General features: G+C 47.3%; 1 protein-coding gene across 2 annotated transcripts; it reads left to right on the top strand.

The window, feature by feature from the left end:
* The first annotated feature begins 447,496 nt into the window (after positions 1–447,496).
* Positions 447,497–1,005,000, top strand: LLGL1 (LLGL scribble cell polarity complex component 1). Of its 2 annotated transcripts, none has more exons than XM_069645702.1 (22): positions 447,497–447,753; positions 563,582–563,679; positions 726,301–726,382; positions 733,990–734,105; positions 807,800–807,958; positions 819,636–819,798; positions 820,749–820,884; positions 822,382–822,436; positions 824,699–824,853; positions 824,984–825,201; positions 837,896–837,963; positions 890,481–890,634; positions 903,966–904,070; positions 913,020–913,312; positions 914,912–915,065; positions 916,082–916,235; positions 922,759–923,042; positions 943,810–944,074; positions 950,785–950,908; positions 961,366–961,457; positions 970,334–970,457; positions 1,003,110–1,005,000. In XM_069645702.1, exons 1-22 carry the CDS (start codon positions 447,670–447,672, stop codon positions 1,003,117–1,003,119), a joined length of 3,093 nt encoding a protein of 1,030 aa, XP_069501803.1. In that variant the 5' UTR covers positions 447,497–447,669; the 3' UTR covers positions 1,003,120–1,005,000. The 2 variants fall into 2 exon arrangements, with proteins under 2 accessions (XP_069501803.1, XP_069501802.1); XM_069645701.1 differs by having other exon boundaries at positions 733,990–734,120.
* The last annotated feature ends 148,433 nt before the right edge of the window (positions 1,005,001–1,153,433 follow it).

Here is a 1,153,433-nt window from a genome sequence, read left to right as displayed (position 1 = left end):
GGTGAGCGTTACGCTGCTGGATGCAGAATAACACAAAGCATGTGCTGCTCTTTGGACGTGGTTTAAATAGCCACCAAAGTAGTCCTAAGTAAGTATTCCTCCCCAGCCCCGCCCGAGTACAAAATAGTCCCTAGGTAAAATAGTCCCTTCCAAGCCTCATTTGGCTTGGAGCTCTTGCAGCATGGTCTGCATCAGGTAAGTTCTACTCTATGAGCCTGGCGCCTTTGGCGCCAGGACTGACTCTCCATATGAGCCTGGCGCCATAGGCGCCAGGACCGCACCCAAACAGCCCCTAGCAGGGGTTTTTGGGCTTGCCCAAAATAACTTGATGCCTGCTTCCGGGGTTGCTGGACCTGGTCTGGATCCCCGGGGGTAGGCATCATGACACTTGGTCCCTTTGCGGGACCCGGAAAGGATGTCTGGTTTTACCAGATGTTTGTTCCGGGTCCCGCTAGGGGACCTCGTAATCAGGCATTCCGTAATGAACGGTGCCGGTCCCGTACCAGCACCATTCATTATGGGACCGCCAGGGTCGTAATGAGGCACTATGTATTAGAAGATGACTGATGATAGAAAAGGTTATGTAGTTTATGGTTGGGACTCTGGGGTGCCTAGACCTGTTGTTAGGTGGTTCCTTGGTCTGCAAAGGGCGTACACCAACGCAGGACGAAGTGTGTGTTTGCATTAGGGCTGGCACACTGGTGAGGTGTATGGGGTGCTGTAGGGGTATGATGTGAGCACGGAGGGGCGTGAACATACCATATAGGTAGAGCTAAGTGTACACTTAACAGCTAAGCAGTTAAGTAGAAAGCAAATGGGCAACAGTGAGAATACATGCGGCAGTTAGCTGTCCAAAACCCCAACTCAAGTGTATTTTGTAAGTATCACCCTTCCCCCAGAACCAAAAAGCTGCATACACCGTTCTGTTACCTTGCACTGCTGTCCAACCCTATACAAATCATATAAATACCCTAGTAACTCTTAAATTGTCAAGATCCTCTGTTTATCTTGTCCTTGGAAATATCTGTATTAGTCTCCAGGTGTAGCGTAATTCTTTCCAAACATTTCAGTCCTTTGTATAAATCCTTAGTACTATTTTGAATAAATAAATTAATTTCCCATAGGGATGAACGCAGCGTGAATAGGTTAACCTTGCAAATTAACCTCCTTGTGTACTGTGTCTTTCTTTAATAATCTAGCCATTAAAATATAGTTGTGCTAAAACAAATAATTCTGTTAACAAAACCGAGTTTGCCCGTGAAAGTGTTTCCCTTTTTAAATCCGATTTTCCTTTCCTATAAAGAATCCCATACGGTCACCATAAAGACTCACCCTTTCACTTCACGTTATGTGCCTTTGTTCCTCATCAGTAAAACCGATTTCCGATTTCGACTGTTTAGCTCATTTCTTAAGCTGTTTGCTTGTTTAAACCAGTGAAAACTAAGAAATTGCAATTCTGCCACGTGCGATTTTTGCTGCACCGCTTTCCTTCCCAAAGACAATTTTCTCACCTGTATTGCATGTTGTTTAGTACCTTGCCTTGTAGCTTGTAAGTTTTATTGCTTCTTTAGTACAGCCACACAAATTCCTGTTTTATCAATTCAACCGCACATGTAAAATAACTATCCAGTGAATTCTGAGTGCCATTTTGCTCATTTTCAAGGGTTTTCAATCTGATTTTGGCCTCCCATTCAGGGGTGGTAGGTCCGATTTCCAATCTGATTTTTGCCTATTATACCTGACTACTTGCTACTCCTCTCCGTTAACAGGGGTTTGGGGGAGTGTTGCAGGGGGAATGCATAACAGTTGTGCCATTTAAAAGTATTACCAAAAAGTAATCTTGCTTTCATTCATTTTTGCATTGATGTGTCTGATGTCACAAAGTTAAATTAGGTGTATCCTATCATTTTTCTGTGTAATTATCACCACACTGCTGATTGCTGCCCTATATTGAATCTGTTTGATTTTCATTTCAATTTTTTAAATAAAAACAATTTCATTATTACACACCGGCTTGGTTCATGGTCCATTGCGACACAGGGTGTACGTCAAGTGGGGTGTGAGATGGGTTGGCTGCCTTCTCAAAGCAGAATCTGAAATTAATAAACTTGAAAGTGTTTTATTTGTGCACCACATCCCTAGCCAGTGAAAAGCGTCCTTGTCTGGAGTGTGCCGTATCTTTAAAACTGTGACACAGTGGGGACTCGTATGGGATTGAGATAAGTGTGTTCACCCGTAACAGCTTAACACAGCAGGCTAACCTTAAAAAGGTAGTGATACTTTTTGTGGTTAGAAAGCTGTGTTACACTGTCAAAGCGCCATCCCAAAACTTAGACCCTAAGTATCAGGCCTGTGTGTAAAAATAAAGTAAAATTAACCCCGAACTAGACAAAAAGCAACAGAATACAGATTTGTCATTATATAAATAATTTAATAAAGGAAGACCACTCTTCATAATGACCACAGTGGAGATAAACATCGCTAGGCAGCACCTTCTGCACAAACTATTCGTAAGAGGAGAGTAGGCAGAGCAGGAACAGGAAGCCTGGCTGTCCAACATGATGCAACAGGTCATCATCCATGAACATAGATGTGTGGCAGGACGGTGGCCTGTTACATCAATCCTTGAGTGAGTTGTATATGACACTGAGTATTAAAGAGGAGCAGATTAAAATGGTCCGACTCACTGCCTACATGTATCTACATGGGGGTTATGGAGGAAAAATATGCAGACTGAATTAAAACTCGTAGAAGAGAAATTGCAAAAGGGCCAATATTCTGAGGTTGAATTTGAAAACGACATCAAACAATTAAAAGAGGACTTGGCTATACAACAACAAAATAATTCAGAGCAAGAGGCCCAATTAGATGCATTAAAAGGGGAGTGTCAGGAAAGGGTTGACAGAAACTGACTCAACAACTAAAATATAACAGGGCCTGCTCAGAACAAATAACCATGTTACAAAATCAGATCAAAAAGTTGGAAGAGGAGAATAATAAATTAATTATTAAAGAACTCCACTTCCAAACAGAACTTGACCAAGAACGCCAGACATTAAGTACTATCAAACAACAGCGGGGTGACCTGCCAGAACAGAGGGGTGCCCTGTATCAAGAAAAAGACACCCTATGTCAGGAAGTGTGCAACTTAAAAACAGACCTACAGAAAAGAGAGTTAGACCTCCAGGAACTGAACGAACTAAAAGGAGAATATGAAAAATTATTGGGGCACACAAGACGAGTAGAAGGTGCTCTAGAAGAGAACACCCAAGCTAAAAATGCGCAAAATCAGGAGATGCATCTCCTGCAAAAAAAATGGTCTCGGTGTTCCCAGGTCATAAAGGCAGCACAAAAAGACAATGAGGTCCTCTGTGATGAGAACAGTGCACTCCACCGACAAGCAGGTGGCAGCTCAAGAGCAGGTAATAGAGGTAAGTCAAGCCCTGATAGCAGAGCAAAGGGCTCAGGCCTTCGCCTACTGTCAGGAAATAGGGGCTGAGAGGGAGAAAGTGGAGCTGTTACAAAAAGAGTATGTTAGGCTGAATCCATACTTGAGGGACCCAGAATGAGTAGAGAGGGACAGGGCCACACCTGATCACAGTGTGATGCCCTCTGTACCAAGGGCCTCAAAACCATTTACCAATTTGTATACACCAGGTACTGCTAACTTCATGTCCACCGGTTCACAAGAACCGGGGATCATGAGGCAGCCAGACTCTAGTAGGTCCAGTAGGATTGAACAGGCAGGCCACCGCCCATCAGAAATTGATGGTCGGGTGTCCCTGTACAGATTCCACAATGTTATGGCCGATATATCAGGAAGACTCCTATGAGGAGAAACTCAGGGAGCTAGACCTACAGAAGCATAATCTACAAAAAGACCATTTGGTTCGCTTTGCAGAACAAAAAGGATGTGAATTGAGGCCTCAAAAGAGCATTCTGAAGTCCTCCACCCAATCAGGGCGGGGTGGGGATCCCCCACTAACCCTGGAAGCAGGGAGGAGTTAGAAGACCACTCTCCTGTGCGAAGGAGGGAGTCCAAGGGGAGTGACCCAGAGAGCCCAAGTAACAACAGGGGAGAAGAAACTAGACCCCACCATTCTGAGAGCTACTTACAAGCTCAAAGAATCAGGGAGAACCTAGAAGATAAAGAGGGGACCTCAAATAGTAGCAGCTCTGGGTCTGAGGGAAAATGGACTCAGGTGAAGCGGCAAAAGAAGGCCAATAAACAAAAGAGACCTCTAGTGAAAGACCCCATTAAGCAGATTAAGGCTGTTAGAAATGTCATGACCTTATATCACAAAAATGCCAAATATTCTGTCTGGGGGCATCTGGAGCTATATGAACAGATGATGAACTTTACATAAGAAATAGCCAGAATTGCATAGACTATGCCAAATGGACGTTCTCACCAGAGTACTCCAGCTTCTTTGCTGGGCTGGAAGACCAGAACTGTTTCAAGGTGGTCCACCTATAAGGCGGCCATCTTGGAGCACTTTTTCACACACAGAAACCCTCAGGAGGCCCGCAAGGTGGCCTACAATCTGCAATGTGGAAAGGATCAGGCCCCAAGAGAATTCGTGCAGGAGATAAAATGCGCCTTTGCGCAAACTACCAGGTGGGTGTGCACGAATAGAAGGTGGGTGCAAAGCCCTAGAGGAAGCTTCCTTCCTCGCCCGTGAAAAGCCCCTGGACACCCCAGAACCGGAACTAAAATCTCTTGCCCCCGAACATCTGCAACTCAGGGAACAGAGGGTGGGTTGGATAAACAAAGAAATCAAAAAGACCCATTTTGTGGAGGAAGTCAGTGTCCTCCAGTTTGAAGGGGAAGAATCCTTGGAGGTTTCTAGGAAGAAAATCTTCTCCTTCAAGGACGGGGGAATTCCTCCCAAAGAAAAATGGATCCCAAGAGACCAGAACTCAGACTGGGTAGGTGTGGGGACTGAGTCAGAATCACCCATCCATGAACCCCAGAATTGTCATCCAGAGAACAAAATATTAATGGGGGATCCTCCCCACAAACTGGTTCTAGTGACTGCCACCAGATAAAGGGGGGCAGCACAGAGCTAAGGGAAAAAGGGGATTTCAAAATCCCACCTATTTCAGGATGCCACATTTTTGTTACAGATTCCCAGACTCCGGCACAGAAAACTGCCCGAAACCCCACTGTGTCGGAGTCCAAAATAAAGAAATGAACTGCCCAGCTTGCCCAAAATGCCCATTACCTTTGCCCATTGGTGGAGAGAGAAGGTAGATTCTACGCCCCGTCCGAGTGCAAGGGCGGCAATGTGCATTTTTAGCACTGGTGGACACTGGATCCCAAGCCACTCTTCTGTCCAAAAGGGCCTTTGAGCAGCTAAATTCAGGAAGGGGGGAGAGACACAAGCTCCCTCTCACCCCTCTTCCTGGACAACTCCAGAATTTTGACGGGAATGACATTCGAGGGGACTGTGGATCTGGAAATTAAAATTGGGTGACATAAGGTGAAACACCAGGTCATAGTCGTGACTCCAGAGGGGACCCCATATCTATTAGAGGATGACATCCTGCGCATGTTGTCTCCCCTGATAGACTGTGTAAATAAGGTCCTCTGGACTCAGAATAACCGGCCAATAAAATTAAAACAAAGTGTCAACCATGTTAGTTTAAATGGCACATGCCACATGGTTGAACACAAATCTGATCAAATTGAGTTTCATTTCCAAAATAATAAAATACCTGACATTACAGTAATCGATGTAGGACCACAAACTGGTGATGGGAACTCCTCTGCATTCTTGAAAATTAACCTTCCTTCCAGTTTCAAGTGGCGTTCCACACTAGAAGGAAATACCTTGAAATTTTGTACCAATTCCAATCTGAAAATACAAGTCCTGTAGTAAAAAATAAGGAAAAACCAGCTCAAAGCTTTGCTGACATTCAGAAAATCAGAGAACAGATGTTCCTCCCCATTCAGTTAAATGAGGGGAGGGAGCCTGTTCTCGGTAGAGCGTGCCTGAACAACGGAAAAAGCTTAATCAGCGAAGCACTGTTCAGGAAACTCCCAAAAGATCCAACCATTCCCACATTTAAATTGATTGATAAGTGGGAAATGGGCCTGAAAACTCCCAATTCCAAACATCTCCTGCCTAGCAGGTGTATGCTCAAAACGTCCGTAGGTGACAAAAGCGTAGAGCATAATTGTTGGGTTTTGCGAGATGTCCCTGCTGCATTCTATTTAGGCAGTGACATTCTCAATTGGTTTGCAATTAATTTGAACCTTATAAATTACAAGGCCTGGTCCTGACTGATGATTCTGAAAAAGCATTTCAGTCAGCCCAATTGCTACCGTATGCGGTTGAAGTTCAAATTGGAGAGGAGGTCATCATCCCAGGACGGACCTGATAATTCCCACTTGACTTAAAAATTAAAAGAGGACAGAAACTTTAAAATTCAGACGCATGTGTACACCTCAATGCCCATCTTCAACAGCAGGGGTTGAGGTTAAACCCAACACCTTTAGTTAATATAGAATGCAACACCATTCCAATAGTGGTGGATAACAGTGACCCTAGGAGTATCACTCTGAGCGCAGGGGCCATTATTGGACTGGCGATTGATGACCAGCATTTTTCCATGGACTAGGGATTGAACTTATAGGACCAATCCCCAATGACTGCTATGACAATGACATACCGCCAGAAAGGATCTTCATCCAGCAAGAGGAGAATTTTCTGGTGTACTCTTCCTGCCCTTACGGGGGGGGAGAGGTGACCTGTGACATCAGGAAGGATGAGATGATCTTCCAGGTTCACAATGACTGCCTATCCTACCTGAAACCCTCTGTCCAGGTCAACACCCTCACCAGATACCTCTCCACACAGCTGGAGGAGGCTGCTGAGATCGCGAAACCCAAAGTCTTTCCAGGCTTCAGGCTGATGCCTGTGAGACTGAGGAACAAAAACAAAAGTTGAAACAGGTGTTCTTAGATTTTCAAGATATCTTTGCTGTGGACCCAGGGATGACTCCTGTATTCGTGAAGCAATATCGCTTGCCCCTCGCGTCTATGGAGTCCCTGATAGAAATGATCAAAAATCTAGAGTCCTGTGGGATAATTCATCCAGTCCACAGCACCTTTAGTAATCCGGAGCTGGGGATTTTAAAACCAAATGGCCAATGGAGACTTTGCGCAGACCTTAGGGAGCTGAACAAACGGGTCCACATGTCCCGATAGCCTCTTCCCTACATTGACACTGGCCCAGATCCAGGGGTCAAAGGTCTACACCGCCATTGACCTGACCAATGGATACTGGACCGTGCCCGTCAGTAGGGAGGACCAGTACAAGCTGCTCTTTAACTTCGGGGGGCAGCAGCACACATGGACCCAGACTCCCTTTGGATTCATAAACTCCAGCAACGAAATCAACATCTTCCTACACAAGGCCATGCCCGACTTGTGTGAAAGGGGTGAAATGGGTAACCTGGCCTATGTGGATGATGCCTTGATTAAAAGCTCAACTGTGGAGGAACACATAGCGGAAATCCGCTATGTTCGAGGGACCAGACAAAACTGTAAATTACCTGGCTGATCAGCTGGCTAAAAACTGAGCCATCCAGGGGGATCTCCTTGAGATCGAGTCCCTGTTGGGGGAAATCCAGGTCACTGCTGTCACCAGGTCCCAGACAAATGCTCACAATGAACTCTCAACTTCCCACTGGAGTAAGGAGACCCCAGATGCTGATTTAATCACGGCACAGAAAGGGGATCCGATTTAGGGAAATTGTACCAATACATTGAGGAGACTGTGAACTTTCCTCTGATGGACACCAATTATATTGGGAAAGAGGACCTCAGGGTGTTGATGAAGTGTCTCAAAATGTTCCGAATCCAAGACGGTTTGTTGGGAAGGAGATCCATCTCTGGATGTGACCAGTGGGTGGGTCCTACCTCATTCCGAAGCCTTATGATATGATATGATGCTAAGTCATGCCCATGATATGGCCACAGCTGGTCATCAGGGTTTCATACTACTCTAGAAATCTTGCGGGAGGTTGCATACTGGCCACACATGGGGCAGGACCTCGACCAATGTTTGAAGGGGTGTCTTGCGTATGCACAATTTCAGCCAGGTTCACTCACACACCGAGCTCCCCTCCAGAAGAGGGGGATGACACTGCTTTGGTCAGATTTACAAGTAGATTTCATGGGGCCCGATGAGTTGAGAGGTACAATAAAACCATTGTGAGCATTCTAAAAAGGTTTGTGGAAGATTCTGGGCAAAGTTGGGACATCCGATTACCACTTGTCCTGATGGCCATCAGATCTACACCATCTTCTGCAACCAAAAGGTCTCCATTTGAGCTAATGACTGGATGCAAAAATGGTGATACCTGAGCATCTGCTCTATAGAACACAAGAGCAGACACTGATAAACGCCTCCACAACACATGAATATGTTGGGAATCAAAGAAAACACCTACAGCATGCTTTTGCATATGCTCAGCGGAATCTGGAGGAATCAGCAGAGGGGATGAAAACTCACTTTGACTTAAAAACAACCAAAAAGGACTACCAAGTACGAGATAGGGTCTACTTGTACAATTTTCAGAAAAACCAGACCAAGGTGCGGAAATGTCTCCCTTCTTGCACGGTCCCTTTGAAATTGTAGACAAAATTTCACCTGTCGCCTACAGAATACGCATCCCCAAAGGAGAGCTGTCAGAAGAGAAATGGGTTCACATTAATCAGTAAAAAAAGTTGTCACCCCAGACACACTTTGCAGCTGATTAAAGAGCCCAAGGAAAATCAAATAGAGGAGACATCTGGAGAATCAGAAAAAAGAAGAAGCAAAAGCAGAAGGGAATGGGTAGGCCCATAGGTATATCTACCTAACAGGGAGTACTTTTCTTCATTGTTATTACGAACATGTATAACGAAACCATGGTGTAAATGTTCAATCATGTCTTTTCCTTGTTGAGTAACTTGTTTTCTGATATTGTTCAAAGACCCCTGATAATTGTAAATGTATGCTTAGTTCCACTGATGTCAACCTTTCGGGAAGACTGTCAGTGACAGATTCTAAAGCCTGTTTTTATCTATCTCCTATTAGATTACTAATTCCATTCCCCTCTAGACTGATGAGGACCTCCCGAGGGACCTGGAAAGGGAAGGAAGGAAAGGGGGTGTCGCTCCACACTCTCCCACGAAAGATGGAAGGAAGATCTTGGCATACCACTCCCTGATGAAAGAAGAACTCCACCAGATAAACCCCACTTTGCCCTACTTTTCCTCAACAAGATGTCCCAGGAAAGCAGGGGAAGGGGGGTTCTGTGGGGTACATTTACCAGCCCAGCAGAAATCCCCTGCATCACAAAACTGCATTTTAGCAGTTACAAAAATAATGGCTGCACTGTATCTGCTGAGCACTGATTCCCTTGCATCACAAAACTGCATTTTAGCAGTTACAGAGATAATGGCTGTGTTCTGTCTGCTGGGCACATATTCCCTTGCATCACAAAACTGCATTTTAGCAGTTACATAAATAATGGCTGCACTGTGTCTGCTGAGCACATATGGGCCGAGATGGAACACAGACACCCCGAAGATGGCTGCATTTATTTTCTTCAAATTAACCCAAAAAGAGGAATTCCAAAGCAGAGTGGTTTAGCGCTGCTGTGCTGTGAGCTCCAAAACGTAAAACTGCACAACAAAATTTTCTGTATTTAAAATGACCTTGCACTGGTGCTATTTTCCTCTCTAAACATCACCCAGCTTGGTTGTATTAAAACACAGCCATTTCGATCTATATTCAGGTTGAACACCATCATATGAGGGACATCCATCCCTGAACGGCGTTATTGTGTCAAATAAAGTCTGTGAAAACCAGGCAGTTCATTTCAGTCCGCATGGCTAAACATTCACTTTGGAAACAAATTAACTCACGCAAAACACTTCAAATAAGCTCTTTCTCTCCTTTGCCTGGTGTCAGTTTCAAAGAACCAATTTCTTAAACATATCCTCGTGTAGAGAAATTGACCAGAGCTATGAAAGCCTTCTGAATGAAAATGCGAGGAAGACCGCATTTGCTAAATGAACATGAAAAATAAAATGAACCCGTGTTATTCTGCTTTGCAAAGCAGTGAAAATGACAGCATGAAAGCTGAATGTGAATAATACTGTAAAATGTTCAGAAACACAACTGTATATTTTGGGAAGAAAAGCTGCAAAAATATAGGTATATTTAACTCTGTATATTTTATTTTTCCTCACAAAAAGAACTTCAACAGCCTGGCTGAAACTCAGGCATTCCTGCTAGACCAGTTTGTCTTAAAGGCAAAATGTTGCACCTCTGTGTGATTTAATACTACCAGGGCAGGGACCCTGTTCTTTGGGCTGGCAAGTGTGATAATTACAGGGTGCCTCAGACTGCATGCAGAGATGCTCCCATGAACAAAGGGGGACTCCAACCCATGTGTTACCCTCAGAAGTGTGAAATCCCCTGCATTCAAACTGAAAGACTTAAAAGGAGCAGTCATGACAACCGATGGGCAAGCTGACCAGGGAAAGACATTTGGCTGGGGGGTTGGAAATACCGCCCACATTTGGGAACAAAGCCAGCCCATTTGAATTAAGACTTTTTACATTAAGACATTTATTTCAGTAATCTGAATAAGCAGTAATGTGAAATTATGATGGTTTTTAATGTAATTCTGTATGAGCAAGATGAGACGATTAAAGGTGCATTTCTGGGGAAAGCGTCCATGACACAGATGTAAAATTAGATGGAAATATGTCCAACAATGTTAGGCTTATGTGTAGCCATTTATAGAATTTTAGGTGAAATGTTTTTCATAGAAATTGCAAAAGAGTGCCTGAAGGGCAAAGCAACATTGCACAGACTTGGGGTTTGAAATGGCATATTCCTTGCAAAATATGGCATTTGCCTATTTGATTTTCATGAGTATAATAATTGTAAATATAAGCATTTTGTTTGATAACTGATTTTGGCAAAAGTAACTGTGGGGGAAACAAAACACATCATAAACCACCCACACTAGAACTGATGCCACTTCCCTAGAACCAATCCGCTTGCAGGGAGACGATAACATCCACAACCTGACCTATCCCATCTTAGAGGTATATCAAGGTTATTTCCACCCACATAGTAAAAATCCTCTTATGTCATACTGCTTATAAAAGGAGGAAGCATAGAGAGAGTGAGGACATTCCAAAAATCCAACATTTAAAATCCAGAGATCCAGACATTCAACATTCACCCTGCAAGAATCCAGACTCCAGAGCCAGGCCAGAGGTAGCTGATCCAGATCCAGGCAGAACCTCCTTTCCAGGCAGAACCACTATTTCGGGCACAAGACAGTAAATGAGGTGTCGGAAGTAGTGTCGCAACTGACACCGGAAGATCCAAAGTTGATGATGTTTGGGGTGTGGGGAGGCAGCTCGAGCTACGAAAAATGGTTTACTTGAAATGCAATGATTGCGGCTAGAAGGATCATCGCCATGCATTGGGGAGCTAGAGCAAATCCCAGGTTTTCAAAATGGGTAGCAGGCATGGATCATTTTATGGCAACGGAAGAGAGGGTATTCAAAGCCAGGGGCTGCCCTGCCAAATTCGGGAAGACTTGGAACAAGTGGGGACATACATGCTGATTGCTACTGTGGCACTAGTATTGTACCCATGTAGCGCTGTATAATTATGTGAGGGGGAGGGAACAAGTGATGGGGCTTAATGTGCGGATGGAAAATGAAGCCTAGTATAGGGTTGGAGGACGGAATTGTAATTACCGTCTTGGTTCGGTATGTTGTTATAAAATCAATAAAAAGAATTTAAAAAAAAGAGAATAGGTGATGTCAGGGTACTTTCCTTCCTAGGACTGTGTCTCGCTCAGAGGAAGTCTGCTCTTCTTGGACTGCAGAGATGAGCAGCCTCAGTTATTCTCCTGGCTGACCTGTTGCTGCATAAGCATCTTTTCCGGGGAGGGGGTAGGGAGGTGGGGACTCGATTAGTCTCCTGTGTGAAGTGCGCACACCATCTTCAGGAAGGGCAGAGCACCCTCGTTGCTTCCAAATAGGAAGAAAGAAACAAAGTACACAATATAAAGGTTTAGGCTCTGTTTGACTGTTGCGGGCTTGGAAGATACCAGTGCAGGACACCGCGAGGGGGCGGTCAAGAGGGCCACCTGAGTAAATTCTTCCAAAATGCGGCATTCATTTAATACAAATATCATTCACCCATGCCTAGTGGAATATGTCACCCAGAGAAGGTTTCCGCAACCATGTGCAAAATTCCCAGCGCTTGTGCAGTTTAGCGTGACTTGCACAGGGGCAGTCCCAAACCACCTAGTGCAACCCCTTCAATGCGCAACACCCAGTGGAGTTTACTGCATCCGGCCACTGACCCTTAACCTCAGCCCGCTGGGTCCTACCTGCGTCACATCGTAAATCGCGACAGGCCTGGACGCTTTAGTACACCTTAGCACAGACTCCCACGGAAAGATGGGATTTCCATCAGTGTTCGTTGATGTCACATAGTTTGCCATAAAACGGGACAGTATCTGAGCTTGAATCTGTGCCACCGAAAATGTAAGAATATACCCAGATCAGGGTCTGAGCCGACTGGGCCTAGGGACCCAGTGACGTCGAAGCTTGTCTGAGGTTGCTTGTGGTTTTGTTCAGAAAGAATGTGATTGCCCTCTTTGGGGTAGAACCCAACCTGATTACTATATGGCCTGTCCCCTTCTGTAATGCCGCGGCAAACTGAAAAGCGATCATGTTTAGGGTTGCAAAGAGCAATGCAGGTTTTTGTGATTAATTCAAAACCTTCCAGCCGTCACACTCAGTTATGCTCACATCTTGTTTTGAGAAAAGGTCGGAAACAAACAAAATGCTGCAAATTAGGCCATTGTCAACAAGGTAGCTCGCTGGACCTGCCTGATCTCCTGGATTAAAAAAAACCCAGTATGATTCATAGTTAAAAACTGCAAAGCTAAACATAAAAAAATAAAAAATGTTACTATAATCTGTAACAGGTGCCTTGTTACCTTGAAACATGAAATGTATGCTTAACAAACTTTTTTTTAAAAAGCTGCGTTCAAGGAAGAGTGGATGAAGGTTTTTTTTGCATAATGTGAAAATCAAAATTACTTATGTAAAAACGGTGAACCAAGGAAACATCCCACTTGTACAATATTCAGTCACAATAATGTTAATCATGGTTGATACAAGCTACCAGGTTCATTGTACATTGAAACAAAGGGACAGAAACACATGGAAAAAGGAAACAGCTACATGTTAAATATGATATTGCATGATTGGGGGTCCCGTGGCCCAAATGAGGCCTGGCTATACAGTGCTTATGCTTGTCCCTTAAGAGACACAGGGTGTATAAACAAGATGTTTCATTTAGCGTGTGTATTGTGCGTGGTGTTTCTGTTTATGGACTTGCTTGCACTGATCCAGCCAGCCCACTATGAGGCTGGGTGGAATGGTGAAGAGAAGGAACAGTACGGAACAGAATTTCCCTGCCCAAGAGTGGGTTGGGCAGGGGAGAAGGAAAACAATGTTGAAAGAAAAAACTGTTAAGAAAAGGGGACAAGAGGGAGAAGCATAAACAGAGTTCCTTGGGAGTATGGGGTAAAGCCTCAAGTGCCCACCCCCACACAGGACCTACATAAATGTTTTGGCCAGCCTGCGTATGGTTGTCCACCTCGACCTGGAGTCTGTACCATGGGCCGGGGCTGCGGGCCCAAAGCAGTCCAGGCAGCCATGGGGCCGTGGCAGCTGTCGGCCCGACCATGGGCAGACGGGATGGGCCCAATCATCATTAACCCACCCCCTCTTCAACCCCCAACATCCAGGCACCAGTGTCGCCGAAGAGATAGAATATGTGCCTAGGCCACACACAGTGAGATTGGCCCTTAATGTTATCAGGGGGCAGACTCCCCTTTCCACCAACAAGCTTGCACTTTGAAAGTTCGTCCATCTGAGTCGATTCATTTAGTAACACCAGTCATTACACTGCTTAGGAGTGGAAGCACTCTAGAATAGACGATTTGCGTGTCTCGTAAGGAAGGGATGGCATCTAGCAGTCTGGGCGTCCCCTTTTTGGGAAGTGATCAAGCTTGCTCTGCATATGGTTCCCCCTCTGCAATGGCACAGCAGGATGAAAAACGGGAGTTGGAGGGTGTTCTGTCTCAACAAGTGTGCCCGGATCTGGGACAAGGCACACGTTCCATTCATAGGCCTGCACATGCCTCAAGCATACAGCACGCACAATAAGGGACAGCGACCAACTCGTATTGCTTCCAGCCTCGGACTGACGTAGTGCCGGGCTAACTTTATTCCCCCCCCTGTCACGTGACTCAGGTCTCCCCTCGTCCACGTGACTGGGCCCATTATGGATACACCACAGAGTGTGTCTCAGGCACATCATTTAGGTGTTGCCAGAGGTCGCAACTGCGACCTCTGAGGTCTCCCTTGCAACCTCTAAAAAAAAAATTCTAAAAAGGTTTTTTTTTTGTAATGCAGGCTCTTGGGCTGTGGCCAGCACCATGTGGCTCTTTACTTCTGGAGTGGCTGGCTTTCTTGTTCAGGCCACTTAAAAAAGAAGAGAAATAAGAACAGGAGTGCCACAAGTCTAACACTTTCAGCACTGACCCTAAATAAGAAAGAATAGGAATACCAAATAAAGTGTCTTTCTGGAATTCTATACAATAATTGCTAAACTCATTAAAGGTTTATTTCAGGCTCACTTCAGGTGGTGAGTCACTGATTTAGTCTGTTCTTAAACGCCTCAACTTAGCCTTTCATCCTTCTGAGGTCGATAAATGAGTACCAACACAGGTTGGGTGATATTAGGTGTATATTTTCTATATTAAGTGCTTAAGTGTAAGTGCTATATAATAACACATCATTATCATTTGGTAATGAGACCCTTCTGCTCCGCAGACACAGGTTTTAGACTGTTGGCAACATGTTTTAGTGTCTTGGGGATTCACCAACTCCATCAGCTCCAGTCCAGTAACCACTGGCTTGCTTCCTGCCCTCTGTTGATACCAGTCTTTTTCTCCCTCTTGTTTTAGTGAGTTTTCTTTAGTGTCATTGGTGGACTTGCCACTTTCAGCAGATATGACACTGCTGTGTCTACCAGCTAACTCCACCATTCTCTGATAAGTCATGGGCGGTTAGGTTTGGGCTGTATGCATGGGCCTTTAATCACCTTAACCCAGACAGGCACACCACTTAAGAGGTAAGTACACAGTTGTACATAAAGCACGTTCATTGTACAATTTTCCGGTGAGCAGTTAGATGGTGTTGCAGGACCAAACTGACCCAAGTCTCAACAAACCACATCAGTTCACATCTTTTATACAGTTTTTCAACAGTTAAAACACTTTATTGAAGTCCACCCCCAAAAACGATTGGACAAAACCCTCTTCAAAGAAATCCCCTCTTTTCCCAATTCCTCAATTTTCCCTGTCCACTTTTATCCTAATAATTATCTTTGGATTATAGTCATAACCCACCTCTTCTTATGATTCGCCCGTAGTAGGTCATGGCGTCAACACATGGTTAAACATTGGTATTGAAAACATAATTCATTACTAGCAATAACTGGCCTAAGCTGTTTAGACCCTAACTCTTGATTTGCACATGGCTCGCATGGACATTCCCTGTGATTTGAGGAGGCTGGGTGAAATATTTTTCTTTGTTCGTGATGCTATCTCATTTCACAGGTCATCGTTCCATTGAATCTCTCCAATCTACAAAAACTCCCACTTCATCGCACAATTGAAACTCCTAAGTAGCTTTAGGTACTAGCTTACCTCAAGTTTTACTACTGACCGAAATAAATACCAAAACTCCTTGTGTCATGCTCTCAGGCAGTGGGAGATTACATCTAATTTCTACGAGACTTATCAGACCATAAAGACTCAGCCCTGTTGCTATAGCTGCTGACTGCAGAGGTTGTGAAGTTACGCTTTCACCTGTCCTGTGCCGTCTGAAAACCTGACAAAGTCAGTTTACAAGAGAGGCCCAATTACTGTGTTTTGAATCATTGTGAAAAGGCCACTATATTGGGATTCATGAATTCCCCATGTATGTATGTTAGTGTGCATGTATGTTTTTACATTTGGTGGATTTAATACTATCTTTCTGCATGCGTGCAAGCTAATATGTGTCAATTCTTAGATCAACAGGAACACTAAAGTAACATATCCCATCCATAATTAACTACACTTTGATACCTATGAAATTGCAACATGGCGCCCAGCTAGCCGCTACCCCTAGTCATCAATATGGTGCCTGCAACATGAACCCTTCATAATGGTGGGGGCCCTTCATGATCACCCAAAAGGGTCCACCAGATCCTGCCCTAAATGAACTAAACCTTCAGCAGTTACAGGTCAGCTACCACAGCCATTCTCCACTGCAGGCTCCACTGACTGCACCAATAACCTCTTGCCCCAACACCCTTCCTTTTTGTCCATCTTGACTTGGCAGCCTTGTGGTTCTTAGGGTAGTTCTGTCCCACACTGGGTTCTTGCCTCTGTCACGAGTGCGACGCGGAATTGGTCTGTGTGGCGCCGTTGGCGGTATGTACAAGGGGTACGAAGTTATCCTTCCAAAATGGCGCCCAGTCCTTCGTGCGCGGGTCCAGTCTTTCGATCAGATCAGGAGGGTGTGACTCCTCCCCGTCAACACGGAAGAGTATTTCCCACATCAACACCGATGGACCAGCGCGTTGCTACGACTATCGTGAGCCACGCTCCGTGAGTAATTTAGGATTCATTTGGATATCCCAGACCGCTCTACGTAACCTCTTCTTTTCCTACTTTGCTTGCTTAATCCCTTTTTTTTCTTGTTCCGCTAGTTGCCTCCTCGCGGACCAATTCACAGGCCAGCCATTCCCGACACCCAACTCTTACTTAGTCATTTCGGCACTTGCCTCCCAGTAAGTAAGCTCATCGATTCTCACAACTCTCCCCTTCTCAGTTGAACCCGCAGTTAACCTTTTTTCTCTCCCACTCGGTATTAGCAAAGGCAGACCCATTCCACCTCTTGAACTACAGTACCCAGACTCCTCCTCTTCCATGGAAGTCACGACTTCTCACAGAAGGAATTATATGCTAGGGTAGGTACGCTACTTATCTCCCGCTCTCTTAGATCAGTCAAATAGTACTCGTTACTTATCTTTACCTTGTATATCTTCAGAACGAATTCCAGTAAACCCTTCTCAGACTGCCGAACGCCAGCCACCTTGTTACCAACACCTGAAACCTTTTAGAATTCCTCCCAAGGTACGAAATTCCTTTCCTCCCCGCTTTTTGAGTATCTTTTACCATAAAAGACAGAACACTTACCTTTCTGGTTTGTATCAACAGTCAGCGGCAAAAAACACGGACACCGACATCCTCGACTCCTTCGTACCTCCGGGGATTGTCTCCCGACGCTCACGAGCCGCGACAGTCCTCGTCGGGAACTCTCAACGATCCCCAGCAACAAGGGTTTTTCCCGACCAAGGGTTTCCCTGACGCCTCCACTCCACGCCTGTTTCCTTAGGCTGGGAGAGGGGGACTCAGGTATTTCCCTAATATCCACTTTGAGTTTGAAGACAAGGTAAGAGAGTTTGCTGTTATTCTGATTGTCTACCTTTACCGAGATTACCTTTGCCTTAAAGTTAGAAAACCAACTTCTTTGATCGTTTGTTTGGAGCTAGAAAGATAACAGCCTCCTCCTGTTCCGCTATTCCCTCATTCCACTTCTCTGCCCAACCTTCATTGCTGCAATATCCTGTGTCCTACCTTGATCTTATGCCTCACCCGGCTTCTCTTGGTGTTCTCTGGCCTCCCTTGCTCCTTCTGTCTGCTTCCAAGCTCCCACACAACTGCCAGCATCGGGTCCGACTTATAGCCAGGCTTGAGGTAAATTACTCTCATTGTGTGGTTGTGTATGTGCATCTGTGGGAAACTATACTTTGGGCTTCATGAATGGATAGTCCTTATCAGCCCTTCCCCCCCAACCCCAGTGTTACTAGTTTTGTGTTAAAGGCCACTGATCATCCCATGACTCCACAGGCAGAGCACATAAAGATCCAGGCTGCAATCCTGGAATCACTTGGCACTGTCATGGCTGTCACCTATTTCTGAAATGGTTATCCTGTGGCCCTGTGTGTTTCTAGCAGTGCTGGTTGCAGATTTGAAGTGTTTCAGGGTGTGCGGCTCACAAGCATGCACTGGGTGAGTTCCAGCTGATTAGGTTTGTGGGCTATGCTTGCAAGTTGATGGCTCATACACCCTTGAAACTGACATCAGTGGGTCACTTCTGAGGCTTTCACACATTCGGAGGCCAGGAAGAGGAAAGAGGCCCTAGGGGATACGCCAGGTCGACATAACAAAGTGGTCTTTCCTAGATGCTGGGCTTTCTTGTGTCCCTCTTCTGTCCCCAAAACATGAACCCTGTTTTCCAAAATGGATCTCCCTTACTTTGCCCCTGTCCTGATCCAATCTAGGTCTTTTTAGCATAACAGTTGGCTCTACCAGCGTGGCTTCCTGTCCCATCAAAATTCCTGAGCCATAGGCACATCTTTTCCCAGGTGTCTTCATTTCCATATTCTTAGCTCCAAGATGTTGTGGGATCCTCTTTTGAGCAATCTAAACTGCCTTCTTGCCTTTGGGGTTGTACCTGACTTACAGAGATGGGAAGTTTTGGGATGAGCATTCCCAAGATGATGGGCTTGGGCAGTCCCGTATTATCGCTGCTCCCACGGAGACCTATTGATGCACCACCCCAAAGTCTAACTGGTCTTTTGTGTACACTTCACTGTTTCTGTTGATGCATGTACTTTGGACCAGTCTATCCCCTTGGACCTGTTCTGGGGAGACCAGGTCCGATATGAAGGCTGTATGTTTGCTACTAGAATCTAGGAGTGTCTGGACTGTTTTTATTTTATTTCCTAAGTTATGGAGATGTGGTATTCCCTGCCCCCTTGCCCTTGTGATAGCATATTTTCCCATGGATCAAGGTTCTCCTCCCCTTCTTATGGGGAATCAGAAACCCCCACTTGCTACTTTCCTGGATGAGAACCTGGGCATATTTAGCACATGTCCATCGGCTCCTTGAGTTTGGCTTCCTGACAGAAACAAGTTATATGCCCTGTTGTACTACAGGCACAACAGCAGGGTCTCGCCCATTCACTATATCCAGAGAGTACTGGTCACAGCCATTTTTTTCTGTGCCTCTGGCTGGAGTCATTCCCTTCTGTATTGCTAGAAGTCCTTGTTATTGTGTCTTGTGAATGGGTTTTAGGTAGGGCCCTGCAGTGTTCGTAGCTAGGCTTTTCCTTTGGGGTGGATGTGCACTGTTCAACAGTCTGCAGAGGATGTTGCCCACATACCCGGTTTGATTATATGTTCTGCTGATACGCACTGGTATCTTTATTGCATCTTGAAGGGGGAGGGAGGTTGATAAAGTTGCATAACAGCCTTTTGCAAGTAGGGTGCTAGAGAGTATAGGAACGGCTCTAGAATAAAAGTTGTCTTCATTCGTTCAAGCATCAGGCTTTCAATACATTTATCTTGCAGGGAGGTTTCAGAAGGTCTTAATCTGAGGTCTTCCATTTCTATCAGTCGTATTTAGGGAGCTATCCTAAGCTTTCTAAGATCATGGCTATTAGTTTGCTGTATGTGGTTGTTCCCTCAGTATCTCGCTTTGGAACTCTGCCTGCATTTTGCATAACAGTGAGGGAGCAATATACTTTCCAAAGGTTTGCTATTCCATCCTGCAGTTTCTGTCACTCTCTAAAAATTCAGTGGGTCCTGTTCATATTTATGGATCACTAGGGGGATGCTTTTGGGTCTTCTTTCTGAAAGATGTATTCTGGAAGACCTTAGGCTAGGAAGAGTCTTGAGCCTATGCCGCTGGTGGTTTTTCTTCACAGGTGGTATAAGGTGTGAGGAACCTGAGGGCGTCCTCACTTCTTTTCCCCCTGGATCCTCCTCTCAGGGGGCCAGGGAAAGACCATCACATTTGGATCCTGAACCTGGGAGTGAATATGCAGGGGAGGATCACCTGGGTGGATGGAACTTGGGGAGTTGGGAGAGTATGTCCTTTGGTGAGACAGGGTATACCCCATTCCCTTTTCATAATGCACCCTCTATCCCTCAAGCCTTTGTAGGCTATCAGCCTTTTCCCTTTTCTTCCCTCCAAACTTTCCCCCAGAAACACCGCCTCATCATTGGGATGAGGAAGAGACCAACTACAAAGACACATCCTCATTTGGCTGAGACAAACCCATATCAGCCTTATTTTTTTAATACAGACACATAGGCCTCATTACAAGTCAGGTTGCCGCCGTACTTGTACATTTTACCGGCGCCTGTCTTGCCGGAAACACCAGGGCATTACAACCCAGCGGTGTGGGAAGTCAGGCGCGGGTAAAATGTTGTTCCCCATTCCGATAGAGTCCAATAGGACTCTATAGGAGTGGGGAACACGGAAGCACCAGCACCATTAATAACGGTGCTGGTGCTTCCGTGAAAGTCTGCCTACTGTGGCCGCTGTGCCGGGCAGGGTGAGATCTGCTGGGACTTGTACTTTGCCGGTCCGGAAACAATTGTGTCGGTAAGCTTATCGGCACCGTTGTTTCCGGACCGGCAAAGTTGTAAAGAGGCCTATAGCCTCCTATTGTTAATACAGACACACATCAGTCAGGTACTAAGACGAGGAGGAGACAACACAGAGTTATACATAGTTCCTTTATTAACTCAGACATTCACAAACATCACTCTGGTACTGAGACGAAGAAGAGGGCTATGTAGGTATACAGGTGGAACAACCAGGCAGGTACACCTAATGGGTTTCGCCATTGTCATGCTGTTGGATTTAAGGACCCACACCTGAGGTTACTTAACACTCCTATCGGATATAAAAGACCTCACGGCATAGAGAAAAGAAATGGCTGGAGAGAAGGGAGCTGGAGACACAGGAGCATGAAGCCATGTCATGCAGGAGAGATGCAGAGGTCAAGGCAGGCCGAGAGAGGGTCTGGAAGTCCTGCTACTCTCATTATCGGGTACACGCAGCAGGAACTGTGGTATGCCCAAGAACCCCCGCTGCCACAGGAAACCAGGAGAGCGAGCAGTGCTCTCTGTGGCTTCTGCTAAAGGAAGAAGATGCTCGTGGAAGCCAGAAGGCAGAACAGGGAGCGTTAAAGAGTCCCGTCGCGAAGGACAATAAACAGAAGGGAGCTGCCATGTGTAACCGGTGAGTGGAAACCAGGGAAACACTCATACTGGGCTGCTCTGGGAACAAGTAACAGAGTTCCTTTTTGAATGCCGAACTTTGTATCGAGAAAGAAAGACTTTTGCAAACGAAAATAAGATATTGAAAAGCATTGCCCACAGTCAAGGGAAATCTGTAAAGCTGTAGAGTAACAGCAAGAGCCTGTGAATATCGATCTCAATGAAAGGTTGTGGTGTTGAAAATAATGCTAACATTGGAAACTGTGTGAAACAAGCATTGGCAAGAGCCATTGGAAACTGTGTGAAATAAGTACTTTTGAATACTGAATGAACTGAAAGTCATTATAAGCACTTTTGAATGCTGCACAGAGTAAAATCAAGTTTTGAGCACTTGTGAGTGGAGTGGCGATAAGGTGGTGCATGGAGCAGATACCACAGAATGTATTGTCTGAGACACAAGTATTGTCAACGTTAAGAGAATACCAAGTAGGGTATGAGATGAGAAACCAAGTTTTGGCCAAAGCTAAACGAGTTCAAGTGACTGCAGTTTAAGAGAAAACCTGCATTGGCAAGAGCCAGAAGAATATAGAAAAGTATAACAAACCGCATGGTGGCCAACCAAGCCAAGTCACAGTGTCAGAAGAGTGTGACACTGGTGAATAAACCAAGCCTTACTGTCAAAGGAAAGCGGTGGCTAATTGTTGATGATAAGCAGTCAAGAAGGGGTATCGGTTGCGTGACCTGTAATGGGTGGACCATGTGGTCTGACACTGCACCTAGCTGAGTGCCCCCTTGTATTGAAAAGAAATTAAAGTATCCATAAAGAAGCTTATGTTTTGGAACAACCTCTTATGTGATTTTGAAGACAAGTAACAGAACTGCCTATGTGAACTAGTGAAAAGTACTGATGTCAAAAGAGTTGGCAAGTCTCCCAAGGAATTGTGTTGGTTTGAAAAGCTGGAAGATTTGGTGTTTCTGAAAAGCTGGAAGATTTGGTGTTTCTGAAAAGTTAGATTTGTTGTTTTTTTTTCTTTTTTAAAGCTGAAAGATATGAACTCTTGGGGAAGGGATCCCTGATACCTTGTGAACTGTTTTGAACTTGGGGAAGGGAATTTGATTTTAAGCCAAGAGCCAGAAGAAGCTTTTATCTTTATTTTGAACACTATTTATTTTGATGCTGACATCCCTACACATTGTATACAGTTAGTTGTGAGGGTAAGTATAGGTTTTGGATATGGACAGACATTGGTTTTGGACTTCCTGATACAGACTATCCTTAGTTATCTTTAGGTAGGGGAATCCCACCTTAGCATAGGGCAAGTTAGGCCTTACTCCATCCTGCCTTTTAAGTTAATACAACTTTTGATAACCAATCTTGAGCCTCTTGTCTGTGCCTACTTCATGATGCCGCCACAAACGGGAGACTTTTATCCCAGTGGGTGCGGTAAAACTGGTCTTCTAACTGTTGGGACGGTGGATAGGCTGTCCAGGGTTTTGCATAAGCTTGCGGTTCCTGCATGCTTGAGTTTGGTACTGCCTATAGAAATCGAAATCTCTGTGATCTTATCCACTGGGCCAGAGTTTATGCCTTTCTTTTTGCGGGTAAGCGCTTGCATTGCAAGATATGGTATCCCATTTCTAGCACCATGTGTTACAGTGAAGGGGATCAACAGAGGACTCAAGATGCAGCAATAAAAAAGAAGATTTTGTTGTGGTATATACTAGGTATGTTCATAATACTCTAGATCAGTCTTTTATGGGTATGATACCTGAGGCAGTGTTCAAATAAACATCTGTGAAGACAAATGATCCAAACAAAGTTTCTTTCAGTCCATGACAGGATGGCTTCTCCTGAGTTCATGAATGGCGTTATCACCGTTCTTTGGGTCTTACTCCCTAGACCCAGAGACAAATGAAAAAAGCAAATGATCTCTTCTGGTTCTTGCTGTCTCCGACCCTACGATTTGTCATCTCACATGCTTATCAACTCCCTCTGCCTGGGCTCTTAGGCTTCTCAGTGAACGGTGGTCCTCCTCGACTATATCTGATTCTCTGCTGTTGACAGTCTATTTCTTCATTGGCTCGAATTTCACTCCATTGCCATTATAGCCCCACCCCCTGCCTAAGGCAATCTCTGATAGCCTCATTTGAGCGTGTCACAGGTGTGGGACACCTCTGGTCTTGGGTTCCCCAGGAAGGCTTTGGGTCAACAGCCACTGGCTGTGGACGAAAGGGGCAGGGTTTCTTTAGTGTTCTTGGTGGACTTGCACATTCCACCATTTCCAGGCATGCAACCACCAGTTAGCGTGCTGCTTTCGATTGAGTTCAGTTTCTTTCTCTCCTCTGTTTTAGCAACTATTTTAGTGTCGTTGGTCAACTTGCCAGTTTCATCAGATTCAATCCTTCCATGGCTACTGGCTAGCCCCATTCTTTTCTGCTTGGTTAGCAATGTTCCCATTTGGTCCCCACCAGCTCCTGTTTTAATTCAATCAAGCTTCCAGCAGTTGCTGCCCATCTTAGTTGATCCATCTCCACCCTAATCCCCCCTGGCGATACCGACCACCTCCTGTTTCCCTCTTCCTCTTGGTCGATAGTGGGTTTGCCACCCATGAGGTTCTCTGTTTTTTTTTGTCTACCACTGCGCTCCTTCCTCCTCCTTGTGTTGTTTCTTTTTTCTCTCCTGCGGTACCTCTTATACTTCGGTCCATTTCTTTCTTGCAACCTTCTTTGTCTGTCCTGGATCAGCAACCTTTCCCTGCCTCCAATGTTCTTCTCTTTCTTCTCTCCACCTCTTTCCCCCAACTTGCTCCATCCCTCCTAAATCAGCACCCTTTCCCAGCACACATCTCGCTCTTCCCTCCATTCCACCTCTTTCATCAAATGTACTGTGTCCCTCTTTTTTCTCCCTGCCTCTCTCGGAGAGAAAAACAAACCAAAAGAGAAAGGATCAGGCTTTGGTGAAAATCAATACACTGGTACCTTCGCCCAGCAGGGTGAATCCTGACCACAACAAGTAAGGTAAAAGAAAATGTAAAGAAAAGGCTGCTGAATCCTGCTGGGACTTCCTGATATCTAGTCTTTCTTGACACAGGTTTTCTGAGGTGGCGGCCATCTTTAACGGACCAGTGGGGGGAATAGGGGAAGCACTTTTTAAAATTATTCCAGCATACATTCATGCCTCATAGAGTAGTAACTGTGATGTGGAAGAAAGAATAAGTAATGTATTTGTATGTTACGTTATCATGATGTTCTGATGTCATGTGATCATGTCATGATACGTCATGTCCTGTTGTGCCATGTCAGTCTGGTAGCAGTGAGAATGAGGACAGGCGCAGTTAGGTAGCAACTTTATAGCCGTCAGATAGGCAGAGGAACAGAATTCGGGTAGTCATTACATAGCAGTCAAGTGGCAGTTGGCCAGTAGTCAGATAACAGTCCAATAGCAGTCATATAACAATGAGGTAGCAGCCTAAGTAGCAGTAAGGCTATAGCCATGGCACAGTCCCAGGCCATAACCACTAAAAACGGTTACCTTTTGTCTGACCCTAACGAGACGTCTGCATGGAAGTCTAGAAAAGCTTCTGCACAGCTTCTAGTATGAAACTCCTTTTTCTTCTGATGTCTTTCTGGATGAGTGAAAGAGAATAAGCCACTGCCGGACCCTCCAAAGTACAGGTACCACGTCTTTCAAAACTAGCCCTTCCTCGAGTCCCAATAGTGCCCGCCTTGCCCACCGTTCGAAGTACCTTGGGGTATGGGAATTTCAGAGGGCTGCCTGATTCATGGACCAAGCTGCCTCTCTCCCTTGCATGCTAACCTTCTTGGATAGACTCCAAGAAGGTTAGCATGCAGTGGGGCATACTGGGACTAGACCAAATGGCTTCTTAGCATTGATAAACTCTAATCATGAGTTGGGGCTTAGCCCTTAAATGTGGCGGTAACGCTATAAGCACCGCATTTAAAGTTTGGGCCAATCATGAGTCGGGCAGTAAGTGGAGGTAAAGTTTTGCTGCTTACTGCCTGATTTTGGTACTATTACTGCTGGCGCAGTTACCGCCGGTGGTAATAGCGCCCCCAAAACCCACTGAGTACAATGGACCCAATGGGGAATGGAAACTTACTGATGTACCTCAGGATCCTGCGCTAATAGCGCCAGACTGTGTTGCGGTAACGCTATCTGTGCTGGCAGTATCCCGGCAGTCTTACCGCCGTGATACCGCCAGACTCCTGATGAGGCCGAAGGTGTTCTCATTGTTGCACCTTGAGGACATAAAGTATGTAGCTGTTGGAGACTCATGTTTTCTGTCTGAAGAGCTCTTACTTCCTGTGGTTTAGGTTTGAATGGAATGGAAGATCAGTGTGGCACCTAGCAGGATTGGCCCAGCCAATCATCCTCTCAAACTCGGTAAGTTAAGGGCCATTGCATTTGGTGCAAATATCACTGGTTAATATGGTGCGTATAAGTGGGAAGAACCCTCCACGAAGCACTAAAAGAAAATACAGTATTCCAAGAGGCAAATAGAATCCTTCATATTTCCCAAAAACCCACATGCCAGTAATTCGATGGAAGAGAACTTATATGTTACTGGCCAAATGGAGTTTCCGACCGAGGTTTCATGGTTTTCACTTCAGGTTTTGCAGCAGTAAAGAGTGAGTGGGTGCGAAAACTTTGGAGTGATCCTGACTCTTTGCAATTTCTCTGAGACACACTCTGTGGTGTATCCATATTGGGACCAGTTACGTGGACGAGGGGAGACCCGAGTCACGTGACGGGGCGGGGAATGACAGTGTCGACGACGAAATCCCAAAATGGAGGAGGCACCCCGATAACCCGGGCGGTGTCCTCCTCCTATCCTCCCCCTCCCCCGGGATGAGGGGGAGGTGCCCGCAGGAAGTGCGGCAAGACGAAAGCCCGCGAAAGGAAACAGCGCGGCAAATCGAAGGAAAAGCCCGCGAAGGGCAACAATGGCGGGGGAGGGGCTACCCTCCTTTATAACAAGCGGGCGTCCCACTGCAGGCAGTATCGAGCCTTGGCATTGGGACGCCCACCTACCAGCAGAGGACTTCGTTTCCAGCAGAGGACTTCGTTTCCAGCAGAGGACTTCGTTTTCGCTCGTAGGAGAAGGATGCCGTTCGAGTTCGTTCGGGGTTTCCAGTGGAAGACGGTTTCGGTGAAGGGGTTCCAGTGAGGAAGGAGCAGGGCTACGGTGGAAAAGGAGCGTCGCACACAAGCGAAGGTACGTGCAGGGGAGGGGCTGGGAACAGGAATGGTTCCTTAATGGGGCGAGCCCAGATGGTCCTGGGTTACACCCACCCTCCCTATGCGACCTCGCCTGGGGGTTTGGTACACTCTCGGGCTGCTGTGCAGCGGAGAGGTCAATGCTGGTGTGGGCGGCTTCGCGGCAGAGGCATTAGAAGGCGGGAGCCTAGTAGGGAATATTATGCGGTGGGGGATAGCTCAGTGGCAACTTGTGCTCTCGTTGGAAGCAAGACTTCACGAAGCAACACAAGTTCGATTCAGGGGTCGGCCCTTAGAAACCTCGGCGTATTCAAACACGTTATAAATATGCAACTAAGACAACAATACAAAACCAATTCTTGAACAGCACCTCGATCCCCCCGGGCTGTGTGAACGGTTTAAAATACAAAATAGTTTTGACATGGATTTCTTCGTCTGGTCAGTTAGCACCGCGAGTCGGGCGCTTGGGTTGACATCTGTGCAGAGCCTGCCGATGCAGGTCGAATCCCAGGAGGGCCTTATACCCTTTCGAGCTCGATAAATGAGCACCACACATCGTGTGATGATAGCGCTCAGGGTTTGTAGGTGATATAAATGCACAATTATTAGTAAATAGTCAACCGCCGCGAAGGATACCTCTGTGTACATGAGCCTTCTCAAGGAAATACCTCTGGCAAGGTGTATTTTACAGCCAGCCGGTCAAGTGGCGCAGCGAGGAGAGCGCTCGCTTGACATCCGGGCAGATCCTGCTAACGCAGGTTCGAATCCCGCGGGCGCCGTGTTTGATAAAGGAGCACTTCATAAAGGGGTAATAATAAACAGCGCTCGCACAGCACAGCCACTGGTGGCTCAACCGCTAAGGGCATTGTCGTGGATTGCTGGGGACCTGAGTCCTAATCCCAGGTCTGAAACCTCCGGGGCATTTAAAAAGATAGATTTTTTAGATACCGGAGCGTTAACAGCACGATTTAAGTACCGAATTATGTGCATGATGGTAAGGGAGTACAGGGGCTTCTCATTTTTGCACCGTTTCTGGGTCGGCCGTCGTGGCCTTTCAAGGTTGCGGTGTATATCGGCTCTTATTATGAGCACATGGAGTGGTTGTGTCTTGGTGATCGGAAATGGGTGTGCGTATATCCGGTTCAGGGGGCACTAGGGGGATTCTTTGCTAAAGGGACTTGTAGGTGAGGGCAGACGCTGTGAACAGGGTAGCAGAATCAAATGATGAGAGGTTTGATTAGGCACGTGTTTTGGAGTAAACGTTCTTTACGTAAGGGTGGGTGTGATCATGTTGTTCGCAGTTAAAAAAAATTGCGCGCACTTCCTGGGAGATGATAAAACCGGTATTAGTGAAGGATAGTAGTTCGTATCCTGGGGGAAATAAGCGTTTTTCCCTAGCCTGGTGCCAGGTCGGGGCAGTCACACGTGCGCAGGAATACGCCTTGTGGGTCGGTGGGTGTGGAGGTGCCTAGGACCTCAACATGGGAAGAGGGAATGGAGCGGCACCTGTAGAAACCGAGGCTGCATAGAGAGTGAAACGACGTGTTTTGCTAAGGTGAGGCGAACAGGCCATTTCACGGAATGGTCTTCACAGGGTGGGGGTGAATTAGTTGCGCGGTCGCACATTACTCCGGTGAGTTTCGGGAGTTCATGGGGAAGGTATTGGAAATAGGGCCAGAAGTGGTAAAGTGGCTTAGTATGTGGCCACTCGGTATCGGTTTAAATGCGACGAGGGGTTCATCATTACATGCAATGGCGGGCAACCATGCCTGAGAGGCCATGGCAATGAAGGGTTGGTTGAGATGGGGGGTTAGCCAAGGGGGCTGCAATTCCGTACCACTGGCGTATGGTGCGGCGAACTAAGGAAAGGCGAGTAGCACAGCTCAGGTTAGGACTCTTGAGTTGCGCCGGCGGTTGCGGGCTAAGGGTGACATTACGACATCAGGGGCTAAAACAAGCAGTCGGGGGCTCCGGGGATCCGGTTTTGAGGTGCAGTCAGCTCAGCTCTGGTTCACCATTGTTGGGGTTGGAGGCGACGGGAGGTTTGTAATAGGTCGCGGTAGGCTAGGCAGCCAGGCCGAAGGGAAAGCGGGTATGACTTGGGGTATGAGATACAAGTCACAGGTTCAAAGCCCAATAGGGCTTGCTCAGCCTCCACTCTTCCAAGGACAGTTGACAATTACCAATAGCGGTTGGGTTGATAGTAAGTGAAGAGGGGGGCGGTATAGAGCGTTGGATTAAAAGCACTAGATAAACAACGCGTCAACAGCATTATAGAAGTTTGCCCGGTTCCGAGTCGCCAGTCAACGGTAGCAGTCTGCATGCAGAGAAAGGCTAAAGTAGGGACAGCACAGCAGCGCGGACATTAGCATAGCTCGCGGCCGCGTTCCAGACCTGCTGTCGGCGCCATTATAAGGTGCCCACGGTAGCGAATGTCTAGCCGTCCTTCTGGTTGGAATGCGAAGGAAAGGGGCTCAAGGCTAAGAAAGGGGAGTTGGTTTACGCTAGGAGGAGGCAGATTGTGCATCTAGGAATCCATCTAGGAATCCTCCTTACACGGCGATAATGTGAGGTATCACTACTGGGTCACAGCGGGCAGGCTATACGACAGGAGTGACAAGGAATAAGGGGTGGCCTCAGGCGATTCTCCGATCAAGCAACTACTTGGCTGGTGGTAACATAGGTTTTGGAATGGGCAGGAAAGGGCATGGATCGTTCAACAAGCGGCAGATGGTAAAGTAACGTGGAGCAGGTTCCCGACTCCTTGGGTCCGGGTCGGACATGGAACCGCGGGATGGTGACTATGGGTTAAAGAAGGTTAGCAGCGTGGTAGGCCTCAAACCGCGGGGGCGTGGGGGTAACTCAAGCACCTACGCGGTAACAGGCGATAATTTATTCCACAGAGGGACGCCTTACCAGGTGGAGAAGTATTCTGGTACGGCGTGACAGGGAGAGTGCCGGTAAGGGGCGGAGGATGCCAGCAACATGGGGGTCCCACAAGTTGGGGGAACTACCGTCATAGGGTACGGGGGAGCAGTGCAGGGTTTTGGCAGGCGCCCGTAAAGGTTTAATTCATGTGTACAGCCAGGTTCAAGGGGTGTTAGGGCCACGTTTAGTTGGGCCGGCGGGACATCCCGCCAGCAGCGAACTGATTGTGTGTGGCCATGAGAAAGGCAGAACGCGGCAGCCACTGGTCACCTTGCTTAGTCCACCGGCGGAGAGATTACTAGATGGCGTCAGATGTAACCACAGCGCTTTCCAGTGGAATTGCTCATTAAAGGGTCAATGATTTCAAGGGGGCCAGGGGCTGCCGAGGCTGAGCGTTCCATAGGGATCAGAGTTGGTGCTGTGCAGGGCAGCTACTACGAACTGCACAGGTGGGCTGAAGTGCCGCTGTTGCTAGAAGCAACTCCGGTCGGAGGCTGGCAATTTTATTGCATGGGCAGGTGAAGCTCGCTTTAACTGGGGCAGGTCAAAGGGAGACTGGTGGGCTGAGCTAGCACGAACTTCCCTCCCTCTCGCTCGGACGGGGCCACATAACCCAAGAGGCGTCTGGTAGGCGGGGTAACTCTTTAGGACACCCCTGGGTGTCAGGGTGGTGGCATACAACACGTATCGAGGGTAAACCAATACCTCGGGGGGTGAAGGTTCTGGGGTCGGTTTGGGTACCCACAATCTGGGGTAAACCGGGACTGCTGGGGCCTGGAAAGGGTGAGCTTGGCTGGAGGGGCCCAGTGGGGTACACAGCTGTTCAATTTTCGGCCAGGTCACGTCCTAATAATTAAGGTGGGGGTGCTCATCAACAAACAATGCGAGTTGGCACCCTCGGTAATTAACAGGTCAAGGTCTCATAGTGTTTAGGACGCTGGAAAGGGGCATTCTAACTCGTATTGCACTTCTCGGGCCAGCACCTCTGGGGAGCCTAACGGCAGGGGCGGCTGGTGGGAACAACAAGGGACCAGCTTCGCCCAACAATGAAACGGCGCTCTCCCCGCCTACGGACACCTGCAAGGGCAGGGTAGGCTCAAGCACAAAAGAGTGGGAGAGTTGGGCCTACCAAGGACTTGGTGCAAAAGAGTAAAGGGAAACAAGTAACTCCTGCAAGGGCAGGCAGGGGTGTCCCGGAGCGGGCCCGCCCTGGGTAAGGCGGAGGTTAAGGCGGATCAGGAGGGGAACGGTCTTTTGCACGCCGCTGACCGGCGCCTCTGGGGAGCCTAACGGCAGGGGCAGCTGGTGGTAGCAACAAGGGACCAGCTTCGCCCAAAAATGAAACGGCGCTCTCCCCGCCTACGGACACCTGCAAGGGCAGGGGGGCTCAAGCACAAAAGATGGGGAGAGTTGGGCCTACTACGGACTTGGTGCAAAGGAGTAAGGGGAAACAAGTAACTCCTGCAGGGCAGGCAGGGGTGTCCCGGAACAGGCCCGCCCTGGGTAAGGCGGAGCGGGATGGAAAGGGGACAGAGGAAACAGGGTGCTCTTTGCAGGAGATACCTGCACAGTTGGGTGACTGAGGGAGCGCATGGTCTGAGGTGATGCACAGGGCAGAATGGAAGTGATTCCCAGGGCAGACTTGAAGGGCACGGGGTGCCAGGGATCCAAGGGGCACAACTGCAGGGGCAGGGGTGCAGATGGCTAAGGAAATGGCAAAGCCGGACAGATGGGGCATACACGGGGGAGGTAACGACCGGAGAAGCCTGGGAAGGGGGGCTCTGGGGCAGGGGATGATGGTTTCCCTACAGCAATTGGCCAGTCGAGTGGGTGAAACGGAAATCATTGGGTCGGAGATAAGCCCGAGGCCAGAATGGTCAATGGCAAATTCTGCAGGGGCGGTGGCCGGATCAGGCCCGGCTTGATTAAGTTAAAGTACCCGGGTTTTCAGAAGGAGGGGGTACATTTTTCACCAGGGTACAATTGTCATCACTGGGGTTGGAGCTAGGTTACGGGATCCTTTGTGCGAAAACCCTAGAAAAGGAGGAAGGCTGCAAGGGGGAGCCACGGTGGGCGGAAGCCCACCCGCGGCGTGGCGGTGTTTGGGCAACCAAACACAAGAGACAGACTCCGGAGGAGCCAGGAGAAAGCCGGAAGGGTCTTCGCCCTTCTCGGACCAGCGCCCCTTGGGAGCCTGAACGGCAGGGGCGTCTGGGGGGAACAACAAGGGCTCAGCTTCCCCCAAGGAAACGGCACTCTCCCCGCCCAAGAATACCTGCATGGGCAGGTGAAGCTCAGGCGCAAAGGGTTGGGAGAGTTGGGCCTATAATGGACTTTGGGAAAGAAAGGGGGAAGCAGGTCATTGGACACGGAGCAGTCGCTGCATCTTCTGAGTTATTTCCACTAATGTGTACAGTGTGGTTTTATGTTATTGTGGAAAATAAATCTGCGGCCTTTTATGCCAAAAGACAAAGCAAGACTCATTCTACACATTTCTGGGGGGGGTAAAGAAGAATGTGTTATTGCTATGTAATGGGTCCAAAATGGACGGATGCACGGGTTATAAAGTTAGCCCGGGACTACGTGAGTCCGAGGCTGGAAGCCATACGAGTTGGTCCCTGTTCCTTCTTGGGGCCTGTGCAGGCCTATGAATGGATATGTGCCTTGTCACAGATCCAGGCACACTTGTTGAGACAGAACACCCTCCAACCCCCGTTTTTCATCCTGCTGTGCCATTGCAGAGGGGGGCAGGGGGGCATATGCAGAGCGGGATTGGTCACTTCGCAAAAAGGGGCTGCCCAGACTGCTAGATGCCATCCCTTCATTAAGAGACAAGCATATCGTCAAGCTCTTTTATGTAGTGCGTCATTCTAGAGTGCTTCCACTCCTAAGCAGTGTCATGACTGGTGTTACTAAACGAATCGACTCGAATGGGCGAACTTTCAAAGTACAAGCTTGCACCGTGTCGCAGGCCAAAAACCTGAATAAATAAATAAAAAAACGACAGCGAACATATGCCTGAGCGGGTGACAGCTGAGCTGCAAGAAAGAGAATACGCCAGAAATAAAGAATAAACCACTCTGGGAATGCAGAGGAACGTGTATTTAGGTTAAAAATCAATAGCAGAGCTTGGGAAGTAGCCTGGGGGGTATAAAATGTCAAAACAGAGAGCGGGAGGATACCTCAGGCTGGCGCCTTGCCACATTCTCTGGCGCAGCGGGATATTCCTCACCCGGGCAGCGCGCCAAATTCTCTGACAGAGGCAACTGTAATTCCTCTGGGCACCAAGCCAGGTGTCGGAGCATTCAGAGAGGCTCAGGCGCTGCATCACAGGCCGCAAGGCGGGCACCGTGCCGCACCGTGCTCTGGCAGAATGGTGCAGCGCAAAGCAACCTACAACTCCCACCACACACACACACACACACACGCTGTGGGAGAATTACACAAGAGTGTCTGTCAACTGCAGGGATATTTCCTAGGCAGGGCTACCGAGTGACATCTGGTAGCGTTGTCTAATGCCACTCAGAACCCAGAAGTAGAATACACCCGGTGGTTGAAAGTTACCCGTCTATAATTGTACACTGTGTATGCCCCCTTTCATCGCTTTTACACCCCATACATCCGGGCACACTATACAACTTAACAAATGCATACCAGGTTCCCACTCACCTCGCCCTACAACAACCCCAAAACAAGAAATGGGAAAGCATGTAGTTTGGGCTTTTGCAATTGCTCATTACATTTTACATTTAAAGGCATCTATGTTAAAACACCCTTTCAACCACAGCTGCCCAGGGACGTGAACACCGTCCAAGAGATCGGTGTAACCCGTAGCAATCTGTTCCCGGCAAACAATAGGACAGTCCCACTCCGAAATAGAAGACGGACATGCATGATTTATGAGATGCGGTCTAGGAGGGCATTGTCAGCGTTCGATATGGTAATGTGAGAAATGCGATGTCGGACAATAATTCGGCCACAGCCTTCTGTGGGTTCTCAGGGTGCCAGTGTATCATTGCTAGCATCGGCGTCAACCCGCCAGGAAGAGGGAACGACATTCTCTGGAGACCCTGCACCCTGCTACTTGCCAGACACTTGCAACATGGACATGGGTTATCCCTTTGGGCTCTTAGTAGCCCCAAGAAAACTCACACACAAGTTCATTACCTCGTGTGAAGCGAGGGGTGGCGGCACACCTGCAGATGCTAAGGTTTTCCGTATGCAGGCCAGGGTGCAGTCACATTGCAAGGTGTTAAAAAAAAAACTAAAGTCGTAGTGGAAAAACACAGCCTAGCACCATAAAGGTTAGGCGAACATGATGCTATAGCCTGAGGGAACGATACGACGTGGTGGGACAACCAGGGGGGCACTACCAGGAAGGAACGCAAGCACAGCTAAAAGCTGGGGAAACCTATTGCTGGCCTTAATAATATGCTAGGGACATGAGGCTGGAAGGAAACGAGGTGCAGCAACCAGCAGGGCACCAACAGGGAAATGTGCTATGACAGAGAAAAGCTTGTCCGCATGCATCCCAGGAGGATTCAGATAGGGGTAAAGAGAGAACACATGGGCCGAGAGATTAACCTACGAGCAGAAACTAAATGCCATACAAGGAAGGAGCAAGGAAGTCAGCGTAAAGGCACATAAGGGAAGTCCGGAGGTGGCAGGAACAAAAGACAAATACTAACTCAACTTGGGAAAAACTAGGAATAAAATCACATCAAGAATAGAGCTCACAGAGAAAGATTGGCAAGCACCGTTTTCAGGGCGCAGAGTCGTAATCAATGTCCAAAATGGCTGCCCTATTTTCAAAAAACTACACAGGAAGTGGTCAAACTCTTTCAGGGGAACGGCCATTTTGAACTAATAACCTTGCCTATTAAATAGAATGGTCAGCGCAACCTTCTCTTACTCCCACTGCCCATTTATTACAAATTCTCCAATCTCCTCCTAATTCCATTCTTTGTGCTTCCAATCCTGACGTGTGTACTGCGTAATAACTATTGCGGAAATTGTGCCATACCAAGATTTGGCATTAGTTTACCAGCCATGCCGATGCAAACAGGGCATCAACCTTCATGTCACAATGGTAGCTAGAACTGATACAACCAAGATCCAATAGCATGAAGACCATAAGCCTCTTTCTGGCTGAGAAATGGTTCACCAGCATTCATGCCTTGCCATTTACCACACAGGTAAATGAAGTCCTTGCCTGCAAGTTTCATGATCAGTACCGGAGTTTAAGATTCATGCACATCTCAAATCCTCCAACCAAGCAGAACCCCCATTTGTGAAATGTAGATCCATAAGCAGGCTCAGGGGATGGTTGTTTCAGCATAACAGGGCCAAGTCCATGCAGCTCACATCATGCGTTTTCCTTCAGCGTCCAGCCCGTTACCTCCTTACAAAGAATCCATGCTGCTGCCTTTAATAATTTCTTTGACTTCCCTTGCACTATTTCCACCCAGCACAGCACCGCATTCACCAGTGAGAAAAAGGGAAAGAGCTGTGTGACAGGGCATCTGTGTGGGATGCACACAGCGGCTGACACAGAAGTAGCCTTTTAGTAACAGGAGAGAATGTATTCCGAGACAAGCATCAACAAATGAAAAGCAAGTCATGTCCACCATGGTTTTTGCCTTCCGGATGCAGGTTTGTAGAGTTCCCAAACCGTCATTGATTAAGTATGTGGGGAAAGGGCCTTCCTGGCTAGTACACTCTGGGCTTGGATCAGATGGCAGGTCTCCTCGGCAGGTCACCGTAATAGCTGAACTTCACCCTGTTTGAGGCCCGGGACATTGTGGCTGGTTGACCATTTCTCTTCTCTAGTGTCTTGATGCCTGAAACACCCAGTCTCTCAACGTGCCTCGCAAAAGTCCCTAGCCCCCGGCGAGATTGCACCATGTCGTACCTCCTCCCACTTCTTCTGATGTCTGTCGGACGGGACCACTGGAAACTCATTGCCGGTCAAGAGGCACAGCGAGTAGAGCGCTCGCTTTGACACCCGTGCAGAGCCTGCTAGCACTGGTTCGAATCCCGGCAGAGCCAAAATCAACCTTTCATCCTTCCGAGGTCGATAAATGAGCACCACACACCGTGGGTAATAAGCAGCGCTCAGATACCTGAGGGTTTGTAGCCCTATATAAATGCTAAATTATTATTATTATTACCTCTTTCGAGCTGCGGCACCTTGGTTTCCGAATCCTTTCTCCGGTTTACTGCTGGTATCTCCCCCTCGTTCCTCTTCCACTCTGCTACAGATTCAAATGGCCTCCACCTCCTTCCCCTCCTGCGGGGGTGGGCTTCCTGTCGATACCTCTTGCCCAACCTCTCCACCACTGTTTCTCTTTCTCTTATGTTCCACCTCCTGCACTCTCAAATAACTCTTCCCCTCCTCCTTATCACAGCTTCCTCTCTCTCCAGCCTCTTCCATTCTCCAACAAATCTTCTCCTTCTTATGGCATCTGTCTATTAATCCAACCTCTTCAAAACTCTCCCTCTAATCTCCAGCTCTCCCCAACTGCTCTCCTCTCAGGATTCCCCTCTCGTGCCAATCACACAACTGCTTCATCTACCGCTCACTCGAACAACCCCCACTGCCAAACCGATCTGGCTGCTTTTCTATAACAGGGTCTCTCTCTGCTATTGAGAACAACTGTGCACGGAGGGTTTTGCTGGTAAGTGATTGGGCCATGGGTTGGTGGTCTTGTGATTTGGATGGGGGCTGACCTGAGGTTACATGAAGGCCTGCTGTCACTTTGGATTTCACAAGTGCTGCGACGTATCCCTCTTTCCCCCTCGGGACCCTGGAGTTATTGCGTGTGTGAGTTTGGGCCCCTCTGCTTTTCATGCTTGGGAATCTAAATCTGGAAAATATGGAGCTGGAACATCTCTTATTAATCAGGGAAAGCTCTCTGGGAGGTTTACACTTCATTCATCGTGGGGAACTTCCAGGTTTGTATCCCCCTGTGGTGCTAGAAGAATAGGATTTGTTTGTTTCCTGTCTTTTGCGAATAAGCTTATCTTTATTGGGAGCGACTTCCTAACAGCGGGGCTTCCCCTGGATGCACGCGTGAGAGACGCAATGCGAAATGGTCGCTCCAGCATCAGGTCCACAAGAAAACATGTATTTCCTCACGTCATGGACTTTTAAATGTTACAACATTGTTCCCTTAGAGGGAGAGGCATCTTTTCCTGCAACCCAGAGGGAGAAAGAGGGACATGTGCTGGCTTAAAAGAAGGAAAGATAGATGAGGTAATACAGACATGGGAACAATAAAGAGAGACCGAGGAACTGAGTAGGAAAACTTAGAAGGACTAGGAAGAAGTGGAAGTACTCAGACAAAGGACTAGGAGAGAGGACTAGAACTCAGTCTATGGACTAGCACTCAGACTAAGGATTCATAGTAGGACTAAGGGCAACTTATTAGGGCTTCAAAAAAGCACTAGGACGAAGTAGAAGGACCCAAATGAAGGATTGAGACTAGGTTGAAGGGCACTGATAAATTAGAAGGACTGGAATGAAGAAAAGGGAGAAGGGCTGGTATAAAAGAGAAGAACTATGGCAAAGAGATGAACAAGGAAGTATGACTGGGATGGCGGAGAAGAAGGGCAGTGGAGAAGGGCAAGGCCTTGGACAAATGAGAAGAAGGAGTGAGACAAAGGATAAGGTCATGGTCTGGGACAAAGGAGAAAGACTGTGAGGACGGAAAAGGGATGTAGAAGATGGAAAATTACTGAGTATAAAGAGTGTGGTGAAGAAGAAGGAGTGGAACAGAAGAGAACGAGAAGAAGTGGGAGAAGGAGAAGGAGTGGGACAAAGTAGATGGAGAATCAGTGGGACGAAGGAGAATGAGTTGGATAAAGGAGAAGGACTAGGGCAAAGAAGAGACGCAAAGGAGAAGGAAGAGAGGAAGGAAGGAGATGGACAGGGATGATAAAGAAGGAGGACAGGAATGAGGTAAAAGGAGGACAGTGATGAGGGAGAAGAAGAAAAGGGACAAAGGAGGCATGGGACAAAGGAGAATGACTAGGATGAAGGAAAGTTAGAAGGAGTGGGATGAGGGTGAAAGACTGTGATTGAGGAAAAAGATTGGGACATAGGAGAAGGACTTGGAAGTAGAAGGTCTGGGATGAAAGAGAAGGAGTGGGATGAAGAAGGACAGGACAAAAGGACTGAATAAGGACTGGGACTGAGAAGGAGATTCAGGTGAGGGATAACTGAAGCAAAATATAAGTATTGGGATAAAGGTTAAGGACTGGAATGAAGGAAAATAAGGATGGGAAGAAGGAAAAGGATAAGGATGGGTATGAGGGAAAGGAGAACTATAGGAATGCAAGTGGAAGACAAAAAGAAGGAGAACGACTTGGACAAAGCAGGAGGACTGGAACGAAGCAGAATGAGGTCTGGGACGAAGTAAAAGGAGGACTGGAACAAAGGAGAATGGGAAGAAAGACAGGAATGAAGGAGAAGGACTGAGAGAGAGAAGTTGGGTTAGGTCAAAGGAGAAGGACAAGGACACAGAAGCACTGGAAGTAGGACTGGGACAAAGGAGTAGGGGCAGGACTGGGAGGAAGGAGTAGGAGAAGCACCGAGAGGAAAGAGTAGGAGAAGGACTGGTACAAAGGAGGACAAGGAGGAGTGAGGTGAAAGGGAAATATTGGGTCAAAGGAGAAGAAGGGTTGGGATGAAGAAGAAGGACTGCGGCAAAGAAGAAGTGCTTGGGCAAAGAAAAATAAGGTATTGGACAAAGGAGAGGATGAAGGTGTTCTGGGGTGATGGGGAAGGAAGACAGGATGAAGCAGAAGGACTGGGATGAAGGAGGAGGACTGGGATTAAGGAGTAGGACTGAGACAAAGAGAAATAAGTGCTGGGACAAAGAAAAATAAGGTGGTGGGCAAAGAAGAGGATGACAGTGATCTGTGGTGATGGGTAAGGAAGACGGGATGAAGGAGAAGAATTGATTGGGATGAAGGAGAAGGATATGATATGATGTGGCATTTATAACGTACTTATACACAAGTGTTTCTAGGCGCGACAAGACAAAGAGGGGAAAACAAGGGAGGACAAAATAACAATCTTCCTAGGCCTTGTGTCAATCAGATCGTGCAAGTGCAGAGAAGAGGGAAGGGGAGAGGTGCCAGGGGGAGGGGATGGGGGAAGTGCAGTTAACTCACAAGTGTAGCCAGCGGGTGGCTCTTAAGTGCAGAGAGAAGGGACTGTAGGGTTGCTGATACAGACCCTTAAGTGCTGGGGAGCCCGGAGGCACTGCAAGGGCAGTCGACATGCAGGAGCCTGGGCCCGAGTTCAGAGGGTGACCAGGTGACCAGTGCGCGGATCAGTCAGGTGCATCAGCAGGGGAAAGGAAGAGAGAAAGCACAAGCGCAAAGAAGGTCTTGAGTTGCTTCCGAAACTGGAGGTGGTTCTGCTCAAGTTTGAGAGAGGCTGTTTCAGAGGGAGGCCCCAGCTGAGGAGATAGATCTGCCCCAACTCTCTACTTGGAGAAACGTCTGACCCTCAGAGAGTTGGAGGTGGATGAGCGGAGAGCTCGAAAAGGAAGATGTTTTGGAAGAAAAAGTTGGAGGTAGAGCGGTTCCAGGCCCCAGAAAGCCTTGTGGACAGTGCAGAGGGTCTTGAAGTTGATCCTTGCAGCCATAGGGAGCCAGTGAAGAGATTTCAGAGCTGGAGAGGTACGATCCCTGGTCTTGAACTATCAGCTGCACCACCTCAGAGGTATTCTTCCTTTTCTTACTTTCCCCCAGAAGCTCATTGTCTCCAGAGCTCTGGTTCTCTATAGGCTGGACTTTGCAACAGCCTCTTTCTAAATCTTCCTGTATCTACTCTTTGACCTTTACAACTTATCCAGAACAGGACTGCGAGAATTGTCAGAGGAGGAGGAGGAGGAGGAAGATGATGAGGAGGAGGAGGAGGAGGAGGAGGAGGAGGAGGAGGAAGATGAGGAGAAGGAGGAGGAGGAGGAGGAGGAGGAGCAGCTCTGGAGACAATGAGCTTCTGGGGGAAAGTAAGAAAAGGAAGAATACCTCTGAGGAGGTGCAGCTGATAGTTTGACTTCTTAGAAATGTCAGAGATATGAGGAGAGAAGGAGAGGGTGGAGTGGAAGATGACACCAAGGTTCTTAGCCTCACAGGAAGGAGCAGGAAGAGGGCCCAGAGTGGGCAGCCAGAGAGAGTGAGAGAGGAAAGGGGGAAGCGGGTGTCCCAATGAGGAGAATCTCAGTCTTACTGGCATTAAGGCAGAGATCATTGGTGGCACACCATTCCTGAATTGCAGCCAGACAGTCTGGTATGAGAGAAGAAGCAGAGGTGGCTGACGGGGGCTTGAAAGAGAGCTGAGTGTCATCCGCATAACATTGAGAATTGGAGCAGAAAGTAGCGATGCAGTGGGCAAGAGGTGCAAAGTAGTGGTTGAAGAGCCAGTGAGAGTAGACCCCTGGGGAACACCACAAGTAGAGAGAGGGATAGAACAGAGGAAAGACCCTTGTTGGACCTGGGAGGGTCGGTCGGTGAGAAAGGAGGTCAACCAGGCTAGGGCCTGATCTGTAATACCAAGGTTGTCCCAGAGACGATTGAGCAGGATGGCATGGTTGACCGTGTCAAAAGCAGAGGATAGATCATGGAGAATGAGGACAGGAGGGAGATTAGAGTCAGGATTGGAGAAAAAGTCTTCACAGGTGTTCAGGAGAGCAGTTTCCATGCTTCTGGCAGCTCGGAAGCCAGACTGGTGGTCATGGAGGCAACCAACAGATTCAGTATGTAGATTAAACTAGGATGGAGATCGGCCGATAGTTAGACAGAGAGGAAGGATCGGCCAAGGGCTTCTTTAGAAGGGGGTGCACAAGAGAGTGCTTAAGGGGGAGGGGAAAGTTCCAGTGACAAAGGAGTGATTGCAGAAATCAGCCATGGCTGGAGCAAGGGTGTCGATGTGGTCCTTGATAGTTCTGGATGCACAGCGGAGAACCTGCTTTGATGAGACTTTCATAGATTGGAATTGTCTAGAAACATTGTTAGGGGTGAACAGGGGAAAGGAGGAGAAAGGAGGAGGAGAGACGGCCTCAGATGGGCCAGGAGTGGTAGCGGAGGAGGAAGAGGAGGTAGAGGAAGAGAGGGTGGACAGGATGTCCTGGGTTTTAGTAGTGAAATGGGATGAAGGAGAATAATTGGGATGAGAGAGAAGCACTAGGAGGAAGGAAAAGTAGTGAGACAAAGAGGGAGAAGGACTGAGAAGAAGGGGAGAAGGACTGGGATGAAGCAGGAGGAGGGCTGTGATGAAGGAGAAGGACTGAAGCAGTGGAGAAGGACTGGTGCAATTGAAAAGAACTTGAACAAATGAAAAGGACTGGGGCCATTTAGAAGGATTGGAGCAAATGAGAAGGGTGGGAAAGGGACTATCAGTACTGGATGAAGGAGAAGGAGAATTACTGGTATGAATGCAAAGGATTAAGATGAAGGGGTAGAAGGACTGGGTTGAAGGGGGAGAAGGAAAGATTGGGATGAAGGAAAAGGACTGGGATGAAGGAGAAGGGCCGGGATGAAGGGAAAGGATGGGGACAAAGGAGAAGGAGGGGGACAAAGGAAAATGACTGAGGCAAAGGATGAGGACTGGGAAAAAGGAGTAGGAGTAAGACTGGTCTGAATCTGAACGAGAAAGACTGGTATGAAGGAGAAGGACTGTGATGAAGGAGAAGGAGTGGGACAAGGGAGAAAGAGAGTAATTGGGTTAAAGGGGATGGAGAAGAGCTGGGATGAAGGAGAGGAAGTGGAACAAAGGATAAGGGGTGGGACTGGGATGAAGAATGACTTGAACAAAGTAGAGTGTCTGGGATGGTGCAGAAAGAGAAGACTGGAATGAAGCAGAAAGTGAAGGATTGAGATGAAGAAGAAAGACTATTAGGAAGTACAAGGAAAAGTACTGTGAAGAAGCAGAAGAGGAAGGGCTTGGACGAAGCGCAGAGTCTAGGTCGAAGGGGAAGGACTGGGGTGAACTGGGATGGGATAGGCCCCACCTTGCCTGCCATTTGGAATCATTATATGCAGATTTACCTCATGAATATTAATGAGGGGTATCCTGAAAATCCAATATGCTTCCGGCCCTCGAGGCCTGGAGTTGGACACCCCTGGAAGGCTTCTTCATAGCATGATGACGTGTTGCATGAGAACCTTGCAACACTGGAACATTAAAGCAAGCTGCGTTGGATGGCGCATCGGGAATGCAGTTGTCCCCCATAACGGGGAATCATAACATACATTTACATACATAGTGCAGCATGGTGCATGCAGCACTTTGGCATTACTGTGATTGCAATACTGCTGCACAGCACGGGGTGTTGGTCGCCACTGCAGAATCATACAATGCCTTTGCGGTCTGTGTGGTGCTGCTGGAGGGGTCTGTGTTATCTGTGGGAGGGTTAGAGGGGTTTAGGAAATATATGTTACCAGAGAGGTGTTGGCGACTGTGGTGACAGAGGTTGTGGTGGCCGAGGTTGAAATATGAGCAAAGTGAGGAAGATGGGCTGCTTGCATTACAGCTAGTTGGTATTAGGGGCAGAGTAGCCATGCTGGATGTCCCATGGACAATTAGAGTGCTAGAGGTTCCGGGAGCAGTGAGGAGGGGGATTGGTGGTTGTACCTTGGTATGGCTGTGGAACAGTGGATGTGGTTGTGGACTTGGTGCAGTGGATGTGCTGGAAGGGTTGTGGTGCAAGGTGGGTTAGGGTTGGGAGCGGTGACTTGCAAGGCTGGCATAAAAGGGGTGCAAGCGATGTGCACATTGAGTTCACCCACACGGAAACGGTTAGATTTTAGCTTTCTACATGAAAAAGATTTTTCAGCTTTTTCTTGCAAAACCAAGTGGGTGACCGGACCTCAGCCGCCCCCCTACACCCTCCGCCCACCCCATGCCCAGCGTGCTGTGTTCCTGCTGCGGTTTCCTGTTTTTAGAAACCCTTTCTGACCTTAACTTCATGGCCTCTGGGTGGTCTTTCAGAGCATACATTCTTGGGTAGGTCCTTCCCATCACCCCACATTTTCCCCCAAACCACCCTCTTATGCCCACATCCTCCAAAACCTTTCCCCCACAACCCCTTAAGTATTTTTTGTTTCGTTAATGCTATTTGTGAGAAAATCAGGGAATGTATCCCTTCTCCCCAGGGTGAAGCCACCCACTTTGACACTAAGGAGGTGAGCCCACTAAGCTTAACACCCCCTAGGCGACAGGGTTAGCAGGATCCCACTGGGTAAGACCCCCCTTAGACGTCAGGCAATCCCTAAATTGGGATATATGTTATCCTCCCTTGTATCGGGAATCTAATAGATATGTTTGCTATATGGGAATTAACTTGTAAAATGACTTCCTACACCAATGGCTGGTATGGTTTCTGCCCCTTTTCAGGCACCTTCCTTAACTTGAAACGGAGAATGGGTTATAAGCCCACCCCCTTGTTGTGTGAAGGATAAAGACCCAATCAACATTGGACCTGGAGAGGAGAAACAGCCTGCGGATATGCAAAGGAGGAGAAACCTCCTCCTGAGAGGCGGGGCAGAGCGCAGCAAGCACGCGCCTGGTGTGACGGATTGACCTGTGGCCAATCCCTCAGAATGCTAAGCAATCCTACTGGGGCCTGGACAGGAGAGGCCCAGCCCACAAGAGTCTCCCGCAGTGGAGAATACCTGAGCAGCGAAGAAGCGGCGCAGCACAGAACTGACACCAAAGCCCCGCAGGAAGACAGGTGGAAGGGAGCACAAGCTCCATCAGACGTGGAACTCCTGGAGGAAGGCGGAAGGAAGAAACCACGTCAACCTGCATGAACGTCTGCCCGGAGGAGCACCACACAAAGGCAGAAGGTACACAGTCACGCCAGAGAGCTGGGAGGAAGGTGAAAAGGCCAAGCCATGCCCCATGGTGGGGTGAGAGCAACAAGACCCCAAGGCAGGGTAATAGCAACCAGACCCAAGGTGGGGTGAGAGCAACCAGGCCCCAAGGCGGGGTGGGAGAAGCCAGACCCCAAGATGAGGTAGCAAAAAACCAGACCACAAAATGGGGAGAGAGCAACCAGAACCCAAGGTGGGGTTACAGGAATCAGACCCCAAGGAGAGGAGAGGGAAATCCAACCCCCAGGCAGGGTGAAAGAAACTAGCCCCCAAGGTGGGCTGAGAGAAACCAAACCCAAAGGCGGGGTGTGAGAATCGACACCCCAGGGAGGGGTAAAGACCAGGTGGTAGCTGATTGGAGAAAACACCATGAAACTCCCAAGTTGGAAGTCCAAGGAGAATACCTGGTGTGGATTTAAGAACCAGGGGGTTCCCAACTTTAGAAGATGACCCGAGACTTAGACAAAGTGTCTGACAATTCAGGGAGATAGAGGCTAACCAGAAACGGGTACACATCTCTAGGATGGGAATGTGGAAGAGATATTTTGGTGCCTTTACTTTAACTGTCTATAACCAAACAGGTACGTGTGGCCCTGTTTACAACCTCAGATATCAGGGCTAATTGTCATAATGCTTACACAGAAATATAGCTGAGGTTGACACAAGTTGAATAAATAACACAACTCATAATAAACAAAAACATTGTTTTTAAATCCAAAAAGCCCGAATGATTAGGCCGTTCCCCCACATCACAACTTTCATACATGTGTACAACAGTACCTTATTTCATCACAAAGAGAACAGCATACAAAACAACTGACAAATATATATAATTGTGAGTTCACAAAGTGAAAACAAAAAGGAAAATGGATAAGTTTTTTATTCACACATTGTTTGCGGACTCACAATGTTATATATTTGTCAGTTCTTTAAATGCCCAGTACTGTGAGCCTGGCACAATAAGAACCAGATTCGTATTGGTCACTGTATTGTGGTGTTTTATTTATTCAACTTGTGTCAACCTCGGCTTTACTTGAACTGCGCCATGGAGCACAAAACCCCTTTCTGATAAAGGAACATCATGGTGGGGTCAGAAACCAGCCACCATTTTATTATTTGGACAAAGTTCCTCATTCTACCTTTGATAAAGTTAGATTATTTTTCGTTTACAGTGGGAGGGACAGAAATCAGGCTAGTACAGGTTTCTGGACGGCGGATTTTGATTATTTTGTAAGACATTCGGACAAGCACGTTTTAGACTCCTTTCTTTTCTTTGAGAATATGGGTGAGAAACATTGGGATAGCTTAGGTTTTTGGTCTTTAAGTAAAGTACTACTTTTCCAAAGTGCCACCTTGTTCATCTCCTGATTTTGACACACTGCATATTGAATAGCATTTGTATGGCTACCTGGTCCTTTAAAATGCAATGTGTTAACATACTACTGGGGGATATTGGCAGAATGCTGTTCTTGCTTTCCTGGGTGTGTCTGCCCTAAAAATAGGACTCTGTTAATGTGAGCATTGCTAGTATGAGAATAATTGGTAACCCAGCCTTGGAATCTGCACTGTCCTCTGAATTGATGATAGGCAGCTAGATATTTAAACACAATGGATGAGTCATTTCACCCAGACAGTGATTTGACTTCTAAAGAATTGATGATCTTTCTATCGTGGCAACAATTGGCATGCGATCATTTGCAAGAGGAAGGCATGGGCTTGCGTGTGCCACTGACTTACTGTACATACTCTGTTCATGATCCTCCCTTCAAAGGTTGTCATCAGGGCTGTCCAATCCCAGGATCCTCTGAAACGTCTCTAGCAGGGATATCCGCGAGGCCAGAGTGGTGTATTGTCACTTGGTAAAGCAGAGGACTGCATGGTCAATGCTGCAGCACCTTCCCAAACACCTCACCTTCAGCTCTTCAGCCTCTCGCTTGGGCTGCAACGCGATTAGCCCAGTCCAAGATGGCCACAAATTGCTGTCCTCACATTTCAAGCAAAGGCCCACACTGCAGCCAGTTCATTTGTTCTATGACTCCAGGTTCTCACTCCAGGTTCTCACTGTCATGATGCAGGCACCCCTGGGCTGCCAGGTCACACAGCACGTCAACACTCTGGCATTTATGGACCGGAAAGGGGGCAACTGGAGTTGAACACCGCTGGATTCCACAGACATGAACCCACAGTTGAAGAGAACTCCTTGTTAGCATGAATATTTTCTGAAAGGAAATACCAACCTCTCTACCACAGCATCTTGCCTGCCAACCGTCTTAAGTCATTGTTAAACCACATCGTCACCACATTTGTATGCCTCGCTCCCCGATATGTAACAGTGTCTGAGATGATGCATGGCACCGAAAGCCCCCACACTCGTTGGATTGGTTGATGCACTCCAAGAACAGTTGCTGATGCCATTTTGCTTTGAACTTCTTTGGACAGAAAGGGTAGAGCTGGGAACCACGATTTCTTCCCCTAAGTTGGACTCCAAACTTGTAACCGTGTACACGAATGGTATGTCCTCCTAATCCTCCCACCCTCACCACCAAGATTAGCAGATCTCAGGCCACAGAGGAGGTTGACCAAACCGCAGGGAAGCTGTGTCCTCTTTGCAGCCCAACTAGCTCTGCTCCTGACAATGGAACCTTTGGCTTTGCATTAAACAATTGAACTTCATAATAATGTGTGTCGTTTCTTTTCCAGCAGGTTGTCAACTTCAATTCAAAAACAAGGCAAGTGTGGTGAACATGTCAAGCATTGGATGTCCACTGGCAGTGACTTTGTAATTTCATGTGTGGAGAGATATTTTCAGTGTCATTTCTGCACCTGAATCGCATACCATTTTGAAAAGAGTGCATATCTCAAACAAGCCTCACGCCTACGATTCAGTGATAGTGCTTGGGTGGGGTGGCATTTTGAAGGGGGCCCGCGACCAACAGCTATTTTTCCAGGAAACATCAACACCGCATTATTGAATCCATGGCACTGATTAAAGAAAATATTTAGGACACGTGTTGGTACCATACATGAAGAATGCATAGCCCCAGGACACCCAGAAATGTGGAAACGTTCTGCAGAATGGCCCAATATATGCAAACACTCTGGCACTCATTGACTGGAAAGGGGTCAATGGGAGCTGAACCCCCCTGGACTCCACAGACATGAACCCACAGTTCAGTAGAACTCCTTATTATTATTAATATTTACCGGAAGGAAAAGCCAACAAAAGAGATTTACTGTCAAACAATGACTCCCATGTAGAAAGTTTTGTCAATGTAATTTACACATTCCGGGATGGCAGCAAAAGTAATGCATTTCCTGGGTTGTCCCAATCTTTCACTGAATAATACTCATACTAACTGATCAGACTACTGTCCGGTTTTATCTGTACCTGTGATGTTGGGTTTGGAAACACAATGACGAGACATCACCAGAAATTAGATAAGGTGTGTGTGAAAAAAAATCTATTTTACTTAAAACACATTTACAGAAGTGAGCTACAGTAGGATGGTTACAATTCTAGAGACCCACAGTGGAATAGCCTGGAGGTCAAACAAGTCACAAGAAACACAGATTATCCAACATCACAAGGAGCGCCCTGGGGGCTGGTCAGATGGCAAGCTGATGGTGGAGGGGGGCACTGACCACCACAAAAGAAAGGGAAGGCATCTGAGAGGCACGGCGAGCACAAAGACAACACATTAAAGTCACAAACTGGAGTAAAGTGGGGGCAAGACCTCAGAGGGCAAAGAGAGAGCATTAAGGGAAAACGTGAGGAGGAATTAGGCTAATTCTCGATTTGATTTGACCAAGAATCTCTGTACAGTAGGTCTCATTTGTCCTCCTTTGCTTTCAATGATGTTACATCCCTGCTTCGTTTGCTATTTCCCCGCTCCCTTCCTTTGCCTCTCCACCTCTCTACTGTAGATCTTCTTCATGCTGCGCTCTTACCCTCACGCTCACTGTCCTTCCCGCTCTCCATCACTCCATGTGCCTAGTCCTCTTTCCAACTCTCCCTAGACACCCCTTATATCCACTCTCTCACTTGCTCATTCACTCTCTATGCAATTATGCACAGCTTCCCCCCCCCCACTGCCTGTCAGTCCCTCATCTCGCTCTTGACCCACCCTCTAAATCAGGGATTTGCAACCTGTGGCTCGCAAGATGTTTTGTACTGGCTCCAATGATCTTTCTCATTGACTATGGTCCTGCGGGCTGATGATAGTTGTAGTCCAAAACATCTGAAGAGCTGAAGGTTGCTGACCCATACTCTAAATGCATTTCGCACCCCCATTGTGAAATGCACTGTGAGGGTCCCTCTAGCCCTCTTTCTCTCATTGCACTGTACTTTGTACAGTACTATCATTGGTGTATCTCCCCTCTCCCCATATGTCTTTCTCCCTCTTCATCTTTCTCTCTGCTGTTTTTTACTGTATTCCCCTACCCCTTCTCTGCCTTTCTCTGTTCTTTCTCAAAAGAATTTGGAGGAGGACAAACACTCAGAGACGCTGAGCCTTAAAAGGGTCTGACACAGCCACCTCTGGGATTGGGCAGCTTTGCCGACAAGGAGCCTATGCTGATAGCTGGCAGGCGAAAGCCGGCCACCACACCAAGGCCCGTCAGCAAGGCTCCTGTCTGGACCTGGCAGGCTTGGAGGGCCCCCTCCTCCTTCCTCCCTTCACCCCTGCAGCACAACATGGAACAGTCTTCTGGACTCATGAAGCCAAACTCTGACCTCATGATCTTGGGCCTCTGGAACTGTTGCACCCCTGCAGAACACTTGTGAGTCATGGATGATCACCTAAATCGATTTAGGTGACTTTACATCTTTGCAGCCATTTTAGTTTATGTGCCTTAGGGTGGGTGAGACCTTCCCTCGATGCTCACTGCTTATTTTCGCTTACTTGCAGAGTACTTACTGTGTGGATGCATGCTTGATGTTGCCCCTTGCCCCATGAGGTGAGGCTTTGCCAGTCTGTGTAATCGTAACTATCTGACATATTTGCTGCCTTATGTAGCCCCCTGTAACATGAGGTGAGGCTTTGCCGGTCTGTATAATCATACCTATTTGACTGATACGCTGCCTGAGGTAGCCCCCTGTAACATGAGGCGAGGCTTTGCAGTCTGTGTAATCGTACCTATCTGACACATTCACTGCCTAATGTAGCCCCCTGTAAAATGAGGTGGGGCTTTGCCCGTCTGTGTAATCGTACCTATATGACACATATGCTGCCTGATGTAGCCCCCTGTAACATGAGGTGAGGCTTTGCCCGCCTGTATAATTGTACCTATCTGACACATTTGCTGCCTGATGAAGCCCCTTGTAACATGAGGAGAGGCTTAGCCAGTCTGTGTAATCGAACCTATCTGACACTTATGCTGCCTGATGTAGCCCCTTGTAACATGAGGAGAGGCTTTGCCAGTCTGTGTAATCGTACCTATCTGACACATTTGCTGCCTGATGAAGCCCCTTGTAACATGAGGCGAGGCTTTGCCAGTCTGTGTAATCGGACCTATCTGACCCTTATGCTGCCTGATGTAGCCCCCTGTAACATGAGGAGAGGCTTTGCCAGTCTGTGTAATCGTACCTGTCTGACACTTATGCTGCCTGATGTAGCCCCCTGTAACATGAGGCGAGGCTTTGCCAGTCTGTGTAATCGGACCTATCTGACACTTATGCTGCCTGATGTAGCCCCCTGTAACATGAGGCGAGGCTTTGCCAGTCTGTGTAATCGGACCTATCTGACACTTATGCTGCCTGATGTAGCCCCTTGTAACATGAGGAGAGGCTTTGCCAGTCTGTGTAATCGTACCTATCTGACACATTTGCTGCCTGATGAAGCCCCTTGTAACATGAGGCGAGGCTTTGCCAGTCTGTGTAATCGGACCTATCTGACCCTTATGCTGCCTGATGTAGCCCCCTGTAACATGAGGAGAGGCTTTGCCAGTCTGTGTAATCGTACCTGTCTGACACTTATGCTGCCTGATGTAGCCCCCTGTAACATGAGGCGAGGCTTTGCCAGTCTGTGTAATTAGACCTATCTGACCCTTATGCTGCCTGATGTAGCCCCCTGTAACATGAGGTGAGGCTTTGCCAGTCTGTGAAATCATGCCTATTTGACTGATATGCTGCCTGATGTAGTCCCCTGTAACATGAGGCGAGGCTTTGCCAGTCTGTGTAATCGGACCTATCTGACACTTATGCTGCCTGATGTAGCCCCCTGTAACATGAGGCGAGGCTTTGCCAGTCTGTGTAATCGTGTCTATTTGACTGACATGCTGCCTGATGTAGTCCCCTGTAACATGAGGCGAGGCTTTGCCAGTCTGCGTAATCAGACCTATCTGACACTTATGCTGCCTGATGTAGCCCCCTGTAACATGAGGCAATGCTTTGCCAGTCTGTGTAATGGGACCTATCTGACACTTATGCTGCCTGATGTAGCCCCCTGTAACATGAGGTGAGGCTTTGCCAGTCTGTGAAATCATGCCTATTTGACTGATATGCTGCCTGATGTAGTCCCCTGTAACATGAGGCGAGGCTTTGCCAGTCTGTGTAATCGGACCTATCTGACACTTATGCTGCCTGATGTAGCCCCCTGTAACATGAGGCGAGGCTTTGCCAGTCTGTGTAATCGTGTCTATTTGACTGACATGCTGCCTGATGTAGTCCCCTGTAACATGAGGCGAGGCTTTGCCAGTCTGTGTAATCGTGTCTATTTGACTGATATGCTGCCTGATGTAGTCCCCTGTAACATGAGGCGAGGCTTTGCCAGTCTGTGTAATCAGACCTATCTGACCCTTATGCTGCCTGATGTAGCCCCCTGTAACATGAGGTGAGGCTTTGCCAGTCTGTGAAATCATGCCTATTTGACTGATATGCTGCCTGATGTAGTCCCCTGTAACATGAGGCGAGGCTTTGCCAGTCTGTGTAATCGGACCTATCTGACACTTATGCTGCCTGATGTAGCCCCCTGTAACATGAGGCGAGGCTTTGCCAGTCTGTGTAATCGTGTCTATTTGACTGACATGCTGCCTGATGTAGTCCCCTGTAACATGAGGCGAGGCTTTGCCAGTCTGCGTAATCAGACCTATCTGACACTTATGCTGCCTGATGTAGCCCCCTGTAACATGAGGCAATGCTTTGCCAGTCTGTGTAATGGGACCTATCTGACACTTATGCTGCCTGATGTAGCCCCCTGTAACATGAGGTGAGGCTTTGCCAGTCTGTGAAATCATGCCTATTTGACTGATATGCTGCCTGATGTAGTCCCCTGTAACATGAGGCGAGGCTTTGCCAGTCTGTGTAATCGGACCTATCTGACACTTATGCTGCCTGATGTAGCCCCCTGTAACATGAGGCGAGGCTTTGCCAGTCTGTGTAATCGTGTCTATTTGACTGACATGCTGCCTGATGTAGTCCCCTGTAACATGAGGCGAGGCTTTGCCAGTCTGTGTAATCGTGTCTATTTGACTGATATGCTGCCTGATGTAGTCCCCTGTAACATGAGGCGAGGCTTTGCCAGTCTGCGTAATCAGACCTATCTGACACTTATGCTGCCTGATGTAGCCCCCTGTAACATGAGGCAATGCTTTGCCAGTCTGTGTAATGGGACCTATCTGACGCTTATGCTGCCTGATGTAGCCCCCTGTAACATGCGGCGAGGCTTTGCCAATCTGTGTAATCGTGTCTATTAGACTGATATGCTGCCTGATGTAGTCCCCTGTAACATGAGGTGAGGCTTTGCTAGTGTGTATACACACACCATTTTATGTTTGTAACCATATGTTTATTCTTGCAATTCACCACTGTACCATGCACTTTCTGTAACCAGCACCCAGATGCCTCAGGGCTTTGTGCGCTGAAATAAATGCAAAAGTAAAATAAATAATAAATACAGGTGCCAAGGTAGGGGTTAGTAAGTTGTGTGCCCAGGGCGGGTTACCATGCATAACTTGCTGGGGTCCTGTAAAGAGCACTCTGAAGCAACTCACTGGCATGAGCGGTGTTATAAATTAAGCCCTCAGATGTGAGACCGGAAGGGGTCTCTGCACTTCTCTGTGAAGTCGTCTGTTTTACTGCATCTGCTACCTTGATTTGGTTTACTTCTGAAATTGCTTTCTCCTCACAAACCTCAAATACCAAAATTATACACACATTTTTAACTTGTGTTAACCTTTCAAGAAAATGTCCCTCACGGCAAGTTTAAAAAAGGCTTTCCTGAGATGGTTTCTGGGTCTCTCGAGCAGTTTTTTTTTTGTTTTGTTTGGGCTATGAGGTGTTGCTTGCGACACCTATGACCCACACCGATTGCATTAGAGTACAGATAGGGAGGAATGGCATATGAGGAGGGACACACAGCCTGTAGGTGTTGTTTGGTTGTGTTGTGTTATTGTTATTTATACTGCACACTGCTGCCATTTTCATAGTACCCACCCATTGACTGCCAACGTCAAGGCGAATCCCTATGGACAGTCCCACCCACTTCCTGCCCCCTCTCCGCTCAAAATAGCTCCTCATGGGAACTCTTTGAACTCGCTTTAATCAAGCCTTAACATGAAATGTTGCACTTTAAGTGCCTGCCAGTGTTTTTTTCAAAGCAGTCTTCTGAGTTAATGATTTAATTGGAACTATAAACCCGCTACCAGTGTAATAAAAATGTCTTACCAGGTCTGCCTTAAGCCGCTCATTTTATTAGCACTATGCGTGTTCTTCACTGAAGTTCTGTTAAAAACAAGCATTGGCAAAGCCAACTATTTTGGCTTGTATAAAATAGCAGGCATTCGCCAGGCACTGTTATTAGATGTCCAGGTACTCACACCATTTTGCACCTGCTACCATCAATGGTCATTTAATACCAGTACAGCAGTGCCTGGCAAGTGCCTTTCACATGTTTACACACCAGCCCAAACTGTTGGCATTGCCAAGGCTTGTTTCTTTTATTTCTGGGTTTTTCTTTTTTGTTGGCTCTGGGGCCATGCAGGGAGATCACGGACCTCTGGAAAAGGATGATCACAGGACCTCACCCCTTTGCGTGCCTCTGCAGTGTTCGAAAGGGGTGTGGCTATATCACCCTTCTATGCGCCATGGTGACGTCACACAGACACCATCAGCTGACCCAAGATGCCGAGCGATATAAACACCTTCAATGGGCTTAATGAAGCCAGTCCCACCGATACCTTAATTCATAAGGGACACTGAGACACTGGACATTGGTTGGCCGCGGGGGTCCATGAGCAGGGTGTGGGGGAGGGTATCACCCGCAGTTGCACCCCTCACCTTGCAGAGCCTGCCGAGACCAATCATGCCCATAGCTTGCAAAGCTGGTCTCAGGTAGATTGCAACAATGGATTGTCAAGACATGCCCACAGTACACGTGGAGAGATGTAGACAAACATGCAGCTGGTTGCACACACCCATGCAGGGCAAGTGACCTTAGGCCATGCACGATGCTAGCCCAGGACCTCCTTGGATCAGGGAACCCCAAACTGTTGAACACATGATCTCCATCGAACCCTAACACATGTAAGCCCCGAGTGCAGCGCAAAGTTCTTAGTTGCTTTTAATGATACCCCTATGTTATGTTGATGTTTCTCTCTCACCTCCTCTACCCCCAACTCGTAGCGCGCTGAAGCTGCTCACGTGCGTTTTAGCGCTAGCGCATTATACCGACCCCGTCAGACAGGCGGAGCTAGTTAGGGGCTGTTCAGTTAGCAGAGCTTTGTTTAGAATAGGATAAAAGTGAAATTAGAAGTCCTACAATGTCAAGTAAACCTAGGACTAGCTGGTGGTGTGTTTTGTAGGTTTCTCGTAAAGTGCGTACAGTAGCATTCGGGATGATTCCAGGCCCTTTAGGGGGGAAGGGGAGAAAGAAAAGGAAGTGTTTAGGTAGGCATTAGAAGACAGTGAAGGAGTGGAGTTTACCAGTCAGTTAGAGCAGGAAAGGGGCTGTGGCAGAGTGATCCCAGGTCTGCAGTTCCCTTTTCTACACATTCTTCTGGTGTGACTAGAGCTTCGACAGTGAGTGGGAGAGCAGGGGTCAGTGTAGGATACACACTCCTTCGATTCTTTAGGGAGACTAGTCTTCTGCAAGAGTAGGACCTTGACACCCATCCCCGGCGTGACCATTTAGACGCTGAACTACAGGCCGTGCCTCAGTGCCTTGAGAACAAGCGAAAATAGGGGGGGGGTGCATTCAGGGGGGGCTGCGTTGGTAGCCAGGCAAGGGAGAGGGTTAGTCCTGATGTGCCACCCCCATCCATCCCCCAGACTTCAAATACCACAATGCAGTGGGGCAAAGCTGAACCAACCCTTGGGCTGGAAATGGTTGTGATTGTAACAGGGTGTTTCAACCCATGGATAGGCGGGGGCACAGGGGTATGGTACAGACCTGAGATTGGCTGAGGAATGTTCCATTGGGTTTAGGGCATTACCCACCGGGACCCAACCACTGTTGGTTTATTACAGGAGTGGTGCGGAAGCTAGACGTGGTGGAATGGACGGGCTCTACCCGAGGCTCTACGGGCGAGGTTTTTGAACGAAGTGCCGCACCTAGTGGACTGGGGTGGAATTACGGAAGGTCTTCACGGTGGGGATACGGTTTGGATGCATAAATACTGGCCTGAGCGGCCATTGGGAAGTAGAGAAGGTCACAGTGGTAGGCACATTCGGCAGGGGTTGCGTGGGAGTACAGGCCGGATGGCAAGGGCTGGAAAGAGGATGATGCTGGGGAGTTAAGGCATTCAGTATGGGATGGCACGCGCATACCATGGGCGTCCTTAGTCAGAGAAGTAATTGGGCAGCTGGTCAGTGCCCTGAGTCAATATTAAGTTTCAATATGGGGACATACGCTATATATGGTTAAGGCAAGGTAGCGACCAGCAGTTACATTGGTGCGGGGTGGTCTTGTGAGGGGGTTCCTTAAAATGATTGTGCAAGTTGCTCGGGATTGGCTGGTCAATGATGGCAGGGCTTGCGACGCCCGGGGTGATACGCTTTCTGCATTACAATTGTGAGCTGTAGCCACGCCCCCGGGAGATCTGTGAAAAGTCGCGCTACTGTGGCTATGCACTGTGATTGGGCAAACACCATGATTGGTGTGCTGTCGAGAAATGAAAACGCGAATCACTGAAGATTGTCCCATGACACCACATAAACATTCGCATTCTGTCACACTCGCTGTCATTCACAATCTCACTCCCTTTCACTGGTGCATATACACACATACCATTAAACTCAGAAACAATGTCTCACTGTCACACTCACTGAAGATACTGTGACACGAAAACACAGCCACAAGCACACACATTGTTACACTGGCACACACTCTCTTGCTCCCTCTTTCTCTGACACACAGATGTACACACAGACACTGTCTCTAACAACACTAATTCAAAATCACGCTCACGCTCCCACGTCTTTTCAGTATCGTACTCACACTATCAGACTCATACTGACACACACTCATACTGCCAGTCACACAAACAGACTGACACACACACACACACTGACACACAAACGGCCAGTCACAGAAACGCGGACACACACTGTCACACCCACACACACACACTGTCAGTTAAACACACACTCCCTGCCACGCCCACAGACACACTGTCAATTGCACACACTGACACACACAGTCATGCACTAATCGACACCCTCACTGTAACATACACACACACTGACACACACACACGTAATCAGTCAGACACAGTCGCTGTAACACACACACTGGCCCACACACACTGTCAGTCAAACACACACTGACACACCCACACAGAGCATTGAACATTTTCGCGCCATTGAGCCGTAGCGATAGAAAGATGTATTGTCGCTGATCGTTGCAATTGTGATCGTCAATTAGAAATAATGAACATATGAGCTCTGAAACAATTGAAGCTTAACATCCACTTAAAGAGTGTGTCAGAAAAGGCCCTGAATCATTACAGTGTCCTGGCAAGCAATCAACGATGGTAATTGGTTTACCCTTAAGGCGATAGAGTGCCCAGCAAGGAACTCGGCTTCAGCCCGAATGACTCGGCATGGTACATGGTCCTGAAGAAGAGAAGACCTAGTCCTATAGCTAAAATGGCACCATCTCGAAAGTATTCCGCAGCGCTGAAGTAGATGGGATAAGTTTACGTCGTTACGAGTTGACATTTGTAACTTTCCCTGTCTTTGTTTTATTGATTCTCTTTAGTATTGCAAATGTCAAGCTTGTTTGCAATTATATGTGTTATTGATTACTTTTAAAAGTGGTGTTGGATTCTTTGATTTATTTGAGCTCTCCCTGTTAAGGGCAGTTAGTTGTGTATGTCTTTTGATGTATTCCGTTTTGGTTCCGAAATCATGTTATGGCATTTCCCATAGAGTCTGTACATTTATGAACATATCCGTTTCGTTTATTTTTTTTAGAATTATGCAGAGAAAATCTCATGAAGAGTGCTTTTTGGACAAAGTTTGGCATAACGTCGGGCGGTCATTCGTTGCGTTTTTGAGTGCTTATAAGTGCTCATGTATTCCATTGGGCACAGTTCTTTTCTTTTAACACATAAGCAGACACTGTTGACCACACTGTCCCACAGCCTGGCGCATTCACGGACACATTCACTGTCAGTCAAACACACACTAACACACTCAATGAGACACACACACACACACACACACTCACATAAACACACTGACACACTCGTTGTGCTCCCACACACTGACACGCATACTTTCAGTCATACGCACACTCACTGCCCACCACACAGAGACAATTACATTGGCACACTCATTGTCACACAGACTGGCAGCCACACACTCACAGTGTCTCACAAACGGACACACATTCACTGTAAGACTTACTGTCAGTCACACACCACACTGTCAGTCACACACTGTCACACACACTGACACACACTGTGGCGGGTCAGAAGAAGGACGCAGACTCTTTGAAGACATTTGCCCTTGTCTTTATTAAAGAAATAAGACTAAGGCCTATCTTCCACTTTCGCTGTGTGGTCTTCCCAACCTACTTCTCTAACTAGGGTGCTTATCAGTCCCCTCTGAATGTCCCAAAGGAATAAGTCCATCATTCAAAAACGAATACTATCTGACCCTATCCCTTATAGAAACAAAAACAAGGGCAGGAGAATGGCTTCCTTCTCCTTCTGGGTGCTTGCTGTACTGGACTTCCTATTTGTAAAGAACTTGTTAATATTCGATTTTTCAATGGTCTTTGGGGACTCTTCTTATCAGTTTGTGTAACTCTTTCCTCAGGTTGGTATATTTACTTGCTAGAGCTCTGATCTTATCTAAGATTGATTACTGAAGCACTCTATAGCTAGGCACCAATGAACAAAACTTCAAGTGCTGCAAAATAACGCGCTCAGTTCAGCCTTAAATATCCCCAGATCTAGCCATGTCTCAGCAATCAGGCGTGACACACACTGGCTCCCAGTGCGAGACAGAATTTCTCTGCGAACACTAGTGATCACCCATAAAGGCCTTTCCAACACGGTCCCAAAATACCTTTCAGATAAATTCACCAGGAGCTACTCATCCAGATCCACCAGAGCCAACTACTTACCCCGCCTCAACATCCCAACTTACAAATTACAAAAAGTAGGCGGATCCAGCTTCCCCGTTCTAGCGGCTAAGCTATGGAACACCCTGTCAAACACTCTTAGAGTAGAACCCTGCTTCTGGTGTTTCAGAAACAGTGTAAAATCCTGGCTTTTCGCTCAGCAAAACTAACCTTCTCACCAGTCCACCTTAATCACATAATATCTATCTTGTAACTTTCTCCAGACTTGCTATGTAACCCACGTCAAATACTATGTACTTTTGTATCTGCCACTGATTGTAATATAATTCTGTAACCATGTATTCAAGCATAAAGTGCCTAGATACCTCAGGGTTAAGTGCGCTCTACAAATAAAAAACTAAACTAAACAAAGGATTTGATTTCCCCTCTTCCCAGGGTAGAGATATACCCACTTTATTATTCACTCTTTTAGTTATATCTATTAATCGCTGTCTCTCATTGCAAGTATTCAGATTCGTTAATCTTGGTTCTAATCTCTTCTCGCTTTCATTGAGATCATTCTTGATGGATAGTTCACTTTCATTCACTTCTCTTCTAGGGAACGTTATTATTTTCTTTCTCACGTTATCGCAGTTCAGATTTATCAAGTTTACTTTCACGCTCTTCTTATTCATACTAAGACGAGTTTTCTGGTTCATATAATTATCGTCAGTTGGCTTACTGTGCCTACCATGTTCCCCGTTACCTTATTTATTATCAGCGAATATATCTGTGGTTCTCACGGGCCTTACCTCTGTTCCGTTCCTCCACTGCACTGCCAAGCCGTTCTACTCAGCATCCTTCTTAGGCAGTTTTTGCTCTTCCTCTCAGCTTCTCCGTATTTTAAAGGGGAGCCGTGCCGCTTCCCTACGGTGGTATCAGCACTGTTATGAGGGCAGGGTTCCCACCATAACTGTCTCAGGGTCATGCCACCACCAATTCTCAAACCCCACTTGGCTCAGCTTCTCTCAGGCTCTTCGCTACGCTGGCGTCTCAGCGTTCTGTGTGTTGTTTCCCAGCAACTTCGGATTTCGCTGGCTCTGCATCCTGCTGCGGCTCCACCACCTCCTAGGTTCACACTAGGTTCACATTTTCAGGGGACCTCCCCTACTTCAACAGTCATTCCTCTCTTTCCTCTTGTCCCTCTTCTCGTTCTCTATCTGATGAGCTCGCGTCTTTTAATCCACTCGTCACAGTGAATTGGTTAATTTTGTTTAAAGAGAGAGTTTCTCTTTCTTCTGGATAATCGCATCTGTTAGCTTCTTCTTCAGCTCAGTCTTGGTACTTAACATTATTTGATAGGTTTGACAGTCCCATATATGCCATCATGTTTCTTGTTTCACCGAGTCCCTCACATGAATGGGAGTCCTTGTCCTCTAAGGGGGAGGCTCTCCTAGTGAGGTCCCACTTGCCTTGGCCCCTAAGGAGCATATTGCAGAGCAGGCCCACCTCCTTAGCCTTACAGGGAGTGGGGCTCCACCTTGGGGAGAAGAGACAAATTCCTTCGATTCATCACATACCCTTTGCCTTATGTTTGTGGCTTCCCCTTCTTTTTTTGGATCATAGCCTTTGTTATGAAATCAGGGGTTTGCTTCCTCCAGATATGGTGATTACGTTTCTTGCCAATTTCAGATGGAAGGATTTAAAAGTTTGTTGGAGGGTTCCCAAAATTGTAAAGGTGAATATAGTGATTTTGTGCCTTGAAACCTAGCAGGTCTTAACAGTTCTCCGAAGGTCAGAAAATCGTGCCTATGATTGCCTCTTCTGGTAAGCCAGGCAATACTGCCATCTTCATGATTATGGTTTGGTCCCTAACTCTCAATTAGAGAGGTACTTTAGGGTAAGTCTCTACATCACCATGAACACAAGTTATTCTTACTGCTTGTTCTCCTTGTATATCTGCGGGATACATGAGATCGGCTCTGACGGCAGTAAGTCTGCTTCTTGAATCTGTCAGTGCATTCACCCACATGCTGTTGATTTGTACCTTCTCATGAGTCTGAAAAGGTTCGGACCTGTAGTAATAAATGTCAGCTTTTTTCGGGTCGATCTCTGTTTCTCCATTCTCTTCCTCCCATGGTTCTGAAGTTAACGATCCTATCTCCATGGATTATTCAGCTGTATTTTTAGGACAGAGCCTGGTGATATGTCCCTTTTCCCCGCAGGAAAAGCATATAGGGGAGCTGGGTAAGGGGTTGTCACTCGCCCTACTTCCTGTTTAGGGGTTAGTCTGGATTTAGTTAATGGTACTAGAGGATTTATTTAAGTGCTCTCTTCTTTACTCAGGTATTCCCGTGAAGGAATTTTATCGGGTTTCGGCCATCTCCCTAGTGACCCAGATTTGGGGTTGAATGCCCCGTCTCTTTTTATTTCTATGGGTTTCCCTGAGTGTTTCAAATACTTGGCTGCTTCTGATTATGTTTGGGCTAGCTTAATAGCCATTTTTTTAGTAAGGGTTGATGTTGCAATATCCCTTGTTGAAAAGAAGGAGGGAGGGCACTAATGAATTGCTCTAATGCTAAGGCCTCAAGGACCTCTGCTAGAATTTTCTTCCCTAAGCATTGAGCAAGCATGTTCTGTACTCGGCCCGCTAATTCGGGTGGACTTTCATTTGGTAATAATTGGATGTCTCTGAATTTTAAGCAATGAAAACTATCTGTCTTTCCCACACGTTCTAATAAAGCCTGTTTTATGCCAGAAAAAGGGGTAGTCCTTAAAGGATTGGCATTTTGATAGGAGGCCTGTAGCTCACCCTTTAATAACAGGGCCAGATAACAAGTTTTCAACCTTTCTTCCCAATTAAATTGGGTAGCAAGTCGTTCAAAATTGATGAAAATGCACACAAGTCCTGTCCTTCCTGATATGGTTGTAATATACCATGGAGAACTATACGTGGTGGAGGGTTGGTTCCTACTTGCTCTAAGCTTTCCTGGAGTTGGTGATCCACTTGGATCTGATGTGTTGCACATTTTTTATTTTTTAAATTTATTTATTTATTTGTATTGCACCGGTAGCTCGCAAGCTTCGGGGCGCAGAGACGAGAACACAATGGACAGGCGGAGAGCAGAAACATATAACACAGGACATTAAAATATTAAAGGCATGAGAAGGGTTGGATTATATGTTTTACTTAAAGATGTGTGTTTTCAGTAGTTTACGAAAACGTTGGTAGTTTGATTCCATCCTTAGCTGAACTGGGAGGTTGTTCCATAAGCCTGCCACTGAAACGGGGAAGGATTTGCCTGCACCGTTTTTGCGTCTGAAAGGGGCCACAGCAATCAATCCCTGATCCGCCGATCTAAGCTTTCTGATAGGCGTGTATGGGATGAGTTTGGATTTAAGGTATGCAGGGGATTTACCAAAAATGCATCTGTGTGTCAGTGTGAGAGATTTAAATTGGACCCTTTCCTCAATTTTTAGCCAGTGCAGTTCTTTCGTAGCTTCGCTGATGTGCTGGTTTCTGGTTTTCTGTTTGATGATTCTTACTGCATTGTTTTGTAGAACTTGGTAGCTATGACAGCATTTTTTGTTAGATCCTAGAATGAGCGCATTGCCGTAGTGAAGGCGGGATAAGATGGTAGCTCTTGTGACCATAGCACTATTTTCTTCGGATAAATAGGGTCTTATGGCTTTTAGTAAGAGAAGATGGTATGAGCAGGTTTTTTAGACGTATTGGGTTTGGGCTTCTGATCCTAGGGATGCTTCTAACATCATCCCAAGGGTTTTGACCTTGTTTAGAACTTGGATTTGAGTATCCTTTATTGGGAAGGCGCTGTATGCGGGATGGAGCTTTGATCTGGTTATATTGGTGCCAAAGACCATAAGCTCTGTTTTGTTGCCGTTTAGGCACATCCAATTCTTGTCCATCCATTGCTCTACTGCTTTGTAAACCAGGGATAGTTTCTCGTTGTTTTTTTGATGGTCTCCACTTAATTCAATTACCAGCTGAGTGTCATCAGCATAGTTGGTAAAGAATGTGTCGATGTTATCAAGGACTGTACAGAGAAACCTTAGGTATAGGTTGAAGAGGAGCGGGGACATACTAGCGCCCTGTGGAACTTCACAGGTGATTTCTTTTTCTAGTGAGAATAGGTTTCCCCAATGCACTCTAGGGGTTCTATTTTGGAGGAAGGACGCGATGCAGCCTATCGCTTCGTCAGAGCAGTTGCTGTTTTCTTTAGTGCCTTAAGTAGATTATGTTCTAATAGGTCGAAAGCAGCGCTCAGGTCTAAAAGAATGAGGAGACCAGCTTTCCCCTGATCTATGATGTTGAGCATCTTGGTCTGTAGATCCAGCATAGCCGTTTCTGTGCTATGGGCCGGACTAAAACCTGACTGTTGGTGGTGAAGGGATTCAGAGCTTTCTACATGGTCTTGGAGTTGCATAGTGGCAATCTTATCCATGCTTTTAAGCATAAAGTTGCAGTTGGTAATGGGTCTGAGATTGTTTGGGTCCCTCTGGTCGAGGTTGTTTTTTTTACCAGTGGCGTGACGGTTACCCTTTTTATACTTTTGGGCACAATTTGATCTCGGAAGGAGGTGTTAATCATTTTTGTTAGGGCTGGTGCAAAAATATCTGGGTGGTCTAGAATGATGTTAGCCGGGAGTATGTTTTCGGTGCAGGTGGTAGGTTTCATGGATGCCAGAGCTTTTATCATATCACTAGTAGTGATGGGCGTGAACCTAAACTGGGTCTTCGGATGGGTGGGTTCCTCGGGTGTAGGTCGGGGTGGTGACTTGGGATTTAGCTATGATGTCCCTGGCCTTGGCGATTTTGTTGAAAAAAGCTCTCTGAGTTGCATCGCACTCTTCAGTGTGTACCAGTGTGTATCAGTACCAGTGTGTATCCTCCTGCTAAGTGCTGCAGGAGGAATTCTAGGGCACTCATACTGATATTGTGTTCAGCTGAGGAGACAGAAGTCTCAGAGTATTCACTTCCAGCTCCTTCCCAGTCATTCGAATCTCCACTGTTCTCAGGGATATTTATGATTGCGCCTTCTCGTCGGAATTGTCCAGTAGCTTAGAGGTTAAGGCACTGGGGTTTATAACTTCCACTAAGGGAACGAGGATTTATTTTCTTAAGGCAGGCTTTATGCATAACAGACCAATTAGTTGAAGGTTGTCTATGGGTATGGCCATATACTCTCAGAGGGATAAGGGCGGTCTCCATTTCGGGACTTGACATCCTACTGCTGACACCATGTGTGGAAGGTCAGAAGAAGGACGCAGACACTTAGAGGACATTTTACCTTGACTTTATTCAAGAAATAATAATAAGGCCTATCTTTCCCTATCGCTGTGCAGTGTTCCCTACCTACTTTACTAACTAAGGTGCTCGTCAGTCATCTCTGAACGTCCAAAAAAATGTCCACCATCCAAAAATGAATACTATCTGACGCTATCACTTATAGAAACAAAAATAAGGGCATGAGAATGACTCCTGTCTCCTGCTGGGTGCTTTCTGCACTTGTCTTCTTATTTTCAGAGAACTTATTAACATACCATTTTTCAATAGTCTTTGGTGACTCTTCTTATCAGTTCATGTAACTCTTTCCTCAGGTTGGTATATTTACTTTCCACTTTAGCAGTACCTCTCCTTGACAGATTGATGTGTTATAAATTCTACCTTGGCCTTCAGCTCCTCATACTCTTTCTTTCTTATTTCCCAGTCTTCTACTTTTGATTTCCCCTCTGCCCAGCGTAGCGATATACCCGCTTTATTATTCACTCTCTTGGGTTATCTCTATTGTTCGCTTTCCCTCATTGCAAGTTTTCAGATTTGTTAATGTTTGTTCTAATCTCTTATCGCTTTCTTTTAGATCTTTCTTGATCAATATTTCACTTTCATTCACCTCTCTTCTAGGGAACATTATTATTCTCTTTCTAAAGTTATCACAGTTCAGTTTGATCCATTTTAGTTTAATGTTTTTCTTATTCGTACTGAGATGAGTTTTCTGGTTCACATAATGATCATCGGTTGGCTTCCTGTACCTCCCATGTCCCCAGTTACCTTCCTTATTATCAGTCAACGTCTCTGGGGCTCTCATGGGCCTTACCTCTGTTCCGTTCCTTCACCGCACTGTCAAGCCATTCTCCTTAGCATCCTTGTTAGGCGGTCTTCGGTCTTCCTCCCAGCTTCTCTGTATTTCAAAGGGGAGCGGTGCCTCATGCTGTGGCTTCCCTATGGTAGTATTGGCACTGTTATGAGGACAGGCTGCACACCACGACTCTCTCAGGTCATGCCACCACCAACTCTCAAGCCACACTTGGCTCAGCTTTTCTCAGACTCTCGACAATGCTGGCCTCTCAACGTTCCGCGTGCTGCTTCCTAGCAACTTTGGATTCCGTCAGCTCTGCGTCCTGCTGTGGCTCTGCCTCCTCCCAGGTTCACATTATCAGGGGATCTCCCCTTCTTCGGCAGACATTCCTCTGTTTCCTCTCGTCCCTCGTCCCGTTTTCTAGCCGACGAGTGCTCATCTTTTAATTCACTCATCACAATGAATTGGTTAATTTTGTTTAAAGAGACCATTTCTCTTTCTTCTGGATAATAGCATCTGTTAGCTTCATCTGCCCAGTTTTGGTACTTAACATTATTTGATAGGTGTGATAGTCCTATATATGCCATCATGTTTCATGTCCCAGGGAGTTCCTCACAGGAATGGGAGTCGTTTGTCTAAGGGGGAGTCTCTCCCAGTGAGGTCCCACTTGCCTCTACACCTAAGGAGGGTGTTGTTGATCGGGTTCACCTCCCTAGCCTCACATGAGGGGCTGACCATTGGGGAGAAAAGGCAAATTCCCTCAATTCGTCACAACACACACTGACACACTCTCCATGTCTCACACACACTGACAACCACCCTGTCAGTCACACATACTGGCACACTCATTGTCACACACACTCACTGTCACATATACAGTCACTGTCACACACACTGACATACACACAAACACACGGTCACACAAAAACACTGACGCATTCACTGACACACTCACTGACACAGACCGTCAGGCAAACACATATTCACTGCCCCTAAACACACAGAGACACATACACTGGCACACTCATTGTCACACACACTGTCAGTGACACACTCACTGTCTCACACACACTCACACATGCATTGTCACACACTGACACACACACACCACACTGTCAGTCATACACACTGAAACACACTGTTGGTCCCCCCCCTCACACACACACTGTCATGCACATACCTACACTATCACTCTGTGACAGGGTCAAGTCCTTGACCTTGCCAGCCGGGGTAAAGAATCCCTTGACATGGGTGGTCGAGGTACAGACAGAAAAGGTTGCAACCCTTTTATCACAGACACATTTGACATATATAAAGATCTGTGGACATCCTTATGTTCCCAAAATGCACTTTGATTTTATGCAAAGCAGACTGGAACCCACACTGGTTCTATTTGTCCCTTCCGGTTTTTTCACATGGGTATTTCAAAAGAGTACAAAAGGCATATATCAGACTTCCCATCTTGAAATGTTAACCGTCTATCAGAAAATAAAGTGTATGGTCAGTCTAGGTTTTGATAATGCACTTTGCTTGTAAAGACAATTGCATTGCTTTTATTATGACTATAGTATATATTGGAAGTGATCATTAGAAATAAACTTTTCTTTTTTTTTATTATTATTTAAAGTGCATTAGCCACAAATTTGACTTTTAACACATTTCACAAACAAAATATTACATATACACTAAAAACAAAACCTTTACAGTTTATAGGAACACATATTTCATAATAAAACAATGATAAAATAAATCAAGGAAAAAAGAGAAACAAAATGACAAAACAGTCTAGCAAACTAAAAAAAAAAAAAAAAAAAAAAAGGAAATCAAGTTATTACTAGCTTCCATTTCTTTAAAACTCTGCCCACTTCAATCGATAGAGCCATCTCGTTGCCCGATGTTAGCCTCGCCCAGAAATCATCAGAATTTAAATGAGACTCGTTATGGACAAATCTGCCGAAAGAGCTGGCCCTGTCACTCCAAGTCCCCGGGCACTTAGAAAATAAATGTTTAGTGGTCTGAACTTCCATAGTTACACATCTATCGCAAATTGGATCAGTATCCCCTTTTTTATCCCTTATTGCAAGTAGTTCCAGTGTTGGGAGAATGTTTAAACGAAATCTCAAAAAAGCAGATCTAAACAAAAAGCTAGGGGACTTCTTGAGATAAGCCGGAAGAAATGATAAGCGCTTATCTAAGAGTGTGAGGGAAGCTGATCTTTTAGTTCCCCGCATCACCTCAATCGTATGGATCCAATCAGCCAATTTCAATTTTTTCTTCACTCTTAGAGGGTTCTGTAAGAGGGACTCAGCATCAGAACCACAACAGGACAATAATTCCAAGCAAGTTGATTCTAACCTACACAGAAAAACATTATTGCCATGTACCCGCTCTACATCAGAATCTTCAAAAAGTGAATTCTTAGGGGGATCAAGAATTGACCTATAAAGGGTAAGCCATTTCCAGGTTAGCCATGATCTGAGTGAAGACAGACCCAACTCATAACGTAAGGAGACGATCGGAACACAATCGGGGAGTCCCAAAGTACGTTTCCAAATCTTCGATTCAATAACATCCCAGTCTATGTCAAAAGCTAGAGAATTGTAGTCCATACCATATAAAATAATGGGAACTACCTTCCCGATATAAAATCTTATGAGGGGAATAATGGTAAATCTGCCGAACTTAGAATGGATTTTTCTCATCTGGGCTCCCAACTTGATTAATTTTAAATCCATAGAGGCCATCAAATTAAGCCTAGAGGGGAAAGATCTTAATTCCGCTCCCAAATAGGTCAATTCAGAGACAACCTCTACCTGGGAGTGGTCTAACTTGCAACTCAAATTCCTCACTATTTTGTTGGGCCTCCTGAAAACAAGAATCTTAGATTTTGAGGGATTTATTCTTAATTTATTAATCCTGGCATAGGATTCTAAAGCACTTAGCAGGCGCTGCAGCCCCACTTGTGAGTAGTCCAACACTACTATATCATCGGCATAGCCTAGCCAATTGATTTTGGCATTACCGATGGAGGGAGATATCAACCCAATGTTCTGTAGCCAATCACCTAAGTCTGCCATAAAAAGGATGAAAAGCAAGGGAGCCAATAAACAACCTTGGCGAACCCCTCTCGTTATCCTGATTTGATCAGAAAGAAAACCTGACCTACCCAGTCTAACCCGCATGTAATTGTTAGAATGCAACTCTATCAGGATAGAGAGTAAGCCCGGTGGTATATCCCAGGCCACTAATTTACCCCATAATAGATTTCTATCAACCATATCAAAGGCCTGTGATAGGTCAATCCAGGCTCCAAAGAGAGGCAGTTATCAACGTTGGCACAATTTAAAATTAACTTTTTGAATAGCTCATTTTCCTAAACACACACTCCCACAAGATATCTACTTTTTTTCTCTGGTTGTGTAACTGTCAACAATGGCTGGCAAGGCTCAAGCACACACATACCCAACTACACAATGCAACTATCAGCCACGTAGAAAGAGACATAGGGTGAGAAAGAGCAACAAGGAGACAGAGGGAGACAGCGTTTGAGAGGGGAAGAGAGCAGTAGAGCCACATATGCGACACTGGATACACCTTGCGGCTATTTCTTCACATGCGCACTGCATCCTCCATCACCACGTTCAGAAAGAGCCTCAAAACGTCCTTGTTTTCCCACACATAACCCTGCCCTGCTCCACTGCTATCACTTGTCTATCCTAATCTTCCTATCCCTTCCTGAAAACATGTTGTAACTTCTTTTTTCAACTTCCACCTTTTCAAACTTTGAACCATGTAAGGCGCTCCGACATCCTCGGGGTAGGATCTGCGCAAAACAGAAATTTGGATAAAAATAACAATGTATAATTAAAATATCTGGCTGCTGGTGTTGCATTAATTCCTTCTGCAAGAACAAGCCTAGGCTGGCCCAACACATATCACCTGTTACCTTTTCACACCACTTGATGGTGTAGAGGTCAATTGCCTAACCTTGCCCTCATCTCTGATCGTTTTACATTTACAAAGGAATGCCCCACGACCCAAACTATGGCAGTTTTTCACATTTATTCTAGAAAAACAGTCAATTATACATAATACTGCAGAAAGTTGCAATGCAAAACACATGCTCCATAGAAAAGGGACCTGACTCTCAAAAAGTAGTGCCAATGAAAGGAGCGCAGAGCATGCGCTAGTTTTATTTGCGCTACTTTCAGAAATATGCAGTTCATCTTATTCTTAAAGGTGTCCTGCGCCAGTCTTGCACATCAGCACTCCCCTCATGTAGCACTTTAATGTTTCCCAGATAGTGGAAACCGAGACGTCATCAGTTCTGCTATGTTCAATGAATTCCTCCATTTCCCTCACAGTGTCGTCTTTCATGCTTTCATTTTGCAGAAGGGATATATTAATTCTCCACAAGAAGGATCTGATCAGTGTGGGTCGTAGTGAAAGGCCGACAGAGATCGGTGCATGATCAGTGACTGCAATGGGACCTATTTCTGAGTCATAACAGCTTGATGTTACGCATCCAGAAGTTAAGAAGTAGTCTATCCTCGAATAAACATCATGGCATACCGAGTGGAAGCTGTAATCTCTGTCTGACTGGTGCTCCAAACCCCATAGGTCAGCCACTTGGAATTCCTCAATCGGACTGTCTAGTGACTGCTTGCTCCTTGATGGCAACCGGGATTAGATCCATCAGAGTGATCCAGCATAGGGTCCATAACTAGGTTCAAGTCCCCACCGAAGATGATAGAATCCACATTATAGTTCTGAATATGTTACAGAAAGGAGAAGGAAAAGCAAATGAAGAAACTGTTAGAAGAGGGGAAAATTCTTGAACTATGTTGTGTGAACACACAGGACCCAGCGATTCAAGCACAACTCAGGATAAAACAATATGAATTGAATGAGATCATAACCGGCAAGGTGGAGTATGCAATGTTCAGATGTAGGATTACACATTCCGAAACAAGGAAAAAGAGCGGGAACTTTTTTTGCCCATATGTTGAAGGTGTCAGAGAGTGAGCGGATCATTATGCCGATTAAGGATAACTCTGACAATATGTTGATGACTCCCAGAGGCATTATTGATGTGTTTTGGAACTTTTATGAACAGTTATACTGCTCTGAGATTACATGCAGGCCTGATGACATAGCAACAACTCCAGCTCAGATTGAGATTCCAAGATTAACAGAGGAACTTGCGCATACTTTGGAAGATCCAATGTCGACGGTGGATATCCGCTTGGCAATCTCCACTATGAATGGAAACAAAACACCAGGGAAAGATGGTCTACACTCTGAGTTCTACCAGATCTTACCTGACAGCGCCATTGCACTTCTTTGTGATGCATGCATCGAAGCTTTTGAAAAATGAATTTAGCATAATACTATGAGGCATGCATTCATCACTGTTATACTGAAGAAAGACGATTCCCTGTCACGTTGTGCAAACTACAGACCTATTAGCCTTATTAACACGCATTGCAAGCTAAGGTACTGGCAAGGAGATTAGAAAAGGTAATAACTCTGCTGATCCATGAAAATCAAGTCAGCTTTGTCCCCGGTAGATTTCTGGAAGATAATATGAGAAAACTACTGTTAACCATAGAACGAGGAAGTAAGCATGCAGGCCTGGTGGCAGCTGTCTCCCTCGAAGCAGAAAAAGCCTTTGACAGGATTGAATGGTTATATCTCTTTGAAACACTAAGGATGATGGGGTTTGGATCCAACTTCATACGTTGAGTTGAGCTGCTTTATAGGAATCCTACTGTTAGCTTCTTGACCAATGGGCTAGTCCAGTTACAATAAGGGACCAGGCAGGGATGTCCGCTCTCTCCTTTGCTGTTCATTATTGTTATGGAGCCATTCTATTACGAACAAATGAAGGCATTTGTGGAATTGGACCTGGAGGTCCTTTAGGCAAGATCTGGCTATATACAGATGATCTTTTGGTGGTTGTGGAGGAACCTGATTCAAGCATTGCCTCCCTCATGCTGGTAATCAATGCCTTCTCCAGGATCTCTGGATACAAGGTTAACCGGAGTAAATCTGAGATCCTACCTGTCTCTGCTTCTTGCATGAAGCTCATGTTCGATCACTTGAGTTTTACATGTTGCTCTATCAAAATGAGGTACTTGGCAATCTGGATTAGCCCGGAGGTGGATGAACTAATCCAGCTACATTTTTTGGACCTTTTACCCTAAATGAAATCAGACATGGAGCATGTGTTCCTTTTGAAACTTTCATTATGGGTAAAGTTAATTGTATCAAGATGAAAGTGGTGTCCTTTCTATGCTGCCCCTCAGAACGCCGAAAAACATCTTTGACGAGATAAATGCTCTTATGCAATAATTTCTGTGGGATGGCAAACCTCCTATACTTGCGCTCTGGAAACTACAACTTCCATCGAATTTAGGTGGCATGAATCTACCAAACCTTCGAAACTATCATCTGGCTTTTTCTGTGAGACATCAATGTAGGATGATAAGGCCTGATATTGACTCTTGGGTGAATATTGAATCGAGCCACAGCACACAGCTGGAGCGCAATGCGTTACTATCTACGGTCTCCAAGAATTTACGAATGAAGAACCCTCTTACAGAATTTTTGTGTCACTGTTGGCACAAAATGTCACGACTGTTATGTTCAGACCCGTTTGTGTTACGTGACGCACCTATATGGCTGAATGCTGCATTTTTGATACAGGGGAAAACTGTTTTCTGGCCGTCTTGGTTCTTGGGAGGTGTCCGCTATGTTAAGGTTCTGCTTGATGAAAATAAATGGATACCTTTTGCCCAATTGTGTGTGGAGTGCGATTTGTAAGAGTCTGCACCTACACAGAGTATAGACAATTGAGAGGAGTTATTGCTGAGTGGCTCAATTGCACATCTCTACCGTTGGTCACAATTGGAACTGTGCGTGAGCGCTGGCCATCCGGCCGCAACGTCGTACAAGGTTTTGGCTTCTGTTGGTGAGGGTGACGCAGAATGTGTGCCTATATGGACAAGGGAGCTGGGAGAAGACAAGGACCCCGGCTTCTGAAAGAGGTACTGCAATAACATTTACTTGTCAAGTATAGACTGGGGTGTAAAGGCCTCGCAGATTAAGCCGCTCGTCAGAACGTATTGGACTCCAGAACAGATGTTCCGGAGACACTTGCCTGACAATGGCCTGTGCTGGAAGTACAGGCAGGAGAAAGGAACGCTGAGCCATTTAATCTGGTTTTGCTGCAAAACTAAGGAGATCTGGAAGGGGGTGTCAGAGAGACTGAGCCAGGTACTTCGACTTGCTATACCCATGAAGGCTTCCCTGCTTGTTCTTGGGGACATTCGTCTAGTAGTTGATTGGAGCTGGCTACTCTGTGGTCTCCTGCTGGCAAAGTAAATGATCCTGTGCACCATTACACTTTTCGTTTTCCCTGATGCACCTACCTGATCCCTATAGACGATGGGCTTTCACTGAATTTCTACCTGCCATACATTATACATGATGTGGGTTTTTTAGAGTTTTTTTTTCCTTTTCTTTTTTTCATTCTCTGGTGCTTGGATTTTAATACTCATCACCTGACTAATGTTTAGGGTTATGTTTCTGATGTGCTGCGCCTAAGTATTTTCACCCTCTGTTATACGGCTCTGCATATGTTTTGACTGTTGTATTTTACGTTCTGTTTACATTCATATAATAAAAAATTAAACACACCCCAAAAAAAGGGATTTGTGCATTTCAGGAATGTCTGGTCATTGACACAAATATGCACTGGCCAACCCCCTTATACGCGTTTAATGTATGGCTGGCTACCAGCAACTGCGAGTTGTGGGAAGCACATATCACAGAGCCTGATCGTCAAAGGGTTTGTTTCTGTAAAACGCTGGATAACAAAGCATTTCCATCCCTTTTTGGAGGGTGGAAAGGCAAGAGTGGCAGCCGCGGTTTAGACTGTGGCTGTCACACTTACAGAATACTTCATTATGTGGTCAGAATGAACCCTTTTCATGATTTGTACCTCTCCCTGTGCCTTTTCCCAACAGGCGCAGGGGGGTGACCAACATTTCTGCACTTAACCCTGAAGATGGGATGCGCTTTTAAAGGCACAGAAAGGCCTGCTGATTTGCGCAAATGCAGAATGGGTTGAAAATGGCGCCTGGGTGAGTGCACTCATTCAGATGCACTTTGTAATGGGCCAGCTCCCTTTTTGGCACAGGTTATGAAATGTGCTAGTGCATCTCATCACTTGCACCAAAAACAGTTTTGAGACTCTGGTCCCAATGTCTAAAATGTGGCATAATGTCCAAATCTTATCTTAATGCTGTTTAACTCGGTGGGGCGCCCCTCAATAGCAACTTTTGCCCTCTGTGTGCGTTGTCTGAGTCCATGGGTGCCCCAGCTGTTAGAGCCTAATGCAGATCCTGGTTTTGCTGGACTCCCAGCATCCTATTCCCTTAATGCAATCAGGACCTTCGACCTCCCGAAATGCCGCTGCCTATGTTCCTATATGGAAGCAATAGGTGGTGAGGATAAGCCATCTCTTGCCAGAACTATTTCCAGGATTGCTTTGAACTGGAGTATAGTGAGTAGTGACGAGTCTGGTGGGGACCAGAATGTAACTTTTGTAGCCCTTGTGTAGGGCTAGTCCTTGCCCAGGCTCCCTAGTCTTAAATCTCTCCCCTTTCCTGTCTGATGGGCCTAAGAGAACTTTGTGGTTAATCAGGCCTGGTCACCTGACCCGGAGCGCTTTGTGGCTGCTGTCCGTCTTGCTGCTCGCTACCACTTCATTTATTCTCAGTGCGCCAAAAATGGATAATAATAATCATTTAGCATTTATATAGCACTACGAACGCTCAGGCATCTGAGCGCTGCTTATTACCCACGGTGTGTGGTGTTCATTTATCGACCTCGGAAGGATGAAAGGCTGAGTTTGGCTCTGCCGGGATTCGAACCTGCGTCAGCACCAGAGACATCATGAGGGCTGGTTAGATTGTGCTCTGGCAAATGGATCCTAAAAAGTTCAATTATTTGTTTTAGGTGTGGCAAAATCCATGGGGGACCTTTTACCAATCCACTTTGGCTCTGATCGGCCCATTCTTTCATGATGGCCTTAGTGATGAAGCCTTTTGTTGGTTCCTCCCCACCCTCCAATTTGGCATTATGCCAATGGCCGCTAGGTGGGCTGCTATGCATGCTTTGGCCTTGCTGTTTTTGTCCACCCACATCAGGAAGAAATGATGCACCCTATCTGCCAATGCTGTAGCTCCTTCTGACACTACCTAGTAAAATGGCTGCTCACTGGCACTTGCGAATGCAAGCTTTCCTTGTGCCTGGAAGCAAAGGCCTCTCTGATAATTCCTCAGCCTTCAGCCTATGCCACTAGGTCCCACAGCACTGGGTGAAGGAGGGTCATCTCTTCGGCTGCCCCGCGAAGTGCTTTCCTGAATTCTGCCCACTGTAAATGGGAAAAAGCTTCAGTGGCCACGTTTGGATTCCTTCAAAAATATGCCTATCCCTAAACCCCATGTGGTGGGGGAGACCGGCATTGATATTGTGCATTAATAGACCAAGGTCCAAGGGACAGCTGGAAGAGTGACAGTTCAAGTCTAGAACTGCTGACAAATGGTCCGCTGAGAACATTACCCTTCTTCTCGTGGGGTGATAGTAGTAAGGAACCTCCTATTGGAAATGCCTTTTACACCGTGAAATTCGGTAGCCACACTGGGTGGCATCACCCATGGGGCAAGGGCTGGGCTTCAATCAGCACCCAGCCGAATATTCAATCTCTCCCTTCCAAATGCACCAGTGTGTGGCTCCAATTCTTATCTGGTGGCCCATGGCTAGTGGCAAACTCTGCACCGGGACAATTCCAGCCACATCCTCCAATCATCCTTCACACCTACGCTCAGCCTATAACAAATCAAATCTCTTGGTGAATAAGTGCCCTGCATGGATTCTCCTGGAGGCAAAATGTAGCCTGCCCAGTAGTTACTTGACACTTCAGAGATTCAATGTGGGCTTGCATAGCTCTGTATGTCCTCTAGGAACCCATCACTTGTATCTCGAGGTAAATGAGAGACTCCCACTCTTGTGTCCTGCTTACACCCTAAATAGGGCAGTGAGATAGAGGGCCCTGAGTCTCGTCCTCTGCAATGGAACTCCAATTCCCTAGATAACCTCTCAGATGACCCAATGCCCTTCCTGCACCCATATGTACCTCAGGCCTGATGAACAAGAAATGATCCTGGTAATAGATTGATTCTGCAAGCGACACCGTCTGGTGCCACCCCCGTACTGGAAATGTACTGATCCTTTCAAAGAAAGAACATGGCACCAAAGGTGTAGAACCTCATGCAAAGTGCTCCTCTGCTGCTGTTGCAGCTATCCTGGCTCTTCTGACACTTGGTGGCTTGATGGGCTGCTCCACAACAGGAACAAACAGGCTTGAACATGCATGCCTTTCTCCATGTGCATCTGCCAGCATTAAAGTTGTGGCATGGGCGAATGAGCGATTTTCATCCAGGTGGGGGTGGATGTGACCGTGGGTTCCACTGGTTTCTCTTTGCCCGCGTTCGGTCTGCCTTTCCTGAAACACGCGGCTTAGGAAGCGCTACTCCTACTCGGGTGTCCTCCGTTAAATCTCTTGGTTTTACTCTGGATTCCAATCTGAACTTTAAATCACACATTCTCCCATTTCCCTTTCCTATTCTATTATTTGTCTCTCTTTCGGGTGATGAAACCTTGTGTTGCTCTTTCAGAAATCCAGGCTTTAGTTGTTTCTCATCTGGACTGCTGAAATACTGTCTTCATTGATCTCCCTGCTACTTCTGGAGCCGCTCTGAAGATAGTACGCATTCTGCAGCTTGTCTGGTCGCCATTATTTGGAAGTTGTTCCAGCAAATGACTCCTGTTCTTCTTCCTCTTCATTGGCTCCACTGTCACTCTTCAAGGTCAGTTTCATTAAGGACCAGGAGGCGATTCCAGGTCAACCGCGGTGACGTTCTTGAGAAGTTCGATGTTTCCGGGAGCTTAAGGTGTACAAAGAGTGCCAGTATTTTAAGTCTCGATGTTTGCCAGTTTAAGCACTCCCACATCTCTTGTTCAAGCTTTTTCAAGAGCTGTACCCTAGCCAGGGGTGGACTGGGAACCAAAAGAGGCCCGGGAAATAATTTTCAAAGTGGCCCCATATGACACATTTTCAGCAAGCCCAGCCCTTTTCCTATGGGAACATTGGGAAATACCACACAAAGGAGGCCCAGGGTGCAGAGGCCTGCCGGGAAATCCCCAGAGTTCCCTATAGGCCAGTCCACCCCTGCCCCTAGCCTGCAATGCACTTCCCCCTTCTATATATCTCCTTCCGACTCTCTTGGAACTTGGAAGTGTCCTTAAAACACATGTATTCCAGCTTGCATATCCTTAACAATATAAAGGGTTCTTCTTTAACTACTTTGTTCTGTTACTTAACTGTCAGGCAAAATATCCCTAAAGGTACTCCCCATGCACCTAGGACGAGCAATCTCGTCTTTTACTTTTAACATTTTCTGTAAATATTGCTTGTATGATATTTCGATTTGATGTTCTGTCTGTCGGCTGGACAGCACATCGCTGTCTTCAGGCCCTGGCTGTGGCTGCACTTTACAAACATGGTAAATAAATACATTAAAGTAAAATAGGTGGGGTTCCAACCCTCCCCCGGCTCCCTCTCTCCTTGCAGTGCCAGTCTGAAGGCTCGTAAGGCGAAGCCCCCATGCCCATGGCCGGGAGGCAGGATTGAACACTACACCTAAATGACTTCTCGATATATAGAAGAGGGAGCCTCTCTCTGTCCTGTTCGCCCACTAGGGTCGCCTCAGCAGGCCCCGCATGGCACCTGGGCTATGTCCACATCGCCAACTCCTTTGAGGGGGCCCAAGGATCCCCGCCCTGGTGTGCCTGGTGGGCCGGACGAGTTGAATGGCCAAACTACAAATACATTTAAAATGTTCTGCGGCCATGGACAAAATTACAGCAATAATTAAGAATACTATACCTAAATTCATCGCAACTTGGCCCCCCTTCTTCGACTATGTGGATGCCAACGATCACCCTGACATGCACTATCGCCCTCAACTCTGCAAACATTTCACAGTGTATTAACCTATTGATGGATAGTTATGTCTTTCTACCACAACTCTGCTGATTAATTAATTTCCCCCTTCTTCTTTTCTTTAACTCTTTCTCTCTTTTCCCCTTCTTTCCTTCTTCATTTTGTCTTAGACAGTATTTCAGAATATTCTGAAATAACCCTACATTCTCCATTTGTGGGAAATACATGCTACGGAGTTTGATTTGAGCCCAGCTAACCTTTCTATTTGGCTCCAATTAATAAATGCCTAGATGAACGAAATTATTGATTTATTCTAAAAACTACACATGCCGATTTAAATTGTTGGTGTTATTAGTTGGGGCCGGCAAACATTTTATTTATTTATTTCATTTGTTGACAGCACCCAAACCCGTAAGTATAACGGTGCTGGTAGCTTAGGAACATGGGAAGAAGATGGTACATACAGGAAGTAAATGTTACAGAGAGACAGGTGGGGACCATGTGTTGCTCCAAAACAAGTTAGTCACATTTGTCAAACAGCCATTTTTAGCAGTTTTCTGAAGATTAGGTAGGAACATTGTATGTGCATTGTCTTCACTCTTGTTGGATACTTTACTGTTAAATAAAAAAAAGGAGAACACCTTGTTGTGGAATGGGGGCATTGTTACCAAGAAATTCCGCAGTGCGTAGCAGAGGCAGCCACCAGCTTTGGTGTTACAAACATAGGCATTGAAGGAATTGTTGCAGGGTAATAGGCCGATAACAACAGTGTGTCTTTCACCATGATGGCCGTAAGCATGAGGCAAACTGCGGCCATCCCCATTCTGAGACTATGATGGATGGTAATCCGAAAAGACGGAAAACATGGCGAAAGCATAAATCCGCCAGGACCGGTGCAGATGGGAGTTTGTGCATGGTATAAAAAGAGCCATTTTGGAGAAATAATCCCCAATTGACAAAATGGTGTCTCTGTTTCCTACTTTGAGGAAATTGATAATGAAATCCATTTAATTGATACCATGTACCATTGCTTATGAGGGATGGGCATGGGCTGCAAAAGTCCCATTGGTTTCCCTTTGTGGTTTTCCCCTTGAGTGCAAACTATCAGTGGCGTATCTAGACTCTTGATTGGGGTGGCCCAAGTGGGGCACTGACTTATGCAGAGGTGGCATGAAGTACAAGCACACACACATTATGATCATAGTTTAAGATAATGGGGTGGCACCTGGGTTGTTCAATCGGATTCCAGATATAGCACTTGCCGCCCTAGGTGAATCCCTGGACACGCCACTGACACTGCACAGGCCATGACATAGTCGATTTTGTCACTTTTCATTTCCGGCCATCTGCGCCATCGTTTGAGTATAGCCACAGTTCTTCTTTGGCCATCATGATCCACGATTTTAGTGCTATTACATTGCTTGAAAACATGTTCTTCAGAGATTCACTGAAGAGCGAGTGGTTGCAGAGTAGGCTGTCTTGCTGTTGGATACGCTGCTCCAGGCTACTCAGAGCGTGAACATTGGACATTTGGTTCCTTTGTTTCTTTGGTTGCCTATCAACTTCCTTGTGGATTTTTTTCTGTATTGGATCACGCCCACACTCCCTGCAGCCCTCCCAGCTCCACAGTAAAACCACCGCTCCCGCGCGTCCAGTGCGCGTGTTCGAGCGAGTGGTTGCTGAGTGGGCTGTCTTGCTGTTGGATATGCTGCTCCAGGCTACTCAGAGCGTGAACCTTGGACATTTGGGTATAAACCTTGTGCACTTTGCTTTAGGACCATCTTTGCATATGGACTCTGATTTTGCCTAAGAGTGTTTGCTTACATACAGCAAACTAAATATTTTCTTTCTTTTCTATTTTTTTTTAGTTCCTTTGTTTCTTTGGTTGCCTATCTACTTCCTTGTGGATGTGCCGTATTGGATCAGGCCCACACTCCCAGCAGCCCTCTCAGCTCCACAGTAAAACCACTGCTCCCGTGCGTTCAGCGCACGTGTTCGAGCGAGTGGTTGCTGAGTGGGCTGTCTTGCTGTCTAGCGTTTGAGAGGACAGCGGCAGTGGCCCAAAGCATTTATTATATTTGAAGGAACTTTCATCCTTTTTTAACGGCTATACGCCATTTATATACAAAGTATTATCTTTTTTCTTTACCACCATGGTTCTAAAACGGTATACCCTAAAATCAGGCATGCTGGTCATCACTCCAGTGCAATCGTTCTCTATAGACTCACTGAAAATGGTGGCAACAAAAGCATCCAGTCGGGTGAGTCACAAGTGCCCTAACCTGCAGCGCTCATTGTCACTTACATCAGACATTCGCTCGTATTATACTCACAAGCCTAGTTCTAGTACCAGCGAACACACTATTATGCAATCTGTTTTACATCTCCAACCACAATCCGGCTAATGCAACCAAATCATTCGAGGTGTTGCCTCAATCAGTCCAATTCAAGGATAGTACATCAGCTGCACCGAATGTAGCCACAGGAAACGGCATTGTGCCAGATGATTTTGTTCACATAGTCATTCCACAACCAACTGGGGAAATTACTGACATAACCTTAGAATCAGTTTGTACTCTGGATATATTGCCGCAACCAACACAGTTCAAAACTAGTGCGTTACCTGCCCAGAGTGCACCTGAAGAGCACAGTGATATAACACATGTATCTGATTTTGTCCACACAGCCATTCCCCGACCCACTGCTGAAGTCACTGACATAACCTTAGAGTTAGCTTGTGCCTCAGATGACTTAACACCCTGTTCGCTTCCCCTCTTACCTACTGGTATAAGTCCGCAATCGGTCCTAGAGCCGATTCGCTGCTCGGTGGCCGCCCAACGAAAGTTACGTGCAGCAGATGAACTGCTCACTATTGCGGGCGAAGTTGATGTAGAGGCGATGGACTTTATGAATGCATCAAACATGTCCACCTCCCCTTCCCCTGATGTTCTCTACATATGCTCCAATACTGCTGACCTGATCCAATTACATGTAGACAATACTCAGAATATCAACTCTGGTGAATGTAATCTCTCATCAGATCTTGGCCCTGCTCTCCAAGAAGGACAAACAATCCTTAACCAATCACCAGAAACCCAAGAGGGACTCCATCCACACTTTGTGGATGAATCACCCTCGTTCATTGCTCCCACTCCACGTCGCACAAGGTTCGAAGAACCTGTCCAGAATTCGGAATTCTTTATTAATAACAATCATTCTAAGCAATTCGCATTTCCCGAAGCTCCTGCTCTTAACAACACCTTGGGTGCAATGAACACTGCCATACTAACCATAGCAACGTTATATGAAGTTCTTGATGCCAAAATGACTCGTCAAACAACACTGCTTGAGCAATATTTTAAAAGATCAGTCCCATCAGAGCCAGCTAGGAACTCCAACTGTAATCAATTGTCACTTAAATCAAGCTTGCCTGATAAGGGTCACACTACACAAGAGATTACCATCGATACACCACATTTACAGGACTCGATTGTCCGAAGTGGTACACAACTCATAGAACAGATGTCCAGTGAGCCGCAAACGAGCATTGCAAATGCCCGTCCAACAACTAGTTCTTTCCAGTCCTCACTGTTTGAAAATAACAGATTACAACCGAGCGCTGACAGTCCCTGGCATGCACCGGCATGCACCGGATAAACATCCAAGCGGTGCAATCTATCATAACGAGTAATACCTTATCCCTTACTGGCCCAGGTGAGAAGTCTTCTTGTCCTCAAAAGACTGTTACTGGAGATTCCACCCCTTTGATAATGCTGAACACTCTTAAATCACTCGCACCCCTCTCTAATAAATCTGAGTCCACTAGAATACCTGCACAGTCTTCTGACATAGATCAAATTAAAACCACGACGGCGCACCCAATCAAAGCTAAAAGTCCGCAAATTTATCAAAGTGGTCTCCAGACGGGCGCTTCCATAAGTTGTTGTGGCTGCTGAGACCACCTCTTCTGCCATCAACTCTGTTGCTCAGACGTTTATACCTTATAAACCCCTTGATGATCTGGTGGCACTCACAGTGAGGGCAACTTCACCAAGTGTCGCGATTAAAATCTCAATTCCTTCAGTACATATACCTGATCCCAAGGGCACTCTTAAGGCTGCCAAATCAGCAGATGGAGCTTCAATAATCGCCTCTACTTTTGGCACAGGTCAAACACCACTTATTCACCCGACTATTGCTGACATGAGAGAAGAGATTAAAGCCTCTATTGAAGCTTACATGACACATGCTCCTTCTATTAAGCAGACAGTACAAATCGCTCAAATGCCACCGGCCCTATTCTTTTCTGGTTTTAAACCACAAATTGTTAATCAAAGCACTTCACGAATCCCAGAACATGACCAACCTTCTCTGCAACCCACATATTTGGGGAATTCACACATAGACCTTACATCTCAAAAAGAGTTACATGTGTCCAACTGTAGTAAATCATCATCATTATCGAAAGAGGCTAACTCAGAACTCACATTTACTCCCTTACCTTCGGGAGCGAGCTCGGTTCATATAACTCCTTCAGCACAAGATCTGAGAGATATTATAAAAACTTCGATCGATTCATACTTTGTAGATTATCACGACCGCAATCAGTGTATGAATAACAACCAGCACAAAACTTTCCCAGATGTGAGTGCATTGTTAAAGGGACCGTCCAAGTGCATTGTTAAAGGGACCGTCCAAGTCAGCTAATTTAATTATTCAGCAAGACTAAGCCCATACTGGTCAGAATCTTTCTTACAGGATACAAAAAAATCAAGACCAATGACTGCTTCACCCTAACCATTCTAATAGTGCCAAAACAATCAATGGATAAAAGCCACACTGTTTAGTGCTAAGATGTTGTGAGGATCCTTACTCAAAGTATGCACTCAACAGAGCGAGTATCTTGAATATTTGTAGTGACATCCCCAGTCTAGCAGCACGGTCTACAACCAACGTCAGCTTGGTAGAATTTACCAACATAAATGAATTATCTGAGGCGAGGATCTATGTACAATCTAACCTAGTGGCGGACATTCTATGGCAGGCAAGATCAGGCCTATTTGATCTGGGTTTTGTGCTATCACAAGAGCCGAATTTCACAGCCAACTCTCTTGAAAAACCACAAGTCAGAACATATAAGCCTAACCAGAATGGGAGACCATTGCCATCCACAAATCAGTCATCTCATATTGAGATGGCACAAGCATACAAGCCTATATCATAATATAATGTATGCAGTGGTACATGTAGTCTTTTTTCTTGGAATGCCAGGGGTTATAAACATTTAATCAATTTGGGGAACAATGATTTGGCACACTTTGACCTCGTGGCACTCCAGGAAACATGGCTCACAGCAACTCCAATATGGGCGTCTCACTCCATTATTGTGACACCAGGCGTCCAGAATGCCAGGGGCCGCCCTAGCGGTGGGCTCTTGCTAGGCATTAATAAAGCCTCTGGATTCTCGGGCAAGCTTCTTCCCTCGCCCTCCTCATACTTTCAAGCTGTGAAGCTGACTAGAAATGTTCTAACCATTGCTGTCATTAATATTTATTGGAGCAGGAGGAACATATCACCAGACACTTTTTTGCTCAATTGCTTTGGCTCCTGGATTCCTTGTTACAGGATCAGAGCATACTTTATACGTTTGTGCTAGGTGACTTAAATCTGCACTTATTTCCGACCAGCTCAACACATTTATCTGCTGATGAAACAACCTGGTCCAATATTATGCAAGACAGAGGGCCTCATTACGAGGCTGGCTGTAAGGGGTTAATGGCACCTGTAAGGATGCTGGTGCCGTTAACCCCCTACCGCCGCATTCCAAGGTCTCTTAGCGGGTCCCACTAACGCCGGCTGGTTTTACCAGCCGCCCTTAGCGGGAGCCGCTAAGGGAACAGTGAGCTAATAACGGGCCCGCTATTTGCGGGCCCGTTATTAGCTCCTTCCCCATTCCCATTGAGCTCTATGGAGGCTCAAATGGGAATGGGGAATGGTTTTCAGAATGGGGATTTACCGGGTCCTCCAAGGTTGGAATGACCCGGTAAATCCCCATTCTGACTACCCGGACCCGGACACGACTTTGGAGGCAGCCATGGTGCTAAGTCCAAAGTCGGAATGACCCACAAAGGCTCCATATTGGACTTCCACCGGACCTGCATTTCAGACTCAGAGGGCATTCACTTTTCTTCAATACTACACTTCGCTATGTACTTCAAAAATTGATCAAACGAGAATCCAACTCTGCGTATACAACTCTGCATATATAGGGCCACCCTAATATGGCTCACTGAGGAACAGAGGGCTCAGTTGAACACTCCTCTTGCAGTGGAGGACATCAGAGCTGCGATTGCGGAGCTGCAAGCCAGGAAGGTTCGGGACACGGACAGACTTGCTGCTGAGTTTTATAAGGAGTATGCAGACAGTTTAGTGATTGAACTTCTGACACTGATTAATACAGCCCTGATGAAGGGTGAACCCCCCCCCCATCAACAAATAAAGCTAGAATAGTGGTACTCCCCAAGTCTCATAAAGACCCGCTAGTCCATAGATTCTACAGATCCCTATTCCTGTTGAATCTCGACAATAAAATATTAGCTAAAGTGTTGGCCCGTAGAATACTTCAACTCCGGATATGGTAATTGATGACCAACAGGCTTTGTACCTGGCCGATCTACGTCACACAACTTGAGGAAGTTGTTCAGCATTATGGCACTGATATCCCGGCCTTGGCAAACTTCTTGGACGCCGAGAAGGCATTTGACTCGTTGGAATGGCTATTTATGTTGGAAGTACTCACCAGAATGGGAGTGAGATCATATTACATCTCTTTATTATCCTTAGTATACACTAATACCACCACCCAAATCTACACAAATGGGGATCCATCAGAGTGCTTATGCTCTCCAAAGGTATACACCTGGTCCTTTTCAACCCCATCTATTGAACCACTAGCTGCGATTCTCAGGGAACACCATACAGACAGGTCTCTTAGGCTTTTTATCCAATCTATGGTGTTTTCGCCATATGGAGACGACCTGTTCATTTGTCTTAGGCACCCAGAGCGCAACCTAATGTCGAATTTGGGCGACACTCAGGGTTACAAATTAATTAGAGCAAGTCGGAACTGTTTCCAGTGACAGAGACAGAGGTGTTTGGCCATGCTGTGAACATTTCAAATGGTCCCAGCTCAACATCAAATACATAAATATAGCGTGCTTCAGCGTCTCTCTTGTACTCTTGGAATTATGGGCCTCTCCTACATGAAGTGCAACTTAAAGCCAAGCAAGGGGCCAGCATGCCTATTTCCTTTATGGCCAAGATATATCCCCGATCAATATGGTAATACTTCCCAAATACCTATATATGTTTGCTAATATCCCTATCCAACTAATTGCCTTCTTTTTTGGTAATATCAAATCAATACTCACTGACCCGATTTTAGAGAAGGAAACCACTTTGCATCAAATGGGAAACACTGATATTGCCATACATGCAAAGAGGGCTGAATGTGACTAATGATGGAGTATATGTCCTAGTCTGCGTGCTTCACCATTCAATCTACAGGTAACCCCCCGAACGCCGCAGGCACATCAAATTAGAGAAAATGCTTGCGCAACCAACTGCAACTGAGGAATACCTATTACAACTAGCTCACCCCACTGTATGTCAATTGACCCAGTACAAAATACAAGTTGGGCATCGCTGAAGCTACACCAAAAATGCACATTGTCCTCTCCCTATACCCCGTTGGCATTACTAGACAACAGTGAGGGTATCCCATTCACAACTGAAAGAGGTACCATGCGTGCATTGCATAGAGGATGGTTCACAAGGTTTGAGGATCTCTTCTGCAACATTCAATTGATAACCTTCCAAAACAATGAGGTGGGTGAGCCCCATAACCGGAGACACCTGGCGCAGTACATAAACAATGAACGCAAAATGGCTGTCTCACAGGAATCAGTTAAGTCATTTCAAAAAAGCATAATAGTTCACTATTATGACAATAGTTCACAAATAAAGTCACTAAATTAAATGACGGGCTAGAGCAACCCTAGAACACACTTTTGTTACAATAGCATACATCAATGTATTCTTCACCGAGATTTGTGTACAAAGTACAGCAGTTATAAAAGCATCCTTAAACATATATACGTAGACAGATTCCATGAACAAACGCCTCCCTCTCTGCCCAATACTCTTCTGTGTACTTGCATTAAAACTGAGAACAGATACTCCTGCATACCTGACGTGCCAAGAAAAAGGCCCTTTTCCCAGTATTTAATGACTTCCAGTACTGCATCAAGAGCTATCTGCTCCATCTACAAGCTCGCTACAACTCCCCTGTTGGCAGCGACATAGCCAAGAAGGAATTGGAGCTGGCACTAGGTATTCTGATAGAGGATGAGAAATGGGACACTATATTCTGGCACTCGAGATGTATATATCTCCTTCAATTACAACCATGAACACTACAATGTCGCTTTTTGCATCAAACATGCTACACACCCCATTGAAAGTCAGGAGGTTTGATACTACTGCATCTGGTGCACTGGTGCATGGCCCAAATGTAAACAACCGGAGGCTGACTTTATACACGTGACTTGGTCCTGCCCTATAATAGCCGAGTTCTGGCATGACGTCACTAACACTTTAGTGGACATCACCAAAACTGAAACCGTAGTGATATGCATTCTGGGTCTGCCCCCGCCCTCTCCGAAATGATTGGCCAAATTCCTAGTATTAGCAATACTGTTGGCTCAAATAAATGTATTGCTGTGAAATGGATGGACAAAACCACCCCATCAGTAAACCAATGGATATACGTGCTAATTAGAGCCAACTGTGTGGAGATATACTGCAAACTGGCACATCCATCCTCCAGAGACATATGATGCTACTTGAGACGATACTTAGTAGAAAGAGTAGCACAACACTCTGATTCTATATCATAGCTGCAACTGTCAATAACTGTTACTAATGGAAAGCTACGTTGTGCTGTTCCAAAGCGAATTGGTGCATATGATATTATGTAATTTTTAAAATTATCTTGGCTATTTACACTGTTTTGAAATCTTGTGAGGCACATATGCAGCATAGGTTCGATGTGAATGAAGCGGGCACTGCTTATCAGGCAATATGTTTAATATATTTCTTGTACTGGCTATCTGAATAAAGAAAGCTAACAAACAAAAGTGACAGAGACTATGAGCTTTGCTGAAGGGTCTGATATGTCCCAAATAAAACACGACCACCCCTCGAACACCAAGATTGATCCAGCTCACCTCCTCCTGAGATGCAGGTTTGGGAAAGAAGGCAGGGAGAACCACCTGTTGTGACATGTGGAATTTGGAAACAACTTTGGTGAGTATAGAAAGGTTACAGCTAAAAGTTAAGGCATCCTCCTGAATGATTAAACATGGAGATACAAAAGTTAAGGCATATGTTTCCCTCAATCACATGGCCAAAGAGATTGCCACAAAAAAGCTGTTTTGATGGGCATAATCTTTAGGGAAACCTCCACCAATGGTTCAAAGGGAGCTGATGTAAGGGCCTTCAGAACAAGAGGAAGATCCCACTGGGTTAACCCAGAACCAGCTACAGATCTGGCTATAGAGAAACCTTTCAGCAACCTGGATGCAGAAGAACAATCTGCTGGTCCTAACCCTGTGTATCCCCCAAATGCTCTAATAGCTGCACACTGGGCCCTTAATGTAGAAAACAGCTAACCCCAGATCAAAACCTTCTCTCAGGAACTGGAGAATACTCAGAGCCTGATGGCAGGAAACGATTAACATTTCTTATGAACCAGGCCTAAAACACTCCCCAGTGCCTAGAACATAACTTCATGATTGTCTCGGGAGGATAGCACAGCGGCAGCGTGCGACACAGAGCAACAACAGGTTCGATCCCCGGGTCCGCGCTTAGAAACCTCTGAGTGTTTAAGCGCGTTATAAATACGTAACTAAGACAAAAAAAAAAAGCACAATTACGCAACTAAGAAAAATAAAACAATTCCTGTAACAGCGCCTCGATGCCTGCGGGCTGTGTGAGCGCTTTATAAATGTAAAATAAAATAAAAATAAAATGATAGATGGTCTCGTGTCCCTCTGAATAGATTCCGCTAATCGTTGGGATAGGCCAATTCTCTGACGACTGTCCTGTTCAATTTACAAACTCTCCAGAACTGCTCCAAACCCTGAGCTTGAGGTACCTGGACAATATGTCTTAGAAGGAGAAACACCATAGAGACCGCCAATTCCAGGAGATGAGGAAACCAACTCCTGCGTGGTCAAAATGACAACTACCTTTGTCTCCCTGATTTTCATCAACATCCTTGGGACTAGAGGAGAGGAGGAAATGTGTATAGGAGGCCCTTCGCCAACAAATAGCCATTACATCGCTTGTCCATTCTTTCCTATATGGGAACTGGGAACAGAAATTGTGGGTCTTCTTGTTCAGGGGGACGGTAAACAGATCCTGCCAAGGGGTCCCACAATTTTTGCAAATGGAGAACAATATCTTTTACCAGAGTTTCCACTCGGGGCGGGATGGCCCGGCTCACTCTGTTCGCCATTATGTTGTCTAGGTCCCTGATATGACCGGCCCTGAGGAACGGGAAGTTCCTCTCTGCCCAGAAGCCCGGTTGTTTTGCCAATAGGCCCAGAGATTGGGAACCCTTCTGTCTGAGGATATAGGCAACTGCTGTGGTGTTGTCCGATTGTATAAGCACAGTCTTCCCCATAAGGCTGAGGCGAACGCCCGTAGAGCGTGAAAGACTGTCGCTAGCTCTCTCCAGCTGCAAGACCTGGATGATTCCTTGACTGACTACTGCTCTTGAAGAGGATATAGCCAAGCCAGGAATCTGGGTGCTGCGACCCCATCAGGTTCTCTCCATTCGCCTCATTGATTCCGGTTAAAAGCGGGAGCTTAGACTTCAGCGCCTTATTAAACTGAGGAGGAGTCCTAGAAGTAGTTTTCGCACGAGGGCATCTGAATGCACAAACCCCATAAAATGTGCCACCTGGATCAAAACAGAAGCTACAGAGTCCCTGTTCAGGTATTTTTCCCTCTGATCGCTGTGGCGGATCAGAAGAAGGAAGCGGATCTGGTAAAGGCATTTTCACTGTGAGATTTATTTAAAGTAAAACAAGGCCTATCTTTCCCTGTGACTATGGGGTGTTCCCTACCTATTTTACTAACTGAAGTCCTTGTCAGTCATTGTAAATGTCCAAAACAAGCCCGTCCACTGTCCAAATCTAAGCCTATCTAACCCTAACACTAATATAACTAAGACCAGGAGAATGAGTCCCTACTCCTGGTTACTGTGTTCTTCACAGGGATTCCGTTTTGATTCTTCTGTTCCACTCAGTAGACCAAATGCAAATAGTCTTTTGTGTCTTTTTAGTTGAGTTCTGTAGATCTCTTAGGGGACTATTAGCTTCCTTTTTCTCTTTCTCTCTAATTATCTTAATTCAATTCCAGTGGGTTCTCTCTTTCTTGTAGGGTTCCGGGTCCCCTTGTATATTGTTCTCCTCTCGTATTCTATGATTACTCGATTTCCAATTATAATTAACCCTATTCCAGAGTGCTGTTTTGTGTATCAGGTTAATTTTCTTGCCATCAAAGGACTGTATTCCCCAAGTGTCTTTTCCTTTTATATTCTCCTTTTTACCTTTGGATATGGGCTGTCTTTTCCCTTTTCCCAACTTTTCTTCCCTCCCACTTTGTAGTATTTGTGTTTCTTTCTATTTCATTAACACAGTTCTGGTTTCTTACTTCATTTCCAATTCCCTTCACACCAATACTGGGATGAGTTTCTTTTGTTTTACATTCAGTCGCTCTTGCCCTTCCGGTATTCCAGTTCCCTGTATTATCTTCTGTGTTCAGTGGCAACAGTGCTGGTACTTGGTGGGGATTGGATTCTCTTTTGTCTGCTTCTAGCTCTGCAGCTTACTTTCCTCAGCATCTCTTTCTTCTGTGACTCGCTCTCATCTTTTAAACGTCATTGGTGCTGTGACTCCGCTCCAGAGTGATTTCCTCCCACTGGTGGTTTCGTCGTTGTTGCATGGGCGGACTGCCCACCATGACTGCTTTGTGGACACGCCACCACCAGACTCTCTCTTCCACTGGACTTGGATTTCATTCGCTCTAAAATGCCGGTTTCCCAGTGTTTCTCACTCCACATTGGAGCTGCTCTGGCTTACGCGGGCTCTGTGTTCTACGATAGCACCACCTTCTTCTGCTCTCTTGTTTACTGGGGGCTTCACCTGGTTCTCTCGGCATTAGGCTCTCTCGGCTTTCTGCCCTCTCTCTGTTCCGCGCCCTCTCTCTTTGGTTCGCTCAAATATCATCCCTTATCAGCCTCCTTGGCAGAGTCCATTGGAGGGTCTGACTTAAAGGGATATCCTCAGTTTCTTGTTGCTAATGATTTGGGTTCACTCTATCTCACTCTGGTATATTATGCAAGTCCATATAAGCCATCATGTGGAGGGCCTCATGGAGTTCCTCACATGAACTGAAGTCCTTGTCCCAGAAGGGCGAGTCTCTCCCAAATGGTCCCACTTGCCTCAACCCCTGGGGGGGGGGTGTTGTGGAGCAGCCACACCTATCTAGCCTCACTGGGGGCTCCCCCTTGGAGGAAAGTGACAATTTCCCTCGATTCATCACATCACCTTCCCTGGAACCAAGGACGACATGGAAGAAAAAGAGGAGGAAAACTCTGGAGTGGTAGGAAAGGCGCTGTGATTCTTCTTTCCTCTACCACTCTCCTCTTGGGTGGCTTTCTTAAAAATGTGTAGTAATCTTTTCTCAGAGAACCCAGCCCTCTTCTTTCTTGGTCTTTCTGGAGATGTGGAAATGGAAGACCTGGATCCCAATTGCCTCTGTTTCTCTTTGTGTTTCTCCATGGATATCTACTCTGGAGTAATAACAAAAACGTCAAAGATTCAACCCATTTAAATATACCCCGCGGGGCATGCCAACACCCTGGCTGTAAGCAGCCTGGTAATCATGGCAACCAGTCAGCATAAGAAACTAAGAAATATGGCCGTTGTCATGGCAATGTCAAAAAGAATATCCATTTCAAGCTGAGCCCAAGGCCCTCCCCCAGCTCCTTACCCTAACAGTGGTTCAACAGTGGCCCAATCACCTCCAGAGAGGTCCACCACCTTTGCAGAGCTCCACTGAGCTGCCATTCCAGGATGCGTGTGACCAGACGTCTACATCCTGCGTCAGGGGGCCTCGTACAGAGCTTGGCAGGGGTTCAGCACCCAGAATCCCCTCAACCAAGTTCCCCTCGCTTTTCAGGGGTCCCAGGAGCATTGATCCAGAGAGGATCCACGGAGCACCAGCTCATCAGGCCGTGGCCAGATAAACTGACACTGCCTCCTTGCCATAAGAGGAAGAAGTGGATCCCGTCAGAAGGTAAGCCCCCGACCGTGGCAGGACATTTTTTAAATGGGGCGTGTCATCCTAAGGGGAAGTTACATCTCCAAGAAAGAGGCAGGACACCTCATACTGGGACGAGGAAGAAGGGCGTGGAGGTAATGCTGCCTTACACCCTCGGAGTATCCTGATTCTTGCTCTGCAGCCTCCTGTGTTATCCCTCGACGCACGAGGTTGAGGAGGGAAGACAACCTCTGGGGGATCCTCCATTCCCTGCCTCCAGGGTTCAGATCACAGAGCTGGCACTCGCCCTGGTCTCAAAACTTCACAGGTTTTCCTCAACCTGATACCTAAATGTGTCTTTGTCACAGGTGATTCTATTCTGCAATTAATTGGCCTGAAGGCGTTCATCTCGCCTCACCAGAGTGCTCCTTGTTGGGCCTCCCAGCACATGACAGAGAAAAGATGGATTATAAAATCTCAAGTGACTATTTTAGATTCCACTGGTTTCTCGCCCTACTAGTCTTTCCCCACTCTCTTCTAACCATGTCATGGCACCATCAGCTCCTTCTCTGGTCCTACTGCTCCGCATGATTCTCCCAGTGGGCTGGCAACAGGTCCAAGCACTTCTTGTCCTTTCATGGCGGCGCTGCTGTTCCTCGCTACAGGTTAGACCAGCATGGAGAAGTAGCTTTAAAGTCCTACTGGCAAGTGTCTTCCGCGTTTGTTGGTTTTTCCCTTGTCTATGTAAATCTCCACATCTGTCTATCTATTGTATCACTGCACTTCATTTGCTGGTCCAATACAAGATGTGGCTCTCTCAGCGGGGCCTGTCACCGTTGGTGCCAGGATCAGATGCTTATGAGCACTTCTGATGCATAGAGATTAGGATGGCTCAGCCTGAGATGTGGACATTCACTGCCACAAAGAACCTTTGGTGCTGGAGTCGACGCCATCACTTTACCTCGACCATAGAGATAGACTATGGAACACAGCAGCACTTTGGTATCATATGGAAAAATAGGTTAAAGAAATGGCTGCGTCTGCATACAGCTATTTTACTGCAACAAGATGCAGAAAATATGTTAACAATAATTGGAAAGAGGAAGACAGGAGAAGTGTAGCAATTATTAAATAATCAAGTCACCCCCCAAATTGCATTATAATGTAATGTGGTGTTGGAGGAAACATGGGTACAACATTTTGCAGGACTCTTTTGGGACCCAAATAAGCCCATAAAAGGGGCAGGTGTGCTAACTACTAGCCAATGGGTGCTTGATTGTGAATGGGATGACATAATTAGGTTAATCAAGAAGGCTATTAGCTCTTGAGCCCCTAGACCAGACGAGTTGACTAATGCGATGCTCAAGAAGAAACCAGAACTGTGGGCAGACTTTGTGATGTTATAACTGAGGGAGGTGATTAGAACAAGAGAGGGCCCCAATTCCTGGAAATCGTCAATTATAGACCCTATCTTTAAAAAAAGCAATAGGGCGGATCCAGGTATTTCCCGCCCTGGATGTTTTGGGGAAGCTATTTGCGTCACTTCTTTTAGAACATCTGGAAACGTGGGTGAGGGGCTCAAAGCATTATGACATTTTCCAGGCAAGATTTGCTAAAAGGGTGGGGACAGGATGAAATATTTTCTTACTTAACATCTTGAAAAGTAGAGCCCTGAGATATAGCTCGTCTTGTTATCTTAGATTCATCGACTTGGCAAAGGCCTTTGACAGCGCGCATAGGGCTCTCTTATGGGAAACATTGCTGGCCTGGGGCTGCCCTGTTGGCTTATTGCAAGCTATTCAGGCTCTGTACTCTACAACGTTGTAAGGAGTGAGATGAAATCTAGTGGGGGCACTCTCTAGAGCAATGCAGACACATAAAGGCTTGAATCAAGGCTGTCCTCTAGACCCCGCTTTTTTCAACCTATTCATTTTGGACCTGGGAGTTGCATTGAAAGGAGCTCGATCTTTCCCTCCAAAGATCAATGGGAACGAGGTAGGTTGGATTTCATACGCAGACGACCTTGTTCTCATTGATAAAATTCCTATTGGCCTTCAACGAAAAATGAGTCCGCTCCAGAAATACGTTGAATGAAATGGGTTGATTATAAATGTAGCAACATACAGAATAAATACTCTACAATCATTAAAAGAGAGTGAATTATAAGTGGTACCTGAATCAGGAAGAAAGGGGAATGGATATCATTTACATTCTTGGGATCCTGTTTAAACTCTAATGTAAATGATAGATCTAGGGACTATGAATTAAGAGTCAAGGCCAAAAATGTCGGTGCTCAGAGGGCAACTTTACAAAGTAAATAAGGCAGCTTTTCTCTTGTACCTGTATTAACTTTTTATAAACTGAAGGTAGCCCCACAATTGATTTACCGAGCTGAAGCCTCCTTATGCCTTCCTTATGGCATATGGTCCAAACTACAGGGCATATTTTGGAGAAGAGTTTTGGGGCTTCCGAAAGAGGTCCCTATTTAGGTTATGAGAAATGTGTTATGCCTCCTATTACTATATGTTATGGTTGTTTGGAAGTCCCTGACTTTATTTTCGCAAAAGTGTAGCAAATGATACCCCGGCAGTGTATAGCATATTTAAAGGTCGGCCTGACCGGGGTGATGAGTGTATCTTGGAACAGTGAAAGCAGGTTTGCAAGTGTATATTGAGGGAGTTAAGATACATCGGAGAGGTGGAAATGGTGCCATGGCTGTAATGTGGAAGTTGTGGCGAAGGGACTGGATTCAAACACAAGATGAAAGGAAAAGATATACATTATTTTACCATCTCAACACTGAAGTGAAGACCTATAACATGGTCCCCAAATATGTAGTAACATTTCAGAGTAAATACTTCCGCAGGCAGCTAAAGCTACTCCTGTGATTCAACCCGTTTCCAACAAGAGGAGCGCCAGCCAACTGAATAAAAGGTGTGAAAGACACTTCTTGTCGATGGTGTTAGAAAAATGGGGTGACGGAAACGTTAAAAACATATTTAGCTTTTTTTGCAAAGAATTGATTGATCTGAGAACTCGGCACTTAGGGGAAATAATATCAAAGGCGACTAGTTTAACTGTGGAGGAATGGTGATCTTTATTTTTAATGGGTGAAAACTTGAGTTTGCTTTTTGGTGGAATAAGATTATTAGAAGCAATTTTAAAAAAAGGCATAGCCAACCAGGAATTCCTGAATGAAAGGAGAGTGACTATTGAGTCATGTTTTATCCTACTTGGCAGGTTGTGTGTGTAAAAAAGTGCACATGAAGTGATTAAGGTGGATAGTGTTGGGGTAGGTTTGTATTAGAGGCATGGTGTTTGTGTCATCTTAAATTAATGCATTATGCTGTGTGGCGTTTTTAACAAATATTGCATTGTATTGTACTTATGAATTGTAATATGCGTTTGTTATTATTATGTTATGTGTTTTTAAAGAAATGAAAGGTTTGTAATAAGCCAAACATCTTAATAAAAAATGAACACTATCTCAGTCATGTGCGCTACTGGCTGTACTACAATATCGGTTCAGTGGAGCGCGCAGCATCTCCCTTTCTGTTCCCGCCACTGGGCAGCAGCTGGCTCAGGCCTCCGCATCCCAGCTGCTCGAGCCTCCTCTGACGCATGGACTCACTGAATCGCCCCGCGCGCGCAGCACACCTGCCGGGGCTTTGGCGAGGGCACCAGGCGCGCGGGAGATGCTTTTGTGATATGGGCTATCGTCTCGGTGCCCCTCGGAGCCAAGAGCAGGTGCCCCGCCTGGATTTCATAGATTGTTTTAAGCTGCTCAGGCGGAACCGGCAGTGGTGAGGTAATGATGGCGCAGTTTGTTATGTTTTCGGCCAAGCGGGGAGTTGAGCGTAACACTGTAAGCCGTGAATACGTCGACTTCTTTGAAAGGGGTAAGAGCAAAATAAAATACAAAACATGCATTGTTGGCACCACTGGAGCATTCTAAAATACACAAGCCGTCAAAAAGCACAACATGGAAAGATGTTCAAATGTTTAAAATGTATAATGCTGAATGGTAAGTTAACACTGAATTAAATTACCTAACTTCACAGAAGGTAAGCACACAGAGTTGGTAGGCAACGTTTGCCACTGCTCTGTAGCAGCAGCCCAGGGCCGGGCAGTACATATGTATTCTTGCAGAGCACGATGAATAACTGGACAGCATGGAGACTGATGCCCTCCTCAGTCTGCTATGCAGATGCTGTGTGATGGTGGTATGCTCTGCCACTTGCCTTCACTGGTGGTTCACCTAAGGGCTGTCCAGGGCAGAGTCATGTAGCTGTCAGGCCACTGGATTGGTCTGAGCCCATCACTCAAAGTAATCAGTTACCCGCCCACCGCACAGACAGACTAACTAATGTGGTGCATGCTTTGTCCTGGGCTGGTCTCAAGCAGCCTGCCTTAGAGTCACATAAATTACCTGCCCCTGTAAAAAGCAGTAGGATCTGTCACACAAATCTGTAGGTGGTAGGGCTGCTTAAATAAAAGTAGCCTACTGCCTAAATCACTAGGGTTGGCAAGTATGGTTTAAGTTGGAGTGATGAGTTTGTCTCGGGGCTCTGCATCACCAGACAAGGGGGGTGAATGTTGGGGGGCAGTGGGGGAGAAGGGGGCGTTTGACCCAAGTAATGTCATTGGAATTGACATGTGACATCCCAGGTTGCTGTCCATGATGCACTGCCTAGGCCTGTTTTTTCTTTTTTTTTAAATGACAATCTGCTTGTCACCGAAACATAAAAGTGATGGGTTGAACGTTTTAAATAAACCATAATCACCTGCTTTGCTCTGGGCAACCTTACATACTGCACATTGGTGGCAGGACCAAGACTGATTTGCAACTGGCTGATCCCCTTCTGTAATCGACCAGAGAAATATGCACCAGTGCCCACCAAATGATATGAAACTCAGCGGTATCCTCTTGATAATAAGAAGATACTTGGCGCAGGGGGGGGGGGGTTAATACCAGTCCTGACACGTAGAATGGATATCATAAAAGCAAAAGAGAAATGGTTTCCAAAATGAATTGGAAACCCCCGTCCCCTGCACACCTCAAAGCTGAAAAAACAGTCACCATTCACAGAAACAACTCAAGTGTACAGCCTGGATCTTTGTCAACAATGCATAGACAGAATCTGGGTGTGAAGACTGTGGCCACCCGTTATAACATTATTGCAACTACCTGCAATTAAGGCATGGGAAGGTACCCGTTCTGCTTTTGCTCAGAAGCCTCTGTTTCAGTGGAGTATGTTCTGCCTTAACCAGTTCATCCCTTAAATTATGTCCCCTTTTAAACATCATCAGGGGTGGTTTAGGGAACAATCAACGAAGCAGTGGGTCATGGCGAAGTACGTCTACCAGTTCTTGATAATCCTAGAAATGTGCGTGCTCTGCTTTGAATATTTAGAAATATGGAGTGCTGAGGGAGTTTGCCTCTGTTAGTAAAATATCAAAATGTGTGTTCTCTTGTAAAGATATGTTTGTGGTTTGAGTCTACGGACTACCACCGAAGGCGCTGTTTGAAACATTCATTGCATTGAATGCTACATGTTTCTACTTAGTTCTAATATTCTCCTCTTTTTCATCAATGAAGTTTAATATCTCTGTGATTAACTTTGTAGATAACCCCTGAAGAAGGGCGTTCCCTTCCAAAACAGGGTGGGTTTAAATTTGAATTACTTATGAACTAATAACATTGTTGACAAAGAACCAGGCTGTACACTTGAGTTGTTTCTGTGAATGATAACTGTTTTTTTCAGTTTTGAGGTGTGCAGGGAGGGGGCTTCCAACTCCTTTTGCAAACCATTTCTCTCCCACCCCCTCCGTAATTGGGCAGGAAGGCTAAACGATGACGACATGGAAGGCCATGCAGAGCAATACTAGTGGTGAGTGTTATGTCAAAGCCTTGCATCCATTACTTTTGTAGTGCAAAGAATCTTCCCAAATGGAAGTTCATGCGATACAATACCCAGGTACATTACATTGCATTACGTTTCGTTTTACTCCACTCTTCCCTACAATATTACATTTCTCATATATCAATCTTTATTTTACACCTACCATCAAGAGGGTAAACCTGTAGAATAGATAATTTGACTGTAGTTTGTTAGGCACCTCAGTGGTTAGTGCAACTGCTACATCAATCTGCGTACAATATATGTGTCACAAGTTTGTATCCTGGATGTGCCGGAAAATTATTCAATCCTTCCCAGGCTGATGAAATGAGAACCATTGGCATAGGTGCCAACATGATCCATTCCATTCTGCAAGTGTTTACCCAGTGCTAGTTTTTTTTCTTTCCATTCTGGGACTTGTAGTTCCACTTTTCTATAAAACACGGACTACAAGTCCCAGAATGCAAAGTAAAAAACAGGACTGGATAAGCACCTGCAGATTGGTATGGGTCATGTTGGCAACTATGCATTGGGACGGGAAGGGGTAGAAGAGCAGACAGCAAAGCTGCTAGTGCGCATACGCTTTCCCCAGTCCGCCATCAGGAGAAAAGTGTGAGCAGCAGGCAGCACCCACATGTCTTGGATGGTGTAAGAGAGTGGACAAAAGGAAAACAATTTATGGAAGTTAGCAAGCCTTAGGATTAGGCAGGAAGCCCCATGCCTAAAATTAGTTTCCCCCCCCCCACTACCCACCCACAAACTCTGTAGCAGATGGCTGCACTATGGCCAATGACACTAGGCTGGTGGGGGGTGAAGTCAGGCACTGTTTGCGGACACCACACCATTGGTGTCTGCTGTGGGGTTGACTGATGCAGCACAGAGAAAAAGACTACAGGGCCCATCTCTCTGTGCGTGAATCTGGTGGCCACTGCACACTGAATGCAGCAGTCAAAGGATGTGGAAATAAAAACCACATCAAACCATCCGCAGGTGCTATTCAGCGTTGTCTCCATCGTTAGGGATTGGCTTCTCTGCTTTTCGCATCTCTTATGTTGTGAGATTCCTGACTGTTCTTCGGACCTGTTATTGGGTTACTTATGGGCTTGGGCCATTGTACTGGAACTTTTTTGGACTTGATTGTGTTGAAGGATTGAATTACCCCTTGGATCCAGGGCCAGCCTTAGAAGCTGCAGCGCCCTGGGCAGCAACAAAAAAAAATTGTTACCCCTCACCCCGTGCTCCCCATGCAAGGCAGGAGACGGTGGAGGAGGAGAGGGACCACATTTTTCAATAGGCACGGCAGGCGCCCTATTGAAATGAAATGCGCACCAAGCCTTTCGGCGCCTGCCGTGCCTTCCCCCACCACAACATCTCGGGGGAGCCCTTGAAAGCCTCCCCTGAGCAGGCGTAGTGGGGGGGCTAATGGCAGGGAGCCCCGGGTGGTCGCCCAGGTGGCCCTGCCCTAAGGCCGGCCCTGCTTGGATCTTGGTATTATTGGACACTGTTTCTACCCAGCTTGGAACTGTGATTTGGATCCCTTGATTTGCTATCTGCACCCGCTCCTGTTTTGTGAACAGATTTGTGACTGAGCCTAGCTCTTTTCCCTCCCTTTTGGAGGCCCCCTTCAGAATCATTCGTGGTCAGGTCCTTGCATTTTCTCTATTTACATATCACACACTTTTGCTGTTCATTTTTGGCTCTCTCACCCTTGGGGCGGGATTCCTGCTTCTTTCAAGTTCTTCTTTCATATTCTTTAAACTAAGATCTCAAGTAAAGTGGGAGGGGGGAGGCTAAGAGGGCATAAAGAAGAACTGTTGTTTTTAATGTGCTGATATATTACTGACCTATTGTATTTTCTTTACGGCCCCCATAGAGCGCAAGATGTCATATCGCCCCTCCGTCCACCCCCCAACCTTTTGTTCCATCAGCTGGCCGTATATACATTTTGACATTGAGATGAAGCATATCAGTTCACTTGGGAATTCGGTATCAGGTCTTGGCAGACTTTGAAACCATTATTAAATTCTTACTTTAACTGATCATGGAATGACCCAATCATGGCCCTAATTCAAGTTATAGCTGATCTGCGTGAAGACATGACTGCTGCAAATGAAGCTAAACACCAGCGCTAGATGCGATTCAGGAGTGGGCACCACCTGTTACCAGAGATGCTGACTTCGGCATCGCTGGTCAGTCTAGCCTCCGACATTGAGGCAGGGTTCCAAGCCGGAGGACTAGTGGCACAGGTATACATGCCAACTTTGTTTCAATAGCATCCCCCCAAACTTTTTATGGGGGACCGTCAGAAATACTGCACGTTTGTAAACCAGTGCAAATTCATTTTCCTGTGTAGGCCTACGGCTTCCCCTGATTCAATTGCTAAGGCTGATTTATGTTGTGCAATTCGAGCGGTATGGCTGCAGCATGGGCAAGTATGCTCTTAAAGGCCAATAGTCTTGACTGTACAACTTTGACTTACGACTGTCTGAAATAAACAAGGTGTTTAATACACGATTTAAAACCCATGATTGAGACTTATAACTCTTAGATCTCACCCAAGGGAAGACCAGGGTTCTGTAATATATAACGCGATACAATTAACTAGCGACAAAAACGGCATGGCCAGAAACAAAAGAAGGCTGCTGTGTTTAATCCAGGTTTTAGTGATGGCATGAAAGATTCCCTTGAAGTGGTACCAGCTATCCCCACCACATACCCAGACCTAATGGATCTGGTCCTTCAGGTGGATGCCCATACGGCGGAAAGGAAAGGAGAAACTCTGCAGTTTTCGCAGTCAGTCGGAGAGGGTTGGGTAGCCCTGAGAGAAGCAAAGAGGTGTACAATGAATGTCTTTCTGTATTGTAGATAGCCTGGTCACTTCATCAAGGAATGTCCATAAAGGCCTAAGAAACCGGTGGGTTTTGGAAAGGCTCATCCATAGAACAGAGTGCTTGGATGAGCCTGGTTCACATAAGGCCCTTACAGAGCAGGCATCCGATACCTCACCACACCTTTCTATCAAGGCTCAATTTTTCACACCTGGTCAAGATGCAAGTCCAGTCGCTGTTAAGGTAGACTGTGAAGCAACAGGGAATTACATAGATATTATCTTAGCAAAAACCTTGGGGTTGCCCTTAAGAAGCAAGAGTGGACCAGAACCAGTATGGGCAGTCGATGGAACAGCTCTTATTAGGGCAGATATGCCAACAAAGGTTCGAATTACACCTCCACATTTTTCCTTAGTGTCATGAACAGATAGTCTTCGATCTGATTGTAGTTCTTCAGTTTGGCATTATTCTGGGTATCCCATGGCCCAGGACTTTAAGTGGGCTTTAAGTCTCCAAAAAGTGGGACTGAGCCGGGGCCCTGCCGGGGCCCCCGTCCCCCACACGCAACATTGGCGGGATGCATTATGAAGTCAGGCGATCTGACAGAAGTGGCAGCCAGCCACAGCAATCCTGTAAATCATAGTAACTGCCTCTGGTGACCTCTCGCGCGAGGGGTCACCAGAGGCAGTTACTGTCCCTTTGTTTCCCCAGGTCGCCGAGGCGTCTTTAACCCTCGGCGGACCTGGGGATTCCTTGATATTTTTCGAGGTTTATGAAAGATGGCTTGAAAAGTACACAATTCAAGCCATCTTTTATAAAGCTTTGCCGACGGACAATTTTGTCCGTAGTCAAAGCTTTATAAAAGATGGCTTGAATTGTGTACTTTCAAAGCCATCTTTTATAAAACCGAAATGTTTTTTAAAAAAAATGGCCTGAAAAGTAGGCATTTGCGATTTGCGTACGTTTTAGGCCACGCCCCCCACAAGCCACGCCCCCAAATGAGGGCCCCCCTCGATTTCTTACCCCACTTAAAGCCCTGCCATGGCCACAGTTACATAATCCCCAAATTGATTGGGCTCAAAGACCATAGACTTCTGCTCTCCATTTTGTCTTAATCAGTGTTGCAAGACCTCAAATACGACAAAGTCCCCTTGCCAGGTATTGGTATCTGTTGGTCACTTGATAGGGGCAATTAGTCTTGATGTTCCAGAAAAATACCAGGAATACGAAAAACATCAAGCTAAACATTTGCCACCTTATCGTCCCTATGATTTCTCAATACATTTCATTCCTGATGCTGCAATACTTTGTGGGGAGTGCACTTCCTAACCCAAAAGGAGGGGTTCTTTTTGAGGAAGTATATTGATACTGCCCTCAAGAAAAAGTTGATTCAACCTTCTCAGTCCCCTGTGGCCAGTCTTCCTTTTTTGTTCTTAAGAACGAAGGGGATTTATGGTCTTGTATTGATTACAGGTGAATTAACCAGATTATCATAAACACAGGGATCCAATTCTGTTGCTTGCTGTGCTCCTCAACTAATTGAACAAAGCAGTTATATTCACTAATTTAGACCCCTGAGGAGCACACAATTTGGTCCAAATATGCCAGGGGAATGAACGGAAGATAGCCTTGTGCATCAAAAACCGCCTTTTTGAATACTTGGTAATGCCATTCAGGCTCTGTAACACCCCAGCCATCTTTCGGAGATTCATGATTGAGGAGTTCCATGATATTCTTGATTCATACTTGAAAGTATATTTTAATGATATATTTCTATATTCCCCATCACACTAAAGTTAGGTTCAACTGATAACTGAGGTCCTACAAAGGTTGCATTAGCATTTGTTATTTGCAAAATCATAGAAGTGCCTTTTCTCATTTTTTTTTGTTATTCTTTATTTTAGATTGGACATACAAAACATAAAACAAAACATTCCGGCAGTTTCCAAGCCTCCACCATGTTATATGCAACATTTTTTAACTTGCATCTCAAACTACTTCCCCCTCACTGTTTCACCCTCCCATCTCCCCTGCGGCAGATGGTAAGACAATAAAACCATGGGCACATCCAATTCTCGAGTTCTCCGAGGCATTCATATATAACGAGGCTATCATTTCACACCACTCCAAGCGTAGGGTCCGAAGACGTGGCCCTGGTGCAAACCTGCTCCTGGTCCCACTACACCCTTGGACTATTGTCCGGGACAATAGCTCCATCAGGAGGAACCTGCAAGCTATACTTTTGGAGAAAGGGTGCCCACTCCATCTGCCTGGACAGGTCGAGATCCTGGAGAGCCCTGGTGATATTTTCCATCTTGTATATTTCCCTGGCTTTGAGGGCCCACATTCTTTCACTAGGTAACTCTGGGCATTTCCATGCTATCCCAATACGGTCTCCAGTTAAATTGTCAAACATATTTTCTAAATGCCATTTTGTCGAAAAAGAAATGGCAAATTTTTTTTAATATATGTTTTATTTTTGTTTCGTTAGTAAAAAAAAAAGTGTCAATAAAAAAAAAACAGGGGTTGGTGGGGAACCCACCCATTTCAAAAATAAAATTAAAAAAAAACATTTGAAAAAAAAAAATTGTCAGCAATTTTGTGTCGTCAAAATGCCATTTCGAAAACATGGCGTTCGAAAAAGTCACTATGAACCCCCAATACATAGTCTCGCTGCTAGAAGCAGAAAGTGCAGCATGTGTGGGATGCGTTTCCACTCATCTTGATCTACCTCGATCCCAAATAGCATCAGCAGTGGGTGCATGGTCAACTCTATACCCTCTAACTCCTTACCCCTGCCCAACACTTCCTTCCATAAACTCTGTATCTTTGGGCATATCCACCACATGTGCCAGTAGTTGGCTCTCTGGCTGCACCCCCTTCAACATGATGGGTCAACCCCTACGAACATCTTAGATAGGCGGTCTGGGTCATATTGCCATTTATAAAGAAGTTTTGGGCCATGTAATTTGTACTTTCAAACTATAGATGTCCTGTATGCATTCTTACAGAGACATTTCCACTGCTGGTCATTCAACTCTCTCTCAAGATCCCTTACCCATTTCTTCCTAAACCCATCCATCCCTCCACCCCTTGCCTCCAGTAACGACATGTATATATTAGAAATCAGCCCCTTTGATGATATAACATTATTCAATATGACTTCCATTCCTGCCAGTACACGTTGTATCCCCTCTTTCCATCTGTCTGACAGTAAGACCACTTTTAATTATAGATAATGAAAGACCGAAAGTTTCTCTATGTGCTGCCCATCTTCGAGCTCTTTCAATGCAATAAAGGTGTCCCTTTTAACCAACTGTCCAACCCTTTCCAGCCCAGCCACAAACCACAGTTGAAAGCGAAGCGGTCCTTGAATGTCGTCCCTAAACGGAGGGGCCCGTATATGACTTAGTGGTGATAGCCATGTGTCAACCCTCTTCATTTCACTTTTCATCCACCATAATTGCCATATTGGCCCAAGTAGCACTTTCCGGGGCACTGCCGGCTTTGGGGCCCAAAGCCACTCCCCACCATTACGGGACATAGAAGGTAATTTTTCATTGCCACCCATTGTTTGTCTTTGTCCCCTCATAAGTGTGGTATTAATGCCCTGAATTGAGTGACCCGATAGTAGCTGTACACATCAGGGAGCTCCACTACCCCTCCATCGCTAGGCTGTATCAGGGTTGTGTATCCATCCCTCTGTCTCTGTCCTATCCATAGGAACTGGTCAATTCTTCATTTGAGCTACACAAAATACTCTCTAGGCATCTTAATAGGGAGCATTTGGTTTAGGTATAGAACCTTAGGAAGCAGTGTCCTCTTAATCATGTTTAGGTGCCCATCCAGGACAGGGCTAGCAGGGACCACCTCTCCAAGTCCGAGAAGAGGTTATTTAAAAATTGTGGTGAAAAATGTGCCCCGTAAAGGTCCTTAGAGTCTTTTGTGACCACAACCCCCGAGTACTTTATTGCCTTGCTTTGAATGGGGATTCCCAACCTTTGTAGGCCCTCCTCTACCTGTATATCATCCCAACAGTATGGAAAAAGCACTGATTTATCGATATTCCCTTGGAAACCCGGCACACACCCAAAGTCCCATATCATCTGTAGGGGATCAGGGTAGATGGGTTAGTCTGGTGAAGGTGCACTTCGTCTGCATACTTACCCAATTTGTATTCTACCTCTCCTATGTGAATTCCTTCTTTTTGCCCTCTCCCCAATCAATAAACAGGGCAAAAAGTAGAAGCAATGGTGGGCAGCCTTGTCTGGTTCCACTCTGTATGCCGAAATCCTATGATGACCTACCATTCACTACTATACAAGCTGTTAGGTTTGAGTATATTGCCTGTACTCCCCTCAAGATTCTCTCCCGAACCCCTGCTTCCCAAGAAATGCGAATAAGAACCCCCACTCTACCTGATCAAATGCCTTCTCGGCATCTAGGCTTATTAGCACACGTTCCCCTCTGTTCATATGGGAGTCTTCCATCACATTTAGTGTTTTGCCCATCATACCCCACCTCTTGTTTGCCCATTATAAAACCAACTTGATCCAGGTCGATCAAACGGGGCAATATTACCTCCAGCCATGTGGCCAGTGCTCTTGTATACATTTATTAAGCTAGGTTCAGTAGGGAGAGTGAGCAATATGGCTTCCACCTGTCTGGGACTCTACCTTTCTTTGGGGTCACCGAGATAAAGGCTTTACTGAAGGAGGGCGTGGCAACCCCTGTCTCTAGTATCGTGTTGTACGCTGTCCAGTCATTTGGTCGAAAAAAAAAGCTCGAATTTATTTATTTATTTATTTATATATTTTTTCGTTTTGGTTGGTAAAAAAAAAAAAAGAGACCCCCCATGAAAAAATAAAAAATAAAATTAAAATAAATTTGACCATTTTTTCGACCATTTGGTTTTCGACCAAATGACTGGCAACCGTGTTGTACAGGTTGGCGAGTTGGGGGAGGAGAACCTGAGCAAATAGCTTATACAATTCTACTGTGTAACCATCTTCCCCTGGCACTTTCCCACTTCCTCAGCAGGAAATGGTGCCTCTATGGAGGAGATTTCATCTTCCCTCATTGTCACAACCTCTATTCGCCCTAAGTTATCAGCAAACTCTTCTTGTCCCATACTCCTCTCACTTGTGTCAAGTGCCTGATAGTACGGTGCAAAGCACTCTGCAATACCCTCAGTTGTAGATCTTAGCTGTCCCACATAATCCCTAACCCCTTCAACCTATCTTTCCATCCTTTGTGCCTCAGTCTCACTACCAGCAGGGCATCCGTCTTGTCCCCCTTCTCATAATCTTTCTGCTTGATGAATTTCAACTTCGTGATGGTGTCCCCCACTCCTACTGCTTTCAGCCCCACCCTCTTCTGCTGCAGGACCACTAGTTCAGCTTCCCTGTACACTCCTTTGCTATGCATCCCTTCTTCCAGCTCCCCAATTCCGTTACAGAGCTTATCTTCTACCTACCTGCGTTCTCGTTTTCTCCTCGCCCCTTCATTTATATATAGACCCCTCCAGGTGGCCTTTCCTGCTTCCCACAGTATATTGACATTGACCTCTCCGGTATCATTCAGCTGAAAATATTCCTCCATTTCTTTACCCTGTTGTGTGGCAAAGTGTGAGTCCCTCCACAGGGAGCTGTTACATCTCCACCTTCAGTTCCCCTTGTTCATTCCTGCAATATCCAGTGCCATGATTACCATATCATGGTCTGACCATCTCACAGATCGAATCTCGCAGTACCACACTCGAGCTAATGCTGCGTAACTTTAAACTCATAACTAAAACAAATGAAAGTCCTTCCCTCAGTAGATAGGCCCTTGATCCAACAGAGGGCCACTTGAGGGCAACACCAGCCCGCCGGACTTCACAGTATATGCGCTGCTACCTGCTGGCCCAGTAAAACGGGAAACGTTCGACCTCCAGAGATCCACTTGGCACTATTCGTGGTTGCTTGATTGGAGTAGGGCCACTCAAGAATGTCCGGCCTCTCTTGCCCGTCTTACATCTCAGGAGTCTGTCTTGGGGGCCCATTGAGCTCCATTCTTCCTGATTGGGCTGACTACTGGCTACTACCATGTCTGGTTCTTCTGACAAATGGTGTAGGGGTCACTCCGCTTCCGCCGCATTGGCCACCCTGTATTTTTCTCAACCCATTTCGAATAGCAATGCAAATGGGTAGGCCCATCTATATCGGACCCCCTTTCCTGTCAGCCATTGCATTAAGGGGCAACAGTCTCTTCTTTGCGCCAGCATGAGGTCTGATAAATCTTGGAAAAGGTTGACCTTGGAAGCCATATTGTCAAGCTCCTGAACCGCCCTTGCTCTCGTCAGCACTTATACTTTCTCTTTGTAGTGGAGGAATTTCACTATGATGGAGTGAGGTTCCCCTCCAAATGCCTTACCACCTCTGAGGGCCCTTTGGATCTGCTCTGGTTTCCCTCCTTTGGGTTGGAAAAGAAGATCTACAATGTCCTGCACCTTCAGCTCTACCTGGGAGGGTGTCTCTCCATCCTTCTCCTCGAGCCCAATTGCTCAAATGGTATTCCTCTGTTCTCGATCCTCCAGGTCATCTAGCTTTAGGACAACCTTTTCTTCTGTCAAATCCAGGTCTGTCTTTTGGGAGTCCAATCTCATTTCTATGAACTCTACATTCAACTGATTATTCTCCAGTCCTTCAACCTTCCCTTCAATCTTCTCAAATTTGCCATGTTGGTCGGAGATCGATGCCTGGACATCTCTGCAAAAGGCCTTTATCTCAGCCATGATCCCTGCAATGTCATCTTTGGTGGCGCCCCCCACCATAGCTGGTGTGTGTGGCGCTCTTCCTGCTCCCTCCGCCATCACATCACTTCTGTACCTTTGGAGATATGCAATCGCCACTTTCCTTCTTCCTAGGCGATCTGTCTGCAGCATCTCTCTTCTCTATTGGTTCTGCCCTTACTACCTCTCCAGATGTTTAGCTGCCAATTGTCCAGGCCTCCCGCCATCCAGCCAATGGGGTTGCGGTGTCCGCTGTGCCTCCCTTCTCTCTCACTGCCCAATAAGTGTGGCACCTTCCACTTCCTTCTGGGTCTGCACTCGGGTATTGCCCACCCGCTGTGCAGGAAATGACTTTCCGTGCCTATGCTTTCCTAGGCCTCAGCCAACTCTTTCCTTCTCACTTCATGGGGTAGGGCCGCTGGGCTCTCTTACCTCCATCTCCGCGTAGAGCCCCTGGTCTCTGGTACTCTTCCCCGGAAGTATGGCGGCTGTTGCTGGGATCTGTGGCCCTGGGCTGCTACCCTGCTGTGCCTGGTAGGTCAGCTCATCTGCAACTGTTTCAATTGTCTTCCTCTTTCGGGGTACCTCTGGGCCCAGCACCACCAGTCGCCCTCCTCAGTGGCCGCCGCTGTCCCTCCCAATTCTCAGAAGGCCAGTACTGCAGCTACTGGCATGGCTGGGGCTTCCTGTCAAGCTGGAGCGTCGCTCTGTGTCTTCACATGGCCTCAGCCACAGGCACGGATGGGGCTCTCCTTCAAGCTTTGGCCAGAGTGTCGCTCCATGGCATCACACCGCCTTATGGGCGTCACTTCCCTTTCCCTCCAGCTCCCTGCCTTCTGTCAACCGCCTTTGCCTGCGGGCCACGGCGGGCTGCAGCCACGATGTGTCCCCTTCTCACCCCCCCACCCAGATCCCCTGGCTTTGTGCTCCTTCCTCCTTGTTGGAAATGGCCATCCAATAACAGTTTGACGGGCAGCGCAGTGGGCCACTCCCCTGCCCTTCGATGTTAGACTGGCACTTTGCTTCGCTGAGCCGCAGCACCTATCAGTGTGGAAAATGGTGCCAGAGGCACCTCAGTCGCCACTCTTTACTCCACCTGCTCACCCGTTCCCTCACTCTGGTTCTGCATGTTCATGCAATGTATTGTGCTCAATATCATCTCAATATATCCAGCGGACATCAAAGTCGATGTTCTGGTGTCCATTGCCGTCTGCACTCCCCTGGTGATCTCAGAAGTGCCTTTTCAGCATACAAAAGGTAGAATTCCTCGGCTTTGTGTTATCTGCTGATGAAGTGTCCATGAGTTCAGCTAAGGTCCAGGCAGTCCTAGACTGGCCAGTTCCTGCATCTGTTAAGGCCCTACAGACCTTTTTAGGATTCACTAACTTTTATAGGCATTTCATCCAGGGCTTTTCTGCCATGGTAGCACCTTTGACACGGTTAATCAGTACCTCAGTAGTTTACCAATGGATGATGGAAGCCCAAGAAGCCCTTGACCACTGAAAAATGCCTTCACAAATGCTGCTGTTCTACAACATCCTAATCCAGACCTGCCTTTCTTCATCGAGGTTGATACTTCCTCATTTGCAATTGGCACAGTACTGTAACAGAAGTGACCAACTTCTGGGAGACTCCACCCAGTTGCTTTTCATTCCCACACATTCACCTACATGGATTTGAATTATACAGTGACAGAAAAAGAGATGCTAGCTATTAAAAGTGCGTTTCTGGTTTGGTGACCCCTCCTCCTGGGGGGTAACGTGATCGTATTTACATACCATCAAGATATGCAGAATCTAGTAACCTTGAAAGTGTACAAATAGTCGCCAAGTACACTGGCATCTATTCTTTGCTGGCATTGTGTTTCAGGGGGAGAGACGTTACCTCGTTATCCAGACACCATTATCCATCACAAGCATTTTAAATGTCTCAATATACCTCCCCTGCTCTTTTGGAGACCATTAAGGATTGGGTGGCTACTCATACAGAAGAGTTGGCAGAATGGAACATAAAGTTCTTTGATGGGTTACCATACATCAAAGGATGATTGATTCTCCCTGAATCTGCTGTATAGGAACATGTTTTCTTTTTTTTTCTTTTCTTACATTTTATTTTATTATAAGTTGTTTTAATCAAGAAAACTTGATTTTTTAAACTAATAAAATGTATACAAACAGAATATAATAAAAATGTACATGGTTAATAACATTTGCTGAAAATAAAATATAAAAGTTAGAGAAAAAAGTTGCTAATTACATAATGCAAGAAATAGTCTAAAATCAATAAGTAAATAATATACAAAAGGAATTCAATGAATAAAAGGAGAAAAAAAAACATTAGCAAAGTACAAATGATATTACTACAGTACAGCATCTAGCTTGAGATATGCTCAATCTATTATAAATGACATTTGATTGGTGGGTTGTTCAACAAATCTAAACTATAAAGAAAATTAAAGGATAGTTCCGGGACTTTTTTTTTTATTGTCCCTACGGTTCGGCCATGTGTTTTTAAGCATAAATCGGTAGATCGTAGAAAACTTTCCTATGGACCTTACCCGACTTTTCGTCCATTAACGCACTCGAAATCAGCTGCCATTTTCTGATAATCCTATCATTTCCCCCCATCGCCCTGGCTCACCTGCTTTTGCGGCACTAAATCAAATCCCCCGCCCCTGAGCCTGACATCAGCAGACGCGTACCGTCCATTTCCCAACGCCAAAGCACGTTTCGTGTCAACAATCGCTGCGCCTCAGCTAATGAAGTGTCGCCATGGAAATGGCAGGACGCCTCTTTCCTCAATAAGTATAAACACACCGTTTCACAACAGACAGCAGCAGATTTTCGATTCCATTATTCTCTCTGTGTTACTTTGAGTATTCTGTGACTCGTTTCTGTGCTCTGGTCAGCTACCTTCGCCGCTTCTAGGCCTTGTGAACACCTGCACCATCTCTGTAAATTATTTTACTTTCTTTACCACACAATGGCTACAATAATGCCGTATATGTACGAGCCCGAGTACACCGAGGAAGAACTACTGGAAAGGCAAGCACGCGAAAACGATGGGGATTCGGACCGCAGTTGGGAGGACCAGTCAACGGATGAAGAGCCTGGACCATGTCGCATGGACGGCGTCTCCACCTGGTGCACGTGCAATCGGTGCGAGCTAATGCCAACTGATGAGGAGAACTGCTGCTGCCGTGAAATTCCAGGTGCTTGGCCTACATTTCGGAAGGCGAGCCAAGTCCGCAATGCATCACCGAGCTGCCAGAGTTCAGGGAAGCCTGCCTCTCACGGACCGTGTTGAGGATGATGATGGTGCTTATGCACGAACTTCGCGGCACTGTTCGTCCACGTAATCCGAGTAACGAGTAAGTATACTCTGGTTGTGATGTCAGTGATGCCACTACTATTTCATGGTCGTCTCCCACATATAAAATTACATCGACATATCATTCGAACGCATGTAAATTGGTTCCATATTGTGCATTTTCTAGATAGAATTTTTTTCAAAGCAGAATGACATTTTTTACCTGAATCGACAGTGATAAGAAAGTTTTGTCATTTTAATACAGTTTGCATCTTTCATTTTCACAGGTGGTACAGGCTGGTGGCCTATCGTTGCTTCACTTGGTGGCTTCACGGGAGGCTCGGACACCGCGTTCGGAGAGTAATACCTGCCTGTGCGGTACTTGCCATTACACAACATTTCCCCAGCGACAGTGGACAATACCGCGGATTTTCCCTGGATGTGCTGCAACCGGAACTTTACAATGTGTAATGTTTATTATTTATGTTCAATTGAAATTAAGATCTAAAATAAAACCCAACATATATTTTAACAATGGTTGTTTTGATTTTTTAAATGAATCTAGTGTGTCTCCATTGAATAGTCTTCCTGTGCCTTGTCTTGTCACACCACATGTCTCCGGCCAGCATCCTCCCTCACGCTGGCCGCCCACCTTCAATCCACATAACCGTTGAACCCATATGCCGCAGACATACATATGTTATTTTGCGGGTTGGCATCAAGCCTCCCGGCCTTTCCTCCTCCCCCAAAAATACTTACCACACCACTTTGTTCAAGCGTTGGCAATAAAAGGCCGTTGGATTTTATTGATACAAAACATGGTTATAGATAAATAATCAATATGGTTGATCATAATAAATCATCCTTTTGGGCACCGGGTACAGAGATGACCCCCTCTGGCCCGTGCCGCCTTGCCACCACAGGCCAGCCTGCTGCTGACTAACTGCCTAGGCATCCAGGGTCTCCAGGGTGAACTGCACCCATATATTCTCCAGGGAGGGTGAGGTATTTATAAACTCACCCCCCTGCCTTCCATGTACTAGATCCTGCAGCCTGCCTCTTACATGCAGTTAGATGGCCTCTCCTTGGTGAGGCCCTGCGGCAAACAAGTCTTGTCTGCACGACCACCGCCCCAATCCACCCCCCGCCCTATCAAAGGCAGTTCACACCGGGGTACTTGTGCTGGCAAGTGGAGCTGTCGGGGAGCGATAAAGGCCAAGAGGTGCCAAAGACCATGTACACTTCAAAGTGCTCTATAGAGCATGGGTTGTTGTTCCCATGTCTACCTCCGGACCCCGTGTCTCCTGCCAAGCATCCCCCCTCACGCTGGACGCCCCCCTGCAATCCACATAAGTGTGTCTCCATTCACGAGTCTTCCTGTGTCTTGTCTGCACAACCACCGCCCCAATCCACCCCCGCCCTATCAAAGGCAGTTCGCACCGGGGTACTTGTGCTGGCAAGTGGAGCTGTCGGGGAGCGATAAAGGCCAAGAGGTGCCAAAGACCATGTACACTTCAAAGTGCTCTATAGAGCATGGGTTGTTGTTCCCATGTCTACCTCCAGACCCCGTGTCTCCTGCCAAGCATCCCCCCTCACGCTGGACGCCCCCCTGCAATCCACATAAGTGTGTCCCCATTCACGAGTCTTCCTGTGTCTTGTCTGCACGACCACCGCCCCAATCCACCCCCCGCCCTATCAAAGGCAGTTCACACCGGGGTACTTGTGCTGGCAAGTGGAGCTGTCGGGGAGCGATAAAGGCCAAGAGGTGCCAAAGACCATGTACACTTCAAAGTGCTCTATAGAGCATGGGTTGTTGTTCCCATGTCTACCTCCAGACCCCGTGTCTCCTGCCAAGCATCCCCCCTCACGCTGGACGCCCCCCTGCAATCCACATAAGTGTGTCTCCATTCACGAGTCTTCCTGTGTCTTGTCTGCACAACCACCGCCCCAATCCACCCCCGCCCTATCAAAGGCAGTTCGCACCGGGGTACTTGTGCTGGCAAGTGGAGCTGTCGGGGAGCGATAAAGGCCAAGAGGTGCCAAAGACCATGTACACTTCAAAGTGCTCTATAGAGCATGGGTTGTTGTTCCCATGTCTACCTCCAGACTCCGTGTCTCCTGCCAAGCATCCCCCCTCACGCTGGACGCCCCCCTGCAAACCGCAAAATGCCACGACATATACACGTCATTCACAAACACACCCCTGTTTCGAATTCTTTATAACCCACTTCATATTTTTAATGAGAACTTCTTTGCGCTTTGCTAGTCAACCCGTGAAGGTGCTGGTTATCTGCTCTTCGTCTCTGTGAACTTCCGTGACCACTTCGAGGAAACGCGTCAGTTTGCAACCTGTGAACTGCTCCCTGTTCTACGACAAGAAACTACTCTGATCCCTGCATCTAACTGTTTGTTCGTCAAGGTAAGGCCATGTACCATAATCATTTTGCGTCCAATTTCTTTTCGTTCAAGACAGTACATGCAAGGAACTAGTCACATGTTCTGAGTTAAGTGAAATTATTTTTCTATTTTTTTAAAGTTATTCAAATACTTATCCGCATGTGAATAACGTGTATAGTTCCAAGAACCAAAACTAACCTTGCATTGAACCTTTTATGTGTCATTTAATTTTTTAACACATTGGTATTCATAGAGAATTGTTGATCTTTACTTTTCAGAACTTTCCACAATGCCTGCCTGTTCCATTGGCGGTTGCCCTTCGAAGACTCATAGTAAATCTGAAGGTACTATAATGCATGTTTTCCCTAAGACAATAGATCAGATAAGAGAATGGGTCCGATATTGTGGATATCCACCGTCTGAGCTTGAAAGTAGAGTCCTAGAAGTCTTTGCGGACAAGAGGGGTGATCGATACCGCATCTGCAGCAGGCACTTTACCTCTGACATGTACTCCACATCATTGCTAATAAAGAAGAACACACCGTGAGCGAAGCGAAAATTGCTCTCAACCGCTATTCCCACTCTATTCGTCCACATCCCTCCACTGGTGAGTCAAGTTTACGTATTTATCTCTCGGCCTTGCGGTAGTGTGTAGCATTAGCTAACAATAATTTCCCCATTTATGTATCCACTCAATATGAAGGCGGAAGATTCTCCATCCGTGTCGTTATTGCAGTCATCAGCCACTTCAAGCGCCTATCGGGTAATCTTACTTAGCTATTCTGCCACTGACTTGTTTTAGGCATGTAAATCAATAGTTTTAATTTATCGTGTGATTATTTTACCTAATGGTACACCCTTGTACTCGTCCTCTAGTCTTTGTTTTCAGTTATAATTATTGTTATCCAAAATAATGCAAGTACTGTCTTTCAGGGAGATGCTGAGGAGTCCAACGTATTGACGACAACCGTTGATGTCACTCAGATGCTCGAGGTACGTTTCCGGACAGTTCCATCGATGGAGATCATCAGATCTTGCATTCTTGTAGCGTGATTGTTACACACAATGTTTCTTTCGTTTTTAGCCATTAATATGTCCTTCTGTCGTCGCCCTCCTATGTGTCTTCTTTTTTCAATATTGTGTTCATTACTAATGAAAGTCCTATGTTTCAGGGAGTCGATGGAGCATTAGTCCAAGAAGAAGGGGGAGCATGCAGTTACGGGTCGGCGCAACAGCTTGCAGAAGTGTGCACCGCAGTTACATCGTCCCTTGATGTTCTTATGCATTTCGAGGTATGGATACTGACAGTTCGATCAAGCGAAATCATATGACGTGATTACATCCGCTATACTTCCTTCTTTATTAACGCAAGTACTATGTTTCAGGGAGATGACGGAGCTTCTTCTACAAGAACATCACCCCTAGTAGTTGATGCAGATCTCTGGGTGGTGACACTTCCAACGATCGAGCAAATCGAATCATATTTAGATATCCATTATTTATTTTAGACAACTGATCATTTGTGCAGGTCTATTTAGATGAGCCGTTGACGCCTGCACAAAGTGTATGTTCTTTTTAACAAAATAGAAAACCATACTAATGCAATTATTGTGTTTCAGGGAGTTACTGAAGCATCATCTTCAATAATATCATCAATGGAAGTCTATGAGGAGCCCGAGGTATGGATCTTGACAGTTCCATCTAATTAGATCAACAATGCGTGAATAATTGTCGTTTGAATGTTCTACACAAAGCGTTCATTCGTGTTTTGCTATTGAGATGTACGTGGGTATTGGTCCCCAAGTACATTTTGTGTTTTCAATATTATTATACATACTAATGAAAGTTCTATGTTTCAGGGAGTCTATGGAGCGTCAGTGCGTGATGGATGTGCTTATCATGAAAATATAGTCGTTGCAGCGCAAGAGGAAGTGCACACACGAGTCGGAGCAACAGCGTCCCGATGTTGAAGTTCGAGGCAAGAAAGTTTCAAAGAAAAGAAAGCAAAAGAAGGTTAGTGTCCTGGTCACTATATTATGTTGTTTTTCACTGTTAATAGTTCAATACTGTATGTTGTGTTTAAACTGAACATCCCTTTTCCAATCTGTCCTCTAGTTGCGAGTGGGTGTACGAACTAGATCTACACAGACAGTGAAGCGAACGAGAGATGTTGCTTGTCAAACCTTTTGGCAGGGACTTGAGACTGGAGATGCATCGTGCCAATGGGAAGAATATGAAGTGATTGACAACGGAGCTATACCACATCCAGCCATTGATAGTGAATGTCCTCCTGGTAGTTCGGATGCAGTCGGAGATCAATTCACAGAATCCACACCCGCAAAAACTAAGACCGCGAGAAAGTTCAAGAAATTGTTTTATTCACCCATCTCCGGAGAAGGAACAGATGTTGCAATGGAAGAGAATGAAGTGGACGACAATGAAACACCATCAATATCACTGAACATAGCGGAAGACGATATCAGAGATTCTACCTTTCATGTGAGTGACATGTCCTCAACGTTACAGGCCGAACCAGCTGGGATGCAGAGTGACAGTATAAGGAAAGAGGCCAAATTCATTGTATTCGATAGTTGTTTGATTTATATTATTATTCGGATGAAATGTGGGCATTCGGTTGGTGGGGAAGTATGTGGGGAGCCATTGATTAATGTGACTCGTGCAATTCGAGGCACTAACCTTAAAATACATGCCACCTGTACAAAATATCATCCTTTCTCATGGTCTGCACAACCCATGCTGGGGCAACTGCCAGCAGGCAATCTACTTTGTGCAGCGGCTGCACTTTTTAGTGGTTCAAGTTTTAAAAAGTTAGAGTCTTTCTTTCAGTTTGTGGGAATCCATTTCATTGCGAAAACTCAGTTCTACAAATACCAAACCGATTATCTATTTCCAGCCATTAGCGAAGCTTGGAGAATGGAAAAAATGTCTATTGATAGTACATTCGCGGGCAAACGGTTCAGGCTAGCCGGTGATGGACAGTGCGACAGCCCAGGATTTTCAGCCAAGTACTGCACCTACCACTTTCAGGACATGGAAAGTAAGAAAATTATGAGTTCGGTGGTCATGCAGGTGTCACAAAGTACATCCTCAGTGGCCATGGAGAAAGTTGGCTTTGTAGCATCATTGCAAGAACTACAATCGCGGGGAATGGTGATCGACCTGATAGCCACGGACAGACACGTTTCAATTGCCAAGACAATGAGAGAAGAGTACAAAAATATAAATCACCAATTTGACCTTTAGCATCTTGCAAAAACAATCAATAAAAAAATGTCGGCTACAGGTAAAAAAAAAGATATGCAAGGTATTTCACAGTGGTCCAAGTCAATCAGCAACCATCTTTGGTGGAGCTCAAAAACATGTGGAGGGTCGTTGGAAATTCTACTGGAAAAATGGCGGTCAGTAATGCTACACTGTAGCAACGTTCACCGCTGGACCACAAACCAACATTTCCACAATTGTGAACATGGCCATTTGTCCACAGAGGAGGCACGGAAGAAGAAGTGGTTGATTCCTTCATCACCCACTCACAAAGCCATTGAAAAGATTGTATTTGATAAAACTATAACAAGAGATTTGAGGGGACTCACGGAATTCTGCCACACAGGAGATTTGGAGGTGTTCCACAATATGTTCCTAAAGTACAGGCCAAAACGATTGCATTTTGGCATGGAGGGCATGATAAATCGGACTCTTCTAGCGGTCTTGGCACATAACCATAATGTTGGCCGTCAACAAAGTAGGACGACCGGAACTTTAGGGACGCTTCGCTACAATAAGGCCTTCACTAAAAGAAGTAAACAATGGGTTATCAAACCAGTGTTTGAGGATATGCAATATGACTTTATTGAGAGACTTATTGTTGATGTCCTAGATAGGCACATACATGGAGTTGTGAACGAACCTGTGCAGGGGACAACTGCATTGCCACCCAACATTGCCTCTGTTCCATGTCCACCTAAAGAAGAGCTCATTGAGAAATACACATCACGGTTTAAATGATTGTAATTTGATTGTCTGTTCTCTCGAGTCTCCTCATGTCGCAGGCACATTGAATATGTGTAGCTATGTATTGTGTAAATAAAAGTGATTGCTCTGTGAGTCCTGTGAGATGGCCTTACACTGAATGTAGCTAACTAGGAATGTGTGCTCGTTCAAAGTGAAGGTCAGCTGCTTTGATTTTTTTCTCGGGTGCCGGAATGGCCCACGACTCAGTATAAGGTTCTATTGTTATTTGACCTTGACAGGCCGGGACCATCCCGAAAGACTTCTTTTTGGGGGTGTGGGGCAATAACGTAAGAAACGATAATGAATATAATTTCAGAAACGAAAGCCATTTAATGTTCGTTCATTAGAAGAAATAACGTCGGCATAGAAGGAGTGGTATTTCGGGGCTGCCCTACGCACAGACACAATGGAAAATGCAAATATAATGTAAGTAACTCTTTAGATGAGTTTATACCGCAATTTAATTACTATACAGTAGCTTTAAAGACGGGTTATGTTGTACTTGTTCGTTCTATGTGGCATATTGTTTTGTACCGCACACTATCTTGAGGAGAACCATCTCCTTTTACGGAAGCACCTCAAAACCTTCCTCTTTGCTTCTGCTTTCTCTCTCCCTCTCCCCTGCTACAACTGGTCCACTGTCTGCGACCTCAGTCCTGGGCCCTTCCACTCTCCACCTGCACTGCCTCCCTGTCAACCCCTACACTGGGGGACTGTCTCAGTATCCTACATCCCCCCCTTGACGTATAATACCCAGTTGCACTGTCCTAGCTATGAAATAATTTCCCGACCTAATATATAAAATGAATAATTTTAATAAAGATCTGATGGTGAGACTAATTTCATTTTTTATGTTTTTAAAACAGGTACATCCTTCATTATTGTATGTGTCACGAGTACCAGACACCGACGGATGGCTTTTATAACCGCCAGTTGCTTCTCCGCGTGAACAACGTTACCACGCTGACCATTTTATGGGACGATCGCCAAGTACAAGTATGCCCTTACGCGGTACTAACGGCTAGATGCAACATACAGACCGTTGTGGTGGCCTAGTGCCTCGTTGTTGGAACAGCCATGCGATTATCAGTGCGACCGAAGAGCTTATTTTATTGTAAACCAACACCCTGTGTACTGCACACGAACATCGCTTGCCTCAAGACAAACTATTTTGGATCGAGAGCAAAGAAAAATGCAAATCGCAGAATATTCTCTAAACGTTTGATGTCCAATAAATGTACTTTGCCAAATGGACAATCTTGCCGTTTGCTTTTAAACCACAGTTTCATATTCCGAATTGTGGCGCTGTATTGTGAGATGATCTAAGACCCTGTGTACAGCAAAGGAACATCGCGTGCCTCAAAACGAACTTTTTGGAACGTGAGCAAATAAAAATGCAAATCGCTGAATATTCTCTAAACATTTGATGTCAAATAAATGTACTTTACCAAATTTACAATCTTGCGGTTTGATTTAAAAGTACAGTTTCATATTCCGAATTGTGGCGCGCTGTGTTGTGAGCTAATCTGTGTGGGTTTCCGGGTTCTGTGTGGAGTCGCGTAGAAGACGCCTGGGCGCTTTTGCCTACGCAGCACAGTCACGTCACGGATAGAGGCGGGGAATATGAATGTTTTGATAAAGTCTGTTTCAGGGGCGGGGGATTTGATTTAGTGCCGCAAAAGCAGGTGAGCCAGGGCGATGGGGGGAAATGATAGGATTATCAGAAAATGGCGGCTGATTTCGAGTGCTTTAATGGACGAAAAGTCGGGTAAGGTCCATAGGAAAGTTTTCTACGATCTACCGATTTATGCTTAAAAACACATGGCCGAACCGTAGGGACAATAAAAAAAAGTCCCGGAACTATCCTTTAAGACTGAATTCATAAGCAGTGAGGTTATAAGTGAACATGGGTGTGCTGTGGTGCGGTGGTTGTGTGCACAACCTAGTGTCTTAGGTCCATGGCTGCAGACCATGCACCTAAGAGCAAACTTATAAGTAGTGAAATTACAAGCACCATGGTTTTGACATGCTGCGATGGTTGTGGGTAGGACCTATAGTCTTGGTTGCTTGGCCGTAGGGTGTAGGTGGTAGGTTATGCATCCAAGATGCTAGGCCCAGCCTACAGCCACTGCACCATATTACTGCCATAGATTAGACGTGTAGATTCGAATATGTATGACATGACTGTAATTATACTTACTGTTTACTTTGTTCAGAATCCATATATTTCTTACTTGACTTTAGTACTTGGCGGAAATATCCTTTTTTAATTTCTGTGATAAAAGAAAAGAGCATGTTAGTGTTTGGGCCTCATTACGAGTTTGGAGGCAGCCATGGAGCAATTAGCTCCATGGCTGCCTCCAAACCGGGCTCCTTTTCCGGGTTCCTGCAATGGGGACTTACCGGGTCATTCCGACATACGAGGACCCGGTAATTCCTCATTGCAGGAACCATTCCCCATTCCATTTGAGCCCCCATAGGTCTCAATGGGAATGGGGATGGAGGTAACAACGGGCACATTATGAGTGTCCCGTTGTTACCTCCCTCTTCCCCTCGCGGGACCCGGAAAGGACACCTGGTTTTACCAGGCTTCCGATCCGGGTCCCGCGATAGGAAGCTCGTAATCAGCCCTGACGGAATGAAGGGGGCCGGACGCGTACAGGCCCCCTTCATTCCGTCAGCGCCTGCCTCGTAATGAGGCCCTTTGTATTTTATGAAGACTTATTACATTGTATAATAGACAGTTTAGCTTTTTTTACCCTCATATTTAGCTTACAAACCAGTGTACTGTGCATTTTGCTCAGTTTCTGTGTTTGTTTTTCTAATCCTTTGGTCTGGGGGAAAAAAAACCCTTGTCGGATTAAAAAAATCTTTATTTGCTATGCTACAAACTATTTCTTTGTTTTCTTTGAGTGTTTCCTTGTTCTTTTTGATTAATGTTATGTCTGTTGCCTTGTTGCATATTTTTAACAACAGTTAGATACCTGATGGCGTATTCTAACTGTGCATTTGTTGTTACGGATCTGTGGTATTCATTTATCTGTGTGGTTGTTATACACCCTTGGGCAGTTAGATACCTGTTGGTGTATTCTAACAGTTTATAGTCTTTTACTTGATTTTTTGGTAATGTTGAAGTACACATTAGTTATTAAATTTTGGCTTTAAGAAGATTAAGTACGCATTTGTAAGATTAGATGGCAATCTCTGCTTTAGAGTAATGGTGCTATCATTACATTCAAACCATCCACATTTCTTTTTAATGTATGCAGTGTAGTGACCTGCATTGGTTGTAGCTCCTGCGTGGTAGATTATACCTATTGTTGTAAAGGTTTTCTTTCCAAGTGACACTTGACCGTGTGTGAATCCAGTCAGCTTGGAGTTGTTTTTGGTACCATCTGCATTATAACGTAGAAGCATACGTATTATGTATTTACTATGTGTTTGTATCAGTAAGGTGGAGCAATTGTCTGAATTGCACATAGACCATAATCTGCCATGGTTTGCATTCTGTACAAGTTGCTGAAATGGAATGGATTCACAATTAGGTATGGATACATGCACAAATCGCTCATTTGGGATTTGTTCCTGTATCACATTGTTACAAAGAGTGCATGTATGTTTCCACATGTATGAAATCTGGAAGATTTCATTTATAGGTATGTTTTTGTTTTCCAGTACTTGTAGTAAGTACATTAGACATTCTTGTGGATCTTCTTGTGAGTTTATAGTGAATCTCACCATTCCAGCATAGTAGTCCAATTCTTGTCTTATTCCGTGAACACTGTACGTGTTGTCAGGATTGTTTGTTGCGTTTCTATGAAGGACTAACATTTGCAAACACAATTGCTCTGTACTGTGTAAGTAAATATTGTTAACAATTGGTGGCAATTGAAATAGAATATTCATTGCTACATTTGCAAAGCAACTTACACCAGTTTCATTTGAAAATTTGAATGGACCAGCTAGTTCTGTCTCTGAGTGCTTTTTTCAGAGTTTTTGTTCCTTCTTTGAAGAAGTACCTGATTTACTTTCCCTAATAGGTTCTTCTTTGCTTGTGGTAATTGATGAAGTTTTAGCTTCTTTTGTTTTCTTTGAAGGATTTGCTGTCAGATTCTGTTGCATTTCTGTCTGAATTAGTTTTCTTTTACCACGTTTTACTTTTTCCGGAACAGGATATTGTTTCAGATGGGGGGTGTACAGTGAACGCAGTCTATTGTACTCTAAAATGCAAGGAATATCACCCTTCAGTTTACTTGCATCAAAGTTGATTAGAAATAGACCGTCAAGTGTACGTAAGCGTGATAGTGCTATGTAGCTCATGCCTTCTTTAAAGACTGTTTCCTATATCTATCAATGCTTTGTCTAGGGTAAGACCTTGACATTTATGAATGGGAACTGCATATGCAAGAGTTAGGGAAAATTGTTCTCTACGTACATACATGTCTTTGAAGAGAAGGAATCGAGCAGTTGAGCGCCCTATACGTTTAACTTCTGAAAGTTTGTCAAAGCGAATATTGACAAACTGAATGTTGTTGTCACGTGGGTATGTTTGAAAGCCAACAACTGTACCCAGTGCCCCATTAACTAGGCCTTGCTCCATGTCAAGGTTACGTTTAAGCATTACTGTGCAATTTAAGGATAATTTTAATATTTTTTCCAACCCAGCTGTGTTGGAGATTGAATTTTCTAAGGTATTTAGTCTTGTTGAGGCTTGCTCACACATGGGTAGTGATACCATACCATGTACGTCTAGTTTGTCTGTGGTGAAAATTTCCATTATTGGTTGCATTTCTTTTTTTAACATTGTTTCATTGAATTTGAAACAGCTTGCAAGAGTTGGCATTAAGGCCATACAATTGACATTTTTGTCCGCTAATTGTTCCATAACATCAGTAGCACATGCATTATCGCCATAAAATGCATGAATGTGCCAGTTTTTCAATATTACTTGTGCTTCTTGAGATAGTAGACCAACTCTAATACTTTTAAAAATGTTAGCATAAGTGAGATCTGCAGATTGCCGCATGTTTTCTGTTAATTCTCTGTATTGGAAATGTTGCCAAAGGTTGACATTTCCTATGCTGCCAACAGTTTTACGGCAGAGCTTGAGTCCTATGGTTTTAAAAATAGGTTCACCTTTCACTGGTGTCAATTGTAGAAGATCTCCGAAAACGATAATGTGTTTCCCTGCAAAGAGTTCTTCATAGTTTGTTTTAAGTGCTTCTTGCAATCTGAGGTGAATCAAAGCCAACATTAGGTTGGAGACCATGCTCACTTCATCTATTAGTTGCATTTTCATTTGTTTTAATACTCTGCATAGTTCCATTCCAGCTTCTGCAGAAAGTTTGTAATAGTCTAATTTGTTTGGTGTTCTACTGGAAGGAGTAGTAATTGGTGTAAAGTGACACCGCCTATGTTGTAGGCAGCTAAACCTGTGGGGGCAGTTACAACAGCTGACAGTTTGTTGTTTGTCAATTGCTGAAGGAACTTGCTGATGATTTTAATTAAGAATGTTTTTCCTGACCCAGCTTCACCACTGACGTACAGCAGTATAGGTTTGCAATGTTGGCAGGTACATTCTTTATTTTCGTGTTATACACCATGTGCAATTTGTTTTGTTACTTCTTTGTAAAGCATGCGCTGATCTTTGTTAAGTTTTTCTTGTAGTACAGTTAAGTCGTCTATATCTTCTTCATAGTGACACATGGTGTTTTCCACTTCTGTCATAGCTAATTCTGCCTCATTTGCTATTAGTGGCTGTCCTAGTGGTTCTTGGCTTCCTGGTATAGAAGGTTGACTACTGTCGGAAGTGTCCTTATTTAGTTGGGCCTGAAGTTCTTCTTCGTGTTGCTGTTCATTGTGCAACATTATTTTGTACCGCGTAAAGTTCACATCGGTGATTGCGCTTTCATTTGCTTTGAAAGCATTTTCATAGCAGTCATAGTTATCTAGTATCTCTTCCGCTTTTCTCCATGGTTTAAAAAGTTGAAGCAGAGACATGTAATATAGTTCTTTCTGTTGAGGAGTTTTTAATAACAATTTGACATGATTAATTAAGTTTTGTTTGGTAAGTTTCACTAAGCTGCCTTCACAATCTGTCACTCTATATCCACCTTTGCTTTCATCGGGTTTTATATTGTTTTTGTATGCAAAGTTTTGAGCTATGTGATTTAGACACATGCTTTCCAAAGTGCTACTCCTGTTTGGATAGTATGTGTCCAGTAAATTGTTTTTTAAAATGTCTTGGCTGTTAGGATCATTTCTGGCAATTGTTTCTATGTCTTCATATGATTTCAGAACTCTTTTTCTAGATTTAGCAGGATCAAGACTTAGCCATACTATGTTGCCTGATTTTCCATACAAAGCAGTACCGGTTAAACGATATGCCGCTTCATAGGCACCACATTCTCTATGAGAGAGCATTTTTATGCCTAGGATGTACAATTTATGAGATAGTGTTTTCTCTGATGATAGGTCATTCCAGAGGTCTTGAAGCTCTGTTTTTTCTGCTTTTGTTAAGTAGGTTGTAACATATCGTGCAACTGCAGTGGAATTGTCTGCAATGTACTGCACATCTATGTTTGCATTCCATAAGAGGGCAATGATTGTATTGTAATCATTGATATATTTTGATTCTTCTGTTCTTTTAATGAAATACGTGTTCTTCAGTGATTTACCTTTAACACTATGTCGAACTGAAGACATGAAGTTGCTCACTTCACCTGTTTCTGTAACTGGTCTAGGGAAACCAAAGCGGCATTTGGAGTAGTATTTCCCTTTGCTTTTGTATTTGCGATGACAATATTTGCCACATATGTGTCTTTGAAATTGTAAAATCTGTCCATGAAGGTCACTATGTGTCCGTTGTGAAGAGATTTCACAAGTGACATATTTTTGGATGAACTGCAAAACAGTGGCATCACTGTCGTGGCCAAATTTAGGTGCACCTTTGCTCCATAAAAACATGTGAATATGTGGTGCTCCTCTCGCTAGGTATTCTTTTCTCCAAAAGAAGTGTTGCACTTCTCCGAGGGGAGGAACAGTTTTATTACAAATGAAGTGTAGCATAGCAATGAAACCATGATGGAAATATCTTGACAGATTAACTGAATCTATAGAGCAAAGTTCTCCAGGTGTTAATAGATCTATATTGGTTTTGTTGTTGTTTGATATGCGTAGGAACTCATGTAAATCTTCCCATGCATATTCTGCACAACTTAGTGTAACAAACCAAGTTGGTGGTCCCAGGTTTCTGATCATACAACGTACATCTCCGTGGCATCAGAACCAGTATTCTTTTGTACCATGCATGTTTGCACACAAATTTGTTAAACTTGATTGTAAAACCTCATCTTTTTCTTGTACTTTTTGTATTAATTGCATAGCTGACATATTTCGAAAGTGGGTTTCAGATTTCAAAATGTGTGCAACTACGTAACATAGGGTTGCTAGTTCACTTTCAAAGAGTAGGTGGAATATGTATTCCACATTTTGTCTAAATCTGGGATCTTGCGAACACATTCGTAATGAGCGGTATTCTGATGCCGTAATCTGAGTGGGTCTATCATCATATCTTCCGCCTTTGCCAGTAGGAAATAGCAGTGGAAAAGCACGTGCTTCTATGCTTTTTTCCCATATGCTCATTGGTGACCCTTTGGTTTGTCGCATTTGGTAAGTTTCTAGTGCATCATCTATGTTTTCATTGGAATGCAATGGATGAATTATGTAATGGTCCAAAAGAGTGGATACACCAGCAGGATCCAGAAGTTCAAATTGACCAGTTTCTGATGACTCTTGAATTATTTCAGTTGTTTCCCTTAAGCTTTCTTCAATATTTATTTCTTTGTAGTATTCGTTATTGTCTTTTAGATATTGCAAGGCTTGTCTAACTTTATGTAAGTTTTGTCTTTTGTTGGTACACCATTTACCAAGACAATTAAAGAATGCTCTATTGGACGTTGCACTCCTAGAGTGTGTACATTTTCTGTTAGATCTAATGGCAAATAGACTACTTTGCCACAAATGCCTTTCACCAATTCAGAGGGAGGTAATTTTGCTGTTTTTTTGTTGAAGGCGTATACTTGCTTGAAATCGGTGAACTGTTTGAATTATGATGCTCTCATACAAATTGAGGTGTTACAGGGGTTTTGGTAGTAAGAACAATTCCAAATTATTTGTGATAGCACATGAAGGAGTTTGGTTGTTGTCCAGTTTTGTAATGCAGTAACTGCAACATATTAGGGATTCACTTATTTGGTATTTGTTTTCTGCTAAAAGGTAGAGAGCTAATTCAAACCATTTGGAATCTTCATTGTCTTCTATTTTGTATGTTATGTCTATATTTTTTGTGTTCCTTTTGTAAAACGTTCTGCGGCAACACACACACACACATGGTTTGGTCTTCAGCTGATACACTTTTAAATTTTAGTATTTCTTTTTTGTATGTATGTAATAGAAGGTTGCTATGTGCAGAATTGTTGCTAGTCTGTTCAAAAACTATTGCATTTTGGAAATGGCTTTCACTTCCAAAATGTTTTCTCAGGATACGGTAGATTTCTTCTTGTAGGTATTTAGGTGTACCATGCAGAAGAGTGTTATTTAAATTGGCTAATTCTAAAGCTGGACTTTTAGCATAGTATATTTTATACACTAGATTTCTTACATTTGAATGATGTATTGATATCCTTTTGATATCATGGAAGGTGCTTTTGCAAATAGGTCCTGAAATGCAGGCTAATGAATGTCCTTGTAGTCCTGTGTATTTACACACTGGACAGATATCCATATTTTGCAGTACTTTCATTTTAATTTTGTCTTTAGCTTTCACATATTGATGGAGAAACTGATGTAAAGATTTGAAAGATTTGTTAGGAATGTCACACATTGACGTGCACGGCCATTTGTATACTGGTGTTATAGAGTGCGTCACGAGGACGTTGCGTACCTGTTCGTCTGGTTGAAGATCTTGATGATGATGCCAGGCTGTCAGGAGTCCTGCGTGGATGTGGTTGATGACGCGAGAAGCCAGCCCAGCTCCCGCCCGAATGGAACCGGGTTGGAGATGGACCGGCTCCCAACGCCACGAGTCTGCTCACCCCTGATTAACGTGGCGTCAGGACAGTGCAAGCACTGACAGGGGGAGCCTTTCCAGATGACGATACTGAGTCCCCAAGGAAGACTGGATCCGGAAGATGGAAGTCCCAAGGGAGAGGACACAGTGGAGATTGGTAGGAGGCAGGATCCGGGAGGGAAGGTAGAAGAATGGCTCACAAGGTAGAGGGAGGCTGGAAGTGCAGGCAGACAAGGTACAAGGGCAAGGACCAACTGATAACCACAGGGGAACCACCCAACTCAGAAGAGGGGAAGGGAACCACCCTACCACAGGACAAGGGAAGGAAGGACAAGGCAAGGCAACTGCAGATGTACACGAGGGTACCAGGAACAAGGAGGACAGGAGTCAGGTAACAGGTAAGGAAGGCACAAGGAACCGGCGAGGAAACACGATCCTAATCAAACCGCGTTGAGACGCAGTTTGAATGAACGACCGGGCTCCTTAAATAGGACTGCCAACCCCTAGGAGGCTTGGAACGCAAGCCGAGCCGACTCCCAAGCGTTGGTTGGCTCGGAGAGAGGCGTGGACCGCAAGGTCCTCCAAAGCGAGTACTCCGTACAGCGCGCATGCGCGAAGAGCGCGGAATGGCCGCCCGCGCATGCGCTGACCAACCTGCCCAGGAAACCCGGAAGCGCGCGATGACCAGAACAACCCAGGAACCCCTAAGCGAAAGCGCGGGTACAGCCTCCAGGACGGGGCGCGCCGCTTCAAGTAAGTGGACCCCAATGCGGGCGGCGTGACACCTGGACAGTCTGGTTCAGTCGAATCGAGAGGTAATTCTGAGTTTTCAGGGCATACTTTTGTAAGCAGTGTTTCTTGTTCCATGGTGGTATTATTGATTTTTTCATACCCTCGTACACTGCTATGGATGGCAATTGTGTTTGTTTGATTTTGTTTGTATACTTCTTCATTAAAATATGTTTCTGTGGTTGTTGTGTGACTCCATTCACCTCTACAAATATGTAAGAAGTTATTTTTATTGAGATTCCGTTTATTGATAAGTTTCTTTTGTAGTTTAGTACTTAGTTTTGTTAGCGGTTTCATCCTATTTAACACTAATATAAACAACTTCCTTTTGAGAAGGATTGCGCTGTCCACTAGAGCTTGTAGGATTAATTTTCTACGGTAGGTTTTAAGGGTTGAGGATGATTTCAGTCCTCTTCTTATTAGATTCTGAAGGACTGTGGTGAAACATTTTTGCTAAAATACTTTTTTTACTATGGGTTCTTGTTACTATATCAGGATTAATAGGAGCATTGTTAGCTGTACTGGCAGCCGATTTTTTGTGAAGCGTTTTGTGTTTCTTGACACATTTTGATGGAGGGGGTAACGTTTTGGTAGTTAAAGCTTTTATTGTTTCGCTAAACGACTGTATTAGCTGTTTTGTTCCAACATTCTCTGGACACTTTTATTTTCATTTTCTCTATTTCTGCGTTCCTTTCTACAGACTTGCTTTTTGGTAGGCATTCTTTGGGGTCTGTTGAAAAAAGAAGGCATGGTCTGGTCTGTTGTACAATGTATGTGTGCTGTGTGCATGCGTGCATGAGTTTGATGGGGAAGCCCTTTGTGGTGGTGTGTGAATGTGCATTGGGCTGTTACAATGATTTGGGAAGGCTATTGTTCTGTTTGTATACTACTACAATGTGCTTCATATGAGAGTACAAAGTGAGCTAGTGGTGAGGAGAAGCATTAATAGTAAACGTAACAGTATAAAATTGAAACAGCTATTTGTTTTCTAGTTCTAACATTCTAAGGCTTCTGTATGTTATTTGAGTTCCAAAAACACAGGGATTTGTGAGCCATTCTGCCTGTTATTCTTTGTTTAATAAATGGGGATTTGTGGGTAGAATGGTTCAGAAATCAATGTTTGTTTTGGTGCGCTAATTAAATAAATAACCCACACAGTCTCTTTGAGGAACAGTAAGAATATAAAGGTAGTACTGTACTTACTTTTTTCTGCGAAATGACCAGGTTTCTTCGGATATGTCGTTTGCAGTGCAATTACTGTTTATTTTCAGGAGAGTAGTCTTCACTGCGATTGCAAAAAGAAGTAGTTAGTAACTTTGTGTGTTTAAAGCAGTGATGTTACTGTACACGTTAATTTTGCATCTTTTGTCAGAGTATTTTCCTTTGATATCTCAACACAGTGCATTTGTGCATTTCACTTCACTATGTGCTGCCTTTGTATGTTTTTTGCAGTATGTTAGTTGAACGTGATTCGCAAATGAGTACAATATTTAGTTTATGAAAATGCCTTGTTTTTTTAAGCTGTGTTGTCCATAGCAGAGAGGTTTGTAAGTGATAGGTCATTATAGTACATGGGAAAAATTTTACTACTTTCATATTATAAGTACGAATCTGAAAAATTGTGAGACCCTCAGAGGGAGATGTCACCACAACAATCGGGAGCGTTTATTTTTCTCATACAATCGCATTGGAAGTAGCATTAATATAGGTGGTACACATAAAAAATTGTGACATTTTCTAATGGAAAATCGAGTTTCACTCTAAATAGGGAGGGTTGTTACTTATGTATAGGTTATGCGGGAGAAAGTAAGAAGTAGTGCAGTTTGTCAATGAAAAATCGGAAGTCTTGCACTTAAAGGGGGAGTGTTGGTATGTATTGGCCATGCAGATTTAGTGGCATTAGTTTGTTTAAATGAAAACACATGTTCTCTGATTAAAATATGCATACCTGTACTTTAGACTCATGCATGTGTGCATGCATGGAGCTGTACGTAGACATCTGCGACACTTGCACAGTAAATTTTTGAAGTAGGTGCTTTGCAATGATATGCGACTTGCATTCAAAGTGATCAATAGTACATTTGAAGTGCGAACTTTTGATGACCTGCTTAGATGTAGAGATGTTGAATGTGATTGGTGGATGGTTGTGTGACTGCTTAGCTGTGTCCAATAAGGGAATGGATTCGCGAGTGATGTGGAAAAGGTAGAAGAACTGGCTAAGAGTTATGTGCCGCACGTAGACAACACTTGTTTCCAGCATGGAAAGGGGACTGTAGGCATTAGCCAATCAGATGTTCACATTGCTCTTTTGTGTTGAAAGACGGTGCGTATACTGAAGATGGCAGAGGTGGAGAGATTGAGGGTTTTGGTGCTTGAGATATTTTTGTCCATGGTTTACAGCATTATTCCAGAAGTAGGCATGTGGCACACAATTTCGATGTGAGAAGAGTGGAGGTGGTGTGGGGCGCTGAGACTGATCGCAATGTTGCAGAAATTCTCCATGTTTTCAGAGACATGCGTAGGATGACCACTCCCCATGTGGTACTTTTGCAGAATGGTGCTTGCCATTTGGGCTATGTGAGTTCACATACTTTGTTGGAAGATATGGAACAGTTGATTCAAGCAGTCATGAACATCTTTCCAACTGCAAAAGTAATTTTTTCTGGGTTACTCCCTAGAAGAAAATGGGACAACAGTTCTGTTTTCTGTCCTGATCAAAGTATTGGGAGGTGCAACATCAATCGCGGCATGCGTGCTTTCATGTTACGAGCTGCTATGTTTTTCTGCAGCCACGTGAACATTGTTCCCAGTAATGCGGCTTATTTTGAAGGAGATGGTGCTGCGTTATCTTCTTTGGGAAACGCCATGTTCTTTTGGAATGTAAGGCTTGCTTTGGAGAAGGTTCTGTAATGATTGGAGGAGTAAAGTAAGAAGAAAAAATATTTTAAAAAAACAAAATAACAGGTGTCTGTAAGGCATCTGCCCCAAAAAAAAAGGCTCTTTTCAGAACCCACCTTAAAGAGGAAAAGGGGAATAATATTTAAATGTACAGTCGTCACGCTCTGATCATCTACGTGTCCGCAGACATGGCAGTAGTTTGCAGGCAGCGCATATTACCAACGGGGATTCTGGGGTGGAGACGCATGCAAATGAGAATGTGCGAAGGTAGGGATTGGTCAGTAAAGTGGGTGTGTTCTGAACAGAGAAATTTAGTGAGAACGTCTTTTCCCTGACAGGAGACCAGAGAGCCATGGCTCTGTGTGCTCGAAAACAGAGTATCTGGATTGTGGGAGACTCATGGATACATTGGTTGAAGGTGCATGCAGAAAGTTGCGGTCTATCTGCAGGTTTTGGATTGCCTCATGTGGAAGTGCACTGGCACGGCGTGCGTGGAATGAGGTGGCTGGACTTGGTACCTCTCTGTGCTACTTTACAGACAGAGCTTCATTCAGATATAATTATCATTCATTGCGGAGGAAACAGTTTAGGCCATGTCTCTGGAATATATTTGCAATTTGCAATGAGGAAGGACTTGCGAAGGTCATGGACATGTTTCCAAATTGCCAAATAGTTTTTTCCCGTTTTGCACAAAGACAAATATGGCTGCGTTCTTCTGAATTTGGTCCACAAATAGAGAAAGCGAGGCGCAATGTTAATAAGGCTGTTTGTGCTTTTCTACGAGATGTTGGCATGTCCTCATTCCACAATGAAAACATTTTCAGGGTAATTCATAGAATTTCGCAGAAAAGTGTCGCAAGCGGCTGGCGCAGAGTGTCCGCGTGCGATTGTCTGCGCCAGGCGCGTGCGCTAAAACCGATTTCCGCGCACAGCGTATTCATGGATTTTAGGCTCCCAAACCAGCCGTGGCGCAGAGTATCGCAGCGACCCTGCAGCAGCGCCAGTAAAGCCCCCAAGAACGCCCTCGCGCAAGGAAAAGCCATCAAAATCGCTAAATCATCGCAAAGGGCTGCGCTAACCCTGGACCAGTTTACAGGGCTGCCAAACAAGGAACGCAAAGCGGGTAACGTTTATATCAGGGGTACGCGGGAAGTTTTACACGCGATTAGCCAGGGTACGTGTATTACAGGGGTACGCGGGAAGTTTTACACGCGATTGGCCAGGGTACGTGTATTACAGGGGTACGTGTGAAGTTTTACACGCGATTAGCCAGGGTACGTGTATTACAGGGGTACGCGGGAATTATCACACGCGATTTGGCTGGGTACGTGTATTACAGGGGTACATGGGAAGTTTTACACGCAATTTGGCTGGGTACGTGTATTACAGGGGTGCGCAGGAATTCTCACACGCGATTTGGCTAGGTACGTGTATTACAGGGGTGCGTGGGAATTATCACACTCGATTTGGCTGGGTACGTGTATTACAGAGGTGCGCAGGAAGTTACACACGCGATTAGGCTGGGTGGGTCCTCACAGGTGTTCCCTGTACACCCTCCACGGCCCCTGCAGGCAGCCCACAAAACAGGGGACTACCCTGCACACCTGCCCATGTCCCCCAGCACCCCCACCCACCAGCACTGTGGGCCACCCTCCACCAGGCCCCCACTCATGTCCCCTTGCACCCCGACCTCCCAGCAGTCATGGGGCAGCCTCCACCAGGCCCCCACTCATGTCCCCTTGCACCCCCACCCCCCAGCAGTCATGGGGCACCCTCCACCAGGCCCCCACTCATGTCCCCTATCACCCCCACCCCCCAGCATCCAGGGGCACCCTCCACCAGGCACCCACTCATGTCCCCCTGCACCCCCACCCCCCAGCAGTGCAGGGGCAGCACCACCAGGGCCCCACTCATGTCTCCCATCACCCCCACCCCCCAGCAGTGCAGGGGCACCCTCCACCAGGCCCCCACTCATGTCCCCCTGCACCCCCACCCCCCAGCAGTGCAGGGGCACCCTCCACCAGGCCCCCACTCATGTCTCCCACCACCCCACCCTCCAGCCACCAGGGGCAGCCTACACCAGGCCCCCATTCATGTCTCCCACCCCCCCCCCCCACCCCCTAGCATCCAGGGGCAGCCTCCACCAGGCCCTCACTCATGTCTCCCACCACCCCCACCCCCCAGCATCCAGGGGCACCCTCCACCAGGCACCCACTCATGTCCCCCTGCACCCCCACCCCCCAGCAGTGCAGGGGCAGCACCACCAGGGCCCCACTCATGTCCAACTCATGTCTCCCACCACCCCAACCCCCCAGCAGTGCAGGGCACCCTCCACCAGGCCCCCACTCATGTCTCCCACCACCCCCACCCCCCAGCATCCAGGGGCACCCTCCACCAGGGCCCCACTCATGTCTCCCACCACCCCCACCCCCCAGCCACCAGGGGCAGCCTCCACCAGGCCCCCACTCATGTCTCCCACCCACCCCCACCCCCCAGCAGTGTGGGGCAGCCTCCACCAGGCTCCAACCCATGTCTACCACCATCCCCACCCCCAGCCACCATGGGCAGCCCCCACCAGGCCCCCACTCATGTCCAACTCATGTCTTCCACCACCCCCACCACCCAGCAGTGCAGGGGCACCCTTCACCAGGCCCCCACTCATGTCTCCCACCACCCCCACCCCCCAGCATCCAGGGGCACCCTCCACCAGGCCCCCACTCATGTCTCCCACCACCCCCACCCCCCAGCAGTGCAGGGGCAGCCTCCACCAGGCCCCCACTCATGTCTCCCACCACCCCCACCCCCCAGCAGTGCAGGGGCACCCTCCACCAGGCCCCCACCCATGTCTCCCACCACCCCCACCCCCCACCCACCATGGGCAGCCTCCGCCAGGCCCCCACTCATGTCTCCCACCACCCCCACCCCCCAGCATCCAGGGGCACCCTCCACCAGGCACCCACTCATGTCCCCCTGCATCCCCACCCCCCAGCAGTGCAGGGGCACCCTCCACCAGGCCCCCACTCATGTCCCCCTGCACCCTCACCCCCCAGCAGTGCAGGGGCACCCTCCACCAGGCCCCCACTCATGTCTCTCACCACCCCCACCCCCAGCCACCAGGGGCAGCCTCCACCAGGCTCACACTCATGTCTCCCACCACCCCCACCCCCCAGCCCCCACTCCTGTCTCCTACCACCCCCACCCCCCAGCATCCAGGGGCACCCTCCACCAGGCCCCCACTCATGTCTCCCACCCACCCCCACCCCCCCAGCAGTGTGGGGCAGCCTCCACCAGGCTCCCACCCATGTCTACCACCATCCCCACCCCCCAGCCACCAGGGGCAGCCTCCACCAGGCCCCCACTCATGTCTCCCACCACCCCCACCCCCCAGCAGTGCAGGGGCACCCTCCACCAGGCCCCCACTCATGTCTCCCACCACCCCGACCCCCCAGCCACCAGGGGCAGCCTCCACCAGGCCCCCATCATGTCTCCCACCACCCCCACCCCCCAGCATCCAGGGGCACCCTCCACCAGGCACCCACTCATGTCCCCCTGCACCCCCACCCCCCAGCAGTGCAGGGGCAGCACCACCAGGGCCCCACTCATGTCCAACTCATGACTCCCACCACCCCCACCCCCCAGCAGTGCAGGGGCACCCTCCACCAGGCCCCCACCCATGTCTACCACCATCCCCACCCCCCACCCACCATGGGCAGCCCCCACCAGGCCCCCACTCATGTTTCCCACCACCCCACCCCCCAGCATCCATGGGCAGCCTCCACCAGGCCCCCACTCATGTCTCCCACCCACCCCCACCCCCCAGCAGTGTGGGGCAGCCTCCACCAGGCTCCAACCCATGTCTACCACCATCCCCACCCCCCAGCCACCATGGGCAGCCCCCACCAGGCCCCCACTCATGTCCAACTCATGTCTTCCACCACCCCCACCACCCAGCAGTGCAGGGGCACCCTCCACCAGGCCCCCACTCATGTCTCCCACCACCCCCACCCCCCAGCATCCAGGGGCACCCTCCACCAGGCCCCCACTCATGTCTCCCACCACCCCCACCCCCCAGCAGTGCAGGGGCAGCCTCCACCAGGCCCCCACTCATGTCTCCCACCACCCCCACCCCCCAGCAGTGCAGGGGCACCCTCCACCAGGCCCCCACCCATGTCTCCCACCACCCCCACCCCCCAGCATCCAGGGGCACCCTCCACCAGGCACCCACTCATGTCCCCCTGCATCCCCACCCCCCAGCAGTGCAGGGGCACCCTCCACCAGGCCCCCACTCATGTCCCCCTGCACCCTCACCCCCCAGCAGTGCAGGGGCACCCTCCACCAGGCCCCCACTCATGTCTCTCACCACCCCCACCCCCAGCCACCAGGGGCAGCCTCCACCAGGCTCACACTCATGTCTCCCACCACCCCCACCCCCCAGCCCCCACTCCTGTCTCCTACCACTCCCACCCCCCAGCATCCAGGGGCACCCTCCACCAGGCCCCCACTCATGTCTCCCACCCACCCCCACCCCCCCAGCAGTGTGGGGCAGCCTCCACCAGGCTCCCACCCATGTCTACCACCATCCCCACCCCCCAGCCACCAGGGGCAGCCTCCACCAGGCCCCCACTCATGTCTCCCACCACCCCCACCCCCCAGCAGTGCAGGGGCACCCTCCACCAGGCCCCCACTCATGTCTCCCACCACCCCGACCCCCCAGCCACCAGGGGCAGCCTCCACCAGGCCCCCATCATGTCTCCCACCACCCCCACCCCCCAGCATCCAGGGGCACCCTCCACCAGGCACCCACTCATGTCCCCCTGCACCCCCACCCCCCAGCAGTGCAGGGGCAGCACCACCAGGGCCCCACTCATGTCCAACTCATGACTCCCACCACCCCCACCCCCCAGCAGTGCAGGGGCACCCTCCACCAGGCCCCCACCCATGTCTACCACCATCCCCACCCCCCACCCACCATGGGCAGCCCCCACCAGGCCCCCACTCATGTTTCCCACCACCCCACCCCCCAGCATCCATGGGCAGCCTCCACCAGGCCCCCACTCATGTCTCCCACCACCCCAACCCCCCAGCAGTGTGGGGCACCCTCCACCAGGCCCCCACTCATGTCCAACTCATGTCTCCCACCACCCCCATCCCCCAGCCACCAGGGGCAGCCTCCACCAGGCCCCCACCCATGTCTCCCACCACCCCCACCCCCCACCCACCATGGGAAACATCCACCAGGCCCCCACTCATGTCTCCCACCACCCCCACCCCCCCAGCAGTGTGGGGCACCCTCCACCAGGCCCCCACTCATGTCTCCCACCACCCCCACCCCCCCAGGGGCACCCTCCACCAGGCACCCACTCATGTCCCCCTGCACCCCCACCCCCCAGCAGTGCAGGGGCACCCTCCACCAGGCACCCACTCATGTCCCCTATCACCCCCACCCCCCAGCAGTGCAGGGGCAGCCTCCACCAGGCCCCCACTCATGTCTCCCACCCACCCCACCCCCCCAGCAGTGTGGGGCAGCCTCCACCAGGTTCCCACCCATGTCTACCACCATCCCCACCCCCCAGCCACCATGGGCAGCCCCCACCAGGCCCCCACTCATGTCTCCCACCACCCCCACCCCCCAGCATCCAGGGGCAGCCTCCACCAGGCCCCCACTCATGTCCAACTCATGTCTCCCACCACCCCCACCCCCCAGCCACCAGGGGCAGCCTCCACCAGGCCCCCATCATGTCTCCCACCTCCCCCACCCCCCAGCATCCAGGGGCACCCTCCACCAGGCACCCACTCATGTCCCCCTGCACCCCCACCCCCCCAGCAGTGCAGGGGCAGCACCACCAGGGCCCCACTCATGTCCAACTCATGTCTCCCACCACCCCCACCCCCCAGCCACCAGGGGCAGCCCCCACCAGGCCCCCACTCATGTCTCCCACCACCCCCACCCCCCAGCATCCAGGGGCAGCCTCCACCAGGCCCCCACTCATGTCTCCCACCACCCCCACCTCCCAGCAGTGCAGGGGCACCCTCCACCAGGCCCGCATTCATGTCTCCCACCACCCCCACACCCCAGCCACCAGGGGCAGCCTCCACCAGGCCCCCATCATGTCTCCCACCACCCCCACCCCCCAGCATCCAGGGGCACCCTCCACCAGGCACCCACTCATGTCCCCCTGCACCCCCAGCCCCCAGCAGTGCAGGGGCAGCACCACCAGGGCCCCACTCATGTCCAACTCATGTCTCCCACCACCCCCACCCCCCAGCAGTGCAGGGGCACCCTCCACCAGGCCCCCACTCATGTCTCCCACCACCCCCACCCCCCAGCATCCAGGGGCACCCTCCACCAGGGCCCCACTCATGTCTCCCACCACCCCCACCCCCCAGCAGTGTGGGGCACCCTCCACCAGGCCCCCACTCATGTCTCCCACCACCCCCACCCCCCCAGCATCCAGGGGCACCCTCCACCAGGCACCCACTCATGTCCCCCTGCACCCCCACCCCCCAGCAGTGCAGGGGCACCCTCCACCAGGCACCCACTCATGTCCCCTATCACCCCCACCCCCCAGCAGTGCAGGGGCAGCCTCCACCAGGCCCCCACTCATGTCTCCCACCCACCCCACCCCCCCAGCAGTGTGGGGCAGCCTCCACCAGGTTCCCACCCATGTCTACCACCATCCCCACCCCCCAGCCACCATGGGCAGCCCCCACCAGGCCCCCACTCATGTCTCCCACCACCCCCACCCCCCAGCATCCAGGGGCAGCCTCCACCAGGCCCCCACTCATGTCTCCCACCACCCCCACCCCCCAGCCACCAGGGGCAGCCTCCACCAGGCCCCCATCATGTCTCCCACCACCCCCACCCCCCAGCATCCAGGGGCACCCTCCACCAGGCACCCACTCATGTCCCCCTGCACCCCCACCCCCCCAGCAGTGCAGGGGCAGCACCACCAGGGCCCCACTCATGTCCAACTCATGTCTCCCACCACCCCCACCCCCCAGCCACCAGGGGCAGCCCCCACCAGGCCCCCACTCATGTCTCCCACCACCCCCACCCCCCAGCCACCAGGGGCAGCCTCCACCAGGCCCCCACTCATGTCTCCCACCCACCCCACCCCCCCAGCAGTGTGGGGCAGCCTCCACCAGGTTCCCACCCATGTCTACCACCATCCCCACCCCCCAGCCACCATGGGCAGCCCCCACCAGGCCCCCACTCATGTCTCCCACCACCCCCACCCCCCAGCATCCAGGGGCAGCCTCCACCAGGCCCCCACTCATGTCTCCCACCACCCCCACCCCCCAGCAGTGTGGGGCACCCTCCACTAGGCCCCCACTCATGTCCAACTCATGTCTCCCACCACCCCCACCCCCCAGCCACCAGGGGCAGCCCCCACCAGGCCCCCGCTCATGTCTCCCACCACCCCCACCCCCCAGCATCCAGGGGCAGCCTCCACCAGGCCCCCACTCATGTCTCCCACCACCCCCACCCCCCAGCAGTGCAGGGGCACCCTCCACCAGGCCCCCACTCATGTCTCCCACCACCCCCACCCCCCAGCCACCAGGGGCAGCCTCCACCAGGCCCCCATCATGTCTCCCACCACCCCCACCCCCCAGCATCCAGGGGCACCCTCCACCAGGCACCCACTCATGTCCCCCTGCACCCCCACCCCCCAGCAGTGCAGGGGCAGCACCACCAGGGCCCCACTCATGTCCAACTCATGTCTCCCACCACCCCCACCCCCCAGCAGTGCAGGGGCACCCTCCACCAGGCCCCCACTCATGTCTCCCACCACCCCCACCCCCCAGCATCCAGGGGCACCCTCCACCAGGGCCCCACTCATGTCTCCCACCACCCCCACCCCCCAGCCACCAGGGGCAGCCTCCACCAGCCCCCCACTCATGTCTCCCACCCACCCCCAACCCCCCAGCAGTTTGGGGCAGCCTCCACCAGTCTCCCACCCATGTCTACCACCATCCCCACCCCTCACCCACCATGGGCAGCCCCCACCAGGCCCCCACTCCTGTCTCCCACCACCCCCACCCCCCAGCATCCAGGGGCAGCCTCCACCAGGCCCCCACTCATGTCTCCCACCACCCCAACCCCCCAGCAGTGTGGGGCACCCTCCACCAGGCCCCCACTCATGTCCAACTCATGTCTCCCACTACCCCCATCCCCCAGCCACCAGGGGCAGCCTCCACCAGGCCCCCACCCATGTCTCCCACCACCCCCACCCCCCACCCACCATGGGAAACATCCACCAGGCCCCCACTCATGTCTCCCACCACCCCCACCCCCCAGCAGTGTGGGGCACCCTCCACCAGGCCCCCACTCATGTCTCCCACCACCCCCACCCCCCCAGCATCCAGGGGCACCCTCCACCAGGCACCCACTCATGTCCCCCTGCACCCCCACCCCCCAGCAGTGCATGGGCACCCTCCACCAGGCACCCACTCATGTCCCCTATCACCCCACCCCCCAGCAGTGCAGGGGCAGCCTCCACCAGGCCCCCACTCATGTCTCCCACCACTCCCACCCCCCAGCCACCAGGGGCAGCCTCCACCAGGCCCCCACTCATGTCTCCCACCCACCCCACCCCCCAGCAGTGTGGGGCAGCCTCCACCAGGTTCCCACCCATGTCTACCACCATCCCCACCCCCAGCCACCATGGGCAGCCCCCACCAGGCCCCCACTCACGTCTCCCACCACCCCCCAGCATCCAGGGACAGCCTCCACCAGGCCCCCACTCATGTCTCCCACCACCCCCACCCCCCAGCAGTGTGGGGCACCCTCCACCAGGCCCCCACTCATGTCCAACTCATGTCTCCCACCACCCCCACCCCCCAGCCACCAGGGGCAGCCCCCACCAGGCCCCCACTCATGTCTCCCACCACCCCCACCCCCCAGCATCCAGGGGCAGCCTCCACCAGGCCCCCACTCATGTCTCCAACCCACCCCACCCCCCCAGCAGTGTGGGGCAGCCTCCACCAGGCCCCCACCCATGTCTCCCACCACCCCCACCCACCATGGGCAGCCTCCACCAGGCCCCCACTCATGTCTCCCACCACCCCCCCCCCCAGCAGTGTGGGGCACCCTCCACCAGGCCCCCACTCATGTCTCCCACCACCCCCACCCCCCCAGCATCCAGGGGCACCCTCCACCAGGCACCCACTCATGTCCCCCTGCACCCCCACCCCCCAGCAGTGCATGGGGCACCCTCCACCAGGCACCCACTCATGTCCCCTATCACCCCCACCCCCCAGCAGTGCAGGGGCAGCCTCCACCAGGCCCCCACTCATGTCTCCCACCACCCCCACCCCCCAGCATCCAGGGGCAGCCTCCACCAAGCCCCCACTCATGTCCCCCTGCCCACAGGCCCTGACAATCCTCAAGCATGTGCCTCATGGCCAGCCACCACAGCCCAAAGACACAACCAAGTATTACATGTGCCCATGATACTACTCCAATGGAAACAATGTAAATCAACACATGTGTCTCACACACACACAATGGTTGCAAGTGAACCTGAAAACCCATATCATGACATGCATGAAAACAATGAGATGAAACCACACATTGAAGAATGAAAAAGTCCAAATAATGTATTAAAAACAACAGCAATGGCAATCAAAATTAACCAAAATACACAAGTAAAAAAATAACAAAATTAAGCTGGCTGTCCCTTTTCAAATTAAAATCAATAAATAATAATCCAAAAAATATCTTCCAAAGTTCAAGTCCATGAAAAGGAAATGAAGGGAAAAAAGAAATAGAAAACCATTGCTCCATGGGAAAAAATATTCATAGTAAAAAAAATATCCAAATCCAAAGTCCAACTATGTACAAAGTATTCAGGGTCCATCATCCCAAGAGAAGAAATGAAACCTACCAAAAAACCTATCTAAAATGGAACTATATACAAAAGGTGGAGCAGTGTCCGTCGACTCCAAATAAAAATAAACTACTAAGGAAACCTATCACTAAATAACTATATACAATGGCGGCGGGCCAGTCCAGCGGCTCACTTAGTGGTGTTCCGGGCCAGGGCATCATCGAACTCCTCGTCTATGTCCCGGAGGCGGTCCTGTTCCATGGCCCCGAGGGTCCGCAGGGACGCCGACATGTTCACCTCCAACTCCCTGCGGATTGCCTCGAGGCACTCGGCCCGCCTCAGGGCCCTCCGCATGGAGTTCTCCGCCCTGACCATCGTGAGCCGCGCCTCTTCCGCCTGCCGCCGCTCCGCATCTATGGCGTGGCCCAACCGCTGCCACACGGAAGACACTTCCCGTCCAGGGTCCTCCTGCCCTCTGGCCGATGCCTGCCCCTCCGATGTTGAAGGCCCCAAGCTATCGTGCCTCCCACCTCCAGCCTCCTGCTGCTGCAGCTGCTGCTGTCCCTGTGCCCTGTCCCATGGTGCCTGCACATCCTCCTCCAGCTGGGGTGCAGTCGTTGATGTGGCCACCCCTGCTGGACGTCCGACTCCCGACTGTGGCAGGGATCTGTTGTCCACCAGCCTGGCCGCACGGTCGGAGGCAGCTCCACAGGGCACCCAGGTGACACATGGGTGGGAAGATGGCATGGAGGACGACTGGGGCATAGGGGGTTCTGTGGAGAAGGGGGTCGGAACAAGGTCCAGGAAACAGAGGAATCCAGCCCTGGTGAGCTGTCCCAGTGGGTCAATGCGGTCAACGAGCCATGCGAGAAGACGTGCAGACTCATCATGAAAAGACTGCAGGTCAGCTCGCATGGCCCGTTGACGCAACGCCACCCCACCCTGGACAGGCTCAACCTGGTGCAGGATAGCCACATCCGCAGGGAGAGGAAGGCCAGGTGTTGTAAGCCAATCCTCTCCCTGAGAACGGGTCTGGAGGTAGGCTTCCCCGCTGGTGCAAGATGATGCAGTGACAGGAGCAGGGACAGGATTGCACACAGGCACCTCCGCGGCGGCCTGTGCTGCCTCCTGTCCCTGATCCTGCACTGCACCACTAGCACCAGTGGAATCCCCACCTCCAGACCCCGCCACTGTCGCTTGAACGGCCTCCTCCTCCACCAAACCCCCCACCAACCTGGATGACCCCGTGCCATCTTCCTCCGTTGGGCCGTGTGGGGTCCCAGCTGCCCCTTCTGCTGCCGAGGAGTCCAACTCCAACCTCCGCCTCTTGGACCTCCCCTCGGCAGCTGTGGCCTGGGACGCGGCACCGGACTACTCACTCCCCGACGAGATCACAACCTGGGAGGGGATCCGGGCCTTGCGTCTCCGGCTGGTGGTGCGACCCCTGCCGCTGTGCTCCACAGCACCTTCTCCGCCCTCTTCATCAGTTGACGCTGCAGACAGGGAGAAAGAAAACACAGGCATCAGGGCACTGTAAAATGGACTCATACACACATGACAGTTATACATGAGTGGCATTGGTAAACCTCAGACATGGCATCACAATCCCCAACACACATGTCATTTCAACTTGCACACATGAGCCATACCACAGCCATATTGCAACAGCCAGCACCATCCATTCACATACAACAGCATGAGCAGCCAAAGGTCGTCCACACATCACATGCAACATAGGGAGTACACTACACCTGCACACACAACACCAAACTTGCATGCATGTGTACACCTCCGCCAACTGTCGCAGTGTTTTGATCGACATCCATGTCACACCTGACAATCATTCCTCCACATCCTGTGCCATGCAAGCCCACACACACAAGCACCATCCATGTGTCACACACGAGACCCCTTGCATGTGTCACCCTCACGGCCCTGTACACCCCCCCTACTTGGCCACATAAAAATACATGTTCAACCTGCACACTCCTGGCACACCACCACACGCACAGCTTACAATCAGTATGCATGTACACTTACCGCTCGACTCCAGACGGGTCTGCTTCTCAAGGACCTGGATGTGGAGCGCTGGGGATATGCGTTCCAGGACCCTCATCTGATCTTCCGACAAGTGGCCCTGGCGCCCCTTAGCATCCGCTGCCTTCAGGAGGCGTCTGGCCTTGTTGAGGGTCCTGGACCTGAAGTCCTCCCAGTGCTTCCTGAAACGTTCGTAGTCGCGGACTGCCACCTCCTCCGCGTTGATGGCAGTCACAATGTCCATCCAGATCCGAGTCCGTCCTTCCTTGTGGGCGCGCAACCTTCCGAAGAGGGCATCATACTGCCCCAGGACATGCTCCACCAGGACACCAACTTCGGTGGCAGTGAAGCGGGTGCCCCTCTGCCTCCTTGGCCGGGGGTTGCCACTGGTGCCAGATGTTGCAGTGCCCGACATGCCAACCCCAGAGGCAGGAGTGGGTGGGCAACTGGGTCCTGGGGCTGGGCTGTGGGGTGATGGAAAAGCAGTTGGGAGTCTTCGGTTCCAGCAGGGGTGGTCACAGCAACAGCACCCCTGGCTGATGTGCAGGCAGCAAATGGCAGGGCACGTGGGCAGCAGGCAGTCAGGCAGCAGCAGAAGGCAGGTGGGAGCGTGCTCAGGGCTCTGGGGGGCAGTAATTTGGCCTTCTGGGCAGGAGCGTGGTCTTCCGTGTGTGAACGCGTGGCCAGCTTGATACGGAGTGATTTTGCACGTGAAAATCCAACACGTCTGCGTGTAATTCGAGGAAAGGCCCTTAGCGCGTAAACGCGTCACCAGCGTATGCGCGTCTATGAAGTCACGTGCACGTTGAATAGGGCACACGTTGGAAATGTTGCGTGTTAAAAAAATGAAAGACACGTCCGAGTGTCAAAGCGTGTAATTGGTGGAAATGGCCCTACACGCAGAAGTGACAAAGCGTGCAATTGGTGGAAATGGCTTTAGCGCGTACACGCGGCAGTGACAAAGCGTGTAATTGGTGGAAATGGCCCTACACGCAGAAGTGACAAAGCGTGTAATTGGTGGAAATGGCCCTACACGCAGAAGTGACAAAGCGTGTAATTGGTGGAAATGGCCTTAGCGCATACACGCGGCAGTGACAAAGCGTGTAATTGGTGGAAATGGCCCTACACGCAGAAGTGACAAAGCGTGTAATTGGTGGAATGGCCCTACACGCAGAAGTGACAAAGCGTGTAATTGGTGGAAATGGCCTTAGCGCGTACACGCGGCAGTGACAAAGCGTGTAATTGGTGGAAATGGCCCTACACGCGGAAGTGAGAAAGCGTGTAATTGGTGGAAATGGCCCTAGCGCGTACACGCCGCGTAAGTGACGCTGGACGTGTGGGCCTGCATAAAAGGTACGTAGAACACCATTTCCTTGTACGTGCTTTTCGTGGAGAGCGAGTGGGTGCATTCTGTACTTCTTGTCGTTTCACACGCGATTTACTTCACGGCGTTTCAAGTTCGTACTCCCTGTTACCTCTGACAGCTTTTTCTCTTTTTTCTCTTTTTCTGGTTTTCCTGGGCCTGTTCCCTCAAACAGTGTTCCCTTCTACTGTTGTCCTGTCTCCTCAGACAGCGTACAAATCTTCTTTTGGCGGGGGTGTTGCCAACCAAACGCGCTTCTTTTTCACGTTCTTTTTCCTGGCAGACGGTGAGTCACGCACGTATCTAACATCTGTGCTTGCCCCGTGTGTAGCCTACCCCTTCAGAGGTCATTCTAGGCTGCGTGTGACACGCATACGTTCATTCTTGTGTTACTGGGTGCCACAGCGTAGTGCAGGTTTTTTTTTCCGCACACGTGGTCTAGGAGGGGTTGCGTGCACGTCATCTCCCTTTTTTGGGCTTCCTGTGCGTTGCATGACCCGTCATCTTTCCCCAGGGGTCACATTCAGCCTTGCTAGAGCACTAGGGTACAATTACCATCTGGTACCCAACCCCTTTGACCCCCAATTGCCCAGGACAATAGTTTACAGCCACTCCCATACGCACATTAACATCAGTGCCATGGTTGGGAGGCGAGGAATCCGTAAGGGTGGCAAAGGTGGACGAGCCACAAGTGGTGGCCGTGGTGGATCCGGTAGGGGACGTGGCCGTTACTTGCAGGGTGACCCTGTCCCCCCATGTGTGGAGGACCAGTCAAGGGCACCCATAATCCCCCCCCCCCCCTGGTTGAGGCCGATGTGGCTGACACAATCCATGCTCAGCCCTTGTTGGACCAGCCCATTGTGGCACCAGACCTGGCTGACTCCATGGCTGACTTCCAGGTGAGCAGGCCTATGACACGTGCGCCGGTGCACGTTGATGTCATCAGGCCACGTGGATCAGGGGCAGCAAGGTCATCTGCTGCCCCAAGTAGGCAGGGTGGAGAGGCTGCAGGGGCAGCTGCGGCTCCATCCACCCCAGCTCTCACACACCCAGCCAGGACAGTGTCGGTCCTAGTCCAACCTGCTGACATTCCCCCTGACACCATTACACTTGAGCCAATGCCTGCACCAACTCCCATGCTGAGTGTGCAATCCCACACTCCTGATACAGAGTCCACCAGGGCTCCTGCCCCTAGTGTCCAGAGCGGCGTAGGACACTCAGGATCACCACCACCTTCCAAGCGGAAGAGGAAGAGTGCTCGTCCGGCACAGACTGATGCCCCAGACACGGCTACACAGTCCGGCCCGTCGAGGAAGCCCAGCTTCACGGATGCCGAACTGAATGCACTCGTCGAGCATGTATCCGCACATGATAACGAGATGGTCATTGTTGCAGGATCCAAGACCACACCTGCACAACGCCAGGCACACTGGCAGACCGTTGTGGACATCGTAAGTGCCCTTGGAATCGTGAGGCGCACAGCCAATGATTGCTATAAGCGCTGGAATGACCTAAAGCGCCGGGCAAAGAATAAGCTGGCCTCAAGTCATGCCGCAACTCTAGTGACTGGAGGTGGGTCTCCAGTAGAAGACATGGAACTCACTCCACATGAGTCAGTCGCTGGGACCTACGTCACAGAGGAACAGATCCAAGGCGTGGGAGATCTGCCTGATTATGAGGCATTGTCCAGTGAGTGCACATGCATGTGTGTGTCATCCATGTGCATGGTGTGTGTGTGAGGGCTTCTGTTTGTGTGCCAGGTGAGGGTGTGTACGCCTGAGTCGTTTGGGTCACCCATGTGCTTCATGTAATACATTCTGTGCAGCAGCATTTGGCCATAGCAGTATCCCTTCTGCCAACAGTAGACATATAGCCCAACAGCACGCCAGTTGCCCTTGAAGTGTCACCTTGCACCAACATTGTTGCTTATTTTTCACTGTTCATTCAGGCAGATTGTTTGCATTCCACCACTTTTACTAGGCATTTCTCAGTCCTCTAGTCACATGTCTGACATGGCTATGGTAAAGTGGAGTGACTTTGTTACCTGGATATCATTTGTTTAGACATGTCCCTGTGCAATCGGACCATTTTGGACTGGCAGCTCCAGGTGAAAAATCAGACCTGTTTGAATTAGAAAAGCGATTACATGAGGGAACCGAACTGAATGAATAAGTGCTGCCCTCCTCTCCATCTTCACTCAATAGCAATGGTACATGGCATCTGTGTGATGGCATGTGTATTTCACCTGGCAATCACAGGCCAATGTGTGATGCCACTCCTAGGCAGCACGCAGCAAATGTGTTCATCTTCCATCTTGGTGTCATCAATGTGTGCCATTTGCCTCCCCTTCATACGCAATGAGGGTGCATGCATGGGAGGGTTTTAGTCATGTGGGACATGTGTCAATCAAGTACTGGTTCTGTTGCTTCTCAGCCCTCATTGTGTGCCATGGTGCTAATGCCTGTTTCCATTTGTTTGCTTTTATGTCTTTGCAGGGGAAGACGCACCTGATACTGCTGGGGTTGTGGAGATGGTGCAGACCCAGGAGGGGTCCGAGGGCCGACCGACCACCAGTGAGGGACGTGGTGTGGTGGTGGGTGAGAACCCACAACTGCTGCAGGTCGTGCTCTCAAGGGGTGTCTCTGGCTGCACCTCCCCCGAGCTGTACTCAGGTGTTGATTCGGATGATGAGACCTACGTGCCGTCGCAGGTGAGTGTTCCTGGGAGGGATTCTGTTCTGTCCCACCCACCTGCACCAGGGTCAGAACCCTCAATGGGGATGTCAGTGTTGGCAGCTACGCCTTTGGTGGTTACGGATGCAGGGTCACACTCCGTGACATCTGATCCTGTTCCTGGGCCAGCAGATCAGAGGGGGAATGCAGTCCTGCAGCCTCAGGCAGTGCCGGCACAGCAAGGCACAGCAAGGCGCAGTTCGCCTTGCCCCAGACAGGTGTGGTGCCCGCCGACGTGGTGGCCGTACGCCACCTGGCAATACCGCATGGGAGCAATCCATTTACGGTATGGCAACCCAACAGGCAGCATCATCAGAGATGATGGCTCAGGCCATGGATAGGGTGGCCACTTCCATTGTCCCCCCCGAAAGGCTGATGGAGCTACTACAGCAGGCAACCGACTCCATCTGCCAGTCACACAGGGAGGACATGTTGGCGTCCAACAGGGACAGGCGGGCAGCACTGGCGACTCTGCAGGAAGCCATCTCCATAGAGTCCCAGGGCCACCGGGAAGCCCTGAGGCTGGAACTCCTTCACCTCAGGACGACTCTTGTTGAGCTTGAGGCTTCAACAAACCGAAGGACAGAACAGCAGCTGGAGCGTCTCACCCGTACGCTCTCAGCTGAGATGCAGGCAACTAGGGCGGAGGTCCGGGCATCCCGTGAGTTGTTGCATGGGGACCTCCGCACACTCATCCTCCAGAACGAGACCTACCACACCCGCATGCTTGCAGCCATGGAGGAACAGACTAGGGCCTTGCGTGGGCTGCCTCCCATAGTGCAACCACCTCCGGATGCAGCTGCACAGGGTGATAATAGCGACAGCAGTCATACTCCCACAATAGGGTAGCCGTGTGGGCCATGAGCCCATGGAGGTGTTTTTTTTTTCGCAAGATCCACACATGTGGGTTTTGGTGTGCACCCTGTCCTCGGACCTCCTGGGTGGCCTCCCCAAACCCCCCGGGCCCATTAATGGCCATTTTTGATTTTTGTTTTCTTTTTTTTTTTCTTTTTATTTGGGACAATGTGTTGCCTTGTGTGGCTCCCGTGGGCATACGCTGCATTGTGGCTGGGCACATGCAGGCTTGTCATGTATTTGGTTCAGGTGCTTGGGTTTATGTCACACACACCCCTCCTGCTTCCCATTTCCATGGGCTTGCAAAGGGTGTGCCCAAGTGACATTGACGTACATGGTGACATTGGACTCCCACTACATGTGTGGGCAGGCTAGTCAATACTGTGTATACATTCCTAGTGCATATTGCTGTTGTGTTGTACACTGCATGTTGCATTGATGTGTAACTCATCATCCGTGTCTACCTCCTAATTTGCAGGTCCTTTCCTCATGTCTACACAAGGCCCTCTACGTTGGAGATGGGGTCCATGTTGGCAGCAGTGCACCTACTACTCTACATGGCGGCAACACCATACAGTTGGAAGTGGTGGGAGTGCAGGCATTTCCAGGTGGTGAGACTACTAATTCCTTACATTCGTAATTTCATGTTAATGGTAGTTTTGAGGGTCAGTAGATGATAAGTGGTTTTGCGAAATACCTGCTCAAGTGTGTTGTTGGTCCTGCATTACTGTGAGCATTTCAGGTGTCGCGAGTTTCAATTAGGGACACTGTACATTGTGACACTTGTGTCATGTTGTGGGGATTACTTTGTTTACCTGCACATAGCATGACATGGCACGGTGTGTCGTGTGGCGGTGCTGGGGATGGGTTGGGTGACATGGCACTGTCCTCATGTTGCATTTTGCAAGTGGGTGTTCATTTTAGCTGCATGAATGTGTTTTTTCACGAAACTGCATTGGTGGTGTCTGTGTAGGTAGGGATGCACACATTGTAACACTTCCAGGTGAACAATCTCTGGCTGATATGGTTTTGACGGTTGATTCTCCAGACATTCAGGATCAGTGTCAGGTTGAGTCATCATTGATTGTCAGATGGTATGTGCCAGGGCAGTGTGCACTCCACAGGGGTGTGATTTCTATGTGAAGTAATTAGCCACCAGCTGTATACGGGCTGCCTCCCCCCGTGCCCTTTCCCCTCCCATGCGCAGCGGGCGTGCATGTGGTTGGGGATGTGGGGACACCACCATGTCCACAGGCAGGCCCCGGCGTGTTGCAACATTGTGCAGGACACATGCTGCCACTATGATCCTGCACACTACTGGGGGAGCGTATAACAGCTGCCCACCAGAACGGTCAAGGGAGCGAAAGCGTGACTTAAGCACTCCGAATGTGCGCTCCACTATGCCCCGGGTTGCAATGTGGGCTGTGTTATATCTTACCTCGGGTGGCGTGGTGGGGTTCCGAATTGGCGTCATCATGTGGGGGCTGAGAGGGTAGGCACTGTCCCCTGTGGAGGTGGTGATTGGTATCATTGGTGGGGTTGTGACCTTGCTCAGTATCTGACATGCATGCATGTGCAGTGGCATTCATACTCACCAAGCAGCCATGTATCGCCATGCCGCCCAGCTTCTAGGCCCCGGCTTAGGGTGGACATTCGGTAAATGAAGCTGTCGTGGGTGGACCAGGGATAGTTGGCATATACTGAGGTGATGATTCCCTTGGCATTACATACTACCTGCACGTTGATGGAATGCCAGTGCTTGCGGTTCCTATAGATGTGCTCAGATGCCCTGGGGGGACGTAGAGCCACATGGGTGCAGTCGATGGCACCTAGCACTTTGGGGAATCGTGCCACACCGTAAAAATCCAGGGCGGCAGCATGCCTTTCTGCATGTGTTCTGGGCAGGTATATGTGCCTGCGAACTGATGGGCGTGCAGTGATGATGTTCAAGACCTGGTGTAGGCAGCGTGACTGCGTGGCCTGTGACACCCCACCCACTATGGCACTTGTCCGCTGAAATGATCCAGTGGCTAAGAAGTGCAGTACATTGAGGACCTTCTCCAGGGGGCTGAGTGCTTGGGAGCACAGGGTGGGTGATGTGAGGTCATCCTCCCACTCACTCACCAGGTCCAGTATTATGTGTGGTGGAAACCTGTACCTCCCATACACCTGGTCATCAGGCATCCCGAAAAGGCTGGTTCTGGGTGTGAATATTCTGGCCCTGACTATCCTCCTCCTCCTCCTTTGGTAGCCCACGGCCACTGCTGCTAGGAACGGTATATTCATCCTGGCGTCTGAGCTTTTTTTTTTTTTGCGCGCAAATTTATGCATCGCGGGTCGACGTATGCCTGCTTCCTACTGGCGTACGTGTTTCTTTGCGCGTGTTGTAGGCGAGCGTGTGAAACTTCCCGCGCACCCTGGAATACACGTGCGCTGATGTACTCGCGTGTGAAACTTCCCGCGCACCCCTGAAATCCAGTACCCAGGCCAATAGCGTGTGGAAATTCCCGCGCACCCCGGAATACAGGTGCGCTGATGTACTCGCGTGTGTAAGTGCCCGCGCACCCCTGAAATGCACGTACATAGGCCAATCGCGTGTATGCGCACTTTTGTCCAATTACACGCGATGACACTCTGACGTGCAGTCTTTCCACGTATGCTCCGTCATCACGTGCTATGAGGGAAACACCCGTGCAGGTCACGTCACAGACGCGCTTACGCGCTGAGGGCCTTTGGTCCAATAGAATCCCGTATGCATGCTGACGCGCTTACGCGCTAAGGGCCTTTCCTCGAATTTCACGCTGACGTGCAGGATTTTCACATGCCAAATCACTCCGTATCAAGCTGGCCACGCAAAAACACACGGAAGACCACGCTCCTGCCCAGAAGGCCGAATTACTGCCCCCCAGTGCCCCGAGCAGCCTCCCACGTGCCATCTGCTGCTGCTGCCTGCCTGCATGCTGCCACCGTGCCCTGCCATTTGGTGCCTGCACATCAGCCATCTGCAGGGGTGCAGTTGCTGTGTCCACCCCTGCTGGAACTGAAGACTCCCGACTGGGATAACATCGCTCCACAGCCCAGCCCCAGGACCCAGTTGCCCACCCACTCCTGCCTCTGGGGTTGCCATGTCGGGCACTTCCACATCTGGCACCAGTGGCAACCCCAGGCCAGAGGGGCAGAGGGGCACCAGCTTCACTGCCACCGAAGTTGGTGTCCTGGTGGAGCATGTCCTGGGGCAGTATGATGCCCTCTTTGGATAGTCCCGCGCCAGCAAGGAAGGACGGGAGAGGATCTGGGCCGACTGTGTGGTTGCCATCAACGCGGAGGGGGTGGCAACCCATGACGTCCAGAAGATCAAGAAGCGCTGGGAGGACTTGAGGTCCAGGACCCTCGTGAAGGCCCGGCGCCTCGTGGAGTGGGGCCGGGGCCGCATGAGTTCCATCCAGATGAGGGTCCTGGAACGCGTACGCCCAGCGCTCGACGCCCAGATCCTTGAGAGGGAGACCCGTCTGGAGTTGAGCGGTAAGTGGCCAAGCATTGCTGTGTGAGACAGGGCATGTTGCGGTGTGCTGGTTGTCTGATACTTGCCTGTATGTGTGACATAGGCCATGTATGCATGTATGTGTGCAGGGACATCATGGTAATGCATGTGCGACCAGTGATGTGTGAACCACATGGTTGTTGCATGTGTTTAAATGCGACATGGGGAGCCCGATGCAGATTTTACACATGAGGGCATGCCAGTCTCTGTTCCTGGACATGGGTGGGGTGAGGGATGGGTGCTGATGCCAGGTACATATATGGTAGCCATGTCTGTGTGCCTGACCTGCGTGTCTGTGACTTGTGAATGCCATGGATGCATGACACTGTGTGTGACAATGCACAGATTCACTGATGCAGCCTAGTTATCCTTGTATCCGCTGTGTTTGGGGTGTATGAGGCCAGATGGATGTGACTGAGGTGTACTGTGTGCATGTGATAGGCATGACCCATGATGCATGTGAGTTCCATATCATTGTATGTTTCAAGAGTCCATTGGACATGTATGGAAATGTCTATGGCATGCACCATGCCTGTTACTGTGTGTGTTTTGCCTGGACTGACCCATGTGTTGTGGAGGGACATGATGGAAGTGTACTTTGACAGTGGTACTCATCTGCTATTGCTTCCTGTCTAGGGGACCATTGAACAGTACCCTGATGCTTGTGTTCTTTGTCTCCCTCTATGCAGCGGCTAGTGAAGAAGAGGGCGGAGATGGCGCTGTGGAGCAAGGTGACGGGGATGCCCCCACGGTTGCAGCGGAAGGGGTGGGTGAGCCCCCACAGGGGCCTGCTACGGCAGAAGACGGTGAGGAGCCATCCAGGTTGGTGGTTTCCACAGAGGAGGAGGAGGCCGCCACTGAGGCACAACTGGGGCTTGATGGGGGCATCCCTGATGGTGCAAGTGGTGCAGTCCAGGGGCAGGGGCAGGAGGCAGCACAGGTCACCGTGGAGGGGCCTGTGCATGTCGCTGTCCCTGACCCTGTGAGTGCACCACCATGCACCAGCAGGGATGCCCCGTCCCAGGCCCGTCCGCAGGTAGAGGGGATGTCCATGTCACCTGACTCCCCTCCACCTGCGGACGAGGGGACCTGTGGCCGTATGGAGAAGGTTCTGATTGGGGTCGCGATGCGCGCGGGTGCAATTCGTGATGACGTGCGTGCTTCCCGGGAGGAGCACGCATGTCATCACGAAGAGCACCGTGCCGACGTGGCCCAATTGGGATCTTCCATGTTCGGGGGTTTCCTGCATGTGTCGGCCAATCTGGCGGCCCTCTCCTCCTCTGTGGAGGCTATACGCCGGTCGTTCTCCTTGCTGTCTTCCGGCCCAGATGCCACCAGGGCCCCCTGTGGACCTGCCCTGACCAATCCAGCCAGCTCGGTGGGGATTCCATCCCTGCCACAGTCGGGAGTCAGAGGTCCAGCAGGGGTGGACACCACAGCAACTGTCCCCCAGCAGATGGAGGATGTGCCGGCATCATCAGGCAGGGCACGTGCACGACGGCGTCGGTGGATTCCATCAGCCTGGATGCCGTCGTGCTGGCAGAGGCAGTTGCGTCGGAGGCAGCAGCAGAGTCAACGTGGGAGGCATCATGGCTCGGGGCCATCAACATCGGAGGGGCAGGCATCGGCCGGAGGGCAGGAGGACCCAGGACAGGAAGTGTCTTCCGTGTGGCTGCAGTTGGGCCAGCAGATAGGTGCGGAGCGGCGGCGGGCGGAAGAGGCGCGGCTCACGATGGTCAGGGCGGAGAACTCCATGCGGAGGGCCCTGAGGCGGGCCGAGTGCCTCGAGGCAATCCGCAGGGGGTTGGAGGAGCAGATGGCGTCGTCCCTGCGGACCCTCGGGGCCATGGAACAGGACCACCTCCGGGACATAGACGAGGAGTTTGATGATGCCCTGGCCCGGAACACCACGGAGTGAGCCGCTGGACTTGCCCGCCGCCTTTGTATGTAGTTCTTTAGTTTTAGGTTTCCTTTGTTTCTTCTTATGATTTGGAGTCGACGGACACTGATCCACGTTTTGTATATAGTTGCATTTTAGTTAGGGTTTTTTGTAGGTTTCCTTTGTTCAGTTGGGCTCATGGACCCTTGGATGTTTTGTACATAGTTCTTCATTGGATTGTTTGATTATTTGTTTTTTTTTATTTATTCACCATGGAGCAATGGTCTTTGCATTTATTTTTCTCTCTCTGATTGATTTTATTTTTAATGTGACTTTGGACAACATTTTTTTGGATTTGGATTTGTATTTTTTATTTTTTTGGACGGACATGCAGCTTATCTTTTTTTCATTGCCATTGTAGTTTGTTTCATTTCATTTGCATTCAATTTTTTTTAATACAAATTTTTGTTTTCATACTTCAGTGTGTGGTATCATCTCATTGGTTTCATGCATGTCATGTTGGGTGTTTTCCCATTCAATTGCAACCATTGTGTGTGACGGACATGGGTTCATTTGCTTTATGAACAATGGGGGTGTAACATGTAATTTCCATTTCCATGTGGGTGAATGGGTTACTTGGTAGGGCCTTTTGGCTGTGGAGGCTGACCATAACGCACATGATTGGGGATTGTGAGGACCTGGGTGCAGGGGGACATGAGTGGGGGCCTGGTGGAGGGTGCCCCTGCACTGCTTGGGGGTGGGGGTGGTGGGAGACATGAGTTGGACATGAGTGGGGGCCTGGTGGGGGCTGCCCATGGTGGCTGGGGGGTGGGGATGGTGGTAGACATGGGTGGGAGCCTGGTGGAGACTGACCCACACTGCTGGGGGGGTGGGAGTGGGTGGGAGACATGAGTGGGGCCCTGGTGGAGGGTGCCCCTGGATGCTGGGGGTGGGGGTGGTGGGTGACATGAGTGGGGCCCTGGTGGAGGGTGCCCCTGGATGCTGGGGGGTGGGGGTGGTGGGAGACATGAGTGGGGGCCTGGTGGAGGGTGCCCCTGCACTGCTGGGGGTGGGGTGGTGGGAGACATGAGTTGGACATGAGTGGGGCCCTGGTGGTGCTGCCCCTGCACTGCTGGGGGGTGGGGGTGCAGGGGGACATGAGTGGGTGCCTGGTGGAGGGTGCCCCTGGATGCTGGGGGGTGGGGATGGTGGTAGACATGGGTGGGAGCCTGGTGGAGGCTGCCCCACACTGCTGGGGGGGTGGGGGTGGGTGGGAGACATGAGAGAGGGCCTGGTGGAGGCTGCCCCTGGTGGCTGGGGGGTGGGGGTGGTGGGAGACATGAGTGGGGCCCTGGTGGAGGGTGCCCCTGGATGCTGGGGGGTGGGGGTGGTGGGAGACATGAGTGGGGGCCTGGTGGAGGGTGCCCCTGCACTGCTGGGGGGTGGGGGTGGTGGGAGACATGAGTTGGACATGAGTGGGGCCCTGGTGGTGCTGCCCCTGCACTGCTGGGGGGTGGGGGTGCAGGGGGACATGAGTGGGTGCCTGGTGGAGGGTGCCCCTGGATGCTGGGGGGTGGGGGTGGTGGGAGACATGAGTGGGGGCCTGGCGGAGGCTGCCCATGGTGGGTGGGGGGTGGGGGTGGTGGGAGACATGAGTGGGGGCCTGGTGGAGGGTGCCCCTGGATGCTGGGGGGTGGGGGTGGTGGGAGACATGTGTTGGACATGAGTGGGGGCCTGGTGGAGGGTGCCCCTGGATGCTGGGGGGTGGGGGTGGTGGGAGACATGAGTTGGACATGAGTGGGGGCCTGGTGGAGGGTGCCCCTGGATGCTGGGGGGTGGGGGTGCAGGGGGCCATGAGTGGGGGCCTGGTGGAGGCTGCCCATGGTGGGTGGGGGGTGGGGGTGGTGGGAGACATGGGTGGGGGCCTGGTGGAGGCTGCCCCTGGTGGCTGGGGGGTGGGGGTGGTGGGAGACATGAGTTGGACATGAGTGGGGGCCTGGTGGAGGGTGCCCCACACTGCTGGGGGGTTGGAGGTGGTGGGAGACATGAGTGGGGGCCTGGTGGAGGCTGCCCCTGGATGCTGGGGGGTGGGGGTGGTGGGAGACATGAGTGGGGGCCTGGCGGAGGCTGCCCATGGTGGGTGGGGGGTGGGGGTGGTGGGGGACATGGGTGGGGGCCCGGTGGAGGGTTCCCCTGCACTGCTGGGGGGGTGGGGGTGGTGGGAGACATGAGTGGGGGCCTGGTGGAGGCTGCCCCTACACTGCTGGGGGGTGGGGGTGGTGGAAGACATGAGTTGGATATGAGTGGGGGCCTGGTGGGGGCTGCCCATGGTGGCTGGGGGATGGGGATGGTGGTAGACATGGGTGGGAGCCTGGTGGAGGCTGCCCCACACTGCTGGGGGGTGGGGTGGGTGGGAGACATGAGTGGGGGCCTGGTGGAGGGTGCCCCACACTGCTGGGGGGTGGGGGCGGTGGGAGACATGAGTGGGGACCTGGTGGAGGGTGCCCCACACTGCTGGGGGAGTGGGGGTGGTGGGAGACATGAGTGGGGGCCTGGTGGAGGGTGCCCCTGCACTGCTGGGGGGTGGGGGTGCAGGGGGACATGAGTGGGGGCCTGGTGGAGGGTCCCCATGCACTGCTGGGGGGTGGGGGTGGTGGGAGACATGAGTTGGACATGAGTGGGGGCCTGGTGGAGGGTGCCCCTGGATGTTGGGGGATGGGGGTGCAGGGGGCCATGAGTGGGGGCCTGGTTGAGGGTGCCCCTGGATGCTGGGGGGTGGGGGTGCTGGGTGACATGAGCAGGTGTGCAGGGTAGTCCCCTGTGGTGTTGGCTGCCTGCAGGGGCCGTGGAGGGTGTACAGGGAATACCTGGGAGCACACAGCCAAATCGCGTGTAGAATTTCCCGCGTACCCCTGTCATACACGTACCCAGCCCAATCGCGTGTGGAAATTCACGCGCATGTACCCGGCCAAATCGCGTGTGGGACTTCCCACGCACCCCTGAGATCCACGTACCCAGCCAAGACGCGTGTGGAAATTCCCGCGCACGTACCCGTCCAAATCACGTGTGGTACTTCCCGCGCACCCCTGAAATCCACGTACCCTGCCAAATCGCGTGTGAGACTTCCCGCGCACCCCTGAAATCCACGTACCCTGCCAAATTGCGTGTGAGACTTCCCGCGCACCCCTGAGATCCACGTACCCAGACAAATTGCGTGTGGAAATTCCTGCGCACGTACCCGGCCAAATCGCGTGTGGAACTTCCCGCGCACCCCTGAAATCCACGTACCCTGCCAAATCGCGTGTGAGACTTCCCGCGCACCCCTGAGATCCACGTACCCAGACAAATCGCGTGTGGAAATTCCCGTGCACGTACCCGGCTAAATCGCGTGTGGAACTTCCCGCGCACCCCTGATATCCACATACCCTGCCAAATCGCGTGTGAGACTTCCCACGCACCCCTGAGATCCACGTATCCAGACAAATCGCGTGTGGAAATTCCCGCGCACGTACCCGGCCAAATCGCGTGTGGAACTTCCCGCGCACCCCTGAAATCCACGTACCCTGCCAAATCGCGTGTGAGACTTCCCGCGCACCCCGGAATACACGCACACGTTATTTTTCAGTCAGCGGGTGTCCGTGTTTGTGGGTACCCCTTTGCACGTCATTTGTCCTGGAGGGCCACAGTATAGGACATTCATCATGGCTGTATATAGGTGCTATTTGTTGGCGCACCTTTTGGCGCACATTTATTACAGGCGCAGAGACGCTACCGCCTGCTTTCTTGTGGCGGTCGTGTTTGTGCCTGTGCGCTGGTTTGACCGTGCGCTTTTTTGCCCTATTCGATTCCATGAATACGGGTTGTGGGCAAGCGTGTTGGCGTTCCGTGCACTTGCACCCTGTACTTCCCCCGTGACGCCCACATTTTTGCAAGTTGTTCCCCATTCCGAGTGTTACGCCTCGTGTTCCGCCTACTTTTGTTGTGTGCGCTGCGCTATGTGCGATTTTCGCTGTGGCCTGTGCGATTTTCGCTGTGACCTGGCGCACGCCATTAGATGGCCTGTGCGCCAACGTGCGCCGCGCACTTTTTTAGCGCACATCCGATGGTTTTCTCGCGCACGGCCTTCCATGAATCGATGTGCGCTGCTTTTCGTGCGATTTTCGCACTTGCACTGCGATTTTCGCTATTCCACTGCGAATCGCACGTTTTTGGCCACTTGCGCCGCGCTAATTATTCCATGAATCGGCCTGTTTGTTTCTCAGCACTTTCATTTTTCGCAGAGATGGAGTCCATCTCACATATGCTGGCAATCAGATTTTTCTTTGCAATGTACAAAATGCATTGCAACCTTTTTTGGATTCATAGTCACCTATTTGGCAATCCGTTTTTTCCAATCTACAGTTTTTGAAACACACAAAACACCACCGAAAGGCTCTTTTCAGAGCCACCACTTACTCCCAGCGAAAAGTGCATTGGTTTTTCTCCGCATGCAGCCTCCATTTTTGTGCGTCCTATGTCTGTCCGCTGACTTTTTGAAAAATGTGCGGGGGCCTACAAGAGTCACTTGAAAGTTCTGTTGTTAAACTGAGAAAGGTGGCTCTGAAAAGAGCCTTTTTTGTAATTTTTGTTGTTTTCCAGTTTATTGCTTTTGAGCACACGACACACTAGGAGAGGAGGCAAAGGAGGGTAAGGAAGGGACACCAACCACGGGGATAAGAAAGGGCCGGTGGAGAGAGAAAGATGTAGGGTGGCCTTCACTTAGGTAAGGGACAGTTCTTCTGGTGCTCTGTGACCGTTGCCTTAAAAGCACTTTGAAGACTCTCACCCCTGCAGAGTACTGCATCGCAGTAAATACACAATATTGTGACCGTCAAAAGGTAAGGGTCAACAGCATCGCAAATGGCTTGTGAGGCAGCTGGAGGGATGCGCTCCCCCACAGGAGTGTCTCTTGTGGTGAGAGGATCAGAGACGGAGGATGCTGTGGAGGAACTCTATCTACTACGTTCTTCACATGGCACCACCTTGTGAATGTCCGCACTGTGGAAGGAAGTTAGGTGTCGCTTCATGGTTGTCGTACCAAGATGTACGCACCAGGACTCCCGCGACTCAGCACCAACTTGCACTGGTTACACCTGACCTGGTTTGCACATGCTTTTGGTACTTTCCCATAAACGGTAAACAACCGCCACCCCCAAGACTCCCAGCGAGTGCTTGTAGTGTGGAGTTCCTCCACCACATTCTCTTCTTCCTCTTCTTCCTCACTCTGTACATCCTCACCTGTATTTCCCTCTGCAGGCCCTTGGGGAGGTGGTGGCGGTGGAGGGTTTGGGGGTGGTGCTGAGGCTAATGGAAGCAACAGTCGCCATGGATGCCATAAGGATTAGTCGACTAATGTTCGCTACAGCAGTAAAGGCAGCACAACTCAATCTGCTATAGCCAGAAACACAATGAAGATGAGCTTGGGGGTGTGGCCATTTATAGGGGTGGAGGGGTGCGGCTCGTGACCATATTGATCACTCAAAAGCATTGCAAAAATTCTAAACCATACGTTCAAAGGTAGGGCCATTGTATGGGACATGTGAAATGGTGATTTTATACTGTAAAATAATTTCCCATGTTTGTATAAGTTATTTTGAAATGTTGCGGAAGCAGACAAACTGTGCAAATTAGTCCACACGCTCAGCGTGGGTACGGTCACATGATGAAGTACTGAACACATCCGTGAGGGAAATGGGTGCCCGCTGGACAGCTAATGCAGAGTAACGAACGTGCGCATGTGCGCAGGTGTTCTACGGACAGTGTTCGGGTCCTGAAACTAATTATAAGTGCGACACAAGTGACACAGACAGTTACGGACAGGCACGATGTTCGCAGTACTTATGGGTGTAGTGCTCATGTGCATACATGATCTGCTGACTGTATGTTGATAACCTTACTGATTGTCTTCACACACAGAAAGCATTGGTATCTTTCAAGTGCGTATTCTCCCTATGTCTATGTTTCATATGCTAAGAGTGAACCCCAAATGAATTACTGTGAGAACATATTTGAAGTGTAAGTCTACAAATATAGTACTTTTAGATTTTTTTGTTCCTACGTATTACTGGCTAAGATATATCACTAAAGGAAAAAAGAGGGAACCAGACATGTGATGTCATCAGTGATATCATCAATGACATTTGTGATGTCATCTTTGATGTCCTGGGTGTTAGTCTTAGCAATGCACGTAGGTGACATGAGTTATGGTTGCTTAGCTTACCATAACTAGCGAATGTCAAGGGATTTTTGGTTTTATTTTGAACCATAACATCCCTTTAAAAAAGTTTTTTTGCTGAACATATATGGGATACATTACTCACCGTAATCGTTTTTCTGATGCTTGTATCTGCTTAGAGTCACATGCTGTGCATAGGCCGACATCTAGTGGAAGCTGCGGAGTATTACAGTTTGTTTTTCGAAACTCGAAAAAGGGCGTTGACACAGGGCGTGCCAGTAATACTATCCCTAGTGTGACATCCACTGTAACCATGATCCCTCACGCGTGTAGGACCCTCAGATTGTATATTTTTTCTGACAACAATCTAAGTAGTATCTATAACATCATAGAACAATGGATGGATTCCAACTGGATGTGTTTGAACGCCAGCAAAACTGAGCTGATGATCTTCGGATCCACCCAAGCCAGAAAATCACTGCCCCACGACTATGCAAATTTCAAGATCAAGGATGCTAACATCAAAGTACTTGAGAAAGTAAAAACTTTGGGTATGATGATGGAAGCGTCTTTAGGAGCAGAGGCCCAGACTCAATACATTAAAAAAACCTGCAATTACTACTTGAGACTCCTCAGAACTATTAGACCGTATCTCACAGAGAACAACTGTGCCACAGTAGCCAGAGCAACCATCCTTTTCCGTTTGGATTATGGGAACGCACTTATGCTAGGAGCCAACAAAAAAAACATCCAAGCGTTCCAGATTATCCAAAATAACGCAGTTAGGATAATCAAATGCAAATCTAAATCAGACCACATCAGTGCATCTAGGAAGGAACTACATTGGCTAAAAGTGGAGAGCAGAACCCACTTCAAGGCTCTCACAATAGCCCACAGATGCATCCACGGGAAGGCACCAGGCTATCTAAAATGGAAAATACGTTCTTATGTTCCAAGCCGCGCCTTGAGATCCTCAGATCAAAATAGGATCGCAGTGATGCCACACAAACTTAGATCTGGACTGGGAAAATCCTTCCCAGTCATTACAGCAGGCATCTGGAATATTCTGCCAGCCCACATAAGGAAAGAATCTAACTACTTACGTTTTCGTAAATTAGTGAAAACATATCTTTTCAACTGACCATGTTCATGACCCACTAAATCATTGATTCCAGGAACTGTCCCGTCCATTTCTGTTGTCTTTGTGTCCACGTTTCTGCGCCCTGAAACACGCGAGTTAACGGCGCAATACAAATAAGTAAATAAATGAGGTAGCATGAGGAGTAGCGGGAGTACAGGTTATCCAAGCAGATAGATAGATAGATAAGACTACAAGCATCCATGTGCCTTCTCTCAGAGGGAAGGAAGGGCCGGCGCATGTGAATCTAAGCAGATACAAGCATCAGAAATACGATCACGGTGAGTAATGTATCCCTTCTGAGGCTTGTGGAATCTGCTTAGATCACATGCTGTGCATAAATTAGCGAGCAGTGTTAGAGGAAGGACGTGGGATGTGAGAAGGGTCATGAGCAAACAGGTGTCTTAGAACCGCTTGTCCCACTTGAGTACCTGTCTTGGAATGAGTGTCAATGCAGTAGTGCTGAGTAAAAGTGTGAATGGAGCTCCATGTAGCTGTTTTGCAAATGGTATCAAGGGGTACATTTGCAATGAAAGCCAGAGTGGCCCCAATGCCTCTTGTAGAGTGGGTTCTTGGCGTAAAAGGCAGAGTCTTTTCAGAAAGGGAGTAACATAGCTGGATACAATTGACTATCCACTTGGAGATGGCACCTTTAGAGACGCGATCTCCCTCTCTGCCTGTAGCTACGGAGACAAACATTTGGTCTGTTTTTCTTAGTGGCCTGGTCTTGTCTACATAGTAGAGGACCGCTCTTCGCACATCTAGAGTGTGTAGTTTCACCTCAGCAGAGCTCTTGGGTTCTTGGAAGAAGGCCAGAAGCTCAATGGACTGGTTAACGTGGAATTTAGAAATGAACTTAGGTGAGACCCTAGGGTGTGTTCGTAGAACCAGTTTATCCTTAGGGACAGTAAAGAAAGGATCCTGCACTGACAGAGCCTGAATTTCACTGACCCTTCTTATGGATGTAATGGCTACTAAGAAGGCAGTTTTATAGGTCAGGTGTTTGAGACTGGCTTTATGCATGGGTTCAAAGGGTGGACCCAGGAGTTTAGCAAGCACCACATTAAGGTCCCATCCAGGTGGTAGGTTTGAAATTGGAGGGTGGAGTCTCTTTACCCCTTCCATGAAGGCTTTCACCACTGGTACTTTCCACCACGAAACTTTGTTATGGGAGGTGGTGTAGGCTGACAGCGCCACCAGGTGTACCTTGAGTTAATTAAATACCAACCCTGCATCCTGCAGGTGGAGCATGTAGGTGACAATATTGGAAGGAGTGCAATCAACCGGGTTGATTTGCTTATTCTGGAACCAGATAACGAATCTCTTCCATTTATCAAAATAACTGTGCCTCGTGTTTGGTTTCCTAGATTCCTTTAGGATGTCCATGCACCTCTGTGGTAAGTTGAGATGTCCAAACTCTATGACTTCAGGAGCCATGCTTCCAAGTTCATTGAGCCGGGTTTGAGGATGCACTGTTTGACCTTGGTGCTGGGATAGTAGGTTGTGCCAGCACGGGAGTCTGATGGGTTTGCACGCTGCTAGTCTGTGCAGGTGTGGGAACCACGGTTATCTCGCCCACATGGGAGCAACTAGGATGAGCATCATCGATTCCCTCTGCATCTTGTTGACCACTTACCTCATGAGAGGAGTTGGTGGAAAGCGTAGGCAAACATCCCTGACCAGTTCATCCACACTCCCCTTGGAGTCTGGCTGGGGGAACCTGGAGGCGAATCCTGGGCATTGTCTGTTTTTGCTTGTGGCGAATAGGTCTATAGTGGGGAAACCCCACTGTGAGAAGAGATCTTCTATGATTTCTTTGTGCAGACACCATTCGTGTTCTTCTGGGAGGGGATCTCTGCTCAAAGCGTCTGCTAGTGAATTGAGATCCCCTGGAACATGTTGAGATGACAGGTAAATGTTCCGTCTGAGTGACCATGTGCACATTTTCTGGGCAAGCCTGGACAGATTTGGCGAACGAGTCAATCCCTGTTTGTTTATGTAAAACATTGCTGTTGTACTGTCTGTTAAGATCTGTACCGACAGGTTCAACAGGTGGGGTTTGAACGCTCGAAGCGCTCTGAAGACAACCAGAAGCTCTAGCAGATTGATATGATTCTTGGCCACTGTGTGAGACCAGAGACCCTGAGCTGTGTGATGAAGGAGGTGTGCTCCCCATCCCGACAGAGACGCGTCTGTAGTGACTACAGCTTGTATCTCCGGATCGTAAAAGGGTTTCCCCTTTGACAGGTTCTCTCTTGTCCACCAGTGAAGACTTTGTAAAAGTGTTGGCGAAACGACCACTAGATTGTCCCACTGACCACTTGCCTGAGACCACTGTTTCGCCAACCACTCTTGCATGGGTCGCATGCGCAGGCGCGAGTGGGGGACCAGTTAAATACATGATGCCATCATGCCTAGCAAACGCATCGCTTTGCGCACCCTGATCTGGCGGCCGGACTGATATTGAGGAATTTGCAGTAGTATATTTCCGAATTCTTTCCTCTGATGGAAAGGCCAACCCCTCTTGAGTGTTTAGGACAGCTCCTAGGAACTGTTTGGAGGTGCTTGGCACCAGGCTTGATTTTTTCTCGTTGATAGAGCAACCCAATTCGAAGAGGAGGTCGATAGTTCTTTGGATGTTGGATCTGCAAATTACTTGGGTTTCTCCCGTGATGAGCCAGTTGTCCAGGTAAGGGTACACTGGGATTGCCTCCTTGCGTAGGCGTGCCACCACCACCGCCAGTACCTTGGTGAATACCCTCGGAGCCGAGGCTATACCGAAGGGCAGCACCTTAAACTGGTAGTGCTGACTGTCCACCTTGAAGCGCAAGAATCTTCTGTGCGCTGGGAACATGGAAATATGAAAATAGGCATCTTTCATGTCCAATGTTGCCAAGTAATCACCTCTTTTTAGGAGTGGGATTACCTCTTGTAGAGTAGTCATGCGAAATTTCTGGGGCTTGACATACTTGTTTGCAGGGCGTAAGTCTAATACTGGGCGCATTGTCAAATCTTTTTTGGCACAAGGAAGTAAGTTGAATAGATACCCTTGTTTACCTGGTTGCCTGGGATGAGTTCTATCGCGTCCTTTGTGAGAAGATTGACGATTTCCTCGAGGAGGATCTCTTGGTGGTGCAGGGAATGTATTTTCTGTCGTGGAGGGTGGTTGTGGGCGCACTCTAGCAGTTCGATACAGTATCCTGCGGACACTGTGGACAGCATCCATCTGTCCGATGTGATCCCTTCCCATGCCTGGGTGAAGTTGGAAATGCGCCCCCCTACTGGGGATGTGTGGGAAGGGACCCTGAGCGGAACATCACTGCTTTGCCTCTACCCTTACCACGGCCCCTCTTGGTACCTCTGCCGTAACTCTGGGTAGTCTGCTGGTTGCCACCCCATGATGTACCATGTCCCTGTGTATAATTGGAGCCCCGTTGTGAATTTTGGCCGCGTGAGCGACGAAAATTACCAATACCTCTTTGATTAATGGGCTTATTCGTCAATTGTCCCAGGGACTTCAGAGTATCATACTCGTCTTTGGCAGTTTTTTGCGCATCCTCTACCACTTTGCCAAACAAGACATTCGGTTCGATCCGCATGTCAATAAGGATCGCCTGTGTTTCGGGTTTAAACCCTGATTGTCTTAGCCAGGCGTGCCTCTTAATGACAGTGCTCTCTGCTATGAGCCGGCCTGCATTAACTGCGGCGTCAAAGGTTGTCTTGAGGATGCAACCTAACACGGCTCTCCCTCCGACGCAATCTGGGCCAACTGACCCTTCAGTGGTTCCGGTGCGGAGTCAATGAGAGCAGCTACCTGCTCCCAGAGGTGGCAATTATAGCTTGCCAGCAGAGTGGTGGTGTTGGCGATTCTCACTTGGTAAGCGGAAGTGGAGGCTACCTTCCTTCCTAACCCATAAATTCTCTTGCTCTCCTTGTCTGTGTTACGCCTCGGCAGGCCCGCAGGAAGGTTGTTGCCCTCCGTAAGGGTATGCGTCATTGCGCAAACCCATTCTATACCCACTGGCAACTTCCCTGGAGAATAGTGGCTTCGGCTCACTCCGCTGCAATTTTGGACCACAATTCCCAGCTTTCCGCCTCCCTCTGTCAGCTCAGAGGCGATGACGCGTGAGCCTCGGTTTGGTCCGGTTCCGCCTTGTCCTTCCCGATTTAAACCTCGGAACTGGACGAAACGCTGCTTCTGATTAAAAGTTGCATCCCGGTATTTAGAAGTTCCGTCTTCAACCCTAAGCTACTTGCTTGTGTACCAGACCTGTTTCTTCATTCACGGACTGCTTTTGCCTGCCGCTTTTGGAAATCTACTTGCTCGTGTACCAGACCTGTTTCTTCATTCACGGACTGCTTTTGCCTGCCGCTTTTGGAAATCTACTTGCTCGTGTACCAGACCTGTTTCTTCATTCACGGACTGCTTTTGCCTGCCGCTTTTGGAAATCTACTTGCTCGTGTACCAGACCTGTTTTCTTCATTCACGGACTGCTTCGCCTGCCGCTTTGGAACCTTATGATCACGGCATCGGTAAGACTCTTCTTTTCACCACTTGCTAACAAGCACATCTCCTGTACTCATTGTACCTTTCCGCTAACCTATATCACCTGCAACACTCCAACTCAATTGTGTCCTTTGCTGTTGCTGTTACCATCCTCTTGCCACAATCAGACTTCCATTGGACTTTCTTCAGTAGTGCACAGGGACGCTTTGCGGATAGTGCACCTACCCGACTCTAGTGCGGCCCTCGTTCCGCCCGGGTTCACTTTCCCTAACTAACCTACCTATTTGTTATTTTGCACTTCCGTTGTCATGAACTCTTTGGACATTACAGATTCAACAGCACATTAGTGGTAAGGGTTTTCTTTTGTGTGGCTATTCATTTTCCTTCGTTAATTGACAACTATAGTGAGGACAGGTTACATTCTCCTCTTTTACTTATAGGTGGTTTCCAGTTGCCTTGAATCAAGGGCAGGGCATAGTTCAGGTACTACTAGAAGGACGTATCGAGGGAAAGGGATCTTTCTGTATTTCCAATTGCTATCCTCTTGTTTTTCCTTTACAGCTGGGTTCGTGGTGGCGTGTTCTCCCCGCCCTTTTGAACGATCAGTCTCTCTGCCTGGTTCTACCCAGCAGAGAGTCATATCGTTAAAAAGGTCTTGTGCCCTCACAGAGAGGAGGCTAGGCTGGAGGCTCCGACCTAGCTCTTCAATCAATAGTTCAGTCCTGTGCCTTCCAGCCACCGATTTGGTATACTCCCCGTCCGGTGAGTAACAGTCTGGGGGAGCCTCAGATGATGATAGCGGTGTGCCCGCTCTCTTTCTGGTGTTAGTAATTACTAAGGAGTTGGGCTTCAGTTGACCCCTTATGTAAAGAGGGTCTGGCTGGGCAGCCCTGAACATCTCAATTCTGGGGTTTACAGCCCTGGTGAGATTAGGATTAAGAAGGGAAGGATCAATTCTACGTTGGATAGATTTGAGAATAGGAATGGCCTGAGCAATGGGTTTCTTGTCTCCCACTAGCTCTTCTGCGCAGTCCCTCTCCTCTGGTGCCCCTTGAGTGTCAATGCGGAAGTGCACTGCCGCTTTAGCCAAGACCTCATTTAGCAGGGGCTGGTTATCTACTGGAGAGTCGGTAACATGAGGTTCTTTGTGAACAGGAGAGTCTATATTGTAGACCTCTGCGATGTCTTCCTCCTCCCCATCCTGGCCCTCGTCATCTCCATAATAATCTACCCCTGTTTGGTCATCCAACAATTGGAAGTCTGGATCCTCAGTACATTGTTGTGGATCCTCACTATACTGTTGATAAGGTTGTATATAGTAAGGGTCTGAAATCAAGCCCTGAGTTGGAGTCTGAAACCGGGGTTTTTTACTAGGGGGCTAAGGGTCCCTGGATCCTGAAGGAGTAGCGCTGTCTGGAGTGTAAGAGAGGAAATGTTCTGGGTTTTTAGAGTAGAAATTAGCCAGGGAAGACCTTCTACTCATTACCCTGTCTATATCTTCACTGCCCCATTCTCTCCTATTTCCCTAACGTGAGGAGTGGGAGGAACAGGTTTGGTTTTAGGGGCAGAGACAGGGGTCTTGGAACTTCCTTTATCTGTAGGCGTAAGTGTCTGTTGTGCAGAAGTAGAGTGTACTGACTTTTTCTGCTGTTTACCCCCTTCCCCTTGAGTAGAACAGTGTTTTCCTGAAGTTTTCACTTTTTCTAAGCTTTTCGATGCCTGGCGTCGAGAATTGGGTATACTCTCTCTCTCTTTCGAATGTGCACGTTGGGACTCAGAAGCTCACAGCGAACGGGCTGCCGGAGCCGACTTCTGATGTGTGGCCTGGGGGTGGAGGTCGGAGTCGTCATCTGACGAACGTACCTCCATGACTTGGGGAAGCAAGGCACTCTTGGCAACTGTGGAAGGTTGCCTCGTGTCGTGCAGCGATCTTGACCTGGAACGCACAGAGGACACCGACTCCGTGGACCGCTCTCTCCGTGCCTCTTTTTTCCGAGAACTCAACACGCGTGTCGAGTCGCGGTTGGACTTAAAGTGTTTGTGTGTAGTAGTAGTGTGGGTAGCACTCGTATCGCCGGGTGTGTTCCCCATGACTGCCCTGCCGGACAATCCTCTGGGGTCGGGGACTAGCGCTTGGGCGTCTTTCGATACGTCTGTGCCCTCGCCATCCGAATGTACAGCGTCGCTGCCATCACTGAAGGCACCCACCGCTTCCATGGCTTCGAGTTGCCTGGCGTGGTGGGCCCAACGTTTAGTGGAGCGGTCCTTTAGTTTTTTCTCCTTAAACAAGCTACACGCTCTGCAATTAGCCTTGGGGTGATCCCTCGGCAAGCAGAGGTTACAGGTGGCGTGTTTGTCAACCCAAGGGTACTTGTGGTTGCACTTGGGGGAACATTTAAATGGAGTACTCTCCATATGCACGTAGTGGAAGCGGGCTTGTGTGTGTAGGAAAATAATAAGAGTGAAAACTATGTTACCACCCCCCACTCTCCCTACTTGCAGGGTTGGGGCCAGAGACCTTCCAAGGCCTGGGCCGAGGCCAGAGGCCTTCCAAGGCCCAACGTCCGTTGTGTAGCTCTCGACGTTTGTTTGTTCTTCGGACCGGCGTCGATCTTCAATGTCTCGACGTGGGAGTGAAAGAACGGGGAAATTACTATTGATTTTTTGCAAAATGGATGAAAGCCAGGGAACTCCGCGCAATGCTTCCGACAAGTATTGCGGAAAAAAACAATCTGAGGGTCCTACACGCGTGAGGGATCATGGGTACAGTGGACGTCACACTAGGGATAGTATTACTGGCACGCCCTGTGTCGACGCCCATTTTCGAGTTTCGAAAAACAAACTGGAATACTCCGCAGCTTCCACTAGATGTCGGCCCATGCACAGCATGTGATCTAAGCAGATTCCACAAGCCTCAGAAATATATATATATGGCAGTGAACAAATACAAAGGGGCTACACATGTGATATCATCAATGACATTTGTGATGCCATCTTTCATGTCCTGGGTGTTAGTGTTAGCAGTGCACAGTGGGGCGGGCAGGTATGGTCGCTTAGCCTACCATAACTGACGAATTTCAGGGGGTTTTCGGTTTTACTTTGAACCATAATGTCACGTTTGTAAAGTTTTTTAGTGAATTGCACAGGTTTTTAGTAGGGCAACTTAACCATAACGTCCCCTTAACAAAGTTTTTTTTTAGTGAATACATATATATATATATATTTATATATATATATATATATATATATATATATATATATATATATATATATATATATATATATATATATATATATATATATATATATATATATATAGGGTTTGGGTGGGTTACCCCGCATATATGTAACAATTGACCTTCAAAATTCGCATTGTTATTCGGACAATTGTGACTCGAACAATTCATATACAACCATGAAAATAGGTCTGATTAGGCCAGTGTTGATAGGTGAACAGGTGTGGGCTTCCTAATCGGCCATGCCCCATAAGGTACTGCAGTACAGCTTATTGGGACCACTAAGGAGACTATGGTGGACCAAATCCGAGATGAAGGGAATAACCACATGGCCATACCACTTAAGCCACATTTGGGCCCCTCCCATCAGAGATGACATTCAGGAGCCGATACGATTGCAAAAGTGGTTTAAAGCTGGGTTGGCAAGGGTTGGGCAGGCAGTTAAAGGAGGGACCTTCATAAAGCTTGCAGACCTGCGGGAGGTACTGCACCTGGAGACGCTTTCTGACTTACCTGCTGCAGCTAAACAGAGTTTTACTATCAGAGAAATGGAAAGGGGGAGTGCATAGAGACCTGACAACAGAGATGCCTGACAAAGATGGAATCTATCCTTAGTAGTGGCGTGTCCTCTAGGGGACTAATCACAAGCATGTACAGGTACCTGCAGACGGCGATGGAAAGGCCTCACAAGGAAATGGGAGAGGAACTTGGAGAGAGAGATAGATGATCAGCAGTGGGAGCGCATATACAGGAATGCACACAGTACGTCCATAGCCTGTCAGTATAAGTCAAATGGCCTCAAACTCTTATACAGATGGCAATATTCTTTGCACCGCCTGTCTAAGATGTTTGAGGGGGTGGACCCGTTGTGCTGGAGGGGATGCAGCCACAGAGCAGACTATCGGCACATGCCCTAGAGTACAGAGGTATTGGAAAGAGGTGTTAGGATGCGTTAGGGACCTGGACGGAATTGATAGGGTTGGTAGCCCCTTACTGGTGCTGTTTGGTGTAGAAGAGGGAGAGGAAGGGAGGGCGCGTGCTTCACTTTCTACTCTTAGCAGCAAGGGTGTGTATGGTAATAAAGTGGAAAGGCTTGGAACTGCAGAGCGAAAATATGTGGGCCCTTAAGGCACAGCAGATGTATGAGATGGAGAACATCACGGGGGACATTCACAACCTGCAGCCATCAAGGGAAATGGAATGGGCGCTGTTCCTGAGGAAGTGTGGTTCTCAGCCGTAACTGGCCTGTGCGTAAGAGGATGTGTCAGAGTGGGTAGACCCGAAGCCGGGCAGAGCACCGAGCCATTGGGAGGTGAGGCACACAGGTCCAGGGGACTTCAACACTGATGTTGTTACCCCTCTGAGTTGATTTCCCAAAGACACCCGAGAATGTATATTTGTTATGGCTACTGCTGCTGTTCAACCCGTCGGGGATGGGAGGGGTAGGGAAGGGGAGGGATTGAGTTCATTAGAAGGGAGTGGGTGTTAAAAATTAAAACATATGCGCATGATGAGTGTATCCTGCAGGAGTGCTTAAAAGTTAGAATATAATTTGTAACTGTGCAGACCAAAAATAAAGAATAAAAAAAGAAACGTGTCTAGGGAGTGACAGACCAGCGAATCTTCAACAAGCTAAAACAGATACTGTGCCAGGAACCCGTACTAAAAATGCCCAATTTCAACAGGGAATTTACACTCAAAACCAACACTTCTAAAGTGAGCCTGGAGGAAGTCCTTTCTAAGGAGCATGATTGATTTGAACACCCTGTCCTATACACCAGTAGGAGGTTGTTCCCTACAGAACAGACCCATGCCACTACCGAACTGGAAGCCCTAGCAATCAAGTGGGCCACAGTCAGTCTACGTTATTATTTAACAGGGAGGAAGTTTCAACTGATAACCTACCACGAACCTCTAGCCTGGATGAGTTTGAAAAAGGAATCCAATGCCCGGGATTTGACATGGTTTTTGGAACTCCAACCTTTTTGATTTTTTGTTGAAAATTGCAAAGGAAAAGAACAACAACATGTGGATTTTCTTCTTTGTTTCCCTCTTGTAGCTAAAGGGGGCATCTCTCGCTTTACGGGAGGGGTATGTGACGAATCTAAAGGTTTCGTCCCGCGTTCTTTGGGGGATCCACCCCCTTTAAGGCAAGGGAGTTGAGCCTGCTAAGCAAAACCCTCCCTAGGGGTGTGGGAAAGCGGGACCTCACTGCGTGTGAGTGACTACTCACCAGGGTACACGGACTCCCTTTCTGGTAAGGAACTGCCTACAACTGAGGCATTGTCTGCATCTACTGAAATACCAGCATTTGTACAGTTGGCTCAAGGCAATCCTGGTCTCTCAATGGACTTGACATTTAAACACACCCTTTTTGTATCTGGTTAGAAGAATAAAAGGACTTTCCCCCTTGAGCGGAGGGGGAGACGCGATACCCAGAGGTGAGCCTCCGACATACCGATGTCATTTGGAAGCAGAGCCGTTCTGCCGAGCGGAGCCGGCTGTGGCACAGAGAAGGAACTGGAAAGAGGTCTGGAGAGAGACCCAGAGAGAAACCGGGAGAGAAGTGTGATAGAACAAGAAGCAAGGCTGATGAGGCACAGGGCTGTGCGGAATCATGAGGCAGAGCAGAGCCAGCCCAGATGGAAGGCGTGACCACAAGGAGAATATGGTCGGCCTGGAGCCCAGGAAACAATACCAAAACCGGTGAGGAACAAGTCCTCTGCTCACACTACGAGAAACCAAAGAGAGCACAATATAGCGGTGAGCGAAGAAAACTACTACTTGCATTCAGGAGAGGACACCCAGGAGCTGGGAAGAATGCCAGCGGCACTGGGACAAGGCCACCACACTACAGAGAAGGTACGCAAGATGCTCACATCAGAGGGATAACAGAGACCAGACCATGAGAACGGGAGACGAAACAAAGGGGCTACATTACTATGAGGGACAACCAGGTCGAGAGAGGGAGACGGACATATATAACAGAGAGGTTACGTGAGCACTATAAAGCCTAGCCTTCAAATCAGCCAAACGGCTCAAAGTCGCACACAAAAACCAAAAGAAAGATATAGTAGGGGGGATATACATACCCCTACGGCATATGTGAGAAACTGGGAACAAGAGAACCAAAGGAGCCAGGGGGCCCTATAAAACAAGTAAGGAATCATGCCAAGGGGAAACCAGAAACCAAACAAGAGTGGAATCTTTTGGGGAAAGACCCACGTAGTCGGTGGATGAGGATTAATGACATATCCCTTCATCTACGATCACTGAGAGAATTTACTTTTTTGGGAACTTGAGAGTTTATTTCATATATATATATCGGCAGGAAACCTTTTCTTTATTTGAAACTTTGACAAGATGGGCTCAAACTGATGAAGTCAGGAGACCTGTGAATGATTGTGTAACTTGAAAGTATGGGAGATTCCTGAAAATACTTGGAGACAGCATAGTAAAGAAGATTGAGGGCAACAAATATTGCCTGCTTTCCCTTTTTAGTAGTTTTCTCTAAGTGTTAGGGACATTTTAGAAGTTAGAATTAGGTACCCACTTGGCAATATGACGGTGTATGAAGAAGAGACTAGTAATGTGTATATCCAACACTGCCTCACAATATTTCATAACAAGGTATATCCTACGTTTCATATGAAGGGAGTAGGTGTTACACACCCTCATGTGTAACTTTACATCTGTGCACATTGTGGTGACCGACCCCGGGATTCAGCACTTCTCCTTGCACTTTAGCTGGAGAAACTGTAAAGAAGATTGAAACGATGGGTGAAACCAATGTGAGACATCACCTCTACATTCACTCTAAGGCCTCAATTTGAGGTGCTTAAATATGTGTTCAGAGCCCATCAAATAACCACTTACCCAGTGCTCTATTAACGAATTTCATTCCCCCTGCTTGGTTCCTGAGTTATCGATACATCTACGTTCACACTTTTTTAACTAGTGGTTTGGGAATGCTGAAAATGAGGTCCAACGACATGGGTTTTTATAAATACAAACGCGTGGACATCTTCCCAGTCCTTAGGATGGCACCTCTTTGTGTCCATTCGTTTTTTACCATTCAATGAGCTACTTAAAGGTTCACCTTATGGTCTGCAGTCTGGGAATGCCTTTCTTTCTTTCTACGTTTTAAATATGCACATATGGGGGGGAGGAGAGGAGAAAAATATGCTTTGACCTCAAGCACTCTGTATCTCTTAAGGTCCTTATCCTTATGCAGTCCCCTATTTGTTACCATGTGCCTGTTCCATAAAAAGAAGCCAGCACCTAATGCATTTCGGCTGGCAGGCCTGTGTTTCGGCGGCTCAGTTTGCAATACGTTAACGCTGCGCCCTTTCTTTATAATACAGTGCTTCAGTTCTGGAAGGATCTTCTGCATGATGTCATCATCCTATGTTTGCTGTCATGGGAAATGTAGTGTATAGATGTAGGAATAGCAACACTGCCACCTTGTTCTTTTGATGTGCAGCTGATACTCTATTCACTACATATTTAAAATCTTGCTCTTGGAATGGCCTACGGTTCTCTTGAGCGACCACCTCTGATTGCACAACTGTTCAAACTATGTTGTATGCTTACATTTATTTTTTGGCGCAGGTGCAACAAGAACCGCGCCTCCAAGTTCCCTGGGGATGTAGTAGTTACTCAAGCATGTGATGATAGGCAAGCAGCAGTCCAACCGTAAGTGCAGGCTACTGTTTTGAAAGCTTAGACTTCGGCTGCCAGTACCCAGGCCCGAGCTGATACAAAAGAGGTCCAATATTGATGTGGAGGTGGTCTAGGTTGGGGCAGATGCTGAGGCATCCTGGGTGTAGCACCACACTTATGCAGAAGGCCAGTGCTTGGCAACTGGGAAAGAAGCCAAGGCAGCCCTAAAGCAGGCCTCCAAAACTATTGAGCTTTGTCCATACATCACGCAGCACTGTTGGTGGTGATTTGTGCAGGGTTTCCTGGCCAAACTACTCCCTCAGCCCCCAGTTAATGGAGGCTAGCCTCAAGAACCCGCAGTGACATGCTGCCTTGACTGGACTGCGGCTGCGCCAAGAGCAGTTGCTGTATGCAATGCAGACATTTTGCTGCTGCATTAGCAGCCTACCATCTTCTGCTGTTGTTCATGTATTTTATTTATTGATAGCACCCATACCCGGAGGTATCACATCGCTAGAAAGGTTACAATACAGGCATCAGTATTACTGTTTTTATTACAGACATTAAGATTCTGGTCGTTGCAGCACATGTGTCAGAGTTACAATTCTTGGATAACAGAGTTACAGTTTTGACAGGCAAAGCATTTCTGGTGAAGTCGTCGAGTAGTTTCAAGGATATTTATTAAACAGAACCGTGTTAACTTTTTTGCGAAATACAGGGTACGAGGCTTCATCTGGGATACAGGATGGTAGGGAGTTCCAGAGGGCGGGGGAGCAATGACGGTGAAGCAGGATCCACCAGCTCTTTTTTCTGTTGAATCTGGGGGCGATTATTGAGGAGGAGGAGGAAGAGCGCAAGCTGCGTATGTTAGGATTTGTTTATGATGCTATTATGGGAGAAGTAAGAGGGGGCATTGTTGTGATGAAAGCGTTGAGTGATGGACAGGATTTTGAACTCAATGCGTGCCTTGATAGGTAGCCAGTGTGCTTCTCAACTCACTAGCGAGATGTGATCTGATCATTTCAGGCCCAAGAATGCCGTGAAGGAGAGTTATTTTGGATCAGTTATAGTTTGTTAAGCTTCTTTTGGGAAGTTCCTGCAAGGATGGCATTGCAGTAATCCATTTTACTTCCAATGATGGCCCTGGCTAGGGTAAGGCAGTTGCTGGTGGTAATTAATTTTCTGGAAAGGTTGATAAGCGTGGTTGAGCAAGCAGCGGACGAAGGGATCGCCTTGACATTTTTCTGCATGTTTAGCTCAGAAGCAAGATAAACTCCCAGTGTTTTGATGTGGGTTGTGTGAGAAATCAGAGGGTGTCTCACCCGCTAGTCCCCAGGGACCTCTCTCTCTCTCAGGTGGACAGGGCACAGCCATTGCCTTTGGATCCAGACCCTGGGGGTAGACCAGTGCGGGAGGATCACCTTCACCTGGGTGAGGGGTCTTTGGGAAGTGGGGGTGGAACAGCCGATGTTGAGACATGGTATTCCCCCTTTTTTGTTCATCTACCCCATCCTATTTTTAAGGATTTTCCAAAGTCCCAACTCCCCCCACTGCTTTTTACACAAACACTGGGCCGAGGAAGCGGGTGACTGAGAGAAACCAGATTAACTTAATCAGGTTAGGCAAAGTTAGGCACTTTACACTAAGTGCATACACCTGATACCAGTTAGCTCTCCCCACACAGATAAAAGGCAACACCTAAAGACACACTCTGAGCAAGGTGGAACACAAGTACAAGCAGAACCTTGGGGACCAAGGCACACCTACTGGAGCAGAGCAACAGAGCAAGGGACGAGAGCACCGGGCCGAAAACCCCAAGGCTTCCCTACTGGAGGTTGTTGCCTCCGACAGACCGTAAAAGACACGTGGAGAAGGCCAGATCCCTCAAGCGTAGATTGCATTGTGGTTCAAGGACGCCAGCGACCCTGCCGTGTGAACGGCGGAGTTGGAGAGGTGAGACCAAGCCTGTGGTACTAACCTTGACTCATAAATTGGAAATCGCAAAACAAGAAGGAAGTGCACACAGTCGGTGAGTTGGCAAGCGACCTGAGAGACCGGTGTGTGTTAAAGTGAATGAAGTAGCAACATTATATCACAAGTGAAGGCTACACGCATGTGGATGAAACACGAAGAAAGGCAGACCTGTGAATGAACTTTAAAGTAAAATGCTGCTGTGAGGTCAGCGATATTAAGTAACAGATTGGTCCAGTGAAAGGAAGTAGCCCATTCAAATGCCTCTGTGAAAGGTACACTGGTTGAAGCTAAAAGGCAAACAAACAGCAAAGGTGAAATAAAGAAGATTAATTCCTAGAGAAGGGAAGAGTGAAAGTAAAACAGTGAACATTGAGCCGAAGTGGTCCTGCGGTGGTCTGTAAAGAAGCCCATGCACATTCGAAAGACTTCGACATCCGAAAGTGGTCCGAGCCCGACTGAGGGAGACCCAAAGTATAATAAGCTTGGGGAAGGGAGCCCCCTTGCAACTTTGTGTTGAACTTTATTGTGAGAGATCTGAGCCTGGCAGAGGGGTACCAATGAGAACTATGTTCTGAAAGGTCTGATCCCGGCAGAGGGGGATGTTTGTGAACGTTTTGGTTGAAACATTATTTTGGAATTAAGAGAAAGAGACTTTAACGTGGAAGGCCAGGCGGGCATTGATCCATGGTTTTGAACTGTGTATTGTGTTAGAAACCGAGCCAGAGTGTGTCATCCTGCCTACAAGGATCGCCTTACTCCGTGAGGCCTAACGTAGGGAGGAGAGCTGGTTCAGTCATATTATCATGTGAACACTGATTTTTCCTTTTGCTTAACATTTCTCCTTTTTACAATTTTTGTACAAAAGATAGGGCAGGCATTAGGTTATGGCAAGCATAGGCCATTTTGATTTGACGGACTCCACTAGTTGTTTATCGTCTGATGGTCGAGACTACTCCCATCTTAGTTATAGGGCAAAATAGGAGCTTCTCCAAGCCCAACATTTTCAATAAAGGTTTTACAAATTGTATCCATTGTGTCAGTGTCAATACTTGTGATGCCATGACTTCCCTATAGTTGATACAGGGTTGATGTTCCCATCAATGCAAAAGAGGCGAAGGCAGGGTCGAGGTATTTGAGGCAGTACAGAGAACCGACAATGACGAGATCCGTTTTATCATCATTCAGCAGAGATGGTGAGTGGCCATCCAGGCCTGGATGCTGCTGTAGATGTTATGTTATGTTATTTTGCATTTATATAGCGCCTTATATACCATTGGTATGGTCTGAAGGCGCTGTGATTAATATTGGCCGAGTCGAGATCGTGGGGTTGCCAGTGAGTTTGCAGAGGACCTGCGTAGTGTCAGCAAAGTTTGTATATGTGATGTTTAGGCTATCTAGTTGGTCAAGGAGAGGCTTTGCGTACATATTGTACAGTGTAGGTGAGAGGCAAGATCCTAGTGGGACACCATAGGGGACGGGGATGGGGTCAGCTGCTTTGGCCCCAGCCAAGACCTTGGAGGATCGTCCAGTCAGGAAGGACTTGATCCACTTAGCCGCTTCAGAGGAGAGGTTGAAGGTGGCCATAAGGGGGTGGAATAGGATCAGGTGGTCGACGAGGTCAGAGCTGTCGAGAGGTCGAATAAAAGGAGGATGGTGAGATCCCCTGCGTCAGGGATGTGATCGAGCTGAATCTTAAGGTCGAGGATGACTGATTCTGTGCTATGTCTGGGTCTGAACCCTGATTGGCGAGTGCCACTTCGTATTCCACCCACATCTTTCTCTACCCCCACTCCCTTCTGCTAGACACACATAAGCGACACACAAAGAGTTCTCTCACAGTAGGAGTGGCCAGCACAGAACTCCTACCAAGGGTAAGAGGACCAGGAAGGAGAACTGTTTTGGTTTACTATCTCCCTCCAATTCTCATCAGAGTACAGTTTTTGGGTTGGAGCCCCATTTTAAACATTTGGATTTGTTTAACCCCCCAAGCCCCATTTTAAACACTTGGATTTGTTTAACCCGCCCCCCATTTTAAACATTTGGATTTGTTTAACCAGAGAAGAAAGGAAAGGCGGTTGAGTAGTGATGGTCATGCATACATAGGGTCTTTTGTACTTTCCTGCACCACAGGTGTACCAAAATGCACATGTGTGGTTAGTAGCAGGTCATTGGATATAGTTCTTTGTATGCTATGCGCTTGCCTTCAGTGACTTTGCTGTGAAGGCTGTGCTATACCACCTCTTTGTCTCCACTCACCAAGATGAGGGAAGATACAGCATGCATTCAGGTTCCTCAGGTGAGGAATCAATTGTTATGATTTCATATTGACATACATTGATTTACAGGTCTTGTGATGCACAAGTACCTAGCAGTGATGTCTGGTATTATAGAAGTCACTCAATGATATGTGGAAGGCAGATGTTCCTCAGCCACATAGTACAGGGGTTGATGCTGGAATGCATGCACCTACATGGGTGAGGAGCAAGCCTGCGTCCAAAACCATGTGAAGGGTGATAATGTGATGCTTGTGTCAGTTCCAGAAGACCTGATTTGTGGCCTTGAATTGTAAGGGCCACATGCGTGCAGTCTGGAACCCTAGTCGCATTAGGAACGCCGACAATGGCATCACATGTGGCTTTCATAGCATGTATTGCCGCTGGTGACCTTGGAAAATATATGTGCTGCTGCATGTTCTGAAACATGGCTGCCAGTACCTGCATTAGGATTTTGGAGCTGCATGGCTGGGCAACGTCATGTGTGGAATGGGCCACATACACAGAAATGCAACACAGTGAGCATATTCAGCCAGGGAGCTATTGCTTGTCCAATACCTTGTTGGTGTTCTAGGTCATTCCGGAATCACCCCATGATTTTGTGGAAATTTTAGGCATGCCACAATGGAACGCCGTGAGGATTTGCTGATCATTCATATCTAGGGGCGACAACATTGGCCTGTGAACCCTTTGCACTACCTCCTCTGCCATTGCTGCTTGCCTGCGCAGGTGGCGCGTAGGGTGGCTGCTGGGAAGGCTTGTAGGTGGCTGCTGGGCAGGCTTGTAGGTGGCTGCTGGGCAGGCTTGTGGGTGGCTGCCTGCTACCATCAAACAGGGAAGCTGCAATACGTTATGGGATCTGCCTGAGTGCAGGTCAGTGGGCAGGTGATGTCTCCATTGTGCTGCGCTGCAGTGAATGGGTCAAGGGGCTTCTTTCAGGTGGCGTTCTCACCTGTTGTTGAACTGTTATCATGCTGCCATCTAAGGTCTATGGCAGACTTTGGGTGGGGGCTCGTTTCATTCCGTGGTTTCAATTGTTGTACTCCTACCAGGCTCTCCACCTCTGATTTGCGCCTGATTGGAGAAGGTGCTAAAGAGAACTTTTCAGTCCGTGTGGTGGCTTCCACATGGATCGTGATTCTGAGACACTTGTATGTGCTATGTGTGATGCGTGATCCTGGCTTTCTTTACCACACTTACCTGATGACCGGCTGCTGCCACCAGGCCATACTTTCGGGGACCACACACCCAGTCCACCACTCTAGCAGAAATAAGCAGGTATGTTAAGGTGACCTGCAAGAGTGGGTGTGGTGCACGGGAGATGAATACATCCCCGAGCCCCTGAGCTGACCTAACAGGGGTAAGAGGTTCAACCCCTGAACACAGCACCACCAGGCCTCATTCCACCTGTTGCACCCATGCCGCGTTCTCCTCAGGCCGACATACAAGGCCCTGTACTGCAGAATATCCTTGTTGTGTGACTAACGGGCCTCGTTACGAGTTTGTTGGTAATTCGGCCGTAAATCGGCCAAATGACTGCCAAACTCGATTACCGTTGCTCAAGCAGGATTATCAGTGTTGGTCGGTTGGTGTGTTGCCCATTTTTGGAGTCCATAGGACTTCAGGGTGATTTCAGCAGGTGGTAATTCCACTGCTGTAATTTTGCTGATTTTTGGCGGCAAGGAGAAAATTTATTTTCAACTTTTTGCTGGAGGTAAATGTTCCTCCCTGCTGCCAAACTAATCATATGGCAGTGCGGTAATGCGGCAGCAATGTGGCGGTAATGCAGCCGTAACTGAACTACTGCCGCATTATCGCCGTTTTACCCACACTGCCGTACTTGTAATGAGACCCACCTACTGAACCAGGTGCTATACTTACCATTTCTGTTGCGCACACAATATAAGCTAAACGCATGTTTTCCTTAACTCCTTTTTATTGTTCTTACCCTCATAAACCAATAGACCATGGCACCATCTAATAAGAGTATGTGACTGCAGCTGACGACGGAAAGAAAAAACAAAGAAAAATGGAGGAGGCAGCACGGTAACCGCTGCAGGGTCCTCCTCTAACATTTCACCTCCCCCTGAGTAAGGGGTGGAACGGCGCCAAAAGCACCCCTAAGCCCGTGAAGGGCAAACAAAGGAAAGGGGCGGGGTAAGCCCCTTTATAACGAGCATGCTCCTACAGCAGGAAGCATCCAGCACCCGCAGTAGGACCCTGCCTACCCGCCATGGAAGAAGGATTTCGTTTTCGACCCACCCACCCCACGAAAGGAAACGGAAGGAAGGTGACACCTGGACGTCGCTGTCGCAGGACGGTCAGGCTGGTGTAAGGCGGTGTTTGGGCGACCAAGCACAAAAGACAGACTCCGGATGAGCCAGAAGGAAGCCGGAAGGGTCTTCGCTCTTCTCGGACCAGCGCCTCTTCGGGGCCTAACGGCGGGGGGGTCTGGTGTTAACAACAAAGGCTCAGCTTCCCCCAAAAAAGAAACGGCGCTCTCCCCACCCACGGACACCTGCATGGGCAGGATAGGCTCAGGCACAACGGGTTGGGAGAGTTGGGCCTACGATGGACACTATACAAAGGTATAGGGGGAAGCAGGTGAGATTCTCGGACCAGCGCCTCTTGGGGGCCTAACGGCGGGGGCGTCTGGTGGTAACAACAAAGGCTCAGCTTCCCCCGAAAAAGAAACAGCGCTCTTCCCACCCACGGACACCTGCATGGGCAGGATAGGATAAGGCACAAAGGGTTGGGAGAGTTGGGCCTACCATGGACACTATACAAAGGTCTAGGGGGAAGCAGGTGAGGTCCGACACGGAGCAAGCGCCACACTTACAGACTGGATTTCACGAATTTTGTACAGTGATTCTTTTGTTGTGGAAATAAAACTGCGGCCAAGTTTGCCATTTGAAACCACTGTCTCATGCCAATTCATTTTCTTCTAAGAAAACAAGGTGCAGCGAAGGAATGAGCCAATGATGGCTAATTGGCTATGGGTGCAAATGGACAAATGCAGGGGTCATGCGGTTTCCCAATTTATCACACCCTAGCGCCATGAAGTTATCTCATGAAGGACACGTGGAACAGATGCGAGGGACCCTGCAACCCAGAGCACAACATCACTTTGTGCAACTATAAACACAATATATCACAAGTACAGGCCCGATAACCCCCTTTAGTCAGGTTGCATTAGGTCGCTTCTGGTGAATTTTCGACTGACTAAATGAATAGTTTGTTCCTTAGATGTGCATTCAGTCGTGGTTTGCAATTGAAATGGGGCCCGGCATCCTAGGGACTCCCTGTCACTCAAAGAAAGCTTAATAGCTTTTATTTGGTGGTCATTTCAGTTTTCAGCTCCCTGCTGGCTATATTACTTTGTTCTGCTTTGCAGAAGCAAATAAACCTGTCTGCAGCCAATGCCCCTGCCCTCTACCCGTCATTGCTTTATTTAGGATTTTGCCACAGAATGAAACGCGAGGCTGATGGTATGCATATATTCCCTAAGTATGCATCAGTGTTGACAAAGCAAAGCTTGTGTCACTTTAAATGAGTATTTGTGGGGCAAAGACAGACCTCCCCAAAAGGCGTTCAATAATCACAGACATGTTTTGCCATGCTTGCAGGTCTTTGGTGTGGGGTAGCGAATATGGTCGGAGATGAATGAAGTTCAAAGTGCGGCTCATGTCATGCATCTGGATAAAAACAGGGACATCACAGACTCGAATTTGCTTTAGGAAACATATCCTCCATTGTACTATATGCACCTCATATCGGTCTCCACAACCAAAGTTCTTTACCTATGATGCACTGAATTCTTTCATCCCATTACTTATATTAATCGTGTGATGAGATATGTGTTCCTGGGATAAAAAACGGCACCAACTGAAATTAATAGTGCCCTGTTAAAAAGGTCAGTATCTATCGTGACATTGTCAAGAAAGTGTGAGAGCCCCTCTCAGAAAAGAATGGGAGGTATACAGAGAAGACCAGAGACAGTCCTAAACTTGGTGGCACTAGAAGAGGGCGGGCCCAAAGTCCTGTTCCCCTCCTGTGTCAGCATGTCTTATTGAAAACCACTGTTATCTCCCACCTTGTCCTCTTTCTCGGATGCTTGCCAGTGACTCACTCTTAATTGCAGAGCTCCAGCACGAGAAGTAAAGCCATAAGCATCAGAGGGACCAGCGATGCCAGCTAACCGCTTTGGGGATCACCTGCAAAGAGAGAGAGCTCTGCATAAAGGAGAGAAAGAGTACCGCTGCCAGCAGAGCACACCAGTGATGCTGGCACTGCTCGACAGCTAGAACGAGAAGTTGCGTCCATACGCAGCCGCACAGAGAATGTCACAGAGCTGCGAAGCGGCGGCATTGAAGGCTGCACACCTGCATAGAAGGCTTCTAAACCCCAGGGACCAAAAGGAGAGACGTGCACACCCTCCCCAGATGAACTTAGCAGGAGACCCCATAAACCCGTGTCCCGGAACACAAACATAAACAATGGTGTGAGGACCTGTCAAGCGAGATCTCAGCAGCCCGAGATCTTGCGAGATCACGCGCGCAAAGCGTGCAACGACCCGGAAGCAAGGCAGATGCGGAGCGATAGACCAGGAGGACAGTCGTGTCCCAGAGCTACTCCTTAAGAGCAGCCTGCAAACATAAGTAGGTTCCTCCACTTGCAGAGAGTAGTACCATGGCTGCGAGTAACCCTCGTGAGTGCTCTAGCAAGTGAGAGGTTGTAAGCATGAGGTACTGGGTTACCAGTGCAGTGAAGCCAACTGCATTGATCCACTGAGACTGAACTGTGAGTACCAGCTTTACCCCTCTCTTATGTAAGGTCTCCCAATAAATGCCTTAACCTCAATTCAGTGTCCTGTACTCATTGGCGCCACCACATAATTGGTTACAAGGACCCGAAAAAACCTGCGCTGTAAACATGTAAGGTGACACGCCAACTCCTGCTTTCCTCCAGTCCCCCGGCAGGCCTGCCATTCCCTGGCAACAATGGGAGCCACTATTTTCTACGTACTTGGAAGCATTGAGAGGCACAGGTTATTCACCAGCGAGAAAAAAGGCCATGCTACTGAATGCTATGGGGGTTGAAGGGCAATGCATATTCGCGGGCCTGAAGGCTGAACCCCCTACAGGCGATGGCGACGATGTCTACAATTCGTTGCATTATAAAGAGATTCTCCAACAAGGAAAACGTAGTCCTACACAGACTCAAGTTCTGCACAAGAAAACAAGAAGGTACAGAGCCGGTTGACAATTACATCACCCACATGAGAGAGCTGGCGGCCCTGTTCGGATTTGGGGAAAATGTGGAGCAGGTCATATGTGACACATTGGTGGTTTACACCAATTCCTGTAAAGTCCACATTAATTTCATCCAGGAGAAAGAGCTGGAGCTGCAGAAAGCTATTCAAATAGTGAGAGCCGAGAAAGAAACATTGGGATAGGCGCTGAGAAGTTGTCAGATCCTCGCCTGCACCCGAAATGGTGGCTGCTCAATGGAAAGGGCAAAGGGACAGCCAGTCATGAGAAGCTACCAAAGAGAGGGGACCCAGGGGGAGAGACCACCAAAAATGTTACAGATGTGCCAGCACCAAGCATCTGGCAAACAATATAGACTGTCCCACAAGAGACTGTCCCACAAGGAACAAAGAATGCTCCAGGTGCAGGTGATTCGGTCACATTGCCGTGGCCTGCACGTGGCGGGAAAAGAAAGTTACCCGCATCGAAGGAGACAGAGGAACAAGCAATGAGGATTAACCAGATGATAGGCCAATGGTGATCATAGTAAACTCGTCTCCTGCCAGAAGAGAGAAGCCCTATTGCATACTGAAGGTGGACGGAAAAGAAACATGAGTCATGGCTGACTCGGGGTCAGACCTGACGATCCTCCCCATCCAGACATACAAAAACATGGTTCAGCGAGACCTGGTTGAAATTAGAAGCAACAGGCAAAACCCCACACTCTACGGGGGAGCCACTGTGGACCTCCTGGACTACATCAAAGCTAAACTAGAGTTTAAGGACAGATGCACCACAACGAAAGTCTACTTCTTGACTGAAGGTCCTGCAGTGCTGGGATGGGATGACCTGCACAAACGGAGCATCCAGTTAGACTTCCCCTTGCTGTTCTCCGAAACACATCATGCTAGATGCTAACCTACCTAACACCCTGCCTCCTTTGACGTCTGTAATACATCTGAACTGGAACTCTCCTGGCCAACAGGGGTGTTGCTAGGTCTGAAAAAGACCCGGGGCTAAGCTAATGTCGGAACTGTCAGGACTGGGGGCTAGTTAGCCTTTTGGTTGTAGCTCCTGAAATTATATCCGGGGCTACAACCAAAATACCAGGGGCTATAGCCCCCTTAGCCCCCCCCCTCCCAGCAACGCCTCTGCTGGCCAATATCTACATCCTAGCCATGGGTCCCCTGAGACAGCCACCTCTGTATCACTCCCATGTGATACACTTAGCAGAAACTTTAAACTCTGTGCCAGACTAACTAAACTGCATGAACCTCTCCGCAGGTCTCTTCCCCCTACCAACATCAAAACCAACTTCCAGCAGGTCTGTAAACCTCGTTATACTAGGCTCCCTCTTCAACCCAATTCCAATATTTGCCCAATTCAGAATAACAAGCCTAAAACACCTAATACATCTACTACTCTATCCCCCCAAGCCACAGAGGTTACTAAGACCCCAACTATCGTTGGTGCACTCCTTAACGTGAGATCGCTTGCCGCCCATGCTCTAGACATTGCCGACCTAATCTGAAAGGCAACCTCGACTTTCTCGCAATCACAGAGACTTGGCTACACAATGCAGCAGGACCTTCGCTCATGCTAGCCATCCTGGATGGCTACACGATAATCAGACACGACCGAGAAGGTGCAAGAGGTGGCGGCATCGCCATAATCTCTAAAACAAGCCTCTCACTCAGACTAGTACCCACCCAATCGATTCAATCCTGCAAGACCCTATCAGCCAAACTCCAAATAAATAATAATCAAGCACTCACCCTTCACCTTTTATATAGACCCCCAGACCACTTAGGCACCTTTCAAGAGGATCTCCATAACCTACTCACTAATAACCTCAAACCTTGTTCTCAACTAATCCTCCTTGGGGACTTTAACTTAGGTTTCCATGACACCACGGATACTAATGCTACAGTGGTAGCCAATACTATTAACACACTAGGCCTAACTCAAAGAGTTGACAAGCCTACGCACCTGAAGGGAAGAACGTTAGATTGGATAGCTGACTGTAACTGTTCAGCCACTATTTCGTCCATAATGCCCTTAACTTGGACAGACCATTCTTTGGTGTCCTTTAACCTAGCTACTTCCAGACCTAACCCCACGGCCCTTCCACTAGCGCCACCTTGCTTAACCAGAAATAAAAAATGTATTACTGCAGAGAAAGTGATCCCAGCTATATTACCGACCATCAACCCATTATCAGCAAATCTAAACCCCAGCAACCTAGTGCAAGAATTTAATAATATCATGCTCTCTACTCTAGATAAACTGGCACCTCTCAAACTTAGATCAAGCAAACCGAAAGCTCATCTAAACAAATGGTTTACTCCACAGCTAAGAGACCTACGCATTCTGAAAAGAAAGAGTGAAACCACCTGGAGGCTCTGCCCCTCAGTCGATAACAAAGCTAAATTAACTTCTCTCTCCTCACTTTACAAAAAAGAAGTTTGCCAGGCAAAACATAACTCGTATGATGACCGTATAGCCAAATCCAATTCCAGTATGAAAGAGCTTTTTTGTTACACATGGCCGTAGATGTCACTATGGTCCTGTACCCGATTGTGCGGTACACGTGCCCGCTTGAGTGGTATCCTTTGGAGAAGCAGTTCCAAGATGGACGCCCATAGCGTCGCTTCTGCTATTGACGCTCCGTGAGTTCGTTATTGCATCCCTTGCCTACTTTGCTGAATATCTCATGCTAATCTTTTCTTACTCTTCTGATTCTGTATCTCTCAGTCATTTTCTACAGTTGCTCTACTCAGCCCCCGTTCCCTGTGAGTGCAGACCAGCCCAGCTAATCCAACATTACCCAGCCGATTCGAGAGAAGTCTCTCCGGCTTTCATTTCCTCCCAGAAACCCGCGAGGGTAAGCCCTGTTCCCTTTGACCTCCCCTTTCTTTGTTCCGATAAAAACACTTACCTGTCTGTTCTTATAGAGTTCCTGTTGCTTACCTGCAAACATTTTGAGTACCCATCTCGTCAAGTCTAAGCCTTTCTAGACTCTATTAACGGTGAGAGGATCCTCCTTCTGCCCTTTACTAAACATCCAACTCTCATTTCCATTCTGATCCTTTTCTTGTTTTCCTCTCGTGCATCCAGAAGAAGCCTCCCAGGGGCATCAGTTTTCTACCACACATCAGGAACATCTTCACTTCCACACCCGCCTGATCCTCGAGACTCCAGATTCGACCAGGGTTTTATTCCCATTAGAGGGTTTCCCTGGCGGTCCTGTCCTCTCCCCTGGTAATTCTATTTCTAGGTCGGGGGGGGGCAGGATTGCCTCAGGGGAACCTTCACAGCCGCATTTGCCTCTTTCATATTGGATTATTCGACTTGCCAAGGTGAGCGAGTTGAAGCCTTTGGTAACAACTGCTTTAATCATATCGCAGTTATATAGAATTAACAGTAAGCGACGCCATATGTTGACAGTCGGTATCCTCATGGAACAACAAATGCAGCAGTTAATGGCGGCCATGCAAGCCATGTCGTTAGAGGTGCAATCTTCGAAACAGGATAATGCTCAACTGCGACAGCAAGTCACCAGAGCTTTTTCAGACACTCCCCCATCCTACTTACACACAGTCATGTATGATGGTGATCCTTATAAACTAAAAGAATTCCTCGACAGTTGTACAGTACAGTTTACCTTTAAATCACGCTTCTTTCCTACAGACAAAGACAAAGTGGGGTATGTGATTTCTCATCTTTCGGGCCCTGCTTTAGCTTGGGCCACTCCTTTAGTCACCTCTTACAATGTGATTCTTGACTCTTACCCAGCCTTCTCTAACAGCCTTAAGTCTATGTTTGGCAGGAAGGGAATTACAGTTGCTACACAAGAAAGGCTCCTTGATCTGAAGCAGGGGAATAAGGATTTACTAGGGTACATCACCCAATTTAAACAATTGTCCTCGGAATTGGGTTGGCCGGACGACGGACTTCTTACCCTTTTTCGTAGAGGCTTAACAGAAGAACTTAAAGATGAGCTCTCTAAAGTGCCCCGCCCAGCCAACTTGGCTGATATGATCGCTCTAACTATGCAGGTAGATTATAGGATGCATGAACGTTCTTACGAAAGAAGAAAGGGCAAAGGACTACGATCACATAGTGATTATTCCTCTACAGGGAATAAAACTCTCCCTCAAAATGAAGAACCTATGCAGATAGGGAACATAAGAGGACCGTTATCGACGACTGAGAGAGAAAGGAGAAAGACACTCGGATTATGTATGTACTGTGGGTCCTCCTCCCAAATGTTAAAGGATTGTCATTTGGTGCCCCCATGTTGCAGTCCTAACACCAAGTCGGGAAACTCCAAGACCCTACCGTTAGGGGAAGAACGGTAGGGAAACAGAATCCTCCTTCCCCATGTCAAACCAATATGACTTTAGACAAAGCCACAAATAATCAGACAATGGTGGTAGTATCCTTGTCGATGATATTATCAGAACATATACTACCCGGTATTCCCGCTTTGATTGACTGCGGTGCAGCAGGTATTTTTTTGGATTACGATTGGGCAAAGAGACACGGTATTCCTCACATAAATAAGGCCTTTGTTACTCCCATCCAAGGAGTAGACGGGAGCCCTTTAAGCTCTGGTCCTATTAAAGAACAGACTAATCCTGTTACCTGCATGATAGCCAACCATAAGGAAACCCTAGTTTTCGACCTGATCAAAGCTGCCCATTTTCCTATCATTTTAGGGCTTCCGTGGTTGAGACTCCACAATCCTTTCATTAACTGGTCAGCGGGTACTCTTTTTCTAGGGTCAGAATATTGCGTAAACCATTGCCTTTCCCAGGAGTCGGTAGGTTTACACATCCCCTCTGTAGATGTTCCTAATCCTTCTGTAGCAACCATTAATCTGCTAGAAACTGTCCCTAAATGTCATTGGAAATTCCGATCTATCTATGAAAATCCCGAGTTCCCTACGTTACCTCCACATCGGAGAGATGATTGCCATATTGATCTGCTTCCTGAACAGCCCATTCCTGTTGGTAGGATGTATGTACTCTCCCAACGTGAGAAGAATGTTTTGAAAGAGTACCTTCAAACCAATTTACGTAATGGCCTCATTACCGAATCAGTGTCACCGGCGGGAGCTTCTCTGTTTTTCATCCCAATGCTCAATTCATCACTGTCATAACGGACTTTCTTCAAAAGGTGCAAACTGCGACAGCGCAAAATCGATCATTGTGTGAGAGTATCGCTTCCTCCGGTCATCTTACTGAAGAAACGGGTTATTTCTTTCATGGAATGCAGGTTCTGATTCCCACTCCTTCATTACAGCTGGAAGTGCTACAAATGTGTCTTGATTCACGGGATGCGTGTCATCGAGGGTTTCTTTCCATGTTGGAGCTTATACAACGACATTTCTGGTGGCCAAATCTAAGATCTGATGTCCGTGATTATGTTGCAGCTTGCAGTATCTGTGCTCATGCAAAGACTCCACAAACCCCACCTTTGGGATTACCTTGAAGGATGCCTATCACAGACCGACCTTGGCAAATTATATCCACTTATTTTGTGTCTGATCTACCTCTATCTGAGAACAAGACTACCATTATGGTGACAATAGATTATTTCACTAAATTGGCTAATTTCACCCCTTTAGAGAAATTACCTGGAGCAACATTAACGGCTAAAATCTTCCTCTCTGAAATTTTCTCTCGTCACGGTCTACCAGATACTTCAGATCGAGGTCCTCAATATACCTCCCTCTTCTGGCAAAAAACATGTCAAGTCTTAGGGGTCAAACGAGCCCTCTCCTCAGGATACCATCCCCAAACCAATGGGCAAACGGAACGTTTGAACCAGACTCTAGAAGGATATCTATGATGCTTTGTATCAGCAGCTCAGGATAATTGGGTGGAGTTGCTTCCATTCGCTGAATTTGCCTACAATAATTCTTACCATTCTGCTCTCCAGACCAGTCCCTTTCATTGTTCTTATGGCTACCATCCCTCCTTTGTTCCTACTGTTTCGACACCTACTTCCAGCTGCCCGAGAGTAGATAGCCTTATTGCCGACATTCAGGAGGGTCAGAAACTGGCTAAACAATCTCTTCTGGTGGCTCAAGACCGTGCTAAACAATCCGCCGATCTTCATCGTCGATTAGCCCCACCGCTTACCATCGGTGACTCTGTTTGGTTGGCATCGCGCTTCCTTCCTCGCTGCCTCGTCCCGTCGAAACTCTCTCCAAAATACTTTGGACCGTTTAAGGTGTCGTCCATGGTGGGTGCAGCGGTGGTCAAACTGGCTTTGCCTGCCTCCTGGTCTCGGATACATCCTGTGTTTCATCTGTCTCAGATTAAATTGGTTGTGCGAGATCGATTTCACCGGAGCGGAGGTTCCCCTCCACCTCCTGTCCTTACGAACTGTGGTCCAGAATTTGAGGTGGCCGATATATGTGACTCTCGTTATCGACGAGGCCGATTGCAGTTTTTGATTGACTTGAAGGGCTATTCCCCAGCGGAAAGGACATGGGAACTAGCCTCTGGGGTTCATGCACCTAGGCTGGTGCGCCGTTTTTTGCCTTCACCCGGGTAAGGCGGGGTACCCCCCCGCAGAAGGGGGCATACTGTTACACATGGCCGTAGATGGTCACTATGGTCCCGTACCCGATTGTGCGGTAAACGTACCGGCTTTAGTTGTATCCTTTGGAGAAGCAGTTCCAAGATGGACGCCCATAGAGACCTTCGAGCTGACAGCAGCCGTTCAGTCTTCCCACGTCCCTGCGAGACACCGCAGACCGCTCACGTGACCCTATTTCCGGACTCGAAGCCTGCGGATCTTTGCGTCGCTTCTGCTATTGACGCTCCGTGAGTTCGTTATTGCATCCCTTGCCTACTTTGCTGAATATTTCATGCTAATCTTTTCTTACTCTTCTGATTCTGTATCTCTCAGTCATTTTCTACAGTTGCTCTACTCAGCCCCCGTTCCCTGTGAGTGCAGACCAGCCCAGCTAATCCAACATTACCCAGCCGATTCGAGAGAAGTCTCTCCGGCTTTCATTTCCTCCCAGAAACCCGCGAGGTTAAGCCCTGTTCCCTTTGAGCTCCCCTTTCTTTGTTCTGATAAAAGCACTTACCTGTCTGTTCATATAGAGATCCTGTTGCTTACCTGCAAACCTTTCGAGTACCCATCTCGTCAAGTCTAAGCCTTTCTAGACTCTATTAACGGTGAGAGGATCCTCCTTCCGCCCTTTACTAAACATCCAACTCGCATTTCCATTCTGATCCTCTTCTTGTTTTCCTTTCGTGCATCCAGAAGAAGCCTCCCAGGGGGCATCAGTTTTCTACCACACATCAGGAACATCTTCACTTCCACACCGGCCTGATCCTCGAGACTCCAGATTCGAACAGGGTTTTATTCCCATTAGAGGGTTTCCCTGGCGGTCCTGTCCTCTCCCCTGGTAATTCTATTTCTAGGTCAGAGGGGCCAGGATTGCCTCAGGGGAACCTTATCAGCCGCATTTGCCTCTTCCATATTGGATTCTTCAGCTTGTCAAGGTGAGCGAGTTGAAACCTTTGGTAACAACTGCTTTAATCATTTTTTCCTTTCCATTCTAAAGGAACTTGAGTCTCCTATCGCCACACCGGACGCCTGTACCAAGGACAAACCTTGGTGCACAGATATCCAGCAAGCCCTAACAAATAAAATTATCACACTCCAAAATAAAATCCAGCAAAAAAAGAAGTACTTAAAATTCAGGATTTGCCTAAAATGCCCCATACCAATAATTTATTGGCGCACAGTAATACCTTCCACTTCTCCAAAATGACCACCTTGGAAGTAGAAAAAATTGTCCTGTCGCTTAAACCATCTATTTGTAAAGGTGACATCTGCCCAGCACAATTAATAAAAGACGCTACCAGAGAATTATCTCCCTTTACCACTAAATTGGTTAACGCATCCTTTGCCTCAGACACCATCCCCGCCAACCTTAAACAGTCCTGGATACTCCCCCTCCTTAAAAAGCAGACATTAGACCCCCTCTTCCCCACTAATTACCGCCCTATCACTACGGTACCGTTTCTTCTCAAGATTCTGGACAAAGCTGCATAGAACCAAATTCAAAAGCATCTAGAACTACACAACCTCCTAGGAGAGAGACAATCGGGCTTCCGTCCCCTACATGGAACAGAAACTGCCCTTATTGACTTGAAATCCCAAATTGACGAGCTGAGAGACAAAGGGAGAACAGTACTTTTGCTACTCCTGGACCTCTCAGCTGCCTTTGATTTGGTGGATCATAAAGTCCTCTGTAGTCACCTGGATTCCGCCACCCATTTCTCCCCGGAAGCCATTAGATGGATCGAGTCATTACTGAGTGAAAGAACGATGAGAGTCTTCTCCCCCTCAGCAGCGGCAGATCCCACCCCCATCTCATGCAGTGTCCCCCAGGGCTCTTGTGTCTCCCCAACTCTATACAATATCTTCACCAAGCCCTTGTTTGATGATTTGGACCATCTCGGTATCACCTACACTAATTATGCAGATGATACACAGATCCTCCTCCCGCTTTCTGGGGATCATGCGAAAGACACGGAATTGGTGAACCAGGTATATCTTATCATCCAGGCATGAATGGCCACTCATGGCCCTGTCTGAACGATGATAAAACAGAGTTGATTATCCTGGGCACCCAAGCCAATATAAAAAAACTAGGCCAGGAATTCTCCTCATTCAACATAGATGGGAATATCATCCAAGTGTCCAAGGATGTAAAAACCCTGGGATTCTATCTTGATTCTACCCTATCACTTGATAAACAGCTAAAATCCCTTGCCTCCTCCACGGCTTACAAGTGCAAACTGATAAGAGCCGGTAAACCATTCCTCTCCAATAAGAGCTGCTTAATCCTGGCTAGAGCCTTAATACTCTCCAGAATTGATTACTGCAACGCTCCATATTCCGGAGCTAATAAAACAATAACTTAAGGACTACAAATACTACAAAATAATGCCCTGAGAGCAGCACTAGGCATAAACAAAAGATCCCATATCTCCTCCGCCAGACGCCATCACAATTGGTTGACAACGGAGAACAAAATAAAACTCAAGATGTTATCCCTGACCCACAAAGCCCTTAATAACTCTGCCCCTAGATACCTGATTGACAAATTCCACAGGAGAACATCTCTCAGACCGACCAGAGCTGTCAATTCTAATTGTTTGACAATACCGAACTTTAGACTCACTACGATTGGAGGAAATAGCTTCCCGGTAAAGGCTGCAAAAACCTGGAACTCACTACCACAAGACTTGAGAGTGGACTTGCCCTACCTTCGTTTCAGAAAAAATGTCATTCAACTCCTCACCTCGACTGACCTCAGTTGACTTGTGTCACCTACCTCCTACTGGAATCACTTGCACTAATGACTCTATACATATGCAACTCTGATTGACCTTACCTGAACTTTGTATATTTGTAATTATTTGTGTTCCAGAGACCTTATTGTATTCTCTACTGTACGTTATGCTATGATGTAACCTGTAAGTTTTGCATTTCCTTGCCACTGCGCCCTGCTACCCTTGGGTCTGGCGTGCATAAAAAGTGAATAAAACAAACAAACAAACAAACAAACAAAAAACCAAACATGGGCAGATTAAAAATGACGTTCACAAAATTCACCAAAAACCGAATGCTGTGCCAGTAAAACACAAGGTCAGGCCTGTTCCAGCGACGGCAAGGTCAGCTCTGGAATCCCAGCTTCGCAAGATGATCAATGAGGGCACAATTGGGACCGTTGAGTCCTCTGAATGCCTAAACCCGGTTGTCCGTATAAAAAAGAAGTCCTCAAATGACTTGAGAGTGTGCAGAGACCTACGCAGCCTAAACTTGGAGGTGGTTACAGACAGTTTTCCCTTGCCCAGCATTAAAGGAATGGTGCGGCCATCTTGTGATAATCTTATCAGTTGCTGCATCGCCCAGGGTGGACTGCCTTTGCGGCACTAAATCATATTTCCTGCCCCTGAGCCTGACATCACCAAATCATTGATATTCTCCACCTTTCTCCCTGACATTTCTGGGCAGCGTAGCCAAATGCGCCCTGTCGTCACCTACGCGACTTGACGCAGAACCCGGAAAACACATCGTCTCACAACACAGCGTGTCACAATTCGGAATATGAAACTGTACTTTAAAAGGAAACAGCAAGACTGTACAATTGGTAAAGTACATTTATTTCACAATAAATGCTTTGAGAACATTCGACGATTGACATATTCAATCAAAATGGAACTTTTTTTCTTTGCTCTCGATCCGCAAATGTTTATCGTGAGTCACGCGCTGTTCCTTTTGGGTACACAGGATGTTTGTTTTGGGTAAAAGAAGCACTTTGGTCGGACTGTGAATTCCAAGGCTTGTGCATCAACTTGGCACTAGACCATCGTAAAGGTTGTTATGTTGCTTCTAATCGTTGGTACAGCGTAAGGGCATATCGGCCCTTGTCGATCGTCCCAAAAAAGAGTCAAATAAATCCAGTGATTGACATGTAGCTGCAGCTGGCGGTTGAAGAAACCATCGGTTGGGGTCTGGAATAGATGACAATCGCAGAATGGCAGGATGTACCTGTTTGCAAAACATAAAAATAGAAATGTGTCTCAGTAGCCAATCTTTATTACTATTAATCATGTTACTTATTAGCACAGACGTGACACAATGTGAACAGAGAGAACACAACGTGGAAAGTACTCCACTATTTGTCTCTGAGGATAGTGCAATGGAGTATGTTGAGCTCTAAACGTAATGCGGAAGCTGAGGCAACAATTTGAGGTGCACAATGTAATGATTTATTAGCGTTGAACCAGCGGGAAACGAGAGGTGGTCTACATGCGTGTTGATACTGGACTGCCCATGTCCCCGGTAGAAAGACCAGCACACAAAGGTTGTACTTGCGTTTCATTGCAATATGCCACACAGAACGAACGAGTACAATGTAACCCAGCAATAACGGTCAGCTATTGATATTTGGACTAGTTCTGGTATAAAATCGTCTAAAGTGAACCCTACATTATATTCGGCATTTCCATTCTCTTGGCGTAATGTAGACCGTAACGCAGACTCCGTTCGTGTCAACGATTTTTCATAAAGTGAACTTACATGTACCTAAGTCCAGTTTTGGAATGGACAACCTTATCATATCTTACGTTATTACACCCCTCCTTCAATTCAAACCCTTTCGGAATGGTCCCTGTCTCTCAAGGTAAAAAAACAATAGAACCTTATACTGTGTGTGCGACACGTGGGCTTCCTCAGCTCACAAGCAAAAATTCAAAGCTGGTGACCTTCACTCACAATGAACATACATTCTTAGTTTGCAACATCTCGTGTCAACGCATCCATGAGAACTGGAATTGTGAAGCAAGGGCACAGGAGGAAAAATGTGGGGGCTGTCACTGCTCGCTGTTCGTGGCGCTGCTAAGGGGTAGGGGAACGCGCCCTACTCCAAAATTGTAGTCGAGAGAACACAAAAACGGAGTCAAAGTGTGTCTAGCAATAGCCCCACCTCTGCTTATGTCACGGCCTCCCACCCCATGGCATGTTTTCACAGTCAGTACTTCTTGCGTGCCTAGTATTTTATGTAGCCTAGGTCTCATCCCTTTTGTGTGACGAGCAGTTATTCAGCGGCTTGAGTAACTGTATGGTAAGGCAACTGCCGAAACCCAAAGATTCTTACACACTGTTATCCATCTGGCCCTACCACGAAGGTCCCACAGTAGCTCGACGAAACTGTGAAATGTGAAAGCACAGTGTTACATTGTATGGCAATCGTAGAAATTGTACTATTTGAAAAAAATGACAAAGAGAATAGATTTCAAAAGAGAAATTGCATACTTTATTTGAACACTTCATAAAAACATGTTTGGCAAAAATAAAAACAGATGGTAATCATTTGTACCAGGATTTGAACTGTTCAACGAGCTCTGCTTTGGATGGACATAGCATGTTGGCAATGCTTTGTGGCAATGTATGTGTGCTCTGAACAAAATTGTGTGCAATTCCATGAGTATGCATCTCCAAGACATTAATAATTAGATATTTAACAAAATCAAATTCCATTTCCTCATATACTGGCTTGACCACCCATTTATTGCTTCTTTTCGTAAAGGCCATAGTGTAGCGAAGCATCCCTAAGTTTCCTGCAGTTCTAGATTGTTCACGGCCTACATTCTCGTTATGCACTAATTACCGCTAGTAATGTCCTATCATCTCTCTGATGCTGAAATGCAATCTCTTTGGCCTGTACTTTAGGCACATATTGTGGAACACCTCCAAATCTCCTGTGTGACAGAATTCTGTGAGTCCCTTCAGATCTCTTGACAGAGTTTTATCAAACACAATCTTCTCAAGGGCTTTGTGTGGAGGTGAAGATGGAATCAACCACTTCTTCTTCCGTGCCTGCTCCGTGGACAAAAGGCCATGTTCACATTGGTGGAAATGTTGGTTTTCTGTCCAGTGGTGAAAGTTGGAACAGTGGTGCATTAGTGACCGCCATTTTTCCAGTAGAATTTCCACAGACCCATCACATGTTTTTGGAGCTCCACCAAAGCTGGTTGCTGAAAGATTGGGACCACTGTGAAATACTTTCCAAACCTTTTTTTTCCCTGCAGCCGAGATTTTTTTATTGATTGATTTGGCAACATGCCATACATGAAACTGATGTTTAATATTTTGAAACTGCTCTCTCATTGTCTTGGCTATTGAAACGTGTCTGTCCGTGGCTATGAGGTCAATTTGCATTCCGCTCGATTGTAGATCTTCCAGTGATTTTACAAAACCAAGTTTCTCCATGGCCACTGAGGATTTACATTGGGACACCTGCACGACCACCGAACACACAATTGTTTTACTTTCCATGTATGTGCAGTACTTAGCAGAAAATCTGGGGCTGTCACACTGTCCATCGCAGGCTATGTCAGAGAATGTACTTTGAATAGACAATTGTTCAATTTTCCAAGTTTCACTAATGGCAGGGAATAGATAATCACGTTGATATTTGTAGTACTGCGTTTTAGAAATGAAATGGAGTCCCACAAACTGACAGAAACGGGATAACTTCCTGAAACTAGAGCCACTGAAAAGTAAAGCTGCTGCACACAGTAGATTGCCAGCTGGCAGTTTCCCCAGCATCGGTTGAGCGGACCATGAAAATGTTTTATGTAACATTTCACAGGTGGCATGTATTTTGAGGTTACTCCCTTGTGTTAGACGAGTCACATTCACCAATGGCTTCCCACATACTTCCCCTCTCACTGAATTCACACATTTCAGCATCTTTATAATCTCCATCAAGCAGCTCTTGAATACTATGTATTCGGCCTCCTTTATTAGACTGTCATCTTGCATTAATGTTGTTTCAGACTGAACTGTTGTGGACATATCAGCCAAACTGGACATACTATAGTTGAGATCTTTGTCTAGTTCGTCGGTCAATTGTGTTGATGGTTCAGTCTCTGGCCCTCACTATAACTCTGGCGGTAGCTGTGCCCTTATTAAGGGCACGGCTGCCGCTGGAGTTGTTTTCTTTCCGGCACCCGTGAATGGGCAGTAACCGGGTCATGCCGAGTTTGGCGGACCCGGTAATTGCCCATTCGCGGGTGCCGTTATGGCCGTGTAATTACTACATGTAATTGTAGTGGATGCTTCAGCATCTCCCTGAAACACAGTACTTGCATTAATAAGGATGCAAATATTGGAAATCGAACACACACATTGGGACGTGGACAAAGGTACATATCAATAGCAAACAATGAATGAAACATTGTGTAAAGGAATGACACGATACCTAAATATGATCACATTATGTCAAATTCCATGCATAAAACAAGTCTGGAACCGAATAGCTAAGTAAGATTACCTGATATGCACTCGAAGTGGTTGATGACTCCAGGCAAGACATGGATGTTTAATCTTGTTTCTTCATATTCGTTGCATAGTCATGGAGTTGTAAAGGGAAAGTATTATTTGATTTAGAAATGCTAATATTAAAAATTGGCATGTAAGGAGATTGAATACAAGAACATTATGCTTATTTAAGTGCATAATATAGCATAGTTATCTGTGCCCATAAATCAATTTTCTATGAGGGTTCTAAACCAAGGACTGATGTTTAGCAAAATGGTCATTATTTAAAAAGCTATACAATCATATAAATATTGAAAGTATTATAAGTGACATTTACACCTAAAATACCAATCAATCCATTTGGTTACCTGCTCACTACCCCAAGGCCTAAAGCTAAATCCAGAACCGTCACTCACCCGTGGCGGCATGTGAATGAATAGAGTCGGAATAGCGTTTGGGAGCAATTATCGAGTCGTTCTCAGTTGATACTTCTTTGTGTACAAGGATGTGTCGTACATATTCGGGGTAAAGTGCAGGCTGCAGATGCGATATCGATCACCCCTCCTGTCCTCCAAGACTTTTTTGACTCTACTTTCAAGCTCTGCCGGCACATATCCGCAATATCTGACCCATTCTCTAATTCGATCTACTGTGTTTGGGAATACATGCATTGTAGTGCCTTCAGATTTGTCATGGGTCTTAGAAGGGCAACCGAAAATCGAACATGCAGGCATTGTTGTAAATTCTGCAAAAAAAACACATTATTCGAAAATTACTTTGCATAAAAACATGAGAAAGAAGGAATTATACCATACATTCTTCAATGCAAGCTTTATTTTGGTCACCACAGCAAAACCAGTGCAGTGTGGGCGGCTGTATTATACGATAACTTTCATAAACAGTTCTTTGATGTGACGAAAAACATTTCTTGTTACTCGTACCTTGAATGTGCTATCATGCATCAAAACGAAATATGCTTATATTATAGACACGGTCCACCAAGGCTGCAATTCGATGCCAATTGACACTGATGAAAATTGATATGTCGATAACATAACAAATGAAACTCAAGTCAATGGCAATGAGACAAATGAACATAACACTACTGAGTACGTTAGTTCGAAATAGATGGAAATTTACAGATGAAGGAGATATGATTAGGATACATGCCCTTACATTGACCAACAAACAGTTAGATTCAGCAAGCAGAGTAGTTAGTGGCAGGAGAACAGGGAGATGTTCACAGGTAGTACAGTGACGAGCTGACTCGCGGCGGTCACAGAAGTTCACAGATAGCACGACGACGAGCAGATTAGCATTGGTCACCGGAGTTCTCAGGTAGCACGTTCATGAGTTGACTTGCAGTGCTCAAAGATGTTCTCATGATAAATATCAAGTGGTTTATAAAGAATTACAAAAAGGGGTGTGTATGTGAATGAATGAAGTGTGTATGTTGTGGTATTATGTGGATTGCATGGGAGCGGCCTGCTTCAAGAGGAGCCTGCCTGGCGACACGGGGTCTGAGGAGGGCATGTGAACAATGACCCCTGGGCGTAATATACCTTTGAAGTGTACATGGGGTTTGGCACCTTGACCATTTGCGCCCCTGACAGCACCCCTTTGCAGCGAACATCCACTGGTGCCAACTGCCTTTGATAATGGAGGGGGGATGGATGGGCCTGGGGCGTGCAGACAAGACACCGGAACACTGCTGAATGGAGACACACTTATGTGGATTGCAGGGGCGCGGCCTACTTCAAGGGGAGCCTGCCTGGAGACATGGGGTCTGAGGAGGACATGTGAACAATGACCCCTGCGTGTAAGATACCTTTGAAGTGTACATGGTGTTTGGCACCTTGGTCGTTCGCGCCCCTGACAACACCCCTTGGCAGCACACATCCACTGGTGCCAACTGCCTTTGATAATGGAGGGGGGGTGGATGGGCCTGGGGCGTGCAGACAAGGCACCGGAACACTGCTGAATGGAGACACACTTTATTCACTGAAAAATTGAAACAACCATTGATAAAAAATATATTGTGTTTTATTTTGTTTCTTATTTTGATGGCACAAAACTACTACACATTGTAAAGGTCCGGTTGCAGCACAGTGAGGAAAGATCCGCTGTACTGACCGCTGTCACTGAGGAAAGTTTCTCTAATGGCACCAACGACACAGGCGGGTATTACTTGTTGAACGCGTGAAGCCACCATGTAAAAGAACGTAGGCCACCAGCCTGTACCACCTGTGAAAGAGAAAGATACAAACTGTTTTTAAATGACCAAGATAAGTGTATTAAACCTTAGTTGTCAATGACAATTCTTGTATCCAATGGCATTTTTGCCAGGACAAATGCTACCTAGACACTGCACAATATTGAACAACTTTTATACGACTATTACTAGAGAATTGCAAGACTAAATTGGTATGACAATGATATATTGAAGTTATGACAATATAGGAGACAACCATGAAATAGTAGTGGCCTAACTGACATCACAACCAGAGTATAACCAGAGTATACTTACTCGTTACTTGGATTACGAGGGTGAACTGTTGCGCGAAGTTCGTGCATAAGCACCATCAAAATCCTCAACACGGACCGTGTGAGGCAGGCTGCCCTGAAGTCTGGCAGCTCGGTAACGCATTGCGGCCGTGGCTCGCCTTGCGATATGTAGGACAAGCATCCATAGTTTTCTCGGCAGCAGCAGTTCTCCACCTCGGTTGGCATTAGCACGCACCGATTGCAGGTACACCAGGTGGAGACGCCGTCCATGTGACTAGGCTCAGGCTCTTGATCTGTTGAATCGTCCTCCCAACTGTCTTCCGAAGCCCCATCATTTCCGCATCTTTCTCTTTCCAGTAATTCCGCATCGGGATACTCGGGCTCGTACTGGTAGGTCATTATTGTTGCCATTGTGTGGTAAACAAACAAAAATAATTTATAGCGATGGTATTGGGATATGTTCGCACGGGCTACAAGCAACGAAGGTAGCTGACCAGAGCACAGAAACGAGTCACAGAATACTTAAAAAATACAGTCAGAGGAATGGAATAGAAAATCTGATGTTGTGTGTTGTGAAACGGTCTGTTTATACTTATTGAGGAAAGAGGCGTCCTGCCATTTCCATGGTGACACGTTATTCGCAGAGAATGTTGCCATGAATGTGCCAACAGCGACAAATGGCTAAAAGGCAGTCAAGTACTCATGATACCCACAGAAATTCCAGCTGGCGTTTGGCACAAAATAGGGCTGGGATTCATAAGCCCGTTGGAAGGCATGCCGAGCGACAACAAGTATGGGGTAGTCATGGTGGACTATCTATCCAAGTGGGTGGAAGTAGAATTTGTGCCGGACATCACCACAGTCACAGTCATTGAAGTACTCAACACCATCTTCCAAAGAGAAGGACTGCCAAAGGAGATTGTGACGGACAATCGAGTTCAATTGGTTTTAAGAGACATGGAAGGTTTTCTCAAGAATCACAACATCCAGCAATTGAGAGCATGCCGGTATCACCCACAAACCAAAGGGCTGGTAGAAAGGGCAAACCGATTTGTCAAAGGAGCTCTATGACTGGCATGAGCAGTGGGCATGAATCCCTATAGGACAGTCAAAGAGGCCGTGGTCAGGGGTCGAAGTGTACGAAAAGAAGTAGTGGAATTATGTTCCCTGCTGGCCTGCACCCACTCCCAGCAAACCCAATCACCACGCCCCCTCCCACACACAATGCACACCCCCAAACACTTGCACCTGCTGTTTAAGGGAACGTTCAGTGCAGTGCACTGAAAGTGCAAGTTTCAACTTCTTCCTACACATTTATTTTAAAACGAAACCATTCCGGAACGGTTTCTTTTTAAAATAAAAGTATAGGAGCTATAAAAGGTAATTTAAAAAAGTAGAGGAACACCGCTCCCGACCGCTCCCGCTCACTTCGACCACTGGCCGTGGCGGTACACCGTTTGACACCCAATGCCATTAAGGGCGTGTCACTGTTTCAGATGCTAAGAGGGAGAAGGGCTGCATCCGGACTGGTACCCCAGTGGCTACACAATGTCAGAAAAGACGACAACATTGACATGACTGAAATCCTGTTTAAACTACAGAAGAGCATAGAGATCATGAAATCTCAGAGTGAGAAACGCAGAGCAGCACATCGCACGGAGGTGAATGAAGGGGACGTGTTGAAGATACGCCTGCCCCACAAAGACACCCTAACGGGCTCCAAGTACACCTAGAAGCAACCCCAGCGGAACAAACCCCAAGCGACACAACTCGCATGAACACCTTTCACCCAAGGCAGCCATTGACCAGAATCGACCCCAAGTAGAAAGAAGAAAGCTAAGCAAATTCACAGACTTTGTCATGGACTAGGATGAAGTTTTTCCAATGAAAGGAGGTGTGTGAGGACCTGTCAAGCCAGATCTCAGCAGCCCGAGATCTTGAGAGATCATGCACGCGATGTGCGCACTGAGCCGGAAGCAAGACAGACGCAGAGCAAGAGACCAGGAGGACGGTGGTGTCCCAGCGCTGCTCCTATTAAGCAGGGAGCCAGCTCCTGCAAACGTAAGCAGGTTCCTCCACTTGCAGAGCATAATTCCATGGCTGAGAGTAAGCCTTGTGGGAGCTCAAGCAAGTGTGAGGTTGTAAATATCAGGTACTGTGTTACCAGTGCAGTGAAGCCAACTGCACTGATCCACTGAGACTGAACTGTAAGTACCAGCTCCGCCCCTCAGTCATGTAAGGTGTCCCAATAAACACCTTAACCTCAATCCAGTGGCTGTGCTCAATGGGGCCACCACAAATGCCCTTCCTGACCCGCCATCAACGTTATATGGGTTGGGCGTAGCCCAGTGACTAGGAGGAGTGCAACATCAGAAAGCCAGGAGATCGGTGGGAGGAGTCAAGAAGAGGGGTGAAATAGAGAGTAGCAGGACAGAAGTGAGAGTGGGCATGTTAGAATTGATCTGAATCCAAACGGGCAATGGGAAGGCACTGTCCCAAAGTCCCATTAGAACAGTAATCTTTGGAAAGAGTAGGGACACTTAGGTAGCCCCCGCGGGAGCTTAGAAAGCCAGCCTTAGACCATCAATGTAGCACAGGATAGCGGTTTAGACTCCATTCAATAGAATTAACCAGGGATGACGAACGCCTGGGTTAGGAAGGAGGGTCATATCAGGGGAGTGAGAGGGGGTGGGGGTGGTGAGAGAGGGTGAGAGCGAAAGAGAGAGAGAGAGACCTAGGCCACACACAAAAAGAATTGAAAATCCTTGGACCAGCTCTACAACTCTGAGTACTTCTTGTGTCATCACTGCCCCCCTAAAAAACATATTTAAAATCAATGCATTTTTGTTGTTAACATAAGCAGCGTATGCAAGGGGTCCCTGAAACATCATGTTTAATGTTATGCAGGCCCTGTGAGCACTGCACTTAGCAAGGGGCAGAGAGACATGCAGTTTTTGTTCTGCTTTGTCTGTCCTCACAACGAGGATGATATTACTAACTGCAATGGAGCAGGCGGAATACCCTAATCAGGGTGAGTAGGCATCCATTCCATGTCATAAAATGCAGCTCATTTCAGATGGGAGGTGGAATCCCAAACGCGCATGAATGTTATCCTATGGCGCAATGTTTATTGTGTGTTCAGCTGTAAGCTTCTGAGGCATGGACCAGCTCTTTGCCACCGCCAACAATGCCAAGGCTGGCCTGGTGCGCCTGTTTACAGTGACTGAGAGAGCGAGATCACTGTTTACACTGGCACAAACACCACCAACAAACCCAGCTGCCAATACGTTTTCACGGAGACTCCTGACGCTGTGAAATAATGCCTGACTCGACAAAGCAGCTGGCATGCGACCACACAGGTGTGTTCAGAGGCTGGGCAGGGTGGGGCAGGGAGGCTCTGCCCTCCACAGACAACAGTAGCAGACGTCGCAGCCTCCCTCCCTTGCGCTTTTCCACCACAAGCTGCCGTGCAGATCAAGCCTTGGCCTGGCTATCATAAAGTATATTTATCCGACCAGCCACTGTGCATCCGAACATTCTTAGTGCTGAAATCTGCGTATAATCGAATGAAGAGTAAAAGTGGTTCGCGGTAATAACCCGGGTGATAGAGATTTTGCAATCTGGGGAAATGTGTAGGATATCCAAGGATATGTGTAGGATATCCAGGTTTTTAGGTGCATCAAACATGACTTTAATGTTGTGTAATGTTGTGTTGTCTTATGTCCTGGTAGGATATGCTACTAACTCTATGGGCCTCATTACGAGTTTGGAGGCAGCCATGGAGCTGTCAGCTCCATGGCTGCCTCCAAACCGGGCTCCATTACCGGGTTTCTGCAATGGCTACTTACCGGGTCATTCCGACATAGGAGGACCCGGTAAGTCCTCCTTGCAGGAACCATTCCCCATTCCCATTTGAGCCCCCATAGGGCTCAATGGGAATGGGGAGGGAGGTAACAACAGGCACATCTCAAGTGTCCCGTTGTTACCTCCCTCTTCCCTTCGCGGGACCCGGAAAAGACATCTGGTTTTACCAGAAGTCTGATCCGGGTCCCGCAAAGGGAACCTCGTAATACGCGCTCCCGTAATGAAAGGGGCCGGTCCCGTGCCAGCCCCCTTCATTACGGGAGCGCAAGCCTCGTAATGAGGCCCTATGTCGCTGATGGGCACAATGTAAAAGCTTATTATTGTTGCATAGGGGCCTGCTATGGACATCCAGCAGGCCCGCAGGATGCTATGTGTAGTCAGCACCTGAGAGGCCCAGTGCCTCTGGGGGTTGGGGCCTGCTATGGGCATCAGCAGGCCCCAGAGTGCTATGGGGCATCAGCACCATCGAGGGCCTTGAGTGGGCGCAGGCCAAGCCATACCCATGACCATGCAGACCTCTGCCACCACACTGGCACGCGGGTCCCACTGCATTATGGCCAGCAGGCCCGTGCTCACACAGTGTGTGCCTGCCTGCAGTCCTAAATGAATGAGAGACAGACTCAGTCGTTCCTCTTCAGGAGTCTGCAGCCGTTCTAATGCACACGCCTGCAGGGGCTCCTTTTATTAGCTTAGGGCAAAACACATGGGAGGGATATATCCCCTTAAAGGGGTAAGACACTTGGGCCAGTCACACACCACACTCTTCCTTTTTCATAACAAACAAACAAATGTTACTAAGACACAAATGACTCCCTCCCCCAATTACAGAACAACATTACTTGGGCTACTTCAGAATCGTAGGATCGACAACAAAAAGGATATGCCACTGCTACACACATCCTTATAGACATAGAACACATATCTACACACTCAAAAACATAACCCGCAGCTGACAGTTGCGGTTGGCGAACCGCCGGTGGAATGTTGGCAGTTCGACCACATGTAACAAACACTTTATTAACCTGGGATCAGTGGAACTTCCGCCACTGCATGACGCTATTTCTAGCTGCAGGCACCATTTAGAACATGCCTGCAAACCTATGGAGCCCAGCTGCACATCCATTAAACTGGGACCATTTTAAACGCATACTTTACATGTAGGCCCCCAGCATCTCAACACATGTCCACTGAGTCTTCTCCGGGCATTTGCAGGACTGCAGGAGACCAGTTCACTTTGTTCCAGCCTCCGTTCAGGACAGTCATTTCCACAGGTACAGGTCCGTTGATGTTACATTTCAAAGAGGCCGGTAAAGCCGCCCCTAAGGGCACCAGGGGCCCCATCAGCATAGTCCATTACTGTTGGCGCAGGCAACGAGACGCGGATAACAGGGAGCGCAAGCTGTGCCATGCTCAGTCAGTCCCCTGATGTTAGGCCGTCAGCGAGACGCAGTTAGCACAGTGTCGACAGGGCAGGAGTGGCAGCATGCAACTCACTCCCCTCTTCCTTGGCTACACTCCCCCAGGCAGGAATGTCTTGTCCGTGCCGTGGGACAGGCGGGCGCACAAGCACTTGTACTGAGCTGCAACCCTCTCTTGCTCCTAGCACTTCTTCTGGGTGGTGGGCTTAAGGTCTGCAAGACGTTGGTTGGCTGGACACAGATAACAGGGTGTCTGGGCAACTTCTTCTCCTGCCCCAGGCAGGAGTCACCGCTGCTGATGACATTCTGGCCTGACCTTCTTCCCAACAGTACAATTGGACAGGTGGTGTCCCAGTTTGGGGCTGGCAGGAATCGCACCCAGAGCCACATTGGCCTGGTCCATGGATGCGGGGCCCAGCAGGGCACACACCAGTGGCAGGGCTAAGAGGCCACTTGCATAGTTCTTTCTCCCAGGCAGGTGTGTGGGCCAGAAACTGCCATTTGCAGAGGGCGCCCACCAATGGTACGGTGACACTGGGGCAGGGTGTCGCTCATGGCAGGGTGTTAGGACCACTTCTTTATTCAGCTCCCCCCAGGCAGGAGTAGTTGGCCTTGCACTGCCAGCAGTAGAGAGTGCACATCAGTGGCAGGGCGATGAGGCCACTTGCTCGGCAGGCAGGGCGACGCTGGTGGCAGGCTGTCAGGTCCTCGCCACTTCCTTCATTTCGGTGCCACCGACTTTCATATTTACATAGCACACTATGCAGGTGTGAGGCACACTAGGCTGTGTGAGAGATCTGAGCATTGGGTCAGCCATGAGCGCTCTCGAGGCGGCACATCTTCATGCAGACTTGCACTTACTTGTTGCCGTACTGAGTGTAGGAGGAACGCCCATGGTCTTGTGCAGTGTCATTGTTTCTTTTCTGCAGTCCTCAGCCTGCGACCACACAGCCTTCATCACAGTAGGCATCTTTAATTATTGTCCCCGCTCCACTCCTGGTGTTTTGATTTTGCCGAGTCACCGCCCATGGGCCCCAGATCGTACTGGCCCATTCTGCATTTCTGTTCCATGCTCCGACAATGTGGAGCTGCTGTGCACTTCACCGCAATGGCCCGGGATCCTGCATGAGCTTCTACCTTCATCTTTGCATTTATCTCATGCTCCGACGTGGAGCTGATGGGCACTACACAGCCGATATCCCGGGCTCTGGAGAGGGGTCATGGGCTGCCCTTGTGTTTCATAGCGCGACATGGAGGCCCTACCCTTTTTCACCGCCGGAGGCCCGGGATCTTCGTAGGGGTCACATGCTTTCTTTGTGTTTCACAGCGCCGACATGGAGACGCTACCCCTTTTCCACCGTAGGGCGGCCCTAGATATCCCTGTGCTGTGGGCCGCTGCATGCTTGGTGATACTGCGCCGAAAAAGTCAGTTGCACCCTTCACATGTGAGTGTGTTGTAATGATACCCTGAAGCTTTATCCCCGCAGACCACACATAGCTCCTCCTGCCCCATCATCCGAACTGAGGAATGGCTCAGTCTAGGCCTTCTCATTCCAGGGCAGGCCTCTTCATCATTGTGCATCACCATGCTAGTTGCTTTACTTAACTCACACGTGCTCATGAACAGCCAGTCACTGTACTGTGAAGATTTATACTATGATTGGCAGGGTCCAGAGGGCAGTACAGGGGAGTGTTGCACATTAGAATCCTGGCAGTATAACGGTGATGCTTGGAAGTCAGAGTCCTGCAGCTGGTAGTTGATATGGTCTGCCAAGACATTACAGCAGAGGTTCTGAAAGACAGTATGCATCAGGTAAGGATAAGTAGTTAGCCATGGTTCTGCTCAGATTCCATTGCTGAAATGTCTTTAGTTTGTGACAGGTTAAGTTGAGAGATAATCTGCAAGGACGACATAGTCTGTTAAAGTTAGGCAAGCAGGGATGGAGGGAACGAGGATTGTCTGTTCTACGCCAATTTATTTTAGACTGGCCAAGTTCTAGAGCAAGGCGGGGGTCTCTACGGCACCAGTGTGCCTTCAGTGCTGCACTTCTCCTTTTTTGCCTCCGCGCACCTTCGACCTAAGCTCCAACATGGAGCTGCAGATTTCTCCGCCGGCGGACTGGTTTTAGAGCAGCTGGGGGCTACGGCATAGCAGAGTGCTTCTGTACACTGATTTCACCACACGGACCGGGACGGCAGCGGGGCAGGCACTCACCTCCTCCCCGGGGGGCAGCACAATGCTCTCCCCAGGCGGGGTGTCCTTTTGTTCCCGCAGCCACTCCATTTCACCTTGGAGCTGCGGTCACTTTCTTTCTGCCTGCGGCTGCGGCGTCTTCACTCCTTTTCTTCCTTCATGGCAGCGGATGTCACAGGGGGCTGCAGGCCGACCCTCCCCTGGCTGTATGAGCACCCTCTTCAGAGTGCTACGGCCGGGGAGGATCCCCCAGTAGGGCTCTGGTCTCTCTTATGTTCTTGCGGCTGCAGCCGCTTCATTCTTTTGCTGCAGGAGGGCGGACCAGGCCCTCCAACTTCACCTCTGTCCTGCCAGCAGGCCTCTGCTTCTCGCTAGGGGGGGAATGAACACTCCCCTCCATCTCATTTTGCGGCGGATGCTGCATGCCAGTGCCAGGGATGTCATTTGGGGGTCGCCAGAGGTCGCAAGAGCGACCGCTGGCGATTGGCCAGCGACCCCTGTCAATCTCTTGTGACCTCTGGCCATTGACCAATCAGAGGATGAGGGGGCGTGGCCACATCGTGCTGCGACGCTTGTGTTGGCCTCCATTTTGATTATTGCACGTGCGGCGAGCAGCGGAAAACGTGTGTGGTCGGTGGTTCTCTTCTCTGAGGCTGCTGTGTCCAGGCAGGCATTGATCCATCCACGATCATCCACCCCACTGGAGGCCAGGCCAGTGACTTTGAGGTAAGTCAGTCGAGTCGACCGCCATGCCACCGGTCGCCACCGACGGCCGCAGCACCAAATTAATTTTACTCACGTGTAAATATGTGCTGGCGGCAGCTTGCAATGTTGTTAAGCCTCCGCGGCTTAACAACATTGCAAGCCGGCGCCGCCGGCACATATTTGCACGTTAGTAAAATGAATTTGGTGCTGCTGCTGCCTGCTGCCGTCGGCACCGAATTAATTTTACTAACGTGCAAATATGTGCCGGCGGCAGCTTGCAATGTTGTTAAGCTGCCGCCAGGCCGGCGCATACTTGCACGTTAGTAAAATGAATTTGGTGCCGACGGCAGCAGCAGCACCAAATTCATTTTACTACATTACAAATATGTGCTGGCAGCAGCTTAACAACATTGCAAACCGTCGCCGGCACATATTTGCACGTTAGTAAAATGAATTTGGCGCTGCTGCTGCCGTCGGCACCGAATTCATTTTACTAACATGCAAATATGTGCCGGCCGGCAGCGGCTTGCAATGTTGTTAAGCTGCCCGCCGCCGGCACATATTTGCAATGTAGTAAAATGAATTTGGTGCCGACGGCAGCAGCAGCACAAAATTCATTTTTACTAAAGAGACCCTCCAAAAGTGCCTCAGAAAACTGTCACCCCAGCACCTATACAAGCACCCAGAGCCCCATGTTCACAGCATCATGCTGGTCTAGGAGACTTGCAGCCCAAAAACAGTGTATCCATTCATAAAATGGAAATAAATTGTACAACAAATAGGACATCTTTTCTTGGTAAGAACATGTTTTTCTGTTATATACGGCTTGCCTTTATTTAAATACTTTGTCGTTGTTTCGCTTTGCCGTATGCCTTAAAGCATGTTTTCAAAGTGTGCTCTGTTTGCAGCATACATTTCTACTCCACTACTATGCACCCAAGTTTGGTAACCTGCTTTGGGATCTTATTACCCCCATTAGCAAACAGGTTTTCTGTATCAGAATACACTGGGCCTAAAAGCAATGGCCTATAGTCAATGTCAACAAAATATCTGATATCTGATACCAGCTATCTGTCGACCCTTTGCAGGGTGGCTATTTCTAAAACAGACCGGCATCTTGTTTTGCAGCATTCATCCGGCCATTTCCGATGAGCTAATCCCTCGGAGTACACACACCTGTTTGGTGTTTACTAGAGGAAAATAACTTGGCTCCAAGGCGAGTACTCCCATGATGCCGAATGGTCTTTTGTCCCCAGACATAATTGTTGGGTTGGAATGCACTGAGGTGGAAGGGGCGTTACTTTATTGGGTGTCCCTCTGATGTCTCCCATGTACTCCCCCCCAATGTCTCTCCCTCTCAAGCCTAGACATCCCTAAACCCCTCTCCTCACACTACACCCATCTCCTCAACTCTCACTACAACCATCTCCTCAATTCACCACTCTTCTCTAGCCATGCCTTACGACACTCTCTCTGGCTATCTCCTACAACTGTCTTCACCCCATTCTGCTTCTCCCCACCCTCACCAATACTGTCTTGCACTCTCTCCACCTGTTATCACCATACACACGCTCTCTCTCACTTTGACGCGCTCTCTAATCCCCCTTACACCTCTTGCTCTCTATCTTTCTCACTCACCTTTTACACAGCCCCCCTCCTCACACTAGACTACACAACACATACACAGCTAGTACCACTCTGAGATACCTCACCTGCACTCTGCTCCAATTCTGCCAACAACACTCCACCAGTCCGTTCCTCTGTCTGTCCTCCTCCTGGTTTCTTCATCCACCGTCTCACCTCCTGACCTCAACCCTGCAACCCTCACTCTGCATTTCTTTCAGTCTCCTTTTATACTGTGGTCCTGCTGGTTCTGGTTCTCTCTTTCCCTCCATTTGGCTACAATGCTCACCTGTCTCTAGGGACCAATCTGTACTTGTCTTTTCCCCAGGGGCTGGGTTACATAGGTGAGTAGCTTTAAAAACTCTTCTAAGTCACTACACCTTTTCCAGCAGGGCTCTGATTGAATTCTCTGATGGCAAGGTAGCAGCCAGACTGTAGAAAACTCTGAAGCCATCTCCTGCGTCATGTAATCCAAAAAGGTGGTGTGTGGTGAAGCATTTTGACTATGCCTGATTAAACTTCGGTGAAGTAATTGCCACAGGATTGTCACCATACTTCTTGCAGCGATCAGTCAAGACCATTGCAGCTGCCTCTGGTCCCAAGAGGGGCCTTTACCCCCTAGGCTGGATTGATCACCAATGTCCACCATGACCTGGTCCATTCAGCATTCCCTGGCTTTTTGGTTATTGAGGTATTCAGACCCATGTCCAACTCAGCCCAGGCAACCTTACTGGTACCCACCCCAACTGCCCATCTGATCCCTGGTCTCATCTCCTTTACTTCACAGGTGGCATGTGAGGATCACTTCTTTGAGTGGTTTCAAAACCTCAAGGCACCAGCAAATACTTCATACTTTAAAGAGCTGATTTAGGATTTGCTTCTGCAGCCTTTCGTGCCTCCTTTACAACCACCTCTTATACAACAAGTGCCCTAAGGTACAGTGGACAAATTGGTCGAGGCAGGACCTCACACATGTTGTTAAGCCTGAGAAACAAAACAGAGAATTTCCAAAGAATTCTTCCCATGCCTTATAATGTCAAAAATGTGTTCCTGGGATACACAAATCCACCAATGAATGCCTCCTGTGCAGCAAAAAAGCAAATATACCGTTTCTATTGTCATTTTGCATCTGAAAACCTTCAAATACAGCACATCAATACATGTTTGTGATTGATATATGCAGGTGGGATTTCCCAGCAGAAGGCAAGCGGCCCCAGAGATCTTTTTGAAATGGGCCCGCTTGCATCCTCCCCCGGCCCTCGTTACTAAGTCTGAGTCACTGTGCTGGTGGCGGCTTGCATGCATACCTTCTGCCCATTTGAAGATGTGAGGAATAATAACACACACGCACCCCCCCCCCTCCGCATACCCTGTGCACTTCAGATCAGCAGTCACAAGATGCAAGTGTGTGCAGTAGATCTCGTGGGCAAACAGAGTCCCTCCTGCATTTTCAGGAACATCGGCTTGGAGGACAGTGTCTTCAGTATGCCTTAACGCTTTCGGTGCCAGGGTGTTTGAACACTGCAGAGAGAGGCTTGTTTTTTTTAATGATGTTGAGCTCCATTGCATTTCATTGTACGCACTCGATTTATTTTTGTTGCATGTATACCCTATTTTATTGGCGATGATGTGATTGTAGGAAGTTATATAAAAAATGCCATACAACATATAAAGGGACACAAGAAGATTCGCCTTTATCCCACAGTGCTCACTCTGTTAGTTTCTCACACAGAAAACCCGTATATCCCTTAAGGCCAACCCTGATCATGTTGTTATAAATCACTAAAGTCTGTTGATCGCAAAATGTACTTTTTCATAGTGGCGTTGTCTGCACCTGCATAGGTGCTAAAGTGATATCTGCAAATACCAGAACATTATGCCAACGTTTTAACTATAAATTGACCTTGCAAGAGGTCTTCTAGGTAGGCAGAAACATTACCAGCGCCTGATCAGCTGGGCACGAAACATTATGCAAAGTCAGATCTTTTAACATAATGATTTCAAAAAAACCTTGTGTTTCCGTTTTGCTGGTGCCCTCTCAAAAGCAAGTAAATTAGTAGTATGCACACATGTATTCCTTTGGATGCCCTTAATTATTATGTGATTATGAGTTTTCAATAGGTTTTGGTCCAACTCAGGTGTTCTAACAAAAAGTGCACGTGTGTTCCAGTCTGCCTTGCATGTTGAATGTGAGCGACTTGGTCTTGTATATGCGGACTATGGTAATTTTTCCTCAAGTCATTATTTCGCGGGTATTTTTTTCAAGTTGGCCGCACCAATGCATGCCAACAAGCCCCATTGCTTTGGTGAGATGATAATCCAGTCCTGGTTTTAACTTCGCATTCTAGGACATCTAGTCCTGTATTTATAATGGGGAAATCCAATACTACAAGTCCCACAATCCGGGCCCAGAATGCATTGTTAAAACCAAAACGTGTCTAGCAAATCCTAAACGGAGTGTGGCATATTTGAATTTATGCCACTGTGAACGCATCCACAAGCTCTTGCCCGTTCCCTGCCCCCCATCCTTCTACATCTGGCCCGTTTACCTGTATTTTCCTTGTTTTTCTTTACACATCTCAGCGTCGATGTTCTGCGCAGGTCAGGGACGTGGCCATTCTCCCCCTGCAGTGGAGCCCTTACAGGTTGCCATTGCATGCCCCCACGGATGCCCTGTTACTGGGATACCCCTTCTATTTTTTTTAATTACCAGGGAGGAGAGGGGGCACTTCGGTGGTCTCCTTATACATTTTTAGTTGGACCTATTAAGTGGTACTTAAGTCTCACCTAATAGCCAAAAGGATTACATTGGAGTACGACTAGGAGGGAGATGAATTATGAGGAGGGCCACACCGCTTGTGAGTTTTGCTTGGTTATTTACCCATCCGATAAATGCCCCATGCCATGCTAATCCCCATGTCTATTCCCACCTACTACCTGCCAGAGGCATTACTAGGGGGGGGGCTGAGTGGTGCTCTAGCCCCGTCTCTTTTGGTTGTAGCCCCAGATAGAAGCTCAGGGGTAACAACCAAAAAGGCTAGCTAGCCCCCAGTCCCGACAGTCCCAAAATTAGCATAGCCCTGGATCTTTTCCAGACCTAGCAACACCTCTGCTACCTGTCCCTTTCTGCCCAAAACATATCCTCAAGGATCTCTTTGAGCTAGCTCTATCAAGAAGTAACATCAGACTTTGGCCTACCAGTGTCATTTCTAGGTAATATGGTGAGTCAATGGCTAAATTGAAGGTGTAAATGCTAATGGTATATATAATACAAATGTCTTAACCAAGTGTGAATTCACCCACTTGATTTAAATCTGTTCCTTGCACTGAAGTCCTGCTAAAAACAAGCATTCACAAAGCCAACCGTTTTCACTTGTGCAAAGGTATTAGATTGGCATTTGCCAGGAACTGCTTTCATACACAAAGGTAATCAAACTATTTTCCAGCTGTTGCCATTTTACCGCCAGGTACTACAGTTTGGCAGTGCCTGACAAATCTCTACTCTATGCCTACACAAAACTGTTGAATTTGCCAAAGCATATTTTTCCTCGCTCCTTCACCTTTTTCCATTCCTTACCCTGCCTGCCAACACATTAGCCCGCTTGCTCCCACGGCCAGTGCAGAAAAATGACACGTTTAAACTTGGACTAAAAGGTAAATCACCTACCAGCCCACTGTACAGACAGACTAATGTGTTGCATGCTATGTCCTGCAGCTGGCCTTAGAGTCGCATAAATGACCTGCCACTGTAAAAAGCAGTAGGATCTGTCACTGAAATCTGTAGGCGGTAGGGCTGCTTAAAAAGCAGTAGACTACTGCCTAAATCTGTAGGGTTGGCAAGTATGTTAGTATAATGAATTCAATGCTGGCACGGCAGCGGCTTTACATTAGGGAAAGTAAGCAAGCCGCTGATGCCGGCAGCACCAAATTCGTTTTTACTAACGTTACATTTTGTCTTTTATAGATCATGTGGGGGAGGGATTGAAGGAATTTTGACTTCCTGCTGTAAGATAAGTCATCGCCGGTTCCATGTGCCCCCGACCCCAGCCAGTGCGTCCATGGGCCCCTTCTCACTTTGTCCATGTGCCCATTGCCCCTCGCCACTGTGTTCATGTGCCCTCCTGAGCCCAGTTTACAGAAACAGTTTATGCAAAGAAAACTGCTTAAATTAACCACAGGCAGATGAAATCCAAGTCATTTGTGGCCTGCAGCCTATACATTTTGCAATGCATTTAACTAGGATTTTACATTGTGACACGACATTATGTAAACTGCTCCTTGCCTGAGCCACACACTCAGGCTGGGCCTGCTGCGGCCTACAGAGCTAGTTCCTAGAGATCCTAGGGCAATGGTGCATAACATGTGTCCCTCTGAGTCACAGAAAGATGAATTGTTGCCAGGCCTGAAGTCAGTCTCTAGGTCTGTCATGTGCAAAGCCTCTGTGGTCCAGTTTGTCTTTGCATGATGCGTGCACCCCAGAACTCTAAAACTCTATTGAAAATTAATATGGTCTGGTGTTGCGCAAATTAATCTTTCTGATATTTTGTTATTATTTTCAGACCTGCATCTTTGTGTGGGAGTTCCTTCCTTTCTGTGTTCTCAACGCCAGCAAACAGTACCACCATTGAGCAGCTGACATCCAGCCTTATCTGTGACCGCTGTGAGAGGTAAATGAACGTGAAGGAACATATTGAAAATGTAAAGCATATGTTAACGATCTGATCTGTTAGTCCATATCTATTGATGCATTGCAGCCTTGTCCTAGTTGTTTCAACACTAAAGATGGCTGTTTCTCTTCCATTTAATAGGAGAACACCACACAGTTAACTCCAAACTGTATGACACTGAACGCATGCTTCACTTCAGTTTTTTGGGACCCACGGGTTTCCTTTTTTCTTAGGGGCAGAGTTTGAACAGGTTGCAACTGTTAATCTCTCAAATGTAAAGTATCACCCTGACAGATAGGACTGACCTAAAAGTAAGCTACGAAAATAAATACTTGAAATCACTGCTTACGTATGTACTCAGTGCTGCAGATAAGATTTTGAAGTGGGAATATTGTATTCCCTATTTTGCAAACTTGGAAGTAAAATGATTTGTAGGGAGTAAAAATGTAAATCTAGTTCCCCACGGCAGTATTTTGTAAGCAAGTAAAAATGCTTAAACTGAAAAACGGAAAGGTTTTTCTAATAATTATGATGTACCTAGTTACTCATACACATTAAAAGATCATGTGCATGTCTACTAAAGAATCTTGATTTGCCAGATGCGAGTCACCTAATTCAAGTGACAAGAACTGCCCTCGTCAACCTTCGACAAGAATGCCATTGGGTAAAATTGTCAATGATGCAACGGAATTGGCAGAAAAATGTGGTATTGAAACAGTTGAAGACTACGACCGCAGAGCTTTACCAGTAAGGCAGCACCAACTGAGCAGCAAACTCAAAGAATACCTTGTTGGTACTACTGTAGGGAAGAGGCCTGGACATTATGAGCACTCTGAGGATCGAATGCCACAGACTGAACGCATAAAGCAAAAGGTGTTTTTCTCCACCTTGGATAGGTTTGTAAGAGGGTTGGATGCTCGTTTTATAGAATACATGGGGCTTATCATGGCTGCCGGCATGTTCAATTCAAGGGCTAAGAATGTCTTGGAGGACTCATCTGCAGATTTTCTTGCTCGGCACTACCTAGGGCCCCAAGTCGATTATGCTGCATTGCATTCAGGCCTTGACACTGTAAGGAGCTATTTATCTGACAACACAATAGCAGGTATTCACTCTGTCAGGTACTCAATAAATATTCAACAGGCTTTTCTGATGTCCTAAACCTGTTGGATCTGGTTCTTGCATTGCCGATTACAACTGCAACAAATGAGTGGTTCTTCTCCTGTTTGAAAAGAGTTAAAAACTGTTTGCGAAATAGATGTGGAGACAACAGATTTAGTGATTTGTTAGTAATGGCATGTCAACCTATGGAGGTTGATGGGATAAATTTGAGTGATGCCATTGACCGATTTGCTGACATGCGACACAGGAGGTATCCTCTGAAAAGATGAACCATTATATTCTTTGACACTGTTAGATTATAGCTAAATTTTCCAGTTAGGTCTTTCTTTTCAAGTCGCGCAGACCTAATCAGCACCAACACCATCTGCTACTCTCCTACACTACCAGCCTCTTCTCCTCATGAAGTCAGCCCTGATACATCGCTCATGCACTACAACCAGTTTGTCTTATCTTCAAAACACTGCATGGTATGCTGTTGAGTTTTGTAAACATCCTATTTTTTACCAGTGAGCTAAGCAACAATGGACCATTACGTCAGAAACATCATGTGTATCTTTAAAATGGCAGCATCTGCCACACTGCCGGCATCCTACAGATTTTCAGTCTAAGCAACAAGACATTCAATTAGCATTTTCCTTTGAAGCCAGACAGGCACTACTAGTAGCACAGCCACAAGCATCTGTCAACCGCCAGTCTTTTAGAATCTGAGTAGCCTCCATTAGCATCTTCTTGACAAGTCAGCCAGAAGCTGCAGCACAGCTGGAGTTTTGTGTCATGAAAACATTTGCTATCCGATTCCCGCCTGGCTCTTCTTCATTTCCAGTCAATGAAGCTATGATGAGCCATCTAAGCAGCAACTTCCTTTAAGCCAGTCACAAGCTGCCCCACACCTACAGTTCTGTCTTCACAATACCAGCACCGTATCCTTGATTTGTAGTCAACCAAGCAATGATGAGACACACCCAGTCAGTGTCCTCTGTTAAAACCAGCCCGGCACCATCGGCATCACAGCCAGTATTCTGCGACCTCAAAACAGCACCTGCCATACTTGCAGCCTCTTCTCTGCCAAACACCTGCAGCTCCACTACCAGAGTTCTGTGTCTTCTTGATCTGTTGCCATTGAACACTCACAGACCTCTCCTCTGGTTTCCGGTCACCTAAGCAACAACCTGCCTTCGAGTCAGAATCTTCACCTCACATGCCATTGAAACAGCAACACCGGCACGTCTGTCAAGCCACTGTTCTGCTCAATCTGGTAAGAAACTACATTTTAAGTCTTATGATCAGAGTGAAGGAAGAGCAACTGTTGGGCATTATCCCAAAATCTATATAATAGTACTAATTGTTGGAATGTGTACCATTGTGGAGAGGTGCGGGGTGTGGAGGACAATGAAAATGTAGGAACAGAAACCTAGGCATATAAAGAGTGTTGGTGAGTGTGGGAGTAATGCAAAATGCAGCCAGGATTTGTTTGCCCATAAAATATGGGGACAGGACTGATGAGGCTTTTGGTACTGAAGTTTGTATCACTCAGTAATGCACTGTATGCCTTGAACACATTTTGAACTAATCTTTTGGCAGCCAAAATAACACAAGAAGAATTATTAAAAACTGAGGATGCCATACATGTTTTCTGGTGAAAAATTCTCCCTCTCCCCTTATAGCCTGGCTTTCCCCTATCCCCGTGCCCACCTATCCGTCCCTGTCCCCCCAGAACGTGATTTCGCTCTGTAGTCCTGTTGAAATAACAGGGCAGAGCCACATAAAGAGGGGATTGGGGTTCATATACTTCACGTGGTAACATGGACCTTGACACTGCTACATATGATGATCCATTCTTGTATGAAATGTCACAATACACTGATATCGTAACCATTTTTTTCTTAGTGCACTGAGGGATAATGCTTTATGAGGCCACTTCCTGTGATGTCATGGTGGGGGTGTGGTCAAATGACATCACTTCTGGTGGGGGTGTGGTCAAATGACATCACTTCCTGTGGGGGTGTGGTCAAATGGCATCACTTCCTGTGGGGGTGTGGTCAAATGGCATATTTTCCTGTGATGTCACTCTTGCGGGTGTGGCACTGTGATGTCACTTCCGTTACCCCTGGCATTTTGGTGAAATGACGTCCCTGGCCAGTGCGCGGAGAGTCGTACAGGCAATGCCGCTTCTGGTGGGGTGTGGTGGGCGCTCCACTGCTTTTACTCCGCACCGGAGCACATATTGATCACTACCCAGTGGCCCAGGCACCCCTGTGGACACGCGGACAGCTGTGCTCCTTCCTTTCTCTTGGTGGGGACTGGTGTTACACCCACCCCGAAGTGGCTTTCTCCCAGTGGCTGAAGCAATCCGATGCTGCTTAAGTGCAATTCCACAGGGCTGCCCCTCTCTCTCGCGGCAAAGGATGCCACCTGCTGCATTCCCTCCGCAGCAGGGGACAGCACCTTCCCTCCTTCTTTCATCATCAACACCCAAAAGAAGAGAGAAAAAAAACTTGCGAACCAGCGGGACAGGGAGCCCCTCATTTTCCATCCTCGTTGCCATTGTTGCATAGGGGCCTGCTATGGACATCCAGCAGGCCCACAGGATGCTATGTGTCATCAGCACCTGAGAGGAGCAGTGCCTCTGGGGCTTGGGGCCTGCTATAGGCATCCAGCAGGCTCCAGGGTGCTATGGGGCATCAGCACCATAGAGGGTCTTGAGTGGGGCCAGGGCGAGCCATACCCATGACCATGCAGACCTCTGCCACCATACTGTCACGAGTTTCCCACAGCATCATGGCCTTCAGGCCGAACTTAATGAGAGACGACTCAGTCGTTCCTCTTCGGGAGTCTGCAGCCGTTCTGAGGCACGTGCCTGCAGGGGTTCCTTTCATTAGCTTGGGTGAAGACACAGTCATGGCCCACATTAAGCTGAAAGCTGGAGCCAACCTGTGGAACGTAGCGGAAAAAAGATTGAGTGAAGAGAGCTAGCTAAATAAACAGCAGACCACACCCTAATAACACACCGGGTATCAAGATTCGTCCGGACTCATTATGGAATTAATTTTGGAGCTGTATTATAACAGATTGGGGAAAGAAACAAATCCCTCAGTTATAATCGGAAAATAGAAGATCCTAGTTAATAGGAAGACAACTTCCTGTGTTGAAAAAATTGAAGTTCAAATCTGACTCTTTTATCAAAGGCTACAGTAATTGTGAGACGACAGTCTGAAAACCAAATCAATTATTGTCCTGAAGATGGCCAAAAACATCACACAATGATGCCAGAGATGGCATCTAATATATTCTTTTGAACAAGGCCTAAACATATGAACATATGTAGACACATCTGGAAAGTTTACAGTGTAATAAATGCGTAAACTGCAAACATCTGTTGATTTAGAACAGTTTGTCTGTCACATACTAACCTCACAGAGAGCACTAGATGCTCACAGTAAATAAAATTGAAATGCCTAACTGACGTAGGCTTTCTTTTGTTGTTCTTAAAGTTTTTAGATTTATGATTGAATAAAATTTGTATTATTTAACTTTGATATAACCATGTCTATAATGTCTATTTCGTGATTTATATGTAATAGATAGAAATACCGCACCTGTATCTCTGTAGCAAGCAGATTGAGAAAGGGGTAGTAGAACTGATCTCTTCTAGTATACACTATATCGTCCCTACATCAGATCAACCCCCCCGTAAACAAAAAAGAGGGGCTAACGCATATATTGCTACCATATTAAAAGGGCAATACACATGGGGGGGACACATCCCCTTAAAGGGGCAAGACACTTGGGAGGGTCACACACCACAATTATCATAACACAACTTGTATGATGTGCGGTACCTTGCTCTGAAGGGGCCTCTTGGAAATATCTTGTTTTTTACATAATGCTTAATAATGGGGGTCTGTTTTGCAGTACTCCCAATGTTGGCACCTAATGACCGATTATGTGCGGTAATCCTCATTACTTCTAGTCCACCCGCCTCGTCTCAGTCCTTACTAAATGAAGGATCCCTGCCTTCTGCCCAGACAGAAAGCAATGGGGTTGCCAAATATTTCCAGAATGTTCACCTTCTCCCTAAGGGAAGTAAAGAGAGGGCCATAAGGAGGATGAGGAGATGGGTGGGCTAGGAATAATGAGCATTACCAAGCATAATCGTCCATTACTTTGAACCTTCCTTCCAGCCTCGTCTATTTGCAATCGTTACTGAAATGCCTGGGTAGAATGTCATAGTGATCGACAAAAAATAGCCCTACTGCTGAGGAGCTGTTGTTGAAATCTACTCACCCATCAGCTGTTTCACCATATCAATTGCCCACTGGAGCAATTGATGCTCTGAACTAGTCACTCTATGATCCTGCATAGCAGACATTCTGAGATCAAACCTGAAGTCAGTGTTTACCCCTGACAGTTGACAAGGACTTAACACATGCATATGCATTTGAAGGGTAGACATGCATCACCAAGCAACTTATTTGGAGCAACCCATCCATTGTGATTTTGAACAATTAATATTAAGAATATAAGAACGCAGTGTGAACAAATAATAACAATGGATATGATACATTACCCACTCCTAGACGACCCACACGTTTCTGTATAAAGCCATTTAGCATAAGAAGGGAGAAAAGTCACTATGGTGGACAGGAAGAATTTGAACATGTGCTAGACATTAAAATCACACGTTATGCAATTTCTAAAGATGATGAAGATAAACTTGAATTGGGTAGACTGAAGGAATTGTTAAATTATAAAATTGACCAACAAACAGAAAAATGTTTATTTCATACCAGGCAAGCGTTTTGGCAGAAATAGGAGGTCTAGAAAACTCAACTGCTATTCAAATAAGTCAGTAATTAGGAATATTGTTAATGCAGAAGGTTTGTCCGTTTTGACAATTGAAAAATCTGTGGATGCTTTAAATCATACTATGAATTTCTTTACTCTGAAACCATATTTCCGACACATGATGATTTGGACATGTTCTCTGAGAAGATTGAGCTGCCAGCATTGTCAGAGACTCATTGTTTACAGTTGGAAGAAAACATTTTAGAGACTGAAATTAGTGCGGCCATTGCTCAATTAAAGGTAGACAAATCACCTGGACTTGACAGTTTGCCTGTAGATTTTTATATGTCATTTTTGGCCAACCTGCTCCAATTTTGTGTAAAGACTATATTTTTTGCTGGCAATGGGTGAATTGAGTATAAGTATGACAGAAGCTTTAAAATAACACTAATTCCTAAACCAGATAAAGATCATACTAAATGCGAGAAGTATCGCCCAATTTTGCTGCTGAATGTTGATATGAAAATTATATGCAAAAAGGTTGAGGGGCTGTATCGGAGAGTTGATTCACACTTCTCAGTCCAGGTTTATTAGTCAACGATATGGATATGAAAATATTAGGTCCTTTATTAATATTATCGGGAATAAATACGGCATAAATTCAAAAGTGGCGTTCATTTTGTGGACGGAGAGAAAGTATTTGATAGGGGTAACTTGCTTTTTCTGAAGTTTACATTAAAGAAGATGGGTTTTGGTGATAATTCTGTGAATATGGTTGATTGCCTGCATAATTGAGCTTCAGCCAGGATCTGGGCTAATGGTATAATTTCAGAGGCATTTACGTCATATAGAGACAGGGTTACCTTTTGTCACTGCTTCTTTTCAATATTGCTCTTGAACCACTGATAATACTCATTCGTCAGGATGTGGAACTTCGTGGATTGAAAATATGACCGGTCAAAATGAGGGTGTTAGCATATGCAGAGGATTCGGTGGTTGCGCTTTCCCAACCTCAGGTGTCGTGTCTGCTTCTAAGGAATATTTTTAATGAAATTGAGATGCTGTCTGGCCACAAGATTAATTGGTCAAAATTTGATATTTTTACGTTAACGGTCAACAGTTCAATGATTAATTTTGAGGGATGGAATTGTAAATGGTCAGATGAGAGAGTTACTTACTTTGGGATAACTTTGATAAGAGATTTGAAAAAGATTGTTGAGGTTAATGTTGAGACGGTGATTAAAGTTATTAGAAAAGATATGGTTAAGTGGAAAATTATTTCTTTGGACATATCGGGAAAGATTAGCGCATTGATGATGACATTATTACCAAAAGTTCGCTAAGTTATTCAACCATTACCCATACCTTTTTCAAAACAACTGTTGAACAGGATAGCTAAAATCTTTAAATAATTTTTATGGGAAGATAAGAAAACTAAACAAATTCCTCAATATGTCTTGACCCGTGATGTCAAAAGTGGGAGTTTTGGATATCCGGATCTTGGTAATTATTATGGGGGGTTTGCAATAAAGAAAGCTTCTTCATATTTTGATCAGTCTGGTGTGAATAGACCGATTTGGATGGCTATCTAGGCATGGGCAATATCTCCCTTCTGACCTGCAAGTGTTTATACCATGCTTAAAATGCCAAGAGTTATTCCTTTCTGGCCTAGTATTAAGATGACCAATGATGCACTGCTATAGTGGTTGGCTGAGAATGAGCAGATTGTCTGGTTACATATGGAGGCGTCTTTGTGGAATAATCCAGCTCTTCAATTAAATAATACATTGTTGTAATGGAAGAGTTGGATATTGAAGAGTATAATGAACATAGGTGATGTTCTTGAAATGGATCAGATCGTTAACTTTGAGAGATTGCAGACACAATATGGACTAGTGAATAGAGAAAGATGGACATTCAATTAATTGAAATCCTTATTGAGTCAAAGGATAGATATGTCTAATACTCCTTGGCTGATAGACCAGGTCTTTTTCAGATTTATGACTGCCCGCCCAGGATGGTATCGTCTTTTCTTAAACTCATGCCAGTTTCGTCAGAGGTAGTTGAAGGTTGGGAGTGTTTAAGGTCAAAATGGTCCGTTGAAAGGAATTGTGAATTGTCGAAATGTGACTTGGAAATTATATCTAAAGAAGAAACTCTGATGAAATTGGATCTCAAACTGAGGTTGATAAGACAAAAAATGATGTGTAGGTTACACTGGACTCCGGAGAGAAAGGAATTGCTAGGTCTCCAGGATGAAGATCACTGTTGGGGTTGTGGGGAAGGGGGAGGAAACCTTCTACACATGTTATGGGGATGTTCAAGATTTATGTTGTTTTGGAGAGAAGTCCTTGATCGGATTTAATTGGTTGTGAATACTGAGGTTTTGAGGTGCTCCAAATACACACTACTGAGGTTTAGTAGATCTTATAAGGGAGTTGGCTATTATTTGAGGATGCGAGTTGTCAGAGCATTGTTGGTTGCACAAAAACAGATACTAAAAGTATGGAAACGAAGGAAAAATCCACACATTGATACTTGGTTGAGTGAGTTAGTTTTACTATCCACATATGAAAATGTGATGTTTAAAAGAAGAGAATGCTATGATGATTATGTCAATATTTGGATATCCTTCAATGATTTATATGGTGAATCTGATGGTTGATTGTTTAATGGTTGTTAACTATATGTTTGTGCATGACTGGTTCTATCTATTTACTTATCAATATGTATATATCTATATATCTATATATATATCAATATATTACATGGCCCGCAGTGGCGGCCGTGTAGTTATGGTTACGTTGCCAAACTCATAGGAAGACCACTTTTTCAGCTGCTTATAAATTCGCTCCCGCTAGACGAATCCTCACCAAACTTTGCAAAACAAGTATATGGGTTGCTCTTAATTTTTTTGCTCTGAATTTATTTGCCAACTTTGGTGAGGTTTCGTGCAAAGGTGGAAAAGTTATAGGGGGTCCCAACATTTTTTTTCCATAGACTGAATGGGGAAAACCTTTGCACACGGCTACAGCCCGAACGGCTGGACGGATTCTCACCAAATTTGCGCCAGGAGCGGGGGCTTGGGTCAGAAATTGTGCTTTTGTGTCTTTGGTGGGAATCTGACCAGTACTTTTGATGCAAACAAATGAAATGTACATCTATAAAAATTAGTGATATCTGGGTCCGCTCCGCGCACCCATTTCCCTGCTTGCTCCGCGGACCGAAGTATCATTGGCTTGCGGTACGGTGTGCTGTCGGAGGACTTTGGATGCGGCCGGTGGTTGGCTGGAGGGAAGCGTGCTGTGTGTCAACAATGTTTGTAAAATGCTGCCATGGTGTCTCGGAGGACAGTGTGCTGGTGGAAGGGTCTGCAAAATATTCTGTGTGCCATGTGTTGGCTGCAAGAAGGGAGGGAAAGGGAGGGGGAGTGAGAAGTGGTTAATGTGACATATGTAAATAGGTGGAAGAAGACGGAGGAGTGGCTGCATTATTGGTGTGCATTGCACGAATTCGCGGGTACCTAGACAGCCGACAACTTTGTGTGGTGATTTGGGGCAGCTGTCGTAAGAGCACAATAGTTTCTGCTGCGACCTGTTTGCGGCAACCTCTTTCCGTGGTGGCAGGTGAATTTCAGAAGGGGAGTGATTTGCACATGGCATAGGGTGGGTGCCTGTGCTATGTGGATGGAATGCGGTAGTTGAGGACATGGTGGCATGCATGGGTGCATGAAGTTGCGGTGGGTCTGTTGAAGGATTAGACTATTGGGTGCATGGCCGAAGGCCGTAGGCCAGAGCACATGCACTCCAGAGTTTAGGGCTTCAGCTCACCCACCGCAGCTATGCATGTGTGACTCTGTATCCGGTAGAGGGGGGTGCGTGCATAGTGTGGTGTGTGCAGATTGGTTAGAGTATGGCTAATGTTGACAACAGTATGTGGGTAGGTTGGCAATGAGACAATACTGTGTGAATGGAAATGAGTACGCCCGTAGTATGCGAATACAAATGCACAGAGGTGCAGGAGACAGTGCTTTATTTGTACATTATGGTAATTGCTGCTCTTTTTTCCTGCATAGCTCCTTGGCGATGTGCCGGTTGGGTAGGAGTACTGTGTATGTGGATTGTTGTAGTTGGTGACATGGTGACACGTATGGTGGTATTACATTGCAGTGGGTGTGTGCAAGGCCTAGACTATTGGGTGCATGCCCGAAGGCCGTAGTTCATGCACTCAAGAGCCTAGGCCTTCAGCTTACCCACTGCAGCAGTGCATGTCTGACTCTGCATTCATAGGCCATGCACTCAAGAGCCTAGGTCTTGAGCACAACCATGGCAGTAATGCGTTGATGACTCTGCATCGGTTAGAGGGTGATAACTTGTACAAAATGGGTGTGGAGCATATTTCAGACACAATTGAGCAGCAGAAGAGAGGTGCCATGCATGTATGTTTGGTTTGCAGGTGAGGTGACTGTTAGAACGTGGTAAAGTTTTTGATGTGTGGTTGGAGATGTTGCAGTGAAAAGTCACGCAGTGCGGCCACTGGGTGCAGTGTTTGCATATATGCCGGTCAAGTGGCACAGCGAGTAGAGCGCTCGCTTTGACATCAGTGCAGAGCCTGCGAACGCAGGTTCGAATCCCGGCAGCGCCAAACTCAGCGTTTCATCCTTCCGAGGTCGATAAATGAGCACCACACACCGTGGGTAATAATAAGCAGCGCTCAGATACCTAAGGGTTCGTAGCGCTATATAAATGCCAAATTATTATTATTATTATTATATTGCTAGTATGGTAGAGGGTATGGTTGAATGGCAGATTATATGTGCTTGGGTAGTGTGCTGTGTGCAGATTGTTTGTAGTATGGGCAATGTTGTGAGGATTTTGTGGTTAGGTTGGCAGTGACACAAAACTTTCTGAGTGGAAGTGGGTAAGACAATAGTATATGAATGAAAGGGCGTAGGGGTGCCGGAAACAGGTTAATGTGTGTACATTATGGTAACTGTTGCATTTAACGCTGTGCATATGCATTGCGGTGTGGAGGTTGGGTAAGAGTGCTGGTGCCAGTGCTTGCATTACAGTGCGGGCAATGTGTGCAAGGAGTACACCCACTGCAGCAATGCAGGTTTGACAGTGCATTAGGCACAGGGTGCTGATGTTTGGTGAGTGGGTGTGGAGCACATTGTGCACGTGCTAGAGCAGCACAAGTGAGTTGCAAAGCGTGTATTGTGAGTGCCATGGTTGTGGTGATAGTGGGAACATGCTACAGTATTTGGTGTACGGCAGGAGATGTTGCAGGGAGAAGATGTGTATTATGGACACAGGATGCAGTGTTTATGTAATGTGAGTATGGAAGAGGGTATGGGTGAAGTGCAGCTTAAATGTGCTTGGATAAGCCGAATGTTGTGAAGCTGTTGTGCATAGGTTGCCAGTGACACACTAATTTGTGAATGGCAGTGGGTAGGGTTGGTGCAGGTTGTGGTATGTTTGTGGATTCTGCTAATTGTGACACTTTTTGCTGAATGGGTGTTTTATGGTGTGGGGGAGGTGGGTAGAAGTGGCGCTCTGTATGTTACATTTGTGCATAATGTTAAGTACCCACATGGTCGCCTGCATGGATCCATACTGTTGTGGTTGGTGTGGAAAGGGCTGCACTGTTGTGTGCATGGCGAAAGGTGTGCTGGGTTCACCTCAGGATCTTTGTGGATGCTGCAATCTTGCATTTTTTGCAGAAGGTTCTGGTGGAGGGGCTTTGGAATGAAACACAACGTGTACTAAGAGTGTGTAATAGTAAATATTGAGTGGTGTACAGAAATGATAGTGTGCATTGCAGAGGTTTTGTATGTGCTTGCTGCATGCATGTTTGAAAATGTGACAACACCCAAAGGGGGAGTAATGCAAAAATGCCTGTGCAAAGGGAAGACGTATTGTGTGTGTGTTACTGGGCGATGGCCCTCATTGCAGATGGGAAAGCGCACGTGCCACATTCTGCTAGTATGACCATGGTGCACATGGGAATTGAATTGTGGCCAATAGGCAAGTAGGTGTTTAGGGTGTGGTTGACAGGAAGGCGCAGTAACAATTCATCCAAATACTGTGCCGTGAGGTTGGTCGAGATTGAGAGACGCACAGTGCTTATTGTCAGTGATACCTTTGTGCGCCATCTTGTGCAAAGAGGAGTTGTTGGTAATGTCAGCTTGGAAGGACTGGATGCTTTCTGGGGCTGTCAGGATGACTGCAGTTTTGGCAGGATGGTTCGCCTTTGCAGATTTGTGGCCTCCATCACGAACGTTGACTTTGTTGCCGTGCACTGTGGAAGTGTACATGTGGGTTATATGTCGTTTGGACGTTTAATAAGTCACCTCAAGAGGTTGATGAAAGCAGTAGTGCAGATTTTTGCTACTGCCAAAGTCGTTTTCTCATGCATAACAGCAAGAGGGGTATGGGCCCATGACGGTATCCCCAGCCAGAGGTCGGAAGGTGTGTTATAAACAGAAGCATTTGAGAATTTATGCAGACTGCTGGCATGTTCTCCACCCACTATGAGATCATTAGGTTGCAACATTTGCAGTGGTTTCATAGAAATGGAATTTTTTGAGCACCATTGGCAATGCTGTTTTATTTTACACTGTGCAAGAAGCATTGACTAGAATGTGGTAAACTTGTGAGGAGAGTCAAACAGAAATGCATATAAAGAGAGAAAAAAGTTGCATGCACGCACACACGTTCGTAAAAAAAAAATCAAAAACCTTTATACATCTACGATGGAAGCCCCAATCTCCTACCCAGGTTGATATCGCTTACACCACCACCCCCTCACCCCCACCCTCATAATCACAAAAAATGTGCAGATTGTGCGGTAGTTTCAGGATTACACATGCCACATCCTGGGTGGCCATGTGGCTGTATGCGGATGTATGCATACTTTTAGTAAACTTTGTAGTGGACGTGCTTTGGAATGGCACGATACTTGTATTGTAAATGTGTAACGGTACATTCGAAGTGTTGTACAAGGAGTGACAGTGTTGAATGATGACAGCTTCGATGCGATTGGTGGATGCGTGTGTGCCTACTTATGCATAAGCCAATGAGGTAGCGCTGCAGAGAAGATGCCCCTTTAACAATGTTTTTGTTGATAGCCCCCAGACCGCTTTCCTGCGCGGCGCGCAGACTCCTAGCACACAGCACACCACTTGACATTCGAGACGCATGGCGGGCACTGCATCCACAGACGCGTGAATACATCCACTAACCTTCTGTGCATGATAGCTCCTCCAGAATTGACATGTTCCTTGTGTCTAGTGCACTGCTGGGGAGGGTGGTGGAAACTCAGATATTGGCACACACCCTATCAGACCATTTGCCGATCCGGATATCCCTAGAATTAGGGGCGCCTGCCCCTACTATTAACACATGGCGTTTCAAGTCCTTAGCCCTACAGGATATAGTATTTAAGGCTGACATTCTTTCCAACATCCAGTCCTATTTTGAGCTTAATACACCCCAGTACACCTCCTTGGGGGTCCGTTGGGAGGCTTTCAAAGTCTTCATCAGGGGAATGTCCATATCAAGGGAGGCGGGAGTTCTCAGAGCCATAAGAGTGGCCCTTGCCCGCTCTGAAGCCAAATTACGCAAACTAGAGAGTGCTCACCCTTCATCTGTTGACCCTGCCACCCTCTCCCAGATCAGCAAAGAACTCCAATTCTTTAACGAACAGTCCACCAGGGAAGTTCAATACTTCAGCCGTCCACAGGCGGCCCGTAAATATGGAGAGGGTGATAGACCCGCCAGGGCGCTGGCTGCCTTGGCTAGGGGTGAGTGGGGCCAAACTCAGATTACTTGCGTCAAAGACAACCTGGGGTCGGAACGGTGGTCCGACCAGCAAATCTTGGAAGTCTTCACGGACTTATACGCAGAACGGTATTCTCAACCCCCCCCGAGTACAGTGAGTCCCATATGCGTGACCTCCTCGAGCAGATCCCCACGTCTATCATCTCCCCCTCAACCAGAGACCAAGTGGACTCCCCCATCCTGTTGGACGAAATAGTCGAGGCTATATCCAAATTCCCCAAAGGAAAAGCGCCTGTTCCCGACGGGCTGACAGCAGAGTTCTATGAGGAGCACACGGCCATTCTGGCCCCAAAACTACTTGAAGTTTGGAACGAGTCACTCCGGCTAGGCACCCTTCCACCAACAGTGCGTGAGGCTGTCATTTCAGTCTTACTCAAACCCAGTAAACTCACTGATGAGTGCAGGTCATACAGGCCCCTCTCGCTAATGAATTTGGACACCAAAATCTTCGCCAAAGTAATTGCCAACCGCTTCCTCCCGGTCATGTCATACATGGTCCACAACGACCAGTCAGGCTTTGTACCTGGGAGATCAACATCCCACAACATTAGAAGGCTGCTTAATGTCATGTTGCGCATTGACCAAGGTGCGAGCGCAGTTGCGGTCACATTGGATGCCCAGAAGGCGTTCGACATGGTGTCTTGGAAGTATTTTGGTTGGTGTTGGAAACTATGGGTATAGGGCCTAATATGATTGCATATATTAAGTTGCTGTACACTTCCCTGGTGGCCGGGTTCGAGTTAACTCCCAGACGTCCGATCTGTTCCCTCTCTTTAGAGGCACCCGACAGGGATGCCCGTTTTCCCCGATCCTGTTCGCCTTGGCAATAGAGCCAATGGCTGACTACGTCAGGGGGCGGCACGCATGCAAGGGGATACGGTTGAAAGACTCCCCTGAGATTATCTCACTCTACGCGGATGATGTGTTACTCTTCATAAGAGACCCAGGTGTTCATCTAGACCCAATCTTATGCGATATCACCCGTATAGGTGCATACTCCGAGTTCACTATAAACTATACTAAATCCAAGATCTTCCCCCTTACCAGCTCCATGCTACAACCCACCACTGAGTACCCGCTCCGCTGGGCCCCGATGGGATTAAGTACCTGGGAGTCCAGGTGTCCCTGACAAAAGATTTGCTACTAGCAGACAACTACCGGGCTGTGGCAGTGCAGGCCGAGGCCAAAATTACGCGCTGGCGCACCCTACCATTATCACTAGCCAGAAGACTGTTGCTGGTAAAGATGATTTTACTCCCCAGGCTGCTATACATATTCAGTAATGTCCCCGTCTGGCTGGGTAAGAGATACTTCACAAACCTGCACAAGTTGTTCGCTCAATTCTTATGGCACTCAGGCGCGGTGCGTAAGAAGTGGTCAGACATGTCACTACCCTGCGATAGAGGGGGCTTCACCGCCCCAGACATGCTACGATATTGGACTGCATCACAGGCACAGTTCGCATCTTACTGGTACCCTGGGCCCCCACCCCGACCTCACGTCAAACTGGAGGCTCTGGCAGCGGCGGGCACCAACGTAATGTTCTTGATTCTAAACCGGCAGTACGAACCGGATTCGCCCATTGACCCGGTTCAAACCACGGTGCAAGCCTGGGGTCAGATGTTCAAAACTTCGGCCGAACAATACCCGTACTACAAGTGGCTCCCCGCCTGGAACTTTCCCGGGTTGGAACCCACACATGATACCGCCCTGGCGCGACACTGGGAGGCCCTGGGATACCGCGCCCTCACTGATTTCTATCCAGAGGGACAGTTTATAACACCGCAGACGTGGAGGCCAGGTCACACGGGTTCCGTTCTGGAACGTCTGCAGTTCTACAGACTCTGCGCTGCTTTCCGAAATGCATGGCCTGACTTCCCCATTGAACCCCAGGACTCCCCTGGGATTGCCTACATCGCCAACTCGGGTGGCGCCCGTGGGGTGGTTTCTTCACTATACAAACTCTTACTGACCACTGCCTCCCCCCAGCCATCCAAGGCCCGGGACGACTTGGCATCCGAGCTAGAGTTGGAACCCACTGATCAGCAGTGGGAGAGGATGTGCTCTCATACCAACAGGGTATCCCTACATTTCCGCTACCGCACCATACAATATAAATTGCTAAACAGGCTGTATTACACTCAGCGCAGAATCTCCAGGTTTACGCGCTCTGACCCTCGGCTCTGCCCTCGCTGCGGCGCGGAGGATGCTGGTCATTTACACATGTTCTGGGATTGGCCGGAACTAGCCACATTCTGGAGTAAGATCATGGAAATGCTGTCTGTAATCACTGATTCTGCTGTTGATCCTGACCCGATGGGGGTTCTGTTTGGGGTGTGGCAGCCTGGGGGGGCTAAAGACATTGTTAAGTTCCTGAATGTGAGTTGTGTAGTAGCCAAGAAATGTGTCTTGCAGAACTGGAAGAGCCCCACCCCCCCTTCATTCCAGAAAGGGTTAAATTTACTCACATGGTCCCGAAATTGCAAGGAAGAGTTCCTGGGTATGCTCTCAGCCCGCTCTCGTCCCCAAAATATATGGTCCGCCTTCAACAGCTACTTGAATAGCTTAAATGACACCTCCTTGGTGGACGAGTCCCCCCAGCCCTCTCCATTAACTGTTTGAGAACTTGATGCTCCGTGATATTTCGTTACTCAACTACTGTTGTCCTACTGCTGTTTATATTCCCTTGTATTCATCTGTACATGTACCAAATTTGTTTTGACTGCTCTGATGTGTGTGTATGCTATATGCATCTGTCAACAAAAATAAAAGTTTTTTAAAAAACCAATTTTTTTAGTGAATATATATATATATATATATATATATATATATATATATATATATATATATATATATATATATATATATATATATATATATATATATACATATATATATATTCTTGTTATGTTAGTCTTGTTTGTAAGTTTTGTCTGTTGGGGTGGGTTTCTATTTATTATATATGGATTAGTTGAATTGTAGTTCTCTGTGTGCCCTTCACTTAGTATGAATTCTGTAATATTGTAGAGTATTGCATTAAATTTACTCCGCTGTTTATTACCTTTTCTTGAAAATGTAAATACATTTTTTTAAAAGAATCATATACATATAGATAACTCATCTCACCCTAGAAATAGGCTAGAAACGACAGGGATAGTACTCATCTTGGCATATTCTAAGTTGTAACGATTACTGTGTCGCCGGGCTAATATTGCAACAGCTTATCCATGAAACAGTACTCCTTTGTGGTGCTGCTTTCCCAACCCAAGCTGGGCATGAATAAACAGCTCGATGGGTTAAATAGTTTTTGCACTGAAAGTGATCTAACCGTTAGCAAAAATCTAACTGTACTAATGGCCTGCAATTCAATTAAAAAAGTAAAGGCTCACTTTAAGTTTAATAACGAGCCCAAAAGACAAGAAATCCATTTCGATTACCTTGGTCTGAGACTGATGGCCAATGGCTCATGGGCAGATCAAATGACAAAATGTCAATGTACTTTTCCCTAGAGAGCAGGAGCCATGCTAAATGTTTCCAATAGATCATGTGCTACTGGTAGAGCGATAGCACCAGCCATAGAGGTACGTAAAGCACCGGCTCGTAGCGCAACATTAAATGGGGACGAGCTGTGGGGACATGTTCCAACTCCCCTGGTTCAAATAGCGGAAAACTGTTTTTATTAAGAACATGTTACGGCTCCTTAACAGTACCCCTAGAGTACCCCTGTACCTTGAGCTGTGTCTACACCAGCTTAGCTACGAGACAAGAGTTAAAGCAATTATATTGTGGCTGCACCTCAACATCACGGAGGACCTATAATTCCACAAAAAAGTCTTGTGGGAGTTGACTGAATCCATTGAACAACCATTGTGGAGATGGGTGGGACATATTAAGTCCACATGAACGTGCTGTCGTGGTTCTGGAACAAGAACCTAACTAACTATGAAGAGGCATATATACTGTAAAAAAAACAAATACGCTGAATGGTTTTTAAGTTCATTTCCAAATGATTTCTTGGAACCCTGCCTTTACAATATAGACGTTCACAGCCAAATTGAACATTTCTTACACAGACAAATGTCGACCCTGTATCGGCTTAGTTGAAAATGACGCGCATGTTATATTTGATTGTGAACTATACCCTAAGGCAAGGAGGAAATGCATCTTCCCTATGTTGATTACAAATGAGATTTATAATATGAGAGAGTGCCTCTTATTTCTGAAAATTGCTATTGTTAAACATACATTAGCAATAGCAAATTTTATTGATTGCGCTTGGTTATCCCGATCAACATTGTTAGCCCTAACAGGTCTCTTCTCAACTATCTGTCTACTAAACATCTTGAAATTGCTCTCGGTAGTATAACAAGATGGCTGGTGTTCCACTTTTATCTTAAAGAATTTATATTGGGTTGGGTAGCAGATTCTATTGCGATTTGGGTTGTTTTATTGTTGTACGTTATTTACATTGTACACCTTACCAGAAATGTGTGATTTTTGAACAAAGGATAATTAATGAAGTAAGAAAGAAAGAAAAGAAAGAAAGAAAGAAAGAAAGAAAGAAAGAAAGAAAGAAAGAAAGAAAGAAAGAAAGAAAGAAAGAAAGAAAGAAAGAAAGAAAGAAGCAGAGACTGCAAGGGGACAGGATGCCCCTTGCTGATCCGTGCTTAGTGAGGCAGTACGCGAAGGTCAAATATGACAAAATATATCAAACTTCTTGCATGCAACCTCCAGTGAAGGGGAATTCGTAACATTGAGCTTAGGAACGAGGTACCATAGAATGGGACTACTTATCAGAAAACCCTGTATGGACAAGGACTTGTTGCTCCGACCCATCAAGGCGGTAAATCGGTGCAGCACCAAAGCACAGCAACACAACACACTATATGAGTGGAAAAAACCAGATACTGTGTGGGGAGATATGAGAGAAGGCAGCCACCATCCAGAAAGGAACTCTGCAATTCTTATTACAGGGTGGAAAGTCTACTGGAGTGAGAGTGCCCTCATTAATTGTCTGAAAGAGGGACCGGGGAACAGCAACCATTACTTGGAAAACAACCTTGTGCACCATGAAGGAGTGGCGCTAGCTGCGGAGCCCACTCTGGGATCCGTCCATACTTTCACTTTAGATGAAACCCAAGCATGCAGAGTGCAAACAGTACATACCCCTCGTCAACCCATTTGTCTGCAAGAACTGCCCTTCAAGGATCCATTGATGTTACCTACCCTGGAGCGGGCCTATTGAAGGAAACAGTGTTAAATTTACCATGCTCTGGAGGATGAACAATATGTGACAGGCCAATAGATTAACATCATGTTAGAAAAGGCATCAATACGAAGGAGCCATCTGATCTATTCTTATTACTGAAACACTTTCTTGCTCATTCATAACAAACACTGTAGTGATGTCCCAGCTTCTGATACAATTGAGCACATCACTCTGGTAAATTTCTGTCATCTGTTCTGAATGCCAAACCCTGTATTGACGAGGCAAAACATTTATACCTGGAGAATTGCCCATTATACCTGACAATCCCCTCTAGCGGCATAGGGTGGTTCCTACACACCCCAAGTCTTTACGTGCCAGCCATACCTGTAGAGTATGTACCTAGTGCAGATCATAGTTCATACAGAGGAGTATAGGAATACCTATACTTGGGGACAAATTTGTCATGAACTGGCCATCTCCTGTTACCAGAAAAACAATCCATGGTATAGCCCAGAGCATGGCCCTTTTCCTGGGGCAAAGATTGATGTAGCATCAGGAAAAAACACTATTCCAAGGAAGAAAGCCTGTGCTCTATCTAGTATGTATCTCCATGTGGTGACTATAACACCTATGAGGGACAATCTTCAGCTCCAGAAGGATAGAAAGGGTTGGCATATCATGGTGAAACTCATCAGTGTTTGGCGGAGCCCAGGCCTGGGAAGGCTTAATTTGTTCACACTATGGCACTGTACAAGTATATATTGACCGTGGTTGGAAGGGGGAATCACCCAATATGCAAGACGGTTGATCTTTCATGGCAGTCACCAATCCAAATACTTGCCAGGCCTGTCCCTGCTTTGCTTCAACCATCAGACAGCATCTGGCATGCTCAGTTGTTTTTGCCAAGTCATGGTGCAGTTGTAAAGCTTGTGCTTGTTTGTCTGTGAGATATATATATATATTTTGTTGGAATTATACATTATATGCCAGTGTGTTACTGGCCTCATACGCTTATCTTTCGTCGCCCTCATTCCCAAAAGATAGCTTCATATAATTACATAGAGACTCACTCATTTCCATGGGTCTTGCCTCATGCACTGCATGGAGTCACACTCATTTCTACATGACTGGCCTCATACACTTACCTACAGTCTCATTCATCATGCTCTACTGTCCTTGTCCCTGGTTCATGTTTATACCTCCTGTAAGGAAGGCATGGTATCAAAAGTAAGACAGACACAAGTCACCGCAGTTCAAGGGTATTTATTGAACTTCAACAAGGGTATGATAAACGCCTATCTAATCCCAAATCTACAGATGGGAGCAAGCTACGACCATCAAATAATAATAACACAGCCCTAGTGGTGTCTTGTCAAAATAAAAGAGCCTATACAAAGAAACTATTGCCAACCCTTACCTCTAAATACAAATAGCGTGGGGGATAATGTTACAAATAGAAAGAAGTGTTCAAAATGACATGTCAGGATGTTCAGGTCGTTGGCCTCCCCTCCCCATTTTTTTTAGCACTGGACAAGGCAGTTCACTCCAGCGTAGCACAGTCTCTGGCTTCTTTAGCACGAGGATACAGTTTAATCATAACATCGGGACCTTCTGTATGCAAGTCTCTTTACTCCTCAAAGTCTCTTCATCCAGAGGACCTGATGTAACCAAATAAAAAATGTTATGTTATTTTCCTCTCTGGATTTCTACAAATATTCACTTTAGGTGATTTACTATTCACACGGATCCACCTCAGTCGGGCTCAGATCTCTTTAGTACAATGTTTGTTCCCTTGTTGATCCCCCTCAGTCAGGCTGTCATGCGCTTGCCCCTTTGGAGAACATGGGACCGATGGAGATTGCGGCGCCATTAGAATGTTCCGTTTTCTCTCTATCTCTTCCTGCTTTTGAAAGTCTAGTCTTTTGCAACATGGCTGCGGCCAGGAGTTCTTAGCCCTCCCACACCCAATGGCTGCTGCATTGCAACTGTGCTTTTGTTTCCCTTCGTTGCGATACGTTTTGGTAATTTCCCTTTCTGGCATTTCGCTGCCTGTCCTGCTTTCTGCCCCTCGGCTGCTTTGCCACGCTGTGCCTTCTCGCACTCCGCCATTGTCTCTCTTCTCTCATTGCTGCCTGTCTCTTTCTCTTTTTTTCTTTGCTACTGAATCCGACCTTGGCTCTTTTTCCCGAGCTACCGGACCTCCGGTTTCACCCACCTGATCTCTCATTCACTGGCCGAGCACTCCGCTCGGTATTCTCTTGCTGTTCCCTCCTCTGCCCATTATCCTTTTGCCTTCACTTCCTTATGCTCTGTTCTCTGGCGGCAGTTCCTGCTTCCCTTGGATGCTGCCGCCTCTTGTTAACATCAACTGGAGAACCTCGTCTTTTGTTCAAAACCTGCTTAAAGACACAAACCTTACCTGTGGAAAATATACCTATCAGTGGAATCATTCGGCTCAAATCCAGCTCCGGATTTATCACTTGGCTGCATACAGCACAGACTTTCTACAAGGTTTTTTTTGTGCCTAGATGGCTTTTTGTCCCTTTTTGGCTGCTGCGAGACTGGGGTCATTGGCGGCAACAGAACACTGTGGCGTCGTCCCGCGGTTGACCATATCTCTACAAAAAGAAATCTGAATCCCAAGGCAAAGGAAGAAAGAAACTGCCGGCACAAATCTCCAACACCTCAGGTGAGGATTCGGATGTAAGCCCTGTATCTGTGTGTGAGTTTGACACAGGCTCAGATCTCTTTAGCACAATATTTGCAGGATATTCTTTCGGGTGACTGATGGTTCACCTCAGATATTCCTCAGCCGGGCTCAGATCCCCTTTTAAACAGGGTTTAGCTTAACGCGTTGCAGGACCACTTCGATTTTACAATTCCTTCTCTTTACATTTGTCCCCTTTGTGTTTGGATACCTAAAAGAGACTTTTGAATGAGCACGCACGTGGTGCCGGACACTCTGTTTACGGTATGTATCTTCGCTTCAAAAGTCAGTCACTCATTTAATGAATTAATTATGTTTGCATCACTTGCCACATACGCTTCATGCACTGTCTCCTTCAAATTCCAAAATACAATGTTGCCGCTTGCAACCTTGGCATCCAGACAGCCCGGGTTGGTATCAGTCTCCCCAACTCACCGGCTGTGCTGACTTCAGTGGTTTTTCTTTGTTGTATGCTCCAAGGACAGTACCACAGCAGCAACCGCTTATCCCGATGCCTTGACTATCGACATGGGAGCTGCCCATGTACCTATGACACACACAATGCAGGAGTCTTCAGCTTTGCTTCCAGGTCTTGCGTTTTCTTTTCTCAGGCTCATAAAAGTTACGGTCTTTCGATGAAAAGGTCAAGGGCATTCTTTTTCGGTCTTGCCGTCTTTTGCCTTGTATTAAACTGCCACCTTGGAACTTCTGCTTCCTCACGTGCTTTGTCTCGCTCAGAGTGTGCTCTTGTGCTCCGCCTTTTATCTGTGTGGGGAAGTGCGATGGAAGTCAGGTGTGTGTAATGATCAGTAATTGCCTGACCCTGCCTGACCATCGTGTTGGGATGTCAGGTATACGGCTCAGATGATAGTCCATTTTCACTCACACGGTGTTGTCCGTGAGAAAGTGTTCCTGTCGGAAAAGGGGTGGGGGTCTGAATCCCTAAGTATCCTACCTGGTAGGATGGGGTAAAGGTATTATGGGGAAGGGGATACCACGTCTTGCCATCCGGTGTCCCATTTTCACTCTCCGAAGATCCCCCATCCAAGTGATCCTCCCGCACTGGTCCACCCCCAGGAACTGGATCCAAAAAAATAATGGCCACCTGGATGACAGATCCCTGGGGACTAGCGGGTGAGACACCTTCAGGTTTCCCACACTGCCCTGCATCATCTTTTTTTATATCCACATCCTCTCACCCATTGTTAAGGACACTGGTCCTCTGTCCTATAAATCAACTTTAAAAGGTTTGTAAGCATATCTGTGCCACAAATGTATTGTTTTGTCTGTAATTTTCATTAAATAAATAAATCCTATCTGTGGTTGCATATTATTACATAGCGACTCACTCATCCCCATGGGACTCACCTCATACACAGCATGGAGTTGCACTCATTCCTACATGGCTGGTCTCATACACTTACCTACTACCATCTTTCCTGCCTGATGGTTGCATATGATTATGCAGACACTCACTCATTCCCGCGGGACCCTCCTTAATGGGCTGCATGGAGTCGCACTAATTCTTACAAGACTAGCCTCATACATTTACCTACCTCCATTATTCCTAACTGATGATTCATGTAATTACATAGGGATTCATTCATTCCCACAGTACTCACCTCATACACAGCATGGAGTCACACCCATTCCCACATGACTGGCCTGTACACTTAGTTACAGTCTCCCTCATTTCTATTTGATGGCTGTATATAGTTACATAGAGACTCACTCATTCCCATGGGACTCATCTCATACACAGCACAGAGTCGCACTCATTCCTAAATGACTAGTCTCCTACACTTACCTACAGTCTCCCCATCCCTACCCAAGGGATGCATATAATTATATAGAGACTCACTCATTCCCATGGGACTCGCCTCATACATAGCATGGAGTCGCACTCATTCCTACATGACTGACATCATACACTTACCTCCAGTCTCCCTCATTCCTACTTGATGGCTTGGGTTTACAGTGCTTTTCCCTATGTTTAGTACATGCAACTGTGCACATTTCTTGATGCTATATTTTAATAGTAAAGAGTATAAATAGTAAAGAGTATATTTGTCAATTGTGAGGAACTTGAAGGCGTCCTCACTTCTTTTCCCCCTGTATCCTCCTCTCAGGTGGCCAGGGAAAGGCCATTGCTTTTTGATGCCACCCTGGTGGTGGATATGACAGGGAGGATCATCCGGGTGGAGGGGGGAACTTGGGGAGTGGGCAGAGGACGTCCTTAGGTGAGACATGGTATCCCCCATTCCCTTTCCAAAATGAACCTTCTATCCCTGAAGCCTGTGCAGGCTACTATCAACCCTTTCCCTTTTCTTCCCTCCAAAATGTCCCCGTAAAATGATCACCACAATACCGGGGCGAGTAGGAGACAGCACAGGGTAATGCACACTTCCTTTACTTCAAACCTCCCCAAACACCATTTTGGTACTGAGATGTAGAAAAGAGCTATGTAAGTGTACCGTTGGAATAGCCAGGCATGTCCAGCAAACAGGTTTCATGAAGGTCAGGCAATTGACTTAAATGACCCACACGTGGGCATTTAACAACTCCAATGGGTATTAGAAGCCTGGCTGCACAGCAAGTAGAGGAGTGCGGAAAGGAATTCAGAGGGGGTTGCACACACGAGCTGGAGAGAAGCTGACTGGAGAGCGAGAGGAGCAGGAGATTCGGGAGCTGAGAGCCGTGTTGGGCCAGAGAAAGGGACGCCGTGGCAGAGGCCTGCCATGGGAGAATCTGGAAGGCCTGCCAGCCCTCCCCGTTGGGTGCCCGCAGCAGGAGCTTTGGGGTGCTGAGGAACTCCAGTGGCCGCAGAACATGAGGAGAGCGAGCAGTGCTCTCTCCAGTCTCAGCAAAGGAAGAGCAGAGACACGAGAAGCCGGACAGCAGTGCGAGGAGCAGGAGAGAAGCCGAAAGGAGCTGCTGCATGGAGTCGGTGCATTGTAAAAGGGAAACACTCATATCGGGGTGCTCTGGGAGCTTGAAATACATACACGTAACTACTGAATGAATTGAAAGTTGTTATAAGCACATTGGAATGCAGAAACGTTTCTTTTGAACTTTTGAACACTATTCATTTTGAGACTGACATCCCTACACATTGTATGCAATTGTTGTGAGGGCAAGCATAGGTTTGGACACAGACAGTCATTTGATTTGGACACCCTGACGCAGTCTATCATTAGTTTTCTTTAGGTAGGAAAATCCCACCTTAGCACAGGTCAAGTGAGGCCTTACTCCATCCTGAATTTTGAGTTAAATAAACCTTTTGGGTACATATTTGAATCTGTTGTCTGTGTCTCCTTTGTGATGCCTTCACACAATCATTATATTTTATAAACAAACCTTTACTGCCATGCTGTGAGTCACCACCACACTACACTCCTAAGAACGATGCCTGACTGTGTGTCATGCTGCCACGGGGAGAGTGAGGGGTAAAGGGGGGGGCTACACTACACTCTAGTAGGTTTTTCTAAAGCTGCCCCAGAAGGCACTGAAAATAATCTCTTTAACACGCTCTGTGTGGCCAGATTAGGAATTGTACAGATCCAGTTGCTACTCTGTCTTCTGCTTTATTTTCAGATATAATAAACAGAAGGCAGGAGAGTTCTGCCTGTGTTTTTATCTAAGAATTGACTTCCACATTTTTGCAATGGAAGTAGCTTATGCCAGGGAGTTTAAGCATGGATGCATTTTGACTTCTAAACACAAGAATTAATTCTAAATGTTTAAGCTTTCAATTATATGTCTTGCTCTCCCTAATAGTTAACTGAAGCACTGGGTATGAGGCCCTGCTCAGGATAGCAGAGGGGGAAACTGGGATGGCACAATGGGGCTCATTCTGATTTTGCTGGTAAAACGGTGATAATACCGGTCCGGCAGGGTGACCGGCAGAATTACTGCCATATTATGATTCATCGGGCATGTGCACCTCCTCCCATCCCCTGCAAGAAACAGTATAACTGGTTGGCAGTATTACCGGTGTGAACGGCCATCATCCGTTAATACCAGCCACATATTGCCGGTAATACCGTTTCTGCCACCATACCGGCCGGTATTACCGGTGCTGGAAATAGCTGCATTGCCGGAATGGGAAGCTCACTGGCGGCCATCTTTAAAAATTCAATCCACCCTGAATCACCGATTTCCTGCTGGCGTCCAGTCCCCAAAGTTGTGGCAACATAAGGGCACAGGAAAAAAAGGCCTGTCTGCCAGATCTGTCTCGGGAAGTCAAATTCTACAGAGGCAGAGCTAGCTGCATTGGCAGATGCAGTGGTGAATCATGCTGATGCCCCATTTGGCAGCAGGCACAGAAAAAACGCTACCCAGAGTAAAACAGCCAAATGGGCCAACATACAGGCATGGATGACAGAAGTCAGAACTGTACTCTGTGGCATCAGAGACTGTCGGAAGTGCTGGAATGATCACAAGGTGAGGTGTCGCAGCCTTATAGCCGGAACAAGAAGAAGGGAAGGCGCTGGCACAGGAGGAGGCACAATGGACCCCATCCACATCACACCTTGGGAGGAGACACCCAGCTCCAACCTCCACATGGAGGGCATCAAGGGGATAGTTGTCCCTAGTCATTCCACACACCCTCAGCTCCCACCAAGGGTGACTGCGGGCGTGCAGGCTATTCAGTATTTCAGAGTGTCGTTGGAGCAACAATTCTCTGTGAGAAACCTTAAGGTGTCTCACCTACTAGTCCCCAGGCATCTGCCATCCAGTTGGCCAGGACACAGCCATCACTATTGGATCCAGTTCCTGGGGTACTACCAGTTGAGGAGGATCAACTGGGTGAGGAGTCTTCAGGAAGTGGAAGTGGGACATCAAAGGGTGAGGCACGGTACCCCCTTCCTTTTGATACCTTTTCCCCATCCTATCCTGTAGGATATCTAGAAACTCAACCCGCCACTTTCTTGACATGAACACTTTTCTCACAGACTGATTACCATGAAAGACGACGGACTAACACCAGAGTTGTATACCTGACATGTCTCAACACAAGCATCAGGCAGAGTCAGACAATTGCTGAGAATTACACACACCTGACTTCCCTTTCCTTTCCCCAGGGGATAAAAGACAGAGCACAAGAGCACACTCTGAGCAAGGCCGAACGCATGAGGAAGTAGGTATTCCAGGACAGCAGTTCAAATGGAGGAGAAATGCGGTGAGATCTGAAAGGACAACGAGAAGGCAATTGCCCTTGCCCTTTTTAACCCAGACCCGTGGAGCATCCGAGAAGGTAAACGTACGACCGGGAATTGCAGCTGGCGAATGGTGGGAAGAATGTCAGCGGTAAATGCAACCCTCCCGCACTGATAGCCAGTGCGGGGAGAAGCAGTTTCCATCATGGTACCATCCTTGACTCCAGAGGCACAGCTGGTAAGTCGAAAAGAGCTGATCGGACTGTGTTGGGCTCAAGGTTGTGAAGAGAAACATTGTATGAAGAAAGAAGACTAAAGCAGAAAGGTCTTTTGTAAGCAAAATTGGTATCAGTTAGAGTGGTCCGGTGCCACGTGGGTGCTCAGTTGAAGGACTCTGACTTATGTCCCGCTTCTTAACAAGGAGAATGTGTTGAACTGAGAAATCAAAGTGGTCAAGCCAAACCCCCTGCACAGTTGAAAGTCTTCAGTTTTTGTTGAAACTACAAGTATCAAGAGGCCCTAGAGGAGGCCGACGTGAGGTGTTGAGGTGGTCATACAAGGGTCAAGTGAAAACCCTTTTACAATTGAAAGTCCTTGGCACGTTTCAGAAGTCTTTGAGGAATATGAAAGTGTAAACACGACTAAAGGAAATGTGAAACTGGTGTTTGAGCCCGGATGAGGGGAATTTTGTGTGAACTGTGTTATTTTGAAGTATGTACATGCCAGAGAATAACTGAGTGACCCAGCAAGACGGGATCGCCCTTCGAAAGTCTTTGTTTGAACTAGCAAGTGCTTTAGGAAACCAGTGAAGGAGCCCGGATGAGGGGGACCTAAGGTGGTTGTTTAAGAAGACATTGAGACTTTTGAATATTACAAATAAAAAGAGTGTGATTGAAAGGTGGTAGTAAACCCGACTGAGGATTGTCAAGCGAAAAGCTCAGGGAAGTGAATCCTGCATTGTGCGAAAACTAAGTAAACAGTTTATGTTGGCAAATGTGAACCCGGCTGAGGGATGCCTGTGAATTAGGGTGAAGAGGAATACACCCAAGAACATTATGACGACAAACGTGAACCCGACTAAGGGATGTCCACAGTGAGTTGTTGGTCTAATCCTGATTGAGAGAGGCTAACGTTGAGAGAAGGATCAGAGCCCGGCTGAGGGGGATCCAAGGGTGAAGGGTAATCGCCCAACTTGAAGATTAGTAGAAGGAACTTTTGTTTTGTTGTTTATGGCATATCAGGCCCTGTAAAGCAAGAGACTTTTTATGAAAGAGACTTGGAGACAGAACGTCTTGATTTAGAGAAAAGGAACTGTAACCTCGTGCTGGAAAAGGCCAGGAGTGTTCTGTGCTCAAGAGTCCCAAATTGTCCCATACTAAAAACGTGGCGAAGGGAGACCCCGGCCATAACATCGGGTCTCATTACGACCCAGGCACTAAGTGGTTAACGGCGCCGTAAAAGGCTCTGGCGCCGTTAACCACTTAGCGCCTTACTACGAGGTCCCTTTGCGGGACCTGACCTGAACGGCTGGTCTGGACCAGCCGTTAAAGTAGGGACCCGCAAAGGGACCTCGCAGGCAATTACGGTACCGCAATTTGCGGCACCATAATTACCGTCTTCCCCATTCCCATTGAGCCCTATGGTGCAAAAATGGGAATGGGGAAGGGTCATGGTGAAATGGGGAAATACTGCCCCGCCAACCTTGGAATGGGGCGGTATTTCCCCATTTCACCATGGCGGACTTGTTACAACACCGGCACCAACCATGGTGCTAATAGCGCGATGGTTTAGCGCCGGTGTTGTAATGAGGGCCATCCTCACTTATCCTTTTGTGAACACTTCTTTCTTTTCTTGTGAACACTATCCTACACTATTTTGTAGCATAGTGGTATGGATTTGAATTAGGTTTTCTTAGTAGAGGCCCTTTTTATTTGAATAGGCTCCACTTGGACGGTATTATTATTATTTGATGGTCGTAGCATGCTCCCATCTTTGATTTAGGTTTAGATTAGATGCTTATCTCTCCCATTTTACAGTTTAATAAATACCCTTGAACTCGGATCGCTTGTGTCTGGGGAGAGGTCCTGAAGAAAGTGGACATAGTGATAGAGATTCTGCTGAAACCGGTCGACCATAGTAGTGGTTCTGGGTGCCAACCAGGTTCTCCGGTACTCACAGATACTTTGTGATTTCAATTTATGACTTCCTTTAGCAGATCCACTCTGTACATATTCTATGTGGAAGCAGTAATACACAAGGATATGTTTTTAATTTTTTGACCTTGTTTTGTCAATATTTTATATGACACACGAGAAGGGAGGAATAAAATTAGCATTTGACTCCCCACAGTGTGCAATTGTTTTAGTTTGCAGGAAAGTAGTGAGTGAGTGTTGCCAACTGTCATCTTTGCGCTTTTCCCCTGGCTCTTGGGGCACCCCTTGGACATACTTTGGACAACCATAGGTGGGCCAATCCCCACCTCCCCTGTTTGCAGCCCGTGCATGTTGTGGGATGTGTGATGTTGCATTCTGGTACGTGTAGTCCAGTGTGTGTGGCTGGCCTGTTGGGGAGACTTGGACATTTACAACTGCACCGTGAGTCATGTCCTACTCCTGTGGGTTGCAGCCTTTCATGTGTGGGGTGTGCAGGTGGGTCCTGCATGTACAGGGCCTTGTCAGGGCATGCAATTTCTATGTATGGGGTCCCCCTTCCCCATTGCATGTCACTTGTACATTTGTGTGATGGATCATGTACTCATCCAATATCCACATCTGTTGGCCTCTGTGCCCCTCCATGTATGCCGGCAGCATGCTGTTCCGCAGGAACATGGCATCATGGGTTGACCCTGGGAAGCGGGCACATCAGTGGGTGATGGTGATGTCTGCATCACAAGTGACCTGGACATTGATCAAATGGCACTGCTTCCATTTCCTGTAGACCTCCTCCGATGCCTGGGGTGCCACCAACTCTATGTGGGCACAGAATGTACGTGGGTACATTGGGTACACCTGTGGCCTCATTTTCATCACCTATATGCATTTACTTCCTGCTTTCAGGTGTAGGTATCTCCTGCTTGATTTTAGCCAGTATTACTGGAAGAAAACGGCAGTGTTACTGCCATTTCACAACTTGTAATCAGCAAGTAATACCGGCACTGGTAGTTCCATTGTTGGATATTAAACTGTGGGTATCCGGAGCTGGAAATACCGGCGCTGGAAATACCAGCAACGCTATTGCTGCCAACAGGTACCTTGCTGGAACTGTAAAAGTGCTGGTAACCGGATTTAACCCCACTTTTACCGTTTACTGTGAACTCGTAATTAGCCCCATGGTGTTTACTCACTGTACACAAAATATAATGTCCCAAAAATGAGAGGAAACCCTTCATGCCTGAACTTCCAAGATTATCTAAAGAACAATATTGTTGAAGCATTTTAAATTGGGATGAAAGTGTACCCTGAAGCAAAAAGGCTCAAACACAGAGTGTCAATGGGCCTCATTACACGTTGTGCGCTAAAATCCGCATATTAGCGGCATGGCGCTATTAACGTGTCCGCCCTCGTAAGAGGGCGCTAATTACGCACCATTACGAGTACGCGGACACGAGCATAGCGCCATGCCGGTAATGACCCTACCGCCATGGCGCAAAAGTCCCCAAAAAGTCCCTTACCGGCATTGACGAAAGTGCAGATAGCACCTCCGCCCTCACGCTACATGCAAATTGCGGTCACCGCTATTAGCGGTCATCACTATTAGCGGTCATCGTTATTAGCGGTGACCGTAAAATAGCGGAAGCGGAAATAGCGTCATCGCGCCGGAACGGGAAAGAGCCCGGCGGCCATCTTTAAAAACACAATCCATTGCCATCCACTGCCCCCTGGACCTGTTTGGAGTGGCCTGCAGTTCGAAATCATCAGGGACACCCTCAACATGCCCAAGGCACTGAAGAAATCGAGTGACAGGCTGCGCAAAGAAAAATACACCAATGAGGAATTGGTGATGCTGACACAGACCCTTGCGGAGAATGCTGAGGTGGTCTTCGCAAATGACATGCGCCGGCCAACCCTGTTGAGGAAGAAAGCCATCTGGGAGGAGGTCGCAGCCAAAGTCAGTGCAGTGGGCACCAGCACGCGCACTGTGCGCGAATGCAGGAAGAGGTGGGACGACCTCAGGCTGCGGGTGAGGGGCATCCTGGCGGAGAACCACCGCATTGCCAGTGCTGGTGGAGATGGATCCCCAATCCTGATGAAGGAATGGGAGGAGACGTGCGCCAACATGATTGCCGTCGAGTCGATAGAGGGAGTAGGCAGCATGGAGCTCGGCGTGGGAACCACTTCTGATGGAGGTGAGTGTACACATGACAGGATGCGACGTGAATGTACTGTACCCCCCCATATGCAAGCACAGACTCCTCTCATGCATGGACACACATCCACACATGCATCCATCCATCACCATGCCTGTGTCAGACAGACACACACACACACACACACACACACACACATGCACACAACACCACAGACAAGTCCCAAACACTACCATGCATGGATGAGGCACTGAACTGGCACATCACCTGCATCCACAACCACTAAGTCCCAATTGCCACAACTGCATTAATAATGTAATCTGCATTAAGTAAATTGAAACGCAACCAATGCCATCCCCCATCTCGCCCCTGACAGGCTCACATACAGATGGGGAGGATGCCGCTGATGCAACACAGGCAACTGCTACATGCAAGAGGCCAAGGGCACATGAGCCGGCGGATACACCAACGACATCAAGGGGCAAGGGGGGCAGGCCGCACCAGACGAGTGCCAAACTACGTCGGAGTGCCACTGCCACGGCAGTAATAGCTGCACCACCAACTGCGGCCCCACCACCGGTGGTGAACCCACCCGCACCGATGCCAGCCACCGAGGGCCCACCTTCAGCTGCAGCAAGCTCCACTGGTGAGGCTGCCGCCACTGCCCCCCTATCCGATCTGGAGGACACCCTAGACCACGCCATGGAGATGCACACCCCAAGCCCCCCTGGATCACCAGAGCCAGTGCCATTCCACACCCCTGCATCTGATACCACAGTTGAGGACACCGTCCCTGCAATCATGTCCCCCATGTTGCCATCACCTGCTGTGGTGGATGCATCCGGGGGAACAGCCTCAAGTGCACACTCACCCAGCACTACCCACCAATTGTCCACCATCCTGCAGCGCCAACAAGACCTGTCTGTGCTGGTTGGGCAGCATGTTGAGGAGGCTGCCAATCGCAGTGACAACATCGTGGAGGCGCTGAGGCACTCCACAGAGCGGATGGATGCCAACACCAACAGGCTGTGCGATGAGATAGGGAGGCTCAGGGAGGTCCTGGTACGCATGGCTGACACTATGGACCGCCACATTTCCCAACAAGGCCAGTCTGCCCCATCCTCATCCTCTGGGTCGAGGCAAACAAGCCCCCTCCGGCGCTCATCGCGCACCACCAGGCGCACATCTGCCAACCCTCTGAATCCCCCTGAGGACAATTGATAATAGGGGGTCGATAGGGATCCCTATGTGTGCATAGGCCAGGGCAAACCTGGCAAACACATGAGGGACTGTTGTGGGGGGTGGGGGGAAGGGTGTTATGGGTCTGTTGTGGGGGTGGGGGGAAGGGTGTTATGGGTCTGTTGTGGGGGTGGGGGGAAGGGTGTTATGGGTCTGTTGTGGGGGTGGGGGGAAGGGTGTTATGGGTCTGTTGTGGGGGTGGGGGGAAGGGTGGTGGGATGTTTTTTGACTTGCACTTTCACACCTTAATGTTACTCAATACACTGGTTTCCGATCTAAACACTGGCCTGGACAACTTCATTGTGTGTGTGTACTTTATTGGGGACAGGGTCCATTGTGTGCTCGTAATCATACACCAGTGCATGACTCCCCATTACCATGTGACAGTACGGAAACATGTTCCTCAGGATATTTGGTTGATCTGATACTGTCTCACAGCACGTCCCTCCTGCCCATCCCCTCTTGCAAGACCTGCATCCCCTTCACCTCCGTCCTCATCACCATCATCGTCCTCATCAGGTGCCTCTATTACTACGTCAGGGGGCAGTGGCACATTCCGTCTGATACACATATTGTGCAGCATGACACATGCCATGGTGATCTTGGCCACCTTCTCATGTCCATACAGGAGAGCACCACCAGACCTGCTAATGCACCTAATACGTGACTTCAAAAGTCCTGAAGTCTGCTGGATCACGATGCGGGTACGTGTATGTGCACGATTGTATTCCTCCTCGTGCCTGTTCTGTGGGTTCCGTACAGGTGTTGAGGAGCCAGCTCTTCAGGGGATAGCCCGCATCACCTGTATGGGGGAATGAACAGGGTCCTGTTACTGTTCACCTCATGAGCGGCCTGTTCACATCACGCTAATTGACATTGCATTGTGATTCAAGTACTGAATTGACAGCATACATGCAGATGGTCTGTGTGGCAGCAGCGTGCAAGGGGGAGGTTGACCCTGCAAGTAGTAAGGCAACATTAATGCCTCCACCAGCATTTGACATGTCCTGGGTGAGGCCAGGTCTTAGGTGTCCCTGTCCCAGGCAAATTTGGTACCACACTGCGAGTGTACTGTCATTCTGACACCAATGTGGCCATGCTGTGAGGCATCACTTCAGTGGCGCTATAGGTGTGTGGTTCAGTGCTATGTCTAGGGGTGATCCCTTTGCATTCATTCAAGGGCGCATTGCTGGATTGATGTTGTGCTGCGCTGATTGTGTATTACTATCTTGACGCCATGTTGCAGATTCTTGTGAGAAGTGGAGTGGTGGGATGTTCAATGTGGATGGATGTGTGATATTTTGCAACCTGCATTATTGTCGATGTTGTGCAGCTTCAAATTGCATGTGGGTTCATTCCAAGTACATCGTGGCCTTCCCGGATGCACATTGGTGTACATCTGTATGTCCTTTTCTCCTACGGACGACAGTCGACACCCTGTTGCAGTATGTTTCTCTCCCTCCCCCCCCCAATCACGTTGCCATGTGCTTGCCCTGCTACTCACCGAGTAGCCACAAACGTTGTCCAGGGTTTCGCTCCATGTAGCGTGGGATAGTTGAGTTCCGCTGGACCATGGATTCATGTGTTGATCCTGGAAATCTGGCACAGCAATGTGTGATCATCTTGTTGGCGTCACATACCATTTGGACATTGATAGAGTGGAATTGCTTCCTGTTCCGGTAGACTACTTCATTGTGATGTGGGACCACCAATTCCACATGTGTACAGTCGATGGCCCCAATGCAACTTGGGATGCCTGCCAGTGAATTGAAGCCAACTTTTGTGTTTGCATTCTCCTGGCCAGTCCGTGGCATGGATATGTGTTCAGGTGCATGCTTCAGGAGGGCATCGAGTACCTGGTTCAGCGTGCGTGTGAATACTGGTTGTGAGATGCCATGCATCTGTCCCACTGTATGCTAGTAGGTGCCTGTGGCCAGGAAGTGGAGCACACTCACCACCTTCAGTTGCGGGGGGATGGCAGTTCTGATGTCTATGTGGCTCACGATGTCGTCGTGGATCATGTCCGGGATGCTGGTGATGGTAACCCTGTCCAGACGGTACAGGGTGTGTGTCTGCTCAGGGGTTAGGTTGAATGGACTGGCTCTGACCCTGGGGATTGGTGGGTGCCTCTGTGGTATGCATAGGTGCCGTTGTGGTGCTTGCTGTGCCTGTCTTGCCCTCCTCCTCCTCCTCCTCCTCCTCCTCCTCCTCCTCCTGCGTCTCCTTTGTGCTGCCTGTTGTAGTAGCAGCTGCGCTGCAATGAGGTCCCCCAGGCCATTTACTGCTGCCAGTATTGGGACCATCTTTGTGTGGGAAGGGGTGTGGGAAGGGGTGTGGTGTGCTCCTTTTGAGCTGCCACAGTCTCCATTGCCTCCACCTGTGCTGATTGTGTCCACCTGTGGCAGGTGGGAACACTGCTCATTCCTCTTAACGGGTGGTCCGCGATGCCGGTATTAGCACCATGGCGGTAAGGGGTTTGGGTGGATTTACCATGCCGCTATTGGCATGTCCACTGGCCTTGTGATGCTGTGCTAATAGCGGCATGGCGTAATTTACGGGATGGAGGGTCGCGCGCACACGGACTGCCCGCTATTAGTGGCACCGTAATTTGCGATGCCGCTAATAGCGGTGTGCCGGGTCGTGATCCGCATGGGGATTTAACGTTACCGGTATTCCTTTACCGGTAACGGTAAATCCCTACCGCCATCCGTGTAATGAGGCCATATGTTTTAAAGAACCCTTATTGATGATATCTATTTATCATTGAGCGTAAAACCCATTCCATGGCAATTTTGTCGGGTACCAGAAGTAAGGAGACGGACATAGAGTTAGTGGATTCACAAATGCTTTTGTTCAAATAATAAGATGGGTGTGAAAAGCGCCTCACAAGCCTTAACTCTATGAGGAGTTTCCCTGCCTCAACAAAACTAACTAATGGACCAGTTGTTGTCAGGATGTCCAAAATAAGCATCCCCAGTCCTGTGTCCAAAAACCTACCTCTATCCCTACCTCTATCCCTCACACTCCAATATTGTCCAAAACTACTAACGGAGAAAACAATATTATACTATACTTTACTGGTTCCTTACAGCCGGGTGATGTTCTTCCATCCACCACCATCGTAGATCACTCAAACGTCAAGTGTCCTTTTTTTAATGCCAAGGGTATTTCCTGCCTGTTGTCCTATGGGACATTTGATAATTCAATATGCCAACAAAAAGTGCCTCAACGTTACCCGTAAGATTTTCCTTACTTGTTAACCTTGGTCCTATTTAGAGGATGCTGTACTACTTCCCTTAATGGGGTGTGACACTGCCAGGGGGGACAGTCCACCTCCCTTGGTCTTTCCTGAGTCCCAGTTTTATTCCAGGTTTTTGCCAAGGGGGACTATACCCTACACCTGGTCTTTCCTGGTTCACCTTAATGGGGAGATCACGTCCCACACTCCTCCTTGGGATATACTTTTCTGCTCCGTCTAGTACGGTAGTCGCCTGTCTGTTTCCATTTCCTTCCCACTCTCCCCCTCCCTTCCTTATCTATGTCTTAGCTCTTGAATTATCTGAAATGTCGTCAGGCCGAATATGATAGTTAATTTCACATCCTTACTGTTCATGGCCTGTAAAAATGTCATTGTATTTTTCTTGTTCCCTCCCTTGCCTTGAAGCTCTTTGAAACACATTGTGTATAGGCGCTATATAAATAAATTATCATATCACATCACATCACTTCTCCTGGTCTTTCCTGGTTCACCTTAACGGGGAGTTCACTGCCTGCGGTATACTTTTCTGCGCAGTCTGGTACCGTATACCTTCATCAGGTATGTTTGTTTCCTTAAACTGGTGAGCAACTCTCTGTTTTTCAAACCATGCATAGGTGGGGAGATTAACATCTTTAACCAAAGTCCCAATAAGGAGAGAAATTGCCCTCCTGTCCACCTGTGCATTTTCATTCCTTGTCGTACACTTGGGGTTCTTTTCTGCCAAGTGCAGTTTATTGGATGGGGATTAGTAATGCTTCAGTTGGTTTATTAGTTATGTTAATCAATCCGAGGGTTCTGGCTGTTTTGGGTGTTCCCTCAACCTTATTTCTCACATACACACGGAGCTGGGATAACCTTAACCTCCTTTGTTAAAGCATAACAGAAACTGAAACTCTTTCCTCTGGCCCCTCCCTTTCCTCCCCGCTCCCACATGCCCTCCCTTTCCCAGTGTCCCCTTTCTTAAAGGGATGGCGCCTCTTTTTCCTCCACAACACCCCCCCCATGTATCATGATGCTGCAACAGTTACATCTGTTCGATGATTCTTGAGGGCTTCCAAACAGTTTGGTGTGGTCTCCCAGAGGACTCACGAGTTTCTCCTTCCCGTCCTCTTTCCAGTTCCTCACAGTCTGCCAGGATGGCCTGCACATTCCTTCCGACTCCTCTGGTGGGTCCCACGCTTCCTCTTCTGTGGCATGTAGTTTACAGAAGAAAGAGGCATTCCTGGGTATGCTTTGTCTGTTCCTTGCTGCTGCAATCATGGATCCTTTGGCCTCCACCACTTGAAGGGGTTCATGGTTGTACCTAGTGTCTGCCTTTCGCTGTTGTTTCTGGCACACCAACACTAGTTCTTCCACTGGTAGTGTGGCCTCTTTGGCTCCCCACCGTTGGTCTGCCCACTTCTTTGCTTGTCTTTTCCACTCTACATCTCTCTCTCTGAGTTTGGCATCTTGCTCTTCAGTGTAATCTTCAAACTGTAGAAAAAGGAAGGTGAGGTGCGCACTCCAGTTCCCAGTCATGTATACCTGCTGCAGTTCAGTTGATCTTCTCCTCCAAGTGCTTTCATGTCTCTAACAATCTTCAGGGAGGCAAACTGCAGCAGCCTCGTTCTGGGCTTGTACCTAATCATTATTTCAGTCAGGATCTTCCCCGTGGCCTCGTGTGTGGTGGTCCGTTAGCTTCTTAACATCTGGCACAGAGCTTGTGGAAATGGCATCTGGTCTACCCTTGCTTTCTGTCCGGGCTTCTTGATGGTGGATATAAACCGCTCCACCATCCCATTCACTTGCGGCCAGAGTGGTGTAGTTTTCTGGTGTATGCATCCTAGATGGGCCGCAAACTTCCTGAAGTCGCAGCTTTGGAATGGGGGGCCGTTGTCTGTCTTCACAACATTTAGTGCACCCAGCTCACTAAATAGTTAATCTAGGATGCCCACTACACTGGAATGCTGTGGACTGTACTAGCTTCACGACTGGGAAGCGTGAATATTCCTCCATGGCCACAAGTAAGTGACCACCTTCCTCTAATGGCCCGTAGAAGTCTATCGCCACCCTTTGCCATGGGCCTCTTGGAATTGGGACCAGGCTGAGGGGGCTTGGGCTTGTGGTTCTTGCTGCCCTCTGACACGCCAGGCAGTGTGTATGTCCTCGACAATGGCATCCATATACGGGAACCACACTTGATTCCTGAGTATTTTCCTGGTGTTTGCTAGTCCTCAGGGGCCTTCGTGAGCTAGGTTGACTACCATCTACTGTAGTGCTTTTCGTACTACTAGGTAATTTCCTCTCGGGAGCACGCCGTTGTCCATTGTGGCTAGCTCTCTTTGTATTCTGGCTATTCTTTCAATTTATTTCATGTCTATTCCCTCATCTTGCCGCAGATCCCGTTTGTAGTCTCTCCATCTGTTGGTATTGGTGATCTTTATCGCGGCTTTGATGGTGGGGTCCCTTCTGCTTTTATCAGCAAACTGTGTTAGTGTGAGGGTCAGGGGCAGCGCATTCTCCGATAGGTATTGGATGTAATGTTCAGCTTCTTTCTCTAGGGCAGCGGTCTTCAATCTGTCGGGTGCGCCTCCCCTTGGGGGGGTGCAGCCACATGCCTCGGGGGGCCACGTGGTGCAGGGTGGCAAAAACAAGATTTTCTTTTTTTTCTCCTCCTGCGCTGAAGTGAGCATGTGCAATGGAGAACCACTGGCCCCCATGCGCATGCTCAGTCAGTGTGATGTGATGGGGACATGGCCATAAAACAGGAAATAAACGCAGCCTGGACACGCGCTTCCCTGCATTTGGATCGCGAGTCCAGGCTGCATTGTAGTTTAATGAGTTTCCTGCTGCTTCTGCCCTCCTCTGCTGCACTGGTGTAAGTGATCACGGCCCCCCTGCACCACAGTCTCCCTATGCCCCCACATTGGGAGGCACGCGGGAGCAGATGCGAGCGGGGACTGAACTGGAATTGCCGGTCTTTTCACAATGTGTTTCCCCCACGGCAGATTGCTAGGCTCCAGCAATCTGCCCTGGGGAGCTGGGTATCAGACAACACTGGTCCCCCCAGTGCCCCTCTCCCTCCATACCCCCACATTGGGGGGCACGGGGGAGAAGAGGCGAGCGGGGGCCGAAGCCGAATTGCCAGTGTTGTATTCATAACGCGGCTCCCCCACGGTAGATTGCTAGGCGCCAACAATCTGCCGTGGGGGAGCTGGGTATCGTACAGCACTGGTCCCCCTGCTTTGGCTGCCCCTTTATGCCCCTCTACTTCCTCACCCCATGCACCTGGAGCAAACAAGTGTATGTTCGAATATGCCCATTCTAAAACCCTTGCTATTGCGGTAGCAGGAGTTTGGAGGTGGTGGCGGTGTTCCAAGCTGGCAGTTGAACGCTGCTCTAATGAAATGTTCAAAATAATAGTTTTAGAATGGCACAATTCCTTTCATGATGCTTCGTTCCAAAAGTGGGGGTATTTCTGCCCCTGTAGAAAAAAATCAAAAGATGTCTCCCGTGATTGCAGTGTTTCATTTCCTAATAACTGCTGTCAGCATAACAGGAGCATTTATATTGTGATTAAGCAGTTTGACAAGCATATACCATCTTTATAAATATAACTTGTGATAAAACAAAAAGGATGGGGCACAAACATTACAGGTTATTTGTGTGGCAGTCTGACAAAGAAAGAAACACATTTCAAGGCAAACTAGTGAATGCAAGTTTAAGCAGCACTTTCGAGTTTGGAGATTACTTTTTTCTGTGAAAATCTAAGATGCCCATTTGGGGAACAATAGTGTGCTCAGCATATAGAACGCCTGCTTTTAACACTGATGCCCCCCAACCTCTGCTCTAACGCCTTCCATCTCCCCCCCAGACTCCTCCACCCTGCTGCTGCAGAACGTGCATCAGAAGACCTTCACCTTCCCGTACTTTGACGGGTCTTTCCAGCCCTTCATCTGATCTTCGTTTATCCCAGGTTGGTGCCAGTGGCGAGCGAGAGTGGGTAGGAAGGGCGTCTTGGGAACAGGGGCATCAGTGCCATGGAGGGGAGGGTGTGAATCAGGGATTTCAAACCTATTTCTGGGGCTGTTCCTTTCTCTGATGCCTTTCTCTGATGCCTATCACCCAAGAGCTGGTTTTAGCTCCTGCCCATTTAATCTTAATTTTGAAGTCTCAGTTAGACCCATGTAACCTAGACTAACTGTTTGTTTTCATTGCCTAGCGCATTGCTCCAAGCGTCAGTCAATCAACCTAAACACTTGTGCCCCAGCAAGAATAATCCAGTGAAGCACTTGCCCCAGTCACGCAGGTAAGGATTTCTTTTCCCTATGTGCCTTTGGATGAGTAGATGTGCTGAAGGTTTATATCAACCCTGTGCAATGGGCATCCAAGTGTGGTTGCGTCTGCGACTTAGTCCGGGACCACATTTCAAAATGAAATTCGAGCTAGGACTGCAGGATCTGAATAGGAAGTCTTCTGAGATTTGTATCAATGTTTTTTTTCAATCCAACCAGCATTTCTGACCCATTTTTGCGTGGGGCTTACCTTTGCACCCCCAAAGCTTTTCAGGTGGTCACTTTTGAATGTTTGCTATTTTTAAAATCTCTTGGATTCTTTTTTTCCACCCAGTATTTCTGACCCATTTTTGCAAGGTGTGTTTCCTCCCCCCCACCCCCAGCCCAACCTTTTCACAGGGTTCATTTTAACTCTTTGGATGTGGTGTTAGCCATTTTAACTCTTTTTTGGATGCATTTGTAATTTTTGAAAACCATTTGCAATGTTTTGACAGATTCAGGCTCCTTTATTAGATGGATCGTTTCTTAGTGCCCAAAGATGGTAGGGATCTCAAACGAAAAGCAGAAGAAGAGGTGGAAGCAGACAAAAGAAATGCAAAAACACGGAACTATGATGACTCTTATTTGGACTCTGGGTTCACATGGATCGCAGTTGCTGGGGAAGTGAAGCCGCAGTGTGTGATTTGTGGCACTACATTAGCAAATGACAGCCTGAAGCCAACAAAATTAAGGCAGCGTTTGGAAACAAAACATGCTGATTTGGCAAAAAAGACCAGGGATTTCTGTGTACGGTAGTTGCAAGGCATAAAAAAGCAAAAGGACACTGTTAAAAATGTGGCCTCTTACCTGCAAATCCTTTTAAAGCATCTTACCACATTGCATACCTACTGGGCAAAAACAAAAACCCTTTTGACTCTTGACGGGTTCATAAGATCTTCTTAGTGTTTGGACATTCGTGGAAAAGTCCGGATATATGTGTATCCTGTTATTCTCATGTAGTAAGGTGCCCTTTTCCCTGGACATTCGCAGGATAGCGTCTCTGTCCCTGTAGTTTAGAAGGCGGGCGATTATTGTACGAGGCGGGGCGCCCGGTTTGGGCGGAGGTGCCGATGTGCGGTGTGCTCGCTCAACCAGAAAGTGGTCCGAGAATGCATCCGGGCCCAGCAGTTCTTTCAAAAGGGCTTCTACTTGGCGCTCCATAGCTCCTTTACTAAAGGTTTCGGCCACCCCGACCAACCGTATGTTATTCCTCCTTGAACGAGATTCCAAATCTTCACACTTATCAAGGGTTTTTCGGAGGTCCCCCTTCAGTTGGGCAATATCGCGGTCATGTTGCGCTATCGCGTCTTCGTTGGTAGCGATTCTACCCTCGGCCTCAGTAGTGCGAGCACTCTCCTTGTCCACCCTCGCCTTAAGGGAACTAATTGTTGCCCCAAAGTCATTCAATTTCGTGTTCACCGCCAAGAAGCCACTCTGGACCATAGCCATCAGTCTATCCACCCTCTCCTCCATTGGCAGCTCGGGTGAGCTAACTGCCCGCTGTGACGGTGGATCTGCGGACCCACTGGGCTGAGCACTTGCAAAGGAGTCCATTGGGCCGGTTTTCTTGGAGCGTACTCCCTTCTGATCGTGGCGGCCCATATGCAAGAGAGAGTGGGCCGGAATCTCTACTACCTCCAGTGTTTCCTGTATCTGCGTGTTGTAGAGGTGCTTTATGGGGTAGGTAGTGTGTTAATCTCAGTCGCCGTGTGACAATTCAGGAGGGTGAGTCCAACGGGGCCGCAATGGGCACCAGCTAGGCAAAGTGGCAGTGGCCCCTATCGGGAGGAGTTGTGGGTAGGCGACCAGACCTTCAGGGTCAACAGTACAGTGTATGCCGTTGTGTGCAACCACTAGGTTCAGGCACACGGATAATATTGTGGCGCGTAGTCTAGTGCCCCAGCTGCCTAAGGCCTCAAGCCCGCACCAAGGAAGCAATCTGTGGTGAGCAGCCCTGGCCCCAAAGTGTCACGCTATGTACGTGGAGGCAGCCGGGCCCCACGATTTCCAAAAGAATTATTGTCCGGGGGAGGCCTCCCCAAAAGTGATCACACCCTCCAGTGCCAGTTCCCTATTAAGGACGGTCTTCCCCCCACCAGCCACTACACCCGACCTTACTTGTGGCGAGATTCCACTGGGGAGGGGGCCCCTCGCCCAACCAGAGACAGCAGATGTCGCCGCGGGTGCCTTCCACGGGTTCCGGGCCCCACGCAGTCTCAGGGAAGGCAGGGGAGGCAATCATCCGGTAGGGCCAGCGGCCGGCACAGCCGCGGGCTATCTCGTGCGCCGTCGCGGTCGCCTCCTTCCCGCGAAACCGCCAGCAGCGCCCGCCGCCGCCTCAGACCCCCGTCCGCAGGGTCGAGACTCAGCGCCAGTAGGGAGCCCCCGCGTCTGCCAGGCCCCGTCAGGCCCCGCCAGGTCCTCCTGTCGTGCCGGCGCCGGCGCTCCGTACAAACAGGATGAGTAGCCGCGTGAGGCCCCTCCCCCCGCGGCTCCGAATGGATTACGTATGGAGCCCGCAGGCGGCCAGCGATGCGGCTCCAAGCCGCCGGATTTTCTGGGCGGTATATCTACCGCACGGTCCAGTGCCCAAGCCCCAGATTTGGATGAGTGGGGGCCACGACTGTCTGCCACACAACGGTGTGCTGATTGTACTGCTAGGGTGGCCCTGAGCAAGGATGGTCGGTCTTCAGGATTGATCGAAGCCGGAGCTCACGGGCTAGTCGGCCATCTTTGTCGTGCGCAACAGCGCCCCCCGAAAAGCTACATTTTCTAAACCTCTCCCTGCAAGGCAAAGAAACTACATCATTTGCTATGAATGCAAAAATATCAGCATTCATGAAGAAGCTGGAGCTTTGGAGGAGGAGGAGGGTTGATGTTGGCATTACCGATGCATTTCCATTATTAGCAAATTCTCTTGAGGAGACTGAGTATGATCATTCATGTGTTGCTGAACTAATAGGAAACCATTTAAATGCTCTCAGAAAAGTACTTTACAGAGGACAATTGTAACCTGAATGACTGGGTGGTGCAGCCTTTCCTAGCAGACGTAGGCGCCCATCTCCCAATGCAACTCCAAAAGGAACTAATGGAGCTCCAAAGTGACCGCCTACTGGAGAGCCAATTCAGAAAATTGTCGTTGGGTGGATTTTGGCAACATGTGTCTGCAGAGTTTCCAACTTTATCCAAATGTGCAGTCAATGTACTGTTACCTTTCAGCACCTCGTACCTAAGCAAAATTGGATTCTCAGCACTTCCAGCCCTAAAGACTAAATATCGGTCAAAGCTGGAGGTGGAAGAAAAACCTTTGGTTGGCTATTGCAAAAATGGAACCCAATATTGACTGGCTGGCTGCTGAAAGACAGTCCCACCCTGTGCTTCACTAGTTCTCCAATATGCCACTGTCTAACTTGCAAGTGACAGCATTGATAGTAAACTCAAAGTTGTTGTACTTGTTACATCACTTGCATCGCAAATCTTACTGTAGGACAGCAATATTGGCTGTTTTTGTTTGTGGGAAATAAATATCCAACACTATTTTTAATCAAGTCCTCTCTATTCTAGCAAAATATTCTAAATGCTGTGTTCACAAATATGTGTCCTCTAATCTGATTTGACTCATTGCAAGCAGCAGTTGATGGCACTGTTGCGTCAGGTATCAAATGCAGTCTCCAAGCTGGTTCGCTTCCGACAGGCATGGTCCGCACTCCTGTTGTGCAGAGCAGGCCGGCCAGCTGTTCAGCACCGTCCCTCACAGGCTTGCTTCCCAGCGAGCGGCGACGACAGCAAGCAGCAGGCGCAGCCATGCCAGGCACGGTCCTCTGTGTGAGGTCCGCCGCCTCGTCGCCAGTTGTTTGGGGTGCTCCCTCACCCTCATCTCTCAGATAGAAACAGAGCCAAGATAACCTTAACCTCCTTTACTAAAGCCTAACATGTACAGAAAATCTTTCCCCCGGCCCCTCCCTTTCCTCCCCGCTCCCAAGTGCCCTCCATTTCCCAGTGTCCCCTTTCTTCAAGGGATGCCGTCTCGTTTCCCTCCACAACACTGGTGTCACTATTCTTTTGATTCTGTCAGCCAATTGTGAATTTAATTTATTTTCCACCAAGGCTTTTATTTCTCCTCCCTTCTGAAGCCTAACACCAGTTCCCCCCACCCTTTTTTCACCCATGCACATACCTCATTTATTAACTGCCATAACCCGGGTCATCTCTCAGCTGGCTGCTGCGGTGGGGTATTCTTAGGAAACACTGCTGACCTTCCTTTGGCCCACTGGGAGGCCATTTTCTCTCTGCAGCGTGATGTTGCTGACACAAGCAATGGAAATGCCAGCACTCTGGGTTCATTTCCGCTGTTGTGGGCTGAGGGCCCACTTTCGGCGTGACCCGTTGTGTTTTATCAATGACTCCTGCAAAGTCCACTCCTCTCGCGGGTGGCTCTCACCTCTGGTTCAGATGCCATAGACTTTCCACGAACGGAGGTTGGCTTTCTGCTTTGCTGCGGATACACTGGTCCTCTTCCTTTGAAGTGTCACTGCTGTTTCGGCATGTGTTTTCACTTCGCCAAAGGTAGGCTCCTTTCCTCCTGACCACGGTGGTTTGATCCACTCCCCACGTTCTGTTGTGATCCGTTTTCCACAGTTTATTTCTGTTTGGCTCTTTCTCCTCACTACTACATCTACTCCGGCAGCTACTACTTCTCCCGACCCGCTGCCTTTCTTCTCTTTTTATCCTCAGGTCAGCTTCCTTTGTAGTTGAACAACTTTTACGCTGCAGATAGTTCTCAGGTCCTTTTACATCCCTAAAAGACCTCCTCGTCCCAGTATTTTGTGAGCCCATTACTGACGCAGCTTTACATAGTCGACCTGATTTTACTGTCATTGGTGTGACTTAAGCCAAATACATGTACCCATATGGTACCTGGCAATAAGAGTCCGGCATTTCTCTAGGCATCTTCACGATTCCTCTAGGTTTTCATACAGGAGGAGTACTACCTGACCTGGCTGAAGCTTTGCTACGCTTACACCCACCAACAGACATACCTCTACCTATCAAATCTTTTGACTCATGGATCAAGGATTCTCTCTTCCCTCTCACCCCGCCCGCACCCACAAAAGACCTATCCCCAAATGGTTCACGCCCCACCATGAATTTCGGAATTCATAAAACCCACTTGCACCACTGCACCTACCACGCCCATGCAAGGGCTCTGCCACTCCCTCTCCCATCACTTTTACAGAACAGCACTGGACAGGACGGCTACCGTTAATGCCAAACTCTCCAACCCACCTCCCATCAAACACCCACCACCCAATACCCCACCCCCTCGCAGCACTGACTTTCAACTCCTTCAAGCCAATCTCTAGCGAGGAATTCTGCAAATTACCGTCCAGCAGCAGACCATCCAAGTCCCCCTTGCCCCACCTCCCTCCTCAAAGAAATCTTATCATCCACCTGTGCAGGAGAACACGCTAGGTCCATACTCAATGAATCCTCCACCTCCGGCTCCTTCCCAGACCCTTTCAAAGTAGCGCACATCAAACCCCTTCTAAAAAAGGCAGGCAACGACCCCCTCCAGCCATCCAATTACAGGCCCATCTCCAACACCAGATTCCTGGCGACACTCATTGATCGCTCTGCACACTCTCAGCTCAACCATTTCGCTGAATCGGACAACCTACTAGACCCCGCTCAGACTGGCTTCCGACCTCGCCATGGAACAGAAACCACACTGATCTCGATCTGAGACAAACTAAAAGTCACGGCAGACTCTGAAAAATGCACTACTCTGGTTCTCCTTGATCTCTCAGCTGCCCTTGACACCATCCACCACTCAATTCTCCTCGACCGGCTCCACTCCCTTGGAATCCAAGGCATGGCACTGAAATGGATTGCCTCGTTCCTTGAGAACAGGAGACAAATTACTATCCTGCCCCCTTTACCTCCTCAGCTGGCCCAGTGAACACCAGAGTTCCCCAGGGTGCTTGCCTCTCCTTGCTTCTTTTCAACCTCTACCTGTCACCGCTGCCGGGGATCCTCCACTTGCACAACCTCACCTGCTACAATTATGCTGACAACACCCAAATTATCCTCAAAATCCCCAAGATGAGCTCTGATAATCCCCTCGATTTAGCAGCTTGCCTCAGTGATATAAACCAATGGATAAACAGAAACCACCTCCTTCTCAAGCCATGGAAAACAGAGATCATGGTATGTGGCAATAAAGCTCTACTGCCACAACCATTACCATGGCCTCCCACCCTCAGCACTACGCCCACCACCTCGATCACAGTCAAAAACCTTGTCTGCACATTGGACTCGGGCCTAACCCTGTCCCACCAGATCAATCATGTATTCAAATCCTGTCACTACCACCTCAGGCTGCTGAGACACATCTTTCCTTATCTTTCATTCCCCAACAGATTGAGTTCTATTATGTCAAATGTCATATCGAGACTAGACTATGTGAACTCCATGTCCCTAGGTGCTGAGGCATACCAATTCAACAAACTCCAAAGAGTCCAAATGCAGCTGCTAAACTCCTCCTTGCTCTGAAGAGACCACATCTCACCTGCTCTCCATACCCTCCACTGGCTACCCATTGGTCGAAGGGCCACTTTCAAATCCTGTGCTTCACACACCGACCAGTGCATAAAGCCGGCCCGACATACCTCCACTGCCCAACACGTGCCCTAAGATCAAGCACGACCCTCCTACTAATGATCCCAGCCTCCAATTCAGCCAGACTTGAAAGGACAGCCTACTTGACCTTGGCACCAACTCTATGGAATTTGCTACCTCCCCGTATTTGACACATCCAGGACTACATGGCCTTCTGTCAATCAGTAGAATGGTCCACCCAAAGCCATAAACCCATCCCCCAATGACCAAAGTCCTGTGAGATTCAGCACTAACCTGAAACACAACAGGAGAGCGACAGAAGACTGCTGACCAATTAATTAATTACCTCTCTCCGAAAAGGCATGGAACAGCCAGGGCACAGAAGTCTGCATATGGACCAAGGACTTTCGGCCCATGCAGCTGTAAGCCCCACGCCCCTAGCTCCGCCACCAAAGCATAGCCGGTACTATATGGTCAATAGATCCGACCCCTACCTGCCTGGGAATAAAAACCCACAACACTGCACCAGTGACACAGAAGTAACTATGCTTGGCTTTACTTTCCAGAGAATCAAACAATAGCTCAAGATGCGCTCAGCAACCCAGAAAATGGGCACTCCGAATCTGACTACAGAGCGTCTGGAAAAGGTCAGCCTGACCTAGATAAGACTACTTACCCCATCGTACAGGTTACCTTTCGGGAATCCACTACCACAAACCACCAGGGCAGACACAACCGGCACATTGAGCTCTGGAAACACCCCAAGTAAAGGGGCCACCCACCGACAACCGCAGAAACTCATTCCTACCAATATGCTCACTCTACACGCTACATCAACAAAGAATAGAATGCAGCTATACCCCTCAATGAATTCGGCCTAGCTGCACACATAACTACATTCGCTCATAGAACACATCAACAGCCTATTAGAACGCAGCTATACCCCACGAAGAAATTGGCCTAGCAGCACACATAATCTTGAACACATGCCCCACGGCAGTCAGAATGCAGACTTGGAGACCACCCTCCTTGCTGCGCACATTGCACTGATCGCCAACATTCCCTGCACCACACTTAACATTAGATTGCAGCCAACCCGCTCAAACCATTCTGGCTGCCCACATATCAAGTGCACCCAAGCACTATATGATACACTACTTTCGCAACTGATACAGATCACGGTCCCCGAGGGCTTTCAACCCACAGCGCTTTGAGATCATTCCATTGGTACATAAGGCACTATACAAATGCACTATAACATAACATAAATTAAAAAGAATGGCAGTAAACTATCCACAAATTGCACCAAATCTAGTGCTTCAATAATTTTGTCCCAGGTTTTCTTCACCAACTACAGGGACAAGGGGTTCTGTACCAATGCTCCTAGTTTCCCGGGGGGCAAGCTTCAGGTCTCTGAATTTATTTCGGTAAACATTTTCTGTTTGACCGACTCTCTGAAGTAAGCCCTCCTTAATCTCAACAAATGCTGTAGCCCCCAGGGGATTTGGGCTTTGATAGGTCGTTTGTAATACTCCCCTCAGCAGTGGGGCTAAATAGCATGTTTTTACTTTCTCACTCCACCGAAACTGTTGTGCAAAGCCTTCAAAGTTAAGGAAGAAATTACCCAAGTCCTCTTCCTCCTGGTAAGGTGGCAGAATTCCATGGGGTAGGACGGGACATTGGTGAATGGCCGCCACTCTTTTGAAACCCTCCTGGAACCTATGTTCCGCCTGTATTTGATGGTCCACGAGGCGTTGAATTAAAGCCTCCAATTGGCCATGTTTTCTGGGTTGGTTTCTACGATGAAGGCACTATATTCGGTGATAAACGAAAAGATTTCCTCTTCAAACCTTCTTGTAAATTCACTGATTCCAGAAGGTATTCTGAGATATCCCCCTCTAGCAATGTACAATCTGAACCTCCCCTTTTGAGTCTTTTTTTGTGTGTCTCTATAGACTATATTTGATCCCGAATAGTCCAATTGGTGGTAGTTTGTCACTTAACCTAACAACTAGGTTACGCTTGCTATTGGGACCAATTGTATAGTCCGAGAATCAGGAGTTATCGGCTATGGGCCGTCCTTTGAAGATGAATCTTTGTTGTAATATTGGTATTTGGGTTCTCAGCAATACCAAATGTTTAAGGTTTAAGACAGATTCCCCTGGAGAGACTACGATCTGGAACTCACGCCTGTGTAAATACATAGATCGGGTGCTATCGGATGCCTATAAAGAAAGTCAAGAGTCCCTTGGTTTGTGTAAGCCATGCCCCATCCCTTATCTGACACCATATGTGGGGTACCAGAAGAAGATAGAGACAGAGTAGGTTGATTCACCAATGCTTTTATTCAAATAATAAGAGGGTTGGGAAAAATGCCTCACTGGCCCTAACTCTATGAAGGGTTTCCCTGCCTCAACAAAACAAACTAATGGACCAGTCTTATCAGGATGTTCAAAATAAACGTCCAAAGTCCTGTGTCCAAAAACCTACTCTATCCCTCGCACTCCAATATTGTTCAAAACTGCTACAGGAGAAAATACTGAACTGGTTCCTTACAGCCGGACGATGCTCTTCCATCCAACACCTTCATAGATCACTCTAATTTCAAGTGACCGTTTGTAATGTCAAGGGGACAATCCACGTCCTTGGTCGTTCCTGCCCATTGCTCTATGGGACCTTTGATAATTCAATATGCCAACAAAAAGTGCCTCAAGGTTACCCGTAAGATTTTCCTTACTTGTTAACCGTGGCCCTATTTAGAGGATGCGGCACTACTTCCCTTAACGGGGGTGACACTGCATGGGGGGACAATCCGCTTCCCTTGGTCATTCCTGAGTCACAGTTTTATTCCAGGTTTTTGCCAAGGGGGACAATCCACTGGGGTGGTACCCTACCCCCCCCCCCCGCTCCAGCCTACTTCTGCAGGAGTCTGTCCTGATACATTCTGGTTTCACCATCGCCATCTTGTGGCCAATGCTGGATTTGACTTTTATGGCCTTCATTGATTCACGGTGCGTCACCCTTTCTCATAGTGGCCCTGAATCATGCTGTTCCCATCATCATCTTGTATCCAGGCTTGCAACATTATGTGTTACTACTGACTTCTGGAATTGTATTCGCTCTCCCATCTTCACTCTTTTTGACTCCTTACTCTCTGTTCTCTCCTCCTCTACCTTACTCCCTTTTCCTATCTCCTCCCCTCATCCCCTTACTTTCTTCTATGCACTTACTCTATCAGAATTGTCCCTGGACCTAGTATGATAGCAACTCGTCTGTCTCCTCCCCACAACTCTCTCCAGCACTATCTGAAATGTCATCAGGACTAGTACGATAGTCGCTTGTTTTGTTCCTCCCCTCCCTTTCTGCACCCTTTCCCTCACCTTTTGTTTTCTCCGGCTCTACCAGAAATGTCGTCAGGCCTAGTATGGTAGTCGCCTGTCAGTTTCCATTTCCTTCCCACTCCCCCCATCCCTTCCTTATCTATGTCTTAGCTCTTGCACTATCTGAAATGTCGTCAGGCTGAGTACAATAGTTAATTTCACATCCTTACTGTTCATGGCCTGTAAGAATGTCGTTGTATTTTTCCTTGTTCCCTCCCTTGCCTTGAAGTGCTTTGAAACACATTGGGTCTCATTACGAGGCTGGTGGTAGCCGTGCCTGTAGTACAGGCACGGCTGCCGGCGGTATTGATTTCTATCCGGCGCCCAGAAAAGGCCAATTACTGGGTCATTACGACCTTGCCGGACCCGGTAATTTCCCTTTTCTGTGCGCCGGTAAAAATGATTCCCCATTCCCATTTGAGCCCCATAGGGCTCAATGGGAATGTGGAGGGTGGTAGCAACGGTACCATTATACACCATCAAGACCGATGCTACCATCAAGTTCTGCTCGTAAAACCTGGTGGCTGCAAGGGCACCCGCGAGCAGAATTCCTAGTATGGTGGTACTGTAGCAACGGTGCCCGTAGCGATACCCGCGCCGTTGTTGCCTTACCGCCATACTCGTAATGAGGCCCTTTGTGTATAGGTTCTATATAAATAAACTATCATATCACATCACATCACTTCTCCTGGTCTTTCCTAGTTCACCTTAATGGGGAGTTCACTCCCTGCGGTATACTTTTCTGCTCTGGTATCGTTTACCTTCATCAGGTATGTTTGTCTCCTTAAGCTGATGAGTAACTCTCTATGTCTTTGGCACCATGCGTAGGTGGGGGATATTAACATCTTTAACCAAAGTCCCGCTAAGGAAAGAAATTGCCCTTCCGTCCACCTATGCGTTTTCTATCCTTGTCGTACACTTGTACTTTTCTGCTAAGTGTATATGTTTATTGGATGGGAATTAGTAATGTTTCAGTTGGTTTATTAGTTATGTTAATCAATCCCAGGGTTCTGGTGTCACTGTTCTTTTGATTCCGTCACTTGGTCTCCTTTCAACCAATTGTGACTTTTCAATTTCCTTTCCACCAAGACTTTTATTTGGAACGTTGTAAAACCCAGAACAGGCCGGGACGGGCCAGAACACTACCCTATTATATAAAACGGCAGCAAAACTCACCTGAAAATGATGCAAACACACATGAAGAACATTTTGGAAATGGGGAGGGTTGAACAATGTGCTGTCATTAACCCATTACTTCCGAAAATCGACATTTTCACACGAAAAAGTACCCGGAACGGGCCGGAACGCTACCATAACATATAAAACGGCTGCAAAACTCAACGGAAAACGATGCAAACACACATGGAGAACATTTTGGAAATGGGGAAGGTTGAAAAATGTGCTGTCTTTAACCCATTACTGCCCAAAATCTACATTTTCACACATAAAAGTACCTCTGTGAAGCAGGAATTGACTGTTTGCTGGGAAGAGCTTTGGGGTTTTTGCCTTGGTTGTGGGGCTGGCCTGGGTGATCCAAGAAGTCAATGTATGGCAGTTTTCCACAAGCTAGATCAGGGCTTTATGTCATTTTTCAGGGAGCTGTCCATGCTGAACTATGAATATTGATCAACAGTGTTATGTGAAGTGAAGCCTGTTTGGATGTAAGTTTTCCATTGGTACGTTGTGGATTGTGGTGGATCTGGGACTTGTCTGGTGTATTTTGGTAAAGTTGTTGCCTCTGTTAGTTGAAGGAAGTTGAAATTTGTTCTTGCATGTTGATTTACCTTTTGCCTCCACAGGTCTGTCAGAATATGGACATGAGAATAGGGGATGGATTTACGGGGGGTTACTTGTGTATGTGGTGTGTGTTGTGCTCACTGGGTGGCCTAGCAAACCAACTTGTGGGGTTAGACAGTTTTGTTTGTGTTTTGTGTGGCAGGATAGTGCCAGCCACCTGGGCTGCTAGCTGCCAGCACATGGCACACCACACCACTTTGGGGCGGTATTATGTGCCCATGCCATTTGCGTTCATGCTGGTGGCTGGAGATATGTTGTTGAGTGTAGTTTAGCTCATTAGTTTGTTTCTGTGGAGGTGGACCCCACACTCACATGTTTTATTTGCCATTTGGTCAAGTGTGCTTTGCCATTGTGTGTTGGGGGGACCCCAGTACCCTTTGTGGGAGTGTCGCTCCCACACCTTGGATGTGGTGGTCTCAATCTATGTGTTGTTCTTGTGGTTTGGGGTGCTCGTTTTTGTGCACTGGTGGTGCATTTTCGTGTGCCATCTATTTGCGGTGGTGTAGTATTGCTTGTCTGTCGAGCAGCCTCAGTGTTGATTTAGTTAGGTGATAATGTGGTTTTGTTTGGTTGAGGTGGGTAGTCGGCAGTCGTAGTGAGGGGTGTGGGCCAGTCCCCTGTGGGAGTTCTTGCTGTTTGATCAACAGTGTGGATGGTGACATGTTTTGGGTTGTGATGTTTTTCTAGCGTTTCATTGGTAGGACAGTTGAGGGGATTATATTTATTTAAATTTTATTTATTTATTTAAATATGGTGTTGAAGGCCCGCAGGCATTGATTGGGATTGATTGGGGCTCCAGGTAACATCAACACCAAAAGACATACAGAAAGACGGGACAGAAGGCAGAAAAGTTGGGTCATGTCAAAGGGAGCATTACTTAAAAAGAAAGGTTTGTAGTTGTTGTCGGAATCTTGTATTGTTTTGTTCTTGTCTCAAGGTCAGGGGGATAGAATTCCAAAGTTTGGCTGAGAGAACTGGGAAGTATTTTCCTTGACGCTTGATATGGTTGGAGTGGCAGATTTCTGTGTTCTGAGCAAGTTTTATAGTGACTGAATATTGGACCTGTCATTGTCATGGATCACTTGGAGATGGTTGCTTTTTTGGGATTGTACTTTTGTCTCCATGTTCCGTTCCCTTACTCTTGTTGGTTTTACGGCGGGTGATGTGTTATGTCTTGCTTTCTCCCCTGTTCCTTTGCTGCGACCGTGGGTGCTGTGGAATGCTTGTAGAAAGCTTGCATGTGGAATGTTGAGAGAGTGTTTGTGTGTGCGTGTGTGTGTTCCTTGGGGGGCAGTTGGAAGTGGGCTGCTAGATTGAGTGGGTGCCGGTGGATGTCTCTTATGTCTTTCTGTACTTGAAGATCCTTTTGTACTTACCTGCTACCTAATATCCTAGAAACTTGTATGTAAGTAAAGAAGATACCTACCCCTGCCTGGCCTCCCTGTGTCATCACTGAAGTACCCAATTAACATAATGCAAAAGAAGTGAAACATTTCACCTCTTATATCAAATACTACTGTAACAGTGGTAACAGTGCAAAAGTAGTATATGTATGTTGTGCCAAATCCCAAGCTATTTCCCATGAGGCCAGGGAGGTGAGGCCGCTACCCGATAGTCCCCCTGGCGGTGGTACTCAGCAGGTGGATTGCATGGGGAGGGAAACCCCTCATGGGACCAGTGACAATCCACTTGGGAGAATGCAGTATTCCCCTCCTTCAATTCTGTCCTCTACTTCCCTTCACCCAACTCAGTACTCACTTTCCTTATATTCTTTTCAGACCATTCTGGTCCCCCATACTTTTGTATGTTACAGTGGAGTGAAATGTATAATTCACACGGATGGGATGAGGAAGAGGGAGACTCACCCTAGCTTAATGCAAAGGATTACTGAGATGAAGGAGGCAAAATCCCACCGTGGAACCAAAACACACGGTACAGTTGTCAAGAAGCAATCCCAATCATAAAAAGGGAAGAAGGACTCAATGGTCGGTGGAATCCGCCCTGGAGGAGCAAGGAACTAGATGCTTGTTCTATGCCATAGAATGCAAAGGCTAAGAGCTGAGACGCAGAGGTGTGTAGCATGACGAGAGAGGTCCAAGCAAGGCGGACCTGGACAGAGGCAGGGAGAAAGGAAGCCAAACCGACGAAAGCAGACCGAGAACGAAGACAAAGGCAGCCAGAGACACAAGTAAGAATCCAGAGCTGTGGAACCGCGGGAACGAGAATGCCAAACGCAGCTGCAGCAGACAAACTCTACTCTGCCACCTGATGAGACTGGAGACCACCCAGACGATTCCCAAAGGTAGGGAGAGGGTTGGGCTGGTGGCAAGGGCATGTGCTCTTCTTGCTGTTTTGTTGACTGATTCATATTGTAACTTTGCTTCGACTGTTATATTGTTTACGTTTATGTTTTATGTATTAAGTTGTTCACTTGTACAGCGCTTTGGTGTAAAGCGCTTTATAAACCAATAAATACAAATACAAATACAAATTAAGGGAGCTAGAGCAGCTGAAAACCCATGCAGGCATATCCCAAAGAGCACACAGGGATGCAAGTGGTACTATATTTGATACAAACTTTGTAAATCATGCAAAGATGTTCCGAAGAGCACAAGGGGATACCAGTGGCATTATACGTGATACAGATTTGATAAATCAGGCACATACATCCTGGAGAGTACAAAGGTTTGAAAGAACTATGAGAATGTGGTAAAGCAAGGATGTCATCCAAAAGATTTCAAAAGGATAAAAGAGAGGATACTCAGACAAATGCCAACCTCAGGAAAATGCCTATTTGTGATAGTACCTGGCAGAAGAGTATACCAGGTCTGTCCGAGTGGTTGGTATGGTTTTTGGGTTGTTGGGCTCAGCCATATGGGTATTTAAGAGGGGTATGACAGTGGCCATCTAATGAAAGGAACAGGATAAAAAAGGGGATAGGGAGGTGCAGTTTTGCGTTGTGAGTCCTTTTACATTCTGGGGTACAAAGGGGTCTGTGGGCGCACAGGAAGGGTTGGCAGAGCAGAGGATGAGACGTGTGGAAAAAGTCTGAGTGAATGGGGGATGAGAATGTGGGATAGTGGAAAGAAGGTACTGAGGGATGGGTGGGAAAAGAGGCTAGTGAGATCAGGGATTTTGAAGCCTTTTGCAGTGAGAGACGAAAGAATGTAGTGTGGTCTGGGGGAGAAGGGTAAAACTGACGGTCCTGGATAGTTTGTGACAGTAAAAATGGAGAGAAGAGATTAGGTTGGTGTAGCAGTGTGATGTGACATAGTGCAGGATGTAACAGAGTATGGGGAGTGATTCCTTGTAGGCGACAAGAAGAACCTGGGAAAGGATTTCACAGCAGCGATGGATGTCCATATAGTATGATGAATCCGTAGTGATTCCCACCCCCCCCCACCCAGAATCGAGACATGAGACCCTTCTCATGTGGCCAGGGGAAGGCAGATGCTTCCTGATCCCAACCCTGGGGGTGGTGTTCTGCGGGAGGATCACATCGGGTGGGAACAGGCCAGGAGGAAGGAGAAACTCCCCTGTTTAATTTTTCCTGAAAACCCAATCTTGCAATGGCTTATTGTAAGGTAGAAGAAGTTAGGAAAACTAACTTGGTTGGCAAGGACTTCAAGTCCCATAATTCCTTCAGTACTGGGACGAGGAAGAGGGATGCAGAGGAATAGTGCTGTGGGAGCAGTCAGCTAATTAGAGTAAACGAACTACAACTGAGGGAGACTGAGAGGCATAAAAAGCCCCCTCAAGTGCAGGAAGAGGGAGAACATGAACAGCAGGAGCAGCAGGAGAGGAGAAAGCAGTGCGGGCTGCAGAGGAAAGTGAAGCTGGCGCAACAGAAAACACTGGGGCCATTGTGCAGCCAAGAGTAGTGTGAAGTCCTGAGAGGGTCTTTGCCTCAAGCTATTCCTGTTGCAGAGGTTGCACAGTGGGAAGCGTAAGAACGGGACAGTTGCCCATTGAAGGCTCATTGTGCAGAGGTTGCGCAGCAGGAAGAGGAAGTAGTGAGGGAAGTGTACCCTCGCTGAAGGGTTTAAGTGGCTGTAGTTGCACCTGAGCCTCTGTCGAGCGGAGGAAGCTCCAATTTCAAGTGGCATGAGCGGAGGTGGACCAGCTGAGGCTTTTTGCCTGACCACGCGGAGCCACAATGACAGAAGCCACAATGCGAACACCAAGCGGAGCTAGATCGAGCGACTTAACTTATGAGTTCACAGCTTGCAAGTGACTCCGGAGTGCTCGGACGCTATCCACGGCAGGCAGTTTCACTCGCGTGTGAGTGAGAGAAGCATTGATTACAATTCTGAATACCGAACCTTACAAAAGCAACAAATGTTTTACTTATTAAACCAAAGTGACTGTGCAAGCAAGCATGTGAGTTGGTGGAAGGGCCAAAAACCCTGTGGCAAAGCTTTAGTCCAAACAAAAGCGTACAAACAATACCAAGCCAAGAGTATTTAAAAACCCAGCAATACCAATACAACAACCATTGCTCAAGGTCTCGGGAGGATAGCTCAGGAGCAACGTGCTCGCCTTATAAGCAAGACGACATGGAGCACCACAGGTTTGATCCCCGGGTCCCCGCTTAGAAACCTCTGGGTATTAAGCACGTTATAAATTTATAAATAACCTATCAAGGCAAGAGGGGAATAATGGGAACCCCAAGAATTGTAAGAATTGTAAGAATCTCTGTTTATGTGTTGTGAAATACAGATCACTAGATGATATAAACACACATTGCCAAAGCCAAGACAGAAATAGTGTGACACCACTTTCTGGTCACTATTAGGTTGTTGGTGTAGAGGGGAAAGAAAGGTGGCAACAAGGCTGCCCTTCTGAAGAAGATTATTTAGAGGGAGAGAAGTATAGTTACAGAGGAATCCTAAAGAGCACTAATGTGATTCCTTGTTTCACCGAAAATAGTTTAAAGTGTGATGCTAACTAAACCTTGTGAAGTTGTTATTCTTAGTTGGAAGTTACCACTGAAGCACACTTCATTCTTTTGAAGTATTAGATGGGCAGGCGAGAAAACCTGTATGGCAAGTTGCTGAAGTAGAAGGCCTGGCATGACTGAAAACCAGGTAGTAGTGGATGAGAGTGCTAAACTGTGGTTCTAACAAATAACTCTTTAAATCCGTTCTTACTACGGGAGGAGTTGGAACACACTATTTCTTTTAAAATCAAAGGTATGGAATGGAATGGATTTTGTAAAGCGCAACATTTGCCTGAGGGCATCTTGGTGCTCCCTACAGAGCAGTGACAGAGATAGCCTAGAAAAGAAACATTTTCAGAGCTTTGTGAAAAGCCAGAGGAATCGGGGTAGCTCTGAGAGAAAGAGGTAGAGAATTCCAGAGAACAGCCGCAGCCACTAAGAAAGCGCGGCCCCCAATGCAGCTATACCTGACCGATGAAACATTCAGCAAGCAAGCGTTAGCTGACCGCAGAGCATGGCTCGGGATATAGGGTGAGAAGTTTGCCATGAGGTTTTCCACCCCCTGACCATAGAAAGCTTGGTGGACCAGGCAAAAGGCCTTGAATTGAATATGTTTGGCCACCGGCAGCCAATGGAGTTTGCAGCGAACAGGGGAGATGTGACAGCCACGAGGAGTAGAAGTCACCAATTGGGCAGCAGCATTCTGGAGGACTTGCAGGCCATAAAGTATATAAGCAGTTTGGCCAAAGTACAGAGTGTTGCAATATTACAATGAGGATGTAACCAGAGCAGAAATGACAAAGACACAGAGATGCTCTGAGATATAGGGGATGACCCAACACAAGAGCCTCTGCTGAAAATGGCCCCGCTGTTACACAAAGCTGACTTGTGACTCCATGGACAAGGACGCAGTGAGTTTAACCCAAAGGGCCTTGACCATTGAGACTGGCTGAGGAAAGGGGCCCAGGGAGGCAGGCCAGAAAGCTGGCATCCAAAGAGTAGCAGCTGTGGGGGGAAGGGGGGCACCACCAAAACCTCGGTTTTATCACAGTTCAGCTTAAGCCAGTTGGAATTCATCCATTCTTCCAAGGCCTCCAGACAGGCACGAAATCTGGCAGCTGACTCAGGGCTAGAGAGATCCAGACGAACCAGTATCTGTATGTCGTCAGTGTAGGAATAACAGAGGAAACCATAAGAGACTATCAGTTTGGTCAAAGGCTGGACGTAGACGTTAAATATGACCAGGGAGATGGCAGACCCTTGAGGAACCCCGCATGATCTAGCCATAGCTGCAGGAAAAAAAGGAGGGAGTGATAGAATTTGACAACGGTCAGAGAGGAAGGAAGAGAACCAATAAAGGACAGTGCCCGAGAGGCCGGCACCTGCCACGCGGCCTAGCAGGACTCCATGATCGATGATGTCAAAGGCGGCTGACGGGTCCAAAGGAATCAGAGCACTGATGTTGCCCCCGTCATGAGTCTGCACCAAGTCGTCCATGACAGAGACCAGGACACTCTTGGTCCCACGTCCTGGACGAAACCCCGATTGTGAGGGGTGAAAGAAAGAGGATTCCTCAAGAAAAGTGGAGAGTAGTGGACAGACCAGAGATTCAAGAAGTTTCTTTGGGAATGGTAAAAGAGAGATAGGACAGAAGTTACAAGGATCAGTGGATCCAACAGGGGTTTCTTTAACAGTGGGATAACAATGGCCAGTTTAAGGGAGGCCAGGATCACTCTCACAGAGAGGGATGTATTAACTGCTTCTGTCAACAAATGAGCAATGTGTGGAAGCATATCATTAATAAGATGAAGAGGAATATGATCAAGAGGGGATGATGACCTGAGCTTAGTAACAGTGGTAGTCACCTCCAGAACAGATAAAGTAGGAAACACAGACCAAGAAGCAGGCGGCGGAGGCTCAGATGGCTCAATATCATTTGCTGCTATTTCAGTTATCTGTTTGTACCATTTGCTGCTATTTTAGAGTTAGTTGTTTGTACCATGTGCTACTATTTTAAAGTTAGCTATTAGTACCATTTGTTGCTATTTTAAAGGTAGCTGTTAGTACCATCTGTTGTTACTTCAAAGTTAGCTGTTACTACCATTTGCTGCTATTTTAAAGTTAGCTATTAGTACTATTTGCTGCTTTTTTTTACCATGGCTGCACCCAGTGACTACCCTGTGCTACCCTCATCCTGCCTTTCCCCCATCCTGTACTCGCCCCCAACCTCCTTCGCTACTCTCTCTTTCCTTCCCCCTCCTCCACAACACCTATGGCACTCTCTGTCTCTCCTATTTTTTCTAACTGTTTCTCCATTGACTATTCTACCCTTCTCACCAAGTCTGGTAGGAAGTTCAAAAAGGATATTTTGACCTCTAACCCTGGTCTCCCTATCGCTGACACCTACTCGAGCGCTTCCTCCAGACAGACCCTCACCGACATCCTCTTTGTCTTCCTTCGCCATACCTTTGGACTCCTCATATGGTCTCTATGCTCTCTCCCTTCTCTTCCTCACCTATTAATGGTGGCACCCAGTGGGAGGCACTCCTGGACCCTTTCCACTCCTCTACGGTAATCATTAATGTCTACTTTAATGGCACCGTCATGGTCCAAGGCCCTCAGGCCAACCTTCTCCTCTTTGATAGACACTTCCCACGCCTCATCAATTTCCTTTCTTCTCCTGCTCTCCTGTCTCTCCCTTCTTCAGCTTCCTTGCCTCCCCCTCTACCTCCTCCTTGACTACCTTGCCCTCTCCTCCTTCCTCTTCTGACCCCCCTCGAGCTCCTTCTATACCTCAGCAGGGCATACCTCTGATTTGTACCCCTCCCCGGAAGTCCTTCAAGGATGCCAACCTTCTCCATATTGCCACTTTCAACTCTCGCACAGCTGTCAAACACTGCTCTGACATCTGCCGCCTCCTGGAAGAACTTGACCTATATGACCACGGTCTCACCAAGACAAGGTTCACAGCCAGCTCTGTCACAAGCCTTGACACTCTCCTCCCCGATAGTTACCGATCCTCTCCACGCCCAGATCCAACCGTTCCGGAGGGGGTGTAGACTTAATCTTCCAGGAGTAGATTCCTGCCTCTGTCATTCCTATGCAGGCCTACTCCTCTTTCAGAAGCCTTGTCTGCAGGCTTTCTCTCTCTCCTGGCCACTCTCTTACCGTGGCTACTATCTATCAGCCACTTGGTCAAGTCACCTCCTTCCTCTCTGAGTGGGCGGACCTCACCTCCCACCTCCTGGCCTCGACCACTCAATTCCTCCTTCTTGGAGACTTCAACATCCATCTGGATGCTTCCTGTCCCTCCTCTGGACTCTTCCTCTGAGACTCTCTCTCTCTCTCTCTTTCTATTCTCCCCTCTGGCCCTACTCACTCTGCTGGGCACACTCTGGATGCTGTGATCTCTTCAGACCTTCCCCTCTCTATCCCTCTGACCACTCCTCTCTCCTGTAGTGATCACTCTCTCCTTTCCTCCTATCTATCCCTCTCTACCCCTCAGGCCAAGCCAACTCCAACACTGCCACCTACCTTCTTGGTCACCCGACCCATGAAGCGTGTGTCAGTTGAGGCTTTCGCTACCACTTTCTCTCCCCCTCCTCCTCCTCTGGCTGACTCCCATCCTGACACAGCCCTTTCCATGCGCTACTCTTCTATCGCTGATACTCTTGATGTTCTTGCCCCTGTCTTGAAGATCTGCTTGAAGCCCAAAGCCAAGTGCAACTCTTGGTATGACTCTGACATAGTTACCCTTAAACGCAAGTGTAGGGTGTTTTTTGGAAGAGTGGAGTTTGTGGCGGGACTCCCTCTCTCCTGCGCACCCTTTATTTGGTTGTTAGTTGATTTAGACCTGCAGCCAGAGTCATAGTTTGTCAAGGAAACAACTCCGAGGTTCCTACTGTCTAGAAAGATTGTGGGGGGAGTGACAAACTTTTGGACTGGAAAGGCGCTGGTTGGGTTTGATAGTCCAGTGTTTGTTTGTAGGTAGTTTGCACAAGAAAATAGATGGTCCAGGTTGTTGGTGTGTTAAACATGAGATTTATAGGTTTATTCCTTGTTATAATCAGCACCAATGAAAGGCATCATTGGATGTAAATGTAATATTCATAACATGATGATATGTTACACAGCCGACGCGCGTTTCAACCTAAGTCTTTTTCAAGGCTGTGTTTTTGGTGAGGTGGTGATACGGTATACCCAGTGTAGTGACATTCCAAGCCAATTAGTATTAAGGATATTTCCTTCACATCCATTATGCATACATAATTTAGGCAGTATCATGAAACATAGACAAGCCAATTGTGATTAGGGCAAAACAGTACAGTGTGACACCCAGGAGAGGTGATTTACCATGTTGAGTGATTGCAGGTGATAGTGACAGTAAAAAATATAGGATAATAGGTTAGGTTTGGGTAAGTAAGGAACTCAACCACCAAACCCAATTGGGTAAGATTCTAACTCTTCCAATTCTATGAAACTATGTGGGAATTCTACCCAGCTCCTTACTTACCCAAACCTAACCTATTATCCTCTGCTGTGTTCTTTTCTCCCTGGGTACACTGGTCTCTCTTCGTTCTGCTAAACTAAAACTGTGAATTTGCACTTGATTTTCTAAAAACTGTGAATTTGCCCTGTCCGACTAACTATATTTTTTACTGTCACTATCACCTGCAATCACTCAACATGGTAAATCACCTCTCCTGGGTGTCACACTGTACTGTTTTGCCCTAATCACAATTGGCTTGTCTATGTTTCATGATACTGCCTAAATTATGTATGCATAATGGATGTGAATGAAATATCCTTAATACTAATTGGCTTGGAATGTCACTACACTGGGTATACCGTATCACCACCTCACCAAAAACACAGCCTTGAAAAAGACTTAGGTTGAAACGCGCGTCGGCTGTGTAACATATCATCATGTTATGAATATTACATTTACATCCAATGATGTCTTTCATTGGTGCTGATTATAACAAGGAATAAACCTATAAATCTCATGTTTAACACACCAACAACCTGGACCATCTATTTTCTTGTGCAAACTACCTACAAACAAACACTGGACTATCAAACCCAACCAGCGCCTTTCCAGTCCAAAAGTTTGTCACTCCCCCCACAATCTTTCTAGACAGTAGGAACCTCGGAGTTGTTTCCTTGACAAACTATGACTCTGGCTGCAGGTCTAAATCAACTAACAACCAAATAAAGGGTGCGCAGGAGAGAGGGAGTCCCGCCACAAACTCCACTCTTCCAAAAAACACAAATCAGGGACCTGATCCCCCGCAGCACCTGAGCCAACATGGCTGACTATCTGGAATCAAGAAAAACAGATACAAAGAACCTCTTCGCACCGAAAGGATCTACAGTGCATGCATTTCCCCCGACCCCGAGGGCGCCAGATAACCTAAGGCAACATTTTATAAAACTTGAGAGACTGTGTACCAAGGAAATAAATAAATTTTGGGAGGGATTCACCCTCCAAACTTACCTAGAACAAGAGAAAATCCCAAGAGGCCTTCGAATCATTATTTTTCCGGACTTCACTGACCCTGATGACGCAGATCTAGCTGCCAAATGGGAAGAAAACCTAATCATGGGCTCCAAAACAATGATGGAATTGCTCCTAGAACATGCGGATAGAGCGCATGGGAGATTGGTTGTACAGATTGACCAACTCAAGGAGGTCATCGAGGCCAACAATGCCCCTGCGGCTACTAAAGACAAAAACTACAAAACTATGTATGAAATTTTAAGAAATCACCAGGACGAAGTTAAAATCAGGAAATGCAGGAAATTCGCAAGGGATGAAAGAGATTATCAGAATAACAGAGTTTTTACCTTTCAACCTAAATTTGACAACATACAAGGAAATAATTCAAAAGATAGCTCTGCATCGAGCACCCCAGCGACATCTGACGCTGACAGTGAACCAGAAACAGAACAGGAATCAAAAGAAAATGAAGATTGTGATCAAGTGATAGAAATAGAACAAGGAGAAACAGATGGAGTAGCGACCCCCACCGAAAAAGAAAAAGACAGAGTCACACCAAGATTGTCCAGACAACATGAGCTAAGAAGGAGTGTTGGCTACAACTTCCTGGACGAAATTCAGCGATACAGGAAAGGAACCAGAGCGCCACAGCAAAATCAGCTACAACAACAAAAAAACAACAAACAAGTTCGTTTTTTAGGCCCTATCCGGGACAACATACCACCAAGATTAGAACCAAGAGAGGCATGAGAGCGGGGACCAAGAAACGCGCACGAAGAACAAGAAAGCGCTATCAGGCTAACAAGATCCAAAACACAGCTACAGCAACAAGCACCAAGATAACACATCTAGTGACAAACCTCTCCAAGTATATCCTCTCTGAACATGATACAGAAATTCTAAACAAAGGACTTTCATTTGCACCAGCCAAAAACACCAACTTTGTGAATGCTCAAATTGATCTATTCAAATACGTCAGGAAATTAAAGCTCAAAAAATTTTTTGCCAAACAAATCAAATGGAAACAACCTAGAACTATACCAGTGCCCCTGAGCACTTTGGACATGGAACACCTAGAATACACTCACCTCTTGACGAATCTGGACCAATTACCTAACAGTGAAAGACAGACCATGTCACAGACTATACAGGATTTAAACATTGAGGAAAGCAACCTTAAAATACCGGAAATGAAGCAGAAATCCAAATTCACCCCAAATTTGCAAGGGGACAATGCAATTGACATCTTTAACCAGGCAGTTACAAGAGACCTCCAAGCAATAGAGGATCGTCTAAAATCAAATCCCTCGAGAAGAGTGGACAACATTACCAACAAGGAACGACTCGCACTCAAAAAATTACAAGATAACCATCAAATTGTAATTAAGGAAGCAGATAAGGGCGGCAACGTAGTCATAATGGATAGAGCTGACTACATCAAAATGGCCACCACTCACCTCACCACCCCCGGCTGCTATGACACCTTGAACATGAACCCGACAAAGGAAATCACAACGGAAGCAAACAGGATGTTGGCCAAATGGCATAGACGTGGACTTCTGTCAGACGATGAATTGAAGTACCTACAACCCTCACATCCCAGGATGCCAACAATATACTTCTTGCCCAAGATACACAAGAAATTTGACCCCATACCAGAAGGACGACCCATTCTAAGCGGGATTGGTTGGATCACTGAACCTCTAAACAAATATATCAACAATGTCCTGGCACCTGAAGTACCCAAGATACCGACCTTCCTACGGGACACAATGCATACCCTGTTGATCCTAAAAGAAATTGTATGGAGCAATGATTACACTCTCGTCACTCTGGACGTGAAAGCCCTGTACACATCCATTGACCATGGACTAGCTCTCAAAGCCATCGATTATGCCTTCACAAAAGCATCAGCCTCGTTCTGGTCACACCTGGAACTCACAAAGGAGCTCCTGGAATTCTCACTAACGAATACTATTTTCCTCTTTAACCAACAGTACTATAAACAAACGAAAGGCATAGCCATGGGGGCCACGTATGCACCCTCCATGGCTAACCTCTTTATGCACCACTACGAGCAAACACATGCCTTCACCAACCAAGACTTTAACAAACTGATCCACACTTGGATACGATTTATTGACGACATCCTGATGATTTGGTGTGGAACAAAAGAAGAACTCGTCTCATTTGAACTCTATTTGAACCAAAACAACTTTGGCATTCAACTAACAGGCTCCTCAAGCAAGGAAAACATTGACTTTTTGGACATCACCATCACACCATCAGGCACAAGTCTTACAACCACAACCTACAGGAAACCCACGGAGGTCAACTCTGTTCTACATGCCTCAAGCTGCCACAAGAAATCTATAATCAACAATATCCCGAAGGGGGAATTCCTTCGAGCTAAAAGAAACTGTAGTGGCCTACCAGCATTTGGGAAAGAATGCTCAACACTCAGCAAACGCTTCCTCGAGAGAGGCTATCCCGAGCAATCAATCCAATCAGCTATAACTATGGCCAACAATAGGGAACGCAGCACACTCCTGACCCCCAGAGGACGCACCAACAAAGAAGAAACTAAAGACAGTCAAATACGGTACATCACGCAATTCTGCAGTGACAGCCATCTAGTACAGAGAATCCTTAAGAAGCATTGGCATATCCTAACAATTGATGAAGACATTAGGGCATGGATCCCAGATAAACCAATTTTAACCTATACTAAAGCCAGAACACTAAAAAACATTCTCAGTCCGTCATTTATGTCACCTATTGCCAAAACTGACACCAACTGACTCACCAGCAATAAACCAGTAGGATTCTACAAATGTGGATCCTGTTCTATGTGTAAATTCGCCACTACAACTAAAATGCTAACCTTCAGCACCACTGACACACATACCATTGGGCAATATATAAACTGTAAGTCTAAATTTGTGGTGTATGCTATCAACTGTGTCTGTAACCGGAAATACATTGGAAGCACGATAAGAGAGCTCAGAACAAGGATCAGGGAACATTTGAATTCCCTTCACGCTCAGGACACCAGATATCCACTGGCGCTACACTGGCAGGAGAAACACCAGTGGGACAACAAGGATGACATCACCTTCGTGGGCCTGGAAAAAATACCAATCAACGTGAGAGGTGGAGACAGGGAACTCCGACTACGGCAGAGAGAAGCAAAGCTGATATGCAAATATCGAGCAGTTACCTCTGGACTGAACAGTGACCATGATTTCCATGTGTTTTTGTAACAGTGTCTATTTACTCATATAGACAGTATGCATGCTGTACATGTCAAAACATTTTTAGATTAATTTGCTTAATGACCTCCTTGGCACTTCTGGGACCCAAACTACCACATTCGGTACCCCTTCGTCATCATGAGGGCACCAACCCCCTTGAATAACCTTGAATTCCCCTTTTCACCCCATGTTTTTACTCTCGGACACAATAGTAAACTCTCGTGCCCCTCCTTCATTAATTGCCCCCAACCAGACCTTCACTCATTATTATAGCCGTCTTACCAACCAACTGCACGCCAGTGGGCCCTATGCCAACTATAGTCTGACACGCTTGCCCAAATGCACCCACAATCATTCCCACCCATCGCCCATCATGGGCTGACACAGTCCCCTAACTTTATAGCCCCTTCCAAACTGGACTAATCCCCATTATGACACAACCTGAACAGAATTATCATACCATGCACTCGCGCAGCCACGAATCGCAGTACTAACCAGGGTATAAGACCCAACATCGCCCAAAATAACTCTACAGAACAGGCTAATTCAAGCCTCATGACACCAACAAGCCCAAGAGCCAATCCGTGGGCGCCTTGCAACAAGCGAATCAGATCGCTTGTTTTTGGCACCAACCACAGCGCTGTTCCCATAAACTACAGGAAGAAGTGCTACACCATGATAGCCGATCCACGACTCCACACAACAGCATTGCCGAACCCGGCCAAGGTAAGCGCTAACACGGGACAATCGCCGCGCCACTATGGACGCTTCCGGGACCATTTCACCTTATTTTCACCAATTTGTTAAACTGTGAGCCCCCATTGCACATGCATCATTGTCCAAAGGCTGCTGCCAGGCTGCAACGTTAAGCCAACCAATTTTATTAGTGACAATCACTGCGCCACTTTGGACGCCTCCGGGGCCAATCTCCCTTTATTTTTGTCGTCTGTCCAAACACTAGCCCTCACTGTATATTCAGTACTGCTCACCAATTGCTGCTTGACTGCAGCATTAATCCGAATACTTATATTATGTAGGCTGACACCAACATTGAGGAGTCGCTCACAGCCCTAGAATCACTTAGACCCTTTACTTAATGCGCCTTATAATAAGCACGTTTTACCAACATACTGTGCACATAATACGATAAATATTTCTGTAACTAAAGCTCCCTCCTTATTAACCGCGCACTCGCAAACAATTAAAAGCCTAATCACACTATCAGACTTGGCAACCCTCCAACACACAACAGGCCTTTCATCCCAATACCACCATGCTCGGACAACACGCCACTACTACAGCAATGCCCACTTTTCTAAGACTCCAGGTGACTATCACTTACTCCAACTATTTTTCCTTTTCAGTACGGCTATTCAGCCCTCTGGCACCCACACTTGGGAGGACCAGCCCATTCCACCTGAAAACTCAACCACCAAACCCAATTGGGTAAGATTCTAACTCTTCCAATTCTATGAAACTATGTGGGAATTCTACCCAGCTCCTTACTTACCCAAACCTAACCTATTATCCTCTGCTGTGTTCTTTTCTCCCTGGGTACACTGGTCTCTCTTCGTTCTGCTAAACTAAAACTGTGAATTTGCACTTGATTTTCTAAAAACTGTGAATTTGCCCTGTCCGACTAACTATATTTTTTACTGTCACTATCACCTGCAATCACTCAACATGGTAAATCACCTCTCCTGGGTGTCACACTGTACTGTTTTGCCCTAATCACAATTGGCTTGTCTATGTTTCATGATACTGCCTAAATTATGTATGCATAATGGATGTGAATGAAATATCCTTAATACTAATTGGCTTGGAATGTCACTACACTGGGTATACCGTATCACCACCTCACCAAAAACACAGCCTTGAAAAAGACTTAGGTTGAAACGCGCGTCGGCTGTGTAACATATCATCATGTTATGAATATTACATTTACATCCAATGATGTCTTTCATTGGTGCTGATTATAACAAGGAATAAACCTATAAATCTCATGTTTAACACACCAACAACCTGGACCATCTATTTTCTTGTGCAAACTACAAACGCAAGTGTAGGGTGGTTGAGAGGAAATGGCGGGCTTCTTGTGCATCCTCTGACAAACTGGCCTGCTCCAAAAGCAATACCGGCTCCTTGTCCGCACTAAGAAGAGAGCCCATATCCAAGCCTGCGTCTTTGTGGCATCTAACAACTCGGCCAAACTCTTTAAAATCTGCAAGGAGCTGGCCAACCCTGCGGCAGTCTCTACCTCTCCTGTCGCCTTCCAGGCCATCTGCATGGCCCTTGCCTTTCATTTCATCTCAAAAATCCAGGACACCCTCTCATCCTCTCCTCCTCCTCCTGCTTCTCTCTCCGCTACCTCTGGCCCCTTCTGCAGCCGCCTCTCCTCCCTCTTTCTCATTTTATCCTCTGTTCTCCCCTGACGAGATTTCCAGAAAGTCCAATATATGAAAGTCTCATCAAAACAGGTTATTTCCTGTTCGTCCAAAACCGTCAAGGACCACATCAACGCCCTTGCTCCTGCTCTGGCCGACTTCTGCTACCATTCCTTCGCCTCTGGAGCCTTCCCCTCCCCTCTGAAGCACTCTCTTGTGCACCCTCTTCTCAAGAAACCCATAGCCGACCCCTCTTGGCCTGCTAACTATCGCCCTATCTCTATCACTCCTTTCCTGGGCAAACTCCTGGAAAAGCTGGCCATCTCCCAGCTTAATCTTCACACCGATTCTGTTGGTTGTTTCCATGACCATCAGTCTGGCTTCAGAGATGCCAGAAGCACGGAAAGTGTTCTCCTGAGCATCTGTGAAGACATGCTCTCCAACCTTGATTCCAATATCCCATATGTCCTCATTCTACTTGATCTTTTTTCTGCCTTTGACACGGTCAACCATGTCATCCTGCTCAATTGCCTCTGTGATAACCTTGGTATCACTGATCAGGCCCTGGCCTGGCTGACCATCTTCCTTTCCAGCCGACTCACACAAGTCCAACTTGGGTCCTTCCTTTCCTCTATCTCACTTTCTACCTGTGGTGTTCCCCAGGGGTCTAACCTCTCTCCTTGGCACTTCAACCAATACCTGGCACTGCTCGCCCACTGCATTGCTACTCTCTGTACAAACTTTCAGTGCTATATGGGTTGACACCCTACTTGTTTTCAGGCTCCCCTCTGCCACCTCTTCTCCCTCTCTCATCTCTGACTGTCTGTCTGCAATCCTGGTGTGGTCCACCGCCAACGACCTCTGCCTTATTGCCAGTAAGACAGAGATCCTCCACATCGGCACACCTGCACCTTCCTTTCCTGTCACTCTCTGGCCGGCATCTCTTAGCCTTCTCCCTGCTTCCACTTGCGAGGCTAAGAACCTCTGGGTCATCTTTGACTCCACGCTTTCCTTTTCTCCACACATCTCTGACATCTCAAAAAAGTCTAACCACCACCTGCACCTCCTCAGAGGCATTCTTCCTTTCCTCTCCTTCCCCAGAAGCTCACTGTCGCCAGAGCTCTGGTTCTCTCTAGGCTGGACTATTGCAAAATCCTCTTTCTAAATCTGCCTGCAACCACTCTCCGCCCTCTGCAGCTCATCCCGAACAGGACTGCAAGACTTGTCCTTGGCCTCAAGCCCTGGGATTGTATCTCTCTAGCCCTGAAATATCTTCATTGGCTCCCAGTGGCTGCAAGGATTACATTCAAGACCCTTTGCATTGTCCACAAAGCTTTCTGGGGTTTGGGTCCACAATATTTTGAACTCTCCCTCTGTAAATACCTTCCTACTTGAGCTCTTCACTCCTTCACCTCCAACTCCCACAGGGTCAGTCGCTTCTCCAAGCAACGAGCTGGGGGTAGATCCCTTTCCTCGTCTGGGGCCTCCATCTGGAACAGCCTCCCTGTCTCTCTGAAACTTGAGAACCATCTTCGTTTCCGGAAGCACCTCAAGACCTTCCTCTTTGCTTCTGCCTTCGCTCTTCCTCTCCCCTGCTAATCTGTTTGCTTTGGCACCGGTCACCTGGTTACCCTCTGATATCGGGCCCACATACCCGCCCTCTCATCAACACACCCACACTGCCTCCTGGCAACCCTTGCACTTGGGTCTGTATCTGCTATCCTACAGTCCCCTTCCAGCACTTATCATACACCCGTTGTCTACACCTTTTTTTTTGCACTTATACCTGCTGGCCACACTACCTGTTGTTGTTCTGTCACGTGTTCAGCACTTTCCATTCCTCCCCTGCCCCTCGCACTTCCCCCTTCCCTCTCCCATGCACTTGCACGTTCTCAATGTCACTGTGCCTAGTAAGATCATTGTTTTGTCCTCCATTGTTTCCCCTCCCTTGCCTCGTTGCGCTCTGAAACACTTGTGTATGGGGGCGATACAAATAAAATATTATATAATATCAATATCAGCCTCAGAAGGAAGGTGAGTAACAGCAATATTCGATTGAATAGAAATGATTTTATCCATAAAACACGTGGACCAGGAATTACAGAGAGCCTGAGATGAGGCAACAGGAACCGGTAAGCCAGTAGAGAGATTACAAACCACTTTGAACAACTCCCTGGGGTGATTCACAGAAGTTTCAATAAGAGATGCAACGTAAGAGATATACATGAAATGTCAAGGTGATACTGCGAGATGACCAGAGACCAGGCAAGCTTGTCCCTGGGGGTATATGAGCGCCTCCACTTTCGATCCATCTGCCTGCGTTGTAGGCAAAGGGCACGCAGCTCGTCCATGAATCACTGCTGAGAGGGGCGTGAAGATAGCCTCGATGTCTTGAGCAGATCAAGCTGTCTGCAACTGCGGTCAGAGTACAACTTAAAGAATTCATGTCCACAGGGGACAGCCCTGAAAGTCAGACAAGTATAAGAGAGGTCATATCAGATTTAGATACTGAGCGCCATCCACGCCGCTAGAATAATTTGGCTGGTGGAGCAGATGGCGGGCCCTTAATGCCCCAGGTGAAGGGAACAACAAAATGATCAGACCACAGGATTTGAAAGGCCGCAAAAAGAGTGATCTCAGCATCTGCTGAGAAAATCAGGTCCAAGATGTAACCTAAGGAATGAGTCTGTTCATGAACCTGCTGGGTGAGGGAGAGTTCTTTCATAGAGGACAGAAAGCTTTGAACCTTAAAATTCTCCACCTCGTTGACCTTAACATTAAAGTCACCCACAGTTGTAATTGGTTATTTATAACGCGCTTAATACCCAGAGGTTTCGAAGCGCTGACCCAGGGATCGAACCTGCGTTGCTCTGCATTATCTTGCTCCCAAGGCAAGCACGTTGCCCCAGAGCTACCCTCCCGACACAATGGCATATCATCCTGACAAAGACAGTTGTTGTTTACTTGAAGGAGACGAATGTAAAACCTGTTCTTACTCCAGGAGGAGTGGGAACCTATCACTTCTTTTTGTACATTGTTGATACAACTGAACTTTTTATTATCAAGTTTTGAATCTGCAAGAACTGTGTTGGAACTTTGTGACCAAACAGAATTTCCTGATTTCTTATGAACTGCGGAGCATAACCTTGCTCAAACCTGGGGAAGGGGAATTAACAAGGTTATGAGAATAGGCAGTGGCCATATTGTGAATGTGGTTTTAAGTTATATTGTTATATATAATTGTTGGATTGAACTACCATACATTTCCTTATTGAATTATTGAATGTACAAGTGTGAGGGACAAATATCCTTTTGTTAGAGTGTTTTCTTTAGTTTATTTTAGATGGGGAAATCCTTGTCGGGGTAGGGATAGTGACGCATTTATCCAACCTTTTTATTTAATAAAATGGCTAAAGTTGAAAGCTCTTTACAAAGTTGCCCGCCTCACATTTCTTACCACTCATAATAGGTTCTGTGATGCTGGATGGATGGGGAAATCCAAGGTTCAGGACACGGTCAAGAGGGATAATGGTACTCAACAAGAGCACTAGTGCTAGGTTAAAATCTTGGAAGGCCTTCTCACTGGAGTTGGTAACAGATGGAAAGAGCACCTAAAGGAAGGGCCTGACTTTATTCAGATGAGGAGTTATTTAGTCCAGTGAGTTTCAGAAAAATTGGGTCGACTGATTGGGGGAGGGTGACCAGAAAATTGTCAGAGTATGAGGAGTCAAGGCGCAGACAGTGGCGTAAGTCATGTTCAGCAGATTGAATTGCCAGGAGTTCAGTGGCAGAGATTTGATTAAGAGGTCCAAGTCATTGGAAAAGAGAGATTGAAGACTCAAGGAGGTCAATAGATGACAATTATGCAAGAGGAGGTGGAGCAAGGAGCTGAATACAAATGTACTCAAAAGAAAATGGATTAAGTCATTGGGCAGAGAGGTGGATGGCGTGAGCTCCAGGGTAGCCTTGCCTGAACAGCCATCGGCTAAGGACCAGAGGCAAAGGGAAGCGTCCTCCGGAGCAGCTCCACTCCCTGTTTGCCCCTGTTAGCCCATGGAGGCCGGACGTAGACAACATACAGTGACTGACAAGGTAAGAGTGGTGTGGGCGGGGAGTACAGCCATTACTGTACTCCAGTAAAACACCACCACTCTTCTAACAGTTCTAAAAATGATCAAATTCTGCATACTCAACTGCAAACTCTGAACTGGACACAACCATACCTCTACCGCACCACAACCCAGATGCACTTCAAAACACCCAACCCAGCATAAAACCAAACCATGCACAATTATACCTCAACAACACATGCCGGCTACCAACCGAAAATGCACCAATGCCCAGTGACCGGTTTCTCCGAACTGAAGCTGCCAACAGTACCTCAAAGCACTCTTGCTCTTTTCTCTCTCAATCCCACTAACAACCCACCGCCCCAACACTGCTTACATTGCAGATCTGCCAATGTGCCAAGAGACTACACCAGTGGCAACAGTGTGCGGTACAAGATCTTATAACATTAACATCATTTGCCAGTTTTGGCATGAAATGCCCAGCTTCTTCAACCATATGCTCAAGCACTTCTGTGATACGACTGTGCTCTTCCACCATACAGCATACCCTCATACCTTTAACTGACAAGTCTTACTCCAGATATTCAGGTACTAGCAGAGACATCACTATAGACCATGTTCGTGAGTAATGACAGGCATCGTTTAACCTTTCTTATTTGCAAAAGTTCTTCATGTGTGTTTGTATCATTTTCAGGTGAGTTTCGCTGCCATTTTATATATTGGGGTACCGTTCCGGCCCGTTCAAAGTACTTTTTTTTTCTTGATAAAATGTAGATTTTTGGCAGTAATGGGTTAATGACAGCATATTGGTGCAACTTTCTCATTTCAAAATGTTCTTCATGTGTGTTTTCATCATTTTCAAGTGAGTTTTGCTGCCGTTTTGTATGTTAGGGTAGCGTTCCAGCCCGTTCCGGGTACTTTTTCGTGATAAAATGTAGATTTTGGGCAGTAATGGGTTAATGACAGCATATTGTTCAACCTTCCCCATTTCCAAAATGTTCTGCATGTGTGTTTGCATCATTTTCAGGTGAGTTTTGCTGCCGTTTTATATATTAGGGTAGCGTTCCGGCCCGTTCAAAGTACTTTTTCTTCGTGATAAAATGTAGATTTTGGGCAGTAATGGGTTAATGACAGCATATTGGTGCAACTTTTTCCTTTTAAAATGTTCTTCATGTGTGTTTGCATAATTTTCAGGTGAGTTTTGCTGCCATTTTATATATTGGGGTAGCGTTCCGGCCCGTTCCGTATACTTTTTTGTGATAAAATGTAGATTTTGGGCAGTAATGGGTGAATAACAGCATATTGGTGCACCTTTCTCATTTCAAAATGTTTGTCATGTGTGTTTGCATCATTTTCAGGTGAGTTTTGCTGCCGTTTTATATATTAGGGTCGCGTTCCGGGCCGTTCTGTGTACTTTTTCATGATAAAATGTAGATTTTGGCAGTAATGGGTTAATGAAAGTATATTGATGCACCTTTGTAATTTCAAAATGTACTTCATGTGTGTTTGCCTCATTTTCAGGTGAGTTTTGCTGCCGTTTTATATATTAGGGTAGCGTTCCGACCCGTTCCGGGTCTTTTTCGTGTGAAAATGTAGATTTTGGCCACTAATGGGTTAATGACAGCACATTGTTCAACCTTCCCCATTTCCAAAATGTTCTGCATGTGTGTTTGCATCATTTTCAGGTGAGTTTTGCTGCCGTTTTATATATTAGGGTAGCGTTCCGGCCCGTTCAAAGTACTTTTTTTCGTGATAAAATGTAGATATTGGGCAGTAATGGGTTAATGACAGCATATTGGTGCAACTTTCTCCTTTTAAAACGTTCTTCATGTGTGTTTGCATAATTTTCAGGTGAGTTTTGCTGCCATTTTATATATTGGGGTACCGTTCCGGCCCGTTCAAAGTACTTTTTTTTTCGTGATAAAATGTAGATTTTGGGCAGTAATGGGTTAATGACAGCATATTGGTGCAACTTTCTCCTTTTAAAATGTTCTTCATGTGTGTTTGCATCATTTTCAGGTAAGTTTTGCTGCCGTTTTATATATTAGGGTAGCGTTCCGGCCCGTTCCCTATACTTTTTTATGATAAAATGTAAATTTTGGGCAGTAATGGGTGAATAACAGCATATTGGTGGAGCTTTCTCATTTCAAAATGTTCTCCATGTGTGTTTGCATCATTTTCAGGTGAGTTTTGCTGCCGTTTTATATATTAGGGTAGCGTTCCAGCCCATTCCGTGTACATTTTCGTGTTAAAATGTAGATTTTGGGCAGTAATGGGTTAATGACAGCATATTGGTGCACCTTTCTCATTTCAAAATGTTCTTCATGTGTGTTTGCATCATTTTCAGGTGAGTTTTTCTGCCATTTTATATATTAGGGTAGCGTTCTGGCCCGTTCATGGTACATTTTCGTACTAAAATGTGTATTTTGGGCAGTAATGGGTTAATGAGAGCATATTGGTGGCGCTTTCTGCTTTCAAAATGTTCTTCATGTGTGTTTGCATCATTTTCAGTTGAGTTTTTCTGCCGTTTTATATATTAGGGCAGCGTTCCGGCCCGTTCCGGGTACTTTTTTGTGATAAAATGTAGATTTTGGGCAGTAATGGGTTAATGACAGCATATTGGTGCAGCTTTCTCATTTCAAAATGTTCGCCATGTGTGTTTGCATCATTTTCAGGTGATTTTTGCTGCCGTTTTATATATTAGGGTAGCGTTCCGGCCCGTTCCGTGTACTTTTTCGTGATAAAATGTAGATTTTGGGCAGTAATGGGTTAATGACAGCATATTGGTTCACCTTTCTCATTTCAAAATGTTCTTCATGCGTGTTTGCATCTTTTTCAGGTGAGTTTTGCTGCCGTTTTATATATTAGGGCAGCGTTCGGCCCGTTCCGGGTACTTTTTCGTGATAAAATGTAGATTTTGGGCAGTAATGGATTCATGACAGCATATTGGTGCAACTTTTTCATTTCCAAATGTTCTTCATATGTGTTTGCATCATTTTCAGGTGAGTTTTGCTGCCATTTTATATTATTAAGTTAGCGTCCTGGCCCGTTCTGGGTACTTTTTCGTGATAAAATGTAGATTTTGGGCAGTAATGGCTTAATGACAGCATATTGGTGCAACTTTTTCATTTCCAAATGTTCTTAATGTGTGTTTGCATCATTTGCAGGTGAGTTTTTCTGCCATTTTATATTATTAAGGTAGCGTTCCGGGCCGTTCCGTGTACTTTTTCATGATAAAATGTAGATTTTGGCAGTAATGGGTTAATGACAGTATATTAATGCACCTTTGTAATTTCAAAATGTACTTCATGTGTGTTTGCCTCATTTTCAGGTGAGTTTCGCTGCCGTTTTATATATTAGGCTAGCGTTCCGACCCGTTCCGGGAACTTTTTTGTATGAAAATGTAGATTTTGGGCAGTAATGGGTTAATGACAGCACATTGTTCAACCTTCCCCATTTCCAAAATGTTCTGCATGTGTGTTTGCATCATTTTCAGGAGAGTTTCGCTGCTCTTTTATATATTAGGGTAGCGTTCCGGCCCTTTCCGGGTACTTTTTCGTGATAAAATGTAGATTTTGGGCAGGAATGGTTTAATCACTGCCTATTGGTGCACCTTTCTCCTTTTAAAATGTTCTTCATGTGCGTTTGCATCATTTTCAGGTGAGTTTTTCTGCCATTTTATATATTAGGGTAGCGTTCTGGCCCGTTCCGGGCACATTTTCGTACTAAAGTGTAAATTTTGGGCAGTAATGGGTTAATGACAGCATATTGGTGCACCTTTCTCATTTCAAAATGTTCTTCATGTGTGTTTGCATCATTTTCAGGTGAGTTTTTCTGCCATTTTATATATTAGGGTAGCGTTCTGGCCCGTTCCGTGCACATTTTCGTACTAAAGTGTATATTTTGGGCAGTAATGGGTTAATGACAGCATATTGGTGGAGCTTTCTGCTTTCAAAATGTTCTTCATGTGTGTTTGCATCATTTTCAGTTGAGTTTTGCTGCCGTTTTATATATTAGGGCAGCGTTCCGGCCCGTTCCGGGTACTTTTTCGTGATAAAATGTAGATTTTGGGCAGTAATGGGTTGATGACAGCATATTGGTGGAGCTTTCTGCTTTCAAAATGTTCTTCATGTGTGTTTTCATCATTTTCAAGTGAGTTTTGCTGCCGTTTTGTATGTTAGGGTAGCGTTCCAGCCCGTTCCGGGTACTTTTTCATGATAAAATGTAGATTTTGGCAGTAATGGGTTAATGACAGTATATTGATGCACCTTTGTAATTTCAAAATGTACTTCATGTGTGTTTTGTGTGAAAACGTAGATTTTGGGCAGTAATGGGTTAATGACAGCACATTGTTCAACCTTCCCCATTTCCAAAATGTTCTGCATGTGTGTTTGCATCATTTTCAGGTGAGTTTTGCTGCTGTTTTATATATTAGGGTAGCGTTCCGGCCCTTTCCAGGTACTTTTTCGTGATAAAATGTAGATTTTGGGCAGGAATGGTTTAATCACAGCCTATTGGTGCACCTTTCTCCTTTTTAAAATGTTCTTCATGTGTGTTTGCATCATTTTCAGGTGAGTTTTGCTGCCGTTTTATATATTAGGGTAGCGTTCCGGCACGTTCCGTGTACTTTTTCGTGATAAAATGTAGATTGTGGGCAGTAATGGGTTAATGACAGCATATTGGTGGAGCTTTCTGCTTTCAAAATGTTCTTCATGTGTGTTTGCATCATTTTCAGGTGAGTTTTGCTTCCGTTTTATATATTAGGGCAGCGTTCCGGCCCGTTCCGGGTACTTTTTCGTGATAAAATGTAGATTTTGGGCAGTAATGGGTTAATGACAGCATATTGGTGGAGCTTTCTCATTTCAAAATGTTCTTCATGTGTGTTTGCATCATTTTCAGTTGAGTTTTGCTGCCGTTTTATATATTAGGGTAGCGTTCCGGCCCATTACGGGTACTTTTTCGTGATGAAATGTAGTTTTTGGGCAGTAATGGATTCATGACAGCATATTGGTGCACCTTTTTCATTTCAAAATGTTCTTCATGTGTGTTTGCATCATTTTCAGGTGAGTTTTGCTGCCATTTTATATTATTAAGGTAGCGTTCCGGCCCATTCTGGGTACTTTTTCATGATAAAATGTAGATTTTGGGCAGTAATGGGTTAATGACAGCATATTGGTGCGCCTTTCACATTTTAAAATGTTCTTCATGTGTGTTTGCATCATTTTCAGTTGAGTTTTGCTGCCGTTTTATATGTTAGGGTAGCGTTCCGGCCCATTCTGGGTACTTTTTCGTGATAAAATGTACATTTTGGGCAGTAATGGGTTAATGACAGCATATTTGTGCACCTTTCACATTTTATAATGTTCTTCATGTGTGTTTGCATAATTTTCAGTTGAGTCTCGCTGCCGTTTCATATGTTAAGGTAGCGTTCCGGCCCGTTCCTGGTACTTTATCGTGATAAAATGTATATTTTGGGCAGTAATGGTTTAATGACAGCATATTGGTGCACCTTTCTCATTTCAAAATGTTCTTCATGTGTGTTTGCATCATTTTCAGTTGAGTTTTGCTGCCATTTTATATGTTATGGTACCGTTCTGGCACGTTCTGGCAAGTTCTGGGTTTTACACACACCCCTTTCATTTCTCCTCCCCTCCTAAGCCTAACACCAGCTCCCGCCCCCTTTTTCCACCCATGCACACACCTTATTTATTCACCGCCGTAGCCCAGGTCATCTCTCAGCAGGCTTCTGCAGTGGGGTTTTCTTAGGAAACACTGCTGACCTTTCTTTGGACCGCCGGGAGGACGTTTTCTCTTGGCAACGTAACATTGCTGACACCATCGACGGAAATCCCAGCACCCTCGGTTTGTTTCCCTTGTTGCGGGCTGATGGCCCACTGTCAACGTGACCCGCTGTGTGTTATCAACGACTCCTGCACGGTAGACTCCTGTCGCGGGTGTCGCTAGCTTCTGGTTCGGATTCCGTAGACTTTCTACGACCGGACACTGGCTTTCTCCTTCGCTGCGTGAACGCTGGTCCCCTTCTTTTGATGTATCACTGCAGTTTCTGTGTTTGTTCTCCCTGCAGTTTCTGTGTTTGTTCTCCCTTTGCCGCAGGCGGACTCCTTTCCACCTGTCCACGACTCCACTGTGATTAATTTTCCACAGCTTATTTGTGTTTGGCTCTTTCTCCTCACTACTACTACATCCACTTAGTGGGTCGGAAGAAGTTGTGGCAGCCTGTCTTTCTCTTTTTATCCTCTGGTCAGCTTCCTTCATAGTTGAACAAATAGAATGCTGCAGATAGGTCCCATGTCCTTTCCCATCCCTATAAGGCAGTGGACATCAATTTTTTTTGGCCTGGGCCCCCCTGAGCAAAATGTGGGCAGACCGGGCCCACCAAAAATGACAAATGGACAGTATGTATAAATGACTATGAACTATTGTGTGCCATCACCGCACCCTACTCCCAGTATAGTCCCTGGGCTCCCCAATCTACTCCCAGGACAGTCGCTGGGCTCCCTTATCCCACTCCTACCCAGTCCCTGGGCTCTCCCCACCCCATCACAGAGCCTGGGCTCTCCCCACCCTGCTCTCACCATTATGTCAGTGCTTCCGCCCATCCTGCTCCCACCACAGTCCTTGGGCTCCCCCCACCCCGTTCCCAACACAGTCCGAGGGCCAGTGGCAGCTGGTGAATTTTTGAAGTGGAGGGGCATATAAATTTCCCACAAAAATGCCATAGCGCCCAAGCGCACCAAGGGAGCCCGAACCAATCAATGGGGGTTCTTGGGGGTTTTCCACCCATGAATTTCTTTTAAATAATGGGTTAAAATGTTGCATTTTAGAACATACTTTAAAAATAATTGGTAAAAAGCCAAACAGTTTGCAATTGGCGCTGGGGGGCCAATGGGGGAAAGCATGGTATTTTTGACTGGACATCTATGAAAGATATCCAGTAAAAAAATACCATCCCTGTCCCCTGGGCTCCACAGCACCTCAGAAGGAAAGCTGATTTTGGCACGTGGGTGGGGGATTGTGTAATAATGCTGTTGTTGTACAACCCTCCATCCCCCCTCTACTCCCCACTCGCCAAAATCACCTCAACAGGCCAAAACAAACACACACATTCACAAAGCAATCACTCTATCATTCATACGAGCACCCATCACCATACACTCACTCGCAACACAAGCATGCACGCATCCATACACATATTTAAATAAAAAATATATTAACATAAACATACCTTCTGCAGGGGCCTGCGCATTGGTGTTGAAATGCCTCGCTCCAGGTTGCTTTGTCCGTATGTGTGGGGAGGTGCAGGAGCTCCCCCTCGCACATACAGACATGCAGTGCCCCAGCCAGCATTTCCAATGAGCTTTGCAAGGCTGGCGAAGCAAAACGCCCCCAGCGTTGGATGGCTCAGTGAGCATGTGCGGCTGGGGAACTGAACTGTCAAAGGGAAACATTGTTTCCCTTTGACAGTTCAACCAGCCCAGGAACACTCCCTCAGCTGGAAAAAGCAGCTGAGGGAGTGCTGAGTGTTTCACTGGGATGGCTCCTCGGCTCCTCCATAATGGGTGAGGGGGCCACTGGGTGGACGCCCCCTCGCCCATTATGGATGAGACGCCAGGCTTGGACTGGCCTATAGCGCAATAGGCTGATGCCCGTACTAAAAAGGCAAAATGCTAGTGTAGGCTAGTCAAAATGGGCCACTTTTTTGGTCAATGTGAGCCAGTTTGGTGAGTAACTACACTATGCAGCTAGTAGTTTTGACCATTGTTGCTGAATAAATATTCTTTAAATATCACAATTTGCTTAGATTTTAACAAAAAACACCCCCTTGTATACTATTCAAACAGTTTGTAACTAAAGCAATGAATATCCATTTGCAGCTGCAGCCACTTTTTCATTGGTGCCTGAGACAGTTTTATGGTCCAGTCCGACCATGTGAGCTGCCCCTGCCCATTTCCTCCAAACTTTTGTTTTTACATTTCATGCAGGGCTCTTGTGCCCCCCTGCGATGCGGCAGTGGCCCCCCATAGTTTGAGGACCTCTGCTATAAGGCCTCTTAGTCCCAGTATTTCGTGAGTCGATTACTGACGCAGCTTTACATACTCAACCTGATTTTACTATCATTGGTGTGACTTAAGTAAAATACATGTACACATATGGTACCTGGGAGTAAGATTGCAGCATTTCTCTAGGCATTTTTACGGTTCCTCTAGGTTTTGGTAGGGGAGCGCCATTTCCACTGGAGCTAAAAAAAAATGTTTATTTTATTGTGCATTTGTAAGGCACATATACATCAAGAAATTGTGTTTCAAAGTGCCCGCAGGGCAAGGGGAGGGCACATGGGAACAAAAGGCAAATAAAATAACCCTGATGAGAAAGACACAGGCGGTCCTAATAGATCTTGTGAGCATTCGAAATGTGCAAGTGCAAAGAGAGAGAAGGGACAAGGGGAGTGGGTAAGTGCTAGGAGTTCCACGGACAGGGAAGTGCCAGCAGCCGGTAAGTGCCTAGCTTGGTAAAGAGTGGTCACCTGCCAGTAAATAAGTGCAGTCCTGTGGGACAACAAAGGCCAATGAGTGCCCACGGGCAAGTGTTGGGAGTGGGGGGAGGCTAAAAGCGATTGGGCGGAGGGCCAGGACCCAGAAGGACATCCAGAAGGACACATAAGGTCACTGTTAGGAAAGACTTCCATTTATGTGTAATTGTCCCCCCAGTTGTGAACCCCCCAACTTTTTACTGTTGTCTGGCCATACTATCCTGATATTTTCCAGTGGAACCCAGCCTTCTTCTGTACTCCGCTGGGCTTTTGCTAATTTTTTTCATGGGAAAACTGAAATGGCCTTAAGACAGTCAGTACTGGGAGACTTTTGTTTCCCTTAGTCTTTCACTTTGTTGCTATTCTTTAGCAACATTTTATCAGTGCACAAAGTACCTTACAGTGCGCTGGGGTCTTCCTTTAATTTTCAAGGCCCAAGACACCCACAAAGGATTTTTCGGTAGATGTACAAAAGTGAATTTGACAGAGCTGGTGGCAGCTGTTACTTTTCATGTGTTGCTAACCCTTTTCTATGATCCATACTGTGTTTACCGCGTTTGGCCCAGGACAGTGGCCAGTGCCTAAAATGGCCATGCCACAAGGTCCTTTCTTCTGTCCTTTGTCCATCTTGTCCCTTTGCCTCCTCCAGGCCGAACAGACCCGGGAAATTCTTTATTTGGTCATACGGACCCCTGCGCAAACCAAAGCTTTTCCAGACTTCTGCATGCCTTGTGTGTGTGCCTCCAGCTTGTGGGCTGGACTGTCTAGTTCCAATACACATCCTGGGTGCCAGGATGTATGGTGTGCTGAGAATGACTAGGACCACCGTGGTCTGTGATTGGTCCGCATCTGCAATGGCTGTATGTGAGCAGATCTCTCATTGGGTCCTCTTCATTTTGGCGCCAATGAGATTCTGGATAAGAGAAGGCATCTTACACCCATTCCAGGTCGATCTCTTGAGTTCACACCAAACTTAGGAAATGAGCCAAGTATCCTGAAAACAAGAATCAGAGCAGAGGAACCGCTGGTGACCCGCTGGAAGGTTTGGCACCCTGAGCCTGCTGTCGTCCCATTGGACCCCCTGTTTCTGATCGAACCTAGATGCTGCAAAGGCACTTTGACCCATTGGAATAGTGGGACTAACTATTCTCAGCACCTCCAACTCAACCTGTAAGCGAACCTTCTCGGAAGAGTTCCTGGACCCCCCAGTGAACTGACCAGCTTGCACAGGGCCTTTGCCCTGGACTGCCGCCATCTCGAATTGACACTTGAGCATTCGGAGACTGTAAACTCTGGGTATAAGACACTCTCCTGCCGAGATTCGTACACCTAGCATGCCTAGGTCTGGGATTAGAAGAGTACGCCAGAACCTGAGCATACACGGTCACTGTGTCACCCAGCTGTGATGATGAACTTCGTGGGTGCCTTGCTGCTGTGCCCCAAACTCGCTGCAGCGGAATTGGCATGATACCTTCACCAGGAGTGGAGAAATCGCAACTGACTTCATTCCTGGAACGCAGCCCCTGAAAGCCGAAGCGCCACGCCACTGCAGGATTTGAACCTGCAACCAAAGCTGACTCGACTGCAGTGTTGTGTTGGTTTAGTTATTACTGCTGAGGTTTGCTTTGGGTTTGATTTAAAAGGTCTTTGATATATGTATATGTATTTTTGATATATACACCTGACTGAATTTGTAGTGTCATTTACTGTGTGTGCTCATTGTGGGCTTTCAATCACCCTCACCCCTCCTGAGACCTAGTGTTGACCGCCGCCAGTGCTACCTTGATTGGTCTGGCTTGGCCAGAAGGTTACCCTGTTCCAAGAAACTAGGCTGGACTTCTGAACCTCTGCCCACCAGGTCAGAGCTCAGAAATCCATCTTAACAGCCACCAATCTCAGCGACTGTGGGGTTTAGCATGGGAGGGAGATGGGGAAGCAGGAGGTGAAGAGGAAAGACTTGAGGAGCTTCCAAAATTTGAGGTGATCTAGCTCAAGACGGAGAGGGAGGCTGTTCCAGAGGAGGGAGCTAGCTGAGGAAAGAGATCACCTGCCAGCTCACTGCTTAGGAAGCGCTTGACACACAGAGTTGGACCCGGCAGAGTGTAGAGATCTGGCGGGAGAGTATTTAGTGAGAGCAAGTTGTAGATAACGTGGTCCCCGGCTCCAGACAGCCTTGTGGATGATGCAGAGGGATTTGAATTTGATCCGTTCGGCAACCGGGAGCCAGTGGAGATATTGTAGAGCTGGAGAGCTACGGTCCATGGGCTTGAGGCCAAGGATAAGTCTTGCAGCTGTAAGGAAGGCATGGCATCAAAGTAAGACAGACACAAGTGATCACAGTTCAAGGGTGTTTATTAAACTGTAAAGTGGGTGAGATAAATGCCTAATCTATACCTAAATCTAAGATGGGAGCAAGCTCTGACCATCAAATAATAATAATACAGTCCTAGTGGAGTCTAGTCAAATAAAAAGTGACTATACTAAAAAAGAATATTGCCAATCCTTACCGCTATGCTACAAAAGAGTGTAGCATAATGTTCAGAAGAAAAGAAAGAAGTGTTCACAAAATGATAGGTCAGGATGTTATGGCAGGTGTCTAACTACCCCACGTTTTTAACCCGGTACAAGACGGGACTATCGAGCACAGGACACTCCTGGGCTTCTCCGGCACAAGCTTGCAGTCACTTTTTTCGGTATCAGGGCCTTCTGTGCCCAGGTCTCTTCTCATGCAAAGTCTCTTGCTTCAGATGGCTTGGTACGCCAAAACAACAAAACAAAAGTTCCTCCTGTTAACCTTTACATCGGGTGATTACCCTTCACCCTTGCATCCCCCTCAGCCGGGCTCCGATCCTTCTCTCAGTCATCAGTCTCCCTCAGTCGGGCTCAGACCAGCAATGCACTGTGGACATCCCTCAGTTGGGTTCATACTTGTCATCACAATGTTCTTATTTGTAATATTCAACAGTCTTAATGTCTTTTTATACCTTTTCAATTCAAACATAGACTTCCGAAAGGGCGATTTCATCTCGATGGGTCACTCTGTCAGTCTACAGTAAGAGCAGGCTTTTTGCTATCACATTACGCACTGCATTCCCCTCAGCCGGGTGCAAACACCTGTTTCACAATATCAAAACTTCTGCAATGTGTCAAGGACTTTCGAGTGTACAAGGGATTTGGCTCAACCCCTGTATGACCACCTTAACACCTTATACCGGCCTTCCCTATGGCCTCTTGGTACTTGTAGTTCCTTTAAAATGTTCAATACAGTCTCTTTGTTCAGGAGAGGGGTACCAGCCAGAGACCTTTGACTGAGCGACAACGTTGCACCGTACCACTCTATCTCTGGAACCAAGTTGGTTCACAAAAGACCTCCTGTCTAGTTATCTTCTTACTGTTGCCACTGCAACCTTCAGCTTCACACAGTCTGTTCGACTATCAGGTTCATTCGACTCAGTGGCTATTCTGAGCTCGTTGGTGGTTCCTTTGCCGCTGGAGTCAAGGACAGTACCACAATGGCAACCACGTCTCCCCGTTCTAGCTATCAGTGCGGGAGGGTGCCATGTACCGCTGACATCTGTCACACCATCAGCCAGCTGCGATTGCCGGTTTTATGTTGCTTTCATTGGAGGCTTTGCTGTGTTGGTTGAAAAGGGCAAGGGAAACTCCCCCCTTGACGACATCATTTCAGGTCTCACCGCCTTTCTTCTCCGCTTGAACTGCCATCCTGGAATGTCTGCTTCCTCGTGCATTTGGCCTTGCTCTGAGTGTGCTCTTATGCTCTGCCTTTTATCGCTACCGGGAAGGGAAAGGGTAGTCGGGTGTGTATAGTTGTCAGTAATTGCCTGACTCTGTCTGACCCTTGTGTTGGGACATGTTAGGTAAGTGGCTCGGGTATTAGTCTGTTGTCGTTCACGTATCCTACTAGGCAGGATGGGGAAAAGGTGTCACAAGGAAGGGGATACCGCGTCTCAACCTTCGGTGTTCCACTTCCACTCCCTGAGGACCCCTCACCCAGGTGATCCTCCCACACTAGTCCACCCCCAGGAACTGGATTCAGTAGCGATGGCCGTGTCCTGGCCACCTGGATGACAGATCCCTGGGGACTAGTGAGTGAGACACCTTAAGGTTTCTCACACAGCCCTGCTCTGGATAGCTGGAGGGTGTGGTGAGACGAAGAGTGTATATTAAGAGGCTGTTGCAGTAGTCCAGCCTAGAGAGAACCAGCGCTCTAGAGACATAGGGCCTCATTACACGTTGTGCGGTAAAAGTCAACATTTACCGGCATGGCGCTATTAACGTGTCCGCCTTGGCAAGAGGGTGCTAATAGTGTACCATTACGAGTACGCAGACACAAGCATAGCGCCATGCCGGTAAAGACCCTACCGCCATGCCGCTAAAGACCCCACAAAGTCCCTTACTGGCTTCGACGAAAGTGCAGATAGCACCTCCGCCCTCACTCTACATGCAAATAGCGGTCACCGCTATTAGCGGTGACCGTTAAATTGCGGAACCGGAAATAGCGTCATCGCACAGGAACGGAGCATGGCACAATCCATTGCCATCCTCTGCATCCAGGACCTCTTTCCACAAGACTCCAACACAAAATCATCCAGGATAGCGTGAAGATGCCTAAGGCCGTCAATAAAGGCGCTGATCGCCAGCGAAAAGAAAAATTCAGCGACGAGGAGCTGATCATGCTTACTGAGACACTTGCGGCAAATGCCAATGTAGTATTTACAAATGACATGCAGCGGGAGACCCTCGTCAAGAAAAAGGGCATCTGGGCAGAGGTTTCGCACAAAGTCAGTGCGTTGGGCACTATCACCCGCACTGTCAAGGACTGCCGAAAGCTGTGGGACGATCTACGGTCTGTGTACGAAACATCCTGTCCGTGAATCGCAAGCTGGCAATGGCCACAGGAGGTGGCGCTGATTCCCCTATAAAACTCCGGGAGTGGGAGGAGACCTGCGCTACCACAATTGGTGTGGAATCGATCGAGGGTGTCGGAGACATGGAGCATGGTGCACCCACTTCATCAGATGGAGGTGAGTGTATACATCAAACAATGCACAGTGAAGGGTGATGGGCCCCCCAAATATGAGTCCATAATCAGGCCATCGATCCAGACACAAACCTACATGCACGCATCACCACATACACGTGCAACACAGACCCCTTCATGCATGACCCACCCGACATCCCCATTACCGGAATCAAAAATAAAGAGGCCCCAATGCATAGAGCGGCATGACGTAAACATTCTGCATAAGGCACCTAGAACCATAAATGATGATATTCCCTATTTTTGTCCCCTACAGGGTCACAGACAGACACTGATGAACTGGGCACTGTGACACCTGCTCCACCAGCTAAGAAAAAGCCCAGGACACATGACAGAGGGGACACTGCCACCACCTCAAGGGGAACCGGGAGGAGTGATCAGCAGCAGAGGGGCAAAGGCAGCAAGAGCACCAGTTCTACACAGCCTGAGGCCACGGCTGCTGCAATTGTTCCACCCACGGCAGTGTACCCCATGACATTGGAAACCAGCACAGAGGGCCCGCACTCTGCTGCCACCAGTTCCACTGGTGGCAGCAGAATGCGATGCCACACAGCACCACTGAATTGATGCTGTGTGGCATCACTTCAGTGGTGCTATAGGTGTGTGGTTCAATGGTATGGCTAGGGGTCTTACCTTTGCATGCATTCAAGGGCACATTGCTGTCTTGATGTTGTGCTGTGCTGATTCTGTAGTACCATCTTGATGCCATGTTACTGATTTGTGTGGTATGTGGTGTGGCATGATGTGCAATGTGGATGTGGATGGATGTGCAATATTCGGGAACCTGGATTGTACTCTATGTTGTGCAGCTCATAATTGCATGTGGGTTCTCCTCAAGGACATTGCGGCCTTCCCTGATGAACAATGGCCTACATCTGTAAGTCCATTTGTCCTACAGACGACAGCCAACACCCAGTAGGAGTAGGTATCTCTCCCCACCACATCACACTGCCATGTGCTTGCCCTGCTACTCACCAAGTAGCCAGGAACGTTGTCTGGCTTGTCGCTCCATGTAGCGTGGCATGTTTGAGTTACACAGGGCCATGGAATCATGGGTTGATCCAGGAAATCGGACACAACAATGTGTGATTATCTTCTTAGCCATACCATTTGCACTTTGATGGAGTGGAATTGTTTTGTGTTTTGGTAGACTACTTCATTGTGATGTCGGACCACCAATTCCACATGGGTAGAGTCGATGGCCCCAATGCAACTTGGGATGCCTGCCAGTGAATAGAAGCCAACTTTGGTGTTTGCAATCTCCTGGACAGTCTGTGGCAGGAATATGCTCTCCCGCGCATGCTTCAGGAGAGCATTGAGTACCTGGTTCAGCGTGCGTGAGGATACTGGTTGTGAGATGCCATGCATCTGCTCCACTGTATGCTGGTAGGTGCCTGTGGCCAGGAAGTGGAGCACAGTCACCACCTTCAGTAGAGGGGGGAATGGCAGTTCTGATGTCTATGAGCCTGACAATGTTGTCATGTGTCATGTACACGATGCTGGTGATGGTATCCCGGTCCAGACGGTACAGGGTGTGTATCTGCTCAGGGGTTAGGTTTAATGGACTGGCTCGGATCCTGGGGATTGGTGGCTGTCTCTGTGGTATGACTAGGTGCCCTGGTGGTGCTTGCTGCGCCTGTCTTGCCATCCTCCTCCTCTCCTCCTGCGTCTCCTTTGTGCTGCCTGTTGTTGCTGCTGCACTGCAATCATGTCCTCCAGCCCATGTAATGCTGCTAGTATTGGGACCATCTTGGTGTGGGAATGGGTGATTGAAGGGGTGTAGTGTGCTCCTTTTGTGCTGCCACAGTCTCCCTTGCCTCCACCTGTGCTGATTTTGTCCACCTGTGCTGATTTTGTCCACCTGTGGCAGGTGGGAACACTGCTAGTTTCTGATAACGGGTGGTTCGCGATGCCGGTATTTGCGCCATGCCGGTAAGGGGTTTTGGGGGCTTTTCCATGCCGCTATTAGCACATCCGCCTGGCTTGTGATGCTGTGCTATTAGCGGCATGGCGTTATTTACGGAATTCCCTTACCGGTAACGTTAAATCCCTACCGCACAATGTGTAATGAGGCCCATAGAGGTTCTGGGGAAAAGCAAGGAAAGGAAGGATACCTCTGAGGAGGTGGAGTTGAAATTTGCCCTTTTTTTGGCAAGGTCCAAGATGCGAGGGAGGAAAGAGAGAGAGGAGTCGAAGATGGCGCCAATGTTTCTAGCTTAAGATGAAGGAGATGGGGGAGAGCACATAGAGAATGGCCAGAGTGAAAGGATCAAAGAGGGGGCAGGAATCCCAATAGGAAGGATCTCAGTCTTGCTGGCATTAAGGCAGAGATCGTTAAAAGCACACCAGGACTGGATACTAGGTAGGGATTCAGAAATGATAGTGGAAGTAGTGAGAGGATGAGAGCGAAGTTTGAAGAAAAGTTGGGTGTCATCCCGCATAACACTGGAATTGTGGGGAGAAAGTGGAAATAAGTTGAGCAAGTGGAGCGAGTTAGACTTGAAAGAGCCAGGGTGAGAGGCTGTAACTAGACCTAATAGGGACGAGACCCTCTGCCTCGTCACACCCTTTGGATATATTTTCTTGTACTTTTTCAAAGGTTTATCAGGTATGTCCGCTATTCGCCCCAAGTAGATCTTGTGGCACTTTGCATTCTGAAAGTTTCACTTTTTCTATTAAAGGCCCTAAAATGTAAAGAACTGTTGGCACAACAAGTTTGTGCATCAGTGGTGGGCTGACTCCAAAAACTCAGACCTTACCAATAACAAAAAGGATTAACATAAATTTGACCAGCACAGGTGTGTGCTTGCAAAGTGAATGAGATACAAAGTAGTAGCCCAGACGCGTAAGCATAGAGACACATCGGGCGAAACTGACAAACAGTGAAGAGAACAATGCAGTCAAAAATAGTTGCAGAGTGGACGTGTATATAATTACATGTTGTCGAAAGACTCTGTATGGAGCAAAAAAGCTCCTGCAAGCAGGGGAGCTGGGAGAATGTCAAAAGTGGAGCAAAATAGAGATCCTCAAGAAGGGGAGCTACGAATGAAAAAACGAAGTGGGAGCAAAGTCCCCCAAGGCTATGGAAAAAAGACTAATCAAGGAAAAGAGTGACTGAAAGGCATTGGGGTACCCATAAAGTGGGAGAGTGATCAAGGGTGGCTGCAGAGACCCCACAAAGAGTGTATAAAAAGCATTGAGGTGGCCACAACGTGGGAAAGTGATCCAGGTTGGCCGCAGAGGCCCCCCTACCAGGAAAAGAAGGTCTTCTTAAAGTTAAAGGCACCTGGTTCCACGACCTGTAAAGGGTGGGCCATGCGGTCTGACAACTGCGCCATGACCCGGGGCCCAGTTGAAAGGTAAAGGGTACTTGGTTCAAAATGGAGACCGTGAACCGTGAAAGCAAACAAGCTAAACGGACCTATCTTGCAGAACTTAACTTTTGTGTTCTATTAGTTAAACTTTTGTGTTAAAGAAGCTACTGTGAAATTAGAAGGGGTCTGAGTCTGGGTGAGGGAAGCCCTAAAGACCCACTAAGGGAAAGTGAACAAGAAGGCTTTTGGGTTCAAGGAAAGGGAACCCAGAGAAGCCTAACGAATTTACAAGGAGAAAAGGTATTGGTAACTTTTTGCCCAGTGCATATCGAGAGACCCTCAGAACTTTATGATCCTGAGTGCCTTAAACTTGGGAATGGTAGATACAGAAAAGCTCCATTGTCACATTAACTTTGCTTTGAATACTATTGAGTTGGCCAAACCCCATATATCCGGTTTTCTTCTAGAAGTGAGGACAAGCATAGGTTTTGACACAGATAGTATATTTTTCTTTGGACTGACAGACATGAAGGGTAATTCATAGAAATTTGCACAAAAGTGGCGCACGCAGCTGTCGCACAGTGTCCCCGTGCGATACACTGCGCCAGCCGCGTGCGAAAAAATCCTTTTCATAGCACAGCGAATTCATGGATTTTAGCCTCCGAAACCAGCCGTGGCGCAGAGTGGCGCAGCGACCCTGCAGCAGCGCCAGTTACGCCCCAAGAACGCCCTCGCGCAAGGAAAAGCCTTCAAAATTCCCAAATCATCGCAAAGGGCTGAGCTAACCCTGGACCAGTTCACAGGGCTGCCAAACAGCAAACGCCAAGCGGGGAACGTGTATTTCAGTGGTTCTCGGGAAGTTTCACACGTGATTGTCCTGGGTACGTGTACATCAGGGGTACGTGGGAAGTAACACACGCAATTCCATCTGGGCACGTGTATTCCAGTGGTGCGTGGGAAGTATCACACGCAAAAACAGCAGGGTACGTGCATTTCAGGGGTGCGCGGGAAGTACCACACGTGATTCCATCAGGGTACGTGTATTCCAGGGGTGCGCGGGAAGTATCACACGCAAAAGCAGCAGAGTATGTGTATTCCAGGGGTGCGCGGGAAGTATCACACGCAAAAGCAGCAGGGTACGTGTATTTCAGGGGTGCGCAGGAAGTATCACATGCGATTCCATCATGGTACGTGTATTCCAGGGGTGCGCGGGGAGCACCACACGTGAATTGCACGTGTGGGTCCTCCCAGGTGTACCCTCTACACCGTCCACGGCCCCTGGAGGCGGCCCACACCACAGGGGCCTACCCTGCACATGTCCCGCAGGCAGCCCATCCACCATGCCCATGTCCACCCAGCCAACCCACATGTCACCTTGAACTACTGCCCACCAACGCATGTCCCCCTGGACCCCCAGCCCCCAGCATCCAGGGGCACCCTCCACCAGGCCCCCACTCATGTCCAACTCATGTCTCCCACCACCCCCACCCCCCAGCAGTGCAGGGCACCCTCCACCAGGCCCCCACTCATGTCTCCCATCATCCCCCACCCCCCAGCATCCAGGGGCACCCTCCACCAGGCCCCCACTCATGTCTCCCAGCACCCCCACCCCCCAGCAGTGCAGGGCACCCTCCACCAGGCCCCCACTCATGTCCAACTCATGCCCCCCTGCACCCCCAGCATCCAGGGGCACCCTCCACCAGGCCCCCACTCATGTCCAACTCATGTCTCCCAGCACCCCCACCCCCCAGCAGTGCAGGGCACCCTCCACCAGGCCCCCACTCTTGTCTCCCATCACCCCACCCCCCAGCATCCAGGGGAACCCTCCACCAGGCCCCCACTCATGTCTCCCATCACCCCCACCCCCAGCATCCAGGGGCACCCTCCACCAGGCCCCCACACATGTCTCCCAGCAGCCCCACCCCCCAGCAGTGCAGGGCACCCTCCACCAGGCCCCCACTCATGTCCAACTCATGTCTCCCACCACCCCCACCCCCCAGCAGTGCAGGGCACCCTCCAGCAGGCCCCCGCACATGTCTCCCAGCAAACCCCACCCCCAGCATCCAGGGGAACCCTCCACCAGGCCCCCACTCATGTCTCCCAGCACCCCCACCCCCAGCAGTGCAGGGCACCCTCCACCAGGCCCCCACTCATGTCCAACTCATGTGCCCATGCACCCCCACCCCCCGGCATCCAGGGGCACCCTCCACCAGGCCCCCACACATGTCTCCCATCACCCCACCCCCAGCAGTGCAGGGCACCCTCCACCAGGCCCCCACTCATGTCTCCCATCACCCCCACACCCCAGCATCCAGGGGCACCCTCCACCAGGCCCCCACTCATGTCTCCCATCACCCCACCCCCCCAGCAGTCAGGGGCACCCTCCACCAGGCCCCACTCATGTCTCCCATCACCCCCACCCCCCAGCAGTGCAGGGCACCCTCCACCAGGCCCCCACTCATGTCTCCCATCACCCCCACCCCCAGCATCCAGGGGCACCCTCCACCAGGCCCTCGCTCATGTATCCCATCACCCCACCCCCCAGCAGTCAAGGGCACCCTCCACCAGGCCCCCACTCATGTCTCCCATCACCGAACCCCCCAGCAGTGCAGGGCACCCTCTACCAGGCCCCCACTCATGTCTCCCATCACCCCCACCACCCAGCAGTCAGGGGCACCCTCCACCAGGCCCCCACTCATGTCCAACTCATGTCTCCCAGCACCCCCACCCCCCAGCAGTGCAGGGCACCCTCCACCAGGCCCCCACTCATGTCTCCCAGCACCCCCACCCCCCAGCAGTGCAGGGCACCCTCTGCCAGGCCCCCACACATGTCTCCCAGCACCCCCACACCCCAGCAGTGCAGGGCACCCTCCACCAGGCCCCCACTCATGTCCAACTCATGTCTCCCACCACCCCCACCCCCCAACAGTGCAGGGCACCCTCCACCAGGCCCCACTCATGTTCAACCATGTCTCCCACCACCCCCACCCCCCAGCAGTGCAGGGCACCCTCCACCAGGCCCCCACTCATGTCTCCCATCACCCCCAACCCCCAGCATCCAGGGGCACCATCCACCAGGCCCCCACTCATGTCCCCCTGCACCCCCACCCCCCAGCATCCAGGGGCACCCTCCACCAGGCCCCCACTCATGTCCAACTCATGTCTCCCACCACCCCCACCCCCCAGCAGTGCAGGGCACCCTCCACCAGGCCCCCACTCATGTCTCCCATCACCCCCATCCCCCAGCATCCAGGGGCACCCTCCACCAGGCCCCCACTCATGTCTCCCAGCACCCCCACCCCCCAGCAGTGCAGGGCACCCTCCACCAGGCCCCCACTCATGTCCAACTCATGTCCCCCTGCACCTCCACCCCCCAGCATCCAGGGGCACCCTCCACCAGGCCCCCACTCATGTCCAACTCATGTCTCCCAGCGCCCCCACCCCCCAGCAGTGCAGTGCACCCTCCACCAGGCCCCCACTCATGTCTCCCATCACCCCCACCCCCCAGCATCCAGGGGCACCCTCCACCAGGCCCCCACACATGTCTTCTGCACCCCCACCCCCCAGCAGTGCAGGGCACCCTCCACCAGGCCCCCACTCATGTCCAACTCATGTCTCCCATCACCCCCACCCCCCAGCAGTGCAGGGCACCCTCCACCAGGCCCCCACTCATGTCCAACTCATGTCTCCCCTCACCCCCACCCCCCAGCAGTGAAGAGCACCCTCCACCAGGCCCCCACACATGTCCCCCTGCACCCCCACCCCCAGCATCCAGGGGCACCCTCCACCAGGCCCCCACTCATGTCTCCCATCACCCCCAGCAGTGCAGGGCACCCTCCACCAGGCCCCCACTCATGTCTCCCATCACCCCCACCCCCCAGCAGTCAGTGGCACCCTCCACCAGGCCCCCACTCATGTCTCCCATCACCCCCACCCCCCAGCAGTGCAGGGCACCCTCCACCAGGCCCCCACTCATGTCTCCCATCACCCCCACCCCCCAGCAGTGCAGGGCACCCTCCACCAGGCCCCCACTCATGTCTCCCATCACCATCACCCCCCAGCAGCCAGGGGCACCCTCCACCAGGCCCCCACTCATGTCTCCCATCACCCCCACCCCCCAGCAGTGCAGGGCACCCTCCACCAGGCCCCCACACATGTCTCCCAACACCCCCACCCCCCAGCAGTGCAGGGCACCCTCCACCAGGCCCCCACTCATGTCTCCCATCAGCCCCAACCCCCAGCATCCAGGGGCACCCTCCACCAGGCCCCCACTCGTGTCTCCCATCACCCCCACCCCCCAGCAGTCAGGGGCACCCTCCACCAGGCCCCCACTCATGTCTCCCATCACCCCACCCCCCCAGCAGTGCAGGGCACCCTCCAGCAGGCCCCCACTCATGTCTCCCATCACCCCCACCCCCCGGCAGTCAGGGGCACCCTCCACCAGGCCCCCACTCATGTCTCCCATCACCCCCACCCCCCAGCAGTCAGGGGCACCCTCCACCAGGCCCCCACTCATGTCCAACTCATGTCTCCCAGCACCCCCACCCCCCAGCAGTGCAGGGCATCCTCCACCAGGCCCCCACTCATGTCTCCCAGCACCCCCACCCCCCAGCAGTGCAGGGCACCCTCCACCAGGCCCCCACACATGTCTCCCATCACCCCCACCCCCCAGCAGTGCAGGGCACCCTCCACCAGGCCCCCACTCATGTCCAACTCATGTCCCCCTGCACCCCCACCGCCCAGCATCCAGCGGCACCCTCCACCAGGCCCCCACTCATGTCCAACTCATGTCTCCCATCACCCCCACCCCCCAGTATCCAGGGGCACCCTCCACCAGGCCCCCACTCATGTCTCCCAGCACCCCCACCCCCCAGCAGTGCAGGGCACCCTCCACCAGGCCCCCACTCATGTCCAACTCATGTCCCCCTGCACCCCCACCCCCCAGCATCCAGGGGCACCCTCCCCCCGACCCCCACTCATGTCCAACTCATGTCTCCCAGCACCCCCACCCCCCAGCAGTGCAGGGCACCCTCCACCAGGCCCCCACTCATGTCTCCCATCGTCCCCACCCCCCAGCATCCAGGGGCACCCTCCACCAGGCCCCCACACATGTCTCCCAGCACACCCACCCCCCAGCAGTGCAGGGCACCCTCCACCAGGCCCCCACTCATGTCCAACTCATGTCTCCCACCACCCCCACCCCCCAGCAGTGCAGGGCACCCTCCACCAGGCCCGACTCATGTCCAACTCATGTCTCCCACCACCCCCAACCCCCAGCAGTGCAGGGCACCCTCCACCAGGCCCCCACACATGTCCCCCTGCACCCCCACCCCCCAGCATCCAGGGGCACCCTCCACCAGTTCCCCACACATGTCTCCCATCACCCCCCAGCAGTGCAGGGCACCCTCCACCAGGCCCCCACTCATGTCCAACTCATGTCTCCCACCACCCCCCAGCAGTGCAAGGCTCCCTCCACCAGGCCCCCACTCATGTCTCCCAGCACCCCCACCCCCCAGCAGTGCATGGCACCCTCCACCAGGCCCCCACTCATGTCCCCCTGCACCCCCACCCATCAGCATCCAGGGGCACCCTCCACCAGGCCCCCACTCATGTCCCCCAGCCAACATGTCATCACAATCTAGATCCCTGGCCCTTATGGTCAGCCTCCAAATGCCAAACACCCACCCGAGTATTGCATCCACCCACTTATAAATGGCAATAACATGATAGAACCCCAATTGCAAGTTTGGAAATGAACACATGTCCCTCAAATACACCCAATGGGTGTCAGTGAATGTCAAAACCCATATCATGATATGCATGAAACCAATGAGATGATACTACACATTGAAGTTTGAAGAAAAAATATGTGTTAAAAGCAACATAAATTGAATCAAAAATAAACAAACAATAATGGAAATTTTTTTAAAAAAAACAGCATGTCCGTGAAATAATGCAAAACCACAAATCATAATCCAAAGGAAAGGTGTCCAAAGTCACAGTCCACAAAAGTAAATCCAATGGAAAATTAAAATCGAAAACCATTGCTCCATGGGTAAATCATAAAAAAAAATGAAAATCCAACAGTCAACTATATACAGATAAACAATCCAGGGTCCATGATCCCAACAGAAGAAATGAAACCTATCTAATAACACTACCTAAAAAAAAAATATATATACAAAAATGTGGCCCATTGTCCAAAAGGTAAAAAAAAAATGCAAAACCAAAGGAAACCTAACACTAACTACAGAACTATTTACAAGGGCAGCGGGCTAGTCCGACGGCTCACTTCGGGATGTTCCGGGCCAGGGCATCATCGAACTCCTGCTCAATGTCCCGGAGGCGGTCCTCCTCCATGGCCCGAGGGTCCGCAGGGCCGTCGACATGTTCACCCCCAACTCCCTGCGGATTGCCTCGAGGCACTCGGCCCGCCTCAGGGCCCTCCGCATGGAGTTCCCCGCCCTGACCATCGTGAGCCGTGCCTCTTCCGCCCACTGCCGCTCCGCATCTATAGCGTGGCCCAACCGCTGCCACAAGGAAGACACTTCCCGTCCTGGGTCCTCCTGCCCTCCGGCCGATGCCTGCCCCTCCGATGTTGAAGGCCCCGAGCCTTCATGGCTCCCACCACGTTGCTGCTGCTGCTGTGCCTCTGCCCGTGCACTGCCTCCTGCTGCCTGCACATCCTCCGCCGGCTGGGGTGCAGTCGTTGATGTGGCCACCCCTGCTGGACGTCCGACTCCCGACTGTGGCAGGGATGCCTCCTCCACCAGCCTGGCCGCACCGTCAGAGGCAGCTCCACAGGGCACCCAGGTGACTGATGGGTGGGAAGATGGCACGGAGGACGACTGGCGCGTAGGGGGTTCAGTTGAGGAGGGGGTCGTAGCAAGCCCCATCATACGGAGGAATCCGGCCTGGGTGACCTGTCCCAGCAGGCTGACGTGGTCAACGAGCCATTCGAGATGACGTGCAGTCTCCTCATGTAAAGACTGCAGGTCACCTCGCATGGCCCGTTGACGCAACGCCACACCAGTCAGAACAGACTCAACCCGGACCCGGATAGCCACGTCCGCAGGCGGAGGAAGGCCAGTTGTCATGAGCTCATCCCCTGCCTGAAAACGGGTCTGGACGTAGGCATCCCTGCTGGTGCAAGATGATGCAGGGACAGGATCAGGGACAGGATTGCACACAGGCACCTCTGCGGCGGCCTATGCTGCCTCCTGTCCCTGGTCCTGCACTGCACCACTAGCACCAGTGGGATCCCCACCTCCAGACCCCGTCTCTGTTGCTTGCACAGCCTCCTCCTCCACCAAACCCCCCACCAACCTGGATGACTCCGTGCCATCTTCCCCCGTTGGGCCCTGTGGGGTCCTAGCTGCCCAATCTGCTGTCGAGAAGTCCAACTCCGACCTCCGCCTCTTGGACCTCCCCCCGGCAGCTGCGGCCTAGGACGCGGCACCGGACTCCTCACTCCCCGACGAGATCACAACCTGGGAGGGGAGCCGAGCCTTGCGTCTCCGGCTGGCGGTGCGATCCCCGCCGCTGTACTCCACAGCACCTTCTCCGCCCTCTTCATCAGTTGACGCTGCAGACAGGGAGAAATAAAACACAGGCATCAGGGCACTGTACAATGGACACATACACACATGACAGTTGCACATGAGTGGCATTGGCAAACCTCAGACATGGCATCACAATCGGCAACACACATGTCATTTCAACTTGCACACATGAGCCATACCACAGCCATATCGCAACTGCCAGCACCATCCATACACATACAACAGCATGAGCAGGCAAAGGTGAGCCAGACATCACATGCAACACAGGGAGTGCACTACACATGCACGCACACCACCACACTTGCATGCATGTGTACACCTCAGCCAACTGTCGCAGTGTTCAGATGGGCATCCATGTCACATCTGCCAATCAGGCTTCCACATCCCGCTGTCACATGCATCCATGTTGCATCACTGTTGCACCCTTGTCAAATACACACACATGCACATGTACACAGTGCTGATACATGCAGCTGAAAACAACATACATGCGTGACATCACAAACATGCCTACTTACATACACATTCATCCAAACATGTGTGCCCACACAACTGCATGCGGCATGCAATGCAAGCCTACACACACAAGCACCATCCATGTCTCACACATGACAGCCCTCGCATGTGTTAGCCTCACGGCCCTGTACACCCCCACCCATACTCGGCCCCATACAAACAGATGTGCAACCTGCACACTACTGGCACATCACCACACGCACAGCTTACAATCATTATGCATGTACACTTACCGCTCAACTCCAGACGGGTCTGCCTCTCAAGGACCTGGAGGTGGAGCGCTGCGGATATGCGTTCCAGGACCCTCATCTGATCTTCCGACAAGTGGCCCCGGCGCCCCTTAGCATTCACTGCCTTCAAGAGGCGACGGGCCTTATTGAGGGTCCTGGACCTGAAGTCCTGCCAGCGCTTCTTGACATGTTGGAAGTCGCGGACTGCCACCCCCTCCGCGTTGATGGCAGTCACGATGTCCGTCCAGATCCGAGTCCGTCCTTCCTTGTCGGCGCGCACACTTCCGAAGAGGGCATCATACTGCCCCAGGACTTGCTCCACCAGGACACCAACTTCGGTGGCAGTGAAGCTGGTGTCCCTCTGGCCGGGGGTTGTCAGTGGTGCCAGATGTTGCAGTGCCCGACATGACAACCCCAGAGGCAGGAGTGGGTGGGCAACTGGGTCCTGGGGCTGGGCTGTGGAGCGATGGAATCCCAGTCGGGAGTCTTCGGTTCCAGCAGGGGTGGTCACAGCAACAGCACCCCTGGCTGATGTGCAGTCAGCAAATGGCAGGGCACATGGGCAGCAGGCAGTCAGGCAGCAGCAGATGGCAGGTGGGAGCGTGCTCGGGGCTCTGGGGGGCAGTAAATCGGCTTTCTGGGCAGGAGCGTGGTCTTCCGTGTGCTTACGCGTGACCAGCTTGATACGGAGTGATTTGGCACGTGAAAATCCTGCACGTCTGCGTGTAATTCGAGGAAAGGCCCTTAGCGCGTAAGCGCGTCTGCACGCATACGCGATTTCATTGGCCCAAAAGCCCCCATGCGCATCTATGACGTCACGCGCATGGCCGTAGAGAATGGCGAGTGTAAAAAAAAAGATACACGTCCGAGTGTCAAAGCGTGTAATTGGTGGAAATGGCCTCATCGCGTATGCGCGTCTGTGACGTGTGTATAAAAGGTACGTGTAGAACGCCATTTCCTTGTACGTGCTTTTCGTGGAGAGCGAGTGGGTGAAATCTGTACTTCTTGTCGGTTCACACGCGATTTACTTCACGGCGTTTCAAGTTCATACTCCCTGTTACCTCTGACAGTTTTTTCTCTTTTCCTCTTTTTCCTGGGCCTGTTTCCTCAAACAGCGTTCCCTTCTACTGTTGTCCTGTCTCCTCAGACAGCGTACAATTCTTCTTTTGGCGGGGGTGTTGCCAACGCGCACACGTGCATATTTTTCACGCTTTTGTTCCTGGCAGACGGTGAGTCGCGCACGTATTTAACATCTGTGCTTGACCCGTGTGTCGCATACCCCTTCAGAGGTCATTCTAGGCTGCGTGTGACACGCATACGTTCATTCTTGTGTTTGTGGTCTAGGAGGGGTTGCGTGCACCTTACTTCCCTTTTTTGGGGTGCCTGTGCGTTGCGTGACCCGTCATCTTTCCCCAGGGGTGACATACAGCCTTGCTAGAGCACTAGGGTACGATGACCATCTGGTACCCAACCCCTTTAACCCCCAATTGCCCGGGACAATAGTTCACAGCAACTCCCATACGCACAATAACATCAGTGCCATGGCTGGGAGGCGAACAAGCCGTAAGGGTGGCAAAGATGGCCGAGCCCCAAGTGGTGGCCGTGGTGGATCCGGTAGGGGACGTGGCCATGACTTGCAGGGTGCCCCTAGCCCCCCATGTGTGGAGGAGCAGTCAGGGACACCCATGTTGAGGGTAACGTGGCTGACACCATCCATGCTCATCCCTTGTTGGACCAGCCCACTGTGGAACCAGACCTGGCACAGGGTGACTCCATGGCTGACTTCCAGGTCAGCAGGTCTAGGACACGTGCGCCGGTGCACGTTGGTGTCATCAGGCCACGTGGATCAGGGACAGCTAGGTCATCTGCTGCCCCGCGTAGGCCGGCTGGGGAGGCTGCAGGGGCAGCTGCGGCTCCATCCACCCCACCTCTCACACACCCAGCCAGGACAGTGTCGGTCCAAGTCCATCCTGCTGACATTCCCCCTGACACCATCACACCTGAGCTAATGCATGCACCAACTCCCATGCTGACTGTGCAATCCCACACTCCTAGTACAGAGTCCACCGGGGCTCCTGCCCCTAGGGTCCTGAGCAGCGTAGGACACTCAGGATCCCCACCACCTTCCAAGCGGAAGAGGAAGAGTGCTCGTCCAGTAGAAGCTGATGCCCCAGACACGGCTACACAGTCCGGCCCATCAAGGAAGCCCAGCTTCAATGAGGCCGAACTGAATGCACTTGTAGAGTATGTGTCCGCACTTGACTGCGAAATGGTGATTGTTGCAGGATCCAAGACCACACCTGCACAACGTCTGGCACACTGGCAGACCATCGCGGACATCATAAGTGCCCTTGGAATCGTGAGGCGCACAGTTAATGAATGCTACAAGCGATGGAATGACCTGAAGCGCAGGGCAAAGAATAAGCTGGCCTCAAGTCATGCCGCTACTCTAGTGACTGGAGGTGGGTCTCCAGCAGAGGACATAGAACTCACTCCACATGAGCATGTTGCTGGGACCTACGTCACGGAGGAACAGATCCAAGGCGTGGGAGAACTGGCAGATTACGAGGCTTTGTCCGGTGAGGGCACATGCATGTGTGTGTCATCAATGTGCATGGTGTGTGTGTGAGGGCTTCTGTTTGGGTGCCAGGTGAGGGTGTGTGTGCCTGAGTGGTTTGGGTCACCCATGTGCCTCATCCAATACATTCTGCGCACCAGCATTTGGGTATAGCAGTATCCCTTGGTATAGCAGTATCCCTTGGGCTAGATTAGACATCTAGCCCAACACCACGCCAGTTGCCCTTGAAGTGTCATCTTGCCACAACATTGTTGCTTATTTTCCTCTGTTTATTCAGGCAGATTGTTTGCATACCACCGCTTTTACTAGGCATTTCTCAGTCCTATTGTCACATGTCTGACATGGCTATGGTGCAGTGGACTGGCTTTGTTTCCTGGACATGATTTGTTTAGACATGTCCCTGTGCTATAGGACCATTTTGGACTGGCAGCTCCAGGTTAAACATTTGAACCATTTCAATGAAAAAATCAATTTCATGAGCAAACTAGACTGAATGAACAATTGGTGCCCTCCTCTCCCTCTTCACTTTATGGCTAGGGTACATGCCATCTGTGTGATGGCATGTGTATTTGACCTGCCAATCACAGGCCAATGTGTGATGCCACTGCTAGGCAGCATGCAGCAAATGTGTTCATCTTCCATCTTGGTGTCATCAATGTGTGCCATCTGCCTCCCCTTCACACGCAGTGACGGTGCATGCATGGGAGGGTTTTAGTCATGTGGGACATGTGTCAATCAAGTACTGTTTCTGTAGCTTCTCAGCCCTAATTGTGTGCCATAGTGCTAATGCCTGTTTCCATTTGTTTTCTTTTATGTCTTTGCAGGGGATGACGCACTTGATACTGCTGGGGTTGTGGAGATGGTGCAGACCCAGGAGGGGTCTCAGGCCCGACCGACCACCAGTGAGGGACGTGGTGTGGTGGTGGGTGAGAACCCACAACTGCTGCAGGTCGTGCTCTCAAGGGGTGTCTCTGGCTGCACCTCCCCCGAGCTGTAGTCAGGTGTCGATTCGGATGATGAGACCTATGTGCCGTCGCAGGTGAGTGTTCCTGGGAGGGATTCTGTTCTGTCCAACCCACCTGCACCAGGGTTAGAACCCTCAATGGGGATGTCAGTGTTGGCAGGTACGCCTTTGGTGGTTACGGATGCAGTGTCACACTCCGCAACATCTGATACTGTTCCTGGGCCAGCAGATCAGAGGGGGAATGCAGTCCTGCAGCCTCAGGCAGTGCCGGCACAGCAAGGTGCAGTTCGCCTTGCCCCAGACAGGTGTGGTGCCCGCCGACGTGGTGGCCGTACGCCACCTGGCAATACCGCATGGGAGAAATCCATATACGGTATGGCAACCCAACAGGCAGCATCATCAGAGATGATGGCTCAGGCCATGGATAGGGTGGCCACTTCCATTGTCCCCCCCGAAAGGCTGATGGAGCGACTACAGCAGGCAACAGACTCCATCTGCCAGTCACACAGGGAGGAAATGTTGGCGTCCGACAGGGACAGGCGGGCGGCACTGGCGACTCTGCGGGAAGCCATTTCCATAGAGTCCCAGGGCCACAGGGAAGCCCTGAGGGTGGAACTCCTTCACCTCAGCACGACTCTTGTTGAGCTTGAGGCTTCAACAAACAGAAGGACAGAACAGCAGCTGTAGCGTCTCACACGTACGCTCTCAGCTGAGATGCAGGCAACTAGGGCGGAGGTCCGGGCATCCCGTGAGTTGTTGCATGGGGACCTACGCACAATTATCCTCCAGAACGAGACCTTCCACACCCGCATGTTTGCTGCCATGGAGGACCAGACTAGGACTTTGCGTGGGCTGCCACCCATAGTGCCACCACCTCCTGATGCAGCTGCAGAGGGTGAGGAGAGCGACAGCAGTGATTCTCTCACAATAGGGTAGCCGTGCAGGCCATGAGCCCATGGAGGTGTTTTTTTCCGCAAGATCCACACAGGTGGGTTTTGGTGTGCACCCTGTCCTCGGATCTCCTGGGTGGCCTCCCCCAAACCCCAGGCCCATTAATGGCCATTTTCTAATTTTTTGTTTGGTTTTTTTTTTAATTTTTGTTTTTTGGACAGTGTGTTGCCTTGTGTGGCTCCCGTGGGCATACGCTGTATTGTGGCTGGGCACTTGCAGGCTTGTCATGAATTTGGTTCAGATGCTTGGGTTTGTGTGACACACACCCCTCCTGCTTCCCGTTTCCATGGGCTTGCAAAGGGTGTGCCCAAGTGACATTGACGTACATGGTGACGTTGGACTCCCATTTGATGTGTGGGCAGTCTGTAGTCAATACTGTGTATACATTCATAGTGCATATTGTTGTTGTATTGTACACTGCATGGTGTATTGATATGTGCCTCTGCATCCATCTCATCCTCCTAATTTGCAGGTCCATTTCTCATGTCTTCACAAGGCGGTCTACCTTGGAACTGGAGTCCATGTTGTAAGCAGTGCACCTACACTCTTGTGTGGCACTAACACTGTATACTTGGAAGTGTTCGAAGTGCTGGCATTATCAGGTAGTGAGGCTACCAATTTTTTAAGTCTGTAATGTCATGTTTAAGGTAAGTTGGAGGTTGTGTAGGTGATTGGTATTCTTGGTAAGTATTTGGTAATGTGTGTTATAGGTCCTGCATTACTGTGAGCATTTCATGTGTGGCCAGTTTCCATTAGGGACACTGTAGTTGGTGACACTTGGGGCATGTTGTGGGGATTAATTTGTTTGCTCTCACATTGCATGACATGCCATGGTGTGTTGTGTGGCCGTGCCGGGGAGGGGTTGGGTGACATGGCACTGTTCTCATGTAGTATTTTGCAAGTGGGTATTCATTTCTGCAGCATGGAAGTGTGTCTGTTGATGACACTGCATTGGTGGTGTTTGTGTAGGTAGGGATGCACACATTCTGACACTTCCACATGAACAATCTCAGGTTGCTATGGTTCTGACAGTTGACTGTCCCTTTGTTCGTCATAATTGTCAGGTCGAGTCATCATTGCTTATCAGATGGTATGTGCCAGGGCTGTGTGCACTCCACAGGGGTGTGATTTCTATGTGAAGTAATTAGCCACCAGCTGCGTACGGGCTACCTCACCCCGTGCCCTTTCCCCTCCCATGCGCAGCGGGCGTGCATGTGTTTGGTGATGTGGGGGCACCACCATGTCCACAGCCAGGCCCCGGCGTGTTGCAACATTGTGGAGGACACATGCTGCCACTATGATCCTGCACACTACTGGGGGCGCATATAACAGCTGCCCGCCAGAACGGTCAAGGGAGCGAAAGCGTGACTTTAGCACTTCGAATGTGCGCTCCACTATGCCCCGGGTTGCAATATGGGCTGTGTTGTATCTTACCTCGGGAGGCGTGATGGGGTTCCGAATTGGCGTCATCATGTGGGTGCTCAGAGGGTAGGCACTGTCCCCTGGTGAGGAGGTGATGGGTATCATTAGTGGGGTAGTGACATAACTCTGCATCTGACATGCATGCATGTGCAGTGGCATTCATACTCACCAAGCAGCCATGTATTGCCATGCCGCCCAGCTTCTAGGTCCCGGCTTAGGGTAGACATTCGGTAAATGAAGCTGTCGTGGGTGGACCCTGGATAGTTGGCATATACTGAGGTGATGATTCCCTTGGCATTACATACTACCTGCACGTTGATGGAATGCCAGTGCTTGAGGTTCCTATAGATGTGCTCAGATGCCCTGGGGGGACGTAGTGCCACATGGGTGCAGTCAATGGCACCTAGCACTTAGGGGAATTGTGCCACACCGTAGAAATCCAGGGCAGCAGCCTGCCTTTCTGCAGGTGTCCTGGGCAGGTATATGTGCCTGCGGACTGATGGGCGTGCAGTGATGATGTTCAAGACCTGGTGTAGGCAGCGTGACTGCGTGGCCTGTGACACACCACCCACTATGGCACTTGTCCGCTGAAATGATCCAGTGGCCAAGAAGTGCAGTACATTAAGGACCTTCTCCAGGGGGCTGAGTGCTTGGGAGCACAGGGTGGGTGATGTGAGGTCGTCCTCCCACTCACTGACCAGGTCCAGTATTATGTGTAGTGGAAACCTGTACCTCCGATACACCTGGTCATCAGGCATCCCAAAAAGGCTGGTTCTGGGAGTGAAAATTCGGGCCCTCACTATCCTCCTCCTTTGGTAACCCACGGCAACTGCTGCTAGGAATGGTATATTCATCCTGGCGTCTGAGCTTGTTTGTTGCTTGTGCGCACTTTTATGCTGCGCGGGTCGACATACGCCTGCTTCATGCTGGCGTGCGTGTTTCAGGATTGGACCATTTATTTTTTGGCGCGTTGTAGGCGACCGTGTTAATCTTCCCGCCCACCCCAGGAATACACGTAACACGCTCTCCCAGGCCCAGTCGCGAGTGAATATTCCCGACCACCCCTGGAATACACGTACCCCACTCTCACAGGCCCAGTCGCGTGAGGAACTTCACGCGCACACCGAAATACACGTACCCTGCAAAATCGCGTGTGAAACTTCACACGCACCCCGAAATACACGTACCCAGGGCAATCGCGTGTTGAACTTCCCGCGAACCCCGTAATACACGTAGCCTGCTGGTATCGCGTGTGGAAGTTCACGCGGACCCATAATACACGTACCCTGATGGTATCGCATGTGAGACTACCCGCGCACCCCAGGAATACACGTACCCAGGCAAATCGCACGGCTGGGGGGTGGGGGTGCTGGGAGACAGGAGTGGGGGCCTGGTGGAGGGTGCCCCTGGATGCTGGTGGGTGGGGGTGCAGGGGGACATGAGTGGGGGCCTGGTGGAGGGTGCCCTGCACTGCTGGGGGTGGGGGTGCTGGGAGACATGAGTTGGACATGAGTGGGGGCCTAGTGTAGGGTGCCCTGCACTGCTGGGGGGTGGGGGTGATGGGAGACATGAGTGGGGGCCTTGTGGAGGGTGCCCCTGGATGCTGGGGGGTGGGGGTGCTGGGAGACATGAGTGGGGGCCTGGTGGAGGGTGCCCCTGGATGCTGGTGGGTGGGGGTGCAGGGGGACATGAGTGGGGGCCTGGTGGAGGTTGCCCCACAGTGCTGGGGGGTGGGGGTGATGGGAGACATGAGTTGGACATGAGTGGGGGCCTGGTGGAGGGTGCCCCTGGATGCTGGGGGGTGGGGGTGCAGGGGGACATGAGTGGGGGCCTGGTGGAGGGTGCCCTGCACTGCTGGGGTGTGGGGGTGATGGGAGACATGAGTGGGAGCCTGGTGGAGGGTGCCCCTGGATGCTGGGGGGTGGGGGTGCAGGGGGACATGAGTGGGGGGCTGGTGGAGGGTGCCCTGCACTGCTGGGGGGTGGGGGTGATGGGAGACATGAGTGGGGGCCTGGTGGAGGGTGCCCCTGGATGCTGGGGGGTGGAGGTGCAGGGGGACATGAGTGGGGGCCTGGTGGAGGGTGCCCTGCACTGCTGGGGGTGGGGGTGATGGGAGACATGAGTGGGGGCCTGGTGGAGGGTGCCCCTGGATGCTGGGGGGTGGGGGTGTAGGGGGACATGAGTGGGGGCTTGGTGGAGGGTGCCCTGCACTGCTGGGGGGTGGGGGTGATGGGAGACATGAGTGGGGGCCTGGTGGAGGGTGCCCCTGGATGCTGGAGGGTGGGGGTGCTGGGAGACATGAGTGGGGGCCTGGTGGAAGGTGCCCCTGACTGCTGGGGGGTGGGGGTACAGGGAGACATGAGTGGGGGCCTGGTGGAGGGTGCCCCTGGATGCTGGCGGGTGGGGGTGCTGGGAGACATGAGTTGGACATGAGTGGGGGCCTGGTGGAGGGTGCCCTGCACTTCTGGGGGGTGGGGTGATGGGAGACATGAGTGGAGGCCTGTTGGAGGGTGCCCCTGGATGCTGGGGGGTGGGGGTGCTGGGAGACATGAGTGGGGGCCTGGTGGAGGGTGCCCCTGACTGGTGGGGGGTGGGGGTGCAGGGAGAAATGAGTGGGGGCCTGGTGGAGGGTGCCCCTGGATGCTGGGGGGTGGGGGTGCAGGGGGACATGAGTGGGGGCCTGGTGGAGGGTGCCCCTGGATGCTGGTGGGTGTGGGTGCAGGGGGACATGAGTGGGGGCTTGGTGGAGGGTGCCCTGCACTGCTGGGAGGTGGGGGTGGTGGGAGACATGTGTTGGACATGAGTGGGGGCTTGGTGGAGGGTGCCCTGCACTGCTGGGGGGTGGGGGTGCTGGGAGACATGGGTTGGACATGAGTGGGGGCATGGTGGAGGGTGCCCTGCACTGCTGGGGGGTGGGGGTGATGGGAGACATGAGTGGGGGCCTGGTGGAGGGTGCCCCTGGATGCTGGTGGGTGGGGGTGCAGGGGGACATGAGTGGGGGCCTGGTGGAGGGTGCCCCGTAGTGCTGGGGGGTGGGGGTGATGGGAGACATGAGTTGGACATGAGTGGGGGCCTGGTGGAGGGTGCACCTGGATGCTGGGGGTGGGGGTGCAGGGGGACATGAGTTGGACATGAGTGGGGGCCTGGTGGAGGGTGCCCTGCACTGCTGGGGGGTGGGGGTGATGGGAGACATGAGTTGGACATGAGTGGGGGCCTGGTGGAGGGTGCCCTGCACTGCGGGGGATGGGGGTGATGGGAGACATGAGTGGGGGCCTGGTGGAGGGTGCCCTGCACTGCTGGGGGGTGGGGGTGCAGGGGGACATGGGTGGGGGCCTGGTGGAGGGTGCCCCTGACTGGTGGGGGTCGGCGGTGCAGGGAAACATGAGTGGGGGCCTGGTGGAGGGTGCCCCTGGATGCTGGTGGGTGGGGGTGATGGGAGACATGAGTTAGACATGAGTGGGGGCCTGGTGGAGGGTGCCCTGCACTGCTGGGGGTGGGGGTGATGGGAGACATGAGTGGGGGCCTGGTGGAGGGTACCCCTGGATTCTGGGGGGTGGGGGTGCAGGGGGACATGAGTGGGGGCCTGTTGGAGGGTGCCCTGCACTGCTGGGGGGTGGGGGTGATGGGAGACATGAGTGGGGGCCTGGTAGAGGGTGCCCCTGGATGCTGGGGGGTGGAGGTGTTGGGAGACATGAGTGGGGGCCTGGTGGAGGGTGCCCCAGACTGGTGGGGGTGCTGGGAGACATGAGTGGGGGCCTGGTGGAGGGTGCCCCTGGATGCTGGTGGGTGGGGGTGCAGGGGGACATGAGTGGGGGCCTGGTGGAGGGTGCCCCTGGATGCTGGGGGGTGGGGGTGATGGGAGACATGAGTTGGACATGAGTGGGGGCCTGGTGGAGGGTGCCCCTGGATGCTGGTGGGTGGGGGTGCAGGGGGACATGAGTGGGGGCCTGGTGGAGGGTGCCCTGCACTGCTGGGGGGTGGGGGTGCTGGGTGACATGAGTTGGAAATGAGTGGGGGCCTGGTGGAGGGTGCCCTGCACTGCTGGGGGTGGGGGTGATAGGAGACATGAGTGGGGGCCTAGTGGAGGGTGCCCCTGGATGCTGGTGGGTGGGGGTACAGGGGGACATGAGTGGGAGCCTGGTGGAGGGTGCCCTGCACTGCTGGGGGGTGGGGGTGCTGGGTGACATGAGTTGGACATGAGTGGGGGCCTGGTGGAGGGTGCCCTGCACTGCTGGGGGTGGGGGTGATGGGAGACATGAGTGGGGGCCTAGTGGAGGGTGCCCCTGGATGCTGGGGGGTGGGGGTGCTGGGAGACATGAGTGGGGGCCTGGTGGAGGGTGCCCCTGGATGCTGGTGGGTGGGGGTGCAGGGGGACATGAGTGGGGGCCTGGTGGAGGGTGCCCCACAGTGCTGGGGGTGGGGGTGTTGGGAGACATGAGTTGGACATGAGTGGGGGCCTGGTGGTGGGTACCCCTGGATGCTGGGGGGTGGGGGTGATGGGAGATATGAGTGGGGGCCTGGTGGAGGGTGCCCTGCACTAGTGGTGGGTGGGGGTGCAGGGGGACATGAGTGGGGGCTTGGTGGAGGGTGCCCCTGGATGCTGGTGGGTGGGGGTGATGGGAGACATAAGTTGGACATGAGTGGGGGCCGGGTGGAGGGTGCCCTGCACTGCTGGGGGGTGGGGGTGATGGGAGACATGAGTGGGGGCCTGGTGGAGGGTGCCCCTGGATGCTGGGGGGTGGGGGTGCTGGGAGACATGAGTGGGGGCCTGGTGGAGGGTGCCCCGGGATGCTGGTGGGTGGGGGTGCAGGGGGACATGAGTGGGGGCCTGGTGGAGGGTGCCCCACAGTGCTGGGGGGTGGGGGTGATGGGAGACATGAGTTGGACATGAGTGGGGGCCTGGTGGTGGGTACCCCTGGATGCTGGGGGGTGGGGGTGATGGGAGACATGAGTGGGGGCCTGGTGGAGGGTGCCCTGCACTAGTGGGGGGTGGGGGTGCAAGGGGACATGAGTGGGGGCCTGGTGGAGGGTGCCCCTGGATGCTGGTGGGTGGGGGTGATGGGAGACATAAGTTGGACATGAGTGGGGGCCTGGTGGAGGGTGCCCTGCACTGCTGGGGGGTGGGGGTGATGGGAGACATGAGTGGGGGCCTGGTGGAGGGTGCCCCTGGATGCTGGGGGGTGGGTGTGCAGGGGGACATGAGTGGGGGCCTGGTGGAGGGTGCCCTGCACTGCTGGGGCATGGGGGTGATGGGAGACATGAGTGGGGGCCTGGTGGAGGGTGCCCCTGGATGCTGGGGGGTGGGGGTGCAGGGGGACAAGAGTGGGAGCCTGAGGGAGGGTGCCCTGCACTGCTGGGGGGTGGGGGTGATGGGAGACATGAGTTGGACATGAGTGGGGGCCTGGTGGAGGGTGCCCTGCACTGTTGGGGGGCTGGGGTGCTGGGAGACATGAGTTGGACATGAGTGGGGGCCTGGTGGAGGGTGCCCTGCACTGCTGGGGGGTGGGGCTGCTGGGAGACATGTGTGGGGGCCTGGTGGAGGGTGCCCCTGGATGCTGGGGGGTGGGGGTGATGGGAGACATGAGTGGGGGCCTGGTGGAGGGTGCCCCTGGATGCTGGGGGGTGGGGGTGCTGGGGGACATGAGTGGGGGCCTGGTGGAGGGTGCCCCTGACTGGTGGGGGATGGGGGTGCAGGGAGACATGACCGGGGGGCTGGTGGAGGGTGCCCCTGGATGGTGGGGGGTGGGGGTGCTGGGAGACATGAGTGAGGGCCTGGTGGAGGGTGCCCCTGATGCTGGTGGGTGGGGGTGCAGGGGGACAGGAGTGGGGGCCTGGTGGAGGGTGCCGCTGGATGCTGGGGGGTGGCGGTGATGGGAGACATGAGTTGGACATGAGCGGGGGCCCTGTGGAGGGTGCCCCTGGATGCTGGTGGGTGGGAGTGCAGGGGGACATGAGTGGGGGCCTGGTGGAGGGTGCCCTGCACTGTTGGGAGGTGGGGGTGGTGGGAGACATGAATTGGACATGAGTGGGGGCCTGGTGGAGGGTGCCCTGCACTGCTGGGGGGTGGGGGTGCTGGGAGACATGAGTTGGACATGAGTGGGGGCCTGGTGGAGGGTGCCCTGCACTGCTGGGGGGTGGGGGTGATGGGAGACATGAGTGGGGGCCTGGTGGAGGGTGCCCCTGGATGCTGGGGGATGGGGGTGCTGGGAGACATGTGTGGGGGCCTGTTGGAGGGTGCCCATGGATGCTGGTGGGTGGGGGTGCAGGGGGACATGAGTGAGGGCCTGGTGGAGGGTGCTCCGCAGTGCTGGGGGGTGGGGGTGATGGGAGACATGAGTTGGACATGAGTGGGGGCCTGGTGGAGGGTGCCCCTGGATGCTGGGGGGTGGGGGTGCAGGGGCACATGAGTTGGACATGAGTGGGGGCCTGGTGGAGGGTGCCCTGCACTGCTGGGGGGTGGGGGTGATGGGAGACATGAGTGGGGGCCTGGTGGAGGGTGCCCCTGGATGCTGGGGGGTGGGTGTGCAGGGGGACATGAGTGGGGGCCTGGTGGAGGGTGCCCTGCACTGCTGGGGGGTGGGGGTGATGGGAGACATGAGTGGGGACCTGGTGGAGGGTGCCCCTGGATGCTGGGGGGTGGGGGTTCTGGGAGACATGAGTGTGGGCCTGGTGGAAGGGTGCCCCTGGATGCTGGTGGGTGGGGGTGCAGGGGGACATGAGTGGGGGCCTGGTGGAGGGTTCCCCTGGATGCTGGGGGGTGGGGTGATGGGAGACATGAGTTGGACATGAGTGGGGGCTTGGTGGAGGGTGCCCCTGGATGCTGGTGGGTGGGGGTGCAGGGGGACATGAGTGGGGGCCTGGTGGAGGGTGCCCTGCACTGCTGGGGGGTGGGGGTGCTGGGTGACATGAGTTGGACATGAGTGGGGGCCTGGTGGAGGGTGCCCTGCACTGCTGGGGGGTGGGGGTGATGGGAGACATGAGTGGGGGCCTAGTGGAGGGTGCCCCTGGATGCTGGGGGGTGGGGGTGCTGGGAGACATGAGTGGGGGCCTGGTGGAGGGTGCCCCTGGATGCTGGTGGGTGGGGGTGCAGGGGGACATGAGTGGGGGCCTGGTGGAGGGTGCCCCACAGTGCTGGGGGGTGGGGGTGATGGGAGACATGAGTTGGACATGAGTGGGGGCCTGGTGGAGGGTACCCCTGGATACTGGGGGTCGGGGTGCAGGGGGACATGAGTTGGACATGAGTGGGGGCCTGGTGGAGGGTGCCCTGCACTGCTGGGCGGTGGGGGTGATGGGAGACATGAGTGGGGGCCTGGTGGAGGGTGCCCTGCACTAGTGGGGGGTGGGGGTGCAGGGGGACATGAGTGGGGGCCTGGTGGAGGGTGCCCCTGGATGCTGGTGGGTGGGGGTGATGGGAGACATCAGTTGCACATGAGTGGGAGCCTGGTGGAGGGTGCCCTGCACTGCTGGGGGGTGAGGGTGATGGGAGACATGAGTGGGGGCCTGGTGGAGGGTGCCCCTGGATGCTGGGGGGTGGGGGTGCAGGGGGACATGAGTGGGGGCCTGGTGGAGGGTGCCCTGCACTGCTGGGGCATGGGGGTGATGGGAGACATGAGTGGGGGCCTGGTGGTGGGTGCCCCTGGATGCTGGGGGGTGGGGATGGAGGGGGGCATGAGTGGGGTCCTGGTGGAGGGTGCCCTGCACTGCTGGGGGGTGGGGTGATGGGAGACATGAGTGGGGGCCTGGTGGAGGGTGCCCCTGGATGCTGGGGGGTGGGGGTGCTGGGGGACATGAGTGGGGGCCTGGTGGAGGGTGCCCCTGACTGGTGGGGGGTGGGGGTGCTGGGAGACATGAGTGGGTGCTTGGTGGAGGGTGCCCCTGGATGCTGGGGGTGGGGGTGCTGGGAGACATGAGTGAGGGCCTGGTGGAGGGTGCCCCTGGATTCTGGTGGGTGGGGGTGCAGGGGGACATGAGTGGGGGCCTGGTGGAGGGTGCCCCTGGATGCTGGGGGGTGGCAGTGATGGGAGACATGAGATGGACATGAGTGGGGGCCTGGTGGAGGATGCCCCTGGATGCTGGTGGGTGGGGGTGCAGGGGGACATGAGTGGGGGCCAGGTGGAGGGTGCCCCTGGATGCTGGGGGGTGGGGGTGCTGGGAGACATGAGTGGGGGCCTGGTGGAGGGTGCCCCTGCATGCTGGTGGGTGGGGGTGCAGGGGGACATGACCGGGGGGCTGGTGGAGGGTGCCCCTGGATGGTGGGGGGTGGGGGTGCTGGGAGACATGAGTGAGGGCCTGGTGGAGGGTGCCCCTGATGCTGGTGGGTGGGGGTGCAGGGGGACAGGAGTGGGGGCCTGGTGGAGGGTGCCGCTGGATGCTGGGGGGTGGCGGTGATGGGAGACATGAGTTGGACATGAGCGGGGGCCCTGTGGAGGGTGCCCCTGGATGCTGGTGGGTGGGAGTGCAGGGGGACATGAGTGGGGGCCTGGTGGAGGGTGCCCTGCACTGTTGGGAGGTGGGGGTGGTGGGAGACATGAATTGGACATGAGTGGGGGCCTGGTGGAGGGTGCCCTGCACTGCTGGGGGGTGGGGGTGCTGGGAGACATGAGTTGGACATGAGTGGGGGCCTGGTGGAGGGTGCCCTGCACTGCTGGGGGGTGGGGGTGATGGGAGACATGAGTGGGGGCCTGGTGGAGGGTGCCCCTGGATGCTGGGGGATGGGGGTGCTGGGAGACATGTGTGGGGGCCTGTTGGAGGGTGCCCATGGATGCTGGTGGGTGGGGGTGCAGGGGGACATGAGTGAGGGCCTGGTGGAGGGTGCTCCGCAGTGCTGGGGGGTGGGGGTGATGGGAGACATGAGTTGGACATGAGTGGGGGCCTGGTGGAGGGTGCCCCTGGATGCTGGGGGGTGGGGGTGCAGGGGCACATGAGTTGGACATGAGTGGGGGCCTGGTGGAGGGTGCCCTGCACTGCTGGGGGGTGGGGGTGATGGGAGACATGAGTGGGGGCCTGGTGGAGGGTGCCCCTGGATGCTGGGGGGTGGGTGTGCAGGGGGACATGAGTGGGGGCCTGGTGGAGGGTGCCCTGCACTGCTGGGGGGTGGGGGTGATGGGAGACATGAGTGGGGACCTGGTGGAGGGTGCCCCTGGATGCTGGGGGGTGGGGGTTCTGGGAGACATGAGTGTGGGCCTGGTGGAAGGGTGCCCCTGGATGCTGGTGGGTGGGGGTGCAGGGGGACATGAGTGGGGGCCTGGTGGAGGGTTCCCCTGGATGCTGGGGGGTGGGGTGATGGGAGACATGAGTTGGACATGAGTGGGGGCTTGGTGGAGGGTGCCCCTGGATGCTGGTGGGTGGGGGTGCAGGGGGACATGAGTGGGGGCCTGGTGGAGGGTGCCCTGCACTGCTGGGGGGTGGGGGTGCTGGGTGACATGAGTTGGACATGAGTGGGGGCCTGGTGGAGGGTGCCCTGCACTGCTGGGGGGTGGGGGTGATGGGAGACATGAGTGGGGGCCTAGTGGAGGGTGCCCCTGGATGCTGGGGGGTGGGGGTGCTGGGAGACATGAGTGGGGGCCTGGTGGAGGGTGCCCCTGGATGCTGGTGGGTGGGGGTGCAGGGGGACATGAGTGGGGGCCTGGTGGAGGGTGCCCCACAGTGCTGGGGGGTGGGGGTGATGGGAGACATGAGTTGGACATGAGTGGGGGCCTGGTGGAGGGTACCCCTGGATACTGGGGGTCGGGGTGCAGGGGGACATGAGTTGGACATGAGTGGGGGCCTGGTGGAGGGTGCCCTGCACTGCTGGGCGGTGGGGGTGATGGGAGACATGAGTGGGGGCCTGGTGGAGGGTGCCCTGCACTAGTGGGGGGTGGGGGTGCAGGGGGACATGAGTGGGGGCCTGGTGGAGGGTGCCCCTGGATGCTGGTGGGTGGGGGTGATGGGAGACATCAGTTGCACATGAGTGGGAGCCTGGTGGAGGGTGCCCTGCACTGCTGGGGGGTGAGGGTGATGGGAGACATGAGTGGGGGCCTGGTGGAGGGTGCCCCTGGATGCTGGGGGGTGGGGGTGCAGGGGGACATGAGTGGGGGCCTGGTGGAGGGTGCCCTGCACTGCTGGGGCATGGGGGTGATGGGAGACATGAGTGGGGGCCTGGTGGTGGGTGCCCCTGGATGCTGGGGGGTGGGGATGGAGGGGGGCATGAGTGGGGTCCTGGTGGAGGGTGCCCTGCACTGCTGGGGGGTGGGGTGATGGGAGACATGAGTGGGGGCCTGGTGGAGGGTGCCCCTGGATGCTGGGGGGTGGGGGTGCTGGGGGACATGAGTGGGGGCCTGGTGGAGGGTGCCCCTGACTGGTGGGGGGTGGGGGTGCTGGGAGACATGAGTGGGTGCTTGGTGGAGGGTGCCCCTGGATGCTGGGGGTGGGGGTGCTGGGAGACATGAGTGAGGGCCTGGTGGAGGGTGCCCCTGGATTCTGGTGGGTGGGGGTGCAGGGGGACATGAGTGGGGGCCTGGTGGAGGGTGCCCCTGGATGCTGGGGGGTGGCAGTGATGGGAGACATGAGATGGACATGAGTGGGGGCCTGGTGGAGGATGCCCCTGGATGCTGGTGGGTGGGGGTGCAGGGGGACATGAGTGGGGGCCAGGTGGAGGGTGCCCCTGGATGCTGGGGGGTGGGGGTGCTGGGAGACATGAGTGGGGGCCTGGTGGAGGGTGCCCCTGGATGCTGGTGGGTGGGGGTGCAGGGGGACATGAGTGGGGGCCTGGTGGAGGGTGCCCCGCAGTGCTGGGGGGTGGGGGTGATGGGAGACATGAGTTGGACATGAGTGGGGGCCTGGTGGAGGGTGCCCCTGGATGCTGGGGGGTGGGGGTGCAGGAGGGCATGAGTTGGACATGAGTGGGGGCCTGGTGGAGGGTACCCTGCACTGCTGGGGGGTGGGGGTGATGGGAGACATGAGTGGGGGCCTGGTGGAGGGTGCCCCTGGATGCTGGGGGGTGGGGGTGCAGCAGGACATGAGTGGGGGCCTGGTGGAGGGTGCCCTGCACTGCTGGGGGGTGGGGGTGATTTGAGACATGAGTGGAGGCCTGGTGGAGGGTGCCCCTGGATGTTGGGGGGTGGGTGTGCAGGGGGACATGAGTGGGGGCCTGGTGGAGGGTGCCCTGCACTGCTGGGGGGTGGGGGTGATGGGAGACATGAGTGGGGACCTGGTGGAGGGTGCCCCTGGATGCTGGGGGGTGGAGGTGCTGGGAGACATGAGTGGGGGCCTGGTGGAGGGTGCCCCTGACTGGTGGGGGGTGGGGGTGCAGGGAGACATGAGTGGGGGCCTGGTGGAGGGTGCCCCTGGATGCTGGGGGGTGGGGGTTCTGGGAGACATGAGTGGGGGCCTGGTGGAGGGTGCCCCTAGATGCTGGTGGGTGGGGGTGCAGGGGGACATGAGTGGGGGCCTGGTGGAGGGTGCCCTGCACTGCTGGGGGGTGGGGGTGCTGGGTGACATGAGTTGGACATGAGTGGGGGCCTGGTGGAGGGTGCCCTGCACTGCTGGGGGGTGGGGGTGATGGGAGACATGAGTGGGGGCCTAGTGGAGGGTGCCCCTGGATGCTGGGGGGTGGGGGTGCTGGGAGAAATGAGTGGGGGCCTGGTGGAGGGTGCCCCTGGATGCTGGTGGGTGGGGGTGCAGGGGGACATGAGTGGGGGCCTGGTGGAGGGTGCCCCACAGTGCTGGGGGGTGGGGGTGATGGGAGACATGAGTTGGACATGAGTGGGGGCCTGGTGGAGGGTACCCCTGGATGCTGGGGGGTCGGGGTGTAGGGGGACATGAGTTGGACATGAGTGGGGGCCTGGTGGAGGGTGCCCTGCACTGCTGGGCGGTGGGGGTGATGGGAGCCATGAGTGGGGGCCTGGTGGAGGGTGCCCTGCACTAGTGGGGGGTGGGGGTGCAGGGGGACATGAGTGGGGGCCTGGTGGAGGGTGCCCCTGGATGCTGGTGGGTGGGGGTGATGGGAGACATCAGTTGGACATGAGTGGGGGCCTGGTGGAGGGTGCCCTGCACTGCTGGGGGGTGAGGGTGATGGGAGACATGAGTGGGGGCCTGGTGGAGGGTGCCCCTGGATGCTGGGGGGTGGGGGTGCAGGGGGACATGAGTGGGGGCCTGGTGGAGGGTGCCCTGCACTGCTGGGGCATGGGGGTGATGGGAGACATGAGTGGGGGCCTGGTGGAGGGTGCCCCTGGATGCTGGGGGGTGGGGGTGGAGGGGGACATGAGTGGGGGCCTGGTGGAGGGTGCCCCTGACTGGTGGGGGGTGGGGGTGCTGGGAGACATGAGTGGGGGATTGGTGGAGGGTGCCCCTGGATGCTGGGGTTGGGGGTGCTGGGAGACATGAGTGAGGGCCTGGTGGAGGGTGCCCCTGGATTCTGGTGGGTGGGGGTGCAGGGGGACATGAGTGAGGGCCTGGTGGAGGGTGCCCCTGGATGCTGGGGGGTGGCAGTGATGGGAGACATGAGTTGGACATGAGTGGGGGCCTGGTGGAGGATGCCCCTGGATGCTGGTGGGTGGGGGTGCAGGGGGACATGAGTGGGGGCCAGGTGGAGGGTGCCCATGGATGCTGGGGGGTGGGGGTGCTGGGAGACATGAGTGGGGGCCTGGTGGAGGGTGCCCCTGGATGCTGGTGGGTGGGGGTGCAGGGGGACATGAGTGGGGGCCTGGTGGAGGGTGCCCCGCAGTGCTGGGGGGTGGGGGTGATGGGAGACATGAGTTGGACATGAGTGGGGGCCTGGTGGAGGGTGCCCCTGGATGCTGGGGGGTGGGGGTGCAGGAGGACATGAGTTGGACATGAGTGGGGGCCTGGTGGAGGGTGCCCTGCACTGCTGGGGGGTGGGGGTGATGGGAGACATGAGTGGGGGCCTGGTGGAGGGTGCCCCTGGATGCTGGGGGGTGGGGGTGCAGCGGGACATGAGTGGGGGCCTGGTGGAGGGTGCCCTGCACTGCTGGGGGGTGGGGGTGATTTGAGACATGAGTGGAGGCCTGGTGGAGGGTGCCCCTGGATGTTGGGGGGTGGGTGTGCAGGGGGACATGAGTGGGGACCTGGTGGAGGGTGCCCTGCACTGCTGGGGGGTGGGGGTGATGGGAGACATGAGTGGGGACCTGGCGGAGGGTGCCCCTGGATGCTGGGGGGTGGAGGTGCTGGGAGACATGAGTGGGGGCCTGGTGGAGGGTGCCCCTGACTGGTGGGGGGTGGGGGTGCAGGGAGACATGAGTGGGGGCCTGGTGGAGGGTGCCCCTGGATGCTGGGGGGTGGGGGTTCTGGGAGACATGAGTGGGGGCCTGGTGGAGGGTGCCCCTAGATGCTGGTGGGTGGGGGTGCAGGGGGACATGAGTGGGGGCCTGGTGGAGGGTGCCCCTGGATGCTGGGGGGTGGGGGTGATGGGAGACATGAGTTGGACATGAGTGGGGGCCTGGTGGAGGGTGCCCCTGGATGCTGGTGGGTGGGGGTGCAGGGGGACATGAGTGGGGCCTGGTGGAGGGTGCCCTGCACTGCTGGGGGGTGGGGGTGCTGGGTGACATGAGTTGGACATGAGTGGGGGCCTGGTGGAGGGTGCCCTGCACTGCTGGGCGGTGGGGGTGATGGGAGACATGAGTGGGGGCCTAGTGGAGGGTGCCCCTGGATGCTGGGGGATGGGGGTGCTGGGAGACATGAGTGGGGGCCTGGTGGAGGGTGCCCCTTAATGCTGGTGGGTGGGGGTGCAGGGGGACATGAGTGGGGGCCTGGTAGAGGGTGCCCCACAGTGCTGGGGGGTGGGGGTGATGGGAGACATGAGTTGGACATGAGTGGGGGCCTGGTGGAGGGTACCCCTGGATGCTGGGGGGGTGGGGGTGCAGGGGGACATGAGTTGGACATGAGTGGGGGCCTGGTGGAGGGTGCCCTGCACTGCTGGGGGTGGGGGTGATGGGAGACATGAGTGGGGGCCTGGTGGAGGGTGCCCTGCACTGCTGGGGGGTGGGGGTGATGGGAGACATGAGTGGGGGCCTGGTGGAGGGTGCCCCTGGATGCTGGGGGGTGGGGGTGCAGGGGGACATGAGTGGGGGCCTGGTGGAGGGTGCCCTGCACTGCTGGGGCATGGGGGTGATGGGAGACATGAGTGGGGGCCTGGTGGAGGGTGCCCCTGGATGCTGGGGGGTGGGGGTGTAGGGGGATATGAGTGGGGGCCTGGTGGAGGGTGCCCTGCACTGCTGGGGGGTGGGGGTGATGGGAGACATGAGTGGGGGCCTGGTGGAGGGTGCCCCTGGATGCTGGGGGGTGGGGGTGCTGGGGGACATGAGTGGGGGCCTGTTGGAGGGTGCCCCTGACTGGTGGGGGGTGGGGGTGCAGGGAGACATGAGTGGGGGCTTGGTGGAGGGTGCCCCTGGATGCTGGGGGGTGGGGGTGCTGGGAGACATGAGTGAGGGCCTGGTGGAGGGTGCCCCTGGATTCTGGTGGGTGGGGGTGCAGGGGGACATGAGTGGGGGCCTGGTGGAGGGTGCCCCTGGATGCTGGGGGGTGGCGGTGTTGGGAGACATGAGGTGGACATGAGTGGGGGCCTGGTGGAGGGTGCCCCTGGATGCTGGTGGGTGGGGGTGCAGGGGGACATAAGTGGGGGCCTGGTGGAGGGTGCCCTGCACTGCTGGGGGGTGGGGGTGATGGGAGACATGAGTGGGGGCCTAGTGGAGGGTGCCCCTGGATGCTGGGGGGTGGGGGTGCTGGGAGGCATGAGTGGGGGCCTGGTGGAGGGTGCCCCTGGATGCTGGTGGGTGGGGGTGCAGGGGGACATGCGTGGGGGCCTGGTGGGGGTGCCCCACAGTGCTGGGGGTGGGGGTGATGGGAGACATGAGTTGGACATGAGTCGGGCCTGGTGGAGGGTACCCCTGGATGCTGGGGGGTGGGAGTGCAGGGGGACATGAGTTGGACATGAGTGGGGGCCTGGTGGAGGGTGCCCTGCACTGCTGGGGGGTGGGGGTGATGGGAGACATGAGTGGGGGCCTGGTGGAGGGTGCCCCTGGATGCTGGGGGTGGGGGTGCTGGGGGACATGAGTGGGGGCCTGGTGGAGGGTGCCCCTGACTGGTGGGGGGTGGGGGTGCAGGGAGACATGAGTGGGGGCTTGGTGGAGGGTGCCCCCGGATGCTGGGGGGGTGGGGGTGCTGGGGGACATGAGTGAGGGCCTGGTGGAGGGTGCCCCTGGATGCTGGTGGGTGGGGGTGCAGGGGGACATGAGTGGGGGCCTGGTGGAGGCTGCCCCTGGATTCTGGGGGGTGGCGGTGATGGGAGACATGAGTTGGACATGAGTGGGGGCCTGGTGGAGGGTGCCCCTGGATGCTGGTGGGTGGGGGTGCAGGGGGACATGAGTGGGGGCCTGTTGGAGGGTGCCCTGCACTGCTGGGGGGTGGGGGTGATGGGAGACATGAGTGGGGGCCTGGTGGAGGGTGCCCCTGGATGCTGGGGGGTGGGGGTGCAGGGGGACATGAGTGGGGGCCTGGTGGAGGGTGCCCTGCACTGCTGGGGGGTGGGGTGATGGGAGACATGAGTGGGGGCCTGGTGGAGGGTGCCCCTGGATGCTGGGGGGTGGGGGTGCTGGGGGACATGAGTGGGGGCCGGGTGGAGGGTGCCCTGCACTGCTGGGGGGTGGGGGTGATGGGAGACATGAGTTGGACATGGGTGGGGGCCTGCTGGAGGGTGCCCTGCACTGCTGGGGGGTGGCGGTGATGGGAGACATGAGTGGGGGCCGGCCTGGTGGGGGGGTTCCCCTGGATGCTGGGGGGTGGGGGTGCAGGGGGACATGAGTGGGGCCTGGTGGAGGGTGCCCTGCACTTCAGGGGGGTGGGGGTGATGGGAGACATGAGTGGGGGCCTGGTGGAGGGTGCCCTTGGATGCTGGGGGGTGGGGGTGCAGGGGGACATGAGTGGGGGCCTGGTGGAGGGTGCCCTGCACTGCTGGGGGGTGGGGGTGATGGGAGACATGAGTTGGACATGAGTGGGGGTCTGGTGGAGGGTGCCCTGCACTGCTGGGGGGTGGGGGTGATGGGAGACATGAGTGGGGGCCTGGTGGAGGGTGCCCTGCACTGCTGGGGGGTGGGGGTATAGGGGGAAATGAGTGGGGCCTGGTGGAGGGTGCCCCTGACTGGTGGGGGGTGGGGGTGCAGGGAGACATGAGTGGGGGCCTGGTGGAGGGTGCCCCTGGATGCTGGTGGGCGGGGGTGATGGGAGACATGAGTTGGACATGAGTGGGGGCCTGCTGGAGGGTGCCCTGCACTGCTGAGGGGTGGGGGTGATGGGAGACATGAGTGGGGGCCTGGTGGAGGGTGCCCCTGGATGCTGGGGGGTGGGGGTGCAGGGGGACATGAGTGGGGGCCTGGTGGAGGGTGCCCTGCACTGCTGGGGGTGGGGGTGATGGGAGACATGAGTTGGACATGAGTGGGGGCCTGGTGGAGGGTGCCCTGCACTGCTGGTGGGTGGGGGAGATGGGAGACATGAGTGGGGGCCTGGTGGAGGGTGCCCTGCACTGCTGGGGGGTGGGGGTGCAGGGGGACATGAGTGGGGCCTGGTGGAGGGTGCCCCTGACTGGTGGGGGGTGGGGGTGCAGGGAGACATGAGTGGGGGCCTGGTGGAGGGTGCCCCTGGATGCTGGTGGGTGGGGGTGATGGGAGACATGAGTTGGACATGAGTGGGGGCCTGGTGGAGGGTGCCCTGCACTGCTGGGGGGTGGGGGTGATGGGAGACATGAGTGGGGGCCTGGTGGAGGGTGCCCCTGGATGCTGGGGGGTCGGAGTGCAGGGGGACATGAGTGGGGCCTGGTGGAGGGTGCCCTGCACTGCTGGGGGGTGGGGGTGATGGGAGACATGAGTGGGGGCCTGGTGGAGGGTGCCCCTGGATGCTGGGGGGTGGGGGTGCTGGGAGACATGAGTGGGGGCCTGGTGGAGGGTGCCCTGCACTGCTGGGGGGTGGGGGTGATGGGAGACATGAGTGGGGGCCTGGTGGAGGGTGCCCCTGGATGCTGGGGGGTGGGGGTGCTTGGAGACATGGTGGGGGCCTGGTGGAGGGTGCCCCTGACTGGTGGGGGTGAGGGTGCAGGGAGACATGAGTGGGGGCCTGGTGGATGGTGCCCCTGCACTGCTGGAGGGTGGGGTGATGGGAGACATGAGTGGGGGCCTGGTGGAGGATGCCCCTGGAAGCTGGGGGGTGGGGGTGCAGGGGGACATGAGTGGGGGCCTGGTGGAGGGTGCCCCTGGATGCTGGGGGGTGGGGGTGCAGGGGGACATGAGTGCGTCCTGGTGAAGGGTGACCTGCACTGCTGGGGGGTGGGGGTGCAGGGGGACATGAGTGGGGGCCTGGTGGAGGGTGCCCTGCACTGCTGGGGGCTGGGGGTGCAGGGGGACATGAGTGGGGGCCTGGTGGAGGGTGCCCCTGACTGGTGGGGGGTGGGGGTGCAGGGAGACATGAGTGGGGGCCTGGTGGAGGGTGCCCCACAGTGCTGGGGGGTGGGGTTGCTGGGAGACATGAGTGGGGGCCTGGTGGAGGGTGCCCCTGACTGGTGGGGGGTGGGGGTGCAGGGAGACATGAGTTGGACATGAGTGGGGGCCTGGTGGAGGGTGCCCTGCACTGCTGGTGGGTGGGGGAGATGGGAGACATGAGTGGGGGCCTGGTGGAGGGTGCCCCTGGATGCTGGGGGGTGGGGGTGCAGGGGGACATGATTGGGGGCCTGGTGGAGGGTGCCCTGCACTGCTGGGGGTGGGGGTGATGGGAGACATGAGTTGGACATGAGCATACATGCCAACATTCTGTGACCAAAAATCTGTAGGAATCTTAAAGTTTCAAAAATAGTCAGGCGAGGAGGTAATGATAGGAATAGGGCGCGTCAGCAGCCCATTGTCATTGAATGAGCCCGCCGCCGCGCGTGCATTCAATGACAATGAGGCGCCTGCCACGCCTTCTGCCATCACGCCAGCTCGGGGGAGTCCTTGAAAGACTCACCGGAGTTGACATGGTGGGGGGCTAATGGCGCCTTTTGTGAAAGGCACTCGCAGCGGAGGGGCGCCCTTAGCCCACCGCCGTGGGCGCCTTTTACATCAAAGGCCTGCATGTTGCGCCTTCTCCCGCGACGCCAGCTCGGGGAAGTCCTTGAAAGACTCCCCCGAGCTGGCATGGTGGGGGGCTAATGGCGCGTTTTGGCCAAAAGGCACCCGCGGTGGAGGGGCGCTTTTAGCCCACCGTAGTGGGTGCCTTTGACATTAAAAGCCTGCATACTGCGCCTTCTCCCGCTACGCCAGCTCGGGGAAGTCCTTGAAAGACTCCCCCAAGCTGGCGTGGTGGGGGACTAATGGCGCCTTTTGCCAAAGGCACCCGCGGCGTAGGGGCGCTTTTAGCCCACCGCCGTGGGTGCCTTTGACATTAACAGCCTGCATGCCGTGCCTTCTCCCGCTACGTCAGCTCGGGGAAGTCTTTGAAAGACTCCCCCGAGTTGGCGTGGTGGGGGGCTAATGGCGCCTTTTGCCAAAGGCACCTGCGGCAGAGGGGCGCTTTTAGCCCACCGCCGTGGGTGCCTTTGACATTAACAGCCTGCATGCCACGCCTTCTCCCGCTACGCCAGCTCGGGGAAGTCCTTGAAAGACTCCCCCAAGCTGGCGTGGTGGGGGACTAATGGCGCCTTTTGCCAAAGGCACCCGCGGCTGAGGGGCACTTTAGCCCACCGCCGTGGGTGCCTTTGACATTAAAAGCCTGCATGCCGGGCATTCTCCCGGTACGCCAGCTCGGGGGAGCCCTTGAAAGACTCCCCCGAGCTGGCGTGGGCAAAAAAAAAAAAAAAAATTACAAAAAAAAAAAAAAAATTTTTAACCAAAAAAATCGGTGTTTGGTGTCAAAAAATCGGTAGGCGGTAGGACTGCTTAAAAAGCGGTATCCTACCGCCTAAATCGGTAGGGTTGGCAAGTATGCATGAGTGGTGGCCTGGTGGAGGGTGCCCTGCACTGCTGGTGGGTGGGGGAGATGGGAGACATGAGTGGGGGCCTGGTGGAGGGTGCCCTGCACTGCTGGGGGGTGGGGGTGCAGGGGGACATGAGTGGGGCCTGGTGGAGGGTGCCCCTGACTGGTGGGGGGTGGGGGTGCAGGGAGACATGAGTGGGGGCCTGGTGGAGGGTGCCCCTGGATGCTGGTGGGTGGGGGTGATGGGAGACATGAGTTGGACATGAGTGGGGGCCTGGTGGAGGGTGCCCTGCACTGCTGGGGGGTGGGGGTGATGGGAGACATGAGTGGGGGCCTGGTGGAGGGTGCCCCTGGATGCTGGGGGGTCAGGGTGCAGGGGGACATGAGTGGGGCCTGGTGGAGGGTGCCCTGCACTGCTGGGGGGTGGGGGTGATGGGAGACATGAGTGGGGGCCTGGTGGAGGGTGCCCCTGGATGCTGGGGGGTGGGGGTGCTGGGAGACATGAGTGGGGGCCTGGTGGAGGGTGCCCTGCACTGCTGGGGGTTGGGGGTGATGGGAGACATGAGTGGGGGCCTGGTGGAGGGTGCCCCTGGATGCTGGGGGGTGGGGGTGCTTGGAGACATGGTGGGGGCCTGGTGGAGGGTGCCCCTGACTGGTGGGGGTAAGGGTGCAGGGAGACATGAGTGGGGGCCTGGTGGAGGGTGCCCCTGCACTGCTGGGGGGTGGGGGTGATGGGAGACATGAGTGGGGGCCTGGTGGAGGATGCCCCTGGATGCTGGGGGGTGGGGGTGCAGGGGGACATGAGTGGGGGCCTGGTGGAGGGTGCCCCTGGATGCTGGGGGGTGGGGGTGCAGGGGGACATGAGTGGGGGCCTGGTGAAGGGTGACCGGCACTGCTGGGGGGTGGGGGTGCAGGGGGACATGAGTGGGGGCCTGGTGGAGGGTGCCCTGCACTGCTGGGGGCTGGGGGTGCAGGGGGACATGAGTGGGGGCCTGGTGGAGGGTGCCCCTGACTGGTGGGGGGTGGGGGTGCAGGGAGACATGAGTGGGGGCCTGGTGGAGGGTGCCCCACAGTGCTGGGGGGTGGGGTTGCTGGGAGACATGAGTGGGGGCCTGGTGGAGGGTGCCCCTGACTGGTGGGGGGTGGGGGTGCAGGGAGACATGAGTTGGACATGAGTGGGGGCCTGGTGGAGGGTGCCCTGCACTGCTGGGGGGTGGGGGTGATGGGAGACATGAGTGGGGGGCTGGTGGAGGGTGCCCCTGTCTGCTGGGGGTGGGGGTGCAGGGAGACATGAGTGGGGGCCTGGTGGAGGGTGCCCCACAGTGCTGGGGGGTGGGGGTGCTGGGAGACATGAGTGGGGGCCTGGTGGAGGGTGCCCCTGACTGGTGGGGGGTGGGGGTGCAGGGAGGCATGAGTTGGACATGAGTGGGGGCCTGGTGGAGGGTGCCCTGCACTGCTGGGGGGTGGGGGTGATGGGAGACATGAGTGGGGGGCTGGTGGAGGGTGCCCCTGTCTGCTGGGGGTGGGGGTGCAGGGAGACATGAGTGGGGGCCTGGTGGAGGGTGCCCCTGGATGCTGGGTGGTGGGGGTGCAGGGGGACATGAGTGTGGGCCTGGTGGAGGGTGCCCCTGGATGCTGGGGGGTGGGGGTGATGGGAGTCATGAGTGGGGGCCTGGTGGAGGGTGCCCTGCACTGCTGGTGGGTGGGGGAGATGGGAGACATGAGTGGGGGCCTGGTGGAGGGTGCCCTGCACTGCTGGGGGGTGGGGGTGCAGGGGGACATGAGTGGGGCCTGGTGGAGGGTGCCCCTGACTGGTGGGGGGTGGGGGTGCAGGGAGACATGAGTGGGGGCCTGGTGGAGGGTGCCCCTGGATGCTGGTGGGTGGGGGTGATGGGAGACATGAGTTGGACATGAGTGGGGGCCTGGTGGAGGGTGCCCTGCACTGCTGGGGGGTGGGGGTGATGGGAGACATGAGTGGGGGCCTGGTGGAGGGTGCCCCTGGATGCTGGGGGGTCAGGGTGCAGGGGGACATGAGTGGGGCCTGGTGGAGGGTGCCCTGCACTGCTGGGGGGTGGGGGTGATGGGAGACATGAGTGGGGGCCTGGTGGAGGGTGCCCCTGGATGCTGGGGGGTGGGGGTGCTGGGAGACATGAGTGGGGGCCTGGTGGAGGGTGCCCTGCACTGCTGGGGGTTGGGGGTGATGGGAGACATGAGTGGGGGCCTGGTGGAGGGTGCCCCTGGATGCTGGGGGGTGGGGGTGCTTGGAGACATGGTGGGGGCCTGGTGGAGGGTGCCCCTGACTGGTGGGGGTAAGGGTGCAGGGAGACATGAGTGGGGGCCTGGTGGAGGGTGCCCCTGCACTGCTGGGGGGTGGGGGTGATGGGAGACATGAGTGGGGGCCTGGTGGAGGATGCCCCTGGATGCTGGGGGGTGGGGGTGCAGGGGGACATGAGTGGGGGCCTGGTGGAGGGTGCCCCTGGATGCTGGGGGGTGGGGGTGCAGGGGGACATGAGTGGGGGCCTGGTGAAGGGTGACCGGCACTGCTGGGGGGTGGGGGTGCAGGGGGACATGAGTGGGGGCCTGGTGGAGGGTGCCCTGCACTGCTGGGGGCTGGGGGTGCAGGGGGACATGAGTGGGGGCCTGGTGGAGGGTGCCCCTGACTGGTGGGGGGTGGGGGTGCAGGGAGACATGAGTGGGGGCCTGGTGGAGGGTGCCCCACAGTGCTGGGGGGTGGGGTTGCTGGGAGACATGAGTGGGGGCCTGGTGGAGGGTGCCCCTGACTGGTGGGGGGTGGGGGTGCAGGGAGACATGAGTTGGACATGAGTGGGGGCCTGGTGGAGGGTGCCCTGCACTGCTGGGGGGTGGGGGTGATGGGAGACATGAGTGGGGGGCTGGTGGAGGGTGCCCCTGTCTGCTGGGGGTGGGGGTGCAGGGAGACATGAGTGGGGGCCTGGTGGAGGGTGCCCCACAGTGCTGGGGGGTGGGGGTGCTGGGAGACATGAGTGGGGGCCTGGTGGAGGGTGCCCCTGACTGGTGGGGGGTGGGGGTGCAGGGAGGCATGAGTTGGACATGAGTGGGGGCCTGGTGGAGGGTGCCCTGCACTGCTGGGGGGTGGGGGTGATGGGAGACATGAGTGGGGGGCTGGTGGAGGGTGCCCCTGTCTGCTGGGGGTGGGGGTGCAGGGAGACATGAGTGGGGGCCTGGTGGAGGGTGCCCCTGGATGCTGGGTGGTGGGGGTGCAGGGGGACATGAGTGTGGGCCTGGTGGAGGGTGCCCCTGGATGCTGGGGGGTGGGGGTGATGGGAGTCATGAGTGGGGGCCTGGTGGAGGGTGCCCTGCACTGCTGGGGGGTCGGGGTGCAGGGAGACATGAGTTGGCCATGAGTGGGGGCCTGGTGGAGGGTGCCCTGCACTGCTGGGGGGTGGGGGTGATGGGAGACATGAGTGGGGGCCTGGTGGAGGGTGCCCTGGATGCTGGGGGGTGGGGGTGCAGCGGGACATGTGTGGGGGCCTGGTGGAGGGTGCCCCTGACTGGTGGGGGGTGGGGGTGCTGGGAGACATGAGTGGGGGGCTGGTGGAGGGTGCCCCTGTCTGCTGGGGGTGGGGGTGCAGGGAGACATGAGTGGGGGCCTGGTGGAGGGTGCCCCACAGTGCTGGGGGGTGGGGGTGCTGGGAGACATGAGTGGGGGCCTGGTGGAGGGTGCCCCTGACTGGTGGGGGGTGGGGGTGCAGGGAGGCATGAGTTGGACATGAGTGGGGGCCTGGTGGAGGGTGCCCTGCACTGCTGGGGGGTGGGGGTGATGGGAGACATGAGTGGGGGCCTGGTGGAGGGTGCCCCTGGATGCTGGGTGGTGGGGGTGCAGGGGGACATGAGTGGGGGCCTGGTGGAGGGTGCCCCTGGATGCTGGGGGGTGGGGGTGATGGGAGTCATGAGTGGGGGCCTGGTGGAGGGTGCCCTGCACTGCTGGGGGGTCGGGGTGCAGGGAGACATGAGTTTGCCATGAGTGGGGGCCTGGTGGAGGGTGCCCTGCACTGCTGGGGGGTGGGGGTGATGGGAGACATGAGTGGGGGCCTGGTGGAGGGTGCCCCTGGATGCTGGGGGGTGGGGGTGCAGGGGGACATGTGTGGGGGCCTGGTGGAGGGTGCCCCTGACTGGTGGGGGGTGGGGGTGCTGGGAGACATGAGTGGGGGGCTGGTGGAGGGTGCCCCTGTCTGGTGGGGGGTGGGGGTGCAGGGAGACATGAGTGGGGGCCTGGTGGAGGGTGCCCCACAGTGCTGGGGGGTGGGGGTGCTGGGAGATATGTGTTGGTGATCAGTAGTGCAAGGTGACATGTGGGTTGGCTTGGGGACATGGCCATGGTGGATGGGTTGCCTGTGGGACATGAGCAGGGGTGCAGGGTAGTCCCCTGTGGTGTGGGCTGCCTGCAGGGGCCGTGGAGGGTGTAGAGGTAACACCTGGGAGGACCCACACAGCCAGATTACGTGTAGCATTCCCCTGCACCACCGAAATACACGTACCCTGCTGAAATCGCGTGTGAATCTTCCCGCGCTACCCGAAGTACACATACCCAGGCCAATCGTGTGTGGAACTTCCCGCGCATCCCGAAACACACGTACCCAGCCCAATCGCGTGTGGAACTTCCCGCGCACCCGAAGTACACGTACCCAGGCCAATCACGTGTGGAACTTCCCGCGCATCCCGAAACACATGTACCCAGGCCAATCGCGTGTGGAACTTCCCGCACACCCCGAAACACACGTACCCAGGCTAATCGCGTGTGGAACTTCCCGCGCACCCCGAAGTACACGTATCCAGGCCAATCGCGTGTGGAACTTCCCGTGCACCCAGAAACACACGCTATTTTTCACACAGCGGGTGTCCGTGTTTGTCGGTACCCCTTTGCACCTCATTTGTCCTAGAGGGCCACTGTATGGACCATTAATCATGGCTGTATATGGGTGCTTTTTGTTAGCGCACATTTTGGCACACATTTATTTCAGGCGCAGGGACGCTACCGCCTGCTTTCTTGTGGCGTACTTGTTTGGCCCTGTGCGCGTCTTTCACCATGCGCTGGTTTGCCCTATTCGATTCCATGAATACAGATTGTAGGCGAATGTGTGGGCATTCCGCGCACTTGCCTCCTGTACTTCCCCCGTGACGCCCATATTTTCACGCGTTGTTCCCCATTCCGAGTGTTACGCCCCGTGATCCGCCTACTTTTGTGATGTGCGCCGCGCTATGTGCGATTTCGCAGTGGCCGTGGCGCACGCTGTTGGATGACCTGTGCGAAGGCGTGCGCGGCACACTTTTTCAGCGCACATCCAATGTTTTTCTCGCGCACGGACTTCCATGAATCGATGTACGCTGGTTTCCCTGCGATTTTCGCACTTTTACTGCGATTCACACGTTTTGGCACCTCTGCGCGGGAATTTTCGGCGCACATTAATTCCATGAATCGACACCTTAGACTTTTCCTTAGTTTTGCTTTCCGATAGGGAATATTCCCTCCTTAGACTTAGTCAAGTTAGGTGTTCTACCATCCTGAACATTGAGAATAAAGGTTTTCAAACTGTGTGTTCACTTGTCTGTGTCATCTCTTGACATGCTGCTCGACAGTTATAAGCTATACAAGTAAAGGATACTGATGTAAAAGGATACAAGTCCTGATGTCGTCTACTTCCTAACTTCAGTGATGAATCCTCAAGGAAAAACCCTTTCCACTGATTACACCCACTGACCGTTGAAACATACAGCCAGGACGAGGAATCAGTTGAAAGGGCGATAATGAACACTCTCCGATCTATGTAAAGAAACAATAAGATAAGTAACATATAATATTAATCCCAATGTATTTCCCTAGTTAGTTATCCACTAACCTTGGTTTGAAGAAGTCCAAAGTAAAGAGTTCCAGGTAATCCACAAATAGAACAAACGAAAAGGAAAAGGAAGTTAGTAAGGAACTACCCCGAACGGCACAAGGGTCGCACTAGAGTCGGGTAGGTGCACTCTGGAAAGCGTCCTTTAGTTCTGTGCACTAAATTAATTCCACATGTATAGACACTTTTCTTAGAATAAAGCCAAGTGATAGTATCCGGAAAAAACGTATTCGCCCTTTAAGTGTTTAATAATAGTTCTTTCTGTACTCCGGAAAGCAGGTTTAGGTTCACCCTTGAAATAATGAAAAATAAAGACTACCCTCTGGGTACATGAGCAACAAAAGATTTGAACTGGATAGACAAAGGAAGAATGTTCTCATTGTTACAAATGAATCTATCATCTGGATAATGGCAGACAGGAACTCCGAGCTCTTCTGCGAGTTCTCCGGCTTCAGGAGGCACGTAGTTGAACAAGGTGACGAAGGAATGTAGCTGGAGACGAGGCAGAGAAGACTCCTCTGATGGAATGCCTTACAATGCGGCTGGAAAGTCCTCAGAGGAACGCTGCCAAGAAGATTTGAATGCGGCGAACGGACTTCATAGAAATGCCGCCTGGAAGCGCTGACTGCAGCGAGCGACCATCAGACTTCATGCCGCCCTGAAGCGCTGACTGCTGCGAGCGGCCATCACCTGAATGCTGCACGCTGAATGAGGCAAATGGGCCTTGCACGAATGCCACCATAAAGTGCTGAAGGTGGCGAGAAAGGTCTCCGTGACTGGAATGAAAGGCTCTGAAGTTCAGGACACCAAAAGTAATGGAAGAACGTAGAAACGCACAGCGATACGCTAGAATCAACAATCAGAAGCACTGAACGCTTCGAAGAAAGCACCTAAATACGTGCGTAGAACACGTGACTCGAGCAGAATCGAGTGACGTGACGGAGGCAGTACCGAGGCAAAGCTTCAACGTTTCTTTGTGGGGAGCTTGTTAAAGAGCCTCCATCTGGTGTAAAATGGTTTTGCTGCCGTCCTCACAGCAAACAGATTTTTACAAGAGGGGGAAGTGTGAGGCATGACACCTCTTGATACCATGCCTGTTTCACAGTAGAAAGGGTTTCTCTCTCTCCAAGTTCACAACAAAAGAAAATGAGACCACAAAGTTGTTCCTTCCCTGCTTGGTCTTTTCAATCCTTCAAATGACTTGCGTTCTTTCCTTATTTGTATTCAACACAGTTCAGGGGTGAGTCTCCTGACTCATAACCAAAAGGGGCCTGGTGTACTCTCCTGCCAGGACTTGGTTAAGACTTGACTACTTGTATTTTGGGTGTGGGTCCCAGACTCACATTCAAGTTGCCTGCTTTGCTCTCCTGCCAGGACTTTATCAGACTCAATTATTTTCTATATTTGGGTGCGGGTCCCAGACTCGCATGCAGGGTACCTGGTATACTCTCTTACCAGGGCTTTATCAGACATCTTTATTTCCTTTATTTGGGTGCGAATCCCAGACTTTCATGCAAGGTGCCTAGTGTACTCTCTTGCCAGGACTTTGCCAATGCTGTAACATTCTCATATGTTCATATTCTTTTCCATTTGAGTATTGGGCCTTTTCCCACCTTTCATTCACAACTTCACATGCTTGCCAGGTTCCCCCAGCTTTTCTGCTCAGGTTTTACAAGACTTTCCAATTACTTTCAATAGGCATGCAGTTCACGCCTCGAAATGTGTAACGCTTACCTTGTCTCACAGGAGCGTAATGATCCAAAAATCCCTGTTGATCTGCTAAACTGTTTTTTTCCCCTGTCATGAAAGAGAGATAACAAGAAAGAGGGAACTGTAATTAATATGAATGGTAAATTCTACTAGGGCTCTCCCCTGCCTTCCACCCGGAAATAAATCCCCTTTGACTTCTAAGGCCCACACTGTCCTCACCTGTGTTTTGGGGTTTGGGAGCTCTACGTCCTGCATTCACGCAGGGGCGTATAGATGTTGAGGTTCAGAAGACTATGATGCTGTTGAAAACTGGTAAGCCTCTGAAGGTAAGTGTCTTAATATTTGATATAAGTCTCTTGTCAGAAAAAGTGGGAGGCAGAGGTCTCTGAGAAAGAACTTTCTAAAGTTGGAAAGATCTCTCTTGCTGACTTTAATAATTCTCTTTTCCTTTTGCAGGTTCTCTGAAGAATAAACTTTAACTGAAGAACTCGGCGTTATTGAGGAAAAAACATGAAAACCTTTTCTTGAGGTAAGTTGGCACGCTTGCGATAGTGAAAGCGCACGAACACGGAGTGCCCTTGGTAACCTAGTATGCTTGGGTTATCCTACTCCTCAAAAAACCCTCCCTCAACCCTAATATCCCAACCAACTTCAGACCTATCACTACAGTCCCATTCCTGCTCAAGATCCTGGACCGCGCAGCCTACCTGCAGATTCAGGATTACCTCGAACTAAACAATCTCCTGGGCTTAAGACAATCAGGGTTCCGCCCTAAACATGGCATGGAGTCAGCTCTGATTGACTTGAAAACTCAGATGGAGTCACTAAAGGACAGGGGGAAGCTAGCTCTTCTCCTTCTCCTCGACCTCTCCGCGGCTTTTGATTTGGTCAACCACCAAATACTCTGCCAGCATCTCAAATCTGCAGCCCACTTCTCCGACTCTGCCAATGCCTGGATCCATTAATTCCTGAGCAATAGATACATGAGGGTCTTCTCACCTTTGGCCTCAGCGGATCCCTCCCCTATTCATTGTGGCATTCCTCAAGGCTCGTGTGTATCCCCTACGTTGTATAACGTATTCACCAAGCCCCTCTTCGATGTGCTTGACCATCTGGGTGTCTCCTACACTAACTACGTGGACGACACCCAGATACTCATCCCCATCACATGAGACTACACAGCTGACACCAAAGCCCTTAATGATGTTTACTCGGTCATCCAGGCCTGGATGGCACATCACAAACTTTGCCTTAACGATGATAAGACTGAGCTCTTACTTCTAGGATCAAATCATCGGCTCAACAAATTAGATCAAACTTACAAGTCCTTCATTATTGACGGCAATGACATTAAAGTCTCCAAAGACACTAAGACGCTAGGGGTCTATCTTGACTCCTCGCTTTCCTTGAACAGACAAACAAATGCAGTTAGGTCAGCCTCGGCCTATACTTGCAAACTTATCACTGCCTGTAGACCCTTCCTAAACTCCACCAACTGCATCACACTCGCCAGAACTCTTATCATGGCCAAAATCGACTACTGCAGTGCTCTCTACCTAGGGACCAGTCAGTCTAACCTCAATAAATTGCAAACTGTACAAAATAATGCCTTAAGGGCAGCCTTAAATATCCCGAGACGCTCCTATATCTCCTCTGTCAGATCGGACTTACGTTGGCTCTCGGTAAAACAAAGAATCGCCCTGAAAACCCTAGCTTTGACTCACAAATGTCTGAGCAACAACGCCCCACCTTACCTGTCTGCTCGCTTCTCACGCCACACATCCACTCGACCTATCAGAGCAGCCCAAACTCACAGCCTCATCGTGCCTAGATACAAACTCCAAAAAGCCGGCGGATTGAGCTTCTCTGTCCTTACCTCCAAACTCTGGAACACCCTGCCCACGCCTATCAGAATTGAACTATCATTCCACTCCTTCAAGAACAATGCTAAAACATGGCTGCTCTCCTAAGACTTATGAGACCTTGACACAGTCCAGTCTCCATGTGGGGTACAGGACTTATATATACATTTCTCTCTGCTCTGTTCTTGTATTATACTCTGTTAATGGTACCCCTCGGTACATGTATATATGCTGTATATTTTGTAACTTACGGTAACTACTGCTTTTTGTAACATGTTTAAGAGTATGCGCCCGGTTGCCCCTGGGCCTGGTTTCTGCGCTTTATAAATAAAATAAAATCAAAAGCACACTGCCGAGGGTACTGGATCTCATGGAAAACTTTGCGGTGTCTCGCTCTGAACAAGAAAGCTTAGACCTGGGGAGGGGCCCCTTACTCCAATGAGCCACAATAATGAGTTCTCTCCAGGGTTTTGGGCAAACTGAGAGGGGGGTACCACTCTAACTCTAAAAGATTTCTTTCAGGGTGGGGATCCTATGCAGTTCAAGGCATCTAAGACTAAATTCTCTCTTCTGGAGGGTGAAAGGTTCCATTATGTGCAAATCAGGCATTGGGTTACATCCAAAGAGTGTAGAGAGGCGGCCAATAGAGCCCCGGTGGGCCTGGAACTCACAATGAAAGAGGGGGTCTAAGGGAAAGGCATATCAAGACTGTTCTGGCTTCTGGATGGGGCAGTAGTGGAGGACAAATTGCCCTAAATGAGAAGTTGGGAACAGGATCTGGGTATACGCATCTCGGAAGTAGAATGGGAGCAAATCTGGGGGCGGGCGCAGAAAAGCTCTAGATGTTCCATAATCAAAGAGTTGGTATATAAGATATACATGAGATGGTCTAAAAGTAATCTTGCTGGGGGCAGTAGTGGAGGGTCTATATGATGCAAGTGGGGCAAGGGCAACTCTAATTACTCACATGCTGGCTGCAGCACGTATTACGCTGGCACAGAATTGGAAATCGGAAACAGTGCCCGATACTAGCAATGTGGTGAGTCAGGCTGAGGGGCATTATGACCATGGAAAAAGTGTGTGCGTTAGCAATGGGCAAATACCAAAACTTTGTAAACCTATGGCTTCCTTTCCACAAATTCGTAGCCAAGGGAGACAACCAATTCCACAAACCAGCCATACTTAGAAACGTGCTGTAAACTCATTAAGGGACAGACTTGGCTATTTATTAGAGGGGATACCCTTGGAAAACCAGGCAACGGGCCTAGCCTGAGCCATAGAGTGCAATGTTAAATTTACTGAATAATGACTTTGACTTGTGACTGTACCACCAATGTTAAGTTTGTTGGGAGTTGGAAAAAGTGGGTGGGCGGAGGGGGTGGGGTGGAGCAAATATAGGCACTGGAAACTGGCTTCAAGCTGTATCGCATACATGAATATTATTTGTTGGTGCTCCTAAAATAAAATAAAATAAAGCTTGTTAAAAAAAACCTGAATCCCACTTTGACACCATATTTGAGGTATCATGGGTAAGACTCAGACCCAGAGGTATACTGTTGATTGCTATAAACGTTTATTAAAACAAATGGGTTGGAGTAAACCTCATCTTTCCTTAACTCTAGGAGGGGTTTCCCTGCCTCAACAAAACTAACTACGGCCTCTGTCAAGATGTCCAAAGTAAAAGTCTTCCCTCCTATGTCCAAAACCCTATGCTGCCCTTCACACACTAAACCTATCATAAAGCGCAAAAGGGCTTAATGTTCTCCAGCTGCCACTTGCTGCTGTAGTTCACAAGTTAAACTCAGAGATCCAAAAGGGTGTCAAAGTAATAAACAACCAAACGATCCAGCATTATTGGAAGGGGGTTTCCTTCCCCTAGGTTTCTTAGTTCTTTCACAGTTCACAGTCCCATAAGCGCCAAAGGGCGTTCGCCTCCGATCTGCCTTTTATGAGGGGGTCAGACATGCGAGACGGACACTTAGGTATAGGTTTGTCACAAGTAGTCATTTTATTACATTATAAGGGGTGAGACCACCGCCTCTCTTTTCCTAACTTAACAAAGGTTTTCCTACGTGACAAACTGAGGCTAAAGGAAATCGACCTAATGGCCAAAATATCTGTCTCTCACATTAATGCGCATAACAAAATAATACAGGCATAATTTGGCAATTTTAACTTCACAAAATAACATATAAGTTCAAACACAAACGTTACAACCAAGAATCCTTGTGACCAGGGTTGGACCCCTTTCCCCTGGATCAATTTAGGATGTTTCCAACTAAAGTTCAGTTATATAACAGGTCTTTTCACAAGCCAGGTTCCACTCCACACAGGAAGTAAAGTTATTTTCATTCAATATATCCTTCACTTGGCAAAGTGATTGTTTCAGTTCAAAAGGTTTTTTCACACTTGAAAGCAATGGTTAAAATGTCCACAACCTTCTGTTTGGCAAATCAAAAAGACTTCAGGCCTCATCATGAGTTGGGCGGTATCCAGGCGGTATTACCACCAGGTTACTGCCAGCACTAATAACGTTACCGCCAACCGGTCCAGTGCTATTAGTGCCGGATCAAGGGATGGGCGGTAACGGTAAGTCCCCATTCCCCATTGGGTCCATTGCCCTAATTGCACCCAAAAATGGGATAATGGGAATTTATCCGGTCCGTTTACCCGCAGCTATAAGCTGGGGTAAACACGCCAGAACCATGTTTGGGTGGACCCTTAAATGCGGCAGTGAAGCTTTACCACCGCATTTAAGGGCTACCGCCTAACTCCTGATGAGGCCCTTCCTCTTCACACCTCTAGCCAGAAGTCAAGACACATGTTCTCTGAAGATCAATTAATCATTATTGCGTCATATTTCTTCTTTAGTAACAACCTCTTATTCAGGATGGTTATACAACAGTTCATCAAACAATATAGTGGAATTACCACTTCTTTTCCACCACAGCCTTATACCACATCCACAATACTTCAAGTTATCTTCTTCCTGGCCCACTCGACTAACAGGACTACCACCTAATTGTCCCATTCCTGGTTTACTCTCCTGCCAGGATAAAAACTCCTACTGCTACATCTTGTACTCAGTGGTAAAGCTTGTTAACACATTTGGCATACAGTTCTTTCTCCAACATACTGCACAAAAGGACAATGGTTCTCACACTGGTCTGTTCGCCACAAGCAATGCAGGTTACACTTCTCTCCCCCTTGTTCGTTGTTCCAAGGAGGCCTATTCTACTGCTGTATATTACTTTCCTTTACACAGCTTTTGGCTGTTGGTAATGGAATTCGCAACTCCCTCCCTCAAAGTATCTTGCTCTGGGATTGCCCGATTCAACTTGCCTTGGTGTCACTTTTTGGCTTTGATAATGTAAGTTACAATGTCCCCTTTTAAGATATTCCTCTTTGGGAAAGTTGTCTCTCCTTTTTTGTGTTACTGCCCCTCTTTGGCTTTACAGTGAAGGTTATAGTAATTCAATATTGGATATTCCCCAATTTGGCTTTGGCAATGCTGGTTACATTATTCTCCTGCTCAATATCTCACAACAGGAGAGTTGCGCCCAATTTGCTTACATTTAAATGTTCAGTATTCAAAAATGCTCAGTGGTCTCCCTCGGAGAACCCTGGGATCACCTGCATCAGACCGACTCACTGGTCTTCCCTGGCATCTCCTTCTGACATGCTGGCTCTTCTTCTTCATTTGTCGGGAAACCTGCAGTGTTTGACGGCTCCTGTCAGCCTGCCACTGTTCGCGTGGGCTGTAGATGGGGCTTGTGCAATCCTCTATGCTCGCTGGTGAACGACTGGCACCGAAGCGGGTTACCGGAAGCAGGGAGGTTCTCTCTCCCATGGGGTCGCTGCCATTGATACAGCTTTCCGCTGCACATTGTGATGAATCCTACAGATCCCTCACTAAACCCAATGCGTAAAGTCTCCTCTCTGGTGGCCAGGGAAAGGCAGATGCTTCCTGATCTTGACCTTTGGGGTGGTGTTCTGCAGCAGGATCACCTGGCAGGAGAAAAGGCTCAGGGAAGTGAGAGCAACAAGTGGGGTGAGACATGGTATTGCAACAAAAGGTTCAGGGATTCCCCTGGACCAACGTAATGCTCAGAGCTAATATGTAATCAAGCATTCATAATGTTCATTCTCTATTAGTGCATTCCTTAATATTTCAAAAGCAAATTCTTCATAATACAATATGTAAACTCAGTCCTTGTTTATTACATCATTAGAATGCAGTATGCAGTACAGGCTGCCCTTCTGGAGAAGGTTATCCAGAGGGAGAGAAGCATAGTTGCAAAGGAGTCTGTGAGAAACTTGAGGCATTTCTCCCAGACTATTCTTGGGGATCCTTTGTTCAGGTGGCCAGGGAAGGGCCATCGCTCTTGGATCCCAAACCTGGGGGCGAAGAGTGTGGGAGGATCACTTGGGCAGGGGGTCCTTGGGGACTATGGGAGACACGCACTCAGACGAGACATGGTATTCCTCCCATTCCGATACACCCCTACCCGGCATACCCTTAGTTGTCATGAGATATTGTCAGCAGAGTTCCATCATACCCCAGTACCGTTCTGTAAGAAAAAGGAGAAAACGACATTCACCCATCACAATACATTTACCCCTTTAATACGGACAAAAATATACATGCTTTTTCCATGATCTCCAGGAAAACCTACAACTCCCACAATCCCTACTTCCATTCTAGAAGTCCATGGACAATGGGCAATGGATTCCTATGGACAGTCTCCATGTTGTCTCGATAATGAGGTCACAGAGAGTAAGGCAGGGACTGACTCCACTCGACTTTTTCAAAGAGTATAAAAGGTCAGCCACCCATACACACTCTGAGCGAGCAGGGGATGCTGAAGGAACTGTGAAGACCAGAAGGAGAAGTCAGTAGCTGGGAGAACCTTGGGAATCCAGAAGGGGGGACGGACTTCCAAGACACTGATGCCTGTGAGTACAAAGGGGGCTACAGTGTGGTAGGGGAGCCATGCCCCAGGAAACCGAAACTCCAGCTACCCTTTTCTGGTAGTATTTAAATCAGTTCTTTCTCCCGAAGTGAGTACCAGAAACCCAGGTAGTTGAAGGGCAGGTTCTGGGACTTTGACCTCAAGTGTATCCCCACTGAGGACCCAATAACACCTTATCTCTGAGGGTAAAAAATGGAGACCCTGTGCCTCGATCCAAGCTAAGGCAGGATACCCTGTTGTGTCAAGGACTTTGTGTAAATCCCAAAAGTGCCTGTAACTAGCGAAAGGGGAACAAAACCTTGAATGTGCATTCTGGGACTTGTAGTCCAAAAGAGCAAATCTGTGAGACAGAGTGGTCCGGCGCTGCATGTGTGCCCAATCAAAGGTGTCTGTAAGGTATCCAACTGAGAAGTGGCAGAAGTGAAAGTTACAGAGTTGTAAAGAATTGTAAATCGAAGTGATCCTGCAACGACGGGTCAAGCAAAATCCTGCACACAGTCGAAAGTCTTAGATTCTGGTGTCAAAAGGGATCTGAGCCCGGAAGAGGGGAATGAAATGTGATAGGTTTCTTAACATCTGGTGGGACAACTAAGCCCTCCCCTAAAACAGGTCACTATGAACGTCACTAAATACACAACGCGCCATTGGCTACACAACCTATAGGACCCTTAATCATGCAGTCCCCTATCATTGGTTGGCACTCTAACCTCCGTCAGTACTTTTCCACCTACATCTAGCAGCATGCAGACTGGACTTCCAGGTGCTGGTGAGCAAGTCTTCAACCATAGCTTTCCACCAATTAGCATATTCATCACCTCAGTGGTCTGCTGTCAATTAGGGCTTTGAACTTGTCCTTGGGAGTGTTCTTTGCTTTGGGGAATTCAGGGGAGTGAAGGCACGCTCTGCCCTCATGCGTAGGTGTGACGATCATGCTCGTCCAACTTCATCCTTCCATGTGACTGAAGACCACAAAATCGAGCCTCTCGTGTATTAAAAAAACTATTTTCTAATTGACCTCTGACGTCTTCCTTGTTTTGTTTATGCCGCCTGAATAGGAGCTATGTTCTTTCTCACGATTTGTATCCAATGTCTGCTCACCCCAGCCTGATAAGACCTTGGCTTCTTGGCTCATCCAGCCTCGCCTTTCTGAGATTCACTTAATAATTTACTTGTTTTTCAACTGCAACACACTGGAAAAGAGGCCTTCTTTCTTCAGCCCAGCTCTGCTATAAAACATAGTGGAAACATCCATTCCTTATTCATATATATATATATATATATATATATATATATATATATATATATATATATATATATATATATATATATATATATATATATATATATATATATATATATATATATATATATATATATATATATATATATATATATATATGATATATATATATATATATATATATATATATATATATATATATGATATATGTGTGTATATATATGATATATGTGTGTGTGAATATATATATATATATATATATATATATATATATATATATATATATATATATATATATATATATATATATATATGTGTGTATATTTTGGCATAAGCCGCAATCTATTCACTACTTAGCTAGCCTCAAGAATACTTTGTCTGCTTGCGTTTCTTTGCATCTGTACACGTGTAAACCAGCTTGACATCTTCATCTTTTCTGTAGCATAAGTTTCTTCATCTTGATCCCAAGATGCCACTTTTCAATACTTTCTTGATGCCTTATAGAATATCTGCATTCTCTAGTCTCTGTATCTCTTCTATGTATGTCAGCTCGCTCTGTATGACGTCACCATTCATCTTGACCATTCATTTGCTCTGCTTCTTCCGGGATTTCATTCAAATGGCCATCATACTGTCTCCTATTCAGGTATGGTTTTTTTCACTGGCATCGCACGTGTCTCACACTATGGTTCCCAACTTATAGGCAAGATGGGCGAGGTGATTGAGGTGGGGGTACTTAGCTCCTTCTCTACAGGAAGAACATGGATCCTCCTCCCCAGAGATATCACTCGGAAAAAAAAACATTTAGTGATTATGAAGGGAGCAAACCCAAACTTGGCCCAAGACAAGTACTAGGGAACCCTCTTCCCTTAGAAACATCTTTTTTTCTCAATACGTTTTTATTGGCATTTTGCTTAATACAATCAACATTCACCTCCCCCCCAACAACCATCTACCAACTACCCCCTCCGCCCCCAGGTTCGGAGTAGTCCTCTCAACCATATTGCGTGTGTTCAACTCAAACTTCTCTCCTCCTCGCAATCCCTTTCTCGTTCCCAGGACGTGTCCTCTATGCTTTTGAAGGGTGATCTTCCCAGACCCAGTAGTTTTACCTTCCTTGAGCACCATGCCTTCCTGTAGTCCTTCATTAGGAATCGCACATCTAAGTCCCAGTCCGCTATAAATTTAGCATGCTCCCCCCTTATCTCGTAAGTAACTTTTTCCAGTGTAGAAAAGTTCCACAGTTTTGCCACCCATTCATGTTCAGAGGGCTGGTTTTTAGCTTTCTATTCTTTTGCCACCAATAAGGCTCCTGCCCTTATCATAATGACGTAAACCTTCCGCTGGGCCTTCATGGCCAGTTTCTCTATCTCTCCATCCACTCCCAGTATAAACAATCCCACATTTGATTTTTTCTCTACACCCAATGTTTCCCTGATTGCTTCCTGAATCATGTCCCAAAGTTACCAACCCTTGGCCAGCGCCACCACATGTGACTCCAGGAACCCTCTGCCCCGCACCACCCCCAGCATTGCCCTGAAGCGGTCCGGTACATTTTCGTCCGTCTGCTGGGCGTAAGATGCCACTGATACATCATTTTCATCCAAATTTCCTGGATATGGAGTGAGTAGGCCAGACTGGGGATATTCTTCCACAGGGAAGTCTAGTGCTCTAGCTCAATCTCTTGTTCGGTCTCCTTTTCCCATTTAGCCATGAACTTTCTTGCCCCTTCGTCCTCCCCCTCCTTGATCAGCCTATAAAGGTCCCCAACCAGGTGTTTATCCCCCAAGTTAGAAGTTACACATTTCTGAAAGGAGGTTAGGGCTTGCGTTGCTGCTTTCTTATTTCTGGGATGCAGGGCCCAATGTCTCAGCTGGGCATATTGAAATCTTGTGTCCTCCCCACTCCAAAATCACTTTTACAGTATATCAAAGTTTTTATTCCTCCCCCTTCGAATAGATTGTGCAGTTTATAGCAGCCCCCTTCTTGCCATCTCTCAAACCCCTTCCCCTCCCGCCCTGGTGTGAATTGTGGATTCCTGAATATCGGAGTAAGTGGCGAGGGGAACGTGGTAATTTTAGCTTGTTTTATAACTATATCCCATGAGTCACCCACCAGGGCTTCGATTGAGCTACAGTACATGTTCCATGGCCTGTCTTCCTGGGGTAGCCATGGCACCCCTTCTATATTGGGGCCCACCACCGCCTTATCCATGTCCCTCCATTGCTTCTCTATGTCCCCCTTCGACCAATCCCTGACCATTCTAATTTGGGATGCCCTGTAGTAGGCAGTTGGGTCTGCACCTTCCATGCCCCTTTTATTTCTGGGTAGGAGCATCCATTTATATGGGATCCTAGGCTTCTTTCGATCCCAGATGAAGGTTTGTGTGTGTTTTTTAATTGTCTTACAGAAGGTCATTGGTATCCTTATAGGTAAGGCCATAAACGCGTAAAGCAATTTCGGCTGGACCGCCATTTTTATGACATTCACCCTGCTGAGCCATGATATTGAAAGTGGGCTCCACCTGTTCAACATCTTTTTTATGGTTTCCAGGAGAGGGGGATAGTTTGCCTCAAAACGTTGGTCAACGGTCTTAGTGAGGTATATACCCAGATATTTCAGTTTGCTCTTGATCCATGCATATGGTGATCGGGCCTTAACCTCCCCTTCCTCTTCTGGTGCCATCTGTATGCCTAGCGCCCCCGACTTGCTCTTGTTTATCTTTAGACCTGCTACAACCCCGAACTGGGTCAGCTCCCCATCCACCGATTCCAGCGATTTCTCTGGCTTGGTCAACATTAGCAGCATGTCGTCTGCGAATGCCGCGACCTTATGCTCTTTCCCACCAAATGGGACTCCTTCAATATCTGTGTTGGACCTTATCCTGCTCAAGATGGCATATATGGCATAGAGAAGCATTGATAGCGGACAACCCTGCTTTGTGCCCCTTGATACCATTACCGGATCAGACAGTTCCCCGTTAAACAGGAGCCGCAAGGATGGCGTTTTGAAGTTGGCTGCGATCTTCGAAATAAAGGGCTCCCCCAAACCCATCTTACGTAGTGTACCAAACAGGAATTGCCACTCAACTCTATCAAATTCTTTTTCAGCGTCTAGCGCCACCACCAAAGCTGGCGTTTGCTTTTTATTCACCTTCTCAATGATATGTGCTATCCTCCTGGTGTTGTTATGGGTCTGACTTCCCTTAATGAATCCCGATTGATCGGGGTCGATCAGTGCGGGTAGAAGAGAAGTCAACTGGGATGCCAAAATCTTAGTGCAAATCTTGGTGTCTGTGTTGATAAGAGCGATTGGCCAGTATGACCCACATTGATTCTGGTCCTTCCTGGGTTTCGGCAACAGTATCAGTTTCGCCTCCTCCATTGAGGGTATTATTCCCCCCTCCCTCCCAAATCTGTTGAATAATGCTGCTAGTCTCAGGCCAGTATCCCTGAAAACGATTTGTAAAATTCAGTTGAGAAGCTGCCCAGGCCCGGGCTGTTATTAATGGTGAGTGAGGCTATCGATCTGATCACCTCCTCTTTGGAAATCTCTTCCTCTAATTTCTTCCTCTCGCAAATCGTGATCTTAGGCAATTTGCAGCCGTCTAAATATTCCTCCAATGCTCTCCCTTCCGGTCTATCTTATAAACATTCCCGTAGAATTACTTGAATTCCTTCTTAATGGATTCTCTATCTATCCATTCCTCACCCTCTTTCCTTATTTTTAGGATGGTTTTCTCTTTTTCCTCCATTTTAAGCATCCTGGCCAATAATCTGTCCGCTTTATTGCCTTTTGCATAATATTTCTTTTTCAGGTGGACTAGAGCCCTTTCCACCCTGTTTGTTATTAGTGTGTCCAGTTGGCCTTTCACTGCCCTGTACTCTCTTCGTACCTCCCCCGAGGGCTTGGTTGCCAGGTGGCGAATGAGTACCTTTAATTTATCCTGTAACTCTCTTTCAAAAGCCTCTGCTCCCTCTCACCTTGCCCCTAATCGTGGCCTTAAAGGCGTCCCAAATAATTTGTGGATCTACCCTGGGTGTCATTTGCTTGGAAGTACTGCTCTATATCTTCCCTCAATTCCTTCCTTAGGACATGGTCCGTGTAAAGTGACGTGCCGGGTACCTCCACTTCCATAGGCCCGTTGGACAAGAGGGCATTGCAACTGACACTGTAATGGGCGCATGGTCTGACAGGGTAATGGCCCCCACTTCCACCTCCCTCACCCTTCCCAGCAGAAGGTGTGACACCCATATGTAATCCATTCTGGAGGTTGATCTGTGCACGTGGGAATAGTATGCGTATCCCCTAGCTGCCGCCCTCATTTTCCTCCACGTGTCCACCAGTGCTAAGTTTTCCATCTTTTCCTTCAGTTCCTTTGTGGGGCGAACCTGCACAGAGAATATTTTTGCACTTCTGTCCCTCTCAGGATCCCAGGTGAGGTTAAAGTCCCCCACTAGAGTTATATTCCCTCTGGCAAAACCGTCTAGCTTACGTTGCATTGTTTGAATGAAGTGATCCTGTCCCTTGTTCGGGGCGTACAGCGATGCCACCGTTAGATGCTCTGCCCAGCCCTGGCATGTTATTGCTATAAACCTGCCATTGTTGTCCCTGTTTACACTGCTTATTTTAAGATCGAGATTGTTCCTCAAGGCTATAACGTACCTGCTTTCTTACTTGGGCTGTTAGCTTGCTGGATATTGCTGTACCCCATTATCCAGAGCCTGTTTTTCTCCCGTTCTTGGATGTGGGTTTCCTGCAGACCTACTATGTCTGGGGTCACCCTTGCTAGTAACAGATCTAGTTTTTTCCTCTTAAGTGGAGTGTTTAGCCCCCTGATATTCAGTGACATGACTTTAAGTGTTCTGACCTTAGCCATAGATTGCTTGGCTCCCTTCCCTCTCCGGTGAGGAGCTGCCCCGCCCCTCCAGAACTGAATCCAAACCTGGTCCCCCCTCCCCCTCTCGCCCTCACCCCTGTCCACCTACCCCTAATGGGTGGACTCAACTGGCCTCTTGCCCCTCCGGACTTTCATGCTTTTGTGTTGACCTCCTTCTCACCCCCAGTAACACCTCCTACTGGTCTTCCCTGACCCATGTGAGATACCAAGCTTGCCCCTCCCCAACCCCTACCCATCTTAATGCTTATCTGCGTGTATTTCCTCTCCCCAGGAGCTGTTGCTGATACCATGGTTTTTATCTTTGATCGTAAGGTTATTTGTCCACTGGTTTTGCCTCCTATGACTGGTCCTCGACCGGGGGCCGCAGGCCTTGTGGGCCCCATCTGCTCCTCTGTCTCTTCCTTGATTCCCAAGTCAACCATTCCCAGGCTTTCCTTTTCGGATGCTCCTTAATCGGGCCAGGCCCCCCCATGCACACAGCTTCCGCCTCGATTCCCAGAACCTCGGCACCTTCTTCCACAGTAGTGATTCTCTTCTGCCTACCATCAACCTCAAACAGAAGGCCGAATGGAAACGACCACTTGTACCTCTTGTTGCGTTTGACCAGCTCTTGAATCTCCGGGCGCATCTGCCTTAGTTTAATTAGCATCGTTTGGGAGAGGTTCTGGTATAGGTGCACCACTTTTCCGTTGTATTGAAGGCCAACTGTCTGTCTGGCCACCCTTAATATACTCTCCTTCTGCTTATACTCGTGCACAGCTGCTAGCACGTCGCATGGCCTGGCTTCTGGTTCCCTTCTCTTCGGGCCCACTCTATGTACCCTGTCTACCAGGATCTCCTCTGGGTTCGACAGGTCTATCCAGGATGCAAAGATTTGTTGAACAGCCTGCTGCAAGTCTGCGTCCCCCACCGTTTCCGGTAGTGCTTTTATTCGGATGTTGGCCCTCCGCTATCTATTTTCGAAGTCTTCCGTCTGGAGCTCTAAGTTGTGCATGGCTCTGACCAACTGCTCCATCATCTCTTCCATTTTGTGATTATCTTCGGCAACCTCTTGCAAGGCCCTCTCATTAGTGTCAACTCTTGCCTCAATATGAAAACAAGACCTGTTGTATGTCAGCAGGTAACCCCTCTATGCACTCCCTAGGGATTAGAAAATCCCTAAACAATTCAACAAACAGCCCAGGGTGCGACTTTAACTGTGATCGAGTCCCCCTTGGGTGTTGGTGTGAGTACAGTATTTAAATCTTATTCAACGTCCAGCCTTAGCTGGATTGATCATGCCAACACATACATTCTTGATTACTTTCGGACCATAAGAAGTCCAAGCAGTTCAACGTTTCAATGAGAAATGAAAGTCTGCTGATTCAACTGAGTTGTTTCCAAAGCATATGTTTTTTTATATATAAAAGGTAAATATCATAAAAGGCAAGAGAAATTCTTCAGATTTCAATAAACAAATTAAACATGTGGAAAGACAATAATTCAAATCGTACAGTGTTTTGTTGTGTTATATCCCTCACACAACAACATGTGTTAACGTCAGCATTGTATAATTGCACAAATTCGCAATTTCCAAACAAATGCATAATAGTCAACACCCTAATAGGCTCAACTAATAATAGTTCTATTGATGTTTGCCAACGCATTTCGGATTCTTGCTGAATCCTTCTTCAGGGCCTCAAAGCCTATTGTTTCTTATACTTGTGGTCAAAAAATTCAAACTTGATTGTGAACCTTTAAGATAACACAGGAGGCTAGGTTCAGTCTGATGTGTAGATATAATATAAAAAGCCCATTAGAGTACGTAAGGTAAATAAAGAGGCTAACCTTCGGTTTCCTATAGCATATTCCATGTGGTGAGGGTAGGACAATGGACTCCTTGTCACGATTTATGGTAAAAAAATTCAAACTTGATTGTGAACCTGTAGGGTAACACAAGAGGCTGGGTTCAGTCTGATTTGTAGATATAATATAAAGACACCATTAAAGTATGTAAGGTAAATAGAAAGGTTAACCTTCGGTTTCCTATAGCATATTTCATGCAGTGAAGGTAGGACAATGGAATCCTTGTCACTACTCTTCGTGAATCAGCTGCAACGCTGGGGATTTAGTCGTCAATTTCTTTCCCCGGACATGTTTGCCAAAGAATGGAAATCTGTCGACGTATTGCCGTAACCACTGTGTTCTAAGAATAAAAAGGTAATCATAAGTACAGGTCTGGTGGCCTGTACCTACTGTACTGTACTGTACCAACTGTACTGTACGTAGTAGTGAATGGAATGATTCTATGAATAAATGCATTAGAAATGTACAGAGCTAAGAGTATTGCTCGACCATGTGCGCGTTACCCACTCGCAGAGTGTGGGAACCCATAATGCTCGGCATGAGGGAGATTCATGGTCACGAGATTAGCGTGGTACGCTATCTCGCTGCAAAAGATAGTGGGCCTCATTACGAGTCCGGTGGTAACCGAGCTGGAAAAACCGGCAGGTTACCGCTGGACTCGTATTACCATTCCGCCTCCGTGATTCCCGGGGCATTACGACCCCAGTGACCCGGGAATTCCGGAGGCGGAATTGTGTAAGTCCCCATTCCCATGGAGCCCCATAGGACTCCATGGGGATGGGGACAATGGAAACAATGGTTCCGTCTATGACAGAGCCAGTGTTTCCATGTCTGCCTGCAGGCGGGGGGTGTAAAACCCGCCAGGTCAGACCTGACGGGAGTGACACCTCCCGCCTGCAGTACTCTCAATCAGCCGGTCCGGAAAGAATGGTGGCAGCGGTTTTACCACCACCATTCTTTCCGGACCGCCAGGGTCCTAATGAGGCCCAGTTTCTCTTGTGAAGCCTAAAGGGTATAAAATCACTGCATCCGATCTGTAAACCAGCATTGTAATGATGTCTCACCTTCATGTCCCCGTGGTGCATGGAGCGCCGGCGTTCCAAACAGCGCGTTGCTCCCAAAGTGAATGTATATGTGGTTGCTAGCCTATGGGCACGCATGCGCAATTGCATTGCGTGAGACCATCTTTGTGTGGGACAATTGTTGTTGCCATAAATTGCTATGGCAATCTATATCGAGTGGAACATATTAGTTAACGTTAACGTTATAAGTGTACTGATGAATAGTGAAAGCACCCATGGAACACACTAGTGCTCTGGTCCGGGTGGATGTATAAAACCCGTCATAAAGCATTTGGTCGTTAGTAGTGGGTGAAACCATTCGAAAAGTACAGACAGGAGGAGAGGCAGGGAGCCGAGTGAAGTTGGTTTAGTGCCCCATTCCTGTCACTATTATGAAGGAATCGGAATTCCAAATGTAAAGCTCAGGGACATGAGTACACAATCATCCTGAAAGAGGGTTGTTGTTGTTGTCAGACTGTATTGTCTGTCCAGACGTCATTTGATGCTCAAGCAATATATATACGCTATGTGTGTAACCAATGGACAGAAGTAGACAGGGGAGGGGCAAAAATACTGAATCAAATCGGCTGGGTGCCCCATCCCTGTCAGTTTATTAGGATTTAAAGAAAAGCTAGATTTCCACAAGGGGAGGGCAACAGAGGTAAGTATGTGCCATCTCAGACTAATGTAATTCACAAGTCGCAATCAACCCTACTATCTGGGTCTCTCCTAGAGTGTGTGTTACATGCGTGGTCAACAATCTCAAGCCAAGAAATCCAGTATTGGCATAGGGGTTCCAATTTGCCTCAAAAGTTTTGCAACCTCCTTACATTATTGCGTTGTTTGCCGACACACCATTCCCCAAGATATCACAGGTTAAAGTATGGATCATCAACATCTTAAACAACTTATACTATCGCATTACCAGAAGACCAACTGCATACATTTCCAACAATGGAATGTTCTCAGAGTGCTCAATCAGCTAACCATGTCACATATTGCTGGTACTATTCAGTGTATTGCATATTAATCCCGTTCTATCACGTTCACATTCATTGCGCATTTAACATATGATATAGTTCTATGGATTCCTAATGCTTCTATGCAGACCATCTACATCATAGGTCAGTGCCTTATCGGTAGAGAAGCTAACGGGCTACCCATTGCTGTTATCGTAACATTCACATCACCTTAACGGATAGAATACCTTGCTTAGCATGTTCACACAGTCTTGTTGAACCTCACATTAGTTAGATAAAGCACAAAAAGTCCAATTTCACGGTTCATACCTCTAGGTCAATGTCTCCCAGTCGGGAAACTCTTAAGCTATACATTGTTATTATTGAGTAGTCCCCAAGAAGCTCTAGTGGGTAGTGTCCTATAACATCCAAACAGACACCATACCTTGTTTGACAATCTTGTTGAACTCAATTCATTTAGATAAAACACATAACGTTTGACTTGCAATTCATGACCTATACGGTGGATTGAATCTAAAAGGTCAATCCAAAGGACTTCTCTCTGAAGTAACTTCCTATGTAGGTCCCGTCCGCGCTCCCCAACGTAACCTTTTCAAGGATCACGCATTTAAGCTGAGAAACTGTGTGCCTTGCTTCTTGCCTCAATGCCATGTAACTCACGTTTGACTTCTTTTATTTCTCCTGACAGGTCATCTTTCATCTTTTCCAGCTCTTCTGCATCATGGTTGCCATTCTGTCCCCAAAGCTGTGGAAGCATTGTTCCATACATTTTTGAGTAACCCTCTGCTCCTCCATGGCTTCTTAACGGGGGGACCCTCCTCATTACTATCTTCCTCCAAATCCGTCACCAGGGGTGCTTTTCCCTCTCTGAATTTGCCCCTCACAGACCTTCTTGCCCCCTTTCTCTGGGGTCTAAGGTCTTTTCCCCTGCTTTTTGACATCCCTCCTTCTGCGTGTCTGTAGGCTGAATATTTCTTCCCCTTCCACCTCAGTAGTCGCGGTGTCGCCTCGCTCCTTACTATTTCTTCCAACCAGGCCTCGTCCCATGCCACTGATTTCCCTTCTTGGGCTTCTTTCCTCGGCTGAGTTAGCTCGTTTGAGGGAGGGGGAAAGGCCCAATCCCCCCTGGGATCACTTCTCAGCTCTGTAGATGCCTCTTCCCCTTGTTGAGATATGTGGCAGGATAACTGGGGGGCCTCTCCGTGCTCTAAGGCCACTGCACCCTGGTGCCAGGCTGCCCGCTGTGATGATTTTTTGACAGCTTTCTTGCCAGGGGGGCCTGCTACCACTCCTCTTCGAGGTGTCTCTTTGGGTTGCACTGTGGGGCTAGGCCTGTTCCGTCTCCTCCTGCCTTATCTTGCCAGAGACTGCTAGGGGAAGTGACCGTTGGCATCAAAGGTTGGGTGGCCCCTCCAGCATTAAGATCGGTATACCCCACTAATACGGAACCTGATTCTTTAAGGCAAGGGTCAGAAGCCTCTTCTGAACACTCTCTTCCAGAACAAGGGGAGGATGAAAACATTATTTCTCTGAGAGATATGCAAAGAAATTAGAGAAAATTGAATAAAAGCCCCAAAAAGCTGAATCAGCCATCAACATTCTGTACACTAAGGTCGAAAGGATAGTTCCTCAACAAACAACCAAAAGGGAACAGACCCAGGGTTCTTCAGGACGACCATGCTACTCGTGTTGGGTGGGGCATGCCACCCGGACTTGCCTTTTAAATAAAATTCAGTAAAAACCTGGCGATCAAGCGTATTTTCAACAATTACCCTCAGTGGAATCTTGACCTAATGTTCCTGGGGCGGAAGGCCCGGGCTATAGGGTAAGGGTATGTGAGAAACCTGAGGCGTTTCTCCCAGGCTATTCCTGGGGATCTTTTGTTCAGGTGCACCAGGGGAGGGCCATCGCTCTTGGATCTCAACCCTGGGAGCGGAAGAAGTGAGGGAGGATACCTGGGCAGGAGGACCTTGGGGACAATGGGAGACACGCCCTCCGGCGAGAAATGGTATTCTTCGCATTCCAATACACCCCTACCCGACCTCCCCTCAGTTATCATGGGATATTATCAGCTGAGTCCCATTATAAATAAGAATAAAATAATAATCATACCCCAGTACCTTTCTATAAGAAAAAGGAGAAAACGACCAGGGAAATTAAACCCCAATAGAAAATACATTCACCCATCACAATACATTTACCCCCTTCATCCGGACGAAAACCCACATGGTTTTTCCATGATCTCCAGGAAAACTTACAATTCCCACAATCCCTACTTCCATTCTAGCAGTCCAACTACTGGGACGAAGAAGAGGCAGATCGGAGTCATGAGGTTCACCCATAGGATTCAATGGGCAATGGATTCCTATGGGCAGTCTCCATGTTGTCTCGATAATGAGGTCAGGCAGAGTCAGGCAGGAAGGGACAACTACTCACACCTGACTCCAATCAACTGTTTCAAAGAGTATAAAGGTCAGCCACCCAGGCACACTCTGAGCGAGCAGGGGATGCTGAAGGAACTGTGAAGACCAGAAGGAGAAGCCAGTAGCTGGAAGAACCATGGGAAGACAGAAGGGGGGATGGACTGCCAAGTAAAATGAGGCCTGTGAGTACTAAGGGGGCTACAGTGTGACAGGGGAGCCATGCCCCAGGAAACCGAAACTCCATAGACACTCTTCTGGTAGTCTTTAAATCAGTGCTTGCTCCCGAGGTAAGTTCCAGAAAACCAGGTAGTTGAAGGGCAGGTGCTGGGAACCTGACCTCAAGTGTATCCCCATTGAGGACCCGCTAACATCTCATCACTGAAGGTAAAATATGGAGACCCTGTGACTCGAGGGAAGCTAAGGCGGGATAACCTGTTGTGTCAATAATGTTGTGTAAATCCTAAAAGTGCCTGTCACTAGCAAAGTGGGAACAAAACCTTCAATGTGCATTCTGGAACTTGTCCAAAAGAGCAAAGCTGAGAAACAGAGGGGTCCGGCTCTGCGTGTGTGCCCAATCGAAGGTCTCTGTAAGGTATGCAGATGAGTGAGAAGTGGCAGAAGTGAAAGTTAAAGAGTTGTAAAGAATTGTAAATCGAAGTGGTACTGCAACGGGTCAAGCAGAGACCTGCGCACACTCAAAGGTCTTCGATTCTGGTGTCAAAAGGGATCTGAGCCCGGAAGAGGGGGATCCATGGTCCGAGCCCGGATGAGGGAGAGCAAGCTGTCAATTGTGAACATTGTAGAAAAGGGGTCTGAGCCCGGACGAGGCGGACCCGTGGTCCGAGCCCGAAGGAGGGAGACCAATCATGAACTTATGAATGTGAGAATCTTGAGAAAGGAAAGGAACTTTTGTGTTTTGTTTGCTACATCACACCCTCTGCAGTAAGAGACTTCGAGTGGCAAAGAGACTTTGGCACAGAAGCTCCTGATACTGAGATATTGAACTGTACAAATAACAAAAGGAACTATAAGTACCAGCAGTCACTGGGAAAGAAGGTAATACTGTGTGTGTTGACAAGTAAAGTGAACTTCTGTTTCAAGGCGGAGGAAGCCTGAATGCTGACAAAGGAAGTCGGTGTTTGATAAGCAAAGTGAACTTTGCTTCAAGGCGGAGGAAGCCTGTGTTTTGACAAGCGACATTTCTTTTGAGAATCCTTTCTTTTTTCTTAAGGACTTTGCCAGAGTGTTGTGAAATCAGCTGAACCATTGAACTGTGTCTTCGTGCCTAGGAAGCCAGAGTGTGCACGAGGCCCAAGCGTGTTGCCTTGTCCCGTGCTGAAAGCGTGGGGAAGGGAGGCCAACTGCTCAACCGTCCAGACATATTGTTTCTTGCACACCTTCCCTTTCTTTGCATGCACTACTGTCCCACACCATTTGGTATTTAGAAGTAAGGATTGGCAATAGGTTTATTAACATAGGCCCTTTTATTTTGACAGACTCGATTAGGGCTGAGTTATTATTATTTGATGTTTGTAGCTTGTTCCCACCCTTAGATTTAGATTTAGATAGGTGTTTAACCAACCCTTTAAAATGCAATAAACACCCTTGAACTGTGTTTCATTCGTGTCAGTCTTCATTGATGATACCAAGCCTTTCCTTACAAGCCCTAAAGAGCACTAATGTGATTAATATTTCACCCGAAACGGGTTTAAAGTTTGATGCCAAAGAAACTTTGTGAAGTGTTGTTCTAATTGTGGCATTTAAATCAAGAATTGTGCAAACCTGGTGTGAAAGTGAACCCGTTTGGGCCCTTTACAACGAGGTAACAGTATCTGAGATGGATGGGGATGCAGACCTTACTCATACATCAATAATCAGACCGATTCAGGAAATCTGGCAACATTTCAGCTATTTTATTAACATTTGTTAAAACAGGGAGTACAATGGGCATTAACAGACGCCGCACAGCTCGCTCAACGAGTTCTCTCAAAGCAATTAATAAAAAACATCCTTATAGAGTAGGAATTCATCATAAGTGACATCATACCACGTGGCAAAATAAGAAAACCTACTAGTGGATATGATAGACTTAAAAAGGAACATCTACATATACTATCTATGGGGTTGTGATTGGGTCTCTAAAGTCAGGTCGACAACTAAGCCCATCCCAAGTGCAATTCATCTTCTGTGTTGGACTAATACACAATGTCATATTGGCTTCTCAAACTATAGGGCTATTTGATATGTGGCCCTCTATAATTGATTGGCACACTTGTACCCTTCTGGAATTTCCGCTCGCTAGCAGTAAGCAAGTTGGTACCGAAGGTGCTGGGAGGTCTAGTCATGCCTCCCCACCCAATTAGCCCAACATCCATCATCTCTCCTGCGGTCTGCCATTCAATTACTATGCTTGAACTTGGCCTTGTGTAGGCTCTCTGTGCCTGAGAATAAAAGGGAGTGAAGGCATGGCCTTATCTTCTGGTCTCGGAGAACAACCATTATGCCCTGCATACCTCTAAACAACAGAGTGACCAGTGAACTGCATCAGCGCAAGACCCTTTTCACAAAAACAGTGAGCTAAATGGCATTGGCATCAACAAATAGAATGTTCTGCATCACGGTTCACTACTAACTAAAGTGTGTGATCCTGGGTAAATCATTTAATCACACTGTGCCTTATCTGCAACTCTAAATATAAAGTAAAGGGTACCTGGTATGTTCTCGGTCCCCCAGGTAAACAATAGATAAAAACAGGAGAAATGGACTGAGAGCAGGCAACAATTTAGCAAATTTCAAATAATATATATTTATTTTTATACAGTGTAAATATTCATTAGTGGTAAACAAACCAATACATTAAAAACCAATACATAATTTGTCCGTAATGGCTCACACTCTCATCACTCTACTCCATCAAACATACTAATTCATACAGGCATTCACAATACTCATTCGCTATACAATTCCTATATTGGCCTTGTCACATACATGGCCTTTTAACCCTTATTCACCAAATTTTCAACACCCCATTGTATACTGGTGTGTCTCTCTATTACGCAACAAATGTTGTCAAATGTTGTCGACATGTGTTTCAGTCGGAATCAGCGGACCATTGGAGCTGTGGCCCTTAATTGTCTCCAACCTTCTTCAAGACAGATGTGATGTGGAATGACGAATAAATCCTGTTCTCAGGGTATCCTCCATGTGTTGCTTCAACACAAGGTTCTCTTTCTTAGAGAGAGCATACGTTTGTCCGTATGGGATTGTGGCATCCATGTAACGTTCTATTCAGCAATCGTATTCCCTGCGGGGTGCTAACCTTCCTGCCTCTTTAGGTTCAACTACATTGAAAAAATCATGGTATTCAAGAGGAAGTTGTAGAGGGATTACTAAAACTTGTTGAGAAGAAAGAGGAAGGCAGCAACCTCAATGAATTTGTTTTAAGATCGAAACATATGAACACATAGACTTGGAACAAGAAGATGGGCATTGATCTCCTTGCAATGTGAGTTTCTGATCCTTCCAGTAAATCAAAGAATTGTGGTGGCACAACTAGGGAATCCCTAGGATAACCTGAAAAGGGGGAGCAGCAATAGCATCAAAGGATAAATGCTCATGATGATGTGTAGCACATACCATTAAGAGATTATTTGTTTGCAGGGTGTGAGAAACCTAGGGGTATTCTCCCATTAAGACCCAGAGAGTCCTCTATTCAGGTGGCCAGGGGAGGTCCATTGCTCTTGAATCCCAACCCTGGGGGTGGGCGAGCGAGGGAGGATAACATGGGTAGGGGAGTCCGGAGTTGTTCTTGTGGGAAAACCCTGTGAGAGATGCAGTATTTTGACAGGGCGGTAGAGAACGAGGATGAAATCCTGGACGCCTTCATTGGATACATTGATTCCCGTCACCCAAATCCAGGTCTCATTTTCCCTAATTCCAATCCCGTTGTCCATGAGGAAGGAGGAAGGAAAGAGGCAGGTGCCCCAGGGGCAGAAGCAAGAAAAAACAAATAATACAGACACAGGATGTTGATGGTAATATCCATTCATCTTCTTCCAATCTAGAATACAGGGAATACTGTCAAGACCCATACGTGTATAACAGAACAGCAGGGATATGGAATATTTTACCAAAAGAGGTAGCCATTCCATTCTATAAAATAAGGCTAGAGGATTACCCTATCTCCCCTTTCGATCCCTTAATAATATTTCAATAAACAAATCCAAACCCTGACTACATGTTAACTCATGATAACCTGGGTATCGCCAATCAGTCCTTGGCCTGGCTGACCTCTTTCCTCTCTGATCGACCCTCCCAGGTCCAACATGGGTCCTTCCTTTCCTCTATCTCACTCTCTACCTGTGGTGTTGCCCAGGGGAGTCTAACTTCTCTCCCTGGCTGTTCAGCCAATACCTGTCCCCCCTTGCCCACTGCATTGCTGCTCTCTGCTCCAACTTTCAGTGCTTTGCAGGTGACACTTAGATCATTTTCAGGCTTCCCTGTGCCACATCTTCTCCTTCTCTCATCTCTGAATGTCTGTCTGCTATCCAGGAGTGGTGTGCCGTCAATGATCTCTGCCTCAATGCCAGTAAGACAGATTCTCCTCATCGGCACACCTGCACCCTCCTTTCCTTTTAATCTCTGACCTGCCTCCCTTGACCCTCTTCCTGCTCCCACCTCTGAGGCTAAGAACCTCGGGCTCATCTTCAATTCCCCATTCTTCTTTTCTCCCCACATCTCTGATATTTCTAAGAAGTCAAACTACCAACTGTACCTCCTCAGAGGTATTCTTTCTTTCCTCTCCTTCCCCCAGAAGCTTACTGTCTCTAGAGCTCTGGTTCGCTCTAGGCTGGACTACTGCAACAGCATCTTTCTAAATATGCCTGCTTCTACTCTCCGCCCTCTGCAACTCATCCAGAACAGGACTACGAGACTTATCCTTGACCTCAAGCCCTGGGATCATATCTCTCCAGCCCTGAAATCTCTTCATTGGCTCCCAGTGGCTGCAAGGATTGAATTCAAGACCCTTTGCATTATCCACAAGGCTCTCTGGGGCCTGAGCCCAACATACCTTCATCTCTCCATCCTTAAACACCTTCCCACTCAAGCTCTTCGCTCCTCCAGCTCCAACTCCCTCAGGGTCAGTCGCTTCTCTAAGCAACAAGTTGAGGGTAGATCTCTTTCCTAAGCCCTCTGGAACAGCCTCCCTGCCACCCTGAAACTTGAGGAGAACCATCTCTGGTTCCGGAAGCACCTCAAGACCTTCCTCTTTGCTTCTGCCTTCGCTCTTCCTCTCCCCTGCTGATCTGTTCTGCCTCGGCACCGTATACCTGGTTACCCTCTGATTTCTGGCCCAGGTCACTGCCCACCCAGTCACACACCCGCACTACTTCCTGGCAACCCTTGCACTGGGGTCTGCATCTGTAACCCTACAGTCCCCTTACCTGCACTTATCAGACACGCCTTGTTTGCGCTTCAAAGCAAGCACTTGCCACTTGCTGGCTGCACTACAAATTTGTTGTTGTTTTTATCCCTTGCTCAGCACTTCCACCGTCTCCCTTCTCCCTTGCACTTTCCCCTTCCCTCTCCCCTGCACTTGTGCGTTCTCAATGTCACTGGGCCTAGTAAGATCATTGTCTTTTTTCTCCATTTTTCCCCTCCCTTGCCTCATCATGCTCTGAAACACTTGTGTATGAGCGTGATACAAATAAAATATCATATCATAACTCCCCCTCCACATTTCCAACACATACTGGGACAAGGAAGAGGCAACCGGGAGTAGTGATGATTTCCCACAGGAATAAAATGGGGAGTGTAAGGGTAACCGACTGTAGAAAGAACTTAAGTTGTCCCATTGATAGAGTCAGGCATTTACTAATTATCACTTACACCTGACTGGACTTGACTGTTTTTCCAACTATAAAAGGTATGGTTCTACACAGGTGAGAGAGTGAGCTGGGGAAGTTGTTTGGACCAGAGGAGCCAAGGAGCAGCGAGCAGCAGGATCTATGGCCCGGAGGAGAACGGCGTGCCGAGACGCTGGCCCAGTGTTTGTGAGGGGCTGCAGAGTGGCTAGGGAGGCATGTCTCCAGAGAGCTGGAGCGAAGTATCCTGCAGGCTGCTTTTGGTGGTCAGAACACTGCTCATTCCCTTGGGACCTGTGCCCAAGGATGTCTGAGGGGCAGCTGGTGAGACCCTGACCTCAGGCGAGCACAACCAGAAGGGACCGCTTGTCAACGTGCTGCTGTATGGATGAGTATTGTGAAAGAGGGAATGAGTTTCGTGAAAGAGAGAAGAGAGATGAGAAAGAGAGAGAGAGAGAGAGAGAGAGAGAGAGAGAGAGACTGAGGAGCATGCGGCTGACTGAAGCGGAGCGGGTGAAAGGAAATTCAGAAAGCAGCACAGAACGGAAAAGGAAAGAAATTAAAGGAAACTTGTAAAGCAAGATAGATTGAAAGAAGAGTAACAAGATCAAGAGAAAGTAGGAGAAAGCACGAAAAGCAGAGTGCGCAAGGGGCGCAAGTGACCCAAAGCGTGGAAAGTGTGCAAGTGTGCACGGGAAAGCTGGAAAAGAGCACCAGCACAGCAAAAGACTAGCAGCCAAAGGAACAGAAGCAGAGCCCCTTAAAATAAGGCAGCAAGGACAACTAGGTGCAACCAATTTCAATCAGGCCAGCCCATGCCATGGCCACACCTCCATGCACCTGGAGCAACCACGTATCCAACTGACCCAGTCAGGCAGCCGTGGGGCGTGCAACCACCGCGCCAGAAGGAAGCACGACAAGCCCGACTGGTGTTGTACCTGCACACAATCTCCCCCAACATCCAAATGCTCACAGGAGCGAGCTGAGTGACCATTTTTTTTACTTATTTTCAAACAAGGAGCGACCTCACTGAGATACTGGGCCATACCTGTATCTTCACAAGATCCAGGAACAATGCAACCACCCATAGAGACAGCTGCACACAACAGAGCTCTGTCCCATGCAATGAAAAGCATCATTGGAGCAACCCAGCAGCCCAGAAGAGGGAGCCGGAAACCCCTCCCACCATACCATACCTTATCCAATGAAGAGGGCCTCACCTCTAGCCCCCACTCACTGAAGCCCGGGATCGGAGCGACTCTCCGGCCCGTGCAGAAGAAACAAGGCCATCCTCGCTAGACCGCCCAGCAGGGCCAGCAGGACAAGTGTATACTTGATAACATTCCGATGCATCTGGGAGGGAGATTTTGTCAGAGAAATCTGGAGACATAGATTTCTCCATAGGAATGCATTGGAGCTGGAATTATTTTAGGTGGGAGTATGTGAAAAATAGCAATATTTTTCACTGAAAAGTCGGGAGTCTCCTACCTAAATCGGGAGGGTTGGCATGTATGCAGGTGCCAGCTCAACCAGGCCCCCAGCTCAGCAAGAAGGCCTGAGGGACCAACATCCCAACCCCTAAGCTCCCTGACATAGCTCTCAACTCACCTGCTTTTGGCAGATATCACCCGCCAAAAGCATCCAGACACCCGTCCACCCGCCAGCTCCTTTGTTTTACCCATGTCCCCCACCAAGACTAACTCCTGTTTCACCTAGAGCCGCCAGACTCTGGTGCACTGCGCAGGCCTCCTGTTCTACACTGCATTGCTGCCTGAATGCTGTGGAGTACTCTGCCCCAGCCTTCCAGACAAGATCACGGCTGCTGCATGGGGCAGCGTGGGAAGAGCTCTCCTTTTGGATTTGTTGTACCCTGGCCCCTGCTGAAGTCAGTGCATATTTGTGTCACCTGCAACGTTATACATCACAAAATAAATAAATATATATTTATATATTTCGCACATTTATTTTAAATTTGAAAAAGTGGCCAGAGAGAGTGACTCTGTCTGCCCACTTTATCAAATTTAAAATACATTGTAAATATATATGCATATGTGTGTGTGTATATATATATATATATATATATAATGGTTAAGTTGCCCTAACAAAAACCTGTACACTTCACCAAAAAATGCTTTCCACCTCCCCTTTATGCTTCAAATTAAAACTGAAAAACCCCTGAAATTCGGCAGTTATGGTAAACTAAGTCCCCAAACCTGCCACCACCCCTGTGCACTGCTAACACTAACACCCAGACCATGAAAGATGTCATCTCAAATGTCAATGATGACATCAAAGACGACATCACTTGTTTAGCCCCTTTCTTTTCGTTCCCTGCCATACATATATATGTACATTCAGTAAAGAAATTTCACTAAAGGAATGTTATACTTCACAGTGAAACCAAAAACCACTGCACATTCCCCCATTATAGTAAGCTAAGCAACCATAACTTGCACCATCTACGTGCATTGCTAAGACTAACACCCAGGACATCAAAGATGACATCACAAATATCATTGATGACATCACTGATGGCATCACATGTGAACATAATGTTACTGAAATGTTTTTACTGAATGTACATATATATGTATGGCAGGGAACGAAAGGAAAGGGGCTAAACAAGTGATATCGTCATTGATGTCATCATTGACATTTGAGATGACATCTTTCATGGTCTGGGTGTTAGTGTTAGCAGTGCACAGGGGTGGTGGCAGGTTTGGGGGCTTAGTTTACCATAACTGTCGAATTTCGGGTTTTTTTTGGTTTTCATTTGTAGCATAAAGGGGGGGTGGAAAGTATTTTTTTAGTGAAGTGTACAGGTTTTTGTTAGGGCAACTTAACCATAACGTCCCCTCAACAAAGTTTTTTTTGTAGTGAATTTTACAGGTTTTTGGGAGGGCAACTTAACCATAATGTCCCCTTAACAAAGTTTTTTTTGTAGTGAATTTAACTGGTTTTTGGGAGGGCAACTTAACCATAACGTCCCTGTAACAAAGTTTTTTTGTAGGGAATTGCATAGGCTTTTGGAAGGTGGAAATTAAGCATGAAATGGTGTCAATGAAGTCGTTCAGCAGAGTATACACTGTAATCATATGATTTTGAAAGATAATGTACGTAGTTGACATAGATTTAACATAGAACATACAGAACCCCCTCCTTAATGATATTGAAAGGGACGGACTGAGCGCCTGTTTGCGGGCGGAGTTGGACAGCATCAACATGACCCAAAGAGGCGGGGGATAGCTGAAAATGTACTATTGTCTTACACAAAAAATGTGCAACGTAGAAGAAGGAAATAAAGATATTAGAAGTAGTAATAAGTAAATATGGAAACCTGAAGTTAGGAAAAGAAAACCACACAATTAATAACCATGTAGAATAAAGTGGATGGTACCATAAAAAAGAAAGGTTTCCTCCAGCGTAATCACTTCACAGAAACTCGGCAGCCTAGAACGACAGTGGACGGACGCAGTAGGACGAAGGGACATTGCAGCAAAAGAGTGAGTACGGTCATGTTTTTATATGGGTGATTTTTTTTTGTGGTATGTAGTGCATAAATAGTAATTTGTTTCTGTTGTTGTGACTCAAAAATGCAAGTACTTTGGAGTGGCTGGAGGAGCATTTCCCACGTGACGAAATGTCTGAAGACAGCGACAATAATGGTACAGAGTGCTCTGCATATGCAAAATAGTGACCAGTATTTTAGAGGCATTGAACCTATGGAATTTTTTTTAAACTTTTTTTTTAACAAACCAGGAAAGAAAAGAAGAAAGGGCAACAAACGAGACAGAAGAAGACAGGATCAAAAGGATAGAGAAGAAAATAGACACATTGAACGACAATTTTCAAAGTTTATGGGAGTTTGTGGAGGACTGTGTGAGAGGAAATGTTTGTTATCATTGCCCCACCTGCACCTGCCCTGCTTCTCCATTCCCTAGTGAACCATCCCCAAACCATGAACTGGAAAATAGAAGTTGTGACGAAATATCCATCCCTTCTTCCCCTCACAAATCTTCTCTCATAACCAGCCAGTGTTGAATCCTAATTCCCCCATATTTGTTTCCGTGTCCGCTTCCCCCGCTATTTCTTTAGATTGATGTGTGTGTGTTTTTAAATTGTTTTTGTGCAGAGATTGTAGAGAAAGAGTGTGTGTGTCAAATGTTTTTTTAAAAAGACGTAAAATGTTCGCAAACAGCGTGCCTGTTCGACCTATCCGCAAGTAATGGAATGTGGGTGCTGTCTAATGTGAAGTAAGACGGATGCGATGTGTGATTGCACCATTTTTAGAAAATGTGCGTACATAAACAAAAAGGGGTGCCCAAATGATATACTTCGTCGGCGTACCGTTTGGAAACGAGATAATACATGGTCATAGAACACACAAGATGTCCGGAATGGGTGTAAATGAGTAAAAAGGGAGTGTGTGAAGGACACTATAGCAGTCCGTATTGGGCGCAGTCAAAATGGTGCCGTCCGTAGAACAGGCACGGTGGCCGGCAAATTCATAGGCAAACAAAATGGAGTTCTCCTAAGGACACTGGAACTGGCCATAAAGTGAACATAGCATGCATGCACATGCGCAGTACAAACGTAAGTATTGCGAACAGCGTGCCAGTTCCTAACTGTCCGTCTCACTTGTGTCGCACTTTGAAGTAGTTTGAGAACCCGAACAGTGTCCGTAGGACACTTGTGCGCATGCACATGTTTGATTCTTTGCATTTGCTACTGCCATGTTCGCGGACATGTACAGGATCAGAGCGTGACGACGGTACATTAAAGTACTATTCCCCTTTTTCCCGTTTAAGGTAGGCTCTGAAAAGAGCCATTCTTTTTTTATTGTTGGCCACCTATCGTACAGACATGTGGTATTTTATGTATTTTTTTGTATTTTTTGTCCTTCCTTTACTCTTGCAAACATTACAGAACCTTCTCTAAAGCAAGTCTTATGTTCCAAAAAAACATTGCATTTCCCAAAGAGGATAGCGCAACACCATCTCCTTCAAAGTAATGTGCATTGCTTGGAGCAATGTTATCGTGGCTATAAAAAAACATACCAATTCGTAGCATGAATGCAACCATGCCGCGATTGATGATGCACCTCCCGATGCTTTGATCGGGACAGAAAACAGAAGTGTTGTTCCATTGCACTCTCGGGAGTAAAGCAGAAAAAATAACTTTCGATGTTGGGAAGATGGTCATGTGTGCTTCAACCAACTGTGCCAAATCTGCCAACAAAGTACGCGAACTCAGGTATCCCAAGTGGCAAGCACCGTAGTGCAAAATTACTACATGAGGAGTGGTCATTCGTAGCATGTCTCTGCAAACTTGCAGAATTGCCGCAGCATTGGCATCAGTGTCAGCGCTCCACACCACCTCCACTCCTCGCACAGATCGAAATGGTGTGCCACATGCCTACTCTCGGCATAGTGTTGTAAGCCTTGCACAAAAATGTCTCCAAGCAGCAAAACCCTGACCCTCTGCACCTCTGCCATTTTCAGTGTGCGCACCGTCTTTCGACACAAAAGACTAATGTGAACATCTGATTTGCTGATTCCTACAGTCGTCTTTCCATGCAGGATTTGCTGTAGAAACCCTTATGTGACACGCCCTACCAGCGGACAAGCGTTGCCTACATGCGGCACGTAACTCTTACCCAGTCCTTCCACCCTTTCTACAGGGGTACCAAAGCGAGTCCCTTATTGGCACAACTAAGCGGGCGCACAATCATCCACCAATCACATAGAACATCGCTAATTTTAACTCTGTCATCAACATTGCGCACTTCAAAATTACTGTTGATGATTCTTAATGGAAATCGCATACCATTGCAAAGCACCTACTTCACAAGCGACTGTGGAAGGATTACAAATTTCTACGTACATTCCATGCATGTCCACATGCATCAGTATAGAGTACAGGTATGTACATTTTAATCAGAGTACATGTGGAAGCCTTATGATTTAAAATAGACAAAGTAATGGCGGTAACTTTCCATAGGGAACACATAACAACGCTCCCCCTTTTAAAGTGCAAGAATGCCGATTTGTCATTAACAAATCGCACGACTGCTTACTGTCTTCTGCATAACCTGTACATACATTGCAAGCATGCCTATTTAGGCACAGCTCTCAACCATTTTTGTCTTAAAGGCGGGTGAAATCGGCCGATTTTGTTTTTGGCGGGTGAGACGTCCATTGGATTGAATGGCCGTGCAGGAGGCTTAGCAGGTGAGTCTGCCCTTTACAAGGCGGGTAAAACCCGCCAAAAGCATGTGAGTTGAGAAGTAGGATTTAGGGCAGACCTCAATTTTGTATGTGAAAATTTCGGAGTTCTGTACTCTGTACTGCCTACAGTAATGCTACTTGCAATGTGATCATATGAGAATAGTAATCGCTCCCGATTGTGGTGCTGACATGACCTTCGGATGGTCTCCCGATTTTTGGACATCGTGCTTTTCATTAACAAGTACAAAATGTTTGCCCATCTAGTACTTTGCCCTATCGCTTACGAACCTCTCTCCTATGCATACTACACTTTGTAAAGACCAAGGCATTTCCAAACCCTTAAAAAATGTAGTTATTTTGAAGGACTTTCAAGTCTTAGTATGGAAAGACTGCACAGAGAGAAGTGAAATGTGCACTTGGACTGGGTTGAAATATGAAAGTTAAATCCTCTGACGAAAGAAGTACAAGTAAAGTCTGCAGTATCATAACTGCTGCAAACACACAAAGTAATTGATATCATTTTTTTAATTCACAGTGAAGACTACTGTCCTGAGAATCAACAGCATCTACATTGCAGATGACATATCCGAAGAAACCTGGTCATCTTGTATAAAAAAGTAAGTACAGTACAACCTTCATATTGTAACTACTCCTTAAAGAGGCTGCGTGGGTTATTTGTTTATTTTGGGCACCAAAGCAAGCATTCATTTGTAAACCATTCTACCTACAAATATCCATTTATTGAACAAAGAATAACAGGTGGAATGGCTGACAAATCCCTGTGTGTTTGGTACTGAAATAACATAGGGAATCCTTAGAAGGTTAGATTGTGAAAGTAAGTTGTGGTAGCAAGTTTTTGCCATTTCGGTTATTAATAATGGTTCTCGTCACAAGTAGGGCACTTTGTACTCTCATCTAAAGCACATTGTACTAGTATACAAACAGTAAAGTAGCCTTACCAAATGACAGTTAGAGGTCACTGTACGTTGACACAAGATGCCAAAGAGCTTCCCCATCATACTTATGCACACATGCACACAGCATACATACATTGGACAACAGACCAAAGTATACTTTTTTTTTCTCAGCAGACACCAAAAATAAAAATAAAGGTGCCCAATGTAATCATCCACCTGTTGTAGAGTTAGTGGAGAATCTTGGTACAAACCACCTAATGCAGTTGGGTAACATGAAAAAAGAAGTCTCAACTACCGAAACTGTACCCCCTCGATTAAAAAGTGTCACAAAACGTATGATGACATCAAAGACGACATCACTTGTTTAGCCCCTTTCTTTTCGTTCCCTGCCATACATATATATGTACATTCAGTAAAAATGTTTCACTAAAGGAATGTTATACTTCACAGTGAAACCAAAAACCACTGCACATTCACCCATTATGATAAGCTAAGCAACCATAACTCGCACCATCTACGTGCTTTGCTAAGACTAACACCCAGGACATCAAAGATGACATCACAAATATCACTGATGACATCACTGATGACATCACATGTGAAGATAATGTTACTGACATTTTTTTACTGAATGTACATATATATGTATGGCAGGGAACGAAAAGAAAGGGGCTAAACAAGTGATGTCGTCATTGATGTCATCATTGACATTTGAGATGACATCTTTCATGGTCTGGGTGTTAGTGTTAGCAGTGCACAGGGGTGGTGGCAGGTTTGGGGGCTTAGTTTACCATAACTGTCGAATTTCAGGGGTTTTTCGGTTTTAATTTGAAGCATAAAGGGGAGGTGGAAAGTATTTTTTTAGTGAAGTGTACAGGTTTTTGTTAGGGCAACTTAACCATAACGTCCCCTCAACAAAGTTTTTTTTGTAGTGAATTTAACAGGTTTTTGGGAGGGCAACTTAACCATAACGTCCCCTTAACAACGTTTTTTTGTAGTGAATTTAACTGGTTTTTGAGAGGGAAACTTAACCATAACGTCCCCGTAACAAAGTTTTTTTGTAGGGAATTGCATAGGCTTTTGGAAGGTGGAACTTAAGCATGAAATGGTGGCAATGAAGTCGTTCAGCAGAGTATACACTGTAATCATATGATTTTGAAAGATATGTAGTATAATGTACGTAGTTGACATAGATTTAACATAGAACATACAGAACCCCCTCCTTAATGATATTGAAAGGGACGGACTGAGCGCCTGTTTGCGGACGGGGTTGGACAGTGTCATACCATGTAGTACCTGGCGTTTGTGGAGCCGATGGCGGCGCGGACGCTAGTTTTGTTCCGTTCAGCCTTCGCTTAGCCACGCCTCCTTTTCCTGGGTTTTCTCTCTTCTGCCCTGATTCTATTGGTTGTGACGCTCCCCGACTCAGAGTCTTTACCAGCTCCTTCCGGGTTGGGGATGCGTCGCAACGCTTCCGGGTTTCAGTCCTTCAACTTGCTGTTCCCGTTCGTCTCCATTGTTTTCGTGCCTCCAGCTCTTTCCTCTGTGAGGTTTCTAGCGCCTTTTCCTGGCATCTCTCCTCCCGTCTCGTTCCCCACTGAACCGGTCTTTTCTTTTTCTCCTTCCCTGTTTCTTTTCTCGTACCCACCTTCTCCTTCTCCTTCCAGCTTCTTACCTCCCTTCTTCCCTTCTCCGGTCTACACTTTCCTGTTTTTTCTGTGTACCTCTGCCCTTACACTACAGTGTACCGTATCCTTACCTGTTCCCTGGACTGCCTCTTCTTGCCGTTTTGGATACCTGTCTATTTGCTTACCGTGTACCGGATCCCTGCCTGCCTTTTTGGACTGCCTTCGCTTACCGTTTGGGAAACCTTGGACTACTGCCCTTCCTGGGTACCTTTCCACGGAGTACTCCAGATCTCCTGTACTACACGTACTTCCAGAGGTTCCCAGTTGTACCCAGTTGTACCACAACCACAAACATTGTAAAATCAGGGTTTTTTTGTGTCTCGTAGGCTTTTTCCCCTCTTGGGCGATTCCGGAGAGGAGCCCCCTGGTCTTCCTTATTGGAGACACAGTGGCTTCCTTTCGGGGTCGTCCTTACCTCCATAAAAAAAGGAACCTTCACGGAGAAGAGAAAAGAAGGGTACCTGGAAAGAAGAAGAAGGTGAGGAGTTAGGGGAGGGGGTAACTTCAGAGTCTGATTCATCTGACAAAGAGATCACTGATTCCGGTGACAGACAGCATCAACATGACCCAAAGAGGCGGGGGATAGCTGAAAATGTACTATTGTCTTACACAAAAAATGTGCAACGTAGAAGAAGGAAATAAAGATATTAGAAGTAGTAATAAGCAAATATGGAAAACTGAAGTTAGGAAAAGAAAACCACACAAATAATAACCATGTAGAATAAAGTGGATGCTACCATAAAAAAGAAAGGATGCTTCCAGCGTAATCACTTCACAGAAACTCGGCAGCCTAGAACGACAGTGGACGGACGCAGTAGGACGAAGGGACATTACAGCAAAAGAGTGAGTGCAGGTCATGTTTTTATATGGGTGATTTTTTTGTGGTATGTAGTGCATAAAAAGTAATTTCTTTCTGTTGTTGTGACTCAGAAATGGCAAGTACTTTGGAGTGGCTGGAGGAGAATTTCCCACATGACGAAATGTCTGAAGACAGCGACAATAATGGTACAGAGTGCTCTGCATATGCAAAATAGTGACCAGTATTTTAGAGGCATTCAACCTATGGAATCTTATTTTTTAACAAACCAGGAAAGAAAAGAAGAAAGGGCAACAAACGAGACAGAAGAAGACAGGATAAAAAGGATAGAGAAGAAAATAGACACATTGAACGACAATTTTCAAAGTTTACGGGAGTTTGTGGAGGACTGTGTGAGAGGAAATGTTTGTTATCATTGCCCCACCTGCACCTGCCCTGCTTCTCCATTCCCTAGTGAACCATCCCCAAACCATGAACTGGAAAATAGAAGTTGTGACGAAATATCCATCCCTTCTTCCCCTCACAAATCTTCTCCTCATAACTAGCCCGTGTTGAATCCTAATTTGCCCATATTTGTTTCCGTGTCCGCTTCCCCCGCTATTTCTTTAGATTGATGTGTGTGTGTGTTTAAAATGTTTTTGTGCAGTAGTTGTAGAGAAAGAGTGTGTGTGTGAATTTTTAAAAAAGACGTAAAATGTTCGCGAACAGCGTGCCTGTTCGACCTATCCGCAAGCAATGGAATGTGGGTGCTGTCTAATGTGAAGTAAGACGGATGTGATATGTGATTGCACCATCTTTAGAAAATGTGCGCACATAAACAAAAAGGGGTGCCCAAATGATATACTACGTCGGCGTACCGTTTGGAAACAAGATAATACATGGTCATAGAACACACAAGATGTCCGGAATGGGTGTAAATGAGTAAAAAGGGAGTGTGTGAAGAACACTATAGCGGTCGGAATTGGGCGCAGTCAAAATGGTGCCGTCCGTAGAACAGGCACGGTGGCCGGCAAGTTTGTAGGCAAACAAAATGGAGTTCTCCTAAGGACACTGGAACTGGCCGTACAGTGAACATAGCATGCGTGCACATGCGCAGTAAAAACGTAAGTATTGCGAACAGCGTGCCAGTTCCTAACTGTCCGTCTCACTTGTGTCGCACTTTGAAGTAGTTTGAGAACCCGAACAGTGTCCGTAGGACACTTGTGCGCATGCGCATGTTTGATTCTTTGCATTTGCTAATGCCATGTTCGCGGACATGTACAGGATCAGAGCGTGACGACGGTACATTAAAGTACTATTCCCCTTTTTCCCCTTTAAGGTAGGCTCTGAAAAGAGCCGTTCTTTTTTTATTTTTGGCCACATATCGTATAGACATGTGGTATTTTATGTATTTTTTTGTATTTTTTGTCCTTCCTTTACTCTTGCAAACATTACAGAACCTTCTCTACAGCAAGTCTTATGTTCCAAAAAAACATTGCATTTCCCAAAGAGGATAGCGCAACACCATCTCCTTCAAAGTAATGTGCATTGCTTGGAGCAATGTTATCGTGGCTACAAAAAAACATACCAACTCGTAGCATGAATGCAACCATGCCGCGATTGATGATGCACCTCCCGATGCTTTGATCGGGACAGAAAACAGAAGTGTTGTTCCATTGCACTCTCTGGAGTAAAGCAGAAAATATAACTTTCGATGTTGAGAAGATGGTCATGAGTGCTTCAACCAACTGTGCCAAATCTGCCAACAAAGTACGCAAAGTCAGGTATCCCAAGTGGCAAGCACCGTAGTGCAAAATTACCACATGAGGAGTGGTCATTCGATGCATGTCTCTGCAAACTTGCAGAATTGCCGCAGCATTGGCATCAGTGTCAGCGCTCCACACCACCTCCACTCCTCACACATCGAAATGGTGTGCCACATGCCTACTCTCGGCATAGTGTTGTAAGCCTTGCACAAAAATGTCTCCAAGCAGCAAAACCCTGACCCTCTGCACCTCTGACATTTTCAGTGTGCGCACCGTCTTTCAAACACCAAAGACTAATGTGAACATCTGATTGGCTGATGCCTACAGTCGTCTTTCCATGCAGGATTTGCTGTAGAAACCTGTATGTGACACGCCCTATCAGCGGACAAGCGTTGCCTACGTGCGGCACGTAACTCTTACCCAGTCCTTCCACCCTTTCTACAGGGGTACCAAAGCGAGTCCCTTATTGGCACAACTAAGCGGGCGCACAATCATCCACCAATCACATAGAACATCGCTCATTTTAACTCCGTCATCAACATTGCGCACTTCAAAATTACTATTGATGATTCTTAATGGAAATCGCATACCATTGCAAAGCACCTACTTCACAAGCGACTGTGGAAGGATTGCAAATTTCTACGTACAGCTCCATGCATGTGCACATGCATCAGTATAGAGTACAGGTATGTACATTTTAATCAGAGTACATGTGGAAGCCTTATGATTTAAAATAGACAAAGTAATGGCGGTAAATTTCCATAGGGAACACATAACAACGCTCCCCCTTTTAAAGTGCAAGAATGCCGATTTGTCATTAACAAATCGCACGACTGCTTACTGGCCCTCATTACGACCCTGGCGGAAAGTAACTGACATGACCGCCATAGCGCAAACAGCGTTTCCGCCACTGCACGATGGAGTAAAGTGCGGCTGATTCCGACCCATCGGGCACGAGCATTACGCCATGGCGGAAGTGCAAAGTCCGCGACGGCGGAAATGACCCCAAAACGCCCCTTACCGCCATCGTACGCCGCCCTAGGTGCAATTCCGCCACCCATCTCAGCGGTCACCGTAATGACCGGTCAGCGCAAACTACGGTCACCGTAAATATACGGAAACAGAAGTAAAAACATGGGGCCGGAACGGGAAACAGCACGCCGTACACCCATAAAATCCGAATCCCAACACAACCATTGAAAAACCGACCCTGAGACACATCCCAACCCGTTAGCCACCCCATTTAAAAAAATAAATATGGGAAAAGTTGCTAAAAAAGCGTGCGATCGCAAGCGGCAGGTCCACTTCTCCCATGAGGAACTCACCGTGCTCACAGAGCCCCTCCAGGAGAATGCTGCCGTCGTCTTCTCGACGCAAATGACGAGGACGGCACTTGCGAACAAGAAGGCCATATGGGCCCTGGTGGCACAGCGGGTAAGTGCGGTGGGGACCGCACCCCGCAACCCACAGCAATGCAGAAAGCGATGGGACGACCTACGGATACGCGTCCGGAGCATACTCTCTGCCAACCGGAACATTGCCACAGCTACCGGGGGAGGATCGGAATCACCCATCAAGTTGACCCCCTGGGAAGAAATCTGTGCCTCCACCATTGGAATGGAGAGCATAGAGGGAGTCGGAGGGATGGAGAAAGGAGTGCAGACATCCGAAGAATCAGGTAGGTGTGCCAAATAAAACTATGCTAAATCCACAATTACCAACCATGTGACGTACCATGTGTCCCCATAGTGCAATAGAAACACATGTCCAGGAGAACGACCACATACATTGCCATGACAGCGCCCTTTAAAAGTCAGATTAAATACATAAATAATTAAAAATCCCAAAAACACACTCTACATGTGCAGCATGCACACCCTAACTGCAGACTGCAAAATAACTGCATCCCCAATCCACACAAAAATGAGACCACCTCCAAGGCCCTGACCCAAATCACCCCCAGGTACCACCCCAATGCATGTGATACATTGCCATTACAATTACCACAGACCCATAAATAACGCTCGCCCTCCTTTACTCCACCACAGGGTCCGATTCAAACGACGAGCTTCAGGACACCCCTACCAGCACACCTGCAAAGAGGGCCAAGACCAACGGCCAAAGACCCTCCACCTCAGCTGCACGGATCAAGACACGGCAGCAGCACAAATCGAGTGGCAGCACACTGGAGGGGACTCCAACAGGCACCCCAGCAGCCAGCATGTCCACAACAGCATCACCACAGGTCCCCCCAATGGATGCCACAGAAGGCACTGCTTCTGGTGGCAGCAGCACCATAGGTGACACTGCATTCATGCCAGCATGCTCCGACACAGAAAACGGTGCTGTCGAAGTAGGACCCATCCATGACCTGTCTCAATCCCCCTGTTTGTATCATCCCGTACACCATGAGGAAACCACGCAGGGGCACCCACAAGACGACGACTGGCAAACCCCCAAAAGGCCTGTGGCAAGGCAACATGAGGCGTCCAGCCCCTCTGTGACACCACCGCATATGGGCATGGGCCAGCAGAGGCAACAGTCCCTCGAGCAGATGATTGTGCAACAGCAGCAACTGGCCACGCTCCTCAAGGAGCATGCTGCTGAATGTGGGGGTTCTAAGGCAGCCATTGAAACATCTACTGAGACACTTAGGGCAGAAATGGAGCGAAGTACCGAGAGCCTGAGGGGACAAATGGAGAGAAGTACCGAGAGCCTGAGGGGGGAACTGCATGCGACGTCCAAAGACGTATGTGGTGAACTTGCCGCTGTGCGCCGTGTGCTCACTGAGCTCTCACAAACCCTTAGGGACATGCATGGACGTGAGCAGGCAGAGACATCATCCGTTGCAAGTTCCGTCCAGGGCAGCCCCCAACGTAGATCTGGGAGGAACCGGCGCTCCACAGGCAGGGGTGCCCCTGATACCCGGAGAGGGGGCTTGCAATAGCGTCTGCCCACTGACAATGAGCGTCTTTGGACACTGGTGTTCGGGGGGGAGGTAGGAGGGTGGAGGGGGTGTGTTGTGCTTCATTGGGTGGCGGGTCGATTGGGTGTGTAATGTCATTTCACATCTGCAATACAATCCTTCATATTCATCCAATGAGATGTGTGGACATTGATCTTTGTGTACGAGGCCTATCTTGGCATACAGTCCACATTGTGCATGTTCCAGACACACACAGTGCCACAGGTCCCGTGTCCATGTAACAGCCACCAGGCGTGAGTGCTAGAAGCATGCATCTATGATATTCTGACGTAATTCACGGGCCTCCTGTGCCTCGCGGACCCCTTGAGGTGCTGCCACATCCCCACCCTCATCATGACCATCTTCAGGTGCTTGCAGTTCTGCGTCGGGGGGCATGGCCACATTCCTACGTACGCACATGTTGTGTAGCATGACACATGCCATGACCATCTTTGCAACCTTCTCATGGCGGTACAGGAGTGCCCCGCCAGACCTGCTGAGGCAGCGGAAACGAGCCTTCAGTAGGCCGAATGCCTGTTCTATGACCACACGGGTACGTGAGTGGGCATGGTTGTAGTCCTCCTCATGCTGGTCCTGTGGGTTCCGGATTGGTGTAAGGAGCCATCTCTTCAGTGGATACCCGGCATCACCTGTATGTGGACAACAAAGGATGTTTGTGGAATGTCATTGCTACGTACGCATCCCCCCCCCTTCCTGCCAGGTCATTCACGCATCACCTACCCCACATACTCATGCATTAAATGAGACTCACCGAGTAGCCAGGATCGGTGCCCTGCGTGTCGCTCCATGTAGCGTGGTATTGTAGAGTTCCGCAAGACCATAGAATCATGGGTTGATCCTGGAAATCGGGCACAACAATGTGTAAAGATCCTGTTGGAGTCACACACCATTTGTACATTGATAGAATGATATTGTTTCCGGTTGCGGTACTGGACCTCCATGGCATGTGGGACAACCAATTCCACATGGGTGCAGTCGATGGCACCAATGCAACCCGGTATGCCGCCAAGTGCATGGAATCCCACTTTTGTGTTTGTAATCTCCTGCTCCGAGCGTGGTAAAGTGATGTAGTCGTCTGAGTGCTTCAGGAGGGCATCAAGCACTTGGAATAGTGTCCGTGAGAATAGTGGCTGTGAAATGCCATGCAACTGTCCGACTGTGTGCTGGTAGGTGCCTGTGGCCAGGAAGTGTAGTACAGACACCACCTTCAGTAGGGGTGGGATGGCGGTTGGGCTATCTATCATGCTGACAAGGTCAGCGTGTGTCATGTTGACAATGGCGGTTATGGTGTCCCGGTCCAAACGGTAGAGGGTGTGGATCTGCTCAGCTGTGAGGTTGAACGGATTAGCTCGGAGGCGTGGGATTGCGGGCTGCCTGCGTGGTGGTAGTGGCTGTGCTGGTGGGGCTTGCTGGCCATGCCTTGCCCTCCTCCTCCTCCTCCTCCTCCTGCGTCTCCTCTGTGCGGCCGGTTGTTGTAGTAGTTGGCGTTCGTCTTCTTCTTGAAGTTGGAGTACTTGCAGTGCAATCAGGTCCCCCAGGCCCAACATCGCTAGTCCTGCCGGTAGCATTCTGGAGTGGGTGTGGTTGGGGGAGGGGGTTGGGTGTGCAATTTATGTGTTTTCAGGCTGTATAGCCTTCACCTGTGGTGATTCATTCCACCTGTGTCAGCTGCAATGCCTTTCGTGCGAGCACGTCCCGCACACGACGCTGCAATTCGACGCATGGCATCTTGCATTTACATTCATGTTCTTAATCCCGATGGCAGTGAAATATTGGTTTATATGTTAATTCTGCTATGGTCCCATTGTTGCACATACTATATTTGCATTCGCGAGCAGACTTGTGAAGGGTCAGTGGAATGTAGTGCTCGATCAACGGTGGACCCTCATGCAGCACTGTACCGACGTTCACCGACGGGCGGGGAGTCCCATTAGTGATTGAGGCCAGTTACCATTTTCACACACAGCCGCACTACATAGATGTATTTGTGAATACAAGCGTTCACAGATGCCTTTTCGACGTGATGTTGCAAATTAGGAATTCGAAGGACAGCGCTTTCGGTTTTCAACTAGCGGCGTGGAGACGCCCACAGGTCTGACTGGAAATATAACGTTCTATTGTTGAATGTCCTTGGGACAGGGCCCATGACGAGAATGCAATGATTGATATGATTTGAATGGGATGCGCTATAGCGTAGTGGACGATAAGGCAGGACGTTCCCAAATACATGTAACTTCACTACACAAGGAATCCGGGCAGGAGCACAGTGGATTTTGAAGACTGCATTACGCACAGACTCAATGGAAATTTCGAATGTTATGTGAGTAAATATTCAGGCGTTTTCATACCGGGATGAGGGAATGATGAATGGATGCATGGACAGATGATTTAATTGGGAGTCTGCCATGTACATGGCTATTTGGAATCTATCCCCTTCCCCTGCGCTATGTGATGCAAGGCTGCCATAGTGGGACCATCGTCTGTCTGCCCTTGTTGAACCCTCCCTGTCTCGACGCGCCTTCAATCACTTGTGTCTATGCACGTTGATAATCCCATCTGATGGATCCTGTTCTGACAGGCGCATGCACACAGACACTCGTTTGTAATAGTGTATTCACCTCGATTTATGTCGTTATGATTCGCAAGTGATTTTTGGGTGCAATTGATCCTTATGAGTGGGCTAGCATGCATATGGTTGTAGGTTTGGTGTGTTGAATGAAGTGAGTAATACATATGAAGTTCGGATGCCCATACTATTATTTTTTTCATTTGGGTGACAGGTATCTCCTCCCCTTCTGCCGCTGCCATCTGTACGCCACTCCTGCAGATGGCTTCTACAGTCGACACCTGCAGCTTCGAGTTAATCAGTGGAGCACCATTACGATCTTATGGGACGATCGCCAATGGGCCACATGCCCTTACGCAGTACTAGTGGCTAGGAGCAGCATACCTACCTTCCAGCTGGACTAGTGCCTACTTCATGGGACGGCCCTGCGGTCCTAGGCGCTTCCATGTTGCCTTTTTGGACGTTGATGTAGCCCCTGTGTACCATGAAGGTAAAGGGCGTCACACAAGGGGAAGCTGATCATTTATTGCGGATGCAGCCCACAGTAATGATGATCATTTGGGAGTTTATGTTCAAATGGCTGTATGGGCTTGGTGATTTTGATGTGCATTAAATTTATATTCAGATATTAACCGTGTAGCGTTATTCTTTGCTAGTAATGTGGCATATTCCAATTTGTGGCGCGATGTATTGTGAGGTGATCTGCATTGGGTTCCGGCTTCTGGGTACAGTTGTGTGGTACGTGCTTATGCTGATGGTTGGTTTGACTACTGGCAAGTGTACAGGGCTGGTGCAGTCTCCCTCAGGTTACTGCTTTGAATGTTGATTTACACTGGTGGCAAGCGATGGGGGACTGTTGTTGTTTTGTCTCATGGGATTTTCAGTTCATTTTGGTGTACTTGCACCTTCAGATGCCTGTGCTGCATCAGTACGGCAATGGTGTCTTGCCAAATGTGGATGGCCACTCACAGGGCACTTGGGGCCCCTGCATGCATTTGTTCGTTGGCATGCATGGGTGACTTGTACATTTCACTGGTTGCATGGTGTGACTACATTGCGCCTACGAGGAGTTGTGCAATGTGGCCAGGGAGTGGAGTACAGGCACTCAGTAGGGCCATTTACGGTTGGTTCGCGATGCCGTAGTTCTCGCCATGGCGGAATGGTACTTTCCGCCATGCTTGATGGCGTTAAGTGAATGTCCGCTGGGGTCAGCATTCGCGTACCGTTGCGCCATGGCGGAGATTACGGTTTTGCAAGGCGCGCGTGCGCGTACTTGGTGCAGTTAGCGTTGGCGTTCACTACGGTGTCGCTAATGGCATCGTACTTTACGGTGACGGGTCATGATCGCAACGGGCGGTATTCGATGGCGGTATTACATTTCCGCCATCGTTTTTCGTATTCCGCCAGGGTCGTAATGAGGGCCACTGTCTTCTGCATAACCTGTACATTAGTTGCAAGCATTCCTATTTAGGCACAGCTCTCAACCATTTTTGTCTTAAAGGTGGGTGAAATCAGCCGATTTTGTTTTTGGCGGGTGAGACGCCCATTCAATTGAATGGCCGTGCAGGAGGCTTAGTGGGTGAGTCTGCCCTTTACAAGGCGGGTAACACCCGCCAAAAGCATGTAAGTTGAGAAGTAGAATTTAGGGCCGACCTCAATTTTGTATGTGAATATTTCGGAGTTCTGTACTCTGTACTGCCTACACTAATGCTACTTGCAATGTGATCGTATGAGAATAGTAATCGCTCCCGATTGTGGTGCTGACATGACCTTCGGAGGGTCTCCCGATTTTTGGACATCATGCTTTTCATTAACAAGTACAAAATGTTTGCCCATCTAGTACTTTGCCCTATCGCTTATAAACCTCTCTCCTATGCATACTACACTTTGTAAAGACCAAGGCATTTCCAAACCCTTAAAAAATGTAGTTATTTTGAAGGACTTTCAAGTACCATATTGAAAATAGTATGGAAAGACTACACAGAGAGAAGTGAAATGTGCACGTGGACTGGGTTGAAATATGAAAGTTAAATCCTCTGACGAAAGAAGTACAAGTAAAGTCTGCAGTATCATAACTGCTGCAAACACACAAAGTAATTGATATCGTTTTTTTAATTTTTAATTCACAGTGAAGACTACTGTCCTGAGAATCAACAGCATCTACACTGCAGATGACATATTCGAAGAAACCTGGTCATCTTGTATAAAAAAGTAAGTACAGTACAACCTTCATATTGTAACTACTCCTTAAAGAGGCTGCGTGGGTTATTTGTTTATTTTGGGCACCAAAGCAAGCATTCATTTGTAAACCATTCTACCTACAAATATCCATTTATTGAACAAAGAATAACAGGTGGAATGGCTGACAAATCCCTGTGTGTTTGGTACTGAAATAACATAGGGAATCCTTAGAAGGTTAGATTGTGAAAGTAAGTTGTGGTAGCAAGTTTTTGCCATTTCGGTTATTAATAATGGTTCTCGTCAAAAGTAGGGCACTTTGTACTCTCATCTAAAGCACATTGTACTAGTATACAAACAGTAAAGTAGCCTTACCAAATGACAGTTAGAGGTCACTGTACGTTGACACAACATGCCAAAGAGCTTCCCCATCATACTTATGCACACATGCACACAGCACACATACATTGGACAACAGACCAAAGTATACTTTTTTTCTCAACAGACACCAAAAATAAAAATAAAGGTGCCCATTGTAAGCATCAACCTGTTGTAGAGTTAGTGGAGAATCTTGGTACAAACCACCTAATGCAGTTGGGTAACATAATAAAAGAAGTCTCAACTACCGAAACTGTACCTCCTCCATTAAAAAGTGTCACAAAACACAGAAATGTTGTCAAAAAAACGACTGCCAGTACAGCTAACAATGTTCCTAATAATCCTGATAGTGTAAGAAGAACCCGTAGTAAAAAAAGTATTTTAGCAAAAATGTTTCGTCACAGAGTCCTTCAGAATCTACTAAGAAGAGGACCAAAATCATCCTCGCCCCTTAAAACGTACCGTAGAAAGTTAATTCTACAAGCACTCGTGGACAGTGCAATACTTCTCAAAAGGAAGTTGTTCATATTAGTGTTAAAAAGGATGAAAGCACTAACAAAACTAAGTACCAAGCTACAAATGAAACTCAGCAATAAACGGAATGTGAACAAAAATAATTTTTTGCATGTTTGTGGTGGTGGATAGAGTCACACAACAACCACAGAGCCATATTTTAATGAATAAGCATACGAACAAAATCAAACAAACACAATTGCTAGCCATAGCAGTGGACGAGGGTATGAGAAAATCAATACTACCATCATGGAACAAGAAGCACTGCTTACAAAACTATCTTCTGAAAACTCAGAATTACCTCTTGATTCAGCAGAACCACACCGTCCAGTATACAAATGGCCGTGCACATCAATGTGTGCCATTCCAAACAAAGCTTTCAAATCTTTACGTCAGTTCCTCAATCAATATATAAAAGGTAAAGACAAAAGTAAAATGAAAGTGCTGCAAAATACAGATATTTGTGCAGTGCGGAAAGACACAGGGCTAAAAGGACATTCATTACCCTGCATTTCTGGCCCTATTTGCAAAACTACCTTCCATGATATCAAAAGAATAGCAGTACATCATTCCAAAGTAAGAAATTTAGTGTATAAAATATACTGTGCAAAAAGTCCAGCTTCAGAATTAGGCAATTTAAATACCACTCTTCTGCATGTTACACCCAAATACTTACAAGAAGAAATGGAACGTATTCAGAAAAAGTATTTTGGAAGTGAAAGCCACGTAGAAAATGCAACAGTTTTAGAGCATAGTAGCGACAATTCTGCACATAGCAACCTTCTATTACACACATACAGAAAATAAATACTAACATTTAAAAGGTCATTGGCTGAAGTACCAAACCATGTGTGTGTATGTTGCCGCAGAACGTTTTACAAAAGGAACACAAAAAATGTGGACATAGCATACAAAATATAAAACAATGAAGACTCTAAATGGTTTGAATTAGCTTTGTACCTTTTAGCTGAAAGCAAACATGAAATAACTGAACGCCTAATATGTTGCAGTTACTGTACTGCAAAATTAGACAACAACCACACTCCTTCACGTGCAATTACAAATAATATGGAATTGTTTCCATTACCAAAAATCCTGCAACAGCTCAATTTGTATGAGAGCATAATAATTCAAACAGTTCACCCATTTCAAGCAATTATACGCCTTCATCCAAAAACAGCTAATTTACCTTCCTCTGAATTGGTGAAAGGAATTTGTGGCAAAGTAGTTCACTTGCCATTAGATCTAACGGAAAATGTGCACACTCTAGGAGTGGAACGTTCAATAGACCATTCTATAATAGTCTTGGTAAATGGAGTACCAACAAAGGGGAAAAAATTTGGCAACAATTAGTAGACTTACACAAGGTTACACAAGCATTGCAATATCTAAAAGATAACAATGAGTACTACAAGGAAATAAATATTGATGAAAGCTAAAGGCAAACAACTGAAATAATTCAAGAGCCATCAGAAACTGGGCAATTTGAACGTCTGGATCCAGCTACAGTATCCACTCTTTTGGACCATTACACAATTCATCCATTGCATTCCAATGAAAGTATAGATGATGCACTAGAAACTTACCAAATGCAACAAACCAAAGGGTCACCAATGAGTATTTGGGAAAAAAGTATAGAAGCACGTGCTTTTCCACTGCTATTTCCTACTGGCAAAGGTGGGAGATACGATGATAGACCCACTCAGATTGGAGCATCAGAATACCGCTCATTACAAATGTATTTGCAAGATCCCAGATTTAGGCAAAATGTGGAATACATATTCCACCTACTATATGAAAGTGAATTAGCAACACTATGTTATGGAGTTGCACAAATTCTTAAATCTGGAACGCACTTTCAAAATATGTCAGCTATGCAGTTAATACAAAAAGTACAAGAAAAAGGTGAGGCTTTACAATCAAGTATAACAAATTTGTTTGCAAACATGCGTGGTACAAAGGAATACTGGTTTAGACGGCACGGAGACGTGCGTTGCATGATCAGAAACCTTGGACCACCAACTTGGTTTGTTACGCTAAATTGTACAGAATATGAATGGAAAGATTTACATGAGTTCCTACGCATAGCAAACAGCAACAAAAACAACATAGATATATTAACACCTGGAGAACTTTGCTCTATAGATCCAGTTAATGTCTCAAGATATTTCCATCATCGTTTCATTGCAATGCTACACTTTATTTGCAATAAAACTGTTCCTCCCCTTGGAGAAGTGCAACACTTCTTTTGGAGAAAAGAATATCAAGCGAGAGGAGCACCACATATTGACATGCTGTTATGGATCAAAGGTGCTCCGAAATTCGGGCACGACAGTGATAGCACTGTTTTGCAGTTTATTCAAAATATGTCACATGTTAAATCCCTTCACAACAGACACATAGTGAGCTGCATGGGCAGATTTTACAATTTCAAAGACACAAATGTGGCAAATATTGTCGCCGTAAATACAAAAACAAATATAAATATGACACCAAATACTGCTTTGGTTTCCCTTCATGTCTTCAGTTCGACATAGTGTTAAAAGGTAAATCACCTAAAAACACGCATTACATAATGATAATTTCCCTATTATGGAATGCAAACATAGATGTGCAGTATATTGCAGACAATTCAACTGATGTTGCATGATATGTTACAGCCTACTTAACAAAAGCAGAAAAAACAGACCTCTGGGATGACTTAGCATCAGACAAAACATTATCACAGAAATTGTACAGTTTAGGCATAAAAATGCCTCTCATGGAGAATGTGGGGCCTATGAAGCAGCAGATCATTTAACCGGCACTGCTTTGTATGGAAAATCAGACAACGTAGTATGGCTCAGTCTTGGTCCTGCAAGATCTAGAAAAAGAGTGCTAAAATCATTTGAGGACATAGAAACAATTGCCAGAAATGATCCCAGCAGCCAAGACATTTTATAAAACAATTTACTGGACACATACTATCCCAACAGGAGTACCACTCTGGAACGCATGTGTCTGTACTACATAGCTCAAAACTTTGCATACAAAAATAATGTAAAACCCAATGAAAGCGAACGTAGATATAGAGTGACCGATTGTGAGGGGAGCTTAGTGAAACTTAACAAACAAAGCTTAATTAATCATGTGAAATTGTCATTAAAAACTCCTCAACAGAAAGAACTATATTACATGTCTCTGTTACAACTTTTCAAACCATGGAGAAAAGAGGAAGACATACTAGATACTTATAAGTGCTATGAAGATGCTTTCAAAGCAAATGAAAGCACTATCACTGATGTTAACTTTACGCAGTACAAAACAATGTTACACAATGAGCAGCAACAGGAAGAAGAAATTCAGGCCCAACTAGATAAAGACTCTTCTGACAGTAGTCAATCTTCTGTAACAGGAAGTCAAGAACCATTAGGACAACCACTAATAGCAAATGAGGCTGAAGTTGCTATGGCAGAAGTAGAAAACACCATGTATCAGTATCAAGAACATACATAGGACTTAACTGTACAACAAGCAAAACTTAACAACGATCAGCGCACCATTTTTGAAGAGGTAACCAAACACATTGTGCATGGCATTCAATACGAGAATAAAGAATGTGCCTGCCAAAATTACAAACCTATACTGCTGTACGTCAGAGGTGAAGCTGGATCAGGGAGAAATTCTTAATCAAAATGATCAGCAAGTTCCTTCAACAATTGACGAACAACAAACTGTCAGCTTTTGTAACAGCCCCCACAGGTTTAGCTGCCTACAACATAGGCGATGTGACTTTACACCGATTACTACTGCTTCCAGTAGAGCATCAAAATAAATTAGACTACTACAAACTTTCTGCAGAAGCTGCAAGGGAATTACGTAGAGTATTGAAACAAATGAAAATGCTGCTAATAGATGAAGTGAGCATGGTCTCCAATCTAATGTTGGCTTTGATTCATCTCAGATTGCAAGAGGTACTTAATAGTAATAAAGAAGAACTCTTTGCTGGGAAACACATTATGTTTTCGGAGATATTCTACAATTGACACCAGTAAAAGGTGAACCGATTTTTAAAACCTTAGGCCACAAACTCTGCCGGAAAACTGTTGGTAGCATAGGAAATGTTAACCTTTGGCAACATTTCCAATACAGAGAATTAACTAAGAACATGCTGCAATCTGCAGATCTCACTTATGCCAACATCTTAAAAAGTATTAGAGTTGGTGTATTATCGCAAGAAGCACAAGCTGTATTGAAAAAGCGGCATATGCATACACTTTATGGTGATCATGCATGTGCAACTGATGTTATGGAACAAATAGCGCACAAAAATGTCAATTGTATGGCCTTAATGCCAACTCTAGCAAGCTGTTTCAAATTCAATGGAACTGTAACGCTCACCTGGTTCCCACGGGGGCGCTGGTCTAGTCTGGATTGCTGTGGCCTCTTCTAGCGTGATGCGCAGGACCCGGAACACCGATTGGACGGGACCTCCAAATCGTGCTTGTCTGGCCTGTAGGAATATCCTTCTGCAGATGAGAAAGGGGATTAACAGTCTGCAGAATAGTGTGCTAGCTCCCCCCTTTCCCCCTTCGTTCCTCTCTAACTTCCTCCAAACCCCGGTTTAAGCTCACCTTATGGTTTGGAAGGATGAACTCTCCATCCTGCTTCTGGTGCAGGGGCGCGCGTTCGTCCAGTTACTTCACTGGTTTTCAGAATGGCGCTGGCAAAATCCACTTGACTTTCCTGAGCGATGCGCCGTAAGTATGAAAGTTCAAAGTTCAAGTGAGGCCCCCTTTATGTTGTCTTTCTAACCTTTGATCTGTCCTTTATTTCAGGTGCAGAATGAAGGCGATGCGTCGAGGGGTTAAACTGCCGAGGTGAGTAGTGATGAGGGCGATCCCTCTAAATGTCCTTATCATTCCCCAGAAATGTCTCTTGTCCTTTCCCCATAGGGGCCGGGGTACGGTACCTGCCAACGGGGCGGCGCCGACCCGAAATGTGGAAGAAAAGCCGGTAACTATTATGGCTGTTAATCAGGCTTTCCTTCTGTGTTCGTTCTGCTCACCTTTTGTTTCTTCCTCTCTCCCCTAGGTGCAGAGACGTGGCGTCCGATGCTGACAGCCGCGATGGAGCCGGGAGATGTCTCGAGGACAGGTGAGTGAAGCGTGGCGCTGCAGCGAGCAACGCGATGCTTTTAAATGGAAGTCTTTCTTCAGGGATGCTGGCGAGAAGATTCCGGATGCAGGTAAGAAGTTTGAAATAGTCCTTGGTTTTCACCTTTCTCTTCTCTTCCTTCCTTGCAGGTCTTCCAGGTTCGAGGCGGGCGTGGCTGGGGAGCAGGAGCAGACACGGTGAGCGTTAAGCTGCAGGAAGCAGAACAACGCGAAGCATGAGCTGCTGTCTGGGCGTGGCTTAAATAGCCTCCAAAGAAGTCCCAGGTATGTATCCTTCCCCAACTAGGTATGTATCCTTCCCTGGCCACGCCCGAGTGAAAAAATAGTCCCTATGAAAAAATAGTCCCTTTCAGGTCTCAGGGAGGCCTGAAGCGTGCAGCATGGTCTGCATCAGGTAAGTGCATAAAACACCTCCCTTTATGAGCCTGGCGCCTATGGCGCTAGGACTGATGTCCAACATGAGCCTGGCGCCAAAGGCGCCAGGACTGAGTCCAAAGAGCCCCTATAAGGGGCCGCTGGGCTTTTACCCGAGGGCATGATGCCTGCTTCCGGGGGTGCTGGGCCTGGCCTGGTGCTCCGGGGGTAGGCATCATGACAGCACTCCCCCCAAGGCCCCTCCCAAGGTCGTTCCTTCTGGAGGTTTCGGTTTGTTTAGGAAATTCTGATGGAACCTTTTTACCAGCCGAGGTGCATGTACGTGATCACTGGGTTCCCAAGACCTTTCCTGAGGCCCGTACCCTTTCCAATCAATTAGATGGAAAAGTTTTGATTTTGAGATCTTAGAATCCAAAATGTTCTTCACCTCGAATTCAGGCTCCCCATCTATCTGAATCGGTTCTGGTGGCTTTGTTAATCTGGTTCCTGGGTGCACTGGTTTCAAAAGTGACACATGAAAAACGGGGTGAATCCGCATGTTAGCCGGTAGATCGAGCTTGACTGCCACTGGGTTGATTATAGCTTTGATCGAGTAAGGGCCTAAATACCCTGGATTAAAAGTTAGAGGCCCCTTGAGTGATAGGTGTTTGGTAGCCAACCATACTTGATCCCCTATTTGGTATGGAGGTGCCTCTCTTCGATGCAGATCCGCATTCTTTTTGTATTTCCCTTTCGCATGTTGCAAATGTGCAGTTGCATCCTTGAAGGCTTGAGTAATCGTAGAATGCAAATGGTCCACTGCGGGCATTTCAAGGCTCAGAGGTGAGTCCAAGTCTGAAGTATGAGGGTGATGTCCATATAGGGTATAAAAGGGGCTCTGACCAGTTCCAGAGTGTATCGAGTTATTGTATGCATATTCAGCCACCCATAAAATGTCCTTCCAATTACCCTCCGATTGGTGCAACATACATCGTAGATATTGTTCAAGGGTCTGGTTCGTTCTCTCCGTCTGACCATCGGTCTGTGGGTGGTGGCTGGTCGAGAGTCTTACGTCGATTTGTGCCAGTTGACAACACTTTTTCCAAAAATGAGAAATAAACTGGCTTCCCCGATCGGAGACTAGTATGGATGGGAATCCATGCAAACGGATGATATTTTCAAGGAATTCCTTGGCAAGAACAAAGGCTGAAGGTAATCCTTTCAACGGAATAAAGTGGGCCATTTTGGAAAATAAATCCACCACGACCAGAATAGTATTGTAACCATTACAAGAGGGCAGGTCCGTGATAAAATCTAGTGACAGAGTGTGCCAAGGTGCTGGTGGAATGTCTAAGGGCCGAAGAAGACCGGCGGGTCTTGTCTTTTGACCTTTGTTTTGGGCACAAACTCCACAGGACATCACAAAAGATTTAATATCCTTTCGCCAGGAAGGCCACCAGAATTGTCGTTTAACCTTTTCCTCTGTTTTGGCAATGCCAGGATGTCCTTCCATCAGGGTATCATGATGACGGGAAATAACCAGTTCTTGCAATTCCTTTTCTGGCAAAAATAAGCGTCCTTGGAAGTAAGGTAAGTCATCCTTGACTGAAAAGTTAGACCCCCTTTTGATCCAATCCTGCAAGGCTGAAGAGTCCAGGAATTGTTTCACTCGTGCTTGAATGTCTTCATGGGTTTGTAAAGTGGTTATCCCCAAAATTCTTTGTTCGGGAATTATCGGCACAGGTTCTGAGTTTGTGTCTATTTCTTCCATTCCAATTCGGGATAGAGCATCCGCCTTACCATTCTTATAGCCGGGGTAGTAGGTGATTACAAAATCGAACTCAGCAAAGAACAAAGCCCATCGGAGCTGTCGAGACGATTGAGCCTTGGCAGTTTTTAAATATTGTAAATTTCGGTGATCAGTGATCACGGTGATGGTATGCCTGGCGCCGAGGAGATAATGCTGCCAAGCCTGAAAGGCAGACTTAATGGCTAATAGTTCCTTATCGGTGATCGCATAATTTATCTCCGGCGGCGAGAACCTTCTGGACCAAAATGCTACGGGGTGCAGTTGGTTGGTTTCAGGGTCTCTCTGAGACAAGACAGCTCCCATGGCTAATCTGGACGCGTCGGATTCGACTATAAATGGGAGATCGGGACGCGGGTGCTTCAAAATAGGTGCGGACGTGAACTTAGCTTTCAACTCCTGAAAGGCCTGTTCGGCTTCCTCGGTCCATTCAAAACGTTTATTTTTTCGCAAGAGTGCAGTGATGGGTTGCACCACAAGTGAAAACTCCGGGATAAACCTGCGATAAAAGTTGGCAAAACCAAGCATGCTTTGGACACCTTTCACCGAACTAGGTGATGGCCATTTGAGGATGGCATCCACTTTCTGTGAATCCATTCGGATCCCTTTAGGTGTCAGGATGAATCCGAGAAACTCAACCTCGGTGGTATGGAAAACACATTTTTCCAGCTTGGCAAACAGTTTGTGCTGGCGCAGTTTCTCTAGGACGGCCCTGACATGCTTTCTGTGATCAGATTCCGAAGAGGAGTACACAAGAATGTCATCATATACACGACAACACAGACATCGATGAGTTCCCGAAGGACATCGTTCATGAAGAATTGGAAGGCTGCAGGCGCGTTGCACAACCCGAAAGGCATCACCTGGTATTCGAATAGTCCATATTTTGTACGGAAGGCCGTTTTCCATTCGTCGCCTTCTTTTTAGGCACGAAGAACAAAGCTGAGGATGCCGGGGACTTTGACGGGCGAATGAAACCATTGGCGAGGTATTGATCTAAATATTGTCTCAAATGCAGATTCCCTGGTTCAGTAAGGGCATAAATCCTGCTACAAGGGGGTTGTGCACCGGGCACCAGATCGATTTGGCAATCGTACGATCTGTGGGGAGGTAACGTGTTGGCCTGTTCCTTTTGGAAGACGTCCTGAAAGTCTTGGTACTCTGGAGGTAGTTGCACGGGGACAGAGGTTACTGATGCTAGATTAATCTTTGGGTTTTCTGGGTAGCAGGTTTGTGCACAATGTGGGAAGGTTATTCTCTTCACTCGCCAATCAATTCGAGGATTATGTGTCTCTAACCAAGGGATTCCGAGAATAAGCTGAAACTGTGGAGCCTTGATTACATCAAACACAACTGCCTCCCGATGGCCATCCGGACCTACAAGTGTCACCTCAGCTGTGGAATGTGTTACCGGTCCAGAGGCAATTTCGGTTCCATCTACTGTGGTGATGACATCTTTGTTGGTTTTAGGACGCAGAGGGAGGTTTATCCTAGAGACCAATTCTCGATCCACATAGTTTCCTATAGCCCCGCTATCGATGTGTGCCTTTATAGCATGCAACCGTTTAGGCTGTTCCGGATCTACGAGGACCATTGGCACAATGAAATGCGAGGTCTGAGAATTCAAGCTCGGCAAGCGGACCCCTACGCTTGCCGGGCGTGGTCGTTTCCCGATAGAGTTTCCATGGATTTTATCAGCGGCTCCTACCACCTTCTTGGGCGGCTTAACCGGGCAATCTCGTAGAAAGTGTCCAGAGGACCCACAATAAAGGCATAATTGCATCTGTCGTCTTCTTTCCCGTTCTTTTTGAGTTAGAGGTCCTTTAACCCCTCCGATTTGCATAGGCTCTGAGCCATCAGCCCCCTTGGGGTTAGCGTGGGTCTTGGCCAACACCCGGGTTTCAAACTTGGACCGATCTGCTTTTCTGTTTTGCAGCCTGTGATCCAATTGGACCACTAAGTCTATATATTCAGTGCATTCTTGGGGCGGATTTACAACTTGTGCCAGGACATCTTTAAGTTCTCCGCGTAGACCTCGATAGAATAACGTGATTCTTTTATCCTCTGGCCAACCAGTTTCCACAATTAGTCTATTGAAGGTTGCAATGTAGGATAGAAGGTCTTGATTGCCCTGTCGCAGAGATAGAAGTTCGTCATCCAGAGCCTGTCCCTGGGAGTGTCGAGCAAATAACCTTTCTATGCTTGTTTGAAATCCTTGAAAATCATGAAGAATCGGGTCATCTTGAGTTACCAGTGGGACTGACCAATCGGCAGCACAGCCGCTGAGATATGACAACACAAAGGCTACCTTGGTCTGATCATTAGGGAAGGCCCCAGGTCTGCATAGGAAGTGCAAACGACACTGATTCATGAATACGGCGAATCGTTTGGGGTCCCCAGCAAAGCGTTCAGGTGGGGCCAGCGGCATGTTTCCAGGTAGATTAATCTGCACCCGGTTACTGGAAACCACAGGAGCGGGGTTCCCCCCGGAACCGGGTAAAGGAGTTTGTCCAGCTTGACCTTGCAAAATCTGTCTAGCCAGGTCATCAGCTCTATCCTTTATTACAATCACTTCCCTCCTGAGGGCACTAGTCTCTTGACGAGCGGCGTGTACTTCGGCCCGTAATTCCCCCAGTAATTGGGCCAACTGGTCAGTTTCGGAAGTTTCCATAGCGCCTGGGTGGGAATTTGTAGGAAGGCTTCGCGTTCTGTAATGCTCACCTGGTTCCCACGGGGGCGCTGGTCTAGTCTGGATTGCTGTGGCCTCTTCTAGCGTGATGCGCAGGACCCGGAACACCGATTGAACGGGACCTCCAAATCGTGCTTGCCTGGCCCGTAGGAATATCCTTCTGCAGATGAGAAAGGGGATTAACAGTCTGCAGAATAGTGTGCTAGCTCCCCCCTTTCCCTCTTCGTTCCTCTCTAACTTCCTCCAAACCCCGGTTTAAGCTCACCTTATGGTTTGGAAGGATGAACTCTCCATCCTGCTTCTGGTGCAGGGGCCCGCGTTCGTCCAGTTACTTCACTGGTTTTCAGAATGGCGCTGGCAAAATCCACTTGACTTTCCTGAGCGATGCGCCGTAAGTATGAAAGTTCAAAGTTCAAGTGAGGCCCCCTTTATGTTGTCTTTCTAACCTGTGATCTGTCCTTTATTTCAGGTGCAGAATGAAGACGATGCGTCGAGGGGTTAAACTGCCGAGGTGAGTAGTGATGAGGGCGATCCCTCTAAATGTCCTTATCATTCCCCAGAAATGTCTCTTGTCCTTTCCCCATAGGGGCCGGGGTACGGTACCTGCCAAAGGGGCGGCGCCGACCCGAAATGTGGAAGAAAAACCGGTAAGTATTATGGCTGTTAATCAGGCTTTCCTTCTGTGTTCCTTCTGCTCACATTTTGTTTCTTCCTCTCTCCCCTAGGTGCAGAGATGTGGCGTCCGATGCTGACAGCCGCGATGGAGCCGGGAGATGTCTCGAGGACAGGTGAGTGAAGCGTGGCGCTGCAGCGAGCAACGCGATGCTTTTAAATGGAAGTCTTTCTTCAGAGATGCTGGCGAGAAGATTCAGGATGCAGGTAAGAAGTTGGAAATAGTCCTTGGTTTTCACCTTTCTCTTCTCTTCCTTCCTTGCAGGTCTTCCAGGTTCGAGGCGGGCGTGGCTGGAGTCCAGGAGCAGGAGCAGACACGGTGAGCGTTAAGCTGCAGGAAGCAGAACAACGCGAAGCATGAGCTGCTGTCTGGGCGTGGCTTAAATAGCTTCCAAAGAAGTCCCAGGTATGTATCCTTCCCCAACTAGGTATGTATCCTTCCCTGGCCACGCCCGAGTGAAAAAATAGTCCCTATGAAAAAATAGTCCCTTTCCGGTCTCAGGGAGGCCTGAAGCGTGCAGCATGGTCTGCATCAGGTAAGTGCACAAAACACCTCCCTTTATGACCCTGGCGCCTATGGCGCTAGGACTGATGTCCAACATGAGCCTGGTGCCAAAAGCGCCAGGACTGAGTCCAAAGAGCCCCTATAAGGGGCCACTGGGCTTTTACCCGAGGGCATGATGCCTGCTTCCGGGGGTGCTGGGCCTGGCCTGGTGCTCCGGGGGTAGGCATCATGACAGGAACAATGTTAAAGAAAGAAATGCAAGCAATAATAGAAATTAGCGCCACAGACAAACTAGACGTACATGGTTTGACAGTACCCATGTGTGAGCAAGCCACAACAAGACTAAATAGTTTAGAAAATTAAATCTCCAACACAGCTAGGTTGGAAAAAGTATTGAAATTATCATTCAATTGTAGAGTAGTGCTTAAACGCAACCTTGATGTAGAGCAAGGGCTAGTTAATGGAGCACTGGGCACAGTTGTTGGCTTTCAATCGTACCGACGTGATAGCAGCATTCAGTTTGTAAATATTCGCTTTGATAACGTTTAAGAAGTGAAAAAAATAGGGCGCTCAATGGCTCGATTTCTTCTCTTCAAAGATATGTATGTACGTAGAGAGCAATTTTCTCTAACTCTTGCATATGCAGTTACCATTTATAAATCTCAAGGTCTTACCCTAGAGAAAGCATTGATGGATATAGGAAAGACAGTGTTTAAGGAAGGCATGAGCTACGTAGCATTATCACGCTTATGTACACTTGACGGTCTATTGCTAATAACCTTTGATTCAAGTAAAGTCAAAGCTGATATTCCTTGCATTCTAGAATACAATAGATTGCGTTCACTGTACACCCCTCATCTGAAACAACACCCTGTTCCAGATAAAGTGAAACGTGGTAAAAGAAAAGTAAATGAAACAGAAATGCAACAGAATGCAACAGTAAATTCCGCAAAAAAAAGAAAAGAAGCTAAAGTTTCATCAATTGCCGCAAACATAGGAGAACCTATTAGGGAATGTAAACCAGGCCTATTGGCAAAGAGGCAACAGAAAAACGGAAAAATGCACTCAGATACAGAACTTGCTGGCCCATTCAAATTTACAAATGAAAGTGGGGTGAGTTGCTATGCAAATGTAGCAATGAATATTCTATTTCAATTGCCACCAATTGTTAACAATATTTACCTGCACAGCACAGACCAATTGTGTTTGCAAATGTTAGTGCTGCATAGAAATGCAACAGGTAATCCTGACAACACATATGTTCATGGAGTAAGGCAACAATTGGACGACTGTGCTGGAATGGTGAGATTCACTATGAACTCACAAGAATTTCTAATGTACATACTATTAGTGTTGGAAAACAAAAGCATACCTGTAAATGAAATCTTCCCAATTTCATACATGTGGAAACATACATGCACTCTCTGTAACAAAGTGATACAGGAAGAAATCCCAAATGAGCGATTTGTGTATATTTCCATACCAAATTGTGAGAGCATTCCATTTCAGCAACTTGTACAAAATGCAAACCATGGCAGATTATGTAGTATTTGCAATTCAGACAATCGCTCTACCTTACTGATACAATCACATAGTGCCTACATAATAGTTATGCTTCTACGTTATAATGCAGATGGCACCAAAAACAACTGCAAACTAACTGGATTTACACACGGTCAAGTGTCACTTGGAAAGAAAACCTTTACAACAGTAGGAATAATCTACCATGCAGGAGCTACAACCAATGCAGGTCACTACACTGCATAAATTAAAAAGAATTCTGGAGCGTTTGAATGTAATGATAGCACCATTACTCTAAAGCAGATGTTGCCAGCTAACCTAACAAATGCGTATTTAATGTTCTTGAAGCCCAAATTTACGAAATAATGTGTACTTCAAAATTGTCAACAAAGTATGTGAAAGACTACAAACAGTTAGAATACGCCCAAAGGTATCTAACTACCCAACAGGATGGAAGAATGACACAAATAAATGATTATCATAGATCGTTGGAAACAAATGAACAGGCAGAATACGCCTAAATGTATCTAACTGTTGATAACAATCGGCAGAAAGGCAACAAAGAAAACATTAATGGGAAAGATAAAGGAAACAGGATATGTCAACGATACAAATGAATGAGTATCACAAATCTGTAGGAACAAATGCACAGTTACAATACGCCTGCAGGTATCTAACTACCCAACAGGATTGAAGAATGTCACAAATAAATGATAATCACAGATCGTTGGAAACAAATGCACAGGTAGAATATGCCTATAGGTATCTAAGTGTTGGTAAAAATCGGCAGGAAGGCAACAAAGAAAACATTAATGGGAAAGATGAAGGAAACAGGATGTAACAACGACACAAATGAATGAGCATAAAAAATCTGTAGGAACAAATTCTCAATTAGAATACGCCTAAAGGTATTTAACTGTTGTTAAAAATGGGCAGGAAGGCAACAAACATAACATTGATTAGAAAAATGAAGAAATCACTGAAAGGAAAAAATGAAGTACTTAGTTGCATAAGAAATTAAGGTTTTTTTTAATCCGACAAGGATTTTTTTCCCCAGACCAAGGATTAGAAAAGCAAACACAGAAACTGAGCGCAATGCACAGTACACTGGTTTGTAAACTAAATATGAGGGTCTAAAAAAATGTTAACTGTCTGTTATGCAATGTGGCAAATGTGGAAAAACTGCAAACATTAACACACCTTTTTCTTTCATCACAAAAATGGAAAAGGTGATACTTCCACCAAGTACAATAACCAATTTTAAAAATATTTATGGATTCTGAACAAAGTAAGGGGTAAGTATATTGGCAGGCATTTTCTACACATGGTAATCAACTCGTCTAATCTATTGTAGTAATATGCTGCAGTGCCTTTAGGCTGGACTTTCATCTGCGGTAAGTAACCTACCACCTACGCCTTACAACCAAGTTTCAAGGAGTACAGTTCCTATCCACAACCATCGCTGCATATGTAAAACATGGTCCTTGTAAATTAGCTGCTTATAAATGTACTTTGCGGACCATCGTCTGCAGCCATGAAGTGAAGAAACTAGGGCATCAACACAACGACCACAATCCACCACACCCATATTAACTTGTAACTCCACTGCTTATGACTTCAGTCTTGCGTGCATGAGCTGTAGCCATGCAACCAAAGACTGCAGGGTCTCCCCACAACTACCTTGGTGATGTGTGGTAGTGGGGGTTATTCTATAGGTGTGTTATCGTTAAGTACCTCTGCCCAGAGGCTTCCCTCATAGCTGTATGTCTGTAGATCTTACATGGGATGGGTGTGCAGTGTCTTCCAACTCTAGTACTTACCACTTTGTTCTTGGTTGCATGGCCATGCACCCAAGACTGCACGCACTCCCCACAACTTCCCAATCAAAACGCAACACTACAGGTGTGTGCATGGGTGGCACATGTGGCGGTGGTTGTGGCCAGGGCCTACAGTCTTGTAAGTAAGGCCTTCGGCCTTTGGCCGACGGCCATGCATCCAAGACTCTAGGCCCTGGCCACAACCACCGTAGCATGTGCCACCCACGCCGGCGTACTAATGAATATAATGTTATTAGAAAATATTATGCATTCATAGCATGTTGTCAATTTCAATGTTCCCTAACACCACACGTGTCCTTACAAATGTAACAACTTCCCCATGCAGTGCACGGGCTCAAATACTGGTCTTATTGGACCCCTCCTTTTCTGTTCTTACAAGGAGGCCATAGAACATACGTCATTAAGTAGGTATAAGAGTACTGTGCGTACAAGATGTCCATACACATTACATCATGACTACCGACCCCCAGAACAAATGCATTAATTACCCATATGTTAAGACTGTAGCCCCTGGCAACTACCACTGTAGCATGTGACACCCATGGCGGCGTGCTAATGAATATAAAAATAGCCATTGGGAAAAATAATGCGTTCACGGCATGTTGTCAATTTCAATGTTGCCTACCTATACCCGTGTGCTTTCACGAGTTACAAATTTCCTGTCCACTACATGGACTGAAGTGCTATCGTTATTACCCCCACATTTACTGTACGTATAAGGTGTCCATAGAAATTACATCATGACGACCGAAGAACAAAGGCATAGATCACCCATTTCTACTGAACCTTTCCCAATGCTCTGTGACACAGCAAAATAGGTTAATAAAAAAAGCGTGTGTACGCTGGTTGTTGTTCCGCTTTCCGCGGATCCAAGATTTCGGGCGCATCCAAACCATCTGACGCAGAACACGTCTCGCAGCAGCCAATGGGCAGAGACGTCACATGTACGCAGTCATGACGGCAGCCCCTTAGCCAATCGGTTTCTTGTTCGTCGACCGAACAGGGAAGTGTGACCGCGGAGCGAACATAGATATCACTAATTATTTCAGACCTACTTTTTCATAATTATAAATAAACGTACTGCACGTATGGTGACAAAAGCACGCTTTCTGGACCAAGCCCCTGTACCTACTGCAGATTTCGTCAAAATCCGTCCAGCGGTTCCACCTGTAGCCATGCGGAAAGTTTTTCCCCCATTCAGTCTATGGGAAAAAAAGACGTTTTGGGACCCCCCCCTATAACTCCGATCCCCCTGGATGAATTCTCACCAACCTTTAGGAAACACTTCAGAGTGGCCCATATACTTTTTTTGCAAAGTTTGGTGACGATTCGTCCAGGGGGAGCGGAGTTATAAGCCGCCCAAAAAGTGCTCTTCCTATGGAAACAGCAACTTAACCATAACTACATGGCCACTACTGTGGCCATGTAATATATACTGACAGAAAACGTTGTTAAAGGGACATTATGGTTATGTTGCACTAGTAAAAACCTATGCAATTCACTCACACAAAACATTGCTAAAGGGAAATTATGGGTAAGTTGCACTACTAAAAAGCTATGACATTCACTGACAAAAAAAATGTTGTTAAAGGGACGATATGTTTCAGTTGCCCTAAGAAAAACCAAACCAAATTCAGTGCAACAAGTACTTAAAAAGAACATTACATTTACTGTGCACTAATAACAACCTATCCATATTATGATCACAAGTAAAACCAAAAAGTCCCATAACTTCACCAGTTATGGTAACCTGAGCAACCATAACTCGCGCCACCACTGTCCACTGCTAAGACTAACACCCATGACATCACAAATGCCATCCCCTCGAAATCTGTGTGATGGGAGACGTGATGATGATACCTCAATTCCATCCTCCCCTCACAACCAACTTGTGCAAATCCCCAATTCCCCACAGTAAGTTTCCACTTCTGCTACCCCTTTCCCTTCCTATTGGTGTGTATTAATGTGTTCAAGTAAATGGTGAAATTTAAATTGTTGCGCAGTGTACATGTGGTATTGTTTTATTTTTAATGCTGTTATGACTGAGAGGCGCACAATCCTCATAGAGTGAACGCAGTTAAGCAAAGGGTAGGTGTCTTACGCACACCGCACCGGCACGGCCTATCCGCAATGACAATGGAGGCATCCGTATGATGCAGGCACGACCCGCATTTCTGCATGTTCTGCACCACCTATAATTAAGTGTGGGCGCAGACGTTTGTTCGTTGTGCAAGTGCTTGTAGGATGTTTTTACCCATGCATCCAAGCCCTACCATAAAACTGTGCAGTACTGGCATGGAAAACATCATGATGGCCAGAACTCCCCAGAGAGTGCACAGGGAAAACATGACGAATAGGCTGCCACCCATTTTTGCCTATGTTGTGAGCACAGGAGGGCACTGCCTAAAACCACCATTGGGCTACACACACAGTAGCCTGAAACCATTGGGAATGGCAATGCTGATTGCCAAAAAGCAACTCAGACCTGTGGGGAATTCATTTTCTTAATCCCAAAAATGGTTGCAATACCGGTACTCACCACTATCAGAAAGCCGGCGTTTTAAAACCACCAGACTTTTGTGTAAAACTGAACAGAGGAACCCAAACCAGACCAAGGAAAGACTTGCTAAGAGGTGGATACAATGTAAAACTATATTCTGAAATGACTTGAAGGAAGTAATTATTTAATGTATAGGTAAAAATTGTAAGTTTGATTTAAACTGGGAACTAAAGTGACATTTAGCTGAATTCTGCCTGACAACTACCCCCGACAGGAGAAACCTGCTCAGCCACTCTTCCCAGGCCTAGCTGCATCCTGCTTCCCCACCAAAAGGAGTTGACACCTCTCTGATTAGATTAGGGGAGGGGCACCGGCAGGAGCTTGCACAAAGCCTTGTCCTGGACTCAGGCAAATGTTATATTGGGGGGGCGTAAAGTGGCTTCCTCTTGGGAGAAGTGGGAGGAGAAGTGCCTGTGAGAGCCAGCTGAGCTTGGGGGAAGTGGATAAACCAGTTCTTCCACCATGTGATGTGGGAAGCCACACCCCTTTTTGACCAGGGCATAAGTTAAAAAGATAGATAACTCATAGTGCGGACTGGTCAAAATTATATAAGTAATATCATTATTCTTGTGTTTTTTCTGTGCACGTTTTAAGAGGCGTTAGGACCATGTGGTTTATTCTGGGGGTTGCTAGCGGAAAATAGGGTCTTACTCCAAATGTCTGCATGTTAAAAATCTGACACTTCATCAATTAATGTCCATACTCCTTGCGCACATGTGTGTAATTTTTGGTAAATGTCCGATATTGGTAAACCAGTCAAAAAGCGCAAAATGTTGTCATTTTGAATGCAAGCCCCCAGGAAGATCAGAGGCGGACAAGCATGGACCATAAGGAATATATAATGTGTACCTGTAATTTCAACAAATTGTGTATCTGGGAAATATGTATTTGAATCAAATATAGATTTGTGGGCAAATTGACCAGGGGAGAATCCTCTGACCCATAAACAGACCTCATCGTGATGACAATCCATTTCCTTCCCCCAATCATGGGAGAGGGGAGAATTGGGCCAATGACAAGTAGAGAGGGGCAGGCTCAGTTATGCCACGCACACACCCACTTCCAAAACACATAAAAAGAGACTGCTGGGACAGGTAGAGACATTCAATTCCATTTTCTGCGGGACGCTCTGCCGGGAGACTCTAGACTTCACATCCATCAAACTTCAGAGACCAGAAATTTACTTCAGAACTTAAAGCAAGGGCCTAAACCCACAAACTGAGAACTCTTCTCAGCAGGCCTCAGCATCCTTAAAATCATTTGCAAACTATTCCACAGCCGGGCGAGCTGTCTGAATTCTTTTGCCAAGAACTTTTGCCAGTACCCAGAAAGCAGTGTTACATCCAGAATACACTTGATCCGGACCGGAAAGCAGAGCAGTATCCAGAACCAGAGGCTGCTGTATCCAGAGAGGCTAGACCAGCCGAGCAGACCAGACCCAGACCGCTGTGAGCAGAACCAGAGATCCGGATCGCTGTGAGCAGAACCGGTGCCTGATTGACCCGCCGAGCAGAGAGAACCGCGGCTGGACGTGTTGACCAGATCCGTGACGAGGCCTATTTCAAATTTATATTGTGAGTACCTAGCAGAACTGTGCAGAACCAATCTCTTAGTTAAAATAATCTAATCCAAACTATTTTAACCTAAGTAGAACTGCCTCCTAGTAATCCTGTCATCTGTCATTCTAAAGCTGCGAGCTGTCATCTGTCATTCTAAAGCTGCAAACTGTCACCTGTCATTTTGAGTTTTACTTTAAATCCGAAAATCTACCTTTATTAAATCGTCCGTATCTCTTGAACCGTTTGGGCTAGGAACGTGGTTTAACTTTCATTTTAAAGCTGTGATTCTAGGCTTTCCAACAAACCTACTCCCTATAGTTATTTCGATTTGGCTCAATTTCTCCACTTGTCAAAATAGCAGCTCCATTCTTTCCTTTGTTAAAATCCGTTTGCAACCTGGTAATAACTCATAGAGCATTGCTAAAGTGAGCCTGAACTAATACCAGCAAGCATCTCACACTCACCCTGAATCTCTAGAGGGAATTAAAATCAGTTAGCACATTTTCCCATCCATTGCCATCACATTTAAAAGCATTTTGGGCCTGTGTTTCAAACTTCTACCTGTTTCCTCTAAGCTTTCTGGGGGGGGAACTGAGTTCCGTATTGTATTTGATTGTATTCTTGAAGACTGTGTGTGTTACTTCCATCTCCTTGCATTGCATATAGGGGGGGTGAATTGCCACCAGGGGAAAAGTGAACATATTATCTCTTGTGAAACAATATCAGTTTATTTTCTGTACTGCATTTATTCCACCTTGCATTTCCTTGAAACCATAATGCATTTCAGCTACCTCATCCTCTATACTATTCCTAAGTAATTAAGTGTACTACTGTAACATTACCCATTGTGGATCCACATCACATGTCTAAGTGTACTATCAGATATTAATTTGTTATAAAAGTGTGACACATATATATTGTTTAATTTTTCAAATAAACCTTTTAATTTGCAAAACAAACCTACTTCTTGGCTCAGTGGGGTCAGGGGGATTCCAAGAGGGGGGTGTTATACAAGGGTTGTCATCCAGAGTACTGAACTGGACATACAAAAACATCAATAAGGGTTTTCCTCAGCACCCCAGACTAGGCATTGACTTAGCTGTAGTGTTGATTGAATATCGCTTACAAAAGTGGGGGCTCGTAGCCGGAGATTCTGGTTTAGATCTATCACTTGTGCAGATTAATACAGTGTGCTAACTGACAGGAGACATACATCCGGTCGGATCACCACGCTGTGTTACGCTATAAAGCACTCCTCAAAGGAACGCTCTAAGGAAACGGTCTGTTTTGCAAAAATAAAATACAAACTTCTGTAAATCAGGAAGGAACTCAAATTCCAGAATGACGACACTGGTAGACATCAAAATAGCCAGAGAGCACTTCTTACATAAGCTATTTGTGAGAGGTGAGTGGACTTATCAGGACCAAACGGTCTGGTTGCAGGCAATCGCGCAACAGGTCACTGAAACAGGGTCAGATGAATGGAGAGATCAGGGTCCCTTACATGTGGCCCTGAGTGAACTATACATGGCTCCGAAAGCTAAAGATGAACACGACAAGATGGTTAGGATAGCGGCATATTTGTATCTATATATGGGAGCCATGCAGGACAAATGTGCTGAAGGCCAAGATCTGGCAAATAGGCAACAGATCGCGTTAGAGAAGGCCCAATCTGACCTGGTCTCTTCTGAGCAGAGGATGCACGGAAGCCATGAGTCAGAAAATGAGAGCAGACAGTATCTCATTAAAATCAAATAGGACATGTGTATCCTGCAACAGGAAAAGTCTGACCAGGATACCAGATTTCTGGCCTTGCAGAAGGAGTACCAAGAAGGTTTGGACTCCCTACTGCAGAGCCAGAAAAAGCTGGAGCAACAGTTAGACTTCAATAGGGCATGTGCTGAGCAGGTAGTCACCCTGCAAAGCCACCTAGATAGGGAGAAGGCAGAGAGCAATAAACTGATTTTGAAAGACCTGGATACCCAGGCAGAGTTTGACCAGGAGCGCCAGAAAGCTGGTGCCTTCCAAAGGCAAAGGGACGACCTGGCGGCACAGATGCAGGCTCTTAGTCAGGAAAGGGATACCTTAGGCCAGGAAGTCTGCCACTTAAAAAGGAAAATGGAAGAAAATCACCTGGCCCTCCAGGGACTGGGTGACCTCCAAAAAGAACACCAGAACTTGTTAGAGCACACCAGGAGGGTGGAGGATGCTCTGGCAAGAAAGGAGCAGGCCGATTGGGACACAGCTCAGGAGGTAACCCTCCTGCAGCAAAGACTGTCCCAGTACTCCAGGACCAATCAGGAGGCACAGAGAGAGAATGAGGCTCTCTGCCAGCACAATGATAGGCTCCAGCAACAGGTAGCGATGCAGGAGAGACTGATAGAGTCTAGTAAGGCCTTAACTGAGGAACGGAAAGCGCAGGCTCTTGCATTGCAACAGGGAACAGGGGCGGATAGAGATGAGGTTAGCTGGGAAAGAGAAACTCCTGAGCATAACCTCTGGAGCCCTAGTACCAGAGGCCTTCATCTCGCCCAGTCCCTGGACTCTGCCACCCCCATGTCCCCTCGCGCACATGAGCCCAGGGCCACGGATGGCAGATTACTATCCAGCTAGAAGTATGGGGCTCATAAGCCAGTACCTCCCAGGAATGGATGGGCAGGCATCCAGTATGGGCACCCAAGCAGAGTGCAATTTAGTGGGGAACCCCAGGAGAGTGGGCCCATTAAGGGCATCCTGAAAACCTCTGCCCAGTTAGGTCAGTGGGGGGGTACCCATCAAATCCTGGCAGCAAGGAGGGATCTGAAGACTCCTCTGAGCATTACAGGACACAGGAGACCAGGTCCCCACATTCTGCCAGCCATTCCCAGGCTTGCAGAATCCGGGAAAACCTGGAAGATCAGACGGGCACCTCTGGGAGCAGTGCTTCTGAGTCAGAGGATGAATGGACCAGGGTTATCTGAACCAAAAAGGCCAATAAGGCAAAAGGGCCTTGCTTAAGGACCCTTTGAAACAAATAAAGGCAATAAGGAGTGCCATCACGCCTTATCATAAGAATGCCAAGTATTCTGTTTGGGAACGCTCTATGAGCAAATGATGGAGACTTTCCATTTGAAGGACAGCAGTAGCTGCATCCAGTACGTCAAATGGACCTTCTCACCAGAATACTCCAGTTTCTTTGCAGGGCTGGAGGATCAAAACCATTCAAGGTGGTCCACATACAGGGCGGCCATCTTGAAACATTTTTCTGTGCACAGAAATCCTCAAGAGGCTTGCAAGGCAGCCTACAATTTGCAATGTGGGGAGGATCAGGCCCCACAAGGGTTTGTGCAAGACTTAAAGCGTGCTTTTGCGCAGACCACCAAAAGGGTGCGCACGGATAGCAGAGAATTTATCGATACGTTTTTCCATGCCTTACCCAAATACATAATGACCCAGCTCATGAGAGATTTTCATGAGAAAAGATCTTTAGACTGGGTCATTGAACAGGCTACCCGGATCTATGAGGTGCAGAAGCCCAGCGAAAATAAAAATAATGCACAGAAAAACCCTAAAACCAACAGCACCCCTGCTGCTGCCAAGGTGGCAGAGGTAAAGGTCACCCCCGTTTTGGATTTGGAGATGGGGGGCCTAAAAACCTGCCTGCACCAAATAATTCACAGCCCAGAAGGCCCTCTGGCCAGTCACAGACAAGGAGTCGAGGAGGTAGTCCCACAAATGGGGTCCCTCGCTCCCCTGACTATGTAAGTGCCCGCTACAAGGGAAACCGACCAATCCTGGGTTATGTGTGGACTCCTCCAGCCCAAGGGGGGGTCCAGCCAAGCACCTGACCCGGGGAACTTCCCTCCTAACTTCCCCCAGGAAGGGGCAGAAATTCACCAAATCCTGGGCAGAACTTTTTCCCCAGGTATCCACCCAATTTCCAGCCCCAAAATCATCCATCCTTCTTTCCCCAATTCCCTGAGCCCAGACAACCTAATCCGGGAGAGGGGAGGCCAAGGGTGGAGGGGTACCCAAATCTTCCCAATCCGGGGTATTACCAGAGAAGGGATAGCTACCCTTCCCGGGATCAGCCCAGGGGAGAAAATAGAGCCCCGTATCAGGCTGAGCGGGTTTCACAACTTGAGCGCCAGGTCCAAAATATGGCACGAGATCTGGGTCACATACTGAGGGCTCAACAGAACCCTCAGATGAGCATGCCACCGCAGAATGCCCCAAACTCTGGACCTGGTTCTCCAGAACAATGACGGGGGCAGCACCCCGATAACCCACCGGTTCCCAGGGAGGAGGCACAAGGGGAAGGGGGGTGTAAAACCTTGGAGGAAGCTTCCTTCCCAACTTGTAAACAGCCCCTGGAAAACCAGGAACCGGAAACGAAATCTCCTGCCCCTGAAAGTCTGCCTCCAAAGGAGCAGAGGGGGGGTAGGAGAAACAAAGGACCCAAACAGACCCACTTTGTGGAGGAGGTACAGGCCTTCCAATTTGAGGGAGAGGGATCCTCAGAAGATCCTGGGAAAAGGATCTTCTCCTTCAGAGATGGGGGAACTCCTCCCAAGGAAAAATGGGTCCCAAGGGATGCCAATTCAGACTGGGGAGATGTGGAGACTGAGCTACCGCCGCCCATCATCTCATCCCAGAACCGACAATACCAAAATCCCATGGGTCAAACCCATCCTGATGACTGCCTCCAAAAAGGGGGGGGGGGGGGCGGCCCAGAACCCAAAACCATTTCCAGTTGCCAACCTTTTCTTTCATATTCCCCAGGCTCTCCACAGAATTCTGCCCAAATCTCTTCGCTAGCAATGTCCAAAACCAGAAAGTTAGCCCACCAGTTTTCCAAAGAATGTGCATTATCTGTGCCCCCTTGAGGAGAAGGAGGGACGTTATTATGCCCCGGTACAATTACAGGGGCAGGGTATAATTTCGGCACTGGTGGACACTGGATCCCAAGCTACCCTTCTGTCCAAAAGGACCTTCATTGAACTAAATGCAGGAAGGGGGGAGAATTACCGTATTCCTCTCACCTCTCTTCCTGGACAACTGCAGAACTTTGACGGGAAGGAAATTCCTGCCGAGGGGACTGCAGATTTGGACATCAAAATTGGGCGACACAAGGTGAAACACCCGGTCATAGTAGTGACTCCAGAGGGCACCCCTTGTTTACTAGGGAATGACCTCCTGAGAAGGTTGTCACCCCTAATAGATTGCGTAAACAAGGTCCTCTGGACCCAGACTAGCCGACCAATAAAATTAAAACAGAGTGTCAACCATGTTAGTTTAAACGGCACCTGCCACATGGTTGAACAAAAATCTGACCAAGTAGAATTTCATTTCCAGAACAACCAAATTCCAGACGTGACAGTAATAGCAGTAGGACAACATACTGGTGGTGGGGGGTCATCTCTATTTCTGAAAATCAACCTTCCTTCCAGTTTAAGGTGGTATTCCACACTGGAAGGAAACACCCTGAAATTCTTTACCAATCCACAATCAGACACTCCCACCCCTATAGTCCAGAAAGATGTGAAATCAGCTCAAAGCCTGGCTGATATTCAGCAAATTGGAGATCAGTTGTTCATCCCTGTTCAGTTAAATGAGGGGAAGGACTCTGTTCTCGCCCGAGTGTGTGTGAACAACGGTAAGAGCTTCATCAGCGAAGCCATGTTTCGCCAACTCCCAAAAGATCCAGCCATTCCCACATTCAAACTGATAGACAAATGGGAAATGGACCTGGAAGCACCCAATTCGAAACATCTCCTGCCAAGCAGGTGTATGCTCAAAATCTCCATTGGCAACAAGAGCATAGTCCATAATTGTTGGGCCGTGCGAGACGTCACTGCCGCCTTTTACTTAGGCAGTGACATTCTCAATCGCTTCGCCATTAGTTTGGACCTAATAAACTTCAAAGCTTGGTCCCGATTAGCGGATAATCCCATGGGCTTTGATGATCAAGAAAAAGCATTTAGGTCAGCTCAATTGCTACCTTATGCAGTTGAAATTCAGCTTAAAAAGGAAGTCACCATCCCAGAAAGGACCCGACAATTCTCCCTGGAAGTGAAAGTTAAAAGAGGACAAAAATTGAAAAACCCTGATGCTTATATTCATCTAAATGCTTCTCTCCAACAGCAAGGGTTGGGGATAAACCCAACTCCATTAGTCAACATAGAACATGACACCATTCCAATATAGGTGGATAACAGCGACTTAAAGAGTATTACTCTAGCCGCAGGCACCATTATTGGAATGGCGGTTGATGACCGACATTTTTCCATTGATATAGGAAATGAACTGTTAGGACTGATCCCCAAGGACTGTTTTGACAGTGACAGTGATGACAATGCAACACCAGACAGGATTTTCACCCGGCATGGGGGGGGATTTCCTGGTGTACACTTCTTGCCCTTATGGTAAGGAAGATGTGACTTGTGACTTCAGGAGGGATGAGGTGATTTTCCAGGTCCATGAGGGCTGCCTTTCCCACCTGAAGCCTACAGTCCAAATCAGCACTCTGACCAGGGACTTCTCCACCCAGCTGGAGGAGGCCGCTGAAATAGCCAAACCAGAAGTCTTTCCCGGCTCCAGGCAGATGGTGGAAGAGAGGGTCAACCTAGCTGATGCCTGCGTGACTCTGGAACAGAAGCAAAGGTTGAAACAAGTTTTCTTGGATTTCCAAGATCTCTTTGCGGTAGACTCATATGACTGTGGTCGCACCGACATCCACACCACAACAATTCCCACGGACCCTGGAATGACTCCAGTGTTTGTGAAGCAATATCATTTGCCTCTCGCATCCATGGAGTCCCTTACTGAAATAATTAAGAACCTTGAGTCCTGGGGAATAATCTGTCCAGTACACAGCACCTTCAATAATCCGGTGCTGGGAATATTGAAGCCAAACGGCCAGTGGAGACTCTGCGCCGACCTTAGGGAGCTCAACAAACGGGTCCATACTTCCCGATGGCCTCTGCCCTACATTGACCAAGGGCTGGCCCAGATTCAAGGGTCACAAGTATTCACTGCAATAGACCTGACCAATGGATACTGGACCGGGCCTGTCAGTAGGGAGGACCAATACAAACTGGCTTTTACCTTTGGGGGCCAGCAGTAAACCTGGACCCGGATTCCCTTCGGATACCTCAACTCCGGCAATGAATTCAACATTTTCTTACATAAGGCCATGCCCGACCTGGGTGCGAGGGGTAACCTGGCTTATGTAGATGATGTCCTCATCAAAAGTTCATCTGTGGAGGAACACATAGCGGAGATCCGTTATGTTCTGACGCAGTTGAGGGCCGCCGGAGCAAAACTTTCCTTTGAGAAAGCACAGTGGTGTAGAACCCGTGTTAATTTCTTGGGGCATGAGATTACTCCTCAGGGTCTCTGTCCCCAGGAAAAGAAAGTGGAGGCAATTCAGAAACTGAAAGACCCCACGACTCTGCGGGAACTAAGGAGCCTCCTTGGACTGACTAATTACAGCAGAATGTTCATTGAGGGCTACGCAGAGATCACTAGACCCCTGATTCATCTCCTGAAGGGGGGGTCAAGTGGGAATGGGGTCCAGAACAATCCGAGGCAGTAAGACAACTCAAAAGAAGCCTCTCACAAGCGCCTTGCCTAGCTTACCCTGTCAGAAACAAGGAGTTCTTCCTGGAGACAGGGTTTTCTAATACGTGCTTGACGGCAGTATTATACCAAAAGCATGACAAGGTTAATAAAGTAATCTCCTACGCGAGCAAAACTTTATCCTCTGCGGAGGAAAAATTCAACGATTGTGAGAAGGCACTCCTGGCAACGGTGTGGGCATTGAAGAATTACCGCCCGTTTATCCAGGGGGAACACATCATAGTGGAGACTCACACCAGCCTCTGCAATATCTCCAAAGTGACAGAATCCGGGCCGGAAATGTGAGTAATTCCCGAATTACTTCCTGGATTCTGTCAATGCAAGGCTTTCCTGTAGAGGTCAGATATGGCCAAAACAAGAAGAGTCCCCTCACGCAAGGTCTGGCTGACTTGCATGATTGTGCCAGAGAAAACTGTCTCGAGGACGAAAGTCTAAAAATCAAGGACAACATGGAGGCATACCTCAATTCCCCACACAAAGTCTTTGAAGAAGACAAGTGTGAGGGAATGCCCACTGTCTATGTGGATGGATGCTCTTACCATGTTGACAACAACGAGGAGAAAGAACTGGTGGCCGGCGTAGGGAATGCATGGGTGAAGGAGTTTCCAGAACCCTCCGCTGGATACAAAATTGGTCCCCGAAGTAGTCAGGTGGCAGAATTGATGGCTGTGCATCAGGCCATCCTCACTGCTGTCCAACATCAACTCCACGAACTGTTCATAATCACAGATTCGGATTATGTACGGAACGGGTTCGTGGAGCACCTGGTTAATTGGAAAACCAGAGGCATGTTATGTGCTAATAACAAACCCTTGAAACATGGGAAGTTAATCCAAAATATTGATGATCTGGTCACCTCGAATGGGATGACCATCTACTGGAAAAAGATCAAGGGTCATTCCAAAGTAGAGGGACCAGACAAAACTGGAAATGACTTAGCTGATCAGCTGGCCAAAACCGGGGCCATCCAAGGGGATCTAATAGAAATAGAGTCCCTGTTGGGGGAAATCCAGGTCACTGCGATCACTAGGTCCCAGACAAATGCTCACAATGATTGTTCAACTGCCCAATGGAATAAGGAGACCCCTGATGCTGATTTGATTACAGCTCAGAAGGGGGATCCAATAATTGGTAAGTTTTACCAACACATTGAGGACCCTGAGAACTTTCCCCTGACGGATACCGATTACATTGGGAAAGAGGACCTAAGAGTGTTGATGAAATGTCCAAAGATGTTCCGAATCCAAGACGGTTTGTTGGTAAGGAGATCGCAAGCTGGCCATGATCAGTGGGTGGTCCCTAACTCATTCCGAAGCCTGATGTTAAGTCACGCCCATGATGCGCCCACCGCCGGCCATAGGGGGTTTCACACAACACTGGAAATCCTAAGAGAGGTTGCATACTGGCCACACATGGGGCAGGACCTCGACCAATACTTGAAGGGGTGTCTTGTGTGTGCACAATTTCAGCCATCATCCCTCACACAACGGGCGCCTCTCCAAAAGAGGGGAATGACACTGCCATGGTCAGATTTACAAATCGACTTTATAAGCCCTGTGATTCGCTCAGCTAGGGGGAATAAGTACATGTTGATGGTGAGATGCTTGTTTACCAAGTGGGTGGAATGTCTCCCAGCCCCAAATTGCAAGGCAGAAACAGCAGCTGCCCTGATGATTAACCAGTGGTCAGTCATAATCCTGAATTCAGAATCCCAAAAAAAAATCTCGAATAAAAAAGGGCGAAAAAAAAAATATCGAATTTTCATATTTTTTTTTTGGCTCTAGTTTTTTATTCGAGATTTTTTTTTCGGGATTTCTAAATTCGGGATTATGACTATAAACCTGATTAACCACATCTTTTCCCGTTTTGGTCTACCTCAGAGGATTGAGTCAGACAGGGGTAGCCACTTCACCAGTGAAGTAATGACAAAGATGTGGGAGATACTGGGAGTTAAAAGGAAGCTACACATTGCTTACAGGCCAGCTTCTTCTGGAGAAGTAGAGAGATACAACCGAACCCTTGTGAGCATATTAAAAAAGTTTGTGGTAGATTCTGGGCCAAGTTGGGATATCTGATTACCTCTGGTCCTAATGGCCATCAGATCTACCCCTTCATCTGCAACTAAAATGTCACCATTTGAGTTGATGACCGGCATCAAGATGGTGCTTCCCCGGCATTTGCTCTACAGGACCCAAGAGCAGACACTGATAAATGCTTCCACAACTCATGAGTATGTGGAGAATTTAAGGAAACACCTCCAACATGCTTTTGCCTATGCTCAGCGGAATCTAGAAAGATCAGCTGAGAGTATGAAAACGCACTATGATTTGAAAACCACCAGGAAGGAATATGATGTGGGAGACCCGGTCTATCTATACAATTTCCAAAGGAACCAGGCCAAACAGCGAAAATGTTTGCCTATATGGAAGGGACCCTTTGAAATTATAGACAAGATCTCCCCTGTTGCCTACAAAATCCGCATCCCCAAAGGTAATTTGGCGGAAGGGGAAGATAAGTGGTCCATATTAATCAGCTGAAGTGTTGCCATCCCAGGCACACTCTGCAGCAACTGGAGGAGTCCTCTGCAATACCATAGGGGGCCGCTCCAGAGTAATTCAGTTCCAACCCTAAAATATCCCATATATAGTCTCTAAAATATTATGACGCTTGTAAGCCATTGTCTCTGAATTATATCTTGTTTTTAAAAATTGGAATGCTATGTCTATTAAAGTATAAAATGTATATGTCGCCCCACTATATCAACAGTGGGGGAGAAATGTCTATGAATAGGTATTGCCGCTTTCCTTTGTCGTCCTAGGAGAAAGAAAACATGGAGACTGACCACGGAAGGCGACCTGGGGACCGGGAACGAAGATCCGAGGGGCCCGGGGTACCGCCCAATCCTCCCATCAGGACCAGCAAGAAGAACTGATTGATCGACTGGAGGGAGGAAAAGATGCTGAACTGTGCCATCTATGGAATTGGAAGAAGAAAAGGCGAACATCCCAGATCTTGCGAGTTCCATCAGTGAAAGGACATAATGGCCATCTGTCACGGCTCGCTCCCTTTGCTCCCGTTCCCGCCACTTGGGGGCATGTTTTGGGGTTTCTTCCCTACTGGACATTTCCTCCAAACCTTATGCTACAGTGTCCTGATGAATTGGGAGCGCTAAAACCTTATTTCCCAAATTACTTCCCTTCCGGATCCATTCCAGGTTTTTGGCAGCCAGCATGCTACTGCTACTTTAATCAAATGACTATGCTTCCCAGAATGCCTGGCTCACTGCCTCACCTCCTCCCTTGCAGGACAAGGCTGGGTGGAGGATAGGCAACACCTGTGGCTGCAGGTGCAGCAGGCGACACGCCTGAGGGGTGTGCTCGTTAAGCAGCTTTAAAAGCCTCAGTTTGCTTCAGTCCAGCACTGGCCATTGTTGCAGCGTTCCTGTCCTGACTGGTCCCTTGTTCCTGGTTCCTAGTTTTTGTGCCCAGTTTCTAGTTAGTGTTTCTTGTTCCTTGTCCTGGAATTCGTATTTGTATGCCTAATTGATTTCTGCCTTTTGGAAATCCCTTTCTCCCTTTCTCTGTCTGCAGGCAGCCTTTCTCTGAGCTTTCCTTTTGCTGTAGCCCAATTGCCTGTGTTCACTGTTTCCTAGAAATTGCCCTTTGCTACTGAAAGACTTGTTGCATTAATCTTTCCTTTACAGGTTTAGTTTCCTGCCTTTTCACCTTGGATGGGTGGGAAAGTTTCCCTTTTGAAATCGTTTTCACTGCTCCTGATCCTTGCCTTCTATTGGGATCCATGCCATGTTTTCCTTTACACTTTTACATTTATTTCCTATTTTTATTAGGTGTGGGAAGCTGTTGTAACTAGCTCCTGTGTGATTATCTTTTGTTTTCCACACTGTACTATTCCTTCTTGCCTCTTGACTTGGGTTTAGGTATTTAGTCATCCTCACTCTTTGCCTTTACTGCCTTCTGGGTTCTTGTTTGATTTACAGGGTTGTGGGTTAGTACTGACTTTTGAGTGGTCTTTCCGGTCCTCGTGTATACGGACATCCAAGTGGTCTTTCCGGTCTTCGTGAGTACTGGCATTCATGTGGTCATTCCGGTCCTTGCGAGTACTGTTTCCAAATTCCTTATCCAGTACCGTCTAGAGTGTCAGCTTACAGATTCTGTCCCTGCTTGCCTTCTACGTGGGCTTAGCGCTGTCAGTATCTGTAATAGCATAGTGGGTAAGGAGTTTGCCGACTTTCCTTTCAGTCATAAGGAGGTTCTAAGTGCTTACCCTACATTCCTTTTCTTATAGTGGTATACACGAGTCTTGGGTATTGAATGCACGTTGTTATATTCAAGGTTGTTTACTGTGTATTTTGTGCACATTTCCCCTGCCATATCCATCGCCTTCTTCCTTTCCTGACAGAATGACCAGCCGTTGTTCCCGTTTGAACATGGCCAGATTACAAAGGAAAGGCAGCAAGGCCTCTAACAAGCTTATACAGAAAGCTTCCCTTACAATTACCCGTGAAAATCGAATCTCTTCTCCTGACTTAAATGAACTCCTTGACACGAATGGGTATTTACGTGCGAGTATTTTACCCACTGGGTGGCCCATCCTACATTGCCTGATCCTAGCTCTGTCTTTAATTTTGATCCAGAGTCTATGTCCGCACAAGCCTTAGCAGTGGAAAACAACACACTGCTAGAATTTATACACGCAAGCCCCTCTGTTATTGAACCCCATGACTCCGGTTGTGCTTTACCTCAGATTGAACAGTTTCATGATTCAAGCATGAAGAATGGAGGGGTTCCTTGCATATCTTCTGTTTTCTGCCCTCAGTCTACAGCTTACTCCTCTGCACAGGTTCTTACTGTGGTCTCTAATGTCAAGGGGTCTGATGCCAATAGTCTGCTTAAAAGAAACACAGACCACGTCGGTAAGAGAGAGTATAGATCACAAGACCTGCAAGCAGTAGATGACAATATACAATCACTGCACTTCCAGATGGCTAGGGCAGGATCCAGCCCTGATGCCACCATGCCTTCCCCTGTGCCTACTGATAGGGATGTACAGTTAATGCGGGACATGCTAAAAGCAGAATTGGAGGAGTTAAAACAAGAATACATTTCCTTAAAAGAGGAGAATAAGATGTTACAGTCTTTTCTGAATATACCTCCAACTTTATCCGTTGATGAAGTGAATACTGTTCAGTCCCTGAGTGCGGAGACTTTTGTAAATCATGATACTTGTCAATATGTAAGATCAATTGGGAGTGAAAGTCTTTTTTCAAGCACAGCGCTTATTCAGGGCACAGGTTCTGACAACTGTCCTACCGTTTGTCAGGAATTGCTGTTAGCTGAAGATTCACAAGCCACTCCTTTACCTGAGGCTTCCTGTGTAGCAGTTTGTCATAACTCTGAGCTTGAACACATACATGCTTCTGATTTCCAAACACAATCCACAATGGTGGCATACACAGAATCAGTCACAACTGTAGGCTTAGGTTCTGCCCTTGATCTAGCTGCTGAGACTGAAGTAGACATTCAAGCTGATGTGGAAAACGATGCTACCTCTGTGTTCGCTCTTCCTTCTGCCAATTTCGGTCACTACGAGCAGTCAAAGACAGTGCAGAATTCATGTTTTGATGGACTCATTCCACAGATTACTGAACCAAAAACCCGGCAGGCGATCGCTGAACTGTTGATTGTTAATCAGCCACTTTCAGAAGCTAAGACAGAGGAATGGTCAATTGACGAAATCCTGATTAACAGAGACTTTACTATGGTGATTCCTCTGGTTGATTTTGACTTCTACAAAGGAAGAGACTCTGTGTCATCCACTAAGGAGAGGGACGGCAGGGGTACAGCTCAGACTTTGGTTACTGGTGCCAAGGGGTCAACTGCCTTAAAGGGCCTTTCCATTCCTGAACCACAAGTGTGTCTGTCGACTTCTGGGACTTCAGACTGTCCTCCTACTACCATTGACTCTTCAATAATCCTGTCCACAGCTCTGCAGTCATCATTGGCACACGTATCTTCGATCAATAAGAAAGTGCTATGTCTGCCAGTCACTCAAGAGCCTTCACCATGTACGCAGTCAGAGCCAAAGACCTTGACAAGTTTGTCTTCAGCTAACAAGACGGCACCAGCTTGCATGCCCTCAGCCTCAGAATTTCCTCTGGCATGTCTGTCTTCGGCTACAGTGACTCATCCAGCAGATTATCCTTCAGCCATGGAGCCTCCGGTAGTACATTCTAAGTGCATGTCTTCGGTCCCAGAGCCTCCTGCTAGTTTGGCTTCAGTTCATAAGAGACCTGTATCCTGCTCAGCCTCGCTGCCAATATCGGAGGTGTACCTGTCTACACTGTCAGATCCTGCTGCATATTCTTCTGCTCCAGAGATTCCTCCTGAATCCCAACCATTTACTGATAAACGTCCATCTTGCCCTTCTTATGCTTCAGGGGAATCACCAGATTGTCTGCCTTGTACACAAAACAATTCTCCCAACTACTTGACTGTAGCATCAGCGCCTCCCGAATATGCAACATCTGAGCCTGAGACTTCTGCCAGCTCTCTCTTCAGAAACATCAAGCCGGCTCACGACTCGGGGGGGCCTTACATGCGAGGCCACTGGACTTGCCTGGAGTATTACGAGAGAGAAACGGATGCCATCCGCCACGGCCCAGTCACCGAACGAGTAGCCGACCAGGATAGCGGGCTGGACGGTCCGCGTTTGGAGTCCGGTTTGGATCAACCGCTTGATAACCCTTTTGTTGCCGGATCCCACATGAGCCTGAGGGAAGGGACGGGCACGGCCCTCCAGCTGCATCGCCAGTTGGGTGCTAGTAGCCAAAGGAGGGGAATGTCTGCTGCAGTTCAAGATGTGCCTGTTTTTGCTCCCGCTGCTAGTATGCCTGATGTTCCGAGTACTGTGTCTAACACTCCTATCAGTATGCCAAACGTTCCTGCGGTTGTATCCCACGTGCAACAAGGTGGCTACTTGACTGGCTACATGACTGTCAACGGGAGTGCCAGCCTCGTACAACCCGTTGGATCTCCAGACCTCCAAGGCATGGAACTTATGCAGGCGAATCTTTGTCACTTTCAACCACAAACCTTTACCCAGATGGATGACAGAATATCCGAACCTCTACCTCAGCCGCTACCTTCCTCTTCCGAACATAAACATTTCCTGAAACCTGCTGTTTCCTCACCTCCTGTGTGTCCACTCTCGGCAGTGAGGCTAACAGAACTTCTACCGTTGTCTAAGGCATGTAGCACCAGCCTGCCTCTCTCCTCAAAGATGTATGCATATCCTCTTCCAGTGACTAAGCTTCCTGGACCTTCCAACTCTGCTTCGGGTCCTGCAAGTCCTTCATGCTTTTCTTCGACCCATGAGTCTCTTCCTCACCGAAAACCCGCCTATGGCTCTTATAGACTGCGGCCTGATTCTATTCATTCCAGTCCTTCTGCTTCTGCCCGTGGGTCATCGTTTCCGTCAGTGCCACTTCTGAAGTCAAAGCGCTCCTGTCATGGAAAAAAGATGTTTTGTGCGAGTAACGGCCGCCTGGAGTCGGCCGTGGGAGGGGGTATAGTGTCACGGCTCGCTCCCTTCGCTCCCGTTCCCGCCACTTGGGGGCATGTTTTGGGGTTTCTTCCCTACTGGACATTTCCTCCGAACCTTATGCTACAGTGTTCTGATGAATTGGGAGCGCTAAAACCTTATTTCCCAAATTACTTCCCTTCCGGATCCATTCCAGGTTTTTGGCAGCCAGCATGCTACTGCTACTTTAATCAAATGACTATGCTTCCCAGAATGCCTGGCTCACTGCCTCACCTCCTCCCTTGCAGGACAAGGCTGGGTGGAGGATAGGCAACACCTGTGGCTGCAGGTGCAGCAGGCGACACGCCTGAGGGGTGTGCTCGTTAAGCAGCTTTAAAAGCCTCAGTTTGCTTCAGTCCAGCGCTGGTCATTGTTGCAGCGTTCCTGTCCTGACTGGTCCCTTGTTCCTGGTTCCTAGTTTTTGTGCCCAGTTTCTAGTTAGTGTTTCTTGTTCCTTGTCCTGGAATTCATATTTGTATGCCTAATTGATTTCTGCCTTTTGGAAATCCCTTTCTCCCTTTCTCTGTCTGCAGGCAGCCTTTCTCTGAGCTTTCCTTTTGCTGTAGCCCAATTGCCTGTGTTCACTGTTTCCTAGAAATTGCCCTTTGCTACTGAAAGACTTGTTGCATTAATCTTTCCTTTACAGGTTTAGTTTCCTGCCTTTTCACCTTGGATGGGTGGGAAAGTTTCCCTTTTGAAATCGTTTTCACTGCTCCTGATCCTTGCCTTCTATTGGGATCCATGCCATGTTTTCCTTTACACTTTTACATTTATTTCCTATTTTTATTAGGTGTGGGAAGCTGTTGTAACTAGCTCCTGTGTGATTATCTTTTGTTTTCCACACTGTACTATTCCTTCTTGCCTCTTGACTTGGGTTTAGGTATTTAGTCATCCTCACTCTTTGCCTTTACTGCCTTCTGGGTTCTTGTTTGATTTACAGGGTTGTGGGTTAGTACTGACTTTTGAGTGGTCTTTCCGGTCCTCGTGTATACGGACATCCAAGTGGTCTTTCCGGTCTTCGTGAGTACTGGCATTCATGTGGTCATTCCGGTCCTTGTGAGTACTGTTTCCAAATTCCTTATCCAGTACCGTCTAGAGTGTCAGCTTACAGATTCTGTCCCTGCTTGCCTTCTACGTGGGCTTAGCGCTGTCAGTATCTGTAATAGCATAGTGGGTAAGGAGTTTGCCGACTTTCCTTTCAGTCATAAGGAGGTTCTAAGTGCTTACCCTACATTCCTTTTCTTATAGTGGTATACACGAGTCTTGGGTATTGAATGCACGTTGTTATATTCAAGGTTGTTTACTGTGTATTTTGTGCACATTTCCCCTGCCATATCCATCGCCTTCTTCCTTTCCTGACAGAATGACCAGCCGTTGTTCCCGTTTGAACATGGCCAGATTACGAAGGAAAGGCAGCAAGGCCTCTAACAAGCTTATACAGAAAGCTTCCCTTACAATTACCCGTGAAAATCGAATCTCTTCTCCTGACTTAAATGAACTCCTTGACACGAATGGGTATTTACGTGCGAGTATTTTACCCACTGGGTGGCCCATCCTACATTGCCTGATCCTAGCTCTGTCTTTAATTTTGATCCAGAGTCTATGTCCGCACAAGCCTTAGCAGTGGAAAACAACACACTGCTAGAATTTATACACGCAAGCCCCTCTGTTATTGAACCCCATGACTCTGGTTGTGCTTTACCTCAGATTGAACAGTTTCATGATTCAAGCATGAAGAATGGAGGGGTTCCTTGCATATCTTCTGTTTTCTGCCCTCAGTCTACAGCTTACTCCTCTGCACAGGTTCTTACTGTGGTCTCTAATGTCAAGGGGTCTGATGCCAATAGTCTGCTTAAAAGAAACACAGACCACGTCGGTAAGAGAGAGTATAGATCACAAGACCTGCAAGCAGTAGATGACAATATACAATCACTGCACTTCCAGATGGCTAGGGCAGGATCCAGCCCTGATGCCACCATGCCTTCCCCTGTGCCTACTGATAGGGATGTACAGTTAATGCGGGACATGCTAAAAGCAGAATTGGAGGAGTTAAAACAAGAATACATTTCCTTAAAAGAGGAGAATAAGATGTTACAGTCTTTTCTGAATACACCTCCAACTTTATCCGTTGATGAAGTGAATACTGTTCAGTCCCTGAGTGCGGAGACTTTTGTAAATCATGATACTTGTCAATATGTAAGATCAATTGGGAGTGAAAGTCTTTTTTCAAGCACAGCGCTTATTCAGGGCACAGGTTCTGACAACTGTCCTACCGTTTGTCAGGAATTGCTGTTAGCTGAAGATTCACAAGCCACTCCTTTACCTGAGGCTTCCTGTGTAGCAGTTTGTCATAACTCTGAGCTTGAACACATACATGCTTCTGGTTTCCAAACACAATCCACAATGGTGGCATACACAGAATCAGTCACAACTGTAGGCTTAGGTTCTGCCCTTGATCTAGCTGCTGAGACTGAAGTAGACATTCAAGCTGATGTGGAAAACGATGCTACCTCTGTGTTCGCTCTTCCTTCTGCCAATTTCGGTCACTACGAGCAGTCAAAGACAGTGCAGAATTCATGTTTTGATGGACTCATTCCACAGATTACTGAACCAAAAACCCGGCAGGCGATCGCTGAACTGTTGATTGTTAATCAGCCACTTTCAGAAGCTAAGACAGAGGAATGGTCAATTGACGAAATCCTGATTAACAGAGACTTTACTATGGTGATTCCTCTGGTTGATTTTGACTTCTACAAAGGAAGAGACTCTGTGTCATCCACTAAGGAGAGGGACGGCAGGGGTACAGCTCAGACTTTGGTTACTGGTGCCAAGGGGTCAACTGCCTTAAAGGGGCTTTCCATTCCTGAACCACAAGTGTGTCTGTCGACTTCTGGGACTTCAGACTGTCCTCCTACTACCATTGACTCTTCAATAATCCTGTCCACAGCTCTGCAGTCATCATTGGCACACGTATCTTCGATCAATAAGAAAGTGCTATGTCTGCCAGTCACTCAAGAGCCTTCACCATGTACGCAGTCAGAGCCAAAGACCTTGACAAGTTTGTCTTCAGCTAACAAGACGGCACCAGCTTGCATGCCCTCAGCCTCAGAATTTCCTCTGGCATGTCTGTCTTCGGCTACAGTGACTCATCCAGCAGATTATCCTTCAGCCATGGAGCCTCCGGTAGTACATTCTAAGTGCATGTCTTCGGTCCCAGAGCCTCCTGCTAGTTTGGCTTCAGTTCATAAGAGACCTGTATCCTGCTCAGCCTCGCTGCCAATATCGGAGGTGTACCTGTCTACACTGTCAGATCCTGCTGCATATTCTTCTGCTCCAGAGATTCCTCCTGAATCCCAACCATTTACTGATAAACGTCCATCTTGCCCTTCTTATGCTTCAGGGGAATCACCAGATTGTCTGCCTTGTACACAAAACAATTCTCCCAACTACTTGACTGTAGTATCAGCGCCTCCCGAATATGCAACATCTGAGCCTGAGACTTCTGCCAGCTCTCTCTTCAGAAACATCAAGCCGGCTCACGACTCGGGGGGGCCTTACATGCGAGGCCACTGGACTTGGCTGGAGTATTACGAGAGAGAAACGGATGCCATCCGCCACGGCCCAGTCACCGAACGAGTAGCCGACCAGGATAGCGGGCTGGACGGTCCGCGTTTGGAGTCCGGTTTGGATCAACCGCTTGATAACCCTTTTGTTGCCGGATCCCACATGAGCCTGAGGGAAGGGACGGGCACGGCCCTCCAGCTGCATCGCCAGTTGGGTGCTAGTAGCCAAAGGAGGGGAATGTCTGCTGCAGTTCAAGATGTGCCTGTTTTTGCTCCCGCTGCTAGTATGCCTGATGTTCCGAGTACTGTGTCTAACACTCCTATCAGTATGCCAAACGTTCCTGCGGTTGTATCCCACGTGCAACAAGGTGGCTACTTGACTGGCTACATGACTGTCAACGGGAGTGCCAGCCTCGTACAACCCATTGGATCTCCAGACCTCCAAGGCATGGAACTTATGCAGGCGAATCTTTGTCACTTTCAACCACAAACCTTTACCCAGATGGATGACAGAATATCCGAACCTCTACCTCAGCCGCTACCTTCCTCTTCCGAACATAAACATTTCCTGAAACCTGCTGTTTCCTCACCTCCTGTGTGTCCACTCTCGGCAGTGAGGCTAACAGAACTTCTACCGTTGTCTAAGGCATGTAGCACCAGCCTGCCTCTCTCCTCAAAGATGTATGCATATCCTCTTCCAGTGACTAAGCTTCCTGGACCTTCCAACTCTGCTTCGGGTCCTGCAAGTCCTTCATGCTTTTCTTCGACCCATGAGTCTCTTCCTCACCGAAAACCCGCCTATGGCTCTTATAGACTGCGGCCTGATTCTATTCATTCCAGTCCTTCTGCTTCTGCCCGTGGGTCATCGTTTCCGTCAGTGCCACTTCTGAAGTCAAAGCGCTCCTGTCATGGAAAAAAGATGTTTTGTGCGAGTAACGGCCGCCTGGAGTCGGCCGTGGGAGGGGGTATAGTGTCACGGCTCGCTCCCTTCGCTCCCGTTCCCGCCACTTGGGGGCATGTTTTGGGGTTTCTTCCCTACTGGACATTTCCTCCGAACCTTATGCTACAGTGTCCTGATGAATTGGGAGCGCTAAAACCTTATTTCCCAAATTACTTCCCTTCCGGATCCATTCCAGGTTTTTGGCAGCCAGCATGCTACTGCTACTTTAATCAAATGACTATGCTTCCCAGAATGCCTGGCTCACTGCCTCACCTCCTCCCTTGCAGGACAAGGCTGGGTGGAGGATAGGCAACACCTGTGGCTGCAGGTGCAGCAGGCGACACGCCTGAGGGGTGTGCTCGTTAAGCAGCTTTAAAAGCCTCAGTTTGCTTCAGTCCAGCGCTGGTCATTGTTGCAGCGTTCCTGTCCTGACTGGTCCCTTGTTCCTGGTTCCTAGTTTTTGTGCCCAGTTTCTAGTTAGTGTTTCTTGTTCCTTGTCCTGGAATTCGTATTTGTATGCCTAATTGATTTCTGCCTTTTGGAAATCCCTTTCTCCCTTTCTTTGTCTGCAGGCAGCCTTTCTCTGAGCTTTCCTTTTGCTGTAGCCCAATTGCCTGTGTTCACTGTTTCCTAGAAATTGCCCTTTGCTACTGAAAGACTTGTTGCATTAATCTTTCCTTTACAGGTTTAGTTTCCTGCCTTTTCACCTTGGATGGGTGGGAAAGTTTCCATTTTGAAATCGTTTTCACTGCTCCTGATCCTTGCCTTCTATTGGGATCCATGCCATGTTTTCCTTTACACTTTTACATTTATTTCCTATTTTTATTAGGTGTGGGAAGCTGTTGTAACTAGCTCCTGTGTGATTATCTTTTGTTTTCCACACTGTACTATTCCTTCTTGCCTCTTGACTTGGGTTTAGGTATTTAGTCATCCTCACTCTTTGCCTTTACTGCCTTCTGGGTTCTTGTTTGATTTACAGGGTTGTGGGTTAGTACTGACTTTTGAGTGGTCTTTCCGGTCCTCGTGTATACGGACATCCAAGTGGTCTTTCCGGTCTTCGTGAGTACTGGCATTCATGTGGTCATTCCGGTCCTTGTGAGTACTGTTTCCAAATTCCTTATCCAGTACCGTCTAGAGTGTCAGCTTACAGATTCTGTCCCTGCTTGCCCTCTACGTGGGCTTAGCGCTGTCAGTATCTGTAATAGCATAGTGGGTAAGGAGTTTGCCGACTTTCCTTTCAGTCATAAGGAGGTTCTAAGTGCTTACCCTACATTCCTTTTCTTATAGTGGTATACACGAGTCTTGGGTATTGAATGCACGTTGTTATATTCAAGGTTGTTTACTGTGTATTTTGTGCACATTTCCCCTGCCATATCCATCGCCTTCTTCCTTTCCTGACACCATCTCAAGAGGGGGGCTTGTGGGATGTTTTTACCCTTGCATCCAAGCCCTACAATAAAACTGTGCAGTACTGGCATGGAAAACATCATGATGGCCAGAACTCCCCAGAGAGTGCACAGGGAAAACATGAAGAAAAGGCTGCCACCCATTTCTGCCTATGTTGTGAGCACAGGAGGGCACTGCCTAAAACCACCATTGGGCTACACACACAGTAGCCTGAAACCATTGGGAATGGCAATGCTGATTGCCAAAAAGCAACTCAGAACTGTGGGGAATTCATTTTCTTAATCCCAAAAATGGTTGCAATACCGGTACTCACCACTATCAGAAAACCGGCGTTTTAAAACCACCAGACTTTTGTGTAAAACTGAACAGAGGAACCCAAACCAGACCAAGGAAAGACTTGCTAAGGGGTGGATACAATGTAAAACTATATTCTGAAATGACTTAAAGGAAGTAATTATTTAATGTATAGGTGGAAATTGTAAGTTTGATTTAAACTGGGAACTAAAGTGACATATAGCTGAATTCTGCCTGACAACTACCCCCGACAGGAGAAACCTGCTCAGCCACTCTTCCCAGGCCTAGCTGCATCCTGCTTCCCCACCAAAAGGAGTTGACACCTCTCTGATTAGATTAGGGGAGGGGCACCGGCAGGAGCTTGCACAAAGCCTTGTCCTGGACTCAGGCAAATGTTATATTGGGGGGGCCGTAAAGTGGCTTCCTCTTGGGAGAAGTGGGAGGAGAAGTGCCTGTTAGAGCCAGCTGAGCTTGGGGGAAGTGGATAAACCAGTTCTTCCACCATGTGATGTGGGAAGCCACACCCCTTTTTGACCAGGGCATAAGTTAAAAAGATAGATAACTCATAGTGCGGACTGGTCAAAATTATATAAGTAATATCATTATTCTTGTGTTTTTTTCTGTGCACGTTTTAAGAGGTGTTAGGACCCTGTGGTGTATTCTGGGGGGTTGCTAGCGGAAAAAAGGGTCTTACTCCAAATGTCTGCATGTTAAAAATCTGACACTTCATCAATTAATGTCCATACTCCTTGCGCACATGTGTGTAATTTTTGGTAAATGTCCGATATTGGTAAACTAGTCAAAAAGCGCAAAATGTTGTCATTTTTGAATGCAAGCCCCCAGGAAGATCAGAGGCGGACAAGCATGGACCATAAGGAATATATAATGTGTACCTGTAATTTCAACAAATTGTGTATCTGGGAAATATGTATTTGAATCAAATATAGATTTGTGGGAGAATCCTCTGACCCATAAACAGACCTCATCATGATGACAATCCATTTCCTTCCCCCAATCATGGGAGAGGGGAGAATTGGGCCAATGACAAGTAGAGAGGGGCAGGCTCGGTTATGCCACGCACACCCCCACTTCCAAAACACATAAAAAGAGACTGCTGGGACAGGTAGAGACATTCAATTCCATTTTCTGTGGGACGCTCTGCCGGGAGACTCCAGACTTCACATCCATCAATCTTCAGAGACCAGAAATTTACTTCAGAACTTAAAGCAAGGGCCTAAACCCACAAACTGAGAACTCTTCTCAGCAGGCCTCAGCATCCTTAAAATCATTTGCAAACTATTCCACAGCCGGGCGAGCTGTCTGAATTCTTTTGCCAAGAACTTTTGCCAGTACCCAGAAAGCAGTGTTACATCCAGAATCCACTTGATCCGGACCGGAAAGCAGAGCAGTATCCAGAACCAGAGGCCGCTGTATCCAGAGAGGCTAGACCAGCCGGGCAGACCAGACCCAGACCGCTGTGAGCAGAACCAGAGATCGGGATCGCTGTGAGCAGAACCGGTGCCTGATTGACCCGCCGAGCACAGAGAACCGCCACTGGACGTGTTGACCAGATCCGTGACGAGGCATATTTCAAATTTATATTGTGAGTACCTAGCAGAACTGTGCAGAACCAATCTCTTAGTTAAAATAATCTAATCCAAACTATTTTAACCTAAGTAGAACTGCCTCCTAGTAATCCTGTGATCTGTCATTCTAAAGCTGCGAGCTGTCACCTGTCATTTTGAGTTTTACTTTAAATCTGAAAATCTACCTTTATTAAATCGTCCGTATCTCTTGAACCGTTTGCGATTTGGCTCAATTTCTCCACTTGTCAAAATAGCAGCTCCATTCTTTCCTTTGTTAAAATCCGTTTGCAACCTGGTAATAACTCATAGAGCATTGCTAAAGTGAGCCTGAACTAATACCAGCAAGCATCTCACACTCACCCTGAATCTCTAGAGGGAATTAAAATCAGTTAGCACATTTTCCCATCCATTGCCATCACATTTAAAAGCATTTTGGGCCTGTGTTTCAAACTTCTACCTGTTTCCTCTAAGCTTGCTGGGGGGGAACTGAGTTCTGTATTGTATTTGATTGTATTCTTGAAGACTGTGTGTGTTACTTCCATCTCCTTGCATTGCATATAGGGGCAGTGAATTGCCACCAGGGGAAAAATGAACATATTATCTCTTGTGAAACCATATCAGTTTATTTTCTGTACTGCATTTATTCCACCTTGCATTTCCTTGAAACCATAAAGCATTTCAGCTACCTCAGCCTCTATACTACTCCTAAGTAATCAAGTGTACCAGTGTAACATTACCCATTGTGGATCCACATCACATGTCTAAGTGTACTATCAGATATTAATTTGTTATAAAAGTGTGACACATATATATTGTTTCATTTTTCAAATAAACCTTTTAATTTGCAAAACAAACCTACTTCTTGGCTCAGTGGGGTCAGGGGGGTTCCAAGAGGGGGGTGTTATACAAGGGTTGTCATCCAGAGTACTGAACTGGACATAGAAATACATCAATAAGGGTTTTCCTCAGCATCCCAGACTAGGCATTGACTTAGCTGTAGTGTTGATTGAATATCGCTTACATACATGCATGTGTATCTGTTCCTCTGTGTTCTGATAACACCGCCACTGTGCAGCATATGCAAACAAACTTTATTTAGTTAGAGCCGCCCACCCACGTCCTACAGGTATCTATACAGATAAACATTCCACCTGCTATACCCTATAAACAAAAATGGTCACTGCACGTGTGTCGCAGTATTGCTCAGTAGAGAAGTGGCAACTGTGTGCATAGGACACCTATGCACATGAGTACAACTTATTCTGCCCAAAACGCGTCCTGCGGATAGCCACCCCAAGGGACAACAGTGGCAACATCACCATGCGACCACACCCACGCTTCGCGTGGGCCCTTATTTCGGGGACACGATCCAGAACCTTGGACAGCGGAAAAGTACAGTGTTGTGCAATGTACAGAGTGTTTGTCAGAACGTACACGCTTACAAACACACCACAATGTGCCATTGCACATGTATATATGTTTTGCAACAATGTTGGCCTGTTTTTTGGGTGCAAGTTCTCCGCAGCAGCTCTGCAAAAGGCCACACCCCAGAGTAGCTCCGCAATCTATTCGTAGCTTTTCAGAACATAGTAGCAGGCCACATTGCTTTGCCCTGTAAGTGATGTTGAACCGAATCTGCTGTGCTACATTGCCTTTGTATGTAATGGCAACCATGTCGGCCCGGCTCAGTACGGAGAAAAGTATCAACGGCCCTTCCTGTGACCCACAACCTCAGTTGCGATAGTCACCACTGTCCCATTCCCATGGGTAGCATGCTGAAAACAGTAGTATGTGGCACGTGCATTTCCCAAAGTACGGCAAGGGTCATGCCCCAATAAAGCAAAAATATTCCTTCTTCCCTTTCCACTTTCTTCTTTCCAGCACGCCATCATTGGGTACTCGTAAAATGTTCCACACGCATCCACCAATCACATTGAAGAGCTCTCCATGTAACAGTATCAGTTCTGTACAACAGTCCTCTGCATACACACCGCACCCAGAATCGTTATTGCGCAATAATTCAGTCTCCACAGTCCCATTTTCATGGCCACCCTCAAACTCTGTACCGCTTACCTTAGGCTCCGCGGGAACACCTCTACTACTCTTCTCGGGGTGCGATGGTTCTCTCACTACTTCCCTGTTTAGAGTGCTATGAGTTGAGAATCTCTTTTTATGTTTTGATGAGCTATCCGTCCCGCATCTGTGCAGGGGCGCAAGTCCTGAAGATGGGATTGAATGAGAGCGGGGAAAAGGAACCAACTAGAATGGAAGGGCTACGGGAGTACTAATGCCTCAGGAGGTAAGTTGTATGCTAGAAAAGGTTCAATGACTGAGGGACGCTGGGTGCCAAGAACAGGAGAAAATCACTCCTAATCTGAAGGGAAAGTCACTGAAATCTTTAGTAGAGAGTGTGTTGCTAATACACACAATGTTAACCAGGCACCTCTGTCAGGCAATGCACCAAGCAATTGTATTCCTCCAATAACACCAGAGGGACTCAGGGAACCGGCAAAGTGGGACTCTACATATACTGTATGTTCCTACGTGGGTGTGTGAAAAAAAACATGTAAAACAACAGAGCTGCTGTGACTAGACTGCCCAACTACGGAATAAACAATTAATGTGCAATACCACAGCCACAGTAAATTCCTAGTGACACGAGCGACTAAATGCTCGCTTACTAACCCAACAGGCTAACGAGAAAACTAGATGCCCAAAATAATGCTTCACAAGAAACTGTACTTGCGGTGAGAAGAAACAACACGGACAGCTTCTCCTGTTAATTCCTGACAGAAGAACGCTCCTCCTCACCGGACACTCAGAAACTGTGAATTGACGGAATTCAATTGGGAACTAGGAAAACTATAACAAATGTGAACTGAGAGTGACAGAGGCTCAGGAATTTTCAATGACTAAAGGGAAAACTAAGGGCAAGAAATTCCTGTCAGAAACGAGCTGAGGTAAGCGTCCTTTAACAGCAATATGACGCGAAGCGCAGCTCCACCGAGGGGAGGGGCTTAAATACTCGCAGAGCCTGTACTACTGGAACGCTCCGCAGGATTCAGGGACGGCCGCCTGGCCCATCACCACCTTGCTCTTTCTGAGCAAGGTGGTGATGGGATGGACCAAACGAGAAAAGTCAGAGACGAATCGCCGATAAAAATTTGCGAAACCAAGGAAACTTTGAATTCCTTCAATCGATGTGGGCGCTGGCCAGGTAAGGATAGCATCAACCTTTCTGTTGTCCATCTTGATTCCATTTGCCGACAGGATGAATCCCAAAAACTCCACTTCAGGAACATGGAACTGACATTTTTCTAACTTGACGTAAAGAGAGTTGTCCTTGAGGGTTTGAAGTACCGCGGTCACATGCCTTATATGATCAGAAAGGTTTGAGGAGAAGATTAGGATGTCATCCACATAAACCACCACACAGATGTCCAACAGTTCTCTGAAGATGTCATTCATAAAGGACTGAAAAGCCGCTGGAGCGTTGCAAAGCTCAAAGGGCATACCTTGGTATTCGAAGAGGCCGAATCGCATTCGAAAAGCGGTCTTCCATTCATCTCCCTGTTTGATTCGAATAAGATGATAGGCGCCACAGAGGTCGAGCGTGGTGAATATTTGAGCCTGTTTCACCTGATATAGCAAGGTAGAAATGAGGGGAAGAGGATATCGATTCTTCACAGTGATCTGATTCAATGCTCGATAATCAATACAAGTTCTCTATTCACCGTCTTTTTTGGGCACAAAAAAGAGTGGCAAGGCCACTGGAGACTTGGATGGCCTGATGAATCCGTTGGCCAGATATTGATCCAGATAGTGCCTCAAATGGACATTTTCCTTTTCCGTAAGGGCATAGATTCTGCTACACGGAATCTGTGCTCCCGGCATGATATCGATTTGGCAATCATATGGCCTGTGTGGGGGCAAGACTTCAGCCTGCTTTTCTTCTTGGAAGATATTCTGGAATCCACGATACTCTTCTGGCAAGGAACCCATAAGACCTAGAGTCATCTGTGTACTTGGATCCGGCTGCGACAGTGTCACTGGGTCTTCTGAGAGCATACAGGTATTTTGACAACTAGAGGCAAAGGTTAAGGTTCGGGAACGCCAATCAATTAGGGGATTATGTTTTTCTAACCAAGGCATTCCCAAGATGAGATGAAATTGTGGGGCTCGAATAAGGTCGAAAGAGATCCTCTCCCTGTGTCCTTCCTGACAGAGCATGATGAGATTATTAGTGCACTGCGTCACAGGACCTGACACCAAGGGAGTGCCATCGACCCCTGAGACATTCTTGGATTCTAATTTCTCCCTTAAGGGGAATCCCAATTCACTTGCCAGATTTAGATCCATGTAATTGCCAATAGCTCCACAGTCAATGTAAGCAGTTAGTGCATTCTTCTTCGTGGGAGTCTCAGAACTAAACAGGACAATTGAGAACACAAAGTGTGAGGTCACAGCAACCTTTTTGATGCTCGACAAGCTGACCTCTAGGCTTGTCGGGCACTGGAGTTTTCCACCACCAGATCCTTCTTATCTTGATTTACACCCCCAACGGTTTCTTCGTAGGCCTAACTGGACAATCTTTCAAAAAGTGGCCAGCCTTGCCACAATACAAACACAACGGGAGTTGACGTCTTTTTTCTCTCTCGGCTTGGAATATGGGACTACGAATTCCCCCCAACTGCATAGGTTCAGGATTCGGGTTTAACAAGGGCTCTTTTGGACGAACTAAAAACGCTCGGTTATCTTGACGAGCTTGATCTGTTCTTCTGTCCTGTAAACGGTGATCCAATTGTATGGTCAAGTCAATGAATTCTGTGAGGTTTTCAGGCGGATTTACTACCTGAGCTAACACATCTTTCAACTCGCTGCGTAATCCACGATAAAATAATGTAGTTCTTTTTTCTGTGGGCCAATTGGTTTCTGCCACCAGCCTATTAAAAGTGGCCACATATGCAAGCAGTTCCTGGTTACCCTGCTTAAGCGACAGCAATTCATTGTCCAATGCGTGTGACGAGCAAACAGTTTTTCTAGCTCTCGTTGGAATTCTGCAAAGTTCTGTAACACTGGGTCGTCCCTGTTAACCAGGGGAATAGACCAATCGGCTGCACATCCCCCCAAATACGACAATACAAATGCTACCTTGGATTGGTCTGTGGGAAAAACCCCGGGTCTACACAAGAAATGCAATCTGCACTGATTCAAGAAGACTGCAAATCTTTTAAGATCCCCTGTAAAACGCTCCGGGGGTGCCAGAGGAATATTCCAAGGAATGACTACTTGGACTGGAACCGAGGATGATGCAGAGGTGGAAGCTTGGGGGTTACTTTGAGGTAAGGGCACTTGTCCCGCTTGATTTTGTAATAATTGACGAGCCAGCTCCTCAGTGCGCTCTCTATTTACCCCTCATTTCCTTCTAAGGGCACTGGTTTCGGACCGAGCTGCATGGACTTCAGCCATTATTTCCCCCAGGAGTTGGGTTAATTGATCTACCACAGAAGTTCCCATGGTGTTCAGGCAGAGCACTTTTCTGTACGGCTTTGCGTTCAGTAACGCTTACCTTAGGCTCCGCGGGAACACCTCTACTACTCTTCTCGGGGTGTGATGGTTCTCTCACTACTTCCCTGTTTAGTGTGCTATGAGTTGAGAATCTCTTTTCATGTATTGATGAGCTATCCCTCCTGCATCTGTGCAGGGGCGCAAGTCCTGAAGATGGGATTGAATGAGAGCGGGGAAAAGGAACCAACTAGAATGGAAGGGCTACGGGAGTACTAATGCCTCAGGAGGTAAGTTGTATGCTAGAAAAGGTTCAATGACTGAGGGACGCTGGGTGCCAAGACCAGGAGAAAATCACTCCTAATCTGAAGGGAAAGTCACTGAAACCTTTAGTAGAGAGTGCGTTGCTAATACACACAATGTTAACCAGACACCTCTGTCAGGCAATGCACCAAGCAATTGTATTTCTCCAATCACACGAGAGGGACTCAGGGAATCGGCAAGGTGGGACTCTACATATACTGTATGTTCCTACGTGTGTGTGAAAAAACCATGTAAAACAACAGAGCTGCTGTGACTAGACTGCCCAACTACAGAATAAACAATTAATGTGCAATACCACAGCCAGAGTAAATTCCTAGTGACACAAGCGACTAAAATCTTGCTTACTACCCCAACAGGCTAACAAGAAAACTAGATGCCCAAAATAATGCTTCACAAGAAACTGTACTTGCGGTGAGAAGAAACAACACGGACAGCTTCGCCTGTTAATTCCCGAAAGAAAAACGCTCCTCCTCACTGGACATCGGAAACTGTGAATTGACGGAATTCAATTGGGAACTAGGAAAACTACAACGAATGTGAACTGAGAGTGACACAGGCACAGGAATTTTCAATGACTAAAAGGAAAACTAAGGGCAAGAAATTCCTGTCAGAAACGAGCTGAGGTAAGCGTCCGCTAACAGCAAGAGGATGCGAAGCGCAGCTCCACCGAGTGGCTTAAATACTCGCGGAGCCTGTACTACTGGAATGCTCCGCAGGATTCAGGGACGGCTGCCTGGCAGCCTTGTTGAGTAAAGCGGGATAGTCTGAATCACAATTGGCCACTGGGTTCTCCCTACTCATAGCCCAGGAATGATACACAGCAGCCCAAGACCTTTTGGGGGAACTCCTATGGAACTGTCCTGTGATCATGACAAATTCCCCAGATGTGGATTTCGTGCTGCATGCGGGGGTGGGTGAATAAATTGCAACCAGGGTAGGGGAGTCTGTTTTTAGAAGCTCTTTCTGCTTCTATAGAAACACCTTTTTTTGATTTTTATTTGATTTTGTGTGTTCTTGTGCTCACATTGTTACACTAAACTCTTCAATGCATCCTGTAGATGGGCAAACAAAACAGCATTACCAATGGGCGACAATGAAATGCCATTTGCTTAGAAAAACTCTGCATTTCCACAACTAATGAGGTCATTGTTGCAGAAGAGCATCCCACGAGCGGACAAAAAATCACACATGCTTCTGTTGATTAGACACCTTCCAACCTCTGGCTCGGGAACAACATACATTAGCATTGTCCCATACTCTTCATGGTGTTATGGATGGGAAAAGCACCTGGGCAGTGGGAAAAAGCTTCTTCACTACATTCAACAACCTCTTCAGTCGACGGAACAAATCTAAACAAGCCACGTAACCCAAATGCATGCCTCCGTATTGCACGACGACAACATCAACAGGAGCCGAAGTGGCCAGGCCTCTGCAAAGTGCATTCATATTGGTGAAACTGCGGTCATAGACAGCGCTTCACAATGCGTCCACTCCTTCCAAACCCAAATCGCCATCAAAGTGTGTTTCCACAGCATACTTGTGCAGATCTATCACAAAGGCATCACCCAAAGTCAACACAATGTGTTTCTCCAGGTAAGCCAGCCTCACTACGCAGAGTAATGTAAAACAGTATGACCGCCCCTTGCTGTGAACCATACACTCGGTAACTGATTGGCTAATCCCCACAGTCCCATTTCCATTGGCCAGCATGGTGAGAAGGGCAGAATGTGGCAAGTGTGCTTCTCAAAGTACCGTGAAGACCACGCCCCAGTAAAGCAGGAGCAGTCCTTCTTCCCTTCCCACTATTTTGTGTCCACCACTACCTCACTGGGTACGGGTAAATAGTCACACACACATCCACCAACGCCAGCCAAGACGTTAGCATCTAACACTGTCAGTTCTGCACAACACTTCATATGTACCATTACAAATTCAGCCTGCAAGTGTCCTGCATTGGAAAGCACGTCCAGTAGAAAGTTTAGCAAAAGATTACAAGATTTGTGCATTCATCCACATGAGCACCCATCACCACAAAATGGAGGTATGAATATTGTTTCTGCAGTATGTGTACAACTCTGTTATAAGTGCCTCTGCGCACGGTATCTGCCACTGAGCATCCATTGCGTTCTTAATAAGCATACTGCTTTTTCTCCCATCCTCTACCATCAAGTGACACTTCAATGGTATGTGCTTGCAACATTTTAATTTACCCAAATCATACATTTGAATATCGAAACAGGAACTCTCTTCTTTCCTTCCGACAATGCTATGAATTGTTTTGCTCACTAACCCATCTCCTACATAAACAGTAAAAATATGGCACCTAAACCAGCACTGAATGTATCTTACCAACCTTAAGCAAGTTCCCAAAAGGTCACTGTCTGCACAGCTGTGGTTCTCTCTAGGCTGGACTATTACAACAGCCTCTTTTTTATATATGCCTGCTTCTACTCTCTGCCTTCTGCAATTCATCCAGAAGAGGACTGTGCAACTTGTCCTTGGGTCAAGCCCAGGGATCGTATCTCTCCTGGACTGAAATGTCTGCAATAGCACCCAGTGGCTGCGAGGAATAAGATGAAAACCCTCTGTATACCTCAATACCTTCAACTCTCACTTCCTATATATCTCCCTGCTCGAGCTCTTCCCTCATCCGCCTCCAACTCCCTCAGGGTCAGTCCCTTCTGCAAGGAACCAGGTGCTGGTAGATCTCTTTCTTGGGCTGGGGCCTCCCTCTGCAACAGCCTCCCTGCCTCCCTGACACTTGAGGAGAACCATAGCCGGTTCTGAAGCACCTCAAAGCCTTTCTCTATGCATCTGCTTTTTCTCCTCCTCTCTCCGGCTGACTTCCTGGCTGAAACTGATTCAGCACTGGTTACCTGGCCACTCTCTGATGTCGGGCCCAGGCCACCTCCCCCACCAGTCGCACCCCTCCAATGCCTTTCTGGCATACCACGCACTTGGGGACTGTTTTCTGTATCCCTAACAGTTCCATCACCACCTGATGTCTGCACCTATCCTTGCACTTGGCACAATCAGGCCATATTTTTACTTATTGTCATTTGTTCTTCTTCCCATGTACTGCACTTTCCCCTCCCCTTACCCATGCAGTTGGGCGATCTGAGTGACAACTGGCCTAGTAGGTTCGTTGTACCTGTCTCCCCTCTGTTCCCCCTCCCATGCCTCATCGGGCCTTGCAAAACGTGTGTATAGGCGCATTATAAATGCCATATCATACAATTTCACATCATATGATAACATTGCATTCATTACAACAGGATGCCTGCCACTTACCTTGTACACTTCACAGATTTTTTAACGCAGTACACCACTTACTACAAACTTTTCAAAAATGATTGCACAAAAGCAGCACTGAATGCATGTTACCAACTTCAAACACGTACATACAGTATATGCATACAGACAGGATGCCTGCCCCTTACCTTGCATACTTCCACCATAGGCTTCTGTACTTCTTTGTACAAAGAGTACTTCTGCCACAGTTTTTGCGAACACACCACAACCACATACCTTATTAAGCAATGCCTTACCTCCACAGTCCTATTTCCATGGCTCCTGTCATGGGAACTAGCACAGGGGTCCACTCCTCACTAGCACAAACACACAGGGGAAGGTGGAAAGCACAAATAGGGACTAAATGGTTAAAGGCCTGGCAAGCAAAACATTCATTGAGGCAGCCATAGAGTGCCCCTCATTCACATAGCCTTGTTCTGGCATAGCCTTTATTTTCCAGCTACTTCCTGTACCTCGAACATGGATGCCTGTGTAACATCCAGGAACTGTGTGGAACTGTGTAGCACACTCTAGTGTCTGGCCGTGGCTGCCTATTTAAGCCACGGCCAAGGGCTAGCCCGTGCTTCGTGTGCATTCTGTAGCCTTGAGCACACATTCACCGCAGCCCGGACTTCCATTGGATCCTTACCTGTTTCCTGCTTCACCGCAGCCCGGATTCCTGTTTGTTCTTCACGATCGAAGCAAGCTTCTCATCTGCTCGTCAAGTCAGCGCTACGGACCCAACCTGCAAAAGAAAAGGAACAAGTTAGAATCAGTAAGCGCGCGCATGCAACTAATGCCTCTGTCTCCCGCGCGACCAAAGGCGCATCCCTTCTTACTTACCTCCGTGTGCGAGCTGAGCAGAATACTCCTCACCGTGGTCACATTCAGTTAGCTGCTCCAATTCGGAGACCTAGAAAGACAAAGAACTTTAATTAACGCTCAGCGTATTTGCAATCAGCAACTCACCTTTCGCTCCACAACATGCACAGCCAGTGAAGTAACTGGCCATCATTGAAATTACCTTCCGCTCACAGTTAAACTTACCTGCAGCTGCTGCTACGTGGTCTCCAGGAATCAAGCCAGTGAACAGAACTTGCAAAAAATTCCCAGTGCTGTAACTGGACTAATACTGCAAAGAGCGTGTTTCACCGGAAGGACATCCTTCTACCAGAACCTAGTGAAGCAACTCGCTCCAGACCCACAGACTACTGCACCCCTGCAGATGCAGGATGGAGAGCGAGCCACACTAAACCAAAAGGTGAGCCACGCCCAAAGCAAGGGTATACACTGCACTTGGGACACAGGGAGGGCGAAGGGAGGGTTAGAGTACCTTCTTCACAGAAAACCCTCTAAACACCCATTATCTTGGCAGATCAGTTTCCCAGCCCAGGGATAACGAGAGGAATAGACCAGAGGACTCCATTGCTCCCACATAGACCCAGGTTTGCTAGGCCATAAAGACCGCATATGGAAACTAAGGCACAATAACCATATACTTTAATGATTCGTCAGACGCAAGGTTCATTTTCCAAACAAGTCTGGTTCTCAACGCCTCACGACGTGTGTTCCCAGACACCGTGAGATGCGCGAGAGAGCGAACAGCGCTCAAGCAGCAATATATATACATTATACATTATCTTTTGCTAAGGCAATTCGACCCTTCCTCATGCATGTCATACAGGCTAGGGTTCAGTGATTGACAATTATGACACGTTATGACAAGTCTTCATTCAGTCAAAACAATATTATTCTAGCAAAGGCAGCAGAGACAGCGTTCTGTTATGGGGAGCATGGAACATGGAGCTCTGGCTCGGTAACGATATCTTGTTCTTGGCAGAGAAACATTCCATACAACGTTATCTGTGTGTTACGGTTCATGAGCTAAGGGTCAAATAGTTCTGAAGCAGAGAATACCATTCTCCGCGAAGGAGCACCGCTAGGAGAATATAATTCATGTTTAACTGCCGTTTACTACTGTGCTTGCAAGACAAACCGGCACCTGACTACTGATTAGATGCGGCTTCTGCTCGACTTCAAGGACTTAGTGAGAGAGAAACAATGTATTTCTGCACAGTTTGACATTCTTGTCTGCGTTAGTATTTCAGCGTGCAAGCCGTGGCCTCGCACTGTGTGTGAATCTAAAGCATAGAATATATTTGCAATTCATTTAACAGCAAAAGCAAAAAAGCAAATGGCCGACATTTCACAAAATGGACACCCTTTGGTTATAGTGACGATTCTTGGATTGCGATGTTTGTCACATGATGGGATTTGCTTCTGGCCAAAATACTATACGCATCATTCGACTATGGGATTACATTTCTGGTCTAACAAGCTCCCATCCTGAAAATGGCCGGATGTGGCACGTGTAATCCCGACACTACAGCAGAATCCGCTGAGTTTTCGTGCAAGAAAGGGTTTTTTTTTTGTGTGCTTTTTTAACATGCTTTTACAACCTTTTTTGTTTTTTCTCTTTCTATGAGTTTCTGTTTGCTTCTCCTTCTTCAATTTTTACCGATTTATGGTCAACGCTTCCTGCACAGTGTAAAAGAAAATAGTATTAGCAACGGCATTCAAAGAAATGCCATTTGCATGTAAGCAGTGTATATTTTGCAACTTCATGCTCTCATAGTGGGTGGAGAACATCCCATTAGTGCACATAAATGCAGACATGCTTCTGTTTATAAGACACCTTCCGAGCTCTGGTTGGGGACAAATTACACTGGCATGGTCCCATACTCCTCTTGGTGGTATGGTTGAGAAAACGACCTTCGCAGTGGGAAAAATCTGCATGACTGCATTGAACTTCTTCAGGTGATGGAGCAAACGTCCACACAACATGTAACCCAAATGTAGACCTCCATAATGCACCATGAAAACTTGATCAGTAACGTTATAGGCCACATGTCTGCAAAGGCGAACCATCCCGCCGAAACAGCACGCATAGAGACTGGCCTACAAAGCGTCCATTCCTTCCAACCCGAAACGAGCAGCTACGCCTCTTTGCACAACATACCCGTGCAGATCTTGGACAAAGGTATCACCCACGATCAGCACTGTGCGTCTCTCCATCTCTACCAACCTCATTACAAAGAGAGTATTGGGAAAATGTAGTACCGCCCCTTCCTGTGAACCACACCCTTGACACCTGATTCCATAATCCCCACAGTTCCATGGCAGGATGTGGCACGTGCGCTTTCCCAGCTACAGCGAGGGCTACACCGTAGTAAAGCAGGGACAGTCATTCTACCCTCTCCACTGTTCTTCTTCCAGCACTTCCTCGTTGAGTACTGTGAAATATTCACACATGCATGCAGCAATCACAGCAAAGAACTCTGCAGCCAACACTATCATTTCTGTACAGCACTCCATATTTACTGTTGAACACTCCGAGTAAACGTTGCGTGTGCTTCCAAAGCACATTCCGTACAATGTTGTGGAAAAAAAATCAACGATTTTAGCATACAAAATCATCCAGAGGGGCACTCACCACATCTTCAACCATGCACACAAGAGTCTAGTTCTTGCCCACAAACAGCACAACATAATGGAGCCATGGATGCGAACATGTGGCCAGAAACCACAATTCACAAACGTAACATAGCCCGCTGAACTTCTACCTAACCCTGGTACCATAACACAGCAATTAATGGAACCATGTAACAGTTAGCAGATTCCACACAGGTACCACAGCCACCGTCACTGCTACCCAAACTCGGCACTGTAATACAGATATGCATGGCAACATGCAACAGTTAGCAGAATCTACAAACATAACACAGCCTCTGGCACCCATACCCCCTTTCATTCACATAGTATGGTGTTACTGCCAACCAAACCACATTTATTTTCACAACATTGGCCCTGCTCCCAGCACTCTATTCAGTACACAAAAGCAATGCCGCATAGTGCAGTACAGTAGTCAGCACTCTGCCCAATGGACACTACGCAATCCTGTCAAATATGCAGTTCACACCTATCCAATTCTATGCACACACTATTTAAATATTGCACCCACTTCACACACTGCAGCATCCAAGCACATAGAAGATGCACTTCAAGCCTACCCTCTTCTATACTGACAGTAGTGCAACACTGCATTCAGTGGACAAACTGCAGAACTGTTCACTCCATTAGCTGCAGCCATGGAGTAAACACTGTAGGATGTGCTACCAAACACCACACCCACAGAATTAACAATGTATGCAATGCTGACGAACCACACACAGAAGGCAACAATGTGAAACCTATTTGCTACCACGGCACATAGTTGGCGGAGCAAGGCCTCCATCCATGCATCGAATAGGCTACGGGCTTACCACATGCAACACACCGGAGTACTTGCTATCTTACAATGTGCATGTCATGTGCAATGCTCTCCCCTTCTGCAATCGAGCTCCCACCAGTCACCACGGAAAGAGGTCTCCGCACCAGCTATCGTGCCGTAACAAAGCCTGCCTGCATTCAGCACACACATGCTAATCGCCTGTGCAGAGACCTGCAAATTGGCACTGTACGCATGGATACTGCAGGCACATCAACGTCTTTGTCCACCTATTGGCATATCTCAGGTGAACCACTACTCACTCCCCCACCCTTTCTATCCCTTCTTCGCACCGCCACATGGGGTAATATATGTGTTGCAATGCACACTGCTTCTGCAATTCAGCTCCGACCAGTCGCCACGGTAAGAGGTCACGGCACAAGCTATTGTGCCGTAACGAAGGCTGCCTGCATTCACCACACATGTTAGTCCCCTGTGCAGGGACAGGCGAATTGGCGCAGTACGCGCGGATACTGGAGGCACACCACCGGCTTCGTCCACCTAATAATCACACATCTCAGATGAACAACTTCTCTCTCCCCCACCCTTTCTATCCCTTCTTCCCACCACCACATGCTGTATATTATGTTTGTCAGTCCCTTTCGGCTGCACTGTCCTCCAATACACCATGGCGGCGTTTCCCAAAAAATTTGACGCACCGCATGCTTCCCTCCAGCCAACCACCAGCCATGTCCAATGTTCGCTGACATCACAGCGTACTCCAAGCCAATGAGACGTTTGTCCGTGGAGCGAACAGGGAAGTGGGTCCACAGAGCAGAGCCAGATATCACAAATTTTTTTAGACGTACATTTCAGTCCTCTGCAACAAAAGTAGTGGTCGGATTTCCACCAAACACGCAAAAGCATGCTTTCAGAGCCAAGCCCCCGCTCCTGCTGCAAATTTCGTTAAAGTCCATCCAGCTGTTTGGGAAGTGGCCATGCGCAAAGTTTTTGCCCATTCAGTCTATGGAGAAAAAAAAATTATGGCACTCCCCCTATAACTTTGCCCACCCACATGAAACATCAACAACCTTGCCGAATAAATTCAGAGCGGGCCATATACTCTTTTTGCAAAGTTTGGTGAGGATTCCTCCAGGAGCGAAGTTATAAACCACCGAAAAAGTGGTCTTCCTATGGGTTTAGCAACTCAACCATAACAACACGCCCGTTACCTAGGGCCGTGTAATCTATATTATTTGTTTATTTTGAAAAGATCATAAAGGCCAGGTCAGCTAGCAACTGGTTTGGCAGTGAGCAGTCAGCCTTTCTCTTTGTGAGGGTTCTGGCAGGAACTTTGCTGCAAATGTTCTCTATTTAGCGTGTTCTGGGACCTTTCCATAGTCTTCCTCATGCTAGCCTTGGGATACCATTTCACATGCTTAAAGGCAGTGTAACTGATATGTTGATTTGTATGATTTGTATACGTTCTAAGGAATATCTTTCTCCTTTAAGTTTACCATATGACAACACACTATGCAACACCTGCCATAGGCCTCCTGTACCTTGTTGGCCATACAGAACCTGATTATTCCATAGATCCCAAGTGCTGCTTGCATAACTTAGAATTTCAATCCCTATTGCTTTTAGTGGCAAAAATGCCCTATGTCCACGGCTTCAGCGCCCACGTACAGTGTGAATTCCTTTCTTTGGAGAAGTAAAGAAGCACCTTTCAAACTTGTGAGAAACAAACGCTATGCCCAATGTACCTTACTACAATTTAGTGTTGCAGCACCCTAGTTAGTCAATTTTCATTGGGATTTTTATGCGTATCTTCCTGTGATGTCACGTCCTGTGATGTCACCTCCTGTGACGCCACTTCTTGTGATGCCAGGCACCACCTGTGGTGACCAACCCAGGCTCTCACCCCCTAAGCAGTTGCAAAAGTTTGAGAGCTCGATTCTGAAGCCCAGCACGGAGTGCAGGGCCAGGGGAACATACAGGTGCCCCTCCAAGCCAAGCAGGGAGAGGAAATTGATGGGGAAGCAGGAGGCCCAGCTACCCATCTAAGATCTTGACATGTAGGCAGGAAACAATAAACGAACATGTTGTGGGGTGGAGGAGTAGTGTACTCTCTGGCGGAGGCAGGTATGGGTGTTAGCAGGGCTTTAACTGTGGTAAAAAATCGAAGAGGGGCCCTCATTTGGGGGCGTTGCTTGTGGGATGGGTGTGACCTAAAAAAGTACCAAACCGTAAGGTATGCACACAAATATATATAAATGTTATATATGTATGTGCATACCTTACTATGGTTTGTGTACTATGCAAGCCATCTTTTCTAAACATAGAAATATCTAACATTTCTATGTTTATAAAAGATGGCTTGAAAAGTACACAAACTATAGTAATGTACGCACATAAATATATAAATGCTTACATTTATATATTTGTTTGCGTGCCTTACTATGGTTTGTGTACTTCAAGATGGCTTGCATAGCACACAAACCGTAGTAAGGTATGTACACAAATATATAACATTTATATATATTTGTGTGCATACCATACGGTTTGCGCAATTTTCAAGCAATCTTTTTAAAACATTTCTATGTTTATAAAAGATGGCTTGAAAAGTACCCAATTCAATCCATCTTTTATAAAGCTTTGATGACAGACAAAGCCTGATGCGTCTTTGTGCATCGGTAAAGCTTTATAAAAGATGGCCTGAATTGTGTACTTTTCAAGCCATCTTTTATAAACTTTGAAATATGTCAAGGAATCCCTAGGTTCGTTGAGGGTTAAAGACACCTCAGTGCCCTGGGGAAACACAGGGATAGTAACTTCCTCTGGTGACCCCTCATCCATAGCTCTCAACCATTTATGTCGCAAAGGCGGTGAAAACACCCAATTTTATTTTTGGCGGGTGAGAGGCCCATTGAAACAAATGGGCGTGCAGGAGTCTTGGCGGGTGAGTCAGCTGTTTACAAGGCAGTGACACCCGCCAAAAGCATGTGAGCTGAGAGCTATGCAGCGAGGGGTCAACAAAGGAAGTTACAGTGACTGTGGCGCTGCCCGTAGTGACGGGCTTACGCGGCGGCGTGACGTAGCACGCCGCCGCCGAATGTATAAATAAAGGGGCGTTGCCGGCCGCGAGCAGAGCGACCGGGAAGCCCGAACCGAAAGGCTGTGTGTGCGTGTCCTTTCCGGTGGGGGGGCTTACGGGAACGCAGCGGGGGGGCTCGGGACCGCCCCCCAACAGTGGCGACGAGCGAGTGCGGATGCCCGGGCCCGGCGGTGCAGGCTTCCGAATTTTTCTGCATACACGGAGCGCCTGGATGCTCCGTCTTACGCCGTGGCTGTGGCTCGTACACGTGGCCGACGGCCATTTTGTCTGACAGGCCGCGGATGTTCTCCGAGCTCCGGTTTGGAGGGGGAAGTGAATCCGGGCCTAATTTTTGCCAATTCTGCTTGCAGGCAGCTTGATCTGCACACCCATGTTTGGATTGTGGATTTTTATGTAGTTTTGGTGCAACTACGTCGTGTGAAAGCCAGGAGAGGGGTTAATGTAGCTGGACCTGCTTAGCCTACTCCATGCTCATGGCTTAATTTTTGGGACACCTACACATGGATGCCAGCGGATGGAGACAGCAGTTTTCTTCATCCCCTTCATCATCAAGTCGCTGGGGTATCTTCTTCATCCTCTTCATCATCGGAGAAGGCTGTGATTGAGAGCCATTCACGCCTGCATGCTGTGTTCTTGGTCCTTGGGGCTGGTACCCGTCCCAGGTGAGCTGTCAGGCTCGTAGTGTGCACCTGGTATCGGATTTGACTGTTGAATGCACTCACACTGTGGGTGGTGAAGGGTGGCTGAGTTGCGGCCTCCAATACAACTGGTGGGGGTGCCTGTGCGCTCAGACCTATGCTTGACTCTGAAGACTCGGATGACGGGGCAGGGGCTGCGCCGATTCCTCAACAGCCTGGGCAGCCTCCAATAACTCCAATGCAACAGCCGGTACCGGCTCCACAGTTGCCCCTGCAAGGACCTCTCGCAGTATTGCCAGCTGCCCAACCTGGAATCCCCATCTTGGCTCAGGCGAGAGCACCTGTGGCCCACGCTGCTCTGCAGCCCATTTCGGAGTTTGATGCATCGGGGCCACCTTTGAGCATGGGCCCCCGGTGGAGGAGATGGGTGAGTCGCCTTGACATGTATTTCAGGGCCTCTCAGGTGACGGACGATGACAGCAGAGTGGCCACCATGCTGTATTCCGCAGGGCCTGCGGTCCAGGAGATATTTGAATCCCTCACACCTGCCAATGCCTCCTATGATGCGGCCAAGGCGGCACTCCTGGCACATTTCCTCCCCCTTGCTAATGTGGACTATGAGAGATTTGTCATGCTGTCGGCCAAGCAGAAGGACGACGAGACACTGGACACCTTCTATGGTCGTTTGCGCCGCCTCTCCCTAGGATGTGCGTGGACGGACGCAGAAGACATGATGCGCACGATGTTAATTCAGGCATGCTCCTCCGGCAAACTCAGGAGGCAGGTCCTCAGAGAGCCAGGCATCACTCTGCCCCGCATACTGGAGCTCGGCCGGTGCCATGAGGTGGCAGAGGCTCGGGCCAATAAGATGGAGGCAGGATCCCGATCAGTGAGATCGGAGGAGGTGTGCGTTGTGTGGCGAGGTGGCAGAGGCATGAGATGTCCTGGTGGTGGACCCCATGACAGGGCAGGCAGAGCCACGGAGTCGTGCCAGAAGTGCGGGTACGACCTTCCTTAGCCGACAGAGTGTCCGGCGGTGGGAAAGACCTGTGGCAGATGTGGATTGACCGATCATTTTTCAAGGGTATGCCGTGCAGCCCTGCCTGTGATGGTGCCGAGAGGCCAGCCACGGACGTGGATTCCACGCCAGAACCCGCCGCCAAATGTGGCCCAGGTGGATCAGGGAGAAGTGGATCCCCAGGTGGAGGGTGCCGAGGAGGAGGACGAGGAGAACATCTTCTTCGTCTCGAGTGTGGAAATTCTGAAAAGGAAGAGTCGGAGACAGCCCAGATGTGTGGTGGAGGTCAACCACTCCCCAGTCCCAGTGCTCTTGGATACGGGGGCCTCCGTAAATGTAATGGCCAGAGGACATTATGACACGCTTGATCCCCTCCCGGGTCTGGACACACCAAAGGCTTGCATCTTTGCATTTGGAGGGCTGAAACCGATACCACTGGATGGTGCCTTTGTAGCCTGTGTTGAACATGACGGCTCACAGATCAAGGCTCGCTTCTATGTGACTCCTGTGAGTGACAACACCCTGCTCAGCTGTGCCGCTGCTGAGGCCCTGGAGATTGTCAGTTTCGCCTATTCAATCTATTTGGAAGACATCAATGATCTCCTAGACAAGTACGCAGCACTCTTCAGTGGGATCGGGAAGATGACCGGCGAACTGGTTCGTCTTCACATTGATGAGTCGGTCCAACCGATTGCCCTGAAACATCGCAGGGTACCGTTTCATCTGAGAGAGCAAGTGGACAAGGAGCTGGACAGTCTGGTAAACCTGGACATTATCGAAAAGGTGGAGGGCCCGACCCCCTGGGTGTCTCCGATCGTGGTGGCCAGAAAACCTAAGCAGCCTGACTCGGTCCGCATCTGTGTCGACATGAGGCTCCCTAACAAGACAATAAAGAGGGAGCGGCATCTCACGCCCACGATCGACGACATAATTGCGGAAGTACAAGGAGCTCGGTTCTTCTCGAAATTGGATCTCCGAGCAGGTTACCACCAGGTCGTTCTCCACCCTGAGTCCAGGTACATAACAACGTTTACCACCCACCGGGGGTTGTACCGATACAAGAGGTTGAGCTTTGGAGTGTCATCTGCCACCGAGGTGTTCCAGAACATCATCAGGGGCGCCCTGGCAGATCTCGAGGGCGTCCTCAACATCAGCGATGACATTCTGGTGTTCGCAAAGACAGAGGTAGCCCACATGAGGAGGCTTGGTAAGACCCTGGAACGACTCCAATCACTGGGCCTTACCCTGCATAAGGAAAAATGCGAGTTCATGCGCACCTCCATTGAATTCTTCGGTTTTGTGTTCAAGGAGGGAGGGGTATCGCCCGATCCAAGAAAGGTCCAGGACATCAAATCGGCACAACCTCCCGAGTCGGTGTCAGATGTGAGGAGTTTTCTGGGGATGGTGACCTACTGTGGACGTTTCATCCAAAACCTCGCCTCAAGGTCGGAACCACTCCGGGCCCTGACGAAGAAGGAGTCAGCGTGGCACTGGGGCCCACTTGAGCAGGCCGCTTTCGAGGACATCAAAGCTGCCCTCACGACGGAAGACACCATGGCATTCTTCGACCAAGCCCTGGAGTGAGAGATCGTTGTTGATGCCAGTCCGTTTGGCCTGGGCGCCGTGCTAACTCAGGTGGATCGCAACGGGGGAGTTCGGCCAGTGGCATATGCCAGCAAGGCACTATCAGAGACTGAGCAGAGGTACTCCCAGATCGAGCGGGAGGCCCTGGCGGTGCTGTGGGGCTACAGACATTTTCGACTCTATGTCTTGGGTCGTCCGGTGACGGTGGTAACCGATCACAAGCCGTTGCTTCCAATCCTGGTGGGGTCATCGTCAAAGCCACCGGCAAGGATTGAGAGGTGGATGTTCGCCCTCCTTGAGTATTCTGTCACCCTGGTGTACCGGCCTGGGGCCAACAATGCGGCGGACTACCTGTCCCGCCACCCGGGGGTGTGCAGGGGAGAGGGGTACAATGTCTGTGAAGAAGAGGCTGACAGCCATGTACAGATGGTGGTGGAGGGGGCCACACCAAACGCGATGCCGCTGGCGGAGCTGGAGGCCGCGGCGGCCCAAGACGAATGCTTTCAAGTACTGAGGCACTCGATGCAACACGGCTCCTGGAAGTCCGTCCTCGAGGCTGTGGCCGGGCGGACACATGAGGTCAAAACGACGCTTGAGCAGCTGTGGAAAGTGAAGGACGAGTTGTCGTTTTCGGAGTTGGGCTTGCTGCTCCGCGGTGACCGGATTGTCGTTCCCCTGTCAAAAGTGAGGGAGGTCATCACGTTGGCACACCATGGACACCAAGGCGCGGCCAAGACCAAGGCGCGACTCCGGTTGAAGGTCTGGTTTCCAGAACTAGAAAAGAAGGTTGATGACTTTGTAGCGGCATGCGTGTGGTGTCAGGCAGCCTCTCCTCTGCAACGGGTGCCAGCAATAGAAGTGATGCCCCGAGGCACCCGGCCCTGGGAGGTCGTCCACGCGGATTTTGGATCAACGTCGGTGGGCACCCACTTCCTGGCAATTGTTGACGAGTACTCTAGATATCCAGAGGTGGAGTTCGTCGAATCCGTGGCGTTTGAGCATGTGGTGGTGGCGGTGGAGAAGATCTTTGCAGCCCACGGTTTTCCCCACACCCTGTGCTCAGACAATGGGGCTCCTTTCCAAAGTGAGCGGTTCTCCGAGCTAATGGAGAGCTGCGGGGTGCAGCACAGGAAGGTGTCACCGCTGTGGCCCCGAGCCAATGGCGATGCGGAGAGACTCATGCGGACTCTTAATAAGACATTCCGGATCGCCCAGGGAAGGGGTCAACCCCTACAACGGGCCCTGTACCAATTCCTGCGGGTGTATCGAACCACCCCGCATGCCTCGACTGGAGTGGCTCCCGCAGAAGCGCTGTTCAAGAGATGTCCCCGAGGTCTGCTCCCTGAGGTTGGGGAGAAGGAACCGGGAGTGATTGACAACCAGCGGGTTGCAACGGAAAGGCGAGTGAGCGTTGACCAAGAAAATCTGCAACGGGGGCTCCGGCCTTAACGGCTTGAGCCGGGAGACGAAGTTCTAGTCCGCAACCGACACCCCCATGGGAAACTCTCACTCCCCTATGAACCCGAGCCTTTGGATGTTGTGGCTGTCAAGGGATCCATGGTGACGGCCTCGGATGGGCGATCTGCCGTCACCCGGAATGTGAGTTTCTTCAAGAAACTGGGTGATCCCCGGACTGAAAATCCGCCTGAACCTGACCCACCAGAGGACCCCGACGCTGGAGACTTCCGGGATGAGATCCCGGCCTCCCCAATCCGGGGAGCCGCAGCTGAGGGACACCACGGGCCGGAGGTAGGCAGGAGGTACCCCCAGAGGGCTGGGCGAGGGAAACCTGCTTACCTCAGCGAGTATGTTCTTGGACACTTAGCATGTAAACTGTGATGAAGGGATCCGGGTGGTTGACAATAAAGGGGTGTTGGGTGTGCAGTGGTAGTTTATAGGATAGCTGTGTGTTAAAAGTTATGATCATTAAACGTGCCGTTGTTGTGGTTCCTCCTGAAAAAGGAGGAGTGTGGCGCTGCCCGTAGTGACGGGCTTACGCGGCGGCGTGACGTAGCTCGCCGCCGCCGAATGTATAAATAAAGGGGCGTTCCCGGCTGCGAGCAGAGCGACCGGGAAGCCCGAACCGAAAGGCTGTGTGTGCGTGTCCTTTCCGGTGGGGGGGCTTACGGGAACGAAGCGGGGGGGCTCAGGACCGCCCCCCAACAGTGACTAGCCAGCCACAGCTGGCACTTCTGTCAGCTTGCCTGACTTAATGGTGGGCACATCTCCTGTTTCGTTCGGGATAATGTGTACCGCCAATGTTGTGGTGGGACCAGGGGCCGGCAGGGCCCCAGCGTAGGCCCACTTTTTGGAGACTGCTGGGGCAGGCACCAGCTGGTCCCAGTCGACTAAAAGCACCAGGTTTTTGTTAAAACATGGAATGGACTCCAGAGATGGAGGTCGGGGACTTTACAAGTAAGTACTGGGACGAGGAAGAGTTACATGGAGGTAATGAAGATACGCCTTTTAATGCCCTATGGAAGGACGGCGGGGCACTTTTCCCCAGCCGGCGGCCTCTTTAGAAGCAATATATATTTCTGCTTCTCTACCTAACCCCAACATGGCCGCCGTCAAGCGGTGGCTACAACCCTTGTTGCGCTCTAGTGTTTATGACGATTCGAGGAGAGCTAAAGCCCGTTCTTGTCATTGTCTCTCGGCGGACCAAGTCTACTTACGTGATTGGCTGAGCGGCCTGCCTCTCAGCAGTGTGTGTATCAAGTTGCCCGCGAGCTACAGGCTCGGGAGCTGCTACCCGCACTTCATTGTGCGCAACGGGGATGCGACACTAGGGCCCGCCGTGGTGCTGTTGGACTGTGCACTTAGGCTATTGGATTGGTAGGGGGGCAGCTGCAGAGATGATGAAGTTCAGATTCAGACGACAGGGGGGGCAAGACCCCCAGCGGGAGAGGCTCAAGCAGGAACTGTTTGCATTCAACAAGGTGAGGGTTGGAGATTGGGGCAGAGCTGCTCTATTCTAGCCAGTTGTTTGTTGGTCAGTGTGGCAGGCTGTTTTCCGTGTATGTCCCACCGTAGCCTGTCTTCTTTTAACTCTTATTCCGCAATTTCTCGTTTACCTTTTGGCCAGTACTGTCTAATACTCAACTTTCATGTTCCTCAGTTTTCCCTGCTCCCGTTAACGTAAACCCGATAACACTATAGCTTCCCTGTAGGCTGTAAGGTATCCCTCTTTTTCTTCTGATTTTCACTGAGCCACCACTTCCATCAACTCTGCTTGCCACAGTAACCCCTCTCGGCTCGCACTCCTCCTGCATGTTATAGTGAAGCGCCCCACCCCTCTCCAGTACACTTACTGGTTCCCTTTGAATTATGTCTGCTGATTACAACCCCCCTCCTTCTTTCCTAGTGTGTCACGATGCAGCCACCTGGTCCTCAAAACCCCCACCGGGGACCGAGCCCAACTCCCCTCTCGCTTCCGGTCACCATGGATCCGCTCGCTCTTCTCGGTATGCACAGCCACTGGTACCCGAGGTCAGAATGCGCTCCCCACAAACTCCACTTGTCCATGCGGGAGGTCAGAGTGCAGAATGAAATCGTACAATAGTAATCCCCCCCCTCCCCCGCCTCATCCCTTCCATCACAAAGCAGCCCCCTAATCCTCTCTTGTTGTCCCATTTTAGCGATACTGGTCATCTTGCTCTTAACCCGTTCGCTCCTTTAGTTTCATCACTCGCCCTACTCTCATTCATCTCCCCTACATGATTCTGCCACGTTCAGGTGTTTGCCCCTCTAGCCAGTCTCAACTCATTCCCCAACTCGCAATTGCCAACTCCGACTTTAGGCAACATGTTGTACCACTTAGTGCCTAGCCCCCGGCTAAAATGCCGCCTATCCACTGTAGTACACATGATCTGTCACCGTCACGCCTTCACACTGCAAAATCCCTTTTAGTGTTAACAAAAGTCTAGTGTGGAGCTGCCTGATCCCAGCTGGGCCCCTTTATTCAGACCCCAGCCCCTCCCCATTGTCTCTCGAGTAGCTTGGTGTACCACCGCCCTACCCCCCACCCCCCTACTTTCCCTTTCAGTCAGCTCGACCATGGCTGGAGTGTGCTCACATGTTGCAGGGAGCTAGCTGAAACTGCACAATAAAGAGAAAGCCCTCCGAAACACCATGTCTAAGTGAAATTCGTCCAACAAACCACCTAGCACCGAAAGCTCCCAGGAGTGGACGCCTAGGGGTTTTCCCCTTTCGTTCAACACGGGACAGCGTTGGAGCTGCTTTTCTTTCCTCCTAGAATCGGTTTTCAGAGTAAAGGTTTATGGTTGGGGAGGGTTAGGGTGACCAGACGTCACGGTTTTGCCGGGATGTCCTGGTTTTTGGTGCTCTGCCTTTGTCCCCCAAGATTATGTTTCCATTGGAAACTGCAGTGGTCCCGGTTTTTGCTAGTTGGTCTTCATAGCTGACAGGCATGAATGCTCAATCTCACACATAAAACATGCTGCATTGTACAATTTAAGATCGTGCTTGTTTGTGATAGATTAAATATAATTTGTGTTTATTTGAACAGTGACACTCAAAACCCCCTTCTCCAACCGCTATTGAAGTGCAGTGCCTTCACGGCCACTTTCAAGAATTAGACCTACTTTTATGTTGGTTGCCCTGTCCCTGTTTTCTATTTTTTAAATCTGGTCACCCTAGGTAGGGTCTACGCAGGAAGAACCAGGCCCACATCTCCAAAATTTTGTCCATTAATTTCTGTATTTTGGCCAAAAGAATAGTCGTACAGGTATGTGGGCAACCCCTTCATTCGCGCCGCTACTGTACTAGCAATTTCAAACCTCTTATTAATCCTCGGAGGATCGCCCCTTCCTCCTCGCTACAATTCCTCATAATTCTACCAACTGCAAATCCCCAAATAGGCTCTCCACTTCCAGGTGTTCGATCTAAATCATCGCATCGTATTTTGGATGCACCACCCCACTGAAAGCCCAGGTCTTTCCAAGTGGAAGAGGTCCAGCATTCCTGCTCTACAACCACATTGCGCAAGGCAGTGCAGCTCGGTTATTTAACTTCATGTAACATGCTGCTTAGTGCTTGCTCTGTTGTAGTTGCCCACCATCTGCGTGAAGATTGGTGGTGGGTGACTGTCGAGGAAAGCAACTTCTGCGGTTTGCATCTTCCCATGTGCTTCATCTACAGGCTGCGTGAATGGCTCTCGTCCATAATTCGTTACTTGCGCCGGAAGTTTTGCTTTTTCACCTTTGTTCAAGAGATCGTTTTATTTGTGAATGTAAATTTCTTGTACACGACGCATGCTTTGTGCAGGAGAAGTGCAGCAGTGGGTATGAACTATAGAAGCAATTTTTGAAGAGCTTCACACCCAAACATTTGTTTCGGCGCTAAAACATAACAATCTATTACAGTAGGTTCCTTGTTTGATTTTTAGTTATTGATTGCTTACGAATGACATCCCTCACTTTCAGCCTGCATGGACGTTTTCCGGCATCCCCGCCCAGTTGTGAAATAGCACGCATACAACGCATTAGAGTAGGAGAACGTAGGCTGCAGCTGTTTTATTTGGCAAGAGTTATTTACAGGTGATCGTAACTTAATGTCACAGCTTCAGTGGCTCAATGCTGAGCTGGCGTAGTAACTGCACCCTGAGCAAAGAATAGATTGCTTTTCCTACCAAGGGGTCTCCCCACTCTGTCATTTATTTTCATTTATGTGCCTTTACTGTGTTCTCACACTTCTTTATTTTTTTGCTCATTTTCCCTCTCACATATTTGCTCCGGAAGGAGTTGCAGGCCTTTTTTACTCCCGCCCTGCAGCCTTTCAGAGGTCTAGCACCCCTGAGCGCAGTGACTAGGCTAGTGGCTGTGCTTGAACCATTGTGGTTCCTGACAGCCCTTTTTGGATGCACCATGTAACTCCGCTGTGACAGTCCTAAGATTGGAGAAACATAGACAATAATTGTTGGAAGTTGAGTAAAGAATAACATCATTGCCTCATTGATATTCACAGGGCATGCTTTAGGGTAGGCGGGTGATGAGACCGAAAGGCCCTTTTCACATGAAAAGCAAACACAGTCCCTGCATGTCACTTTTTTAAAGTGACCATGCAGCCATTCCACTAAAGACCCACTGCTTGGGGCCCCTCCCCAAAAGCCAGTGACACAAAGTAGCCAGTCCCACACTATCATGACCTGCTGGGGGTTGGTGGCTTAAGAATTAAGACCAGTCCACCCACTTCATCATTTATGTTGATTTGCAGTCCAGAATGATCATGTGCTTACTGCTGGAATTGGTGGCTTGCATCTGAATCTTGGATGGAAATGGCTCATATGTCTGACTTTTCTTTCTGGTGATGCCGGTTTAGGTTCAGCATTGGTAACCTTAGTGGTTATAGAATTTTGGTTGAAGTATTGTTTCTTTATATAGGATTGTTTCTTGCTACTTCTAGCTGGCAGCCAGGAGAGGAGAAACGTGGTCTGGACTTAGTGCTTCGAGACCAGTGTGATCCGTTTATTATGATTTGCTTTGTTCCTCGAACTCCATTGTTTGTCGCCTCAGCAAAGCTTACCCATGTATAAGAGATCCCGATTCACTTCAGACGTGATTGTTGTTTGGGCTTAAGTTTATTTTACTTAGTGTTGACCATGGCTGTTACTCGGATGACAAATACATTCTGTTGGTTGTTTCCAGGGCTCCTAATGTGAATTCTTGTGATTGCCTTCTTGCCCTAGCCCACTACTTGACCGTGGTTCTCAGTAGTCACTGAGAACTATTTAATGCTACTTAAGTTCAATTACAAAGTAAAGAATTGTCCTGGAGGCTGAAGGGTTGAGATTCTTCAGGATAATGGTGCGAGTGGGTGGGGGGTAGGATGGATTATGCACTCTGGAAGATTCCTAACAGAATAACTTGATAGGTTGCCCGTGATTGGGTGCGGCCGGCTATTGAACAGATGGGAGGCTGGATTAACCCAGATTGGAGGGATACACTGAAATGATGATGGACTCCATTGCGTTGTAAGCAATGCATGTACAGTACTCCCAAAGCACGTGCAGTACTTCGAAAGCTGGAACCTAAATAGGCAGCAATGGTGTACTGTACATGGTGAGGGGCAGCAAACGCATGTGAGTAATAGCCCAGGGAGGAACCTTCAAGACGAAACAAAATCGTGCCCCTCTGGCGAAGTTTATGTAAATTGATTAAGCAGTGATGTTTAATGTGTTTTGTTATTTAAACATTTTTTTTTGGGCTGCCTTGCATGGCTGGTCGGCTTAACACGCCAAATGATGGCAACACCAGTAAGGGGGTGACATGGGAGCGGATTGCGTGGTTTCGGAGGATGCCCTAAGCGGGGTACTCCTCGTTGCCTCGGATTCCTGTCCGTCTATAGAGCTCTACTGTCCTCACCCTCTTGTGTTTTTAAATTGCGTATTCTAGTACGTCTAACAGCATGCGCTGTTTGAGGTTGCCTCCTCTGGCGTGCTGGAATTGTGGCAGAATTTATCACTGGCCATGATCTGTGCAGGTTTCCTGCTTCACTGTTTGAAGCCTTGAAGGAAATCCACTCACGATTATTATCTTGTAGAGTAAATGTTGGTTGTGTAGCAGACCAAAGTCTTTTTCCTGGTATTGTCCTTGGTTTATTTTCTCTTCTGAAGGGCAGTGCTTTTTTTTTTTTTTTTTTTTTTTTTTTTTTTTTTTCGGTTCTAAATGCACTAAAATATTCCAACTGACGCTCTCCAGTCACTTTGGTAGCCTTTACTTGTGATTCAGTATTCTCACTGGCTCTTGACCTCCTGTAATGGCCCAAGCATTTTCCACGTAATGGCACTGCTGAAAATATGAAGCTGGGTGGATGCTGTAGTGTGCTGGGCCATCCTCCATTGAAACTGCTTGTTTGTGTAAAAATCGTTTTTAGCTGTGCCTCCATCCTACTTGTTCTTATACCTAATGACCCTTGTGGCCTATTATGAAAAGTGGATCAGGTTCAGAACTGTGCTTTGCGGCATACTCGCCCCCACCTTACCTCACGTTCTCACTGCCTCTCTTACTCCCTAGTTCGGAGATGGCACTCTCCATCTCCCTTATCTTCTCCAACTGTTACAACATCACCTATCCTCCCTCTCACAATCTGGACGGAAAACACATAAAAAAAGACATCCTTGTTGCTAACCCAGTCCTCCCAATTGCAGACACCTATGTCAGTGCATCCTCAAGAGAAATCTTCACTGACATCCTCTTTTCCATCCCATCTCCAAACCTATGGCCTCTTGCCTCACTGCCACTCTCCCACCTTATTCTTCAACTTACATTAATGGCGACACCCAGTGGGAAGCCCTCCTTGCCGGTTTCTTCTATTCTCGCTTCTGTATCAATGTTTACAACACAGGCACAGTCCTGGTTAAAGGCCCTCAGGCCAACCTCCTATTTGACAGGCTCCTGCCTTCTCTCATAAACTACCTTCCTTCTACCTCCTCCACTCCACCTCTCCAGACGGATGCCTCGCGTCCCAACACTCTGCCTCAACAAACCTTCAAAGGCATCGACCGTCTGCATCTGGCTACCATTGACTCACGCTCAGCCATCAAATATTCTGCTGAGATCTGCCTTCTCCTTGAAGACACTGACCTGGACATACTTGCACTCACGGAAACTTAGTACAACGCTAGCTCAGTTACTTCCTTTGACTAATTCCTCCCGGACGGCTATAAGATCACCTACCATGCTGGCGGTGGAGTTGCCTTAATCTTCCCAGAGTGGATTCCTTCTACCGTCCTACTCACTCAGCACTATTTGTCCTTTGAGACCCTAGTGTGCAAATTGGTAATCTCTCCTTACTCTACCGTGACCATTGCCACCATCTATCGGCCCCCTGGCACTTCTCTTTACCTATCTGAATGATCGGATTTCTGTTCTTTCCTACTCTCTACCACTTCCAACCTGCTACTACTAGGTGACTTCAACATCCACTTAGACTCCCCTTGCACAGCACCCACCCTATTCACTGACCTCTGCTTCTCCATTCTTGCCTCTGGCCCTACCCATTCTGCTGGACACACACTAGAGGCCATCATCCACACCAACATCACACTCTTCTCCCCTGGTCACCCCTCTACTAGTCTGACTGACCATTCACTCCTCGCCTCCCATTTGGGTCCCTATGGCCTTGTGACAACTCCTTATAAAGCTTTGCCAACCTCATTCACGAAATTCTGTCCGATGAAACTAGTGTCAGCTGCTGCCTTCTCTTCCATCTTCATTCGCCCTTGCCCACCCAACAGACGTTTCTGCTGCTTCTGCCTTCAGCAACCCCTATCTGTCCATCACCAACACCCTTGACATTCCTAACCCTGTCATGAGGATTTGCCTGAAACCTGCCTCTAAGGGTAACACCTGATATGACTCTGATCTTGCAGACCAAAAACATAATTGCAGTGCTGCTGAACGGAAGTGGCACACTTCAAGCTCACCATCTGACGGACTTGCCTGCCACCTGATCCAGAGACACTTCTGACTCTACACCCGCGCCAAAAAAAAGAGCCCACATTCAGGCATGCGTGTCCATTGTGTCCAACAACACAGCTGAACTCTTCGAAATCTGCAGGGAACTTGCCAACCCATCTGCAGCATCCTCTGCCTCGACTCCTTTCCAGGTGCTCTGCAATACACTAGTCTCTCACTTCACTTAGAAAACCCAGGACATACCGAACCGCCGCGTCACACTCCCACCTAACTCTGCCCCCCACCATTCACCCTTCCTCCTTCACTCTTGTCTCCCCTGAAGAACGCACCAGAGTTGTCAACTCCATGAATGTCTCGTCCAAACAGGTTCCTCCTTGCTCCTCCAGAAGAATCAAGGAAAATATCGCCTCTCGCCCCTGCTCTGGCTGATCTCTGCAACCATTCCTTTGCTACTGGTTCTTTTCCATCTTCTGGTTCTTTTCCATCTTCCCTCAAGCACTCCCTTGTGTGCCCGTTCCTTAAACCCTCTGCAGATCCTTCCTGCCCAGCCAACTACTGCCCCATTTCCACCACCCCCTTCCTGTGGAAAACTGCTTGAGAAGCTGGCCATCACCGCAACTCAACTCTCATACCGAACTTGTTAGCGGTCTACAGAACCACCAGTCTGGATTCCGAGCATCCAGAGGCACGGAAACTGCTCTTCTGAACACCTGTGAGGAACTGCTTGCATCTCTTGACTCCAATTCCCCTGCTGTCCTCCTCCTTCTTGATCTCTCTTCTGCATTTGACACAGTGAATCACTCCATCCTCATAAAAAGGCTCCATGGCATCTCAGAGCGGTAACTGGACTGGCTTACCTCCTTCCTAACTGATCGTTCCTCCAAAACCATTCTGGGCCCTTTCTCATCCCCTTCTTCCTCAACTACCTCTAGCGTGCCCCAGGGCTCCATTCTTTCGCCCTGGCTCTTTAATACTTTTTCTGCTGGCACGACTAACTTCCAGTGTTATGCTGACGATATACAACTTTTATTCAAACTTCCCACTGACACCCTTGCACCCTGCATCATCCCTGACTGCCATCCAGGTCTGGTGCACTGCCAATGGCCTCTGCCTCAATGCTAGCAAAACGGAGATTCTCCCTATTGGGTCCCCTGCACCATACTTCCCTCCACTCTGGCCTTCCTCCATGCTCCCCTCCCCCCCTCCACTGAAGCTAGGATCAAGATTCATCCCTCGTATTCAGGACATTGTCAAGCAGTCCCACTTTCAGCTCTTCCTTCTCAAATTGACTCTACCCTTCCTCACCTTCCACCAGAGACTGTTTCCCGTGCTCTGGTTCTCTCCCTGCTAGGCTACTGCAATAGCTTCCTCCTTAATCTTCCTTCCTCCACCATGCGACCCGCACCCCCCCACCCCAGCTAATCCAGAATAGGGTAGCAAGACTTATCCTTGGCCTTGCCCAGGGGCCGCATCTCCTGCCCTACAGTGCCTTCACTGGCTCCCGGTCTCAGCACGGATTAAATTCAAATCCCTCTGTATCTTACACAAGGCTATCTGGGGCCAGGGAGCACTAGATCTTCAATGCTTCCTAACCAAATACTCTTCTTCTAGACTCTTCCATTCCTCCAGCACCAACTCCCTGCGTTTTAATTGCGTTGATAAACAATTTGGTGACCAATCGCTTTACTCGGCTGGATCTCTCCTGTGGAACAGCCCTCTCCCTCTGTCTTGAACAAGACCTCCTTAAGTTCTGAAAGCCTCAAAACCTTTCTCTTCATCTCCTCCTCTTACCTGCTAATCTTACAGCAGCGTGACTGATGTGCAGTGCCCTTATGTGTCCTCGGGGCCTTGACCCCCGCCCCCCCCGCATCTCTCATCCCAGCCGCTGTCTTTCTACTGCACTTAACTGGACTCACCCACTCATTGGTGGTTGCACTTATGTTCTTCTCATAGCACTTACCCTGAGCACTTCTCCATGAGCATCAAAGCAGCGTATCACTCCACCTCCTCCCCCCACCCCCTTGCCCCATCTGCACTTGCACGTTCTGAACACTCGCAAGGCATAGTAGGTTTGTCTCCCCTTGCCTTTATTATCATCATTTGTTTGTACTATAAATGCACTTATTTATCCTTGCTGTAATTGTGTACCTTCCCCCGTCCACACCCTGTTTGCCCTGTGGGCGCTTCGAAACAGTTTTGCTAATTGTATAAGCGCCTAATAAGTGACCAATAAAATAAATACATCGCAGGTCATAAGTATTAGGCTGTATGGAAAGAAACCGATTTATTCACTAAAAATAGTTTCAAAATGTGAACATACGCCAGTTTGCTGGGAAATGCTCATCTGTAGTACAGATCTGCTTAATCAGGTTATATTAAGTACTCATAACTCTCATCTGATCCATTCTGTAAAGCTGTTGCATCGCTTTTGATGTTTGGCACTCGATGGCATTGCGTTTCCTTTTTTCGCACATTCTAAAACTAAATTACTTACCACTGCACTGTATGGGTTACGAAATGGTGACAGTTGCACTTTACAGGTGTCCACATAACCTGGCTGGTCCCACCTGCTACTCTGCTCATAATGGTAGTGTGGCCCCTTCTTAGGCACTGCACGGATAACTACCCTTTTTAATGAAATGGTGATGTGTTGTAGAACCAACCACGTGAATTGGAGCCCAGATTAGGAATTTGAGGGTGACCATTGAAAGGAAGACTTGGTTTGTGGCAGGGGTTGTTGTGCCTACACTTTAATAAACCATTGGTGACATTTATCTCTTTGCGCTAGTGTAATTTTTGCCCTATTGCTTGTAACATGGCAAACTGCACTTGTCATGGTACAATGGTTTTCTGATAAGTGAATGTTTTTAGATGCGTCAAACTTTGTTGTCGTGCCCCAGGAGGCCTCCTAATTCGACTCCTCCGATTTGCTGTTTTTGTTACTTGGTGTGACTGAGGTCAGTCTTGTGTGTATTGCCTCTTAGTTATGGTCTGTTATGGTCTGTTATGGTCTATAGTTGGCTTTCATCTTTGCTGAGAGCAAACATTGATTTTGCTAACCAATGGCTGGTCCGCACAATGCGTTTTTGGTAGCATTTTTCCTGATCTGCAGCACTACTTGCATACATGCCTAACACCGGGGCCATTCACAGCATGTTTGTATTGACAATGTTTATTCATGGGATGCTTTGGGCTGAGTTACAGCTTTTCTGACTGCCTACATTTGTTTATATATTACTGTAGTTTCCTTGGGATTTGGTGACAAATTACTCACTCTAGGGGGACAGCGTTTTACCTAGGGATTGCCTAACTGGCGAGTGCCCATTGCTAGGTGATATTAAGTGACAGGATTTGATGGGTGAATTTGACAGCTAGGTGCCTCTGAGGGAAGATAACGGTACCCTGCGAAGAATAGATGCTTTCTGTTCGGGGCAAAATAGATTCCCATGATTATGGGCTTTTTATCTCCTTGTGAGAAGTGCCAACTCGAAAGTGGCCAGAGGTAGTGTCATACTTGTTCTCTGGGGGTGTGAGTATTCAAGCCTTTCTAGCATGCTCTCCAATCTTTTGTGTATGAGGGTGACTTTCGCAGGTCTAAAAGTAAAACCTGTATGTATTTATATAGGTGCTATGTGAAAACCATAATGTCGAAGATCCATCTGCCTTCGTAGCCTCTGGATGTTGATCCAAAGTGTTTGTTGACATTGAGCATTCACACCTTGTGGGTGTGACAAAGTGACTACTACCCTACAAGAGTACTGGATGAGAAGTGGCTAAACCTCAGTCTGCCCCCACGCTACTTTGAAACGAGCAGTTATCCCAAAGGTAAAACGGAGACAGCCTGATGGGTATACTGCCTTTGCTTTTTGTAGTAACGTGGCCCAAGAGCAGGCTATACTCCACAAGGGGTGTGAGCTGATTTGCAAACCACCAGCAATAGTGCAAATGCTCCCAAATAAAAAGATGTCCATCAAGGTTCTATAAAATTAGAGACTTTGCAATAAACTAATTAGAAAACCCACCCCTGTAAAAGAAGACTTGAGAAAAGGCACTTTTGGTAGTTGAGCAGTGGTGTTCAGGCATCGGATTGGGCCACAATGTCCGTGTTCTTGGAAGATGGATAAGAGGGGCTTATTTCAGTATAGTCCCAATAGGATGGGGCCTCTTCATGGTAACCTTTTATTCTGGTGTCTGACGGTTCCACAGCATTGAGCTGGGCTCCGTGGCCCTTTAGCTGTGGTCGAGACACTTTGAGGCCATGCAATCCCATTGCTGGTCAGCATTGAGTGTTCGATGGTACAGGCTCCCCAACAGTGAAATCTGTGTTTGAGATATCAAGATAATAGCAATAGAGTTGACGGTCAGACCATGGCTTTTGCTGGGTTGAGATGTTGAGTTTGATGGCTTAAATCAGTAAGTGGGTTCTTAAATCGGTTGCTCCTGCGAAGGTTAAACCTGAGGTAGGGTTGCTGTAGATGGTCTGTGGCAGTGGCTCAAGCCAGCGTCTGGATGGTCCGAAGCAGCGAGCGGTTTGAAGCGTGCCTGGTGCCAAAAGCAGCACACCGGATATTGTGGTGGCTCGAAAGGTGGCAAGTGTAGTCTATACGGTTTGAGCTGGTGATACAGGGTTCCAGCTGCTTTGGCCTTCATGTTTCATGGAAGTCCCAATCCAGAGGCTCCAGGTTAAGGTGACATTCTGTTCTACTCTGCTAGTCAAGGGAGGTTGGCTGGCACCTACTGGGGATTCTTCACCTCTAGTGACCTAGGAGCTTGGTTCCAGTAGAGGTCTTGGTCCGAAAGGCAATTGGCACCTAATGCTACCTGGGGAAGCTAAGCAGACGAGGCTCTGCTCTGCCATGCAAGCCTTTTGTCTTCGCCTCTTTGGCAGAGTACTTGTGAATGGACTGCACTTCCAACAGAGGTCCAAAAGTGTCTTTCCCTTACTGGTCCAAGAAAAACAAAGAATGAGTGGATTCTCCCACTCTTTTTAAAGGCAAAATGGTATTGGTCCAGTGAGCCTGTTCTAAGGAGTCCATCCAGCGAGTTGTAACGGGTGCCTTTTGCCATAAGACATTGGAACCAGAGCAACTTGCCTGAAAGAGGAGAGGAAATGGAAAAGAGCCACAACAGAAGCCAAGACTGTGGGACCCTTCTCTCGGCCCACATCGGCTCACTTCTATGCCTGCCGACTTTAAACAGATTCTAGTAGTAGACACCCTGTTTTGGGTGTGGCTTTTGTTACAGCAGTATGTCCTTTGAAGCACTGGTTCCCAGGAGACCCGGGGGGAAAATTCTTTGCCAATGGGAGGTGCGGGCGGGGGCTGTTATCCTTGCAGCATTCTGGCAGTTGGTCCTCATCGCTGCAGTTGAGACGAGTTGAATCAGAAGTTACACCAGTCCTGTCATACTAGGCCCCGGCTCTGAGCTGACACTAGTGTGATATAAAATTGCAATGGTGTGTAATTGTCACTCATGCCACAACTAGGCATGGCTTATGTGCCACCAGACTAAGGTATGCAACTATTATAATTTATACTGCAGGTGCAGAAGCGTAAGAAGTCACCTCTGCCTGCAGGAAACTTGTGTCCCATCAGCCACGAGGGATGCACATGCGATCTTTGAACTTGCCCTGTGGCACTACAGAGGTGGGGCTGAGGCTATCTCGGCAAAGGTGCATGTTTGCACCGACATTTTGGCCTGGACTATTTATGAAAGTGGGTGGGGGCCTGATTGGCAGAACTTACTTTCCGAAGCTATCTTACCTGCATCATCTTGTATAAAAAGGCATGGGTTTTCACTTCCTTACAGATCACTTGGTGGCCGCTAATCGTTGGCATCCACATATAGGCAGGCGCTCAACCGGTGCCAGTAATTCTATGCGCCGCAGGTAGCTTGAAGTACCACCTCCTTGGATGTCAGTGTAAGTGGGCATGCAATGGGCTCCTTTAAGGTAGGGTGTTCAAAGCATACATCAAAACGTTATTTTGAGGAGTTGTTCTAGCGAGCCTGTTAGTGCCTGGTTAATTTCCCCACTGGAACAGCCTGATTGGAGAGAAATGGTCTGTTAAGTTTGGGGGAGTGACCTAATGAATTGATAGTATTTCTGTGGCAGTTAGGAATTGAATGTCGACAACTGTGCACATTTTTTATAGTGTGATTCAGTTTAATTTGTACACTTTTCACGATAAGAAAACGCGATAATAGAAATATCACAATTATCAAGGAAAAATAAACATAACTAAGATCATAGTCCAAACGATCCTAAACTTTAATCCAATTAACAATTGTAGCGATATCCTAACTCCATTAAACTTTCCATCAACGAGCACCATACTCCTATTCTACATGTTTAAGACCATAGCAATCAATAGGTCGACAACTTCTGTACATTAATAACCGTTTTTTCCAGAATGAGTAAGGACAATTCGCAGTTTTACTTCAAATACTTACGATGCTTTAGTAATCGCGATTGTCAATGCAGGACTATGGCAACAATTCAACCAAAACGCTCCTAAAATGCCGTTTCCAAAATGTTTTACAGAATATTAATAATCCAGACTGCTGGACACGATGTAATAACGTGCCTTACATTTTCCAAACTCTTAGGGTTCCCTAAACATTCTGCAGGAGCGTTTCTCCAACGCAATCCCCTTCCAGGCTCCCTTAACTACACTGGTAACCAGTCATTTATTAAATCTTATTTGCTTGAAGATTCGCCTCAAAACCGATGATGGATATTGAAAAATATACTGCTGCGGGTCTCTTATAAGAAAAGGTGCTGATGGCTTGAATTGGGGTAGCATTATAATTGTTCTTTTATAACGCACTTATACCAGAGGCTAGTTTCCCAGGATCTTTTTCCAAATTCTACTTTCCAGTACATTCGCCCCAGCATCATAGTTGTAGACTCGGGTGCATTATTCTAGACACTCATAGATATAGAGTTCAACGTCCCCCTTTGACGCACCAGTTTTGTACACCAAATAGCAATAAATGTCAACTTTGTCCAAAATAACCTTCTGTTTATGATTATTTTTGTTTACTCTTCCAAACCTCATACATTTAGTTTTGTGCATATTGCCTGTAAGCCCACGAAGTGTGGAGTACTTCAATATGGCCGGCGCACTCGGTGCAGCCCCACTTAAGCATCCTCAAATAAGAACCCGAACCTCCCCACCCCCTTCCACTGCCAACCGGGTCGCTTCAGTGCCTTGACAAAGACCCAGTGTCGAACACATGTTGGCTGAACTACTGCACCCATTGTACAACAATAAATGAAGCCTTTGTGTTGACCAATCTATATGATCACTGCAATCATACATATTACCAGAGTTAGCACAGACATCCGTAACCAACCTGCTAGTATTCAGTATCTGTTTGAGGTTGACAGTAGAACCTCAAGATTCCAGTTGGGCAGCACACCAAGCTACCTGTTGGGACTAGAGCGCACGAGGAGTTGGTTTTACTCAACCATTTCTTCCTGCCTAAAAGAGTCGATTATTGTAGGTATTAAGGCCTTCACAATCCTTTAAAGCATTTTCTAACATCCAGATTTAGCTAACAGTTCACTTTTGTGTTTGAGTTCTATTGATTGTCTATTTTACTGTTGTATTTAGGCTCCCTACCAGTCCCCATTCTTGGTAACTACAGTTTCTCTTCAATGTGAGATATAAAGTTCAATTAGGAATGTGTCATGTGACCTTTCTCCTGGTTATTATACAGGTTGTGGAAAAAATGGAGACCACACAATAGATTTTCAAAACGTGTCAAAGAACTGAAGACCTGGACGCTTATATTGCAATTCAATACATAAAAACTGTCTTTCACCTTAAGAATTTCTTGCAAAAAACGTTTATAGAACAATTCAAGCTGATGCCTTGGAAGGTCTTCCAGTCCTGAGAAGCGGTCTTCACCTGTCTCCTGAATGAGTTCCATATGCCTGCTGTACTTCTGTGACCAGAGCCATCTCTAAACGTCATGTCTTTGAAGAGGGGTCTGCTTTCATTGTTGCCCTTCGCTATGGTGTTTTGGTAGTAGTTTGCCTGGGAAGTGGTGATCCGATGTCTGTGTGTAGCAGAGTCCCCTGAGCAGGGCAAGGCCTGATCCACTGTAGGATTTCTGCCATGTCTACGTGTTTTCTGATGGTTTGTTTACTGAAGTGGATCTCTTGGATGTTCCACATTGCAGAAGATTTGGCTTGAGAGTGCATGGTTTCACTAGGCATGGCAGTTGATGCTTGTTCTGAGGGTGGTATGGAGTTCTTGGAGAAGTGAGTTGCAGATATGCCATGGTTAATCAGAAGTAGATTAGCCCATGGCAGTTTAGTGAAGTCTTTAGTAAGATCCTTTACTGTGAAGTTCCTGAGTTATCTTAAGGCTTGTTTGCTGTGTTTGCAATTTATTTTCTTAATTGGTGTGAAATGAGTGATGCTAATGGGGATTGCCAGATGGTTTGACCAGTGGAGCGTTATTGCAGAGCTGTGATGGATTAATGGAGGGTGGGTAGGGCGGTGATGAGGATATTATATTTCCTGTGTGTTGTGTGAGGTTCAGAGTACGCAGTGGAGATATTCCTTTATTGACTTTGTTGCTGAGCTGTCTGGGATGTTAAAGTTGCAGAGGAAGATGTTGTTGGCATGCATGAAAGAGATGGTGGTGTTGGGCATGGCTGGTCTGTAGATGAGGTGAAAAGCGACTGTCTGTTGGGGAGAGTGGAGGAAGTAGCAGAAAGGTTTTCAAAAGAGCTAATAATGGTGACGTCCAGTTGGGAGCATGGCCATGATGCTTTGTGAATGATAGTGAGGCATCCACCGTTTTTGTTTGTATGGTCTCGTAGTATTCTGTAGTCTGTGGGGATGAGAACATCTAAGATGTGGATGTCATCTAGATCTCTGTAATGAAGATGTTGTCAAAGTCAAGTGCGGTGATGAGGTCAGTGATGGTCCGCTGCATGATTGTTTGCTGACTGGACATTGGCAAGTATCCGTTTTCGTGAGCGAGTCTGGTGGACTGCTGGTGGGAGGTTATGGTGATGTTAATGCATTTGCTGCAGTGCAGTGTCCGTGATGTTGCTGGAGAGTGGCGTGATCGTCATTTGAGTGGTTACGATAGGGATGGGCTATTTGGAGTTAGAGGGGTGAAACACTTTTGAGGGAGCTTACCTGATGTTAGAGAAGCAGGTATTCAGATCATTCCAGTCCATACAACATTTGCGCTTTTCTTCTGTTCTGGAAAGAGACACCCTTATTCTAAGAGTTGAGAAGGGATGAGACAGGTGTGGAGGTTGGGTAAGCGGGTGAGGGGGTCTTGGATCACTTGACCAAGATCCACTTGCATCTACTCACCAACTGCAAAAGAAAATGGACTAGAGAGCTGGTTAAGTAAGGCAGGGGCAGGGGCGGGCGAGTAGGATCACAGCATGGAACGGAGTCGTACAAAAATGTTGCCCTCATTTTGTGCGCCCCCGCAGTTACTGCGACTTTGGGGGCGCACAAAATGAGGGTGATATTTACTGCACCCAAGCAGAGCCGGGGTGTCCCCCGATTACCATTTTGGTAAACTGGGGACATGAAAGAAAAAAAGAAAAGCACCCTGCCGCTGTGAAAGGTAAGTTGGGGGGTAGGAAGGGAAAAGCAGGCTGGGGAAGCGCACCGTAACTGGCGTGAGCGTTTCGGGTGTCGCAGTTATGAGCGGTGCAGTGATCACATAGATCCCATGGAACTATTCATGGAAAGGCTGCTCATGGATACTCTTCATTTCAAGGGGCTATCCAAGTTGTTCATAGTAGGAAAGTGCCCATAGGGTGCTAGGGAAGGCGCCGCCAACTGGGGTGCCTCCAAGAGTGATGGCCAAGCTGCTGAACTGATAGAAAGAGACGTGACTTGGGCATCATTTTGCATTGTGCAGCACAAGGTTTCTAATTTTCCCAGATTTCACTTGGGGAAGCTCAGATGCAGAGGAGATCATTTGATGGGTGAGGAGACAACTGAGAGAGGGAAAACATGATGTTCCTCCCAGCAAAACTGAAAGTATTGGTGGATGGTAAATTACACGACTCTGTGTGTGGAACTGAGTGGACTAGATCTGTGCAGACTGGCCCAAAAGGAAAAAGGGAGGATGGAGGGCAGGGCACCAGAGTGATGGACATGACAACTGACTAGAGCCTTAAATCTTGGAGGGTAGGGGAAGCCCCCCTTCCATGCACTTTTCCCCTCCTCCCCTCCCATGCACTTGCACGTTCTCAATGTCACTGGGCCTAGTAAGATTGCTGTTTTGTTCTCCCCTGCTCCCCTCCCTTGCCTTGTCGTGCTTTGAAACACTTGTGTACGAGCGCGATGGAAATAAAAAATCAATCCATCAATGGACTTGATGTTTTGGAGGGGTGGGGATGGCAAAGATGAGAAATACAATGTGGGGGGGGGGGAGGGTAATGAAGGCGGTTATGTCGTGAGGCTTGGACAAAGCATTGCCGACCATTATTGAATTCTTTTCATCACATTTTTGCCCATTTCATTGCAAAAATAGAATAGACGGGGGGAGGGGGTTAGTTGGGGCTATTAAAGGCGTGGGGGCCTGAAAGGGGGGGTCTCCCCAAATTTATTTATCATGAAAATGTGCAAAAGATTGTTAAAAAAAAAAAACACCCTGTTTTCGGATTCGAAGTAAACCTGTGTTGTATTCACCTAGATCTGGACAACTACTCCAGACCTATGGTCCACTAGTCCTCGGGAGGGGGTACCTGGAAGGGGAGTGAGGACTAGATGGTAATTCATGGAGGTATGGGAGGTCCAGAAGCAACTTGGTCACTTGTTTTTTTTTTAATGCCAGTTTTTTGACTTTTGACTGAGTGGGGCTAGAGGGTGGGGTTGGTTCAAGGAGAGAATATTCACGGGTGAAGCAGGGGGGGGGGTGGGATGGGACTCTGAGGATGAAATATTGTGAGGCGATGATGCGGGTCAACAGGGCTATATGGGAATCACCAGGGTGAAAATAGGGACATGGAATGTCCGGGGACTGGAAAAAAGTGGGGAGATGCCTAAAACGCAATGGGATACAGGTAGCATTATTAGAAGAAATTTACCTATTTGGATCGGATCTGGAACACCAAACGTGCAAATGGTGGGTGAGGGGGACATGGTATTCAGCTCCATATTCTCCTCCCAATTTGGATAGAGAGGGCGGGGGGGGGGGGGTGTTCCGTTACATATTGATAAGAATAGGTGATGCGGAGGGACCAACCCTAATGTTGGTAGGTGGGAAGGTATGAGCATCTGCATAGTGAATGTCAACATACTGAGCATTCAGTCCTGTGTGTGTTACAGATGAACGGGGGCCACAGATCTGACATCTTTACATGGGGAGGGGATTTTAATTGCTTGCTAGAACCGGAAATTGATTGATCAAATGGGGGTCTGTATGGCATTCGGATCATTAAATAAGGCACTTACTGAACTGGGTTTAGTAGAAATGTATCTCATGGGGTTGAAGGATACTCTCTTTTTCCAGAGCGTTTGTAGCTCTTTTTCCAGAGCGTTTGTAGCTCTTTTTCCAGATTAGATTACTTATTTGTGGGGATGGAATATTTGTGCTAGTTCAGACATGGAATGCCCGGGGAGAAATCTGTCTGATCAGTCCACTGGTTATGGTGTTTCAGTGGGCAAAGGGAAGACTGGCGTTACCACTGTGGAGATTGAGAGTTAAGGCTTCGGAGGAGTTTGCCTTTAGGAATACATTAAAAGAAATATCCCTGTTTTTAAGATGTTTTGTGGAAGATGTGGGTGTGTCTGCATATCCAAATCAGTGGGGGTGAGGGAGTAAAACGCTGAATAGTTCACTGAATCGAGTCGGACAGAAAGTTAATCGGTAGAAAGTGGAATTCGCTAGGGGATGCAGGTGGGGTAAGATCACTAGGAGGCACTATTTAAGTTTAAATATGGTCCATATATGGTTGCGGATCCACGGAGAGGGTGACCAGGCAGGTTGTTTACTGGCGTGGCTAATACGACATGAGCTTCCAAGGTTGATAACGCTGCTCTGCTCTTTGACAAGACTGGTAGTTTGATTAACTCACAGGCACCCTTCAACCCCTCTTTACCTTCAGAGTCTGCAGCTTCCAGGCAACAACAGAAGAGCCCGGGGAGCCGCTGCAGCGCGGCACAACAGAACGCTGACACGCAATGGCAGCATCCCTTAAACGGGGTGCCACCAAGCAGCACAACACTGGTCCACAAAGGCGCACAGCTCCAGCCGACAGCTGTCAGCTGGAGCCTGCACAGAAACACTGCCACAAACCTGCCAGGGATATTTTCATTAGTAAAGGCCCACGAAGCCCAGCGTCCCGGGACCTCAGCAGGGTCATTTTTGGGCGGGGCTTATCAGCACCTTTAAGCCCTGCCATGTTTTCCCCTGCCACACCCCCCTCGAGCCAGGTAAGCTTTTAGTTGAGATAAGTGGCCAATCCTGGGAGGGGGTGGGGTATTTAAGGAAGTGTGTGTGTCTGTATCGAAGTGTGAGCTCATAGGGTGAGGACAGGAGGAGGTGGAGGATGTCTGAGAGACCAGAGAAGGCTAGATTGTTTTGAAGTTGCAGAAGATATTGATAAGGAGAGGGGGGGGTCTCTGGAGAGTTTGTTTGTGTGTGAGAGCGAGAGGAGTGTGAGCAGAAAAGGTAGAGTAAGAGTAGTGGAGTGGGGTAGTACTAGTGACGGAGGTAGTGGTGTTTGGGAGTACAGATAGTAGGTGGTGGGAATAACTAGCATAGGATTAGAGTGGGAGTTAGGAGTAGAAGGGTGAGCGGGAGACCTTACCCCTGGGGTCTCTAAAAGTGTGTGGTGCGCAGCGCACCTTATCTTGGAATAGTAGACGGAGGTAGGTAGAGGTAGTATCATCATGGGAACAGTAGTCATGGTAGTAGCCGGAAGAGTTACCGTGAGTGGGAGGATGGGAGTAAACCTTGATAGAGTTGAAGAGAAGGTAGGATTGGAGGAATAGTAGGAAGTAGAGGGATGAGGGGGTGGAGGAGAAGATGGAACCGAGGTAGTGGGAGATCAGGAGTGGGGAAAAGTTAAATCGAAGGGTGGAGGTGGAAAGGTGGAGTGCGAGATTGGAGAGACCGTGACGTAGTGGGAGGAGAACACTAAATATAAAGGTTCACTATAGAAGAGGGTCAGGCGTAAAGGTGTGCATGTGACGCACTGTGAACAAAGGCACCATTATCTATTTTCTGAGCAACTAACCAACAATGGGAGAGCGGGAGTTATAAGTTCCTAGGGAGTCAGATGGCCAACGATGTATAGTCACAAATAGCCCGGTAGGGACGTCTGGGGCTGGGAGGTGGTGGTCCCAAGCCCGGGGAAGTTGAGAGAGAAAAGGGACGGCCCTAGAGCCAACTATTCCCCAGTGCCTTTGACTCCAAAGAGGAATGAAACGGCTATTCTGACTATCTGTTTTAATAAACACCTTTTGGATTTTATTCAGAGTCTGCATGGTTATTTGTGCCCCGCCACAGGCGGCATCATACTTGTTGGATCTGGTACAGTTACCAAGCTTATTGGGTGAGCTTCGGGAGGAGTTGGATGCACCAATAAAGGTGAGTGAAATAATATGTGCTATAAAGTCTATGCAATGGAAGAAGTCCCCAGGGTAACTATGATTTCCAGATTAAATTATATTTCACAAGCTCTTACTTCTTTAATTGAAGAGTGTTAATGATGGGGCTTATAGTAAGGGTATTCTCCCGGGAATCTATGCAAGAGGTGCTGATTGTGGTCCGTTTGAAGTCTCAAAGAGCCAAACTACTGTGACTCATATCTGCCCATATCTCTGATAAATGTGGATGTGAATATCCTGGCAACGGGTTCTGATGCATCCAGATCAAAGTGAATTTGTGAGAGGAAGTAATAACTCCATGAATTTCTGACAACTGCACTACGGCATGGATCAAGTGAGCTTGGGAAGAGGAACTGGCGATGGTGTGCCTGGATGCAGTTAAGGCCTTTGATTTGCTAGAATGGGCTTGGCTTTTTAGGGTCTAGGTGAACTCTAGGGAGAGGTACTAGACAGGGGGATGTCCAGTATCTCTGATTCTGTTTGAAATGGGACTGGAGCCTTTGGCCTGGATGCTTTTGCAGACATATTTTGCAGACGTGAATATGGATACAGGGACTTCTCCAGAGTATATCCTTGTATGTGGATGATGTTTCACTATGTTAGTAACCTGTTAGACAATATTCTGATCATTATGGAAATCCTGTACAAGTTTAGGACATTATTGGGATTTCTGATAAGCACAAATCCATATTGTTACCCCTAGAGTGTTTGCAGGATAGACATGGATACTCACTACCTGAATGGGGGATAAAATGGGAGCTTGAATACTATCAATATCTAGGTATTGAAGTACATATATGTATATATAACACTGGCAGATCCTTGACAGGCATTGGAGATGCTGTCAGTTTTTGGAAACTGTTGCCACGATCGCCGATGGGTTGGATAGCTTTATGCAAGATGGTGATCCTTACAAGGCTATTGTAGTTTTTTGCTAATATTCCGTACGATATCAGTTTGTTTTAAAGATGTTGGATTTAAAGCTTGGGGGTGGAACTACTCTTGGGCACGGGAAGGCAAAGAGTAGCACTAAGGACACTCCGGCAATTGTATCGGGAGGGTGAACTGGCTCGCCCTGATTGTGAGCTCTATTTTGTTGCGGCTCAACAATTCGCAGCCTGTTGGGATGATCACTGGGAGAATTGATTGCGACCACGAACCACGGGGCGTGAGCACAGTCCCTTTTCACTTTTCATTCATTAATAGGCTGAGCTTAAGAGGGCACACCAGTGCGGAGCGTGCAGTGTTTTGGTGGAATAGGTGGACTGGTTTGGCCTTGCCTGGATTGGTTGTACGGAGGACTGGTGTGGCTGTCTCAGCACTCCAGAGTCCCTCGCTTCAGGTGTCCTAGCCAGCACTAACGAAGTGCAAATTGTTTCTCAAACTGTTGGTTGTCTGTTATGTAAAGGCACTGAGCAGCATATTTTAAACTAAGACCTATCTCGAGCATGCCTGTTGAATGAGGTTTGCAGGCAATGTACAGTTACGACCTAAGAAATTGAGTGATTCCTCATTTGTTTGGTCCTAATGCTCAGAATCGGGCGTCCACATATGGGTCCAAACCTTTGAAAAAAGTTGTCCGATTGGATTTGTTCTTTTCTCAGTGCGTGCAGTATGGAATTGGAGTGGACTAGGGGAGAAAGTGGGTGGGTGGGGGGGGGGGCAGTAGTGACCGATCCATTTAATTGAGGACATGGCTGTTAATGGAGCTTCTCAGGTTCAACTATTTGCCTACTCTCCATTGAAGGATTGCTGGGAACTCTTCCCAAGAAGCAGGCAGGGTATTGAATTGTTATGGAAACCAATGGGGACAAGGGTACACACTAACATTCTTTGCACAGTATGGAAGAAATTACTTGCTAAATTCAAAACTAAGGGGGTGCATAGTGCGCTTTTACTGTTGGGGTTTGATGAGGCTATTTTGGAAGCATGCAGAGAGTTGGGCCGCCTTTCAACAATGTGAAATAGGGGGTGGGGTGTAGGATGGCGGGTGTCCTTTTTAATTTTATTTTTTTGCAGAGTGGCAAACTGCTCACTTTTGAACAGTGGATGGGGGGAGGGGATACGACCTGCCTCAAGGCTGGTTTCTTGCATATGCAAGAGTGATATGGCGAATGATTGAACGGTGGGAAGCTATCCTGGAGGAGCTGGATACTGATCAGTGGTTCAGACCATGCTTCTTTGAGTTCAACGGAAACTCTGAAAGAGATGTGGGGTTTACGATCATCAGACCGGGAATGGTCTCCAATAATGGGAATAAGTGAAAAAGGTTTCAAGAAATGCTAGCTTCTGACTGATCAGCCCCGGCAAAGCTCCACGCTATACATCCAAAGGTGTCTCGTTGTTGAGATGTGGGGGAGCTCGGCAGGGTTTTGGCGTATGGTGTGGGACTGCCCCACGATCAGTTTACTGTGCGGAGGTGATGGCATGGATAAATACTCTTATGCATGGTTCTTATGGACGTACATCTTATATGCGCATGAGAGTATTGATACCTGGGGGGGGGGGGTCATTGGGCATCAAATTAGACATAATGCCCAAACTCTAGTTTTATTTGCTACTTTTAAAGATGTTGAGGATTCTGTTAAGCCTCTTGAGTGGACCAAGCCCAAGGATTTAGGGGATGAGCTGGAGTAAAGAGGGATGCAGTGATGAGGTTCTAAAATGGTGGGGGTGTGGGGGATATGAATTGGTTTTTATTTGAACTTGACCTAATTGTGTGATCTATATCAACCGATTATGCAACGGAAATGAAATGGTTTGTTTAAAACAAAAATGAAGCTTCTCTAGACCTCTCCTTTTGGAATGCCTCAATGGTTGCATTCATTTAAGTGTGCTAAATAATCCGGGAGAAATTCCTAAAGCAACTCTAAATTAAGTTTGAATGCATATCGCCTCTTCTAGTGGTGCAAAACCCAATGGCGATTTTAAGGAACATACACGTTTGAATAAGGATGCAAGTCGCCCACTAACCAGGTTTGATGAAATGGTAGCTCTCATGAAGGAGTCCAAATTAGTTCCCACAATAACATTATTTGGTTAAACTGTTATCGAACATCTTCTGGCCTTTAACGTTGAAAGGGGAATTCAGGTTTAGTGCCCTTGAGGATTTGGGGATTTGGGGTTGATTAACTGCATCAAATGTTCGAGGGAGGAAAGACAGAAGATAATCTTTTTGAAATATTCTTCGGTCTTTTCCCCCCTGAACAGTAACGAGTTACCCAAACCCCTACCCACCCTGCCCCCCATTCACCCTACTTACCTTGCATTCCATCTTGCTCTGTCCCTGCAAAGCCTGTTGCCTTTCACTTTCGCAACTCCCGCTCACAGTATTGCGAGCAGGGGTCACCGGGGACACCTCTGCAGCCCTTGACCGAATCCAGATGACCTACCCAACCAAAAGTTGAGCTTTTAGAAGGTCGAACATTTGGTGGTACCTTCTTTCGGACTTTTGGTTGGTTAGGTCATTTGGCCGAAACCCCCTTGGGCCTGCTGCCACCGGCAGACCTCCAGAAAATTGTATCTAGACGGAAGTATAAACAGTGTATTGTTTTCAGGGCAATATATCAGTTAATTGCAAATTACCATAAAAGGCTGATTTGTCTGACCACTCCCCCCAGCGCGCCTTCAAGGTTTGACTTTTTTCCTTTCATCCAGACTACGGTTTGGTTTCCCTCATCAGAAGACCAATAGATGTTTCTCGGGAAAGGCATGGACACTAGAATAGCAGTGCAGTGGTGATTGTGGTAGCATTAAAGCTTTCAAACCTAACAACTAACATGCATTTTCCCTGAAAATGTGGATTTGCTGCTACTGAGGTATAATGTAAATCTTAAACACTCGCCTTGGTGTAAAATGAGATTGCAATATTTATCTTGTTTTAATTGAGCTTTATATGTTAAATATGGGGTAAAGCTTCGAAATAAAGCTATTTAAATGTGTAAAATAAAAATGCATGTAAAGTGACCCAAAAAAATGTGTGATGGGGAGATCCGATTACGATGATAGGATTACAAATGGGGGAGAGGGGTAGAGATTCCATTGTCGGGAGATCTTTGAAGAATTCTGCATAGAGACAGAATCATACCATTGCTGTTCTTAGGAATTTCAGTAGTGTTCTGTAGAGGAATCTATTGCGAACCTAGTAACATTTGCAATCCTTTAGCTTTACCTTTCTGCATTTGTATAGTGTTTATTGAAAGGGAAATCGGGTATGTGTGTGTGGGAACGTCTGCATATCAAGTGACGTAAACTTGGGAATAAGCTTCAGTTACTTTAACCCCGGGAAGCCTTCTGGTGGTGACAGCTATTACTGCTTCGGGGCAGAGACTTAAATTGGGATATGTTGCTTTTTTGTTTTTTAGATCTATACGTAAAACCCCACCCATTTCAGCATGGGAGTTTATTTATATAGAAAGAAGGGGGATTCATAAGTAAAGTTCAGTCCTGTTTTTATGTCTGTTGACCTATTCTCTTCCTTGGCCGGAGAAGGCTTGGTATGAGCCGCTCGCTGGGGAATTGGGAGCGTAGATGGGGCTATTCTGGCAAAAATCCTGTCTGCGTTGCCCCGCACTGGGCAGCAGGTGGCCAGGACCATCGTTGTACATATTGGCAGGCTGAGTGAGAGAGGGGGGGCCTCCTGAGAAACACGCAGGGCATACAGGACCTCTGTACCTACAAGGTCCACGGAAGGCAGCACTGTGCCGGGCTCGCCCCTGTATCAGGGTCGAGGCAGCGTGCCCCTGATTGCGGTGTGCCGCCCAGCTTAGGCTGGTAGCATCTGTGAGTTCGAGCAGTCTATGGGTCATTCGTAGCCGACAGTAGTGTTCCCGTCCCCTCACATTGACCGGAGGTAGGAGAGGAAAAGTATACTGAGCTGGCTGGAACTATAAAAGCATTGTGTGTTTCCCAGCTCTTACAGCCGCTTTGGTCGACTATGACGCCTGTGTTGCACCCCACCCACATGGTCACCTCTGTTGCTGGGAGTGCCCCCCCACCCTCCCTCTCGTTGTCCCCCCTCCAAGCCACGCCTACCTAAACTGACTTTCTGCATTTGTATGCTGCTGCCGCCGCTGCCGCCCTGCAACATGGGGTGGGGCAACATGTTTGTGCCACCTAAACTGTCTCTATGCATTTGTATGCTGCTGCCGCCCCGCACCTTGGGGTTAGGCAACATTTATCTTTTTTCAAGCGCTTATGTAACTAAGTAAGCCTTCTGTAACAGTGCTGCAATGCCCAAGGGCTGTTGTGCGCTTTATACATGCAAATAAGTGTCAATTTCTTGTTTACTTCAGAACTGAAGAGAAACTTCAGAGAGTGTAAAGGGTATAGGAAATAGCAAGGTATTGTGGAGACCTCAGTCCGCAACAGGCTCCCGGTTAGGCTGAGTTAGAGAGTGGGGGTTAAATGAGAATAGACTGGTGGGTCAGTGATGTAGGTAATAGGCCCTCTCGGTCTTGCTGCGGTTCAGTGGACGAGAGACTAAACGGGCAGCTCTTGTCAGCTAAGAGCTCCCCCCTGACTTGGCGCCTCAGATCGAACTCCCCACCTGTGGGGTTTGTTCCTCTCAGAGTTTCACGGGATTATCCAGAGGCAAGAAGGCCCATTTCGACCGGGACCCAATAGGGGCTTTAATGAGGGACGATGGCCCCTCAGGAGGGTGCCTAGTTCACCGGCATATGAGGGGAAGTGTTATGAAGTAACCAGTGTTATTTAACAAATGTGATCAAGGTATGCTCCCCGTTGGGCCCATGTGTGCCAAAGCACCCCATGTGGAGAAAGAGGGCTAAATGGTGTAATACCACGCTCAACCTTTCTTCACTTTTTGGGGAACATGGGTATTTAAGAAGTGGCAAGTCTTTTCAGCAAGTACCTCGCAAGTAGTAAAAAGAGGTTGGGCAAGTAACCTATTAGAGTGATCCCTCTTATTGCAACACAGAGGTGAGAGTGTTGGGTTGTGTGACATATTATGCGCTGGCCAAGCTGGCTACGTGTAATGTACAGTGTTAGGGTCCGTAAACGTGTATGTTTTAGTGTTAGCACAAGTTATTGGTTGTAAAGCAGATGGTTACTTGCAAAATGTACTGCAGAATGTGAACTGCAATGCATAACCGCATACCAGCGGCAGCAAAACCCAATTATTTGTATGGCGTGCGTATACAAGGAGCTCTTTGCTTAGTGATGGGCCACGTACTAATGCATTGTGCATTCACGAGATTTTTTTGGCTGCACACCTTTCTGCTAGTTGGTATGCTCTTAGACGCCCTAAGCACCTTTTTAACCTCTCTGCACCATCGTGTTGCTGATATTTATTAAAGCATGCTTGGTGTTCTCTGCAGGCTTCTCTCTAAGCAATTGCGGAAGCAGGCACTTTTGTGTATGGTCTCCCTAGTATTTCAGTGGACAGCCTGCATGGATTGGCTAAATAAACTGTACTGAATGGTGGTCAGTGACTAGGAACGTACCCCCTGAGGAATGTTCACCTTTAAGTGGGCGTATCAACAAATATTTTGTGCGCGAGGCTCTAGACTGTTCTATGTGCCTAGTATCCAATGGATGCGATTTGATCTGTCATTCAGAATAGACCTACTTGTGCTAGGGGTGTTGTAATCACGGTGGCACTTAAGATATTTGTTGCAATTTGCACAATAGTTTGTACTTCAATTTTATTTGTGATGAAATAATGCTGTATTTGATAATTATTTTTTTACAAATTTAAAATGGAGGGTTTTGAATAAATTGCCACGCATTTTTACTGTGTCGAATTGATGAAAGATCACAACTGTAATCTACCCAATACACCCGACCTCCTTTATGTGGTTCGGGATTGCTTATGTGCGGCGGTTTCATAGTGTCTTTCTACATCGATTCTTTAACCCACCAAACCCTTTGTCTAGTTTGACCTCTACAAGAGTAACTGCATTCCTTCAGGAACTCTTGCTGAAATGTCTCCTCACTGTAGCCAGACCACCGCTCTGGGCTTTTATTACTGGAACCACGACCATGTGACATATGAACGCCCAAGGTGTTGGGTTCTGTGTGCACTCGTTCGGTTGGGCTTCAACCTTCAATTCTAAAATCTTTGTCAAAATACGCCGCATATCGTAAATCAAACCTGAATGGGTGATGGGGCAAATCTGACGAACAGTTTGATGTTGTTGAAGTCTCCATGAAACCTGCCCCGTACCCCCATTTTTCAATTAGTTGGCAGTGTAGGACCCGAATTCCTGTCTTTTTTGCAGACGTTGCAACAGAGAGCATCCCTTTGTCTTATTGCGCATCAAAATATGTTCCGTAACCACCCAACCATGTTTCATGCACAAGTGGCATGGTAGAATTATACATATTTAAATATTGAAGGATCCTTTAGCTTTCAGAATTGTATACACTGCCAGTCAAACTCCATATCACGCTATGTGACTTGTCGCGCAGTTACACATGTACAGTTCTTAGTTGGTGGCTATAATGCAGATTGTATAGGAAGGTGTCCAGTCAAAGGGTCGAATGAAAAGGACCGAAATACAATTGGTTCGAGTCAAAAAGACCTAAACATCGAATGCTTTATTTGGAATTTATTATTTTTTTTTTTTTGCTTGGTATAGATAAAATTTGCTGTTTTTGGACAAAAAAACGGGGGTTTGAGCCACCTCCCCAAAAAAAGTACATTCGATTATTTATTTTTTTAAACTTTTTTTTTTTGTTTGTTTTTAGGTCCTTTTGACTCGAACCAATTGTATTTTGGTCCTTTTGATTTGACCCTTTCACCTATAACCGTATAGGAACAAAGGGCTGAACAGAGGAAGTGAGTTACCTGCTGCACAGACTATATGGAACTTGGTCTCCCGATACTCTCTGAGGCCAGTGAGATTAACTGAATTGTTTGCATGTGGCTGAGGAATTTCCCACCCTCCATGGGCACTTAACCTTCATTCACAGTAAACTCGGTCTCTCTAAGGATATTTGTGCCATTATCCAAGTTCTGTCACTTGACTATGCCACTCTGAGCTTGGTAGTCACAGAATTAATGTTTGCGGTACAATGTATAGAGATGTCTGGGCAAATGGGCAACACATTTACAGGATTGCCTCGTACCCTCTTTAGCGCCTCATGCATTCAACATTGCATTGTATCCCAACTTAAAATTCTCCAGTTCTACCTTGGAAACGCTTCACAAGTCTAACAATTTTTATATATCCACCAGCTCCCTTTTCCCTCCTCCCCAAACAGGACTAACATGTGCCTGAGCTATAACAAAACCCTCTTTTCCACCTAGCTATGTAGGTAACATATTTCCCAACCGTTCCTGCCCCCATTGTCTCTTCCAGCAGACAAAGATCTGGCTACCCCTGACGCAGGCACAGTATTCCACACCATGGACCAGGTTCCGTGCTCTGCAACTACTACAGTGGATGTTTGGCGAGCATAAAAGCATATCAATGACCACCACACTATGCAGACTGGGAGACATTTGCATATTTGCCTGCCTCTGCTGCTATCCGGGTGGCATCCCAAAAATGGTGGTTATGCTGTTATGGCTAATTACTGGTGATGTCCCAGGTGAATGCCAAGTTCTTAGCTCGAACGGTCCTAAATGATCGGCACAATTGTAGGAGGCTGAGGCATCCTGGCCATCTGGGGTTCGGGAAGGGGGAGCTGTGCAATGGCTTAAAGCTTTTAACGAAGGGGAAAGCGACACTGATTACGTTTTTGCTTCATGTTGTACATGACCTGGAATACAGGTTTGCTTCACTTGCTTTATTGGAAAGGTTGCATTGTTAGTTGATGAGGTTCTGGCACTTTAAAACGCATGTAATGTGAAATGAATGTTACACAGTTTAGTCTGCCTCTTGGGGGTCATCTGTTGCTATTCTGAAGTAGAGAAACGGCCCAACCCTAAGCAGAACTCCGAAAAGGTTGTGGTGCTGGAGTTTGGAAACGTATGATGCAGCAGATGGTTCCCAGGCCCCTTGTGGCCCAGTTCTGTACATGCAGTCCTCAGTGTGTTCTTAGTTGTGACCGTGCTTTTGATATTTTAGTTGGTCTGTACAGGCTTTTTAAAGTGTATTTTCTGTTTTTGCCGTTGGTTGCTCATGGTTTCACCCAGAGGCACATGTTCGTTGGTGGTGTTCTAGCTAGAGATATATAGCGTTGTCTCGAGCTCTTGAAGATGCATCATTGGTGGACTTGGGTGCCAATCGGATGCTTCTGCCGCAGAAGTCCTGCTGAAGCATTCAGTCCTTGAATTTCTGTCTGGTAGAAACGACTTGAACAATACGGCAGTCTCCGCCACCGTCCCGTGTCTCAGAGCTCCTGCATGTCCCCATAGCTCGTTGTGTGGACACCTTTCAATGCTGGCAGTGCCAGTAAAAACCTAGTTGTCGACACTGAAGACTTAGATTGGGGGAGCAAATGCAGGAGTCCCACATTGCTGACCCCTATTCTCCCAATGATTGCTTCCCTTTCTTTCCACAAACTAGGCAAGAGTGAAAACAAAAGCTGGAGTTGTGGAATTTAACAATCGGTTGTATGTAAATGTCGGCATTGAGCAAAGTGAAATTCCAGCTAAACATTTCCAATAATTTATTTAGAATAATAGAACGTAGTACCGAGCATTGTATTAATAACTACCATGAACATCAAAGTTCCAGCACCTCTATCTGATTAAAACAAACATTTTCTTAGACTATTTCATCAGTGTTTTGTATTTTATTTTTTATTAGAAAACGTGTAATACCTTTCATTGCAAATGTATGCAGGGGGATACTCTGCATATATTTGCTGTGAAATTCGTTAAAAACAATTCTATGAAATCGTCCTCATGTGAATCTCCTTCCATGTAATCTAACTATATCGTTCCAGTATGGCTGATACGTTGACATACACAAGCCGTTTAGTTGTTGACCCTTTTATATAAACCCTGCTGCAAATGTGTGCAGACTTTTGGTACAGTAGCAAGAGCAGGTTATTTTTCATAGCTCCACCTTGTGCTAGTGTGGCTGGTAGTCTGCACTGATCTGAGCTAGATGAATTGCCCCACTGCTGCAGGCCTGTTGACACTGTCTGATCTGCAGTTTGAAATGCAAGTAGAGTAGGCGCAGGAAACCAGCACCACTGGCTTTCTTATCCATTTCATATTTAACCAGGGTTGGGTAGCTTTGTGGATCAAATGACTGGAAACTCTCTGCTACACACTCTTAACGTAACTTTAGTGGCAAGGTAATCTCTGTTCTTTCCCCTATCCCACAATGCTTTACGTTTAAAGTCCTTTCTAGAACAAACCAAGACTTAAGACACATCGCCAGTCTATCCTAACATGAAAATTCATGAAGCCCGGAGCAAAGTCGTGGAGCGACTTCAATTTAATAGGACTTTTGCTTAGAAGGATTACAAATAAGTTCATAATTGGGTCCTGCAAGAGCATTATTAAGTGCAATAGGCATGTCCTGCTCACTGTGGCTTTGTTAATCAATGCTAGACCCAACTTGAGCCTAATCACCTGGTTAGGAAAACCATACGAGTCTTACAGAGTTTACCCTCCAGTACATCCAACCATTTTTTGTTCTATTTCATCTCTCTCTAGGCCATAGATTATCCCTGGTGCAATACTGATGATTTGCTTAACCATGGTGTTTATACCAGGGGTGTACTGAATAGTAGATTTAGTTTTTGGCTGAATACTTGGATAAGTAGTAGGCCAGAGACAAATAGTTGCCTTTTTAATAAAGTTTTGAAGACAAGAAAAACACTTTGTAAATTCAAAACTTAGTATCTATACTTCCATTTATTTTCTTTGTCTACGGACTATTTTGTGTAAATTATCAGAAAATGAACTGTTCAATTACTGCAGTTTGTATTTTTGTGCATTCATAGGTGTCGCTTGTTGGGCAGGGCCAAAGTCATGAAGACTAGCCAAGTATAGTATGCATGTAGGCAATCGCTGTGGGGGGCTGGGGGGTGGTGATGTCGGGTTGTCTGCTTGTAATTTCTAATGTTCCTTTTTAGGCCTGCCCATCTTTAGCCTTCTGGCTTCAGCGAGGCATTACAACACAAAAGGAGTGATTATAATCAATTAGCACTCTTCTGACTACTGAATTGCTACTGAATGCAAACCTTTGGGATGCCAAAGCCATGCTTTCTACCTGTGCTACTAGGTGGGTATGAGGCATTTGGGGGAGAATGCCTTTTTATTAATGGCATTGTTCTTACTTTTTTTGGGGGGCTGAGGTATGTTTATGGTGTTTTTGAGCATGGTAAAAGACGCCAGACCAAAATATGTAATGCAGAGTCGTCCATGGTTCTTGGCTGACGCTATAGTGAAGGGACAGTGCTGATTTTTCAGTCCTTTAATTGGCATTTGGCTGTTTATTTTACTTATTTTGTTTCACTTGTGCATTCTTTTGGTTCAATGTTTCTAAATTGTAAACTTGTATCTCCTCTTTATTACACAAATATCTCTTAACTCTAATTTTGGGAGGAATAATTCTGCTGCTACACACTGGGGTATTTTGGTCAAGTAGATATAGATAGCCACACAATTTAGTAACATCTCTCGCTTTTACTCTATTCAAAGGGTTTCATTTTGGCAACGTGAGAAAGTTGGAGGTCAGGAATTGTAATCCCAAGCACCGCTCTGCTGCAGGCACACTTCCCACTGAGCCATCTTACTTGCGTTATAACCTTGTCCTGTGGGCTGAATACAGTTCTTTGCTGCAGGCACACTACTTCATAGGTTATTTTTCTCCGAGTTTGGAATTTACTGAGATATCTGCAACTGCTTTATTAATCCACTCAATTCTATTATTTGGAAATGTCTGTCATTACGCATCAATACATTGCATTGCGCAGAGTCTAGGGAAATTTTGTGATTAAAAAGAAATTACAGTAACTGTGTTCTTAATTTCCTATCATGCAATTCCTTTCAGTTGAAAGGATGTTCGGTTTAATATCCTTATCTCTTTACAAAGCATTCTTCCCTTTTTTTGGTTTTTGTTTTTGTTTTGTCTGCGATTATGGCATGAGGAGCTAACATTATGCTGATCAGTTCACACACCACTCTGAGCACTCGCCCCATATTGGTGAGTCAGCCTCGAGATGGTTTTTATAAAGCAGTTTGGGTCCTCCCTCACTGTGCATTTCAGTATCACAAATGTATATTTAAAACTCATTCTTTTTAATGGTGTTGAGTTGGTGTGATTCCAAATAATCCTATTACCACTGGAAGAAATGGAATAGGAGCGTCATAATCCAGGTCTTGAATTCTTCTGTTTTTTTTTTTTTTTTTTTTGCCTCGCCCCCCCACCCCAAATCTCCCACCACCCTTTACTCTTCCTCTTTCCCCCACAAGACGTGTTGGACTAGAGGAATTTCTCCCCATTTGACTCCAGCCGGAGGCTTGGAAGCCAAAAGTACCCTGCTAGCATTTCCATGCAAAAGGAGTGGGAATCCCCACTGAGAGGTCAACACTCCAAATGGTAATCAACAAAGTCACCCTCCATAGGGGTGACGACTGTTGATCCTAGGAGAAAGCAGTTTCCCTTAATGTCCTTGAGCGCTTTAACTTTTTCGAGCAATGGGTCTTAACACGCCACTAGCCGCCTTCGGAGAATCACCAAGGGGAGAGCACCACAATGACCACAATGTACCTTGTGCTGTAGGTGTTCTTGGTGCTTGACTGGGTTGAGTCGGTTTCAAGGTGCTTTGCAACTTCTAAGACAGAGTTCAAGATGGGAGACAGCTATGGGTATCGGACGACTTGGAGTTTTGCAAGCTAAGCTGACGGACTGCTGCATGCTGGCTTACCTGGCAGCTCTGTCAGGAATGGTCTCTGGGCTGGTGTTGGGATGGAAATGAGTATATCCCAACCCCTAAGTGTTTTCAGTTGAGGCAAATTCCCTATGAGATTAGTGTATTGTATACGTGGGGAGAAAACCAGACTATGAAAACTTGGTGCGAAAGCAATATTGCGTGAACAGCAGATGCACGGCAGTAGGAGACATAGAAGGAAATGCCATGTTGTAGTTATGACAAACGCAGGCTTTTATAACCATGCTGCACCAGCCGTGCTCCATGGAAGGATTTCACTAGGGCCAACCTCATTAACGCAGAATGAATCCGTGCGGCCAGTTCTCACGGAAGTCCACTACCACCTCCCCACCCCCCATGTCTTTTCACTGTTCCAAACATTTAGTATTCAGAGGAATGCACCCTGCAAGATTGTGAGACACCAGGCTCGGCACAGCGTCCATTCATCGCCACTAAGCTGCCAGAAGGCCTCTAAACCCCACCCAGCCAGCCCAAAGCCAATCTCACACCACTGACCTCATCCCCACATCCCTGCATTCTATAAGCAAGCGCCCCCCCCCTTTCCTAGCACAAATCAAGCGTCCATTAAAGATGTAAGCATATGACTGTTTCACCCCCCAGCATAAAACACATCCTTGGTAACATGAGGTACAGGGAGGGGATAAATTAAAGATCAAAAACCCAGAGTGGCGACTAAGTGCAAGAGGTGCGGTGTCAACGGAGCCCAGAATGTGTGGGTCAATGTCACTGTATTTTATCCTCCCTGCACCCCCCTGGCAACAATTCCCGAGCCACTTGGGTGCATGCCACTTGGGTGCATGCCACAGTGATGTAAGTAGGATTAGCGTGTTAGTTTAGAAGCAACATTTTATGAGTGCCGACCTTCACCAAACTCCAAGATGAGCCCAGCTGACCCATGTGGAGCCTGTCGGACAGCGAAGGCACTAACCAATAGTAGCTTTGCATCCCCTATGGAGCAGGCCCATGTATATAGTCTTGCCAGTAGGCGGCGCCGGTTTTTACTGCATATGATGATCCACAGCTTTTTAAGCTTTTGCTTGCTCTCAGACTAACCAGAAATTTCTTGAGCAGCAGAGTCCTTTGCTGATATTTGTATTCTGTATTCTATAACCCTGTCGTCCTTGTAACGCTATCTCTTGGCCTATTTCCCTAGTGGGGTGTATTCACTCTGGAGTGTGCTGTAAAAAGGGACTTGCCTTCATTGGTTGGAGTTTCTGCAGCACTGTTCGAGGCGTCTCGGGCGGCTTTAGCGACTTCGGCGTAACGAGTCTCAGTGGTGTATGTCGGTTGCAGCTCGAGTGGCTTGACTGGCTCGCAAATGTCCTTTAAGGCGGATGTCAGTAGATGCAATCTTGGCTTCTTCACTGGGCATGCATTGTCCTTTAAGGTGCACCGCCCCAAGCCTGTGTGTTGCAGGCAACTGCCTTGTCCTTGGTTTGGTTCAGAAACTCTCTGGCCCTCCCCGCCTAGGAAACTTGCTGCAGAGCCTAGCGGGGCACGGTGTGGGCTGGCTGGATGCCGGTTCTGGAGCTGCTGGAGGGTCTGTTCCCTGGGTGGTGATTAGGGGAGGGATATTGCGTCCATCTTGGAGGTCCTGGCCTTCCTTCACTGGCAGAAGATGTAAAGCAGACTATACCTACAGTCAGGGTCTTTCTTCTGCTTCTGGTAAAGCCTTCAGATATGCCAAGAGGGGCGCAGCCCCCTTTTTAAAGCCAAATGGGCCACATTGATTGGTGTAGGCTAATACTAAGTCCCACCCATCTCCTTGTTGTGGATCAGAGGGGCTCTGGTTAATGAAGCTCTGTGGTTCCTGATTAATGCGGCAGGTCTCCCTTCAAGCAGCTGCGAGACCAGACTTTTTTTCTGTCAAAGCACCTAGTCTTATTTTATGAAGGGGGGGGGAGGTCTCCCTGCAATGACTACTGTAAAACATGCAGTTCCAGATATGACATTTCCCTGTAAATCGATACTGAAGGCGGGAGCTGGCATCGGGTTGTCATAGGTGCATGAAATGGTGTGGGTGGGGGGGGGGGTGTTTCCTGCAGCCAGGCCCGATGTGGGCCTGTTTGAATAAAACTCTGATGTTAGCATGGGAAATGGGAATGCTGTCGGCAGCTAAAGGGCTCAACAAAAGGGCAGGGCAGATCCATGGGGACTTGTTAGTTAATTAGGCTGCCCATGGCAGGGGGCAGGTTTGGCCGTCCCCCTTCTAAGATGACATGGTGTACTCCTGGCTGGCTGGCTTATCAGCTCGTAGAATAACGGTACTCGAAGGCTTTCATTTTGAAAGCAGCCGGCTTATGTCCCTGGAGCGTCTACTGCTTCTACACCTTTAGTGTTCTCCTTTGGCTTCTTTTGCTGCCCTTCACTAGTGTGATCCGACTGCGGTCGGTTAGCTCTTTCATTAATGTTCTCAGCACATGCCGCTTGCGATATAGTTAAGCTTGCTGGTCTCCTGGAGTGACCATGATTTGTTTCACATTCATGGTTTGTGTGGAATATGACTGAAAGACACTGTTTTTTGGAACAACATTTGACCATCCATACGGGTCTGTGTTTTTTTGCGAATTTACCTGCAGACTTCACAGTTCAACCCAAAATGACACATTACTCGAACTGCATTGTCACTTAATTGATAGGAATAATGTTGGCCCAAATATACTCTGTTTACAGGTATTTATTCATCCAGTACTTTTTTTGGATGACCAAGACTACTAAGTGGGATTTAGCCAGATTCCAAATAAATGTAGTGATGTTCTAATACTCCATACGCTAACTACAGTTACCCGTAAAGCCCATGAGATTGGCCAGGAACTGGTACAAAACATTTTTTAGAGACCCCCGCCCCCAAATAATTGATGCCAGAATTACATTGGAAGCAATTGAAGAATTCCACCTGACCAAGGCTTTCACCAACTTTAGGCACAGATCCAACTTTACTCCTCAGGATTCTAACATGCCACCTGACATTTTAACCTTTTGAGGGCTGTATTATACGGGATCTCCATAAACTAGTTCAAGTCCTGATCCCCTTTGTCACTGACAATTTGCGTAAAGGAGGGAACCGCATTAAACACACAACAAATTGCGATCTAGTGATTAAGCCCGCAGACAAGGGTGGAGGCATGGTATTGGAGCATTGATCCCAATCTGAACTGATGGTCTATGAACTGTTGTCCAATGAAACAAGGTACAAAATACTATCAGAGGACACGACTGACATTATGGCCTCTCTGCAAGACATCTGTGCGACACTGATTGAAGACAGTTTTTTTTTTTACTGAACCAGAAGCTAGGTTCTTAACCCTACGGGATGTTAGAGCTCCCTGGTTTTATGGCCTATCCAAAGTTCACAAGAACAGTATGCAACCACCAGGTAGGCCGATCGTGTCGCTATGCAGGGTCCATATTAAAACCAATGGGCCAGTTTGTCGATGTGTCTAAAGTCTTTTTTCTTACTTTATAAAACCACTTCCCTTCATCACACGTGCATTTTGAAAGACACAAGGGTTGCTAACCTGGATCTCTAGTATGATGCAAGAACAGATTACCTGGTAACTTTGAATATCACAGCTTTCTGCTCTAATATTTCACAAGATGAGGCATAATTAGTGGCAGAAACGGCGCTCAATACACGTAAAATTCAACACCCTGTACTTTTGGAATTTTTGACACCGCTCTTGAAAATCGCTTTGAATTGCAATTTCTATGTTTGGCACTAAGATACTTGCAGTTCAAGGACACGGCAATGGGGGCAGCCTTTGCCCCAGCATCGCTAATCTGTACATGGCAGCATTTGAAGACGAGTACATTTTTCCATTACATCAGTTTACCCTCAACATTTGCATATGGTGTTGGTGCATTGATGACATCCTATCTGGCCTGGCAATATTTAAGAATTACATCAATTTGGAACACAGCTTGACAACATTATGCCCAATGTACAGTTCCTCGCACAATGGTGTAAAGCAGAGATTTTGTTTACCAGAGATTGTGTTTATCAATATAACCATCAGACGCACTGACAAAAGGCTCTATCCCACATTGTACACCAGACCCACGGACTGCAACACCTATTAGAATATTCTACTCAACATCCCCAACACCTCGGACAGTATTCCGTACAGTACCAAGAAAGCAGACTACACCATTCAAGCCAACTGTATGATTGACCCATTTCTCGAAAGGGTTTACTCGTTACACCTTTTAAAAAGAACGGGCAAGAGTTTGGTTTGCCAATTGTGACTGCTTCACTCTGTAGAACAGGCAAATACCAACCAGATCTGTGCCCGTGTTACCACTTTTTCCAGATTTACTCCAAGGTGTTAACAGCTGGTTTGCAAATGTTGGACAGCATTAAATATTTCGAAATGTGCTGGTTCTCAACTATTGGTCTCCTTTAAAGGGGTTATAACCTACGTGACAAACTAGTTCACTTGGCCTTAGGTACACCTACAATGTCACCCAACATTGCCAGGCTATTTGGTAACCTCACCTCGTCAGCTATTGGGCATCACCCATGTTTAGCTGGCCCTGCAATCCCTTGTACATTGGCATGACCACACGGAATACCTGTACCGCATTAATGAACATCGATCAAAGATTGGAACCGCCCAGATCCAATCTCCTCTGGTCATATATTTGCTGGAAAAAGGTCATTTGGTCAATGAGTTTCGGTAATTCATATTGGAAGCCATCCGCCCTGACATGAACAACTTTTCTATCATACGCATGTTACAATTCGAACAGCACTCGGACTAGACGCACACTGCTCTGGTCTCCATGAGACATTTAATTGGTCAATTTTACTTGGTGATTTCCACAATCACTTGCTTAAAATACTGTGCCCTGCCGGTTGGCAACAGTACTTGCACTCCCTGTGTGTGCGCTATGTGGCACTTTGCTTTAGCCCTCACTGTCAGTCACAATTTCCCATCCATGCATGCACTGGGAATATAGATTTGCCAACACTATGTATTAAGCAATCCGGCCACCAGGCTTGCGTCTGCAGACTCTAAAGATGGCTGCCGTTGTTCCAGGTTCCAAGACGCCCACTGGGGAAGCCCGGCTGGTCCATGTGTGCATTGTCTTACTTTGTTTGCTGTTCTGTGCCGGATATATCTTGTTGAGCTTGACCTTTGTGGTTCACTGTTAGTTTCAGTCTGAACCGTGGCTTCGTACGGCTCGGAATAACTTGCCTGTGGTCGGTGCTGCCTAACGCGCACTACGAGGGAAGGCACATGCATTGTGGTGTTAGACAGCAACTGTCTCCAGCCTGGTGCAGCACCTTGAGGCACACACAGCAACAGTTTTTTTTTTTTTTTTTTTTTTTTTTTTGTTTTTACCTTAACAGCAGCTTCTATTTCTTGATACGGCGAGCTTGCATGTTTGGTCAAGGCACAGGGCTGCAACAGCACTCCCATTGAGGGCTATGGGACAACCGTCTGGGACCTTTCGTAGCACTTAGATTGTCTCCTTCAGTCCCATTCAGCACATTATACATTGTTCCACACCTTAGTGTGTTACAAATTACGAGGATTCTTTCCATTACGCAGGATCTTCACTATATTGAACATGGGTATATTCGGTACTCCTAAGCTGTTTGCAGTTAGCACTGACTCAGTGTATTTCTCCATTGCCCCACAGGAGCTTTACCTGACACATCCCTGGATCCAGTGCTGGTATCTCTACAATATATGGTGGGCTTGTATTTCAATTCAGATTGCTACCACGCCCACCCTAAAATGGATCTCATGGCTGAAGACCTTTTTGTTCAGGTTCTTTTAAAAAAAAAAAAAGAAAAAAAAATTATTCCAAATGGCATTCTGGCCATCTTAATACTGTGAATTTGGAGTTAGCCCATCCATGTACAGCTACTCTATTGGATCTGTCTTTATTAGCATCCATTGCTGCTGGGAACCAACCTATGCACCATTGTCCGTTGCCTGGATTTGTCCTTGACCTGTCCTGAAGAGGGCTGGGCCCATTTATTGGTTGCACTGTAGACCCTTGTATTGGCCCGAAAGTCTTGAGTCAACGACAGACCACTTTCACATATTTGTTTTTTTTTTTGTTTTATTCAAAAAACATTTTTTTTTTTTTTACCCCCTCAGTTTTGATGAAGATTCGATTTTCAACAAAATAGGTTGCTCCTTTAATTGTATTTGATAGATTCTATTTTGTCATTAAGCAACACTTTACAATTTTAGTTTGTCTCTTATACTTATGTTTACATGGTTACATTCTGTGATTACCTTTTTTGTATTGTTTTGATTCAAAAGGTTTCTCCTTGTTTTCATAGCATATGTGCATTCCTTTCATGCTTGACTCACCCAAGGGAGCTTGTGTGTTTGTGTTTATTTGTTTATCGCCCTTTGTTTTTTAAAGGGTTTAAACAAATATTTTAAAATCTGCCATTATATTAATTGAAAAGGGTGTGACAAAAACCCTTGCTGTGCCTAACCTAAAGATTTGCCTGCCTCTCAAAAGGAAACTAAAGGAAAACATTCTAATCGAAGGGATCTGTCCCTCACACTTATGCATACGTTAACTATGGCTTTTCAAGTTTTACATAAACAAACATGAACATAACAATATATCCTTGTATATTGGGTCGGATTCCCTTCGCCAGGTTCAAAGTAGGATTTTCAATAATAGTTCCAAAGAATAAAGTTCCTCTTAGCCAAGTTCTATTCACAAAGTTCTTATTACTTCACAAGTCGTCCACTTGCCATTTAACAGTTCTAATAAAACGAAAGACCAGTCTTCATCTTCAAGTTGCAATATTTGTCACTTTTTCTTGATTTATAATAGATTTGTCAGAATGGCTTTCTCATTAGATAACAAAACGGTGACAATGTTTTTTATTTAAACGACGATCACACACATGGAGCCCAGTTACATTTCACAAAACACATGATTGAGTGTTTACAACCCTTTGTCCTTCTCATGTCTTACATGTACATGGATATGGTTCACACATCGCATTCTTTGAGGTGCACCTGGGGATTGTTGTGATGTTTGGCCAGGTAAGTGCGGAACCGGGCCCAAATGTCTTTGGGTCTGCTCATGGGAGAAATGAGAGTAATAAAGCCCTCTCAACATTAGTTTTTATAGGTCAGGTCTTTGAGCCATGATTGTAGGGTAGGATCTGTCTTAGATTTCCAGTATTTGAGGATATTTTGCTACTACACAAGCCACATTGAACATCCTTCGTGTCTTGGTGGGTACCGTCCCAATGTCTCCAAGTACGTATTTCAGAGAGGTAGAAGGGATGGGAACGTCAAATATGTCACTTATGGAGCTTGCTGCCTTGTCCCAGAACTTGAGTATCGGTGGGCATGCGCAGTACATATGGAATGAATCTGCCATGTCTGTGTGGCATTTGGGGCAGCTGGATTAGGCAGGGGAAATCTTGCAATTATTTTGGGGGGGTTTTGTGCAGGTTCAGGATTTTGAATTGGATCAATCTCAGGTTTGCATTGAGGGACACCACTTTAGTGAGCTGGCAGTGTCTGGCCCATTGTGCATCATCAGATGTCAAGCCTCTTAATAGTATCACCGCGTACTTAGCCACGCTTCCTCGCTCTGATTTTGTTACTCCATATGGTGCGCCATTTATTTTTGACTCCCACATACGCATCAACTTATGTTGTGCATATTTATTGTGCCAGCCCACCTAGCCTTAACTGCAATGTTACAACCTTAATTGTAACCAGCCTATTCTACAACATAGCCCTGCATTCCAGAGACCGTATGAACCCAACCCCTCCACTCCCCGTGATCCTGACCCCCCTCACAGGACAGCAGTCTGACCTGCACCAGAACCTGCTCAAAAGGAGCTTACATCCGCCTAGGCACTGGCCTGTCCCGCATCTGTTGCCCCAGACATCATCCACTCCTTTGCCCCATGACCTTTTTGCCCGAAACAGCAGCCCTTCCCTCAACCCCCACTGAAAACCACCCCATCACCGTTCCACAATCTCTCCCCAAAGGTACGGTAGCTGTAGAACTCTCTTCCATCCTAGCAAGCCTCGCCAACCCAACAGTCAGTATTATTCTAACTACCCCATGCCTAGGATTTATGCGTCGGACGCACCTAGGCATAAGAACCCGGGTTCACCCCAGTCCTTGCCAAACTACTCTAAGCACAGCCTATAATGAATACTAATCCTGACAGCATACCACGCCTGTCTGAAAACTTCTATTGACAAAGTAGCTCCACACAAATCTAAACTACCCACATCTAAAAGTAGCAACTCCTGGTTTAGTGACGAACTCGGAAGAAATAAAAGAGCACTAGAACATCGAACTAGAAAAAACCCTCTCAAAAGAGCTCCAGGCAATCGCACAAAAATACAAACTTGTAGTTATCACACACACAGCCAACACCCTGAATTTACGCATTACCAATGCTGCCTCCAACAGTAGAGAACAGTTTCCAATTCTCAGAGAACTGGAAACGCCCATATCGCCCCCTAGCCCCGCTATTGCCACTAAAGCATGGTACACCACCATACAGAATGCCTTAGCTGCCAAAATCAATTCCCTTCAAGACAAAATCGCAATGAAAATAAAATTACTGGCTCACACTACTGAGACCCCCCCCCTCTAATTATGTGACTGACACTGAAGTTACAGCACCCCAGTTCAACTTCACCTTGGTCACCCAAGACCAAGTACTTAAGATGATCGCCTCCTTTAAACCATCTAACTGCAAAGGAGACAGCTTTCCCGCAAAACTAGTCGAGATCTGTGCCCCCACTCTAGCACCCATTATCACCAAATTCATAAACGCTTCTTTCAGTACCGACTCCATCCCTGCAGACATCAAAGAAGCCTGGGTCACTCCCTTACTGAAAAAACCCACACTGGACCCCACCATTCCTACTAACTATAGACCCATTACCATTGTCCCCTTCCTTCTTAAAATAATCAATAAAATTGCATACACAGAGGTTTTCGTAGCCTTGTCCTCCACTGAGGACAGGTGCTGTTCAGCCTCTTCCAGTCTATCTTCACCCCCCACCTGCATGTGTTCAACCTTACAGGTGAGGGTGTCCGGTTTATTATCCACACTATTTGGTAGCTTCTGCCACTAATTTATATATTTAGTGTCCTTATGTTAACAGTAAACCTTACACACTTTAAAATCAACAAATCTTCAAACCACATATTGCAGAGCGGTTCTGCTATGACCTCATGCCTGGAGAGAGCATAGCCTGACTGCCTCGACACTTGTAGCATAGTCGGGGAAATTAGTGTATTTACCTTTGCTGGTTCATAACTGAAGCCCCATCATGCCCGGGTTGGGGCCTTTACACTCCCATTCCTGGCTAGAATGTTTTTTTTCACTGCTGAACACCTCCATGTACTAAATTATAGTATTAAACGTGTAAGGTTTCTGCACTCCTGTAGATTACTAACCTCGTAGTTGCACTGGATAATTTTACAGCGATTGCCGATTGCACAATGCGATGGGTTACAAATAACACTGCAGCAAGCTAGGGCTGGCTTTGGACATGGGTGTCCCGAGCAGTTGGCCAGGGCACCACATTAGCACCCCCCTCCCCCTGCCACCTTGGGGCAGGGGGGGAGACTTTCAAGGGCTCTCCTGAGCTGGCATGGTGGGTGAAGGCACCCTATTGTAATTTAATGCTGGCGCTTGGTGCTCCAGCACGGGGACGGGGTAATTTTCATTACAATAGGGTGCTGCTAAACCAGCACGGGCCCTGTGCTCGTTTGGTAGCTGCGCTCTATTTAAGTGATTACCTCCCGCTCCAGTGCTGAAGCTGAGAGTTAATCACTTAGAGTGCCACTGCTACAGATGAGGCTGGCCCATTCTTATTTGGCAGCAGTGCTAAATTTAGCAGAGAAACCCCAAATGTGACGCCCTCCTTGCCTGTGCAGGAGGTCTGGGGGGGGGGGGGGGGGGGAATTGTTTCCTTGTCAGCCCTGTAGCAAGTATAAAGCATTCCAAGTTGTGAGGCATAGCAAGTGAAGGAACCATCACATGGCTTATGTTGGGATGTTTCAAGGAAGCCAGCCCTGTTCATTTATACCAACTTATTTTATTTTCGAAGTTGGTACCTGTGGAGACAGAATGTACATTAACTAATTTCCAGGTACTGAACTTTTATTTTTTTTAAATTTTTTTTCTTCTCTCTTTCCTTTCTGGTGCCTGGTCTGAAAAGAGCTGTCCCTTGACATTTGTTATTTGCATGTAGGTGGATGCTGCATGCCAGTTTCACAGACAACGGTCCCCCAACTACTCCAGTCTTCTGAGCTGGAGAACTGCATTAGTGTAGCTCTGCACCCTGCCTGCTCTGTGCTCTGTTCGATCAATGGTTAATCATGCACGAATTTATAATTTAAAGTAGCAGCACATACAAAATACTGCTTCGGCAGGTCAGACCTCCCAATTTCCACCAAGAGATCAGTGGGCATCCGTGCAGATTGGGTACATGCTATAGGCTAAGCAACTGGGCAGATCATGTGGTTCCATATGAAAACGTTGACTCGTCTTGATGCCTTTAGACTGTCCAAAAGACATTTCGGATCCTTGTGGAAGCGGGACTTCAGAAGTTCAGGGCTGCCAGAAATGAAATATTTTTCCCTACTTTGCTGATTACATCTTGGGAGAAGGTCCCTGTTTTGGAGGATGAGTGAAGCGGCATTCACGTGTCTAGAGGAGCCATGCCTAGGCAGCCTAAACTATGTTCTCAAGCTCTTCTGTCCTGGGTTTCTTCGCTCCCACCGCATGTGCTCTACGGTCTCCATTGCTGCTTCTCACCTTCCTCCCACAGATTTCTCCTCTGTCATGTTGGTTTGGGATCCAGGTACATCTGCTCAGCTCTTGTGCTACCTTTCCTATGTTCGCAAACCAATACTTCGGGCTTTGTTCACTTCATGTGGGTAAGATGTTTTTCTAAGTTTCCCAGACCCCCAGCTCCAGGGTAACCAAGCACCCGCCCTTTTAAAGCTTGACCTATTTATTTGCACATGTTAATTTTAGTGACTTTCCAGACCAATGTACATGTTGGAAAGTGACATTTTTCCCAACCGACACTGCTTTGATCCCGATGCAGTTCTAATTTAATTCCATCGCAATAGGTTTAAAATGGTGAATCGCTAAGCCGTGTTTCAATTAGTTTCTTGTTTGTTTTGCATGCATGGTTGAATCTGAGAATTCTATTGTTTTGATATCTCTCCGGGATGAATCTAGTGCCATTTTCGTTTTTATTTTTGCAGGCAGTCTAATCTAGATGGAACCAGCCAATGAAGACGTCGAGCCCTGTAATACCCAACCCTGCCCCTCCAATTACACTGGCTCCTTTTTGGATGCAGCCGGAGTGCCACTAGTTACTTTTCTCCACTGCTTTTAGACCCGATTAGTTGGTGATTACGATCAAACGAGTTTTTTAATCAATCGGCACCAACTCCCTGAATAATTTTGCTTTTAAAAGAAGAAGCATTGTTTCTCCGAGTGGTGGAAGGCAGAATGGGGAGAGCGGTCTCCCACCGCTGTTGCGAGCACGCAAATGGCAGCAGAGCACTCTAAAGCGAACATCGTGTTATCCACCATTCCCGACTTGACGAGCTGACCCCCCCCCACCCCCTCCATTCCCCCGCTCGCTCCCCCACACGCACTCGCAATTATTTCCCTGCAGCTTCAAGCCCTGGCATCTGCTGTTCATTAAACCTTTCTTGTGTAAAGCAAATGTGGTCGGTCCCCTTCCCATGTAACTGCATAAGGAATTCCTCCGAGATTCAGATAACGTGAATGGGGGCGTTTTGGGTCAAAGCAGGAGTCGTTCCAACTCCTGCATCGAGCAGGGCGAATTTTCCAGGGGACAAACAAAACCGCATACGCGGCGATTTGCCTGTGCGCTGGTCCTGTGGATGTGACCGGTTACACAGGACGAGGCCCTGCTGATGGCCGCACAGGTGATTGCATACAAAACTTAGGGTGCATTGTTGTAGATGCATATGCTCTGAAGGGCCTAGCATTGCAGTTGGCCTGTTGCCCCCTCCCAGGTCTGGCAGATAATAAAGAACAATGTGACGTCAAAGTGATTGGCCACGGAACGCAGTGATCCTGAAGCACATTTAGTCGTCCTGTACTGCTGTGTGTTAAGTGACTGGGACAGGGTGAAGTTTGGCTGGAGTATTTGTTCATCTGCTTTAGCAGACTGGTATGCGTTTGGCGGATTTACATAGTAATGTCAAACCTGACCTTAATTTTTGTTTGTTTTTAGTGAGGAAACGATATCCATATACTGTGTGTAGTCCCGACATTGTGGAGGAACAAATCCCCATTGTTTCATGGGTGGCACTTTAAAGGGCTACTATTCATTTTGGTACATTAGTGATGCCCCTGTAAGTTGATGTAGTTTTGGCTCCTGCTAATGGGTGGTGCTTTAGCACCACCTTGGGGGGAGCCAAACCATGTGGCATGCAGTAGATTACACACACTGAAAAGAACGGCTGGAGCTGCCGCAGGCAGGGGATTTAGCTTGGCTCTAATGGCCAGCCATGAGCAGAGCCAGGAAAGTTGATATGTAATGAATAGAGCTAATGTCTAAGCTCGCCTCTTTGGAGCACCAAATAACACGGCTGAACTCTTTAAAATCTGCAAGGAACTGTCCAATCCTACCACAGCCGCCTCTTCTCCATCCCAAGCTTTATGCTCTGCACTGGCTTCCCACTTTTCCTCAAACTCTTGACATCCTGTTCTGCCACCTGCTCTCTTCCTACCCCATCCTCTCCTCCCTCTCTATTGCACCAGATGAGCTATCTAGTTATCTGCTCTGACATTCTCCTCTAAACAGGTGCTACCCAGCTCCTCCAGAACCATCAAGGACAACATCAACACTCGCCCCTGCCTGGCTGACCTCTGCAACTACTCTTCTGCCACAGGCTCTTTTCCTCAATCGCCCACTCTCATAAAAATGCTGTCTGCTGACCCCTCTTGCTCAGCTATCAACCTGTCTGTCTCGCCCCTTTTCTGGGCAAACTCATGGAGAAGCTGGTCATCTCCCCCCGCCCCCCCAATGACCCACACCGAATTGGCTGGCTGCCTCCATGGTCGCCAGTCTGGTTTCAGGGCAGCCAGAGGCACTGTAACTGCTCTCCTGAACACCCAAGAATACCTACTCACTAAGCAATAGAACCCAAGCGTTTTCCCTTTCCATGGCGGCCATCGAGAGTGGACGCGCTGGGAACACAAGTGTTCCCAGCGCGTCCGCTCCTGAAAAAGGATAAAGTGGGAGTGGGAGTGGGGGTTGTGGGACAGGGAGAAAAACGTACCTGCGTCCCCAGCGGGGGACGAGGGAAGCCCCCAGCCGTGTGGAGGTGCAGAGCGGGGATGGCCCCGCTCAGTTGCCACCCGGCTGGAGGCTTCCCTCGTCCCCCGCCGGGGGACGCAGGACCAAGAAGGTAAGTTGGGCGGGAGGGAGGATAGGGGAATTAAAAAAAAATAAAAATAAAAATAAAATTAAAATTAAAACATACCCGAGTCCCCGGCGGGGGGGGGTGAAGGCAGCCTCTCAGCCGCGGGGAGGCTTGGAGTGGGGATGGCCCCGCTTAGAGCCTCCTCACTGGCTGAGGGGTTGCCACGCCCCCCCCACCGGGGACAAAGGCTGTGGAATCCCGACAGAGGGATTCCCAGCCGGATAGGGACCTGGCGAGAGCCAATCAGAATGCTTGTTGCATTCAGATTGTCTCTCGCCGGGTACTAATATGCACTAGAACACACTCCTTCTGTTCTGAGGCTCCTCGATCTTAGCTCAGCTTGTGACCCTGTTAACCACTCCATCCTCATAAACCATCTCTGTGATACCCTAGGTTTCGCGGACAAGGCACTGGTGTGGCCTACCTCTTTCCTCTTTAACAGACCCTCCCAAGTGCAAATGGGTCCTTTTCTCTCCACCACCTCACTCTACCGGTGGCGTCTCTCAGGGATCTATTCCATCACCATGGCTCTTCAACATCACCTGGCCCTTCTGGCCCACCTGATCTCCACATACTCCCCTCATTTCCAGTGTTATGCAGACGCCACACAGCTCTTTCCGGCAGCCTTCCCCTTCCTCCCTCATTCCCGACTGTTGTTCAAGCATGATGCTCTGCCAGTTATCTCTGCCTCAATGCCAGCAAGACAGAGATCCTTCTCGTTGGGACGCCTGCTCCTGGCCCCCCCCTACTCTCTAGTCAGACTCCTTGGGTCCCCTCCCCTCACCCACATGTGAGGCAAAAAACCTTGGGATAATATTTGACTCCTCTCCACACAACTGCCTTGCCAAGAAGTCCAGTTTTCAGCTTCTCCTCTGAGGCATTCTACAGTTTCTCACCTTCCCCCCCAGAAGCTCAATGTCTTCAGAGCCCTAGTTCTCTCCAGGCTTAAATACTACAATAGCCTCTTCCTCAACCTTCCTCTTTCCTCCCTTCCCCCCTCCAACTAATCCAGAATTGGACTGCAGGACTTATCCTTGGCGTCAAGCCCAGGGGCCGCATCGTTCCAGCCCTAAAATCTCCCCACTGGCATCCACAAGGCTGTCTGGGACCTGGGCCCTCTCTGCATCCAGTTTTCTCTCCCAAACTACCTGCCAGCCAGAGTCCTGTCTCCAACTCTCTGCAGGTGAAACGTTTCTCCAAGCAGAGAATGGGAGGTAGATCCCTTTCCTCGGCTAGTGCCTCTCTCTGGAACAGTTCCCCCCCCCCCCCCCACCCCCACCCAGACTTGAGCCGGGTCTTCTTATGTTCCAGAAACGTCTCAAATTCCTTTTCTCCTCTTTCTTCACTATCCCCCTACGTGCTAAACTCCATCTGCTGCAACTGGGGCCTGGTCCCCTCAGTCATACAGGGACGGACCCCCACCTCCCCCCAGCATCCTTTGCCAGCACTTGCCCTCAGGTTTCCTTTCCCACACTATCCAAACTTAGTCCCCCCCCCCCCCCCTGTCCACTGGACTCTTCCTAACCCACCTCCCTCACCCTGGCACTTGCTGCCTTGGCCTGTCAGCACTTTACCCCACTCCTGCAATTCCCCCTCTACCCCACCCCCATTTGCACTTACTACCTTGTCATGCACTTACATGGTAGGATTGTCACTAGGCCAATATATAACTGTTTTGTTGTATTCTTATGATTTCCCTGTCTGCCCCCCCGCCCAACCCCCCCCCCCATATCTTGTCTTGTGGCAACTGGAAACACCTGTCTATAGATGCCATACACATGTCCAACAAATAAGGTAACTTACTATTCCTCCTTTTTAAAAAATAAAGATCACTAAAATTTCTCCAGCGTTGGATCTTTCATAGATTCACATGCTGTGAATATTCCCCGTCGGGCTGAGAATCCTCAGTTACTTTTTGATTCCCCTTGCTATAGGCAATAAGTTACATTTTGTAGCTGAACACCCTTGTTATTGGCGGTTTTGGTCCCCACCAATGGGACCTCGAGTAGCCCTAGACTAGAGCCTCCTCTTCCCCTCAGATTCTAACAGTGTGTTCAGCTGAGGGAGTCCTCTGGCTTTTCAAGTCAGAATTTTAGGTTAAACTCTTCAAAACAGTTGCAAAGAAAAGAAGCATTTTCTGTACACTCCAAGGCAAGGACGTTTTCTGCAGATGGAGGGAAAAAGCAGACCCCTTTTTTAAGTCATGGGCCTCAAAAATGTATATGAAGGAGATGAGCACTCTGACTGCATATACTGCTTTTATCCCCACCACACCATTGAAAGCTGCACCATCTGTTGAGGTATTGGCTCCAAGACTCTCAAAGATAGAAGGAAGGCTTGTCTGCTGGCTCACGGGATCTACTGACCCCCCCCCCCCCCCTCCCCCCTCCCCCTTGCCCCGAATACTCCTCTGACGTTGAGTCAACCAAGACCATGGCCGCTCCCGCAGGGAAACATCTGCGGTCGAGGGAAAGGGCCAGGTTGGAAGGCCAAGCACAAGATCGCCCACGGCTACGAGCCGTTATTGGTGGTCAAAAGACCAAAGGGGAAAGCTGGGCTGTCGTTGCCCACAGAAAGCCAGTCATCACCTGGGCGGAAGTTAGCAACAAAAGGTGGCAAATCAACAAAAGGATTAAAGCACAAACATAAATGGAGACCAGTGAGGGAGGACGAGCCCCGTCAATGGAGGGGATGGAGGGAGCGGGTACAAAGGTCTTTCCTGCGGCGCACAGCTGGAGGTGAAGTACCTTGGCCACTCCGGAAGTGCATAAACAGTCAACTGAGGCCTTTGAGGCATGGAAGGCACACAAGCGCCCCCTGACCACGGCCACAGAGAAGGAGATGCAAAAGTCACGTAAAGTCGGCCCGGCGACAAAGCACCATGTGCTTGACCTTTCGACACCACATAAAACTGCTGCTTCGAGCTATCACAAATCCAGCTGGTCTACATCTCACAAATCCAACTTGCACAAAATTGGATTGTCTACGACACCATATAAATCTGGCCAAAAAAAGCCATGGACAAAGACTCCTGGTCCCATCACCCCGGACTACAACCTCAGCAGCGGGGAAAGATACACAGGCCCCAAAAAACCACACAAAGCTGGCCCATAGCTGACCACCCTGTCGACGGAAAGGCAGGAACCTCCTCAGGAGGTGCAACCTCCACAACCAGACAAGGCCACACAACACATCAGCCAGGTCTCTCACAGACAATACTACAATGTAATATCAGAGGAGATATTGTACAAGGTGGGTACTGATTTCGATTCGCAGCATTAAGTCAGGCTCTGAACAGTCAGTGATATTACAGGAGGAAGCTCCAGCTAGGCCATCTATGCGTGGGAGTCCTATTCAGGAAGGAGACCTGACAGTTCTATGGCCACAGGAGGAGGCAGGCCGGGCACAGCTACTGGAAGAGGCAGGCCCAGCTCCGCTCAGGGGGAACACCCACCAACAAAGGGAAGTAAAGGCACTGTTAACCAAAGTGCTCTCATCCCAACAGAGATCACCCAGCTTGATGCAGCTTGGAGACCAGGGAGGCAGGCCTTACTGCCACCTCAACCAGCAGTGCCACAGGTACCGCAACATCTCCAGTCTAACCCAGGTCTGCTTTGCAGGGAAGATCAACAAGGGCCTCTCCTTCCAGTTCCAGGTCCACATCACGGGGAAGATCAGCAAGGTCCTAAAGAGGGTGCTTGTGATCCAGGTAAATTGCTCCATCCTCCGCGCTTGGCAAATACACTGGCAGGAGTGTTCAACGCTAACCTCTAATCACGTAAAAGAAGCCGTAATATTGGCACACAGATACTCCTCCACCCCCCCCCCCCCCCCCCCCCTACCAGGATTTTCCCCAGGATGAGGAATCGGCAAAGCAGTCTCCCCTGATATCAGTGTTCCAGTCACGAAAGCGTGCAAGGAGTTTGGCCTTCTCGCCTCCCAGGATGAGGCGTGCTTTTTTATTTGACCATATGAGTAAGAGGAGAAGGGCAGTGGTCCCGATTCCAATCCTCGACCATGTCTGGCAAGAGGGTTGAAAACAATGAAGCAACCATTCTTGATTCCAGCGGTGAAAGGCCGTCTAGACAAAGTACAACCCACCGGAAAATGCACCAAAATGTCTCACTTCCCAGCCATCTCTGGAGTCGGTGATCTTGGCAGCAGAAAGCTAAGTCAGAGGAACAAAAATGCTCTACCACCAGACAATGAAAAACGAAAGCAGGACACTTTTGGGAAGGTCTTGGCGACTAGAGCCACGACAGTTAGCTGCTAACTCCCTACCCATCATAGCCAGGTATGATGGGTAGATGTGGCATAACCTTGCATCAATCCTGGAGCATCTTCCAGAAGAGCAGTGTAAGGAGGCAAAGGCAATTCTGAAGGAAGGGGGAAGAGTCCTCCATCCTAGGTTTTAACGTGGTGGTGGACCTGACCGAAACAGGTTCTAAGCAAGTGGCCAACTGGGTGGTCCTAAGAAGAGAAGCGTGGCTCTGATGTACCGATTTCCAGCTGGAAGTCCACCATAAAGTGGTAAACATGCCCTTGGAGGTTGATGAGCTGTTTGTGCCCAAGATCGACAAAGCTCTTAAGACGATTAAAATGGACACTGACAGTCAAGATGCCAACATCCCTGCAGGACAGTCCACCTTTTTGTCAGTGCAGGGGAGCAGCCGGCAGAACATCCATATCCTCATCCAACAAGGGAAGTCCATACTTAAGCGGCTCAACAATACTCCAAACAGTGCAAGAGGGCATACCAGGGATACCACAAATCGTAAGATTTTCCACAAAATCAATGCTTCAAGCGGCCCTCTGGATCCCAAAGGGCACAGTAGGGTACGACCCAACAGTGATAATTCATCCCTCTGTGCCCTGGGAGGGAGGATCTTCAGGTTTGCCAGAGACTTTGTGGGAGGGGTGCAGGGGGGATTTGCGGGGGGGGGCAATAATAAAGTTCCAATGGGTGCTGGATGTGGTAGTATAAGTGCACCTACTAGAGATCAAGCAACCCCCCCCCACCCCCATACCACCAACCACAGGTGCACAAGACGGCACTCCTACGAGGAGTGCAGCTCATGCTGCAAAATAAGGGTATAGAAAGTCTCCAGGAACCAAAGGGGAAAGGGAGGGTACTCATGATACTTCGTCGGCAAACCGGACAGAAAGTGGAGGGAAATTAGGCCCATTCTAGACCTGAGAAGGTTAAACAAGTTTATAACGCACCAGAAGTTCACTGTGATCACATTACAGCAGGTCATAGAGGCAGTGCAGCACCATGACTACCTTGCATCTTTGGACCTCCAGGATGCATATTTTCATTCACCCATCTATCCGCGGCACTGGAAATGCCTCCGATTTGTGTTTGGAATGTTGCACTACCAGTTAAAGGTCCTACCATTCGGCCTGAAGTCTGCTCCTTGCACCAGTCGCAGCCAGCCTGCGCGAACAGGGACGCCACATCTATCCTTGGACGACTGGCTGGTGCAATCTTCATCCGATACTACGGCCAAGTCCTCACAGACCACACCACCACAATGTATTTACGAAAGCAGGGAGGAATAAGATGCACAACATTGTCCAAGGAAGTTCAACTGACATGGCACTGAGCCATTGCCCACAGGATCAGCATTCAGGCATGCCACCTGCCGGGGGATACAATATCGGATGGTGGACCGTCTCAGCAGGCAAATGTCCCAAAACCACGAATGGGAGCTCCACTCCTCTACGCTGCAATCACTGTTCCAATGCTGTGGTCGTCCAACAGTAGACCTATTTGCCATGATCCACAGCGAAAAGTGTGCTAGGTACACAAGCAGGACACCCCAAAAGGGCTCAATGGGAAACGCGTTTGTTTTTCTGTGGGATGGTTTCTTCGCATAAACGGCTCCGATCATGTGCAGAAAAAATACAGGCGATCAATTGACACTACTGCAAGGTGATTCTCATTGCGCCGGACTGGCCTTGCCAGACCTAGTACTCCAGCTCTGCAGGGTAAAACGCAGCAATCGATCAGACATGACACAGGATGAAGGTAAAATTCTACACCTCGACCTTCAATCCCTGCGCCTGATGGCATGGCTCCTGACTTTGTGGAGTTCCGAAGCCTGAACATATTTCTAGTGACTGGTCCTGGCAGTGGCACGAGGGCTCCCGCCACTAACAAATCATACTGCCTAAAGTGGAAGCTTGTGTTTATTTTTTGCGAGTGTTGCGAAACACCACCACCAAGGACTGCACCCATTCCAGGTGATGCCAGAGGAGTTACTGCCATACCTACTAAGCCTAGGCAAATGCCTTGCCCACAACTCCATAAAAGTGCACTTTGCAGCCATCTCTAGGTAGACCAGGTGGGAGAAAGACCTCTCCCTCTACGGATGCAGACTCGTAAAGCATTTCCTCAAAGGCCTTTTCAGAAGTGTTCCACCAGTAAGACAGATTTTGCAGAGCCTCAACATTGTGCTCTCGGGGGGCTCATGAAGAAACCGTTGGAATCTATGGTCTCTGCACCTCTGGGACGCTTGTCTTGAAATGTAGCCTTCCTGGTGGCTATTACTTCCGCCAGGAGGGTGTCGGAGCTGTAAGCCCTCACAATCAACCAGCCATGCTTGCAGTTCCAAAAGGACAGCAGGGTACTTCCCATGACAAATCCACGATTCATTCTCAAAGTGCCCACAAATTTTGACAAATTCCACAATATCCTTGCCAGCTTTCTTTAGCAAGCTATTCTCACCGGCAGAGATGGCATACACTCGACCTCAAGCAAGTGTTAAAATACTACATTGACAGGATGCAACCTTTCGTAGTGTATGGCCCAATGACTAAAGGCAATGCTCTATCCAAACCAGGCATTGCCAGGTGGCTCTCGTTGGCTATTGTCTTCTGCCACAACTCTGCGGAGAAGCCCCTCCAGACGCCTCCACATGCATATTCAACAAGGGCTACAGCAGCTTCAGTGCATGGTGGACGTGGGTTCCCGATCAGACATCTGCTAAGCGGCCACCTTTCAGTGTTGCCTACTTTCACAAGGCACTACTGCCTGGAGACTAGTTATGTAGATGAGCTCCCAACATCTATTATTAAATCGTTATACATAGAAAGACCGTGAATAAGACGAGTTTGTGGAGAAAATATAACTTAAACATTTTTTTTAGACATAAGGGACCAAAAAAAAGTATTGTTTCCCTTTGTACACAGTTGTTTAAAAAGAGCAATTGTCCTTTATAAATTGGAGTACATAAGGGGTGCATTGTCTATATCAATATATTCATTAAATCTTAATACATCAGTGAATAGCATAATAACTAAACACCAATGCAGATAAGGAAGTCCCATGGGTGTTAGTGCAAAATAGCTGTATCTTCATCAACTAGATAATAAAAGGCACTTGAAAATATATACAACAGAATAGCTCACATATAAAGTCAAACACATTTTGGCTTGAGTTTTGATAGATACACTGTAACTGGTGTGAACATTCTGTTGGTATGTGTGAACATTCTGTTGGTATATCAGACTATGCAGGGAGTGGTTACAAAAGCGGATCACTACCTGTCTAGAATGACTTTGAAATAGATCTCATTACAGGTCTACGTCGGGAAAAAATGGTTGCCTTATTTTGGTGGGGTAATCGGGAGTTTTATTCCCCCCCTATTAACCATGCGACGATGGCTGTTAGGCTTATCTGTCTATTTAGTTCGACGTTTCGGCATCGTTCTATTACTGGACCATTGCTGCCTTTAGGACCATATTCAATTTCTTTGTGGGACCATGCATGGAAACCTAATCTGTGATTTGTATGTTAGAGATGTATGTGATTATATATCTTGCCAGTGTTGGAACAGCTGGAATGAAGAATCCTACTAACCTCTGGAGCTACTTCATCTGGGGGAGGGGGGGGGAAATCTGAAACAATTGGGCATTTAAATCTTCATCTGGGCATGCATGAAAAGTAAAGAGATGGTGTATGCCTAAATATGTATCTTCATGCAGGAAAAAGATCTCTAACAAGGCTAAACGTCACCTGGTATGTAGTAGGGACTATAGCCCTCTATTGGCGTTTCTTACCAGTAGTAAGTCTTGATACAAGGTTGTAGGGTGCACTTCACCAGGAGGAACAGTTTCATGGGTAATGGTCACTCTCTGGAGAAATGTGATGGGTATTGCTGAGTAAATGTCACTGGCATTGCAGCACGCTTGTGGTACTGATGCACAATATATCTATGTGACTGGATACATTTAAACATATGCAAGAGGTATGTGGTCCCGCTGGTTAATCTACAGTTACATGCCTACACCTAAATAAACTCACTGTACGGCGGCCAGGCTGAGATCTCTTACCTGCAACAGTATATTGGACCTCGCGGCATGCCCCTTGTGCCAAATGTTATTAAAATGGGTCAGCTCCGTGGTCAAGAGGCCTGGATCATAAAGGACTATTACTAGAGCAAGTCCCTTCTTGGTGGGACTCAGCCTCTCCCTCCGCTAAAATGGTGTCTGGCACTTGAGGCAGTAGAGGAAACAGAAGTCAGTGTAGCACAGGGTGGGTCTTAGTAAAGCTAAGGGGTGCACTAATGTGCTGGCAATGTAACGATGTAGCCTGGGCTAATGAGCTGTACTTACCAGGAGGTGACTTGTCTCGCCTGCCGAACTGTGCTGTATCGGGTGGCACTGGCCTATGAGAACCGTGCATGGCGTCCTTGCGTCTATATATGTGGCTATTATGAATGAACACTAGCGGTTGCCATGCCCGTAACCTGCCCGCCTCGCTTATTGATGCCCCATATGCATAGTAGTGTCATAGCTACCGGAGCAGAGGCGCCGTGTAAGGGTTGTCTATAGAGGGCGGTTGCTAGGAGCCCTGAAATTATGTGGCTAGATTTATAAGATCTGAAGCAGCCAGAGCTGTGAATTTTGTCCGGTGTTGCTGCCAGGCACACTGTCTCCCTGCCGTGTGTAACACTGTTTCGGGTGGCGGCATACTGCAGGTCTGTTATTCTTAAGTGTTTGCCAAATCGTCCTAATTATCCATGCTATCATGGATACAGATAAGAGTAAGGACACACCCCTGGACTCGGCCTGTGTTGGGCAACAGTATTTATAATGTCTCTCAGTGCGTTATATGCCGCATTGAGGCCTTCCCTTTTGCGTATTCATTTTGTGGATCCATGACCCCTCTTTGATTCAGGGATGCGTTTGTTGGATGCATTGGTGACCACTTCAAGTACCCACCACCATAGATCGTGTGAGTGCAGGTGGTGCGCAAAATGGGGAACCATGGGAGTTGTCGTCCTACACCTGATTTTGGACTGATGTTCAATGATTCTTTTGCATATTGGCCTAGTTGGTTGCCTCACATATCGAAGGCCACAGGGACATTGCACACAATACACAACATTGGCTGTCTTGCAATTAGAAAGATGTTTCAGGTGCCGCATCCTGCCCTTGATGTCAAAACTTGGCATTTTGCTGGTAAATCTACATACGCTCCATGTGCTGCAGGGAAAATTACCAGTTATTAGTCTCATGTGCCACATTGCACTCCTACTAGTGGGGCCTCGAATCATGAGTTTGCTAGGTAATAGTTAAGATTTTTGGATCTTTTTAGTGCCATCAGCTCTACTGGCTCACTGGGAAGGGCTATCTGGACCAATGGCCAGAATTTCTTGATGGTAGCCTTAATCTTGGTGGTTTGGTATGCGTACTTGCGTATATCACCCATCTATCTTCTGGTGGTTTCCTAGCTTTTGGTATGAGCAGTGCCTATCTTTGGGTGCAGCTTATGGGCTTGTGCTTTTCTGAAAACATTTTGGGGGTATCCCCTGACTTAGTCTCTCATCCATTTTATATGCTTGTTCTTGGTAATCTGTCATAGTTGAGCAATTACGTTGTATGTGTTGAAACTGGCCATACAGTAAGTTATTCCTCAGGGTGGTAGGGTGATGGCTAGAGTAGTGCAATAGGGTGTGGCAGTCTGTGCTTTGTTTAAACACTGTGCACTGTAGTGTTAGTCGGCCCATATTGTGAGGTCTAGAAAGTTGACTTGCTCCTGGTGCCAGGACACTGTAAACTGAATTTTAGGATTTCTGGTGTTGAGCCATTGCCGGAACTCTTAAAGGTCCTCTGGGGTACCATGCCATATGAAGATTACATCGCTGATGTATCATTTCCACTTATATTTTGTCATGGAATGGGTTGGTAGGGTTCAAAATAAGCAACCTTTCAAATTGGGCCTTGTAATTGATGGCTATTTCCGGTGCAAAATCTGCACCCATCGCTGTTCCTCTTGTCTGTAAATAGGTTTTGTCAAACATGGTCAAGGCCATAGTTAGTAGTTCTGTAATTCAGTCTGTGGGGATTCCTGTTTTGGATATCCTGGGTGTGTTCTTCCCCAAGGCATTCTATTGCCTCTTGCTACAGGATACTGGTAGAGTCGGATTGTTCTTTGATTGTACCCTCAAAGCATTTGATGGCGTCCATGATATCTCGCAGATAGGCCTCTTTTAATGGACTTGGAGCCTTGAAAAAACAGTGCCCACAGGTTCAAGAATGGAACTGCATCCTGAAATGATCAGCCATCCCGGATGGTTTGTGGAATGTTTATACATTTTGGGCATGTCATCCATAGTCGATGTTTTACCTCAATCGGGTAATTTGCCACTTTTTTGGTTTATGGGGGATCAGTGCTCACAAGGGAACTAAAGTCAACAAAGAGAAGTACCACAAAGAGATTGATTACCCCTCTTTACACCACCTTACAATTAGAGTGATAATGCTTGCAAACTAGACAGATATGGTTAGAATGACCCATATTACAAACAAAAAATGTGAGAGTACAAACTATACTTATACAAGAAACTGATTATTAATTATGACCACATGAGAAAAGTTTTAGGTATGGCGAACAAAAGTTTTCATTATTTTGTCATGATTGTTCAAGTCCATACTTTTATCTGTCAATGTCCACGTGAAAACAAATTACACAATGGAACAAATCACATTTAAAAAAACAAGGGGAATTGGATGAAACGGCACTAATACTTGATCAACATTTAGTTTCAAACAGAGAAACTTAATTTAACATTTACTTTCAAAATGGAAGAACCCAGGGTTATTGCTGTGAGTGTCTTAGATCCGAAACTCAAAGCAATAACCCTGGGTTCTTCCATTTTGAAAGTAAATGTTAATTAAGTGGCCATGCACTTCTGTGCAGACACATTTTTTCTTACGTTTCATCAGATCTTCTCCTGTGGATTGGGTAGTCAGTGGCTGGTCAGTGCCTGGGGGATTGAAGAGAGATGTCCCCCCTCCCCCCCCCCTTCATAATTTTTGAAATGTGGTATTCTGTAAAGCTCAATGTATTGCTCTCGGCCATTGTGGCCCATTTGCTGAAGCGGATAGTGAGATGTATTCTCTCAAATCTTAGGCACTTGTAATGATGATGCTCAAGCGAGGGAGTGTCCCCCTTTCATATCTTTCCTAGATAACACTTCCAGGCCTGCTGAAGCAGCATGCCGAAAAAGTGCAGACCTGGAGAGCCGTCCTACAGCGCCTGTTCCAGTAAGGTATGGTCCTATGGATTGGCTGGTTTGTGGGTGTGTTTTCCCCTCTATGCACCTCAGTGTCTGTATAGTGCTACAAAGTCTATTCACAGCATGTGATTCTAGGAAAGATCCCATGCTGGAGAAGGAGAAAGTTTTGTAGCTGTAACTTCTGTTCTCCAGCATTGGTATCTTTCCTAGATTCACATGCACCCCTCCTCCCCGTCAGGTAAAACCTCTTGTACCAAAGGGGCATCTGGTACCACAAGGTCAGAAGCTGAGGGTCCAGGCTAGGGCTACTCAAGGTAACAATGGGGTGGGAGGGGGGACCAAAAACACCCATAACAAGGGTGTTTGGCTACAAAATCTAGGTTCTTCCTGCCTAGGGCAAGGGGAATCAAAATGTAACTGAAGATTCCCAGCCTGATGACGGAGTACTCGCAGCATGTGAATCTATGAAAGATACCAATGCTGGAGAACAGGACTTGCAGGTAAGAAACTTTATCCGTTCTCGTTGCATCAGTCGTCCTCCTGGTTTGCAATAGTTTCCTTCACTGAAGTCCTGTTAAAACACACATTGGCAAAGCAAGAGTTTTGCCGCACACTGCTCTTAGATGTCCAGGTACTATTTTGTACTCCTGAAGGAAAGTAACGCTAGCATTCCAATGCAAAAAAACAGCTTCTGTGAAGAACTAAGTGCATTTTGTCAGAAAAGCAAGTTTATTGCATTTTAACAACCGGGAGGTGCTAGTCCGTTCCTTCAAGCTGAAAACTAACTAGCTTCTCTCTGAATGACAGCAAGGTCTATATACCAAGTTAGACAATTCATATAATCACACATTTCAAGTCTTCCACCAACCTTCCATTGCCCAATTCTAATACAAAGTAATTTTATCCCATTGCTCTAAAATTCCATTGGATACATTCACAAAGTACAACCCTCTTTACGCGTGATCTTCCCTTCTCTGTCATGACGTATTCCACATAATGCACTGACTCAGTTTATTTTTCAGACCATGTGACCGAAACCCATTGAGCCCAAATGATTGTGCAAGGCTTTCCATAAAAACTGTAAGGCATGGGGAGGGAGAGACCATAAATAGGCATTCATTTGTAGCAGAAGTAAACCTCCTTATCCTCCCAGATTCTCCAGGCTTCCAATACCATTTTTTTTCCCCCTGCATTATTGCACATATTAGTTGCTACTAACGTTCTAAGTCATAGCCTTCGGCATACATTCTATTTATTTCCCTGCTAACTCATGAACGATCGGCTCTCAATTTAACTCCCCTTTCTGGTCATCAAAAAAACAAGCCTTTGTGCTCCCAGGGAAATTACGCTTTGCATCTAAGAACCCAGTCCGGACATAAAAACCTAATAAAAGACTTTCCATTCAGTTCTTGCCTTTAGCCAGTTGTGATATTATCACAACTGCCCATATGTTGTGATATTACTTACTACCCCCTTCCATGACCTAGGTCATCCAGTTTTCCAAACCAGGCAAAAAAAACGAATTCCTGCGAACCCAGGAACTCTGCAGCCTATTAAAATACCAAACATTTTCATTACACGTGGTGTTAACATACTGGCTCCTCGCTTCGGGTTCTACATTCTGGAAAACAAAAACAAGATATTGTCTTATAGCTCCTATTTCTTCAACATCAATGCATAAAATAAGCGTTGTCGCACCGCTATTAGCAATGCAATACATTTGAACTGCTTGTCATATTGTGAAGTTTGTCGCAGCAACTGTGACATGTATTTAAGGCATTAAGCTGTGCTGAAACAATGGGAGCTGTTTAAGACGAGACTGAAACAGTGCAAGTGAGGAGACACCCACGCAGGCCGGGTCCCTACAACCATGTAAAAATTAAGCCTGGGACCTTTACACACGTGTGTCGTTTCCTCAAGCACTATGGCAGAGAGAGGAAGAGTAAGACACAAGCTTGGTGTTTTCCCGCGTTTTCATTGTTTTCCACTCATGCAGCTGCACAGTGTGTAGAAGGTGCTGGGGAGTTGCTGAAGGTGGGTTAAATGCCTGACCTGATGGTACCCCTCCCCACACGCTCCTTACGTGTCATATTGAATGCTGGTCCTGCCTGTTAAGGCCTATTTGTTTGGTGTTGGATTCTATTAATTCCATGGAAAGGCAGGGTGGCGATTACATTCTGGCCTAACTGTGGATGGTACCTTTGAGAAACGTACCCAACCAAAAAAAAGTGGGACAGCCAAGCAACCATATGGGAAGGCCAGGTGTGGAAGGGGTGTATTATGTTCTAGCCGTGCCTGTGATGGCCCCCTTTAATGGTTGTGGGGGACCTGCTTTGTTTTATTTTAGGGCGTCAGTCATATGGGCATGCAAGTTAAGGGTCGGGCTGCGCTAAATAATTCCTGGCCTTGTCCAGGTATTTCATGTCCTCCATGCTAAGGAGGCGGTCCGTTTATATTATATCACGTATAATGGATACGTTTTTTGGGGGGGGGGGGCTTGTGTTATGTTCTATTGCTTTGTGTTGTCTGTTATGTTTGGGAATGTCAGGCCACTGCTCATGGCTACGTTTTTAAATGTGTTGGGGTATTATGCATTTCGAGGTTGTTTATTGTATTCTTTGATTCAGGTTTGTTATCTGGATGATAGCCTGCTGGCCTAGTACCATTTGCTTTATACTTGATATGTTTCTTTCTTGTTGAAAATAAGAAATAAAGTTTGGGAAAAAAAAATGTAATTGCTGCACTGCATGTTGTCCTAGGCAGCGTTTGTACTCGGTGTAGGGTGACTTGTTTGCATTGAAGAAACACTGGTAAAAACCCATTGTCACATGAAATGTGCACTCCTTTAAATCTCACCATTTGGTGTACTTGAATGTTGTCATGTATGCACTTGGGTTTCTGCATACAGGATTCCATTTGAGCGACACTAACCACAGGACTACAAGTCGCAGAACTGGATTAGTGTCTCCTGAATGGAAGTGCGAGCGAGTGTTTCATGTTCCCCAAAAAAAAAAACTTTAATACTGAGTTAAAAATGGCTAACATTTTGTTCACAATTCTAGCCGAGCAGCTCTTTTGCTTGGTTTCCAAGTAAGGCCGTTTTGCACAAAAGTGACGGGTGGCAGGAGAATGGGAAGGTAGATGCTTGTGGTTCCAAGTGGAATTGGGCGGCTACTGTGTCCTCTCGAACTTATTTTGTGGTACATTAGATTGGAAGTAGTTTTACAATTGCTGCACACATGATATTCAAAACACAATTTCAAACTACTCTAAAAAGCAAAGCACACACACCGATTGGGGGCACACGCACACTGATTAGCTCCCGCCCCCAATTATTGCTTCTTTGGCATCAAGAAAGAAGTGTTATTAGCCAATACATTTACATAAGGAGAAAGTAAAGGCAGGATGTGTTAAGTGACAACACAAACCACACTGAGGAGGGGTTGACTGACTTCATGTACGGACAACCCCCATGCCTTCTGTGCCCCACTTTTCTCTTGTTACTTGGCATAGTTCACACTTGTTTTTCTGGAGAGGTAGATGTGCCTGCGCTTTTTTTTTTCTTCTTCTTCAATAGTGGCATCGCAAAAAAACAAGCATACACTGACAATCCCAATATAGCACATTGGGCCGTTTGCAGTTATATTGAATATTACTTAGTAATTAGAATCACGCCCCTATACCAAGTCCATCATACTATTTTCCTCACTATCAAATAGTTCTCCTTGTTTCAACAAGGCAATTCTAGTGTATTTTTATGTTTAAGTAGAAGCATCACTCCTTAGCCAAATGGAAGATGCTGGGTGCTGGACATTCTAGTCCTACCTTAAGCAGCCGACATGCAGGGTGTGGGAGCCAGCACTCCTTTTTTGCATTCGTCTGTGCATTGAGCTTCTCAGCTTTATGGAAAGGCTAAGTGGTTGTGGCTATGTGAACTAATGCACCCACCATATGATCTGTTGGACTTTATGGCCATAGGTTCAAATCTGTCTTGTTCACTCTGCCCTTCACCCTTCCTAGGTCGATAAAATAAGTACCATTGTTTATTCATTTGTTATGCGCACCAAACCCGTAGGTAAAAGGGCGCAGCAGTATGAAGATGCAAAGCTTACATAGTTACAAGTATACACCAGTTACATAAGTTACATAAATACAGACAATACATAATATGCAAATATATACAGAAGTAGGATAGCCTTTAATGATACAAGCATAAAGCCAGGCAATGTGCATAAATACGTATAGCAATCACCTCCGTGTATCACTAAGGCTCTCAGTTCGGCCAGAGTAGCGAACATAACCTGACGGGCTAGGGGTCTGTAGCGATAATGTTTTATAAAAAAAATTCTGAAGTGTAAATAGGGTTGGTCAGCTCTCAAGTCTTGAGGCAAAGAGTTCCAACATTTGGCAGCCTTTACAGGGAAGCTATTACCACCAATAGTTATAAGCTTGTATTTGGGTATGGTCAGACAATTAGCATTACCAGCTCTAGTTGGTCTGTGAGTGATTCTTCTCTGAAGTTTAGCTGTCGGGTACGTAGGGGCCGCGTTATTGAGGGCTTTGAGTCAGTGATAACATCTTCAACTGTATTTTATTGGCTGTAGATAACCATTTATGATGGCGTCTTAAAGGGGAGATGTGGGTTCTTTTATTTATGCCTAGGGCTGCTCTTAGGGCGTTATTTTGTAAAGTTTGGAGCTTGTGGATAGCACCACTGTAAAGAGCATTACAGTAATCAATTCTGGAGAGTATTAAGGCTCTAGCCAGGATCAAGCAGCTGTCGTCGGAGAGGAATGGCTTGCCAGCTCTAAGTAATTTACACGTGTAGGCCGTGGAAGAAGTCAGTGATTTGATCTGTTTATCAAAAGACAATGTGGAGTCAAAGTAGAAGCCAAGGGTTTTTACCTCCTTGGAGACTTTAATGGTATTCCCGTCAATGTTGAATGAGGAAAATTCCTGCCCTAGTTTTTTGATGTTAGCCTGTGAGCCCACAATTGTTAGTTCGGTCTTATCATTGTTCGGGCATAGGCCGTGAGTGGCCATCCATGCTTGGATGATAAGATATACTTTGTTCACCAAACCTGTGTCTTTGCTGTGATCCCCAGAAAGCGAGAGGAGAATCTGGGTATCATCTGCATAGTTTTTTTATTTTATAACTGTTTATTGTTTTACAGAACAACAATACATAACAAGTACAACTTATGCATGATACAGTTAAAATACAACTTAGGATTCCTGCTGGTCTGAAAGCGCGCCTTCCGGGCGTAAGTGTAGAGTGCGTGGTGGAATGTACCAGTTCTTAATGTTCCGGAGTAGCGCCCAGTTAGGACTTGTCTTCCCGTTTCCCCCATATCTTCATGAATTTCCGGGGGCTACCCCTTGCTCTATATATCCTCCTTTCCAGACCCATGCAGCGGTCCATGTCCGCCTCCCATTGGTTTAGTTTGAGTCGTTCCGCTGAACCCCATGCTGTTGCTATCAGTCTCGATCAGCCCAAGGGCCACGGCCAGGAAGATTTTCTCATGGCTATTAAAGTCAGTGCTTTCCCAAATTCCCAGCAGTGCTAGTTTGTGGTCCAAGTACGAGGGATAGTTTCCGGTTACATTTGGCCCAAAAGATTCTAATTTGTGGGCATTCCCACAGTGTGTGATGGAATGTGCCACCCTCCATTCCGCATCTGAGACAGTTATCATTATCAATTCTCCCCCACTTGTTTAGCATTGTGCGAGAGTAATATACTCTGTGGAGGATATTGAATTGAATCCATCGTAGCCGTGCCGCTATCCCCATTTCTCTTGGGAACATCAGGGCCTCTACCCATTCTTCAGGTTCAATCCCACCCAGATCCTGCTCCCATTTACGTTGCAAGCTGGCTAGGTCTCCTGTCCCGAATGCTGTTAGTACGTGATATAAGGTGGATGTAACCTTAGTGGGAATGCTTGTTCCAAATAAGTTGGCTTCCAGCGGGGAGTTGCAGGGGATGTTGCTCAGGGGTGGGAACTGGACCGAGATGGCATGGGATATTTGTATGTATCTAAATCCCTCTGCTGTGGACAGTCCATATTGCATTTGTAATTCCCGGAATGGCCTAGGTTTGTCGTCCTTTATAACGTCTGCCCGGGTGTCTATCCCTTTCTCTGCCCAGCTTTCCAGGTATCCTACTTTCAAGAGCTCCCTGAGGAGTGCATTGTGCCAAATGGGTTGTGCAAGGGTTGGTTTTTGGCCCCATCCTATATCCTTGTGAGCCTCAGCCCAACTCTATCATCTGCGTAGTTAGTGTAGGTGATACCCATATGGTCCAAATCATCAAACAAGAGTTTGGTGAAGATATTGTAAAGGGTTGGTGAGACGCATGAACCTTGAGAGACCCTGCACAAAATGGGGGTTGGGTCAGCGGCTGCCGAGGGAGAGAAGACTGTCATTGTTCTCTCACTTAAAAAGGACTTAATCCATTTGATAGCTTCCATGGAGAAGTGGGCGGCAGAGTCAAGTTGTTGGCAGAGGACTTTGTGGTTAATCAAATCGAATGCGGCTGAGAGATCAAGTAGGAGCAGAAGTACTGACTTCCCTTTTGTGTCTCAGCTCATCTATTTGGGTCTTTTAATCAATTAAGGCTGTTTCTGTTCCGTGTAACGGGCAGAAGCCAGATTGTCTGTTACCAAGGAGTTTAGACTGTTCAGGGTGTTTTTGAATTTGGTTGAAGGCGGCTTTATCCAGTATTTTGATTAAGAATGGGACTGTGGTAATGGGTCGGTAATTAGTGGGGATGAGTGGGTCTAGAGTCTGTTTCTTGAGGAGCGGGAGCTCCCAAGACTATTTAAGGTTGGCAGGGATAGTGCCCGTGGTAAAGGAGGCGTTAATCAGATAAGTGATGAATGAGGATAATTCTCTGGCAGCATCTTTTATTGGTTGGGCTGGGCAGATGTTGCCTTTGCAATTAGAGGGCTTTAGTGACGGGATAATTTTTTCTACTTCCAGGGTAGACACTTTGGAGAAATTGAGTTGGTTAACAAACATCAAGTTCTGCTCCAAGAGATATCCAGGTCATGGTGTATGTATACCTTTTACTTTTGCTACCACCACAGAAATTGGGGGAATCGTGGCCAAGGTGACTAAGGTGTTGGGATTGATGACTGACATGATGGTAGTGTGGTACATCATGGAAGATTAATCCAGCAGGGTACTCTGGCCCTTTTGTCACAATGAAAGCACAATCTTCTACATTTTGTTAGGACTTGATTATCTTGTATGGCTTATGCGCCTGGTGCAGGTGGCTTCCTTTCATATCAGGGGACGAGTACTCTGGTGGTGTACCAGTTTGTGTGCAGCAGCAGACATGATGGGTATGCTATAGTGATAGACTTTCTCTCTGAATAGAAGACGCTACTCCAGCCTCCACGATTGTGGCAGATGAGTACTGCAGAAGCAATCCTGCATTTGTTTTCATGAGCCCAAATGTCCAACACCAACCAAAGCTCCAACATACACAAGAGGCAGTGGATCTTACTACCGATTTTAAATTGTATTTGGAGAATTGATTGAACATCAGGGATCAAAATTAATGGATGCACTTCAGCTCCCCTTATAGCCTAGAACAGCCTGGTTAACTGGACATCCCAAGCTACCCTGGAACTTGTTTCTGGTGCCACTGCAAACTGGTGCCGAACGTGATCACATGTAACAGTAAGGTTTGTTAATCTGTATAAGAGCGTCAAAGCAAATAGACATTCAAAACGTAACGGGTCAATTATGGGACAAAAAGTTTGCTTCTGATTTGGAAGTTGGCACACTAGTGCTACAATTGGTGGTACCTCATGCTACTACTGTGCAATGCCACGGGAGTCTTTATTGAGGTCTTGTTACAATTAAATGTGTACCCCATTGAAATAATTTCTAAGAAAACAGCTAATTTAGGTTGGATTGATGATCAAAAATCTTTTAATTAGCAGTTTTGACTAATCAATTTTGCAAAACTAATTTATGCCTTGAACATACTAACGCCTCATAATCCATATAAACAAAAACCCTGTCTCTTCCTCACTGCCACTTCTCCAGACCTCCTCCGACCCTCCCTCCACAAGCCACAGCCAACTTCCCCTGCCGTTCAGCTCTCCTCCTGTGGGCATATCCCCACTGCACCTTCAGGAAACCAGATGCCCAAACTATGGGCTGTTTCCCAGCTTTCTTTTGTTTTCATATACATTCATAGCGGCCATGGTCATGAAAGCTTTCCAAGAGGGATGTCCCTGTTTTTTGTTGGTGTGCTGACGCCTCCTCTCTACCATCATGCATGATGGTGGTTTACACTTTACAAATAGGTTTTGTAGAAGGCGTATTAGCCAGGGTGTCTATTAACTAGAACAAGGTCCATCCAAACTAGCACGACCATTGTTTGCATTCAAACATAGTACAAATTTGAAAGACAAATTGGTGCATTCTGCCTTCAGACAACCTACTTTAACTTTGTCTCAAATGTGGGGTATAGCCACTCCGTCTGGACATGTTCCAAGCGGTAGTTGCTCCTTGTGCTCCCAAACCAAATCCACCACCACTTTGTCTTGGGTTTGAGAAAACCTTGGCAACAAACATCTTACTAATTAGAATACAAGCAAAATAGTCTAAGCAATAACATGCCCATGCAGCTTATTATACATGGGCATGTCCATGCGCAAGGTTAAAACGAGGATGTGTGAACATAAGAGCTCCATTAGAATAGAAACACTGCAGCTCTGCTGGTGTCACATTTTTGGGAAAAGAATCCTAAAGAGATGGATTTCACATGGACAGTAGTTCTTGCATCTAATCTCAAAGGCAAACCTGTAGAAGATCTTTAAGAGGGAACAGAAACTGATTAATTTGACTACAGCTCATATCAAAGGGTTGAAGGAGGATAGTGTATACTGATGGGCATTTTATATTTACATATGCATGATTGCTGTTCTTTATTATACATATTTGTGCTTCACAATACTGTGTATGCCATGCTCTTGTTTTTGTTTTCTACAGAGGTACATCTATACCTACTTTAGCACATGCACGCTTCTTTTTTTTTAATGTCAATATTTATATATTTTCATTCATTACTGAATTTACTGTATGTATATTATGTTTCATTTATATCTGTTTATATCATTTATCATTTGTTTGGGCTTTGACAATCCCCTTGTTTATTTCAATATAACTATTGCACTGTCTTTGTAGTGATGCAAACTTCAGTATTTTTCAATGTCCGCATTTCCACGATTTTCATGTTTTATTGAACCTATTGCATTAAAAATGTATCTGCACTCTAATAATGTATCTGTTTTATATTTATATTACTCCTGGGCTTTTACAACCCCCCCCCTTTCTTTCATGTTCACTTGGTACTTTTTGCCCCATTCCAACATGGCGCCTGTGTCCAATTCAAAATTGCTGCCACATTTTTTACAAACTTTTTATTTCACCAGTAATCCACACTATAAAAGACCTGAGTATGGTGTGCCCTATTGCACGTATGGTTGGTGGCCGCCACACATCTCCTCAGATCTTCAAATATTAGTATGTCTAGACAACAAAACCTTTTTAGATTACTAGGTAATTGTATGTGATTTTAGTCCACATTACTTGGACACTTGCACGTTTTTCGTCTCTGCTAGAGCCCCCATTTGGTTGGTTCCGTTTTTCTTTTTTTTCCCTTTATATTTCCCTTTCAATCTGTAGGTTTAAACTGGGCTCTACCACTCCTCAGATTCAATTTCTGGAGCGGCCACTTAGGTGAGCGTGGTTATTGCTAACCACTCTCTGGCAGGTACTTTCATTTTTCACAATTTTTGTTTGTTTTTCTTTAGTATTTCCCCTCAGTATACGGTGCCTGTAACAAACGGCTACAAGCCAGGCACATCGCATATTAGTAGTGTGATTAGTTGCTTCACAGGCATGTCTACTCAACGACATAGGTAAGACATTTATCGGGGCCCCCTGTGGTTGGGAATATTAAAATAATATTATGTACATATTTTGTGACGGCTCTCACCTCGTATATTGGTAATGTTTTAGGTCAATTTTACCACCCAACACTCTGGCCCCTGACGAAAATCCCCACATCTACAAGGAGAGATTGAAACATGTAGGGCAACAATATTCGGTCCAGGACAATTCGCAACAAGAACACTCGAGTGTGAGACCTTAAGAACTTTGTAAATGTCTGTCTTCTTGATTTAATTCAAGCTTCACTATGTGGTGATATGGATACAAGTATTGTAATTGCACAGCACTGACTGCACCTTGTATATTTGGTATCTGATGTGTATTTGTTCTCTTTTCTTGTATGTATTTTGTATTTATCTATTGTATAATGAATGTTTGAATAAACTGTTTGCTATATTTTCTATACAGGGGTTCTATGTTAGTTTTGAGTGTATTAAGGTATTATTTCCCTCTTTTACACTCCCTATTTGAGGATGTAGATCTAACTGTCCTGGATAGTTTGGCAATTGGGGAAACCTGGTAATTACAAAATGCACCAAAAAATTGCCTTTTTAGTTTCCTGTACCTATTCTGGCACCACGCACTCAGAGGCCTCAGGGCGCCTACTTCAAATTTGTTTTCCTTAACTCTCCTAAATGACTGGCCCAATTTCTCTAGCAGAGTTTCCGTACTCTGTGCAATCTTATTTAAAAAAAAAAGTTCTCAAAAGCTGATCCTGCGGCACACCAAATACTATAATTCCCCCACAAAGCCAATTATTGTCCCCAACTTTTAAACCCTTCAACTATCACTTGCCTTGTTTTTACTCTCACCACTATCATCCCTAATCCACATGAACCATCATTCTTCCACAAAAAGACTGCATATCATAAAAAAAAAACACTGTTGGCCAAATCCCAGATCTTTCACTTATGCATAGGAGTGCAATGTTTTTCTCTACAACACTGCTGCTCTCGCTCTCCATCACTAGTACTGTATTTTCTACTACAATACCATATATTTCCTGTCTACAGGAAGATGCCCTTCACTACTTTGACTAAGGAAGGCGAGGGCTCTGTTCACAGTCAATAGAGAATGAAGGATGCCAAAGAGATACTCCAGGATGGCGTCTACGGGTGGATTTACTATAAAGATGCCACCTCACCCCTAGGTGAGGGTTCAGGGCAAAGCTCACAATGGATGTGCTGGTGGGAATACCACCTGACATCTCTAAAATAACACTCAGTATAAAATATATCCAAAAGACTTACAACATGAAACCGTTCTTTCACATGGAACAGTTCATTCACACTCAAAAGTACAATATCTTCATTCAATAACCTCCTGACTCCAAACAAAACTCAGCCTCTTTGACTCCATTCACACCTTGTACAATCCCAGAAATTAATAACTTTAGTTGTATCCCCCGCAGGCCCCCTGTTTTGTTTTATCTTTTTTTTCTGATCAGAATGCACTCATGTAAAAAATAGATGTTCTCTGAAGCTTCCCACCGTTGCCGTTTCAAAAACTGCCCGACTGGACTTGTGAGACTCCCAGCAGCTGAGTGAGCAAACAGGTCTTCAATGAAATGGGTACCTGCAGGCCATTTCTTTTACTGTGCACAGAAAACTTTGATCACTCCGCAGATGAGAGCTGCAGTCTAGTGAACAGGAGGGCAACCAGCAGCAGAAAGCCTGGACATCGCCGTCGATCACCAAACAAAAGTAACTCGAGCATTCCAATGCGAAAGAACGGCTTCTGCGAAGAACCACGTGCATTTTTGTCAGAAAATGCAGATTTTGTGCATTGTAACGACTGGGAGGGGCTGGTCAGTTCCTTTTTTGAGCTGAAAACTAACCAGATTATCTCCGAATAATAACAAATATATTGTTACGTCATCCCCCAGCACTCCATTGGCTAACTCTAATACAAAGTAATTTAATCCCCCTGGCTCTAAAACCCCATTGGATACATTCACAAAGTAAATTTTTTTTTTTTACATGTGATCTTCCCTCGTCGGTCAAGACTTACTCCACATAATACATATATCAGGTATGACTAACTCAGTTTAGTATTCAGACTATGTGACAAACTCATTTAACCCATGTGCAAGGCTTTCCATAGACAGGTTAAGGAATGGGGAGAGAGGGACAATAAATACGTATTAATTAGAAGAAGCAGTAAAAATCCTTATCCTTCTAGATGCTCCAGGTGTCAAATACCTTTTTTTTTCTTCTTTTTTTTCTTTCCTGCATTCTTGTACGTAATCCTATTTGCTACTATGTCTCGGGAGGATAGCTCAGGGGCAACATACTCAATTCCCCGGCTCCACGCTTAAACCTCTGGGTATTAAGTGCGTTATAAAAAACCTATCATATCAAATACTACCATTTCAAGTTATGTCCTTCCGCATTCATTGTATTTATTTCCCTGCAAACGCTTAAACTATCGGCTCTTAATTTAACCGTCCATGTAACCAGACTTTCTGGTCCTGCAAAAAAGCAGCCTTTGTGCTCCAGGCAAATTACACTTTGCACCCGGCCATCAATAACAAATTACTTTCCATTCAGTTCTTGCCTTTAGCCCTTTGTGATGTTATCACAATTGCCCATATACGGGTTACTTTCTACCCCCTTCCGTGATCCAGGTCATCCAGCTCTCCAAACTAGGCAAAAAACAAATTCCTGCGAATCCAGGAACTCTGCGGCCTATTGAAACTCCAAATGGCTGAAATCTGCATTCTGCAATGTCTCCACAATAATCCTCATATTTCCCAATGCCCTAAATGCGTCTGAAATTTACATTGAATTCCTACATGTTTCCCCTTCAACAATGCCTCTCTCGCATGCAAAAACCTCCACACTACGTACTCTGCGTTACAAATTGCACAATACATTGTGTCCCTGCCACTGCTACTTATGTTGCTGCCTACTGTGACTCTAAAAAATGTATCCAACTAAAATACAAACTAAAACTAATTTCAATTCTTCTAATTGCATTGTACACACATTTAGTTGCAATATTGCATCTAACTCAGCCACACTGTGGCCTAGTACAATTTACGTAGTGTGAACCTTTTTTCCTTGTTGGGACCAAACACTTCTACCCCAGCACTCCTTACCATCAATGGCCAGTTAATACCATTACGGCAGTGCCTTTCCCATCCTTCCTCAAAAGCCCAAACTGTTGGGGACTGGTGGTATATTTGTACCAGGTAAGTGGTTGGGGCTAGTGGACTACAGGGAGGCAGCTGTCCTCTCCTGTGTCTGTGCTTCTTGGGACTTAGTCATGCATCACAGTTTCTCTACTCTGGTTTTAGAAGGTGTCCTGTGTGGCTAAAGCCGTTCCCTACATCAAAATGACAACTGGCGCATTTGCCAAAAATTGTTGGGATTGCAAAGATTTGCTTCCAGAAGACCCTGCGATCACCAGATCAGAAGTATTTCCTTAATGCAAACCTTTCTTCAAGACCACTGCCGAACTGTGCTTGGTTACATGAAGTTCATGTTTAACATGCCTGTATTTGTTAATGAGTTGGCCTTTACAGATTTAGAAATGGTTGCACAAAGGCATGATTTGGGGGTGAGAAGTGTGAAGATGATCATATTGACTCTGCTTCTATCTTTCTTGGAGTTGTGCACAGTGGCCACGGTATGCTCTTGTTTAGGTCATGCTAGGGAGTTGTAGATCTCTGCCACAGCACTCAAAGACTGTTATCTGTAATCGTAGCGTAATTAGTCTGCTGCATGATACAGTTTATCAATGTGAATGCTGTTGGTGGCTGTTTTGCAGGCACAAGTGGAATTGGGGGGGGGGTGGGGGGAGGTGGGGTTTGAAAAAGCGGTTCTTTCCATGCTGCTTGCTACTTTTCTTGCTGCCTTCTTACATGTGTTTTTGTGTAATACTATTGTCTGTCTGCCGCCAGTGCTGGACTTCATGCCAGATTAAATGTTTCCTCAGATCAGGGGAAAAAAAACATTTGCATCCTATTAGTTGGTTAAGAGTGTTCAGACTATAAATGGTACCGAAACCTAGATTCAAACGCAGGTTGTTCGGACCTTGGGCGAGACACTTTGCTAACAGGATCCCACAGTATATCTTTTTTTTTTCCCCCAGCTCTGTTTGTGTGAGGTTAAATATGTGGCCATGGTGGATTGGGAGCCTCTTGGGTAAACCTTTACGTTTTGGCCAATCCGTCATTGTTGCCCTTATACTAAGCATTGGCAAAGCCAATGTCTGGCTTTGTAAACTAAGAAGGGAAGGTATATATATAATGAAAAAGTTGCAGGAACATAAGGGAAGGTGAGAACTTAACTCAACAAAACCCCTGAAATTCAGCTAAAGCCACCTTAAGTTTGTGCAGCTTTTGACAATGGGGACGACATCCCTGATGACATTACAACATTAACATCCCTGGAACTAGTTTTTTCATAGAATGTCAAAGGTTTTGTTCCATAGATTTTTTTTAAATTTTTTTTTTCTTCCCCTGCCCCATTGCCCATGGCCTTCGGCCATGCCCACTGTATTTTAAAACACTACAAGACCACTAGCCATGTCCATATCCTTCGCCACTACCAGACCACTAGCCATATATTGAACATGAGCCATGTGACCGTGCCTGCAGTATATTTGAAAACGTAAACCAGCCCCTAGCCATGGCCGGTGGACCAGTGGCCGCAGGCTTTGGCTGTGCACCTGGTATATAATACCAATCAGCCATGCCCACTCTGTACTTTAAAACACTATTGTGTCCATGGGCAATGATTACATTTTGTTTTTCTTCGACTCAATGTCCCTGTAAAAATACCTAAACTTTTTTTTTCTATAGCTGCGGGTACAGAACTACAGATACCCTTGGTTATCTGTAGTCATTATAGCCACGGTTATCGAGAAAGAACACAAAGAAATGCTTATGTGCACCCCAATGCCCTCACCAAGTGCCACCCTCATCTGTGCCAGCTGCCCCCAATTGCCTGATGGTTTCCTCACCTCTGATCTCCCATTAACCAACACTTGCTGTTTCTGTGATGCAGTTTGTTTTGAGATGTTGGCTATTCTGTTCCATTGCCGAGGTTATGATAGGTTATTTATAACTCGCTTAATACCCAGAGGTTTCTAAGCGCGGACCCGGGGATCGAACCTGTGTTGCTCCGTGTCGTCTTGCTTCCAAGGCGAGCACGCTGCCCCGAAGCTATCCTCCCGAGGTTACAGAAAAGTTTTGTGTTGCAAAATCAGTCCCTAGGCCCTGCCCCCCCCCCCGCAGCTCCCCAATTTCACTTGGTGTCCTCTTGCCACCTGTCCACCTCTAGCCAGATGGCATTTGTATGCTTTTTGACCTGCAAAAAGCCTTTTTCTGCATTACATTTTCCGATGCCCTCGGCTATAACCATGACTATCTCTCACATTGAGAAAAAAGATGGCGGCTTTTTAATTTATAAACCCCCATTTCTTTGGCAATTTACCCAAGATATAGCTATCTATTTTGGAGAAGGGGAACCCCCCCTTTTCCGTCAAATATTTAAAACCATAAAAAGGCCCAGAATGAACGCTTTGTTCCTAGTCCAAATCCGTAAAGCGGTTTGGGCTGTGCAGCGGAACAATTGACCTTTTTTGTCTATGGGGCAAATTAATGGGGAGTAGGCTGCAACAGGTTTTTTGTTTTTAACTTTTTATTTTTAACAAATCTTTCCAAAGTTTGCAGTCTGGTGCGGCCCAGGCGTACGTACTTGTCTTCATCATATGGACCGGTGGCGCCTATTGGCTTTGCAGTGATGGTTTAATATGCTTGCTTGAGAACTGTATACCCTTTCCCATGCTGGAAAGGAATGTGGCCTGCTTACTCGTGTGCCCTGTAATGCTCAAGAGTGCATGGCTCGTTCAGTAGCTTAGAGTGGGTGCCCTCCCAAGTAGAGGTTCGCATTCAAATTGGAGGTTTAGTTGCTTTGCAACTGAAATGACTGTCCTTTCCAAATCCCACGCTGAGCACTGGATCCCAGGCTTCATTCCCAAATGGACTGGTCCTGCTTTTTATACTTGCCGGGGTTGATGGCTGCATCCTGTTATCATGTTTCTTCTAGACCAGGGGTGCACAACATATTTTGGCAGAGGGGCGAATGTACCCTGCATGTTGTATATAGTGGGCCATAGAGTAAATGTGTTATGGGAGGGGCAGGGGAGGAGACTTTTTAAACCTCAATTTCTATTCAACGCATGGCCCTAGTCCCCCCCCCCCCCCCATTACCCATAAATGGCATGGCCCTGGTTCCCCTATTCCCCCTCCACCAAACTGCGTGGCCATGCTCTAAATGGCATATGCCATATCCCTTGAGCCCTGCCACCAGACTGCATGTCTTCTCCCCCTCCCCAAACTGCAAGGCTCTGATTGCCCCCTTTTGCCCCTCCCCCCCCCCCCGTGGCTTGGTCCTGGTCACCACCCTATCCCTCTCACCAGTGTCATGGCTCTGCTCCTCTTAAGATCTCCCCCTCCACCCCCCTTTGCAGTGGCATGGCCCCAGTCTCTCCCCAATTCCTTCCCACCCCCACCAAAAACGATGCCCCATGACTCCCACACCCCCAACAAAAGGCCATTCCCATGACTCCTCGAGCCCCCACAAAACTCCATCCCCATTCCCCCAATAAAAGCCCCCCCCCCCCCACTACCCCAACAAAAGGCCATCCCCTGGGCAGGCAGGCAGACAAGCAAAGCAAGGTGGAGGGCGAGGTGGCATGGGGGCGAGCCTCTTCTGAACCTGTACTGCAGCTGGCGTGGTAAGGCTGAAATGCTTTCCGGCAACAAGCCTTTAGCCATACCCAGTGCAGTGCTGGCCCTCCATTGGTGCAGCACATGCACTACGTGACTCGTTAGTGCCTGCAGTGAACCTATGGAGGGTCAGTATTTTCCCTTCCAGGCATGACAAAGACGTTCCTAATGGTGGGCGGCCATTGCTGCTTGCGTGCCACCCTTCATTAGGAACGTTTTTGGGTTATAGGTGAACGGATCGAATGACAAAAGGTTTGAGTCAAAAGGACCGAAAAAAGGGTTGTTTTTTTAAAAAAAAAGGTTTTCGGGGGTTCCTCACCCCCCAAACCCGTGTTGTTGGTGTAAAAACCACTTTTTTACCTATACTGGAGCCAAAAAAAAATATACATTTAAAAAAAGGCATTCAACCTTTTTTTTTCTTTTCGGTCCTTTTGACTCAAACCTTTTTTCATTCGATCCTTTGATTGGACACCACATTTTTGACCCTGGCGGGCTGAAAAAATCAACATACTGGGCAGCACTTGGGCAGTATGTTGTGCACCTGTGTTCTAGAGCTCCATTGTTCATTTTGATTTCCTGGTTTCCATAAGATCATGTATGCATCACTTTTCTTAAAATGGAGCATTAATCCATTGTAGGGGGCATAATGGGCTTGATGCCTGAAAATCTGCACCACACAGGATCTGTGTGATGGAGATCACCACTTGTTCAGTCTTCAGCATGGAGATAAACTAGGGGTTACTTTCACATGACTAGAGTCAGAACACCTCCAGCTCAAATCTTTTATGTTAGGGAGGGGCGGGTAGGGGGGGCCCGCCCCTTGACCTCCCACCTTCCCCTTGACCTCCCACTTTTTATTTTTTTATTTTTTTTAAACTTAAAATCTTTAGAGCAAACAATTCTTTGCTGGCGATAACTAACCAGAAGCGGGCCACTGTTCAGCACTTGGGCAGCATGATCTCTATTGCAAGCTGTCTGAATATATTAATTTTACCCTGTTGTATAGTGTGAAAAACCTAAGGGTCTTTACCTGCCTACTCCCTGGGGATCTTCTATGCAGATGGCCAGGGGTGGGCCATCGTTTTCGGATCCCAACCTTGGGATGGACAAGCTAGGGGGGGAGGGGAAATCACTTGGGTAGAGGGTTCTCGAGGATTGGAAAGGAGGGCCCAAGGGCGAGACATGGTACCTATATCGCACCCACCCCACTGTCTAGTTCTGACCTATTCAACCTTCCATTACTGTCGTAGGGTAGTGTGATGCATGTCCTGCCCCACCCCAAGACCTTCTGACAAATATTAATTCTCCAAGGGAATATAAAACTCCAGGGCAGCAAGCTCCTTTTTCTAACTACGACAGTGACTTACCGTCCCCTCCCTCTGACATTATAAACTACGGTGAGACCCAATCTTTTTCTTCCCTTTTAACCTCCTTCACTGAGGGTACCTGAGTGAAAGAACCAAAACCACCAACATATCATTGTGATGAGGTAAGGAGATTTGACACATCATACCCTGGCATTGAGAAGTGGAAGAGAAAGCTACCAATACCACTTACCCATCATAAGCAAACCCCTAGACCAGATACATGGTATATCCTCCCTCCCCCCTTCCTTGATCATGACATAACCAACCGGTTAAGTTTCAGGGGCAGATGGTGAGACCCTGACCTCAGACAGTAATGCCATTGATGCTGTACCTGGAAAAAGCACAATCGGTGAGTCCATCGCAGCGGAGGCCCAATGTGTGCTTGCAAAGTGAATATGATGCAACGTAGCAGCCTGGAAGCGTTAGACTGGACACATATTGGGCAAAACTGACAGACCGTGAAGAGAACAATGTAGTGAAACAGTCGCATGTAAAATTACACGTTGTCGAAAGACTCTGTATAGAGGAAAGAAGCTCCTGCAAGTGGAGCTATTCGAATGTCAGATGTGTGAGATCCTCAAGGGGAGCTGCAAACGAAAAACTTAGTGGGAGCAAAGTTTCCCAAGCCTATGGAAAAGAGACTAATCAAGGAAAAGGTTGTATGAATAGCTTTGGATGGGCACAAGGCGAGAGTGATCCAGATTGGCCACAGAGACCCCACAAAGAGTGCAACAACCCCACTACCAGGAAAGGAAGATATCCTTAAAGTTGAAGGCACCTGATTGCGCAAGCTGTATTGGGGACCATGCGGTCTGACGACTGCGCCACAACCAGGGGTCCCCGTTGAAAGGTAAAAGGGGCTTGGTTGAAAATGGTGAAGGGAACCCCTAAAGCAAATGGACCTGTCTAGCAGAACTGAACTTTTGTGTTTTATGGGTTGAACTTGTGTTAAAGAAGCCGCTGTGAAATTAGAAGGGGTCGGTCTGGGCGAGAGAAGCCTGAAAGACCCATTAAAGAAAAGTGATCCAGAAGGCTTTTAGGTTTAAGAAAAGGGAACCCGAAGAAGCCCAATGAACTTACCAGCAGAAAAGGTACTGTGAACGTTTTGCCCAGTGAATGTTAGCATGTCCACACTTAAATAGAACTGCCAACATTAGCCTACGTCGCGTCTGGATAGATTTGTGAAGTTAGGATGTCTGCACTTAGATAGAACCGTCAATACTCGCATGTCCACACTTAGATAGAATTGTGAACACGAGCCTGCGTCGCATCTAGATGGAATTGTGAATGTTAGCATGTCATTGGCAGATGCACTGCCCACCAGAGTCTAAATGGAGGATAAGGGGAGCTATCCGAGAGCATGTTAGAGGCGGGGAATAGAGGAGTATGGAACCTGTATGCCAGTCAGACCCAGATCAGGACAGAGCCGCAACAGGGGAGACTACGCTTCAATTCAGGATAGAGACGCAAACTAACCAACCCTACTAACAATTTCCCTTTCTACATACACCTCTCAAACTCCAAACCAAACCCTACAGCACAACAAACCGCACAAACTTCACTACATTGCAACAACAAAACAAAAACACACATAGCCTTGTACAACAGTACATGACGACTACTGGCCGCAAACACCCCAGGCCCAGCCAACGGACCCACCGGGCTGAGGCCGCCAACAGCACATCACTGCTCTCTTGCACTTTTCCTGCTTCCTCCCACTAAGTCAACCTCCCCTCCCCTTTCAGAACCGCCAGAGCGCCAAGGGACCACTACGGTGGTGATAGTGCACAGTACATATGTCCTTTAACATTAACCCTCAGAACTTTATAGTGTGCCTTAAAGTTGGGAAGAGAAGATGCAAAAGAGCTCATTGTCACATTAACTTTGCTTTGAACACTATTGAATTGGCTAAACCTCATACACCCTGTGTTTTATTTATTATTTTTTTATTTATTTTATATAGAATTGAGGACAAGCCTAGGTTTTGACACAGTATATTTCTTTTCTTTGGACTGACAGACTTACTTTCCCTTAGTTTTGCTTTCTGATAGGGGGGAAAAAAAGACGACATCGAGCAGCATAGGTTTAATTCCCGGTCTGCGCTTAGAAACCTCTGGGTATTGCATTAAAAATCAATTTAAAATAAAACAAATAAACATTCCCACCTAAAGAGTTGGGGCCAGTTATGCGTTCCACCATCCTGACCATTGAGAATAAGTTTTCAAACTGTTTCACCTTGCATCTCTTGATACCATGCATGTCTCACAATAGTCGCAATCCATTTATACCATGTCCCTCCCACTGCCCCACCACTTAACACTATTTCCCACTCCATAAATGAATCCATTTAGATTTCAGACAAGGACCTGCATAGTTCTCTTAAAATTGTTGTGTTCCTGTAGGCCAAGTTATCCAGTCCGATCCAAATGATGGTATGCAAAGACCAAAGTGTTGTGGGTTTAATATTTCTATTAGACATGCGCAGTACATTTTACATCCTCCCGCCCCACGATGCCCTTAATGCACTTAATTTAATATGCTCCTTGAACTTCTCTTCCTACATGCTCATTGACTGCATGAACAAGCTGCTGGAATTACCTACTAAGCCTATTTCAACTTGGGATGTCAGTAGTTTGAACATAATGTTGCATATTTTTGCCAAGGTGATGGGGGAGCAGAGTTGGAAATACAACTAAATGGCTTTTATGGTTTGGCGCAGTGGGCACCGAATTTTGGCTTAGCCAGGGTTGTTCTCAATCTTAAATTCAATGGTAACATTATCTCCTATTGATCAGTGAAGGACCTTTGAATAGTTGTCCCATAGGAATCGTTTCAGCAGACATGTGGCTTCAACTTGCTTCTCTGGATGATATATAGCTTGCACCTCCTGTTCCACTGTAGGTGCTGCTCTAGTCATCCAGTGATGAATTGCCAAATTAAAGAGTGTGAACGTTTTTTATTTATTTTTTTAATTGACAATGCAGGTAATTTGGTTTCTGAAAGGTAGGGTGTCGAATATGACCCATACAGTCCAAAATGATCTATGCCAAAATTACAGTAAACACAGGTGCCTTGCTGTAACCAGTCTACTGACCTGACAGCATCAACTCTGCTGTTTTACGCAACCCGTTCAGTTGTGCATCCATGACAGCTGCTGGGATAGTCTGCAGAGAACCATTTTAACTTCTGCACCTCTCATATAAATTATAATTGTATGCATTAAATGGTCTGGTGGCAGGATAATCTCTGCATGTAAGCAATGCCAGGGTTGTGGAACTGTGACTGATCAGCATTTAATTATGAAAGCCACAATCTGATATCGCACCAGTCGGCACTGTGAGTGGTTATGTGGACTGGAGATGGGTAGCAGAGGCGATGAGTAGATGGATGCTGTCTGGTAAGCAAGACCATGGAAAGCTTTGCAGACTATTCATTTGTAAAATGAGAAGTTGTGCATGGAGAGCCAACCAGTGGGGTATGATCATGGTACTTTGGAGTGTGCGGGTAGCTAAGTTGAAGACTTGTCTAAATCGAGGCAGGAGTATAGTCAGGGCAAGGAGCAGGTATGAGCAGTAAGTTTGCGGAGCACGAGGGTGGAGCTTAGTTTTGGTAGTGATTAGTAAGAAGTGGGTGAATTGCCTCAATGTTGAAGGTTGATACAAGCATCCGAAGCAGTGATGGTGAGGAATTCTTGCAGTCCGTGGTCCCAATCGAATGGGGAACCACAAGGTTGTGACCCTCTGGCGAGGGAGCAAGAAAGTTGAGGTTGGTGGGAGGGTAGAGAGGGTGTTGGAAGTCCGGAGAAGGATAACTTTGGTATTTGGCGAGTCCTGAATGAGTCGGCCAAGAGCCATCAAGAGACTGACAGTGAGAGGGTTGATAAAACGTTCGTGGATGGCTGTGGTGAAAGAGGGGAAAGCAGGACAATATTTATCAGCAAGTACGTGATTGTGAAAGCCAAAGGATGAGACTTCTTCCGAAGCTGAGGTGCAGAGGTCAGAGACTATTGGGGAGCGAGGTCTGAGATTTGCGAGTTCCAGGGGAATTTGAAGGATTGACCTTTTAGTTAGGGGGGAAAACAGGATGAGAGCAATTTTGCAAAACTTGAGGGTACTGGAGAGTGGCGGAAAGGGGAGTGGCTGATGTCAAAAGCAGCAGAAAGGTTCAAGGATAATTATAGAATAGTTTGGAGTTATGAGCATGGGTATTTTGAATTCGTACACACAACAGGACGTAAGCAGAGGTGTAAGCAGAGCAATCTTGTGTTTGGGGCGTTCTCTATTTCACTCTAACCAACAGGAGAAAAGCTTTTCAGTTCTTTCTCATGAGTGGGGGTACCAGATACTGGTTTCAGGGCCCCGATGCTACAGTCTCCAGATATACGAGACTACAAATCCAATGGTCCTTCTCCATTGATTATAATGGTTAGGACTGAAGCAAGGTGTAGTTCAAAACCTGTAGCGCGTGTAAGGTGCAGACCCCTGTTAGACAGCCTTAAGTCGTCCATGTGCCTACCCAGACCAAGGGAATTATCTGAATGTGGAGGTTGTGCGTACCAGAGGGGCACAATGTTCGTTTTGATTTGCACTTTATCTTGCTCCTGTGCAGCAGTCCTGAAAGACAACCTATCGAGTTCCCATTTCTCCCAATGTAACTCCCTTACTATCTAGATTTTTTGCCTATTCCAGACGGTGTGAACTACTGACCCCATGAGTAAGTTAAATGTCCCGTCTCACTTCCTTTTTTCTGGCCGTCATTCGGGATGGAGGAAGCGGTCTGCTGGTTGGGCTTTAAGCCGTAGAGGTTGTCGATTGCTGCCTGTCCTTTTCATCGCCCTGCCTTCTCCTAATTGTCACTGCCTGGCATAGAAGTAAATGTGTGCATCTAGCATCTCTTATCTAGTAAAAATCCTTGTAAGTGTGCGGTTTTTTAAAAGTAACTTTTTTAACATTTTATTTCTAATATTTATTTTGTGGCAGTGGAGGCTGAAATAATATAGCCCCCATTTTACTATTTAATGGGGCATTGGTCTTGCCTGGTTTGCGCCCACTAACTGCGTTGACCCACTGTCCACTCCAGAGGTTGGATTACATCAGATGTGATGCACCTCTTTCTGGTCTTTACCATGGGTGAATTTGGGAGTTCCCTGCTGATGGTCCATGCACAAAGATCTCAACAGACTGTTTGAGGGAAACATTGGTGTCCTCAATGTGCCAATAAATCCCCTGTCCCAGAAAAAAGACAGTTGCGCAAGTACAACCCCTATCTCACTGACCTACGAGCCAATTCCATAAACTCCAACCTTTTTACTCTTGCCTGTGTGGATTTTGGAGCCTTTATGCAACCTCATGGAAAAATTGTCCTGGGGATGGTTTGGAGTTCAGGCCAAATTACTCCGTAACCAAACTGTCAGAACTTCTGAAGCTCATGTGTCCTGGCTTTTGGACAGGTCCTTTTCCACCCACCATTCTAACACCCTCCCGTTTACCCCCACAACATGTCTGCCCTTTGTTCCCCAGTGACCTCGTATTGGGTGAAGTGTTTGCGTGGCGAGCTGGGGACCAGAGTACTATTTTAGCTTCTGCATGATGTACCAAGATTCTGAAGGCCCCAGGGCTCCCTGGTGCCCGAGTTGAGTATTTGTAAGAAACACTGGTCGCCTGGGAAACTAGAACAGGCTACCTCCCGACTGTTCTTCCCTCCACCAGTACCACCACCACCACACTGGCATGAATTTGTCGAGCGGCAAGGTTGACAGTTTCTATACTACTGAGGAGTAAAAAACAGCCTCTTGACAAGTACGTATCACACTTTGTGCACTGTTGCTGGGACTTTACTCAGACCCTGACAGAACCTCCTTGGCATTCTTATAGCGTTCAGACGGTGTCCCTTTTTTGTTTCCAGACACAAGGAGGGAGGATGCTTATCTTCACTTGACTCCAATTCCAAACAAATATAAACTGTACAACATTAATTGCCCTTTTCTTTTTGCGCATAGTTTTTTGCAGCAGTTTTAAGGCTGAAAAAACTCATCGAAAAATATGGGGGTTGGGGAGTGGCTAAAGGGATATAAGGTGTGTGGAGAATGTGCAGTTAAAAAAAACTGGGAAAGCGATTGGGAGGGGGGGGGGGCTCCAAATAAAATGTTTAAAAAAAATGTCGGCCAAAAATCGTGTGCAAAAAAAGCAGCGAAAAAACACTATCGTTGGAATGACATGGAACCCAAATAGACCTGTAAAGTCTGGCTTCAAATATCACAACTATTCTCTAGTAACTAGCCACTCTTGGGTGCTTAACTCTTTCCACACAATACTTGGGGCTCGCAGATAATTCTGCAACGCACAACCTCCTAATCCTGGAAGGTAAACCTCAGTGACCATCATTCTTCCACTGTAACGTCTGGACTACGAACAAAAGAAGTATGGGCCATTATTAACTTCATGGAATATGTTGAAGGCACGGCCACCAGATAACTTTAATTTGCACTGTTCCTTCTGGATGTGGCTTCATTAACGCTGGGTTATAGTTAATGCTTGGAGTGTGGCAGCTGCTTAGAATCTCTGGAATGCCATACAGCTGTTTCCAGGCAATTGAAAGCACATAACCATATGGGATCACAGCTGCCTTCTCTGTTGCTATCGGTACTGCTGTCCCCAACTGTTAATTATATTTTTGGGGAAATGTGCGCATTTCTCGGCATGAAAGGCCAGTGAGCCACTGATTTGTGGTTGGCTGTTGAAGATTTGAAGCATAGGTTGACCCACCAAGGCCCTTTCCAACCTTGAGCATTTGTGTGGGTGGAGTGCCCTTTGGACACTTTCCAGTCCTGCGTATGCCCAGACAGTTAAAAGGTCCTATACATTGGAGAAAAGCATTGTTAACGCAATTGTCTTCGGGCTAATGGAGAACCCAAAATGGAAATGGGATGCAATTCTTGTGTCCAGTCTCCCGAATTGGTCAAACGCCTAATGTGCCTCTGCGAGTATCCTGCAAAACAATGGATGGGTTACCCCTACCTCGCTGGCAGAGGGGAAGCAACAGACCGTATGGAACAAGAGGGCAAGCCAGCGGAATGTAAATCTGTTCAATCAAAAGGACTTAGTCCAACCAGACCAGGAAGGGGAAGAACCCCCTAGTCCACATCACAGATCACCCTACAAGAAACAAGGACTCATTTTAAACAACTATGTTTAAATTTTTTCGCATTAAAATGAATATTAAAACGTCAAAAGCTCATACAGTATACAATAGTGAACAACTGTATATCAATGATAAAGTGTATGATATAAAGTGCTTGTTTCAAATGTTGACTGCAAACAGGAAGGGCAAAAAAAATCAATCACAATGGACCTAGATGCCAATGTACACGTACAGAGTCAGATACCCCAGGTGAGAGAAGGGGATCACTCGGGTGGGGAGCCTTCGGTCACCTGGACAAATCTAAATGAAAAAGCAAAGAATATAACAATAAAGCAATCTGGACAAATTTAAATGAAACAAAAAAATGCAGCAAAGGAAATTGAAACAAAACCGTAATAATCAAAACCCACTAAAACTAACCATGGGATGCCGTGTGTCAACTACTCGAGTGTCGGGGCAAAAAATTACAAGCAATACAATAGGCCTGGCACTGTTGGCAAATAGTAGTTTCGATGGAAATAACACATCTAAATGAAATGCAGATGATGCCCATCTTCTTCAGAACGTAGCATTCCTGTAAACATCATGGTTCTTAGTAGTTCATCTGTCTTTGTATACACACCCAATTTTTAAAAAACTGAACAATACAGTTTGCTATAAAAGGCAAAAATCACACCTAAAACAAAAAAGGGGGGGGGTGACACACACAATCGATAACAGGTTAAAAACTGATGATCTGTGAGTGAAACACAGGTAGCTTCTCCCATTCCTTAAGGTTCAGGTACGTCATGAGACATAATGTATAATGAGGGAGAAAAGGTATTTACCATAATCTCAACCCTTAGGGCTGGTCCCAGAAGCCGGTCTATAAATCCAGGGAAATGCAATTGGGCCATGCCAAACGAAGATCTTAACGAATTGGATCTAAAATGCAAGGATAAATGTAAAAATTAGACGGCCATGGGAATACATGGTCGATAGTTTCTCCAGAATTAAAGTGAAGCAAGAGCACTCAAAGAGGTCTAACTGTCCTCTCTTCGCAATTGAGAAAACCAAGGTGGAATACACGACAGACCCTTACCAACGAGGCCCCTCCTATGGAACAACATGTCCAATAGCTAAATAGAAACCTAGGAGGCAACTCGCGTGGAAGCGACTAGAAAATCCCATGGGTCTAAGCCGTTTCCAATGTGGTGGTCTGACTAAAGTGGTTAAAAAGGGTTACACTACCCTCGGCGAAGCCAAAAATTTGACAATTTTTCAATTTGTTCCAGCGACACTAGGCTGGTGTGTTCCAACGGCGCATGAATGCGCCTCGCAGGTAACTAGAAGGGACAGAAAACCACAAAAGTCTATTAGTGGAGAACACGGAGAAAAGAAGAAACGGTGTTGCGTTGTGACCACTTTGCACGGTGCGAGCGATGGTAAGAGGCAATCTAAATGCTTGACAAGTACCGTGTCACCAAGGGGCTTGAGTGGGAACAAATCCCTAGCTTACTGTAGTCTCTAGACCTGCAAAAAGCAGGCTTGAGCACAAAGTAAAGCCTGCCACCAAAGCTGTGTAGTGTGAAAAACCGCATGCTAGCAAGACCTGTAGGGCGAACAAATTCCCATTCAGGGCAGCAGCGTGAAACTAGTGGTAATGGTAAAAGCTCTCATGACCCAGGAATAAAGCAAATGTGATAACGTTGCCGGCGAGAGCAAATGACAGAATGAGGAAGGACCACCCATAACGATTATGAACAAATAAAGTCACATCAGGCTTCCCTCTAGAATTGCCCCCAGAGTTACCAATATTCAGAACAAAGTAAGCAGTACTGCAACCAGCGTAAAAAGTCTGCCTCCAGCATGCCTGGAGCTCACCTGTTTCCACAATAGTCAACCACGCGCGGATGGGAAGAGACCGGAAGTGGCGAACTTCCATCTTTCCGCAACTCCTGAACCTAAATACACGTACTAGATGTACTGCGTGTAACATCACGCATATCAATGCGGAACTGGACGGCTCACTGAGCCTCAGACGGCACATTAGGTCAAGCACCTGGATGCAAAAACAGAGATGAAAGCAAAAGTACACCGCAGAAAAGCGGTGTTCATGCATTCGCATCGTAAGGCATCCAATTTAAATATGCCTGCGGATGTTAACTTGGTTACACAAATGGTGTCGCCCTGAAGAAATACAAAAATTTAAAATTACCAATAAACTTCCACGGTCTGACTGGGTATCAGCAAAGGCACGTCCACCAATGGCAAACGCCCAAGATCAAAGGTAAGCCAAAAGTGAGCCAAAAATAGGCACCCGCACTGGCAGCAATGGCCGCACCGACAGTGGCCAGTGACCACCTTCATACCCCACATCTCAGTGATGGTTTTGGATGCCTTGGTAGCATGTGACCTGTCTGCTTGGGATAGCCAGCTCTTTAAGTTCTTACCCTTTTTAAAGGTGTACATGGGCTGTTCCAAATCTGTTGGATGTTCATTTGGAGCAGGTGCTGGTGCTTGCCAATAGCCTTCTTAATCTCTGCATGATGTGTGCTATAAGTTGTTGCACAAACCATGTGTGACTGGTTCGAATTCTCGCAAGTGTTTTTCGCCAATAGTACCTCAGTGTTGGTATCGTGCCATTTTACGAGACTGCCGCAATATATGGTGTGGTCCTCCCCTTCCTGGTCTGGTTGGACTAAGTCCTTTTGATTGAACATATTTACATTCCGTTGGCTTGACCTCTTGTTTAATACTGTCTGCGAGTATCCTGGCCAAGCACTTGAATTAGTTGGGTTATGACATTTTTCGGCCATTGCAAAACCTAGGTTGCCCCTAGACTGCATTGGGTGGGGGAACTGCTCTGTCCCATTTGCATGCCTTGGGTCCGTCCTTGCCTTAGCAATTATTGTATTATAAATTTTTATATAGCGCCTTTTCCCCATTTGTATGACCTCAACGTGCTTTGTTGTAGGAACGCCCTCTGCGATGGTAGTCCAGGTATGGGAGAGTTTCTAAGAGTAGACTTGAGATACATGTGTGCGTTTGGTCTAGATTAGGATTTAGGAGGACTGGCAAGCTGGTAAGCAACCCAGGAGGTCCAGCTCGTGGGCAAGTGCTCAAGGTGATTACGAGTGAGCGCTAGTGCAGGAGACCGAATTTGTCATAAGTTGTCGCTGTATTCTAATGGCAGAGGTGTTTGGGCAAGTCTGGTGTTTCAGTGTGAAGGTTATGGGACCAGCTAGTCTGAATTTGTTAGTCGTAGCTGCAGTGGTGCGTTTATACATACCGTAAACTCAGATGGAGCTCATCTTTGTTGTCGCTGTCAGATTTACTGGCACTATGGACTGGCTTCCCTTAAGTCTTGGGGGGGCGATAGATTAGTTCTACAGCATATTCTAGGTGGGACAGACCTGCTTATGGAAAAGCCAGGGTAATGGGATTCTCTAAGTGCAATAGCCTAGGTGTCCTAGACAATAGATAAACATTTATTTTATAGCTACCACCCGTCTTCCATGTTCTGCAAACTCAAACCAAGGTAGTCTAATGATGGCGATATCATGGATACCTGCATGTAACTACTGTGGGTTCCAATGGCTAATCGTAAGCGGTTCTAAGTGTGATAGGGTTACTAACGAATATCTTGGCGCCTCATGGGCGAGCTGAAACTTGTAGGCGTTAATGCTCTACGTGAACCACCTGTGCTAACCTCCAGTTGCTGTGTTGGGCCATCCACATATCAATGTCCAGTCCCATGGCTTGTCCTGGCAGGAATTGTAAACAGGCTATTTTCTGACCCTTTACCCTTGAATGTTGCCATGCTAATCCCTATGGCCATTCCTGCCTAGTCCTTTCCCAAAACATTGTCCTGGAGCCAGCTTTTTCAAACCGCAAGATCAAACTTTGATGTAGGTGCTTGACTGCGTTATTTCTAAGCAGTCTTCAGAGTTAAATCAATCAATAAATGTGCTACTGTTGTAATAAAAATGTCTTCCCCAAGTGTGCGTCCAGACTCTTTATTTAAGTTATATGCAGGTTCTTTTACTGAAGTCCTAGCAAAAGCATTGGCAAAACCAACTGTTTTTGCTTGTTGCAGTATTAGATGGGTATGTGCCAGGCAAACACAGCTACATGCCCAGCTACTTGCACTATTTTTGCACCTGTTACTAACTTATGGGTAGGTAGTACACTTGTGAAAGTGCCTAGCAAATGCCTTTCCTACACAAGCACTGGGAAAGCCAATAGTTTTGGCTTTTGATTCTTTTATGCAGGCCAAATCGTCCTTCTCCAGAATAGAGGACTGTGCACCAAATGGAAATGAGGATTGTTCCTGGAGCCCAGAGCTTGCAGTAAAAAAAGGATACTGGCCAAAAATAAAGTGAACTGAGAAAGGCCTTTCTGAAGTAATGAGTGGCACCATTCGCAAACTAATTTGTTGGAAATATATGCCTCTTAGTCGCTATCATGACGAAAGATGCCTCTAGTAATTTCCGATCTGCAACTAAATGTGTGCATGCTTTAGAATCTTCTTAATGTACAAATGTGGAAACAGTTCCAAGGCCTGTGCACACACTAACTGTACATATGTAAAAATGAGGGCCAGAACTTTGGAGTGCATTTACGGCCAAGAGAATTCAGTAGGCATAAGGACACCAGTTTAGGGCTTAAAACCTTAAGACAAATGCACTTCTATAACCCAAACCGCTCATGTGTCTTTTGTATTTAGCATATGTATCATTTTCACTAAAATAAGGTGAAAGGTCCCAATAAAAGTATTATTTAATGTCCCATTTTGTTTTCCATTGCATTTGTTTCACTCTATAGTAATTCTGTGAGGTATTTGAACTTTGAAGAGCAGCATGCCCAGACATATTCCTGTTATTGCTAAAGGAGAAATTGAAATTGTTCAAAAATAAACATTTCTAAGGCTTAGTCCCCGTCCAGGATTGCAGTTCCAAGGGGGCCACACAGTGCTATTGAATACACCAGTTTAAACAGTTAAGCTCATGGATTCTGCCAGGTGGCTGGCCTAATGGAGAATCTTCTGAGACCTGTCAAATATATAATTTCATACTGCCTCATGAAATCCATTAAGCCCCGCTCATGATGGAGTTTATCTACACAGCAAAAGAAACCTTGCATTGAAAATGTTTTCATATTAGGAAGGAGAAGGTGGTGGGAATGTATCAACACAGACCCCTGGTGGCCGAAGTCGGCATTCTCTTAATGTACAAATGGAGGAAAGGTGTTCTTCGTGTGTATATCTTAATCAAATGTATATATTTTTAAATCGTAGCTTTGTGATGCAAGGTCCCATCACCGAGAAATGTGCTTTGTTGTAGATGGAAAATCTTTACCACACAGAATCATGTGGGTTGTCGTGGAAGGTTTTGGAAAAAAATGTGAAACGCGTGTCTCCTGGAATATATAATGCACCACTGTTTCATGCATGTGATCATGCTCACAGATCTACAGAATATGATTATATTGATATTAATATTGCGCATGTACTTCAGAAGTTAAAGCATAAAAACGAAATTGCCATAGAGGATTAGAGTGGAAATTAACATGGGCAGATGAGCGTAGGCGATTTGCTTGATACAACTGGAGAGGGCCTGGGAGAGCTGAAACTTGTTGGAGACTGCTTTGTGGATCGGCTGGAGAGAGGAGCCTGTACAGAAATGGATGAACAGGTCTGGGATTTGTGAGGAGCCAGGAATGAGACATAAACTCGGAAGACTTATGTTTGTGGATACAAACTTTTATTGAAATAGTAAGAGTTTGGGAAAGGCCTCCTGTTCCCTAATCTAGGAGGCATTTCCCTACCTCCACCAAAACCTAAGGGTCTGTCTGTTGCGAAGATGTCTAAAGCGCACTTGTCCTGTGTCCGACATCTTTTTTTTCTAGCCCTCTTACACTAAAAATAACTATAAGTTGCTAAGGAGAATGCCCTTTGGCCTAGAAAAAGTTCACAAATGTTCAAGCAAAAAAAAAGGGCCGGCATCCAACAAATATCCAATGTATAGTCTTCACAGTACCAGGGGATGACTCCCTTTCCCAGGTTTCTCTTCACTAAAGCAAACGTATTCAAAAAGAATAAACTGGAACCTGTAGCCCAAGAGGATGACTCCCTCCTCCTGGTTTTGGTATTCTCTCCCGGGGAAATGACTTCCCTTCCCCAGGTTTGTCTTATGTAATGCAGTTCAAAATTCTAAGAGTCTGTCTTCCTTTTGGATTCCCTTTTTAAAATGCCTCAACTTGGGTGCAGGTCCCAGACTCGCACAACACCTAGTATACTACCTTGTCGTGTCATTGGCAAGCAAAGGGTATTGCGCTCTTCTATTTTACTTCAATTCTTCAACTTGCCTGGTATACTCTCCTGCCAGCACTTTAAACATAACAGTCTAACACTTAGGGATCGGGGGAGGGGGAGGGAAATTTAGCTTCTCCTAGCTCCCCTTTTTCATTTGGATACCTGTATTGGGACTGAAGATTAGTCATGTTGCAATCTGTGGGTATTCACCTCCGACTTGCGTTTAGGAGTGCCTTCACTCACTCTGTTACGCTCACCTGGCTTCCACAGAGGCGTCGATCGGAACTGGACAGCTGCGGCTTCCACCAATGTAACGCGTAGGGCCGAGATGACGGACTGGACTGGCCCACCTAGCTTCGTTTGCTTGGCCCGTAGGAATATTCTTCTGATGGTTTCAAAAGATGAGCTCTCCATCCTGCATTGAGCGCATGGGCGTGTTGATAACCAGTTGCTTCACTGGCTCGAAGGAATTGGTGAGTTCCAGAACAATATTGACTCCGAGATTCCCGGCAAGATGCCGTAAGTATGAAGTTCGTAAGAGTTCAAATGCCTGACTTTCACTCTTGTCCGATTCGTTGCAGCTTGACCCTAATGAAGAGTTCCTCGTGGCAACCGGTAGTATTCTGATAAGGATTTGTATTTTCCAACACAGTTCGATAAAATAAAGTCAATAAGTAACCTGTTGCTTTCTCCCTTATTCAGGCGCTGAGAGAAAGTATGAAGTCTTGGGGAATAATACCTCCGGCGGTAAAATCAGGTAAGTCTATTGTGGTGAGGAGGGTTCCCCTTGTTAGTCCCTTTGTTTCATCTTGCTGTCCTTTTGTTTCCCCTTAGGGGCCGGGGTTCGTCGAAGATGCAGTGGAAGTTGCGCCGACCCGTGAAGAGGAATAGTACCCCCGGTGGTAAAATCAGGTAAGTCTATGGGGGGGTAACTAATATTCCTCTGTGTATTCCATTAGCTCACCTTTCTTTTTTTGTCTTCTCCTTAGGTGCCGGAGTGCGGCGGGAACATGCAGGAGGATGCGGTGGAATGTGGAGATGCTGCGAAGGCCGGTGAGTTCAGGGCAGCGCTGCAGCAGGCAAGACGACGCGCATAAAATAACTTTTCTTCCAGCTCGAAGGCGCGATGGATCGGGAATTCAGGTAAGTATTAAAGGTATTGCTCTTGTTCTAACCTTTTCTCCTTCTTTCTCCCTTTTTCTAGGAGCTCCAAACTCGAGGCGGGCGTGGCAGAAGGCTGGATGCAGACTTGCAGGCACGGTGAGCGTTACGCTGCTGGATGCAGAATAACGCAAAGCATGTGCTGCTCTTCGGGCGTGGTTTAAATAGCCTCCAAAGTAGTCCCAGGTAAGTATTACTCCCCGGCCCCGCCCGAGTAAAAAATAGTCCCCAAGTAAAGTAGCCCCTTCCAAGCCTCTTTTGGCTTGGAGCTCTTGCAGCATGGTCTGCATCAGGTAAGTTTTAATTTATGAGCCTGGCGCCATAGGATAACTTGATGCCTGCTTCCGGGGTTGCTGGACGTGGTCTGGGTCCCCAGGGGTAGGCATCATGACAAACCCACCCGGTGTACCAGCTTTCTCCTATGGGCTCACCAGTGCTTGAATGGCTTCCAAAGCTTCTCCGACCCTCCTTCGGGTGCTGCTTCAGGCCTGCTCTCTTCAGTTCAGACTGCTCCGCTCTGCGTTGGATGACGTTGTGTTCTGGATTCCCTTGCTGGTACGAAGCTTCCTCTCCGTCGCACCGCCTGTCCGTGCCTACGGTGCTTCTAGGAGTGCACTGCTAACAGGTGCTGCCTTTCCTGCTCTGCCCTTCAGCTTCGCTTGCTTCCTCCTTTTCCTCCACAATTCACTTGTGCTTCCATGTTCGCCTGTCCCTCTGAAACCTTGCTTTAAAGGCTTGCCACTCAGATTTGTGTTGCTCAGCTGTTCTGCGCTGGGAAAGGGAGTTCCTCTGAGCCAATCGAATTTCTCCAACTACTAGACTGCTCGTTTTGCTTCAGTCGAGCGATCTTCTGGTTTCACTCTGCCTTGGGACTGTTTGTCATTAGGTTGGGTACAGAATATTGAAGGATACTGTCAAAAGGCTTTGTGGGTTGCTGAGGGGAATTATTACAACCTCCCCTCAAAGCATGTGGGATGGAGGGGGAATATCCCGAAAAAGGGGATACCATATCGCATCAACATGCCTCACCCACTCCCCCTTCCCTTGAGGGCACCCCAAACCCCCAAGTCCCCCCTTCCAACCCCCGGTGATCCTCCAATAGCCGCCGCCAGGGTCAAGTAGTGGCTGCCCTCCCCTGGCCACGAGGAGAGGCTATGCCCAAGAAAGGATCCAAGCAGCCAGTGAGAACCTTGCTGAAGGTAACCGCTCCAGAGAGGTTCCCAGCTGTTTTCAGCAAATGAGAAGCCACATTTAAAAAGGTAAATAAAACCCCAAATTGAAGTCTGAACTGCCCAGAGTGCTTTCCATTTGAGTATTTTCAGGATTGAGGGCTGGAGGAAAGGGAATGTGACAGACCCAGGTGTAGTGTTTGATATGACCCGTCACTCCCCTTTACGTTGAATATAAAGCAACTTGTAAGTTCCGTAAAGCCCAATGTGTTGTGATGAATTCTGGGAATTGGCGCAACCCCTTTTGGGACTGGGGAGGTGAGCCCATTCTGCTTAACACCCCCTAGAGGACAGCGCAAAAGTGATCGCGCTAGGGGTGATTCCCCTCACTCCCACCCCCCTCCTTAGAGGAGGCCCCTAGAAGGGCATTTTATAATTTTCTACATCGCCAAGACACCAATACTTCCTTTGTCGGCTACATGTTTTAAAAATGTTTAGGATATTGAGCGCAGACTTGGCTCCAAGAAGCAATTTAGTACTTTACAATTATAGGCGAAAGGCAGAAGCCCCACCTGAAAATGAGGATGCAGAAGAACCTGTGATGCCACCACTGAACTGCCCCACTCCTCCAGCTTGCGAAGGAGTACTGCAAACAGAACCTGGTGGCTCGGTGATGTAAGATGGCGAGGTGGGCTGACTGAAGAAAGACCCCAGGGTGGGCAAGGGCAAAAATATACCGAGGGTGGGCTGCAGGAAACCATAGCGCAAGGGGGGGGGGCAAGAGGAGCAAAGTCCCCAAGAGGACTGCAATGTGGGGGTGAAGAAGACTCTACCTCAGATTAGGCTGAGAGCAACTATAGCAGAAGTAACAGTGAGAAGCAGGGTACACAAATCCAAACCCCCAAGGTGGGGATGAAAGAAAGGCAGGCTGTCATAAACCAACTCTCTCAGCGTGGGAAGTCATGCAGCTGTCTCACATACACAAAGGCCTGGAGCTCTCTGGTAAAGAGTACCAGGAACACCCCATGATTGGAAAGGAGAGGGAGAGTTTTTTTGTTGAGGGGGTGGGGGGACTGTAAAAGGAACATTTTGAAGCAGCAGATGAACTATGCATCAAGGGCTGAGAACCGTAAAAGGATAATCCTATTGCCTTTACGTCAGCGATGTTAACAATACACTATAGATTGTTTGACTGTCTGTGAATGAGATTGAGAAGTGGATTTCCTCGTTCATGAGCCGTCATGCCACTTTATCTGCAACAATGATAATAAAAAATTGCTAAAAACAACCTCTACGACCGGGTATTAGAGATGCCAAAAGAAAACTAAGGGCTGATATTCGCAAAGCTAAGAGTATCTGGTACACCATTGATCTACCATTCTACCTGTAGGACACTTAAGAATAGATATAGCACCTGGGTAAAACATCAGAGGACTGCTAAGAAGACCGCACAATGGCAACATACGGTTCAAGTATTCTGCTCCGGAAACACCCGAAACATATGGGCTATACTGGGGGAAGCTAGGGGTAATAGAAGGGGTCCCTTTGATCAACCCAATTGGTGCCCAGGAGTGGGTGAGCTTCCTGGAAAATCGTAATCTGTACAGGAGTGGTTGACCAAGGAGAGGTTAAAGTATCCCCTCCTCCTCACTTTAATGTTACATTACATCTACTTGTTGCAACAACAAAAAAATCTAAAATCTTCTCGAGCACCCGAACTAATGGTCTGGCAAATACTGTGCTCAAAAGCAACTCTGAATTCTGGGCAAAGCCATTACAAATATTCAGCATAGTACTTGCGGAAGGAACAATACCCAGCTCCTGGCAGACTGCTATCCTTCTCCTGGTCTTTAAAAAGTGCTGCAAGCTGGACCCAGGCAATTATAGGCTGTCTGTTAGATTGTACGGGTAAACTCTTTGCTATGCTTCTACATGAGCTACAAGTGTGGGTAGACGAGACTGCATTACTTCGATTTCAAACTGGTTTTAGACAAGGTATTCTACAGCACATCTATTTATATTGTATAGCCTGCAAATAAAAGCTTGCAACCCTATACTCTATGTTCTTTACATACATTTTAAAGCAGCAGTTGATCTGGTCTGCAGGGAACAACTATGGCTTAAGTTAGAACTATTGGGGTGCCCTGAGGGATTGCTGTACTATCTGAAACTCCCATCATGATACCGCTGTCTTCCTTAAGCTTGACACCCAAGGTACATGACGAATCCCATAAAGCAAAACGGGGACCGGAGGGGGTGGGGTGGGGTTGGTGGGGGGGGCGGGGCGCGTCAAACAGGGCTGTGTGACCGCTCCATTAACCGTGAGAAAACCAAGGTTATGATCATTTCTGGCAAAAAAAAAATTGCTCGCCCTCGATTAATGGTGCAGGAGTTAATTATCCTCTATACGGCCCAATATAAATATCTTGTGGTTGAGATCGAAGTTGTGGGGGATTATCCCTCCTGCATCCAGTCCTGTAAGGCCAGACTGCCCTAATCTTTCAATTTACCATCAATCAAAGCGGCTATGCTATCTGGGGAGCTCGCCAATTATACATTGAGGTACTAACTCCGATGATAACATATGGACTCGAATCACTTATGTCAATTGATTTTGAAATGGCTGCAAATAGTTGAAGGTAAACTTTGGAGGAAGATCCTTGGCCTCCCTCCATGCATTCCTCTGGCCATTATTAGACTTGAATTAGGACTGTTATCATTCAAATCTATTGTTCTAAAAAAGCGAGCTGAGATATATCTGAACATCTGTAATGCGCCAGAAAATCTGCTCTTGGCGTCTATGCATCAAATATCTAAAGAATCCTCTGGGAACCCACTTATCAAGACGAGCATGGAAAGTTTATGCAGCGAAATTGTCTGGGCTCCCAAATGGGGTGGTGATCCTACCGCAATGAAGTACTCCTACGTCCCGTCTCCTTTCCTCCATACTTATGGGACATCTCTCCGTCCTGTGGGATGGGACCGAAGCACTTTGTAAAAAGCATCCAAATATTTTTCAAAAATTGGTCACTCTTCTCTTTCCTGCGCGGGGCCTGGCACGAGGCTGTAAGCCCGCCCACCTTGGCTCCGCCCTGCGCATCGCCAATCAGTCCTTTTCTCCGCACGATCGGGGCCGGGCGCACTTGCATCCTCAGAAGATTTTCTTCCCTTTTTTCCTCTCTGGCTCTCGCTAGCGTTCGTTTAGTAGTCTGTCTTTTAAACTAGATTTTCCAGACTGTTCATCGTGTCACCGTCGCTTCGAGGGCGGATCCCCATCCTCTTTGTTTAGAGTGTTTGGGTCCGGAACACCGTTGGGACTCCTGTTTTTACTGTGACTGCCTTTCGGTCCGGGCACTTAAACGTCGGTGGGAGGAGGTGTTCGGACGGACTCCTCCTTTGCATTTTCAGGCGTTCATCGACGAGAAGAAAAAAACGCCCGGTAAGTTCTTTAATTTTCAGAGCACCCCGGCCGGGGGATACCTTCCCGGGTTCCTCTCGAGCCGGGAGGGGCGTGGATCGCTCTGTTACCGGGGTTTGCCCTGAGGTGCCTGTCGGGCCTAATAATTCTACCAGAGTTTTCTCCGAGGGTCTCCGTAAGGGGCCTGTGAGCACCAGAGTACGCTCCGAGGCCCCTCCTGTGGGGGTTGTTTGTAGACCCAGTTCTACTGAGTCGTGGGGTACCGGAGCTTGCTCTGAGGCCGCTCTTTCAGCTTCCCTCAAAAACAAAACCGGGGTGCGCCCGAGGTGTTGGCTGGGCTTGAGGTTACTGAACGGATGTTCGAGGCCCGTGCCAATAAGGCTTCTACCGGGCCTAGGTCCGAGGTCCCTTGTACAGAGGCTAAGGATACCGGGCAAGGCCATGTCTGTGACAGCGCACTGTTCCCGCTCTTGTGGTGACACCAGATCTGTTGAGGGGTCAAAGAAGTAAAGTTTCTTCTTTTACTGGCAGTGCCGAAGCTCTTCCTTCGAAGGCTCAGTTGGCGGTTGGTATGTCGCAGAAACATTGCAGGCCTCATAGTACCGGCTCTGCCGAGGTTCCTTACGTTAAGGCAAAAATTAAGACCTCAGACCCACCGACGGGGACCCCTGCCCCACTTCCTCACGTGCCACAGTTCCCCTCCGATGAGGACAAGATGGCGGCCATTTTAGGTACTACCCCTACAACTACGCCATCGGCCCCTAGTGTAGGGTTCGTTCCTTCGGGTGAAGCTAAGGTCCCTTGTGCGCATCCTTACCGGCCGGTTTATGATTGGAACGCTCGGATGCCTCTTCCGCACAATGTTTTGTTGCCCGCGGGGGCTGCTCTCTTGATTTATGTGGATACGTCGGCAGAGGGGCTGGTGTGGCACCCTTCCCCGTTACGTCCCTGGATTTGTCCACCTCATGAGGCCTCCTCAGGTTCCGAAACAGTCTCCTGAGGTCGCCTTTTTTGGTAAATTTCAAGTGCTTATGCGCACCAACCCCATGAGGGAATATTTCAAAGGGCTTTTCAAGGAGATATGTCCACCCGCGCCTCCGGCTCCACCTGTTCCGACGGCGCCTCCCTTGCCCTTGGTGCCTCCCCCTGCGCTTCTGCCTGTGCCACCATTGTCCCCAGTGGACAAGGCAGTGCCTGACATGGCTCAGAAGGATCCTGACCTGTCAGATGACCCTCAAGGCGATCAGGACAACGAGGACCTTCCCCGCTCTATCGGAGCTTTCCATGACCGGGTACTGGACATGAGTTTTAGATGTTCCGGTGCCCGAGGCACCTGCTCTGCAGGAGGGCGTGCTTTCTGGGGCGTTCACCTTGTCTCCTTTGGAGCGTACCGGCCTGTTCTTGCAGAAGGACGTTCTGGCCGAGGTCCGAAGAGTTTGGGAAAAGCCACACTCGGGACTTTTTGTCAATAAAAAGATTGACGCGAGGTACAGGCTACATTCTTCGGAAGAAGTGGCCTTGTCTTGTCCGCCTCCCTACTCCACAGTGGTGGCTGCGGCTACGTTGCAATCCAGACCTGCAGCATCCTCAGCGACGGCTACTTGGGTCTTGGGAAAGAACAAGCTCCTGGACTCCCTAGGGAGGAAAATCTTTGCCAATTCGGCCTTGCAGCTCAGGCAGGCCAATGCAGAACTGATTTTGGTGGGAGCTAAAATGCGGATGTGGAGAGGTCTCTCGGAGTTTGAGGAGCACATTCCGGTCGAGGTTGGAGGATTTCAGAGGAGGCCTTTCTGATGCCAGGGTCTTGGCACAGGATCTCCTGGAGGCTGCGGCTCATCACGTAGACACCTCGGCTCGGGGTCTGATGCTTGGGGTTGATACCTCGCGGCAAGCGTGGCTACGTGCCACGAAGTTCTCGAAGGAGATTCCATTTGATGGTAAGGAGCTTTTTCACTCTTCTACTGATGTAGAGCTAACCAAAGACAGCACTCAGACGGCCAAATCATTGTCTGTTCTGGTTAAAGCTCCCTTCAAGGCTCAAAGGCCGTTGTCGTAAGGTCGACCTTCCTCTGGCTTTAGGGGCTTCCTCGACTGCAAATCTAGCAGAGTGGATACTCCTGCAGGGAATAACTGCCGTAGACCACAGCGTATGCGGTATTTCTCCCACTCCTCAGCCTCCTCATCAGGTTCAGGTGGCACCGCCACTGATAAACCTGCCAAATGAGGGTTTTCCGCGCTCGCACGAGACCCCGGTGGGACGACGCATTGCGTCTCGTTGGGAGGCGGAGGCCATCACTGAAGACAGATGGGTCTTGTCAGTTGCTCGAGCGGGCTTCTGCTTACCTTTACCCCCTAACCCACCCCTCAACCCTCCTTTTCAGCTGTCGGGCTCACCCTGCCTCAAGGCCGAGGTTCAGAAACTTCTACTCCTCAGAGCTGTGGAACCCGTTCCCCTTGGGGAGTGAGGGGAGGGCTTCTACTCCCAGCTATTTACGGTGCCCAAACCCAACCAGGATGGCCTGCGCACCATCTTAGACCTTTCCCAGTTCAATCTTTCCCTACCCCAAGAGAAATTCAAGATGATCACGCCCGGCCAGATTTGCTCCTCGTTGCAGACGGGCAATTGGCTCAGCGTGGTGGATCTTCAGGATGCGTAAATGCATATCCTGATTTGGAATCCACACAGGAGATATCTCAGTTTTCTCTTTGGGAGAGGAGCACTTCCAGTTTTGCGTGCTTCCTTTTGGCCTCAGTTCGGCGCTGCGTGTCTTCACGAAGATGTCGGTGATTGCGGCCTATCTTCGTCTCCAGGGTATCCATGAGTATCCCTATTTGGACGAATGGCTCCTACGCAGCCCTTGTTCGTTGGCAGCAGCGGGCAACCTCCAGTCTCTCCTTCAGCTCCTGTTCCATCTTGGGCTATCAGTGAACTGGCGGAAATCCTCCATGACGGTCTCACAGGACCTGACTTTCCTGGGTTTTCGTTGGAACACGATAGACTGCCGAGTGTATCTGACCGGGGACAGAATGGCGGATCTGTTGGCAACGTGTCAGATGTTCACGCAGTCGGAGAGCATGTCGGCCTGGTGGTTCCAGAGGCTTCTGGGCCTCATGGCCTCGTGTGTACTGGCTCTTCCTCTTCCTCTTGCTCGTCTCAAAATGAGACGGACCCAGATGCTCTTCGGAGTTCCTGGCGTCAGGCTGTAGACCCTGATTCCAAGCAGATAATGATTCCGGATTCCATGAGAGTGGACCTGGACTGGTGGTTATCTCTCAGAAACCTGTCAGTGGGCACGGGGTTCCAGGACCCACCCCCCCCCATGGTGACGGATCACGACAGGCTCCTCCCTTTTCGAGTGGGGTGCGACGTTAGATCTTCATGTCTCGGACCTCTGGTCACCTCAGGACAAGCTCCTGCACATAAATCATTTGGAGCTTCTGGCGATTTTTCTGGCGCTCAAGGCGTTCAGACCTCTCATTGTCAACAAGGTGGTCCGCATAAGAACGGACAATGCAGTGTCAATGTACTACATAAACAAGCAAGGGGGAACGAAGTCTCCCACTCTCGTGGATCTGTCCATCCAGATTTGGGAGTGGGCCGTGCTTCATGGGGTCTGGCTGCTTGCAGTGCACATCCCGGGCCGGCTGAATGTCACCGTGGATGCCCTCAGCCGGCGGACAGTGGTCAGCTACGAGTGGGAGTTGAAGGCGGAGATCCTCTCATGGATTTTCTTGCGTTGGGGCACACCGGAGGTGGACCTCTTCGGCCCCGTCGGTAAACAAGAAGTTTCCTCAGTACGCCTCCAGAGGGGGGCTGGGAGTCTCCCCTCTGGGGGACGCACTCGAGATCCCATGGCACAACATGAGAGCTTACGCCTTCCCGCCTCTTCCTCTAGTTCATCGAGCAATTTGGAAGTTGAAGAGCTCTATCAACTGTTCTCTTCTACTGATAGCTGCGTGGTGGCCGGCCAGGTTTTGGTTTTCAGAACTTCAACACCTGTCGGTGTGTCCGTCGATCAGGTTACCAGTAACTCCCGATCTTCTTCACCAAGGGGAACAGCAGATGTGGCAACCCTCCCCACAATTGCTCAACTTGGCGGCATGATGCCTGAGTTCACGGCTCTAGAGCATTTGGGTTTGTCTGCGGATAACATGTGCGTTATCCAGGCAGCCAGGAAACCCTCGACCAGATCCCAATACAAGAGTAAATGGCTCAGGTTCTGTCATTGGTGTTTGGAGAAAGAATTGGACCCGAGGGTGGCGACGATTGACATGGTGCTGTCCTTCGTATCCTCCCTAGCAGAGTCGGGGGTTCATGTCTTGTCCTGCAGGACTTATCTCTCAGCGATTTCCGCCTACCTCTCTACAGACCGGTGTTCTTATTCGTTAACTAACCCGGTGGTGAAGAGACATTTTGCTGGTTTGACACGCATCTACCCTCCGGTTCGTAGTCTGCACCCACCTTGGGACCTAAATGTAGTCCTGACGGCGCTGTGCCATAAACCCTTTGAGCCAATGGCTATGGTTGACCTCAATTACGTGTCCTGGTAAGTGTCCTTTCTGGTAGTCGTTATGTCAGCGAGGAGAGTGAGTGAGCTCCAGGCATTGTCTGTGGAGCATCCTTTCTTGGTCTTTCACAAGGACAAGGTAGTCCTTCGGACGAACCCAGCTTTCCTACCAAAGGCAGTGATTGAATTCCATCTGAATCGGTCGATTTCCCCTTCCGGTCTTTTTTCCGAACCCTGCCTCGGAGGCGGAGAGGGTTCTACACCGCCTGGATGTCCGAAGAGGTCTTAAGTTCTACCTGGACAGGACTTTCGAGCTTCGGAGCTCTTCCCAACTGTTTGTGACCTTCGGTAAACCCCAGGGCAGGCCGGCGTCTAAGGCATCCATTTCCAGATGGATTGCTGCCTGTATCGAGGGATCTTTCACCGTCCAAAAGCTGAAACCTCCTAAAGGTATCCATGCACATCAGGTGCGAGGCAAGGCCGCCGCGATTGCTTTTCAGAAGTAGGTTCCCTGGGAGTCCATCGCTAAAACGGCTACTTGGGCCTCCCATCTGCTTTTTGTAAGCATTACTGCCTCGATATGAGCTGTAGAGCCGACGCTCAGTTCGGCCAGGCTGTGCTGAAGAACCTGTTTCAGTAAGGGGTATTTCCATCCACCCATAGTTCCTGTAAGGAGTGCTTGGGAATCTCCCATAAGTATGGAGGAAAGGGGATGGGACGAAGGAGTATTAACAGGTTACTCACCATAGTGACCACCTTACTCCTAGTCCATAGTCCCCTTTCCTCCATACGCCCGCCCGCCATCCCCTCTAATAAGGTTCCTCTTATTGCTAATGGGTCTTGACACTGCGATAGAAAAGGACTGATGGGCGATGGGTGGGGCGGAGCCAAGGTGGGCGGGGTTACGGCCGCATGCCGGGCCCCGCGCAGGATAGGAGGGACACCTTTTTGAAAAAAAATGTGGATGCTTTTTACAAAGTGCCCTGGTCCCGTCCCACAGGACGGAGAGATGTCCCATAAGTATGGAGGAAAGGGGACCTATGGACTAGGAGTAAGGTGGTCACTATGGTGAGTAACCTGGTAATTATCATTGGCTAAATATGTTGATCTATGGGATTGGCAGGAAAATTACTTGCACCTTAGTGGTCTCAAAAGATATCAGTTTATATCTCATATATTATATTCATTTAAGAGCCCTCAGAAATATCTCAATCTCTGCCCCTCACCTAGGTTGAGAAGATTCATTCTATTTGGAATTGATCATCTCCCTGTCTTGGGGGTTATGGGCAGTGAGAGGCAGCTGCCGACAATGGAACGCAACTGCTGTATATGCAAGAATAACAAGATAATTGAGACTGCTAAACATGTACTTGCTGAATGCCCCAATATGGCTAAGGTATACCAAACTCACTATGGAAGATTGGTACATCAGCTGGAATCTGCGAGTCTACCTTTTTGGCTGCAATGTCTAAAAACGAGGAACCGTAGTCTTATATCTTTGTTTAATGTGTGGCTGGTGATTGAGAAACTTTTGAACATACGTGCATAACTATTGCGAACCCCAGTATTGCATACGAGGGTCATGTTAGATGTCTAATCATGAACATTATTGATGCATTGGTGGTCTGATTGAAGTATTACCTTGATGATGAATTGTTTTTTGTTTTGGCTCCCGATCAGCATTAATGATTTAAGCCTATGGGATTTTTTCAGATTAGTAAACTCTTTATTTTTTTTATCTATATGAATGTTTTACTTTGATCACATTTAGGTTTGTCTTAATACATGTTTATTTCACAAAATGCCTATGTTTGATTATGATATTTGTGTTGTGTAAAGTTTACTTGTAAACTGTATCACATTAAAGAATAATCCTGTCCCAGTGGAGAGGATCAGAAACCAGCCAACATTCACAGATCAGGGCTGAGGGCCGAAATGTATCTTGGTTTGTTTATTCTAAGTGGTAGGGACATAATCTAGGTTGGTGCAGGCTTGTGGACAGAGGATTCTATTTGTAATGACCTTCCTGAGGAGCACCCATCAATATTTTATTTTTTGTAGACTAAGGACAGAGCATGTTTATCATGAAGAGTAAAAGAAAATGCCACCTGGTCTGTCTCCTGATTCTGGCTTACCATCGTATTTTGTGTTGAGGCACTATTTAAAACTGAATGCATTTTGGTGGCACTTAAATGCAGAATTGCATTTGTAAAATAAAGCACAATTTTGAAGTAGAATTTGTGGCTTAAACTGGTGTAGTCATTTGGTTCATAGTGTACTGTGACGAATCAATCAAATGTATTAGTTCCTTCTCCCCAAGGGGAGCCACCCCCTTTGAGGCTCGGGTGGTGAGCCTGCTCCACAATACCCTCCCTAGGGGTATGGGCAAATGGATCTAACTGGGAGTAACTCCCCACCCACCACCTTAGGTGGCAAGGATTCCCATGAGGAACTCTGTGGATTGCCCAACATCGGCATATTTGAGACAACCTGATGGGAAGAATAACACTTTTCTTTGCCTGCAGGCAATGCTGAACTGAATCTATTAGAAAATGAAAATGAGGAGCTCTCTTTAAGGAGACTTGTATTTAACTGAGACAAGTGGAGGAACGAAGAGGAGAGGGCATGGTGCGCAGGGGAAGTCCCCTGATGTGATCGCACCTTGCAGGGGCAGAGCAGAGACCAGCCGCAAAGCCCACGACTTTCCAATCGGCGAGGAACACCACAGTTGGACACCACAGTTGGACACCAGGAGTCCGACCAGAACAGTAACGGGGACACCGCTGCCCAAGAGAAGTATCCAGGAGTTGGTGATGGTCTGACCACGAATGCCTCGTGGTGGGCGAGATGCCCGCTGACCGACCCTGAGACCATCACAGCTAGAAGCATGAGAAACTCCCTGACAACTGCATCCATTCACTGCTGCAGTCTGAAGGTAAGTAGAGAACGCAAAGCTGTAATGGGGAAAACTGACAACCGAGTGCATGCCGGGCCCTGCAATGTTCACCTACGCAGATGACAGTACAAGGGAAAAGCGGGAGGCTACTGGGGCAAGGGTACACAGAGTGCAAGTTGTCAAAGGTGAGATGCAAGGAATTAAGTTGTTTGACAATGTGAGACTCCTAAAGCAAGCAACAAATCAGGGGGACTAGCGACAAGTACCCTGGGGAAGAAAGGGGGCCGGGGGATCTTATGAACCAAGACAGACCATGAGCGGATAAAATGAAGCCCAAGCATGGCTTCTGAGGAATGTGAGAGGACTATGAAGAGAACCAGATAATAGAAGGAAGAGTAATAGTGGGCTCAGGAGTGGGGGAATCTAAAAGGGCATAAAGTACCATGCAAAGTAGTCGCAGATGAATTGAGAGACTGTAAAAGGATCCGAAGTGAAGACGAGAGTGTGTATCTCAAAACAAGATGCAAGCAGCATAACCTTAAAGAGCACCAAGCCCAGAGCTCTTTTACAAGAGCTCATGGAGGAGATATCCAGAGCTTACCCAAGAAGATTTTATGAAGAAACTAAAGTGTAAGACATTTCCATACTTGGACTATCAAACTGAGAAGACCTTCTCTTGGCTGAATTTAAGTTGCTAAAACTAGTGGTAGGGTCGGGTAGAGTTTGGTTTTGACTGAGGACATTTTACATTGGGAGTTCCTGATGACGGATGAGCACCCTTAGTTTCTTTAGATAGGCAGGGTGATCATTTTAGCAGTAGGGAAAGTTCAGCCTTTTTGTGTCATTAGAGTGCATAATATCCCTATTATGTTGGACTCACTTTTCCGACCCACCACAGTACTCCTGATACAATATGGTCTAAAATGATATGCATACTCGCTATTTGGGAAGGCCTAACCATAAATTTCATGAATGAGTTTAGGGAATTGGTTCTATTCACTAAAAAAAGCGTGAAACCCTTGCAGTCCCTTATCTTTGAGTGCACGGCAGACTGTAATGTGAAAGGGCAGGGTGGTTATAACATTGTACATTTTACTGGAGAAAATGAATATCTCCAGTCCAAAAACAGACTGACTACAAACTACCCCATTGAAAGCTCTGCATGCATACTTAAACACGTTCTGTGAAAAGCAGCACACACTGGGCCATTTAAAACTGCACAAACTGAAAATTGCCCACATGTATTCTTTAAAAGGTGCATGCATATTCTGAGAAGATTGCACATGCTTGTTCAGAGCAGAGTGCAAGAATCCTTGACAATTTTCCAAATTAAAACCTTTTAGTCGTATTTAAGCTGGGCATTGGCTAACTGTGAATGACCTGCACATAGCCAATACGTTCAGAATGCCACACGTATAGGTCAACTCGGTGAAAGGAATACCTGTTTTAAATGTTTAATGTTTTCTTCAATACCATACTGGTCTTTGTACTGGAGAACCAATTGCCCCTTTAATGTTTAATTTGCTTCCATTGAAAAATGCATAATGGACTGGGCGAAAATATATGGTGATGCTTAGAGGTTGCTTTGAATGCTTGTATGAGCCAGTGGCAATATTCTTGTAGGCAGGTAACATTTTGTTTGATTGAACAATTGTATTTGTGCCTGTAACAGTGTAGTGATATCCATGGTGTGAAGCTGGCAACCACTTGGATTATAATTTTGATTCCATGTTTTTAAATGCAGTTGGAGAAATGGACTTTATCTTTTATCATGCCCAGAATTGTGGAATAGGACTGTATACAGGGGACATGAAATTGGTTGTCTCATTAATAGGAATATGGAATGTAAGCATGTCAAAATAAATGTACAGTGTGGATTGCTCGAGTGTTTCAAAAGTGTGTAGGACCTTGGTTTAAAAATCATAAACTGAGCTAATGTTTCAAGTCCAAATGGCGCAGACCTCTAAATGTATATAAAAGTAAATCTATACTTAATGTACCATTTCTAGATTGGTCCTGAGAAAATGGACCTTAACTCTGATAGTTATATTGGGTATAAAACATATATCCATTTTATTATTCTGTTTATAACCCTTTTTTTAAAAAACATTAAATGGCATGTATAAAAACATCAGTTAAGTACATAGAATCTGCAATGCCCTATTGTACATTCCTTAACATCACACGCGTATTCATATAACCAAGGTTGCACTATTCTGCCATTTTCATTCCTGGTGATCCCTAATAAGGGTGAAACTATATTTGCAATTGTCCTGACAACCTTGCAAAATGTCTCTTGGGTTGATTAAGCTATGTATAAAATAGCACTGCCCTCATGGGAAAAGACAATTCCTGGCGAAAAAGGTTTGCATTTGAGTTAATTTGTACACCCACAATGCCCTGCTGTTGTGGCTCACAACTGGAGTTGAATTTCCAGCGATGGCTACTAGGTGGCATTGTGCAATGTGACTTGGTTCAAATGAACTTTCCTACATGTATAATATATTAAAACATCTCGCCTCTACCTAGCGTTCAAACAAGGGCCGTGCACGACTGATGGCTGATGTCACCTTGACAAAAAGGAACCGGGCAGAGGAGCATTAGATGGGGCTATGTCCAGTTTGGATGTGCATTTACTTTTGGTTTATTCTGCCTTTTATTTCTCATACACCCAGGCAGCCCCAAAGATTAAAGCCAGCTTTGATACATTTCCTGTTGTAAGAGCATGCCAAGATCAAGGCAAGGCCGTTTACCTGAAATTGCAATGTTTTATCGATTGGGGGCAGGAAGATGCATGCTTGCATCTCATCTACAGTAGATGACTGGGTAATGTGGATGCATCGGTGCCCTGGTGCTGTTGAATTTGTCCATGGCATTTGATATTGAGCCACTTTTCTGCTCTACTTGGAAATACAAACCTATCAAGTGCTATGCCTCTAACAAATATCAGTTTGGGGGAGATGGAGGCTTCCAAATCATACACATGACACATGCCACTCAGCTATGTAAATGCTCTTCACTTTTTTCAGCTTTTTTAGTATGTGTATGTTTATTTTCCCAGCACCACTCATTTAAATGAATCTGAAGATGGCTCATTATTCATTTGTCCAGATTACTCTCTCAAATTATTGTGGACACTGCATAACTGAGAACATTCCACAGCCTACACGTGTAAGCTGATCAGCTAAACCATACCTTTCCACAACCAGCTGCACCACTTTGGCAAGAGCACTTGTATTATCAAAGCTGTATTATTTCAGTGCTCTCTACCTAGGATCTAACAAATACATTACTCAGAAAATGCAAATATTGCAAAATAATGCCCTTAGAGCATCATTAGGAATCTCCAAAAGAGAACATATATCAACAACCAGAAGACAATCCAACTGGCTATCCACTGTGGACAAAATTAAACTTAAAACTGCCTCCCTAACGTTTAAATGTCTCAACAACCTTGCTCTGAAATAGACAGATTCCAACAGTCTCAACCAGACCTACTAGAACAGCCTACGCCAATTGCCTTTTAGTACCCCACTTTAGAAGGTCTACAACTGGAGAGAACAGTTTCCCTGTCAAAGCGGCACAACTGTGGAACTCCCTCCCGCCGACCTGAAGAACTGACCATAACCCTAGTTTTAATCGCCAATTGCCTGTATAACACAACTGCACAGTGTTCAACTAATGTGAGTTCACACATGTAATATTTACCTGCATATGTACCAAGTGTTTTTATTTGTATTACCTTTATGTAAATATGTATTTTGTAACATGTAAGCTTAGTATCCTTGTCCTCGCGCCATGATACCTTCGGGTCTGGCGTGTGCTATAAATAAACAGCCTATTGTGAGGGGTCAGAAACTAGTTAGACACAAAGTGGTAGTGTTTTCAACATCAGATATCTTTATTAAAAGAAAAGGGTTGGATAAAGAAACATAAAGAGGACATAAAGTGAATGGCGCCAACACCTGTCTCCTCAAACCCTTCATTTATACAAGCAATTGGTTAAACCATTTAAGACTGCCATCGTTGAGGCAAAATCCACCAGCTTTAACAGGATAGCCCAAGCAAAATCCAGTTCTAGGAAGCTCTTTACAATTTTGAGGGAAAATTAAGACACATCTGGCAGGAAATCGGGTCCTAACAGACACTCAGCTTGGTGCCAGGAGATTCATTTCGAATTCTTTCTAAAATCATAGGACACCAATGGGCAATCCTTGCCGAAAAAGGGAATTCTTACCACCCACTTCCAGCTCCCCCACCCCTCAAGACAAGGTTTCCACCAAATTTGAATTCTAACAGTCCACCGAAGCCAAAATCTGGAAGATAATATCAGACATGAAATCTACCTCCTGATTTGGCGATGGCTGCCCTTCTAGTATCTTCAAATGCTGGCGGATGTATTAAGCACATGGGTTACTAATTTGGTTAATCTCTCATTTAGCGAAGCTAGTGTCCTGCTATCAATCAAGGAAGTGTGGATTACGCCCTTACTGAAAAAGAGCAACATAGTCCGGCCTATAGCCAAAAACTACCGACCAAAAACAAACGTGCCTTTCTTGCAAAAGATCATAGACCGTGTGGCATATATCCAGCTTCAGAAATGTATTGAATGCAATAATATCCCTGGCCAAGCATGGCACTGAAACCGCCATGTTAGACCTCCCAGCCTTACCAGCATTGTGGACAGAGTTCAGCCAGCTCTTCTCATGCATCTGGATTTCTCAGTGGCCTTTGATCTCGTCGACCAATCTTTGCTGGCGACTAGATTAAAGGGCCACGCTGCATGCTCTAGTGCAGCATCTCAGTGGATGTCGTCCTTCCTGGGGCCTTGGAACGCTACAGTAGCAACTGATGCCAGCTCTTCAACTGACAAAACCAGTGGTGTCCCTCAGGGGCCATTGTTACGCTCACCTGGCTCCCACAGGGGCGGCGGTCGGACCCAGACAGCTGCGGTCTCCACCCACATGATGCGTAGTGCAGCGATGACTGACTGGATCTGCCCTCCTAATCTTGTCTGCTTAACCCATAGAAATATTCTCCTGCAAGTGGAGAGATGGATTTAGCCACTTGTGGATTCAAGTGATGGCACCCTCACAGTCCTCCCCAACTAATCACCTCTGAAATGCCCTCGCAGCAATCTCACCTTATATTCTTGAAAGATGAGCTCTTCATCCTGCATGGATTTGCAAGGGCGTGTCGATTCCAGTTACTTCACTGGTTTGAAGGCTCAGGAAAGTTCCGGAGAGTATTGACTGAGGTTCCTGCTGACGACCAGTCGATATTAAGTTCATAGAGTTCAATATGTCCGATGTTCACTCTTGTTCCGCCCCCCCTTCCTTTCTTGTCTTGCAGCTGGCTCGTGAAAAGATGCTCTTGTGGCAGCTGGTGGCGCTCAGGTAAGAGTCTGTATTACCCGGTGCTGTCCGGTAAATGTTGCACGCGGAAAACGTGTTTTGTCTCTTTACAGATGCGGCACGTGAAAATATGGAGAGTCACAAAAGGATGCCTCGGTGGTAAATCAGGTAAGTCTATGGTGGTAAGAATTATATTTGTTGGTTCCCTCGGCTCACCTTGTGGTTTTCTTTTGTCTCCTAGGTGCCGAAGTTCGGCGAAGAAATGATGGAGGCAGCGCCGACCCGAAGGATGCTCTGAAGACTGGTGAGTATGGTGCGGCGCTGCAGCTGGAGGTGCGGCGTGGGCAGAAATGATGTTCTTTACAGGTCCGGAGACAAGATGGATCCAGAATCAGGTGTGGAACAGAAATGAGTTCGTTTTCTAACCTTGTCCCTTTCTTTCCTTTGTTTTAGGAGCTCCGGATTCGAGGCGGGTGTGGCAGAAGACTGGATGCAGGCTGCAGGCACGGTGAGTGTTACGCTGCTGGATGCAGAATAACGCGAAGCGTGTGTTGCTGGTCGGGTGTGGTTTAAATAGCCTCAAAAGTAGTCCCAGGTAAGAAGTCCCTAGAACCACACCCAAGTAAAAAATGGTCCCTGTAGAAAAATAGTCCCTTTCAGTGTTCATGTTGGATTGGAGTCATTTGCAGCATGGTCTGCCTGAGGTAAGTAATGACTATGAGCCTGGCGCCTAAGGCACCAGGACTGAACCCAGATAGCCCCTAGCCGGGGTTGCTGAGGTTTTACTAAATGTCTAGATGCCTGCTCCCGGGGCTGATGGGCTTGGTCCGGATGCCTGGGGGTAGGCATCATGACAGCCATGTATCCCTCCCTGCCTATTCAATGTTTACATCATGCCTCTCCTCAGTCTCCTGAATGACCTGGGTGTGCAATATACCAACTACGCTGACAACCAGGTCATTCTTGAGCTCTCAGGCATTTACACACCAGATTCCCTTAGCTCCATCTATGAGGCGGCAGACCAGGCGGAGCTCCTGATTGTCGCCTCAGGGCCAAGACTGAAAAATCTTACCTCCAGAATACAAGAGTTTTACCATTGGCGGCAACAATTACAGTGGCCAAGAGCGTGAAGCCGCTGGACTGCCTTGACGCTGAGCTCACGATGAGACCACAGGTCTCACACATTCAGGCTACCTGTCGGTACATCAACAAACTGCTCAACCACATTCGTCCCTACATTTCCTTTAGCAACATGTCAATGCTGGCCATGGCCTCTGTGAACTCTCGTTTGGACTACTGCAACAGTCTGCTACTTGGTACTTCCCAAGCCAACATCCTACCACTCCCCAAAATGGGGCAGTTTGTGCAATTCACATTCTATCTTGACGAGACATATAACCACCACCAGGAGGGACCTTTTTATTGGCTCCCTCTACAGCACTGAATTGTACACAAGCTCCTAACCCGTGCTTACAAAGTTTGGAACAACCATGCACCCAAATATCTCCGTCCGCCTCCAGGTTAGCCGACCTAACCATAATTTACGGTCAGTTGAAGCTGATGCAACCTAGTTTCAAGCTAGTCAGATTTGCCGTCACTAGCTTCAGTGTTCAGGCTCCTGCAGTCTGGAATAGTCTGTCCATAGGACTGAGAATAGCAAACACTATAAAAGAGTTCAAAATAATGACTAAGACCCATCTGTTCAACCTTAAACCAGATTGACTCATTTTCACGTAGTATCTCCACCCCCTCACCTTCCCACTGCTTCTGTTGTCTCGTCTGTTTTATGTGCTCCTTGAGGCCCATTGGCATGTGGCACATAAACCTAATTAAAGGCCGTCTCTCCCTATCCTAAAGAGGTTCCCCGCCTAGGAAACTAAAACTAAAGATACGTTTCTTGTCATCAAAATTATAAACACTGTCCTGGTGTCCAAAGTATTAATCTGACCCTTACACTAGAAAAAAACAACTAAGTGTCTCTGATGTAAAAATGTAGTTAAAGTGTTAAAAAAGCGAAAAGATGAGTTCAAGAAAACAATCCTTGGTTTTAAAGGGGGTGGTCCCTTTCCCTAGATGACTCTGGAAAAATGGCAAAAGTCTTCCTTTCAAATAAGGGCTCCTCGAAGATGGTAAAGTACCTTTCCCACAACCACTTCTTAAGGTTGTCCACCACTGGATGCCTCTTTAAAAAAATTTAAAAGACGCTGCTTAAAGATAGGATTGCAAAATGTCTTTCAAAGATTGGCTCCTTAAAGTTAGCAAAGTGTCTTTCACACAGTCCCTTTTTAGGGGTAACAACCACCTTTTAAGAATGACTGACTAAAGTGTCTTTTTCGAGTTGTGCTCTCTTAAGGATGTCAACAGTGGTTTCGTTAGATGATGAAAGCTTCTTAATGTGATGCTTTGCAAACAACCATTTCTTACAAAGAACCTCCTAGTATGCTCCCATTCCAGGAAGCCCCTTTAAACAAATAACTTCTTTTAGAAAGGCTCCTGGTATTTCCCCCTGCTAGGAAACCTGCCTTTGGTATGTATCACCTAGTATACGCTGCTGCCAGGAATCCTTTTCTGGGGTCTATAGAACCTCCTGGTATACTCTCCTGCCAGGTATCTCCTCCCCAATTGCTTCTTGCATGATGCACTTTGTTACCAGGACTTACCATTAATGTTCCCAATGTCTTTTAGTATATCATTCCTTCACTATATACACTTTCTTAGCTTAAGGTATTACTTGTCCCAACTTTATTCATATTGACCTCTCATGTATGGAGACTTGTTCAAGTTTAAACCCGTTTACTTCAATTCTATTAATTTGCCTTGGTAATGTTTGTGCCAACTTTCCACATATTGATCTCTCGTATATGGAGATTGGTTTAAGCTTTGTCTTGCTCTTCCTTCACTAATATTCATTGGCTTGTGGCAACACTTGCTTCAACCTTCCCTGTATTGACATTCACATAGGACAACTTGCGCAAATTCTGTCTTGTTCTCTGCTTGCTCTATATTCAAAATGTTTTTTTTTAAAAATTTCTAAGTCTGCTGTTTCAATACTCTACTACGTTGCAGGTAGCTAGCTTGCTCGCTGCTGCCGGTTTACTAGCGGCCCGCTGTCACTGCCTGCTCCTTACCCCGTGGCCCAGCACCTGTCCGGTGAACATTTCCTAAACATGCCAACTTGGGAACACCTGTTCCCTGCAGCACAACCCGTTCCTGTGCCTCTGTCCTTTGGGCTTTACTTCCTCTGCCTCCATTTGGCTTCTCTCTCCTCGTTGAACGCTGACACCCTTTTTGAAATGTCCCTCGTAAATGAGTCTCTGCATAACTAGCCTGTATATTCAGTTTAGTTCTTCTGCTCGGCATTGACTCCCTTCTCTTCGTCCCAGTACTTTAGGTTTTATGGGAATTGGAGTCAATAAAACCTTTAAGACTTTTGAAGTGAGATGCGCTTTTAAAGAAAATGTGTTTAGTTGGCACAGATTTGAGGTGTCATGTATTTATGGACCGTTTCGGCCCCAACCATTGAGAAAATATGCATTCGACATGCGGGGGATCGGGTGGGGGGGGCAACGAAGCCCATAAGGTCAACCAAGAGGAGCGGGGTTGTCCCCTGTTCCCCTTAAGCATTATGGGCCTTGGGGGCTGCAGGGGTGTCCCCTGCTTCCATGACATTGAAAGCAAGGGATGATAAAGTTAAAAGAAAAGAGGGATCCTGCAGCGCCAGCTCTGGCTTATATTGGTGGAAGGGACCTGACGGTGCAGGTATAGGGGGGGATTTAGCGGCATACATGGGTGTGCCACTGAAAAAGTTAAGTAGGGGGAAGGGGTAGAGGGATCTGGGAGAAAGTGATCTGTCTTCACGGTGCAGTGCGATTTTTCGAATTCGACATTTTCAGATTTGGTATTTCGCGGCACGCAGTATTCATGTAGATTCTGTATGGACATAAGAGGCAAGAATGTTATCCTGCCTTGAATGTTTTGCAAGATCGGTTTTATAACTTGTAGGATTTGTAAAATCACATTCCATTAGGAATCAAGGAATTATAGGGTCCTCTTCACATGGAAGGGGAGAATACTGTGTCTCTCCTAATGGGGTCACCACATCTCCCCGACAGCTGTTTCCTCCCATGTGATCCTCCCTCATAATACCACCCCTAGGGTCGGGATCAGGTAGCGAATGCCTTCCACGGACCACATTGGAGGAGACTTTAGGCTGGCGTTCAGTGATGACTCCATATGATTCACACTATTCATACAGCCTGCATAATGGGGCAAACCACTAGATGTGTACCAATAGCTCAACTGCTTGATGAATCACACATTTAATTTGGCAAAAAGAGATGCCCGGGTCTATTTGTTTTACTATGTTGGCAGTCTTGTAGTGCATCCTCAAGCACCATGGGTGTTTGCAAAGCCTGGACTAGGTGAAGAGGGAAGATAATGCTCCTTGTGCAGGTCCCACCTTGTCTGTAGTAGTTGCTGTGTGGTGCTGGAATGTGCTGCAAGAAGACTGGAGTACAAATAGCAGACGTCTTCTGACTCAGCAAGACGATTGTTTGGGCCCAATTTGCCAGAAAACTAAACCCAACCAAGATTAGTTTGAGCTTTATCAACGTAGTTTAGCATTAGTTCACCAAGAATGCTGTACTTGATGTTGTGCATCCTGATGACCAGGTGCCCAGTGGTTAGCCATCCTAGCCATGTATGTCCCGGAAAGGTTTCTAAGCCAGGTGCGGCGGTCAGCAGTCTGTACATATTTCTTCCATCTGAAACCCCTTCACGATCTTTCTCCCACCTCACCCTAGTGTTCTACACAGGGTCCAGGCCAGTTTCTGTTGTGCAGTTATTTACGCATATTAAGCAGAATTTGTATATGGATTAGGCACAATATATACCATTTGCAGAGGTTACAAAATGCCGTGGCGCCTTGTCTGATTAGTCTCAACAAATTAGCCCCCATCTTGCCTGCGTTCAGATCACTGTTTGCTATTCGTGTAACAGCCTATCCAACAGAAGACCTTATACATGACCCATCGGACGCTTTATTGCTGTGCGATGGCCCTCTCTTCCTATCCAATTAAATCCACCCATATATCTCAAAGGTCCAACTCTGAGCTGTTCCATCCAGGGCAAATTCAGTGATCTTATTTTTTAGGGAGTAAAAATGTAAGTCGAATTCCTAATGAGCGTATTTTATAAGCAAGTAGAAATGTTTTAACTGGAAAACGGAAATGTTGTTGTAATTCTTTGATCCTAGATATTCATGCAAATTAAAAGATGCATGTTTACTAATTCTGATCAGGAAGTTTATAATGGTCGTTTCTTCCTGTGGTGGTATGTGCACTAGAGGTCCCAAAATCCACGGAACTGCCTGTGTAAATAGGGTCCCTAGACCCTACGTGTCTGTTTGCTATTTTTTTGTGGGCGTATTATTCATTTTTTTGTTAAATGTGGGTAAAATTTGCTTAATTTTAGGGAGTAAAAGTGGCTTATACACCCGTTGTCAGTAGGGCTGATGACGCAGGCATGATATGGGCGACTTTGAGACTGAGCGAAAGGCGTCCTGAAGCATTTTGTCTGTACAACTGGGATATATGCACACTGGTCCAACAACTCGACGCATAAACGTTCTTGTCCCCAGGTTCAGGAGATTTTGAGTAGGGGCGAGAACCTTTTCCTACCAAGCAGCCAGCTGTGGATAGCCTTATCGGAAGCTATATGATCGCTGGTCAAATTGGCTTTAAAAAGGAACCGAATTTGTTTTTAATCGATTTTTAATAGGCCATCACTGTCAGTAATGAACAGTCCTTCGGCACCACGAACCCCTTTTAGTGACGATAATCACGCCGTTCACCTTGCCTGTCGTTGTGCTGATGTTTCAAGCATCGGATGCAACGGTCGCAAGTACCTAGTTTTCAAGAGTAAACTTAAATGTAATGTTTTCTGAGGGAGGGAAGAGTAGTCCCCTGGGATATAGCCACTTTGTAGGGCAATAGGATAAGGGATCCTGTTGTCTCTGCTCAGTGTTGGCGTACATAACCTTCACATGAATCCATGCTTTTCTTTGGAGCGATGTGAACGCTGCTGTTGCTACACTGCGCCTCCCATTTCTCCTCTGCCCCCACACGCATCGCGTGGCAACATTTGTTGAAACTTGCTCGCGAGCTGTATCGGTGATGCTACACCTGTTCTCGGAGTGTGATATTTTCTCATTTGTTGATGTGTGCTGATACACGTGACTCCTTCCCATTCATGGGTGCTGTACAAGGCTACTTTTTCTTTTGACAGTGGAAAGCCATGTTACTAAAATGACAGTGGTAGCGAGTTATGGCACAAGCCTGACATCCCAGGAAGTGAGTTTACGTGACCTTACTGGCAGTTGCTTTGCATGCCTAAAAAAATAAAAAAAAACCATCAAAGCTAAACCGCACACAAAGTTGCCAAACCAAATAACTTTTTTTTGTTGCCAACCACATTGATGTGCTATGAGCGTTTTTATATAACCAGGTTACCAATCGGAGCCAACATAAACCAATGGCATAGGCTTGTGCTGCCCCACATGACTTGCATATTTCAGTGCCACCCTCACGCATTTCTTCTATGCTTTTTACAACCATACATTTCCAGATTCTGCCTTAATATAGCAAGTTTAGTTCATATGTAGAGGCTGCCAACTTATCCTGTTACAGGTGCACGTGCCAGTATAGTCCTAATATGCACACCCTGACCTTTGAGGGTGCTGCCTTCAGACACTGCCCTATGTCTAAAATGCCTGCTAATGCCTGATGGTGACTATGCATGATATCCCCCTCAGAGCCAGTTGCTACTATCCAATGCCAAGCACGCCCTCCAGTGCCCTAGTAATGTTATCCAGCACATTTTTGTGTAATGCGTCATATTCTTGCAAGCACAGCCATATGTAGTAGGTAACCTCACACCACAAGTGATTGCCGTCATAGCTAAGCACAGCTTCCAGTGACCCAGAATTCCACCCGACATCAGGTGATGTATCATGTGCCCCTTTCCTCGCGCCATCAGAGGCTACTAAGAGGCTTCTTCAGTTACTTAACAATGAGATGGTAGAAGCTATGCATGGTTAGCAGTGGAGTTGCTAGGGATAGCAGCTGGTATCCTTAGTGAGTCTCAACTCTGGCCTCAATTATCACTAGCCAGTGGCTAGAAATAACTGACTCTTTGTGAGTAGAAATTGGTGTGCTCTGTGTATCTGTAAAACTGTGGTGGAAAGTTACTTTTTATGCCAGACTCCTAGCTTTCACCTTGCCATTTTTATCCCTGATCAAGTGATGTCCCTAGTTGGAAATGACCAGCAGGTGGTCGGTTGATACCTGAAGCGGACAGATCTAAGCTCCCCTGCAGTTGTGGAGTGCGTATGGGGATTGACTGGTGGGAGGCAGACAAGTGGGTTTGACAATTAAAAGTTCTCTTCTTTGAATGTTCTCTTGGAAGGTGGGGGGGTGGAGGGGGTTTCTGCTTGTGTGTAGGCTTCTCTTGACATATTTCCAATTAGCCTCCTGAAGGTTGTAAGTGCTTGACCTCCTCACTCATTTTAATTTTTTCGACTGTGCAGATGGAGGTTTGGTGGGGGAACGAGGGAGTGTATTTTAAATGTATGGTGTGTGTGTGTCGCTGTACCAAAGTGGAATCTAACGCATTCATGGTTATGGAGAGCATGTATGGTGCCTATTTGACAACATAATTGAACATTTATACCCTATATTTTTTTATGCTGCTGCAAAGTGCTCACAATTCAAGTAGGGGTTAACGGTGTCTGCAACAATTGCATCCAGCCATGATGAACACTGTATTGATATTTTTAGTTTGCTCCATGAATTTAATTTATAAATGTTTTTTAAAGTGTACTCATTTTCTTATCTCCTCCCCCTTTTAGACAGTTGAACATGGATTTCCCAACCAGCCGAGCTCCCTCGCCTATGATCCGAAACTCAGAATTATGGCAGTTGGCACAAAATCTGGAGCAGTTAAAATGTATCCTTTTTTTTAAAAAAAAAATGTTGTGGTCCATGGGTGAAGCCAGAAAACTGGAGCAAGTAAAAAGGTACGACCAATTTGTTTCATTTCGTAACTTCAGCTCCTTGCATCTTTTCATATTGAGGTATTTGGGACTTGGAATACACTTGTGTTGCTGTTTTATTCTCTCCATCTTGATAGTCTCTTGTGCTTGGGTTGCAATATTTAAATGTTGCCATGGATTTATTTTTCCAATGCGCAGTGGTTGCCATGCGTACTCTGAAATTGGTTTTCCTGGTTGTGGTGTAATTGCTATTGGTTGGTTAGGCTACAATTGATGCCTTATGGGTATGTATATGTGTAGAATTGCTGAACAGACTCGTTCTGGAATGCCCTGATGTTAGTTGCTGAATTGGCTAATGCATTTGGCAAGATTTAGTTGGGCTGCGCTTCCAGGGGGTTGCCCCCCTGACAATATACCAGTTCCTTTACTGGAGAAGTTGCATGTGTAAACATTGCTGTATTCTTTACTCCAGTTTATGGTTGATTTAGCTCATGCTGATCCATCTCCTTTTCTCACCACCATCTTGTTCTCTGCAGCTTATTCTGTCCAAAGCAAGCATTTACTGTTTATCGCCCAGGTGAATGTGCTTAAATTGTCCATATCTTCTGGTCTCGCTGCTTACGAGCAAGGTACCCGATTTCCACCGGCTGAGTGGTTGTCAAACTAAAATCACATTTCAAATCCAGCTTCTTTTTAATTGTAGTTCGTTTTCTTGGTACTGTTAAACTGTCCTTGTTGGGAGTGGGCCATTTCCAGGATTGGACCCTTTGTGTTTTTTTTCTTGTTGTTTTTTTTTTTTTTGACCAGAGGTTCTCAACATCTCACTATATGCTGATCCCTCACCTAGTTTCTTGGATGGGCACCTAGTGATTTATAGACATCACCATTTCTATCACGACCACTTTTATGTAAACAAAATAGTTTTTTCTCAAAGACCGCTTGTTCTTAAGGTTATCAAGTCTCCGCCTCCCACTATTGCTAACACTAGGCTTCTTTTTCTGTTCAACTTTCAACTTTTCTTCCTTTTTATAAATAGAAATGAGATGTAAGCAAATAAAGTACACATTGTAAACGGGTTTCTATCTCTTGCTCTTGCTTTTCGTTAAATGCCCAATTTTTTCAGACTCTGAGGGCCTGATTCTGATGTGGGTGTTAAGTACTGAATAGGTCTGAGAAAGCGTTAAATAGGTAGTTAAGACCTATTCTGAAGGTGGTGTACTCCTCCGAAGTATGAATGAATGCGCCACTTTCGGAATATATATGGCGGTTGCTAGGATGGGTGGGAAACCAACCTAGCAACCGCCACATTCGTTACCTGCCATTTAACACGGGTATTCTTTTGGCACTCCTCCACTTTCTAACTGTGCGTTAAAGTTGCGCACCTATACAGTACCGTTATTGTGGAGGAGTGCCGCAGGAAGCTGCTCGTTGAGTGCAGGTGCGTGGGCGAAGATTAATGGGTGGTGGTAAATATTAATGCAATTTGTGGGCAATTGATAATGTTGACATACAGCTGGCACATTATTGTTTTTAAAGCATGTGCAGAAATGCTGTAGTTCCGGCGCCACAGCACGTGGCAGAAAGTGTGCTGTGTAGACTTCAACATTTACACAAAGGGCATTTGTAAGTCTACGCAAGTGTGTACCTTGTGCAGACTATAGTCTGTACCACAAGAGTGTGAATGGAAGGGTGTGCTATTAAGGAACGTGTAAATAAAGAAAGGAATTATGTACTTGATGCATGTTTCTCACATTGCCATGCATTTACATTTGTGAAAGTGGATTTGACTTAACATACCTTGTGTTAGGTAGATGTTAGTACTGCGGAATGGGTACTGCACTACATAGCACTTAAGGGCACCATATTCACTGGGAACAAATGGTGTGTGTGTGCGCGCATCACACACGTGCACTATTGGCCATAAGAAAGGGAGAATGAAGTGTGCTTCTTTGGATGTGCATGCCTTTTGCTAGGTGCTGCAGGATGGTGAAAAGGGAGATACCATATGCAAACCAGGGTTGCTTGGAGGCATCACATTTGCACAGTTGTGAATGGCCTTCTGTTGTTGCTTCCCCTTTGAGCTAAAAGTACCAGTTGTATGTGGTGTGTTGCTGACAATGTGGTTACACTTCAAAAGGTGCTGACTTGGGTAACCTGCTGCCGCAAATACATGAATAGGTCTGGAATGTGTGGATACTGTTTTCGTACTTCCTTTTTTTTTAAATCTTTTTTGTGTAGGTGCTACATGAACATAGACTGCTAGTGTACACATACCCAGTAGTGTGTGCAGTTTCAGCACCCATGTCAATTGCTGTTGCAGCGTACATTTTAGCTCGTAAGCGTGCCAACGATTAGCGACCTGTGCTACCAACAGTGGTGAATGTGCAGGCTGACCACCCACATCCCAGACAAAGACGTCCAAATAAATAGCGTATATGTCACACCAGGGTGAATTTGTTCAACATATCCGAAAACATTCACCTGTACTGGTTGGATGCTGATGCAATTTTGTATTTGGTAGCGCTAATAAAGGGGGACCAGGGAGCAAGCACCAATAAGACTATAGCTATTCCACCTTTTGTCAAAGTACTGGCAGTGCTCCACTTTTGTGCAACTGTATTGTAACAGGATACTGTTGCAATGGCAGCAGGGATGTCACAGCCAAGTTTCTGTAAAATTGGTTTTGGCTGCACTGTTGCAGCACATATCCAAGTTCATTACTTTGGCATGTACGGCAGTTGAGGTTGCCGCTGTGAAGTGTTTTTTGTCTGTATAGTACCACCCAGTGAAAGTGTGCAAATGTTTAGAAATGGGGGGGGGGAAATGCACTACTTGCTGAACAGTCATTGCTATGCCAACTCCCCTGGGTCTGCACATGGAGCATTCATTCTGTGTAGTAGCACCTTGCCTGTGGTAATGAGTGGCTTGTTGGCAAACAGAATTTGGCTGCTTGGGGATGCAGCATACCCCTTGAAACCGTGGCTAATGACACCAATCTTAAATGCAACCACTGCATCTGAACAGAAATATAATGCTGCACATAAAAGGACAAGGAACACAATAGAACAGACTTTTGGCCTCCTAAAAAGTTGTTTTAGGTGTTTGCATGTGTCTGTAGGGGATCTCATGTATGCTCCAGACAAGGTTTGCAAAATTGTAGTGCTGTGCTGCATAATTTAACCATTCAGTAGGAGGAGGAACGTAGTACGTAGTGATGTTATAGCCAATTTATTCACGTGACACCACTGGGCGGTGATCATTGCAAAGTTTAAACAACATTCTGAGAACATTGATGAAATGTATGATTGTGCATCATGTGCAAGAATAGGACCATGCGTTCGTGCCATGGAGTTTGACAGTTTATTGAAAACTGTTAACAAATGAAACATTGCTCAATAAAAGTGACCATTCACATTGGTGTCCTGAACTGCGGTGAGCCATCAGGAAATGGTCCTTTTGCGCAAAACGTGCCCAATTTTTATCAATGTTGCATGGCGACGCATCAACATGTTTGATGTGCAAGCCAGGTATGTCATAAGTACTTTTCCTCATCAATAACCCCTTTGCCACCCCTAAACTACAGTCAACATGACCCAAACGAACCTCATAAAACTGTTCAATTAAATTAAGTGCCCAAATGTTGCAAAAACCTTTGCCAATATGCTTTCAGTTACTGCACATTCTTAACATGCTTACGCCTGCACACTCTCGTGGTCTAGTTGGCAGTACAACCTCATGTGCATTGTTGCTGTTAGAGGTGCTAGGGGAACTGAAAGATTCCACTGCTGGATTGGCTTCAGCCATGCTGGCCATCATTAGGGAGTACTCCTTTTCCTGCACTTTTAGTAGATGGGTCAGTGTTTCCAGGCATAATGCATTCCCCTTAACTGTGGCACTGCGGATTTGCACTGCCTGCGTCAAAGCATTCATGATTTCTTTGTTTTTGCATTTGGATGTACATTACGGCACTTTTGCCAACGACTACTGCCACACTATCAATTGAGCACAGTGTGCTTATGTTTCGTTGTATGTCATTCGAGGCATCAGCTACACATGCCATATCCGCATGTGCAACTGAATTCCCCTTAAGGGTACACACCCGAGTCTTCAAATAACCATGCATTTGCAGGAGTGCCACAGTTTGTTTTTCTGTGGTGGCAAGGAGACGGCAATCATCGTCCGTGGGCAGACCTGATGTTCTTCCACTAGGTTCCTCCAGCGTCGGTGGTGGCTGGGTGAACAGGCTGTCTTCCACCGAGTGCTCTGTGGCTACGTCCTCCACTACATCGGCCATGTTGCCTGTACTACTCTCATCCTCAAAGTACTGATACAGTGTAATTTCTGCATCCTCTTGATGCTCATCTAACATTACCAGATTATCCTCTCCTTCAGGTAGGCTTCAGCCGTCCCTGCCAATGAAGTACCTGCAAACATAAAGACAGTATGACAAAACCACATTAGAACAGGCCCATAGCAGCATGGAAAGCAATCATAGAAGTGCACACTACAGGAACACAAATTCACTCCTTCGAGAGTACTCTGCTTGGCCTCATCCATCTCTTTCCCTCCTTTCTCTTCCCTAACCTACTCAGCTTGCTGACCGGTCCTCTGGTGCACCTCCAGAGCACTACAGGTCCTAGGCTCCCCTGCCAGTCCTGCACTTGCCTCGGAGCAAACGCACTGCACTTAACCGTGACCCCTGCGGGGACTAGGCACACTTGTCCTTCCGCCCGCTTCTTGTCTTGCATGTCTGTATGTCCGCTCCTCCCTCTGTTTCCCCTCCCTAGCCATGCCTTGTACTGTAGTATATTGGACTGTATGTTCCTTCCCTCTCCGCCCTCCTCCCTCTGTCATCTACTTGCATTAGTAGATATGCCTCTAGCCTAGCATACTAGTTATTGTTTGCTCATTTGTAATCTTCAATGCCTAAGAATGCCGACTGTAATCCCTGGTTTCCGTTCCCGCCTTGATGTGCTTTGAAGCACTTGACTTGTGTATAAGCGCTTCACAAATAATTGCAATCACAGTTTCCTAACATCATGGAAAAGGCATTCTGCTCAAAGAGACGGGAACACACACCCACTGCACATGTACAGTTCCTTGAATGACAGCAAATGAAGAGGCACAGTTGTAAAAACGTTACGAGGTGAACCCACTCGTGAATAGGGATGTAACGGTATAACGTTAAAAATACCGTGAACCACTTAATTGAACAATAATAACCGTCACATTGTTTATACCGGTATACCGTTAACTGTGCTTTTCAATCTGATTTGGAAAGGCTGCAGTAAGCAATTGCTGCGCAGTCTTGGTCTTGCACTATTGGATGTGCCATCTGCCAAGTACTTGCAGTTGGAGCAGTTTTTAATGCCATTCTATAAACCACACGTGTCTGACCAGACACAAAATCAGTATGTTAGCAATAGGAAGAATAAATACAGTGCCAAGAAGGAAAAAGGGTTTACTTTGGGTTGGTGGCTTTGGGGTTTATATATTTATAATGGATAATGTTTGCTAAACATATGACAATGGGGGATTTCCCTGGTTCCATCATTGAATTTACATATAATAAAGTCACACTGCGAAATTCACTTCTCTGTGGTTATTCCCTGCTGCCATACCAAAGGGTAAGATGTCCGTGATTACTGAACACTTTTTGGCCCGCAAGTAAACTAAAGGTTGTAACGTAAAGAGAGCTTGCGTGTGTATGCACACAAGCGTATACTACCATCAGCACCCATTGATCTGTGGCATGCAGGTTATAAAGATGGCAACATGTTCATCTTCACCATAGCCAGTGGGGAGCTAAAAGCCTAAATGACCACTTAAGAAAAGCTATCCAGTTTGCTTTACCTGTCGCAGCAGCCCCCCCCCCCTCCTCCTCTCCACATGTGTGTTTGTGTTTGGTGGAAGTAAGGGGTGGCATTTCAGTGGAAAGTATGTTGAAAAGCCCACTTCTGGCCCTGGGTGCCTGGTTTTGTTTGTGATGATAAATCTGACAATGTATGACCTTTTAGAAAATATTTGCTAAGATTGGTTAACCCCACCTGCTATACCGCGATAACCATGATATACCGTCATTTGGCAAGAAGGTTATCGTACCGCCATAAAACTAATACCGTGACACCCCTACTCGTGAATACCTCAAAGGCACATGTGTGGTTTTCAGAAATGCACACCAGATGCCTGTCACACTGCATATGATATTTCTGAGGTCAATTAAGTGACACAAGAATTTCTACTTACCATTGTTCAGTGTACCCATGCCTCCTACACCCTCTAGGCTTCCAGAGTCTGTGACTGCAAGCACCTTTAATTCTGTGGGCTAATAATTTGGGTCATAGGGCGATCCTCCACCAGTGCACTTTGCTCTTGCGAACCATGCACAAAGTATTGGAAACGGCATTCACTTTGGTGGCAATGCTTTCCCAAAGGCTATTTTTCACCGAAAGAGGTGTTCGTTATGCATTGCACCACTTTCATTTGTTATTACCTCATACACCAGTGCACCAAGGGTCGCTTCAGTGCACTTTGCCTTCCATTTTCAGCCTCCACTTTGCACTTCCACATCTTGCCCAGCCATCAGAATGCTACCTTCTTTCACACCGTAATGGCACCTTCCTTTAGTTCACCTTATTGCATTTATCCCCTCCATCACACCTTTCTTTTCCTTCACACACTGCTGTGCAGTTCTAATCTCCAGCTAACGAAGGCAAAAGGGAAAGCTGGCCGGGAAATTCCTTTTTAACCCTTTCCACTTTTATAACCTTCCCTTGACACCTTCTCTGTCCCGTCCTGTGCCCTCACTTGTGCCACATTTGCATCTTGCTTCAAGAAGCGCGTGTTTTTCCATGTGCTTCCTCTACGGGTGCCGCTGTGTACTCGGCAGCGCTTTCGTAAAATAATGAATATCTCGTTATTTAATGAAAGTGCTGCTGAATTTCCATTCCGCCCATTGTCTACACAAACTGGCGAAATGCAGGCGGTGCACTGTCGTGCACTCAGACGCCCAGGACCATTTAAGAATGGTGGTTGAGCCTGGGCGTCCAGATCAGGTGCAGTGATTTGTGCTCCTTAGCACGCTCACTGCGCCAACATCAGAATCGGGCCCTGAGGAACCGAACACCAGGGCTTCTCCTTTTTTTTTTTTTTTTTTTAATTTCCATTTCTCACTCTTTCACTCAATTGTTCCCTGTAATATCTTTGGCTTGTTTTTGTAATCTGAGATTCAAGCATCTGCTCTATGGATTTGAGGGCATTGGGCATGGATCTACGTGCATCTCATGCTTTACTGTGTGGCTAACCCTATTCCAGCATCTTTTTATGGTCCAGGATTTCTTAGATTGATTACTTTCCAAATACTTCTGCGCGGGTACATCCTCTTGCTGGTTCTTATCCCTTCTTTAATAGGGTGTATCAGGTACACTGCTCGGGTGTGAGTCTGTTTTCTCCCAGAGCGGGCTGTCCGTGTGGAAGAGTTTGAAGGAAAAGGGGGAGTGGGGTATGACGTGTATCCTCTCATCCATGGCTCTAAACTTCTCTTTTGGTATTCCAGCTCACTTATTGCACTTTTATTCATTGGGACTACAATTCCTGCTTCTGGTTTTTACTGTTTTTTAATGATAGCAACTCAGTCAAGCACTGGTTATCACAAACATGTCTGCATATTCCATGACACAGCACCTTGCAACGTTTGCCCCATCTGCTTTTCCGGAAAAGGCTTGCTTTCTCGGGATCTAAGGCTAGGGTTGAATTAAGAAATGTTCAGTCCCTTCATCCCAGAGTCGTCTTGCTGCGATTCTGAAGCCGGCACAAATGTTTTGATATTTCCATCTTGGATGTAGGGATGAACCTAAAAAATGTAAGGATAACTACTGAATGTTTGGTGTATAGCGTGAGAAACCGGAATGTGTCTCACCTGCTAGTCCCAGCAGAACTCTCCCTCAGGTGGCTAGGGTATTGGCCATCGCCTTTGGATGCAGACCCTGGGGGTGGACCAGTGCGGGAGGATCACCTGGCTAAGCGGTCTTGTGGGAGTGGGACGCCGGATGACGAGATACGGTATCCCTCCCACTACAACACCTTTACCCCATCCTACCAGGTAGGATACATGGGAACTTTCCTTCCTTCCCCCTTCTTCCTTCCTTGTCTTCTCCTACCCCCCCGCCCCCCTGCTCTATAAAATGTCTCTGACCTATTTTTGACAGTAGCTTGTTTTGTTCCTTTCCTTCACCCTCACTCCTATTCCACCGCCCACTTCCCCTTCCTACATGCACTAAATCAATTGTCGTCAGGCATAGTAATTGTTACTGCTTGTTTTGTTTCTCCTTCCTTTCCCTGCCCTCTTTGTCTTAACTGTTCCATGCACTTGCAGGTGTCCGGTCATTTGGTCAAAAATAAATGGTCGAATGACCATTTGATCGAATCAAAATGGTCAAAAAAAAAAGGTTGTATTTATATATATATTTTTTTAGTTTCGTTGCTTCAAAAATATTTTGTAATAAAGAAAGAGGGGAATTGGGGGAGGGGGAACCCCCCCATAAAAAATAAAAACAAAAAATAAAAAATTTGACTTTGTTTATTTTTTTTTTTTCCATAGCCGCACTACCTGAAATGTCGCCAGGCCTAGTACAATAGTTATTTTTCTCATTCTGTATTGTTTCAAGGACTTTTAAGAATGTAACTATTCTCCTATGTTCCCTCCTTGAAGCACTAGGCGCTATATAAATAATCAATCAAACTTTACCCCCACCCATTTTCCTTTACAAACTTTTCCACACTTGACAGCCCGCTCTGGGAGAAAACAGACTCTCACCTGAGCAGTGTACCTGACATGTCCTGCTATTATGTTCCGGCGAAGTCCGGCAATTACTAGCAATCACTCACACTTGACTTCCATTAAACTCCCCACATGGATAAAAGGTGGAGCATGAGAGCACACTCTGAGCGAGGCAAAGCACACGAAGGAACAGCAGTTTCAAGTTGGCAGTGTAACGAGGGGAAAAAGACTGCAAACACAGAAGGGTTCGTAAGAGGGAAGTACCCTTGACCTTAAACCTTCAAGGCAGAAAGCGTAAGGCAAGGAAACTAGACTCGAATCTTGCGTTGTGTTGAAGATGCCAAGGGCCCTCCTGTGTTTGCACAGGAGGAGGAGATTGCATAACGAGTGCATACGATGCCGTTAAGTGGTCCGGCACCGTGGATTTGCTCAATCGAAAGCCTCTAAGGTATCCCACCAAGAGAAATGAAAAGGTTGTAGAAAACAATCATGTGAAGTGAATCGAAGTGGTCCTGCAATGGTTTAAGCAAAACCCATTGCACATTCGAAAGTCTGTTTTGGTAAAAAGAGGATCCAAGCCCAATCGAGGGAGGTCCATGTTCCGAGCACGAACGAGGGAGACCAAGTGTGAACATTGTGATAAAAGGAGGTCTCCGCCTGAAGAGGGAGACCCACGATGAAACTAGAAAGCAAGAACATGTGCATGTAAAAATCCTGATGGGGGAAATGGAACTTTGAGACTGACTGTTACGACACTCTCTACAGTAAGACTGTTATTGGAAAAGAGGCTTTGGCAGAAGCCCCTGATGTCTGTGCTTTCAACTGTATCCTCGTGGCCGAGAAACAAGAGTGTGTGCAAAGCTTGTACGTGCTGCCTTGCCCCGTGCTGAAAACGTGGGGGAAGGGAAGCCAACTGCTCAACAGTCCTGACATATTATTTCTCTAACATTTTTCATTTTGTATGCATCCTTGTCCCACACCTTTTTTGCATTTATAAGTAAGTATTGGCAATAGGTTTATTAGTATATAGGCCCTTTTATTTGACAGACTTGACAAGGACTGCGTTATTATTTGATGGTCGTAGCTTGCTCCGATCCTTGGATTTAGGTTTAGATGGGCGTTCAACCAATCATTTGAATTTCAATAAACACCCTTGCACTGTGATCATGTGACTGTCTTCACTGTTTGTCATGCCTTCTTTATAATAGTCTGCAATCATTCATGGGCCGGGGCGTATCCTTCCCGGGATTAATGTTTTTGGTATGGGATGTAAGCTTACTCTCTTGTTGAATGTGCCTAGCATTCGTAAATCAAAAACTAATTTTTCAATAAATGCAAACTGCGTCTACTTCAATTATGCACTGTGACATGCACATCAAACTGGGTACTGTATGTCCTTGGCTGCCTTTGGGTGGTGCAGCAGTCTCATCGGTCAGTGTCCGCATCAGTCTACCTAATGCCCACTCCTGGCGCTCATAACCGGTCTATAGGTCTTCCCTTGTTATTTTGTTTTAGATCTTACCCTGGTTTTGTGCCAGTACTTTATTTCCAATTCTTTTGTCCCTTACACATCTGCTGGGAGTTTGTTTCCTCTATTACTCCCCCTTCTCCCTGAGCCTCATTTACACTTCTATTGCGTTTGTCTGCTGTAATGTTTATTCCTTTAGTGTGTGAAGGATTTCATACCCTGCCCACTCTCTAGCCCACTACAAACCATGTATGCTTATTTGCATTTTGAAACCTCTTCTCAGAACTGGTCTAGCTCCAGGAGCACCGTTTAAACTACAAGATTGGGTGCTGTTTGAGAGGGCAGTGGTGGGGGGGGGGGAGAAGAATGTGGTAGGCTATAATCTGCTGGCTGTGCCAGTCACTATGAACCCGTAACTCGTAATCCCCTCTGGTTTTCCCCAGATGCTTACTAGGTTGCATTTCGACTTTGCGCAAAGCACCTGGCAATTGTTGAGCCCTTGTTTTCCAGTGAAACGTGTACTCTCGAGTTGGCAGATTGCTCTTAAACTGGAAAGCTCCTTAATCATTTGAAAGTTGTGGCAGGTCACTCAGTTTAACACACTAAACAAAGGCAACCATAATGACTTTTGTAGGCATTCGAGTCACTGTCATATGCCCAGGTACCCACCTTTTTGCAGCTGTTGATCGCAGCTCTTGTCTATCAGTTAAGGTGGTCTGGTGCGGAGGTGGGCCATGAGGGGGCTTGGTTGAGCTATGGGTGGCTTTAGTTCGTGGACTGTTGCTCGTGAGAGCTTAGGTGGTTGTGGCTGAGCTAGGATAGGTAGGTGATGGGTGAGCTAGTGTGGGTAGGGTCCATGGGGATGGTAGGTACATGGGTGAGCTATGATGGGTGGGGTTGCACCATCTCAGAGAGCCATAGGCACTAAATGGGTACACTCACCCTTGATTGCTCCATAACGGTGCAGGGCAGCTTCACCTGTCATCAAATTTGCCTTACTGACGGAGCTGCATCTATGACATTGAGACTTCTGTCTGACTTAACTGAAGGATTGTGAACCTCCCAGAGTGATTTAATCACTTTAAAGACGTCTGAGTTTGCTTTCCTTGACCATTGCACTGTGTTTTTCAGTTGGTCGCACAAAGAGTGAATACTGTTCGTCGCATTCATCATCTTTGATCTCCCTGTTGCTAGATACTGTGTTCCGTATACAGCAGGAGATTGAATGTGGCAATTTACCATTGAATATCTAACCCAGTTCTGCATAAAATCTCTGACTCTTCAAGGCTGAGGCTGCCAGTTTGCTACGTGTGGTGGGAAACTTCCTGGGCCTTAAACATCAAATCTCGCCCTTTCGTAAGGGAGTAGGAGCTGGCGGCATAATGTCCCTTGATCTTGAGTGATGTATGTTATTGCACTGCCCCTTCTAGTAAGCAATCTTGCTGTTCTAAAGCTACGTTCTTGGTTTAGTTGAAGCAAGAGACTAGACCACAGCTACAATGCAATTGTCATTCTTTCGCCAAAAAGTATTATAGTTGTGGTTCGAAAGGACACCAGTTTAAAAAAAGAAACCTACATCTTGGTGACTGGGAGTTGCTAATGGGGGTTGGTGTTAGGGAGAATTCTGTTTAGGCTGAATTTCCTAACATAGTGAGTCCCCCAGCAGCTTTGCTGTATTTTGGGGGTTTATTTTTTCTCCTGCCAAGAGCGAGACTCTTTTACCCTCACTCTTGGACATGATTTGAGTGCGTTTCTTTGACTCTAGATGTGTTTTAATGGGCTATGGGGTCTTACTCCATAGGGCTTCATGTGTTTTTGTGATGTGTTACACTGCACCCTCAGTGCAGTAACACAGGGGTGTCATAGTGACTCCCCAGTATAGACTCCATACTCTGGGACTGACTACTGTCTCCCAGGGCATGTAAAGTCACCATTGACTTTACTAGTCTTAAATTCTGAACAGAACCAGTACAAACCATCATATTGTGGACGTACTGGCTGGGGCAATTCGATTGCCCTGGGGTCTGTTAGTCGAGGGGGCACGTCTCCGTCCCCCCTGATCGGGTTTTGGCTGGTGGCAGTGGATACTACTTTTTATATTCAGCCGCGAATATTTCTATGTGATTTTCCCATTGTTCGAGGCTACTATCTTTATTTAATTGCGATAGCCTCGAACATTCCGCCGGTTTATTTAATATTCATTCCCCGGTTGGTATTTTTTGCCAAAACTCGGTTCTAAAATGGCGTTTGTGTTCTCTTCTGTGACTCCAACCCAAGTCGAGCCCTTTGTTCCACTTTTTGGCGGGCTTCTCCACAGAAGCCCTCCAAAGTAGTGCCACTCTGTCTTGGGTACTTAGGAGGGGTGGAGGGGGATTTAGGCACCCTGGACTGAGTTGCCTAGGCAACTCAAGTCGCACTCCGTCCTGATTGGCCCAAGTGGTGAGCCGGCCGGCTCACCACTTAGCATGTTTGAGTGACAGCTAGGCTGAGTGAATGGGGGTTTTCTGCATAAAAGCAGGGCTTTGGGGACTGGAACTTCAGAAGTCGCCACAGGACCTAAGAATCCGACGAGGGAGAAGCTGGGCCGACCTGCCACGACGACACCACCGGTGGAGCCCTGCTGGACCGTCTCACCACTTTTCCCAACGACAGAGGAGATCGCCCGCCGGAGAGTCTTCTTCCTTTGACTGGTGGGGATAACCAGTTTCACCGTCTTTTTGCCTTCCCGACGTATCTCGTGGACGCCTTGCCTGTGCCGAGCACCCCGGCAAACGGGATACCACATTTTACCACACCCGCGAATTAAAGGGTAATACCTTTAACCGGAAAACTCTGCGGCTGGTTTCTTCCCTGGCAGTGCAATGACCTTCATCTTTCCTCCAAGTCGAGACCTTCTCTTCCCCTGGACGACGACGAGACTTGCACCCGCTGCCAGGAACAACTGCCACCGCTGGAGGATCCTTCCCACTTAAGGTACCGTGTCCCGCCCGGCTTCCCTTGCCACCGACTGTACAGGGTAGATTTAGCCCCCGGCTTTTGAACCTGGGTTAGCCTGGGACATCCGGGCTAAACTTTTCTGAACCTCTCTAAAATCTTTTTGAATTCTCTGCAAGACTTTCTAAGCCTAGTGTAACTGTGATCTTGGGCGCATTTGTGCTCTGCTCTCTCTGAGTGGGCCCAGCCGATGGACTTTGGCTCACAAGTGACTTTTGCTCTTCTGCCTTGCTAATAGTGTTCCTAAAGCTTAGAGTGGTGTACCTTTCCATATTCTGTCTTTTTCCCTCCTTTTTCATAAACTTATTGGAGTGCCATCTATAGTTAAGCGCTCACCTCTGTATGGAAATAAGTGGTAACTAAGACTTATCTGATAAGGAATAAGGGTTGTATATATTATAATAGTAACTGTGTTTAGAGTGTTTTACTATAAGAGTGCTGGAGTGTTTCAAACAGTGTGGTTTTAAATAAATTATTATATACTTTGATACCAAAGCTCTGGTCAGTGTTTGCTTGTATTATTGTGTCCGAGTACCTATTGTGTATACTTTGCATACTGCCTAACTCTTCTTGAGAGAAGTCTGACTGCTCAGCCACAGCTACCAGGTAAATCTGGGTGGTACAGACTGCTACCAAGTGGGTTTACTGGTAATACCTGAAGTCCTAAATCTTTTGCAGTGTTCCTTAAGGGAACTGCACAGGTTTCTGCCTAACTTTTGGCCAACATAATTTCATACAAGCATTGATGAAGCCAGTAGGTATGGCTTTGTCACTAGCCTGGTTTCCAGGAACTGCCTCAGAATTACAAGTGCCATCAAATGTTTCTCTAGGTGTAGGCTACTATGGTGCCTGCCCTAATATTATTGGGGCCTCCTGGGACAAATCTAGCATGATTGTCACTGATTCTCGTACGTGGCCAAGGAAAAGCAGAAGCTACCCGCCATTGACCCTGGGGGTGGCTCTCTGCGGGGTGGACCGCTTAGGGGAGGATAATCTCAATAGGGACAGAACAAAAGCATTGGATCAGATTAATCGATGACCAGTATCTTGGTGATTCCCATTTGCCTTTTCCACATTTTGGTATAATTTATTGTAATGTTCCCCTCCCTCCTCCCCCCCCCCCCTCTAACTCAAATCCTATAGTCACTCCCTTCACCTACCCCTTCCTCTACCCTATTCCCCCCATCTACCCCCCCCTGTAAATAGTTCTAGTTATTGTTCTATGACCTGTTCATGTTTGTAAATATGCTTACTCACTTTCTGTTATATTGTAAAGCGCTTTGGTTTAAAGCGCTATATAAATTCAATAAACAAATATTTGCATTTCCCTCTGCTTGACAGCACTGAGACGAGTAAGAGGTGGAGCACTGAAGATGCCTAGAACCGGTAAGCCAACGCTGCATTCTAGTCTTAGGAAACCTTTGACTGATACGGGGAAGTTTAAAACTACCACAGCTGATGGCAAGGAGTGTGACCCGAGTATGAGGCTGTCAGCAATCTGTGCAAATGCTGACAAAGATGCCAGAAACCAGCAGAATGAGTCTCAACGCGGAGGCTCAAACCGGTGGTCTGAGGAGGAACTGAAAACCACCTGCTGCCAGCAGGAGCCACCGGAATGAGAAACCAGAGCGGGGATGGGCTGGTTTACAGGACGTACACCTAGTCAGTGGACCGAGTGAGAAGCCAAAGAGAAGGCTTGAGGACTGCCAGAGACGCCCGGTAGGCCCAGGGAGACAGATGAGTTACTGGGGTGCCTGACGGCGAATGCCACGTCTCACCGAGCACATGAAAGGAAAGCCATTGAAAATAGTAAAAGAACTGATATAAATGAGAGCATTGTTAGACTGGTCGGTGACCCAGTATTCCAAAGGAGGGAATTGTTTAAATGTTGAGTAAGATGCAAGCCCAACATTGTAAAAGAGGAACTGTTGGACATATGGACAGAGTTAAAAAGGTGTCTGAGACCCAACCCTTGGAAAGGGGAGACCGAGTAAATACCAACTCTGTTGGAAGGGGGGGTGGTCAGTGTCCCACTGTGGAAAGCCATTGTAACATGAATGGAAAGAGTTTATAAAGAAAGACCGCCCTGGCAGGTTAGTGCTCCAAGCAAACGGAGTCTGAGAATCATAACCAGGATGAGGGGGAAAAGAAGCAGTGATACCCTGGCAAGTGAGTAAACCAGGAGTGTGAAGGCAAATAAGTTGGCAGTTGTGGAACCAAAAGGGAAGACTTGTACCCCTTAAGAATTGAAGAGAAAGTCGCAAATACCCTGGCAGGAGAGTACACCAGGGGTAGAAAGTGAACAAATTGTAGCATTGTAAATAAACTGCATGCTTGAATGAAATTCGAAGGACGGCTCATGCCCCTTGTGAATACTACCAGAATGTGGGAAAGACACTTTGAACTGCCAGAAGGACTTCGGGGGAAGGGAGACCCCGGTGGAACCCTGTTTCTTTTATGGTCTGCACTTTAAACATTTTATGTTGAACTTTTGAAGCAAGCTAAAATATATAGCTCACCAGAGCATCCCTTTACACACTATATTACGTTTATAGGGTAAGGGTCACATAAGGACTTTTTGATGGAGGGCACTCTTTTATTTAACATCCTGACACAGATGGTCCTGGGTTCTGTTGAGGCAGAGAAACCCCTCATCGGATTAGGGATAGATAAGATTTTCATCAACCCCCTCCTTATAATTTTCTGGAAATAAGTCTATAGCAACCAAAAGTGCAGCTAGTTGTCTAGTTCCCATGTCATGTTGATTTACATAGAGGAACCTGACAAAGTAAGTTGTTCTGCTCAAATTACCATAAGGCAATCGCAAGTTACGAAGTAGCTGTGGAGGGTGGAGGTGGAGGAGGGGGGGGGGGGGGTAATGTTGACTAATTTGTAGCAAGCCTAGTGGGCAAGTTCTTCAATCCTTGATTTAATGGCCAGGCGTTTACTGAATTTTCATTGGGGAGGAGGCAGACAGTACCAGGTGGTGGGGGATTGACACTGAACGGTCAGTTTCCTTAGTGTATGTGGGGTTTGTACTTTTTTTGGGTCTAGTTGAACAGCCCAAATACTCCCGGAACGTGCTTGGGTACCCCGCTTGTTTTGAAAAGCATTAACTGGCTCCACAGGACTACATGTCCTTGAATGCCATCATGGATATTGGGCACTGACTGCATGGCTCATATTGCAATATGTTACACTCATTGCTAATGTCATGTAGCCTCACTTGTTTCCTACAGAGCTGTTATTCTCGTTAGGGTATTTGAGTGCAGACTTTGCTTCAGGAAGCAACAAGCGCTTTACAATCTTAGGGGGAAGAGCCCGGTGAGGAAAATGGATAAACACGAAAACTGGGAGCTAACCGGGGAGGGTGGCCAATTTGGCAGCAAGGTATCTACAAGCAAGCAGATCACCCCGTCTCAGGGTGGGGAGTGAAGGGTGTGTGGATTCAAGTGCTAGGGAAGAGCTGTTTCTTGTAGAAGAGGGTCTTCAGTGTCTTCTGACAATCTAGCAGCAACAGGGGCGAGTCTGATGTTGCCTGGGAGGAGATTCCAGAGTCTCGGGCGTAGACTGAGCAAGCCGGTCTTCTAGTTCTTTCCTGCACTGGTGGAGTTTAAGTCTGCACATGTCTTTACTTCTGGTGGATTGTAGACCTCTGGAGTTGCTCAATGAGTTCGCTTGGGGATTTCAGGGTAACAGCCTTGTAGATGATGCAGCAGGACTTGAAGATGCATGCTTGTAGCAGGAGCCATTGGAGTTCGATGAGGGTCTAGGTGATGTGGTCGAATTTCCGGAGTCCTTTGAGTCATGCTGCAGCATGCAGGACACCTCCGGGTAGATACCGGAAGGCCTCCCAAAAGGGCATTGCCACCATCAAGGTGGGAGAGGACCAAGGCTTGGACAGCAGATCTGAAGGTGTCTTTTATTTCTTAAATTGGGCTGCGGGGTGAGATGAAGGGCTTGATTTTTCTGCAAGAGAAATAAAAATGTGCTGTTTGAGTTAGAAGTGCCTGTTGATGTTCAACCCAAGGGTCTTGGTGCCAGTGGTCGGTTGGGGTGTTCATAGCAGAGGGACAGTTCTGCATGTTGGGGGTGATGTGTTGTTGGTCAGCCATAGGAATTGTATTGGAGGGGTTGAGCTTCACGTAAGCCCTGGACATCATGACTGGATCATTGTGAGGCAGGCCTATGGCATGTGGATGTCTTCAATTGAGGATATCTTGAGGTAGAGTGTGTGCCTTCTGCATATTGGTGGATGCTGTGTGCAGCGAGGAGGGTTCTTGCGGGTCTCCACATGTGATGGGTAGAGTTAGTTATCTGGAGGAATCAATTTGCACAAGCTGCTGGCGATTAGCAAGGCAGGATTTGAACCAGCTGAGTACTGTCTCGCTGGTCCCCATGCAGTGATGTAGGTTGTGGGTGAGTACCTGGTGGTTTACTGTGTCGAATGCTATTGAGTGATTCAGGAGGCAAGGATTGTGGCAGCTTCTGTGCTGCATTTGGGTCTGAAGCCAGATTGATAGGATTGAAGGAAGTTGTTTGCTTTGATGTGTTGAGTTGTGTGGATACTGATTTTTCCAGGATCTTACCTAGGAAGGGAAGATGGTTATGAGCGGTAGTTGCTGAGGTTGTCTGGGTCCAGTGTTGGTTTCTTGATAAGCGGGAGGATTTGTCCAGCCTTGAGGTGAAGGTGCCTTGAGTTTTAGAGCGGTTAATGACTGTTGGGTATGGGAGAAGTGCTTCAGGCTGAAGCGTCTTGAGTACAGAGGCAGGGGGAGAATGTCATTTGCTTAGGATGTGGCCTTGAGGTTGGTGTCTGTGTTGGTGGATTATGCTTATCTCCTTGATGAAGAAAGTTGATGGCAGTGGATTTTTCGATGGAGTGCAGCACGGATGCTCATGTAAAGGGTTGATGCAGTGCTTGATGGCTTTGAAGTGGGCTCTGCTTTAGATGTTGGCCTTGACAATGGCGTTTTGTTAGTAGTTGGCCTTGGCAGCGTTAAGTCTGTGTTCAGCATGTTCCTTGAGCAGTGAGAGGTCGGTTGCAGTGCAGGATATTTGCCAAGACTGTTTTTGGATGGTTCGTTTGTTGAGTTCTTGTGTAGCAGGGTGTGAGTTTTAAGGTGTCCATATCCTGTGTGCTTTACCTTTTTGCAAATGTTATCACAAGACTGTATATCCCAGAATGCATTCTCACTCCAGATAGGAGCTTGCGTTTTGGTTTTTGTTCCAGTGTGCATTTGACCAATTTGACAAATTCCTAGGTCTTCTGCTAGATGATGGTCCTGGGGAAAGGAACAAGGCATTGCCTGGTATTGCCACGCACTATGTGAAATAGGTTCTGGAGGAGGCATATATGGGATTAACTGCACCAGTCCATTCATCTCCCTGTGTCGGACCCTTTTGGCAACCCATGGAAGTATGAAGGCTCCTAATGTATACCAATGGAGGACTAAGATGTCCTTTAATCTTGAAGGACCCAATCGAGGACAGTGAGGTGTTACTGTATCATTGCAAAAGGATTTTTGTGTTGAACCTTTCAACCTCTCAAGACACATAAGAGTTGGGAGTGTTGGTCCCATCAAGCTGCTGAACTGCTACTGCAGGTGCCTGTGGTCCAGGATGCAACTATGGAAGACTGGTATCGGAAGACCTGCTCTGACAATCTGTTGTGCCATTGTATTCTGGGGAATCTGAGTTCTGTCAGTACCTGCAGAGCATATGCATTGTCAACAAAGTAATGTGGATCCAAGACTGCAGCCTGTATTTAAGTAAGCTGTTTGCAGAACTGTGCATATAACGCTTATTAAGCAGCAGCTGGTTCCCTGGTGAGCAAGCCAATCGCCACTCTCTCCACGGCAAGGCACATTGGAAATCCCTCACACAATTTAACCCCCAAAGACAATTCAGCAGATTTCTTCATTACAGGTAGTAAGACCTGATCCAGCATCTAGCGCTCACGTGATCACTATCTTTTTCCCAGTCAGCAAGGCATGCCTTCATTGAAGTTGTGGGTGTCGCTGGGCATTCCATAACCTTGGACAGAAGCCAGCATTCTGCCTGCAAAGCCTTATGGTCTTCAATGTGCATTCCAGCCAATATGGCTTCTCACAGCACCACCTGCCCAAATATGGCTGCAGTCACCACATTCTCCATGGTTGCAGTTTCGCTCTGTCCATAGTTCATTTATGTTCAGGGCCTCAAATAAATAAAAGGCTGTCGCCCTATTGAGATGAACTTTCAAAGAATAGTCTACCTCTAGTTCTGGAACATGTCGATCTTGGGAATGGTTCTGAACACACTTGTGGCCAGTTGGTACAGAGGGTGCTACTGGACTACTCTATTGAAACGGCCTCTGCCACCACTTAAGGCAGGGGCCCACTATCTCACTGCCCTCCACCCCTCCACGTTGGAAAGGAACTCTACAGCCTGTATTTTACCTTCAAACCATCTGGGTATGGATATTTGCATGTACAGCCCTTCTGTTCTGTGCCAGTCTGGAACGAACGTTAGAGGTCCCATGTGTAGGTTACTGCCAGGTCTGCAGCTGTGAGAAGGATGGACATGAAAAATAAAACCATTTAAAGTCATTAAATCCGAGTATAACCATGAAGTGATATTCACGCACTGTCTATGAAGCAGACTTGAGAGAAAACACATTATGTAGTTATAAAGAAGTAAATAAAACTCATGATGCGAGATCGGATTTGTCATTGATAACCTTGTGGGGGTATGAAAGCACTTTGGTTTCAGGAAAAATTATGCAGTTAGTCTAATAGGAGAGCCAGGGCCTGAATAGCTACAACCCACCACGTAACTTATGTAGGAGCTCTTACCAATAGGAGAATGCGCGGTGGGGGGATCTATTCCCAGGTGCTCCCAACCAAGCCCATCGTTTTTAATTTTGTAATATCCTCGCAGTCGGCGACTAAAACAACTTGGATCTATTCACTTAATGCATGTCCTATTTACCACTCTCGCACAGACGTCCAAATATCAGTGTCATGAGTTCACTGCGAAAATTGTCAGGTGATCTAGCCATTTATTCTCGTTTAAGGCAATACCGGCCGCGGTTCAATGTGACTCACCTGAGTTCCAGGCGCTTTTCTCCCTTCTACTGCCCTATAGTCGCATCAAGCCATTATGGCATTCAGTGTGGCTGTTTTACTGTTTCGTTTTGATATGTTTTTCCACGAAGGGAAAAAACTGCCTGCGTCTTTGTCCTCCAAGAGTTTTAAGGGAACTTGGGAGGAAGCAACCACGTTTGATGGACTAGGGTTAAACTTGCATGTTTTTTTTATGCACTGTAAAATCATGTTCTGGCCATAATATTTCTTTTCCTGCTTTTATATTTCTCAAGTACTGAAAATATCGTTTAATAACGAAGTATACTGTTGTGGATTGTACAATTGTGTTCTTAAACACTTAAAATAAAATGGTGGTTACTACTGAAACGAAGCCAAACGGGTGCTGAAGCATGTTGGTTCAGCCGTGCTGCTCTGTAGGGGAACAAAATGACAATCCTATTCCCTGTACTTGTGTGTTGGGAGAAGCCTTGTGTGTAAGAATCCGCCCACTTGCTATCTCCACAATATAATGTGCAAACAGCTGGTTCTCAAACTTAGTGATGCTTACTCGCGAGGAAGCTGAAATTGGCCCAATGAGGTCAGAAGGGTTGGCTGTCCAGAACTTCGAGGCGCGCATTATCTCTTGGTAGGAGCTTTCAGAGGTCCAGCCAATTGGGTGAATGATGCTGAAGGTTCATGGTAGCCGATACAATTGACGGGAGGTATCCAGAGGGGCAGCCATGTGCACTGGAGTTGGTTTTTAATTGTGCTTGTTCTTTGCCCTGTAGCCAGTGATTCTCTCCCTCTCTGTACCCCTCCCCTCTTTCCCTCGACCCCCCCCCCCCCCAAAACCCCAGGCCCGACTCACTCTGCAGGGCACACCCTGATGTTCTGATCTCCCCTTCTCTAACCATCGCACCACTCCTCTCTCTTGGAGTGATCACTTTGTCCTCTCTTCCCAGCAGGTCCAGCTGACTCAAATACTGCCACCTACCTTCTTGGTCATCCGACCCATGAGGCGTGTCAGTTGAGGCTTTTCCCACTACTGTCTCTCCTTCTCCTGCACCTTTTGGCTGTCTCGCACCCTGACACAGCCCTCTCTAACCTTCATCTCCCTATCACTGGATGTCCTTGCCCCGGTTATGAGAATCAGCTTGAAGCCCTCTTGGTACAATTCCGACCCGCCACCCTTAAACGCATGTGTAGGGCAGCGGAGAGGAAGTGGAGGGCCTTGGGCGCACCCCCTGACAAACAGACTGTCGTCTCTAAGAGGAGAGCCTACATCCAAGGCCGCATCTGTGACATCTTGCAACTCGGCCGAACTTTTCAAAATCTCCAAGGAGCTGGCCAATCCTGCTGCAGTCTCTACCTTTTCTGTTCTTTCCCAGGCTTTCTGCACGGCCTTAACCTCTCATTTCACTACTAAAACTCAGGACATCCTGTCCACCCTCTTTCTCTGCCTCCTCTGCCTCCTCCTCTACCACTCCTGGCCTGTCTGAGGCCATCTCTCCTCCTCATTTCCCCTGTTCACCCGACAATGTTTCGAGACAATTCCGATCTAAAAGTCTCATCAAAGCAGGTTCTCTCCTGCTCATCCAGAACTATCGAGGACCACATCGACAACCTTGCTCCAGCTTCGGCCTATTTCTGCGATCACTCCTTTGCCACTGAAACCTTCCCCTCCCCCTGAAGCCCTCTTGTACACCCCCTTATAAAGAAGCCCTTGGCTGATTCTTCCTCTCCGGCTAACTATTGCCCTATCTCCATCACTCTTTTCCTCTGCAAACCTTTGGAAACGCTGGCCATCTCCAAGCTTAATCCACATACTGAATCTGTTGTTGCCTCCATGACCACCAGTCTGTCTTCAGAGCTGCCAGAATCATGGAAACTGCTCTCCTGAACACCCGTGAAGACTTGCTCTCCAATCTTGACTCTAATCTCCCTTTTGTCCTCATTCTCCTTGATCTATCCTCTGCTTTTGACATGGTGAACCGTGCCATTCTGCTCAATCGTCTACAGGACAACCTTGGTATTACTGATCAAGCCCTGGCCTGGTTGACTTCTTTTCTCACTGACTCTCTCAGGTCAAACTGGGGTCTTTGCTCTCATCTATCTCTCTACTTGTGTGTTCCCCAGGGGTCTGCCCTCTCTCCCTGGCTCTTCAAACACTACCTGGCACCTCTTTCCCACCACTTTGCTACTTTCTGCTCCAATTTTCAATGTTATGCGGATGACAATCGGCTCTATTCCTGGCTCCCTTCATCCACCTAGGCTTCTTCTGTCATACCAGACTGTCTGGCCGCAATTCAGAAATGGTGTACTTCCAATGATCTCTGCCTGCCAGCAAGAATGAAATCCTCCTCATTGGGACACCTTCTCAGTCCTTTCCCCTCTCCCTGGCTGCCCACTCTGGTCCCTCTTCTGGCTCCTTCATGTGAGGCTAAGAACCTTGGTGTCATCTTCGACTCCGCCCTCTCCTTCTCTCCGCACATCGCTGACGTTTAAGAAGTCAAACTATCAGCTGCACCTCCTCAGAGGTATTCTTCCTTTTTTCACTTCCCCCAGAAGCTGTCTCCAGAGCTATCCTCTCTAGGCTGGACTATTGCAACAGCCTCTTTCTAAATCTTCCTGCCTCTACTCTTCGACCTTTACAACTTATCCAGAACAGGCCTGTGAGACTTATCCTTGGCCTCAAGCCCAGGGATTGTATCTCCACCGGCTCCCTGTGGCTGCAAGGACCAAGTTCACAACCCTCTGCATCGTCCACAAGGCTTTCCGGGGCCTGGGACCACTCCAACATCTTCCTTCTCGAGCTCTCTGCTCATCAACCTCCTACTCTGAGGGCCAAACGCTTCTCCAAGCAGTTGGGGGCAGATCTATCTCCTCGACTGGGGCCTCCCTCTGGAACAGCCTCCCTGCCCCTCTCAAACTTGAGCAGCAGAACCACCTCCGGTTCCAGAAGCAACTCAAGACCTTCCCTTTCACTTCCGCTTTCTCTCTTCCTCTCCCCTGCTGATGCACCTGACTGCTCTGCACACTTGTCACCCTTTGAACTCTGGCCCAGGCTCCTGCATGTCCAGTTGCCCTCGCACTGCCTCTGTGCTCCCCAGCACTTAAGGGTCTGTATCTGCAACCCTACAGTCCCTTCTCTCTGCACTTATGAGCCACCCGCTGGCTACACTTGTTAGTTAACGGCAGTTCCCCCTCCCCCTGGCACTTCTCCCCTTCCCTCTTCCCCGCACTTGCGCCATCTGACTGACACAAGGCCTAGTAAGATCATTAATTTGTCCTCCCTGGTTTCCCACTGCTTGTCTTGTCGTGCCTAGAAACACTTGTGTACAGGCGCCTTATAAATACTCCTATGTCCCATCCCCTTTCCTCCATGCTTGTGGGACATTCTGTCCTTCGGCGCGGGACCGGAGCACATTTGTAAAAAAAAAGCAAGCCTCAAAACTTTTGTCCTTTTTTATTTTTATGCAGGGCACTGCACACGGCTGTGACCCCGCCCTCGTGAGCTCTGCCCCACACATCGCCCTTCAGTCGTTTTCTCTGCGCGGTCGAGACTGGACGCACTTGCATCACTGGGAGTTTTTTGTTTTACTCCTGTTGTCCTTCCTCCTTGCTCCGGTTCCACGGTAGTCTAGTCCTCCGTCTATGCCGGAGCGTCTGGGTTTTGTGTCCTGTTCTTCATGCAAACGTTGTTTCGTTGGGGTGGATCCTCCTCCTGTGTCTGGAGTGTCTAGGCCCGGACGCCGCTGGGACTTGTCTTTATTGAGACTCCCTGTCCGTTCGGGCACTCCAGCGTCATGTTCGGGGGAGGTGGTTTTCCAACGAGTTTCTCCACTGCATTTACAGCTCTTCATTGACAAACGGCAGGTAAGTTCCTTACTTTTTAGGGCACCCCAGCCTGGGGACTCCTGTCCGGAGTCTTATGGGACCGGGAGGGGCTTGCGTAGCTCTTTTACCGGGAACAACCCTGAGGTGTCGTGCAAGGGGCCTAATGGGCACACCGGAGCGTCCTCCGAGGGTACCCCTAGTGGGCCTGCCAAAACCAGACATGCTTATGAGGTTCCCCTATTGGGGGCTAGGTTCAGCCCAGTTCTTCTGTGGCTCTGGATACCAGGGTTCGCCCTGAGGTTTCCATACCGAGATTTACGTCCCGGGTTAAAAACCGAGGTTCCTCTTCTTGGGGCTAAATCCAGTACCGGCAGAATCGAGGGACCTCCTTTGAAGGTTTTGTGGGTGAGGTGTATTCCTCACCCTTGCCACGCTCGGCGTGCGGGTACCGATTCTGTCGGGGGGGGGGGGGGGGGCAAGGAAGGCGGTCATGCATCACAGGCCTTTGAGTACCGGTTCTGCCGAGGTTCTTCCACTGGAGTCAAATTTTGGGACAGTATCGAAGATATCTAGTAAACATCCCAGATCTGACAGCACCGACTCAGCAGAGATCCTTGCTTCAAGGCTAAAATGCTGCTTAAGACACCCGTTTCCCCTGAGGAGACCGATGCCCCACATTCTCCTGTGATGCAGTTCTCCTCAGGTGTCGACAAAATGGCGTCTCAACCTCCATGGTCTACGGGTGCCATTTTCATACCTCACTTACACCAACGTTCACAACGTCTGGTGCTGGGAGCATTTCTTTTGGGGCTGAGCAGCCTTTTCCACGCTATGTGGACAACAAAAACCTGTTCCGCCCTTCATTCGCTTGGCATGCTCAGGCACCGCTGCCCCATACAGTCTCGCTCCCGCCTGGTTCCGCGCCACTGATCTGTGGATCCAGCTGGTGATGGGCCCTCCTGGCAACCATCCACATTGCGTTTATCGGGGTATGCCCCACGCAAGCGACCTCTGCCTACTCCAGCGCCTATACCTTTGAGGATTCGTTTTTTAGGAAGTTTCAGACTTTCATGCACTCTGATCCCATGAGGGCGTATTTTAAAGGTCTTTTCAGGGAAATGTACCCTGAACCTCCTGTACCACCTTCTGTCCTGGCTGCTCCTACAAAGGGCCCGATGGTGCCAACTCTACCACCTCTTCCTGCCCGACCTCCTCCAGCGCTTCCTCCTCTGACTCTGCTATCCCCGATTAGAGAAAACATTGGGTGCGCCGCGAGAACACTTCAAAGCCTGAGGCACCACGTGCAGCAGATCAGCCTCCTGTTCCTGCTTCACTGGACGAGAACCAGGCGGACCAGGACAGTGAACGGTTCTGCTCTAACAGAGCATTCCATGATCGGGTGGTGGATATGATGAATTTACTTGATATCCCAGTACACGAGGCACCTGCTCTGCAGGAGGGGGTCCTTTTGGGAACCTTTACCCTATTGCTGTAAGCGCAGTGGCCTGCTCCTCTGGAAGGACGTCTTGGCTGAGGCCTGTAAGGTCTGGGATAAACCCCATACTGGGCTGCATCTCAACAAGAGGATTGACCCTCGATACAAGCTTCACACCTCCGAAGATATAGCCTTGTTGGCTAGTCCGCTCCTATCGTCCACGGTAGTGGCAGCTGCTACTCTTCAATCCAAGCCGGTATCTGCATCCTCCACTGCAGCGGACCACATCCTCTACAAGGAGGACGAACCTCTCCAGCCAAGTGTGGCTCCATGCGACAGAGTTTTCAAAAGAAGTGCAGGACAAAGTTCTAGACCTTCCTTTTGATGGCAAGGAGTTGTTTCAATCCTCCACAGATGAGGTACTCGAAGGCGAGTACTCAGACCGCCAAGTCTTTATCGGTCCTGGCAAAAGCTCCATCTAAGGCCGCTTCTACACAGTGGTCGGGGTCCCAATTGTCCTTCTCTGGGTTCAGGGGGAGTTTCAGAATTGCTGTGCGTGCCAATCTGAAAGACCCGGTTGGCGAGCCCGGCCGTAAGCGACAACGGTAAGGTCTGTTTTTTCCCTTGCCCATCGGCCTCCTCTCAGAAACAAGTCCGACAAATTATATTTTTTGTCGGTCGCACGAGACTCTGGTGGGAGGATGAATCTCTTCTCATCTTGAGGCGTGGCAGACCATCATCTGAGACCTCAGCTTGGCACTACATGTCTTTACGAAGATGTCACTCATTGCAGCTTTCCTCACACTGCAGGGGATTCATGTATATTCATATCTCGATGATTGGCTCCTGCGCAATCCTTGCCCATAGATGGGCGTGGCCAGTCTTCAGTCTCTCCTGCAGCTCCTGTTCCATCTTGGGCTGTCGGTGAATTGGCAGAAATCGTCCACGACAGTCTCTCAACCTGATTTTCCTGGGTTTCCGTTGGGATACTGTCAGTACCACGATGTACCTAACAGACAGGATTGCTTACCTATCGACCATGTCGGCTCTTCCTCCAGTCCTCGCACATGACGGCCTGGTGGTTCCAAGGATTTCTGGGTCTCATGGCCTCTTGCATGCTAGCTCTACCTCTTGCACGTCTAAAGATGAGGCACACTCCGCTTGCTCTTCGGAACAGCTGGTCTCCGGCTTCAGACCCGGATTCCAAGATTATCCTAGTTCCTTCCTGCATGACGTTGGATCTGCAATGGTGGTCTTCGACCAACAACCTTTCAGTGGGGGCCTTCTTTCAGGAGCCCTGCCCACTGGTGATGGTTACCACAGACTCCTTCCTTCTCGTGTTGGGAGCGATGCTGGGTCACCTTGAAGTATTCGGCCTATGGACGCCTCGGGACAGGCAGTTACACCAATTATCTGTAGCTCCTGGCTATTTTTCTGGCACTCGGAGCCTTTCAACCATTGATTGCCAACAAGGTAGTCCGTATTTGTACAGACCATTCTGTCGCAATGTTTTACATAAACAAGCAGGGTGGCACCAAGTCATCTCTCCTGGTGGACCTAGCCATACAAATATGGGACTGGGCCCCCTCAACACAAGGTTTGGCTCAAGGCTGTACATATTGCGGGTCACATCAATGTAACTGCGGACTCACTCAGTTGGCTGCCAGTTACAAATGGGATTTGAACAGCAATGTTCTTGCCAACATTTTTTGCCAATGGGGCGCTCTAGAAGTGGACCTCCTTTGCGACTCCTTCAAACAGGAAACTTCCTCCTTTATGCATCCGGAGATGCGCTTGAGATCCTGTGGCATAAAGAGAGCTTAAGCTTTTCCTCCATTGCCTCTGATTCATCGGTCACTCTGAAAGCTCAGGAGCACATCGAATTGCACTCTCCTCTTCATAGCTCATTGGTGGCCAGCCAGATTCTGGTTCTCGGAACTTCAGCATCTGTCGATTCTTCATCCGATCAGATTGCTGCTGATTCCCAACCTTCTTCACCAGAAAGATCACCAGCTTTGTCACCCCTCCCCACAATTGTTAAACTTGGTGGCCTGGTGCCTAAATTCAAATCCTTAGCAAAGTTCAATCTGTCCGAGGACAATATGCATATTATCCAAGTGGCCAGAAAACCTTCCACAAGGGCTCAATATAGGAGCAAATGGCTCTGTTTGCCATTGGTGCTTAGCTAAATAGCTTGACCGCAGGCATGCTACGGTTGACTGTGTTCTATCTTTCGTGCCTCACCTCGCAGCTACAGGCATTCATGTTCTGTCTTGCAGAACTTGCTTATCGGCTGTTGTGGCCTACCTGTCCAGACAGCTGATCTTTTTCACTGACTAATCTGCTCATTAAGACATGTTGCGGGTCTTCACCTGTTCCCGCCGGTGCGCACCTCTCATCCCAAATGGGATTTGAATGTGGTCCTCACTGCCTTATGCCATAAACTGTTTGAATCCATGGCTACCACCGATCTGAAATTCCTTTCTTGGAAAGTCGCCTTTCTGATCGCAGTGACATTGGTGAGGCGAGTAAGTGAGCGTCAGGCTTTCTGTGGAGCACCTGTTACTCACTTTCCACAAGGACAAGTTGTGCTTCGCACTCATGCTTCCTTCCTGCCAAAGGTGATTACCAATTTGCATCTAAATCAATCTATCTTCTTACCTGTCTTTTTTTCTAACCTGGCATCAGATGCCGACAGTTTTACACAACTTGGACGTCAAACGAGCCTTGACGTTTTACCTCGATAGAACAAGTGAACTCGGGGGGCTCCTCACAACTCTTTGTCGCATTCAGAGAACCGAAGGGGAAACCGGCTTCCAGAGCAATTATCTCTTGATGGATTGCCTCCTGTATTTCAGAAGCCTATAGCATTCAGGGCCATCGACCTCCAAAAGGCATCCATGCTCATCTTGTGTGTGGCAAAGCGGCTTCTATTGCCTTCCAAAAGTATGTCTTTTGGGAAACCATCGCCAAGGCAGCACCGTGGGCTTCCCAGTCCGCTTTTTGTAAGCATTACTGCTTGGAACTGAGCTCCAGGGCCAATGCCCAATTCGGCCAGGCTGTTCTTAGAACCTATTCCAGTAAAGGGGTTTTTCCATCCACCCGTATTACCTGTGGGAGATTCCCAAGCGCACCTCACAAGTATGGAGGAAAGGGCACGGGACGTAGGAGTATAACAAAGTTACTCGACGTAGGGACTACCTTACCACTAGTCCCCTCTCCTCCATACGCCCGCCGTCCCCTCTATTATTGCTTAAATGGTCTCAGACTTAGCGATAGAAAAGGACTGAAGGGCGATGCGCAGGGCGAAGCTCAAGAGTGCGCGGGGGTCACGGCCGCCTGCGGTGCTCCACATAAAAATAAAAGGACAAAACAAGTTTTTATGCTTTTTTACAAAAGTGCTCGGGTCCCGTCCCGAAGGATGGAATGCCCCACAAGTATGGCGGAAAGGGGACTATGGACTAGGAGTAAGATAGTCACTACGGTGAGTAACTGTTATTCCACATCATATATCATATAGGCGCTCCTGAGGTAGTCGGACCATACTGCACCCAGCAGTCTCTTGTCAGCTGACTGGTGGAGACTTTGCAAGAAGGAGAGCCAATGCAGCCAGGGCTAGAGGATGGAGTTTTGGCTGCATAATGATCACTGAGGCAGTCTCGGTCTGCAGCATTGTGGCGATAATGCACATAGCACAGTTGCAGCCTCTCCCTTCTTTTTTCCCTAGTGTATATAGTTAGATGGCCACTTACCTTGAGTAGCCAGTAGCTAAACCCTTTTTTGGATTCTAATGGGTACTGCTGCGATCTTGTTCCTGCTCTCCTTCTGTACCTTACTCCAAGTTTTCTGTGGAGTGCTGAAACGGAACACCATGACGGCAGCTATTTTGCAGATGTGATCGTCTCATAGTGCAGTTGACTCCCTGCCAGGTGTTCATCACTGCTGCGCCACCTTCCCATTGGACTCCTTTTTTTTCTGCACTACTATTGTGCTTCGATCGCTGTGAATGTGTAGGAACTAACTGGTTCTGAGCCTGCTTTGGTCTTCACGCTGCCCATGTTCATTGCTTCGGCCATTCCCACATGGTTACTTACCTTGTTTGTTGCTCCATTCGGAGTGCATTTTCTTTGTTCCTAATCTGGTTTTCATTCATCCGTCTACCTTTCTAGCGCCAAGATGTCTTTGGGCAAATATAATGAATTTGAAAGCTGATGTCATGTGGACTCAATGACAGTTCTATGATTAACCAGGTGTCGATTTTCTGGACTCTTTGAAGTTTTGTTGGGAGCCCTGTGTAGGTGTAATTGCATTGGTCACATCTGAATCGGATCAATGCAACAATTAGTGCGCATATATTTATGACCAGTTATTGGTAATTTGATGTTTTTCCTACAACCACCGGCCCTACCTTACAACCTCTCTTGTGTTGGTTCCTTCTTTTGAAAACCGCCTTGATCAAAGGCTTTCCGTTAAGGGGTGCTTTTGCCTGTGCTTTATTTTCCCAGCATTGGCTATGTTTTCTTGAAGCTGGGACGCCCTGTCGTGACTGGAGAGACCGTGTTGGCTTTGATTGTAGAACTCTGCCACATAGCCGTTAGATGATTACTGAACTGCAGATGAAATGGCAAACATCCCTTTCCAGTTAAGCCACTCCTTACTTTGGAATGGGAACTCGGTAACTCTGTTCTGTGCGCAGCTGTTTGGTTTCCTGTTCAGAGTATTTTTCCCTACGGGGATTATCTATATTTTTTTTCGATGTGAAAACAACAATATGTTCTTAACTAAGCGGACTGGCTGTGCCTGGGGGCCTGGGAGGAGTGGGTCGAGCACACGGTGAGGGTCAGTTTAGAGAGGACCTGGGTGGATCCTTTTCATATAACATTTGTGGACAGATGTGTAGAGGAAGCGCAGTGACCGGTGTATCTAGGAGATTGCCAAGGATAGCATCTGGAACTCCTATCTGCCCCACCCCCAAGTAACACCTATGGTTCATGGTTGCTTGCTATTTTGCAAAGCCCCTAGTTGGTCTTTATATTTCTCGCACTTTTTTCCTACAGTGCCTTGTATTTTCATTTGTGGTTTTGATTTGCTTGTTTAAATATGGAACCCCACTTGCACCTGTGGCAAGTGTCCCCACCCCAGACACTATTCCAATTGAATCAAGTTAGAATTACATAGACTGTTGTACTAAAAATAATAGGAATGGGACCTGAAAAAAATAAGATGGTTCTTTCTTGTGTCAGGTCAGATGAAGAGTGCACTGAAAGACCAGTAGATCAGATTCTTGCCGAGGGGGGAGTGGACAAAGTATGTTTATCAGAAGCGCCCACCAGATAAAGGAATGGGAGGGAGAAAGTGTTGCACGCAAAGGTAAAACCGCATGTAAAATGATTATAAACAAGCCAAAGCATAATGGAACAGAAAAGAAACCTTTCCCAACATATTACAAAAGGAGGTGCATCATTCTAAAGTATTCAAAGTTCAATGGACCAAAATATTAACAAGTGAAAAATAAGAGCAATGTACTTACTATACATCTAACATCACTAGGCGGTGCGGGATTAATGAATCTAATAACTGCAAAGGTCAGAGTTCTGAATTCCTGCAAACAATCAAGACCATAACCCTATTGATGAAAAGAAAAACTCTTCCGTCTTGTACGAAAAACGCCCAAAATGGAGCAGTCTGGCATCCCGGAGCCCTTGTCCATCAATTTTGAATATCTGGCAAAGGAGGCAGTTGCATAAAAGTTATGCTACTTACCTCCTTGATTATCATTCACCATAGAGAAGCTAGTGGTTTATGGAGTAGTTTCTCACTAGCGAGAACGTGCATTTGAAACCGGACGTAACACACATATGTGCAATTATGGCATGAAATAATCTACCCTGTTGCCTACCCTAGAAAGTATTATTCTAGACAAGTTACCTTAAGTGAAAAAATATAACGGTATAAGGTGGATACATTTTTTGTCAAATGATACAGTTCATCAAAACTTTAAAATGAAATCACTTTACATTTCTTTAAAAAAATGTATGGATTGCAATGCAAAATGTGAAATCCAATCCATACAATATGTATGCAACGAAAAGCATGAAATGCATCCATGCTTAGTGTTGTAAAGATAAGTGGAACCCAAAGCTGTTTCTCTAAAGCAATCTGATGCTAACAAACTGCGCTGCGTCTTGTAAGTGTGTGGCAGATGTCTTTGTGTTGGGGGAATCTGGAGATGGTTTCAAATTTAAGTGGGAGGTTACGGAAAAATACATGTTATGACTTCCGCCTCTTACTAGCTAGACCGACAAGGGTGGACCTGTGGGATGTTCACCTGCACACCTGATAAAACACTAGACCCATTTGGCTTTTGAGTACATTCCACCCAAAGGTCTGGGTTTTTATCCATGTCGGAGAAAATTGGTGGTGCAGAAGTCACCAGTTTCAAAGGAACTTAATTTCTAAAAGGGTGCCAGTATGTTTAAAATATTCCTGTTAACCTTGAGAACAGACTGTTACAGAAGTCCTAAAAAGTCCAGTAGTGGGATGAAGTTTTGAATGAGGCACTCATGCATTTTGACAGTACATCAAATGAAGGAATGATATCCTGATTAATTCAGTCCTTTTTAATATATTTTATTTCTCTAACATTTGTCAGATTATTTACAAAGCTAATAATTTAGTGCACTTAATTATTTCCAAAGGATAACCTGTAGAAAAGCAGAGTTTCTGGTTCGAATAATATTGGTGTTCCATTCAGCCTGTTATTGTGCCAACTTCAAGTTGACCTAAGTTACAACTCTTATCCAGCATTCCCCTCCCTTCCTTGGCATTCTTGCAGTTGAGTGTTAGGAAATGTTTCTAATGTTGCAGGAAAATAGGATTTGCAGTGTGTCTGGATTGATACCTAGAGTGAAAAGATGGTTGGATTTACAAGCTAGCTTCAAATAACTTAATTGACTGCTGGTTCAACACGTCATGTTATCACAAAATCGACCATTTGCTGAGACTAATGCAAGCAGAACAAAGGAGCCCTGTCAGCCGACTCATATTAACCATTATTCAAGGCCTCACAAATAGCTGTTTATTTAACTTGTGTGCTGATCATGAAATGCCCAAGTTTAATTACAAGGCAGGTTTGGGCATGTAGATTTCCCTTGGTTTTAAAATTGCACGTAGTCACAGTTGACCTGTTAGAGTAGATGGATTTTATCTCGAGGACAAGGCGAGATTAATGTTGGGCGCACTATAGTAAGGAGAAGAATGGATGCGATATTGTTACAATGTTGCAGTTTTGCATTTTATCTGGGATAGTTAATTAAGGGTTATTTAAGGTTACTTTTAGTGTTATTTTTGGTCAATTGTCATACTTTTTAGATTTGCATATATGTTGGAACATAATGAAGATTGTGTGAACCTAAGGGAGCACATTGTGCAACTTGGCAAAATGAGATTTAAAACGCAGAGCTTCATACAAAGAGGAAAGCCTCTTGAATGCGAAACCCATCATGAGGGGATGCGTTTGTTTTGAACACATGTAAGCTGAGGCCTTGGTTTGTGAAATGGATATCAAGCTTGTTCGGGAGACTGGCTGGTCAAGGAGGAAAGCATCGATTGGCAGAGGGAATGACTGCAACAACATGGAAGTGGCTCTTTGAAGCTGAAATCGAATTAACAGCAATGCGCCCACGGTTTGGGCTTGGAAATTGTTGAGCGAGTGGCCTAAGAAGCATCTGCCACCAAGCCGTGTCAATTTAGGGTTAGTGGCTAAAACTGTAAAAGGGGTGACTGGGAGCAGAGATGACCGGGGCCCATGAGAAGATCAAATAAGCAGGAAAAAGATTATAATGGGAACGGAGGCCAGATGGATTGTAACTGGTGGTTGCATAATGAAAGGCTGCAAGAGGACGCCAAGAATAAATATTCAGAGCGTTTGGAAAAACGAATTCATGCCCGATCAAAGGAGCCTTTTGTTAGCTCTCTAGCATCAGTGTCCATACATAAACCATGTGTGTCAGATTTAGCATTTGCAGGTCTGTGACCAAGTGGAATCCCATGTTAGGGTTGTGGGTCTTGCAGAAAGAAACCCAAGAAGAGGGTTGGACTTGTATTTGCAATGTCATGAACATTGTATGCCTAAGGGGATGGTGCCATATTGAAAGCAGCCTATGAGATTGTGGGGATTGGACTTTCTTGTATAGGGCCAACCCATTTGTATTTTGGGGTGATGACTTTGTAAGGGAACATGGGGGAGATGTGGGAATGTGTAACTGTTCTGGAAATGTGTATGTACTGTCTGTTCTTAGACTCGGAGACTGAGGTTAGTTCAATCTCCAAGGAGTGGTCTAGCCTCTCTCCCAGCGGCCGTTGTGAATGACAATTTACTTCTTGAGAGGTGGGCTATTTTAGAGTGCAGAGATCTGAGGTCAACCATTACAGACCCTGTATGCAAAAGAGAACTTCACGTCTAATTATTGGGTATGCACTTTGAAATATAGGTCTGGGCCCTTTGCATTTCATTTTAATACCAAATTCAGAAGGTCTAGATTTTGATTAATTAAAATTAGAAATTCATATATTTATGAAACAACATACTGAATAGTTATGTTGCATATCGACCAGGCATCTGAAATCGTAGATTACAATAATCTTAACATATTGCTGCCATAAATTCTGGAAGAAGAATTACTTTGCTGTCTAAAAGGTTTGAGTCTTTTGGCACCCACCGTTTCTGCTCACAAGTGTAGAAATAACCTTCTAATGAAGATTTTGTTTGGATTCAATACGAGTATAAATGAGGTAGGCCGTAGGCCAATGAAAGAATTTGGCCAATAAGATAATCTGACATAATCTGGGTACAGAATGTGCACTCCCATCTAGCAATTGGCTAGTGATATTTGACTCTTGCTGAGTAAGAGAGGGTGTGCTGTGTATGTATATAATTGAGGTGGCGAGTGACTTTTCCTGTTATGGTTTGCTAGTAGCTTCGAACCTGAATGTTTGCCCCCCTAACATAATTGTGAAATAAGGTGGGAATGTTTTTAGAGTGTGAGCACTAAGAGGATTCTGACACTTGGTTGCAGCTGGAGGAGAGAACACCACACAATCCTATTGGATGGATTATAGGTGACAACTTTAAGGGCTGCAGATAGCAAGGTTCCTGTTCCAGGGGATGAGTCCTGTCCACAAAGGAACCTGATGATTACTGAGCCTGGTTTGGAACCCATGAGGGTTTCTCATGGCTCCCCTCCTCTAAAGGCTAATAAAGTGAGTGTGGGATTTTGCCAAAAAGGAATTGTGTATGCTTTGAATTTTCTTTCCCAAGTCCCAGAAAGGGGCGGGGAGGGGGCATTGGGAAGGTGTTAAAATACATTTCACTGTTTATTTGCCATTTCAAATTGAGAAGTGGATTCAATTGAAATTAAAATCTTTCGGAGTTGTGCCTGTGCCATCTATACCACTGCCAACACAACACTTTAAAAAAAATCATTATCTCATTGGGTTGTAACCAAAAGGTTTTCCCAGAAATGGTTACATTGGGGCGTGATATGACATCCATAGTAGATCCTAATGAACATATGTTTGTTACTGTGTGTTATGTGAAGGCCATAACTATTTAATTAAGAGAAGATGAGAGCAGGTTTAAAGGAGTACGTTTCCATTACTGTTAAAATAAAACTAAGCAAATGTTAACCCCAAATATCCCTTATTGTAAAAACTGCACAGTTGGACTCTTAGTGAGAGGGGAGGACTATGCTAGCCATTATAAGCATATTGTAAACTGCACACACATTAATAGCCCACAGCCCTGGATCTACATGGGAAACGCGAGACATGACAGATGCCTGATTCTATAAATTGCTGTGGTTATTAAGGAAAGCAACATTCTTTGATTTATTTGTAAATGTGACTTTGTGTAATTTTTTAGACTTTTTTTGTGAGGAGTATTTTTATATACTGACAGACCAGAGGTAAGTGTGATTGCAATGCTCCATTCGAGTGAATCGAGATGTCCGTAGCACTGTTGCACACCGCCATTAAGCGTCCCGTTTTCTACATGAATAATGAGTGTATAATTTTGACTCCCATGGTCTATTAGCCTGGTTACAAGGCATGATGCATTCATTACACAACCTCCTGAACTACGCCTTAGGGTGGTGGTACATGTTAAACTGATGCAACTATATTGGAATCTGCAATAGCACTTTCAGTGCACCAGATACACTGTTGCTCTTATAACTCCACTACTACAGAACCGTCTGCCCTGACAAATGCTGAGCTTTTAAATCAATGGCTTATATAGCCGAAAATAGAGTTGGCCATTGATAATTATCTTGTTCATTACCTGCAATTTTCTGGACTAGCCTGATGGATGTTACACTTAGCAGCGTTTAACTCGTGTGTTGGTTGTTAGCCTTTGCACAGGGTGATATCCATATTTGAGTGGGTCTATTACATTTTAATATGGTATTTTTATGTAGACCTGTTTATTTTGTATTAATATGAGGATGTACTAATGAAGTGTTCTCCCTAAGATTATGAAATGCTCTAAACTAAGCGACTCGGCATTCTGTAAATACGCTGTATGTTCCTTTTTATTTGCATTATACTTGTTTTATACACTGGACCACAGCTCTGATTATGGGGTGCCCTTGTCCTTTTTGTTAGCTTTTATTAGGGAAAGCAACATTCTTTTATTTGTGAATGTGACTAATTGTTTAGACTTTCTTTTGTGTTTTTATATACTAACAGACGAGAGGTAGTACAACAACTAGAATGTTTACTGTTATTCAGAACTTAAAATATGTTTTTTTAATGGAAATGATTTCATGTTTGTGAAAGAAATGCTAAAATTCCTTTAGTTTTCTGTACAAGCTGTTCTTATTAAACATTGTGGTGGCTTCCCTTGCATAAAGACTGGGCACCACCTTTAATTCCTCATTATATCTGAATGACCACTTAATGTGCAAAGCAAATATTCATCACAATAAGTATCTACCTGTATACTGTAGTATTTCTGAACGCATTTCGAGATAATCCCTTTATCAGACCTGCAGCCTCCCTCAACAGATTCTCTATTTATGTAAACCCTTTGGTAATTCTAACCTAATAAATATCTTGTATCCAAAACTAATGCTGCTGACCTTCATTCAAGATGGAATCAAATTCCATGGTGGGTACCACTTATGCAACTTTTCCAATGCAATGTAAACTACTTATGTTTGACAAATCTAATTTGGTTCATACCAGCAACCTAGTGCACTAGGCGAGTGTAACAAATGCATAGCTTTCCTGGCAAAACCTTGCAAACTGGTTGAACCTATGCGGCAGAGACAGCTGAAATATTCCTTTTTAAAAGTATGGATGTAGATGGCTCATTACATGCAAAATATATATTTTTTAAATGGCAGACATTTATCTGAAATGCATGGGACGAATAATTATAGCAATCTTTAGGGACAAACCATTACTCACTCCAATCCTTTTCTGGGAATATTGATCTGCACATGTAGCAGAATTACTCACTTACTTGCCTTGTCTGTGTACATGCACAAAGCTGAAAACAGCAATGCGGTAATTCAGAACAAAAGATGCCAAAAAGGTAGATGCCAAAAAGGTAATGTATAGTAACTACCTTTAAGAAATGCCTTCCATACTTTCATAAATCTGTCTGCAGTAAACGCCTCAAATTAAGTCGGTGCCTGTACAACAATGTGTATGGGTCAGTTTATACCTTCTGCAGTATGTCCTAAAGGATTAAGCAATTGATAATACACACCCTAAATATTGTGTACTAGGTTTTACTGGGTATGATGTGGACCGTTGCCTACTTATGAGGATACCTACATATTATATTCTATTAATGCTGCACGGCTGCAGGTACGCACCGTGAAGTCATAGTGGTGAAGTCTTCCGCATGATGCCATTGTGCCCAGGTGAGTGGGAAGTACGTTATTACATCTTGGAGATGTAAACTGGTAATACTTTCAAAATGGCTTCATAAGGAAGCCTAGGATTCAAAACATGAAGAAATGTTTTCTTTTGTTCTAGTGTATGTATAGTGTTACAATGTTCTTATATGGCAACAAGTATGTCAATTGGTAATGAGAATAGATCTTGGTATGACTGACGTATTGAATAATAAATAAAAAAAACTTAATTGATTTCAATTTCCGAACAATTTCTAAAATGAGAAATGGCAACCCCCATGTTTTATAAAGCCATGCATTGGTACAAATTCATCAAGAGTGCAGCTAAATCATTCTACGCAAGTCTGGTAGGGTGTGATTGATAACGTAAACATGAGTCGCAATACAGCACTCGGTTGTGGACTTGCACGGAACAATACGGAATATCTGTTTTTCAGAACAAAATTCTTATAACATTTGGACTCGAGCCATAACGCATTCTTACGGTGTATAGTGCTAGTTCACTATTGCTAATGGCCAGATGGGATCAATGAGACGTGATGTAATATTCTTTTAGTGTATACTGTTAATTCAGTATATCGTTCTTCAAGATCAAAGAGAAATGTTAATACTTATTCTCCTATGAGAAATAACGAGAAGTAATAACTGCATACTGAAAGAAATATAGGTCTCAATGCATTTGAACACACTCACAGTTCCTTATCCATAGCTGTTGATAAGTTTTGTTCATTTCTTCTAGTATTACTGAAGCAAGTCAATTGATCCCGAAGGCTTCCCTCTGGTCAAGACCATGTTTGATGTTGAAATTCTCTTGTCCCATTTGTACAACTTGCAGAATCTGAAACTTGGTCTGTGATATTGGATGATTATTTTCAATGAAATGTCTCGCTGCTGACTATTTTTCAAAATCATTCAAGAAGAGCCATCCTCCACAGCAGTGAAAGGCCCAACGATCGACAAGACTCGACGTGAAAACTGTCACTTAGCTCATTACTTCTGAAAGATTCAATGACGTTCTAAAGCCAATCACATAAGGAAAACTTAAACCCATAGACCAATCTAATTCACCAAATATCACGTTCATCATATAAGGTCTTAACGACAAACAACATTCTTAACTTGGGTAAAAATAATTCTGGTTATCCCAAAAGTAAATCTACAATCAAAACAACTAAAATGTTTGTTCAAATGGATTGTGTCCTTCCACGTATTCCTCATCTTTCGACGCATGTTGTCCAGCTGCTTTGGAATATTTTTTTGGCTGAGGGCACTGTGCGTCGATGTGGTTGACTCAATGATGCTCAAAGGCCTCCATCAAGGATGATTGTCCTCGAAGGCATATATAGTGCACGCAGTGCCTGTTGGCTTCAGTTCCGTTTTTCCGTGACCGCAATTGCTTAGAAGAAATACGGTGCGCTTCTTATCTTGTGACGTCTTTGTTAAAATGTTGACATTGAGATGTCTTAATCGACTCCGAAGTGCGGTTTTACAGTGTTGGGGTTGCGAATCGGAAAAATGGCCCTGACTGACCGCACTGATCAGTTTGTGGTGCCTCGGAACAGAGCGTGACACTTCCGACTGCTCCTAGTGCCAGTCGATGACTGGAAAGGCCTCGAGGGAACGGAAGGGGAAGCTGAATGTAGGTAAAGTCCCCCTCAAAAAAAGAGAGCAATCCCAGATCAGTAAAACCTTTGAGTCGAGAGGCGTCTCTCCTCCGAGGAAGAAGGCAAAACTGTCCAGGTCTAGGAGTGGCTCACACCACTCTTCTTCGTCCATTAAGTCGAAGAGAAGGCACTGTATGTACCCTTCTTCGACTTTGTCAGACGCTTCCCCAGAAAGAGTTGCATGTCCAACCAAGAAATCCACTCCAGCCGAGTTGGGAGGCCTTTAGAGCTGAAATGCTAATTTTCCAAAACCAAAAAGCCATACTCTTACAGTGCCTTTGGCAGAAGCTGGGAAGGAAAAGTCTCAAGCCCCTCGAGCCCGGAACAAAGACCCGATCTGCATTATGAGCCTTCGAGGCCTCGATCTGATGTTACATCAAAGGATTACTTGAGCTATAAACACAAGTCAAGGTCGCAGACGCCAGCGACACCTTCGCCTGCCAAGTCCTTGACATTGATGCCAGTTGTGCCATTGACGCTGAGCGCCCCACTGAAACAATGGCGCCGATAAAGAAAACCTTGACGTCTACTGCATTGTCAAAATCCATGACTCCTGACTATGTTCCTGTGCCCAGGAAAGACTTTAAAGTCTTTCTTCAATTTATGAAGAAGAGGAGCAGTCTAACGAAGAAGCCCCGTTTGGCCTACAATATAGTACACCTAATGTACCAGAGTTTCATTGCGGAAGAGTCCAGGATGAGGGATGTTTATGATCATTTGCAGACTGCAACTGGGGTGGATAACTCACCTGAACTAGAGTTTGGAAACCAGAGGCATGGGACCCTTCAGATGCATCCTACAGGCAACCCATATCAAAGGTAGTAGATTACATGGGTCGGAGTTAGGACTCCATTACCATATGAACAGGACGACCTTACTGACATTCTAGACAAAGGTCCACAGTCAGATCCCATCTTACCATTCTACATTGCCTTGTAGGACAGGGTGGGCAGAAACCGGGAGACGCTCAATCCGTCAATTAATAAAAACGTGCTAAAAAGTACCACCCTTCCAGTAGTGACCACGACTACCTGTCAAAACAGCCCACTCTGGAGAGTCTGGTGGTGCAGGCAGCTATTGCAACATCAAAACAAGCGGCGTACCCTACCATCTCTCCTGATAGGGACGACAAACGCGTAGATGGATGGGCAGAAAAGAAAGGTATTCTCTGCAGGGAGTATGGCACTAAAATCTGCCAACTACAGTTGTGCCCTCGCTAAGTTTACGTTCACTCTATGGGACTGCGTTTCCATGGCGGCAGAGCACATCCCGGAAGGGGACGAAAGTGATCGCTTCTTAGCCATAGTTGGAGACAGCAAAGAGGCCATGTGCGAGTCGGGTTTGGATTCTGCTGATGGTATCAGCAGAGCCATGGCTACCATCACAGGTTGGCGTGGTTACGGAAGTCTGGTTTTGCACCGGATGTGCTATACAAACTTCTCAACATGCCTTTTGACTGGGGTCCCATTTTTGGCAACAAACCTGGCGAGTGTCTTGAGAAGTTGCAGACCTCGAAGGCGGCTGACCTAGTGGACAACCTTGGAGGGGTAGATCTTCATGCTACTACTCCTCAGTTGGAAGGGCGAGAGGAATGGCCAGTCAAAGGGGCCAAAGAAAATGTCCTTGTGGTGGGCGAGGAAGGGGTGCAAAGCCAGCTCAAGCAGCAGCTTCCTTAGTATCGACCGCTGCATCAGTCGCCTCAACACCTCTGAGGTCTTGAGTCGCAGTTCACCGGGGGGGCGGGGTGCAGACTGTCTCAGTATCTAGAAGAATGGCGAGACATTACTTCGGATGCTTGGGGCCTGGAAACAATGGCCCACGGTTACTGCCTTCCGTTAGAGACCTTAGAACAATCCAACGGGGAACCACTCTTTGAGGATTCCAGATCTGCTCCTTGTGCAGGAGATTTTAACACTGCTAGAGAGAGGGGCTATAGAACCAGTGCCGCTAGCGGAGAGGAACAAGGGATGGTAGTCCCCTTATTTCCTAATACCCTATAAGGACGAAGGACTTGGGTACATGTTCCTCAGGAAGGACAAGTTCAAGATGGTCACACTTTCTCAGATCCTTCAGGCCCTCCAACTCAGGATTGGTTGGCGTCATTGGACATTCAACTTATTTTCATGTGCCAAGCCATCTCAAGCACAGAAAATACTGGAGGTTCGCAGTTGGCGGCTCTATCGGTTTGGAATTCTGCCATTCTGGCTAACCTCCTCCCTAAGGGTGGTGGCAGCAAGTTTCAGGATAAGGGGGATTCCTATATACCCGTACCTGGACGATTGGCTGAACAGGGCGCATTCTCCCGAACAAGCCCAGGATCATCTCAAGATCACCTGCAACACTGTCTACAGACTGGGCTACTCCCTCAATTACAAGAAGTCCCATATGACATCTTAAACTCCAGTTCATCAGAGCAGTACTGGATACTTCCTTGACAAAGAGCTCAAACCAAGGTGATGAGGGCTCAAGACATTCTTCAGATGGGTTACCAAGTTTCAGAATGCCCAGTCTACCAGCCCTCTTTTTTTTTTATTTTTTTTTTTTTTTTTTAGGTTGCCTGGCCCTATGGCCTCCTGCATTTTCCTGGTGCCAGAGACCCGCCTGAGAATGAGATCTCTTCAATGGGCTCTAAGAACCCATTGGTCCCAGTTCTCAGGAAAAATGTCAGACCTACTTCAGGCTACAACCGGGGTCGCACAGGAGCTTCTGTGGTGGGCCTGTGAGGACAATATTCTGAAGGGAGAACCATTTTGGCAACCATGGCCGGAGACAACAGTAGTGACGGATGCCTCACGGTGTGGGGAGCCCAAACCAATGATCTGACAGTCAGCGGTCGTTGGTCTCCATCGGAATCCAAACTACATAATAATCTTTTGGAGCCAAGGGCAATCGGTCTAGCGCTGAAGGCCTTTCTGCCCTTGGTATGGGGAAAGAATGTCCTGATAACGATGGGCAACATTGGCCATGTACTACCTCAACAAGAGAGGTGTAGGGTCACTACCACTGTGCAGAGAGGCAATGCAGCTCTGGTACTGGGCAATACAAGAAGGAATATCTGTCGGCAGTTTATCTAGCTGGAGAGAACATGGCGGCGGACACTCTGAGCAGCCGGAGCAGTCTTCCATGAGTGGGAACTGGCTCAGGAAGTCCTTCAAGATCTTCACTCTTTGGGGAACCCCTCAAGTGGATCTGTTTGCGACTGGTGCCAACTGGAAGTGCGAACTGTAGTTGCTCCAGGGAATTGCCTCCAAGAGGAGCTCTAGGAGATGCGTTCGTAGTGGACTGGTAATTTCCACTCTTGTATGAGTTTCCTCGAGTCCCTGTCATTCCTCACGTGATCAGGAGATTGAGACATGATCCTAATTTCCCCTGATTGGGCCAGGAAGACGTGGTACTCGGACCTTCTGGACATGTCCATCTGTTCTCTGATGCGTCTTCCACAGAGAGAGGACCTTCTCTCGTGAGAGGAGGGTCGGGCTCTCCATCCAGAGGACACTGAACCTTCACGCTTGGTTTCTGAAAGGCTGAATTGGGACCTCCCGGGTGACTTGGTGGAAGTTTTGCTTTCGGCCAGAAGACCAGCAACAAAGTCTCTGTACCATTGCCGTTGAAATAAATTCTGCAACTGGTGCAGAGAGAAGGTAGAACCTTTTACGTGGAAAACACAGGATGTTTTGTCCTTTCTAATATCTTTAGCCAATTTGGGGCTCCAGATTGGTACTATTAAAGGCTACTGGGCGGTGGTGTCCATCTTTAAGCACTCTTCAGAGGAATGTTCGTACTTCAGAATGCCACTGGTGACACCATTTCTAAATGGGCTCACCAATGTGTTCCCTCATCTCCATTCCAGGTTCGAGTGTAGGACTTTAGTTTGGTTCTAAAATGTCTAATGTGTGCACGTTTTTGATCCTCTACACTCGTGTCCCTTAAGGTTGTTATCCTTTGAAACCATGTTATTGGTAGCTCTAACGTCAGCCCGTAGAGTGAGGAGTTGCAGGCACTTTGGTCCAGGCCACCCTTAACTATCTTCCACAAGGATAGGGTTGTGCTGAGGGTCAAACCTTCCTTTCTGGCAAAAATAATTTCTGATTTCCATATAGGACAGAACATTGTGCAACCTTCTTTCGATCCCCCACCTCTTCCTGGCAAGGAGAAGGAAAGTCTACATAGGTTAGACCCCCAAGCTTTTATATATCTAGAATGTCAAAACTACACATTGATGACCAACTTTTCATTGGATATACGGGTCGTACAATGGGTCAGGCTGTCTCTAAGTAGACCTTGTCCAGATGGATCATACTGGCCATTTCAAATGCTACAGGTTGGCAGGAAAAGAACCTCCGGAAGGTTTAAGGACCATTCCACCAGGGGCATGTCTACCTCTACAGACCTGCAAAGGGGCCTACCAATTAAGAACATTTGTGAAGCGGCAACGTGGTCTAGCATACACACATTCACATAGCATTATTTCCTGGAATCTTCCCTTGGTCAGGATGGTACCTTTTGGTAAGGCAGTCCTGCACTCGGTCCATGAAAATGTATGAAATCAAATTCTACTACCTCCTTCAAATTAAATACTGCTGTGAGTCTGTCAAAAGATGAGGAATACGTGGGAGGACACAATCCATTTGAAGAACAGGTTACTTATCCCTGGTAATGTTCTTTTGATTGGATGTTCCTCTCGCATATTCCTCATTGACCTCCCATCCTACCCCTCAGTAGAATTTCCTGTGCTATTACTGCTTCCGTTCCTTCAAGGCAGAGTACAGTCGCTCCTGTGTTTTGTGGTTATTTCTGCTGTTAAAGACGAAAAAACAGAACTGAAGCCAACGGGCACTGTGTGTGCTATATATGCCTTCCATGACAACCTCCTTGACTGAGACATTCGAGGGACATCGAGTCAACGCCATCGACCTATGCCGGAAATCTTTTTCCGAAGCAGCTGAAGCTGGATAGCATGTGTCAAAAGATTAGGAATATGTGGGAGGAACATCTAATCGAAAGAACGTTACCAGAGGTAAGTAACTTGTTCTAACGTATCAATGGAATTTAAATAGTCAACATGTATACCGAATACACTGCAGATAACTATAAAATATCAAACCCACATGGGCATGGATGGAAAATTCTGTTAAATACAAAACGCTCACAAGAGCATGTTAGTGGCCATCAGCGTAGCAAACAAAGCTACTCTGTACCAACGGAACCTCTCGGAGTACCACATGCTGGCATTCACTTTCCTCTTCAATGCTTTACTGTGCTAAGCTCAGAATGGAGCACCATCTGTAGATCCTTTCTGTAAGCCAGTCCGGCACTATGTTTGGGGGCGGGGGGGGGCATAACAAAAAAAGCAGAGCATTGAGTATAGCATTTACATATACCATGTTGGTTATGGCATACAGAAGCATGTTAAGAGGTGCAAAAACTTCTGTATATAGGTCCAAATGTATTGTGGGTGCAAAGCAAATGTGGCCCGAAATTTGAAAAAAGGCAAGAATGGGGTGCCATACCAGGATATTATACCCAGTGTGCCAGAGGTGGGAATTAACTCCACCAGGCACAGATTGCTGTGCAAAGGTTCGCCATAATTACGTATGGTTCAGGTACGGCCTGAGGGAATAACTGCAATGTGGTGTCTTGGGCAACTAAAAAGGGGAAGATCTTGCAAGATGGTAAGTAAAAAGGGTGAAGATTGGGGTCGTTGTGTGATTGGGCCGGTTTGGCACCCTCAAAGCACGAGTTACCACTGCAGAGGGAAGATGCTGCTGCTGGCAGCTGCGAGAATTACCCGCTGGCCACGGTGGCCCTGGCAGCTGGATGGTCACCCAGGGTAGTACTTCCATAATGGGGAGCCGACTCTGTCCTTTATGGAGGATCACAACCAGCCGAGTAAACACTTGAGAGCATGCTCCTGGGTTGACTTTTGGATTTGGTTTCTTTTAAGTGGGCCAGCGCCCATGGCAAAGCTGGAAGCATTTTGCTTACTCACCTTCCTTGGTCCATTGGGGATGCAGGCTGGGGAACTGGACGGCCATATATGCCAAGGGGGTGCTCCTGTGCTTCCCTGCACATTATTGCTGGGGTTGTCAAAATGGAGGTACGCTGGCTCGATTGCATCTATGGAGGAACCAGGCAGCTCGGTTTTCTGTTTGTGCTACGTGGGATACTAGGACCACTGAGGGAGGCAGTATCTGGAACCTAGACTCGGGCTGCCAAAAAAAGTCTCTATGTATGCATGCTAGAGTTTGTTTGGATACATGTGTGAGTAAGATGGTATGGCTGTTGTATGAATGCGCCTGCATGTTGGCATGTTGGCCTCCAATTTGGCGGTTTATTAGTGCAGGCAGCATGCACATGTTTTCTTGCAGTGGGCTTAGCATGTTTACTGGTATTGTCAGAAGACACCATGAGTGTTCTTATATGGTGGACGAGGTTATTGGTGCTGGTAGCATTTTCATATTTACTTAACGCGGCATGGCAATTATAACGGGCACTATGGTCCAAGCCAACAGAGTATGTTAAGTGGGAATACTGCCAAATATTGGCAGAGCCAGCACTTCTTTTGTTAGCTTTGTGAGCAACACAAACATGAGAATTCTTATGAGCGAATACTGGCATTTTCATTCAGCCGGCATGAAAATGTTTACACTGCTGGAATACTAGCATGTATGGTGGGCAAAGGCATCATGAAAGTGCAAAACAAGTGGGGGAGGGGGTTCTGGGCAGGACAAAAACTGATATGCAGGGTAGTAAGATTTGGTAGTGTCTCCCAGGGGTTATTCACCCAAGAACAGGTCATTGGGCTGTGTTCGTGCTAGTAGAGATTCCCCGACCACCCCCCCCCCCCCCTTCGTTTGAATCATGAAAGTGTGTTGGAGAATGCACCAGGAAATGCTACTTTGCACTGGTGCTGTGGCATCTATTGTGTGTGTGTGTGAGATAATTTTTTTTTTTTCTCCATGTGCTACCTGTGGCAAGTCAAAATCAGCAGATTGGCAAGGTGGCTTTTCCCGTTCAGTATTTCTTCATTTCAACACCCAAAACCTACGTTTTCCCTACTCTAGAAGAAAGAAGGCGTCTAAGAGTGGTTATTTTATAGTTTATCTTGACCAGCAAAGTCTGCCATCCAGAAACTTTTCTAGCCTGATTTCTGTGCTTAACACTATAAACAGAAAAAGGGTTTAACTACCAAGAGTGCCTTTTCCAGACATATGAACTGTGGCTGGTTTCTGACCGCGTTGTGGTGCCTCTTTATAAGAAAAAAAAAAGTTCCTTGTTCTATTGCAAAGTTCCCAAAAAAGGTACCAAATGTCTCTTCCACCTTCGCCTTCTCTGAATCAATTTGTTTTTGGTTAGTCTTTCTACCTGGGTACCAGTGACTGTGTCCCAGGTCGTCTTCTGTTCTTGACAAACCCCAGGTTTTTTTTTTTTTTTAAATACTAGAAGTCCACACCAGTTACACTCCTCGGGTTTCCAACCAAGCATTGCCTTCTTATGTCCAGTTAGCTACCTCCTGGTTAACCCCTCCCTTGGGTTTTGGGGGGTTACACAGTCTGCCTTGGTGTCCAGTTTTCCTAACCCTTCTTTGGGGTCCAGCCCTCCCCCTCTTGGGTTTTCCTCACCCCTGCCTCGGGGTCCAAAATCTCCTTTCCACCCTCGTCTAGGTTCCCTGGAGCGACAACGTTTCTTCTGTCTCTGTGTGGTGACATTCACAAAGGCTGATGCGTCTCCTTTCTGGCTTCTTCCTGGTGTTCCCGTCTGTTGGAGATGCACTCCCTTCCCGCTGTCTTCCTGCAGGGTTTTGGCATACCTTCCTTGTCGGGGCATATTAATGTTCGCACCCTGGTATACAATTGGCACCATAACCAAGATCACAGGTTATCTAGTGTAAACATGTATTGTACAGCAACCTCACGTGATGCCGAATGGCGTAACCTAGCATTCCCAAAAAACTTTGCAGTGAAACAACCTGGCATGCATGGCAAGAAGTAGTTTGTAGGACTGTACCCTACTAAAATATCGCATCGGAACACTAGGTAATTTCAGGCAAGTTGTATTGGGTTATGAGGTTAGCCCTGAACGCAGGACCGCTTAGTAAGGACATATGGTGGATATATGCAGCCCCATTGGCAGTTTTCTGTGTGAAGTGTAAATATACAGGGGTGGGGTTGGTTCATGGGCTCTGTTAGACCAGTAACTGGACAGGGATTTTGCAGTGTTGAAGGCAGAGGACCATGTGCGTGATGAGGTTGCTACTGTACAGACGGGTCAGTTATAGGATTCATCACCACTTTGTTTAAAAACTCATTTCACATGGAAGTGTTATAGATTTAGATGTTTGGATTTTCTAGTGCTGCTTCAAAGCGATTGGCCACCTAGTGAATGGCGTTGTGTGGCCCCGTGTTGATTGTGTCCTATAGGCCCAACCTCCCTGCTGCAAGATAAGTTTACAGTTGGAAATTTGCGGTGATCGATGAGTTCTGCTGCAGTCTGTTATTTCTTGGGAACATTCCACTGGCTTTCAGTTGAGCCACCTGTTTGGACTAGAGGACTTCACAGAAGTCTTCTTGGTGCTCCAGGACCATAGTGACCTTGAATGACCCCTTCTGTTGTGGGCAGAGGTGTTCAGATGCTTCCTGAAAAGGTGATCCTGCAGGAGCCATGGTACAGTGGCATACTTTTCAGAAAGTAAACCTGAACCTGGCGCTATGCAACATTCAAATAGTTTCCGAACGCTTCCTGGTCTTATTTGACAGCCTGACCCAGTGCAGCGTTCTCCATCCCAGAGACATGGTCTCTGACCCGAGAGAGAGACACACATTTCAGCTTGATAAATCTTGGTCCGGTTCTGGATTAGTTGCAGAGTAGAAGGAGGCTATTGCAGTAATCTAGCCTAGCGAGAGCCTGCGCTCTGGGGGAAGGGAAAGGAAGAATACCTCTGAGGAAGTGCAGCTGGTAGTGTGCCTTCTTGGCAAGGCCAGTGATGTGAGGAGAGTGTGAAATCAAAGACGAGACAAAGGTTTCTTTGCCTCACAGGAAGGCCAAGCAAGAGGGCCCAAGGAGGGTGGCCAGAGTGATGGGAAAAGTGGGAGTAAGGGTCCTAATGAGAAGGAACTGTCTTGCTGGCATTAAGGCAGAGATCGTTGGAGGCGCACCAATCTTGAATTGCGGATGAACAGTCAAAGAGCAGGGGGGGGAGCTGAGCCGAGCCTGAAAAAGCTTGGTGCCATCCGCATAACAGTTAGGGAAGGTAGACATCGGGTATACATTGAAGTGCCAAGGTGAAAGGATAGAGCCCTGGGGAACACCACATGTTGAGAGAGAGAGAGGTGGTGGAGAGAAAGGACCCATGTTGGACCTTGGAGGGTTTGTCCAGGAGGAAGGAGGTCAACCAAACCAGGGCCTGATCCGTGATGCCCAGGTTCTCGCGGAGTCGAATGATTAGTATGGCTTGATTGACCATTTCAAAAGCAGAGTAATGATGATGAGGACCGAAGGAAGGCTGGAATCCAGATTAGAGAGCCGATCTTCACAGGTGTTCAGGAGAGCAGTTTCCGTGGCTCTGGCTGCTATGGAGAAAAACATATTCAGTGTGGAGAGTAAGCTGGGCGATGGCCAGGAAAGAAGTGATGGGGATTGGGCGATAGTTTGCCGGACAGGTAGGGTCAGCAGAAGGCTTTTTAAGGATGGGATGCACAAGGGAGTGCTTGAGGAGAGAGGATTCAGTGACGAGTGATTGCAGAAATCGGCCAAGACTGCAGCAATGGTGTCAATGTGGTAATTGATGGTTCTGGAGGAGCAGGGAGCACCTGTTCGGATGAAACTTTCATAGATCAGACTTGTCTAGAAACATTGTCTGGTGTTGTCAATGTGAAGAAACCACTGGTGGGGGGGTGTCTGTACTTCCACTCTCTATATGGTAGAGGAGAGGCACAGAGGACCCCTGCCAAGATTCTCTATTCGGTAGCTATGGTCGAGCAATCCAGGCCAAGCTTTTCGGGAGGTGATGCGGGCTGGTTCTTAAGTAAAGTGTAGTCCCCAAGCACCCACAAAGGAATGTCCACACACTGTATCATTTACAACATGGTCTTTATATAATTAATATTCAAAGGTATATACAAAATACAACAATGGTAAATATATACAGTTCTAAAGTGGTACCACTAACGTTATCAGATCTCATTAAAGTGCATACGGTCAGAATGACACACAGATCAGGATAAGGAGGAAACCATCAGTAGTGAGGAAGGAAAGCAAAATGGTTGAACAATTGGGAGAATACTGGCCCCTACCACTAGAGACAGTTCTGTGTGGCGATTTCCCCCTATTCCCCCCTACCCCCCTCCCCCCACCACCCACCACCCGGGCAACCAGTAAAGCAAAGATGTATCACAAGCCCAGTCCATATATTATTCACACTAGACTTTCCAATAGTTCTGCAACCCCACAGTACCTTGGCGTTGTAGCGTTCCTCGTCGGGGAGTCGACGGCCCTTCTTGAGTGTCCTCCCTTTCAGGCAGGAGTCACTGGTCGTCGAACGTCTGACGGAGAACAGGTCGAGCTACGACGGTGAAGTGGCCACGTCATTCCTAGTGGTGCTCGTTGACGGGGAAGCGTAAACGTCCTGCAAGGAAGAGGCGTGCGGGGCACCTCTTTGTCGATAGTTCTAGACCGCAAAGAGTTTGAAGAACTGTGGCCCAGCAAGGGCGTCGAGTCGTCGGCGTCTGTGGTCTTTGGGTGGCGGGAAACCCACCGGTGGACGCTCCTCGGCACGTCGACAGTCAGGCCTTCTCCAGCGGGATACAGCAGCGATGAGGCGGACAAGGGCGTCCTTAGATCATTGAAGTTTTTAGGCAAAACTGGAGCACGATAGCTCCAGTCGTCGACAGCCCGGGTGCTTCTCTTTGGAGTTCCGCAGCAGTCCCCGTATCGGGTCGGTAGCCTGTCGAAGGTCTGTCACCAAGGAGCTTTGGCAAAGGTCTGCTCGTGCACGATGGTAGCTCGGGAAGAGGGCGCCTTACCAGGTCCTCTCTGGGTCAGTCCTCGGAGGCACAGCAGCTTTCAGATTGTGAAGAAGAGCAACAGCAATTCTTCTCGTCCAGCAGGGCTTCAAGGTCAAGCTTCAGTTACTCTAGTTACTCATCGTAGTGGACTTCAGCGTCTGAACACACCCTAGCAGTGAGAGGTCCCCAGATATACTGTTCTCCCATTCATTCCACTGGGTCATACTCAAGCATCCAATGGCGACTAAGGACATTCAGGCAGGCAGCCAATCAGACACACGGTGCATTCAGACCATTCACTTCTCTCCAGACACTCACAACAAGTTATGTGTATTGGGACAAGTACTGAGCCATTCAACACTCCACACTGCATTCATACCGGTTTCGGTCAGGGCTGTCTGTCATTGTCAACCACCAGATACTAGACACCCACAACATAGAATGCGTATTCGTCACACACTCCATTCACCCAGGTCCCACCCACTGGCGTACCCACAACATATGGTCGTTGAGAAGGCTCCAGCCAGTCTGGTCAGCACTTCCCCACACTACCGTACATGGAACTTCCACCCAACAGCCAGTCAGGGGGAAGGGACAGTCAGGGCTTCCCGGGACTAAGGGAAGATCAAGGTAACAGGCAATGGAAGGCAAGAGGCCATGGGGGCCATTTTGTCTCCATCAGGAATCTACCAATTCAAATGACGGCCTGGGCATCCCAAAATGGAGGACGCTCAGGGCACCAGTCAATTCAGCACGGAGCTGCCACCAGCCCGTACCCTGCTCTGTTGGTCACACACAGGTGCCCAAAAACATACACTAGGGGCGCAGGGTTGTACCCCTACCCATGGGTGACATAAGGGTATCCCATGGGTCTGTTCACCAAACCAAGACCGCTGCACCGCCAGGAGTCCCACATGAACTCCTGCACGGAAAGCACAACAGAACACACAATAAAAAGCAATAAAGGACAAGGATACGGAGGCCCTGCCCCTCTGATGCAATTCCAGCATCACAGTCGAGGGAGGAGGGAGGAGGGAGGAGGGGGAGGAGAGGGGGGAGGGAGGAGAGGGGGGAGCAGGGGGTGAGGGGGGAGTGGGAGGCCGGGAGAGGTAGAGAAAGAAGAGGGCACGGACAGAATGTCCTGGGTTTTAGAGGTGAAGTCCGACACCAGAGCTGTACAGAGGGCCTGGGAGGGATCAGGAGTGGTAGAGACTTCAGAAATATCGGCCAGCTCCTTGCAGAAGGATTGACCAGCTCAGGCTGCTTGGGTGGGGGCGCCTGGGCCCCACGGGAAGGGGTGTAGTAAGGGTGGGTGGCCTGGGCCCCACGGGAAGGGGCGTAGTAAGGGAAGGGTGGGTGGCCTGGGCCCCACGGGAAGGGGCGTAGTAAGGGAAGGGTGGGTGGCCTGGCATCAGACTGGGGGCAGCAGGGATGCCCCCACAGAACATGAAACTAGATGGGTGGGGCCAGGGGGAGGCTTTGAACGGTGAACAGGCTCAAGCATGTTTTTCTGCAGTGCTAAAGTTGTGCCCAGGAAACAAGGCTTTGGCTAAAGTGTCCTGCAGGAAAACCTATATCCTCTTGGAACAATTATACTCCCTATGGGACCGAATAAGGACCCTGCCTGCATGAGCTCGACCAGATAATGACAAAGGACAAATTCTCTTCAGCCTTTTTAGGTTTAAAAATGCCTTACCTACTGCCAATGCTTTAAGTGGGGTAAGAAATTGAGGGGGGGTCCTCGGTTGGGGACGTGGTCAAAAACTTGATGGGCGTGGCCTAAAGAAGAACCTATACAAATGTACAGGGGTGGTGTGGCCTACATAACTAAGTGCATATCATAACACTGTCTACTTGGTACAACCAAAGTGTGTGATCCTGAGCAAATCATAGAATTCCCCTGTGTCTTATCTGCAGGTCTAAGTGATTCTGATTCTCTTCATTGCTTATGTTAATACATCATGCTATTATTAAAAATATATATAATTATTTTTTTAAACTAACGTAGGAGGAGGATCCTTTGGGAGAAAGGTGGAGGGGGGTCTGATGGGTAAGAACGAAAGGGGATGGAGAGGATCAGAGAAGAGGGTAAGCAAAATAAAGGAGGCACAGAAGAAAGAACAAGAAGGCAAGGGGATCAGAGCGAGAAGGGAAAGGTAAACAGTAGATGGTCTAGAGGAGCGAGGAAGAGAACTGGGAGAAAGGGCAGAGTGCAAAGGAAAAGCAGGTAGTGCTGTGTGGGGGGGGCTGTTTAGTTGGATCAGGCAGATGGGGTACACGGTTAGCTCCTGCTTGGATGTGCGAGATCTCGCAGCCAGTTGGTGATGAAGTGGGACCACCATGGGGGGGGGGGGGGGGGGGGTGGTGTGTGTGTGTGTGTTGGAAAGGAAGAGAGAAGAGAAGAAAAGGTAGGGGGGAGGGAAAAGGGAGGCATAACAATGACAGGATGCCAGCAAATGGAAGGAAAGGACGAAAATGTGAATGGAAGACGAGGGGAGGGGAATGGCTGAAGGAGAGGAAGAGAAATGGAAGTGGGAAAGGAGAGAAGACGAGGGAGAAAGAGAATGTGGAAGGGACTGATAATGGGGGGAGAATAGAAGGGGATGGTGGGGTAAAAAGTGGAAAGAAATTGGGGACAGGAGAAGAGTAGTCTGACGGGTGGAAAGTAAGATAAGCGTGAAGGAAGGGAATGACAAGAGATGGGGGTAGGAAAGCGAAGGGCATGGAAAAGCTAAGGGGAAAGAATGTGAAGGAAGAGAAGGTGGAAGGAAAAGACAAAAGGAGAGCAGGAGATGGGAGGAAGCAAAGAGGAAGAGAAGGTGGAAATGAAGTGGTGATGAAGAGAAACGGAAGGACGTGCAAGGAGAAGAGAAGGCTGCAAAGGAGAGGGGCGAGGAAGTGGGGGAGAAGGGGAATGAAGAGACGGGAGGAGAGAATGGGAAAGGTTTTTGGGAGCTGACACTTCTAACAGAGAAGGGGGTGAGAACATGGGGGGGGGGGGAGAGATAGTTGCAGATGAAGAGAAGGGTGGGGAAGAAAAAGAGGGCAAAAGACGGGAGAGAAGGGGTAGGAAGTGAGAAAAGGGAAGAGGGAGAAAGGAACGGAAGGATTAAAAGTGAGTGAGACAAAAAAACATGATGAAAAGAGTTCTGAGACCGAATTGTGCGGTAAAAGCTGAGGAACAAGAGGAAAAGGGGCGGCAAATTGAATGAACACAGAGCGAGGAAATTAGCGGAAGCTAGGAATGATTCAGTAAAAGGAGTGTATTTTTTTCTTTGCACATTTATCAGCACCTGAATGTGCAAAGAAAGGGATTTTATTTTACTTAACTGGTAGTGGCGTATCTCATCGGGCGCAGCGTGGTATCAACTTCTCATTATTTCCAGGATCCGCATGCAAGGCTGGGCCATAATGGCGCTGCAGTCTTGGGGCTGCAACTTCCTCTCGCGACGGGTCACCAGAGGAAGTTCTAACTGGCGCTTTCTCCTGCCACTGCTGTGACTGAAAGCAGTGCCAGCCACAGCGTCGCGCAAACTGGAACTTCCTCTCACAGGTCATGAGTTTCCAGTTTGTGTGACGCTGTGGCCGACTGTGTCGCAACATGGCAGACGAGGGGAAAAAGTCCGACGCGGTGTTGTGGGACGGGGATCCCCAGCAGGTCTCTGGGTGAGCCCCATTTTTTGTAGACTACTGGGGCTCGGCCCGGTCCACTTAAAGCCCTGCTTACTGCTGCATTTTTTAGATCCCTTGACAGCAGAATATCAGAGTACCCAGAAATTGTGTTTTGCAGTCCCCATTTATCCTATTAAATCGACTTTCAAATTTGCTTTACCTGAAGGCACAGCTCCCAAAAACCTTAATGAGCACATCCACAGAAAAGCTGTGGAGCAAGGACCTGCTTCTTCTGCCCAACTGCATTTTAAGGTCCCGGGTTCCAGATTTGCTTGCTGAGGAGATTGAAACATTCAATCTCCGCCCACTACAGTCTGCAGCCGAGAAGCTAGCTCGCTATTAAAATCCACTAATTGATATTTGCATGCATACTTTGTATCTGTTGACAGTACTTTTCATCTTACTACTTGCCCTGTCTTGTTTCCTGACTGCAACATACCCTTCTTGCAGCACCCCTTTTTTCCTGCTTTTAATTGTTTCTTGATCTTTGTGTTTTTGTGTTTTAGTAGTAAGGAAACAAAGTTTAAGAGCACCCAGTAGATGACTTAAAAAAAGGATTCTATATCTCCTCGCAATGTGCATGCATTGCCTTCAAATGGAGCTGAGGCCCTGTGCTTGGATCAGAGCCTGGTCTGTGAGACTCGGTTACAATGTAGCTGGACAAATTGATGTGATATTTAGCTTGTGGTTCCTGGGAGCCACTCCAGCACAGATTAGCTCAGCCAAACCTATGTATTACTTGGGGACGTGGGTCGTCTAAAATCTGTCAGTTAAACGAGCCTGTGGATGTGCTAAGGCTCCTTTCCAGATGTAGGTGGCAGACTTTCTTTAAGAGCTTCGCAACTACTTTTAATGATGAATGCTTGCCGCTTGTGGCGAGGGTAGTTCTTGTAAGACCTCCATCTCCCCCTATTGCACAGTAGCCCTTGGGTGGCAGCACAGGAGCAGATTAGCTGTGCCGTTACTGAGGGAGATGGATGCTCTTTTCACAGCATGTTAAAAGACGAGTGGTTTTGGAGGTGTGAGGGTGAAGGTGGTTAACCAGTCATGGTGCCCTAATTGGGCAATGGTTTGGGGGGAGGGGCTGGCTTTTTATCCCCTTAGAATATGGTTATTGTGCCACTTTTAATTTGTAGTCGTCCCAACCAGATGCCTCCCTTCTTCGAATTTGTTCTGTAGAAGTGTGTATAATCGCCATTGGATGTTGCGTAAAGATTTTCTTATTCAGTAGCAGCTGATTTTTAAAATGTTCGTTTTTTTTGTTTTCAATTGGGAGGTGTGGTGTGGGGGCACAACTGAAGAGGGTTAAGGTAGATTGAACATGTCCATACTGACTGCACCAATCTAGGCCTTTCACACACCTTGCTAGTAGCGAGGGTGGCAATCCTCATCCCTCACACCCAATCCCCCGTTGCCACACGTACATGCTGGCTGCCAAGTTTCAGTGGAGGTGCCTCTGCCCTAGTTTCTCCTCCCACAGTTGTGCCCCTCGTCTGCACACATTACACACACTTTATTTGGCTACTATTATTTTGTTAATGTGTTACAGCCAATGAAATTTATTTCAACTAAATACAAAAAGGTAGTTTAAAACACGATAACAAGAAGGCGCTATTCATACAAATGAAACGCACGAAAATAACAATTTTACCAAGAAAAATCAAAACAAGTAAAAACAGATTACCAAGCGCTCGTTGGGCCACCTTACTCAACAAAATGAGTTCTTTCAAGAATGCAATCACTTTGCACGCTAAGAGGGTCTCATGACGCGTATTCAAGCATTCTCAAAATGAAGGCGAGTCCAACCCCCAATCCTTATCTACAAATTTCGTGAAACCCTTTTACTCAGTTCCTTCGTTCCAACACACTCGATTAACAGATGTGTCAAACTCTCCACATATAGGCAATCACAACATTTGCATATGGTATCAGAGTATAGATTCTTCTGCCTAGTAAACTGGATCCCTCTCTTGTAGGTAGAATATTCAGCTGAAGTCTTAAAAAAATCTGCTCTACCAGTGGAGCTAGGAAAGCGCTTCAGGTATCTCATTAATGAACCCCGTGGCTTATCCAGCAATGACGGCGATCGATGAAATTTATGGCTGTGCATTTCTGAGATTGTTTGGATCCAATCACTTTTTTTGTGTGAATTTCTAACCTGCAATGGATTTTCCACAAGATCCTGTGTCTTACTTTCAAGTGAACTAAGAATATCCTATGCCCACTTCTCCAAATGTTTTAAAAAGAGATTTCTTTGCACCTGGGGGATCTGTTTTGATCCCCTCATAAAAGGAGTTGGGCCATGGTACCGGGATCAATCTACGTTGGTAACGCCCTCCATTCAACATGGGCTTGAAGGGACTGGAGACATAATTCATACCTAACGCAGGCAAGAGGGAGAGGGAGAGAAAGGACTTTCTTCCATAGTTTACCTTCCAACCTTGCCCAATCTATTGTACTGAATATTGGGTTGGGTTACTACCTGCCCTGTATATCAAGACTGGGATTACCTTGCCAATAATTATTAAAGGCAACACAGAACTTACAAAGAGAGTACTTTATTTTCTTCATTTGGCAACACAATTGATTATCTTTCCCTTCCATGGTCACCTTTACATACTCCTGCGATGGAAAAGAGTGCATATTGAATCCCAGGTACAATATCTCTTGGCCCACTGGTAATACATCCCCTTCCAACCTACAGATGAAGGCAGGAACGTTTTTCAGCGGTCATTTGAATATTACAATCTTGGATTTAGCTGGATTTATATTTAAACCATTGGCTCGGGAATACTGCAATAGAGCATCTAGCAAGCGTTGGAGACCAACCGGGGTATAATAGAGTAGCACTGTCGTCAGCATAGGCCACCCAATTAAAATACACCGATCCCACCTTAGGACCGATTAAGCCACACTTTCTCAGCTTAATGGCCAAACCAACCAGGTAAAGGTTACACAGCAGGGGGCCATCATGCACCCCTGCCTTGCCCCTCACTCAGTCTGGATGCACATGGAGAGACTCCCCTGCTTGTCCAACCTTACCCTGAGATAGGATTGCTCGTGAAGCTCTGTTCCAGCTAGTAAGGGGTCTGGAAGATCCCACATTCTTGCCTTCTGCCACAGGTGTGCTCTATTTACTGTATCAAACGCCTGGGAAAGATCTACCCAGGCACCAAAGAGAGGATGTCTACCCTTTAAGAAGGACTCTCTCTGCTATACTAATTTGCAGACAATATAATGTTGATGAGCCCTTTTGGAACCCCATTTGATTTTTTTTTTGTTTATTTTTTTTTATTTTGATTTTTTTTTTTGCAAGGATGCCAGCCTTCTTGATCCACTGTTCCAGCTCCATTAATACCAGACCGGCGCAAATCTTGCTGTCTGCATCGAGGAGGGCGATTGGGCGATAGTTTGTCGGATCAGCCTGATCTCCCTTCTTGTAGACCAGAATCACTATAGCCATCCGCCATGACTTGGCAATGGTTCTTGTTCTAGGAATCTCCGTGAATAGATGGAGGATATAGGACCAGAAATGTCTGATTTTAAATATCATTAGTTAATGCATTCATCCCCGAGAACCTAGATTCAGAAGATTTCTTAATCCGATCCTTGATCACTTTCTTTGGATATGCATATTGGTGATGTATTGGCATGCACTCAGTGCCGGCCTTAGTGGCAGAAAAAGAAAAATGTGTCTTGCTTCCCAGGGGAGCACGTTGCCCCTGAGCTACCCTCTCGAGCCAGATGGCCTGTCTATCGTCTCCTGGAGTCAACATGCATGATGCAGTGTTAACGGACTGCATCACAGATTAGAGGCTGGCAGAGCCAGACTTCCTACACCCGGTTCTCAGTATTGTGGTCAACAGCGTCTGTTGCCCCCTTGGGATGAGATCTATTAATAACTTTAAAAAAGAAATCTCTGTAGCAGCGGAAACGCCCATGGCTGGCAGCAAGAAGTACTCCACATAATCGCCTGCCCACCGTTCACCCCTGAACCAGGTGAGAAATGTAGGTTTATATTAACCAGGTTACTCACCGTAGTGACCACCTTACTCCTAGTCCATAATCCCCTTTCCTCCATACTTATGGGACATCTCTCCGTCCTGTGGGACGGGACCGGAGCACTTTGTAAAAAAAGCATCCACATTTTTCCAAAAATGTGTCCTTCCTCTTTCTTGCGCGGGGCCCGGCATCGTCCATCAGTCCTTTTCTATCGCCAGGTCAGAGACCTATTAGCAATAACAGAGGAACCTTATTAGGAGGGACGGCGGGTGGGCATATGGAGGAAAGGGAACTATGGACTAGGAGTAAGGTGGTCACTACGGTGAGTAACCTGGTTATACTCCTACGTCCCGTCCCCTTTCCCCCATACTTATGGGAGATTCCCAAGCACTCCTAACAGGAACTACGGGTGGCTGGAAATACCCCTTACTGAAACGGGTTCTTCAGCACAGCCTGACCAAACTGAGCATCAGCTCTCAAGCTCATGTCGAGACAATAATGCTTATAAAAGGCCGACGGGGAGGCCCAAGTAGCTGCCCTAGCGATGGACTCCCAGGGGACGTATTTCTGAAAAGCAACCACGGCTGCCTTGCCCCGCACCAGGTGTGCATGAATACCCTTAGGAGGTTTCAGCCCTTGGACGGTGAAGGACTCCGTGATATAGGCGGCGATCCACCGAGAAATAGTCGCCTTAGACGCCTTCTTACGCTGAGGGCTACCGAAGGTTACAAAAAGTTGAGGAGAACGCCTAAGCTCAGAAGTCCTGTCCAGGTAGAACTTAAGAGCTCTTCTGACATCAAGGCAGTGCAGAACCCTTTCAGCCTCTGAGGCAGGGTTCGGAAAAAAGACTGGTAGGGAGATCGACTGTTTCAGATGGAATTCAGTTACCACCTTCAGTAGAAAGGCTGGGTTTGTCCGCAGGCCTGCCTTATCCTTCTGAAAGACCAAGAAAGGATGCTCCACTGACCAGGCCTGGAGCTCACTCACTCTCCTCGCTGACGTAACGGCGACCAGAAAAGACACTTTCCAGGATAAGTACTTGAGGTCCACCGTGGCCATTGGTTCAAAAGGTTTATGGTACAGCACCGTCAGGACTACATTTAAGTCCCACGGCGGGTGCGGACTGCAAACCGGAGGGTAGAGGCGTGTCAAGCCTGCAAAATGTCTCGTAACCACTGGGTTACTCAGAGAATAAGAACATTGGTCTGTGGACAGATAAGCGGAAACCGCTGAAAGGTAAGTACTGCATGACCGAACGTGAACACCCGACTCCGCTAGGGAGGACAAGGACAGTACTGTGTCAATCGTAGCCACCCTCGGATCCAATTGCTTCCCCCAAACACCAATGAATGAACCTGAGCCATTTACTCCTGTATTGGGATCTGGTCGAGGGTTTCCTGGCTGCCTGGATAATACGCATGTTATCCGTAGACAAGTTAAGATTCTCTAAAGACTTGAACTGAGCGCCATGCTGAGCGATTGTGGGCAGGGGTGCCACATCTGCTGTTCCCCTTGAAGATCGGGAGTTACTGGTAACCTGATCGGTGGATACACCGACAGGTGTTGAAGTTCTGAGAACCAAAACCTGGCCGGCCACCACGGGGCTATGAGTAGAAGTGAACAGTCAGAGTTCTTCAGCTTCTGATGGACTAGAGGCAGAGGCGGGAAGGCGCAAGTTCTCATGTTGTGCCATGGAATCTCGAGAGCATCCCCCAGAGAGGAGGCTCCCAGCCCCCCCTCTGGAAGCATACTGAGGAAGCTTCTTGTTTACCGCCGTAGCGAAGAGGTCCACCTCCGGTGTGCCCCAACGCGAGAAAATCCATGAGAGGACCTCCGCCTTCAACTCCCACTCATAGCTGACCACTGTCCGCCGGCTGAGGGCATCCGCTGTGACATTCAGCTGGCCTGGGATGTGTTCTGCAAGCAGCCAGACAACATGAAGCACGGCCCACTCCCACATCTGGATAGACAGGTCCACGAGGGGGGAGACTTCGTTCCCCCTTGTTTGTTGATGTAATACATTGACACCACATTGTCCGTGCGTTTGTGGACCACCTTGTTGGCAATGAGCGTTCTGAACGCCTTGAGCGCCAGAAAGATTGCCAGAAGCTCCAAAAGATTTATGTGCAGGAGCTTGTCCTGAGGCGACCAGAGGTCCGTGACCTGAAGATCTAACGTCGCACCCCACCCCAAAAGGGAGGAGTCCATCGTGATCCTCACCATGGGGGCTGGGTCCTGAAACCCCGCACCAACTGACAGGTTGCTGAGAGATGACCACCAGTCCAGGTCCACTCTCATGGAATCTGGAATCATTATCCGCTTGGAATCCGGGTCCACAGCCTGACGCCAGGAACTCTGAAGAGCCATCTAGGTCCACCTCATCTTGAGATGAGGAAGAGCCAGCACACACGAGGCCATGAGGCTCAGAAGCCTCTGGAACCACCAGGCCGACATGCTCTCCAACTGCGCAAACATCTGACACGTGGCTAACAGATCTGCCATTCTGTCCCCGGTCAGGTGCACTCTGCAGTCGATCGTGTTCCAGCGAAAACCCAGGAAAATCGGGTCCTGCAAGACCGTCATGGAAGATTTCCGCCAGTTCACCGACAGCCCAAGATGGAACAGGAGCTGAAGGAGAGACTGCCCACTGCTGCTAGCGGACAAGGGCTGCGTAAGAGCCAGTCGTCCAAATACAGATACACATGGATACCCTGGAGACGAAGATAGGCCGCAATCATCAACCTCATCTTCGTAAAGACACGCGGCGCCGAGCTGAGGCCAAAAGGAAGCACTCGAAACTGGAAGTGCTCCTCTCCCAAAGAGAAGCGGAGATATATCCTGTGTGGGTTCCAAATCGGGATATGCATGTACACGTCCTGAAGATCCACAACGCTGAGCCATTCGCCCGTCTGCAAGGAGGAGTGTATCTGGCTGGGTGTATTAATCTTGAATTTCTCTTGGGGTAGGAAAAGATTGAACTGGGAAAGGTCTAGGATGGTGCGCAGGCCAGCCTGGTTGAGTTTGGGCACCATAAACAGCTGGGAGTAGAAGCCCTCCCCTCGCTCCCCGAGGGGAACAGGTTCAACAGCTCTGAGGTCCAGAAGTTTCTGAACCTCGGCTTTGAGGGAGGGCGAGCCCGACAGCTGAAAAGGGGGGTTGCGGGGTGGGGTAGGGGGTAGAGGTAAGCGGAAGCCCGCTCGTGCGACTGACAAGACTCATCTGTCTTCTGTGATGGTCTGCCACGCCTCCCAATGAGGCGTAATGCGTCCTCCCACCGGGGTCTCGTGCAAGCGCGGAAAACACTCATTTAGTAGGGTTATCGGTGGCGGTGCCACCTGAACCTGAGGAGGAGGCGGCTAAAGAGCGGGAGAAAAAGCACATCCGTTTGCCTACGCGGTTATTCCCTTCAGGGGTATCCACTCTGTGAGATTTGCGGTTGAGGAAGCCCCCTAAAGCCAGAGGAGGGTCGACTTTGTGACAACAGTCTCTGGGTTTTGAAAGGAGCCTTAACCAGGACGTACAATGACTTAGCTGTCTAAGTGCTATCCTTCGTCTTGGTGAGCTCTACATCTGTAGTAGAATGAAAGGGCTCCTTACCATCGAACGGAAGGTCCAACACCTTGTCCTGCACTTCCTTTGAAAATGTAGTGGCATGCAGCCATGACTGCCGTGAGGTATCAACCCCCAGCATAAGGCCCTGTGCCGAGGTGTCTACGTGATGAGCCACAGCCTCCAGGAGATCCTGGGCCAAGACCCTGGTGTCGGATAGGCCAGCCTTCAAGTCTTCCAGCTTCTCGACCGAGAAACTCCTCAAACTCCGACAGAACTTTCCACATCCGCATGTTGGCTCCCGCTAAAATCAATTCACCGTTGGCCTGCCTGAGCTGCAAAGCCGAGTTGGCGAAGATTTTCCTCCCGAGGGAGTCTAGGAGCTTGTCCCCCTTTCCCATAATCTGAGTAGTCATCGTGGAAGAGGATGCTGCAGGCCTGGACTGCAGAGTGGCTGCAGCCACCACTGTGGATGAGGGAGGCGGACAAGTCAACAGGGCCACCTCTTCTGAAGAATGCAGCCTGTATCTCGCGTCAATTTTCTTATTGACAAAGTCCAGGGTGTGGCTTTTCCCAGACTCTGCGGACCTCGGCCAAAATGTCCTTCTGCAAGAACAGGCCGGTACGCTCCAAGGGAGACTGGGTGAACGCCCCAGAAAGTACACCCTCCTGCGGAGCGGGTGCCTCGGGACATCTAAAACTTCTGTCCAGTACCCGGTCATGAAAAGCTCTAATAGAGCGGGGAAGGTCCTCGTCCTGATCGCCTTGGGCGTCATCTGACAGGTCAGGATCCTGCTGAGCCGTGTCAGGCGCTGCCTTGTCCACCGAGGAAATGGAGGCAAAGGCGGAAGAGTCGGGGAAGGGACCGTAGGCAAGGGAGGCAAAGGCGGGACCACCGGAAGAATGGGTGGAGCCAGAGGTGCAGGTGGACATATCTCCCTGAAAAGCCCTTTGAAATATTCCCTCATGGGGTCGGTACACATAAGCGTTTGGAATTTACCGAAAAAGGCATCCTCCGGGGACTGTTTCGGAACCTGAGGAGGCCTCTCATGAGGTGGACAAATCCAGGGACGTAACGGGGAAGGGTGCCACATAGGCCCCTCCACCGACGTATCCACATAAATCAAAGGTGCCGACCCCGCAGGCAACGAAACATTGTGCGGAAGAGGCATCTGGGCATTCCAATCGTAAACTGGCTGATAAGGATGCGCACAAGGGACTCTATGTTCACCCAAGGGACCAGACCCTACACCTGAGGCAGATGGCTTAGTTGTAGGGGTAGCACCTAAAATGGCAGCTGCGGTTGGGGGGAACAGGCGCTATTTTGCCCTCCTCTGAGGGGAACTGCAGCACGGGAGGAAGTGAGGCAGGGGTCCCTGTCAGGGGTCTAAGTTTAGCCTTAACATAAAGAACCTCGGCAGAGCCGGTACTGCGAGGCCTGGAATGTTTTTTTGTGACATACCAACCGCCAAATTAGCCTTCGAAGGAAGGACCTCGGCACTGCCGGTAAAAGAACTCTGCTTCTTTGCCCCCTCAACAGGTCTGGTGTCACCGCACGAGCGGGAACGGTGAGGAACAGCCTTCACTGACAAGGCCTTGTCGGGCCTCTCAGAACTGTTGGTAACTTTAGCCTCTGAACGAGGGACCTCAGACCCAGGTCCGGTAACAGCCTTATCTACGCGGGACTCAAAATCCGTTCGGTAACGACAAGGCCTCGGGGCGCACCCGGTCTTATTTTTGCGGGAAACCGACAGAACGGCCTCAAAGCGAGCTCCGGTACCCCACAGCTCGGTAGAACTGGGTCTACGAACAGCCGCCACAGGAGGGGCCTCGGAGCATACTCCGGTGTCCACAGGCCCCTTACGGAGACCCTCGGAGAAAACTCTGGTTGAATTATTTGGCCCAACGGGCACCTCAGGGTAAACCCCGGCGACTGAGTGATCAACGTCCCTCCCGTCCCGAGAGGAACCCAGAAAGGTATCCCCCCCCGGCCGGGGTGCTCTGAAAAGTAAAGAACTTAACGGGCATTTTTTCTTCTCGTCGAAAGCCTGAAAATGTGCAGGAGTTCGTCGGAACACCTCCTCCCACCGCTCCAACCGACGTTGAAGTGCCCGGACCGAAAGGGAGTCGCAGTAAAAACAGGAGTCCCAATGGTGATCCAGAACCAAACACTTTAAGCAAAGAGGATGGGGATCCGCCCTCACGAAACGACGAACAATTAGGAAAGTCTAGTTTGAACGACATAGACTAGTAAACGATCGCTAGCGAGAGCCAGAGAGGAAAAAGGGAAGAAAATCTTTTGAGGATGCAAGTGCGTCCAGTCCCGAACGAGCGGAGAAAAGGACTGATGGGCGATATGCGGGGCGGAGCCAAGGTGGGCGGATGCTTTTTACAAAGTGCTCCAGTCCCGTCCCACAGGAAGGAGAGATGTCCCATAAGTATGGAGGAAAGGGAACGGGACGTACGAGTATAAAATAGTAAACTTTTATCTCTCTCCTAAAGAAAGGGGAGCAGGCCCCTTGCATCCCAACACACCGGCCACTGCTTTAGTGGGCTTGCTTGTAAAATACAGATTGCGAGGTTACAAGCAGTGCTTTAAATGGAAACTCAGAAGTGCAGGTACTCACTAAAGCAGTATAGCAGAGTACCTGCTTACAGCTGAGAAGTGCCGGTACTCCTCATCGAAAGCTTTGGCTTCCTGCTCAGAAGTGCCGGTACTATGCCTAAATGAAAAGTGTAGGTACTCGGGACCGGCAAGTACCTGCCCATTTAAAGCACTGGTAACAAGCACAATTTTGATAAGTAGGAGCAGTACGTTCTCCGCATAGCAGGCATGTACGGGTGCAGGCACTTGTCATGCTACCGGGGTGCTAAGCGTAGGCAGAGTGCTTGGTTTGTACCATTCTGATATAATGAAGATTGGCATCCATAATGTGGAAAGAGCCACATCCATCCTGCTGGGCCGAACCATGGCAGGCTGGGCTCTGCTTTTAAATTAAAACGTTGGTAAATGTGGGCCGGGTTTATTAATGGTGCTGTCGAAAATACACTTGAACTGAAAGATGTGCTCATATTTTGTCTGTTTTCTGATTGATCTGTGAATGGCCCGCTCTTACACACGCCCATTGTTTAAACGGCTCTGTGCCAACTTTGGAAGGTTGGAAAGTGCTGTGTGCCTTTAGCTGGAAATGGGCAGTTTCTTTGGAAACCGAACACTGCATGCACAGTTACTAGGGACTGGGGAAATGTGTGAGTGATTATAGAGTTGGGAACGGAGAGAGTGCTGGAGTGGTCCTTCTGAACAAGCCACAGGCTGTTGGGGGCAGTGAGCTGGGGTGTCCCCTGCATTGGGAGCTGCGAGGAAAGGGGTGCACAAAGGAAATGTTTCCATGCAGTGCTGACACTGGGGAAGGGGAACTACTAGGCTTTGGTGACAACGGGCTGGGGGGAAACATCATAAATCCTAATGGCTTATCTTTTTCATTTGTAAAGCGCATACATAGCCCCAGAGCTATCGAGGCGCTGTTGCAGAACCAGTTACTTGTAATACAGAGTAAGATATCATAGTGAGCAGTTTACAGTAAGCAAAACATGAAGCGAAACTGGGCAAACAGCCAGGTTTTGAGGGATCTTCTGTATACCCAGTAAGATGGTTCTTCTCCAAGTGTGGGTGGTATGGCGTTCCAATGTTTTTCTGCTATGTAGGGGAAGCTAAGGCCCCAACTTGATTATAGGTAGGCGGTGCTGGTGCGCATATGGTGTCCTGGTTTGCATCAATGTCTGTGATTTGGGGATTTTTAAACATTTTGTTTAAATTAGTTTTAGAAGGGTATGGAGAATCCGTTTGAGATAATCCTACCATACAAGTGCTTGACAAGGTTTTTATCTGCAAGCTACTTCTACGTTTTTTGTGCTAAAGGCTTGTTTTTTTGCTCCAACAGAGCCAGTGTGCTCTTTTCTCTATCTGCTGACAGCAGAGATCCATTGTCTGTGAATTTCAGCACCCATCAAGGGCGAAGATCGAAGTTTCCAGAAGGCCATCAGGCCTACTTCGTGCCCTCCGACCATGTTGTAGGAGAAGGAAGGAAGATCCCTCTTCAGGCCCTGCACCAAGTGCGGGCTATGGAGTGTTTGTTGAAGACAAACGCCTGCAGTGCCTCTACTGTCTGCATCCAGACCACAAGGAAGGAGAATGCGAGATATGCATTGGTTTCTCCAAGGAGACCACGAAGGACAGGCACAGTTAACTGGTGGTGTGGCTGAACGCCAAGTCCTTTGCCTGTACTCTTAGCAGGAACATGTCTCACCCAGGACCGGCTTATCCGAGGAGCGGTCTTCTAAGCCCTTTGAGGGTGCCTCATCTGTGGGGGCTCAAGACCAGGTCAAGAACCACAAGTCGGGTCCACTGGGGTTGCCCCGCAAGCGCTAGACATCACTGTCCACCTCCATTGCCCGCTGGCAAATCGGCTCCACCTCAAAAAGGAAACAGTCCAACCTGGCTAAGCTGCGAGAGAAGCCCAAGAAGCCACGGACAGAGGAGAAGGCCGAACTGCCCAAGAAGGCCCAATCGGCACAGGATACGTGTGCGTCGATGGAGCTGGTGGCAGAAGCTTTCACAAAGGTGAAGGGGGCTGACCCCTGAAGGTAGTTCTCGTGGGGCAGGTGTCCCAGCCCCCGAGGTGTGAAACCACTGCAGTGACTTTGGTGAAGTCTGCTGCCACGCCAGAGAAGCTGATGCCGTCTGAGTAAGGTTCCAACCTCTCAGGGTGGAAAGGGGAGGTGGGGCCAAGGAGGCCCCAGGTCCGCGCCAGGCCATGTAAGTTTCGTCCACAGATTTAGACCTGGAGTCCTTACACACGGCCCACAAGGACATGGAAGAGGATGACCACACAAACAGCGTGGGTCCTAGTGGTCCGATAATGCCAGCTCAGCCGAGGGATGCGTCGCTGGACATTCTGTCAACCCTCCACACTTTGGTGTGGGAGATTCAGAAGAGGATTGGCCCAATGGTCCCCCATTCCCCTGATCAGCCACCAGCGTAGAGGAGGTGGTGTCATCAGACGCCCCCATTTCAGCCTCCACATCCGCGTCGGGCTATCTCCCCTAGCAGACACGGGGACGGATATGGCCATGCTGACATCGTCACGGAGGGTATCCGCAGTATAGGGTGTCCCCACCAGATGAGGTGAGGTAGTTTCATTCCATGATCTCCAGAGCCTCCATGCTGTTCCAGCTTGTGCCCGAAAAAACCAAGACGTAAGACGATCATGGTGGTGCCCCTTCTGGATGACGTGTGGGAGGGGGACTTGGCCCTCTTGAAGAACCCTTGCATGGCTCTGGCCAAATTGGATAGGCTGGAGAAGTACAGAGTGCCAGAATTGGCACCCAAGTGCCTGAGGTTGCAACCATCGCCGGATTCAGTGGGTTCGGCAGCCGCAAGGAAACAGTTGTCTAACCCGTCGTCTGCAGTCCCTCCGGACAGCGAGGGGAAGCAAATGTACACCATGGGAAGGAAGGTGATTTACACCACAGCGTCTACCATCAAGGCAGCAAACGCACTGGCGATCCTAGCCAGGTACGACTTTGGAGCTGTGGTACAAGCTGGGCCCGATTTTCGGAGTTCCTCCCTGACAACAAGAGGACCATCGCTCTCTTCAAGGAGGGGGGAGGTGGAATCGGATCACGTCGTCACTCTGGCACTGGATGTTGCCAACACAGGGGTCCGACAGATGGGAGCAGGTTCTGCTTTCGTCACCAGGGCTGGATGAAGGCCTCACATTTCTTCCAGGAGGTCCAGACAAAGGTGCTGGACATGCCTTTCTACGTGCATAACCTTTTTGGGAAGGTCATTGAGTCCCTACAGGCGATGAAAGTGGTGACGGCCCATTCCCTGGGCACACTCCTGCAGTACTGCTCTTCTTTTCGCTCCTCCTGAGGCAAGTCGAGCAGGCCCTCCAAAGGTTTCTTCTCCTCGTCCCGTGAGCCTGCCAGTCTGACTCAGGAAGCCTACAGAGGCCGTTCCCAGGTCTACGGTGGAGGACAGCGCCCACAAGGCAGGATGCCAGCGCTGAAGCCTGAACCAGCCAGGATGTCTGGCCCCCACCCATGCACCCCAGTGGGAGGCCGGCTAAATAGGTTCATCAGTGAATGGGGAAAGATCATCACCGACGGATGGGTGCTGGATGCTCTTGCCCAAGGACATACCCTAGAGTTTCAGAGCAAGTGTGCACGGATTCCTGCAGTGGCCCGTCAGGAGCAGCACATCCCTCAGCTCTCGGAGGTGGTACAGGCCATGCTGCGAAAAGGGGGAAATAGAGCTAGTCCCCCACCGACTCCAGGGCTCTGAAGTCTATTCCAGAAATGTTTTGGTCAGAAGAAACGTGGTGTGGGTGGGGGTACAGGGCTGGAAGCCCATTCTGGACCAACATCTGAACACGTACCTCAAGTCTCCGAAATTTAGGATGCTCACGTTACAGCACGTGCTCGGCCTACTGGATGAAGGGGATTTCTTGAAGTCGCTGAACCTAGAGGATACCTACTTCAATGTCCGCCCCCACCCTCCAAAGGGAACACCGACAGTTTCTATGGTTCGTAGTTCAGGGACAGCACTAGCAGTTCAAGGCCCTACTCTTCGGCTTGAAGTCGGGCCCACAGAGTGTTCACAAAATGCCTGGCATCGGTGGTGGCCCATCTGCGTCTACAGGGGATACATGTATACCCGTACCTCGACGACTGGTTCATCCTTGCGGACTCTCAAGAGTTGGCCGTCGGACACACAGAGGTGACCGTCCAGCTGCTGACTGGTCTGGGATTCTCCCAACTATCCAAAGTCCTGCTTCACAACATTGCAGAACACGCTGTTCCTAGGAGCCAAACTCCATACTGTGTCCTGCCTGACGGCGTCCTCATAGTATAGTGGCCATTCAGGGCAAGGTGCAGCGGCTGTTGAAGACCGCCACGGTGCGAACCATCAAGTCGTTGCGCGGCATGTCATCCTGCATCTACCTTATCCGACACTGCAGGTTGCAGATGCGACCTTCAGGAGTTCCTTGATGTTCGCTGGATACGGTGTCCTGAAGCTTCGCAGACAAGATCCAGCTCGAGGAGGAGTTCCGTCGGGCGATAAGGTGATGGGGTGTCTGCTCCAACATTGCATGGGGCACAGGGCTTCAAGTTCCTCCACACCAGGAGATGGTCACCACAGACTCTTCTCTGGAGGGTTGGGGAGCCCACACTGGAAATTACACGCCAGAGGCCTGTGGCTACTGGAGAAGAACCTCCATATCAACATCCTGGAGCTACAAGCAGTGTTCTGGGCTCTCAAGTCGTTCCTTCTCTCTTTGAAGAGCAAGGTGGTGAAGATCTTCACGGACAACACCACCACAATGTTCTACACCGGGAAACGGGGGGAGGCACTCATTCTCCAGCTCTCTCCAAGGAAGCACAGGACTTGTGGCTCTTAGCTGTCCAAGAGATGTTTCAAGTTCCTGTTCGCCTAGTGGGAGTCAAGAACACCATCGGGAACACCCTCAGCAGGAAGTCAAGCTCCTGCCACGAGTGGGAACTTCGGCAGGACCAGGTGGACTGCATCTTCAAGTAGGTCCAGGCCCCTGATGGACCTGTTTGCAACAGCGGCAAACTCCAAATGCCATAGGGTTGCCAGCAGATTCCACCAAGCGAGACGCATGGGGCACGTGTTCTCCTTCCTGTGGGAGGGCCTGTTTCTGTATGCGTTTCCCCCGTTGACTCTCCTGCTACGAGTCATCCATACACTAAAACAGTGCTGATGCAGGATGATACTCCTCGCCACAGCGTGGCCATGGCAGATTTGGTATCTGGGCCATCTGTCTGTCGGCGTCCCCTGCCCCTTAGTCAAGCTGCCGGTAGTTCCGGATGTGCTCACCAGAGAAGGAAGTGCTATCCAGCATCACGACCCAGGTTTGCTGAACCTGAAGGCTTGGCTCCGGCAGCTCTAGAGTTTGGATAAGAGTTGACTGCAAGCAAGATCCTCGCCAAGGCCAGGGCGTCATTAACTTTGAAGTGCTACAGTCACAAGTGGAAGCGCTTTGTTACATGGTGCCAGTCGCAGAAGATTACCCCGTTGAGGGTCATGTCCCTGCATGTTCTCCCATTCCTGATCTCCTTGGCCAGGTCTGGTCTGGCGCATCGCTTCTATCAAGGTTTATCTGGCAGCTATCTCACCCGACACAAGGTCTCCAGGAAGATCGTCCCTTTTGGTTTCATCGACACGTCAAGTTCCTCAAAGGCGTGGGAACTCAATGTGGTGCTGACGAGGCTCATGGGGGGGGGGGGGAGGAGGGAGGGGGGAGGGTGTGGCACCTTTTGAGCTTTTATAAGGCCCCCTCTCAAGTTCCTCTGGTAGGAAATGGCTTTCCTTGTGGCCATCGCCTCTGCCAGGAGGGTAGGTGAGATCCAGGCCCTTTCCTGCAAACAGCCATACTTAACTTCCATGAATCGAGGGTGGTGCTGCGGACGCACCCCTGTTTTATAAGGGGTTCTGTCAGAAATTGGACTTCCCTTGTGGGACAAAGACTGATATGCAAATGGGTATTCCTCCTTTGTGAAAAGTACAGTGAGCTAAAAGTGATGGCTGCAGACTCTTACAGTGGGTAAAAGCGCAGGACAGGTTATCCTGCCATGTTCTTTCGAGAGAGGGACGCCTGCTACCTTTTTTGAGCCTTTGGTGTTACCTGTTTTTTTTTTCTTCTTTTCTCTGAAGTCTTCATCACCAGCTGAAAAAGGGCCTTGCACTCACTGGACATTGTTCGTCCCCTGAGGTTCTATGTGACACGCACAAAGGGCTTTTGGATGACTTCTCAGCTGTTGGTGAACTTTGGTCCTCTGATCCACGGGAAGGCCTTATCCAAGGCTTCCATCTCAAGGTGGCTCTCCGGCTGCATCATGCGCTGTCATCGGTTGGCGAACCGACCGCTGCCTAGCTGTCCGAGAGCCCACTCCATCAGTGCGATCACTGCGACGACGGCGTTCCTGTCTGCTGTGCCCCTGCTGGATATTTGCAGGGCAGTTGCATGAAGGTATACGCACACCTTAACGAGATTCTACTGTCAGCAGGGATTCCAGAGCCGTCCAGGCAGTGCTACGCATCCCGTTTGCTTGAGGTGAGGCTGTTCCAGAGATGAGAGTTGATTGCTTCTGTTGAGCCTTGCCACCTCTAGTGGTTGTGTAATGTTGTACTGCTATGTATTTGTTATTTGCAAGCATTTGACTCCATGCCTGACCCCATGCTCGAGAATGAATAGATTACTTCCTTTTAACTATCGTTCTCCAGCATGGGTCTGTCATGGATTCACATGCAAACCCTCCCTTCGGCCCCTCTGCGGCTCTTCTTGGTCATACTGCCACTTTGCGTGCTTACCAAATCTGAAGATGGCTGCCTGAGGAGAGGCTTAGGGAGAGGACGATCATTGGATGGGGGCAGTATGACCCAGAGGACAGTGATTGGTTTAGAGGAGAAATGGTTTATAAGTGAAAGTGAAACTTTTCTTTTTATTTTTTTATTTTACCGAGGATTCCCAGCCTGACAGGGAATATTAATGAGCATGTGAATCCATGCCAGACCCATGCTGGTGAAAATAGTTACTGGTAAGTAACTTGTTCCTTTTCCACAAACCAATCCAAACTGCGTTTTCTGTGTGCACCATCTGGTCACACTCCATTAGGGAGGAAAGCTACTTGGAGCAGAGGGAGCCAAACTATTTTCCATTGATTGGTACAGCAGTGCCACATGACTAGCACCACAATCAAAAGATGGCCACCTCAAAGCGATGGCACTAGTCTGGTTTGGACGCTGGGAGAAGGGCAGGAGGCTCCCATAGCTGTGCTTCTCTGATGTGCTGCATGAGGAAGTCTGGAGATGCACAAATGATTTGTCTCCCTAAGGTTTAGGAGACCTCTGTGCATGGCATTTGGGTGATTCCAGTGCACTCTGGGATACGCTACATGAGGCGGTCATCTGTATGAGGCATATACATTAATGAGGTAAGCGGGTAAAGTGTATGTGGTGGGGGAATGTGTTTTTTTTTTTTTTTTTTTTTTTTTCTTTCATGAGTAGGGAGGATCTGAATTTTGAAGTTTAGTGTGCCCCCAGTGAGTTCACCCATGGTGGTGGTGGTCATGAGTTTTAGGCAGGGGGTGAAACATTGGAGTTGGGTGATCCGCTGGGGGAATCGGTATAGGCGTGTTGCACTAGAGCACAACAAAGCGTATCTTGCTAAATCCATGCAGTCGGAGGGGGGGGGGTGCGGGGGCAAGGGGGGGGGGTCGGTTTAGGGGTTGGGCTTTGAAGAATTGGCTTGTGATGGACCCTACTCTTTCCTTTTTGGGTGCATGTTAAGTGGGTAGCCATGCAACGAGGGGTTATCCCTGAGAGGGTTTCTGCCCCATCATTCCTGCTCCTCCTTTGAATGCTGCATCTGCATGCCGTATGTCTCCTACCCTCTCTCACTCGCCATTATCTACAGGCCCCATGGACCTACCCCCTCTCTTCCTCTCTGAATGGGTGGACCTTGCTTCTCTATTCTGACAAACTGGCCTGCCGCCGGCTTCAAAGGCAATATTGTCTCACCATCTGCTCCAAGGAGAGTGCTTGTGTCCAAGCCTGCATCTTGGGGGCAACAAACACAGCTGAATCTGCAAGGAACTGGCCAATTCTACTGCAGTCACCTCCTCTCCACCGTCCTCCCAAGCTTTCTGCACTGCACTTGTCTCCCATTCTCCACCAAAATTCAGGACATCCTGTCCTCACTCTTCCCCTCTCCTTCCAGGGTCTCCCTCACCCGCCTCCTATTATCTTCTCCTTTTTCTCCCATCACATCAGAGGTTTCTAAAGTCTGCTTTATGAAAATTTCCTCCAGAACTATCAGACATTTTTTTCTCGCACCGTCCTTGGCTGACCTCTGTAAGCACTCCAACCCCTCAAACACTCTCTTGTGCACCCTCTTCTAAAAAAGTTGTCTGCAGAACTTTCATGCCCGGCCAACTATCGCCCCCTTCCTGGGCAAACTTATGGAGAAGTTGTCATCCCCGAGCTGGATGCCTGCCTCCACGACCACCTTCCGAGCATACCGAGGCTCGGAAACTTCTCTCAAACCTGGACTCTAACTCTCCCTCTGTTTTGTTCCTTTTTGATCTTTTATTCTGCCATTGACCTGTTCAATCATACCATCCTCACTAATAGTCGTTGTGTTAACCTAGGCACCGGGCACTGGCATGGTCCACCTCCTTCCTTTCAAACCGACCCTCCCAAGTGAAATTGGGCACTTTCCTCCGCCTCACACTCTACCTGTGGCATCCCTCAGGGCTCTAGCCTATTGCCATGGCTTTTCAACATCTACCTTACACCCCCCACCCCGCCACCTGATCTCCACCGTCTCTCCTCACTTCCAATGCTACGCTGGTTAAACTTCCTTCCTCCTTCATACCTGACTGCTATTCAGGCGTGGTGCCCTGCTAACAATCTCTGCCTTAATCCCAGTAAGACATGCATCCTTCTCATAGATCTGTGTCCATCTGTGTTCCCTCACTGGTCCCTTTGTCTGTCAGTCTTTCTTGCCCTCTCCTTCCCCCTTCACCTTTCAATTACCTTAACACTTACTCCTAACCTTTGATAAGAGCTTCTGTCCCCCCCTTTTTTTTTACCTCGTCTTCTCCTCCCTCTCAGCACTACCTTGATCAGACGTTGACCCTTTAAGATAGTCACTTGTTTTGTTCCTCTCCTCTTCCCTTCTCTCCCCTCCACCCCCTGCTCTTGTCACTCTTGCACTGTAACAATTGTCATCGGGCATAGTGATGTTACTGCTAGTATTGTCTCCTTTTTCCTTCCCCTCCTTATTGGTCCGTGCACTTGTACTATATGTTATGATAGTTATTCTCACATTCTGATTTGTTTCATGGACCTGTAAGAATGTAACTGTATTTTCCCATGTTCACTCCCCCCTTGAAGCGCTTTGAAACACATTGTGTATAGGCGCTATACAAATAAACAATCCATACAATACAATTGGGGCACTTTCTCCTTGCCCCGCCTCTCTGGCCACCCTCCTTGGGTCCCCTCCCTTCACCCTCTAGGGAGGCTGAAAACCTCGCTCATCTTTGACTCCTTGCTCTACTTTTCTCTGCACATCACGTACCTTGCCAAGAAGTTGAACTTTCAGCTTCACCTCCTCAGAGGCATTATCCCGTTCCTCACCTACCCCCAGAAGGTCAATGTCTCCAGAGCTCTGGTTCTCTCTAGGCTGGACTACTGCAACAGCCTCTTCCTCAATCTGCTTTGTTTCTTCCCTTCGCCTTCTCAAACTAATACAGAACAGGGCTGCAAGATTTATCCTTGGCCTCAAGCCCAGGCTGTGGGATGTCTCAACCCACTTGTGCTCTGTGGCATCACTGTGTTCTGATGGTGCCAGAAAACATCAAAATGGCTGCAAAACCCTTGTGCGCCACAAAACCTTTGAAAATTGTGCTTTGCAAAGCACAAAAAGATGGCTGCCCAATCTGCCATGCATGTTGTCAGTGGTGGAATGGAGATCTCACTCCTGAAACCTGTCGCTGGGCTCCACAACATGTGAAGATGGAGTACAGAAGGCAAAGAAGTGTTTTGCTAAATCTGGCTTTAAATCCTTTTTTCTTTATTGCTGAAACTGCAGAATGTCGGTACAAAACACCCTCAAACATCCAGAATTCTTGCTGGGTGCTACAATTCACTTAGTGCAAGACACCATTGTGAACTTACAATGTCCTGAAAAGCTGAAAGCATAAAGGGAGTTCCACAGCAAAGGTGGCTCTGTGGATCTGTCAAAATCTTGGTGCAGTACCCTCGGCCGCCTGAATGACTGCTGTCGGGGGGCCTGCAGGATTAAATTTAAACATGTATAAACTAAAATCAAATGTTTGCTATCTAAGAGGCCTGTACTAATGGTAACCTATGTTTTAATTGTTTTGATCCCATGGTTTAAAAGCTTGAATCAGAATTCCAGCTACTATTATTTTATTATTTTTTTTTTTTATCACAAGTTGGTTTTAAGCAAAGGAAACATGCAACAGCATTAACAATTAAAATAAGTTGGCTAAAGCTACCAAACTGGAATAACAGCTTTCCTCACAGAGGCAAGGCCTCCCCCTCCAGCTCCTTCCACCAGGAAATCACACCTAAGTGATAATTATAGGGTGTGGGAAGAACTTGGTCTGCAGTGGGGAAGGAAACCATGAACAGCTGCAAAGCAGGAAAGGCTAGGTGTGAGGACCGTCGTAAAATGGCCTCTGCCAAGAGAACAGGTAGGAGACTGCTTCTGAACTGCAGAGAGACAGAAGGAGGCGGAGACAAACCGCCATCTGTGGCTAAACATTCACAAAGAACATTTTGTTTAAATGCATATAGCCTGCCACTTTAAATTGTCAACACAAAAGTAACATAATTGTAAATCTAAATTTTGGCTTCACATTTCAAGAGGCAGCAAAATCGTGTGACCTAATTTGGAAGGAAACAGCAGAAAATGTGATTTTACACCAAATGTATTTCTGCTAGAAGTATGAAACTTTATACACTTATGCCCACGTTGTACGCGCACACTTGTAGAAATTTGCTGATAAATGGGACATTGTGTTCCTGATGAAAAGGGCGAAATTCTGGGAAAAGCAGACCCATCCCAAAGCTACGGGGTATGGGGGAGTAGTTGCTTTACAAAATATGTAATCTGTATATGTGGCTGTTATAGAGGTTGCACATGTGGAAATATGTATTGTGTCAAAAGTAGATTTTGTGTTCAAGAGGCTAGGGGTGGACTCTAAGCCTCATAAACTCAAACCATAAAGGTGACACCATGTTTTTCTCCTATCAAGGCAGAGCGGAGATTCTGACCAATCCTTGTCAAAGGGGCGAGTTTTGACTAAACCAGCACACATCCCCTTCATCCTAGCATAAATAGAGACAGCACAGGGCAGAAAAAGACAGATTCACCCACGATCCGAATGCTGGCGGAGCACCTTGCTGCAGAACTTTCCATCTTCCTTGCTCCAGAAACTTGGCAAAGCATTATCCATTGCATAACTGAACCACTTTCAGCTAGGCCTCAATTTCCAGAACCAACCCCACAAACCTAAGGGGAACTAAAATACAGCCGGGCTGCACTGTACTGCTTGCCTGCTGAAATAATTATCATCGGAACCAAAAAGGGCAGACCCAATCTAGTTCTCTGCCGTGCTGTGACCAGAGTGCATTGCAGATCAGATCCAGTCCTGTGCCGTGTCCAGAGCACCTTGACGCTGCCCAGCAGTCTGTCCTGACCAGAATCCTGATGTTACGTTAACTGTCACTAGCATATGTACCCTGCTTAGTCCAATCCCTATCTTAAATCCATCCTATCTTGTCTTCAGAACCTGCATTGTTAGAAATATTTTTGAATTGTCTAAACTCTCTATCCTATCCCTCCCATCTTCCTCCTGTGCGTGCTAGCATTGTTAAAACTATCTTTGCGCTGATATTTCTTATCTGAAGGAGCGTCCCGGGCAGGCAGTCGCCCTGATGAAGTGGCTGTGCTCTTGTGGGGATTTATTTTATTCATAGTCATCCTCTCGTGTTAGATATCCCCTTTGTCATTTTAAAAGCGCATTCCTGTTTTCCATTCTGCACCTATCTCGAAAAAAACGTCCATAACTTCCTCTGTTTTTGTGCTAGAAACAGAATTTCAACTTCTGCTAGTAGCTGACATCCACAGCTTTAAATGGCATCTAAAACCACATCCCAAATCCTTAGTTATCCCATTATCCCGCAGTGAAAAGTTTTCCTCAAATTTCGTTTTAGGGAAATTCTTACACGTGTAAAACAGCTTATTGTTGCTCCCGACCTTAATTTTAAGATTTCAAATTGTTTCTTGGTATTCATTTCTAGTGTTTGTGTGCAACTATCCAAAGTGGCTCCCATAGGAATTGATAGCAATTCAGCAATTTTGACCAGATTAGTGTTTTTGCCCAATCCATTTTCATGATGACTTTAAAAGCCATTCAGACAGCCTGACAGTCATTTCTGTTTTCTCTTGTGTTTGCTGGGGGAAAGTGGGATGATTGTTTTGTTTGAATTCTGCCATTCCGGAATACCTGCTCTCTCCTATCTCTTTACATTGCCTATTGGGGGGGTTGAGAGGTGTGCAGGGGGAACCTTTAACCACAGTGCTATCTGATCTGCACACACACACACACTTATTATTTCTGTGCTGAATTGTTTTGCTCATCAATACTCCTTGTGTATTAAAGAGATTATTCTGTGTTACATCACCCCGTTGGTGATTAGTGTGTACCCATAAAAACATAGGTATTAAATTGTAAATACATAAATTAAATATTTTAACTTTGCAAACCAGCCTGATTCCTGGTTGTGTGACCGGGGGGAGGGGGGGAAGGTCTGTTCCAGGAGAGGGGCGTGATGTGTGTTATATCGTTCAGAATAAAAACTTTTAGACAAAAATAAATAAGGATTTCAGTTGTGCATTACACGCTAGGCATTGACTTGGGTGTGTGCCAGATTGACATTCCTTACAAGGCACTGCATCTTTCCAGCTCTAAAATCACTCCACTAGCTCCCAGTGACCTCAAGGATCAAATTCAAGACCCTTCGTATCATCCACAAGGCTGTCTGGTGCCTGGGATCGCTCTACAGACCGCTTTCTCTGCCTAAATACCTCCCTGCTAGAGGTCTTCAGTCCTCTAGCTCCAACTCTCTGCAGTTCAGATGCTTCTCCATGCATGTTGGGAGGTAGATCTCTTGCTTGTGCAGGGGCCTCCCTCTGGAATGGCCTCCCTGCCCCCCTCAGACTTGAGCCAGATCCCCTTCAGTTCCAGAAACGTAAAGACTTTCCTCCTCTTCCCCCGCCCCCCCCCAAATCTGTGCTAATGTCCCTCTGCTGGTGCCTGGTCCCCACGACCAGTCATGTCCCCCCTTTCCCCCAACACCCCACTAGCAGTTGCCTTCGGGCATCCCGCCTGTACCAGTCTGTATCTGGTCTACCCCTCCTTCGCACTTCTTTCCTCTCTCCCCGGCAGTTGGCATTCTTAGCTCCCCTCAGCACTTGCTCAGCTCCCTGGGACCCCACTCCTGCACTACCCCCCTCCCCCCAAGCCCCTCTGCCACACTTCCCTGCCTCATCATCCGCCCTGCTGTGCTCTTGTTCTCTGCACTTAAACTGTAAGAATGTCACAAAACTAGTACAGCTGTTACTGTTTTTTTTTCTCATATATTCCCCCACCCACCCTTTTTGTCTTGTGGCGCCTGTAAACACTTGTGAATAGGCGCCATCCAAATGTCCAATAAAAATAACTCATTGAGGCAGGTGACTTTTTTTTTGCATTTTAGTCACTTCATTGTAATGCTGAGTACAATACATCCATTCGATGCAACACTTTCACTTTAGCGGGGGTCCACACTATGCAAAGGGCTCTATCATTCTAGCGAGTGGGAGAGATGGGAGAGATTTATGCTGCCCACATTGTGGTCTCTTCCCCAGAGGGCCGTTGTAGCTTTTTACGCAGTCTGACAATTTTGAAGTAGCACACTTCTTGTATTTACAGAAGTGTGGTAGCCCTCTACTGAGGCGGAACATGGATCAAATAACCTGTTCTGTGAGGTGTACCCCACTCAGGAGGGTCTACAACCACGTTTTAGCTCGCTGCACCCTTATCTTATGTCACGTTGCCTAAGAATCGTGTTTACAATTATTCGTGGCACGAGCGGTGCCTGTTTTCAAGCTGTGAAACTATTCCAACCTAATCTGCTGCGACTGAAATGTGATGCACACGACTGGTGTGCTTTAAGTGGCACTGCCATGAGGTTTAGGAGCCCGGGGAGACGAGGTGGGCATCACTCGGATTCTTGAGTGGGTGGGCTACAATACCACTTATACTGTACACATTTCAGAGCTCAGAATTGTGATATTGGGTGGGCAAAAGGGGCGCCCACCTGGCTGCTTAATTTGTTTGTAACTTTCTTTATTGGTTTTACAACAATGATATGATAAGACATTACAAGACCGTGCACAGGTCAACGTGACCCCTTATCCTCCCCTCCCTCGGAACGGTCCCCGCTTGATATTTAGCTCAGTTTCTTATCAGTTCTAATGTCTTCGTTCTTCGGCACTCGTGGCTGCTGTTGAGGTATCCGGTTGCCCGTGACAGTTTTGTATTGGTGGTGGAGCCTGTGAGATCGTGTCATCTGCATTTAACAGGTATGCTATGTAGAGGCCCCAGATATTTGGGGGCGTGCATGGAGGGGCAGAGTTCGTAAGTAGTTCATTTCGACATCTTAACAGTAGGTGACATCGTATAGCCACTGCTTTAGTTTTGGTGGCGGTCCTCTGTCTCAGTTGCAAGCTATTCGTCTGCGTGCCAGGACAAGGAGTAGGTTTGCCAGTTTTCTGGTATATTCTGGTAATTGGTTGGTTAAGCCCAAAATGGTCAGTGTTGGGTCGGGATCCAGTTGCACTCCGATTATTGCTCAGATTTTCTCTAGGACTGCTGTCCAGAACGCTCCTATTTTGGGGCATGACCATGCCAGGTGGACAAAGTCGGCTTCCGAGTGCCCGCAGCGAGAGCAGGAGGCAGCTACATCCTCTGGTTGTGCAGTTTTGCTGGAGTGTGGTAGACCTGATGGACAAAGTTGAAGTGGATTTGTTTGTACCTTGTCTTTATTGCCAGTTTCTTTGTGAGTCGAAGTATGTATGACCAGTCTTAGTCGGGTATTGTAATGTTCAGAGCTCTCTCCCACCTTGTTCGAGCTTTTGAGCAGGTGAGTTTTTCAGTTAACAGGGCTTTGTAGATATTTGACACCAGGCGGCCATCACCTTGGGCCTGTATCACTCTGTGGAGCAGTGGCCAAGTCGGAGGTTGGCGTGGGAATGTAGCAATGTTGGTCTGCATGGTGTGTCGAGTTCGGTAGTACATGAAGACGTCCAGGGACGTTGTCACCACCTTTGTCACGGGCTTCTTGGATCGACAGGAACATGTCTTTCGGAAACCGGTTGCCCAATGAGTGGATTTGCAAATTTTTGGTCCAAAGCTAGAACACTTTTTCTGATGTTCTGGGTATCCCTGGAATGCTTCTCACCGGAAGGAGGGGAGAGTATCTGGTTTGGATTCAATTTCTTTTAGCAATTTCTTTTCCAAATCGTGTGCGTCGTGACCATTGTGTTCATCGGTGTTGAAGGTGTCGGTGGTTCGTTGAGTATGACTGTGCGAAGTAGATAGGGCGTTGCCAGAGCTCTTTCGATTTGCACATGTGGCCGGATGAAGTGTGTTGCATACCAATGGCTCAGGAACGGGGCTTGCGCTGCCCAGTAGTAGCCCTCTATATCGGGTAAAGCTATTCCTCCTTGCGTTATGGGCAGGATCATAATGCTGTGTGCTACTTGGGCAACCCTGCCCACCCAGACTAGGTCGAGAAGGATGGACTTGATTCGTTGTAAGAATTTTTGTGTGAGTAGTAGAGGGATATTTGTGAAGAGTTAGAGTAGTTTGGGGGAGGATTACCATTTTCACTAGGGACACTCTGCCCCAAAGTGTGAGGGGAAGCGTTTTCCATCTGTTCACTTTAGCTTGGATAGTGTCGAGTGTCGTCTCATAGTTGTCTTGCATGATGTCAGTGCTGGATCTGGACCTGAGAATCCCCAGATACCGGACCTTCGAGTGTTGCCAGTGGAAGCCAAAGTCGTACTGGAATTCTTTGGTTGATTCTGTGAGAGGGAAAATTATCGATTTTGAATTATTGATTTTTAGTCCTGAGAAGTTGCAGAATTTGAGGACTGCTCGCATCACTGGATTCAGGTTGTCGTGTGGGTCACGAAGGAAGAGTGCTATGTCGTCGGCATATAGTGAAACCACCAATTTGTGCGGGCCAAAGGCGAGACCTCTGTGCAGGTGATAAAGCCTTAGGTCGGACGCTAGGGGTTCCATGACCAGGGCGAAGAGCAGTGCTGACAGTGGGCATCCATGTCTGGTCCCTCTGCGTAGGAGGATTTTGGAGGAGCTTTTGTTTCCAAGTTTAATTTTAGATGGTGGGTGTTTGTAGAGGAAGGCCTATCATTAGGATAAATCGTTTGCCGAGGCCCATTCATTCTAATATTGCAAATGGAAAGGGCCATTCCACAGTCGAACGCTTTCTCGGCGTCGAGGCACTGCTACCGCTTGGTTTTCTGGGTTAAGGGCCTCCATTGCTCCGGACGTTCTTCTGAGGCCGAATTATGTGTTTCTGCCTGCAACGAATCCAGCTTGCTCCGCCAGAACCATTGCGGACATGAGTGGCATCAACCTTCTAATCAGGATTTTTGCAAAGATTTTGTTATCAAAGTTTATTAACGATATGGGCCTGTAGGAGGCGCAATCTTCCTTGGGTTTACCTGTTTTGTGTAGGAGAATGATATTCGCCATGTAAAGTGTTGGTGGTAGCTGGTCTTTGGCTATGGCTTCTTCGTAGACCTGGAGTTGGAGTGGGGCTAGAATGTCTGCGAAACATTTGTAAAATTCACCTGTTAGGCCGTCAGGTCCTGGGGCTTTGGTGCTCGGTAATTCCTTGATGACTTCTAGGATCTCTGCCGTGGTGATGGGTGCGTTCAACGGCTCACGTAACTCGGCACTCGTCCAATATAGTTCAGTTGTATTTAGGTATTCTGTTATCTCGGTGGGCTCCCTGGAATAATTGGAGTTATATAGATTTTGGTAAAATTTGCGGAATGTTTCTAATATATCGTCTTCAGAGTACACGAGGGTTCCCGATGTGTCCAGCACCGCTTCGACTGTCGTGGGTTTTCGTTCTGCGGTGATCAGTCTTGCAAGTACTGCACCGGCTCGTTGCCCTTCGCCGCACTGGCGGATCTTGTGGTGACTTGCTAGGAATTTGGCTTCTCTGCCTGCCAGTGTTCTGAAGGTTTCTAATTCTGACTTAAGTGCAGCTAGCGAGCTGGGAGTATGTGTGACTGTTGCTGCTTGTTCCAGTGTTTTGAGACAATTTTCCCATGTGTTTAATTCTTCCTTCAACCTCTTTAGGATTCTGTTTTCTTTTACTAGGCGCACTCCTCTGATGAAACATTTCAGTGTCTGCCAGAGTGTTCCCCGCGATGCTACCGTGCCTTGGTTTATCTCTAGAAATGTGCTCAGTTCATCTGCAAAGAGTTGATCTTGGAGGGCTATGTGCTTGAATCTCCATTGGGGTCTGGTGAAGTCGCTCTGAGATGTTGTGCACACTAAGGTGACCGCTGAATGGTCTGAGATGGACCTGGGGAGGATTTGGCATTCGCCCCATTGGAGTCTACTATGAGCCGACACAAAGATGTAATCGAGTCTCGAGCTGGATTTGTGTACCTAGGAGTAAAAAGTGAATTCCTGAGAGTAGGTGTTTGCTTCTCCATATGTCAATGAGATCATGTGCTTTGCATATTTCGGTTAGTTGCAGACTCGCCTTGGAGCGTGGGGCGGTTGTCTCATGTGTTTTGTCTATGCATGGATCGAGTGGGGTATTGATCTGGACCCAGTCGAAATTGTTGGAGCCATCTATGTTGGGGCCATAGGAGTTAATCATGATTATTTCTTCCCCGTCTATGGTTCCGTGGACGAGCAGTGTTCTTCCTTCGGAGTCGCTCTGGGTCCGGATTAGCTTGAAATTTGTTATTTTGTTAATAAGTATGGCGACTCCTCTTGCGTATGATGAAAACAAGGCGAAGTATCTGTGGCAACCTTGTTTTTGGCCAGTGGTTTTCTAAGTTAGGTCGTAAGTGCGTCTCTTGGATGAGGGCCACATCGACGTTGTGACGACTGAGGTAGTGTAACAACTTCCTTGTTTTGGAAGGCTGGTTGCCCCCTTTAATGTTCCATGTGGCTAGTTTGAATTTGCTTAGTGTTGCTGCGTTGTTTCTGCTGCTCCGTTTCTGTTTTGTGATTTTTGGGTGCTTAAAGCGGCTTTTCTTGAGTGCATGTCGTTCCGAAAAGGATATTTGTATATTCGAAGTGGAGACGTTGGTCCCGGTCGGGATCGGGTGGGGCCGGTTTTGGCCCTGGTCGGTGCACGTCTTAAACTGCTGCCTTGTTTCTTCTGGGAACTCTTCCCCCAACTTGAGCCCCATCTTCCCTTTTCCCCCCCTCCCTGTCGGGCAACCCCCAACCCGCCCGAAGATGACCCCTCCCTAGATAACTTTGTGAACAGTGCTGTGCTCGGGGCGCTGGTGACCTCCAAGAAACACCTATCCCGAGGTGTATGTAACAGACTTTTGCTCATGTACCGATCCCCCAAGTCGAGCTGAATGTGGAGCTTTTTTCAGGGCGGATCGCTCCCGTTCCTCTCTCTCTCCTTCGTGGTCTAGGCATTTCACGTAATGGGCGGCATCCAATATTGTCTAGAAAGATGTTGGCTTCGTCTGGTGACGTGAAGAATTGTGTTTTTCAGCATGGAGGATGCGTAATTTGGCTGGAAAGAGCATTGAATATTGGATTTGTTCCTCTCGGAGGCGACGCTTAACTCCACCGGAGGATCTGCGGGAAGCTTGCACCGCCGGTGAGAAATCGGGGAAAATTTGGATTTTGTCGGCATCGAATTGAATGTCGCCCTTGTCACTGGCCAGCCAGAGTATTAGGTCGCGGTCCCTGAAATTCAGCAGTTTGGCGATAATAGGGCGAGGTGCCGTTCCCGGTATTGGGCAATTGGTTGGAATCCTGTGAGCCCTTTCAACCACGAATAGGGGCGAGAAGGTGGTTGCTCCGAAGATTTCTTTGCATAGTTGTTCCACAAAGTCTTCCATTTTCGCAGGATGTTGTTGCTCTTTGATCCCTACCAGCCTAATGTTGCGGCGGCTGCGCCCCTAAGTCTTTGTTTTTGGCGACGATTTCTTTTACTTGGCGCTCTAGTGATGTCACTTTGGAGGACAGGGATGTGGCTTTATCTTTAAGATCGGAGACCCTCTGTTCTACGGTGTCTAGCCTCCCGCCATGTTTATCAAGGTGGTGTTGTATTTGGTCGACTTCGGATGAGAGGGTGTCGATTTTGGCATCTCGGTTGCCTATGCCTGTTTTGAGTTCGAGCAGTATTTCTCGTATGTCGAGAGATTGGGGGAGGGGTGTTGATTCGGTTTCCTGTTCCATGCTTGGTGTTGGCGCCATCTATTGATTTGTCTGCCTGGGAGTATTTGCTACGGCCCCTGGTTTCGAACATTAATTTTCGCTGCGATTTGTCCGTTTTGCCCATGCTGGTATGATTTCTTTACTTTGCTGGGTCGGCGGTGTGGATCTCAACTCGGATGAGCATGTGCTGTTTGGAGTTACGCCACTGGTTGTAGAGGGCCCAAGACTGTCTTGGGGGTGCTACTGGACTTGTGCGTTCTGATTCTGGCAGAAGATTGAGTGGGCGGCTTGAGTGATATTTATGTAGAGCAGTGATTGTCGAGCCCCGCTGTTGGGTCTCAGAATAACAGCAGGAGCCTTCCTTGTGGCTGCCGCTGCCGTGGAGTTATCGCAGCGTTTGTGGGGCTTGTCGTGGCCAATTTTGGAGTCCACTAAATCCCCCCCCTGCTACAGTACGGGCCCAAGCGGTGAATCTTCGCTCTGTGCTGTGCCCTTTGTTCGCTTGGCCGTGATCAGGGTACTGTTGGCGGAGCGTTTTGGCGATGGTGGGGCCCGGAGCCGTTTGGGTTTGGGGAGCTGGAGAGTTCGTAGCACGCCGTGAGCTTTAATGTACTTCTTCAGCCGGGCCAGAGGGGCCTGGCTGGAGTAGCTGCGTGGGCCTCTCGCCTGTTTGCTGCACGGGTTGTCTGACGACGATCTACGATGTTGGCGGAACGTTCGCTGGAGGTGGGGCTGGGGCCGTTGGGATTTTGAGGAGTCAGAGGCTTGTGGATTGTCACAGGCTCCAGCGAATCTCACTCCCACGGGGTCGGGGGGCAGGGCTGGGCCCGTCCGCCAGCCGCACGGGAGCCTGCAGGCCGGGCCAGAGACCCAGGGCGGGGTGGACGAGGTCAGGCGGCATTTCTCCTACCTGGCGCCGGCGGCCAGGCTCCTTCCCTCTCCGCTTCGGCTGAGTTTGGAGGGCCCCGTGAGTCGGAGGCGAGCGGCAGCGCCCAGCCTGACCGGAGGCCCGATGACGCAGGTAGGCCGGGCGGGTTCTCAGCTGTCTCCGCTATGCTCGGACCGTGGATTTCCAGCCCCCCGCAGGCACCACCTCCAGGGGGCCTGGGCGCTGTTCTCTTTGCTCGGCAGCCTGCACTTTGGTTGGGTCCGGGGGCGGTCGCTTGGGTACGGATGTTGCTGGAGGATCGAACGCCCCGTTGCCGTAGTGCAGCGCTGTTGCGGCCTTACTCCCGCCGACGCTGCGTTGACTAGGATGTTGCCGGATGGTGTTGAAATTGGTACCTGCCAGACGCTTGTGTCTTGGGACACGATATCGTGACCGATGGAGGGGGATTTGGGGGTGTATCAAGCTATTTTGTCTGGATCTTTCTCGGGATCAGTGCGGAGCTCTCTAGTGAGCTGCCATCTTGGACGGCTCTCTAGCGCCCGCTCACCTGGCTGCTTAATGACCAGCTGTTCCTGTAGTTTTTGTTTTAAAAACAAAAGAGAAAAGGACGTCATGTCATTGTGTAGTGCACTGGTGTGGGTGCCTTAGTTGACAACTGAGCGCCAATAGGATCAAATAATCTTCACTGTAGTATGGAGTTTGTGTTGTCAATATTTTACCATTCATGTTGTGTCTTTATTATTGCGTTGTAAAATATATTAATCATGCGCAAAAACCTAAGTTGAAAAGTGTATTGATAAGTCGGTGCAATGACAGTTCAGAAGATTGCCACACAGCTGAGGGTTCATATGGCACATAGCACCAAATCACTGCCTTTTCCTCTTTGGGGGTTGATAAACCTGTCTGTAAACTTTCGTGATTCCTTTCACTGTGGAACTGGGTTTCCTTGGCGGCTGAACATATTGTGGAAGGGGATGAACGGGATGGTTCCCTTGCCATGGTTCAGGATGGCAAGGATGCTATGTGTGAGGCCGTTCAGTCGGGTTTGGACATGGCAGATTGCGTCAGCCGGTCCATGGCGGCGAGCACCGTGATACGCAGGTTTGCATGGTTGCGGAAGTCGGGGTTTGCTCCTGATGTGCAGGCCCGGCTCCTCAACATGCCCTTTGACGGGGAACATCTTTTTGGCAGCAAGGCTGATGAGAGCCTTGAGAGGTTGTAGACCTCAAAAGCTGCAGCAAAGTCATTGGGCGCTGCAGTTCGACAACCTCCGCCTTTTCGCCCTAGGGGACAGCAATGGAGGGGAGGTTCCTTTCATTATTACTCATCCTTTGGTAAAGCGAGAGGAGCTGCCAGTCACAGGGGCCACCGTAGGAGTGCCAGAGGTGGAAAACCAGGTACTTGAGGTGCCAAGGCCGCTCGGGCTGTTGCCTCTTTGCCCTCGGGCGACGCCGCTTCAGCTCAGTCATGAGGCCATGTCCCATGGTTCGCCGGTTGGGGGAAGGCTGGCGCAGCATCTTGCAGAGTGGCGCGCCATTACTTCAGATGTGTGGGTTCTGGAGATCATAACTCACGGCTACTGTCTTCCTTTCCGGCAGAGGCCTCAAGACAATCCCCCGGGGAATCTCTTTGAGGAGTCCGGATCCACTCCTTGCGCAGGAAATTCAATCCCTGCTGGAGAAAGGCGCCATAGAACTGGTGCCTGTAGCGGAGAGGAACAAGGGATTGTATTCCCCTTATTTTTTGATTTCCAAGAAAGACTGGGGATTGAGACCCATCATGGACTTGCGTGGTTTGAACAAACTCCTCAGGAAGGACAAGTTCAAGATGGTTACTCTTTCTCAAGTCCTCCAGGCCCTTCAACTTCAGGACTGGTTGGTGTCTTTCGACCTCAAGGACGCTTATTTTCATGTGCCGATCCATCCGAAGCACAAGAAGTACCTGAGGTTTGCGGTTGGCGACTCGCACTTTCAATTTCGGGTCCTGCCGTTCGGATTGACCTCCGCCCCGAGGGTCTTCACCAAGCTCATGGTAGTGGTGGCAGCGATTCTCTGGAAAGGGGATTCACGTCTAACCCTACCTGGATGATTGGTTAATCAGGGCACGCTCCCCCGAGCAAGTCCTGGATCATCTGTCGGTCACCTGCCACTCCCTCCACAAGCTGGGCTTCTCCCTCAACTTGAAGTCCCATTTGACACCTACTCGGAGGCTCCAGTACATCGGAGCGGTGCTCGACACGTCCCTGGGGCAGTGTTTTCCTCCCCAAGTGAGGGCTCATCACATTCAGCAGATGGTGCACAAGTTTCACCTTGCCCAGACTCTCCCAGCGTTCAAGTTCTTGAGATTGCTCGGCCTCATGGCATCCTGCATTCTTCTGGTGCCAGAGGCCAGGTTGCGGATGAGATCTTTGCAATGGGCACTCAAGCTCTAGTGGTCTCAGTCCTCCGGCAGGATGTCGGACCCTGTTCAGGCGCTGTCTTCGGTCGACCAGGACCTTCGGTGGTGGGCTGACGAAGGCAATCTGATGAGGGGGACTCCATTTTGGCTGCCCTGGCCGGAGGTGACGATCGTGACGGACACATCCCTCACTGGATGGAGAGCTCATGCCAACGAGTTGACAGTCAGCGGTCGTTGGTCTCCGGAGTCCAGACTCCATATCAATCTGTTGGAGCTGAGGGCCGTCGGGCTAGCCCTGAAGGCTTTTCTTCCGAATGTGCGAGGAAAGAATGTCCTGATCTTGACGGACAACACGGTGGCCATGCACTACCTCAACAAAAAGGGGGAGGGGGGCAGGGTCACTTCCTCTGTGCAGGGAGACGATGCAGCTCTGGTTCTGGGCAATCCAGCAGGAAGCTTCGATCTCGGCAGTTCATCTGGCAGGAGACGAAAAAACTAGACGGCGGTCGCTCTGAGCAGGCAGAGCGCGATCTCTCACGAGTAGGAGTTGGCTCAGGAGATTCTCCTGGAGATCTTTGCCCTTTGGGGGACCCCTCAAGTGGATCGCTTCGCCTCCAGTGTCAACCGGAAGTGCGAGAGGTTCTGCTCGCGGGAATTTCCTCTAAACGGAGTCTTGGGAGACGTGTTCGTGGTGGAGTGGTCCTTCCCACTGCTGTACGCGTTTCCTCCAGTCCCCGTCATCCCGCAAGTACTGCAGAGGTTTGGTTCCTGGATGATCCTCATTGCTCCGGCGTGGGCCTGGAGGACGTGGTACCCGGACCCTCTCGACTTGTCCATATGCCCTCCACGTCGTCTTCCCTACCGAGACGATCTGCTCTCACGGGAGGGGAGGGGGGTCAGGTTCTCCATCCAGAGGTCGGGTCCCTCAACCTTCACGCTTGGTTTCTGAAAGGTTGAGTTATAAGGATTGGGACCTCCTTGAAGACATGATGGAGGTGTTGCTTTCGGCCAGAAGGCCCGCAACAAAGTCCCTGTACCGTTGCCGTTGGAGGAAGTTCTGCGACTGGTGCAGGGTTAAGAATGTGGATCCTTTTGCATGGAAAATTCCCATGGTTCTGTCTTTTTTGCTTTCTTTGGCCCACACGGGCCTTCAAGTGGGTACCATTAAAGGTTACCTGGCGGCGCTGTCCATATTCAAGCGCTCGTCTGAAGAGTGTTCCTATTTTAAAATTCCTTTAATTTCTCAGTTTCTGAAAGGGCTCACTAATGTGTTCCCTCGTCACCTTTCCGGGTGCCCGGTTGGGATTTGAACCTTGTTCTCAAGTTTCTGATGGGTGCTCCGTTTGAGCCTTTGCATTCATGCCCTTTGAGACTGTTCACTCTGAAAACTGTATTTTTAGTTGTGGTCACTTCCGCTTGCAGAGTGAGTGAGTTGCAGGCACTTTCAGTTAGGCCACCCTTCACTGTGTTTCATAAGGACAGGGTTGTCCTTAGAGTTCGTCCTTCTTTTCTTCCGAAGGTGGTGTCGGAATTTCATTTAGGCCAGAAGGTTGTTCTTCCGGCATTTTATCCTCCTCCACATCCTGGTAAGGAAGAGGAGAGGCTCCATAGGCTTGATCCTAGGAGAGCGTTAAGCTTTTATATTTCACGCATGTCCCGGGTCACAGTGGACGATCAGCTCTTTATTGGTAACGCTGGAAAGCGTTTGGGACAGGCTGTGACGAAACAGACTTTGTCTCGCTAGATTATTTTGGCTATCTGAGTGTTACCGCTTGGCGGGTAAGGACCCACCAGTCGGCTTATGGGCCCATTCTACCAGGGGTATGGCTGCCTCTACTGCCCTGCAGAGCGGTGTCCCTATTCGCAACATCCGTGATGCAGCCACCTGGGCTTCGGTCCATACTTTTGTGCGTCACTATTCCCTCGATTCCATCCGGGGGCAGGATCTGGCCTTTGGCAAGGCGGTCCTTTACTCCGCAATTTGATTGGGCATGATAAATTTCTGTTTTCTAAATTATTTTTCCCACCTCCTTGCATTGGGAGTCTGTCATAGATATGGAATATGTTGGAGGACCCAATCCCCTCGAAGAACAAGTTACTCTTACCTGGTAACGTTCTTTCGATGGGATGGTCCGACGTATTACATATCGCTCCCTCCCTACCTTCCCCGCTATAGAATTTCTTATGCGATTGCAGTTTACGTTTCTGCAAGGCTTTGTATGTCAGACTGGCAGAAGACTGGTGGCACACGTTCTGGGAAAAACTACAACTGAGGCTACGGGCGTCGTGCGTCCTACTTATAACATCCAGTGACGTCGGAGGTCCTCGAGGGCGGCGTATCGACGTCATGGACGCAGACGCCAAAGATTTTCCGAAGCACAACAGCTGTGGTGATTACTGTCATAGATATGGAATACGTCGTCGGACCATCCCATCGAAAGAAAGTTACCAGGTAAGAGAGTAACTTGTTCTTCTTGGAAATGTCCTGAGTGTTGGGGAGGAAGGAGAGGGAGGAGTCAAAGATGATTCCAAGGTTTCTGGCTTCAATTGAAGGTGCCGGAGAGCCCAAGGAGGAAGGCCCGAGTAAGGGGAAGGAGGGAGCAGGCGTCCCGATGGGAAGGATCTCAGTTTTACAGGCATTAAGGACGGAGATCGTTGGAGGCACACCAGGACTGGATGGCAGATCGGCATTTGGAATGGAGGGTGCAAGGGGGTGATCGTGGAGTTTGAGGAAGAGCTGTCTCATCTGCGTAACACTGGAAGTTGGAGGAAAAAGAGGCAATGAGGCGTGCAAGGATAGCAAGGTCGATGTTAAAAATCCAGGGGGAGAGTATAGAGCCCTGGGGACACCACAAGTGGAGAGGGAAGGGGGAGAGAAGGTGCTCAGGATGACTTGGGAAGAGTGGTTAGTGAGGAAAGGGGTCAGCCAGTCCAGTGACGTTCTGGGATACTGAGTGTATTGTGGAGCCTTTGTATGAGGATGGAATGGTTGACTGTCAAAAGCAGAGGAGAGATCGAGAAGGATAAGTACAGTGGGGGAGTAGTCCAGAGATGCAAGCAGTTCTTCAGTGTTCAGAAGAAGAGTTTTCATGCCTCTGGATGCCCAGAAAACAGATTGAGGGTCGTGGAGACTACCAACATGATGAAGACAACTACAATTCTGCTCCTTGTACAGGACATGTTTAAATTATTAATACAAATGTCATGCTAGTTTAGCAGGTGATGTGTACTTTCCAAATCAGTTCCGCAAACATGCTCTAAAGAAGGGCACATTTTTTGTATGACAAGAACTGGGAAAGAATGCGGTACAGGGTCAAAATTGCAGACTGGGCTCAAATTACTGCATCACCACTTAACCGTTGTGTGATCTTGTGCTTCTCTTGTAATCTCAGAGCATAACCGAACACCTACAGTTCCAAAGTTGTCAACCCAATGTTATTTTGTATTCCTTTTTCTTTTTTGTAGTTATCTGGGTTTGCTATTGAAAAGGTCATTCATGATTTGTGGTTTTAATATAATATTGCACGATTGATCTGCTCTTTTACTCGCTCAGGCCAACACCACTGGAAGACCATGTACCTCTTCTAATCCGTCTATGGTGGGTACAGGCCCATTCCTGGTTTCTTCTGATCCCTACGGTCTCTCATTGCTACTAACTGTGTACCTTCCTCCGTGATTCCAAGCTCTCTCCTGTGTCCATGCTTGAGCACGTCTACATTCTGTGGGAGCAACTAATGCGTGTTGTGCATCTGTTCTCGGTGTAACTTACTTGTAAGGGTCCAGCAGAGTGGACAGGAATTTGAAATATAGAATGAACACCATCCATACAGGGGGTCACTGAGTGGGCATCGAACCTGCCCCCACTGAGTCGGAGCAGAGTTCCGATTCCATGTTCACATGTAACCCTTGCTTAGACTGACAACCAGTGCCCGTGTTTTGCCAGACACTGCGGTGTTCTGTGGTAACATTGGAGACACTTCCCTGGCTTCTGGTTGTGGTCTGAGGCACGTTTAAATTGCCCCAAGAATTGGGGGAACCAGTTTCATTCGAGGAAAAGAACAGTTAAAAGAATTGCAATCCAGTAGGAGCACAGCAAATGAATGGCCTTATCTAAGCAGGCATGCACATATGTATATGCCTTTCCGATACAGTCGGGGTTTCCTAGACTGAGACATGAGATTTAACCTTCTCTAGAACACTGATATTTTGTTCGTCAATAACAGCACTGCATCTGTCCCACGCGAGGGTTGTGCCTTGTCCCCTCAGAAGTTGCTTCTTGTGCCTCCGTTTTAGCTCGGTATTTAAGTCGAAAACTGTTGGTGTACTAGCACTCTTGCCTTGAACGTGTGGTGAAATTAATTGGTAAATGGTGTGGGGCTGTACTTGAAAGTGGATTCCTTGGTGTTGGGAGGGGAAGTCTAGTGCAGGATCTCCCGTCGTCCTGGTCCGCCTCCTCGTGTATCCCCTGGTGCCCAGCCGGAATGTTGATCTTTGTGTCCTGAAGTTCGTTCCTGGGGAGCAGGGCCCAAGCAGACTGTCCACAAGAAAGCAGTCTTTTGTATGTAAGGGGCTCTTTTAGCAACCGCTGCCTCTACAGTAACCCACGGGGACGGGCGACAGTTTTCATTCTGTTTAAAATGTCAGGATGTGTGAATGAAATCCCTGCTTCTCTCTGGAGCGAGAAAGGGGGCATTGTTGAGGCAAAGACCTCTGACCCTCATGGGCATGCAGTGACACCCAGCTTTGGTGCGGCAGTGTTCGGGAATTCGGTAAAGAAAATGAAATTACAGTGCGGCTTCCTCCTTGTGAAAGTTCTTCTCTTCTTCCTGACCCCACATAATGGTTTTAAGATGCTTTGACCATTTTGGGAGCATAAACATGACCACTTTTAATTGTGAAACTTGTTTGTGACCGTGTTTCAGTGAGAACCCCTTTCGAGCGAGTAATGGAAAGTTAAACTCTGCTTTTGTTTATTGGTCACAATGCTCCTTATAAAAATGTCATTACATTGCAGGACAGATCTATACAATTTGGACAGCCTGTGAACAGTATCTAAGGCTTTGGCTCTTTCTGCATCCAGCCTCTCACGCCAGTCCTCGCGACAGAGCAGAGCTCTGGCAGCGTTCTGGCAAGACCAACTTTGCCAGAGCTCTGCTCCCTCTTGTTCCAGCCCATTTGCCACGCTGGTAGGTGTTTGATAATGGTGCCCCATTCTCTTGGGTAACTTTTCAGGTGCGACAGTGGATGCTGGCTAAAGGACTTGTATACTTGTGCCGCGTTCCAACGTTGTTGTCCACAGGCATATTCCCTTCAGTAGGTGGTCGCTCGTATCATAAGGTTTACTGCCTTGGGCTCCTGGCTGCCATTCTACGGAGATGTGCTGGGCGCATGGGTGGAAGAAAGTATGTCTGCTCAGGAGGGGCCGAAGGCTTCTGCTGGTTCTGGGACAAGTGTGCCACAGGATGCGCTGCATGAAGCCAAAGAGCCATTGTATCTGCCGCTGCTGGAGACAGAGGAGCTTTGTCTTGTGCTCTGGGGCGGGCCTGTGGATCCGAGTGGGGAACACTTGCCCTGGTGTCAGGCCATGACGTCTCTGAATAGTGTGCTCTAATGACGGCGATGTTGTGCGTGTTGATTTGTTGAAGTGGGTGGACGGGGAGAGCATGCGATTGCAGAGGGATGCAAGGATTTACATGTGAGAAGCACTTGATCTGCCCTAGCAGCCCACTCCTTTAAATGAGGCTGCCTCTGTGTGTTTTGCTGGCTGCCCTTGCAGTGATAGTCTCCCTCCATATGCAGCTGTTACTGTGGATGCAGTTTAGATCTGCACAGCTCCTAATTCGCTTAGATTTGCTAAAAACCCATCTAAAGAATCGTTCGGTGCATTTCTAGGCTGAACAGCATTCATGATCCAAATTCGTCCAATTTCTGTTTCCCTAGTGAAATAAATATGACGAAAAGGAGGACCTATAGGGTTATTGGCGCATGGTTTCTCTTTAGACCATCCGTATGAAATGCCATCTGACTCTCATTATGGTGTGATCTGTAGCGTCAGGTGGGGGCACCACACTAGTGGGGTATGCCTCTGCCAGATTGCAGCTTGATCCATTCATTAATGAGGGTTGACACACCTGCATGATTTGTTTGCTCTAAAAGCATGCGTCATTTTTCACCATTTGAGCTTAGACATGTACTCCTTGGAATTGCATATGAAGTTAATCTAGCTGTCTTCCAGCTCCTTCTTTTTTTCTACGTCCAGTAGGATACCTGGGTTTTGTACATTGAACTAATGTTTCCTTGTCTTGGCTCATCTTAGCATTTTTACTACTCTTCAGTTCAGGCAAGTGGTTAGCTAATGAATGTGCTCCTATATCATTGCTCCTTTTTGCTCTTTGTGAGTGACCAGTTAATATCTAGAATTCATTATCTGTTGCAACCTACCCTTCTGATCCTGTCGTGTTGCATTTCTGGTGCCGGGTTATGTTGGTTTCTTGCTACTCACCCCACCATAACTAGTCCACAATGTGTGCTCATTTTGGACCAGCTGCATACTTGATCCAGGTAAAATCTGCTTTCACCACTAGCCACGGGTGAGTGGAAATGTTACTCTTGGCAATACAGAGTGGTGTACACTAGGCCTGTGGGGAGATGTCCTTCTGCCCTGGGATGAATGACTTCTGCCCGGCTAGTTGCTTTCAGCTGGACTTCTCCTCTCCGCTTGAACAGTCTTTGCACCAAAGTTCTCTTTGCTATGAGCTTCAGAGCTACTCATTTGATTTGTCGCCATTGTTCTGGCTATTGGCTCTAATTACAGGGGGACTGTTGCAGTAGCGATTGGCAGGTTTGTTTCTTTCAAGACTGAACATGCTCCACACAGCATGGCTCCCAGATGTCCTGGAGACTTGAGCTGCCCTTTACTTTTTTCCCAATCACATTTGTACAGAGTCTGGTTTTGCTTTTATTGATATAGTGGTCTAATTGGTTTTTCTTCCATGTTCTGATTTCCTCCACCGGTTCTCATGGTCCAAGCCTTTTTTAGTAACGCCTGCTAAGCTTGTCTTGTGCCAGATGAGCTGCAGCTACAACACGTTGCTCTCCAGTCCAGTCAACAGCAGCAAAGACCGAAGATTTGTCATGGACACCACCTCACACGATCTTCAAGTTATAGTAATTGTGAGAAACTATCTGATACATGATGCCGTACTGGATGGTCTCATACAACCATGGCTTATCCCTGTGGTACTCTTTAAACTGAAGCGTGTCCACTGCCTCCATCTAGGAATATTTGTGGACAGCCCATCTTTTCAATTATAGAAGTGTAAACACATAACTTCATCTCTTTAATTGCACCACTGGCTCCCAGGTGAGCACAAAATTAAATTCAAATCCCTCTATTCCCACACTTTGTGGTTTCATCTACAACACAATTGCAGGTGGTGAGTTTCACCCTGGTATGTTTTTATTATCATGGCAAGTTCATATTGGTTTTCTTTTAATGGGGGTTAGGGAGTTTCAAACCTTAGAATTTGAAATGTTCTAGAACTTATTTTCATATCTAGGCAAGAGTTGGCCTCACATTGCTCCAGTGCGTTCTCCTCACTCCATTACCACACCTACCCATATGACTTGTTTGATCTGCCATTTTGGTTACATGTCTGCAACACTGCTTGCAAACCACCATCCTTAACAAGCCCCTAAGACCTACAGAGGACACTTGTTTCAATCCTAATGGGCTTCTGGGATCCAGCATTGCAAGGTAGCTTAAACTTCACTTTGCAAAAGTCTGTCGAACTACTGTAAAGGCTCATTCCCCAAATTACCAATGCAAAGTCATAAGGTATAACGCATCCCATTAGGGAATGAGACTAAGAGAACAGGTTGCAAGATTAATAAGTCTTTATGTAAAATTGCTGCCTTGAGAGCGCTGTGGCAAATGGAATTATAAAGCCAAATAGCATCCTAGATGACATCATTAACATAGGGTACTACAACAGTGCAGGATTGGTCAGAGAGCAATGTTACATATATCGATGTAGGCGCTGCTTCTTCTGGATAGGCTGCCCAGTTGGCGGGAGGTTGAGCATCACAAGGTCCAGCTGCCTGTGTCCAGGAGGGGTGAGGGTTGGGTCGCAATGAGATAGTTGATACTAACTAAGCTGGCATGAGAAACTACCATTAGACATATAATAAATGACAATCCTTAATGCACCTTTGAGTAAATCTTTGCAAACCTATAAATTGCATTCACATGATTACATCGTGTTTCATGGCGACTTTTACGGGGCACATGGCTTTGGGGTCTTGTTCTCCATGATAACCTAGGTGACTGGGGGGGTTCTTAGCACATCAAGGCACGTGGAGAGTATAATTGACATATGTTAGTTTTAGGACACCATATACTGCGACAGGGGTCTGGATTTAGTGGGGGCACTCAAGGGTGGGCTGCACAACAGGGTCACACTTCTGGTACATCAAGAGAATACCTTAGGAGGGCACTGGGTTACATTGGCAGTAACTTTCCAACAGCGGAGGTGAGAGGGTAGGAGCAGGTTTGTGGAGATGGATGAGCTACAAGTTCTGGTTCGAGCCGGGATTTGTGAGGCACTTTTTTGTGTTGAAACACGTGTTATCCAATGGGCACTTATCTCTTTTTTGGATCATGTCTTGTTATAACTTAATAACTAAAATCAAACAAATAGGATTAAGTGTGGCGCAGTCTTTATTGTGTGTGCACCCCTTTTTTGCTTTGCTTGTCGAAGGGTTCCATTTTGCCTCTCTTTTCTACACACATCTGCGACGACTTTGCATTAATTTCAGCTCAAACCAGGCGCATGGTGAAAAGTGGGTTTGTTACCAAAAGAACCCCAATTTTCTATTTAAAACTCCTTTTTTAAAATGTTTGTATTTTTATTCTAGCTTCTTGATACCAAGCTTTTACTGAAGGACTGGACTAAACTGGCCGCTGAACCTCATAGCCTCGTCAAATGCACTGTGCATCTCCATCATAGAAACGCAAATGTCTTTCACTTTTGGAACAGCCGAGGAAATGGAGCCAATCCCTGTACTGGTGGGATGAGGGGAACACGCCCACAACTCTGCTAGTAAAGCGATTGAATGGCTTCCCTAAGTAATTTCCATCTCCTTTTTGGCAATCCAGATTCCTTTAAGATTTAACCCATTTTGAGATCCACTAAGCTCCCTGGCCTTGCTAAACTGATGGAAAGTAGAAGTGGCGTTATCTTTCCCATCAGATTTTCTCCCAGTGCATGGGCAAGACACCCTTGGCAGCATTTGCTACCATCTTACATGAGGTCCTTTGGTACGGAAAGTCTCTCCTGTGCGCTTCCAGATGGCTTGTTTTTTCAGCACTGCTCACAATATCGTTCAAGGTTTTTTTCTGGTGTCTAGGGTTCCCGTGGTGCTCCAAAATGTTATCCTTTATTTGATATCCTTAAATATTTATGCAGCTTTCCATTCTGCCCATTGGGGCGGTAGACAACTTCTGTAATTTAAGATCATTCTAATCAATCTACCTAAGGCTCAAGAATGGACGAGGGAAACCAATCTCTCACGGAATGAGATAAAGACCACAATAATCTTTTTTGGTAGACCCAGTAGAACACCTCCCCCCCCCCCGCCCCTTGTTGGCCCCATGTTTCTTGAATCCTCCCCAGCCATTGCAGACCAAGCTCTCTTGCCATGGTCGGAAGTAAAATGCCTTGACCAAGAAATAGTCGTCAGTTTGTTTTTAATGGTTGCTATTAAGGCACATGCAGATGATACCAAGTCCTTGCTAGCCGTCCTCTCCCCCTGCCCCTCCTAGCCTCCTTACAAAACCACACAGAATGCAGCAGTTGGTGCATGGCTACAAAAAACAACGTGATGAAGGCAAGACCAGGCATAAAATAAGAAGTGTCACATAGCAATTTGCTATGCAAATCTGTAGGTCCGCTAACTAAATTGACCCTTGTGTAGCACAGCTAGCTATTTAAATCACCTTGTTAATTGAAATCACAGCTGTCCCCCACCCCTTTTCCACTGCAAGGTCCAAGGGTCTAATGAGGGGAGAGGGAGCGAGAACAGAAATCAACTCCTGCACTCTTAAATGTGCCATGTATGTGGGTGTGCTAGGCAAGAAAAGTTCTTCTTTAGTCAAATAATTGCAAATCGGAAGCAATCGGGATGATACTTCTATTCCTGTTTGACAAAGACTAGTATGTGTATGTTAACTTTATTTTTTTAAAGACAGTCCTACAATTGCATTCCCAGAAATGTAAATTGTTACATAATGCATTCGTTTTGCTACTGTAAAAACCTGCATTGTCGCCATGATTTTCAGCAAAGTTTAGGTTAGTATACATAAATCTCAGTGTAAATTATATTTCATTTTGTTGGGGAAGGTGCATCATATTGACGCGTCAACACTTTTGAAAATGTACATCACACAGCCACATGCTTTTGATGGCAAACCTAGTCATGTGACCTGCTGGTTGCATACATCCTTGACATTCTATCTTATCACCCTGTTGCTTTATACCAGCTACACTGAAAGTGAGGTCTTGCTGGTCCACATAGTCTGCCGCCCAGTTCTCTGCCTGCCTCGCCATCCACTCTTACTTTCTTTCCTCTTACATAATGAATGCACAAAGATAACTAGATGTTTAGGCAAAGTAGTGATCAATAGTACTATCCAGTCTGTAGATCTACTGCAATATCACTGTAGTAAGCCTCCAGAGCTCACTTTGTTCTATAATTGATTGCATTATATGTTGGTACCTGTGGGGGCGAGCTGTCCAATCAGGAGGCAGGGGGCGCAAGCAGAATCTGGAAGTAGCATCTGCATTTCATGATGCGTCTATGCCCAGTCTTGACCATGTTCTTGGATGCAATGCCCTAGGCCAAGTCTCCACTTGAGTGTCACACCTCGACGCCCCTGGCCCTCTGCCCACCTGCAGGTCGTGGAAAAGGTTATTTTCAAGGACAGACATATGGGTAATTTCTTTTTAAGGGAACCATGAATTGCGGATAGCCTGGTACCCTTAAAAACAGACCAAAAAAGTATCTGTCTGAGATGGTGGATCCGAGGACCAATAGTGATTAAATACTGCTTTCATGGGTGCCTGGGGCTGGAATGTTGCGCTCGTGTCTTCCTAACTTGGGCTTGAGGACTCTTGGGGGGGGAGGACGGGGGCTGCCCTTCCCTTACCCAGAAATTGGTATTTAACCCTGTATAGAAATCCGTTGTTATCCATGACTGGTAAGGGCCATCTTGTCCATCTGCAGTTGATAATTGCCACCATACTACGTACTTGGTCTAAGGCTATGCCGTTCCTTTAACATTGTGAAGTTTTTGATTTAGTAAACTTAAGTTCTTACACCACAAAAGATGGGTCAAACATTTAATGTACGGGGCACTGCCCTGTGCAACACCCTGTACCCTGCTGCACAGATCCTTGAACTGAAAACAGTTTTCAGAGCATTCATACAGTTTACATTTTACAGACACTCCTGTCACTCTTACTTCAGCAGTACACAATGCTGTATTGCTGTTCATTGTATGCATTGGACACAAATAACTTCTGGTGACATTATAAATAGCAGTACAAAATTGCTAATCAAATATGTTTAATTGGAAAACTGAATTTTTGATAACTATTTATGCCTTCCAAGATGAGCTTTTCACCAACTTCTGTCTAGTAATTTTTGTTCTAATTCATAGGTTTTCCAAACCAACCCCTGCTCCTGACTTTGTGGGTAAAAAGCAAAGACCTATATACCCCTACTTGCAGACTCATTTAATTTATGTAGCGCATAAGAGCCTGCAGGCATAATAGTGCTTACAACAGGACTAACATAGGAGCATAGGTGTGGAGGCAGCGGAACGAGAGCCAGGTAAGAGATCAGGACTGTTTTCAGACCTCGTTTATAGGTGGAAATCGCTGCACAAGCGCTCTAGTCCAGAGGCAGACCAGTCCCCATTTTTGGGGCGGCATGCAGGAACGAACCACGGGCTACACTCCAGAGCCCAGACCACGGTGTGCCCAAGAGGCAGGTATTATTGGACCTCAAAGGTTCTTCGCATAGGCAGCAAGCAGGCACATTTAGAGGGGTATCTCGGGCCCTGGCCATACAAACACCTATGTGTGAGCCCCTATATTCGGAAAATGATTCTGCTACAGACAGGAAGCCAGTGTAGAGCTTTCCTTGCCGCAGTCACATGATTAGATCTGCAAAGCCCCTCCACTGCATGGATGGCATTGTTTTGTATTGCCTGAAGACGGGTAATGCCCCCTTTAGCAATACCTAATAGACTCGAGCAATAGTCCAGTTTTTCACCTATAATGGGCACGTGCGATGGTTGCACGGCTGCTAACATTAAAAAGGGACGGCGCTGGGTAAGTAGTTGATGGTACGCAGTACTGGAGACCAGACTGTTTATTTGGGTCTTCATACTGAGCTCTTTATCAAAGTAGACGCCAAGAGTCTTGACCTTGGACTGAGTGACAACGGTACAACCTGCCATATAGTCTGGGCTCAACTTCCAAAGTTGTGTGGAGCTACCCACAACCATTGGTTCCGTTTTTGCGTTGTTCCTCGCAAGCTTATCTCGCATTCATAGTTGAAACAGTTCAGAGACTGAGTTCAAATTAATGGCATCAGCAGCAGTTTCCCGTAAGAGGCACAAGGCATTGGGTGTCGTCTGCATAATTGGCATATATAATGCCTGCTTCATCCAACTGTTCAAACAGAAGGAGCATGATGATGTTAAAAAAAAAAAAAAAAAACACAATACAGTGAATGCAACGTTGTCAAAATTTCAAAACAATCAGTGAAGAACTTTCGGAGATTTAAGATTTTGAACAAACATTTACATTTTTATTTATATAGATGGGAGCATTGACCCAAAATTTGCCTAATTTTTAAATGGAAAAACGACTGGTGCTCTGAACAGTATCTTAATTGGATTGAGAAAATAGCCCACAGGTCTATTTCGATCTTACGTTGAGATTTTACCTATTGCAGCTTTTACACTGTAAGGGACCGGTTTTGTGACACTGCAGTGGAGACTTTTATTCTGTCCCAAGTATACCCATTTAAGGAACACATCTATTTAAACCACTGCTTAAACACAGGATTAGACATTTGGAGGACACAGTGCATCAGTAAGGAAACCTCAATTGCCATAGTAAACATTTTACATATGGCTTTTATAATAAGGAAGGTAGCTGGCTTTTGTAGCCGAGATTTTGGCCTCCTCATTTGGATGAGATTTAGTGGCTTTCCTTTGATGAGGTATCCTGCTACTTTGCCATTTCCAGGTCTTGATGTTACTCGCTGTGTGTATTCTTTTACCAGTTTTAGTATTCTCTTGATTTTTAAAAGGCTCATATTATGCTCGCCATATTTACACTATGCTTGCCGTTTTTAATCTAATATGGCCCTTGTTTTTTGTATTCTGTTATGTACCGTGAGGGCTTCTAGCCAAATAAAGGTCGATTGAGTAGTGGTGCTTCTTTAAACGCGCTCGGTCGAGTACGTTCAGTGTCTTAGGCCTGAGGCATTTGGGCTGCCCAACTTTAGGATTTGAGGTGAGGTAGTCTCCTCTGCACAATTACAAACGATTATTCAATTTCACTCATGCACAATGGGGTTTCATTGCGTACATTTAAAAATGGTATTTAGAGAATTAAAAAAGCAAATTGTCGCTGGCTGCTACTGCCGGGGTTTTATGCATTTGGAAGACCGCAAGTTCCCTTTTGTTTGTGACTGCTTTTGGTGCTCCTGGGGCCGGGAGTTGGGGCTCTTTCGTAATGATTTTGAATTGTACTGTGCGCTGGGGGCAGAGGAGTCGGGAAATGACTCCTCGAGCTGATTAGTCAGCCCAGACTACCTGTGGTTTAGATGGTGACGACAAGCTGGTTCTCGTTTCCAGCGGCGGGTGTGCTGGAGGGGGGGGGGGGCGCCCTCGTGCCTTGAGAACCCAGTGGTGGACATGTGGTTACCCCGTGCGGCGTTGGTTTATACAGAAACTCTAGTGAAGTAGTTTCTATTGATTTGATTACTGTTGATTTCGATGACACTAGTATTTACAAGCTTATTTCACTGGCCCTTTGTAAACAAATGTCCGTAAAAACCCACCCCCCCAAATAATCTCAAACTACTAAATAACCGATCAACTGTAATTTCCACTTGATTTCTCCCCCACTGCTCCCCCTACCATGGACCTTCAGCAACCATCCTCTGAAGTGATCAAAGGTTATCGTGTTGGCACTAAGCAAAGCACCATAAGTAAATGCCCTCGTTCCAGAGATTGTTTGATCCGGTGGTCTGAGTATTTTTAAAATATTTTACAACTATTGTGGTTATCTTGTCAGTCGCATGTGGAGAACTGAGAAGCAGAGTGACATTACGATTAGCTATTAGCTTGCAACTTTCAGTCTTTACCCCTGAACAGATCGTGGTGAGCCTATCCTTGCTCTCCTGAGGACTCCTCCCCACTCCCGCTCCCTTGACACTGCTACCGCCACCACTAAGCCTGCTCTGCTCCCCCCCCCCCCCCCCCCCCCCAGCGCCCAGCATGGACAGTCCACCCAGAAGGTTGTCACTCGAGGTCCTGCAGTGCTGCTAGGACTCTCCCCTCTCCCTTGATGCTGCTGGTGTTGCCACCACTCTACACCCGGCGCAGTCACGTGAGGGAGTCATGTGACCTACCGTGCCCCCATTTCTTCATTTCGGTTTGGCGTCCCGTTGAAGGGCGATATCTATCGCAGTCTGCCCCTGTTCGCACCTGATCATGCGCTCTATTTATCCCATCACTTGCTATACTGGACCCCCCTACCCCCTTCTGCTTTACTCTTTACTCATCAAGCCTGCCCCCATTCCAACTAAGCTATCCCCTCGACTCCAATGCCCCAACCTCTAATCTCTCCTTAATGAATCTATCCCATCAGTCTGTCTCCCCTGATTCTCTTCCCTCCATTAACATTGGTCTCCTTAACACACGTTCTGTTAGTAACAAATCCCATTCCATTCCGGACTTAAAAAAAAATCTATACCTACACTTTTTGTCGGAGACCTGACTCACCACCTTCATACTTCTACATCTCACATACCCCGGCTCCTCTGGTTGAGGGGGCAGTACTGGGGTTCTCGATCACTCTTCTTGGACTCTTACCCCAATTCTTCTGGTCTAATTTCTCTTTCGTCGTTTGAATACCATCACTCCACCTTCACCAAGCCTTTTCCTTTATCGTTTCTTATGCGCTATAGGCCCCAAGGCCCAACGAATGAATTTCTCAATCAACTTGATTGTTTGTTATTTTCCTCTTTCCTCTCCCTTCTTTCTCCTTGGTGACTTTAAACTTCCACTTCTTACTGTCTACTCAATCTCCCTTTCTGTCTCATTGACTTGGAGCATTTAATCTTTCCCCCCCCCCCCCGGGCACCTTCTCTGGGCTCCTGCCTTTACCTCTCTGCTTGGACCATCTACACCTATCCCGATTCCTCTAGTCTGCTGCTTTCCCCCTCGCTCTCCCTTCCTTCGGTGTCCCCTCGACACTTTTCAGTTGTAATGTCAGATCTTTCAACTCCTCCTTTTCTTTCCTTCCTTTATTCTCTTCTTCCACCCATTTCCTGTCCAGATGGTTCTTCAAACTCTCTCTAGTCTTCCCTTTTGTCTACTCGTGATGACATCTAACCCTCCCATTCCTTTACCACCCCCCCAACTGTGGCTTAATCCTGCCCTTTCCCCCTATCTCTCTGCCCTTATCTCAATTTATTATTCTTATGATCTAGCTTTGCTTTCAGCTAAAGTATTTTTCTGAATTTAAATTATCCCTCTCTCAACACCCCATTCACTCCTTTCAGCTTTACACAATTCTCGCTCCCTGACCACCTGATCCTTCTCGTCTCATCTTTCTTCATCCGACTTTGCTAATTACTTCACCTCTAAAGTCGTCACTCTTTGCTCCCACTTTCATCCTACTGCTAATGTTAGGAGGCAGGGGCGAAAGTCCCAGGCCCCACGGCGATTCAGGGCAAGGCAATTGTAGAAGGAAGCAGTGCAGGAGAGTTAGGCGATTGAAGGGGGTAGGGCAACCCACTCATAGACGTTAGATTTGAATGGAAAGGTAGCGAATTGTAACCTTAGAACGAAGTGTGTCGCGAAACCGCATTTTAGAAGGTAGACTCCATTTTGAAATTGAGTCCTAGTGCAATGTTGATGTTAAAGGATATTTGTACCACGCACTATTACCACCGGAGTGGTCCTCTGGCGAATCTGAAAAGGAAAGGGGTGGGGGTGAGTTAGTGGGAACGAGTGGGATAAGTGCGAGAGCAGTGATGTTGTTGGCAGCTTCAGTTCGGTTAACACGGTTCACTGAGCTTGGGGGTGCTTTCCGGTCGTGGCTATGCTAGAATGCTTGCTTAGTCCAGAGGGTCAAAAGTGTGTGTGTGTGTGTGTGTGTTTCACTCAGCTCTACCGAAGGTTAATTTCCTGAACACACAAACTGTCCTTTGTTGTATCTTATCAGTAGTGCATGCAACCCAGAAGGAATGTACTCAGCAAGGCCAAGAGAGGCACAAATGAATCTTCAAAGAGCAATCCCACAAGACGAGGGGTGAGGGCTTTAGGGCCTTACCAGTCCAGATCTTTAAGTTATAGTGACCTAAGACCCCCCCCCAGGTTTCAGACATAAACATTTGAGTACGCTGATCAGCCTAAGACCCTGTGGCCATAAAACTGTAAAGTGACCAATTGATCAGGAAGATCGGAGAACAGGGACTGGCTGCCCCGCCCCCAGTTCATGTCATTTGTGCATCGAGGTGCCAGGGGAGAAGTTAACAAATTTATGCTGCGGGTGGTAAAGATGTGGAGGCGCCAACATGTCTGGGAAAGGAGCGGGGGGGTACATGGAGTTCTGAGAAAGTTATCACAATCTCCAAAGTATCCACCTCATTCATGTCCTTGGTACCAGGTGTACTGTAGAACTGGAAAATGAGATGTGCGTGCGTAGTTCAATTGCAAATTAATCCTTTGATCTTTTTTGATGAAAGAAGAACTCCACATGGAAGATGAATCGAAGATGCTGGAACCAATCGCCTGGCATACCGTATGGAGCAGGCTATGTGTATAGGGTCACACCTACCAGCTACCTGGATTTGTAACCTATGTGCTGTAGTCACTTGCCACACTATCTTTTTAAAAGCCATTTCTTATGTTTTTGTCGGAGCGCCCTCTGGTAGCAGAGTTCTTTGTTGACAGGTACTTTTTACGAGATTAAAACCTTGTTTCTCCTTGCAAGAGGTGTACTGGTCTTTTTTCCCTAGTGGGTTGTATTACTTTCTGGTGTGAGCTTTGAGGGGTTACTGTACCCTACCATCCATATTCCTCTATCCCATTGGCATTGCCCTCCTATACCCTTCCTCCTCTTTCTGACTTGGACACCTCTGCCCTTATTACTTGTGCCCATCCTACTGCCCGTCTCTTCTTCAGACCCTCGATCCTCAAATATACCCTCAATTTATCCCTCATCTCACTTCTTATTCATGCGTCTTACCCACTCTTGTTTTCCCTCTTTATTCAAACATGTGCTTGTTCTCCCAAACCTGGAAATATAAATTGATCCGTCTGTTCCTGTTAACTTTTGTCATAGATCTCCTGCCTTTTCTTTCTACACTCTTGTAATGTGCAGTCTATTTTCAGATCTCTTCCTATCTTCATCTTCACTCACTACTTCCTCCTCCATCAATCTGGTTACCATCTCTCTCATTCTACTGAGACTCCCATCTACTTCAACATTGTTGATCGCTCTGTTCTTTTTTCCACTCTTACTTCTCTTGGTTTTTCTGTTTCCGTTCTTAAATGGTTCCACTCCTACCGATCTAATCGCTCTTACTGTCGCTTGGGCTGGGAAAAACCTTCTCCATAGGGTCCCCCAAGTGTCTGTACTGGGTCCCCTCCTTTTTTCACTCTACATGCTTCCACTTTCTGCACTCAATTCTTCCTATCACCTTTTATTCCATCTGTATGCCAATGACACCCAACATCTGCTCCTTCTCATACTCCTTACCTTCTACTATCTCTAGCTGTCTTTCTGCCATTCAACTATGTCTTCTAACTTACTTTGTCCCTCTAAGACTGCGGTGCTTTCAATCCTTCCACTTCTATCCCCCCTGCCTCTCCTTTTCTTCATAAGCTCATGATGATCTTGGTGTTATATTCTACTCCCCCCCCCATATACATCATGCCTGTCCATATCTTTCATTTTATGCCACTAAGCTGGTCTTTTTAAGTATCGACTACTGTTCTGCCCGCCTCCCATTTTGCCCCTCTCAAATCCATCTTCAAATCCTCAGTTGGCCTACTCTTTTCTCTTCCCACTTGCTCTTTTTGCTATGTCATCTTTATAGTCTAAGTGTATCCATTGTCTCGCTCCTCCCGCTTTCTTTATCAATTTTGCTCTACACTCTGAATCCTACAGATCCCTCACTAAACCCCTGACTACTGTCCCCTCCCAGGTGTCCAGGGAAAGGCAGACACTTCCTGACCTTGGGGGTGGTGTTCTATACGAAGATCACCTGGGAAGCGAAAAGTCCCAGGAAAGTTAGCAATCGGTGGGGTGAAACTCAGTATTTGTCTTCCTCTAAGGTAGACCTGAGAGAGCGAGAATTTGTGAAGCGCTGTTCGGATAGGGGAGTATACCTGGATGGAGAACCTTTTGAGGTAGTAGGCCTTGCATGGGAATAGACCAGGCAGTAGTTGCCAAAGTGCTGAACTGTGGTCCTGATGCAATTGTATAATCTGGAGGAGTTGCATTTTTTTTAAAGCATTCGGTTGTGGCAAAAATCACCCTGACAAAGACAATTTGTGTCAACTTGTGGAGGATTATTTTGAGGTTCATTCTTATGCAAAGAAGAGAACACTATATTTTGAAGTATTGGAACTTTCTATTGTCCAGGGGAAATTAAAACTGTGTTCGAACTTTGTTGCCAACCAGGACTTTCTTACCTTCTTTTGAACTCTGGAACACGCACCCTGGTTGAATCTGGGGAAGGGGAATTCACCCAGATCATAAGCTAGGACTGTGGTCCTATTGCAGGTTCAATTGTGATGTTTTGTTGTATTGAACTGCCATGCATTTCCTTATTGATTTGCTGTTGAATGTATAACTGTGAGGGACAGATCCTTTGTTAGTGTTTCCGTTAGTTACTTCATAAGAGCGGCACTCGGCGTGGCAAGATCACACATCTCTGCCATCAGGCGCCATAATAATTGTCTCTCAACCCACAAAAAAATTCTGTTAAAGGCATCTCGCACTTATAAAGAACTCAATGCCGCCCCCAGTTACCTTACGGACAGATTCAATAGGAGAACATCTACCAGAAATACGACACTATCCCACACCAACTGCCTCACCGTCCCAAGATTTAAACCCTCCAAAATCAGTGGCTGCAGTTTCCCAGTAAAAGCGGCCAACCTTGGAACTCTATGCCATACCCCATAAGAAAAGACCAACCTTACCTGATTTTTCAGACTCCGCTACATTAACTGGCTTAAATCCACAGATCAGTAAGACTCATACATGCATACTTGCCTTCCTGCTTTACCTGCACACCTCCCCCCCGCTTCCCATTTACCTGATCCTGACTTTGTATATAGAATGTACATAAAATCCTTTCCTTGTTGTCTTTTACTGTATGATTTTGATGTTTTCACCCTTGTTATCTGTATCACCATGTAACTTCTGTACTTAAGCCTTGCATATTCCTGTAACTGCTGCGCCCTGATACCCGTGGGTCTGGAGCGCACTATAAATGATTAAACAAACTTTAGGCAGGGGAATCCTAGTTAGGTTAGGGACAGTGAGGCGTTTATCCAACCCTTTTGATAAAAAAAAGGCAAATTTTGAAAACTCTTTACAAAGGCGTCCACTTCCCATTTCCGACCGATCCCAGCTCCACACTCGCATGCATTTCAGTTCTTGCTTTTGGTCCCCAAACCCCTTTGTGCTTCCTTTCATTTTCGTTCCTGTTCCCTACTTTCCTCCAGGCACTGGACTTCTTTCTCTCGGTTCCTCTGCCTCCTTATGCATTTTTCAAAGATCTCAAAATGAATATCCTGTCTGCACTTTCTAATAGCCCGTTTTTCCTTTTTTTTAATTATTTTTTTTTTTCCTTACTGCCTACTTATTACTTGGATTGTTAATCTTCATTAAACCTACTGTTTGTTTATAATCCTTTTTCAGCGCTTTGGCCAAAGTTCTCGATAAATGAAATAAAAAACAAATATCCTCTGAGGCTCTTTCAGAAACAGAGGGGCACAGGAGATAGGAGTCTGCGTCGCAGCAGAAGGCTAAATGCAAATCTTGCTGGGCCACTTTCATCTAAATGGGACTTTGAGGATTTCTGTGATTGAGTGATCTTTGAATGCTGGAAAGTTTTTTGTTTTTTGTCACGCAGGACGTGATGTAGCCGGTTGGATTCTAGCACTCCTGTTTCTTAAGTTGGAGCACAGTCCTAATCATTGGACCATATTGTAGAATATCGATCTCGCCCCCACATTCAGGGGGGCTTGCAGGGCACTTAATAGTGCCCCCCCACACCCGTTGCCTGATGGTTATGTAGGCCACAGCAAAATGAAGGCCATATCAAAATAAAGGCTTGAGGCAGTTACCAATCCTGTACACGGATCAGGGTTGAAAGCCCGAGGTAGAAATGTTCGAGTTAGAAAAGACCAAAGATTATTTGGCCGAAATGACCTTCAGTCTTTTCTCCCCTGAACATTTCCAATTTGGCCCACACCTCTACCCCACACCCCCACCCCGTACTTACCTTACTGTTGACTCGCTGTGTCCCTATGATGACTGTTCCCTTTCGGGAACCGGCACTGCAGGATCTTTTCTTTTTTTTGTTCGGGGTGGCTGTGGCAGACACCCATGCAAAACCCGCTCACGTGATAGTGAGCAAGGGTGTGGGGGACACCCTGCAGTCCCCAGTACCGAATGTGTGATTTGGTCAAACTTTTCAGCCGTTAGGAATTTTTGAGCAGCTGAAATTCGGCCAAATCATGCATTTGGGCTTTTATTATCTGTCGTCTTGGACGATTCCCTGTACACATCCCCCCCCCCTCACCCCACCCTCTGGACACTGGGCTACTGGGATTGGGGGATAGCTATTCACACCTGGGGCTCACCCCCGGGTGTGACTAGTTTAAAGTGAGGCCAGCGACTGCCTGGGATAAAAAATGTCTGGCCGACCCTCATTTTGGGTCAATGCCTGCCCAAAGCAGGTGCCATCCACAAGACCCACCTACTGCCCATGGTACATCTGAAGCTGTCTTATAATAAAAAATAAAAAATGTTCCCTAAAAATCAAGTCATGTACTGGAGCACTGTTGCCTGACTTGCTCTCCCACATTCATTGATGGGGTTGAATGAAGTCTAAGCAGTTCTCTGTTCGAGCCGAGCAGCAACTTTGAAGCCGTGAACTGCTTTGATTTGTTCTACTCCCCTCGCCCTGACATGACCAGTGCAGCCATCCCCATATTCACCCCATATGGTGCAGCTCTTGTTTGGGCCTAAGAGCAAGTCCAGGCCACTGCTATAGCAGATGGGAGTATTGAAGTCCTTTTCCTATTTCAGTGGTGGTGTGGACAGAATAAGTGAGGCAGGCCCCAATGTTAGAAGGTAAATTGGGGGGATGGGGATCGGGGGGAGGGGGGGAGCGGGGAAACCATGCAGGATATTGGGGGAGGGTGGAGGAAAGGGTGTGCACCGAAACAAATGGCAGGGCCCAGGGGTGCAGGTGGAAGACGATGCAGATAGAACAGTGGTTCCCTCCACCCTTCATCATGGTGCAAATTGACAGCTTTTTTTGTTATTGATGTCGATGTGTTGCATTCGAAGAGTTGAAGCCTCTCGTTTTGACAGCAAACATTATGGCCCGGAGCACTGTAGTTCATGTGTTTTTCGTAGGACTGGTTGCCATCAATTTGTGTTGGATCTAGTTGAAACCCTAGTCTGAATTGATGGAAGTTAATGTGAGGCAGTCGGCACCCCTTTCCAGAAATTGGTGCACCCAATTTTAATTTGTATAGTATAGCGACGCGATTGCATGGAGACCATGGAAAACCAACCTAATTTCCAGAGACCTTGCTGGAGAAACCGCTTTAGTGCTCCTGACGTATACTATAAACAGTGTGTAGTAGCAGACCTGTTTGTAAATAGTATACCATCATGATGGCTCCAATGCCCCTGAATGCAAAAACGTAGCCTTATAGTTGTAGCAAGTTGATGGTGACAACAGTCGGTGAGCGAACCACCTGCAGTTGGTGTGACTAGGCGACAAATCTTACCACCCTCTGCTGATCTCCACCCATGTAAGGCATGTCTTTGTTACACCGAAGATATGTAGCAGAGGCTGGTTTAAAGCCTTAGCTTTTTTCACTGGTTGCTTTTCAATATTTGATACCTTGTGATTGTGCTTAAATGACTTCTGCTCTAACGGAGTATAGGGATGAGTAATGGTAAAACCACCTACAGAGCCACAGGGACCCAACAAAAGGTGTATCTGCTTTTCCTCTCGGAACATTGGCCAAGGGCAGGCTATATGAGGTGTGAGCTGATGACAGAAGTACCCAAACAGCTCAAGTGCAGTGTTTCCAAAATAGAATGTCGAATCAAGGTTCTATAAAGCCTTTTAATGATGCAATAAAATGCAACCAATGAGAAAACGCCAGTACAATCCACCCCTGTAACAGAAAACGGATAACCAACTTTTAAAAAAAAGGCATTCTGGGCGAATGAGCCGGGCTGTTCAGGCAGTCCGATTGAACTAATGTTAATTAAACAAACTCCTACCTGGGGGCCATTACTGTCAGGTAATGCCCTAGGCCATAGTTACATGTTTGAGTGCAGCAAGGGTCTTAACGAAGCCCTGGGCATTACTGGGCATGGTAGTGGTCCCCCCCAGCAGGGGGTTTATTGCTATTAGTATCCCGGCAGGTTGTACTGGGATACTAATAGTTTGTAAGTTGTGAAAGCAGACTTAAAAAAATGACATACAAAAAAATGGCTGCCATAGATGGGGGAGAATGGATTACACGTAGTACCTTCTCCCTTTCCATGGTGGCATTGCAGACGTTGGAGTAGCGCTGGGAACACCACTGTTCCTGGCACAGCCAGCGGACAAGAAAACAGAAGGCAAGTAGGGAGGAGGTAGGGGTGCCTTATTTTGTGGTAAAGAGATTGTGATGGAGGATGGGACACAGGCAATCGCACATCCCTCAAACTTGGTGAGGGAAGATGGCAGCCCCCCCCGCTCCAAGGAGGCTCAGAACGGGGGCTGTACCATGTGGTAAAGCCCCCGCTTTGAGCCTTCTCATTGGATGGCAGGTAGGCATAACCCCACTCCGGGGGTACTAATGTTCAATATTCTTAGTTGAAACGGGTAGAGAAAGTGAGGCTTAAGTCATTATGTAGAAAGTGTACAGGGGTCTGGCCTCCTTCCAGTACATTGTCTTTGGTGGCTTGACAGAATCAACTAGGTCTTCTTTGTACTTGTGGTAGAGCAGATGCTGATGGTTTCAATATGTGATCCCACAGCAGTCTGTGCCAAGTCGGTTTGATGGTGAAGGGTCCAGTTATCATTCATGACGGTCTTCCAACTTTTCAGGGCAGCGGTTGAGTCTGTGATGGGACGATGGCTTTGCTGTTAAAAGTTGGTGTTTGGGAATGGAGAGCTCAAAAGCTTCCATCTGGTAGAATTGGCACCTGACAGTTGCTCCCACGAAAGTCTCACCTCCGGTTTGGTTGCTTTAGACAGTTTGTGGCAATGGGCCGAGCTGGCGGCTATATAGCTTGAGATGCAGAAAGCAGTTTTAGGTTTGGGTAGAGTGCCAAAAAGCAGCACCGAGAAGCGTGTAGCAGTTCGAAGTGGATCAATCGTGATAGACTCCTTCAAAGGTGTTGCAAGGTGGCAAAATATGATTCGGCTCTTTGGAAGTCCCAGTAATGGTGCTACAGGACAACGTGAGTTTCTGTTCTGTACTCCCACTCTAGGGAGCTTTGCTGCCACCTGCTGGGGGTAGGGGGAATACTTCACCTCCAGTGAAAATGAGCTTTGGTTCAATACAGCCAGCAATGATGCTTTGTTCCAGCAGCAGTCATGCCTACTGTTCCTGGGAATTGTTAGCTTGCCTCTGCCATGGCTGCCTGCTATGTCCTCTGTCTTCTCTGCACTGGTGAACTCTGGAATGAATTGAGCTCCCAAGAGGTCCAAAATGTATCCTTCCCATGGTGGTTCCTTGATTCAAGAAACGAGGAGCAGGCGGGGGTAGGGGCGGGGGGGGGGGGGGGGGGGGGGGTTCCACTCCTTTTTAAGGGCACAATGTCGTCGGGAGGATGGGTCCAAAGCAAGCCTTCTATAAATGGTCCTAGCCAGGTGTTTGTAACAAGCGCCCTTTACCTCACACGCAGAGTGCCTTTTCTGCAGGAAATGGAAGGAACCAGAAGGAGCCCTAACAAATCAAGATGGTGAGAGTTCTCTCAGCCCACCCCTCCTCCTGCTACTCTTACTTTGTCACTGTTCCGTGCCTGCTGATTTGGACTCGGTGGTCCGCACCCTGGTGTTGGTGGCTTTGCTGCCTCGGAGGCATCTGTTCCAAGGAGTCGTCCTGAGAATTCCTGTGCCCTGAGGGAACATGTTGCTTCCCTGCATGGGGATCAAGCATCCGCATCCTGGCCTGTCTCGCATAGCAGCTGATGCCAGACAAATACATGTCAGTCCTGTCCTAGCTGAGCCCTGCTATGAGTTGGCACTTGTGTGATATCCGATTGCTGTGGTTGTATAATTGTGCTCTTAACTGTCACCATGCCATAACCAGACATGGCTTATATTTACAGATTTATGTTCCACCAGTTTGACTTTGTTCCAGCTTTAGTCAGGAATACACATGTGACCTTTGCACCTTCTCTCTGCTACTGCAGAGCTGGGGATGTAGGTGCCCGACTGGTTACAGCAAAAGAACGCATACTGCCTTCGGCATAGAGCATTTATGAATTGGGGGGGGGGGGGGTGTCTGGTTAGCAGACCTCACTTTCAGAAACCATTTCTGGCATTGTTTTATGGTAATACAATCAAAACGTTTAGAGCTTTCTCACCCTTGCAGATGGCAAACAGTGATGCTTCTGTTGTTGCTGAAGTGAGTACTTTGAGATTTAGTGGTTTAAAATTGCAGCTGTAGCAATGTCTAATCAGCATGTTCACTGCCTTTTGCAATTGGTATTTCTGCTCGGGTTACCTGTCCATAGGAAGACTAATGGTAAGAATTAACACAGTGTGAAGACATTGATGCCCATAATCAAGAGTAGGCTAGCAAAATTGGCAGACTTGTAAAGTTCAATTGATTTCATGACTATAGTACTGCACTTCGAGAAGTGAATGCAATCCCTTGTATTTGTGTGTGCAATTGCAAGCTAGTTGAGCTAAGCAGTAGTAGCGACGCACATGAAGTCTTTGCTCATTTTAAACAAGTTGCAAATAGAGTAGGGCGTCATGTTCTGTGACCTCACAGTGGGATGTTCGAGAGCTCGCATGGAGCCTCGCTATGACCTTTCCACTGAGGTTTCTAACTTGCGTTTCTGGCAGCAGTCGACTGTGCGTCTGGTTCTCGAGCGATCCATGCATGCGGGTGAGTAAATCAATGTACAAACCCTCCCTGCATGATAATCATTGTTGCGAGCCAGCCATGACCGTGGTGTGCAAAGAACAGATGACGGTCATGTGCATACTGGATAGCTCTTCAATGTAAGCCTATCCATTTCCTCATGTCATGTGGAAAGCCGAGCCTCTTGTCTACATTGATGCATTTCCATGTCGTGCCGGTGTTTGCCAAGCCACGCCCAGTCTTATTAACTAAGAGCAAAGCTTGTCATCCCATTGATCCTTTGATGAATGTGGAAGGCCATCATGCCCCAGAATGTAGCAGCATTAAGCCTGCACGGTGCTTATCCATTTAAATGCTGTTTGCTTCATTACGCTTATTTATATAAAATATATATTTGTGGCCTTCCTTCAAAGTTGCTTTGCAAGTGCCCCAGGCTGTCTCCACCTACAAACTGCTGAGTTGCAAATGTGTTTCCAGGAATGCACCTGTAATGGGCAGCAGTTGAGAAACTGCTTCAGTAGCCTCTGAATAAGAGTGGCCATTTCTTCTCTAAGTCTTAGCTCTTAAGTGTTAATGTAGATTGATGTTCAGATGTCTACAATATACACAAGATGTATGCCTTGTGAACGGTAGCGAATCTCTGTACCATAAAGGTTCTTCTGGTTGAGGTGGGGGACGTCTAAGTCTTAAGTTTAGTAAGTCCTAGATCTCCAGTTGTCAATATCCGGTGTGAAATAATTGACTCCCTTTTTTTTTTCTTTTACTGTTATTTGTATTTGTTTTCTCCAGAAAAATAGACCGAAACGATCTGCTTTCTGCCCATTTATAAAAATGGGGGGGGGGAAGTGACAAATCCTGTCTTACTGCATGGTTCCCTGTGGTGTCAATCCCGCGTCACAGGCCAATCATATTGCAGACGGGCAGCATGGCGAGTGTAAAAGTTCGATGTAAAATAGCATTGAAATTGGCAAACCATATCTTGGGTCCGCCATCACCCATTTTTACCATGTATTCTTATGGTAAAAATGGAGCTGACATTAATGTGAAATAACCTTGTTCAATTTGTGTCCTTTATGGCTCTAAATGTATTTTTTCATTCAAATAAACGCAGAACTATACTGTTAGTCCTCTACATGACCAATAATAAATGTGGATAAATACAGAAATTTATAAATACAGCTAGTAATGAGACATAAATTCAATTAATCTGGGAGTTTTAGAAATAAACCATTCCTGGATTTTAGGCTGTTGAATGCTGGAACTTGTAGCTAGGTATTTATATCAAATGCTGAAATGCAACTGACGTGCACTAAAAAAAAGGCCAGAATTTAGATAAAATTGGATAAAGCCATTTTTCCAGGGGAGTCTCCTCCCTAATTGGCGACTGGCGCTTATCCGCCACCTATTATAGAGGAGCCAAGGAGCCCAGTTTAAACACAGCGCTCATCTCGGCTGCAGCAAGCAGATGACGATGCACTACTGAACTGGCTTTAACTGTACAGGGAAAGAGCTTTCCCTTCTGACGGCCCTGTGAGAATGAATATACCGTTGGGGTACTATACTAAGCACGGTGGGGGTCATTTCGCTTCCCTAGGGTTGAGGACACCCTTAAGGATGCAGGCTGGGGTACTGAAAAGCCAAATGTTCACAGGGTATGCTCCCGCACATTTTTAGGGCATAGGTCGGCAATCGGGTGGTGGTCAGACTCCATTGAGAAGGTTCTGAATCGTTCTCTGCTTCCTGTTTGCGCAGTGCACAGGACCCAGATGGCCATAATGTCAGCATGGTGTACGATTGCAGGTAAGAGAAAAAAAGTTTGTATGCATGCAATCCTAAGGTTTGTATATGCAAGTATGAATGGGAATGCAGTGAATGTGTGTTGTAGTTATGGGTGTGCATGTAAGAGCGCGTGTATAGTTTGTGTGCAAGTCTGGCTGTGGTGCAAGCCCATATTGAGAGAAGGAGGTTGAAAGAGAAGGGCGTTTGATACAGCCACAGCCAGCATAGACCTGTGTTGGTGGCATTTATAATGACTGGCAGTATGGACAAAACCAAGCCAACATGAGTTCTTAGACGGGTGTGGGAGGTGAGGCTACATTGGTGCAGGTAACATGGGTCCGTTATCTTAGTGGCATACATTTTTACTGTCCGTCTAGGCAAAGCAACATGGTGTTCTCGTATTTTGGTGTGGAGGGGGCTATTGGTGTAGTAGGCAGCTTGAAAATGTTTTGTTACCCCTGTTGGCTTTGCCCAGAATACCAGTACAAATGCTATACCCTCTATGTTCTGTGGGGATACTGGAATATATTGGAAGAGCCAGCATGGACCTGTTTTCCTATAGTATTACTGACATTCTGGACAAAACACAGGAGTGTGCTCTTGTTTGGGAATACTGGTATAGATTTGCACCACCAGCGTGACCTTCTTTTTTTTACACTGGCGGCATACCTGCATATATTGTGGGCAAAGGCTTCCTCCTGTGCTATGTTGGTGACTTGGCATCTATTATATTCATGTTAATCTACACAACGAGAAACTGTGTGGCTTAGTGTGCTGTAAATCAACAAATTATCGAACATTTCTCAAGGGGGTCGAGGGGTGGTTGACCTCCTAAATTCTCTTGTATCACTTTGTTGGTTGGGGTTCCTGGATCTGCTAGGTCACTCCTGCATTGTCATGGGAAATGAAGATGCCCCTCCTCCAATTTAAAAAAACAAAAAAAAAACAAAAAATACAAATCTGTCACTGCATTTTTCTACTGGTCTCAAAGTCACCACTTTATTCCTCTTGTTAAACGAGGAAAGTGGGCCATGGCTTACCTGCGTTATCCTTGGTGAGCTTGAGAATTCTGTGTAGCTACCTTTCATGCTGATTGTTGTGTGGCTGAGGTGAAAATGTTTACATCTCCTAACCAAGCTGATTCGTCACTAGAGCAGGTCACATACAGAGCTCAAATTCTGTTGAGCAGGAGCTAAAACCAGCTCCTGGGTCTTAGACATCGAACAGTATGCATGAGCTACTGGTGAGGAACCGGGAGAGAGTACAAAGGGCACTGCATATCAAACTTCATATGAGATGCAAACTTTGCCTTTTTGGCCATTATGTGTACTAGATGTGTTCTTTCTTTATGAACAGTTTTTTGTCACAAAACTGATTAGGAATTTGTTTTACCCCCCACTTTAATACTTTAATAATTATATGAAGTGCGGCTCTGTGCGTTGGCCTTCCTGTCCCTACTATGATCTACTGTGCGAAATGTAATACCTGGGCTGTCTGAAAACAAATTACCATTAAATAAGAAAAACTATGTTAAAAAAAAGCTTACATTTTTTTTTCTATCCACTGTTGGACGGGCGGCACACTAGCATACACTAGGGATGCTGTTTAGGATAGGCAGGGAACTTTCTCTTTTTTTTTTTTTAATTCGGACGTGCCCAGGTAAAAGTCTAGATCAATAGATAACCTAGGAGTTATTATCTCCAGATTTACTATAGGATGGAACCAGCCTTTTATATATATTTTTTTTAACTTCTTGATGCATATAATACATGACAGCTCACACCTCTGCCTCAACGCCAGTAAGACTGAGATTGTTCGCATTGGGACTCCTGCTCCCGCTTTTACACTCGCTCTGGCCAGCGTCCCTTGGCCCTGCGCCCGCACCCACCTGCAAGGAAAAAAACCTTGATTATCTTCGACTCCACTCTCTCCATCTCCACTCACATTTTGGACATTTCTAAAAAGGTGCAACTACCAGCTGTACCTTCCCCAGTGGCTCACTGTCTCAAGAGCCCTGGTTCTCTTAAGGCTGGACTACTGCAATAGCCTCTTTCTCAACCTCCCTGCCTCGGCTCTGCGCCCTCTGCAACTCATTCAGAACCTCAAGCCCAGGGACCGCATCTCTCCAGCGCTGAAATCCCTCTACTGGCTCCCTGTGGCTGCAAGGATCAAGTTGAAAACCCTCTGCATCGTCCACAAGGCTTTCTGGGGCCTGGGACCTAATTATCTGGACTGATGCCTACCTAAATACTGTCCTTCCCGAGCCCTTCGCTCATCTACCTCCGACCTTCTGCGAGTGAGCCGGTTCTCAGATGTGGAGGAAGATCTTATCCTTAGCAGGGGCCTCCTTCTGGAATAGCCTCCTTGCTGCCCTCCGTCTTGAGCCTGATCTCCTTAAATTCTGGAAGCTCCTTAAGACATTCCTCTTCTCTTCCTTCGCTCTCCCTCTACCCTGCTAACCTCTCTCCGATCTATCCCCCTCTACCTCCTTCTCCCACACAGCTCGCTGTCTGGCCGCCGGGTGTACATCAGTTTCACAGGTCCATGGCACCTTCGCTAGTCCTCTCGCACTTGCCCGGACCTGCACTTGCCTCATTGCTATTGCACTTGATCAATGACCCATAGGAGTGGCATCTCTCAGCACTTACCCAATTTCTGACTGGGTGCACTTGCCCTGCACTTGCACGATCTGAACGGACCATACCTTGAAGATCGTCCATCTAACCTCCCTGTCTCCCTCCCCCACCCCCCTTGCATGGATGCGCCTCTGTGCATTTGGAAAAACTGATTTGTCAAACCTATTTGCTGTTATCTACACTGTTAATTGTATTATACGCATTTACTCTGCCTGTGTAGACTTGTATCATTCAGACATTCAGCGGCTCTGAATGACTGGTTTTCCCCTTTTTCCCTCCCTCCTTGACCGCCTTGAAACACTTGCCTTGTGTATAGGCGTTTTACTAATAAACATTGCCAATACCATTACCAAAGTATTATCCTTGCTCAGCTGAGCCTAATGTTTGTATTGACTGGCTCTTTTCGTGTTTCAAAATATCACTTGTGCATAACCCCCTGTAACTACTGCCAAGCCATAACCCCCCCCCTCCTCCCACCACCCCCTCCCGCGCTCTTTTTTTTCCCAGTCCTGACAGCACTCGCCGTTGGGCACTCCCAGATAACTATTCTCAGTCTTTTCTACCAGCAAGTAACTATGTGGTAGAGGCTAAGTAGATACACATATACAGATCTTCTCACATTATCACAGAACCCCTCTGTCATTCCACCAGATCTGCATTCCATCAAGCAGCAGATCACTTGAGAATTGTCATTCTCTTACTGGACTCAATATGGCTGAACTCAATTTCCTGGCATTTGTGGAGGAATTGCTAGAAGGGATTATATCCACTCCCTCTCATTAACATCATGATATAAGTGGAGATTGCCTCAATGGACGATGAATGGAACGTAATGGAGGCACTCAATAAAAAATGGATTCGAACTGAACTATACGGTTTCTTATGACCGAGTATCTTGGATCCCAAACAACACCTTACGGTTTGATAATCTGGATTGAGCCCTGCATCTTCCTGGACAAGCTCCAGTTCTGCAAGCACTGGACCTATATAGCCAATAAGTGCACCAGGGACTGGCTCATCCTGACGATCAATACAGCAAAAACTGTCAAAACTCATGACAGAAGGAACAGAAAATGAGACCTATTAAAATCAATAGTCCTTGAGTCATACAAGCAGAAACTAGATTAACTAAATGCCACTATTAAAGAATTCAAAGAGTTCAACCTGAATAAAAACAAATGAATTTGAAAAATGATATAGCAGCGTTCAAGCATGAATGGCTATAGCCCTATACATCAAATAACCTACTATGAGGACCATGGCAATTCAGATATCCATGCCAAAACAGGCTGGCAATAGTGCAAACCCAGGTGGTTTTATAAGAAAAAAGACGACCCACTGGAGTTTCTTGAGCGCCAGCTCAGAAGAGGAAGCACCGACTAGCATCTCTGGTCTGAACAACAGAGAAGGAAGGAGAGCAGGGAGACAGTGGTCCACTTTCAAGACCACTCGGACTAAAGGTTTCAGGGCAGAGTAAACTAGCCTTTTTTTTTAATTTATTTTTTTTAGACCAACAAGGCACGGCCACAACTTCCAGAGAATTACCAGGAGCAGAGGGAAAAGGAGATTCTCCCCACCCCCCCTCAGAACTACTAGTTATAAACTTGTCTGATCGTGTCTTCGCACAATATGAAACTGTGGTACTACAGAAAGGCCTCGGCTTTGTAACCACGGCAAAGTATGACTCATTTAATACAGCATTGAGGTTGCCCAACTATTGTGAAAGATCAAACTGAAGCAATATTTTGGAGACTATGAACTGATTCATAACACTAGATACGGGTGACACTACAGGACTGCATCCCAAGTCCAAATTCTATCCCATCAATATCAAACCTGAGTAGATTACCTTTGAGAAGGCGTTAACCAAAACATTTGAAGAAATCGAACCGGAACCCACTGTGACTTTCAGAATATGTCCAGACAAGAAAGAACTGTGTTCGATAATCTGAGCAATAACACCAGAATTGTTATTAAACTGGCCAACAAGGCGGTTGAGGCATTGTAGTTGTGAACAGTACAGCATAAGAGCAAACGGTCACCACCCTATTTGACAATAATTTACACTATCAATGTCTGCCCCTAGATCCAGCCCTAAATCTGAGCATTAGCATCTCTATGTTGGTAGACGAAGCCGCAAGCGAGGGTCACATAAGTAAAAGCGGCAGAATGTCTATGCCCCCTTTTTTCCATGCATACCAAAATTCTATGCCCTGCCAAAGGTGCACAAGGGACTCCCCTCTCCACCCTCCTCCCCCTTAGCACCGCTGATGACCAATTGTTGCAGGTATCCATTCCCTCCTCAAACCATTCTCGCAATTCGTTGATTTCTTCCTGCAGCCAGAAATGCCACGGATGGAGTCCTATTAAGACACCACTGCAGTATGAAACTTGATAAAAGATATGCAGTTTGACTGTCGAACACAAATATTGGTGACTTTGGATCTAGAGTCCCTATACACCCCAATCTCCCAGATGGAGACACTACTGATGATTGACAGCATTTTGCAAGTGCAAACACCACCCCTTCGAGATCCCATGCCTGCTCCTGTTACAATTTGTGGGAATTGCCTTGACTAATAATTTCTTCTCTTCATGTATAAAGAAGGTTATGAACCGTCGGGCACATCGATTTGGTCAACATCTCAGATTTGGGAAGAACTGCTCGGACACTGCTGAATGATTGACAAGCAGAAGCTCTCACAAACAGATTGAAAGCCACAGGATACCCGAGAAAACTTTGTCATGCTAAGAAACATGCACGTAACATCCCATGAGAGACTACCTTGGAACAGAATTCTAGACCAATACATGATCGTCTTATCACAGCACTATTCAGCTATTCCTCCCAACTGAAAAGTTAATAAATGAAATATTGAAGCTGTGGCCTATTATGAATGTGGGTACCGCACAACTCTTCCCACCACTTTTTGGCCATAAAACGCAGGAGAAACATTAGACTCCCTAGTTATATAATAATATCCAGGACCTGGTACAACTGCACATCCCACTCGCTGGCAAACCACACGACCGGCTGGCCACGCCCCCTGTGGCCAATGCCCAGTAAGCCCTCAGACTTTCAGGTCTGCTACACTAGACCTGGATCTCAAAACTTTGTGGAGTCAAGTTACCTTGACAAACTGCAGCACCAGCAATCTAATATACCTCATCATGTGCCTGTGCAATTTTAAAATGCATCGGGAAGACGGGTAGGCCAATGAAAAAAAGAAAACCTTGCATACTGACAAAAAGACTGAATGCACCATTTGTGGAACACTTTATGCTAAAAAATACAAGGAGTGACCTCATCTGGACTGTTGTTGAAAAGGTGACATGTCCACTTGGGGATGGAGATATGCACTCCCTCCTACTCAAAAGGAAACAACTGTGGGTCTTCCATCTTAAGACTGACCAACAGGGGCTGAACGACCCAATAAATTGGCAAACAACCACTTTGTAGCTGACACACCACCCATGGTGTGGCCCACCCATTGCATGGGCCAACGTACATGACACATGTAGAGACATGCACTATGAAATGCCAGCCACCACCTGTGAATAACACCTCACTGATGGCATCTCTATATCGCAATAATTCCACTTCTAGATGTCAATAGCTGACTCATTCATCACATCCATTATGCACTATGTATTCTTAATCTAGAGTACTCCTGGATCCCTACCAGCACATACGATCAAAAACATGGTGGTATTATCAATGCGACTATAATCGGATCATTGCTTTACTCATTATGTTCCAATTGGTAGTACAGCAACTTTTATTTATAAGGTTTCCGTGACTGACTCCGTTCAAAGATGAGGCGCTGCGTGCACATCAGTGAACTGATGCCCAGAGGTACACACTATGAGTCAGTGTGCATGACACGTAACTTGGTAACCAGTAAAAGCAAAGTAATGCTGTGCCCTCAGACGCAGTTTATTTTCGGAAGGATTCTGAATGCGTTTGTGATGCGAACACCACATCTGACAACTTGCGTGCGAAAAAGAGAACAGCTCTCATACTGCTTGGAACACCAACCAGAGTGAGTCCTCCAAGCTAGCGTTCCGAACTAATACAAATCTGCCATAATCAAAGCAAAGCCACCTCATTTAACTATAGGATAGCTAACGCCAAATCTAACACCAAGGAGATTTTCGCCATCTTCAGGGAGCTTGAAACCCCCACCACCCCCTGCCCACTCTCTCCAAGGACATGAACTGGTGCAACAGCATTCAATCTGCTATGCTGGACAAACTGAACACCCTCCAAAGCAAAATAGTCGCCCACCAACAGTCTCTCCACATAACGAGCCAACAGAGCTACCACCCCTGTGAATCTCCCTGCTTCACCTTTAAGGAGGTTGGCAAATAGGAAGTCCTCGCCCTTCTTAATTCCGTCAAACTGTAAAGGAGACGCTTACCCTGCTCAGCTCAAGAGTGTGCATCAACCCTCGCCCCCTTCATAACCTCCATCAACGCCTCCTTTTCAACGGGCCACGTCCCCCCCCTGCCTCAAGGAAGCTTGGGTACGCCCCCCTTCTGAAGAAACGCATGCTCGACCCGATCATTCCCGGGAACTACAGACCATCACAACGGTCCCTTTTCTGTTAAAGATCCTTGACAAGGCAGCATATCTGCAAGTACAGAAATTCCTAGAGGACAACCTTCTTGGTCTCCGACAGTCGTGCTTCTGTCCAGGCCACGGCACAGAAACCGCATTATTGGACCTTAAAAATCAAATGGAAGACATCAGAGAAGCAGGAGGGCTGGTTTGCATATCAGCGGCCTTTGTCTTGGTGGACCACAAAACCCTTTGCCATCATATCTCCACCGCCGCAAACTTCTCCACCAAGGCCACATCCTGGATCTCATCCCTTCTCCAAAAAAAAAATGATGAAAGTTTTTTCTGACCAAGCGTGCGCCAACCCGAGCCCCACCCAATGCAGTGTCCCCCAAGGCTCGTGCCTCTCCCCCACGCTGTACAACCTATTCATGAGACCTCTATTCGCCTAAACGGAGAGAAGACTGAATTAATTCTAAGCGGATCCCCCGCTACCCTAAAGAAGCTGGACAAACGGTATAATGCCATCACTATTGACAACACTCTAATTGTAGTCTCCCAAGCGGGCGGTCAAGACTTTGGGAGTCTACCTAGATGCCAATCTATCAATGTGCAGGCAGGTCAATGCCATAGCTTCTGCAGCAGCCTACCACTCAAAGCTTCTCAATGCAGCTAGACCCTTCCTCACCGAGCAAAACTGCATCACCATAGCGAGAGCCATTATCCGGTCTTGTCTTGACTATTTTAATGCCCTCCTAATAGGCACCTCCACAAAAAACATTAACAAGCTGCAGACTGCCCAAAATAATGCCCTCAGGGCTGCCATTGACATTCCCAGAAGGGACCATATTTCAGCAGCCAGAAAACAAGCTCACTGGCTTCCCGTTAAAGAGCGCATCATCTTTAAAACTCTCGCCCTCACACGCAAGTATTCATAACGCTGCCCCTTCCTACCTGTTACAGAGAATTATCAAACACGCCCCCAGCAGGCCCACTAGATCTGCTTACACCAGCCTTATCACTACGCCCAGGACACTTTGAGCTTGAGCAGGAGGCTCCAGCTTCCCCTCTATGGCAGCCACACATTGGAACGCTTTACCACCCCACCTCAGAAGCATTGAGTCACACCTAGCATTCCGCAAGGTAGTCAAAACCTTACTGTTTGAATGAAATGTTCAGTCACAGCTCTCACTTGCCTTGTATGGCACTATACCCAAGCTTTGCACTGTAACTTGTTATACGCTCACTGTAACCTAGAGAAAATGAATGTCCTTGTAACTGTCACCTCCATGCAACAGCGCCTCGATGCCGCTGGGCTGCTAGTGTGCTTTACACATATAAAAAATAAAATAACTGGTAAGCACGCATATGAAACCATGGGTTCCTTCTTTCCCTGTTGTAACCTACATGTTCCGCACAATTAAGACTTGGTCTCTGTCCCACCGAATTCACTTCACCCCATTTTAGTTGGTGGTGCATACGCATTGAGTAGCGAACATTGGATACACACTTTACATGCAAGAAATACACGCTGCTGCTGCATGTAGATATTTTCTGCAATAGGCACAGAGAAATGAGTATGGGTGTACATGGATGTAATCCTTTCACATTCCGGTGGCCAGTGCAGCTATACACCATCACTAATGCAGCACCTACCAACATGGGAGACCAGCATCATGCATGCGTTTGTTGCAGTGTCCATAATTCCACACGGACAGTCCTAACCATGCTGTTTTAAACATTCAAGCGTTACAGCTACTCTGGAAGAAATTATACACAATTATCGGCCATATGTTAAGAACCCACACCATGGGCTCACGCACATAACCTGCTTGCTTGTCACCATATGCCATAACCCTGGTGCAGGTGATGGATTCAAATATGTCATGGTCTGTATAGATGCGGCTATCCCGAGCCCACCTTAGCATAATCCTATTTCCACAGACTGATACCTTTGGCCAAATGGAGCGTATTTCTGTACTTCCCCGTTAGGTGGTCCACATTCCAGCAATGTGTCTCTACATCCATCCACAAGATTATTTACTTTAACCCATTGAGCCTCATGACATCCATGACCTGGAATTACCACTCCGTGTATTTGTACCCAATATGTTGTACGAACATCAAACCAGATGAAAACGTAACCATGTGTTAGTTCTTAAGCACTAGTAGTGCTTTTGTTCATTTTAGTTTTCCCCTTAGGGTCTGAATGAATGTCTCCCTAAGCAATTTGAGGTGAGATTGTTCCAATATATACTTCAGTTTGGAAACTCATTAGTAGTTGCCAATTGACTTGAAGCCACTTAATGTAAGCAGATAAGCCTTGCAACAACAAAAAAACAGTCCTGAAGAAGGTGGCACAAATCAGATAGACCAGTGAAACCGGTTGACACACACGTGGGGATGGTAGGAGGCTTCCTGACGCACACCACGCTAGAACCATAAGGAGACTTGGTAACCATTAAGTCTACCCACCTGGTTCAGTCTTCACAGTACCTTGTACTCCTTTTTAGTTTTTGTTCTACTTTTTATTGTGGTTCAGTTCCCTCCACTACTGGCTAATAAAGCTGGGTTTGCCACAATATTGATTTGGAATTTGTTTTTCCCCCATTTGAATTCTTCAATGAAGTGAGGCTCCATTCGTTGGCCATCCTGTCCCTACTTTGATCTACTGCACAAAACCTAATCCCTGGGCTGTCGGTAAACAAATGACCATTATAAACTATGTAAAAAATACAGCTTTACAATTCTATGTCAAGACCGGAGGCTCACATTATGCTTCTTTCTTTATTAAAACAAGTAAAGAAAGCTCAGCAGCAAGATATTTCGTGCACCTGTGTGCAGTATAGATCATATGCATAAAGAAAGGTGCACTAAATATAACAAAATGTAACATAATATAGAAAAAATACATCATAATATGTCCGTTAGTCTCTGAGGAAATTAATAAAACTCCATTTCCCAGAAGGCTTCCTTAAGTTCATCTAGATGCCACTAGCATGTGGATTTAGTCCTCCAATAGCCATCTGTATCCCTTCATGAACAGTCCTGAACATGATGTAACTTCCTCTTTCTTCGCTGCTCACAGAAAGCGATAAGTACATTCATGCTCAACACTGTTTATCAAGTGTTTATAAGATTTATATATAACCTTGTTGACTTATTTTTCGTAAATTATGTATTTAAATGCGTATTAATATGGGCGCGCCTCTTACTTGTTTGTTTCGTGTAGCTACGACTCTGTAGCTTCGTATTTGCATGGTTTCCCTCTGATGCCAGTTGCTTCCTGCTGGTGTCGGAGGCACTGCCGCACAGTTTTTCTCCTGAGCGGTCTTCGGCTTATCAGTTGATTCAGGTCCGCGCAAGCGGACCCCTCACTGAGCCCACGTGCGCTCTCCCGGCCCTTCGGTTTTCTCCTCAGGAGCGTAGAAGCGCTGTGCGGCCTTCCGGGAGCACGCAGCATCACCTGCGAGCAACCAGGGGAGTTCCTGCTCTCCCTGGTCATTTACTCGGGATTCTGGCGCTTGAGAGCCTGTTTATTTAAATAGCGAGTTTGCATAAAAAAAGAGATTATCCTAATTCAGCTGCCAACTTACCCTGAGGATTGCGATCATTTACAGCTGGACAATCCTCACACTGGGCTAGAGAGAAGGTGTCCAGAAGCCCAGAAAGAAAGTGTGTAAGGTGCTTTTATTTAATTATGGCAGCGCAGTATTCTCCTCAGTCAGATCAGGCTTGGTCTGAAAGTGAGGAACATAAATGATGTATTGATGCGGTGGCAATAGTGTATAGCCTGCAAAAAGTGCTGGGATCTTCAGTTGAGACCAGCATTAAGAAAGCAGTGACTGACATGCTCCTTCCCATTAAACACTGCTTGGATACTATGGAGGAGCACCTAAGAGAAACCTCTCCACCTGGGAGGAAAACGACGCAAAAAAGGAAGCACCTTACTGAAGGGGATGTATTCCGGCTCGCAAGAGCAGAAGCTCTCACCCTCCCCCCCCCCCCGAGCCAGCCAGAACCTGCCGCTGCTGCTGTATCGGACGCCTTCTCCAGGCTAAAGAAAGCCTTTATGAATAGGAAGGTAACCCCTTCCCTTGATGGACCCTTTAACCCTGAGGAGGATAACAGGGGTGATTAGACCCTCAAGCCCCGAGGGAGATAGACTGGGCATGGAAGATGATCAAAGCAGAGGCGTGTACAACGCTGATTACTCCCGCACCTCCTCTGAAAAGGACTCGCAAATTGAGAGTTCGAAGCTCTCAAACTCGGGGATTGTGGCAGCCCCCATCCCCAGAGACAAAACCAGAAATCTCCTTCAAAGGGGATGTTCACGCCGGAGGACCTAATACATCCCAGATCCACCGACTGGGAACCAACTTCCAGAACAGCCAATTACATTTATTCCAGACTGCGCAAACCACTTGACAAGGAGGTCAGAGCCAGACTCTGGGCGGAAGGCCCCCGCCCAGATATTGCAGGCAAAGTAGCTCTACCTCCAGAGCTAGACTCAAAAATGATCACCTTTTTGGGCAAAAATTTGAAGGACCCTAGGAAAGACATATATCGTGCCTGGAAGTCCTGCAAGGACAAGGTCCTGGACGTTGCAGGTCCACTAGCCAAGATCTTGGACCTAGCGGAGGCAGCCAGTGACACATCTGACCCCGTTGACCCAGTGATTCTATCAGGCTTGGTTCAGCGGGCCATTTGTCTGCTGGGAAATGCTAGTTGTGCCATATCAACCCAGCGTCGCAAAGAAATACTATTTAAGATCGATGCCAAGCTGAGCGAATAAGCAGACAGTCTGGTCCTGCAGCTCAAGGCCTGCTTTTTGGAGATCATTTTATGAAGGAAATGTCTAAATTCGTCAAACATTCACTGCATTGGACAAAGCCCAGGCCTCAGTTTTCACTTCCAAGGTTTTCTCCAGGGCCGGACGTGGTAGAGGTCGCTCCTCCGGCTGTTTTTTCTTCGATAAAAGACCTCAGCACTCCAGAGACCAGCATAACACCTGGCAGGAACGCACCAACCCATTCTTCCCTTCAAGAGGGCGTGCCTGGAGACGAGCGGCTAGACATCCAGCCCAACAACAATCCTCCGGTCAGTGCACTTATAACAGCGCCTGCGCCACAGATGCCTATAGGAGGGAGGCTAGCTATGTTTGCCAGAGCTGGGGATACCTTATCAGGAGATGCTTGGGTCAGAGGCACAGCTCGCGGTATATGCCTAGAGTTTTTTGCCCAGCCCATTCAAGTATGTCGCCCTACCCCCTATAGTGATGTCCCAAACAGGCCAAATAGCGCTAGACAGCGAAATACGCAGCCTGCATCAGAAACAAGCGATTCGCCCCTGCTAAAATAAAGGAGGTTTCTTCAGCCCCATATTTCTGGTGCGCAGAAAACAGTGCGCCCAGTGATGAACCTAAAAGCTCAACAAATACATTTACCTCCACTTCAAGATGGAAGGTATTCACATGCTCTGGCACCTCCTGAGACCAAACGATTGGCTCATGCGCCTAGACCTGAAGGATGCTTACCCCGCAGTGCCCATTCATCAGGCACACATAGGTTACTTAAGATTCACATGGAGAAATCAAGACTGGGAGTTCACAAGCCTACCTTTCGGACTCTCCTAAGCATCTTGGGTATTTACCAAGCTTCTGCGGCCAGTAGTGGCCCATCTAAGGGAACAAGGTGTCAGACTTATAATTTATTTGGACGACATCATCTTTATGGCCCAATCCCAAGCAGACCAGACTAGCCATAGGTTTACTACAGTCTCGGCTTCTTCATAAACTGGGAAAAGTCTATCCTCCATCCATCCAGAAGTCTGGAATTTCTGGGGTTCGTGGTAGATGCTCAGAATTCTCAGCTTCCCCTTCCAACAGCCAAGATTCACTCCACCAAACGGGAGATACTCAGACTTCTACAGAGGAGTCTTTTCTCACTTCGAGAGCTAGCAAGAGTAATAGGCTTGCTATCCTCCTCCATCCAGGCAATATTTCCTGGCCCCCTTCACTACAGAGAATTAGAGATTGAAGGGCCAACACTTAAGACACAACCTCTTACACTCAACTCCTGACACTGTCACCTCAAGCGAGAACGGATCTCAACTGGCGGCTCACCCACATGGAGGCCTGGAACGGCAGAGCGATCTTTGGATCCACCCCAGATATCCTCATCGAATCAGATGCCAGTCGCTCCGGTTGGGGAGCGAGATGCAGCTCCGTCGCCACGGGAGTAACTTGGTCACCTCAGGAGTTAGATCTACATATCAACTGCCTGGAGCTCCTCGCGGGATCCTTCGTGTTGCGCTCTTTTGCCAGAGGCAGAGCAAGTTGTTGTATCTTGCTGAAAATGGACAACATTTCAGCAGTAAGATAAATCAATCATCTTGGTGGCACCAAATCGAGGCCTCTAGCTGAATTAGCCAAGGAGTTTTGGCATTTCTGTCTGGAGCATCGAATTTCAGTCACAGCGGAGTATCTCCCTGGTCTTACAAACATAGTAGCAGATTGATATTCCTGACATTACACAGATTACAGCGACTGGAGGCTCAACAGAGAAGTCTTTCGCCGCCTCCAAAGCGTCTGGGGTCCCATGTCCATAGACCTCTTTGCATCCAGGAGAAGCTAATGCAGGAAAACTTGACTGGCAACAGAGCGCCTGCCTTGTCACCAGTTCTTAAACACTCTTTGCATCCAGACTCAACACTCAACTACCAATGTTTTACAGCTGGAGGCCGGATCCGGCAGCAGCCGTGACGGACGCATTTCTGCAACAATGGACACAAGGACTCCATTATGCCTTTCCTCCATTCACCATGATAGCGAGGATCCTGGCGAAGGCCCGTCGGCAGCATTCAGATCTAGTCCTCATAGCGCCGGTCTGGACCTCAGACCTGGTATCCATTGCTTTTGGAACTTTCCTCGGATTCTCCTATCCTACTACCCCAGTTTCCGGATCTCCTACTAGATCCATCAGGACAGCGTCACCCCCGTCTTCTCAGCTGGTCACTGTTCCTAGCGGCCTGGAGGATTTCAGGTCCGGATGGAGAGTGCCCGGTATGCCACGCATGGCGATCAGCCTCAACGAAGAGAGCTGGGCTCATGCAACCCGTAAGAGGTATTCCAACTCTTGGAGCACCGGGAGCAAGTGGTGCAGAAGGGAAGAGCTACATCCAGTTTCAGAACCTGTAGAGATCATCCTGAATTTCCTAGCTTCCTTAGTTGAGAGGTCTCGCCTACAGAACAGTGAACGCCTATCGTCCAGCCATCTCTGCTGGACATGAGCTCGTACAGGGTGCCCCAGCAGGAGAACACCACCTTGTTTGCAGATTACTCAAGGGTATTAGGCTTACAGTCCCACCTCCGTCCTGCTATGACAAGCTTTGGGACATTGATAAAGTATTGAATCTCTTTCTCACATGGCCACATAACGAGGAGCTATACCCTACGGCCCTATCTGCCAAACTTACTACCCTTCTTTGTCTGGTCTCTTACAGGAGAGTCTCCGACGTCAGAGCTGTTGATCTAGCAGGAAGAACTTTCTCTCTTGATGGCATCATAGTTCTTGTGCACAGGAGGACGAAATGCAACTCCAGAGTGATTTCTTACCCCGCATTCAAAGACCAGACCAAACTTTGGTTAAATGTTTCAAACTTTACGAAGAAAAGACCACCCCTCCTTAGGACCTCTCCTAATGGGCAGCTATTGATAGCTCTACGTAAACCACACAAAGCGGTTTCCGATCCAACCTTAGCACGCTGGGTGAGTTGGACACTAACCCAGGCAGGGATAGATACCCAACACTTCGGAGCCCACTAGGTTAGAGGAGCCATGGCCTGCAAAGCCTTTCAAGCTGGAGTTCGTCTGGAAGACATCATGAGAATGGCAGACTGGGCAAGCAAATCAATATTAAAACAATTCTACCTGAAACCAGTAGATCAGCCAGCATCTATCGTGTTAAGTAAGCTTTAAGAAAGCATAATGTGATCCTACGGTCTGACATAGAATAAAGATTTTCCATAATAACTTACTAGAAAGTCTTAATTCTATTAAAGAAGGAGGTGAGCATTATCCCACTCGGCGAGAAAATATCAGCGTGTATCACGTTTGAGAATTATTAAATGCATGGCTATGAATCTCGACAAGTTGGAATACTATATGTATGTTATCAAAATAACTCAATGAAATTTCTCTCCCACTCCGCTAAGGGAACTAGGGTTGTGATATACATGAAGTAATTTTACTTTTTTATCCTTCTCTTGAAAGCACCTGCAGACAAGTCTGTCTGATCGGCAGCCCGGAACAGTTTCCTCTACTAGTTGACTACAGTTACTATTCTACTATGGACAGCCAAGTTCGCAGCCTTGAAAGAGGAAGTTGCATCATGTTCAGGACTGTTTATGAAGGATACAGATGGCTATTGGAGGACTAAGGTCACATGCTAGTGGCCTCTAGATGAACTTAAGGAAGCCTTCTGGGAAATTGAGTTTTATTAATTTCCTCAGATTTATGGACATATGATGTATTTTTTTCTATGTTATGTTACATTTTGTTATTTAGTGCACCTTTCTTTATGCTTATGATCTATACTGCACACAGGTGCACGAAATATCTTGCTGCTGAGCTTTATTTACTTGTTTTAATCAAGAAAGAGAAGCATAATGCCTGCCTCCGTGTCTTTAATAGAATTAAGACTTTCTAGTTAGTTATTACGGAAAATCTTTATTCTTTTTCTATCCGCTGTTGGACAGGCGGTACACCAGCATACGCTAGGGATACCGTGTAGGATAGGCAGGGATTGATAAATCTTTCAGTGTCTTTCTTTCTTATTGGTATATGCCCAATCAATAGTCTGTGATGCTTCAACCAGGAGCTAAATAGATCCCAGCAATTTCGAGCCCTGCACATATGTAGATCGCTAGGGAGCCTGTGCAACCTGTATGCATGTTGGAATTCAGGCAGGTACAGCTCTGCGCTTTCGGGATAGTAACTTCTACAGTATACCTGTATGCCCCCTTACACACCTTAAAATCTCATCACTTTCATTCTTTTTGGGCGTTTATCATAATTTGAAACAAATTGTCATTTTACAGCATTTGGGATAAGGATGCATTATGTGCACAAATTAACATTTTCCTGCAGCGAGTCAAATCTGCATCCATGACTGGATGGCCTTCTCGGGCATGGCCAGGGGAAAGCGGAGTACTGGGGCAGTGCTCATAGACGCAGAGTATTTGGGGGGAGGGCAGGGCGGTAAATAAGGCAACTGCCCCTTGTGTAGCAGCAAGGGGAGGAACCAGCCTTTACTTCTGCATTTATGTGTCCACTGTTCAGTTTCCACCAGTGCTTCCCAAATGAGTGCACACATTGTCAATGCTGCAGGAGATGAACCAAGATTGGTTTTTAAGCCTGGACCTGAACTGACTTTGAGCAGTATGAAGCATCTGAAATGTTTAATCCTTTAAAGTTGAGTATCGGTCCCCAAAGCAAAATCTGTAAGGAAGCACAGCGGGTTAGATGATTAGTTGCTGAGATACTATGTTGAGATCAAGCTATACATTCTTTAGGGTTTTTCTGTATTTCCTCTGTAAAATGTGATCTTAAATGCAAATGTTTCCACTTGGGAATGGGTCCAGCTCTGTTACAGGGGAGGGATGGTAATTATTGACCCTGTAGTGAAAATCGTCACTGGCCTTTTAGTCTACACCCCTATGCGATATGGTACTTGTTTTTGCCATGATACCTGATGCCTTTTTATGGCATCCATGCGTGTGTTGACGTGATCTGTTGCAGTGTGGTTCAATCTCCTCTGGGGCTGCTGCAGAGCGCGATTTTTTTTTTTTTTTTTTTTTTTTTTTTTTTTTTCTCTTTATTTGGCAGCTGCCATCGACCACTTTGCTGTTTATTTTATTTAGTTTTGCATTTATTTCAGCACACAACCCTGAGGCATCTAGGCGCTAATTAAAGAAAGTGTGAAGTGCCGAGCCGCTTGATGGTTACAGACAAAGGTGTGTGTATGCAGACTGGCAGAGCCTGACCTCATGGTACAGGGGGGCTACATAAGACATGCAGACAGACTGGCCTGTTTCTTGGCCTGGGCAAGGCGGCAGCAGCCCGGGGCGCAATAGGCCCAGGGGGGTGCAATTGCCCGGTCTCTGGAGAGGATGAAATTCCCAAGTTTATAGGGTGCCGCATTGCCGTGGGGAACGTTCCGCTGCCCCCTCCGACTGAAATGTCGCGTAGTACAAAAGTACTACGCGACATTACAGAAGTCAGAGGCTCCCTCTGACCCTTTTGCACCACTTGGGCTGGGATGGGGGGGCATAAGCACAACAATCAAAACACTTCATGTCCCCCTGCAGCTAGGACCAGCCCCTCCCTTCACAATGCCAGCAGGAAGCTGCTAATGGTGGGCCATTAGTCACTGAATGGTTTCGTGCTGGCATTGTGATGGGAGGCGAGGTACAGTGGGCTTTGGGGAGTGGGCGTGCCTTCGCAGGGACGTACTGTGGGCCCTAACACAATACAAACAGAGTCCCGTTTTGGCCCTTGGTGCGTCCTTGCAAGCCCAGAAAATGGCCAAAATAATAGTTTAAAACAGCACTATTTCTTTCATGCTGCTTCTTTTCCAAACTATATATCAATTACACTTTCACTTCCATAGCACTGGTGATTTACTTCATTATGCTGATAATCGTTTTGACCAGTGTTGCTGAGTAAATATTCTTTAAGCCACGACCCGGTTTATTTATGCAATGTTTGTCGGGTACATGGACAATTTATTTATGCAATGTTTGTCGGATACCTGTATTCAACAAACCTTGCATAAATAACCGGGCCCATGTATCCTCATAACAAGTCAACAGTCACTTTACTGTATCAAAACATACTTGATTCCCATTCAAAGAATTTTAAAGGGATTGTTTATTGGGTTCAGGTGTCTCCTTGTCATTGCCTTTTTGGCTTACGTTACCTGCAAACCCCATTTAGCATAGTGTTCTTTGTTGTTTGTGTATATACTGCATCCTGTGCCATATTCATGGTCTCTTGGTGTGCCCAGTCCTTGTTATCTGCAGTCTAAGTGGGACTGGGGCATACAATTGTCTTGGGCACCAATGAAAAAGTGACCCGCTGTTGCAAATGGCAATTCATTCCTTGTGTGACGGACTGTTTGACTTTCGGTAGGAGTCCCTTAACGGTGTAATTTGGGAGTGGTGCGTGGGATGCAGTGGGAGTGGCACGGGATGGGGTGTGGGGGAGTGGGGTACGGCATTCCTAGTTTTTCGCCCTGGGCACCAAATGGACTAGAAACTGCCCTGCAGACAGATATACCCAAAACAGGTAGTTGCACACAAGATAGGTTTCATGCACATCACTAGGCAGTTAGACAGAGCCAAGGCTACTGCAGTTGTACAGGTCCGTCTAAGGTGCAACGTAGAATAAGTCCATCATTTAGCAACTTAAAGGGCCACCCAGTAACAGAGCTAGAGAGGAAACAAATGTCGCAATATGGAGTGCAGGTAAGCATAAGAGAGCACGCTGTGAAAATACCATTTAGTAGCAGTCTAGAGGGTGGATGGCAGACTAGGTCTATATGCAGCGCGGGGCTGAAAACACATAATTAGGTAAGTAGCAGACAACTATTCAGCGCGGTCTGACAAGTCATAGTTCAGTGGGTTTCAGACATGACACGAATGCAGCACTGGGCTTAAAAAGGCATAATCGGTAGGACGTGGGCTGCAGAGGTAAGTCATAGAAAATGTCATTTCAGGTGGTGTAGGAAACCTAAGGGTACTCCCACATCTACTGGCCAGGGAAAGGCCATTGCTTTTGGATCCCGACCCTGGTGGTGGACAAGAGGGAGGATCACCTGGGTGGACTGTCCTTGGGGATTTGGGAGAGTGCCTGAGAGCGAGACATGGTACCCCCCCCCCCCCCCCACTCCTTTCTTAACACTGACATAGCTGACCCCTCCTTAGCCTTTATGGGTTATATGCAATCCCAACCTTTAAAGCCCCATTCACTCCGAACTGGTACTGAGACAAAGAAAAAGGGGCTAGGAGTAATGCACACTTCCTATGTAAAACACCACTATAGTACTGGGACGAAGAAGAGTTTGCAGCCATCCACTACTGAAGGTCAGGATGACCTAATAATTGGACTTGTTATGGTCCTGCAATAGCAACTAACAGCATACACCGGAGACCTGTTAACGAGGCTCAGGTGTATAAAAGGTAGAACTCAAAATCAGTGTAGGAGGAGAGGGTGGCCTTAGTGGGGAGGGGGAATGCGAGGGAGAGACTGGCAGAGACGCGGAGAGAGACTGAGTGAGCGACACGGCAGTGGAGCCCGAGGTCGGGACACTTGCCATTGTCCCAGAAGCGAGCGAGTCGCATGTTGTGTGTAGGACTGGGAAGCTATTGCAGTGAAAAGAGGACAGCATGAGATGTCGGAGCAAAGCAGAACGGTTGCATGCTGCATCCGCTCCAGTCACCGTCCTGTGCAGAGTGTGCCTGGTGAGAAGTGAAAGTGGTCTGCGTCTTGGCTGGAAAGATCAGAGGGAGTAACAAGGGCTGCCACAGGGGAGCAGGAAGAGCCGTTGAGGGTCGGAGGACTCGGTAGTGCCGGAGCGCTCACAGGGAACCGCAGGCAAAAAGCAGTTAAGACTTGAATGCAATTGCTCAATCTTGAATATCGAACTGAACGAGTAATACTGTTTGAATGCAATTACAGATTTAAATTCAGAAATGAATGAGAAGTGTGAATGAAAACATGAATTATTAAATACCGAGCAGGAGAGAAAGTATTATTTGAAGTAAAACTAAGGCTCATTAAACATCAGCATATTAAACCCTGAATGAACATTGGCAAATAAACTGACAAGGAGTGTCAGACTGAGCAAAAGCAGCATTGCACACAGAACTAAAGCAAAGATGTTAAAACAATGCGGAGAAGGCTTGCAAAAGACTGATGTACAAAAGTGTAACGGAGGCTAATTGATGGGTGGATCGTGTGGTCTGACAACTGTGCCTAGACCTGGAAGTTCCCCCACGTGAAAGTCACCTACAGTGCAAATAAAGTCAAGGAGAAGCACAGGGCCCTGTTGCATGACTTGTGATGGGTGGACAGTGGTCCGACAACTGGGCTGAGATCAGGGGACACTAGGCGGTGTGAAGCCTGAGACTTTGTGGCGAGTCAAATGAGTATTACAGGACAATCTTGGGGAAGGGATTCAAGATAACTTAAAGAACTCAGAAATGTTGTCTTGGAAGGAAACCTCAAGACTTCCTTTTTGTGAACTGTGCTAAATTGAACTTGGGGAAGGGAACCTCAAGATTTGACAGAACATTGGTTAGACCAACAGCTATTGGAGCTATATTACGCCTGAAGTAGACATTCTAAGGTGAAAGCAGCTAAGCCTTTATTTTTAACACTATTTTAGTTAAGAGAAATCCCACGCTTTGATGTGAGGGCAAGCATAGGTTTTGGGACACAGATATAACTTTGATTTGAACTTCGACTCACACTTTCCTTATTTATCTTTAGGATATAGAATCCACACTTTAGATATAGGACTAGATAGGCCTTACACTATCCTGACATTTTAATAAAGCTTGTAATTCTGTTGTAAGTGTTCTGTGTTCGCTCTTGATACCATGCTTGTCTCACAGTGGTTGCATAGACATTCCTTTTTATTTATTTTTTAGGTCCAGCAAAGGTGCACTCACAGGGTAGGGGCTACTTCGGGCGAAGGGGCAAACCAGGTGAGGCAGCACAGTATCATATGCACACTAGGGTGCATAATAGGTAGAGTACATGAAAGGGTATAGTTGATCGAACGGATGCAATGATGTAAGTGTATGCACATACAAAGTTGATAAATGAGGCTTTTTTTGTGGTCCGGCAGAGCCGCACCCAGGAGATGGGGCAAGAATCACGGATGATGATGGTGGTGCGCAATGAGCGCCTTACATTTGGATGCAAGTGCTCTGCTGGCAATTTAGGGAGGCCGACCTGATGGACCTCAAAATGGACCGGTCCCGAGAATGTCTGGAGGCGATAGAGAGTGAACAAAGGCGGCAGCCAGATCTGCCAGGCCCGGACAGGGTCAGACAGGAGTGGATGCCCTTGGGTGTTAAATGTCGCAAGGGAATGATTTGGGAGTGGAGCAGTCAGCACGGTGAGTACTGTTTTCCAGGCCCATAATGACAAATGTTGAGCTTTCAAGAGGCCAAAAAAAAAATATATATATATCTCTCTTTGGTGCATGATCAAGCAGCATGGGTGCTGTGAAACGCGTTGTACCGTGTTTTTATTTTGTCATGCTGAATAAACTGGATACTTAAAGGACCACATGGCCATGCCTTTGGTGAATTATTAGAATGGAGTTATCTACTGGCGTTTGACTTTGTTCTACTTTGTGCCATCCCCTCTGGGAGAGAGAAATTACTTTCCCTTTTGTTTGATAGAGAGAGGGAGGTATCTGTATACCTTAGAACAAAATGCTATACATAGCAAGTGTAAAATTTGCTACCCATTATTTGATGTCAACTAATGGGTGAAATGGGGGCAATAAGTGACTAGCGCCATGACTGGTGTTATTGGGTCTGCAACAATGATGGGCATCTTTTGGACCGATGAGGGGAATTTTTCAGAGGTTGGAAATGAAGGGTGCTGTTAGGAAAGATTTTATTTTTGCTGCTTTCCTCCCATGAATTTCTATGGGACACACTTTCTTTTTACTTGTTTTGAACCTTGTTCTGGCTTTTTGGAGTCCAGTAAGGCTGTCTGCTTTACTTCCCTTGCCTGTTGCTCATTCATGGGGAGGCGAGTTTGAGGGGGACTGATTAGTCCCTAAGACCATCAATACTGAGAGACTGTCTCGCTTTGTGGCTTCTTGTATTGTTACAATTGTTCACATCACTTAACAGTGGAGTTAAGATACTTGGTATCATTATCCCTTTTACATAATGGCTTTTTGGTTCCTTTTACAATGTGCCCATGACGGGCTGGTGGCAAGTGATTTTATTAATTTTTTTAATGTTTTTAGGCCATTTTACTTGCACACTTTTACATTTACCGTGAATGGCTACTACAGGTGGCTAGCTACCTACCTAAGATAGCTGTGCCACAAGGTTTTTCGCTTGTTCTTTGGCCATATTGTTATGTCTGTCTTTCTGCCTGCTCGGGTAAGGAACTGCCAAACCATCTCCCTGGGCTAAGGATCGGTTACTGTGTGTGGCCACAGGAAGGGGCTGGGAGTGTAACGGTCTAGTCCCAATCCACATCCCCAGTGCCTGAATGTCTATTGTTGATTTTATTTATCACTTGTATAGCGCACTAAGTCTTTAGGCATCAAGGCACTGATTTAAGGCATCCAAGTTACATAGGTGTTACAGTTGCTGAAAGAGTGCAACATTTGCACAACAGAGTGCAGGTACATGGTATTACTTAGGTGATTAATAGAAATACTGCAAAGCTTGGGTGAGTCGCTGTCAGGTAGGCTAGGTTGGGGCTCCCGGCTCTCTAAAGTGACTGGTGTTCGCTACAGTCGGTTGAGAGGTAGCTGCTGGCTTGGAGAAGGAAGGGTATCTGGCAATTTCTTGGGAGAACAGTAGGGTCTTTGGGTGTTTGCAGAAGGTGAAGAGCAACTCTTCTGCTCTTGGCGAAGAAGGTAGGGCGTTCTAGTTTTTTGTGGCTATGACTGGGAAGCTTTGACCACCTGATCTTTGGCATCTCAATCTGGGGGTGGTAAGGCGGTACAGATGGGTGGTGCGTGTTGGCCCTGCGGTCTCTGCATTTCTGTGATGGATGGGAGCTACATTGGAGATGCGTGATGACAAGGGTTTTGAAGAGAATGCGCTCTTTGATAGGTAACCTGTGCATGCGCCGTCTCGCTGCTGAAATGTGTTCCCGATTGGGAATGTTCAGTGCGGCCCTAAGTGTTATTCTGGATCACTTGAAGTTTGCTAAGGTTGCAACCGGAGGTGCCAGCACTATGCAGGTTTGGGAGCTCAACATATCCTGATTAAGCTGTGGGTGATTTGCAGCACGCCCTGTGTTTTTAAACTTTTTTTTTGGTATCTTCTAAAATTGTAGAGTTTAATATTTTCTTTTATATCACCATGGCATGCTTTGCCAAAACACTTTTATGTGTACTTTAGAAATTACACGTACAATGTTAACATCGACACTGGTTTTTAACTCGCAGCTGCTATTGCATTTCTTCACTTATCTATTCTTTCTTTTGTGGGATTAATGGAAAAATGATTTCTCATATCACTAATGTAATATCCAAATACTGTTACAAATTAAATTATTCATAATGAAGTAATTTCCTTTGTGTGATTGGATACACAGACATGGAGTGCTTTCATTTTTTCAAGAGTAATTACTGAAATCAAAATTCTATTTTTTTTGTATCACCAGGAGCAATACTTTTAGTTTTTGCTGAATGTCTGTTGCTGGGCAGATGTGGCCGGTGGCTATCCATGATTGGATAGCCACTGCATGTTTGAATTGTGCATATCCTTACCATTGGTGGCCTTTGGCATGCTCAAAGTCCAAATCTTGGATAATTGTGGATAAAAGGAGGGTTCCTGCAGCCATTCAACAGATCGTTGGAGCCAAGACCTCTATGAAAAGTGCAAAGTGCAGTCTGCTGACAACCCCTGGAGCTGACCAGCATCGGCTCCAGTGCTGTCCGGTGCACCCTCCTCCTCTGTCCTGATCTCAAGACTCTTGGTGGTGCTTCGATCCCTCCATTCCCTCCCTCCCTCCCTCCCTGGACTCGTGGGAACAACCAGTTTCACCCCCTGCTCAAGGATCTGTGCCTTCTGAAGCGTTTCCTGGACCCACTGGTGGACTAAGCAGCTCTTAGGCTACTTCGCTGCGGCTGTTGCCGTCCCAGTGTATTCCTGGAGGATCTTCAACTTCTGGAATAAGACGCCTGCTCCTCCCACATTTTCAACCTTGCGTGAGCGAAAGCTGTGCTGGAGCTGCTCCTTTGTCCACTGAACATCGCCTGCTGCCACTACCTGACCATGGTGACTCCTGTTGCAACACTCCTTCGATCCCTGGAGGCATCCCAGTCTTCATCTTGCTTTGTTTACCTGTTGTAGTGGAAGCTGGCTGGAACCAATTTTTAAGCATCATGACTGACCATAACTAAATTCTGTGTCTGAAAGTAACCTCTGCTCATGCAACCCCCCTGCCCACTTAACTGGACCAAGCAGTGGTCTCTGGAGAAATTGGAGTTAGGGAGGGATATGTGTAATTACCTGTTTGACTGCCCCCCTCTCCCCTGTCTTAAAAAGGGTTGCATGGGTGTAAGGTCCTGTCCCTAAATCCCTTTCCTAACTGATCAGTGGAGTTCTGGTGAAGGATTCCTTCCTCAGACTATCCAAAGGACTGGGATTTTATTTTTTACTTACCTGAACGTAACTTTTTGAATCCTTATTAATCCGAACTGCTGGCACTGCGAGTCTCTTAATACACCTACCTGTGATGTATCTACTTTGGAACTGGGGGAAAAGTGAGCTGCCAAGTCTGGTGCAGTGATCAATTGATGGTCTTGGTAGCATGGCGCATGAGTTATGACCCTTAGAATTGGCTGGTGTACCTGTGAAGCCTAATGAAAAGACCAGGGAAAGGGACTCATTACCCCTGGTTGTAAAGAACTGATAAGATACCAGAGAAGGGAGAAATTCTCCTGGTAACCTGCACCGGCAGGAAGGTCCAAAAAGGCCTGGGGAAGGGAGTCATTCTCTGTGCTATCTCAGACCAGACATATGGAGAAGGGAGACCTACTCCTGGCGCACCAAGAAAGTATGGTTTGGAACTTTACCATCCAGGGAAGAGACCCATTCTCTGCCCGTGCCCCCCCTCCACCTCCCCGCTCCTGACAGCGTGAGACACAAGACTGTTCTAAGAGTTGTAAACTTTTTGGGACCAGAACAGTACTGGCTTATTCTTTCGTTTCTACTGTAAGGGACAGAGGTAAGGTTTTCTTGACACAGGACGATGAAAACTTTTGTGTTGACAGACATCTTGACAGTCACCTTCTTTTTAGTTGAGGCAGGGAAACCCCTCGTAGGAATAGAAAGGTTGACTTTTTCTTTTTTTTCTTTATTTAATACGTCTTTAACCCCAAACATGCCACCTTTTGTGTCGGGCTCCTTCTGCACTCTTCAGTTAGCAGAGGTTACATACTTTGGTCCATCTGTTCACTGTTGGAGAACTTGTTTAGATGGTTTCTCACTTAGGTATAATGCTGGTACTTGTATAGCATGACTATGATACCTTACTTTTGTATTGATCCTCATTCCTGCAGGGTGTTCGTGGGAGGTGTGATTGTGCGCCATTTATATCCCTGTATTTTGTAACTTTAATCAAAACTTTTGATTTTCCACTGATTATGGTACAACGTTTCTCAGCACTGTTAGTGGCGTCTGTCAGTGAAACTATGATGGGGATTATTGCTCACCCCCACTTTACCCTCTTTTTCATTGCTTCCATTCTTTAAAAAAAGTAACACCACTGGTTCATATTCTATTCCACTTGTTAAAATGCTGATACAGCATATTAACCCCAAGTTTCTAGCAGAGGGCAGAAACTACTGCCATTACGTCACTTGCCATTTCAATTCTATGCATACACACAGTACACCATTTCTTACTCGCCAAGACTCAAATATCACTATCAAATGGCTAGTGGGGGTGCACATTTTACTCCCTGGTCAGCGTGGTGTTATTAGGGGCGTGTAATGCTGCTGTGTACTTGAAGGTGTGCAGAAAACTAATCTGATACATGTTTTACTATTCCAACAAATGTTCATTTTGGTAATTGCTTCATACCAAACGTACAGAAATGGCTGATGGCTAACTTGAATATGTAAGGATCAAAGTGGGTTTGCATTCCAGTATTTCCTGTCGCACTTGGAGACCAAACTTAACAGCAGGGCCTCTGGTGGGTTGATGGCGCTGGCTAGAGGTCATTGGATCTATTGTGTTGGGACCCCAGTTGTGGGTGTAGTTTATAGATGTTCTTCCCTTTCATCCACTAAGGTTTTTTGCTCCATCTTTGCCCAGCAAGCTACCCAAGGATACATGGAGTGCAAGCAGGAAATTGCTAGCCATTGATTATCACAAACTGCCCCATCAGTGCTTGTGATACAAGCCAGTCAACTAAGGTGCCTCTAAGGGCTAAAGTGGTCATCTTAATCTTACCAAAATGGAACATCATACAGATACAAGAGCAGCACAAGCGTTCCATATCAACTGTGGTAAATGTTCCCTATTCTGAGGCAATATTATACCAGAAATAAACTTTCTATTGGCTTGTACTTGAGCTTAGCACAGGGAAACTAGGCTCTGGATTGCCTGGGTGCATTACACTCCCATGCCAACAAAAAACAGCAATCTGATGATGGATTCTCTTTTGATTGTGATGCAAATGTACTCCACGGACATGCAATGGCTCTCCCCATTCACCCTCCACTGCCCCCCATCCCGCCCACGAGGATTCTTTGACGGATATATTGGACCCACACGACTGATCCACCACACTAGTGAGCTTTACTCCCTCTGTTGTACAGTCCATCCAGACAAGCTGACCAGCTCCTGTAGTGTTGAGAGGCCAACAACGTGTTTGGTAGGTTTCCTGCCAGTCTGATGCCTTGTTTACCTTTTGGCAGGCATCTTTCCCCATGGTTGTCTTTGTATATGCGATTGGAAACCATTTAACCCTTTTCAGCTGATGCAGACTAAAACTCCCTGCCCTAATACCTAAATGGGAGCTACCAACACCTAAATTGAACGTTTCGCAAGTTCATTGCATGCGTGAGGCCTGGTACTCCTTTCTGGTCATCTAACAGTTTGAGAAATAACTTTGTTTTGTGACCAGCAAACGTCATGAATTTGCTTGCAAATTTTCTTTGTGTAGGCAGTAGTGTGTGCTCCTTAATGTCTGTCTTTTTAAAAAGGTGTACATGGTAGTGCACATTGAAAAAATCCACTACTTCTGTGGTAATCGTTATGGAAAAATGTGCTTTGCATTCAGTGTTTCTTATGTGGCTTTTTTAGCTTAATCATGTTATAAGCAATTACCACACTATCAATAAAAGCCCAAGACACCTGAGCATGTGCAGGAGTAGCCACTGTGATCTATCTAAAACTCACAATTGTTTTAAAGGGGGTGGGTGGGGTCCTTTGCTGCTCATTTATGATTTCAGGAATGATTTGATCAACCACTCATGACCTTGATCAAACCACAACTATCACCAAATGTTGATCTTTTAAGTATTTCATGGTAATCCAACAGATCTGACTCGATTTTATTTTGTATTGTAGGCAATGCTGGAAACTGACCTTTCCTATAGAAATCCTCAGTGATTGGTTGCCTGGAGTGATGGGCATGGGGCTAGGGCTAGTCATGGCATGAGTTATAGGCTTGCAATAAGTGCTATGCGCAAATCGCATAAGAAACCAACCTTGCAATGTTTAAAGTTGCATTGGGACATGCCTTGTCTCGTGAGTTGCGCTAACTTCCCATTTACACTTCGGTGTGAAGTGGAAGCGTAATCATCTTTTCACTTACCTTTTGCACTCTACTGTGCATATTGACTAAACGCTGACTGCCATTTGTGCAGGGTAGGCAGCATTTACAAAGTAATGTGCCTGCGTTTTGCCAGTTTAAAAAGCATGCGGATTCCATAGGAATCTACAGCATTTGTCAGCATGAAAATGTCATGCTGGCGTAAATGCTGGAGTATTTGTATCGTGCATACTTCGCAAGAGGACCTTGCAGGAAACCTGCCTCCTGGGCATAGATGAAAACATAATCAGAAGTACGTTTTTAGTTGCTTCCTAAACCTCAACAGGGACTCTAGGTTAGAGGCCCTGCAGAAGCAGGTTTCAAACTTTCGGGCCTGCTATTGAAAGTAGTCCATCGCCTGGGGTGAGATCGTGAACTGGGCATAGCCAAAAGATTCTGGTCTTCGGATCGAAGAGATCATGACGGACAATATCGGGAAACTTTCTTGCATCAAGTATTTGTATGCCTAAGTGGGAGGGGAGGCGGAATCCTGCATTACGATATGTGCCCCCTCTCCACCATTCCAGTGAATGGTGTGGACTAAAATATGTGCTTAAAATGTTTATGCATTCATTTTACTCTCTCATTATGAACATGAGACCCATTGTAGCTTTGTCCCTATCCTAAATGGAAGTTAATTACCAGCATCCAAATTAAGATGAACCTAAAAAAAAAATGTACTCCTGGGCTTTGCGACTGCCCTGAAAGCATGTAACAATGACCTGCTTATAGTCTGGCCTCGCCCAGCATGCAGCTTTATGCCCCCCGTGCCTTTCTACTCACAGTACGCCCCTAAGGGACAACCTACAAGTCATTGCAGCCCGTTCTGCACTCACTGCGGTCTCCAGCCATCAAACGCTAATCCAAATTTAACGGGCATAAATGCAAAAAAGAACTGGAGCAGAGCTCTTCCAAGCGCCAAAGTCTTTCCCGGGGTGCTTTGGGAAGGCTTGCCACTGCAAGTGTAGTGTTGCATTCCGGATCTGGGGCAATGCAGCCAAATTCCAGTACTGGTGCCAGTATCGGTTTGATTTGGCTTCACATTCTATCCTCTAGGATGCACAGCCCCTCTTATTGCAAAATCCTTCCAAAAGTGTTGGGTCAGAACATGGCTAGAGAGCATATTTGCTATAGGTCACACTCCAGTCCTTCTACCGTAACTTACTGATGGCCTTAACAGGGTTTTCCAAAAGTAGCTCTTTGAGAGCAAATGGCTTTTCTCTTGTTTGCGAATACATCAACTATATTACTATAATTATAATTGTTCTTTTATAACACACTTAATACGAGGCACGGTTTCTTTGTGCGAACCCAGGATTCGAACTGTTGATATCCGTTATCTTGCTTCCAAGCAAACTCGTTGCCCTAGAGCGATCCTCCCTCACAAATGATAACCTGATTCTGTGGGTGGGTTCAGGTATTCACTCTACCTTCTTGCCCCAACATAACCATTTTCTGCTAGCGGCAAGACATCAGAATTCAAGCAGCCTGGCGAAGCCTGCATCGCACACAAGTACCGGTCTATAAAATGCCACAGTCGACACGAGAAAGGGGTGAAGATTACTATTTGGCACTTTTTTGTTTTACTCTATCCATTTCAGACTGGATGACCCCAAACGCAAGCCCTATGCAGTACTGTGTGCTTCACTTATATTCATTCCAATGCCCATGTCTGCTGATCTTTCCAATCTCTTTCTCACGAACTCTTCAATCCCCATTTGGACTTAATCCTCAAAGTAATGCCAATTGTCTTGTCTGTTACAGAATTTCACCATAGCAGCTTGCCTTGAGCTAGCCCCTCCTTTCTCGGATCCCCAATGCATCCGTTCGGTTCAACACTCTCCTAAAATACATCTTCTGACTTGGCATGCTTCTTTGTACAACCACATGAACTGATTTCACATCCTGTTGAAAATATTCCTGTGCTTCATTTCTCCGCCCCTGTCTGTCATGTCTCATTCTAGGTCTTGCATGAAATTAAGAGATTAAATTGTAAACGTCATAACCAGTAATTCTGAATGATTGGTTTCCAAGATATTAACCTTTCACAGAAAAACCTAGTATTGTTTCACAATTGAAGCGGTTAAAATGCATTCAGTAACCGGCAAACCTCAATGTTCAAGTATACCTAGATGCTTATTTCAACTAGAGTGTTAAAGGATTTGCTTGGGTGATATTAAAAGGGGGATGCTACACTCCAGCAAAACATTTTTTATTTTTTTTATTGTTTTAGTGCATGTTAAATCTTCTGCAAGCCTTGCCACAAAAAAATGTGATTGCTTGTGTCATTTTCAGGTGTTCTATGCAAGACTGTTGGGTACCTGCTCTGGTCGCGTTTTTCTGTACTCCTTTTGAGAATTTCACAAATGCTAATCTGATTGACTGTGGGTGTGTTCAGGTATACACTCTACCCTCTTGCCCCAACATAACCACTTCCTGCTAGCGGCAAGACACCAGAATTCAGGAGCAGCCCGGCAGAGCCTGCATCGCGCACAAGCGCCTGGCTATGAAATGCCACAATCAACAAGAGAAAGGGGTGAAGATGACTGTGGCAGTCGTCCTTAAACCAGTACTGAAAACGTGCGGTCGCTGTCAGTTGGTAATCTTGAAAAGAAAAAATCGTAGATCTTTAACACGATCACGCGTATAATGTTCAGTGCCTTGGTGCTTGGTGGTGGTGATGGTGCAGTGCTGGAAATGTAAGACATTTGCTGGGGGAACCCACTGCTTCTTGGAGGGGAACAATGAAGGGCTGTGGCCACAGGCCAGGTCACACCACACATTATCTCTTCATATAACCCAATCCTGGCTATTTTTTTAATAAGGGTAAAGAGCATTGTCAGAACATAATGCCTACAATTTTTTATTTGAAACCTGTCTTTTAGTGATTAAGAAGCCCTTTTGAGCGAATAATGTAAGTTAGGGTGTTGGTCACAATTCTCACGCTAACAAGTCTATAACTTGCAGGAAATATATAACAGTTGGGACAGCTGCAACACGTATGTGAGGGTTTGGCTGTTTCTGTATTCAATCTCCTGTGCCTAGTTTTCTTAAAGTCGTCTGCTTGTTGAAACGCGGGTGGCTCACGCATGCAATAACACTGCTTCAGAACAGATCTCGATGGGAGTTTTCTGCCTAGCCCCTGGGCCTGCGAAGACAGCGAGATCTCTTCTGAAGCAGTGTTATTGCACAGGCGAACAACCTGAGCTTCCACGAGCAAACCGCTTCCAAAAGACTCTGCAGCTGAAAGCGGTCTTCACATTGAAGAGCAGTTTGCTGTCCATGCGGTTAACTTCAGAACAGATCTGGGAGTCAGGGGAGCCGACTTATGAATTTCTGGGGGGGGCAAATACAGGAAGTGACATCACTGGCAGTTATATGACCGCAAATTTGCATGTAGTCGCCAACTTGGTGCAACAGCGCGTGGGGGGGGCGGGTGTTGGCGCGCGCACAGCGCAGAACAGTGGAAAGATTGGCTAGCATGCACTGCATATACTGAAGTCAAGAAAGGAGATTTAAGCCTTAGAGTTGCATTCCAGTAAGACATCACTGCCCCTACTCCACCGCTCTATAATCGTCCAGCAACACAACTAGGATGGGAGCATGAAATGCTTGCTAAACAGAAGGTACAGCTGCAAGGTGGAGTACCACCACCACCACCAAAAAAAGTTCCCAATTCAAGGGAAACGAGAAGTAAAGCCGTTTCCCGATTAAAAAGTACCAATCAAGACGTGTGTGATGCCATAGTTCAGTAAGACATCAACAATTCAAACTTACAATAGTGCTGCTGTAGATTTCTGAAGTGTGGTTTCAGACTTGAGGGGAGGAAGGGGGGTTGAGGGGGGTGGGGGGGAAGAGGAGAGTGTTAACTGCTTTTAACATTTTAGTTTACCAGAAATTCTGGTAAAGTAGTGTACAATGTTAAAAAGCAGTTACCCAGGCTCACCCTGCACCCAGGTGGTGGTTGGGACTGATGGAAGCACTCGCGTCTAAATTTTGTAGCCATGGTTGTCTCCATGTTTTAAAAACTCCCATTTTCCGGGTTTTCAACATTCATTTGAAACACCCCTTATTCAAAAATTGAAGGAGTCAGTAAAAAAGCCAATGCTGAAAAGCCTATTTCGCAAAAGTAGTAAGACCCAAAGGGTAAGAGCGACTGTATAGCAGACCGTGCCAATGTAGGATACTCCAAGATTACCTTCAGCCAAAATTCACCCACTGCAATGTTCCTAAATTCAGATTGTAGAGTAGTGTCCAACTGAACCTCAATCAGCTCTTCCCTGGCATCAAATGGATGATGCACCACCTCCTCTGCCAGAAAAGTCTGCTTCACTCAGTCATTAATGCCAGCATTTACTTCAGGGAAGTATTCATCAAAGTTGGACCTTAATGTTGCTAGGTGGCTTGCCCAGCTCCAACTGTTCTTTTGCAATGGTCTAGCTTCCTCTTGAAGGCAAATACTTTTTTATTCATTCTTTCCTCTGTGTTCCCATGTCCACAGGAATGCCCCCAAAGGTGGAATTGGGAGTTTCTGGGGTGGTGAGTTCTAGTGGTCTTAGTTTCCTTTTATAAAATACACAAATCACATAGTATGTCAACCAGACAATGTATCATTGTGTACAGCTTAAAGGGGGCCACCTGACCCAAAGCAGCACACTAGGAGATGTATTTTGGAACAATCAACATTGTAAACACACCTAGTTTAGATTGTAAAGAGTGCTTGTGCTGCAATTACAAGCACCCAATTAATAAAGTCCAGACTTAAAACACTTGATCAGCATTCAGCGGGTAAAATAACCTTCTAAAAATAAAATGCAGCTTTGCATAAAATTACAGAGAATTTTGGGATTATCAGGCACTGGCAAGCGGGCTATGCTGTTGCTGTGGGAGAAGTGAGACTTGCAATGGCGACAAATTTAAGGTTAATAGCTGCCGTTTATCACAAGATGGCAGGCCAGCATAGATCTTAACCACTGAATGCCCACTGAACAGCTATAAACCCTTCTAGGTCAGCAAGAGGCTGATGTAGAGGAACCAGTGTTGGAAAGCAATGAGGTAATTATACTGTACCATATCCCGTGGGAGGTGATGCTCCCCAAGACTCAGTGAAGGCCCCTCGTGTCAAAAGGTTGAAAAGTCCTGCCGTCTCAGTCCCCACAGTCCTAACGTCTCCCCCGCTTAGAGTGGAAGCAGTCTGCGGCACACAGCTTGTAATGCAAATCGCACATTTTAAGTGTCAGGACAAAAAACAGAGAACTGAATACATTGCTGAGGTAAATGAGTTCTGACTGGTAGTACCGTATAGAGCCGCATTATCGCACCGCCCAACTATGAGTTTGAGGGCAAAGGTGGAGGAAAATCCTCAAGCAAGAAGCTGGAGGTATTTCCTCCACCATACTGCCCAGAATAGAACAATTTGGGATATTACCACCAGCAAAATTACTACCAGCAGTAATACCGCTGAAATCCACCATGGAGTCATATGGAATCCAATTAATGGGGACTAACACTGCCTACCACCACTTGTAATCCGGCAGTAATACCGCCAGACCAAGTGGCAGTAATGGTAGTACAGTTTGGTGGTATCTCGGCAGATTTACAGGCCACACAGACATCACCTCTCTCCATGTTGTCTTTTATTGTAAAGTGGTTTACCAGGTTTCAGACCTGTAAGATACCCCTGTCTCCTCAGGCGACGCAGACCCCCACCATTCCATCCTACATAAACTTGATGCCCCCAGGCTGTTCTTCTAGTCTACTTTTATTCTACCCATGTAGATCCAGGAACGTCATACTCCTGTTACTTTCATGGATTATTTTACTTCCTGTTCCTTAAAGCCAGGGGTCTTAAACATGTGGCTCTCCAGATGTTTTGGACTACGACTCCTATGATCCATCACCATTGACTATGCTGGCTGGGGCTGATGAGCATTGTAGTCCAACACATCTGCAGAGCTAAAGGTTGCAGAATCCGGCGTCCAAGCAGAGGCCTGGAACTCCATACTGCCACAAGCACCTTATCATTTGACTCTGGCTCTGAAATAGAGACTTTATGCCGGCCCTTTACCCACAAACACTAGTTAATATTATACCTTGGAGCTGCACGTGTTAATAGCACTAGTGCAAGAAACATACGTTCAGGACGGGCGGTAAAAAGACTTCTGTGGGTCGTAAGCGGCCTATGAGTTCACAGGGTTTGGTTGACCAGGGAATAGCACACGAGACATGGAGTTGGGACAGGATGGCAGGTTAGCTGCTGGCAACCTTTCAGGTGGCAACCGTAAGCCCATGAAGAGGGAGCGGAGATTTGCAGTGCTTCTTTGCCCCCCTGATTCTCTGATTTGTCAGAGCTACATTTTCAAAGCCTCTCTCTGAATGGAGCATGAGTGCATTAATCTCTCAGTTGACTCAGTTATTGTTCTTTCTGTGTCTTTCATTTGTTATAAAACGGCAGGTTGGTGGCTCTCGGGGGGGGGGGGGCGGGGGTAGGGAGCCTGGGACGCTCCAAGGACAATGAACTGGCAGCCAGGGGGTTTTATCAATGCGCTACTTTTGTAAACCAAATGAACCCCCCAAAAACTTTTTTTTTGTGACTGCACCAGTAAACAATCAAGAATCGATGACTGGGAGAGAGGCTGTAGGAGAGCGATTCCCCCTTATTTGTATGGTACAGTAGCACAGATATGAGAAAGAGGTTGGTTGGCTCTTGACTTACCTCTACCTGTTCAGTAGCACACCTGGGAGTGGGTAGTTGAACTGGCTTTGGGGTCCCCGTTTCTCTGTGATAGCATACTCTTGAGGGCATACTCTTTTAATGAACATTTAATTGCAACCGCATGTGTAACTGCTTAATTTGTAAAACAGTAGGTGCCTGTGCCCAAATATGTTCTAGCACTTCTGTGACACTTGGGCAGTTCCACACCACTGCTGCCGCCCAGTGTCGGACTGGGACAAGAAATGGGCCCGGTCACCCAAAAAAAGTGGCCCACCCCTCGCGACACTTGACCTCTATCACTGAAAGTGATGTAATTTGACCCCACACCAAAGTGACATCCCTGGAAGCGATGAAACACAACCTTTCACCCCTTGACAAAATAGGAAGTGGCATCAAATGGCATTGTTCCTAAGTAAACTACATTACAAAAAATATGGTTATGATTTCACTAAGGTGATATACATTTCATACAAGAATGGATCACCATATGTATCATTAATATCTGTGTGTATAGATCCATAATGTCAAATTACTGACACTACAAGCAGACGTCCAAGGCCACATGATAATATGGTATTAAATAGCACTTACCCTTAAGCTCTTTTTTATAGAACAAATATGCATACAATATCACCCAACCTGTGTTTGTACTCATATTGACCCAAGAAGGATGAAAGGTTTTTGAAGAATAAAAAATGAAAAAATAAATTTGAAAAAATGAATTTTTCCCCAAATTTTTTTTCAAACTGGCCCAAGCATGGCCTGAAACTGGCCCTTACTCCCCAGGGATGATTTCAGTCTGGCCAGGGGCCAATCCGACCCTGCTGCCACCACCCATAGTGCGACAGAGGCCGGGCCTTTGTGGGAACTCAGGCTCTATTAGGAGCCTATTCATGAAGACAAAAAAACACACACATTCTTTTGCCGCGATGACCATCAAGGCAAAAGGTGTGCGCTTTTTCTTTTGCCTTTATAAATAGGCTCCTAATGGAGCCCCAGACCTCACAAAGGCCAGCCCCCTGTCGCACTAAGCATGTGTGGCAGGGGCAGTGGATCGGGCTGCTGCTTGTTAATGAAGCAGCAGCCCGACCCTTTGGTAATTTAACCTTTTTTTTTTCTTTTCAAACTGGATGCGCGCCCCCCTGGCCATGAGGCTGTGGCCCACCAGAGGGGCGCGCCCCACAGTTTGAATACCACTGCGCCTAAGCCCTCCCCTCCAGGACCATACACCAATATGAGTCCTAGAGGGGAGGGCTTAATCGCACATTTTCGCGTTATACCCGGCCGGAGATAAGTGATGCAGGATCGATGGAAAGGGCCATTGATGCTGCATCACTTCTCTCTGGCTGGGGGGGCTCAGCCCCGACTTGATTTTGCGGGGGGGGGGCTCGGGCCGCGCTCTGCGAAGACAGGTTTTGCCAGAGCGCTGCTGTCTTGTTCCGGCTCATTTCCTGTGCTGGTGTTGGCAGTATGTTACACCTGGACAGCTTGAAACGGTCATGCAATGTGGCCACCACTAATCCTAGACAGAGAAACTCCTAAAGCAGCATAGGACACATATAGTTACTGTAGATGAGCTACAGCTCTACCCTCCCTCGAGGGACCGATTGCCAAGTAGAGGGAAAGCTGTGTGTTCATTGGCTCGCTCAGCTGTGATGTAGATTAGGGTTCAGCGCCCTTCATCTCTGGGAATGTTGTGAGCTATGACTGAGCCCTCTCTGCCAATGCTGGCTAGGGCGGATGGGAGATGTAGTTCAAAGCAGACGCCTAATGTAGACTATGCACATGATGGGAACAGTCACTATATGTTTGTGAAACCTACAGTGAAAGTGTGTTTGAGAGGTTTTCATATGAAAGATGCATTGAACGTGAATGGGTTTAGTCCTCTCCTTTATTGTGACGTCCATTTGCACGTTCGTTAAGTTTAGGGTGGTGAACTTTCAAAAGCTAATTAGGTGTATATAATCAAGAACAAACTGTCCAGGTCTGATCACAAATGGACCAATTACACCCCGAAAAACACAAAGAAAAAATGATTTTCTTTCCGTTTTGACTAAAAAATAATTAAAAAAAATAACTAGCAAGTAGAAGTTTTAAATCAAAACAATTGCAGCCCTTTTGCATCAGGGAACATCTTGACACAATCAATAATCTAGATCTTAAATTCCCAGTGGCACAACATTGGACATAAATGCATGCTACGTATGACGAGAAGAATCTGAGATTTGTTGCGATTGACCATATCCAGCCTCCGCTTCGAGGGTGAGACGGAATACAAACTAAAAGCTCGAAGCAAAATACATCTGCAAACTAAGGGCTGCCGTACATGGCCTAAATTCAGACTCGGATATTCAACACTTCCTAGGAAATATAATGCATAAGATAAAAGAGGAGCGCTGGCACTACTAACAAAGCAACACTTTTTTATATGTAAAGGAGAATGGGTCAACAACAATATTTTTGTTCTAGTCGGGGACATATGGTGCGTAGTTGGATTTGCTTATATAAAATCCATAGTTTGCATATTGGGCAATTCATGTGCCCAATTAAAACCTTTCACATTAGTTTTCAAATCCATCGATGAATGTATATTTTGATCAAATCACCATGCCTCCATGACAAATGGCCATGAGGTCCAGTAATGAAAACTTAAGCTCATTGATATCTAATTAGCTGTGGCTTATTCATAAGAAAACCAATATAGTCTCTGCTTTTTACATTTTCTATTTCCATGGCTCCATGACAAATAGCTACGGGGCTCAGTTATGTGAATTGATAACTAATAATGTGGGATGACCTGTGGTCAACTCGTAGAAAATGAATAAAGCTGTGCCAGGGTTAAGACTAGGTTACCCTTGTGTATCTATAAATGGATAAGCTCAAGAGATGCTAGTGTATGGTCACACAACCATTTAGCTAAGCACAAAGTACACATTAAATAATGTTTTAGGAAAAATGGTTATAAGGTACACACACCTAAGAGTATATTATTCAAGAACTAAAGACAAAGGAAGGTTGCATGGTGACTTCTTTATTTTAAACAATGGGCCTTTTATATTGTATGCAAAATATATTGATGTGGATTCAAAGGCCCCATATGTTAATGTTAAAGGATATTTGTACCACGCACTCGCCACCGGAGTGGTCCCCTGGCGGCTCTGAAAGAGGGAGGGGGGTGAGTTAGTGGGAATAAACTGGAAAAGTGCAAGAGAGCAGTGATGGCAGCCTCAGCCCGGTGAGTCCGTCGGCTGGGCTTGGGGTGTTTTTACGGTTGGTAGTCGTGTGCTGTTGTGCAAGTCTGTGTGGGGTTTGTTTTGTTGCAGTGTAATAAAGTTAGTGCGGATTGCTGCGTTTTAGGTTTGTGGTTGTTTGGTTGGAGTTTGAGAAGTGTATGCAGATGGATGAAATTGTTAGTGGATTGGTTAGTTGGTATTGCTGTCCTTGCAGTTATGTCTGTCTGATGTTTGCTATCATTCACTATTCCATCGTTGCTAATTTTTAATATTCTGTCTAGACGTGAGGCAGGCTAGTGATCACAATTCCAAACAAGTGTTGCACTTACCATCATTCACAGTTTCATCCAAGTGTGGTGCATGCTAACATTCACATTTCTATCTAGATATGCCGCAGGCTAAAGTTAAGAATTCCATCTAAGTGTGGTACATGCTAATCATAATCCTGTCTAGATGCGACACAAGCTAAAGTTAAGCATTTCATCTAAGTGTGGTGCATGCTAACATTGTTACACCTGTCTAAAGATGACGCGGGCTAATCTTAACATTTCTGTATAGGTGTGGCACTAGTTAACATTGACCAGTGTGTTAGTGCGTAATGCAATGCAACATTTACAGTCAGGCCCAGAATGGAATTAGGCTTGTGGTCACAAATCTCTCTATGAATGCATGGCATAATTCTATGGCAGTCTACGTTATGGAGAGGGGAGGTAGAGTGGAGAGGGCTTTCTAGAGTAGAGTAATTGCTCTACACCCCACCCAGGCCACACTTAGTTTTGTTGGTGTCTGTTGGCTGCTGGCTTCCTTTGCTTCACCTGTGGACACCTGTAGACACGCTTTGGAGCCGCTACTGTAGGAGCAGCCCTTTGTCTCTGGGCCCTTTGCCGAGGGGGCTGCCGGGCAGAGGGCTGCCCGAGGAAGGTCAGTTATGACCAGGTGGATGCACCAATCGGGGGAGGTGGGCGGGTTGGAGGGTGGGGACTGGGAAAAGGCCAGAAACAAAGGACTACACCCCGCAGACTGCACCCTTTGGATGCAGCCCAGTACAGAAACGGGCACAGAAGCCAAAAGAAACACTAGACCGACACCATATTAGCACACAGTGCTCACCAAAAAATATAAATATATAAATGATTAAATTATTTAAAAAAAAATATATATACATTAGAAAAAACACTCACACCACTCCAAAAGAGTGCATAAAGCATGCAAAAAACGGATTACAATCCTTGTGAAACTACTCACTCAGAATCTACCAGCCCCTTAAGGTGCTTCCACACTGGTTTCTCCTGCCAGATCCTTCCTCAAGGCAGTCCTCAAAGCAACAAAAACTTAAATAAAAAATAAAAATAAATATCTCTCTATATATATCTCTCTCTATCTCTCTAATATTAAATAGGGGGGGACTCCAACTCTCCAACTTCCGGACATTCGATCACGTGATCATCCCATGCATATAATAGAAACATGGCTGCCAAACGTGAATTGCCGGCTCTGAACTGGATTTTTGCCTGCTATACTGGAGGGAAGATTAAGTACAGGAGCAGGAAATGAGAACTCTTATTTAACCAATGTTTACCTAAAACGAAGGGAGGATGGGTCATTAATCAGACCTCTTTGGAAACTTTTTTGCAGGTTAAATAACCTAGAATTACAAACTCTAAACATCCAATTCACTAACAAATTTAGATCAAGACAAGGATTGTTAATCCTGGAAGAACGGACTAAGGTTAATTTCAGGTAAATCACTAGGCTTTGTTCCGATGTATTTGTTTTGATTTTTGCACAAAAAAGAATGGGGCACAACACTTGCCAAAACCCACGAAACGTGCCCCGTCCCCCTCCCCACTGCTATCCCCTCCCCACACTCTCTTGTGTGGAAAATGGACCTCATCGTGCCATCAATGAAACAAAGTTGCAACGGCACAGAATCCCACGTGAAATGGCTGAAGTGGGAACCCCCAACAATGCCCACAAAAGCCTTCTGAGCAAGGGCCAGGGGGGAAAGGCGGGGGAACCGTGATAAACTCTCCTCTCAATTCTCCTTACATTTGAGACCAAAAGCCCCAGTGCCATTCCCTGTATTTTTTTTTTTACGACTCCAGGAACACTTTCTGGATAACCCGCCCATTCACCTTCAAAGCCCTCCGCCCCACCATGGAGGGCAGCAGTAATCCTTTCCATCAGGTCTCCCCGGCTTTGGTCCGCCATTCTAACATCCCTGGCAAAGACTCTTCCAGTGTATTGCACGACATGCACACGCTGCCACAATGAGGAAATGCACCATATCCTGCTCTGCTTCACAACCCCTCCCACCCCCCCCCTGGGCACCTCCACTGCTTCCAGCCCAAAAAGTACCAACATAGGGTTGGCATGCCGTTCTACCCCTTCGGCGCTTCAGCCCAGTACACCTGTACCTTGTTGCAAGACCACAACATGTGCCAGTATGTGGCCCTTTCCCCAAATCAGTGCCAACATAGAGGGCTCACCCCATGAACATTTTAGAGAGCTTAACTGGATCATATTGCCAGCGGTGGAATAATTGTACCCCATATAACTTATTTTGGCAGGCTATTGAGGTCTTAAATGCTCTCCTACACATCCTCTGCCAAAGCGATTTGTCCACCACGTGGTCCAAGTCCCTCTTCCATTTGGCCCGAAACCCATCTGTCAGCCATGGTGGCCTCTACCAGAGACCCATATAGCATGGAAATGAGCCCCTTGGTACCTCCTGCCTATCAAGAATCTGTTCCGTCCGTGTAAGCCCCCTCTGAATGGACCCCTTCTATTTCTCCGCAGTCAATACCCCTTCAACTGAAGGAATAGGAACACCTAAAGTCTCCTAATTTGCAACACTTCTTACAATTCCTGTGTGGTGACACATTTCCCTGCCCTACAGAACTGACCCTCTGTTTAGACCAGCCTCAAACCAATGCTGAAATCTTTCGGGATTCGGGATGTCATCCCTAACAACCGGGGCCAACAGGTGACTCAGAGGCAAGGGCCATGTAGTGTCCCCCCCCCCCCCATCTCCGGCCCACGCTGCCAGATACTCCAAATTGCCCCCAGTATGGATTACTCTCTTATCCTGTGCAGGATTTTGTCCTCAGGACCCACTTTTGCCGGTCTTAGATGGAGGTTCTCGAGATCAACACCGTTTATCCCAGTCTTCATGCAAGTGGGGAACCAAAACCCTCCGCTGAGCAGCCTTGTAATACAGTTTAAGATCTGGGAACCCCACCCCTCCTTTATCTTTATGCAGCACCAACCTATTGTGAGCTAGCTACAGCTTCTTCCCCCTCCCAAAGGAAACGGAGCTTATGACCCTTTGCCTCTGTAAACGCTCCCTCTGGCACTGGCAGCATTTGAAACCAGTATAACATCCGGGGGAGGAAGTTCATCTTTAAGGTGTGCAGCCTGCCCACCCATTGAAGAAACGTTCCCCCACCAACTCTGCATGTTGCAGTACAATCTCCCAAACAGAGGTGGGTAGTTAGCTTCCACCAGCTCCTCAAGAGATCTAGTGATATACACTCATAAGTACTGAATCCACTCCAATGGTACCATGTTCCCACCCAGTGTCCACATCAAACGTGAACAGAATGGATTTTCCTGAATCACCTAGTACCCCTAATAGGGTGGATATTTCTCTACCACTCCCAACATTGCCGGAACTGAGACCTGTGGATTCCAGATGAAGGTCATCGGCGTACATCCCAACTTGATTGCTCTGTCCCCACTACATCGCCTCCACTCGGGAGGTCTGCCTCAACCGCTCGGCCAATGGCTCCAAGGACAAGGCAAATGGCAGAAGCGAAAGGGGACAACCCTGTCTAGCCCCCCTGCAGAGGCCATACTTGTGTGAAAACTTACCATTTATTGCTACTTTGGCCCTGGGGTCCGTGCACACCGCTCTGATACCATTGAGATGGTTTGGTCTCACCCCATATTTCAGAAGGACCGCGTCAGGAAGACCCAATTTACCTTGTCAAAGGCCTTTTTGGCATCCAAGGCCAAAAGTGTTGTTACCTCCCTTTCCCCTGGCTACATCCATATGGTGCAATGTCTTTCGCAGGGTATCTGCCCCTGCTGCCCCATGATGAACCCCACTTGGTCAGAATGGACAATCGTGGCATCAACCTGGACCCTGGCGAATATCTTGGCATCAGCATTAAAGGAATAGTGCGCTCAGAAATATTATTGGCTAAAAAGATAGCCAATAATCAAAAATATACCAAAAAAATATTTTTAATAAAAAAAACCTTATGTAAAGTATTGAGCAAATGAAGCTCAAACTTAAAAATGGGAAGCACTAGGAGGCATCCATTTTGTGAAATGGATGCCTCCTGTGCTTGCCCTTGTAGCAAAAGCCAGCCAGCTGTAATAAACAAAAGCTACCACTGGGTGGCTTTTGCTTTATTGGTGCCGGAGGATGGAGACCAGAGACTACAGGCAGGAAAGCTGCACCTGGGTAAGTGCTTATTTATTGTATTTTTTTTTTTTTTTTTATTAATCCCTAGCTTCATTTTTTTTTTCTACGTTTTCCGGGCTGGAGGAGCTCGGAAAACTTAGAAAGAAAACCGCAGCTTTTAAAACGTATTTGTTTGCGGTAGTCCCCTGGGCTCCAAGCTGAAGCTACCGCAAACATAAATACAACGTTGTATTTAAAAACGCTGTGGTTTTCTTTCTAAGTTTCTTGGCCTCCTCTGAGCCGAAGGAGCCCGAGAAACTTGGAAAGAAAAAATGCAGTTTTTTAAACTCAACTGCGTTGTTTCTGCCTGCCGTGGCTATCACTTTAAGTCTCCCGGGCTCCCCAGGGAGAGCCCGGGAGACTCAAAGTGAAAGCTGCTGCAGGCAGAAACACAACGCAGGTGTGTTTTTGAAATGCTCCAGTGCTTCTCACTATGGCGGCTTTCGTGTGGAGTCCCCTGGGCTCCCCCAACCCTGAGGGAGTCCAGGAGACTCCAAGCGAAAGCTGTCTCAGTGAGAAATACAACGTTGTATTTGCCTTGTATTTGTAAATGCCGCGGTATTTACAAATACAACAACGTTGTTATTCTGACTGCGGCGGCTTTCGCTTGTAGTCTCCTGGACTCCCTCAGGGTTGGGGGAGCCCAGGAGACTCCACACGAAAGCCCCTGGAGTCAGAATAACAACGTTGTTGTATTTATGATTTCCATAGTTTTCCAACCATGGCAATCACAAATACAACGTTGTATTTTTAATTGCTGCGCCTCTGCTTTTTGCCTTCATTTTACGTTTTCTGTGCTTCCCTGGGTTTGGGGAGCACCAAAAACGTAAAATGAAAGTGAAGGCAGCCTCCTCAGCTCTGCTCTGGCTGTAGTAAGCAAAAGCTCCCAGTAGGGGGCTTTTGCTGCTTGTTTGGTGCCGCCAGAGCTGAGGAGGCTGCCTAAAATGGATGCTCCCATGTTAACGCTTTGAGCCTCGTTTGCTCAAAGTGTTTACATAGGAACTTTCATTTAAAACATGTCTAAACTATGTTTTAGACTATTGGCCATCATTTTAGCTAATATTTCTGAGCGCACTATTACTTTAAGGAGGGAAATGGGTCGATACGCCACACACAATCGGGAATCCTTCCCCTCCTTGTGCAATCCTGAAATCGAAGCCTGACACAAATATGTTTGCCCTACCCGTCTCCATAACAAAGTTGAGCAGCCTTACCAGATGAGGGACCAGCTACTCTGCAAATGTAAAAGCCCCTGGAACAGCCCCGTCCCCCGGGGCCTTTCCTCCCTACAGTCCTCTAATGGTGAGGAGAATTTCCTCCTCTGAGATCGGAGCGTCCAACCCTTCCACCTCACTGGGTCCCAGCCAAGTCTTCCACAATATCCTCCTCACTTGGCTCACTTTTGGGACTATACGGTTGCTCATAAAACGCAACAAAGCCTTCCCCAATATCAACCGGGGTCATGAACTAGGATTCACTGGACATCCTGAATCCCCCCCACCAATCCATCTGTCCACCCCCCCGAGTCCTCAACCGGGCTGCTAAAAGCAGGAGGATTGCTCAGGGGCATCTCACTTGTCTTGGAAGCAAAACACTGAGCAACACAGATTTGAATCCTGATGCCGCACCTAGAAACCACTCGTTGATATTAAGCCCGTTCTAAATGAACAATTATAAAATTATATTTGCCTTTTCATATTTCTGGTGCAAGAACTGTAGGTCCCGCACAACTTTCCCTATCTCCACAGACCATAGCTCTCCTTTTATTTCCCCCTGACTTCCCTTACGAGGTCCTCCAGCTCTTGAGGGCTCATCTGTATCTTCAATGATGTGATTTCCCCCTGTAATTTGTTCTCTACCAATAACCTCTCCCTCTTCTTAGTAGACCCCTCCCTGATGAGCAGACCTCTCCAAGTCTCCTTCGCCATCTCCCACACTATACAGAGGTCGACCTCACCTGTGTCATTCCTCTGGAAAATAATCTGGGATTGCTTCCCTCATTTCAGATAGAAAAACTGCATCCTTCCACAAGGAATCATTGCACCGCCACCGAGAATCTTGTGTGCAGAGACCTGTCGTAACGAACTGCATGACTACTATATTGTAGTCAGACTAACCGACCAGGGCCAGATCATAGGAAACCACCCTCTCCTGCAGCTTCCTGCACACGTAGAGGTAATCAATATGGGGATATATCCCATATGGTGCAAAATAAAACGTGAAACCCCTCTCCTCAGGTGTAGTGCCCTCCATGCATCCACAATACCCGTGCAGTGAGGAGCTTGCGGAGACCCTCCCACACTGGAGGTTGGTGTCTTCCCAGCCACCCGGAGTGAATCTGTCCATCTAAGGGTCAGCCCATATATTTAAATCACCCCCCAATATCAGCGCCCCCCCACTACTTTCCAGCAATACCTGTACCAAAACACTCCTAAAAAAAAAAAAAAAAACTCCAACTGCTCCTGATTATGGACATCCGGCCTCTCTCCTCCCTCCATGCTTTCAAGTCACCCATCCTCAATCTTATGCAACATGATACCCACCACCCCCCTTATTTATTTATTTTTTGCCTCCTCTGATGCCTAAAAAGCCTGCCCATTCTGCCCGCTGGGTCTCTGCCGTTTGACTCCGTTGCCATTATTGTCTCCTGAATCAGGATATCCAGACCCATACGCCGGAATTATCTAGCTATCGGGGAGTGTTTGGTGGGCAAGTTCGCCCCCTTAATATTCACTGTTCCCACCAGCAAAAAGATCTCTCCTCCTCCCCCCCCCCCCTGCCATATACAAGAGGACACATTCCTCCACGGACCAATTCGACACAATGAACAACAGTTCACAAACCTCTTAATCCGTACTTTACCCCCCTTCCTCCCCCCCGCACTCTTCCCTATCCCCCAACCAATCCCCAAACACAACCTAAACCGCCCATTCTGAGATGGGCCACCAAGTGTAACTTGCCCCGGCCGTAACACGTGTTAAAAATAAATAAATACATAAATTAAAATTTTTTAAAATAAACATTACTAACAAAAAAAATGCAATAATGTAACCCTGCCTCATACCCCACAGCTGTACCCCCACATAACCCAGGCTAACAACCCATGGACGTCTCAAGTTAACACTGCTCCACTTCACTGGTGACAGGGTATTCGATCGGAGGTACATGCACTCTCTGGGAACTCTTGTGCTGCAAATGTCCCACTTCTGCAAATTGCAGGCCTCCCACATTTTCTCCCTCCTAAAGGTGTCTCCGCACCTGCTGTGCCTCCGTCCCCATGGTCACCCAATATTCAACTCCATTAACTTCAAAGACCATAGCAAACTGCAAAATCTGTACCGCAGACCCCTCTCCGAAAGCCATGCCGCCAAGGGATGGCAGTTCTTGCTGCGAAGGGGTGAGATTGGAAAGGTACTGGTGTATCTGCAGTGTCCCCCCTCAAATTGAATATTGCGTTGGCGTTTAGGCTTTTCCAGCACCTCTGTCTTATCACCATGGCAGAGAAATGTTACAACCACTGCCTTTGCCTCAGCATACCAGTCCGGCGGGCCCTTTCGATCTCAACCTCCCTTCCCCCCACATCTGCAAACCGAGAATTCACAATTCCTTCCACTTTCCTCCAGACATCTTTGGGGGATTCTCTCTTCTGCTCTTTCAGGCCAAACACCCTCAAGTGATCCAGCTTTAAGCTGAACTCCTCCTCGTACAGCTCCATGTCTGTCATCCTCGCCTCGAACTTCATGTCAAATAGGTCAGCCCTGAGGTGATTGTTCTCCATCCCTTCAAATGTTTCCTCCAACACTTCCACCTTCCATCTCAAATTCGAGATGGAGGCCTGAATGTCACCCATCAGGGCCTTGATTTCATGTAAAATGTCCTTGACGTTATCTTTGGTAGAAGTGACTGCGGGCCTCCAGCCGGCTCTAGCTATGGGGAAGCCCCCCCCCTTTGGCAGCCATGGCAACCCTTCCCCTATACTGTTGTAGGGCCAAAAGATCAGGCAGCGGTCCCATCTCCATGTTCCACTCCTCACCTGTAGGCTCTGGGTACCCACTTTCCACAACCTCACACAGCACGTCATGCTCACTGATGTGCCCCACCGACAGCACGTGGGGCAACGACTCCCCCCACCGCAAGTCCCGATGCGACTATGAAGTGTGGACCCTTGATGACGGCACCACTCCCCTGCAACTGCAGGGACACCTCCAACTTGGGGCCCAGCTCCGGGATCCCCTCCTGGGCAGCCCATGAGACTCTGGTGCCACCGTACCCTGTGGAATCCAGCAACACGTCACCGCTCAGCAATGAAGATCTTCCATCAGACTGCAGCGGGGCAACAGCAGCCCTGCTCCCCCCTCTGGGCCTGCTCAACACTAAGGTTCTGCACCTGCGGCCCGTCACTCCAATGTGGGCAAATCCGGCAGCTCTTCGGCCACGGCAATCCTGTGTCCTCCTCAGCGCCGGGCTGGCTCAATAGACCCTAATGGCGCTCCAAACGCTCCCCCGAGGTCGGCACTCCAGGCGGGGTGTCAGCCGTGTGGGCAGGCTCGTTACCTCGTCCAACTGTGGGTCTGGACACTGACAGCTCACTGGCAGTAGCACACTCCTTCTCCACAACACTGGCCCAAAACCAAATCCTGGCAGCAGTGCCGACCGACCGACCGCAGCGCCACCGCCCCAGTCACAGCTCACGGCTCTGGGGGCACTCCTGCAGCGGGCCACTGATGCGTGAGCCCACACCGCAGCAGCCGGGGTCGGGTGTCTGCTCCCAAGGCCGAAACGTCACGTAAAGACCAGGAAACGGCAATCTGTTTCCCACACTATGCTACAGTGAACACTGCAGAGTCTCATTAGGGCACTCGAAATCTCAAGAAGCAGGCGGGGGTGAACGGAGCAAGTTATTCACACGGCCATTTTGGTCCACACCCCCTGATGGTCGCCTGGATGTACAATTTTCAGTAAGAAATTGGGGGGGTGTATTATATTACCCGTGTTATGTACTGACTGGTAATGTGTCCATTTCTTTTAGGACTAGATGTAAAAAGTTAATCAAGAATAAACAAGAACAAACGTAATAATAAGAACATTCACTATGGATGGGGTGTCAAAGCTAGAAAAATAACTAGACGATCAAGCTCACATTGAGTTGGCATTAAGGTCATTAGCAATTACGTCACTGCTAGATTACGCAGGCATTTAATAAGATCAGTTTGTATTATTCTAATACAGTGTTTAAAAAGCCTATATGAAAATGTGTTTTTTGGCTTTTTATTAGGCTTAGTCAATCTAGATAAGAACGCGAGGAGGCGCCAATAACCTACGGTTTAACCAGCACTAGCTAACCGACCATGGACCGTAACAATAGCAGGTTAGATTTAAATACAATTGCTCTGATTTACTGCTGATGTTTCCTTGTTATGGGAAAGGACTAACTTAACAAAATTACGTTTTTATTTTCCCAATTGTTCTTTTTGTTAGCTTGAGAACTGTTATGGCTTGTAACTTTCCCAAATGATTTCTTATTGGACATTTTTTAAATATATCTTTTTGGATAATCGTGCAATACATGTCTGACCTTTTGTCTATCACTATCCCCAACCTTGTTTCACAATTTATCGATATTGCAGGCAAGGAAAGAGTGTTACTATTGTCTTGACAAACCCAGAGGGTGAAACTGTTAGCTAAGTAGTTGGCAAGTTTTCTTAATGACAAAATTGTACTTCTGGACATTGGAACTTTAATTGTGATCACCTTTATTATTAACCCACACAATAAGAACAGAATTTTTGTTTGTAATGGATGGTTTCCAATACAATTTTTGATAAAATATGAATGTCCTAATTTCATTTCGGAAGCGCTTGCAGCGAACTAGTGGAAAGTTTTGCTAGTATCCAATTTACAGCCCTACTTTTGGTAGGTTTCTGCATACATCCTTCACATGTTGAGTGCCTTGTTCCAAATTCTAGAGCACCATTAACATGAATTGATTTGCCAATGGTTGGGATCGACCAACAATGTAGGTGGCTCATGCAGAGGTTACTCGGCAAGCCGCCCTTCAAAGCCTTCTTGCCACTATCACTTATGTTTTCCTTCACAGTGTCCCTTGTCAGATATGGAACCCCTGGAGTGGAGTTTACAGGTTTACACAAGGAAACTGCAACGGTCACGCAGATGCACTTCTTGCCTGGACAGGTGAGCTTTTCTTCTTTTACCACTGCTGTAGTACAAAGCTTTCTTTTGCCTCATATGCCACACTCGTTCTGCTTGTTTGTAGCGTTTTCCTGCGATATTGCAGTCTATTGGAAAATGTGTTGAGTAATGCTCTGTACATTTGTGGTGATTTGCTCTGTGGAACATTCACGGTTAGGTTCGACTAATAGCCACCACCAAAATAAACCTGACTGAATTCCAAATTCTTGGTGGCATTGGCACCTGTGGTAGGGACACCAGCCAATCTGGTGACTAGGGATGCAGGCTTTACTGAACCATGAAAGCCTACATTGCCTACCTGCACCCATCATGCCTTTTTATTTTTGGCGCCACTCTACCCTGATTGCCCGGGGTGCCAGCATGGATGCAGAAAAGGCGCCCTTTTCTCTTTCGAAGGTGGCCATCTTTTGTGTATTCTTTGTTTTTTTGTTTTTGCTTTGGGTTTTATTGGTAACAATGCTGGGGACCTCGTTGAAAGCCCTCAAAAATACTGTATTGGAACTTAGTCCTAAAGCTGTTACTGGCTTTTTAAACATCCTTCCCTACCCCTACTCTGACCCTACCCCCTCTTGGGATTTGCTATATTCGTCCGGCCCCGGCATCCAGCAACATTTTGGTTTCTTTTTGAGAAATGCTTTCTCTTCACACCTGATTTGTCTATTTCGGCTGGAAAACCAAATTGGTGTTTGCATGTTTTATGTGACAAGTTAAATGTCATTCTCATGCCCTTCTCTTTGTAGTAGTTCATTCAAAAAGAGGGGTCACTGACCACACCTTTCAGCAATAGTTTATTTTTAGGTAGAAGTCTCTTCAAAACCGCTTTTGGAGAGTAAGGGAGAAAGCTCACATGCCAAAAACATGCCACATCTTGCATACAGAAATTCCACAAGATGTTCACATAGAGCATGCTCAGAGGGGCGGGAAGGGGAGTCCAGAGTAGTTTAAATATTTACAAAAGGCTCAAAGGACAGGTGGTCTTAAACAGGAGAGGTACGTGTAGGCCTACCTTGAATACCTGTCCTCAACACCTTATTGGAGAGGGGCAATACCATTGTGGGATGTATGCATTTTCTAACAAACTCTTGTTGCCAAGTGGTTAGAAACAACCCTGTCTATACTTTCCATCAGCCCCCATCTTGAGACTAGTCTGGCTCGCAATCCTTAAACTGCATGGCTTCAGTAGAAAATAACTGGTCATTATTGGGGGAGTTGTGTGAAGAGTTAGCAGTGTTGTGGTGGGGGGAATAAGTAGACACGAGCAGTTAACGCAGCAATGGAAACCTAACATTTTGAGTGCTCCCAAAAGCCTAACCACTATAATTTGAGAGAGATGTGATCCTGTGTTTCTGAACCAAAATGTCAGCCGTGCCCACCTCAATAGAGGCTCCTGGTGTGACAGTGTTGGGGACCTGACGCCCATCAAGAGCAGTTGGGGTAGTGGGCTGGGCCTTTCGGCTTGGGGTACCCAGGTTTTGAGCAGAGCCAGTCTTGCCCTAAAGATGGGAAGTGGGAGTTATGGTGCGGGGGAGGGAGGGTCTGATGGTTATTACATTGAAGCTTTGTCCTCGTGAGCTGCTGAACCTCAGACCCACAAAGGCATTGCACACTTACTTGCTGAGCATGGTACACCCCTGAGGGAAAGGGGAAGTGGATAAAATAACTAATGAAACAGATTATTGTCCTTGGTTCTGAAGGATATCTGTAGGGATGAAAAGAACATCAGCATAAGTAATTACATTCTCCTATCCGTGCATCTGCACCTCCCCTTGACCAACTGTACAGTACCTAAATTCACTCTGTGATCACCCAACAAGAATTTTGGAAGAGAAGACTTCCTGAACGTTTGCTGTTTTTCTTAATATCTGTTTAACTGGATTCTGGTAAACTATACTTCCATAGATCAGATTCACTTTTCTGTTTGGTTTGAGCCCCAAAGTTTCTCTCAAGACTCTTAAAGTAGTCTCTAATAAACATTAAAACGTCTGTATTGAAAAATCCCAGTTGAGATCAGTGGATTGTATTGTCTTGGCAGCTGTCTCTTGTTTACATTTCTTTATGCTTTCCTATTTTCATTACCACAGTTTTTCTCGCACTTATCCAAGCTTCCCATGCACTGTAATGGAGTTGGAAAGTGTCCAATTGCAGAACGCGTGTAAAATTAAAACGTAGGCTCCAGTTGACTTCAGACTGTGCCGGGTAGCCGCGCTAACCGCGTGTTGGTCCACGCTACCTACATAAACTGTCACCACTCTCCGTTCAGAGCACGCAGCTTACCTTGCTTCAAGTGCTTAGTCACTGCATGGCCATGCTACACCTTCCACACAACGGCTCCTCTGCAAAGTCTGAAACTCGTAGGACTTGCGATGCAGCTTCATTGCCAGGAAACCTTGCGCTGTCGGCTCACTGAAGCTGAAGGCCGTGCTTATGTCATGAAACTCGTTTGCGCGCCACTTCCGAAGTTTAAAGTTATAAAAGCGGGTTCAGATACTGCATTTTATATAACGCGTGGATTGCCTTCAATTGTCTTTTCAATTATTGTAGTCTCCAAGAACAAACCAGTTTCCACCAACTGAAAATTAAAACGTATGAAAGAACTTAGCTGCCTCCTATAGCTGCTTCAGCTTTGCTCCTTTCTTCCTGGTTCCTGCACTTCAGATTGTTTTTACTCAAGAGAATTGTCTTGCTCAAGTTAAAAAGGTTTAAGGCCTGTCTTTAGGAGAGTACTAGGGTAGGACGTTACTCATTGATGGTGACTAATGAAAGGCAGTTTAGAATTTTGAACAATGAGCCTTTATTCCTTCAGTAGCCAATCAATTCGCAGAGTCTCCACCACCGTCTTGACTTACATTGTCTCCCTACACTGAACAGAGTTAAGGGCCAAAGCAATGCCAGATAAGAATTATTGTACTTTATGTAAGATCAACCATAAAACCTCCTTCCCACTCAATGGAAATCATACCCTTTCCCCCCCTGAACGTGACAGTCTGGACTGCTTTTTATTTATTTGGAATGTTATTTATTTTTTAACTTTTTGTATTGAGACTGAAGTTATGGAACACATTGTGTTTGCCCTTGGGCTTCACAGCCATCTAGGACCTCTTTTGAACATACTTGGTTTAAGGGATGCCTGGGCTAGAGCGGGATCTGCCTAGCGCAGACTAGAGGGGATGACCCTTGGCGTCGCCCCCTCTTAACAGTCTTAGAGAGTTGGTGTGTTCTTGAGACATAGGGGGGAGAGGGGGGTATAATATGCAATCCTTCTGATTTTACATGATCATGGATGTCTGATCAGAATTGTATATGGAACATTTGAGTGCACCAGCTATCAATCCAGCGCTTGCTTTCTCTGTAACCACTTTCCTAAAGTCCAATCTCTGCTGACAGATCAAGCAACTTTTCTGCTGTCATTTGCTAATACGCCAGTATTCTGGCACAAACCAGCACTTACTAGCATTCAATACTGTTAGAAGCATTACAAATTATCACACTCAGATTCTTTACGTGTTAAGTGAGGTTATGTGAAAAGAATGCAAATATCCAACCAGCAGAAAAGAATTATCTTTATACTATGCCCCTTTTCCACACGTAGTTCGTTGCAGGGGATTTGCATCACTACTGAATGCTTTAAATCACTGTTCCTCATTGCGCAGAGTGTGCGGATGTCTGCCTGCAGCACGCTGCTCTGTGTGTGGGGGGGGGTTTCCATGATTGCAAGTTTTCCCTATGTGTGTGGATGTCCTCTTGAAGGTGGTTTACTTAATGCCATTGGTAGTGTCACTAGGCACCACAGAATCTTATAGGGGAGTAGTTCCCAATCCTGGTCTTTTTAGGTTCAGCTGTATGTTGCTGATGCCTGTAATCCAAACATATCTGTTCTTTCTGGTTTTCGGAGGCCTACAAAATGTTGGATCCTTGGCCTTTTTGCACATTCATGAGTCCCCCTGAGGGGTGTGCCGGGGAGAGTATGGGTCACCATCGTTGTGGCTGCACCTTTCCAGGGTTTTGTCTCGAACAAATGGAAAATATTTTGGTAACCTGTTTTTCAACCTATGCCAATCTTGGTGTATGCTAAGCTTTAGAAAGGGTTCTAATCATCTCCCTTTGCTCATGCGGCCTTTTCCATGCGCCAGCCTAGCACTATATATGAAACCTGGGAGTGAGGTCAACTTGCATGCATTGTATTTTTTTTTCTTTTCATAAATCAGGGGGTCTGGTGTGCCTTTGTTTAATCCAGTGTATTGGAAGAAAGTTCATGTTGCTGAAGAAAAATGTAGTCTTGAACACAGTCCAGTTTCAAGGGGGGAGGAGCTCCTGGACAGAGCAAAATCGGATGCGAAGGGTAGTTGCTTTCGCTACTAGGTCAGCACAGTCATTGCCGTTAGAAATGTCAGGGCTCTGAAAAATTGTCCTGGCTCTTGATTATTCCTTCAGAGGAGGGCAACATTACGGCATTCAAAAGGGCAGAAATGTAGGTGGCATTTGAACAGGCGTGCCAGCATTTGAGAAATTCCCTAATGCTCGATAGCTGGCCAAATCATGAGCCACACCAAAGGGATGGCAAGGTTCAGTACAAATATTGATGGAATATCCGATTGCCAAAAGGCATGTCCTGGTAATAGCAACCAGTTCGGCCACATGTGCACACTAGCAGAGGCCAGGTGGGCACTCAGCAAAGTCATGAACAGTAAACTGCATAAGCAGCATGGAAAATATTTTGGTCACTTCGAACGGATCCATCAACAAAATACCCTTTCAGCGTTAGAAGGTGCTATATCTGATTTGACCAATGCAATAGAGATGTGTTGCATTTCTATAGTGGGCAAGGGAAGCAGTGGCTGGATCTAGAATGCTGCAGTGAAAGAGGGTAACATTGGCAGATGAGAACATGTGTTCATAGTTGAGAATGAGAAACGTGCTTCGTTTTCCTATCTTTTGATAACTCCACAGGTGTTTAAGGTGGTGAAGAGTTTCAAAAGAATGACCTTGGATTAAGGGTGCACTACAACCCAGAAGGGGAGCACACATGGTGGCAAACCTGCCACCACATGTTCTGTTTTAGCGCTGTAGCCCACAGGACACATGGAGTTGCCATGTTTTTGTGTCAAAGTTCCTAAGGCTTTGGCCTGACCTTTGTATAAATACAGGTGAATTTATTTCTTTTATTTTTTTTTTTAATCTGGCAAACCCAATGCCGGGGCAGTAGATTAGTGCATTATGTGAGGGGTTAGAATAGAGGCAGATACAAAGTTGTGATTTTCTCATTCAGACATTTTTATTAAACAAATGGATTGAATAAACACATCTCCCTATCTTAAGGAGAGTTTCCCTCCCTAGGAAACAGAATTTAAAATCAATCTGTGACAAGTTAATCTGACCCTCACACTAGAAGAACAACCAAGGGTGCAAGGGAATGTCTGACTTATGGTTGACAAAAAGTGTTCATAATCAAAGAAGTGGAAAGAGGAAACCTTGCTGTTTACACGCTTCATCGATTTTAAGTGAAGTTCGTTTAAAACTAGGAGAGACTAAAAAGCATTGCCACGTTGGGACAAATGACTTGTGCTACCTATTCGTGCCCACTGCCAGTACGTTGACTGCAATGTATCTGAAAACATTCCAATGTTCTAGTTAAGCTTTTATAGACCTAGTTAAGGGCTATACTGGAGGTTATGGGCCCTGAAGACCAAGTTAATGGCCCAAGCGCACTGGGGGCGTTTAATGAGGTTTATGGGCCCAAAGCTCCCCGTATGGTCAGTGGGCGTGGTCTATGAAGCTTTTATGTACTGTCGCCCATCTTTGGGGTGGGTGGGTTAAAAAAAAGGCAATCTGCCTGCAGTGGTTGCTGGGCACTCCTCAACCACGACAGTTCCCAACAGCAACATGATGACAAGGGAGGGGTGGGGCTTAAAAATCTGTCTGCTAGAGGCTGTTCGGGGGTGTGGTGGAAGGCTGAGCCACGTCTGCCTGGTGTGGCCCTGCAAAGATTTTAGAAGCAAGCAGTGGAGCCATCTGCCTCATCACACTCTAAGGTAAGGAGCTGTGGTAGGTGTTGGGGACAGGGGAATGATTGGATGCCTGGGCTGCGTCTGTGAGGTGCAGCACAGGTTCACAAGTATTCCCCCACCCTCTAATGCACAATGGTGTGGGTGGCAGAGCCCTCGGCAGAGCCCTCTCGTGATTAGGGAGTGCCGCGATGAGATCTGGAACTGCAGTGGCAGTCGCGCAGTTCCCCCTCTCATTGGCCAATTTCCTGCCCATACGAAATGTACAATCCATACCTTGTACACCTTCATGCCTTTTTGTTTGAAACTCAATTGAAACCATATACCAGGATGATGATTACATGTAGTTATTGACCGTGGATATTGCTCAAAATGCCATGAAGCCAAACCAAGACCGTTGTAGTAACCTTGCTAACCGGGCCACCACATTCGCTGTTTAGCTTGCTGTTCCCTCTGCACGCTATGGGGTGAAGGGGGGGAATAGGCCAAGTCACCATAGTTGATAGGGGGGAAAATGTGTTCTTTCTAACAGTAGTACCTACGCCATGGCAGGGTGGCTGTCTTTAATATATAGTGTTATGAAAAGCCAATTCTCTGCCCTTTGTAGAACCCGAGGAATGGAAGCCATACTAACTTTCAACACTGTGCTATATTGGGGTGATTTTGTATGTGAGGCAGGGACTTGCATAGTACACAGCTGTTCTATGCGAATATCCTGTTACCCAAATTCGCTTGCTTGTTCACACCTGGGTAAACCTCATCTGGCCGCCTTTTTTATTTATTTATTTTTTTCTTCCTCACCCTCTACACCCCACCAGTCACCACTCCCTCCTCCATTTAGTGCATCAGCCTTCATATACACTCGACCCTACTGTATGATTTTAGTTCTAGTAATTCAGGAAATTGAAAGTGTAGGTAGTGCCCAAACATTTCTTTTGCAAAACTAAAACGAGCTTGACTGCCCCAATCTTGAATCCCTCTCAATTCCAATGGCAACACCGCAATGGCTTACATTTAGCTTTTCAGAAATATTAAGGGAGTTCAAACCTATCGGTATGCTCGTCTTGGGAGGCGGGGGTGGGGGGGGGGGTGCTATTTGGCCTCTAATTTGGCTTTTTCCCAGAGCACTGGCTTCTACTTTCACTGCCTCATGTCCAGGAACCCAACGTATAGATTGAGTGACTTACGTTGGGAATGCCCTCTGATGTCTTAATACACATTAACCAGTACGGATGCACCCATTCTAGAGATCGCGTAGACTGAAAACAGTCCTGATGCATGTATGTTTACTTGCGTGCATCTGCCCATAGCTTCTTAATTTCTCTCGTCAATTTGGTTTGGTGAGATGTGAACTTCAGGTGGAGTAAGGAAAGTCATTTTTCAACCCTCCCCTTTTTCTTCACCCATCGCCCAAACTTGGTCACTGATGGCAACTGTTGTGACGGAACTGCCCAAGAAGCAGATGGGCCCAGATACATATTGCTTATTGTGTGGAGGGTAAAGTGTGCTTTTATACCAGCAGCAGTCAATGCTATGACCTTGGCAGTTACTAGTTCCCTAACAATCTTGTTGCCTCATTTTCTTTAGGGTCGTCTTCTTTCATTGCTGGATGATAACACCCTTCACCTATGGGAAATCTACGATGGAGATGGAGTCTCCCACTTTCATGAAACTCACAACTTCGTCCTCCCAGGAAGACCAGGGTTCGACACCACTAAGTACTTCCCATCACTTATTTCTGTTTCATGCTGGCCTGATGATGGGTGGGCAGGGGGCGGGGGGTTCGGGGGGATGAGGGGACTGGTAGTGAGTTTCCTTGTATTACAGTAATAGATTGAAACATTGGCCTTGTTGAATAGTCACATTTGGTATTTAGCTAGTGGAGTATGCAGTTTTTCTGGGAAATGTGGGATGCCTGATTAACTTTCTGTTTTGACCGACTATTTGGAGGTTGATTTGCCAGTGCCCAGTGACTTTGTTCTGTGTTGGGAACCTAGTGGGAGTTAATTTATTTAGGGCTGTCAATAGAAATCCTCATACATTTTTAATTTATGGAATATGTTACTGATGCAGCTGGACTTTCACAAAGTAACAAAGGACCTTTTTGAATCATTGACCTTGAGTACCAACTACATATTTTCCATCTGAAAACGTATTGCAATGTTACAGGGACTAGATTTCTGCATCTGCACCACTGCCTTCATGGAATGTATTGTTAGCTGGATCTTAGTTGTCTTTTAGCTTGTGGAATGGTTAGTAGAAGGAATGTGTTGCTCTTGGTAGTTGCTGTTTTTTCCTTTTGCTTGGGTCGCGGGCCAGTCTGCGACTGGGATCAAATGACCAGACAGACTCTCTAACAAGAATTTATTGGGGTTATATGTTTAAACGATGGCCATCACAAATTAGTGTTCACTAAATGCAATAGGGTGGATAGTCTCTCCAGGCTCTCGGAACTAACCCAAAAGCAATTTCCCTTTTAGAAAATAAAGTACTCCACCTAATAAGTCTCTAATCTGATTCCTCTTAATCCTTGTTGCAGGTTCCTGAACTCTTCTCATTCTAAGCCTCCGATTTTGGCATTTCCAGGTTCTTGGTGACTAGGCCTGCCTGCAGGTTTTGAAAGCTCCCTAAATCTGAGCGAGGTAGAGCCGGACTATTTAATCCAGCAGAGCATTCAGCTGTCGGATTTTCTGGACAGACGGGTTCCATGACATTAGGCTGAGCCCCTGAGCAGGGTGCCACCTTGTCTTCCTAGAGGTGGTCTCCCAAACCTGGCTATATCCTGGTCCCAAGGTTCTGGACCTGATGCACCTCCTTTGTCTCGCTGAACCTCATGTACCCTCCCTGCTGTGGGCTAATTTCTCTTCTCGCCTCGAATACCTGCCAATGGTTAACCTGGCTTGCTGGAAAGTTTCTGTTCTAGCTATTCCCCCTCCTCTAAAACCCCATACCTAACCCCTCTGGATAATCTTTAACTTCCTGGTGTTCTCACATCTCCTTCTGCTATTGTCTAATCTCCTGATTCATTACAACCAACCTCCTGAAGATCTTGTAACTCCTGTTTATTCACTCCAGTTTCCCTAGGTCCTCTGTCACCAACCTCATCACTATCATGGAGCACCTTCTGTCACCAATCTCCTTAATTTCACACACTTCTAAATATTTTCTGCCTCCACCCCTCTAAACACTTTTTTGCTGCTCTGGGCATAATCCTCAGTAACATGACCCATTTTGGCTACCAATCTCCAACTCATGCCCCTATATCAATTTTTTTGTATCCAGTGCCTCCTGGTCAGCCTTGCCCAGCCTCCTAGATCATGTCTGCAGTCCTCTGGATCTTGCTCAATTTCTTGTTTTCTCCTGTAACATTTCTCAAACAATTCCTGCTTCTGCTCTCCAGCTTCTATTTCAAACGCTCACACGGTCCCTGAACCTTTGGGCTTCTATAGGGCATTGGCTGGGAGTCATAAATGTTTCCCCCAAAAAATGCAAGAGCCACCTGAGCATAGCGAGGGAGATTTTACCAAACGAGGGAGGGTTCCGGGGTAATCCCTCTCCTCCCCCAACCTTCACCCTCCAAGAAAATGTTAAAAATAATGGGTTAAAACTGTATTTTACAGAATACTTGCCAGAGGGCACGGCACAAGTTGGCTGCCTGGTTCAATCCCTCCAATTTCCCAACTTACCCTCCCCCATGACGAAAATGGGGAGATAATTGCAGTGCACCCTGGAAATGGGGTCGTTTCTGCTGTAGTAGAGATGTGTATCTTTTTGACAGGCCAGCGGTGGCACTTGCAGAGCTCAGAGGTGATGCTGTGGGGGTCCGGCATTTGTTTGGGGCCACTGTGAGAGGGAGAAATGAGTGGGAAGTGACAGTGCAGTAGGCACGGGGGGCCCATTCCCTGCGCATTGGGGAAAAGTACTGGAGCAAGGGTGGCGGTTCAGTTGCGAAGAAGTACTTTGCTTCAGATGTTTAGCTCTTGATCGGCAGCACCCAGGGACGCTGGTCGCATGTTTTGCTAGTGCTTGGTGGAATCGAGGCCCGGCCTGTTTCAGTGCAGTGAGCTGCTTATGATTACGTGAAGGGATAGTGAGATGGCCCCTGGTGGAGGACTGTTGAAGGGGAGGGGGCAAGTGCCCTGAACCGAGGAGGAGACCCTGGACTTGGCCATGAACTTTATCGGGGCTAACCTGTGGTTATTCGTGGAGGCAGTCCGTGCAGTCTCTCCTGGTAAACACTAAGGAAAGTGGCCTCCCTGTGGGAAGATCTGGATGGTGTGATAGGCCTGGTGGCTCGTTGGGAGTGGTGGGGGCAGTGTAGCAGTCCTCTGCCCACACGAGGGGGCTTGGTGGGTCACCTTAGAGGGGCCAGAACAGACACAGGAGCTGGGACTGCTGTGCAAGCAATATTGAGCCTTCAAAAATTTCTGAGTGGCCATCATGGCATGAGGTGTCCCAGGACGAGAGGGATGGCGACCTCACCCTCTGGTATGGACCTTGTTATCAAAGAGGATATAGTAGGTGTACTGCAGCAGATCAAGGTGCTCCAAGGAGATATACAGTCCTCCATTGCGGATCCGAGGGGGCATTTTGACTCCCTGGAATATAAGATGAGCCTAGAAAACAACCAGCTGAACAGCTGCATGGTGTAAGTGAAGTTTGATGCGAGGCTCCTGAACTGGAAGCAACAGGGGAGGAGGCCTAATTGAAGATTGTCGATTTGCCAACCTGAGAGGAGGAACAATTAAGGTTTTTTGGGCTGAAAGAAAAACGGGGTGATCCGCCGAAAGATGTTGAGACGAAGATTAAGACCGTTATCACACTGTTTAAAGAGGTAGTGAGGGCAAGGAGGAAAAATCGAGACCGGGTGACATTTTGGCTAAAACAAAATGGCGGTGATATCCGGTGTGGGGAGGATGATGTAAAGATTTTCCAAGATTTCTCGATCCTGACACTCGACAAAAGGGATTGTTGACAGCCCGCAACTGTAAAAGATATTCGATATCGTCGGGCCTTGCCCTCTGTGTTACATTTTGAATACAAGGGAAGTGGATTACAGAATCCCGACTGGATCGGAGGCAGAACTGGCACAGTGACATACCTTAATTGGCTCCAAACAGAGGGGGAGTGAGAAGAAGGCGCACCAGGTGGCAGAAAGTTTGAGATTGGGCACTCGTTCCCCATTGAAGTGACCTGGGTGTCTTAACCACTGTCGGAGGATGCTGGTATTGGACTGCTCATTACGGTATGGATAGATAGCCAGCCTAGCTGTCGCTGATGATTTCTTCTGGGGCAAAATCGTATTTTTATAATGGTTGTATGTACGGCAGAGGGACAGGGTGTTACTCCTGGTGGTACAACCTTTCATGGGTGTCTTGGTTGGGTTAGGGTGGAAGTCATGTGAATCTGGGGGAGTGGGGAGCGATGTTGGGTGCGGTATGGGGTGGCTATAGACTGATCTTGGGTATAATAGTGACTGTCCATGACTTGGTAGAGGCTCAATTTGTGGCTGGATAGGCTATCCCGGCAGGAGGTTGTGTAGCCCACGACTTTGCAGGAGTGTGATACTTTTGGACAGGTCAAGGAATCCAGAGGCCAGATTAATAGTTGACAATATAAGAATCTGACAATTAAAGGTTTTACATTCCCCCCTGTATCCACCCAACACAACACCTATACTTGCATCGATTTACTTAATGAAAGCTGATTGAAAGAGTGAGTGCTTGAGATATACAACCGGCTGGACGGACCACAACCTGGTCCTGATGGAGTTAGTCGTGTGTTCTTTAGACAAGAGACTAACGAAATCAAGGAATACTTGAGTAGTCCAATGATGCAGGAGAAGCGGATGTGGGGACAGTGTGGGATGCAGCAAAGGTGATGTGGAGAGGGACATTGAGGAGGGCACGCTGCTAAATGGGTCTTATCAGGGGGTTGTGCTCAGGGCAGACATTCACAATTTTGAGGCAGATGGTGGGTGATATGGAAGAGGTTCTGGTGACACAAATGTAGAAGGCTTGACCCAATATCGTTTGGGATAGTTGAAAGTGAGGAAGCTCAGATTCCTGAAGCAGACGTTTTATGTAAAAGGGGATAAAGCTGGTTCTATTCTGGCTGCAAGATTTTGGGCACTGAGATGGGTTCAGGAAATCAAGCGAGTAGATGATGGGTTGTGCACAATCCCTGACGATACTGCGGAATGTTAGCTGGGTTTTATGGTGAGCTTCATGATATGATATGGCATTTGTAACGCGCCCATACACAAGATAATGTGGTCCCACATTATCATAAGGATAATGTGGGACCACAGGAAATTGGGGAGTACTTGGGCAACCTTAGCCATATCTTTCTTGGGAGAAAGGGGTTTTGTTGTAATATCTGGTGGCTGAGGAGGAGGTTATGGTGGCAATTGGGCACATTCCATCAGGGAAGTCCCCCGGGGAGGATGAATTCACTATTGGGCTATAATAAGATGTTCTTGGATTTTATTACTTTCCTGACTAAAATGTTCAACTGAATACTGAGCAGACAGGCCCCACAGCTCCTTTCACAAGGATTTAATTTCTGTTACACAAAGAAGGGAAAGACCCAGCCTGCTGTTCTTGGTATAGGCCCATCTCGTTGTTAAACATCAATGAGAAGAATTTCATGAGGACTGTGGCTTCTAGGTTTAAGGGACTAATGCCAAAATTGGTTAATTCGGACCAGTTGGGATTCATTGCGGGACAACCGGGCACGGATATGCCGAGGAAAAGCATGAATATAATGCACTTTGCAAGGGGAAGGGGTGGGGACCCGGTACTTCTAGCGATTGGCCCAGAGAAGGCGCTCTACCGGATTGCCTGGGGATTCCTCTATGCTACCTTGGAGAAATATGGCTTTGGTGCAAGGATCCTGAGGGGGATAAGGGCTTTTTTATACCAACCTCAGGAACCGGGTGATGGTGAATGGCAAGAGATTGAGACAGTTCATTTTAGAAAAAGGACGAGACTGGTGCATGCTCACTGTCCTCACTCTTATTTGTGCTCTTTGGAGCCTCTGGTGGAGACAATCCGGAAGAACGCACTAAGTGAAAGGATTAGGGTTGGAGAAGAGTTATTTAAATTGGGGATACATGCTGATGACATTGTTACATCTGTGCAAACCACTCCCCTTGATCCTACATGTCTTATCAAACATTTGTGAATATGACTCTCTCGGGATTCAAGGTGAATGTGCAGAAGTCCATCCTCTTCCCTTGTGAAAGATCAGATTTGGGATTTTTTTAATTTATATATTAATGCGCCAGCGGCCCGCAGGCATATTGACACAGTTGGACTAAACATATAAAACGGGACAGGCAGAGATAGGTAGTTAGCGGGGTAAAATATTAGAACATTTGAATAGGAATGTTTTTAGAGCTTTCGAGCCTCCATGTGAGAGGCAGAGCAGTCCAAAAGGAAGCCGCTTTTGCGGGCAAAGATCTACCAAGGCCATTGGTGCGCTTCACTGTGGCACCATGTATCAGCCCTATGCTTGAAGGATGAAGGGACCGGATGGGTTGGTACAGTGGTGCCATTGGTTTAAGATGCTCTGGTGTTAGGCCAAAGAGGCAATGGTGAACCATGGTGCCCATTTTGAAACAGATCTGTTCCCAGATGGCCAGCTAATGGAGTTTCCTCCTGTGCTCCGCAATGTGTTATTCTGTGAGTGTTGGTAACAATACAAACCGTGTGATTTTGGATCACATCTCTTAAGGTTGGAGAGTGATGATCCACTTAGTAAGGAGTTGCAGTGGTCCAATCTGGTCAGGATGGTAGCTTGTGCAATGGTGGCACTGTTGCTCTCGGAGATATAGGGGCGGATATACTTGAGGGGGCGTAGATAATAGTTACATGTGTGATATACATATGCGAGTATGTGTGGAGAGGCCTCCAACTGAACCCCTAAAGTTTATACTTTCTGTTGGATTTTGATTGCATTCTCACTTATTAGGAAGCTGCTATAATCTGTGCTCAGTTTGTAGATCCAAAGATTATCATCTCCGTCTTGCTGCCGTTCAGGCACAGCCAGTTCTCAGACATCCAACTTTCGATGTGGCAATAGATGTTAGACAAGGTTTTCTAGTCTGTGGCGTAATTGCCAGTGAGTTCTAAGACAACTTGGGTGTTGTCAGCGTAGTTTGGTAAAAGAAAAAAAGAAAATACCCTCAGATTGTCAAGTGCACAGAGGGATCTGATGTATAGGTTAAAGAGCACCAGCGAGGTAGAAGCACCCTGTGGTACTCCACAGGGGATAGGTACGCAGGATGAGAAGGCAGATCCCACTGTGTTCTGGATTCTCGATTTGAAAGGAAAACGTGAAGTCGGTCCACAGCTTACTTGAAGCAATAGCCTAGGTCTTTTAAGGTAAGAAGATGTTCTGTCTATCAGATTGAAGGCCGCAGAGAGGTCCAGTAAAATCAACATCCCGGCCTTCCCTTTGTTATTGATCTCCAGCATTTGGGTCTGAAGGTTAATGAGGGCGGTCTCAGTACTGAATGATGGTCGAAAACCAGATTGACATTTGTGTAGGATGCAATTGGACTCAACGAATGTTTGTAGCTGGATAGTAGTGAATTTGTCCAGCATTTTAAGAAGAAATTGGCAGTTGGTAATGGGTCTCAGATGACTTGGTTCTCAAGGATCAATGTTAGGGTTTTTTGTAATGAGGGTGACTGACTTTTTTGATCTAGTTAGGTACATGGTTGTCCCTAAAAGAGGCGTTGACTAGACATGTCAGGAATGGGGCAAATAAGTCCTTATGCTCCAGGATCAGTTTTGGTGGAGGATATTGAATGGGCAAGAGGTAGAACGCATGGAGGAAAGCAGGATGGACATATCTTGGACAGATATTTGAGTAAAGATAAATTCCTCGATGTACCGTCCCTTTGGTTCTAGATAGGCTTGTTTCTAGATAGGAGTTGCAATTTTGGGCTGCTGTTATTTTGTTTTGAGCCTTTAAAATGTTTGCGTCAAAGGCAGCCTGAATTGTCAAACAATCTAGACTAGTAGGTGTAAAAGAGATCTGAGATGCCTTGGGTTTTTCCAGAGACTTTGGGATTTCAAAAAGCTTCCCTGTATGGTTGAAAGAAGACTCAATTTGGGCATTAAATTTAAAAAAATGGTGTCCAGAATTAGAGATTTATAGGGATTGGTGTTTGATCCAGCAAGCTTCTAATGCTTGTTTGTTTCCTCAGGAGTCTGAGTTCTGGGGTGAACCAGGTTTGGTGTGTTGTCCCTGACCTGTTTTCATAGGGGCTGATTGGTCTAGCATTTTTGTGGATATATCAGAAAAAGAAGCAACCTACTATCAGCTGGGTCCTCTGGATGTATCTTGGACATAATGTTACTTAAACAAGACTGTAAATCTTGATGATAAATTCTTTTGAAATTACGACCAGTGACTGTTTTTATTGGATTAGCTGGTTTAGGCGAAGGGTGGAGGCTCTGGATGTTAAAGGTAATAACTGCTCAGACCATATGCAGGCACCAGTTGAAATGCTGTTGACTAGGAGTTTTCTCGTCACAATCCAGTCTAGTATGTTATTTTCTGCTGTGGTAGATTAATTATTCTGGACTTCGTGCTCTATAGAGAGAAGATTCTAATTCGATGGCGTTTAGTTGCCTCCATCGGTTCAGATCTCCCAGAAAGAGAGTAGCCGTGTTGGGTCTGACAGGCTGTTTGAGATGTTGGTCATTTCATTATTGAAGGCAGACATTGGGTTTGGAGGCCTGTAGTTAATAATGTTTATGCAGTTGTTGGTCGGGGTCATTTTAACATGAAGGGCTTTGCATCCGATGCATGAGAGAGACTGGAAAGAGTCCTAGTTCAGTTTTGCCGATTTGCCACTCAGCTCCCGGAGCTTAGGTTAGTGGAGATGAAAGGGAATCCTGTGGAAACTGCTAGGCTGATAGAAGTTCCACTTGAATCGCAGATCCTAGTTTCGGTGATGCAAAGTATGTCTAGGTTGTTGGCTATTACCAGGTCATGGCAATCTCGAACATGACTGATCAATGATCTTGTGTTAAGGAGCGCAATTTTTAATGAGGTTTCCCTATTTATGGTCTGGTGAGTTTTTACGTTTTTGGTGTTTTTTGCTAAGCCGATGAGGCTGCACAGGGGGAGACCATTGGTTTGGTGGGGAGGAGAGGAGAAAGTTGCAATCGCAAGCAATATGTGATTAGTGCAGTTAGAAAGATGAATACCATGAGGTAAAGAGCCGTGGATTGAGTTCCCTGGATCTAAGGTGTCTCGTGTATAATATGAAGGAGTTTGGGGGGCGGGGGCAGGGGGGATTGTTCTGAGTGGCTAGAGTGCATTTAAGCTGCTATGGTAGTCTCCGTCTGAAGAGCTACAGGAACCTGTTGTCTGTTGTCCGTGCATGTGGTATTAGCGGCGGGCAGAGGTGTTGGGAAGCTATCAAGTTTGATCAGTTTTAGTTTTATATAAGCTAATCGATTAGCTCTGTGCGGCCAAAGATAATGGCACTGTAGGGCGGTAGCCCATGTTGGCCGTCGGAGTCCTGATAGAATGTAGCAAATGTAACAATCCAGGGAGAGACTAGGAGAACTTACTTGTGCAGAGTATCCCTGTGACAGTGAACGCTGATGACTGGCGAAGACCGGCTTGGTACTGAAGCACCAGTGCTAAAGCACCTGACGGTTCAGTTAATGGTGCACAGGGGTTACCTGGGAAATGTAATTTGGGCTAACGGCTTGTGCGCACACACATTAACAAGTGTAACAAATTGCAATGTTTGAATGCTAGAAATGAAGTAAGAATTGTTCCCCGAAGCGATCCAATAGGATACTATTTATTTGGGGTGATGGTGTCTAGTACTTTAGAGGGTCTATGTGTGGCCAATTACTGTCCATGTTCAATGTATTATTCCGTGACCTAGGGAAGTGGTCAAACTTTCTTGGATGAGTAGATTAAACCCGTTTTAAGATGGTGATTTGCCCCAGTATTCCAAATGTTGCCGGTCAGGGTACTGGAGCAGATGTTTTAAGTAGTTGGGAGAAAGATTGCCCGTTTACTTTGACAAGGGAAAAAAAACGAGAATGTGTTACGATGTCCTTGTCCTGCCGCAAGAGTCTGGGTGAGAGTTGAATTACCTAACCTAGAGTCTTTACAGGGCGACACAGAGGAGGGCCATGGTACCACATCGAAGGAAAGCTAAATGTAAGCAATGAAATTGAGTTTCCCTTCGACAGTTCAAGCCAACCGAGGGAGCACTCGCAATGTTGCTTGCTGAAGCCAAAAAAATCGCTCGCTCAGTTGCTCACCTCAGCCAAGGGAGCAGTTAGTGTTTTAACTGGGCTACACTTGGCGGCTCATCTAGAATGGGTGGGTCAATAACCTGTCGCCCATTATCAATGAGCCACCCCTGCTATACATACTGGTTATGTAAAATTGACATTAATAAGGTCACCTGTAATTGCAATTCTAAAGAGCTCATTCATTTAATCTAACGAGAGGCCAAAACAAAGGTAGCATACGCCCTCCGTGTTTACTAGAGCTAGCAAGCCAATATACCATGTATTACCCCACTATTTCTCTATGGAGAAACAAAAAGGAAAGGACAAACCAGAAACTACAAGTAAGCCAGACCCTTCGATTGTGGGACAGACCGAGCACAGAGGAGAGAGGGGTTTAGTAAGCCTGAAAAGGGTGGACTGCGAGGTGGTTCACTTTGAGAAACATGGATAGGAAGAGTAAATGTGTGCCAACTAGTCAGATTAAACTTCAACCTCCGGATGCAAGTGTTTTAAGAAGTTCTACCCGCACCTCCTATTTAACTGTGTGTGTGAATGGTTCAGCTAATGTTACTAGCTATAAAAAAGCGAGTCCACAGACATTGGGACTGCCAACCTTAAGGTAGGCATCACTCAGTATAAATTAGCTAGTTTCCTAATACGAGGTCCATTTCACTAAAAATCGAACCTGAATTTACTACACCACTGCTTCACAAGACTTAACATGGTTAACCTGCACCACTGACAACTTTGCCACCACTGATCTACATGACACTGGCCAATACTTGGGTCAAGGCTTTATGCCATGGCCAGGCCTCTAGCAAGCCACCCAATGTGGTCTCTGCAGCCAGGCCAATAGTCCACTTTTTCGACCTTTGTTGGTCGATGGGCCAACAGCCGCCTTATGAACTGTCCGCAAGCCCAAAGTCTGGCCTTTGGCCATTCCCCGGGCACCCCCCAGTAGCCATGACAGGTGGCCCAATTATTTCAGGGCTTGGACGCATCTACCATGCCACAGATGCCCTAGTGGCCCAGGTGAGCTAGCCGACAGCCATTTTCCCCCAGACCTGATCCATGGGTCCAATTCGAATCCGAGATGATTTTGAGCTCCATAGACTCGTGTGCCAAGTAGACCGGCCCTTTTCGGAGGAATATTGCACCCCTCCAACTGCGTCTAGAGTGTGCAGGGGGCTCAATATCCCCCTTAAAATTAAAACAATTTACGATATTGGTTTGCAAGACACGCCCCCACACAAAAAAGCTAACAATGGTGCCCAACTTTTTCCACGCCCTAAACCAAACAAATTGAAAATTGTTCATTTTTATAATGTCTTTTGAGCGATCTCCAAAGCACTGTACATTAAAAAAAGTATTTATAATTACCCAATCGAAGTCAGCACTCCTTTAAACAACATCAGAAGTATGAAAAGCAGAGCTGACGTCATTGGGATTCGACCTTCAGATTGCGCCCCTCGACAGCAAGCACTTACCTTGTTGTGCTGTCTTACTGTAATTGGTTATTTATAATGCACTTAATACCCAGAGGTTTCGAAGTGTGGATGCGGGGATCGAACCTGTTGCGCTGCATTGTCTTGCTTCCAAGGCGAGCGTGTTGCCCCTGAGCTATCCTCCTGAGACATAGTGCACTCAGACCCGCTGCAGTGGAATTGGCATGCTCTCCATCAGGAGTGGAGAAATCGCCACAGTATCATCCCTGGAATGCAGCCATTAAAGCTGCAGTGCCACACAATTGCAGGATTCGATCAAAGTGAACGCGACTGGCGAAGGTCGGTGCACCGAGGGTCGGTGAGTTCTTGCAACCCTTACCGATGGCCCCTGGTGCATCCATCCATTTTTATGCACAAGTGTCCCGAGGGCCACTATCCTTTATCAAGGTATCCTGTGCTACCGAGCTATTCCCAACTCTTGTATCCTGTTCTGCCCTCTTGGGGAGAGACTCCTTGAATAGTGGGAGCTTATTCTTCACTGCCTCACCCACCTTCCTGAGTCATTAGAGCCTCTGCAAGAGACCCCGTTTTGACTTGACCGCACGATTGCGTGCACCAGCACCGAAAGTACTTTTGTGCCTAAGGCTCCGCTCATCCTGGGACTGCCTAAACGATATTTGCACTGTATGCTCCCTTTCTTTATAGGTTGTGGACCCTTGCTGTGCATTATTCCTTTAGGCCATTGGTAACTGTGTATTTAATAGTAGTGTTGTGTTGGTTTAGTTATTACTGCTGATATTTGCTTTGTGATTACTGGCTTTAAAACATTAACCAGCCAATCTGGTTGCCGACAACAATATTAGCCGACCAATTCAGGGTTTGAAATAAATATGCAATGAGCAGGAGCTAAAACCAGCTCTTGGGCATCGTGCATCACACAGTAGGCAGGTGCTACCGCTTGGGACCCTGGAGCGAGCACACAGTGCACTGCAACTCTAACTTCCACATGAGAGGCACACTTTAACATTTTGCCTATTATGTAGGATCCATTTTGTTTAAGGATGTCCTAGACGTGTGCCAATTCTCCTTTATTTACATTCTGGGACACTTAAATGTCACAAATGCGTGTTAATAAGGCACCAGTTGGATTGGATAGCCAAAAGTAGCTCCTGGTAATGGTTGATTTTAATCTAACCAGGCTCTCCTGGAGCTGAATAGATCCCAGCCATTTCGAACCCTGGATTTGTGGGTCAGCAAGCACCAACTGACAATCGGGGCCTTGGAATAAACCTGTGGGTTGGAGAACAGTTGAGGTAAGCAAACGGATACCACATAAAGGCCTCTTTGCTAGATTTTAAGCACACTGCTTGGTGGATTTGCATCAAAAAAGTTATAGCATGACTTGAAGTTTTGGGACCAGTCCTTTAAGTTTTAATCCACTGTTCACACTCACTACACATTACATAGATTCAGCTCTGGTCTGTTTCGTATGCAAAAGAAAGATCTGAAATTTGAAAAGGAAAGTTCTAAGACCCGCAAACGGGGTTCTTCCTAAGAAGTCACCTTAAACATAACTATAACTCTTTCCATTTTATAAGCCATTTTTATTGAAACGGTACACAAGCTACAATGGAGCTCGACTCAAGACCCTGCTCAGTGTCTTCTAAACCCCCTTTAGACAGGATAGTTCTTTCACAGGGTCCGAATCTCTGAACCGCTCTTCCTGGTCGCACAGTTGATAAACCAAGACGGGGGTTCCAATAAAATAGAGACCAAAAGGCAAAACGCACCAAATTAGCAAAATAAAATACAAATCAAGGAAAACGATTTGCAAAGTACCCCAACACATTTCCATGTATAGGGATACAAATACTCGGTCTGTCCTGTACATGGTGGAGAGAGAAGGAAATGGACTGCACGAAGTTTTGAAGTCACAGCATTCCTTGTAGTCTGCAGCCTTTAGCATGCAAAGTGGTATATTACAAAAGGATGCACATAACACAAAATACGCGATGGGTGTGCCCAGGGCGTGACCGTAGAGCACAAGTGGGGACGGTGGTGCACTGCAGCTGTGAATGCATGCGACAACATTTCACACCATGTGCCCAAACATCATAGTATGCAAAGGTCTATTTGTTGAGTGGTGATTAGGCGATAACGGTAGATTTCACCGAATCCAATTTCACCTCCTCAGTAATCTTTGAATGTTTTTTCCCTTCGAATTGTTTAGGTAAGTAGGTACATTTTAAAAACAAAGATGGGGGTAGGGATAACGGGATAGATTAAGTGGGGCAGGGCACGGATCTCCCCTGCATATTAATTCAAAGGAAAAAAAGATTTCCCCTTTAGGTGAAGTAGATTCGGTAAAATCACTGACATCCGTGATTAGCAAATGTCAACCAAAAAACCGAAATAAATAGTTGCACGGTCTGGCGAGTGTGCCAGATAAATCCTAAACACTAGTGACAACACATTCTAACGTTGGCCCATAAATACACCCCCAATGCCCTTCATTGATTCAAAGTAGTGTTCTAGAATGCACGGCCTCCTTCAGTTGTAAACTTGGTTCCCACTTGCCACAGGCTACACTGAAAGGAAGAGCCTCCCTGTCCAGCCCACAGTTGCAGAACTGCACCATTACAGCAAGTGATGGCGAGAAACCTTGGTGTGTGGGGGCAGGAATGGTTCTCCTCGGCCATATTCTCAAACGGGCATGTAGTAATGTTGAAAGGTTAATTCGTGGATACAGGCAGCGCCAGCACCTTGGGAGGTAGAGTAATTACTAATTGAGAGGGTACTAAATTCATAATTTAGGTGGATACGCCCCTGTATGGGAAGGATTTTATTTATTTATTTATTTTTTTTTTTAAACAAACTGTTCGTTTACTTTGGCAGGGCGAAGGCAGGATTATTCACTTAGTGTGAATTGGTCATCCTTTTAGCCTTCTGAATAAGAATCTCCGTTTTTACTGTAACGAAATGAGGGAAAGGTTATGAACTACTGGCAGATGGGTGTTACATTTTCTGTTGAAATACAAGAAAGGGGAAGACTCTAGGGATCCCAGGCACCAGGTAATGCTCAAGGCACTGCACAGGCAAATAGTCGTCTTCAGTTAAAGTCTTAGGTAGAGGGTCGCAGGGATACTCTAGCAGCCCAGCTCTCAACAGGAACTCCTGGAACTTTGGCCTGCATCCATCATCTGCACCGCATTGCAAGAGCTGTACTTGGTCATGAGCGGGAGACACAGGCCCACAAGTGTTCTAGCTCATCCTTCCACATGTAATAGGACTACTATAGATGGGGTTGGGGGGGGGGGGGGGGGGGTGTTCGGAGTCCAAACTCTCGTAAAAGGGCAGCAGCACTAGGGTAGAGGGTCACATTTCAGGCATGCCTTACTCCGTACGTTCTTCTCGGGGTTACAAAACAAATGCCACTGGTGGATTATATTAAAATGGAAAGGCACCATAAAATGATTGTTTGGCCAAGGCAGATTTCACCACATGGATGCTGGGCCTTAAACACGCTCGTTTTCAGAGTGATTAAATACATGCCCTAAGGGGAGTAATGGGAGACCGATCACTATCACAGACGAGTAAAGAAAGGCTGGAGCAGCCTGTAGAATGCTGGGTGCGCCTGACTCGCCCTTCATGCTTGAGGTTGCCACTGGAGGTGATAAGCCGGGAGATCTCATGGTCTGTAAGAGAAAGTCTGGTAGCACTGGGGGCACCGCCAGTTACATGTCTGGTGTGCCCGGTTCGGCAGGGACCATGCTGTAGACTATTACACGGAGATGAAATGCTGTCGACAACGTGTCAAGTTTCCGATTCAGGCCTTTGTTTCTCCGGTTGAGAAGAGGGAGCACCAATATGTGCATGCATCACAAAAACATGTATTCAGCAACGATTCAAAGTAACGGTCTTTAAAAGATTGAATGACACAACTTTATTTTTTTTTTGTACCGTTGAATTACTGCCACATTTTTTCAAGTCCGAAATTAATTCTTGTGGAAATATGTATAGCAGCATGCAAATGGCTTGATTGTTTTTTTGTTTTACCTTTTCGAAGATAGGTAGAGCTGAAGCTTTTGTGAACCGTTTCATTTATTGCAACAAGGCTCAATCAAAAACACGTAATTGCAGGTCCAGCATCTAGAGCCATTCAAAAGAGCTCTGATCCATGGGAGGCGGGATAAACACAGCAACCAAAAACCTGTTCAAACCGAGGCAAAGGCAACTAGAGTGCCCTCCATTAGCACGTAGTACGGCCATTACCACCACGCCTGCGCGCTTGTGTACAATTTCAGGATACATGGTGGCTGTGCTGGTCAAAGCAGACGTACAGGTAAGTGCTCATGCAGCCACTTTAACTCCTAAGTAAAAAAGAAAAATACCCCCACCTCACCAAAAAGACGTGAACATGCTCCAACAAAAAAAATAGGAAACAAAGTACCCGTTTGAGCCTAGTCCCTGCTTCTGCCCAAACTCCTCCAGATAGGTCTGGGGCACTTGTACCGGCAGAGAAGCGTCAGAGGAAGGATCTCGGTTAACTCGTGATTCGAGGAGGACCTTAAAGGTAAGCATTCATCTAAATGTACACGAATTACTAGGTGGAAAGAAATACGGATCACAAGACCTTAGAGTGAATAGATTGTATTTGCATAAGAAATATTGTGACTTGGCAACCATCGTACTCCCAAAAATTAAAACGCTCCATTTCAAAATCTTTCAGAAGCCCTAGTATAATGTCCATGCCTCATCCAGGGGCCAGGTGCCTCCCATGCTAGCAGACTATTGCCCCCAAAGGTGTTATGGAGAATCCCTGGTCAGCACCACTTTGTCCCGATCTCAGGGCAAGAGACTATTGCATTGTCGCCACACACACACTCCCCACGTCTTTAAGGGAAAAGAGGAGCAGCGGTCCCACAGAACCTGCAGTGAATTCCTGCACTGCTCTGCTCACGAGTGCAGTAATCCATTGCAAACCTATAATCCAAAAGAGCGCTCTGAATCACAGCCAGAAACTCGACAATCTGGCAATTAACGATCGCAGAAGGACTCCAGTCTCATACAGGTAAAAGCATAAGCTAAGGGAGTCCACCCAAAGGGCAGGGTGAGGGCGTTGACTATCCTGTTCAGCGGGCGCCCTGAGTGGGCCTCACTCTCAATGAGACATGCGTAACAGCCAACTTTATTTCTAAATGAGGAACCCTGTTCCTCCTGTCACTTGCTTAACCCATACTCCCCATGTGGCCCCGCCCACACAATTAGAGGGGGCTCAGGACATCGCCCCATTAAACAAGTCAAGGATCCTACCCCATCTTATATCGGTTTCAGGCTTGTCCGTACCGGTCTCCCTTAGGCTGTTCGGGAGCCGTCGGGTAGCATGCCGTCTGACCCTGCCACTGCTCATTTGACTCCTCCCCATCTCCCATGTATGACACGTCTGTATCATCTTCACTCTTCATTGTTCGAATGCACCCATTGTCGTCCTGCCTTGCTAGTGCATCGCTTGAAGTGGGATGCAATTCTCTTGATCAACCTCCAGGCCCATCCCCAGCTGTAATCTTCATACCTTGTCTGCTAGATATTTCCATGGATTCTGGCATGAAGGTTGAATCCTCTTTCCTTTGTCTTTGCTGTTGCACTACCACATCATCGGCCACCTGCAAATCTGTTGCTCACCCTTCGCCAGGCATACGCATACTGCTTCATTTTCTGTTTGCTCTCCTCATCGTTTTTTCGCAGTTCCAGCCCATTTCTCTCCCTTTTGATTTGGTCCTTGTGGCCAGCGAATCTGCATCCTCCTGCCAAATATTAGCCCTGCTGAGCATATCCCTGTGGTGCTATGTGGGGTGTCTCTACAGTCGCGTAGCAATGGATGTAAAGTTTGCTCAAAGGGTTGTTGAGTAACATGTGCGATCTGCAGCGCCTGCTTGATAATTGGCCATGAACCACTCCACAATGCCATTGGCCTGAGGCCACAGGGGCGTGATTCTACGATGTTTGACGCCCATGTTTTGTGCGACGGTCTCAAAGTCCTGGATTGTGAATTGTCCATTGTCTGATTTGAGATTCTTTGGGGTTCTGTAGCCCATCTGTATGCGGTCTAGCATGGGAATGACGCATGTGGCCGTGGTCGATGGTGTGATTTAAGCCTCTGGAAATCTGCAGTGTTTGTCAATGACCACGAGCATGTACTTACCGTCTCTGGTCGGCCTGAAGAAGTCAACCGCCAGTTCTTCCCATATGCCTTCCAGTAGTGACATCTGCAGGGGACTAGGATGGGCTGGGGCGCCACTATGCTGCATGTGTTGCATTGATGAATCATGTCTTCAACCCCGGCTTCCAGCTTGGGAATCAAGATCTTCTGACGGAGTAGCCTCTTGGTAGAGGCTATGCCGCAGTGGGCCTGCTCGGTCACCTGTTGTCTCAGCGTTCGTGGTAATATTTTACATCCCTTCATGATATGATATGATCTGATCTGATCAGTGATGGTGAGTTCCTCTTGCACCAGGGTGAGGTGATGTATCTCTTTTTGTGTGTCCTGATCCAATTCTTTTCACCATATTTCTTGACCTGCTTAATCTTTCTGTCCCTTAAGCACCAGGAAACAATGGCCACGGCTGGATCCTGCTCTGATTGTTTCTGCAGTGTCACCCAGTTGACCGAGAATAGCTCCATTTGATGAATCCCATATTTGGTGTACGCATCAGCAATATATGGTTCTTTGGTGTCAGATTCATTTGGATGGCGAGAAAGGTAATCTGTGGGATTTTCATCTTTTCCTGGTCTGTTCTTGATTTTGAACTTGTAATCCTGGCAGGCATCCAGGCCTTTAGATTCCCATATACCGCAAGGAGAGCCTGATGGTCGGTGGCTATTGTGAATTCTTTGCCGTATAGGAACAGATGGAAATGCTTGCACGCCTACAACACCCCAAAGCTTTCTTTTTCAGCCTGTGAGTAGGCGTGTTTGAGCGCGATGGGCTCCGGCTGGCATATGCCACTATCAACTTTGTGTGGGGTGTTTTAAGGTCATAGTGGGTTAGTATGGCACCCAACCCTACTGGACTAACGTCCACGATCATTTCAGTTTCTTTGTTGGCGTTGAATTAAGCAATGTCTTCAGCCATGGATATGCTTTCGCGGATCTGCTCAAATGCAGTTTGGCAGGCCAGTGTCAATCTGAATGCCTGTTTGTTTTGCGTTGGCTCTGTCGGTGGGGCACTCACCATGGTGTAATCTGGGAGGAATCTTGAGCAGTAGCTCACCAGACCCAGGAATTGGGTCTCATTCAGCACCACCACCTTGTTAGAGTACAGTCGCATGCCCTGTTCTGAAAATGTGCCCGTAGAATTGGGCTGTCCTTTTGCAGAATTTGCACTTGATTTTGTTCAGCATTAGTCGGGCCTCCTATAGTGCCATGCAGACGCGATGCAGCATGGCATGTTCTTCTGTCTTGCCAAAAACTAATGTCAATGTAGTTTATGCAATTTGGAAGGTGCCTTATGGTCTTGTGTATCTCCTCCTGAAAAATCTCTGCCTCTGAGGATACAACAAAGCTTAATCACTTGTATCTGTAGAGCCCAAGATGGGTCATGAAGTTAGTGAACTATCAGGATTCAGGGGCTTGCTCTAGCTGGTGATACCCCTTGTTGAGATCCAGTTTGGAGAAGACTGTTGCCCCATGTGTAGGAGGCTTTGGAATGGGCTGTGCGTAAGTACATAGTGGTCATGCGGTACCTGGAAATACCGCTTGGCCGCGATACTCTGCTGACCGTGCTTCGTTGTGTTCTTTTTCCTGCATCCAGCACTTTGGACTCCTGCATCCACAAGGTGACAATTGCTACCAGGGACATATATTGCTTATTACAATATATAAATCAGTATCTAAAGCCTTTATTCTTTACAGGCTTTGCTTTAACCCCTTGAGGGCGGGACTATAAAGCCCAGGACCCGCGCGCACCGAAGCAAGTACCTGGAAATACCGCTTGGCCGCTTTTCCGCGCTTGTTGCGCTGTTGCTTAAGTGTTCCAGGACGGTGCTTCCCGGTGCTTGCCTGGTAAAACATTCTTCCTCTCCTTTTTTTCTGCTCCCCTATCCCCCTCTACTGAGGTTTTGATTCCTTTTCATTAAAATGAAACTAACAATTTCCTCGTTGAAAACAGGAAAGCCTTCACAAACTGAAATTCAAAGGAACAACATAAATGGGGCAGCTTTTGTTTCTCCAGAGCGGCCCTTGAAACATGTTCACTCCTCCTCCACCCCGTTGGTTGGTAATGTGCATCTAAAAGGCGCCCGCAGGAAAAATGATCTAAAGTCTGCGGATATTTACTCCTTTTGCCAATGAAATAGTGCGCATGAAAGTGCACAAAGGAAAAATGTCTGCGGTTTACCAACAGAATCCACTGTTCCTTCTTTGACTGATTCAGCAAAACTCCCATCTTGTGTGAAGAGAACATCAAATGGGTACAGCTCAAGATGCTACTGGAGATAACTTAAATGTTCATTTTCCTGCAAATGCCTCCACCTCTGTCTTTGCTAAAGAAAATATCTTTGTCTGATAGTGCCCTTCTTTGTAGTGTATTGACTGGGGCTGGAGTTATTCCCATCTGCAAACCAGGTGTGTGTATGTCTGATGAGCCAGCTATTATTGATCTAGATCCCAATGCCACTGAATTTTCATCTCATATCTTGCCAGAACGTCTATCTGGATCACCTGACTTATTTATTAATTCGAGCATTTTTCAGTCTGTGAAGGAATTATCCTGTGCTGCTCCTACTCCACGCAGAATGAAACCCTCTGCTCCTCTTCTTCCCTCCTTAGACAAATCGTCTGTCTCTTCAATTACTGAAGAGGTCAAACTACACTCTTCGAATGGCCTCACAGAAATCGCTTTAACAGCGATAAATCTTGCAATTCAATCTTTAGTGAAACTTTTTGAAACACTTGATACAAGGCTTGCCTTTCAAGCCGATCAACTTGAAAAAAATGTTGAACTGGCACCACTTGCACCCACTCTCCCAAACACAAGCACTAAATATTCCCAAGATACCTGCACAAATAATACCACTAAACAATGTGACATCTTTGCTGTCAGAAGAAACTCTAGATCCAAATCATAAGATCAGAATTTCATGCTGTACCTTTGATACCTGCTATAATTGTAGAGCAAACAAAAAAGACTCTTTAGCAAAATCTAAAGAAATCGGAAAACATCAAAAAAAGTCATCTTCTCAAGCTAAACGTTTTATAAAGAACTTGTCTCAACCTAAATCTGCAACATCGACTGCTTGCAAAGTTATTACAGAGAAATAAGAGTCTAAAAGATTGACCCAGTACTACCAACCATTAGATCTAGATGCTGCTTTACCGGCAACGGTATTGAATCAAACATCTTCTCCCGATCTCAATTCCTTAAGGGCAGAAACTGACACTTGCATGTCTCGCCAAAGCGAAATTCGTCAAGCAGTCGATGCTTATATGAGTAATCACCCTGTGCAAAAAGATCTAATTTTCACCCCACATGACAAGGTTTGTCGCTATTCAAATAAAGTACCCGATGCCCAAAGAGTTAAAAAGCTTTTATCTCTTCCTAAAACCAATTCAAACTTGCGACCTGACGCACAGAGTTCAGCAGTGCTTGTACCAGCGTGTGAGCAATTAACCAATAATGATCTTACTAAATCAAACTCTGAACCTCCAAAAAGCAAAGTGATAATAGAATCAGACTTAATTGCTCATTAAAACAACCGTCTCACAGCTGATGGAGGACATGAGTATCCCAAAGAACCAATTAAAGTCGCCTTTGGCAATGAATACAAATCATCAAAATAAACCGAAACAAACCACCAAAAGACCAGCTATTCAATCTCTTGTCCTAAAATGTTGTCCAGCTCCATGTACCCAATACAGTTTGAATAGAGCATCTGTCTTACAAATCTTCAGTGAACTACCGGCACTGGACGACATTAGTACTGTTGACTTGGAGCTGGTCGAATTTATAAATCCATTAAATAGAACGGCTGTCATTTTATGGATAAACTCTAAAGTTGTCCTTAATACCTTATGGATGGTCAAATCCCAGCTTTTGGAATTGGGTTTTGAAATATCATCCCTTTCTCCCTCTGCAATCCAAACACCTAAAGAGTCTCCTCAAGTGTCTTCTGTAACAAATGATGCATTCAAATCCCACTACATTAACCACTCAATGCAACTGCAATACACTCAAGAACCAAAATTAGCTAAATGATACCGATTTACTAAGCTGGTCCTTAGTTAGTTGGAACTCTAGGGGTTTCAAACATCTGATTAATAACCAGGATTCTACGTTAATAAATTACGAAATCATTTTATTGCAAGAAACCTGGTTACTTTGTTCTCCTATCTGGAACAATTATGACCTCTTATTTTTTCCAGCAAAAAAAGCCGAACTAGGTCGTCCCACTTCAGGGCTCCTAATAGCTATCAAACAGAGTACTCGAATTGCCTTGACAAACTGGTTCTCTCAATTCTTTCATTCAAATGGTCGAACTATCGAGAAATCAAACAACCTATGCTGTTATAAATGTGTATTGGAATCCGGAAGGAATAGACGACGACAGGTTCCTAGAATCCATAACCGAAACTCTGGATTTGATTGCGCAAGAAAAACATTACTGTCATACAATATTAGCTGGTGACCTGAATCTACATTGTTTAGAACCAAAGCGCTTCTTAGAACGCTTGAGACTATTAAAATGGAACAATCTAACCAAATCCAGAAACTTGTTTATGCTCAATGGTGCCTGGTCGTCGGATATTCCTCCCGTTGCCACCTGGCACATAGGAACCAGTTCGGCTGTTATTGATTTTGTATATGTGGATGTGATATTATTCTCCCAATTAACCTCCTTTAATGTAATACACTCTGACCTAAGCGACCACAACAAGTTAAGCTTGTCGTGGATCCACAGGACTATGGAGAAGACATCCCCTTGTGAACTTCATCCAGGGCAAATAGTGGTTAACACTGCCAGGAACAGACTTAGATGGTCAGAACCATCATTGAATGCGTTCAAGATATGTTATGCTTCAGAGGTTGTGCGAGTGAGACGAGAAGAACATGCATCTAGGTTGATTTATCCAGAACTAATGCAACAGTTTCAATCTAAATCCATCCAGATGGAAACCAAACAAACACCCCATTTGCATGTTCACAATCATGAAGTTCAACGTATGAAAACATATGTGAGATACCTCAAATGCAAAGCCATGAGTTTATCCATAGAGGAGCGAGTCAAAGTCCTAACAAGGATTAACACAAACTATAAAAATTGGATAAAAGGTACAAAATCCAAGTTGTACCAAGAGGATGGGAACCAAATGCTTAGGAATTTATCCAGTAAAAATGCATCTCAAATTTGGGCGCTGATAAAGCAACTTCTGGAACACAGGTGGCAATTCAAGCGAATATAATCAAAGAACAAGACTGGATTGACTATTATAAAAAAAATATACAGTCTTCCAGTCTGTCTTATTTCAGAGAACTCAGAGAAGAGACCCTTTGAGCTCAATTATGATCATGATGACATTTTATATTACATAAATAAAAGCAGCCATTCCAGGGCCCCCTGGCCCTGATGGTTTATCTAATGTAACTTTGAAACAATATCCAGATATTTAGGCCGACATTCTTAAAATCATGTTTGATAATATATTACTCAGCTCATCCCAAATTTCTGGACTGGTTCAATCACCATACCAATTTATAAGAAGGGTGATCGTGCAAACCCAGCCAGCTACCGACCAATATCACGTCTTGATGCTCCTAGTAAAATCTTTGGACGCATCATACTAAAGGAATTAAATAAATGGTCATTACATGAAGCGAAGAGATCCTGTACAATCGGGGTTTGTGAGTGGGCTTGGCACGGTGCCCAACATGATTGCCTTAAGCATGATACAAGACCAAAGTACCACAAGAAAACAGCCATTATATTTGGCTTTCATAGACTTCCGAATGGCTTTCGATTCAGTTGACAGAAACCTATTATATACCAAACTAGAAGCTTATGGATGCCCATCATCTTTATTAACCTGGATCAGACTACTACACACGGACACCACTATGAGAATTAGGCTTACATGTGAAGGCCTATTGTCAGCGGCTTTTAGAACTTTACGTGGCCTAAAACAAGGATGTATCTTGGCTTCTATACTGTTTAATCATTTCATCCTTGACATGGGCTTATACTTCTTTCAAATCACATCAGATTCTCCTAAACTAGGGTCCCAGCGTATCCCGTGGATGCTATACGCTGATGACCTAATATTAATGCCTCACACTCCAATTGGCTTGCAGAATCTATTAAATGCATTAACCGATTTTGTTAAATCAAATAATTTGACCATCAATTTGGAAAAAAACACAGGTTCTTGCTTGTAAAAATTCTCAGACGTAGACAGTCTAATCATCTATGGTACCTCCAAGATGTTCCGCTCAAGGTTAAGGAGTATAAATATTTAGGAGCTATTGTTTATAATAACCCTTCACACATGCGGTACCATGATACCCTTAACATCAAGATGAATAATCTAATATCTCAAGCCAAGATTCTGAATTATAAATATGCTAAGTTCACCTGCAAACATGTGGTATTTTACGAGCTGAAAGTCATCCCTATACTTTTATACGGAGCAGAATCAAAATTAAACGTTCATACAAATGTAATGAATACTCTTGAAGGCCGTTTCTGGAAAACAATCTTGCACTTACCCAATTCCACTCCATTGCCGATAATTCGCTATGAATTGGGTTTAGTGTCCATGGCAGCTCGCTTAAGCTGGCGTATGTGTAATTTCTTTCGTAAATGTCTACTGGGCCTTGAGGATAACATTCTAGGCACAGCAGCCCATTACCTTATAACTTCTAAGAATAATTTCCCAAAGAAATGGCGTGAAAATGTTTTAGAAACCATGGCTAAAGCCGACATATCTCGGACTCTATTATTAGAGAATCCCTCTTGCGCTAAAGTGAAATTGTATCAGTGGGACTGGATTCAAAATGAATCCATCTGCATGACTTACAATGATTTTGACACTAACTGGTTTGGTCACAAAGTTGCGGGTTATAACTTCGTACCTGCTAAAATGCCCTTCTAAAACCCTGAGGCAAAACTTTAAGGTTTAGGCTAAATCTGTGGCCTACACGAGAAATCTTAACACGTCGAAAAAAAATTCCTGCAAACTTGAACTACTGTCGTTTTTGTCAGATAACTACGGTTAAAGAAACGTTGCAACATCTAATAATAAGATGTCCAAAATTATTTCCACAGAGAATGATATACTTTAAGAACCTGGTTTGAATGTACAGTGATAACAGTGATGATGAAATTTCGCAGGTTTTATTCTCAACTAGACTAGCACTTATGAAAGTGAGAACAGTTTTTAGATTGTATCTTAACAGTCGAAATCAAATTCTAGTGAAAGAATAATGAAGTTACTAATTTTTCTTATTTGCCTTATAATGCTAGTTTTGTTTCATTGTATCACAACCATTTTTCTTTCTCCTTTCTTTTTCTTATCCCTACATTTTTCCTCTTTTTAGAAAATATTAACTGTTTTAACTATGTATGAACCAAATGTCTGTATATTTTGTATTTGAAAAGTTGTTTAATTTCAACTAAATCAAATAAAAAAGTGCATCATTCCCGTTATTCTTGGTGCCTGTTGCCTCTCCCTTTTTGTATGTCCTAGTTAGCCCTCCTCATATCTACGCATAGTCCCATCACTCCATCAGCCCACCTCTTGGGTATGGGGGATATATGATGATTTGATCAAGATTTCTGTCTGGTTTCGCTCTCCCCTTGCCTCTGAATATTAAACGGTATGCTGCGATGATGGGCTACTGGTTTTGATGATGGGTCGATGAGTCCAACCTTTCAGCCTTTGAATTTACCAGGACTTTGAACAGCTTTGCCAATGTTGTTTCAATGGTCCCTTTTATGGCGATTTATTTGTACGCCATAACTTGTTGGAGCAAGTGCACCCATGTCCACTGCTGTTTGGAAAACTGAGGCTGCACCTGCAAATTGTTGCCTTCTTCAGGATATGCAGTTGACTGCGGGCTGAGTGTGACTGGCTGTTACTCCTCTGCAGGGCAGCAGGTGGTTGATCCGGAAGGATAGATGTCGACTTTAGATGCTTTTAGTTTTGTAGTTTTGGCAGGTGTGCCATCTTGTTGCACTCCTACTCACCGAGTACATTTACTGTTGCTCCGGTATCGATGCAGAACTTAGTTTGTGTGCCATTCACTTGCAGTAGTAGTATCTGGCTATGCCCTTTCAGTGTCATTTCCTAACGGCCATTCGTAGCCTTTGTTCTTGCGGTCCGCGTTCAACCACGTTGATTCACAGCCTGATGGAGACCACACTTCAACGTAACAGACATGTCTTCTATGGCGTCTGTGTTCGTACCTCTCTGACGGCAGACGTTCCCTCTGGTTGTGGGGTTTATTTCGTTCCTCTCCAGTCTGGCGAAGGCTTCTATGCTCTTCACTAGTGTTTCTCCTGTATAGGGAGTATCTCCTGCCTTCTCTGGGTGATACGTTCCCAGGTGCGTTACTGCTGACTGCCCCGAAGGACCTTCTCCTCCGCAGGTTAAGCACAATTGTTCTGCTGTGTGTGAGGTGGCGCGTGTCCTTTTGTGGTGTCTGTGTCCTGCCCATATTCTCCATTTGTCGCTGAGTTGCTGATTTAGTGTGGGCTATTGCTAGGCTTTCTTAGAGGGATAGTTGCACTTCTGTAACAATTTCTTTCGAAATGCGTGAGATTCGCATCCGGCGATGACTTTTGAGCGTAGTGCCTCATCATTGGAGGATCAATGGAATTCATAGTTTTAAGCAGATGTGCATCCTCATTACAGAATTGTCCAACATTTCTCCCTTCTCTTGTTTAGTAGTATGAAAGACATTTCATTTGTAGTGCAGGTTCGTATGTGGCTCCAAGTAGGTGGTTGGTGCATCTCTTCAAATGTCACTGTCGTTATCCACTAGTACATATAAAATATCTCTCACCGCTGGTCTGACAGCATGTTTCTCCTTCTGTCATCATCCAGCAGACCCATGGTGCTGATGTATACTTTAAAATCATGAAGCCATCTTACCCAACGAGCCCCAAGATTGCTGGTGTCCTTCAGATCAAATGCCGATGGCAGGTGCACCGGCTTGCTGACCACGGGTTAACATTTTGCAGATGTCCTTGTAGGTACTGTGGCTGGTATGTCCTCCTCCGAAATGTTGCAGTGTGTTGTCGGATTTGGAGGATTTCTGTCCCTGTGTTTTGTGTGCTTTATTCCCCTTTTTGTTTTTTCCTCAAACGTGGGAAAACCGCTGTGCAGAGCTAGGTTGTGTCCGGCTTTTCTGTCCTGTGAATTGCAGTCATGGGGCTTTCTGTTTGCACTGCTTGCTTATTTTATTTCTTTTTCTGTTGTGTGCGAGGCACCTGCTGTCCAGTAGGCTATGCTGGCGCTGCCTGACTCTCCTCTTGATAGCAGTGTGAATTGGCTTACCATGTGGCGGCGAGCTAGGCGCAAGCCCCAGTTCAAGCGGCTTCTGTCCTCTGCGTGGGCTTTCAGCTGAACACCATTGCGCTCCTCTGGCATGCACTGCGTTGTGTGGCCCCATTTAAGACGAGAGCATACTCCACTGTGGTGTAACGCAGGCTCCAGCCGACATCTGCGAGCCAATAGGCGCGCAATACAGTCTGTGCAGTGCCTGGTGGGGATAGCAGGCACCAGCTAAGAATTGGTGAGCCACCAGTCGTCCTGGCCTCCACATGGGGTCCCCCACCCCTTCATCGCCAGTGTGACGATGCCGGTCAGCGGGCGTCCTGAGCAGTGGTCCTTTCTCTGAATGTGAAAATTAGGGTGGTGGGGGCGGAACCTGAGAACCAATCCCTATCCAAGAGGTTGGAAGGAAGGGCCAGGCCCCTTCAATTAAGTCCAGCCACCGCGGATGTGCTTGTAACGTCGGTGTACATTTTTGGTGCCCACAGTTTGAAATATTATGATATATTCTTTTTTTTACATTTTTTTTATTAGTGTTTTGGTTTTAATATAAATCCTGTTACATAATAAACATTTTTTGTATCTTCGCATACATCATAAAACATACTGATCAATTAAAACAAGAAGAAAACTCTATTTACATTATATCGAAACTCCATTTCAAAGACATCTAAAATCATCCAATAAAGATGCAGCACTTTTGCTAAGCCATCCCCCCTCATTAGGTCAGCCCAAAGGACATAATTGCTTTCCGAAGTCCTCAGGTTCCTGAGATATTGGAAATTATACTTTAATCGGAGTTGTTTCGAGAAACAAAATGCGATGTTTAATCCCATTTGCAGTTAAGATTCTTACATAATCTGCATTTTCTGTTCTGCTTTATTCCTAATTTCAGACCCATGATTTCTAGGATCGGAAGTAGATTGTCTATATCTCATATAGACTGAATTTACTTTATAGCACAGGAACAGAGATATATATTTCACAAGGTGCCTTCTTTTCCTCGTAAAGTGACCATACTCTTTATACAAAGAATACGCATCCAGCCGAACTACAGTCCAACACCAATCCAGATTGAAGTTCTCCACACTGTATCTGACGTTTCTGCTAAATTTTGATCTTGTAAGCTCAATGACGCGAGTATCAATTTCATATCCCTCCCGAAGGAATTTAATCAAGAAATACACTTTTCATTAAGCAGAGCATATAGGAACTCTGAGAGCTTGGAGGAGGAACTAGCATCCTGTAGTGCAAGCTCAATTTGGACCAAGAAACTCTGGCCACCAACGATACTAGCCCAAACTCATCGCGAATTAGTTTGTAACCGAGGGGGATGCCTAACCCCCTCTTCCAAACGGTATCCCAGAGTGTGTTAAAAAATGTACCATGGTTGTATGAGGAGCATTCCAATCCATATATTAAGCATGGACCACCTTGACCAAATGAAAGAAGCTGCACATCAAAATGCGATGTCTCTTAAGCCGGGCAATACATTTAGATTTTGCTCTCAATAGATCTTCAACTGCCCCTCTGGGCTTCTTGTACGTTAAAGTGAAGCCTAGAAATCTCATTGAATTTGTTGAAGATTTTACGAGGATTGCGCACTGACCATTCTCCATCCCATCACTTTAGGTTTACGTTTATAAAAAAAATTTACTATTCTTGATTTGGCAGCACTGATGGTAAAGTTATTCTCTACTGCGTAGTTTTAAAAGGCTGTCAACTTCCGTTGTAGCCGACAGGCAGATCAAAGAATAACAAATCGTCTGCAAATACCAACCACTTTATTTTTTGACAGCCTAGTCTGATGGGATGGGAGTTGCAAGATTCCCATAGATTGTCTATATCTGATATGTATATATTGAAAAAGAAGAGGAGCTAAGGGGCATCCCTATATCAAACCCAGTGTGGTGTTAATAGGTTGCGGCAAGAAACCTTCTATCGACAAACTAATCTTTGCAGATGTATTGTGGTGGAGAAGGAAAACAACTTTTTTTTTCTCTATCTGTGTATGCCAGAGTATATATCTATTCACTATGTCAAAGGCACTGGAGAGATCTAATGAGGCCATATAGACTGTGCCAATATAGCCCTCTGCCACCGAGGCCTGAATATGGGAAAGAATTGTTCCATTCAAAGTTGTTCCCACTTTGCTGCGGAAACCAATTTGACTAGGAACTAGAATATTGAGTTTATTTACCCAGAGCTGTAGCTCCTTTAGGACCACTGCTGCCAAGATTTTAGTGTTGGTATCTCGAAGGGTGATGAGTCTATAGTTGGACGGGTTGGATATATCGCCCTTTTTTCTTGTTTATAGACTGGACGTATATATGCTGTTCCCCATGTGAGAGGCATCACCCCCATAGCCAGAATGTCCTTAAAGGGGGGGGGCACAGAGATCAGAATCATGCTTTAGAGTGCTCAGGGCCAGATTGTCAGGACCCGGCACCCATGGCCCTTCTGGTTTTTTATTAGCAGGTGAATGTCTTCTAGGTCAAAATCTGTCCCTTAATAGCCTGCGATATATCGCTAGGTAGTTAGCGCATCGTGGTCATGCATGGATCCTTAAAGGTGGGAGCATAATAGGCTATCCAAGTATCCTGCCTTATTATGGACACTTCCATCTTTCTCAACATTTCTGGTAGTGAAATCCATAATTGCGTTATATCCTGTTTAAGTAGATGCTAAACTGCTAGTTGCCCATCTGTAGCACGTAAATGGAACTTCAAAAGTTCCTATAATGCTGCTTAATTTGCATTTTTTCCTCGTTCACCTATTCCTGAGTTATAATGGCTGAGATTACGAAGCTGGAGATGTGATTTTTTTTATTTTTGTTTGAGCTTTTGATAGGCTGTCCTCATACCTATGTAAATGTTTGTTCTGGTTAAAAATTGGGTCCCTTGGCATTAGTGGAGTCAGACACTCTGCCACTGTGGTATTAATGCTCACAGGAAAAGTAGTACCACCTATTAGATCTTTCTACAACCTCCCTTATTTTTGAAGTAAATCTATTTACTAGGGAGGTGGCCATCTCTCCCTTAAACCATTATTACCGGTTTTCAGAAAGGGAAGCCAGGAGTTGGATTCTAGTTTTTTAAAAGTTAGAGCCAGCTTAATGGATGGTCGATGGAGTGAAGTTTTAATACAGAAAGTGGCAAGCACCCTGAGGACAATGATCTATCCAAGAGGTAGACTCTCCTGTGTCCATGTGTACAACATTTTTCCTGGCTCAACCATAGGCCTTGCCAAAGAGATCCCAAATCTCAAAGAAAATCACACCAGTATTCACCCCTTTCCATAGACTTTTTTTTTTTTTTTTTTCCTACAACTAGGCCCTCCAAATCACCATTTTCCAATTCACAATCTGCATTAAGCTCTCCTCCTGCTAAAATATAAGTGTCCCAGTACCAGCCAAGAATCTAATATAAGTGCAAGCTCTTCTTGAAACTTAGTAAGCTCCATTTTGTCCGGGGACCAATATAAATTTAGATGAAAGATTTCCATGTTATTGAGTATTTTTACCCCAATGGCTAAGATCCCTGGAGTAGTATAGCTAAATAGAAAAGCTTCCAGACCATGATTAAATCAATGAAGGTAGTTAGACCCCCACTCGGTCTCCCCTGGGTAAGCTTATTAGCTATTTGAGAGAGAGCCTGGAAGGCATTGACCTAGATGGGTGAGCAGGCATCTTCTCCTGAAACATATGAACGTCATAACTGTATTTCAAAGACCTTGGATTAGACCGTTCTTGCAGGTTGTTAAATCTGCAACTATTCCCAGATGGAATATATAGGTGATGACAGTTTAAGATTAGGCTGGGTTGCTTGAGGCTTGATGTACTTACAGATGGCCTCCAATAACCAAGACTAATCTCCCATTGTTCAGTTCACCTAGCCAATACCCCCACCCAACGAAATAATGAAAGTAACCGGCATAGCCCCCAAATTTGTGATTGTTTTTGAAGTACCTGTCTTCTAGCTCAAACTTGTCTATCTGGTCTTGATTCTGAAAGTGGATTATGTCAAAACCCGTTGATCTTAAAGTGTCAGCCTGGTCCGACACCAATTTTGCAGACACCAATTTTGCAACCAATCTCGAGTAGAAATGAACTGTTAATCAATTTAAACATGACATGATTGCAATAGTTAATGTCTGCCGAGTGCAGGGATCTTCGAGCCAGAATTTCTGCAAAGCTAGACAACAGTTTTGCTCATTTTAAGTGCACCTGCCCTTGATTTGAAGAATATGCGCAAGACCAAGGACACAAGAGTTATAGTCTGACAAATCTCTAGCATTGGAGGTGCCCATATTCTTTATCCACCACATCAGTCATCCTTCTATGGTGTGTTTGTCTGAGGAGTGCATCAAATTGGAGGTCTTAGCGTATATCCAACATATATATCTATCCTGCTCCATTTCTTCCATATTTTCCTGGATTCTTGGCAATGATCTCCGAAATGCTCTTGATGTTCTCCTTGAGCCTTTGTTCTTTGGTAGATTTTTAGATTTGGGTTTTTGCGCTGGTGGAAAATGTTTACTTAAGGGTTATCCTCAATTGCGAATCCATAATCACGGTCAGGCTTTCTATTACTCTGTGGACAAGATTCTGTTGCAACTCCTCATTCTGGGGCGCCAAAAACTTCAGGAGGCACTTAATCGTGATACATTATCTAGAGAAGGCCCTTTGGCAAAGTTGGACCAATTTGAATAGATCTTCAGTTGTCTCTAGGTCCAGCACTTGTGTAGGTTATGTTGAATGTCTATCATATGAAGCTGTGTTTTTTTTTTTGTTTTTTTTTTTCCTCCATCCTATACCACATTCTTTTTAGAAAGTCCATATTGAGTGAGACGGATTGCGTGATGTTGTATATTCTGATTATAGTTTCCAGTACCAAGGGGAGCGCTGCCACCGAAGAGGGCCCAAGGTGTTAACATTCGATAATGTCTCCATAGTCCTGGCTCGCCTAGTACTTGGCGGAGTTGATTTAAGAGCCTCTACATCCCTACTCATGCTGTACTTTGTTGGACGTGTTAGCATGTGTTGCAGCGCCTCTTCTTCTGGGTAGTGCCCATGTTCCCAATATTGCACAACAAGGGATCCTCGCACATTCCCTGGTATAGGCAGATAAACGAGGCATCCAGTACAATGGAGTTGGGCATATCGACATAAAGGGATTTAGAGACCCCTTCAAGAGTAGGTAGATTCTAAGAACTCCCATTCCTATTCACTTCTGTAATTTTCCCTGGTTTGTTTTAAGTGTGGGTTTAGGAATAATTTCTGCATGTTTTACTAGCTCCAGTAGTGGAGACTAGTGCCCGACTTTCACTCCTGTCTGCTATGCCTTGCATGGGCATGGACAGTAGCTCTAGTGAGATGTTGCCATAGCCCCATTCATTAGCGGGGAGAGCAGCCCGCTTATCAGCTCTTGGAAGTCGGCGCGAAACACCCAACTACAGAGGTCGGATCGTCCCCCACAGCCCTCGACCTCTTTATTGCAAATTTTTCAAAGGCACTCCACTGGCAATATGCATACAGCACAGTCTTAATGGCATCAGTCTGGAGCGTGTAGCAAAACTACAAATGTTCCTTTTTCAAAAGTTGCATCGCTCGGACTGCTTCCACTGCAGGTGCCAATCCAGAATGGCCAGTGCTCCGCTCTGGGCCACCCCCTCAGCTAGAGAGCACAGGAAGGTAATCTGAGGGACAAGGTGACAGTGGGACAGAACACATGCTGGCACACACAGCATGTGCAACAGGGAGTAATAAAAGAAACCGCTTCTGCCTGCCTATTACAGTTTTGCATATGGCAACGAGGGCAGGAGGAAGGCAAGCAGCACAACAAAGGAGGACACCAAGGTGCCAACGACCATCAGCGCCAACTGGCCGAGGAAGTAACAATGCCCCCACAAACAGTTGTTGGGGCCTCAGACGAAACTGGGGGAATAAAAGTAGGGACCAAAGAGGGCAAATTCAGTATCACTTGGTACTCGGGACGGAGCACCAAAGTAATTCTAGTAACCCGAAAGAAGGGTTATCCAGTTCACAAAACGCTCCGAACGGAGTGCAGCTAAATTATTCTGTGTACACAGAATTATGCAAATACGACTGGGTCACTGCACAGGGTGGTGGCGGTCCGGCTATGGCCCACGAAAACCAACCCGAGATCCGGCAGTCACAAGGCGGTAGCAAGCTAAGAAGGTAAGTAGCCAAGTATAGTAGGGGCCAAATGGGGGGTGCAAGCTGGGCCCGCCAAAAACACAGCGTTCCTGTCATCCCACTACCTACTGTTGCTAGTCCAGGTGGGCTCAAGAGAGGGGTGTGTTCAACACCTGGGTGCTAAGGCACATTTACAAGTGCTGCACCCGCATGCACGAGAAAAATCAAGAAAATGGCAAAGGGCACAACAAGGTGCTAATGGCCGTTGGCACCAGCCGGCCACGGGGCCCTGAAAGCCCCCACAAACCTATGCGTAGCCCAAGGTGAAATTACGGGGATAAAAGGAGGCACTGGGAAAACAGAAAAAAAGTCACTGGTATTCCGTACGGAGCACCACGCACCACAAGTAGGGACGGGCTGGGTAAGAGCCAGCAAAGGGAGGCCAGTAGATAACAAAATAATTTAACAGATCTAAATTACATAACGCCTGCACAAGCTCGTTTACCATCAGAGTGGCTCAGGCAGCATTTACAGAGGATAGTACCGGGTGATTGGGGGGGGGGGCAAACTATACCTCCAGATGAAGAATTTTAGGAAAGGATGATCGTCCATGGCCTTACAAGCAAGGGGTTCATGTACCACCAGACATCCGTACCAGTTATCGTCGGAGGTACTGTTTAAAGACGATAGACGTTACTAGTATTAACCTTACAAACAAACTATTGCGAAAAACGCAGGGAAACGGCGGCATAGCTGACCCATTTTTGGTTTTCATTAGGAAAGGCTATAAATGTCCCCTGTAAGATAGTGCACATAGGACAGGGACACATAACTTCAAAAAGCCCATGCGGGCAACAATAGATGGTAATGAAAACACAAAGTGGGTAGTGATTACAATGAATCCACACCCGGAACATTGCATAATGCACTACATTGAGTGCACTTGTTTCTTTCCTAAACTGTGGCCAAGAAAGATGAGCCAAACGGCATGACGGCCTTTCATTGGGTATTACCCAAATTGTTCGTTTACAATTGTTCGAATGAACAATTGACCGAATTTAAAGGGTCACAATTGACCTTTTCACAATTGATCATATATATGTATGTGTGTGTGTGTATGTATATATATATATATATATATATATATATATTTGTTTTATTTGTAACGCGCACCATCAGGCCCGGAGGCATCAGGGCGCAATTTAGACATGGTTACATAAGCATACAATTAAATAGATTCAAAGCATTACACAGTACATAATATACAAGGCATACAGCAATATACATATTTACAAGAGGTAGATTCGAGCAGGAGTTTCCCAGGGCTGGTCCAGACATCATGTCTGGTTGGAGAGCCAGGATTTGGTATATATATATATATATACCTAGATGACTAAGCATTGTCAAGGATAGGACAGGATAGGACAGAGGGCAAACTAATGTGGGGGGGTTGGACAGCGTGGATCTGTCAACGGCATAGAACAGGTGTTCATTTAGCAGCAAACTCTCATAGAAACACAGGGGGAAAAAGGGGCGCGTATGAAGCTACCAACACTGGCAGGCATAAACAGTGCCCCGCTTTGAGGCAAAGGCACGCTGCAGCACCAGGGACGTCTAGGATGGTGCATAGAAGCACTATAGTGTAGGAAAGCAACCCAGAATCGCCGCATTTTGGTGAGCGGGGATAGCTCGGACGACACGGTTGTCCGGAATACAAAACCATGCAGCACAACTTAAATGCGAATCCCGAGCCTGTGCTCAGAAACCAATTCCAGGTATGAAGCGCGTTATAACAGAACTATAAGAATTTAGGGAGATCTATTATGCAAGGGGAAGTTAATAAAAGATCTGACACAGACTATAACAGTTTGGTTACAGTATATCGAGTTAGTGGATTAGTCCGTCAAATGGCCAGACGCCGACAAATACTCGACAGAAGTTTCAAGGGAATGCTGGGAAGTACTGGCTAAACTTATTTAAATATTTTTTTTTTAAATTATGGCAGCACCAGCGCTCGACGGCCGAGGCCAAAATGCTGCAGCAGCACGAACCCTGAAAACAGGGTATTATGATGGTGTCTCGCTAAGAATGCATTGGCAAACAGCATCCAGCGCAATCTAGTAAGTAGCTGGAAAACTATTAAAGCTAATAAAGGTCACAGGGCCATCACAAATAGAAGCAGTAAAAGGTCCGGTGGGGGGGGGGGGGTCAGGACCAACCCGGAGCGCATTAATAACGTACACACTGAAAGGATCAAGGAAAGTTGGAGGGCCCGCAGGACGAAAGGCCCCGTTTGAAATGCAAGAAAGGGGATTTCTAATAAGTGTGCTAGATGGAGTGTGCGCACAACCATACGACACAGAACAATTTAGAGCGGCAGTTACCTTTGCATATTTGAGAACACAGGATATTTGGGTAAAAATTGTTTGAAAAAACAAAGAACGGCGAACATCCAAGACAGGTTGCTAAAAAAAGTGGTCAATAATTATTGCTTAAAATCATGCAAAGCTATATAGACATAGCAAGGAACAAGTTCAATAAGGGGGTGGAAAATTACTGCACCAGTGGAGGAATTGACTCCATGCTGGAATTCCTCAATGCCACGTCATGGCAAAACCTTAGCAATGGGTCACATTTACCAGATAAAGGAATGGACAATTTCCATTCGGAAACGGTAAAAGTTTGGCCACAAGAAGAGGTAGATTAGTAACTTTTGGGGGGATCCTGGATGGCCGATAACCCATCCAGGTGTGGCGGCAACCTTGGACCTTGTGCCCAAAAGTATACAGTTTGTTATTGTGGAGTTTGTGATACTGTACAAAATGTTTTTCTACAATGTTCTGTGCAATAAAAAACACAGCCTTTTATTGGCTACACCAATTATGGCCAGTGCTGTGGAGGGGGGCACCCCCGCAATTAGAAAGCACAGTAAGGTAATCTGACGGACAAGGTGACAGTGGGACAGAACACATGCTGTCGCACACAGCATGTGCAACGGGGTTAATAGAACAAACCGCTTCCCCCTGCCACTTACAGCTTTGCATATGTCAACAAGGGCAGGAGTAAGGCAAGCAGCACAACAAAGGGGGACACCAAGGTGCCAACGACCATCGGCGCCAGCCGGCCCGGGAAGTAACCATGCCCCCACAAACACTTGTTAGGGCCTCAGGCGAAACTGGGGGAGTAAAAGTAGGGTCCAGAGAGGGTGAACTGTGTCACTTGGTACTCCGCACGGAGCGCCCAAGTCATTCTGTACACGCAGAAGGCTTTTTTTCCCCCCAGATCCCACCCACCTGGAAAACAAAAGGGAGAAGAAAGGAAAAACAGGGTAATGAACGTGGTCCACGACGTCGTGGGAATCAGTTGGCGGCATGGGCCAGGGACACAACCCTGGACCATGTGCCCGAAAGTGTACAGTTTGTTACTGTGGATTTTGTGATGCTGGACAAAATGTTTTTCTACAATGATGATCTGTGCAATAAAAAACACTGCCTTTTGTTGACAACACTTACACTAAGTTTCAGTCATCATTGGGGTAATCCTATAATTGGGGAACGGTCGCTACCTCTTGGCTCCGATTACACCCCTGTGGCTGGAAGCAGCCCAGCCTTTGTTGCTGTTTATACTCGTAGCAGCAGGTAGCTGTGGGTTTCCCCAAGAGCGCAGTGTCTGGGGTGACGGCACAGGCTTCCCATGCTTCGAGTCGGCTCTGGTACTGCCACGAATTCGTTTTTTTTCCAAATGAAGATGGCCAACAAAAGTATTGTAAAACAAGAGGTGATGGCTGGAAGGTTTAGAATTAATCTTAACCTCTGGCATTGCTCTGGGCAACCCTCCAGACCACTGTTCTTCGCCTGCCAAGCCATTACAAAAGGGCAAAGACATATGCAAATCAGGCTTGGTCCCACCCCAAAAGGGGCAGTCCAGCCCAAACTGCTAGGTAACCTCCCTATGCATGAGACCACAGTAGTTTGGGTGGTTAATTCTAAACCTTCCAGCCATCACCTCTTGTTTTGCAGTGGTCGAAGTGAGCAGGAGCGGTGCTCCTCTACTTTTTAATTAAGTTTTACTGTTCCAATGCTTTTATTTTGTATTTGTTTGTTTTATATAGCGCCTTAATCCAAGGCGCTTTACAATGAACAAAATATACATTAAACCTGGAACAGTAGAAGCAATAATGGTAAACATGAGTCCAACCAGAAATATCAGCATGTAGAACAATTTACTTATGAGAAAGAGGAGGGGGGTGAAGAAAGAAGGGGAGAGTAATGAGTAAAGTGAATAGTAGCAGGAAGGGAGATTTAGAAGAGGGGAAGATAATGAACAAAGAAGGGTAGGAAAGAGGGAAGAAGGGGATCAGGGAGGGGAAAAGATTTCAATGAGTGGAAGGAAGAATAGGAAGGGTAGGAACGGATAGAGAAAGGTAGGGAGTTCCAGTGTAAGGGGGCAAGGAGCTGAAAGGAACGGAAACAAGAAGCACAAGGGGTGGCGGAACTGAAAGTAAGAAGAGATCTGCAGAACAAAGGGAGCGAGAGGGAGTGTAAAATGAGAGAGAGAGGAGAGGTAAGGAGGAGCAAGGTTGTGAAGAGATTTAAAGACCAGACAGAGGAAGTGAAATTTAAGTTGGGAATGGAAAGGAAGCCAACATAGCAGAGAAAGTGAGTTGGAAATGGAGTCATGAGGGAGAGAAGACAGAGGGTGCGGATGGCAGAGTGATAAAGGGATTTGAGGGGGGCAAGGTGGGAAGCGGGAAGACCAAAGAGAGAAGAACAATAGAAAAGAGAAAAGATGAGGGAGGAGATTAAAAGTTTGGTAGCATGGAAGGTGAGAGGGGAACAAACTATTTTAAAAGAAACCGTTCCGGAATGGTTTTGTTTTAAAATAAGTGTAGTAAGCAGTTGAAACTTGCACTTTCAGTGCCCACTACATTGAACGTTACCTTAAACAGCAGGTGCATGTGTTTGGGGGGGTTGTATTGTTTGTGTGGGAGGGGGCGTGGTGATAGGGTTTACGGTAGGGTGACCAGATGTCCCGGGTTTCTGCCATATTTCCTCCCCTTCCCCTCCCAGTTGCTCTCCTCCAATGAGAGGATTGCGCCTGTGAGCACACCACCTCCACGCCCCCCCTGCAACAGGCCAGCGACATCGAAGTAGGACTACAGTTTTATCATAGTCCTACTTATGTCTATGGCCTGAGCCGGATTTTTTTTGTATCTGGTATCCCTATTTGTGGGGAGTGGGTGCAGGCCAGCAGGGAACATAGCTCCACTTCTTTTCGTACACATCGACCACTGGTTTTGCATCAAAATAATTGTCTTGTCCAGCCTTTCCCTTCTCGACTAAGGCTATATCCTGCTAGTTGTTTTTATTTAGTAGACCTCAAACAAAAGGCTGTACAAAAAATTGGAGTAGAATACAGAGGCGGCCACTGGGCTGACTTGAGCTTACTTGTCGGGTTTTAATCCTTTGGAAGATTCTGAAGTACCTGGGCTGTAGTGCTTGGCAGTTATTTCCAACAGGTTTTACCTCACTTTGTGTGTGCTTTGCCCCATGCTTATGTAGAACTGAATTTGGTTATCCGTTAGTCACTCAATCCTGCATAGGACAGAGCGTTTATCGCAGCCACTTTCTAGTCTGCAGTTAGAACTATCAGAATGCCCCGCCCTCAAAATTTCGAACCGAAAATGTTTCCGCCCTTGTGTGACTGTACTTGTAAATAAAGTGCCCCACAGCGCAAGGAATGGGCCTTAACAAGACAGGGCGGCGCTCCGGCAAAACATTTCTTGCCGGAGCGACGCTCTGTCGCCCAGAAACGGGGGCTGAAACATGACTCTCCCAGATCCTGGCTCATTGAGCAGACCACTTGCATAAGACTGCACGAAGCCTGTCTAGTCTTCTGAAAGCAGTCTGCTCTTTGTACCGCAGGTTGCTCGCCTGAACACCCGGTTCCTCAACCAGCGATCAGAACGCTAGTACTGGAGACTACATACAGAAACTTATGAAGCTTCATATTTCATATACAGTTTTGCAACTGTTCAAACTGGTGTATATATGTCCTGCAGTTTAGACATATCTATTAGGGTGAATATTGTGAACAATCAAAACAAGAGTCCATTATTGTTGGCTTAAAAGGTTTTCTTACTGAACCACTATGACATGTTTAACATTTCAAATTGGGGACATTGTTGTTCCATAATGCTCTTGGCCGTTTATGCAAATAGCCAGGATTGGGTTCTATAGAGATACTGTGGTGTGCAACTTGGCTGGGAATCACGCCCCTCCCCTCTTAAGAAGTGACGGTTCCCCCAATGTAGGGCCTGGTTCACAGATGTTTTTTTATAATGGCGCAATCCCTTACCTTTGGAAAACGCTCTTTTCCAGCGCTGGTGCGCCATTGGCAGTTTGGGTTTAAACTACGTGCAATGGAGCCCCACGTAGGTCCCTCGTTGCAGCTTTTATGCTTCATGTTAAACATTTGTTAGGAAGGCTAGTTTACAAATGTTATTTTTAATTAGTTTCTCGCTACCTAGGCTTTAGGCCAAATGGATGTTCGCATGTTTGCGAAGATGTTATCCTGACCCCCTCCCGCCGCACCAAAGTTTTACTAATTACCACCACCCGTTTTGGTTTCTTCGCTTTGACATCGCTTGAATATTTACGTCTTGAGTTGCGACCTGGATTTTGCCGGTTTCTATGGCAATAGCCTTTGATGTGTCACGTTTTCGTAGGCCTTAGTTGGCAGTGACGCGAAATCCGTCGGCGATTTAAAACATGCGAGGTGGCCTCATTGTAGGGGTATTCGTGTGCTTGGGCATAAGAGCGCGCGCGCGCCCACACGTAATCTTTGTCCCCCAAAGGCCAAGGCGTTTTTCTTCTTCGGACTAGAAGCTGGCATTTTGAATGCCAGCTGTGCCTCGCATCTGACATCAGTTGATTTGTTATCTGCTGTGCCAGAGGAGAACTGTGCAGCTTTTGAAAGTCGCCTTTGTGCAGGAGCTGTGTTAATAAAATGGGCGCTTGTTTCACAACGCAGGCGTGTTTAAAGTGGTAGGAACACTGATCTGCAAAACATACTCCTTTTCTAAGAAGGGAGTAAGCGCAGTGGTCTTCAAACTGTGGCACCGGTTCCCCGGGTGGGCGGGCGGGGGGAGGGAGGCTCGAGAATGGCCACGAGGGGCGCGAGGCTATTAAAGGGAGTATGGTCACTGCTTTTTTGTATAAAATATCAAATAGCTTCTGGGGTGCCCAACAACACTATTTGTACTCAAGGAGGCGGGTGGGGTGCTGGATAACAATATTTTTATTCAAGGGGAGTGCTCAACATACGAATTTGAAAACTACAGGATTAAGGGGATCTAGAATTGGAGTGTACTGAACAGAATATTTAGTATCAAACCGAATAGTTTTTAGTTGTTACACATTTTAAAAACCTTTTTGATATAAAACAATTACACACTATTTTAAATGTGTTCCCATGTTTCATTTATTTCTTTTTGTTTTTATTTCCCCTTCCCATGGTTTAAGCCACGGTTACTAACCATTCCCAAGGCAAGAAACCCCAGCCGTGAATCAACCTTAACCCAGGAGTGGCTGGCAGGGTAACCTAGTACCCCCATCTGTTACCTGAACAGATCGATCCCAAGATGGTACACTCGGAGTCCCTTGCTTAAAGTTAACCTTATGTCCGTGTGTTAAACTGCATTCGTACAGAAAACCGCATACACGCGCCCTTCCGTTCAAGTGGTTCTCGTAATGGTTTGGGAGTCAGGCCACCAAGTCTCGATTTCCAGTCTTGCTCTTGCTGTGCCCATTCCCATGTCTTGCTTTGTAGAGATGTATGCCTTTCCGTTACTGAGTCTCCTTCCTGATCTTGATCCTCTATTTGAAGTAGGGCCATACCAGCTTCCCGAGAGGTTATCCTGTGTTGTCTGCCCTGCATGGTCAAAATGAAGCTGAAGGGAAACTACCGCTTGTATTTAATTCCCCTCGCTTGAAGTGCTTTCACCACCGGCTGCATTTCCTGTCTTTATTTGGACAGTGATTTGTGACAAATCTTGAAATGGCTGGATCTCAGTTCCATCATACGTAATTGTGGACATACCCCGTGCTTTCTTAAGGATCTGCTCCTTTTGAGGATAATGGGAGCATGCAGCCAAGACATCCCACGAAGGACCGCAGGATCGATTCTTCTCGGACCAGTTTTGTGGAAACAATCTAACAAAACCGTGGGCGGATCCTCTTCTGCAATTAGGTCAGTGAAGATGCGAGTTACTGATTCTTTCAGATCAGCGTCTGTGATGGTTTCAGGCAAGTTCCTAATACGTATGAGACGCCGTGATCTGTTTCCCCAAATCTGCACACTGCACCTGAAGGTTGTCAACCATGTCAGTTCTTCCAAGGCAATGTCAGATTGTGTGCAGTCCCGCAATAATTCCTGGATAGCCCTTTTGTTGCCACCAACACGTTCCCCAAGGAATGGGATCTCTTTGCCAAAATTTGAAAGTGATTGCCTTACTTCTGTGGTAAGAGGTAAACTGTTGCTGAAAAGACGTCATAAACTTATCTTGAACTCTTGGAAGCTTGTGACAAAATAACATTTCTATGCCGCCATGTCAGTGTCTAGGTTGCCTGGCACTAGCTCTGGGGGAGATATTGAAGTGCTCTCTGTCGAGGATGGCATCTTGCCAGTAGCCCAGTTTCTTTAGAGGTTTCAATTGGGGGGTGAGGAGGATCGTTTTTGGTAAGTCCCACTTAAAAAGATATGTCCCAGTATCCTGTCTGGAGTAAATCTCAAGGCCTACTGAGGGCAATGGTAGTTTACTTTATAACGTGAGAATTCACTGGAATGCTCTTGGTTTCGAACGATTTCCTGCCAAGAGTTAAGGTAAATATTCCCACTAGTCATTTAGTCCCAGGACATATATTTTTTTTTCATTTCTTTTATTTTTTTTTTCTTTCTATTATTCTGCCCTGCCTTCAACTGGAATGAAATGTGGGCACTTGTAGACCCCCGTCTGGCATGCTGAGAGGACACTGGATGTTTGCTTTATAGTCCCCGGCAGGGATTATATCTTCCTGCCCCTTTATGTATCTTTATATTCCTTGAAAGCGGGTTTGAAACAGTGTCCCAATCAGGCGTTCCGAGAGCGCTGCCTTGCAATCGGAAGGTGGTGGTAATAGAGCTTGTGTTGTGTCCCGTGGCTACAGGAGCTGCTGTCAACACACCTTGCCAGGTTTTGCCGGTCAACTGACCTCCTGACCCCTAATCCCGGATGTATATTCCCTGGAGGCCCATAGTCTCCCTCCTACCTTGGGTCTCTCCACTGTAGGCCTAGTGTCAGTATGATTCCCCGGCGGGGGACTGGAAGCATTCTCGTCCCTCAATTCGCATGCAGATTTAAATCGGCCGGAGAATTCCTGGCAGAGGGGCAGGGTCTTTCTCATCCCTCGATCCATGCACCAGATCTCGATCTACGGGCGCTGCAAAGCTTCCCAGCGAGGGGCGAGCTCCTTGCCATCCCTGGATCCTTGTACACCCAGTCACAATCAGCGGGGCCAATTCTTCCATGCCGCGCTCCAGTCAAGCAACGTGTAGCCGAGCGCGTGCAATGCCAAAGTGCTTTTTCCTCTTTTTCACTCCGCATAAAATTTGCACTGCTCGATCTCCATTGGGCTGTCTGTTTGATATCACAGATCAACCCCATTAATAAGGTGGGGTTTGTCAGAGGGCCGCACGCACGTCCTTTGCGTGCAGCGGCCATCTTGGAATGCTTATTTTTCATTTTAATCAAGATTTCATCATTATTTAAAGCATACAAACCAGAAATGAGCAGATTAACAAAAAAAAAGCAGGATGCCGCATATGTAAAACCAGCGCTTCTCAGTTGCTCTGCAAACGCACAAGGAATAGGTTGAAATTGACAAAAGGGATATTGCAGTTTGTAATTGCCATTGTGAGTCTCACACATTGCAATCTTTTGTGGGTTGCAAAGAAGCAGCCGAGGTGGAAAGTGACTTTCCAACCTTCCTTGCAACTCAAAGATTTTTTTAAATGTGCTACAGTTTAGAAGTACTTTTATGCTATACGTATATGCCATCTTTACACCATATCTCCATCCAAGCACTGCTAAACTAGGTAATAGATTCCATAGTAAAAATGTGTGATGCCAAAAAGGGGAGAGACATTTTAAATGGGATATTCTTGCAGAAAATATGTATGTTAAAATCTTTTCCTGCACATTTGTCTTATTCTCGTAATCCCATGTGCTTGCACTATCAAATAATGTTTTGGGTTATCCTGATGTTTGATCTTTACACAGTTTGAAATGAAGATTCGATCAGCAGGAGCTGAAACCGGCTCCTGAGTGTCAGGCATCACCCAGTAACAGAAAAAAAGTATCAGATATTCCCGTCCCCTGCACAATTTATTGCTGAATAGATCAGCCAAATTTTAGATAGTTTACAGTTTCTTAAACCACATATCATACAATAGTTCTATTAATATAATTCGAATGATCCAATACAATGATGGTCCAGTTGGTTAAAAATGTTTCATTATGTTCGTTGGTATCCGCACAACGTTTTTCGGGATTTCAATCCCTTCATCAGGTGCAAATTCACAATTCTACAAAACAGTCCATCACCATATGTGGATATATTCGTTAATCTTACAAAATCAAAATATATACTGCAATAAATGTCATTTCTTCCACAGGTGAGTATACAGCTCAATTCATTAAAGATGTAGAAGACCATTGAACATGTTGGTTGTATAGTAATTGACAGTTTCACAATTGACCTCGGGAGAATTGACCTAATGTTGAAGGTCAATTAGGACATATACGCGGGGGGAACCCCCTGCAACCCAAACCCAATGCCCTTATATTTATAATCCAAAACCAACCCAATACATATATAAAATAACTAAAATAATATAAAGGTCAATTGTGCAGAAGGTCAATTGGGACCACTATAATTAGGTCAATTGTGCAAAAGGTCAATTAGGGTAATACCCTTATATTTTCTGCGGTAGTCTCTTAATAGTCAATATTGTATGGATAGAGATCCAGAGTGGAAGCCACTCCCAGTTCAAGAAAAATAAGGGATCGATGCCAAACTGAAAACGGGGGAAAATGCAGTTTTGTCGAGAGTCGCCTATATCTTGTAGCGTGCCTTCATATGGTAAAGAGTGGAGCAAGATATGTGGTGGTATCCCCAGATTCAACAAGAGTGCTGGTAAAATGTACTGATGTATCCAAAGAAATACCTTAAATTACAGGACACGCTATTTTTCAAGTGTCTCACGTGGCTAAACCTTTGTAGAGTATCTAAAAGGTAAGTATGCACAATGAGTCCTGCACAGTATTTGGACATTGTATATTATATATTAATTCATGATAGTTCTGAAGGAATCCCTGGGCCACATGGGGTACGCCAGTAAACGCGTATAAGCTTCACGGAAAGATTCATATAAAATAAGAAAATGGTCTCTTTCCAAGACAAAGGCATCTAAATGCAAGCTTTTCATTAAACGCGGGAAGTGTGTTCGGTGCTAGCACTAGAGTTGTGGACTCACCTGCTTCCTAATGAACAGCGTTTGGTGGAGCTGGTCATCGCGGCAAGCCAGCGAGCCGAAGTCGCGCTTTGAGTTTGTTGTTGCCATGGTGATAGTTAACGGTAATAGAAAATGGACACCTACTAAAGTGTACCTCCTAGGATCTTATTTACATGGTTGCCATGGTAACCATATTGAGCACACTATTATGTTTCTCCAGCATGGGGTCTGGCATGGATTCACATGCTCATGAATATTCCCCGTCAGGCTGGGAATCCTCGGTAAAGAAAAAATCGGTATCAATTTTGTTTCTGATCTCTTTCTTAGTAGTAACCAATCACTGGTCTCTGGGTCATACTGCCCCCAGCCAATGACTGCCCTCTCCCTAAGCCCCGCCCCTGGCAGCCAGCCTCAGATTTTTACCACACGTTAAAGTGTTGTGGAGTCCTCGTGCTATAGTTCTCAAGCTTTTACTGCGTTTTGCGTTTTCAAGGAGTTTAATCTCATTTTTTCGGTCAATCGAGCCTTAAGCTCCACCGTTTCTACTTCCGATCAACAGGGATCCCTTTCGGAACTTTCTGCGCCCCTCAAGGGCAAAGTTTTTGTCGAGTTACGCTTCTTGGAGGGTTCCAGAAGATCTGAGGCCTACCTCGTGGACATGGCCCAGGACCAGGGAAGCTCGAAACCCGGATCCAAGCTGTTCAGGAACTGCACTGGATGCGGATTACAGAATGTTGTCAAGGAGGATGTGCAATCGAGATGTCTCTACTGCCTTCACGAAGACAAGACGCACGTGGAAAATGACTGCATTTTGCAAGAACCTGTCGGAACGGACTATGAGGGATCGCTGGACCCGCCTCGCCAGCTGACTGGAGCAGGGTCCAGCAGGCGAAAAGTCTGAGCGGTCTTCTAAGTCCTGTGAGGGCGCCCCGGCGATAGGGGCCCAACAAAAGGCAAAGCACCACAAGTCCGCAGGCACCGGGAGTGCCAAAGGGTCTGGCTCCTCAGCTGCCAGGCAGGGCGCACTTTCACCGACGCCATCAACCATGGGCCAACGCTCTGGCTCGCAGAAGAGAAAAATCCGAGAACCCGGCTATGCTTCTGGAGAGGTCCCGGTCCATCTCACAGGGATTAGCCAAGGGGAGCGAGGCAGTGACCCCTCCCCCAAGGTGAAGGCCTCAAGCGCGCCGAAGGTGGTGAAGGCCTTGATTCACCCAGAGAAGGCCTCTATTGAGGGAGTCGCGGCGGCCCTGGCGAAGCCTGTGGAGGCTAACCCAGTGGAGTTGACCTCGAGGCCCAGAATTTCCCAGCCGCCACAGAGGGAATCCTCTTTTCAGCCCATCGATAAGACCCCCATGAAGAACCCGGTGGAAAAAGAGGGGGGCGCAGGCCGGTGGCCGTCACAGCCTCTGAGGAGGAGCTGGTTGAAGTCGTGAAGGGCCTCAAGAGGTTCAAGGAGGTCCGGTCCCAGGGGGGAGGGGACCCCGAGGATGCGGATGAAGAGAGCGACGGTGGCGCCGACGAGACTACCGTAGAGGAGGAGCAACCATTGTGCCCGTCGCAGCCAGTGCCCGAGCCTCAGGACAACTCGGCCATTTTGATGGCAATCCAAACCTTAAGCACAGAGATGAGGACCAGATTGCCCCTCACCCCAACGGACGACCCAGCAGAACTGGGCCTGTCTGGAAGCCCTCCAAACAAGCGGAGGAGAGTTCACGCCTTTGGCTCCCGGAGGAGAGGTCACTCCACATCAACATCCTGGAACTCGAGCAGTGTTCTGGGCCCTCAGGTCGTTTTTCCCGTCCCTCAGGGGCAAGGTGGTGAGTATCTTCACCGACAACACCACCACGATGTTCTACATCCGGAAGCGGGGAGGCACCAGATCCCCAGTCTGGTCCAAGGAGGCCCAGGATCTGTAGCACTGGGCCGTCGCCCCGGGGATGTTTCTGGTGCCCTTCCATCTAGCAGGAATAAAGAACGTCATTGCCGACTCACTCAGCAGGGAGCTGCGCTCGTGCCACGAGTGGGAGCTGCGTCAGGATCAAGTATCGACTCTTCCAACGATGGGGCAAACCCCATATCGACTTGTTTGCGACGGCGACGAACTCCAAGTGCCAGAGGTTCGCCAGCAGGTTTCCCCAGCCGAGGAGCATGGGCGATGCTTTCTTTCCCCTGGGACGGCCTGTTCCTGTATGGTTTTCCCTCCATTGCTATTGCTGCTCCGACTCATCAACCAACTCAAGAGGTCCCTGTGCAGGATGATCCTCGTCGCACCGGCGTGGCCAAGACAGATCTGGTTCCCGGACCTTCTGGACTTGTCAGCGTCCCCCCAGTCACTGTCGACGGACGCAGCTCTTTTCTCCAGAGAAGGAGTCGCCATCCTCCATTACGACCCGGAGTCGCTGAACTTGCAGGCCTGGCTGCTGCAGCACTAGAGTTTGGAGGGTACGATATCGCGGCAGACTGCAAGGAGGTGCTTGCAAAGGCCAGGGCGTCCTCAACTCTAAAGTTCTACGGGCACAAGTGGAAAAGGTTCTCTGGCTGGTGCTGTGCACAGAAGATTAACCCTCTGCGAATTACGCCCCCTCAAGTGCTGCTGTACCTGCTGTCGCTGGCCAAGGCGGGGCTAGCTCACGCTTCCATCAAGATCCATCCTGCAGTGATTTCCTGTTACACCAGAACTTTGGGACGGTCATCCCTGTGGTCTCATCGCCTGGTGAAGGAATTTTATGAAGGGACTCGTCCGATCGTTCCCGCTGGTGAAGGCTCCGGCCCCGGCGTGGGAGCTCAACGTGGTGCTGACCAGGCTCATGGGGCCGCCATTCGAGCCTCTGCATTCGGCACCGTTGAAATTTCTGTCGTGGAAAACAACGTTCCTTGTGGCCATCGCCTCCGCACAGCGAGTGGGAGAGATCCAGGCCCTATCCTGCAAGCCTCCATACTTGACTTTCCACGAGACGAGGGTGGTGCTGAGGACGCACCCATTCTTCATGCCCAAGCTGCTGTCGGACTTCCACCTTAAGAAGCCCTTGGTGTTGCCAGTTTTCTTACCGTCGCCAGCCGAGAGGACTTTGCACTCGCTGGATGTAGCTAGAGCACTGAAGTTCTATGTGGACCGCACAAAGAGTTTTCGGAAGACATCACAGCTTTTTGTGAACTTTGGACCTGTGAATCAAGGGAAGGCCCTCTCGAAGGCTTCCATTTCCAGATGGCTCTCCGGCTGCATCATGCACTGTCATCGGTTGGCAAACAGATCGTTGCTGGTCCGTCCGCGAGCCCATTCGACCAGAGCGATCGCTGCTACTACGGCGTTATTTTCTGGTGTGCCCCTGCTGGACATCTGCAGGGCTGCTATGTATAGGTTGACGCACACCTTCACGAAATTCTACTGCGTCGACCAGGATTCCAGGGAGGAGTCCAGAGTCGGCTGAGCAGTGCTGCGCAACCTGTTCGCCTGAAGGTGGGCCTTGTGAGGAGGTAAGAGTTGCTTAATGTTGAGCCCTGCCACCTCCCGCGGTTGTGCAGGTGTGTACTGCTATGTATTCTTATATTCATGAGCATGTGAATCCATGCCAGACCCCATGCTGGAGAAGGAACAAGTTACTTACCTGTAACTGTTGTTCTCCAGCATGGGTCTGGCATGGATTCACATGCGAACCCCCCCTCCCACCCCTCTCCTACCCCTCTGCGGCTCTTCACTTGGTCATACTGCCACTTTATGTGCTATCAAATCTGAGGATGGCTGCCAGGGGCGGGGGCTAAGGGCGAGGGCAGTCATTGGCTGGGGGCAGTATGACCCAGAGACCAGTGATTGGTTACTACTAAGAAAGACAGATCAGAAACGAAACTGATACTGATTTTTTTTCTTTACCGAGGATTCCCATCCTGACGATGGAGAATATTCATGAGCATGTGAATCCATGCCAGACCCATGCTGGAGAACAACAGTTACAGGTAAGTAACTTGTTCCATATTGCACAAGTGTGCGTAGAAGTGCCTCTTCTCTGACAAGCTTAGGAAACGAATTCCATGGAACTGCTAAGTCAGAAACATGTAAAATAAGTAATCTGACAATTGGAAAACACGCAAATGGAGTAGTATGGCAATATTTATATAATGAAACTGAGTGGACAATGAAGATGGCCACCAATTCTGTATTATGTGTAACCCATGGAGGAGCATGGGAAATGTAGTGAGAGCTAGAATACTCAGCAAGTGTGTGATGGGAATGAAAAGTGTAAAGTAAGGGGGGAAAGTAACATCAAATAAGACAAAGGCAAACTTAATGCTAAATAACAGTTTGTAAATTATCAGGGAATTACCACGCCATCAGTGCTTAGTATATCACTTTGAAACATATGGCACAATGAAGACCTGTCCCGTTCGGTATGCAGTGATTTTAACTAATGACAAATAACGAATGGAATTTTTAACAAACCAAAAACACGTGAACATTTAAAAAAAAAAATATATATATATATATATATAAGTTCTGCGATTGGGGGTAAAAGTATGAATACAAAAAGTGGTGCTTGTGGGGGGGGGGGGGGAGCTGGGAGGGCTGGACCCCCTAAACAAAGAAAATTTGGTTCCAGAGTAAGCCGAAGGCATCAGGGCGCTGGCCTAGAAGAAAGAGAAGAGACAGAGCAGAATAAATTGCATTAAAGAAACCGGCTATAACAATCTGAAAAGAATAAGTGAGTCTTCAAAGCTCTTTTACAAAGAGCTTGAGACTTGCACCCCCACAGGTCTGGAGTGAGGGGAGAGGGTGCATTCCATAGTTTAGGAACTATGACCTGAAAATCACCTCGACTGGCAATGGATCTGTTAGCTCTTGGCTCAATCAGCAGGTTATTTATTGGATCTCAACAGCCAACGATTTGGAAGCCAAGAGAGCTTTTCTGACAGATCCTCTGGCCTGGTGTCGAATAAACAATTGAGCCAATACAAGAGCCTGGAAGGAGACTCTTGCTTCCACTGGGAGCCAATGTAATGCTTTCCTGGCTTTAGATATATTTTCTCTTTGACCCAAGCCCGGTATTGCGCATACTGCACCGTTTTGGATACATTGTAATTTACCCCTTTCTCCTTTGCCTGTTCCCAACAGTAGCGTACCGCAGTAATACAGTTTAGCGCCCCCTATAGCTCTTAACACTAGCACGAGCTCTGACCAAAATGGGTGCACTTGACACAAGAGCTTACTGTAAAAGGCACAAATCTAATTAACATGTGCCTTCATGTTAATTGCTTGATCAAGGTGAACTCCAAGCGTTTTTTACTTTGGATAGAGTGGTGATGGAACAGCCTGAAATGGCACAGTTCTCATACTCCAGCCTAAATTTCCTTAGTCTCGCAGCTGTCCCTGAAATCATAAATTCTGTCTGTTATTCAGGCCATGCCATTCTGTAACCTCCATTGCTGCATTATGGAGTACACCCCATTAATGTCCCCCATGTCGTCTTTATAGTCCCCTGACTGGAGGGATTGGACACTGTCTGCATAGTTTGTATACATTACCCATCTTGCATCCAGCAGCTGAAATAACAACTTGGTAAATATATTTTAGAGGGAGGATGGAAGGCGTGGGCCCTAAGCATGAGCCCCGAGGCACCCCAGGCAGAACATAGCTGGCATCTGCTTGAGCACAATTGCTGTACTCTCTAACAGATCCATTAGCTAGGAAGGACTTGACCCAGACAGCAGCAGAGGCAAAATAAATGCTGATTGAGACAGTCTCTCGACTAGAATATCATGGTACTCTAAAACGAACGCAACCTCAGTAGCGCAATTCTTTCTTTCTCCATAAAACGCAAAATTATGGCCCTTATATCGAGCACCGTCTCAGTACCGTGTACTACGTGGAAATCCATTTGGTGCATGTAATTCGAGGTAAGGTGTTTCTGTAACTGAAGAAGGGCCACTCAGTCAAGGATTTTAGGCAACAATGGCACATTTTGAATTGGTCGATAGTTGGCCGTATTAGTGGGTACGTGTCTGCTTTGAGATGCGAGACCCATTCTTGTTTAATGCAGTCTGGTACATGATTCTCCAAAAAACGATTTGTTAATGAATTTCATAATTGTGGAGATCAGTAGCGGGGTGAAGGCCTTCACCACTACAAGATCTCCTTTGCAAGATGTTGGTTTAAATCGGGCCACGATATCTCCTATTTCCGCTCCAGAGACAGGCCTGAAAGCAAACATATGCTGCATATTATCCTTACAGGAATCAACAAAGGTATCTCACGTGGTATGCAACTTGGATATATTGGTACTCTCCTCTGATTTACGTTTATTACAAATAGCAGCCCGAAACCTCTGAAGTTTTCCCGATATGTCGTCCTATACAGCATTACACCAGATGTCTTTCACAATTTTATCCTCCACTGCCGTTGGTTTTTCTAACTCGGCACTTTAAAAAGTTCTTGTGCATTTGAGCCTGTATTACTAATCTTTGTTTCATATTCCGTTTTTTTGGCCTCCATAATGGTCACCTTATTGTAGCCCCTGCTTTTTGGCCCTGATCCATGCAGGGGTGGGCCCTTCCCTTTCCCATAGCGAGCACAGTTCCTGTGGATTCCCCCACCCCCACCCCCGCCCACCTGTCCACCTGGATATCGAGAGATGCTGCCAAATAAATTAGCTAAAAACAGGAGATGGGCTACACCCTGAGTTCTTAGATGACTAATGGACACAGACACTGGAGTGCATTTTTATAGGGATCCCAACGGGGACTCCTCTTTATTGAACACCTTCATTTCTTAAAACCTGACCCTAGGATTCCCCTGGCGTGAGCCCCATCTTAGCAGGGACCAGCTACGTCAACACACCCTTCCTTGGACGGATCTCAGGGACCCTTAGGGGTGAGTCTGCAGCAACCGCTCCCCTTCCTAACCTCAGACACCATCAACATGAAGTGTGAGGCCAGGGGATGGCCTCTGTGGGTGATCCCATCTTGCTCCTCGGCCAAGCCGGCAACCTATCCCGCTAACTCATGCCAGAGTACCTCCCATCTACCCCCTACTCAAAACCATGGCCATCTCTACAACCTACCCCTACTGAACTTTTTTGCCCTACATAACAAATGCACAAATGGTTACATTTTTTTAATTAGGTTTTTATAATGCGCATATACAGCAAAATTGTTGCAAGGCACACCCCGGCGAGAGAGGGGAAGGTACAGGGAAGAAAAAAACAAAAATAACGTTCCTACTAGGTCTTCAGACAATTCGTAGTGCGCTAGTGCAGTAGCAGAAAAGGAGGGGAAGAGGGAGGAAGGAGACTGGTATATGAAGTGCAAGTGAACGGGTTCAAAACATAGAACAAGGCTGGAAAGAAGAAGCGACGTTGGAGTGGGTGCACAGTTTGGGAAAGCCTCACCCTATGGTGCAGTATATATCAAGTATGCAGGTACAGTAGGTAATATGCAACAATGGAAAGCCACGCCCAATGGAGCAGGGGGGCTCATCACGTTTGCAGGAACAATCCGGCAGTTTGAGGTAGGTTAAATGCAAAACACAGCGCACGGCTGAAAGTGTCAAACTGGGGGTTACAGGTACGAAGATGTGAAAGCCTCGCATCATGGTATGGTGGCATGCATCGAAGTACAAACAAGCAGGGGGCAGTATCAGTGGGTGAGCAGTTTGTGTGGGATCACTCCTAATGGTAGGGCTGACATTGGATGTGCAAGAAACCGGAAAAGGTCAGTGGTGTACATAGTAAGTGGGGCCTTCATTTCATGGAACAGGGTTTCAGCAGAAATGCAGTCAAGTAAGGGCAGGAAGCAGTGGGTGCACCACGTAGCGTAAACTAGTTGCAAAAGTGCATAGAACAAATCATAGGGGGCAGGAACAAGCATGTTGGTTACAGTCAGAGATAGGTATGTCAACACACTGGAAAAGCCTTGCCACATGGTGCAGGGTACTCTATCAGGTATGCAAACAGACCAAATGGGTTACATGAGCAACACAGTGCTGCTGAGAACATTAGGTAAGGATAGTAAACAGGATTTCATGATGATGCCAGAGAACTCTGGTGAAGCTAGGCAGTATAGCATGATGCTGCCTGGTCAATTCAGTAAGTCTAGTCAAATAGGTGGGATGTGCGACCAGGTAAAGTGTGCTGTAGTTGAATTGTGATTACAATCCTATTGGAAGCAGCCACGGGCCCAGTTGTGTGACCGGCGCGTTACTTCAGTGTAGGGAGGACGAAGGTGCACAATAAGCTCCTAGCGTTTGAGAGGTATACTATAGGGCTGGTGGTAGTGGTCCTGTAGTTGTGGTCCAGTTGCTCAACCTGTAGAAAGAGCACTTTTTGGGTGGATTAGAACTTTACTCCCCCTCCAACCCCTCCACCCCCCTTATCTGGGATGAATCCAAACAAGTATATGGCCCCCTTGGAATAATACTGCAAATTATGGTGCAGTTTCGTCCAGGGGGGACAAAGTTATGGGGAGGGACCCCAAAATGCGTGGAAATCCTCCTAAATGCAATGGTAAATGTTGCTCATGCCTGCAGCCCAAACCACCATTTTGATTTTCACCAAATGTGTGCCGGGAGCGGCAGCGTGGTCTGAAAAGCATGCTTTTTGTAAATTTGGTGTAAATCCGTCCAGTAGATTTTTTTTTCAAATGGCCAAAAAGTAGGTAAAAAATGTGATATCTGGGTCCGGTCTGCAGAGTCAGTTCCTGATTCGGGGTCCATGGACATGCCTGGACCAATCTGTGGGGGGGGGGGGGCAGATTGATGCCTGCAGACATCATATGCACCCGCTGATTGGATGGTGAAAAACGTGAGGCTCGTCATATTTTTTGGAACGGATGTTGGATCCGCGGACAGACGCTGGTGTCCGCTGATTTTTCTGTGGGGTTAAGTCAGGAAAACACATTTGAGGTGATTTGTGGTTGAAAGAAGGGCTAGAAAGGGTGGGGGATGTGGGGATGTGAAATATAGTTGATATGATGCTGTTCTCATAGGTGAAAAAAGGGGTATCATCTTTGTTCTGTGTGTTGGCGTTAGCAGTGCACGCTGGTGGCACAAAGCTATGGTTGCTTAGCTTACCATAACTGGCGGATTTCTGGGGTGTTTTGGTTTTACTTGTAACCATAACGACACTTTTAACAAGGTTCTTTCACTGAATATGTATATGTAATTACTCATACTTCTAAACTTAAAGCCACAACATATGAAACATGAAACGCTATATCATAATGGGCTGACTGCTGCAGTCAAGTCACCCCTTCATAGTATCTGAAGTCTGTCCATGAGTGCTGACTCTGGCCAAGCGGATGCAGGGCTGCTCCTGGATGGTGGCTGGCTTGTAGTTCTGGGTGGTCTGGCGGCAAGCTGGACCTGTCTTTGGTGGGTCTGGGCCATCTTCATGCTGGCCCTGTCTGCCATGCAGGGCCACCGGCATTCACCCTGCTGCCCGCGCTCCTCTCTAAAACTGTCCTGGGCAGCCCCCTGCACACATGTGGAATCGCCCACACCCACCGCCGCAACCTGCAGTATTTATAATACTTCAGTGTAGGACCCATTGGCAGGGTGTGCCACCCAGCATCACTGCCGTGCCCCATGGCATGTTTTTAAATTCAATGAGTGGGCCCCGTTGACTGGGGACCCACCCGGTGTCATTGCTGTGATACGGGCGCCATCTTGTAATTCTGGCGGCATCCCCGTTGCTATGCAGACGCCACCATGCTTGCCGCCGCTGTAAGGAAGGCATGGTATCAAAGTAAGACAGACACGTGATCACAGTTCAAGGGTATTTATTGAACTTTTTCAGGGGTGTGAAAAACACCTATCTAAATCTAAGATGGGAGCAAGCTACGACCATCTAATAATACAGTCCTAGTGGATTCTAGTCGGATAAAAAGGGCCTATACTAAAAAAAAAAGATTGCAACATGTCTGTGAGGCACCAGTTGCCCTCGGTAGCCAAATGTAGCTCCTCTAAAGTTTCCAGGCTCTCCTAGGGGTAGACGGAGCTAAATACATCCCAGCAATTTCTAACCCAGTTTATAAAAAAATCATTCTACCATAGTTCTCATGCGCCAAGTGTTCATTCCCAATTCTTGACATGCTTTCTTCTGAAATTGAGTTTGTAAGTCATAAGATGGCTCACCAAATTCCCGCCCCCCTCTAATCGGTTGTGCCAAGCTGTGTCCAAAGTCATGTTGGCCTCCATTACTTCTAATATTCCAGGGGCTATGATGTGTATTTTTAACATCCCTTTGATGCTGTAACAATTTTTAACAAAGCACTTAATCACCCCATCTCACGGTTGCTTTAAGAATGCATCTTAATTTGCTGTAATTTTCCTTCCTTTTATTCGTGATCAGTGCCCCCAAGTGTAGAATAGAATTCATAATTTTAAGTTGCCGTTTACCCAACAACCAAGTTGTGTCGGTTTGTTCTTACCGAAACACATTTTAGTTTTCCGAATGTTGATTGCTAATCTGTGTTACAGGAATATTCCGGCACAATTGGTATAACCTGCTGCAACCTTAGAGGGGTATGGTCTGAAAGTATAAGGTCGTCAGCATATCCCTTCCATGGGATATGTAGACTTTACATTTTAGGTGGAAAAGTTTGTGCTTTCTATAAAGCATGTACAAATTGAATAGCAGCAGTGCCAGAATGCAACCCTGCTTAAAACAGTATGTTTGTAGCATTTTTTTGCTGTGTCGGATTACCTGTACCATCCATTCTAATTAAAACAGATGTTTGAGATTACAAAAGTTGAATTCAGTTCATTAGCCACATGGAATGTTTAATTTTCTCAGTTTACACCAAAGCATGCTTCTGTCGACTTTGTCTAAGGCTGCGCTGCAATCAAGATGTGCAATGTGTAATGGAGGCCGCAATTTATTTAAATATTTGTTGAGCCCAACGGGCCAGAAGGCCTCGGAGCGCTATATTACGACAGAACCACAGAACAGACACAAACGAGATGCATCACCCCCTCACCCCCTCACCACCTCACTCCCCCAACCCCCTCAAGAAGATGCACTTAATCCCCTTTTTGAAGAGCTATGGTGTAAGGTCCTCTTTGAATTCCTTGAAATGCGGGAAAACACGCAATGCAATGGGAAGTTCATTCCATGCTTTCGGTGCCCATGCGTCGAAACTCGTAGCTCCGTATCCTGTCAGTTTGAATCCAGGTTGAATGAGGGATATACCCTAATTGGAGCGTAAGGCTCTAGCAGGAATTTTGATGTGTAGCCGATCCTTCAGATGGTGCGGAGCAGATCCAGAGCAATACATGTTTTTTGTTACTGCTAGAACAGTTTAATATAGTGTCGTCCAGTAACAAGTGGAGGTCTCGCTGCAAGGTGCTGTTTGCCTCTCTTCAGGCCATGAATAGCTCTGACCGCACCATTTTGTATTATGTTTAACTTTTTAAATTACTTTATGCGGAGCCAGCAAGTAAACTCCATCAGTAATCCAACTGAGAATTAATCGGAGCAGTGGCCAGGACTGCTCGGTTTTCTATGGTTGCATACAGACTAATTTGGCACAGTAACTTATATTTGCAAGACGACCTAATAGTCTACATGTTTTGGAAAAAGACACCTGGGCATTAAAATGGACTCCCAGATGACTTCAAATGGGGGGGCAACTTGAATGTCACAACCAGCGGTGTTAAAATGAGTGGCTCATGCTGACTTTCTCTCTACAGCGCATAATATTTGTATATTGAATTTAAGTTCTACGAGAGCTGCCTTTTTGATGGCCAGTTTGAAACATGCTGGGTAAGTTGTCTCAAAGAAGGTATACCTGAGTTTCCTGCGTTTAAGCTAGTTTGGACTCATGTGTCGCAAACGTTTCGAGAAATTAAGACACTAATCTTCCTCATGCATGTATCAAAACCTGATAGTTTTTTGGATATTTGCGTCTCCGTGGCACAAATGATGCCATATAGTTGATACAAATACATTGTGTCTGTTGATGAATCCTGCCGACCCTCCCAATTCCGCCACGCAAGGGCACTCTGTTCCAAACACAAGGTCCAGGAATCCAGACCAAACACAGTTCTGATTTAGGTAGGTAATGGGAGGTAGGTGAATGGAGATGGAATCATTAGGAAGGTAGCAGTCCAAGCGCAGGCAGAGTCGAAGGATGCAGGCAAAATAGCCAGGTGGCACACAACACGGAACTCCCAAGACCGTTGTTGGGTGCCGGTCGCCTTCACCTCATGTCTACAACGTTCTGCGGTTTCTGGGAGACCGTCTGCATCTGTATACCACGTGACCATGTACTTTATTTATTACATTTGTATAGCGCACAGCAGCCCTTGGGCTTCGAGGCGCTGTTACTTGCAAGGAGCTTAGTTACAGGGTGAGGGCAAGCAGGGAGCAGTAGTTATACATGGAGCAAATATATCTTAGGATACACATTAGGATACATATACATATTCATATAATCATGGTACATTTGTGGTTTGACAGGTTTAGCTGGAAATCGTAGCGTACCTTAGGTGAAGAGCACAGTTTTCATGGCTTTGCGAAATTCTATGAGATGCCTCACCTCGGAGGGTAGGAGGTAGGGCATTCCAATGTGAAGGTGTGAGGTAGGGGAAGCTGGAGCCACCTGCTCTAGTTCTTCTTACCATAGGCACACAAAGCATGTTGGCGTAGGGTGTTCTAGTTGGCCATGTGGTGGGGTGGATCCTTTGTGAAAGGTATTCTGGTGCAGAGGTGGATGCACGTGTGGGTAAGTGTCAGGGTTTTGAATAAGATCCTCTTTTATTGGGAGCCAACGGGCTGCCTTCCTGGCGGCAGTAATATGCTCTCTTTTGGAGATGCCTGGAGCTGCGCGGAGTGCATTGTTCTGGATGACTTGTAGTCTATCCAGGTTTTTTGTGGAGGTTCCTAGGAAGAGTACATTGCAGTAATCTAGCCTAGAGCCTGTGATGGCTCTGGCTATGTTGGTGCAGTTCTCTTTGGAGAGAAATGGCCTAGCTTCATTAGTTTGTCATGGTAGGCTGCCAAGGAGGTGATAGCACTGACTTGTCTGTTCATGGACAGGTTCGAGTCCAGGTAGACTCAGAGGGTTTTGACAGTCATACTGGGATTTTGATGGAGTAGATGGTGAAGTGGCTGAACTGTGTGTCAAGGGATCCTACCAGGAGGAGTTCAGTATTGTCAGAATTGAGGCATAGTCCTTTGGCTGCCATCCAGGCCGGGATGGTGTCCTAGATATCGTTAAGCATAGCGGAGTCTGTCATAGTTGCCAGTGAGGGTGAGGAGGATCTGAGTATCGTCTGCGTAGTTTGTGTAGGAGATGCCCATAGCGTCAAGGATGAGAAAGAGTGGGCGAGTAAAGATGTTGTAAACGGTGGGCGAGAGGCAGGAACCTTGGGGACCTCCACATAGCATGATTGTGGGTGAGGCGGAGACCAAGTCAGAGAAAACTTGCATGGTTCTGTTTTGCAGGAAGTCCCTGCACTCACACATTCTGGGTTTCTGGGAAATGAAGTCCTGTGAGAAAGCCTTTATGGCAACCACCAGCAGGACCACAGCAGAGCGAGGCTACTGCAGGCACCGCTGCCCCAACAGTTCCTGATCGATGCATTAGACGCCCGATGAAGCGTTGAGCTTGAAACGCATATAGGTTTATGCGAATTGACTACATTTCTATTAAAATGTGCAATGGTCAATTCATAGAAGTTTGCAAGGAAATCATTAAAGGAATGTGTAGCTCATGCTGACTGACAAATTGTGATTTTATTTAATTTGGCCCTATGCACATTTTAACTGGAATTTGTGTAGGGATAATTTGAAAAATGTATTTATACCAACTATACAGCATATTCTTGCAAGGGAGGCACAAATCTCAAACTATCAGCTTTTGGTACATGCAAAGTAAGTTGTCACTTAAGGCCGAATTGTATAATTCTAAATGTAAAATGACACACTTTACCTGAAACATCCAATAGGGCGAAAAGACCTTCATTTGCAGGATTTTCCAAGTTGCCCTTTTTATATGCAGGAATAGGAGTGGATGTTTTCCAGGGTGACTGTACACTATAAGACTGACAATGTTCTTAAAAAGGTCTTGGAATACGTTTGACCAAAACTCAGAGTTAAATTACAGCATTAGACAAGCCATTGGTGCCAGGAGCATTTGTATTAATCTAAGCAGCAGTGAGTACAAGTCGTCCAGGCCATATTAAAGCTAGCGTTAACATTTTGGACACAGATATATTCTCTTTACTATCTTTGTTGTGTAATAATGTAGACAAAAAACCACCACTCCAAATGTATAAATGGTTTCTGTTTGCTTGTGTAAGTTACAAGTCTATGGTGTTTGTGACATTAATGGACCCCATCTCCTCACCGTTTCTCCCTGGCCCAATAGCCAAATGAGGCGGCGGACTAGACAGGCTGGTATTGTTGGAGGAGGCTTGGTCACATGTAGGAAAGAGACATGTTCCTGTTCCTGCACCTGCCCATACCATTCAAGCTCTAAGGGACACTGTTGGGCCACTCGCTCCATCTCCTTTCCAACACAACTGATGATGCACGGCTCCAAGGTTTTCTATGTCTCTTCAACCCACAACCAGCAGATATACTGTGCACACTATCTCCCTCTCTCCACGCCTAAGTGCACTCATTTCATACACCTTTCCTGTTTGGGCATGGTGGCCTGTAATGTTTACTAGAGTTCCCAAGAAGCGCTCCCAGCAGGCCAATATGGGTTGGGAAATGTCAGCCACATCTTGCACTGACAGACCTGGAACTGACTGCCCCAGCGCTATTGTCCTAGAAGAGGCAGACCACCTGTTAAGTCTTCCCTATAAAATGTGCTAGCCAAGCATAACTCGTACTATGTCCTATAGTTTTCACACCCATCTCTTCACTTCCTTTGCCAGACTGGCCCACAGAGAAACTGGTGGGTTTTGCTAACATGGTGCCTCGACGAGCCCTCTCGGCGCAGGCATGTCACTCTACCCGACATATAAACGACTACCTCAACACTACTGTTCTCCACGAACTGTGGGACTTCTTCAATATCCCATAGGCATAGAAACAAATTATGCTCCTCTCCATGCCAATGCACAAATATATGCACCATAATCTGATCTTTTATCAGAGATGCTGTCAGTGTGAAATGAATGCAGGGGGGCCACCAGGGCAGTTTCTAGTCCACTTGGTGCCCATGGCGAATCTATAGAAAATGCCCCCACCCCCGTACATCACTCACAGACTACACCCCTATTTAGAGTAACTGCGCCCCAACATCAAAAAAATCAGGTCCCTGAAAATGAAGCCGATTTTTGTTGCATTGTGATTCAAGGACTTTTGAGCTATTCCTCAGACAATGCAAAGCATGCAAACCAACTAGACTTGCTTTTCCTTGTATAGTCCACATTAAGGGCACACTCCTTGATTTTCCTGCATTGAAAGCATGTATTGCTGCTGTGTAATCAAGGTGTGGGATACTTTTCTCGTTCAGGGAAGTAACGGACAGGAGTACTTGACATCATTCGACAAATCAAACCGTCTAACTGCAAAGGCGATGTCTGCCCAGCAAATCTTATTAAAGAGTGTGTGGATACTCTAGCCCCTTTCCTGACATTAATTAATGCCTTATTTAAATCTAATACTGTCCCTTAAAGAGGCGTGTGTCTGCCCACTATAAAAAAAAAAAGAAACCTTCCCTAGACCCAGAGACACCCACCAACTACAGGCCCATCACCACGGTCCCATTTCTTCTAAATATTCTGGACAAAGTTGCATATACTCAAATCCAGCAGCTTTTGGAAGCAAACGGCATACTGGGCAAGAGGCAATCTTGCTTCCGTCCAGGCCACGGGACATATTCTGCCTTACTTGATCTCAAGATCTAACTCTGTGACATTATGGACAAAAGTAAGCCAGCACTCCTCCTCCTAGACTTGTCGGCTGCATTTGATCTCGTTGACCATGATACCTTATGTAAACAACTCAAACATTCCGCCCACTTCTCCCGGGATGCCACATCATGGATCTCCTCCTTCCTGAAGCAGAGACTTATAAGAGTCTTCTCAGACCATGCAGGCGCAGCACCCACCACTATCCACCGTGGTGTACCTCGGGGATCCTGCACCGCTCCCACACTCTACAATATCTTTACCCTACCTCTCCAATGACCTGGATGATCGCAGCATAGTGTACACAAACTATGCCGACGACCCACAAGTCTTACTCCCTTCTCACAAGCTCTTATGAATAGGATGCAGCCACCCTAGCCAACAAATATGCAACCATACACGCGTGGATGGCAGCTAATGGCCTATATCACAACTGCGATAAAACAGATTCACCTGGTAGGCTCCAAAGACACTCCAAGCCTGACCTACAATAAAGTACCTTTTAACAAGGATAAGTTATCACTGTGTCATCAGCAGTCAAGACGCTAGGTGGTGTCTTTGACTCCTCGCTGTCCATGACGCGCCAAGTTGGTGCCATCGCATCCTCGGCAGCACTCGCAACTAAAATCGATGTGGTCAAACCCTACCTGTCAACCACAAACTGCCTCACAATAGCCAGGCTACCATTGGGGCCAAACTGGATTATTGTAATGCCCTTTTCATGGGCATTTCCGCCAAAAACCTCAATAGGTTACAAGTCATGCAAAACAATGCCCTGAGGGCGGCATTGAGCATCCCTAAAAGGGAACGTCTCCCAGGCTAGAAGAGATGCACACTTGCTGCCAGTTAAAGAGCGCATTCTATTTAAAACAATAGCCATCACACACAAATGCCTCGCTCACACTGTCCCCTCTAGTTATCTGAAAAAAATAACACCAGTCACCTTCCCCAGACCCATACAATCCCACGTCTCCAACCAGATTTACGTCCCCACTTTCAAAAGAGCTAAAGTGGGAGGTTCTAACTTCCAACATCTAGCACCTAAAAAACTGGAATTCCTTGCCCACATCACTCAGAAATTAAGCATCATACACAGTCTTCTGTAAAGCTCTTAAGACCAAATTCCTCAACTAATACAGGCGAGGTAGGCCATCATCACAAGACCCGCCGGCACTCCATCTGGACTGTAGTCCAGCATATACCCTAGAATTTCCTGTGCGAATTACTTGGTTCTTCTGTAACCACAGAACCTTTTTTTTGCCAAACACACTATTACTGTCACTCTAATTCTAATGTCTCTTTTTTCTATGACTCTCCACTTGCATTGTAGTCCAGCCACCACAAACTGAGCCCATTGTAACCAAGGGAAAGATGGTTAAGCCCACCCTGTAACTCTCACCACCATTCTTTCCTACATTCCAGTTTGAGTTTCTTGTTCATGGTGCTGAGCATTGGGATAAACCATTTTGCCATTGCTCTTTCTTGACAGGGTGAAAGGTTTTTCAGGGGAGATGCCTTCAATTATTTCAGCGATCCGTTTGTGAAGTAGCTCTGTTTTTCCGTCGAGGTGAGCTTTGTCCAGTTTAGTGCTAGTTGGTTTTGGGAGTTCAAGTTGTTAGATTAAATTGCTCGCTTTGATGGCTTTAGTATCTTTTTGTGATAGTTGGGAGTTTATCTGTCTACTTGATATATTTAGTTGGTAGCATGATCACAAACGGGATGATGAGGTGGTCTCTCCAGAGTATCTGTATTGGTGGTGCGGTGGCGATAAGATTTTTGTTGGCAAAGATTGCGTCAAGTGCGTGTGTCCCACTGTGTGTTTTGCTCCTTTGACCAATTGTCGTAGTTTCATGGCTTTAAGTTCGTAAGTATTGGGTTCTTGTTTTCTTCAGGTTCCTCTTATATATTGTGTTGTAGTTGAGGGAGGTGTCCTTGTGATAAATGGGATGAGGGCTTCGATTTTGTTCGTATTCCTAGACCATTGGCTCCCTTCTCACATGACCTAGCACATCTGCTAGGCCCTCGGTTTTATGTTCCATAACATTAAACCCTCACTGATGACGACAATTCAAGACTTGCTCCTTTATTTCTAACAACCAAGAAACAAGAACTTCATGGTTATAACCAACGGTTGAAACCAAACACCAGCGCCTCTGCCAAACGAGGTTTGCCAACCAACCCACTCTAAATTCAATCCTTGGGAATCTTGGAGTTTGGTTCCCCGACAAACCATGTGCTAGGCTGCAGGTTCCATTACAGTACCAACCAGCAGGTAGCGCAGGGGCCCGCTTGTCCTTCAAACTCCAACCAACCTTATTTCACTCCTCAAGGACACATGAAGAGAAATGGAAGACCTCCAACTACAGACCGATTTCAAACATTCCCTACCCAGCAAAACTACTAGAAACCTACATCTACAAACAAACACGTAGAAAAACACTGGACTAGGTGCAAGTCTGCTTTAGACCCACGAGGGGAACGGAAACGGCACTCCTATCTATCTGGGATGACCTAAAGACAAACGCAGACTACAGCACAAACTCTGCCTTAATGCTACTCCACCTCTCTGCAGCATTCGACAGTCAACCATGAAATCCTCATCAAGAGATTATAAGAAATGGGATTAACAGATTTATCCCTACTCTGGATGAAATCATTACTAGCCAATAGAACAGACTGTCTGGATAAAACCCTTCAAATCGACGCCACGGGACAATGACTGAAGAGTACCACAATGATCATCCCTATCCCCACTGTTCTTCAACATCTACCTGGCTCCGCTAATCAAGATTTAAAAAAGGAATGTACGTGCAACACCTATGCAGACGACACATCGATCAAATCTAAGATGCACAAGAAGAGAACACAACGCTGGGAGAATGTCTCAAAGAACTCTGCGACTGGATGAACACAAACATCCTAAAACTCAACCCAGGCAGTACAGAAATCATGATTATAGCAAAAAACCTGGAAAATAACACTTATGTACCATGGCCTACAGAACTAGGAACCGCACCCACACCATCAAAAATAGTCAAACCTAGGAATCCTAATGGACCACGCGCTAACATTAGAACCACAAGTAAATGCAATAATCAAGAAATGACTATGCCAACAGCCGCTACCTCGGAATGCCAGAAAACCTACTGAAGAAACTGCAACATTTCCAAAACGCAGCAGCCAGACTCCTCATCAAACTATCATGAAGAGACCACATTACCCCAGCGCTAAAAATGTTACTGGCTTCCAGTCAAACAACGAATCGCGTTCAAAACAATGTGCATAACGCACAGAGCTATCCTCGGACAAGGAGCAGAATTCAGACAAAACAACGATTTACCAACCGACCAGAACACTCCGATCATGCAACGACATCCGCCCTGAACCAAAACCTTACACAAGGAAAAAAGCTAGGGGGATCCTCCTTCTCTCACCTGGCAGTGAAAGACATTAGAAATACAAAGGACCACCTAAAATTCAAGAAACTACTCAACCTGGCTCTTCGCCACAGAACCAGAATGAATCGGTACCTCAAAGCCAAGCCCCCTCGCTAGGCTAAACCCAAGGGACCGGGACCGTTACTAGAGAAGAAGGAGCAGTAAAAACTAACGCACAACAGGAGATCGAGCACTTACAACTGATAGGGAGGGGGCCACCCCCTTGGAACAAAGGGAGACAATACTAGACGGAGCACTCTTAAGACCAAAACCAACTGATAACCTTAGCAATATCAACCGTGGGTGATGGTGCACGGTATAAATATCCTTAACATAATATTTAGCCTGACTGTGCCAGATAGCCTGACTGTGCCAGATAGCCTGACTGTGCCAGATAGCCTGACTGTGCCAGATAGCCTGACTGTGCCAGATAGCCTGACTGTGCCAGATAGCCTGACTGTGCCAGATAGCCTGACTGTGCCAGATAGCCTGACTGTGCCAGATAGCCTGACTGTGCCAGATAGCCTGACTGTGCCAGATAGCCTGACTGTGCCAGATAGCAGCATTTAGCCTGACTGTGCCAGATGGCCTGACTGTGCCAGATAGCAGCATTTAGCCTGACTGTGCCAGATGGCCTGATTGTGCCAAATAGCAGGATTTCGCGTTTAGCCTGATTGCGCCAGATAGCAGGATCTCACTTTTAGCTTGATTGTGCCAGATAGACTAATTGTGTGTTACTCACCACTCCGAAGTAGGCCCAAGACGTGGATGAGTGACCTTGGAGATGATGGTTGTACAAGAACCAATATTCAGCCTTCCATCCCAGCTCCCCTGATTACAAGACTCCGGCTTCCTCAAATAGGGGCTCTTTTCTACAATGTACCTCTCCGCTGTTTCGATTGGGACAGACAGAGGTGTCAATTGAATAAAAGAGCGGGGAGAACACACACCACCAATACCAATGCTGCAAAGGAATACAAAGAAATTATACAGTGTTGAGAATAAACCAAGCAATAAGAACAGCAGTATAATACAGGAAAATACCTAGGTAAGTATTGGAGTGGTGCTTCCCCGGGGTGAATCTACAAAATATGAATAAGCACAGTGAGTGGAAAGAATTCTAAAGAGACTTCCTAAAGTATTGAACCAAGGACAACCAACCTGAAATATGGGTATTTTGAGGATGGATAATAGTCCAGGAAACAGAAGACAACGATAGGAGAAAACAACAAACAGGAATGTTAGTATAGGGAAATAAACCCGAGCGAGACGAGGGTCGCACTAGTGCCGGGTTGGTGCAGAATCAGCAAAGCGTTTATATGCACTTGAAGACAGTCACTCAATGTCCCAAAATCCAACAAAAGGAAAAATCCAATCAAGGCCGTGGAGAAATTATTACAAATGACAGAGATGGAGTTGCCAACTACAAATATGTACCTGAGCGCACATGCATCCAGATAAGGCGTGAAAGAGTTCCGGATGGTTGATAGCAGGTCACCTGCGAGAAGGGCGAAGTCGCTCCGCGTCTGGTAGCAGCTAGCTGGGATGAGGTACCGGAAGAGACAGCAGGAAGAATAATCCAATAACGTTCCGGGTCAAAAGCCAGGCGAGCACGACAGGAATAAAGGAGGAGGCAAGCCAATCCAGAAGCCAGGCAAGGGTCATAACCAGTTTAGCAGATTAGGAATTTGTGCAGAGGAAACACAAAGGAGTAAACGGACGTAACCTCTGTAGCTTGTAACGCTAATTAGCAGCAACGAGCCCCTTGAAAGACGGTGGTTTTAAAGCCGTATGGGGGCGTGTCTTGCCATACGTCTTCCACGTACAGGACGTGTCAGTTGGCACGGAATCCGTCGTTTGTACAGGCGCCATGGCAACCTGTATCTGCTCCACAGAGGAGCTTGTAAAGGAGTCATATTTTGCAAGGAAGCCCACAGGGAAGCCCGAAGTGTAACATTGTGCCAGATCTCTCACATCAAGATCACTATTAGTGAGCAATATCTCACAACTAGGTAGACTATACTCTATGCTAGCTAGTACATACAAAATTGCACATATGAGCCAGCGTCACAATTGGACAGAATTGTGAAGATTAGCATTTTCATATTTCAACAGAACTGTAATACTAGCTTGCGTCGGATCGAAACAGAATTGAGAAGATTAGCTTTTCATTGTAAAGACTGGATGGGGGTATCTGTACTCCTTCTCTATATATGGCATAGTAGAGACACAGGGCACCCCAGCCAAGATTCTCCATTTGGTAAACGTGGACAAGCAATCAAGGCTTAAGCTCTCTGGGGGTGATGCAGGCTGGTTAAGTACAGTGTGGTCCCCAAGCACCCACAAAGGAATGTCCACACACTGTTAGTGATAACACAGCTCTTTATATAAATGAGGCTCAAGTTATGTACACAATCGCAATAACACTGTGCTGAGGTAAATCTAAAATGATATATACAGTCTCAATGTGGTACCACAATTACTTCTTAGATTCCATTAAAATGCATTAACTGTAGACAGTTCAAATGACATACAAACCAATTAATAAAATGATCAACCATCGGCATAGGAGGAAAACGAGGGCTTAAACAATTGGCAGAATACTGGGCCCCTACCAATAGGCACAGTACTGTGAGGATCCCCTCCATCTGGGCAACCTATAAAATAAAGATATAACAAAAGCCCAGTCCATATACTGCTTATAAGTCTTATTTCCTTCTAGAAGAGTTCTACCACCCCAATGTACATGGTTTAGCAGAGTTCGACGTCGGGTCATCGACGGATCCTTCTTGAGTGCCTCCCTTTAAGTCAGGAGCCATGGATCGTCGAGATCCCTTAATGAAAAGGTGAACAAAGGCGTTGAGGCAGCAGGTTCGGTCCAGGCGGTGCTCATTGACGATCGGTTGTGGACGTCCTGCGAAGAATAGGCGTGCGGTGCACCTCGACGTCGATAATTTGTTGCTGCAAAGAGTCAATGAAGAACTTTGACCCAGCAAGGGCGTCTGGTTGTTGGTGTCTATGTGGTCTTCGGGTGGTGGGAAACCCACTGGCGAATTCTCCTCGGTTCGTCAGCGGCCTTGACTTTCTCCGATGGGACAAAGCGGTCGTCCGTGATGAGCGAGGGAGTCCTTGATTCAAAGTGTTCTTAGGCGATGGAGTGGTGCGGCTCTGGTCGTCGGCGGCACAGTGTCGAGCTGTCCCCGCTTCTGGGCAACACTGCTTCGACAGGCCTCCAGCAGGTTATGGCGGTCCTCCGAACCCTGGGTGACGACTGTGGACGGATGTCTGGGTGCTTTTCTTCGGCGGTCCCGGTCGATAGTCTTTCGAAGGATGACTTCCAGGGTGCTTTGGCGAAGGTTAGCTGTCCCTCGTAGCTCGGGAAGAGATCTCCTAACCAGGTCCTCTCTTGGATCAGTTTCTTGAAGGGATAACCACTTTCAGATTGCGTCAAAGGGAACAGCGGTTCACCTTCTTCCGACTCGGCTTCGAGAGTAGGCATCAAGTTTCGACATCAGCTTCTGAACGATTTCCTTCAGTGAGAGGTCCCCAGATATACTGTTTGGTCTCTCATTCACTCTGCTGGGTCACACTCAGGCATCCAATCATTCAGAAGGGCATTCAGGCAGGCAGCCAATCAGGCTCACAGTGCGTTCAGGCCATTCTCCTCCCTCCAGACATTCACAACAAGGAATATGTATTGGGACAAGTACCCAGCCATTCAGCACATCATTCATACCTTTTTCGGGCAGGGCTGTCTGTCTGTGTCACATACCAGAAACCAGACGCCCATGACATGAAGTGCATATTGGTCACACACTCCATTTACCCAGGTCCCACCCCAAGGGCGTACCCACAACATAGTCACTGGGGAAGGCTCCAGCCAGTCTGACCTGGACTTCCCCCACAATACCATATTTGGAACTCCACCCAACAGCCAGTCAGGGGAAGAGACAAAGTCAGGGCTTCCCAGGACTTTGGGAAAACAAGGTAATGGGCAACAGAAAGCAAGAGGCCACAGTTGCCATCTTGTCTCCGATCAGGAATCAACTGATTCCAATGGCAGGGCCTGGGTATCCCAAAATGTAGGATACTAGGAGTACCTGTCAAATTCAGCATGCAGCTGCCACCAGCCCATACCCTGCTCTGTGGGCCACACAGGTGCCAACAACATACACTAGGGGTACAGGGCTGTACCCCCACCCATTGGTGCCATAAGTGTATCCCAAGGGTCTGTTCACCACGACCAAAAAGAGGAAGAGCTGCACTGCCAGGAGCCCTGCATGGACTCCTGTGCAGAAAATAACACAGAACACATGATAAAAGGACTACAGGACAAGGACATGGAGTCCCTGTCCCTCCAATGCATTTCCAGAATCAGTCCTATCTAGAAAGAACAATAATACTAGCTTGTGTCATATCTGGACAGAATTGAGTGTCAGCTTGGGTCACATCTAGACAGAATTGTGAATGTAAACTTGCACCACACCCAGAAAGGCTTGTAAAGATTACCTTGTGTTGAATATAGACGAAACCGTAAGAGTAGCCTGCGTCCTAACCAGACAGAATTGTAAATATTAGCCTCTGTTGCACCTAGAAAGAATAGTAATACCAGCATTGCGTCACATCATGATAGAATTGTAAAGATTAGCACACGTGAAATCTAGGCAGAATTGTGAAGATTAGCATTGCATCATATCTAGTCAGACTTGTAATACTATCTTGCGTAATATACAGACAGAATGGGAATACTAGCTTGCGTCACATCCAGATAGAATTATAAAGATTGACTTGTGTCACATCTAGCAGGATTGTGAAGATTAGCATGCGTCGCTTCTAAAAGGCGATGCCACTAACCAACCCAACTAAACAATCTCCCCCCTCGGCATATACCTCTCACTCTCTACACATACACAACCACACCTCTAAAGCATTACAAACCGCTCGCACTTCACTACATCACAACAACAAAACCTAACACCGCCTCGCACAACACATGACGGCTACGAAAAGCACACCTAAACTCAGCGAACGTGTTAACCGAACTGAGGCTGCCAACAGCACATCACAGCTCTTGCTCTTTTTCCTGCTCAACCTTACTAACCCATCCCACCCTCTTTCTTTTTCAGATCCGCCAGAGTGCCGGGGGACCACTACAGTGGTGACGGTGCACGTTATAAATATCCTTTATCAGGTAATGTGCACCCTCCATTCTAACCTAAGCCTGGCTTAACAGCCACCCAAACTAAATATTACAGTGGCATATCTGTACCTGTGGTAACTCTGGTACTAAACGGAAAAACAAAACGGCCCGAAAAACAAATTTGGTGATTTGGTAAAGAAAACATTGGTAGCAAGCCCATGTGCAAGCTACCCATATGGGCTCCAAGGTCCTATGCAGCTACTTTGCAACCCTGCCCACTGCCTGCAGCTTTCCCAAAACACTTTGCATCGGAGGTAGCAAAACGAGAAATACCAGGCCACAAGTCCTAAATAAAAAAGTGGGGCGACTCATTAATGTATAATGAAAAGTGACGTCAGAGGAAAGTGGAGAGATGTTAAAGTGAAAACTTCATTCCATTGGTCTTTTCCGACTGAATAAAGTGACTAGTACAAACATTAATTTGCCGCTTAAAATTTGAATCATAAACACCTATAAACGAACAACATTTCCTGTTATGCTGCTGCAAGGTATAAAAGGTGCGCACCTAAAACGATGTTTTAAAGTGTTGTCTGCAAAGCAAAATCCTAATGAGAAACGTCCTCTCCTGTGTAGACGCTCATCTGGTCCTGTCTGTGGCCCGGCCAGCAGCCAAATTGCACGCAGATTATTCTAATCCGCTCTTGGTCTTCGCGAGAGCAACAAAGCTGTCTGCAGGCAGCCTGCCATGGCTACACGGCATCTGCCTGGGGTGGGCAGGGCAGGAGGCAACGGAGGTCGGCCTCAGTGCCTGTCCGTCATATGGGGTGTCGAGTGAATGAACGAGAGAGCGTCCCAGAGGCGAAGTGCACGATACTACTACTACTAAGCATGTCTCGTGATGAAGGACGCTGAAATAATTGGACGCTGAAATAATTTCCAAATTCACACTTTAAAGAACAGTCCATTGTTCGCGTCCTGATAACATCCCACTGACACCCAATAAATTGAAGGCACCCCATGTCTTCATCTTTAAACATATTGACGCAGGAATCCCATTCAGTGTGTTAACAGCTGCGCCCATTACAGTGAGGGGGGCAGATGTGGGTGCTCTTATTAGGGCCCCTTTACTTGGGAGGGACAATGCGCGTAGTAGTAGCACATGGTGCACTTGGGTGCAGTCTCGGGAGACGCTCACTACAAATATTGCTTAATTCAGACTGGAGTGGAGAGGCCATCATCCTCAGCACAAAGAGTTGGGCGCGAAAATTCAAAAACTGGTAGCCCGGCTCAGAGAGCCTCACTGACTCCCCAATGCTACGCAGTACCCGCTCAGTCGGCGTTCTCCATGGATTTCCATGGAACCTGCCTGCTTTTACCATATGCTGCATAGAAGCAGGTGTTTATATAATTTAACACCATGTGCACACATGCTTTGGAAACCTCAATTGTAGATTTTGGGTCACTAGGTAACTTCCACATTCAATCATTTATTAACTGTAACTCGGATTACATGCGTGTGTGGGGTACACTACATTGAGAGGACCTTTTTTAAAAATTAGGATTAGAATCATTTGTCAACTATTGCTAATGAAGGAGCAAGATACCCACTTGCCACGCACTGGCAAAGCGCCCATCAAATGGATAAGAAGTACATTAAGTATGTGGGCATTGCCAAAGTCAATTTACCACCTAGAGGGGGCAATCTAGAATTTAAGCTCCGACAACTGGAAGCCAGACTTATCAATATAGGACGGTTGCCAGGGGTCTCCACACCGATCATGAATTTTCTGTCTTTTTATGAATCACATGCTGTGTTCCAACAACAATCTGCCACTTGTATGTATGTTTAACAATGGATGTCCTGTTCCTGACATGGTTCAATGGTGTTTAGCTTCACTATATATTTTAGGAATATGTAGTTTATCAAGCATTCATTGGCCTCGCAGAAGGACTGCTGTGTGGCCTAAGGGTGTTTTAGCCCATTTTAGCTTAATTATCATTTGTTTTTTTTGTGGACTAACCTGGATTGAGTGGATATGCCAGTATCCTGTTTGACTGTTATAAGGTGTACATTGCCCAGTACTCATTTGTGGCTAGGCGCAAGTTCGCTTAACAGCGTCGGGTGAGTATCACGTCGGGTGAGTATCGCACCTAATTTTGGAAATATATGCTTTTTCTAATATAAATACCGGCGTGCAGTAGTCCATGTTTGCTACCGCATGCCCCTTTTCAATCATTGAGACGCCTCATGCGTGTAGGTTTGACAGGTAGGAAACATTAACCACGAGGCATCTTTAGATCACAACTTGTTAGGGTTAATAATTCATTTATTAGGCTGAGCACGAGACGGACTGCCGAACTGGCAATCCATTTTTGTTTCTTGATCTGATTCCGCACGGGAATCGCTATCGGGTGCAATAAACATTGCCAAACTGATATCTGATTCGTCAGTGTCTCGGTTTGACTCGGTATAGTAATTGTTGCCTAACATTTATACCACAATTGTGGACCCAGCCGTTTAAGGCAGAAATGCCTAACCAAGATGGCGGATGGAGCAGCACAAGCTTGATACAGCGACTCAGCGTCCCTGGTAACACAGAGAGCCGAAAGGCTAGGTATGCATACCTACGTGCCTTGACACGGACCCTAACATTAACTTCTAGTGACTAATTAATCATTGGTACCTATTGAGGTTCTAACTGCACGTTTCTCATTCCCTTTCAAATGGACTAATCTTCAATGATTGCAACGTACATTACACAACTCCTGGGCTGTTTCTCAACCTCGTAACCTGGGTGGAATTTATTGGTGCACAGAAGGCAATTGATTTGGCCGCACTTGCGAAGAAAATAAATAGGTACTCCTTGCGTTTTTATGTCGCTAACTACTATGTTTCTACATGTTGCCCCGCACAAGGCTGGGCTAGTGATCTGTAGTGCGATTGATACTGGTGAGCACCTATGATTATAGGTACATTTATTTATTGTCTTCCCTGCGAAATTCTAACATACAGGCAAAACACCAATCGCTAAGTGCCTGAAGCTACTTTCTAGTCAGTCAAACTATATGGAACCTTTAGAATATTCCCTTTTATATCAATGACCTCTACCATTATTTCTATGTTGCAGACAAAGTATGGAACAGAGCTTTTAAGGTACATTTAACAATTGGTTCAAATCCACCCTAGCTGCCATACAACTCAACCCTATTATTAATCGTGTTCTTATTTTTTTTCATTTGATTTTTGTCTGTGTATGTATGTCCTATCCGTTGTCTTATTGTTGAATTGGCATTGACCGGTTTTGATATTGTATTGATGATTCTATGACTTTGTAATGACTCGCTTTGTGTACTGGTAGATGACAATATGACCATTGTATACACCACTACATGTGCTATTGGGGTGTGCCACTTTTACCTTCGGGTTTATTTGTGTGTAATTATTATATGATTAACCTTGCAACTAGTTTGTGACGTAACCAATCGGCCTCAGAATAAGAGCACGGCTCGAAACACGTGTTAGGCTGACCTTGAGTTCAATACATTTGATGCAATTCTGCAGGAATCACTTAGACATTATGCGCAGTGTGACTATTTTCGTCTTTGTGTACTTTTGTCCCTGTGGATTATTAGGCAAAATACCCACAACAGTCACCTGCTGGCACTTTGACCTTTATTGATTTGGGTCCAAGCGCTCAGGCATCTTACTCTCCATTGCAAACATTTACATAAATCTAGTTTACCACCAGCATTAAACTATGCTGGCTTTAACACGTATAGTATTTGAAGGATGAGAAGGATTGCAAAAATGAACTTTACTTTCCTTTTTCTGCCAGTTTTCTAGCTTCAAATTAAAAGAAAATGTCCCAAGTGTACAATTGAGGCATACATAGCTTAAACCTTACTTTTATGCTGCACTTTTTCGACTTTGAAAATGAACCCCAGTGTTTAATTGTTTTCTTTTGCAATCTGCAGTCCAGATTTGGCTGAGTTGGTACATAGCATTCACATGAGAAGACCAGTATTTTGCAGAAGTCAATACCAATGAAGTGTTCGGCCATTCCCAAAAAGCGTTAAAGATACTTTAAGCCGAATATTTACTCAAAACCAAAGTTTGGCATACCCCTAGTTTAAAAGAACGAGCTTTTGATTTTACGTCTAAAGATCTGCAAAGGCTGTTTTTGCGGCAAGGCAATTGGGAAGGGTCGGAAATGAAAGCTGCCCACCGCCCAGGAATTCTCTAGCGGCTCCCAGCAGCTCTATGGCTCTTCCTGCTCGCGCACTGCGTTTCTCCTGCTACCTTGACGGACAGTTCTTAATGTTCCCTTCCCTATTAACATAGCCCAGGTAGACTGGGCTTCTGGGATGGCACCGACATTGCTGTTTGAGTGAAGCCGATTAGTGTCTTGACGGCTGACAATCCTATAACAAGGTGTGTGTGCTCGCTGCATCAAAAGTTTAGGGGCCAGTCAAAGGTGGATTTTATTATACTGATGAATGATTCCACAACAGTATTTGTACAGCAGTATACGCCTTCCTATGCGATGAATCCCAAGCTTGTTGCACCTGGTCAGTCCCGCATGAGCTAGAACTCCGTTTGGCAACATGAGAAGTAGTTTCCGGGCCTCTTTTTTTTTATTTTTTATTTTATTTTTTGGAATTGCCTACTGATGTCTTGGTCTGCTATCCTTGCCATTAAAAGCCCTCCACACCCCTAAAATCGGTCTTCACACCCTGCTTTAATTTGTTAAATGGTCCCAGTTGCGAATTAACATGGTTTTCCCTTTTGTTGGCTGGGCGGTGTAAACTGTTACCCCCTCCCGTCTATTTGCATTTCTACCCCCCTAGATGACGCACATAGTCCATTCTCATCTTAAGCACTGTGCAGGTGTGACATATCAGAATGCATTTTCAATGCCCCCTTAATGGTTTGCACCACATCTTGGATATCGGGGCTTGCTGCTAACTTCTTTCTTTCCCTTGGCAGCTCCCCTCCAAGCATCACCCGGGTGACGGTCATCCTGCTGAAGATGGCCTGTGACATGGCATGCCTCGGGACCGAAGGAGGTGGTTGTTACTTCTTGGCCCTCCCTGAAATCTCCCTCTTGGAAGAGGAAACCCTGCTGCAGGATGAGATCATGCAGAAGTAAGCTCGGGGGTGGACTGTAGGTGGTGTAACTTGGGTTATGCGAGTGGAAAGTACTATTGTACATTGAGGGTGGGGGGGACACCTATCTTAGAAAAGAGTTGTAAAGTTAATGTCCTCCGTGGTATGAATCTGCAGCCTTTTTCTCTCTGCTTGTGACTTTTATCAACCACTATTTCATTCTTTTTAAACTGATAATTCTTGTGCAGTAATCTAAAATGTAAGCAAGTCGTTTGTGTTCAAGGTTGATCTTGCTGTGGTACTCGGTTGACTTCAGCTTCTATCTTCACACCAGCAGCTAGTTTACCTTGAGCGACTTTGGATTCCTTGGGTGAACAGTTGCCACGCAGACATCCCCATTTTACATTAACACTGTTTCGGGTTAAGCACAGAAATGCATTTGGACACCTCGAATACATTTACCGAAAAGTGGTCTATATCATATATAACGAACAATGTGTTTATTTTGCATCTCATGCGGATGTATGTGTGGCAATCTATGTACCAGCTCCCCCGTTATAGCATCTGATCACTGATTGATGCATGTTATATATGCGCTCGGTAGTCCCGAACATATTTTGGAGTGGCAGTGTTATCTTTGCAAAGCAGAACGAATGCAAAATAACATGGGCTTTCCCATTGAAGTTCCTCTTCAGATCGGCCAGTAACAGTAGCGCTCCTTCCTGGGCCACTGCTCTGCCGATGCTATTCACCAGAGGCCTTGCTAAGGGGGCAGGGGGTGAGGGGGGGGGGGGCTATAGCCCCGGGTCTTTTGGTTGTAGCCCCGGATAGAAGCTCGAGGGTTACAACCAAAAAGGCTAGCTAGCCACCAGTCCCTAAATTAGCATAGCCCCAGATCTTTTCCAGACCTAGCAACACCCCTGTGATTCATGCAGACCTCGGTGGATCTTTGTGGGTGGAAGCAGAGTGGCAGGCTCGGAGCTCAAGTTTCCCAATCCCATGTGAGTGTCCAACGGGCCTGTTGTGGTTTTTTTTAAAAATGTTTTTTTGTTTTTTTTTTTTAGCGACCACGCTCATTTTTTTATTTTATTATTTGGGCCCAGAAATCAGAGTCTCAAGAAAGAAACTGGACTGTAGGATTTTCTCAATAATGGAATTGGGAAACTTGCTGGTTTCTGTGGCTTTGTATTTTTTTTGGTCAGTATTTTTACTCCCCAAAAATAAATGAGTATTTGCCTGTTAGTGTCTACTGTCTCGCTGGGTATGCAGTGATTATGACGAATCACAAAATAACGAATCCCTTTACAACCAACCGAAAATAACGAATTCCAAAATAACGAATTTGGGGGAAAAAAACTAAAGAGGTTGGGAGTGGGATTAATGTTTTTTGGGGTAGGGAAAAGTATTGGAAACAAAACAAGGGGGGGCTGGGGGAGGAACCCACACCCCCCACAAACAGGAATTTTTATTTCGCAATTTGTTATGGTATTGGTTGTAATGGAATTCGTTATTTTAGATTAGATAAAATCACATGTAACCGTGCCACCGTGCTTCAGGTGCTGCTCACGCTCCTTCTCATGTAATCTTTACTTCCGTCCATTGGGGCACCCCAACTGTGAAGCCCATACAAGTGGTAATGATCGCTTCTGCCAAGTCATCGGTGTTGGGGGGGGGGGGGGGGGGGGGGGGCGGGTAACTATTCTGAGGAGTGGTACAGGATGCGAGATGAACTGGTAAAAACTGCTTAACTTCGGATAAATTCGTATGCTGTCATTTTGTCCCAGATCTGTGGGGCCAATCGCAGATTGCAGTATGTGGTCCCACCTCGCCTGTCCCAGGTTCTGGAAAAAAACATGCAGTGATGGATTGGGTCCTATGCCACCAAAAGATTGTGACCTTGAAAATATTGTAGTCTGTGCACACCCCGTATTGTTTTGTATGTGTTTATATAGCGCTCTTTCCCCACTTGTATGGCTTCAATGCGCTTTGTGATTGGAACGCCCTTGGTGACCGCAGTCAATGTGTAGGAGGTTGTAAGAGTTTAGATTAAGAGATGCTTGTGTGCGTTTTTGCCAGCTTAGGACTTTGGTGGCTGGCTAGGCTCCAGTAAGCAGTCCAAAAGTCAGGCACTTGTGGGGTGGTGCTGTTGGTGGTTTAGAATAGAGTGCTATTGCTGAAGATTCGATGTTTGCCCAGCTATACCAAATTTTATTTTCGTTCGTAGTCTCTGTATGCTAGTTGCAGGTACGTTGGGGGTTTGCGTGGACGGCTGTGCGCTGCTAGACCGGAATGGCATAGCCATAGCTGCATTCTATGGTGCATGGATGGATGGCCGTGCCTATGGCCTGTGTTCACAGACGTGGTGTAAGGTATACGTACTGCATGCTGCATGCTTTATTGTAGTTCGGCTGCAGCGTTTTTTCTCATTGGATGGCATGGTCTTGTTTGTGGTCTCTGGAGCGAAAGTCTGAGCAGCGAGGGCGAGTCTCGGAGGGGGAGGGCATGGGAGATGAGGACGATGATGTGGGAGAGGGAGAAGGGCGAAAGTTTGTCGTGGAGTGCTTCTGTGAAGAGTGCCAGCATTTGTGAGCTATTTAGTGGGTAGAAGTGTTGCTTTTCTTCTGAGTAAGGTTTATTTTGAATGTATAAGAACTGACAGTCTTTTCTCATGTCAAGTAGCTCATCTAATCATTTGTTTGTATTCTGTGACCTGTGTTCAAAACGTACATTCCCAAAATGCAAAGAATCGAACTTGGACTCGATGCGCTACTAACATGTTCCAGCTTGAGAGCCCTATAGCTACTATACTGTGCTTCTGTACACTGAGAAGGGTCGCAGGATGGGTAGTGCTGTAGCATATAGCTGTGTGCCTTTAAATGGATCCGGTTCCCGCCCCCGTTAGGTTCTTCATGCTGCTGATTTTATTGGTACACCTCTATTTGCAGCACCCTGAAATGTTTGAAATGTATCCGGATATGTATTGGTTGCACCCTGTAATGAGGCCACGAAAGCTGCATCCATTTCGATTTCAAACTGATGTGCTTTCTAGTCTTGGCACACCTTACTGGGGTGAATTAGTCCGAAACCTACTTTGTTTCAATGTTATCCATTGGTGGTTGCAATATATCGGAGGGTTATGATTTCTATTGGAACAATGTTCTGCTGAACTTCTCAACCAACACTGCCGGGGGATGTGTAGCCATCCAGTCCCGTAAGTCCTTTGAAGTCTAGTCCCGCCCACTCACCCTCCATTGGATTTAGCAGTAATAGTCCTAGAATGCACGGGCCTGGATGAGATGGAACCGTCTGGCGTTGGTTTGGTTGAGTGCTTGCTTTTGGCAGGCATTGGAACGTCTCCCATTTGATTCTTGACTTGCCCATGTTTCTCAAGCATGTAAATGACACTTGGGCTTGGTTAGACTTTTGTTTTTTGGGAGGTTGGCACCACCAGCCACTTTTAAAACACATAACACATGCTTTGGGCTGTTAAAAAGTAATACTGTGTGCCCAACTCCCTCCAATTTCCCAATTGAAGTACACAAGTTTGCTTTGTGGACCAACTCACCGGGTTTGATGACCATAGATCAGAGGATCTCGGTGTACCCACAATATGACCAGCCCCTGGGAAGGAATTCTAGGCTACATATAGCTATAACCATCAGGAAAACTCTGCTGGTTACCTATTGATCTCTGGTGTTCTGTGACTGGTTTGCGGGGTGTATGGTGAATGGGTACAGTAGACCTGTCTCCAATGCTTCGATAAACAGCCAGAGCGGAAGATGCCAAGCATCTGAATGTTGAACCGAGGGGAAAGGAGGGGATGGATCAATTGAAGTATTGCCAGTAAAATAGCTCAGCGGTTTAAGTGCTTGCTGCTGCGATCTGTAGGTCACTGGTTCAAATCCCACCAAGGCCACATCAGCCGTTCAGCCTTCCGCGTTCGATAAAGGAGTACCAACTTCGGTTGGGTGATATTGTATGTATATGTTTTATGTACATCGCTTTGGTGAACGCTATATATTGTTGCTCGTTACCTTTTTAGTTTAGTTTATTCATTTGTAATGCGCACCAAACCCAGGGGTATCGGGGCGCAGCAGTTACAGGTAATGCGAAGCTTAGTTAACAGATTATAGAAATGGCAGTACAAGCAAACAATAGTGCAGTTGAGGAACACAGAGGAAAGAGCAATGCAAAGGAGTAAGCAAAGGCAATCATTACATTATAAACGGGATACAAATGCAAGGTTGGGGCAGCTGGGATATGGTCGGGTACAGGCAAATATACTAGAGGGGGTGCAAAGATGCGAGAGTGTAGTCCTAGTGGCTGGAAGTGTATGTACGGACATTAGATGTCTTTCGATTTAAGCCAGTTGATGTAACTTAGTCTGAACTTGGGGTAAGATTGATCTTCTCCAATGTGAAGGAGTTCCACAGTTGGGCTGCTTTGACGTGGAAGCTATTTCCACCAACCTTAGAGTTTGAATCTAGGGATGGTGATGCAGTTGGAGTTAACAAGTCACGTGGGTCTGTTGGAGATTCTTTTTTGAAGTCTGTTCATGAGATAGCTAGGGGCAGCGTTGTTCAATGCCTTGAGTCAGGGCGGCTGTTTTTAATTAAATTTTGTTGAGGGTTGAGTGTCCATTGTTTTGGCGTCTTATTGCCGATATGTGACCTTTTGGGCACTCAAACGACAGCTCTTAATGCATTATTTTGCAGGATTTGGATTTTTTGGATGATAGATTTGTTGGCCCCAATGTATAATGCATTGCAACAGTTAAGCCTTGATAGGATCAGGGCTCTTGCCAAGGTAATGCAGTTGTCATCTGAGAGAAAGGCTTTACCAGCTCTGATCAACTTACATGTGTAGGCTGTGGCTGGCAGAGGCCATGGAGCTTACTTATTTGCCTAAGAAGAGGGTGGAACCAAGGTAAAAGCCAAGTGTTTTTACTTCCTTAGCCACCTTAATAAGGTTACCATCTATAATGAAAGGGTACTCCTGTCCTAGTTTCTTCAGGTTGGTGTGGGTGCTGAGAATGATGAGCTCTGTTTTGTCATCAGGCATAGACCGTGAGTGGCCATCCATGCCTGGATGATGAGATGCACCCTATTCACCAAGGCCAAATCCTCTCCATAGATCCCAGAAAGTGGGAGGAGAATCTGGGTATCATCTGCATAGTTAGTGTAGGTGATACCAAGAAGGTCCAAATCATCAGAGGGGCTTGGTAAATGTTGTATAATGTGGGGGCGACCCAAGACCCCTGAAGCACGCCACAGGTAATGGGGAATGGAGTCCGCTGCTGCTGAAGGAGAGAAGACCCTCATAGTTCTCTCGCTTAGGAAGGACCTAATCCAGGTAATAGCATCTTTAGAGAAGTGGGCAGCTGAATCCAGGTGTCTGCATCAGACCTTGTGATCTGAGAGGTCGAGTAATAAGAATAAGGCTGATTTCCCCTTATCTCTCAGTCTACCTGTGCCTTCAGGTCGATAAGAGCAGTCTCAGTTCCATGTTGGGGGTGGAAGCCTGATTGACGTGCTCCAAGGAGTTGATGTTGCTCCAAATATTTTTGTATTTGAAGATGAGCAACTTTATCAAGGATCTTAAGCAGAAAGGGTACTGTTGTAATAGAGTGGTAGTTAGTGGGTATAAGTGGGTCTAGAGTTTGGTTCTTTAATAACGGGAGCACCCAGGATTGTTTGAGATTGGATGGGATGGAACGAGATGTGAATGAGGCATTGATGAGTTTGGCTATGAAAGGGGCTAGGACTCTAGCCGTGTCTTTTAGGAGTTGAGCAGGGCAGAGATCTCCCTGGCAGTTGGAGGGCTTGAGGGAAAGAATTACTTTCTCTGCCTCAAGGGTTGAGATTTTGTTGAAGTTAAATTGAGGGGTCGGGTTAGCCAGTGTGTCCTTCGCAGGGATACTTGGGATGATATTGTGAGGAGGGATGGTTAAGGGATTTTTGTTTGGGGACATTTTATTTTGAAGGGTAGATATTTTATTGGAAAGGGCCTGTTGTATATCAGTGCACCATGTTTTGTATTTGGTGCAGATATCAGATATGCTAATAGGGGATTCAAGTTCCTTGAGGATGGAGAATAATTCTTTAGTGCTAGAGTTAGCGCTCGAGATGCATTTGTTGTAGGAATTGCGTTTGGCAAGTATAATGTCCTTTGTAGTGGGATGAGATTTTGGTAAGTTTCTTTTTATTAGATATTGTTGCGAGTAGTCGCCAGGTTGTTTCACAACTCCTCTTTAGGTTTCTGAGGTCTTTGAGTTGAGGCTAAAACCATTTATTCAGATGCGCTTTAGGCTTCCTAGGTCTGAGTTTACTGGGAGCAACAGTGTCAAGTATAGTAAGCATGATTTTGTTATGCTCATTGACAAGTGAGCCTGGGTGAAGGTGGTCTCCAAGCTGGTTAAGGGTAGGGATGATTGCTGGGAGCACTTTCTCCCTAGTTATTTTTTTGGTTTCTAGTTAGACAGGGTGGGGCTATAGGCATGGTTGGAAGGAGTTATCTGGTAGTGAGAAGTGAAAAGGACACGAGAAAGTGGTCTGTCCATATATAGGGGGTGATGGACGTAATATTGAATGTGCAATTATGTTCCAGGGCCCAGTCGAGAGTTCTCCCTTTGATGTGGGTCGGTTCAGTGTTTTTTTTTTCTTTTTGGGGGGGGAGGGGGTTGGGCTAGGCCTAATTCGGATAGGGTGTTAGGCTAGGCCTAATTCGGATAGGGTGTTAGCAATGACAGAGGCATGTGTGTCTAAAGGGTCATTGAAGCCCAAGTTCAAATCTCCCCGGACTAATACCCGAGATGTAGTTTTCAGGTTATTGGATAGAAGTGAGTGAATGTCCTCAAAAGTTCCAATAGGGCCAGGGGGCCTATAGATAAGGTGAATGGTTAATGTCTGGGAGTTAACTAGAGGGAGTTTAGCAGTGAGGTTTTCACAGGAGGGGGCGTTTTGGGCAGGAGCTAGTCTCATAGAGAGGTTGGATTTGGAGATGATGGCGACTCCTCCGCCTCGTGATTTATCTCTTTCCTGTCTGAATATGGTATAGCCATCTGGGACAGCTATGAAGAGCAAGGGTCCTGTTGCATCAGGTAGCCAGGACTCAGTAATGGGTAAGAGGTCGAGGTTGTTGGCCAATATTGGGTCAGCAGTGTCAGTCGCATGTGCCACCAGGGATCTCTCATTTATTAGTGCTGCTTTGAGAGGAAGGGTAGATGTTATATTGGTGGAAGGTGATTTGTTAGATTTGTTCAGTGAGTTTTTTTGAGGTGGCCTGATAGGTAAGGTTAATAGGGTTAGGCATACCACTTGAGGTTTTCTGGGTGATGTACAGGTTGGTTTGATGTTCGATGAGGGTAGGGATCTAGCGAGTGGTTCGTACAATTTACTAAGGCGCGCTCATAGTCTCGGGATTCTAACTTCTACAGTACATGGTATGCTGGGTCTGAGCTGGTTGCTAGGATTCATAGTATGGTGAGAACAATTAAGTGTCATAGGGGCCATGGTCAATGGGTCTTGTAATCTCAAGGGGTTGAAGCCTTGTATCGGGTTGAGCGCTAGTATTCAGCTAATAAGGCAGAGGGTAGTGGTAAGCATGTGCATGTTACACCAGGACCTATCCGGTTTACGTGTGGGTGACATGTAGACATTTTTCAGCATACACTAATGTTGAAGGTCAAGAGAAACGTTATTGTCCATGTTGCTAGGCAGTGTGACAGTATAGGTATCGCTATACACTTAACAGGCAGCAGGTGTCACAATGGTGTTATGAGGTAGTAACATATATTGCTAATATAGCTAACAAGGATCGCAGTCAGTGTCATACACAGGGGTGTGCTAGGCTAGGGATACAATCCGGGAGTCGGGTACACAATTTCTTAAACAGTCTGACAGAGTACGTAATGTTAATCAAATGCATGAGTGGCAAGCATAAAGGAACATAGTAGTACAATGGAGCATTGAGGGGCTTAGATCAGTAGGCCGTATATAACAATTAGGCAATAAGTAGTTGTGATGCTGGAAATGCATCAGAGGGACAGGGCCTCCGTATCCTTGTCCTTGTCCTTTACCTTTTTGTTGTGTGTTCTGTCGTATTTTCCGCGCAGGAGTTCATGTGGAACTCCTGGTGGTGCAGCCCTCTTTTTGGTTTGGTTAACAGACCCGTGGGATACCCTTAATGGCACCCATGGGTAGGGGTGCAACCCTGTGCCCCTAGCATATGTTTTTGGGCACCTGTGTGTGACCCACAGAGCAGGGTACGGGCTGGTGGCAGCTCCGTGCTGAAATGACTGGTGCCCTGGGCGTCCTCCATTTTGGGATGCCCAGGCCCTGTCATTGGAATCGGTAGATTCCTGATGGAGACAAAATGGCCCCCATGGCCTCTTGCCTTCCATCACCTGTTACCTTGATCTTCCCTAAGTCCCGGGAAGCCCTGCCTCTGTCCCTTACCCCTGACTGGCTGTTGGGTGGAAGTTCCATATATGGTAGTGTGGAGAAGTGCCGACCAGACTGGCTGGAGCCTTCTCAACGACCGTATGTTGTGGGTACGCCTGTGGGTGGGACCTGGGTGAATGGAGAGTGAGACGAATACACATTCTATGTTGTGGGTGTCTAGTATCTGGTGTTTGACACAATGGCTGAGACAACCTTGCCCGAAACCGGTATGAATGCAGTGTGGAGTGTTGAATGGCTCAGTACTTGTCCCAATACACAACTTGTTGTGAGTGTCTGGAGAGAAGTGAATGACCTGAATGCACCGTGTGCCTGATTGGCTGCCTGCCTGCATGAAGGCCTGTAGCCCTGATTGGATGCTTGAGTGTGTCCCAGCGGAATGAATGGGAGATCAACGGTATATCTGGGGACCTCTCACTGCTAGGAATCGTGTTCAGAAGCTGAAGTCCACTACGACGAGTAACTGAAGCTTGATCTTGAAGCCCTGCTGGACGAGAAGAATTGCTGTTGCTCTCCTTCGCAATCTGAAAGCTGCTGTGCCTCAAGGACTGACCCAGAGAGGACCTGGTAAGGTGCCCTCTTCCTGAGCTACGAGGGACCATCGTGCACAGCTGATCTTTGCCTAAGCTCCCTGGTAGAAAGACATCTACAGGCTGGCAACCCAATACAGGGACTACTGCGGAACTCAAAGGAGAAGCGCCGGACTGTTATCCGCCACTGTCGCCGACCGCCGTCGCCGACTGGACCCGCCGTGCTCCCGTTTTGCCTAAGAACTTCATTGATCCAAGGACACTCTCGTCTGCATCGTCGCAGCTGTATCCTGCTAGAGAAGGCCTGACCGTCGAGGAGCATCCACCGTTGGGTTTCCCGCCACCCAAAGACCACAGAGACTCCGACAACTCGACGCCCTTGCTAGGCCACAGTTCTTCCAACTCTTTGCGGTCTAGAACTATCGACACCGAGGTGCCCCGCACACCGCCTCCTTGCAGGACGTTTACGCTGCCCCGTCAACGAGCACCGCTAGGAACGACATGGCCACTTCACCGCCGCAGCTCGACCTGTTCTCCGTCGGACGTTCGACCCGTGACTCCTGCCTGAAAGGGAGGACACTCAAGAAGGGCTGTCGCTTCCCCGACAAGGAACGCCACAACGCCAAGGTACTTTGGGGTAGCAGAACTATTGGAAATTCTAGTGGGAACAATATATGGACTGAGCTTGTATCTTTCTTCTACAGGTTGCCCAGGTGGGGGTATCTCAACACAGAACTGTGTTTAACAGTAGTTACCAGTGTTCTGCCCATTGTTCAACCATCTTCCTTTCCTTCCTCTCTCTACTGCTGGTTTCCTCTTTATTTGATCTGTGTCATTCTGACTGTATGCACTTTAATGAGATCTGAGAACATTAGTGGTACCACTTTAGAATTGTACGTATTTACCATTGTTGATTTCAGAGTACAAAGTGAGTTATCGTGATGGTGTACGTGACCTTGAACATTAATTATATAAAGACTGTGTTTTAACCGATACAGTATGTGGACATTCCTTAGTGGGTGCTTGGGGACTACACTGTACTTGAGAACCAGCTCGCTTCACCTCCTGAGAAACTAGGCCTTGATTGCTCGACCACAACCACCAATAATGGAGAATCTTGGCAGGGGCCCTCTGTGCCTCTCCTCTACCATATAGGGAGCGGAGGTACAGACCCCCCCCCCCCCCCCCCTAACTCTGGTCTTTATAGTAGTGGTATTTGTTCTAGTAATATATGTTGGAACATGCTACTCATAAAGGCACATACATTGTAAGGAATGCTGGCTGGTCATACTATATGGCAATACTGGCATTGTAGATTATTCCAGTATAGTGGTTCATAGCAGACTATGCATTCAGTAAAGTGAGGCAGTACAGATGTGCACTACGGGATTGTGATACCTCGGGGAGCAGTGGAGGGTACAGTACTGCAGGCAGTTATGTCATAACAATGGCGACTCAATATAGGCAATAAACGTGCAGATTTGCAGACTGACGCTTGAGAGGCGCTGAGGTAGTTCAAGTTGATGAGGTCTGACGGTGCTTACAATGTCAGAAGATGGTTTGTAGGTATAGCATATATCCAGAGGGCGGGCGTCTGAGTAGACCGTCAAACACTTATAGGGGAGGGACTGGACTCGCCGTGTTTGGTGTTAATTTGTTAGGGGGCTCATTTAGGAATCTGCAAGTACTGATGCCAATGCAGTTATTAGGGGCATGCAGGGCAGCAGAGCAGGAGCAACGAACAAGTAGATTGCGCAGATAGATGGGCTGCGCTCGGTCAGCTCAGTCAGGAGCCTTAGTGTGTGCCTTCGTATGGGGGGTTAAAACCTCCAAACGTACTAACCTTCAACGTACTACTCAGGAACTCGTGGGTAACAATGGCAGACTATGGTCTATAACTCAGTTGTAGGTAACTTCTGAGCAAAAGTATAGAAATTCAAAACCGAAAATGATTTTTTGAATGAGTTGGGCATCAAGAGAGCAAGTTGTGGCTAGTACAGACCTACGTAGGGGTGCACGATTCTAGTTTCGAGACACTAGCCGGGCATAAGTTCCTCCCTTCCACCAACCTCCACAATAAATGCCAGTTATTCACATGCACACAGGACATACTTTTAATTATCTGTGTGAACAGTCACTTGCCAATGGGCTGGGCCGCGGGAAAAGAGTATGGGCAGTTTGAATGGACCTGACAGCAAGAGTCTAGGCAGAGTGCTTAATTTTCTGAGTTGTGTTGAGTCTGCAAGACCAGTTGGAATCTGGCTTGTCCGTTCATCCTTCAGAGGTCAATAAATTGAATGGCACGGCATTGCTCTTCTCACAGTGCTCAAGTGGGTTGAATCTGGTATAAAGTGCTACATGCAATTGAAATGTTTTAAAAGCCTCCTACCTGGAACTAGTGCTAAAAGTAAAATTGGGGAGGTGAAGATGAGATTCCAGCTTGTTGGAAAGACCTTGCTAAAATCCCAGTGGGATCAAATGGCTTCTCTCCAGGCCAAGATTTACTTGCACTTTGCTCTGTGTCCCTGAATTTCTTGTACACACAAGAAGCACTTGACCATCCTACTGCATTTTGGTTTGTCTTTACACTAAGGCCTTCGGATTGGATGCCAAACCTGTGGAGGTAATAAACCAGGTCCAAAAGCATGCGCTCCTCGCCCTCTATTTTTGAGGCACCCTTCACTGTGTCTTCTAGATGTTGATTGTCTTATGCTTTCTCTGATGCAGCGTGCCAGATGATTACAAGTGTGGGAAAGCGCTCGGGCCTGTAGAATCTCTGCAAGAACATCCGCAAGATCCCAACAAGATCCTGATTGGTTATAGCCGTGGGCTGGTGGTCGTATGGGACCATAGCACTCGAAGTGTGGACTGCCTTCTACTCGGTAATCAGGTAAGCAGTAAGGCTGCCTTGTACCTAGAGCGTGCTGGCAAGCTACTAGCCAGGCGTGAAGTTACTAGCGCTCTCACTTCGCCAGATGCTTGCAGCAAACATTTCTTATGTGCTAAGTCAATTCTCGTTCGCCAGTGGCTCGGGCGAGTAGGCCTGATCTAGGACACTGCTTAACTAGTGGGAGCACATCTGGTGGTTGTTGGGTTCCAGTGTTGAATTGTGGATGAAGGCTTGAAATGTTTGGAAAAGGGTGATGCCCTTTAAGACCTCCCAAATGTGGGAAACTGAATCTGGAGGCCTTTAGCAGGTTAGCAGTGTGCTTTCTCTGCCCCAATTGCAAGGCTTGTTGGTACTTCGAAGACTGTCTGGCATTAGACGGTTGTAGGTAGGCAGTCCATGGCTTTTACTGTACCATGTACTTTCTCACCCTCTGTCCCATTTAGGATCTTGTACACGGAGCATAGGGGTTTTCATGTGCTAAGTAAAAACGGTGTTTTTCGGTATAGTTTTAGAACTGTTTGGGGAAGTCACGCTCGTTCAGTTTTCCAGTATGATTTTAAAATATCATAACGATTCCGAGCCTGTTGGATGAAGATTAATTTTAATGACCGAAGAAAAGGTAAATGGTGGTTGGTGGGGGAACTGAGACCGATTGGAAGGAACACAGCATCTGTCAGTCCGAATAGATGTTTAATTTACGGCCCGCAGGCCTGCATGGAAATGATAAGTCGGCAATAGAATAGACTATGTATGTCCACGAATTATTTGAATAGGCTAAGAAGAGGTGGGGGTGAGGTATGTGAACGTGATGGGGGGCGGGGGGGCTTTATTTCAGCTTATGGCGCAGAGGTGGTGGTGGTGGTGGTGGTTACATAGGCTTGTGGCCTGCAGGGCAATCCTTATACCATATTATCGAGCTAATCCTGTCGGTTGGTGCGTGTTTTTTGCAGCAGCTGGAAAGTGTCTGCTGGGAGCGGAGCGGCAGAACACTGTTGAGCTCTCACAGTGATGGTGGGTACATGGTGTGGTCTGTGAATGGCGAGTGCCCCAGCTCCTCGCAGCCAGTCTCCTCATCCATCCCTTATGGTGAGTTCACCAACTCCCGCCTGTTTGTAAATCTTTCGGTCTGCCCCATTTCTTCACCCACTCATATTTTTCCTCAGGCTTTCTTACCTTTTTCACAAGTTCTTTGCTGATGTTCTGCCTTTAATTGCCATCAACATGTTTACTTTCCTTTGCACACCCGAATGCTCGCGTGCTCCTTCTTTTTCAATTGCCGTGGTTTACGCCTTGACAGAGAATCTAATTGGTGTCTTGCAATGAGATCCTATTTGGATGTTAGGTGTCTTTCTGAATAATTCCAGTTTCTGAGCGATGAAATGGGTGCTATCCAATATTTCCTATTACTCGTGTTCCTGGAAAAAAGAGGTACCCATGCAGTCTAGCTGAAAGAACCTATATTAATTCACACACTGGTGTCTGGGGCAAGAGATTTACTCGAAGCTAGTTGCACTTTCGTTTGTGGGACTCTAGAGCAGTCATTTGTTTCAGTTTAGATTTTCCTTGGCTTTGCCTGCTATTACTTACTGCAGGCCACTCCAAAGTAGACACGAGCAGGTTAATGCAGAAGGCTCCTGCATGCTGGGATAGTCTCGGGAGGATAGCTCGGGGGCAACGTGCTCATCTTGGCAAGACAACACGGAGCAACAGGTTCGATCCCTGGGTCCGCGCTTAGAAACCTGTGGATATTAAGCGCATTATAAATAACCCATCATATCATATCATGCATGGCTATACCAACGCTGCAAGTTCTGAATGTGTAGGTAGCACTCCAGAATAAAATCCTAGAGTAACGATGGAAAGTTTATAGTGAAAGTAACTCTAAATCGTACAGACATTTGAAGTTAATGCAAAAATAACTATTTCTTTTGCTCTGCAGAAAGGTGAATATTTTGTAAGCATTTGTTTTTAAATGGCTTGTTTGTGTAATACCGGGGTGTGGAATAGACCCCCCTCCTAAACCCTCAGCCCTGTTTTTCTGTACTCTTGGGCAAACCAGATCCCTTGCACGCTTGGTGATGGCAGCGATCGAGCTGTCAAGGCCCACTCTTGGGAGGGTAGAAGCGTGACCGGGTGCAGGGTAACACATTATCATGTCAGATGTTTAGAAAAATCTTTGCTTTAAAAGGTAAGTAAAATATGTGTGCATTTCAGAAGTGAGAAATGTTTCTAGGCACTTTCGTAAGGTATCTGAACGGAGACACCACCTGAGAAGTTGAAGGTCAAGTGGGTCTTTTGGTACCCGAAGTGGCTTTTGGTATAGCGGGTTTACATTTGGGTAGGGATGGCACAGGCCTAGGGTGCAACCTGGAGTCAATCCCATAATAATGTACAGGATAAAGTATGTGCCTTAACTTGGGTAATTACTCCTTTGGCAACACTTGTCTTAAGTGAAGGGGTCGGGGGTAGGTGCTGTAAGGGAGGTGCAGCGTGTGGAGGCATCCTGGGTCCATGATGAGTTTGCTTCACGTGGCTCTGTCGTCAGGTTTCAGTCAGCTTTGTGCATTTTGTTTGTTCTTTCAGGCCCATTTCCTTGCAAAGCCATCAACAAAATCTTGTGGAGAACATGTTCTTCTGGGTAAGCTTCAGATTGCTGGACCTAGGCGGGAGGGGTGGGAGTGGTGAACAGTAGCTCTGGCATGACTATCTCTTCCAACGTCCACCGCACTATCAGACTGGGATGAGTATTAAAGTGTTCTATGTTTGAGGCCAAGCCAACAAAAGAAGAACCTCGTTTGTTAATTCATTTGGTGTGTATGTATTTTAGATTCAAGATGGGCGGGGGGGGGGGTCCCATCGGAGGCATAGCATATGAAAAGCGTTTGTCACTTGCGTAAGGACATAAAGTTGGAGACCCTAAAACACGATACTCTATTGTAGAGAAACCGAAAACTGGTGCACAGATTTGTAGAACATTTTAGAATATTGACTTGGGATGCTTTTTGGATGCGTCTGATGGAATGATGACAATCATCCCTTGTGGCCCTTAAATATTTGAAGATTATATACTGGCTTCTAAGGGAAAGCTGTTTGAGTCGTCGCTCCAATCGATTAGTGTGAATTTTATGCAATGTTATTGTCTGTTTTTAGATATTGAAGAAATCAAATTGTCGTAGATTTGGTATTTTTCATAATGTCTATTAAATTAATATTTAGATTTGTGAACATGTTTTATAAACTATCAATACAAACTGTGTTTAAGGCATTGGCAGACAAAAAAAATGTATCCACATCTCAGACCAACCCCATGGCCTCCACGTTCCGACCTATTGTTTTGCCTCCTTACACGACCAAACTATTTTTCGTATGCCAGAATGCTTCCCTCAAGTCTAATGTAATTGGGTGGTCTTCCTTAAACGTTCACTTTCATTTTTGGAGATAAAATCAGCACATTCCAATAATTGGCAATTCAGATTGTTGAGGGCTTGTGGTGGGTCAGCGGGTGAGGTCGCAGGTCAGCTGCGAGTCCTAACCAGTCGCAACTCTGCTCTTTCCCAGACTACAGGATAGCATCGCATGGTTTGGCGACTGCAGGGTGCTCCTGTATATTTTTAGAGGGGGCAAGGAGGGTTTCATGTTTAGCCCGACTGGTCAAAGATTCGAACTGTGGGCATTGTATATTGATAGCTTAATGAGTGCACATAATCGCCAGAAATGGCACCTCATTTCTGAAAGCATTCCAAGAAGAGACATGGCTTTCCAGAAGTCAACATGTTTCTTCATCTGTGTTGGTTATGCAACTCAAACAAAAGTCGTTGGTGCCCTTCAGTTGGATTTCTGATGGCTGTCATAGTGATAGTTTTCAACTTGACTGCTTGCGAGTGGCCCTTTTTGATAAACAACTTGAGAATGAGGGTCAGTCAGTAAGGTACACTAATGTGACAAAAATCCTATTGTCTGTTTCTGTCAAGCATACTCCAAGGCAGTGGTTTGATTAATAGAAGTTAAAAATGGCTTACAGTCAACCATGTCAATTTTTGAGTTTTGCAATCCCAGTTGGTTAGGTACTTCCAGAATTTTTGTTTCTGACATGGAAGAGGTCTGATGCTTGGCACAGCTCAACTAGAATAGTTGTTGGTTACCTTGGCAGTTCCATCGCCCTCACTTGGCCTGTGACTTTTCATGGGCGGTCGTGCAAAGCACTGATGTAGTGGATGGTAAGCTAGCTGTAATGGGAATCCATGTTTTGCAGTGGTTGACTTGTTGGTCATGCATCATGGACTGACAGCCGAGTGCAATACCTTTTTGATTTAGCAGTATGAATAGAAACTCGAGGCACCACATTATGTGGTTGGAAGTGGAGGAATAGTAATCCCTCCCATGGTCCATTTTTGGAGGTTATGTAGGGCTGCCAATTCCCTTTCATTACTTGATGGGGCAGTTTTTTCGTGGTGGTTAATGTAAATCTTGGTAGTCCGCCCAATTCTGAATCTGCATGTCAGAGTGCCGCGCCGGACTCTGTTCATGCGTTGGTACTTCATGTGGCTTAGTCGGTGCTCATCAACTGGTTATCTGCCTGCGGTTCTCAATAAACATGGTTCTTAACTAGGTGTCTGGTTAGGGCTCCCAGTTACATGATGGCTGGATTGGTGGGTGGGAGGATTGGTAATACAGCAGTGTCTGTTAATAAGTGAATGGAGAAAGCAGCTCATTCTGGGTGCAAGTTGCTGATGGAGCATTTGGAGCAGTGTAAAAGCAGGCTCCGCTGTCAGTCGTCCCTCTTGCTCCCACTTTGCTGTGAGTGCATGTGGTTATTGCGTAAATGTTTGGGTTTGTACCCAGGCTTGACCTTCACTCCCACTGACCTGACCATTTCACTGTCTCCTTCCTTCTACTATAGTAACAATTTCATCATCTTCAGTGGTGGCATGCCTCGGGCCAGCTACGGTGACCGACACTGTGTGACAGTGCTGCAGGGGAAATCGTTGGTCACGTTTGACTTCACCTCACGGGTCATTGACTTCTTCAGCGTGTACAACACAGAGGTAGAGGAGGGTATGCAGTCTGATCTTCACAACAGCAAACCCTGGCCTTGACTCCCCTTCTAGTTGCTTTGATCTTGCCCATTCCATGCCGAGTTGGCTTGTGTGGTCCTTGTCATACTTTGTTTGTCCTTCCTCCACAGAGTTTGATGACCCGTCTGCCTTGGTGGTTTTGGTCGAGGAGGAGCTGGTTGTCATTGATCTACAGTCACCTGGTTGGCCCACTGTGCCTGCACCATACTTGGCACCACTGCATTCTTCTGCCATCACGTGTGCTTATCACATCGCTAATGTGCCCTTAAAGTTGTGGGAGAGGATAATCGCCGCTGGTGAACAGCAAAACCCACATCTCTCCTCTGTGGTAAGGGACACGGCAGCTCTGTTGTATTTAGTGCTTCTTTTGCCAATGTGTAGGTTCTCTTTATGATAGTGATGTGTAAGCATGACCATCTGGTTGGATTATATGCAGCATGCGGCCTCCCTCCTGGCCCAGTAGCTCCCTTAGTCTTGGAGAGCAACATGATCATTGCTTCTCTGGCTTTCATTAATGTATCCAGCAGCCTTGACGGAATGCCATCTGTGAGGGTGTAGAATCCCGAGCTTATATTTTTGCTATGAGAGATGATGCTGGTTTTCACGCTGAAAGTGTGCTCTGCTGAGCAGGCTTCACCTTCCACATACTCCATGCTTAATAAGTATAGTTCACACATGTACTTTGCTGGGCCTGGTCTACTGACATACAAGCAGCTATAGTGTGATTTGGCAGCTAAAGAGACATGCATTCCTGAAACAGGTTGTTGGAATCCAATTAATTCCAACAGCAATGGGCTACCGTTGACACCCATTGTCCAACTATATTAACTGCGTATCCTCATGGCATGGTGCCCGAACTTTGGTTCAGTGTAGATCTAGTTTCATATAGTTGCATATGGGATGTGAAAGCAAAACTCAATCTGATGTCTGTTTATGATCAACTGGTTTTCTGTGACCCCTTCAGCAGTAGAGCGGTTTGGGAATTCCATCAGGTTTTGGAAGTACCTTCCACAGTAGAGGGTGGACTTGACCAATAAGCTTTGTCCTCTGCTGGAACGTCTTGGCAACTACTACAGGGGTTGACTGAGTGCTGCAACACAATGGATGGGCTAGTTACACTAGAAGGATAATTGCTAATCATTTTGATCTCTCGCAGACTGGAAAGGGCAAAGTATAGCTAGGGAGATGACCTGTACACAGGAGAAGGATCTAGCCAATCCTGAATATGCCCAATCCACATTTCCTGAAACCTACCCTTCACTTCCTGCAGAAAGGCACTCTGGGAGATGACATCATTAGGAATAACCCTTGTTACATCAGCAATGATTGACCCCTTCCAGAAGACTTGGAATGGATACATTTGCTGTGGTCAGATGACTCTTGGGTGAAACCTCCCCATCCTACCCCACCTGATGTAATCATTTCTGGCCTGACTTGAACATTACAGTAGAACCTTGTAGGGGTTAAGGACCGACCAACGTCTGCAGCCTTTTGGTGAAGATAAGTATTTTCAACTAGACTGCAGGCCTTCTCCCTAACTGCTTCAGGGGAATTTGTGAGGAGACCTGCTGTTGAAAAGGCTAGACTCCAGCAGGACACTGCTACCCAGAACTCTGCCTGCTGAAGTTGTAAGTCCTGCAAGTGTCCCAGGCAACCTTCCTGGCTGGGAAGTGCAGAAGACTGACTTTACTTACCTCTGCGATTCAGTGGCATGGGTTTGCAGCAATCCAAGGACCAAAAGAAGCTGCCTTGGCTTTTTGCTATTTCAAGCCAATTTGAGCCACAGCAAGTTGAGTTGCTGAAGAAGAGACTTAAGTCACCTTTGACACTTTAATCTTCTAACCACTTAGAGCGCTTTGAATCTTAGCTGCCCAGATCATTGCCTGCCTGCTCTATGCTTCTTTGTGCCGTTGCTGCATGTCAAACCGATGTGTGTCATTAGACTCTGCTCACCACTGAATCTGCTTTGATGCATTGAGGCTCAAATGTTTCAGTCCCATAGATTTAAACATTGCTGCTTCACAAAAGCTGCCTTAGCAGCTTGTTGAATTGCATCAGGATGTTGAATCCCATCGAACCAGTTTGGCAAACTCGAACCTGATTCTGCACCAGGAAGTACCTACACAGTTTGCTGTCGCGCACTGGAAGAAGAAAATAAGGTGCCTTACAACAGTTTGGTCGCTCTAGCTGTGATCTAGATGTCCTAGTGAGATTTAAGAACCTATACCTTATGACCTTCTTGTTTGACTTTTCTGTAAGACTGTTGGCTGCAGAACGCCTGTTCTCCAGCATTGGATCTTTAATAGATTCACATGCTGTGACTATTCCCACTCATGCTGGGAATCCTCTGTTAATTTTTGATTCCGCTTGCACTAGGCAAGAAGAAACGAAATTGTATAGCCTAACACCCTTGTTCATGGGTGCTTTTGGTCCCAACCAATGGGGCCTCCAGTAACTGTAGACTAGACCCTCCTCTTCCCTTCACATTCTAACTGCGTGTTCACTGAGGAAGTCCTCTGGTTCAACACTGCTAGTAAAAACAAGCTATTTCTACTACAAATCAACTAAAAGGTTTTCTTTTCAAAGATTATTTTCCCCAGGAGGGGAAACATTTCAAAGGTGAGGAGTTACGTTCTAAGGGCATGGAGGGCAAAAGGAGACTCCTCTTCCGACCATGTGCCACTTGTGGCCTTAAGAACGTTTATGAAGGGAACAAACACCCAGACTATATTTTCTGTCTCTAACCACATTACACCATGGAGGGCTGGATTATCTGTGCTGGTCTTAGCTCCAGGACCCTCGAGGATAGACAGGCGGCAGGTATGCTGGTTAAATGAGGGGAATTATCTTGAATACCGCTCCGACATTGAGTCGACCAAAAGCATGGCCATTCCTGCTGAGAAGCTGTCGAGGAAGAGTGCCCGGTCGGAGGAGCGGCCGGGGAAGAAGCATAAAAGATCCCACTGCTAGGCACCGTCTGGGCGGGAGAGACAATTGCCAGCGAAAGACCAACCGTTGCTGGTGAGGAAGTAGTCGACAGGAGCGGAGAAAGGGCGAAACCCATTCCCCAGGGCCTAATGTCACGTCGACAGCCACTTTGAAGCAGGATAGACACGGCTCTAAAACTAGCAAAGAGCAAAGGGCGCGTAAACTACCACAGTCCACTGAAGGGGAGCCGAGGTTAGCGAAACATCTGGCTCGGCACCAGTCCACTACGCCCGCTACAAAAACTGCCTCGTCGATAAAAACAACCTCATCTGCGGCATCGCAAAAGACACATGGAGCGTCGCCTCACACAACTTAGAATCCCAAGGAGCAGTCCTCAAAACCTAAAACTCATCGAGGGCTCAGAAATTGAGCCTGTCGACGACCATGCATCGTAATTCCTCCAAAAAGCACAAGAACACCTCATCGACGTCATCTCAAAAGTCGGGCTCGTCCATGACTAAAATCCAAAAGTGCAGTTCACAAAAATCAGGCTCTTTGGTGAAATCAAGCTCGCCGATGCAAAAGCATACGTCGACGAAGAAGGGCGATCATGAGGCGGACCCACCCCCAACCCAGAAAAGGTGCAAGAAGGCTCGATCAATGAAGCCCTTCACAACGACCCAGCCAATGGCATTGCCTGTGGCAGCTCTGTCGACAGAGGAGCAACAGCAGCAACCTCCAGAGGGGCAACCGACTGTTTAGAGGAAAGCTCACAACCCCAGGTCACCCAGGTGTCTCCAATTCAATATACTGAGATCATGCCAGAGGACATCTTGCAACATCATGATCTAAGGGCTATGCTCGCTAATCCACAGGCCCTACTATCTATCCATCCCTACAAAGGTTAATTGCCCAGCTTGACACAGCACTTACAAGACCAGGAGCTCCAGCCCTGCCACCCCAACCCTCCCTGCAGTAGCCCTCTCCCAGACCCAGGTCTGTATCTACGGAAAGGTCTGCAAGGTTCTCGCCTTCCAGGGCTAGGTCCACTTCAGGGACGAGGTCAATGCACTCCTCAAAAGGGCGATCACAGCCAACCTCCATCGCCTCCACTGTCTCTGGGCCACATCCAATCCATAGGAACAGAAGCAATTGTACGGCCCCACTGCTTTCATCCCGCAAGAGGGCCATACACCGACCCATTCGGTGTTGGAGGAAGGAGAACTAACGGATACATCCCCAGGACACCATATCCTCCTCAATCACACCAAGACGGGACTGGGACACAGATTCTCCCCCACCACGCCGCCCCAGGAATTTCCCAAGGAGGATGGCTAAGTGAATCTTCCCCCCACCCCACTCCACCCACACCCCCCCTGGATGAGATCACAGGGTTTCCACTCCACGGGTGTGAAGGCATGCAAGGAGTTTGGTCTCCTCCCCTCGGCGGAAGACCAAGAATGTATTTTATTCAACCACATGGGCAAAATGAGATGGTTTCAGTCCCCATCCTTGACCACATATGGCAGGAGGGGATAAAGGCAATAAAGCAACCATTCACAATCCCGGCCGTCAAAGGTCGCATAGATAAAGTATAACCCTCCGGACAATGCCCCAAAATGCCTCTCTAAACTGTCACCTGAGTCACCGGACAAGCAAAAATGTGCCGTCCCTCTGGACAATGCAGCTCGTAAACAGGGACGCCTTTGGGGCCACAACAGTGAAAGCAGATCACTCCCTAGCCATCATAGCTGGATGCAACCGAGAAATGTGGCATAAACGTGCACCAATCCTAGACCACCTCCCAGAAGAAAAGCATAAGGCGGCAAAGGCAATACTGAAAGAAGGTGAAGATGCCTCCAACAAGGGAATCGCCATGGCAGTGGACGTTGCAGAGACCAGTTTTACAGGTGGCAAACGGAGTAGCCCTAAGAAGGTAGGCTTGACTCCGCTGTAGTGCCTCGCACTGGTGGCAGCCAGCTTGCGAAAACAAGGGCACCACGTCTACCCTTAGACTGGCTGGTACGATCACCATCCAAGGAGGGGACGCTACGGTCGATGGCGGCAACGGGGGACCGGCTGCAAACACAAGGTTTTTCCATCAATTAAATAAATCTTTCTTGCGGCCGTCCAAGGAACTCATATTCCTAGGGGTGGAATTCTTCACACACAAGCCAAGAGTGCACCCGTCCAGTGACAGGATAAACACCCTCAACACTCAGCTGCAATCCTTTACACCAAACAAGGTCAAAACGGTGCAGCAATACATACAACTGCTTGGAACAATGGCATCATGCATACCACTAATCCCACACTGCAAGCTTCACATGAGGCCGTTGCAGACGTTCCTGGCGGCCAACTGGTAGCAAACCATGGGGTCATGGAACGACAGGGTTCAGATCCCTCCCAGGCGGCACTTGCAGCTTTAGTGGTGGGCAGCCAAACCCAATGTCCGCAAAGGAAAGGCATTTCAAGATCCTACACCCACAAAGTCTCTGGTGGCAGACGCCTCCATACAAGGGTGGGGCGCTCACTTCGACCAACTGCACATCAAGAGGCTATGGACGCCCCAGGAGACACCCTACACATAAACCTGCTCGAACTAAAAGCAGTTTGTTGGGCACTCAAGTCCTTCCACCCGGTACTACAAATTCAAACGGTCATGGTCTTCACAGACGGTACCACCACAATGTATTGGGTCCAAGACATTGTCCAGGGAGGTGCAGCTGACATGGATGCTGATATTGTGGCCTATGGCTCAGTACCAAGTATTTCACCTGCCACGGATCTACAACCAAACAGTGGATGGCCTCAGCACCCCACGCACTAGACTTTTCAGACCTTATTGTCGCTAACCAATTGGATTTCCTTGCCATTACCCTGGCTGCATGATGCATCAGGCCCTACCTTGTCATTACCCGACAACTACACCATAATGAGATCAGACAAAGAAACCTCCAGAGGTGGAGGTATTGCCTTCATTGCCAGAACTAAACTGGTACTCGGAGCACTCCAGCAACCCATTCCCCTCTGGAGAACTCGTCAAACTGCCACTCACCTTCTCGCACCATAACCTTACACCTCATATACCAGCTACCCGGTCCTATCTCGTCCTTTGAAAAAGATATCACTTCCTTACTCTTCCAACACAAAACCCGATTCACAGATCATAATACTAGGAGACTTCAACCTTCGTCTCAACGACATCAATGACAACGCCTTAACCTGAGTACCATCATGGAATTGGGTTTCACACACCGCATCAACCTCCCTAACCACAACAAAGGAAGGACACTAGATTGGCTTGCTGACCTTAATTGTGATGCCAAAATTACAGCTAATGAACAATGTGCCTGGGTTGACATCACGTAATCTCATTCACCCTAACAGCCAAAGCCCAAGCCACGCTGAACCTTATAGTCCCCCCTCACCCCCCCTAATCTGGACAGAAATAAGCGTAATATAACGGTGGATAGTTTACTGCCTTTGTCTATCCTATTACTAACCCTACGCTCTCTAGTTCAGACCCTACAGCGGTGTTGAACTCTACAACAAAACCATCAACATAGCCATCAATAAAATTGCACCATTATAAATGCGTCAAGAGAAACCCCAGTCGCACCTTAATTCCTGGGTTACCCAAAATTGTATAGCCTTACGCAACGAGAAAAGAAGTGTAGAAGCCCTCGGACAGACTAATGCGGCAGATGTCAATAAGGAAAAACTGATCCTAATATATAAAAAATATAAGAATCAGATACTTCAAACCAAAAGACACATTCAATGAAAGGATCAACAAAGCAAACTCTAACACCAGGGAACTGTTCATTATCCTAAGAGTTAGTCACCTACTCCACAAACAAACTTGCATCGAGGACAAGACTTGGTGTACTAATATTCAAACTGCGCTAGCCAACAAAATCTCACTGCTACAAAAGAAAATGGAGAATAAAAAACTCACACTAGCCAAGGACTTTTGCCCGTACCCTCATGCAACCGCTTCAAATTCGCCCCTGTTTCCATCAAGGAAGTAACTGAAATAATCTTCTCTAAAACCATTAAGATGCCACAGTGACTCATGCCCTGCACCAATTATCAAAAAGGCGACCAGAGAACTAGCTCCTTTCATCACCACACTCACTTTTCATTGGACTCATGCTCTGTCCCTTCCAACTTAGGATGCGTGGGTCCTCCCGCTCCTTAAAAAAACCTAATCTAGATCCTAACATACCAACTAGTTACAGACCATAACCACTGTCCCCTTCCTTCTTAAAATACTAGATAGGGCAGCCTACCTCCAGATACAGTCTTACCTGGAAACTAACAATCTCCTTGGTCTGCGACAATCTGGTTTCAGGCCTAAACGCAGAAAAGAATCCGCCTTGGCCTAAAAAATCAAATGGACAACCTAAAGGACAATGGGAAACTGGCTCTGCTCCTTCTTTTTAGATCTCTTGGTCGCATTTGACTTAGTTGGTCACAAGGGCCTATGCAACCATCTATCCTCAACTGCACACTTTTCCACCGAAGCCGTGGCCTGGATTCAATCAGCAACCACTACTCATCCCTGACCTCCTGGAGAACAGTAGTCCTTTTGACACACTAGCTCTGTTTGGCTTCCTTTGGCATAGGTCAATGTACACATGTTCTTGCTTAAGACCTGGAGCTCCTTTTACTCTGTTATTGCACAAGGCTATAGTTCACATCCCAAATATGAATCTGTTTTTTAACAAAGGCACGTGGCTGGGGCTGATTGACCTGTGACAGTTGGAGAAACACGCATGAACGGGTTGGACTCAAAGCTGGATAGGTTCTGCCACATTAAAAGGCCAGTCTATGGCTAAATTAATGTTAAGTGGTTTTGTGGAGAGCTCATTTGCCCCAAGAGGGATCTTGGCGTTGCAATTCTACCCAACCTTTGTCCTTCGGCCGTAAAAGCATCAGAACAGCAACTAATTCGAAGGAAAAGGATATGTTTTGTCACAAACCAACCAGAAGAATCCCCTAAAGTGGGGTAGGAGGAGGGGGGGTTGGATGCCTTTCCTCTCAACCACACTGCAGACCAAGGAAAGAATGAAAGGGGCGCTGCGGAGGAGTTGAATGAAAAAGTGGGAGGAATTACCACCAGGCTTCTTTTCCTAGCTGCAAGGAAAACACAAACCTAAAGGAAGATGCACAGCACCCAGTATGAGTAGAAAGGTTTACACACAAGGTTGCCTGATGGTGAATACCGAATACGGGAAACCTATTGACCTGAGCCTTCCATGGAGAACAGGTGTGGAAACAGCAAGGTAACCGCAGAAACCAGGAGAGGAGCAACAAGTCCTTCAAAAAGCAGGAGCAGAGTCACAGGAGTGAAGACCAAATGTCCCAGACAGTGCAACACAATCCAGTCCCATCCCAGGAGGAATCCAGTTCAGCAAAACCGTCCAGGTCGGTGCACTAAAAGGCAAGCAGAGTCCCAATCCAACAGCAGAGCAGTTGCAGGCAGAAGGCGGAATTGCGTAGCAAAGCCAGGTCAAGGAACACAAAGCAGGCAGAAGACCAAAAATGAACGTCAACACAATACAGACAAATTGTGTTGGCCTTCATTTTTTTTTCTTCTGAGACAATTGTTGTAAAGTGGTGCTCCATAGTGAATGTAGATTCTTTCTGTGTTTCGGTCCTCCCTGCACTGTGATTTGATGACTGTGTGCACTATGTGATGCCATCGCCGGCACTTGGGCTCCCGAGACCTGTAGTGCTGTCATTGCCAGACACCAGAGCAAGTGCCAAGTGCCGGCCCGGCTCTGCCGCTGCCCTCCCCTCTGTGCTGGAGGGCGCCGTTGGCGGGGACTGATGGCATAGGTCTGTAGTAAGAGCGAAGAGACCGGACTGGATAGTATGTGGTGAATCTACCATTATGAACCCTGCACCATGTGACTTAAAGCCACAAGGCAGAGGGACTTGAATATAATCTTTCCCAGCACCCAATGTATAGTACCAAGTAATGGGGCTGCGTAGTCTCAGCGGCACAGTTTACAAAGATAAAGGTGCGAGCCACCGCATTTTCAATTATCTGAAATCTTTAGTGTGCCAGATGGTAATCCTAGGTGAACTGCGTTCCAGTGGTCAAGCCTACTACAAATGAAGGCATTTACCTACTGCACTTAAAGGAGAAAAGATTACCCTAGACATGAGTGTAGAGATAGGGGGCGGGGGGGGGGGGGAGAGGAGACTTGCTTGATGTGTTGAAAATAACAGTACAATGTGATGCCCAGTTTCCTAACCTGCGTTGCGTCAAGAGGAGATAGAGTTAATGAGGAAGGCAACGATTTAATGATCCAGTGTTATATAGGTCTGCAAACGCATGGCAGGATCTAAGAGCTCTTCGAAGAAGAATTTCCTTTTTAAAGGGTTCAACTTAAGGCAGTTGTGGTAACTTTGATGTGCAACATCTTCTGTGCAAGTCTGAAAACCGTCCAGGGAAGGATCTAGAGTTGTCATCCAGTTGGACGACAATCTAGGTGTCATGTGCTGCTGCGCATGTAAAATAGGTCATGTGTTTGAATTGCATCAGCTAATGGTTTCGTAAAGTTTGAAAATCGGGCTCATATAGGATAGAAAGAATACTCAACACGGAGGTGAAAAGCATTTTTGCACCATACCTTCAGCACATGTGGGCCTAGAATTTTTATATGGGGAATCCGTCCCTTACACCACATAACGTGGACTTTTATATCCCAGAGTGAGCTGTAGTCTCTTCTGATTATGCGCTCTACTACAGGAAGGGGAAAAAAAAAACTTTATTGTACAAGTCTACACATAAGTAATGAGTTTACTTGGCTGTCTGGTACATTGTCCATTTATAAATGATGAGCAATCATTGACCTTCAGAAATTAGGATTGATCTCATTACTTGGCCTTAAGGTACAGTAATTGGACATTTTGTTTTTCCTCTCAATCAATATTGGTCTTTGGGATCACTAGCAACATGTTGCTGTTGTGGTTGATACTGGTGGAACTGTAGTTACAAAGGAGTGTGGAAGCCCCTCTACTGAGACCAAACATGGGTCAAATACCATGTTCTATGGAATTTCTTCCACCGAGTACGGTCTGCAGCCACATTTTAGGTCACTGCAACCTTCACAGAGGTGAAATACCCATTTTCATAGCAGTCTTTGTCCAGTCCACAAGTCCTAGAATTCAAGGGAAAAAAATAGTACCGGCTGTACTTTTCAGACTTGGCAATGGCAAACTTGAGAGCTCTGTACTTTTGGTGAGAAGTGAGTTTTGAAAATCCTGTCTCAATGTTAGTTGTGCGGCAATTATATGGTAAAGGAGCTTCATGTACATAGTGAGTTTGTGCTGGGCATTCTGTCAACATTTGTACTCTGTGACTTTACACTTTCATTTTGAACCGACAGGGGAAAAGGAGGCTGCAACTCTTGATTGCCAAAATATACAACAATCCAGGCAATGATCCCTTACAGTTGGGTTTTGTCTATCTTTCTTTGAATATATCTCGGGTACAATGATTAAACAATATTTAAATGGTCAGATAGCTCACTGAGTAAAGGGCTTACTGCTGTGCTGTTTTCTGCCTGCATTGGATCTTGGCAGTGTTAACTTAGCTTTTCCTTTTGGAGTTTAGCAATCTGCATAACATTATATTGGTAATACAGAGTTCTCAAGTTTCCAGTGGCCAAGTGCAAGAAGACCTTCCAATCCGGTCTTGCTTGGAATTCAGAAACCTGTAGGTTTCCTACATTTCAAATGGAAAAGAAAAGTCCCAGAATTCAAAGTGAAAAACAGGACCAGATGGCCGCCTCGTGCATGGACATGGGAAACTTAAGAGCACTAATAATAGTATTACCTAATTTAATGTTACTCAATAATGATTCTTAGATTTCTCCAGCATTGGATCTTTCATGGATTCACATGCTTAGAATATTCCCCGTCGACAGACTGGGAACCCTCGGTAAGCTTATAAAGCCTTTTCCCGTAGGAAAATCTTCCACACTTGTGTCCTATCTACGTCGTTCTCCCCTGAAAATCCAGAATAATTTTCTTAGGTGGGGGTGTATCCGCCCTTGAATAATGTCATAATATGGATTTTATTTTGCAAATGTCATGGAAATTATGATATAAAGTGCACAATTTGAGCCTATTTTCCAAATGCTCTTCTGTGTACCCCTACCACACCTCGGGCTCACACACTATGCTAACATGCCCAGTGGAATTTAGGCATTTACCCCCACCTGTTTCACCAGCCAACTACATTACTAGCAGGTCCGCGGCAGACACTGAGGCATAAAATAGAATTCTGCTCTTCCCTGAACCTAACAATGCCCCCCCCCCCCCCCGCTCCCACTCCTCCCACGTGCAGGCATCATAGTGTTTTAAGAAGCGGAAGCCAAATAAGTCGAAGCAAGCTTTATTCACAAAATAAAGATACCGCATGTGGTCATCCCTATCCCTCCTTCTCTGGTCCGAACGGTTCACCTCCTCAACATTCTACTCCCACGTCGTACGGAACACCAAATTCATCTATGCCAGCAAGCATCTTGTTAACACTCGAAAAAGATCAGGAAATGTTCTAGCCCAAAATGCGCCATCCTGAACTACATGAAAAACATCGCTCTTACACAGCTTAACGGACTGCAGTGTTCTTGGTAATAGGCTCAATTATCCCTTGGCTCACTCATATCCCAACAGAATGTTGAAGTATTTGTATTTATTTATATAGTGCACCTGGCCCAAGGGCATCCGTGTGCATCTCTTAGGCTACAGACAAAATAAGCATTACATATAATATACAGAAGAGGGAGTCAATTAACAAGTGAATGATCGACTACAGTTCTTGGTTTCGTGTAGAACTGGCTGGGACTTGGCCCTTGAGTGAGTCTGCCCATACACCATTGCCTTTGTCACTGCTGCTCCCAGTTCTTTGAGCATGTAGCTGTGGAGTCTCCACCTTCAACAATGTTTGTACCTATGGCAAGAGGGACACACTGATCTTGAGTATTATGTTGGGGAGTGCTTGTGTGGCGGAGGCAACGTTTGTGTCATGGGACTAAGAAGCAAACACATTGGGGCACATTTTTGTTTGCCCTGGGCACCATTTTGACTAGAAACTGCCCTGGGACAATGCTATTAGATGCCTAGGAACTCGCACCATGTTGCACCTGCTACCAATAATGGGTAGTTCATACCACTACAGCTGTGCAAATGCTTTTCCCATGCCTACACAAGAGCCCAAACTGTTGGTATTGCCAATGCTTGTTTCAAGCAGAGTTACCAGGATGGTTCTCATACGCTGCTCTCTGGGAAGGCAGAGTCTTTAAGACCATGGAGGTGGTTTGTGTTCTGCCTGGATACCCAAGGGGTGAGTGGTAGCATGCAGAAGGAAGTGTGCGTGTTTATTGGGGCGATATAACCGGAGGGAGCGGAACGACCCAGCCGATAACGGCCCGTTGGACAAGTCAAGGGCCAGAGCTAATTGAGGGTCCCTTAACGTGGGCGGCTGGCCATTACTGGCAGCAGTCTGGCCACCCCCGAGGGTTGTATATCGCCATTAGCGCCTGTGTAGTTCTCTACACTGGTAGCCAATGATGGTGTGTTTTTTGGGGGGTGGGGGGGCTATAAAATGTTTTTTAAAAATGACTTTCCTTGGCTGCATGGCCATGGGGCCGCACAGTGCTGGTGTCCTGGAAGTCCGTTTCACTGATCACTGACTGACGTCATCAACATGAATACGGACTTCAGCGAAAGCAGGTGCAGCCAACTTTTTTTTTAATATAAATAAAGACACTATGAGCACTTGTGTAGTGAGCTACGTGGGTGCGAAGGTGAAGGGGTGGCTGGGGAAGGGACGCGCACACCAATGAAAATACTCAAGAGTGCAGGCTTTCCTTAGTGAATGCAGCCTGCGTTTCGAGCCTTTTCATTGGTGGACGGCGCCACACAGGGCGTTAATTGGTATTAAGTGGTCATGTGCGTTTGTACTCCATTCAACATGCTACCCGATGCGTGCCAGATATTTTATTGTGATGTTGTATGCTGGTCTGTTCCTTCCGTTCCTATCCACTGTGATTGGCCTCTTGTTGTTTCAGGACTGGCCAATCAATGGTGGGAAGAGCCTGGCCCAGGAGCCCTCCCAGCGGGGTCTGCTGTTGACGGGGTGAGTACAAATATTCAAGGCCGTTTCCGATTTTTACCAGACCTGCTTTCTAGACGCTCCAAGAACAGCTTGCACCAGTTTCAGTCCCGATAACGGCGCTGCATAAACATTTCTGGGCACCGGCAGTGGACGTCTCCCCGTGGTGCACAGGCCCACGTGCGCGGCAGCTGTCGGGCCTGTTCTCTGGATCACCCCAGGTCCCTCCCTGTGCCAAAGGCTCTAGTTTCATGCTCAGCTGCGCAGGCGGCCCACTTTCCGAACGCTGGTTCGCGTGGGGGGCAGCAGCACGCATGCTGATCCCCATCCAACCCTGCGCTCTGCAGTACCAAACCCTTACGTCTGAGCTTCAAATGGAAACACGGAAGTGAAGGTACTCGCGACCCCAGAGTACCCGCTTACTGTTGAGGAGTGCCAGTACGATCTTACTCGGGACCGTCGACCACCTGCCCATTTAAAGCACTGGTTTGGGATCGTTATCTGAGAGAATGTGATGGCCATTCAGAAAATGCCTGATTATGTCCCCCCTTTATTGTGTTAATGCGGGATTCAGTTTGCTGGTAATCTCGCCTGCACGCAGGTCAGGAAACTGACAAAGCAATGGACTCGATTTTACAGTTTCATGTGTTGGCACCAGGAACTGAAGTGCCCCCAGGGTGTAAATTACACTGGTGCACCCCAATGATACAACATGAATTAAATCTACATTTGAAGCGCAGGCGTGGAAGTGATTTTCGGGGAGGAGGCGATACAGGAGCACTCGGTAAGGGTACACGTTGAGTGGCAGAGGGTGCTATAGAAACAGCGTCTTGTATTGGTGTTCATGTGCTCTTTGGACAGAACCGATTGTTTGAAATGTAAACTTCGTTGATCGCTGTGCAAGGTTTTCCCACAAATTGTAGAAATTCTACAAACCCTGCCAACGCCTATGGCAGTTCATAGTTTGCATTACGTGTTAAGCGATAGGTACACTTACGACTTACCCCTGTTTGCCCCCCAAAAAAATGTTTGAGGGAAATTGTTCCAAAATTGCTCTTCGTCCACTGTAGAGGAGATGCTGAGTGACCAGTTCTTTGTTTGTGAAAAAAATGTGTATATTTGAGCCTGAAACGATGGCAAGGCGGCACACGATCCCGACAGTCCATATGGATCAGATAAATGAGCTTTGTTTTGGGCACCCAGGTTCTGTCGGTGCTCTTTGCAGCACTGATGCATAATGTGACTCTGTGCTTCTATACTTGTGCAGCTACTCCGCAAAAGCTGGCTCGTTAAATCGAGCACGCTCTTGCCTGCAGCCCCCAGACACTCGGACGATCCCCAAGCTTTACACATGATTTTACTGCTTAGTCGCGCCACAGGAACCCAATTGAAGTGGTTAGCTTCAAAGAGCTTCTCAAATTATTCAAAAAGGCATATTTTACTGGAAAAGTTCCTCGATGGTAGTGGAACATGAACTTATTTTTAAAAAAAAAGAAAACCATGGAACTGACTCCTGTTAATTACAACCTGCACCATCCCCTGCTATATTCGTGGTTAATCACCTACCCAACATTATATCCATCTCCTGAACAGGTAAGGTCCTATAACGCCCTTTGAATTCGTAATTCCCTGCGCCACACCTTCCAAGGTCTCTGCTTTTGTAGGGGATTTTCATATTGAGAAGAGCCAGATTTGTGGCGATTGAGTTTTCTCAGTCCGGCCATTCGGCTTGGTCAAATATCTAGCAGTCAGTAAGATTGCACCGTGCAGTGGTTAAAGAGGAAGCCTCGTGACAGTCATGAGATCCACTTCTGCTTATGCCTCGCCACATATGACTCAGAATTAAAATGTTCATGCTGGGGTCATTTCCTAGCCGGAAGGCATGTGACCAATCCTATGATTTATCTATACAGTGAAGCGGATTCATGAATCTAGTGGGGCGTTGGATGTTGCAAGGTCGGTGTGTGGGGCAGAGGGGTGGGGATGGGTTGTGTACTGCATCGCCAATGCTTAAAATGCAAGAGGGGTGGGATCGCAGTTGATGTTTAAGGTGATGTGCTTTTTATTTAGGCAAGGTCCTGCAGAATTCCAGAGCATTGCCTGTTATGGTTTGTACTAGAAATCTCAATTCTCTGTAAATTTGTAAGCCCAGTTATGTCTGGCAGCTGGCTTTGTACATGCCCGATTTGCACTCTCTCGTGAAAACAAAATAACCACCGACTATTCCAGTGGATTGGTGAACAATTTATTAGTAAAAAGCAAATGGGACAAAAAAAAAAACCATACAAGACTTCAATGCAAGTGAGAACCCCTCCAAGCACCGGAACACATCTAATGCATTTCAATGGAAGGGGAGGTCCAGACAGGACAAGGATTCGTACTGAAACAATGTTACAAGCAAGGAGCAAAGACCCACTATACAAGGCTTTGATGTCAGCTGTGTTCTTACACGTTGAAACAGTATTTTCAGGAAGGACAGCAGTGTGATGCATTTAGTGGAATTTAGTATACACCTCAGGTTCACACATGGTGTAAGGCAGGCGAGCACACTTACAACATGATGTGCTCTAGCACCTTGAAGCGTCTCATGTGTTAGATGGAATTACCAATCACTATCTTGGACCCAAATAACTGGACACTAAGAATATGGCGAAGTACTACTTTATTATTAGCATAAAATAAAGTAGGGCAATCTGGCGAACAAGCTGTAGTCCTCACACTCAAACTTGACTATACAAAGGTTTTATATCTCAATGCACGTCGGCTATGATGTCATTCTACATGGCAACTGTAAAACCTATTGAAGGGAGGGATTAGTTAAGGGAACATATGTACCTCTGGTATCAGTGTAAATAATCAAATACAAAAAATAGAAAAAAATTGCATTTTTTTTACCTACTTATTTAGACATTTTGGGTCGTTTTTAGTACAATATAGGGGTGGGCAAGAGTAATAGTAAAGGAAGGGGAGAGAGGGAGGTATTTAGGAAAAAAAGATTGTAATTTCTGCTTCCCATTTTTATTTTTTTTTATTCGGTCATTTCATGGTAAATCGTACCTATAGTATGTATAAGTGTTAACCTCACTGGCTGCCCCTTATCTGTTAGGCACACCTCGAATTACCCCTAAATACGTATAATACTGATTATAGCGCAAAAATGACTGCGAGTTGGTCTTTGCAACATTATATAGCATGTTGCTGCATAGACCCTCTGATGATTGGCATGCTTGCCCAACCTTGGTCTTTCGTCTCGTTAGCAGCACATAAGCAAACTGGACCCCAGGTTCCGAAAGTAAGGTCGGACTACTCCCCACTTTCACAATTAGTCCATCTCTCATCGGTCTGGCCCCAAGCCAATGCTTCTGCCTTTCTAGTTGACCGTGCAGCCTGTTCTTATTCTGGGACTTTTAAGGGATTGTAGGCACACTATTATTTTTGTCTGCAGCTTAAAGTGAAAGTTTGCTCAAAAATGTTATTGTCTCGGGCATGTATTTTTAAGCATACTGTAATTGATCTTACTTTTTTTTTTTTTTTTTCCCTTTGAATCTTAACTTAGTTTTCCTCATGTTTACACATGCGAAAACAGGTTGGCCGCGCCATCTTATGCTAATCTTATCTGTTAATGCATCACCCTAACTTAAAGTGCCCTCTTGGTAAGAATACAGACCGCCCGCCCCCTCAGACTGACCTCACTAGTCCAAACAATATGAGCCACCTATTTTCATGTTTGTAGCCAAACGTACCCTGTAATCGCACACGCCATAATGTTACTTAACGCAGAACCAGGACGATAAACACACATCCTCTCACAGCGCGTAACTTTTCTTTCTTGTTTATCATAGAGCAAATCATTTATTTTTAAGAAAACATCAATAGTCTGCAATGTAACAAGTGCTTTTATTTTGCAAGGAACGCTTGCAAACGGAAATCTATCTCTTTGATATAGCTAGTGAACATCGCATGCTTCGGTTTTGTTTTTTTTTTTTATAACTTCCTCATGATACGCCAATTGCGTCCAGCGATCGTTCAATCTCTTTACTTCAATTCTTGTGTTCTTATGTTATACCAACAAAACTTTGTTAGTGAGACGATATGGGTTCTTTTCACTTTCAAGAACAACACTTTCACGTCATGAACGCGGACAGGTTGCTGCTTATTGCTGGTACCACTAAAGGGCAGATTGGTCCCTGTTGGTCGTCCCACATAACAGTTATCAAATAAGCACTGTTGATGATTATCTAATATTTTGGATTGAAGAATCCATCCGACGGTAGCTAGAAACTATAGCATGCGCAGACTGGTAGAATATAGCTGTGTAGATGACAATAAAAATATATTTTGGTAGCTGTTCTGTAATCGAATATAACACGTTACCTGATCATTCAGAACCTGATGAACCCTAATCATAAACATAAACTACATGAAAGGTTATTGCTGTGAAGAAGTCCTACCTCCCAATGGGAGGAAGAACCAGATGCACCCACTTCACAAATCGGGCCCTACAGAAAATAAGCAGATCGGAATGTTTTCAGTTGAAACACAGACAGATGGCATTACAATGGAAGTTGTAAGAGCAGTGATTGAAAAAGAGAACCAAGTGCCCATGGAAAAGATTCTGCCCCCCTGCTTTATGGTGCACAAGGATGCAACGGTGACAGCACACCAGGATATCCCACGTGACAAAGCGGTGTAGATGTCATTAGCCAGCATACAGGTTGTGGGTGTGTCTTTGAAGAGGAATAATCACAAAATGGTCCAGCTAACCACCCATAACTTTGCACAGAATATATTAGTGGGCAAGGCGGCCAGTAAGCAATACTTCCAAAAAAGTCATCTCTATTCACACCTCTTTAAACTATACACCAATAACAATCATTACTAGACGGATAAACTGCGAGTTCTGCACGCGGTATGAATATAATTCAACACAACCTACTGTGTCAATTTCTTTTGGTCAAATCACACGTTTGCACGCCACAGAATTGGTCTCATGCACACAGGACACATTCCATTTTTAATTGCCAAAAATAAATTATGTATAGTTAAGCTTACATAATTTCAGGAAGTTCCATTCTCTCAATGTCAGTAACTGCTCCGAACAGATAGCAGAAATGGAAACTAACGTTTTGTGTGTCCACTTTCAATATAGTAAATGTTATCAATGTTTTGTGGGTATTTGACAGTGTCCTTCAAACTGTAACTGACCTTCGCTCAAGGCTAAATAGCAGTACCAACCAGCCTGTTTTCAGTGATTGAAGCCAGAGACAGGTAGGTTTCGATTTTGGAAAGAATGCCACCAAAATAAAACACTGGAAAAGACGCTGCTTCGGGCAAGTGGGTCAGAAAACAAAGGACAGTTACAAACAGCTATGTAAAATGTGCTGCAACAGGAATGTTGGAACAAACCAGAAAATTGTGTTGCTGTTACCTCCGGGGATACATCATCTCTGTAAGAAAATTAAATCAAAATCCCCCCTCTCCGTCATCCAGCAGTGTTTGATGGCACAAAGCATACCACTACCTTAGTCTCCTATATACCTACCACCCTTCATTACAATGTTCCTCTTTTACTCTTGAATCATTTATTTGCTACTTAAACTTCTGGCATATAATGTTGTATGGCTCTTACTATAATTCATGCATGTCTGTTCATGCCCACTTGCGCACCTGAAGCAGCCCTGTCTACCATCATCGTTGTGTACAGGCGCTATATAAATAAACTATCATATCATGTGAGACAGGGTAGCATTGCGTGCACATACTAAATAAGGCTCCCATGTGTTTGCATGTCAATTTGCCGCACGAGGTGAACATTTGTACCATGCATTTGACAACAAAATTCTATTTCAAAGCCCCACAAGGTAAAATGGGAATGCAGGTTGGTGAAACATAATTCCAAAATGGTAAATTACATTCCTGCACCGACTAGGCCTTGTCCCATCGGCCATGCTAGTGTATAAGAAAGAAGTGCTGGTGAAGGAGGAGCCTATGTGTGTACAAGTGCTGGAGGAGGGCCGGTGAGGTTAAGTGCTAAGGGGAGCCAAGGAGAACATCGTGCTAAGTGCTTGTATGGTCAGCTCTCGACAGTGGTATGTGTAGCGATCAAGCATGGGCACACTGGGCAGTGACGTATTGGCCTGATGTGGATGGTGCTAGTATTGACGCAGAGGATGGGGCCAGGAAACCTGTGGGATTCATGAGGATTAGGCCACCGGTCACAGCGGCATTTGAGTGATCAGCAGTGAAGGTAGAGGTATAGCAGGGTAGAGTTTTTACCAGTTTGTGGAACTGGAGCAGCTGTCTGAGAGGGGCATGGATCCTGTTGGGAAGACAGGCACCCGGGGAGGAGAGACCTGCCACCCACTCTCAGATTGGAGAAGTATTTGACTGTCATGGAATTGGAATTAGAGGAGCGTACGGCTGTATAAGGGTAGTATTTAGTTATGTTACTTAGCATTTATATAGCGCTCTATATATCATTGGTATGACCTCAAAGTGCTGGTAGGTTGAACGCCCTTGGGAACCGTATTTCTAGTCCGTAGAGAGAGTGTCGTAGGGTTCATGGGTGCACCATATGTGTGCAGCTGATGTAATTGCCGGATGGTAGCTGCATCCTAGCGTTAGGTGTGGTGCTGAAGATATCAGTTGGATGTGGCAGTCTGGTGGGTGGACACCCAGACTGGGTTCTGGCTGCGTTGGGCCTGAAGGACGCATATGTGAGCAACTAGGCCAGAATGTGCTTGGCTAGCTGCGTGTTATTAGGGTGATGAGGTGCTCATGGGGTCGTATTCGTATGTGAAGAGCTAGGCCGAATTAATCGGGGTATAGCTGTGTTCTAGTTGTATGATGGTGTATAATGGAGAGTAAACGCAGTGATGTGATTTGATGGTTATTTTAAAACACTAGAGTCCAGGCACATGAACAGGATAGCAGGGAACACAGACACATGGACACACAGAGAAAGGAGCTGGGTTTATGGCGACAGGATATATAGCAACAGCATGGGGAATAGGAATGCAGGGTACACAGTGATGCGCATGTGAGGTGTGATAATATTAACATTTGCATTTCTATCTAGATGCGATTCAGGTTAATGTTTACAACTCAACCGAAGTGTGGGACATGCTAACATTCGCACTTCTATCAAGAACCTACTCGGGCTATGATGGGCATTTCTATCTGGAAGCGACTCAGTTTAATGTTTGCGATTTCATCTAGGTGTTGAACATGCTGATATTCACAATTACATCCAATTGTGGGACATGCCAACATTCACAGTTCCATTTTCAGTATTGTTATTGACGACATAATATATAATGAATGTTCATGATTTCATCTCCAAGTGTGGCACATGCTACCATTCACAATTCTAGCTAAGTGTGACATGCTAACATTCACTTTTATACCAAGATGCGACTTGGGCTAATGCTCATGCTTTCATTTACGTGTGGGACATGCTACCTTTCACAATTCCAACTACGTGTGGGACATGCTACCATTCACTATTATGCGACCCAAGGTAATGTTCACAAATTCATCGAAGTAAAATTTCTAGTAATCTTTGAGCGCACTATGACAGTTTTAAGGGGTAGAGTACAACTGTAAACTTTCAGCGCACTACCTAGAAGTTAGTTTTCAGAGGTAAAGTTCAACATAATAATCTTTGAGCGCACTATATATATGTGACCTAGTCATTAGGGTCGGAGACAACTCATTACATTTTCAGCGTTCTGTCTAGTAGTGACACAGCCTTAGATGTAAAGTGCAACACTAATCTCAAAGCGGACTATCTAGATGTGACAATCTTTAGAGGCAGAATATAACAGTAAATTATTCAGTGTACTGTCTCAAATTGCTAAACTAATATCGCTTGGTGGACAATATCTAGATGTGACAGTCTTAAGGGGCAGTTGCTATCATTGACAAATCTGTCGGGTTCTGGGCAGGCTAAATTTCACAATTCATTCTAATTGTGCTATTTGCTAACGTGCACAATTTTATCTAGAAACGACAGACTTGGGTTCTTTATTACATCTAGGTGTGGTGCATGCTAACATTTACAAATCAGTTTAAGTGTGGCATACGCAAGCAATCACAGTTCAGAGGTAGGTTAATGTAGAGTGGCTGGGCTTTCTGGAGTAGGTATTGCTCTACTCCCCACCCATGCTACATTTACTTTTTTTGGTGGTTGGTGCTGGTTGACGGCTGGCTACTGGCTTCCCCTGCTGACACAACCTGGAGCCGCCTCTGTGGGAGCCGCCCTTTGCCTTGCGGCTGGGCAGAGGGCTGCCCTGGGAAGGTCATTTATGACCAGGTGGACATACCAATCCGGTGAGGTCAGCGGGCCGGAAGGTGGGAGGGGGTGGGTGGGGCCTAGGAAAATGCCAGACACAAGACTACACCCCACGGACTGCACCCTCTGGATGCAGCCCAGCACAGAAAAACAGGTTCAGAAGCCACAAAAACACTAGACAAATCCACCAGATTAGCAAACAGTGCTCATAAAAAAAAAAAAATACATTGAAAAAAATACTCGCACCACTCCAGTAGAGTACATAAAGCAGGCCAAAAACAGATTACAATCATTGTGAAACTACTCACTCAGCATCTACCAACCCCTAAAGATGCTTCCATCTTTGAGTAGGAGATTGCATGGTCTAAGGCCCCAGAACGGTTTGGGATTGCTGCCGAAGGTCTTGAATTTGATTCTTGCAGCCATTTGGAGCCAATGGATAGATTTTAGGGCTGCTGTGACATCCTTTTTACCCATTTCCATTGCCCTTTCAGCAAACCTGGTGTCAACGGAACACACCTCCACTTAGTCCATATAAAAAAATGTATCCCTTATTGGGACAACTTATTACATCTGCTAGGGGGAGGCCATGAGCGTAAGTGCCATGGATTGCATCTGTGCAGGGGGTTTGGGTCTACCGAAGGGTTTGCTAGACACCAAGCCTGCAGACGAGGCATTCAAAGTAAGTTAATCAGATTGCGACGATGGTATCCGGCACTCATTCAGGACGTGCCACTGCGCACACACTTGTGTTTGTAAAGGTCCGAGGTAACGAAGCATCACGAAAGTTCCTGCAGTTTTTGCTAGTTCCCTCCCAACGTGCTTGCTGTGCGTTAAGTACAGCCAGTGTTGTTCTTGCCTCCATACCGTCTGCCGAAATGCAACCTTTTTGGCCTGTACTTAGGCATGCGCCAGGGGACCACTGCGGTGGTAATAGTGCGCGGTACAAATGTCCTTTAACATGAACATATTCTGCAACACCTCCAAATCTCCAGTATGGCAGAATTCGGTGAGTCCCTTCAGGTCTCTTGAAAACATTTTATCGTACACCATCTTCTCAAGTGCTGTGCGGGGAGGGGAACATTGCACCAACCACTTCTTCTTACACTCCTGCTCCTTCGATAAAGGCCCATGTCCACATTCGTGGACATTTTAGTTTTCTCTCCATGAGTGTATGTTGGAACAATGGCACATCAATGAATTTCGTTTTTCAAGTAGAATTTCTACAGATCGTTTGGAACTCCACCAAAGATGGTTGCTGATAGACTGAGACCACTTTAAAAGGTTTTCTGAACCCCCCCTTTTTTTTTACCAGCAGCTGTCATTTTTGTAGTGATTGATTTTTGCATCGTGCCATACATCAAATTGATGCTGAATGTGTGGAAACTGCTCCTGCATGGCCTTTGCACTTACAGCATGCCTGTCAGTGGCTATCTGAGTCTATTTGCATTTCCCTGAATGCCAGAAGTTGGATGGATTTAATGAAACCATGTTTCTCCATGGCCACAGACTATGTACGTTCAGACACCTGCACAATGACTGAGCTCACAATTATTTTACTTTCCATGTCTTGAAAGTGGTAAGCGCAGTACTTAGCGGAAAATCCTGGACTGTCCGTCGCTACCTAGCCTGACCCTTTTGCCAGAGAGTGTACTGTCCATTGACATCTGTTCGAGTTTCCAGGCATGACTAATAGCGGGGAATAAGAATTCCCTCTATTTGTAGTACTGGGTTTTTGCAAGGAACTAAGTCCCACAAATTGACAAACTGGAAATCTTACTAAAAGCCGATCCGCTGAACAGTAAAGCTGCTGAACAAAGTACATTTCCAGCAGGCACTTTACCAAGCATCGGTTGAGCAGACCATGAAAATCTTTTATGGAGGTGGACACAGCTGGCCTGGATTTTCAGGTTGGTGCCTTGGAATGCACGCAAGAAATTCACCAATGGCTCCCCGCATATGCTCCAACTTAATTTATGATCACTTTTAATCATTTGTACAATCTATAGCGGGCAGTAGAATACAATGTATTTCTGCTCCTTTAATAGCCAATCGTCCTGCAGTACTGTGTTTTGCAACTCGACGGTGGTGGACAAGTCCTCCAAACTAGGCATACTGAAGTCGTGATATTGAGCAGATTCTTCAGTTGATTGCATTGATGCTTCAGCCTCTGTTAGATCGGGCTGTGATATTTCCGCATGAATTGGTGTGTAACATTGAATGTTTTGTGGGTGGAACACTTTGTGTAGATTGTGTCAATGGGTCTGCAAGCTATTGCAATGTATCTTCAGTTTTATCTGACCAACTTTTCACAAAGTAGCAATGGTCCATGATAACTTTTATATGGTTGGCAGATGATATTCCTTTAATTTTCAAGCCATTTGCTTCACGACTTATGAATATTGACTGGACCACGCGGTGCCTCAAATAGTTACTCCATTGTGAAATCAGTTTGGCAACTATATCTTTGGTTTCAGTTGTTGTCTGAGTATTTACTCCTCTTCCTCCTGGGCCTCTAACCGATTTATAGAAAAACATGCTCCATGTATAGCACACATACAGAAGATACGATTTTCCAACTAAAAACATAGGACTAAAACATCCACTTTAAAACTTCTCCAAAACAAACCGGTTTGTTCTTTACCCTTGTTTTCTTAATTCGCTTCAAAACCATGGGCTTGGTTTGCGGACCACAACACAAAGCTGAAAAAAGCATTTTTATATGGTTTGAATCAAGCTCATTTTTTTCGACTCAAAGAAACACATGTACATATCTACAAACAGAACCAACTTGACAGACATCAAAATATTACAACATTTAACAAATGTCATCCCAATCTGATGTGATGCTCAATTGTATTTCATATTATATGTATACCTCTGGTCCATGCGTCTCTTCAATTTCGACATCTTCAATACATTCCTTGGAGCGAAGAATCCTACAAAAAAGTTAAATGTCAATCGAACGTAAATGTAAAATCTTTCATATCACAGAGCACTTCTCCACAAAGTACTTTTAAAATGATTGGGAACCTTACACTATAAGGTTTGTTGTTGCAACACAAATAGAACAGTCTTATGCACATAACCTCAAAATGTGTACTGATTTGGTCATAATATACATTTCACACTTCACCTGATAATCCTCAGATGACACATGGACTTGATCAGAGATCACCTTGCATTAGGGAGGAAGTTTAATGTTAGTACCAAAAACAGAAAAGTTTCAAACCGTGCAAGGTTACATGCGTTTCAGTCTCCAGTATCTTTTGTAGGATTTACTTTCATTGTAGCAAGGAAACTGTGTGTGCATACCTCGTACTTTGGACCTGTTGCAAACGAGGAAGTGATTCTAGTGGAAGTTCCAGCATCCCCCTATAACACAGTACTTGTTTTAATAAGGATGTAAAAGCAAAGCAAAATTGAACTGAAGACCTGCGATGCACACGATGGTCCATACTGAGACACCAATACATGCCACTAAATAACTAATACTATACATAATCATTTTCAATATGTTTACATTCCAAGCATAACACATGCATGTATTGTTCAGTTGCATGCTGTTGACTCCGGAAAAGTCATTGATGAATCTTGCCGTTTCATTTTCAGTACATTGTCAGAAAAGAGTACAATGGGAAAGGTACATTAGTATTAAAAATGTGGCCCCATCCAATGCTCTAAAATAGCACGTTGTGCATGTTGGTTGTGCTCACCATTGGGATACTAGACGTGTCGGTGGTTTCGTCACTGGTGAGAGTCTGTGCTTCTGTCAGTGAGCTCTATGTAAAGGACATTTCAACCCTCGTATTTCAAAACATTAGGTGACTTTTAAAGGAAAACTCTAAACCGTTCAAGTTACCTTTTCAGTACACTATTTTAATTGATCGAGAGATCACTGGGAAAACATGTTTATACAGACCACTGTCCTACATACCAACAAACAACAAATTCATTGTCCACTACTAACCTGAGCCAGCGTCTGCCGAAATTGAGTCGGAATTACATTTGGAAGCAATTTACGAAGAATTCTGGGTCGTCCTTTTTTTTTTTTTTTCTTGTGTATGTCGGTAAAGTGCAGGCGCAGAATCGTCTCTCAAGACAGCCTTGGCTCTACTTTCAATCTCATCCACTGGAAAACCACAATTTGTAATCCATTTTACTAAATCGATATCCTTTGGAAATCTATGCAGGACTGTGCCCAGAGTTTTGACATGGCTCACAGAATGGCAACCGAAAAGTCTACATGAAGGCATTCTTGAGAAGTCCGTAAGATCTGTAGAAAAAATATAATTATAACAAATAATTTATGAATGTGAATAAAGCGACTTATTACACAGCTTTCTGTAAGGTTTGTTTTAAATAAAGAAAACCTGTGTAACCTAGTCTAATTAACACATCAATCACTTTCTTCCAGAATTCATTGTTCTACTGCAAATTGTAACATATGTTGGGTCCAATGAATGAACTTTCCACCACCAATGGAAAACGTGCTTTCAAACATGGACCACATAATATTCTATTCTATTACAATGCACAGTGATGCAATGTGCTATTTACAGAGATGAAAACACATCAAACATTTGCTAATGGTGAAGTCTTTGATCTAAAGGAAAATTAGAATAATGTGTACATTAGGTGGAAATCGATAGAAACTTTCAGACCAGCGATCAGTGAAGATAGAACCAAATAGGTGACCTACCCTTACTTGGACAAACAAATGAGCTGACTCAACAAGCCCAAGAACAAGAAGCCGTGGAACATGTAGCTCGATGACGATATACCTTGTGGATTGCAGAGATGTTCTCCTGGTAAATGTCAGTGTTTATAAAGGCTTGGAAAAGTGGGTGTGTATGTGACTGTGACGTGTTCTTTGACACCCACTCAGCCTCGATGCCAGTGTTTCACATCTGCCATACCCACCCACCCAACCCCCTTGCGAGCCCACAGGCATTGGCCTGCTCGTATTGCCTACAGGGCAATAGGGCCAGGGCTGAACCACAAACGCAAAATGCTTATGTGGGCCATTTTTTTTTTTATTTCAAAGTGGCCAACATTTTTAGGCAACATGAGTCTGGAAACACTGTGTCTGGCCTAGCCATGTGGACAATGGATATTGCAGAATATGGGACGCATTTATTTAGGATGGGTGCAGCCACATCAGCATGGCGTGGAGGCATGGGGACACAAGTAGTCAACGAGATAGGTTGGAAATCAAATTGTCTCACAAGATATATAAGACCAGAGTTTACAATATCTTGACAGATCAAGAGAAGCCCTACAAATCTGTATGGATCGTGGTGCATTCCTTTGTGGGTTGGGCCGGAAAGTGGACCGCAGAGACGAGAACCAAACTACCATTTAAAAACACGATCACATCCTGTCGGGGCACCAGGGAGGTGGGGGTGAAATGGGTCTGCATAGATGAAAGATTAGCAGATTTGGTGGCATTCATGGACCCCATACATCTAGAAGGGAATGATCTGGTGGATTTAGGGAGGCAACTGATCCAGGACATGTGCAAGACCTTAGAAGGGATAGCATGTTAGTGGAGAAAAAACGGAATATTTATGTCTGAGATCTGGAGAGGGGCGGCATCTAACAGCCATAGCTATAGCCAGAAGAAAGCTAATTGGAAACGTGGAAACATTTTGTATTAGCAGGGCCTGAAATTCATAAGACACAGGAGCATAGTCTATTCTGACCCAGAGCGTGTCCACAAAAATGGAACACACCCATCAGTAAATGGGATGGAATTATGCCATACAAGGATTTTAAACATACTAGCAACAAGGGCATGCGACTGGAGCTGTAGGAGATCAAGGGTCTTTTGGGTGAACCCAAGTGGCCCTGGACCAATTCGGGTGTGGAGGCATGACCCTGGAAGGAGGGTACCAGCAACCTCAAGAGTGCTCACCAGACCAGATGGAGGTCCCCAACACACGGACCTGAGAGCCCACAATGAGGGCACTCAGTGAGCTAAGGAGGGCCAGTTCCTGTTTTCCCGGTCCAAGTGCCCAAAAAGTTTAGAACTATGATAACGCTGCACACCTGTTTGTGAAATAAACGGAGCAATTCTGTTTGGTTTATTAGCGTAGTGTATTTTTTCAATGCTAAACGGGGGCTAGCTATTCCACACTTTGTGGCACCTTGAGCGTCCACACCCACCTAGCTGCCTTGCGAGCGCATGGTCATGGGTGCAAATTTCCATCGATACTATGGAGGGAATGGGATGAATGGACTTGAAAGGGGGTCTGGGGAGGCCATCTGAACAATGGTCACTGTGCTGTAGATCCCTTTGAAGTGTAGATGTTTGGCACCTTGAGCATTCCCTTCCACCCAGTCCCCTCGGGAGCACATGGTCGTAGGTGTGAATTGCCATTTGATACTGGGGAGGGAAGTGGGATGGATGTGGATGAGGCAAGCGCTAAAAGCCCAGAATACTGCTCAAGGGACACAAACGTATGTTGATTGAAGCGACAGGTTCTTGAAAGGGGAGTCTGGAGACTCCAGGTCTGGGGAGGCTTTGTGAACAATGGTCACTGCGGAAGATTCTTTTGAGGTGTACAACCTTCTTTCATGACCCTCAGACGATTGGGCGCGTTCTTGACTCTCTGAAAAGCTCAAACTACATATCAACTAATTTGTATTTTATTTAGTTTGGTGATGCTGATGGCACAAACTGCAAATTGTATGCATGAGGTTGCGGCATAGTGTTTAAAAATTCCCTGTACTGTCGGCTGTCCCCAGGGAATTTGGCGAGAATGGCAGACATGTATTACTCGAACGCGGAATCCAAGCCTTCCATGTAAACGCACGATAAGCTACCAGCCTGTACCACCTATGAAAGAGAAACAGAAATATTTTACTTCAATGAATCAGTTAAGTGTACCCATTTGCTTGAAAATGCATCCTAAATCCGATGGAATAGTTGCCCTTTCAGAAAAAATGTACTTGTGCTTTGAAGTAGCGACAAATTACAAATGTGAACACCCATTCAAGCAAAAAAGGTTTGCGCCATAGGGAAATATTGTTTTCAAAGTCAAAAGTGAAAGACGCCATTGTTTGGAAGTTAAATCTAGCGATGAACACGATTTGCAATGAGTACAAGAAATTTATTCAATTTAGACTAAATTCATTCTTCAGTGATCGATCGAAGGTACAACAATGTTGGAGAACATGAAATGTTAGTCCTCTCAGTGGTCAAACTTGCATCAGATCTAGAGTATACTTACTCGTTACTTGGATTCTGAGGGCGAACTGTTGCTATAAGTTCGTGCATAAGCACCATCATCCGCAGCACGGACCTTGTGAGGCAGGCTACCCTGAAGTCATGCAGCGCGGTAACGCATAGCGCTGGTGTCTTCTTCAGCTATATAGGCTAAGCATCCAGAGTTTCCTTGGCAGCAGCAGTTCTCCACCTTGGTTGGCATGACCTTACAACGATTGCAGGTACACCAGGTTGAAACTTCTTCCATGCGACTAAGCTCAGGCTCTGGTGATTGATTGTCCCAGCTCTTGTCCGATTCCCCATTATTTCTGCTTCTTTCTCCTTCAATTCGTTCCTCTTCTGAATATTCCAGCAGCGTACTGGTAGGGCTGTATTGTTGCAATAGTTCCTGAAAATTAAGTACAAAATCCACAGCCCGAATAATAACAATGTTTTTGTTTGTATGCAGCAACTACTGTTAAACAAGAAAATACATTGCAATGTTACAAATACCCATAGAGCAAATAAATGAACAATCGGCACAAACCATGACATTTCACATTCACACATGCTAAAGAAGAAATTAAATAAGGTTTGGTGAAGACATTGGTACATAATATGATAAGTATTTCAATAAAACGCATGTACTGAGTTTAATCAGTTCTACTAGTGTAAGTACCTGTACGTGGGGCGTCGTACTAGGAAGATAGCTGAACAGAGCAGAAACGAGTCACGGGCGATCAAAACTAAATACAGTGAGACTGATGGAAAAACAATTGCAATGTTGTCTGCCCAGAAAGGGCCTGTTTATACTTGTTGAGGAAAGTGGCGTCCTGGCATTTCCATTGAGACACAATAGCTTGCACACAGAACGTTGACACGAGACGTGCATTGTCATTGTGAAAAGGCGCATAAGAGTCTAGTGATGTCAGTTTGACTGCTGGGGATCTCTAATTTTGCTGCGATGGCACTTGAATTTAGGGTGATGCATCAACTGATAAGATTAGCACAAGATGGCGGCATCAAACCCGTTGTTTTCGCATGTGTAAAATTCAGGAAAATTAAGGTGCGATGCATAGGAACATTTTTTTAAGATCATTTACAGTATGCTTAAAAATACATACCTGAACGATGGGGACAATAACATTTTTAGCGAACTTTCCCTTTAATGAATATCCCATGTTTTCAACTTTGGAATCGCATGTGAGGAGACCACAAATCTGTCCATCTCGACCTTCTATTTGCTGCTATTTAATTCAATTTTACTGGGTTTCTTTACTCCTCTCTGCCTCTAGAGACTTGGTCACTCCACCTTGCATAGGCTTTCCGGACTTTTAATTGTCCAATACCTGACTCTTGCAGATGTTTTCCTCTTTGCTTAATCTAAGAAATGTGTATTATGTACATGGCTTATCCTTTTGACTCCCCTTGTGCCTTGCTATTATTCATTGAAATAGCATTCTTGATCCCAGGAGAATAGACTCCTCTTTATTCTTCACACAACTTTTTTTCCAGCGTCCCCTGAAACTGCAGCCCTGGTCTGTCTCCAAGGTAGCTTGATTGGTTTGGTTTTAATGCGAGTCTGGCGTCCATCTTTCCATCATGGTCGCTCTGGCCATGTTTTCCTCTGCAGCCTGCTTATGTTTCGTCTAACTTGTGTTTCTGCGTATATACTTATTAGTCAGCAGGTTACTTCATCTTTGCATATATGATTTCTTCGTATTTGATTACATGTTTCTCTTAATACTTCAGTTACATCTTTATTTTTAAGTATATCAATTTTATTAAGTATTTGCATATAGTTTCAGTACGTCTCAGTATCTCTCCTTTATGACATCACTCTGCCCTTGTCAGATTTCCCTTGTAGCTTTGATGTCCAATGTTGTGTGCCAACATCCTTCCACCCTTTTGGTGCAAGGGTTCATTCACTGCGGTTGTCGGAGTGCAGATCGTCTCTCATTGGGATGATACCTGGTGTCCCACATAGGGTTCTTCTCATGCTGTTCCAGTATGACAGAGGTGAGGGGGTGGGAGCTAGGGATGACTTATCTGCCTGCTCCTCTACAATGACTTCTGTCTAGTACAGCTGCTTTTCCAAGGAAAGCGGGAGCCTAAACATGCTTGCATATGCCAAAAGGGACGCATGTCGGAAGCGAGAGGTGTGCCAGCATAACTACACACTGCGCAAAGAGCGTTTATTGCAAGAACATGCACAGTGAAGCCTCACCTCGCACTGGCAAGAAACAGTTGTTTAAACATGGAAGTTTACCTACTCGATATTCTAATGCATCAATGTGCAAGGGGAGTACATACAATTTTCAATTCCAGACTTTCTTCTCCCACAGAACCCACTGTCCTTCCTGCCCAACTGATTTTAAATGACCATCTGGTATGCCGCACAGGCCTCCTGCCAAGTTGGAGTGTTTGGATTTAACAGTAGATAGTTTTGAGTATTCTGCTTACCTCCCTAAGTGGGAGGCTGTCCTCTGTCCCCACTGCGCCCATTAGCGCATGCAGTGTGGTAGGTTTTGAGATTGTAACTAACTGCTATATATTGAAAGTTTAAACATTTCATGGCCAACATGTTTTCACCTATTACCCACCAACTGCAGCTTTTGTTTCCATCTCTCATGGGCTATCCATGTTGAGTGATGGTCCTTGTTTTGCCAGTCCTCAGTTTGTGTAATGGGAAGTGAGGAGACAAGGTGCAGTGGCATTGAGGGGAGCTGGGCGCGATTTAGCTCCTGCTTATAGCTTGGAAGAGCCTAGTTAGCTTAAAACCAACAATTAACAGGAGCTACTTTTGGCTTCCCAGGTCAACTGATGCAGAGCAAACGCAACTATGTCAATTTAACTCTGCATTTGAGACCATCTAAAAAGAAACATTAGGACCCATCTGTAGGACATTTAAAGCATAGGGGTCATAAATAATGGATGCAATTATGCATTTGCATGTTATGTAGAAGTTAGATTTGTGCACCTCTATGTATTGGCTCCTCGTTCCCCAGTGGTAGCTCCTGGGGACCGGTTACTACTGCATTACCCAGGAGCTGCTTGTAGCGCCTGCTTATCTAATCCTAATTTCGAGCCCTGCAGTGGCACATGTTCAGTGATGAGTAACTGGGTAAAAAGGAGCCTCTGTGATACCATAACAGTAATGCATTTAAATTGTGCACACTACAGAGTTTGTCAATGTCAATTGGTCAAGTTGCCTACCAGGAAGGTATCATGATGGGTTTATACACCTGCTGCAGACATGCGTGTAACCTAAAAGTTAGCTTAAGTTAGCTGACTAACCTGTTGCCCCCTCTGGTGATGAGATGCTAAGATTACCACACACAATGGTAGTTTATTAGCATCCTTAGGGAAGGTTTGGTTTCAAGGCCTGGGGCAGGGGGCGTTCAAGTTACATGCTGGCCCCGACCAGTTAAGCCTAGAATATTATGGCTATTGGTATCCTGGGTGTGAATGTGGGTAAAAAAGTCTTGCGGCAAATCACTGGTAGTCTATGGCCATCATGGAAATTAAATCTGGCGATTCCAGTGGTTCCTTCCATTTCAACGGCAAGAGCAGCCAGAGCAGGCATGCAACAGTAATATGAGCGAAATGGGGCCCTAGAGGACTGCCATGCAAAATCTGTACAACCGAGGAATGTAGGATGGCTCAGGGAATATTGGGGGGGGGGGGGGCTGGTAGAAGATCAGGCAGGTAAATGTGATCAGGTGCAACGAGCACTCAGCCTCTGCTTGAGCGAGCTGGTGGGAATCAGTGGTAATTAGTGATGTGTTTATCTGCCTTTGTTTGTTTGTTTATTTATTTTGTATAGCGCTCCTGACCCAGAGGTATATGGGCGCTTAAGCATCAGGTTACAGGCATAGGTAAGAACATTTGTACATTTGTGCAGCATATGTATAGTTACAAAAGCAGTTATGAAAGCAGTTATAGTAGAATTAGTAACATTGTAGCGGATACATACATACAGTGCTAGTTATTTGTTGAGTAACCAGGTGATGATCTTAGTTCTGAAAGGTTGAAATGTAGGGGTAGATTTGATGTCCAATGGAATAGTGTTCCATAATTGTGAGGCTAGAACTGGGAAGCTGGATCCACCGGCTCTTTTAAGGGAGTATTTGGGCACTGTCAGTTGTAGTGTATTAGAGGATTTGGTGGTTGTAATATTCTGTCTTAAGGTGAATTTATCGGTTAAATAAGGTGGGGCCAGGTGGTTAAGAGCTTTGTAGGTGAGGCAGATAGTTTTTAGGTCTATTTTTTTGTTGGATGGAGAGCCATTTGCATGTGATTCTTGTGGCTGAGATATGTTCTCTTCTGGGAATATTAAGGGCGGCACGGAGTGCATTGTTTTGTAGAACTTGCAGTTTATTGACAACCGTTTTATTGGCACCTACATACAGGCTGTTGCAATAATCCAGTTTGGATTGTATAAGTGCTCTGGCTAGAGTAAGGCAATTGTTGGGGGATATCAAAGGTCTGCAGGCTCTGATTAGTTTCCCAGTGTAAGCAGTGGCTGAGGCCGTCATATTAATTTGTTTGGCGAAGTTGGTGTTAGTGTCGAGATAGAAACCAAGAGTTTTTACACTTTTGGCAGTGGGAATGGTGTTGCCGTCAATGATGAAGCTAGAGTAGCTAGGGCTGAGATTCCGGATAGTGTTGGGTGAGCCGACAAGGAGCAGTTCAGTCTTGTCATTGTTCAGGCAGAGGCCATGTGTGGCCATCCATGCCTGAATGATGGGAAAGACTTCACCGATCATGTTGGAGTCCGCGTTGTAGTTGCCTGATAAAGTGAGGAGTATCTGGGTGTCATCTGCGTAGTTGGTGTAGGTGACACCCAGATGGTCCAGTTTATCGAATAGGGGCTTTGTAAATATATTATACAAAGTGGGTGAAACACAAGATCCTTGTGGGACACCGCAGGTAATGGGAATAGGGTCGGCTGCTGCTATGGGTGAGAAGACTCGCATGGTCCTGTTGTCCAGGAAGGATTGGATCCATGTGACCGCCGAGTGGGAGAAGTGTGCTGCCGATGATAAGTGGTTGCAAAAGATTTTGTGGTCAACCAGGTCAAAGGCAGCGGAGAGGTCGAGGAGAAGCAGGATGGCAGCCCTCCCTTTATCTTTGATTTCGTCTATCTGGCTCTTGAGATCAACAAGGGCCGTTTCCGTCCCATGTTGGGGACGAAAGCCAGATTGGCGAGTACCTAGTAATAGGTTAGTTTCAAGGTAATCCTGAATTTGTAAATAGGCCACTCTGTCAAGAATCTTTAGTAAAAATGGGACAGTGGTAATGGGTCTATAATTTGTGGGTATGACTGGGTCGATGGTCTGTTTTTTTTAGCAAGGGTAGGACCCAGGCTTGTTTCAGATTACTTGGGACCATGTTGTTAGAAAAAGACAAGTTTATTAATTTGGTGATGAAGGGGGAGAGATTCCTGGCAGCATCCTTGATAATCTGTGCGGGGCAACTATCCCCCTTGCAGTTCGAGGGCTTCAAGGATGCTATAATTTTTTGTACTTCAGGTATGGTAACCTTTTTGAAGGTGAAGCCTGAGCTAGTGGCGGTGAGTGGGGGATGGGTGGGTCTGGAGGTGGGGTCATGAGTGAGCTGTTGCCTTTTGTTTCCAATTTTAGTTTGGAGCCCTGAAATTTTGTTGGCAAGGGCATTCTGGATCCCTGTGCACCAAGGTTTATCCTTTGTGCAGGTATCCTCGGGAGGAGTGGGGTTTTCTAATTCCTTTAAGATGTTAAAGAGCTCTTTTGTGCTGGAGCCTGCCTGTGAGATCCTGGAATTAAGAGATTCTTTCTTAGCACGTGTGATCTCATTTTTGTAGAGGGTGGAGATATTGGTAAGGTTAGTTCTATTGTTTACTGAAGGCACCGATTTCCATAGTGATTCAAGTTTGCTTTTTTGTAGTCGGAGAAGTTTGAGCTCTGGTGTGTACCACGTATTCAGGTGCGCTTTAGGTTTCCCTTTGCGCATTTTTAAAGGGGCAATGGTGTCGATAGCTTTAGCCATGGAGTCATTATAGGCGTTGACCAGCAAGTTTAAGTCAGTTGTAGTTGGTAGGGCGTTCAGAATGGGGGTCACCAGAGGCATTAAGGCTTCAGCTGTGATGTTGCTCTTTTTCCTAGTTAGGCAGGCCGGAGCAATAATAGGCCTTTTGTGCACTAGGTTGTTATTAATGTCAAGGGGGAGGAAGTGGTGATCCGTCCAGATGAGCTGTACAGGGTCCTTTAGGGTGATGTTGCAATTGAGGGCGGTTACCCAGTCAAGGATTCTGCCTTTCGAGTGGGTGGGTTTGGAGCAGAGTTGAAGGAGGCTCCTCTAATGCCGTGGCCAGGGCAATGGCAGGGGTGTCAAGAGGGTCATTAAACCCGAGATTGAAGTCTCCCAGTATAATCATTTGTACTGAAGGTTTGGAGCTTTCGGCTACTAGGGAGGTGATATCTTCCTCAAATGAGCCAGGTGGACCCGGGGGTCTGTAGATTAGGTGCATAGTGATAGTACTTTTCGGGGAGGTTTGTAGTTTAACTGTAAGGTGTTCACATGATTTGAGTAGAGGAGAGGAGCCTAGTCTGATATCAAGTGAGGACTTAAAGATGAGGGCTACACCACCTCCTCGAGCGTTAGGTCTGTCTACTCTGAGGATAGTGTAGTTGTCAGGGATGGCTAGGGTAAGGGATGGTCCCGCAGCCTCATGTAACCAAGTTTCTGTCATAGCAAGGAAGTCTAGGTTGTTAGTCAGAATGATGTCGGCGACTTCTATGGAATGGGCGCCTAGTGATCTAACATTTAGAAGAGCTCCTTTTAGTGTATGGAGGGTAGAGTTGATGGGGGTTATAGTGTGCTTGTTAGTTTTGTTGGGTAGTTTAGCTGGGCGTTTGCTAGTTTTGTGGTGGATTCTGGCACCAAGTCTATTGTTGCGATTGGTAGGGATAAGGGTGGTTGCTTGAGAGACAGTAAGGTCGGTCATCGTGGAGGGGCTGTGATGATGGGTGGGGCAGGGTGCTCTAATGTCGGTAGGGTTCTGCTTGGATCTATCTGCACTCTTATTGTCTAGGACATCATAATGCTGTGCGTGGTCATGGGTAGGATAAGCAGATTGTGAGACCGGGAGGAAGGCTGGAGTAGTGGGCAGGAATGGTGTGGGGCAGACGATAGGGTAATGTCTTGGGCAGGCGGGTCTAGCTAGTCCATTTTTATGGGTTATGTAGCTGTTACCGTTGCAAAGTATATTACTTTGCACGACACAGAAGGGGAACATGATCACGGTAAGGCAAAGTAGCATAATGTGTGTGCTAGGGGCGATGCGACGTGCAGAGGATTGGCGGATGAAGGACATCGGTGCGACCATAAGGCACAACACAATAGTGTGGTCTAAATGTGACCATAGGGCAAACACAGTAGCGTGGTCACTATGCGACCATAGGGCACAACACAATAGCGTGGTCTATATGCAATCATAAGGCACAACACAATAGCGTGGTCACTATGCGACCATAGGGCATTACACAGTAGCGTGGTCACTATGCGACCATAGGGCACAACACAATAGAGTGGTCTATTTGTGACCATAGGGCACAACACAGTAGTGTGGTCTAAATGCGACCAAAAGGCACAATACAATAGCGTGGTCACTATACGACCATAGGGCACAACACAATAGAGTGGTCTGTATGCAACCATAGGGCATAACACAGTAGTGTGGTCACTATGCGACCATAGGGCATTACACAGTAGCGTGGTCACTGTGCGACTATAGGGCATAAGAGTGGCGTGGTCACTATGCGACCATGGGGCACAACACAATAGCGTGGTCTGTGTGCGACCATAGGGCATAACACAGTAGCATGGTCTAAATGCCACAACAATCAATACAACAAACAGGTGTGGTATGTATGTGACCAGTACTAGAGACCATAGACCCATCTAAGTGGGAGTGGCTAAGAGTCCATGCATACAGTGATGTCCCGGTACTTGCATGTACTTACAATGCATTCTCCTTATGAGAGTGGGTTCTGGCAGTGGGTAAGTTGCAAGTTGAGCAGAGGTGGTGGCCACTCCGCGCTCCCATGCGCAGAACAGGCCTTTGTATGGCCTTAGGACTGGCCGGCGATTCCGGTGTCTTGGTATAATGTGTTTGGAACCTGTCCTGTAGGTAGAGTTGCCCAGCTCTGAATCTGTAACCACTCCTCCACTTGCCCTTTTAGTGCTGGGAAAAGTGGATCTTAGTCTATAATGGAGGGGAAAGCTACTGTCATTGGGATTCAGTTGGCAATGTTCCGCTCTCACCTTCCCTCCTTCTGCTATGAATGGAATCTCCCTGGAAGCCGGGCCACCCACTGTGCTCTCGATTCGAGATGGGGCTTCCCTCGCATTGTGCAGCAACCTCACACTTTTAAAGCATCTAGTCTACCCTATCAGTTCAGAATGTCTGGCGGAGGGGGACGTGTGGGGGGGGGAGGGGGACAAGGGGATGGGTACATTTTCAAACGGGGGTGCAGCGAAACTGTCGCATTTTCTTTTTATTCAATTAAGTTGTGTTTATAATAAAGACCTTTATGTATACGTGTTCCCAGTGTCATTTGGCAGTGAACCAAAATGCATAATGCCTCTTCCCCCCCCTTCCCCTTTGTTTTTGGTTTGGCAAATCACGTGCCTCGCATAGCCAGACAGTTTGAGAGCATGTTGCAACTGCAAGTCCCCGAGGGGAAAGGGGACAAAAAAATTAAACCTTCATATCCCGGTTCGCTGATGGGTTGCCTGTTAAGTAACGGTTATCCTAGTTATTTCTTGTTTGTACCGGATTGCCTCCTCTTCACGGCCAGAAAGGCTTTTATCTCCATCTTAGGTGCTGCAGTAAAGTCTGGTTTGTCCCTCAATGTTGTCTCTGCAATCCCTAATTTTAAACTGTAAATGGTTTCTGCTTGAATACTTCGCACCCTTAGCGCTCGTTTTAACAAGTCGTCTTTCACCGAGCTCCCGCGCTTCATTCTTATGCCCAAAGTCTTTAATTCACTGTGCTACTGCGCTTTCTACCAGAGGCGTAGCCAGGTTTGTCAAACAAGTGGGGCCTGACGCTAAAGTAGTTGGCACACAGGAGTGACGTTAACGTCTGTAAATGCCCACACCGCACTGCTGAGTGGGCACTTACAGGTTTTGGGTGGGCCTTGCCTGCTCGGGCCCTACCCTGTCTATGCCTCTGCTTTCTAAATGTATTCCCTCACCACCCTCCTCTTGCTTTATTGTAACGGGTACCTTTGCCACACCCTGAAGGGTGCATATCGCGATGGGAAAATGCGCTCTGATAAGCACGAGTCGCTAGATGCATTCCTGCTACTGGGCCCGAGTTGAGGGGAGAACTACGTGCACCATTTAAAAAATAAAAAAATGGTTTGCCTATTCAGGAGCACTGCTCCATAGAACTACAGAGAGGAGGCGCAAGAGCTCGAGTGCAATGCAGGGAAGTAGAAATGGCAGCTTTCCTCAAGCGTCGGTGTTCCTGATGATCTCAGCAAACCGAGTTTAGTTTGCTCTATAGACACTTGCTGAGTGCAGCAGTCCTCCCAAAAACAGAGGGGTGTGGGGAGGGGGTCGGAAGCGGCTGACAGTGCAGCTTGATTCGCCCTGTGCGCTCTGTTGAGGAGATTAATAATTTGAATGCTTCATCCCCTACCCTAGTGAGACCCGCAGCACTTTTTGCTGGACAGACCTTTTTCTGAAGTCCTGAATGAGTGGAGCCTTTCCCACTCATTCGTTCTTATGGGCTCTGTCTTTTGTAACTCTAGTCTTTGTATTTTACCTGTACTATGGAGTCTATTTTCTCAGTAACTCTTAAAAGGCATCTGTATTTTAGTATTGCAGCACACAGATCCTTATGGGCAGTGTTGCTGGGACCCTTGAGGTCCTCCTTTGAGATTCTTTTCTTTATCCTAGAGGAACTACAGTTCTTAATCTCTCCCAAAACTGTATAGTCTGAGAGATTGGCACACATCACCTTCATTTGAGTGCCAAAAGGATGCCTAGTATACCCCCTTCTCTCTGTTCCTGTGGCATTTTAGTCACATAGACTAGAGCTTAGTTATTGCTGGTGTGGCAGTTGACGTGTCCTACCAACTAGTGTGCGATTGTTCTACCGCAGACGATGTCCATAGCCCCGGTAGCGCACAATAGGGGCATCCAAGTACCAACATGTGGCCTCCCATCTATTTTCGCCATTACTTTCGTGGTTGTTCTTTGTTTGCCCTTCTACCATTCTGGGAGGGGGAGGCCAGTGTGTGTTTTGCCTTTGGTGTCCCTGCCTAGGCTCCAGTGTCTGGGCAGGTAAGAAGTGGGATAGTTTTTCACCCCCCTGTCCTTTGTCTGCATAGGGCCTGAATAGAACCACCGCTCCCACTGGTGGGAGTCTGGCTGTCCTGATTGGACAACCAAATGCCTCTTTCTGTAAATTGCTGAGAAAGATTACAGAGTGTGTGTGCTGGAATTGTATATAAGGTAAGGCTCCTGAAGTGAAAAGCAAGTCTACCACTGGAAGCTGAAGTCACCGTAGAAGAAGAAGACGACCAGAGACACCTGCAGACCCTTTGCAACACTGTCCTGAACCCATTTTCTGTGCGACAAATGAACTCTGAAGAGGACTCCTTCCCTTTGGCTGGTGGGAACTAACAGTACAAAGACACACTTTGTTTTGAGCCATCTCCTGAGGTCCTGTGAGTTTTCAGAGCTGCAGAACCCCAAAACCAGGAGACGTGCTGCTCATTTCGAGTGCATCGTCGTGGAGAGGACCAATCTGACCAAATCTTGAGCCCTCAAGGACGCTCGGAACCAACTCGCACAGACCCCCTCAGCAGAGTGTGGGACTGTAAGAAGCGAGGATTGAGCAGGCCAATTGCGTCCTTTGTTGGTGCTGCAGAAAATGTGCCAAAACCACAGTGACCCGAGGCTGAAAGCTGTGACGGAGGACCTCTGTCGAGACTACCGCTGAGTGATCTTGTTCCTTGTCCTGCCTTTTGTCATCAGACCAAGGAATCCGGAGATCGTGTCCAGCGCCGCCACATTGAGGAGAATCCAGCTACAATCTTTTCTTCTAACCTAAGGTACTGTGGAGAGAAACGTACTACTTTCCTTGATCCGTGAAGTCGCACCAGAGCGTTGGAATGCACCCATAGGTGTCGAGGGTACCCCACTCTTCCGACTGAAGCTGCTGCTTGTGTCCACTTAGCGAGTCCTTAACAGGGTCTCCAACGTTGGTTTAGCCTTCTTGCATCTTCCTTCCTAGAGACTAGAAAGTATCCACAGGAACGTTTGACTTCTGCTGCTTTTCAGGACTTTAAGAACTCTCCAAACTGCCATTTAACTAGGGTTGCGTTTTGGACCTTTTAAAGACTTGCTGTGCAGGGACACTGCCTCTAAAACCTGAAGCTCTGCTAGGATAACACTAACCAACTGTTTTCCTTCCCAAAAATCACTATTTTTATGTGTATGCAGACCTAAGTACAATTTACTGTATCACTTTGTGGGTGTGTAGCAGCAAACTCCTCTAACAATTGTATGATGATGATAATCATGTCTTATTTATATAACGCCTTAATCCAAAGCGCTTTACAGAGCACATATTTACATACAATATCGCCCAACTGAAATTGGTACTCATTTATCGACCTCAGAAGGATGAAAGGCTGAGATGGCCTTGCCAGGATTCGAACCTGCGACCTGCAGATCACGCTCTGATCGCAGCAGCGAGCGCTCAACCCGCTGAGCTATCTTACTGGCTTTTGTATGTGTTCAGCAACCACCAACTAAGAAGTAACCTTTTAAAAGTATCGTACATTGTACCTATGTGTGATGTTTCATTGGGCTAAGTGTTTTAAGGTGAATCTTGTTTAAGAATAAATATATATTTTAATATACATTTATGTGTGTTTCTTTGATATTGCATTGCTAACTGGATTCAGTGTACTTACCTACAGCTCACATCTTCCTCTTAAGATAAGTCTGGCTGTTCTGCCACATTACCAGGGTTTCAGCAGAAGTACAGACTGATGGTAAGAGTTGGTGGGGGGGGGGGGGGGGATCTACAAACCACTGGTATAGTTTACTGAAGTCTTACCTCCACGTGGGACTTGAGGAAAACCCCCCTAACATGTTGGGATACTTTACTCCGGTGATATTACCGTTCAGAGTACTGAAAAACTGTTGTAGGTAATGGCGGCGGGACGAAAGTTGCTGGTAACGGCATGAACCTGGCGGTGAGAAACTGTCTCCACAGTCTCGCAGTGCCCATCGAATGTATAAAACCTTGATCTGATTTATCAATTAATTGAACCAGAATATTTTTATAGTGAGTAGTGAATATTATAAAGTGGTAGCGATTTGCACTTTTGTAGATAATACTAGAGTAGAACGTGTTTGAGCAACTGAATTCCGAAGAATGTTCTGTGTTTAGTCATTTGGTCGTGAGGGTTAAGAAGTCCTTTGGGACCAAGCACCTTGTTTAAAACTTAACAAGTGGAAAGCATGCACACAAGAACACACTGCAAGCCCACGAAAAGGCAGCCTGAGATTATCTGACTGGGTGGTGTAGAGAAATCCCTCAACGCTCACAACAGAAAAAATACAACCCGCTAGGGATAAAGGGCCAGCACACCTCTTGCCAGGAGAACAATGTTCATTTCCACAAAAATTAAGATGCGCCAGCAAAGTACTCTGCTGCCATGGAACGTTCTGCCAAAATCAGTACGAGCAACACATTATGAAGGCACAAAGTGTCATCAGTGACGTAAATGACATAATGTACAAATCCAAATGGCTGGTGGGTTGAGGCCCTATACAAAGGCTACCTGCTCCATAAGCAATGCATTGGGCACAGCCCCTTCTCGCCATCTTATTCCACATGGGTACCTCCTTGCACATAATCGGGCATGAAGCTACATTAATTAGTGATTAGGTAAAGGAAATCAATGCAGACTCTAGCTCTAACCTGATGTGTACCTGGCACTGCAGACAAGGGCTGAGAGGATACTTTGCGGTCATTGCATCTAAGAGATTATAGCTCGCTTCCAGACACGTCGCCGTCTGTCCAACTCTCCACCCTCGTTTTGGCTGTTGTACCGCTCCCGGCACCTTGCAGCACAAATCACGTGACCTGTGGTGAAGGCAACTGGTCCCTGCTTTCTGATCGTTCTTGATCGATTGGGGGTTTAACAGTTTTATGGTCGGTGGTCTGGGACTGACTGGTGCTTTGGAATGCTGTGGGTCTTGGGCTGGGGCATCTGAGTGCTATTACTTAGAGCTAGGATGTGGAAGGTTGGAGGCTCGTGCCCTCCTTGTGGGATCGCTTTTCACAGAGAGCTCTCAACCCCCCTTGAGGCCCTGCAGGGTGCATTCTTTCTGGGATATGAATGCTGGCAACATAAGACAATGATGGGTCTATGAACCTTTGCAGCCCTGGCCTTTCTCACCGGTGCCCGCAATACAATCTATTCCCTATTCTCACATGCATACATGTATTTCCATGCACGTGTGGCTTGAGCCGCGACCCTGGCTGCATCGCCGAACTGGGCATCAATTTCAATGCGGCTGCTACTATATAAGATGGTGTTTGGTTCCCCGTGTACAATAGATCAAAAACATACACCACCCTCCCGCACTATAGTCCCTGTCAACACACCTCTCCCCATACCCTCCCAGAGTCCCTACTGCACACTTCCAGGCATCTGCCTCATCTGGAAGTGCTGGGTGGCCTGGGATGATTGTCCCCCCTTCCAACAGTGTTTATGCAGAAATACTGATACTTGCATGCCCAGCTGTCACCAGAGACTGTCGGAACACGAGGAAAGATGATGGTGGTTCTCTTTTATTCTGACGAACCTGTATTCAAAGAGTGGCACGCTGTGCTGAACCACCTATTCTCCAGCATAGGGTCTGGCATGGATTCACATGCTTATGAATATTCCCTGTCAGGCCTGGAATCCTCTGTAAAAGGAAAACGTTTCACTTTCACTTACAAACTGTGTTTCTCTTCTAAACCAATCTGTCCTCTGGGTCATACTGCCCTCAGCCAATGATGGTTCTCTCCCTAAGCCTATCCTCTGGCAGCCATCTTCAGATTTTTACTGCATGCTTCAGTGTTGGGAGTCCTCGAGTTTTGCTCCGCAAGCTACATCTAAATGTATTGTTTTTAGAGGGGAAAAGTTTCCATTTTTGTCAAAGAGCCTGTGTGCTCTTCTCACCCTTTGCCGACAGCAGGGACCGGTTTGTCGGAATTTAAGCACCCCATAAGGGCAAGGATCTTCGATGTTTCCGGAAGGTCATCGGGCCTACTCTGCACCTCCATGACACCGCCCTGAACCAGATGCGAGCTACGGAATGTTTTTGTGGAAGACAAACACCTCCAATACCTCTTGTCTTCACCCGGACCACAAGGAAGGAGAATGCGAGATCTAACTCAGCTTTTCCAAGAACATGATAAAGGATCGACACAGTAAACTGGTGGCGTGACTAAACGCCAAGGCCTCTGCCCTGAGCAGGGTCATGCCTCACCCAGGACCGTCCGGTCTGGGGCGCGGGCTTCTAAGTCCTTTGAGGGCGCACCATCCATGGGGGCCCAAGACAAGGCCAAGCACTGCAAGTCGGGTTCCATCTGGGTCGCTGGGCAAGCGGTCCCGCGATGGATGGTGCGTGATCAACATCACCATCTGCCTCCCATCGCCAGCCAGCGTTCGAGCTCCTTCAACTAGGCTAAGCTGCGGGAGAAGCCCGAGAAGCCAAGGATGGAGGAAAAGGCAGCCAACGGGCCCAATAATGCCCAGGCAGCACAGGAGAAATCTTCAATGATTGAGCTGGTGGTGACTGCTCTCTCGAAGGCAAAGGTGCTGACCCCGTGAAGGGTAACTCCTACTGCACCCAAGGTGTCCCTGCTTCCGAGGTGGGATGCCTCCATTGTGAATCTGGCAAAGCCAACTGGCACGCCGGGGAAGAGGATGCCATCTCTCAGCCCGGCTTTAACCCCTCAGGGTTCAAAACGGGGGGTTGGAGGCGGGGGGTGGGGCATGAAGGCCCGGGCCAAGCCATGGAAGTTTCTAGTCCCTGCACACAGTCCACAAGGACGTGGAGGACGACAACGGGGGCGACGCAGGCCTAGTGTACCAATCACGCCAGCACAACCGAGAGATGTCCCTGGACATCCTTTTAACCCTACATACTTGGTGTTGGAAATCCAGAAAAGGATGCTGCAGGCACCGGTCCCTGCGCCCTGATTAGCCTCTAGCTAAAGAGGAAGTGCCATCTGATGCCCCGTTTCAGTCTCCGCGTCTGGAGCCCGCCCCACCCCCTTGGTGGACAGACATGACTGACTATATCGCCATGGCGGGCGGATCTCCGCAACCGGAGGGCATTCCCACCAGATGAGATGGGTTTGTTTCATTCTATGATCTCCAAATCCTCAGAGCTTTTCTAGTTTATGCCAGAGGAGACCAAGAAAGAGGGTTTCCTGTAAAAGACGCAAGGCCAAAAGAAAGACCATCATGGCGGTACCCCTTCTGGATGATCTGTGGGAGGAGGGCCTGGCCCTCTTGAATCACCCTTGCACAGCCGCAGCCAAGTGGGATTGACTGGAGAGAAGGTACTGGGTGCCGGCGTCCGCACTCCAGTGCCTACGGACGCAGCCATCGGACTCGGTGGGTTCAGGGACCGCAAGGAAAGGTCGTCTAACCCTTTCTCGTTGTCCTCGGTCCCTTCGGACAGCGAGGGGAAGAAGTTGGACGCCATAGGGAAGAAGGTTATTTACACTGCAGCATCAACCATAAAGGCGGCCAAGGCACTGGCGATCCTGGCCAGGTATGACAAAATGTTTCTCCTCGTTGTACCACCAGCCCTCCAGGTCCACGACCCAGAAGGCCTACAGGGTCAGTTCAAAGGCATGCGGTGGAGGTGGTCCACCCCGCTGTCGCCCTCAAGGCAGGACACCGCCGAAGCAGGACTGAACTGACCAAGACGTCTGGCCCCTTCTCATTCACCCCAGTGGGAGGCCGGCTGACTGGATTACCTAGCGAGTGGAAGATCTCCACCGACCAATGGGTGTTGGACGCTCTCGCCCACGGACAAACCCTGGAGTTTCCGCACGGGTGTCCCCAGATCCCTTCGGTGGCCCGCAAAGAACAGCACCTCCATCTCTTGGAGGAGGAACGGCCATGCTATGGAAAGGGGCGATGGAGCCGATTCCACAACGACTCTGGGGCTCCGGAGTCTATTCCAGATACTTTGTCAAAAAGAAAACCGGGGCTGGAGGCCCATTCTAGACCTGCAGTGGCTCAACAAGTACCCCAAGTCCCAAAAATTCAAGATGGTCGCGTTGCAGCACATGCCTGGCCAACTGGAGGAAGGAGACTTCTTGATGTCGCTGGACCTGGAGGACGCCTACTTCCACGTCCCCATTCACAAGAAGCACTGAAGGTTCCTACGCTTCGTAGTGCAGGGACGGCACTACCAGTTAAAGGCTCTCCTCTTCGGCCTGAAGTTGGCCCCCAGGGTGTTCACCAAGTGCCTGGCACCAGTCGCAGCACACGTGTCTGCCGGGGATACACGTGTACCCGTACCTCGACGACTGGCTCATCCGGGCCAGTTCGCAAGAGTTAGCCGTCGGACACACAGAGAAGACCGTCCAGCTGCTGACTGATCTGGGATTCTCCATCAATTATCTGAAGTCCTGCTTGACACCATCGCAGAACGCACTGTTCCTAGGAGCCATTTTTTGTGTAGTTGGGTCTGTTGCTGCGCTAGAAAATAAAATACGTATGATGTATATAAACATAGTTTAGTAGTTTATTGGAGGTTCCTTGTAGAACAATGGGTACGGTGAGTCAGTTCCCTTTGAGTCAACATAGACCTCGTGGTTGCACATGCTTATGTTTCGCCATTTATCGGGCTTTATCAAGGCGTTGCATGGTACATTAATTGGTGTGTACATTCTGCTCATTCTTTGCGTTGTTCATTCGTTAAATCCATTATACCGTAATACAGGTTGTTCGTCTAGTGCATGCCATAGGACTTTCAACGTGCATTTATATCAGGTTGCAGGTTGTTGATTTAGTAACATTCAAAACACTTTTAAAGTGCATTTCATCAAGTAATTTGTATTGGTTTAGTATACCTCATGTATTCAATTCATACTCTTAAAGATTCCTTAACACTGGTGTAGGTTACAGTATCTTCTACAAGAGCGAACAAATGGAAAGTTAAGGAGGTCAGGAATAGGGCTCTGTATACAGCCTAAATGCTGATCATTGATACTATCCAGTGGTGGCGTTACATGCTGTGTTCTGGTGTGATAACTTATGGAGGGCTTCTTATGGAGTGATTCATCATTATTAGTGATATAATGTCCTTGAATTTTGTCCATAGTGGTTAGGTCTTGTGGTGGTGTTATGTGATTAACAGGTTGTTGCTGTTCAGCATGCTGGATTGTGGGTAGTCGTGGTTAGTAAAATTGCAGTGAAGCCCCTGCTCGCTGTGATATGGTTGTTGAATCTCTTTAAAGTGGATTCTTGTGACTGATGTTTACCATTATGTTCCTGTTGGATGGACTGTATTAACAGCATATCACTGCCACTATTTTTTTCTATTTGATGAAGTCCTAATATTTCTGGCAGAGGGAACAAAGAGTTTATCCATTGGTAGTTGTCTTGTGGGGTCAATAATAATCCCTGAGTGGAGGCCGGCGGAAGGTGGTACTTAGGCTTTTTTACCTTGAGTTGGAAGAATAGGTGGTACCCAAGGCGGTACAAAACTTGAAATCAGCATCTTATATAGCATATAATGCCCTGTAAGGTTAAAACAAGGTTTTTAGTGCATGTGCCTATTATCCTAGAAAGTTGGAGAATTGTTAGAGAAGTTGCCCTATTGGGACTATGTTTCCACGATCAGAAACAGACTTTAGCTAACTGCCTAGTATATTCTTACCTGTTGTGGAGGCTGCTCGCTAGAGGATGACTGTGTTCCATGCTCGTCCTGGAACACCGCCATTTTGAGTCCATTATTTAGTTGATTATTTAGTTGTGCAGTAGCCGTACTATGCATTGTATGCAATGACATGCGTTCGGAACGCATCGTTGGGAGTGGGTAGTGTGTGACTTTGTTGCAGTGTCTTGTGTATAGAATTAGTCAAGGTTTTTTACTTGTATTGTGTTCAGGCGAAAATGTCCTGGTCTATATTAGGACTGTTTTGTTTTGTGGGAGAAGACTTCATAGATGTCATGAACATAATGTGCTGCCGAGTTAGTTGGTATTAAAAGGTGGTTTTAAACTAGGATTAGCAATTTATTTGGTCCGTATTCGAGAGAGCTCATAGTCTGTAGTTCCACATCTGATTGCGGTTCTTGTTCATTGGTAGGATTTCTATGGTGTAGTAGCGTCCCACGCGAGTTAGCGCAGACGTAAGCATAAATGCATAATGGGTTGTCATAAGAAGGATGGCCATAATTAAGGATGGTAACTCATTGGATTCCTATTTTAAGAGATCCCATAGTGTGTAGCAAAACCGATTAAGGTCCATGGGTCATAGGGTGAAACGTTAGTCATGAGTGAAGCCGAACTATATGTTCAAGTGGGTAACTTGTGGTTGTGATATGGTGGTCTTCATCAGTTTTTAACATTACACCGTGTCCTGGTTAATATGCGCCTAGGAGTTTGGTGCCTCTTACTCATCCATGTGTCCCGGAAGTGGAAGGCCATTTAAAAATGGTTGCTGGATCTTTCATGATCCTTTCAAGAAGTGTTGCATTTCATTGTCCGTGTTAAGACCTTCATTAATTAACCTCAATTTACAAATCATCTTTGCTTCCTCTTGTCGTAATCTCTTTTCTTGGTTGCCCAGTCTTGGATCTGGTTTGACGCTTCTGATGCCAATGAATTTTACGTTGGTTGTCTTGTCTGGTCTTTGGAATGTTTCTTTGTTCCAATGTTCAGCCAATGCTGTTTTCGTCTCCGGGGCGACTACGGCAGTGGATACTATCAATGGTCAGCATTTAGGCTGTATAAAGAGACCCATTCCTGACCTTAATGCCCCATTTTTTTCTCCTTCTTTCCTATGTCTTCCTTCCCACACAAACCTTGTAGAAGGTACACACCAATCAAATGTATCATGCAAAAGCCTGATAAAGGGCGAAACATAAGCTTCACCAGCATGGGTCTGCCATGGATTCACAAGCGCATGAATATTCCCAGTCAGGCCAAGAATCCTCGGTAAAAACATTTTTTTCACTTACACACCGTTTTCTCCTCTAAACCAATCATTGTCCTCTGCTTCATACTGCCTCCAGCCAATGACAGTCCTCTCCCTAAGCCCCGCCTCTGGCAGCCATCTTCAAATTTGGTAAGCATGTAAAGTGTCAGTATGACCTGGAGGGAGGGTTCACATGTGAATCCATGCCAGGCCCATGTTGGCGAACAATAGTTAGTTAAGTAACTTGTTCCTTCACCAACGTGGGGTCTGGCATGGATTCACATGCTCATGAATAAAGAATACATAGCAGTACAGCATTACACAACCACCTCTGGAACAGACTCCTCTCAAGCGAGCAGGTATCATAGCACTGCTTACTGACTCTGGACTCCTCCCTGCCGACGCAGTAGAACTTCGGGAAGGTGTGCGTGGACCTCCATGTAGCACCCCTGCAGATGTCCAGCAGGGGCACACCAGACAGGAATGTGGTTGTTGCAGCGATTGCTACGGTGGAGTAGGCTTGATGGCTGGGCAGCAGTCGTTTCACCAACCAATGGCAGTGCATGATGCAGCCGGACAGCCACGTTGAGAGAGGGAAGCTTTGGACAAGGCCTTCCCATGGTTCACAGAACCAAAGTTCACAAACAGTTGAGCAGTCTTCCCAAAACTCTTTGTGCGTGTCACGTAGAACTTCAGAGCAGAAGCAACATCAAGCGAGTTCAAGGGCCTTTTAGCCGATGATGAAGGCTATGGGAAAAACACAGGCAACACCAAAGGCTTGTTAAGGTGGGATTCTGACAGAACCTTTGGAATGAAAGAGGGGTGTGCCTGCAGCACCACCCGCCACTTGTGGAAAGTCAGATATGGCCTGGATCTCAACCACCCTCCTGGCAGAGGTGATGGCCACGAGGAAAGCACAAGAGGAACTTGACTAGGGCCTGATGCATAGGCTCGAAGGGCCCCTCGCTCCCCATGAGCCTCATCAGCACCATATGGAGTTCCCACGCCGGGGCAGGAGCCTGGACCGGCGGGAAAGATCAAAACAGTCCTTTGAGGAACTCCTTAACAAGACCTTGAAAGAGGTCGCCAGTCCAGCCATGGAGGAATCTGCGGGGCTGTGACCCTCAGCGGGGTGATCTTCCACGCAGTGAAACGCATCCACTTGTGCCCGTAGCACTTCAAAGTCAACAAAGCTGTGGCCTTGGCAAGGACCGCCATGTATTTCCGCCGCCAACTAATTCTCCAAACTCTACGGCTGCAGGAGCCAAGCCCTTCGGTTCAGAAATCCAGGGCCGTGATGCAGTATTGCTCCTATGATGAGCAGATCCGTGACCACAAGCAGCTTGACCGGAGACGATGCAGACAGGCTGAGAAAGTCTGGATACCAAATCTGCCTCGGCCGTGCCAGGGCGATGAGTATCCTCCTGCATCGGCACTGTGAATGTGTTTATGACTCGTCGTAGTAGAGGCAACGCGTACAGAAACGGGCCTTCCCACTGGAAGGAGAACGCGTCCCCCCCCCCCCATGCACCCTTGTTGGTGGAACCTGCTGGCAAACTTCAGGCATTTGGAGTTCGCTGCTGTTGCAAACGGATTGATCTGGGGCCTTCCCCACTTGTCGAGGATGCAGTCCACTGGGTCCTGCCGAAGTGCAATTGCCTGCTGAGGGAGTAAGCGATGGGGTTGACTCCCACCAGGTTCAAGGGGACGAGGAACATCTCTTGTCCGACGGCCCAGTGCCACAAGTCCTGCACCTGGAGAGCGCTGGGGATCGATTGCCACCCCCCGCCTGCTTCCTGATTTTGAACATTGTGGTGGTGTTGCCCGTGAAGATCCTCACCACCTTGCCTTTCAGAGAGACGGATGGACTGACTCGAGGGCCCAGAACAGTGCCTGTAGCGCCAGAATATTGTTGTATAGATCCTTCTCCTCTGGCCGCCACAGGCCTCTGATGTGCAGATGTCCGGTGTGGGCTCCCTAGCTCTCTAGGGAAGCGTCTGTGGTGACATTTACCTGGTATGGAGAGTTTTAAAAAACCCTGTGCCCCGGGCGATGTTGAAGTGGACGCCCCACCACCTTATCGCCCGACAAACTCCTCGTCAAGCAGGATCTTGTCTGTGAAGCTTCCTTACACTTGTATCCAGTAAGCGTCCAGGAACTCCTGAAGGGGTTGCATCCGTGACCTGCAGAGCCGGATAAGGTAGATGCAAGATTACATCATACTGAGCAGCGACTTGATGGTCCGCACCATGGCAGTCTTGAGCGCAAACAACCGTCGCACTTTCCCCAGCATGGCCGCTACACTCTCCTCAGAGGGCGAAACTAGGCAGGAAGCCGTTGGAGTCTGGCTCCTAGGAACTAGTGCTAGTATAGTAAAGTGAATGTTACCTGTGCGCCACCCTCCATCAATTCTTTCGGTATGTGAGTAATTGTTGTATCCTTGCTGCAGTCGCCTAAGTAGGACCGATATTCACTTTTAGTCGGTCAGAGAGTATGTTTTTTTTTTTGTGCAAGTAGCTAGGTCTGTTGCTGCGCTAGGAAATAAGAAAATAGGTCTGATCTCTCTAAACACAGTTCAGTAGTTTATTGGAGGTTCCATGTCGAATAGGTACTGTGCGGCAGTTCCCTTTGAGCCAACATAGACCTGGTGGTTGCACATCAATGGTTACAGCTAAATAACTTGTTCCTATTCCCCACTTTTTTTAAGGTGAATGAGAGCAAACGCCCTATTATCCCAAGTCCATAACTGGCTTAGCATAGCCATTATAAACCCCTGTGAAAGGGGCAAGCTCTGTATAGGAGTGTCAGAAAGCCAGTCAGTCGGAAGTGGATGACCTAGGCAGCGCGGCTAGACTGCCAGGCGTATGCTGGCATAGACAAACCGAAAAACAGTGTAAAGTAGCGTTGAGGAGCAGAGTTGAGCAGAGCCTCCTGGGTTTTCTGGCGAGTGCTGAGAGCAGAGCCTGGTGAGTAACTTGCCAAGTCTCCTTATTGCCTACTTGCTCATACTAGCTATGAAGTACTTGGCAGCCCGCAAGTATGGCTTGCGCAGTGCGTCTTCTCATGCCGCGAAAAGACTAGGGAGCCCAGAAGATGTATTCGGAGCACGGAAGGAGGACAGGCCTGAAAAGTCTGCGGGTACTCCATACGCATTCACGGCCTTTCTTAATGTGGTACTGTAAGTATCGGGCTCACAAAACATTGCTGCTACTTCCTCTTCTCAGCCTGCTATTGTCAGTTATTGATCACCCACTATAGAGAAAAATAATTCTTTACTGAATGTGTGTCGGGCTTCAACAAGACTCTTTGGCAAAGACTGGGGAGACTGCTCCACTACTTGATGGTTGTGAAAACATTATCGGTACCAACCTTTCTGCTTCTCCCGATTTTGCAAGACTGGTCTCCGATTTCTTCAGAAACCTATGCAAGTGAGTGAAAGCGATAGTGAGCCGGAATGTCTCCCCGCTGCAAGACGCTTGGACCCAAATGAGGATTTTCAATTAGTTTCTATGCTTAACATGATTGCTTCCAGTGTTGTGGCTTTGATGGCCCTCTGTTCTACCATAGCTAAAGAGCAGAAGGAATCCAAATATGTTCTTGCAAGGCAGATGTAATCTTGGAAAACTCCTCCTTGCACATACAGACTGGCATTACTGAAACCTCCACGGGAGCACAAATCTCCATTATTTCCACATGCACAGCAAATCCAACTTCCAAAGGAAGGCGCCTTAGAGAAGTGGTATTGCAGGATGAGGCTAGTGATCTCTCAAATAGACGAGGAGGGCGATTGGGATTATGAGGAAGCCACTGTTTCTCTGCTTACCAACAAGGTGGATCTTATAAATGAAAGTCCTTCACCAGTATATTTACCGCCTGTGAGGAAAGCCAAGTGTAGATCTATCAAAACAAAGCGACAAAGTAGAAACCCCCTGATTCAGCCAGGAATACTTTGTGTCCTTTATTTGTAAAAACAGTCACTTGGGCCTGAATTCAAAGTCCATATCATTTTTTAAAATATTTATTTTGGGTATTTTCAACTGGTAATACAGCAGTCTAAGAAACAAGAAGAAAAACGAGAAGAAAAAGCAAAACAAAGTGAAAACCAATGCCCCAGTGCCCGCTGACCCCACAACCCCCCTCGGGATGGACATTAAATAGGAGATATAAGGTCCCCAAATATCGGGGGGACGTGCATGCAAGGGCAGGAGCCTTATGAAGTTCGTTTGTGTCCTGGCAGTATGTTACGTCCATTAGCGATTGCTGAATTGACGGAACCGGACCTTTGCCCCAGGACATTGTGATCCTCCTTCGGGCAAGTATCAACAGTAGTCCTGCTAGTTTGCGTACCGGGGCTGGAAGGTGTCTCGTTAGTCCGAGAAGAGTAATCTTGGGATCGGGCTGAAGGGGTGCACCTATAATTGCTGCTGTCTTCTCTAGCACCACCGTCCAGAAATGGTGAATGGCCGGGCATGTCCATGCTAGATGAAGAAAGTCTGCTAAGGGGGCATTGCATTGGCCGCACGACGGTGGGATTGTGGGGTATCAGTGTAGTCTGACGGGTGTGTGTGGTATGCTTGATGTACGAATTTGAGATGCATCTGTCTATATCTGGTGTTTAGTGATACCTTTTGAGTTTGAGCCAGGATATAACTCCAATCTTCATCTGGTATCGTCGTATGTAGGGACTTCTCTCATCTGGCTTTGGGTGTTGAGTGGTGGAGTCGTATCGGCTATTGGGGTTTTGTAGATGATGATGATGATACAAGCTTGCCTTCCCCTTGTGACTGGATTACTCCGTGTTGAAATTGCCAGGTTGTTGTGGGAATGAGGGGAAGAGGGCCTGGAGGGTGAACCTGAGCGAGAAATATATGAATGTGTAGGGCAGTGGTAGCACCTCGAGTTTTGGCCTGTTCAGATGTAAGGAAGATCTCGTCTACAAACAAGTCACCCATGTTGTGTAACTGTAGCTTGTTGGCCCAGTTCAAATAGACTTTCTCAGGGGCCAATGGGATTCCGGGAACGAACCGTATCGGAAGAAGTAGGGAGAACTGACCTGTCACATTTTTGTGCTATTTTCTTCCGGATCGCAATGGTGGAGAGCACTGTATTTAGGGCATTATGTGGTATGTGTGTGTGCCCTATAATGACAGCCCTCAGCATGTTTGGGGATGCTAGGGCTCGTTCGAGCTGAACGTGGGGGTCGAATAAAGTAAACTGCGTACCAATGGCCCAAGAATTGGGCCTGTGCAGCCCAGTACCAAGCTACGAAGGTGCTGGAGGTATTTTTGTGATACCAGTAGGGGGTGGTTCGCAAAAAGGTATAGCAATTTGGGAAGGATCACCATCTTGACCAGCAATAACCGTCCCCAGAGAGTCAATGGGAGTGATTTCCATCCATTTATTTTCCCCTGGAGTTTTTCGGTTGCTTTACCGTAGTTATCTTGCAAAAGATTTTGGTGGGATATGGATAGTTGGATGCCTAAGTATCTCACGTTGGAGTGTTCCCATCTGAAGCCATAGTTGGGGAATTCGTGGGTACCTGGGGTCAAGGGGAATATTGACTTGCTATGGTTTATTCTCAGACCGGAGATGGAACCAAATTTATTGATGTCTCGCATTACTGGGTTTAGGTTGACGATCGGGTCTTGGATTTAGAGGGCAATGTCGTCTGCCTATAGAGAGATAATTAATTTATGGGGGCCAAAGGAGAGGCCTCTGTGTGTGCTGTGCGCGAAGATCTGAAGCAAGGGGTTCCATAACTAGCTCAAACAGGATGGCCGACGGGGCTTCCCTGTCTCATCCCTCTCAAGGTCTATGGGTTGCGATCTCGTTCTGCTGAGGGTTATATGCGAGCGGGGTTGGTTGTACAGGAGCTTGACCAGTCTGATATATTGGTTGCCAAGGCCCATTTGTTTTAGGACCTCGAAGAGGAAGGGCCCTTCGATGGAATCGAAGCCCTTTTCGGCATCCAGGAGCGTTGCCACTGCTTGCTGAGATGGGTGTAGCGCTTCTATGACTCCGAACATCCGCCTAATGCCAAACGTTGTGTTCCGGCCAGGGATAAACCCTGCTTGGTCTGAGTACGAACGCGGGCATGGGGGGAGCAGTCTAGTTGCTAGGATCTTGGCCAGGATCTTATTGTCTAGATTGATCAGCGAGATTGGTATGTACGAGCTGCATGCTTTGGGGGGGGGGGGGGGCGGTTTCCCCGCTTTATGTAATAGGATCACATTTGCTTCACGGAGAGTCGGGGGTAGAACTCCTTTCTCAAGCGCTTCTTCAAAGAACTGTAGTAGTAGGGGGGTGAGGAGCGGGGCAAATGCTTTATAGAACTCACCAGTTAGTCCGTCGGGGCCAGGAGCTTTGGTGTTCGGGAGCTCTTTTATTGCTTGCAGGATTTCCTCTAGTGTGATGGGTTGGTTTAATGGCTCTCTTAGCTCGGTGTCTACCCAGAAGAGTTCGGTTTCACCCAGGTAGCGCAGGAGATCTTCCTGGTTGGCTGTGTAAGTAGAATTGTACAAATTTTGATAGAAAGCTCGGAAAGTTTCTACAATGTCTTGGTCTGTATGCACCAGTTGCCCTGGGATTTTCGGATGTGTTCTATCGAAGTGTGTTTTCTGTCTGCTATTAACAACCTTGCTAGGAGGGCCTCTGGTTTCTGCCCCTCTCTGTATTGGCGGACTCGGTGGCCTTGTGAGAGGAATTTTACTTTGCGTTATGTTGTATCTTTAAATTTGTCCAGGTCCTTTTTCAGCGTGGCGATTATGAGTGGGTTGGTTGGTGAAGGGTGTTGACGTTCCTTTAGGTGAGCATCTGATGAGGAAAGTACCCGTCGTATGAGTTTCAGAACGGCATGCTCTTTGGTTATGCAGACTCCTCTTATATAGCATTTCAGGGTTTCCCATAGGATTCCAGCTGACGAAACAGTCCTTGTTTATCGAGAAAGGAGATTTCTGTGTGGAGTTCCTCTGCGAAAACCTGGTCTAGTAGTGCTCCGGGTTTGAATCTCCAGTGCCGTCTCCCCCCCCCCCCCCCCCCCCCCCCCACCCCCGATGCATCGGGAGGGGTGCATTGAAGTGTGACTGCTGAATGGTCAGATAATGTTCTTGGGAGAATCTGACAATGGTTCCATTGGAGTTCACTATGTGCGGATACCAGGAGATAGTCCAATCGTGAGCTCGTTTTATGGACCCAGGAGTGAAATGTGTATTCGCGGTGAGTCTGTTTTGATGTCTCCAAATATCTTCCAAGTCGTAGGCTTTGCAGATTTCCAGTATCTGTAGTGCTGCTTTGGGGGTAGGGGAGGATGTTGCCAGGGACCTGTCAGTTTATGGTTCAAGCGTGGTGTTCAGATCGCCGCCCCAGATGATCGTTGCTGATCTTGCACCCTCTAGGTTTGTCATTACCCAGTCAAAGTTGTTTGACCCATCCGTGTTGGGGCCGTATGAGTTCACAATGACCTCTGTTCCCTCTAGGATCCCGCGAACAAGGAGAGCTCTACCCTCTGTGTCTTTGTTTCCTGGGAGAAGGTGGGTTTCCTGGATGAGTGCGATGTCCACTTTGTCTTCTGAGGTATTGGGTTACTTTCCTTGTCTTGGTTGGGTTATTACCCCCCGTAATGTTCCATGTGGTTAACTTGAATATGGTGGTGATGTTTCTCGTTTGCACGATTTGTTAGTCTGGTTGTTGGTGGTTGAATCGGACCACTGTTCAGTATGTTGGTATCTAGGCACAAGTAGTCTTTGGTTTGACACGTTTCTGGTGCACCTGACAGGGTCAGATGCGGGTGAGCGGCGGGGTGCGGGCCCCTGGTTGATGGGTTGGTTAGTCGTGGTGCTCCTCTGGGCCTCCTCCGCTTTGGCCACCTATGGTACGCATCCCTGCCAGTATCATGCAATGTGGTGTGCTGGAGGAAGGTATTCGCGCAATTTCTCCCGCTGCGGTTATGCTCCATGAACCAGTGTTTCTAGAAGCCACAAAAAATAAACTTGCAGGACGGCACAGATTAACAAAAGTGAAATCTATGCAGCTATTTGTGTACAAAATTCATCATACCTGTTGTAATGTTCTATCGCGGAGTGCATATATGCATGATACAGATTGGACGTAAAGACTACCTTCATGGGGGGATAACCAGCGTGACTTGCAGTTTTGAGGAACTCATGGTGGCAACAAGTTAAACGGACACAAATGAGCACAGTTCAAGGGTGTTTATTGAATAATGAATGCTAGATGCAGGTTGGAAAAACTCCTAATCTAAACCTATATCTAAGATGGGAGCAAGCGTCAAACGTCAAAGGAAAAATAAGGCAGTCCTAGTGGCGTTGTTAAAATAAAATGGGTCCATAGTAAGAAACCGATTGCTGAACCTTCACAACGAATACAAAAGGGGTGTGGGATAGTTCTCAAAAGAGAAGTGTTCTAAAATATGTCGGGAGGCGGTAGCTTGGGTCTCCCTTGCCCACATTTTGGACATGGGGTAAAATGGGAGCTTGGAACACAGTACAGTCTTGGGCTCCTCCAGCTCGAGACGACTGTTCTAATAGCAGTTCTTAGGACACACTGAAGCTTTCAGCTATCGGGGCAATCGATGGCCAAGTCTCGTTTCACTTGAAAGTTGGACCTGAGGTGTTCAACTAACAAAACAAAAGTTCCTTCAACAATTGAAGTTTGTTTCCAATGTTCGCTGGGTGATAGATTCACCCTTTGGTGCCTTTCTTCTGGGCGCTGACCCTTCCTGTATCGTATTCCACAAATCTTAATGTCTTTTTTTTTCTTTCTTCACAGTTATAAACACACTGTTTCTTGGGACTTTAAACTGCCCTTCAGGGATTTTACTAGACCTCCTGTATGACCACTTTGACCTCTTTCGGCGGCTCTCGTACGGCCTTCTGGTACCCATAGTTTCACTCGGATGGGGATTGACCAGAGTCTCTTGAATTAGCACCCATGTGGTGCCAGTTTACCCCTCTGCAGCTGGTCTCCCCTTAACACTTTTTACAGTTCAATACACAGTTCAATAAACTTGCTACTTTGCACTTCTGATCGATTCTCCCGTGGACTCACCGGCTGTTATGAACCGCTGGGCTTTTTTTGCTTTCCTGGAGTCAATGCCAGTACCACGGGTGTGGGAGCTTCCCTCGGTCCTGCTTCAGTTCATTTGCAAGGCTTGGGCAACTTTGTTTTTCTTTACAGAACTACGTGTAAAAGGTTTTCTTTTACAACATTTTCACCTTTATAATTATGCGCCCTTAGTGTGGTGCGCTCATCAATTCATACATGACACCAATAAATAACTAATTGACCTCATAAAAGATGATTAACTTTCACAAATCCAGTCACCTGGGCAGAGGTTTGTTTGGATGGGGAATGGCTTGGTAGCATGAACTCTTTAGCCCCTGGTAATAAATAATTAAATCGCATCAATGCAGTATCTGGGAGGATTGATATTGGGAGCAAGTTAATTCACATTGGTCAAATAATTAAATAGCGTCAATACAGTTTCTGTAACCCTTACTGACCTCCTGTTGGTTTGCACTTTTTAATCCGAACTCAACCCAGTACTCTAAAGCTCCTAGTAGCTGCAGACTACCACAAGATGCACATCAGTGACTCAAATATACACAATACGACCAAAGCGAGACATTTCCCCCACCACTACTCCGAGCATAGTATGGTGTGCATTCTGTCCATCCGGAGCATACCATACTCCACTGAATCCGCCTAGAACTGTGCGAGCCGGGTAGATCAATATCACCCTGCCGGCCTTGACACCTATAAAGCCCAGGGTATGGATAGATAATGGCATCCGAGTATTACCTGGTCAACCATACTTCTTTCTCCCCACCTCACTAGTTGCCACGGGAAAACACTGTCTCTCCAGGCCGCTACGCACCACATGAGTAACGCATGGCAGTGTGAATGGGTCAGGATGACCGCCTGTGTCAGTTTCTCTCCCGTTCTCCTAGATCCTCCTGTGCAACATGCTTTCCCCCGAACAGGGGAAAGAGCAAAAAAAAACCTGCAGAGGGACCCAAAAAACCAAACCCCAGGCCTACCTCCCTCTGAGGAAAAGGACTGTGCGTAAAGCCCGGGAATGGGTCTGGGACCGCCCCCTTTTTCCCTTTATATATTTCTCTGCCAGGAAACCCCCTCGACCCTAAACCAACACGAGCACCCCAAGCTGGGTGGTGGAGGTAGACCATTTCAGAAACGCGTACTGAGGCACAAGCAAAATCTGGCTGTTCCGCTCCCACACTGAATAGGCCTGGCTCAACTACCTACGCCTGTCTATGTAAACCGTAGAGAGAAGGTACAACAACGCTGTATAGTCATTCCATTCCTCCCGCTCACTTTCCCACTCCTACCTCGAAGCCAAATGCACAGCAATTTGAGAAAGCGGCTCTGCTGTGTCCATCTCAGAGCTGCACTGTCAATATGGACTGCACCAGCCATCTTTCTCCCTCGGCTCCAGCCATCTTTCTCCCTCGGCTCCAGACACCAGCACACCATGTCGACCCTGAGTAGGGGGGCGGGGGGAGAGAAATGCCGGCCTGGAAAGTGGACGGCCTCAGAGGACATCCCTCCATTGCAGCGGGCCTGGCGCCTGCCCACCTGCTGCTAACCCTTGGGGGACTTCTGACAGGACTTGAGGTGGAATCACCTCAGCCACACGCCCGCTCCCCCTGCTGGTGGGGCGTTCCATAGCCCACTGGGGAATACCACATGCTGGGAGCACGAAAAGGAAAGAGCCCGCCATACAAACCTGTACACACAACCCGTGTCACACAGAAAACCATGCATAAATGCAGGTTTACATTGGGACATGTCAGATAAACTGCTCTGGTGTTTGTTGTACTTTGTGTTGTGCGAAAGTGTTCGTGTTGGAACAGGGGGGGGGGGGCAGCAGTGGTTTAGAATGGCCTACTTTAGAGGAGGGGGGAAAAGGTGTCAAAGGGAAGGGCGATACTGCGTCTCACTCATCGTGTCCCACTCCCCATCCAGGTGATCCTACTCAGTGGTCCACCCCAGGAACTGGATCAAATGGCGATGGCAGTGTCCTGGACACCTGGATGACAGATCCCTAGGGACTAGCTAGGGAGACACCTTCAGGTTTCTCACACGTTCTAACAAAATCCAAAGAAGCACTTGCTGGGGGAAATAGTGTGGACACAAGTTAAATAGATATTAAATAAATATTGTATGTTGCATTCAGTAAGTGAGGACAGTGGCTTTACATTGAAAGCAGAATCACTATGCATACGTTTCTAGATATGAACCCGTGGGGTCTATTACCAAGGATTTAGCACATTGGCTACAAATGTATGTATGGTTTGCTTATGCCACACTCCGAGTGAGATGGATACACAAAAACGTTTTTCCAATTCTTTACATGTAGGCATATTAACTAAAATTGGTGCACTCAGTGGTCGTTATTAAAATGTGTCTGTTGCACTGTGCGGTAATTGTTAACTTTAGATCTTAGTTTAACCGAGGAAAGCAGGCATCAGTGAAGCTGAGGCACTGTCAAAGCCCATTGGGTGGGCTAGGAAGACCACCAAGAGAATAAGTAACATTTGCCTGAACCGAAATCCTGCAAATAGATTGCCCCAAGAGGAGGATGGTTTGGGAGGGGGGGGGGTCACCATCTTAGCCAAAGATCTTGCCTCCAAAGGTCCTGACGTCAGCTGTGTTGCAACAAAGGTAGAATCAGACCTTGCAGTCGCTACGTTTTTTATTACGCTGTTGTAGGTCACAGAAGATACTTGGAACTAACTGGCCTAAACTGTGAGAACAGTTCTTGGGACCACACCTTGCCCAGGATTGTAGGGATTCAACTGAATGTTAAACGGGTCGTGCAGTTAATGGAACATGAGGTCAGGAAATGCGACATTACCCCTGAATGCATGGACTAAAATAAATTAAATCAAATGACTTTCCGCCTCGAATGATAGCAATCCGAAAGTTCCTTTCACCATATTTACTTGTTGGGCGTGCAGATTTCTTTGCAATTTTCAATGGCATCTTACTTGAACAATGCGGCTAGCAAAAATGTGAAATCTTAACGGGCACCCTTTCAATCGTAACGGCAAGCAAGAGGCGGAAATCTCCAACAAATGACTGCATCCATGGCTGGCACCTCTTCCTCTTCCAGGAAGGCCTTACACATTGTACTTTTATTTTAGGCCTCATTTTTGGTTCAAAAGCTTTTACAAGTTGCTCAAAGCGGATATTGCAGAATAACAAATGTATGAAGAATCACTTCTCTTGTACTCTAGAATATTTGGGTAAAGAAAATAGAGTTTGAAGAAGCAAGATCAAAAGTCTTAAGTACATGGTTTGGGGCAACATTACTTTGCTTTCATACTTTGTCTTCCATTCACAATGTAGACTCCAAATAGCTACAACTCATTTTGTTCAACATAATTCCTTAAGGACATATGCATTTGTCAAGTTGCCATTTTAGCTGCTGAAAGTGGAAACTTGACCCATTTGAACCATCAGGGGCTGAGAAGATGGTGAAATGCCTAAATGCTGACGGGCCTCATATCGCAACTAAACTAAAATGTGTGATCCTGGGCACATTTTCTCACGGCAGAAGGGGGTACTGCTCCTCCTTTCATAATGCTACTTGGGCCCCCTCTGCAGTGCTGTAGGGGCCTTTTGCTGGGCCCATGCAACACAGAGAAACTGAGAAACATCACATTGTGATGAATTTCCTGCCTGTACTGTCTTGCCAACTTAAAAATGTTCACATTGCAGTTATTGTGAGACAGCATGAACTTTAAACCACACTACCTTATGCCACAAGTCTTCCTCATCTGTTTTGGCTTTTACTAATGTACTATATGCACAAAGGTGCAACTGGAGTAAGTGCTATATGTACAGGACCGGCAGCTTGATTGTTTTCATTTTCTGTGGGGCTATTTTGTGTTCCCAAATACTGCACGTTTTGTGTACCATGTGCAGCTAGAATAGAGTGTCACATTTTCATGTGTAGTTCTTAATGCCTGAATCCTGATGAAGGGCTGTTTCATCCTTCGTGAGATTAGAACTTGGAAAGTGCGTTCTGGCACGTGACAGAGTTTAGCCTTTCACTCGCTGAGCTGTCCAATCACACTACAGTATGTTAAACTGTGCAATTTAAAATAAACACATATCTTTCTCATACCCTCTCCTGTCCCCATCCACTCTTTTTAGTATATAACCTAATATTACAACGTTTACAAGAAATGTGCCGTGGCGTATAATGTAGCCACAAAGGGTCAAGGCACTACTGAAGGTTTTTGATATGCTCAGCTTGGGTGAAATAGCTGCTGAAATGGATGGCACCAGTCAAGTGCCTAACCCGATGAGCTGTGTGACCTGCAGCAGGTCACATGTTTGAATCTGCTGCTTCTGCAAATGCTCCTGACTTCGGTGGAAGAGGGTTTTGCATCCTATCAGGAAGTTACTTTCCATAACTCACACACTCCCTATTGCCAGGTCCCAAGTCACCAAGACACGAGGGTTAAGAGATGGCCTTCCAAGACACGAAGGTTAAGAGATGGCCTTCCAAGACACGAAGGTTAAGAGATGGCCTTCCAAGACACGAAGGTTAAGAGATGGCCTTCCAAGACACGAGGGTTAAGAGATGGCCTTCCAAGACACGAGGGTTAAGAGATGGCCTTTCAAGACACGAAGGTTAAGAGATGGCCTTCCAAGACACGAGGGTTAAGAGATGGCCTTCCAAGACACGAAGGTTAAGAGATGGCCTTCCAAGACACGAGGGTTAAGAGATGGCCTTCCAAGACACGAGGGTTACGAGATGGCCTTCCAAGACACGAGGGTTACGAGATGGCCTTCCAAGACACGAGGGTTACGAGATGGCCTTCCAAGACACGAGGGTTACGAGATGGCCTTCCAAGACACGAGGGTTACGAGATGGCCTTCCAAGACACGAGGGTTACGAGATGGCCTTCCAAGACACAAGGGTTAAGAGATGGCCTTACGAATGTCCATATTCTAGCCAATCTCCTCCTTCAATTCCCTTTTTCCCCCCTTCTGTCTCTCATACTTGCTTTGCTTTTGTAACTCCTCACTTTTTCTTGAAATTGTACAGCCTACCTATCTTTCTAGATCGATTTAACCGAGGCCCTCAGGAGGTTTGTATATTGTACACGTTTTACCAGACCCCCCACTTGTGTCTGGTGGTCCCTAGTTTTCAGATTAACACCTTGAAGCCTTACACAGGAGGGGGGAAAAGACCTTGCTCTACAAGGTGCCATCAGTAAATAATCTGTCTCCAGGGCAGAGGACGGGGTTCCTCCTTCCCCTGGAACCGATCTCCTGTTCTGTAAATTACAGCAAACTCCTAGTATTTCTGAAAGGCCAGCGTGCTGAGACACTCCGTCCCATATCAAGCTGCAAAGTCAGTTCAGGTTACAATAGCTCTTGTTCTCAGCTGGGGCCGTAGGCAGCATGCCTGCTTCCATCCGTCCCGCAGAAACCATGCTTCCAAGCTTGCCGGACAAACCAAACCCTTTTACCTCATTCTCTGCGAGTTTTGGCCCTCTGTTACAGCTAATGACTAAGTGTAACGGTATAGTCCGTAACTAAGCATTACTTCCTCACAAAACCCAACATACTGATCATACTGATTTAAGCAAAATGTGTTTTGTTCCTGGAGGCCAGAGCCACACAAACTGCTCCACTACCACTAATGGATCTGAAGACTAAGGCCATCCCAGCCCCCTCCCCAACCCCACCCCCCCTCCCGCCCTCTGAACGAGAGCAGAGCTGCTTTTGTGGTTCAGGCCTCGCCACAAATAAATTGTGGTCACCATGGCCACGCCCGTAGTCCAGTAAAAAAAGCTAATTGCTAAATGTCCATGCGTAGATGAGCTTTTCAGAGGGAGACGGACCTAGTGAGTGTCTAGTGTCTCCCTGTGATGGTCTGATGGGGAGGCCTGGCATATCATGGCACCTCTGGCATGTTCTGTCATGGGTCCACACCAAATAAAACATGGTTGATAACTGAAATAGCGTTTTGTTTTATGTATTAACTGCTATTTTAGTTTTAGGGTTTAACATCTGATCTTTTTCTGTTATTTTCATTGTGCTTGTCATGTCACTTGTTGCATTTTGCGGCCCCTGTCCAGTGACAAAAGCCTTTGTGGTTGCCTGTACGAATGTTATTTAATTCTGAAATGTTCATGCTCTGAAGTTTTCTTTTAAAATTTTCCTGAGAATATAATTTTCTTTAATTCCACTCCAGTCGACACCACATGCGAGACTTGTTTTGTGTATAGTCGGCAGTTACCTTTTGTTGTATTTACTGGAATTTGAAATAAAGGGACGAGTTAATGGTAGAGACGTCCTGATTTTACTCTCCCTATCGATGTGTCTTCCCGTGCAGTGGTTTCTACCCTGGAGAGGTAAAGGGTCATGTGCCTCAGGGCAGAATGTTAGGATCTCAAACTGTTAATATTTGCTTGACGTATGACTTTACTTGCAAGTCAAATCAAGCTTCAAAAGGGAAATTTACTGGTAAGTAATATTTGTCGTGAAACTCTCCCAGAAATGTTGAGATGGGAAAACCATCAGGAGATTTTTCTCTTATGAAGTGTATACAAAGGGACGGATGTTTTTTGCCAAGACTGCATTGTAATTTCTAATTTAACCTCTCAATGTTGCTGTTTTGCTACTGTCCTCGCAAGCAGCCATGCTACTAGGCTGTGCTGCTCCTCATTGGTTATGGCAGAATGTGATCACTGGCTGCACATCAGTCAACGTTAAGCGGCTGTGCAGAATCTGAACTGCTCATTGCACCTCATAGTCCTTTCATTTAAACTACTCGGAATATCATTGGCAGCCACCAGCTCCTTCCTCCTCTCCCCACTCTTTGCACACATGAAGTGCAATGCAACCTGGATTTCAGTTGGTCACTGTAAGGAACAAGTCTAGACCTTAAATACTTGGCAATAAACCATGTCATCGGAGATGCTCATCCTGTCCAGTTTTTTTGCGTTCCTTTTTGGAACCTTTATTCTTGACTGTATATTGGGGTAGAGGGGCTTAAAGGTGAAGCAAAGCTGCACGTCCTAGAATAAAATTAAAAAAAAACAGAATGCATTGGCTCCACTGGGAATCTGTGAACGTGTACACCTTCCTTCATCCTTCCAAGTATACAATATGTAGGTCTAAGGGAGTCCCGGTTCTTCTATTTTGCCACTTTTTACATCGCAGGATCTTAGCTAGGCATTTACAGACTTCGTACTGTACCACCCATTCACACGGCCCATTTATCTCCAGATGCAAGAAATTGGGCAGGCTCTAGACATAATAAAAACCACCACACACTGTCAGTTTTGCACTTTTGTATCTAAACGCATCACAAAAAACTCAAGCGAGTTAGTATTTGGTAAACATGGAAACATTTGCATTGCAAACCTGTGCCAATAAAGGCAAACATAGTCTATATTAATACGCACTTTGCATTGGATCAGTTTAACAATTCAAATGCAAGTGATGTTCCCTCTAACCTGGGACATCATAACTGGCACTCATTGCAATGAAAGCAATGCACTATGAATACAGTTTCAGCTCTGTTACTCCCCTACCCTTGCCCAACGTTGTATTGGTAGCAAAACTATGAGATTGCGATTATGCCCCCCTCTGCGTGAATGAAGAAACCCCCCGGAAAATACTTAGGACACTGGCTACTTTGTTAATCCTTTGGCACCAGAAGGATTAAAGAAGTTCTTGCCTTTTTAAAATACCCTACAAAGGGTGTCATAATTGCATTTATACTCCTGCTGAGCTCCGCTTTTCCAAATAATCACCTCGCTCTTGACTCGCCCGGCCCTTCTTGCAGCCAAGTACGACTCGGCCTGTTTCTGCCTGGATACACCGTCCCCACCCCTGCTGCCCCCCAGATTCGAATTACTGCCTTCAAAGAACTTGCTCTACATCTACCCCACTCTCCAGTTCAGCCGAGAAACCTCACCAGAGCAGCTATGCAGAACGGCCCTCTCCTTTCAGCCAGCCAGCAGCAGCATCTCTTACCAGGAAGCTCGAAGACCCCTCCTCCTTTGTCACTCTTAAACCACTCGATGAAAACCGCCTCTTATCCTATTTCTCTGTAAAATTTCTTTTACAATTTTCCAGCCTTTTTCGTGGTGTCATCTGTCACCACGTTCCAGACCCTTTCAGCACCCATACCCAAATATGCCACTCATGTAATTTTCCAGCCCTTGGCTTAGATGACCCTTGGCCAGTATTTTGCATAACACGACCCCCCGATAATGTTGCATTTCGTCTTGTATCCTTTATTTTCAAGGACCATCGTACTGTTAAACTGCATGCGATGCACTGCTGTTCAGCTTTCAATTTTGCATTATTTTCTGAAACTGACAATGTTAGTGTGCCTGTTGCTATGCCTTTATTTGCAGCCTGTATCCTAACCAATCTAGCCCCCTCAATTCACCAATGCTAACCCCCTTATACCCGATACTAAATGTTAGTATCAATGCTACCGAAGTACACACAGAATATACTGTCCTTTAGCTCATAACCTCCCCTTCACCCCCTTCCCACCAACACATCCATAGGTTTGCAATAGCTGGAAATGCTGCTTTTTTGGCATACTCTTGAGCGAATATGCAGTATGTGAAGGGGAGGAAGGTTCGTGCATATGACAATGCTGTGACTGTTTATGTAGCCTTCTGCATGGTATCCACGCCCAACATGCCGCTTCAGTGCGACCAGCTTTGAAATTTGGATAATGGAACAAGAATGCCTTGACACATTCTGCTTTTTTCCAGACACGAGGATGGCACAGTACGGTTCTGGGATGCTTCTGGAGTTTCTCTGAAGCCTCTCTACAAACTTTGCACTTCCAGCATTTTCCAGACTGAGTGTGAGCACAATGACAGCTTGAACCACAGCAGTGAAGAGGAGTGGCCACCCTTCCGCAAGGTACTATGTTGCTACCGAGTTCCTGGCGTAAATAGGCTGCACTGGCTGTCATTTCTGAAAATGACAGCTGTAGGAAGATTTAATCCAGGAACCAATTGGACTATTCTTATTGGAGTTGTCAAAGGGGAAAACATCCCCCCCCCAATGTCTGAACTGTGGCCTAATGCATGTCTGAATGCTCTAGGTGGTCTTCACCCCACTACCTATTGCCAAGGTCTCCCAATAGCTGAAAGGTGCCAATTTCCCCAACTGGGACCACTGCAATGCATCTATGCTGCTTATTGAATGGTGCCATGTGGCCCATGTCTAGGATTTCACTGATATTACAAAGGCATGCATTGTGTGCATGCGTAGCAAAGTGTGTGAGATGAATAGGGAGTTATTAGGTTCAATGAAGCCCATTGAGAAGCTGGATCAACAAGTGGTTGTTTGCAAGTAATGGACCAATTGGGCACAAAACCTTATGCATTTCTCACCGAGCACTGCATAAAACCGGACCTCAATATCTTCAAGACACACTAAAACCCTATCACCCTGCACGTACTCTAAGTTCAAGCTCAGCTGGCCTCCTAGTCATACTAAAAACAAACTCAGCCAGGCTAGGCGGATCATCATTCTCAGCCTTGGCCCCCATGCCGTGGAACGCACTCCCATCCCACATCCGACTCACTGAAGACCTCTTGTCTTTCCGCAAATTACTGAAAACTTGCCTCTTCCCCTAAAAACTGACCCCCAAACTCAAACTCAAATTTGATAACTGCACCGCAATGACTTTAGCAAATGCTTGAGCATAAATAGCAATGTAGCAGCATGATCCGAACGAGAAATCGAAAACTAATAACCTCTATTGGTTAGCTAAAAAGGACAAACAAAATAGAATCGGTAAAAAAAAGAGAAAAATCCATCAAAAAATGATCAAACTTGCAAAGTAGATAAAAAGAATAAGTTGTACGAGAGCAGTAACGTGGATGAAATTAATGAATGGACGAAATAAATGTAATGGACAAGAGGATCAATGTGGACATGATGAATAAAGTCAATATAGTCGATTTAAAGAATAGACAAGCCGAGTACATGAGACAGGGGTAGTGCATGGGACGGACAGATGGTGAGCACGGAACGTATCGAGTGCGTGCGACAAATGACATGGGCTGAACCGATAATGCAGAATGAATGAATGAAGTGAGTGGAGCGGATGAAGTGGATGAAGCGCGCAGAGTGGACGAGGGCGTAGAGCGGATGAGGGTGTGGAGCAGATATAGGTTGTGGTGCGGATGTAGGGTGTGAATGGATAATAGAATAGAGCGGATGTAGGGTGTTGAGCAGATCTAGGGTGTTGAGCAGACTTATGGTGCGTTGGTGTTGAGCCAATGTAGTGTGTTGAGCGGATGTAGGGTATGGTGCTGGTGTAGTGCGGAGCGGATGTAGAATGCGGAGCGAAGAGTGGGTGTAGAATGCGGAGCGAGGAGCCGGTGTCTAGTGCGGAGCGGGTGTTGAGCAAACAGACGATGTATGAAGATGGAATGAGTGAAGTGGTTGGAGGTCACGAGTGAAGTTGGTTGGAAGGAACGGGTGCAGTACGGCAAAGAAACGGGTAAAGTGGATGGTAGGAACCGAGGATGGATCTGGAAGAACGGGTGCTATATATGAACGAGACTGGTTAAGTATGAGGAAGGAATGGATGAAGTATATGGACAAAAGTAGGGTGGATGGAAGCATGTGGATAGAACATGCGAAGTGGATGGAACAAATGAAAAATGTTGGAACGGAAGAAGTATGAGGTTGGAACAGGCGAAGTATGTGAGTAGAACGGATGAACTGAGTATGCAGATAGAAATGATGAAACATGTGGAAGGAAAGGAGAAATGGTTGAATGGATGAAATAGGCGGATGAACAGGTGATGTGTTCGGAACCAGTTTAGTGGGTGGAACCAGTGTAGTGGGTAAAACGAGTGACGTGGGTGAAATGGGTGGAACCAGCTAAGTGGAGGAACGTGTGAAGACAACGTATGTGGATGGATGATGCACGAAAAAAGGATAACGTGGCTAGAACGAATGAAGGAGCAGTGCATAAATTGGTTAGAGTACATTAAACGGTTGCAGTGCTAAGACCGGGTTGGAGTGCATGGAACGGGTGCAAGTGCATGGAACGGATGCAAGTGCATGGAATGGATTGGAATGCATGGAACATATTGGAGCGCAAAGAATGGCGTGACCTATATGGAATGGTTTGGAAAGCATAGAACGTTCATTGAAAAGAATGGTTTGGAGTGCTTGAAACTGTCAGAGTACGTGGAACAGTCGGAGTACTTGGAACCAACGGAATACATGGAACTATCGGAGTAGGCTCGATCTCAAGCACCTAATTAAACCACCGTATTCTCATCTCCACTCTCACTCTCTTCTTTACATCACCACTCAAATAGAACACAGCAATACTACGACACCATTCAGTATAGCTGTTCTCATACCATCATTTGCCTCATACTCCCCATCACTCTGACTACTGCTGGTTACACACCGTCCAGCCTAGGCATTTCTCCTCAGGCCTAACACAGCCAAAATCAGTCTGGATAACAACCTCCCAGAACAAACGCATACTCCTGATCCCTCAACCTCCACACCTACCGCTAAGAAGCAGCTATCGCACGAATGCCACACCAGCTGCACACATATCCGGTGCTCACATTCACCTTTTGACTCTCTATTCTCTCTACTGACCTGAACTTCGGTTCCCGAGGGCGTTCAACCTACCAGCGCCTTGAGACCATACCAATGGTACATAAGGCGCTATATAAATTCAAAGTAACATAACAAAATGAAAGGGAGACCTTTCTACAATTTAAGGGGACAGTTGGCTCACGAATTGCTGCTTTATGATGGGCATGGTGTTATTGGATCTGACATGGCACAACGTCTGCTATTTTCATAAGCTCTTGGTGCTTTATGTTGAGTTGATTGGGGGTAGGTCGTTGCAAGTGGAGGTAGAGTATCAAAGTTGATGTGATATTGCATGCATTCCAGGACAAAGCTGCATTAAGCTTGGGTGTTTTTTGGGGCAGGGGTATGGGTGTTGACATGGCTTAGGTTTATCGTAGTGGGTACATTTGGTATACATTTTGTAGGATACTGTTCATGCGTGCAGGTAATGTGCTTTGAGGCTGTGGTGTGGGTGTTTCGCATAGTGTTGCAGTGTAATCGTGGTATGGAAAGATGCGTTGTCTGTCTGGGTGGAAGTAGGGCCGTCACGAGGAGAGTGCAGGGGGTGGGGGGGGGCGAATGCCGCAGGCCTCGCGGCTGTCTGGATGGCATTTCGTTGTGCGAGATGTCATTTGCTGTCGGCTGCAGCAGAAGAGAAGATCAACAAAAAATTTTTTTTTTTAAAGTTACACGCAACACACAGTATGCATACATGATATGATTTATTTTATTTATGTCGCGCTCATGCAGAGGTGTTTCAGAGTGTGACCAGGCAAAGGGAAGGGGAACTGGGGAGAATACAAAAACAAATGATCTTACTAGGCCCAGTGACATTGAGAATGCGCAAGTGCATGGGGAAGGGAAAAATGGGGACAGTACATGGGAGGGGGGGAGAAAGTGGAAAGTGCAGAGCATAGGAGAGAAACAAGATAAATAATAAGTTAATGAATAAATGGTGGGGGAGCGGGTGGACAATACTTTGGCACATGCCCTGTTGGTCACACTAAAACATGCACATGAATGTGGTGTGCGAGCAGAGTGGGAAGCATATTCCATACTGAGTGCATCCCTTATTCATAAAATAATGTTGCATGGGATACCCTATATCTGCGGCTCTTTCTACTGGAAATGGTCTGCCCTGGTGGAGGCCAGGCCCAGCAGAAAGCACGATTCAGAAACGGGTCTTTTCGTACCCTGGCTTCCATGGCCATCCCTGGAATGGAAATGCTCATGGCAATCATGAGCCTTAACCTTCGTTTTTGCCTTTCAACGCCTGCAATATTTTTTGCACTGAGTGTCAAAAATGCAAGTTGTTGCACCGCATTTACACTACACGTACGTACTTAACTTAGAAATCTAGACAGACACAGTGGGATTCATTAAACCTACACTGGTGCAAGTGCAGTTATGCGCTATGGCAAAATCCACCCCAGTAAAATAAGTGTTCTTTTAATGCATTGTGGCACCCAGGGCCATATTTGTCCTATTGATAATAAGTCATGGCATTTTCCCTGGGCAATTAATTGCCCTCATGCGAAAATGCATTGAAAGTATGAATGTTAGCCCTAGTTCCAATACCATGACCAATGTAACTTGCAATATTGCACCTTTCTGTACCGAGACTTATGCAGGGCCTTCACTGGGGCATGAAATTAGTGCTTTGAAATGCTTGCCTTAAAAGTTGCCTTTTGACACTTGTTCCTCCACATCAACCACTTGCTGACAAAGGATGATTTAAAGATTTTCAGTGGGCATTGTGTTTCAGCTCCCTGCTGGCTGGCTGTCTTGTGATAATCAGCGGCTATTAACTCCTAGCTGCATTTCTTTGTCTGCATTATAATGTATGCACCGAACGGGTGCCTCAGACTGTTTTCCGCTCTAAGCAATGTGGGGCACCCAACCGTCATGTTGAAATGGGCACCAACTCATCTTCAGCCATGCCTAAACATAAGTGTTATCAGGTGGCTAGACTGGCTTGCATTGAATATTGGGCCCTCTAGCCAGTAATAACACTTATGGTGCGCAGCTAGTCTGGATATACATTCTGTGGCATGTTTTTTTTTTTTTTTAGAGGCTGTGAGTCCTTATATGGTAATACTGGCCCAGATGCCTTTGGGTTTAGCGCGCTTTACATATGCTGAATAAATAAATACAATAGATTGATGCAGTCTGCATGGACATTCTTCAGTTCAAAAATTAATCAGCCGCCACTGAACATCATTTACCTATCACTGTGTATGATGTGTGTTTTAATGTGCACAAAGGGGCAGCGCAGGGCAGTCCTCCCTAAAGCTGGTGTCACACCACCCACCGTCATGCCATGCTATATATATTTATGCATAAAAATGTTAGTCTGGAGTGAACTTGTCTTCAGTAGAGAAACCTAACTTAGCTGTAGTTGATTTGCTGTCATAATAATTAACCATATTTGGGTTCCTCCACACACACCAGGGGAGATTTATTGCAGCTCCTGTTTGCGGCGGCGGCGCCACTGGTGGCCCAGTACAAACAAAATTATAAGGGCTCCTCACCCCACCTTGTGACAGCCCTGGGTGGAAGGTGTCTTTTAGTATTTGGTTTGGCCATGAGGATACCACAAGTGTGTTTCCACTATTTGTCCATTGAGGCTGCTGTGTTGATAATTCTGCATGAAGGTCTATTGCAAGGTTTGTTTGGCCCTAACTGGGTGTTAATAAACTGCAACTGCTCAGTGTGGCATGTTACCCAGAGTGACCGCGTCACGCTGCTGGATGTGGGTTTCTACCAAGTGTGGACTAACTGGGGAAAGCAAAAGTGAGAAGGAGAAGCAACTAATGTCACAATGTATGTTTCCAGCATGTTGCTGCTCCCATTCGATGGTTACGGAATTAAGGGCATGGTGCAGGCCAAACTGCTTGGGGTCATACACGGATAGCAAGGAATTAGCCAATGTTCTGTGGTTATTTTTAGGAATAGTGTGCCTGGCACATGGCTGCAGGCCATGCCTTAGAACTCTGTATCTAATAGCCATGATGCTTACGATTATTGTGCGGATCGGAAGAGCAGGCCCGTAGCCAATAGCATGTGAGCAGCACTCAAGGAAACCATTCATTTCTAAGGGGAGTGTGCTGAGTGCATTCCTACAATCCAAAACCTAAAATGGATAAGCTCTTTTTCCTAGTAATTCTTGTAGAATAAATATCTGTTCAGTGTCAGTTGTGAGCCCATCTGTGATTCACCAACTGTGCATGGCAAGTGGAACGTAATGGTTGTGCTGTTGGTAATTTTCTTTTCAATCGAAGTGTGAAATACATTTTGTCTTGATTCCAGTATTCTTAGTACATACCAAGTTACTTCCTTGGGAATCCTGCTCCAGCAGCAGGCTTGAAGAATGCTCTTCACAATGCAACGCTGTAGCCTTATCATTGGAACTGCCTCCTATGAAAGCATATTTTCCTACGCTAGTGGGAGGGGGGGGGGTGTCTGTCAGGATAACCTCTCCCACATTCCTAGAATTTCATTACTCTTGTGTACTCTTCCAAGTTTGTTGGGGCTGATTCACAAAATGGAAATCCTGGGGAGGTGACAGTATTTGCCAACAAGCTTTCAAGCAAACCAGTTCAATGTGCTGGCTCAAAAAGCATTCAGTCTAGAGCTGTATTTGCTTAGAAGTTATTCTCAATGCAGGCGGACAATGAGTCTGGACCTCTGGCCTCTGTTTAAATGTTGTAGTGTCTATGGAAACTGGTGGGCGTTTCATAAAGGCTAGCAAGTTGACTTGCTTGAACAGATTTTTGCTCATGTCCCGGAAGATCCTTTCTGTGACTGCAGTCCTTGATGGCGGATGGGTGCAGTCTTGATTGTGTGGTTGAAGTATCTTTTCCTAAGGCCTGTGTAGCACAAAACCGCACCTAGGTTGCAGTGCCGCTCCCTTTTATGCGACTTCCAGAGATAAACCTGCCATTTATGATCATGATATGACGGGTTATTTATGACGCGCTTAATACCGAGAGCTTTCTAAGCGCGGACGGACCCAGGGATCGAACCTGTGTTGCTCTGTGTCGTCTTGCTTCCAAGGCGAGCATGTTGCCGCTGAGCTATCCTCCAGAGCAACAAAGGCTGCGCTTTTGGGAAGGGAGTGGGAGTAGTAAAAAGGTGCAGTGTAATCTACAATGGCATACACCACGAGCAATGGAACTATAAAATATTCTGTGTTGGTTTCATGCAGAGCTACCCATTGCACATAGTTGAGTAGCTTTTGAAGTTTGGAGTTTTAGCGTTGTGATTTTAGCAGAAGTTACTTTTTTGTGTTGCAAGTTAATTTCCGAACAAAGGGGAGGGGGCTGAAGAGTGAGTTAACAGGGAAGTGCCCTTACTCTATAAACATGATACCACAAAATGTAGGGCAATTGCCAACTGTTTTTCTACTTAGGTCAAAACCAAAACATATCTGATCACCAAACAGGCAAAACTGCCTGTTTTATGGTTAAAAACTACTGTGGTTGAGGGCAGAATTACTGACAGTAATTGCTACAGCCTATAGATACAAATGCAATTTTCTATATATGAGCAATTTTTTACCTCACTCCACTATATGCAGTAACAATAACATCTAGGGAAACTCATACTGAAGTGAGGATCGTCTTTATGTTGTGTTTTCAAAAACACAACTTGTGAGGAGGCACAATTTGTGTTTGGGTTGGTGCTGCCTTCACTTGTTTTTTTTAAAAACTCTGGTGTGTGGGGTTGCTACACAATCCCTGGGTCATTAAAGATGTTACAACCCAGTGGATGTGCACACACTCAACCACCACACTACCGAGTGCTATCTTGGTTATTGGTCTCTTCCAACTCAGACACATAGTGGAAGAGAGTGGTTGAGGAGCATGATTTCAACAAGGCTGGATGTTAACAACTAGAAGTGAATAGTTTATCTTCTTATTCTGTCTCCTATTTGTAGGCGATACACCAGCGCCACACAGGGACAGATTTGGATAGGAGGAAGGGATATTTAGAAATTTAACTCTATCCCTTTTCTGTCCTCTCTCACAGCCTTGTTCCTTTTTCTGCAAATGGTTAATACCAACAGCAGATTTCTGTTGTCCTCTTCAAAAATAATTCTGCCCTCAACCACAGTAGTTTTTATCCATAACACAGGCAGTTTTGCCTGTTTGGTGATCAGATATGTTTTGGTTTTGACCCAAATAGAAATACAGTTGGCAATTGCCCGACATTTTGTGGTATCGCGAGTTAATTTCCAAAATGTAATGTTGGTGGTAAGATTTTTAGAACTGTAGTAAAACCCCATGTTAAATTATACACCATGGTAAAGTTGTGTAGCAGCACAAAGGGGATTGTCAAGAAATGAGACTGTGACCCAAAGTGCTTTCGTATTTTTTTTAAATTTTTATTAATGTGTACAGAGTGACTAAAGTTTTTTTCAAAATAACGACTAGGATTACAAGAAATAAGGCTGGCTCCTTTTGCTCGTGTTTGTTTCCCTATCGTGGGAGACATGACCAGTTCAAACAAGTCTGACTTTCTTAATGTTCTCCAATATACTAATCCTTTATCCAAATTTACTATGTCACGCTTTCCAGGGCCCCATATGTCACAGATGGCATTTCTCCCTAGACTATCCCGGTTTTGGTGTTCTAATAGAGAATTGGGGTTAGTACCTTGCACGTAATCTGTTATATTTGTCTAAATCTACTCACGCCCACGCTCACCACTTTCCTATTCTTTCTACCTACCCCTCATCTTACTCCTCCCACCAATCCACTCTCCTTTTGATGTTTCATGTCTCCTAGACCCTTAGTTACTACTTCCACACCACTACTGCTCTTCTCCTCCCACTCTGCAAATGCCCTCCTTTCACACAGTACCTTCAATTCACTATTTACACCTTACACAGGCTTCTATTCAACTCCCATACAAACACCTTCACTGCAGAATCACTTTCACTTCTAAACAATGCCTTACCTGCGCCAAGCTCCTTCACAAGCCACACCTTCCTCCCTCCTGCTGGTCTTAGTTCACCTCCACTACTGAGCTCACCGGGAAAGCCCACACTTCCTGCATACATATCCTTCCCTCTGTCTTGATTGGACAGCTTTTCCTGTCCCATCCTGACAGGTCTTCCCCCTCCGAGGATCTGTATAAGCATGGGGAAGCCTTCAAAAGGGGGCTAAGCAGCACCTGTGCTCTCTACGTTGCCTTCCCCCTACCCTGGGCTGGAGTGCCTAGTTCTCAGCATGTTTTGCTAAGTGAAGAAAACTCCGAACCATGAAAAATCGTCTTCTTTGAAAAGCAGATCTGAGTGGGACATCTGAAACCTTCAGTCCCTTTTCTGATGCTAGAAAATGACTTAATTTTGAATTTTCAAATATATGAAATAGTTTGCTGCCTTTACCAAACGTCTGGAAATCCTTTCCCGTAAAGGGAAATGGACCTAGTTCAATGCTTTTTAGTCTGGCTGTTGGTTGTACTTACACTCCCAAGGTTTTTCTAACAGACCTTTTTGTTACAGCTTTCACTGTGAATGCCCCCAACCTTTCAGCGGGAACTATGTGAGGGTGGTCCTGGGAGTACATTTCTGGGCCAGCAACCTTAAGTTTGGGGGTATACCTTGCCCTTTCAACCTCCTCCTGCCAGTACCTAAAGTTGGGCTGTTTACTTTGCCATGCTGGTCATGTGATGGCAGAGCTGTTAAATAATTGGGTGTTGGCACAAGTCGTGGCAAGAACTTGCAATCAGTGCAATCCAGTTGTCCAAAGATAAGTCTTGTGTTTCTTGGGAAGGGGTTTTAATGTTTCTATGTCAGCGCAAACTTGTCCAATAAAGGTGCATGGTCTGCAGCTGAAGAATGCTGTGAATGGAGGATAACTCTAGGGCTCTGGATAAATTGGTCGGCCATGAAGGGAGAAGCTCCTGCTTGTGTACAGTGCAAATTAAACTCTAGCTGCGGGTGCAGATCGAAACAAAATTCCAGAGGTTTGAAGAAGGCAAGCCTGGGGATTGGTCTCCCAGGACATGTCTGCCTTTGCTAGTTAATCGCAGCTCCTAACCACTAAGGCCCTAAAGTTTTTCAATGCTCCAGGAACCAGATGCCCAGTCCAGCAGACGCGTCTTTAGAGTGAACAAGTACTCTGAGGTGATTTCAGACATCTAGTCCCTTAGTCAAACGTAAGGAATATTCATTCAGTTCACTGAGTGAAAACTAGATTGCCAGATCCCAGCGGTACATCACGGTCAGAATTCCAGGATGGGTGCAATGGCAGAGCCCTCTTTATGTCGGATGATCTTCAGATCCTTCCGTACAAGTCCCAGCAATTGACAATGGTGTGGAAACCCCCATCTTTGTAACACTCTTGATAGCGAGCTGCACTCCCAGCTCCCATCAGTTACTACACCCATCGAGGATGGTCTCCACACTCAAACCTTCCTGGGCAAATGCACATGTTGATTGAGCAGTGAAACCCAGACACCCATTTCACTAGCCTGCCGAAGCCAGCTAATGCTACTTTGAGCTCCCAGCCCAGAGTCTCAGTAAGGTCATCACTTTATATGGCCATAATAATTGACTGTGTTTATCATTTATTGAAAACCCTCCTGCCATCAGCCTTTGGTTTTGCTACAAGCCAATGAGTTGGAGAGCAGGCCTGACTTCTCAGCTAGCACTGAGATACAAAACCAGAATACCTTTTTAAGGGATCCAGCTCTGTGATTTGTAGTGATTGCCAGCTGCACAATGTTGCTACATCACTTTAAAGCATTGAATGGGGATCTGCTGGCAGAAACCAGACCTGTGGACCCAGGTAATGTGCTAGAGTAGGACTCCCAACCCAACACGGATACATAACCATTTTCTGTTAATGAAGGAAAGCTTGAACTCTTTAGAGCCCCCTCAATGTCCTCTCGCTTAACTAAATGGTCATAACCTATATTTTGGGCAGGTGATGACTTTTTTGCCACGGCCTCCGAAGAGTAAATTAACTAAGGAACCTTTTAAAAGGGCCATGGCCTAACAGGTTGCATTTTCAGTGTATTGCAAAATGTACCTGCCATGAAAGTGAAATTGATACAAACGTGGACTGGATATCATCTATAATTAGAAGAAAACTAAATTAAAAAGGAAATGGTTCCGTGCAGGAAGGGCAGCTCAATTGGTTAATGTGCCCTCTGCAGCGATCTGTGTGATTATAAAGGGCACAGCTATCTCCAAAGCAGAAAGGGCGTGGTCCCCACTCCTTTCCGCGCAGATCCAGAATTGGAAAACTATGCTCTCCAATGTTCTTGTAAAAAAGTGTACATTTGTTTGGGAAAGGTGGAAGCCCTGCTTTTAACAAAGCTAAGCTTTTCCATTTAGCTGCTTTACCATACCCAGTTAGGTAGGAGCGTCTTTTTATTGTCAATGCCTCAGCCATTGACATTTGTGCCCCAGGTCCTTCCCTTTGCTCCCTCTCCTTCTCTCCTCTTTGCAGCTCCTCTGCCAGCCTGGGCAACTACATGACCGCCTTAATTTAAGTATTTGTACATTTTCATGTAATCTGTAAGTATTCCTGGCCCAGCTCATTCAGTGCTCGAAGTCCATTTCATCTGGCCTTATTACTTACCTGTGTGCCTGTCCTAAGCTGCTCGTGACATGGCGCCCATGCTCGCTCCACCTTCTAAGTGTACTTGCACACCCCTACGCTCTACTCTGGTCCATTGCAGACCTCCGAATGACTTTGCGCCCGTCAAATGTCTCGGCTTTCCCTCGGCCGTGCGTCAGAAGGCCATCCAATCCTGTTTTCTTCTTTGGATTCTGGGGCTTGTCGTTTTATCTTCCATTTGAAATTGAGCAAAACGGAAAGTCCCAGAATCCACTTTAAAATAGAACAGAATGGTCTCCAAAAAATGGAAAGCTCTGCTGTCGCCACGCCCCATTTCCCACAGCAGTTGTCACCCCCTCCTCTCATGCACGCCTAAAAGATGGAAACAAAAAAAATCTATTGGAAAGAGATGACCGAAGAGCAGCAGATGTGCTGGGGCCGCCAAACATCCCCGCTCCAGTGGATGCCTTAACACTGGCTCGGCCCAAGATAGATTGCAGATGTGCAAAACTGAAGCCTGCACCGGCAACCCTAGGGCTTGGCTTTAGACACCGCACAGCTGTACTCTCCCACTTTGCTGGCTCCCTGCTCCCTTGCATTGATCCCTTGCGATCTGCTTCCCTCGCTGTGTACTTCCCCCTAGGACTTGTAAAGCGCTTTGCGGCTTCCTGAAGCTAGATCATGCTCACTAAATACCCTAATATTGCTGAAGTCCCTCATAATTGCCCTGCTTCCCACATCTTCGTGTTTCGGTCTCTTGCTTGTCCCCATTCTGCCTCCTCCTCGCTCCCAAGTGGAGATATTAAACCAGCGACGGGAAGGAGGCATTTTAAATGGCAGCCCATGCTGAGGGCCTGCCAGAGTCCAGCTGAAAGAGAAACTATTACGTCTTCACTTTGGCTCGCTCGACATAAATATACTTGACCTCCTTCTACATCTGCTGGGAAATCATTAAGTTATATTGCCCTTAATATTGACAGAGGAAAAACACAGCACTCTCTGTTCAGCCTCATGTTTTGGCACATGCAGTTGCAGTACCCCTTTAGAACCCAAGCTGTGACATCGGCACATCATTGGCACAAACATGAGCTTGTGTGGAGGCTGCAGGCATTAGATGTGCAGCTTGGCAGTCCATGCGCCGTACCCCAATTTCTGGGTGGGTAGCAGACTCCAGCAGCGTGTTTTAAGGCCTAGTTTTAACAAGTGGGGGGGGGGGGACTCTGGACTCTGACCTTCGGACTCCCTTACCTCGGTCTCTTTCCTTCTGAGAGGACTTGAAGCACTAACTCGTTAAGGGGGGAAGGAGGGTTTTTATCAACTATTCTAGTCTAATGTGGTGTTGGGAATGTTTGCTTAACTCTTGTCGCTTGGGCAGCATGTACAACTAGCATTTCTGAAGCACATTTGTATTCTAATTGTGGAATCGTGGCTGCCTGTTTATCCAGTGGCACTTGCCCAGTAAAGTTAGGATGACCAGTATAGCCACTCTAGGCTGCAGGACGCTGCCACCCTGAAGTAAGAGTAGTTTCCTCTAACTGAAAAGCCCCCCCCTTAATAATGGGCTTGTTACTGTTCAATTGTGAACTGAATACTTAAAATCCTTCCAAGATTTAAATCATTGTTTGCACTGAAGAATATCCGACAAGCTTTTTAATTGTCAGAACTTATTTTCAGGTTTTTCTAGAAATATACTCCATATATACATGGAGTAACTGACCTGTAGTGAAAGTTGGTGAATCCCAGGCAGGCATATATGTACCTAGGAAACCGTCATTCCTGGGAACCGTCCTCTAAAGAAAAGCCAACAACGGACTGCCCACCTCCACTGTACCGGTATTCAAGCAAGTGGACTGTCATGCTCTCTCCTAGCCTTATGCAGTCACTAGGCTCTTAAACTCCTCCCACCCCATCAGGTGAGCCAGTCAGTCTATTGAGTCTTACAGCAACTTAGTGTGGGGTTTAGGGAATGTGTGTTCAGGAAAGCAGTACCACATGTAACTTTTGTGTCAACGATTTGCTTTATTTGTTCTTTGACCCTTTCATTTCTATGGGCCGCAGGTTGGCTGCTTTGACCCATACAGCGATGACCCCAGGCTGGGAATCCAGAAACTCGCCCTCTGCAAGTACAGTGGAAAGATGGTGGTGGCTGGAACAGCAGGGCAGGTGGGTACATTAGCTGCACCAGTGATGTCCACGTATTGATGAAAGTTGTAATTATTTCCATATTCTGGCTTGCACAGCTAGTATGCAAAGAATGTCGGGGGGGGGAGAGAGGGGCGCTTGGGAGGGGGATTCTCCAATCTGGAGCTGTCTTTTGCAAATTTCTGTGCAAACACGATTTAACCTAGGTTTAATGGCACAACCCTTAACCAAGTCAATGTGGCAATCCCAGCAGTATTCTATGTAAAGCTGGCTCAAACTTGGCTAAATCATTACAGCACACATACATGGACTAGCGTGTAAACTACAGTTATATCCTTTAGCTGTGTCTGATAGCAACATTCCCTGATGTCACTGAGAGAATGCTCCTTGGATGCTTGGAATGGTTACCTTTGTTCATTTGTGTGTTCCAGCTCAGGTAGCTAGAATGATTTAGCCTGGGTGGTGGGAGCCAGTTTGCTCAATAACCCCTGCTTAACTTAATTCTCTAAGCTCCTGGCCTTCACTATTTTTGGAACTGTTATACTTGAAGAACTGAATAAAGGAATATGCACCCTCACCTGCTGTTTCAACAAGTTTACTTTTTAACAATGACCTGCCCTGCTTTCCGAGGATTGGGACTGCATTTAGAAACAGTAACAGATCCTATCCGTGCTGTAATAGGGTAGCGTGATTGACCTGTGCCTTCCTGTCCAATCTGATGTTGAAATGTAGATCTTCTGGTTGAAAGAATCCAAATATCTACCCCCACCCCACCTACTCCCACCCTCCGACCACTTACAAATGTAAAGAACAGGTATTCCAATCACAGGGCAAGAATTTGGACCAACATAAGCTCCTAATCCTCTTGACCCATTGTCCCTCGCACCCCGCCCCTTAAATGGGTTACCTGACTTTCCCCATGGAACTATCAACTGGGATGTGAATACTTGTTGTGCCCTGTGGGAGACAGAGTTCCACATAGTCGTGGTGCCTCCTCAAACAGCTGGCTGTGGGGGGATTAACCGGATATGGTTAAGAGATGGTCTTCACTGCTCGCCCACAGATGCCTCTAGGCACCCATGGCAAGGTTAAGGAATGCCTATTTGCTGAAGTTTAGGAAGGCAACACCCACACCCTGAACACAGGGCTTGAAGCCTTCTAATACAAATGATGCAGTTTCCTTTTGTGAAAATTGAAGAGAGTTGGCCATGTTTAGTTTGTCAAATTTCCTTTACAGTGCATAAACCTGTAGTACTCTTTAGTAGAGTTGAGGTAACTGAAGATATTGAAATTAATCCAAAATGTCCAAGCTTGATGCTTCATTTCTATTCCACTGGGCCTTTTTTTCGGAGAGGCAGTGTTTGTTCAGAAAAGCAAATATCCTTTCCCATATTACCTGACTTAATTGGAAGCAGAGGCATTAACCATGAGCTCCTTTATTCATTATACTCCATGAATTCAGGAATGTTGTAGTCCTCCTTTTATAAAAGACACTTCTATGAATTTGAGATGTGCAAAGCCAACATGAACAATACCGGCTGGCTTCTTAACATTTCAGGTGATCGAACACCGCCTCTGCCAACATGAGCCTTAAGGCATTGAAGCATGGCAAAACTGTTAAGGAGCCTGACACTGTAGACTTAATAACCTAACATGCAACCCAGACACTGACAACAAGACCTGTCATGATTAACTTCATGCTAGAATTTAGGCATATTTAGTCTTGTTGTAATACATCATGCTCATGTGAATAGTTTGGTTTTCAGCATGGTGTGTATTGTTAGGTTGTGATATAGCACTGGTATGACGCCTACTTGGTATGACCTCGAAGCGCTGTGGGGTTGAACGCCTTTTGGAAGGCTGTAGTCAGAAATGTAAGGGGTGAAAAGAGTTCTAAAATGCATGTGCCTTTTTAGCCAGAACGAAGGTCAGTAGGGAGTGGCTTGGTTCCTAGCAACGAGCCATTGTCGGGTGAGGGAATGAGTACTGTGACAAATTGTCAGGGTAGTGGGATGGTCGGAAGGATCATATGTAGGCGGCTGGTCCGAATTTTGCGGGGGTCTGAGCTGTATGCTGTTGGATGAGTTGATGCATCTTTGGATGTGTAATAGAGTAGTGTTTGAGAGGTGTGCAGGTGAGTGGGCCATGCCCTTGCAGACACAATTGTTTCGTTGGGAGGGCGTGCTTGACGAACCATTGAAGACTAAGGTTGAAAAAGATCTTGAAGAGCTAATCATGAAGGCTTGACTGGGATGCATTCAATGGGGGTGGAAATGTTTTTCCAATCCCCCCACACCCTCCAAGTTGACGCCTCAGGTGCTGTGGCATTCCCATAAGGTTGAGTAATAAATCATCCAGGAGATGGGCTGAGATTGTCAGGCTGTAAAAGGGAAGAGTCCGGTTTTGAGCACCTTCCAGAAGGCGAGGTGATCTATGCAATGGGTTGTTAAAGGGATCGAGTTCCATATGATGGGTGCTTGAAAAAGCAGAGCCTCTTATTCTTGTTGGTTTTTGTCAATGAAATGACGAAGTTCTGTGCCTGATCAGAGGTTTGTTAGTATCATGCAAGTGCATGTTTAAGATATTTTATGGTCCTGTGTTGTGCTTGGTGGGTGATCCGCATTGGCCTGAAGGTGGATTGTCGCCCGATCAGAGGCCAGTGAAGGACGCAGAGGACTGAAGAGATGTGTTCTTTAGTGCTAGAAGGATACTTGAGACTGTTTTGCACCCCTTTGAGTTTTGTTAGTTGTGTTGCAGTGGCTCCCAGGTATAGTGCGTTAGCATAGTCTGAGCGCAAAATGATAATGGCCATGACTGCAGAGACTCTGTGAGGGAAGGTCACGTTGGGTGGAGGATGTGCATGTTTATGTAGCAGGTTGTTGTCACGGAGCTGATGTTCTGTGATAGGGTCAGGTCAGCATCCATAACCCCTCTGAGGTTTTCTACTGTGTTGGAGATGGTGGGGGGAGGGAGAGTGGCCACTGGGTGGGTTGGGGCAAGAGGGAGGTCTACCCGTAGAGCATGATCTGTTTTTCCTGGGTGGAGTACGAGCTGGTTGACAGTCATCCAGTGCTCGTTTTCTGAGAGGTTTGTGGTGAGCTCAGGGGAGGTCTCGGAAGGGTCCGTAAGGATTTGAAAACTATTTGGGTGTAGTCTGCATAATTATAGCAGTTTCTAAGCCATTTTTATATAAAAAATTAAAATATAGTTGCAAGTATGCCACTTGCTTGGTTAGGGTCGAGTGTGGACTTTTTGAGCAAGGGTTTGATGTTGGTTGTTTTGAAATATGGTGCTGGGAAAGTGATGGAAATGAGATGTGATGACGATGGCTATTGCCGGATCGCCGGCACATGTCAGGATTTCTTTTAGAAGAGCAGAGTCTCCAGGGGATCCCGAGACGTAGCTGGTTAATAGCTTGAGATTCAGGATGGGAAGAGTGGGAGGGAGGCAAGTGGTACTGATGTCTTTGTAGAGGGGGGGGAGGGATGAGTGCTGCTATTTTTGAGACCATGTTATTTCTTTCTAGGGAAATGGTGTGGAAGTGGTCTGAGAGGAAGTTGCAGAGGGTTTGGGTGTGCATATAATTTGGTGATGAGCTTGTGGAGTTCCCTTGAGGGTTTAGGCACATTGGTGATTCTATTCCAGTAATGTTTATTTTGGCCTTATGTATTTCTGCCCGGTAAGCCTTGAGCTGGGAACTGTATGCTAATCTGTTTGATGTTAAAGGGTCTGCACACCATCTGCATTCAAGGATGTCGTTCTGAGATTTAAGACTTAAGAGTGGAGGTGAACCATTTGGGGGAGATGCCTAGTCTACTAGAGAAGGATCGGAGTGGGCGTAGTACTTTAGAGAGCCAGAGATCAAAGTAGGAGATGGAGATCTGACTGGAATGGAGGGGTGTGGGGTGTGAAGGTCCGGGAAGCCAGTAGGGAATCTGCAAGGTCATGAGTTACTTTTTACTTCAACAGTTGAGTGGGCAGGTGTCCCTGGGGCTGCCAGAGGGCAGGGATGATCCGTCATAAGATTTAAGAATCGCGCTGAGTGGGTGGGGTAGCAGTACAGTGATTAGGTCTGATGAACTAAGACTGTGTCAAGGGTGCGACGTACTGTGAGGTCCTATTCCTGCTGAATCCGCAGGAGCTGCTTAACCCCGCAGACCCACTAAAACATCTCTTAAACAACTGGAATTCAAACTGTTGATCCCAGGACGCCCCAAAGGGAAAGGGGAAGTGGATAAAATAAAAAAACAGACATCCCTGCTTCAGAATATTCAAGTGGAAAAATGCAGAAAATGTGAAGAAACTCATGATAAATTCAAATCATAATTTTCCATAAAATCAAACATCTAGTTTGTTTCCTCTTACCTGCGTTTTACTCTGCTTAAGCTTAGAGGAAGTAATTACAGTGTATCTATTTTGTAAGGACTCTTTTGTTCCTTTCTTTTTGACTTTCCTTTTAATTCATTAGTACATACTAACCACCTCAGTTTTTCCCCATAAGGAAGCATTGAGAACATGAACTAACCTTTTCTTTTAAAAAAACAAAGAAAGTTAACAGGGAAACTAAATTAAATAACCTGAACTACACTATCTTTCCCTAACTAATTCTAACTAATTGTCAGCACTTCATCAAACCGGGACTATTCTTCAAAAGACAGTCTGCCAACAATGAAATACTTTGAGTGACACTGCTCTCCTGTGGTTTGACTTGCAAGTTGGTTCACAAAAAGAGTTTTCTGTTGCGTTATGCTGAAACACTCTCAGGAGATTTGGAGCATTCAGTTTAAACCAAGCATCAGGCTACATAACATTCAAGAGATTCAAACCTCGTTCTGAACTGGAAAACATTCACTGCATCTGTGTAAAGGGAATATACAACTTCCTTAGTCAGCGCCCTTGCAGCGCTCGTTCTCAGTAGTTAGTTCCACAAATGAGTAGAGATTAATGTCTCTGTGCGTGTGCTCAGGGTTCTTTTCTCATTGGAAAAGAAACTAGTGTCACAGCGTGCACCTGAAGTGGGCTGTTCCTTTAAAAGGATTTGCAGTTCATGGGAGGAAAAATTTACTTTAAATAAAGCGGTCGATCGTTGCTACTTTTAAAACTTAACAAGCGGTATAAAACGATTGCAGGAATTAATAACTGTTTTGTCTTGCTTGAACTATTTGCTTTTCGTGCTTCAATTCTTAATGTAATGTACGCTGTGCTCTCACCACACGTCTTCTGTCCCACAATGACTCTCAAACCTGCTTCTCCTGGCAAACTTAAAGTAGCACTGTTCCTGACTGACATGCCAAAGTCAGAGACAAAACAGGACCTCTCTGCCTGGAGTCAATGATGAAAGGTAGTTTAGAATTGTGGTTGGTTCAACTTTAACATGGAACCTCCAATCAGTGGCCAGCTGCTCTACCACCATCTTGACTTGGGAACACCACCTGCTCCCACACAAATTCATTAAGCCTTTTCATTTTCCATTTAACCAGTTTTACCTACACTATCTAAATATCCACCAAACATTCTTAGTGACTTGTAAATGACCAGGCACCTGCAGATTGTACGACCACAGAATAGTACTGGATGTAGGAATTCCAGGTTGTCCAGTAGGGATCGTGTTCTAGTATGTGGGATGTCGAAGCAGATATTGAAGTCCGCTAGTATTGTGATGTTGGGGTGGTAGAGCATTATGGCTGCTAAGCAGTCACGAAGGGATTCTGCAAAGCATCTATTGTATCCCAGGGGTCTATATATGAGCAGGAAGCTGTGAGTGTGCAAGGGAATGAGCTGAAATTTTACCAGGAGAGTTTCGAAGTCTGAGTTGGAGGCTTGTTACGCCGAGTACGAGATAGCGAGGAAGTGTTTGTGGAAATTGCCAATGCCCTCCTACCCTGCTGGTCCTGTTATGCACAATACAATTGTAGCCTGGAGGAAAGGCTTCATGTGCAATGGGCTGGAAGACTCGGGAGAACCAGGTTTCGGTCATATCTCTGGGCCTTTCAATGAGAGAAGGTCGTAAATGATGTTATTTTGAGCCACATATTTGGCATTGACCAGAATGCACTTTAGGCCACCGATTAGTTTGAGTTAGGGAGGTGTACATTCTGAGAGTGAGCTAGGGGGCAGAGGGGAGATTCCTGGTGGAGGGGGATGAGGATATTGTGGGTGGCTGGAGAGGGATGAAGCGGTGATGGCTGTAATGAAGGGAGTGTTGAGAACGTTTTTAGAACAGTGTTTCTGAAGTACAATTAAGGGCTTCACAAACCCAGAAAACTGAGTTAGTACAAAGCTCCACTCCTCGTATAAGGCTGTACCACCTGAGTATTTGGTAGCATAGACAGAGCAGCCATGCTCATCTTACGAAGAAGAGAGGGCCGTAGGAAAGTACAAAGAACCTGTAGCATGCAAATGGTTCAAAAGAAACTTGGACCCAGGAGTATTATAAAAAAAGGTTTAGTATAAATACAAGTAGTCCAAGGTAAATCTTTTCATAGAATCATAAACACAATATAAAAACACAACACCATGCTTAAGGTACACAGACCAAAGCATAGACCTTGTTCAGAATAACTAACGGTAGTTCTAGGCAAGTCAGACTTAATCATGCACATTTGAAATAGAACACACCTATTCAGGGGGAGTAAAAACCACAGGTTACTTTCAGATTACTTCAAGTTATTCAAGGGTAGTAGACCCTGTAAGTCATGCAGTGACTCAGTTAAGAAATCACTTAGTAAACCAACCCTGTTACCAGGACACTTTTCTGAACAGCGGAATGCCAATTCTTGGAACAGTATGAACCTATAACTACATTCAGGATAACCCTCAGTTATGCCAGATGAGTAAGACCTAATGTTGTAATACACTATTATAGTTGCTTTTCAAATCAGTCGTACACAGATTTCAGGTAAGCAATAACTTCTTACACTGTGTTTGGAATTCACAAGCAGACCAAGGTAAGTGAAACCCACAGTACACTTATTCAGAAGTGCACACAGCAGTAGAAAACAGTAGCAAATACACTTGGGTAGCACTGTGGACAGAAAATGCAGTGTGATGGAACGAAAGAGCAAGATTCAAAAATGCAAAAGCAACCAGAAGCCCTGTGTGTGGGGTGGAGCAAAAGAGTGTGATTTTAAAAAAAATAAATAAAATGCAGCAGTAGAGCAGTGGCACAGTCTCCTACCTGGGTGTAGCTGCATACTGTGTGGGCGTGACCTGGCAGGGCTGGGGTGCCCATGGTAAACTGGGATGTCACCCTTTGCCGGCTGCCCTGGGACTCTTAGTCAAGAACACTTCCTGGGGAAAGGGAGCCAATTGGGATTTTGGAGGGCGTGTGGATGGAGGTGCAAGGGGCTGTGAGGCTACAGAGGGAGGGGACGGGTGTGATGCAACACAGGCTGCGCTTTTTCATTTGAAAAATAAATCGCTGGGCCAAGAAAGAATGGCGAGATGTCGGGTCGCAGGCCTCATCAGTCTGTATGGGTCCTCTACTGTCGAATTGTGCATTGGGCATGAGGGTGGTGGGAGTCAAATTCATCCTCTAGCCAGCAAAGTACAAGTTGTACAAGACTAGGCACTCCCCCAGCCCCATGTGAGCATGTTTCTAGGCCTCACTGGGTATTACAGGAATTTTACAGTGGACTATGGTACCATAGCTGCTTCTGTCTGCCCTCACTTCTCCAAAGAAACCTACGAAAGTCTCTTGGAAGGCTTTCTCAAACTCCCAGTCCAAGTGCTAAAGGATTCCCTTTGTTAGGCCCTTGTTCTCAGGCACCGGATAACCACAGAATTTGTATAGTGCAGACAGATGCCTCTGAGACTGGGATAGGTGCAGTCCCCCAGTCAGTTAAATGACAAAGGCAGGAAACATCCTATGTTTTATTAGTCGCCAGCTGAAGCTGTGGGTGACTGTGGAAAATGAGTATCTTTCCATTGTGTGGGCCCTTGGGTAAGCTGTTCTTTGGTACTCACTTCACTGTGCAGACTGACCATAAGCCCTTAGTGGCTAATGGTCATGAAAGGAGAGAATCCTAAATTACTCGGGTGCTCCATATGTTTTGAGCATAGGTCAAGTGCTCAATATAGCAATGCTGATGCACTGGCCAGGATGTATAATTGAAAAACTGGAAACCCATCCAGGAGTGGATGAGATACCTGGTCTGGGGGGTGAGTGAGCGAGTTAGGAAATACTCCCCCCCCCCCCCCCCCCCCCAACACCCCCTGCAACTTTCCCTCCATAGCTTCCTTCCTATAGAACCCCATTTTCCTGCTTCACTTACCTTTTGCTCATTTGTTATGGGGAAACCGACTACTCCTTCAAACTATTGGTACTGGGAAACTTTATTTCCCTTAGATTACTTGTATTTTTAACATTACACACATCACCTTGCATTGCAGCGTAATGGGGACACATTTGTATATCCCTAGCATTTTACGCATGGCATTCCATGTTACCTCTACATGTGCCCATGGACAAGCTGATGGCTGCAGCCACATCACTGTTCACGCACCACTCTTGGGGCCCAATTCCCAGAACATTTTCCAATGGGATTGCCCATTATAAAAGGCTTCTGCGAATCAGGCCTTGGTGTGCACATTCAGGTCCACTGTGCGCAGCCACCAAACATGGCCAGCTCCTTAAAACGGCTGCACCACAAGACCCTGCCTACTCCCTGTCCCTCCCCAGGCCTGGAAAGTCCCTACAAGGTCATGTACTAGCCTGGGGAACTTCAACACCAGGTGGGTGTGTGGGTGGGGCGCCAGGGTAGGGGGCTGGGGACATTGGAACTGCAGCACCCAGTGGTAATGAGGGCATCACTTGCTGCTCGAAGACTTAATTTAAACCCTGGTGAGTCTAGTTTTTGGGAGGTAGTCGTGAACTTTAGCCACTTTCGGGTGTTCCCATGTTTAGACAGTCTATTTCCATGAGCTCTCGGCATAACGCTTGTCCCTTTACTTTCATTTGTGTTGATCTAGGTGTTGGTCATGGAGCTGAGCGATGAAAAGTCAGACCACATGATGAACGTTGCCACAGTTGACCTCTTGCAGGACCGCGAGGGCTTCACGTGGAAAGGGCATGACCGGTTAATGCCAAAGAATGGATCCGTCATCTTTGCCCCTGGTTTCCAGCCTTCTATTTTGGTGCAGTGCATGCCCCCTGCAACTGTAACGGCAGTCACACTGCACTCGGAGTGGAATCTGGTGGCTTTTGGGACAAGTCATGGCTTTGGGGTTTTTGATTACCAGCGGCGGAACGCAGTACTTGCCAGGTGACTACTTGGCCTTACAGTAAAGGGAGTGGGGGTTAGGGATGGGGTGCCCCCTTTTCAGTGGAAGTTCATGATCAACCTCTTCATGTCCAATTTAAAACATGTTTGCAAATGAAAATGCGTCAAAGTATTTATAAATCAGAAGGTTGCTGTTTTGCAAAATAAAATATGCATCTGTTAGTTGGGTCATCTGTAGGTAGTTTTTTTTTTTTTTAGAATTTAGGTGGTGAACAATCGCTAAAAGCTTGGAGTTGTGCTGCGGTGCTACTGAAAACATTTCATTCCAAAATTCAGGATTTCTTGTTTACATCTCTCTGCAGTTCTGTTGTGCTAAATATGTATCCACTTTATCATCCATTAGTCGTATCCCTGTTCTGTGGTTTCTCAGTACAAAAGGTGCATAGTTGAAGTGGCTTGTGAAGGAGGCGTTATTGGAAATTGGTTTAGTTTATTGGAATGCCTTTCATTAGTTTTGTCAACCTGAGATGCACAAAGTCTAGTGCTTTTTTGAAAAGTGACCACAATGCGATGACTACACTGCAAAAGTCTTCAAAGGTGAGCTTATTAATGTTCCAGAAACAATTTACCTATCCCGAAAGGTTAGTTCTGCATGTGAAATAGTTATCCTTGGCTCTGTATTTGAGGGTGTTATTCTTAACATGTTGAGTGAGTGATCTATTCTGCTTGAACATGGGTTAAACGCTCTGCTTCTGGCAGACTGTTAAAATACCAAAAGGCAAAGTGTATGTCTGGATCACATAGACTTGTGTCGAGATGATGCTCCAACTGCTGCCAGGCTTGGTCCAGGCAAACGAATATTCTAGTGGTCCCTACCATCCATTAACAGTACAGCTAATATTGACTTTTCATAGCGAATAGTCGAACTGCATTTTATAGTGGCTAAAGCTGGTTAAGAATGGAGAAGGTAATGTGGTCCTTCATGTTGGAGTGCTGCTTTTATCGGTCGTTCTTAGCCAGTTCTTTCAAGAGGTTTTCTGATCTGCAGATTGTCTGATTGGAATTTTCACTACCTTCTAATTGATAATCGCCCCTCTCACAAATGCTGTCTTGACGGCCACTCATGTTTAGGGACATTTTTAAACGCTGAGATCAGAGCAGCTAATTTTGCTTCTGCGTTTGTGCTTTCAAAATGTCTCGCATGTTGTTATGGCTTGCTTGTTAAGCATGTTTGCCCAGAGAAATTGCTTCACAAAATAAGCCGTTGCTGTGCTCATTGAGCTCTACTGGTTGCAGGTTTAAATCTTGGTTGTCAGTCTACCTTTGTCGTCCCCTGAGAGCAATGTAATTCATGCATAGTTTGATTCAATCTGATACAAAATGTTAATGTCTTTTAATATGCGACCCCTCTGGGCCACTGTTGGCAGACTTGCTGTCTACTTATAGCCAACAGATAGTCATCTTTTCCTATAACCCTGTTCGTTTTAGATTTTCCTTCAAAACTGGTGTTTATTCAAGTGCTTGCAAACGAAGGGTAAGACTTGCATGTATAGGTCTAGCGCAATAGCTCTACTATTAGGCGCCCAGAAGCTAGCAGTGAGCCACTCTGGGTGAGCTAATGGCTTCCTTTCTTTTCCATAGGTGCACGCTACACCCGAATGACTCCATGGCAATGGAGGGGCCACTGTCACGGGTGAAGTCCCTCAAGAAGTCTTTGAGACAGTCGTTTCGTCGAATCCGGAAGAGCAGAGTTTCTGGGAAGAAGAGGCCAACCCCCAGTAGCCCCTCTAGCAAGGTAATTACAATCTAGGAGGGGTGCCAGCCGACATTCTTGTTGAAACCGCAAACGGCACAGCACTATTGCAGAGGGAGAATCGTGTTCATGTAAATGCAACATGGGGCTTGCTTACGCAGCAGACCAGGGATGATTTTGGCTTTCAAGTTGCGGATTAATTTGGCCACATCGTTAAATCCGAATACTTTATACTACTCTTTTATATAATGGGCTGGCACAAAGTGAAGATCAAAGCCAAGCTGCAGAGCAGCATAGCTAAGGCGCAGTCTAACACCTACCAGACAGGTCTCTGCTGTCTGAACACTACTCGAGTGTAGGTAGCCCCTTCAAGGTGGCTTAAGTAATGTACATCAATGCTTGAAATTAAGTGGTAGAGAGAATGTTTTTTTAAAAAAAGCATTTTCAGCATATGTTCTAACCACAAAACACCAATGTTGAGGCACTCTAAATGACCCCTGAGTGCAGGGGATTTAACGCTTTATTAAAACATCAAACAATAAAGCGTAAAGTACTTCCACCTCAGAAATCCTATCTGGAGCTCTAGCCACGTGATCTTTATATTGGCTATTCTGATCTCGTGCACCTCTGTGGTACATGCCAGCTTCTCACTGAACATGGTGCCAACAGAACGCTTTGCATTAACAGAGCATGACGCTGCCTACCGCAATACTAATTCAGTACACCACCTCCCTCCTTCCCTACATCTTCTCCTTCCCTACATCTTCTACTTGTCTGTCTTCTATAAAATGTCTTTCTGTATTATTATTCTATCTCTTCATTCTTCATCTCCCTCTGCCTGCACGCCTTCCTTCCTCGTTTGAATCTCATCCCGCCATCTTTTTTAAAATGAATCGTGGTAAACGCCATCTTCTATGTGGAATATTACCTGCATGGATTGACTGTTCATTACCACCCGTGGCCATCATGCCCTAACTCGCAGATCACTCGCTCCCTTCATGGCCTTGGCAGTATGGAAAACTATTGTATGTACTCATGGGCCCACAACTGTCCTTCAGTTACAGGAAGCCAACGCGCAGCTCGCCGAGCAGGCCAGCCCACACGACCTCGAGATGACTCCAGTGCAGAGAAGAATTGAGCCACGGTCGGCTGATGATTCACTGTCTGGTGTGGTGCGCTGCTTGTACTTTGCTGACTCTTTTCTGCGGGATGGTAAGAGGTGCTCCAATATGGCCCTGTCCATAAAAACGTGAATGTTTGCTAGTAATGTATTTGAGGTTCCTGTGTATCCAGAGACCAGCTACAGCATCCTGTAAAGGTAGGCCTCATACTGCAGAGATCAGAATGGTCCATCATGCACAGGCTTCTCGGTAGCTAAAACCTTTTTCAATTTCTATTCTAGTTTAACAGGGATGTCAAGATTCCCACAACAAGGAATTCCCTCGTTAGCAACAGTGTCCTGGATTAGTCACAAAAAAAAAACTTTTCAGGCTTTGGTTGCCGAGTGTCTGGAGCTTCTCCGGCCCCCCTGTGCAGCATGCTGCACTGGAAAACCATCTGGCCCTTCAGTTATCAATGGCCGCTGCTCTAGTGAAATTCAGTCTTGTTCTACATGAATAGGCCCCTTATATATATTCCCTCCTTTGCCTGCTCTCAGTGGAGCTTTAGGACAGAATTTGACAAACCTCTGTTTCTGGCCGTTTTGCTCCACACATGGGAATTGAATTTTCCTTTGTGTCAGTGAAGCTTTAGAACTTTTTTCTCTCTACGCCCCTCCCCCCCCACTTCCAATTAATTTGTGTAATTGGGCTCGAATTGTCTTGGAATCCTACAGCTTGTAAAGGGAACTAGATGCCATACTGGTAATGGACCCACTTCTGTAGTGCCTCACGTCCTACACATTTAGAGTATTTTGTGAGAGGTATTTGCATGGCGTGTGCCCTTTCTTGTCCCCAGCCAATCTGTGTTGATTCTGGTTTTTGGGAAGCCCCTGTAGTTGTGAGTCTAAAAAGAAAAGTTGCGTAAACGGCTTGGAAGGACCTTTTTTTTTTTTTTTTTTCTCTCCAGGCCCCTTTTATTAGCAAAAGAACTGTGGCATGCCTTAAATGTATTTTTCTCACTCAAAGAAAACTTTGAGCATTTTCTTTCAGCAGCAATGGAAGGAGTGGTGACTTCATGGGGTTTGTATGTCTTTCACATGGTGTCTGCAACTGGGACTTGCATACTTGTGAGCCCATCTCCTCAAAGCCAGTGAGGCCGAAGATGCTTTCTGAAAGTAGCCATCTCCCTTCCTCATTTGGGAAGGGGGAGGGCTGGGTAACTCACTAGCCCTGATGGTATTGAAATGTTTTCAAAAATGCAGGTGACACTTGCAGCTTATTGAGGTGATTATCTTTACCTGTAAGACTGCGTTCCCAGTTGATATGAAGTCCGAGCACTCTAGTGTCTGCGTTTTGTGTCGCAGATGTTACCACTGATCTGGTAGTACTCTGTACCTAAAGACCTTTTCCGTCCGCCACAAGGGTTAAACATAACTGTTAAGATATAGGTACTCCTTGTTAAAAGGTTTTTCTTCGATTATCAGCTGCTTGGGAGAATTTTCTGTTTCTGTGCTAATTCCCTTTAACCTGAGACCCCCAGCACCTTTGTTGGACTCAGACCTGTTTTGATTCTAATCTCCTGAGTGAGTGGAACTTTTTTCCAACTGGGATTTACATTTTTCTACTGTTTTCTGGAGTCTGGTAAACTCCATACGTTTAATACAGGCATCTGCTTTTTGCTTTGAGACATCCAACACCCTATGAACAGTGTCACTGAAAACTCCTTTGGACCTCTCTTTATGTTTAAATACATTTTCTTGTGAGAAATATACAGTTCCCAAGAATATTAAGATCAGTTTTCATACCTTTTTTCCTTTGTGGTTCCAGCACACACTTGTGAGCCCTCAAAGCCGGGTTGCTGGGGGGTTACATTGTAACTCCTTCTCCCACTCCTCATGTTACTTTTTGTTACAACTTTAAATGGCTGGTGGCAGTGGTTACTTTTTACTACCCTTTGTGCAGGTCACTAGCCGGCTGATTTCTCCGCTTCAGTACAGCACCCATGGGTGACCATTTTTCCAAAATGGCCAGTCTTCTTTGTTCAGCAGTTGACGATCGTCCCTTCATTTTGGGCTTTTCTTCTATCCTTTTAGAATAGATTTGAGTCCTTTGTGAGTTTTGCCTTTGACCAGCTTCAGCCCTGAAGCCTGCCCTGGTTCCAGTGTGTCTCAGAAGGCAGGAAGTGAGGGCGGAGCCCGAAACTTCATTGTCCTTTGTCCGTAGGTATGCCTGGCTGAAAACAACTGGGCGGCTGGCTGTCCTGGAGGACCCCCAACCCCAGGTGATTGACAGCTTAGAGAGTGTGTGAATGACTGGATCCAGCATAAAATGCCACGATTTTTCAACTACAGACAGTTGACCACTGGAGCAAGGAATCCGAAGCACAGGATGAGCAGAGATGCCAGCAGCACCTTCCAGGACCGCAAAAGCACTGGTGAAGCCTTGCAGCTGTGCTGACCCTCTTTTCACATAGACAGGGAAGACCTACCAAGGACTACTTCCTCCCTTAGGCTGGTGGGACCAACTAGTCTCAAGACCTTAATTTTGGACCATCCCCCGACTTGCTGAGACTTTTCCTGAGCTGCAGAATCGCAATACCGGGTTACTGGACCATATAGAGTGCATCATCTTCCAAAGATTAAATCCGGCTAAAACTTTGCAGGCATCCGTGTGGACCGCGAGAGGCAGGAATTCTTCACCAAAAGTCCCCTCACCAAAGATCAGGACCGAATAATCGGAGCGAATCCAACCAGCGACATTAGTTTCTTTCTTGGTGCTAAGAAAAAGGCGCCAAAACCACAAAGAGCCGCTGGAGTGAGCTGAATCCATTGCTGCCGATCCCTTCTCCCGAGTGCTGCTGCAGATGCCTGCCAGAGGTCCCCCACTTTTTTCATCACCATGACCAAACAGCAGGAATTGGGGTCTGCAACAATGCACCTAGAAGGAAACGATTTCTTCTTTTCAAGTTACTGTGGGGCTTGGGTTGTAATTACCTTGTGCCATTTTCAGTGCGTCTTGGCTTGGGTAGTGCCTTTTTCTTCAATTGAGAGTGGACCTCAACTCCTTTGTTCAGGGCTCAAAGCTTGTGCATTATCGGGTAGGCTCCCCTTGAGCTCCTGTGCTTCTTTCAGAACCAATGCCTGTTTCACTTTTCATCTGAAGATCTTCATCAGAACTGGAACGGTCCATTTGACTTCGGCTGTCCTGATTTCCTGACGGGCCAATCTTCTGATCCTATTGGCTTTAGCAATGCTGTTTCCTCCATAGGTTTTAATTGTAAACACTTTTTTTGCTAGGAAATAGACTGCCTATACCCCTCTGAGAGAATGTATTCATTATTTACAGTTGCTGGTTGTGTTCTGCCTAACATTGAAACTTTCCTTTCCATCTTGCCCGGCTGTGTATCGCCCTATCTGGACAAACTCCTGGAAAAGCTGGCCATCTCCCAGCTTAATCTTCACACTGATTCTGTTGGTTGTCTCCATGACCATCAGTCTGGCATTCGAGGGGCCAGAAGCATGGAAACTGCTCTCGTGAACATCCGTTAAGACCTTTCCAACCTGAACTCTAACATACCCTCTGTCCTCAGCCTACTCAATCTCTCTTCTGCCTTTGACACGGTCAACCATGCCATCCTGCTCAACAGTCTCCGTGATAACCTGGGTATATCAGGAACAGCCCTGGCCTGGCTGAATTCTTTCCTCTCTGATTGACCCTCCCAGGTCCAACTTGGGTCCTGCCTTTCATCCATCTCATTCTCTACCTGTGGTGTTCCCCAGGGGTCTAACTTCCCTCCCTGGCTTTTCAACCAATACATGGCACCCCTTGCCCACCGCATTGCCTCTCTGCTCCAACTTTCCAGTGCTATGCGGATGACACTCTGCTCGTTTTCAGGCTTCCCTCTGCCACCTCTTTGCCTTCTCTCATCTGACTGTCTGCTCTCCAGTAGTGGTGTGCGCCAATGATCTCTGCCTTAATGCCAGTAAGACTGAGAGTCTCTTCATCGGCACACCTGCACCCTCCTTTCCTGTCACCCTCTGTCCTGCCTCCCTTGGCCGTCATCCTGCTCCCAACTGCAATGCTAAGAACCCCTGTTTCAACTCCGACTCCACACACTCCTTTTCTCCTCACATCTGTCCCTTAAAAATCAAACTACCAACTGCACCTCCTCAAAGGTATTCTTCCTTTCCTCTGCTTCCCACAGAAGCTTACTTTCTCAGAGCTCTGGTTCTCTCCAGACTAGACTATTGTAACAGCCTCTTTCTAAATCTCCCTGCCTCTACTCTCTGCCCTCTGCAGCTCATCCAGAACACGACTGCGAGACTTGTCCTTGGCCTCAAGCCCTGGAATCGTATCTCTCCAGCCCTGGAATCTCTTCATTGGCTCCCAGTTGCTGCAAGGATTAAATGCAAGACATTTTGCCTTGTCCACAAGGCTTCTGGGGCCTGGGTCCAAAATACCTTCAACTCTCACTCCTTAAATACCTTCCAACTCGAGCCCTCGCTCCTCCAACTCCCTCGGGGTCAGTCGCTTCTCCAAGCAACGAGTTGGGGGTAGATCTCTCTCCTCCGCTGGGGCCTCCCTCTGGAACTGCCACTCTGAAACTTGAGAAGCCTCTCCGGTTCCGGAAGCACCTCAAGACCTTCCTCTTTGCTTCTGTATTTGCTCTTACTCTCCCCTGCTGTTCTGTCTGCTCTGGCGCTGTGCACCTGGCTACCCTCTGATTTCGGGCCCAGGTCCCTGCACACCCAGCCACACACCTGCACTGCCACTCGGCAACCCCTGCACTTGGGTCTGTATTCTGTAACCCTACAGTCCCCTTATTTGAACTTATCGATACCCCTTGTCTGCAGTCTAAACCTTGCACTTGCCACCCTGTTGGCTGCACTACCATTAGTTTGTCTTATTCCTTGCTCAGCACTTTCCACATCTCCCCTCTCCTTTGCACTTGCGAGTTTTCAATTTCACTGGGTCTAGTAAGATCGTTTTGTCCTCCCTTGTTCCCCTCCCTTGCCTCGTCGTATGAGCGTGATACAAATAAAATATCATATAATATATCTCAATTTTGCAAAGGTGAGATATCCAAGTGCTGATACTGACCTTAATTGATGTCACTGTGTTGGGTATGTAAAGCATCGAAAAAGTTACTCTCCTGCATTATTTTTTCTTATAGTAATTGATTCCATTTCACATTGAATGTTGTTAGTAGTTGCTGCATTTTTGTTGCTTGTGCCTTGTGTGTATATATAAATAAATATATTTTAATAGAACTAAGTGAGTACGTGTTTACCTGTCTGAACTGATTTCATTGGACTGCTCTACAGCTTGCATAACTCCCTCCTAAGATTAGCCTGGCTGCTCAGCCACTCTACCGACTTGTGTAGTACAGGCCTATAACCGACTTGTGTAGTACAGGCCTATATTAAGAGTTTGGTCCCGAATACCAAGGTATGTTTCATGAAGTCCCACACCAGTTGGACTTTAGAAAAATGTACTTAACACCAGCTCCTTTCCACCATTGGCAACTTAACCACACATCTGTCTTGTGTTACTCACTTTTGGGAATGAGAATGGGTATGTCGTAAAAATGCGAGAAAGGCACAGGGTACCGTTTTAGGTGTCTTAGAAATGTTCAAATTCGAAAATGCCTACTGCAAAATGACAGAATTTTTTGGGGTCGAATTTGTTAGGGATTTTTAGTAAAAATAGATGGGGAATGGGGGGGGGGTAAGGGTATAGGTTAAGGTAGGGGGAAGTGAGGGGAATGGAGGGGGTTTCTGCCCCCCCACCACCACCCCGAAATATTAAAAAAATCAACCAAAATACATTCGGTCATTTTACAGTAGGTATTTTATTTTCGATAATTTCACAGTAATCCACTGGTTTGTGATTTCTAGCACTATCTTACTGTTTCTGTTGCTCTGGTACAGCCCTTCAAAGTGTTTCATGTGGTAGTGGACTTGTTGTAATACTTGAAATGCAAGCACCTGTTCACTACCAGTGCTTAATGTTTGAATCTTCCGGTCTTGCTCTGTGCGTTAAGGAGCAGAGTTTCTTAGCCGGCTACCGAATGAGCCTCATTGTGTAGTGCCTGATCAGGAAGGACATGTTTTAATAATGTGTGTGACTGTTCTCCATTTCATAGCATTTAACAGAATTTGCCCAGGACTTGGAGTGTGTTGGGGGTCTCTATAGTTGTCACTCGTAGGTTGAACAGTTAGGGCTATTACCATGCACAGTTTCCTAACCTGGTGACTGTTTGCTCTATAACGATACTACCTGAAACCTAGTATTTTTGGTGCTAGCCCCATACTGCTGAAAACTTAGCTTTTCGTTAAGGGTCTTTATTTGATAGCCTTTGCACCAAATACTGAACGTTTGGTGGCTCGTTTGGCAAGGCATCAAACCTATGTTCTCTGGGGCTTTCTGCTAGTATATTGAAACGTTTATGTACCCTGAAGGTGGAAAAAACGACAATGCTACAATCGTTAAGGATTAAACATTCAACTGATTAGTTTTGCTACAATTTAATTGCATTAATGAACGTTCTAATCCAAGGAAACCAATAAGGAGCGGTGCTTATTGCTTTTTGCAGCTTTGACATTTTACTGAACGCCTACATTTCGCCCATCTAGCTGCCCATCACGGGCCCACAATGTGGGCGGGAACCAATTCTGGCTCTGTGTTTGCCTATGCCTTGGAGGTACCATCTCAGGAGAAGTTCTCAGAGCGGTCGGTGGAAGCGGTGCTGGGAAAGGAAATCCAGCTAATGCACAGGGCACCTGTGGTGTCTATTGCAGTGTTAGACGGACGAGGAAACCCTCTCCCAGAGCCGTATGAAGTGTCCCGTGATCTGGCGAAGGCCCCAGATATGCAAGGAAGTCACTCTGTACTCATTGCTTCCGAGGAGCAGTTCAAGGTAATTTTACTTTTTGTAGGTGCCAGGTCTATGATGAATCTAATTTCTGACTTGTTTGCCAAGACCAATTTGTCGTGCATTCCTGAAAGTATGTTATATTTGAGTGGGGATGCAGTTGGGACAGTAGAGCAGAACTTACTAATTTTATTGTAATGGATAATGCATGCCACCTTTGTCTTTTAATGTGACCTGTATTTTTAGATGCAGTTGTCTAGGCTGATATCCTTGTACAGTCTGCTCTTTTACAATGCCCCATGGATTTGAGTGAGGTTCTCTAGTTGTTGGCCCTATTGAGAGTGCCAACACTTGCAGGTGGAAACAACTTCAACCCTCCCAGCGTTCTGTATAGTGTTCCATTGCTCTTAGACCTTGGTAAGTAGAGTTGCAAACATTATGTTGCTCCCCGCCACCTCACCCCAACTGCTGACTCTCCAGGGTACTCAATACCATATTCACTCTGCACCCCACTCCCCACTGTCATTCATTGGACACTCCTGCCATTCCGACTACCACTCAGCACCCCCACCCCCGTTCCCACACCCACCTCACATGCCTGCATACCATTTACCACTCCATTCTAGACTAGGTAGGGAATTCCCTGGTAGAGTAGGTTTAGTTAGGTTTTGATTGCATTTGATTGCTAAGAACTATAGAAGAATCCACTAATAAAGTGACTTTGCCGAAAATGCAGAACACAGGAGATGGGAGTCATTGTCCTGTCCCTTAGTTCTTTCTGAATAGTGGTAGGGACAGAGGAGATTAGACTAGGACAGAGGACAATTATTCCTTTTTAGACTCATCGACTGATGCGAATTCTAGTTAGTTTGTGTTAGGCAGTGTGAGGGGTTATTGTTCAGTCTTTAACATTTTATTTTAACAAAGAAATGCAATACAAATTTAACTAAGCCTACTCTACCAGGGAATTCCCTACCTAGTCTAGAAGGATTCTTCAGCTTTTCGATCGTGTCCTTGACACCTTGCTTTTCCCTTCTGACGTTCCTTCTCTCGACTTAGTATCCTATTGCTCTTCCTTGACCAAGTGTCCACTCTTCCATGGGTTTGCCGGTTTGCAACACTTTCAAAAGACTTCTTGCTTTCTTTGCACTCTATTACTGGGATTAGTATGAAGGTTCCTGTAATAGTCCTCACTTTACTTCCTCTCTGCACTTTTACTGGGGCAAGCATGATTCTCCCAGTAATAATTCATGATTGGCTTCCACTCTACTATCAATGGGAATAGTATGATCGTGCCAGTAATGATTCTCACTTGACTTCGACTCGTCACTATTACTGGGACAAGTATCACTTTCCTTCCACGCTTCAGTATTACTGGGATGAGTATGATTTATAAACTGATTATGTTCATTATCCCTGCCTGTTCTTACCTGCTTTCCTTGGGGTTTACATCACTGAGCCTGTCTGCAGGATTGGAAACTTTCCTCTTTCAGGTTTGCTTCATTCTTCTCTCCGGTTTGCATTCACCCTCTGCATCCGTTCCGTGAAGCGGAGGTCTTGGTGTCGTTGCTGGACTGGACAGTACACTGTGACACAGTCAAGCCACCAATCATGGTTTGGTCTCTTCCTTGGGGTTCCCTTTCCCCAGTTTCTCCTGCTTCTAGCTTTCCTCGCCTCTCCTTTTTATTCCAGCTGTCTGCCAGGTCTGCACACAACGATTCCTGGTTTGTCAGCTCACTCTGCTATGCTGACTTGAAACTCTCGGCTTCTTTCAAGGATAGATCTCCTCCTTCTCTTTTTATGACATGTAACTGGGCCTTCCCCAGCAGAGCTGTATAGTCAGTATTACCAGTCTCTGGTGCTCAAGTGTTCTCTCACTCGATCAGTCTTCTGCTTTTAGTACTAATAACCTGTTTCCTCACATTGAAACATTGGTTTTATGGCACATTAACAATAGTAGCTTGTCCTTCTTGGTGTTTTTGAAGTTTAGTAGTTCCTAGTGTGTTGTGAGCAGGGTCGGACTGGGCCATAACATTGTCTCGGCCACCAATGAAACAGTGGCCCACAGTAGAAAATGGCAATACCTTTCTTTTGTGACAGACTGTTTACCCAAGGGGGAATTTCTGGATGAAATGTGATGCAAATTTTGCATTTTAACGAATATTTATTCAGCAACACTGGTCAAGCTACTAGCCGCATAGTGAAGTAACTCATCAACTGGCCCACATTGGCTATAAAAGTGGCCCACTTTTCCCCAAAAAACTGGCACACACCAGCATTTTGTGTTTTTGGTTCGGCCATGGGCCTATTGCCCTATAGGCCAGTCCGACCCTGTAAGTGAGAAACATTGTGAGTTCCTTGGCGGAACGGTAGCCCTTGTCCCCAATTGGGGTGGGTCTCTCCTGGTGTGACACCTGCCTGCCCGCCCCTATCCCTAGGGAGGGCAATGCATAGCGGCCTAGCCTCAAATGGAAAGGCTCCCCCTTGGGAAGAAGTGACTGAATCCCATAATTCGCCACAGTTCTCTGTGGACACCAGTCTCACAGTTACAACTTAATCACATGTGATAATTCCAGACCTCTGACTAGAAGCAAGTTGTCAATCTATCGGAGTCCGATACACTGATCCCTGTGGGAGCTGCTCAGTTCATCACTTTTGGGGGCGGGGGAAATGCCAGAGCCTTTTGACTCTAGCCTAACTCCAATCTCAGGGATTGAAAGTCCTAACCTTACTCCTGGTAAAGGGCCCTGAATTATGTTTTTTACATGTTCTGCTATTTCTTTTTTCCTCCAACAAAGTACACATCCATGACCTGAACCGAGTCTCAACCCTTGGGTGGCCATTTTTCTGCATCACATGGTGCTGTGTGGGCACCATAGGTTGGTGGCAGACATTTACTTATTTGTGACTAGCGGGAAATGGCTTGCTCTACCCCAATTGATGCTCCAGGGGACACTCCTTGTTAATCCCTTAATGAGTCACAGCAGGACTTCGTTCCTGTGAGCAAATCGAATATGGATGTTAATTATATGGTCATGGCTTTTGCCTCAGAAGTTGCAGGCTGCAGATCTAGCCAGATACAGGAACGGTAAAGACTGCATCCCTGTGACTGGAAGCAGTGTGTGCATTCTGCTCAGAATCTTCCCATCTAATGGAGTCTATATTTCTTAGTCCAAGTCTAGCAGTAGTAGGAAAGGACATTTTTCCAGACGGTTCATAAACTGAGATGAAGCTGAACCGAAGACTAAACTTTCTGCTTCTTGCCAAGACATGACCTCTGGTGTAGTTCTTAGTTTCTGAAAATATGCAGTGTCCAAAGGGAACTAAGGAACCAGTGCTACCAACCCTGGTGGGTAGGGTGCACGTCTCAAGGGATCCCCCGTTTCCTGAAAGCCTGGTTGCCCCCCCCCCAGATAGCAAACAGACAAGAGTCCCAGACACCCAGAGTACCAATAAGAAACCATGCTGAAGGCCTGTCTATTCTAAAAGCCAAACCGTGAAGAACTTTCTTTCTGAATAGTCCCAAGTCTTACCTAAACTGCAACTTAAGGGCACAATGTGCATCCCTGGTAGAGACTCGGAACAACACAGCTTCACCATACCACAGCTTCAGCAGTTTGTGGTCTACAGCTGAGCAGCAACTTCTCCCGTGGGTCTTTCATTGTGCAGGCCTGCAGAAACTTAGTACCACCAGAACCATTGCTGCCTGATACAGAATCTACTTTTTATCACACATGGTAGCCCCCCCTGGACTATTCTTGCTCCCAACCAGGCCTTATTGAAAGCCTGCCAAGTACAACTGTTTTATGTGCTTTGCCTTAGGAATCCTTATAACTGTAAGTCAGCAGCACTTCAGTGGTGTCCCACAGTATCCCAAAAGATGCCCCTTCTCTGTTAATGTGTTTAGCTTGGTGTTGGCTTTCTTGCCTGTATAAAATGTTTCCACATGGTGAAATCCATTTTATCCAGCTGGGTCCTTTCTTGACTCCCATTTCAACAAAATGTAGGTGCCCTGTTTTCCTTGTAGACCTGAGGCGTAATGGGACTATGCCTTGTCCTTGTGTGAGTGGAAGCGGGCATCTGTATGTCTTTAGGGACTGGGGGCTTTAGTCACCCTAAGACCAGTTCTAACTGGCATATGCAGATGCCTGTCTGGGCTAGTTTTGATTAATTTCCACGTGGGAGAGACTTTTCCAGACTCCGGTATGCTTGGGGGAATGGTCTGCCATTGGCTAAACACCCCCCTGTTTGAATGATTTGCTGCCTTGCGAGGGGGATAAAAGCAGACTCCCTTACTCATCTTGTGTACTGATGGAATGCTGAACTCTATCAACATTGCTGGAAGTCCTGCTGCTTAGGAAAGACTGGCTCGCTCCACAACCATGCTTATTGGCATTATTAGAAGCCCATCTGGTTATGTGCAAAAAAGCTCTGTCAGAAGTGACCAACGGGGCCTGTGACTTGGTGCAGCATGACAGTTGCTTGTGTTGAGTGGATGTAGTGTGGTCCGATCCTCTCCTTTCTTGGATTTTGATCTTGCAGTGAAAACAGGCGCAGACTCTGGAACGAGAGGAGAGGACCAGGCTGGGCCATGCCAGAACACTAATGGATCATGGCCCTGTTTTGTGTCCTGTGTGTCTTGACCATTCTGACCATCCGTGGAGGTCTGTGGCTATTGTGGTTGTCTTCCCCCCCTAACCCCCGCAGGTAGAGGCGGGGGACATTCTTATGTGATCTGCTGAAATGCTGTAAAGTGGTCAGGTGTGTTCAGATCGTGGAACAGTATACTTCTCACACAACCCGAGCTTCCACATAATCCAAAATCTCTCACTATGTCCACTTTATCTAGCTTTTTCCTTTTACAGCGGTATCGATCAGTGGCTGTTGTAGCACTAAGGGAGTACTGAATTCTTCTTTTTCTGCCATTGTTTTATACCATAGGATCTTAGCTAGACATCTGCAGACCTTGTACTGTGCATTTCATTCTAGATGTGATTTTACCTCAAGGTGCCAACCACAAAAAAGAACTAGACACAATAGTAACCACTGCAGGCTTTCACAGTTAAGCACTTTTATATTCAAATTCATCAGAAAGAACAGATAGACAATCAAACCAGTTCATATGTCCAGGTTTATCAAATATTTGGAGTAAGCTTTTGCATTGGGCACATGAGGATAAAGGTATGGACACTCAGTAGCGTTCATGCAGTCCCTGTGGCCTCCTCCCTTATTAGTCACCCTGGTACCTTCCGTCATCGTGGGTTGATTCTGCAGGCTCGGCGCTGGAACGTATCTGCTGCTCATCGCCGCTGGCTCCTCGCCTCTCTCGCAGGCTCTTGCTTGTTCTGTTAACTCGCGGCGGTCGACACACTTTGGCCGATGGAGTACTCGTTCCTCCATCTGCTATAGGTCTCGGCGTTGTTGGGCGTGTTCCCAACCCACCACGATCTTCTCATGGTCACCTCACCCTTCTGGACATTCTCCTGGACCCCATCTGCCCAGCAGTTGATCCGCTGTATGTTACGCCAGGTCTCCAGCATTTCTCTTCAGCGTTCTCCTTCGCTCAGGTTGCCTCTGGCTCCTCGGTATCGCTCCTCTGCCTCTCATATGCGTGCATACGTTAGAGGGCTTGCCCTACATATGCTTCTCTCTTCGCCTCCATGATTTGCTTGTCCCTTTTACAGGTTGTTTTGAGGTCCAAGCATTGTTACATTTGTCTTCAAATGCCAATAGAAGGGAAACCAGATTATTGGTATTTAAAGGTCATCCCATGTATGCAGACAGTTTTGCTTAATCAGGGAGATACTCGTGTGAATTGGAGTCATTGTTCCCTAGAGGGGAGTCCCTCCCAGTGAGGTCCCATTTTCTGCGACCCCTAGGGAGGGTCTTGCAAGGAGGCTCACCTCCCTATCCTCACATGGGGTCGCTCCCCACTGGGGAGAATAGACGAACACCCTAGATTCATCACCAACACTATTTTATTGGTGGAGTTGTTTATTGTGTATATTCTGTACATATACAAGTGAAGAATCTATATCCTGAAATTGATATTAATTCTACCATTGATGGTCATTAGGCATCTGAGACTGTCTAGTAGTGCACTATTAGGGTTCTGGTAATTTTGACCCAAATCTAACAGATTTAACATTAATAGATTGTCTTCTTTGCCATCAGCATTACAGCAGTCCAGCCTGATGGACCCTGATATTTTAATCAGTGTGATCCTTAATATCTTGGAACGCACAGGGTTTTCATGGTTTCTTAAATCAGCAAGTTTCAAATAATTTTAGACTAATCAACATTACCTACAGGAGGTATGGTTGGAAGAGCCAACTTTTTTGTTAGTGCAAAAAAAAGTTTGTGTGTAATCCTTGGGTGTATTACATTAACTACATGGAATGTGTCTTCGACCTGTAAAAGTTAACTGGTACTGGGTAATGATTTTCCTTATGACTAGGATAGGAGTGAACTCCTGAGCAGACATGTAGAAAACCTTTTTAAAACGGGGAGTTTGTTCCTCCCATGGATAGTGTCGTTAATGCAGTCTCCTGACCTTTTTTCCTACAGATTTCAATGGGGATTTTTTTATTTTAAAGAAAGTCCTTCCTGCCAATCGGCAGTTTAATGCTTGAGGCCACCAATGGGCGGAAAACTTTTCGATTGGAAATTGCTGTTGCTAAATAAACTTATACAAGGTGATGGGGTCACGCTTTTGGTTCTAGCACCAAGGTGTTTAAATATACCTTGTATTCTCCAGCATGGGGTCTGGCATGGATTCACATGCTCATGAATATTCCCCGTCGTCAGGCTGGGAATCCTCGGTAAAGAAAAAACCAGTATCAGTTTCGTTTCTGATCTGTCTTTCGTAGTAATAACCAATCACTGATCTCTGTGTCATACTGACCACAGCCAATGACTGCCCTCTACCTAAGCCCCGCCTCTGGCAGCCATCTTCAGATTTTTACCGCACGTTCATGTGTTGGGATCCTCGTGCTATTGCTCTCGAGCGTTAGTGCTATTTTTTCACGTTTTTTCTCAAAAAACTTCTTTTTTTCGGTCAAAAGAGCCTCAAGCTCCACCGACTCTCTATCCGATCAACGGGGACCCGTGTCGGATTCATCTGCGCCCCTCAAGGGTGAAGATTTCGTCGAGCTACGCTTTTGGAGGACTCCAGAAGTTTCTCAGGCCCGGTCATGGCCCAGGAGAAGGGAAGCTCGACGCCCGGAAAGCTGTTCAGGGTCTGCCCTGGATGCCAGCTGCAGAATGTCTTCAAGGAGGACGAACACTCTTTTTGTCGCTACTGCCTACATGAGGACAAGACGCACGTGGAGAAGGACTGTGCGTTTTGCGGCAACATGTCGGAGCGGACCATGAAGGACCGCCATCAACGTCTCGCCAACTGGCTAGAAGGGAAGAGCCCGTCCGGCGAGAAGAAGAAATCCGAGCGGACGCCCCGGCGACGGGGGTCCAACATAAGGCCAAGCACCGCGAGTCCGCTGGCACCGGGAGCGCAGAACGGTCGGGCTCTACGGGCGCCAGGCAGGGCGCACCCTCCCCGGCACCATCAACCACGAGCCAACGCTCTGGGTCGGGTAAGAGGAAGGCCGAGCACCCGGCAAAGCTCCTGGAGAGGCCCCGGTCGAGCTCGAAGGTGGAGGGGGAGCGAGGCGGTGTCCCCCCCCCTCAAGGATAAGGCGGTGAGCGCACCTAAGGTGGTGAAGGCCTTAATCCATCCGGCCAAGCCCTCTATCGAAACTGTCGCGGCGGCCCTGGCTCAGCCTGTGCAGGCTACACCAGTGGTGGCGACCTCGGGGCTCAGAGTCTCCCTACCACCTCGGAGGGAGTCCTCTTTTGTGCCCATCGATAGGACCCCCGTGAAATCCCCCGAGGGGAAGAGAAAGGGGGGGCAGGGCGTCTTCGTAGATTCGGCCTCAACCTCGGAGGAGGAACTGGTCGAGGTCTTAAGCCACGGCCTCTGCGTGGAAGAAGACCGACCCGTCGGGATGGATCCCGACGCAGGTGACGACGACATCGCCGAGGGTACCGACGGGGCCCCTGTTCGCCCGTCGGATTCCCCTCTGCCAGCGCCGCAAGATAACTCGGCGGCCATTTTGTTGGCTATACAGTCCTTATGCTCAGAGATAAGGACGAGACTACCGTTGCCGACGGAGGAACCTCTCCCGTCTGGGGACCCAGAACCGGGACCTTCTGGTGTTCCCCCTACTAAGAAAAGAAGGATCCACCCTCCACCTCCTTTTCAGCCGTCGCGCCCCGTCCAGCCCTCCTCCCCGTCCACCCGAGGGGATGATACGGGGACTGACACGGCAGCGACGGGTACGGACGACGAGGTATACGACGAGGATGTACCGTCGTCGCCTCCCACCAGGGCTTCTCCGCCCGACGAGATTGGATCGTTCCACTCCATGATCACCAGGGCATCTGAGCTTTTCCAACTCTGCCCTGAGGAGAAGAAGGAAGGTTTCCTTTATCAGCGGCGCGAGGCCAAGAGGAAGACGGTCCTCTCAGTGCCTCTATTGGACGACATTTGGGATGAGGGCCTCACCCTCCTCAAGAACCCTTCTACGACGCCAGCTAGAAGAGACCGGTACGAGAAGAAGTACCGGGTCCCGGACACGGCCCCCCTGTGCCTCCGGGCGCAGCCTACCCCGGACTCCGTCGTCTCCGCGGCGGCCAGGAAGAAAGCGGGGGGGGGGTGCGGCCTCCACATCGACTTCCCCACCGGACGGTGAGGGAAAGAAATTGGACGCTATGGGACGCAGAGTCATCTCGTCGGCAGCGATTAAAGCGACCAACGCCTTGGCTATCGTGGCCCGCTACGACAGGGAGCTCTGGTACAAACTGGCTCCCCTGCTGGGCTTCCTACCGGACGACAAGAGGACAAAGGCCCTGGAGATCCTGCAGGAAGGTGAGGTGGCTTCTGACCACGCCATTACCGTTGCGACGGACATCGCCGACACTGGGTTCCGCCAGTTGGGCAACGGCGTTTGCCTTAGGCGGCGCGGATGGCTCAAGGCTATGGACTTCCGTCAAGACGTTCAGACCAGAGTCCTGGACATGCCCTTCGATGGGAACAACCTGTTTGGGAAAACAGTGGACGATTCCCTTCAGGCCATTAAAGCGGACACTGAGACGGCCCCGGCCCTGGGAGTTCTGCAACGACGGACGCCCTTTCGGAGCAGCGGAGGCAAGGGCGCCTCCAAAGGTTCCGGCGGCGGTTTCTCCACCTACCGTCAAGCGGCCCGCTCGTCGTCTCAGGAGGCCTACAGAGGACGAGGCAAGTCTGGCGGACCCCGCCGTCGTCGCCAAGGAGGTCAAGGCGGCATAGCCTCCTCGAAGCAGGATTGAACCGGCCGTGGGGTCGGGCCCCCACCAAAGCACCCCGGTGGGAGGCCGGCTGGCGAGCTTCGTCAGCGTGTGGGAGTCCATCTCCACCGACCGTTGGGTGCTGGACGCCTTGGCCCGGGGCCACGCGCTCGAGTTCCAGAGACGGTGTCCGCGCGTCCCCCCCCCCGTGGCCAGGAAAGAACTTCACGTCCCTCAACTTCTCCTGGAGGTAAAAGCGATGCTCAGGAAGGGCGCCATCGAACTCGTCCCAAAGAGGCTTCGGGGCTCCGGAGTTTACTCGAGATACTTCCTCGTGAAGAAGACGGGAGGATGGCGCCCCATCCTGGACCTGCGACGTCTGAATAAGTTCATCAAGGCGCAGAAGTTCCGGATGGTCACCCTCCAGCACGTCCTGGGTCAGCTGGAGGAAGGAGACTTTGTCGTCGTTGGATTTGGAGTTTGCCTACTTCCATATTCCCATTCTAAGGGGGCACCGAAAATTCCTCAGGTTTGTGGTCCAAGGGCGTCATTACCAGTTCAAAGCCCTCCCCTTCGGACTACGGTCGGCACCCAGGGTATTCACCAAGTGCCTTGCACCGGTGGCGGCGCAGCTGCGCCGCGAGGGGGTCCACGTCTACCCCTACCTGGACGACTGGCTCATCCGAGCCAAGACGAAGGAGCTCGCCGTGGTTCACACGGCAAGGACCGTCCAACTTCTCACGGACCTGGGATTCTCCGTGAACTACGCCAAATCCCACCTGGTACCGGTGCAAGACGCTCTGTTTCTGGGAGCGAGGCTCAACACAGTGTCCCTTCTGGCCTCCCCGTCGGAGGAGAGGACCAGGACCATCCTGGGCAAGGTGCAGCGGATGTTGGTGGCCGACGCGGCCAAGGTGAGGTCCACCAAGTCCCTCCTCGGAATGATGTCTTCCTGCATCTACCTCATTCCCATGTGCAGGCTCCGGATGCGCCCGTTGCAGGAGTTCCTGGACGCGCGCTGGATCCAAACGACGGGCAGCTTCGAGGAAAGGATCACACTCGACGAGAGTTTACGACGGGCGATCCGGTGGTGGGGCACCCGCGCGCATCTGACGGCGGGCATGGACTTCCAGACCCCAGCCCACCAGGAGACAGTGACCACGGATGCCTCCCTGGAAGGGTGGGGAGCGCACACCGAAAATCTGCACGCAAGAGGCCTTTGGCTCCTGACGGAGAAATCCCTACATATCAACGTCCTGGAGCTCCGTGCAGTGTTTTGGGCCCTCGGGTCCTTCCTTCCGTCCCTCAAGGGCAAGGTGGTGAGGATCTTCACCGACAACACCACCACCATGTTTTACATCAGGAAACCGGGCGGAACCAGGTCCCCAGCACTGTCCAAGGAGGCGCAGGACCTGTGGCATTGGGCCGTCGCCCAAAGGATATTTCTGGTGCCGTTTCATCTGGCAGGGATAAAAAACACCATTGCCGACTCACTCAGCAGGGAGCTGCGCTCGTGCCACGAGTGGGAGCTACGGCAGGATCTAGTGGACCGCCTCTTCCGACGGTGGGGCACACCCCAGATCGACCTGTTCGCGACGGCGACGAACTCCAAGTGCCGGAGGTTCGCCAGCAGGTTTCCCCAGGCGAGGAGCATGGGCGATGCTTTCTCGTTCCCCTGAGAGGGCCTGTTCCTCTACGCGTTCCCTCCTTTGCCACTGCTAATCCGGCTCGTCAACCAGCTCAAGAGGTCACGGTGCAGGATGATCCTCGTCGCACCTGCGTGGCCGAGGCAGATATGGTTCCCGGACCGTCTGGACTTGTCAGCGTACCCGCCAATCAAGCTGCCGGTGGACGCGGATCTACTCTCCAGGGAAGAGGGCGCCATCCTCCACCACGACCCGAAATCGCTGAACTTGCAGGCCTGGCTCCTGCAGCGCTAGAGTTTGGAGGATACGACATACCGGCCGACTGCAGAGAGGTTCTTGCAAAGGCCAGGGCATCCTCGACTCTTAAATGCTACGGACACAAATGGAAGAGGTTCTCTGTCTGGTGCCGCGCACAGAAGATTAACCCTCTACGGATTACGGCCCCCCAAGTACTGCCATACCTGCTGACGCTGGCCAAAGCTGGACTGGCACACGCGTCCATCAAGATTCATCTTGCTGCGATCTCCCGATACACCAGAACCACGGGGCGGACGTCCTTGTGGTCTCATCGTCTGGTGAAAGAGTTCATGAAGGGACTGTTCAGATCGTTCCCGCCAGTGAAGGCTCCGGCCCCGGCGTGGGAGCTCAACGTGGTGCTGACCAAGCTCATGGGACCTCCGTTCGAGCCTCTGCACTCAGCTCCGTTGAAATTCCTGTCGTGGAAAACAGCGTTTCTTGTGGCCATCACCTCCGCACGACGAGTGGGAGAGATCCAGGCCCTTTCCTGCAAGGCCCCGTACTTGACTTTTCACGCAACGAGGGTAGTGCTCAGGACGCACCCCTCCTTCATGCCCAAGGTACCGTCGAACTTCCATCTCAACGAACCCTTGGTGTTGCCTGTGTTCTTCCCGTCGCCTTCGTCGCCGGCTGAGAGGACTTTGCACTCGCTGGATGTGGCTAGAGCGCTAAAGTTCTACGTGGACCGCACGAAGTGTTTTCGGAAGACGTCACAACTCTTTGTGAACTTTGGACCTGTCAATCAGGGGAAGGCTCTCTCGAAGGCTTCCATTTCCAGATGGCTCTCCGGCTGTATCATGTACTGTCACCGGTTGGCAAACCGACCGCTGCCTGGCCGTCCGAGAGTCCATTCCACCAGAGCGATCGCAGCTACCACGGCGTTCCTATCTGGTGTGCCCCTGCTGGACATATGCAGGGCTGCTACGTGGAGGTCGACGCACACCTTCACGAAATTCTACTGCGTCGACCGGGATTCCAGGGAGGAGTCCAGGGTCGGCCAAGCAGTGCTGCGCAACCTGTTCGCCTGAGGTGAGCCTGGTGAGGAGGTAAGATGCTTAATGTTGAGTTTGATGTAATGCTTAATGTTGAGCCTTTGCCACCTCCCGTGGTTGTGCATGTGTGTACTGCTATGTATTCTTTATTCATGAGCATGTGAATCCATGCCAGACCCCATGCTGGAGAAGGAACAAGTTACTTACCTGTAACTGTTGTTCTCCAGCATGGGTCTGGCATGGATTCACATGCGAACCCTCCCGCCTACCCCTCTGCGGCTCTTCACTTGGTCATACTGCCACTTCACGTGCTTCCAAATCTGAAGATGGCTGCCAGAGGCGGTGCTTAGGTAGAGGGCAGTCATTGGCTGTGGTCAGTATGACACAGAGATCAGTGATTGGTTATTACTACGAAAGACAGATCAGAAATGAAACTGATACTGGTTTTTTCTTTACCGAGGATTCCCAGCCTGACGACTGGGAATATTCATGAGCATGTGAATCCATGCCAGACCCATGCTGGAGAACAACAGTTACAGGTAAGTAACTTGTTCCTTATACTTTCCAGTCGTTCTAGTTTTACAAAGCGACTAGGGTTTTGTATGTTCCTACATGGGGGATCAACTCTGCCTGACCATATCATTCTTTGTAAATCCCATGTAGCTGTGGTTCCCACTGCCACAATGGGCTCAATTGTAATAATGGTAAGAACAGAATTGAGTGGTCACCAAAGAATTTGCACCATATGTCCACACTTATAAAATTTAATTTTAAGCCTCTTAACTCTAGTAGTTATTGTAAATCAACTTTATTCTGAAAAGTTTTCAGAAAGCATTACCCCTTGGATGTCCCAATTCCCTGCTTACAAGGAATCTTGAACTTTGATTAGTATTCAGACTCCCATGTATACTGATTTATGGATTGTGTAGCAGAAAGTAAAACTTGGATATAATCTGAGATGTCTCAATCATACTAGGGATCTGTTTGAAGATCTGCTCAAATGATTAAGCCCACCACTGTAGCAAGACTATAAAACTGGTTCATAGAAATAAACTAAAGCCAGCACATGCTTCGAGCGGTTTCGTCTCAAGACATATATTTTGGTAATTGTTCCATAAAAAGGAAGTAGTTTCCCACATAATCCAGCAAATGCCAATTTCTGAGGAGTGCTGGGCTAGTTTTAACCATAAATAATGCTCAGGAGAACAATGGTACAATAAAAGGAATGGGTTACCTGTGATAAGTAACTTTCTGTACTGGAAGTTAGAGATAGTGGGCCTCATTACGGGTCCGACGGGAACCCTGCCGGTGCTACCGGCGGGTTGCCAACAGACCCGTAATAATTTACTGGTGCCTGACTTCCTGGTGCCACGGGCTATTACAAGTCCGGCGGCCGGGAAGTCAGGCGCCGGTACATTTGTTAATCCCCATTCCCATAGTCCTACAGGACTATGTGAGTAGGGAGTTGGCAACAGTGCGGGTGCTCCTGTGACAAGTCTGCCTACCGTGGCTGCTGTCCCCGGCAGGGTCAGACCTTTCGGGCACAGTGATTCAGGCAGGCAGACTTGGAATTTGCTTACTGGCACCCTTGTTTCCGGACCGGTACACTTGTAATGAAGCCCAATGAAATGAAAGCATTCCAGGGCTCCGGCCTAATTTGGTTTTGAAATCTGTCCTAATTGCTGGACAAAGTCTTGCATCTGTTTCAATCCTCTCGAGCTAAAGCCTATATTATCCAGATTTTTTTTTTTTGACTTTTTAAAAAAAAAAACATTTTTAAAAGGGCTCATATAATTTGTCTTACTAGATGTAACTTGGAAGGCATTTTCTTCGTAGATCCTGAAAGAATTTAATAATGGCCTTCTGACATTCTATCTGTTATACATAGGTTTTCAAAATGGAATGGTGATAAGTTTGAACAGTTTTTTTTATTCATTGAGGTCAAATGCTATGTCAAGATTAGACAGTCTGAAATCTGCTTAGCTGAAGCTAATCAACGACCATAATAGCAAAGAGATATGCCATTCCATAGGGTTCATTGAAGCCATTCTAGTTGCATTCAAACACAGTAGTCTAGATGAGGTTGAATGTGGAGGCAGCCCTGTCTAGGGAAGTTGCTATGCACTGTAGGCTCAGACTTGGTTGTATTGTTAGGCCCTAGCCTTTTAGCAGATTTGGACACTGCATTTATTAAGGTTGGACACTTCTCTCCAATTTTAGGACTAGCTCCTATTCCATGTCTCGCCTGTGCTGGCTATCTTCTTTTATTGGCTAGGACCCAAATTGACTTCCGGCATAGCCTTGGTATATCTGTGGAAGTAAATCTGGTGAATTTAGAAAAAAAAAAACATGTTATGGTTATGAGATTCACATTTACTTGGTACTTAAAAAATGTTGCTTCAGGAGGAAATTAACCAAGTTTAAAAAATGTACCCACGAAAGTTAGTGATTGTAATTTTAGCAAATTGAGACCAGTTATTAGGTTTAAAATAATTGGATCAAAATGGGGATTTTCATGGCAACCAGTGATATTGCTGTATATGATTGAGATAATGCCCAATAAGCTGTAAGGGATTGATGTGATTCAAACCTTGGAAGTAGGCTGGCCATATTTTAAGGTACCGTCTGGGTTTGCCACAAGGTTCAACAGTACTAGTTCTTATGACAAAATTTGCATTGAAACAGGACGGTGTCCTAATTATGTAGTAGTTTTGACTCTCATTCTAACGCTAAAGTGAAAATGCTTTAATGTGAAAATGGCAGGAAGTTCTAATTGTTGCTAATATTTCATCCTTCATGGGTGTGCATGCAAGCATTTCATGAAGAGGTTGCACCTTGCGGATACATATTTGAATAAAGCAGATGGAGAAATAAATATCAGTATGGGAATAATCATTCACATATGAACTTAGTTTTGCAATATGTTCCACCTCCCCAGTACTTGTTTACACCAATATAGCATCAGTTTCTTAAAATGAGAACAGCCAGAAAAAGAATGTGTTTTAGGTTAAACTTAAAATTAACTAAGAAAATATTGTGTGCACATTCGAAGACCCAATATTGAACCCTGTTTTTGCAATGACGGCCGTTTTATGGAAACTTTGAAGCACGCGTTTCCTGTGCTCAACTGGATGATTTGAGTATTTTAAGCCTTTTTGTTTTTAATATCTGGAGGCTCAAAACGGACATTTTCTGGTAATGACTGATGAATGGTTGACCCATTTTTGTGTTTGCTTTCAAGGTGGCTATTGTAGAAATTGTTTTAATCTGTACGTTTTTATCAGTGCAAGATTTTGTGTAAACCATATAACCGTTATGATGAATACAAAATGAATCAGGTGTTGGCCATTTAATTCTTTGACATTCTGGCAGTAATTTGGTTGCGAGAGGAACTTGAAGTCCCCCTGACTTTTTTAGGTCGCACGTGCCCTTCCTTATCTGTTTGAGTATAAGCTATTTTCCTATGTGTGAGGTATTTTGGGTATCTCTAAAACTGGTCTAATAGGTGTTTGTTGCCTACCCTCTTGTTGTTTCCCCATCATAGAAGTATTTCTAAATTGTGAGTGTACCACTCGGCGCACCCTCTGATAAGCTCCTCGCCCCCTTATCTTTAGATGCTTGTCTACCTACTGGTATCTCTAAATCAAAACTTTCTTTTAGCAAATCACCCGTAGCATCTGCCATAAGAAAGGAGCCATCCATATCACTCTCCCCAATGGGTTGATTAAGATCATGCTTGGAACAAATAGGGGTCCCTTTGAAATGTCCTCCCCAACCAGCAGGCTTCCCAAACTGGGTGGAATCGAAAGAACACTGCCTCTTATCCTGATTATCCTTTCCAAAAATAAATATTGCTGGCGAGATATGAGTGGACTGCTTAGTTCCAAACGGGTATTTTCCCTTATTATTTCCCACCATATTTAATGTTAATGAATCTGGGCCTTGAATGGCCTCAGCTTGCATTCTTCCCTTTATAATCATCTTCTGAAGAGGAGTGGAGGCATGATAACGGACCACCCTTTTAATACCCATTAAACTTTGTTGAAGACATTTTTCATCAGGAAGTTCCTGCCTAGAATCAAACTTATCCATATGAGCCCCGGAAGCCTCTGTATCTAATATGTCTAAAATTCCCTTAGTAGGAGCTTCAACCTCCAAGGTTGCGGGATCAGTAGTAGGATATCCCTTCAAGCTCCCTTCAGATCTATCGTTAACATTTCCATTGTTGTTTTCAACAGATACATTTGGGGCAGCCATATTTTCCATGTGATCTGTATTAATGTGCGCCTCACAATATATCGGAGAACCCAATTGGTCTTCCACTATCTTAGTCTCTTGACTCAACAGTTTCAAACCCGCTTCTCAGTGCAGGCATAATTAAGTGAATTAATTGTAAAGGAATACTCCCTTTGGATAGAACAGAAGAGAGCAGGACTCGCAACCTCTTAAAAATAAGAAGGGAAAAAGAGAAAGAAAAGAACTATATATAAAATGGCTGGGAAAGAATTCAGTTAAAATTTGTATGACCTTCAACAGAGTTCTGACATTTTTTTTTTTTTTTTTTTATAAATTACAAATGCAGCTTTGGATCCTCAACCAAATATCAAAACATTGCTTACAGCAATTAATAACTAGAAAATATAACACCTTGACCCCGTAGTGCTTGAGCAAAGCTTTCTGACTAAGCTAATGCACCCACAGTGCAACGAATTTCTTAAATTCAAAACTGAGGAAACACTATAAAAACGTCATTAAATATATAGCCAAGAAAAGACTAGGCTCAAAGGGTCTCGCCATGCAGTCTCCAGCCGTTAGCTGGCTCAGTTAGCTAGAAGCTTACGAAGGAGGAAAAATAATCTGTAGATGATAGCTTATATAGAACTAATCATTGTCATCAGATGTCTCTTCTTACTGTGTACACCAGAGTGCAGGCGCCCCGCAGCGCCAAACAGCCGCACACCTGCCAGCGGGCTTGTCTCCAGTGGGCATACCGCTGCACGGGCGGATGGCAGTGCGATTTAAAGCTGGTATGTGTCACGTGATGGGTCACGTGATTAGCGCAGGCCCCGCCTCCTCAGATCAGCGTGCGAGTGCCTGCACCTGCAAGAGCCCCGTCTCAGCTTGCAGTGCAGGTCAGTTGAATTCAGTAAACGAACGTTCTTGAGAGTAAAAGCACTTTTGTTCCTCAGAGTACACCATTGTTGCATTTGTAGGACCGGATCTGGCCAGACTAGCTGGGGCTACCTGTCCTATGCAGATCTCCAGTTACCGTTTTCAGTTGCTAGACTTCCTTCCTGGACTTCCTCAGGCCTGCTCACTCCTCTTGTTCATGCTTGAACATTCTCCAAGTTGTTTCATTGCCAGCTTACCCTTCTACCACTATAGTTGTCAGGCCTTGGAGTTGGTCACTGCCATCTGACGGATAATGAGATGCCATACACCCAACATAATATGCTCTTCAGCACCATTCTGCAACCAACCCCCCCCCCAATCCCCTGACCCCCACCATATTAGTCTTCATGAGACTGTTTTGTAAGGCTAGGCTGCATTTCTTTGTTTGAGCTGGTGGAATTTGCTTGGCCAGATTCTCCCACCTTTTCGGAGTCGTCCTCACCATAGCTTTTGTCTTGGGAATCCCAATCTAGGAAAGGCGTTTGTTCTTTTCAATCGCCCAGGTTGTCGTTGGTCCATGACTCAAGTCCTTAGATGTTCAGATCCTGTAAACGAGCCCTGGAAAAGTGTTCTCACCAGGTGGTTTTGAAATCCTGGAACAGTCCTTTCATTTCTTTCAGGAACCATCACCATACTTGCCTCTGGCAGTTGGGCTGAGATTAGTCATAATAATTACCCTAAGGCGTCCACATGGTCTGGGCAAAGCCACTTGCAGGGGGGTCTCAACCACATGTCCTCATTGACTATCATTTGGTTGGAATCTACTATGGTGCGTCTTCTCCTTGGGTTTTTATTTCCAAAACCTGCTTCTTGAGGTGTTTGGGTCCACAATGGAGTGTTTTGCCACTGGGTCCACACCTGTGCTGGAGAACATTGGCTGATCTTTTCCCTATACACATGGATTTCTTGATTTACTGTCTCCTTGACTACTTTGGGGGACATTATTTTTTACCTGAAACTCCTCTTGTGGCTTTTGGGTTCTTACCTGCTTCTTGTCATTTTCCTTGCATCCAGTTTGGGGCATGTGAGTTTTCTGCAGATTTCTAGAATGTTCCCTTGCACCTAAGATTTTGTTTTTTTTTGAAGTCCTGAATGTCTCTCAAATTCTTAAATATCTCACTAGACCTGCAGGGCGAGGTTCTTAGTTTTCATATTCGACCAATGAGATGCACCTTCCCCAGGGTGACTGGTGACAGGAAATGTACTTCTCCTTTCTGTAAAATGGTTCATGTCACCATAAGCATGCTTCATATTTGTCGCAATGCTGCCACCCAAAGCCCAGCTATGCACAGTGACACTTTTATTTGAACTGTTTCACATTAACTGAAAGCAAACTTTGTTTGGCGTAAATGGCAAACATCCCCATACTCGCCAGAAAGGTAGACTACTTGCCCTTCATAAAATATCCTCGCTGGTGTTTGCCAGCTAGTAGATTTTGTGAGACAGACTAGAAATAGTTGGTGTTATGCATCTATTTTTCTCCAGAAGTGTATTGTTTTAGTTTTTGAGTCTGTATCTTATCTTTTAGTGTCCCCTGGCTGTTGGAAATGTCCCACTTGTATGCCCTAAACAAAACAGGGAGATCTATAATTTATAGAATAATACCGCAATTCTGGGGTACTTTGTCCTTTCTGTTATCTTTTTATACAGTATCACACAAAACAGAAAAAGACTAAAGCTTCTCTCAAGCTAACTTGTATGCCCTACATTGACTGAAGTTCACTTTTCTATTCTCCCAATACTATGTTTAGGGGTCTAGAATTGCTGCGACTGTTGGTGTTGGCAATTGAGATCCTGTATTGACTATTGTATGTTCAAATGTCTAGTTCCGTTCCCTCCACTTGTCTCTATATAATGTGGGTTGTCTAGAAGTTTGGTGTCAGAGATGTAAAATGATATCAATGTATATGCACTTGTTTCTTTTGGATGAAAGGTAAGTATGTAGGTTGCACTACAAACGGACTCCATATTCGAATGATACTGGCCACTGTTAATTGTCATAGTTTGTTTTCTGTTGACCCTTCTTTAAAGTAGATATTTGTTTGTAGAATTCAAGATCAGCAGGGTTACCTCCTGTAATCCTGAGGGTAAAGAGCGGATACGTTTACCCCATGTGTAATACAAAAAGGAACTGCATATTCCCCTACTTAAGTGCTTGAAAAACCTATGGCTTTTTATTCAGTTTTCTGTCGAAAATTGATTTAAAAAAGATCGTTATGGCAGAACGCCCTCTCTCCACTGTCTCGACAAACCTAATTTTTGATGAGTTTGTACTCACTTGCTACCTTCAAAATTTCAGATGAAATATTTATGCTGCCACAAAATTAATTTGCTGTTATGAAGAATGATTTTTATGTAACTTTACCTACCACACAACTCCCATCATGGCAACGCTACATGCTATTTGCTAAAGTAGTTTTATGAGGGCTATTGAAGAAACTGCGCTGCTGGTTTTTCACCCCTGTCTTCCCCATTTATTTGGGATTATGTAAATCACCAGTACAAATGTAGCGAACAAAAATGGTTGTAAGCATTCAACAGGAGTTCCTGCCAAAGGATCAGAATGAACATTGGGCTCCCTAAAACACTACTTGATGACCTTTACGTGTAGCCCAAAATGCTGGAGTAATTTGAGGTTCTGAAGAGGTCATATGGCAGAGACCTTCCATTGGCTGCCAAAGTCTAACTTCAAAGTGGCATTTGAAGGCTTCACATGCTGTCATAACAACCCCTGTCCCAACAAAATTAGTTCAGTGTGCACCAGGGCACTCCTTTTTTTTTTTTTGTAACATGTAATTGACCAAAAATCAGAGTTGCCCTGAAATAAATGTGGGCCATTTCCACAGATGTCTGTTAAACCTGGAACGACCCACCTCTCACCCCATGATTATTGGTCATACTGAAATTGAGGAAGACATTAAAATTGTGCTTGTAGAAGGCTTTCGATTCCTTCGCAACAGTGTCTGAGGTATTCAATCAAGTCCATCTTCCTCTTGGAAAGTGAAAATCGAAATAACAGGTGCTCAGTTTTGTCTGGCAAAGAATGAAATAGGTTTTCCACTGACCTTTCCATGCACATGCCACACCAACTTGCTGGCTTGTTCCTTGCTACACGCATTGGGTAATCTAGTGTTTCACAAATGTGTAGGTCTGCATTTCAATCAGATTTTTACCTTGAGCCCAAAATGGAACCGCTGTCCTTTTTTTGAATAAAGGCCAATTCCGCCCATTCCCAAATGCAAGTACATGTGAAGGTCAGGTTTCCCACATTATTGCATTTTGGGTTTGAATTACTTAGCAATCTGCAGCCCTCATTCAGCCAGCAAAGTAGAAACCTACCTAATAGTCCTTCACTAATTTTGTTTTCTCCACCCACTCCAGGTATTCACATTACCCAAAGTCAGTGCCAAGACCAAGTTCAAGCTGACTGCCCATGAAGGATGCCGGGTACGCAAGGTGGGCCTACTCAACTTCACAAGTGTTGCGTCGGAGGACTACTCCGAGAACTGCCTAGCTTGCCTGACCAATCTGGGAGATATGCACATATTCACCATACCAGCCCTGCGGCCACAGGTGCGTTATGACTGCATCCGTAAAGAGGACATCAGTGGCATCGCCTCCTGTGTCTTCACAAAGCACGGACAAGGTGAGCAATCCCTGGGCACAACTATAAAGCTGTAAATTATTTTTGATGTCCTTTTGGCAACTTCTTTTATGCAGTCCTTTTTATTTTTCTTTATGGAAATTCTAACGGGGGTGGTGGGGCCTTAGGTTTACATGTAACATAGCAAGTCATTGTAGCAACGCAAGGTACATTTCCTTTGGATGTTTGCATTTCTTCTATAAGGGGTATATTTAATTCCCTGGAGCCATCACTATTGGTAGTGGCCCGAGAATGTGATGATTGTGGTTTTCAGAACGTTCATTGTGCATTCTGCTACTCCTACCTCAACTTCGTGACCAATTCCACCTTAAGTTAGCGCTGTTCCAACAACACTTTCTGAGCGGCATGTATTTTAAGCTTCTAACCCCCACCCCTCCACTGTGTCCCCAACCCATATTCTTGTAACTAGCCGTTGTCGGCGTAACATACGCCATTCTAGCCTATCTTAAAGGTCAATATTGGTAGGTAATTTGTAGGGTCACTTTTGTTCCCCTTTAAATATCTGAATTGCCACTGATTCCCTTTCAGGAAGGGTGTGTATGTTCCTGTGACTTTTTATTGGTCATTGAAAAGGCTGCACGTATAGGTAATTGTCTTCTTTTGAATTTAAAAGGCATATTTGTATCAGATTGAATAAGAGGTATGCGCAGCATAAGAACAGTATCTAAGTTACATCGATTACACAGGCCTCTATGATTGTCAACCTTGTTCCATTGAAGATTCCTAGTGATGGCATAAGATTGTGTTGTAGCATAATTACAGCACCTACTTTCAATTTTAGCTCGTGAGGAGGCATTCGTTCTACATCGTTTGCTCTTTATATACTGAAACGTTGAGCTGGTAATAACTGTTCATTGACACTGGAACGGCTGTTCCCTGTGTGAAGTGGGGGTGGATAGAAGTAACTTGAAATTATTCCTAATGTTTGCGATAGTGGAAGGCTAAGGTGACCGCTTAGAACAGTGCTCATTCTGTTTGTTAAAATAATGGCTGTTGGAATTGTAAAGGCACACAGAGGTGCACTTTGCCATTTGGACCACAGAGGGCAACGAACACGGATGCATTTTATCAGCTGAGTATGAAAACCTAGCTAAGCATTATATATATCTCTTGTACCGTGTTAGCCGAGGGTTGAATAGAATGTCGATCCAGAAGAAAACGAGTCGGTCCCTTTAATTAGGCTCACAAATATATATATTGCATATTTGTGCAGTTTTCGTGGAATGCTCCACTTCCACAGGCAGAAATGAAGCATTTGAAAAACTGTTGTGTGGATTTAAATCTTGTTTGATTATGGGAAAATTCACAACTGCCAAAGATTGTGATATAACGTATGCTTGTGTTGACGTTTGATGCTCAATGTCTGTAATTACCTGCAGTTTGCCAATAAAACAAAAGTTTAAAGGAAAAGTCTGTTAATTGGAATAGTGACTCGTGAAACTGCGATGTCTGTTCAAGCCCCCTGCCAGTGTTTTGTGAATGCATTTGAATTCATAGGTTTTCTAGCTTTTAGTCCTGAAATTAGTACGGAAATCTTGATCAAGGGTATGATTAGCTTCTGAAAAAAGCTCACCCACTGGACTCTCGTTAGTACATCGCTTCCCTCGCCTCATCAACTTCCTTTCCTCTCCCGCTGTCCTCGGCTACCTTGCCTCTACCCTCCCTGCCCCCTCTCGTGCTCCTTCTTCACCTCCTTCTACACCTCTGCAGGGCGTACCTCTGATCTGTACCCCTCCCCGGAAGTCCTTCAAGGCTGGCAACCTTCTCCACATTGCCACTCTTAACTCTCGCTCTGCCATCAAGCATTCCTCTGATATCTGTCACCTTCTTGAGGAACTGGACCTTGACGTCCTCGGTCTCACTGAGACATGGTTCACAGCCAGCTCTGTCACCAGCTTTGACACACTCCTACCTGACGGTTAGAAGATCTTCTCCATGCCCAGGCCCAACCGTGCAGGTGGGGGTGTTGCCCTTATCTTCCCTGAGTGGATTCCTGCCACTGTCACTCCTATGCAGACCTACTCCTCTTTTGAATGTCTTGTCTGCTGACTCTCTCTCCTAGCCATTCCCTTACCGTGGCTACTATCTATCGGCCACCTGGTCAAATTTCCTCCTTGCTCTCTGAGTGGGCTGACCTCTTCTCCTCACTCCTGTCCTCAACCACTCAACTCCTCTTTCTTGGTGACTACAACATCCACCTTGATGCCTCCTGTCCCCCCACTGGACTCTTTCATGACATCTGCGACTCTCTCTCTCTATTCTCCCGTCTGGGCCTACTCATTCTGCAGGGCACACTCTTGATGCTCTGATCTCTTCTGACCTTCCCCTCTCTGTCCTTCTCTCCATTCCCCTCTCCTGGAGTGATCACTTTCTCCTAACCTCCCACCTCAGCCTCCCTACCCCACAGGCAAAGCCACCCTCATCATTGCCCCCCACCTTCTCGGTCATCCGACCCATGAAGCGCGTGTCAGTTGAGGCTTTCGCTGCCACCTTCTCGCCCCCCCCCTTCCCCTTCGGCTGACTCCCACCCTGACACAGCCCTCTCCATGCTCCACTCTGCTATATCTGATACTCTTGATATCCTTGCCCCTGTCATGAGAATCCGCCTGAAGCCCAAAGCCAGATATAACTCCTGGTATGACTCGGATCTCGTCACCCTAAAACGCAAGTGCAGGGCGGCTGAGAGGAAATGGCGTGCTTCATGTTCATCCTCTGATAAACTGGCCTGCCGCCTGCTCCAAAGGCAATACCGTCTCTCCGTTCTCACCAAAAAGAGAGCCCTTATCCAAGCCCGCATCTCTGCGGTATCCAACAACTCGGCTGAACTCTTTAAAATCTGCAAGGAGCTTGCCAACCCTGCTGCAGTCTCTACCTCTCCTGTCCCCTCCCTGGCCCTCTGCACTGGCCTCTCACTTCATCTCAAAAACTCAGGACATCCTGTCCTCACTCTCCTCCTATCACCTCCCTCCCTCTCTTCCCGGCTCTTCCTCTGGCCCTTCTGCAGCCACCCCTCCTCCCTCCTTCTCTGCCTTTCCACTTTTTTCTGCTGACGAGGTTTCCAGACAAGTCCGATCTATGAAAGTCTCGTCTAAACAGGTTCACCCCTGTTCCTCCAAAACTATCAAGGACCACATCGACTCCCTGGCTCCTGCCCTGGCTGACTTTTGCAACCACTCCTTCGCCTCTGGAGTCTTCCCATCCCCCCTCAAGCACTCCCTTGTGCACCCTCTTCTCAAGAAACCCTCTTCCGACCCCTCCTGCCCGACTAACTATCGCCCAATCTCCATCACTCCCTTCCTGGGCAAGCTCCTGGAGAAACTGGCCATCTCCCAGCTTAACCTCCATGCTGAAACTGTTGGTAGTCTCCATGACCATCAATCTGGCTTCAGAGCGGCCAGAAGCACGGAAACTGCTCTTCTGAACATCTGTGAGGACCTGCTCTTGAACCTCGACTCCAACACTCCGTGTGTTCTCATTCTGCTCGATCTCTCTTCTGTCTTTGACACTGTCAACCATGCCATCCTGCTCAACCGTCTCTGTGATAACCTGGGTATCACTGGTCAGGCTCTGGCGTGGCTGACCTCTTTCCTTTCCAATCGACCCTCCCAGGTCCAACTTGGGTCCTTCCTCTCTGACATATTTTTCTCCACCTGTGGTGTTCCCCAGGGATCTAATCTCTCTCCCTAGCTGTTCAACCAGTATCTGGCACTCCTTGCCCACCGCATCGCCGCTCTCTGCCCCTACTTTCAGTACTATGCGGACGACACCCAACTCATTTTCAGGCTACCCTCGGCCTCCTCCTCTCCTTCCCTCATCTCTGACTGTCTGTCTGCCATCCAGGATGGTGTGCCGCCAATGACCTCTGCCTTAATGCTAGTAAGACTGAGATTCTACTCATCGGCACACCCACTCCCTCCTTCCCTGTAGCTCTCTGGCCAGCCTCGCTTGGCCCTCCTCCTGCTCCTACCTGCAAGGCAAAAAATCCTTGGGGTCATCTTCGACTCCCCACACTCCTTCTCTCCTCATATATCTGACGTCTCTAAGAAGTCACACTACCAGCTGCACCTCCTCAGAGGTATTCTTCCCTTCCTCTCCTTCCCCCAGAAGCTCACTGTCTCCCGAGCCCTGGTTCTCTCGAAGCTGGACTACTGTAACAGCCTCGATCTTAATCTGCCTGCCTCCACTCTCCGCCCCCTGCAACTCATCCAGAACAGAACTGCGAGACTTGTCCTTGGCCTCAAGCCCAGGGACCGTATCTCTCCAGGACTGAAATCTCTACACTGGCTCCCAGTGGCTGCGAGGATTAAGTTCAGAACCCTCTGCATCGTCCACAAGGCCTTCTGGGGCCTGGGGCCTAAATACCTTCAACTCTCTCTTCCTAAATATCTTCCTTCCCGAGCCCTTTGCTCATCCATCTCCAACTCCCTCAGGGTCAGCCGCTTCTTGAAGCAACAAGCTGGGGGTAGATCTCTCGCCGTGGCTGGGGCCTCCCTCTGGAACAGCCTTCCTGCCTCCCTGAAACTTGAGGAGAACCATCACCGGTTCAGGAAGCACCTCAAAACCTTCCTCTTTGCTTCTGCTTTCACTCTCCCTCTCCCCTGCTAAATTCTCGACTGAATCTGCACCTAATCTGCAACTGGGCCACTCTCACCGACCTCGGTCCTGGGCCCAGCCACTCTCCTCTTGCACTGCCTCCCTGGCAACCCCTGCACTGAGGGACTGTTTCTGTATCCCTACAGCCTCCCCCCCTTCCCAGCACTTGTCTGCACTTACCTTGCACTTGCCACCAACTGGCCCTATTTATTTACTTTATTCTACTTACTTGTACTGCACTTCCCCCCCCCCCCCTCCCCTTCCCCTTGCACTTTTCCCTTCCCCCTCCCCCTGCACTTGCGCGGTCTGAATGACACCTGGCCTAGTAGGATCGTTGCCTTCCCCTTGTTCCCCCCTCCCTGCCTCGTCGCGCCTTGAAACACTTGTGTATAGGCGCGTTACAAATACCATATCATATCCTATCACACTTTGACGATGGAGGTTCATATGTTTATGTAGAGGTTGACTAGTTTCCCCAACGTAGTAGCCACATCCGGGACATTTCATGCACATACTCAAGTAAACAATATTGCTGGATGCACATGGAAACCGTCCCATAATTTTGTAGTCCTGCCCCGTGTGGAGCATCTTGATTGTGTCTGAAATGTTAATGTGTGGGCAGGTTAGACATCTTTGGTTTCTGCAAGGTACAGTCCATAATCTGTGCTATTTGTGTGTAGTTTGCTTCTGACGATCATTCCCTACAGATTGGCTGGCTGTCTGAAAGCAAGGAGGGGCATCTCTGGAAACTTCTGACATTCATCTTGTTGCAGGATAGGTTGGAGTTCCTTAGCAATCTTGCAAAGCGCTTCGAGCTCTGGATTGTATGCGACTACAAGTGGCACCTGGGTTTGTGTCTCTTTTGCTCTGTATTCGAAGAGTTTGCTCCGGGGGATCTGTGTTGCCCTGTGGGTCTGGCTGTCCACAATTCTGTGGTTGTATCCATGGTTTATGAAGTCTGATCTCAAACTTTGTATGTTTTTATCCCAGGTCCTTGTTTCTGAGCATATTGGATATGTATCGCAATGCTTGGATGAATATTGTAGCATGTTTACGTAGCTGGCACGTTCAGTTGATTTGCGATATACTGTGGTCTGTAGCTGGCCATATTTTATTGTTATGGGGGTGTTTAGGAAGTTTACTTTTTCAGAAGAGTAGGAAAGTTTGAGGTTGTTGAGTGGAATTCATAAAATCTTCTGTGGAAGTTTGAGGTCCTGTTCGCCAGCATTCCAGTCCAGGACGACGTCATCGATGTAGCACAGGTATTTCAAAGGTCTGCAGTCACAGGTGCCAAGGAAATCCATCTCTAATTGTGCCATGAATACGTTTGCCTGCTGAGGCACCATCCAAGTGCCCATGGCCATCCCTATCATTTGGAGATGAGTATCCGTACCAAACGTGAAATAGTTGTGGGTCAGGATGCATTCTATGCACTTGCCTATAGTGTCAGTGGGTTTTGATCACCAAGAGCATTCTTGCATACCTCGGTGCCTTCAACGTTGGGAATGTTTAAGTAGAGTGACTACACATACATGGTTGCCATTAAAATGCCCCTTGGCAGAGGGCCTTTATGATCCAGCTTGCTGAGAAGATCAGTGGTGTCCTGGATGTAGCTGGGTGTTGCGCTTACTAGTGGCTTCAAGATGTTCTCGACCCAGCCAGAAATATTCGGAGTGCCTGAACCACTGATTGGGCGTTCAGGGTGGTTTTGTGTGTTTTGGGGAGCATGTAGAAAGCACCGGGTATTGGGCTGTCTGGTATGAGGCTCTGAATGTTTCTGGACGTTATCCGGAAGTTTCTTGATGATCTTGGTAAGAGCTCTTTTGTATTGTTTTGTTGGGTATTTCTTCAGCTTTTTGTAATATCTTGTCAGAAAGTTGCATGGGTTGAAAGAACTAAAGGTTCTAGTATGCAAAACGCTGTTGACTAAAGAACCCGGACTGGAAGACGGTCACCCTAATGACGAGGGCTATTTGAAAGCTATACAGATCGCAGTGTTTAATTGTACTGTTTTTACTTACATTTCAGGCCGTCACTTGCATGTTTTGTGTTCTGTCATTTAACAGCCTGATTAGATGTTTTTCTTGTTTTTTCACCAGGTTTCTATCTAATCTCTCCATCTGAGTTTGAGCGTTTTTCTCTAAGTGCCAAGAACATTACAGAGCCATTGTGCTTGGTGGAGTTTGACCGACCCCACAGCGCCAAAGACTCCAAATTTCTCAGGTGAATACAAGGATTGAACAGCGCATTTTAACCAATGTAGGGACCCGGTGTGGTGTTTTGAGCTAAAGCCACTAGTGCACTGATTTCAACTTTTCTTACCCATGTTGGTGATCGTCCAAGGCATAAAATAAGCAGTGTCGCATAGCAATTTGCTATGCAATTCTGTCAGTTTGCTAATCAAATGGACACTTGTGTAGCAAAGATAGCTGTTTAAGTTGCCCTCTTCAATGGAAGCACAGCTCACCCTCCATTCCTCTTGCCCTCTGTGCTCTCTTCCCCCTCTTTTCTCTGCAAGTCCTAATGGAAAGAAAGTGCAACAGTAGTCATCTCCACTCTTAAGTGCCAAAGGCATGTGTGGGAGTGCTAGGCAAGAATTTATTTTTCAAATAATTGCAAACCAGAAATAATCGGGATGCTAGTTTTATTAAGCTTTCTATATGCTGTCTGGCAAAGACCAGTATGTGTCAACTTTATATATTTTTTTTAAAAAGACAGTCCTGCAATTCCAGTCATAAAATGTAGGTTGTTACATAATGCATGATTAGATTATTAGCACTGTAAAACACGGCATCATCTCTATGCTTTACAGTAAAATTTAGGTTAGTGTATCTAAATTTCATTGTAAACTATATTTCATTTTGTGGGGAAGAAGCATCACATTGACGAGTGAATACTTTTGAAAATGTACATGATCGAATGCTTTTGAGGGAAAACCAGTTCTGTAACCTCCAGGTTGCATACATCTTGCAACTGGTGCTCAACCCATGCACAAACCCATACTCCTTGATATTCTATATTATCATCCAGTTGCTTTATACCAGGTACCCTGAAATTGAGATGGCCACAAACTACAATATTCCGTCTAGTTTCCCCAGTTCTGGGCCTGCTATGCAATCTGCTCTGCTAAGTCTTTCTTTCCTCATGCATAATGAATACACAAAGCAAACTAAATGCTTACACAAAGTTATTATCAATAGTTCCATCCAATCTGTACATCTACAGATCTATTGCACTACCCAACACTGTAGTTAGCCTCCAGAGCTCACTTTGCTTTAGGATGGCTGTATTATATATTACCACCTACAGGAGACAGCTGGCCAAACTGTTTTCAGAGCCTTTTTTTATCATATCTATTTGTGTGCCCATTCATGCAGCTAACCTTTTACATTTTATGGACACTCAGCTGTGGCTCAGTCTTTTCGCACACTTGCATAGTCCAGTACATTTTAGGACAGGCCAGTAGCATTTGCAAGAGATGTTTGAAACGTTTATGTAACATTTACTTGGTTTGCTGTAAATGTCAAACAAAAGTTTCACTGTGCACGGCGGGCCTCTGGGTGGCATAGGTGTGCCAAATAAAGCGGGTTTGTTGTGCCATGCCATTGTACACTAATCACATTTTAAATGTGTTGTCCTCCATTTCTATGGATCGAGTGCATTTCTCTTAGGTTAAATGGGGAAACTAAGTTACCCAACCTGTAGTTCTAGCTGAATTGTAAAGAATTTGCAAGGCCTGACTCCTCTAGCCAATGTCTTATTTCAGCAGTATGCAAAACAGCTGTAATGTTGCTCATTTCATGTCTTGGGTACTAATAACTTCTGATAACATTAACAATATTAGTAAACAATTGATAATCAAATGGGTCTTTTTGCTAATCAAAGAAATGTTAATTCGCAAACTCTGCTAATCCATTTTTCAAAACTAATTTATGCCTTGTCACTTATGTACAGCCACTTGACTGGTGTCACTTGTGTCCATGCACAGCGTAACCCATCACTCTGGGCCATTCCAAGTATGATGTGCATTCAGAATTGGTCACCTGTCTGGTATAACCTCTGTAGAGTAGGCCAGTTGGGCTCATGGTGGGTGGGAGGCAACGCAACTTGTGAGCGGTGAACAGTGGGCATACAGTCCTATGTTCAGGTTCCTGTGGGAGGGGGACATGAAGCATGGTATGTAGGATGCCAAAGAGTTTGATGGGAGGCTAGCAGGGTTGCGGATTCTCATGATGTAAATACCAGCGGCTTGACTCAGTCAGGGCCTTCCACGAACGTCTTGCTGGTCTGGCGGAGTACCTGGGCCTCTATAGCAGTGACTTCGGCGAAGAAGGCTTCAGAAACCCGAAACAACACGGTGAGTTAAACCGTTCTTTTCCACAGGTGCAGTTTTTGGGATTCGGTTGCCAGGGATTTGAACGCTGGGCAACCTACCATCCTAGCAACCTGGACCTGAACCCTCAAGCCTGCATCAAATCTATCAGTGTGTGGGGGGGATGGGATGACCAGCAAAAATTGCTCACATTGGCTTGACAAAGGCTGCAGCACACCTGCAAATCGTCCCAGCATGGGAACAGCTGGAGGCAGCCTCCGAAATTCCAAGTTGATGACCTGGCAGAGTGATTAAGTTTCAAGATCCCCTCTGGACACCAGTAGAGACCATAGCCAGGCGAATGAGCCTGGTGGCAAACACTGGGTTGCTCTGGTAAACAGCCCAGAAAACAATTCTAGGTTGGAGGCTCAGCCCGACAGATGTGGGGAGTTGCCCAGAGTCTTCTAGAAGCCTGGACAGGACCGCTGCTAGCAAAAAAAACAGCCAGTATTTTCCCAAGCCACTGCCCCAAGTAGATTTTTCCAAATCAGTGCTTTAAAAATGTCAAACTCGGTGGGGGAGGTGCGGGGGGGCGGTTGGGGGGGGTGGAGTTCATTCAGCAGAAGGCCTACCACCTCCACATCATAGGAACAAGAGAGCAAGAGTATAACGGGGGCAGGAAAAAGCCTAAATACTAAAACGGGCTGGGGGCGAAGAGTGATGAACAACCATGCTGCTTGATCAGTGCAGTTGCCACTTATACCAACTTAGCCCCCCCGCCCTCCCGGAAATAGTCCAGGGACCTATATGGGCCTAAACCAGTTGGTACCAATGTGGAGGCTGCCAAGATCCCATGTAGTAAGAAAGGCAGCTGTGATGCTACATTGTGGTCCTCTAGACAAAGGAAACCCCAGGAACACAAAATTTCAAATAGCATTTAAAAATGGCTACCAAAATGATACATTTGGATAACCAAGTATAGCTTCCAACCACCTACTCCCTAAAACTTGTGAATGATACAATCCCCCTAGGGCAAAAATGGGGAGCCTGAGCAGCATCCACGGGACTGGACACCGTAGGGACGACCCGCAACCGTATATCTTGGGTTAAAAGGGGATGCAATGGCAGTGGGACTTCAGGAAATAAGCGATCAAGAAACATGTGTAGCAAATAAATGAGGGGGCCCAAAAGGTGGCCCCAAAATCTCCAATAGGAATGCTGGAGGAACAACCCCTCCTAATTAATCCCCAGAGGTTCCTCTGTTACCATGGTGGCCAACTGCCCTTATCAGGAAGGCTCCCCCCTGGGGGATGGCAACACCAGGTAGGGGTGTTAAAGACTAGACTTGCCTGGCGCTCTTCTTGTCTTGAATACATTTAGCATTTATTTACCACAAAATGATGGGTCGATACCCTTAGGCTGCAAGCTCTGGAGACAAATTGCGAGCAGGTCAACTGGTGAAAAGTTTCATAGGCCATAACTGAGCAGCTGAATTCGCATGGTATAAGTGGCTTTAAAATCCAGTAAGTGCAAGAAAAGGTTGAACCGATGAGTGCGGGTGGCGGAGGTGTGGGGGAGTTATTTGGGCATAGCCCTATCACTAATGCGGTGTCCAGTCAATTGGTCGACAGCAAACTGGTCGACAGGACATTTGGTCGACACCATTTGGTCGAATGCCAAATGGTCGAATTTTTTTTTTTTATATATATATGTGTTTTGTGGGTTTTCGTGTGTCGAAAAAAAAAAAATAGAAAAAAAAGGGGGTTGGGGGGGGACCCCCCCAAAAAAAAAAAAAAAGTGTAAAAAAAAAAAAAAAAAATTCGACCATTTGGCATTCGACCAAATGGTGTCGACCAATTGTCCTGTCGACCAAATTTTTTCGACCAATTGACTGGGAACCCACTAATGCGTGTGCACTGGGTTTGTCTAAAATGTAGGTATTTGCTATGTAAAAATAGCTCCAATCCTGTGGACATTGGTAGGGTGACAAGGCGTCCTGGAATCGAGCCGGCTGTCCCCAGGTTTTTAATTGAAAAACTGTTCTGTTTTTGGGGAGAGGACCGGGTGACCTTGCAGAATCAAATCTACAGTCAGAGTAACAATCAGTGCTCCAATCTCTAGCACAATTCTCGATTTCCAACAACTCAACTTTTCAGTCATTTTAAATTGTTGCTTGAGGGGGAACTTTACTGTCTATGGATGAGCTCAAACCACTATCCTTTCAGTTAGCAATATAACGCATTAACTGATTATGCCACAAGCTTGCGATTGATCTCCCTCTGCAGGGCTCGGACCAACGTTCTCTACTTTGCCAAAAACTTTCTTTACTGTATCCACATCGAAGACTTTAGATTGTTCGCTGGATTTTGCTTGACCACTTGCATTCATAATTCTCTACAACTCTCACTTTTCAGTTGGATACCTTACAGAGACCTTTGAGCACAGAGATGGTGCCGGACCACTCTGTCAAAGGTATTGGATCTTGGTTTCAAAGTTCAATCACTCATAGGCAGTTCAACTTTACTTGCGTCTCTTATCACACATATTTCAAACAATGTTCGTTCCAGCGCTTGCCATACAATGTTGCCGCTTGAAACCTTGGCTTCAACACAGACCGGTCTTGTATCAGTCGCCCCATCTCAACGGCTGTTGATTTCATTGACTCTGCTTTGTTCTTGGAGCCAAGTACAGTACCACGGCGGCTTGTGACGCTCCCTGCCTTGATTGACGCGAGAGGACCCCAGGTATTTCCGACACACAATGCAGGATTCTTCAGCCTGTTTTCCTGTTCTTATGCTTTCCAATCGCGGGGGCTTATGAAAGCAACAGTTCCTTGTCGAAAAGGTCAAGTGAACTTCCCTCCTTGCAATGCCTTTCTGTTAAGCCGTCTTTCTCCTCTCATTAAACTGCCATCTTGGAACTGCTGTTTCCTCGTGTGCTTTGCCTCGCTCAGTGTGCTCTCGTGCTCCGCCTTTTATCCGTGTGGGGAAGCTTAATGGAAGTCAGGTGTGTGTGGTGGTCAGTAATTGCCTGAGGGGTCATTATCGTGGGATAGCTCATTATGGCTCAGGGCGAAGTAGAGAGCCATAAGTTGGGACATGGTCATTATCATAAGCAATAATGAGCCCTTCCAAGATCTACAAGGCTATTGTCACATTTGTTAGTCCGTTTTCTCTCATAGCAGGCTGTCTGTACGAACGTGTTTGTGTTGTAAAGAGAGGGTTGAGCTCCTAAATATCCTTTTTGGTAGGATGGGGTAAAGGTTTTACAGGAAGGGGATACTGCGTCTCGCCATCCGGTGTCCCACTCCCTGAAGAGCCCTCACCCAGGCGATCCTCCCGCACTGGTCCACCCCCAGGAACTAGATCCAAAAGTGATGGCTGTGTCCTGGACACCTGGATGACAGATTCCCGGGGACTAGTGGGTGAGACACCTTCTGGTTTCTCAAAGAAGCCAATGTGTTTTCAAATTGATCCTGCTTATGGGAGGGGGTTTAGCTTTTGAGTTGCCAAATAAAAAAGAAAGTGCTTGTCTCAATCTCCGCCTCCTGTGTATGTACGCTCTGCTGTTTTTGGAAATGTAGAACTGAAAACGATCTTTCTGCAGGGGAGCTTGTTCAAAAATATTTTATCTATGGAAAACCAGGGGGATACAGCATGACATTTCTGCGGCCAATAATGTAATATCTCAAATTGATCTGCATTTCAATTGTAACTGGTTGGAATTTCTACAACAGTTCTGGCATAGTTGTATTATGAATACTTGAGCTTACTTTGGTCTCTGCAGGCTGGAGATTACGAGTCGGTGGAGGTTTCTGTAAGTATTTGAGTACATGCCACAGAGTACTCCAGTGGAACCAACAAGATTGAACAAGTATTCATTATTTGTGGCTCTTGTTTGCTGCCCAAGGTTCTTTTGAAGGGGGAAATCCCAAATGAGTCGACCAGAAGTTAATAGGTGGGGTATGGGTAGGGGAGGAAGGCGTTGTGCCAAGTACAACAATCTTGTTATTAAATGGTTTTGGATGATTCCCAGTCATGCAGTGATGGATCCGAAGTAAACCGCTTTTCAGTGTGCTGGAAAGGTTTTTCCACAGCTCTATAGCCCTATGGTATAAGCAGAGAAGACACCCATCTTTAGTAGGACAAGGTATCCACATAGCTTCATCTAAACACTCAATTGGTTAAGTAGTGGTACAGTCAGGCTTCACCCTTCAGAGGGGATGTACTGGTTCCAAAGTACAGTTGATTTCTCCCCCACCCCCGCACAACATACCACACAATATTCTGTCAAACCATATATATTCTTTACTTTTGCATTCGCATAAAAACAGTAAACTACCATCAGACCTATTCCAACAAACTATACAACAAATACAGTAATAGATTCAGGTACCTACTCCCCCATGCAGCATATGTTGGACTAACCCAACATGGAAGTACTTGGTATATGTACTATTCAACAGGAGGGAATAAAAGCTTTAAGCATAATTGGAAATCTGCCTCTAAGGACCAACAGACAGTAACATTAAGCAGCACTAGGCCCAAATAAGTCCCGGTTTACCAGTGGATGCCGAAAAACGAGTGGTTACTGTAACACCATTACTTCATGTGTCCTCCATAAGATAACATTGAGAACCAGTCTCTTTGTATCCTTCCATTCCACAGCTTTTTGGTCGCTGCACCTGGGCAGTGCAACCTTGAAGAAAAGAAAATCTCTTTACGTACCAGTAACTTTGCTGCGTCTCTTCCTTTGAGCATTTCACCAGCGCAAGTACTTTACCTGCATCAAATACATACTAAGGAGAAGCATTCTGACTTCTGGGCACAAGGCTCCACTCTCCATATGGATTGGGCTGCATCACCTACTTTATTTTATTAATTTAAATCATTGAATGCATAGTAGAACCTAGGGTGAATGTATTTGTTTGAGTTTTGTGCAAAATTATCCCTGGCTTGTTTCATTTTCTAGTGTGTTTTGGGCCTAGATTATAGTATTTTTGTACTTGCAGTATAAATTGAATTGTGTGCTTCAAAGTGTGGACCCGCCTGACCCCACTCACACTCCTGAGAATAGTATTGACTGCTCTCCATTGCTATCTTGATTGGGTTTTGGCTGATTTAATTTCCCTTGTTTACTATGCAAGGTGGCCTCCTAAAATCTGTCCATATGGCCAGATTCTAGAAATCCATCTGAAAATCCAGTCCAAGTAGGTAGGATGAAAAGAAGCAGAGGAGCCCTGAATGGGATTCCATAAGCAGGGAGCATGTTGCACAGGACAAAGGAGCCAAGGCCCAGCTGGTATAGCCAAATCAGGGTCCTTGGCAACAGCCCAACCTCCAAAAATCTTCAGGCAAGGTTTGCAAACGGATCTGAGTAATGCACAGGTTCATCCAATAACCTACTAACTCAGGAGAAGGCTGAAACCAGCCCACCAATCGCATTTCAGTCAGCATCCAAAGGTTATGGTGGCCAGCTAATTGGGCTGTAATTAAAAACCACCCAAGACATCAGTACTCCAACACTGAATGTAGACTAGGGAGCCGGGTGGATTAATCGAGAGCAATGCTGGAAAGAATTGTGCAAAAAGCATAGCCTTTTCTGTCTGTGTGTTACCAGGTTCTAAATGGCATACACGAACATCTGTGTAGCCTGCAACTCATCTGGTCCTCCTTTTGAAGTTGGAAATCTGTAACCGTTAAACACCAAGATAATTCTATGTATACCTATATTGGGGTGGTCTGCAACCTTTGGCTCTGTTATTTTGACTACACTTCCCACCAGCATAGACGATGGTGAAGGGATCATGGGAGTCATAAGCCAAAACATCAGGAGAGCCACAGCTTGTAGACCCCTGATCTAAACCAAAATACAATTCTCTTGGTGTGTTTAATGACTACCAGTGTTCGATTATTCTTTTCCAACTTTAAACAGGTGAATGGATGAGTTGCGGGTTACACAGATGTTGGTTTATGCATTTGAGAGACTGGTGACATTGAGCATTCAAGCACGTTCTGTGGGATTGATGGAACAGGAGGCTACATGCACAGTTTAGATTTGCTGAAGAAAAGGCAAGGATCGCATGCATGGTCTAAGGTTAGATTTGTACACTTTCCTTTAGGACTTCTTTGGCTCTCGTTAAATTGAGCTTCCCAAAAGGAATTCTAGCTCAAGAGGCAATTGTCAAAGGTGTGCTCTGAACAGGAAGGTCAGAGGAAATGCAATGCTGGGTCTGCAGACTTTACCACCATACGGCGCTCTGAAACACTTGTGTACGAGCGCGGTAGAAATAAAATATCATATCATATACCTGCAGTACAGAGTAACAATTTAGTGTTTTCGACCAGCATAACTGTTCCAGAATGAGGTCGTGTCCGCCTGAAGATTCTCTGTTCGACTGATGGGCCTGGTATTTGTGTTTTAATATATCCTTAGAACAAGGGAGGGGTCATTATCTTGGGATAACTCATTATGGCTCAGGGCAAGGTAGAGCGCCATAAGTTGGGACATGGTCATTATCATAAGCGATAATGACCCCTTCCAAGATCTACAAGGCTATTGGCACATTTTGCTAGTCGCAGTAAATGTTTTGGAGTTGTGGTGGTGAAGTAAGTGATGTTAGATGAATAAGGAGTAAAGTACAAAAAAGTGTTAGTAAAGTAAATGTAGTTTAATTTTGTATCATTAAAATTAATAGGTTGCATTTAGAAGGTAAGCATTTTAATTGTAAACGTTAAACTGGAAGAGATTTAGCAGGAGCTTTCTTTAGGTGCAATGTTAATGTGAATGTTTTTTCTCTACAAAAGTAAAAGCATTCGTCAAGGTTTTAGCTTTCACTCTGTTGGAGTACATTAGTTTGGGGTGTCGTGTTGAAAGCAGCATTGCTGGAAATGACTTTGCTGCTTCTTGAACACAGAGAAATGCTTTTTTCCCTGGCTGCTTCTGAAGTCAGAATGTCTGGAATGCAATCAGCATCGGTGTTTAACTGTATTCCGAGCCTTCTCAATGGCTGAGGATGTCGATTGCTTCCATGTGATAATCTGATGTCATTGTATGGGTAATCGGCCAGATTGTCTGTCAATGAAGTTGGCAAACGAGAGCAATCTCTTTAGGCAGGGAACATCCTGTGGGAATTGGCAAACTCGGCTGGAGATGGGTCTGGAATTTAGGTCGAGGTGTGGACTGAGGGGCGAAGTAAATGACTCTAGCTCCCATTCCTGATCGGTTGGTTATTTGAATGTCTCCCATTCCCCCACTCCTGCTGCAGAACTTCCTCTGACCCATGCCATCGCTCCGCCCCCGCGCTGGCTCTACACTGCACTTGCTGTTAATCCCTGTCTTGTGTTTGGAGCAGGGTGGGGATCCTGGCTGCGTGTGAGGGGAGGACAGATTTTTGGCTCTGCTGCTGCGCTCGAGGGCTGACTTGGACTTGATCTCGGAGGGTTGATTGAGAGGCCACGGTTGCAGCTGCAGGAATAAACGGAGCCCTGCATTCTAAAAGAAATGTCTCCTGTTTTTGTGAAATTTCGGACTTTTTTATATTTGCATCATGCACATCTTATTTGCTTGGATAAGCTTGAAGGAAGTTCTGTGGGTCATGCGCTCAATGCTCCAAATTGTCCTCCATTCATTGCGTGCTGTAATGTTTTATTTCAAATGGGAATCTCTTTGGATTTGTGCAATTTTATTTTTCCTTTGGTAGTTTTCTGTGTTCCAGATCGGTTTTCATGGGCCTATTCTGTTCCCAAATTATCCTGAAGTATGACAAAATGGCTGCTTGAAACATGTAGGATGGGACCTTCTTGTGGGGCCAGCTGAGGAAAAACATTCCTCCTTCATGCAATATTGATTTGACCCAAAGACTGCCTCAACTTGATATGTAAAGACTCTTAACGGAATTGTGCCAAGTTTAAGTGAGATGATGGTTGAGTGAGTTTTTCACTTGGCATCTCCAGCACAAGATGCCCTTGCAAGCCCCTGTGGTACCCTTCTGCATTAGCATTTCCACCGAGGGGTCTGCACTGCTGCTGTCCTCTCATTCCGCCCTATCTTGGCTGGGGGCTAGGTAGTGCTGTATTGACAAGTTAAACCTGGTTTCTTCCTAGGGTGGGGCGGCTTCTAAAATGTGCCCTCAGAAGGTGGGTTGGGTTAGCCGAGGGTTGAAGTTGGAAGTTAACGCTCCGCAGGGCGCATTGATTTGGCAAATCATTTCAGCATTTTCTCCCATTTGTTTAGCATATCCGACTCTCTGTAGCACATTCTTGCGGCTTTGATAGAAAATGACTCCTGTAAACGATGAAATGCCTGTGCTACAAAAGGCTAGTGAATTTATTGTTGCTGCTTTAAACTGCTGTCTTTCCATTTTTAGCAACATGAATGGATCTCCAAAAGTGCACCATGCCAATGGGAACCATGTTCTGCAGGGTTCGGAAGGGTACCACTCGTTAATTGATGGAGCAGGTGAGAAATTGTTCAGACTGTGGTGTGGGCTGGGTATCAAGCAGAATGGGACTAACTAGGTTGTTCAGCTGTGGCTAATGTATAGTCTGTTAATGATAGTGCTTGCATATCGATGAGGTTTACAATGCACCCGAAAGACAGCTTTTCGATGGTTGCAAACCTCTGTGGAGTAAATGAGAATACGTCCCTGTAGGGTGCACTTAGTTTATTGATGAGTAGGGACCCAGCAACCTTTCATTATAACTCTGCCCTTTGTTTCGGGAGCCAACTTGCATTGTGGCTTTGTTCATAGCCTTTTATACTTCAGGTTTTTGAAAACTCGTGTAGCGATTAGCCTGTGTGAGAAACTAGGTGTCTCACCCGCTAGTCCCCGAGGATCTTCATCCCGGTGGCCAGGACACAGTCATCGCTTTTGGATCTAGTTCCTGGGGTGGACCAGTGTGGAGCATCCCTGGGTGAGGGGCCTTTGGGGAGTGGGGGCGGGACACCTGATGGCGATACGCGGAACCCCATTCCCTGTAACTTCTTTATCCCATCCTGTCCAGTCGGGTACTTGGGATCTCAGAATACTCCCAGTGTACATGACATGTCCCACTACTATGGTCGGGTAATTACTGGTAACCACTCACAACTGACTGCCATTAAAATTCCCCACATGTATAAAAGGCGGAGGACAAGAGCACACTCTGAGCAAAGCACATGAAGGAATAGCCTTTTCTGAATGGCAGCTGAACGAGGGGAGAAAGACGGTAAACCGAGGGAGATACCCTTGACCTTTCCGGCAAGAAACCGTGACTTTTTTCGAATTCCTTCAGATTAACAAACACAAGGCCAGGAAACGAGACTGAAGAATCCTGCATTGTTTGTCAGAGATACCCCGGGCCCTCCTGCATGGCTGATCGAGTCGGGGAGGAGCAGCAGCCGTCTTAGCTTAGTGAGAAGGGCTGAGGTCAGAGGTCGGAGACCTAAAAGCCTCTGAAGCTTAGGGGTCACGACTAGTCGCTTCCACTGAAGGACCACATTTTTATAAATTTTCTGGGACCAACTAGTTTCAGACCAGCTTGTATGGACTTGAATCTCGTAGATTCCCTAGAAGGGACTACATATTTTCTCTGGGTCCCATTGCAGAAGAGCATATCACTCCAAACAATGAACTATGGGAAAGAATAGTCGTCCCCCCTGCAGCACTGAATACTTCCACAGGCACAGAGAACAGCCATACGTCTCTTTTAGGTAATCATTATTCAAACTTCTGCAATCCAGAAACGCCCACCTTTAGTTTATAGGTTGGCCAAAAGTCGTCATTCTACAGCACGGGGAGTGGAGAACTGCAGGGGTGCTTGCTTAGCTTATACTTATACTTAGCTTATACTTGCAGGGTGCTGGAATAGGACAGTTGGAGGTGGCAGACGGCAAGCTAGCAAAAAATACCATCTTAAAATACAAGAGCAGTATCCATATTCACAATTTCAGAACTGCAGTTCAGAGATGGACCAGTCCTCAAAAAGCCACTTTATTATTGGGATTCTGTGTAGCTAAGCAGAGAAGAGTGGGCGCGGCAATGGGCAATAGGTCAGCATGTTGATGAACAGCAAGTGAAATTAATAAAAAAAACTCAAGTGCTTATCCGAGTAAGCTCAAATGTTATGCCTGGCAAGGAATTGGAGATGCAGAGCATCAATTTTAGAATAAGCCCAACTTCTAAAAAATTCACTTACCATAGTGTTATGCTGCTTGCTGTCCCCCTACTATGTCCCACTTCATGACTTGGAAGGTGAAAATCACAGTGGGGACGAACTGAAGTCTGGGCAAGGTAGTAGTAATAGAGCCATAGCTAGTCTGTCAAAGATTAAATCTGTCCCTGTGCAGCTCCGTACTTTACTGGTGCACAATCGCAAAGATTCGGGTTACATGGAAACTATCCAGGAACAAAATGATCAGAAGAACAATGCTCACCATGTAATAAACGCGACTTTCCTGGAAAGTGTTCCGTTAGGTAAGAACACTACAAAGCATCTTCGGGCTCCAACTTGCCATTTCTGCATAATTCAGACCAAAGCACACATTGAGAGCAGACAGTGACCACATGGCGACATGGGACGCATCAAATGTTCCACTGCACACTTAAACATTCACCACTAGCCATCACTTGGACTACCAGTGACTGCTGCACTGATGTGCGAAGGGCCTGAATGAAGGGCAGAAAGGCTGCCCATTTGAGTGTGAGGATGGCTAGTAAGTGAACAAATGCCACGGAAGACCACTCTACCAAAAATGCATCCTTGTCGCCCATCTCCTCGCCTGCATTTACTTATTGCTGCCACAACCAAGGGAATTTGCTTTTTGTTGGGTGGTTTTGGTAGTGTCCCCTACAATCGATGCAGCTTCATCCACAAACCTCACTGGGTCTATCGAACCAATGTCCAAACCACCTCCACCCTGCCCCCACCCCCCAAATCGCCATGAATCTTACAGTAGCTAAGGCTCCTATTCATCTTCCCAAGTTGTCCTGAAGAAAGTGTACCAAAGTTTTGCAAAGCGCACAGTGGCCACACAACACTGCAGTAGGGGTAGCCCTCATTGTCACTAGTTTTCACATCTCCTCCCCATCCCATTCCACTACCCCCTGAAAGCATGAAGACAAACATTTGCTCAGGCTTAAGTATGTTTCAAACCAGCTGGGTTCCAACAGTCGGCCCCCCACTTTCTGCAATGATGAAGGGACAAACCACTGTAGCCTCTCAGGAGGGCCTTCTTATAGATGGACTCCAGGCGACAGACCAAATTATCAACCCTGTCCCTAGCCAAGCCCCGTCCCAACTCCGAGCCGTGGTGAGGCATGTCATGCTACCTCCCACCTTTCCTCACCACACAGGATTCTCCCTCTCCGGAGCTGAGCAAGATTCGAGACCGCCTGTGAAGGAACGAGGGACACCACTTTGCGCTTTCAAACTAAACTTCCTTTATTCAGGTTAACAAGACTAGAAACCCTGAGTCTTTCTTCAGACTCCTCCAGCGGGACTTTAAACTTGCTCCAAGCAGGTATGGATGTCGTCTTCTAGCTGCGCTTCTGTCCTCGTAAGCCCAGGTCTGGTTGTTGGGTCTTTTGGCATCAAAGTCCTTTGTAAGGGAGAGCGATTAACAACGGGAGCCCTGGCAGGCCTTGTATTTACAGAGAGGCCACCCGAAAAGGACCAACCAGGTTAGTCGAAAGTACCTGGGCTCCGGGTACCGCCTCTTGGATTGGGGCTGAAAGACCCAATTAGAAATGTTCGAGGGAGAAAAGACTGAAGATAATTTTTTCGAAATAATCTTCTCTTTTCTCCCCTGAACATTACTGACTCGGCCCACACCCCCAACACAGCCCTACCCACACCCCCACCTCCCTACTCCCCTTGCATTCCTACTTGCTGTGTTCCTGCGACGCCTGTTCCCTTTCACTTTTATTCTTTTTATTTATTTTTTTCAGGACAGCTGAGGAGTTGTCCCCTGCTCACAATATAGTAAGCAAGGGTGCGGGGGACACCCCTGCAGCCCCGAGTACTGAATGCGTGATCAGGTAAAACTTTTAGGACGTTCAGATTTTTCGAATGGCCGAAATTCGGCCAAAACACGCTTTGTTTTTTTCTGTCGAACATTTTGGACGGATCCTCGCCCCTTGCCCCGCCCCTTCCGCTTGCAACGGGATACCGCAATTGCCTTTGTGTGCCGTTCCCAGTCCCGCAGCACTGGCATGCAAACCACTGATCATCCCCAAAGTCATTGAGCGGAAGAAGGAGAGAGCCGTGAGCACCAGGGTTGAAATGTCATTCAGGTTCCTGGGAATCATCAGCACGGCCCACAGGTAGGGCTGTTGTGGATGATGGGCTTCCTGGTCCGGAAGCGAAGTCCAGCAGCGTCGGCTATTCCATAGGAGGGAAGCAGAAGTTGCAAAACTTTCAGGAGCAGGGTGATGTGGGCCACCTCATCACAGCGCAGTATAGGTCTTCCATAGCAATTAAACTGCAGCTCTCTAGTACAATAGTGAGTTCCTCTGCAGGTCCCAAACAATGTGAGGTGGAGCCCACAAGACTCCCCTGTGCAAGGTTGAGGGTGTTTTTCTTAAGACTGACCTTCCGCTTCCTGATCCCAGTCCACCCTGGAAGCTTGCACTATAGGATAAGGGGACTAAACCATGCTAAGGAAACAGTATGTTTCCATCCGTCTGTTTAGTTGGAGCTGGTCATTTGTGAAAGGCATACTTGGTACAGAACCAAATGTGGCCAGCCTGCATAGGGGGCTTTGTGTGTTGCTTAATACTAGAATTTAGGCTGGCTGTTTTCACAATTTTGGCATGCCTGTGAAATGAGGAACGAGTGAAAAAAAATTGTGTGGGAAGTCCCGATTATTACTTGGAAGGGGAGTGCACGATTGATGGAGTTTGTTTTTCAATTACAGGAGGTTAACTACTTAACCACCTCTCACTAACAGACCTTGTTGATAGGACATTGACCCTAAAGTACTACTTGATCGATTCTGCATATGGTGTGGTTGGTTGTGTTTTTGCAGAGGACTATTTCAAAATTAGTTGCCACAAATGCATGATGTGATTTGTTTACGAACGAACGATGGACATTTAACTATTTAATGGCTTCCCTTAAAAAATTAAATAAAATATAAAATGTTAACAAATCCTTACTCCGTTGCTATTTTTTTTTAACTACACACATTTTAGTAGAGCATGCTTTTGCTGTCCATGGGACTAATGTTACAACTTTCTTTTAGTCATAGGAGAGAGGAGTCTCAGATTTTGGGTCTTCCAGAGATTGCAACCCCTAGAATCTTAAAAGGAATTTACAAGTAAAATGTAATTTTGCCACCGGTGCAACATATTTTGCATGGACATGGGTAGCCCTGTTTAAGAGCCGGTGCATCCTATTCCAATACAATCTGTTTTGCAATCAAGTCCCACCCTCAGAGGGGCTCTTTAGATTACCCTAACACACATGATGAATGCACCACATACTGAAGCTGCCAGTTGGGGAGGATATACTTGAACTTCCATGCAGCTGGATGCCTAGGTGTTGGGGAAACATTTCTTATAGCCTTCCTTTCCATCCGTTTGTATGGACCCCCAAACCTTTTGCTTTTGTTTTCAAACCTGACCCTTTTACAGTGCAGTGAAGCCTTCAGCTTCACTACACTGGCTTTTTCTCATTTTTCATAGGGAAACTGGTGTGCCCTTCAGGCTGTCAGCACTGGGAAACATTGTTTGCCTTGGTCTTTTTACTTAGTTGCCACTTTTGGTAACTTTTTATCGTCGCACAAATGCATCTTACAATGTAGTAGAATGGGGTACACTTTTTGTTTTGCCCCAGACTAACACTCAGAGTATTTGTGGTTACTCTAGGTGTGCCTATGGGACAAGCTGGTGTCAGCAGTTACTTCTAGCAATTTGTTGGGTGTATTTTGATGTAGCCTTACCGTGTTTGGCTACCTACTGTGGCTAGTGTCCAATCATGGCTGCCAGGAAGTGAGTTGGGACTGTCTGGTCCCAATCCAAACTAGTTTCAGTGTGTCTGAATTGTATGCATGAGCTGTGCCACCAGATGTCCCGATTGAATCACTTTTGGGATGTGTGGGCCAGATATTAGATTGGCTAGTGGGAGTTTTACCTGGCTTATGGATAAGAGGACCCCAACATCCGTTGCAGAGAGATCTTGAAACCTGAAGGATCCTGTCCAGCTGCAAGATGTGTAAGGAGACCGTGGACCCGTTGGAAGAAGGCCTGGCAACCAACTTCTGCTGCTGTCCTTGAAGAGCCCTGTCTTGTAGGCGATTTCTAGAATTTCTGTGAAGGAGCTTCGACCCATGGGGTGGTGGGAACAATCGCCCTCAACGCTGGCTCTGAGTCCTGTGAAGAAGATCCCTCGGAAGTGCCCATGTATCACCCAGTGACTGACCAGGTCAGAGTTTGGGCTAACGTGCTGGAGACGTTGCTGTTCTGTGTGGAGGCCTGGAACTTTGGGCATCCACAGCGTCTGCTGCTGGAGTCTTCTCTGCCAGGTTTCATGGTTCCAGCATCAAGGGGACCCGAGATAGGAGGCAAAGTCTGACCGTGAAAGTTATAGCCCAACACCGCCGTGCATTGGTGGCCATTGGCCAAAAAAAAGCTTTCCTGTGATGAAAGGGACCCTGCATCAAGTTCTTCTGCGTTCTCCATCCTGAAGACCTTGCACCAGCATTTGTCGCTGACCAGGGAAGTGCTTGAACCTGCAACCCCTGGGCATCAAGGACTGCAACTAATGGTGGGAAAATCCACCTTGGACCCTCATCTGAAGACCTGCCAAGTCCTAATAAGAATCTGAGTACAGGGGTGAGTTGTAACCGTACTTTCCTGAGCCCCATATCTCCCCTTTAAAAGTTTTGTAACTTTTAGAAACTTTTATAGCATTTTGGCTTTGCCCTTGCTTGGTCGCGCAAGCACTCTGCAAGTGGGGGACACTTTTATTCACTAGAACAACTTGTCCTCTACCTCTTGGAACTCTTCATTTGAACCCAGAAACCCTCCAACTTTTTCCTGACTCACAAAACGGTGTGGAACTTTGGACTTTAGGTACAAGGCCCCATCCTCCCTAAGATGTGACTTCTGAAGTGTTGTAGATGTTTATCTGTACAGCGCTTATACACAAGTGCTTCAGGGCAGGAAGGGAGCAAGGTAAAATCAGTAGTCATTCTTAGGCCTTGAAGTTTCCGAATGATCTAACAAAAAGTAACTAGCGTTCTACGCCTTACAGCATTTCACCTAGTCCAAGTGCTTGAAGTGTAACCGGCTCAACCAGATTAGGGAGGGGAGACAAAGGGGGACTAGGTCTAGTAAATTCCGGACATGCAAAGGTACAGATGGAGGTGCAGGGGGGGGGGGACACAAGTGCCCCCAGTGTAGCAGGGCTCTGGGTTAAGTGCAGAGATGTTACCTTTCTCATGGAACATAGATGAAGTGCCGTAGGGGTTGCCCCTCTCTTGGAATGAAAGCTGAAAGTGCAGTAGTTCTGTGTATAGTGCAGAGGCCCGCGGCCAAGTGCAAGAACTGGTGGGGGAGCCTGTCGACCAGTCGGCAAAAACTGAGCAGACTTAGGGGAGAGATGGAGGAGTGAGGCTGGAGAGAAAGAGAGGGGAGCTTGGCAGGAGAGAGGGAGAGGAAGAGAAAAGTAAGGTCTTAAGGAGTTTCCGGAACTCGAGTTCCAGCTCAAGGCAGAGGGGCAGGGATGCTGTTCCAGAGGCGCCTGCAAAGGATAAAGATTAAAACCCCCAAATCTCTGCTTGGAAAAACGGCTCACACGTAGAGAGTTAGAGGAGGCCGAGCAGAGGGCTCTAGATGGAGAGTGTTTAGGAAGACCATGTTGTAGATGTTGCAGGCCCTGGCCCCAGAAAGCAGTGTGGATTATACAGAGGGTCTTGTACTTGATTCTAGCAGCCACAGGGAGCCTGTGGAGGTATTTCAGCGCCAGAGAGATGCCGCCCCTGGGCTTGAGACCTTGGATAAGTCTTGCGGTTCTGTTCTGGATGAGTTGTAGTGGGCGGAGGGTAGAAGTAGGCAGATTGAGAAAGAGGCTGTTGCAGTAGTCCAGCCTAGAGAGCACCAGGTATCTGGAGACGGTGAGCCTTTGGGGGAAGGTGAGAAAAGGTAGAGTACCTCAGAGGTGGTGCAGCTGGTAGTAGGACTTTTTATAGATGTCTGAGATGTGAGAACAGAAGGAGTGAGTGGAGTCAAAAATGACCCAGGTTTTTTTGCCTCACTAGCAGATGAGGGCGCAGGACCAAGGGAAGCCAGCCAGTGGGAAATTGAGAAAGTGGGGCCAGGTGTCCCAATGAGGATGATCTGTCTTACTGGCATTGAGGCAGAGATCATTCACAGCACACCAAGACTGAATTGCGGACAGTCGAGAATGATCAAGGAAGAGGCCGAGGTTAGCCTGAACGAGAGCTGTGGGTCATCTGCATAACATTGAAAGTTAGAGATCAAGTGGGCCAGAGGGGCCATGTAGACATTGAAGAACCACAGGGATAGGTTAGATCCCTGGGGGATGCCACAAGTGGAGAGAGTGATGGAAAGGACCCAAGTTCCACCTGTGAAGGACAGTCCGAGAGAAAGGATGCAAGCCACGCCAGGGCCAGATCTGTAATGCCCAGGCTATCACGGAGACTGGAGATCAGGATGTTGTTTACAGTGTCAAATGCAGAAGAGAGATCAAGAAGAATGAGGACAGAAAAAGTTGGTCAAGATTTGAGAGCATGTTGTCATGGGTGTTCAGAAGAGCAGTTTCCGTGCCTCTGGATGATCTAAAGCCAGACTGATGGTCATGGAGACGACGCACCGATTCGGTATAGAGGGTAAGCTGAGACATAGCTAATTTCTCCAGGAGTTTGCCAAGGAAAGAAGTAATGGGGATCGGGCAGGGGTTTATGAAGTTTGCTCTACCCCAGTGATTGTATATACGTATAATTCATTTAATGTGTCTGTTAACATTACATGCTAGTAGTCATTTTCCATAGATTTATTTGGCCATGAATAAATGGATATTTTTATAACTGTTTGTCTAAGCGTGTTCCTTGACTTTTCACTCTGTACTCTTTGAGGACCCCTAACCAGGCTCACCCTTCCTGAGACTTAGCCTTGGACACGCGCCTTGTTACCTTGAACTGGTTTGGCTACAGCTCAGTTTTCCCTAAACTAGGTTGACCTCCTATATTTCTGTCCACCAGGCCAGAGTATAGAAATCCAGTCCTAACTCTAGGCTTCCTCTTTGGGAGTGTGGGTGGGCAGACCAGTTCTTCAGAGCTCACATTTTTTGTGGCAAAGGTTTTCATCCATATCTTGCTTCTACCTTCTGTAGGAACACCTAGTCAAAGTCCAACAACGCTGTCACCCTCGTCGATTGACTCACCCAATCACAGCTTAGACAATGTGCACGATACTACAGGCGACATCACTGTGGAAGAAGTGAAGGATTTTTTGACGTAAGTGTTTTACACTTTTTTAAAAAAGAAACATTGATTTGTCTAGTTGACCTACAAGATGAGGATGTTTGGTATTGTTTGAAGGTGGGTCAGATCCCACTGAAATGCTTTAGACCACAAATGTTACTTGGACCACCCTGCAATATTCCATATTCAACATCACGAACCTAGATCCTTGAATCTGTTTTGATGAACTAGGGTTAGGAAAACATGAGTCTTGCAAGTGGCACCCCCATGTCATAATTGCTGTTCATTGCAAGTGCTCCGTAACACAAGGAATGGTACAGCATTGCCTAAATTCCAAATATGTGCACAACACTGAAGGTCCAATTACACCTAAACATTGGTTCTGGAATTAACAGGCTTGATGGACTTCAAATCCTTGTCTGTGAAGGAGATTCTTAATAAAATGAAAACAGATGTTGATTGTTGGCAAAAATAGCAATGCTACCTTGTTTTTATTTTCCTCCTTTGGATCCCTGAACTTGGTGCAACATTTAAAAAAAACTGCTGCCACATTTTGTACATGGGCTATACAAAGTAATGATTTTGCAATTGGATTGATTTCTGAAGTTCCGACTTGCATCGGTGCGGCCACAAACAAGATCTCTGGTTATGAAAATAATGGAACATGGTACACAGGACTACCTAAGAAATAAACCCTTAAGAAAACCTGGTAACTAGGGTGGGTCTTAACCCAAAAAGACTAGAGGGACAGCACCTACATGCACGTCCCCCCACTAGTGCCAAGTGAAACAATTGAGTTAAATATTCAGTGAATTGTGCAAAAGGCCTACTGTTGCAAGGACAGTGATGCTGATAATGCACACTGTACTGATTCTCTGGATACAGACTGCCAACCTTTGCCAATACCTTTGCACACGTGTCCTGTTTGGCCTCCACAAAATTACACAATCAATAAAAATGAGTTGTCTCACGAGATGCTAGTATTCGCATAAAAACCAGCAAGACTGAGTAAGTAAATGGCTTTCTCATCCAAGAAGGCTAGACCAGCCTCCTGTTGTGGCTCTGAGATTAGACTCTGGGGGAGTAGTGAGACGCTCTCAAAGATTGCATTCCTTCCTTTGGACAAGTAAGCCTTTCTTTTTCTATTGTGTGGATTTTGGATTTGGTGCTTCCATGTGCTGGCAGTATTTAATCTGATCTGCACCCTTTGGTAAGACTGCTGGTCTTTGAGCGCTGCTCCCTGCTCTGTTCTGCCATCTTTGGGCTCATTCATATTGTATTCTTTCTGCATCTCCTACTATGCACCGAGTGTATCTGTGATTCCACGATCCTGATCTTTGGACCAGAGTGCCTGCACCCTGCGTTAAGGCACATTAACAGTCCCGGGACCCTAGACCGTCGAAGAGGGCCGCTGCACACGCGTGCATTGGAGTGCTCCTTGCCCTCTCATGAGTGCCTTGGGCTTGGCTGTTCCTCTTCACATTTAGCCAATTGGGATCGCTGGCAGGTGAACACCGGCCCCTGCCAAGGCCCACTCTTAAGGTCCCTGTCTGCTGCCAGGACGCTGCTTGGGATTTTTCTTGCACCCCTCCACATGAACATCCATTACCTGCTACCTCACACCTCAAAGGAATCTGGACTCTCATGACATTCACCCCTCCTTAACTATGCATTAGTTCCCTCTTTCCGGTCACACTCCTACCCTCTCTTGACCTCACTTTCCTTCTCTGCTTGTCTCCCATGTTTACACTCTTGCATTGCGTTTTATGCCCACTGCTAACATCTGAATCTAGCTATAATTTCTTATCTAGCTGTGTTTTGCATGTTTTTGCTTTTGATTAGAATCAAATCTAGCTGCGCTTTTGCAAACTTGCTGGGCCCTTTGCTTGTATTGCATGCCTTTTGTTATCTGCTGACCCAGTGACTGCACGGCTCTGCTTGTTCTACTCTGACACGCTGTGCCCCCCACCCTCTCTCTACCTCACCCATGGCGCGTTCTGTTTCTCCCATCGAGTATCCTACCCTTCTCACTAAGTCTGGTAGGAAGAAGTTCAAAAAGGATATCCTGGCCTCCAACCCTGGTCTCCCTATCGATGACACCTACTCCAGCACTTCCTTCAGACAGACCCTCACCAACATCCTCTTTGTCGTTCCTTTGCCAGATCTATGGACTCTTCATATGATCTGTGTGCTCTGTCTTTTCTCCTCCTCTCCTATTAATGGTGGCACCCGCTGGGAAGCCCTCATGGCCCCCTTCGACTCCTCGAAGGTCATCAATGTCTACCTAAATGCCACCGTCATGGTCCAAGACCTTCAGCCCAATCTCCTTCTCTTTGATGGGCACTTTCCTCGCCTCATCAATTTCCTTTCATTTCGTGCTGTTCCCTCTCTCCCCTTTCCTGTGTCCCTGTCTCCCCCCTTCCACATCCCACACCCCTCCCCCCCTGGCGACCTTGCTGGCGCTTCCCTCCTCTTTTACCCCAATCCCCCCACCCCCCGGCTCCTTAACCTCTGCAGGGCGTACCCCTGATTTGTACCCCTCCATGCAAGTTCTTTAAGGCTGGTTTTAGGGAGAATTCTCAGACATGTGCTAGTTCTCTTCTACCTTGGAGACCGCCGGCTCTTTTTGCTGGACTTTAGTACTTTTAATTTCTAACCTGGAGAGAGACCTTTTCCCCCACCCTGTCATGTATTTTTCTGTGATTTGGACTCTGTTTCTTTTTGACTTTGGAGTATGACAAACTCCATAGGCATCATCTTTACATTGTGACACACAGCACCTTCAGTTCAGTGACGCAGGGAAGTCTCTTGGCTTTCTCAAAGGTTTAAATAACTTCTCTTTGTGAAACTGTTTCCAAGAGCAGTGAAGTGAAATGGACTTTACTTACATTTTGTAAAACTTTCTAGACCCAACAAACACTATCTTACAATAGGGTGGTTGAGGGGTTACTTAGTATCCCCTTTGTCTAGGCCCTCTTGTAAATTTTTTGTTACCCTTTCTACAGTTAATGGCTGGTGGCAGTGGTTCTCTTTTTCCTACCATTGTGTGTTTTTACCACGGGCTACAATAAGACATCCACGGGTGCCCATTTTGTCAAAATGGCCCGGTGTTCTTTTTTCGCCAAATTTTGTTGTTGGAAAGGTCCTTGAGATTTACTCTGCGCGCCAAACCAGGTTTGGTCCCTTTGTTTTTTCTTTGGCGGGGATTCACTGGTGAAGCACGCCCCTGGCTCCAGTGTGTCTGGCAGGGGCAGGAAGTAAGGGAGGTGCCCAATACTCCCTGTGCTTAATCCCCTTGGTTAAAGGAATGCACCCAAAGGTGAGTGGCTGGTTGATTCTCCTTGGAGGACAGCTACGCTGCTTATGTGAGTGACATCTAGGCTGCAAATTAATGGGAGAAAACTGCATAAAAGGCGAGGCTTTTTGCTTGGAAGGCAGTCGACCGCTGGATGAAAGAATTCGAAGAACTTGGAAGAGACGCTTGCTGCAACTCCTGGACCGTTGGTTTGCCCGGTAAAGCCCTGCTGCATTGCTGACGCTCCGAATTCCCCTCGACTAGAGAAGCCCTGCAACGAACCAACTCTCCCCTTGGAATCAACCCCAAAGCGAACTCATCTGGACATCCTTTCGGAGCTGGCTGTACTTGCATTGATGCTGCAGGAACCGATTGCCAGGGAGAGGGACGTCAGATCGAGTGCATAATTTTAAAGTCAGACCCGTGCTCCAGGAAGATCCTCCGGACTCCCATGAAGCAGGACTGACCAAGTCTGAGCCACCTCAACAGAGTGCTGAACCCCAGATGCGAGGAAAGTCCATTAAGGTATCCGAGCACCACAGTGGTGCTATTTGCAAGAGCCACGAGGAGCTGAAAATGTGAAGTGCCGCTGATCTGAAATTTGCCGGTTGCTGCCGCCAGCTTCCATTTGTAGCGCAGGAGTCCCCAGACATCGTCCCTCTTGTCCCCACGACTGAGGCCCAGGAACACAGGATCTGCAGACTTGTGGCCCTAGAATGATTTCATTTTCTGCAAAGATTTCTAAAATATTGTGCATGACTTTCCTGCAAGAAGTGCTTCAGGTCACCTAGACTTTTGCTCAACTAACATTGGCTGTCCTGGCTCCATGAAAGACTCTTCTGATCTCTAACTTTGTGCTTGACCATTCCCCCAGGAAAGGGTTAATTTACTTTGCATTGCAGGGTTCAAAAAGTAATTACCTGCTTAAGAATATTTGTTAACCATCGTTTTCTCCCTCTCAAACTTTTCCTTTGATCTCCCACTCCTTATTGCTCTAAATGTACCAGTGATAAATCAATGTCCAGTGTCCTAGTTATTTAAGTCCCCTGAGGGTGTAGGAAGTATCTGTGTGCCATCCCTAACAAGTATCAACTGATTTAGTGAAACTTAGACTGCATCTATTGAAGTATATTTTGTGTTATGATTGCTCCCTTCTAAAGAAGGCTTATTCAACTGACTGTTAAATAAATTAACAATTGTTTAATCAATAAACATTGTGTGCAAGCATTTATTTGAATAACTGTCATTGTGAAACTGTTACCTTACAGCTCACATGGACCCCTCTTGAGATAAGCCAGGCTGCTCAGTCACTCTACCAACTTGTGTAGTACATGCTATACCAAAGGGTGGGTTAACTATTGCCCAGAGGACAAGGCTGGTGCAGTCTCCCACAGGGTACTGCACACAATCCTGCCTAACAGCTGGCAACCGGCTTAATCTTGCCACTCTCAACTCTCACTCTGCTGTCAAACACTGCTCTGACATCTGCCGCCTCCTCAAAGAAGTCCTCCTCTATGTCCTTGGTCTCACCGAGACTTGGTTCACGGCCAGCTGTCACAAGCTTTGACACTCTCCTCCCTGACTGCTACAAGATCCTCACTGTACCCAGATCCACCCGGTCGGGAGGAGGTGTAGCCCTGAACTTCCCTGAGTGGATTCTTGCCTCTATTACTCCCACGCAGACTTGCTCCTCTTTTGAATGCCTTGTCTGCAGGCTTTCTGGCTCTACTGGCCACTCTTACCGTGGCTACTAGCTCTCTCGGCCTCCTGGTCATATCACCTCATTCCTCTGAGTGGCCGGACCGCTCCTCCTCCCTTCTGGCCTCAACCACTCAATTCCTCCTTCTTGGTGACCTCAATATCCATCTAGATTCTCCCTGTTCCTCCTCTGTACTCTGACGTGACCTCTGTGATTCCCTTTCTATCCTCCCCTCTGGCCCGACTCACTCTGCAGGGCACACGTGTGATGCTTTGATCTCCTCTGACCTCCCCCTCTCCATTCCTCTGACCACTCATCTCTCCTGGAGCGATCACTCCCTCCTCACCTCCCAAATCGCCCTCTCTACCCCCCAGTCCAAGCCAACCCCAACACTGCCATCTACCTTCTCGGACATCCGGCCCATGAAGCGTGTGTCAGTTGAGGCTTTCGCCGCCACCTTCTCTCACCTCCCACCCCATCCGCCTTTTGGCTAACTCACATCCTGACGCAGCCCTTTCCATGCTCTTCTCTTCTATCTCTGATACACTCGATGCCCCTGTCATGAGGCTCCGTTTGAAGCCCAAAGCCAAGTGCAATTCTTATGACGACTCTGACCTATATACTCTTAAACGTAAAATGAGGTTGGCACAGCAGCAGGGCTTCACCAGGCAATTCAAGGTCCAGGAGGTTGCAGCAGGCTTCTCTTCACGGTTTCTTCTTCAGAAGTTTTTTCCAGTGGTCTCTGCCTCTAGTCCCAAAACCCCTGCCTTTTAAGCAGGTTTTCCCCTTCATGCACAGCCTAGGCTGTCAATCACACAGCAGGGTGGCTGTCCTTTCAGGACAGCTAGCCGACCAATCAAGACTGGTTTCGTTCAGGCATTCCTAGAGACAAATGACAGGGGAGTTTTGGGAACCTCCATCACATCCTGTCCTTCCGGACATACTGGAGCCAGGGGCGGGCTTCAGGGCTGAAGCCCGCCAAAGGCAAGACAAACAAAGGGCTCAAACCTGTCTCAATGCACAGAGTAAAAGCCAAGAAAGACCTCAAACAGAAAATTGCGAAAAAATTATACTGAGGCGATTGTGACAAAATGGTCACCTATGGGTGCTGTACTGCAGCTGAGGGCTCTGCATGCGGTAGAAAAGCAAAATGGTAGGAAAAATTAAACCACTGCCACCAGCCATTTAAAGTAGTGAGGGTAACAGTTACATGAGAAAGTAGGATAAGGGCCTCCTAAGTAACCCCCCCCCCCAGCACTCGACATAAGATGGTGGGTGCTGGACCTACAACGAGAAAAGGTAAGTAAAGTCAATTTCACTTTGCTATTCTTGGGAACTGTATTGAAAAGGATTTCTTAGTGACACTGCAATGAAGGTGCTGTGCGTCACCATACAGAAAGCAGTTTGTCATACTCCAAAAACAGTGAAAACACAGAATTCTAATTGGGTTAAAAACACATAAGAAAGGGGAAAAAAAATCCCACTCGCTCAAGAGTTAAAATTAAAAAGTCATAAGTCCTGCAAAAGAGCTTGGGGTCTCTAAGGTTGAAGGGGATTAGCACAGAAATGAAAATTCTCCCTAACAACCACTTTATTCCACACTTCAGAAAGATGACTTGCTTCTTTGTCCAGTGTTTGGGAATGTGCCCCTTTTTATTTTATCTTCTATATGTTAGTGGTAGCAAAGGGTCATACCAGGCTGGGTTAGGCGCACATACATACATACATACATACATACATACATACATACATACATACATACATACATACATACATACATACATACATACATACATACATACATACATACATACATACATACATACATACATACATACATACCCTACTAAAAATCCTCACTGTTTACCTCAGCCGTGTATGCTGATGCCAGTATGGTCTTTGGTGTTTGAAGAAAAATCTCAGGCACATGTTCGCATCCTTGGTAGAGCTGCACCATTATCTTGCCAAACCATGTATCAGTGATGCTGGTTTAAGATTATTCTTTAGCAGTGCTCCAACTTGGAGGTCTAGTTTGCCTAGCTCTAGTCACTGATGTTGACACTATGGAACTTTATTCCACATCGCTTTGTCACCTTTTAATGGCCCTGCACTGTCGGTATAGGAGATGACTTTGTTTGGCTGAACCCTCTGGAATGTTTACTTCACTTGCCCAAAAGAAACCCACTACAACAATAACTTCATACAAGCAAAGACTGGCATTAGGACAGTTTTTCTAAAGTCCACCCAAAGGACTCTATAAAAAGCTAATCTACTTGTCAATACAGAGCTCCAACTACTAGTACAAGTCTGTAATACTCAAGGTAATGGTAGTGTAGCAGAGCAGCCAGGCTTATCATAGGAGGGAGCGTGGGATTTATGGAGGTACAAAGAACTTGTAGCATACACAGATCCAAATAAACACTTACACCCTAGAGTTTTATACAAATAATGGTTTATTATATACATCACAGGTAAAAAGAATTCTTAGAAAGGTAAGAAATATAATACTTCCTTTAAGTAAATCAGTGTAAACGACTTATGGAATGGCAGGATGCAATTCTAGGGAAGTAAAACCACTGCTCTAGTAAACCTTGGGGGTTATTCAGTTTCAGGCATAACATGGAGGTACACGACCAACACACGCAGGTAAACGGTTTACAGAGCTTGCAATTACTTTTTATAGTGATAGCAATTGGGAGGTAAGTAATATGTTTGAATTACATGATCATTCTAAAAAGTATTACAAAGTTGTGTAATAAGTGCAGTAAACCTATGTTTCGAGGGGATTGGGTCCTCCGACGTATTCCATATCTATGACCGGTAATCACCACAGCTGTGCTGCTTCGGAAACTTTTTTCTGCGTCCTGCGTCGATGACGTCGATGCGCCGTCGTCGAGGACCTCGTCCGACGTCATCCGATGTGATAAGTAGGACGCACAACGCCCGTAGCCTCAGTTCCGTTTTTTCCGCGAACATGTTGCTTTGTGAATCTCGGTTACGCCTCTACTCTTTGGAGTTCTGTTCTTCGAACCTGTTCGTTTTTGTGAGAAAATCCTTCGTGTGAAGATGTCTTCTACTTCGTCTTCGACCCCGCGTCCGGGCTTCAAGAAGTGCGGGGAGTGTGGGTCCAAGATGTTGGTGATGGACTCGCACGACGCCTGCCTCTGGTGCCTCGGGGAGGCCCACAACACGGATGACTGTATCGACTGCCAGTCGCTCACGTCCAAAGCCTTACGCGAACCTAACAAGAAGTTGTCGGTAGGTCGGGTGTCCAAGCCCCGGAAGTCGAAGTCTGCGGGGCTTTCGACGGAAGATTCGAGGGGTGACTCTCCGCATCATCGTCGAAAGTCTCGTGGGTCTCCTTCTAGGAGTCGGTCTCGCCACTCCTCAGCTTCTTCGAGGCATTCTCGGAAGCGCCGACACCGGTCGTCTTCCAGGTCCTCTTCGGAGGACTCTGCCCAGCACGTCGCTTACCCCACCAGCCGTGCGATGCCGGAGGAATGGGCTTCCTTCGGGAAGAAAATGCTGCCGATTGAGTCGCAGGGTACTAAGCCGTCCGCGCCCCCGAGTGGGGTCGGTCGTGGGAGGTCGAGAGACACCGCTCGCAAGAGTGGTCGGCACGAGTCACGGGAGAGGTCCCGTTCGGACAAGGAGACTCGTTCTCGACGTACCCGTTCCAGGTCCCGGTCCTCGGCGCGTTCGAGACCGTGTGCACCTGTGAGGTCTTCGAGGAAGACATCGACGTCTGAGGCGTCAAGGGCGTCGACAGGCTTTCTCGAGGCTCCGGCTCCGAGGAAGCCGTCGGCGCTCAGGTCGTCGAAAGACACGCTCGGGGCTCCAGCTTCGAGGGCTGTGTCGACGCCGCCGATGCTGGCGGCGCTGCATCTGACGCCGATTTCCTTGACGCCGATCCTCTCGGCGCCGATGCCTGTTCTCTCGACGCCGGTGCCGATTCGCTCGATGCCATCGACGCCTTTCGTGTCGGAGGTACCCCGTGGCACGGGGGAACCCCCTAGGAAGGCTCTGGTTAAGAGCAAGCACTCTCGGGTGCGTTTTCGCCACCTGGAATATATTACAGAGGCGGATGAGGATTCTGATGGCCTGGTTCCTAGTCAGGTTCCAGATGAAATTGTCTCGGGCCATAGTCAGTTTGACGATTTGGGGCAGTCACTGCATGATGCCAGTGGACTGGACACCTCTCCGGAGGTGGAGTTTTGTAGGCCTGAGCCTGGCTCTCATGCCGATTCCTCGTACCGGCGCCTTATGGCTAGGGTTTCTGAGTACTTGGGATGGTCTGCTCCCCCAGGGGAGTTTGTGCAGGATGATCTAACGGACATCCTTGATGTTGGTCCCCCTACTGACCCGGTACTGCCGTTCCATATGGCTTTACAGAGAAGGGTGGCGGCGGCTTGGACTGCTCCGGAGAGTCTCCCGGCGGTGGGCAGATACTTGTCGCGAAAATACTGTCCAGCCAGTAGCGACCCCTGCTACTTGACCAGGAACCCCACTCCGGGCAAAGCAGGCGTCGTACCCTACCATCCCTCCTGATAGGGACGACAAACGTTTTGATGGCTGGGCGAAGAAAGGGTTTTCTTCTGGTGGTATGGCGCTTCAGGCGGCCAACTCCATTTGTGCCTTGTCTCGTTTCACACACTCTGTGGAACTGTGTTGCGTTAGCGGCTGAACATATTCCCGAAGGGGACGAACAGGATGGTTTCCTTGCTATGGTCCAGGATGGTAAGGATGCCATGTGTGAGTCCGTTCAGTCGGGTTTGGACTTAGCTGAATGCGTCAGTAGGTCCATGGCGGCGAGCATGTGATACGCAGGTTTGCGTGGTTGCGGAAGTCGGGGTTTGCTCCTGATGTGCAGTCCCGGCTCCTCAACATGCCCTTTGACGGTGAACACCTTTTTGGCAGCAAGGCTGACGAGAGCCTTGAGGTTGCAGACCTCAAAAGCTGCAGCAAAGTCGTTGGGCGCTGCAGTTCGCCAACCTCCGCCTTTTCGTCCTAGGGGACAGCAGTGGAGGGGTGGTTCCTTTCGCTATTACTCGTTCTTCAGTAAAGCGAGAGGAGCTGGCAGTCAAAGAGGCCAACGCAGGGGTACCAGAGGTGGACGACAGGGTACCCGTGGTGCCAAGGCCGCTCGGGCAGTTGCCTCTTTGCCCTCAGGTAACACCGCAGCCGCTCCCACTCAGTCATGAGGCCATGTCCCATGGTTCGCTGGTTGGGGGAAGGCTGGCGCAGCATCTTGTAGAGTGGCGTGCCATTACTTCAGATGTGTGGGTTCTGGAGATCATAACCCACGGCTACTGTCTTCCCTTTCGGCACAGGCCGCGCGACAATCCACCGGGGAACCTCTTTGCAGAGTACGGATCCGCTCCTTGCGCAGGAAATTCAAGCCCTGCTGGAGAAAGGCGCCATAGAACTGGTGCCTGTAGCGGAGAGGATCAAGGGATGGTATTCCCCTTATTTTTTGATTTCGAAGAAAGACGGGGGATTGAGACCCATCATGGACTTGCGCGGTTTGAACAAACTCCTCAGGAAGGACAAGTTCAAGATGGTTACTCTCTCGTCCTTCAGGCCCTTCAGCTTCAGGACTGGTTGGTGTCACTCGACCTCAAGGATGCTTACTTCCATGTGCCGATCCATTCCAAGCACAAGAAGTACCTGAGGTTCGCGGTTGGCGACTCGCACTTTCAGTTTCGGGTCCTGCCGTTCGGATTGACCTCCGCCCCAAGGGTTTTCACCAAGCTCATGGTGGTGGTGGCAGCGCATCTCAGGCAAGGGGGGATTCACGTCTACCCCTACCTGGACGATTGGTTGATCAGGGAGAGCTCTCCCGAGCAAGTCCTGGATCATCTGTCCGTCACCTGCCACTCCCTTCACAGGCTGGGCTTCTCCCTCAATTTAAAGAAGTCCCATTTGACGCCAACACAGCGGCTCCAGTACATCGGAGCAGTGCTCGACACTTCCCTGGGGCAGTGTTTTCCTCCCCAGGTGAGGGCTCTTCACATTCAGCAGATGGTGCACAAGTTTCAGCATGCCCAGACGCTCCCAGCGTTCGAGTTCTTGAGGTTGCTCGGCCTCATGGCATCCTGCATTCTTCTGGTGCCAGAGGCTCGCCTGCGGATGAGATCTTTGCAGTGGGCACTCAAGACGCAATGGTTGCAGTCCTCCGACAGGATGTCGGACCCGGTTCAGGTGCCGCCCTCGGTCGCCCGGGACCTTCTGTGGTGGGCCGTCGAAGGCAACTTGATGAAGGGCGCTCCATTTTGGCTTCCCTGGCCGGAGGTGACGATCGTGAGGGATGCTGACGATCGTGACGGATGCATCCCTCACGGTAAGGGGAGCTCATGCCAATGGGCTGACAGTTAGCGGTCGTTGGTCTCCGTCGGAGTCCAGACTCCATATCAATCTGTTGGAGCTGAGGGCTGTCAGGCTAGCCCTGAAGGCTTTTCTGCCGACTGTGCAAGGAAAGAGTGTCCTGATCCTGACGGACAACACAGTGGCCATGCACTACCGCAACAAAAAGGGGGGGCAGGGTCACTTCCTCTGTGCAGGGAGGCGAGGCGATGCAGCTCGAGTTCTGGGCCATCCAGCAGGAAGTTTCGATCTCGGCAGTTCATCTGGCCGGAGACGAAAACGTGACGGCGGACGCTCTGAGCAGGCAGAGCGCGATGTCTCACGAGTGGGAGTTGGCTCAGGAGATTCTCCTGGAGATCTTCGCCCTTTGGGGGACCCCTCAAGTGGATCTCTTCGCCTCCAGTGTCAACCGGAAGTGCGAGAGGTTTTGCTCGCGGGAATTTCCTCCAAAAGGAGCCTTAGGAGACGCGTTTGTGGTGGAGTGGTCATTCCCGCTGCTGTAAGAGTTTCCTCCAGTCCCCATCATCCCGCAAGTGCTGCAGAGGTTACGGAAGTTCGATTCCCGGATGATCCTCATTGCTCCGGCGTGGGCTCGAAGGACGTGGTACCCGGACCTTCTCGACTTGTCCATCTGCCCTCCACGTCGTCTCTACCGAGACAATCTGCTCTCACGGGAGGGGGGGTCAGGTTCTCCATCCAGAGGTCAGATCCCTCAACCTTCACGCTTGGCTTCTGAAAGGTTGAGGTTTAAGGATTGGGACCTCCCTGAAGACGTGATGGAGGTGTTGCTTTCGGCCCGAAGGCCAGCAACAAAGTCTCTGTACCGTTGGCGTAAGTTCTGCGACTGGTGCAGAGTTCAGAATGTGGATCCTTTTGCATGTGACATCCCCATGGTTCTGTCCTTTTTACTTTCTTTGGCCCACTGGGGCTTGCAAGTGGGTACCATTAAAGGTTACCTGGCGGCGCTGTCCATCTTTAAGCACTCGTCTGAAGAGTGTTCTTACTTTAAAATCCCTTTAATTTCAGTTTCTGAAAGGGCTCACTAATGTGTTCCCTCCGTCACCTTTCCTGGTGCCCGGTTGGGATTTAAACCTTGTTCTTAAGGGTGCTCCGTTTGAGCCTTTACATTCTTGCCCCTTGAGGCTGTTAACTCTGAAAACTGTGTTTTTAGTTGCGGTTACTTCCGCTCGCAGAGAGTGAGTGAGTTACAGGCACTTTCAGTTAAGCCACCCTTCACTGTATTTCACAAGGACAGGGTTGTCCTTAGAGTTCGTCCTTCTTTTCTTCCGAAGGTAGTGGCGGAATTTCATTTGGCCCAGAAGGTTGTTCTTCCGGCATTCTATCCTCCTCCGCATCCTGGTAAGGAAGAGGAGAGGCTCCATAGGCTTGATCCTAGGAGAGCTTTAAGCTTTTATGTTTCACGCATGTCCCGGGTCATAGTGGACGATCAACTCTTTATTGGTTACGGTGGAAAGCGTTTGGGGCAAGCTGTGACGAAACAGACTTTGTCTCGCTGAATTCTTTTGGCCATCTCGGAGTGTTACTGCTTGGCGGGTAAGGACCCACCGGCTGGCTTGCGGGCCCATTCTACCAGGGGTATGGCTGCATCTACTGCCCTGCAGAGGGATGTTCCTATTCGCAACATCTGTGATGCAGCCACCTGGGCTTCAGTACATACATTTGTACGTCACTATTCCCTCAATTCCATCCGAGGACAGGATCTGGCCTTTGGCAAGGCGGTCCTTTGCTCTATTTGATTGGCTATTCTAAATTTTGATTCTAAATTCTTTCCCTCCTCCTTGCTCTGGTACTGCTTTGGGAGTCTGTCATACGTATGGAATACGTTGGAGGACCCAATCCCCTCGAAGAACAAGTTACTTTCTTACCTGGTAACGTTCTTTCGATGGGATGGTCCGACGACGTATTCCATATCGCTCCCGCCCTGCCTTCCCCGCTGCAGAATTTCTTTTGCGATTGCAGCTTATGTTCCGCAAGGCTTTGTGTCTGACTGGCAGTTGACTAATGTCACACGTTCTGGGGGAAAAAACTACAACTGAGGCTACGGGCGTCGTGCGTCCTACTTATCACATTGGATGACATCGGAGGAGGTCTTCGACGACGGCGCATCGACGCAGACGCCGAAAAAGTTTCCGTAGCAGCACAGCTGTGGTGATTACATGTCATAGATATGGAATACGTCGTCTGACCATCCCATCGAAAGAACGTTACCAGGTAAGAAAGTAACTTGTTCTACAATAGCAATCGCAGTTTGTCCCATATACTTCTGTCATCCTCACCAATCCTTGCAATAGCGCATATGTGCTTGGGAATTGAGGCTGCCGCATGTTTCTGATTTCCTTTAAATGCGTATTACAAGCAGTCTGTAGTAGTTAATAGAACCTTTTGTACAAATATTTCAGTCACTTTCAAGTAACCAGCACTTTTCCCACCTGAGAAGTTCCAGATGAATTAATCTTTAACTTCTTTCTTCTACTGCTGCTTCATAATACTTAATGAGTTTTGATCCTTTGGGGCCCGACTGTAGGGGAGCCTCAAATTACACAACCTGTCTCTGGAAAATGTCTGATGAAAGACGGTTAGTATTTCTTCTCAACATTCCAAGTTGATTGTTCCTGCCTTTACAGCCAATCCGCCTTCTTTCAAGGTTCTGCCATCTTGTCTTGGGCGTCATGATTAGCTGTGGTTAAGGAAAACAAAATGTCAAACCCCTTCCCCTACTCCCTCGCCCTTTAGCATCTACTCTTGACAAAACCCCATCTCTTATGTAGTCTAACTGGTCCATTATACCTGCAAACCCTGATGGGGGGTCAAAGGGTTGAGGGTCTTTGTAGAAAGGCTCCCTACATGCATTCCAGCATTGGGCCTGGGCAAACTTAGATGGGCGTACTCCCAACTACACATCACCCCCCACTTGCCACACATGAGTGACTGAGTGACACAATGACTCTAGGTACGTATTACCTCAAGTCACAGAGTACCTTAGGAGTGATTAAGAAGATGAAACTGGATGCCTTCACGCAGTAGAAGCTGCTGACCCAGTCTCCTGTTCTTTGGTCGTGGTGATGCGAGGAGGGACTTTGGAGGGGATTTCACAGCAGCAGCGGAGAGAGGGTACACTTGCCAAAGAATTTGTCATGCTCCAATGCGGATCTGTGGATTTGCCACATTTTCAGAAACACCACTGAGAGTGGTTCTCATCTGATCGATTTGCCTTGGTTACTCGGTCCTGCACTCTGGTGAGTGGACTTTGAGGCATGGAATCCTGCTTCTGGAGGTCCAGCTGTTGTCCAACAAAGTTTCAGGAAGATGCGATCTTCAGAAGATGATGCAATGCAAGATGGACGCAGCTTCCAGGGTGTTGGCGGTTTGCAGCACAGGATGGTTGCATTATGGCATGGGATGGCTCAAATTGCAGGTCGTCTTGGAACTGATTATGCCCACCAGTTCAAGGGAGGAAGTCGTTCTCTTCGGAACTGCCCTGTCTATTCGAAAAAATGGGATCAGGGCAGCAGCGGTCACCACAGCAGGCTTCACCGGTTGCTGGTAGGTGCTGCAGGTCTCTTTGGTCTTCAGTTTTTCTGTTCCAGTGGTCGACTTGTCTTCAGCTTCCAGATCCATGCCATTTATCCAGGCACCCAGCCAATCCGCACTCATGCTGAAATCAATCTTTGCGGTGTGGCTGTCCTTGCAAGACAGTCAGCCTCCTGTCATGACCCTTGCCCCTGGCCCTCACTGGCAAGTCAGCCTTCCAGTTGGGGCCAGGTGAAAGGCCTTAAAACCTCATCCAAGACTCTCGGAGTCAGTCCTCGCGCCTTTGGCGGCAGGCTCATAACCATCATGAAGACCAACATTAGAATGGGACTATTTACTTGGGACTATTTAACTTGGGTTGGGGGGGTTCAGCCAACCTGGAGGCACACACATGGCTCAGTTAGAAGGACCTGAGCTATGCGGTGTAGTCTTTTGGGTGTGGCAGGCTTGGGACTATTTTACCTGAGACTATTTAAACCGCACCCAAACAGCAGAACATGCTTTGCGTTATTCTGCTGTGGGCAGTGTAACGCTCACTGGGTCCAGTTCTTTGATGCCAGCTTACCTGAAACCAAGGACCTGCAGAGAGAGAAAGAACACTATGAAACTTACCTGGAGAGTATCCTGTCTTCAATCCATCCCCGACTTCAGTTCCACTCACATGAAGGTACAAACTCCATCATCCGGCACCACATGCATCCTGGAATACCATAACCTGGAAAGAGGAGGGAGAAAGAAAGATAGCATTAGTAAGAGTTTACTCACGTTTCCTCCCGAATGAAGAAAGCCACACAATTCTTACCTGGGTAGTCCTCTCCTGGTCAGGATCATTGCTGGAACATTACATCGCTCGGCGAGGTATCGCAACCTGCAAGGCAAGAAAAGACACAGGTTAGCGATATAAAAGGTGAAACAGCGCCGCGCATCGTGCATTACTCACCGGACAGCATTGCACACACTGCACTTTCGCCTACTGGCCCATGCTCATCTTCAAACTGCATGACAACACCAAAATACCTTTCCATACCTAAAAGGAAAGAAGCAAGACATTTTTTCGAACTAAGAGGAACATAAGAACTGCATATAAAGACTGTAAAGTAGCAAACCTACGGAGTCGCAGCAGGCCTGGATTCCCACAGGGGGGGGCCTGCACCAGGAAGTAACTTGGTCGCTGCTCGCCCCCCACATCTACGTGCCCCTGCCACGAGGAGCTGGACGGAGAATCCACCTTTTACAATATTAAGGAAAGGAGAGGGCCCAAGGGGGGGGGGAGGAGTTGAGGCCAAGGGAGGTGGGAAAACATAGACAATCTGGTATTGAATCCAGCTCTCCTATATTGCAGACCCATCTTTAACCAGAGGCCTTACCAAGGCACCGGGAGAGCGTTTGAGAGTGCAAATCATCCAACCAGGGCTGGGTGGTGTCCTCGTGAATACCAGGTGAGCGTAACACCTCCCAGGTGAAACTGATTCCAGGCAGGCATACCAGAAGACAAAGGGCAGCAGAGTTTCAGACTCCTCCCGTGTTTCCTGTCTTCAGACACTCTGGAGCCTTAGTGGGCTTCCTGAGGGATTCCTGCCGAAGACAAAAATCAAACCAGGACCTTCCCCACCCAACACTGCAGAAGGACCAAGCAAGGACAAGCACACACATGGCAAAAAAAGAAAGCGGCCCCATTTTGGGTCGATGGTGTAGGTAATCTGAAGGGCAGTGGTGGTTAGTGTCAGGAGGATCTTCCATTGCGAGTCTTGCCAACGCGTGCGTTGCACCTGGTTTGTGAACCTGGGTAGGGGACCACCTTTTAGAGCACGGATTGCAATACCTTTGTTGAGGATGGAATACAGTTCAGGAATTAACTTTCCACCCTACCAGCCTTTTTAGGTATGCTTGTCACTGTAAGAGAAATGTTACAGGAGAAGTGAGAAAGGGGATATGTAACCCCTCAGCACTCCATGTAAGGTGGTTTTTGCTGATCGCAAAATAAAATCTAGAAATGATAAAGTATCCACGTACCCTTGGGAAACTAAAAGAAAATACAAAGGGAAGCGTGTGCTACAAAAGTAAATTAGGTGCCTTACAAAATATGGAGGAAAACATGACTGCATAAAATAAAGTACAAGGGTTCCCATATACGGAGTAAAAGAATGAGTGGGGAAAAAGGCTTCCACTCACTCAGATCAAAAAACCCAGGAGTGCTGGGGGTCTCGCAGGTGAAGGAGATTTGGCATAAAAATGAAAAATCTACCCAACAACTGGTCCTTTCTGTTGTTCACACTTAGCGTGCCTGTTGATTAACTTTCTCACCGACTGTATGGTGACAAATGGACTTGCTTTTGGCACCACATGAAACTACTAAAGTGCTGCAGTGTGCATTTTCCATACAGATTTTAATGACTGTAGTTGGGGTGAGCTTTACAGTGCAGTAATGGCTCAGAGCCAAGGCCACAGACCTAAACAAAGCAAGGGCTTTAACGCACGTTACTGGGTGGTGAAATGCCTCCCATGGACTGGTTTGTATTTATGAAAACACTGGCATGCTGTCCAGGGTGCAAAGCGCATTAAAATAGCACAGCAGCAATTGCACATGCTTAAAAATATAGAAACACAATTACCCCCATGGAAAAGAGGAACTACGCCTAGTTCCTTCTTCCTTTCACTGGGTGCAACTGATGAAATGCTTATGGGTGGGGCAGGTGTGGCAGTGAGATCACGATCAGGAAGTGTGCAAGGAGGTGAATTGCAGTTTGGGGCAATGGCTGACTACCTGGAGGTAAGAGCAAACTGAGCTCCCTGATTGGCTCAGGCACCGAACAGCCCAAAGTGGTCATTCTTATTTTCTTTCCAAAGAGCCTGCGGTCTGGAAGAAAATAAGTCCTTTATGAACAACCATTCTTCCGTATTACATCGCCTTTTTACCTAAACCAATTTTGCATTGTCAAAGTTGCAATGTTTGTCCCTTTCCCACAAAGGACTTTGTGTGAACTCGGAGGTTTCAAGCGTAATCCTGCGAGATCTGTGTAGTGTTAGCTGTATTCTTTACACCCTTTTCTTATTTTTCTCTTCAAAATTGCTCTTAGGCTGTACAGTGACTGTGCTGTAGAGCATTTGCACTACATGGTCTATGTCCAGAAGTCTTGCACTTTAAAGAACGCATACTCCCCATCTGTACCTGCACTAGACGCAGAGTCCTAGGGTTTGCCTTCAAGCAGATTACACTGAAGTGAACTGATGCCATCGCATTTGTCATGCTACCAGCTGTCGTGTGAAGCTGTTGCATGCTGTGCTGCCCACATGCATAGGCCGCCCCTGTGATGGGATGGAATGCCTCGTTCCAGTGGCTCAGCAGGCACTTGTGTTGGAACTAGGTCACTGAATCGCACATTTCCCTCTTCCGCCCGGGTGGCCAAAAACAGGGAGGCCTCAGTCCATCCCAGGATGGGGTCCTGTGTAGGGCTTGCAGCCCCCTACAATAGGTCCTTCTGGAATGGGACGTTTTGTGTTGCATACGATGTTGTTGTAATTTTGTTTCATGGTTCTCTGGGTTTATTATTTTTCTCGGCTCTGTGCCCAAAAAAAACTATTATATCGGGGATGGTGACTCGTAACCTTTTGGGACAGTTTTTTTTTATCTGCCTCCATTCCGACGTTATTATAGATGCGGTTGGATAAACTGCATTTTTTTTTTTTTTTGGTTGCATCATTATGCTGACAGTGCCCAGTTTTACCTCTGTCAACACCAGTGACCATCGCTGCACCGGTCACCTGGGCACATTGAAACATGGTTGTCCTTGATTTAACTTTACCTCTGTCCCACAAAAAGGTCTAATTCTGCATTATATAAGGTTTTCCTTATTTATATGCCCTTTTCCCCCCAACTCTTTAATTGCCAGTTCTCTGGACTTTGGAATTAGCCCCTTAAAGGAGCTTAACTTACTTATAAAGTGTTAATTGCACTATACAACAATTCCTCCATTCTCGTTCAGCCTCCCAGTTTCAAGGGGTCCTGCTCTAGAAAGTATTCAACCACTACTGGAAGTTCACCTGTTACTGGAACTCGCCTTCCCTTGTCTGGTGACGTGCCCTGAAGGTCTGCATCGGTGCCTTCAGCATTTCCTCGCCAAGGGTTGCACCCTGTTCCTAGAACGAACCAGGAGAATCCTTACACATGGAAGGATTCTTGCCTGCGAAAGCAACAGCTATCCCGGGCAAGTACATTACCTTTATATAGGGTTTCCAGACCTGAACAGGCAGCAAAAATGTTGTGGTGTGGCCATTGTAGGGCACTAGCCGCGTTTAGTAGCTAAACAAAATATAGGTTTGCTGCCACGAGGTTGTCTGTAGACACATATAAAAGTAACAAATCCCACATGTAAAAGACTAGGGTGGTTCAAAAGTATCCCCACTGCACTGCATTCTAAGATGCTGCGTGCAAGTTAAAAATTGAGCAAAAATGGTAAAAGGTGAAAAGACAAAACAGAAAATGTAGTTTCCCAGTACTGATGGTATGAAGCACTGATCAGGGTCCCCATAACATAATGAGCAAACGGCTAGAGGAGTGAAGCTGAATGCTTCACTTCCCTTCAAAGTCAGGACCGGTTCAAAAACAAAAGCAAGACGGTTCAAAAGCAAAACAGACTGGGGGGTAACAAAGCACTATGGAGGGAAAGTTGCTAAAAGAGAAATCTTTCCTAACCGTTGCATTTGACAATTGCTGTGCAATGCAGACATTTGATTTAGCATGGAAAGCCAACATTTAGCCGATGAGGAAACTGTACTGAAAGATAAATGGTTTGTACAAGGTCAAATCACTTTCGTCAAGAATGGAAGGCCAGTTTATAATCTGGGTCCTCTGGGTCAAAAGGTCAGCCATGTGACACTTCTTTATGGAGCACTTCATACTGGTGTCCAATTAATTTCTAAGCATGCAAACTTGTATGCATCTAGGGGGAAGGCTATTTTTCCAAGATCACAAATTTGTACAAGCTGGGAAACTAGCTACACCCTCCCCCCCCCCCCCACCGATGCTTTGTGGTGTTCCCTCTGTCCCCCCACCCCTTCTGATGCCCCGCGTGGTTCCCTCTGTCCCCCACACCCCCTCCTATGCCCCTCGTTGTTTCCCACCTCCCCACCCCCCTCTGATGCCCTGTGTTGTTCCCTCTGTCCCCCCACCCCCTCCGATGCCCTGTGTGGTTCCCTCTGTCCCCCCACCCCCTCCTATGCTCCTCGTTTCCCTATGCCCCCACCCCGTCTGATGCCCTGTGTTGCTCCTTTGTCCCCTCCCCCTACATTTGGCCCGTGCTGCTCCCTTTGTCCCCTTGTGTTGCTCCCTCGGTCCCCTCCCCTCATATGCTGCCCCGTTGTCTGCTCCCTTTATCCCCCCTCTGATGCCCTGTGTTGCTCCCCTTGTACCTCCTCACCCCTCCTTACCCCATGCACTCCTGTTACTTGTCCTTTGCTCCCCCCTGGCCCCTGCCCTCTTCCTCTGCTTCTCCTTTGTATTGTTCTCTTCCCCCCCTCCCGCTCCCTCTCTGTACCCTGCTACATCTTATGTTCCTTTGCATAGACCTGTTTGATGGCTTCATGTCCTTGTCCCACCCCCTCTTCATGCTCTTCTCCTTTCCCCTCTGTATCTTACCTTCCCCTCCACCCATCACCCGCCCCTCCTGCCTTTTCCGGCACTACCCCAATTGCCGTCGGTCATAGTAATCGTAGTTGCCTGTCTTTTGCAGCCACCCTCCCTCTCCCCCCCCCCCTTCTGACCTTTTAGTCATTTGGCACTTACTCCTATTACTTGTCTCTTGACCTTTGATAGCAGCTTGTCTGTTCCCCCCCCCCCCATGCCCCCCTTGTCTTCTCCCCCTTTTCCCCTCCTGATCTATGCTAGTTACCGGACCATACATGATAGTCATTTGTTTGTCCCTCCCCTTTCCCCTCACCTTCCCCTTCCTATTGTTATACTCATGCACTACATCAATTGTCATCAGGCATAGTAATGTTGCTGCCTGTTTGTTCCCATTTTCTTTTCCCTCCCCCATCCCCTCCTTAATTGTTTCAGCACTTGCACTATCAGAAATGTCACCAGGCTTATTATGATGGGTATTTCACATTCTGAATTGTATCAAGGACTTGAAAAAATGTAATTTTTCTCCCATGTTCCCTCCCTCCTTGAAGCGCTTTGAAACACATTGTGTATAGGCGCTATACAAATCAATTCAATACAATATGTGGGTTTAGTTCACCAAAGCCTGAGGGTTGCAAGTCTGACGCACAGCCCTTGGCCCTCTCAAACTCACAAGAACAAGAAATGATCCAAAACCTGATGTGGGACTTTGCATGTTCCTTTAAGCAATATAACCAGAGCAGGGTGGCATTACAGGTAATGCCCAGAGGCATCAGTTGCACGCCTGAGCAAAGAGAGTGCTTAAACATAAGCCCCAGCACATTACCTGACTGGCAATGCCCCCCTGTGAGGGTTATATTGCTATTAGTACCCCTAACATGTTGCACCGGGGTATATAGTGTCTTTATCACAAGTTAAACAGCGTGTTTGAAGTTTCTCAGCTAACGATGAAACTACAAAAAGATGGCCACCATGGACCGGGCTGAAGGGAACTACATAGTCCCTTCTCCCTTTCCATGGCAGCCATTCGAGAGTTGGAGATGCCCGGGAACATTGCTGTTTCTGGCACCAGTGAGGGGCTAAAAAGCACAAGGTAAGTGGGGAGGCCTAAATATGTGGCAAAGGTATGGGGGGGTAAGGATACTGGGTGCAGTGTCCCGGATGTAGCAGATTCCCGGCGAGGGAAGATGGCATCCTCCCGCTCTGAGGAGACTCAGAGCGGGGTCTTTAGTGTGTCGTAAAGACCCCATTCTGAGACTCCTCATTGGCTGGGAGACCGCCACACCCCCTTGCCAGGTACTAATAAACAAAATATATATATATATATATATATATATATCTATATATATATATCTATATATATATCTATCTATCAGACCTGTGACTGAATGAGACCTGTTCCTTTAACCCCCAAAGGCACACTGATCTGTAACAGATCAGTGATCGAGTAGGCCATACACAAAATCCGACCTGATGCCTCGGAGTGAGAGAGCCTTGCTTGGGACTGGAAGCACAGATGTGTGCTGCCCTGCACTGGATGAAACCTACATTTAAGAGCCTCTAAAGTTATTTTCCAGAAGTCTATGAACTCTAAGTGCACCTGAATGTGGATGTTATGTGCAGTATGCACAGTGATTGATAAATCTGTCAAGGCCTACAGCCCTGCTAAAGATCGCAGATGTTAAAGGTTAAATCTTATGCATCCAGGCCTTCTATGTAGTATGTAAATCTTAGATAATTTGCATGCATGCCATGCTTGATTGCACAGCTGCATCAAGTACTTTCGTCTGTTAAAGGCATGGTCTAGTAAAAAAGTTTATTTAAAAAATAGGCAACATAAAAAAAAATACTAGCATTCTTTTTTTAAACTTCCTATGTAAAATTTTGAGCTATTCAAGCTCAAAATTCGCAAAAGCAAGCACATGGACGCATCCATTTTGTGAAATGGATGCCCTCCTGTGCTGGCTTTTGCTTTTGCGGCACTAATGAAGGAAAAGCCAGCCAGCTGTAGTAAACAAAAGCTACCGCTGGGTGGCTTACCCTACATTAGTACTGTACGCGGAAGACGGGGACCGGAGACCAGAGCAGGAAAGCTGCAGCTGAATCTCGGTAAGTGCTATTTATTTTTTTTAAAAAATAAGCACTAGCTGCGGTTTTTTTCCCTAAGTTTTCCGGGCTGGAGGAGCCCGGAAAACTTAGAAATAAAACCGCAGCTTTAAAAACGTTGTATTTGTTTGCAGCCGCTTTTGAAGCTCCCGTGGGGAGCCCGAGAGCCCCAAATGGGAAATGCTAAATGCTGCGTTGTTTCTGCCTAAATCTGCTTTCCCATTTGGTGTCATGATGCCTACCTCCAAGGAGCCAGGTCTGACCCAGCAACCCCAGAGGCAGGCATCATTCCCCCCAGGGAAGTGCCAGCGGGCCCAAGCTGGGGCCCTTTGGACACAGTCCTGGCACCTTAGGCGCCAGGCTCATAAAGCTAGACATGTGTTCAAGTGTTTTAATGTGCACTTACCTGATGCAGACCATGCTGCTACATCCAGGCCCTCTTGAGGCCTGAATGGAACTAATTTACCTGTGGGACTACTTTCCACCTGGGTGTGGTTGGGGTAGGATACATACCTGGAACTTCTTCCAAAGCTATTTAAACCACGCCCGATCAGCAACTCACGCTTCGCGTTGTTCTGCTCCTCGCAGCTGGACGCTCACCGTGTCAGCTCCTGCATCTGGACTTCAGCCACGCCTGTCAGCATCCTGGGTCGCCTGCAAAGGGAGATGAGAGAGAATTGGAGAGAAAGAAGACCTTACCTGCTAAAGCTGCATCCCGGAGACATCACACCGACGATCCTGAAAGGGAAGACATCATTTTAAAAGCATTTCACTTCGATCGCTGCAGCGCTGCATTTCACTCACCTTTCCTGGGCGCCTCCATCTTCAGCAGCGATCATCCGGATCCACAGCCACTTCCCAGAGCCTAGAGAGAAAAAGACAAGAACAAGCTGAGAGAAGGAAGGGAATAGGAAAAGCTCAGTTTCCTTCTAAGACTTACCTGTTGGGTCATTCCCATTTCATTTCGGGTCCTGCCGCTTCCTGGCATTCTGGACCCCGGCCCCAATGGGGAAAAAAGACAAAGACATTGAATGAGCGAATGCAAAGACATTATCTAAACGCTCATCCGGAACTTACACTTCGGGTCGGCGCCATATCTCCGGCATTCCGAACCCCGGCCCCTAAGGGGAAAAAGACATAAGCATTAGCGCTTGCTGCAATAAGACAATGAACATTATTATTAAGTTTGAACTTTTGAACTTGCAACAGAACTCTTACAGCGCCTCACCTGAATAGTCAAGCTTATTTTGAACCCCCATCAAACCTCAATCCAGTGAAGAAACTGGGTTTCAACGCGCCACTGCATCAGAAGCAGGATGGAGAACTCATCCTTCCAGACCCTAAGGTAATACTCCCTTTTCACGCACAGGGGAATATTCCTGCGAGCCAGAAAAGCCAGAGTAGAGGGGCCCTTCCTGTCCATCATCAGAGTCCTGCGCTTCACCATTGAAGAAGCATCAGCACTCGAAGCCAGACCTGCGCCTTTCGTAGGAATCGGGTGAGCGTGACATTTGGGCCTGGCGGGCTCCCCGTGGGGAGCCCGAGAGCCCCAAATGGGAAAGCAGATTCATGCAGAAACACAACGCGGTTGTGTTGGAAAACGCTGCGGTTTTTCTTTCCGAGTTTCTCAGGCTCCTCCAACAATAACGTTGTATTTATGTTTGCGGTCGCTTTTAAATACGCTCCTCCAGCCTGGAAAACTTAGAAAAAAAAACCCAGCTAGTGCTTATTTTTTAAAAAATAAATAGCACTTACTGAGATTCAGCTGCAGCTTTCCTGCTCTGGTCTCCGGTCCCCGTCCTCCGCGTACAGCACTAATGAAGGGAAAGCCACCCAGCGGTAGCTTTTGTTTACTACAGCTGGCTGGCTTTTCCTTCATTAGTGCCGCAAAAGCCAGCACAGGAGGGCATCCGTTTCACAAAATGGATGCGCCCATGTGCTTGCTTTTGCGAATTTTGAGCTTGAATAGCTCAAAATTTTACATAGGAAGTTTTAAAAGAGAATGCTAGTATTTTTTTTTTATGTTGCCTATCTATTTTTTAAATAAAACTTTTTACTAGACCATGCCTTTAACCTCTTCCTCAGTAATTTTCAAACTTTTTCATACCAAGCCTCCCCCACACTCCAGAGGAGTACAAATATTGATTCTGCTCTTCTCCTCCCCCCCCCTTCTACCAACTTAGGGAAGGCCCCCTAGTGGGCCAACGGATAAAAAAAATTCCAGGGGGTGGGGGAGGCATCTGCTCTTTAGAAACTATTAAGGTGCAGGACCCGAAAGGCGACTAAAGCACTTGTAACAACCCATAAATGTGCTGGCTAGTTACGTTCTGCTGCGAACTGTTAGAAGAAGCGAGAAACACTCTCGCTCCTGTTTGAGTGTTCCGGTGCCAACATTCGTGAGCGCCTGACAGGAGACCTTGGTGGGTGGAGGGGCCTGACAGCACCCCCCACTGCGGCAACATCACTGATGGTGGAGGAGACTGTGGCGGAGGAGCCCCTCCAATCGGACCAAGCCTGTGTCTGCCCCTCCGGTACACGTAAGGAGTCGGGAGCGGACTGCAGGCCCCCACCGGGCAGATCTGCAGGAGTGCCCAGAGCAGCGGGCGAGGCACGAACCCGCCGGGAGAAGGGACGATCTGCCCCCGATCTGGGGGGGGGGGGGGGGGGACTGCCACCTACCCCCACCCCCAATTCTTCCCCCCACCCCCAATTCTTCCCCCCCACCCCCAATCCTTCCCCCGAAGCGCAACATTATCTGGGGTTGAGCAGCGCTAAAGAGCGCCGGGGCGTGGCGGGTGCCCCTGCGGAAGATGCTGTCCCTGCCGAGCTGGACAGTGAGGAGGAGCGGGAGCAACCCCCCCAGTGCGCCGCCAGGCACAGGACGCTGGATAGCCTGGTTCCCTAACGAGGGCACCAAGGAGAACAAAGATTGATGGGGCCCAGCTGCACAGCACAGCGCAACACCTCGGACCGTGAGGCTCCAAATAATCAGAGGGTCCCGGAGGTAACAGTCTACCGGTCCTGGAGGTAAGAGGCCCCCAGCCAGATTGCCCACCCAGATAGAACTGCATCCTGCCAGCTCCATAGTTGCTCTCCACGACTGCGAACCAGCAGCAGAAGAGACGTTAATTGGTTCTGGGACCCCAGCAGAACCCTGGGGAACGGAGACGACCACTCATACGCTCTGCCCATAAAGCGAGCAACAGTCAGCTGAGCCACCCGAAAGTCGGGTCGTCTTTATCTGGAGGCCCCCCGAAACTCTTGGCGTAACCGCGCACTGGGGGGGGGGGTCACTCTTGAAGCGGCTGCTTTACCCCAGTATACACACGAGGCGTGTTGAGCCAACCCACCTCCCCCGCTCTCTCTGCACCGACCCAGGATTTGGGCCTGGACCACATTGACCAGCAACTCTCCTCCAGAGAGGATTCCAGTGTGCGGGGGCCCCCCCGAGATGGCCTACTTTAAGACCCGGGACCAGCTCACCCCACCAAAACAACCTGAAGACCCCCAGAGGCAGATCACAAGAGGGTGCACATTTAGGAACCCGACAGCCTTGCAGGAAAGTCCCCACCCGCAGGACTTTGCACCACGCAATAACGGTACTCTCCCTAGAGACCACCCGAGAGGCGGGGTGGGTGAACAGTGGCAGTAGGCAGACAACCCTGATGTCAGGTGCCAGAATGAAAAGCGCAACCCCGAGGGTAAACGGGACATCCAAACGGCAGGCTAACCAGTTGGCCAAGTGCTGGAACCAAAAGCAATCGCAGGACCCATTTCCGCCACTGACCCCACAGAATCTATCCGAGTCAACTCCAGCTACACCCAGAGACACGATGGACTCTGACAAGGAGGAGCTGCTGAACTGTTTGAAAGGTATTGAGACGAGGATGGATAACGCATTTTAGCCCAAATAGGCCAGCTGAAGGAAGACCGAAAGGCCTCACAGCAAGAGGTCCGTATAGAGGTGAATGAGCTAGGAGATGGGGTGGACACAGTAGAAAGTGGCCTCTCCAACTTCGCAGAAGAAGCTAAGCAGAACAGCATCCTACTTGACCAGGTGGCGGCGCCACTAACAACCTTGAACTGCAGGCTGAGGACCTCGAATAGATTGCGAAGGTCCAGCATACAAATTAAGGGTCTGCCAGAGTCTGTACCAGATGGGGACCTTCCGGACACAATGCAACAAACCTTTAGCAACATGCTACACGACACCATGCCAGAATCTATTGGGTTCGATAGGATACATCGCGTGGGCCCCAAGAGAAATGACCCAGGTTCAAGGCCCAGAGACGTATTAGTGGCCCTAACTTCTTATAGAATGAAGGAAAGCATTCTAAGAGCGGCCAGAACCATCACTGACCTGACGGTCAACAGTAATCCTATCCCGCTGTTTCAAGACCTAGCGCTTACAACCCTTCACAAGAGGAGGCTCATGTGGCCAGTAACGAAGGCCCTATGAGAGAAGCAAGTATCCTATAGCTGGGCATATCCCTTCGGCCTATCATTTAGCTGGGAAGGAAAACTGAGACGCATTAACACCTGCGAGGAGGGCCTTTCATTGTTAAACTTGAAGGTAGACCAGAACCGCAGAGAAACCAGTCCTGCGCGGAGTGCCCAGACTGCAGTGGCTAACCCATGGGAATGGTCCACTGAACAGAGAGGCAGACCCAGAACAGAATCTAAACTGACTGGCCCATATAAAAGCCAAACATAACAGGATGGGCAGAGGTGAGAGGTCATGCCTCTTGCTGCAACCCCTAAATAGATGTGCAAGTTACTAATTAAGATCTGCAAACAAACTTGCGCTTGCCTGTGCGGAGATAGACGAAGTCAATTCTTGGAATCCTATCCGAGCTTTGGAATCATCCGGGCACACGGAACTTGTGAATCGAACTGTGATCCAAAACCCCAGGTTATTATTGGGGGGGATTCCTTGGAACCCCGGTCACGTAGGTCACAAGGGGAGGGGGGAAGGGCAGGGGAGAAGAGGAGGGAAGGGGTGGGGGGAGGGATCAGCGGTTGTACAGAGTTTGGGAAGAGTGAGGAGGGAGGAGAGGCAGCTGGGTAGGCAATTACATAGCGAGGATAGCCAGCAACTTTTTCCCATATTGAAATGGCGGAGTCGACTGTAGTCTCTCTGAACACACAGGGACTGAATTCGCCAGTGAAACGCCGGTCAATCCTGGACAGGCTAAGGGCAATGCAAGCGACGATTGGGATCCTACAGGAGACCATCTCCTCCCCAAAGACAAGAGGATGGCCTTTCGCGCCTTCCCTCAACAATTCTATGCATCTAGCGGGGGAAAAGAAGAGGAGTGGCCATTTTGATCGGTCGAGAATTAGGGTTAAAAAAAACAGCTCCGCAGAGCTACAGAAGGGAGGTATCTCGGGCTTAAAGGTACGATAAAGGGAAGCACATACACAATACTTGCCCTATATGTCCCCAATGAAAAGCAAAACATATTCATTCAGGCATTTTAGAAAGGTTTGGCAGCTGGTGCGATGGCCAGTTGATCATGGGGGGGGAGGAGGGTTTGGGGGAGTGGGGGGTTTGGGGGGTGAGGGGAGGGGACTGTAACTGTCATGGACCCAACTTTGGACAAAACACTCCCCACACCTGTGGATCAGAAAAATAGGCAAACACTGGGTCGCTTCTATAGGGAACTTGGGGTAATAGAAACATGGTGTTTTTCCAAGGGGAGAATAGAGAATACACTCACTATTCGGCCGTCCACCTCAGCTACTCTAGAATAGATATGATTCTGATCTCTGCTACCTTAGTCCCCCAGATAACAAAAGTAGAGATAGGAGCGGAATATCTCTCCGACCATGCGCCGGTGATAGTTGGCATAGAATGGGAGTGCGGGGGGAGTAGGGAATAAGCAAAAGCCTGCCTGGAGATTTAATGATCTAATCATGAAGGATTTAGGGCGCATATGGAGAGATCTATAAATAATTTCTTTAAGGAGAATGATATCTGGGAAACAGACTGGGGGATGGTCTGGGACGCAGGGAAGGCGGTCGTCCGGGGAGAGTTTCTCACAGGCTGGGCATATTATAGGGCAAGAGGCCTTATAACACAACAGTTAGAAAGGAGGTAAAGGAAGCAGAGACCTTGCACAAAACCCAACAATCGAGGAAATCCCTGCGAGAGCTCAGGAAGATTAGGGCACAACTCGAGAATCGCACAGTGGAACGGGTGGCCCAGACACTACTGAACAATCCTATTATATACATGGGGGCAAGGCAAATGGGTTCCTGGCTGCAAAATTAAGGAAGCTAAAAACCTGTAACTATATATCACAGCTAAACGACAAGCAAGGATCTCTACATACGGCAGAGACTGAGAAATTGGATATAATGATGCAATTCCATGAGGAACTTCTACGCAGGGAGGACCTTGACTCAGAATGGCAGTGTTCCTATATCCGATCCACCCCCCCCCCTACCCCAGATCACAGGACAGGTTAGTTTTTGGTGGCCGATCCTGGCACAGGAGGTCAGCGACGCAATCTCAGCACTGCCAACAAATAAGGCCCCTGGCCCGGAGAGCCTTGGAAACTGTTATTACAAAACCTTCCGCACGCAGCTGTTGGCCCCGTTGGCATTTCTCTTCTATGCAATCAGAGAAGGGGGTTCAGTTACGACCGATATGGGGAGATCCAAAACCATATTACCCCTAAAACCGGGGAAAGACCCTCTTGAGTGCTCCGTCTACCGTCCCATCGCATTACTGAACACGGATGCGAAAATCTATGCAAAAATCCTTGCGACCAGATTAATGAAAGTCCTACCGAGCATCGTACACGATGACCAGGCGGGTTACATTACAGGAAGGCACACACAGGACAATGTGAGGAGGGCAATAGATGTAATAGACATGGGGATGCGCACACAACAAAGGTGCGCAGTGGCAGCTCTGGACACCAGACGGGCATTCGATAGCTTGGACTGGAGATATCTGAAGTTGGTCCTGGAGGGCTCTGGTTGCGGACCAGAATTCACCACAATGGTGCTTACCAACTTCCAGATCCTGTCAACGACCTTCACAATCAATGGTCAAAACTGAGTACATCAAAATACGGTGAGGCACTAGACAGGGGGTTGCCCTCTTTCCCCTTGGATCTTTGAGATGGCGATGGAGCTGTGCGCAATCCGGATCCGAGAAGATGCAGGGATCAAGGGGGGTGACGTGCGGGCAGGAGACCCATACAATCGCACTATATGTGGATGATATCATGCTCTTCATGGGAGACTCGAAGGACACGATGCCTAGGGTCATGATAAAGCTGCAGGAATTTGAAAAGGTTTCAGGGTTTTCTATTAACTTTTCCAAATCTAAAGCAATAACATCACGGAGAGAATGGAAGTGATCAAGAACCTGGAGAAGGATTTCCTTGTGATCTGGGTGGGGGAATCTTTAGAATACCTGGGGGGGTACACCTAACAAAGGACTTAAATAAGCTGTACAAGACAAATATCGTACCCGTATGGAAGCAGCTGCAGGAGGACAGGCACAGATGGGGAAACCCAAGAACTGTCATGGTTTGCCCGCATCGCAGCGGTAAAAATGACCATCCTCCCCCGCCTTCTCTATGTGGCAAGTTCATTGCCGGTGACCATTCAACCCGCCAAGACCAAAGAACTTCAAAAAGCAATATTAAAGTTCATCTGCCAAGGCAAGAGGCCAAGGGTCCAAAAATGTACACTGATGCGCCCTCCACTCATTGGAGGTCTGGGAGTCCCAGAGGTGGGCAGACACGTAATCTGGCACCGATGTTGAGATTGGCGAGACCAGATCAAAAGGTGGTGTCGGATCGAACAGTCGGCCATGTCAATCCCCTTAAGAACATTGCTAGGACTAAAAGCAGAGGGTGGGGGCAGGGGAGGAACCCTCCTAGCAACAATCGAGATGTCCGTTGAAACCTGGGACAAAGCCCGGAGCTGGAAATGAGTTCCTTGCGGATTGGGCCCCTGCACTCCGCTAATGCACAACCCAGAGTTCTCCCCCGGACTCCAGTGGAAATTCTGGGAAGGGTGGACGGGCGCAGAAGCACTGACCCTAAAGGACATGCATAGAGATGGATCCCCCTGCTCTTCACAGACGGCCAACAGAAATTTGGAATTTGGGGAAAAAAAGCGATATAAATATACACAAATCAGGCACTGGATAACCCACCCAACGGTGAAGAAGGCAGGCATGAGGCTGACGTCTGGTCTCAAGCTGACTATGCAGGAGGGCCAGACAACGTAAGGAGTGGCTAGGCTCTACATATTGCTATCTAATGTGCAATCAACGGATAATCTCCCGTACAAAGCAAACTGGGAAAGAGACAATACCGATGAGGAGTGGAATCAAATATGGGTGAGGGCACACGGCACATCCAGGTGCACCACGATCAAAGAATCAGCGTACAGGTTATGTTTCAGGTGGTACATGTCCCCCTACCACCTACACAAAATCAACAAGGGTTACCCTCCCACATGCTGGAGGAACTGTGGGGAGAGGGGAGACTTGTACCATATGTGTTGGACATGCCCTAAAGCAGTGGCCTATTGGAAGGAAATACTTGGGCACATAAAGGACATTTTGGGGGTGGAGCTCCCGATGTCTCCGAAGACAGTCCTGCTGGGAACGCCCATGGTGGGAGTATACGCAATGTAGGGGCAGAGAGCCACCTTAATCACTCTTTTGCCCGCAGCGAGAATGACCCTCGCACAGAGATGGAATTGTGAATTCGGGCCATCGACAGCCTGGTGGTGGGTCAAGATTTGGGGAGTGATGGCGATGGAAAAGATATGCGCCCTCCGCACAGGGAAATACTTAAAGTTCCTGGCAATCTGGAACCTCGTCCATGAGCTGTTGATGGACAGAGAGGCCCTGTACTTTAAACCACGTCTACTCAAAAATACACACGTCATCTGAGGCCCAAAAACGTGGTCAAAAACCCGGCGCAACCTTCCCAGAATGAACTCCATAATGACTGAACTCTGGACCTCAAATGTTGGGGTAAAATGGGGTGGTCGGGGGGGCGGGGGGGAAGGGCAAAGAGGGTAGGGTGGGGTCAACTTTTGAAAACACTCTGATGCAAGAGAGAAACCACTGAACTGGACAGGTGGAAAGTAAATTGGCCATTTTTGTATTATCTTTAGTTCATTAAAACTGTTATACTTGTTATAAGGATGTCTGCCTTCGAGCAATGAATAAAGATGTTTAAAAAAATAACTATTAAGGGGGCTCTTCTGAATGGAAACTAAAAGCAGTAGAAAATATGCTTGTATTATAGATGAACAGTCGTCTTAATTTAAAGCATCTGGTGCTCCCCTTGACATCCTTTAGGCCCCACTAGGGCCATCCCCCCAGTTTGAAGACCACTGTTTGGAAAAACCCTCTAGAGAAATTTGAATGCGGAACCCCGGTATGCCTGTCCTCTTATGCATCCTGGTCCCTATGCCTCTGTATAGAATTGCCATACCTCTAAGCACCACTTTTGTTTTTTCCTTTTTTCTGCATAGCTGTCTGGACTGGGAATGGCCCTGCAGCCTTTTCGCTTTTTTGACCAAAACAGGGTTGAGATTTGTTCTCCTTTTCAGTGGAAGTTGCATTGCCTCTTGCTCTGCACTTTTTTTCTTTAAACATTTTTTTGGGACTTAGTTGATTCTTGGTTAACTTTACTCAACTCTTTCAAATGAACCCACTTTACCACAAGTAGTCACATGCCTTCTGTCCTAGGGTTTAAAGCTTGTAGCCAGTTAATGTGCCCCTTCTTGGCAGCCAATCCACATGGAGCTTGCATCAGGTGTCTGGTGAGTCTGCATCTGAAGCAGTTCAGCGTGTTCTGTGCAGACGTTATGCAAGATCTTTTTGGAGCAGATGCAGGCCAGGGAAGGGATCCAGTGCAGAAAGTTGATGGACATTTTTTTTCTTGAGCCGCTTATTAAATGAAAAGTTGCATTTTTCTTCTCTTCTAATGGACTGATCAAAAATGTTAAACCTGGTATTGTTTTTTTCCATATGCTGCTTTTAATTTTGCAATGCTTTTCTTTTAGGGGCTTGTAACAAATGAGCGATGTTGGATGGCACCTGCCTTTCGTCTAGTCACGTTCCATGGGGTGCAAGTGCTCTTGGCTGAAGTGAAGGCACAAGTTTTGTCGAAGCGCAGCCTTTCTTCCTTCAAAATGGAGCATGAATTTAAAATCCTGCTGCTGCTTCTCCTAACATTGAGGTCATGAGTGTGGACTCCAAACGAGAATGATGGCGACTCCCCTGGGGTTATTTCTTTTTATTTTTTATTTTTGTTGGGGACCAGAAGAGAGGTTCTTGAATGGATGCACTCTAGCAAGTTTGGCTCATGCCTTCCAATTTTGAACTGAATGGAATGTCATTTGGATTTTATGCTATTTTCACTGTGCAACACTAAAGGAATGCCCCTTTTGCGCCTGCTTGCAGTCACCCTGCAGTAGAAGATTGAACTATACAACTGATCCTTCATTGCAAACTGAACATTTCATTCCTGTTTCGAGATTCTGGGATCCACGTTTTTTTTTTTTTACTTTCAACATTTCCAGTGTATTGGATCCATCCAGATTAGTGTCCTGCCAATGTTTTATTTGCTTCCACCTGTGAAGTTTACTCCTTCTAGATGTCGACTCAGTTTTTTTGAAGAGCAGTGTCCATGGCACTGTTAAGGTCCTCTTAGGGTTTTGTCGTTGGTTCTACGCATCTGTGTACATGTTGCCAGGGAATGTTCTCGTCCTGGGTACTTCTGTGACCAGACACTGCACACTGATCAGAAAATGTGCTTTGTTCAGCTCTCAAAGCAAACGTAGGAGGAAAAGAATGCACATTAAGGTGCCTGTTCTGCTTATGCAGTCCAAGCATCCATAAAACTGGTCACCCTACCAAGGGGAGCATGCAAGGACACATGGGGGCAGTGAATGCTGTTCCTTGTTGGCTGAATATATTTGCACTAGTCGTCCTGCAAGCTTTGAGGGAACAAAACCACATAGGATAGGTCATTTAAAAAAAATATATGTATTTAAACTTGGTCCCTATGTTTCCAACTCAGATTTCCCCTTTTCTACCTCTTGGCGTCTGATTCATGGCTTTGGTGAATAGCGATTGTTTTTTTTTTCTCATTTAGGTTTCTGGAATTAAAGGCTGCATAAGAGCAAGTTGGAGAAGTGGGTTTGGCCAAATTAAGTGGCCACCAAACCCAATGAACCCTGGAGAGGAAAAAGTGGCGGCGTAAGCCATAATCAATTTTATGGGCTACCCCATGCAAAGTCAACACTTGCATCATTCCATTTCAGACCACCTTTGAAAGGTGCTTTTTAAAAATGCATGGTTAATTATATTTGGCCTCCCTTACCCATGAACTCCACCAACTTGCAAAGTGTAAGCAGGAAATCGAGAAGTTTCTGGTAGGATGCAAAGTTTAGGTGTATCACAAATTCAGATCAAGACTTCTTGGTGTGGGGTAGGCATGAGAACGTTGTCTTTGGACGCTGGAGATGTTATGACTATTTCTTTCCAGATACGACGTGAAGGATTGCACCCTACTCCATATTTTAGAGCTCTTACGAACGTGCCATTGTTTGTGGTCTTGACTTAAGCCCCAGTGCAAAAAAAAATACATTGACATTGTCTCCAGTTAATTGAAATATGATGCTCCTTTTTTTGTTTTGTAAAATGTTGGGTCGGAGTGAGGATGGATAGAGAAAAATAATTTCTTCACAAATGTCCATTGGCTTACGTTCCTTGGAGCCTGATGAATTTAGCGCTGCTCGAGTCCACTAAGCACAGTTTCAATTGGGCAAAGCCTCAGACCAGTGGTGCGGCCTTTGATTTCACTGGTTTACTCACCATTTTGAAATTTGTACATAAATGAGTAAAGTATGTAGGGCAGGGGTGGAATACGATTTCATTTCATTCTTACACGTGGGTGGGTGGGTGGGAGAGTGGGAGCCTATTTTTGTCTATTGGATGCTGCATGCACTTTGCTGCTGCAGCCCACAAGTATTAAATGGTCAATGAACAAAGCACCAGTTTTTATGACATGTAAAAATATAGCTTAAGAAAAATGAAGCTTGAGCACATTGTTGTTTTTTTGTACAAAATGATGTTCTTCTCAAAGAAGAGTTAAAAAAAAATCCTAACCAATGCACCTTAGTGTAAATTTGTCTGAGCACCCGAAGTATGCAGTAACCATTTCTTTTTTTCGTTAGGCCTCTAATGAGGAAATGTTGATATTTTATAATGCTTTGTTCCGTCGTGTTCCCATTGTGTGTCCAGTCTTTGGTGGGAGTGGTGGCAGCTTGCTATTTTGTGCATTTTCAAATCTGGGGATTGGTGCCTCGAGCGGATGGTGGAGGTTTCACTCTTGCCTGCAGCTTTCTGTAATGCGGATCCGGGATGTGATGAAAACCCAAAGTAGTTGATCGACTTATTAAAGTTGGGGGTCAAACTCACTTCAGAACATGCTTCACATTGTGGCAATGGTGTACAGACCTGAAGCACGATGCCTTTGTGAGCTGCCACACGTGGTTATTTTACTTTTTTTTTTTTTTGGGTACATGTTGTCTCTGATGTGTCTCGTTAATCTGAGGGCTGCAGTTGTCCTCTTTTTTGACATGGCAGGTGAGTTTGCCAAATCAGCAAGAGTGGTTTGTGTTGACCAGTAAAGGACCCTCTAGACGATGGTTAAGTACAACATTTGCCACGCTGCCCTTTCCTTCTCATTGTGGTTCGGTTGAGGGGGAAGGGGGGGGGGTGATTGATTTTCTCTTGGCAAATCCATGTTTTACCTCTAGGCTTCTCGGGCACTTAGAACATGCCTACACCTAGGCATGCTCTTGTGTGATCCTGTGAATAGGACCGCACAGCCTCTTTGTATGTAACTTGTAAAGGTCTGGTATTGCCTTTGTCCCAGTAGCTGTATAAAGTGGAGTCCCTGTGGTCCCTGCAGGGTTCTTGGGATGCTCCAGAACTGCGCCCATTGAAATCCTACACAACTCGAATCACAGACGTTTTCTTGAAACCATCTATGCAGTTTTCTGAGGCATTCTCCTCACAGCAGTCCAAGAAACAAATTGGCAGCAGAGTGTCTCTCCTCCATCAATGCTGTTCCTTCAGAGCAGTGGGAACTGCGCTACCAAAGCGGCTTTCACAAACCTGCCTCTTCAAAAAATATCTGGACGGTGGGATGCACATGGTTTAACAAATGTCTGCGCTGCTCAAAAAAACAGTGTTTTGAGTTTGTTCAGTTGGTCCGCCATTCCCATCGTAGTGCATAGAAACTGGTCCAGCGGCTGGATCAGCTTGACTGATTCTTGGAAAGGTTTCCTCAGTGGAGGCATTACATGGATTTACTAAAAATCGACCCCCCCACCCTGCCCCCCCACACCCTCTTTCAAAAAACACATTATCTGTTCATTGTATCACTTGGGAAATCATGGGCTTGAGGGAGTGACCAGTTCACACCTCCCTGGTCACTTTGGCAAATCACCATGCAAAGGGAATCCATTTAAAATGGATCCCTCCGCACATGTGGTGTTTGGGTGAGGTGTGCTGAATAGGGCAATCAACACTTTCAGTAATCCTTTTTGTGATTTGTAAACTAGTTAATTTAGTGCCAGATTAATGCCGGCACATTCTCCCTGTTTGGGACGAATGCTATCGCGAATTGTCAACATGGTCTTTGACAGCTAGCTCTCTTCATCCTCCTGCCCCTTCAAACCCGCTAGTGACATGCAAAGTTACAAGTTCAGCATGTTTGGATATGGGAGATCCGCGCTTTAATCCATGCACCTTTTGATCTAAAGTTCTGAACTAGAACCAATTTCCATCCAATAATATGCAACTTTTGGGGCAGCTTGAACTCTGAGCCTCGCAAACAAAACACCCTACATGTCCCATTGTCCTTGGATGTTTTGCAATCCTGCCTGTTCAATCCTAACTTTCTTGTATATTGATCATTCATTCAAGGGGAATTTGCTTTTCTGGTGGCTGCTTTGAAGTTGAGAGTGCTCCATTGCAAAATGGCATTAAAATGTGGTTGCTTTTAAGTTCTGGTGCTGGAAGCCTCGCCACCCTCTTTAAATTCCTCCAACTCTTTTATTTTCTCCCCACTACCGTTTGGCAATGGGGTGGTCGCATGGTCTTAGTCTTTAAGTAGTTTTCCGTTTTGACCTCCCTTTCCAGTATTGAAAGGAACTGTGCCTGTAATTGCAGAATGTGCTGTTAAGTATTTTATGGAATAGGGAATCTGTACTTGCTGCCATGGAGCAATTGGTGTAAAGGGCTTATGTAGAGAAAGAAGCCTACGCTTTCTTTACAAGACGTCTTTGGGTGTTTGGGATGGGGTGGGGGGGTGAGAAAAGGAATGGCCATTAAAGAAGACAGTCATGTCATTGCAGTTCTTCTGTTTTGCATACACGGAGATGTGGTGCCCACTGCTTTGCGAGACCCACAACGCAAATGTGACCATGGTATGCTGCTGGCTGTTGATTCTTTGATACCTATGCTTGTGGTTTACTTGATGGCCACATCTCAAAGCATGATGAGCATATATTCCTTGAGCTTGCATGCCCTATCCTGCAGGAGGCAGAACGGTGAACCCAACTCTTCTCTGCCTCTTCTGTGTAGCCCCTAATGCAGTGCCTCGGGGCAGGGTGACTGCTGAGACTTGACTTTAATCCTTCAGCCTCCAAGAATCGTGCTGCACCTCTGCCACGGTCTATAGTAGCAAATAGTGTGGACTTGGGCCCCCTTTTGGAAACTGCTGGATTCGGATGACCTGTTGGAATACCTTATGCTGTGGTTTCTGATGGTCTTGTGGTTTCTGATGGTCTGACGTGCATGCCACATGTTAATCTGCGGTCTATTAATCTAGATAGCAGATGCAGGGGGATGCATGTTCAGAGGAAAAAACACTGTCGGGGATTGTTTGATCTTGACCATGTTATGCCAATCGAAGGACCTGGGTCGTTTCTAGAGCAAGACCTGTTCTGCAAAGGGAAAATAACTGGGGTGCAAGAACTTCATACAACCTCAGAAGCTGCACCACAGGGGCGAGCATGAAAGTGTCCGGGTGAAATGAAAGGGCTTTTCAGTCATCGTTCTAGAACAGTAATTTTGGTACACGTTCACTAATAGTATTTTTGTATGCCTGAAGTTGTCTTGTGCATTTCTAAAGCTATTTTGGTACGGCTCCAAATTCTGTCCTCTGCAGTTGCGCGCAAAAAGTGTTGGGGATCTGGGAGTTGGGTGGGGGGCGTATGGGAATGAGCAAAATGAACTAACACACTTCGTTCTATTTGCAAATTATCCAGTTTGCTAGGATTTCTATTTTATTAGAATGTTTAATTCATTTTGCCACTGTTTTTTTTTTAAATGTTCTGTTTAAGAATCTAGAATTTTTGTTTAGTCATTAAAACAAAAACTTGTTTTTTAAGTATTGACAATAAAGCATTTAATAGCTCCTGGGTGTCTGGATTTGTTTAGTTTGTTTTTAAGGGCACATTTGGAGATTACACTGATGGTGCTAGAGGCCTGGATGACTGAACTGACAAGGGATAGGGCATGCTACCATCTTCAGATTGGTGAAGGAATGAAAGGTTAAGGGCTTTAGGATGGAAGGTGAGGTAAACATCAACAGATGGTATACAGGTCCTCGTATAGGTAATGCAAGGTACACATTGATTTTTGTTAGGTGTCACGTGTCTCCATGGTTCCACTTCAGGGAGCTTGTCTACCAGGTGGGTTGTTTTGAACATGTTGCAGTGGTGAATGTTAGTGCCGGGACCTTAAGGCGGGGATACAGACCCCATTATGTGGACCTTTTGAACATCACAGAGAACATCTTTTTACGGCTGAGGGACCTACCTCGACCATCCACCCCAAAACTGCTCCAACATGTGCGATCTCCCACTTTGCTTTTGGAGTTTGTTTGCACAGTCCATGCATGCCCACACATGTAATACTGCTTCACTAGTTCTCTAGTACCGCTTATGGAGCGGGCCACTGGAATCCAAGAACGTTGAGCTTGCATGTTTTTTTTAAATTTCTTTTTATTTTGTATTTACACTGCACAGTTTCTGCTGTCTGCTGCCCGAGTTTGCATCAGTGCATGTGTTGTGGGCTCTTGAGGGCAGACCATGTAGACTGTTGTGGTCCGATGTTTTCTGAGCATGGAGTCTGCAAGAGTGCCAGGGCAGGGTCTGCTTACCTGCTTCTGCGTGCGATCTCGCACTCACCATGCAGCATATCTGTATTTTGACAGATATATACGATACTTGAAGTACACCTGTATGGAGGATTTCTCCATCTATTTCTTAGCCGATGCTGAAGCAGTTGCACAATCCACCCACCCACTTTCCCCAAAATGTCCTTATACCCAGCACACGGATCTCCCTTTGTGACTATCCTTGGGTGTCCCCTTGCAACCATGGGTGGTGTTGTGGTTCCATGCTGGTAGCCACCTGCAGATGCCTATACTTAAGTTTATACAAAGTGATTCTTCCTCGGCATTCCAAAACCCCATTACACACCTAAACACCACACCTCTGATGACAACGGTCTAGATTCCTGAAGCTTTCTAGCTGTAAAGCTCCACCCGTGTAGTGAATGGGGGGGTTGGCCACTCTGTGATGACACCTAAGAAATGAAGACCGGATACTGACACACTGGTAAACTGATGATTCAGAAAGGATGCTGGGGCTCACCCTAGATTAGAAAATCCACAGGATGACTCTGCTTGATTTGTTGATTAGTTTAATTCCACTTTTCTCTCGGCGTGAAAGACCAATTGTTTCAATAGGCCAGGCTATTCTGAATTCTTAGTCCCACCTAGGCTCCACATGACCAGTTTGTCCTTTGGGTTGTCCAGTTTCGTGCCAGGTGAGATCCTATTCTGACCTGTGTGATGGATGGGCGTTAGGGTCTTGGAACAGCCGGATTAGGGTCCTTCTTTGTGGTAGGTAAAAGCCCCATTGCCTGCAAGGAATCTTGTCTCGATTTCCCCCAATAGCCAGCTTGATACTCTGGTGTAGTCACTTTCCTCCTTTAGGGTGAATTTGACGCTTGATCTGCCAGCAGGCCCAGAGTTGCCACCTATGACCCCATCACTACCAATTCAGGCTTGTATGCTAGGGATTTGTAAGCCTCTGGTCTGGAGCACTTGAGGAACTAGTAATGTATAGAGGCTAAAAGAAGCCCACCATGGTTCCAGAGAAGTGAATGGGCTAGTAATGTGCCATTGGTTGCAGTCTTCTGTTTAGGGGCAACCATTTGGAATTGTTTGCAAAGAACTGGAGAAAATCTTTTTCTTAAGATGAGGAGTAAGCCTGTTCTAGGTATCCGATCAGAGGTTAGCAGAGGTGTTGAAGATGCAGCGGCATTGTTCAGGTAGTTGGGTATGCCCCAGAAGGGTCTAATCCATACATTGAGCACAAGAGACTTGTCTCCAGACCTCACCTGAATTTTATGGTATGCTTCCAATTGAAGAGGAAATGGGAGAAGGGAGGGGTTGAATTCTAGGGTTTGAAGCCTTGCATTGCATACAGTGATGTTTTCCTAAAGAAATAAAAGACCTATGCAGATGCACTGATGGAAACTGCAATCAACAGACCATTCGTACCTCTGGTACAGAGCAAGAGTCTTCAGTTTGTCAGAAGTGTGTATGGTACCATCTCAGGATTTATTTGGTATTAATATGAAGGTTCTCCCATTCCTCATTTCTCCAGCAGAATCCCATCCATCTACGTTTTGGGCTCCTACTAGCCAGATTTTACTAACAGACGGTTTTCGTTTTTTGTATCGCAACATTTTAAACACTTGTGTGGCCCTTTTAGATAGTGTTCGTGTTCTAGTGCTGGTAGACTCTATTTCGCCATTGTCTGCAAATGAAAGGTATTATTCTGGGCCTATGTGCTTCTGCTTTGGATATGGTTGCTCTATTACGGTTGCAGTCATCCAATTGTTTTTTTGTTTGAATCTTTTTGGTGGATAACAGTTCTAAAATAGCCCGACCGACTCCAGGCCCACCCCATTTATTTTTCTAACGATGCACCACCACTTAAAATAGTGGATGAAAAGTCTTGCCCTCTTGAAGAGAAAGTCTTAACTGCCCCCAATTGTCCGCTTCACACTAAGTATCTTTGCCAAGAGGAATGTCCGGGTATGGAAGGATTGTGTGAGGCGCAGGAAAGGTGCTGGGTTGAAAAGCCTGTCGTTTGTTTATTCATTTGATATGGCGCACAGAACCCAGAGGTAACAGGGCGCAACAGAGAACAGAAAGTAAGTATACATAAAGACTTGGTTACAGAGTGGGAAAACAGTTGGAAGGTAGGCAGAGCATAGCATTTCTTACAACGGTCTGTTGAGTAGACCTATATACAAGTATACATACAATATTATAAATTTTGGCGGGTCAGTTTATGTACATATATACAGTGAGGTTTGGATACGGGTGCAGAGGCACTGTTCAGTCATGGGGATCGTTGGTACGTAACCAGGTGAGGGTGTTTCGCCTAAAACTGTAATAGGATTGGTCAGTTCTAATGTTGAGAGGGAGGGCATTCCAGTGTTGGGCTGCCAAGACAGGGAAGCTGCTGCCGCCTGTTTTTTGCTTTCTGAATTTGGGTACCTGTAGGCAGTAAGCGTTGGTTGTCCTGGTGGGTCTGGTGGAGGTTGTTTCTACTATTCTGGTTGCCAGGTATGGGGGGGCAGCGTTGTTTAAGCATTTGAAGGTGAGTGATGCTGTTTTGAGTGAGATGCGGTCGCAGATTTTGAGCCATTTGTGTTCTCTTCTTTTGTTGGATATGTGTTCCTTGTGTGGTACGTTGAGGGCTGCCCTGAGTGCATTATTTTGCAGAGTTTGGAGCTGGTCTGTTATGTATTTGTTGGCTCCTAGATACATGGCATTGCAATAGTTGAGTCTGGATAGTATTGGGGCATTGGCTATGGTAATGCAGCTAGCTTGAGAGAGGAATGCTCAACTGCCCTGATAAGCTTGCAAGTGTAAGCGGTAGATGATGCTAGAGAGTTCACTTGTTTTTTTTTTAGTGACCTGGCTGAGTCCAGGTGAAAGCCTAGGGTTTTCACTGTATTGGCGACTGTGATAGTGTTGCCATCTATGTTGAAGGCCTTGTAGTCAGGACTGAGTTTTTTTAGGTTGAAGTTGGATCCAAGGAGCAGTATTCCGGTTTTCTCCTCATTCAGGCATAGGCCGTGATTGGCCATCCATGCCTGAATGATGAGGTATATTTTGTTTACCAAGGCTGTATCTGAGTCGAAGTTGCCCAAAAGGGGTATGAGAATCTGGGTGTCATCTGCATAGTTAGTGTATGAGACACCCAGTTTGTCCAACTTGTCAAATAAGGGATTGGTAAAGATATTGTAGAAGGTGGGGGAGACGCAGGATCCTTGGGGGACGCTGCAGGTTATTTTGATGGGGTCTGCTGAGGCTAATGAGAAGACTCTCATGGTGCGATTGTCCAAAAATGATTGGATCCAGGCTATCGCCTCTTTTGAGAAGTGGGCAGCAGAGGCCAGGTGTTCGCACAGGATTGTGTGATCTACCAGGTCGAAGGCCGCCGACAAATCGAGGAGGAGGAGCATGGCAGTGTTTCCTTTGTCGTTAATCTCATTAATTTGGGTTTTGAGGTCGATTAGGGCGGTTTCTGTGCCGTGTTGGGGTCTCAATCCGGATTGGCGAACACCTAAGAGTTTGTTGGTTTCTAGATGCTGGATTTGTAGGTATGCTACTCTATTATTTTTAGCAGGAAAGGCACTGTGCTAATGGGACTGTAGTTGGTGGGGATAGCGGGGTCTAGGGTTTGCTTCTTGAGGAGCAGCAGAACCCAGGATTGTTTGAGGTTGCTTGGTATGATATTGGAGGAGAAGGATGCGGTGATCAATTTGGTTATAAAGGGAGCTAGGTCCCTGGCTGCGTCCTTTATTATCTGGGGTGGGCAGTTGTCGCCTTTGCAATTGGAGGGTTTGAGGGAGGCGATGATCCTTTCTGTTTCTGGAATGGAGATTTTATCGAATCTGAAGAGATTTGGGCCTAGTGGGTTAGTTGTTTTGGCAGGGATGCTGGGTGATGAGTCGGTGGTTATGGAGTCTTTTTTTTTATTTTTTTTTTTTAGGGCGATTTTTTTTGTTTGGAGAGTTTTGATTTTGTTGTTTAGGGCGTTTTGGACACTGGTGCACCATTGTTTGTCTTTGGTTATATTATCTGGTGGGGGTATGGGGATTCCAGTTCTCTTAGGATTGCAAATAATTCCCTGGTATTGGAGCTGGAGTTTTTGATTCTTTCATTCTTTTTGGTGAGTAGGATTTCTTTTTTGTAGTTGTTTGCGAATTGTTTGAGCTTTAGTTTGTTCTCTTCTGTGGGGGTATTGCGCCATTGGGTTTTTAGTTTCATTTTTTGCATTCTTAGTTCTTTCAGGTGGGGGGTGAACCATGCGTTGAGGTGGGCTTGTTTACTCTTTTGTAGTTTTAGAGGGGCAATAGTATCTAGTCCTGTTTTCATGGCATTGTTGTAGCTTTCTACTAGGCACTCTGGGTGTAGGTTGTTGGGGAGGGCGTTAACGGTTGGTAGCGGTAGTGGTAGGAGGCTGTCAGACGTTATGTTTTTTTTTTTTGCTCTGGTGGGCAGTGGTGGTGCCATGATTTTTTTTCCCATTGATTTCTTTATGGAGTGAGAGAGTGAAGTCGATGAGGTGGTGGTCTGTCCAGTGTTGAGGGGTAGTTTTGGAGATGGAGGTATCGTAGTTCAGTGTGGCGATCCAGTCCAAGGTCCTACCTTTGTTGTGGGTGGGTGTGAGCACTTTTTGGATTAGGCCGTGTTCAGCAAGCATATTGGCTATGGCTTGTGCTGGTTTGTCATCGGGATCATTGAGACCAAGATTCAGGTCGCCTAGTAATAGTATTTGGGAGGTTTCCTTTGTGTTAGCTAAGAGGCTGGATAAATCTGCCTCGAAAGAGCCGACAGGGCCGGGTGGCCTATAGATCAGGTAGATGGTTAAGGTACGGCAGTTGGAGAAGGGCAATTTGGCTGTGCGGAGTTCGCAGGATTTGAGAGAAGTTTGTGTTAGCCAAGACGGACCTTGAAATAAGACTATGATGGCTAGACCGCCTCCTCTGATGGGTCTGTCCATTCTGACTATTTGGTAGTTTTCAGGGATGGCTATTGAGAGTGATGGGCCTGCTGCTTCATGCAGCCATGATTCGGTAATCGCTAGGAGGTCGAGGTTGTTGGTGGATAGGGTGTCTACTATCTCTGTGGCGTGGGCTACTAGTGATCTAGCGTTGATTAAGGCTCTGGATATAGTAGTTGTATTGGGTGTGTCCTGGATAGTTATCGGGATAAGTTTGGGTTGGGTGGAGCTATTGCATTGTGTAGTTAAGTTAGGGAATATTTTAGGGTGTCTTGAGGTAGATATTATGAACTTGTCCTGGTAACTGGGCTCAAAGATACGGGGTAATCTGGCTCGAAGCCTAATGTTTCTTTCTGAGGTCAGGCAGGGTGCATTTTACGCAGGGAGCATTGTTGAAGTAACAGTGGAGATGTTGAGGTATAGTAAGGGTATGAGGAGGTATGGTAGGGTGGCCGTTTGGTTCTTGCTAAGGCGCATTGTATAGTATGAGGAGGGCTCAGGTGGAGGGTGGTATCTAGAAGGGTCGTTGGAGGTTGGCCGTGGGCGTATATGCTGGATGCGATATTCGCGTGATACGGCGGGTTAGGTTAATTCCGTGTCGGAGTGGGTGTGCTAGATGCGACATTCCAGTAGTGGGCCAATTGTGAGTGGTCTTGCATATCATGGTCAGGATATCGTTCGGATAGCAGGGCTAGTCCCTCATTGGGGTAGCGGTTGTTACAAATGCAAATGCTAGATGATCATTCAGGTAGCAGGGCTAATCTAATTGAGCGTCCAGAGGCAGTCAATAAAGTGGTGGGGCTGGATGAGCATTCAAGTGGCATTCAGGGAGGCATAGGGCTAGATGAGCATTCAAGTGGTATAGGGCTAGATAAGCATTCAAATGGCAATCAATGAAGGCATAGGGCTAGATGAGCATTCAAGTGGCATTCAATGAGGCATAGGGCTGGAAAAGCATTCAAATGGCATTCAATGAAGGCATATGGCTAGATGAGCATTCAAGTGGTATAGGGCTAGATAAGCATTCAAATATCAATCAATGAAGGCATAGGGCTAGATGAGCATTCAATGAGGCATAGGGCTAGATGAGCATTCAAACGGCATTCAATGAGGCATAGGGCTGGATAAGCATTCAATGAAGGCATAGGGCTAGATGAGCATTCAAGTGGCATTCAATGAGGGCATAGGGCTAGATGAGCATTCAAATGGCATTCAATGAAGGCATAGGGCTAGATGAGCATTCAAGTGGTATAGGGCTAGATAAGCATTCAAATGGCAATAAATGAAGGCATAGGGCTAGATGAGCATTTAAACGGCATTCAATGAGGCATAGGGCTGGATAAGCATTCAAATGGCATTCAATGAGGCATAGGGCTGGATAAGCATTCAAATGGCATTCAATGGAGGCATAGGGCTAGATGAGCATTCAAATGGCATTCAATGAGGCATAGGGCTAGATGAGCATTCAAGTGGCATTCAATGAGGCATAGGGCTAGGTAAGCATTCAAGTGGCATTCAATGAAGGCATAGGGTTGGATGAGCAATCGTATGTTAGATGTGACATGGCACTGCATTAATGCAGTTAGAAGGCTTGGTACTGTTATTGTTAGTTGCTGTGGGCTGGGAGGTGGGAGCATGGGTGGGACCGGGTTTGTGCATACAGAGATTTCTTGTATGCCAGCAGTAAGTAGAGTGTGCTTGTTGGACAAGTATTCCTTTTCCTTATGATTGCCTTTCTAGGATACAGAAGTGGTCCCAATACAAGATGGTGGGCCTGCTAGTCAGCAATGATTGGCTCAGAAGCTATTGTGAGGTAGTTCGGAATCTTGAATGAGTTTCTAAACTGCCTTTAATTCCAGCTATGAACCGAGAAGGTCACAGCAACCAGAGATGTTGAGAAAAGACAGGAAAAAACATCTTCTGTCAGTAGAAAAGGAGAGTTATCGCAACACTTCAGCATCAACCAGTGGGACTCAGATAAGTGCTGTTTTTGTTTTGGAGAATGTATTTAATGCTGTCAAAATTAAGCTGATTAACTATTTGTGGGCTTTAAAACTTTGTTCTAATCAAATGACTCTCAGTGGTTAAGTTAATTTTGTGTTGAAAAAGTAAGGCGAAGCTATTAACCTATATAAAGTTATCTTTAATTTCGTTTTTGGAGTTCTGAGTTGCACGCGTTAGAATTCACTATACGTGCATCATGAAAAGTCATAAGGGCGTGCAAGCCTTTGAAACGTTCGGGAGTGTTGGAGGAAAGAACCTGTGGGCACATAGTGCATCAGGGGTGCGTTTGCAGGAAGTGAGCTTTCCTGTCGGTTGTCATTGCGTCTCTGTAGCGCGGCTTGAGAGAAGCGATCAGGAGGCAAAGCGTCAGCAGCCGCAGAATTCAAGTCTGACCATGGTAAGAAACCCATAGTTTTGCGCGGTAGCAAAGTTCCAAGGAGGACCTTGTTCAGTTGTGCTCGATGGTTAAGCGTAAGGTTTTATTGATAATTTAGTAACAAAAAGAAAAAAACCCATTGAGGGCACTTGTAAGGTGCAGGAAGCTAAACAAGTTAATTATCGGCCACAAGAGGATGAATTTTTTTATTGTAAAGATTTTAGAAAGCTAGTCTCAGAGAGCAGTATGATATGATATATTTTATTTGTATCGCGCTCGTACACAAGTGTTTCAGAGCGCGACTAGGCAAGGGAGGGGAACAGAGGGAACACTAAAACAACAATCTTACTAGGCCCAGTGACATTGAGAACGCGCAAGTGCATGGGAAAGGGAAAAGGGAAAAGTGCTTGGAGGGGAAGAGTGGAAGTGCAGAGAAGATGAATAATAAAAATAAATAGAAAATGAAGGCAATAAACAGTGGTAGTGCAGCCAGCAAGTGGCATGTGCTGTGTTTATGGCAGCAGACTGGGTGAGTCAGACAAGTGCAGAAAAATAGAAAAGGGGGGGGTGCTGTATGGGTACATATACAGTCCACCAGTGCAAGGGGTGGCCAGGAGGCAGTGCAGGAGGGCCGGACAACAGGGGAGAGGAGGAGTGAAGGCAGAAGCAAAGAGGAAGGTCTTGAGGTGCTTCCGGAACCGGAGATGGTTCTCTTCAAGTTTTAGAGTGTCGGGGAGGCTGTTCCAAAGGGAGGCCCCAGCTGAAGATAGATATCTACCCCCAGCTAATTTCTTTGACAAACGATTGACCAGGAGGGAGTTAGAGGAGCGAAGAGCTTGAGAGAGGAGGTATTTGCAGAGGGATAGCTGTAGGTATTTTGGACCCAGGCCCCAGAAAGCCTTGTGGACAATGCAGAGGCTTTTGAATTTAATCCTTGCATCCACTGGGAGCCAATGGAGAGATTTCAGGGCTGGAGAGATGAGATCCCAGGGCTTGAGGCCAAGGGCAAGTCTCGCAGTCCTGTCCTGGATAAGTTGCAGAGAGTAGAGGCAGGTAGATTTAGAAAGAGGCTGTACCAGAGCTTGGGAGACACTGAGCTTCTGAGGGAAGGAGAGGAAAGGCAGAGTACCTCTGAGGAGGTGCAGTAGGAAGTTTGACTTTTTAGAGACCTCAGATATGGGCGGAGAAGGAAAGTGTGGAGTCAAAGATGACCCCAAGGTTCTTAGCCTTGCAGGCAGGGTTTTGAGGGGGTCGAGGGACGCCAGCCAGAGAGTGAGTGAAAAGGATGTGGATGATGTGCCGATGAGCAGGATCTCAGTCTTGCTGGCATTCAGACAAAGATCATTGGCGGCACACCAATCTTGAATGGCAGTTAGGCAGTCGGAGATGAGAGATGGAGAGGTGGCAGAGGGCAGCCGGAAAATGAGTTGAGCGTCATCAGCATAGCACTGGAAGTTTGAGCAGAAAATGGCAATGCAGTGGGCAAGAGTTGCTAGGTATTGGTTAAAAAGCCAGGGTGAGAGGTTAGACCTCTGGGGAACCCCACAGGTAGAGAGGAAGATGGATGAAAGGAAGGACCCCAGTTGGACCTGGGAGGGTCGATCAGAGAGGAAGGAGGTCAGCCAGGCCAGAGCCTGATCAGTGATACCCAGGTTATGACGGAGACAGTTGAGCAGAATGGTGTGGTTGACCATGACGAAGGCAAAAGAGAGATCAAGAAGGAGGAGGACAGAGGGAATGTTAGTCCGGTTGGAGAGTAGATCTTCACAGATGTTCAAGAGAGCAGCTTCCGTGCTTCTGGCCACTCTGAAGCCAGACTGGTGATCATGGAGACAGCCAACAGAATCTGAATGAAGGTTAAGCTGAGAGCAGTAAGGATGTAAACTCTCAAGTAATTTAATGAGAATGAGACTGAAACCTTTACTTGAGGAATTAACAAACACTTCTTTTTCCCAAAAATTATAAGTGAACAAGGACACTTAAAACAAGAAACTAAAGAATAAAACCTCCAGGCTTAGGTATTCAGGTAATCAGGGAAGAGGGGGGAGGGGGGTAATAGAATTTCACTGAGGAAATGGATGAGCTAGTTGTGTGTAGTAACCTTGAGATGTATTCAATTGCAGGTTTCCAGTCCGAGAAGACCGACGGCAACCAACTGGGACCTGATCTTTTCTTGTTTTATCCACTTCCCCCTTTAGCCCGATTGTTGGGAGGACCAGACTTGAATGGTGGGCTACGGGGGGTGGGGGACCCTATCCGGAGGATCCATTGTTTGCCTCTGCAGGAATTGAGAGCTAGGACCTTACAGAATGAAAGGCCCACACTGTTATCTCTACCCAGGTAGAGATGAGTCAGAGTCCGATTTTAACTTTAAGTTCTCTGGGAAAGATGTTATTGGAGGTGAGGAAAGAAATGGAGCCTAGGAGGGAAGCTTTGAAATTAAATGCAAAGATGGAAGTATTGAGTCTTCAGGTTAGCAGGGGAGGAACTGAGGCAGTGAAAACATCCTCTTCAGGGTGGAGTTCTGGAGGGGATCCCTCTGTCGTATCCGCAGCCTGAGTTTGTGGGTTTGGGAAAAATAAGGCAGCAGAAAGGAGAGTTAGCATTTCTCAAGGAATGTCCTTAGTGACTATGCCTTTAGCACCACCAGAGCGTTTCTCAGGAGATCAGCAAAAGTTTAAATTGTTTTTAATGCAGTGTGAATTGCATTATGTCTCAGCCAGAGCCTTTTCCAAATGAGGCCTCTAAGGTGGCCTTTTTTATTTCCTATTTGTCTGGGGAGGCAGCAGCCTGGTGAGTTCCTTTGGTTGGAAGAGGAGCGTTGAAGTTACAGAATTGGACCCTACCTAAGGCAGAGTTTATTAAGCTGTTTGATCATCAGCGTATTTTGACCAAACCGTAGACAGCGAGTTACTGGAACTGGAACTAAAGCAGGGAATTAGGGAGTTAACCTATATTACGCAGTTTAGATCCTTGTTCTTTGAGAGTGGTTGGCCTGAGGAGAAGAGGTCCTCTTTTCTATAGAGGGTTACAGTAGGAGTTACATGATGCTCTTACAGTGGTTGCAGAGAGACCCAACTTCTTGTGAAGAATTAATAACCTTGGTTTTGCAGTTGGATGAAAGGTTGTCAGAGACGTTCTGACCTAAAGTTTTTTTCCGGAAAATAAAACTTGGGTGAGGAGTGAGCATCCAAAAGGGCAGTGTGGTGATAGGGCTTGAACTAATGGATGCACCCCAGTTGCAAATCATTTGAGGAATGCCCTGGCTAATTCTACACAATGCTCTGACTGGGCTAAGAGAACAGTAGAATGTAGATCGGAATTCTGTTTGGAGCAGTGTGGAGGGTTTTGTAGGAGGAAAAGTTGAGAAAGAATTTCAGGAGGTGTGTTTAGCGGGTGGAACGGTGCAGAAGCATGTGGTGGGAACGATTGTGGGAGTCTTGCCTGAGTGTTGTTGTTGCTTTGAAGATGTCTTCAATGAGCAGGAAGCTAGTGATTTACCACTGCATCGCCCATATGACTGCAAGATTGACCAGGAAGAAGGTGCACCAATTCCTTGTGGAAGAATGTATGCATTAACAGAAAAGAACGAGCATCTGAAAGTACTTGCAAGAAAACCTGGCCATGGGCTTTATTCGTCATCCGCAGTCTCCAGCCACTTGACTTTATTTTTCTTGCCCCTGAAGGACAAGACCCTGAGAACATGCATCGACTACAGAGCATTAAACAAGAGCACTGTGAAGAATCTGTACCCTCTTCCGCTGATTTTGGTGATGCTGGACAGAATACAGAGCACAAAGGTATTCACGAAACTGGATCTCAGAGGGGCGTATCATCCGGTGAGGATTCGAGAGTGAGATGAATGGAAGACTGCGGTTAGAACTCATTTTGTACTATTTGAATATCAAGTGATGCCATTCGCCCTTTGCAATGCACCCACAGCCTTCCAGTTTTTTATTAATGAAGTACTCTGGGAATTTTTAGACGTCTCGTGGTTGTCTGAATCAATGACATCTTCCAAGGATGTGAGTCAACATGAAGAGCATGTTGAGAATGTCTTGATGAAGCTGTGCGAGAATCATTTATTAGCTGGCTTGCAGATGAATTCCAGTAAAACTAAGGCAGTTCAAGTGTGGCCAACCCTTGAACCGGTTTGGCTATAAAGGCAGCGTTCGAGGAGTGGCGACCCGATCGTTTTGGAGCTAGACATCCCGTTTTAACGGACCACAAAAAGGTAACATTCCTGCATTCAACCAAGTCTCTAACACCACGAAAATTCCGCTGGTCATTATTTTTTGCGGAGTATGATTTTATAATTGCTTTTAAGCCTGTATGTCAGAATGGCAAGGTTGACACATTGTCGAGACGTTACCCAGGAAGTTCAAAAGATAGTCCCTTTGTTGAAGGAAGAACAAGTTACTTACTTTATCTAGTAACGTTCTTTTGATGGGATGTTCCTCTGACGTATTCCACATCTGACGGGTAGTGACGACAGCTGTGCTGCTTCGGAACATTTTCGGCAGAGGGCGTCCTGCGTCGATGACGTCGATATGTTCCTCGAGGGTCAACGTCACCTGATGTTATATATAGGACGCAGGGCGCCCGTAGCCTGTTGTAGTGTTTTCCCCAGAACGTGTGGCACCAATCTCCTGCCAGTATGACTGCAGAAAGCCTTGCGGAAACGTAAGCTGCAATCGCATAAGAAATTCTGCAGAGGGGCAGGCTGGGATGGTGTGATGTGGAATACGCCGGAGGAACATCCCAACGAAAGAACGTTGCCAGATAAGGTAAGTAACTTGTTCTTCGAGGGGATTGTGTCCTCCGACGTATTCCACACCTATGACAGACTCCCAAAGCAGTACCAACAAATGGAGGTGGGAAAAGAATTTACAATTTTAGAATTTAGAATACCCAATCAAATGGCTGAATAGAGGACTGCCTTACGAAAGGCCAAATCCTGCCCATGGATGGAGTCCAAGGAATAGTGTCTCACAAGTATGGACAGAGGCCCATGTGGCTGCTTCACAAATGTTGCCAATAGGAACACCCCTCTGCAGAGCAGTGGAGGCAGCCGCACCCCTAGTAGAGTGAGCCCGTAAGCCCACTGGAGGGTCCTTTCCCGCCAAACGGTAACAATCGGAGATCGTCAAAATGATCCATCTGGACAAGGTCTGCTTGGAAATAGCCTGACCCAGGTGTCTTCCAGCATAACCAACAAAGAGCTAATCGTCCACTCTGCCCTGGGACATCCGTGAGAGAGAGATACTCAAAGCTCTCCTAGGATCCAACCTATGGAGCCTCTCCTCTTCCTTACCAGGATGTGGAGGAGGATAAAACGCCGGAAGAGTTACCTTCTGGCTCAAATGGAATTCCGACACAACCTTCGGAAGAAAAGAAGGTTGCACCTGCAGGACAACTCTGTCCTTATGGAAAACAGTAAAGGGTGGCTTGGCGGAAAGTGCCTGCAACTCACTCACTCTGTGTGTGGAAGTAACCGCAACCAAAAACAGTTTTAAAAGACAACAGTCTCAACGGACAAGACTGTAAGGGCTCAAACGGAGCTCACATTTGGAATTTTAACACCAAATTCAAATCCCATCCCGGCACCTGGAAAGGCGACGGTGGAAACGCATTAGTTAGCCCTTTTAGAAACTCAGAACTCAAAGGAATCTTAAAATAAAAACATTCCTCAGACGAGCACTTAAATATGGACAGCGCTGCCAGGTAAACCTTAATGGTACCCACTTGCAGGCCCTTGTGGGCTAAAGAAAGCAAAAAAGACAAAACCAAAGGACTGGAACATTGGAAAGGATCCACATTCTGTACCCTGCACCAGTCGCTGAACTTTCTCCAATGGCAACGGTACAGGGATTTTGTTGCGGGCCGTCTGGCCGAAAGCAACCCCTCCATCACGTCTTCGGGGAGGTCCCAATCCTTATACCTCAACCTTTCAGATACGAAGCATGAAGGCTGAGAGTCTTGACCTCTGGATGGAGAACGCGACCCCCCTCCCGTGAGAGCAGATTGTCTCGGTAGGGAAGACTGCGTGGAGGGCAGATGGAAATTTCTAGAAGGTCTGGGTACCACGCTCTCCTGCCCCATGCTGGAGCAATGAGGATCATTCGGGAACTGAACCTCTGTAACCTCTGCAACACTTGCGGAATGACGGGGACTGGAGGAAATGCGTACATCAGTGGGAAGGACCACTCCACTATGACCTCGTCCACTAAGGCTCTTCTTAGAGGAAATTCCCGCGAGCAGAATCTCTCGCACTTCCGGTTGCAACTGGTGGCGAAGAGATCCACTTGTGGGGTTCCCCAAAGGGCGAAGATCTCCAAAAGAACTTCCTGAGCCAGCTCCCACTCGTGCAAGACCATGCTCTGCCTGCTCAGTGTGTCCGCTGCCGCGTTTTCGTCTCCGGCCAGATGAACTGTCGAGATCAAAATTTCCTGCTGGATGGCCCAGAACCAGAGCTGCATCGCCTCCCTGCACAGTGGGAGTGACCCTGCCCCCCCCTTTTTTGTTGAGGTAGTGCATGGCCACCGTATTGTCCATTATAATCGGGACATTTTTCTCCTGCACAGACGTCAGAAAAGCCTTCAGGGCTAGCCTGACGGCCCGCAGCTCTAACAGATTGATGTGGAGTCTGGACTCCGACGGAGATTAACGGCCGCTAGCTGTCAAATCTTTGGCATGAGCTCCCCAACCCGTGAGGGATGCGTCCGTCACGATCGTCACCTCCTGTGCGACCGAGGGCGGAATCTGAACGGGATCCGACATCCTGCCGGAAAACTGCGACCACTACATCTTGAGAGCCCACTGCAGAGATCTCATCCGCAGCCTGGCCTCTGGCACCAGAAAAATGCAGGATGCCATGAGGCCGTGCAACGTCAAGAACTCGAATGCCGGGCGACTCTGGGCACGTTGAAATTTGTCTACCATTTACAGAATGTGATGAGCCCCCACCTGGGGAGGCGAACACTGCCCCAGGGATGTGTCGAGCACTGCTCTGATGTATTGGAGCCGCTGGGTAGGTGTCAAATATGACTTCTTTAAATTGTGGGAGAAGCCCAGCTTGTAAAGGGAGTGGCAAGTGACGGACAGATGATCTAGGGCTTGCTCGGGAGAGGGCACCCTGATCAACCAATCATCCAGGTAGGGGTAGATGTGAATTCCCCCCCCCCCCTTTCCTGAGATACGCTGCCGCCACCACCACCACCACCACCACCACCATCAGCTTGGTGAAGACCCTCGGTGCGGAGGTCAATCCGAACGGCAGGACCTGAAACTGAAAATGCGAGTCGCCAACTGCGAACCTCAGGTACTTCCTGTGCTTGGGGTGAATCGGCACATGAAAGTAAGCATCCTTGAGGTCGAGGCACAAACCAATCCTGAGGTTGAAGGGCCTGGAGAACTTGAGAAAGAGTTACCATCTTGAACTTGTCCTTCCTGAGGAGCTTGTTCAGCCAATGCAAGTCCATTATGGGTCTCAATCCCCCGTCTTTTTTCGGGATAAAAAAATAAGGGGCATACCATCCTATGTTCCTCTCCGCACAGGCACCAGTTCTATGGTGCCTTTCTCCAGCAGGGATAGGATTTCCTGTGCAAGGAGCGTATCCGGACGCTTCAAAGAGCTTCCCCGGTGGATTGTCGTGAGGCCTCTGCAGGAAGGGAAGACCGTAGCCGTGGGTTATGATCTCCAGAACCCACACATCTGAAGTAATGGCTCACCATTCTCCAAGATGCTGCGCAAATCTGCCCCCAACTGGCGAACCATGGGACATGGCCTCATGACTGAGCAGACGCAGCTGCGGCAGTGCCTGAGGGCAAAGAGGCAAGTGCCCGAGCGACTTTGGCACCTCGAGTACCTTGCTTTCCACCTCTGGTACTTCTACGGTGGCCCCTTTTGGCTGGCAGCTCCTCTCGATCTACCAAAGGTAAAGTACTACCGAAAGGAACCTCCCCTCCATTGTTGTCCCTTAGGACGAAAAGGCGGAGGTTGACGTACTGCAGTGCTCAAAGACTTCGATGCAGCTTTGGAGGTCTACAACCTCTCAAGGCTCTCGTCAGCCTTGCTGCCAAACAGATGGACACCATCAAGGCATGTTGAGAAGCCGGGATTGCGCATCAGGAGCAAACCCTGACTTCCGCAACCACCCAAACCTGCATATCACGGTGCTCGCAGCCATGGACCGGCTGACAATCTGCTGTGTCCAAACTCGACTGAATGGATTCACACATGGCATCCTTGCCATCTTGCACGAGGGCTAGAAAACCATCCCGCTCTTCCCCTTCGGGAATATGCTCAGCCGCCAAAGATGCACAATTCCACAGAGTGTGAGTGAATCTCGCCAAGGCACAAATGGAGTTGGCTGCCTTCAAAGCCATGCCCCCAGATGAAAATACCTTCTTCTCCCAACCATCAAAGCGCTTATCGTCCCTATCGGGAGGGATGGTAGGGTACACAGCCTGCTTCGCGGGGGCTGTAGCCGCCTGCACCACCAAACTCTCCGGAGTAGGGGGCGTCGACAAGTAGCAGGGGTCACTACTGGCTGGACGGTATTTTTTCAGAAGCGACTTATTCACTGCCGGGAGACTCTCCAGAGCAGTCCAAGATCATCCTGATCAAAATCAACAGGTGGAGCAGACCACCCCAAGTATTCAGACACTCTTGACATGAGACGCCTATAGGAGGAGTCGGCATACGTTCCAGGCTCAGGCCTGCTAAACTCCACCTCCGGAGAGGTGTTAAGACCACTGGCGTCATGCAAGGACTGACGGAGTTCCTCCATCTGACTGCGCCCAGACAAAAGGTCAGCAGGGACATCAGGAGGCACAACCATCTCCTCATCAGACCCTTCCTCCACCTCCGAAATATAATCCAAAGTTTGTTCCTCCTCCCAAATTGGATTTGTTCCAGAGTAGGGCTCAAAAACAGGCCTCACAGACTTACTGAGAGCCTTCCTCGGAGGTTCCACAGCCCTCTGAGCACCTCCGGCAAATCCTCCACAAATGGCGTCGAAGGCGACGAGGGAATCGATGCCGACTGAGGTGCCAACGGCATTGACAACTTCTTCGAGGGCGGAGCCCCGAGAATGTCCCTCGACAGACACGGTGTGGATGGCGTCGACTACTTCTTCTAGGCCGGAGCCCCCAGAGAGCCCTTCGACAGACAGGGCGCTGATGGCGTTGATGTCTTCCTCGAAGGCTTCACAGGTTCTGAGTGTCTCGATGGCGTTGAAGACCTGGATCTGGCACTGCTACGGCGATCTTCCTCGTCTGATCAGGACCTCAACGGCTCCCAATCGCGCTGACCGCCCGAGCCCAAAGGTGTGCGAGTGGTGGACCGAGCCAGTTACCTGCTGGCTTCTTTCGAAGGCGCAGCCGGAACTGTGCCTTGCGATTCGAAAATCGCCATCATCTGCTGGCGGAATGCATCCCATTCGGCCCGTGACGAAGACCTGGTGGGACAAGTCAACCGTCTGGCGGAGTTCTATGACGAGGACGGGGAAGGCAACCGGTGACAACGCTTCCTAGAATGCCTCAAAGAGGCAGAGGAATGGTGGGAACCACTCCGAGACTGAGACCCCCTGGATTTTCGCCGACGCGGAGAGTCACCCCTCGAGTCATCAGTCGAAAGTCCAGCGGACTTTGATTAATGGGGCTTAGACACGCTACCTACCTTTATTTTCGTCTTACGTTCCCACAAGGCCTTGGGCGTCAGGGACTGGCAATCATCAGTCGTCGGTGGCGTGGCTTTCGCCGAGGCACCAGAGGCAGATTTCGTGCGGTTCCATGATGGACATTTTCGAACCGCAATCCGAACATTTTTTAAAGCCTGACTTCGGGGTAGTAGAAGAAGAAGACATCCATATCGAAGAGAAGAATCGAGCGCGCCAAGATTCCGAAGCAAACATGTTTGCAGAAAAAACGGAACTGAGGCTACAGGCGCCGTGCGTCCTATATATAAGATACGGTGACGTCGACCCTCGACCGAGGCCCTCGAGGAACAACGTATCAACGTCATCGCCGAAAATGTTCCAAAGCAGCACAGCTGTGGTTATTACCTGTCATAGATGTGGAATGCGTCGGAGGACACAATCCCCTCGAAATATATTTTGTGGTTGGTGAGGTGCAAAAGATTAAGAATTTTGGTGAGCAGATTTGGCAGTTGATGTCGGAGGAGCAAATGCTAGAGTGGGCGGAAGAGGATCCCGTTAGGCAGATTAAGGAGGGGTTGTCTTATGTGGATGCAAGATTGGAGGTGCTCACTGAACTGCAGGAGGAAGCGCCAAGGCTTTGCCACGATTCCTCTCTAGTGGGGCTTCCTGGCTTTAAGAAAACTTTGGAATTGTTGCATAGTGAATTCTGGTGGAAGAGAAGGCGTGAGGACACTTTGAATTGTGTCAGAACATGTGCTGTGTGTGCCTGAGGTAAGTCGGAACATCAAAGACCTGCAGGTCTTCTAGTTCCTTTGCTCATTCCTCCTCGCCCCTGGCACAGTTGGTAGTTGTGGAGGTGTTGTCTAAAGTGAGTCATTTTATACCAATCCAGCAGGCTTTTTCATTGGCACAAACCTTTTTACAAAATATTGTGAGACCTCATGGTTTACCTTTTCAGGTGATTTCTGACCAGGGTCTCAGTTTGTGTCCAAGTTCTGGTAATCATTCTGCAAAGAGTGGAAGATTGACCTAAGATTGACCACGAGTTATCACCCTGAAGCAAATGATCAGAGTGAATCAAGAGCTGGAGAAGTATTTGCGCTGCAATCTGAAGTCTGGCAAGGGTTAGGTGGAGTTGTTATGGCTGGCAGAATTTTGTTACAATAACTCGACTCCACCTCCATGTCTGTTTTTGTGAATTAGGGGGTTTATCCACGATTTCTTAGGGAGGTGACTTTGAAGGAGGTAGAGATTCCGGACGTTGAGAATAGACTGAAGGTTATGTAATGCACCGAATTTATTTAGCGCGGGAAAGACCCGAAGGCATCAAGGCGCTAGAGGTAGCGGACCACCAGAGAGGTAGGCAGAAAGCAGCTGGAATCGGAACAGATACATTTTTAGCTGCTTACAAAACAAAGATGGGGCCAAGGTGCTCCTAACATGTAGGGGGAGAACATTCCACAAGGATGGGGCCAACACAGAAAAAGATCTGCCCCCCGAGCTAGTATGCCGAAATCCGGGGACAGTCGGCAGAAGCTGACTGGCTGAGCGAAGGGCTCTCTTGGGTTGATAGACCGCTTCGACTGAAGGAACTGGGCACCCATGTAGTGGATGGCGCGGTGGACCATACAAACAATCTTAAACTTCACCCGTGTCCTGATGGGTAGCCAGTGGAGGCGCTGAAGTAGGTCCTGGGAATGGGCTAGTCTAGGGGCACATAGAGCCAATCTATCCGCTGCATTCTGAAGGATCCTAAGTCGTTGGAGCAATGCCTCTGGCTGGCCCAGATAGATGCCATTACAGTAACCAATGGCTACCATAATGCGGCCGTGACAATTTTGCTCCTTGCTGTGTTTGAAGCTGAGGCTACCTACCCCTCTTCTCTTGGACATCTCATCACTAGCCTGCTACCGTACTCATCCCTCTCCTGCTCCTACTGTGCATACTACCTGCCTGAGGATCCTGCTGCGCATACTACCGGTCCAGGGACACTCCACTGCTAAAGCCTGTAGGCTGAAGGAAACATCCAGCCCTGCTACTGAAGCTAGCTACCCCTCTTCTTTTTGGACCGCTCACCTCTAGCCTGCTAGCCTCATCATCCCTCTCCTGTTCCTACCATACGCACTACTTGTCTGAGGATCCTGCTGCGCACACTACCTGTCTGAGGACGCTCTCCTGCTGAAGCTACTTGCCCTTACTCATCCCCCTCTTGTCATGCGCCTTGCCCGCCCCTCATCGTTCACCTTCCTCTCCCATCCCCCCTTCCTCCCCCTCCTCCTTCTCCTCTCTACCTTCCTCATGCCCGCCCTATGACTTACCCCCCATCCCCCTCACACTCTCCCTTTTTGTCCCAACCTCATCTACCCCCCCCCCCACTGCCAAACCCTCCAGCATCATTAACATTGCTCTCTGGAATGCCAGATCTATCTGTAATAAGACCGCTGCGGCACTCGACATGTTCTTCCGCCTCCACCTCCATTTCCTCTGCATCACGGAAACCTGGATTCCCCTCACCAATTCCACTGTCCCTGCTTCTCTCACCACCCCGTCTTCCTCATTCTCTCATGTCTCCCGCCCCACTGGTCGCGGTGGCGGCATTGGTCTCATCCACCACCCTAAATTTCTTTCCTCTACACCTGCCTTTCCTCTCCCCACCTTCTCTTCTTTCGAATACCTTTTCAAATCCTTTACCTATCCTCATGCAATTTCCTTCCTAATCTACAGACCTCCTGGCCCCCTCTCTTCCTTTTGAGGACCTTGACCATCTCCTCTCTCTCATCTCCCCCTCCCCCACCCCTCTCACTGTTGTTGGTGATTTCAACCTTCCTCTCTCTAGCTCCTCTCATTCTTCCCCTCTCCTCTCCATACTAGACTCCTACCTCCTCTCTCCCCTTGCTACTCCTCCAACCCACACCTCTGGCTCCACTCTTGATCTCATCTTCACCTCAATCTACTCCTCCTCACCTGTCTGCTCTCTTCCCAACTACCTCTCCGACCACGCCTTACTCTTCTTTTCCCTTACTCCCCCCCCTTCCTCTCTGTCCACCCTCCCTCCCACCTTCTTTCGTTGCGATCTCTGCAACTTTAACCCTTCCCTCTTCTTTAACTCCTGCACTTCCTCCCTTCCCACTATCTCTGACTTCTCCTCTCTCTCGGCCAGCAAAGCTCTCTCCTCACTGTCCTCTATCTCCACCAGCCTCGACCAACTCTACCCTCTTACTCCCTTCCACCCTTCTCGGAAACCTTCCCAGCCCTGGCTTTGCCCTCACCTCTTGTCCATGCGTCGTCTTCTCCGCCGCCTTGAACGACGTTGGATCAAAACACCATCTCTGTCTAACCAATCCTCCTATTTTTCATATCAATCTCTCTACAACTCTTGCCTCAAATCAGCCAAATGCTCCTACTACTCTAACCTTCTCCACTCGCAAGCGTCTCCCCCGTTGAATTTTCCAAACCCTCTCTTGCCTCCTCTCCCCTCCGACTTCTGGTCCCTCTACCAACTCCCCTCTCTCCCTCTGACTTTGCTAACTTTTTCCTCATCCAAAGTTCTATCCCTATGCCAAAATATTCTCCTAGCCCCCTCCCAAAACTCGCCTCCCTCTTCCTTCTCCCCTCCTGCTGCCTGCATGTCCAACTTCGCTCCTATCACCCCATCCTGTCTCTCTTCTGTCCAAAACTCACCCTACTGCTGCCCCCTCTGACCCCCTTCCCACCTCCCTAATTACTAAAATCTACCCCCTTCTCATTCCCTATCTGACTACGTTCAACACCTGCCTCTCCACCGCCACCTTTCTGACCGTATTCAAACATGCCACTATCATTCCCATCCTAAAGAAACCTTCTGACAACCCTCTTCTCACTTCTAACTTTCGTCCAATCTCTCTTCTCCCCTTCCTCTCTAAACTTCTCAAGCGCCTAGCCTACTCTCAGAATTTGTATTAACTCACTCCTTCCTCCCTCACAATCTGGATTCCGCCCTAAACACTCTACCGAGACTGCCCTCACCTACGTGCTCAACTCCCTTCATACTGCTTACTCCGCTAAACAATACTCTATCCTCATTCTCCTTGACCTGTCGGCTGCCTTTGACGCCGTCGATCACCCCTTAATCCTTGTACTCTCTCATCCTTTGGTTTCAAAGGCAGTGTCCTCTCCTGGCTCTCCTCTTTCCTCTCCAATCGTTCCTACGCTGTCTCCTGGGGCGGCCGCACCTCCTCCAACATCCCCTTGGACTATGGTGGTCCCCAAGGCTCTGTACTTGGCCCTTTCCTTTTCTCCCTCTATACCTCCCTTCTCACCTCTGTTATCTCCTCTTTCAGCTTTTCCCTCCACTTCTACGCTGATGACACTAACTCTTCCTCTCCTTCTTCACTCCTGATCGCCACTGCTCCTTATCTTCCTGCCTTACGGCCATTAAAAACTGGATGTCTTCTCACTTTCTCTCCCTTAATACTGACAAGACAGAAGTCCTTTTCTTTCCTTCTAACACACTTTTCCCTATTGCTCATTCAATCAACTTTCCCCCTTCTACTCTTCCCATCTCTACCCATGCTCGCAATCTCGGTCTCCACTTCGACTCCTCTTTTCTTGTCCCACCAAATTTCTCTCACCTCTCGTGCCTGCCGACATCACCTTTACAACATTCGTAAAATCCGATCCTCCCTCACCTTCCACGCTTTTAAACTCTTAATCTCCTCTCTCATCTTCTCCCGTCTCTTCTATTGCTCTTCTCTCCTCTTTGGTCTCCCTGCCTCTCAACTGACCCCCCCTCAAATCCATCTACCACTCCTCTATCCGTACTCTGTCTCCTAGGTCCTCGCGCTTCTCTTTCCTCCTTGCCTGGCTTCCCTTCCTCTCTCAACGCAAGTTTCAATTCCTCTGTCTGGCATTCAAATCTCTCCATGACCTTGCCCCCCCACCTCTCCTCTCTCTTTTCATTCTACACTCCTTCCCGCTGATCATTTCCTTCTTGCAGTACCCCCTTCACCATGTGCCTCTTCTCGTTTCCGTTCCTTTCAGCTCTTGGCCCCCCCTACACTGGAACTCCTTGCCTCTCTCCATCCCCACCTACTCCTCCTTCCGCTCTGCATTGATAGCTCTTTCTCCACTCCCCCCTTGACTTCCTTCCTTCTCTATCCTCCCTTCTCCCCATGTCCCCCTATCTGCTTCTTACCCCCAACCTTCCCTTCTTCTCACACCGTGGAACCTAAATCAGACAACTGAATTTGATCCCTCTCCCCGACTACCCCACTTCCTTCTCACCCTTCCCTCGCCTCCTCCATCTAAGGAAACTGTTTTACGCACTGTTACACTGGTTTGTATCATGATTGTTTATATGCTTCTCCCTCCATTGTACCTGTTGTTTTATTGTAAAGCACTTTGGGTTAAAGCGCTATATGAAATTAATAAACATAAAGCGAAATGGGAGCACGTTACTCAGTACCTTAAGTTTCACAAAGCCACTCTGGCAGACCATAGAAATGTGCGCCTCTTAGAGCCTGACGTCATGATCTTAATTCCCAAGCTTTTGACTACAGATGTGGGTTTGGGGCAGGGTCCCAAGCAGGTGGCCCAATAATCGGAGGTCCACCTATTGGATGCCTGGCCGATGAGTAATATCATAGACTTTACCCCGTTCAACTTGAGCCAGTTTTCGGACATCCACTGGCACACAGCTGAGAAGAAAAGCTCTCAGAAGTTCAGAACTTTCCTTGGGAGAGTTGAGACAGAAAAAAATTGGAGTATTGACTGTATACATTAAGAAATGCACACCAAAGCTGGCGATTAGTCTAGCCAGGGCAGCTATATACAAATTAAATAGTAGAGGGGAGAGTGCAGGGCCCTGAGGAACTCTACAGTCAACCACCATACGGGGAGAGCTTAAGGGCGGGAGAGACACGAGTGCGACCAGATAAAAAAGAGAACCATTTCAAGGGCACTCCTAAAACACGCACTTCAGACAGGCACTGTAGTAATCTCTGGTGGTCAATGGCATTGATGGCTGCGGAGAGATCGAGTAAAATAAAAGCACTCGTCTCTTTGCTGTCTAATGCCAGTGCAATGTCATCGTGAAGTGTGACCATAACTGATTCTGTACCCATTCCAGGACGGAAACCCGCTTGGAAAGGGTGGAGGATATGCTGAGCCTCAAAGTAAGTAGAGAGCTGATGAGTAATAATGTATTCCAACACTTTGGACATGGCAGGGAGAAGGGAAATTGGGCAATAGTTTTCTACAACTAGGGTCCAGATGGGGCTTAAGCAGTGGACACACAACAGCATGCTTAAGAGAGGGGGGCAATGAGTTCGGTGGTACATGATTATATTGAAGCGTCTTGGTGAGTAGTGGAACCAGATTAAAGGACGGATCCTGTAAAATGTACAAAGTAATAGGATCCGCAGGCGAGGTGTATTTTAACTTCAGTAGCATGGCTGATACCATCTGTCAAGGTAGCAAAATTAAACGTACTAGAACATTTAACAGGGCAGCGCTCTGGGTGAGAATCTTTAGTGCAGTGTAATGACAAAAGCAATGCAGGATTTGGCTTGATTGCTCTGGAAAAGCAGGATTCTTCAGTGCCTTGCATGTCGATTTCTTTGTCCCCTGATGAGCCTCTATGTAATCCTCAATAATGGAACAGGCTAGTTTTACCTGCAATAGGCTCATTCAGAGACCATAGCGTCTAAGGCGTTAGACCTAAAATATCACTTAAGGAATAATTTATTGTAACGGGCACCCTTCCAGCTCATTATGTGGTGATGCCTGTAGCTTTGTTACTGACATTTGTACAGTGCACTGCTCCCATTTTCATGGTCTCAGGTGCTCAGCAGATCTGGAAGATACAGGGGCGACTAAATAAAACATCTGGGGCTGAGCCCTTCTATCTTGGACAAGAAAGTAGTTCACTTGGAATATCAAGCAAGACGTTATCAAAATGCTGCTTTAACTCTTCACCCGATTAAACACTACTTCTGTGTTGGCGGTTTAGTCTGCACAACCTGGAACCCTTACATTTGAGTTTCTACCACCCGAGGTAATACCAATTCCTTTTTGACTTATCTGGAGGAAAATAAGCTGCTCATGCAGTTACAAAGCATTGAAGGCTTGTCAGTCCCAACTACTGGAGCAGTAAATTGTGCTTTGTACGAGGAGAAATGTGTATTTGAAAATCTTCTCTGCAATCTGACATTTAAAATTGGCATTACCCTTTGGGCAGAAATGTTTGTCTAAGACACACGTGGTTCTGCAGGAGGTTGCTGGCTGCTCAATCTCTGATATTTGAGAGGGGAGGTAATCACACAATCAACCTTCAGCCATTAAAGCTTTGAAGGCTAGATTGGACTTGCAGGGTAAATTCTTCCTTCTCTTCAGGAACCTATAGCCAGAAGAAAGGCTTTTTTCTTAAAGCCCATTGCATTGTAGCTTGAGGAAGCTGTAGATGGAACCAGCAAATCCACTTGGCTCAACAAAGGTTTGTACTGCAGGGTTTCTCAATGCCCAAACAGCATGCCTTGCCACTAACGAGGAGGCATTCTTCCTTCTACAAAGCTTAAACAACCTCATGAAGGATCCCTGAGTCGTAAACACCTGAGAAAGCATTGTTCTAAGTATTCCACCTGTGCTGCCATTACTGACATTTTAAAAAGCTTCTCTACAATTGCAATAGGTTCAACGTCTTCTGTAAAGGCTGTATTTCCAGAGTATAAAAGCGACCTGGAGGCTAAAATCTGTCACTTTACTATTCCAAATAAATGGGGAGGAGTCGAGCAGATTCTAGTTCTAACAGATATAACAAATTGCTTGTAACCAGAGCTTGTCACACGAGCATCTACGATAAAATTCTGGGGACTCTTTAAATGGGGTTGGGGGGTTGATTAGATCAGTGGATCTTCCAATTCCACATTTCTATCCAAAAGGAACATTGCCACTGTCTGAAATTGTACGCATAGCTCTGGCCTTCAATGTCTAACGCTTTTCTTTTGGCCTCTATTCAGCATAGTGTTCACAAATACTGCATTGTAAGATTATTTTCATCTGTGGTATGGTTCACCTTTAGTCTTACTTGTAAGACTGGCTGATAACTCAGAATCTATCCATGGTTTCCATACTACACAAAACCTTTCACAAGTTGTGGTCCATCCTGCAAAAGAAATCTTACTATTGCCCTCTCCAAACTGTTCCATTTATCGTTGGTCTTGAATACCACAGTGCAGGTGCCCTTTCCTTCTCAGACAGGACCGGAGCAGTGAAACCGATGATGAAAAAAAACAAAACTGATTTCCGCTTGGTGGTTCCAGAAACGTTTTGGATTTTAAGGCATCTTGCGTTCTGATTGTTCCTTTGGCTCGGAATAAGACGTACAACTGCTTTTTGTTGTTACTCTGATCAAATGCTACAGCCTCAATCAAAGAATGTCGCCTCCGAAGAGGACACCAGTATAGTGGACCCAGGAAGAACCCTGGGGGGCTGCTTGGGTCCTTCTAATTTGCATTATTGAAGGATGGACCAGAGACTGCAGTTTGGTGTGCGGGGGTTGGGGATGGTGTAGTTGGCCAGGATCATCAAACACGTGGTTGAGTGGGCCAAAGGACATATTAATCACTGGAGTTGAAAGCTGTACTCCTGAAAATCTAAACCTTTCCCCACCTGCTGAACACAATTGTTTGATAATCCTATGACATGACTACAATGTTTTGTATATTGAAACAAAATCTCACTTCCCATGTCATCTGGCAAAGCCAGCTGTGGCAGTGGTGTCTTTTGAATCATTTTCCCTGTAGCATCCTATTTAGAGGGGTAAAAGGAAGTGTAGGCCAGTGCCTTAAGGGGCCCAATTTACCCTCTACAATAATGGGCATTGAATACAAGATTAATTCTTGCAATATTTGAGAAATATTGTTTGAATTAATTGTCCTCCCAATGTATTCATCTTATGATACCTCCATGTCCAGCTCCATATTGATGCATGTCAACTCAATGTCCCTCGAAGGCCTCTGTATCGACGTCATCGATAGTATATAGCATGCGCAGCGACTGTTGGCTTCAGTTCCATTTTCCGCTAGAGCCATCGCTTCGGTATATCTGCGTGCTTTGATTCCTTGTCAAGAAACCTTTCGTATTTTGTGATGACATCGTCATTGGCATCTTCGACGCTGAGATTGGGGGTTCAAAACATTTTACAACTGTGGGCTGAAAATGTCCCTTATGGACCCTCATCAGGTGTGTTAGTGGTGCTTAGGATCCACTCTTAACATCGGAGTGTGGGTCCTGCCTACCGATGACTGCGACAGCCCTGAAAAAGCATAGAGGGAAGTTAGCTGCAGGGAGGTCTCATAAATTCCCTTCGACAACCCTGTCGAAAAAGCGATCCTCCGAGTCGAGAGGCGAGACTCCTCGTCAGAAGAAAGTCAGAAAGTCCCAATCACGCAGTGGCTCACACCACACATCCTCATCCTCAAGGTGGTCGAAATAAAGGTGCCATAGTTCAGTCTTTGTCGTCCAGTTCCTCCCCGGAACGGGTCTCGTGCCTGACCAAATAGGCCTCACTGGCTGAGTGGTAGAAGTTCAGACTAAAGATGCTCTTAAGTATTCGAGAATGCAGCCTTGACCCCCTTGAAAAAAGATGAGCCATGCCCATGTTGACAAACGAAACAAAAAGGCAAAGGACAAAACCAGTGCGCCTTTGGGCCCAAGTGTCCAGGAGAAAACTCCTTGTGAGCCTTCGAAGATTCCCTCCAGTAGAGAAAAGACTCTTTTGAAGCCAAAATAATCTATTCCATCAGCGCCGAAAGACTCCTAGTCGCTGCCTAAAATGGCTTTGATGCCACAACCATTGAAACCCTTGACGGCGTTGAAGACGCCATTAACGCAATTGGCTAAACCCTCAAAGGAAGTCAAACTTTCACCCCAATGCCTAAGTAAGACTTTAAGGATTTCCTCAATGCATGAGGATGATTAGCCATCTTTGGATGAATCGAGTCCCTTTGGGTTACAGTATGGGTTACAGTAGTTCTGATAGTGCAAGTGCATAATAGGTGAAGGGAGGGAGGCGGGATTATGGCCCTTAAATCGACAAATGCCACGTGTGCACTGGCCAAGTTAGCTTTTACCTTATGGGAGTGTAGAACGATGGTGGCTGAACATATTCCTAAAGGGTAAGAACGAGAGGGCTTCTTAAAAATTGTCAAGGATGGGAAAGATGCAATGTGCGAATGTGCAAATCCCTCCAGACTGATCTCAACTCTGCTGACAGTATCAGCAGGGCTAAAGCGGCTAGCACTGTAATCGCAGATTTGCCTGGTTGAGAGTCAGGTTTTGCTCCAGATGTGCAGTCTAGACTTCTTAACATGCCCTTTGACAGCACTCATTTATTTGGCAGCAAGGCTGATGAGAGCTTGGAGAAGCTGCAGACCTCCAAAGCAGAAGCCAAATCCCTTGGGGCTGCAATCTGACAGCCACAACCATCTCGCGCCACTTGTACCGCTTGGAGGGACAGGTCTTTTCGGTATTACTCCTCAGTTGGAAGCGGGAGAACACTGTCGAATCAAAGAGGTCCGAGAAGATTGCCCCGTGGTGGACGGGTAAGGGGTGCTAAGACCACTCGGGCAATGGCTGCTTTACACTGTGAGGCCTTACTCCACAAGACCCCTGTGGGAGGCAGACACTCGCAGCATCTGAAAGAATGGCAGGGTATTACTTCAGATGCATGGGCATTGGAAACAGTTTCCCTGGGTTACTGCCTTCCCTTTCTAAAAAGGCCTCAGGATCCTCCTCCGGGGAACATCTCTTTCTAAGTTCCAGATCTGTGCCTTATGCAGGAAATGTCGACACTGCTAGAGAAAGGTGCTATAGAGTCAGTACCTCCTAGAGGAGAGGAACAAGGGTTGGTACTCCCCTTACTGTCTAATACCCAAGAACGACTGAGGATTGAGACCCATCTTGGACTTGAGTCATGAACAAGTTCCTCAGGAAGGACAAGCTCAAGATGATTACCCTTTCTCAGATCCTTAAGCCCCTCCAGCTTCAGGACTGGTTGGTATCATTGGACCTTCATGATGCTTACTTTCATGTGCTAATCCATCACAAGCACAGAACCTACCTGAGGTTCACAGTTGGTGGTTCATATTATTGGTTTTGAGTTCGGCCACTTGGGCAGATGTCCGCCCTGAGGGTTTTCACCATGTTGATGGCAGCAAGTCTCAGGAGAGGGCAGATTCACATCTACCCCTGCCTGGACGATTGGCTGATCAGGGCATGTTCCCCCGAACAGGCCCAGGAACATATCTGCTCCACTGGTCACTCCCTCCACAGATTGGGCTTTTCCCTCAACATCAAGAAGTCCCTCATGATACCATCCCAAAACCTCCAATTCATTGGGGCTGTCTGTAAAGACGGGAGGGGGGTTTCTGTACTCCTGCCCTCTATATGGCAGAGTAGAAGCACAGAGCATCCCAGCCAAGATTCTCTGTGCAGTAGCAATGGACGAGCAATCAAGGCTTAAGCTCTCAGGAGGTGATGCAGGCTGGTTCTTAAGTACAGTGTAGTCCCCAAGCCCCCACACTGTTATGTGATAAAACAGTTCTTTTATATAAACAAGGTTCATAATATATACACAATCATTAACACGCTTTGTGCTTTGGCAATACTAATTTGGTAAATATGTACAATGTCTATGTGGTACCACAGTTAACTCTTTACTCCTTTAAAATGCACCAACTGCTGACAGTTTCAATGGCGTACAAATCAAATAGTAAAGGGAATCAACAATAGACATATGAAAGAAGACAAGTTGGGTTAAACAAATGGCCGAATACTTTGTCCCTACCAAAGACACTTCTGTGGGAGGTTCCCCCCACCTAGGCAACATGTAAATAAAGGGTATCAACAAGCCCAGTCCATATGTTTTAATTAGTCTTGTTTCCTGCTAAAATGTTCTGCTAGCCCAATGTACCTACGTTTTGCAGAGTTTGTCGATGGATCCCTCTTGATTGGACTCATTTTAAGGCAGGAGCCATGGGTTGTCAAGATTCCTCGAAGAAAAGGTGAACAATGTTGTCGGGACCGTAGCTTCGGCCTTTGCGGCGCTCGCCGATGATCGGTCGTGGACGTCATGTGAAGAATAGGCATGCAGTGCACCTCAATGACGAGAGTTCATTGCCGCAAAGCAGATTGATGAAGAACGTAGACCCAGCAAGGGCGTCGGGGTGTTGGCGTCAACTATCTGGACTCAACCACGGCTGGCTTTCGGATCTTCGTCCGCGTCTTTGTGGACTTCGGGTGGCGGGAAACCCACCGGCAGATTCTCCTTGGTTCGTCGACAACCTTGACTTTGTCCGGTGTGACAAATCAGTCAACAATGATGGCAAGGGAGTCCTTGATTTCAAAGCATCTTAGGCAATGGAGTGTTGTGGCTCCGATCGACAAGGTTACAGCAGTCCTCCAAACCTCGGTCGACGGTGATGGTTGTCAATGGCCTTGATGTCTTGGTGCTTACTTCAATGATTCTTGGCAGACCCAGTCTCTGGTTAACAGGTGTTTTGGGACTGACTAACAGGGTGCCTTGGTAAAGATGAGCTGGTGCACCATGTTCCCTCTTAGCTAGGGAAGAGGTCTCCTAGCCAGGTCCTCTCTTGGATAAGTTCTTGGAGACACGCCAGCTTTTGGATAGCGTAGAAGGAAAGCAGAGCCACCTTCTTCCACCTGGGCTTCAAGGTTAAGCATCAAGTTTTGACTTCAGCTTCTGAACAATTCTGGTTAGTGAGAGGTCCCCATATATACTGTTCTGTCACTCATTCATACTGCTGAGCCAGGCTCAGGCAGCCAATCATTCAGAAGGACATTTAGCAGCCAGGCAGCCAATCAGGCTCACAGTGAATTCAGGCCATTCTCTTCCATCAAGACACTCACAAGGAATGTGGATTGAGGCAAGCACCCAGCCTTTCAGCACACCGCAGGGCTGTCTCATTGTGTCACACACCAGAAACCTGACACCCATAACATTAAATGTTGGTCACACGCTCCATTCACCCATGTCCCACCCCAAGGGTGTACCCACAACATAGTCATTGGGAATGCTCCCGCCAGTCTATTCTGGATTTCCCCACAATAGCCTATTTGGAACTTCCACCCAACAGCCAGTCAGGGGAAGGGACAGAGTCAGGGCTTCCCAGGGCTTTGGGAAAACAAGGTAACGGGCAATAGAAAGCAAGAAGCCACAGGGGCCATCTTGTCTCCTATCAGGAATCGACTGATTCCAATGGCAGGGCCTGGGTATCCCAAAATGAAGGATACGCCGAGCACCTGTCAAATTCAGCATGGAGCTGCCACCAGCCCATACCCTGCTCTCTGGGCCACACACAGGTGCCCAAACACATACACTAAGTGCACAGGGTTTTAGCCCACCCATCTTTGCCATACGACTATCCCAAGGGTCTGTCGCCACAACCAAAAAGAGGAAGAGCTGCACTGCCAGGAGTCCAACATGGGCTCCTGTGCAGAAAACAACACAGAACACACATGATAAAGGAGTACAGGACAAGGACAGGGAGGCCCGGTCCCTCCAATGCATTTCCAGCATCACGCTGTCCTAGACGCTTCCTTGGGGAAAAGCCTCACCACCCAAGGTGAGGGCTCAAGACATTCTGCGTATTCTGCAGATGGTCACCAATTTCCAGAGTGCCCAGCATGTTCTGTCCTTTGATTTTTTTGAGGTTGCTGGGCCTCATGGCATCCTGCATTTTCTTGGTGCCAGAGGCCTGCCTGAGAAAGAGATCCCTTCAATGGGCCCTCAGGACTCAATGGTCCCAAATATTTAGGCAGGCCTCTCTCATGTTCCTAGCAGAGTCGCACAGGACCTTCTGCTGTGGGCCTGCAAGGATAACATTTTGAAGGAGAGTCTTTTTGGCAACCGTGGCCGGAGATAACAGTAGTGACTGATACCTCACTCACAGGGTGGGGAGCCCACTTCAACGATCTGACTATCAACGGTTGTTGGTCTCCATTGGAGTCCAAACTACACATCAACCTTTTGGAGGTGAGGGCAATCAGGCTAGCACTGAATGCCTGTCCGCCCTCTGTACGGGGAAAGAATGTCCTGATAGTGACGGACAACACAGTGGCAATGTACTACCTCAACAAGAGAGGCGGTGTAGGGTCACTACCACTGTGCAGCGAAGCAATGCAGCTCTGGTTATGGGCAATTTAAGAAAGAATCACTATCAGCAGTTCACCTAGCCAGAGAGGAGAATATGGCAACCGATGCTCTGAGCAGGCACAGCATAGTCTCCATGAGTGGGAGCTAGCTCAGGAAGTCCTTCAAGAGAGCTTCTTCGTTTGGGGAACCCCTCAAGTGGATCTATTTGCGACCAGTGGCAACCGTAAGTGCAAACTGTTTTGCTCCAGGGAATTTCTTCCAAGAGGCGCTGTAGGGAATGTGTTTGTAGTGGACTGGGAGTTTCCACGCCTGTACGCATTTCCTCCAGTCCACGTGATTAGGAGGTTGAGAAAGTTCAGGAAATCCCTGATCCTAATTGCCCCGGATTGGGCCAGGAGGACATGTTACCCGGCCCTTCTGGACATGTCCATCTGCCCTCCAATATGTCTTCCACAAAGAGAGGACCTTATCTTGCGAAAGGAGGGTCTAGTTCTACATCCAGAGGTCAAGACACTCGTCCTTCAAGCATGATTTCTGAGAAGCTGAGGTACAGAAGGCCAGCAACTAAGTCCTTATACCGCTGTTGTTGGAACAAAGTCTGCAACTTGTGCAGGGATAAGAATGTGGACCCTTTTACATGGAGTACACCTATGGTGTTATCATTTTTATAACACCTGGCCAATCTGGGGCTCCTGGTTGGTACAATTTAAAGAGTATCTAGCAGTGCTATCTATTTTAAAGTGCTCCTCTGAAGAGGTATCTTTCTTAAAGTTATACAATTTTTGCAAGGATTGGCTAATGTGTTTCCTCCAGTCCCTCTTCAAGTCCCGGTTTGGGATCTGAACCTAGTTCTGAAATTCCTAATGTGTGCTCCATTTGAGCCTATCCACTCCTGTCCTTTAAGATTGTTAACCTTAAAGACCATCCTTTTACTGGCTCTTAGATCAGCCCGTAGGGTGAGTGAACTTCAAGCCTTGTCCTGCAAGCCTCCTTTTACAGTCTTATTTAGGGATAAAGTGGTCCTTAAAGTTAAACCTACCTTTCTACCAAAAATTGTATCTGAGTTTCATTTAACTCAAAAAATCATTCTACCTTCTTTCTATCCCCCACCTCATCCTGGAAAGGAAGAAGAGGCTACACAGGCTTGACCCAAAATGTGCAGTTTGTTTCTACATTTGTCCCGGTGCTTCCAGAAGGTAAGCAAAGGCCCCTTCTACAATAGTAATCCACTTTTTTATTAAATTAAATTGCCCAGTCCCCCTGCGCGCGTGCTTTTTCCACTGTCCTTGATTCCCCAAGCCAGCCCCCGGTCCCGCCCCTGACCCTGATTGGCTCCCTCCCCTCACTTACTGTAGGCCCATGCAGTTTCACGGCCCGTGGGTCCCGGTGCTTCCAGAAGGTAAGCAAAGGCCCCTTCTACAATTGTAATCCACTTTTTTTAAATTACATTGCCCAGTCCCCGCTCCGCGCGTGCTCTTTCCACTGTCCTCGATTTCCCCAGACCCGCCCCCCTATGCCGATTGGCTCCCTTACTCCTCTTAACACCACCTCCCAGGGCAGCCCTCTGCCTGTGCAGCCCTGCGGCAAAGGGGCAAGGCAAAGGCCGGCTCATGAAGTAGCGTCTCTAGTCAGTGTCTGCAGGTGCCAGCAGGGGCCTTCCACTAACACTCTAAGACTAACCTCTGCATCCGCCTTCCTGCGGCACTTCCACGTAATAAGTGCGCCTTCCGCCTAGCTAGCCCTGACCTAGAAGCGCAGGACTAATCCATCGACCCACAACTACAGCCATCTAACAGTGGCTGCATAGTCGTCTCACCATACCAGCAATTGCGACAGAAACAGCACCCTGAGATAACCCACAACCGGTAGGCTGCTGTCAACCAGCATCAACGGATAAGGTAGAAACAATCTTTTCTATCTACAACATACATTGACACCATCATACAAACCTCTTGTACCATACTGCATTGTGGGGCTTGTGCCTCTCTCCCACTGTACAGGACCCTCCAAGTGTGCCCCCTGTATTTGGAAAGTGCACTGAAACTGCTTTAAACTGCATCTGAATTAAATTGGAAATTGCATTTCAACTTAGGCCTCTCTCCCACTATACAGGACCCTTCCAAGTGTGCCCCCTGTATTTTGAAAGTGCACTGAAACTGCTTTTATACTGCATTTGAACTGCGTTTTAAATTGCAATTGAAGTTTAGCCCCCCCACCATACAGCACCTTTCTAAGTGTGCTCCCCTATATTTGAGACTAGTAACACAGATACTCAAGCTCAACCGGCCCCAGCAGAAGACGCCTTCAATACAAAATACACCCCGTAAAACAATACTATCAACAGAACAAACATCACAAGAGTAAAATCCTTATACCTTACACCGTACCTTGCACCAACCAAAGAACCTAGATACTCCCAATTACAGCAACATTTCCAGATGGATAAATAAAATGCCAGAACAACGGAACAAAAGAGGGGACTAGACAAGAGAATGGGATGACGCCAACCCCCTTATTCCCTACATCACAATAAAAGATGGGCACTATCGATACACACCAAATGATAAGAAATGAAGCAACAATAGAAGTCAGCGACCCAACTATCAATCTCACAGACTGATTGAACGACGAAGCTGCCTTCACAGAACCTCTACCGCTCTGAGGCAACATAAAAGCATTCCGACTGAACACCCACAAACCAAAACCGGGAACAAAAAATAAACCAAATGACACCAAAAAGATCCACTGCAATCTAATCCACGCAAGATCAGTGTCCAAAGACCCCACCGAAATCTACAACCTCCTAAGTGACAGAGGCATTGGCATCCTTTTTATGACTGAAACATGGCTAGATGACAACTACAAGATCACCCTGAATAACTGCCTGCCCGATACCTTCAAGTGCATCCAGGTAAACAGTAGAACCAAAAGAGGTGGTGGACTAGCAATCATCCACAAGGAATACCTGCAAATTAAAGCTGAAGACCCTTTAAACATCAACCAATGTGAATCCCTAATTATACGTCTCAACAAATCCCAGAACAAATCTGAAATTCATACTGATATAAAGACCACCAACGTACGATGTGGCCTTCATAGACGCAATCCCCAAACTAGCCATCGAGCGTAACCAACTGATTATTCTCGGAGACTTCAACATCTGGTTCGATGAAGAAACCACAACCTCACAAAAATATCTTACCGGCCAACTAACAACAATGGAACTACATCAGCTGGTCAAAGGAGCAACCCACACGGCAGGACATACACTAGATGCAATCTTTGCCAACAGAAAGCTAATTACCACAGCACCACTGATTGAGATCCTCTGGAGCGACCGCCTCATCATCCCCTTCGTAATAACATTGCCCTCCCCAATTACCAAGAAACAAGCAACCAATCATGAAAAGAAACTGGAGAACCATAAAAAACTCCAACTTAACGGAACGACTGGAGATCACCAAACCACAAACGACCATTGGCAAAGCTGACCTAGACACTAAAATAGATATACTTCACAACTGGATCACCACAACAATCGACGAGATCGCAAAAGAAAAACCTTTCAATCCATCCCGCAAAATAGCAACAGCAAAATGGTTCACCCCACTAGTAGGCACCATGAAAAGGAAAAAATGAAAACTAGAAATATAATGGAGTATCAATAAAGACTGAGGAAACAAATTCTAACTTCAACAACATACCCGTTCATACAAAAAGGAAATACAAAAAGCAAAAAGGAAATACTATGACGACAGAATCCTCAAAGCACCAAATACCTAAAAAGAACTGTTTAAAATCATTAACGAAGTAAAAAACCCACCCAGCTGCAACAACACTCCAATACCATCGAAGAAATTATGCAGTGACCTTGCAGACCATTTCAAAAATAAAATCGTGACCATACAAAACGGACCATGCAACCACCACACTGAAGGCACCGACCGATGCAAGGAACACCAAAACAAACTCTGAAACTTCCCGCACATATCAGTGGAGACTTTCATCAAATTCCTAAATCAAAGCAACAAATCTGGCTTCCCCGCGGTATCTGATCAATCCTTGCTCAAGAAACACCAATGGAATACTACAGGAACATCCTCAACCAATCAATCTCAACAGGAAGATTGCCTCAATCCTTCAAATCAACATGCATCAAACCCCTCCTCAAGGATACAACAGGAAACGTAGAGGACCTCCCCAACTACAGATCCATCTCCAAAATCCCCTACCCAGCTAAACTCCTGGAAACACACATATATATATAGAACAACCCAAGATTTCATAGAAGAACATCACCTAGTAAACTAGGCACAAGTAGGCTTCAGACCGATGAGAGGAACAGAAAGAGCACTTATTTCAATCTGGGATGATCTAAAGGCAAACGCAGACTCAAACAACAGCACCGCTCTGATACTTCTAGACCTCTCTGCAGCATTCGACACAGTTAACCACGACAGCCTCATCATGAGACTGGAAGAACTCTGAATCACTGACAACGCCTTACTTTGGGTCAGATCCTTCCTAACAAATGGAACAGAAACCATATGGATGAAACCTTTCAAATCAAGCCGATGAGAATCCTCATGCAGAGTCCCACAAGGATCATCCTTCTCGCCACTACTATTCAACATCTACCTGTCGCAGCTAATTAAAATCCTCGAAAGACATGGCCTCACCTGCTCCAACTACGCTGACAACCCACAAATAAACTACAAAAAACAAGACTCACAAGAAGACAACGCAGCACTAGAGAACTGCCTTTGTGACGTATACAACTGGATGAACTTAAACTACCTCAAACTCAACCCAGCCAAAACAGAAATAATGATCATCACAAAAAACGGAGAAGACAACCTCTACATCCCATGGCCAACTGAACTTGGTGAAACCCCATCACTGACTGTAAAAAAAAATAAAAAAAAAAAACTGGGAGTCCTGATGGACAGCAAACTCGCTCTAGAGCCACAAGTAAACGCCCTAATCAAGAAATCCTTCTTTCTCCTGCGATCGGTTAAAAGGATCCTACCATTCCTCTCATTCACCAACAAAACTGCCTTCATCGCCCTCATGTCCAGACTAGACTACGCCAACAGCCTATATCTAGGCTTGCCTGAACGACCCCCAACTAAACTCCAACGCATACAAAATGTGGTTGGCAGACTGCTCCTTAAACTACCTCGAAGAGAACACATCACACCAGCACTGAAAACGCTACACTGGCTACCCATCAAACAGCGGATAAAGTTCAAATCAATGAGTATGACCCACAGCAATCCACGACCAAGGTGCAGAGTTCATCAGAAGAAAACTAAACGTACATCACACTGCAAGGCCACTCCGATCCAGCAGCGACATCTGTTTGGAACCCAAATCGTACAACAAGAGAAAACTCTGAGGATCCTCTTTTTCTCACCCGCCCCAAAAACCTGGAACAAACTACCAAAGAACATACGGAAAACAAGAAATCGCCTACAATTCAGGACATTCCTCAATTCATGGCTCTTTACCCCATAACCAGAAAGCATGCCCATAAGGACATACACAGAGGAACTACGCCAAGAGAAGAACCTACACTGAATCCCTAAATCATCTACCCTTATTAAATAAGGATATACAGATCTGTAACATATCCACTTATCAGTTAAAAACAAACCACATCAATCTTAACAAGAACACCAACAGATCGGAAGGGAGAGCCAAGGTATGACCCAGCAATGGCACCTGGCTTTTTCCTCGAGGGTACAGGCAGCAATGGACCACCGACAGTAATAGATAGAAAGGAGCGGGGAAGGATAATATAACTCCACTACCTAAGCAGGGATTATGCCTGCCCCCTTGGGTGTACAAAGCTCAATAACTTAGCTTGAAGCAAGCCTCATCCCCCGGCCCTGTAACTAGACAATTGGGTAAGGGAAGAGAATATTATACCACCCAATGGACTACCGACAGAAAATAGATGGAAAGAAGCTGGTTAATGATAATAAAACACCACTATCGAACTAATGGATAATGCTCACCGAACCTTGTGTTCTATGCAAATTAATCTGCTGGAACCAGCCACGGTATCACCACAGAAACTAGACAATCAGTAGACCAAGAGAAAGAATATACGAACCAGTATGACAACCTGATACATAAACTAAACTACAGGGATTATGAGACATACAACCCACTAACCAAAACCTCAAATGTCTGCATACTTAATTCACACAAAACCCACACAACCACCTCTCTCACAGCAAACCACACAGACTTCCCCACACCGCAACAACAAACATCCAACACATAGATTGCAACAACTGCAAGGGAGGACCTGCTTTGATCCTTTTTGCACACCCAAGCTCAGTGCACAGTGAAAACCGAACTGAAGCTGCCAACAGTACACCACCTCTCACTTTCATATGCCCTTTTCACCCACTAACCCACCTCCCCACCTTTGTTTACAGATCCGCCTGGAGACCAACTCTGTTGGTGACGGTGCGCTGTATAAATACATTTAACATTACATTTCCAGAATGTCTAAATTAAGGGCCTGATCACCACTGCGGCGGTAACCCTTAAATCCGGCGGTAGCACTAATACCGCCGGATTTAAGGGTCTGCCGAATCAGGGCTTCGGCGGATTTCACCCCAGCTATGAACTGGGGGGAAATCCGCTGAAAATTCGCGCGATTACCGCCGGCGGGAAGAGCGCAAAAATTCCCCATTGAGCCCAATGGGAATGGGGCATTTCCGAATGGGCTCAATGGGGAATTACTTTACCGCCGAACTCGTGATCCGGCGCTATTGGCGCCAGTGAGTTCGGCGGTAGGGCTATTACCGCCAGCGGTAATGGCCAAGTCGTGATCAGGCCCTAAGACAAGACTTTTTGTGGGTTATACAGGCCATAGGTTAGGCAGTCTCAAAACAAACTTTATCTAGTTGGATCATCGTAGGAATCTCAGAATGCTACAGATTAGCTGGAAAAGATCCTCTTGAGGGTCTCAGAGCACATTCGACCCGGGGCATGGCAGCTTCCTCTGCTTTAGAGCGGAGTCCCAATTAAGGATATGTGTGTGGCTTCAACATGGTCCTCAATGCACACTTTCACCAGGCATTATAGTCTGGACTCTTTCTCAGGCCGGGAAGGTGTTTTTGGGAAGGAAGTGTTACATTCTGTACAAACAGACCAATAAGTAACCGCAAAATTCTAATTGGAAACTGTACATTTTCCCTACTCCAAAGATGCAAATACTGCTTTGGGAGTCTATCATAAGATGAGGAATGCGTGGGAGGACACAATCCAATCGAACAACTTTCTTTCGACTGGATGTTCCTCCCATGTGTTCCTCATCACCCCTCCAAACCTACCTCACAGTAGAATTTCTGTCATTGCAGCTTACGTTCTTTCAGGGTGAGTAGCTGTTGGGCGTAGGATAAACCAATACACGTAAAAACTGAGCTGAAGCCAATGGTCGCTGCATGCGCTATATACCATTGATGACGTTGACACTGAGACGTAGCCCTTCGAGGGACATCAAGTCGACCAGCATCGACGTGCAGTGCCCCCTGCTGAAATATTTTTGCTGGGGCAGCTAAAGCTGGATATGGAGATATTATAAGATGATGAATACGTGGGAGAAACATCCAGTCGAAAGAACATTAACATGGGTAAGTAACTTGTTGTTTTGTGATAGAGCAACCATTATTGTCTGGATTGTACTTCTCTTGTATGATTGGTAACTCATTCTCTGGGAGGTATTTTCAGTTTGGATTGTTGGGAAGTTGCTTTATGCAATTTACCCAAGTCCTCTCATTCATCAAAATCTCCAGAATGTCAAGAGTGTCGCGACATTCAGATGATTAGTTTTTTGAATTCTCAAATATGGTTTTCGAAGCTGATGTATGTGCAGAGTAAGTCGATTATTCCTGTGATCTCCTAGTCCAGCAGAAGGCTGTCTTTTTATGGTTGAACTTTTGACTTTGGTGACTGAAATAGTAGCTCATGGGAATCTAGGAATTTCAGAAGAGAATGTCTTTCACGTGAAAACGATTCAGCTGGGAAAACTGTACAAGAGCAAGTGGATGAGATTTTAATACTGGGCTCTAGGTGTTTCATTCATTGAAAGCATCTTCAGGTTTTGTCTTTCATAGCTTTCTTGGCAGTGATTCTGATCTCAATAGACCAGAAGACACTTTTTTCACAAAATGTAAGTTAAGTCACTTTGGTTTATTTTAATTTACATTTTCCCTTTAAACATCAATATCTCAATATTATTGACATGCATTGGCAGCAAATATGCACAATGATTTTGAACTGAAAATTTCTTGCAAATTTATTGTCATGGAAGATTGATTTCCTCGTCCCAATTACTTGAGCAAGACTAGTGGGAGGATAACAAGCAGTTTCGTCAGAAGACCCTTAAATCATCTTTCATAAGGACATGGTTCTTAGATCAGTTTATTCTTTCATTCCGAAGGTTGTCCTATTTACCACGAGAGAAATCTTCAACTCTTTCAGCCAAGGCAGAACCCTTCCTCAGCTGATGACTTTACGTAATCCTGTCCAAGTAAAATTTGACAGCTCTCGAAACATGAGAACTAATCCTTTCAGAAAATATGGCCACACTTTTGTAACGTATGGTGCACTCTCCGGGTAATAAAGCTGAAAAATGCTACACATGTAACATAGGTAGTTGCTTGTTTTTCCAAGGCTTAGGACATTTCAAATAGTTCCTCATGTTGACTTCACTCTGTTGGAATGAGCGTGAAATCTGAGTGACCTTCCAGCGATGTCCGTGATCATTTCGAAGTCGGGAATTTCTAAATTGAAAAGAACGAATTTGAAATGCCTGGCACAAAATAATCAATAACCGCACCCCCCCTGACCCCCTCAACCTACCTCCGGCAGGGCACTTATCTGATCTCCATCTCCGCAGCTCTTCCCCATCTCCGCAGCTCTTCCCCTCCAACTTGAGTTCCGCCTACCATACGTGGGGCAGAACTTCTGCCACAGGGTCCTTTTTTTTCTAGCTTTTTTATTTTTATCTGTCTGTCACATGCTTTCCTTTTTGTGGAAGTGGGTGACACCCCCCCCGCAACCCCTGAATTCCCATAATGTCGATCAAGCGGAGTGGGTGACACCCATGCACCCCCCAGCTCCCCTTATTTGACTTTTTGGGAATTCATTTTTTTTCGTTGCCAAATTCAGCATTTTCTCCCATTGTTTTTTTTTTCTTTGATTTAAATTTTTGATATGTTTATTTTTTTTTTCTGTGTTCACTACCTTTCAGAGACCTGGTCGCAAAGTGGATATCTGCAAGGCAGACACATGGGATGTTCATAATGGTTTTTTATAAGCATTCGTCTTCGTGTTTCTTCCAGGAAAGATTAATCTTTTGAGAAGGTGGCAACATTATCACCTGGGCCACTGGTCCGGCAAAGGCAGTCAAAATGGCCTCCATGGGGATTCTAGTGCTTCATCTTTTTTCTCCTTGAACACCCTACCACCTGTTAAGAAATATGTTCTTTTTTGCTGATTTCTTCCCATAGATTGCTATAGGGTACCCTGTTTTTTTTTTCCAGACCTGACATTTTGGAGGTAAAGCCTTCTGCTTTACTTACCTTGCTTTGTGCTCATTTGTATGGGGATCTGATCAGTCCATAAGACTATCGTTACTGTGAGACTGTCTCCCTTAGTGGGTTTCTTGTATTTTTACAACTGCATGGAGATCCCTTGCAGTGAAATGTGGTTAGGATACTTAGTCCTTAATGTTTTCTTTTGTAACTTTTTGGTTACAAATGCAATGTGTCAAGAATGGGCAGAGACTAATTGGATGGGTAGTGGATGCCAGTAGATATGTTTCTACAGTGTTTTAAAAAAAAACATTTTACTCCTGCACTTTTGCATTGTCTTCCGATGACTACTAAGAGTGGCTAGCACTCTTTGATGGCCGTGCCATCAGATTTTTGCCTTTGCGTTGGCCAAATTGTTTCTTGGCCTTGTTCCTGCCCTCTCTGGTTTAGCATTTCCATGCATGGCAGGCCCTTTCCTATGGACAACGTTTGCTTTCATGAGCAAAGTGGCAGTTTTGTGTAAGCCTGGATGTGGGGCTGGTGTCTTGTCCCAGTCCACATCTTTGCCACTGAATGTCTGTTGGTGGGTAGAGTGTGTGACTATTGGCTGTCCATGATTGGACAGCCCCTGCCAGTTTGATGCAGATCCTTACCATTGGTGGACCTGGGTGTGCTTCCAGTGCAAATTCTGGATAAAAGGAAAACTCCTGCAGCCACTAGACAGATCGTCATTGGAGTCAAGAACCTTATGAGGAAGTGCAGAGCGCTGATGACCATTGCCGCAGACTAGCTGTGCCTCCATCCAAGTCCCAGTGAAGTCCTGCTCCTCTGTCCTGATCTCATGAATGCCCTTGTCGGTGCTTCAACCAGTCTAGACCCCTGATTGAGGATCTGCACCGGCTGATCTTTCAGAAGTGTCCCTGGAATGCCCAGTGGACTGGCAATCTCTCTCCTGGGCTACCTTGCTGCGCATTCATCATTTTGAATGTATCCTTGGAACGTGGAGGATCTTCAACTTGTGCTACAAGACACCTGCGCCTTCTAGTCCCCACTGAAACAGTGCAGGGCCTGCTCTTGTTCAACAACCGAAGATCGCCTGTTGCCACCTGACCATGGTGACTCCTGTTGCAATCTGTCTTTGCTTCATGAAAGGCCTCCTAGACTATAGAAGTCTTGGTCCTTTTATGGCAAGGGTGACCAGCTGGTCAGTCTCTGGAACAGTACTTTAGGTATGGTAACTGACCAAAACTAAATCCTGTGTCTGAAACCTTCCTCTGTATCCTCAACCCGTGTGCCTCCCTTGACTGGACGAAGCACAGGAGGACATGTCCCGAACGGAATATAGAACCTCTGAGTGGTCTCTGTAAACCTACCACCACTACTACGATTTACTCAGACATGAAACCCTATGAATAAAGGGGGATAGGGGAGAGTAGGTGTGTTAGGGCAAGGACTGATCTCTCTAGCCAGTGGCAGATTCAGGGAGGGACCGGGGGCGGCGCCCCCTCAGGAACCCCTGGTGCCCAGTCCACCCTCCAGCTTCATGCTTGCACCCTATTATCTGACCCCCTCTAGCCTGACTCAAATCAGTGCTCTAGTCTAGGATCCACTCCAAAGCCTTTCCTAGTGTAGTGGGTCTGAGGGAGCTATTTGCCTTAACTTTTGGAACTCTGAATCGCAACCGCTGGCATCGTCAAATCCAATAGGTAACCTACCTGAAAAGTTTATCTTTTGGTACTGATGACTCTAGGGCACTAGACCCCACTCCACATTAGTGCTGGACTTCACCAGAATAGTGACCTAATACTTAAGTGTTTCTACTGTGTTTCCTGTATGTATCTTATTACTTTTCTAAAGGGAGTAGGGCATCGAGGAAGATGACTAACCATTCCCTGCGGTGTCCCCTTACGCTAATGAACACATCTCCTAGCTAGAACTATGGCTTGTACTAAGAAATCAGACAGCTTCACGAATTTCGGAGAAGCTTGGGAATCATGACTGCTGAGGTGACAATTAAGGTAAAACCCAGAAAGGGCAACTAGGGAATCAAAGATCACGACTGCTGCGGGTGACAGATGAATTTCATGGGTAGGAAATGTGACTCACTTGGATGGATATCAGGGTTAGGGAATCTGACGCACTTGGGTAGAATTCAGGGGTAGGAAATGTGATGCACTTGGATGGATTTTCGGGGGGGGGTGACACACTTGGATTGATTCCTGCGGTGGGGGGGAGTGGTGGACTTCGGTGGATTATTGGGGGGGATGTGGCACACTGGGACTCCTAGGGTGGGAGATGTGGTGCACTTGGGTGGATTTCAGGTGTGGGAGGTGTGGAGCACTTGGATGGATTTCCAGGACCTTCACCAGCAATCCCTATTAATAAACTCACTCCTCTGCATACACCTCTAAAACTCTGGACTTAACATAACCAGACCCCTACAGCACCACAACCCGCACATACTTCACAACAACAAAACAAACCACACATAATCTCGCACAACAGCATATGGTGGCCAACTTCCGAAAATCACATTTATGCCCAGTGCACGGTTTCTGAACTGAAGCTGCCAACAGCACATCAGCGCTCTCTTGCGCTTTTCCCGCTCAACCCTACTAACCATCCACCCTCCCTCCCTCTTTGCATTACAGATCCGCCTGAGCGCCTGGAGACCACACAAGTGGCATCGGTGCGCAGTATAAAAACCTTTAACATTAACATATATGTATTTTATATCAGTGTGACAGTACTTACAAACGTCTCATTGCATAGTGTCTATTTTAAAGGCCTAATACACCATTGTATATTTTTATACTTTGTCTAACTGGAATTATTAGAAGGTTCTGTCTTATTGTAGACCTGGACCACTCTCACCCCTCCTGAGACTTAAGTGCCTTTCCTGTTCCCCATAATAGGGTGGCCTCCCAAATTCCAAATTTGGAAATCCATCTTAACAGCAACATCCCCTGATAGCATAATGAAAAAATGTCTTGGGAGAGGCTGCTAGGGGGGCACGGACAGTGATGGCTGTGTAGCTGACAGCTCTGCTCTCCTCTACATTGAGTTGTGTATTATTGTGATATCTTCCCCTGACTTCCCAGGGACCGAGGTGGCGAGAGCCATCGATCCCCTATGGTGCTTGTCCTTGGCACTGAGAAGGGGGAAGTGGACTGTAAAATCTGGCAGGGCAGTGCTGGCACAGGCAGTGAGATCAGCCAGTATGGAACGGAGCACAGCTGACCCCTGGGTGTGTGAATTGGACACAGACCACTGCCGGAGTGGTGAGGCTGGCATGGGAGCCTCGATGTGGTGTTGTAGCCACGTGAAGTGCTTGTTGTGCGGTAGGAAGCACCAGCTCAGAGGAGAGACAGTGGCAGAGATGAAGAGTAGACCTCCGCGAGAAGGCCACTGCGGCACCGTGGAGATTTCTGGCCATTCATGCAGGCTGTGAGGGAGTCAGTCGAGTGAAGGCACCGGGTCTTTCCCGGGGTGAAGCCTGGCCTTGGGTGTGGATCAGTGCTGTATAGAGCAGAGCATTGTGGGAGGGCCCCCGGCCGGGGGCTATGCCATCAGTCTCACCCAAGACAACTATGAGGTGAGAGATGCACTTGCTAGAGGGAGATGGTAAAGTGGGGGATGGTACCAGACCCTTAGTGGGGGAGAACCCATTGTTTGGTGGGGTGCAAGGGTGGAGATTGGCTGTGGGCCTGCCTCTTGTTGGGCGCTAGAGCTCCATGCTTCAGTGCTGGAGGAGGTGGTCAAGGGGTGGCTGGGGCAGGTGCTTTGGCCCTACAGAGTTTCAGTGAGGGGTCGAGATGGCTGCCAGTGGGAAGGATGTGCACCTTGCCACGCGAGAAGTTATAGCAGGCATTCTGCAGGAAATTACGGCATTACGGGCAGGTGGGGAACATTCACTCCTCAATGACGGGACACCAGGGCTGAGTAGACTCAATAGAGGGCAAGCTAGAGGATGTGGACAATAACCAGTTTAGCACAGGCTTGGGTCGACGTACTTCTCTTACAGGAGACAAGGCTGCAGGTAGGTTAAGAAACCTAAAAAAGGAACCATCATAGGCCATTTGGTGTGGGCCTCGGGGGGAGATGAAGAGACTGGTTGGTGTTTTGCTGCATATAAATGTCAGATTTCAAGTGCAGGAAGTTGAGGGCTATGGAGGATAAGCTACTCGTGGTGCAGCACATGTAAGGAGCTATGAAAATAGCAGTGGTCTGATCTTGGAGGGGTGATTTTCATCCAAGTTCGGGAAAAGTAGGACTCAAGGTGTCAGGCTGGAGGGTGAGGTGCTTCGTAGCATTTTAAGAGTCCTGGGGCTTGTCGTGTTGGATGTGTGGATGCATGTGCACCCCCAGAGGAAGGAATGTACCTTTTTTTCCATTCCTCATGGCACGAATACTCGGATGGACTATTTGTTACTGGATAAAAGGGTGGTGGAGAGGTAACGAGCTGTGAGACATGGGCAGTTGGTCGGACCATATGTTGTCATGGGTATTCACCCAAGTGGGTGGTGGAGCATGCTGATGAGGGAATATCAATGGATCTGCAATGACTTTCTGTGGAGGGACAACCGTTTTGCAAAAGAGTTGCGAAAGCAAATTTAGTATTTCAAGGTGCATGATGCAGGAGAGGTTTGTGTTGGTATGGTGTGAGATCTGGGGAAATTGACCTGAAGGGGTCTATTAATGAGAGAGGGTGTGCACAGAAAGAGGAAAATGGGATTATATAAATATGTGGACCAATTGGTGAACTTGAAGGGAGAGTGTATCCTGGAGGAGCTGTAGTGGGTGGGGAGCTGAAAGCCTTGGGTGTGAATGAGACAGTGAAGAAGTTAATGTTCCTCGAGCAGATGTTTTATGAGAAGGGGGATAAAGCGGATTTGCTCCAGGCTGCTAGATTGAGGGCGCAAAGGGCCGAAAGATGGGTGAATGGGATATAGGGTCCAGATGGGACATTGCACAAGACAGCGACGGGAGTTGTGGGCTGCTGTGCCTCATTTTATTATGAGCTTTATAAGAAGGGACAAGAACCACAGGATGCAACAACTCTGAGCTATCTGGAGTGTCATGCTTCCGATATTGACCGAGGAGGAAATGGGAGAACTGGAATCTCCCATTTCGGTTGAGGAGGTGACTGCAGCTATATGATGAATGGCGTCAGGCAAAACCCCAGGGGAGGGTGGGTTTACTGTTGTCTTTTACAAGCAGTACTCAACTGTTCTATTACATCATCCGACAAAGTTATTTAACCACATCCTGGAAACAGATATGCTCCCATTGGGATCATACCAAAATAAAGGATGTAAACATTTTGAAGCCCAAATAATACATTTCGAGAGTGCCAATTTAACATACGTATGTAGGATTACGTTCATAGAAAGGTGGGGGGTTCTCCACCTGCAGATATATGCAGTAAAAAGGGGTAAAAAAAACAAAAGTGGGCTTTGAATTTTTATTTTTGAAGTAATCACATGGATCCCCTCTCATATTCATTCCACAAAGCACTAATCTCTGTCATGCATAGAGAGGAGTGATCCCAAGTACTGTGGATCGTATAGACCGATCTCTGCTGAACGTGAATGAGAAGATCTTTACTAGGTCTTTGGCTATTAGAGTTGAGTGCCTTGTGCTGAAACCGGTGCACTCTGACCAGGTGGGGTTTATTCCAGGCAGAGAAGGAGCCAATACTACTAGGAAAACGCTGAGCCTGGTTGAATATCAAGAGTAGGGACTGACAATCCAGTGGTGCTTTCGCTCGATGCCGAGAAGGCTTTTGATCGGGTAGATTGGGGCTGCCTCCATGCAGTTTTAGGTACATTAGGTTTTGTGGATCGATTTCGGAGGGGGGTTAGGGCAAGTACTCTGGACCTAGGGTTCGGGTGGTGGTGAATGGCAAACCTCCCTTTCATTTACAGCAGAGAACCAGGCATGGTATCCCCCTATTTCTGCTTGTTTTTGCCCTGAACCTGGAACCATTGGCAGAATGTATGTGTGGGGTGGAGCGGGGAAGATTTGAGGAATTCAGGTTGGCAATGAGGCATCTCAGCTGGGTCTGTATGTGGATGACATCTTGCTACACTTGCATAACCCAAATGAGCAGATTTCGGCGACTATGTCGGTTATCGAGGAATATGGTGCTTTTGCAATATTCAAGGTTAATTTGGGAAAGTCAGTCCTCTTTCCCTTTGCCAGGGGACAGTGTACTGATCTTAATGACCTGGCCCCATTGCATTGGAGATTCGGGCTGAGGGGTTTACATTTTTGGGGGTGGTGATCACTTGAACGCTGAGCTGTTTCTTTGTAAATAAAGCAGGGTAGTTGGCCCTGAACAAAGTATGCCAGGATTTACACGCTTGGGAGGGATTGACCATCTCCTGGCTGGGCCGTCGGAATGCCTTAAAGATGACCTTGCTGTCCAAATTATTGTATTTATTCAAGATGTTACAGATTAAGGCCCCTGTCTTGGTGTTAAGGGAAGGTTGCTGTGCTTGCTATAGCTAGTGAAAGAGAGGACAAGCTCATATGATACTCTCACTTTCTGAAGGGACAAAGAGGGTGTGGGATTCCATGACTTGGAGGCTTACTATCTGGCAGCTCAAATGAGGGCAATGGTGCCACAACTTTGTATGAATAAAGATGAACAATGGGTGGTGCTGGAAAATAATTAGCTGATGCCCGTCAGTGTGCAAGTGATTTTGGGCACTTAGGGATACATTTCCCAGAAGGTTTTAGGGTATGTAGGATAGCTGTCAGAAATCTGGGCGAAGGGAAGAAATATGAAGGGAGTTACTACATGGCCCTCGCCATTGAGTCATCTCTGGGCTCCTCCTATTCGGGATGTAGTCCCAGACCCTCCTTTTCGGGATGAAGTCCCAGACCCTCTAAGTTACAGCAATGGTTAGAGGCAGGGCTAGTGGGGGCTGTTGTGTTTAAATGGGGAGTTCATTTCCATTCAGAGGATTGAAGACTGTCTGAAAAAAAAAGGTTGTCTATTTTTAGATATTTGCAACTAAAGGAAGTGATCACGGCAAGTAAATGGCAGCAGGAAATACAGAGAGAACCAACTACAGCAGAATGTGTGCCTGATGCGCACTGTACTTTCTGAGGCTTGATATCGGATCTCTATGCAGCGTTGATAGTGGCCAGGGGAAGGGACCGAAGCCCTGCAGAATAGAAGGGATTTGGGGAGGAAGCTGGATGATGGGTTGTGGACCAAACAGTGTACAGATGTATGGAAGAATATAATACCATGCCATTATAAGCTCCATTGTATGAAGCTGTGACATAGGTAGCATTATGATTCTATAAGGTTGTCCTTGATGTTTCCAGGGGCTAGTCCTGGCTTTTGGAGAGAGTATGGAGTTACACAACCACTACATGTGCCAAAGAGTCAAAGTGCAGAGTTGTTAGAAAGGGATCATAGGATGGATGAAGGATCTCAAGAGAATTCATAGCATCTTCGACTCAATGCTATTACTGTTTGGCCTTGTAGAAGAGGTTTGTAAATGGAGGGGCTTTCTGCATGTGGGTCATACTCCTACGTTCCGCCCCGTTTCCTCCATACTGTATGGGCGTCCCTCGCTAGGAACTGGAGAAAGAACCTTTTTCACCAGAAAAAATCTTCTTTCCCTATAAATCTAGAGGCGCGCGGGATGAGGCCCTGTGAGCATGTGCTCCCTTGAATCCGCCCACCTGCTCCACTCCCCAGTCCCTTTCTCCGTGTCTACGGGAACGGACCGCTTTCACCAGTGCTCCTGGGTTGGCTTTGGCCTTGTAATACCACGCACTTCCCCTGATACTTTATTTTGTCTTCTGTTTTTTGGTCTTAATCAGGTATTCGGTCCTCTGGCGCCATGCTCCTCCCTGACACATGTCGATGTCAGCGGGCTTCAGCAGGTGTCCAGCCTGCGAAGGGTGCTTCCCTACCTTTGATCCCCATGCTTGTTGCCTCTGCTGCCTTGGCCCTGATCATGGCTGGGAGGGATGTACCACATGTGACTCGCTCATACCGCACGCTCTGAAGAACAGGTTAGCTTGGTGGAGGGAGCTCTTCGAGAAGTCACCTCCAGAGTACTTGAAGGACTTCGTCAGACAAAAGTCAAGGCCAAAAGTAGGGCTGCTTTTTTCCATCGCACCCCTCAAGGGCAAATCCTTCCCAAGGAAACATCTGAGCGGGAGGAACCCGTCAGGTTCTCGCACCAGCGCAGGTACCGAGGCTACTTCAGCTACCGGGCGAGGGGTCATTAGATCCTTCCGGGGATAGTGCTGAAGGACCACAAGGTTCTTTTACTGGGTGTCCACCTCAGGGTCTATGTCCTAGTACTGGACAGATTTCTGAGGGGGTACCTGTACGCTGCACTACCGTCGACTCCGCTGAGGGAAACACGCCTACCAGGCCCCGTCCTGAGGTGCAGGGTAGGTCTCATGCTCCACTGCAAAGAGTCATGGAGGAGACCGGGCCCAGCAAGGTGAGTACCATGACTTTAGCACATGGCACGCAGCCTGACAAAATGGCTGCCGCGCCAGACAAGATTGCCGCTCATCTGATACCGCCCCCTGGTGCGGAGCAGGTGGGAGAACTAGTTTCAAGATGGGCCTGGTCTCAACCAGGTACATGGCCTACAGCTTATCCATCAGCATCGCAGGGCAGATTTACCCCGCACTCATCCACCCGCACCGGACCAACCAGACACCCTGGTGGACACCGACGAGGAGGAGGACCCTGCCACGCCGTCATCAGCCAAGGCCTTTCATGAACGGCTCTCAGGTCTGGCCAAATATTTGGGGCTTCCTCAACCTGAGGTCAAACAACCGGAGGCAGGGATCCTCGCTGAGGTCCTCACCCTACGCCTGCGGCTAGAACGGGGATCCCGATGCAGAAGGATGTCGCCTTGGCCAAAAAGGGATGGCTTAAACCCCATTCGGGGCAGCCTGTCAATCGGCGCCTCGACGCCAAGTATAGGCAATTGGAGGGGGATCCACTCTTGCTGTCTGCACACCCTCAACCGCACTCTTTGGTGATCATTGCGGCGTCACTCTACTCCAAGCCTGTCTTCCTCGGCCACCTCGTCGTTGGTGCTCCTAGGCAAGGAGGAGAAGATATTGGAGGCTTACGGAAAGAAGGTATATTCCAACGCCGCACTGCACCTTCGTCAATCCAAGGCAGACGCCATGCTGGCAGCCGTTAATCGGAGGCTTTGGCGGGAAATAGCTGATTTCTTCCTAGAACTTCCGGTGCAGAGCCAGGCACGTTTGAAAGCGGGCCTGGCAGAAGCTAAATTGGTGGCGCAGCAGATCATGGAATCCACCGTTGCGCACATTGACACCTCAGGCTGTGCCATCTGCATTGCCACGGACATGAGAAGGATTGCCCGGGTTTGCCAGGGTAGTGACCTCTTTCATTCCACCTCCGATGAGGAGCTAGATAAAAAGAAAAACAGTTCTCCTCACAAAGGCCACGCCCAAGGCTTACACTCAGTTACATCTCCCACAAGGGGCATGCTCTCAGCGGGTTCCCGAGGCTTCCAAGAACGGAGGTCGAGACAGCCTGACCATTCTCTGAGTCAGCACTGGCGCAAACAGAAGGGGGGGGGGAGCAAGGCCTTCTTTCAGTCCCCCTCCTCCGCACCAGCCTCAGAGGGAAAGAAGGCATGTCGTGCCCCTTCGGGTCCACTTGTCTGCGGTGGGGAGCAGGCTTGCCCTTCACGCGCAGTCTTGGCATCAGAAGTTCGTGGATTCCTGGATCCTATCCGTAGTGTCCACGGGTTACCCCCTACTGATTCCTTCCTCTCCTCCCTTTTCCCCTCCACTCCCACAGATTGGGACAACTCTGTTGGCGGAAATTCGTTTGCTCGTAGAGAGCCAGGCAGTGGAGGAAGTCCCAGCCTCCCAGTGAGGCTTGGGCTTCTACTTGAGGATTTTTGCCATACAAAAGAAGAACCAGGCTGGCCTGAGAGTTGTGTTGGACCTTTCCACCTTGAACCTCTCCCTCCCTCTTCAAAAATTCAAGATCGTTACGCCAGCGCTTATTGCGGAGACACTGTGCAGGGGAGACTGGATGTGCTCGCTGGATCTGAAGGACGTGTACCCACACATGCCAATTTGGCAGCCTCATCAGTCCTTTCTGCGATTCCAGATCATGGTGTTCCATTTCCATTATACCCATATTCCACCCTTCTGCCTCAACTCAGCCCCAGGGTCTTTACCAGACTTATGAATACAGTGGCAGCTCTTCTCAGGGCCCAGGGTCATCAGGTCTACCAGTACCTGGATGACTGGCTCGTCAGGGCGTGATCCCCGGAGGAGGTTCACCACACTTCCTCTGTCCTTATGATCACACTCCACGAACTGGGATTTTCGATCAACCTCAAGAAGTCTCAGCTGCAGCCTACACAGAGCTTGAATTTTGTGGGCCTCATCTGGGACACCAGCTCAGAGAGAGTTTTCCCCTCGAAGGACAAGATCACGGCCATCAAGAGGGCCACAGGTCATTTTCTCAGCAGAGAGGTGACCTTGGCCTGGTGGTACCAGCATTTATTGGGTATCATGGCAGCATACTTACTGGCTGTACTTCACACGAGATTCAAGATGAGAAGTTTACCGCTGCACTTTGCAGCCTCATGGAATCAGTAGCGGGGCTCCCAAGTGGAGCTTGTCGGCATTCCTCCCCGTCTTCACAAGGACCTTATTTGGTGGCCCACAGACTGCAACCAGCGGACGGGCAAGCCCTTCCGGCATGCAGCACTTCAAGTCACCATCACCAGGGATTCCTCCCTGGAAGGCTGGGGTGCTACCCTGGACAGCCACGGCGTCCACAGTCTGGTCCCTCCAGGAGCATGAGTCCATATGAACTGGCTGGAGCTGAAAGCTATCAGGCTCTCTCTCAATGCCATCCTGCTGCTTATCTGCGGCAAGGTGGCCCTCATTCAAATGGACAACTTCACCAGCATGGATTACATCAAAAAACAGGTTGGCACCAGGCCCCCCACTCTGTGCAGTCTAGTTCTGGCCCTGGAGGACATCTGCTTGACTGCAATCCACCTCCCTGGGGAGTCCAACCTGGAAGTGGACAGGCTCAGCAGACTGGGAGCAGACAATTACGAATGGCAATTGAATGATCAGGTCCTGCTGCGGATCCTCAGCAGATGGGGGCATCCTCAGGTGGATCTCTTCGCCACCTGCTTCAACAGGAAGTGCCTGCAGTTTGCGTCTTGGTTGGGGCAGGGCCCCGACTCCCTGGGTGACGCTTTCCATATATAGTGGAACAGCATGACAGCATATGCATTTCCTCCCACTCCCCTGGTTCACAGGGTGATCTGCAACATAAGAGAATCGTGTCACCTCAGCATCATTCTGATAGCTATGTGGTGGCCGGCGAGACCATGGTTCTCGGTGCTGATCAGCCTCACGGACAGGCCTCCCGTTCACCTACCACTGGGCCCAGCTCTCCTATCGCAGCAAGGGGGGCAGGATCATCCACCCACCCGCAGAAGTTAGCCCTAGCAGCATGGTTCCTGAGCAGGTCACACTAAAGCATCTAGGGCTATGACGGGCTAACCTAGACATCATTCAGGGTGCTAACAGCGATGCTAATTGGAGTCAGTACAAAAGTAAATGGACTAGGTTCTGTCACTGTGGGGGACTCTAAGGCGATTGACCTGCTTATTTGCACGTTGGACGACGTGCTATCCTTCTCTACACACCTTGCACACTCAGGGGTGCAAATAGACACATGCCGCACCTACCTGGCGGCCATAGGAGCATACCGGAACTCGGAGGAGGAAGTCTTCTCTTCCTCCAACCCAATGGTCAAGTGATATCTAGCGGGCCTCACCAGGCTCTACCCGTCCATCAAGAAACCACACCCTGTGTGGGACCTCAATGCAGTGTTGGGCGCCATGGCGCAAAAACCTTTAAAACCCATAGCGTCCGTGGACATCAGGCTGGTCACCATTGAAACAGCTCTCTTGGTGGGTCTTGCGTCCGCATGCAGAGTTGGTCAAATTCAGGCGCTAGTGGCTGCAGAACTGTAAACTACCTTTCACAGAGATAAGGTGGTCCTGAGAACGCATCCAGCGTTCTTGCCTAAAGTAGTCTCTTCTTTCCATCTAAACGAGGAGATAGTCTCACCTACATTCTTAGCAGATCCTAAGGACAATGCTCAGAGGATCCTGCACTGTCTGGATGTCAGGCGTGCTCTGAAATTTTATCTGGACAGGACCAAGAGCTTCCACAAGTCAGATGCTCGCTTTGTCACCTTCGGTGGGTCCAGGCCGGGTTATCAGGCTTCCAACGCCTCTATAGTAAAGTTGGATGGTTTCGGCCGTCAAGGAGGCCTATGAAGGGCAGCACAATCCGCTACCAAATAACATGCATGCACATGCATTCATGGCCAAGGCCACAGCAGTTGCGTTCCGTGGCAGGTCATCAGTGGGGCGGTCACGTGGGCTACCCCTTCGGCCTTCTGGAAACACTACTGTTTGGATGCCGGCTCCAGGTCAGATGCAGCATTTGGACAGTTTGTGCTAAGGAACTTGTTTTTTCTTCAGGAGGGTCACCTCTCCACGCTCGGCATACATTCAGTTGTAATCGCCCATACAGTATGGAGGAAAGGGGACAGGGTGTAGGAGTAATTATAATTTACTCACCGTAATGACTAACATACTCCTAGTCCATAGTCCCCTTTCCTCCATATGTCCTATCCTCCCCTTAATAAAACTGGTGTCATTAGGCAATGGTAATATTGTCGACGCGTCGATGGGGGGGCTGTGCCCCCGCGCACCTCTAGATTTAAGGGGAAGATTTTTTTTCTGGTGAAATAGGTGCGGTCTCCTGTCCCTAGTGAGGGACGCCCATACAGTATGGAGGAAAGGGGACTATGGAGTAGGAGTATGTTAGTCACTACGGTGAGTAAATTATAAGTTTTGCATTTTTAGCAGCCAGAGCCTGTTTGACAATCTATTGGAAAAGGAGGTTTTTGCCAACTGAGGGAATGGTCGGCAAAATTGAGAGAGTTGTTTGAAATGGAGAACGTTACAGGTATGCTACATGACCTCACCCCCACCAGAGAGGTACAATGGTCTCCTTTTCTTGGGAAGGATAGGTAGTTAACACCTGTGTTGTAATATGTTTGTTCTTAGCTGTTTGAAAATCTTTAGTAAAAATTGAACTTTCAAAAAAATGTCTTGGGGCTTAATGAGAGTTCATGTTGCTACAGAAAAGTTCCTTCTGCTTTCTAATAAATAGTAGCAACTTCTGGTACTATTACATCCCATCCCTCCATACTCCTGGAATATCATTGCCCAAATGGATGGGACTTAAGCATTTTTGCAAAGTAAAACCTTTATTAATAAGAGCACAATATAAGTGTGTTGTGCAGCGTCAGCAGCTTCTGGCTCTGCCCTTGCCGATCCCACCATCCTCTTCCTGCCAGTCCTTTGCTCTGTGCCTGCAACATTGAATGCTTTGCACAGCTCAGGGTTTTTGCTGGTTTGCCCTTCTTGTTTTCCTTTGGTTAACTGCTACTGTTTAGTCCCCAAGCTCACTGCCCATGTGTCAGAGAATGGTATTTGCCGCGTGTTGGCATGTGCCTGCCACTACATGCGGCCCGATCTACACACATTTTGTTTGGAGTGCTTGGGACCAGACTACTCTGGGAAATGAGGGCCACATGATGTCGTTTCCTTAAGGACTCTCAAGCTTGTCTCGAACAGTGGGAAGGCCTGTTTCAGCATCCTTTCTATTGTACACTGGGAGATTGTCATGGCCAAGGAGACAAAAGTGGAAAATAACCCCGTTTTCTCTTTAATACCAGATTTTTGGGCAGGTAGAGGTAGGACCTCTGAGGAACGCTTTGAGCTACCGATCAGTATGCTATAGGGTAACCCAGTGGATCCATATTCCAGGGCAAACACTGCTGCTGCTCACACTAAAAGACCACAAGGGCCACACAAAGGAATCCTCATGGTGCTCTAGCAACCTGCGGTCATTTCCGCAAAGGCTAACACAGGGTTTAACTCTATGGGCGGTTAAGTATTTTGCCAGGGTGTGCCCCTCTATCCCCTTCATTGTCTCTTCTGGTTTATTCGATTTGGTCTTCTCATTGTTCGGGCCAGCTGTAGCCTCATAAGAAAGGCTTGGTGCTGAACTTTCTCAGCATTGCAAGATGACGGCCCATTCTAGCACCACAGTTGGGAGTGTGACGTCTACCGCTTGTGAATTCCCCACTATGTAAAAGGAGCAGGTCTGTAGGACTGGACTCTTAAAAGAATGGGTCCTCCCTGTGCATAAACACATCGTAATGCCATCTTCCTCGCACCGCATTTTGATATATTCAACTATTTTATGGGAACCATAACTTTTTCAACCATTAATACCCAGGACCTGCACCTTATTCCATCCACTATCTTGTGATATTTCCAGCGTGATCAAGCTAAGGTCAAATACCCTCGTTGCAATGATTCCAGGAACCACGCCCCCTTGCTTGTGAGATCAGCTGCTGCATCTGTAAAGCAACTCTGTGGTTGTGGCGTTGGTGCACGATGGAGCTAAATGTATTGTCTATGCATCTATGTGATCGTGTGTCTCCACACATTCGGGAGACATTTGCACATGCAATGCAAAACATCTATTTCCTTCTATGGCTTCACACGCATCCTTCGTTGTTATGGTATGGGTAATACATTAATGGCTTTAATATAGATGGTTTGAATTCGGATTTAGATTGTGAAATACACCAATTATAGGTAATCCAACGGCGTCCAATCTTGACAATAGCAAAATCATCATCTTTGAATCTACTTTACGTCCAAACTCCATACAGCTCCAAGAACATTTGTATAATTTATTTTCCTTTGCTGTATTAGCAATTCTTTTTGCCTCATTTCAATATTTGTTCTCCTTGATATTTCCTTCCAAATGTGAGGTGGAATTTAGCAGTTATGCCAAATGTCTCAATCCAAGTGCACAATCAAAATTTGTACTTTTATGTCTTTTGAGATGCAGCATTCCCTTAGTGGTGGTGTTTTTTTTGTAATGCTCGATAAAGCGATAGCCAAATATTCGTTCTACTGAATTTCCAGAGGCGCATTGCTTTTGATAGTCTGGGAAAGTGAACGGGCATGGCTGCCCTTCTGTAGCTTAACTTATTTTTGTAACCATTCGACCATTTGGAAACGGACATTCAAGTGCTGGTTGTAAATACCATCTGTAGGAATAGAAGTTATGACAATAACCAGTTTGGCAAATGTACCAATTGGTAGATAAATAAACAAATTCACTTTTGTAGTTCATGACAAGTTAGTTTTTTTTTTTTTAATTTATGTATAATGTTCAACTCCTTCAGCCTTAATTTTCCCTGTAATTTCTTTCCATTGCAAATATTTGGAATCCATGTTTTTGAATGACCCAAAAGTATATTTTATAACTTTTTTCCAAGAATCAATACGGCACGGTTGCTTGCTCGATGGTGGATGTGTTCCCTCATCAGTCCTTTACTGACTGTGACACAAGCATGTAAATGTGTAATATGGTTGTTTTAAAGTAAAGACCTCATTCCAAATAGATACGTTGCAACATTTTATGCAGCAGAATGCAATGTTCCAGAGAATTTGCGTGGCCAACTTTTCCTTTTCTTTATTTTTTAATTTTGTTATTATAGTCAAAATAGACTTATTAACATTACAAAGAGTAGAAGTACTGAAAAAACAAGTTAAAAAAAGAGAGAGAACACCACAATATCAAAAATAACTCTAAAAAAACTTAAATCCATAAAAACATCACATACAAATATCCAAAACATTGTAAAATGATGTATCAAGTTAAGATTATTTCCTGACCATAAAACAGTCCCAGACCTTGCTGAGTAGTGTATTCAAATCATTCAAATCCAATTTGCCATAAGCCCTATGCGTTTTACTACGAGCATGGCTCAAACGACCACAATAGATCAATAGATGTTCAGTGGTCTCCAATACCTGCTCACCACACAGCCTACAATTGCGTTTGTGCCGAAGAATTTTCAGGCGTGCACCAGCCTTCCCATGTGTATTTCCCATGTTAAATTTGATTCTTAAATATTGCCACGAGATATTATCACAGGGAAGGCAGTAATAATATTTTGGCCCATTTATAGCATTTACTATAACAAGGGGGTTTGTCCTACCCTCTATGAGTCAGAAAAGGGTGTGCACAATCCATCAAGTGCACACTGGTTTTTAAACCCTTATGGGTGCCCATGTGATTGGAGCAACCATGATTTGGAGAAAACACATGTTTGCTACTGAAAAACACATATCTCGAATTAGAAAGAAAATGTCAGCATTTATTTGTTTTAGCTGATGCTTTATCTTTTTTTGCAAAATATTTTAAATTTTGATACATAACAGTGCAAGGTAACCATTGTAATAAACCAACAAATAGTTCTATTGGCAATTCAGTGTAACATTTTTACAGATGACATACGTTGTTAAACATCCATGTGCACATTTTAACAGTAGATTTTGCTTGTAAAAAAATATACATATCCCATGTGATTGGGTATAGGAAACACAGTAAAAGGAATGTAAATGGAGGAGACATTGATAGTAGGTCTCTAATGCCCGGCTGAAGTCTGACCTCATATACGGTCTACGTCTAAATAGAATGTTAGGGGTCTGAGTGCAGCACTAAATATAACCCCTGATGATTATCGGTCTATGTGCTGTCGACGTTTTGGCAGAACTGGATGGAAGCCGCCTTCTGGGGCCAAAGAAGTCGGGAAACTCTGTGTTTTAGAAAAACAAGAAGTAATAGAGGAATAGGGTTAAAACAGCAGCGATGTGCTGGGGTGGGTTTGGCAAGGTGTATATAATTCACAAAAAAACAAGTCCTAGAAGGTTCCGGGGATAAACTCCACTCACCACTAGTCGTGCTTCGACTGGGAGCAGATGAACACAAGAGGTTTTGTGGTGGGGCATGGAAAAAGCCCGTATGGACACTGGTTGTAGGGGCGTCCTGCAAGTGGGCGGACGGCCCGTGGGAAAACTCCAAGGGTCCTCTGTTGATTAGTGCCCGGTCCGTATTAATATTTCCGATGGCGGACCTAGGGTGCACAGAAGGAGACGAGAGTACTAGGGTCAGAGGGGTAAAAAGTAAAAGATGCCGCAGCAATACCCATGGTAGGAGTATTGGTAGTACCTGGTGGTGATCGGGGATGTGAGTCCGTGGTGGAGCTGGAGCCACACTAATCTAAGCTGGAACTTCAGTAGTCTAAGGTTGAATCATCTGAAGTGGATGGCTCATGGATATTTTCGTCTGGTTCGCCCTGGATAAGGAGGGGGAGGGACACAGGAAAAAAGAGCGGAAGAAATAGGGGTTACGTGGGTGAGGATAATAACACCCAGCATAAGCATAGTCAAGAAGAAATAGGGGAACGAGTGCTAAACGGCATTCGAGGGTCAGATCAGGCATACCTGCAAGAGTCGAGGCGAACTGGAACAGGACCGGCGTCTGGAAATGGCGCCTGTGCTGGCTCTGTATGACCGAGCTGTAAATATGCAGTGTTATCCAAGAGTTCTAATGCGCGTGTGCGGGGAGAAAGCGTTCGAAAGAATGTCTCGTGGCATAATTGCGCATGCTCGGGAGAGCAGTGGCTCTCTGCCGAGATGGCTCCCCGAGGTCGTGAATGCAGTTCGAGGGAGCCGAACTGGGTGGGCAGGAGGTCAAACCTGCCGAACCGTATGGCCTGGTGGGGCACATAAGGACACCGTGTCCACAAGGAGAATGGGCGATGAAGTGAGTTAAAGCCTGGGTGGGCGGCGAATTAAGGCTATTGAAGGGGGCACTAAAAAATGTAGAGGCCCACGGGTAACGATAGGAACCATAAGTGGACAATATATGGCCGTACCTATGGGTGGGGGTGGCGGGGGGAGGAGGGGGTTTCAGGGGACAAATGATCAGGTACCAGGTTAAAAAATGACATGCCTTCATGTCATGTGTTCTATGGGAATAAGATAAGCCATAACATCATTGTTACATGAATTGAACATCAGATCTTAGTAAACTTGAGTTGCAGACAAATATCTGTGTGGAGCAATGGGATCAGCATTTCAAACATGGCTAAATGCAGTCAGGACACACAAAAAAAATGGCAAGCGATATGAGTACATTGATGTTAAAAGTGATAGAGGAATAGTATAAATACAACAATAGATGCATAAATCCGGAGCAACTGGGGTACATACAGGCATGGGTGCCCTCGAGGATGGAAGGCGTTAAAGGCCAGGCAGGAGGATCATCGATCATCTGGTTGGTTAAAGCAGATCCTGAGGGGGCTAGAGTATGAGATGACTGGCAATATTAGGTATAGAGTGGTCCTGGTTGGGCCTCATTGAGGCGGTGGTGATGGATTTAAGTTTGTGCATCCACCATGCTTCTTTAAAATTCAGAGCGTTGGCAATGTTGGTTTTATTCTGAACTTTGTCTACCATCCACCAAGAAAAGGAGTCTGGTATGATGGTATTTGTTAAAATGTTGGACCAGAGGAGCAGTAAAGGTTTTACAGCGTATCCTCGACCTGTGTTCACTGATGTGTTTGTGAACAGGTCTTGAAGTCTGACCTACATACCGTAGGCCGCAGGGGCATTGGATAACATAGATGACGCTGGTGGATTTGCAATTGGAAAAGTGTCTGATCTTCCATTCTTTTCCCTCAATCATGAATGAATCCAGTTTCTTGGTTTGTCTGCATCCAGTACATTGCCCGGATTTTATGGGTTTTAGCACTCGTGAGCAGTTCTTTGAGGTTGTTAGACCTCCTGAGTGCCATGCGTGGTTTGGGTTCAGCTGGAAGGTTCAGTTGAACAAGAGGCCAACATTTTTTGATGAGAGATTTGAGTTTGGAAGTGGTGGGGCAGAAGGTGGTGACACAAGTAAGGATGTTCTCAGGGGTGGTGGTGTTGACCTTGGGTGTCAGGAGGGCCTCTCTCGGTGTGAATCTTGCTCTTTTTTGGGTGTTTTTAACGAGTTTCGTTTGGTATCCTCTTGACGTCAGTTTTTGTTGTAGGTCAATCGAGTGCTTTTGGAAATCATCCATTTGGGTACAGTTGCGACGAATCCTCAAAAACTGTCCATACGGGAGGTTGTCTCGTAGGCCCTTGGGGTGATGGCTACTGTAATGCAGGACTGTATTGCGGTCCGTGGTCTTTTTGAAAATGGAACATTCTAGTTTGTTGTTTTTGGGTGTTATGGTGAGGTCCAGGAAGTTCATCTTCTGGTTGCTCTGGTTGATAGTGAATTGAATTTCTGTGGTACGTTGGTTCAGCCATTCAAAGAATTGCATCAGGGTGGTATCATCCCCTTTCCAGAGGAAGATAATATCATCAATGTACCGGAACCAAGAGGTCACGGAATCCAGGTACGGATTGATGATGTTAAGGACATGTGTCAATTCGAATTCGGCCATAAATATGATAGCCATGCTGGGGGCAAAAACTGCACCCATGGCTGTCCCACAAGTCTGAAGGTAAAAGGTGTTGTACTGGGAAAGTTGTTGGTGAGTGCTAATTCCAAAAGTTCGATAATAAACTTGGTGGGCACCCGTCTCTGTGTCATGTGCTTTGTCAAGTGATGCCTGATGCATTCCACTGCTGCTAGTTGCGGAATTGAGGTGTGCAGACTTTTGATGTCTAAAGATACAAGCAGATCTTCTGATGGATAGAAAGGCTGGTTTTCAAATCTGGTAATAGTATCCAATAGTGTCTCTCAGGTAAGTGGGAGTTCGCTGGCTCAGGGGCTTGAGAAAATGATCAATACATTTTCCAATTTATAGCATTTAGCACAGATAGTATAAACAAACCACTGGAAGATTTAGATGCCAAATCCACCAGATTTTGCTCACTGGCCAATGTCTTCATGAGTTGTATTGAATTGTAGACTTCACATAATTAGAACTATTACATTTCTCAGGTATAAAGGGTCCCCAAAAACTTTTGAGGTCAAAGATGCAATCAAGTGTGCATCCAGAGAGTAAATGCGCCCATGAGATATATCCCCTGATGGTGTCTTGGACTAGTGATCCTGGAGGGGCATGTGAGCATTTCCAGAACTAAATGTAGGCATTTAGCAATCAAGATGGAGCCAAGTTTGCAGATATTATATTCAATGTAAATGTACTCAATGGCAGTAGATGTAGGCAGTTTAAAGGGGTAGTTCAGTCAGAAATGTTATTGGCCTAATGGATCGGGCATGTATTTCAGAGCATACATTGATCGTTCTTAAAAGAAATTCCAATGCAACTTACCTGAGTTTTCCTCACTTTAACTTATGCGATAACAACAGCTCCCGTACCACTATCTTGTGCTATTCTTATCCGTTGATCTATCGCTCTAAGTTCAAGTCCCCTCGCGGCACTGATTCTGTTCGCCCGACCCCAACACTGACATCACTAGACGCTCAGGATGAGCTCCACCTATTTCAAAGACGTTAGTGGGCAGCATAGCCAAACGTACCCTGTAATCACCAATGTCCCAACGTTATATAACGCAGAACGTGGAACTTAAACGCACACAGCCACAAAAAACACAAAACTTTCTTTTTTTTTTTACAAAACTGATAAAAACATTTTACTTAGAAGAAAACCACAATAGTCGGGAGTGTAACAAGTAGTTTTCATTTTGATACAATCATGAAAAAAGTAAAGTCCACAAAAAGTTTAACTTTTTAAACACAGCTCATAGCTCACAAACTTTGCATCATTCTCATTTTCGGTGTTACACTGAATGGTGATCTTCTAATGCCAAATCCGATCATCAATCGATTAATCCAAGTCTTTCTGTTCTTCACAGAAAGTAATGTTCCATGACCGATGAGTAATCTACGCACATGGCACTCCATTACAGAGGAGAAATTAGTGCTTTAAAATTTAAATGAATGCAACACCTTCACATCTGCATGTTTCTAGAACCTATAGGCTGCCATGTTGCTCCTTGTTACTGCAACCGCAAAAGGACAGATTGTTGTCTGGCGATCGTCCCAGATTATAGTTCTAATATATTCGTTTTGGATGATTATTGTCCAAATACTATTAAAGCCGTCTGCTGGTAGGCTGTACCCATGACATGCACACATTGGGATCAGATAACCATGTAAAATTGGGAATGCAAAAACATATTTCAGTACCCACTTTATAATTGAATATACACAGTACATTTTATGTTGATTATACATTTAAGTTACAATTAACCAACCTTCATCCATCACAACGTTCATCATGTAGCACACAGCACACTTTCCATCCACACATGGATAAATATTATTTAAAATGTTGCTTACATTGTATTTTGAGATTCCATTCTTCTGATTGTGATGAAGGACCAACCAATTCGAAAGACAGTTTTCTGAAATAGAAATTTCACTTTTTGGTGTAAGCTTTCAATATAGTGACTATTATAATTTCTTTGTGGATTTTCAACACATTTGGTCCTTCAAATTCGTAGTGTGGTGGATTCAAGGACACATAACAATGGGACCCTTTATCTAGCGATCACAGCATACCCGAGTCAGTTTAGTTTTTGGTAACACATGCCACAAAAATTAACAATATCAGTGGCGATTAGTTTACTGAAAAACAACTAAATATTTAAAGTAAACCACTACACTTTTTTTTCAAAGCTTACCTGAAACGCAGTGCACACAGGCACAGATTTCCCTATATGTCAAGGTGATCTGCTCCCAGCTCTCTGCTTGGAGAAGCGTTTGCCCAGGAGAGAGTTGGAGCGAGAGGATCGAAGGTATTGTGAAGGAGAGTAGTTTGTGAAGGAGAGTAGTTTGTGGTTGATGCAATGGGTTTTGAATTTGATCCTTGAAGCAACCACAAAGGCATTGGAGTTTGTCTGGCAGAATGGCTGGGGCCTGAAGGAGGGATAATGGGGGTAGAGAGAGAGGTACAGGAATCGTGGAAGAGTGTACAGGCACGAACAATGCATTCCACGTGTATGTTGAAATCAACAAGGAGTAGTTTGGGGGCAGAAGTCACAGGAGAGGGTGTGAAGTCATCCCAGTTAGAAAACAAGACAGACGCAGGGCCAGGGGGTATGCACATAGTGACAAGGGTGAGAGAGAGTCGGATAGAGACCCATCTTGTAGACAAGACTTTCAAAGGAGGAATAGTGCTAGGTGGGTATGAGAGAGGTAGGGGCCAACTCAGGGGAGATCCTGTGCCTGATGGCAGTTTCTTTCCAGGCCCATGCTGCCTTTCCTGCTTTATTTTCCATGACTTTCAGACAATGTACCTTTTCCAGAGGTGGGTGGTGCCCGGGCCAACGAGAAGCTGGGTCTACAAATGCAGAGTCCAGATACACTTAGGTCAGAGTGTTCTTTCTGCATGTCTCGAGAGGATAGCTCAGGGGCAACATGCTCGCCTTAGAAGCAAGAGGACATGGAGCAACACAGGTTCAATCTCCGGGTCCGTGCTTAGAAACCTCTGGGTATTAAGCGTGTTATAAGTAACTTATCATATGATGTCTGCTCCAGCAGCTCTGCCTATATAGGGCAAATATGCCCAGGGTTCATGCCAACATATTGTTACTCTTTCCCCCCACACCAAAATGCTGGCCTGTGCCGACAGCCACTTTGCACCTATGTGCGTGGCTTCCTGCCTTTCCCCTCTCTTATTGTAGAGTATTCTGTCCCCCATTGAGGAGACGGTGAGACACTGGAGGTTTTGGTGTAGGCGCAACCTGAATGATGGCACCTTTTGTTTGTGTCCCGAGTCCCCTCCCTGTATGGCTCTTCCTGTGAGTCCTGCATCAGGAGAGAGCAGGGGGACGCAGGGGGGAGTGGTGTGCCTTTATGGTCCCCCCACCCTTTCCTCCCTTGGTACCCTGTGGGCTGCTCCCAAGCTTAAGGGCCTGTGCCCTTGAGCTCCACGGGGGGTGCCCCCTCATTCTGCAGCACTGGTCATAAGGTTCAGAGGGTGGCCAGGTAACCACTTAGTGCAGCAGAACGAGAACATCAGCAGGGGAGAGAGAGAAAGCAGAAGCGTAAAGGAAGGTCTTCAGTTGCTTCCAAAACTTGAGGTGTTCCTGCTCAGGTTTGAGAGAGGCAGGGTGGATGTTCTGTAGGGAGGGAGGCACCGGCCGAGGAGAGAGAGAGAGAGATCCACCCCCCTAACTCTCTGCCTAGAGAACCATCTGACCCTCAGAGTTGGAGGTGGATGAGCGGCGGGTTCGAGAAGGAAAGTGCTTAGGGAGAGAGAGCAGTTGTAGTGCTGTCTCCAGCCCCAGAAAACCTTGCAGAAAGATTTACAAAGAGGCTGTTGCAATAGTCCAGCCTACAGAGAACTAGGGCTCTGGAGGGTTTATAGTGACTATTTCGAATTACATAATTCCGAATGCCAAAATGTCGAAAACATGTTAAACATGTAAATTAAAAAATAATAAATTCTAAAAAAAGATTTTAGGTAAAATGTTTTACATTTTTGTCATTGGAAATTCTTTTTTCGACATATTAACTGGATACTGCTCTGGAGACAGTGAGCTTCTGGGGGAAAGTAAGAAAAGGAAGAAAACCTATGGAATGTGCAGCTGGTAGTGGGACTTCTTGGATATGTCTGTGATGTGAGAGGAGAAGGAGAGGGTGGAGTCGAACAGGACTCATGGTTTCTAGCTTGAGTGGAAGGGGAGGGAGGAGAGCCCAGGGAGGGTGGCCAAAGTGAATTGAGAAAAGATCAGTCCTAATTGAAAGGATCTCGGTCTTGCTGGCATTGAGACAGAGTACATTGGAGTGAAACACTTGAAATAATCATACCGGCATTTATTGTTGAAAAATAAACCATTTACTTCACAACAGTAATTCAACCTTTCCACAAGTTCCAGTTTAGGAGGGCAAACTTCGTTTGCAATGTTATGTGGCATAGCCTGTTCCCTAGAAAAAAAATCTGGTTCAATTCCATTTGTTTGCATTGGCAGCACATTCAATGTCAGATCTTTCACGAATTCAAAATCCATCTGCTGGTAGATTGGCTTTGCCACCCACTGTTTGCTTTTTTTTGTGGGTATACGCCCTGTAATAACGAGACATAGCGAACATTCCTGCAGTGTTTGCGTGTTCCCTTCCAACGTTCTCATTGTGTGCAAGTACAGCCAATCTTGTTCTAGTCTCCATACCGTCTATGCAGATTTAGGCCTGTTCTTTAGGCACATATTGTGGAGCACCTCTAAATCTCCAGTGTGGCAGAATTGATTGAGTCCCCTCATGTCTTTTGAAAGTGTTTTTTCGCAAGCAATCTTTTGAAGTGCTGTGTGAGGTGGAGAGCCTTGAACCAACTACCCTTTCTTACGTTCTCCTCCTTGCTCAATGGTCCATGTGCACATTCATGGAAATGTTTTTCTTGTCAAGAGTGTACATTCAAACAATGGGGCATCACTGAAAGCCATTTTTCAAGTAGAATATCAACAGATCCTTGACACATTTTTGAGCTCCACCAAAAATGGCTGCTTACAGACTTTGACAAATTTAAAATGTTTTCTGTTGCCTTTTTTCCCCAGCAGCTGTATTTTTGTTCAAAGAGGATTTGGCAACGTGCTATACATCGTATTGATGCTTTATGTCTGGCTGCTCTTGCATGGCCTTGGGAATTGAAACGTGCCTGTCAGCAGCTATCAACTCTACACCCAGCTGAGTTACTCGCTGGTATGCTTCTCAGCTTTGCCCTGATGTGGTCTGCGGGGAAGGTTCTGCCTTGTGGTAGAATTAGGCATGTTCTCTGTCCTGCCTTCTTTGCAGGGGCGCGTTGTCTTTCATGGGCGAGTGCAGTCCAGTTACTTCACTGACGCCGGCCCGTTTGATATTGTTCAGGTAGGTCTTATTGCTGTTCTTTAGTTTTGTTGCTATCCTGCATGCCTTTCTTTGTTTAAAATGTCTTTTTTTCTCCCTTAGGTATGCAGAGCTTCAGCGTGGCGAACTGGCTTGGTTGAGACCCGCTGGTAAATGATGATGCATTAAGAGCGCTATGATGCGTTAAGTAAGCACTATGTGCAGCGCTGCAAAGTCTTGCCTTTGCTAACCTCTGTTTTCCTTCCTTGTAGGTCGCGGTGTTCTTCAGCGCGAGTGGAATGTCCGGAGTGGTGCCACCCGAGAGGCGACCAGCCAGGTAAGCCTTTTGAGCAGTTCGTAATTTGTAAATGTCTCTACAGCTTTATTTAATGTTGCCTCTATCTTCCTCTTTCCGGTCGTTCTGTCCGGGAGGCATGCAGATTCGAGGAAGCTGTTCTCAGTATCTGCAAGTGTTTAAAGATGAGGACTGCAGGTAACATGCTGCTGCTAATGATGTTCCTTTTGTCTCCTTGCAGGTTCTGCTTCTCCGAGGTTCGAGGGAATAGCTGGACAGGGTGAGCGTCACGTTGCATGCTGCAAAGTAACACGAAGCATGTTCTGCAGTCAGGGTGTGGTTTATATAGCCCAGGGAAAGTAGTACCAGGCCTGCCACACCCAAAACACTAGACCGCACAGCTTGCTTCTTAGAAACCAAGCTATGTGGATGCCTCCATGTTGGCTGACAATACAATAAAGTAGTTCCCAAGCACATTGTTGTTCATGGTGTATGAACCTGGCGCCAAAGGTGACAGTACTGGCCCCATGAGGGCTTTTGAAGAGGGTGCCAGGCTCTAGAGGCCCGAGTCCTGACTCCACCTGGCCAATGGGTTTGCCAGAGGGGGTTTTGGGCGAGGGTCGTGACAGTGCAGTCCTCTCGATTGCAGAAGTTAAATGGATTTGATGAAACCATATTTTTCCATGGCAACGGAAGATGTACGTTCTGTTACTTGCACAACCACCAAACTCCTTATTATTTTGGTTTACATGTTTTGGAAGTGGTAAGTGCAGTATTTAGCAGAAACACCAGGACTGTCACACTGTACATCACCAGCAAGCCAGAGCTTTTTGCCAGTGAGATCATTGTCGATTGAAAACTGTGAGTGTCCATGCCTGGCTAATAACTGGGAACAAAAAATCCTTCTGATATTTGTAGTAAACTTTAAAGTGTACTGAACGTTGATCCTCAAAACAACAATGCAGATGAACAAAGTACTTTTCCAGCAGGCACTTTTTCAAGTATAGGTTGAGCAGATCCAGAATGAGTTATGGTGGTGTACACAGCTACCCTTGATCTGCACATTGGTGACTTTAACTAGACGAGTAAACTCCACCAATGGCTCCCCACAAAAACTCTGGCGCAATTTATGATCGCATTTAACAATTTTCTTGATCAGGCAGCAGTCGAATATAATGTATTTTGGTTCCTTTAATAGCCAATCATCTAGAGGTACAGTGGATTGCAATTCCATTGAGGTGGGTAAGTCCTCAACACTAGGAAGAGTGTGGTCCACATCACAAGCACAATTGTCATTTAGTGGTGAAGATGCTTCACTTATTTCTTTGTATGATAATTCTGATATGTCCACATGTATTGGGGAAACAGGTAACATGTTCAGCTTCCTAGAAATAATTTGTTTATAGGGTGTTGATTGTATGGGTGGTTCTGCAAGCAATTCAGAAACATCTGCTGTATTGTCCGTCTCTTCTGTTTGACGTTGTGTGGTGTAACAATGATCCAGGTGTTCTTTCCATGGGTCACTGCTGACATTTAATTCAAATTCCGGCCACTGGGCTACTGCATCAGGACACTGAATCTTGCGCGAACCATGCTCAGCCTCAACATGTAGCTGCTCCCAATTCACAACTGTTTGGCAACCGGCAACATTGGTTAGTCTAGTTGTTTGAGTCTTTATGCTCCTCTTCGTCCTAGGCCTCTAATTTAAGAGACAATAAACATGCTTAATTTATAGCACACATACATAATAGATCAATTACAACTTGAAAATTTAATATAAATGGAGTAAATCCTAAACAAGTTATTTTTTGTTAAAAACCTTTATGTACCCTTGTTTTGCAGATTTTCCTTGCAACTGTCAAATTGGATTTGGCCATCACCAGTCCAAGCTGAAAACATTGTTTTAATTGTATTATCCTTGAAATTTGCTCTTCCACCTAAAGAATCATGTATCCCTATATTAAAATATAACAAAATGTCATTATGGAAGCAACTAAAAGCTATTAAATATTGCATTGCTGTAAAAAAGGATGCCACTTCAGTAGCACAGTCCTTGTACATAATAAATTCAAAGAACATTGAGTACGAACATTGAGTACATTTTCAATAATGTAATGTTAAAGCTTTCGATCTCACAAACTACATCTTGAGAAAGTGGTTTTAATTATTGTCGACCTTGCAATACTAGTTAAACTATCTAAAAAAAAGTAACTTTAATCCTCTGATTAGTATTTTTAAATTACTAATAATGTAGTCGAACAATGTGTGTATGTGTAACATTTTAAAGCTACATATATGAAAACTGAACCTGATAACCTTCAGTGATGTTGCAGGGAGTTGATTAGTGTTCACCCTGGAAAACATATTGATTTAATTGTGTCCCCTTTAATGCCTTGTATTGTTATTTTGTTTCACCTATTCCATTTTTCGCTAAGCAGCTAAAGTTTCTTAACTAAAACAAACACAATTAATATGGTGAAAGGGTCTGTTATTCAGTGACAAAGTCAATTTTTCTGAAGGTTTACTTTCATTGTTGCATGTCTTTCTGCGATAAATAAATCAAGGTTGTTCATGTAATGCTTTGCAATTTGATGACGGTATTGCAAACCACCCCAATAAATGGCAACTTAAATGTAAAAAACTATTTTTAATCTATAACCATTAGTATAAATAAATGTATTTTCACTTCGATTACCTCATCCTCCGGACCAGTTGCAGTAGAAGAATAATACGTTGTCAAAGTTCAAGGCTCCGCCTATGTAATGGTAATTGAAATTGAAATAAGAAAGATTTAAAAGCAAAATCGCAAAAATTACATTAAAAATGGTCTTTATTGACAAAGAAGCCTAAAAGTTAACATTATACATAACAATAATCAATACGTTTTAGGTGGAACTTGAACAAATACATATTCTGTGTAGTCGCATGCAAAGGATTATTCTAAAGAATTTACTTGAAAGGGGAGTGAGGTCGCTGTGCACTCCGGAATAGTGGTTGATGTGGCATCCTGGTCCTTTAATCGATGGAAATAGTCAGAAAATTGTTAGAAAATGTTCATTGGTATTATAACCTATCATCATGTGTGCAATTCTCACCATTAGGCTGTTGGGCGTGTCTGTGGTTTCCTCCATGGTAATGGTCTGTACTTCCATCTGTGTGGTCTACGTAAAGACAGACATGGTAATTTACCAAAAAAGATGACATCATTTTGAAAAGACACAATGGGAGTGTTTGTTTGGTAAAGCTCCCATTGCCTAGAGCTATTTCAGTATCTCACAAAGTAATGTAAAGTTACAAATGTATAAACCAAAGATGATCATGTCAAGAAGGAAAGACATGCAATGAAATATCAATGGAATTATTCCCCAAACACTGAAACATTTTATTTATGGTACCTGCCCACAGACTATTTCCATATGAATGTTCACCAAAGACGTATTATACATGCAAACCTAGAAAATGGTAAAATACATTTAAAAATGTAGCTTCTACTACTCACCTGGGTCAGTGTGTGCTGAAATTCAGTTGGAACTGCATTGGGCAGTAGTTTTCGAAAGTACTCTGGGCAACGCTTTTTGGTGTACTGGGATTGCTCATGCATATCTTCTGAGAAGTACCTACTGTAGACGTGGAATTGATTGCCCCTCCGGTCATCCAAGACATCCTTAGCTCTGCTTTCAATTTCAGACACTGGAAATTCGCAGTTGGAGAGCCATTTCCTTATTAAATTAAAATCTTTTGGAAAAACATAGGTCTGTACTATCACTTTTAGCATAGCTGGTATTACTGCAACCAAAAACGATACAAGAAGGCATTGTTCGATTCTCTTATGATCTTTTAAATATAAAAAAATGAGTATTACTAAAGTATCAGTGAGTAAACCAAGCATCTAATCCCTCTGATAATAAAAATAAATTGACTTTATAGAAAATGGCGCTGAAAGCACATTGAAATCATGCACTACTAAAAATTACTCGGTAATGTTATGTGCTAATTACAGAGATAACACTGCTTATGCCGGTTGATAATGGTGTAGACTTTTTAAATAAAGTGAGAATAGGGTATGCATTGCAGTATATAGCCATATAAAGTGACCTAGTGGAGATCGTTGATAATACAGGAAACTACACCAAAGTGGGCTAAACGTTACTTAGAACAACAGATAAGCTGAGTCAGTGAGCAAGGTAAGATGCTGATATCCTTTGTGGATTTCAGAGATGTTCTCTTGGTAACTTGTAAAGTGTTTATAAGGGCTTACGGAAGTGGGTTTGTATGTGAATGTCTGACATATTTGTTTGCACCCAACAGACGTCTATGACAATGTTTGAATTCCTAAATCCTGCCAGTGCAGCCCCCTGCGAGCACATGCCCACAGGTCCGAACTGCCATTGATGCTGGAGGGCGAATGGATGTGGATGAGGTGAGTGCAGAAGGCCCTGAACATTGTTCAAGGGACACAGATATTTTGATTGCAGGGACGGAGTCTTCAAAGAGGAGACTGCAGACACCGGGTCTGGAGTGGCCATTGGTCGCTGTGTGGAAGAATCCTCTGAGGTGTCCATGGTGTTCGGCACCTTGAGTGTTCCCATCCAACCAGTCCCCTTACGAGCGCACACCCATAGGTGCGAACTGCCATTGATGCTGTAGGGGGGGGGGGGGGCTGGATGGGTGAGGATGGGGCGAGCTAGATAGGCCCAGAGCAATCTTCAAGGGACACATACATATGTTGATTGCAGGGGGCTTCAAAGGGGAGTTTGGAGACACTGGGTCTGGGGTGGCCATGTGGTCAATGGTCGAACTGCGGAAAATGCCTTTGAGGTGCACACAGTGTTCGGCACCTTGAGCCTTACCACCCACCCAGCCCCCTTGCGAGCGCACGCCCACAGGTGTGAACTGCCATTGATATTGGAGGGGTGATGGATGAGGAAGGGGTGAGCACGATGGGCCAATGCACGTGTTATTGCACACTAATATCTTATCCATGTTTGGATGTGTAGAGGACTTACAAAATATTTCTCGCAACTGTTCAGCTTGAATTATTTTTTTATTTAGTCTGGTAAGGTGGATGTCAATGTTACTGCAAATTATACTGCTGCGGTCGAGGTACTAGCTGGATTAATCCACGGTATTGTCTGCTGTCACTGGGAATTCATCACGAATGGCTAGAATCAAACAAGCAGATATTACTCTTCGGATGCGAAATCCCAGTCTTCCATGAATCCACCATGTTAACGTGCGATATGCCACAAGCCTGTACAACCTGTGTAAGAGATACAGGCATAGTTTACTGGAATTAAACCAATAATTGCATTTTTTTTTTTATTTGCACTACCTTTAAAATGTACAGCATTGTTTTGATTTAAAACAAGGTATTGACAGTACTTGTGACTTCAAGTACGAATCAGTTACAAATGTGAAAGCACATTAAAGAAAGACATTTTTGGAAATATTTCAAAGTGAAAAAAAACATAATTGTTCGGACGATAAATCTACAGTGGAACACTTTGGCTTCATTTCACAATGAGTAAATTATTCAATTTACAGAGACATTCTTGCGTCAGTGATCCATCAAACTTATATTGATCTAGGGGAACAACATATTATTTTAACCGTCTCTATTGTCAAACAAAATATATAGAGTGAACGTACTTGTTACTTGGATTATGAGGGTGAACTGTAGCTTGAAATGTGTGCATAAGGACCATCATCATTCTCAGCACAGATCTTGTAAGGCAGGCTGCGCTGAAGTCATGCAGCTCGGTTACTCATAGTGGTGGTCTGTCTTCTTCAGCAATGTAGGCCAAGCAGCCCATTTTCTCTGCAACAGCAGTTCTCCACCAGAGTAGGCAAACGCTCACAATGAAAGCAGGTACACCAAGTGGAACCGTCTTTCTTTCGACTGTGTTCAGGCTCTGGTGATTGATCCTCATGACTTTCATCTGATTCCACATTCTCTCCACTTTTTTCTCTTTGAAGGATCTCCCCTTCTGAGCATTCAAGCTCGTAAAGAAAGACAAACAAAGAAATGACCAATGTCACAAAAGCACATTTCAAAAAGTCAAGATTAGTAGTCTCAAACTGTAAAATTTCTCATGGGCACATGTTAAACTATGGTTTGGTAAAGACATCTGTACATAATATAAGAAATGAAAAGCGACTACTGGGTTAATTGATTTTAGGCCGTAAAAGTACCTGTTCTCAGTGTGTTGTACTTGGCAAAGAGCTGAACAGAGGAGAAACAAGCCACGGAAGCTCGAAATCAAATACACTGACACGAAGGAAAGAGAAACTCCAATGTTGTGTGATCAGAAAGGGTTTGTTTACAATTTTCGAGGAACGAGGCGTCTTGCCATTTCCATGGAGACACAGCAATGGATTGTGCAGAGGACGGTGACATGAGACGTGCATTGGCGTTGTGAAATGGGGCGTGAGCGTCTTGTGATGTCAGCGTTGAGGGTGGGTGAACCGAATCAGTGCCGCAAGGGCACTTGAACTTGGGGAGATAGATCAACGGATAAGAATAGCGCAAGATGGAGGTACCCGAGCAGTCGTTTTTGCACGTGTTAAAGTGAGAAAAACGTGGGTAAGTTGCATTGGAAATTTATTCTAGAACGATCGATGTATGCCGGTCCATTAGGCCAATAACATTTCTGACCGAACTACCCCTTTAAGTAAAGTTTTGAGCGCCACCCTCTCTATGTGGTCTAATATTGTTCCTGTTTTTATTGCCCATAGTTAAGCCCCATAGGTTATCGCTGATAGTTTTACTTTGATATATCCTAATAAAGATATTGGGCCTCATTACGACCCAGGCGGTAAGTTACCGCCTGGGCCGTGACTTTACCACCATGGCGTAAACTACGTTTACGCCATGGTGGTTGGCGGACTTACCGCCCCATTCCGAGGTCGGCGGGGCGGTAAGTCCCCAATCCCCATTTACCCTTCCCCATTCCCATTTTTGCCCCATAGGGCATAATGGGAGTGGGGAAGGCGTTAATTACGCCACCGTAAATTACGGTGGCGTAATTAACTCCATGGTCCCTTAGCGCCATGGATTTTAACACCTGCTAAAAGCAGGTGTTAAAAGCGCCATGGCGCTAAGGGACCTCGTAGTTGGCGGTAAGGGGTCGGCGCAGCTAACGCTGGCGTTAACCCCTTACCGCCAGGGTCGTAATGAGGCCCATTGACCTTACAGCCCCTGTGCCGAAAAGAAAAGGCTATAAGCATGCCTTTCAGCTTAATACTTTGCAATTGGGGGTGCAAGTTAAGATTTTGGTCAGTAAATATGGCCAAATACCTGTAGTGGCATATTATTTCCAGGGAATACACTAAGAGTCAATTTATAGCCTTTATGTGTATGTTTAGATGGAAAAAAGGCCATTACCTTAGACATTTCTATATTATTTTTTAGGCCACATTATCTGGCATAACTGTTTAATGAATTCAATTGAAGTTGTAACCCAATAGGAGTGTAGTCCATTATGGCTGGGTCATCTGTGTAACCTAGTGTCATGATCACTGTTCCCAAGGAGCCAGGACCAGCCCAACGTCCTTGGGAGCAGGCCCCTAACCCTAACCCTAGGCACCAGCCGGTCCCTACTGGGACCTTTTGGACCCCGTCCTGGCGCCGGTGGCACCAGGCTCATCAAAACCATCGGTCCCGGCACTGGAAGCGCCGGGCTCATAATTGGTGTGAAAGTGCTTGGGTGGACTTACCTGCAGCAGACCATGCTGCTTACTTACCAGCCACTTAGAAGCGCTCTGTGAACAGGAACTACTTTCTTACCTGGGTGGGGCAGCTCCACTCCCTGGATACAGCACTGGAACTCTTCTGGAAACTGGAACTCTTTTCTTACCTGGGCGGGGCCGTGGAAGAAGACGCCTCATCACTCCAAGGCTATTTAAACCACACCCGATAGATGAAACGTGCTTCGCGTTATTCTGCATCTGCAGCAGAACGCTCACCGAGTCTGTTCCAGCCTTTCCTCTTTCGATCCTGAACCTGCAAGAATTATACTTACCATTCCTGTATCCAGTCAACATCAGCACCTGCAAAAGACAAGAAACAACAGGTTAGCAAGACAAACTCTACACACGGTGCTTTCTCACCTGATCCATCAGCAGCAGCCGTGTCTTCACGCTGCACCTTCGCCTGCAAAGACAAAAGCATTGTTATACTTACCGGCACGCCGTGAATTCCGGATTTCTTCATTCTGCATCACCGCCTGAGAAGACAAAGTATAGTTAAAACTTACTAGCATTCCGCTGACTCCGGCGCTGCAAACCAACATCTGAAAGACAAAAGAAAAAGACATTAAGCAGGTATTTACTCACGCCCATCACGCTCGTCGCAATAAAACACCTGCGAATACTCCGGCGTCTCTTTAACACGAACTAAGCTGCAAGGAAAGAGACAGTTAGAGCGCTTGCCATACTTACGAATTTCCAGGCGCTTCACTCCATCTTCCATCCCAAGAGTCCTGCAATACATAAGGGAAAAGCATTATACAGAGTCTTCAATATTAACGTGCCACGCATTTAAAGACTATAAAGACAAAAGGTGTCCAGAAACTCACTGCTCGTGCAGATAACGACGGTAACCATCCTCTGAATTCAAGAGGCCAATGTTTCACCAGTGAAGGAACTGGCAACGGCACCCTGCACCAGACGCAGATGGAGAGCCCAGCATTCATCGATCTAAGGTGAGCACGTTGACCTGGGGGGGGGGGGGGCTCTACAGAAAAGCTGGGAAGAGAGAGAGAGAGAGAGAGGGACATTCAACAACCCAGGCCATTAACCCCCATATTCTTTCACCTGCAGAAACCTCACTCTTCGAGTTCGACACACAGTGCGAAGAGGTTCGACCCCAGAAGCCAATCGAGTCCTGCACATCACTTTTCGAGTCAGACACCTTCCTGCCAAGACCCGCGCCTCCGTGGGAATCAGGTGAGCGTTACACCTAGCCACTGCAGAGGTTCCCTGACGACCTTCGGTGGGTGGACTCATTTCCCGCTCAACACTGTGGCCAGGTTGACCAAATAAAGATTAAAAAGAGTGCAAGCCAGAATGCAACCCTGCTTCAAACCAGTTCTAGTCTGAATTCACTCTGTGACAGCACCATATTGATTCTGACAAATCTTGACTTTGGTATTTGAATTGAGAATGACAACATGGTTAGCAACCTCCTAGCAATATTCCATTCCTTGAATTTTACCCAGAGCCTGCTCCTTACCACTGTCGGAAGTAGAGCTCAAATCAATATATATATATACTGGCTGCTTTCGAATTTTGCAGGCTGTTTCAATAATCGAGACCAGTGTTAAGATGTTATCCATGGTGCTATGATTCTTCTGGAAACCAGTTCGATTTTTTAGGGATAGCCCCAGAGCCACTAATCCAAATATTCCATTCATCAAGCAGAATGCGTGCAAAAAGGTTTGCAGGCACGTCCAGCATAGCCAGTATTCGCTAGTTCGCAGGATTATTTCGTATACCCTTTTTAAATACAGGTACAATGTCAGGACATGTCCAAAGGCAATTTACCAGAGTGGTTGATCATGTTAAACGGCCTGTGCAAGGCCTCAGATAAGACTGCATTCTTCTTAAGCAGAAGATTGCAGGTACTGTCAGGACCTGGGGCTCTAGAGATTTTACTCATTTTTTATGAGCGCCTCTAATTGAGTGAGGTTGAAAGAATAGGTCCATTTATGTGCACCCAGCTTAATAGTTTCGCGTTCATTAGTCGCTGATACAATAGTATCAGAGATATGGTTGACCCAGGCTTCCGGTGAAACTCAGCTGATAAGTGGTTGATCAATATTAGTGCCGTTCTTAATGGACCAGAAAGAAGATGTGTCTCTTATAGGCGCATGCAGCCAGAGAATGTCACGGAGCCGATCTAGCTGCCTAATCTAGCTGCCTAAAGTAATTTCTTTGCCATTTTTGATATCTACTTTTCAAATCCTGAGTTTTAAGGAGCATTGTTGTAGGGGCTAAATTGAATATCCGTCGTACTTTTTTTTTTTCTTTTCTATCAAATCCTAGTGCATGGCCCAGATCAGACAATTTTTCATTTTACTATTACTAATGGCATTTTTAGATCGAACAATTACCATAGTCTCGTACTGCTTAATGTATTCGATCACTCCTTGTACAGTCCCATATACAAGATTCCCAAAAATATGGGCCTCAAGGAGCATTCTCAAGGCTAAATTCAGCATTCGTAGCAATTTGCAGATTATGAGGATTCCAAGTGATGCAGTTCTTAGCGGAGTTGCAGTTAACAGGACCTATGCCGTCGGTCTGTACGTGACGATGGCCATAGTGTGTGACCGTAAGTAATGGAAAATGGTCACTTTGATCTCTAGCAATAACCATTATGCCAGCAATGTACGTTTACAGATACTTTTACAAGCCACTCTAGTAAAATTAGGAGGGCAATCCCCATTCATCAAGGAGAAGCCATTATAATACAGCATGTTTGTCCAAGCTCCCCCATGCCCCCCTATGATCAATACATTTCACAGTGGGGTTAGAGGAAATGCGTTCCAATAACAGGAGATCGTGGTCTGGAGGGATAGTTGTTAGAATCACCAAATATGAGTGTTGGTATATGATGACATTTCTCTATTAGCAGTCCCAACCCTGTAATAATACTAGGGTGGCAATGGGCGTCCAGTGGTGCATAGATCTTAATTGGCAACTATCGTCGAGGGGTACCCTTTTATGCTGGTCCACCTTAATACCCCTGCCAGGTGCCGTTGGCAGTGGGGTCTACAGCTAGAATGTTAATATGCTTACTTACACTAATGATTAATCCTCCTTGGGGACGTCCTTTAGGTCCTTTAACGGCAGGTACTTGTATGGTGTGTCTGCCATCAACCACCACATTTTCTACTATTTTTAAAGCACGATAGGCACTACCATTACTCCGGTTGTTATTACTTTGCTGTTAGATGTCCTTATGTTAGATGGAGTAAACGCCCCCTATCTGCAGAGAGCCAGTGCTGGTAGAGACATTAACCCTTACATTGGGTAATAATGCCCCTTGTGTGCTGAGAGTCAATACCAATAGGAGCATTAGCCCTAGGAGGCAAATCCAGAACGTGTTTGATGTCTGCCTCAGCCCTACTGTAAGTAAAGAGGTCCCCCAGGTCAATAGTGAACAGGTGCTCGTTGAGGTTTGGTTTTCAGAAGCCGGAGCCTTGACTTGAGGCACCTTGGGCCCAGCACCAACAGTTGTGCCACTCCCTCCATGCAAATTGAGACATCGGATTCATTTGTTTTTCCCTATAGCAGAATTAGGAAAGGTTGCATGGGGTTGTCTCACAGAATCAAGTTGAGAGGACACTTTTAAGGGCCTCCAAAGTCTTTAACAGAAAGGAGCGAATGTCTTGACTAGCAATTATCTTTCTTATTTTGTCTAGTTGCCTTTCATTTAGATCCATAAACGCTAAGTGTGGCTCGTCCGACGTCTGTACACTAGATTACTGTTTTTACTATGAACTACTCATAACTATGCCCCTTCTTGTGAAGAAATTACTCTTTAGAGAGGATTACATAGAAACAATCAAAGATTAGGGTGCACAACCTGTACACCAGTCTTTCTTGGATTGCTAAGCTAGTAAATGAGTTACTGAGGTATTTGGAGCACTACCCCATCCATACTGGCGACAGCAATTTATGAGTCTCTGGTTAAATCTGCTTTTGACTGGGGAAACACAGGCCATTAGATCTGGAACTGCTCTAGGCGATCTGGTATGTGAACTCTGCAAGACCCGAGGTCCAAACCAAGCTAGATACCATTTGGTTATTGGTTGTGAAGAAATAAATGATCTGAGGTTAAAGTATTTTCGCATATTTGTGGACACAATAGAATGGTTGCAAACAGAGGAGTTTTACCATAGTCATGCGGGCATATGAGGTGGGCATCACCATGGTTTTGTTGACCTTTCTGGGTGCTGTTGGTATAGTCCCCATAAAGAAACAATGAAAAAGCCTACACATCGATTGTGCATTTGTTACTCAATTTAATTATTGTTAAGTGCAGGACTCATATCTTGTTTTGTGAATTCTTATTTAAAGAAGGGATATTGTGTTGATGTGATACAATGGCCGGCACCTTGATGATTTTCAGAGGGCAATCCTGAGGGTGTCGCACATCGTATTTGCAGTGTGGTTCAGGAAGAGTGTTCTCACCTTCCAGTTGGTCATCTAAAGCCAGTACATGACCAATTTCATCAAATTCTGGTTCCATAATATCTTCGCAGTCCTCAGCAGACACTGAAACGCTGGTCGACATGCTTTGCATGTGACATTGCCGACCCGCTTCACCTCTGAGCGTTAGATTTTATGCAGGCTGTGATGGGTGGCTCCATGCCGGGCGTCATGCTCACCACCAGGAATTGTGGACCAGGAAGTCCAAAAATCACTTCTTGGTTGAAACTAGCAAAAACATTTCAAGCGCCTTTTCGCAACATTGTTTGACTGAGCAAGCTCATCAATGCCTTTCCATGGACTAGAAAACCTTTTTCACAGTGCACAAGGGGTGATTATCAAGTTCTAGCTTTCATGACTACTTCATCTCACCCTCTATTTTCCACCTATGCCAATTAATAATTGTTCAGCCATAAAGTTACTACCAGACAAGGTGGTGGTACCATTGTTAAAGCTATTGCAGTACCTGTTCTTCTGCTCTCTTCTTCTGCCAACTCCTTGATTTTATTGCTATGCACAATGAGAAACATTATGCATTCTGTATGTTTTCTTTCGACTTCAAGTTAGAAATGCATCTGAGTACACTCATGTTGCTAACAAATATTTATTGTTTTTAAGATATTTATTTCATGGGACCTTCATGTAGACCATTATAATGTACATGTCTTCCTCGGTCCAGTACTTTTCATGGCCTAAACTCCCTATAAATAAATGGGTCTTAATTCATACGATTACTGAAGTCTTCAAATCTGTTCTTGTTTATGATTTCAATGAACCACCCCATTTAAATTACCTTTCAGCTGCACCTTCCTAATTTCTTTTGAATTTAGACTAAAAGATGCATATAATATATAGGTTTACTGTGGTTTTAAGGGCCTAGAGTTGTTGCAGCACATGCTCCATAAATCATTTTTAAGGCAGCAGTCCCAACTTTCCTTAGCTTGCTACCCCCATTCCCTTTTAACAAGATGTAGAATGTGTAGACGACAAGGCTGAATGAGTGCTGAGTACGTGTACACGTGCTTGTTTGACTTTACACATCATATTGATGACCGACTCAATCTTTCACATGAAAGAATATAGTTAATTGTTTTTACTCTACTTTAGCATTACTATGTGATTTGCCCTCCTTTTCACATACCACTTCAGATATTATTGACTTAAAGTGTTATCCTTTCCCTTACAGCTTTAACTGCAAGACTATTTTCTGTATTTATTATACTTTCCCTTGCTTTTGTGGCTCAAACGCCGACTGGTAAATGTCCAAACTTCATATATGTAGGTTTTAAAAGATTTAAACAGTTGATCAAAAAGTTTAAATGATTATAAGGAACTCTGTGTATGTTCCGAGTGTGAGGTCTTCTCACATTGTAGAAACAAGAGTACTGTCCAGCCTGACATAATGTTTCTAGAATTTGTTTGTTGCCAATCAATGTTGTTCATAAGTGAACACGTTCATTGATACTTCTGTGTGAAGCACCATTACATATTTCTAAACATAATTAATACTGTGCAGGTGTTGGAACCCTAGAATTTGCATCCATGTAACATTACTGTACGTAAAGACCATTAACGTGTGAGAGGTCAGAAATGTGAGACAGACAACTTTGTGAAGGTATTTCAAAAGATGCCATTTTATTAACTCCAAAGGTTTGATAAACGTCTCACTATCCCTACCCTGATGAGGATTTACCTGCCTAAAATAAAGAGAAGGAAACACTCTAAAAAAGGTTTCTGTCCCTCACACTTGTACATACAACACACTTAAAAAGGCAATACATGGCAGTAAAAAAATAACAGAAATAATAGTTATGGTCATAACCTGGTAACTGTTTCTCCTTATAATCCTAGGTGAGTCTCCCTTCTCCGGATTCACACAGGATCTCAATCAACAGTTCCAAAAGGATAAGAAAATCCTGTCTTGCAACACATTTTTGATGGTTGATTTCAAGTTGGAAGAAAAATAACTAACAGTTCAAAATGTTCAACAATTTTTCATCTTTCCCCTTGTGATAAAGCGTTAAATACAACTTCTCATAAAACAAGAATGCTTCTATAGTTCATTAGGATCAACAAAAATGTCTTAGTCAGAATGATTCTGCAACAGTTCACAAACATACACTAGTGGTTCTGCCACTTCTTCTGCAATACCTTTTAATCACACCACAGTAGTTCAATGACTTCCACCTGGTACACTCACCTATCAGGTCTACCACTACAAGGTCCCTTGCTCTGTGTACTCTCCTGCAAGGACTAATAAAACTAGTAACTACTACAAGTACTTTTGTGGTAAAGGTTGGCTTCAAACAATTCAGCAATGTCTTTTGCTTTTCCACAACATCAAGTTTCACTACTTCTTTTGGGAAGACAGGAAACACATTAGTGATGTTTGTTAAACACTTGTGATTGCCACATGCAATGCAGGCTATGCTCCTCTGCTGGATAACATCTGTCAGAAGGGCAGCTCTCCTGCCACTCTTGTTTCCCTACTCCTCTATTAACCAAATGCTGATAATAGTTTTCTCTCACTTTTGTGCTTCTTTTGCAATGTGGGTTTAGGTTAGTTCCTCTTATTGCTTCTTTTACTCTTTGGCAATAGGATTTACAAACACTTTGATTCTAAATTTCCCTCTCTAGTTTTTGGCAATGTTGGTTCTTTTTAACTTGCCTTGATATTACTCTCTTTTGACCCACATAAATACAATGACATATTTCTGATCTGTCAAGTTCGTATTCTGACACTTTCTCTTCTTTAAATCAGCTTGGTTTTCAAAAGGATTATTATTTTAATATACATCAGTTTGGTATTCCAATACCTATTGGTTTGCCATTTCCCTTTCTTTATATTAGTTCTATATTTAATGCACCCAGATTTTACCAGGAGGTGATCCCAGAGGATTCCGGTTTCACAATACACTAGTGAACGCACCACATCTGGCGTCCACTCACTCTGTTGCACCAGGTCTTTTGCTGCTCTGTGTGGCCCGGGGAACTGCTTCTCTTGGGTTTCCACGGCACGCACCAGTCAGGATAGGAGTGCTCCTAACTCTGCAGGCTCTCTGGTGCTTGTCTGCCACTGGAGCCTGACTTGCTTTGGGAAAAGCTTTTAAACGTCATGCTTTCTACTGCGCGACCTCTGCAGCTACGGTGCTCAGGGGGAAAGCTATCAAAACCAATGCTTCTCACTGTGCAACCTCTGCAATCAAGGTCTCTGAAGGGAAAGACCCTCTGAAGACCGACATCCATTCGACACACAATGGTGGCCCCAGCGCCTCTGCTCTTGTCCAGCTTCTGCTTCCACTGCAGCGTGGAGTTCCAAAAATCACTCCACTTCCTGCTACCATTCTTCTCCATGGCCTGCAGTTGAGGGGCCATTTATGCCTTCTAGTCTCCCTCAGGTGTGGGTCATTAACACAATTAAGCTGCAACTTGCAGTCTCATGCCTCTGCAGTCCTTTTCTTCACTCCAGTACTTTGGGCATTGTCCAAGTCACCTTCTTTTAATGGAAATATCATTGCCAAATTCACTTCCATCCTTCATTATATTAACTAAGGAGTATAAGGATTTCATGCAGTGGTTTGCTTTACAGGGGAATTGGGGTTTTCAGAATCTAAATTGTTAATATTTTGAGATTTATCTTTAATGTTCCCCCAAGGGGGTCATAGGCACCCTCCCCCCCCATAAATGTTAGTGATTTTGAATGTGGGTGTCTTACTCCCAATATCTGACTGGTTATGATAGTTTTCATCAACATTAAGATAGTTAACTTTGGGAAAGAAAACCTCTCTCTGACAGCAGGCCATTGCATATTCCGGTATCGCTGATATTTCCTTCTTTGAGGAAGACAAATACTACGTCTCACCCGACTGAGCCTTCCTGTTCCCCAGGGTCCCTTCTCCACCCAGGTGATCCTCCTGTCTAATACCGCCCCCAGGGTTAGGATCAGGAAGCGACTGCCTTCCTGTGGACAACTGGGAGGAGACTTTAGGTAGGGTCTTTGTGAGGACTCCATAGGGTCCATCACACATGAGACCAGATGACACCAGTAAGTTTATTAACCAAGCACTCAGTCCACAACATTTTATACCAGCTATCCATGATCACTTCGAAATAATATATTTCTAACAAATAACTTGTGCGCATAGATACATTGAAAGACCATGATATCTGAGCATGCCACAATTCTTGATTACAGATCAAAGATGTTACATCTAGTGTATTGAAATGCCAATGCAGTATTTAACAGGACATTATTAAACAGGTTTCAAGGACCATACAAGTATTTTAGTAAAATCTGCGGGTTGGTTTTGGCACAATGTCAGACATTCCACTGCAGCAAGGTTCATGTGAACAGAGCCTGCTCGTGAAGGAAAACCTGTTCTTTGACAGTCTTGGTGATGGAAGCAGACTCTAGATGAGATCTCTCACAAACTCAAATTCCTTTTGTTTGGAGACTGGTTTGGTGATCCACTCCTTTTTCCTTTTTGTGAAGGCAATCCTTAACTGAATTCTTCTGCAACCCAAGCTGTACGAGCCTCTTGTCTGACAACATTCTCATTGTGAGCAAGCACAGTGTACCAGGCGTCATACCGTCTATGCTGAAATGCAACCTTTAGGGCCTGTTTTTGGAACACATGTTCGGAATAACGTTAAAATCCTGTGAGTGTATTCAGCATCCTGCACTGTGAGGTTGGGAGGAAGGGTTTTGCCCCTCAAGAGTTATCCTTTTGTTGGTCCAGACGGGACTGTCAGTATAACAGAACATTTTGTCACACACTATCTTTACAAGGGCTTTAAGAAGAGGTGACCTGGCTTCCAGCCACTTTTTCCTCTGCTTTGCCTTCCTCCCTCAGAGGATGTGTGCAGGCATGATGATGTTATCTACACATAAATATTGCTTAGTAGCATGGTGGATAAGTGACTGCCACTTTTCCAGCATTATGTCCACTGAACTTGCACGGCAATCCGCCAGAGATTACTACTTATAAAGCAGCCATTCCAGTAGTTGTTCACATCCCTTTTTCCTGTAGCACTGACTTTTCTTGGCAACTGACTAACGCATGCCAAACTTTGAATCAATGCCTAATCTGTGCAAGCATCTTTTGCATGACTTTGCTATTCTCCAGGTGTCTGTCTGGCTATTATTTGGATGTGTAATCCAATTGAAGAATTTCCATTAATTTCACACACCACGCTTATCCAAGACAACAGATGGTGTATATTGACAACTGGACCACCAAAGAGCTTACAATGTTTTTAGTGTCCAAGTTCTGGAGTTGATGAGTGCAATGTTAATCACTTGCCATCCGATGCTTTTTGGCAGTGAGAGCATTGTCCAGTTACCTTCTCTTTATTTAATGTGTCAGGTATTGTAGGGAACAAGTAATTGTACTGGTATTTATAGTAGGAGATTTTTTAAAGCAACTCTACCTTCAGAATTTTGTAAATGTGGAGCTCCTAAATAAAATTGTGCTAGAACTTTGTGTAATTCCTGGTGGAACATTCACAAGCATTAATTGAGGGGAGCTGGAAAGGCTGCAGTGTTAATCCACACCGCTTCCTTGAATGGTATGGTTTTTTCCAACTGCTTGTTTTTTTAAAAAATGTATTGAAAGTTTGCCCCAACTGTTACCACCGGTCAGTTTGTTTCATTTCAACATCTTCTGTGTCAAGCAACAAAATACTATGTATGTGGGTTTCAACAAAAACATTCATCCTTCAATTCAGTTTCATCTGCTTCGAAGATTGTGGTTGTTTCCTCCACACTTGGCATGCTGTTCTCAGGGTCTTCATCTTTATCCATTAATTATGAAGTTGCTTTGGTGGTTTCCAACAGGGATAAATCAGGTGGCTGTGATTCAATAGGTGAAATGGGGGAAAACTGTTTCAGAATCTTGTATTAAGTCTTTCAATGCTGTTGCTTGTGTACCTTTATTAGCATGGACTGTTGTTGCATCTTCTGTTGAAAGTGGTAGGTGAGGAAGAACATGTTGTGGAGTAGCAATGATCATTCATTGCTTTTCATAGCAGTGTTCAAATTCGAATTCTGCCACTGCACGTGCGCATCCATTAGTTCTAAATTCCGTAATCTGCAACAGCAGTTCTTCCCAAGTCGCAATCATTTGACTTCCAGCATCCCTTATTTGTTGTGTGGCATCCCTTGTTTGTTGTGTGGTATCCCTGGTTTGTGGTGTGATATGAGTTTTCCTACATCTCTATTTCAAGGGATAAATAGTGTGAGCATTAATTGTAAATGTCCAAAAGATAGAAATGCAAAGTCTTAATTCAGACCACATCTTTGAAGCATTTTACAAAAGAGGTAGTGAGATGCAGGTGTGTATTCTCATAGACAAAAAAGGTAGCAGGCGCCCCTCTCTCGAAAGAACAAGGCATGATAACCTGTTCAGTGGTCATTAACCACATTGAGAGTTTGCAGCCATTGCTTTTTGCTCACTGTACCTTCACAGATGGGAAATATCCATTTGCATATCAGTCTTTGTCTCGCCCACAAGGGCAGTCCAGCACCGAAATGCTATGGCAATTCCTCTCTGAACAAGAGTACCATCAGCAACCCCATACACGTGTTTCAGCCCTGTTGGGCATCATCAGTGAGGTGAAGCTGAGCCTCTCTAAGCACAGTGAGCATGGAGTCCACGTCTGGTTGCCCACAGGTAACCTTGGGTGACCAACCCCAAGTTCCTTTCAAAAATACAGAAAAGGTAGCAGGCGCCCCTCTCTCGAAAGAACAAGGCACGATAACCTGTTCAGTGGTTATTAACCACATTGAGAGTTTGCAGCCATTTCTTTTTGCTCACTGTACCTTCACAGATCCGAAATATCCATTTGCATATCAGTCTTTGTCTCGCCCACAAGGGCAGTCCAGCACCGAAATGCTATGGCAATTCCTCTCTGAACAAGAGTACCATCAGCAACCCCATACACGTATTTCAGCCCTGTTGGGCATCATCAGTGAGGTGAAGCTGAGCCTCCCTAAGCACAGTGAGCAGGGAGTCCACGTCTGGTTGCCCACAGGTAACCTAGGGTGACCAACCCCATCTGTGAAAGGTACAGTGAGCAAAAAGCGTGTGCTGCAAACTCTCACCTCAGAACAGGTTATCATGCCTTGCTCTTTCTGGAGAGGAGCGCCTGCTACCTTTTTTTGAAGTGTAGTCTCATATCCATCCTTGTTGTTTTTTTTTTTTTGGATGTGCTGGGTAGCAGTAACTGATCCTGAGTCAGTCTCATGCTACAATAGTACACTGAAAATAATGCAGTTAGACGAGCAGTGCGCCTTCTTGATGTATAGATGAAACAAAATTTTAAATTTCATTCAGTGTCACATTTTCCTCCCCTTTTTTAATGTCCTTATAATCAATTGCAAATTAACAATTCCTATACATTATTGGGAACAGAAAAGTTAAAAAATGTGAATACATTTAATGTTATTAGCCCATTAATCTGCATAAAAAATTCCCCAAAGATGAAAATGCCGAATTGTGAGGTGCACATTTCCCCACAATTATATGTGGGGGGTGCGGGAGGGGTGAAGGGTTATGGTACTAAAACAAATATCTAAGGAGATTATGGGGATTGGGGGAACTGCGAAACATTGTTTTCGCAATGATGCCACAGATCCCATTTTACAAACATCAATACTCTTGATAATGTTCTCATGGTGATCTGAAAGGAATTAACTTGCACTTTAATATACAGGAAGAATAACGACAACAGTACAGGGCATGACTCTACACAACAATTGACACAGACTGAGAACCATGTTGTCAAACTAACTTTTAATAAATAACTTCCTGAAATGCACAACAATCAATAAACCAGGTATGTGTCATGATGCCTACCCCCGGGCATCCAGACCAAGCCCATCAGCCCCGGGAGCAGGCATCCAGCTATTTATTAAAACCCCAGCAGCCCCGGTAAGGGGCTGTCTGGGTTCAGTCCTGGTGCCTTAGGCACCAGGCTCATACTAGAAATCAGTCCTGGTGCCATAGGCGCCAGGCTCATAGACATTACTGCAACTGAATCCAAGCCAACGTGAGGCTTGGACCATGCTGCAACTGAATCCAAGCCAACGTGTGGCATGGATGGGACTATTTTGTTACAGGGACTATTTTTTACTCGGGTGTGGTTCTGGGGAACTTCTTACCTGGAACTACTTTGGAGGCTATTTAAACCACGCCCGATCAGCAACACACGCTTCGCGTTATTCTGCATCCAGCAGCGTAACGCTTACCGTGCCTGCAATCAGCATCCAGTCTTCAGCCACGGCAGTCTCGAATCCAGAGCTCCTAGAAAAAGAGGAAACAAGAAGGAACGGTTAGAACACTGACCTTATTTCAATCCTTACCTTATTCCGGGTCCATCACGTCTTCGAACTTGAAAAGGACATTATTTCTGCACGCGTCGCATAGCCAGCGGCAGCGCTGCGCCATACTCACCAGTCCTCACAGCATTTTTCGATCCGGCGCTGCCTCCATCATTTTCTTCGCCGAACTCCAGCACCTGGGGGAAAACAAAATAAACAACAAGGTGAGCTAAGAGAGCCAACAAATACAATCTCTTACCACCATAGGCTTACCTGATTTCCCACCGGAGGCATTACCCTTTAATACGCCTCATCTTCTATTGCCGCACCTATAAAGGGAGAAAACAACAAGTTAAACTCATGCAACTTTTACCGGACAGTTTTGGGTAATACAGACTCTTACCTGAACGCCATCAGCTGCCTCCAGGCAATATTCTTTTGAACCAGTTGCAATTCAACAAGGGAATGGAATAAGAGTGAACATCGGACATATTGAACTCTTTGAACTTGATAAACCCCAGAGTCAATATTCTCCGGAACTCCTCCAGCACCTTCAAACCAGTGAAGTAACTGGTATCTACGCGCCCCTGCATGCCATGCAGAATGGAGAGCTCATCATTTAAAAACATAAGGTGAGGTTACTAAAAGGGGATATCAGAGGTGACAAGAGGGGAGAACAGTGGGAGGGGGCCATCACTAAAATCCATGGGTGGCTAAATCCCTTTCTCCACCTGCAGGAGAATATTTCTACGGATCAAGCAGACGAGATTTGGCGGGCCAGTCCAGACAGTCATCTCGGCACTACGCATCACGTTGGTGGAGACTGCAGCTGTCCGGGTCCGATCGACGCCCCTGTGGGAATCAGGTGAGCGTAACAGAACGCGAAGCCTATCTACAAATCCCCACCCGGGCGTAATGGAAACCTCAGAAACCGAGCAACTAGCCCTATTGTTAGGGGAACTTGGGGCAGAAGTGCACTCCGTGCGCCAAGAAACTAATGCCCTCAGGAGAGAACTGATTGTGTCAAAGGCGCGCACTGATGATCTTGCTAGACAATTGCTGCAAAACCAAGCTGGGCAAACACCATTACCTGGACTCGGGGGGGAATCCAACTCCTGTTTCATCGAGCAATCCTGTGCAAGTGGTTCTACCAGGGAGCAGTCCTTTAGCTCCACCCGAACGTTTTTCTGGGGATCCAAAAAAGTTTGCTGTGTTTATGAGCCAATGCCACTTGCACTTTTTATGCAGACCCTTTTCCACACGACCAAGCCAAAGTAGCCTTTGTACTATCATACCTTAGTGGCAGCGCAGCGGATTGGTCAATTCCACTAGTCAACCAGGATGACCCTCTTCTTCGGGATTTTCAAGGTTTTCAATTGAGCATGGAAAGACTATTTGCCAGACGTTCACATGGACAGGCCCTGGATAACGAACTTTTATCCTTACGACAAGGTAACCAGGATCTACCAACCTATATCGCAACCTTCAATAGGTTGGTGGTGGAAACCGGATGGCCAGAGGTAAAACGAATTACATTATTTGATCGTGGACTTCGGGGTGAACTCAAAGATGTTTTGGCCCAAGTTGTCAACCCACCTCAGGATTGCGCAGAATATATAGACTTAGTGGTCCAGTTAGACCATCGACTTCAGAATAGAAAGGCTGATCGAGCTAAGTTCGAGAATCGGTATTGGTTAAACCCAATGTTACCCCCAAAGGAACAGATGCATCAGGACCGATGCAGATCGGGGGGTTAACGGACCCTTCACTCAAAAGGAAAGAGAAAGGATACGGCAGATGCAATTGTGTCTGTACTGTGGGGCCTCAGGACATTTTCTATGGGATTGCCCTATAAAACCGTCCAAGAAAGTAGTCAGAGTTGCTGATAGAAATCAAACAGAGCCTGATTCGGGAAACGACCACGCCCAACAAGCGTAGAGGTCCGCTTGCCGAGCTTGAAGAAGGATACTCGGACCTCACACCTCATCATACCAATGGTCCTTATTGGTCCAAGGCAGCCATCATGTATGCACGCAGTAAGGGCATACATTGATAGCGAGGCTGTAGGAAACTATATGGACCACAAATTGGTTTCTAGGATGAATCTACCTCTCTGCAAAAAGACCATTTCGGATGTCATCACCACAGTCGATGGAACTAAAATTGCATCTGGGCCTGTAACTCATTCCACTGCAGAGATGACACTGTTGGGTCAGGATGGGCATCGAGACTATTGTGTTTGATTTAATCAAAGCCCTGCAGTTCCAAATAATACTGGGGATACCTTGGTTGGAAACATTATCCTTGTATTGATTGGGGAGAGAAGAGAATAACCTTCCTAGATTGTGCACACACCTGTTACCCGGAAAAACCCTTGAACAAAGGCCTGGCCACAGTCGCTACTCCAGTCGTGCAGTTACCTCAGGAATATCAAGAATTCCAGGATGTTTTCCAAAAAGAACAGGCAAACACCTTACCACCTCACAGATCATACGATTGTCAAAACGACCTCATACCCGGTGCACAACCTCCATGTAGTAGGATCTACGACCTTACGGAACCCGAAAACCTTCACCTACGACAATACTTGGACCAATACCTTGCTAATGGCTTCATTCGTCCATCCAAGTGCCCTGCATCCTCAGCTTTGTTCTTCGTGCCTAAAAAGGAATGTGACCTCAGAACGTGCATAGACTACTGCGCATTAAATCAGATCACGGTTAAGAACCGATACCCATTGCCTCTGATCCCCGAATTACTAGACCAAGTAAAGGACGCTTGCATCTACACTAAATTAGATCTCCAAGGGGCATATCATCTGGTACGTGTAAAGAAAGGCAACAAATGGAAGACTGCCTTTCGCACCAAGTACGGGTTATTCGAATACCAGGTGATGCCCTTCGGGTTTTGCAATGCACCAGCAGCCTTCCAGTATTTTATGAACGATGTCCTTCGTGAACTCATTGACGTCTGTGTTGTCGTATACATAGATGATATTCTAGTGTACTCCTCCTCAGAATCAGACCATGTGAAGCACGTTTGTGCAGTCCTTGAGAAATTACGCCAGCACAAGTTATACGCAAAATTGGAGAAATGTGTTTCTCATTCTACAGAAAGTGAATTCCTTGGATTTATCCTGACTCCAAAAGGAGTTCGAATGGACTCTCGAAAGGTGGACGCAATCCTCAAGTGGCCATCACCCAGTTTAGTTAAAGGGGTACAAAGCATGCTTGGATTTGCTAATTTCTATCGCAGATTTATTCCTGAGTTCTCACATATTGTACACCCCATCACAGCACTTTTGCGAAAAAACAAACGTTATTTGTGGACTGAAGAGGCTGAAAGAGCCTTCCAAGAGCTAAAATTGAAATTCACGTCTGCACCTGTTTTAAAGCATCCACGCCCTGAGCTTCCATACATAGTTGAAACCGATGCATCCAGTTTAGCCATGGGAGCTGTCCTGTCCCAGAAGGATCCTGAAACCGGTCAACTTCACCCAGTAGCTTTCTGGTCAAGAAAGTTCTCAGCACCCGAGTTAAACTATGCAGTTACTGGTAAGGAGTTATTAGCTATCAAGTCCACCTTCAAGGCTTGGCGGCATTATCTTCTCGTGCTAGGCATACCATCACTGTAATCACTGATCACAGGAATCTGCAGTATTTGAAAACAGCCAAGGCCCAATCATCGCATCAACTTCGATGGGCATTATTCTTTGCCGAATTCGATTTCGTGATCACTTATTGACCAGATTGTAAAAACAGCAAGGCAGATGCCTTATCCCAAATAGGGATGGGAGAAGCATATTCGAACCCGGAACCGGTGCCTATAATTTCAGAACAAAGAATTCTTGGCATAACTACTCTGCAGACTTTAGAAGATATTCATTTAAAAATCCAACAACTTTTCGATCCTGCAGGACTGGGTAAAGAAAGGCAAAGATTATTCAGTCAGCAATGACCTACCTTACTATTAAGGGCGTCTATTTCTACCACACAAGGAACTACAAGAACTAGTTATCTCCAATTATCATGATGCTCTGATGGAAGGACATCCAGGTATCGCAAAAACTGAAGCTAAAATTAAAAGACAATTCTGGTGGCCCACCTGGCGAAAAGACATAAAGTCATTTGTGCTATCTTGTATCTGTGCCCAAAACAAAAGTCAAAAGAAAAAACCAGCTGGTCTTTTACAACCTTTGGGTATTCCTCCTACACCTTGGCATACTTTGTCTTTATACTTTATTACTGATCTACCTCCATGTAATGGATTTAACACCATTCTAGTTATTGTGGATCTTTTTTTCAAGATGGCCCACTTTATTCCTTTAAAGGGATTACCTTCCGCTTCAATTTTGGCCAAGGAATTTCTCGAAAACATTGTTCGAATACATGGATTTCCTTCTGTATTGGTCTCTGACCGAGGTAGCCAATTCATTTCTCAATTTTGGAAAAGATGTTGTCAATTAGCGCAAATCGACGTGAGGTTATCAACCAGTCACCACCCCCAGACCGATGGTCAGATGGAGAGGACCAACCAGACTCTTGAACAGTACCTACGTTGTATGCTACACCAAACCGAAAGCAATTGGAAGGATATTTTATGGATTTCCGAATACGCATACAATAACTGTGTATTCTGGAACCGGACAAAGCCCCTTTTATACCATATATGGACATCATCCTCGAACATCAGAACTCAATTTGCCTCAACACATAGAAATGCCCGCAGTGAATCATCTGCACTCTATTACACAAGCCTTTAAGGAAGCAACAGAACATTTGAAACAAGCGAAAAAGAAATACAAGAAAATGCTGATCAACATAGAAGTGATGCCCCACAATACCAGATTGGAGATCAAGTTTGGATGGCTACAAAACACATACCTCTAAAAGGAACTCAGACTTTTAATCCTAGATATTTGGGACCTTACACTATTAAGGCCATTATCAACCCGGTGGGCGTCAAATTGGAACTACCCTCTAGTATGCGGATCCATCCTGTCTTTCATGTTTCACTCCTGAAACCAGTTCAACCCGGGACAAGACTAGCCAAACCACCCGACCCCATCCTAATAGATGGGGAACCCGAATTCGAAGTTAAAAATATCCTGGACTCTAAAATGGTAAAATCAAGACTTTTTTATTTAATCTACGAAGGGTTACGGACCACAGGAAAGGTCATGGGAGCCTAGTGACCACGTTCATGCACCTCGGTTGATGAAAAAATTCCATCGGAACTTCCCAGACAAACCAGGACCGAGGGGAAGAACACCTTTAGGAGGGGCCTGGGGCGTGGGGGGGAGTGCTGTCATGATGCCTACCCCCGGGCATCCAGACCAAGCCCATCAGCCCCAGGAGCAGGCATCCAGATATTTATTAAAACCCCAGCAGCCCCAGCTAGGGGCTGTCTGGGTTCAGTCCTGGCGCCTTAGGCACCAGGCTCATAATAGAAATCAGTCCTGGCGCCATAGGCGCCAGGCTCATAGACATTACTTACCTCATACAGACCATGCTGCATCTGAATCCAAGCCAACGTGTGGCATGGATGGGACTATTTTGTTACAGGGACTATTTTTTTACTCGGGTGTGGTTCTGGGGAACTTCTTACCTGGAACTACTTTGGAGGCTATTTAAACCACGCCCAATCAGCAACACACGCTTTGCGTTATTCTGCATCCAGCAGCGTAACGCTCACCGTGCCTGCAGTCAGCATCCAGTCTTCAGCCACGCCTGTCTCGAATCCAGAGCTCCTAGCAAAAGAGGAAACAAGAAGGAAAGGTTACAACACGACCTTATTTCAATCCTTACCTGATTCCGGATCCATCACGTCTTCGAACTTGAAAAGGACATTATTTCTGCACGCGTCGCATCGCCAGCTGCAGCGCCGCACCATACTCGCCAGTCCTCACAGCATTTTTCGATCCGGCGCTGCCTCCATCATTTTCTTCGCCGAACTCCAGCACCTAGGGGAAAACAAAAGAAACAACAAGGTGAGCTAAGAGAGCCGACAAATACAATCTCTTACCACCATAGGCTTACCTGATTTACCACCGGAGGCATTACCCTTTAATACGCCTCATCTTCATTTGCCGCACCTATAAAGGGAGAAAACAACAAGTTAAACTCATGCAACTTTTACCGGACAGTTTTGGGTAATAGACTCTTACCTGAACGCCATCAGCTGCCTCCAGGCAATATTCTTTTGAACCAGTTGCAATTCAACAAGGGAATGGAATAAGAGTGATCATCGGACATATTGAACTCTTTGAACTTTATAAACCCCGGAGTCAATATTCCTCCGGAACTCCTCCAGCACCTTCAAACTAGTGAAGTAACTGGTATCTACGCGCCCCTGCATGCCATGCAGGATGGAGAGCTCATCATTTAAAAACATAAGGTGAGGTTACTAAAAGGGGATATCGGAGGTGACAAGAGCGGAGAACGAGAACAGTGGGAGGGGGCCATCACTAAAATCCACGGGTGGCTAAATCCCTTTCTCCACCTGCAGGAGAATACTTCTATGGATCAAGCAGACGAGATTAGGCGGGCCAGTCCAGACAGTCATCTCGGCACTACGCATCCCGTTGGTGGAGACCGCAGCTGTCTGGGTCCGATCGAAGCCCCTGTGGGAACCAGGTGAGCGTAACAGTATGCCGTTTCTGTCTTTACTGTAAAACACAACCCAAGCATAAGAGTCGTCATAAAGTTGAACTCCTTCAGAACAATAGAAGATCAGAAAAGTGCACACTATTGACACTGAGAAAAGGCATGATATGCATTGCAGTAGGCAGATAGAGAAATATTGTTCATCTGTGACATGGTTGCTTTCAACATACACAGATATATAAGCTCCATCTATGGCTATGCACTTGACGAACACTACCACCATATATGTTCCCCTTGGTTGTAGTTATAAATGCTATATAGATGACATCCCATCACAGTGTCGTTGTCCTCCACCTTCAGGACAAGAAGTGAAGAGAGACGTGAAAAAAGGAAAGAAAAGGTATGTACAATTGCTTGATATCATACATTCAAATTGAAGTATGTAGAGAAAAGTGATGTAGGCTACTGACCGTGTTGCTAACATGTCTCGATTCTGATATTGACCATTAAATCAATAATGAAAGTAATCGTACTAGTTTCCCTTCAGTAGTGTCAAATGTTCTGGTCATAAAAGCAAGTATGTTTCCTCCTGTGGGGGGAAAGAAATGAACATATTGATGTCAATCAATATTTACAAATGGAAATTATTTGTTGACATAATCGATCTATGTCAAAATAATCAAAACATGTACATTTGTGAAATCTGCGATCATGCCATTAGCCCCTTAAAGTCAAACCCATACAAAGAGCATGCCAGAAAAGTGTACTATGGGCTGTGCCTGATGAAGCGAATAAGTGAGATGACGTAAGGTTATCAATGTTAGAAAATTTGAGAAAGGTAGACAACAAGATCACCACATGTTAATTACACCAGCAAACAAGGATGTCAAATGACTTAATTGGGTAACGGACTATCATGACATAAGACATTCATGCCTATGATTCACTTTGATACACCATAAAAAAGTGCACTAAGCAACATAACAGGCATTTGTATCTTTTGTTGTATACTAAACAGATAGGTAATGAGTAGCATTTGAATGGAAACATAGGTGTAAACAATGAAGGGAACCATATTTCTTGGAATCCCCATAAATTGGAAAGAGGCAAGCAGGTTGCAGAACAAGAGCTCACGAAATGTAGATCGTATGATCTCCACACATGATGAGGGACAAAATGAAATGATTCAAGCATTTGAACAAATAGTACCAGCAATAAAGACTAACGACCCAGAAACGTAAATACTTAAGTAGCCATTGACCAGGCAAAAAAACAATTAAGATTGGTAATTAGAGAGATCAAGAATAGTGCTAGCATAGATGCCACCATGAAAATTAGACTGGCAAAAAAATCCCATTGTATCTGGCTATGCCAGCATCGTACCAACAAAGCAGATCAGATATGGCATACTGTACCACTGTTTGCAAAGAATAATAATAATGAAGGAATTTGGGCGACTATTAATGGCTCCAAGCAGAAAAATGTACCGATAAATAGTGTTGCTGAAAATGATTGGATGCTGCATGTGGAGAAAACCCTTGTTGCCTCTATATTGGTAAAGACTAGTGCACCAGGTAATGCCGTCACATGGAAAGGTAAAGATACTCTAGACACATTGACTAAACTGATTAAGCATCTGTGCTGTTCTAGGGCTGCAGGTCCAGATGGTACCTGCAATGCTCTTGTACCGCTGACCCCCAGAGAAATGAGCACTAGCTTTGAGCATTCTATTCCAATGGATTGGCGAACATGGTGTAATACCGCCGTGTTGGTGAGAAAGTATAATCCTTCCGGTCCATAAAAAAGGGGCATGGAAAGACCCTGGAAATTGCAGGATGCTGGCGATGCTGGACATCCCTGCAAAGATTTTCGCAAAAATCATGTTGACTGAATTGAATCAATGGATAGATGAATCGAATATATTGCCATCTAATCAATCCGGCTTTAGAGCGCAGTCTTCCACCACGCACAATATAGTGAACTTAGTGACAGCTGTTGAATGGCCCTGGAATAGTAGTAATCTCCCTGTTTTTGCTGCTGTTATAGATTTTTCCGCACTGTTTCATACTGTAATATGTGAAAGATTGTGGTCTAAACTTAAAGCATGGGGAATACCAGCTGGGCTTCTGAGCATCATCCAACTACTTTATACCAAAACTACTGTGAGAATTTGCCTTGATAACAAAGGCAAATTATCTGACCCTATGATAACATTGTGAGGAGTCAAGAAAGGTTGTATCCTTGCAGCCACTTTATTTAACTTGCACTTGGCTGATATCTCGGTAGACCTATATGCTATAATTTCGAATGATATTAAAATGGGCACCTTGGGGGCGTGGCCTGGAGCGCCAGCGATATGGTCGCTCTCCTGATGGCCTCCGTGGGAAGCCTGTCGCGCCACCTAAGTAACGCAGGTTCCGGCGAGCTATTTAAGTAACAAATGCCTGTGGCGGCATTCGGAATGCTCTAACTGCTGGTGGATCAAATATGAGTGGCTGAAACGGACCGGGATCCCAGAACGGGAGTGGAGTAACCTGCGGGCCTGCCACTGTAGCAAATCAAAATGGCGGACGAACCCGAGAGGTTCCTCGGCGGTGACTGAAGAGGACTGGGAACAGGGGAGCTTGGTCCCAGGGGGCGGCGTGGCGGTGCCCTGGCCCCCCCTTGGGACCTGCCTGCATTGCCTTCAGGAGGTGTTCGGGACTTTCGCCCGGCCGCTCGACTGGGGCTGGAGGAGTGACTGTGGCATCTGCCCACGTGCAGCAACAGGGAGCACGGGATACGGCGTGAGCCCCGACCGGAGAGATCCTGGGCAAGCTGATTTGACGGGGGAAGCGGCAGTGGGGAATGGGGCAGTCGGGCCCCGTGTGAGGCACTGGGAGTTGCCTGACCCTCTTCCCCCCCCCCTCTGGAGGAAGGGGACCAACTTCTGAGCCTCGATTGAGGGCATGTCTGCCCCTCGAGACCCTCCGGAGCCTTAAAGTGTAATGAACGTTGGGTCATGGTCTGCATCCCTAAGAAAAATCAACATGCCAATGCTCACTGGGACTTAATGAGGTGGTGATACCCGCTTGGTGAGTGAGAGGAGTCTCCCGGCCCCCTTTCTTGTAATGCTGGGCAGCGCCGGAGCCTGCATCCATTTCCTGGGGTGCCCCTTCCCACAACATAACTGCACCCCCTTCTACCTCTCAGCACAGAGCACTGACTGGCCAGCTTCCTCTGGTGGGGGACCAATTTCTGGCAGTGGATCCATCTTGACCCCAGAACTTCGCATGAGGGCCACTCTTGTAACGCTGGGCCACGTCTGAGCCTATATTCATTTACTGGGGCGGCTCTGCCCACAAATTAGCTTTAGCTTCTTCTTTCCCTCGACACAGAGCTCCATCTGCTCAGCCTCCCTCGGTGGTGGCACCAGCAACGTGGTACTGAACCCGCAGGACCTACAGGGCGAGGGCGCCTTAGGCCCCACACAACCAGCAACAACACAGTTTACCCACTTTGGTGCAGCCTGGGAGCCATTGCCTCCTCTCACGGTACTCACCCTCGGTATCGACTTCCTGTGGTCTTCCTGGGAGCCCCGAAAACATAAGAGGGACCCGAAATGAGGCGACCCCTCCACCCCCACCTACTTAACTAATACCCGCTGCACCGGAGGAGGTTTGGCAACAGCGCAGAGCAGGAGGCTCCACTTCTGCCCCACCAAGCTCAGTGGATGGTGTTGGGATCTCCCCCCACCCCCAGCCAGACCACTCCCGCGTTGGAGACTACAGGTTCCCCCTTCCACCAGATAGTGGTAACAGTGTCCAGCAAGTCAAAACTCACCAAAAACCCAGACATCGCCACAATGCTTTAATCAACGAACAAAGGAAAGAAACTTGACCCGCCGAAACTCTCACCCCAGAAGGACCTTGAAGACAAAGGCCCTCATTACAAGTCAGGCTTTATAGGGTTAACAGTGCCGTAAAGAGCGTCGGCGCGTTAAACCCTTAACGCCTGATTCACACTTTAACGCCTGCTACTAGCACCATGGTCCACCGCCTGACTTGTAATGAGGCCCAAAGGCTCCTTAGCCACCAAGGGGGATATCCAAGCTTTCATGTTGGACATAAAGGCAGAATTCAGCTCATGCATGTCAGAGCTTACCACAAAATTGGAACAGACTGATCAGGTTGGGGGTCCCCGATTTATGGGGGTATCAGATGGCAGCTCATTGTAACGCTCACCTGATTCCTGTAGAGGCGCCGGTCTTGACTGGGCGTATACCGCATCTTCAAAGGTGATGTGTAACACACGGCTGGCTCTTTGGGCTGGACCTCTGTGCACTGTATGTCTGGCTCGAAGGGTAAAATGTCTGCAGATAGAAAATGTGGGATTAATGAACTGGGTTATTGAATGTCTCTCTCTTCTTCCCTTTCTCTTCTCCTGTAGAACCCCAAAGGTTAACGCTCTCACCTTAGGTAAGTGAACGCCGTGCTCTCCATCTGCCTCGAGGCAGGGTGCTGTAACCAGTTTCTTCACTGGATAAAGGGAGCAGGCCTCTTGACTTCAGAGGACTGCTGTCCGTCGTTTACTGCACGAACGGTAAGTTTCGAGTAATTCTAATGTCTTCAAAGTCTTTAGTAAAGATGTCTCTTGTTTTGCAGGGTTCCGGCGATGGCGGATGGCGGGCTGAAGTGAGTTGAAGATGGAGCCCGTGTGATGAATAGAAGCGCCTGGAAGCACGTAAGTAAGCGCTTGTTGCCTGCTTCACGATGCGCTCTAACTGTCTTTTTATTTTGCAGGTACAAGTTCGGGGCGGCTGCCGGAATACCCACTGGGTTAGATGTGGAAAGGAGTAATGGCACGTGAGTATTAAAGTTCCCCAATGTCTTTAAACGCACCTTGTTTTGTCTTTCAGATGCGGGATGCAGCGCCGAAGGCCTCCGGAGCGTGCGAAGAGTTGGTAAGCTTTTGTCTTTCAGATGCCGGAATGCAGTGTGAAGACCTCCGGAGCGCACGAAGAGTAGGTAAGCCTTTGTCTTTCAGATGCCGGAATGCAGCGTGAGGCGTTGGTGACAGCCGATGGACCAGGCAAGTGAAGAGCTGTCACTGAAGACCGTAATGCTAACCTGTTCGTTCTTGTCTTTATAGGTGTTGCTGAAGACTGGATTCAGAATGGTAAGCCTTTTTCCTTAGGCCCAGGATCAGATGCAGAAGACACGATGAGCGTTCTGCTGCTGAGGATGCCGAATAACGCAAAGCAAGATTCATCCATCGGGTGTGGTTTAAATAGCCTCCTGTAGTGCTTAGGTGTCTCCTTCCACAGCCACGCCTAAGAAAAGAGTTCCTGCTTTCCAGAAGAGTTCCAGTGTTCTGAACCTAGGGAGTGGCTCCTGCCTCACCCAACAGGAAAAGTTGTCCCAAACAGAAGAGGATCAGGGGTTCAACTGGCAGGTAAGTAAGCAGCATGGTCTGCTGCAGGTAAGTCCACCCAAGCATTATGAGCCCGGCGCTTGCAGCGCTGGGACTGGGCATATTTATGAGCCTGGCGCCACTGGCGCCAGGACAGGGTCCAAAAGGTCCCAATTGGGACTGGCTGGCACTCGGAACCTGGGTTATGGGTCTGCTTCCAAGGGAGTTGGGTAAGTCCTGGCCTTTTGGAAGCAGAGATCATGACACTCATTTGCTCATACCCGGGTTTGGCTGATGGCCTCAGAGTGCCCGATATGGGTGGAGGCAGAACAATCTTGGTTAGCTCTTCCCTTGCGCTACATCCCACATATTTCGCCCCCACATCGTAGGCAATGGGAGAAGCTGCTATCCTCCACTAAATATATTCTGTCCGTATGGGACTGGGCTTTGAAGTGCAAGGACATCCAGGGGGGCTTGAGTCCATCCTCCCCAATCTTCCGTAATGTGGCATTCTCCTCGGGGACTCTGCCCCAGAATTTTAAAAATTGGATTTCAGTGGGCCTTGAAACCCTGAGACAACTTTTCGAGGGGGGCCAACCGTGCACCTTTGAGCAATGTAAGGAGACCTTTAAACTTAGGGAAATGGAGAAATTTCCCTTATGCTCAACTGCGTCACTGGTGTTCCCACCCTCTAACTCGGCAAGCTGCGACACGCACCCCCACTTCTCTGGAACTGACCCTACAGGAACCCCCCCGCCGCGGGGAAGATTTTATATAAACGCCTTCAGGGAGAGTTACTGTCCACTAGGGCCCCATATATGGCACAGTGGGAGGCAGACTTGGGACATCCCACAGTGGGAGGCAAACTTGGGACATCCCCTGGAAGATCAGGCATGGGTAGACATATGAGCACGGATGCATTCTTCGTCCTTCTGTATCACCAATAGGGAATGTGCATACAAAATCCTTTGCGCTGGTACTATCCCCCTCTTAGGCTCCACCATATGAACCAGGCCCTCGACCCCTCCTGTTGGCGGCTTTGTGGACAGCCGGGCTCCTTTTTCCATATGTGGTGGTCATGCCCAAAGGTACAAACCTTCTGGGAACAATACCTAGCCACCACCAAACACATTACCCAAGCAGCAAACCTGTTCTCTTGGGGCCTCCGGTTCCGGGGGTTTACCCGAGATCTGGAAGGAGAGCCAAGCTGCTGACCCAGTGTCTGTTAGCTAGGAGAATCACGGTCGCTCGTACTTGGAAAACTGTTGAAGGACCTTTTATGCCTCTCTGGTGGGGGAAGATGTGGGATATTCTGATTGCGGAGAAAGTATTGGCAGCCTGGGTAGGGCTTCTGCATCGTTTCTCGAACATCTGGGCTCCTTTCTTGGACTTTGATCAAAACTTCCCGGCCCTAACTTACAAGCCCCCGGAGGTAAGGAGGGCCCTCGGAGCGGAGGATGATCCCCTGAGGGCGAAGAGGCTGGGACAGGATGGGGGAGGGAGTCTGAGTGTGGGGGCGGGGCATACGGGGCTGAAGCATAAGGTACAGACTGAAGAACTTGATCTGACTTCGGGGAACGGGGGAGGGGAAGTACATACATAAAACGTTTCTTGATTTGTACGATTTTTGTCGCCTGTGGATGGTTTAAAATAAACATGGTTAAAAAAAGTAGGCACCTTGAAACTAGGTTGGTTGGGCTATGCAGATGACCTCTTGCTTCCTGACTACACCCCCATAGGCCTACAAACTAAATTAAAGGCCTTGGAAAATGTTGTGGGAGTGAATCGTCTAAGTATTAAAATTAGTAAAACTAAAATAATCCCATGTTTGGGTAAATTCAAATGCCCTCGTTCTATCATTTGGGTGTGTTAATTGATCAGAGGCTCAGCTAGAAACAACACTGGTTCGATACAAAACTAAAATGTATGAAGATTTAACATGCGGATACATTAGAGATTGTCAGAGCAAAATTGGGGATTGCAAGGCATTTAATATTTTGTAGACTATGTGGAATGTTAACCATAGAGACTGCAGAACATATATGTCATTGCGAGAGCCTCAACTTTTCAAAGAATTAAATATTTAAAGGCGTAGGGTAAGAGCTATGATGTTGTGAATATGTGTGATTAATGGAAATCCCTATTATATGGAAACTATCAGATTCTTATGTACCCCATAATTGTTATGAGGTTGTTTTAGCCATTTTTAACGGAATTGTCTGTTGGCACCCTGTTTTAATATAATTAGTTATGTGTATTTCATTTTAATTGATTAATTTGCATTGTGTTATCCCCCCACCCCATCCTCGCCCTCCCCCTTCCTGCCTCCTCTTCCTCCCCCCCCCTCCTAGCTCTGCTCCACTTCTCTCCCCCTTCCCTCTGTCATATTGCTCTACATGCTGTTTTGTTGACTGAATCAAAATTGTAATGTGCTTCTTGTTATTGTTATATTAAATCTATCCAGCTGTTGTTAATGTGCAGCGCTTTGGTATAAAGCGCTATATAAGCCAAATAAATACAAATACAAATTACCTGAGCATTAATCAAAGTGCCAGCTGTTCACCTGCAGTACTAGTGACCTTCCATTTGCTCGGTCCGGAATAGGAAAGAGTCCAAAAGTATTAAGTAATGACAGTGCTATCTAGATGCATAGAACATAAGTAGCACAATGAGAGTACAGTACATCAAGTGTAAATGAAACATGTTGTAGAAGATTATACAATTTGAGGCAGCATAATACAGTCTAAACATTGTCCTACTTTACATTCTCTTCTCCCTGTGTATGTTGAAAGATGGTGAGAACAGCATTTTCCAGTCACCTATGAGTGTCTCAGATTACACTTTTTTAAATTAAGTTGAGAAGACTAGTACATCTCCAAGAAAAGATTCTTGCTGCACATGCGGTAACTATTACCTCTTACATCCGCCCATATATCATTGGCCCAGCTGTCAACTTCGGAATGTGTGATTCCACAGCTGAGCAACCATTTTCGTATCAATGGCACATCTTTTGGGAAAATGCGGAGAAATGTACACAATGGCCCTCATTACGACCCTGGCGGAAATCGAAAAACGATGGCGGAAATGCAATACCGCCATCGAATACCGCCCGTTGCGATTATGACCCGTCACCGTAAAGTACGATGCCATTAGCGACACCGTAGTGAACGCCAACGCTAACTGCACCAAGTACGCGCACGCGCGCACTGCGAAACCGTAATTACCACCATGGCGCAACGGTACGGGAATTCTGACCCTAGCGGACATGTACCTAACGCCATCAAGAATGGCGGAAAGTACCATTCCGCCATGGTGATAAGTACGGCATCGCAAACCAACCGTAAAAGGCCTTACTGAGTGCCTGTACACCACTCCCTGGCCACATTGCACAACTCCTCGTAGGTGCAATGAAGTCAAACAATGCAACCAGTGAAATGTACAAGTCACCCATGCATGCCAACGAACAAATGAATGTAGGGGCTCCAAGTGCCTTGTGAGTGGCCATCCATATTAGCCATGGCACCATTGCCGTACTGATGCAGCACAGGCATGTGAAGCTCCAAGTACAGCAACATGAACTGAAAACTGAGACAAACAAAAACAGGCCCCCCATCGCTTGACACCAGTGCAAGGCAACATACAAAGCAGTATCCTGAGTGAGACTGCACCAGCCCTGTACTCCTGCCAGTAAACAAACCAACCAGCAGCATAAGCATGGACCACACAAGTTGGCAGAGTGACTGAGCAGCCAGGCACATCTCAAGAGGGGCCAATGGGAGCAGCAGGGCACAGATGGCACGAATACAGAAGCCATTCCAATGGACATGACCTCAGTCTCCCTCCAAGAAACGCACGCAAACACAGGCACCTGTGACCAGCCATATTCTGAAAATCACATCATTCCACCAATCCACCTGGCTGACCGGCATCTGTTACACAAAAGCCAATCCCCCTCCCATGACCATGACATCATTAAAACAGTCATAATGGTAGCCCCTATCCCTGACCTTACTGCCCTTCGTAGGCAAACGCGCCCAGTACAGTACCACGCAACTATGCTCAGAAGGCCGAACCCAAAGCAGATCTCCTCACAATACATCGCTCCACAAATAGGAATATGCTACATTACTTGCAAAGAATAACGCTACAAGGTCAATATCATAATCAAAATTTAATGCACAACAAAATCACCCGGGCCATACAGCTATTAGGTCATGAACTCCAAATCATATCTCATAATTGTGGGCTGCATCCGCAATAAATGACCAGCTTCTTCTTGTGTGACGCCCTGTTCCTCCATGGTACACAGGGGCTACATCCACGTTCAAAAAGGCAACATGGAAGCGCCTAGAACCGCAGGGCCGTCCCATTAGGTAGGCACTAGTCCAGTTGAAAGCTCGAAATGTTGCTCCTAGCCACTAGTACTGCGTAAGGGCATGTGGGCCATCGGCGATCGTCCCATAAGATCGTAATGGTGCTCCACTGATTAACACGAAGCAGCAGGTGTCGGGAGTAAAAGCCATCTGCAGGAGTGGCATACAGATGGCAGCGGCAAAAGGGGAGGAGATACCTGTCACCCAAATGAAACGAAAAAGAATAGTATGGCCATCTGACCTCCATTTGCATTACTCACTTCAAAGATCACACTAAATCCACAGCCATATGCATGCTAGCCCACTCAAAAGGATTATTCGCACCCAATAATCACTTGCGAATCATAACCATATAAATCGAGTTGAAAACACTATTACAAACGAGTGCTTGTGTGCATGCGTCTGTTAAAACAGAATCCATTAGATGGGATTAGTAACGTGCATAGACACAAGTGTTTGAAGGCGCGTCGAGACAGGGAGGGTTCAACAAGGGCAGATAGACGATGGTCCCACTATGGCAGCCCTGCAGCACTTGGCGCAGAGGAAGTTGATAGATTCCAAAAAGCCATGTACATGGCAGACTCTCTATTAAATCATCTGTCCATGCATCCATACATCATTCCCTCATCCCGGTATAAAAACGCCTGATTATTTACTCACATAACATTAGAAATTTCCATTGAATCTGTGCTTAATGCAGTCTGCTAAATCCACTGTGCTCCAGGCCGGAATTCTAGTGTTGTGAAGTAACATGTATTTGGGAACGTCCTGCCTTATCCTCCACTACGGTATTGCGCATCCCATACTATTCATATCAATCATTGCATTCACGGCATGGCCCCTGTCCCAAGGACATTAAACAATAGAACTTTCTATCTGCAGTCAGACCTGTGGGCGTCTCCTCGCCGCTAGCTGGAAACCGAAAGCGCTGTCCTTCGAATTCCTCATTTGCAACATCACGTCGAAAAGGCACCTGTGACCGCTTGAAATCACAAATCCATCCATTTAGTGCGGCAGTGTGTGAAAATGGCAACTGGCTACACTCACAAATGGGACGCCCCGCCCGTCGGTGAACCGCGGTACAGCGCTGCATGAGGGTCCACCGTTAATCGAGTACTACATTCCACGGACCCTTCACAAGTATGTTCCCGACTGCAAAGATAGTATGTGAAACAATGGGAGCATAGCAGAATTAACATATGAAGCAAAATCTCACTGCCATCGGGATGAAATACATGATTGTAATAGCAAGATGCCATGCGTCAATTTGCAGCGTTGTGTGCGGGACGTGCTCGCCCAAAGGGGATTGCAGCTTGCACAGGTGGAATGAATCACCACAGGTGGAGGCTATACAGTTTGGATACACATAAATTGCACACCCAACCCCCTCCCACAACCACACCCACTCCAAAATGCTACCGGCAGGACTTGCGATGTTGGCCCTGGGGGACCTGATAGCACTGCAAGTACTCCAACTTCAAGAAGAAGACGAACACCAACTACTACAACAACCGGCCGCACAGAGGAGACGCAGGAGGAGGAGGAGGGCAAGGCAGGGCCAGCAAGGCCCACCAGCACAGCCACTACCACCACGCAGGCAGCCCGCAATCCCACGCCTCCGAGCACATCCGTTCAACCTCACTGATGAGCAGATCCACACCCTCTACCGTTTGGACCGGGACACCATAACCGCCATTGTGGACATTACACACGCTGACCTTGTCAGCATGATAGATAGCCCAACCGCCATCCCACCCCTACTGAAGGTGGTGCCTGTACTCCACTTCCTGGCCACAGGCACCTACCAGCACACAGTCGGACAGTTGCGTGGCATTTCACAGCCACTGTTGTCACGGACACTATTGCAAGTGCTCGATGCCCTCCTGAAGCACGCAGACGACTACATCTCTCTACCACGCTCGGAGCAGGAAATTACGAACACAAAAGTGGGATTCCATGCACTTGCCGGCATACCGGGTTGCATTGGTGCCATCGACTGCACCCATGTGGAATTGGTTGTCCCACATGCCATGGAGGCCCAGTACCGCAACCGAAAACAATATCATTCTCTTAATGTACAAATGGTGTGTGACTCAAACAGGATCATTACACATTGTTGTGCCCGATTTCCTGGATCAACCCATGATTCCATGGTCTTACGGAACTCAACAATACCACGCTACATGGAGCGACATGCAGGGAACAGATCCTGGCTACTCGGTGAGTCTCATTTCATGCATGATAATGTGGGGTATGTGATGCGGCAATGACCTGCCAGGAAGGGGGGGGGGTGCTTACGTAGCAATGTCATTCCTCAAACATCCTTTATTGTCCACATACAGGTGATGCCGGGTATCCACTGAAGAGATGGCTCCTCACACCACTCCGGAACCCACAGGACCAGCATGAGGAGGACTACAACCATGCCCACTCACGTACCCGTGTAGTCATAGAACAAGCATTCGGCCTACTGAAGGGTCGTTTCCGCTGCCTCAGCAGGTCTGGCGGGGCACTCCTGTACCGCCATGAGAAGGTTGCTAAGATGGTCATGGCATGTGTCATGCTACACAACATGTGCATACGTAGAAATGTGCCCATGCCCCCTGACGCAGAACTGCAAGCACCAGAATATGGTCATGATGTGGGTGGGGATGTGGCAGAACCTCAAGGAGTCCGCGAGGCACAGGAGGGCCGTGAAATTCGTCAGAATATCATAGATTCATGCTTCTAGCACTCACGCCTGGTGGTTGATACATGGACACGGGAGTTGTGGCACTGTGTGTGTCTGGAACATGCACAATATGAACTGTACGCCTATGATGGCCTCGTACACAAAGATCAATGTCCACACATCTCATTGGATGATTGTGAAATGTTTATAGCAAATGTGAAATTGTGTTACACACCCCATCGACCCGCCACCCAAGTAAGCCCAACACACCCCCTCCACCCTCCTACCTCCCCCCCGAACACCAGTGTCCAAGGATGCTCATTGTCAGTGGGCAGACGCTATTGCAAGCCCCCTCTCCGGGTATCAGGGGCACCCCTGCCTGTGGAGCGCAGGTTCCTCCCAGATCTACGTTGGGGGCTGCCCTGGACGGAACTTGCAACGGATGATGTCTCTGCCTGCTCACGTCCATGCATATCCCTAAGGGTTTGTGAGAGCTCAGTGAGCACACGGCGCACAGCGGCAAGTTCAGCACATACGTCTTTGGACGTCGCATGCAGTTCCCCCCTCAGGCTCTCGGTGCTTCTCTCCATTTGTACTCTCAGGCTCTCGGTGCTTCTCTCCATTTGTACTCTCAGGCTCTCGGTGCTTCTCTCCATTTCTGCCCTTAGTGTCTCTGTACATGTTTCTATGGCTGCCTTGGTAACCCCACATTCATCAGCATGGTCCTTGAGGAGCGTGGCCAGTTGCTGCTGTTGCACGATCACCTGGTCGAGGGACTTTTGCCTCTGCTGGGCCATGGCCATTTGCGGTGGTGTCACAGAGGGGCTGATCACCTCATGTTGCCTTGACACAGGGCTTGTGGGGGATGGCCAGTCGTCGTCTTGTGAGTGCCCCTGCGTGGTATCCTCATGTTGTACGGGATGAAACAAACAGGGGGATTGAGACAGGTCATGGATGGATCGTACATCGACATCACCGTTTTCTGTGTCGGAGCATGCTGCCATTAATGCAGTGTCACCTATGGTGCTGCTGCCACCAGAAGCAGTGCCTTCTGTGGCATCCATTGGGGGGGCCTGTGGTGGTGGTGGTGGTGTTGTGGCCATGCTGACTGCTGGGGTGCCTGTTGAAGTCCCCTCCTGTGTGCTGCCACTTGATTTGTGCTGCTGCCGTGTCTTGATGAGTGCAGCTGAGGTGGAGGGTCTTTGGCCGTTGGTCTTGGCCCTCTTTGCAGGTGTGCTGGTAGGGGTGTCCTGGAGCTCGTCGTTAGAATCGGACCCTGTGGTGGAGTAAAGGAGGGCGAGCGTTATTAATGGTTCTGTGGGAATTGGAATGGCAATGTATCACATGCATTGGGGTGGTACCTGAGGGTGATTTGGGTCAGGGCCTTGGAGGTGGTTTCATTTTTGTGTGGATTGAGGGTGCAGTTGTATTGCAGCCTGCAGTTAGGGGGTGCCTGCTGCACGTGTAGAGGGTGTTTTTAGGAATTTTAATTATTTATTTATTTAATGTGACTTTTAATGTCCGCTATCAGGCCAATGTAAGTGGACGTTCTCCTGGACATGTGTTTCTGTTGCACTATGTGGACACATGGTACTTCACATGATTGGACATTGTGGTTTTCGCATGGTTTTATTTGGGCCACCTATCTGATTCTTCGGATGTCTGCACTCCTTTCTCCATCCCTCCGACTCCCTCTATGGTCTCCATTCCAATGGTGGAGGCACAGATTTCATCCCAGGGGGTCAGCTTGATGGGTGATTCCCGGTAGCTGTGGCAATGTTACGGTTGGCGGATAGTATGCTCCGTACGCGTATCCGCAAGTCGTCCCATCGCTTTCTGCATTGCTGTGGGTTGCGGGGTGCGGTCCCCACCGCACTTACCCGCTGTGCCACCAGGGCCCATATGGCCTTCTTGTTCGCAAGTGCCGTCCTGGTCATTTGCGTCGAGAAGACGACGGCACCATTCTCCTGGAGGGTCTCTGTGAGCACCGTGAGTTCCTCACGTGAGAAGTGGACCTGCCGCTTGCGGTCGCACGCTTTTTTCGCTACTTTTCCCATTGTTTTGGTTTCACTAGGGTGGATGACGGGTTGGGATGTCTCTCAGGGTAGTGTTTTTAATGGTTGTGTGAATGTTCTGATTTTATAGGTGTACGGCGTGCTGTTTCCCGTTCCGGGACCATGTTTTTGCTTCCGTTTCCGTATATTTACGGTCACCGTATTTTCCGATTGCCGCTCTTTACGGTGACCGCTATGTACGGTGGCGGAATTGCACCTAGGTCGCCGTACGACGGCGGTGAGGGGCGTTTTGGGGGCATTTCCGCCATCGCGGACTTTGCACTTCCGCCAAGGCGTAGTGCTCGTGCCCGATGGGTCAGAATTAGCCGCACTTTACTCTGTCGTGCCATGGCGGAAACGCTATTTACGCTATGGCGGTCAGGTCAGTTGCTTTCCGCCAGGGTCGTAATGAGGGCCAATGTCTTCACATGAGTAAAATTGGAGCATCCCATCACGATTCAAGAAGGCAACTTATTTGAGAAATCAAGTTCTGATAAAAAGGCCTTGGCATGAAAGCAATTAACTTAAAATCAATTACAAAGTAGATGCTAAAATGTGAAAATATGATTGCTGCGTAGGTAAAATAAAAATATGTAAGGTATGATAAATATAGTACAACATGAGGGTCATTATGGGCTTCCTTGTATGCTGCTGGTAATTCTGGCTGGATACTGGGAAAAGGGTCTACCATTACTGGCGTCTGATATCCCGGTATTACCGGGATATTACAGGTGCCAGCAGCAGCTGTCATTCCCCTTTCCATGGAGTCCTATAAGAATCTATTGGGGGAAATTGACAGCATTTCCAGCACAGTAATACCGGCTGTATTTTGCTGGTGGGGCCCTGATTTACCTCCAGCTCTTGGCTGGAAGTAAGTCAGTCAACCCCCACCAGCAAACTTGGAGTATGCCGGTCCAGAAACGTGCTATTATACGGAAATACCACACTTTTTTTTGGACTGGCATATTGAGGGCCAATGTCTGGTAGAAGCTAAAAAGGTTGAACAAGATTACAATTTGTCAACAGGACTACCAACACTACATGAACAAAGTCTGTAAATACCTGTGTTGTATAGATAATACATGCGATTCAGAATGTAAGACCTACTGCCATATGGTGATTTTATTAAAGTACAAAGTAGTGCAACATTCTTTTTTAGAGAGTGCTTATGTGAAATGTGAAATGTGTGAGGGGGTGGGGGATACAAGATGGGCTGTCCTAATAGTTTTAAAAGCTTCTGTGAGGGTCAGGAAGTACAATGCTGTACAATGGATATATGCTACGCCGACACTTAAAAGTGGGAGGTGGTATCAAATCGATACCAGCTGACTGTTTTTGTGTGGCGGATATCCATATGGACTTTACATATTTAATGCAAGCAGTCTTAAGTCAAGCAGCTAGAGAAATCGTGTCTGTGTGCGCAGTGTTTGGAATGCACTAAAGCCTTTGTTGCTTTGTTTACTCGATTGAATGTCAACAGAGGACAGCTGATGCTTCTGCCAGGACTAGTAGAACACCCACATTGTCAGATCCTTGCTAAGCTAATCGTCTCAGTCTACACTTTGAATTTGGAGAGGTGTCAAAATGATATGTGGACAGAAAACCTGTGTTTCTTTGTTCGGGCAGTCTTCAAAGGACTCGCTCCAGTCACTATGTGTGGAGTGACCATTATAGGAGTGGCCCATAATCCTTTATCCCTTTTGTGTTGGAGAAATTGTAAATGTATTGTAAAAAGAAAAAGTATCATGAGAACAATGACTAGGTCACTGTAATAAACCACAAATGTTAGATAAGAAAAAGATGGAAAACACTTGAGATTGTTGGACATGTGGATTCTACAGTGATTTTTTTAAAAATAAACTTTATTTATGGAAGAAAATTAAGTCGTTCATCCACTATCATTATAATTAATCTCGATTTATCGATATATAACCATTTCTTTCTAGTCCTGAGGAAGACGATTGCCAATTCGGCCCTCTCTTTTCAAAGAGGCACGTCCTAGACAAATTGGAGATTGTCGAAATTACTGTTTAATACTCTTTAGTGATACCTTGCAATTCAGAAGAATGTTCAAGATTACACAAGGTACCGGTGGTTGGCTATTAAATTTGCAATGGTATGGAGCATTGCATGCAGCAATTTAACATCTGCTACATTGCAAGCTTGATTGACGGAGCTTATGGTCAATGAATTGATTATTCCAGACTATCATGCTGGATATGATTTTTGAATTCAGCATTTAGCAATTTTTGCACTTCTAATGTTGGTTGGTTATACTTATTGATAACCTATTGATTGCCTCACATATACATTGATTCGACATTTTGATTGTGTATGCACCAATATGTAAGGATTGTTGGTATTTAGTTAGGGACTTACCTTATAGGTAGCCCCTTCCTTCTCTCTTCTCTTTTTTTTTTTTTTGAACAGCAGTACATACTTTTTACGCTGATTTTTACCCCCAACTGCATTAGGGGTTACTGTGAGGCATGCACTTTAATTATTTGTATCTAACATGAGCTGTGTATTTATATGTAATTTTAATATGTATTATGCGCTAATGTTTTTTGATATGTGATTAATAAAATATGCTATTTTTATACTTTCCTTGACCTGGCCTATCCCCTCCTTGGTGCTTACAATTTAAGTCGAATTTATCCCTTCCTTGATTTACGTTTTTGTTCCGTGTGACCCATCTCTTTCCGGTCTGTTTACTTGGTTAGCCTTTTCTCCCCGGGTCCACGTTGTAGGGGTTGACCATCCCTGGTTTCATTTCAAAAACAATAAAACATCATCTGCATAAAGGGCTATTTTCTGAATGCCACTGGCCCCTGCATCCACCCCATGAATCCCCTGTTTAGCCCGTACCTCCTGTGCCAGTGACTCAATGGTCATGGCAAAGATTAAAGGGAACAATGGGCACCCCTGCCTCGTCCCTTTGCGTATCGGAATACTGTCTGTGAGCTGCCCATTAGTTAGTCAGGTTCCCGTAGTTGGCTAGGATCATGCAAGAAAAAAATCGGCCTGCATCCAAACTTCCCCACGGCCAATTGCAAAAAGTTCCAGTTCAGGCTGTCAAAGGCCCTGGAAGCATCCCACGCTAGCACCGACATGCTCTGTCCTGATCTCTGTCCCCATTCAATGGTGTTTATGGCTCTACGGATATTGTCATATGTGTGGCGTCCTTTCACAAAACCTGCCTAGTCCGGGTGAATTATCGTCCGAAGGACCCTAGCCAACCTCTGCGCCAAAATCGTTGAATAGAGCTTTGTGTCCCCATTCAACAGTGAAATGGGGTGGTAACTCGCACAGTATGACAGGTCTCTACCCGGTTTTAGCAGGAGTGCTGTAGTGGCTGGGCCCATATCCCCAGCAATCCACCCGTATCCCTTATGTAATTAAAGAGCTTTGTCGGAGGGGCCACCAGGATAGTCTTAAACATATTGTAATATGCATTTCCGCATCCATCAGGGCTCGGGACTTATTCCCTTTCAAAGCGTTTATGGCACCTCCCACCTCTTCCTCTGAAATCAGGGCCTCTAACATCTGCCTGTCCGCCTCTGTGATCTGCGGTAACTCCACATTCCCCAAGAATGCCACCTTTGCATCCCTCTCTAATTTAGCCCCCTCTAGGTTACGTGTGTAGTATGAGTGCATGATTTCAGCTATTTCCCCCTTTCCTCCCTCGTCAGATCCCCCTCATGTTGGTTAATGTGGTTTCAGGATTTTTGCTTTCTTAGTTTGGCCACTAAGAACCGATTCGCTTGATCCCCTTTTATGTAGTACGTCTCTCTACTCTTGAGAAGGAGCTGTGCCGATTTATCCGCGAGGTGTGCTTCCAGAGCAGCCCTAGCCCTCTTAAATTCCCGGCAAGCCTTCTGTGACCCTCTATCTTTATGTTGTGCTTCCGCTGCCCCCACTTCCGCTTCTAGCTTCTGCCTCACTCTCTTTCCTTTTCAAAATGTTTGTGGTGTGTGTGAGATGAATTTGCACTGTATCACTGCCTTACTGGCATCCCAGATTGTTCCACAGTCTACACCTGGTGTCGTTTTTTCTTTAAAGTAGTTCCTCAGGGCTGATTCTATATCCAACCTAAGGGCCTGATCTTTTAGGATTAATTCACTCAATTGCCATTGCTTGCGGACCCGGGAGAGCAGGACCATCGGGTCCAATTTAAGGGAGACAGGTGCATGGTCCGACAGATATCTGACCCCTATTTCCAACCCCCTGATCTGTGAGACCAAGGTGTCCGAGATCAGGATTGCATTGTTCCGCGAAAAGCCCTTATGTGCAGCCGAGTAATAGGTGTAGGATTTATCCTGTGGGCGGAATAACTGCCATGTTTCTATTAAATGTAATTCACTGAGAAAGCTGGCCAGAGCTTGTCCACATATGTTATCATCAGGAGTACCTGGGAGAGTTTTATGCATTTGAGCATCCATTATGCAATTAAAGTCTCGTCCTATTAGGACTTGACCCACACACCATTCTGCAATTTTGGCCAGTAACCCCAGCAAGAACAGGTCCTGTTTCTCATTAGGGGCATAAACCACCACCAGAGTGACCAGCTGGCCAATCAGCATCCCCTCAGCACCCAGTATCGGCCCTCTGGGTCCCTCTTTATGAATTGCTTCTCGAATTGTATCCCTCTAACCAACAGTTTACCCACTCCCCTTTTCTTCGTCCCACTCGAGGCCAGGTATTGTGTGGGGGAAGGCTCTGTGCTTTAACCTATGCTCGTCCCACAGGAGCAAGTGTGTCTCCTGCACCCACATCACTGAGGTTTGGAGCTCGGAGAGTCTCCTCATAATTGATTTCCTCTTGACCGGGGAATTTAGCCCTTGTACATTCAATGTCACAAATGTCGGGTCAGCCATGTCTGAAGTTCTGTAGCATGCCCTCCATCCAGCCCCTAAACTCATCTCGTCCCCTGTGCACATCGCCTGCCTTGTGCACTTCCTCAACCATATTGCAACTTTTCCCCATTCCCCTCCTTTATCTTCAACTTCCCCATTAACTTTCACTATAGCTATACCACAGTGAATCACTGGGTCTTGTACCACACCCGGGAAATAAGGGTGTGAATCCTCCCACTTCCCCCTGCCCCCTCCGACCCATCACTTTTCCCCTCCTGTGGATCGCTTCATTCTCACCCCCTGTATTAGCCACCTCCTTTTTATTAGGGGCTTGACCACTTCACAACAAAACACCCCTCTTCCAACAATTCACCCTCTTTCAGGTGAAAGCATTATCAGCAGTTGGAACACAGTCACCGGATCTCTCCCTATGTATGGTTCGCTCATGTGGGATCCACGGTCTTGGTCTCCTTGTTGCATCCTTTCAGGTGAGGATGCCCCGGCTTCCATTTCTCCTTCCCGACCTCGCCTCATCCCCCGTGCTTCTTTTCGAGGTTCCTTCTCTGCCATCGCCCTCCTCCTCTCTTATAAGGTCTTCCATGTCCTCTTCCTTCGAGATTGTGTATCGCTGCCCCTTCCACCCCCAATTGAAGCCCATGTGGGAACATCCATCGATATTGCACCTCCTTTGGATCTCAGTCAATCTGTAGCGACCCTCAGGTGTTTCCTCTCAAGTAGAGTAGCCTGGGCTAGGTCCTGATAGAGCTGAATGGATGCTATCTGAAAGCGTATTGGTTCCATTTTACGGTCTGCCCTCATGATGTCTTCCTTCAATTGAAATAGGTGAACCCTGGTCAGCACATCTGGGATCAGGTTTTTGCTGAGCTGAAATGAGGAATATACCATACGAGTGCGATCCAGGATGATTTCCTAATCATCTGCTGGGCCCGGGATGTGTCGGAATAAGCCCAACACATATTGCTGCAGGTCATTGTCCACTATGGATTTTGGGATGCCCCGGATCCACATATTATTCCGCCTTGACCTGTTTTTGCCGTTTTCTTGCTTACTTTGAACTCGGTCCATCTGCTGTTCCAGCGCTTACACCCTCCTGGCCAGCGCGTCGTGTTCCTGCCCTTGTTCTGCCACTATAGTCTCCACATCCTCGACCCTCTTCAACGAGCAGGACGTTTCAGTTAAGGTCTGTAATTGACTTGGCCAGATCAGAGGCACTTTCTTTGATATCCTTTTTAAATTCCAGCAACATCACCATCAGGTCCGATTTCCATATGGGTGGGTCCTCTGGTTCCTGGAGGCCTGCGTGAGGGGGTGAATGTATTTGGACAACCGTTTGCTGCTGATTGCGTTTGTGTGTTTCTGCGACTTGCATCAGGGCTTTAATGTCCCCCGACGCTGGCCCTGTCTCTTTTGCTGCTTGCTTATCCATTCTGCCTTCTTCCGGGAAGTGTGTGGTATCCCCCCGTCTAAGGTTCGTCGATAGGCAATATGCCACTTGCCGTGCTTTGTAATCTCGACTCCCACCCGGCCTTAGACTTGCGGCATTCGAGGTTTCATGCAGGTCTCTCTCCCAGTCTCAGGCACCAGCGGCGTTCATGCTTCAGCCTGGTTTTCAGACACCGTTCCACCAGCGTTGCCTCCTCTGATCCCTAAGGGGGGAGGTCCGTGCCTTTGTTACCTTCTCTTAATCGGATTCCGCCCGGACTCTGAAAGGCCATAAACAGCAGGATTGCGCCTCCTCTGTCAACTTGGAGGTCCAAGTCCTCTTCCAGGATTATGTATATTGTTGGGTCCCCCTTAGCAACAGAAGGGCCCCCTTCCCGTAGGCCGGTACCCCCTCTATGCTTCCACGTAATGGTGAACAGCCCTTGGGGCCTTCCTTTCAGTCCTTCTACTGCGGGGGTAGTGTATTTTACAGGGCTATCTGTAGAGGATTACTGAGGGGAGTACTTTGAGGCAATGCGCCGCAAGGGTCGTTTGGCCACCCAATCTGCGTTGTATTTACATTCCCATGTGCACGTTGTATTTACATTCCTTCAGCAGGCCCCCTTAAGATTATGCGGCCAGTGGTTGGTGCTACCTTTCATTTCCTCGCTGTTATCCATGCATTATCCTGTTTCAGCTTTCCTCCTCTCTCAAACCAATGATCTAGTGTATTATGCTTCTGCCCTGGTCCGCCTCCGTGGCCATCTGTCAAGAATGGCACTCTGTCAAGAGTGGCACAGGGCCCTCAGGTAGGGTTTGGGTGGCTGTGATGATGTAAAGTGACAGATAAGTGCACACACAGCAGGAAACTCATCAAGAAAGAAAAGTAGGCAACTATAGTTGTGAACAGAAAGGGGCAGGAAATACAAAGATACAAACAAACTGGGTTCCCTCTTGGGGTGTATGCAGATATGGAAAAAGATTGTTCCACTGACCTTTGGAAACTCCAGCCTTCTGCACGGATTACTATTACAGAGGCCCACTCTGTCTGCTCATGGCTGGGAACAAACAGCTGTGGGTGTCTGTTAAACAGAAAACATGACAAGGGAAGGGGCAGAGGTTGCCTGCCGGAAACCAACAGTCAAGCTCTGTACAAAGGATCAACATGAGACACAAGGGAGACAAGAACAGAAATAACCAGGGACAAGGCAGGCTAAGAGAAATCTAGCAGAAGGGAATGAAGGAAGAAACCGTACAATAGAAATATGTAAACTAAAGGGGAGGACAGAGGAGTCGAGGAAGAGAAGGACGGAGATCAAGAACAAGGGGTAGCAAACAAGAAAGGGAGCAGCAGCCAGGAAAGAGGGGTGCTGCCAACAAGGAAGCAGGGCTGCAGTACCAAATGGTACAAGGTACAGAAAAACTGTAGTGAATTGCAGAGGACTGTAGTAGGCTGCTAGGCAGAGAGTCCAGAGGAGCAGGACTGAGAGCTGTAGTAGGCGGCAGACAGAGAGCCCAGAGGAGTAGGGTAGCAAGGAACGAACCCAAAGGAACAGGGCGTAGAGGCAGAAAGACCCCAGGGTCAGGGCTGAAAGCAGAAGAGAGTAGCAGGCGGCAAAGCAGGGAGCCCAGCGGAGAAGAGCAGCAAGGAGCGAGCTCAGAGGAGCAGAGCAGCGAGGCAGGGAACCTGGAAGGCTATGGCTGTAGGCAGCAGAGTGTAACAGGCTGCAAGGAAGGAAGCCCAGAGGAGCAGGGCTGTGAGGCAGGGAGTCCAAAAGGCTAGGTCTGTAGGCAGCAGGATGTAGCAGGCTGCAAGGCAGGAAGCCCAGAGGAGCAGGGCTGTGAGGCAGGGAGCCCAAAAGGCTAGGGCTGTAGGCAGCAGGGTGTAGCAGGCTGCAAGGCAGGAAGCCCAGAAAGAGCATTGGAACAAAATCAGGAAAATGCAGCAGCAGGATCAGCATACAATTTCGAGACAAAAGGCAAAAAGGGGCTGGGAGGACTCTTGATGCAAGAGACTGAGCTCCTGCAGGCAGCTAATTAAATACCGCCCTGCCCTGTACTGAGGCAGGCTGATTGGCAGCACCTGGAGCAGCACACCTGAATATAATCTGCCTCCTCCCTCTCTGGTCCTGAGATGGTGGAAGCAGCACTGATCCCTAGGGCTTCTGGGGATTGTGGTTCCAATGCTGACGAATGGGAATGGCCAGGAATTGATAGCTGTAGCAAGGTGCATTGTGGTACATGTAGTTAGTTGAGTTATATAAGAAGGCACCAAAGTCACGCAAATGGGAATTAAGTACCAAAGTGTGAATAGGGGTTGTTCCAAGAGTATTCTGAAGATAAATGAATAACAAATAGTCCATGGTGTTTGCCAATGTGTGCGCCCATGGTGCAGGCATAACACCATCCTTGATTGACAGACCACGCTTCCCACCTGAACCTCACCTCTTCCGTGTTGTCGTATATTTCGTTTTACACGATTAGCCCTTTGATGTATCCCGGCTTGGTCCTCGCCTCCTCTACGATGCTATGGGAGTATTCTCTTGCCATTGTGTGGACTGCCACATTCCAGATCCTCCTCCTCCGAACACTATACATCGCTCTGGCTGGGGGTATGTAAGTGCTCCGCATGGCCTGCCTCTCTCGCTTCCTGTGGCCTCCCTTCAGGCTAACTCTCTCTCGGCCACCCCCAGAGTCTCCTTACTGCAAGCTTCAGGCAGCCGAGTGTGCCTTTTGCTTTTCTCCTGACCTCCGACAGCTTCCGTGAACAGGCTCCTCTTTCTTGCATCCGTCCTCCCGCCCAAGATGGGGCGAGGGGGCCGCACAGCACCGCTCTCCCAGCATGGACTAGCGTAAGTCAGCGCTCACTGTTCTTCGCTTCTTCGTCAGCTCTCACCAGTGGTTCCCCCTTACTTTGGGTCCTGACCGCCATCTTGTCAGAATGCCGTGTGGCTCTCTATTTGCTTGTAACTTCACAAGTTGTTTGTTCCTTTTCTGGTTCTTCCTCCAGCAAGTGCTCTGGGCATTCTCACACCATACAACTCCCCTCCGCCCGCTAATTACACTTTGGAGGGGTATTTGGGCATCTGGGCAGGGATAGGAATCGGAGCTCAGCGAAGATGTATCTGTTGGCCTCCTCGGCTGTCCACGCCTCCAATTCTACAGTGATTTTAAACAAATTGTAAATCTGTTAATCTGTCAAATAGATGCCATACTCACTCGCTTCTGTGAAGATGTGGACAAACACTGCCATGAATTTCATGCATAATGGCCACCAGCTTTCGAAAAACCGAACGTGTAAGGTGGAGGATCATCGTCAGATATATAGGCCCTCTAGGTGGAGTTTTCTCTGCAGCATCACATTTCTTCCAGTGTTGGCAATGGTTGACAACAATGGCTGTGACACCAAATGAAAACCTCTTCCATTCTACTGGGTTCTTGATCTGGATATTCAACCTTTCTATTGGTTGTAGCCTCCATTACTGCTGGGCTTTGCCTTTATTCCATTTCTTATTCAGTAAATCAGTTCATATTTGAAGCTCTGATTTCCATCCTTGCTTGTTCTAGGCGGACAAAAGAATAAAAACTAATCTGTTTAAATAGAAAGAAAAACAAGTGTATTATATTCAATTCAACAAGAAAATCTACTTACATGTTCTTTTATTTTTTAGTATTTAAGGTAACTGTGTGCTTAAACGAAGCTCCAGTTAGAAAGGGACAGGGGAGGAAAAGGGATGAAAGTATGATTTTCAAACAACATTTATATTTGTCAATGGGTTCATGCTGCCAAAAAGAAATCAATAGGCACATATTGGAGGTAAATAGATCATTCACAAGGTTTAATTGCTTCATAATATGCCCATGGATGTGAGCAGTTTGTGGTAGCAGAAACAAATAAACATACTTGTTCAAGTTTTGCCGATGTTGGCGTCAGAAGGCGTTCACCACAAATTACAATTCTGGTAGGTCAGAAATAAATACAAGGAACAATTATCTCTGCCTTAATGCCAGTAAGACTGAGATCCTCCTCATTGTGACACCTGCTCACGCGTTCCCTCTATCCCTCTGGCCAGTCACCCTGGGCCCTCTACCTGCTCCTTCCTGTGCGGCCAAGAACCTTGGTGATATCTTCAACTCCACCCTCTCCTTACATCTCACTTTCCCCCAGAAACTCACTGTCACCAGAGCCCTGTTCCTCTCAAGGCTGGACTACTGAAACAGCCTCTTTCTAAATCTGCCTGCCTCCACTCTTCGCCCTTTAGAACTAATCCAGAACAGGACTGCAACACTTGTCCTGGCCTCAAGCCCAGGGATTGTATCTCTCCAGCCCTAAAATCTCTCAACTGGCTACCTGTGGCTGCGAGTATCAAGTTCAAGACCCTCTGCATGGTCCACAAGGCTTTCTATGGACCACACTACATCCAATTTTCTCTTCCTAAGCATTTCCCTTCTCAAGCCCTCAACTCATTCACCTCCAACTCTCTGAGGGTCAGATGCTTCTCCAGGCATAGACTGGGGGGTAGATCTCTGTCCTCGGCTGGGGCCTCCCTCTGGAACAGCCTCCCTGCCTCTCCAAAACTTGAGCAGGACCACCTAAGGTTCCAGAAGCAACTCAAGACCTTCCTTTTCGCTTCCTCTCTCCCTCTTCCTTGCTGATGTCCCTGTCTGCTACGCATACTGGTTACCTGGTCAACCACAGAATTTACGGGAGCAGGCTCCTACACGACCAGTTGCCCTTGAACTGTTTCTGGGCTTCCCAACCACTTAAGGAAACTGTATCTGCAACCCTACGGTGTCCAGTTAAAGTTAGGAAATCAAAAGGATTGAATGCCAAAGGTGAGAGTGCATTTGACCAAAAACAAAAGGATCGAATTGTTTTTTAAAATGTATATATTTTTGTTTTATTTAGTATAGGTAAAAAAAGATGTTTTTACACCAAAAACAGGGTTTTGGGGGGAGGGACCTCCCATATAAAAAAATGTGGTCCTTTTTTTCGGTCGAATTGACTCGACCCTTTTGTCATTCGACCCTTTTGAGTCGAAACTTTAACCTATAACCCAACCCTACAGTCCCCTGACTCTTTGCACTTATGAGCCACCTCCCAGAAGCATCTACGAGTTACTTTGCACTCTTGCATCCCCTATCTCTCCCCTGGCACTTCTCCCCCTGCCCCCACACTTGCGCAATCTGAATAACACAAGGCCTAGTAAGATCGTTGTTTTGTCCACCTTCTGACCTCCCTTCCTTGTCGCGCCTAGAAACACTTGTGTACAGGCGCGTTATAAATGACATCATATCATGAGCAATGCCCAACAATAATACTGGCATCGGGAAAGTGTATTGCGCATTTCAGTGTCAACACGTGACTGCATTTTGTGGAACATTTCTTTAGCAGTGTGGTACGGTCACATCATGGCCAGGGGCATGGTGTTATAGCTGCGGCAGCTGTAGTCACAAGCATGGGCCTGTGCTCTGAATAATTGCCGCCAGGGCACTTCACCTTGGCTTGATTGCGCTGGAGATTCTGTTCTCAGTAGATGTTGGATGAGAACAGGTGTTGCTCACGGATATTTCTTGTTGAAAAAGTTATGCTTCGCAAAAAAAATGTAATACATTGATATATGGGGCAAGGAGGATGGCTGTACGATTGGTTTAAACATGTGTGGTTGAATCTTTCCTTTAAGACTCCCGCATGGATCCTATGGAAGGACCTTCTGTGAATGTTTCATGGCCTACCCTCCTGTAGATGTCTGAGAGAAACGGTTGTTCTTGCATGGACTCTAGGGCTGATGGACTGGGGCAGATGGGAGTGCCCCTCAACCCTTCAAGCTGTGGTGTTCCATACTTTCTTTGACTTGAGGTTGGAATGGACCTTCATCAGCGCTCCCTTCAGCCGCCTCCTCTTCTGATTTCGGATATCCTGAACCCTGGAGCACTCCCTTCATCTTTTCCACTCCAGTTTGGATTACTGAAATGCCTGTGTCACCAGGGAGTCCCTGGAGTCCTTGTCCTGGCCCCTCGCACCAATCTGAAGAATAGGCCCCTTTGACCATATTTCAGTGCCTGATGAATTCTTAATACACGAAGTTGCTAAGGGAGGTTTCGACTGGCATGCCCTGCTGCACCTAGAGGATGGTACTGCAGTACCTCTGCGTTCTCAGTGCCCAATGGAGAATCCACTGCCAGTGGATACCCCCTCTGTTGGTGCCAATCCACCCCCACCCCCGTGCCTTCCCTTTACCTTGTATCCTCCTTTTCATTTTTCTCTACACTCATGTGCCTCCTCAAATTCAACCAGCTAGATGCAGAAATGATCTGAAGATCCATTTCATGGAGGTGATTGATACCTGCTGATCAGATGCCCCAGTGATTATTTTCCAGGTTTTTTGGTCCTGCATGTCACACGTTAACTGTACAACATATGAATGAAACTCTGAGCCAATACGTAGATTGTTTGGATTACAACGAGAATCCAATTATTTTATTGAACTAACTGGTTTCTTTTCTTTTAGGTATTTTGGCAAAGGATACGTCTTCTCTCGAGGTCTTTCCAGCTTCAACACTAGGATGCCGCCAAGGATAAGTTCAGGTAAGAGTTCATATATGTGTCTTTAATTTCTCCTCCTTATTGTAAGCTTCTTCCTTTTATGTCTCTAGTTCTTTTTTTAATTTTTTTAATTAGTCTTTGAAAATGTCTTTCTCTATTCTTTGTCTCTGCTTTCCCCTTCTTTAATGTCTTTGCCGTATCAGTTCCATGCCTCTTCTCTATGGTAAACGTGAACTGCTGGATCGAGTTCCCTTTTATTTCATATGTTCATCCTGTTCTTCCCTTGTTCTTCAGCATTTAACTCCCTCTGGACTTTGTCACGATATGTGCTATCTTTACTCTTTCAACTTGTCAATGTCACGCTGCTTACAGTATTTTATGGAGCTACAGCGTTTTTCTTCTAACCTTGGGCGCTCGTACAAACATTCTCCCAGAGACAGCCTAGTGTAACTGAAAGCACAACAGCGCTTATCTCCTCTCGGTTTACCCTTTTGCCCTTGCCCTTGCAGCGCAAAACACTTTACCCAAAAGCGCAACGGCGCCAACTTTGTTAATGTCTTTGAATGCGCAACAGCGCCAACGTTGTTAATGTCTTTACATCGACAACGGTCGCTTGGACTCTTCAGACTTCCCACTTTCAATGGAGCCTCTGCGGACTCCCTTTCTTTGCCACTCTCCCCAGCCGCGGGACATTCATCACGTTTCGCTAGGAAGAGCCGTCTTCAGATGCGGCGTCCCCATCGGGCCCCGGCGAATTCGTTCACCACAACACTTTCACACATCCCGTTACCTTTCGGGCTTTGGCTGTCACGAAATCAGCGTTCGTAGAAATCAACCACAGACCTTGCAGCCGCCTGCTAACATTCTCATGTGAAACTTCTTCTTCCCAATTACACCAACATACGATGGACTGTCATTTTTCCCTCTGCCGTTCCGCTTGTTTCTCTCCTCAATAAGCCCAGCTGTAACTGTCACTCTCTCGCTCCTGCTCTCGAGCCTCCTTCTCCTAGGCAACCAAACAGCATAGCAAAAAGGCATTAGAGAAAAGTCCATACAGGCAGGACTTCCTGGTTTATGCCCGTCTAAAGAATATGATGAATATAAGTCTGCCAGGCAGCTTCCACAACGTCACACTGCCGTAGAAGAACCCGGCTGGTCAGCACTTCCATGTCCAAAGAAGCAATGCAAAATTGTGTGCAGAGGGAGGACAGAGCAAGATAATTGCACAGAGCTCAGCCTCCTGACGTTGTGATGTGAACTTGAAAGATGGCTACCTTCACATCCCCATATGGGCCCTTCATTAACTAGTCTGGAATCTTCCTTTGGAACAGACCGTTCAAATGCAAGTTCCTGATGTTTGAAGACTCTAGGAACCATACAGAGAGACTAATGTGCGACTGGTGGAAATTAATGTGTACCCCCTATGTAGATTACTGGTTAGTTCTAACCCCATATCTGGAGGTTATGGCCTCAGTCCTTCAATGTTTTCTTAATCTTCTTTTCAGCTGGGGCTCATTTAGAACAAATTGTCCCTGAAGCCATTTCAAATGCTGATCTTATCTGGCTTTGCCTGGGATAAGAGATTGGTCAGTATTTTTCCAAACCAGGATGGTGATGGGATATTAAGACAGTAACAACTAAGGGGCAGAATTCCTTAGGTGACAAAGACTCTTGGTCATTTTCACTTGTTTTCTTTGCAGTGGTTTTTATGAGGCCCATGCTTTGTTTTTCTTCTGGTGATCAATGTAACCAAACCACCCAACCTCAATGTGTACAGAACACTCTTCAGCCTTGTAGCGAGAGGGACTCCTGTGGTGGTCTCAGCAGAGCAGCCTAAGGTGGAGGGGCCACCTTCAAGAAGCAATTCCTATGCCAAGTAAAATGCAAGCTTTGTTGACGTCTCATCAGTGTGTTAGAACATGAGATCTTCCTGGTGCTCCAAGCCTTCTTCCAGTCGCTCTGAAATGGTGTGTAGCCCTTTAGAGTCAATAGCACTGCCATGTTTTAGATCAACAAGCAGGGAGGTACAGAGTCTCTGTACAACGACAACTGGCAATCGAGTAAAGGCAGGTGGGTGTTGCTAGGTTTGGAAAAGATCAGGGGCTAAGCTAATGTCGGGACTGGCGGGACTCGGTGCTAGGTAGCATTTTGGTTGTAGCACCTGCGCTTCTATCCGGGGCTGCAACCAAAAGACCCGGGGCCATAGCCCCCTCAGCCCTTTCCCCCTCCCCCTGTCTAGCAACACCTCTGAGTACATGGATTGGGAAGTCTACCAGATATGGTGCAACTCAATCCAGTGTCTGTGTCACCACAATTTTTACACTGTTATTTTTTTATCGGTGGCAAGTTGCACATACCCTCATTTACACCCCCATCCCTCCCCCACGCCCACTACACTAAAACCCAATTAAAGCTATACCCTTACTCTGCATCCCACCCCCTTTCTAAAAATGAGTGAGAAGTGTGGTAACATAGTAATCCACCAAATGTGGTGAAACGGAAGTGTTGAGTTGGGCATGGACTCTGTGTACCACAGTCTACAGACTCTTAATGTCTGAATTCCCCTCAAGGTTTTCTCTTGTTCCAAAGCTCTCACCTTCTTGGTAATTGGTACTGAGTGTGCTTTGACTGACCTTGAATATTTAAGGCCTCTGTGATTTTTAAGGTTCACAGTTGCCTGGTGTTTGAGTACTGGCACACTCTTTCCACACTTCTGGCACTTTGCAGCCACATCGTAAGCTGCTGGAGTTTGACTGCTCGCCCATGTCCTTCTATTCTCGAGTGAGCAGGGGAGGAGGTTGAAGGAAGGGTCACGCCACACAACTCTTCTGAATGAATACCCAGTACAGCTGCTTTGCACCTCACAGCCATGCATTTGCTGTGTTTTTTTTTTTTAATGGGGCGCGACTTCCATTTTGATCTTCCATTTTGATGCACCTATTCCAAGTTCGCCGTGGCAAGCATAGGTGGGCCACAGTGATAACAGACGGTGGCACAAGGACACGCTACCATCATCTGCCCTGGCAGCACAACCCGGGGGCAAATGTCCCAGCTGGTGACATCTTCGGCTGCTGGAGAAGAGCATACTCTAAACGCATGCATGCATGTGTGTGTGTGCCGCCGCACACACATGCAGAAGGCGCTCGGCCAACTAATGCACAGCAACACTGCCTTTCTCTGCTCATCTCTGAATCTTTTTATGTTTCAAGAAAGATTTGTAAATTAATTAAAGCGGTCGACACAGTGAAGTATTTACACCACTTACGAAAGAGCTGTCTGGACAGTGAACATGATACACAATTTAAAAAATGACATCATGTGTATAGCATTCCCTCTAATCAAAGTGTGCCTATTGTGGCATTGGCCCTTTAAGGGCACGCACGCGACGGGGTGACGTTCACTCCGTCGCGTGCGCAGTTAAATAAACGGGGTGTGCCCGGTGACATCACAATCACCGGGGAACCCACACTAGCAAGATCGCTGTCTCCGTGTCTCTGTGTCACGGGGGGTGGGGGGCTCACGGACGGCGGAATCCGGACACCGCCAACAGTGGCGACAAGTGCCGGGATCACTTCCTGGAACAGGCGGAGACATTCGCTCGTAGCGTAGATGATCCTACGTGAGCGCTTCAGCGAATTCTGACCGCAGAGAGGGGAGAGACGCACGCGGCCGGCGGCCATTTTGATGAATAGGCCTCGGATACTCACGGCTTCATAACGAAGCGTCGGTGAGCCATCCGGACATCATTTTTGGACATTCCAGCGGCGGACAGTCACTGGAAACAGCACGTGTCAATTTTAAAATGAATCATTGACATTTTCACTGTTTTTCACCGAGTAGATGGGTGAGACTCCATTGGAAGCCTGCTGAATGTACTCGGGGTCTTCTCCCATGCTCAATTTTTGGACGCTTCATTGTCCTGCCTGCTGGCTGGAGCGGTACATCCACGAGGGGCGCATCTGGTGAGAGGCAGAATTTAGACCGTATCAGGAGGCTGATTGCTGGTGGTGAGTTTCGGCCCCATTAATCATATCATCTGGGGTGCCTGTGCACTATCCACCATGAGTCAAGCTGATGCTGCTGCTGCTGCGCCTCCGCCCGCCCTCCCGCTGAAACCACCTGGGTCCCTACAGCCAATGCCTGAGCTTGATACCTCGGGCGCTCCATCAAGCCTGGGACAGAGGTGGAAGATGTGGATGGATGGACTCGAGATGTACTTCAGGGCCACGATGGAGACGAGCGACGACAGCAAGCTGGCCACTCTCCTGTACTCTGCTGGCCCGGCAGTGCATGAGATTTTTCTGTCCCTGCAGCCGGCGGATGGGTCGTTTGCGGCGGCAAAGGATGCACTCCATAATCATTTTCTGCCAATGGCCAATGAAGATTATGAAGTTTTCTCATGTGGACGGCTCGACAGAAGGATGACGAAGAAGGACTCTTGATGTATTCTACGGGCGGTTGCGGAGACTGGCGGCGCCATGTGCGTGGAACGACCCTGAAGTCATGATTCGCAATCAACTCATTCAGGGGTGCGCCTCTGGGAAACTGCGGCGCCAGATATTGCGCGAGCCTGGTATCACCCTTCCCCGCATCTTAGAACTGGGAAGATGCCACGAAGTGTCTGAACTGCGGGCGACCAGAATGGAAGCTAGTGCCGGCCCAGGCAAGGTGGGGGAGGTCTGCGCGGTCAGAAGAGGCCGTGGAGCGAGGCGCCCCATGAACACTCAGGGCCCGCGCCCGTCTGGGACTACCTCCTCGTGCCCAAAGTGTGGGTACGATCTCCCGCACCCGGCTGAATGCCCTGCGACTGGGGTGAAGTGTGGTAGGTGCGGAGGCGCGGACCATTTCGCCAGGATGTGCCGATCTGCAGCTCCCAAGGCAGTGCCTAGGGGGCCTGTTCGAGCCGGTCTCTTCCGACCCCAAAGGGCGTCCAACGTTGCTCAAGTGGACCAGGGTGATGAAGGGGCCCCTCAGGAGGGGGAGGAGGAGGAAGAGGATGATGAAAACGTTTTCTTTGTGTCCAGTGTGAGCATGCTGAAATCCCGCTCCAAGAGACAGTCCAGGTGCAATGTTCTGGTCATTGGAGACTCTATACCAATGCTAGTAGACACCGGTGCGTCCGTGAATGTGATGGCCAGACAGCACTATACCATGCAGGCCCCGCCCAAGCTGACCGCGCCGAGAGCACGCATTTTCGCTTTCGGCGGCGACCAGCCCCTTCCCTTGGACGGCGTGTTCGTGGCTGATGTTCAATATGACGACTCACATATCCGGGCCAGGTTCTATGTCACACCGGTGAGTGACAACACACTGCTTTGCTGTGCTGCGGCCGAATCTCTGGGAATTGTAACATTCGCATATTCAGTGTACCTAGACGACATTCAGGTACTCCTGGCCAAACACAGCTCCCTGTTCGAAGGCATTGGACAGTTGGTGGGTGAGCCGGTCCGGCTCCACATCGATGAGTCGATCCAACCAGTGGCGCTGAAGCACCGGCGAGTTCCTTTTCATCTCAGGGATCTGGTGGATCGAGAGCTGGACAATCTTGTAGGGCTGGACATTATTGAAAAGGTTGAGGGCCCCACCCCATGGGTGTCTCCCATTGTCATCGCACGCAAGCCCAAACAGCCCAACGTGGTGAGGATCTGCGTGGACATGCGACTCCCCAATAAGGCCATAAAGAGGGAACGCCACTTGACCCCTACCATCGATGATATTATAGCGGAACTGCAAGGGGCGAGGTTCTTTTCCAAACTGGATCTGAGACCAGGCTATCACCAGGTGGTCCTGCACCCCGAGTCCCGCTACATCACAACGTTTACCACTCATCAAGGTCTTTACCGATATAAGAGGTTGAGTTTTGGGGTGTCTTCCGCGGCGGAGGTGTTCCAAAACATCATAAGAGGAGCACTGGCTGATCTGGATGGAGTCCTTAACATCAGCGACGACATCCTGGTGTATGCCAGGTCGGAGACGGAGCATCTGGCACGCCTGGCCAAGACCTTTGAATGCCTTCGCTCGCTGGGACTCACCCTGCACAAGGACAAGTGCGAATTCCTGAAAACAACAATCAAGTTTTTTGGATTTGTATTTAGGGGGGATGGGGTGTCGCTGGACCCCCGCAAAGTGAGGGACATAAAGGAGGAGCGTCCGCCAGAAAATGTTGCGGAGGTGAGGAGCTTTTTGGGCATGGTCACTTACTGTGGCCGTTTCATCAGGAATCTGGCGTCCCGTTCAGAGCCGTTGAAGGACACCGTCTGGCAGTGGGGCCCCTTTGAGCAGGCGGCATTCGATGATATCAGAGGTGCCTTGGCGGCGGACGACACCATGGCGTTCTTCGATCCGAGCCTGCAGACAGAGATCTTAGTGGATGCCAGCCCCTACGGCCTGGGGGCAGTGCTTACACAAGTGGGGAGTGACCAGGAGATTCGACCCATAGCATACGCCAGCAAGGCGCTCTCCGACACCGAGCAAAGATACTCCCAGATTGAGAGGGAAGCCCTGGCGGTGCTGTGGGGTTGCAGACATTTTCGCCTCTACATTCTGGGGCGCCCCGTGACTGTGGTCACGGACCACAAACCGTTGTTGCCGATCATGGCGGGCTCATCATCCCGTCCCCCAGTGAGAATAGAGCGCTGGATGCTCGCCCTGCTCGAGTATGGAGTGTCGTTGACATATCGTCCAGGGGCTAACAACGCGGCGGACTATCTCTATCGACACCCAAGAAGGGACTCGCAGGAGTCTACGTCGGCTGAAGAGGCCGACGAACATGTCCGCCTGGTCGTGGAAACGGCCACCCCAAACTCCATGCAGGTGGAGGAGCTGGAGCTCGCATCAAAGAGCGACGAGTGTTTTGCCATCCTGAGGGAAGCAATGCAGAGGGGCACCTGGAAGACGGTGCTGGAGGCGTTGGACCGCAGGACATGTGAAGCCAGAGTGGCTCTCGAGCAGTTATGGAGAGTGAGAGAAGAACTGAAATTCTCGGAGTCGGGGCTGCTACTACGGGGTGAGAGGATCGTGGTGCCCCAGGCCAAAGTTGCACAGGTCATCGCCTTGGCGCACCAGGGCCACCAAGGGGCGCCCAAAACAAAAGCTCGCCTCCTCCAGAAGGTGTGGTTCCCGGAGCCCGAGCGGAAGGTGGAAGCATTTGTGGCGTCTTGTGTATGGTGCCAGGCTACGGCACCGGCCCAGCGGGAACCGTCCATTGAAACGATGCCAAGAGGGACCAGGCCATGGGAAGTAGTGCACGCAGACTCCGGGTCCACGTCGAGAGGCACTCACTTCCTAGTTGTGGTGGACGAGTGGTCCCGATACCCGGAGGTCGAGTTCATAGAGTCCGTCGCATTTGAGAACGTGGTGGTGGCGCTGGAGAAGATTTTTGCCACCCATGGCCTGCCCTCTGTGCTGTGCTCCGACAACAGGGCACCATTCCAAGGCGAGAGTTTTGCCGAGCTCATGAGGGAGTATGGCATTCAGCACCGGCGGGTAACCCCACTGTGGCCCCGGGCCAACCGGGAAGCAGAGCGCATGATGCGCACCCTTAACAAAGTCTTCAGGATTGCCCACGGAAAAGGCGAGTGCTTGCAGAGGGCCCTGTATGTCTTCCTGCGGGGATATCGGACCACACCTCACTCCTCAACGGGTGTAGCACCGGCGGAGGCTCTCTTCCAAAGATGCCCGAGAGACGTCATACCGGAGGTGGGGGGACAGGGACCCTGCCGTCATTGACAATGAACAGGTCGAGGAGGACAGACGAACAAGGACGCAGATGGAAAACATCCGGAGGGGCCTGAGACCCCCACACACCGCTCTGGGGGATGAGGTGCTGGTGAGGAATCGCCACCCACAAGGAAAGTTATCCCTCACGTATGAACCCGCCCCCCTAGATGTCGTGGCGGTGAAGGGCTCTATGGTGACAGCTTCTGATGGGACGTCGTCCGTGACTAGGAATGCTTCCTTCTTCAGGAGAATCGGCGACCCGAGAGTGGACAGCCCGGACAACCGAGAGGGTGAGGATGCCTTGGATGAAGGTGGGGGTGAAAGCCCCGCCGTGGACTCTCCGGCTCGAGGCAGACCAGGTCAAGAGACACCGGCCAGGGATGTTGGCAGGAGGTACCCCCTGAGAACAGGGCGTGGGAAACCTGCCCGTCTCACAGACTATGTAACAGACTGAGCTGGGGAGGCTGACCTGGGGTCAATGGTCAGGCCGTGACAGGCACCCTCGGGGGATCCAGGGTGGCTGTTAATAAATGGGGGTTTTGGTATGTACATAGTTGCGTGCTTTATAAATGTGTGATAGTTAGTCCCTCCTGTTTCCAATTTGTTGTTATGGAAAAGGAGGAGTGTGGCGTTGGCCCTTTAAGGGCACGCACGCGACGGGGTGACGTTCACTCCATCGCATGCGCAGTTAAATAAACGGGGCGTGCCCGGTGACATCACAATCACCGGGGATCCCACACTAGCAAGATCGCTGTCTCCGTGTGTCTGTGTCACGGGGGGGTGGGGGGCTCACGGACGGCGGAATCCGGACACCGCCAACACCTATTATTTTTTTTTTTTATTATTGTCATGTGGACTTCGTATTGTGTTGCTGTAAACAGAGGTGTAAATGGCTGTTCGGGGTCCATCTCCGAAAATAGCAGTATGGGGCCAATGGAAAGGAACGCCACCTAGTGGTCATGGAACACGCCGTCAGGCCTTGGCGCAGGCAACATCTGACGACGACCTGACCGCATTGAGCCGTGTCGTTTCTCCTGGCCCCCCCACAATCGCACACGTCCCATGCCCTCCTGTACTAGCGGCATCCGTGTCCCCCTGTCCTTCTCCAGAGGCTCCAGTTTTTCTAAAAGCACGCTGGGATGTGTACGCCAATATTAGACAAGTGAAGCATTGGAAGCAGGCAATGGTGAAAACCAGGACTGGCTCAAGGTGTCATGCATGTGAGAGGGCTACCTGGGTACTAGCTATGCAGGAAATAATGACCTGTTCTCTATTATATATTTTCTGGCAATCCATACTTTAAGAAATAGCCCTCTGGCCACTCTATAAACGATCACGTGATCCAACATGGTGCGTACTAACGCTCGAAGTCCATTTTCTGCAGTTTCTCTTTACCACCCGCTGGCTAGCTAGACTTTCGGTAATGAATGGAAATGCAGTTTTTTAATTAAATTCTCCTACCCTTGTGCTGAAAAAAGTGCATGGTATATCCCACTAGCTGTTGCAGATCAAACTTGTGATACCCCTTGTAGATTTCCTGTGGAGTTCTGTACCCCATCGGCGTGCCAATGATGCTAACGATATAAAGAATTCCACCTTTCTGCCAATGCAACATCTTTCATGCAACCGCGAACGTCCAACACTTGATTTTCACTAGTGAGAGATTCAAAGCACGCAAACATTTTTATTGTATTTTATTTTGAAACTATTAAACGGCAATCCTGATAACGGCTCATGCTCTATATTGGGAGCCCGTGCCATGCAGTGAAGTAACTTTGCTGACAATGTTAGGGGGGACATGACAACTGAAGGAAAGGGGTGGGGTGAAGGGAGGGCGGATGGTGGCTCTGAGGGATCGTTTCGGCCAAATTGTTAAAAGAAATTTGGTCGAATGGTAGATTTGACCGAATTCGGTCACCGCCATTACTTTGAAGCCGAAGATACTGTACATGAAAAGCAGTGGTTGCAGGGGTGACCCCCTCAGCCATGTTCTGTATTTTTGGCTTCAGCTGTTGCGGAGCTGTCCCCCTCTTCCTCAGCATTGGTGGCAGGGGACCAAACAAAAAAAAGAAGAAAAGGGACGCTACAGTATCAGATCCGACCCGCGTTAAAGGGATGGATCTGATGCTGCAAGTTACAGGAGAGGCAGCGGATCAAGAAAAGGTAAGTGAGTGGTTTATGGGTGTACTGGCAGTTTGAGGGGAAATGGGTTTGGTTTTTTGTATCGAGGTAAAAATGTACTTGCAGCGAAAATGACTACGGTTAATTCTGCCGTGATTTTGTATGTCGATCAAACAACCTAAATCCCTGAGGGATGACACTGAACTACTACACCACAAGAGTCCATTGCTGACACTCTGTTATAACTTTCATAAGGCTGGTGGCGTATCTTTAAAATTCAATTGGGCCCCCACACATCTTCAGCCAGCCTACCATGCACCCAGTGACACAACATAACATTCACAAACTTAATTCCACTAGAACATACAAACAATGCATTATTTATCATTCATTCAGACACAATAGTCAATACACATATGCTTGCACACACTCTCACTCAGACACAAATGCACTCAGCACCTCCACTGACATACACTGTGTGCACACAACATTTATATGTACATTTACAATAACACATGAAAACAGTGGCGCAACCATTGGGCAGACTAGACTTTATCACCCCCTGATACCTGAAATTTTGGGCTGCGTTGACTTGACCTAACTGAACTATAAAGTCATGGCCGAAAGGACCAGATTCACTGGAATGTCAGCAATTTTCCTGATTTTTCTTTTCATTCAATGGCAGAAACCATTGGTTATTGCAGTGCAGTGGGTGACCAAGTATAATTGGTATAGATTTTTAAATGCCATATATCTCCAAACTTGGGTTCTGCACAGCACCTTATATGTCTACGTGCTGATAGAGTTTTTTCTACAAGATTCTGACTGATTAAAATTAAGGTATGTTTTCCTGTGTGCAAATGGCTCCAAGCAGTGGAGTACCGAGGGGGAGAGTTGCAAGGGGGTGGTCAAGCTGCTCCCCTTAGCTCTTTTAAGAGCCAGACCTGGACATTTGTCATTGGGAAATCTCTACCATTCGGTACTTCAGAGAGGGTGCCCAACGGCAAAAGTGTCCTGCTGGCAGGTCAATGTGTACTAAGCAATTCCTGCTCAGCACACTCATTGTCCTGGCAGCAGGGCACCTTACCCGTTCCGAATGGTAGAGTTGTCCCACTGCCAGGACAATGTCCCAAGGAGCTCCGGGCAGCAGAGGGTCCTCACGTTGCTCTGTATCAACAGAGCATTACAATGTGAGCCCTTAGGCACTGACGGGAGGGAGTGGGGTTACTATTAGCTGGGACTTTTGTCCCTTTAGAAATGGGAGCGGGAGGGAGTGATCCGAAGGGAGAAGGGTGCATAATGTTGCATGCTTTATGAAATAATGACTATGGCTTTAAATCCCAAAGAGGATTTGTTAGGCTAACATTAATCTGCATGATGCTATTGTGACTTTGCATGCAGAATGGGGAGAATGAAACTAAAGCCATACCCCCATTACTCAACATATTTCTATGACAATGTATATAGTGTATGGTTAGTTTACTATGAAAGGCTAGTTTATTATGTAATGTGGTTTGCTTCCAATGCATTGCTATAAATAATATGTTGTATGTATTATATAAATAATAAGAACATGAAATGTAAAGCAAAACCTTAATAAATATATATCAACTAAGCCAGGAGAGATGTGCACGGTCGCTTAAATTGTCCACATCCCAGTTTCACCATTTAACCAAGTGTGATCCTGAGCAAATTATTTAATCACATTGTGCCTTATCTCCAGCTCTGTAAGTGATTCTGATTCACTTCAAAGCTTATGTTAATGTATCATGCTATTATAATGGAAAAGCCTAATGACTATTGAGTTGCTCCACATATAACAATAGTGCAATTTAGGTATTGTGCACCACAGTTATTTACCACTTGGCTTACTTATGGCAACTTATTCTACAGTCACGTCCATGGTGCCTCCAAGTATCAAAGACTGATGATGCGCCTTGCAATGTCCTTTTCTGTGAAGTCACTTCTGTTGGTACAATCCATATGCTAATTAGGAAGTTTGCATGTAATTTGCCTCAGAGGGCTTGGACAGAGCTCACCAATAAACATACACAAACACAACTAAAAATTATTTTGTTTTTTAAAAAGTACCCCTGCTCTGCTTTCAAATGCCACCCAGGCCACGTCTCATGTTACACCGACCTAACCTCTTCAGACTCACGCGCCTCCAGACAGAATTCAGGAAGCTGAATGAGCTTCCTAGTTCCTGTCTGTGTGTCACACAAAGCCAGAAAGCGATGCTCTGTGCTGCTGGCCCCCGGAAGTGCTGCTGCTAGCGTGACAGCACAGTTGCCAGGCCCTGCAGCACCCAGTTCAGCACCCTTGCTACTGATTTTGAGTCATGCCAGCCAGGGTGAGGGACTGAGAGACGCAGGGCATCCCAGCCCTGAATGTGTTGCAGGGAGGCTACCAGGCATCTCTGCATTATGTAATTAGACAGCACACGCCTTGCTGAGCACCCCAGCCTTGCTCGCGCTGTCCAATTACATAATTGATGATTGCAGCCCCCCTGCTCTCCCTCCAAAACATGGGGGGACAAAAAGGCATGCCACAGAAGTTGGGGGGAACAAAACCCCCTGTCCCCCCCCTATAATTACGCCCATGGTGCCATGTTATATTACAGGCCATTGCAGCGACAGGACTCTCCACCTTCAATGTGTGTGTGGTGTTTGACTGCATGCTGGCAGTGGTGGACAGTGAACCAGAAGGGCGCTCGCTTGAACGTATTTTTCAAACAGACCATATGGTCTACCTCTCCGTGATCGATGACACATATCACAAACAACACTTTTGGACGAGAAACTGAAGGTTTTCCTATCCCTTAACTGACACAAAGAGTGCTTTCTAGTTGCTGTTGCCTAGCCCCCTGCTGAGGCAATGCGTATGCTGCATGGTGGTGGTTAATAATGAAATTGGGAATTGATTAATTAATTGTGAAATACATTCTGTGTTCTCTAGTATTTTTAGTTCTTGAATGTCAAAAATTCGCAAATAATTGCAAATTGCTGTTTGACAACAGTTGGGAGACCATTCAGTCAAATTTCAGACTGGATCCAAAGCATGTTATCGCGGCACCTCATTCAATCTTATTGTGACTGACCTATGAAAACTGGCAGTGCCTGATATTTAAAAATGATCAGCCGCTTTAATAAATAAATTCTCAGGGTACATTCTTTAAAACATTTCACTCTCACGATTTAAATGGACATAGTGTTGCTTCATATATAATACTAGTGACCATCAATATATTGCACACCACAATTTGTTTCTTGGCACACTCATGGCAACACCACTTAAAAACATGGCCTCTTCTAATTGCAGTCTATGTCCGGGTACATGCATCTTCCGGGTAATGTCTGGTTGGCCTCTTCGTGCTATGCTCTGGTATGTGTACATTACTCCGTGCTGCCAATCTTTCTGCTTCACCCATGCTTCTGAGTTAACTGTGTATGGTGGGGGATGTCTACCCTTTTCACATGCCTACTGATCCGTGCCCGGGTTCTAATGGACAGCCTATTGTAAGGAACCCATGGTGGCAATAGTAAGACAGACACAAGTGACCACAGTTCAAGGGGGTTTATTGAACTTTTACAAGGGTATGATAAACGCCTAATCTAAACATAAATCTAAGATGAGTGCAAGCTACCCACATCAAATAATACTAATGCAGTCCTAGTGGAGTCTTGCCAAATTAAAAAGGGTCTATGCTAAATAAAAAAAAATATTGGCAATCCTTACCACTAATTTACAAATAGTGTGGGATGAAGTACATGAAAAAGAAAGAAGTGTTCGCAAAATGATAAGTCAGGATGATTGTGACATTGGCCTCCCTTCCCCATGTTTTCAGCACGGGGCAAGGCGGTTCACTCGAGCAAAGCGCACACTCTGGCTTCAGTGGCACGAGGATACATTTCTATTTTCACAGTTCAGGACCTCTTATGTCCAAGTCTCTTTGCTCCTTCAAGTCTCTTGACTCGGAGGGCGTGGTTTATACAAAAACAACACGCAAATGTTCTTTTCCTTTTTACCAGTATTCAATTTGGGCGTTCACCCTGGATCACCCTCAGACAGGCTCAGATCCTTTTCAAAACCAAAAAGTTCCACGTTGAATTCCCCTCTTCCAGGCTCAGACCGCTTTCAACTTGGTCAATTAATTTCTTCTCGGGTGATTCACAGTTCACCCCAAATACCCCTCAGCCGGGCTCAGATCCCTTTCTCTTCGTTAATTAATCTCCCTCAGCCGGGCTCAGACCAATTATGATGTACTTTAAACTATCAGACTTTCAAATGTGCACAGGATTTAGCATGACCTGTTGCATGACCACTTCGATCTCAATATTCCTTTTCCTCACACTCGTCATCAGTTGGTTACCTAACAGAGATCTTCGAATGGGCGCCCACGTTGCGCCGGACCACTCTGTGTATGGTATCTTGGGTTCCCTCTCAAAGTTCAAAAATGTCTTTGGTTCCGATTATACTTGCGTCACTCGTTGCAAACACCTCACACACTGTTCTCTTTGTACAATGTTGCCACTTGCAACCTTGGTTCAAAACACAAGCTGGTTTGCCATCAGTCTCTGACTCACCGACTGTGCTGCTTTTCTGATGTCGCTTTGTTGTAGGAGCCAAGGACAGTACCACAGCGGCAATTGCTCCTCCCGCCATTGGTTTTCAATGTGGGAGAGCCCCGGGTTCCTCCGACACACTGAGCAGGGTTGATCAGCCTTATTTCGTGTTCTTCGGTTTCTTACTTTCCAAGGCTCATGAAAGTAACACTCCTTAGAGGTTATGGGTAATTTCCTCCTTGCGACTCTCTCTGGTCTCGCCGTCTTTCTTCTTGTATTAAACAGCCATCTTGGAACTGCTATTTCATCGTGTTTTGCATCTCTGCCACCCTTAAACTTGAGGAGAACCATCTCTGGTTCCGGAAACACAGCAAAACCTTTCTCTTTGCTTCTGCTTTCTCCACTCCTCTCTCCTGCTGACCTCCCGGCTGGAACCGGATCTGCTCTGGATTACCTGGACACCCTCTGATCTTGGGCCCAGGTCCCTCCGCCGCCAGCTCTCACACCTGCACTGCCTGCCTGGCAACCTCCACACTTGGGGACTGTTTCTGTATCCCTACAGTCCCCCTACCAGCACTTGATGTCTGCACTTACCTTGCACTTGCCACTTGCGGCCGTTACTTTTACTTATTGTTATTATCTATTCCCATGTACTGCACTGTCCCTTCCCTCCGTTCCACGCACTTGAATGACACCTGGCCTAGTAGGATCTTTGTCTGTCCTCCCTCTGTTTCCCCCTCCCTTGCCTCGTCGTGCCTTGAAACACTTGTGTATAGGTGCGTTATAAATGCCATATCATAATTTTGTTGAATCAGAACTTTTCCAAGGATATTCTTGAATTGATCCAGGGGAAGGGGACCCAACCGTAGTCAGAAGGAGTACTTTCTAAAAACTATAAGTTTGAACTTTCTGCACTGTTTTGTTGAACAGAAAACAGCCAATTATTCCTTGTACACTTTTCTTATATTCTTATATGTATTCCTGTGAGGGTCAGCTGCTTTTTGGACACCATCTTTCTTTAGTTCTAGTTGGCTAGGTAGTAACATTCTCGGTAGGATAGGGAAAGATAGGCGTTTATCTCAACCTTTTTATTTTGATAAATGGCAAACATTGAGAAAACTACACTTTTGTGTCGGTCTCACATTTCTGACCCCTCACAGTTGTCATTGCCAACTCTTTCTTTTATCTTTTCACACTTAATTAAATGACTACTATTTAGTCGGGTAATAGTATTATACAATGTTATGAAGCCACAGATACTTCCAATGATGCAGTGAATTTTGCTCATTTGCCTGTGACAATTTGCTGGGGTGAGTGTGAATGTTTGAGTCATTCACACTGCAATAGGTGCAACTAGTCTCAAAAACCCCACACACTACAAAACAATCTCATATAATATCTAAAGTAAACACTGAACAACAGCATGAACTCCCTTTCCTTTCTATGTAGCACTTTGCATTTTTTAATAACAACAAGCTGCATTCCCTTGTCAATGGCTATAAGCAGGTACCCTTATCACACAGTTTCATTCGATGTGTGCCTTGAAAGTACAGTCATACAAATCAGGAGTTATGTTTGGGCCTACAATTGCTTTATGTTCTGGTACAATGGAAGCAGACATTTGGTTGAAGTGTGTCTTTTAACTAGGTAAAGATAGTCAGGCCTAGAATAGATCAAGCTTTTCCATGGTCTGTGGGAGCATATGAAAGAAAACACCCTAATAAAATAAATTATCCCTTTTATTTGTATGAGATATTTCCGTGGTCCAACAAATATGATTTGTGCTGGTCCACCCTGCCTTGAAATCCTGGTTATCCCACTGGATATATTTTGGCAACATAAATGTATGGCATTCACTGCTTCAAAACAGGCAGGCATGTGGTTGATCCTAGCAAGGTGTGTGATCGGTCCAAGTAGCAATTCTGTTTTTTTAGACTTTATTTTTCAGTGCAGCGACAAACATACATCCTCGAAATACAGTTTACAACAGAGTTGCAGCATATACATCAACCAAAGAAATGTTACTACAGATATGTGGGCGCCCCACTCGTCATGCGATTAATAACATCAAGAACCTGTTTAGGCAGTATTTTACAGTGTTCTGCGTAGTTAAGTGTTCACGTAATGGTTCCCAGATATTCTTTGGTCTGCAGCATGGCATCACAAGATTCACGTAGGCCTCCTCACATTCATTTGCATGGGTCATTTCTTGAATCCACATTTGAATGTCTAGGGCTGTTCTAGATTTCCATCTCAATAGAATGCATTTGTTGGCCAGCAGGCATCCTAGATTAAAGAGGCATCTGAGTTTTATCGCAATCTTACCTATGTCACCAAACAGGTATTTCAGAAGTGTCTGATGCGGGCGGACTCCTGTACATGTATGTAGTACATCTGCAAACTCCTGCCAGAATTGGGCTACCTTAGGGCAGAGCCAGTACATATGATGCGCATCGGCGACCTCTGCACTACATTTGACAGAAGCACTAGACGTCAGTGGGGCAAGCCTAGCGAATCTTGCGGGAGTGTAACGCAGCCTGTCAAGAACCTTGAATTGCATGAGTCTGTGTCTAGCATTTAGGCACACCTCCTTTGTCAGGCGGCACCAGCGAGTCCACTGTGTGTCTTCCAACCTGGTTCCCGTATCAGCCCCTCATCCCTCTTTAACGTTCAAGGGTTGTGTCAGTGCGTCTTGGTATTTTTTGTATAACTTGGATACCAAGCCCCTGAGATTGTCACCTATTACCACTATACTCAGCACTTTTCAATCCATGGATTCATTTGGGAACGATGGCCAGTGCCCTCTAAAAGCTGCACTGATTCTGTAATACTGTTATATTTTGATGGGGCTAGTGCCTAGTTTCTCAGTGAAAACTGCGTGTGTGACAAAAGAGCCCTCTGGGAATAGGTCATGTAGCGTCATTATGCCATCTGGGTCCCACATTTTCTGCATAGTTTTGTCATTTGTTGGGGGGAGCCCAGGCAGTTCCATAGGGGGATCACTCCTGCGTAAGGTACCGTGACTTTCAGTCGCTTAAATATTCTGGTCCAGGCATTGACAGTCGTGCAAACTGGGTCGAAAGTGCATGCGTTAGTGTGTCGGTTGCCCAGAACTATTGTGCGAAAGGCTGAATGGGATGTGCTATATTTCTCCAGGCCTGTGTGTAGTGGTTGATTATGAGAGGGGTACCTGGGCCCAGCAAAGTGTGCCTGTGCTACCTCATAATATAGCTCAAAGTCTGTTGCTTGGAGCCCTCCCTGTTCGTATGGTCTGGTCATGTATTCCCACCTCATCAGTGGTGTGTCCGTGCCCCATGTGAGCCCACCGCGAGAGATCTCAGTTTATCAATGAATGCGTGCCCCGGCCCGATAGGGACATTGGTAAGGTAATACAATAATTTCTGAACTATGACCATCTTAAGGAGGGACAATCTACCATATAGTGATGTTGGAAGCCTAGCCCATAGATTCAGTTTGTCTTCAAGTATATGCATGTAGCTTCTGTGGTTCTCGAGTAATAACGAGTGGTGCTCGCGCGTGATCACTATGCCCAAATACTTCATTTTTCTTTGAGCCCAACAAAATCCCTCAAGATTGGGGGGGGCTGGCTTCATTTAAGGGGGATAGTTCCAACTTGGTCTCGTTGATGTGATATCCTGAGTATATAGCAAATGTGTTTACCTCTTCCAGAATCGGGCCAAGATTTGTAGCGGGGTTCCTGATGTACCATAGTGAGTCATATGTATATAATGAGATAATGGGTGTGGGGCCTGTCATGTGCAAACAATGATGTATGTGTCTGGGGCGCATAATGCAGGCCAGAGGTTCTATACTAAGGGCAAGCAACTGCGGGGATAGTGAATAGGCCTTTCTCGAGCCTGGCTCCAGCAAAAACATAGGGGACAGAGTGGACCCAGTTCGAACCCTGGGTGCCGGGGAGACGTATAGCAGGTAGACACACTGGATGAACAACTCGCCCAGACCCATGCGGCGCAGCACCATGAACAGGAATTGCCAGGAGACCGAGTCAAAAGCTTTCTTGGCATCCAGGGAGGCCGCCACCGCCTGTGCTTTCGGGTTGAGTTGCGCAATGATTCCAAAGAGCCTACGTAGGTTGAAGACTGTCGTCCGCCCGGGAATAAATCCCAATTGGTCAGGATGCACTAGTTTTGTCATGTGTGGGAGTAGCCTAGTGGCTAATAGTTTGGCAAAGATTTTTGCGTCTGAATTAATTAAGGACAGCGGTCTGTACAAGCTCATATCTGAGGTCGGTCTATTGGGATTCAGCAGGACTGGGATCACTGCTTCTGACATCGACTGAGGTAGTCTGCCAGTATGCAGTGCCTCTTCCCATATTCGCAGCAACTGTGGAGCAAGGGTGGAGCTCAGTTCTTAGTAGAGTTCGATACCCAGGCCGTCTGGGCCCAGTGCCTTACCAGAGGGGAATGATTTAATGGCCTTGATGATCTCATCAGTGGCCAGTGGCAAGTTAATATCCATTCTGGCCTCATCCGAGATCACCAAGAGCTTTATCTCATCTACGTATGATTCAAGTTCTGTTGTTGTGCAATTGTCTGAGTTAGTGTATAGGGATTTGTAGAACCTATAGAATTCAGAGTTCACCTCTTCGGGAATGTTTGGGGTGGTGCCAGTTGTGTCAAGAATCCCAGTGATATATTGGGAGCCAGTCTCACTCTTGACCACGTTCGCTAGCTGGCGTACCAGTCTGTCAGACACGCCATAACGCCTGGCCCGTACAGGATAATAAAGTAATTGGGCTTCTCTGTCAGCTAGTTCCCTGAACTTTCGTAGGTTTCCTTTAATGCAACCCAGAAGAGCAATGTTATGAGTGCTTCCGTATTCATCTCCCAGTTTTCTGAGATCGGCTTCCACCCAACCTATTTCCCGCCTAATGGCTCTGTGTTCCAGAAGCCATGGAGATGATTCCCCCTCTAATCAGCACGGTATGAGAAACCTACAAAGTGTGGTGGTGTTGTACAGTCCTTTCATTTCTAAGGAAGAATTCGACCGTGCTGCTGTATAGTCCCTCAAGAAAAACTGGGTCTGCTAGACACGATGGGGGTATGCGCCATAATGGTCGCGAGATGGGTCGTGCGTTCCATTCCATGGTCAGCATAATGGGTGAGTGATCAGAAATCGTGATAGGGAGAATTCTAGATTCGACTATACTTGCCATACGTGTAGTAGAGACCAACCAGAAATCTATTCTAGAGTGCTCGTCGTGGACTGTAGAGTAGTAAGTGTATTCTCGTGTTGTCGGGTTGCGAGCTCGCCATGTATCAGTTAAACCCAGATGCCCTGCCACAGTTAATAGCATCCGAGTCGCGGCAGATAAATCCCTCTGTGTAGTCCTGGATCTGTCTAGGATGCAGTCCAGGATCAAGTTAAAGTCCCCTTCGCAAATGATGTGTGAATGCGGTTCCCCAAGCAGTATATCTAGGATCTGGCCATAAAACTGCAGATCATTAATATTAGGGGCATAAATGTTTATAAGGGTTGTGGTTGCCCCAGCCAGAACACCCTGAGGAGAACATATCTGCCTTGTGGGTCATGGTTTTGTTTGGTCTCTTGAAATGGTATAGACCGATATATTGGTGTAAGCACTCCACAGGACTGAGTCGAGTAACTAGTGTGATACCCTTGTGAGCCCCATGCTTTGACAAATGAGTCATTAATGGATCCCTGGGCATGTGTCTCCTGTAACATTACCACCTTAGGGGCATGCCTATTTATGTAAGCAACAACCTTTCGTGTCTTGATAGGATGGTTGAGACCACGAATATTCCAGGACAGAAACGTAATGTTAATACCCAACATGTCTGTAGCGTACAGAGTTGCGGCCCGACTGCAGTCGGGACTTATCTAGGGCATGAGCATTTTCCATGTTCGAGGAGTAGTTTCCACTGTTTTACAACTCAAACACACAAACTCTGAACTGTAGACCCAAACGGTCAATGCAGACATAAACAGATTCAACAATTCCCCTGTCCCCCACCCACATCCTCTCCCCCAACTTGACGATGTAACCCATCATGTACCGTAACATTTTAGAACATTCTTAGGGTGCGCTGTATGCAGTCCGCAAGGCGAAGTAGACGGCCGCCCGTGTGCCGCCAGCCCCGCAGTAGGAGTTACGTGTACCCAGTCATAACGCAGGATTGGGACTCCGCATCTCAGAGGGGTCAATCATTTTCCATGTTGGTAGGTCCATTGTTGTCCCTGTGAGACCTGTAGCCATTGTCTCGCTCTCTCCTTGGCAGTGGGATAGGAATTTAGGATTCAACGTACGCCATAGCCTCGTCAGGGTCTTCGAAGAATTGCGCCCTCCCTCCATGCTGTATGCGCAGTTTCGTCGGGTATAACAATGCATATTGTATTTGCCGGATGCGGAACAGTTTTTTAGCTGGGTGAAATGATTTGCGTTTATTCGTGGCGAAGTCTGGGTAGATATGTGCGTCAGTGGATTCAAATCGAAGAGCACCCTTCCCCTTAGCCATGCATAGAATGAGGTCTCTGTATCGATAGTTCAACAGTTTGGCTAGCAATGTGCAAGGGGGGGCTCCCGGTCTGGGAACAGGGGCGAGAACCTGGTGCACCCTACTAGAAAGTGTTGCGAGAATCGAGTTGGATCAAATAATGATTTCAAAAGGTTCTCCACAAATTGTTCCATTGGGCCTTTGCAGGAGGCCTCTGGAATCCCAACAATCCGGAGTTTGTTCCGGCGTGACCTTGATTCCAAGTCGTCGCATTTGTTGCGTATTTTGCTCAATTCTTGCTGCAGGTGCGCAATGTCGCGGTCACTTTTCACTACTTTGTCTTCTGCTTCGCTTACTCTCATTTCCATCTCTGTAACGCGAGCCCCCTCTTTTTCAAGTTTGGATTTCAAAGAGCCAATACTTGAGACAATGTCATCAAGCTTTACATTCACAGCCAAGAAGCTATTTTGCATAGCAGTGAGGAGGTGGTCGTCCCTGGTGGCATGGGACGCAGAGGAGCCCTCATCTTCAGTTGTCATTGCAGCAGGGTCTGGGTGTTTAGTGGGCATGCTGGTATATGTATCCATTGAGCCCTTCTTTTTGGATCCAGCCCCCTTTGTCATGTTGGCCACAGCTGTATCAACCCCCTATAGTGAAGGGGGGGCGCCAGCAGTCCCCTGCACGTTGCACCACTTTGCTTCGCAGTGAGTTATCCCTAACTGCTAACCTAAAGAGTCCGGCAGTTAATATCAGTGAAAGGTCAATCTAGGTGCGCCGTCAGCACAGCCCGGCGTACACTGGGGGCAGCGGGGTCTCACACAACAAGCCAGGGGGTCTCCCGTTGAAGTGTAGTTCCCCAGAGAATCAGCCAACACTGCCAGAATCCCAGGCTGTCAGGCAGATCTGTTGTCGTATAGGGCGCTGTGGTGGCACAATTGTGGTTGAGCGCTGAGTAATGTTACGTTCAGTATTCAAAAGTGGTGTGCCCTGGGTTGAGTGTTACTCATCTGCGCCTCATAAGCCAGGGACATTCCGCTTAGCCCTCACAGCACCTGACAGTGTTGTGGGCCGGGCCGTCGTACTTTATATTGCCTGATAGCCTACCTCAAGCACGTTTGTCACATGCACTGCAGCAGGAGCAGGGCCGTGGTGAGTGGCAACTCCCCAGCCCATGGTACACAAGGATCAGTTATCAAAGTGCACCCCGGCACTGTGGAGGGTCACCACAAGCTCGTTCCCCAGTTTAAATAGTGCGGATGTATGGTTCAGCTCCCACGTTGGCTGTCCGAAGGTCATGTCCCTCAAGGTGTGTATAAAAGCTCTCACTAGGAGAGCGTGGCAAGTCCTGTAGGTGCGGTGGGGGAGCAGTCAATGTCGCTGACCCTTACAAAGGGCGCAGCCACGTTGGGGCAGTGCCACCATATGCCCATGGGACAGATGTATGCCAGGAGCTAATCGCTTGTGATATATTACCCACCTTCGCAGATTCAGCGTTACACCTCCTCACCAGCCTAGTCGGCCCGGTTCAGTTCTCAGCCCACATCAGGGCCCTCAGGTGGGGCCACACTCCCGCATGCGAGCAGCAGCCCACGGTCACCACGCTGCACCAGGAATATGGCAGGCCCGAGTCCGGGCCGTTGGTGCGCCAACAGTAGTTGCCCCGCACAGCCCTTCGCGTTCTCGGCACCCTCTCGCTGAGTGGAGTGTCCCACAGCAGCCTGGCAACCACAATCCTCAAAGTCAGCGATGTCCTCCCCGGCGCCGGAAGCAGGATCGCAGAGCTGTTCTCCCTCGGCTTCAGAGTGTTACACACACCGACCACAGATGTCGCGCCAAGCCCCCGGGTACGACCAGGCCATGAATCGGGAGCTCTGGCTGCTGGCAGGGATCCCTGCAGTGCACTGTCCACAATGTCGCAGAGGAGATCCAGGTCCGCTCCACTGTCAGTCGGGTCCTTGGACAGGTTCGCAGTGTCGGCTCGGCAGAGTCAGCCGCAGTGGTGCACACCCTGGCCACCGAATAGGCACTCAGAGAGGCGGGCTGCGTTCCAGCAGGAACTGGGCGGGGGACAGTTTCAAGTCAGAGTGTGCAAACAGCTCCACTGGTGCTGCATAGTGTAGGCAGTGGTGAAGCCGGATTTTCAAACGTTCACTGTTCCGCACCTGCAGTCCGATTTCACTTGAACTTCGACATCGGGTGCCCAACGCCCTGATGTATGATGAGCTGCGATTTGTTTCTCACGTAGATTCGGATTTGTGCGAAGCTGGAGCTCCTCGTCTAGGCAGCCATCTTGCTGGCTGCTCAACAGCGCCCCCCAAGTACCAATATTTTAATAATGCTAATGTGTTTCAATGCAGTTTCAACAAGCCACTACTAAATATGTTCATGGTCAATGCTTTTGAGAGAAGCTGAACACAGATAACACCAGAAAGTACTGCGATTCACCCATCTGCTGCAACATATTTGTATCACGTACCATTAATATGAGTATGTTAGCCAATGATATGTGAAACGACTACACTGGATAATTTTATTGAATGCAACCACTTGAAATTATACACATATGGCACAGAAGGATTTGATAATGAATTTGGCCTTTAATGAAGACCACAACACAGTGAAAAATATAACAAAGACCACTTGACATGTTTATTTGTATCTGCTGCTTACTTTGGTGACAATGGCAGATTTTGGAGGATGTTTTTGGGCAATAGTTCCAGTCTAAAACCTGTTCCAAGTCAATGGCTCTCCATTGCCATCACCCTTAAGACTAGATCATAGATAAACTCATATTGCATTTCTTTGAAAATAGTCTGGACTAACCACACTTTCTTTTGTTTGGTGAAGGATTATGCAATTTTCCACCACCTTCCTTTCCAATAACACCACCACCATGTCTTGCCAGTTGGCTATCCTTGCTTTCCTTGTGTGCCAGCACTGCTCTGTGTCCTCGCCTCCATGCCAGTGATGTTAAAATGCAA

The sequence above is a fragment of the Ambystoma mexicanum genome, chromosome 2p, assembly GCF_040938575.1.
Source record: "Ambystoma mexicanum isolate Mex_15411 chromosome 2p, UKY_AmexF1_1, whole genome shotgun sequence".
NCBI classification, from domain to species: Eukaryota; Metazoa; Chordata; class Amphibia; order Caudata; family Ambystomatidae; genus Ambystoma; species Ambystoma mexicanum.
The sequence above is the reverse complement of the archived record's forward strand: the minus strand, read 5'-3'. Positions and strand labels throughout refer to the sequence as shown.

Bases quoted from the DNA above. Each gene is read 5' to 3' on its own strand.
- LLGL1 (XM_069645701.1), top strand. From the start codon at position 447,670: ATGATGAAGTTCAGATTCAGACGACAGGGGGGGCAAGACCCCCAGCGG. The intron at 819,799-820,748 runs GTAAGCAGTAAG...TGTTTTTTGCAG, and splicing joins GCCTTCTACTCGGTAATCAG to CAGCTGGAAAGTGTCTGCTG. The intron at 837,964-890,480 runs GTGAGTACAAAT...GCTTTTTTCCAG, and splicing joins CGGGGTCTGCTGTTGACGGG to ACACGAGGATGGCACAGTAC.